We start from the raw sequence: 1,153,433 nt of genomic DNA, 5'->3' as shown, positions 1-1,153,433 counted from the left end.
TGCATGTGTGAGTGGGAAGGCAGCAAAGAAATTGTAAAGGCTACTTGTATGCCATTTTTAAATTCAGATATTTGCAGATGTGATTAAGCCAACAAGAAGTCGGCTTAAATCCCCTATGATGTGGATTTTAACTTGTGCCCATAAAAGAGGTGCTTTAACTCCTTTTCAGACAGTCAACAGTGGAAATGTTCTCAACAGCTCATGGACGCTGCCTGCTGTGATCTCAGGTTCCTGGCCCAGGCCACAGCTGGGTGTTCTCTGTGCTTTTTAATGCCCACAGGGCTGGGGCAAGAGCATGGCAGGGCTGTAGAGGCAGCAGAAGCCACTTTCCTTATCTGGGGTCATCAGCAGCCACAGGGGCTTGGTTCAGCACAGAGAGCAGCCCTGAGCTGTGTGTTCACAGGTAACACAGCAGAGCTGCCCTGGGTGTGTGTTCATGGGCAGGGTAACACAGCAGAGCTGCCCTGGGTGTGTGTTCATGGGCAGGGTAACACAGCAGAGCTGCCCAGGTGTGTGTGCTGTGTGCTCACAGGTAAGGTAACACCTTCTTACCCTTCTGGGTGCAGAGTAGATGTGTCAAAGCCAGCCCTCTCCCTATGGCCTCTTCTCTGGTTAATAGGGAGCACTGGAAAATAAATCGAGTAAATTACTGATTTGTTTGCCTTGATGGGCAAATGACTGAAAAAGCAGCTTTATGGAGACACTTGGGAAGAGATAGACTGATTTAATTGTGGACATCAATCACCAAATTCTGTGGTTTACAAACCAAGATGGTGTTTTGTTGAGGGAATCTCTGCTTGCCAAGAGCTGCACCCCTGGGACTGCAGCCAAGTTAAGTTTGACTCTTTTGTCCTTGTGTCCTTGACCTAAAGCAGGAATAAAGCTCCTGCTTTAAAGCTGGTTATACTGTTTTGCCATTAGGATGATGGTGTGCCCTTTCATCATTTGGAAAGATGCTGTGAAAGCCCAGAGGGCACCCATCCCTTGCTGGGTTTGGCTGCTGGGGGCTGGGGCCAGCCTGTACACAGGGGTCTGTCCTGGTTCCCAGCCCATGCAACCCCTCACAGTGCAAAGTGAGAGGGTCTGTACGTATTTGTAAACATATATACTGTATATGTTGTAAACATATATACTGATTTTCTGCCTTGCTCTGCAGTGGAGCAGTAAGCACACTGCCCATTAAGTTGTGTTTACACTCAGAGAGCTGGAGGCAATACAAAAGAACACAAAAGATAATCAAGGCAGGCTCAGAGCAATAGCCAGAGACGCAGGCACACTTTTAATGAACAACACAACCCTGCATGACAAAAGAGGATTGTGTTCCTACCTTCACCTCTGTGAACAGCCTTGTCCCAGTGAAGGACAAGCCAGGGACCACGGAAATAACTCTGGCAACTTGTCAAGAAAACTTGTGTAGAAAATTGTCTTTCCTAAGGAGAGGCCTGTGCTGCTGCCTTCACTGCAGATCTATTTTGTTCACTGCTGATATTTTTATACACTGAGAGAAGAAATTCTGACTAAAATCAATCTTGTTGTTCAGCCATAAGTTCCCTACCACACATGTCCATCCTAATGAGTACTTTACTGGTAGACATCAATTATTTCTGCTTCTTTCCCATGAGAGAGCACCCAGTGCTTGAAATCATGTTTCTTTTCCCAGTGCTTGTCATTCTCATTTACTCCAGAGGAGCTGAAAAAGAAGTAGTCAATTCTCACTTCCTTCCTTTGCAGAACTGCAGTAATAACCTAGAATCACTCTTCGACATCCAATCTTTTTCAGCAGATGTCTTTCAGCAAATAAATATGCTCAACTTGCCAAGCTTTGTCCTGAAGTACAAAAGCTAACCACATCAAATCAGGATTTTAAGAGTTTTCATTTTTGTATTGCGATCTATATTTTGTTCATGAACCATAATATGAGATGAGAAGTGAACTCTTATTTATTCACATCTACATTATATATATCATATCAGGTGCAGATTGTAGAAATAGGAGGTAGAAGCACAAGAGTGTGAATAGATCAAAATCAGCCCCAGTTTTTACAGCACCTGCTCTCAAGTGTTAGAATTAGTTAAGAAACAACAATCAGCTTCCCTTTACCTCATCCCACTTTATAAAAGGATCTGTCCACCTTTGAGAAACATGAAAATGTTTTAGGAGCTTTTCTAGGGGTAAAAGATAATCCAAATGCCTCCCAAAACAAAAACAAATTAACTGAAGGAGGAAATTTTTTTTTTATGTCCACCACATGAGACAAATTTATCAAATCCAAACCACACCGACCAAACAAAAAAAAAACTATCACCAAAGACCTTGTAAAGTTACTTGTAAGTTCTGTAAGGCATCAGCCAAAAAGCACAGTACTATTCAGTGACTGACAGCTGAAAGTTAAGTTTGGAAAACTCAAACCAGAAATGAGAATTTGAGATTTTCAAGTGAGGTTAATTACCAATTTTAAAAAAATCCACACGGGGCTGGAAATTCTCCATCCTTCAACTGGCTTTAATTTCTGGTCTCTTTACATTGCTAAAACATCCAGGTAGTTCCTTCCTTACAAATGAATCCACAAAGACTTTTCTATCTTGTTGTCTACCACCACAGTAGCAAGTGGGACTTATCCTTAAGAAGTCTGAGTGAATTTCTGTTCAGATTTCTGTTGTTTTTTTGTTTGTTTGTTTGTTTGTTTTTTTTTAACCAGATTGCAATAAAGTCTCAAAACTCCTGAGCATCCACTCCTCTCACCACCATCCCCAGGCTCTCTTTCATTTCCTAGGACCACCTACAAAATCGCTTACACCCTCCTTAGTGTGTTGTAAACACCCACTCCTTTGGCAAAACATCAAAACACATATTTACCTTGACAGTAATTTCTTTTCTCTTTCAGATCTTCTTCATTCAACCCTGCACTTGTCCCAGCTGAGCAGGTGTATGGTCTTGCTGGTAAGTTCTCTCCCTTTTCCACTCCATTCTTGCCCTTTTTTGTCCTATGATCTTCTCTGTGGCTTTTTTTATTTCCTAAGTTCTACCTCCAGGGAGCCTGTGCTGCTGCTTTGAGAACTACAGGAGATGTCCCCTAATTTCCAGCAAAAGGTCTTGCTAGAGGACAGAGAAACTGTGAAGATAGAAAATCTATTTTTTTTATGGTAATGTGAATAACCCTCCAGGGCTCCTCTTAAAATGTCTACCAGCACTTGCTCAGAGCTAAACAAGAATGTGGATACAACATTAGTACAGGGGAAAACACATTATGTGAAATTCTGCATTGTGTGGGCACAATTTTCCCTTTTAAGAAAGAAAGGTAATGAGTACTGAAATTCAGAGTGACAAAAATAATTGTGCTCTGTACCTGATTTGACTTCATTTTTAATTGATTATGGAGGTATTTTTGTCCTTGTATATCCCAATACCACGAGACTTTCTCATTTCACTGTATCTTGTAAAAATTGTACTTCTATTGGATGTACATTTTCAGCATGCTATACATGACATCTGAGCAGTGACCCTGACACACAGAGCCTATGCTGTATCTACAGAGGTGCAAGTTTTTTGAGCTGGACACAAGCAGAAGCCAAGTCTCAGGCTCTCACAGGGCTCTGAGCTGCAGACAAGTTCCTTTCTTGCTGAAAATCTCCCCAGGGTGTCCCACACTGGGGAGCTTGCACATGCACAGCTCAGAGAGACAAAATCACAAGATCCTTTATTCAAGTAAGGTTTTCCATTTGTTTTTAGCAAGAGCATTTCTTCATGTCAGAGGGGATATATGTGCCCGAGAGACCTTTTTTAGTAAGAGGTTTTACATACTGAGGTAATAATTTAGAGGGGAAGGAGTAGGTTTAAGGCAGACAGTAACCTAAGCATTTAAGGATATGATCAAATGAAGTTTACAGAGCAATAAATTGGGTTTAAATGGCCCTGTACATGGAAGGCCCTGTAATCCCAGGATGGACATTCACTGGGGTGGTTTCTGTGTTCCTTATTAGATCTGCTCTCATTTTCAGCTCAGAGCTCTCAAATGCTGCTCTGGCTTCCACCAGCAAGACCAAAGGGACAAACTGCAGCTGAGGGTCAGAATGGCTCAGGGCTACTCTGGGCATAGGTATCACCCTCTCACCTCACCTGTCCTTCTGGCACTGAGAGCAGCAGAAAGGACCTCCCTGATCAAACAGCAGATGTGCAAACATCAGATACCTTCTCTCCAGAGCTGGCTTTCCCAGGTGATACAGTCATCACATTTAGATCTGCTTTAGCTGTGCAGAAGATACCTGAGGTTCAAAAATATTTTCGCACACAAAGCAGATTCCATGTGAAGGGCTATCTCAGATCAATTCAGGTGTAAAGATGAACAACCTTGGTGGGTACAGACATGATAAAACTCCCTGGGGACCAAAGCTCACTGGATATCACCCAGCCCTGCCCTGGAAATAACTGAGCTGAGACAGAGCTGAGCCAGTATTATGGTTCTCAAGATGGCTAACACCCACTGCTCACATGGTGATATTCACTTAACTGCATATATCACACAGAGGTTGTAGAAACAACACTGGTGGACTGATGGAGTATCCTCTCAATTTAGCTAGGACAAACTCTTTCTCTGCTCCATGTTCTTTTTCAGAAGTTCAAACAAATCCTGAGACCACAGTGGGCATCTCTTGACCTGTAATATCAAAGTGAATTCTCAGGGATACCTTTTTAAAAGATATATGGACAGTTCTCTGAAGATCTGTTGGTGTACAGAACCTCTGTCAGGATAATGTTCTTGAAAGAAGAATAGAGACTCTGTGAATTAATAGAAAAACTGTTTTTAATAGAAAGAAAACTCACAGCAGAACTGTGAGGACCTGGCAAAGAACCTCTCTTGTCTCCATCTCTTTTTCTTTCTTCTGAGAAGATAAAAACAATTTTTAATAATAGAAGGGGAAGGGAAGATTCCACAAGCAAGTCACCAGCAGCCAGTATCCTTTTATTCAATGCTGTAATCTTCCTTCCAACATGCCAAACACAAGAGCACTCACAGTGACCAATTCCTTCCACATAAGATGGGAAAGCATGTACAGAATCTGGAATCAATGGGGAAAATAATCTAGATCAAGTGATTCCTGACAGTGATGGGAGAGGAAGTGACTTTCCCCAGCCACAGAAGGAGCAGCACAGCATACAGGCACTGCAGCAGGAGAGAAACAGCCCCGTGGGAGAGGGACCTGCCAGGGCAAAGGAGCCAGAGAGAAGCAAACCACGGTGCTGCACTTTGCATTCTCACTGCCCTCACAGCAGTGCTGCAGCTGGATGTTGGAGAGGAGGGAGAGCCTGGTTCCAGCCCATTCATCCCCCTCCTGGGTGTATCCCTATCTGCTGGCAGCAAGGATCAGTTTGCAAACATTAAAAACGGCTTATTCAGAACGATATAAGAAAAACTGAGGTGGGGAGATAGGTGTGTCTTGAGATAATCAATGAGCATTAAGAAAAATAAAAGCCCAGAGTATTTGAAAGACTTCTAGCAGGTGCTTTACAGTTTAAAGTAGATAATGAGAATTGCATTCTAGCTGGATGGCTTTAAAGCAAAAAATGTCACTGAAAATGAACTGATAAATCTAACTGATTTTTTTTTCATAGCTCTTCCTACTTTTGCCTGAAGAAAGTGAAATGACCAGCACTGCTCCTCTCCACCCATATTTCTAGAGAAAAGGGACAAGTTTCCCAACTTCAGATGAAGATATTATGGCAGGACCTCAATGGCACAGTGAGGATGGAGAGAGAGAACACGTCTGGGAGGAGAGAGACTCCAGTCCTTCCATCACTTATTCAGGTTCCAGTTCCTCAGTGCCTGTGATCATTTTCTGAGACAGCAATTCAGTCTCCAGTGTGCTAACTGTAAAGTAGGAAGTCACCCTTATTTTGCAGACCATTAAGTTTTGAACTCCAATGCTACACAAAGCCATATTTCTACTTTTACTTGCTACAGGTCTGCAGACTGGCTTTACAGAGGTTTGCTGAAGCAAACATTGATTAATGAGACTAGGCAGTAGTCAATGAAAGCAACAAATGGGTGGACTCAGGAGGACTGACTCTTGAGAACAATTAATGTGTGGACATGCCATCTGGGCTGGCAGCATGCAGGACAGTTCACTACCTGCTGCCACTGCTGGCACTGCACCAAGAAGAATCAGAGCATCTGTCAGTCCCCAGGATCTGAAACAGAAAACGGCAGCACAGAGAGCTTCAAAACAAGCCTTGAACATCAAAACTCTCTGGCAAATCCCTAGAAGAAAATAGCTAGAGATAATATGGAAGTAACTGTATTAAAAATAAAACATTGTATTGTTTCCTATGCAAGAAAAAATTCATATACATGGACTTTTCTCTGTTCCTCTTTGACTGCAGATGTAACTCTTTTCTCAAAATTTATTTTGATTACCTTAATTGACATCAAAATCATATGTTTTCTCTGTGAATATCTTAAAGTAAAATTTCAGATTTTCAGCTATAGGCTTCACTTTTCTCTCCCATTTCTCCCAGTTCATTTTAATAAGGTCAAGGTTCTTTCCAAAGAGGTGCTGAATCAGTTAGGAAAAATTATAGTGAGCAAGCCATATCTCACTTTACTGCTTATCATTGGCCTTCAAGGGTTTCTCTATTGAAAAACAAAATTTCTCTAGCATTGCTGGGTATTTAACCAAAATTCAGGGAGGAATATCACTATTCTGCCTCCCTCTTTCTGCAAAAGAAACACAGTCTAGATATGAGCTACTGCCAGGAGTTGACACCATCAGTCTTAAAAGGGGAAAATTGATTTTGCAATCTCACAGTGAATCACACAGAAGCAGCAAGTTAACCAGGGCTACCTTGTGATCTTGTGCCCAGTATAAACCATTATTGCTTTCAGTGGATAGGTTTTTATGGGATTGGAAGTGAAATATCAGGAATCAGTGTCAAAAATCAAGATTTAAGTGCTTAATCACCATAATCTTCATTTCAGAAGAGATATTTTGACTTTTGCTTCAAGACAGCTGTATTGCAAAAAGGCAGACAATTCAGAACTCTGTGAATAAATTAGAAAATAAATTAACCAAATTACTACGTTTACTCTTCTTTCTCCCATGCTTCACCCCTTTGACATTACTTTCTACAATATCAGACTTACCCTCAGCATATAAATATAAACTTTGACTAAAATTGACTGGGCACTGCAAGCTGTGCCTACATCTGAGATGAATGACCTAAGTGTTATGAGGGGTCTTTTGCAGGTCCTGCATGAGACTTTCTCAGGGCCTAATCCAAATTATTGGATCCTTCTAAGTTATTAGAAAATATTCTGTTATCTGCCACAGGCACTTGACTGGGTTATCAATGAAGAAGAATGGCTTTATGTTTGTATTAAAGAGATAATCGGTCTCTGCAATATTTGCTTCAGAGAATGAATCATAGAAAACACAGCTTTCAGCTGAGGTGTTCATGTCTGTATTATGCATCAGCAGGCTTGATTATAGTGGAACTTTAATAAGACATTTGTGTAGAGAAGTTGAAGTTGTCTAATTACAGATTGTCTAGGAGCATCTTTTGTTCCCAGTGGGACCTGGCCTATTTTCAGAGTAGTCTGGCTGGAGAGAAAGGATTGGTTTACCTGTCTCCATTACTGAAAGCTAACATGACTGAAGGCAGTGACACTTTGTACTTGCCAGGAAAATTCTCTCCTATTAGATGCTAAGTTCAGCTTAATGCTTTATTTGTTGGACATCTAGAATGTGTTTTATTGAAGCTCAGCAATAAGAAGAGATGCAGCTGATGGAAGTTTGTGTGCTCACTGAAATTTAGAAAAAAATTTGAAAACCTCTGTTATTTTCAAGCAAGAAAACTTGCAGATTTTATCTGAGTAGATTCTGTCATTCCATGTCTTCACAAATGAAGACATCATAGGGTGAAGACACCACGGTAATGGAACTATCTTTCTTATACACAAAATTGACTGAATTACAAGCCACTAATTTTGCTGAGACTACTATCACTAGTCAGGAACCCACAAGGGAAGTTTCTGAGAAGAGAGCTGAGTGTGTAGTCAGGTAGTTGAACTCCGAGTTGCATGTGGAAGACATGAGATGTCCTAAAATAGTATTCAAAATGTTCATGAACCCAAGATGAGTTTAGAAGATGCAATGGTAGACCAAGAGATGGATGTAAGTCAAATTTCAACAAATGCTGAAGTGTTGAAACAAATGCTGAGTGCCTGCTCTAAAATGTCCCTTCTCACATTAGAATGTTGGCAAGCCTAGGAAACCCTTTTGTGAAGAGGTAGAAGTGAGATCTTACTGCTTGGTTTGCTTTGTGTCCAGGCTTTTCTATCCATTTTACTATTGCTGCTGGAGTTTTGGAAACAAATTTCAAACCTGTTGTAGACTCCACTAATTACCAATCTGAGGACAGAGATTTTACAGATGACTAAGACCAATCTTCTTGAGACCCTATAAAGAGCTGTCCTAAGTGAGCCCCTTTGAGCTCTCCTGTACCACAGGCAGCTCCCTCGGCGTGGAACACCTCCTGGAGCTCACAAACCCTTCAGCTGGCAATATTTGAAAGCCCATTGATAATGGCAAGATTCAGGCTGATAGCCCACAGGACATTCCTCAAGGTGCAAGCCATGCCTGATGAGAAACACAAAGGGATTTGATGCATTTCACCAAACTTGAGGTGAGTTTTTGATTGGTACTTTTGTGCACAAATGAAGATCTATACCTCTCTGACTCTTGCACCTTTATGTATTGGTATCCTTTGTACTCTTACCTTTTCCCATCCTGGTCTCAATGTAAATAATCTTAAATTTATTCCAATCTGATTTTCCTATCCATGCTTCATCTATATAGAGTAACAGAGTGAACGTTGTCATCGAGGTTTGTTGAGGTTGTACTTTCATAAATTCCTATTAAAACCTATTTATTGTCAATCACCTTGATGGTGATCCTTTAAGTGGCCAAAACCACTCATTTGTAACACAGGTCAAAATAACTTTTTTTAAGTCAGTAAAATTTTTGTCCAGTGTTGCCATTGTGAATTAGAAGAGAATCAGTTAAATCACCGAAAACTTGATTATGATCAGTTAACCATCTACTGATTCTCACGACTCTCATCCAAAACCTTGTAGAATGGTGAAAAGACATGCAAATCCTAGCATTGGCATAGATTGCACAACTATGATAATAACCCTGTAAGCAACAGGGTTATTAGGGAAAAAAAAAAACTGAACAAAAATTGCATCAATGATAATGAAATCAGAAAGCTGAGAGTCCACTACAGTGTTTCAATCAGTCTGCAAAGCAATATAGCATTAGAAAATCAGTATATTTTTTCTGATCCACTGATTGAAAGTGGATATCTGCCTAATTATTAATTTGGTAGACATGTTGTCATAAACAGCAGCATACTTTTATTAAAGGACCCTAGCTGATGTGCAGAAAATAATAATATCCCATTTTGTAGGCAGAAGCTGTTTAGGTAAGAAGGGAAATTCCCTATGTATTGGCTTTTAAAATTCCTCTGAGGAGACCCAGGAACATCCATCTCTTCTTGACAAGTGATAGTACAGAGAAAAGTTATCAATAAGCACATTTTGATTGCCACAGAAATCAGAAAACACTCTGTGGTAGACTTGATAGAGAACCAAATCCTAAAAGCAAAAGATTTCATGTAAATACTCTCTATTCCCAGCAGGACTCTGTACCATGAAAATTAGCAGGTGTAATGTCCCAGGCAGTTATTTTCAGATCATATGGAGTACTAAGTGATCTCAGAGATAACCAGGAACAACATATGCACTGATTTAATATGAAATACTTTAATTGTTCTGAGAAAAGGAGTAGGATGCCAATGTCACAGCCTTCTTAAATATAGCCTTTACACTGAACAGGAGAACATTCATGCTTAGATAAAGTAAGAGCTGTGTGGCAGATTACCTAATTGGGAAAAGCAGTTGGGCTCATATCTCCCTCTGCATTGCCACGTCCTGCACATTCACACCCAGCCCTCCCTGCAGCCAGCACCTCCTCCAGCATTCATTAGGTCCTGTAATGTGGTCCTCACTTTCTGCTCACTTAGTCAGCCCCAGCAGGGGAAATATTTGCAGTAGGGTGTCTTCTGTAATAATCCAGCTGGTATTTAGAGTCTGCAGACCACTTTTTCCCTCTGCTGCAGAAGTTCAGTTGTGCGTGGGTGGAATTCATCTTACCCAAATATAGTCCACAGAAAGAAATAAGCACTGCTGGGCAAGATTTTCCTGCTCTATTTTAGGCACTGACCTCAGGATGAGATTTCTGTCACCAAGCACCTATTTCTCTTCTCTGCCAGTACAGTGGGCCTGTGATGACTCACTCAGATGTAGGAGTCTGCAGCTGGTCTGATGAATGCTGCCTGGAGGCTCTTGAAGGTAAGGGCAAGACCTTGGACTGGAGGTAAACCCCTACAAAAAGCAAATGTAAAAATCAGATGTGAGTGGCAGGCCAGACTGCTGAGGAGATAAACTGCATCAGGACTGAGGCAAGCACTTAACTGCTGGTGGTGGATTTTAAAACATCCCTGGTACAAATGTTCTGGGGTTCAGAAATACCTGAGCTTGTACCTGCTACATTTAATCTTGTTCTGGTGTGCTTTTGTCTGAGTTGTTGTTACACATTGCTAGATCAAAAGTTTGATGTTTCAGTGATTAACAAGGACTTCCTTAAATTTGATAGCTGTTAATAAAGACAAAATTCATTAATTTGAAAGGCAGTAGCTATTCCTAAATAGCAGCTTATGTAGATGGTGGAAGAGCATGTCATTGAACATCAGCAACATAGGAGGTGGACACTTCGCCTGCCTGATAAATTTATCTGAGACTTCTCCAGCATCTCATTTGTAATAATCTGTATCAACGTCTCTAAAAAAAACATTTTTTATATGTATATTGAAAAAAAAACTAGCTTATTTATTTTACACATTTTAGTTTATTTATCAAAATATTATATTAAAATACATTAATGCACTTATTCCAATATAATTATTTGGGTTTCAGTTTTCTCGGGTTTCTGTTTTTGTTTTGTTTTGAAATTAAAAATCTTTTCAATTCCTTTCTATAAAACAACAAAAATGTCTGTCTTTCATGATTGTCAAGTTTTCCAAAACGTTTTTATGTAGACTGTGGCATTCTCAGCACTCATCAAGGATGTCACCAGTGCCAGCAACCAGAGCTGACTGAAGACAAGCTATTCAAATGAGAAGTTTCTGACACAGGTAAATAAAAAGTATCACAGCAATCCAACAACAGATTAGAAAGTCCAGAAGACTGTTGGCTAGGAAAAGGCTTTAGGATTAATATCCAAATCCAAACAATAACGAAAAGCCTAGTATTCCTGAGAGGAAAAAAAAATTCTTGAGCTGTTCATTCTTTCAGGAAAAGGGTGGATTTATACCTTGAATGGTAACATACACAATCTACATTACAGCTACATGGAATTAAAAGCATTTCACACAAATTCAGAATCATATTCTATCATTAAAATCTCACTTCTGAAAACATGTAAGAGTTTCTTTAGAAGAAAGTTGGAAATCTTTGTGCAGTTACTGCGTACCTTTGCCTTACTCCAAGGCAATAAACCCTTATGTTTTGGGAAGCAGAAGCTGCAATCACAGCGCTAGATTCCTTTCCTCCAAAACTTCATTGCCATCTCTGTGAAACTTGAGGCATGGCACAGCATAAGGTAGAAAGATGAAGTCTGAAATCAAACACTGTTTAGTATTAAAAGTTATATTGAATAGTCAGTTGAATTACTGAAAAGTTTACATCATTGCACACTCACACATGAGCACCAGTTGATGTTCCAGTACTATTAGACAAAAAAGCTGATCTATTTCTTTTAATTTTGATCACATCGCTTCTCCAACTGTACACATGAGCAGCACTCTAAAATCAGCGAGCATTGCACTTGCTTTGTAGCAGAAGAATTTGGCCTAATTTTTAAAGAGCTTTCTAAGAGCTTCTTCAACTGTAGAAATTGGCCCACTTTCCTCATAGTCTAAATACCTGACAGAGCCAATTTTTTTGCCATAGTCACAATACAGTTTGTAAGATACTTTTGCAAAGATTCAACTTTATTTCCCTAATTATACATTTGATAGGAGCTTGGCATTCCAACTTAGTTCCTGAAGCCTTAGGATTGTTACAGCTACTTATTCCAAACTGGACAATATTCCCAGAAATTTCAGGGATAACCTACAATCAATTGATTTGATTTCCAGAGTTTTGAATAAAGCATTGGATTCCTTTTCATGCAGAGCTGCACTGAGTGCTCATTGCACAAGCATGACCATGACAGTGCATTCAGGTTTGTTCACCCAGCTGTGGATGTCTGTAATTGAGGTTTTTTTCAACACTAATGAATATTGGGGTCTAATGCTTTAAGACTTGTTTCATGCTACTTTTTTTGATGCTTTTCTTTACATTAAAAATTGGAGTAGATGAAGTCTTGTAGTAAAATAATTGTCTCTTTTGACTACTAGGAGACAGTGAGTGAGTACAGGAAAAAACAGTCCTGCAGTATAGAACAAATTCATTAAGCTTTTAGTTGTCTAAATCTATGCAGAGTTTTGTGCATTTATTTCACAAGCAAAGTGTCATCACTTTAAAGCCACCCACTCCCTCTCCTCTCTCTGTGTGTTTTCCAAAATGGTTTCCCTGCTGGTCTTTGACATACATGACCATTTGATAATGGAATTTTCTGTGAATTTCCTTCCTTTTATTCCATGATTTACTGGTAGTTATAATGTTCATGCTTACATTCTCTTTAAGAAAAAAAAAAAGTAAAAAAGAATATGAGAGAGGAGAAGGGATAAGAGAAAAGGATGAAGAAAGAAGTAGGAAGGAAAAATAAGAAAGAGGAGGAGGGGAAAAAGTATTTTCATGAAGAATCATTAAGATTTGAATGCAGCTGCATTTTTATCTCTTACAAGAAAAAAATACAATTCTATACATGACTTGTATTGAATAGCCCTCCAAGGATAGCACTCCAAGGCATGGAGTTGAATATTGATGTCACAATATTTTTCCTTAGAAAATTGAATTGAATGAATTTGGCACAATGCAATATTGCAACATTCACTTTTTGTCATCTTTCATATTTTTGCTTAGCTGAAAAGAGAAAATTATTCTGTGGAGCTGAATCCAAATACAAGACAAATGTATTTATTGCACTTGCTTTATAGATGTACAGGTAAATTACTCTGAATGCCCATGTAACAGAAAGTGATTTGTTTAAATGGAAAAGCTTTTGTGTTTATTCTGTGAGACATGAAAATGTATCACTGAACACATGATTGTGCTGAAGTAAGAGGCATTTGAAGCACACAAACATGCCACATCTCCTGAATGGACAGAGTTCTTGGATGTTTTTGCAAACACTCAATATTTCAGAGGTGTGTCAAGTCCTAATTCATGTTCTTTTTAATAATATTGTCCAAGAAGCAGCACTTTTAAAGAAGTTTTTAGCCACAAGTGAAGCCTTATTGACAAAAAAAAAACCAAACAAAAAAACCAGAAAGCAGCTCTGTGTTTTCATCAACAGCTATTTTGAAAGTCTCCAGCTTTCATAAATTGAAATATCTGTAATCATGATCTGTCCCCACTGACTCCATGAGCTCGCAGTGGAGCAGAGCAGGGAACTCAGCCCCACTCTCAGCCATCTGCAGCTTCAGCAGCCACAACCCTGTCAGCAAAGACTCACACCAGGGAAACTGCCTGGTAGAGAAATTAGTAGTATTTACTCCACTACAGTGCAACTCTAACACAGCTCTATTACTTTAAGGACTCAAAATCCTATCTTTGCATGCTAGTTTACTTTAAACTCACTTGCACATCACAGTGATTAGTCTAGACACATTCTCTGTGTTTTAGAAACCACAACCAAGAAAATATCAACCTTTGCACAAGCACTTAGACACATAAATGCACTTTAAAGTCCAGCTCTGAGACTTTTGCCAGCAGCTCGTGTCAGCTGCCTCAGCTCCTTGCCATCAGAATTGTTAACTCACTCCTCTGGGTGTGTGCATCAGCTGCCTACAGGTCAGAGTGGAGCCATTCCCTGGGGACACCCAGAGCAGTGCAGACTGTGTGCCAGCCTCCTTTCCCAGGCAGAAATCAATGCCACTGATAATATGTTCCATTAATAAAGATAATGCCCAGAGACTTCATTCAAAATCAAATCATGAGAAATTATATTGATTTCTTTCTGAAAGAGAATAAACCTGAGAAAGGGCTTGCAAACCCTACACTGTAACACTCTTTTCTACTATATTCAAGAGGTTAATACAAATAAGATTTGCTATTATAGTGTCTGTGTCAGAAGGTGATAGACCTGGAAATAACTCTTTTCTGATGAAAGGGAGAAACAGGGATTAGTAATTCTGGGAAAATGACCTCTGTGTTGTAGACTTAAACAGATTAAGAGCTAGCAGTGCAGCAAAATCAAATATTGATAAATATTGAAAGCCGTTTCTAGTTTTAAAGCTACCCCAGTTAAAAATTACTTGAGTTTTATGGTCAGACTTTTTTTGAGAGGCATGTTCTTGACACATTTTTGGGGACTGCATTGAGTAACAATGTAAAAAGGGAAAAATTAGCAAGAAGAAGCAGTAGGGCTCCTAATGAAGCATATAAGTGAAGTGGCAGCTGTCTTTGCATGGAAGAGAATGTGAATTGTTCAATAATTTTGCCTTCAAGAAACAAAAAAGGAGTGAAATCGGAATGACCACTATTAAAAATAGTTTAGCTGCACTTCTAAATACTTTTAATCTGTGAATGTCATGAAAAGATTATTTTGCTAGTTCAAGTTAGTGAGGAGCAAAGTGAGCCAGGAAGAATGTGAGATAGTTACTGGATTATGTAGATGTGCAGTGGGATAACCCTGGCTGGATTCCAGGCACACACCAAAGTCCCTCTATCCCTCCCCTCTGCAGCCCTGTGAGGGAGGGAAAATACAATGAAAGGGTCATGGTTTGAGATAAGGACTGGGAGAGATCACTCACCAAATACCATCACAGGCAGAGCAAACTTGAATTAGTGATACTATTTGGATTTTTTACTAACAAAATCAGAGCATGAGAATGAGAAACAAAACCTTTAAAAAAGTTCCTCTCAGCCCTCCCTCATCCCCAGCTCTTCCTCCTCCCCCCAGAAGCACACAGAGACAGGGAATGGGGGTTATGGTCAGCTCATCACACACTGTTCCTGCTGCCTGCTCCACCCTGGGGTCCCTCCCATGGGAGAGAGTCCTCCACGAACATCTCCAACATGAGTCCATCACCAGGGCATCAGTCCTCCCCAGACTGCTGCAGTGTGGGTCACTCTTCCCTTTGGACCCAAGGTAAGTCACTCTTCTGTGTTGGCTCTGCTGGTCATGGGCGAAGCTTCTGGCAGCTTCTCACAAAAGCCACCCCTGTATCTCCCCTGCAACCAAAACCTGGCCATCAAAACCCAAACCAAGCCCAGAAGCTACTTGATTTCCTTCTTTGACAAATGAGCAGACAGAAACAAGGAAATGTTCAATGAACACAGAAAGGACCTGGTTCATCGCTCTGTGAGGCTGGAAAGTTACTGCACAGCTTTCTGGTATTCTGTCTTGTTTAGTCTTCCCTGTAATCAAGGGACTACAACTATTAACCTTGGTAATAAAAAGGAGAATGCTTAAGCTTGAATAAGATAGTAAAAAAAACAAACCACCAAACAAAAAAACCCCCACAAGAACCAATAAAAAACCCGGAAAATACTTCAGTTAATTCAAGTTGTCCCTGTGAGCTGGCATTGCAGTAGATGAACTCCAGACTTATTTGCTGCCTAAATTATACTGCATTTCTCTAAATAGCATTTCCTGGCTCAGACTGACCCAGAGGAACTCACTCTGACATGCATCAAGAATTGAGTGGTGCAATCTGAAGCAGTTCACAAGTATTGCTTTTGAGAATTATGGGGGACAGGTGAAAACAGAAACCTTGGAAAGAGGTTGTTGCATATCTATTTTTTAAAAAGTGGGTGGAGTAGGAAGGCAGAAATGCCACAACATTAACCTTGTCAGGCTAGTTCTAACTAGTTCTAACTCAAAATACTGCAACAAAAAACTATTTTACAAGCCCCTAAAGAGCCAGCAACAGCAACATGAATATCTCAAGGCCAACTGATGTCAAACAATGCATTTTATGCTAAAATAGATCCAAAACACTTAAAAGAAATAGATGTGATATGCTGTGTTTTTACCTTAAAGACCATGAAAACCTACTAATTTGACTTTTTGTTTGAATCAGCCTGGGGAATGTCCTGTAGATGAGGGGTCCCAGGCTCAGTTTCCTAAGCTAGTCCTGCCATTAATGGCAAAAAGTCCCTGACTGCTCTCCTGAGCAGCATGTGGATAAACAGGAGGCAGTTTGCTGTCTAACATTAAGGGATTTAAAGTAGCTTGAATACCCTCCTAGACGTTTTTTTTTTCCTAAATGACTGTTCTAGCTGAAATTGTTAGAAGCTATATACAATTGCCTGAAAACCTAATGCCAAGTGCTATCAGTGTTCACTGTCAAATTAGAAGGATGTCCTGTGACTTCCTGCAAAACTCTGTCCCGTTTCTGGCATTTTTCAGTATTTCCATTTATGACTCATACAAGAGCTGGGAGTGCTCCTTATGAAATTTGTATACAATCTAAACTTTAATGTGAGTTTTGAGCTCTACAGGTGTAGAATTAAAATTGATCAGATGGAGTCTGAAATAAATAATTTGGCAAGGACAGGTGAAAAGGTAGGAATAGTCAGCTGCACAAATAGAAGATGGAAACCACTGGATGAAATTAAGTTTTGGAGAAAAGGTTCAGATCTGCAAATTGATGGGTTTGCAGTGTCACACACCTGCACTGTTTCTACCTACCTCCTTCTGACATTTAGAAGCAGGTGGTTTTTATGCAAGATGTGAAGAAATCCTCACCTTCCCTCCAGCTTTGGCATGGTCTCAGCAGTAATCCTGCCTTTCATCCAGAATATGATAATTAGAGAAAGATGGGAGCACTGGAATACAAATCAGAGAGTGACAAGGATAATCAGAGCCCAAGGAAAAATGGCTTTTCAGGGGCAGTTGAAAGAAATGCAGTTGTTCAGGCTAGAGAACACTGAGAGAAAACAACAATCATGGGACGCATAAAAGGCTCTTGCAATTACTTTGAGAGCATTTCCCAGAGAGGGACACATCTTCCAGGAGTCTGTAACACACTGTTTCTGGTAAGCAAAGCAAGTATTCACCTAATACTGGCCTAATTTTGGGTACTGAGTGGATCCATTCTCCTCATCCCAAATGCCTAAGCAGTGTTTCTCGTTATGGGTCACCTTGAGAGGTGATGTACAATCAGTTACAAAATACAAGTGTACATGCTCAGTTACAGGCAAGTAACCAAGCAGGCTGGTGAAAAGCAATTTTTCCAGTAAAATGCTGTGTATGGAAAACATCTTTGCCTCAAGACAGGACTCACATATTGTAAGTAAAGAGGACACATAGTCTGCAAACTCTTGAAGGTTGGTGATGTAGCAGTGTAGTCAACTGATGGCAGTTGTTTCCACAGGCCTCCAATCCACTTCAGCTATGGACTTATTAAAGCATATCAAATGAAAACTGAGAAGGGGAAGCAGAGGAGAATGAAATGCATGGCAAAAATTCAGCTACCAGGTGAAGTGGCTTAGACTGTGACCCACCAACCCTTTGTGGCAGAGAAGCTCCAGGGCAAATGCTTTCCCTCAACACCTCCATCTGTCCAGTTGGACAGCCCTTTCCCCTTCATTATCTTTAGCAGGCTTTTAGACACATTCAGGCAGAGACACCAACTTGCCAGTGATTTATTTAGCTGGACTTCTGAAATCTACCCTGAGTGCTTGCAGTCATTTTCATGGCCCACCCACACCTGTCCTGGATATTTTCTTGATCTTACCTTCTTAGTATTTTCTCTTCACTCATTTGCTTCTCTACCCCTTTCATGAGTACAAGATTTCATATGAACAGCCAACAACCACCACTCAGGTACTCCTTGCTGTAGTAGAGACCCTTGATATCCTCCAGAAAGGAGCTGAATTACTTAGAAGAAGTCTTAGATAAATGAACACAGACATCCTTTGCTGAAGAACTGGTGAATGTGTATATTTTAAGAGCATGCTTTCTGTTGCTGAGGATGAAGGTGGTGAGGATGAAGGTAAGCCTGCCCAACAGCTGCATCTCTGTCTCTCCATGTCTGTGGAGAGGGAACACCTTGCGACAATTGCACGGCAAAGAGCATCCTGTCTCCATCCTGAGATGTCTGCACTCTGCTAAGATGTCTCCTGCCTTCACATTCAATTCATGTTTTGTAATTGAGCAGCTTTTGTCTGTGCTTCCTCTTGCCCAAGCATCAGATAGAATAGCTTTTCTTCCATCTTTTGTAAAGACAGCACTTGTGGTTTTGTAGATGATGCAGGTTTCTGGGGGAAGATTAAAATATTCCAGCAAAACAAAGAAGAACTTCGGACTGAAGCATTTAAATTCCAAGTGTTGAGAGAGGGAACAAAGTGTGAGCAGAAAAGAAAGTGCATTCTCATTCTGGGTGCATTTTTCTGCAAACATTCCTCATAACCCTGGGCTTGAATGGCAGCTGAGTAACAGTGCTGCTTGCAGCAGTGTTTATTACCAGAGGCAAAAGCTTTTGCTATAGCTCTCCCTTTAACTTTTGCAAAAAACATTGTCAGTCACTGTGGAGACATTGACAGAAGCATCAGAGAATGTGTAGAATGTAAATATTCGTGTTGTGGCTGTAAAACAGACAAACTAAAAAGGCCTAACTTCTCTGGAGTTCTTGGGGAGTGAACCTCAGAGCTGTGAACCCACGGGATGAGCTGCTCCCCAAAACATCTGGGTGTAGGGACCAGCTTCTTTCTTCAGCAGAACATTATTAATCATAATGAAAGCTGATTATATTGCAGGTAATAAGGGGTATGCTATCACAAAACTGTACACACACACACAGATCAGTACTTTCCCCCATTTCTTACATCACTCCCTAAAAATCCACCTGCAGAAAGGCTCTTGTCTGGCAATCTTCCAGATGGGAGCCTGTCCACACAGAGGCCTTCTACAAGAAAACACAAACAGAAATGCTCTTGATAAATAACCTAAAAGAATCTGGCATCTATGCTGTGACCCAGCAAATCCATGCAAAAGCACCTGTCAGACTATTTGAGGGGAAAGGATTAGCACATCTGATAAACACATGGAAGGAGGGTGATTTCCTAAAAGGTTGGCTAGCAATTTTTAATAGGACCTATTCCCCTCTACATGAAGGTTGGGCTTGGTGATCTTGGAAGTCTTTTTGGACCTTAATGAGTCTATGATTCTGTGACTATGCATTAAATAATTTGCATTTTTAGCAGGAACACACTGGTTTGATTCAGCCTTGCAAGGTAAATGTCCCTGCCCTTCCACCGCCTTGCCTGCACTGCCTGTGGCAGAGCCTAAAAGATGCATTTCACAGGGCTGACAGGCTCCCCACCAGGCAGCCAGGTGTCTAACAATCCTGGAAGTCTGATCTTGACTGGTATTTGCAGAAATTCACCTTCCATAAGTTTGCCTTGCAAGTATTTTGGGCTCAGAATCACTGGGGCACCCTCTTCATACTGCAATCAAGTTCAGGGGTTATATTTGTCATTTGAATCCAGACCCATGTATCTTCCAAAAAGAATATTCCAGTGCAGACAAAAACTGTCTTCATGGCAAGAGTCACACTGTGGATCCCATGGGTTCAGACCTGTCCAACTTCTCGGGGCTGTTGCCTATCAATGGGCAGCTGAGAACAACAAGTGCATACAGGAGCTGTTTGCTTCAGGAGGTGGTAAAATCTCCCCCAGAAGACTTTTAAGGATAGGGTAGATTTGTCAGACATGTTATAGGAAGAACAGACAGGGCAGAGACCACCTGACCTCTGCAAGCTCCTCTGACCCATGATGATTTTTTTCCAGGTCACTGGACAGAGCACTGTCAAGTTCCATTTCAGATTTCTGGGTGCTGGTTACATCCTCTGCATTTGAAACTGTTGAGATCCAGGCACATTTGAAGCAAATTCTTTCCAAAGCAAACTTGCAGAAAAGGGTGGACAGATTAAATGAGCAGTTTGCAGAGGAAAAGCTTTGTGCAACTCTTCAGGAAATCCTTGCATTAGCAGTGGAATAAAACTGTTCTGCTTGCCAGGCACTGACAAATGGGAAAAGTGCAAACAATTTAAGTAGAAAGGGAGAGATCACAGGGTCAGCTGCCTCAAAAATGCATTAACATGTGTCCTGACACTTAGAGCAGGTCTGAAGAGGCTGAAGTACTCAGGTCTTTGACCCTAAATATTTGTGTCTGAGAAGCAGCTCAATGTAAGAGATCTCATTTAAATGATGCAAAACTGGAAAATGTATGCCTCCTGAAGATGCAGCCTGCAGTGTACTCACAGAGCTGACAAATGAGGAAAATGCCAAAGATGCTGCCTCCAAGGCCAATATGTCCCTCCAAGAGCAGCTCCCCAGCATCACTTCAGCCCTTTCTAGGGTCCCTCAGAAGCCAGTTGAGAGTAAGACATTTGGTGGATAAAGCAATTTAGCCACCAAGTCTGCCACCTCTTCCTCATACCAAAAAGAGGTGAGCAGAAGTAAGAGATTTCATCCCAAGCCAGGTGGGCATGGATTTATGTGATGGGATGTTCATGTTTGCCAGTGAAATGCTTACAGTTTGGTCAGAAAAGAGGCCCAGTGAACTCAGTGGAGAAGTAGGAACCTCTTCAGTGAAGGCCTTAAATATTTAGTTGAAATAGAAATACTTTAATGTAATAAACTTCCTCATTTGATATTAGAACTAGTTGTTTCTTTACTGTTATATATAGAAAGCCATACTTCCTCCCTCAGCTATTTTTTGTTAGCATACCAATTTTTCACCTTAGGGCCCAGTTCTGATTACCTTCACACTGATGGCACACATTTGTGTAACAACACTGGCTCTAACAGCAACAGCTCTCTATTCATGGTGGTATAAGCAAGATAGGAATCTGGCTCTCAAAGCTCTATTTAAACTTGACCTGGATGATTCATGCCTTTGAGATCTGAAAATGAGATTACTGCAAAGTGCTTTATAGTGGGCTGCCAAAAGGGCTAATCCATTCCCTGAAGCTAATGCACAGTACAGCACCTTGATTGTTATCAGAGGTGGGCAGAGAGGGATCTGCCTACTCACTACTTGTCTGTCAGCATTTTCTGCTTTTTAGTGCCTAGGAAAGGTCTACAGTTTTGCTTTTAGCTTTTAAAGCTATTAACAGGCTGGAAATTGATGTTGCCAAGGACATCTGTAAATGTGCCTTGGGGATGTATAAATACTTTATTGTATTGAATTGTTCCCCTTTTTGTTAGCCACAGGAATCCTATCAGACTGACGAGGGTAATTTCCAGTGATGTCTCTCAAACTGAACATGAAAACAAGATGGTCACTCTGCCATGCCTTTCCCCTGGACCCCCCCTCCATGAGATCAGATGCTCTCCATGATCCTTTCATGATCAGATTCAAATTAATTTGAATTTGGAGGTTCCCTTGTGAACTTTCTTCTTTTACTACAAAAGTTGAAATCATTTCTATCGTAACAAAGTTCTCCTCACATGTGATCTTTTTTCTGATCCATGAGGATCAAAACAGAAGCTCACGCAACTTTGCATTGTTTCTACAGGCTCTACAGCTTCCACAGGAGCAGCCAGTGCAGCAGAGATGTATTTCTGCCTGTCATACAATTTGCTCAGAAATCCTTTCCTGTGAGTCCTGGTGTGCATCATTCAGCCTTTGCATGCCTGTGCAGTGGCATAAGGCTTCATGTAGCTGTAAAAGCACTGGGAAACATTCAGGAAGGAAAGATGAATGCGTGCTGCAATACAGAAGACCAGAAAACAGTGCTGAAGGTAGGTAGGGATTTGCAGGCTATTGTAGTGCACTGAATTTCCCCAGCTCCCTGCACACATGATGACTCTCTGGGAAGCTCAAATTAGTGTGCATTTTATCAGCCCCTATTCTTTAATAATGTCTCTTTTTATAGGGACAGCTGGATCCAAGGCAATCCCATCAATCAACACTGACAGCTGTGGCTATGATATTCACTCCTCTAACTCTTTGCTGCACTTGCAGACCTCATGCCTGTGGAATTACATCCAAATTTGAAATGTTTGACAGCAGGAGATTGGTGAGATTTGCTGTCCTTAGAAGGATCTAGGAACAGTCACAGGTGATAGCTCTTGGACATACCTTCACTTCTGCCTCACTGAAGGGAGGGAATAAACTAACACCCCCTAGATAGTGGCTCTGATCCTTACACTGGCTGGCAATTTCCTCATAAAGGTTGATAATTTCAAGAGTAAATGGTTACATTAGCCCTTGGTGGAAAACATTGGCAGCAAACTGTAATATTCCCATGATGAAGTCAGAAAAGAACCCACCTGTAGCATTGTATGTTTCATATATGGGTTCATGGTAAAGTTGGTTAATTTTATAAGTTAAGAATTTGGTTTGACCCTCGGTTCCACCCATGTTCTCCCTTGTTTGTTCCTTCCACCTGTTACCTGTCAATCACTGTAACCGTCCCTCTCAGGTTGAGAATCTTCTATGTCAATCATCCCTCACCTAACATATGATTTGTCCCCCGAGCCTTTTCCCTCCCCTGGGCCCTTCCTATTGGTTCAGTGTGTGTCATTTCCCCCCCCCCCCCCCGCCGGGTTCTGTTCATTGGTCCCTTGTGTCCCCATCCGTCACCCCTTTCCCCTTTATAAGTGCCTGCCTAAGGGCTTTTACCCAACACCGTCACTGGGCCAACCTGGGTCAAATAAAGCGCCTTGGCATCCAAACGCGTGTCCACTCCTTCCTTCCTTTGCCTCAGTGCTTCACAGTCCTGCTCTTGCCAGCATCCAAACGTATGTCCACTCCTTCCTTTGCCTCAGTGCTTCGCAGTCCTGCTCTCGCCGGCATCCAAACACGTGTCCACTCCTTCCTTCCTTCCTTTGCCTCAGTGCTTCGCAGTCCTGCTCTCGCTGGCATCCAAACGCGTGTCCACTCCTTCCTTCCTTTGCCTCAGTGCTTCACAGTCCTGCTCTTGCCGGCATCCAAACCTGTGTCCACTCCTTCCTTCCTTTGCCTCAGTGCTTCGCAGTCCTGCTCTCGCCTGCATCACCACGCCGCAGACGGAGCCACTACTCGGGGGTTCTTGCCGAGAACCTGGGAGTGCCGGGATTCGTGGTCTCCACTGGTCACTCTGGGAGTGATTAGCCAGACCCATCAGCTCCAGTGGCTGCAGAAGTGAGACTGCACCCACCTACTTTAATCTCCATTTCATAAATGCCTGAATTTAGAGACCATGCTGTCATATCAGTGATAATGTCAAGCATGCAAATTTACCTTTCTTCCACATCCGTTGCTGTGCTTCCTACTTCAGTGTTCAATTTCTGGCATTTTGTTGCCAAAGTAAAAATCCTAAATTATTTTGATTATAATCTCCACTCTTAACTAATTTCTAATCACAGAATACCTTGTTCCTTTTATGAAAGAAGGATATTATGGCACAAATTTTGGAAGCCAGTAAATAAAGTTATGCATTTTTTTTCCTTAGAAACCTTCCATGGCTATGTTTTGTTGAAAAAATAATTTCAAAGGACTCTATTTGTTCATGGAATCATATTTTGGATCATGCAATAATCTCAAAAGAAACAGTTTGTTACTGCTGCCTGTTTGGCATTGATCAGGCCACATCTAGCAGTCTGTCTATGGTATTTGCAGGGATGCCCTGACAAAGGCAGGAATGATGCATCTGACTCCATGTTTCTAGAAGGCTAATTTATTACTTTATTATACTATATTATATTAAAGAATACTATACTACACCATACTAAAGAATACAGAAAAGATACTTACTGAATGCTAAAAAGATAAAAATGAAAACTGAATGCTAAAAAGATAATAATGAAAACTTGTGACTCTTTCCAAAAGAGTCCCAAGACAGCTTGGCCTCAATTGGCCAAAGAGTGAAAACAACTCACACCAGAATCCAATGGAACAATCACCTGTGGGTAAATCTCCAAACACATTCCACATTAGCACAGCACAGGAGAAGCAAATGAGATAAGAATTGTTTGCCTTTTCTCTGAGGCTTCTCAACTTCCCAGGAGAAAAATCCTGGGCAAAGGGATTTTTTCAGAGAATGTGAATGCCACATTTGTCCAGCCCTGGGCTCCCAGTACAGGAGGAAGCTGCACAAACCTGAGCAGCCTCCCCTGCAGGCAGCCTGGGGCACAATGTGTGAGACAAGGCTGAGGCAGCTCTCCCTCCTCAGCATGGCAGGAACAGCCCTGGCTGCTGGGCTCAACTATCTGAAAAGGAGGTAAGGAAAACACAGAGCCAGGCTCTTGCCAAGATGTATAACAGCAGGACATGAGGAAACTGTGACAAGGTGCAAAAAAACCCAGGGAAACTCCAGCTAGATGCTTGGATCGAAAACTTACAAGAAACGACATAAAGTGAGAAAACAAGCACTGAGACTGTGGAATATCCAGCCTTGGAAATACTCAAAACTCAGCTACATGAAACCATTAGCTCAATGTTCTCTGAAGCCAGGCTTCTGCTCTGAGCAGGATATTGAAGCAGACAACTACACAGGTCCCTTCTGACCAAAATTATTGTGTGATTCTGTCTATCTGACCTTTTTTTCTTTAAGTGCTCTTTGAGATCACTATTTGGAAAAAAAGAAGCAAGGAGAAACATAGGTCTTCCTAGTAGAAAACAATCACTGTTAATGAAGCCAACCCCCTTCATGTAAAGGGCACGAGAAACCCAGAGGTACATTCATACAGATGCATCCACCAAACCTTACTGAAAGTGGAAACGGGAAAAAAACCAGAAGATTTTTAAAAGCAAACCTAAAAGTCCTGTGATTTCATCAAGTCCAAGCAGAAATGTAAAAGAATGTTGTCATCTTTTTGCAGGGATTCCATACTGTTGTCTCCTTATTGCAAAAGTTCCATACCTTCTTGGTGTTTCTTGCAGGCAGGTTGTCAGAGCACTGCCTCTTTCTTCTTCACAAAGCAACCACTGACTGCAGTTCCCTTCTCAACTACCCAACCCACTCTTTTATAGCATCTTCTTCTCAATGGTTACAGCTGTGGCCTGTTAAAGTCAGACCTGTTCCTAATCTTTGATAATTGGCCCAGCTGCAACTCCTTAGGGGTAAGATTACTTTCTATACTACCTTTATTTTCTTATATTCTATCCCCCTGCAAAAGAATTTGGTCATAATTTTTATATCATAATTTTGCATTCTCAAATCCTCAGATGATCCTTAAGACTAAGGAGGAGTCATGTCTGAAAGTACGGGTTGAGACAAAGAGCTATCAACTCTGAATGTGTATAAGGGATTGCTGGAGGTCTGAGATTATGTCCAAAATGTTATTTCTAAGTGTTTCAAAATTTTTTGGCCATATCACTTTGCTAACCTGCTCTTCCCTTCCTCTCCCATCTCTTTTTGTGCCTTTATCTATGGAAACTGTTTCACAGAGTTGTGCCAGTGACCATGTCTGCAAAGCAGTGAATGCAGAACTCCCCAGGGAATTATCACCTGCAGTAAGCTTTGACTGGAATAGCAGTGAGTTCAGGAGTCCCAGAAATAGCCAAGGTCTTCCTAAGAAATGAGAGACAAAGGAAAATACAACCTAGAAAAAACATAGGCAAAATATAGGGTTGTGAAAAGTCCCACAGCATCTCAGACTGCTGTTTTTGTTTTCTACAGATGCTTCCTTTGACATTCCTCCAAGAGTTTTGAGCATTCACTCCATAATAACTATTATTATGTATTATTATTACTGAAGGCCTGGATGGCATTCAGAGGTTTTAAAATAGCCATCTCTTACACAATGTTTTGCAGTTTCTCTCTCTTCATGTTTTAAATTTTGTCCAATGGAGTCTCAAACTCTCAAGGAACAGAATGACCTGAGGGGCCCTTGCATAAGCCCCTCACATGGGTGGTTTTTTAAGTGTTAACTTTCACATAATTCACCATGAAAGGAGTTAAAAAATACCTGAATATGCAAAAAACCTACGCCTGAAACGAAGACAGAACCAAACTTCAGCTAGGCTAATAGATACCGCTTCTCAGTTTTCCCTAAATTTATCTAACAAGGATTATAACAGCAATTGACTGTTCAAAGACAACTTCCACAATTTTTTCATGGCCTCTGCTGATGAAGAACACAGCAATGGACTCAGCTCTGCCCTTCAACAGCAGCACACAATACACAGGATTTTTCAGAGAATGCCATGTGTTCCAGGAACTGGGAAAATAGCACTACTGTAGTTTGTGATGACCCTAAATTATTGGACTTTCTCCTGCTCTTTCCCAATAGCTCTTGAAAGGATTTCTCCAGGTTTCTAGATGTCTTTTTGCATCCCAGGCACACTTCTTACATGTCCTCCCACTCTGAAGCTATTTATTGTACCAGGCTCTGTGCTTTTCTGCCTGAAATTCCTCCACTTTCTGAAGAGGGATTTTCCTATTAAAAAGACTCTTTCATGCCAGGAAAAGGTTAAAGATTTACCATGCATCAGCTAGGCTATGGTAGTTTAATATGTGCATGTTTTTAGTTTGTTTTAAACAGAGTAAAATCTCAACAAAACTCATTGCCACTTCATATAACCCTTCTCTAATCATGGGTTAAGCACATGCATGCAATTACTGATAACTCTTATCATCTGCCAGTCCTCAGAGAAAATATTCTTACCTGCATATTGATTTATAACTAATGATTTGGACCAGGTTTTGCACTTGCCTTGCACTGGGGTGAAAGCCTGTACTCTGAAATCATTGCAGCTATTTAGGTGAGCAACTGCCTGCCAGCTTGAACAAGGGATTCCTCACAGAGACTCCTAATCCATCATAATCCTTCCTTCAATTTGGTAACAAACAGTGATTTTGAAGATCTGACTTGTATTGAAATTCAATGTCTTTCCATCTGCTAGCCAAATTTGTACAGTAATACAAACACACTTGGTATCTAAAGAGCATTCATTGCTTGCATGTCACTGTCCTTGCACTTTAATGTTCTAGAGATGAGTTAGGGGCATCTGCCATTTTTCCTTGATTTAGGAAAGATTTAGAGATTTAGCAAAGACTTTAGTTTGTGGGCTTAAAATCCCTTACAAAACCCAGGTTTTGTGTGCCTTGTATTTAAACCAACGTCCTTGAAGAGCAGATATTTACATCAATAGAGGTGAAGGTGCCTTTTGTTTAATGACTACAGAAAGAGATTTAGGCTACATTTTTCTTTTATGTCCAGGGGACCATATCTTCCACATAGCTAGGAAGAGCTACCTGAAATTTTTTTGAACTTTTCAACCTGCTGGTTCTCCACTCCCACAACTCCATCAACAAGAGCTGGAGGAGCGTGAGATAAGTGCAAACACACAGAATGCAACTTCAGAGCCCAGATTTCCTTCTGCCAGTGGAGAAGCTGCAATTATGCCTCTCTGATTAAAAGAAAATCTGCAGCAGCCAAGCACTGATCAAGTTTGAACAGCCTAATGACTTTGCTAGCACATGATGTTTGATAACAATCTCCAGCAGACCACTGATGACACAGATCCCTCTTCTTGGAAGGGAGTGATAAAGCCCCCTGTTCCAGCTGATTAACTTGTACATAGCAGGCCATGATCCAACTGTTCCTTAGCCACCTGTGCAAGTGAAATGTGGCTCTGCTCCTGCAGAAATTTAGCTCCTAATATTTTCAGCCTGATAAAAAGCAGACCACCTCATCTAATGGCAATTTTTACATAATCCTTTTTATTTTCAAACCAGCCTGCCCACCTTATATTGCATATAAGCCATGGCTGTATTTACTACCACAATGAATAACTGCATCTCCTCCAGAATTAAAATCTAATGACACATAAACAAAATCATGCCCTTGTATTCCTACAGCTAAAACTTAGATCTATATCTTAATTAGGAAATAACTGTGTCTTCATCTAGAGAACAAATAAGTAAGTTCTAGTAGATCTTAAGTTCATGTAAACTCTGGGTAATTTAAATTGAGTTTTTTCTATGATGAATGTTTACATTTATCATATGATAGAAGTGGTTGGGATTCACACCTGCACAAGTAGCTACCAACACATGGACAAGAGTTCTCACCTTTCCAAACATCAGTAACAATTCCTGCCTTTGCATGGTTGCAATACCTTTGCATTGTTATCTGAGCAAGAAACCATGAAAAAGTAATCCCACAGTGACTGTGAACTGACTCATTCAATCCCTGCATGGTTCAAACATACACAGAATATGTATACAGCAGTCCTCTTGCTGGTTTTGCTTCCTAAGCTTCAAGTTTATGTTCTGGAAATGTACTCACTTTCCACCATATAAAAAAATCTGGAAAAAATCAGAAGTATGGAGTTGAAGTGCTACTTCATCCTTCATTTTTATTACCTTTAATATAGCAATAAAATGAAAGCAGTTCCATGCTGAGGACCCAAAGGCTATGGGGCACTAAAACCAATTAAATGGCAATCAAGCCTTCAAAGCAGATATGTCAAAGGCCTTGAGCTGCTTCTGAGGAGAAAACATTCAGTAACTCTCTATTTATACAGTTTGAAACATCATAAGCATTTTCTCTGAGGAATTTACACAAACAAAACCTTAGCAATTCACTAAATATTCAAACAAGGTGATTTCAAAAATCAGACAAAACCTAAATATTTATTAATTGCACTGTTGAACCTCAAGTGCTGAGAGCATATTTTAGCTCCCTAAAGCAAATTCTGAAGCTAGCTAATCAATACACAAGCAAACTACTGATTTGTTCCATAAATATGAATGCACTCACATGCTTTGCAGTGTAAGGAAAAAGTGACATTCCCAGAAAATGACTAAGTTCAAATACTACATCTCCTGGCAAGAAAAGTTTGCAATTCTGCCAGCTGTATGCAGAAGATCACCTAGCATGACTTTGATTTCTAGAGGTAGTAACAGACTGATTTCTTTCCCTGCAACAGATTTAGCCAAACAGTTTTTATGCCAATTTTTCTACTGAAGTTACTGGGGGGAAAAAAAAATCCAAGAACAAAAAAAAAAAGCCAAAACCATACTAATTTGGCAGAAAAGAGAGGAAGTTTGCAAGAAATATGATTAAAGAGAAAGTGAAAATTTTAGATACAGATAAAAATATGACTGTATTACCTCAGGGGCTTTTTTTCAATAAGAGATAAGCATTAAAAGTTTCATTCTGGACCTGAGTTTGCTGCCTAACAGCTTAAACCTTTACATTTGGCCAAAATAAATGCAAAATGCCACCATTTTAATTTGATGCTATTTGAAAGCCTCACAGATGGAAGTGATTCCACAAAATATAAAGCAATTTGGAAACAAAAGCTGCTGGTTTACATCCCCAAGTGAGCATTCAGGCAGACTCACCCAAACAATGATACTCAGTTTAACCAAACTACCTGATGAGGAGAGATGCTCTTTCCACCAGAGAAATCCCACCTCCACAAAGTATTTTAATCAGTTTTTAAAAGAGCAAAAAACCACAAAGCAGGACTTCTTCTGTCAGAAAGAACCTGCCCCTCTTCTGGGAAGGTAACCCAGGAAGCAGGGCCAGAGGAAGGAATTCACTTTGGATCCTGCCACAAAGTGGAGAGCTGTGAAATACCTTCAGGTTTGGTCACCCACAGCAGAAAGAAACCATTGTTTGCTGCCAATATCTGAGTGTGTGCACAGAGGGAAGGTTTTTGTAGCAGCTGGTGAATGCAGCACCTCCTGAGTGCCTGTTGGAGACCCTGCTAAGTTCCTTGCAAAGTAAAGCCCTGAGATTCTTGTCAGCACGTCTTCACTTTGTATTTGCCTGGCAATTTTCCAGCTCCCTTCCCACCCAGCCTGGAAACCTGCCCAGAGTGTAGGATGCTAGCAAGAAGCATTTGGCTTGTGCTGTTTGGCTTTGTTGTCAACAGTTGGGTTTCAACTCTGCCGTACATCTGGCACGGTTTTGCAGGCTCATGCTGCTGCTCACATTTTCTCAGTATCCCCCATGTTAAAGGTGGGAAGGGAAAGAGAGTATTCTCCTAGACTGTCCATGTTTGAGAATGTTTTGTTCTTCTCAGAGTGGACATCCTGACAGAAATCTTTGTTTTTCTTTTTTCACTGTGGTATTTCCCCTCCCAGGAGAGCAGAGCATCAGGAGGCAATAACCAAGAGAAACCTCCATAGAGAGGATCCATCCTCTGGCCCTTTCGTGGCTCCTCCTTTCCTTCACATGAACATTTTCCCCCTTTTCACATATCCCAAACCTTTCCCATTCTTCAATCATAAAGTGTACCTGGAGGAAAGGTACAGGAGAGCTGCCCTCTGTGCCTTCCACCTGCAGGGAGCTTGCTGGTCCCAGAACCAAGCTTCAGCCTCCATCCAATCACTGCTGACACCTGCCAGGAGCAAGCAGGGCTTATCGTGGTCTGGTCCCAAGACATGTGGGCAAAAAAGGCACAATGACCAACACAAATGTTAACTGAGAGCCGTAGCTGCTTTGGTTTGGGTTTTTTTTCTCACCAACTTCACAAGACCTATGTCTGCATTGACTGGATCTTCAAGAAAACATCATTTACCTATGACTTGGTACCTGAGAGAGGGGGAAATGACATGAAGAGCCCTCCAAGCCCTCTTGCAGCCCTCCAAGTTGTCTCAATTCTAGGAAAGCAGGAGCTGATGATTCTCCTGGCAAGCTCAATCTTTTCATGCCCATCTTGGGCATTTTGTCTCATCCATGCTCAAAAACTGTTCTGCCAGTGGCAGGAGTTTTGGGGAAGCTCCAAAAAATTGTTTTCACCCCAGGACATCCAAAATATACACCTCTGTTGCCCTCCTTCTGACCTCCTGAATCAAGGAGAGGTTGTTGTCCTGCTGGTCTAGTCTAACTTACACTCAAGGGCAACCAAATTCCACATCCTGGCTGGATGTCCTCACACATCTCCTCATGGCTGCCTGAATTTCTGTTACAGACAGTTTTCCTCCACTCCTTCTTGCTGAGATTTTATCAATAATTTTCCCAGCCTTCAGTGGCTTATAACATCACTTCTGCAAAAAATTACTTTGTTCAACTGAAGCAATATTTCTGTAAGCTATTTATAAATCTGTCTTTGAGTTTAAGTGGCTGTAAATAGCCATTGCCACAAACACAGCTGCGCCACATCTCAGGCTGAAAATAAGGGCTTTTCTCTAACCAGGGACCTCCAGGCAATGTTTCCAGTTTTCTAAGTGCCTTTATTTATGGTAGACATAAAACCAACCCAGAGCCCCCAAATATTTTTGCCTTGTTGGTATGCCTGATTTGCAGCATACCTCAAATTTCAGTGCAATATGGAAGGATGAGTCAGTAAAATTCATTAACACAAATAAATTAATTAGCCCAAGTAACTGTCTTCTTTTCATTTGAATTAAAGTGGAAAACAAAGAGAAGTCTATCAAAAGTTCTTTAGGAAAGGCAAAGCACATTCAATCAGTCTTTACAGGAATCAGGTGTAACACAAGTCACACAGCTTTGAAGATTCTTAATTTTTGTGAAAAACAAAAATTATCATGAGGAAACCACTGTGACTGCTCAGCAAAGCAGTAACTCACCTCTCCCATAAGAACATTTGTTTTGGCTTTTACTGATGAAACAGACCAACTTCAGCTCTGAGGTTTTTCACCAACACTGAACATAGTCCAGGCCAACAGGATTTGAAGTGTCACAGATCCAGATGGCAGAGGGGCATGAAACAAGTCCCAGGCAGCAAAAAGACACTTCCCCAACTGAAGGTGAGTCTCATCATAAAGCCATATGTCAAGTACCAAAAACACATGGAGCACACCAATAGGGAATCAAGTAGAGCATGATGATTTAGTCCTTTTTTTTTTTCACCCCACAAAAGGCACAAGGTGCCCCTGCCAGATGCCTTAGGCAGCCTGAAGTATCATGGCTATCCCTGAGCTTCCCACAGCCAGCATCAGGTGACAGCTTCTCCTTTCCCACCACAGATGTACAGATTGCTTATTTATCCCTGCAGTATTTATTGGGAGCTTCCTACCTTGCAGCTCACGTCTGTCTTCCAAATGCACATTACACTATGACCTCACAGCTGTGCTGAATTCTGTAGTGCTATTCTCTGTCAGCACAGGGATTTAACAGAAAATCTAATGTGGATAACCAGAGATATGCAATGTCTGACAGATGAAACTGGTGCTAAGAGCAGCAATACCTACATAGGGCTGGTGGTACAGAAGAGGAGAAATTTGTTTTCCACTGAATGTCCACAGGGACCATCAAGAAAAAGCCACCACATTTTGAGAATTACCAAACTCTACACCAGGCCCACCCAAAAAGCAAGCCCTTCTCTTGATCCAACAATGCTGGAGTTATTTTATCAAGGCAAGGTTAAGTAGTTGGTAGTAGCAGATAGAGTGAGAAGACTTACTGTGATATTCCACAACCCTGCAGCAGGTTCTGCCCACATCTCTAGCAAACCCTGGAAGTCTGGAGGTAATTCCCCACACGAAGATAGCTGCCCCTTTTTCACAGCCCCACATGCACAGTTTATTCTTTAATATTTTTGAAAATATGACAGCCTCCATTAGAAGTCTTAGGCAGAAAGCCTTGATTCAGCTGTCCTCCCTCCTGCATTTGGAATCTGGGAGAGCCATTTTGAAACACAAGGAAGAGTTGATTTGAATTTATCTGAGACAAAACTGATAGACCAGATCTTTATTAATCAAAGTCAATGAAACTGCATGGTTGAGAATGTGATCCAGTGTTTACAAACATACATTTTGCAGCAAGACTGTTTTGGTGCAGTTTCTCCTCCAGAAAGGGTATTGCCATACATCTTCATTTATTCTCCTAATGAAATTAACGAGGTATTTGGTTGCACAATTTATAGGAAGAAAAATTAATGGCATTGCATTCTCAGCTTATGTGAAAAGGAACTGTGGTACTTCAGCAAAACAAATAGAATTCATCCGCCCACACGTAGTAGAGTCCCAAACTAATTAAATAGGCTGCTTATCTCAGATATAAAATTCAGGCTTCATCTTTCAACATGAGAGGTTTGAGGAGGGAAGAATATTATGGCCTATCAGCTACATAGATATATATAAGTGTCTGAATTAATCTTTGGATGTCTCCCAGAGAAACTCAGAAGGTTCTCGTGTCTGTAGACTGCAGAGAGTAACCAGAAATGGTTATAATTTGTACTTCCTTAACAGGACCCTCTTCAAGTTCCTTGTAAGAGATAAGACTTTTCTAAGGTCACACGGTTCTAATTTACATTATCAGTCTTAGTCCCACAAACTGCATTGTTTTGAATTTAAGTATCAGACTTTTTTTTAGATGGCAAATGCCTGATCATCTTTCTTCTACTATGAGAACCAGGGGAAGCATGGTGAGAGTAAATTAAACCCCAAGGAATACATCCCCAGAACTGTCTATTCAGCCAGTGTCAGGTAGAACAAAGATGAAGTTCAAAAGAGTGCAGAAAACTTACATTAGTAATGAAGTGAGAGCTTAATAATTATAAAAGGAAAAGATCCTAAGGGAGTTGGGAAGAAACTAAATTGTAAGAAATACACAAATAGTCTTTTTGTCTTTTATTTCTGAGTCTTCTCTGTGGTGCCTTGGCAATGTGTCTTGACAGAGTAAGTTACTATAGGCCATGGGTTCCAGAATTTAATGTGCTGCTGAAATTTTGTACTATTTGAAAGCAAGAGTGAACCTTTACAACTGCCTAAAATCTGAACAATTCTTGTTATCTTTTGCTGTTCCTCAGAGCTTTCATCACTTCCTCAGCAGCCAAACTGCCCATCTGCTGCAGGGATTGGCCCCAAACTCCTGACTGCTGTGAGTGTGCCTTGTTTGTTCACGTTTGAGCACCAGGTTTGCATCTTCCCTTGGAAGCTGACAGGAAAACTGGTCAGAAACATGGAGGCAAATCCAGGGGTAGTGTTGGAAACATGAATCAGGGAAGGAAACTGCAAAGCTGCTCTTCAATCATCTGGCACAAATTATTGTCATTTGTATCTGATCTGGCCAGCGCCTTGATGATCTGCAATCAAACAGTAACAACAGTTAAATGTAATGATTTCACAACATTCTCTAGATATATGAAACACAGGCAGGTGTTATTTAAATGCATTAATTCAGCCACCTTGAGAGTTAAATTGACAAGAAACAGTATGAAGGACTGAATTCCTTATGTTCCTTATAAAATATAAGGAAAATAACAAGAAATAAAATTTCTTACTGATGTGAAAACAAATCATAGATAAGAAGAAAATAACTGTTTAGATGAGATCTTATCCAAGAGGCTATGCTAAATAAACATATTTAAAGCTTTGTAATCTTTAATAATCAGACTGATATGGGACTTCAGCTTACAATGATGTTTTATGTGGCATCCTCAGAAGAGAACTGCCACACAGAACAGAGGTATCAGAGCTCAAGTAACAGCTTCAGTAACACTATAGATATTAAAAAATCTATACTATATAAATAGGTATAGAACCTAGAGTAGAACCTGTAGTTAAATAGGTTTAGAAGCAGAGAGTACTACCACTGGCATGAAATACCCACTTGGACTTGGGACTTGCATCCACCTTTATATACTGTGAGATAGGTGTGGGTATCAGGGCATGGAAAATAAAAGCTCTCAAAGAGAAAAGTGCAGGCACACAAATGTCCACAAGTGGAGGACAAGAACAAAAGGCAACACACTACAGCAAAACAAATATCGTCCTAAGAGATATCCTGGGGGAAGATCCATTAAGATGCAAAAATACTCAAGAATAATTTTTGAGTGCCAATTAGTGAGATACTCACTCCTGAAGCAGCATGCATCTACTTCTAGGTAGCTCATGCAAAATCATCATGGAGTTATGCCCACTGGGAGCAGGTGCTTCAATTAGAGGTTACATTTATAATGTAATTAAATGCCTAATTTATTAAAAGGAATGCAAATCACCTCAGTTTCTAAGTGGCAGCAGTGACATTTAGAGCGCGCTACGCAAAACCTTTGTTTTAGGAATTAAGCAATGTATGCCCTCAATGATAGCAGCTCCAAAATGGCCTGTTGCTCACTGGTCTCCTGAGAGCCTCAGTGAGCATAAAAAGTGAGAAATGGGATGATAACATTTATGAGAGACAACTGGGACAGTCACAATAAACTGTATTTCATGGAGCTTTTGGAGGTTTTTTAATTTTTTCCTTTTTATATCAAGAACTCAAGACAATTATTTAATTTTTTTTTCAAATATTAATATATACAAAAGCTTTTAATTGTTTTTTTTTTTAGTATTCCAATGGTTTGCAGACATAGTGGCTTAGCTCTGAGAGTAGAGTCACCTCTTTGAGCTGTCGTGCCTTTTGTGCCTGTTCCTCAGTAACTCTCTGGTGTGCAATTGAGCATCTGGTTGATGGCTACCATACCCATTGCATGACCAATTTCAATGATTTGTTGTAACAGTAAGTCCCATGATGTAACAGGGAAAGGTTAGAAACAAGCAGCCCTGCAGAATTGCTAAAATACATAATCACTCCTACTGGTGTTTAACTCATATTCCATATGATCCATTGTTAACAAGAGAGCTGCTTAACCACAGGCAGTTATTTATGCATTGGACAGACATGCTGGGAGAAAACAACACCAAAATATCCAATACTATAATGAGACTTAAATAAAACAAAGGATCCCATGTATCTTTTCAGAGCATTACTTAAAAATATTGTTCATTTAGTAAGGCTTTTTTTTAGGTGAGAACATGGGACAATCTCTCACTGGAAAAATTCTGAAACAAAAAAGAAAAACAAAGATCAAGCACTGCAACAGCATCTCTCTCCCCCCAGCCCAGGAGCAAAACATGGCAATACCTCCATGCAGCGACACTCCTTCAATCCACAGCTCCCAGAGTCCCTAGTGAAACACTTCTCACATCTGATTTTCACCTTTTGTCTTCTTGTCTGGGAGTGAATCCTTCCAGGATTGAAGGTGTGTGGCTCAATGGCTGCTCACACAGACTCCAGTGAAGTCAGCTGGACTCTGATTTTGTATAGCCAAGTACCTCCCAACTTGCTGCAATGTTAAAGCCAAATTCTGCAGCCTGCAAAACACAATAAGGACATCTTTCTTAATGCTTTCTGGTCTAATTTTCAGCTTGTTTACCCACCTGTCTTTCCTCACTTGATTGCTATTAGATGATTTAATAAGAACACAAATAACCCTCACCAAAACAAAAGTAGATGGAAAGGTGTCCTGGTTAAAATGTTTTCTTCTTTGAACTCAGGTAATCACATCTACTCAAATTCTCATCTCCTGATAAAACATAAATAGTCTATTGAGGCCATGAGAAGAAATGATTTACAGCTGCCTTTTTCAAGTGCTTTATTAACTGTCTGCAATGTCTATTGAAATAGCATGCTTTCCTCCAAATGTGTAAAGGCACAGAGGCCTAATGCAGCAGGCTGGTGATTTTTGCTGATTATCATTTGATTATTTGGGATTTTAAGAACATATGTGATAAAGATCATTATACTTATGTGTATACATTTGTCTGCTTACAACACGAGAGTATTTTCTTTGCCTATTTTGGTGTATTTCCAATACAATATTCTTCAGAGAGATAATATTTTCACCACTTTTTTATATATGGTATTTCATGTTGTTATTTGTAAGCAGCCCGCTCTGCACCATAGTGCTGAGATCTAGCCAGACAATCAGAAAACCATTGTGGAAAAATAGGAATCCTTCATACCTAACACCCATCTGTACATTGAGTTCAGACTAAGTAACTTTTAATACTTGTTCATTTCAAATGCATTTGTCTTTTCCTCTTACCTCAACCCAGGAAAAGCCCTAGAAGTCAATTTAATTCAAAATTATAATGATGAATAGCAGTTTTCTCTGGAAAACAAGCAAATGTGGAGCTCTGTCAGACCTCTGGCTGGTGCCACACTGTTCCCATAGAGTAGTGCCCATGAACATTTCTCAACTCTTTTTACCTTAGTTGGGATGTTGCTGCCACAATACACAATTTTACTGCTTTGAGAATTTCCTAATTTCTACGTGGTAAGGTTCTTTTTTTTTTCTACCCATAAAACACTTAGAGAGTTTTATACCATCTGTGCAGAAAAACCTAGGCAGGTCACCTGTTGGCTTCCAGATGGAACATAAATATTTGGCTTGGGATATTGCAGTTTTAAATAAGACTGCAGTGGCATACTACCACTGAACTATTCCTCTTTATTTACTGACCTGGCTTCAACCTTGGAAAACAGCTCTTCTGTGCTGATAAAACCTAAGCAAGTTGTTCCTAATTATTTCATATGTTCTCGTACCTTGCACAGACAGGGCTTTTAATTTGTCAAATATAATTGAGTTTGTATTGAATAAACAAAAGAAATATGTGAAGAATTTATGAACAAGAAGGAAACAAAGAATAGATAGTTCTTAAGGGCAATGACCACCTTCTCACTGCAAACCTCATATTTCTGTCAAAGACATAAAAAAATCTGTTTTCAGGCAAATTTTCAAGTCAATGCAAATCACATATAGCAGCCTAAGCATCTACTTAAGTAAATAAAATCTGATAAACATTTCAGATAGTCATTATGGGGCTTTACCCATATCCACAAACATGAAAACATCATCTGCTCCAACAAGATAAAACCAGGCTGTCCCTATGGTATAACCAGGTCTGAAAATGGACTGATAGCAATACAGGATACTGCATACTATGACACTGGGAATTTTCAAAATAATGAATTTTTCCATAAGCAAGAAAAAAAGCCAACACATATAAGAGCTACTAGTGCTGTCTATGTATTTGCATATTCTTCAGCAGCATTTACCAGTTACAGTTAAATGGACGGTAACTTCTGCAGCAAAATAGTTAGCAAATAAAAGCACTAAAAAAACCCTCCTAAAAAACCCCAAAAGAAACAATACAAAGCTTGCCACAAACTTGTTTAATTCTTTGCTGGCATGTACCTCACTCCAATGAGAAACATACCACACAAAGGAGAGCAATATCATTTGGTTAGCCAAGACTGGTGCAAGGGGTGGATGCTCTGCCTCCCAGCAAACTGCAGCCCCAGCCTCTGCCTTGTCATGTCTTTCAGTCAGGATAAGACTCCCCTTCCAGCCATGGGGTATTCTAAGGCTACATTGCCTCCATGATTAATAACCCTGTGACTGCTTTAGCTCCTAGAAGTACGAATTACACCTTTGCCATAACATCCCTAATGAAAAGGAAAATGATCTGTCTGAAAAGTAGGACGCAGAGCCAGGAAATTAAGAAAATGAGATAGCAACTTATTTCCAAGAGCTGCTGAAAGCACTGCCAGGAGCAAAAGTTATTCTGCCTAAGAGACTGCTACCAATCCTGCTTAGTGGTTGATGGTCACCTAGGAATGGTCACTTCCCTTGTCTTAACCATCTAAATGAATTATTCATCTCATTCTCTAAACAAGACCTGCACATTTTCTTACTTCCACATGAATTGGAAATCATATTTGGAAATGCATCTGGTCAAAGTTTTCCTGAGCTTCACTGGAATATCAACATTATTAAATAATATTAGTGAAACTTTTGCTGCCAGGAGTCTGTTATCTCTGCTCAAACAGCACAGCCTGAAGCAGATACCATCAGCTGTTATGATGCTGGTAATATACCAAACACTGTCATTCCACATTTAAGGGATGCAAAAGAGCAGCAATTGCCTTCATTCATTTGTACTATGAAATTTAAAGAATGTTTCTTTTTTCTGTTTCAGTGGTATCTTTAGACTTGACATCAGTCAAGAAACTGTGATTCCAAAGAGAAAATGACTGAGACAGAGTATTTCTCCACTACCCTCTAATTTTAAATGACAGGTGCAGATATGTCTCAAGAGACTGACAGTTTTCTTATTGTGCTTTGCATTTGAAAGGCATGTGGGGCTTTTATTTCAGAATGTTTTTATTTCTTCTCTTGCTGTGTCAGTGGCCAAGTTTGAAAGTCAAGCCTTGTAAATCACAATTCTTGGAAATGAGTTTCAGACCTCTGAATGCTGACTCACTGGCAGTTAAGTGCTTTTTTGTAAGCAGCTCAGTAACTTTCAGAGCCAGGATTTTCAGAAACAACCTTCTGTACTACAGACTGTTGACAGGTAAAATTATGTGCCAGTTTAAGGTTGAATAGAGGACTTTTTATTACCTGTCTCAATTGCATTCATTGCCCTGATTAATTAAATGGCCAGAAATATGGGCAGTGTATACCCTCCTTGTAAAGGCTGGCTACATAGAAAGCATTCAAAAACAGCTCATCCAATATTCCCACTTCCAGCACAGATTAAGAGGGTTACATACAGCCCTCAAAAACTGCTCACCTGGTCTCTCCTGCTGTGGTACTAAACCACCAAAAAGCATGAAAGAACTGCCAAGCCTGCTCATGCACACAAACAGTGGCTAGGGCATCCTAGTGGATGGAGGGTGACCTTCTTGAGAGCAATCTGGGAGGCAAAGTGTGTAAATCTCATGGCTTTAGCTGCTGGTGATTCCCTTCCCTTGGCTTACAGGTGTAAGTTACACCTTAGGGTGAAAGCCCTGCAATGAGGAGGGGCTTATCCCACTCAACACTTGAATTACTCAGGAGTTCAAGGAGATGCCCTAGAAGCCGCAGCAACAGAGCTCTTCTGGTTATGCACTGATCCCAAGCCCCTCTGTTTGCCCTGCAGCCCTCAGCTGTGGGAAGGTGGGTGTCATTTGACATAGCCACAGTGATCTGTCTGTTTCTGAGAGATTCTGGTGTGGAAGCTGTTTCTAGAAGCTGCCAAGGACCCTGGTGCTGGACACCAAAGAGATCCAGCATGTACATTCCACTGCTGAAAGGCTTAGTGCCACTGGATGGGTTTTCATGCTTGTACTGGCCTTTCTCTTCTTTAAGTATTTCTGCAATGAGGAAAAAGTCTGTCTGAGGCTGCACTGGGCAATGATCATGCTCATGACTGAGTCTGATAACCTCTTCCACCTGGAATGCCTTCTCCAAGTGTGGAGCCACTCTTGGGCTTTCACCTCGAGGAGCAGTGAAAGGAAGGGACTCCTGCAGGATGCTGGCTATTCTGACAAAATACAGCTAATACTCCTGTGTGCTAAGCTGACAATTTTTTTGCTACCTCTCTTCTCACCATCACTTTATGAAACCTATCCCTGCCCATGCCAAGACACTTGTTTTGTCCATTTAGGAAGAATATTTCCCTTATTCAAGAAACTGGTCTAATCAAAGTGGTAGCTCACGTCATGATTTTGCTTTATTCAGTCTGAAGTTGGGAACAGCCAGTGACTCACAAAGGCAAAAACCTGAAGAGCTGAACATGCAGAAGGGTACAGGTGACCTTTAGCTTTGCTCTTTCTGGCTGGATCACGTTGCTGTGCCTGAGCTGAGCTGACTCAGATGTTGCAATCTCTCACACTCTCTTTATACTCCTTACAAACCACAGTACTGACAGTGAAGAAAAAGAGATGGTGACAAGTGACCAGAGGTCTGGAAATAATTATTTCATTACCATGCAATCCATAGCTTCATATTCCTCAGGCTGGGAATATCCTGATATCAGATAACCTATATTAGAGGAATAATCTTGTTATTACTGGATTTTTTATTATATATCCTGTCCTATTATATAGTGTTATAAGAACCATATTATATATGATATATATAGTCAAAAGATCCTATAATTTGATCTTTTGACTTCAAGAAAACACCTCACTGCTTCCAGATTCTTCTCCTGGACTCCCTGTGCTACAGGACCTTCATACTTACCATATACAGGGGACATACATGGTCCTTCCTGGCAGCCTCCAGGTGGGCATTACCCTTGAGAATTGCCATTTTCTTGGGCTTCAGGAAGGCTTTTCCCAGACATCTCCTTCTCTGAGAAATCCTGACTCAAGAGGAATGAAACAGTTTGGGCATTTGGATTAGATTAAACAATTAGTTTCAGTTCAAAGGGAAACCCAGTGGAAAACTCAAATATATTCCCAACATTTACTTTTGAAATTATTATATCATGCAGTTATATTGAGAAATAATAAGAAGAATTTCCCCAAAATAAATCAAAACTTTTTTCCAGGGGAACTAAGCTTTTATTTGGCTCCTTTACTCGACACTTTTCCCCCATTTTGAATAGAAGAAAAGAAAATCCCTCTAACTTTCAATGTTAAACCAAAGGGAATTATTCTCTCAATTCTCTTTTAGCTGGCCACAGAAATTAAAACAATTTCTTATTTTGTTCTATGAAGAATCTAAAATTCCTAGATTTTCTCCCTTACAAATCTAAATCTAAAACTAGCCTAATTTGGATTTAACAGAACAGAATTTTCTGTGCTTTTTTAGATGAAGTAGGTGCAGAAATCAGGCTATTCTAAATACTTAGAGCAAATTAATGTACTTTAAAATGGAATACATTCTAAGAATCTGTTTAAATACTTGAAAAAAAAACACAAAACAGGCTAATACCAAAATACCAGCCTGTAACAGAGCTGTTTCATGCTTTTCCTTTTGCAAGGTACCTGAATTCTCCTAGTCAAAGGTAATTTAAGTAAAACTACATGGCTGGCAGGTTTGGAATCACAGGAGGTGTGGTTAACACCTCAGTGACTCACTCAAAAAATGTAACTACAGGCCAAATAAGCCACTGATTCCTTGGACTGTGCTTCTCAAATGTGTAGAAGAAAATGCATGGAAGCACAACAGCGTTGCAGAGGGGAGGCAAGCAGCCCTTGCTGTGCCTCCAGGGACTCTTTCTGGGTGGGTCAGAGGGACAGAATCCAACAAACCCTCTGCTGTTCATCCTCAGCCTGTGCCACTTGCAAGGACACAGCAGCGTGTAACCCCTCCAGTGCCCTCACCCCCTTCAGGCAGGAGAGAGCTCTTGTGCCCTGTCTTTGTGCAGAAACAGAGAAGATGGATTGGCTGGAGATGGATATATGGACATAAAGCATCAGCTGTTGTAAGGAGGTAGCTGCACTCTGCCAACAGCAAAAAAAAATTGTATTTCAGGAAATCTCTTTTTTACTCTGCCCTGACATGGGATAGCTCTGGCTGGGATGAGTCCTATGGGAATGTTTCTCCTGCCTTAACACTTTGGAGTGGACTTTGAAAAGTGCAAAAGGGAATTAGTATCCAAAGGACAGCCAGCAACTTTGAGCTGCATTTGCATCTCTATCTTTTTGAGGGCATTGGAAATCTGAAGAAATAAGAGAAGACAGAGGATTCACTCATATCAAAGTATGTTCTTAAAACTTCTATTGTTTAAGGACTCATACATCTAGATTCTTACCAGTAACTGCAAGGTAGGAGTTGCTAAATTCATTCCCACTTGAGAAATCCTTTAGGAAGCCAAAGCAGCTTATCAGTGTCATTAAAGGATTTCACAGATCCGTGGGTTAAAATGAGAGAGTTTTCTTGCTAGGAGTATTGCATTTTAAAAGTGCATTATCATCTAAAACATTTCTTTTCTCCACTTTTATGGGGAATTATTGCTATAGCAATGAATGGAGTCAGGCTGCACGAGGTTCCTCAGTTCACTTTTCATTTCACTGGCTCCCAGTCGTTGCTGGATGCCTATGAACAGGGCTGCCAAGGAGCAGAGTGAGAGGGCATTTCACTGACTAAAACCTTCTCCTCTATGAAGGGTGAGGGCCATTCCCTCCCCTCTGGGATTCCTGCTCAACATTCACCTCTTTTGCTAAAGGAACACACAGTAACTGCTGTGGGGTTTTGGGATGGACTGGGGATGTTTCATAATTAGACAACTCAGCTGGACTGACTCCTCAAAGTGCTGTGAGAGATGAGATCCAGCATGTAGGGGAGAAGCATGACTCTCCCCAAGTGACTACAAAGGTTGGGCATGAATTTAATCTGCCAGCTATAGCAAATTAATAGTAGTTCTTTTGAGGATTTCAGCCTAAAAAAAAAAATAACCACTTCTCTGCCCTGAATTATTTCCTATAGTAGTTTTGGGTTTCATTTCTAATTGTAAAAAATGAGCAGAGATGTGGGCTTGCACTCCTCCAAAACAAGTTTCATGGCTGAAGTTTTCCCTGCACACATTATCCCCACACTTATTTCCTGATGATCCATTATTTTCAACTACCAGCTTCCCTGGATTTCTTGCTGAGATAAAACAGACCCCTCCAGCACCATTTAAAATGGGATTAAAACAAACTGCAAATTAGACCAAGCACAGCAGGAGCTGAGCATCTAAAAGCTACTTCAGCTCTCAGTATTGATTCCCTAACCTTCCATCCCTGGTCAGCACACTTCTGCATGGAGAGGCAGAAACACAACCATCAGGCAATCATGGCTTTCCACTTTATGCTTTGAAATTAAAAGAATAATTTGTGAATCCAGATCTTTTTTTTTTTTTTTTTGTTGTTATTCCAGTCCACTGCCTTTCTAAGGCTTCCCAATGGTCTTTCTCTTGAAAGCAAGATATGATTAGAAAAAATCTATTAAAAGTCAAACTTCACTGCAGACTCACTTATTTGTCATTCACCAGACTTTGGTCAGGTATCTCTGCAGAGCATTTCATGGAGGTGCAGGGTTAAAGTATATTTAATCTCCTTTAACCTCAGGGTATTAGGAAAAAAGTGAAAAATTATACCATTTTCCATCTCATACCTTGATTGACAACCTGGTAGAAGAAAGGTAATTAATTTGATTTCTCCACATGAATCTCTCAATTCCTAAGACTAACTGAGGTAATGAATTCCCAGATAAAGCTGAATTTTGATCAAATAAGTGCCTAACCCACGAGAAATACAGGTGCTTTTACCCTGTGGCTCCTTGGCAATGTGTGAAATGGGAAACAAAGTCCATCAGCTCAGGTGCCTGAGGATCCAAGCAGAGCAGTGCAGAATGGATGATCCCTCCCTGGCTCAAAAGGGAAGTGAACAAAGTGGGATCACCCACATTTACCTGCAGCTGCCCCAGCCCTGCTCGCTGCACTTCCAGCACTGCCCTGGCTGCTGCAGCAGTGCTGGGCTCCTGCTACACCCTGTGTAACCACCCTGGGTTTTCCTGGCTGTGAGCAGTGTTCCGTCAGCAGCTGTGCAGTGCTGTCCTGGCCCCAGCAGGTCAGGACAGCCGTCGTGTGTCCCCTGTCGCTCGGGTCACTGCCAGACTGCCGCCGCCTTCTCACCGTGCCTCGCCGCTCCAGGGTCTGGAGCCAGCCAAAGCACTTTTCAGACCTGCCCTGACTGCTCTCAACCCTGAAAGCTTAAAAAGCCTCTACAAACAATTGTGGTTTCTCCTCTTTACCTAAATACATGGCTTAAAAAATATCCAACAAAACAACAACAAAAAACTTCACCTCAAACCCATGAAGAATCAAAATGAAGACAATGCTGTATTGAGCATTTCACATGCAGGTGTGCTTGCTTCAAGGACCATCCTGCATTTCTCAATTCTTTGATTTCACTCTCGGCATCTTTCATTTAATTTCCAACCTTTCACTTTTATTTTCTTCCCAACATTATATTATCTCAAGAAAAGCAGAAATATCATTCCTTATTTGTGAACACGGTGGCCCAGGCTCTAACTCCTGATTTGCAATATGCACACTGACAATACTGAGCTTGTCCCTCACAAGGTCACCATGGAAATACATTTAATTTGCTCAAAGAAACATTCCTAAATTATCTTTCTAAAAAGAGCCAAGCATAAAACTTCACATGCTGAAAAACATATTGTATTTTTAGCTTGTTTCACAATTGCTTGAAAATTGAGGGCCCTGCTCTGCTGTCCTGTGAATGAAAATAAAAACATTTTCAGCTCCAGTTAAGCTGAAGGCACAGCATTTCCCATGGTACACGATTTTCCAGCAGCATGATGCTGCTTAGACCAAACAAATGTGCACTTCTCAATGCTGTAGTATTCTCACTAATGGAAGGCTGCATTAAAATATTTGTTCGGTTAGATTTGCTTTTATTCTTCATTAATTTGGGAATGTAGGAGGGAAAATTTGCGGGATGGCACCACTAGAGGGACTCGGTAGGTGGATGAGGAGCTGCCGGGCAGGTCATTCCCAGCCGGGCAGGGGGAGATGGGCTGCCCGGGGAGCCACGACACACACCTGCACTACTTCTGCTAGGGGTTTAAAACGAACAAACAAAGAATCCACAAGAAAACCCCTGCTTTTCAGTTCTTTGTCACACACCAAAGAAGGTAATGAACTCGGTATTAAAGGAAAGGCAACACTGGAGAGAGCATCCCTGAGCAGTGCTCTGGGAACAGCTTCTTCTTCAGTGCCTTGCAGAACACTTTATGTCTTTCCAAGAAAACGTCTTTTCTTCCTTTTTACAGGTGTTCAGGTAATTGAATATCTTACAAGTTTCATTTCTCAGCCACAGTTTCAAGGATCTTTTTGCTAATTTACTGTCTTTTCAACCTAACTTCTAAAATATTGGTTTGTTGGAGCCTCCCACTGACTTCCCTGGGCCTTGATTCATGGCCTTAAAAATCCTCAAATCATTGATCTGCAAAACTCCTGCTTATGTTTCAACTTCATGTCTGTCAGTTGTTTCAGTTAAAATACTGAGAAAATGTGTGTTTAGTTAACAGGAAATTTCCTATACAAAGCCTTTGGATTATACTAGAGGCTGTCTTTGTTTTGAAGCTTAGTGTGTATTTGGCACCAAATAGTACTGAATATAAAGTACTAATATATAATACCAAAATACTAATATTAGCCCGTATGGTTATTTCCTAAATATGAGAGCAACTATTAAAACAGTGCATTTTCAGAAATCACTTTGTTGGTTTAACTTAAAGCAAAGGAGAAAGGCAGCCCTCTCTTTCCTTGAGAGACTTTGATGAAGTTTCCCTTGGAAGGAAACAGACTTGGCTCAGGCATGGTCTGTCTCTCTTTAGAGGTTGTACCTCAGTTATTCTCCTTAAAGCTGACCTGAGACAGCCAGCTGTGCACACCAAACTGCAACTAGAGAGTCAAACCAATGCAGAGTTTGTGGAAGCAGATACTGAGAAATCTTGAACTCCATAAAACAAGAGTATTTCAGATTTTACCCAGTGAAATACAGAACCAATTAGGGCACTAAATGTGACAACCTCTGGCTGTTCAATTTTTTGCAATCATACTGAAAAGCAATAATGACAATTACATGGAATGTATTTGCCTTTGCCTGAGGTCAAATGCCTTTTTCTTTTGAGCCATATTCCTTTAATCTACTGAAGGCTGCCAGATTGGGCTTTGCCAGATTCCGTGGAGCTTTGCATTCTGTGATGGGGGTGCCAAAGGAGAAGCATTTGCCTTTTGGTTTCCCTACTGCACCAACAAAGCATGTTTTTGGACTGACACACTTGGAACCAAGATGCAGCTGGAACAGGACCTTGCTCAGAACACCCAGGTAGAGAAAACCAAAGCCCCTGGTGCAGCTGCAAAAGTCAGGGGTGTATTTCATGATTTCCAGCATCCAATCTCACTGTCTCCAGCACGCACCCAAAAATGTGCAGAGAGGACTGTGAGAGAGCTCTTTTACATTTGTCATGAAGTCTAAGGTTTTAGGTTTCAGGATTTAGACACTAAAAGGTGATTCTTATCATGTTATTCAGATAAGGTCATGACAACAGACACCACACCAAGACATGACATCCTAGGTACAGATTTGTCTGCATAACCCTTCAGATGCTTCAGTTAAGTCAGAAGTGACTGTCCTGCTCCCCAGCATTGCAGCCAGGCTTCCCCTGCTGCATTCCCAGGGGCAGGTACCAGGTCTGGTATCAGAGGCTGAAGGGGAAAGTTCTCACTGCACAAATCCAGCCTACAGCCTGGTGATCAAGGTATCTCTTCTATTTGTGTTATATGATGGTGCAAAAACACATCATTAAGCATCCAAATACCAGAGAATAGTGAGAGTTTAGGTATAATTTGTACCTAGTGCTTTCTGTTAGCTACTTGTAGGCAGGTCTGAGCCTATGAGAAGAAACAAATTGGGTTAGACCGAAGAACCATCCATTGGAGGGTAACAAGCAGCATTTATCAAGGACTGTATGTGCCTGTAGAAGGACTTGGGTCACCATGTGGACATTCTGGGTCACTCTGGTCCCCTGTGTCTCTGTACTGATTGTAAAAGAGGTCTGTACCACCCTGTTAAACCCTGTGCCAGCAATAGATGCACTCATATGTCGCTGCAGAGCTTCAGTTTGTCCTTGAGACACATAAATCATATAATGGTATATTTTGCTTGCTGGTCCAACAGCAAACAAAATAACTAGGCTCAGAGTAGCACTAAGGCAATACATCCCTGTTCCAAATAGGAAAACTGCTGGGAAAAAGCCTTTGTGTCATGGAAGAGAAGTGTTCAGCCTGGGACCTGTGCATTAGAGGAACAATTTTAAATAAATTGGTTCTCATCCTCTCTAAAAATACATAAAATTGTTCCTGCTGTTAAATTACCATTTGCTGGTACCTGGCAGACTCCTAATTGATTAGAAAAAACTAATTTAGTGTGATGAATTATTTGCAAGTGAAGTATCTGAAATATCTGCTTTATTAATATTTTTGATGTAAAATTACTATTTTATTCAGATGTCTCAGCTTGTTAGAGTTCAGAAAAGTACCTTGAAGGAAAGCCGAGTGAAACCAATCCCTGGTGCAAAAGCAGCTCAATGAGCAGTCATGCCAAGGGTGAACTCGTCCCAGGGTAACTATTCATTTTGTTGGCACTGCATCATGTTAAACTTATCTAGATATTTCAGAGTTATTCCCACATGGGAAAAAATAAAGAACTCATTAGAATTTGGCAGCAGCTTTTTTTCCTGCTAAATTATCTTGACCTTTCTTGTGAAAGTTCAGAATTTGCTAGTTAGGAAAAATTCAGCCAGGATTCCAGCACTGAGTTCTGTGTGAATTCAGGTTTGGAGTCCTTCCCTCCTGAGCCCTGACCTTCTCCTCTGGCAGAGGTCACATCATGCCCTCCTTCACACTCTTCACCTTTTTATCCAGATGAAGACACCTTAGAGAAGAGGACTTGAAAATATTTTTTTGAGGGATATCTTTTTGAATATCCAAAGTCTCTTCTATTTACAGTCCATATGGATGGCCACTGCTTGGCAAGACTGCTTGATTTGTGAAACAACATAATGAAAAACAGCTCAGTGTTCGTGGCTTTTTGAAAGAAGTCTCTTCAAAATACTGAAATTTCACTAAATTTTGAGTCTACTCAGGCTTCTCCATCAACACTTCCATCTAACCAGGCACATTTAGAGTGGTATAAAGGGTTTCCAGCACAACACATGGGATGCAAGAATCTTTTAAAGATTCTTTCAAATATCCTCTCAGTTTGCAGAAGAATGGGACATTTGAGGCAAGGTTTCCTGACAGACAACTAGCAAAATTCAAAGCTTGAATACAAACCAGCCAAGAACTTCAGAGACCAACTTCTCCCCCACAAAACTAACAAAGTATCCAAACAAAACAATAACCATTTAAAAAACCAACAAAACCATCAATAACAAAAAAACAAACCAAAAAAACAAAAACAAAAAAAAACAAAAACAAACAAACAAACAAAAATAAACACCAAACACACCCACAAGACCAAAAAATAACTGAAAGTTCATCTTAAACTTAGTCCTGCTTGATGACTGACATCCTGTAGTTCTGCTGCAGGACAAGTTCCAGCACACTGTGCACTTCCCTGGGCTTTTCTGTACAAGACTGTCTCTTCCCATCCATCACCACTTGCTGGTTGTATTCCAGCTTGGCCAAGATGCAAACACCCTGAAATCTACTGTTCCTTTTCCCCTTCCTTCTCGATATCACTGATTAGAGATCCACAGCTGCAAACATGAGAATGAGATGTATTTCACTCTCCTTTTCTTCCCTACTCAGGAATTCTGGTTTCACTTAAAATCTTGAGATATCTGTAATATGAAAATTCCCCACTTCTCCCCTCACCCCTTTTTCTGTCTTGTCATCTTTTAGATCTGTTTTTATCATATTTTCCATCAGCAGTTCAGTCAGATCTTTTCCAACTTTATGTTATTAAAAAAATGTCTTGAGAAACAAGAACACCTCAACAAAGCATAAGACCCTGGCTTGTCCCCAGTGTTTCAGAGATCAAATGTAATATAGCAACAAGAGAAATTATAAAATTGGGGAAGGGGAGACTGGACTGAGTCATATTATCCCCACACTTTGTGGTTTGTTAGATTCTTACATTTACTTTGTATTATTTCCTATTTATAGCCTTTAGTAGTGACTCACAAAGCATGAGAGCTTTAAGCTGCCTGAAGCCCTTACTACCAACAGCCTGAGCACCCTCCTGCCTAACCTGAGGCAAGTGTGACATCCAGCCCTGCACAGCAGAGTTGAAAGTAGCAAACTTCAGCTACAAAAAGCAGTGGGAGTTTTTCACTTGAAGAGCTCTGTGTAGGAGGAGTGAGACAGGCAATGAATATGCTGCAGTCTTGGCATGGCTTCTTTCCTGTCTTTTTATGGTCTCAATGGTCTTAGAGGTCATTTTTCAACCTTAATGATTCTGAAGACAAGACAGATTTTGCCATAAGTGTCTAATGAAAGCAGCTCCCAGCTGAACTGCTGGAACTAGGGCAACACTAAGAAGTTTCAGTCAATGTGGGATGCAGCCCCAGCATGGTCCTCTACCACTGCTTTTGGTCATCAGCCTCCACAGAAAACAGGCACAAACCACCATCCTTCAGAAGGATTCAGTAAGATTCATCCTTCAGTAAGATTTTGCACTTCCATCCTGCAACCTACACCTAAAGATGTGTTATGGTCTTGCCAAGGACTCTGTGTGGTGTTTATCCAGAGGCAGCTGCACAGCACATTGGTTTCAGACACAAAGTTGATGCCAATAGCTCCTACTGAGGTTTTCCCTTGGCACCTGCATTCCAACAGCAGTATCTCTTCTCTTCTGTGATTGACACACCCAGAAAAATTGCCCCATCAGCCAGATCACTTTAACCACTTATCCTGACTGAGCCAACACTCTGAAAATCCATGGCTCCAGCAGAGTTTCTCCATGTAACTTGTACTTACACCAGGTGCATCAGAATAGACAGTACTTGAAAAAACACTGACATGCACCCAACCACGTTAAGCCAGAGTAATGCATTTTAGCAGGAAACACCCAAACTGGAAGTGACCTTAGCCCTCAGATATAATTTACACTAACCAGTGTAGTTATCCTAATAGCCTAAAAATTATTGCATGGGCAGGATGTTATTTCTCTAAGACTGAAGTCTTGTGATGTGGTGCAAGGAGAGATCATGCAGAGCAAAATGCTGGTTTTATATCCTGGAGCTAATCTGAGATTGATAAACTAGTTTCAATGGAAAATATTCAGTCCTCCCTAATATTTCATTTCATTTATAGAAGAGAAAACAGGGTTTATGGCTTTAGGCTTTTTTTAAGAGACAAAGATTTGCTCTGTGAAGATTTTTAATATAAGGAAATGCCCCAAGCAAAACTATGTTTTCAGAAAGCTTAAATACTCAGCACCAAAGCAGTACTTCCAATGCTTAAAGGGGCCCCAGTTCACCTCATCTCTCTGTGAATATAACATGAACTTTCCTATCAATGCCTAGGTATTCCCATTATGCTTTTATCCAATGAACACTAAGATTTCTTCAATTTCTTCTCAATTTTAATACATTTTTTGGCTTTTTTTTAATAAAATTTTCACTGACTTTTTAATACACTGTATTTTTAATACATTTTTGGTTTTTTTTAATAAAAATTTTCACTGACAAGAAAGTTGGACAATTTTAAGCAGTCTCTAGCTCATGATCTATGTTTGTCCTAGTTATAGAGGCAGCATAAAACCCACCAGTTACAGAGACACCAGGGCTTGTTCTGTCACAGTTTAGTGAACAGGGAAACCACTTGCAGAACACCAACAAGCCAGCTACAGTACAGCTCTGCAGGGATGCATCTCCCCAGGAGTATCAGCTGCTCAGTGGGGTCCCAGGGTAAGGCCTCAGCTACCTAGAAAATCATAAATTTACTTATAAAGATCTGAATAGAAGCAGATCAATAAATTAATCAGTACTATCAGAAAGAAAAAGCTTTTAGCTTTTTAGCTCTGTGTCAAAATTTGGTATAGCCTTGTTGACTGTATAACTAAGCTTTAAGTGGAGATTCAATTATAGTACCTCCACCAGGATGCTCTGGTGATGAAATCCAGCTGAGCTTCTCATTTAACTAATAATGTGCAGGCATAGAAAAAAAATCAAATAATTTCATTGAGCTGAAACAGGAAAACACACAAATATGCTACAATATAATTGTTTGCTGTACATTTACATGTGGCATAATCTTCTAGGCCATGAGGCCTGAGCAGTGAAATTTGCAGCCTGTTCTTCCCACTTTATCACTTTCCTCCATGTTTTTGTTTCATACCCCAAACTCAACTGCAGCACTAAATGTTAAACTGCAGACTTTCAGGTAGCACTGCTCACCGCACAGGTCACAGCATGATCTGACTCAGGCTGCAGGTCCTTCTACCCCTGTGCTTCTTTGTGCAGTGCTGCAAAAGCTGATGTCACAGAAAGAGGGGTGAGAGACTTGGAGCTGTTTGAGACAGACATGAAAGAAATCACATGGCACCAAAATAGGGCTGCTAAACTGCAGTTCTTGAGGTGAGGTCTGCCCATCAAATCAATGCCCATATGAAGGCACACCATGGCTGAGACGAGCAGGCAGCAGTGAGAGAGCAGAACAATCTACAAGAAGGAAATCCTGAAGGTGCAGGAACAGGCTGTTCCCATGTCCTAAACAATGAGCCAGCAGGGAGGAAAACCAGCCTGGCTGAACACAGAGTTTTGGCTGGAACTCAGGAAAAAAAGTTTATCGCTTTTGAAAGCAGGGATAACCTAGGAGGACAACAAAGATGCCACGAGGTTGTGAGGTACAACAATGCAAAGCACAGGGTCCTGCCCCTGGGTCACAACAACCCCAGGCAGTGCTACAGGCTGGGGCAGAGGGGCTGGAAAGCTGCCCAGCAGAAAAGGAGCTGGAGGTGCTGATTCAAAGTGACTGAATATGAGCCAGGTGTGCCCAGGTGGCCAAGAAGGCCAATGGAATCCTGGCCTGGATCAGAAACAGTGTGGCCAGCAGGACCAGGGCAGTGACACCGGGCACTGCTGACTCCACACCTCAAGTATTGTGTTCAGTTTTGGGCCCTTCTCCCAGGTAACTGGAAATAAGATAAAAGGAAATGGCCCCAAACTGTGCCAGGAGAGCTTTAGACTGTATATTAGAAAAAAATTCCTCATGGAAAGGGTTGTCAAGAATTGGAGCAAGCTGCCCAGGAAAGTGGTTGAGTCAGCATTCCTGGAGGGATACAAATGTAGATGTGGCACTTGGGGACAGGGTTTAGTGGTGGACTTGGCAGTGCTGATTTAATGACTGGACTCAATGATCTCAAAGACCCTCTCTAACCTAAATGGTTCTATGATTCTGAGATATACCTGGACAGGGGATTGTTATATGAAAGACAATAATGAAAGCTTTATGTTCAAAATGGAATAGGAAATAAGGAAATCAATTTAAGGTTTGCCTTTGATCTTTTTAGGAATATCTCAATATGACAAGTTGGAAAGAGGAAAAAAAGCATACCTTAGATCATGGAGCAGAAGCCATAAAAGTTTTAAAACCCATCAGTAATCAAATACTTTACTCACATGACATTTCAAAACAAAGAGAAACATGCACATAGTCCAGAGCTGTCTCTGGTCTTTGTCCATCCAGAGATCCACATCCCAGCAGACTGCAATTCAGAAGACTAGAAAATTCACTCCCCCAATAAAATGCTGAGCTGGCACTAAGGGTGATTCAGGAAACCTGTGACCAATTTGCAATCCTTGTCAGATGTAAGGCAATTACTTTGTATTGGATGTGAGTTCAAGATTTTCTTTGAAAGAGGAACTTCCCCCTCCAATTTCAATGCACTTGGAGCACCTTTGCAGCCCTCCTCTGGGCTCTGTCCAGCAGGCCCATGTCCTTCCTGTGCTGGGTGGGGTGTCACAACAGTGGAGTAGAGGGGCAGAAATACCCTTGTGCTTCTGGCCACATTGGATACAGCCCTGGAGACATTTGCTTTTTTGGGCTGCAAGTGCACATTGTCAGCTCCTGTTGAACTTCTTGTACACCAACACCCCCAGGTCCTTCTCCTCAGGGCTTCTACTTTCTCAGAACCTTGAATTGGGCCTTGTTGAGGTTCACCCAAGCCCACATCCAAGTCTGCCCAGGTCCCTCAGGATGGCATCCCTTCCCTCCAGTGTCAACTACACCACACAGATCAGTGCCATCTGCACACACCATGGGCTCAGGAAGGGACAGTGAGCTGAGGAAAGAGAGCATCTCTGAAAGAAAATGGAGTTCTGGAAAACAATTAATGAAGCAGATCAAGTTTTTCATCAGACTTAAACCTGGCAATATTTTGAGAGACTTTTAAAAAAATTTCCCCTGTGGTCAAACAAAAACCTGTTCTTGCAATCTGCAGAGGAATCTATATTCCTGCAGATTGACACAAAGTAAGAACAGAGATGTTGAAATACAGAGTAATTTTCACCACTGCTGAACTTTTCCAGCTTTCCCAAAACTCTCCTTGGCCCACCATGGATGCCAGGAGCTGATTTTTGCTGACTCCTGACAACTGGATGGGTGGAAGAAATTGCTCCCATTTTTTTCAAATTACTATTTCAGATATATCTGAGAAATGAATGTAAAAAGGGAGGAAGTCAAATTTTGATCCAAGAGAAAACAGATAATTTCCTTTAAGGAAATGTAACCACTCATCTGTCTGGGAAAAAACTGTCCTTGCAGGGAAGAGCCAAACCATAAGCAGGCAAAAATTTATTTTTGCTGGAAAGAATTGGACATGTGTATTTATAATAACACTTCTCAAAATTATCCCAAGGGAATTGACTAATTGAAATGTCATATTTAAGCCTATAGACCAATCTCTGTTATATACAAAGGTCTAAAGTGACCTATTTTTACCCGTTTTCTTCAAATGGTTGAGTATTACACCTTCTACTGAAATAGCTGATACTGGCTCCACCTGAGTGTTACACTACATATCCCTTGGGTACAATCAGTTCTGCAATTCCTGTGCAAAGCAGAATGTTATTTAACAAATCTAAAACAGAATTAAAGTCATGGAATAATGACTAAAAGTCAGAAAATATTGATATGTATTGACCACTTGCACTAGGAAACCCTCCCTCCAGATTTAATTCCAGCTGATACCATGACTCATCTTTCCATATAAATATTTTATTTTATTACTTATTACTTGGTAGATATTCACAGTTAAGATTGGATAAAAAATGCAAACCACACATTTCTGGATACTATAAAACATCTTCATCTTATCACTGTGGGATTACTGTGGACAGAGGTCCAGAGTCCCAGGGAGGACTCCCAGCACAAGGGGAGAGCAGGGCCCTGATTCTGGTCTGGCCCTTTCTCTAACTGCCTACTCTGAGGGGTGTAAAGCAGGGGGTTTCATTGAGCCATTGCTCAAGTACACTTTTATCAGTCATTATCAGACAAGATATAGAACATTTTTACTGCATTTTTATAAGAGTAGCACCTACAGCTGCAACAGGAAAAAGGCAAAAACTGGGCAGTTTTTCAAAGCTGAGAATGTCATTGAGGAACACATCTGCAGGTAGCAAAGGGCTGAAGATGACAGCACCAAACAGACAATCTAAAGTGCCAGCCCTCAATATCAGGAGGTTCATGCATCAGAACACTGTTCTGAAGAAAGCCAGGAGCCCCAGTGAGGAGGGTCAAGCTCCTCACAATTTTCTCTGCTGCATCCCACACCACCAAGACTCCATTTGTGGGGCAGTGCTACAAATCTGGATGCAGCACTAGCAAACATCACCACTGTCTTCTCCTCTTGTACTTCCAAAGATGTGGTCATTAACCAAGTTCCCAGAAAGGTGCTTTTTTCCTTTCCCAGAAAGGACAGCAAACACAGATGGAAGATCTTATATCTCTTAGAAGAACAACTGCTTTTAAGTGCTAAAAGATAATTCATAGCCCTTGGGAAAGCTAAAGGTTCTTCTAAAGGAAAGGGATGACAGCAATTTGAAACATTTTTTCTGTACTCCCACAATCTTCAGACAGGCAAAACCATCATAGAGTTCAAAACAAAGTCTTAACACCCAGAAAAGTCGACCTCAGAGAAAAAAGAAAAGAAAAGAAAAGAAAAGAAAAGAAAAGAAAAGAAAAGGCCACCCTCAAACAAAAAACAAAACAAAACACCACCACAAAAAAAAATGAAAAAAAAAACCCAAACAAAAAAAATGAACAAGAACAGAAAAACCCACCAAACCTAAACTAAATAACAGTTCTACATTTCAGACACCAGGATTTCAGAAGAAGCTGCTGAGTGCTTTTCAAAGTGCTAAGTACATGTGCTTCTTAAGACTGGCTATTACTGTAAACTTTCATCATTAACCAAGGAAATTTTGACTCACAACTGATCCAAAAGCTGCAGCTTTGTGCACTTAACAAGGCAGAAAAGTCTGTCCTTAATCAAAATGCAGAAAGAACAATTTACTCTGTGCTGCGTCCATGTTCTTTGTCAATTGTAGAAGATGCTGCTGAGTGTATAACACTCTTACAAAGTCAGAATGGTTTTTTTGTTCATAAATATTAATTCAAGGCACTCAGCCTCAAACATTTGAAAGTCTTGGCTCTTTTCTATTATTATTCATTGCACAATGATCTTTTAATTAGAAATATACAATTACCAGAATATTAATTCTGTTTTTCTGTCTTGGAATTAATATGAGTTAACCTGTACACAAAGAAATGCTGCAAGGGCTTATTTGGCTGTATCTTAAACCAGACAAATGTCTCACTATGCTGTATGTAAATATTACACAAAATATATATTTTACATCTATATGCCTACTGTCATAACAGAGACGTTTTTATAGGGCAAGAGCTCTGAGAGTAACCGAATTTCCCCTGCTGCATCATTTAAAAAATCAAAGTAAGGCAGAGGCTCTAATTAATTTCAAATAAGAATGAAAAATCTGTTGGGCTTGACAGCAGCATTTTGCAAAAAATCTGGTGTCATCTGGATTTGACTGATAATATGTTAACAACATACTGTTTCAGTGAGATCCCTTGATTTTTGAAGGATCAAATTATCCCTGTAAGAAAGCCTGGTTTTGACAAAACTAAAAGAGAAAAATCAACAGAAAATTGAGCAGTTTTTAGCAGGGATGCCTTGCTGAGCCATTCTTCCAAGATTTGCAGTGCTAGAGGAAGTAGCAATGCCTGGGGTGTTCTTCAGAGAACCCAAATGTTTGCCCAAGCAATGGGCCTAAGATAGCTCTCCTTCAACACTGATCCAAAATATCCCCTGGGTATGAATTTTTTCCTGGATGGAAGAGAAGAAGATTATTTTTCTAACTTTTTTTTTTCCCTGAATTCACTTACCTTCCTGCTAACTTTATTTTAAAAGCATGTAACTCGCAACATAAAAACAGAGAAAGCAACATCTTCATGAAGAGTGATTTTTCAAGATGAAGGACTTTTTACAAGGGCATGTAGTGATAGGACAAGGAGTAATACCCTGAAAGATAAACTGAGATTAGATAGAAGGAAGTTATTGTAAATAGAGGTTCATATTAAATACAGGTTCACCAATGAGGGGTGAGAATGATGCATCTGACTCCATCTTATCAGAAGGCTAATTTATTACTTTATTATACTATATTATGTTAAAGATAATACTTATTATGTTAAGAGATATACTATACTATACTAAAGAATACAGAAAAGATACTTACTGAATGAAAAAAGGGTAATAATGAAAACTTGTGACTCTCTCCAGAGTCCCAACACAGCTTGGCACTGATTGGCCAAAGAGTCAAAACAACTCACACCAGAATCCAATGGAACAATCACCTGTGGGTAAACAATCTCCAAACACATTCCACATCAGCACAACACAGGAGAAGCAAATGAGATAAGAATTGTTTTCCTTTTCTCTGAGGCCTCTCTGGCTGCCTTTCACCTTCCCAGGAGAAAAACCCTGGGCAAAGGGATTTTTTCAGAGAATGTGAATGCCACAGGAAGATATTCTTCACTGTGAGGCTGATGAGGCCCTGGAACAAGCTGATGTGGCTGCCCCATCCCTGGGAGTGTTCAAAGCCAGGTTGGACATGGCTCAGAGCAGCCTGTTCTAGTGGAACTTGCCCCTGTCCATGGCAGAGGGATTGGGACAAGGTGATCATTAAGGTCCCTTTAAACCCAAACCCTTCAGTGGTTCTATCACGAGTTATTCACCTCCGGTGCTGAACTGTTATCCTTTAAGAGCTGCCTCTTTCCTTTTAAAAGTAGTTATAAAATAATTCAATTCTCAGTGGGTCGAAGATCGGGGCAGCTATGGACAGCGCATTCCTCACATTCCCTAGCAAGTCCCTGGTGTTTCTGTGCTGATTAGTGGATTACCCAGGCAAAAGGAACAAGCTCTGGAGGGGCAATCAGGAGAAAGACACCGAATGCCTCTGTCCCAGATGATTAAGATTGTCTCCTGAGAGATAGAGAAGAATCACTCCAAGCCTTTGCAGCAGGGCTAATGAAGACTGATTTCTTGAAGCTGCAGCACAATTCTCCAGCTCCATAGCCACCCCTCCCTCCTCCCCTGCAGTAACCTCAGCTCCCCTCCACGTCCTCAGCTGCCTCTGCAGGAAGGCTCAGGCACACGCCTGTGCCACTGGAGCCAGAGGTGTGCTCTGGGCCAGCTGGCTGCTCTTGGCATCCCTGGCAAGCATGGAGCCAACAGCCTCAGGTCTGCATAGGGAGGGGGCATCAGGCAGACCTGAAAAGATATTTTTGGCTTTCCCACCCTTCTATCAGATTTGAGTGGAGGTAATCAATGAGCTGGGAGTATTATTGTAAAAGACAGAGAAGTTTCTGAGATAGCATGTGGGTATATTCTTTATTAAAATCAAGAGAAGCGGGGGGAGAAATTGGCACATTATGCACAACCTTAATATAATGCCAGGCTTTTGGAAGCTGGAAGTGGGATTTCTGTCTGTATAATATTTCTGAGCAGAAGTTCAGGCATCAACCTGCCAGTGCTGCTGCTCTGCTCTTATTCTCCCTCTGCAATAGTCATTTAGAGTAAAGAGAACTTAATGCTGCTGAGTTCTGCACTTCAAATGGTGGATTCCTGCTTAGATTTGAAAAACATACATTTCAACTGGTCATTCACCTATGACAAAGATTTATCAAAAATCTTTGCTGGCAGTGAATTAATCATGTATTGAAGTATTTCTTAAACAGAGGAAGCCATTGCTTTCTTTCATAAAAAGTCAGGTTTGATGCAAGTAAATGCATGGACAAAATATATCTCCAGCTGCTCTTTTAATTCCAAGTTCTCCTCTGTTTTTACAAGGAAATAAAGTAAAATAAGAAAAAAACCCAAACCCTACCAAGCCTGAAAGCAGAGCAGCACCATAACTTCACTCGTGGAAAGAAAAGCAGTTGGCTGCATGCAAAAATTCTGACATATGGTCTCTAACTTTAAAATTCAAATAGTGATGATAAAAACTATAGGCAAAGCAATAGCTATTAGTAAAGGCATAAAGAACTGTTTCAGAGCAGCACTCTGAGAAAGTACAACTTGGGGCATCTATTTTGTTCCAGCTTTGGTGCCCTTGAGATGCACTGCAAGAGGGGAGCTTTGAGAATGCCAGGGCCTCAGTTTGTAAGCAGGGAGATGCCAAAATGCCACATGCAGGTCATAGTGCCAGGAGAGGATCTTGCAGGGAAATAGGGATGAGGCTAGCAGGACCCCTCTGGCCTTGGGGTTCTGCTGGCCTCATCCCTATTTCCCTGCAGGATCTAGTATCTGGCTGATAAAACCATGGGTTTCAAGGCTTTCCTGGCCCTCTCACCAGGCCTACTGAGTTACCCCGCAGTGCCCCTGGTCATAGGCAAACCCCATGGTATAATGAACATGCTTTGAAACAACCTCACATGGGTAAAGAATTGCTCATGGATTTCCTGCTGTAGAGTTCAACTCCCAGTAGTGGGTTGTATTTTTAGTCATGAAAATTCCTGATCTAGGAAGCACTCCTTTGTCCAATGGAGTCACAGATCCACTCCTTTGGCCAATGGATCATCAGTCACAGATCCACTAACCAAAGTGTAAAAACCCATTAACTACATGGCATGTTAATCTCAGGAGCTCTGGAGTCACTCCTGTGTATCACCATGAAAAAGAGGTTTCAAATCCTGGTTGAAGAGATGTGCAATGCAGGTGAGGTGAAGCAGAGCTGCTGTTTAGCATGATCAGGGTATACAGAAACAGGTATGAAACTACTTATACAACTACCGAGTAAATTCAGGAGATTTATTTATTGTTATTTTATGAATCATCTCAACATTGAATCTTAACTTATAATAGTAGTCTGGAAATACACATTTAACAAAAAGTATACAATGAAAAATCCTCAGGAATATGAATTTGGAAAACTGGCCATACTTCTGCAGGAGGATTTCTTTATTATTTCTTTAGACTAGTTAAAAAAATTCCTTTAAAATACTGAAACTCATTTTTAAATTAATGAGTACAAACTTCCCAAAACATTATAAATTCATTAAAGTATTAAATGCAACTTCTTTACAGATTACCAAGCTATTCAAGTTCCCATTTATGAATATTATTTAAAAATCTCATTTTCTATTTGGTTTTAGAAAAAACTAGATTTAATATTTCCAATTAAATAATTCTCATGTGAATTCTTGTGAGGAGAAAGAGTCTCTTAATACTTATTTTCAGATGAGGGGAAAAAAATAAGCTATTTTATATGCAAATATAACAGATTTCATTTAATTGTTCCTGAGGGAAGAAGAAGAAGATTTTTATGCAAACCTCTTGCCAACTGGAGACTTCAACCTCCTAATTTCTTTTCCTCTCAAATCATTAATTAATAACTGCTCCTTCCTAATGGGAAAGAGTGCAGTTCCTGCAGGGCACTGTATTCAAGACCTCTATGTCCCAAAAAATTCAGCAGAAGATGGGGTTGGTAGGACTCAACTGTGGAAGCTGCTCCAGTGCAGAGACAAGTGCTCAACGTATCCATAACAAGTCCAGCAAAACAAGAGCAAATTTTCCTAAAAAATTAATGCTGCAGGAAGTATTTATTAGCCACTATGATAGAATTCACTTCCAGCAGGCATGCAGTGATCAAAATGATCATTCCAGTGTATCTGTATGAAACATCCTTTGCTGATCTCTGTGTTCCGTGCTGTTCCCATGGCAAGGGCTGGAAGCACTCGGCTCACTGGCACAGCCGGGCGCTCAGGTGAGACAAATCATCCATCATCAGGCCACTTAAATTTCATCTCTGTCTTTTACCCTGTGGGAAAAGTCTACAGGGTGTCTTGTAGGGGAAAGCATTTTAAAATGGCATTATCACAAGCACAGAAGCCAGGCCATCTATTGCAGAGAGGCAGGTCTCACGCTAGCACAGCTGGGTTTCAGGCTGCATCACAGAGACCTTTTTCTGTGCTCTCTCATCCTGATGAACATCCCTGAATCTTTCTCAGAACAAGGTGTTCTTGACCCTGCTTAGTTAATGTATCCACTTTACATCCAATTTATACAAAAATTCTCATCTCCCCTTATCTAGCTAATCACTTCATGCAGTCTAAACACTTCGCTAACCAACTGAAAGGCAGATTTACAGAATGCTCAATATACATAAACCTTAACCATTAGTTTAGAAAAGAGAGACACCCAAGCAGCTGAGCATAGACAAAGCTAGGGACACCCACTCATCCTTCTGTCCTTTTTGCCAAAGAGGTTTGCAGTTTTCTGTGTCACACTCCTCTGTGTCAGTAGATGTGCAGAAAAACAACAAATGGTGGGGCTTTTGTTCTTTTGCTCCTGAATTTGCACTCCAGCTTCTTGCTCTCACACAGAGAATTTGAGAAGCATGTTGTGCTCACCAGTCCTGTGATTTAATAACCTGTTCCTCTTCAGGTGCAAATTATGGTCTTTGAAAGAGGTGATTTCAATTGCCTCCAGCTGCTATCATGCCCACTCCAGGCACATCCAGGCCCTTGCCTGTTCCCACACATGCTTCAACCACCACTCACACTGTGTTGTCTGGCAAGGCAAATGGGGCTCGAGCATGATTCACAGCCTAATGGAGTAATTCTAGCCTCAAGAAAACCCTGATGTGTGTTTGGGGGTGTAGTGAATTTACCACTAGAGAAACAAAAGTAGAATTCCAGGTGCCAAGCCCACCACTCCAAATGCTGTACATAAACATATACTTTTGGGTGCTTCTGAAGTACTAGTACATGTACCACTGTGTACAAAATATTATTCCACATCTTATGAAAAACTCAAGATGTTTTAAAATAAGCTTCTCCCTAAAGAGGCAACAAGAGGATGGTTAATTAGGAGAAAATTTTTCTTTTGTTTTGTTACTCATAGTAGTCTGACAGAAGAGTTCTTTATAGACATGTAAGAATTATAGTGCAAATAATTAAGTTTTTCCAAACAATAGATAACATCAATCAGTTCCCAAAGCACTGTTTGAGGTTGACTAAAGGACTCAGAGTTTGTTTCTCCAAATGACTTAGAGCTTTCGTTCCATGATTGTACTTTTTCTACTCAGAAGTAGAGCAGCTTTGTAAATTGTTTAGATGAATAGTTCCAGTATTTTTGTTACCTTTTACACCAGGATCTGTATTCAGTATTAGCTCCAAGTAGAGATGGAACATTAGCTGCACCTACAGTCAAATTGAAGAACCATGTTATATTATTTATTGCTCAAAATTATGTAAAGATATGGTTCATGATTCAAATGTTTGTAGCTATTACAAAGTCCATTACATTAGATTCACAATGATTGTCTTAAGCTCCTTAATTATGATTTGAAGAGCATAACTGTCAAAACCTGCCAACCAAAAGCAAAAAACAGTCATACTCTATATAGTGACTTATGGATAAAAGCTCCTGTCCACAAAAGCCAATATCATGTCATTAAAAGTGTTGCTGAATTAGAGATGGAAGTTACTATTCAGCTGGAAGTCATAGCAACAAAACACATGCTTGTCTTTCTCTGGCTTTATCATTGATTTCAGGAGTGAATTTTGCATGGTTTGTTAGCTGCCCTATCTATACACAGAGGTTTTGGAAATTAGCTAAAGCTCTTAAATTTCCTATTAATGGAACTGGGCATACAAGAAATACTGATTTAATGAAGTGATAAAAACTGTGTTCAGTATTTTTCAGCAAAATAGATTAAAAGGAACAAAAGTGTGGCAATTCAGTAGTTTAAATTGAAAGAAATAATTTAATCCTATACCTAAGAAAAAACTTATGTGTCACATCACACTTCTGCTTTAAGCCTCTCTCCTGACTCCTTGATCTTCTTCTAAAATAGCAGCTGACAGGACATCATCACTTGAAGAAGGTTCTTGTTAATCTGACAGTCATAATCTGCTCACATTCCGGAGCTGCACAGTTTATTGTGCCAGATTATATTTTATTTCAATTCCTATATGCTCACTCATAACAACAGGTTCCTCAAAATGGCTTTATATATTTCTAATATTTCAGTGTTGGCAGTCTTTTGGCAGGCTAGTTAAAACCAAGAAATGCAACCTACAAATTCACATGACCCAATTACTGACCAAAGCAGAAAAATATTGAAGCTGAAAAGTCAACTTGATCTGAAAACTGACAACCATTAGACCAGCTCAGGTAGTTTTGTGGCAATCATAGAAATGAATTGTCTCTAGGGCTAAATATTAATTGTTTGTAAAGTGGTTTAGAAGTCAATAACACACTCATCAACTCATTAAATCTGGGGTTTTTTACTATGGTTTCAGAACTATCTTACAATGAAATACTACAACTCTTTTAACTAAGTCGAAGCACTTTGATACTGCTAAATTAATGTCAAATAAGTCCCTTTTAGTCTGAGATCAATACATTAAAAAAAGTATTTTGTTCTAGCAATATGAAAAAGTAATGGAATTTTGTAATGGATTTCACGATAAGGAATTGAAATTTGATTTAATACTTGACTTGCATGTGAATTCAGCTTTTAGCAGCTGCAAAAGCTCATTTCTGCCATTTGGCTGTAACACATTCACTGTACTCCCCCAATTATTTGACTTCCCACAGCTTCTAGGTCATCACTGCTGAGGCAGAAGTGCAACCAGGATTGAATTTGTCCAAAGAGCTTCTGTTGGATATTTGGGAGCAGCAGGGTTGGAGCTGGACCCAAATCTTCAACACAGATCTATGTGCTATCCTGGAGATAGGAACAAACCTAGGACTAAAGACAGATACACTTACAGCATAACCCAGGTCAGGGCCAAGTCTAAGCCTAAATGAGGTTCCTGAGCACATGGTCAGGGGCTGGGGAGAGGTTCTGGGTGAGGCTGATCAGGGCCACTAAGGGCCATTCCTACTTTTGGGGTGAAGAGTGAGAAACCAAAAGATGAGGTTGCAGAGTGACTATAGAGCTCAGGGGTTTATGAAGAATTGTATGTGTCTGGGTAGTAAACTTAGGGAAAATGAGAAAGTAGGACTTGAACTCAGAGGGGAGGTCAAAATCCATGAAAAAAGGTGATGTGTATTGACATCAAGTAAAAAAAAAAAAATTAAAAGAAGGAATAAAAAACCCCCCAAACACTACAGCTAAAAACTGAAGAATGGAGTTTGATGTGCAAACTGCCCCCAGGGAGGGAAGTAAGACTAATGGTACAATGCAGAGGTAAGGCTGAAACACTCAAGAGAAGCTCAGACATGAGTAAATTTGGGCTGTGAAACCATGCTCTCTCTCTCTCTCTCAAAGGCTGCAGGCTTCTTGTCTCTTCTCACTTTTTTGTCAGGAGTCTGGTAGTGTGTCATGTCTCCAGAGATGATGCCCAGACAAGCTACCAAATCACCACTCTCATGTGACAAAGAGCAGAGCAGTAACTGTATAGACTGCATTTTGTGATGACTGAGGTGAAGGTCAATTTCATTTTTTTAAATTTTCACATTTTATTTCTTTTTAAAAACAAAAATCAACCTCTATTAAAATTAAATGATGCAAAGTATTCAATGGTTATGAAAATCCAACACTTAATTTGCTGTGCCACTTATTCTGGTTATCTTCATCCCATGAGTCCATGGTTTATGATACATGGATAATTACCTGATTAAACAAATCATCCTTTTACCCACATCAAACTCCATTAAGCACATACATGGGTCATTTCTGCTGACTCCTCTCTACTGCTCTGCTCATTTGTTAGATGGAAAAAGGCATGAGAGGAATGTTATTCTTTTGACCAAAATGCAGCTGAGGAAAAGCCAGGAAACTAAAGTTGTCCACAGCAGTTGTTCCAAGCTATGCTGAGCAAGTCAATCCTGCCTTTTGCCTTAAGCTTGCCTTTACATTTGGGGCCTATGCTCTCCATTCGTAAAATGGGAAATAAGAGGATGATGTTACTACAGGAGATGTACAAGCAAATATGGTTTGGGGTTTTTGCTGGTTTTTTTCCAAAATGCTTCTTTTACTTCCCAATGCAGATTCAGTCACAGAATCACAGAATATGCTGAGTTGGAAGGGACCCACAAGAAAAACTGAAGCTTACTGACAAGCACTGTCTTCTGTCCAAATTCAAGAAGTAATCTGGGGGTAAAGCATCTTTATGTGTTTTATCTGACTAACACTCATTAAAGAAAAGCTATTCACCAAGGCCTGAACTGAGAATACACAGGTAATTTTGTTCTGATGAGTGTTTGACTCCACTATCTACATAATGTTACTCTGACCATTTCTTTGAGTATATGATGTACCTGGTGTGCTCTTCTAGGCACTTACAGCAGGATTAATGTACCTCCAACTGAAGCTGGTGAGCCCTTCAAATATACTTATTAAGGTTAACAAGACAGCTTATTTGAATTAAAGCTTCATGAACAAAGGAATGCTATTCAGACCTCACATTATGTAACAGTTATCTTCAAAATACTTTTGGAAATGTATCTAACTGTGGAACATTTTTAGAGTATCTTTCTACTTCTAAGAACATTAGAAGTTTTTAAAGTTTGTAAATGGAATTTGAGTTCAACAAGCCTTCTCATTTCAAAAGGTTCAGTAAAAAATATAAGGCTGCAGAATTGAGAACTACATTTTTGTCTTGCAAGACTTCCTTCCCATTGACTTGTGATGAGTCTCAGTAGCCTGTCAAATTAATATACACTTCCTACATGGACTTCATTAATCTACACAGAATACCTAGTCCATCAATATTAAAAGTACCTTAACAAGGAGAGGGGGTGGACAGGGAGTGGGGTTCTGTCTTATCAATCGCTGTGCAGTGGGTCAACATCAATAAATGATTATGGCAAGGAACAGACCATTTGTACAGTGAGCTGTTCCTAAACCCATTAATTTAGGGAGTAAGAATGAAATGCAATTTTTATGTTTCTTGTCCTTATCTCTGCTTGGTTTAATTTTACTTTCCTCTCTCCATCTATTTTCCTCTTCTCTCCTCAGTAATTGTCATTTCTGTCTGGAAAATATATGTGCTGGAGATTCAGCTTTTGTCATTCTATTTTCTCTTTTGTTTCTCCCTTTTCCTTTTCTTTCACAATACTTTTTATCTTTCCTTTGTAACACATTTCAGCTTCACTTTTACTTTGTTTTTTCCCCTCCCTCCTTTGCAGATTTTTCCCTCCCTCTTTTGTAGCTTCCTCCCTCCCTTATGTATTTTTCCTCTCTCAGATTTAGTTTCTGATGAAATAACCACTTTACTTTTATAAAATACAGGCAATTTACTTATTTCTTTAAAGATATATGTATAATTTTGGTCTGGTTTTTAGGTGGTAGTAATTCTGCAAAATATTTTCATCATGTTTGAATTCTCTAAGTTTGCCTTTTTTTTTTTTCCCCTGGATCTATCTAGATCTGTCCATAAAAAATTAACTAGATTTTAGTACAAATTTTCCATTCTTTGGCCAATGTCCCTCTTGGCTGAACATTTTCAGAAGAGGAAAAGATTTTTCTCATTGAATAGTGAATAACTGTGGAGATGACAGTGCTCCAGCCCAGGGTATCCTGGAATGGAAAGGGAACATGATAAACCTTGCATCAAAAGCAGTTTGTCTGTAGGAAGAGTTGTTGTGAATTCCCAAAGATTTAGAAAGAGGAGAAGAAGGTGGCAGCATTTTACAGCCACCTGAATGCTGATTCATCAGGCTTAATTAAAAGCAAATTCTTTAGTACTGGGAGCTGTCATCAGAAGGGAAAGAAAAGAGAAACCCCATGGGTATTCTCACTTCTTCTTTTTAGTAATTTCCCTGAAACTTTCAGAGGGCAAAACTGAGCTTGATGAAACCAAATAATAAAGGCATCCACCCAGTTAGTGAATGTAGAAGAGGAGGAGCATGATTCCTGCCTTGCTAGATTAAGAATGCCTGAGATAACAAAAGAGGATGGGAGGTGGGAAGGAAATTACAGTTTCTAAGGACAGGCTGCTACTAAAAATTCAAGTTTTTTTCATTCTTTTAATAATGAGATTGTTTCTGCTGTCTAAATTGGGTAAGGGCTATCTGTCCTAGCAGAACAGCAACAAAGCTGTCCAACAAGTGATATTTTTGAAAACAAGTGTTTTTGGCTGTGTTGTTTCTCTTAATTTCTGGCATAAAGCAGCACCAATTGTAGGGGGAGGCTACAATTGGAGTTCACAGAGAGTACATATATATTTAGATTGTATCTGTACTTGAAATATACACTCCAAAGAGCTTCAACTCTAAGCCCACTGCAGCAGTAAACTTTGGTACCTCTGTGTGTGCCTGCTTGTGGAGACCAGCTTCTTGTACTGGTGGTTTATTACAAGATATGGGATGTGCTCTTCAAGCCAAACAATCCCAAAATCTTTCCAAGCTACATTTCATTACTTAAATAAAGCCAGAAAATTTTCCATTTTTTTGATGTTACCAAAGTTAGACTCTACTAATGCTACTTCATGAGATCCATTTTTTAAAAAAAGCTTTTTGTATATCCCATTTCTACACAAAATGAATCGCACTGCTCTTGGTCTCCTGGTTTGCACACCCACTATCACAGCAGATGGATGGGTGACAGGATCTCTCCAGATCTCCTGTCCTCCCTTTCATCAAAGCTGTTGTAGCCACCCTGATCTGAGTGGGCAGCCAGTGTTTGGGACCTTCCTAGGGTGTTTCTGTCAGAAAATGATACTAATGGCACATGGCTCATACCTCTGATGGAATCCTAGGTGACAAAGCATCCTTGTGTGTATACTTCTCTTTCCCTGCATACAAGAGAAAAACACAAGTTTGCCTCCCACACAGTTTTTTTTTCCCTGATTATTATGAGGCAAGGAGATGCAGGAAGGGAGCACAGGAGAAGGAGAGGAAATTCTTTTGATTGTTCTCTGGGCAAGAATCTTCAGTAAGAACAGCAGCCTACCTCTGCCCCTAACCTTCTGCAAAGCTGCCAGACCCCAGGGCAGTTTGGACTCCTGCTCTGACAGTAGCAAATGGCCAGAGTGCACAGAAGAGCTCATTGCTACACATAAACTCTGGTTTATGGCCCTTTAACCTTTAGCAAATAACTGGTACAGCATGCTCACATAAAAAGGCAAGTGGTGCCTTTCCCTGCCATCATCATTTCATAGATGTGGTGAGACTTGGCCAGCTAAGTGTGTTCAACTGGACTTTGCTCTTTTGATAAAGGCATCATTCAAATGTAGCAATTAATGACAGCCTAGGCTAGAATAAGCTCTCACATGGAACATTAGGGCAAGGCAAAACTTAAAAATCGTCCTCCACACCTGTAACTAAAGCAGGGGAAAAATACCTTGAGAAGATCATGTAATCACTTAAGTTGCTATTTCATGGATCTTTAATACAAGGCACTTAAAACTGTATAAAAAAATGATTTTTGTGATATTGCAGCCAACAATCTATGCTAATATGTTAAATGCTTTCATCACACCCAAGTTCTCCTTTCAACTGACTTTTTAGGAAATATTTTTGAACAAATATTCTATCTGATGTTACATTTTCAGGCTAGACTACAGAGGGATTATCCACTTGTTGCTTTAGTTTCCCCTCAGAGACTTCTGCAAAGTTTCATAAATCCAGATGATCAGTACAGGTCCTGGGGAAGATTTAATTTGGCACAGGGAATATATTCTTAGAAGAGATGGTAGACTTCCAAGATGCTGCTAAGAAAAACGATGTCTGACAGGCTGTTTAGGTCTGTGGGAGTTGATCTGTCACCTTCTTAGATTCTTATAAATTGCTGCAGGTGAAAATCAGGGTAAAATGCTAACATTTGTCCAGAGCACCTTAAAAGTCACTTTTAAGAAGTGGCTTAGTAGTTTAAGTTTTTAACCCTGGTAATCACCTGTCAAAAGTTTCTCTAGTCTAACTTCCTTGAATTAATAGAAAAGTCTTTATTTATTTACCAGAAGTAAAAAAGTGCTTGCCTTTGGCCATAAAGCTCTGCTGTCTATGAGGAGTAAGACTTGGAAGTGGCTTTCTGGACTTGGAAATGCTCTGACCTTTATTAGTGATTAAGTTTGAAACTAGTCATGGAAGGAAAATGCTCTGGTCTCAGGAAAGAAGCAGTGAACACATTAATTATTTTTCCTTCTTCCAAAATCTGTGCCAGCCACAGGAATTTCCTCAAGCAGTTCCATCTCTGCAGATCAGGAGTTCATATTAAATATTCTTGCCTGGGCTTCAAACCAAATCTCATCCTTTTTTGCCATTATTTAATATGTTTGCCATCAAAGATTAATTTAAGGAATGAAATATTTATTGAACTTCTTACTGTCCTTTTGTGATACAAGGCTGTATGCAGGTGGAAGGACAAAAATACGATACATGAAACCATAACTCTTGTTTCCAAGTTTCTGTTGTATATCAGATTGAACATAGAGGTATCACACTTAGCATCAGGGTCACAGAAATTCCATGATCCTGCATGTACAGCAATGTTTCAGGCTTTCCCTGAACACTGTGGAAACACACCAGCTGATCCCAGGAAAGGTCATGTATGTGTGAAGTTTTGAAAAAAGATTTTCCGAACTCTAAGAGAAAAAAAAAGGAAAAGAAAAGGCTGAGGAATCTGAGGACTCTGAAAGATATCTCTCCAACTGGTCTTTATTAATAATAGTTTCATACTGTGATTATTTGCATACATTTACTGAGCACAGCAGAGCTATTTCCCTTGTTCTGGTTTTGTCCTAGAAAACCACAAAATACTGGTGTGAAACAATTTATCTAAAAGCAAGGAAGCTTAATTATGCTTATGCTTTATCTTTAATAGGTGGGTTTAGGATACGCATTTTTGTTTTGTAGCAACTTTCAATTTTCCTTTCCTTTGCCACTGTAGCAGTAATTGCTCATGTGCTTATTACCTGTCATACAAACACACAGCTCCACAGAGGGGTGGGGAAAGCTGTGCTCAAAAACAGTCAATGTATTTTAGAGACTCAGCAAAATACCCAGAAGCCTGGTTTTTAAGGCTGATTTATGCCAGCAGGCGGGTCCTTACATGCAGCAGGCACAGGGCCTGCAAGGCCTCCCTGGCGTTCAGCAGCCTAAGATAGGAAATGCCCAGTCACCATGGCTGGAGCTAAGAGGTCCCTCTCCCACCTCCAGACCCTTGCTTATCTCTCTGTAAGACTATAGGTCTCTTCCCTTTTGACCCTTGCTGTTGGACAATTCCTAAAACTCCTGTGCCCTATATAAAGAGCTACTTTTGCCCAGCTTGGCAGAAGAGCTGTCCCTGAGGCCTTTGCAGAAGGCCAATAAAGACAATCCTGAGGAACCTCACACGGCCTTCTCCTCTCTCTCCCTGTGTCTGCCCAAGGCACTGAGCAAGCCAAGAGCTGAAATCACAAAATGAGCTGATAATCACAAAGAGCTGATCTCACTAAGAGCTGAGCTTGCTGAGGCTCTGGACCCTGCCTGAGGGGCTCTGACATGTCGTGCTTTTTGGACTCCTCTGTCATGGGCACCCACGGCAGCCGGGGTCAGGGAGACCCCAAAATTCCAGAGTCACCTCATACAGATACAGGGGGAGCAGTAGTTTGCTGATCTCAACACAGCTAATTGGTTTGGTGAGGGCTAAAATCTGGACTTATGTGTGTGTGATTCTCTCCTGGTGCTGATGCAAATATCACCCCTGTGCCTGAGAAAGCCTGAGAAAGGTCTCCTACTCTCTCTCTCTGGAGCCCAGTGACCCTACAATGCACTGCACCTTTGCTTTTATTGAAGGTTATCCATGCTGGGGGGGCAAGCTGCATTCATGGTGAGGTGTCACTCACTGTGGGAGCTGGGATGCCACAGGCTTGGTGGCAACAAGGGCACAGTGGCACTGGCATTGCTGTGGCCTTGCTGCCTGCACCAGAGCCCCTGAGCTCCCCTGCTTGTCCTGCTCAGCCCTGCTGCCACCCTAGGTTCTACTGGCACCAGGGCTGGGTTTGTCTCTGCACCCCCAGAGGCTGCTTCCCCTCGCTGTGCTGAGGATTCAGGAGTCACTCTGATCTGTGCTTCCTCTCCAGCAGTGGCTCATCATGCTCTATTGACCTGGCTTGTTCCTTACACAGGGCAGTAGGAAACCCATCCCTGTGCTGCTGCAGTCATTTATAATTTGAAATGCATGGTCTGTTTGACCAACAGTCCGTCTGGGCCAGCTTTACATCTCCAGCTGTAAATGTAGGTCAGCTGGCTGCCATTGCAATTTGTTTGCTATCCTTTAGAGCATGGGTCCTCACACACACAAGTTCCCTGTGCATTGCATTTGTCCATGCTTGTGACATTAGCAGTCCTGCCAGAACAGCAACAAAAAATTCTTCAGTCTAAGTATTGCACACTCATAATGAAGGTGTTTTCAGCTGTTTCACCTGAGGGTTTTTCTGACATTGTTGTGTTAAGGAGACACTGATCTCAGCTCTATCAGTGAAATTCATTATCAAGTGTGACATTTGTTATCCATAAATCAAAGCATGTCCTTCAGCTTTTCTGCTGTGCTCAGAGACTGTCTTCATATGCTAAACCTAAGATTTGTTCATTCCTGAATTCTCCAGAGCCCATCATCAGAGTTTTGGAGTTTACATAAGAAAAGGATTCTCATAGGCTTCCACAAGCCATTTGGGTTCAGATGAAATACCTGCTCTTTCCTTTATCATATAAATTTGCTACATTGCTCAAATAAGGGAGAGAGTGGTTTACATATGCATCCCTGCAGTCTTTAATCTTAGATATGATGCTTTATATTCAGTGAAATTTTTTTGCATGAATTTCTAAGAAATTGAGGCTTATGCAATCCTAATGTACAAATCCCAAAAGATTTTCCAAAAAAAGACAGCACAAACCAGCCAATGGGATCACAAATCAGAAAACTTATTTCGAGATAAACTTTACAGAGAAGGGGAGTTGTGTGGAGTAAACTTTGCATGAGACTGCAGGGACTGTCCTGCTGCTGTTGGATCATGATGTAGTACAGAGAGCTCTCCTCAGCCAGGGGTGTGTCCTTCTGTAGCCCTTAGGAAAATGTCCAAGGAGGAAATCCTGACACTGCCCAGCCTCAAGGCAGGGAACAGTCTGTACTGGGAACCCCTTTTATTCTGATCAAGAGCTGAGGTGAAAACAAATGGAACAATCAGCCCCATGAAGCCCCTGCCCCTCCCTGGGCTCCCCCAGAACCACACCAAGAACGCCCATCCATAATGTTCCTGAAAGCCAGCCTGGGTCAACCATGTCACCAGCCCCACTGTGGTTGGGGACACCACCACAAATGCTCTGCCTGCTGTGATGTGGCTTCTTCATTGCCAGGGTTGTTGCTAGGAGCTTGTGTGGCACCCAGGGAAGGAGGGTGTGGGGCTCCAGTGTTCTCAGGGGAGCATCCACCTCCCAGTTAGACCATGACAGTATCAGCTGTATTTGTCTTATCTGCCCCATGCTGCATTGGCAGTTGTCCATTTGAGTGGCCAAGGAGGGAGGGGACAGGTGGGTGCCATGGTTTGGCAGCATGTCTGTCATAATTCTCCTGTAAAGGAGAATTTACAAGAAGAGTGGCATCCCCTGCAATCGTGAGCAGCCCCTGTGTGGGAGCTGAGTGACCAGGCTCACCCTAAGGCTGCCCATGTCTCATCTCCCTGACCACTAGGAGACCCCCATCCCATACTAACCATGTCACCAGCCCCATTGCAGCTTGGGCTGCCACCAGAAAAAGCTGAAATATCACTCTGAAAATCTCCTTCAGGGTGTGGAAAATGAAAATCATTAGACTGGCTTGAGCACTGATCCAATCCAATGTGTTAGTATCTATTCATCATAACAAATAAGTTGTACCTTTTTTAATTATGCTTTATTTTTCTCTGTTTCCTTCCTGTAGACTTTAATCCATTACAAAAATTTGAGCTGGAGAAGACATCAGTCTGATGACATACTGAGGGATATATTTGTGAAATCCATAGTTTATCTAGAAGCTGGAGAATATCTTTCAGAAAGAGACAATTATTAAGTTAGAGAGAGAGACAAATACTGAGGTGAGTTTCTTCTAAGTTTAACTGTAATGCATACATTATTTCTTGTCTGAATGTATTTAACTCCAGCTAGATCTGGCTGTCAGGTACTGATATAACTTTTCTTCTAAAATAGAAAGTCTTATTGTATCAGGAATATTTCTTTCTCTCTGGATAATTCTAGGCTGTGTACATATTAACCTCCCCTTTGCTAAACTGCTGCCTGAGCTCCTATAAACTCTCACTGAAGGGAGATGAGACTTACTCCTCAAGCACTGGTACAAAGCTACCCTGGAATATTTACAACATTTTTACAAATGAAAAAATATTCATAAAGAGAATTCTGGATAATTTTTTTCTTCCTTTTAGAGGTTTTCCTTTCCTTCTCTCACTATCCACATGTCCAAATCCTGTGTCTTGGTTGCCCAGGCAACCTCTGCTGGCTGAGCCCTGGGTGCAGTGCTGGGTTTTCAGCTCTGCACAGAGAAGGAGGAGGATGTGAAAGATGGAGGAACAGGTAACAAGCTTTAGTGGGACAGGAAAGCCCAATAGATGACTGATGGCAGTAATGGGAGTTTTATTTAAAGGTTAAGAGCACTAATAAATGCATTTATGCAGATAATTTTAAAAAGTTCTATGACTTGCAGGAAATAGGAGGGGGAGATTTTACATCAGTGCATTTCTAATATCAGATGCAGTGTAACAGCTCAAAGTAACACAAAGACATGAGTGACATTTGATAAGCATGTTACTTAAACTGAAACTGATACTGCTCATCCTTTCCTTTGCATTTGGAAAGCATGATCAGAAACTACCACCCAGGCAAAATAAGAACATTTAAAACATTCTGAAAGTGCCTTGAGACTTGACTTAGATGCAAAAATCATAAACAATAGCTTATATCAAGCCCCTTCAGGTAAATAACAGAGGTTGATTTGCTATACTGAATTTGTTTTTCATCACCTAGCAGTAGATGTTACTTTACAGCTCCAAACTGACGTTTGCTCACTTTTGTAAAGGAGACTGATCAGGAGACTACTCATTCCAACAGAGGAAAAGTTAAAACATTTCAAAAACCCCAAAAGGATGTTCTCACACTAAAACTTTCCTCTTATGTGGATTCCGGTGCTTCTTAAGCAGGCAGCTTTCCTTTGGCCCAAAAGAGTTGAATTGCATGTAAATAACTCACCTCCAAATAGTCAGACTTGACTGTGGGTGCAAATGGGGATTAGGTCAGTTTGTGCCACTGTGTCTCTGATTCCAGGGTGCTGGCAGTGACAGAGCTGCTAGATGTGGCAGGCTCTTGGTACGTAGGTAGAGTGTAGTCTTTGAATTATCAGTTTCAAAAGCTTTTGAAAGCTTTTGACATTTTGTACCTCCCACTGATAGATGTGGGCATGGTACTTCAAAGATCATTTGTCTCACTGTTCGCTAGAAGAACAGGTGACTTATTCTAACATGGGAGGAAAAAAAAAGCAGAGTTAAAATAATTTAAAAATTTCTAAACAATAAAATATAAGAGATAACAAGCATATTACTGAAAGAAAGCCATTCTGAAGATAATTTTGAAGTGTTAAAATGCTACCAAAGCAGGGAAAAAAAGAATCTGCATAAGACCTTACTACTACCTGAATTAAACTATTCCTCCTAAAAAATAGTTCATTTTCTCAGTATAAATTAATCAAGGCTACTTCCACTTTTCTTTAAGGAGCTCACAGACACAGAAGATTTTGAGGGATAAAGCATTAGAAAGATTCCAGCTAATATTCAGGAACACAAAAGTCTTCAGACAGCTGGGTTTTTATTGAGAGCTGAATGTCTAAAATGTTTGACCACCAAAAAGATACTCCAGAAATGTCACTGTGCTGCTACTGCTGTCATTGCCAAATCATACAGTAATGAGGATTTATTCTGAGATTCTGTGATTTCTGCTATAATTAATGATACAGGCTATACCTATAGCTGTAAGCAGGAATTATCAGAGGAAATGTTCAAGAGGAAAGGCAGGAGATGCAGGATTACACAGAACAAGTGAAAAATGCAGATGGTTTTGAAACAAAACTGTGGAGGATAGTTACAGACATTATTGCAGCATTGTCAGCCTCGGGGGTATGTGCACTGGGAGAGGCTGAGATCAAAAATAGTGTTTCTTCTCTCCCAAATAACAAGTAGGTGCTAGATGGGCAACAAAGAAAAAGTAGCTGTGGCAACAAAAAGTCAGCAAAAGAGAGTTTTCAATGAACACTCCCATTTCAGCCATCCCAGGCTGAAAGCACAGACAGCTGCAGCCTTTCTTCAAGGAGACAGGGGAGGATGCTGCTGTGATCAAGGCTGGTTTAGGGATCACTCTGGGAGAGCCCATCCACTTTCAGATGGGGTTCACTCTCACAGATGCCCTGCCCCAGTGTTTAGAGTGGCACAGTCTCCAGAGGGTGGATCTGAGAGTCTCTGAAAACACTCCCAAAGGCTCAGCTTTGCCAGCAAAGGCTGCTCAGGCTCCTGAAGCAGATGCTGAAAAGCCCGAGCTTCTTTTGCCAGGGACCCTGAAAGTGCTCCAAATGTCTCCCACTGCTCAGGGAATGGTTTGCTCCTCCCAGGACCACAGGGACACCCATTTCTGTCCTACTGCACCAAGTCCTGCCTCTGTTCCTGTGGCTGCACCTTTGCCTTGCACCCAGCTGATCCAGGCCAGACTGCCCTCCTACTTCCACTGCATTTGTGTTTCACACCACATCTGCAAGAAATATGATGGAGCATATTTTGAGAACCTTTTCCTAGAGTCTATTATCCCTTAGGAATGCTGTTTAGGAAAATGAGGAAGATTTCTTTAAAATTAATCTTTCACTGCTAGATTTGGTTAAGATTTCATAGTGATAAAAACGATTTTACTGGAGCTCCCAGAAGACTAAAAATTTTATCCTGTCTTTGCTTTCATGAGGAAATGAAAGACTGATCTTCTGGAAGTTTCAATGAAAACTAATAAAAAGAAAAAGAGAAGCAAAATTAATTAAATGCCATTAATGTATGACTTGTGAAGTTGACCTATGCATTACTGTTTTGCTTCAATATTCTGGAGAAAATAAAAGTTGAGTTCTTTACCCCTTCTTGCTACAAGTCCTTACAATAATAACTGTAGATAATTCACAAGCTTAAATTAAGTTAATGAATTAATTTAAAAAACCTCAGATTTTTCATAGTTACTGATCAATAACCATTCAGTCCCAAATTTGAAGGGATGAAAGATTTTTGCTTCCAATCTTGAGTTTTTCTTTTAACTATCTATCTTCATTTTAATATGGAAATTCAGAGAGGAGAAAGGGAAAACCAAAATCTAAAATGAAGCCCGGAAACCTAATTCTTCAGTAGCCTGGTCTTAATTTTAATTTTAGTGAAAATTCACTCTAAGGGTTGTATAATTTTGAAAACTTTTTAAAAGTTTAGAGTAAAATTTTATTCCCTTTTCCTCTGATTAACCATGTAGTTTGGATTTAGTATTTCCTTAATCTTTAGTTGCTATTTGTCCTTTTCTAAATGTTCAACACTTATTTGATGATGACTTCAGAATGTTGATTACTTTTTGAATGATTGGTTGATTAAAAGTGAATTCTACAACATTTCCTTTAAAAATTCTTTAACTAGACTGTAAAATTGCTCAGACCATAATCAAGGCATGCATTTTCCAAAACCTGTCTTTATTAGGAAGGTTTCCAAACTTTCTGATCTGCTGTTCCTCTGTACTTCCCAGTTTAAATTAAAGGGGGTCCCTCTGTGTTCAAGTTCTTTGGTAGTTAAGCAGTTTTCAGGTACCTTTTCTTCCTAGTTTTTATAGCAGAATTTAAGCAGTTGAATGTGCAAATTCAGCACAGTATTTGCAAGTGGGATTATTGTTTCTCTGTCAGCCTGGACTGGTGTGAAAACAGGCTACTAAAAATTCAGGAATAAAGAGAGTCATGAAGGGAGACCACACAGATGTGTCTGTTCACTCTCAAAACATAAAAGGTGAAAACTGGATGTGATCATCCTCCAAAAATATAGGAGGACAAGAAGTGTTTCTATTAAAGGCTTATACTGACAGAGGAATAAAGAGATAAAAAGATACCATAAATACATTGTGAACATATTTATGCTGAAAATAAGATGAAATTTCCTAACTGCTAGAGCATGGACACTCTGGTCTGATCAATGCAAAAGGAACAAGATATGAATTAATTTGAGGATAGAATAGGTGCAGAACAATCCCTGATATGTTAGAAATGTGTAGTTGTAGCCCAACAAACACACAAATGCCTAACAGAAACTATATGGTATGGCTGTGGGAATGGAGTTGGTGATGTGATTTCCTTTTCCTGGTTCTGTTGCAATTTCAATCCCAGAAAAAGGTAATTTCAGAAGAACCTTAAACCATGTATCTTACTTAGGGTCTGCTTGAAAATACTGTCCAGGCCCAGAAGAAAAACCTTCCTTTAAAAAATGGTGGGACTCAATGATGCCTCCCACATTATAAACAAGTATTTCTCCTGTTACTCCCTAGCTGCTGAACTTTATTTTCAGGGGTCACAGAAGTGCTTTTTACAAAGCAACTCATGCATGGGTTTCCCATGTAGGTCCTCCTATCTGCTCCCAAGCTTTGTCTGGTCAGAAAAGTAAAATCTCCCCTGGCATCCCAAGCACCTGGAGGTCCAGTGAGAGAAATCACTCTGCTGCTGTAGGGTTTCTGGATATCCTCAAGGAATGGCCTAGGTCATGGGATTCATGTGTTTTCACAATTTTGCATGCCTAGAAAGAAATGCTTGTACAAAGCCAGTCAGAAATGTGAGCCTGAAACCTCTGAAATTGCTCAGGTGCGAGAAGAGGGAACGAGTGATGGGGAAGGGATAGGGAAAAAACAGAACACAAAGACAGCTTCTATTTATCTTTCTGTTTTGGGGCTGCTGGAAAGTTTTTGAGGCATGTTAAAACCCTAGAAGCAGCCGTAGTTTATGTGCAGAGTGTGGGTAATGGAGTCAGGCTTCAAGACAGAGCCATTGCACAGCTGCCTGGAGCACATGGTAAATTTTTATGGACATGCCAGTCTAGAAGCAGCGGCATTTCCAGGTAAAAAAAAACCCACAATGAGCATATCTTTATCAAACAGCTCCAGTAATAACCTTTCCTAGCCACTATTGTGCTCATTTTTTTTTCTTTCATGAATTTTTATATGACTTTCAGTGTTTTGTCCTCTGGTTTGTAAAGGAAAATTGACAGCTCTACAATTATAAACTGAGGAGGCTCTAAATTTCCATCTTAAAAGAAGTAAAGGATATCTAGAAACACCTCAAGGCATGTTCCTGTGGGGATGTTATTTAAAGACCCATTTTTTTTAATCCTCTTTTCTCAAGATAGAATATCTATACAGAGTTAAAACATAGTAGATCCTTCTGTGATAAATCTTGATCAGGATTAATGAAAATAGAGAAATGCTGTGTTAATTTAGATTCTTCCCCTTCTCCTTTATAATAGTATATTTATTCTTCTGTTTTCTTTAAATATTCTTTTTTTCCTTCCGGCAGACGAAACAGTAGCACATTCCACAGACAAAGTGTGTAGGTGTGTTGCCAAGGACAACAGTTTCAGACATAAATTGCTTTTGAACCACAGACCCTTTCATTGCTCTTTATTGAAGGCCATCTGTATGTTGTTATGTTAATTGAAGGTTTTCAGCCAACCCCCGTGAACACAGGGATTCGATGTGTGAGCAAACACCCGGGTTGCAGCCTTTTACACAGGGTGGTGGCATTAAGTTTCACTGCAAATAGGTGTGTCCCAACACAAGTTAAGGTTTAAAACAAATTTTATAAAGTAGGACAAAATTGTTCCTGAAATAGTAGTTCCTTAAATGCCTCTAAAAGGGAATTATAGGAAGCTGGCAAAAAAAATACAACTAATGATTTCATCTTATTGATTAGGTGTACACAAGAGAAATAAAGCACAATGCATTGCCCAAGATTGCCCACATTTCAAATTACAATTTCATAGTGGTTGCCTAGAATCAATCCTTCATCACTATCAATTTGATCTTTGCCTTTTCTTAATGAAGGTGGTGGAGCTTAAATGAGTTTCACATTTGCTGAACTTTGGACTATTTTACAAAAAAAAATTGCCTGACAATATGAAGACATCAGTCAATTGGAAAGAAAAGTTATCAAGTCAGAAAGTTCCTTTTGCTTTGCTATCAGCCTTGTCCCTTGACATTGACTGAAGGTAAAAATGAGTCAGGTTTTCAGGGAAATAGTGTAATTGATGGTTTTATGAATTTGCAGATGCTTCTGCCATTGTAACACCTGTCTGTTTTGTTTTTTTAGTAGTCACAAGTGTAATCTGTGTCTGGTTGGATCCAATTACAAACTTTCAGGTACATAAACCACATGGCTTTTGCTCCTTTTATGTTCCCAAAGACACTTTTGATGCTCGATCAATTATAAACATTATAATAATAATGGTTTAGCTGCAGAATGCTGCAGAGTTTCAAGCACCAGCGTCAGAAAGAGGTTTAATTAAATTAAGTCCATCCATCCATTCAGCCCTCAGACCCAAGACACTGGTTTTTTTTGGGTAAAAAACGCCTGAATGGCTGACAGCAACACTATACATAGCAATCTCCAGTATCCATAGAAGAACAGCACTCCAAAAGAAACCCTTAAATTATGGCAGCAAAGAAGGGATGGCAAAATGCACAATTCTTGCAATCTGACACCTAGTTTTATTTTTTATGAGAACTTCATGATGGCTTTGAGCATTGACATCCCTGTTCTCTTAAACAGCTGTGGAAATTCAGAGCAGAGATCCAAGCTGGTCTCTCAGCAGCTGATAACCCACACCAAAAACCAGGGCAGTTCTCTCTGTCTGTGTGGATCCAAGCACCAGCCTCAAACATACAAGCCACGTATTGCTGAGGGCAGCCCGTTTCATAGAGAACACAATTCCCTGGAAATGAGAACTACGACTAAAAATAGCCCAGAGAAGCAGATCCTCTCTGAAAATGACCCCATCTCTTTTTAACTTGAATTTCCCATGATCTTGAAAAAGCTCAAATGTTGGCCTACCAGTCTGTCTTTGAGGTGAGATTGCAGCACAAGCTCTGCTAAAGCACATTGTTGGGTTTCTGTTGTGACACTCAGAGACAGCTTGTTCTCAGCAAACATTTGACAGTTTTCTTTTTTGTTGTCTAAACTGATCAATGGAGCTAGGAAAATTATATCATAAAGATATTTAAAATACTTCTAGAAGAACTATTTTGTATCTGAGGGCAATAAATAACAGGACAACGACTCTTTGCTCACCTTGCAGGATTTGTCCAGACCAGAGTGCAGGGTGTCTCAGCCCCTGCTGATCTCTCCTTCCTGCAGCATTTGGCCCTTGATCCCCAAGTTCCTACACCCCATAATTGCAGTGGGCAGTGTTCTGAGTGCCCCAGGCTTTCAAACACTCTTCTCAAAATTACCTGCTACCCCAGGGCCAAGGGTAGTGTGAGGCACAGAGACTCCCCAAACCTTCATTTTTCAGCCTGCGTTGTAACTAAGTCCCTGGCAGGTTGAGTTCCTATCCAGATATTCCTTAACAAGAATTTGGCCCATCTCTCCAAAGAGCTGATTTGAGGCTCTGGTTACTGGATTTTGTACTGGTGTCTCTGTTTCTCTTTTCTTAGAGCAAAAGTCAGGGAATCTCAGTGATCAAATATCCAATCCCTGCCCTCCCACCAGGATACAGGGTATAAAAGGAAATTCAAGTTAATAAAAGATAAGGTAAATAGAAATATCTCATACTTGGTAGATAAGGGAAAATGACTGCAACAGACAGAATAGAAAATAAGAAAAGAGAATATCACAACACAACAATAAGATTTCTGGTGTCAGAAAGAAAAGGTGCTGGGCTGGTAGATTGTCAGCAGTGCATGTGCATCCAAATGTCTGTGGAAGTGAATTTATATATCAAAAGGGAAATGAGAACATAAGGGAGAGAAAATACAATATTTGAAAGTGTTAGAAAGATAAAAAGGTATGTACTAATGTACATGATTATTGGGGAAAGACTTGCAGAAGTATCATTTGGAAAGGGCATATAAAGAATAAAAATACAACAAAAGGTATACAAAGTTACTGTGTGTTTCTGGAGTATCTTGGATAAAACTATAAAATATACAATTACAGAAACTTGTTTATCCTTGTGTAACTTTTTATGTGGGTATTGTTAGGGCAGATGACATCTTTCATGTGCACATAAAGAAATCCTACATTTCAAATTATTTTTCAAATGAGCTGTTTGAAAAGGAATTTTGAAATATTAAGAAAGAAAAATGCTAGCATTTAACTCAGCAGAGATGAAATCTGAGGGATTTGAGGGATTTCCCTAATTCACACCAGTGAAAAGGATCACCTGCAGAGCCATGCTTAACTCATTTGATAAAGCAGAACTCCCTAAATAAATGGCTCTGAAAGCTGGGTTGACTTAAACTGTTTAAACAAAGGAGATGAATCACCAATGATACAGCCATAAGGAACAGAACAAAAGAAACAGAGATTACTCTTCAGGAAAAAAGTCATGGCGACATGGGCATTAGTCAGTCTCCCAATAGAAGCAAAAGAATATTCAGTAAAAATTAGACTGTAAAATACAGTAAATGGTCTGAAAGTGAAATCCAGCCCTTCTGCATTGGCAAGGAGCACAGCAGAGAAGAAATCTCTTTTCCAGCTCTGGTGCTGTCATTCCTGTGCTTTCCTTGCCAGTTTTCTTTAGCAAACCAATCACACTCAGCAGCTAACACACATCTTGCATGTCCTCTTCAGTTTTACTAGAAACATGACAGTTTTTATCTGTGAAAATCTATATTTTTCTTTTGTCCTTTCAAGTCCTGTATTTTCATAGTGCTCGTCACAGTAAAATTTAAGCCCTCCTAAAGTGATTTAGATCTGTATCACATGAGCTTTTAATATTTGCAAGTAAAACAAAATAAATCACTGTGATATTTTCATAAATATCTAAATCTCTTTTTCATCCATCCCCAGCTTTTGAAGAAAAGTAAGAAGCTTAGAAATAATTGATTTCTTGGCTTTTTTTTAATATCAATAAAACAAACAAAAAAGTTAAAATAAGTGATTTTAATTTTTTTTAGCAAAAAACTATAAATACCTTGCTAATCAACTAAGACAGCTAATAGGGACTACATCAAAAATTTTCCATCTCCTTTACCTCGGGGTTATTCTTCTTTTAATTTATGTAGAAAAATATAAAAAAATATCATGTGGAAATGTATGGACTTCCTCTAAGTGCTCAAGTAAATTTTTTCTTGCTCTTTAGCTCTGCATAGTCAAAGCAATTTGAATGCCAACTAAGCCCATTTTCCTATTTTATGATTCCACTTTTACAACATAGTGCAAATAACCCAAATTTTCCTCCAGGAAAGGAAGCACAGACTCCCACATAAGACTTTCCCCAGTTTCTCCTCTTGGCCTGAAGTCAGACTTCAGCTCATGAGTCAGAAGTTCTTCACAGATTAAATTGTTTGGCATTTGCTTGAAAAGAGACAGCACAAACCAGTCAGGACTGTAGAAGATCCAATGACAACAGCAACAAAATTCCTTTTTTGAGACCTCTGTTAATATATTGGCTGAAGCTGCTGTGTTGCATTTTGGGAACTTCTAACTAGTGCTAAATCTGAACTTCTCATGCAGCAAAGATTTTGTAATTAGAAGAAAGACTAGCAGCTGGCCCTCATTTTGACCCAAGGGACCTGCTTGTCAGAGTCCTGTAGGGTACAGGCCTGGAGAGAAGCTGGATCCCAGTCATTTGGTTTGTGCTGCCGTTCAAAGAGAGCTCAAGGGGCTCAAGAAATGTGCCAGGAGAAATCTCATAACATTTAATAAAGAGAAATAAAGAATCCTCTACCTGGGTAGAAATAGCCCCTTGTACCAAAGCAGGCTGGAGGCCAGCCAGATAGAAAAGCTCTGCAGAAAAGGATCTGAGCAGAGGGGCTGCTGGGCACCAAGTTGAACATGAGCCAGCAATGCACCCTCACCCTTACAGACTCAGCAATTCTGTAATTTTTTATGTTGACATGTTAGTAGATCCTCATGAAACATTTCATGTCACATTTTCCTCAGACTTAGCAAAAATCTATCAAGTGCTCCTCCTGCCAGCTGGATGAGGCAATAGGCTAAAAACAAGAGGGGACTTTCACTCATTCTCTTGCACCTCTTTGTAACTTGAATATGAATCTGTGATGCCCTCCCACTGTAATGCAGGTCCTGAGCAGCACAAGCATAAGAATTAGAACATTTGTAAGTACAATAAGCCTGGCAGAGAAATTATAATGATGCGGACTGATCAAAAGATGACTTTCATTGTGCAGCTGAGAATGCTGCAATTCAAGAGAAATTAAAGTCTTCAAAGTTGTGGCTGTGCTGCTTAACAGATGGGCATCTTCAAAGATTCATTATTAATCTAACAGAAACTATAAATACCAGAGTGTGAATTGAACAACCAAACCACACACACCTGCTGGTTTAAATCCATCAGGAATATGATCAGATCTCTGCAGCAAGAGCAATGGAGGAAAAAAAGCCAAACTGCCTGTTGGTTAAAGAAAGCAATATCAAGCACCTTATCCTGATAGGTGAGACACAATGGTTGTTTTCATCATATAAATTATTACAGCAAATGGGATGTAATTAAATTTCATTACATTTTTAGAAAAAGAAAAGCATGAATGAAAACACATTTTTATACAGAGGTTGTCATTCTTGAGAACAAGGAATCTTTAAAACCTGTAATTAACCTATGGAGAAAAATTTCATCCTCCCTTCCCTGCATAACTCATGCCTCTGGTGCTCAGATCACTTTTAGAAAATGGCTGCTTCTTTTAGGTCTGAAAAATGCAAAGCAGAAAAGGGAAACATAGAAAGGATGTGTGGCAACATAGCATTTGTAGATATACTAAGGGTAGATAGATGCCAGTTAAAAGCAAAAGTGAATATAATAGGATTCTTGCAAATCACCTCCTGCTTTGGGTTTAGAAAAGCCCATCCTGACAGCCATGCTGCTGTGGTTGCCCAGCTGTCAGTGCCCTCACCACCTAAATCAGCACTAGCTGCTGCCTTGCATGTGTTGAAATCTCACCATCAGTTGTCATTAACCTCAGCTCCCTGCTGGGTTCTTTGCCACTTCCCTGGACAACAAGAGAAGTTCTGTTCTTCATCCTGGAGGAGAATCTCCCTTTGGCAGCAGCTGCTGCTGAACAAGAAAGTTTTCAAAATTACTCTGTGTCCCTTGCTCTCTGTAGTTGCTTACACAGGAGCTGTGGCCCTTGTGGCTCGGTTGCAATAATCTCCGTCATGGGCAGCAGGCACAAAGGAAAATTACTTTCACTTCTGCTCAGCTCTCACCCCACGTGTTTTTGACTGCTGCACTGAATCATTTCATTTAGTAGAGCTCTTCTATGCAGTGATCTGCTGCATTTCATCTCTTGGTAGCATGCTGGAGCTTACACTTAAATACTTTAGCTGAGGTCTGGTAGGTTTCACTTTGTTTTCTCTTCACCACTTTTCATCTGATGTAGCTCGCTTTCATTCCTACAGCCTTGCTATATCATTGAGTGTTAGGCCTCACTCTCCTTTGAAACCAAAAGGGAGTTACCCTAGAAAATAAATTATGGCTTTCCTTGCTCAGAATGGGTGGCCTCTCACTCCAGAAAAATAACCTAAATGTAAAAAATAATGTTTAAAATAATCAAAATGTAGTATTCTTGAGCTGTGTGTTGTTCCAAGAAATCCAGCATCTCTGCCTTGTCCATCCAGCACAGCAGCTCTGGGAGTCCCCTGCTGAGGCTGGGTTTCCTTGTGCCTGCAGTGCACAGGACAAGACTGTCCCAGCTCTGCACTACCTGCATTTTTGACCACAGGAGACACAGACAGTGTGTAATGCAGATGCAGGCACAGCTTCTCTAGGTGATTAAGGTTAATTCCACAGCTGGGATCTGGAGGAGCCTGGGATTACACAGATTTTCAGAGTCTGGGCACAGAAAAGTTCAAGTATACAACAGAGGGGTCCTGCACACAAACACAGCTCATGCTTGAACTCAGCTGAAAATACCAGCCTGGTGTTGGGCTGAAAAGGCTCCTCTGTGCTGAAAGGCTAAATCCTCCTGGATAATTCAGCATTTCTAATCTGAGCTGCCTTGCATCCAGATGATTAAAAAGCTTACTCCTCGATGGACATGAAAGACCACACAGGCATCCTCTGTCACCTGGCACAAGCAGCCTCTTGGCTTTGACTGTCCAGTGGTAAAATAAAAATAAATTGCCCTTTTCTGTGAAGTCTTGTAAGGATTGCCACATTGAAAATATTTATATACTCAATTAATATGGAGTATAAATATAGTTAATGAAAAAATCATATTTAGTAATATAAGTAAAATTACATTTAAATGCTGTCAAGCCTGATTCAGGTGCAGACATTGAAAATTCACAGAAACATAGAATATTCTGAGTTGAACTGGACCTACAAGGATCATCAAGTCCAACTCTTTAGTAATTGGCCTGCACAGGGATTAAACCCATGACCTTGGCATCATGAACTTCATGCATCATGACCCATGACCTTCATGCTCAAACCAACTGAGATGGCCTCAGGGCAATTTAGGGGTTTATATTTGATTTTGTAGCTGGCTGAGAAGTTGTCTCCAAACCCTGTGGTGTGGAACCCCAGCCATGGTGGGAGTGCTGTGACTTTGCCCTCCCACCTACCATGACTGTTCACATTCATGTTCACATAACTCAGGCTCTGCTGCTGCACAGGCTTTAGCAGGAATCCTGGAGGAAAACAGAAGCTGCCATTTGACAGGGAAGAGAGGATGGTAAATTTTTGTGTAACATGTATTTCCACCAAGACATGTCACATCCCAGTCCCCATCCCCAGGATGTGCTTTCTCTGGCTGACACCATTTCTGCTCCCTTGAAGGGAGGAAATGTGCAATAAATAAACATTAGTCAGAGTTTTTTATCTAGGGTTTTAATTATTTAATTATTTTTTCTTTGAAACACTTTTTCACAGTTCCCTATGCTCATGCAGGGTTAAGGTTATCACAAGTGTGGGGGAAAAAGAAAAGAAGTTTTGTGCAAATAGTGTAGGCAGGGAGAGCAAATGAAATTGGCTGTTTGAACTCAAAGCTGCTCATTACTTTGGAGGAGAACGAAAATCAAAGGCACATGAGGAAGAAGACCAGAAGTTCCTGAAGAATGCTGTGTACATATATCCTCCAGAGCCTCCTCCAGCACCTGGCTGGTTATATTTGGAATGTGAACACACACTGCTTTCACTGGAGAGAAAAGGTAAGATGACAAATTAATAAATTAGCAATCATATGAAGTTAAAATTATTTTTACAGAAAAGCAAAGATATATTCCTCTGCCTCACACAAAAATAGACCTTTGAACCTGAAGAGATCTAGTCTTCTACATAAACTTCCTGAGCTCTGGTATGTCAAAAGCCACTACAGTGACTCATTTCAGGCAGTGTTATTTGAGCAATGTACTATTCTAAAATATATTCTTTATCTTCTCTTTAGCTTTTGGATGCTCTAAACAATGTATACTCTACCTGGTGAGCAATGCAGGCATCATTTTTAAAAGAAGCTGAAATAGATGTTTCTTTCTTCCTAATGTCTTGTAGCTTTCCTTTTTAATAGAAGAGTTGTGATTTTTTTCTTAAGGTGCTTCATGTACTCTGACAAGAGTATTCTCAGACAGAAAGGAAAAAATTCTTTCTTCAGGAGGACATTTATGTCAGTAAGGTTCCTTCTTAATTTTGATTGAGAAGTGGAGAAGTTTTGCTGACAAGAAAAAGAACCCTCAGTGGCTCTTGGAAATGTGAAAGTACATCACAAGCATAACAATAATGTTTGGAAGTCACACTCAAGCATAACAATAATGTTTGGAAGTCACACTCAGTCAGCAGTACTCATCTGAACACAGTGCATGCCATAGCTGAACAGGGTAGAGAGGCCATTTTATTTTCAGAGTCCCTGGAGAAGCTATAAAATCCCCTCTAAAGTTCATAATTTGTAAGGCTCCATGTGCTTCACAATATTCAGCAATTGTGTATCCTATAAATCAGAAAGCCTTGATGTGATTTGAAAAGCCCTGGGTGGAGTTTTTAAGAGAGCTGGCTGTGGTTTTTGGCTCCCATCCCTGCTTCCAGATGGTAACACATGTTTAAAGACATTACATACATTTCCACCTACAACATAAACAAATAAACACAACCCGCCCTACAATTCCTAACAAAATCCAGGACCAGAAGTTAACAAATGTGAAAAGCCAGGGTCACCAAACAGTGTCATCTCTGGCTGGCTGCACATTCTTCACTTTCAGTTTCTGGCCCCACATTGGGCCCCTCCCTGGAGGTTCCCCTGTTGGGGAAAACCCTCCTGGAGCAGTTCTGTGTTAGGAAACACTGGACTTCTGCTTGTTATTTATTGTTATCAAAACTTCAGCACACCATCTGCATCAGACCCTGCATGCTGGAAAAGCACCACAAAATGGCTAACTATCTCTTGTTACAAGGTCTTTTAAGACTAAATTATCCAAATAAGAAATGACACCTAGATTATTTTCCCTTTTCACCCAATAACTGATCCCACGGAGCCCGCAATGCGGACTTTTCTGCCCAATTTCAAAACACCACCCAAACCCATGAAGAAGAAGGAAGAAGAAGGTGAAGAAGAACAACCTGCCTCTGCCCTAAAACCTCCATCTTGCTTCATATTTATTACTATATTCTAAAACCCCAATCTTTAAGTTTTCCACCCTGTGATAAACTATACTATTCTCTACTATCTATTTCACACTCTTGTAGACTCCAGTCTAAGTCCTGGAAGCTTTCTCCATGGGTGAGGGTCAAAGTCAATGCTTCTCTGGGGGTAAGGACCCCTCAGAGCAGACAGAGAAATATTCCCTGTGCCCTGGGTTCCCACACTTCACAAAGAAGTTCTTCTTCCCACCTCCCCAGCCTGAGAGGGTTCATTGGCAGATACCTGAGTCCACCTCTGTGCTAGTTTTGCCCGTAATTTTGCACAAAGCCAGCCCAGGTCAGCTCAAAGCAAGATGCTCAAGCACAAGATGCCTCTTTGCACTAAGCTGATATCACCTATTGCCATATTTACCTGGGGCAGTTCTTTTCCAGTCTGATATTGTTTATATATTGAAGACGTAGCTCTAGTCTGTACTCTTGCAGCAATACTCAGAGCAGCCTTAGACCAGGTCTGCACTGACTCACTACACATATTTGCAGCACAAGTTTTGTTCATTATACCTCACTTTAGAAAATCTGGGCTAATCTGCAGCACACACAGAAAAACTTTTGCTTCCTGGAATCCTTATATAGAAACATCCTCCCATTTTATGTGGTTTAGCTTTTGTTTATGGTGCTGAACACAAATTTCCATAATGGCATTGATATATCACTGTCTACAAGTCATTACCATGACTGAGTTATTTATGGCCCTAAATGTTTACGTATTCCATTTCAACCACAAACTATTTATCAAGCAACAGCAATCACTGTGAAACAAACTCAGCCTTTTGCTTGTGAAGAATGATCCAAATATAAGCACTCTCTTCCGACTACACATAAATCTTCTATAAAATAAAAAGTCTGTCCCTTCTTCCAAACCAGGAGCAGCAAAATGATTTCAGGATGAATTTTTGAAATACTCTGTAGAAAATTGCTCTTTTGAGAAATCCTGGTCAACATATTTAGCTCCATATGCATATTTCATAGCATAATAGATTAGTATTAAATGTACATAACAGCAGCATAAGAAAAATTAAAAGAGCAGTAGTTATTTATTTGATAGCAATTTGCCTTCAAAGAATAATGTACAATTAGTTATTACTTTACATGCAAAACACATCCTATTCCTATTTTATTCATCAAGATGACTTTCTTTTTTTTAAGGGTTGAATTGTTCATCAAGAGCTTTGCAAAGGACATGAGAATAAGACTGAATTCCCTGGAGTGGGGCCTAGCTTTTGTTCTTGCTGAGTAATCTGCAGTCATCCTGCAGATCCTATGCCAAACTGGACCCTGCAGGCTGATTTGGCTGCTAATAATTTCAACATGGTTTACTTGGACCATCACTTCCAGGCTGTCCATCACTTGAGCCACTGGAGACAAATTACTGGCTGCAGAGGGACCCCCAGAAAACAGGGACATCCCAAGTCCAACCCTCTGTGCTAAAGCAAGATCATCCATATTTAAATAATTCCCCACAGCTTTTATCCCAACAGTTCTTCAAAAAGTCTCAGTAATAGAAGCCCCATCAACCATGCCACCAGTAAGAACACTCTTCTCTGATTGTTAACAGCAGTGTTAAACACTGCATTTATACCAGGTGCTAAGGTAATTTTGATACAAGTTAAGAATTTAATACTCCACATTACTTAAAACTTAAATGAGGCACATTATTTTAGACATAGTTCAAAAAACAATTTTGGCACGTGAAAGTTTTTTAGCAAGTTGCTGTTTTTTCCAGCACATTTCTGCTAGCAACTAAGTTTGATTGGTCCTGCTCCTAAAACTAACACTTATCCCTTCATAAAAATAATGTGAGGTACCTATCTCTGTAGTACAAATCACAATTACTGAGGCTATAAAACATACATACTGACCTGCACCATAAAATTAATGGCCAGATTAATCTCTGAGTTGTTGTTTATCCACACAAATACTCTTCTACTGATTTGCATATGAGTGACATACACATTTCTGGATTTTATTGTCATCATCTGTTTGCTGGCAACTAGGAAACATGAAAACACTAAATTCAATGAATAAATTACTTGCTTTCAACAGTCCACCAAGCAGTCACTTTTTGTTGGAACTACAATACCATTGGTTAGCTTCAAAGGAATTTTTTTTTGTCTAATTTTTCTTTTTTCTTTTGAATGGATCAAATTTCTAGAATAAATCAACCAAAGGAAACAAAACAAAACAAAACAAAACAAACAAACAAAAAAAAGCCATAGAAATGATTGTCCTGTGGTGCCTTGGGCAAAACAGTATGTGTCAGCCTAAAAGTGGGTTGGCAATGTTCCTTTGCCAGGTCCTGCCCTGGGCCAGCCACTCCAGCTCACAGCAGGCTCCTCCCGATGGAGATTCCTGCTAAATTCCCCAACAGGGTTCTCCAGAAAGGGTTCTCCTTACTGCAACAAAATCAAAAATAAGGCAGCCTTGCTGTGACAACTCACATCAGTCCCCAGAGAGCTGCAGAAGGACAAAGCAGCAGACAAAATGAAAACAAGAAGGGCTTTGGAAGCCTAGGAACTGTTTTCCTGGTAAACAAAGGATGTTTGTGGTGGAAGTCGTAGGGTAAGAAATGGGGCTGGAAAAAACACCACCTCCAGTGGCACATGAGCATCAGTGCACCATTAGGAGCAGTGCTTCTCTCAGCTCTGTACAAGCCTGTCATGCTCTAAAGATACGAGTCCTAAGCAATAGATGGTAACTGCCACTGCCCCAAGAAGACAGTAACAAATTAGAATTTTTGTTCAAGATGTCTTTAGAAAGGCGAGGAGCCAGCAGGCAGTGGTGGATGAACATGGATGGGACATCACTTGACAGGAAATGACAGCTTTTCCAATGTCCAGCTGCAACACTAATATCTACCAAACCCAGAGAACCACATCACCACCAAAGCATCTGAAGGCTCAGCTACTTAAGCTAAGCTTTTCTGCTTAGTTTTTAAGACACAGCCACATAGTCACAGTCAAGTGCAGTTTTAATTGCAATCCAAATCTATTAAGGGTCATTTAATTGCTATTCATCTCCTGTGCACAGGGAGCTCAGCTAATCCAAACCATCTCAGGGCTTTTTTAGCTGGGCTGGCTTTGAACAGAAGTAGGTGAGCAAGAAATACCTGACTATCTGTGTGGCTCAGCCCTGAGACAGTTACCTCCAGATGGTACAAGCTAAGGACAATTTTCCTTAAACTGTTCTCACTACTTCTGTAAAAGGACCTGGACTAGCAGATGAATTGGAAACATCTGAACATTTGAAAATTTAGGTTATGTGAAACGTTGCTTGTTAATTATTTTTTCCTAAATTTGGCTGGAAAAGGAAGATTTGGGAAGCTATCCAGGCAACAGACTAGGACAGGAAATCTGGAACCATACCATGGAATACAGACATGTGTTGTGCCTTTCTTATTAGCAGTATGCCAAATCCAAAGGTCTTCATCAGACTCCTTGGCTCTGAGGGATTAATTAACAGTTGCTGCTAGTGAAGAGGTATATGATATTATAGTACATATCCCATTTCTCTTGTAGCAATGTGAGCTTATTTCAGTGAGTCCTATTTTGTTTTATATCTACTTTTCAGAAACTGAAAAACATATTCTTGCTCAAGCTCACAAAGCAATTTTGTTTGTTTTGGTTAAAGAGCAAAGATGAAGCAGGCTTACCTGTAAACAATTTCTTTTTCTTTTATCACTTCCACATTTTTCACAGATTACTTGTCACAATATGAGAAAGGCACCACTTGAAAAAAAAAAAAAAAGAGAAGCCTGACTCAGGTATTGGACTGCTGAGAAAACACTGAAGAATTAGGTTCAGGGGAAAATAAAAGCAAGATAACATATCAGAAGTTCAGCTTGCTAAGGTTTAACTAATATTATTTTGTGCTCCTAAAATACCTCACACTTTGGTACCTTACAATTAAAAATAACTACCACAAGAGTAGTTATTACACCAGACTGTACTACTGGAAAAAAGACCATGCTAGGGACTCTTTTTATTTCTTGCCCCCTAATTCATCACCTGCTAAACCCCAAACTGCCAGTACAGTTCTCTAAAGCACACGTGTTACTGTATGTGTGTGAGTGAAATGTTTTTAACAATTTGTCAGAGCAGAAGCACTAATTTATCCCCAGCTCAGCTCTGCTGCCACATTCAGTGCAGACAAAGGGCCCTGCACTGGGTGAGCAGTGAGGCTGGGGCTGCCCAGGATGCCCAGATTCCCTGCCAGTGACAGCCCCAGACAGACCCCGGCTCTGATGGCAGAAGCGGGGCAGGTGTGCCCTAAATTCAGACAATTGGGCAGGCTGGTAAAGCCAACACGTGCTGCTGGCAGTGCCAGACAGAGCAGGTTCCCCTGACTGCCCAGGGACCCACCAAACAAACCTGGCCTTTTTCAGGATCTGAAAAATATGGCTCAGTTGTACATTATCCTGGCAGTCACAACCTCTTAGCTCTGTCAGAAAGAAAACAGGAGACCCCCACTGCAGCAAAGGCTGGGCAAGAAGCAGAGAAAGTTTCCCAGCTTTATTAACTAAAAGTGGTAAAGAACAGATTACTTAAATTATGACTCTACCTGTGTTTAATGGAAATGTATTTAAATGTGTGTTTTACATTGCCAATATAAGTATCAGAGTTGTTTAAGAGTACCATGAAATATTTTGCAAACATTAATGGGATAGCATCTTCCATTTAGTACAATTTTTATTGTGTGGCTTTTCCAGGTAACATGAAGAATGTTTGCAATCAAAATAGGAAATCAACCTTTTTTTTTTTAATCTAATAAATACATCTGAAATTTACTTCTCATCTCTTGCTGCATGCTGAGGCAACATAGATAACCTCTTATAGCTTTCTCTAAAAAAAATTTGTTAAAAATTACTTAAACAATGATCTAGAATTTTTAATTCAAAGTAGCTCACATTGGCACTTTAATGTAATTATGATAAAAGCGTAAATAAAAGCACACCTCTCAAAAGCTAATTTAATCATTTGAAGCAATTATCTCAGTTTACATATGTGCACAATTAATTTTCCTACACAAAATAAAAAAAATAAATTTGAAGCATTAAATTATAAAGTAGATTATGTTTAAACTCTTCTATAGTTACATTATACATAGATGTAATACTTTATCATATAGGTTTTTTTATATTACAAAATACTGCGGTACTGATGTTTAAAATCTTGAAAACTGAAGCAAGTATGTTCCCATCCTCATAAATTCATGCTGAATTTAGGTTTTAGCATGGTTCAATGGGTTGAAAAGCAATAAATCAGCCCTAGGAAAATGGGTGAACTTCTTAAAAGAAGAAACTATAGGAACACACTCCTTGCTCTTCAGATTCCTTTGTGACTTAAATTTTGAGGGTGTGCATGGCTCTCAGCCCAACTGAGTGGATGACAGAGGCTGCAGTTTAACCCTTGCTGGGCCTCTTCCCAAGGAAGGAACAAAACACCCCCTGGCAAGGGGAAATGATGCCCTGCTGAGGAGGCTCCAGCACTGGTGGCTGACAAACAGCTCTGAGTGGGGCAGGAGCACTCAGGAACTGAGAGAAGTAAAATCCAGAGAGAACAAGATTCTGGCTGGAAACCTGCCTAGGGCTTATTTAGAGAGGCTGGAAAAAAAAATCAATTATTCCCAGAGACGTACTGGTACAAAAGCCTTTGTGCTACTAAATCCCCATTCATTTTCCAATTTCACCATGCTGAAATTGTAGCATTTAATACCAAATCTGTGTTTTCTCACCCTGTCTTCTTCCCAGCTATCCATAAGAGGTTTCTGTGAAGTTTTATTTCTGCTGAAGGATCTGGTTACCCCCTGCCCAGGCTGGAGCTCAGCTGGGTGAAAAGGTTACATCCCCCAGCTCAGCAATAGCTCCTCACCACCACCACCACCATCTCCTTGGGAAACTGTGGCACTTTCAAATCACTCACTGCAAACTGCTCAGCTCAGCTCAGCTCCCTAACCTGATTCAGTCAAACCCATCAGGCTCAGTTAAACCAAAATCAAAAGCACCCACCCAGGCCAGGGAATTGCCAACCCCTCCCACTGTTCTCACCCCACCTTCCTACCTGAGGCCACCAGCTCCTCAGAGCTCCCACTTTAACTGATGGGTTTGGAGGTTTATAAATACCAATAATTGCAGAGGGTTGTTTGTTTTGTTTTGTTTTTTAATGCAGTACAGTGAAAGGCAGAAACCAGCTCAAAATAGAAATGAGGGGAGAAGGATGACTTCTTAACAAGGACTGGAACAAACATCCTTGTAGGCAAAGATGGGGAGCAGCTGGAGCCCCTCGTCCAAACCTGCCACTGCTTCTGCAGAGTTGCAGTTCCTCTTCTCAGCCAGATTGCTCTGGGGAGCCTTGCTTTCAGCTGGTGTTTAGGGTAATGGGCTTTTCCACTGCTTGAACTGGCCACAGCCTCCTCAAGAAGAAATGTGAAAGGTTTTAGAGACTGCTCAGATTTCAAGAACACTAGCAATACATTCTTTCCTTATAAGGGTTTTTTTTCCTCTTCACCCAGAAAAGAGTTTAAAGCCTAATACTGAAGATGCAGTGACTATTTATAAGGCAGCCTGGTCAGAATGTAACAGCTATTTCTGTATAAGGTAGATGGTATGTTGAGGTGGTAAAGAAAGAAAGGACTATAATTATTATGCAAAACCAGAGGAAAAGGGTTTGGGGAAAGGAATGAATTATCACCCTGAAATTCAAGGACAAGATAAGATATCACTAAATCTTAAAAAGTGAAAGCTATTTAGGAAGAGTTATGGCTTTGTACTTTTCCCTGTTTTTGCAGTCCCTGTCAATAGTTATATTTTATTTAGTAAAATGCATTTTTCAATTTGCATTTTGTCTATTTGCAGACTGATCTGATGTTACATTCCCCTTAAAAAGAATCCCAAAACAACCAAAGGCAGTGTCCACCACCTGTCCTCCCACTACTACCCAATAAATCTTGTTCAGCCTGGGTTATTTTCTCTATACCTTACAGATTCATTTTTACCACCTCCACTTCTCTCAGTAACTCCTAAATATTGCCAGGCTACACTGCATTTATTTAGCTGCTAGCACCAGAAAGGAGGAATCACACTTAAGTCTTTACTGCAGGTTTCCTTGCAATTTGATCCAAAATAGCAATGGGGCATGCTTTTCTAATTAAGGCATTAATTTTAACAGGCAAACGTGATTCTCTCATCTACACTGCAGAATAGCTATAAAATATAGCAAATGCTAAGCTGTGTGATCCATGTTCTGTGCTTGACAGCCCAAAAGGGAATGGCTCTCATACTTACCATTCCATTACTGAGCTATTTGTTGCTGCTAACTTTTGTGGAGCTTTTTCCTCCTGCTGGAACCACGATATGGCAGAGCAAAGAAACAAGCAATACTGCCAGCACTGAGCCAGCAGGCAGAACACATTCCACTGAAAAAAAAATCCTGAAAAATATGGTTAAAGCAAGCCATATTTCCAAAGCTGGATCTGCACAGAATAGATGCATGGAGGTATTTCTGAGTCTCTGAAGAGCTGTCCTGGAATAACCTCTCGTGCAGACACCATGGCTTCATCCACACTGTGTAGGAAAAGCAGGCGTGCAGTCAGATTCACAAGCTGTCACAGGCACACAAACCTCAGTCTGCTCTCAATTTTTAAAATATGTCTTTATGTACCAAGGCAGCTTCCAGCTAGTTCAAAACTCCATTCTCCTTCATCCTTAATTCCAGTGTTAAATTTTTACCATCAAACTAATCACCTACTCTTCCATCTACCTCTCCCAGATGTACCCCAACTCCACTCCATGATGTTTTCCAGACTTTGATTATTTCTTTTCAGTTTCTATTGTACCTCAGGTGACAATGGCTTTATTCTGACTATCTGTTATTACAGACAGAATCTGAAAGGCAACCAGGTTCAGATTTACAAAGGCAAGATTTGGGGCTGCACTGTAGTCTGTCCCTGGTTTCAAGCCACTCATAGAGCAGCCATCTCAGTACAGAAAGGATGGTATGAAACCTCCTTTGACTATTTTAATTTATGAAAATGAGAAGGATCCCACCTTGTAATTAAGAAATTACAAACATGCACAACAGACCCTGCAGAAATTATGATCTCATCAAGTAAAGAATCATCACTGGGAAGCCCAAAATCAAAATAACTCATGGAAATCTATAAAGACTGGGAAGCCCAAAATCAAAATAACTCATGGAAATCTATAAAGACTGCAGAGACTCGTTCTTAGATAATTTAATAACTCTTTGTACAAAACTGAAGTAAAACATGGGGTAAAATTATGTGATCTTCAAAAGTTCCAGCAAAGGAGCAGCATCTCAGAGCATTGTTTATTTTTGTTTAACTAGGTCATTAAAAACAGTTCTTATGAATAAGTTGGAGGATTCTTCTTTCTTCTGAGCCAATGAATCCATTAGGAGCTAACAATTTGGGCTGGGACTCTGTAGTTCTCCTGAAGATATTTTCTGAGGCCTGAAGATACATGAGCCTGAAAGAGGCAGGGAGGTTTACAAGGGTTGTTTGGGAAGGTACCACCAAGAAATTCTCTCAGTTTTGGGTTTATAGAAGCTGTGGCTGCAAGAAATTAAAGCAGATAGTGCTGGAAAAGGTTTCTGCTGTTTTGCTGTTTCTTTTGACATGGCTGTTATTTTGTATCAACTTTCCAATCTCACCTGTGTATCTCCCTAGCATGGTAGAAAGATACACTTTGATCTATCAGTAAATTTAAGCCAAGCTGGTAAAAGTATATGGTTTCTTTTCCACTATGGAGGAAAAAAAAATCCACATTTTCTTCAGAAAGTAGAAAATTTCACAAAAAAATCCACAAAAAAAAAAAAAAGACAAAACATGTATGACAGAATTTACATGTGGCTCTGTCATGAAGTGGCTGTGGCTCAGCCTTGGGCATAACTGCAGCACTAAAACCTGCACTTGCATTTAGAGATCCTAGAAATACAGCCAGTCTTGTCAATGGTGTCATTCTGGAGATTTCCTTCCCCTGAATCAGCAAAGAATGTCTCAGAACCACTAGGAAGAGCAGCTAGAAAATATCTACAAGAGCTGAAAGTGTAATAAATCACACAGCTGAATCAGGGAGAAAATGTTTTCTTCCTCTTGCAGACGTGACAAACGGGAAAACATGATACTCTCAGAAAAGTAAGCATTGTCCATTCCCACTTTGGCACTCATAGCCCTTCTGTGCTGAAAGGATGTGTCTCTGTTGCAAAAACAGGGATTTTTAAGCTTCTGAAACAAATTAGCCTTGCAGCCTTCACTGCTTGTCGTAATAACCAAAGAAGAATAATTCCTGAAAAAAGTACAAGTCAAATCTTTAAAAAGGAGAAGAAAATGTCCCCTTTGTTGTAGGAAAATGTCAGCCTCATGTGCAACTAAAAAAGTCAAGGCTAACAATGCTTACTGCCAAGCCACAAAAAAAGACTGAAATTGTGTTTTCTAGTTAGTGTCTCCACAGATGTTTACTTTAATTTTGTAATAAATGAAAAATTAACACAAAAGCTAAAATTGTCCAGTGCTAAATAAAGCATTTCATTGGTATGTCTAATACATTTAGGTTCTGTTTAATGTAAATAAATGTATCAAAATTCATCTGTTGCCAACAGCAGCAGCAACATACGAAGGAAAAGCTCATACTTGCTGTCATTCACTTTGCTGCTGCACTAGAATTACTGCTAATTAACACAGGCATGACTGAGAAGAAAATTAGGCCTCATCTCTAAACATCTTGCTAATGCTTAACATATAAGTGTAGTTAAGAGAAACTAATTTTCTTCCTCTATACAACCACTCTTACTAAATACATCCTTCTAAATGTCAGGCTCCCTGTTGAAGTAAACACAGTGTGAGTCATGAGCTTCTTTAAATGCAATGCCACCATACTGAAAAAGCTGGAAATGGCTTTTAATTTTCCCTTTAATGACACTGAAGAGTGCATATCTGTGAGATGACCAAGTCTGACACCTGAGGCAGAAGCACAGATGGAGTTTCTTATTGTCTGTAAATCATCATTCATTCAGTACTTCTTATTCTACTATCTTGCCTTAGCTTTTTTCTTCTCAAAATTCAATAAATCCTACCATGAGATTTAATCGTAGCTTTCTGTATGAGTTATGAAATAATCATTGTCTGCTACATTATTTCTCCTTGATAAGTTTGTTGCATAGTAGAACTCCAGACAATGTCCTTTGCTTCAAATAGCTAATTTTTTATTAACAGAGAAACAACAGCAGCAGCCCATAATGGTCCCTTTCGTTATGATCCAGCACCCCAGAAAGTCCTTGGTGGTTTTTGTATTTTAAGACTCTGGTACAGAAGAAGGAGGTCTGTCATGTGACTGCCAAGAAATAAGAAAAGGGGGATGGTGGGGGAGGGACAACAGAAAACATTCATTACTGGTGTTTAAACCTGAAATTTAGTATCATGGACTAGAAGAATTACTATCTTCCTGAGATCAAGTTCTAGAGCTGATCCAAAGCACAGTGGACTTCATGAGTGAGCAGGAAAACCAGACTACCCCAGTGCTGCCTGCTCACTTTGCCTTCCCCAGGGCCAAAGATCCTTCCCAGAGCCTGCACCTCCCCCTGGCTGGGGTCCCACCACCTCTGAAACAGCCCAGACTCCCCAGAACCAGACTGGTGGAGATGGCTGAGTTCAAGCATGACCAAGCAGGTCAGCTGAAGGGAATAACCCAGTGGGAAGGCAGCTCTGGCTGAGTCCTTGCTTGTGAGTGATGACAGGGCAGTGGCCCAAGCAGCTGCAAAACTCTGGATTTACATTTTGCACGGGATATCTGTGTGTGGTGCTAGACAATTATACTGGCTGGTAAAGACAAGGCATTACTCAGTGGAAGTGTTGCCTACAGAAGGAAAAGTAAAACAAGAACAGACAAATAAAATTTATTTACATGCACTTTCTTAGAATTCATCCCAACTTTCAAGCCAATTACAAGTTCGCTAACATCTTATCTGTCTCTCCAGCTTTGTTTCTTGTGTGTTTTGGCTCCTTTCTGTTTCTTTATGTTCCTGTTTTTCTTTTAACTGTGTGGTTTATGATGGCTCATTCTGCTTTTATCATTGCTATTCTTTTTTTTTTTTTTTTTTTTTTAACTAAAACTACATTTTGTGCAAGTCAGGTGCCTTATTACATAAGAATACTCTGAAAAAATAGTTGTGTTTGTTGCTCCAGTTACACCTGGGAAGCTCAAACTATACACAGTTCTGTTCTAGAATAAAAGATAGGAAACTTGAAACATCTATTTTGCTTGAAACAAAAGAGTATTTAAGGAATGACCAAAATTAGCTGGTTTATGGAAAAAGTTTGTATGGTCAAGACAACTACATGAATCCCTGTATTTCTGCATTGCATCTCAAATGCATCTCAAACACAACATGTACTTTGGCACTTCACCACCATCTTAAAATTATTTTATGCTACTGTAACTCCACTACCTTTAATCAATGAGGTAGCAATGATTCATCCTGCATGGGAGTGAAGGAATTAGGATAAAATGTTCTCTAGCTTTAGCAGAAGACATTGGCATGGATCTCATTTTGTGCTGACATCAGAAGCCAGCTGTGGTTGCCCCTTGTTGACATCAGGAGTTAAAATACTTTCATGTTTGGTAATAAAAGATGCAACTTACAGAGATGCTCTTAGAGAAATCCATTTACTAAAGAGACTTGAAAGGTTTAACTGCACCAATTGAACAACCTTGAACAGAATTGAATGTCCCTGCTCATTTCACAGCTACCATGACACATATGGGGACTCAAATAAAAAGTGACCATGACATACAGCAACGTGAAGTTCCAGAACTAAAATAAGGACTTGTGGAGTACTCATGTTTCAAAATACAATTTTTGTCAGTCTTGCTAAAGAAATGCATATTTGCAAACTGTGGCCACACCATCTTTACATCCAATTTGCTAGAGCAGCATTTTATCTGTGTATACTTGAATACTGGAAACAGATGGGGCTCCTGCTATGCTAAAAATGGAGCCGGTGGTTCAACTGTTGTCAGTGGAATTGTTGCCAGCTCCACTGCTCTGTTTTGGGACTGCTTCTCTCCAAATTCAGCTCCTAAGCAATTCCAGGCTTCCTCAGTGACAGTGTAGACAGAACTCTGAGTACAGAAATTCAAGGGGAGCTGCATTCTCCTGGGACAGCCTGTCCCTTTCAGCTATGGAATGACAGTTGCTTGTTAGGGGAAATAACCAACAGGAGGTATTAGAAATAACATTTCTTACAAAGAAAACAAACAAATTAACAGAAAATGAGAGTGAAAAGGCTGAAAGTTCATCTATTTGGGAGCAATAAAGAAAGTCAGTCTGAATTAGTGAAGGCTCCCAACACACAGGTGAGATACAAGGGGTGAGATGCTGTGAATTTAGAGCCGAACTTTAACAACTCTTGCAGCTGTGTTTGTACATCTTTCTGCCACCCCCAGAAAATGGAAGATAATTTGCCCCCTTTACCCACTGTTTGTCTCTTAGGGTGTGCACACAGACAGCTGCCTCTGGTTTTTAAATTCCACTCCACCCAGCAGCAGCATCTGGATACAGTGCACACCTATGGCTGTATAGTGATCACACATTCAACTCCTGTGGCAGAAACCCTGCATTTTAATTGGAATTAAAATGTTATTTCAATTTAGCATAATTAACCTTCCTGGTAAACTGACCAAAGGCTACTTTATTCTGAGTGTAGGTGCTCACAGAAGGACTAAACACCTTTTAATTTAATCAGTATTAAGTGCCAGTGGAAGCTGGGGGTCTGCTGCTAACAAGCCCTCAGAAATCATCACATGCAAGCACTCATAAGAAAAAGCAAGCTGCATGTGCTATCCTAACTCCCTCGTTATCTGCTAAATTATGGTGTCCTATTACAACATTTCACATTGTTTGACAGTTAACAAAGTTATGTAAGAACCAGATTTGTAAAACACCCTCATACTGATTTCTGCTTAAGTATTTAATTAAGTGTAAACCAGCCATGAAGCCCTGGACTTGAGGATAAATAAAGGTTAAAGAAAGAAAAGTAAATATCAAATGGAAATTAAATGCAATAAAGGGGAGTTTTATTCATTGTGGTATTTTCCCAGGTTAAGCTTTTGTGAATTTCATAAATGGCATCATCTGTTAACTACTTAAGCCAGATAGCAACCTCTACAGAATATCCTAACAAAATTCTACAAAATTTTACCAGAAGAAATATGAAAAATTGAGTGATGCTGAAATGAAATGAATTTTCTCCTGCACATACTACCTGCTTGCAGCCAGAGAACTGGACTTAAGTGGAGGTCACCAGTACAGCTGGTGTTTTTGTAAGCACACAAGTACTTTAGAAGCAATAGTATAATTGAAAAGTTTTCCTGGTGTTTTCTGAAGCCATTTAAATACTACTGAAGAGTGCATCCTCAGAAAGACAGGCTCAGCTCTTCAAATCAAAGAGGTTTGGAAAGCCATCTGCTCAGCACACACTTGTACTGTGTATAATCAGCCACCAAGATGTAGAAGCCTTTATGAAATCTCAGTTTCCCCACAGGGTGACTTGTCAAGCCTGTGCCAGGACATGCACCTTGGTGGAACCACCAGCTGCTCAGGAGAGGATTGATGGCACAGAAGATACCCACAGGAAGTGGTTCAGACTGTGCTGTCACTATTATAACAGAACAGTTGTGGCTTGGAAGAAGTCTGCTTTTCAAAAGTTACCCACTGCAACACGACCACCAATTGAGCAACACTACCAAGACATTTTCTGTGACATGAGCATCTATCTCAGATCTGAGCAGGCAAATGTTTTCCCTGCTCTCCTGAGGTTATTCCTTGATTTGCACCATGGTCCTCACTGCATGGTAGTAGGAATGAGTTTCCTCCTCGGTCCAGCCATGCTGGATGGATGTCTCTGCCCCAGGGTGCTGCTGCTGCTCTGCTCCTCCAGGAAGCTCTGTGCTCACCTCTGCCTGCTCAGCCACTTGTGTCACGGGGTCACTCAAAACCAATTCTGCAAAACTGCTCTTCAAATAATTTTCTTCTCTTTTATTAAAGTTAAAAGGCAGCAACTCCACAAATATCTTGAGCAGGAGGCTTCAGGCACCAGCAGCATGCAGCTGAAGGTTACTGGCAACAGCCAACACCTCCATCCTGGACTGCAGCAGAACTGCCACCTGTGTTCAAAGATGCAAGCCCAGACACCCAGCTCCTCTGCATGAGCCTTTTCCTACTTTCCTTCCTCCTTGCATGAAGGAAAGATTTACTTAAAAGGCACAGTCAGCCAAACCTCAGCCCCTCTCCCTCACACCAACCAAAAGATTTTTTCTATATGAGAATATACTTTTTCTGGCTAAATTAATATTCATTTGTACAACGTTAAGTGACACAGCTCAGGAAGTGGAAACAAAGGAACCAGAAAACCTAGAATTTAGTAATTATCATCACAATTTCAAGGTTTTTTAGGTCTTAGAAATGTTTTTATCCTTCTCAGCTTACTGCATGATCTGCAGCTTCAATTACCTTGAGTTTCTGAAACCCAAGCAGGTACTAATTATGTAGGCAAATGCACCATTTTATTGTTGCTATCCATTAATCCATTTAATTAGTCCATCACTATTCCTTCCTGATGCTCATCTCCCCCTTTCCTTCCCCAAAGCTACAGAGCTGATTTATAAAAGCCTTTCAGTTCCTATCTGTAGCATACAAAATCCTTTAAAAAGCTAAGCTCAGGTTTTGTTTCATTTGACACTAACACATTAAGCCTCTGAGAACTCTCTGCATTGTGCTGTCAGCTTACATTCCTTAGTGCTATAGGACTGAAAAGATGAAAATTAAGTGGCAAGGCAAGGCTTCCTCCATCAGCACTGGTAGGTAACTGATTCAATCTCACCTCTTCAGCACATTTTTGAAGGCAGCTGAACAGACTTTCTCCCTCTATGGGCCCAACTTTCATTTTCTCCGTAGCTGTGACACATCCCTGCTCTGAGGTCCCACCAGCATCACACGTAACTTGCAGGAACATCCCAGGCTTTTGGTTCAGGCTGTGGGTACCAGCTCACATCAATATCAGCCACATCTTTCCCATGCTGAGGGAAACAGCAATTTAAAATGCTTCTGTCAGGCTGCAGTGTTGTTTGCTCCCAGCCAGAGACAGGAGCTAGGCATATTTGCTTTTGTCACTCATGACAACAGCCTGCAGCTGATAAAAGGTCGTATTTTCAGCTGGCTCTCTTCTGTTCTGGCTGCTTTCACAGCATGGACTCTGTGTTCCTCCCTTCTGCCTGTGCACTGGGCTCTCTGCTGTGTGAGACAGGAGGTGGTTCATGCTGCAAAGGCACATTTTTGAATCTGATGGTCCACAGCCTGACGTCGCACACCAGTGATACAGAGCAAACACATGTCACACCCTTCCAGTGCAGAAAAGAAATTTTACAGAAACTCTGTGCTTGTGTACACTCCCTGTAAGAGGAGCAGAACACAAACTCTTTGTGCTGTTTCCTTGCTGGGGGGGTGGAAGGGAAGAGATGTCTTTGCTTTCATTTCAATATCCACATTGGTTTCTCCAGGCCTTAGCACGGCCCCAGAGGGAGAGGGGTTCCCTGTTCCCTGAGAGCAGCCACACACAAACTGCACAGCAGCTGTGGCAGAAGAGCCCCCCTGCTGAAATGCTGTAGCTCCCCAAAGAGCTTCACCTCTGGTGCAGCAAATAATGGGCTGCTGGTAATAACTTGCTGTAATAGTCTAATACTGCTCATCATTTAGTCTGCTAAATGTCACTGACATATTTTCTGAAAAATCCCTTTGCCAGGATTTTTTCTCCTGAGAATCTGGGAAGCTTCAGCTTCTCCATGTTTTGCTACTTTGGAATGTGATTTGGAGAATTGTTTACTCAGCATGTGAATTATTTTTAGTTAATGGTCAATCATAGCCAGCTGTGTCTGACTCTCTGAGTCTGTCACGAGATTTTATTATTCCTTTCTTTGCTAACCTTCTGATGTCTCCTTTCTCTTTCTTTAGTATAGTTTTAGTACATCATTTTCTTTTATTATAATATAATATCATAAAATAATAAATCAGTCTTCTTACAACTTGGAGTCAATTCTCATCTCTCACCTCATCCTGGGGACCCTCACAACACCACCACAACAACTGGTGACCACAGTTGGTGACCCCAAGTGAGTGACACCAACAGCTAAAAAGTGATCTCACAAGGCACACAGCAGATACCTTGATCTCTGCTCAGGCCAAATAAAAAGATAAAATCAGATTAATTTCATTCGGGTGCTCAAAACTTCCCCTTGAAAAGCTGCTTACAGAAACCTGGACTAGCATGCAAAAAATATCACGGGTAGAGAAAATAGATAAATGTATTTCATAATGTGCATACTTCTGTATGCATAATGCATATAGCAAATGTATTCAAATGGCATCAGTGTTCCTATAATCAGAATATAAATCAAGAATTTTTATGATGGATTGTCCTGTGATTGCTTGAAAGTCAGCCAGTAGCTACAGGGAAGTTAAGAATAACTAATTTGCAATGCATTTCTAAGTAAACTACCCATACCTACACACACATATAAATATTCACACACATGTAGATAAAATGCCAAGAAAATATGCATTATAAACAGCCTGTGTAACAAACTAACCTGTTTTTAGAGATTAACTTGAACAATCACACAGAGATAATAATCAGTAAGTGCATAATTCCTGTATTGTATTCCTCTGAGACCTTTATTTGTAGGATTTTCAGACATATAAACACTTGATCAGTATTTATAATATGCAAGGAATAAAACTATCTACAAATATTTATGCTAATGAAAAGAAAAAATGAAGCACTTCTCACAAGCTGGATAGTTCCTTATTGTGTTTTGAGTTGCTAAAAGGAAAAAGGCTATTCAAAAAGCCATGCTCACTGCTGCATGGAAAAATACAAGTAGATCCTAAGAAATGGATCTCAGTATCATCTCCTAATCCAAAATGAATCGTGGTCTAGTCACAGATCACATTAGTGGGTATCTTGCTTTAACTTGCAAAACTATTCTACAATGTCTCAAGATGAAATGCTAACTCTGTGCAGGAATTAGTGATGCTTCAGTGGGTTTGAAATAAAAACAGTGTTTAGATTCTAAAACTGCTGTGACTTTTACAGAATTCATAGCAAGAAACAAACCAGTGTTATGACTAATTTTTGCTAGATTCAGTCCTTTTGTTTATACAACTTAAACTGAATAGATGTGCTCTGGATATTGGTGAGTGTGTGGAGGACTTTGCAAGCATATTCACTGCATGAGAACATCACTCACTTCTGTCCTAAGTGATTTTTAGCTTTTCCTATGCTGTGAATGTATCTAGAGGGAAGGAAATCTGTAGTAGTTGTTTCTCTAAAGAAGATATAGAGGCATGGTCTGCTGTCCCCTGTGATACAGCAACACCTGAGCCAGGCACCACCACGTGATTCATTCAGAGTTAATGGAGAAAATCAGGCAATTCTGGAATAAATTCCCTTTCATCCAGTTGCACACAGCTTAACCAGACTGCAGAACCCTCCCTGTAAAGTGCTTAGTGCTCCCTACCCCTTGCAAAAGGAATTTAGGAGAGCTAGATCTTATGAGAGCTAGATCTTAATCACTATGAACAGCAATTAACCCTGCTGAATCCCTAGAACCAATGTCCAGTCTAATGAACCTCATCACCCATTTTCATTAGGTTCTTTTGAAGAAATAAAAAACTGCTCTTAGCAACATACTCTGAGATGCTTTTTGGCCTCTCAGCAGAAGGTGGAAGTGAGAGGGAGCCAGCACTGCCAGGGCAGCCAGTTTGCCATTGTGCTTCATCCTGGGCCCCACAGGAGGGGCTTGGAGAGCCACCTTTACAAAACATTTTCATTGCATCACTGTCTGGGGAGAAATCCAGCAGGAAAGATGCACAAAAGGCTGATTACAAGCACACAGGCAAGGGCTGCTCTGGCAGACCTTGGGAAAACAGTCTGGACAAGAGTCTGGGAGGGGAGGAAAAGGAAAAGAAGCACTGAAAAGATCCTGATCTCCAACAGTGAACAGACCTAAGACTAGTCCCAGCTTTCACATCTGACCAATAAATTATTTGCATTAGGAGTGTTTACTTCTGGTATATATTCAATCATTAAAAGCTCTTGATGTGGCAAATATTTTGTTTCTGGTACAGCCAGATCTCAAGCTACACAGAAAACCATTTATTGCTGTCCTTTAGTGTTCCTTAACAAACACTGCATGTTTAGTAGTGCCAGTGATTTTAAATATTATGATTAGCTGTGACATTTTCACAGTGTTCTCCTGCTAGGAAGGACTGCCTGGGAGTAGTTAGAGAGCAGCCACCAGGTCCTGTTCATTCAAACTGGAATAAGTCCAGGAGAAGGGGAATCAACTTGAACCTTTGTGCTAGGCTTGTAATAATATTTTGAAAGGAGGTTTATCCTGACATGAACTTCCTTCAAAAAGTAGAGTTTCTGATCCCAAGAGAATTGGTTTTGACATTTAATCAAATTCAACTTTTAGGAGAGTTTATACAAGACTTGAATAGACAAATAAAAATATTTTTCTCTCCATACATCCTTATTCACTCTCACCAAAAATTTATTTCATTTGGCTACAGAGCTGTATTTAACTTCACCAAAGTGTATCAGGAAAAAGGCTAGGACAGGAAGAGAACCTTCCCTTATTTTAAATATATGGCCTTAGCTTGGACTGCAGGACTACAGTTTTGTCTGTGAGGCAGAGATTTACGTGGCTTCATCTGCATGCACTAGAGCACACTCACTTTTTTGACTCTCTGAAGTAAATGAGAAGTTTCAGAGTGGATAGGCACAAGCTGTACCCTAGAGTTTAAGTCTCCAAGTGCTGCACCATAGATAATTTTCTTTTTTATGGCCTTGGAATTGCCTGTTTACACGATCTGCAATACAAATTCCCTCTGGAATTTTCATTCCATCACACTTAGGACACATGGATGCTCTGCACCTGAATAATGCAGTCCCAGAAGATTCCCTGTCACAGTCCCATCACCTCATCAGCACCCAGGCAGGAGCAGTGCTGCGATAAGGCTCCGCTCATCTGTCTGTCACGGGTGATATTCAAATTCAACACGATCTGGGATGTGATTCAGTGAATTTCTTCCTGGCAGAAGGAAGCAGAAGGATCTCAGCCAAAGTCTTTCCCATCGCTTCACCTGAATATCTAATGAGGAAGGTGGCAGGTGCTGAGAGAGTGAAGCAAGAAAAGGAATGGAGTATCTTTCTTTGAAGGAAGACGAAGAGAAATGAAAATTGTTTTGTTTTTCTGCTTTAAATCCACACAAAGGGCTTTGTAATCTCCATAAGCTCTGTATCCACTGCAGTTAGCAGATAAAGGTACTAACTGCTAGAAATGCATGGCTTTGGGACACGTTAGGATGTGTGCAAGATGCAGGACAGAACAGGGAAATACCTGCCCTGTTTATTGCTCTCCTTCCCCAAGAATCCATTAGAACCACAGTCTGAGCAAGACAGTTCTTTAGTTTGAACTCAGTTTGTCCCTCTTAAATTCTGATCAAAAGATCTACTATTAGTTAACACTGTTATGTTCTCAGACTTATATCTTGAAAAGATACTTAGATGCTGGAAACCACCAATGAGCAAGGCTGAGTATTTTTTTCCCAAGAGAATTCCATCCTAACTGCAGCTTTGACTGAGATGTTTTAAATATTTAAGTATTTAGAAACCAGATTTTATGATCTAATCTTCCAAGTATAGGTCTCCTTAAGTCTCATTTTAATTAACAGATGGTGATTGAATACACTAGTAAAATATTACTACTAGTAATATATTGCTGTTCCTTCTTGATTGCACTGAAGGAAATAGATTTTCTGTAGGCTCAGAACCTAGCCCCATGACTCTTTTATAGCTGAACAGAAGAAGAAGAATCTACAGACAGAGGTCACGCTGGCTAGAGGTCTGAGGACAATACTATTTCTTATTGATTTCTTTCATCAAAAAAAAAAAATCTGGTCCACTAGCCAAATGTTTGATCTAGCCAGAATTACACTACAATAGTTGAATAAATGACCCATAAATGTTCAGTAATTTACACTTGTTTTATGTTTAAAAGTCCTCATAAAATTTCATTATCCCATAACTTTTCTGCAGTGTGTTGGTTAATACAAGGAGAGCTCTAGCCAAGTAAAATACAGCTTTGTGGTTTTTATTATTCTCCTTCAAATAACCAGGCATAACGTTGAGCCCTGATGTAAGAGGGCAAATCTTAATCACAGTCATTAGGGTCTGTCTTTAGCTCTTGAGGTTGAAAGCTAGAAATATGAAATATGTTAGATGAAAGAGAATGTCAGTGCTTGATGTATAACCTCCTTTCCTTCCCATTTCTTGACCATAAAATTTACATCCATGGAAAATCAAAACATTTTTCTAGCACTATTATCAAGCTTTTATTCCCCAAGCTTTCACGTGAGAAATTATGTGGCTAATTTATATTTACTCTAAATCAATATGTTAATTACTCTACAGTCTTTATGTGTCTAACAGAATTAATGAGAAAAAGAAAACACATCTCTCAACCTCTTTATTTTCTCCACATTAAATGTCTGCAGAAGTTGTTTAAATGAAACAAAAGAAAGAATCATTTCAGAAATATCGGTTAATGTGCAGAGGTCTGTGAAGTCAGAAAATCTATTCCTTGATTATATATATATAAAAATGTGGATATTTTTTCTTTTCCTCTCTGGATGAGGATTCAGAGAGATGTGCACAGTGACCCAGCAAGATAAGCTCCTGATCACAAGACACCAATATCAATAGGGCATGGCTTCAGGAGTGGTTCCATTTCCCACATCCATTTCTATTGAAAAGAGAAGAACATTCATGTTGACAACCAGTTCCACAATCACCCAGTTGTAAGCTCCCAAACTCACATCAAAAGGAGGAGCACAAATCATCTTTATCATTGATTTGCTGTGTATCACAAATGACTGCAAACACAGACAGGATCAGCCACCGTGCATCAGCTGCAGATCCACCACTAAAGCAGGCTCACCACTCTGCTTGCAAATACTGTCTGTTCTCTTATTTTATCACCTTCTCATGCCATTGGATGATTGTTTAATACAAAGTAGAATGGCTCCAAACCATCACCTTCAGACAAAGCACTCATCTCCTTCCTCTGAATTAGAAGCAGATGTGGGGTCAAATATTTCTTTCAAATTATTCAGTCCAGGAAGAAGCTAGACCCAGCCTTAAACTTCAGGGAATTTCCCCAAGGGGAGGGTTAATAGCTATTCTAAGAGGCCTTTTCTCCTTATGGAAGAAGAAAACAAGACTTAACCAGAAGAACTTAAGCAGGACTTCAGCCAAATTAAAATGTGAGTGACTCTATTGGTTTCTGTCCTGATATCTTCAGTGCTTTTAAACCACACTCCATCTGGTCTAAGTTAATTCAGTTGAGGCTATACCTGTAATAATAAAAAAATAAAAGCCAGACGGAGTTTGCCATGTTTGCTGATATTGCAAAACCTTTGGCTTCTCTAGTGCAGCTTTGTCCTATGCTTAACTACAAATCTCACGGAAAATGTCCAGGTTATAAAACAGGTGACGCCACTCTGGGGAGGGGGAAAAGCTGGATGCAAAAAGTGCCATGTCATTTTCATCAAAGCCACTCTCAAGGCCCTTACACACTTGTTTAGTAAAACAAGCATAGCCAGCCTGCCTCTCCTTGAGGATTTTTCACTGTACTAGTTCCTCTTTACATGGCAAGAAGTGATCTAGAAGTTCAGTCTTGCAAAAGATAAATATCTATGGCAAACCAGTGTTTACTTTCTCTGTGTTTTCCCTCATTCTATGTACACTGGGATAAACTTCAATTTTTTTTCCCTTTATTTGTACAAATAAGTAGACTGGGCGCTGCGATGCATACCCATCATGTGGCAATAGCCAAGTCGTGTAGAAAAACAGGTGAAAAATTAATCTCAGGAATATGGGAATACATTATCTTGAGGTCTTGGAAACCCAAGAGACATGACCTAAACTTACCTTACTTTCTTTGCCTTAGATGCAAAGGAAAATCCTTGAGCATCCATTTCACACAAGAAAAACTGGTGAAATAACATGATGCTCTTATGTTGGCCCGTTGTTGGACCACATATAAAGGTATTTTTGAGACAGGAAAAAAAAAAACCAAGTGCTATTGATCACAAGACAAAAAGAAAGGAGCACTTTACATCCAAGGACACTTGCCAGCAGTGTTACCTCAGATTAGAAAAAAAGAATATTCACATATGGGGAAAACAGGTTCACTGGGAACAAGCCAACAAAGTGAAATTAAAACAGCAAGAGTAGGAAGCTTCAACAAATCACAAAGCGAGAAAAGGCAGCACCTTCTCATCTGTGAGGCTGCCATCTGGTGAAGATTTTTATCCTATTCCTTTGCCTGTCTTTAAAGCAACAAAAGCTTTTGAGACGCTGACTGAGAAAGCAAACAGACAATAATGACTGTCCCTGCACAACAAAGCAAGGCTGGCAGGAGAACTGCCCAGGACCCTCCTTGCTGAGACAGGCTCCTGGAGGAGACAGACCAGCTTCTGGGGAAGAGAGATGTGCTGTGGGGCTGCTCTGGGTATGGGATGCTCTGGGATAGTGCAATTTGTGTTCCTGAGCAGTGCCTGGGGCACAACACAGCCTGTTTCACACATTTCTCTGCATATCACTATGAGGCACAGCAATAGTCTAGTCCTAAACCATGGTCAGAAGTTCAGCTCTTGCAAAGGGGAGGGAGCAAGGGAGAGCATGGCATATCAGGTAAGTATTAGATCCTGTCCTCTGCAGTGACAAAATGGTCCCAGCAAGCAGAAGAATGTGGGAATGAATATTAAAATATTAATCAGCAGTCAGGTCTTTTATTTTATTTTTTTTTTAAGCTTTAAACATTCTTTTGTGAGATTTTTTTTACAAGTAGCTCTAAAATAGAGCAAATTAAATTTAGATCTTGTGGAGGACAAAAGAACAGTAGATGATTTCCTTTCTAATTCCACAGAGGTAAAACAATATTGAAAATTAACTGTACATTTTCAATATAAAGTAGAAAAATGCCAAGAAGAAGGACTGAAAGATTACCTGTGGACAGATGACTCAGACACCCCACTTACTGAACAAAGGAAATTTTGATTCAAGTTTCTGCTGCAGAATGAGCATACCAGGTTGGGTCACATCCATGAACACTAAAAGTGCTCTAGACAAAAAGCCATTGTCTCCTCCAGGGGTAAATGCCTTTCCTGCAACCTTTGCAGCAGAAATCTTGGCTACCTTGAAGGCTAAGGCAATCCTTCTACTGAAACTGAATAGCACTAGCAATAAGGTACAATGTGACACATACAAAGCAGCACTGCATAGGAGAGGCTGGGTGTTAACAATTTGAAACATATCTTTACATTAAGTGCTAATTATCACCAAATATTCTTAGCATAAATATTTTTCATCTCTTTTTCTAATTCTGGACAATTTTTTTTTTTTTTGCTGTAGTTACTGAAAAACAGTCTGCTTATTTTTGATATTGCCGTGACCAGAACTGAAACCCAAAGTTTTCTGGTCCCAAAAAGTCACTTAAAAAGCAGGCATATCTTCTCAATCCCAGGGTAAGTAGCCTTATATTTTACTAGTGGAGACATATAAAAAGGTCTTTCCGCCCATAATGTAAACTCACCATAAACTCCATTTATTTCTTTCTTTTTAGCAAAACTGAACAATTCTAGTGTTAAAATTCATATCAGCACTAAAGTAGCACAACTTCTTTTCCTCATGTGGAAAGAAGACCTCTCTGACTTCAGTCTGGAAGAACTTCCATGTCCTCACTTGGTGAATGCCTCTTGAGCTTGTCTGGTTTACGCCAGAAAATTGCTTCTCTTGAGAATGCTCTGCTCTGTGAAGGCTACATCTACATGTGTACCTGCTTCTCAGCTGTAAAATCTATAAAATAATGTCATGGTGTTATAACAATGTATTGTGAGGAGAATTTCTCTAGTATTTTGAATTTGGACGAGTACTGCTACAAAAACGATTAGAGAAATTTAATCATAAAATAACTGGACTTGTAAGTCTGCCATCCAGTGTTTAATATAAACTTTCTCCCTACCACTGACTTTTTCATTGTTTGGTCTATTTATTTTTTCTCTAGAGTCTGACCATATAGAATTACCTTTCTGTCTTCTGCAGGCATTCTGAATTGCTGTCATTTTCCTGTTTGACTATTTCTCTGTCTCTTTCAAATTTCATGTTATCTGCAAATATCATTAACACTGCAGATTTCCTTTTTATTTGTAAAACATGCAGGACAAAAGTACATGTGCTTGCAGAACACATGAAATAATAACTTCCTGTGAAAAAATTTATTCACAATATAACAATGACTCAAAATATATTTCTGGTACTGCAAAAGAATCCTGGTCATACATAAACTGTTGAGAGGAATGCCAGAACTGGGTAGAGTACACAGACCCATTTCTTACCTGTCAATGATTGATAATTTATCCTCAAGGATAAACCTAGTCAAGAACATCATGCTGACATCCACTGGAATTCTGGGGTTATACACTAACCATCTGTTGAAATTATTTCATTGCATAAGAATATCCAAAGCTTCTAGGGATTAATACATTAAATTTATCAGCACAACTGTTCAAAGAATTTAAGGACAGAAGTTCTGTAAATAAGGAAAGCACATCATTTATTTAGTGAAACAAATGTCATTTGTTGAAGCTGGGTCTTCTATCAAAGCCTATGGCTCTTAGATACCAAACTAAGCACTGCAAATCTTATTTTGAAATGGACTTCAAAGGGCCTCTGTCTTGTGTCCCAAACTGGTAAGGCAGAAATAAGAGCACAAAACAAAATTAGTTTCAAATGTTTGTTTGAAACTTCTTATATGACTTCAAAATATTATTTGAATTTCTGATTAACAAAGCTTATTGTCCCTGCATGATTTGTGTTGTCATTTGAATCCAAAATGCAAGCTGGAAACATAAGGAGACAAAATAAATTTTGGCTTAAAGTAAATTAGAGACAAAGGTTATTTTGCTTCCTTTTCCACTACCTTAGTTCCACAAGTATATTGCATAGTGATGATTTTTTTTCTCCTGTTGTTAACTAGGTAAACATAATGTAGTATATGGGGTCATTTTGCAATGAAATAATGGCACAAAAATGTAAACTAGAATCTGCTCACAGAGCTGTACTGATCTTTGTTAAATTGTGGGTGAATTTGACCTTGCTAGATATTTGTGACATCCTCTCATCTCACTCTGCACAATTATCTCTGAAGCAGTTCTAGACACAATGTCATCTGATGGCAATTAAATAAGATCAAACATTCAGAAAGTAACAGTTCACATGGATACCATGATAACCCTCATAACATACTCATTGCTAGCTAATAAGCAGTGTAGAGGAAATATAACAAAATTCTGAGAAAAAAATACCTCGTTCTGACTCTGATACTGCTGCTCATGTCCTCTGCTTGATCCCCTTTCTAAGTACTGCTCTATCAATGCTTCAGGTTGAAAAAAATATGCTCCTTTTAATTATTTCAGAGTTATTTCAATTGTGATCAAACAAGACAGAAGTGAGCTTAATTGCTTTAATACTTCAAGTTTTAGAAGATTAGCTCTGGAAGCATCTAAATGCACATCCTTTCCTGTTTTCCCCTTGTTCCCAGTGAAGAAGAAGTTATCTGCCAGCCTCACCTAGCAATAAATTAAGGTACTCCCCTACTGTCACAACAGTTCTGAAGGTTGCTTCTTCACCCCATTGTTCCAAAACAGAGTAAACAGGGGCATATGAGTGAAACAGGATATTTTAATAAATCATGAAAAGCTGTATGTATTTCTCAAGCTGAACAAGGTTGCTCTTGAAGAATTTATCATTAAAAACATCATAATTATTGGCATACAGAAGTATGCCTGCTCACTCCTGGAACATAGAGCAACACATAAAGTAAAATGTAGAGTGATGTAACATAGCACAGACTTTGATCATTCCTTCTTCTCTGCTGTGGGCTCTCTGCCTTGGGGAACACCACTTCCTGATGCCAACATGACACCTACATACACATGTCCACATCCTGACATTCAAAGTACACAGCCTACCACCATCAGAGCTTTCCCCTTGTTCTGGTGCACACAGGTGACCTGGGTATGGTTGTTTCTCTTCCTGCTGGGAAGGAAGGAAGAAGAATCAAGAATTTTTAATCTGGCTAAAATCAAGAATTTTAGCCAGATTAATTTTCTGTTACCACAAAATGAAGCCTGTGATTTATACTCTTACCTTTCCAGATCTGGAGGAGCTCTGGGTTCATCCTCCCCACACAGGCTTCTGCCATGCTCTTCCTTTGCCTCTGGTCTTGTTTGTTTAAGGATTTCCCATTGGTGCTCCATTTTATCTTGATAAGGCTCCAAATCTCTTGGTTTAGATAATTCCTACACCCATGTGACAGCTGCAGCTCGACTACAGCTGTCTCTGGGGACTGGGCATTCCACTCAGCTCCAGGCTGCCTCTCAGCCCCCTCTGATGATGTCTCTGCTCTGTCTCTTTCTTCTCACCCATAAGGTGTTGAATTTCCCCGCCACTATCTGATTAAAGCTTTAAGGTTCAGCTTTATTTTCTGCCAATACAAAGAATGAGCTTGCCACTCTTGCCAGATGCTCAATCTGCCCTTGAACCAAGGACACATGCTCTGAATTTCAATCGTTCACAGGTTGATCTGACTTCTAAGGAGCATGAAAATTTGGACAAAACCAATAATTATATCATCCTCCTGCCTCCTGGTTTGTCATGGTGCTTTAACTAGTGATTTGATATAAATTATATTTAATTTGCTTCATTTACATGAGACAAAGGATTTCATTGAGAGGAGGAGATGCTTTGATTAAGCTCATATTAAGCAAACACATTAACTATTAACTAATAGTACTTAATTTAATTTTTTCTTCCATTGAAAACAGTATTAAAGTAAAAAAGGTCTCATGTGACAAAAATAACTTCTCCAGATTAGCCTTTTTAAATGATAAAAATATTTTGACAATAAGCTTAAAATTTTTCTTACACTTCAGTGACAGGCTACAGCTTCCTAATGAGGTAACTGCCTCTGCAGTATATTTTTAACAAATTCAGAAGGTTGCTAATTGGTGCCCATACATATAGGAAAAGCAGGTAAGACACTCAGCATGATTAGAACCATGTTAATTTAACATGGAATTTAACATGGAAAAATTCCCATTTATGTCCAATGTTGGGATATAATTACAGCCAGGGGATGATGATTTTATAGAAAGCAGATCTTATGGACCAAATCTTATTTACTTATGTGATGAGGTCAAGATTTTCTTTAAAAAAAGATATCTGTGAGGATATATTTAAACTTTTATAGGGTATTTGACTTATGCATAACCAACTGATCATCTGATCTAAAAATCAACACTATGCTTTATTAATAAAGCACATAATAAGTGAACTAAAAAGGGGCCCACGAACCCCTAGAAACAGTCATGAAAGGAAAAACACTATGGAACTCAAGTAATTTTAATGTGATCCCTCAGGGTTGGCACTGAATTTTGGAATATATAACATTTTCATAAACGATTTTGAAATAAGGCTAATGCAATCTTAGAACAATTACAGCTGACAAAAACAGGCGGGATGATAAAGAGCAAAGATGGAAGAGTTATATAGAATGATCTGAAGTAATTCAGCACATGAAACAATTAAGCCCACAAAATATTTTAATAAAATCACATTCACATTATACCCATAGAAAGAAAAGTGCAAATCATGCCTGCAGAGTGAAGGGTGTATTGTCAAAGCAGTGACTTTAAATGAATCTGGAGTTAAAATGGACAAATAAATGATAAACATAATTATCATTATTCTCAATGCTATAAAGAGACAAGGAAGGTTATTATATTCCTTCATTATATGAACCTGCGAAAACTTCAGAGCATTTATTGATAGCCCTGAAATGGAAATGATGCTTCCAGTTCTGGTGCCCATATTTGGAAAGTCATGGCACAAAACTGAAGATACAACCAGGAGTAAATTTAAGTCATATTGCCTACCTTTACAAGAAGAGACCTACAAGGATGCTGAGTCATTCCAGGAAAACCAGGAAGCAAGGGAATACAGGTCAAGTTGAACATATTCAAATGGGAAACTCAACTAATTTTCAACTGCAAGAGTGATGAAGCACCAAGACCTTCAAATCAAGACAGAGTACATCTTTGGAAGAAAGTCACAGACCTTTTACAGCCCTCAGTTCTATCAATTTATTATAGCTTAATGAACAACCTGTCAAAAGTAATAGGAAACCAGCTTGAAGCTCATTGTCATCTGATGACATCTCCCGTTCAGCTAAGGGCCACAAAAGAAAACCGTGACATTTACAAAGTTTTCAAATCTTTAAAGTAACACTTGAAATTGAAATGGATGGTTCCCTTCAGCTTAACCCATTCTTTTCCCTGCCTTGGGACACTTATTTGCAAAGAGCTTTAAGGAAAAACCACAATATAAATGACACACAGACTCTACTCTATGTATAGCTAAAATAGATTAGGCCAGATTCTCTATTATCATAAATCATTGAAATCACATCTTTTAGGCTCAGTCTCACAGGAAAGGAGGAAATTCCAAAAAGCAGGGTTTTGACAGACATGATTTTCTCATAACCTAGAAGAAGAATGAACATAATTAATTGCAAGATGATTCAAAAATATTTTGTGATGCTGTTGAAATGGCTTGGAAGGCTTTTCAGGTTAGAAAGTGTGAAAGAAGCTACAAAAAAGTTTTAAAATGTGCATAGGATCTATAAATTCAACCAAAAAAATCCAACTCAGTTTACTGCTTCTCACTCCTGTAAAGCTGAGATTACATCAGAATCATCCCACATCTGATGTTTAACTTGCAACTTAAAAAATACAGAAGTAAAAATCCTCTCAGCATTCCATTTTGGTCTATTTAATTCTTACATCATTTGTTTATTCCAAGGAAGGATCTAAGGATGATCACTGTAGAGCCAATAAGGGTGAAAAACTAGTTTCTCCTTTCAGAAGATAACATTTCCTAGGAGAAATCAGCTGAAGCTTACATATCTTGTCACTGGAATGTTGCTCCAACAGCATTAAGCTGGCAATTCCAGAGAGCAACATGTAGGCTTGGGGGCAAAAGAGAACTACAAAAATTTAATCATGGTATTAAATCAGCTCCGTTGAGATACTCACAAGCAGACCAGTGCACAACCTTGCTGAGAAAGCCATCCATTAAGAATGCAGGGCAGTGGTTCCAAATCTTGTTTCCCGGGCTGTCTTGTTTTCCCTGACTGAGTTTCAATAAATGACAGACAGCAGCCTCATGGTCACCACACCAGCACCCTCAGATGAGTCCTAAAAACCTTCACAGATTTCTAGAAAATCAGCTTTTCTGACCAGTCTCCCACCTCCTGGTTGCCATCTCCTTATGGCAAACTATGGCAGTACATGGGGAAGCCTGGGAGCAAGTTTGCCTGTGAATAGTGAGGAAAAAAGGTCCTGAGAATTTCAGTTTTCTCCCCACTATGTCTATCATTAGGCTCTTTCTAACCAGCACTTCCTGTTCTAAATTTCCATCAGTAGCTGGCATAATTTTTGAATCTTACAAAAGATATTTCATATATCCTTAATGTTCCCTGCTGGTTTTAGCTGTAGCTAGGCATTGTCATTTATAATTTTGTACCTAAGTACCCAAGCAATGCTTTTGGATTCTTCTTTTGTCATTTTTCTTTATTGATGCCCATCTTTATCTGCCTAGATAAAACCTTGGAGAAACCTTTCCTCAATTCAGCCTCTAAGAGAAATTAAACACATAGCTACATAAAGAGTGTTGAAACAACAGATCATGTTCAGCAGGCAGGCATGAATACACAGACAAAAATAGAAGCTTTCCTTTGCTGTTCTCTTTTTAAATAGTCCTTTCCAGTCACCTTTACAGGGGTTAGCTGCAGGAGCACAGAATTCAGATTAGGAAAAAGCACCATTGCCAGACTCATCCTCCATCTGACAAGGGTTAACAGGAGATCTTTCAAAAGTCAGACAAGCCCACTAAGGGCAACCACAGGAGCACATGAGCTTTGAGAAACCGGCTTCCTCCCTCCAGATATATGAAGGGTGCCTTCTTTTTTGAAGGCATAGTTTTTTGTGCTTTTTTCCTTCCTACAGTCTTTTTATTTTAATCTCCTCTGATACATCAGGAGATTTTCTCATTATCTATTACCCTTCTTTTGATCCTATTAAGCTTCTGGCAGCAGTGATATCAAGAGACAGTAAGGTTCAGAGGTTAATTGTGTCTTGTATTTAAAAATTATTTCCCTTTTCCATTTTAACTGTGTTCATTTTTAAATAATGCTAAAATAGAAAGTGAAAAAAATCTATAGCTCAGTTTAAGATAAAAATGAAATAAGAGAGAGTTAAATTATGACACTCAAATAATTCTTTCCTGTAAGCCCTGAGGGAAACTTGATGTCACTGAGAACTTAATGTAAATTGCTACTGTTAAGGTTAGATTAGAAAGAAAATTTAAAAAATAAGTAATTTAATCAGCTCCTCAGCTGGTGGGAATCAGTTCAGTTCTTTGGGAGGTTTTGAGCATGAAGTGATTTATAACCCCTGAAGATCATGCCCTTTGATCTTTAAATATCTAATAATTTTTATGAATCTCCTGCAGCCTTCTTTTTTAGATCATGATGTACAGAACCAGACCTATTTCACCTGTGGCTTCACCTCCTGGTTCCTATGCCTCATCTTCTTGTTCATAAATCCCAGAATTAGATTTATTCCTCTTTTGCAGATCCTTATTTAGTTTGTGATCTATTATAAGATCATCACCCAGTCAGTAACTCAACATGTTGTATTTTTAATGCTCCCTGCCAGCCTACAAACACACATCTACCCCCATGTATTGAGTACCTGAATTTAACTAAATTTCATCTGATTTCAAATCACTCATGCAACTAATCAAGACAATTTTGAATTGTAATTGTGTCTCTCCCTTTCATTGTTTTCCTCCAGGAACTGCCTCCTACCAGCCAGAGACTGTATTTTTTAGCTCCAAACTTCTTCTGCATCAAAATAATTTCCTTCAAGCAATGTAACAAGTAGCACTACACTGGCATACTGCTATAGAGCCACCTTAGGACTTGTTACACCAAAGCTCAAACACAAAGATTGATTTTCCTCTTTTATAATACACATATCACTGCACTGTGTATAATAAAGCATATATATACATAATATAAGGACCATCACCTGTGTATATAAAACATAATGTTTTATTATTTAGCATGGTTGAATTGGATGATCTCAAATGTCTTTTACAATTAAAGTTAGCCCAGCTGAAACCAGCACAGCACGTTTGCACAACTTTATTATTCTTCATATATTTTCCTGTCTTATTATAAATATCACACAATAAGCTGAGTTCAGAGGGACCCACAGGGACCATCACGTTTTACTCCTGGCCCTGCACAGCTCCATCCCCAAGAATCACTCCATGTGCCCAGGAGTATCCCCCAAACTCTCCTTGAACTCTGTCAGGCTCAGTGCTGTGACCACTTCTCTGGGGAGCCTGTTCCACTCCCCAGTCACCCTCTGAGCAAAAAACCTTTTCCTACTATTCTACCTGAACCCTGACTCAGCTTCAGGCCATTCCCTGGGGTCCTGTCAGTGTCACCACAGAGCAGAGATCAGTGTCTGCCCCTCCTCTTCCCCTCATGAGGAAGCTGTAACTGCACTGAGGCCTCCCCTCAGTCTCCTCTCCTCCAGGCTGACCAGATCAAGTGCCCTCAGCCACTCCTCACACAGCTTCCCAAGGCCCTTCACCATCTTTGTTGCCCTCCTTTGGACACTCTGTAATAGTTTAATATCTTTCTTGTATTGTGGTGCCCAAAACTGCCCCCAGGACTCAAGGTAGATACATCATGCTATGTGTCAGTTCTTGCTTATGCATAAGCCTGGGTTGATGTGAAGGATGCTTCCATATGGAGGAGGGTTGTATTGCAGCTACACTCCTCTTCTCTGAAAGAAACAGTTTTATGCCTTCCATTTGCTTTTGACAGCTAATGAGTCAAAGGAGAATTGCTCAAAGCTGCCTGACTTATGCTAAAAAAACTCAAAAAGAACTGAGCATACACAGATCTCATCTCTGCCTAAACACCTTCTACTTGTTCAGGGAAAATGCAGAAATGGTTGACACACTCAGTAACAAAAGGTACAGTCTATTTTCAGTGTCAGACAGCCAACAACCAGGACTGATCTTGTGGACATATAATATGCAATGCAGGCAGCAATTATTTCTTTCAGAAGCATCCAAGGAACACAAGTGCTATCCTGCTTTTCTTCCTCTCTAAAAACCATTGTTTGTGCTCACCTACTGGGATTTATCTTACCTCCCTTTCTCTTCAACACCCACTTGCAGAAGGAAACACAACCTATAGGTTTCTCTGTGAAGAACATACAGCTGATTCACCATTTGACTCTCCACAGATGCAAACATGGCTTTCTGTAACATGTCACAGTGTTTGGCAGAAACTAGTTACTGTGCAAAGAGCAGCAAAACTTCTCCTGGCACTACAGAAGGTCTGACAATAATCCAGAGAGTAAAGTACTTCAAAGAAGCAGCTGGAACATAACCTGTTTCTTTCATCAGAAACTTCAGTGCCCTATTCATAAGAATTGACCACTGATTAAGCTTTGACAAGTCAAAGGAGAAAACACACATAAAAAGCCATTTCCCATCAGGGCACACATTTAGGAACAGTATTTGCAGCCAAAGCTGACTGCCTGTTGACAAAATTACAAAACACATCAGGATTTTCCAAAATTAAGCCCATAATCTACTAAGTACAGAGATGCAGTGCTGTGATGGATAAGTAATGGCAGCAAAGGTGTTCAAAGGAACCTCAAACTGATCAAGGCTTGGTCCTGTACCTCAAAAAAGTTAACAGAAAATAACTCACGGTCTTCGCAGGGCCTTAATAAAGGTTCCTTTTTTTGGAGGAGAAGAGAGGTGATTTTCCCTTTTTTCCTAACACCAGAATCTGGTTGTAAATAAAGGAGGCATAGGAGTGGTGGGGCTTCCTGTGCAGCTGCAGAGGTACCTCTGCTCTGTGATCAAAGTGTCCAAGTCCAGCTGTGATGCACTGGTATGGCTCCATGGACCTGCCTCCAGGTTGACAGTGCTTGATCTATCTCCAGATAGATCAGCATTGGAACTTTTTTTCATGAACATCAAGTGCCATTTATATGGCTCAGTGTGTTTATTATTATTATTAAAGTTAGAATGTCTCTACCTAAAAGTCACTCTCACTAAATTGCTGTCCAGGGAACTTCCTTCTCCATTTGCCCAGGAGAGGGGTTGCTACTGCTTGGTTGGCTGTTCTTAGAGTAGCCAACACCAACACTGCTCATTTCCTTCCACTTTCCTCATCAAACTAATACTTCTGAGTCTTTTTATGGACATTTCCAAAGCTTTAGCAGCATTGCAATAGGACACAGTATCATCAAAGAGATAAAAAACACATGGTAGTACAAACAGAAAGACCCCCCCTTAATCAAAAGAATAAATATTTTCTGAGGGAAGCATCAATGTTTAAACAGGAAAAGTGCTTCAGTGACTGAGACACCACACAAATCAGCTTTGCAATCTGACACCCTGTGTCAGATGCAAATTGATGCTAAATATCTGGTGGCAAAGAGCAAGAAAGATGACAATCTCTTTATTTGGGAACTTGAGCTACAGTAATTACCTGTCTGAGACACATTTTAAAAGTTTCACTGGCTGTGTTCAGCTGGCATCTTGCTGATTGTCCTTTCTTGTTGAATGCCCACAAGGTACATTTATTATTATTATTTTTACTGAGACACTTCAAGTTGGTTATTCATTTAGTTTTATAGTATTCTTTTGACAGCACAAGGTTCAGAAACATCTTTAAAACACCTTTTGCTATCATGATGACAATTTTACCACCAAAAGCTGGCACAGCAAGGAAAGAAAAAATAAAGTTCACAAAGGCACTTAATTGCACCATAAAGCCACTTCTCCACATAAGGACCCCTATAGACACTAATTTGTACCAGTGCAAAGCATTTTGGTGATTTGTTTTGGCCACTACAGTCACAGGAATTCCAAGAAGTCTTTAAAAAGAAAGATTTTGACAGCTCTCTCTTTATCAGGAGGCACTCAGGAATTAGAATCGCACCAGAAGAGGAAAGCTGGCAAAAAGCACCATTATTTCCCATCTACTGCAACACCTAGAACACCACAGGCATTTTTAAAAAGAAAGGCAATGTTTCAGAGGGAGGAAAAAAAATATGCAACATTAAATACCCACCTTCTTAATAATAATTTGCATTTCAGCTTGCTGAAAAATGACTCGACTGGTCTCTTTCATGTGATTAGGGTAATTATCAAAATAATGCCACTTATTTGGTGGTGGTGGAGTTACTTCACTTGGTAATGTACTCCAGATACTCATGTTTATTCAGAAGATCCTAGAGAGACGTAAATTCAAATTATCTTTTAAAGAGAGAAATACAGGAATTTGAAAGAAAGATTCAGCAGCCAATTGTCTACATCATCTAAAGAAACACAGCTCAGCCATCCAGGCCAGTTTGGCAGCTGGAGAAGCGTCAGAACCCAGGACATCCCTCTGGCTGCCCTGGATGGCTCCAGCCCCTGGCCAGGGGCTCAGAGACCTTGGCACAAAGCCTAAGACACCTGTGGCTTTGATTTTAACCCATGGAGAAAATTACCAACCTTATGTGAAGACTTACAAGCCCCGAAATTTTAAGTAGAATGATAATTAGTTTGTCACAAGGTGGAAAAGTAGAATTTTGGGGTTTTTAAAATGGGGGTTCAGAAGCCAAGATGGACGGATTTGGGTGTGCCTTGTCCTTCTTCTTTCTTCTTCTTAGCCTCCATCTTCTGGGTGATGGTGGCACTTTTGGATTGGTTTAGACTAGAAGCAGACTAGTCACATAGGTGATAGGTATTGGAAAATTATTGTAAATAATGTACACGTAGTTTTTAGGATAAAAAGGTAGCACCACCCCAAGGCAGTCAGTGTGCCACGGACTGACCTGCCGGACAGACCTCAGCAGGTCAGAAAGAGAATGTTACAGACAACAGAAAATAAACAATCTCGAAAACCACAGCCGAAGAATCCTAACTCCTTCTTCGATCTCGGGGCTGGGAAAAAGAGACTCTCTAACACCTCGGGGTCATCTCGACCACAGAGACTCCGAGAGAGAAGCAGCCCCGCAGCCGCTGGACCCGGGATTGGCAGCTCCGCTTGCTCTGTCTCTGCTACCTTGTCCCTTTCCCCACCTGCTGGTCACGCTGGAAAGCAGCACAGCGCCAGCGTGCTCTGAAACAGGAAAATAGCCAACTAAAGTGATCCTGTCCTCACACCCAGACACTTCCACAGACCTCTAATAAAATTGTTCTGCTATTTTTTTACTGTTAAAATTGAGATTAGAATCCCTGAGGAGACATCTGAGTAAAAAAAAAAAACACGAAAAAAGTGCAAAATTCTGTTCATTGAAGCTTTCCAGAGAAGAGAAGACTCCTTTCACTTGAAAGCATTCCCCATCTGCTTCGACTCCAGATACAAGAAGGAATATGGCTGCTGGGCTAAACTCTGTAATTATATTCACAGCACTGTCAGATCACAGCTAACAGGTGATGTGTTCACTGTGGGATTTAAAGTCGCTGAAATAATCTGCCAAAACAAACATTAAATAAAAAGAAAAGAAAACAAAAAAGCCAAACAAATAAACGAACAAAAACCCAAAAAACACACCTAAAATTACTATGTCTATACTGTTCCACAGCAAAACAGAGATAAGGATAACAATGACTGTACCAGATGGATTTTCTCACAATGCACCAAAGGCCAGCAGAAGATACACCATGCTGGTGGAAAGTAAAAGCATTGCTCCTAGGAAGGCTACACAGTCAAAGGAAAAAAAAAACCATGATGTACAGAAGACAGACATCTTGAAAAATCTCTGCTCTCTCAATATTTTGTGCCTGAGAAAAGGGCAAGCAATTTTCCCTTCTTCTCCCAGCTTCATTTTATTTCCACTGGATTAAAAACTTCTAACGCGAAACAAAAAAGCAAAGCAAAGCAAAAAGGCTCTAATTTCACAAGAGTTGTATCTCTGTGTACACCCCACTCATAATATAAATTAACAGCGAGGGCACTTCCCTTTTCACTTATTCAAGGCAGGCTTTCCAGGAGGACTCTTTGGATTTTGGTGCAGTGTCTGGCCAAGCTGTCAGACAAGGAGCCTGACTGGCAGCCTGAAGGAGGGTGTTTGCACAGTGTGACAGGTGCATCCAGCTTCAGCAGCCAAGTGCTGCTCCCTGGGCATCCCCCCACACCTGAGCAAGGCTGGCTGCACAGCTCTGAGCCAAGCACAGGAGGGCTCACAGAGAAATTAATGCAGGTGGATCCACTGATCTCTGAACAAAAATTTGCTACGATGCCCCTGCCACAGAGGCAACCAGAGCTACACTCACCTATTTAGAGCTGCCAAAACCTGTTAAGTTAAAATTGCAGAGGGAAGAGAGGAGCTGTGCTGCAATTGCTAAGCAGTTTTCATCTAGTAGTATTGTAAAAGCACCCAGTTAGAACTGGCCTAGAGCAGCGTTTCTGGGATGGTAAATGAGCACTAACACACAGGCTCAGGCTGGAAGAGTGTTCACTGAAACCTGTGCCAGCACACAGAGCCCACCAGGAAAGCACTGCCATGGGAGCACAGAGCTGCTGCACCAGCCTTCCTTCCACAAGAGAAATGTGCCAATGCCTCAGAGAAATCTGTAAGATGCTACTCACAGTTCCAGCACAACACAGCAGCAGAAAATCTTGATTGTGGAAACTATTCCTTGTGCTAATATGTCAGCATTACATTCTGTGTGAATTCCCAATTAACCACAATTTCTGTATGAAAATACACTTTCAGTGATATAAACAGAAGTAATGAGCAATAACAAAACATATTGTCTGACATCAGTTGATGCCAAATGTTTATTCATTTTAGTGGATACCTGCCTCATTATTTGCTATAGCTGTGACTTGCTAGGATTGTTACAGATTTTATATTTCATCTCCGCTGATTCTCAAATATCTACCATTACTATGTCCTAAGCAAGGCTATTGGTTGCTCACTCTTGCCTATTTTATAAAAATGAAGCAAGATTCCAGGTCATAAAAATATGGTAAGATCTCCAGAGATAAAGAGTTAAGGGAGATGTATCTTACCAGGCTTGAGCTGAGCGTGTGTAAACCTCATGAAGTTCAACAAGTACAGTCTATTCAAACTAGCATTTAAAACTTAAAATCTGAACAAAAAAGCCCCAAAACCCATAAGAAGCAGCCTAATTTTATTACAAAGCAGAGGTAGAAACCTGTATTTACTGTCAGCAAGCTGTAAGACTTCCTCTAGAAATTGCTCTAAATCTGGGCTAATAATTGAAGTACTGACAGTAATATTGTAAACAGACAACCCAAATAATACACACAGAGAAAATTTTCTGGTTTGAGGTGTATTAAAAAATCAGCTGTTCTGAGGCTATACATATATATCCCATAAATAACAATATAGTCTTGGAATTTGCTGTCAGTTTAGGGATGAGCAAATAAATACAATCCTTTACTGATGTTTAAGGGCAAAGGCAAACACACATTTCTTTGTTATTGAATTTAGAATATTTCTTCAGCCTTAATGAAACCGTAGCTTATCTACAGATGGAAAGACAAAATCTCTAAATCCCAGAATTCTTGATTGCAATCTGACATCTATCTTCTCTTTATACTCTCACTCACATGAGATATCTGCACAGCAAGTGTTTAGCCTCTATTAAATAGGCTTCAAATAAAGCTGAATTAACTAATAGATAGTGATGGTAAAAAAACTAAAGAGTATAATGACAGCATCACATGAACAATTGAAACTTTATGCTTGAAGTCCTTGTGGAGCAAGAGTTTTTTATAGAGTTCAGCTGATTCTTACTCCACATAGTATTTCATCCATTGCCAAAGCTGGATTAATGGCATTTTAAGGATGTGGATTAGACAGGAAGCAACAAGATAGAGAATTTACATAAAAAGAGCCACTTTTTGCTTTCAGCATTTACTTTCACATACAAATGTGGAATTATATAAGGTTGGCATTTGGACGCAAAAACATTCTCTTCCCATTTCTGCAAACAACAGGGAAGTTTCTGTAATTCCAGGAGATTTGCTGGCTGGCTCTCCACTGCAGGGATGCCACACATGGAGGGGAACAGCCCTCACACATCTGTGACAGAGCTGAATGCTGGTGAGTTCAGAAACAAAGCCTATACAGAGGAGGCAGTGTGCAACGGCAGCTATTTTAGTTACCATGGCATTGCACAAATAAAAAAAAGTAGTTTTAAAACTAATCACTAGTCTTATCATGCATATATTTGAGACTTCAATTAGTCAAGCACATATTTCATTCTCCTTTTAGTGTAAAGAAGGAAAAAAAACCCTCAAAACCAACCTTTTTTTCCAGCTTCTTAACCCTCTCTTCCTCCAAACCTACCTAAAAGGCCCCACATGCAAGCTCAGGAAATCTCCCTTTTCAAGTAAACACATCCTATCCCAAGGTGCATCATCAGGGTAGACACCTATGACTGGAAAATAATTCAATGTCTGTTTTTCCTTTTTGCACCACTTGGAAACAATCTCTACCTGAAACAGCATAAACTTAATTTTACAGGGGCCTCCTCCTCAACAAACACACCAGTATGTTTACCACAATAAATAAGCATCTTATTTATTGTGGTAAACAATAAATAAGAGATTCTTCTTATTTTGCACATAGCCAAAAAAAGCTAACTCAGCTAGGTAACCTCATCCTTTGATTACGCTCAAGTTCACACAATTTCCTCTCTTTTCTCAGCTCTTTCCCTCTCAATAGGCAAAAACCTTTTCTGATTCTTACAACAGTAACTACTCTATCAGCTGTGTTCCCTTTCTGTGCTGCCCTGTTTCATGGCAGTTGCAGTTTCCTTGAGTTATTCTGCTCTTCCCCTTAGTCCAATAACCTTCACTGAACAGCATTCAATGTGCCCCTTCAGGTAATTCACCTCAGGGTACTTCTTTTTTTCTGAAATGCACAAATTCTGTACTGTCTGTAACACAGCACTGATAAGAGCTGAACTGAGGATGTGATACCCAACACAACACTGCAAACCAGAGCTATGGGAAAGGCTCAGAGCCCACCACAGCTCCTGGCAGTGGTAGGACAGGTACCTGTAGTATTTAGCATATTGGATAATGTGGTACATGATCCATGAGCAAGATGCTGCTGCAATTATCAGGGTCATTGTGATCTAGCAAGTGCTGCTTCTTTCAAGATCAGAAGAAAAATACAAAGGAAAAATGGAGAATATGCAACACTTCTGTCAATTTTTTGGTCCTATCCTGCCAATAGATTTGGAGCCTGTTTCATCTTCATGCCATGGAGTGCACCCTGCTGCTTGAAGTTAGGGTGCATGGAACTGTTTTGAAAAGTGTTTATGGTGTAATTTTTCATTTTTCCTCTGCTTTGTATTCAATCGTTTCCTTTCTTTCTTGTCCAGATTCCCTGAGCTCTTACTGAGTCCTCGCATGGCTTATTCACTCTTACCCCTAGATCTCACCTGCACTTACTTTCTGTGTCATTGCACCCACCTCCACATTTCTTCTTTAGCAACTTTCTTCTGTAATCTTCATCTTGCCTTTCTTCAGTAGGTTTTTGCAATCTAAGTCTTGTCTCAGTAGATCAGAAATGAGTTTCCACACTATCAATGTACCAACTGGGCCAGAACACAAGTCCTTGTCACAACTTGTACAGCACATATTGAACTTTACAAGTACTTAACAGGTATGAACTATGACACCAGTTCAATGACTGCCACTGAGTAATAATTAGGTTCACTGGTAAGTTGATAGAATCATAGAATTGGGAAAGATCTCTAAGGTCATTGACTCCAACCATTTACCCAGCACTGCCAGTTCACCACCCTGTCCCAAAATGCCACACCTACATGTCTTTTAAACACCTCCAGGTGTGGTAGAGTGATTCCACCCTTTCCCTGGGCAGCCTGTTGCAATGCTTGATAAGTCCTTTGGTTTTTCCTAATACCCTTACCCTGGTGCAAATTGAAGTAATTTTCTTTCAAGCTGTCACTTGTTACTTGGGAGTATGATCCCTACCTGGCTACAACCTCCTTTCAGGCTGTAGAGACTAATAAGAGTCCTCTGAGCTTCTTTTTCACCAGGCTAACAAGCCTCAGTTTCTGAGTTGCTCCTCACAGGACATATTCTCTACACCCTTCATCAGCTTCAGTATTCTTCTTAGGATGTGCATTTAAAAGTTAAACCTATTAAAGAACATATTCTACCAAAGGGGCTAAAAGTTGCTCAAGGTGCTAAACATTCCTTCGTTATCTGATACACAGAAATCTCATCATCCTAATATTATTAAACAGATTTTCTACTTTTACTCCTTACTTTGACAATAAGAAAAGGCCAGGTTGGATGAGGCTTTGAGGAATTGGATCTAGTGAAAGATGTCCCTGCCCATGGCAGGGGAGTTGGAACTAGATGATCTTTAAGGTTGCTTCCAACACAACTCCTTCTATGAATCTATGACAGTGTGGCCTACAGACCCTTAAAAACCTACACCTACATCTGAAGGCTTCCACAGTAATTTCCCAGAAAATTCTTCTTGCAAACCAATTACTTTGAATCAAAATAAAATGCAAGGAAAGGACTATGAAGGGTATTCTATATTATTACTGCATAGTAACTTGGAAAGGAAGCTATCAAGCCATGAAAGAGTGAAATCTCTCTCATTTCTGATGCCAAGACTCCCAAGAGCCACTATGAGTTATAAGAAACCATAAATCCTCCTGTTGAGGAACACATTCAGTGCAGGTAGCAAGGTGAGCAGCTGCAGTGTGAACTGCAGATTGAGCTCTGAGTGGTGGAAGCCCCAGGCAAGAGGCTGAGAAATGGCACCCTTCACACAGGAAAGGGCCTGGGGACCTGTGGCAGCACTGGACACTCAGAGATGAGGCAGGAGCCGAGGATACCCAGACTTTGTGTGCTGGGCCTGTGAGGGTATAAAAACCCAGGAGTTCCTTTGTACAAGGTCCCTCATCAGAGGCAGCAGCTTGAGCTGCTATTTTGTTGTTGCACCAAGTTTAAATTATTTTAAGGACTGAGACCTGTGCTATGGGAATCCTGGGGCCAGGGAGTAAAGGAACCTTGTCTGACTGTGTGAGTGTGGGGGTGTAGGGAGACAAGCAGGGCAACCCTGGGCTCACTGGAGCTGCCTGCTGTGAAGGGGCTTCAGTCCCAGCTCAGGTGCTGCAGGTGTGGCTGCCAGAGTGGCACCTGGATGGCGGGACAGAGAAGTTTCCCTAAGACACTTGGAAACTGTGGAACAAAACAGGCTAATTTTCAGGGCTTGAAAATGCTGCATCATGTACTTTTGATCTGATTAAGGATCATGAGGAGTTTCCCAGGAAATTAAGTTTTTAAACTTTTCTACTTATACAAAGGCATGCTAGACAAGCTGTGACAAATCCAAAAATATAAATGTACTTTACTATGCCTATTACCTGTTAATAAAAAAATAAAGAATTAGAAATACAGGAGAACTTGTAAACCAACTGCAAAATAAGATGCACAGAAATGAGGAAAATCCCCCCATACTGTACAGATGTTCACACACTAGGCAGTCCCAAAGTCAATCATAGATTCTCTTAGGTACATAAATCTAAACACAAGTTGCAACATTTCATTATTGTATATGTTTTTTCTTCTTAATCATCTGAGACTGCCTTAGCTCCTCAGTCCCATGGGCATATGGGCAAGCTTCAGAAGGTAAAGAACAACCATCAGGATGATGAATGAAAAACCAACAGAGGCGTGTTTTAAATGCTTCAGCTGAAAGGCGCCGTTTCACTTCAGGTTTAGTTTTACTTGGTGGTTTCTCTTTTCTCCAGTCACGAATATGAACTCTCCCATTTAGAACTAAGATTTAAAAACAAACAAAAATGTAGCTGTTAATAAGAGATCCATGACAATTATACTGGAAAAAATTGTAGTGACATTCTGTGAATGAAAAACATTCTACAAATGGATCACTCAGGCAAAACCATCTGAGCCATTTGTACAGAAACAGACAGAAGTACACAACAAACCACTACAAAGATAATGCAGACACAGTAAAAAGAAGACTTGATTAATTTCCCTGAGAGATGTTTCACTGCCATGCTGAATAGTTTGAGGCACCTTTGCATCATCTTTGTAGACATTTGTTAGTTCATTTTAAATATAGCAGTTGGGATCATTGAGACTAAAATCATCTGAACTTAGATTGCAAGTTCTAACAAAAGAAGTTTCAACTTCAAGAACTGTAATTCTTCCCATGTTTTTAACTTTATGATTCCACATCTAAAATGTGATTACCAGCAAGTGTCTTCTGCTACTTTCACAGTTCACTGACCCAAAAACACACAGCACCAAGGAGATGACAAGTCTAATCCTTCATGAGAGCCAACACTGAATTATCATTGGTTAATAAGGATTCAGCACTTTGGGCTTTTCAAATTAGTTTGCTGTGTTAGGGCCATAAACTGCACATGTACACACTTGTGAATCTCTGTCAACTCCTTAAATGAGTAAACAGATAAAAGGAAATTAGCCAGAGAGGAAGAAAAAAAACAAACAGATGATAAACAACAGTGAAAATGAAGAGGGAAGAATCTGCCACTTTTAAGTTGCCATGCTCTACTTTCATATTCTGCTTCAATCACACCTTCTGTCTCAGACACTTCTAGCTTGGGATAGTTAACTAATTCCATTCTGCATTCTGATCATTGCTATTCAAAAAGTAACAAGTCCAGTGAAAGCTGAATATCACACAGTCTGCCCTGGATGAATTAATGTCTCCAGGTTTCCTTGTGATACACAGACAGATCTGAACTCATAGTAAGCCAATCAAGAAGCAATTCCAGCTGAGCTTTAAAATCCCTCACAAAAGAGGAAGAAAAATTAACAGGTATTTATTATGAAACATAATTTTTCCCTAGAAAATCAGTCTTGTATTGGACAAGATACCTGATCTAAAGAAACTGCCACCTATCAATTATTCTAAGACCCAGTTTCTGTTTGGTGTGTGTGTACATCCATCCATTTCCATGTTGTAAAATAAAAAAAAAAATCAGTAAAAATGACAAAAGAGCTAGCTATGTTCTTCTCTGTCCTCCTGGGCAGGAGCAATGTCCTTGGAGACCACCAGAAGTTTCTTGTTATGGTGACATGCTACTAAGGGAGAATCAAGTGGTCTCTCCCCAGGCCCTGTGACATAAATTACTGAGATGGTCTGACTTAATCCCAGTCTTTTCTTCATAGGTAATGTGCACACAGCCTCCAAGCCAATTTAAAATGCTCATTCCATTTACAATATAACATATTGCAAAACCTATTTCAGCTATTCCTAATGATAGGAAACCAAATTCAGACATACAAACAACTCCACATGACCAACTCTTTTTAATGGATGGTAATTCAGGAGGATTCTATCAGCCAAGTGTACACAATTATTTAGTGGATGCTAAACTTGCTTAAGTTGACCACTGGCAACAAACAGGTTGCATACTCAGGATTACTTTCCATGGATTAATTCATCAGTATTTTACAGCAGACATAGACATAACACATTTTGAAATTTGAAGCAGCTTTAATACTGATAAAACCTTGAAGATCTCGTATTACTGCAAAGCTACATTTTAGTTTTGCAAAACTTCACACTCACAAAAAAGCCCCAAAGCACAAATTACACAAAGCACACTGTCACCACACATTACAACAGGGAAAAAAAAAACAAACCCAAAAAACTGCTATCAACAAACCCAGCCAGCCACAGAGACTTGCTACTGAGTTCTTTCTGCCATGCTACCACAAGCTACACAAACACAAGCTTTATAAACACATCAAGCCTCATAATTATAGGTTCTTAAGGAGACTAATTTTGTTTCATGTCAGCATTTACACTTTGGGCATGCATTTACATTTCATGTCAGCATTTACACATTTCATGTCAGCATTTAGCCCCAGCTAAATACTTTAGTAATATTGCTCTGTATTTCACAGCCTCAAAACCATCAGTATTTCATAGGAAGAAACAAGAATAAAAAGTCAAAGAATAGCATCAAATCAGCCACCTAAACTAAAGGCTTGTCTTTTCAGATACAGTCAGTGCAGAACATTTTGCTGATAGATGCCTTACCAATCTCAATTCATAAGAGCTTTACTAACAATATCTTGGAGCAATGGGCACATAAAGAATATTCAGTTTTCTACAAAGATACAAAAAATAGTTAAAAAACCACCAGAGTAATTTTTCAGTTAAGTTTAACTGCATATAGAGGAGATAAATAATTAAGGAGAAAAAAAAAAAACAACTCAAAACTCCTTTACCTTCAAATACTTGATGATTGTTCTTGAGTAGTGTCTGCAGGCCTCCATATTCACTTTTCAGCTTTTTTAAAATCTCTTTATCCAAGTGTTCTGCCACTTCTCTCAAGGAAAGGCTTTCTGCAATAAAAAAATGGTAGAATGATTAAAAACTTTCTCTATAAAGCCTTAATACAATTCAACTTCTATTCAAGGTAATGACTGTGAGCAGAATGTCAGAATTATCTACCAGGACTGCAGCAACTTTTTTCCCAATATGATGTATGGTATATATTTTATATGTATATTGTCTGTAAAACAGCAGCTTTCATTTTGCAGGACTCAGGTCAGAATTTCTACAGTAAGACACCTTTTATTTGCTCTGCTTTTTTTACAGTAGCATGTAACCCTCAGTGCAATAAGCACTGTTCATAAGCATGTAGTTAGAAGACTCAGTCAGTAAAATATGACTTATTACAGTGAGTAAATTATAAAAAGAGATGGAAGAAATTGGAAAGATGGTAGTAGTGATAACTGACTGCTTATACAATTAACAGCAGCTTAACATTCTTTTTGTTCCTAAAACTAAACTAAAAAATCCTAATCATGTTGTAACCTAATGGCACTTCAAAGGACTTCTTACAAACTCTACAGAAGTATAGCTAATTATTATGCTAATATTCTAAACCATAATGTTCTCCACTAATAGGGTAGAGTTGTGGGTTTAGTTTGGTTTGGTTTAATAAAAATCGATTCTATAATAGTGTTTAAGTGTAAACGAGGAAAAAAACTCACACCAATTTCAAAATATTCTTCTACATGCAATAAAACATAGTGGGAAAAAAAAAGCACCTTTGATTGCTACTGTATTGTTCCCAGTGTTTCCTAAAAATCTATTCACAAACTTGTAAATTTGCTGGAAAAGACATGTTCTGCCAGCTAAAGATAGTGTAAAGGAAAGATAACCTCACCTCCTTGATTCCAGGTATTCATATTTCCACCCTGTTTATCAGAACATGATTTCTGGGGGGCTGCATTTAACAGCAGGTTTGCCACATTGAGAACCACTTCATCTACAAAGTCTCGAGGGAGGGAAGCACAATTTCTGACTTGTTCTACTTTTTCTCTGGGTCGAAATCCAGGCATCCAAATTGTACCAGCTGTTTCAGTCTCATCTTCAGGAGGCTCTGAGCCTGCTTCTTTGCACAGACCACCACAGTGATGCTCATGGTTAAATCCAACCCTTCTGTCACACGTGGCCCCAGCACAGGTCCGACGACTGTTAATAAACTGTGTTATCTGTTCATCAATCAGAGCATGTTCTACAGCTGGATAGGTCCTGCTTTTCCCAACAAAACTGACCTATTTTGGCAGAAACAAGTAAATCACTATCAGAGTCCTGTATTTACACCCAGCCCCACAAACTCCACATGTTTATGCAGGGTACTCTCACTACCTACAATAAAATCCAATATCAACTCAATGCTCAGTAACACCTGAGGGGTTTTTAATTCCAGTCTTTGAATATTGGTGCCCCAGAAGAAATCCAGTAAACAAATCATAATCCATCATGCTATAAAATCACACAGCAAAAAATATTGTTCCTAACCCTCAGATTATTTAAAGCTGGACACCTCTTCCTACTCTGAAAAGACTTCACTTTGAATTTCACTGGACAAGAAAAACAACAAAATTAAGTACAAAGTAAGACAGGCAACTAGAAAAATTAAGGTAGAAAAAAAGGTTTTTTAAGTTTTTCATCATATAGAGTGACATAAGAGAAAATCATGAAACATTTCATTTTTTCCTGTTTTTTTTTTTGGGGGGGGGACTGTACCTATAACATTAAGAGAATAATTCCCAAGAAAACAATGAGTATTTTTAATCTCTTTTCAGAGCATACTGTATCAAGTAATGAAGCTGACTATAATCTTATCTTACAAAAATAATAATGAACAAACATCCGTACGCTTCAAACAGAGCAGATTAAAAAAAACAAGACAAAAGCTCTACAGAGGCCAAAATTACCCTTTTTGTTGATGGAATTCTAAGGCAATCTTCTTCCACATGAAAGCCACATACAAATCCCACTTGGGCAACAAAATCTAGATATTCTCTGTACTGAGTTTTCTTGCTTTGTCTTCGGCTGTATTTTCCATGGAAATCAAAGAAGCAGCATGGCAGCACAAAGTAACAACATGAATAGGAAGACCTACAAGAAGGATAACAAACTGCTGAACAGTAAATTATTTCAGAAAACATAAACATTTAACAAACAACCTATCAGATAAAAGCAACAATGGAAATTTTATTAAGCTACAGAGCTTCATGCAATAATATTTGTAACTTCCTCTTTCAATCAAACGATTAATTTAGTCAAAATTACCATTTCCAAAGTATTTGATGCAGCAACCTACTTTGCCAACTTAGTTTGCAGAAGTAAAACTAAATTACTTTTGCTGGTGGTAAAGAGCACAACAGCACAAGGGAAGGCAGAACCATAAGCTTGTATTTACAAGAAAAAAAAACACAACAAAAAGCCACTCAATAGCTTCACATATAAGGAATAAAAAACAGTTTTGGTTTTTGAATGTCAAAAGCAAAATACTGCACTGCATTCTATGAGAAAGTAAATACTGCATCTGCACTTCTCTACAAAAACACTTGGTAAAAATAATCAACTTGCTTCAAAAGCAGCCAGTCTTAAAAGAACAACTGGTGTGGAAACAAAGCTGACAGTTTTTATCAAGCCTACATAGGTAATTGGGGGGGAGGGGGGGCTGTTTGTTTTTTTCTGTCTGTTTGTTTTTTTAATTCCTTCCATCCCACTCCCCTCCCTCTGCAAAAATACCTAGCTGCAATTACAGGTATCCATGGTGTTAATTCATCTGAATGGTTTCCTATGAGCCAGTCAGTGTCTGGAAAGAGATGACTGTCACCTGGAATGATTGTAGCTTCCTACAAAACAGAACAACACAGCAAGTGAATGCTATAGCATGTTTCTTTAAAGCATTTTATTTAATATCAAGTAATACCGGCTCACAAATACAAGGTGAGTGAGCAGCACAGACATCAACAATGTTCTCCTCAGCAATTTTTATAGCTACAGAGAAGTAATTAAACAAAAAACACCCACAAAACATGGGTCAGCAAAACAGTAGAATAGCAACTCTGATTAAGATATCTGGCATTTAAATATATTAGATATATAAACAAAAAAAAAATATATATATTTATATATTTAAATAAATATCATACACTAAATTATGATTTCTTGCCAATCTCCTTCTGTCACTTGTATGCCTGAACTTGGTTTTTCAGAAAGGCACTTAATTTGCCATCTTGCAGTCTGTAGGACTCACACAGCAATTAATCAGAACACACCTTCATTGTTATTTTCTCCTCCTTGACAGCTGCTGCCCAAATCAAATCCTAGTATACAGAACACCACTCTCTTCACATGATATCATTCATGTATAATAAAACAGTATCAAACAAAAGAAACCTCAAATAAAACTAAGAGGATGAATTCCTCATACAGGCTAAATTCAAATGTTCTGCAGTGGCTATTATGTTTGTGCATCACAAGTACATTTTCTCACTTTGAACTAAGTTCAGCAGAGAAAGTACTGAAAGATGCTGACACCATCCAAGTAGACACTCTTCCCTGAACATCTCTATGAACATTAAAAGAATTATTGGGCAAATTTGAAAAAAGTTTTAGATTTTAATTTCCACAGTCTTTTAGGAAAAGTTTTGGAAATTACACCCATAATCTCTTTTTATATAGAAAAGATATGTTTTAAGAACTTAAAATTCACATGTACATGCATCACATGTATCTGTATAGGAATTAAAGAATAAAATAAAACAAAACCACTAATGAGGGAATTTCAGACTATCTTGGTTACTTTCCAAATCCCTCTAAAGGATTAACACGGTGATTGTTCACTTAAAATTGTTCCCTTTAATACTACAGCTCATTTTTAGATATGCATTAACATTTCTAGATAATGAATGTAACAAGTTTTTTTGGCAGATTACTGGATGTTAAATTACCAAGGCTTTGGTAAGTGTTTCCTTAAGGTTGATTAAACACATTGCTCATACTTTACATTTCAGTTTTGATCATTCAATTTAGGCATAGCATGAATTATCAGTGCCTCACTGCCCATTCTGACAGTCACCCCAATCAAATTTGTATTTACTGTGTCTGAGAGCAGTTTAGAAGCACAGAGTGCCACCTGTTACATCCATTTAGGTTAGAACTGTACTGAACCCCACAGGTGGCAACACCTACCCTGCAACTCGTGCTGGAAGTAAAGATCAAAACAAAATTAGCTACAGGGGTAACAAAGTGTGAGCAGGTTCTTCTTCCTTCTGTAGCTCCTGTGGCTACATGAGCCTTGCAAAATCATTTCACCCTTCCTGTTCCTGGTCTAATTCCTTCCGGCATCAATCATTACTTTCTTCAGCATATATTTTATTGTTTCTAATCTTTCTAGGCAGAAATAGGAACATGTAATACAAAGACAGAGAGACAATGCTGTTCATCATGATCAGATGTGACTTAATACAGTACAAGAAGAATGATGGAGCACCACAGCTTGATGGTTTGGGTTGTTTGTTGAAGCTTTTCGGTAAGATCTGCTTGCAGACTGCAGTAAAGGAATATGGCAGTTTTGAAACTTGTACCCAAAATAGCAGGGTGGAAAAGAGAAGGCTACCTGCTTCTCAACAACACTGAAATCTGTGATGTCCCATCTGTGAAAATTGATTTTCTTTCCTAATTTAATGAGTTAGCACCCTCATTGTTGAATGAACAATTCATAATATGTTGAATGAACTTTAAAACAGCACTAGAGAATAACCACAGGTGGAAAATTATTTTACTATATTGGGAGCTGAAAATTTTGACAGAACAGAGTAAGAAATTCTAGACCTGAAGAACAAAAAACCAGGAACACCTCACCTCCCAAGGACAACTGCTCATTGGCACCATGCTTTAATGAGTATCAGATTATTAGATTTAATCAGTATCAGAATCAAAGTGAATGCTCCTGTGCTCAAATAGTTCATGAAAATGATAACATGAAACTTGAAATATAATCACTTTTGCAGACTCATTTTCCTGTTCATTTTTGAAGGCTTCTATTGCTATTATTTATGTTGGCTCCTTTGAGGTTCAACAGCAACTTTTCCCCCCAAAAGAGAACATAGCACTAGAAGGTCAGAATCATTTTCATGTAATTATCACAAATTATGAGTGCCTTTATTATCTTGTATGAACTAGTGGTGCAAATAAAGCTGCTTAATACTGATCATCTGGTAAAAAGAAAGCTTGTTTCATGGTGTGCATGTCTGTACATGCAGTAAGAAATCATGCCAGTGGTTTTTGGCTGAGAAACAAACAAGTTGCAAACATGCAAGGGTACAATACAATATTTTTCTCATATTTTTCTCCCTTTACAACTTACTACACCACCAAGGGATATGGGTAGCAGCATAACAAACCCATGGGTCCCTTTAGACAACTGTGTGTAACCAGTGTGCTTCCTTACACTTGCATCAATACATCCTGAAACAGTGAACAAATGAATAAATGTACAGATCAGTAAGACTGACATACATTTGCATAATACCTCTAAGTGTGTCTCTGGTCCATACATGTCCCATATTTTTCTTCTCCTCACATCAATTCCTCTTCCTGGATGCTGAAATATTTGAACAAAAATATTCAATTTAAGTACTACTTTTTTCAGAAATTTCAAGTAAGTTCAGTAAATGTACACACTAACTTCAATTATTTCATTCTGTTAAGATTTAGACACAGAACAAAAAGCAGCTTTGCCATTTCAGCTGAATACTTTTACTCCCTTTCTTCCCTTTGAAATATGAAGGGAATAATTAGGAAACCTTAAGAATATATCTGGTTCAAAATTTTACCTGGGCACACCTACTGAGACTGCTCTTGAAAATCTGTATCTCTAGAAATGTAAAAACAGAGGTGTTGATTTTTCGTTTGTTTGTTTTTAAAATATCAAGGCCTTTCACAAGTTGAGTACTACTGCAGCACCCACAGTGCTCAAAGAAAAATACTACTCTAAGCAGGCCTTAGTGGAGAACCACCTATCAGCTACTGATACCCAAACACTTTTTTCCCCTATGTGAATTAAAGGGAAGAGGAAATAGACTGGAAACTAAAGCAAGAAATGAAGAATGTGTAGTATTTGAAATCCAAGAACCTTGTGCAGAACTAAGAAAAATCAATTACTAAAAAAAGTCTCATAAAACTCTCATACATGATTTTCTTGACAGTCAATGTTTGTCAGCACTGAGTGAATGACTGACTGATTGAAAAATCCACACAGAAAACAGCAGCTTATGGTACACAAAAGTTTTCTGGCCACACAAGAATAGAAATCTTGTGCTAGGAGAACTTGGAACATTTCCCTACTCCCCCAGTGACATCTCTTTATCTAATAAGAGACATTCATTTCCTTTAAAAATTTCCCCATGTTCTCCTAAAAGTGGAAAATGCAATTTTCTGAATCAGACAGACCCAACTTCAATGGGTTTTGTTTAGTCTCACTGTTCTTTCATTGCTATTTCAGCAACTATGCCTCAACAAACTGAATTATGCTGCTGCTACATTTTTACTCCAAAAAGTACAGTATGCTGTTAGGCATTTTTAATTAAGAAATCTCAGGACTGCTTTCAAAGATATAGAAAAACATTTTATGACATCACAAGTAGAATTCATTTTGGATAAAAATAAGTTCATGAACACATCTTGTGAGAGGTAGAACCTATGTCGAAATTTCACATTCCTTTTGCATAACTGAAGTAATCCATTACCTTTCTTTAGTTTTCTTTTCTTTTTCTGAGAAAAAATAGCCCTGAATTTAAATTAAATACACTAATTAAGATAAATAAATGAATGGTCTAATCCTCTGGTAGGATTTTCTGTTAGTAACTAGAGGGACAAAATCCTGTTTTAGCAACATGAATTAGTTTATTTTGGCTATTTGCATGCCAGATAAAAGGAAAGCATAACAAGAATATTGACACTAGTTTTTAATAATTATTTTAAAAATCATTCTATTTACCCCTTCATTGTTTAGAATATGAACCAGCAAACCATTTCCACATCCAAGATCTACAAATGACTGTTTCTTGGCTCAATCCTTTTTCTTTTCTCTCTTCTTCCCAAAGAATCTAAGAAAAGAAAACAAAACATATTAGGCTTCTGCTCTCACATTTCCCTGTAAGAAACCATCAAATGTTATTGGAGATGACAGAGGAAAGCTGGAAATGCAGCCTTGACAGAAAACATTCACTGCACTCACAGGTAAAATAAATTTAGAGAAAAAAAGAGAAAATCTGAAAAAAAAGAAAAAAAACCAAAACAAAACAGAAAAACACTGTTTATGGAGTGAAACAAGAATTATTTTGCAAAATATCAATAGTTTTCTAAGTGCTAAGCACATCCTCCACTCCATTTTGAGTCATTGGGAGTTGAAATTAGTCAGGACTTTACAGCTCTGGGCTAGAATGAACATAAATGTAAAATAAGTTGCTAAAACAATGGATACAAGAGAAGAACAGTGGAAAGCAAGGGAAGTATCAAGTAACCTTCATCAGTGTCTCTGCAAGTAACACCACAGATGCATTTCTATCCACTGCATTAAAGAACGCATTGCTGGCAGAGCTGAAAATAAACCCCAAAATATTCTTTGTGATCACTTGATGATACACTGGTACTTGCAACGTCCCTTTTACTGAACAAAGCAACAGTGTTACCTAGCAAGGTAACTGCCCCAAATTCTACACCAGCTAAGGGACCCCAAGGCTTTCAGCCAAATTCTTGTCCCTGATCTGTACATAAGTAGGTACTTTTACCCAGATATATAATCTATAATTAATAAGTGGCTGTTTCTCTGCAGAGTATGGATTAACCTTCACCATTTTCCAACTCTTTTTCCTTCAATGAGAAGTTAGAGATGACACATTTGTAACTCTGCACTCTGATTTTTCACTAGGACTACCAAAAATCTTGAAGAGTACTTAACTATGAAAATAAGTATTTGTAACATGGTGCATTTTGCTAGAAGGAAAAAAGCTGAAGATAAACACAGTCTGCTAATCTCATGGATTATGGTTTTAGATTTACCAATCATTGCACTTTGGCACTCCAGGCAGTATCCCAGAAATCCCTAATTACATCCTTCACAGATCCTATCCCCCAATTCCTGCAGGGTTTTTCACAACACAACAGCCATGCCCTTGGCCATGCCCCTGGATAGTGAGTGATGTCAACATGATTGGAAAATAAAATGGTCACATGCAGATGCCATAAATCCATAAAACTTAACACTGGACCTACTTTTTCTTAATCACCTGTATAATGTACTTCTAAACAATGAGTTTCATACACCATCAAATAGATACCTGAACATTTTGCAGCAGGTTAGGTTATTAATACCATACTTTTTCATTTACATAAACTGCATATTGAATGACTTTAATGACTTTCTGATAACTACTGCTATATTAGTCAAAATAAAATCACTGTAAACCAACAATCACATGTATAAACATGCTATCACTCCAGAATTTTCTTGTGGCTACAACTAAATTCCTAATTTTCAACACTGAATATTAAGATAGTAGTAAAAATGGTAGATGAGTCTATTACATAGCTATTTCCACAAGCCAGTATCTAAGGTTCCAAGGGGTTAAACACTAACTAACAAAATTAGTCCTCAATGAGTATTGGAAATGAGCTAACTTACTCAGAAAAACTGATTTAGGTAAGATGCTACAAGAATAGTTCAACGTAGACATGCTCTTACCACACCCTGGATGGAAAACAAAAATATCTATGTGCCTGCCTTTTAAAAACCTGAAGTTTCTAAGAACTGCAGGTGGCAGAATTTTCATAGAATCTTAAGTAGATAGATGCTTGAGAAAATTGCACCAAGCATTTATCTGCACTTCTAGCATCTGCAGTTGACCTTATTACAGTTGAAGATGGGATTTGAGCAGAAATTTTATCAAGAAAAGGCATAGCAGTGAAAAACCTTAAGTTTTTATTTGTTCATCATATAAAATGAACAAGTAATAGAAAAATTTATAAAAAATCAATGCTAATCTCTTATTGATCCATCTTATAACTTCTACATCAGTGCTTTTGGCTTTTTCACTTAGAAATAAATAAATCTTGTGTATGTAGATGACAAATTTCCTGTGAGAGAAGACTACAAATTTTCATCATATCTTCAAGAAGAAGTTTTTGTTTACCTCTAAAATTATCTTCTCTAGAGAGGTTCTCTTATCAGGAAATATAACCTTACAGCATATTATTAGGTAAAGCAGTTCCCTACCAGCAAGTAAGTGGCAATGGCAACATCTTCATAAACAAATTTCTCAGGATCTGTCACTTCAGGCCACACCTTCAGGAAAAAAAAAAACAGAATGAAAAATAGATAAATATTTATTTTTGGCATCATCTGAAACAACCTCAAAAATGTTCAGACACAGTAACTTGAATATTTATTCACTTCAGTAAGTTTCTGGACTTCACAGATTTTGGACTTTAACCTCATTAAAATATACCCAGAGAATATAAAGACTGTTTGATTCAACCAAACAATAAAGTTTCTAAGAACATTTTGGCTCCACATGTGCAGGTCACAAGTAAACAGCTGCACCTATTCTGTAACAGACCATGTATCTTTTGCTTAACTTTCTCATGAGAAAAAAATCTGATCTATACCTCTGCAACACTGAGGACATGAACATTTGTAAATTTCTTTTTACAAGGAACAGACCTGGAATTATCCTGGCACGACAGAACACAAAGAATCAAAATATGAAGTAGGAAGACAGAAAATTGAAATATTATTCCTAAGTGTTACTTTGTAAATGAAGAATTGAAACAAAGACTAAAACGTGTAACAGCAGCAATTCCACTGCAGAACTAAAGACTGAATTGTTGCCTTACCCAAAACTCTAATTCTCCTCTGCTTTGTTTCTTCCTGTTAGTACAGAAATATTATCAGTAAAACATTTCAGCATTTTCACTGTATGTTTTACAAAAGCATTGATCAATTTTTTTGTCTGCAGCTAGAGCCAAGTTTGCAAGAATAGAGACATTACTTCATACAGCACTCTGCTGCTCTTCAGGATCTCCAAGATAAGAAAACAAGTTGCAGCACTGCTCCTCTAATTCAAACACATATTAAGATAGTATCCAAAGGTTTTGGAGAAGGAGGTGTTTTATTTATGCCTTCTAAAATGTGGATAACTATTATTCCACTGACTTACTTCTTCCTTTTTATCATAAGTGATACATCCAAATATCCAAATATTTATTGTGAATTTGGCTCTAAATCCTGCTTTTCCAATTAAGTTTGTCCAAGTACTGAACTGTTGTATTCTCTATACAATTATCAAAAAAGCCCCCCAAAACACGAAACCAAAAAACATACAATTGCTTCTTTAATTAAAAAAAAAGATTTTATTGAAAGAAGCAGCTTCATTACACTGTAATGAAGTAAAAAAAAAAAAAGAAGGAAGGGTAATATCACTGCATTTACTGTTTAAGCTTACCTTTACCATCTCTTTGTACTTTTCTTTGAGGTCCTGATAAACCTTGCTGTATTTTGCTACTGAAATGAGTGAGAGTGTACTTTTAAACTCACTGGGCTTTTGCTCCACAGACCATTTAGCCAGTTTGGACAAAAGTTCATTTCCAAGCCATGCTAGTTTGGGGTACACAATTCCATCTGAAAACCAATCTTCTGCAAACGGAGCTACAACAGACACAGACCTTAAAAACAAACAAACAAACAAATAACTTAGTATAAATACAACATTTCACTATTTCAGCTATCTCAAGGACAGAGAAAACAAGGATAAAATGGAGAAAACCAGCAGATCAGAGATATAAAACTAGACTGGAGAATAAGTAAATATGTAGAGAAACAATGGGAAAATAAACCAGTGAAATTACTTAATAATGGAACAGTTTCCTCTGAATTTTGTTAGCTCATTATCTCTCAATTCAAACACAAAGAGTCCATGATGCATTTAACACAATAAATGAGGACTCACAGATGATGAGCAACCTGACCTCACAAGATAGCCAAACACTAAACAGTGAAAGTCAACTTTTCAAATTCCTGAAAAATAACAAGCAAAATTAAGAGAAAAATATATCCATTGTCACAACTCATTAGTTCATCATCTCTAACTTTATTCAGATTTTATTAGAGCATCCCCATATGCTCAGGACCAAACTGAATGGTCCATATTTCAATGACTAAAGCTCAGCCATTTACAGCAACTCTGGTTTGACCCTCACCCTTAGTAACGCCCACAAACCCTTTCTCACAGGCACTGCTACATCCTCATGATCAGAAGAGGCACATTTTTTCTAGACCATGCAAAGGTATAGTCAATCTTTACATTCAAAGGTGAAACAAGTTTGTTTTACATTATTCTGGGTATTGTAGATGTTTCTTTTTAGAGAACACTGTGCACTCCTATCACACCACTACTGTAATTTACTAATCAAGCAGAAAATTCTAAAATCTAAAATGCCTGCATACCAATATTAAACCATTGTGTGACTCTTGCAATAACTTACTGTTTGCTTCCTCTCCTCACTCCACACTTACCATTCCTCATCTTTTATATGTTTAAGTTGAATTTGATAAATATTGCACTTTTTAACCAGGTATTTTCCTTCACTGTTTTCCTCCAAAGGCAGAAAGGTCACAGTTCCATTGTACACATCTGAAAAGATATGCAAATAAGGGTTTACTATTCCATGGTGCAACCCACCCTGGTTAGCACCAAAATGAACTTCTGCCTGCAAACCAGTGAGGTAAGATCTAAGACAATAGAGAAAGGAGCACAATGCCAGGAAGAGATCTGCTTCTTGGTGTTCCTGACATCTGAAGCTACTGGATGATTTGAATTCTCCAAATTTAGCATTCTATGGCATGATGCTTCCAAAATATCTAGGGCTGACCAGAAGTACTCATTTTCATCACACCTAACTATTTTAATAAAGTAAAAACTAAACAATAAGATTTTTCTAGTATACAAATATCCCACAGCAAATCCAGAGTCCTGGGAAGCAGGTGTATATGCAGTATTACTTCCTCCAAAAATGAAAAAAAATCCTTTTAGCTATTGTTTACCCAGGGTGACTTCTGCAGAATAACTTCTTAGAGTTCTCCATTTTGAAAATGTTTTTTTAATTACCATCAAAACCAACGTTCTTGCAAATAAAAAAGGCTACACTGGCTTTTTTTAATCAACTTCCAATGGACTCCAAAGTTTTCTGAGTTAGACAAGAAAGAATGAATTAGCAATAGAGTAAATGTTAAGTCTTGCTATCTCATCCCATCCTTAGCAATTCCACTTCCAATATTTTTAATTGTAAAAAATCTCCTAGGCTTTTTCTTAGAGATACACTTTATAGATGCAGCTCAGGAGCATCTTCTCTTAGCATCAATAGAAAAAATAAACCAAACTGCAACATATAATATTTTTTTTAAAGGCACCGATTTTTTGAAGGCATCAGGTAAGAATCAAAGGCCTCAAGAACATCCCAAGTGTGGCCCATAAATGACTATCAGTCTTTCTGAATTGAAAGTCAAGCTGTTTCTGGAATTCTAATTCTTTCCAAAACACTACTACTAGAATTTAATCCATATCAACATTTTTCCAAACTTTATCTTAAAAGCAGTGTCAAGTTCTACCTCAAGTAAGTTTCTTTATATTAGCAGGATTTATTGGAGCATATTACCATCATACAATGTAAAAAAACACCACAAAGCAAAACAAAAACAAAACAAAAAACCTCACACACACAAAAACAACAATTAAAAAAACCCCAAAAAACCCAAAAAAGCAACAAGTTGAGATTTTTTCTTAATGTGAAAAATGCTAATCACTTGTTTTTAAAATTTTAAAAGTAATAAAATGGTTATAAAAATAGCAATATAATTAGAGTAATAATAATTTGGATAATTTGGATTAGGACAATATGAGACAACAGAAACAAAGAGTTACAGATGTCTGGGTACCTTTTTCTGGGCAGTATAAGCCCGAAAAAGGACACCCGTTAACAGAGGATTAACCCTTAAAAACAATAATTTGTTGCATATTAATACACATCATACATGATGCATAAATTCTATTCAAACAAAGGATTCTGTCTGGCCAGCATCAACTTCTTCCTCTTAATCTTAACGGTGTCTCACAGCTGAGCGAGGCAGGAAGAAATTAGTTTCTTCTGATAATGGAGCAATAAATACTTGTTCTCTGAAAGATTTAGGTGGTTTGTGGCTGCTATTTTGCTGTGAGTCCTTTCTTTTAAAAAAGGACTCACAATAGTCTCTATTTTAACATTATGTTATAACTTAAAACTATACTTAACACACTACTAAAAAAGTAATACAGCATAACTTTCTAACATAACACATATAACATTCATTTTAATATTTGCAAAAAGCCAATCATAAAATACACATTTTCCACATTAAGCAATACTAAACATGAAGCAAGTCGAAACAGACACTGCTGCTTGGCCAGGCAGGTGCCACAGCTGCCTGCTCTGTTCAGTAATTCCGCATTTCCCAACACTCCCGTCACTCCTGGTAAGCTGTCATTAGGTCTGCACTACGAGCGTGGGCAGCAGCTCCTGAGTGTCACAGCTCCCTGGTCTCTGTAATCTGTCTTTCAATGCTAAAACTTCAATGCTTCCTGGCACAACAACGAAAGGTAAAAATAAACCCTAAGCACACGATAGGGACAAAAGTCCATCTTCCTTCCCACAAACGGGAGAAAACAAGGGCATTTCTCTCATGTGCGAGACAATCTCCGAGGGGACGGGTCTGCGACAGCCCCAGCCCCTCACAGCCGCGCTCCGGCCTCCCGCCACCCCCGGCCCTGCTCCTGCTCACCTTGCACCGCCAGCTCCCGGGCCGGGGGCGCGGCGGGGCGGCCCCGGGGCAGCAGCGTCCTCAGCACGGCGCGGAGCTCGCCAGACCCGCCCCAGGCCGTGAGGGGCGGGGGCGGCAGAGCCAGCTGGGCCCGCACCTCCCTCCAAAGCCGGCGCAGCTCCGCGGCCCCCGCCGCTCGCCCCTCCTGCCCGCCATCGCCCCCGCCTGCCCCCGCGGTGACCATGGACGGCGATATCTCCCCGCCCTCGCCGAGCGGCACCTTCCCCTCCGCCTGGACAGCGGCGCCGCTCAGTCTCCTGTTGGCCACCTGCGGCTTCTCCAGCCACACGCGCACGGCCGCCCAGAAGCCGCGGGGCAGCGCGGCGCCGCCGGGGTCCCGCAAGGCCGCCGTCCCCACCGGCCCCATCCGCCGCCCGCTGCCGCCGCCGCGCCAGGAGGCGGAGCGCGTCGCAGGCTGCTCCCGTCAGTTCCCGAGGCGGAGACGGCGCCGGCCGCAGGTACGTACCGGGTCCCCTGGCCCCCGCCTGCGGCTCTGAGGCTCCAAGTGCCGCAAGAGACCGCTGCCGTGCCGTCCTGCGGCTGAAAACGCGGGGAGCCGCCAGCAGGGCGTGAGGCTGGAGGGTCCTCACGGCATGTGCTGCTCTTTTGGGGAAGGTCTGTGCCGCTGTGACAGCGGGCGCGGAACAGCTGCGTGAAAACGCTCCGGAGAGCAAGCTCCAGACCGGGGCGGCTGACTGACACCGGACAGTCAGCCCGGCCCATCAAAGAAACATCTCGGTACACCTTTTTTTAGCAAATAACAGCACATCGTGCACATCTGGTTTTGCCCTGTCTGAGCAGAAGCCGTGCCCCGCCGTGAATTCGGGCCGCTCGAGCAGCGGCCCTGAGGCGATCCCGCACAAAGCGGTTCGTGCCCTGCCCGGCGGGTCCTGCTCTGGGCCCCTGCCAGCAGCAGATTGCTCGGAAATGCAGAGCCGCTAGAAGAGGAAATAAAGTAAAACACCGGTTGTATCATCTCTTGGCCATGAGGGTACAGTATCATTATTCTTGACAGCTACCAAGTGTCTGAGCTGTGTCATTATTATGTGAGATAGTTGAGGGTCATACCCTGCAAACTGTCCTTTGCCCTCGTGATTTGTGACCCGTTTTTGGTGCCCGGGTATGAAATTGAATTGCTAACAGGAGGACTTTCCACGGAAAAAGGTTTACAACTCAACATTTCACAGAGAAACTGCAGCAGTTCTTTGCAAAATGAAAACATTGTGGTTTTTACTTCCACCTTCACACACGTTTCAAAATTTCAGAGCAAGGCTGAAATTAACACTGAAGTTATTCTTTAGGACAGTCTGTTGTTACTTTCCTATTGCAACCACCTTTTTGATTTCTCAATTAGTTTTGAAAGTGTTGACTTGTAGCCAAATTACATTAAAACATTGCGTGAAGTCAGAAAATTTATAATATATTTTAAGCACAGAATGCTTTTTTAAATGATCTCTTAGGTTTTCTCATTTGGATAATATCACGGATTTGCAATGTAAATAAAGTTAGATGCAATAGCTGCAATATTACAGTGTAATTTTTTTCTCTTTTATGATGAAAAGCTGTTTGGTTGACCTATCCAACTGCTGCCTGATTTAGCTATTTTCCAAATACAAGCGTAGTATCTGTTTATTTGGCTGGAGGTTGAAACACTTACTCAATGTCCTTTTTTTATTTTTTTATTTTTTTTCTTTCCAAACCTGTTGCGCAGTACTGGAGCTGCATCTTCCTACAACTGATTTGGAAGTCACATGCAGAAATACTGTCCTGCTGTTCCCTTCTACTGTGTTTGTACTGTTCAGAACTAGAGCATGACCTCCATAAAAGAATAAGGTTGAAAGAAAAGAGAGGTATCAAGGAGATATATCAAGAAGATGGAGTGAGGAAAGGGGTTGAAAAAGCAGACTGCTGAAGTAGTTTCTGTACTTCATAATGTTTAAAGTCTCTAGTGAGCCCTTGGCCAGCCCTGGGCCAGGATGTCCTGCCTATACCTTTGAGTTGCTTCTTTCAGCCAGTCCTTCTGCTGCCCTGTCCGATGGTTTCTGCTCCCTCCAGGCGCAGCAGAGATCTCTGCCTCTGTGAGGTGCCAGGGATCGCTGGGAGTGCCGTGAGCAGCAGAGGGCTCTCCAACACCAGCTTCTGGAAGCTGCAGAGGATCAGCCTCTATTTCTTTGGTCCATGAAAGTCACGATTCTTCTCTCTCTCCCGAACCGGTGCAGTTGTACCTCCTGACAGGGAAATCCTGCAGGTTCTGTGCAGTTTTGTAGTGCTCTTGCCTGACCCATAGATGCACACAAAGTTGCCAGCAGACTTCATGGGGCCTTACTCCATTTGTTGTTTAAGACATGGTATTTTTTCACCTTTTATCACCCCCTTTCTTAATACACAATATGGTGATAACCAGTGGTGTCCCTGTTTCATATTTAGCTCATATTTTAATAACAGATATGATTTAATTCGTTTACATTGGGTAAAAGGCATTTTTTCTTTGTATCAAGCCAGTTGAATTAGAAAAAGGGAAGGGCAAGATTTTAGTTGCCTCTGCAGTGCTGTACTCATGCATTTGAACAAGTCTATGGATTCAATTAACACCTCTTTTAATTTCTTTTTATAGCTAACAATCCGATATCTGTGGTGCTTCAGTTTGTGTTTCATCTTTTCGTTTTTGCTGCAGTTTAGCTAACAATGAATCAGAAAGAAAAGACTGGCAACCAAAACTCATGGGATAATTTGCTGGCAGATTTCCCTCAAGGCCCCCTTTCCAGATATCGTAAGAAAGCTTCCTTCAACTGGAAGGAGATGGCACTTTTCATAGATGGTGAAGATATCATCCAACTGAAGGTAAACTTGGCAAGAATTGTAGGCATGTTTTAATTGTGCAGGTACCAGTAGAACTAAGTATGTTTTTTTTAAAGGGAGTATAGTTAATAATGCTCTGTAAATATGGAGCATGAAGGAATTTGATTTGCACAGCTAATTTTCAAAACAGAGCTGAATTTTTAAGCAATCTATTCTTCTGTGTCATAAGACTCATTTAATTACTGAACATCAGTACAGGGAGATCAGCAGGTGCAACATTCCAGAACTTGAGTGTTCATTTCAAACTGAGAAATAACTATATTCTACCATATTTCTTTACTGTTTGCTTTAAATCATAGATCACATGATTTTGTAAGGCACTTATGCAGAGCTAAGTTCAAGCCACCATCAAACAGTATTTCTGTCTTACTTTGACCTAATTTCCAATGTTATGTGCTTGCATTAATGTTTATGTGGCATTGCAATTGGAGATTAGCATGTGAACCTTGCTGAAAGCTAATCCTACCAAGAAAAGAGATTACCTGCAGCACCAGAGATGGTGTGGAAATGCATGACTTGGAGATACAGAAAGAGAAAGAGCTAGCTTTCTGAAGGTGGTGTAGTTTTACATAGATTTAAGTAATCTTGAATCTTCACCATAATTATAAAATCCTAGCAGGTAGATCAGAGAAATCCAAAAGGCCTGGTTTTGCATCTGGCTGGTGTGTGTTACAGCAGAGATAAAACCTCAAGTGTTCTGTGTCTGGAGTTTCAAAGCTGTGTGGGCATGTGGAGATGCTTACACAGAGAAAGGGAATGACTGCCTTTCAAAGGAAAGCACAGGAAGTCTGAACTTCTTCCTTCTTATGTGAAAGACAATTAAGAAGGTGTGGATATCTTGAAGACACAGGTCTGGGATAAAAAAAGTGCCATAATATATTACCTAATACAAAAAGGATCCAAATTACAACATTAAAAGATGCACAACCCCACATTGGAGGGCTGCATATGATGGTTCCATTAAATGGAGCCTTTTTTTACTTTCATCTGGGAACAGAGCAGTTGTGGTAGCCTAATGGTTTTACCATCATGGCATATTTCTAACTGAATGTAAGCCCTGGAGTTTTACCTTTATCCTCAGACTGAAGGACTTTTGCCCCTTAGATTCTGCCAGCAGCTTCATGTATTGAGATAGTGAAGCTGCTACACAAAGCAAGTAAGTTTTACCATACTGTTCTTGTAGGTTCAGAGTGAATCACTTCATGGTGAAGGAGATGTCATAAAATTTAGCTGCATGAGCTGTATATATGACAGATAATTTAAATATATTTCCTAATTCTCTGGAATTTTTGCTTTTTAAGTTTGTACCTTCCAGCAAGCAATTGTAGTTTGAGACCCAGTGCTACTTTGAAGGACGTTAACAGGTTTTGGTAATGATTTTAGGTCAGTATTCTCATGTCAGTTTTTTCCTCTCCAAGAACAGAATCTTCTCTGCTCTGGAAAATGATCCTCTCTTTGCACATCATCCTGGAGAAGATTTGTGCCGTGAGAAGTACCAGGAGCTGACCTTCCTGCGCTGCAAAAGGCTCTTTGAGTACGAGTTCCTCACTCAGCAAGAGATGATGGAGGACCCATTAAGGCTCTTTCATATGGTGATCTTTATAGGAATGTATGATTGGTCTCTGTGTCTCAAGTTTTTCTTACATTCTGGTGTAAGTACAGTTCAATGGCTATAGTAGTGTATGTTTGAATTTAAGTACTAATATCATAATTCTGTTGCTTTATGCCTATCTTATTAAAACTTGATCTTTTCCTCATCCTTTCTTTTCAAGAATGGATTAAGTTTTAGCTGGTTAGAGCAGTCAGAGAGCTGTGGGTAATCTTTGTTGTTAAACCCCTGTCTCCACTAGAATCCCACCTGGAAAGTAAAGGTGAAACAGTATAGACAGATACAGAAAAAAATTTTTGATGCCTTCTTTTGTTTACCGCTCTGCTTCCTCTCTAGGGTAGCCCAAGAACTTGGTTGTTGGTGGCTGTGTGTTTGCTAAAGATTTGCATGTATCAGAAACTTACCTGCTTGAGCTCCAGTGTCTTAATGAAGGGCAGAATCCAGAAGGAATGAAAAGCAGTTTAAAATTTCTCACTGGCTGAATTCTGTTAATCAGTTGTTTCCCAGATTGGTCTCTCATAAAGAATGCTCCACATAGCTGGTCAAATGTTATCAGTTTAATAAATTAATTAATTATTACTATTCGCACAGCTGGAGACCATCTAGGAATTAGAGTTTTGTTATGTGAATATCCACATGGGAAAACTGAAGCCACCTTTCAAATCAGCATTCTTGTTTGATCCTGAAGCAGCTACTTTTCAGTTCCCAATCTGTTTGCAGTAAAATGAACTAAAATAGTCTTTAGTTTTCCTTTGCTCAAGGGAATATCACTAAGGACAAGTGGAAAATATTTCTAAGCAATTGCTATGAAGGCTTGAACAAGTTAGAGCTGGGACAAGTTCAGTCATCTGTAAAGGGGCCTTGACAAGATCAAATCCTGACTTACCTTCCCCAGCTATAATCTAATTATAGTTTACTGTGCAGCTCACTTTCCCTGGTCTCTTTACTGGACATCACTATTAAAAGTCATGTGCAACTTGTGCTTTTCATCACAGGGCACTGATTTAATCCATTATTCTGTTTTTACAGTCATTTGCAGGTTCAATTATGAGTGCTTCTAAGAGACTTGCATATGTTTTGAAACAAGCTTATACTACAGAGGTAATTTTTTTCTAATAATTTGTGAGAAATGGACACTATTAGAACTGTGTTTGCACTATTTGCAGTTTTAGTGTTATTTCTGATCTCTTTGGGTACCTAGGTACCTCTAAATAGCAAAAGAAAAGGCCATGGAGCAGATTCAAGCATTGAGCTCTGACTGTCCTCACTACTAGCTCATAAACCACTTCCTGGATATGTTTTGGACTATCCAAGTTAACATGCAGACAAAATTTGGGAACTTTTCCCTAAAGGCAGTATAGATGACATTACACCAATTCAGGCTCTGTCCAGAGTCATTTAAAACTCTCCTGCTAGGATACTCTTAACCTTGACATGTTGCCATGAAAATTCCATTCTAATATTATAAAATGGAAAATAATAATGTCTTAATGCCAAAGAAACACCACATGGAGTTCAGTGGGAACTTGGGACCAAGCACTCTGCAGAATAAATGCAGCCTGTCTGATACAGAAGGTGCCAATCCTAAACATTTTCTCCAGTCCAGGCCATGTAGGCAGCATTCACTGTCTGGCCAGACCCTCTGATTTTGCAAGATCAATATTTTGATTGCACTTTAACTGAGCCTTGTGCTTCTTTTGTTGCTCATTATCACTTCCTTCTTTGTTTTGTTTTGTTTTTTTTTTTTTTGCCAAGTTACTCTCCAATAGCTGAATTTGAAATCATTTGAAAGTCTTGCTGTTTCAATTAATGTAATAAAGTGGTCTTGAACTGTGCCCTCTGTCTCCTAATTCAGATTTTTGGATGTTTTGCTCTGACTGAACTCAGCCACGGATCTAACACCAAAGGCTTACGGACTACAGCCACATTTGATCCCAGCACTCAGGTTAGTCCTTGATGCACACTGTCAGCCAGGCTTCCTTTCCATACTAAACTGTGTGAGAAGGAGTTGGTCCCTGCACAGGCTTCAGCTCTCACAGCTGAAACAACTCTCTCAGTTCTTTACTTGAACTCACAGCTCAGTTTAACCTAAAATCTAGGAAATGCTTCCCAGTCCATTAACCTGCATTTCTTTTTTTTTTTAACTGCTTAAATGAGCAATTAAAAAAGCTGAGTTTCAGTCTTTACAATGAGATAATGAGCTTTTTGAACTCTAATTTTTTTTCCTTGCTACATATGTTCTCTCTAAAGTTGAACACGATAAGAGAGATTTCAGGTGCTGGAGTGCAGTATAGAATAAATCCTGGCAGTTAATGAATGTTTTCAGAACATTGCCAGGGTGGTGGAAAAAAACCCACCTGATTTTAATTATTTAAATAACTTTCTTTTTATTTCCTGGTTACAGGAATTTGTCATCAATACACCTGACTTTGAAGCTGCAAAGTTCTGGGTTGGTAATTTGGGGAAGCATGCCACTCATGCACTTTTGTACGCCCAGCTCTATATGCCTGATGGACAGTGCCAAGGATTACATCCCTTTATTGTACAGGTAGGGTAGAAATATTGTTAATAATTTTATTCTTTTGGGGAAGAGTGGGTTCAAATTCAAGACTTTTTTATGATGTTATTTATACCTGACCAGCAGATTCTTTATTTAATACCTTTACATTTTATTGGAATTGTAACCAGGATACGTTTTTTTAAATGTTCACTGATTTTATGAAGGTTGTAGAGCTGGTTTTATACTCTCAGTTTTCTGCAAAACCTTCAGAAAATATAGAAGAGCTGAAAAGTCTCCAGATGATATTGGTACTTGTATAGATAGAACTCATCTGTGTCATATGAAGTCCTGAAAGTCTTGCACAGAACTTAAGATGATTTATGTCTGCCAGTGCTTCATGCTGATCTGCATGAAATCTGCAAACTTCTACCACAGAAATAATTTTATAAAATTAAAGGCATCAGAAAATACGTAGAAAATATGTTGGTGTAGTACAAAACTTGTACATAGTAAAATGTACTAGGCTAGCTGCAGACTGAACAAAGTTTATTACAGAATTGTAATATTTCAAAGCTGATTGCTACATAAAAATTCCAATGGTTTCTGCTTTGTCTGTGTACACCTGAAGGAGGTTTCAGTGCTAGTCTGATGAGAGCAGTCATCATTGTCAAGTGATATTTAAAACAGTGATGTAATTAATGTCATATTCCAAATTAATTTTCATTAAAGTATCTGTGTCCTGAATGAGAGGATGCATAAGTCAAGTTATATGCAGGATTATGTGCTTGAAAGAAACAGAGAGGTCTCTTTATCATTAATATCAGGGTACAAGTTGGGAATATTTTCAACCTTGGAAAAATTCAGTCAATAGCTTTCATTGCTCTGTTACTGAAATGTTTTGTTTCACTTCTGTACAGATTCGAGACACAAAAACTCTCCTACCAATGCCAGGTGTGATGGTAGGAGATGTAGGAAAGAAAATTGGGTTGAATGGATTGGATAATGGGTAAGTCAATACATCTGAAAGAGAAAACATTCTAGGTTATGTCATACTGCAGTGGTGCAAAGATCCCCTGTATCTGTTCTGTCCTTACTCCTGAAATGTTCACTAGTAGTTTAAAATTGTTGATATTTCTAAAAAAAAAATCCAGATTGAAAGATCTTGATTTTCAGTATTTTCTATCTGAATATTAACAGCCTTTCAGCCTTTCTCACTCTTTAAAATGTGAAGTGCTCCTGGTATTCTGTGAATATCCCCAGGTAGTCTTGCAGTTACAGACTCTTCAACAATAATAATGGAAAAAAATCTAGTAAGTTCTGAGTAAAGAGCTTTATCAGCTTCTGCACACATCTGGATGTAAGACTTTAATTATTTTTTCTGTTGATTTCCAGCCCACAAGAAGGCTAATGGTGGTCCCCAGACAAGGTTTATTTTCAGTAAAGATTAAGATAAATGAGACCAAAGAGAGAAACTATGTCTCTTGTTTAAACCATGGGATTTCTAGACTGCAGCCAACAAAGCGAATGCTAGTTATTTTCTTCTGTATTGTGTGTGTACAGTTGAAATAAAAACATACCTGGCTCCATTTCTTAGTCATGGACTCCAAGGGCCTTTCTGTGTCTACTTTAATAACACCCAAAAGGTGTTTGATGGGGAGGAGATACAGTGAGAAAACAAAGGTATATTTCTGCATTAAAACAGTCATTATGTAAAAGTTATTTAAACTGTTAGATTAGTTACATAGCTTTGTATAAAGACATAAACTTTAAATGGTAAAGAAAGGTTTCACTTCCTTATGCCTCAAATTTATTTCTTTCTGTTGATTCAGTTTGTTACAGATTTATGTATTGTCCTTCAAAACAGATCATTGCAGTAAACACAGTATAGACATCTGAAAGTATCCTGGTTTCAAATATTATGGCAGTGACTGTCTTTCCAGAATGTTGTAGGAATTTTATGGTTATTTGGCTCATTATCATTGATTCTCTGTTTCCTGAAGACACGGAAGAAATAAATTTTAAAAACCTGAAACAACCCAAAATTAATTTGTAGAGGAAAACTGTAAGAAAGACTTGGAAAAGAGGGCTGTTTAAGGTGTGGTGGGTGGTTTTTTTCTGCTTCTGCATTACAGACTAGTAGCCACCAGATGGCACAGCAGCATGGGCCTGAGTAATCTAAATGTTATTCAACCTCATATTTCTACAGAAGTATTTAAATTCTGCTGTTCATTCTTATATTGCAATATGGATTTATGTGCAACACGGGAATGAAGAGTATGCTTGTTATGTGACTTTAAATGTACATAATTTTAAATCCTTTTCTCCATTATCTACCAGAATAAAATAGAGTATTTATTCAAATACAGGTAACAACTGAATAATTTGAAATTATAATCCATAAAATACTCCTTAAGTGAGATAACAGTGACTTCCTATCTTAATGTCAGATGAAGCCCCTTATCTTAGTTGACATCATATGTCATTTAAAGCAGTCATAGGGCATTCCTGTTTACTTGTATATGTTGTTTTAAGAAAATTATTAGTTCAAACAGTAGTGCCCAAAGAACCCCAATCATGGATATAGATCTCTTAAATATGCATTAAGATAGTCCCCGCATTAGAAACCTTAAGACAGCACTTGTAGATTAAGAAAGAAGTATGAGGGAGCCCAAGCTTACCCATAGATACCCCTCATTTAGCTAAAAACTCCAGGGCCCTGTGTTCCTAAACTACTTTAGCTGCTTTGTTTTTTGGAGAGGTCTAAGACTGCAGGCAGGCCAACATTGTTGTCAAGAACCAGGGAACCAAGTTTTGTTCTGCAACTTTCCTGTTCACACTGAGATGTCAGAAGTGTCAGGGCTTGGAGATGTCAGCTCTCAGAGGTACCTGAAGGTCTGGATGGGGACTGGAGAGGAAGTTCTGCATTTGTGTGCAGAGACAACAAGCCATGCCATTCTAGAAAATGGACTCTTGGTTGCATGATCTGCAAAATGCCAGGATCCACAGGGAGATAATTCACCACATACACCTTGTCAAGGTGTTCTCCTTGGCTGTTTAGCAATCTTACATCCTCATTTGTCTCAGAGAAAGCCTGGGCTTGTGTTAGTCTCCACTACAATGCACTGCCTGGTTATTTTGAATGTGTCTGTGAAGTCTGGTCCAGCTACCATGAGCACTTAGTAAATCAGGTCTATTTCCATGTAGTTACACTCAGGATATGTGGTCACAGTGGGGATCAGAGTCTGACATCTCTGACAGATGTTTGCTTTTGTTCCTGTGCTTCAAGAAATTTACTCCAATAATTTTCAATATGGATACAGAGAGTTAAGTTCCTGAACACTAATGAAGGTCATGGGGAAGAAATTCCAGAGCCTCCTTAGAAAATGCAATTGATTTATGCTATGTAAGAAAACAGAGTAGTTGATTGTAGTTGTCCATTCTGGCTTTGAAAAACAATTATTCTCTTGGGTTGTTTGGCTGAAAGCTGGTTTCCTGCTGATGCAGAGTATAATTTTTTTTAGTAAGAGAAAGAATATCAGAAATAATGTGGGAATTTTTGCAGTGTGAATCCATTTCTAAAATTATCTTTCCAAGTAATTCTCATAGTTTCATAATGTGAATGTCCAAAAATCACATGGTGTTTGCAGGTCTTTGTAACTTTAGCTGCCCTGACAACAAAAAAAAGACAAAATCACTGTAAAAAATTTTAAAATATTTTTCTTTCTCTAGGAAATTTACAATAATTTGTGTAATCGATACATAAAGGGGTAAAAATAGAACTCTATTTTTTCTTATGGAGAGTTTAAACTGGGTTTGTGTTTTGTTACCAAAGTTAAATCAGACTGCCACCAGGGGATGCAAATGCTTCAGTCTTTGTTTTATAATATTAAAATGTCCACCTGTTGCTAGTGCTCTGGCAGTCTTTGAAATATGCTGCTCACTGAGGACCCAAAATGGTAGTAGCTGAGGGGAAAAAAAAACTACTGAAAAGATCCCTGAGTATTTGGGATTTCAGGGGCTTTTCAGTAAAGTGCGTGGCAGGTATAAGGAGTGGAGGGGTGGCACACACATAAAACAAGAGCTGGGCTATGTGTTGATGTGCATTTCTGTTTCCTTCCTTTGGTGTGGGGTTTTTTTTGTTGGTGGGGGGTTTTTTTTGGGGGGCAGGGTGGCGGAGGATGTACCTTAGCTACTGAAACATTGCCCAGATTGCCCATTACCGCAGTGCACATCAGTAAATGATTGACACTGAATTGGTGGTGAACCATTTTCATGTCCAGTTGTAAGAAGCAGCAAATTTCTGCTTTCCCCTTTGCAGAGATGGAAACGATGCCCAACTGTATCTGCATGGGGAAGAGTGAAAATCAGCTATAATTGTATTTCTGAAGGAGTGCTTACCATGCCTCTCTTTGTAAAACATGTTCTGAGCTCCATTCAGCTGTGTCCACTGATAACATGTAGCAGTTTGTTAAGCAGATAAAACCCTTTGTAAGGGAAGAACTAGAGAAACGAAATTGTCATTTTACCTTAAGCCTTTGTAGGGGAGGAAAGGGTCTTTCTAGAGGAAGAATTGTTAGCTGGATCTGATGATAATTGTGGGCTTGGGAAAACTGGTGGGGTTTATTAGCTGTTTAACAGCCTTTCATGTACAATTAAAATGTAGCAAATCTTTGCACACATACAACACACTAAGATGTTCAGCATGTTCTCTAGCAATCAATGAGGCCAGATTCAGTGTTCTGGATACTGAATACAAAACAACGCCCAAGAAGAAATGAGTAAAGGGGATTTATTTGATAGAAAAGCAATGAATTGCGTAAAAGGATCCTTCTGGAAAGAGATGGCTCAGAAAGCCCTCCCTATAATTCCTTATATATTGACAAAGATGGGATATATTCACATGACTTCCAAACCTTTACAAATTGCATTAAAATGGTTAATTCATACTTTGTTTCTTCATTAGTACTTCAGCATCACTGCCAATAATACATTATGATGCTGCTATTGCTAGTTTAAGGACAGAACAATCAGTCCTTTTTGTCTTCTACTATTTATCCTCTTAATGCCCATTTAGATTTTGCAACTGTTGCAGTTATTTCACCAGGAAGATAGGAGCTATAATACATGATTGAAGCCTAAATAGTCTTTGGAACTTCATCTTTCAATCTGAAACAGTAGTTCAGTGGAGATAATATCCATAATCAGCTTCTTTGGTTATTTGCTTCTTCTTCCACACTGCCTTTTTCTTTCTGCTGTGATGAACATTTATGTAGCTGTAGGGGAACTGGAACTGCATGAAAGCTCATGGAAAAAAACCCTACCAATTTTTGTAGTCTTCAGTCAGATAATTTGCCAGGTCTGGTTCACTGCAAGGCCTTAGGAGTGTCTGTTTCAGTACAGGAAAAAGAACAGAGATATAAGAAATTAAGTCTAAAAATGAGTCATTCTTCCCAAATAAACAAGCTTGAGCTTGTTTAATATTTTTTATTGACTTACAGCCTCGGACCTAAGTATCAAACAGTTGTGATAGCGATAGCAATGAAGTGGCTAGAGATGAAAAAAGAATGTTAAAATGCTTGTGCTTGTATTTACATTATCTGAATACACCATGAACACTTTAGTTCTTGTGAAAAGTGCCACTTCCACAGTTAAAACTAGGTATTTTGCAAACATGTCTTGCATGTTTACAGTTTAAGTTAAAGCTGTGCTTTTTGCAGCAGAATCATTGACATTTCCCTGCTTTGCCCCCCTCATGTAGTTTCTGCAGTCAGGGTTGGACACTATGTGGGTACATACAGTGTTACTAGGCTGTGGTCACATTGCTGCAGAGTGCTGCCTTATTCCCTCATTTTTGTCATGTTCATGTGCCTCAAGATTCTACAGCAATAGCTACTTCACACTGAAAGGCACTTGATGTGGGTGAAAATGGGGAAAGGTAGACTAATCTGTCACACATTTGTTCTTTGATGCACAGAAATACAGCCTCACATCTGCAGTGAACTTCAACCGGCCATTTTTGTTCCTTAGCAGGGCTCTCTCAGCTCTTGACAGCTGCAGGAGTCTGCTCATCCATTGCTCCTCACAACACGAGCACTTGGACTGTAAGAACTTTAGTGTGAGTGAGTCTTTGTGTGCCTGTGATGTCCATTAGGTTAGGATTAGGGGGGCTATATACTATGTTGTTTTATCATTGTTATTGAGCATTACTGTACAGGGCTGCATTCTTACATTACAGCCTTGATTGTAGAAAATAAAACTAAAATACTGCCACACAATTTCACTGTAAGAGTAACTCTTCTCAGCTCTAACCTTTCTGTGAGCATCAGTCTAGAATATGTGGCAGTTTTCTTTCCTTCTGCAAGTTTTTCATCAAACCTCTGAAATGTTATTCTTCCCAAGGTTTAATGTATCCCATAAACAGCCCTGATATTAATTGACTCACAGCCTTCCAATACAATTCACCTGGTTTCTGTTTCTGGCTGGAAGTCTGGCAGTAGAGATGATTGCACCATCTCTAAGGTAGTCAGTAACAAAAGCTGGCAGAAAAGGATTTTAGTGAGTCTGAAGTTCACCAAAGCGTGTTTGAGCTATTTGTACTATAGGTAACAGTTTATTACTTTAGTACTGGCAAAAGGAGCTTGTAGCTTTTCCAGCTGCTCCTCTTTTATCAGCATTGCTGCACACCAGATGAATTACTATTGCGTGATTTAAAGTCAGTGAGATTAACTTAGTTTGAAATGTTCCCTAAACTACTGGCCAAGGCACCCAAACAAGAATGCTGCTATTGGAATGGCACTTTCCTCTGCTCAGCTGCTCTTGGTAGAAATCTATGTGACACAGGTTTTTTTTATCTGTGGTAAAAAATGTGTCTACAGGATGCAAAATTGCACATTGCTGTAGAGGCCTGTGATATCTATTGAAAGTGACAGCTGTCTGTCTGTCTTGCTGAGAGGCCCTAATCTCAGTCACGCTATCTGCTGTGCTGAAGAGGCCCCAAGTAGGGCAGCTCTTAAACCTCTGGTCTTGTCATCACTGTGTGAAATTTAGACATTTTCCAAGCTTGCTGGTACATGATATCCCCATGACTGTGTATACAGTTCCATTATTGTAAGATATTTCTTCAATTCTTTTAGGAGATTTTTCCCCTAAATGCGTTGACAGATGTGGGCCAAGTCCATGCTTTCTAGGCTAATAACCATTAAAAATGTGATCATTGACTTCATTAAATCTCACTATTTATTTTTAATATGTTCCAATATCAAGTTCCAATTGGCCAGTATGTCTAACAATTCCCAATAGCAAAGTTCTTGGGGAAGGAGCATAACAGCAGTTGGCAGCAATCTCACAAGGTCACTTAACCCACCAGTCCTGTGAGGTTCTGCCTTTATTTTCAACACTTGCATTTATAGGCAAAATATCTTATTCCTTTACACATGGAAATTTTCTGTTGAATTTTTAATTGTTAGTTCTGCTCCTCTGCTTTGCTTCTTAAAGTCTTTGCCATCTGATATGCATGTCCACATATCTTTATATAATATTTCTGTAATGGAGAATATCAAGGGAAAAAATCTAAACTTTAAAAACCCATTACTTGAATTCATTTTGATTTTAAGAAAATAGGCTACCATATAATGAGAGGAAATTCAATATTCTGGTTCACTAGCTGTGAGTGAAGTTATTAAAGAAGGGTGTGCTTGTACTTTTCAATCATAATAATTTTAGGTCATCTTTTATGTGGTACAGAATTAGCTTCCTTATATGTGTGTCAGACAGATTATAATAAAACTTTCTTGAAGGTTTTTCACTCTTTCCAACAGAAGACTTCCCTTAGATTTAACTGTTTGGGATTGTATTACAGCAAGTGAAAGTGGATAAAATTGTTTAGGTCATTTTGGGAGCTGTTTTGTTTAGCACACATCTATCACGTTTGTTATGAGTAGGCTTGGAATTCCTGAAAGTAGGCAATTGGTATATAGGTTTATAAAGTAGTAGTATATAAAAAGCTTTCAATTTGCTTTTTATGAACACTTGAGTCTCAAGCACAGGTCAATAGAAAAAATTTCTACAACTGCACAACTTAGCTCAGTGAGTTGAACTAATCACTACAGTGTAAAACACAACACATAACAGAAGATAATTTGCCATTTTATTAATTGTCATTGTCTCCCAGGTAACAAATGACAGAACCAAAGGAAGTGTCCTCAAGTGGTACCAGGAGAGGTTTAGGTTAGATACTGGGCAAAATTTCTTCACTGAATTAGTGTTAAGACATTGAGACAGGCTGCCCAGGGAAAAGGGGTGGAATCATCATCCCTGGAAGTGTTCAGAAGATGTGTGGATGTCACACTTGGGGATGTGGTTTAGTGGTGAGCATGGTGCTGCTGGGGTAATGGTTGGACTCTGATGTTGGAGGTGTTTTCCAGCCTAATGATTCTGTGAATGCTGCCATGAAATCTTAACCATTCATCACATAGGAGGCTAAGCATGTTCCAGATAGGTATTTGCAGAGAGAAAGCCTAAGAACTGAAGCCCTTTAAAATATGGTCTAATATGTGCCCCAAAAATTGTACCATCTCTTAGAGTTAGGTCAACTCTTCCTTTAGTGTGGCTTATAATTGCAGTTTTTATCACCCATTCAATAGCTCTTTAAAATAACGTTTCATTGCTTCCTTCCATGCATCCTTCCTTCTTGGGAGGGATCCTTATAAACATCCATGGAGCTGTCTTACTTTCATCACTCTGATTTTTAAAATTCTCATTTGACTTAATGGCTTGTAAAAAATGATGAGCTGCTGGTGTGCTGTGACTGTCAGGCATCCTGTCAGGAAAATATTCTTCAGTAATTAGTGTCTGCTTCACTGTTTGAACATAGTTGTAGCTTCCTACCTTATGCTTGCATTTTAAGATCCTAGGAGGAAGCACCTTCTTGGAATTCTGTGGGTGGACAGCAACTGTGAAAAATGAGTATAAACTAGAAACCTAAACCTTGCCACATACACACTTCTGTAATTAAGGTAATGAGTAATAATAATTTAAAAGCTCAAGTTCTTTCTAAGGTGCATGCTATTGCTTAAAAATATTGGTTGTTATACAATTTTAGTTGTGATTCTTTTTGGGATATAGGGAGCAGAGAATGTGAATTTAGCCAAAAGATCTTTCTAGAAAGATATTTTGTAGTTTCAGTGATATGAAAAAAATATTAACGTAGATGGAAATCAGACTTTTGGAAAATCTGAATTTGCTTCTATTACTAAGTAGTGTAGTCTCACTGAAATTGGCATTTAACAAAGCACTTGTTGGAGTTGTTAAGGCAGCTGGTTCTTGGTTAGGATAGCATGCCTTTCTCCGTGTCTAAGTCTGAAAATTCTGTGTATCTCTAAGGCTGAATAAATTCAGTATTCAGATATGTTTCCTTGGAAACAACTCATAATTTAAAAGCACATGCAGCAATGCAGCCCTTATGTAATTTATTAATGTGAAAGACCTAGCTCTCGTGAGCCATATTAAATAGATCAGCCTTTATTGGCAGGAAAAAGGAATTTTCTTTGATTACAAATACAGCTTTTCAAGTGCTATTAGATAGTGAGATATTCATGAGTGGGGTTGATACTGCTGCTGTTGTGCCAAATTGTGTTGCCCATTTGGGTGAAACAATTAAATCACTTTCTTCCTGAACTGTATGAATACTCAGGACATTCTATTTACCTTAAGAACTTCCATCTTTATTGCTGCTAGAGTGCTGCAATTTAGAAGGGGTTATGCTGCTCTTCCTTTTCTAAGAATCCACATTTCAGGGAATAGAATTCCTAATTTGAGTTTAAACAAAGGAAAAATTTCCTTTCAGTTCCTTCTCAGGGCACTATTTCAGCTATGTCCTTATTTCTATTGCAGTACAATGAGTGATCCTCACAGGTCTATATTTTAGACTCATAAAAATATATAGTGTCTCTATTCCAAAGCAGTCTCCAGACTGGAATAAACAACACCTCAGTTAAGAATACAGTTCTGCAGAGTTGTTTGAGGCAGGGAATTATTTGGAATGAGAATGGCCCAGTCCTGTTCTAGGTGGCAGAAGGAAGTTGTTCATCTTCCCAAGCCTTTTAACTGCTGAGGTTCCAACCTAGCCAACCTAAGTCATGCAGCCTGAGAATGCAGTTCAGCTTTCTGAGGTGTCAGTGAAAGTACCTGTCAAACTGCCTGTGTACAAGGTCTCTATTAAGTAAATTCACTTGTCTCTTCCCTCAACCAGAATACATTACTTATCCTTCCATTCTTTTTTACTTCTTTCCTTATAAAGCTGCTAAAATGGTCTCCTAGAGTCAATTAAGTAGTTCTTTTGGCTTTGTAAACATCATCTTTTTGAAACAAAAAACCAAAAATCAGAAGAGTTATAACAAATAATTTCTCTTCTTGAATTTATTGTACTGCTCTGAGTCTGAAAGTCTTTGTTGTCCCAGGCATACTTCCCTAAAATTGCCTACTTGGCCTGATGGGCTCTGTTTTCAGTTCACTGACATGCCTGAGATAATTCTGCAATCCCTTCTTTCTTGTGACCTTTTTTTTCTGTAATATGAACACCTCAGACTATGAAGACATAGATTTTATACTGTTTGTGTATTTTTTTAAACAGATTTGCCATGTTCCATAATGTCAGGATACCAAAAGAAAACATACTGAATGTAGCTGGAGATGTCACAGCAGAGGGGAAGTACTCAAGTTCTATCAAGGTATGAAACAAGATCTTGTTTCATTAAATATACAAAGGTATAAGTAGGTTGAGAGACAGAGCAACGGGCCTCTTATGTCAGGAAGTACTGGATACCTGAACTTAAGAAGGCTGTTGGCAATTTCACATGAGGTATGAATGTTGGTTTTTTAATTGCCTTTCAGAGATGTCTCAACTCACCTTGCTGACTCTACTGAACTTTGTATTTTTTGCATGACCCCACTTGTCCCAAAGAGTTTAGAGTTTGACACTATTCTGAGTCTCACCTGAACGCCTCATCTGAATGAGTCAAGAGACAAAATTGACAAAGTTGCTTCTTCTCATGCTACCAAGTTGCATCTTTGTGGGGGGTAAAATGAAATGTTAGCCTCAGCATTCATTCTGTGCTTTCTATTCATTCAGGAGGTTAAAGAACGTTTCAGTGCAGCTCTGGGATCCTTGTCCAGTGGCAGAATTATGATCACAGGACTTTCCACAACCAACTTAAAGCTTGCCTTGGCGATAGCCATTCGCTTCTCAGCAGCTCGCTGTCAGTTTGGACCCACTGAGGATGAAGAAATACCTGTCCTTGAGTACCAAACACAGGTAAATACTTTGGAATTCAATCTACAGATTTCTATATAGTGAAACTCACATTCAGAGCTACTGTAGGTCACAGTGAAATTAAAGTTGTCTATGTCACCTGAAGTATCATTCTAGTACAGCTGTGGGGGTTCATTCCAACTCAAAACATTCTCCTGGCATGACCAGGCTTTTAGAACGAGTTCTGGAAGAGCAAAACAAAAAAAAAATTCATGTTTCTCTGAAGTAGCTGGAAGCATTTGTCTTTTAAAATAGTAACCTTGTAAGAGAAAGGCTGTCTTACATACACATGCAAAAGCACTGCAGATGTAGAAAGTAGTGTTTGTTTCAAAATATCAGTGCTTCTTTTGTTGCTATGCTGTTTCTCATTTGTAGCCTGTATGCTTTAAAAGTACAGAACTCAATGACATTCATTGTGGAAAATTCTCAAGCTAATAGTGATTTAAGAGGATTTATAACCAAGGTTTACCTGCAGTTGATGCTGATGAGAAACACTTTTTGCTCTGAAAAAAATGAAAAAACTGTATGTAGAATAACTGGGAAAAGGGGAAAACTCAGATCTGCTGAATGACAGAGGTTATTATATAATAAGTGCTGAAAACAAACCTGCCCAGTTGGTCCTTGCAGTGTGGGTGCCTTTTTCCAAGTTGACACTTACCTTGCAATGCTGAAAGATTTGAAAGATTTCTTGAGTTTCTGCAAACTGCTGGAAGGTGCCTTCCTTCCACCATTTCTGAACAAGCCAGGGTGTGCTTTCCACTATTCTTTGAGTCTCTCAGTTTTTCCCAGTTTTGGCTTGTTCTGTGGGTTCTCCTTGCTGAAACTCTCATTCCCTTCTTCCTTTACCACAAAGACTTTCAAGCACTTTTTCTTTTCCTTTGTGAGCCCCATGAAATGGTTACAACCTCTGTATGTTTGTACTGAGGAAACTTATGAATCGTGACTGACCCTGGCATGCCAGACATTTTATAAACACATGGCAAAAATATGTCTTTGGTCCCCAAAGCTTCAGTGAACTTTTTCCCAGGTTTAAAAGAATGCTTATCACAAATTCATGAAATGTGAGAACTAAAACAATATAACCATAACTTGTATAAAGAGAACAATAACCACCTATGACATAATTAAATGTAATTAAATTATATTATAGGTGGTTATTGTTCTCTTCTCCATTAAGCAGATTTCCATTTAGAACACAGTAAACATTACGAGTTGGTTCAATATAATAACTATTAAAAACATATATCAATTTGTAATCAAATCAATTTAATTCTTTTTTTTTTTCCAGCAATGGCGTCTTTTACCTTATCTGGCTGCTGCATATGCCTTAGATTATTTCTCAAAGTCCCTGTTTGGGAACTTTGTAGAGTTTTTTGCAGGTGTTTTGACAAAGGACAGGAGTCAGAGACAGGTGAGATGTTTACATATTTCCTCTTCACTGAGTTCTTACTATAATAATCTGGGAACTGTTAAATGGAAGACCAATTTAGAAGTCTTATGCTTTCTTATGATCAGGAATGATAGAGCAACGTGTCAGAAATATGGGGCATTCAAAGTACTGATTGAAGTTGCATTAGAAAAGCATTCAGATTAGTTTTGATGGAGTGATTAACATTTTATTGATTTCTGTGGGATTGAAGGTTGTGTTCTCTTGCAGAACTTTTTATCATAAATATATTATGATGTTGTAAATTCAGCTTATGACTGTTGTAAATGATTATACGGGGAGCATATATCAAAGATTTTCTGAAAATATCTTAATTCCTGCACAGACTCTCTGAGTCTGACTTGAGTTTGAAATTCAAATTCATGCATTAAAATAAATATTTTTAATGAAAAAAGTTGACTTCTGAGCCTTAGTACTGAATTTTTCATCCACAGTCAGCCCACTGGAAGTCATCCCTTTACAGAGGAAAGTGTTTAATCTATGAGTCTCTGTGCAAGGATTGATTCTTATCAAATTAACTGCAGTATTGTGTTTTTACAGCATATAAATTTTATATATTTTTATAATTTTTGGCAATAAAACATTTTAAGGCCTACGTACTGCTGTGTATTGCTCAGGTCTTTCTTAAGTCCTCAAGCTTTTTTCGGCTAAAGCTCACTAAATAATTTGTACTAATGGTAGAGTATTTTAATTTCTCCTCTTTGCACAAAACACAGAAGAATCTATTTGATTCAGGTTTGATATCAGGTTTTTACCTGATACTTAATCTCTGGATGTCTGCAGTGCAGTCACTAATCTTAGGGGAAACAATGGCTATGAGGAAAAAGTCATGATAGGAAAGAATCTTGCTGTTAAAATTTTTAAGAATGTAATTCTTATGAATTCCTTTTGTTCTACAGGAGACCTTAAAACAAACAACATCAATCAGGGAGGTGCTCTTAAATAAGCTTTGGTTACATCAAGCCCACATCTCCAAAAACCAGAATTCCAAATGCATTTTCAGAAGAAGGTCAATAGAGTTAGTGTTAATTCAGGCCACTATGATTCTCTGGAGTCTCTGAGGGTGTACATAAAAATTTTCCTCCTCTTTGCAAAACTGTTGATTAAAAGATCCGTGAGAACTGTGTAAGGCAATAAACTTTAAAACTATCCTATTGCTGGCTAGGGAGAGATACTGCTTATGTCACAGAGGGAATAGAAGCTTTTTCTGGACAGGCCACCCTCAACCACCTGCTCTCCATTTTTGGGAGGGAAAGCTTGGCAGGTGGTGAATTAACTCACTCAATGCTGTGCCTGCTGGTACAGCTGAGCTAAGATGCACCCATGTGCCCATTACCTGACACAAATTATTGCTGTCTCATATAGGAAAGTTGGTGCTGAAGGTTCCTCAGTTGTGGCAGGGTTTTTCTGTGGCACCAAAGTGTACACTTTGCACTTACATAGATCTCAGAGACTTTTATGTCTGTATTGCCAGTTATTGTTCATTATAAAGCAGCACGTGTATCTATGGCTTTAGCTGGTCACCAGCTTAATTTCTATGAAAGTTAGTCCTCATTTATAATTTGTTTTTCACAAAGGCTGATCTGGGACGTGAGATTCATGCTTTGTCTGCTGCCAGCAAATCACTGGCATCTTGGACTGCTCAGCAGGCAGCCCAGGAGTGCCGAGAAGCTTGTGGAGGGCATGGTTACCTTGCCAGTAAGTTACAGACACTGCATGCACTGATCAGAAAGAGAATGGTTATTTTGATGTGTTCTTTGTGTTCTGTTGTGCTATGATTTCTAAATTTTAGTAATGTATTTAGAAAGTGTTTTATCCTCATATCCATATTTTTAAATCTTATTTCATACCCGAAGTCTTAAAAAAACCCATACAGGATATGCACCAGTGTTTGGACAGACTGTACAAGTAATTCAGTCTCAGTTTCAAATATAAAGATGCAGATTTTATAGATGAAAATTTCTCTTGCAAGTTTAATGCCACACTTTTGTAAAATCTTTACTGTACAAGGTAATCAGTGAATTTTCAAGTTCATCTGTTTGTAGCAGTAGTTTTAGGTACAGGAATAGACAGCATTTTGTCACAGAATAATTATTTAATCTCTCTTAGCTTCTACTAGTATGTTGCAATACATTAAACTGTGCACTTGTTCTTAAGTGAATCGTCTGGGTGAAATCCGAAATGACAACGATCCAAACTGCACATATGAGGGAGATAACAACGTCCTGCTCCAGCAAACCAGCAACTACTTAATGAGCTGGATGAATTGCATAAGAGGTATGTATTCATTGTGGAACCTTGCTGCACCTAACAGTGTGTAGCTAATGGAATCAGGAGGTAATTTCATACTGAAAGCAATTGACAGTCATTTAATAATTTTGCGGAACATAAGTAATGTGCTTCAGACTCCATCATATGGTGCATTCCCAGTACAGAAATATTTGCTGCAAGAAATATTCTTTCTTCTGTCTTGCAGCAGCTAGCTAGATGTTTTGCCATCCCTAATCAGGTTAAGCCATATCTTACTCCCTGAGAAGTGCAGTTTAGTTCAACTGAATTGCCTCAGCATTGCATCCAGGTCTGAAGAGCTATCTATCTACATGGGCAGATAGTCATGGCCTTTGGTTTTAAACTAGACGATGAGAGATTTAGATTAGATGTTAGGAGGAAATTCTTCTCTGCAAGGGCAATGAGACACTGGCACAGGTTGGCCAGAGAAGTTGTGGATGCCCCATCCCTGGAACTGTTCAAGGCCAGGCTGGATAAGGGTTTGGAGCAATCTGGTCTAGTGTCCTTGTCCAGGATGGGAGGGTTAGAACAAGATGACATTGAAGGTCCCTTCCAGCCCAAACCATTCTATGATTCTGTGACTCTGTATTGGTAAAGTCATCATAAGTCTATTTATTGTACTTGGAACAGTTCATATCACCTGACTTGGTAGCAATATCCATCACCACATCTTGTAGTTCTCTAGATTTTGTTTCAGTTTTCCAGGAAAGAGTTTCACTAGCATCTTACAGAGCTGGAAAACTCAGCAGTTGGAGTTGAATCTTATGGGGAAGAATTACAGGCAGTGATGTCAGGTTTTTCCACACTTGTCTACCAGTCCTCTTTTGGCTGGACTAGGCCATAATAAAATAAGTATTATGGTCTAATTGCATCTGGCCTGTCAAGTGTATGCATGGCTTTGTAATAGGCTTTTAGTTCCAAAAAGTCTGATTTCTTTTCTCATAAATCATTTTTATTTTCTCTGGTATTTCAGATAAAGCTCCTTTTGAATCCCCTTTGGGAACAATAAACTTTTTGCAAGACTACCATCATATTCTTGGCTGGAAATTCACAGCCATTAGTGTTGAAGATTGCATGGACTCCTCAGGTAGGCTTCTGCTGTTATTAGACTGATTCTAGAGCTTTAAATTCCTTTCCAATGGAAAGGATCCAGAGATTTGAGATTCAACCTGTGCTGCTTATTAGATATTTGTCATGTTTGCTGACATTTCTTGTATTACATGCATTTTTATTTACTAAGAACATAGTTTGCATTTCAAAACACATTCAAAATATGCATTTTTGCATTTTTCATATGCAAAAATGAATTTCCCCAAAATTAATTTCTGGAATGGAAGATAGCATCAGGTATTACTTTTTCTCTATTCTTCCCTTAAAATAGCATCTCTGAGTTAGGGTTTTTCACCACTGTATTGCTGTTTTCCAGTTCTAAGGGGATTAATTGCCACTACCTTCTATCACTAAAATAGCTTCTTTTAGAAAACCATACAAGGGATTTACAAGCGTGTTGAAAAGGCATGAATTTCATCTGCTTTTGACTGATGCTTTTTGTTGTATAAAGAAAAATTAGTAATGGTGGAAAAAGAGTTCCCTGTAGTTTTCCTGCTTTACTCTGCTATAATCAAATCAAGTATGACATTAGATGCTGTTCCCATTTGTGTATCACTGAGCCCAGATTGGCCCTTGGACACAAAAGTTAAAAAGAATACCAACATAATGAGAGAGCAACAGCACATGTTCTCTCCTCTCATGCAATACCTACTGAACCAGACCATAGTTTAAAAAATGTCTGAATCTGCTTCTTGATCCATTCTGTTAGAAACTGGACTGTTAATCTAAATGCCTTAATTTAGGCAGCATGTGAACGCTCCCTATACCGTAAGGTATCCTCTACATTAAATCTTCAGCTGAGAAACAAGCTTCCTGGATTCATGCAAGGTCTTCATGCTGAATAACTTAATAATAACTTTTGAATAACTTTTTACCTTTATAGTCCTAGGCTGCTCTTAGAAATATGACACAATTATGTGCAAAGCTAGTAATTTAAATGTGATTACATTCAGCCACCAGTGAAAACAATGGTGCAAGTCACATGCTTCCTGTAACTGTGGACTGTCTTCTGTTCTTGTACTCTCAGAAGAGACTTTGTACCTTGCAGGTCTAAGCCTTCATCTGAAAAAAAAACCAACAAAATTTATTCAAGTAAGAAGTCTAAACTGAGCTGTGGATACACCTTGTCTTCCAGTTTGGGATCAGTTTGAAGAGGTGTTTGGCCAGACATGATTATGTCTTCAACTGTACCCTCACAATCTGACTGTTATCCCCAGATATTTATTGTATCTACATTAATGGAAAAAGTGACATGTCAATGGATTGATTAATTGATGGTTTCACTTTTCATCTCAAGTAACAAAATCTGGGGCTGGCAATAGAATTTTCATGTGACTTTTTGCATCATAACTGTGAATGTTAAAAATTTTGCTTTTTTCTTTTTCATAGTTCCTTTAGCAGCTTATAAATGGTTGGTTTGCTATCTGCTCCGAGAAAGTGACCTAAAAATGAATAAGGAGAAGCAGGCTGGACAAAGTGATTTTGAGGCAAAAAACAACTGTCAGGTAATACTTAATAATCTTTCTTATTTTATATATTTCTTTTCATCCAAGTCTTTCAATTTCTGTTAGTTTTATCTTCTTTTGTCATAAAGTACAATTTCCTGAACCATAAAGCAGCAAGTCAAATAACTAATAAAACTTAATACCTGACTGTGTGCGTTGCATAGAACATGTTAGCATGATGACAGTTACCATCAGTAGAAATCTTCCAGGATATATTCAGGATATATTTCCCTTCAGAAAAGTTGCAGGCATGTGCTGTGTGATGTCTGCAATTTTTGATAGCACAACTTCTGAAGACTAAATCTGTTAGGATTAAATACACTGCAGCATCTTATTATTACTTCTCCATCTTCACTTGTGGCCAAATACATAGTGTAGGAAAGAATCTTGCTCTGGCAGGTAGGTAAACTAGATGACCTAATAGGTCTTTTTCATCTCTAATTCCTATAGTGCAAAGTACTCATGAAAGATACCAGACTGACAGCATTGGAACCTGAAAAGGAAACATTGACAATTTACATACAGCAGATCCACTCTCTCACCAGATAGTTTTAACAGCTAGGAATGGCTTAACTCCAAATTTCAGTATTTATCCCCAAGCTCATCAGATTCCTCTACTACCTCCATGAGAAAAATTGGCTCACATCCAAAGAATGAGCACTTGTCATTTGTCATTGGTCAGTTCCCTGAAGATGGCTGGTGTCATTTACTTTATCTGCAAAGCTAAAAAACAGCAAGAAGGAATAGTCAACATTCAACTCTGCACCTAGAAAGTCCCAGCCTGTCTTCAACAGGGGATGATCTGTGTGAAACCACTAACAGGGGGAGAAAATCTTTCCTGCTTTTACCCTAGAAGCAGCTTATAGAGAAATTCTTCAGGGTCAAATCCAGACTGGGAATTGCCAGAAACTCCAGGCTGATTGCCTGTCAGTAAGCCAGGTTTTGGTGAAGCTGGTGTTTGGGCCAGTGCATTAGAATGGTGAGCTCAGAAGTATGAAGATTTCCTTATCTATTATATTTAAAATTCAAAGAGGTTTGGGCACACAACTGCTTTTGAGATAGGTGTAGATATACTTTAGGTCATTAGTTTTTCTTTTCTCTCTACAATTCATCCTCAGGACAGCAGGACTTTTTATTTTAAATGTCATGCCTCAAAAACATTTGAAAATGATTTACAAGCTATGCTTTGAAGACATGTACATATTTGATTTAAAACTTTCTGGGCATGAAGAAACACTTTTCTATCAGCCCAGTGGTTGACTAATACAAAATATTTGTTCGTGCTATGGGGGATCTGGAAGAGATTCCTAGTCTATCCCTAGGTTATTTTGGTTTGGGCACAGCTTGATAGAAACAGTACAGAAGTGCAAGCAATGGGAAAGAGGAAAATAGAATTATAGAGGAGAACAACAGGAAAATAATTCTTAATGTTTCATTTGGGATGTTAAGATGCATTTCATTCTGACTAGGGAATTAGCATATCTCAAAAAAAATCTAGTAATGGGGCAGTCCTTCTTAATGCTGCAGGGAATAAAGGATGTGTATTTTGCTGTTTATAAATGTATCTGAGCTTGGACATAAGTGTGCCACTGGGCAGCTGCTGTTGAGAGAGACAGTGATCTTTGGAATGTGACTTCTGTATATGCTGCCGTGGATCTAAATGCAAGGATATTGCAATTATTTAAAAGAAAAGAATTAAAATAATTAACTAATTCTACAGGAAAAAAATCAACCTACAAACAACCCAAACCTTAACAAAATCAACTTAAAACAAACATGAATTACATCATTGCAGCAAGTCAGCCAGGACAGCAATGGCATCATATTCCCCTGCTGTTCATCAGCTAGAGTGTTGTCAGTCAGCAATCCATTCCATGGCAGCACAAATAACAAAGCTGAAGTATATAAATGTAGACAAGTGTTCCTATGTTAGTACATACAATCACTAAGGTTATATACTTTGCATTAACAGTAACTGGTGACTTGTCTTTCTCATCAGATAGCTGGGAAGGACTAGATGAATAGTTCCTTCAAACCATAGTGCAATCTATTACAATCCATCAACAGAATCCACTCATGCTAACGTGATCAGATTTTTTTTTATTATTTGAAGGGACTGTAATAATTTTTCAATAGGAAGATTTGTATCCTCTCTATAAAACTCTGGATCATATTAAATAAATATAAGCCTACCTTTTTCTTCTTAGATTCACATAGGTTTCTTAACAATCCTAAAATCAGCAGCCCTGATTTTACATTGTCTTCTCTCTGATGTAGCTTCTTGATGCCATAAAGCCTGGCTGAAACTGCCAAATTACACTGGTAATAGGCATTCCATCTTACTTCTAATAGGCATTTCATGAGACATTCCATAACTAACCTTTGCACAGACATTGTGGGAAGTGTTTTCTCCTACTGTAAGAATTTTTCAGACTAGATCATCACACATGAATCAGCAGAACTCCACTAACTTCACCAATGCCATTCTGCACAGGCTGAGGACTGGTTCTCTGTGTTTTGCTGTACTTTTTTCCTCAGTGTTTGTGTTTTGTTCCTCAGTGTTTTTCTCCCCTGTCTCCTCAGGTGTACTACTGTCGGTCTCTGGCTCTGGCTTTCATTGAGCAGACAGCCTTACAGCGCTTCCACGACTACAGCCACGATCCCAGTGTCCCAGCAGCTCTGCAGCCAGTGCTGAGGCATCTCAGTGCTCTCTATGGGCTCTGGTCCTTGAGTAAACACCTGGCTGTGCTCTACCAAGGTGAGGTCAGCTCCCTGAATGTGCTGTGCACGTCACTTTTATAAAAAGTACAAAAAGTACTCCCTGGCCAGGGCAGGGAATCCTAGTGATGATTTATGTTACAGCATTTTCTTACTGCTTATTTAATACGAAATAATCATTCTCGACCAAATATTCAGGAGCAGGAATCTGCAGTGAAAAATTAACCCAAAAGTCTCTCTCTTACCTCAGAGATGATGGAGAGAGAAGAGGTTTTGCTGTGATCCAGTGCTTGTGTGAGAGGATGAGGGATAGGCAGCAAGATGCTGTAGTGCAGCTCATTACTGCAAAAGGCTCTGCATAGCTTAGATTAAGAGTTTTGCAGTCAGCTCATTAATGAAATACTGTCAGTTCGATTACACAGGTGCAGTTACTTACTCTTGACTACTGAACTCATGAACTTGACAAAAAGTTTTTATCAATGTAATCTTAACTGGTATAAGCTTCTCTGTGAATATTTTTTAGGTGGCTATGCTTCAGGGGAACAACCTGGGAAATTTATTCAGGATGCTATTCTGAAGCTCTGTTACAGGGTAAGCCTGTTTATTGTGATTAAATATATAGTATATAAACACTAAAAATGAGATACATAGCTTACGGTCATCAGATTATTCTGTACTTCATGGGGTAAGTTAGCAGGATATTACAGTAATGGTTTCTGAATAATTTTCTGTGAAGTTTAGCAACTCACTGACCCTGAATCTAGTCTTAATTTATTTCAATAAATGGAAAACAATATGTCCTACCAAACAACACCATAGCATTTTTGGCCTTGCAATCTTTATTAGAAAGCCAGTGAAATATTTTAACACAGTTCTTTTTATTTAATTTCTAAGTGATTTTGTGGGGTTTTTTTCTTAACACTAAAGCTTTCCAAACTGCAACATATTCTTTGCAGGTCAGCAGCACTTCAAAGAAGAATCTGGTCATTATATTTTTAAAGTCCAAAATGATCATGTTTTTATGTGTAAACAGCACCAAATTGGTTAAAATGTGTTTAAAACCCCCTAGGTGAAGGAAGAAAACATTTGAAATACAGTCTTTTTTGGCAGTTACCCTGGGAGTGAAAGAAATTGAAATAAAAGTAGGCTACTAATTGTGGATTTCTCTTAAATTACCAAAGCTGGTACTTTATGAAAGTAATTTTTATGCTGCTCTGTAGTTCAGCCATAGACAACTGCAGAAGTTGTCAAATGTGTCTCTTTTGGTTTTAAACAGTTGAAAGATGATGCAGTTGCCCTGGTTGATGCCTTTGCTCCTTCTGACTTCATTCTCAATTCTGCCATTGGTAAAGCAAGTGGAGAGGTAAGAAAACCCATTGTAAAATTTGTAACTTTAATCATGAAGAAGATTATTGCCTGTAATTAGCCTTAACATATTCAAGACATTTCACAAGTACAAAAGAAAAGAAAGTCAATTTTTCAGTGGAAAATACTGCCAGAGTTAAATTGATGTCAGCAGAAAATGAACTTTTTCATTTACTGGAGATATGCTTCAATGGGAGACTTGTATTGCTGTAGTTTGCTGTTGTGGGCATCTCTGCACTGAACTGAAAAAGGGCTGAGAGAAATTTTTGGTGTAGTTACACAAAGCTAGAGTTAAGAGCATAAGAAGGGCCATACTGGATTCACTTCACAGAATTCTCTGTGGCTGACAGGGATGGATGTCAAAGAGAACACTGGGAAACAGATGAAAAAGTGAGGTGTTCTTTTCCTGATGTCTCAGCTGTTGGCAGTTTAAGAGATGTCTCATGCCATAGGTTCTGTTTGTATCATTCTCTTTAGTAGCCACAGATGTAGCTATTCTCCATTTTTTCCCATCCATTTTCAAATTCAGCTGTCATTTGGCTTTTATCACACCATCATTTCTACAATTTAACTATGAGTACTTTTAGAAAATACTTCCTAGTCCCAGTCCATATCTATTTACCACCTATGGGAGCCTTTTCATTCCTCTGACAGACCTTGTTTTCCTTCTCTGTGTATTTTCTGCTTCTGCCATATCATTTCTGAAGTAGCATAACCAGACCTACAAGCAGGACTCGGGGTGTAGGTGGACCATGGAGTTGGCTACAACAGCTCCTGGTCTCTCCCTTCCTTTTTCTTTTTACATATTTCAAGATCTGTCTTTTTTCCAAAATCTCAGCAACCCAAAATTCTTGCTTACTGATCCAAACCTACTCATCAGGGCTGAGCTGTGGGATAACTATTCTGCAGAGACCAGTGTCACAGCACAGTAGTTTGGGTTGGTGTGGATGGATGCTGCAGACAATCCCTGGAGCCTGGGGAGCCTGCCAGGATGTTTGACAGGAATGCTGCATCAGACTCCGTGGTTTTCAGTATTTCATGTGAATTCTTGTCTGAAGTTGCCCCTTGTTCCCATGGTGATCCAGAAATACAGAGGGCAGAACAGATGTTTCTAAGCTGACCTAACACAATGATTACTTTGTTAGCAGTCTTTACAAATGAGGCAGGAAAGGCTGGCTGTACCTATCCAGCCATCTCCTAGAGGGTTGTAATCATCACTGGAAACTTTGTTTCCATTTCTATAAGATTTTTGAGGATTAAATTGATGCAAGAGGTCATGGGAGGGGAGCTCTGAAGGTAACTCTTCAGAGAAAGAACATAGTTTGTTAGAATGTTAAAAGTATCTCTATTGGCCAGAAGCCCATTTTAACACATTTCTCTGGCTCTAGCAGAAGCTGTGAGCAGATGCTTTAGGCAGAAATGTAAAATATGGTACAAGTACACAGTGATCCATTCCTAGAATAGTATCCCCTCTCTAGCAGTCACCTGGAGATTTCTTATCAGTAGCTGATAAAGTTGTCATGATGGATTTGGCTGGCTCTTCATTGGGTACCTCTTAGCTCTTGCAAATGCAGAAGCCATAGAGACTTATTAATATTAGATATTAATATTAGGAGTATAATATATGAGAAATGCATCTAGGAATCTAAACACTTCCTCATGTACTTACTTTTTTATAAATTCATTGAATCATTGAGAAAATAATTTTAATCAGTGCTATTCAACCCATGTTCTATAAAATTCAGGAAGGTTTTCTGAATTGCCTGTAAGTCTGTGGTTTTCAACTTGTGTAAATATTTACACAACTGAAATTCAAAAAAGGCTGCCAATCCCTCACTCAAAATGCTTATTAAAGATCATTGTCTCCTGGCTGTCTAAGTTTAATCCTCTATTCATTGATAGCTTTGCACCTTCTAAGAACCAATGCAAACATTTTAGTAAAAATTACAGTATTTTAAAGAATAGATTATCCAAGTACAACAAAAAGGTGACTTTAATACAGGATAAATTGTGTTGTGCTGCAGTGAGTGCCTTGCACTGTAAGCCACAGATCATAGTTAGAGCTGAAGAAAGATTTCAAATTTTTTATAGGCAGCCTTAAGCCCTAAAGAAGAATTCAGATTCTCTTTAAAAGGAACTTTTGATGGTATGGATAATTTCTCCATAAAAGTTAATCTTTATTTCTCCATAAAAGTGAATCTTAATCTCAGCCTAAGTCTGTGAAGGTATTGCCACATTTATTTCAGGATTAATTAAAACTTGTTAGACAATATTTAATCAGAATTAGAATGGAATAAGTAGTTGACATTAGGCCATGTAATCAAGGTAAAATATATTTAATATTAAATGTATTATATTTCAGTATTTATTTATGTCATCACAGATATTTAGGACCACAGCATCTTTTGATGAAGAAAAAAGGCATTTCACTTTACCTCACTGACTGCTTTTATACTACATTATTATTTTGTTACACTGTGCTCTCTTACTGCTGAAAATATGTTCTTTCTTTTCTGATTTTGCTATAAAGTTATTTAAAGTTTTAAGCTTCTGTTAATTATGAATTAACAAATATTGTTAAAATTCTACTTTTGCAAAGTTTGTTTCTTTTTAACTCTTCCGCAAAAAAATTGCAAATTAGTAAAACGACAAATAAGCAATCTGCTCTCGAGAGAAGAATTTCTTATGCTCAAATCAAACAGTTCACACTGGGAAAGAAGTTCTGTTCCTTTCCAGAAGTGTGTTCAAACAAAGATAACAGCAGCTGTCCATGAGTGCTTTCAGACACAGCCCTCAGGTTTGGACAGAACAAAGATTGGCTTAATCTAATCTTGTTTCCAAATTTCTACCTTTGATAGTACAACTCCTGTCAAGTTGAAAACCAGAGATAATAAAGGTTTCTGGTTTCCTGCTCTTATCCAAGGATGGTCTAAATGATTTATACAGAAGTCTGATGTTTACAGTACTTTGAAATTTTGTGCTTATTGTTCTGTTTGTTCTTGCCTGTACATAATTATTCACATTTGTTATCTAGAAATTCAATCAAAATCTCATTTCAGCCAATAAGTTAACTTAATAATTTGTCTTGTGGAAGTTTTGTTTCCTCTCAGTGCATTAATCCTTTTTAATTATTATTTTGCAGTTATACAAAAATATGTGGGGAGAGATCCTTCAAGGCAACAAAGCTCTGAGCAGACCTTCATGGTGGGCAGAATTTTGCATGAATAAACCTGTTATAGGCAGGCTGAGGTCAAGATTGTAAACCAAACAGCTTTTAAGAGTCTGGATAGGCCTGAGATGGATAGCTTGTGACAAACATCAGGAGGAAATGAGGCCATATGAACGCTGAAAATGGAACGGATTTTCACTGAGAGGTGCTAGGTTTTAAAATAACTTTGAAATCAAGTCCAACTTGATCTGAGGGACTGTTAACTTAATAATGACAAGATCAAGAGCAACACATCTGCACACTATACATATTTACTCAATAATTTAAAAAATGAAGATTTATTTTAATCATTGCTTTGCAAAGTTTATATTAAAAAGATTTTCCAATCACTCTCTTGTTGTTATTTTCATATTCCAGAAGGTAAATAATTTAAAAAAACATTTTCCACCAGGGATTATGAATAAGCTGATAAAGGCAAAAAAAAATTAGGACAGGCTGGACAAAACCTGTACTAACTATGATTATAGTGAGAGAACACTGGGAGAGCATCTTTCCCTCTGCTCCCCTGTCCTCAGATTGCAGAGAACCAACCTGTATTGCCTTTCAGAAGACCAGAAAGGAAGAGGTCAGCACAAGCAATGGTTTCAGTGTCAGCAGAGGCAGCTGTCTGTCCTTGGGGGTACAGGATGTCTCTGGGAGCTTGCTGGCTGCCCCAGTTCTGAGGAACCAAACAGAAACGTGGCAGTGTGGAATGATGGCTCTGATTAGTGGCACACCCTGTGTTGTCTTAGCTCAGAAGTGGGAAATTGGAAACAATCACACTGTTAGCTTTTAGCTGAAAGGAATGTTCTTTCAGTGAAGATAGCTTCTTAGCCAGACTAAGAGTAGTCTTTAAATGTTAATAATTTTACCACGTCAACTTCAAGGTCAATTAAAAATTATCACACTCCAGTTTAAAAACAAAAAAGCCAAAGAAAAATCTGAACTCCAAAGGCTGTTGTTTATAGTCCCATTGGAAAAATGGATAAAAGTTACCCTGTTAAACTGTATTTTTTTCCTTAATTTCTTTTTCTTCACCAGAGATAGTCAGTGTTGCCTGTGGTTTTTCTGCCTCTATTCTTTCTTCTTTTCTAATGAGGTACCTTAACTCAGGATGTCCTGATAGAAGCTCTTTTCTTGCAGTTGAACTGTAGGAAAGTTTAACCTTCTTTGCTAAAAAAAACCAACCTAGTATAAAGTGTTTATTTTCTTTGAACTTTTTTGCCTCTTTTAATAAAGTCCAATAGGTGGCATCATCCTATGGAAGAAAAAATAGATCAGTTAAACAGCTAAACATCTATCATTAGATGTTATGGGGTCATGGGGTATCCTGATTATCTTTAGGAATTTTCCATATCAATGGAGCATCCAACAAGTGTCTCTGAAGGAAAGAGGCAGAGCTTGTAATGGCCAGTATCCAATGTGAACACCAGGAACTCTGGCAGTGAAAAAGGCACATGGAGAAGAGATGCCATGCTGCATTAAATGTAGTAGCATTGATCTGCCAGTCCTCATTCTGCACTATCAATGCTGATCAGCAGCATTACTCTGCTGTCATACATGTGTGTGATTTCACCATTACCTCTGAGCTCTCCATAAGTGACTCAGTCTTTTCTTGCCTCCTTCCCCACAGCTGGGAAACAGCTGTGTGTAAATCTTGTGTATAAACTGTAAGTCTGTTTAAGAGGCCTTGGTAGCCCAGAAAAAAATCACAAAGGTGTTTGGCATATAAGTTAAGCCAGCTTCATCCCAATAAAAAAAACACAGCAAAAGTGTGTCACAGTAGCAGAGACCTGGAGACCTGGTGAACCACAAGGATACTCACCAAACACAAGACAAGATAAACAGACACCCTGTAAAAATATATCCCTAAGCCCTTCCTGCTAATCTTCTTTATTATGACTATTCTGGCAACAGCCAAACTCCCTGATACAAGCTGTGCCTCTCTCTGATGATAAGGGCTGTCAAACTGGCAGGAAAAAGTGCTGTTTGTTCTGAAAAGCTTCTAACTTCAACTAGAGCCAGCACAGCAGAGGCTGCACCAGCAAGGACATGATTATGGGCAGGCAAAGTGGGGTGCTCAGTAAAATAGCTCAGTTATGGACCCAAAATATGAAATGTCACAGCCTGCAGTAGGCTTGGACCTTCATGGGACCCTTGGACACCAGGTTGATGGCAGGAGTTACAGACCTGAGCACCAAAGCTGTAATAAGTAGAAGCACTGTGAGGCCTTGGGCATTTACTCTTTAAAAACTCCTGCATCCCCAGGCACTGGGTGCTGGTGGCTGCTCCCCAGGGCTGCTTGCAAGCTCAGTGCCAGTGTTCAGCAGCTCTCAGGCTTTCCGTGCTGCAGCCAAGGCTGTCACTGACACCCAGTACAAAGCCATGGTGCAGCAAAGGCAGACTCATTCCATGGGCCAGAGCCACTCTGCACTCAACATTATCAAAAGTAGTATTTCCTGTATGAATACCTGGATAACTGTGGATCAAGTTCTTTAATCAGGTATGACTATGAATTTCTGATCTGTATTTTTAGCCAGATCTGTGTAATCAAATGAGAAGAATTTCCTCTGAAGTCAACAGCCAAAGGTTCCAGAGATCTTCTATGTCCAGCTTCTCAGAGCAGGAGAATTTGTAGCTTTGAACTTGCAGAGCTGCAGCATGGAAAGAGAGAGATGTCATGAAATTTGGCATCCAATTATCTACTAAATCATAGGGCAATAATTCAACAACTACCACAAGATGTCATTATTATATGCAGTTTCTTCCTCTTTGTAGAACATTAAATAAAAGAGGCCTCTGGCAGAACAGAGAAGTCATTTCCCTCCCATTTCAAATGCCAAATAAAGTTGGATGTGTCATTTTATCTTGGTTGGGGAGCTGGGTCAAATTCAGTCAAATAGCTTCAGTCCAAAATTATTTGGCCTCAGGGATCCATCCTTTTAGGCTGCCACGTGAAGGCACCAGAAAGCTGAATCCAAACAGGCCTGAAAGAGCCTTAAAACTGCTTCCCCAGGGCCCTGTGCCCCTCTCCTCTCCTGGAGAGTGGCAGTTTTCTGCTTTGTGACTCTCAAACCACCTGCCTGCCCAGGGTATTTCAAACCAGGTATGTCTTCTGTGTGCTGATGTGACTCAAAGCAAAAAGGTTTTAACAGAAAGACTGAAATTGTTTATGTGTGCTAGAACACTGAATGCACCTCCCTTGCTGATGTGGCAAGATAAATACACGAATATTTCACATCACCTTTTTAGGAGTGCCTTGTGGGTCAGGTGGAAACCCGGCCATGCTTTATATCTGCAATTCCGTGGATGTGGATTTAGAGGTGCTTGTTTTCTGCAGGAATCAGTAGACTCATATGCTGCTCTTTCTGTCTGAAAGCCTCCTTCCCACTGCAATTAATGATTTATCCCACATTCTGCAGGGATGCAAGTTCCTCTTCTGTTTGCCTTTGTTCATATATTTTCTTTACTGACTTAATGTGTTTTCAAACACAAGTGGTGATTTCACACCAGCCCGTGCTACCATCATGAGCAGTCTGTCCCTCTGTTCCAGCCATATGGACATCACAGGGTGTCCTCTGCTAGCACCACACCTTCACAGGCCTCAAGGGTTTGTTATTCTCACTTCTCATTAGCCTGAGATCACAGTGAGATCATTTCAGCTCGGCTCAGGGGCCTGAGGAGCACCACGGGCCAGGGGAGCTGCTGCATGAGACATCCATGTGATGGTCTAAGCTGAGGCACACGCTGCAGCCAGGTGGGGTCAGCTGGGTCCCAGCAGGCTGCACACAGCACTGGCACTGGCAACAGGGGCACAAAGCTTCCTTCTTCTCCAAGCAAGTCAAGTGACAGGTTAATGAGATACAGCAGAGCATTTCACATCAGCTCCTTTCAAGGCAGAGAGAGGTAAATGCTGAGAAAAGCAGTTCTGCTGACTACCTTGCCTTGTTTTATTCTCAAATGTTTGCAGCCTGGTTGTGATTGTTCAGCATTGCCTCAGCATGAATCCCTCTTAAATGAATTCAAGTTCCATCAAGAGTTTTTTCAGTGTGTTTGTCACATAATAGACGAGTAAGTGCGTGGCTAGAAGAATTCCCAGTGTATTTCCTGAAGGCAGTTTCCACATTTTTACATTTTGTTTGGTCAGCCTTAGTGTAGAGCATCTGCTGAGCTTTGCAGTAGTCTCCAAAGACCCAGCATCATTAGGTAATAGCTTCCTTTACCTGCCCATTTTCTTCCATCCTCCTGCCCTTCCCAGCTCATTTCACTTGTCATCTTCTCTCTACTCAGAACTTTGCTAATTACTTATTTTTGCCAACTTGTAAAATATTCATTGTTTTTCCTTATTTTAAGCAAAGGATATTTTTAAATTACATGTTCTTGGGTAGAGAAAATGCTTCAATTGATAATGTCAGTTTTTTCAGAGGGCAGCATATTTGTCATGGAGTGGTAACCAGGAGTTAGAAAACAACCTGGAAGGACCAGCATGGATCTGGAGTTTGTCCTGTGGCTGTGACTGGGATGTGACTTATGCTTTCCACATATGATCCATGGGCCAGGACAGCTTCCAGGGCATCCAGAGGAAAGCCACCACACTGCCACTGTATTGTAGAGCAGGTACTGCACTTGCCACCTCCTCACCACTCCACAGGGCTTTTGGGGCAGCCTGTCCACAAGCAGTGGGCAACTATTGCCTGAGAATGAAACCTCTTTTAACAGTGTTTTGGGGTTTTATTTTGTAAAATGTAAGAATCAAAACAAAAATGTATAGACAGACATAATTTCCTATGGCAAAAATATGAGCTTCAATAAAATGGTTTGTAAAGAGGCAGAAGAAATATTCAACAAGTGGTTCTGAACTGTATTTATGTGTTCTTATCACTGAGATGTGATGAAATACTTTCCAATCCCTCAGTAACCCAGAAAGCTGTTAAGCAACACATACTATGGTAAACACTAAAATCAGCAGAGCCATGTAAAAAAAAAAAATGGTGAAGACTTGACTGGCCTAAACACACTCATTTATCTTATATTTAAGAGTATCAAAGAAATTGCACCAGGCCAGAGTTAGCTGTTCTACCAACATTTTTAAAGGCAGAAAAGTGACAAACTTGATTCTATGAAAAACAAACTAATGGAAAACCTGAGGGGGGATTAAGTTAATAAAATAATTACCATATAGCAATACAAAAAATACAAATCAGAAATTTTGCAGAAAATACAGTTTTTCAGACAAACCTGATTTAATTCCAGGTATTCTTAAACTTTGATTTTTGCATATATGTGACATGCAACATAGAGATGAAGAAAATCAGCATTCTGTCTATCAGCAAACACACTCAGGAAGCCATCAGTGGAGAAATCATTCTCTGTGCTTTAGGGATGTTGTTAAGGATAATCCTAAACCTGCCACTGCTTATTATTTTCCTCAGTGAGCTGGAAATAATTTTAAAATCTCTTCTATTAAATTGTGCATAATTGGTGGACTGGTAAATTAGGTGAGAACAGATATAATCTGAAATGCTTAGTAAGTTTAAACCATATTGGTTTGCTGACCCAAGTGTGCAACCTCTCCTTCAAAAATGTAGGGGTGAAGAGAGATTTTGTCATCCTAGGCCAGACAGAGCTGAGGGAAGGTGAGTGCTTTTCTCTCTGATGTATTTGGGAGAGAATTGAAATTTTTCTAAATGACCCAGGAGTGTCACAGGAAGAGTAAGAAAATGCAAGATCATTATAGCCCTAATACGATCAGAGAATTGATTCTTGTCCAGTTCTCATGTTACAAAAGCCAGCTCCAAATGCCAGCCAGCCTGGAAAATGGAAACTGTATTGTGTGTGAGTAGTCATCTGTGCCTGCAGAAACCATATGCCAAACTCCTGCTTTCCTTACAGGGTACAACGTAACAGAAAGGAGCCAAAATACTGAATTCAAAGCCAGAGAAAGGTGTGGTACAACAAGAAACTGAACAAACTCAATGTTTAGCATGTCAAAGAGGAGCTTAAAATTTGGAGCAATTGCAGTTTTATATGCTTCTCCAAAGTGGAGCAAAATGTTGTATGTCAAAACAAATATAATTTGTGTCTGATCACTGGGGAGAGATTTAAGGGTATGGTTTACTTTGAAGGAAGGTTTGTGCATACACACATTATTTGGGATGACCAAACCATGGTCTATGGTTTTGTTACATGCTGTACCAAGATCCTTTAAATCAGAACAGCTGGTGCCATATGAACTGCCCTCCAAAAACATACTTGTCTGAGTGTCATTAAATAATGATTTTTTTTTCTAAGCCCACACAAACACTTGGCTTTTTCCATCCAGTTTATCAATGATGAGTGTTTGCAAAGTCCAGAACTGAGCACTGGCTGTGTTTCACTAGTGTGAGGGAGAAGCCAGGAAAAACATATCTCCTGGGGAGTATTCCCAGCTGTAAATTTATTTTTGACACATATAGGATGGAATTGGGTTTCTGTGCTTGTTTTGATCTCCTTACAAATTCTTATTAAAGGGATGTCTTCCAGCCCTGCAGAACTGCATATCCTGTTCCAGTCCTAAATCTGTGGGTGAGTCCTGCAGCCAGAAGTGTGGGGCACTGGGACAAACACACCAGTGCCTCAGACACTCAGCAAGCAGCAGCCCAGTTCTTTGCTCAGTACATAAATATTTGCCTGGTTGCACTATGCTCTAGGGCAGATGAAAACCATGTATTTTTTTCACAGCCATCAGTTGCAATCAGTGCTGTTCATCCAAGGCACAGCCCATGGGCACAGGTCCAGCCAGAGCCACTCTTTGCTCTCCCTGTGGCAGTCACCAGGAGATCCTTTGGAGGTGGTGCAGGGCTGTCCTGCCGTATCCCACTGGAGCAGAAGGAACAGGTTCTTACCCTGCACAACCCATTGTGGTCACAGAGAGAACATGTCTCCAGGGATTTTCCCTCTATCTCTTTGGATCACTTTTTGCTTTGGATTAAATTCAAGCAAGTTCTTGAACGGGGAGGAGAGAATGAAAGAAAATTTTACCTTTCTAATGACCAGGTTGTCTGTTTTGACAAAGAGGAAGGCAATAGGCATGGAATTGCTTAGCTATGTTATAATTTCTCCTCCTCAGAGTCCAAATTTCTGGTGTCTTCTCATTGCACTTCAGTTGTGAGGACAGTTCAACAACAAAAGTTGGAGTATTTGCAGTTTTATTTCTGTTGCCAGGCTCTCTGTTCATTGTGGGAGGATTCCATATGCAACCCGATATGATTTTCCTCTGTGTTAAGAAATAGTCCTGGCAGTAAATGGTTTGAGTCATCTTTCTGTTTGCTTGACTTCTCCCATAATAATATTATTCAAATCTTGATTCACCCCCTAATCTCACAAGACAGGATTTTAGATGTTTAAAGAAAAAAAAAATTCTTTTACTTTTTTTTTCATTTTGACCTAAGAAAGCTCAGAGTCAAAAGGCTCATATTGTATTTTGCTTTAATTAGGTAGAGAGCAAAAAACTTCTACAGAAAGGCACATTCCTTAGAAGGTCAGTCTGCAACGTGATTGATTACAGCTTGTTTTAGTGGGGAGGAATATGGTGGCATCATCATTAGTAGTGAGGTGTGTCTCACCACTTCTCAGAACCATCATTTCACCTCTGAACTAGCAGAGACATTCCCTCATGTGTATTCAAATTCCCATTCAGGGATGCAACCAAGATAGACAATTACAGGTCCAATAAAGGCTCACTCATAGATGTTCCCACAGCATAGGAACTGAAGCAACTCGAGTGTCATATGGTCAAGTGCTGTTCTTCAAGACAAGAATAATAGCTGTGTTAGTCCTGAAATATTACATTTTCTTCAATACAGATCCAATGTTAAATTGTAATTAACTTCTTGGAGCAGGCAGGCATAGATCTTGTCTTAGAAATCTAATACTTTTGCATCACATGTTTTTGTAGATTCTTGGTGGACTTGTAATGAACGAGAGGGGAAATCACAGCCCAGGGTCCCACCATCCTAAATGCTGTACACATTTACAGATCTCCAAAACACTGCAATTTAGAGAGAAGACAAGAAATTATGCACTTTGAACAAATCAATCTGTCAGTACTGGTGAGCACTATGTGCAGCAATCTCAATGCTCCATTTGCCATTTTTAGCCAAAATTTTCTGAGACCTTCCTAATTTGGAGAAGAGGATTTACGTGAAAAAGAGTAACCAGTGCTCAGCATCCAGAATGGCATGATGGAGTCTGGAGTAAATATCCTATCAGCAAATAAAAGATTTCAAAATTAGGATTGCACTATGATGAGTTCTGAAGACCAAGGGTTTACACTTAATGAAGGAATGAAGTCAGTGGAGAGACAAAGAAAGCAAGGGGTAGCCAAGCCAAGTCCTGTGCTAAGAGAAAGTGCAAATAATGTCTCATATTGGCATGGAAATGATAAGGACAGAGGTGCATTTTCCAAGGACAGAGAAAAATAAATAATGGGTACATACTTCTATAAGTATGTTTGAAAGGGAAGTCAATAGTTTTTACAGAGAACTCAAAAGAGTTTTAAAGTCTAGAGATAGTTTGGACATAAGAACAAGGCTGGCTGAGAGCTTTCATCCACACTGGAAATCTCTCCTTAAACCACTGCTTTAAGTAATTACATCTGTTAAACTTTTTGTTCAGTTATTTTTTTGCTTCCATATGTATCTAGGCAACACCTGGAATAATATTATTTTCTAAAAACTTCTAAAATGCAGTGGTTCACTGCAACATGTTGCAACATTTCCAGATACAGATTTCATACACACACAGACACACACTTATTTACAAAACTCAACCCACGTGAGTGTGTTCAGAAGCAAAAATAAATTATTTTAAGCAGGCTTATGCAAATCATTATCTTTCTGGTTGCTACTTTCTGTCAGAATTCAGACAAAAAATAAATGTCTAAATGTAGGTTAGCATGTATATTTTTTAAGAGTCATAACATTATCACAGTAATCATCTCCTTATGAAAGCATAATGAATGGCAAAGAGATAATAAGGAGCTATTTGTAATATGGCATATTAATTAGAATCATAATAAAAGTTAATAAGATCATTATATCAAGAGTTACACTGTAAAATGTGGGAAAGGGAATTCTCTTATTACATTCAAGAATTACAGTAGAACTGTGAGCATACTTTACATTTTAAGTTCATACAAAAAATAATTTGGTAAATCTAATTTTGTAATGAAGTTGCAGTTATATTTTTGAGTCACATAAGGGAATTCCTGTTATTTTATCAAATGCATCTTACAGAAGATATTACCACTTTAATTACCTCAAGATGTTTAGAGACATTGCCTCTTAATTAAAAATCAGAGGACCTAATGGCAGTGGTATGCCTAAGAGCTCAGGGAAATCATTTGTTGATCTGTGGTTGCTATGAGGCTATTGAGAGCTATAGATTGTCTGTGGATTAACATATAGCTATGCAAACTATAAATGGTTAGAAAAGCTTGAAGGTTTCATGCAAACTCCATGTCAAGACATACACCCTCTCTGATTACTGAGGCAATAAAATGTGTTTTAAATTATTTCATTGTACTGTTTCCACACTTCAAAGCCAAACTCTGCCTAAACCCATTCCTTGCATTTGTGACCTATGCAAACTCTGCTATATCTCATGCAGGTTATGGTGGGTGTCTATGGCACAGCAAGTAAGTCAGGGGTTAAACCACACCAAAAAAACCCAAACCCAATTGTGAATAGTCATCAGCAAGCAGTGGTCTCTGAGCCAGGGAGTTTCAGCCCATGAAGCTGAGAGGAGAAGAGCAGGCAGTCCCCTGTGCATAGGAAGCACCTCCCCAGCACCAGGGCTGTGCCCTGCCTGACCCTGTGCCACAGGAACCTGCAGGCAGAAGAACCAGGGCAACAGCCCCATCAAAGTGTCCCCATAGCATAGGACAGGCCATGCTGGTGACTCACCTGGACTTGCAGTTTGGGAAATATCTTGTTGTTTTGTTTTCTTGTTTGAAAATGTCTTTCTTTTCTTGTCTTGAAATGTCATCAGGTATCTGAGTAAAACTGATCAATTCTGTCAAAGATCACAGGTATGGGTCAAACCTGAGCAGCATTTTTTAAGTCACAAGGGGAGCCCTGAGAGGATGGGCTGTGCTCCAGCCTGGCACCAAGCCTAGGTGTTAGGCACAGCCTGAACCCACTCCCCAGCCCTGGGGTTTGGCAGCACCTGCCCTGCCCCAGACAAGCAGAGCATCTGCACAGACTCCACTGAAACGTGTGCGTGACACTCCACAAACACAGCTCCCCAAACTGCCAGGACAGCCTGTGGCTCAGCAGCAGGGCTTAGCTGAAAGCAGAGCAAGAGTGCACATGAAAAACCTTTTTATTTACAACACAGTGTGACCAGAAGCATATTTACAATTGCTTAAAATTGTTTACACAGCAAAGTAACAACTGACGCAGCTGTTTCCTCCTCCTACCAGTCAAATTCATTTTTTATCTTTTTTGCTATTTCAACATTTTGGCTTTTTGATAAAATACATTCTACCATACTGCTTTACTGTCTCCCTTGTTTTGCCTCAAGATTTAAAGATGCTGTGAAATGACTTAAGGCCCAAATGTTGATGAATTGGCATGTGTACCATGACATCTTCCTCAACAGGGATTTATAGGTGGAATATGTCCTTTGCAGGAAGCTCTGCAGAACACAGGAAGAAAGCTGTGTTTAGAGCTGCCACTTGCAAAACTAAACAATGTCCTCCAACAACATTACACCAGAGGCTCTGTATGATGAAGCAAAGTCCTGCCTTGCCTACCACCTCTCTTAAAAATATTCCCATCTCCAGGAAACAACATCTCAGAAAGTGCCATCCATCTGTTGCCAGCTGGCATTTTTGCCTCAGAAGAAGAGCCAGAAGACAGACAAAAAGGCAGAAAATCAAGATTTTTGATCTGTGCTCAATTTAGGTCCAATTTGAGCAGTTACTGTGGGTTTGTTTCTTTTTTGACTTCCCACAAAAAATTCCTCGGAAGATCAGCTGCAGAAACACTGCTATGTGCTATTCTAGAAACTGCATTCCAGAATCCTCCTACTCCTTCAAAACTGCCTTACTGTTGTGTCACAGGACCTCAAAGGTTTTACATCCAGGTGAAATGTGGACATGAGCCAATGTTGTTCATCCCCTTTCTTCTCTCTTCCCTTCATCACTTGCATGCTCCCATCTTTCTGTAAGCCCATCTTCCTGTCCCACAGCAATGCAGAGAGCAGAGCTGTATCCATCATTGTCAGTAGCCCATACTGGTGAGCCACAGGCACGTGAAGCTTGGCTCTAATCTTTCTTGCAGCAAGGTTTCTTCTGCTGGAACTTTAATCCACCCTGTCACACCCCACTTCAAACCTCTAAACTCCCAGTACAAGGCATTGGCATGCAAAGTCACATAATGAGGTGGGAGCACTGAGCCTCAGAGCAGGGGACAAGCACACCTATGAGCCTGCCTAGTCAGAGGGGACCAAGAAATCACATCATGTGATGATGAAAGGGCATCACAGAAGGTTTGCAGTGCTGCACTGAGGTTTTCTGAGATGCACTGACCAGAACGCAGATCCCTCTGTGTCAGCCTGGATTCCTGCACTGAACCTGTGTTCTGTTTCAGGAGTCCTCATGCCTGACCTGTATGAAATAGAAAAGCAAGAATTTCAGTCACCATAGGGTTAGGAGATGCCACAAAACCATTGGCAGGCAGGTAGCCACACTCCTCAACTACTAGCCCAGAGGCCTGAGTATGTGACAGCAAGTACAACACACTTGACCATCTTGCTTTATTTTCCACCAAAACAAGTCCTCTATTCAAGATGATGTGATGCTCTCAACCTCTCCTCTGTGCCTCCAAGCCAAGCCCAGGGTTCCCACAGGTTCCCTCTTGTCCCACAACCTGTATCCCTTATTTTCCTCTGCTACACCATGTCCCCTATTCTCCTCCCCATGAGCACTGATGTCTGACATTCACTCCCTTCTTCTGTCACTCTTGAGTGCTGCTGCAGTTTTTGACACAAAATTTGAATCAAATTAACCTACTTCAAATCCTCCTTTGACTCAAGTGCATTTACAGCCAGAGGCTTTTTTTTCCTTTCCTGGCTCTGGGGTTTTGCCAGTGGGACAATGAACACTGCCACAGGTGTGCCATTGTTCCCTTGAGTCAGTGTGTGAGGTGTCCTGTGCCCTTCTCCACTGCCTGGCAGGTGAGCACTGAGCTGTCTGCAGCTTAGCTCTTCCCTGTGTTTGATGTGGTTTCCCCAAAGAACTAAAGACAATGGTGGCATCACCCTGTACACATAAATAAACAATAATGCAAACTGTGAAGAAGCCATTGCCATTTTGCTTTCTACTTCCACCCAGTGTGCGCAGCTAGCAAAGGAAGGACCTCCCAAATGTCCTTCTGCAAGCACTGAGGAACCCTTATCCTGTTACAGATCTTCCTCATATTGGAAATTCTATGGGCTCATTGATCTAAAATACACACTCACATTCAAAAAACCTAGGCACTCACAAGTTAGATGTCTGTACTGAATGGCAGTGGAAGCATTTCCATCACAAGAGGGGTTCTTGAGCATCTTAGAGGAGCTGATGACTTGGGCTAAGGGTACATAAATTGATAGTTTCTATGGCAAGATGCTTTTTTACCCAAGATAAAGGTCAAGCACATCTGGAAGATATAATAGCTGTGTCCTATAGAGACTACATCAACTATCATGCTGCCAAAATCTACTATAAACAGGCACAAAGGGCCAATCTGCTGATTTTCCCAGCTGTCACTGGTTTATTTAAGGGGCTATGTCAGTTTTCAATTATTGTTCAGTTAAGAAAAAAAGAAATGTATTCTGTAAGCTCTGTGTCAAATTATCATTGTTGCATGCTATGATTCCTTGAGATTTTAAAAGCTGCATTTCTGTTCTACTTATCTTCTTGGATTGTACATAATTGTTAAATGGTCCCTAAAATCTGTTAGCCATTTCACACAACAAATTAAACTTGCTTTCATGAAATAATTATCGGAAGAAATCTGCTTAAAGTGGGACAACCACTTGCTGTCCCAATCCAAACTGTCCAGTGCATGTCTTTAATGTACCAATATTAATTTTTACTTTATTTTTGAAGTGCTAAATAAAATCACTGTAATCACATTACTCAAAACTGCATGGCATAGCTATGAGTTGAAACTGCAAGAGCCCAAGTGTAAGCAGGTGTGTCTATAGTGAGATTCTATAAGCAAGAAATCGATTGTGAGCAGAGAGGTGCAGGATTTGGTGACAGGAGGCACACTGCAGACAGGTGCACCTAGAGCCCTGCTCCTCTCTGCAGCTCCTGAGTCCACTTCAGGATGGTGAGGAGCACCCAGGAGAGTGCAGAATCCACAGCCCCCCTCTGTGGTTCAGGCTGAGCCTTTTTAACCATGCTGCCAGCAAGGAGGTGACTGATTCAGAGGAGGCAAGGGCAGCATCCAGCTCCCACCTCAGCATGACCTGCACTTCCCTGGGAAGTACCTTCACCACTCACTTCTGAATGAAGCAAGTTGAAACCTGGATGCATCCTGAGGTGTCAGAAGCAAAGCAAAGCTCAGCAGTGGCAGTTTAGGCTTGGTACATGGTTCCCAGCCCCTTCTGTGCTCCACAAAGCCCCCAGCCCAAAAACCTGTGTGATGGCCTTGGCTGAGGCTGAGGAGGAGGAGGAGGAGGAGTGCAGTCAGCTGCACCACATCCTCAGTGACCAGGGCCTGACCAGGCCTCACCAGTTTCTGCAGCTGACAGTGCTATCAGTTTATATTCACCACAGTGGACACTTTCTGGGCTTAAAAGGAAAGTTAGTCTGATATTGGGTTGTCCATTTCGTTAATCACATTAACTGCTGCTTGAGAACTTAAATTAGCAAAGAGGTATTAAATGCAGATAAGGGGCATTTTTTATTAAAAGGGCTGGACTTGTAGCAGCTGGTTTGAATGGACAGGGAGGAGGTGAAACATCAGGGGTTGGTTTTTGTCTTTATCCTGGAATCAGAGGAAGTGAGAAACTGACACTGCTGCTGTTTCTTTTGCACAAACAATCTTATTCTTTAGAGAGCTAAAGTAAAGAAATAAAGAAAAAGAGAAATGAAGAGACAAATAAAGTTGTACTTGTAATTTACTCCCCTAATTAAATGAAGACACAACATTTGGTGACAAAGCTGCACCACAGAGTTAGTTAGGGATTTTTGCTAGGGATTTACAGCACTTGGCTGTGCAGTAGCTGCCTTCAAACTTATTTGCTCATGGTTTCAACTAAGGTTTAAAGTGCTGTCTCCTTAATTTAGGCCTTAATTCACTTTTCTTTATCCCCAAACTTAATTGTTTGATGAGCCTTGTAGATATAAAGAAAGCATGAACACACAGAGAAAGATTAGATAGATAGATAGATAGATAGATAGATAGATAGATAGATAGATAGATAGATAGATAGATAGATAAGGAACAAGCTCTCTACCAAGTACCAGTCAACACCTCTCTACTTCTTAGTTACACTTTGCTAAAGCAGGACAAACTTTTGGACATGTACAGTATGCTTACAAAAATATTTTTCTACTCTTATCCTTTTTTATAGGCTGGGTCAAGTTAAACATTTGTGAAAAAGATGATTCAGCTCCTTTGTTTACATGGAACTTTTGTAGCTCACCAGAGGTGGAGAACAATTAAATGCTTGTCTTATGAGGTCATTCATGAAGGATGATTTGTTTTCCCGGGAATCCTGTGCTATTAGAGGTGATAAGGTCTGGAGAAACTCCAGGACAAAAGGGGAGACTGCTCCAGCATATAATGGGAGAGGCTCTGATGAGTCAGCACTTCTGAGACAACTGAAAAGCAGAGCACAGCCAGGATGTTGGCAGGGACCTGTCTGAGCAGCAGGTGCACATTAGTCAGCATCTACCAGGAACATTCACAAAGGCAGTCCCCAGTGAACTTCTCTGGGCACAACCTCAGCTCTTGAACAACTTGAAAATGCTGATTCTGGGACTGGAAAACGTAGGTCTTCCTAAAATACAAGTCAGGCAGGCTGTAAGGAAAACTTGGGCTCAGTCTGCAGGCTGGACATTGGCCAAAGGGTGCTGAATACATAGGGGTAAAGAGAGGCATGCAGGAGAAACAGAAGATTTGATCTCAGATTTTTGCTCTGTAGATAGTATCTGTGATACTTCATCAAGTGGTGAGCCAAGCAGCCCCCACCTAGACCTACATTCAGCAGGGCATTGGTGTCTGAACCAGCCTCTCCTGGCCTTAGCTATCTATGAAGGTGCAGCTGAGGTGATCATCTAGAATGCCCTGATAATCACTGAATAGAAGCTGGGTCTTGCAGGGTACAGCTCATAGCAGCTGTTTCAGAGGTCTGTGGTGGGGTCGGACAAATCACATTTTCCACAGACACTAAAAAGTTATTTGTTTCCAGACTGGAATATTTGTTAGGGCACATACCTGTGGGTCTATTTCACGTGTCCCCAGATCTGCTACACTTGCACCCAACAGCTCTGGGGAGATCCAGAAACAAGCCTGTGAGTATCTACATACAGCCTCTGCCATTTCCAGCCATCACAGGGGGAAAGGAGAGTATCCCACTGGTGGAGAAAGGAGAGTATCCCACTGGTGGAGTGGTGGTACCTCTCCTCCTGAAGCACTGTTACTGAGAAGAAGCATGACCATGAGTAAGAGAGCAAGAAAGAGGACAAGAACCATGACATTTTAGATTAGGTAACTTTCTGTGTCTCAAGAAATGAAACTTTAGCCAACAACTAAGATTGTTTGGATGGGGGATATTTATTTAAGTCCCACACTGGGCATTAGACGCATCAGTCCAACAAGTTCTGTAGGAAACATCCTGTTTATGCAGAGTCTAGCACAAGAGGGATGAAGCAATGCTGTTCCTCTTTAAGTAGTGTTAGAGACAAAAGTGAAGAAGGACCACAGCTTGTCCCTGCCAGTGAAAGGTGCCTTTGAGGTTGAGCCTCTGCTGGTAAATTAAGCAGGTTCAGAAAGGCACCCAGGCCAGCAGGCACAGGGCAGGCTCTGCCACTGAGCTCACCTGTCCTCCAGGCTGTCCCTGTCACCCCAGCCCTGCCACTGCCCTGGCAGCTCAGCCCCACTCAGCCAGGAGCCATGACCAGCAGTGCCTCATTTTTTGTAGGAATTTAACACCTAGGTGAAAATAGGCGAGAAAATTTAGGAAGAATGAATAAAATTCAAAATCATACTTTGACCTTTCCTTTAGACAATAATACAAAAAAATTAAGCAGGAATTTTCAAAATTTAGCAACCCATAGCAGATTGGCTTAGTCTTTAGAAGTGCTAAAAAGGGAAATTTCTAATCTATAGAAATGCTCTTAAATTCACTGAGGTCATCAGAGATGGCAAAAGGTAGAGGATAGTCTTAATAGAGTGCAAAGGTGCCTCAGCTTAAGAGCTGGAAAAATAGCCAGTACTCCAGATGGGAAGCAGATTGAAAAACATTCTTTGTTTATATTTATTTATTCAATTTCATGGTGTCCTTGGTTGCCCAGAGGAGCTACTGAGAGTAGTTTCTACTGTGCTGTCAGAGTTAGGTTACACACACGTTTAGAAATTCAGCTGTCTGCCACTAATGAATTGTTCAGTGCAGCTTGAGGTAATGATGCAATTAGCAATAGTAAGCCAAATCTGTCCCAGGTGAAGCTCTACTGATGTCAGTGGCTTTATTTGGGATGATGTGCTTATTCCAGTGTGTGTAGGGACAGTGTGTAAAAAGAAGAGTCTTGAAAAAGGACTTGCATGGATTTCATTTGTCTTTTCCAATACTAATCCTGCATTACATTGAGTAAAATGTCAAAACACAACATTTGCATTTCTGGGGGCCAACTCACAGGCCCAGTGCAGTGATGCGGGAACCTCATCCAGTGGGTGAGATCCCTGCCCATAGTGGGGGGACGTGGGACAAGATGATCTTTAAGGTCCCTCCCAAACCAGACCATTCTATGATTTATGATTCTCTGATTTTGTTTAATAATTATTTTGTATCTGTGTCCTTTAAAATTCTACCCATAAACATGTAAAATAACAGGTTTTCCATTCCCTGCTGACATGCTGCCCTTTGGAATTTGTAAAAGTAAAATAGGTACTCAAAGTCCTTATACCCAGCTAGTCAGGAATTAATTTGGTTCAGAGGAGACCACAGTAAGTGCATGACAGACAAAATAAGAGTAAATTTTGCCTTCACTTCCCTCCTGATTGGGACACTGTGAAACACAAAGCAATAACCTTTCCTTGGCCAAAAGGCTTTTAAAGTCTGTTCCACCACTTAAAGATATATTTTATTGCAATGAAGTTACCAGGGCTCCATGACTGTTGCCCTGATAACTAAGAAACAAATAAGATTAAAACTGAAAGCACAAACCAGCTATTTCACCCAGGTTGTACAGGAAATCTGTGTCAGAGCTTCCAAATCATTCTGATTCAGGGTTGCTCAATTATTTTTTCTGGACTTTGCAGGAAAATTGTGTTACTGTCCCCTTGGTAGAAAGTGAAGCCCTGATGCAGGTCTCCCCAGCCAGAAAGCCTCTCCAAGCTGCAAGAGGCACTGGCCTGCACTAGCATGGGAGACATCAACATCTGTGACTGAAAAAATCCAAGTGAATCATGTTCCTGGTCAAGGTCTTGTCCAGAAATCATCAGCCCTAGTTGGTGTCTTAAATAAAGAGCCATCCTTCCTTCTATTGCTTTTGAAACAATGAGGGCAAATTTATGACTAACAGGAAAGTCCACTTGATAGCAACATAAAGAGTGCAATAGTACCTACAGTCCTCAGCTTTATTATCTCTGAAAAAAAACAGTGTTTTTAAAATGGATCTGCTAAAGTGTGACCTCTTAAATGATCTTTGCTAGTGGGTTGTAGCAACAGTTCCCCAGCTGTGCTGTTATTCATAAGTAACCATAGAAATTAAAGTGCTGCCAAGTATGTGCTCTTTGTTTTTTTCGAAGGGCTGAAAGATGATGCAGTGATGTCTTTGCCCCTCCTGACTTAATTCTGAACTCACCCCCTGGCAGCCCTGATGGAGAGGTGAAGATGAGACTTGCTGTTATTGGAAAGCTCTACCATCAGAGAGCTCAGTCAACAATGTCCCTTCTGCCACTGGGATGCTGGTGCATTTTCAAAAGCCCTGCAGCTAGAAATAAGATGTGGTGGGAAGTTATATCCTGTTGTTATTCAGTAATTGCTGTTTTTAATGAAAAATACATTTTGTTTATTTCTATTGAGATTTAACTGAAGCAGTGTTGGTATCTTTAGTCAAATAATTTGTTATGGAAAGAAAAAGTTGTATAAAATCTCTCCTACAGGGACACTTTCAAGTTATTTATTAGCCCACATTGATCTTTGAGTTTTTCTGAGTAATTTTGTTGTTGAATAGGATTCTCTGCCTCTGAAGTGGCATCTAGGCTTTTCCAGTATCCACTGGAGTGGCACAATTCCAATGGGCAGTACTAATCCTGTGTTAGGATGGGATTAATCCTCCTTCTCCCGGTCTCAGAGGGAGGAATTAGCTCCTGTCGTATAGGCAGCTACAGCTGGGTGAGAGGACGACTCATGATGTTTTGCTGCCCATTTACTGGGCAATTTAAGGACTAAGAAATCTTGGTGTTTTGCTTTTTATTACCCCAATTTCTTTTTTCCACACCCTGTACTGCCCACATGAGCCAGGTACCCATGGGCAATGACAGCCCAATGTTTTGCTTTTGCTTTTCCTTGACTGGGCAACATCTGTCCTATAGGAAAGGACACAGCTTCCCACCTGCCCAGGAGAATTTAGAGACCATCCACAATGTGGTGCAGTGATTTCTCCTGGAGCTTTTCAAGGGGGAAATCACAGAAGGGAACTTTCTAGCTTGGCATGGCAGCAATAAATTGTGCACAGCAGACTCAGTTGTCTCAAGCACTTCTGGCTTGGCATCAGTGTGGGAGGAAGTAACTCATGTCTCTCTACAAACAGAGTGAAAGAATCACCACCCCAGACCTGTTAATCAAAATAAAACAAATGAATAGATTTGGCAAAAAAAGTTATTATTTCCCTCTGTCACCCTTTGAGGGATTCACTAATGCCCAGTTTGATTTCACCACAGGAACATTGTCTAAGGGAAAAAAATCCCTTAAAAAAAAAAATCCTTTAAAATCTGGCTTATGCTTGCCAGATATTCCATGCTGATGTGTACCAAAAATGTTGGATCATAGAAATGTTTGCAGTCCGAAAAATAAAAACAAAACCTCTTCATGTTGGTTCAAATAAGGAAATCATACAAATACCGTGAAGACAAAACTGCCAACTCCAGAGTCCAAATGAATTTAAAAGTCTATATTTAGCTCCTACTATTTCTGTTTCAATTATAAAACATTTCTTGTTAAATACACACCCTCATCTCAAATGCTACACTCAGTGTAGTTACTTGGAGCCCCATAATTCATCTCTATTTTTAGTTTGCTCACAAATAAAGGAATGGCAAAGGACAGCAAGTAAATGATTTAGGCTGATATTTTGACAGGACCCTCACAGTTGCTGCTCTAGGAATTGCTCTGGAAAAAATCCAAACTTGCCCAACTCCTGTTAAACAACTTCTCTTACAAAGTGTCAGTTCTTAAGCAACCCTTTCCCTGTTTTGGGGAAGAAAAGGGTGCATGAATCCTTGCTAGAGCAGAAGGAGTGGGTTTTCTAAGAGTGCAAATGGCATTAAATGTTGTTTTGTGACCATGGATCACTCCTTGAAAGAGAGAGATCCCTTATTTAAATGCCAGGTCTAGATGTTACTAGGGGTATTAGGTTGTTGGAATTTTTTATCCTATTTAGATTTTCTTGAAAGATTTGTAATTCCCTAATTGCACATTAGAAACAAAAGTGTTTCCATCTTCTAATAAATGCCAAATTTCTTTCTAGATTCAATTCAAAATGTTCAGCATATGTTCCATGTGCCCTGCTGTCTGCCACAGAGCATTTCAAATTTGCCAGCAGCCTGGACTCAGGAAGTGAAAAAGGGAGGGGAAATGCAGAAACGTGACTCAGTCCCACTTGTGGTAAATAACAATGGGCTGAAAAATAGAGGGATTTATTTTATTTTAAATAGAAAAAATGTTAATACCTAACATTTTCAGCAGGTTGTAGAAAAAAAGAAATCAAACTGATGAAAAATCTGGATGGGCAGTGGAGATGTGGGGCCAGGCTGTTCACTCTCCCTCAGGCTCATGCCAAGGTGTGAGGAGTCAGGTCTCAGCAAACCCACTGGACACTATTAGGGGAATTTCTTTGCTTTACCACTCCGTCACATGCATGGTGCTTTTCCAAGCTCAAGGGGAGTGAGACTAAGCCAACACCAATTTGGCTGAATGAGAATTGGCTTAGTTGCTTGGTATAATTAAATGGGCTCTCACAGGACAAGGTTTGGGAAAAGGAAAATTTAAACTGGAATACAATTTACACCACTTGAACGAAGGAGGATGTGAAGCCTTGCCATAAGGAAAGAAACTGTTTCTTGTGTCCAAAGCCTTTCAAAACTGGACCACACAAAATCCTAAGTACTTCTCCCAGGAGCAATAATCTACTGGTGGAAAGATGGAAGGGATGAAGTAATATAAGACAGATATTAAACCCTTCTTTGAGGTACAAGGAGGGAGGTATATATCCTCAACAGAGAGAAAAAGACAGGCAGAGGGGTTAAAGGCTAACTCCAAAAAAGTTAGCTATAATTGAATAGTAATATAATTTTTAAGTGTGATGTGGAAAACTCTAATTTAGCTGCTGTAAATCCCAGAAGAAGTTACATTTTACTGGTAGCTCACTTTCTCTTTAAAGCCTCCCACTTGCACATCCATGCTTGCCTCAATGCAATGGCATGAGGCAAAGCCCAGCCAGGAACCTTCCTAGGCTGCAGGCATAATGCAAAATCCCCAAAATAATTTTAAAAAATTAAAAATAAAAGAGAAAATCACCCAGCTTCTCTCATATTTTAGCCCAATTTGTAATCATTAGGATTTGGCATAAAAGGCCAGTTTTGCCCCAGCCTTCTTTCCGTCCAACTACCCTTTAAATGCCATGTCTGAGTTGAGCCTTTGAAAAGTGTCTGTGCTGAGGACACAAGCCAGATGAGGCCCCTGGATGGGATGATGGGATGATGGGATGATGGGATGACAGCTGGTCCCAGTGTCCTTGGTACAGCTGCCAGGCCAGGCTGTGTGTGAGGACTGCAGTGACTGCTGGAGCCTCGTAGCCACCATTTCTCTTCACAGAGAAAAGCAAGGTACATCTTCCCAAGAATATTTCTGGGATTCACATTCTCTGAACCTCAGAGAAAGAAGAAACAATTCTTATCTCATTTACTGCTCCTGTGTTGTTCACAAGTGGAATGCATTGTGGAAGGTTGTTTACCTGAAGGGAATTGGTAAATGGATTCTGGTGTGAGTGTTTTGATTCACTGACTGATTGAATCCAGGAGTGTGTGTTGGGACTGTTGGCTGACAGTCAAAAGATTCTGGGCAGAATTGAGTTGAGTTGGGTGCTTATGCAGATTCAGTTTAGATGTAGTGTAATACAGTATAGAATAATATAGTATAATAAAGTAATTAATTAGCCTTCTGATATCAACAGAGTCCTCCTCAACATTTCCTGCCTTCGTTGGGGTTGCCCTGATCCTATAGAGCCTGGCTGTGGCACTGGCACCACGAGCTCAGTTATTGTTATCTGTGTCACCCATCACCAGCCCTCCTGTGGTGCCAGCCCAACCCTGGCCATCTCCAGCACTGTCCTGGACACAAGGGTGATGTCCTGAACTTGCAGGGCGATGCCTGCACGGCTGGGGACCCCAGAGGCTGCACCCCAGCCCCTCAGAGACAGGCAATGCCACCCTTACCCCCTTGCTATAGCCAAAGTTTGCTAAATTCATTAAGAAACCTGCAAGGTTTTGCCTTAAATTAGCTACTCTATCAAGAGCTGCAGACAGGAGCAGACACAGCATTGTCATATGTCCAAACTCAGTCCCAAACATTAAACTAGTTAATTATACTGAAGTATGTTTACACAAGCTGACTAAAAGGTAGAAGGTAAATGTTAATGCCTTTGTGTTTATAATGAGAGTAACATCAGTTTCTTCATGCACCAAAGTTTGAAAGCTGCAATGCAGAATAAAAAACTATCACAAGTGTGAGGATTTTTAAAATTAAATATTTATATCATGACATTATTCAATTTGATTAGAAGGATTTTTGAAAGCAGAATTGGCTTGAAATAGCTGCACATCAAACAGCTACTCTCTCAAACTAAATTAATGAATAAAATATGAAGTCCTATACAGCACTGTGTCACATACAGACAGTTCAATATGAACCATAAAGAAAATGGCTCAGTTTTTCTCTTCAATGCTAGAGAATATTTAAATACAGAACTTTTTTTAAAACATTGAAAACAAAGAGATGTTTGACACTAGAGCACTTTACACAGTAATACTTTTGCAGCAGCATATCTCTTTAAAGTAGCAAGAAAATGAGAAGAGTTTCTAGGAAATCTCAAAGACAATGTTAATAAAAGCAACTCACACAAAAAAGAAAGAATAAGGGAAAACAAAACTGACAACTTTCTTGTAACCACAAGCTTTGATTAAATACTGAATTCACACTTGCAAAGACATTTGTTCTGCAAAGTATAAAATTTACTGCCTGTTCTGAACTGCCTGTGTCCTGTTTTATCAGCATCTGATGTTGCTGATCCCTTGGAAGATATTTGTTTCACACACCCAGTGATGTCTAGTAAGTTCCTTCTCCTAGGAGAGACTAAATATTCATTTGTTGCAGCAAATTCCCAAAAACCTACAGTGAGCTGGAAATCATCCTAACTCAGCTGTGTCTTCTCGGAATGACATGCACTGACTGGCTGCAGAAAGATGAACTGAAAGTACATAACCTCATTCAATGCTAGGTGGTCCCAAATGTCCCTGGAACAATTCTCCAGTGGTTTTTATTCTTAAACTGATATCACACACTCTTGCTATCTCAGAGTGTGAAGTTTGAGCAATATAATGAATCATGGAAGCTGAGGCATTGCAAATACAGACTTACTAAGAGGCTGCAAAAACAGCCCATGAAAAACAGCAGAGCAGCACCTACAGACTTCAATGAACTTTGGGTCAAGCCTTGAAAAGCACTGCCCTCTCCAATGACCAACAAATTAAAAACCAATCAATTGGATTTACTTCAAACTCATGTCCATTTCTAAGAACAGAAGCAAGATCATTTTCTGTATTAAGAGTGAAATTCCCTCTGCTTTAAAAGATGCATTTCTTCATCACTAAATGCATTCACAGCCAGCTTCCCCTAATTAATAATGGATCATCTGAGTTGAGAATAATGTCATGGATGGACAGGCAACCAGCTCAATCCACAGATAGTTCAGAAATGTCTCTGTGTTGCATCTCTTCCCTGTGTATTTTTAATAATTTGGACACGAAACTGTCACTTCTGTTCCTAAATTAACTCCAGAAGATAACTTCTGTTGTTAGAGCAGAAGTACCACTGGGTTACAATGCTCTCTCATAGGATGGTGCTCACCAAGAGCCCAGGTGAGAGGGAGCCAGTCCATGCCCAGGTTGTGATCTCATGCTGAGCATGTCTCCTGTGAAGGCAGTCTAAAAGAGCTGGAATTGCTCAGCCCAGAGAGGAGAAGGCTCCAGGGAGACCTTAGGGCAGCTTCCAGTGCCTCAAGGGGATAAAGGAGGGCTGGAGAGGGGATTTGACAAGGGCATGTTGAGATAGGACAATTGGGATGGCTTTAAACTGAAAGAGGGGATTGGATTGGATTGGATTGGATTGGATTGGATTGGATTGGATTGGATTGGATTGGATAAAAGGAAGGAATTCTTCACTGTGAGGGTGGTGAGACAGTGGAATAGGTTGCCCAGAGAGGTTGTGGACTCCCCATCCCTGGATATGTTCACAACCAGGCTGGATGGGGCTCCAAATAACCTGATCTAGCAGGAGGCATCCCTGTCCATGGCAAGGGATTGGAACTAGATAGTCTTTGAGGTGCTTTCCAACCCAAACCATTCTAGGATTCTATGATTACCCTGAAGCTGGATTTCTGACTATATATAACTGAGATATAATAGAAGGGCCTTGACTGAAGTTTGATGTTGTTGTCATCTTTCCTCTAAAGCACTACAACATCAAGGATTCATCAAAGCATGGAAACGTTTGTGTTATCCAAAATCAGCCCAAACAATACATTTCTAAGTTCTCCTGTCAGAAAACCAACATCAAACACTTGGCATGCTTGACACAACTGGTTTTTAAAAGACACCACAGAAAAAAAATCAAATGTTTCCAATGCCTCAGTTGGAAGCACGACATCTCTTCAAGCATGTTCACTTAAGGACTATTCCCCAAACACAGAGGAGTAAAGTGATTTATAATTTGTTTGCAAAAGAGGGTCAAGCCTCTAAACATCAAGGCTGGTGCCATTTTGGTATATTCTGAAGAGTTGAAGGGCTTGGGTTTGCCTGTACAAGAGGCTTCAACTGCAGCTGGTAATGGTATAAACACAGTTGTGCTTAAATACATATGCTTATACTTGTGTAGCTGATTTTGGCCAGGCAAAGAATTATACGGGTAGAAAAGTTTTTATTAATATACATTCATAACTGTATCCAAAACAGCATTATGCCAACATATATATACACTGGAAAAATAATAATACTCTTAAACAATCCCAGCTACATGATTATAGGCACTGCCTCGTCTTCTCAAATGGCTTTTATCCTTCTTCTGAACACTTACTATAAGGATGAAACATATAAAAGTGGATTGCAGTCTAACTTTCCTGCAGAAAATGTAATGTATGGTCATTTGACATCTTGAAATAACATTAAGCGAACCAAAAAACCTGAAAGTTAGATTTGGCATGTGACATATTTGTAAATCAGCTTTCCATTGCATCAAATCCTCCATTATTTTTAATAATGAAATTGGTGTTGCAGCCTTTAGCTAAGTAAAACATTCACTTAACATGGCTGAATCTTTCAAACGATTATTCAAGGCATGAGCTGGTCTGTTATGCTCTTTATGCTGTGCTTAGAAGCCAAGGAAAGTCTCAGTGGAGGGTAAGTCAGTGAGAGCCTTCCCAGAGGGCTCTGGAGGTTTTAGCAGCTATTCTGCAGAGTAGGTGCCATCAGGTGTGTGCATTTAGGAGAATTCCCAGGAGCAGAGCAGACTGAAAGGTTCCTCTCCCTCTTGCTTGCTTGTTTCACCCTCAGAAGTATTTTTACAGATAACGATGATTCCACAATGATTTTTAATTATTTGCAAGGACCATTTGGAATTGTATAAAAATTAAGTGTGCATATTTAGTGTAAACCTGTACTTACCATTTTGGAGGGTTGTTTTCTAAGGGCTTTTGGCAAATTAGAAACTCCTGCTGCAGCTGTGAGTACTTTTTATTTAAACATCTGAAATTCCACAGCTATCAGCACATTAGCTTGAGCTTCAGTGACTCGTAAATCTTTCTCAGCCTCTTATTTCATGAGGTCTAGTTCAAGCATTAGATGGAAATTGCATTTTGCAGAGACCATATTTGAGTGCATTACTTAAAGGGAAGCAAATGGATTTTCATTTTAGCAGTAGTCCAGGTAGATACTAGAGAGTGTTCAAAAAGTCAAGGATCTGGTTTGAGCTAGACAGCAGGTTTTTAATAGAAATAAAAGACAGAGATATTTTTTACCTTTAGTAATGACATGAAACACCAGGGATATCTGAAGATCACATTATCTCAAGAACACATTATCTCAAAATGCAGACTCGAAGGCAGGCACAGCCTTGACACAGCAGCTACCTTGCCAAAAGCTGGTGACAAGGGATCCACCCACCCTAAGAATGCTGTTTGGATTCCCAGTTCTTCAGGCCCACTTTGAACACACCCTGCAGACAATGGCAGGGCTGCTTGCCCGTTTTGAAGCCATCAAGTGCAATCTGAGCCTTTGAAGAGCTCTTTTTAAACATCCATCTTGGACTGACCTGTGATGCAGGTAATGGTATACCTAGTTAAGAAACAAGAAAACTCTTTTGATGATGTTCCAAATGGTTTTCATGTGTTTACCACCCAGGCATCCATTTTTCATGATCCTTAAAGCCATGGCCTATTTGAGCCTGCTGAGAGACTCAACATTTTTCTGCACCACAAGAAACTGTTCTGGTGGTTTGGGGCTCCTGCTCAGTGCCGTGATCTAAAATTTCCCAAATTTTAGAGAACCTAGGCCAGATCTTCTGCTTTCCATTCCATTACTGTTCTATGGATTGTTTGTCACATCCCTGAAAATGCAAGGATTTGATACCCTTTCTTAAGACCCAGGGTGACTTTTGCCTTGAATGAGGCTCCATCTTAGCCCAGCAGTTTTCTCACAAAGCGAAGATGCAAATCTCCCTCACCACCAAACATCAACACAATTGCACCACTCATGCAGGCAGAGGACCCAGGTTTGCATTGCCCATAAACTTGGCACAGTGCCTTACCAGTGAAAATAGAGAGACTTTTCACCATTTTCTTCCACCACCCATTCAGCACCTTCTACACGGTGAAATTATCCATTGAGAAACCTCAAGAGAACAAAAGTCAGCCTGAGCACCAACAACCCCGTGGCTTGGATCCCCTCCTGACAGAGCAGTGGGCACTTAGACATGCACTCATTCTTCTGTGGAAGGTGCTCACTAAAGGCTGAGGGGAGCTACAGACAGGAGTGGCTTCACTGACCTATGTGAAAAAACAATTCCAGGAAAAACATCTGGGCCAAGCTAGACACGGGAAAAATTCTCGTGCACAGAGTGTCTTTAACATTGCATTGTCAAAGACTAGAGATTTAACCTTGTTCTCCCAGCTTTTCTCCTGGCAGAGCTGGGACACATCCTGAGAGTGTGCCCCAGGGGACAGGGATGTCATGAAGAAGACTGACAAAATGTGTGGCGCTTAGGAACCCTGAGAGTACTTAGGTACTGATCTGCTATCAGGATTTTGAAAGAAATCCATATTTCCAACACCAGAAATGTAGATATCTAGACATGATCACTGATGGGAATTCCATTTCTTTGAAAGGTATGAAAAAATCCAAGGATCTATGTTTTGGATTTGAGTACCTTAAGCTCCTTTGCAGACCTTGGCCTTTCCTTTTTATCTCTGACACTGATGTCATTCATGGCTTGTGCATTTTTACAGAGCAAGTGACATAATAGTCTACTACAGTCAGTCAATAAAAATCCAAATAGAGCTGCAAAAAGTAAAAGGCTATTTTTTTAAAGCCCTAAACAGGAATTGTGTGGTGTTTAATGGACTACCTGCAGTGTAGGGAATTGCTTTGGGCCAGGTAGAAATGGGGTCCGGAAGTCCTGAACGTAGTCAAAGCAAATAGTTTCCAGACAGTGACAAGGTTTTCGGGATTTATAACACAGGTGATGTAGTGCAAATAGGCAGCCTGCAGAGACACCAATCCTCCACTCCTGCTTCCTGAAAATCAGCTCTGGAGATTTTATTGTCCGTGTGACCATTCTTTTCCAGTGAATTCCCAGGCAGATGCTGCTGTCAGCACATTATGTTTCTCAGAATGGACAATAAAAAGTCAGATGTGTGACCCAGGCTGTGTAACTGCAAAATGGCAGCCCCTCAATGTCTCCATTATCACCAGTAACTTATGCACCCAGTCAGCAACAGCCACGTAAGCTCTAGCACTAACAACACAGAAAAGCCCAGCACACCATCAGAAGACTATGACTATTCTCCTACCTCTCTTATATATTACAGGTTTTTTCAGCATGTCTATTGAGTAAGATTCTTCATGGAAACAGCAGCAAAGGTTTTGGCAGTTGTAGTGTTTTTTCATCATCTGTTAATGCAGTGGGCAGAACACTCATGCAGCCTGTGAAACACCTATTTCTACTTGTTTTCTTAGCGTAAGGAATATCAAATTCACACATCCTAGGAATGAGATCTAAACATTGAACTGTTGGAGGATGACTTCATGTACCCTTTTAGACAGCCAGCTTTCGCTGGAGTTATAAAAGATTCACTAGGCCAAGAGATAATCCTTCTATTTTCAGTCTAAAGTATTCCTTTATGAGGGCAGACTCACGTTCCAGTCCTTGCTGTAAGACCTGTTTATATATCTTGTCCAATTACTATGGATACTGTAGAAATAGGATGCAAAACTCCTACATGCAGTAAAATTAGAAGAGCGTGTTTGCAGCTTTCAGGGAAGCAACCCAACCACTAAATTAGAGCATTGATTTCATTTCTTCTTCTGTCTCATTCATTTTTCCTTGAGTGTGATCAAAACTGAATAGTACCATCGATAGAAAACCTTTTATTCTCAATTTAGTTGCTCACATTTGTATTTCATTTCATTTCAGTTTTGCCCACAACATTGGTAGCATAGGAACACACTCTACAGTGTGCACTCATTGTTTTGTAAAACCAGCTAAAAATAACCACACCAACAACCTCAAAAGCACAACTCTGATGTTATTTGGCTTCCATCTTCTCTTTTGCAAAACTATATTCTGAGTCTGAAGAAATTTAGTATCGAGCAATAGTTTTAATGTTTAGCTTAATGTTTCACTGAGTTCCTCCTTCTTACTCATGCCCCTTGGGCTACCATTCCTCTTGTTGTTTTCATCTTTAATAAATGTTTTTAGCAGGTTTTCTTCTCTCTCTTAGTCATAATTTGGCAAAAAAAAAACCCACCTTTTTTTTTATCTTCCAATGTTTTTCTAAACTTACTCATTGATTTCTCATTCAATACTGTTAACTCTTCAAATTCAACATGCATTTCTTTATTTTAATTAAATTATTCAATACCTATCCGAAATTTACATATGAAGAACAAAACCACTTGATTCTGGAACTCTACAACGTTAAAAGATGTTTTCTTACTTCTTTGTGTTAAAACTTCTTCACTGACACCAAGATTTCAAAATATCTTTCTCTAGCTATATATCTCATTCCAAAGAAAATTTGGTGGTGAGCATAATTTAACATTTTTCCATATTTAATAGCATTTATTCATACTGAAAGTACTTCAGTGATGTGACTACTATGGCCATCTGGACTTTTCATAAATCTGTGGAAAGGTACTTCCAGACAGTACATCCTTCCTCTTAACTTTGCCCCTTTTTGAGGTATGCTGTTATCTTCCTTTTTTTTTTTTTTCAAGAAAATTTAGAAAAATAATACATTCTCAGCTAGTAGGACTCAGATAGATGAAGCTGGGCAAGATGTCTTCTCCCTCTTCTGTAGATTTTGGCAAGGTCTGACTTCAGTGTTTCTTAGTTTCCATTAACATGATAAATAATGGCTTTTAGTAAAGCTGGGCCTAGCACCAATTCTTGTAATACTTCTTATGTTCATCTTCCCTTCCAAACTGGAACATAGCCATTATCATTAACCTTGATTTATGATCTCCTGTCTGCTTGCCAGCCTACTTGAAAGTGTAGCTATCCTACTCCTTTTTAATTCATTTCTGAAATGAGGTTCCATGCCATGCTATTATAAAGTCCAGATTCAGCAAATATTCTGAATTCCTACTGTGTATTAATCCTGCCACTCCATTTAACCAGAGATGTCACTTTGAGGAGAGCACAAAGCCCAAGGAGTGTTAAGAATGAGCATTCCCAGCGCAGCAAGAATAGGGGAAATAGGTCTGACAGGTTGAAGAGATGACTCTGGACTTCAGAAATAGTCATATCCCTTTTCAGAGACCTTCTGTTTTATCATTATGCCAAGGAGCCAGCATGAAATTGTCTTTATTCACTTTCCTCCAGAATTCGCAAGCATGGGCTCCATTCATCTGCATAAATAGAAAAACAGTTCATTTCTATTTTATTTATTTCCTAAATACCTTCAGGAAAGTTGACATTCTGAGGGGGAATTGGTTTAGTACAATCTTCCTTGATGCATTCAACGCAGTTCTAACGTGTTGTAAGGACTAAAAGCTGCTTTTTCTCAAAAACTTTTTTAAAATAAGGTTTGTTCTCAGAGGTCTCACTCTGTAATCATCAGTCAAAGGTGTAATTAAGCTTCTCCATTGCTGAAAATTTGTTTCTCCTTGATTTCTTTCCACCTTTGTCTTTACTGATAAGAGGAGTGGAGGCAAGGCAAATCTGATTAATGGAGGTAAGAATTCTGAATCTAGGTAAGGAAAAGCCTCCTCTGAGGCAAACAACCCATTACCCACAAAAGAGCACCTGAAGAGCAATGCAGGGGCAGAAATTATCTGCAGCAAATGCAATTAGAAATCTCTCATAATTTCTGAAATATAATAAGGAATATAAGTAAGAGTAGCAATAAATTATCTAGCAAACCTTTTATTTAATGGTATTTATTTCTTCTTCCCTCTGTCCCTGTGAGCATTGTTGCACAGGATAAGCAGACTGAGAGACTTTTAGGTGGTGCAAAATACAGTCTACAACTTCTTCAGGAAGAAAAATAATTACCAGCAAAGCTTGAGGCTGGAGAGATCATTCATGTTCTAGCTTTGATTCTGTAAAGTAAACCCCCAACACTGCCAAGAAGCAAAGAGCAACAGTCTCAGTTGCTAACTCTTAGTTTCCATCTCCTTCTAGGGCATCTCATGCTCAAGATCTCATCAGATACACTTTGATCCAATAAGCTGATGCTTCTACTGTGACCTTGTAGCTGGTGCTTACAGCTGTGTCTGTGCACTAAGATAACAAAAGCAGTATAGGAGCCTGAGTAGACAAAATAAATCCCTTTAAGGCAACCAAAATTGTTACACAAGAACACAAGGTGGAAAGGGAAAATGTACATGAGAAAAGACATTAGGAACTTCTAATGAATTCCTGATGAGAGGGTTGGGGATTAGCTGAAATTGGTAAAATAAGTTTATATGGTTTCTTTGGGCCCAGGGCACAGAGAGGTGGAAGGGTATCTTTACTGATCATCAAGTGTAAAAAGGAAGGTGGTGTAGCTATGAGAATTGGGTTACAATTATGGGCATTTCAAGACATTTAATTCTATTTGCCCCATGGGGTTTTTTTGTTGCTCCCCCCCAAATTCTAGATGTAAAAAAGGATGGCTACAGAATAAAAAAAACGTCTTTCTCTGCCAACAAAACCCATTTTGATCCCTGACATTTCTTTCCATTCTCCATTTTCTTGCCTACCTCAAATTCAACATAAACTTTGGAAGACATTAGCACACCTATTTGTCTGAAACAACCGTGCTCTTTTCTTCTTTGTTCTAATCCTTTTAACAGCTGCTTTCCAGCAACTTAGAAAGAATTTGGATCTGCTAGATGTTAATTATTACACTGCTTGCCTACTCCTCCCACCATGTGTGTGCCCTGATCCTGTTCTCCTTCACCATAAAATCACGGCAAACTACACCACAGAGGCAGCATTACTGCAAAAACGTTTCTACACACAGAGGTCCTTATCTAGTTATTGCTCAATACTCTCTCAGGGACACTTGACTTCAGTGGGAGCAGAGATTTCAGGTCATGGACTGCAGAGCACAGGAACCCCCACGGAAATTTTATGTAGCAGATCAAGGCAGTGAAGCCCCGCCAGCACGGTCCTGTGGGAATACTGACACCACAACTGAGAAGTGTTGACTTCTGCCTCCATTTAGGATATACTGCGAGATCAGAACCCGCATTTATATATCAGCCTAAGGCTGTAAAACCTTTCATGACACTTCAAGTTTGATAAAAACATGTTTGTTACTGTTTTAATATTACTTTTAGCATGACCTTATTTATAGACCTAATAGTAGATTTAAGATATCCTAGAGGTGGAGTTGGTAGCACTGCCTACTATTAAACATTACTAACACTTCCACTTACAAGGTTCTGTATTTAACAGCATATAGCTTTGCCAGACCTGAATGGTTTGGGCTGCAGTTTTACATGTAGCTCAGAAAATATAGCCTTAGGCTGAATTTTATTGGCGAGTGTCAGCCAAAATTGTGCAACTGTCCAGCTTTCTTCAAGAACAAAACTGAGAAAATTAAATATCTTTTGCAATGTTAAAAGTACACAGACATTTTCTTGGAGAAGCTTGAAGAGTATGCTACAAGACACCTTGGAAACACAGTGAAAATTATACTTTCTTACATGAAGCACGTTTTCACTTCTTTCCACCAAATCTAGACAAAGTTTTACAAGATAAACTTCTATGATATCATAGATCAAATGGGCTCAGCAGAAACAGCTTCTGGTTTAAAAGTTAACAGCACCAGTTCTGTCCTCAGTGAACAGTCCACATCTTCTCACATCTCCTGTAGTGCTGGTCTCACAGTGAGAGTTGGAAACAGGACATCTTCCAGATTTCCTCTCTTTGGAGACAGATTCCTTGGTATAGAAACTAGGCAATAAAACTCAAACTGAAACATGAGCTTGGATGGCAGGAAGCACAGAGGAGAAATGGTCTACTAAGAATTGGAGAGGGGGCAAAGACAGACCAGTGAAGGGAAGGACACTGAAAATGAGTGGACCAAGATATAAATCTTTTCTGGAGGATGGAAAGTGAGCCTGGATGAATTACTTGGAATAAGAGGCCCAGAAGAATCAATGCAGTCATAGGAACATGTTGGACAAGGTGAGACATGAAGTGACAAGTTGAGAGTCATAACATACTTTTTTTAGCCTGCAATTGATACCCAGCTTCCTAAGCCTCATCCCTTGCTGTTGCCAGATTGTGGCTGTGAAACCCATTGGTGATCTATAATGCATTTTTCTTCTTCACAGCTGGTCTCTATAAATTATGTCAATGTATTTCTGCTATAAATTATTTAACTGCTTGACAGCACCCTGCTGGGCTCAGCAATGATATATGATTAAATACTTCTATTTCTTTTACAAGAAATATGAAATCAGGCCTGGTCAGTAATGGGTGCTGTGGTTTAAGATGACACTGCCATCTAAGCCAGAAATTTTATTTCCTCTGGTGGTTTAACTGTACCAATGGTTCCATCATCTCTAAATGAAGCCTAAAAATGTCTCTTGCATATTCAGTGTGAATTCTGGAGAGGTTTTGGTGAAAATGCTCCGATCTGACTGATGTTGCACTGAACTTGACAAAGAGCATTTGCACAATCTGGTTACCTAACTCATAATTACAGTAATCTCCAACTAGGACATGGTCAAAACACAATAAAAGAATTTGAATGCTTCATAGCCAAAAAATCATTATTTGGTAGAAAAAGAATAGGCAGGCTTTTGTTAATTTATTTAGTACAATGATGATGATACAGTGGGTTTGTGTAAAATGCTACTTGATATCAATGGAAGGCAAATGTTTGTGCTAAAAGATTGGTTTCTTAAGATTTCAGTGCCTGACTGTAGTTTCTAGATTTGCCTGTGGCATTTTAAAAGATTCTGCATGTGCTGACACTGGTATATACATATGTATACAATTCTCTAAAATATGAAATATTCCTTGTATATTTTCTTTTTTATCACATGAGATTTCCTTATTTTAGTTCCTGATTGAAGAAATTTTATTCTGGATACCAGAATTTATATGACCCCTAGCTCAGTTCAATGTTCAGTTCTTTATTTTTGAAAGCAAAGAAGAAAATTACAAACCATTCTGGATACTTTTTCTGAATTTGTTATATTAACCAAAAAAAGCACAGATATTTGTTTGTGGTTGGAAAAACCTAAGCTGCCATTGCAGTTCTTTTTCACCTACTGTTGAGGTTAGGAAGATCAGTCACAGTTTTTTCCACAGTTTAGCTTGGCCTCTGACTTTGTACAGTGACTCTGTGTCACACCAGTGCCAGCAAAGCTACCCATTTCTCTCAGCATCAAACACCAAAAACTCAGCTTCATGGAATTAAATTCTTCCCCTTTCTTACAGCAGAAAGGTCGAAGCTCACCTGAGCTAAAGCAGGGTATATTTTATCTGTGCTCTCCAAGGCTTCCTACAGCAAGGTGACAGAAAGGTGACTTGTTAGAATTCTGATCAAGCACTGCTGGTTTAGGATTTTCTTAGAAAATCTTTTCACCTTTCTGAAATGGAGGCAATCTGGGGAGATCAATTTTCAGAAGAAGAAATTGTTCCCAAATTAGGAGTCCCCAGGTTGCATCTTAAAGCAGTGGCTTTAAGATATTTCTTACTGGGTTTGCAGTAAGGCTGCAGGCAAGAGAAGGTCTGGATTGAGTCCTTGGATTAAATAGAGCCCATTTAGGTCTCTGACAGCTACAGCCAGGGAGGAACTTAGACTGTGAACACTGTGAGGACTTTGGTAGAACAAAGGTACCTATGCCCAATACCTCCGGCTGGATGTTTCCTGCCCTGTGCCTATCTGGGATACAGGCCGGAGCCATTCCTCCAGCTTTGCCCAGAGGTCCACTTTAGAGAGATTGCTAACCTTAAAGAGACAGAATACTGTTTGTGTATGTAGTATAAGTTTTCCTCCCATATTCTCTTCAAAAAAATTTCAGTGCAGATTTTATCTGTGCTAAGTGGACCAAAACACAAGACTCCCTCCTCCACACCAGCCACAAGTTGCATACTCCTTCTGGCTTTGTTCCCTCTTGGACCTTGGATTCCTGTTGGCTTAGTGGAGAGGGAGAGCTCCAGTTCTCCCCAGCCCAGCCCAGGAGGCCAGAGCTCTGCTCTCTGGCATGAAAGCCCAGCTGAATGCCCCTCATTCAGTGCCTGCCTGGCCCAGCTCCTTGCCTGGTAAGAGCTTAAAGCATAAGACTCACAAAACAAGGGAATCACTTTTGTCTTGAGGAGCACTGTTTTTAAAGGAAACCATGAAGCATTATTCTCTCAAAAACCAGATGTAAATCTCTAGCCACAGAAGACCCTCTAAACTCTGAAATGTATGGATAGATCATTTTGTAGGCTTGAGTCCAGAGTCTATGCTCTGGAGAGGGATAGTATTCATAACACATAAAACCCCCATTCTTTTCCTATTGGTTAGGATTAGACTTCTCCTTGCTTAATACATGTGTTATGTATTTTCCAAGATGTCCAGTTTTCCCCCTGCTCTTCAAAGGGAGCCCATGCACTTTCATACACACTCATTCTTTGCACTCAGAGGGTCAATGAATTAAAAATGCTGGTGCATCAAAGTTCTTTCAGGAAAACAACCTATGGGCTGGATCCATATAATTAAATTTCTTGTCTGTGTATGTAATAAAATTTGGTATCTCAATTTACTTGGCCTATTTGAAACATCCAACACCAAAAACTTACCCTCAAAAGAGAAAAACAATTTATAGTGTGACAAGCAGAATGTTTACAAAACACATTACAGAATCAAAACACTGATTTTTTTGGATACAGAAAGGGAGACGTAAGGGCTCTGTATAAAAGAGTCATGGAAAACCACTGGCTGGACTGTTGCACTTCATGATTCCAAGTTAATACTTTCTGATCCGGCCACTGAAGCCACCCAGCATATTCTGATGAAACCTGTGCAAGTGATTTGCCAATATTAGTGGAAGAACTGGCTCAGTCTTTACTCCCTTCTCCTTAGTGTGAATGGGATTACAGAGCCAAATACTATCACACACATTGACATTTTCCAGTTATTGTCTAAAGTGTTGCTAATGCCAAGAAACGAAACAAGAAATGAAATTTCTCTTAGGATTCCCTCAACCACACCAGTTATCACTGAATGGTAGAAGGATATAACCTGAATCTCAAATTCCCTAAGTCATATGGGAATATTTTCCTGGTAGAATAATACAAGGACTATACATTACTGATTGTTTGCTCTTTTCCTACCCTATTTAAGATGTTACTGGCTAGTACCAAAAGTACAGAATACTTTGCTAAACAGATATTTGCTCTTTCTGTGCCATCTAGAGTCCATTATTTCCCTGCTGGCTATGAGGAAATGCTAAGACATTTGGGATTGTTCAGCCTGGAGAAGAGAAGGCATCAGGATGAGCTAATTGTGGCCTTCTGGTGCCTGAAGGGGGCCTACAGGGAGGATTGAGAGAGGCTGCAGGAGCTTGCAGTGACAGACCAGGGAGAATGGCTCCAGGCTGCAGGAGAGAGGTTGAGCTCAGGTCTTTGGAAGAACTTTTCTGTGAGGGTGGTGAGACACTGGGATGGATTGCTCAGAGAAGTTGTGGATGCCCCATCCCTGGAAGTGTTCAAGGACACTTTGGAGCTTTGAGCCGCCTGGTCTAGTGAAAGGCATCACTGTCTGTGGCAGGAGGGGTGGAAATAGAAGATCTTTACAGTCCCTTCCAACTCAAGTCATTCTACAATGCATTTTATGATCTGTCTTTTTGTTCTGAAAACCAGCACATTACCCACTACCAATTCAAATCCATTTGAATCATAATCTTTTGTCTCATACTATCAAGAAAGCTACATGTTCCAAAGTATGAAATCTTAATCATATGGATCAAGAAACAAAAGGAGGCTTAGCCATTCATTAAGCCTACGTGTTTTTGGGCTGCCATCAGCTTCAACCTACTACATTGTTGGTTGTTCTGGGTTGTCTTCAAATCTCACTGTGCTTCAACATTCTTCTGCAAAACTTCAGAAATAACACTACTTAGACATATTTAAGGAATATGTATCCAATATATGTCATGCCAATAGATGTCGTTAGTAAGTATCCAGGTAAAAAAATTAGAATTGCATCATCACACACTTGAGTTATACAAGTTAAAAATAATTTCCCTTCTACACAGTAGAGAATTATAGGAAGGAAAAAAAGGTGTCTAACACCTTGAAAAGGGTTAAACAACAATTATTGACCTCCAATACTTTGAAAGGAAAATAACACTGCTCCAGTATTGAATATACTCAGTGTTTATGAAAAAACTATCAACACAAAAAAATCTGTCAGATTCTCTTGCATCATTTTCATCTTTCTGTGCTTGTATTGTTTATATACCCATGGTTTCTCTCTCCCTGACTCAGACATGCATCATCACTATTTCTGGGAAAATATTATTGACATTTTGTCCTTGGGTGTCTGTCACTTGTGGAGGGGGAGGGCTGAGGCTATCTAATGCATGGAATGTAGGTCATAAAAGCTGAGGGCACTCAAGATGTTTTTGAACCAGAAAACAGACATTACTGGAATGGGAAAATAAGGAATTAGATGGCTTCATGTGATTTAATTTTAGATGCTTCACTGAAACACCACAGCTGCTCTGCTGGTAGCATATTTTCTGGAGAAAATTAGCTGAGTGTTCTAACAATGGTTCAGTGCTGGTAGACAAAGTGAGAAAAAGTCAGCAATTAAATGGAATTTCTTTTTTCCCTCTGCAGAAATACTGGGGAACTCAACATTCCTCCAATTCAGCTTGCTCATCCATGGAAGCTGCAAGGTACAAGCTGAAGCTTAGACACTACCTCACCACCTCCAGCCCCATCCAAGGCAATTCGTAAAGAGCACTTCACATCATTGACAAAGGAATTTGGGACAGTTGGAAAGTGCTTCACAAGTTTTTTCCATTCCAATTCTTCATTCTGGGCGGTCCTTACCAGACCCTGCTCTGGGTTTTGGCTCTTCTCTACCCAAAGCTGGCCAGAATAATTTCAGTTATATAACATTTGCCAGACACTCCTCTATCCTTCAGCCTGTCTCTTTTCACCACATAACCCAGAGTTTCAATTTGCCTAAGAGCATTTTCTCCCCTTCCTACTTTATCAAATTCTCTCCTTGATTGTCATTATCTCTGTGGGAATCTCTACAAATATTTAAAACTATTTCATATCCCTAACTGCTACTTCAGAGCTCAGATGTTAATACATAATGCTGCTGTCTCCCTGGTCACTCTTGAATGAGTACCCAACAACAGTTACAAAGGGAGATATTCATATCTCAGCAATTGGAATCTTGTCACAGATATCTTTTATGAAAAATCCTTTCCTTAGGATTTTTTTCTCCTGAGAAGCTGAGAGGCCTCAGGAACAAAATGTAAACAATGATTATCTGCTGCTGTGGAATGCAACAGGTGGATCTTTGATTGGCCCATGTTGGTTGTTTCTAAATAATGGCCAATCACAGTCAGCTGGCTCAGACTCTGTCCGAGACAGAAGCCTTTATTATCATTCCTTCTTTTTCTATTCTTAGCCATTTCCCATGAAAGTCAGTGGAGAATGCTGTTTTGTCTAACTTTGGTACATGTACTAGGCATGGGGAATATCCTTAAACAACTCTAAATACATGACAGAGGCTTTAGAAGCATTCATGTAGGAAACATAATTTTCTTCTAGGAAAGCAGAAGCCTCCCTTTTATGGCTGTGTGTTCCACCTAAGTGGAGTTCCACCTAAGTCTTTGTGGAACCAGGAGGAGTGATGACTTGCAGGGCACAAAAACACTGCTGTTGATCCATGTTATTGGATCAACAATCCTCCTTTTGATATTCTGCTCCCCTCCCTCCGCCCTTACCCAGTGCTGTGTGATGGGCAGGTGTTGGTCACAGCCTGGGCACGATCCTGAGCCCACATCTCACTCATGCCCTGAAGCTGGCCTTGCATGGTTAATCCCTCATAGCCAGGTGGTTACTGAGCATTTTGAAGACTACTGACCCTAGTGATTTCCAAACCAATGTTTATGCAAATGGGAGGCACAGGATGTTTAATGTCTGTCTGCTACACTTCTAGTGCAGTCACCAGAAGCCATGCAATCCTCTATCATTATTTAATAGCTCACTTGAGAATAGCAGCCTGATTGCCCTTTCAACAGTTGTGACCCAGAAAATGTAAGATTACACAACTTCAGTCACTTCTTGACAGCTTACAAGAAAGTAAATTTAAAAGGTCTTTGTGGGGTTGGAAATTTCTGATTGCAGAAGCCCAATCTTAAATGAAACACCATAAAACACTACTAGGGAATAAAAGACATTCTTTCAGAGTTACAGAAAAATGCACATTGCAGGTAATTTCTCAGTAGAAGTGCCTACCAGGAATCCTCTAGTTTGTCTGCAAATGTAATAAAGTCCAGGAGAGGAAGTAGAGTTGGAGATAAATGATGCAGAAGGATCTCTGCAGGGGCAATGAGAAAAAGGACACCATTTGAAAATATACATGATCATAGTCCACCTGATTTTTAACAGTAATGGGAAAGAATTAAGAAAAATAAATGTCAAAGTGCCAATTCAAATGTACATAAGTTGTAGTAGATCTAATTAGTCCTCATAAAGGCTTGAAGGGAATGGCTGCAAATGGTAGATCGATCAGAACTTAATCAAAAAGGAGAAAACAAATTTGCCTATAAAAATCTCACCTGAAAATAACATATTCACAACCCAGACATTCTGGATTTTCCTGTAATAGCCAAAGCATAAGACAAGAAAAAGTACTAAAATGTCATTTAGTCTGAGAGAAAAAAAATTGGACGAATGCACTGGTTGAACACAATAGAACTCCAGATATGAGTGAGGCTGTCAGCATAAGTTTTCCTGAGTAATTAATTCACAGAGAAGAAAAAATTCAAAGGTAAAGTAATTAGGAATACCTGCACCAAACTGGAGAGATGAGTTAAATCAGATGTTTTAATTACTGACAGGGCTGTGTTTCACACGTGCTTTATCACTTGGATTACTATCAATAAGTAAATGAAACAATTAAAGACAGTACAGAGTGCAAAATAAACCTTGATTAAAGGAACCAAACAACTTTAAATCCATTTCAGCTAAGGCTTAATACTGAAAAGCATCAGACTGTTAACTTCTATTCCAGTCATTCAGTTAGAGCCTGAACTGCAATGTTTGAAAATTAACAGACTCCCACAGGAACACAGAATTTCAATATAGAGTGCTATTGCATGTCTTTTTCCACTTGATCTACCTGATACAAAACTAGTAGAATAAGGGCAGATTGCAAGTGAGTCTGAATTTTAAAAATCTGGATATGTTATTAAATGCAGACAATAAGCAGTAGTAAGCACACAGGGAAAATTCTATACTTCAAGCCATGATTTTTCTTTTCAAGAACATTTTTGCAGCTCTGCTCTTTATATAAACGGAGACTCCTCAAGTTCCATTTGCCCCATTCTGCAATTCTCTGCTAATGCATTCTGCAATCCAAGTAAGTACCAAAGCCCTCAAATATTATATAGAAAATATACATTCCAGACCTTCAAAGCCTTTGAAAGCAAGGCCTCTTTCAGCTTTTCCTTGACAAGATCTAGTGGGACAGACACACCAGCTGCTCAGACCTGAAAAAGGGCTTTTTGAAACAAAAAATGTGAGTATAGCAAATATTCAAAATGAGACTTCAGCATATACAGACTGCCTGGAAATTAGGAACAAATCAGAGCTGTGACACCTGTAGTGGTATTTGTATTATACAGGCAGTATTAGCAACTGGCAGCATCCTGGTTTAAACAATCAATCAGCCATCTCTTTGACTTGGCTCACTATCAGGTGACATAGTTAAAGAAAATAAGCCCCTGGAAGACTGAAAAATTCTCAAATTAATAAGATGCTTACAGTTAAAACCAATTCATGGCAGATTTTGCCACAGAGTAGATAACTTGCATATCAGTGAATGGCATACAGCATTCCTTGACACTTTCAGTCAATTATGTACTCTCTTCTGATAAAAACAAGAACAGATTTTTAAAGCTTTATCTATAGAAACTTTCTATTTTCCAATGGTTTAATTTGTGAAGGAAAGAGAACTCTGCTTTCCACTGGAGAGGAAGGCAGGTGGGGTGATGGTATACCTGTGGGACTCTAGAAAAAGACAGGAAAAGTCTTGCCTGATCAGTATTTCAGTTGCCCTCCAGTTTTACATTTTTCCTCCATGATCAGGCTGAAAGCCACTGAGAAGATTTCTCCCTGGCTCCATGCTATGGAATGAATACAATCACTAGAGCAGAAAGATTGGACACAGCTCTCATGCTGATACTAATGAGGTTCCTGGTATAATTTCCATACCCCCTCTAAGCTGATGCTATAAATAACAATCAATGCAACCTTACATGGCTAAGTCTTGATAAAGTTTCTGATGGTGCCAAAATATCCTATTTCTCTGCCTGCCAGCTGCTTTCAATAAAGTGCCTTCCATCTTGTGGAGCTGTGTTTGCATTACCCTCCTCCCCCTGAGCTGCTTACAGTGATGCTTACAGTAGGGTCAAACTTTTTCCCCTGTCTTGCCCTTTTGCCTCTGTATAAAAAGTAGGCTCATTATTCTCTGGAGCCACCCACAAAGAAGAAAGGATATGTATATACCACCTCTTTCTGAAAGCATTTCACATTGATTTAAGACTTTCTTCCACTCAGGGCTCACTTGCACTGCTCTTAGTGAAAGCTCTCTAAAAATGGCCAGTAACTAATGACAAATAAAAATAAAGTTGAGTGGAAGGAAAAGAGCTCTAAAGCTGACAAGTACACAGAGACCTTTTGTCCTAGTCTTATCACAGCTGCATTGACATTGGATAGAGGCAGAGAGGCAGCTGTGGGTTGAAGGTTTTTCAGGATTGATGGGACTTGAGAAGCATTTCAATATTGCAATACTGGACCTCTGTATCTAATCTCAGTTAAGACTTATTTCAGATAGCTTCTCAGACCCCAGTGCTCATAATCCAGTCTGGTTTCTGGTTTTTTCCCTTAGGGCAGGAATCATACAGAACTCCCAGAACACTGAGTAAGAAAATCCAGTTCTCCCAATTCTTATTTCCTGTACAATTAGACAATGTATTTGTTATAATTTATGAAAGGAATCTGTTCAGAACTTAAAGGTCAACTGGCCTGAATGGAACTAAATTCTTGCTCTGTGTGCAAAGGAAGAAATAGAAGACATGGAAAAAAACAACCAACAAACCAACCAAAAAAACCTGAACCTTTCCATAGTGTCCAAGTTCCAGTAAGTGCAGAAGTGAAGCAACTGCTGTCCCTTCTTCCTTTAAATGAGTAAGCACATGGCTGAGTGCAGCACCTCTGCTGGATGGGCTGGTCTGGCAGGCACAGCTCAGAGCCCACCCTGGGATAAGGCCTTGAACAGAGCAGGGAGGCTGAGGTGGAGGTGAGGGTTTCCATGCATGCCCAGGACTGACCCCAGAATTGCCCAGTCCATGACTGCCCACCTTCACTGACTTCTCCTGTGGCTCCACTGTTGCACTCCAGCCTGTCAGAAAATTTCACAGGTGAAGTCTTTTACTATTGATGAGGAAGAAGTTTAAAAAAGTGTATTCCGACACTCCTGCTTGTGCACTAAGCCATATGCCAGGCAGGCAAAATATCTCAGACTAAATTTTTTGGGAAATCTATCAAACCACAAACCCAGGCTAAGTCAGAGTGAGTGTGTGAGTGAATGCACTTATTTAGAGCTCAGTAGTGCAGGGCTACAGGCTGTGCACACAGAGAGAGGAGTCAGTTGTTGCTCTGAAGCAGTTCCAGTCCACAGTAGGAAAGGAGACCCAATTCGCTGTGGTACATGAAGCAGTAAATGTTTAATTTTCTAAAGGGAATTTTAATTCATTTATGCCCCAGAAAGGAAAATCCTAATAATAGTCTTATCTGAACTACATCTACTTTATTTGGAACTGGAAAGCAGGGTTGTAAAGGTTATTTTGCGAGATCTGATAACTCTTAACTAAAGGATAGAATTTTATTACTTGCTATTGAGAATTGGATTAAAGCTATTCTATTGGAGTCTTCTTAAACTTCCATTATTGGTCATACTACCTTCTGTATCACCATAAATGGATTTAGAAAAGTAACTGGAAAAAGATCTGATCTAATTGCAGAAGTAAGTACAGGCTCAAGATTCAAGGCTATGATGTTATGGGTTACTTTTTCAGTTTTCAGCCAAATATTTTTAAGGCATTCTTACAAAAGGCCACCACTAATTGGGAGATTCTCCCAGAGGAACAAAATATCTGCTGTAACAAAACAGTTGCCACAATTTGTAGAGTTAAAAAGAGATATCTGTTCATATTCAATTCCTGTTTGAACAATGAGATAGTGTTGCAAGAGATGTCATAAGAATTATTTGTGTTTGAAAAAATGTGTCTCCAGGCTATAAGAGGCAAGGGGCAACACTGAATTTGAGTGTTTCTGTCAGTACACCCAGCTCCAAAATAAATGTTATGAAACTGGATTTGGTGTGATTAAATTTTATCTTACTGCTGCATCAGTATTGAAAATATGGTCCTGTTTGTTCTGTGTTTATACATCAGAGGTAGACTGACAAACTCTTACAATATCAGAGACTGCAACAAGATTTTTCTGCATCTCATTCTAATTATACATTGGATCTGGTATTTTGAGTTGTAAGTTATTATTTTGATTCTTGAGATACCCCTCCATTAACCTAAGAAAAAAGTAATATGACATCTAGGCTGTTTCTGTGGGACTGTGTGCTCTGGTTTCTCTTTCAAGTAATTGCAGTTACTTGTGGCTGTATATTTCTCACTTCAACAGCAGCATTGGCCCTGTAGTCTAAAAGCCTTCACTATTTAGTAAATGCTAAACTGACCCTGCACTCAGCACAGGTGAGGTCACATCTCAAGTTCTGTGTTCAGTTCTGGGCCCCTTCCAAGAGGAAAGACACTGGGGGGCTGGAGAGTGGCCAGACAAGGACAATGGGGCTGAGGAAGGGTCTGGAGCAGAATTCTGATGAGGAGCAGCTGAGGGAGCTGGGGGCTTTCAGCCTGGAGAAAAGGAGGCTCAGGAGGGACCCTATGGCTCACCAAAACCACTGGAAGGAGGCTGTGCCAGTGGGGTTCAGCCCCTTCTCCCAGATAACAGGACAAGAGCAAAGAGCCTTTAGTGGTGCCAGAGGATGTTCAGATTGTATATTAGGAAATCTTTGATCATGGAAAGGGTTATAAAGCACTGGAAGTGGCTACCCAGGGAGTCACCATTGCTGGGGGTACTTAAAAAAGTGTAGCTGTGACACTCACGGCCTTGGCAGTGCTGGGTTAAGGGCTGGACTCAAGGAAATTGGAGGACTTTTCCAAACTAAGTGATTCTTTGAATCTATTATTAAAATTCAGGGTACATCTAAGCTGGTCTGAAACTCTGATTTGAGGACAGCATTTTCTTAGATGTTAAACTTACTCTGTTTTATTTAGCTAAAAAGTGCAGACCATTACATAATCCTATTATTTTTACCAACTGCATGCATTCCTTGAGAAGAGCATTAGAGAATAACACCCAGTGACTGCACAGTCACATTTTTACTGATTACCACAGTAAGGTCAAGTCAGGTGAGGACAGAATGAAAATACATAAAATAGAATAGGATAGCATTGAATAGGAGAGGCCAAGCCAGGCAAGGCAAGGCAAGGCCAGAACTAGGTTGTCCTCCATTTGATTTGATATATTTATATCTGCTATGTATTTGTAATTTGATTCTTGCAGTGTTTCAAAGTGATCTGAACACTTTTAGCTTTGTTTCTTCAGAAGAAGTCAGCTTAGTAATTTATACAGATCCTAAAACTGGCAGTATATTTTCAACTTGGCCACTTGGCTCAAATCCAGGTCACCCCTTAACATAAAATTATAACTATTTCATGACAGATGCAAAAGGACTTTGTTGATCTTAGACCAGATCTTAACAGCTTGTAACTTACCACAAAGACTAGTACCTTGTTTGTACTTGCAATAAATATGGAGGGGATTGACTGGTGTCTGGATTTACTCCCTGCCTTTTTTCTTATTGCTTCTCAGTGTCACAACTGAAAAGGAAGTCCAGCAAAATTTATCAGCTAATGGGGTTTTTTCCCCAAAAAAATAAAAGCTTATTTTTAGGAAAATACTGGTTTCCATCATGTAAAGAACCTTTTTTATTTACCTGTATTTCATGATAAACTAATGAATAAATCTTGCCTCACTACATCTCCCTCCTGGGATTTAGAATATTTCATATGGATAATAAAAATGTAGCTATTCTTGTTAAAAAGTTAGCATCTTTTTGATTTCTCTGTTCATAAATCCTCCTTTTCTTTTCATATGCAAAGCTTGTCTGCTGCCTTTATTTGGAAAAGTCAACTTGGCAAACAGCAAAGGCTGGGAGTAGAAAGACAGGGATAAAAAAGATAGAGGTTATTTAATTTGACAACCTGACCTTAGTGGTGAAGCCCAGAACACAAAGCTCTAGCATGATCCCTAAAGGGTCTTCTGAAGGCTTTAGCAGCAGCAAGGCTGGATGCTTTCTTGCATCTTGAGGTATCAAAGGAAATGGAATAAATCTTGTCTTCTATTTTCCCCCTCAGAACTGGCTTTCTCAGAAGCCTTGCCAGTATCCAAATAGCTGCCTTATGAGTTTATACTGTATAAAGTGCACAGATTACTTGATTTACTTCAAAATTGCCTACTACTATATTATTCCATGCCTAAAAATAGGGAAAATCAGACAGCCTGTACATATTCTGCTTTCTTACAGATTTATAAGGAGGCTGACAGGTAACTTAATTGTAGTTGGCCACTTCTAGCACACCTCAAAACCCTCAGCTGGTTTTCATATTCAAACACCCCAACAGGTCCCAGATATTTCAGACCTTCCAGAACCAAACATTGTTAATGCACAAAGATGTTTATGGGGATTTTTCCTGTTCCTACTTGTTGTAATGTTAATTTGTAGGTGGGTGCTAATGGAGGCTGCCTTCAAAAGAACCTGACCCTTTCAGACAAATGTTTGCTGAGGTTGAGCAGGTAAGATCTGTGAACACAGGCACAATTTTAGCATTTGGGGTTTTTTCCTGCAGTCCCTATAAAAATTGGAGAGAATCCTTGTGCTTTAACTTCTCTGAGTTTTGACCCAAGCACCAGTCACTTCCTCTCAGAAGGTAAAAGCAAATGGAAGAGCTTCTGGCAAGGCAGGATTGATCTTGTTTTGACTTATTAGCTTTGAGTTTTTCCTATGGTATGAAGTATGGCCCTAACTTATAAAGGACAAAGAAGAAATTAGCTAAGGGATAGTTTAATTTTATATTTACTATTCTGCCTTTTAATTGCAAGAACCTTACTATCCTAAGAGAATGTTCTAGTTGAGATTTGACACACAAAGAAAACATATATAAAAATCAAAAAGAACACAAAAACAAAAACTCCCAGCACTGACTCTTTCTAATAAAGGGGAAACAGGGTATGACTTTACCCAGGAAAACATGATAGAGAATAGGTGGTGACTCATCAGGATTAAAAAATGATTAAAATATAAACTGTCAGCTGAAAAATCAGCCCAAATGAAACTTTCTGATGCCTAGAGACAACACCCTGACTAACTGGTCATGCTGTCTTTAGCCTGCTCAGACACTGAATTCAGGCATCTATAAAAGCACATGTTCACAGCCATAAGCTAAGGTTTCAGTGAAGGGACTGAATAGCAGAGAGGAGCCAGTGTCCATTTAGACATCTGTCTCCTTGCAGACCACACAGGCCCAGTGAGTTGTGTTATTTTAAATCACATAGAGGCAGAATTTGCAATTTGATAGCATAATCTTACTTTCCCTGAGTTTTCAGAATGCTTTGTGCTAGCAGTGCTACCAGTTACATCTAATAGATGCAGGAAGTGAAGCAAAGGAGGAGTTAAACAACCAGTCCACCATAGATCACAGTCTGGAACAGATTTAAACTGCAACCCCACTACTTTTCAAGTAAGTTGCAGAAAACTTGTTATCTGTATAAATTCAGGGCTTATTTACCACAGCCACCTCCTCCCTTGCCCTCTTCCTGCCCCAAGATTCTCATTCCTGGTCAGATTTTTTTAATGTCTGCTAGCCAGAAAATTCATCAGTGATCTCCCTGGTGAATACTTCTACAATTTTTATATTCTCTTTTATAATAGTTTCTACTTTTTGTATCTTATGTTTGCATAGACAGCATATGCAATACACCATGAAACAACATGAATACACCATGTCTATTTTGTGGTGTATATAAGCTGGAACTCATTAGAAGTGTGTGCTGTGTCTTCATCTCTCATAAGACCAGGGCTGCTATGAACTTGCTACCTATGGCAGAGGAAACACTGGTTGGACTGGCAAATTGTGATTACTTGCAGAGATTTGGAGGGATTTTTTAATACTGGAAACCCAAAAATTCCAGCATGGACCAGATTTCAGTATTCACCAAAATCACGTGCTCAACTTCAAGCACATGTTTTCTTTCCCAGATTTTAGGATCAGGTCCTGGGATTCTGTGGTGTATTTGTGCTGGACCCACAGATAGATTATTTGTTAAGCAGACAAAGCTCCTGTGCCTGGAACTGAGGGGCAGATGAGTATTAATTTCAGAGATAATCAACCTACCTGTTTTCTCTTTCAGGATTTTAGTTACCTTACACTGTCAGTCACTCTCCTGTTTCAGTGTTTACCAAGGCTATTGAGACTCAGCATGGCAAATGAGCAGAATTGTTTTGATTCACTGTTGTAACAGACTATGAACATCTCCTCTGTTTTCAGAAACATTTACCATAGCAGCTGAAGAACGATTTTTCAAAATACAGCTATGGGATTAGGTCTTGGGTCCCAGAACATCTCCTATGCCCCTAACACCCCCTTCTCTAATTCTCCTAATCTCTGCACACACACAAAAGAAAGTTAAATGACCTACAGTGACTCGGTTTTTCTTTTCTGTTTTCAGGGGAAAATTTCAATCTAAACAAAATCTATCCTGTGTAGTATATTATTATCAATATGACTTTCTATTTGTTGGAATTGGCACAATTAGAGCTGGGGAATTATCAGTGAAAATGAACTGCTGCTAAACATCACTAAGTATTTAGCCTTAATGTCATGCAGATCTTTCCTATTTTGTATAAATTTAAATGCTGGACATGAAGTTGTTTCTCAAAATGGTGTGATTTTAGCTAAAGATGCCCAATATGGAGCAAACCCCACATTTTTAAAATGAGTTTTATACAGCTGCCATTAAAAATTTGAAAAATTTCCTTCTTGCCTTCTTCTGGACATGTAATGTGCCCTGTGATGTAATTTATTTTATTTTATTTCTGTCTGAGCTGTTGATGTGTTCGTAGAAAGATGAATGAACCTCAAAATGTGCCTCTGTAATTAGAAGCATCGAGATGAACCTGAGGGGAGTCTTTCCTCCAGTAAAGATGTTTACATTCTGGTGCTTACTCCCCTAAATCAGGACACAAACCAGTGCTGTGGTGTTACATACTGCCACACACATATAAATTTTGTCTTATGGCCAGTCTCTAGGAAATAAAATACCACCCACAGTGAATCATGTAATCTATAAGGTATTCATGAAATACCACCTACATCTTCTGGAGAATCTGGACCTCAGATCCCATGGGAATGGGACTGTGTAAAGATGCGGTTAAATAAACCTCTGTATCATCCAACCACTCTGAACCACAGCAAGAGCAAGCTGAGCTTCAGGCCAGCATTGCTTTTCTCTTCTCCTTCATTTTCCTCCATGCTAATAATGAAAGCAGGATGGTGGGGAGCTCATTTTTCACTCTTTGACATCCTCTTTCTTGTTTTTCTCTAAAAATAGAAAAGACCACAGAGGCTTGATTTCACAGAGTGTATATCTATCACTGTAAGCCCACACTGCACATGCAAATGAAAATGTGCCAAGAGCTGTTCAAAATCTGTGATATTTTAACTGCATAACTTTCTACTCACTGACCACCTTAAGCTTAAGTATCTCTTTGCATTTACCCCCCAAATCTCAGGGACCTAAACAAGATGATGACTGCAGCATTTTTTTTTTTTGTATATTAGAAATAAATGTAAACAGGAATCAGTTTTCAGGAGAAAAGAAAACTATATTTTATGCTGATTTATCACCTGCAGAGTTATGTTCTCAAACAGATGGAGGTAGGTATCAGCAAGCTGGGGGATGTAACTTCTGCCCAGCTGTTGTAATTAATGGCAATTGCTGCAAACTCTCACAGTTCCATACAGAGGCAAAGGTATGCCTGGCCTGCAGCAGTCAGCAGAATCACAGAAACCCACCCAAATTGCATGGTAGGCCTTTGTTGGATGACAAAGTAACTTCCAGGTATCTTTTACAGGGTCTTTCTGTCTTAGTCTTTCATCCCAGAATCTGACTCCATGCTATTAGGGTTGTCAGCATTAGCAATTTACTCTGCTGGGTGTATAATGTATAAAATAAATTTTGTTTTATGAAAACACTGCCCATTTAAAAAGTTATCTTAGATAAGGTTCACCTCTCTCTTAAGAAAATACTGATTTTATTTAATTACCTACCATCTTTCAAAGCAAAATAGTTTCAGAAATTTTTCAAATATTGTTCCAATTAAAGGAAAATTTGTAATGCCAACCAATACAAAATGTGTAAAGATTAGTATTTTTATTTTCAACACAAATATTAAATTGTTTAAATGGCATAAATAAGCTGTAGTAAAGCTTGCTTTATTCTAGAAGGTAGTGGTGATGCAGAGAAGTTTGCCAGGCTGCCTTCAGAGGCTGCTCTCTTTCAGTTTGCCAGAATTTACTCATGTGTCTTTTTCTGCAGCTGATGCTGCAGATGTCTGTGAAGCAAAAGCAAACAAACAGAATACACAAAAAAACCCTCAAAACAAAACAACCAACCCTCCCCAAAAAAACATTGCAGCTCCTTCATATAATCTTCACTTCCTTGGTTGCATAGCCTCATACCAATAAGATTAAAGACATTGATCAGCAAGAGCTCATAACTTCTCCTTAAAAATCTCAGAAGCACTCAGAAAATTTGCTTCAAAAATAAAACCAACAAAACCAAAGACCATGTGTACACATATTTTGGGGGGAAAACATGCAAAACAATGGTATATATTCATCATTGCACCTCTCACCACTTTCTCAGATTTCACCCACTGACTTTCCTCTTCATATATCTGACACCCCAAACCTCTGAGAAACTGCAAAGAGTTTTTCAAAACATCAGAACTCCCTTAACCTGCTGCAAAAGTTTCTCTGCTTTTCTCTAAAAGGGGAATTTCGCTGTAAGATTTATGGGCCAGAATGGCAATATTTAACCTCACAGAAGTAACATATTTTAGATGTAGAAATCTTTCTGCAGGGGCACAGCTGGCAGCTTTATGCCCTTAATGTGAGCAATAGATCATTTTCCAGCAGGATGCACACCTGGCAGTGGGTGACATGCAGGGGCAAACAGAGCACTGGTGTCCAACCACAAGGACTACCAACATGATGGACTTCCAAACTCAGATACTTTTATGTACATAGAAAAGGGTTTGGGGAGCATTTCTGCTGGTTGAGGTGTATTTTCCTATGTTCCTTGCATCTGGATTTATAGACAGGAAAGAAACAGCTTTGGTGGTAAAACAACTAGAAAGGCAAGTGTAATTAATGGATTTCAAACACGGATCTGATAACTTTAGGTAGGTGGGCATCGGGGAGTAAACTTAAAATCCCAACAAGTCAGGAGCCAACATTTTGCTACCTTCAGTAGAAAAACCATTGCTCTTGCAGATAAATCTACACAATACCATGATTTATCACATACTAATACATTCAGAAAGTACATTTCTCCTCTTGTCACAGAACTTAATGTCTTACTTCTGCTGGACATGGAAAAATGCTGAGATTTTTTTTTCACTCATTCAAAATTAGGATTGAATTTAAGCTAATAATCAGAGGTGAAATCTTCATTATTCTGGATCCATCTTACAATTATAAGGTTATTTATATCCATTGAAAATCACCTCATCTAACTTGGGATTTGTACAGTGCAGTCATGTACATCAGTTCAGGTTATCAGAGGCCTCTTCAGAGGAAGGAGGCTTTATAGTAAATATTTTTAGGATACAACCTTTGGGGCTGAGTTTTGAACCTCTGCTTTCTGAGAAGAGGAAAGCCACTGTTTCTTTGCCTTGATGCTAAGGGGCTTGTAGCCAGGTAGCTCAGATGAAATGACCAGCAGTCTATGTGACACCAACCCTGAGGGGGACTTCTTCCTCCACAAGGAGAACAGAGCAGTTGGCACAACTCTTGTAGTGCTGCACATCTTCTTGATCAACGAAGATGTCATAAAATCACCATCAAAGCATTAGCACTGCACTCTAAAGCTTCATGATCTCTCTTTGGCATTTAGGATCTTACTCAGAAGACACTTGAAGGCTTTTTATTTTCCTGTTGTGTGTTGGTTTAGTTTTTAGGGTTTGGTTGTGATTTGTTTTTTTCCCAAGCTGCTTCAAGGGCTGCAAGCAGCAAAGCATCCTGCCCTGCTATTTATAGCGATGGAGGTAAAAATCATTTTAAGAGTGGAGCACAACTTCAGATGGAGGCAATTGAGAGTCATTGAACTCAGCAGCTGTGCAGCTGCGTCACCAAAACCCTCACACTGCCCAGTTATTTTCCTTGGCCGCTGCTGCCTTTAAGAACTTGTTTTTTCCTGACTATGCTTCAGTTGGCTGTTTGTGAAGGCCTGGCTGGTGTTTGTTGAACAAAGAAAGAGCAAGAAGTCGCTTCTGTTATTCTCCAGAGATCTTTACAGGGAAAATGCTGTTTAATATTGACATATTCTCACAGTCTCTGGGGAAGAGAGAAAGGGAGGGGAAGAGGAAGGGGGGATGGGGGAGCACTGTCTGACCTTTCTCCCCAGAGGATAAAAATCAAAAGAGGAAAAACCCAAATATATATTTTCTTTTTTGTTGTTGTTGTTTGTGATTGTTGCAGACTGAAGTTCCTCTCCTGTATCCATGTTCTCTTCTCCCTGAGCATTAGTTCACTGCTAGCAAATATTATCTGCATTTTTGAGTATAAAAATGCAATAATGTATTTTTTCTAATGTTTGACAGAAGATAGAGAATTGGACCAACCAACAAGGTCTCCTAAGCAACTGCACCTTAACTGACAGAGGATCTTCTTTCTGCCTTGTTTTACAGCCCATGGCATCACCTGCAAATTCTTCTATAGCAAAGGTCCAGAAAGCTGTTCTGCTGACACTGACATAGGGAAAACCTGGATAAAAGACTAAATCTACTATTTACAGAACACCAAAGTTGCAAAAATAACCTACTACTGTTGGAACAAGGATCAGAATAAACACAGACCTGGAGGCTTTCCCTAGGCATGTCCAATTAAATGAAGATTATAGCTAGCCAAGTAAATAAAGGGAATAAAATTTTTTAAAAAATATGCTAAACACCTTTTTCCTTCCCTTGTTAAGTTTTCTTCTTACTTCAAAGCAATCCTCAGACTTTAGTCCTGTATGTGGGCACAGAAAGCACACCCATACTGCCCATACACACTGGGGTACACCCTCAGCCTTGTATGTCTACAAGCACCAGCTCCTGCCTGGTGGTGCCTAAACAGAGGCAGCATCTCCCACATCCTGCAGTGTCTTGTGGTTAAATAAACTTTTCATCAACCCAGTGCCTGAGTATTTTGCTATGGACTTGAAAAAGTCTGCTCAGCACAGCACTCCAGACTCCAGAGCCTGGGAAGAAAGAAATAAAAATTCCTCCTTCTTCCTTATTTCTGCTAAAACAACAAAGCCTCAAGCAAGATACAAGCACTCCAAACAAATTTTAAAGAGTGTGAGGCTGCTCCCTGGGATATATGGAGGTATGGAATAGCTGTGCAAAGGGAGAAGGGCAAACAGAGCAGCTGCTGCAGAGGGTAAAATGCAGAGGTGTGAAAGCCCTGTGGCAGATGCTGTGGGGAAGAGCTTTGCACAGAATAACTGATGCAGAGGCAGCCCCAGGACATGCAGAGAAAGGAGGGACTGTTGGCTGGGGTGTGGTTGTGCACAATGCACACAACAGCACACAGAGAGCAGGTTGTGCAGGAGAGCTGACTTGCATTGATTTTCTGTGTGAACACTGGGGCTCCCCAGTAATTCATATTTCCTCTGCCTTTTCGAGCCTTTTCAGATCTCCACAGGCCAAAATTCCTGAAGTGGCAGCAGATAGCAGCTGCTAGACCATGAGAGTGCTCTGGACAGCACAGCAGCCCCAGCTTACAAATCACAGCTTGCTGTTACACATGAGCAAGTGTAAAAGCCTGGCAAACCCTAAGGCTCGTGCACGTCTTGACTCTTGTACAGTTCCGTGACAGGTGCTGGATTCCCTTGTTTTTCCTTGTTTGCACACACAAAGTGCCTCTCTCTCTCCTCCCTGTGATGTTTTTTAGCTGGTATCAGAGGTACAAGTGTGTTAGAGCACTCATTTAGTGGGGGAACAGAGAGCTATAAACAATCAGCCATTGGAGCAGCTCTGTGGGGCTCAGGGAAGATGACAAAATGTGTGGCACATTGACTACAGCCTAAAGGCTCTCTCCCCATTACTGCTTCCTCTTGGGGACAGTCACTGATGTTTTGGGATATTACAGTCCTATACTGAGGGTAGAGAGTTATAAGGTGCCATCTCTGCAGAAAGGGGCCTTCAAGTACTTGGCAGCTGTACAGCAGCCTGGCCCAGTGTCATGCCCATCTAGTTATAGGAAAGAAAGTAACAGACATACCTTCTTTTCTTTTTTTTTCCTCAGGATATGGTTATTTTCTTTCTTTGTTATGTGTTGTTTTCTTGTTTCCTGCTCCACCCATACCTTGTCTTCCTAACAGCCACAACCTCTATTTATGGATGGAATTTTATTGTGCATGGTGTGTTCTCATTCCTGTTTTGTACCAAACATTGAGCCTGAAAAGCTGTCATTGCCTTGCTCAGCTTCCCAGTGGGCAACATGAGCAGGACAGGTGAGAGGGAGCTCCCCGACAGGGCTTAGCTAGGGCAGGGCTGAGCAGCAACCACAGATGACCTTGCTGGGCTGCAGCATAGAAGTGTCCTGAAATACTCATGTCTTTCTTACAGTAACTGGTAGTCTCTCTCTTTATTTTGCTGATTAGGCCTTGCAGAAATAATGAGGTCAATGACCACTTTGACTTGAAAAAGCTGTAGCTGCCAGTCCAGTTCTTTTGAGAAATCAAGATCACTTACTTTTTTTTCCCTGAGAGACACAACCAGTAACTGCTTACAACAGAAAGACTGCCAGAATATTTTGTTTTAACGAGACATCACCTGCCATTTTACTTCCTTTTATCCAAGAAACAAAGATATCAAGTTTGGGTCATAAACTTGATGCTAACTGCTGGCATTAGAAGATGCTGACCCTGTCTTTGAGTAATTACCCTTCACAGTTCTGGCTGATGTCAGGGGGACAAGTGGAAATTAATAAAGCCTACTCATATCTCAGCAGACAAGGGTCACACCACGGCTGAAATGACACAAATACTTCTGCAGCCAAAGGGAATGACAATGCTTTCTTCTAAAGAATCTCAGCTGGCCTTTGTAACCTTGGAGGGAGATCTGTGACAGTGCAGCAGCACTTGCAGACCACTGAATGTGATGTGCGAGTTCATCAAGGTTTTCAGAGACAGTTTACAAAACCTAGGAACTGCTGGTAGAAAGCAATATTTTTTGATGAATAAGGAAATAGCCTTTCTCTCCCCACACAGTGACTTGATTAAAAGGCCTAGGCATTTGGCAAGCAGCAACAACAGTGTTTTCAATTTTTAATACTGTTGTGTCACTTCCAGTCTCTATCCAATCTTGCTGTATTAGGAGTTTTTATGCAATCTATTTCAAAATCAGCAATTTGTTAACTGGAAGACAAAAAGCTTATTTTACAGTAAAAGAAGCTAATCACTCTCTAGGGTCTTCTTTAGCAAACAATTCCTTGGCCAAAACCTGAAAAAATAGCAACAAATTCAGAAATACTTCAATTTCTTTTGTATTAATCAACGGTTACAAACAGACACCCCTCACAAACTGTAAAAGGTTGGTGCTAACATGGTGCATGTGGATGGATAGGCTTAACTTTGGCCATGAGAGCATCCTTCTGCATGCCACAGCTACCCTAAGTTCAGAACACAAGTAGGCTTTTTGCAAGTCTGGATGCTAAGGTTGAATCTTAACATAAAGGAATTGGAATATTCAACAGCTACAACTGACCATCTTTTGTTTGTGGTGTGAAAACAGCAGGGGGGTGAAGCCATCAGTACAGGCACATCGCATTTCTGTGATGGAAAGTAACACTGTTCATATTTAAGAGGAAGGTACCCCATCCACCTCTGAACTTCAGAGCTGCAGTCCCAGTCAGCCAGCAAGGAGGGAACAGATTGTGCTTTTCCATGTGTGGCACTGTACATACCTGAAGATGCAAGGCTTGTCACACATGAGTGAGTTGGTATAACCAGAAAGTCTAGGCATGATAGCAATCTCAAGGGAACTGCTCCAAAGATTAATTCCTTTTTGCATCAGTGTAACAAAGACATGAGAAACAGGTCTGGAAATCACAGCTTGATGTGGAAAATGCTCCAGATAGAAATGTCCCTCTGCCTCTTTGGGAAATGAAGAAATATTCACTAAGGGAGAAGATACTTGTTTGGTTTGGGGTACCTAGGAGATCTGGATTTAGCTCTTAGCAATTTCTCTCTTGGGTTTATTACACAGAAGTCTCACATGCTCTAGCAGTAAAACAGGGTTACTGGTGTGCTTCCCTTCTGTTTCTCATCACATACAGAGGGAACTGAGGACAGCCGGACCCCATTTGATACTTGCTAACTGACATCAAAGCACAATTCATAAATATGGAAGAACACAGCGTAAATAAATTACTTGAGTGCAAAGCATTTCTAAACATAGTCTAAATAAGGGCAGAATAATTTTATCATAGGGATGCAAAGGGTTTTCATAACATCAGGGCCCAATTTTCTGTAAAAAGATTTTCTCTTGGGAGATCTTATTCCAGAGACAGTAGAAGCAGAGAAGACATTTGTTTAAAAAGAGGTTTACATCCACAGATTATTTGTGTAAACTTTAATCTCCTTACAGTAGAAACATACACAGTCAAAGCCAAAAGTAGTGTAACAATTTTACAGCAAAGCTCACCGGTAAAAATGCAAAACAGGTTTGTATCAAATTCTTAAAAAATTGTGCACTCTTTCAAACTTAACTTTGTTCAGCACATCGTTTTGATTTATATATAAGGCATTAATTCTATAAGAATCATTTACTATATTCCAAAAATCGCATGACCTAGGTGTAACACTCTATAGCCTGACACCATTTTTGTTCCTTTCAATATTTACAGATTTCATCTACCTGCATTGACATGGAGCACAGAAGCACTAAGAACAAGCTTTGCCAATAATAGGTTCACATTGAAAAGTTACATAAAAGGGAAAAAAAAGCTCAATTTTGCATTGCAATAACTTGGGTTCTGCTGCAGCCATGATTGTAGTTTAAGAATAATTCCCTCTTTATATACTTCCTCACTTCCAGTAGTATTTGGATCTTTCCATAGGCAGAGTTGAATCTGCTCTGCATCTGCAGCTACAGGAACTGGGACTCATTTCTACAAGCTACCCAAAATCAGTTTCTCCTCCTCCCCAGAACACAGTACTTAAGTTTCTTTGAAATTTAAATCTTCTATAAATGGCATCTTTGAAGTCATTCTAGCTACTATGTACAGAAATGGCTCAGGCAATTAAGTTAGTCCACCTTGTCATTAGTCAACAGGAAGTATAATTACTGTAGCTGTAAAGGAGGTATCTAGTGTTCCAGAATAAGTGAGTTTACTTATGGTGAGAGCTCCCTCAATTCTATTTACATGACAACTTCAGGCTCAATGTTAAATAGCAAGTCATCATTTCCTCTTCGGACTTCAAGTAGTAGAGGTGATTCATTCATCACAGCCTCCTGCAGGTCACTGGAAGTCACCAAAGGACGCCCATTGACTTTCACAATAATATCTCCATCCTGGATCCCTCCTCTGCAAAGGCAAGAACAAGGCACTAAGGATGCATTCGATGCAGAGGAAGAGTACAAAGGCTATTCACCATCTCTTTTGCGAATGTAATAAATTCTGATTTGTTTTAGTCTCCACTGAAGGGAAATTCCAGCCTCCTGACTGTGAAATAATAACCGGTGGCACTTGCTAAATGCAAAATAAGGCTCAGGTTATTTCACTGAGGATTTTTTCTTAAACAACAAAAACAATTTTCTCATGTCTTCTACAAAACCACAGCAAATGAGAAAGAGAAAAAAGGCTTTTATCTTTTACCGATTGACTTTACTCAGTCCATTTGCAAGACCGTGCTTTTCTGCCACCAATATGTATTTCAAGAATCGAAAATTAAAACCTCAAAATTTCAAGACAACTAGACCAGCAAAAGCACTGGGAAATTATTTCTCTCCTGCTGCTCAAATATAATCCTGAATAGCTGCTTTTATTACTTTTGGTTTTGATCTTGCTAAAATCATTTTTAGAAACATTTTATTTATTTTGCAACTGTTCTGTCAAACAGCCTCTTCCTTTAAGATTAAAGCACTGTCTCAGATAACAGCTCTGACAGTGCCTTATGTGAACATTATTCTGTTTCCTGCTTTTCCTGCTTAAACTTAATCCAAGATTCTGTTTATTAATATTCAACATACTCCACAAAACTCCTCAAACTAGTTCATTGAATTTGGGATGTTCTTTTTATTTGCACACTGTTAGTGTTTCATAATGTCAACAAAGGTTGTAGTGAGGTGGGTGGCAGTCTCTTTTCCCAAGTGACAGGACAAGAAGAAATGGCCTTAAGTTGTTCAAAGGGAAGTTTAAATTGGAAAATAGGAAAAATTCCTTCACAGAAAGGGTTTTCAAACACTGCAAGAGGTCACCCAGCAAAGTGGTGGTGTCACCATCCCTGGAGGAATTTAAAAGATGGGAAGAAGTGGCACTTAGAGACAGTTCACCGGTGGCCTTGGCAGTTCTGGGTTCGTGGTTTGACTTGATGATCTTAAGGGTCATTTCCAACCTAAACAATTCCATTATTTAAATAGTTCTGAAATGCTTAGTTTTTGTAGAGGCAAGCAGAATCTTAGCACAAATATTTTAAACCTAAAGGCACAATTTTTAATTGTTTAAATACAGATCAAGCCTGGAAGAGGAAATACTTGAATATAAAAAGAAATATTACCTTCCAGTATCCCTTTGGAGGTTTATTTGTGGTGAAGAAAATACTGTGCTCTACCTACCTATGAGAAGGTGAGTTTGGAACAACTTCGTGTACGTAAATTCCACTTCTGACATCAGGAAAATCAGCATTACTGTGCTTCAGTTCCTCCACCAAGCTGAAAGAAGAACAAAGTTATACAGAATTTGATTGCACTACAAAAGCATATAAATATTTTTTATTTATTAAGACTTTTTGTGACAAAAAGTAAAAGACTTAACAATTAATTGTTTTGCCTGTTGTTTTGTGATGAAAATATAGGGGATTTGGACTTAGATTAAAACAAATTATATAGATTTTAAGAGAGGTAAAACTTCTTATCTGTGCAAAACATGCTAAACTTAATGGTCTTGCAAATCTCCTGCAAGAATCTGACTTGGCTCTTTGCAGCAGTAGCACAGAGGGCCTTGTTCATGGGCACAAGAACAGAAGCACTCCCAGGGACAAAAGGTTTTTCTGCCCAAACACTTAGTGCTGGTGACAGGGCAGAAATTTGCTAACTTTTTTAGTTTCTTTTATTTTGCGAGTGATTCTTAATTTGCATTTATCTGGAACAATAGAGTTTTTGATAACTCCAGAGAGAAGACAGATCAGAGCTGGAAACTTCAGTTTCCTCAAGCTGTCATCGGCAATTTGTACATCACTTTTTAAAGAAAGAAGACAGGAACCCCCTGCAAAATAGAGCCTCTACAAACATCCCCTCATTTCAGAGATGGTGACATCATTTCAGGTCAATGTGTACAATGTGGGTTAAAACCCATTTCTGGAAAGATTTTAAACCAAGGATGGATCACTGGGCTGTCTGCCATGAAAAACTGGGGTCCCACAGAAGGAAAACAAGCCAAAATGGCTACATAGCTTCTCTTTATTTGATTTAGTACTGAGGAAGCTAACAATTGAATAACTAAAGCAAACACAACAAGGGAAGTGGTCTTTTTCTGAAAATAGGCCTGTAGACATCTTACATGGCTTCCTTAGATGTTCCAAAAGCAGTAAAATCTCACATCATGTTCACAATTATGCAGAGAAACATCCTGAGTGTCTCTCCATCAGTGATGTTAATGCCATTACACTGACTCATTCCAGCTGAGGATCTGACCCTTCAGGGAGGACTGCAGGAGAGTAACTCAAGAAAAAAAGATGGCTTTACTACAACCCCAGCTGGAAATTGTCTTGTTTAATTTTGCAGTCTACTGCCACATTGGAAACATGCCTACTGCTGGGGAAGAACACCAGCACAAGAGCACTCATTTATTATCCAAGAATATATCTGGGTAACAGCAAGAAACAAAGCAATGTAAGAGGGAAAAGGCAGTAAAAAGCCAGAGGAGGGTGTCCATTTCTGGCTTTGTTAACACAGAGGCACAAAGCTTTAGTCAGGCACTTTAGCAGCTCTTTCTAGTTAATGGCTAGGCACCAAACCTCACACCATATAGCCTCCAATGGCACTGATAAAACACCACCAAACCCTCCATCAGCTGATCTGTCATTGGCACTCAGAGTCACCTGAAAGCACCATTTTTTTAAAATGCCACCTAAAACTTGGTGTAACGCCAGATGTCCTTGTCAAGAACTAAAATCAGTATTTAGACAATTTCCAGGTCTCAGAACATAGATTTCACCCTATATCATTTAAATGCCTGCACATTTCCTAGAAGCCAATGTCCACTTTTGGATCTCTGAAGATTTGTAGAGAAAGATGAATGAATTTCTGAAGCACTGCTGACCACATCTTGTGTGCATGAACATACCACGACCTCGCTAGGATACTTACGCAGGTGTTATTGTCAGCATTCTGATGCCAATGAAACGTTTCTTCCCATCTGAAAGGAACACAGAGGATATTTAAGAAATTTAGGTAAACACTGACAAAAATAACTTCTCTGATGACCCAAAATACCTGAAAATTAAAATGGAATGTATCAGATTTTCACAAAACTAAACAAAATCACACACATCTGTACTAAAGTAGGGGTTTTTTATTAGCTTCGGTGTACAGAATTACAATTCCTCTCCCTGCAACTAGGGGGTAAGAGAGAAAGCTCATTTACACTCTCTAAGAGTTTTTCCTCCAGGAAACTACTATGATTTAGTATCACATGGATTCAGTAAATAGAAAATTTCATAACCAGCTACCATTTAATCTGAAACTGATCAATACAATTTCATCACATGATGTTCTCATTAAAATGTAGAAATGGAATCTAAACATCTAAATTTCCACTTTTCAGAGAAGGGGCAATCAAAAGATTCACACTGATTATAATGCAAATGGCTTGTTATTTCTACCCCAAAGAATAAAAAGCAAGTTTAAAAAAATCCCAAAACATGTAGACCTTTGCCAAAATGATCACAAAAATACTCAGAGGGTGGAGCACCTCTGCTATGAAGATGGGCTGAGAGTTGGGGTTGCTCATCCTAGAGAAGAGAAGGTTCCAGGGACACCTTAATGAGGTCTTTCAGTATTTAAAGAGGGCTTATAAGACAGGACAAAAGGTAATGGCTTCAAACTAAAAGGGGGTAGATTGCCAGTAGGCATCAGGAAGAATTTTTTATTATGAGGGTTGTAGCACATTGGAAAATGCTGCCCAGAGAAGTGGTAGATGCCTCAGCTGCCAACACTCAAGGTCAGGTTGGATGCAATGAAAGGTGTCCCTGATCACTGCAGAGGGGTTGGACTAGATGAACTTTAAAGGTCCCTTCCGATAGAAACTATTCTATAATTCTATGATTTGCCAGGACTCTGTGGAATTTCAAATGGTGAGAAATCACTCCTGTAGGAAGAACACCATATTTCTGAAGTTGGCTTTTACTAAGCCAAGATATTGCACAGCTGGCTTATGAAAAAAATGCAGTTTGATGACTTCCTGCAGTGAGTGCTGCAGTACTCAGTTACATCCGCCATGAAACAATATTTCCCCTTACTTGTGCCAGCACAACAACTTCACAGGATCTTTGAGTTTCTCCAGGTTCTCAAATGAGGAAAAAGGAGATCTACACACTCTTCTCTAACTCTTATTCTTTCCAAGAAAAATACTCCCAAGTAAAGAACTTAGTTCTGAATATTACACATGCCAAATATTCCCACTGGAGTCACTGAAAATGTTGACTGAAACTGTCATCCCTACTTTGCCCTGAAATGCTTGGCTCTCCTCTATTTTAAAAGAAAACTAGCAAGATCAGAATCAGCTATTGTAAGAGTGTCAAGAAGTTCAATTGCTCAAATTTGAAGTCTGAAGAGCTTTGGGTATGACCATGAACTAGCTCACAGTGCTCCTCCAGTCCCCATGGCAGAAATGTAATTTTTCACTTTTTAAAAATATTCAGACATGATAATTCTCCCCCCTAAAAACAATCCCCTTGTCCATGCAATGTTGATAGTTAAATAATGAAATTCCCTTCATAAGAGCAGTGACAGCATCTGTGATGAGAGTTCTCCCTTTGCATTAAACAATTTGATGCTGGTCATTGCCTGTGAGGCAGAAATTTGCAGAAACATGAAGATACTCTGGAGCCTGAGTTAAGAATGTTTACATGAGGAAAAATGAAAATGAAAGAAGAGACAAAAGAAATTGACTTGGAAGAAGCAGAACTGCAAGAATGAAAAACCGCAGGAGAAATGACACTAGTGATAAAAGGAATTATTTCTCCAGTGGCTAAAGATATATGTAAACATAAGCTTTAGGGAAAATATAAGTCTTGCAACTACAGACTTACTCCTAACCAAAATTCTAATTCTACCTTCAACTTTGGGCTGGTCAAAGTATTACTTCACTTCTGTTCAAGCACTGAAATTCAAAAAGGCCTTCAGCTCTCTCTCTGAAGTAGGTTTGTCATACTGCAAACAGCAATTCATACTACAGGAGTAGCAGGCTATTTCATAAAGTAAAACTAAAAACTATGAGCCACAGGTTACTTTAGCAGCAGAGTATACACTCCTCTCTTTCCCCTCTCCAGACATCTTGTGTGTCAGAATACAAGTTAAAAATTCAGTCCTTTTGTTTCATAAAAGTCCATTCCACTGAATTTAACCCAAGTTAAACACCTTCAACAAAAACCACAGTTTTCAACAATGATTAATGGGAATTTAACTGTCCATCTTATTTGAAGTATCAGCAGAGACTGAACAGGCACAGACAACCAGTAGTAGTGTTTTATCATTCCCAGAGTGTAGGCATGGTGATGTTGGGGCTAAGTCACATTGGCAGAGCAGTGTGTGGCACCTGGAACTACCACTGTCATATTACATCTGCTCTGTGAATAGAAAGTCTCAAAACCTGTCATTCTGGCAATTTGTACAATCATGAAAGAAAAGAAAAAATAATTAGGAGAACTGGAATAAAGTGATGTCATAACTCTAAGGAGCACATCACAAGGGTGCAGTCCCTCCAGTAGTTAACATATGTTAGAAGAATCAGGTTTAGCAAATGTGAAACCGTTGTGGCCTAAAGCTGGAGCACAGCACAGAAGAGAAAGACTCAAATCTCATTTTTGTAAACACCAGGCCAGATTAAACACTGATTCCAGGGGTACAAAGCCAAGCAACCAGATTAAACACTGATTCCAGGGGTACAAAGCCAAGCAAACCAACCTCAACCACAAGACTAAACTTAAATCTGCTTAGTAATAATAGAAAGTCACAAGCAGCTGACCCCAAGTATCTAGAAGAAGTTCAGTATTCCCAGAAATTTGTTTCACAGTAAGGAAAGCACTTGCCTTACTGTTAAACTTTATTTATTGATGCTTGCAATAATAGAGATAAAAGCCAGACAGATAAACACTAACCAAAGGCAGAAATGTTTATGACTTATAAACTGTAGCAAAAAGAACTGATAAATCCAAATTAAGGGGGCATGTACTCAAACTTGTATGGGCTTGAGTAACTGTGGTGCAAAATTATACCCAATGCAGCTGATTTCAGTGGGGCCAGGATATCACCAGACTTCCAAGTGAAGAAACAGATCCTGCACTTCTTATTCAAGTGCCAGGCAAAGCTACTTTTCTGCTAAATCCTTTTGCACCTAGCTCATCTTGCAGACTACATGAACAGCCCTGAAAGCATTTAAGAAAGATTCTAATGCGAAATAGAAAACATGAAAACAGCTCAAGCCTGTAATACTGGACTGTGTAGAGTCCCTTTCATATAAACTACATAGCTGAATTTAATCATTGGTCTGAATCTGTACTCAGTAAGGCTCCTAAGCAACCCGCATGATTTGTGGTAATTATTATGGGTAATAATCATTCAAATACAAAGGTAAGAATATGGATTCAACACAACTAATGCAAGGCCCTGGGGATGTAAAATGAGGATTCATGTAAATGAGTTGTTTGGTGTGGCCAATGCAGAATTCCCCCATTTCCCCTTGCCCATCTGAAACAAGGATTATTCACTTTTCTGCTGACACTTTTAGAGGCTAAGATGACCTTTTAGGATGGATTTTCTCTTTATTATTTTTTTCAAATTGCTGACTTACTGACTTCTACCATAAAGCATCTAAAAGACTTCCTAGTTTTACTGTTCTGCTCAAGTCTAAACTAGGAGTAGATAAAGACCAAAATGGAGAAATTCCTAAAAAAAATTTAAAAATAAAATCAATCAATCGATGCTTAAGTATGTAGTTAACTTCCAGACATAAACACAGAATACACAGCTGATTAAAAGAGATACAGATGGAGACACTTAACTTTATGTAGCAATTTAAGACTTCCTAACTATAAAAGGACATTAACCTTATTACTGGTAACCCCAAAATTAGCAAAGACTTTCAGACCATTCAACAGACAAATATCTCTGTGAAGGCTGTGACAAAAATACATTAGTTGCTATAATATATTAACAATGCATTAGGTAATATAGAATGTACAGAAAATATAACCAGTGCAAATTCCTCATTCAAATTACATCCTCTACTTTTCCCCCACTCTCCACTCCTGTTCTTCAACAGATCAGATATTTGAAGCTATATATAATAGATGAGATTTAAAAAAATATATGCCTTCTATATAAAACAGTTATCTGATCAACTGAGATTTGAAAGACTAATGTCCAGCTTATTAAACAATTGAGTATCTACTATGTCAGAATGAATCTGGAAAGAGTGGTATCCTAAGGGAATGTTATCATCTTCAGGCAATATGATATTAAGAGCAAAATGGTAATACCCATAAATGTCTTTCTATGACCTCATTGTACCATAAGGGAGGATCCCACTGAAACTACTGAAATATAACTGGAAGAAAACGTGATAGAAACATCCCTAAAATTCTGCTTACATAATTCATTATGCCAAAAAATAGCAACTATACAATAAACCAGAGAACTATTACTAAGGGCCTAAGAAATGAAAACTAAGTCCCAAATATGTGGTGAAAATATCTCCTAGAAACTTTCTCTATGCATTAAGGGCAGTAAATGACTGTTCTGCTATAGCAAAATTTTAAGATGCACTTCAGAGAAGCAAAAGCAAAAAAAATTTGAAAAATAATTAATAAAATTTCCTGTGCCCCAGGATTTTTGGAGCAGTGACAGTCCCACTGACACTAAGAGAAAGTGTAAATCCTTTTGATTAGGGAATTATGTGATATGATTAAAAATAAAAATCTGTATGTTACAATCCCAGTATAAACTTGAATCTTTCACAGTTTTTGCCCTGGAAGAACAGGGTTCTTCCAGGGGCAAAGCTGTCTCTGGGCCCTTAGCTTGGCTTATCATTCTGTGGAGGTAAAGGTGCCTGAAGGAGCAAGGTGACTGATTTCAGCAGTGACACCCCTGACCTTCACTGACTTTCCAGCCCCAGTTACCAGGAGATGGTGAGTTCTGCACAAAGCCTGAGTTCATGCCTCTAGGCAAGGCCTGCAGGCTGAGTCACTGCTCCTCCCTGGACTGGGACAAGCAGTTTGGTTCTGAAGAGTAACATCACTAATGAGACACCTGTTTGTTTTAGAAACTAACAGTAAGTTAGTAACCAGGGTGAATACATAAGTTTTTTTGACATGTTGACTGAAACAAAATTATGTCAGCTACTTTGAAATGCATTTCTCAGCATATAATTAACAACCTTTTTTCAACTACTTGTCCCCCTTCTCTCAAATCAACAGTGAAAACAATATGGTTTGTGGAATCCAACAGAGCACAGATGAGGGGACCCATCAAGTTTGTGATGCTCTCATACAAGCAGATGCATCACTTTAAAACCACTGACTAAGGAAGTTTCCAAAATAACAGTACTGAGAAGACAGTAGGGAAACAACCCTGGCATCAGAACTGGATGAACTCAGGAGAAGACAAGATTAATAACAAAGATGCAAGAGAAGCAGCAGCAGCAGCCAACACTCGTGATAAAAGATTAGTAGTAGGGTGTGGACAGATAAATTGGCAAGTGAAAGAGAAAGGAAGGTTTGGCCTGGATGCAGCATTACTAGATCAGATTTGGCTGTGCAGCCTATAGTATGACATCTAGAGCAGGGTGACAGATATGGTGCAGGCATGTAAAAAAAGTCTAAAGTACTGCAGTTGTCATTGCCAATATATTTAGATTTATATGCTGTCCAGTGCAGAGGCCTTTCTTTCTGCCTCTCTTCCATCTTCCCACGTATTTCTTCACAAATTAGTAACAGCCCTTCTTCCACCAGGGCCTGAGAGTCTGTCACAATATGTGATCATATAGCACTGACATACATGACCATGCTAAAACATAGGTCAGGTTCTATGGACTACATCCCACCTGTGGACAGATGCTTTAAAAGGTTTTTAACTTATTTTCTACAGTATATCTTAAACTTTTTGCTTGGACAATAAATGAAAAGAGGATAATAAAACTCCTTAAACAAGTGATCATCTGTTCTCAAGATCAGTTGAGACAGTGATGATTCATCTGTGTCCTCACTATTCTCAGAGGCCCTATTTCCCATATTTATACACACACTGTCTGCTCTTTGGGGGTGTGAGTAATAAGAAGTCTCTCCTACTTCTGTGAAATTGTTTTCTATTTCCCAGTCTGTGATGCTCTATAATGGAGAAGGATGCTGCTCCTTTCAGTAATAGGATCCCACACCCATGTCTTTTAGCACTTCACCTGGATCAGGATAATAACTGAAAGATGTCACTGTTTCTTGCAGACCTTACCTTTACTTTGCTTGTCATGTGACTCTGTGAGAAACTGAGTGATACGATCTGAAGGAATTGCAAAAGAAATTCCAGCTGTGACCTTCAAGGTGTTAATCCCAATCACTTCACCATCCTGTTGAGAGACAACACCCAATTAAATTTGTTCCTAAGTACAGGATTCATCTCCCTGCCTAGTATTTCATGTTAAAAGCTGGTGTAAGAAATTCTAGAGTGTTGTAATCACTCAAGAAATAAACACTACTTATAAGGGAGGATCTGGGCTTTGATTCACGATCCATTTCGCATTTAACTGTGATGGCCAGAGAGATTACAGTACAGTGTGTTCATCCAAGGTCCATCCCAACACTCAGCAAGACATTCCCTCTGCCAAGTGGGCAGGGAAGTCACTACTACCACTACAGCCACAAGTCACTGCCCTGCAAAACCAGTGCTGATTGGAAGCAATCTACTTTGAAAGAGTTGTGTGGGGTAGCCAGGTTCCATGTCTGTTGTGCATCCCAGATTTCACAGCGTGAACTAACAAGTGTAACTGCTCCCTCCAGATCCAATATTCCTCACCTGCTATGTAAATTTTTCTGTGCTCAATGGGGAAATGTTCTCCTGTGGTGTGTGAACTGAAACCTAATTTGCATATTCTTCATTAGCTACAGGCTATCTGCCTACCATTAGCTAAATGAATGGAAGCTGGAATGACCCATGAATCTTCCCAAAAGAACAATCTCCCACTTGAAACTAGCTCTTGAAACAAAACCAACCAACCAAACCAAGTCACATGGACTTACCAGATTAACTAGAGGTCCTCCAGAGTTGCCATACTATAAAAATGACATAAGGGAACAATAAATTAATACTTCACTGTTGGAAATGCAATTCTCATTACAAACAGTACTGTTTTTTAGGTAAATGAAAGAGAAGAGGTAATTTCTTAGGCAGCACTGACAGACACTATCAATCACAGAAGATCACAAGTAGCTCTTATCCTACCCCTACACCCCTCCCATGATTATAGTTGTTTGGTTTTTTCAGAAACAGAAATTAAGTTAGGAGCCACTCCAGATAGACAGACCCTGAGTTTATGACATTGAATAGCTAAAACTAGTATTTTGATTCTCCTAAAGCCTGTCAGAACAATGTTTTGAAGTAATTAATTGTTATTTATAGTTATACTTCAGTGAAGTGCTTCTACAATTTTTGTTTCACTCATCACTTTGGTTTGTAACACTGTCAGTCTCTCATTCTCCACTGGAGCAGAATACAGTGGTTTACATATTTAATCACAGCATATTGCTATGAGGTAGCTACTACATAAGGATTGATTTAGTAACCACAGACACATATGCCTCTCTAGGGAAGGCATAGAGCAACTCTGAACAGCCCAAAATTACCTAATACCTAATGGCCCTTAAAGGAAATAAGCAACAGGACCACAGGAAATGAGAGTTGGGGAAGTTGCTTGTCCATCTTCAAGCTGGCTCAACAATTTGTTTTTGAGTGAGGCCAGAGTTTTAGAGTAGGTTTGCAAAACAGCCAAGAGCAGCAACTTACTACTCAAAAGAAACAAAAGCTAAGTGATGTATGACAGAGAAGCAAGACACAAACTATTTACACTTAGATAGCACTGGGCAAACTTTATAGATTCATAGGAGAATAAAACAGACATTAAAATTTATCAAACAGCTTCAAAGCTCAAATTAAAAAATTAGATAAATTCCTTATATTGTATCTCTCCAGTGACCAGAGGCTGCACATGTGATTTTTATGTCTGACTGGCACAAAGAAACCAAAATAATGATTTTTCAGCCTTGCTCAGCACATGGTCTTTCATTCACTTGTCTTCTGCTTGAAGGATGTGAAAGACCTTCAGCACATGCAATACAGCTCCATTTAGAACCTTATGGCCCTGTTTTCTCCTGCCCTATGTTACTGCTGTCCCAGCATTCCTCAAAAGGCAGCTGCATGCACATTCCTGCAGGAAAGTCTTGGCTGAGCCACAGGAATGCTCTGAACAGACCAACTCTCAAACTCCTCCCATTCTCAGGAGAAAATGAGTGCATTAGCTAAGCACAAAGCATCCTTATGCCAGGGACCATCTTCATGTTTTGCAGTCCCAGATGGCAAAGCAATTCAAACTTAGTGTCATTTTCCTCACCTCATCTGCTATCATTCTTTGGTCCAGCATTATCTAAAACACTCTGCTATCCTTATTAAACCTGCTCATTAGCTTTGGAAGGCAGCAAATGTCTAAGTACATACACAAGGAAGGAGTCTGAGCTTGAAAAATGTGTATAGGCAAGAAGTCAAGAATCCCATGTTCCAATTCTGTCTCCCCCACCAATTCAGTGTGTGCTCCCAAGTAACCCATCTTGCCTAAGTTTCCAATTAAATGTCTAGAGAGGTTCAGCTCCTGGGTTGCACAAAAGCTTTTTGAAAAACCTCACTTTTATGTCGTATCTTAGCACAAAAAATAATTCTCCTCTTTTTTCCTCCCTACACAATTTCTTTCAACAAGTCTGTGACAATAACAATTTGTGAAGCACTCTGTGTGTAAAACATTATTATTGCTTGTTATGACAAATTTGACATTCAAGTCCAACAAACAAATCCTGAAATATTTTCCTTTCAATGTGTAACAGATTTAAAGTATAAAATTTCAGGCCATTTTCTACCTCAGATATGTGTGCAGTGCTCATTTTAGAAGCAGTACAAACTAAACATACACCCAAGCACTTCACTTAAGCTCTTTGGATCACTCCAAGATGCTCTGAAGGAACATTATTTAATGTATTTCTATATACATGCAATGCTTAGCTCCAAACCTTACCTCAAACTTTTATATTTTCCACCTTGACTCTTGTTTTGATTATGTGATGTGCAAAGGGAAAATAAGCACAGCAACAAATATCCCCAGCCCTCTCCTTATGTTCTTACCTGGGTGTCCTGTCACTACACTGAAGCACATACTCTCAATTTGACTACTCCATCTGCTTCTAAAGGATGGAGATGAAAAATTTTGGCTTTACAGCTTCCTTGACCAGAGCAACTCAGCAGGCAGAGAGAGAAATGTTTTAATTTACTGCTGGTTGATACAACCATGTTGCTGCATGAGATTTACAGAATTCAAAGCATCTGACCTATGCAGCATCCTCACAGACAACCTCAGTGGGAGAACTTTTATTTATCATTCCCTTCACAACGCTGCCTGAACACACCTTACAGACACTGCATAGAGTTTCAAAAAAGAAGAGTTTCACTGATGTTAAACAAAGCTGCTGGATTCATGTCTCAGAGCAGGCCCTTCCATGCTGCACAGTGGGGACAGCCTGTGAAGTGGAGCTTACATTAATGATGGCATCTGTCTGGATGTAATCCATGTCTGAGTCCCGCAGGCCCAGCTCTTTGCCGTCTCGCTGAGCCGTGCTGACAATACCTGTGGTCACAGTGTTCTGTAAGGCAAAGGGGCTCCCAATTGCCACCACAAATTCTCCTGGCCTCAGATCAGCTGAGTGTCCCAGTAACAATACTGGTAGTTTTTTCTTAATCAAACAGAGAGAGAAAGAAATAAGCATTAGTTCATACTTGAAAATAATCTGATTGCAAAGATCAAAAACCAGCAAAAAGTTAGGAACACTTTCTATTACATTAATGAAAGAGCCACTCACTATCCTACACCCAAAACTTATGCTGTTTTAAACCATCTTCAAAAACAAACAGCTATCTGTAGTTCCTTGCAATTTCACCAAGAAAAGAAGGGCATCAAAATTTCCCTGTTTTCCAGCAGATTGTTGCCTCCTCCTAGAAAACCAATTGTTGACTACCACTCTCTCTGCATTATGCCCACCTTGCAGTCCATGCATACTGCCACAAAGCTTAGAAAGATTAGCCTGGGTATTTAGGTAAATATAGCACGATTTTGCCACATATTAAATGAGTGACTTTTTTTTCTTAGCTTTTTACAGTTCCTAGCACAGAAGACAAAGTAATTTAATTCCAAAATAGGAAAAATTTCCAGGTCTGTATTTCAGTACATTGCTTTCCACAGATCTAAGGAATCCTTAAACATATATTCTAGTCAATCACTTTGTACTAAGTGAAACTGAAATTGCCCAAATGAAGGCATTCTCCTGTTTATGTCACTCACCTTAGGGTGAATCTTTATTGTTGCAATGTCAGATTTCTTGTCAATGTCTTTGATTGTTGCTTCATAGGTATCTCCATTCTGGAGCTGTACCTTCAGTTGTTGTCTCCCTGATATTGCATTTGTGCTTGACACCACATGGGCATTGGTCACAATTAAACCAGAATCAGACATAATAAACCCAGATCCACTGGAAAGGGGGACATTTCGACCAAAGAGAGGGTGCCTGCACAAAAAGCAAGCAATTTTGTGTCATAAGCAAAACAAACTTAAGAAAAGATTATATTAGACATCACTTACCACCTTTCACCCTGAGAATCAAACTTTTTTAAAAATTACAAAGAAAGGATCCCTTCCTAAAAATTGTGACTGGCTTTAGTCAGTCAGGGAGACAGGAACTGAGGTTTACAGACAATCAGCAGGATCTTTTTCCTTTGTTTTGCAATTTTGTCTTCATAATCTTCCTTGCACAGAGTGTAGGTGACAAAAAAGGAAGGAGAAGCAGCCTATCTGATCCCACTGGTTATTGATTACATACTGAAAGAGGGAAATAATAAAGCTAAGAAATTAACTGATCATCTAATGGGAGAAGGGGAAGAAGGAACCTTGCAGCTGGACAGAAGCATAAAGAAAGAGCAAGGTCTAAGGAGATCATGAAGCCCAAGTGCAGACTGGAAAAAGCATGTTTGGAAACCAAAATGACTAGGAATGTGAAAGAAAAAATGGAAAACACTACCAATGGGTAAAACTTGGTGGGAAACAACATGTGCTGCAAAACAGACAGGTAAAAGATTTTGCAAACTGTTCAAGGCGTTACAGATTTTCTCTGTGAACAACTGCTGTAATGACCTTATGTTAGGGGAACATAAAGTGTCTGCACAGCAGAAGACAAGAAAAGGCCCACAAAGTCTTTCTTCCAATACATGGTCCTGGTCAGGATATTATTTGAAAGTTCTGGACTATTTAGCAGTAAATAATTGCAGCAAATCCCATGAAAAAGTAGTATCAATATTAGCACCCAGCAAGCTGCTAGGAAAAGAACAAACAATCTTAACGACATATGAAAAGATCTAAAGCATCTTCAGCTGTAACATCCTCTCAAAGGACCAATCACCATGTGCATAAAACTATGTCCCTTGATATACTTGATTATCTTGATTTTGGATATTAAAAAAGCCTACAAAAATTCTCAAAAAAATTCTTTTATCTGTGGAAATTGAGAGGACTCCAGGAGGAAAGGTATTCACATAATGGAGCACATGCAATATTTGCAGTAATTTGTTCTGACAGCAGGTTGTTCTGAGGACTCATTTAAACCTCTGAGGTGGCTTTGACACTCAGGGCTGATCTTGCCACAGCAGGTCCAGCTTCAGCATCCTGAATATTGGTGATGTTCTGGTCAAAAACTTTAGTTCATTTCTTTCCTATCAGAAATCATTTCTGTGTTTAGATAGACTACATCTCCTAGACATTCTACCCTTTAATGCTCTTCCTGCCAAAATAAAATCACCTCTCATTCAAAGTTGAAAAAGTAACAACAAGCCATTTTTTTCCAGCTTAGTGTCTGAATATATATGTGCACACACACACATATTTATACGTATATATATGTGTGCACACATATATATATACATATATATATATATATATATATGTATTTAAACTGAGATACAAATACAGTCCAACAAGCAAAACATTTTAGTGAAGGTGGAAGAGAACTCCAAAAATGAGATATACTTATTTTAGGGTAGACAGTTATATATATTGTATAGTACTGTAAACCCATTAGAATAGATCTACTGAACAGGAACAATACACACAAACAGGTGGTTCTCTGGAGAAATGGGTCTGCTGTAATGTTTTAGAATGTTTTGTGAACTTCAATTCAAAAGGAAAGTTAGTACACTGTAGATATTTGTTAAACAATGTAACTAAAACAAAGAATTGAAAGTTTACCTGAGGAAAAGTTCAATGTGCACAACTGCAGGTGCAATCTTTTCCACCACATCAGCTATGAAGTTGAATTTGTATCTTGGGCTGCTGGACTGTAGGTGACCTATACTAGCAGAAAGAATTGGATATGTTAATAAGACGATACATTTTTTATCAAGTAGGCAAGATGAACCTGCTTTGATTTGGTCTGTTTCTCCAACTAGAACAGTTTCCAAACAGTACTGGAAAAGGAATCAAAGTCATTAAGATTGTTCAAAATTTACCTAGCATTCTGCATGATCCTGAGAAAATGAAACATCAGCATCACTTAGCTCTACATTCTTTTCTTTGGAAGTCTATAAGCTCTGCCTTGAGCATTTTTCTGAGGACAACTACTTGGTATTATCCAAGACACAGAGGGTCATAAGGAAAGGACTTTAGGAGGTCATTAGTTCTACCTCCTGCTCAAAGCTTCATCAGCTACAAAGGGAAATAGAGTTGGGACTTGCAAAACTCCAAGGATGGACATTCCAGAAACTGCCTGGGAAACTTGTCCCACTGCTTCACTCTCCCCCATGATGTTTAGGTTTTTCTTACATCACATCTGAACTTGTTGAGCTCATGTTCCAACTCATGCCCCTTGTTTCTCATCCTCCCATTATGCACCTCTGTATGAATCCGGCACACAGGGAGGCTGCTCTCAGGTCCCCTTGAAGCTTTCTCTTCCCAAAACTGAACAAGCCCAGTACCCGCAGTTTCTCCTCCCAGGAGATATGTCCAGCTCCCCCCAAACATCCTCATGACCTTCTGAACTCTAGTTTGTCAATGCCTTTCTTGTACTGAGAGATCCAAAACTGGATGCAGTATTCCAGATGTGGTCTGACAAGTGCTGAGTACCACGGCTGCAAAAGTTGGAATTGTGACTCCCAAATTAAGTTCTATTTTTTTTTAAGTAGACACATTAGAAACCTGACTTAAATTACAACCTTTGCACCTAAAACTTTCTGCAAATTCACATTTAAGCTGTCATATGCAGCTGGGCCTAGCAATAGACTACTAAAATGCCTGACAAAAGCCAGTATGGTACTACATTAAACAGCACTATACACAGCATTCGTTAAGAGTCAATAAAATTGTGTGAAGTTAAGATCTTAAAGAGGTGGGGGAAAAGCCCACAGCATCCTGGCTTCTAGCACCACAACATCCCAGAGGAATAGCACTGCTTGTGCTAAATGTTATATTCTCCGCAGTCTTTCATACACAGAGCCATCATCACACAGGTAAAGCATATGATAGGGGATGTATCCCCACACTCAAATAGCAATCTTTCTGTTCACAGCCTGAAGCTTTAAAATTAACTATGGGATCTACCAAAGTGAGCAAATGAGTTGAAAAAACTAGACCAAGAAGACTAGGAATTTCTTCACAGAAGTCTGCAAGTTCTTTATCCTGCTACTGGACATGGGATTTAGTTCTGAATGAAAAGAAACCCTGCTTATATTTAGCAAGTTAGATTTATGTGATACTGAATAAACAAAAGGAACAGCTTGGCAGGACTAGGTTCAGTCTATTATTTCTATGTACATTCTCACACACACTGAAGAATCTCTCCAGCCAATTGAACATTCTTGTTTTAGTGCTTAGTTTAAAAGAGACACAGCAAACAAGAATCACAGAGGACAGTTAAATGTAAGCACAATACACTCTTATTTATTTTGCTTACAAGGCCACTAAAGAGTTATTTTACCTTCAGTTCCCAAGCAGCTTGCCTGATTATGCATTATATCCTTTGAAGTCTACTGACATGACTTTGAACACTTGCTTACACAGCAAGTGCTCACTGACAGGATATAACATTGCCACCACATTTATCCTAATGGACATGACCAAGCATCAGTGAAAGGCAGCTGATGAACTGCACAGAACTGGGGAAAAACTGGGGATGAATGCAGCCTTTCAGTTGGTGTAAATCAGCATAGCTCTGGGTGAGTCAGGGCAACTAAATCCATTTGCATCTTCTAAGTGCTCAACTGTTCTGCCCTAACCAAATGGATACAGCACTGTACATGGCCACAAGCACAGGAAGAGCCTTGTTCGAAAACCTCAGTCCTGACTAGCACCAGGCAAACATTATGGGTGGCTTTCCAGGTAGGATTTGGGGGAGGCAAAGAGAAAGTCTCTGTAAGAGGTAGTGAATACAACATGAAAAAAAGGTGAGGGAAATAAAATGCAGCAATACAGAGAGGAGACTAAAACTGAAACAATGTTTACCTTCTTCTCATACAATAGTGAAAACATTTCTGTGTCCGAGCAGAAGCCCAGAACCTCCCTGCTGGGGTTAGAAGACAAGAATGCTCAAACCTGAAATAAAATTGAAATCTGCACCAATATTAAAGGGAAATCTGAAACAAAGGAGGATCAAGAATAACAGACACTCAGGCTTTGTATGAAAGGCATGTCTGAAGATCTGGGCTGATCAGAGATGAGCTGTTTTTTTCTCTGGTGGGGATCAAACACTAGTGAAAACTGACTTAAAAAGGTGATCTTTCTGGAATAATTTTCTGCAAGCTGGCAGTGATGAGAACCTTTAAACACATTACATGATGTGCCAGGAACTCAAACTACAGACCTGGAAGGTGTAACTGCACACTTGCATTCACTCAGCACTATTTAAGGGAACTGAAGTGTTGGTTATTATTTACAGAATTTTAGTGCATAATTATTAAACTGATGGTTTTCATCATAAATCCTCAACATATTTCAAAGGGAAGAACTGAAGCCTGGGAAACTGAAGAAGGAAGCAACATCCAACACTGAGTATGCTGTATAATGTCAGCCTGAATACAAGTGTTGTAAATTTAGAGGTAGAATCTATCCTTTAATGTGCACTAGTTGGTAGACACCAGCTGCTGCTACTGTCCTTATTAAGAGAGAAAGTTAAATATGTATCTCTCCCCTCCATATTTCTGCTGCCTTGTAGAGCCCCACACAGCCCTCAGCTCTCTGCTGCCCTGAGCATGTAACAGCTCTGAGCCCACAAAACTTTTGTGGATTTTGACCCATTGACCCTCTGAGATTTGCCACATAGTTTTTCAAAGGTCTCTCAATAACCTGCATTATTTTCCATGTTATTACTGAGTGTTCAAAATCATCTCACACTAACAAAATCTAATTTATCCTGGCAAAACCCCATAATTTAATCCAATTAGCCATGTGTTGCATAACCAAGATTTCAAAGGTGCTGCAACCAGGTTGTATTTGAAACAAAACCAAATCTATGCTGTATGAGTCTTTAGCTGTCTATGCATTTCTTAGTCAAAAAAACTAGATTTCCCCAATCTGCCCCATAGCCACAAATCAACCAGATTTTCAGCAGCCTTGAACTTTGAGTCTATCATTTCAACTAAGTGATTAGATCTTCAGGTCTCCAGCTCCCCTTGCAGAACACTTAAAACTCAGATTTCAATGTAAGTGCATGGAGCTAAAGATTTTCAGCGTATTTTCTAAAATGTGACCTTATGCTTCCAATTTTATGGGCTCCAACTACACTGAATTTAAATGGCTAAAGCTGAGTGCCTTTCAGGTAGGAGTAGTCTTATTATCAGTTTAAGATTTTTCCTGGATAGTGGTGTTATCTACAGGCTATGGGTCCATTTAAGAGCGATTTATTTACTTTCTTGCAGAGACAATAGACCCAACTCCAATCTCATTAACACTGCTGTAAACCAGGAACAATGCCAACAAATCTGTTGAGTTAACCTAGTATGAAGAGAACTGGAAAAAAATTCAGCAGAAATAATCATTATAATCCCACTGAAGACAATAAAACCAGACCAATTTACATTTGCAAAAGACTGAACATTTCTGAATATCTGCCAACTTAGTCCCTGTAGAAATAAATCAAATCACATTCACTGCTTTTTTAAAGACAATGCATTGTATTAAAATCCACAATTTTATATTCATTAAGAATTTGTGAGCCTGGAAAACTCATTCTTTTAAGGTTGTTTCCCCATCCCCCTTTTAAAACCAGCTTCAGAAAAGATCTGTGCATTCAGCAAAATTATTATGTCTAAGGGAGGACTGCAACCTGGCAGATCTGATCACCAGAGATAAACACTGTCCCTACTGCGCTTTCATGGAAAGAAATGAAAGACAAATAAAAGATTATAATGTCTCTGCTTAAAAAACAGAAACATCTGCTGGAAACATAGGTTCATGGGCAGCTTTTCTGATGAATTCAGCATTAAGATCAAGTTGCATAGCTGTGCACTGACCATAAAGCCTTGGTGAGTTTAATGCCACATTATGGTTCAGGCAACTTGTTTATACAATGGATGTCTACCGTGCACAGATGAAAACAATTTGGTGAACCAACACCAAAGTGGCTTTCTTGTGCAATGCAGCAATCACAAGGGCCAGACAGAGACAGAGTGGCACAAGCTTTCTAGCACAGACACCACACTGACTTTGTATGCTTGGTATCCCTCCTTTCCAAGTGACCCTCATGAGGAGATACAACAAGAACAGCCTTTTCCTGTTACCCATCCTTTACAAAGCATTGAAGTGCTCTACTCTGAATTGTATACCAAATCCTGTACACTATCCATCCTCACCTGCAGGAACTCAAAGCAACTCAGGCATAAGGAAAACAAGCAGCACAGGAATGTGACCAAAGTTTGTGTTCTCAGTTAATACCTTGCAGTACATGTCCCTAAATACAGCTGCAGGCAGCTTTAAGGCTTTGATGGCAACAACACCAGCAAGAGACTTCTATCCCTCACTGGGCCAACTTCTCAGAAATGCACATATCATACACTCAGTTGTTCCTCTGTATCTTCAATGTACAGGCACATTCCAAACACCTGTGTGCAATGACTTATGAATTAATTGTGTTTCAAACACTCTCTTAGGAATATGAACTTTTAGGCTCCTATCTTGCAAAGATCTGACTGACTTGGGTGAGTCAACACCACGACCCCTTTCTGAGAGTGACTTCAGGTTAACAGTCCAGAGGACAGTAAATGGTGAGTGTCAAGTCCAGCCTCAAAGGTTTTCTAATTTAGCTTTTAATTTTCCTAGTTCCATTGACAAAAGAGCACCAGTATTTAAAAAAAAATAAATTTGCTTCCATGTCTTAGGTAAGAAAATAGAAATCTGTCTTCATAGAAGCTATTTGCAAAACAACCTTGCAGGGAATTTAACTGTACTAAGATATACTGAGATCAAAACCAGTCCTTCATTCAAGAAACAAGCAGGTTGACTGTAGATGGCAGGTGACCAAGTGAATCCTTTGAGTGAGATGTCTGAAATCTTAGTTGACTGATACATGGCATTGTTAAAACTTACACTTGCTGCCCTGAGAAACAAGGCTCTGTAGGAATAGATCTTTGATTACAGAAGTTGTCCTCCAAAAGTATTTTTCCCATTACTTACATGCTAGCTTGTAACAGCTTGTTGTTATCACAGTAGGCGACAGAAGGCAGAAAAAAAATAGCTTCACAATATATTCCCATATATAAACATATATGCTGTTGAAAAAAGTTAAAAAAAAACCCCAGTATTTGTAGAAGGGAGTTTAACTTTGCACAGGATTTCTGCAGACTGCTCCCATTAGTATCTCTGAGAAGCCCCTGGGCACTGATACATGGCAGAGCATCAGGAATGGAGCCCCTGGACCTCCAGGCAGTGCACACCCCATTTATTCCACTGTGTGTAGAAACTGCAATTTGGCATGGTGCTTTTCAGCCCAATGCAAGACTTCAACAAGGACAAAAACATTTTAAATTCTGTTAACTTTTCAATTATCACTCAGTAACCCTGGCCACCTCATTCCTTCCTTCATCCTTTACTACCCAGGTTTCATGCATCCCTATTCACCCGACTGCTGTCACCAGGAAACCACAGCCAAGTTTCTCAGCCTGTCTGGGTTTATCACAGCCAGAATCCAACTCAGCATCAACACAAGCAACTCAAAAAGGAGAGGAACAGACATTTCAGGAGCCACTCTGGGTCCGTGCATGTTTTAAATAGGGCCTTAGTCATACTATGTGAAGCTTCTGTTATCTGAGACTGTTTTAATATATGGATGGTTAAGTAAAACTGCATTTACTTCATAACTAGCTTATCCCTTCAAATTCTGAGTCATCTGAGGCCAGGCAAGAACAGGAGAAAAAGAAATTTGACAGCAATTTTAAACTGTCAACTTTCTTCCAAGCCTCTCATTACAGCCATTGCAAGTTATTGTTAAAAAAAAAAACCAAAACAAACAAAAAACCCATAATTGAGTTCTATTCCTGGCTCAACCACCAACTCAGCCTGACCTTGGGCAAGGCACTCGGTTTCTTTGAGCTTCAGTTTGTGCAGCTGTAGAACTGAACAAAAAAAAAAAAAAAAAAAATTAAATCTCAACTGAAAACCAGATGCTTCATCTAAGCTGATGTTTTCTGAGACAAAAAAAATAAAGCCAAATTAAAGTAAACACTAAAATAGTTGCTTGGAAAAAAAAAATCTCTTCTGCCTCACAGCCCTAAATTCCTAAGCCTATTAGCATTAGATTCAGGAGGATTCCTTAAAGAAAATGTCACATATACCCAATGCCAAGCACACAGCAAGCTCACAGATGCAGGCTAGTTCAATCATTTTGGTTAAACATTTTGATTATTTCACATGGACCAGTTTCAACCAAGTTTTAGGAGTACTAAAGTTAACATTTGCTGATGTGAAAAGGTACAGGCAAAGAACAATTTATAACTACAAAACACTGGAGAGATAGAACACTGCAGCTTCAGGCTGGCATCTGAAACAATTCTTGGCTCTGACAAGATACTCTGAAAGGAACTCCAGGAACATCATTTGAATATCCTCCCACTCTGAACTGGCTTAGCCTTTCCAAAGATCAAAATATATATGAGAGGCCCCCTATTCACAGAAAGGCTACAACACTACCCCTATTCCTTCTGAACCCTGCCAATCATTTTGGCCAGTTTGCTATGAATAAACAGGATGCTTAGTAATTTACCTGACATAATGGAAACATTAATGCATGTTTTAAAACACCATTAAGCATAGCACTTTTCTCTTTTCAGGAACTCTATAGGAAATGTAGCAGAAGCAAAGCCTTAAAATAATATACCAGTAAGTATGTGGAAAGATACTGCCAGCATTAACACTTCCATGAAGAGACACATTTTAATATTAAAAGGAAATTACTAGCTTAAAAGATTACTAAACTTTCCAAAGTTAAATCACCAAGCCTGAAGTTGTGTATCATAGCATATCACAGGCTCTGAGCAGAGGCCTCAACACTTTACTGCAACCACAAGATCATTTGATTGCCTGAGTATCAATATTTTACACTATAAAGGAACTTCTCAAGCTTTTTTTTTTCCTTACAAGGGCTCTATAAGACTACAAAACCCTTTGGTGAAGAAAACAAACCAGACAAAAGACCACGTTTTAGGTGGTTGATCTAATACTCAGCGCCTTTTCTGCCCTGATGGGCTTTTAGAGGCATTTTCTGATTCGCCTGTTATGTCAATCTGACTAACACCCCAAAATCCCCCAGGGACGGTCCCGGAGCTCAGGTGTTCCCGGGTCCTGCTCTGTTTGTGCGGGCTATGCCCTGCAGGGGGGATGCCACCAACACCAACACGGCCACCAAACAGCGCGGCCGGCACCGCAGCCAGCGCGGCGAGCGCAGGTGGCACCGGCCGGACGGGAGCAGGCTGGTACCGCTGCCCCTGCCTCCAGAAAAGCTGGTACCGCTGCCCCTGCCTCCAGAAAAGCTGCTACCGCTGCCCCTGCCTCCAGAAAAGCTGCTACCGCTGCCCCTGCCTCCAGAAAAGCTGGTACCGCTGCCCCTGCCTCCAGAAAAGCTGCTGCCGCTGCCCCTGCCTCCAGAAAAGCTGCTGCCGCTGCCCTGGCCCTGGCCTGGCAGCCGAGCCACCTCCACCCACCTCGCTCCCATCAGGCAAGCTCGCCCGCCTCTTGTCCGGGAGCACTGCGAGGCATCATCCACAGCCGTGCTGCTGGTTTGGGGGAGCCCTGCCCAAACCCACACTGAGCATCCAGCAGTTCTGCTGGTCAGAGAGCACCTGAGCATCCATTCCACATACCACAGGTGTCATTAGTTTCCACATCCTTGGAGGTTTTTAGAGTACCTAGATCCATCCAGTCTTCCCAAGCCACTGAAAATCGCGACTTTCTTTACCCAGGTGTCCCACCTCCCACCCCGCGGCAGGTCCCACCATGCTCCTACCCGATTCACAGGCTCCCTTCTGGACCTGGGCGATGCCGGGCAGCCCGTGCTGCAGCGCCTTGCGGCTCACCGCCTTCAGCTGGCAGATGTTGTCGTAGGTCCGGCCGTCGCTGCCGCACACCTGGGCGCTGAGCTTGCACTGGCAGACGCCCTTGGCGAAGCGCTTGCCCATGGGGTAGCGGCAATCGAGGCTGTCCCCGCAGGGCGGGTCCTCCTTGCGGCCGCAGGAGTCCCCCTCGCCCGCGGCGCAGATGAGGCAGCAGCCGCAGCGGTCGGGGACGTACCCGCTGGGGCAGCTGGGGCTGGGGCATGTGGAGACATCGCAGCGGGCCGGGCACTTGGCGCGGCCGAGCTGGAGCTCCGCGGCGTGCGGGCCGGCGCTGAGGGACAGCAGGAGCAGCGGGCTCAGCAGCGACACCCGCATCCTCGGCGGGGACAGCGGCGGCGGAGCGCGGGTTGCGAGCCCGGCCGGCCCCGGGGCAGGAGGCGGGAAAGTGCGATCGCGGCGAGGGAAGGGGGAAGGCGGGCTTTATGCACACTCGGGCAGCACAGCGCCGTCTGCCCCGGGCAGCGCTTCTGCGGGCCGAGCGGGACGGCGGAGGGCAGCAGGCCAGAGACAGGGCCGCGGAGTCACGGCCGGCTCGGTCCCCGCAGGACGCGGCGGCTCCCAGGACTCAGCTGGCCGGACTGAGGCGCTGAGCCATGGCACGGAGCGCCGAGAGCAGGCGGAGCGGCAGGCGCTGGGAAGGCGGCGGCAGGGTTATATGAGGGACGGGCCCGCCGCCTCCCGCAGCACCGGCAGCTCCCCAGGCTCCACCCCGGGCGGGACGGACGGAGCGGGGAGGGCCCGCTCCCCTCAGCTGGGCGCTGCGGGGCAGAGCCGCCCGCCTGCTGGCAAATCACCGCCCCGAACGGGGAGAGCCCGGCGTGAGGACACCAGAGGCTGTGGGTGCCCGACGTGGCATAAACAAAGGCGAACCTATTACATCTGAGCGGCTGTGATCTCTGTGAGTGCAGGGGCAGAAAGCCGGCAGCCGCTTTGCCTTCCCTCATGCTTGCCTGTAATGTCAGCAGTAATAAGGGCGTTTGTCGCCACTGCCACCGAAGGGTAATCATGTTTGGTCTCGCTTAGTTTGGTCTCTGCTGTAATGTTAAACACGGTCTTGGGCACAAGTCCCTCTTTGCAGGTGTCGGAGCAGAGACACAAGTAGCTGAACACAGTCCTTGCAGCCACTTATTCTGCAAGGCATCATTGCACATTGTACGAGACGCTTTTCAGCTGCCAAAGGGGATCTGCTGGGTTCCACACCGTCATTTGCTTCTACAGAAGATTTGGCAGCTTCTCTATAATAGTAGTTGGGAGTGTTGCCAAAGCCTTAGTATTTGAGGTTTGAGGGTTTTAATCTACTATTAAACAAATTCAGTAAGACTATCAGGTGGAAGAGTGCATCTGTTGAGCTCTGAACTAGTCACCTCCACAGTCTTTATAACATGCAGAGTAAATCTTGCCCATGCATGCCATCTTTATCAAAAAATACTCACTTTTGCTCTAAGGTAATCACAACTTTTACTAGACATAACTTTAATTAATCCAAGTATGGGTTGAGGGGTTGAGCTGGCTTTCAAAAGAGTTAAGCTGACTTCAGAAAAAGGACATCTGACATAGCTCACCCAGAACCTATACCAAACTTTGGAAGTCTTACTTGACACATCCAGCCTTGACTTCTGCCTGCAGTTCCCTTTTCCCTCTTACTCACACAGGGGATAAAACTCATGTAGTCCTGCAAGGTACTACCTCAGGCCTTCTGATGGGATCCTGTGAGCTAGGTTTTAGTAGACACAATTCACTGAGCTGCATCAGGCCGTAGGGTTGGAATAACCATAGTGTGTTCTAATTAAGGACCTCTTGAATGCAGTAGGCAGCAGCCAGAATCCCCCATGACAGTGACTTAGTGTTTTGTTGTTCCCTCTGTTATAGGGGCAGAGTTGGTCCAAGCCTGGATTTTCCAAGCAGCAGCAGTCTCACTTATGACCAAAAAAAAAGGTATATATCATAGCTAAAGATGTGGCATGTCTTGTGATAAGAAAACTGTAAGATTTTGCTGTAGCATACATTTTTCCACATTTTGAAAAGGTAAGATTAACCTAAGTGACTTTATAGTGCAGTATCTAAAATATGAAAAATGTCGGCGTTTTGATAAACTTGCCCTTTAAGGAAACAGACTAATAAAAGTGAAAAGTGTTTGGCCTGAGATGTGGATCAAGGAAACAAGAGCACGGTGTGTAGGTAAGGTGAATATTTTTGTTATTTACAATGACAGTTACAAGGAAGAGGCTGAGAAAAATGTTTCAAATTACAAAGTGGTAAATACAAAATAGTCTGTGAGGTACTGTTGTTACTAGTGTTGGACTACAGACTATTCCATAGTTCTGTTGGATTCCTGCTGTTATCTCTGTAGTCACACTTGGAGACTGCAAACACAATATAAGAAAAAAGGGTGAATATCAACAAGTAAATACAGCCACCTTAATTGGAGAGAGTTTGGCATATAAAATGAGTTCACAGAATTTTTCATAATTAGCTCATCAGTCGGCATCTCATTCATTTAGGATTAAAAAAAATCTGAAAGGCATTTTCTGCTAACTGATACCTTGCAGCCAAAATATAACAGATGAAATCATTTGTCTCAGATAAACATAGGTATAGTATGGGATACTTTCCCCCCCAAAACTCATTATTCCAAAAAAAACCAGAGTGATGTAGAGAATAAGGTTAGGAATAAAATGAAACTCACAAAAAGTATTGGGTGTGTTCCTCTTGGGAACAGTGAGTAAAGTTTCTTGGCTCAATGACACTTGTTGAACACCTTTCACTAGAATTTGAATTCATTCAGAATTCAAATGTGGCACTAAAATCTGTTTAAATGATAATTCATTCAGTAACAGTTCTCCATGACTTGGAAAAATGAGTATTTTGTGGGTTCTGAATCACCTCTGTCTGGTGGAAATGATGCTTTACTGCAGAGCTGGAAGGGAAGGGAGGTGCCTCAAGGCAAATCCAAAGCAATGCAGCAAATGTTACTGGTGACTCAGTGGGTCTCTGTTTTCTCTCTTGAGGGCCAAATTGTGTTTTTGCAAGCCCAAAGGACAGCAGAGCATTCAGTCACCATGTCCTTAACTGAATATAAAGCCTTAGCTCCAAAACTCACCTACTGCATTCTGAACTCCCCTTTTCTTTCTTACAATAGGAAATAAAATCTTGTTGCCCTTTTATGAAGTTAATTGTCCTTTTGTGCTTGCTTGTTTCCATCTCCTGGCATATGTGCAGGGCAGGTCCCTGGCTGCTCCTACTTGTGCCTGGCAGCATATGTGTCATCAGAGCCATGGATGCTGGGCTCTCCTGTGCTGTGTAGGTCACATAGCCATGACAGAGAAGCAGGGTGGCACATGACATTACACAGAATTAAAAGTTAAACGATGCTCTAATGCTGTTCTGGGGATCTAGATGCTGCTGATAATGGAAGTGCCATTTGAATGATATCTAAATCAAAATTTATGAGCCCATAACCATTAAAATGCATACTTAACTGCTTAAGTAGAAGAATATTTTCCACTCTGTCTTGTCCCAGTCCATACTGGGTAATTATGTGCCATCTCTTTAAATCTCTATGTGTCTCTTAGTTATATAAGTCACAATGCAATCCAATTTATACACAGTCCTAAATCCTATTATTCTAATTCATCATGGTGTATTCATAAGTCTTATAAGTTTCTTTGGAGTGAATTTCTATGTAATTCAAATTTCTTGTTGTTTCTTTAGTATGGTGAAAGATCAGAAACACTCACTGCTGTTATTACCTAACTATACAAATTGTGTAAGTGAAAGACCCTCTGACCTTGCCATTGAGGTCTCTAAATTAGGAGCACATGTTTAATATTCATCCTCACTTCCTCGTAGGAGTATTTTGAAAAGAAATCCAAAGCACACTTTAAACTGGAGTAATAAACACTGTTTATTTATCAGATTGTCTGCATCTCATTTCCTGGACTAAACAGCAAAAGTCTGTTTGCACTCCTGACATTGCAAGTCTCACAAGCTGATCCAAGAGAACATCTGTCAGTTTGTTTTCAAGACTGGATGCTGCAGAAGAAAAGAAGAGGTGGGAGGAGAAATAAGACTTTCACAAACACATCAGTTCAAACAAAGTGATAACTTTCTCAGCTGTCTTCCAGGCAAGCAGGCAAGCTGTGCCCTAGAAATATGCTTTTAAGGAAAAATTTCTTTCTCTTTCCTCCATCCCCCAATAGTAATTGAAAAGCAGAGGTCATTTTTTTCTTTTTCGTGTTCTGCCTGAAACTGATGCCAATAAATAATCTTTGGAAATGTTAATGAATCCAAAAATCTATTCAAGAAATGCTCTGAAAGTAAACTGAAAGCAGAGTAAAAAATCCAAAGCTTTTTCTCCTCTTACATGTATTCAGCCGTTCTGAACTCATTGCTTTTGGTGCAGGAGAAAAAAGGTAGGTTTTTGGCACAGAGACAGGATGATCTGAAGGAAATGCCACAGCCTGCTCTCTTCTTCACTCCCTTTCCAGCCAAAAGAACAGTTTGTGTTAGTATGTTTAAGGAGAGGAAATTGAAACTGTTAATAACAGAACTGCCCTAGAAATCATAAGCTATAAATTTTGCCACAGTCTTAACAGGATTTTATGTAGTTGTGGAAGGGGGGATCATGTCTCAGACTTTATTGCTAAGTTATTCTGCAGTCAAAAGATGAGTGTATTTTTGAACAGGTGTTTAGGAACAAAATAAGAATGTTTTTTATTGGAAAATACTGATTCGTAAAAATGAAAGGTGTCCAGAGGAAGAAAGCAATAGGATTTGTGTTTTGAAGAGCTGTTTGATGTGTGAGGGTGTTTATAAAGAGACAAGGTAGGTCAAAATATGTGTTTGAACAGGGAAGAGTGGAGATGGAAAGAAGGAAAGAAAAGACCCCTTTGTTTTTTCCCTCCATGAAATCCAAGTAGCAAAATTTCAGGCTTTTTTCCTGAGCTGTAGGAGACAATTTCAATTCTCTGATCTTTCTGGTCAAGAACAGGGACTTGGCCTTGGTGTTTTGGTGTTGCAGGTAAATATTCTATTTACACTGGAAAATCCAGTTTCTTATATAGTTTTAGAAACTTTTGGTTTTTTGCAGAAGCAAAAAGACAGGAAAGATCAAAGCCACATAGGAGTGCAGGTTTCCTGCTTTGCAGCCCCCTCTCTTTGCTGCACTGTGCAAGCTCAGGTGGCTGCTGAGGGGGCTTGAGGGGTCTCAGCAGACCTAAGGCAGAGTCACTGCTCGGCAGAGTACCAAAGTTTGTAGTGCTTTAAAAATACTGATCTATTGATCCTTACCTCCTGCTGGCCTCCAAAGGGAGAATGGTGACACCAGCTACTATCAGTTTAGTATGGGAAGGGCTATCTGAAAGTAAGAAAGTCAAGTCAAGTTCAAGTCAAACTTTTGTGGGTTCCTCAGACTAGACATGTTGCCACGCCCATGCTGCATCTTCTCTAGCTCATTGATTTGTGTGTGTGTGTGAGATTTGAATTTGTGGAACCAGCAGCCACATGGAAATGGTTGTGACTCATAGAAACTCCTTATTCTTGTCATAAATGGTTACTGTGAATTGAAGGAAAACACAAACGTAAAAGGGATTTTGCTTCTTTCTGCTCTGTGTGCTACTTTGCTGTTGAACAACTGCCTAGAACTTCGAATAACTTAATCCCAGCTGATGTATCCCTGTAAATATACATGTCCTGCTCATCAAACAGGACGTTGTTGATGAGCAACATCCTGCTTATCAGAAAGGATGCAGTGCATTAAAGGGGACTTAATTTCTAAGGAATGAGTTAAAGGAGTCACTTTTAGAGATTTTCTACTTGGCTGGGCCAATATGTTCGACCTTAGGATGCTCTTAATGAACTGCCAAAATCGACCTAGGAGAGCAGTTCACAGTATAGTGAAAATAAAATCATCTTATAAGCCTTCAGAAGACCATAAAGTAATAAACAGATATGATTAAGAACATACTTTGTCTCACAAGCCTAATTTCAATAGGTATGTAGACTGTAAAAGCTGTGGGTGGCACATGATTACATACTAATATTACTAATATCTTTGGTCATATTTTTGGAAGCAAACAGTGAAATTAACATCTGGGTAAAACTTCACAATGCACAGCTTCTTGGAATTCTGCTGTCCAAATAGTCATCAGTCCTTCAAAGTCCATCACAAATTATGTTGGATGTTTCCAGAGGAGCACATCTTGAACACTGTTGTTATGGTTCCTTCAGCTGACCGCAAGACAAAAGAAAAGAAAAATTGAAATTTACAATTATCTCTTTAAATGGAGAAGTGTTTCTGGTAAGTAAGATGCAATTCAATAAGAGCAACTGCAGAGTGCTACACTTAGCAGAAATAATGAGCAATCCAATAGCAAAACTGACTGGTTCAGTACAGTTCCCCATGTAAGTTTGCAACCCTGTGAGAGACCCCAGCACCTCCCCTCTCCTCTTTCCTCACTGCTTGTAAGGTCTCAGTTGGAATTCAGTGCCTACTCCTTTTTAAGCATTTCCTGCTTAAAAAGTATGAATCAATTGGAGAAAATCCACGAGAGTGTAAAATCATTAGACCTTTAGAAATATGACTTAAAGCTAAGCTTTAGAGACCTGAAATTGTTTAGTCTAGGACAAAAGAAGACAGAAAAAGGATATGATAAGAGTATTCAAATATGTAAAAGGTTGCTAAAAGAGAGTAACAATCTGTTATTTGTATTCACTAGGATAGCTCAAGAAGAAAAATACTCAAAATGCTGCTAGGAAATTTTAGGACTGGTACTACAAAGATTGTCTTCAGTGTAAAGTGTATTTTTAAATATAAAGATAGCAAAGAACTGAAACTAAGTTTGTGGACAATATGTGGAATTTCTATTTTAAGGACCTTGTTAATAAGAAAGCTCATATAGTTTTTGTTCAGAAATTAGTCTAGAAAGAATAGATCCTGTTTTGGAAAGGTAGAATTTCGAACTCCCATCCTACTTTATATCTGATTGTCTCACCATAATGCAGACAATCTGTAGGGGGATAGAATATAAGTAAATAAAGGTAGTATAGAAAGTAATCTTACCCCCTAAAGAGTTGCAGCTGGGTTAATTATTAAAGATGAGGAGCAGGCCTGACTTTAACAGGCCACAGCTGTAGCCAGTAAGATGAAGAGTGTTATAAAAGAGGGGATTGGTTGGTTGAGGGGAACTGGAGTCAGTTGGTTGCTGTGGGAAAAAGGAAGGGGTAGTGCTTAGAGGAGATGCCTACAAGAAACATTAAGGAGGTATGAAACTCTAGCAACATGGAACCTTTGCAATATAGTGACAATAGAACTCTTGCAATATAATGACAAAAGAAATCAGCCTGATTAAAGGGTATGTGATTGGATAGCAGAAGTCCTTAAATGAGTTCAGGGAGCCTACTCAAATTTTCACGATAAAAGAAAGAAAAAGACTGATTGGAATTAGGGATGAAGGAGGATTCCACTAAGACTGTTGCAGACTAGGAGTTTCAGTACTGATAAAACCACAAGGCAAAACCCAAAGAGAAGTACAGTGAGACTGAAAGTGAAAATGGTTGTACAGCTAGAGTCTGAGGTCTAGCAACGATCAGCGAATAAAGTGCTGAGGGTGGGGGGATCTAAGAGAAATATATAACAGATGGGAGGATGGGGAAAAGAGAAACATTTCTTCCAAATGGCATATATTTACTCGTGGAAGGATTGGCAATGTTAGAGAATCTTGCCAAGAGGAGGTTATACTGTGAATAGAGCTATACTAACTGTATTACATTAAGTTCTGTTCAGCAAGTAAGAAAAGACTTCTTTTTAAAAGAGTAAATTAGTTACTGTTTTACAAATGCAGATTCCATGTATTAACTCAACTTGCTCTCTTTGTACTATAATTATTAGTATCACTCTGTATTCAGTAGATAACTATGCATATTTTCTAAAACATCCCAAAATCAACCTTCTTCTGTTTTCCATTTCTTCCCTAATGTTTTTTTTTTTTTCCTTGATACCATCCCATTTTATGTGACTGGTTTTTTCCCTTTTGGCAGAGTAACAAGGTTCAGGGGCCTGCAGATTTTATGAATCTTTTTATGGTGGCTTGGCTTTGTGGAAGGATGGTGTGGATGTCACTGGATGTCAGCCAATCTTTCTGTGAGAGGGTCTGCAGGGTGGGTGCCAAGAGGGATGGGGATTGGAAGACTGAAACAGAATTTTAGAATTAATTAGAGAAACAAATATAGAATTAATTCTAGAAGTCAAAGTTAAAAGTTTAAATTTATGAAGAAACCTTTCTTCTCTTTAATTCATGACAGGATAAGTTGTTTAATCTAACTTAGAAAGGGTTAGGGGATTTACCATAAATATAGTGGTTGCCTAGAGTGTATGATGCTTTTCCCATCAAATTTTTCTAATTAAATGATCAGTCCAAAGGAAGACTGCTGAAAAAAGGTGGGTTTAGGAGCCTTTCCAACCTCAAGTTTTTAAACTCCTAAGCGTTTTCCTAGTTTTAAATTAAAAAATTAATAGGCTACATTTGTGTGCGCGGGGGGTGTTTATGGTCCTTTTATAAGCCTGGGAATTGTGTTTTTGAGCTTCCCTCTGTGAAATGAGAACTGCAAAATTGTTTTATTATGGAATGGAAAGTCTCAAATTACTGCTGTATTTAGTGTTTGAAGAAAAATACCACAAATCCAAGATTTGCCATAAAATTATAAGAGTTGGAAATTTTGGGTTAAGTCAGAGGTCTAAAACTTAAAGGTAAGTAGAACTACTTCTGAGGAATTAAAGAAAAAGCTACATAAGCACAATGAGGGAAGTTATAAAGCAACCTCAGTTTTCCCTGTGAAGACAGAATGATGGCAGAAGAGAGGAGCTAGCAGAACTCAAAATTTGGGTAGGGAGATTGATAGGATGAGGAAAACCATAAAGAGGACAGCATGGGGACAAGCGTGGAGAAGATAAGGTCAGTCTAGAGGGCCAGTGTCCTCTCATTTATGGTGACTTAAAACAGGTCCTTGGAACAAAGTAAGGAAAGTGACACTTCCCATGCTAGATGGTGCTGCTGATTTGGAAGCAGCAGTTTTCTCACATCTATTTTAAACATTACTGTTTTAAACTGGAACTCTCAGCCCAACCATGTGCATGAGAATAGCTGTGAGCGAAAGGGCCGATTGCAGAGGTGGTTGTTACACCTTCTCCCCCAAGCTATGGGCATTTTTATTAGCTCAGCCCTGTGAAATAATTGGCCAGAGCAAGTTAAGAGGACAGGTGTTACTGTTGGTCCAAGCTGTTTGCCACAGGGCTGCATTTGCTTACCCTGGCACGTTTGGTGTGATTACAGCACACGAAGAATGTTTCTGCAGATAAAGTGAACAGCAAATGATTTCATGAGCCTGTTTGTGACAGATGTGTGCAGTGTGAAGAAACATTGTAGCACAAACTATAGCACTCCTCAAGATCGTGTTATTCCAGCTCGTTAATCACTTCTTTCTGGTTTGTCTCCATGGATGACTATCTGTGAAAACTCACTAGTGCTCTCAACAAGGATTTCTGCTTGCACCCCCTCCACATAGAGGCCTGTTGAAATTCTGTGTATTGTTATCAAAGCCCCACTGCAAGACAGATGAGAGCTGTACTTTTCTCATGTCTGCTTCACACTCCTCTTCCATTTGGAGCCAAGAGCTGCCTTGTACAGGAAATCTCCCACAATGTTTCATGCTAAAAAAAATACTGGGTTTAATCAATATTCTCACAAATTCTTTTATCAGTGTGCTTTATCCAAATAAGTTAAAACTACCATGGCTTTTTTTTGGTGATGACTGGACAAAAGAAGAATAAATAATAGGCACTCTAAATTAGAGGAATTTGCATAATGAAATTACTGAATCATATTGCTACAGTGAAGTTGGAGCATAAAATATGTTTGGAAACATGCGTGTTTTAAGGATATTTTTAATGTAAGAGAGGAAAAAGAGGAGATGCTTGTCTTCTCTCCACTCAAAAGAACCCAAGGGAATGTATAATTACTGCTATCCCCAGGACTTCTGTGTGCTGCTGGCCCAGATTTTGGAAAATTTTACTAGTCAAGGAGTCATGCATGCCTGTTTCCTCATCCTTTACTTGTCATGGAGCAGCTGCTTTTCAGAGTTGTTAGGAAAGAGCAGTGACTACATATGGAAGAAAACAAAATGAATGTATCAGTATTTTCAGTTGAGATTAAATCTGAAAATAAGCAAGTAATGTTCATTGTTGCAAGGAAGAACAGGGATTCAAAAATTCCCTGTCTATTGGTGTACAGACTCATAAAGATTTTCCGCAGACAAATCTTTTAACATTGGACATTTTTACAGGTTGAGTTGAAAGGACAGTTCTTTTATGGTTCTGCCAATTTCTTGGTGTTCAGGAACAGCAGCAGTGAACCACTCAGGTCTCAAATGTGCTTTTCTCCACTGGAGTGCCATTCAGTCAGGCCAGAGAGTCTCAAAGTTCCAGTCCCACTCTCCCCAGCCCTTCCTGCTGTCCTTAGAGAAGAAAGAAGGCACTGCACCCTTAGTGGGATTATGGTGAGCTTTAGTTTTCCAAGGCAGTAGATGAGGTGTTTGGTGTTACACAGCGCTACAAAGACATGAGCAACTGAGAGGGGATGGATTTCTCACAGCCAGGTGGCTGAAAATCCCCAAAACAGGCCAAGTGTGACATTGCCAGGTAGGAGTCACTGCAGGGAAACACACCCAGGACTGAAATAGCTTCTGCACTAACGTGTCTGGGTATAATCCCTGACTGTGCATTGGCCGAAATCTTCCCTTCAGAAGATCAGAAGGAGATGAAGATATAGTTATATTTTATATAGCAGTATAGGGATTGCAGAACTCATCCTGAAAGCAAGGAAAAGAGCTGTGTGCTGCTCTCACTCAGAGGGTGAGAGGAGCTCCTCCTGGCTCTCCATCTAACCCGTCACTAGTGACTTCCCCAAGTTCTGGAGAGGTTGTCTCATCAGAACTGCCTTGTTTAATGTTACTTTTGTCTCTCATCCAGCTTCTTGAAGAATCTCTCTCCTTGTTTCTTGCATTCATCCCCTGTCTCATTCACCTCCCACATTTAAAGAGATGACTCTTACACCAGATACCTGATTTGGATGATGTGATGAACTTAACTCACGTAAATTATATAATTTATCAAATTATAGAGGCCCCTTTTCATCCATCAACACCCCCAAATCTTTCCCCCAGAGCTGCTCTCAGTCCATTCTTCTTCCAACCTGTATTTGGATTGGTAATGCATCCAAGCCCGTCTGTTGTATCCACAGGGTATAACTAACCCAGTGAGCTGTAATTATGCTTGTTGCTACATATCATGCTCAGCATTTTTCTTGTTCTTATAGAAACCTGCTCTTCCTATTGTTTTTCTCCTGTTAAGTGTTCCTCATCTTATGTTTCAAAAAAACCTTTTTTTTGAAAGCATTTATCATGTTGAAATGTTTTTATCAACAAATGGGAAGTCATCTGGTATCAATATTTAGTAAATAAGTATGATTTAGCAACAAAAAATGGTTTTTCCCCATTTTTGTTACTCTCTTTTCTTGGTGTGCACAAAGTGCCAATAATCTGTTTTTCTAGTGTAGATAATGTTTTCTTATACTAGCTTTTTGATGGCTGTGGTCTAAAAACATCTGCTCATGGACAGGATCACTTGGGATTTTTTTTGCTTTTTGATTTCCACTTCAGTCTTTGGAGTTCAAAAAACGCCCACTCACCTGACAGCATCAAAACCAAACCAGAACAAAAGCCCATCTGCTGTGGGTGAATTTCCCAATGCACAGCTGACAGCAGATCTAGAAGGGAGCTGAACTTGGGGCCAAGTCCAATGCAGCTTTGGTTTGTAGAGTTCATTTGAATCCAGAGCACACCAGGAGAAATCCTGGCACCTAACACTGAGTGAGGAATGCAAAACTTGATCCACAATGTTCTGGACTTGGTTTCACTAGTGTTATATAACCTGTCCAGGACACTGAGGTCAGTGTCTTTTCCCTTGTGAAATGTTCAATAAGATCTTTGATTGGCCACAGGCCACCAAGGGTCAGGATTATCTTTCTCAGCAGTACAGGGCCTCTTGGAAGCACACTGGGCACTTGGAGGGAAGACTGCTGTCTTCTGAATCACTACCACCCTTTCACTCCAGCATCCAGCAGTCCTTTGAGATCACAGCTGCCATTCAGATTTTAGCCACTCTGAGCCTGCATTGCTCTACAAAATCTGGAAAGATGATAACCTAAGTCGGTGTAGTGTCTGAGTTGAAAGCACCTCACAGTTTCAGAAACCTTTAAATCAATGGCTGATAAGTAGGTTCTTTACTATGCAGGCAGGCTAAAATTTCCACAATATGCACAACTTCCAGAATACAAGTACAGCTTTCAAGACACAGCTAGAGAGATCAAACTGAGTTAGGTAGTGAAAAGGTAAAAATGTATAGGGAACTTAGATGTCACATTAGAAAGTCTGTCTCTTCAGTCTGAAATTTCCCTCTTAGATACCGAAATCTATGGTCGCAATGAAAGTTTCACAAAATTAGCAGGAAATATAGAAAATTATATGATCTGGAGAGACATTACGGTTCTCTGAGCACAGAAAATCCTTATGGATCAACCTGGAGGCACTGGCAGAAAAATGAAAACTTCAACTCAGTGTTGGTTATCAAACACAAGACAGAGGCTCTTTAACTTTTTTATTGTTTTGGACTTTGAGTTATAGAACAGGAGAATCTTTAGTTCAAGACAAGCAGAACATTTAGTTCATTTCATGAATATCATCCCTTGAATTCAAGGTACAATTAATTTCATCAAATGTGGATGTCTACTTTCAGATTACAGAAATAATTCAGTGTATTTTACTGCCATTAATATTAAGATTAGCCTGGATACTTGAGTTACATGTAGACATGTCCTTTGCAACTACTTATGGCTCAATCCAGTTGCACACATATGGATCTGTTGCCATCTGAGCTGCATTCTATCTGGCCTGCAAAAGGGCACTGGCACTGCAGAAAAGCATAGCTGTCTTATACACCCCATTTTTCCTGGCAGCCCTGCAAACATCTTGAATATATTAAAGTGCTAAAAATCACAATCTGCACTGATACTTAGAAAGTTGAATTCAGACCTTGAAGTAAGGGGAGAGGAATCATATTCATTGTGTCTTGTTTCATTTGAGAGCTTGAACAGGCTTTAGTTCACCTTTCACATAAGACACCCTCAATCTTTCCCGTGGTTTAGATGGGAATCAGGTAAGCTATATAAAGTAAAGAGACTGAATAACCCTCCAAACTGACACTATCCAGACTGCATTATTTCATTTCAAATAAAAGCAAAGCTGGTCAGAATCAAAACTTATGCTTATCTAATTGCTGGTTTTTATCTCAAGTCCTGTAGATTGATATCTGCATCCCTGATAAAACTGGTGTAGTGGATTCTAGATATGTATTCAAGACTCAGATTTTATAATACTGCCAATTCAGTTAGTGAGCTCCAGAGCTCTGTAGTGGGAAGTTACCTTGTAGTCCCAGTAAAGGAAAAGCAGGTCTGGCAATTGACAGCTGAGGATTGGGACAGGGCAGTCATCACAGAGATTGCAGTGGAGGAATGCTGTACAGTGAAGAAATGTTGCTGTGATGGGTTTTGTTTAACATTTTCAGGAATTTCTATCAGACATTGAGCATCCGCACTGCTAACCAGATTCAAAGAAATTAGAGAGGGGTCTAGAGCATTCCTGAAACATGCTGGACAATCCAGCATATCCACTCTCATAGCAGTGGAGGCATTCCTGCTGACTCCAGCATCAACAGGAGAGGGACTCAAAGCCCACTTCTGCTGCCAGAGCTCTCAGAGCAGAAGCTCTTTACAACAAAAAGCTGTGCATTTATGAGTTGAAATACAATACATGCCATTTTCCTGTTAAAACTTCCTTACACATATAAAGCTTTGCTTCTTGGCTTTCATGCAGTTGTTCTGTCCTGACCAAGCTGGATATCGAGCTGCCTGCTCTCTAATAGAGCCCATGACCATCCACACTGTTGATATCTTTATGCCAAATTCTTTTGATGAGTTTGTTTCACTTGGCATTTCATGTACACACAGAGAATAGTCACCAGCAGACATCTTACATTAATTCATTTATTCTAAAATCATGCAAAGACTTGAAGAATATGCTTTTAGAAGGAGACCAATATCTCTTTGTCTTGTAACTGTTTTCCAAATTTGGCTTCCCTTAGACAGCAGAGAGAGTAGAAGAACGTGTGGGGTTTATGAATTGTCGCTAGCAAACTTGTGTTTCATCTTTTCAGCTAGATTTTCACATTTGAAAATAACATCTGCTCTTTCCCTCTTTCTCAGAAAGACTTTTTAGAAAGAGATTAGATGCAACCATTTTCTAAAATCCCAATATAATGTAACAGCTGAAAGAAAAGCTTGAAAGAAGGCAACTGAAAAAGAAATATATTCCCCACCATGATCGTAACTCATAGCTATGTGTTGTGAGAACTCTAACAAGCTAATCCGTCTGGTTTTGGTTTTCAGTCACAGATGAACTAACAGCCTCTCATTTAAGTTACTGCATGGAACCACTGTGAGCTTAAGAAGCATTAGTCATTTCATTTGCATTCAAAGGGTTGTGTTTTTTAAAATGTAAGGAATATCCCTTCCTTTAAGAAAGGAATATATCCTGCATAGCAAGGATTAGCAGAGAGGCAGAAAAATATGTGTTAGCTAAAAATTGATTACATAGACTCATTTGGGTTGGGCAAGGATCCTTCTGTGTCATCAATTCCATTCCACTGCACCAGCATCAAACTGATGATACCAGTCGGATTGTGGGATGGAAGAAAGTATCATTTCAGAAAGGAAGAACCTAAAATTATTTCAGTGTATGTGTATGAAATTAAGGACCTTGAACTGTTCTGATCCTCTCCTGTAGAAAAGAGAAGATTTGCATTATTTTTGCCAACTTTCTCTTTAATACCCTCAGTTGATATCCACTGTACACATTTTAATTCTAAATATTTGTTCTTTCTTTTCTCACTGTTTCTTTCAAGAATGTTACTAGAAGTCCTGAAGGAAGTAATTATCAGCAGATTACATGAGATTTAGCAACCATGCTTTTGCCACATAGCAAAGAAGCTAATATAGGGGCTTCAGCTTGTCTGCTTTGTTAAGGCTTGTAGCAGTTAATGAAAACTTCTAATTGTGGAAATATGCTTCTATTCAAGGGAAGCCATACCATAAGGAAGCAACATTGTTCACAACAGACTTCCTTTTTCAAGAACTCACTCAAGTTTGTTGTAGTTTTTACAATGCTTCCATTTGGCATTGGGTCAGGCCTCTTCAATGATGAATTTGAAACCCTCATAGATAGGAGAATATTCTATGCAATGATAATTCAAAGAAATTACCATGCTACAGTGGAGCATAGCAGAAAATTTTGCTGTAGTAGGAATTCTAGTCTGTCATTTTGGTTTTGACCTAGAAATTATCTGACATACTATAGACAGATAAATTGTTACCATTTTTTGATTGTATACGTTGTTTGAAATAAGCTCAAACAGCTGGTTTTCAGTATATTTTCAATTTTTTTTTTATATTAGTCTCATTATCCATTACTCCAGTGCTATTACTATAGATTTCATAGGAAGGCAGAGATTATCTTAAAAAAATTTGAACTACATTATCCCTAACTTACTGGCAAAGTGTTCTTCATTTCTCAGACACTGATAAAGCAGGGCTCAGCTGGGCTTGGGAGGGTGTTACCTTTAATTCAGCACATATCTAAGTCAATATATATCTTGTTTTCCTGCAGATAGAAAACCAATCAGACAGGGTTACATGGCAATACACCCCAGACTCTTACAATGTAGGATATCTCATTTCCCAAAGAACCATAGGGTAACAGCTTTGTTCACAGGAAGCATTTTTAGGACATCACTGTGTAAGGTCACTGGGAAAGAGTCTTTGGCTTCCTCCCCAAAGAGTTCCTGAAAAAAAAATTTGTGCATAACTTGGGTCAAAGATGTCCAGACTGTTGAATGGAAAGACAGACAAAACTGAATTTCTGTGGCCAGAAAACTTCTGTGAAATAGCATGCTACTTCCATGGTACTTATGATCATTTTATGGGGTTTTATTTTGGTTTGTTTGCTTGGGGTTTTTTTAATTATGTGGTTTTTTATTCATTTAGAAGCTTCAGTACGGTGTGATTTTTTTTCTGTGGCCTATATTTATCACTAGCTATTGTTTCTAATTCTTAGTAGTTCTGTCACCTTTTCTATTAGACTATAACATTTTAGGGAAGACGATTATGGTCTTCATTCTGCAGAGATAATTTTGTCTCCACACATGAGCATACAGACATATTTGTGAAGGAATTTCTTTTCAGACCTCTGGGAGCCATTTTCAGTTCTCTTTACAGGCTTTGAGGATATGTTCTCTGTGGTGTCTGCTCTGTTACACTTTGGGTAACACTGGTAGAGATCCCAGAAGCTGTTCATGTGAGAGGTTAGAAACTCATGTACACAAGCTGTTATTCTCCCAACCAGCTTCATAATTCTCTCCTACAGAAAAATGGGATTTGTTTTGCTTTCCCTTGGGCCTCATGACATAGGTCAAGATTTTCCATGGACAAATACAATCAGCACTGGTATCGTTTCATAACTTAAAATGGCTCATAAATCCACAGAAATTTTCCATTAGTGAGAGATAAATTTACCTCAGAAATCCATTTTTATGAAAGCCACAGACAAAATATTCTTGAAGTCATCTCCTTTTATATGCTTGGTAATAGCCGTTTTGCCTTGAGGTGCATTTGGAACTATTGAATTTTCAATTTAAAATTTAATAAAAACACAACTTATTGATCTCACTCCTCTTTCCTCACTACATCGCTGGTCCTATAAAAGAAGAAAAATTCTGCACATTTCTAAACTTAAAAATTATACTAAATATTTCATTTTCCCAGTATTTTATATACTTTACTTTTTCGCCAAAAGGAAAGTAACTTTTAATTTTAAAAAATAATATTTTAAGAATAATTTCCAATCTGTACTGCTTATAGTAACGGGCTGATTATTCTTAATAACAGAACCAGGACCAAATTCTGCCTTATGGCACATGAGGGTTGGAGACCACAGCCTTAGTGTTGTCTTTTCAGTCCACTAGTCTCAAGCAAAAATAGGGCTATCCCTTGAAATTAAAGTAGTTCAGCAAGAGTAATCAGAAGATAGTAATTAGGATCAAGGTCTTGTGACAGGCATATTCTATAAATAACAGCAAACAGAAATAAAAAATGTATGCCGTCATTAAAAAAAATTCTATTGCTAAATTATGTCTAGCACCTGTGGAAGACAGCAGTCAGCACCCAGCCTATAAATTTAACATTTTTTGTTCACATAAGCAAGTCTCAGTTCTTGCAGACTTGGTTCTGAGCTTTGCCATTACCTCACTGAGGATTTGTGCTCACTGGTGTGTTTGTGTTTGTGCAGCAGTGGAAATTTTTTTTTCAGCAAGTATGAGAAGAAAGCCTGCATGTTTTTCAATTTTGAAAATATTATCCTTGGCAATGAAAGTGATAAACTGAGTCGCTAAAAATGGTGTACTTTCTAGGGTATATTTCTTGGTTTATACCTGAAATAGGACACCAAACTCAATTACAACAAATCTCTCAGGTGACAAAATTAGCACAGTAGCGTGAGCTCTGACAATTAACCATGAGAAGGCTGTCGTTAACTTAGATTTTTGGAGTTACATAGTGATACAAATAATTTATTGCACATATTACTGATTTGATACCATGGAATGGTTGCGTGCAGCTTTATAACTTTTGCAGTGTTACTGGAGAAATACTGTAGTCACTGGAAAAGCAGTTGTGTTCTAGTCTTCAGGGTGCTTGCCTTTCATCAGCTTCAAACCACAGTGCCCAAAGCTGAAAGGCCAATATAGGTCAATCAACAAAGTCAATTGGATGTGTAATGGAAGTTTCCAACACTGGGATCATTGTGCTTCACACACAAGTGAGACCCAGCAAAAGCAGGTATATAGAAATTGCCCCACTATTTTACAGGTGGGACTTCCTCTTCCAAAAGAAAACTTTTATTCCAATAAGGACCTGCTTTTGGAACTGCAAAGCCCACATATGATTATCTGGGACCTTTGGATAAATACTAAGATATTCTGTAATGGTATCCATCAGTTTGTGGGAAACCACAAAGCCAGAGAGGCCCTGTGTGATTTCACAGTCTTACTGACCTGTTTGGAACATTCTGTTACAACTTCCTCCATTTTCTATTACCTCTTCCCCAAAATTAACAGTGCCTGAGGATTAGGGAGGGCGACATGTTGCTATTACTCTTTTTAAAAAACTGATTTACTAAGGAAGTTTGAAACTGCTTTCTGGATTGAGATGTCAATCAAAATAAGCAAAGGAATATCTTGTTAGCAGATTCTGATGGAACTTAGATTTGAGGTTTGAGCTATTCATGAAATAGAAACTAAGGTTATATCACAGGTATAACATCAGTCAGGAGAATCCAATGGCCAAAATTATAAGTGTCTATGGGTTTCAAATTGCTTTAAGCAGTTGATAAGCATGAGTTTGGAGTTCTGGAGCTTTGGTTTCGGGTGCTGAACATCTGACCATTCATCTGTCTAGCTCACACAATAGTACTTCAAAGTATTTTCACTGAGGGCAGTGGACAGAAAAGAGATGGAAGACAGAAGAAACAAATAACAAGAAGAATTACTGGAAAATATTGTGTCATGCTTCACCCACTATTACATCTGATTCTTCCTGATAAATATTGTAAAATTTTGCAAGTAGCTTCATTTTTCAGTTACTATTAGGGAGTCTTACATTCAGCTGAAATAAAAATCTGCATATGAAACAATTCTGCCTATAAAAACGTTTTAGTAGTGGAAATTAATTTCTGAGCAGACCAGAACATGCGATTGATGTAACATTTCTGTTCTAAATTATGGGTTTATAGTCCAAAATGTTAGTGACAGCTGTTCATTAGCCTACACTCCTCTCTCAATCTCATTTCCCAGTGGACAGTCACCCATAGCAGAATCATCAGTCTTGGTAAGTAATTGTTTCTGCATCAGCCTGGAGACTAAACTATCCTCCCATAAACTGAGAAAGCCTTTTAGCATCATGTATTTCATGCTGTGCCTGTGCTATGCCTGTACAGATAAAGAAATTATGTCTGTCTCTTTTGCTGTCATATCTACTTTCATTCACAAGCACTAAGCTTGTCTGAGCACAAGAATAATACAATGGAAAAGTTAAATCTTCCAAAAATATTTTTTATTGTTTAGCTTGGGTTTACCAAAGCCCATGCAGTCACTGTAGGATACGTCATTCCTTACTAAGCATCTACCCAGTGTTTTGGTATAATCACCATTCAAAATCTCTCCTGAGCTCTTCAACCTGATTAAATGCCATGACACAGCTTTGTCACTGGTCAGAAACACATTAGCACTGACAGTGCCAAAGATATGGCTATAGCCTAAAAAATCTGAAAGAAAACAGGTTTCCCCTATCTCTTGCTCTAGTGATGTAAGCGTGGTTTATTCCTACAGAGCACAACCAAGTGAAATAATGCCTTTTTAGTTAGTGGTTGGACAACTAGACATGAAAGAGTCTGAATCACCACCTCCTTTGGCTTCTATCCACTATAGTCTGGGACATTTACAGATGGAAGGCTTTTGATCCCTCCAGCTAAAGCTGGTCTATTTTGTCAAATTAAATCCTGAAAGCATGCAAATGCAAAGGATCAGATGGATCCCTAGGGATCTAGTGCAACCCTGGTTCCCTGAGGCAGAAATACCTACAGCCAGGACACCAAATATTAAAAAATATTTATCTAATTTGTTTTTTAAAACTGCAATGAATGTGACCCTCCATATGTGATAGATCTTGGTATTTTAATGAAGTACTCCTTCTGCTATGAAAATATACAGTATAAATTGTTTTCCTTTCCCCTGCAGATGAGAGGAGCTATCCTCTTTGTAAAAGGCTTTTACATTGTCAAGCCCATTATATCTGCCCTCAGTCTGTTCTAGACTAAACAAACATTGCTTCTTCCACAAAGTTCATATTTTCTAAACTTCTTATCAGTTTTATTGTTCCTCTTTGGGCTCTAATTTGTCAACATGTTTCTTCTGTTGAGTTGTGCCTAAACTAGATACAGTCCCAAGATCTAACTGGACAGAGAATAAATTTATCTCTGTTGTCCATGACACTTCTACTGATTTGAAGCTTGCCGTTTTTGTACTGCAGCCAAAATGTTTGTTAATGTCTGAGTTGCCACCCATCACAATCCCCATCCGCCTGTCACCCAGTCAGATATTCCCCTTCCACATCTATTTTCCATAACATAGGCCTTTAACACAAGTTTCCTTTCTCAAAGAGATTTGAATTCTGATCCTGCCCTCAGTACTGCATTTAGCCCCTTCCAATTTGCCATTAAAGGCAAATTATATACATCCAGATTTCTTCAAAAGAAGGTTGACGTTTGAAATCCTTTCTATTTTGATAGTGTGAGGTCCCAGCTGCTTGTTTTCAAATTCTTTATAAATCTCATATTTACATCATGTATTCCTCTAAAAGAGGATGTATGAAGTGACACTGTTTTACAAAATTTGTCATTTATGGCTTCACCTTCATCCACTGCCTCATTAAAGCACTTATCCTGGGAAGCTCTGACGTGTGAGCTCAAGGGCACTTTACCATCATCTTGGTGCTTCCTACTGCCAGTTTTATGCCAGTGGCGGATATTATGCCTTTTTTTGTATTAAATCCCACTTCTGACATCCTTGGCTGCTACAGGTTTCTCAAACTATAAGAACAACAGCAATCCAAGAATTGCAAAATTGTTGTCAAATCTAAACTGCAGAGACTTTGTGCTTTTCTGCTGGACTCTATAATAATAAAGAATTCCATCCAAGAGTAGGATCTTGGGATTGAACCAAATTTATATGTTCTTTGGAAAAGGATGTGTGAAATAAATTTGTTACAAGATCTTTTCTTTTAATAAGTTCAATTATAAATACATAAACCTCCTTCTAAGTCATGATTTAAGCCTAAACGATAATGAAAATTTATTTTCATGGTGCTTTATTCCAGAGGTTTTATTAGTTTGTTTTCATTCATGAAAGATGAATTTAAAGACTGAACATGATTTTAATGCGCAGAAGAGTATGGACCAAATGAAAAATTATACTTTACTCCACCCAGCAAAGAGCTACACCTCCCCTTACTAGACTGATAATTTGAAAGGAAGAAAATAGCTTCAGGTTGGTTTCTGATATTCTTTAAAATTGGATGAATTTAACCCATTTTGTTTTCCACCATTTACTTAGAAGTATTGCCTCGAGATATGGGTTATTTCAAACATTGATATTCTACCATGCCCTGTAATACAGAATACAGAAACTAAATGTGATAGTAAAAACCAATAGATTCTTCTTTTTTATGCCTGAATTCAGACATTTGCCAAGATTGTGAACACATCTGAGACATTTATACTCAGCTCACTGAACCTATGGATCTGGGGAACTCAAAGGTTGTCTTTGGTGCTTTATTCCATGAGGTCTAACAAGTAATTATCTTTTTTCTTGTATCTTCCATGGTATCCCAATTTTCCTTGCATTGTATGAAAATAAATTCTTCAGTCAACTTAAGCAAAATAAAAACAGAGCTAAAATCTTAACAAGAATTGTATGTTTGCAAAAAATAAAAACTTGAAAAACTTGTGATCTGCTGTAAAGTAATAAAGAAATGGAAAATAGGCATATTATACATAATTTTAATTCTTCAATCTTCCATCTTTTAGTAATTCTTTTGGTACTTTTCGTGTACATTTATTACTTTTCTAAAAAAGAGGATCTGCAAGTGTCATGAGACTGGTTCTGCTATGTTGGAATTCTCCAAACTACTTTGTCAATAGTGGAGAATATCCCACACACGTTGATACTGTAATTAAAGCCTAGATGCATATTAAGTTAGATCTTTCCACAGTATTTTTAATTACCTGAGTGATATTGAAAATACATGTGCTTGCCTAATCAAAACCTTTGTATTAAGGTGTTTCAGCTTTAAGTTAAAATTTCTGAAATTACAAAAGAATGATACAACTTTTGAGAGATGAAAATCATTGTTTCCCTTATATTTTCCTGTAATTCAGCAAAACTGAAGGCTTAGTTTTAAAATTTCCTGACTCCCCAGTACTGAAAATTAAATGAAGAATAAAATTATCCTGTCATTGATAGTCTCTCATGCAGTATAACTGATAGACTAACTGTGGAAGGTTTATGCACAAGATGACTAATTAAGGAAGAATCCAAGCAGAAATTGTCCAACTCATAATCCAGTGAAATCTTCCAAATATTAGCTTCATGGAAGAGTAAACAAAGCAGTCAGTAACTTGGCTTAGGAATTGTGGAATGGGAGAAGACTCTAATTACAGAAATATGAATTAGCCAATAAAGGATAATGGATTTTTTCAGAAGAGAAAAAAATTCTGTAAGGTCTTGAACTATAGGGAAAGTGTGAGACGGTTTTAAAACATGCACTTGTGATCTTCTTCCAAAATCAGGCCTCTCTAATGAGTCTTATAAACCAGACCCTGTAAAATGTGTCCCACTCTGCAGCCCACTTTCCAGTAGAACCTTTAATATTTTGTAGAGCAGTAAAGGAGAGGGGAAGGTCACTGAAAGGACAAGCAAGAAGGATGTGTAGGAATACACCAAAACTTTTACATCCTGTGGAGAAGTGCTCCTCACAGTTTAGTGCAAACACAAGGATGAGGAAATCTCTCCCGTTCATCCCTGCCCACGTAACCCACTTCTCCAGACTCTCACACGGGAAAACACACACCAGAGCTGCTCCCAGATGGGAAGGAGATGCAGTCTCAGCCCACATTCACTGTTTCCATGATTCCACTCAACTTGAGCCCTTCTGCAGGACCTCAGCATTCAGCTTTCCTCTCCCATGGCAAGGGAATGTTGTGCTAGATATAGACCTTGAGCCAATCTCAAATTCTTAATTTGACCCAGATCTACAGCTTTATTTTAATGGAACTTGGCTGATTTATGTGAACTGAGAATGTGGCTTATTGTCCAAATCAGAATTCCATGTCTCAGCAACTGAGTAAAATAAAACCTTAACTTGTGAACACAGAGGTCCAAAGGCAGAAATATAAATATTTTTAAATGCTCAAAGTTTATATTAGATTTAACCTACTATAAACTATATCCAGCATATTTAATACAGGATTATTTTCTAAAAAATAATTTTAAAATAGAACACAGTTCAGAAAAGATCAACAAATACATTTGGGTAATCATGGTATAGATTTTAAAGTAAAGCTGATGAGCACTAAAAAAGCAGTTTGCAAAACTGCAGATATTTGCAAATTAGCAAAGAATAAAACCATAGAGAAACGTGCTCAGTGCACTGCTTTTGAATTTTACCCCTTGCCAATTAGAAAGGATGTGTATAACAAAAAGCAGCAAAGCATTCTGAATCCATGTAATTGCTGTGACTATGGGGGACTGGACATTATGTAGCAGTATCTTCAAAAGCAATTGCCATGGCTTTTTCCTCATTTTGAGCAGAGGATAAGCCTTTTTCATACTTATCACAGCTTTTCTCTTATTTTCTCTTAGAAGTCTTGTTGGTTTCTTTGCTTCACCCTTTTCAGGGCACAGAGTGTGCACATGGCAGAGCCTGCTCACCCCTGCAAGATTAAAGTAGATGAAGCTTGCTCAGCAGGCACAGAATTTTGGTAGCATGCTTCAAAACATCTTTCCTATGCAAGTTAAAAAATTTTAAAAGCTTATGACAGGAATAATTTTCAATATGAGAAAACACACTGTTAAAAAAAACCCTTGGCTTTCCTGGCAAATCAGTGTTCCTGGTCACTAAAGCTTAATAGTGAACAGGTAACCAGATTTTCACAGTCTAAAATAAACATTGACCAATTAGTACACTTTTCTCTAGACTCATTCTTAGAAATAAGATTGATTTTCTTCCAACCTTAACTGGTTTGTGGCAGACACCCAGGAACCAGCAAGAGCAATGAAAAGCCTGGCAGGCATAAAAGTAAAAACGATGTCTAAAAAAGGAAAGCAATAGAGCAAACATAATTGGCAAAAGATGCAATAAGAACAACTTTTCTCTGATTTAGTAAGAAAGTGTGTCATCTTTTTAATGACCCAGAAAGTCACAGATGCAACTTTATACACATCGATCAACTGGTAGGCAGAAAAAGGAAATATGTAACTGTAAAGTGATTCTACACAAAAATTCTACTGTGAAAGAAGAAAAAATATGTCAGAAATAAAGATGTCAATTAAAATTCATTAGTAAAGGACAGGCTTTTAGGCTAAGATACTTCTTGACACATACCTCAATTTTCTTGAAATTTCCCGTAGTTGCAAATATTTTAAGCTTTTAAGAAGCCTGTAGTTATCAATAAGTTAAAATAAATGGGATATTTTGTATAATAAAGATAGAATAATAATCATCTAATTATCATTATTTCATGCTGAACAACTTATTTACTCAGCTGTATGTTTGCATGTAAGACTGCTGGCATCTCTGGTATGCAGGAAGAACAGAAAAAATAACTTTTATACAGTGTATAATTGATATACCTACAGCAGAGCATAAAAGAAAAACAGTTTTCAGATTACTTAGTAAGCAATTTACAAGTGTTTTCTCTTGAGTTCAATTCATCAGTACCAGAATGCTTGATTTTAACTATGTCTTTACACAACATAAGTCTTGACCAATATGAGACAGATTCAAGATTTAAATGAATTTGCAGTGCATATCACTTTAATCTACCAAGGAAATAGCTACAGATTTATGCCAAGACTTAAAAAGTCAAAACGAAATAATTTCTAGGGAATAGCTTCAGGGATATTGTGGATGTATTTATTTCACTACCCTGTGTTTGTACAATTTGGGTGTTTCTCTATGGTTAGTAGTAATTTTCAGGAAGTTCCACTTAATATGAGGAAAAACCTCTTTTACTGTGCAGGTGACAGAGCACTGGTTGCTCAGGGAGGATGTGGAGTCTCCCTCACTGGAGATATTCAAGAACTGTCTGGACACAATCCTGTGCAATGTGCTCTCTGTTGACTCTGCTTGTGCAGGGGGGTTGAGCCAGGTGCACCATGTCCAACCTCACCCATTCTGTGATTGTGTGAATATCAACTCTGAAAACATAAGACAAATCCTGACCACATTTTACATTTATGCTAAAATTTAAGTCTAAATTAAAGAAGGGAAGACTGAAAAGGGATCTGATCAATGTACATAAATATCTCAAAGGCAGGTGCCAAGAGGATGGTGCCAGACTCTTTTCAGTGGTGCCCAGTGACAGGATGAAGAACAATGGACATGAAATACAACACAAGAAGTTTCTCCTCAACATGAGGAAGAACTTCTTTACACTGAGGATGGCAGAGCACTGGCACAGCTGCCCAGGGAGGTCATGGAGCTTCCCTTTCTGGAGGCATTCCAAACCTAGACATGTTCCTGTGTAACCTGCTCTAGGTGACCCTGTCTGGCAGAGGGTTGGACTGGTGATCTCCAAAGCTCCCTTCCAATCCTACCAATTCTGTGATTCTGTGAATTGAGAGTGAAATTGCCTCAATAAACCACAGGTTGTTGAAGGCTAAAGATACTTTTTAAAGGATTGTAGACTAAAAGTGATTAATTTACACTTGAATTTTAAGGAGATACAGATGCTTTGCTGCATTGCCACTGAAGAATAGTGTATCTGGAATTGGAAGGTTTTGTATGTTATTATATGGATAAGAATTGCTAAAGAGAAATTATAGAAAAATATAGAGAATAACTTAGGGGGTTGCTGTATCACCAGACCTAAGTCCCCAATTCTCCTAAAAACACCTGCTCCCACCCATTCATGACCAGAGGTCAAAGTGCACAAGAACTCCAGAAAAGGAACCAACGCTAGGGTTCACATTCAGTTTCAGTCATTTCTTGGATGTTCACTTGCACCTCTTAATACCCATCTTCTCTTGCTCTCTTGGTTTTTGATATTACAAAATCCACACTGTTATACTGGCAGTGGGTTAAATCTTCTTGAGGGAGAGAAAGAAACAGCTGTGTTGAACCCCAAACATGCACCCATGGCATATATTAGCAAAGGCAGGCACACAAAAATGTGTCTTCATCTTAAGCAAAATGCAAACAGGAGGATAATTGCCCATGATTTTTTTTAAAGTCTTTCCCCAGCTTGGGAATAGATTAGATCCTGAGAAGTCTCTCTCTCTGTCAGTGAGTGCAGAAAATAACACCAGGCAGGCAATTTGTATTAACTGGGAAAGCAGCTACTTATACCAATAATAATAATAATATGTACCAATATTTTTGAAACAGCTTCAGAAAAAGTTCTTGGATCCCTAGGTCAGGTATTTTGAATGTCACTGCCTGTACTGGCGCACCAGGCTCATGCAAAGAATTCATGGAGCGTTTCTCTTGGCAAAAGAAGTAGATGCCAAAAGTTGACCTTACTCAAAAAAAAATACCAGGAGTTTTGAGCATGTACCTGCATCCAACCTCACTCAGCAGGTTTCTTCTCTACCACAGTACCCCACACTAGCACAGCAGTTTGCCTATTACAAAACAAATCTGCATGGTACCTCAGAGCAGCCAATCTCTAGATTGTAGATAAGTCAGTTAAAGGCGTTTCAAAGTAGCTTAGAATTATTATCTTCCATTCTTTTTACTCCCTGCAAATGCTCTTTTGCTTTCTTAGAGTGTATTTCCCTTGCAATAGATGCTGACTGATGCAGTGGAAGCTCTGTTTTGCTTGCCCTGGTAAAGGGTCTTGATGAGTTTTAGCTCATCCATTTCTAGACGGTTTATTTGAGTGAGTCATGGGGTTGTTAGGGCTGGGTTTTTTGTTTGTTTTAAGAAATTTTAGCAGGATGGAAAGGGTATTGGAGAAAATGGGATGCTTTTCTAAGTTGCTGGATTCCTTTGATGGCTGGCAGGCAGGAAGGCACTGATGCGAAGCTAGACATTGCCACCCGGTGGCCAGAGGCGCCCGGCTGGCCAGCGCTGGGGCCGGGCCCGCAAAACACCGAGTGCTCACACCACATTAGAGCTTCAGGGTCCTGGAAAACGTCAAGGGGGCTCAGCTTCTCCAAGCAGGCCAAAGTTGCAAAAATGGGGACATGTAGCCCTGACATCTGTTACTCCAAAATGAACTGCTTATCCATGAGAGGGGACAGGACTGCCCTCCCTTGCAAAGACACACACACAGAATATGCAGAGTGTGGAGCATCTTTTTATTGAACCAGGAGAGAGGGGGAGGACCGGCCCCTCACTGCCTGAGTACTGTACTCTGTATTTTCCTCTTTGGAAAACACATGAGCTTCTACAGGAGGAAATCCTTTCCAGTAATTAAGTATTCTGTACCATGGTACCTTCACTACAATTTCCTTCTCTTCAATCCCATTTTAAAAATGAAGGGGTGACACTCGGGAACATGTCATTTCTGGATGAGAAAGCACTACAAGCATCTGGCTCTATATCTGACAAAGTTCTACATGTGGAGCTGCTCACAGGCACCAGTTTGTGCCAGTTCAGGAAGGAGAACATTGTTATCAAATCAAGCAGAAATACCTACAGTGTGTCAGATCCTGCAGAGCTTTTAACAGCTCAGCAGTGCTTTTTGGCTCATTAAGAGTATCAAAACTTGCTGATCAGCTACATAACTCATTCTGGGTGGAAGCCCTATGAATCTTCGTGCACTTCCTATGTCTGTTTTTCATTTATCTTCAAGCATCCCATTCCTCACTGTCTTTTCTAACAAACAGACTCTGCAGAGATCTGATTCTATACCCTACCTAGTAGATATCCAGACTCCAAGCTGTTCAGCCATTTGTTTCATTATGCTGGAAGAATTTTCTACCAGTTATATGTCCAAAACTGATCATTTACATAACAGCAATGGGAAAACAGTTTTATAATAATCAGATTTCCATTCAATAAAGACTTGCACCAGCAAGCTCATCAGGTAAAATTAATCTCCCATACCTCTGGAATTCCACATTGCAGACCATTCTCAGATGGTAAAGAGACTAGGGCCACTTAAGTCAGGTCTCTCCTGCAGGGAAGATGAATCCTACCACTCCTGACTGGATGAGCAGTACTTATCAGTGTAATCCTTCTATCCAAATTCAGTTCCTCTAGAACCTGTAAATTCCAGATTTGATGTTCAAGTGCATTAATTGCATCTGTTATCTCAGAATCATAAAATTATATTGTGCTCCCTGGAGGAAAAGATGTATTTAAAGATCAAACAGGTTTTGAAGCAGCATTTAAAAATTAAATAGATATGCAGTTCTTTCAAATCCTCTGCTTGTGATGTACTTTAACCACATGCAGTAGCAAAACAGAATTCCCGTGTCACCAGAGCCAATTCAGATCCTGCCTTTCCAAAAACCAGATACATGTTTATATACTGCTCTACTGGTTTCAAGGGAATGGTTAAGAAATTCCATGTACTATACACTGCCTAAGCACAATTTAAACTAAAGGGTAAATTAATAATGTAGAACAAGATTGCTATGAAAGCAAAAATTCTGTGGAATCAAGGCAACAAGATGAAGTAGCTGTGCAAGAAAGAAGATCGGCCTTATCAGCAGAATTGAGTTCCAGATAAAGTGCAGCTTCCCTGCCCAGAATACAGAGACAGCCTATGATTGCAGCAACCAGAATCAGCAAGAGGTTATAAATTTAGCAAGTTTGAAAACCAAATGAAATGGAAAATAGAATGTCAAGCACTGAAAAGCAAGCTAATGAACAGAGAGCAGCATCCACAATTTTCACAGCTCTGAAGAGATCATACAGGACTGTTGTCATCTCATTGCAAAGCTCCATACCATCTCACTGATTTCTCATATGCAGCTCCTCACAGCACAGCCAACAAACTCCAACTCTATCCTCACCCAGCTAACCCACTCTTTTGTAGCACTCTTCTTCTTATTGGACACAGCTGTGGCCTATCAAGGGCAGTCCTGTTCCTAATCTTTGGTGATTGGTACAGCTGCAGCTCCTCAGGTGTGAGTCTACATTCTGCACTATCTTTATTTTCTTACATTCTATCCCTCAACACAGGACCTTCTGTTGAGTTTTCAGGTCAAGAGCACGTGGGATAATTAATTTCCCATGCTTAATGGGACACTATGACACCAGCATGAATCTGTCATCAAGTCATTCCTTAAGACACCATTACACTAAACCTTTCAAATTTACTATGTCAGAAGAGAAAACAAGCAAACAAAATGCTTATTGTGTAAAGAACCTTCTAGAAATAGCAAATACAAAGTGTTTAATCTCAAATGCCACTTTACTTTCTGGACCTTGAGCTAAGAGCAGGACCATAGTGAGTTACCTTGACTAGCTATGTTATCACACTGCTTCAAGGTAATTAAAAGGTCATAGTTATCATGATAGTGGCAATCATCCACTATATAGACCATGAGAAGACCAAGGAAAAAGATGCACTCCCCCTTTCCCTGGAGAGTATCTCAATTCTATCTAGATCTATATATACTGACATAGATATGTAATATACATATAATACATACAGACACACATATATATATTCTCTCCCTGTAGGAAATAAGTAAAACTGACAAAGAATTCTAAAGATCAAAAAGATGACAAAATTCAATTACCTGAATGTATATATAGAAAGAATTCAGAGCATGCTCTGAATGACAGATTTTAGGAAAAGAAAGATTCTCAGGCAAAAAACCAAGGCAATGAGATTACATAGCTATAGAGTTCTGAAAAAAAAGATGAAGGTTGTGTTTTTTACCTTTCCCCAGACTTGACAATATAAACAAACATAATATGTAGCCAACAGCCCCATCTGGTTTCTGAGACTGTACATGCAACTTCCAAAAACATCCATACTTCCTTTCTTTGTAGTATCCCTCAAATATAAAATAAATCAGCAGTTTCTGTAGAGAGTTCCTGAGAGAATAAACAGGCATCATCTCAAAATGGACTTCTCTTGAAACTAAAGTGAAATAATAAATTTTTCTGAAAAATACTTAGTTCCATGTAACACAGTAGGAAAAGATGCAATAAGTCATTGCAGGCAATAGTGACAATTCTGAAAAGGGCACTTAAATTGTCTTTGAAAATAGGGGAGGAAGGCCTTCACATGACCACTGAAATCCACAAAACTACTACTCACATTACAAGAGCCGTCAGTTCCACAAACCCATTAGTTCTTAGTACAATATCTATGTAAGTTTTCTTGAATTAGAAGATAAAGCTAGTTCCCATAAGTACTGTAGTAGATGAATTTGACAGAAAATGAGGAGTGGTGTCTGGGGAATTGGGTCAAGCCAATTCTCATGCCCATCTAACATGCTTGTGCAGATGCATTTACTTGATGTCAAAGAATGTAATAAAGCTAAGTCAGGCAAAGGAAGCCACAATTCATATTGAGTGGTTTTTCTGCTGTAACACTTTATTAAATATTTTTCATTGCATTTATGCATTAATCATTTTCAAATATCCATCAAGGCAGAAAGATATAGCAAAGAAAATTGTAGTTTAAAAAAAGAGACTGTTGGGTTTTGGTTTTAGTTCACAGACTGATCCTTAACAAGTACAAGACTGTGTATCTCAAAGGCAATGAAATGTAATTCACTGTCATATAAACTGGTAATTTAGTCAGGGATGAGGAGCTCCACCTTTCAGCACACTGATAATGAGTCATTGAATGCAGCCTGCATCCTCCTACAAAGCCAGTGCAGTGTTTCCTTAGGTACTTCTGCAGTAATTAGGCTGCATTTTCCAAAAATTCTTATGAACTCTTGTAACACTGATCAGGAGCTAAATTTATTCTCCTCACATTCAGCTCTGTTGCGAAGGTTCTTGCCTTTTGGTAGAAGAAGAGAGACATTTCCCTATCCACGAGGAAGTTATGGTAGATCACAGCAAGCCTGGTGTAAATCTTCAGTTGAGCTTTTTTATTGCCCAGGTCCATGGCAGCAGCGAGTGCCAAGTGGTAATAGCCAGCTGCATCAAAGGGGTCCTGAAATAAGAGGCTCAAAGATAGTACAGCCAGTGCAAGAGGACTGCAGAGCTCAGCTTTGTGAGCATCTAACAAAAAAAATATGGATTTCGAGGTTTTGAGGTTTTCCCACTTTACAAACACACAAAATCATAAAATGGCAAAATCTGATTAAATATTACTCATTATAAAAATTTGCTACATAAGTTATTAAAATTTCTTACCTTAAGGTCATAGAATATAATATCTCCTAAGATAGAGTACACCTTGACATAATAGAGTGTTTCCTCCTCAAACTCCAGAGGAGAGGAACAGAGGGACAAGGCCTTTAAATAGAAGTGTTCAGCCAGTTCACAGTGACCCAAATGGTGATGGATGGCTGCCAGGCGATGGTAAGCTATTCTTTCATTCAGCTGATTTCCTAATGAGATAACAGAGGAGTCAGGATATAAACAAAGAGACAGACTACTCAAATCTATGCTACTTTTAAAAAATTCTTAATTGAATTTGCTGAACTTTTATTGAAAAAACCCCACATTTGCTTAAGAGATGCATGGTCAAAACCTGCCCTTCAAGAAAAAAACCTATGGAATTTCTGAATTTCCTCCCTTAAGATTCAACAGTGTCTGGGATTTTAAGAAATAACTACATTCATCTCTCCTGTATATACTATAATATGTGTATATATATATATACACACACACAATGTGCATACTTAGAAAGAAAATGAATTATTATGAAAGAAAGAAAGTTAATGGGAATAAAGACTCCATTGACCATTCCAATATATATTTTACAACAAAAAGATTATTTTCAGACTGATCAAAATGACTTCTTAATCAGTTGAACAACTACCAAATTTGAAGAACGGTCATTTTGAAACAAGACCTATAATTTTTGATTTTTCCATCTTATGTTGGTTCACAATCAGAGCCTGGGGCAAATCTGAAAGTACTCTCAAAAGCCTCTTAGGACTATTTTCTTCATGAGTATTGTATCTTAGCTCTTAGAAGCACACTCAGTTTGGACCTAAAATTCCAGGTTTGATTCTGTGCTCTACCACAGGTTTTCCATTTGATCCTAAGTTAGAAGAGTAAAAAATAAATTGCTCATTTTTGAATAGAAGAAAAAAATAGTAATTATAGTAGTGTTATGAAATCCTGGCAGGAAATTACTGAATGCAAGGGAAGAAAACTTTAAATTTAGAGTTCTGTTATATTTTAGAGGTATCACTCATACTCAGCTATAATGGAAATTGTTCTTACCTAATTTTACACTGAGGACGAGAGCTACTCTTGCATATTCCAGACTTTCCTCATAAGCCTTCAGATTCATCAGCAATTCCACCAATTTATTGCATAACCTGAGTTCAGTGGTTTTGTTGCCAGTCCGAACAGCAAGTGGAAGAGCCCTGTCCTGAAACACACAACAGCAGCTTAGGAATGGCTGAACCCCAAGATGTGCACTGACAGCTCTCATTTATATTAAATCAAGTAATTTCTGGTTTCATGTTGCTCTTTGCTTAGAACAGCTCTTGCAACCAGAAGTGCATTTGAAACAGGTGATTATCTGCTAACAGCATGGTAAGTACTCACTGGAACAGTTTGCTGAGAGGTTCAGCTTTTGGTTCAGCATTTATAGAATACCTGCTATGGTGGGAGGTACATAACTATCAATGCAGCAGAAAAACTGCACAAACCCTGTAGAAAGTCACTGCTTTCTCCTTTTCCCAAGTACCATTGAAAAATATGTCTCCAGCAGCTTCAAACAATTCCATTCCTAAATTTGGATCTCCTGTGCAAAGAGCAGCGTCCTGAGCAACCTGAAAAGTAAAAAAGGAATGGGGAAGGAAAGAAAGAAATTAAATCTTGTTTACTCCATGGTTAAAAAAATTCATAAATATTAGCAATTTTTAAATATATTTTTATTTTCTCTCCTATTATAGTGATGAGAAAGGCTATGTTTGATGTGAACATGACCCTTTTTTGTACCCTGTCTTTGAACTAGCCAATGGCAGGTGCAAAAGAAGAAACAAAAACCTGGTTACATTTTCTGGCAATAGTATCCTGCTATCTTTGTCAGACATTCTAAAAACAGCAGTGTATTTGATAGCTGCCACATAGTAAATTTGAATTAGATCAAACATATCATAGAAATAAATTCAAAATGCAAGTTAGGTATTGCTAACTGCAGATTTAAAAGCCTGTGAACTGATTTCTGTAAATAAATGCAGGTCCACTACTCTGTTCTCATAGATAAACATATGTCTTGTTAGCAAAAAGGATATAATGACAGACAGCATGCAAAGCAAGAATACCAAGATCCTCAGTTATTGACAGAGAAAATAACAATGAAAAATGTGCCTTTTACACAGGGCAAGGTTAAGGATCCTGCTGTGGCTTTGTCTTTAGTTCTCAAATTGCATTCAGTTAATACAAATCCTTCTTTCTACTTGAGCACAGAGGTGTGCAGCACACATGCCTCTGCTCTCACACGTGAAAAGAAGACAGCAGCACCAGCTGGCCCTGTGTCATACTAGGCATGGCCCCTGCAGGAAAAATTCTGATGCTGTGGAAATGCTTCCTAAAGCAGCTGCTCTGTTTTCCTGGGAATCTGGCCCACAAGCCAGCATGCTGAGGTGATTATTCTCTGTTACCCACCAGCAGGTAGCATGCCTGTGTCATATAATTGCTGTGGTGCTGTAGAGCTGGTAAATGATGTTGAAGGAACCCACAGAATTAACAGGACCTAAGAAATGTCACTGCCCAAAATCCTTCCAGAATCAAGCAACAGATTAAAATGGATTAGCAGAGAAAATGCTGAGACTTTCCCTTCCCCTGCTGAGCATTACATGAGTGGTGGCACTAAATGATCAGAACATCCATTGGCCAAATGTATGGAACTTTTATATCTGATTACTTACTCTTACCATGCCACCTGCACAGCACTGATACTATGTGCATGCCTGTTGACAATGTACCTGAATATACAGATCCACAAGCTCATTCTGCCTCAGAACATAATAGATCTTTCCTGCCCGGAGCCAAGCATATGCCTCCTTCTCTTTTTTCTGGAGATCTATAAATATTCCAAGGCTTCTTTTGGTATATTCCAGAGCTGACCTGTAGGCCCTGAAACAGGAAAAAGTGCTAATCACACAAAAGGGTTCTTCAGAATTGCAAATAGTTTTCTTCATAGCAAGCAATGTTGCTGTAAGACATTCTGTTTCCCCTATTTAGGGCAAAAATATAATTTCTCAGCTATATTACACTAGTAACTAAAGAACACTTTTTCCTCTTCTGTTCCATCTACATTTCCTGTTAGATTGTTATTTATCATATTGTTATATATTATGTAAATATGTTAAATATATAATGGTATATTATATATATTATGTTATTCATACATTTTCCCTGTTATATAATTTCAAGATGGTTTATATGTGTCCTTGCTCTACCTCAAACTTATGAGAAGTAGAAAAGATTTAACTCTTCTATTATTGATAGATTTTTACTAAAAATGTCAAAGAAATCACATCTATTTGTTTTTAATCATCTATACATCTGACTTAAGTGCAATTGAGACTAATCAGCAATTGTTGAAAAAAACCAAGAAACTGGGAGGAGAGTGGTAGGGCAGAGGAGAATGGGACATGTCATGATCAGTTCTAGAAGCACTTAAATGACCAGATTTAAGTGGTAAGATTTAAGCACTTAAATTATCAGATTTATTGATGTTGTGGTGCTTTATACCAGACATAGAAACCCCAGAAATCTTAAATCTTTCTCCATCTTGTGCTAGACTCCCATCACCTTGACCCAATGCATTTTCTTCTGAGCACAAGACACAAACGAATTAAAATGGAGCATGAGCTGCACAGCTGTGGTGTTGGAAGAGCTGAGTTTCCTTGTTATTCAGGGCAGCTAACACAAGGAATACTGGGATAGTGGGGTCTAACACAATATTGAGTTTGTGCTATTATCTGGTGGCATGCTAACATGTTACATAGTCAACATCTGGGAGCCAGAGAGCTCCATCTACTAGAAGCACACAAAGCAGCAGCTTCTCCAGCTAGTGAAGTCTTTCTGCAAATTCCAGGCAGCTTGACATCTTAACCAACTCGTTTATCTTCAGTGTCTCCAAAGTATGGTCACCAACTATATCATTAAAAAGCCCTAACAAAGTAAAATAAATTGGGTGATTTATTAAGCACTTTGGATGCTCAGACTAAAGGCACTTAAAGTTGAAATAGGTATCTGTTCTCTTTCCATGACTGAGAATTTTTTTGCATTCTTACTGAGGCAAGCTTGAAAATATCTGAACAAAGTAACTCCTTGAAATACAGCAAGAACAAAAAAATCAGACAAAGCAGCCTTAAAAAACACTCTAAATATTCTTAGAGAAAGCTAAGTTTCCTCAGCACTTGCTACTATAATTTAACTTGTGCAGTTTGTTATTTCAATAGATCAGAGAAAAAAATTGGTATTTGGAAAATAAGAGCAGTATAGAAATTGCAGAAGAGCAAAACTGTGCAGGTTTCCACTTTGGCTTTGTACTTATGTAAGTTTTGAAAAAAGCCCTTCCTCAAAGAGAAACATTTACATAGAGGCAATTTAATGCCTGACCTGTTTGGAACATGTCCTTTGGTGCCTTAAAAAAAACGTCTTGCAAAAATCCTTGAAAACAAATCACCTGATATAGCAATCATCAAGAGCTGCTATAACATATAATAGGTTTAAAATGTATTTACATAGATTTTAAAAATAAATTGGTTTTTGGAGTAGTACTAATCCCTTCAGAACATCTTGTCTCCCTTGAGAGATTACAGTTACTTAAAAAGAAACAAGAAAATTCTCCATTAGCACTGGACTTTTCAATTCTGATAAAGTGTATTACTAAAGCAGAGAGAGGAAAAAAAAAATCAGACCTATTCAGCTTTTGCAGAAAAATTAAGATCCTTTGCAGGATGAAAAAGTTAAAATCAGAATGAAAGAAAAGTCATTCAGCATGTCTTACCTTTCTGTTCCTAAAGACAAATAGAGCTGACTAATAGTTTCCAAAATTTGTCCCTCCAGAACTTTGTTGGACATCTTTCTGGCTAAAGATAGTTGATATTCATTGTAGATGACACACTGAGTCTCGTTGGGAGCAACTGTACTGTAGAAATGACACAGCAGTTTAATTGCTTGCAGCTGACCTAGGAGAATAGATTGGAAATACAAACATGAATCTCTGTTTTAAAATGAAAGTTAATTAACTTTAAAATTATTCATTTTCACTGTTTCACAAATTACTGCACAGATGATGAAAGATATAGAAATCTAATGATTCCTAGAATCATCCCATTGCCATTTAATTCACCCCCAAAGTTCACAAATGCTAGAGGTTACTTCAACCTTCGTTTCCAAAATAAAATAGTAATAGAGTCACCTTACCTGCATTAGCTGACTCAATTACTGGCAGGAAAAATGACAAAATAATATATGAACCTTCTAAATACAGATGTAACATATATGTATAACATTCCCAAACATAGTACATTTTGTGACTTGTAAGAGACATACTTACTCTCCAGATGACTTGTCTCCATTGCAACTAAAAAAGCCCATTCATAGTAAAACCTTCCTTTCTCTCTGTCAGTTCCACCAACATAATAACGTCCCAGCTGAAGGAGGACTTGGATAAAATCTTGACCACAGTCCATAATTGGAAGCTTGGAGAACAGCTTAACTGCCCTAATAAAATAATGTTCTGCCAGCTTTCTGGCTGCTGCATGCAGGCAGAGGGCCCCAAAATTGGCCAGGGCTATGGCTTGGTTATGGGTCACCTCAGTCTCTTCTGAGAGACGCAGCGCTTTGTAGTAGCTCTCAGCAGCTTCTTTTGTGTTGTTTGTCCTTTTCAAAGCAATGGCAAGCATGTTGTAAGCAATGCCAAGCTGCTGAGGACTGCTCCATGCAGAGCCTACAACAGCATTTAAAATGGCCAAAGCCACATCATACTGCTTGTAAAGAATGTATAGCCAAGCAAGTGAAACCAAATAGTTGATAGTTTCCTCTGGCTTAGCAGAAGCAGAGTCCAGTGCTTTCATTATGTAAGCAATGGCTTTTCCATACTGTTTGTGGTGGCTATACAGCTTTGCTAAGCTGAGATAGATAGTGCTGCACAATCCTTCCTCCTCATTAGTAAAGACAGAAGAAAGTGCTTGTATGAGGTAAGGTGCAATTTGGGATGGGAATATTTGTCTGAGTTTTCTCAGGCCATATAGTTTGGGAGCATTTTTGATGACTAAATCAATCCTTTTCAGGGAATCCATTAAGGTACTGGAGCTCTGGGGAGAGGTAACCTTTATGCAACTTAATACAATGTGTGGCAAACACTTGTCATGGTAGGACTCTGCCAGTTTGAAGTAACAGTTGTTGGATAAACTGTCTTGTAAACCCAGGTCATTGAGCAACAGCTGAAACCTTTCCAAGAACGGCAGTGCCTCTTGGTGTTGTTTGCGTGCACTGTAATGTTTTGCCAGCAGAAAGCATGCCCTTGCCTCTGCATGTTTATTCTGGCTCAAAATTGTCCTCTTCAGAGCATACTTCAGTATATCTGATTCCAGGTCAGCACTACAAATGTAGTTGGGAATTCCCATGAGAAGAGATGCAGCCTTGTCAAAAATATGAGTACACTTTTCTTTGTTCTTCTGTGTCAAGTAGATGACTGTTAGATTTGTATAAAGAGCAATCACAAAGTACAAATCACTAAATTCTCCAGCTACTGCTCTCAGTGCTTCCTCAAAATACACACGAGCTTGGGAAAACTTCAGCTTTTTGACACTGAGCCTGCCCAAGAGAAAGCATAGCCTTGCTAGTGCCCAGGACAGACCTGCTTTCTTTGCTGCTTCCCTTGCTAATCGTAAAAAATTAACCAGTTCTTCTTCTTCTGAAAATCCATAAAACATGCTATTTGTAAATGAATAAGAGAAATTATACAGGCTTTTGAAGCTGCTCTCATACTCTTTCCTATTTAAGAAGAGTAACAATGGCTCAAAGGTGTCAGATGCTTGAGAATCTTCTTGACATATGTGAAAGCAAGGGCCTTGAGGTAGAGGAAATATTTCAGTCTTTGAAGAGCCAGCAGATTCCTTCCCTTCAGCAGCTGGCTCTTCAGCTTGAGTGGCCTCCAAATTCTTGAAGTTCTTCAGCAATTCTTCTATCTTGCCATTCTTGCTAGTGGATCCTGGGCTAGAAGGTGAGTGTGCAATTTCTGAAATTTAAAAATAAATTACAGATCACAACTTCTTGTATGCATGCACACAAAGGCCTTTGATAGACCAACTAAAACATTTGTCAGTGAAGATGCTGTTACAAAAACATTATGTAGACATACCATAATTTCTTAACAGAATGTCTAGGAGAAAAGCCAAAGGTGCAAAAAGATAGCAAGGAGGCTGGAGAAGTGTGGGAGACTGGAGGAGTGGGAATAAACACAATGTGCCACATGTTAGCAGGTTAGTGATCAGTACACTTGTCTAGCCAGGCCCTGGGGCTGATCCAACACTAATCCAACTCAGCATTAATTCAAACTGCCTTTTGTCTGTGTATACTCAAAAATACAGTCAGTGTATATTCTCTGTTCTTTCCATGTGTATGTGAGCAAGAGACCTGCCCAAGAAATACAAGTCAGACTAGCTGGTAAGCAGAAGGAAATCTAGGAAGATCCAAGGTCTGAAGTGGAGACTGGATAAGGGGCCCAGGGGTCAGGGCATAGTTGGACCTTAAGGTATGAGGGAAATGGGAAACCATTCATGTCGAGTAAGGTTGTGTCCTGACAGCATGCTCAGGGGGCAGGTCAGCCAAGGCAGGGAGTAGGACTGTGCTATTTGAGCTGGTCAAGTCTCACTGTGCTTGGGGGTGCCTGCAAAGGTTCTGTTCTCCTGCCCGGTCCTGGCTAGCCAGGCCTGTGTCTTGTGTAATAGGATTTCTTCTATCTATCAAATATCAGCCCTGATTCTCTGCTGGCACAGATTATCTTTCACAAAATTACCAATTTGTGGCAACAGATGTGGCCATCGATCTAAGTTCTCCTAGTGACAACATCATTGAATACCTACAAATATAATAAAGGCAGATATGCCATCAATTCTTAGTCCTCCCACTCTTTTCCAGGCAGTTAATAGGGGAGGGATTAGGGATGGAGTACACAGTCATAGTCAGTTCTTAAATTTACAGCTGCAGATCCAACAGGAGCTTGTTGAAGTCACAGATTTAGAGCTCAATTCCCTTAGAATCTCATTTCCAAAACTGCAGCAGAATCACAAATATAAAAATTGTTGTTTAGGAAAATGTTTTACAATATGAGTAATGATAGTGACAGCTTAGCAACAAAATGCCAAAGGGAAATAATTCTGCATTCTCAACAAAATATCTCCTTTGGGAAATCTATTTCTGGGACGAAGTTTTCTAACAAAAAAAAAAAAAAAATCTGCTGGAATTCAAACTCAGCAGTTTCCAGGTGCCCCATAAGCAGTATTTTGCCTTGATAAACAATATGGAGGGGCTGAGATGATGAATGTGTGTCACATCAGGGAAAGTCAGTCATAGAATTTACAGCTGGATAGCAAGCCCCAAGAAAGACATTTGCTATCAGTGAAAACCCACAATGTGTTACAGAAAACCTAGTCAGAAGGGGTTAAAGCAAAATCTCAAAGCAAACAATGAGACAAGGAAATTAACATATGAAGAGACATTAGAAGGAGAATAGCTGGCAAAGACACCAAAAATATCAGAAGTCTCATTAATTTTATGTAAAAATTGTATATGTATGAAGTATTACCACATTCATGAGCTTTCTGAAATTCAGGTTCTTCTAATTCATCTGTAAGAAAGAAAAAAAATCATCTTAGCTATAGTATCTTGGTCATTTTTCAGTTTCAAATCTCCTAAAATAAGGCTATATTTAGTTGACAATTCTTTAAGTCAGAAGAATTTGGAATATCCTGGAAATTTAGGAGAAAATAAATATTCTAAATCTGACCCAAAGCTAACAGGGGCTTACCCTCCTGCTGACACAATTCGCTGCTTGTGCATGGCTATCATCAAGTTGTTACCTCTGCTCAGTAAGGGGGGGAGCACATCACAGTCAGAATAAAAGCCAACCTATCCTGCAGGAGGGAGGCATTTCTGCTGCATTAAAATACAAGTGGGCAGCAAAGATATGACCATTCTCCACAACCTGCTCGTAAAATGAGGTAGCAAGGAGCCCTTAATATTTTTAGTGTCACTCCCAGGGTAATGGGGAGAGAGGTGGGAAGGGAAGTTATTTAGGGTGTTTTTGTAGATAGTGTCAGACTTTTGTAGCCCTTCCAATACCAGGTGGGTGAAAAAAAATCACTCTTATTTAAAAAAAAAAATTAGGTTAATTCTGTAGACATTATAACTATAGATCTAGCTTTACATTTAAACATAGCACAGCTGTAGAGCATTTAAGAATTACTATTTTGAGTAGCAGATATTTCTCAAGGTATTTAAGTAGTCATGCTGCATTTCAGAAATATTATCACTGTCTTTTTTACACTTGATGCAATAGAAGTGGTACTGTGGGTATGAAGGATATTTACAAAATCAGAGGCTCACAGACCTATTTAAGCTCTATTTAAGCTGGTGGAAAGCTACTTTACTAGCCTTTGAGAATGACCTCTCACTGACTGTTTACTTCTGGAAGTTCTTTTTATAAATGCTTTTCTGACTTTGGTGGATGAAAGCCACAGATGTTTACAGTAGTTGTAACTTAATACTCTAAATATTTAATCAGGGAAGTGCACATAAGTAAATACTTCTCAGTAAATTGATGTTGATGGAAGAATTGAAAATCCATTTAGTCAGATCACAAAACAAAATATCAAGTGAATATTGAAGATTATTGCTCTGGATGAGTTATGAGAATCAATTGAGCTGTTTAAGAGGAAAGTGGTAAAGATGGTACTATGAGCTTGGCAAGATGCAAAAGAAGGTGGTACTTACAAAGATTAGGGAGGAGATGTAGTGAAAAATGTGCAACAGCAACATAGCAGTATGTCCATTAAGCCCATGACATGCTTTAGTACCTTAGAGGTTTGAGCTTTTGTTTCCAGGCTTTTCATTAGGGCACAGGAGGGGAGACGTGCGGGCATTTTGCACATTGCCAGGGCAGGTCTGGCACACCCTAGTTATTGTTCACACTCACACACACACCCTGCTGATTTGCAGAATTAAACTAACGTGCCTGACTCCAACCTACACTGCAGCTCCTTTCAACCTGGAGCCTACAGTTCTGTCTCTCAGGATGGCATTAATGGAGATAAAACTTCCTTAGGTATTGGGCAAGCAAATGCATCACCAACAGCCTGTGGTGGAATTAAAAACCACTGCCTCTCCTCAGTTCAGCAAGACTATTACTGATGCCTCAGGTTTTAGCTTTTATATTTTTCAGATTCTGTACTGCTTTAGTGTGTGTGTCTGGGCTTCATATCAGGGGATAGTAAGCTCTCTTCAGAGAGTAGTGAGACAAAACCATTCCTTCTCTAGCTGGGGCCAAGGACAACCCATCCAGATCTCAGGCCCAAGAGCATAAACAGTGGTGGACTGAAGAGAGAAAAACAAGAAGGATGGGACTTCATGGGCTGGAGCTTTAATTGGACAATTCACTCCAATATGCTAGTGGACTAAAACTTATAAAAGTGTGAGAACCTGTGACTGGTCACCCATTTTGTGACTATTTTGGGTTCACCTGGGGTGTAACCTTGGCTGGGCTCTTGTGCTGCCCAAGGTGGATCTGCTGAGGCCTCCTAATAGACATGTACTTTATTTTTTAGCTCCATCTAGTCTCTGTTCTAGGTTGGCCTGCTCAAGGCATCATTACATCACCCCGCCTTACAGTAAGTCCGTGAAGGTGAAACCCCAGTTACCCCAATTGCCTATGCACAACACAGAGAAATAACAGCTATATCAGAGATTATGTTACTATGACTATGATTTTGCCACTTTTCTATACCTTTGAAAATTAAATCAAGCATGAAGAGGTGTGTGTTTGCATAAGCTGTCAATAATTATTAGGCTGTGCTACCTTTCCCAAGACAAAAAGCCAGCAGTGTTTGGGTGAATATACTGCTTTATACAATGCAGCCATGTGAAATTATAATTTGTAATTCAGTCGTGTAAAAGCTTGGAGATCTGTGCAGCACAGTAAGAGAGTTTTTAAAAGCCTGTTGTTTAAATTCACTCAGGAAAAAAGAAAAAAAACCAAAAGATTTACAAATCCTCTGCTGGGAAAAGCCTTGAAACAGCTGAAGAATAGCAAAGATGATATAAAGAATTTTTACATGCTATATCAAAGATCCAATTGATTACCAAGATATTTCAAAATAGATGTAAATGCTGGAATGTCATTGAAAAAATAATTTTATAACAGGGGTATAGGAACTACACATGTATCTTGTGCAGTAAAAAGGAGTAAAACTCATACTTACCTATTCTGTACACAGAGCAAACATCTGTGATGGAGGTTTGTTTCAACAAATGTACTACTTCTTCCAAATTTTTTTCTTTTGAAAAAAAAGATAGCTCTTCTGCTTCAAGAAAATCCAGATCTTGTGGTCTAGCAAAGAAAGGAGTAACTTTGAAGGTGCCTGAAAGCAGACTTGGCTTAAGGAGCTCACTGCACCAGTCACATGTGAACTTGTTAGGGAAACTAATACAATCTTTACATGATTGGTTGTGCTGTGTTCAAAATTAATTTCAGTCAATGTATAAAAGATGCATATAAACTGATAGTAACCATTCTAACAATTAACAGTTCCTGCCATAGCAGAGTAAGCTTTGTGTCAGTGTCATTGGATAGCATTTTATGAGAGTATTTATTAGAAGCATGAGTCTTGAGGGACTTCATGGTATTGATTTTCTAATATAGGCTTTAAGTTACATATGAAATGAACCTGCAAGCAGCATTTAAGAACTCCTTGTTTCAGCATGCAAACAGTTCAGGCATATTAATAAGAGCTGCCTATTTACATGGTGCCAATGCATGATGAAATACACCCTTTTTAGAGGTTTCAGTCTGCATTATTAGCAACTGTTTACAAAGGTCCCATTAGAAGCAAGTTAAGGCATATAACTGAGGGTACTACAAAAAAAAAAACAAAAACAAACAGAACTTGGGTGCTTTAACATAGATCTTGAGAGACCAGCAAGAGAGTAAAGCTGCTTGGATTTGTGAGCCAAAGAATAAAAACTGAACCAGTATAAGTCCAACCTCTTTTTCTGGGAAGAAACTCAGCTACAGACTGATAGTATTTTGCAATATTTAAGCAGACTTGATATTCCAATTCATTTGCACATTTGACTGATATTTGCTATGACAATTCACATTAAAACAACAAAAAAATCCCAAAAGCAAACCCCCAAAAAAATCCAGAAACACAAAGCCCAAAACACATACACACATCAAAAAAACCCCAAAAAACAACAAAAACCCCAAAACCACACCCTGAATTTAATGTTCAGCATTTTAAAACTGACACTAGGTTATTTTTGTTTATGAGAGATAAATATGTATTACTCACTTATTTTTAGATAAGTCCAGTTTAACATGACCTGTCTTTATAAAACCTATTTGGCCAGTAAACACATGTCTTCCAAGAAACCACTCCATGCATTCAATGAAGTAGCCAAGGATCTCAATTTTGTCCCCTTCCTGGAAACTCAGCTCTTCTGACACAATACTTTCATAATTCATCACAGCTAGACAGGATCCAATTGCTGTGTAATAAGGAGATAAATAATATTTGCAGATAAAGTCATTTAACAATAGAAATACACTTAATAGAACAGCAACTCAGCAGAATATATTTAACAAAAGACATTCCTGGAACCTGTGAGTTGAATATCTGCTGTGACAAGATTTAAAGTATCCAAACCTCATTGGTTTGATAAATAGATCTGTAAATAGCATAAAAATCCTCATTTCCCATTAGAAAGCAAAGCCTAAAATATTCTCACAATTCTAACATAATTCATAATGGAGCAAAAAGAAATGTTTTAAGTCCTTACTTTCCCTCTTATAAAGGGCTCTGAACTTGGGCCAGAGTAAAGCACTTGAACCAATTTTGAACCAATTAAAATAATCCCTATGGGATAAATGTGGGTATTTACCAGTCAGTACAGTATTGAAACTGAAATCATGGAAGAAAATAAGTCATATTTGCTCTCTAACCTCAAACCATCTGTATAAGTTTTATTTCTCTGGCAGTATGAGAAAAAGCAGCATACATATCAAAGATCCACAATTACACTGGTGCATTTTCTGAAGCATCCTCAACTCAGTCACTCTGTACTACCTTGTGTAGTATTTGGGAGGAAAAAGGGGAAATACAAGACTTTAGAGTTTGACTCTTTAGAGTTTAAGCTTAGACAAATTTATAGTCTCACTAATTTTACTGCAAACTAATTTTGAAAGCTGTGTCCCCACTCTAATACAATGGACAAAAAGTCCATTGAACTTTTTAGTCCGTTCTAGCAAAAGCATAGAGTAAATTTGGTGTTATTCTAATGTTGATGTTTGAATGAAGTTTCTTACCAACTTTTTTGATTGATTTAGATTCATTTTTATATGAAAAATCTATGGGATTAGAATACCCTTTAAGAAACCACCTGAAAGCAGAAAAAGAAATTAAAGTTAGTGCGTATAGAACACTTAATGTTGTGACAGTCATATGTAAAATACATATGAAAACTGATATGTCCCTCCCACAACTAGCTTTCAATTTCAGCACTGCCCATACACTTCAGACACATTTATGGTTTCGTTAATATTATCAGTAAAAGTACTGCTACTATTAGTAGTAAAAGTGCTGCTACTTCAGGAAAACAAACCAATCTGAGAAAGTCTTGCTATTTTTCCCTGCCCTAGGTAGAGGCATCCCTAAGGAGACGTGCAGATGTATACGGAATAAGTAGGTAGAGTCAGGTACCTACTGATGGAAAGGCTCCAATGGCTCCAGGGAAGCATTAGACCACATGGGCATGTCACTATCCACAGATCCACCTGTCACATCTGCAGTAAAAGCCCCAGTCTCAAAAGAAGTTGTTTCATTGTCTGTAACCATCATCTTTCTTATTGTATTATCAGGATATAAAACAAAAAAAGATCCTAAAATAAAAGCAGTTGAGCAGATGTCATTTTATGTAACGTTTGAGTGTCATATAAGCCCTAAAACTGGCTTCAAGAGCATCAGTAATATTCATTTAGAAATTGCAAATCTGATCTTTGTCAAGAATTTTCTTGCTGATTGTCAGATATTCATACATTTCTGTCTAGTGTGTCTTTCCATAGGGAAAAAAAAGTAGAGATTGTGTCTTATTAAGCACAGAGCCCTCTGCTGCAATTCTGCATATCCCTACTGCAGAAACAAATCACCACCTATCCTGACATCCTGTGTCTGGCAGTACCAGCAGGTGATGCTGTTTAGGAGAAGCACTGGTAACTGTTTATAATCCTTCTCCTGCACATCCTCCAGAGCCTACAATAATATTAAGCAAGTTGGAATGTACATCACTCCCTAATCCTTTTGTATCCATTTATGCACCAGCTGCACATGAATTTCTTCAATCCCTTCATGATCTCACTGAACCTAATCTGTGTTTGCTCCTTTCTTTTCTCTTTACAATGTGCATTTGGAGTGAGTAAATTTAAACTTCAACTCCATTAAGTATTTGAATAGGTCTTAATGTCTGATTTGGGGATTTTAAATAAAGATGCTTCCCTGAACCTAGCCTTAGCATGTACAGTCTTTCTTACCTTCCTGTAAGAGCAGACTTCTGTACATCAAATTTAATGATTTTTCATTTATACAGACTTCAATGCCTGTATCTTCCTCCTCTTGGGAATATAGCCAGAAAGACTGGTCTAGGAACAAATTCTCCATGCAATGATCTATAAAACCTAGGAAAAAGAAAACCCAATTTGTTTTATTTGCCATTTTAGAGTACTACACAAAAATACAAACTTTCAGAGAGTTAGAGACTACTCCATTATTACTTAATGCACAACGTATAAATCACAAAGTTGTGTTCAACAAATTCCCAAAAATGGTGTGCAATTGAATACAAATTAATATACTGAACTATTGTATGGTGAAACAACTTTACCCAGTGAGTGGTAGGTTAGAAACTTCCATATTTCTTCAAAAGTTTTAAATGTCACCACTATTAAATCCTGATCACTGTGAATAGACAGGAGTCTGGCAGAAAGCTCCTAAAAATCAAAACAAGTACTTTAATGACAATTATATCAGATTTAAGCACAATTTCTCACTAGACCTAAAATACTATTCATTAAGAAGGATTAAAAAAATAAGAATCATTAAAAAAATAAGAATCCAGAATTCTATCTGTATGAGATATCTGTTCTTTAACATACAGGGAGCCAAATTTTAATCCGACTCCTGCTTAGCAATTGTACTGACAGTTTGTGAGGTTAATTTACAGAGGAAATAAAGACCACATTGAGTAGGACTGAAGGTTTGTCTAGTTCAGAAATGTCTATGTCTAGTTATATGCATAACCATATATTCAAATGTTTCTATATAGGCAAGTATATAGTAGTTCTTTCCAAGAATATCCTCCACACAGAGTGGTTTACAGCATGGGAACTGCCTTTGCCAGATGTATGGGCATTAATATTAAATAGTGGAAAGGAGTTATTTTGGAGCTTTTTTTAACTTGAAATTTCTCACTTGATCCATGTAAATTTTTAGGTTCTACAACTCCCTGATGTAGATTACCCTCAGAGCTCTGTACCCACACAAAAATGCAGCTCCTTTGATGCAACTTTGAACCTGCTTCCTGGTATAGTCAGTCTTTATCCAAAAGAGATATTGAATAATTATTGCCAAGTTTACTCATTTTTTGTTAAAACAAATACACTAAAGTATAATTTTTCTTTTTTTAAAGATGCAGTAAGATATTTTTATCCTCCTTTGTACTGGTTCATATTGCTAGAATAGCATTAAATTACACTTTTGACAAAGATAAGCAATGATCATTGTAAGTGGTGATGATTGATTTTAAGTTATTCCAGAAATGCTAAAAGGAACAACTACATAAACCTTCAAATAAGTGAAAGAAAGACACATTTTGCTGGATTCTGGACAGAGGGGGGTAATATAGAGTCTGGTTGCACTCCAGTTTGTAGGTTAAAAACAGGGCTCCCCAAAGATGCTGGCCATTACCTTTCAGGGAAATACAGAGAACTGTGTAATTTATGAGACAAGTGTCTGCATCACTATCTCAGAGAATAAATCAAACTTAAAGCTAACACATATGATGCTACTGTACCCTTACTCCCATCATGTTAAAATTGAAATACAGCTGAAAAAAATTGAAGGACTGATCAAGAAATTGATTCTAACTCAAGGCAGCAGGGAAGAAATTATCCCTCAAACCTTTTCTATAATCTGAGTAAAATGGAGCTGATTCACTGATTTTATGACTGTTACAGCACAATTTTAAAAACCTCTGAATTAATTCTGTTTAACATCCATATTTTCATTTCACACAATCTGAACACATTGAAATATAAAAGTCCAACCTAGACTTCATCAGGCATGTCTCATCACTGCTTTGATCTTCTACATGCACCTTTCTACACCAGATTACATATTAATGAGAGCCTGAAATCTATTAAGAAATTGCCAACACATGCCAAAGTATGTCAGCCTCAGGGGCTTCATGCACTGCTGAATATCAAAACATTCTAACGAAACTTAACATTATCAATCTTGTTTCCTTCAAAGCCTTTTCCAGTCTGTTTCTAATCTAGTCCATTTTTTTGCTCTTTTCCTTTGCCTCCCAATCCCATCTCCCTTCCTCCCTCTCCCTCTAAACACAATCCAGAGCAGAGAAGCAGAAGTACAGACTGCTTGCACAGCTGCAAAGTCAGCAGCCTGGTGGTAGGGTGGTCACAACACTTGAAAAGAAAACGTTATAGAAACATGTGTTTGTATTAGTCAAAAACCACAACTAATTAAGATTTCAGTAGTTTGGTTTGCTATTGAAGGAGGCTGAAACCCTTGGCACAGACCAAAAAAAAAAAGACACACCAGAGGTAAAATGGTATCTTTTTTTTTTTCCAAGAGGAAGGAGGAGACTAACTTTTTTTGAAAGTAAACCTCACTGGTTGTAGAGGACAGGTTTCCCATGCACAAAAAAAAATAAGGAGTAATAAAATTTGGCCAATGATTGTATGCTATTTAAAGTCATGGCCATTTAGCCCTAGGAAGTCCAATGCTTAGGCTATTCTCTTTCAGACTTCCTCTTTGGCTTAGCAGTGAGCTTCCCAGGAAATTAGCATGCAAAATAACTCCAGGTGTCTGGAAGCTAAAGTGATGAGTCAATACAAGGGCAAATTAAAATAAATCAAAGCTCCATTGTTTCCCTTGATGTAAATGAAAGCAGAATTTTTTTAAAAATAAACTCATTCAATTACTTATTAAGGTGGGTTTGTTTATTTATTTTATATCAATTTGATGTTCCAGTCCTTTTCAATAATTCAATATTTCTAAAGCCCCTAAATGTTTCCAGTACATAGGAGACTGGTCACTCAAATTCAAGCACCCAGCTGGAAATGGGACCCAAATACCTGGAAGATTATTTCAGTGGCACAGGGGGTATTATCTGAATAAACCAAACAATTTCCAAGCAATTGACTTACACTGAAGACAGTCATCACCTCCTTGCTGTCATTTTCCAGAAGACGGAGGTGCCCTCTGAGCTGTCTTTGGAGCCTGGGATCAGGACATCCATTCTTTCTTTTGACCATTGTTAACTTCAAGGAGATATCTGGAGGAGGATATCCATTTTCAGTACTACAAGCTTTGTGAATCAGCTTTGGAGAACCAAAAAAAGCCTCAAAATCTTAGAGTACACATTAAGATATGTTTTTTCAGCTTCAGAGACAGGCACACAGTACACTGATCTATTGCATGTTTCTTTTACATTTTTGTTTACATTTCTGTAGACATAGGAGCCTAACATGAAACAATTTTAAGAGACAACTGATATTTATGGATGGAGAAGGAAAAAAAGATAAAAGTAAGAAGATTGGTAATTTGTCAATTTAGACAGGTCTGGGCATTGCAAACATGCTCAGATTTCCAAATATTCCACGCATATCAGAAATCAAAGCAAACAGATACTGCCATCACAAAAAAAAAAAACAACCAAACTTGAACAACAAATAGTTCTGCATGTTACAATCCATCATGCTAATCTTAAATTCATAGCTATTTGATATGTCACCCCCTCTGCTTCAGAAGCCTTTTATAAATCAAATATTGTAAAAGCTGTTTCCCAGCTAAGCTGGTTGAACAGTACCAACCAAGTTAAATGGTACAACCAAAAGCTCACTTAGATAATTTTCCCAGCACATCTGAAAGCAGCTAGATACCTATTCCCAAGCTCTTGGCATCTGTTTATGAGAAGCTTTTACTACAGCTCCAGCCAGCTTCTCTCACATAAAGAGGATCTTTGATAAAGCTGCTTTTATTTCACATTAATTTGTTAATTTAGCTCAATAACAGTAAATCACAAATTTTCAGACACCCAGATGGGCACATATAAGCCAATAATACCCAGTCAGGAAGAATTCCAATTGCAAAGTATGTAAATAGGTCACACTTCCAGCAATATGGAACTGTTATGCATACTAAAATATTCCACCTCCTCTGAGTTTCACATTTTAATCAGTAAAATATATGGCTTTCAGATTCTAGTCTAATATGCTGTATCTTGCTCTGTTTTCAGAGGGCTTCCTATGCATGTCTCCAGGAGTTTTACCATGACTTGCATAAATTACTCATTACTTTAAGGTCAAGAAGGGTGTCTCAGAAATATAAACCTGTGTTACTGAATTACAAGGTCTCTCCCTTTAAGCTGTGGTCATATAGTCAATTTTTAGTAGAAAGAACACACAATAGAGTCTCTGAATGTTGTTCAGATCACTGCTAAAGTAGAATTACTGACCTTTTCATTTTACCTGAAAACATAAAAACATAAAACATACTGGCACAAGAGAAGACTGACTTAAAAATGCATACATTCATTTTACTTAATCAAATTGGTTCTGAAGTAGAATATATATATAATAGTAGACACACAACCTAATTTTCTATAAAAGTTAATTAAATAATTATTACATTTAATTAAAATAACAGAAATACAGATAATTCTGTCAAAAAAACCCTATAATAATGCCTTATAGAGATGAAATATTGTCTAAAACCCCATTATAATCTCCAATCTGCTTCTGTGAGCCCCGACTCGAGTTACAAAGAACCCAAATCCTGTACAAAGCAAAGACAAGCAGGTACATAAAGCACAAATAATTTGAGTAGAAACAACCATATGCCTGGGGAAGACTGCCTGCCACTGATGTGATTTGTCAGGTCGAGCCAGAGAGCAGAGAACAGCTCAGTGCTGGTTTTGATGGCACAAGAAGGGAAACGTGCCAAGGCCCTCAATTCACAGTGCCTGCCATCAGCCCTCCAGAGGTGAAGCCTACAGAACCCTCTTACTGAAGGACTGCACTCAATTGACACTTCCCTGAAAATACAGCATTTAAACAATAAAAATAGATACTTGGAAAGGCCATAAACTTTAAAAGATAAGACATTTGAAGGATTGAAAGACATTTGTAAAATAAGCTATGAACTTTTTATTTGCTTATCTTTTTTTTTTGTAACCAGTACAATATAGTACATAAATTATTTCTGGTTTTTTATATCAGTTGCTTTCTCTTTTTGTAAGATAGTCTCAACAAATCTTTATATATAAGTTGGTCACTTCACAGCTGCCATGAAGTACATTGTAAAACTTATAGGAGTGGTGACTGCAAATGTTGACATAGTTGAGTTGTCTCAAAAATAAAAAGTAAACTGTGAGAAAATCACTAAAATATAAAGATAGGATGGGAGAAAAAATGCCTTACCAGTTGGAAAACTCTCTGCCTGACTGGGAAGGGTCCTTGAACTGACATTCATGCATTTTTCACTTGGAGAACACTCTATTATGATAAATGAAAGGAATGGTTATGTGCCTTTTCTAAGTCATATAAAATACCCTGAAAAAAACCCCAGCAAAATACCCCATGCTTTCAAAACATTTGATGCATCAAATAATTTCTAAGACAGATTAACTATTTTCTCCCCTTCCTGCTATATAATTCCCAAACCCTACAAAAAGTCTGCAGAATATTTCTTTCCTTCTGGGCTAGAGGGGGAAATGAAATCTTTATTGCATCATCTTGATATGAAATTTCAAGATGGGGGATCGGTGGTAAGAAAGATTCTCAGGAAACAGAATTCTCATTTGGGAGAGAGCAAGGGTCAGACCTAATTTTCTCTTCCTTTACACCTATATTAAAAATGGCTCCCACTGATGCTTCAGTGGTATAAATTGCTGTGTCTTGTACCAATTCATACATGGAGGAAAATAACTCTTCATCTGTTATATGCGTACGTAACACTTCTGAAAGGGTACTGTAAAATCAAGTGATTTGAAGTTTCAGGAAAATATCACAAATAAGGTATGTTTTGTATTAATAGCAATCTGCTTTTTTTCTTTTAACCTGTATTTCTTCCTCTACTTTGGGGAATGATATATTTTTGTGCTAATAAAACAACCATTTCATTCTCTCAAGGCTTCCTGGGCAAGGGAGTGAAGACAAGGCTTCATATTTCTAAGAAGAAAAGAGAAATAGATCTTTCATCTTTTTCTAGAAAATTTCTGAGGCAATTTTCATGTATCCCAAGATATTATCCTATGAAGCTCTGCTTTTAAAATTAATCCTGTAATATAACAGGGCATGGTAATTCCCAAATCTTTTGCATCTTCCCTCAAGTGCATCTATGAATGTTACATGAATAAAGTCATGCAAATAAATAAGGATACATAAAAAGAGTTTTCCCACCTCACAAAGAAAGGAAGCACTAAAAACATTGTCTTTAAGGCCTATTATTAGCAGATACTCAAACTAGAAATTGAAATCCCCAAACACTTTAGTTTCGTAGGGTCTTGGCTGGGTACTTGACAGAACTTTGGGGTTGGGGTTTTATTTATTAAAAGTCCATTTTCTTAATATGGACTATATGATGTTTGTTGTTAACTAGAAATTTGATAATAAGCTCACCACTGTGCAGGCTGACTGTGTTTAGGAAATGTTCTAAATTTAAGTCCCCCAGAGCTTCTGGAACCAGACTTACCTGTAGTTCTGCTTTTTCTGGTTTTAGTCACAATTACAAACAGAAGGTGTCAAAACTTTGACAACATGTTATTATTTTTATAATCATTTAATAGTTGACAAGAACAATAAATTAGCATTTGTTTTGATATGTGAACTATTTTTAGATATTAAAAACTAACTTTCCTTGAAAGGTAGTTATCAAGACATTAACATCCTTTTCTGTGACTTTTAGGAAAAGGCAAAGGCTATCAGCAAGCATTTGAATTACTCATCAGTTTAATTTCAAATAATAGTTTGCTGTTAAATTTGAGTGAAAGGGTAAGAGTTACTATAAATACAGTTTGAATATGCTTAAACTTTTTAAAGGGCTATAATTAGCTTCAAAAACGTAATATTAACTCCTACTTGGTAGAATGTCTTGCATACTTCTGGGAAAGCTAAAGAGCAACTTTCTACTGCCCTGGGATGCTTGTACCTGGTCTTTAATGTCAGAAATGTTGCAGTTGTGAACAGAAAGATATTGTGCAAGTCACAGAACATATACTCTAAAATGAAATAGGCTTTTTGTCCATGATTTTTGGAAGTATTTTCACATTAAGAACATTCTTGAGCCTACTGTAAACTAAGAGCCTGGCCATTGCCACCTTCCTATGTCCCTCCACTCCTCTACTCAAAAGGTCCTTCTGACTGGTATGATTTTACCCCACAAAGTAGATTTTCTTTTGCACAAAGGCAGTACTACACCTCTGATGAAAAAGGAACTAAAAAAAATATTAAAATAGAAACTTGGCTTCTGAATCTTACAGATATAACAAAAAGAACTTATATTTCAGTACCCTGGCTCTTGGGTTCTGATAATTCTCATCTCCTCTTATCTTACTAAAAGATAATCCATTTGCCTGCCCCAAGTGAATCTCAATGTAGATTGTTCAATAGTCCAATTTATGCAGCATTTCTATAGAGGAAACATAGCTGCTTTTTGTATTCCAAAAGAAGCCCGTCTGGGTTCTGTGATTCTGTGAAAAATACATGAGAGTTCTCAGCTTGTGCACCATTTAAAAAACACAGTAATTCAAGCACAAGGAGAAGTCAGGAGCAGAGGCACCAGGATGTATTTTTTGAGGTCTTACCCATTTGTTCTTGCAGCGTGTCCATCCCAGCTCCATCCCTGAGGGTGCTGATGGCAGCGTTGCTCTCCACATGTTTGCAGTCACACCTGCACATTTCCTGCTCTGTTTCTTCCCTCTCCAAGTTCCTGTCTTGCTCTCCCTCCAGAGCAGGGACAATGGTGCTAGTGCTAAGCATAGATGTGGCACCTGCCAAACTCTCCATAATTTGAAGTTCCTCACAGTGACACAATTAACATTATCAATAACCTGAAAGGGAAAAAATATTAATTGTATTTCTTATAAAAGCATCAGAAAAGATGAACACATTCAAGAGCTATGCCTCTCCTGCAGGAGTTATTTTTAATAGTAATATGGATTAAAGAATTTTGCAATAGGGTTTTTTTCAGAGGAACTGTTGCGTAACACCCAAATTTATCCCAGAAAAAGCTCCTGCAATGAGGTGGCATCACTGCTTTAGGAACAAAGCAACAGACCTGCCTAACAGCAACAATCCAAGGCCTGAAGTGAAATGTACTTGTGCCCACTGCTAATTATTTGTTCTTGGCCAGCTATAAAGCAGAGCCTCCCAGGGATAACATCATTCACATCAACTGAGGAATTGCAGGGGAAAAACATCATTTTCTAAAGGTGACAAGAATGGAACAAGTACTGCATGCTGAATTCAACCAACAAAGAGGGTTTATATAAATTCAGCTAAAGAATGAATCCTCCACAGGAACCCACTGTTCAGGAAGACACGCAGCCAAAGAGCCAAGTAATACTTTGCAGCAAAGCAGAAAAGTGAAGCCCTACTGAAGCTAGAGGCTGAGTCTGGCAGCAAGACTCCATTTGGCATGATCAGGAAGAAGGAATAGAAATTGAATTAGAGCACAAGTGGCTGCAAGCTTCACTGCTCCCTGCAGTCACTGAGGTGAGGCGTCCTGCAATCCTCTTTTGTGGGCACAAGCTAATTTAGGGTCAGGAAGATGCAGCCAGACCACCAGCCAAAGCATCTGCAAAGGATGTGACTCATGTAGCCAGAACATGCCCACTGATATTTACACTCTCCTCAGTGGGTTTTCACATGTGTCTAAATGATTTCATAAAGGCACAGGATAGATTTTGCTTTATTCCTGTCATTTGGATTAAATCTGAATTCCTCTATTTACTCCAGCCATACCCCATTAATGAGCTACATTCATGATGAGTGTCCAAGGTTGTAATCTTTGGGAAATTTCACCTCATTTGTTTTCCAGCAGAAAATGGTTAAATCTGAAGCTGTAGATGAAAGGTGCACTTCTGCTCTGCTAAAGCGTCAGACTAGCGCCTGGTCACCTAGGATCCACTTATGCTCTGCCTTTACTCTGGTCAAGAAATGTCTCACTTCTCCATCTACCATGCAATGGGGGTCCCAAAGCACATGGTTCTGGCTTTTTTTTCACAACCCTGCCTCTTCCAACACTTCTTGCCCTCCAAACTTTATGTCATAGATCCCTAACCCTGAGCAAACCAAGCACCAACAAGAGCAGCACAACAGCTGCCCGGGTAAGCAGGCACACAGGACAAGGGAGGATCTGTCTGCACAACTTTCCTACCCCTTTACAGTCATTGAAACCTTTGCCCCAAATGAGCACTTCTTGAAAAAAAACAGTGAACTATATATAGACCTAGGCAAGTTATGCAATTAGAGAAAATTAATGAGGTATAGTTACAGGTTGGATGACCAGCTCAGAGAATTAAATCATAACCAGATCTACCACAAGTTAATGAAGCATGAAGAAATCTAGGCTGGATTTTGCTTTAATGTTTTCATTGTCCCATTTTGCCATTTATTCAAAAGTGCCTATCAGAGTACTGAAGCTGACTTTCAAAAGACACTTTTGGTGCTGCATCACAGTTCTCTATATAAAGCTATGTATAAAAATTCATATATGCACCTACAAAACAGAGGTGGTAACTCAAACACAAGTAATTTTTATCCCTTCTCTCAGAAAAGAACATTTGAATTGTCATATTTGGTTGACACTGAAAAACTGCCTATCAGACTTGATGACCCAGTTATAAGTGATTAAAAATACAGGCCTGCCAAAGGCCAAACTCACTTTGCCAGGGATCTGTTTTTCCATTTATATAGCTGATCTTTTCCTTGAAGTAATGACAGTAGCTAACACCATTCTTTTCATTACTGTACCAGGATTACATGTAATGCATTCCGATTTTCACACATAGAAATTAAATACTTTTCTGCATATATTTGTAAATATTAGTATGTCATGTTGATGAAGATGTAAATGTTTTGGTATTAATGATAATTTGTAAATATTTTGGTATTAATGAAAATAAACCTCCAAAGGAGGTTGTTTAGGTTACATTGTTCTATGAATCCAAAGACAGTTGTTATTTTTAGATCAGGATTACCCTTAATCCCAGAAATGAAATGCAGTGTTCAGATTATTCATTTTTTTCCATAAGTTCCTATCTACAAACAAAAATATCATCCTGCATAAAATTTAGGAAGAAAACGTACTCTAACTGGAATTATTAGAATTCAGTTGAACTGGAGAAGAGATACTGATAAAATTTTTCATCTCTTCTTCATCAGCTTCTGTTGGTAAGAGTAACATATATGCAGGTCTGTGAATGAACTTAGAAAGCTTGGTGCTACAAGAGGACATCTGAACAAATACAAATGGATATAATCTGTTTAAGAAGATTCAGTCGTAGAGCCAAAGCCAAGCAAAAAAATCAGAATGAGTGAAAGAAAAGCAAACAGGTATGTCCATATGTCTGTTTCCTCTGGGTTCTTCCAAGATGCACAGAAGAAAAACTCTAACCCTAAACATTTTTAGCAGTCATGTTCTCTTCTACAGATTTCTTTTCCATTTTTGCCTTACCACCAAATGTCAACCCACGTGGCTTTGTGTAAGTACTGAGAACAAAATAGTAAACTTTCCCATAACTAGGCCCCTTGTCTACCTAGGCCCTTTTGAATGTTTATCTGGCATCTAAATGTATCCTAACTGACACAAATTTGGTCCAAGTGACAAAGATTTCATAGAAATTTACATTAAATCCCTGTACTTTTATTATTTGCCTTTAACTATCATGTAAGTACCCCAAGACATATAAGCAAAGCTACAGTATAATTATCCTATTTATTATGCTGATGCTTTCTCAGTTATTAAAATTGTTCCACCACAAATTAAAGCAGATTTAATGGCAGAGAACCAGAGAAACATTCATCTTGTATAAAACAGCTTTAGAGAATACTAAAGCTCAGTGCCTGAGTCACTCTCATTATTAGATATTTCTTCATAAACCTATAATGCTAGTTAAATATAATGGAATATTAGCATCTAACCATTTGTTGATGGCAAAAAAATACAAGATTAAGATCTTCTAGAGTAAAGATCTTCTAGAGTAAAGATCTTCTAGAGTAAAGATCTTCTAGAGTAAAGATCACTCACCATATAAATTTTGTCATCTCTAACTAGTTCTTGCAATCTACACTTAGGTGTAGACTATGCATGCTGACTAAGCATTTTATTTATAACTTAGAAAAAACTATTTTTCTCATGCTTTTTGAGGCATTTTTGCACCAAAAATTCATATTTGGTGCAGGATGTTGGCCATAAAACTTTCTGATCATCCTTTTCTTCTGAACCCAGAGCCAACCTCTACTCAAAAGCCCTGCAGCCAAGATGTGGCTCTCCCAGCTGCTCATGGGGAGGCTCAGTTTCCAAGGCAGCAGAGGGAGGAGCAGCAGATGCTGGACAGCTCAGCACCTTGGGTGCTCCTGGGTGCCCTGGTGCCCTCCCTGCCCATGGCCCTGGGTGCCCTGGACACTGGAAATGCGCCCAAGGGCTCTGTGTGCTGCCCCACACCCTGTCCAGGCTTGTGGAGCTCAGAAGGTCACTCCACCTTCCTTGTCCCTTCTCAGGGCACAGCAGGCAGGAAAGGACAGTATCCAACAGCTGTTGGACATCAGGGGGAAATGAGACATCATTTTTCCTCCTTTTTCATGCCTGTGTGTTGTTGCTTCCCTTTTGCTGAGTGTTTTCAAAGCTCAGCTAATCAGAAGAAAAACATATAGCTTGAGATTTTCCATGTAGGCTGAGGCTTGTTTTTCTCCCCTGCTTTTTTTTTATTATTTTAAGATGTGTGGTGGATAACAGGAACACCAATTCATTCCCATTTAAAGGGTGTTGAAGGAGAAAACCAATAACATTCACTGAACCAGATTCTCTCTCTCCCTCTAAAGATATATTTCTGAGACTAGGACCTGGTATACAAAAATGGGCTTTATTCAAACTAGCTGCCCAAAACCTGTATGCAATATAACATTTCTTTCATTCATATCTTCCCTCTAGGAGCCTCAGGAAAATGTACTAATGACTTACTAAGGACTGGTCTTGCAACTATACTGCCCTAAGTTAATCTAGGTCATTTTCCCAAACTGACACTAGAGTAGTTATTTTATTCCTCCTTCCAGTTCCACTTAAAATTTCTCATCTTTTGTATCAGGCTACAAACATCATAAAGCCAAGATCATGACAAACTTTTTCCTTAGGGAGTAAATCAGACTTGATCTCTATGAAATTCAGTCACAGGGATGAATGTAAAAAAAAAAAAATCCATATTAGGTTCCATATAGGCAGCAGTTTTTATGTATTCCACATAAAGGTAAGCAAATCTATAATCAGGGTAAACAAACTTAGGAATCTGAGTGCTTTCCAACAATGGAAGATTGACTCCTTTATTGCAGAAGTAGTTGAGTTTAGTTAGCAATTCTCAGTAAACAATGTTGCAATAGGTATCATTGTTCCCAGCTGGTCTACAAAGAAAAAGCCCTCAGAGATCCAATAGATACCTTTAAAAGCTTTAGCCCTCTCTATGATTAATTTTCTTTATATCTCAGTAGCACTGAAATATATTTTCCATCCTCAACACAGCTCTAAAAGCACCAAAATTTCCAAGTTTAGATATGGAAAACTGGAGAATAAAATCCACAATCTCATAACTGCTTAAAAATAAGCATAAACTCTAGAGATGCTTTAAAATAAAAATCAGATCACTGTTAGAAAACTATAAAAGGCATCTGTGAATCTCAGTACTTCATTCTGAGTGCTAGATGTGACAGAACTTGGCCTGTGGCAGATAATGCAGAGAAATAAAGTAGGAGCTGTTGCTACAGAATCACAGCCCAGCTGACACCACGCTACCTAGAAGAGGGAAACAGAGCAGCACAGAAATCCCAGCAGGTTCTCCTAACTGTGACAGATCACATTTACACATATTTTCCAGTGATTTCATTATGGGCACACCAAGGAACAGAACACTACCAAAATTACCCATTGAACTGGCTGCAATTCCAACACATTGACAATAAAATAGTCAAATTCCAGACCACAAGTACCTAAAGCAGAGCAAAAGAAGGAGATGTAGACACAGAGCCCAGAACTTCCCCTACCTTTTCCAGGTCTGATCCACTGTAACATGCTGGTAAAGAGCAGGCAGATCCCTGCCTTCCTCAGCTCTGCTCAAAACTGACTCCAGCACAGCTCTTCCTGTTTGACCTTCTTATCTTTCCTGTTGATTGCACAGCCTGGCTTGGATGTGGCCAGTACAGAAAGTTGTCCATTAACCAATACTGTTAATTCCAAAACTTTTTTTTTTTTTCAAAGAAAGAAACATTCCTGAGAAAGGAGTTGAGCTACTAAAGTTCATTATGCAAAGCAGAAATGTATCCAGTGTGCTGGAAGGTTCATTCACACACTCCAGCTTTTCAAAGCAATAATTTATTGTGGCATTTTGCATTAGTGGCTAAAATCTCCAAGGGACTCATCCAGGGCATTGTCTTAAAAAAGCATTGCTCAGAAAAAAGTTACAAACAGTCCTTCAGATAAAGTACAGGACTTTGTCACCCTTTTGCTTTTGATTGCAAAATTAGATTTCTTGCTATCATTACAGCTGCAAAAAACACTGATGAAAAATTGTTTGACAAAATATTTACACCAATATACTCAGGTTTAAATGCAGAAGTCTATTATTTAGCAGATCTATGTAGCATAAAGTATCAGTTTGGGGAGTTGAGCAAGACTGTTGTGGAATGCACACAGAGTTTATCTTCTGTGTAACAAGACTGATCCATGTCCCATGTCCTGAATGACCCACAAAGGCAGTGGGCTCAAGGTGATGGGCTGTTCCCACTGCACTGTTGCCCTCCTACAGCTCTTGCCAGCAGAAATACCAAAACCAGACCCTTCAGATGCCTTTGAGACCTTAGTTATGACTCCTGCCAGTCCATCTCAAGGAACATGCACTTGAGAGTTGTTTTTAAACATTAGAAATCAGGTGTTAATTATAAATCATGCTCTTATTTACCTTACTTCATCCCATCACCCCACGTAAACAGGAATTAGAAATGCTACTTCACAGTGATGGGGCAGTCTGTTCCTGCAGTGTGCTTGGGAACTCTCCATCTTCCCAGAAATTATACATTTGGAAGGTACTCAAGTGACTGTGTACATCACAACCGACCAATCATCCCAGAGGGAATTAATTTGACATTGTACTAAAATGCAGTACACAAAGCGTACCACTTCAGGAGTAATTAATTTATGTAGTAACTATGCCAACAGCATGAAATACCACATTTCTGTCACCACTTTACGGATTAATTTTCCATGAGTTTCATACATGTCCAATCTTTTCATCACATTTATTTTATACGTATATTTAAAGATAATATTTGGTTACGTTTTATTACATCAGTTCTTCACTGGTATTCCTCTTTTTTTATATGATTCAAAGTAGTTTTGAAAAAAAACCTCAAAGAGTCATCTAAGCCTATATTTTTTCCTAATGGATAATAATCTTTCAGTCTCTGAGTCTCAATCATTGTAGAACCTGCCACTGATTAGTATGTCCCTAAGATCTTAAAAGATACAGCTAACTGTTTTTTTAGAGTACTGAAATTAGGAGAGATGCAACTCACTTCAAGAAACACAAAAAATAGCACCAACTGAACTCCAGGCTCCTTAGCTCCCTTTCCCATACTATCTAAAATAGTTTAGGTAAGAAGGGACCTTTAAAAGTTGTCTTAGCCAACTCCTCCTGCAATCTTCAACTAGATCAGAAATCTTCAGCTTCCTCTGTGATTTTACTCTGAAGTCATGCTCCATGGTATTTCATCCCACCACAGCCAGTACTTCAATTCTTGGTGATTGGTATATGGACATTTAGTTTAGGTAGAAATAGGAAAAACAAAGTTTTCAGTTTTAAGGTAATGACATCAAAAGTTGGCCCTGTACTTCCTATTGTCTTGTTGGAACAGTACTAATCTGCATGACAAAACTTTAGGTGAATAACCTTATTGGACAGCTGCTCTCATGAAATAACTCCAGAGACCAATATATTGCAGCAAACAGGAAAAAACAGAGGTAGCACAGATTGGTTTCCACATTAGTAATCATATCCCTTATACATTCTAATTACTGTGAATTGTGCTACCTGTTTCAGGTTTCCTTTTGCTAAAAATAGGCTTCAAAGTTGTTTCTTCTAGTCAATTCTTTAACTAATTAAATTACATGAAGACTTGATGGTCTTGTTTATGTTGGGTTGTCCCTGATCTCTTCAGAATTATTAAAAGAAGCTGACAGGAGGCTGGGGAGGACATTGGGTGTTGATACAAAACACTTCCTCTCATTGTCTCTCACAAGCATTGCTTTTCATCATCCTGTTTGTCTGCCCTTCTGCAGCTGCATGTTTGTCTGACCATTTTTTTCACTTGTTTTAAGGAAAACACCACATTTTAATTTTAAGGCTGACTTATACCTTCCAGTATGACTCTTATTCCATCACAGCTGGGGAAATACCTGTGAAGGAACAGTCCACTGCCAAGGAATAACTCTAACTTGTAAAAATATTGAGGCATAACTCATTTGATTATTCACTGGCAAGTGACAGAAATATCAGATTTAGGTGAGAAGGGATATTGCTACAGATTTTACTAAATTTCTGCCTGATTTCTTTAATCTCAAGTCCCATAAAAGGTAATAAGTATATTGTCCCTTGCTGGAACCCATCATAAAAAAATCCTGTTTGTTCCATGTTTTGCTGACACTGGCATTCTCCACTATTTACATCGAGCATGGCAAATTTGAAATCACACACAATACTGAATGCTGTCTTGGCTAAATTACTCTGTCTTAGTTCCTCTTTCAACTAGTAATTGAGTTACACCTATTTAAAAAAATGTAATATTATATAATCTGTATTGCAAAGTTCAAAAACAAAAATCAATTGACCCCCTAGACGTGAAAAACATTCAGCTTGAAGTACTAACTCACAGTGGTGACATTTTAGCAAACTTACCTAATGATATTAATTCTAGCCAGATTATCAGCATGCACAGATATTAGTTGTGCTACGTGCTTATTGTGATTACACACAACTTCCACAGAAGCAGGTTTGGCCATATGTTTCCTTTTGATTAGCATGTTATCACTCCACAGCAACTGCATATAGAACAGAACTAGCTAAAGTGCTTTCTGCTGATCTCCTGTCATCTTTGCATCTGCCTGCTTGAAAACCAGATAGCTTCCCCCCAAGTCTTGACAAAACACCAGCCCAGCTCCACAGCCAGGTTCAGAAAGGAAAAACAGAAAACATGAACAGAAAACTACCCTGTCACCCATCTGTACGGAAATGCTGTCGCCTTCTAGTCTGCAGGAAAATGCTGAGTCAAAGCATCCAGCTGTGACAGCACTTCCACAGCTCCTGAGCTATTCACACAGCCCACCAAATAATGGCTCACAGTTACCCTGCTAATGGTAATATTAAATTTATATTGAATTAATATTATAGAATATTAAATTAATTGATGTTATATTAAATGTTATGTTTATATTATTTAATATAATATTTAATATATATTATCTTAATATATATAAAGTTAAATTAAATAATTAAAATGCTAATAATAGATGTTACTCAGCTTGTTATTCCTGAGCACAAGAAGGGCCACGGTACACATCTGACAGAGCTTCCTCCCAAGTGCCACTGCTACTCTCTTGAAAACACTTTTATCTGCAGACCAAAAATCCAAAACACTCCTAACCAAGGAAGCCCATATTGAAATCTCAGCAGGCAAAAGGGGATCCAGTCATGATTGGATTCACATTTCCATATCAGCCATGGCATGGATCATAGGCCTTCCAAGAGCAGAGAAGGAGAAAACTTCTAGAAGAGTCTCATCAGCTCAGAATAAAAATTGTGATTATCACTTATCACTTAGAATCACTAATCCTTAGATTAATCATTTCATTTCTGTATTTTATGGCTGAGCAGGATTTATTTTCTGCCCCATAGGAATAACAGCCTCCCTAAATCAAGCACAAACTTTGGAGTCCTGTGCAGCACAGAAAGCACATTACTTCTCAATCACCCCAAACCCAACACACTGAGAGTTCATATTCACAAGCTTCAGCATAGGAAATGAGCTTTCCCTATTTTGCTTTCATCTTCAAGTAGAATTTAATTCCTCTTATCTACTGGAATTAACAAGCCACTTAGCAAATAGAGCCTCTAAAATATGCAAGGATAAAGAAATTCAGAAATATTTGTTGACAAGGAAACAATAATTCTGTTCATCTAAAAACCTCTAATTATTAAAAGGAGGGGAAAAAAAATCAGTACTCCAGACACTTTACACTTAAACTCCCACAGAACGTCCTTTTTTAAAAAAGTTTTTTTTCCCCTTGACAGGCTAAATCCTCACCTTTCACAGCATTACAGGGGAACTGAAAAAAAGACCCAGGTACTTCCTTTTATAATTAGGTGAAGGGATTTTTAATTAAAGGTTAACTATTTTCAGCTGCCTGAAGTTTGCAGGTAGTTTCCTTATTCTTAAGGAAACCTTCTCAGAGGCAGCCAGCAAATAATTATATATCACAATCATATATTGAGTAGAGATTATTTGTTATGCTGTTCAAATGGATTTGTTATCTCTTTTCCTTCAGAGGACTCTTTTCACAGGGTCATATGTCCAGCAATGTTGGAAGAGACCTTCAAGAGCATCCTTCAAGAGCATCTCGTCCCACCTTAAACATTTAGAAAAAGGCACCACTCAAGGCTTTTTCCTGGAATAAGATTTCTTGCTGAGGTTGTCACAGCTTTTCTGCTGTCCTTTAAAGCAGAGAAAACTATGTCAGTATATCTAAAACTGTTTATTCTGAGGAGTGGAGTAGAAAGCTACAGCTCCTTGATCTTAAAAAAGAAGGGGGAGGAGCAGCAGCAATGAATATTTAGTTCTGCTTCAATTCCTTCTCCCTTCCAAGGATTTGCATAAATGTGTACTATTTGAAATGTATTTTTATATTTCTATGTACATATTCAACTCTTTTCTTTACTAGCATGCCAGAGCACTTCTGGGATGGATAAAAAGACTTTCAAGAAAGAAGCACTTACAATCCTTAACCATACACTGAAACACTTAATTTGCAGAACTGAAGTTTTACCCATCTGTTTGGTGATTCTGCTTAGTGCTAAAAAGTGCAGGGCCATGGAAATTTATTTATAGGAGCTTGAATATTTTGGAATATAGATATCTCCTGAGCTAGTTTTGGCATTGAGAAAGGAAATTTTGACTTCCTTAGGCATTCAAAAATTGGAGAAAAGATGTTTCGATATGGATTCAGTGGAAATGAAATCTTTTGGCTTTCCTAATGCTCTGTGGAAGAACATGCCTGAAGGAATATCTGGAGGACTAAAACCAACAGAGAGCCATCAGGATAGAAACAATCACAGAATTTCAATTTATCATCCTATAAGCTCTGTTCCATTCACTAAGTGCAACTTGGTTTACTGTCAGTAGTTTTCCCTTTGACCAAGGTAGCCCAAAAATACTGTCTTCCTATAATTTGGGATTACCATTTCCAGCCACCAAAATGTCCACTGTAGAGAAAGTCCTATAGTGATACTTTTGACTTCAACAAATAACTATAAAATCTGTCTTCACATGGAACTAGCAAAATAATTGGAATTTTTCCAAATTACTGCTGCCCTCTAGTTGAGACCTGAAGAAGGGTTTACACCTCCATTTTTTGCAGCTTTATCTGTAGATCTAAGTTATAATTTCTAGTAACAACTTTCCTCTCACATTTATCTTTTAGACCATTTGGCCACAAGTACCAGAACTAAGTATATTAAAAGGTGTTTATAAACATAACAAGCACAACATTTTCTGCTTAAGTATCCAGCCTTGTATGCTTGAGGTCATACATCTTATAAGAAGAATAAAATCTTTAAAAGGTATAGTTCAACCCTCAGTCTTGAGAAATATGAGGAAAGATTTCTATTTATCAGGGAAAATCTGAAACAGTGGAACTTTTGTCAATACATATCTGAAAATCATGAAAACTCTAGATGGTTCCTGTCTGGAATTTGGCCTTGGAACCTTCTTACAATTCCATTTATGGACTTTTGATTAAATCAACTGTACTTGCACCAGCCACCACAGACAATAATGGTGTTAAGGTGTGACTGTGTGGGGGGATGGTATAAAAAGATTCCTAAGTTTAAGGCTATGCAGCTAAACACAAAAATTTTAATAAACATGAACATATTTTGGACTCACTCCATTAAATGCACAGCACATCTCATGTCCATTAATTACATTCAGTAATATTTTTTCCACTTTTTCCCACGTTTGAAAAAAAAATATTGTTTCCATTCCTTCTTTTTTTTTTTCCAGTTGACATCTGTGCATACATCATCCACAATCCCCATGTAAACTTTAAGTGCTCATTTAGGTAGGCTTGGTCCAGGCCATTTCACACAGGCTGAGACCTTCCCCTAGTGAAGCCTGGAAAGCAACACAGATAGTCCAGGGTGGCTTTGTTGCAGCTGAGGACACAGAGAGAAGAATCAATCACAGCTGCACTTTTCTAGGGCCTGATGTCTCAGGGATGTTCACTGCCAGAGTGGGCTGAAAGTTCCTGCAAACTGTCACACATCTTCCCAGGCAAAGCCTCAGTTACAGACGGTGCTACACGAGAATTTCATCACCTCAGAAGAGTTTTTATTCTGCTGGCATGAGGCTGTGTTGTATGGGGTTTTTTTTACATAGGAGCAGTGTTAGCTATGCAGTGTAGGATAAGGAATGGGAAATCAGCCTAGGGTGCAAAACAGAGTTAAATTGAATAAGGGCCATGAATTGCAATATCATCTACTCCAAGGGAGAAGCTGCAGCTTCACATAAAGAGTGGTTTTCCAAGGAGTCACATTTGCAAGGGATAACAATATACTTAATAAGTGTTAACCTCTCTGCAACAAAAGGGACGTCATTATCCTTCTTGTTTACTACAGAAAGCACAACATTATTTACATGTTTACTGTTTTAAGTGTTGATTTCAGTGGTTACACACACTGTGTGACATGGCACCGAAATCCTTGCAAGTTCCACCTGCCATTCCCAAATTAAAATTAAAATTTTGCCAATGTTTTTTGCAAGTGTAGTGACTTTTATATTATTCATGCTTTGTTTTGGCTCTTCCTCAAACCCTTTGCATTTGTATTTCTGTCCATTTCATTGCTGTGACCTTGGATTTGTCGTCCTTGTGTATGAATTCTATATGGATGCTCATCATTACCTGCTAGACTTCCTGCCACGTGCAGCAGCCTGCAATACCAAAATGTATTTGTTCTGACCAACTTTCCAAAAGCTGACTGCTGACATGAGAGAACAGTCTTTGATTGTCTCACTGTAACAAAGATTCCTTTCATCCTCAGCCATTGCTCCCTTTGATGTTATTTCATGCTTGCTGTTTTCAAAGTTTGCCTGGGAGTTTTATTTGACCTACTGATCATAATGCATTTAGGTTTGTAATGGGTAATGGATATCAAGTTATAGCTGCTGATACAGGGTTTATATTCTTCCCATGGTGTGAGAGGAGCTTTGTATAAAAATTATTGCTGACATCTTCATAGTGCAACTCAGACATCCTAATATAGTGCCATGTTATTATTTCATTACTGCTGCTTCACACTAATTCATTATTTATAAACACGTGTGCTCCTGCCTCAGTGAGTAGCTGGAAATTTATTCTCATACCCAGAATCTCATTTTAAAATCCCAGTTTGTTACTCTTCTGGAACTTCAAGCTTGCCTTATATTTTATTTACTACCAATGTCATTCCAATACAGCAAACAGAGCAAGGTGGTGGAGAGGTAACTGCTGTCCCTGGTTGCAAACACAAGGGTGGCTTATTTTGGCAACTGCCCCGGTACCAGTAATTCTGCGATATAGTAATTTTAATGTCAAAAAGCTCATAACTTGGTATGGAATTAGTCATAAAATTACAGAAGGACTGCAGCCTAGGCAAAGTAGCCCAGCCCTGAATTCCTAAGAGATATATGACACCAGAAAAATAAAAGTAGGAATGTTTTCAACAGAGATGTTTAAGGAGCTTTCATCACACAAAACAGAATCAGTAAAAAACAAAAGAGGGGTCATGACAGCATGTCATGTCAGGTTCTTAATATTCTTTGATACAAAAATCTATTTTTGAATTAATAGGAAAATAACATATTTCTGTAAATTTATAGAACACGATTGAAGGATAATTTGTCATTTAAAACATAAGCACTTCAAAATACATTTCTGTAAATTGCAAGATTTCTTTTGTCTTCCAGAAGATTTAACACCTGTCAAAAGACAGCAGCTTAGATTAGACAGCAGTTTAGATTGAAAATCAGCCTATAAAGCAGATCTCAGGTTAAAAGGTAAAAATTACTGTAGATTCTTAGGAGCTTAAATTCAGTTTTCAGGACTATACAATAGAACTTAATGGCATGAAATACAGAGCTGCACAGTAAGATTCACAAAAGCAAGTCTAATTTATGCAATTTTTCTCTGATTTTTTTCCATGAGATATCTATTTAGGGCAACTTCAGAAGGGTTTCAACAACCAATAGCATAGCTGGCACAAAGTAACTATTCTTTTAAGTTTCACTCCAAGTTGGTGGTATTTGACCTGAAAATCTTGTGATACTGTATCAGCTTTGAACATAAAGCCAAGGGAAAATTTAACCAGGTTAAACAGCTGCTTGGATTTGTAGTTTCCTACTGTCTGGATTAGCATGTTAATCACTTCTGGCAATTGGATGGATAATGGCTTTTTTCACAGGCTTGTTTTTGGGTTTTTTGGGGTTTTTTTTGGTTTTTTTTGCTTTGTTTGTTTGTTGTTGAAGGTTGGTTGGTTTGTTTATTTGGGTTGGTTTGTTTTGTTGGGGTTTTTTGGAAGACATAAAAGTTTTGCTTCATTCCTAGTGCAGAAGTTTTAATTCCCCTCTCTCTCTCTTGCTGGACCCTCCGTCATTGAGGTACTTTTAAAATATGACCCTTCTCATATGGCAACGACCTAAAAAACTTTCAGACAAATAATCAAATAAAAGCAATAATTTTATTGTCCTGGAAGACCATGACCACCCTGAAGTTGGAAACTTCAGAAATATTAGAAACAATCCTTTTTTCTTGCTTCAGCTGGACCTTTTTTAACAGAAGACACACAATATTGAATTTTTTCTTTGCATTTACAGTGCTCATTCTTTTTTTTCTTTACATGAAAACATATTCCCTTACTCGAGGGAAGATACATAAATATATATTCCCTTATGTGAGGAGGATGCATTTCTGACAACTGGGATGGTCACAAATTCAGTAGACAATGAAGATTTTACTTTCCTGATACAGCTAATGCAATAGAGCCAGACACAAAGATGTACTTAAGAAAGACATAGAGTTTAAATGCACATGGACAGTAAAATGTAAAGTTCTTCCATAACGTTGTCCAAATAATACTGGTGGAGAAATTTTAGAAAACACTTCTATGCTAGAAAGTAAATTTGTCTTGCATAGCATTTTCCAAGCATTTTCAAAATCAATACTCTTAGAAGAATTAAGGATGACACTGAGGATGTGAAGGAAGAGACAGGATCATCAGGTTTGTCAGGTGCCAATTGAATTCCCAGTAATGACAGAAATAATGCAAAGTGCTGACAGGTCAAAGGCTGACTTTTCAGACTTCTTCACCACAGCTGAACAAGCTGATTGGTCTCAAAAATGAAAATCAAGAGATGACTGCCTACTAGGCTGAGATTGGTAACAAGAGGCTGAATATTACAGTGCCCCAAAGAGTGTATCTGCCCATCTTCAGGACAGATCATTGTCCTGAGAATGGGCAGATACACTCTTTGGGGCACTGTAATATTCATTTATTCTTAATTTATTCTGCTGTTTATTCTGTGACTTGGTGCTCAGTTAAAATTGTTTAGTATAAGCCTTCTTGGCAACCCTTCCTGGATGGCTTCACTTTGACTGTGAAACCAACAATTTCACCATACTTTTGCTATCAACCCTTTCCAGGCCAGCTTATCAGAGAAGAAGATAATTTTTTTCTGGAGAGCAAGGATAACATCAAATCCAACAGAATTCAGAATAAACTCTGGCAACTATTTTTGCCATAGACCACTCATGTACTGAACTGTGACCTCTTCCCAAGTAATGCTTGTGCCATCTGTGTCATCCATGATACTGAACTACCTCCAAAAGTCATTGAAGCAGGGTTTTTTCTGGATAAGCTTGGGAAATGTCTTTTTTAGACAGTGGACCTTTTAAGTGCTGATTACTCCCTTATTCACTGGCTGGAGTAAGGGGATCTTATCAGAAGCAGACCGTGATTTTTCCAGGGGTTCACAGAAGCCTTTAATTAAGCTTGTGGCAGGTGGCATTACCCTAAACAGGGGGAAATCTGAAATCCATGGCATGTTTCTCAGTGTTCCCTAAGATCTGGCTCTGTGAGGGCACTTTGAGCATTTGTGTAGTAACCTTGACCTTTAAGTTGTCTCTATGACTTGTAGGAAAATTTTCCAAAACCTCTTGTGGCCCTGGGGTTCCCACTGCGATGAATTATGAAAGGCTTTAGTATGCATTCTCCTTTTGCCACCCAGCAGAAGAGTCAAACTGTCTTTTAGCAGCCTTCAAGCCCAAGGCTGTTTCCTCTTCATTACCTCCAATATGGATTGTACACCCACCACGTCCAAGACAAGAGTTCTGTCTAATTTAGCTTCTAAAGCAACACTTATGCATAGCCACAGGGTTGCTGACATCACTCAGAGATTGCCTTGAACTCATGATGATTATTATATGCAAAGACACTTCATGATTAAAACCAAAGTTGGTAATCAAACAATAAAACTCCAGAACAAATGACAGAAAGTGACAGCATCATGGTACTGAAGTTGCAAGTCACCCATTTTAAGGAATGACTAACTAGAGTAGGAGTGAAGGGTGAAATCGGATGGAGCAGTGTAAACTCATAAGTGGAGAAATATACTCACAGAGAAAGTGAACAGGGAAATGTTTGCTATCTCTTTTATTACAAGAATGAGCAGGTATCAAGTAAAAATAGCAAACAGCAGGTTCAAAATAACAGCAGATAGTTCTTCACAACAGACAGGTCAGCTGTGAAATTCCCTGCACAGGAGGCTGTAGTTGTGCCTGGGTTCAAGCTACAACTGGACAAGACAACAGAAGAAAATCCACAGAAGGTTCTTCTAAACAAAGAACACACATCTGGCTCAGGAAATCCCCTCAGCAGATACCCACTGATGGTGGCTGTCAGGAATGGGATGTTACCTGTTTGGATTGTCTGATCATATGGCTGTTCAGATTGCAGGTCCACATTCTTCCTGATGGCAGTGATTCTGTCCAGGGGTTCCCCATCCACATCAGACAAATGTCATGAGAGCCATAAGGTACTGCCATTCTTACACAGGGCCAAGGACCATGATTCTTTATCAAAGTGTGATGTGTAAGCACTGCTACAGAGCTCATCTCTTCAGTTTCAGGGGGAGGCTGGGAAAGCTGTGTAGGTTTTATGCTTACAACTGTTAATTAAGTTATAACTTTTAGGCAACTGTCAGTGGAAAAGAGCAGACTGATATTAATGCAAAGCAAGTCTTCACATCCCTATTTCCTCATGCTGTTACTGTAACCCCAAGCTGCCCTGAGCACAGTCTGAAATCAGCATCAGAGCAGCTGTGCAGTACAGCACGCTTATGCAACCATGCTGGCTGCTTTTGTATTTGTTAAAACAGATGTTTGTTTCTTAAAAAAATATCCCATTAATTCTCACAGAAATAAAATAGATTTTACAGATGGATGAAATACTGACTAAATCGGTATTTAATAAACAAATGGCTTTAATAGTAATTGTGTGAGCTTGTACTCTCAAATCCAAAGGATCAGTGAAAGTTCACCTGATCCAGAAAGCATTGCTTTACCCTGCTGAACGCCCAGACCTGCTGCCAACACCTTCCGTGCGGTGCAGCGCTGCCTGGGAGCCTGGGCTGCGCCGGGGAACAGCGCAAGCATCTTCATGGTCACTGCCCGCCGCTTCGGGGACATCCCGGAGCACCTGTGCACCTCCTGGCTTTGCCCGGCCATCGTACGAGCCCAGCACCAGCGGGACAGGAAAATGCAGAGGAAGATCTCAGCCGCAGGGCGAGGGAGACCGGGCGGGGCGGCGGCGGCCGGCAGGTGGGAGCGGGCTGCGACTGGGGCCGAGACCTGGGCAGAAGTTTCTGCGGGGCGGGGGTGCTGCAGCAGCTCTGCCCGCAGCAGCGGCGGGGCCGGAGCCGCCCCCGGCCGCAGCAAGGCACGGAGGGGGATGTAGTCCGCGGGGCTGCCTACACTTCCCAAGGTGCCGCCGAGCCGAGCCGAGCCGAGCCGTGCCGTACCGAACCGAGCGGAGCCGCGGCGCGGCTGCGGGTGCCGGCACCTGGCGGCGGGGGCGGAGCGCGGCGCGGCCCCGCTGCGCGGCGGGCGGGGACGGGGACGGGGACGGAGGCGCCTGCGGGGCGCGGTGACAGCGGCGGCGGCGGCGGGAGCGCCATGAGCACCGGCACAGGTAGGCGGGCGAGGGGGGCGGCCGGGACCCCCGGTGTTTCGGGGCATCTTTGCCGCTGCCCAGCTCGGGTCCGTCTCGTTGCAGCGCGGGGTGCGGGCAGCGGCAGCCGGATAAAAATTGCTCACCTAAAACCACCCGAAAATACGAGAATCCGTATGTGCGCCTGTGGCGGGGGGAGCTGCCGCAGCCTCGGGCGCTGTCGGGCGGGAGGGGCTGCGGACCCAGCGCGGGGCTCCGGCGGAGCCGCCCCCGCCCCTGGCATTCCCCGCAGCCCCGGCCGGAGCCCGCAGCCCCGGGCGTTCCCCGCAGCCCCGGCCGGAGCCCGCAGCCCCGGGCGTTCCCCGCAGCCCCGGCCGGAGCCCGCAGGACGGGCTGGGGCGGCCGCGGCCGGGCCGCCCTCGCTCCATCCCCTGCCGGTACCCAGTGGCTCGGGCGTCTCGGCGCGGCCCCGCAGCCGAGGCGCGGTGCGGGCGGCATCAGCTGGTGCCCCGGCATCCCGGGTGGGAGCACACAGCTTTTCAGACGGGGATATTTGGGTTCAAAACCGGCCTTTTCTGCTGGGCGAGATATTGTGGCGGTAGAGAAGGTGGATATTAGGGATGTGCCACGGAGCCCAGGCTAGGATTGCCGCCCGGAGGAATCCAGTTGCCCAGGGCAATACAAAACTAATTTATCCTGTGATACATTCAGGATTTGACTTGGAACTGTATTTTTTAGCGATTCAGCATTCATCTGCGTTGAGTGTCGGCGGGGGGTGGTTACTTCAGAGCACAGCCGATTGCAAAATATTACAGTCCTTAAGGCAAATGCAGGGTTGTGCACAGAGGAGAGGGGACTGTGGGAGGTGGTTGTGTGTTTCGTTTGTGAGGGTAACTGTAGTGCTAAATATACGCTCTACCACAACAACAGGGAGAGGCTGAATAGCTACAATTATGTGGTGACTCTCTATGTCAACATGCTTAATCATACCACATCCTCGCAGCGAGCCAAAGGGGAGCCTGCTGCAAACAGAGAGGGAGAACGAGCTCCCGGTTAGGACAGTGAGTGACCTGGGTCAGGCACCTGCTGCTGATTGCAGCTGAAAGCCAAATCTGGCATTTCCTCATGTTTGTTGGTGGTGTAAGTGCTTTCATGTGTGCTGATTGTCCACGTCCTCGTGTGGTCTGTGGGTGAAACACGGACTGCCAGCTTGCCTGTCCTCTCTGTGGAAGTGCCCAGGCCAAGGCAGGTGTGCAGGTGAGAGCAAAGCATATGTTGCAGGGTGTTTGAACTACTGTAGAAATCCCAAGTCTGTTTGTTTCTTTAAAGAGCATCAGGATAATTAACAAGGATAGTAACATCTCCTTTAGTACTGGTGAAATGCCGGTATGGAATCCACTCCTTGGTCGCCTTTCTGTAATGTTGAACTGAAGAACATGAAATACTGAGAAATGTTTAAATTCTATTGTGGTAGAACTGAGCTTGGTAGAGGAAATATTAGAGTGCAATTTTTTCTCTCTATAATATTTTAAATGTCAGTTAAATAGATTCTGAAGTTATAAACCTAGTAGAAAAGTTAGTGCAGAGGAGACTTGACACAGTTCTATCTCAGTAATTGCTCCAAACACGGTGTAAATTAAATAGCAAAAAAGAACAGTGCCAAGATAAAAATAACATCCTGAGAAAAAAGAGAGTGGAAAAAAACCCTGAGAGTTCTTAGGTCTAATTTGAAAGAATAACTGGCAGTTTTAGGAGTTTTGGTTTTAAGTATAGGGTTAGCTTTGATCTTTCCAGATTTTGACTTTGTGTGTCTGTGTGGGCTATGTAAACAACCTGCAATCAATTCTCATGATAAATTAAATGTGAGGAGCCCATATCTACTCAGTGAAATCAATGGAAATTTTCCATTAACATTGATGGGTCAAGTATTGTACAACAAATTCAGTGCCACTGTTTGTTTAAAATTGCTGTTCCCAAAAGATTTCCACCAAAATTACTATGGAAAGGCTTTAATTCAAAGTTTGCTGTTTACTCTAACAGAAATACATTTCTGGTTCTGCAAAGAAAACAAGGGTGAAGTGGTGTGTTAAAATCAGCCTCACATAAGCTCCAATGAATTGCTGCATGGTTTCTAGGAGAAATTCCCAATATTTCTCTTGCTCTTCAGATGGAGCAAACAGTTGTGAATCTGCCTTATTACTCCAGAAACTTTTGCTCGGTGTGTGTCCTCTCTTGCACCAAGGCAGCACATCATTCACTGTCTGTATCAAGAGGGTTTCAGGCAGTGCTGTGACACTGCTTTGCCACTTTAACCATAACATTTGGCATTAGATACAGAAATGCTTATATTTGCTAAGGGTGATGTTGATAAAGGTAATACAATTTAAAATGGTTCAGTAGTACATGCATTGAGCCATTGTCTTGATGAATGGGCTGCAGACTCATGCTATAATTTTAAATCTAGAAAGCATATGATCACCTGGTTTAGTAAGACACAGCTCAGATGCATCATTACATGTGTTGTAATTAGATTTTTCCATACATGATTTTCCTCAGCTGCCTTCTACATATACTTACCATTGGTTTTGGCTGAGACTATTTCTAAGAAAGAGCCTAGTCACTGCTTTTTATACCTGGGAGATTTGCATGAAATGGTTGTGCTTTTAGGATACTAAAGGTACTTTTAAGAGTTTATAATATGGTTTTTCAGTCTAATAATTAAGTTCTTTGCCATCTTGAAATTGTAGCAAGAAGAACAGAATAGGTTAAATATTTGAGATTGTGAAAATGAGGTTCTCCTCAATTCCCAGAAATAGGGTAACATGATGTCTATTATTTAAGTGCAAAAAGGGAATCACAGAGCTAATTACATACTAGGTGAGTTAGATTAGATTAAATTAAATGTCATGACACAAATTCACACAGCTATTTAGTCTTTAAACTATTATATTAAAGGGGCAATTTGATTGCATGGATCAGAGGACAGCTAATGGAGTGTCACAGCCCAAATGGAGCAGGAATGTAGTGGCTCTGCTTACAAAAGAGGTTACTCAGGTTGGTCACACAGGGTCCAGCTCAGCTTGGAGATGATTAATTCCTTTTCAAAGTTCACATGCAACTATGCTGATAAGAATCCTCCCTAGAGACAAAAGTTATGATTGTTTCAGACTGTGCTATATTTTATACTTTGATACAGCATTTTTCTTTCAGCCCTTCGTTCTGGGCACTGGTAAAAGAGCATTGAATTACTAGACAGGAGCACCAAGAGGTCAGCTTGCTTTGGAGTTTGCCTGCTAATGAACGTGTTCACCTTATAGGATGCAATCCTACATGTTTCATAATTAAACAAGAGTAGAACTACTTCATTTCATTGCCATTTTAGCCAGGTTTCCCTGAAAGAAAACCCAACAACCTCTATTTCCTGATGGTATTTTCTTCCTGAAAATTGGGTTGAATTGCAAAGACTCTATTTAATTTCTTAGACTGTAAAAATCAGGAAGCTGTATCTTGGGATTTGTTAAGGTTTTGGGGGATTCTTTACAGCTCTTAAGAAAATGGTTTCAGCTCAGTGCATGTATCTTTTAAATGGCAGCATGTTCTTGGATGGTGGAAACACACAGCACAGTTAGGATGGGGTGAAGTGGGTCAGAAGAGATTCTCAGGTGATGTCACATCAGCTGGTAACTCCTGCCTGCAGGACATCCTGTCTCCTGGTGGCCTTCACATGCTGCCCAGGTGCTGCAGCCCATCTCTGGAAAGGTGGATAGTTCTGCTCAACAGAATCCAGGCATTTGGCTTTCTGAGTGAGGTCTCCTTCTGGCTCACTTGCCTGTTTTCAGTGCAGCACCTGCCCAGTACTGAGCACCCTTCTGGGCTGGTATGGGCTGCTGTCTGTTCACTTCTGAGTGCCCCTGAAGTACGAGGTACAAGCAGTGTGCTTTCAGTTCTGTTCCTCAGGACATTATTGCTTATGTACTTAATCACCAAGAATTATCTTTGACATAAAAACATAGAGGTCTAAGAAATGTAGAGAAAATTGAGAAATACAAGCATGGCTGCTTTTATCTCTCTTCTTCTGTGCAATGCGATGGCCAACATTCAAGGAGGAGTGAAGAAATCCTAATTTAAGTTTTGCTCAATTTGAAAAACAATTCCTGTCTATACAAATTAAGGCTTTAGCAGTGGAAACTCCTCTTTCCTGACTACTGTTAATTGTAACCTCACTGCTGCATTTTCCAGTCCTGTAGGAGTTTGCTGGTACCATTAACTCACCTTTGGACCTTTGGTTCTCCAACCAAGCACCCAGCACTCAAAGTAAAGAATTAAACATATTTGTGTTAAAAGGGCTTGTGCTGCATGGGGCTGTTAGAAACAGAGCTCTGTAAGTGCCAGAATGGGAGGGGCCCAGGCAGCACAGCTGGGTCTCTGCATGAGCCCAGCATCAGATAGATGGAGGATGGTGCCTGGGCCTTGGAGATTATTGGACAATTTGTTGGCTTGCCCTCTGAATCCTTAAATATAACCTTAAGGCAAACATTTCTGAATTTATATTATTCCCTGTGTCAAGATCCATTAGCAGCATGCCAAGGTCCATAACTGTTAGCATCTGAAACATTGGAATGTTTTTTTTCACAGCTTATTAGTTGATGTTCGTGCTCTGAAATCTAGATGGAGTATTGTATTGCATGAAGCGTGGTTACTTATTTTTCCATTTCAGACAAGAAATGTGAGATGAATAAAAACTTTGTTCAGTGGATATTTCTGTAGCTTTAGGAGCCATTTTTTCCCTTTCTCTTTAAAATCAAATCCTTCTACTGGCATTAGTCAAATTGATCATTAACTGTGTTTTGAAGAATGTCCTGATCTTATAGGACAAGATTCTTGATCTGTATATGAAAGAAAACAAAGTCTAAGTGCAGGTGGCCATGAAAAATACAAATTCCTGAATTGCAGGAGATCACTAGTAATACTCTGAAAATACTTTAATGTTCTTAATTGCAGGTTGGTTTTTTTCCTACTTAGAAACTGTTATTTTTAGGTTTAAGTAATGCTGTCATTGTAAAACAGTAACAGATTGCAGTTGCTCCTCATGGTGGATATGAAGAGCAAATGTGTAATCTTGGTTGTTACTGCATAGTAGCTGCTCACAAATACATCATCCAGTTCCTTGGGAAGTTTTCAAGTACCTCTTCTGTCAGTTCATTTCTAGCATGAGGCACTGTGATACTTCAGAGGAAGATGAAATGTGGTTCTTCCTCTTCCCTTTTGCCAAGTTCATTTGTGCTTCAGTGGGGAAAAAATCCCTCACCTGTACTGGTTTATGGAGTGAAGTAGCTGGGTGTGGTGTACAAAAGGGGAGCACTAAGCATTCAGTAGTTGTGTTCCTTCCAGTCTATTTCAGGCAGTGACAAAGATTGAATTGCTGTCATACTGTTTGTATGGTAAAATTCGTGGTGAAGTAGGAGTTAAAGTTTGATGCATATCATATGAAGAACAAGCCACAGAACCTGTTCTGCTCAAGTGTCAGGCAAGAGCTTTTGTCACTTTAAAAAATAGGTCATATACTTCCTTCTCCTCCTAAGTATATGACTTAGAGATTATATGACATAGAGTATGTGACTTAGGATAAAGGGAATTTCAGAAGTGATTCATAAGGCAGTTTACTAGGTGATGTCTAAATATATACTGGGATCTTCTTTGCTGAGCAACTCTTGAGTGGGACTGAATGAATGGACAGCCTTGTATGCAAGGATTCATTTGGAGAGTTCTTGGTCAGAGACCGCTTTGTTTTTTTCTTGACTTATTTTTACCTCTGTCAAGAGATTTTAGTGAGGTACATTTATAAATCCTAGACTGCTGTAAATTTTACTGTTTAAAATAATGTGAATGCCCTAGAAGTCATGAAAAATACTCTTACAGTTTCCTGTTTGTTTTTGTCTCAGTTACCTTCATTTGCTTTGCTCTGTTTACAAGTTCTGCCTCTCTTTGTTCCTGTTGGTATTGTTGGTATTGCAAACTCTGCTGGAACCTGCAAGTCAAGCAGGCTTTTCTGTTCTTTACTTTGTAAGACCCCACTGAGGATATTTGACTGAGTTCAGCTGGGAAGTTTGGCTTTATGGAGTCTTGTAGGATTTTCTGTGATGTTTCCTTTGGCTTTGCAATACCAGCAGCATGAAGGCAATCACCTGGTTACAGTTTTAGATGCAACACAGAAACAGAGGATCTAATCTTTAAGGTAACATATACAATTGTGTACTGATACCAGGGAAACCATAGAAATAGAGGCTCTGTTGCCACTATTAATTACCCTGATGAGAGGAAGATGGGAATGGGGAAGGGTTTGCAGCCAAGTGCCTTAGCTGGGACACACACGGGAGCAGCTGGGGCTGCGTCTGTCTGTGCCGTGGGTGTCTGGCGCTGGCCCTGGCACCTCACCCTGTGACTTGCACATATGCTCTCTGTTCTGCTGCCTGTCAACCTGGCTGCAAGTCAGGCTTGCCAATCCAGGGCTTTGCCTGTGCTCTGAGCCTGGGTTTGCTCGGCAGCTCCGGCCCTGCTCAGACCAAACTCAGCCCTGTGCTCTGCCGCTGGCTTCAGGCAGTGACAGGAACGTTCCTGGGTGCAGGTGATGGGTAAGTACTGGTGATAAGGGAGGAGAGTTGCTTTGCACTGACCTTTCCATGACTAATAGTGTAACTGAGCTGTGATGTTCCCACCCACTTGGTCAGCAGAGTGGGCCTGCCAGGATTGGTGCAGTGAGCAGGACGAGGGAAGCTGCTATGTGCTTCCCTTGGGAGTGTGGCAGCCAGGGAGAGGGGGTGGAGAGCTCTGCTCTTGATCCACCTGGAAAAGGGAGACAAGACAGAGGGGAACTGAATTTTTCAATTTTTCAACCCCCCCAATGGGTTGATGAAGGGGAGATGAAGCCAAGCTCCACTCACAAAGGCATAGGAAAAGGGCAAGAAGCAACAGTCAGGAGTAACAGGAGGAGTTCATGCTGCTTGTAAGGAAAAGTGAAATCCCAGTGATAGTGCTTGAACCCAGGAGGGAACCAGGAGGGTAGCAGAGGGGCTGTGAAATCTCCAGCCTCTGAGATTTTCAAAATTTAACAGGCCAGGTTGCTCCAGCACTTGCCAAACTGACGATTGGCCTGCAGTCAGCTGGATCTCTGGTTATCTGGTCCAAAGTTTTCAGTGGGTATTTGAAACTGTCCTAAGCCATGACTGCGCAGCATCTGTTGTGTTGCTACAGAGATCTGCAGGCAGATTAATCTTGAATGTTTTGTGTGGCTATTTACCAACCAATCTTCCTGGACATGTTTTGATGCCTCATTCCTGCCTTGAAAATTGGAGAAAAATTAGTGTCAGCTGCATATATGAACATTGGTAAGCTTTCCTGAACCAGACCCCATGGAGAAACAGGGTTTATGTATCACAGATCTCTTGAACAATTGCCTAAAGATGCAGACCTGTCCTGGGGGTTATGTGTGTGCAGCTGCAGAGCCCCTCAGCTGGGACACGGAGTTTGGTGTGAAAATCTGGCTTCTCCACTGCTGAGACCTTGGGAAGTTTGAAGTATCATCACCCATCACTGTAAACTGCAGTGTTTTATCTCTTTGAAACTAGGGCATTTATTTATGTGCCTTTGTACAGAATTAGGTGCAATCATTTCAGCATCTTTGTTGTAATAACCATAGGTTTTCATGGTACCAAACTAAGGTAACCAACATCTCACAGATTGCCTTAATGTGTTGTCAGTGAGAGCATAACCAAAGCTTTTCTAGCACCTTCTGTCTGTATGAGCCATGGGACCTTTAGTAATGATAAAACACAATAGGTTGTGTTTCAATTTGCTGACATTTATTGTCATTATTTCAGATCATTAGACTGTCCCGCTTGGATTGAGTGCTTGTGTGGCCCAGTAGTTTGTTTCCAGCTGTGCCCATTGTCCTGATCTGGGAGCTAATGATGACAATGGCTGTGTCCATCTTGGTCTTGTATGTTTTTCAAGATAGTACTAAGGAATCATCACCTCAGATGATGAATTTTAGCTTCTTTTTGGTAGTGTGGCCTAAATTTCGTTAAATGCATAAAGCCAGCTTAACAAAGTTCTATTTATATCTTAATAGAGCTACCCACTGACACTGCTGCAGATTTGGTTGTCTATATTATTAATAGGATTTGACCTAAAGCTAAAGCCTAGGTTGTTCTGGGAACCCTTAACTTCTGCTACTGCTAAACTTTGGGGTTAAATCAAATGTCTGAAGTCATGTGATGCATTTTCAGAAAAACTGCTGAAGCAATAGTCACGTTTTGCATTTCTTTCCATAGATCTATAATTTTAACTTGTGATACGCCTGAGTTTTTTCCCAAGGTCAAAGCTTTGATGGGAACAACTCAGGCTGTGTCCTGTGAAGCTGATGATGAGATTGATGTTAGGGGAGTGCTGCCAGCTCTGGGGAAATGCTCAGCTGAGCTTTCTGTGTCTTGTCTCTGAAGCACATAAGGTCTGCACAGATCTAGAAGCGTGCCATAGCCGTGCCTATTTTAGAAAGTAGCAAGCAGCACGAGCTGCAAATTTAAGTTGGCAGGAGAAGCCTGGCTGTTAAGCTGAAGCTGTCAGAAACTGCCACAGTGTTGGTTGGATGCTCGATTTACCTGTCCTGCTCAGAATTAGAAAGATGGAGCTTCTCAGGCCCTTTCTAAATACGAGGGTAAATAGTATTTTTGGAAATATATAGAAATCATGTACATTGGATGATTCCATCCTAGTAATTTTGCTATCATACATGTGTTTTGTATGGTCAGTAATTATGTATTTATTACAGTGATGAATGCTTTCAGTATAGCTGTTTGCACCATGGCCATCAAAAAGCACAAATATTTCAGTTCTGCATTCCATCTTTAATTCCAGTTACTTGCATAAACAATTTTTGAGACACTGCCTAAGTTATGGTCAAATTCAGTTGCTAAACCATCTAATGCTCTCCTACTTTTCTGTATGTGGTTGTTTTCACTCATATATCCCAATAGTGAGTTACTTGCAAAAGCAGAAGTGTGTTCTTTCAAGACAATAAAAGGTATTGAACATATCCCTTCTCCTGATAGTCCATTTCTGTGCCAGTTACACTGCATGCTTAGAAAATGCTGTACTGGTTTACATTTTTGTAATAAAATTTTTTTCTTTTTTCCTTAGGTGAGCCTGTGAATCTTTTTTAAGGAGTTGCACATCCATTGTTGCTTAGAGAGACCTTAGCAGTGGGTAAACAACAAACCTTGACATTTTAAAGGAAGATTCCTACTCTTAGCTTGCCTTGTGGCTCTGTGCTGTGGATCTGGAAGGCAGATCATGTCTCTTGTGCTGGAAGGCAAAGGACTGAAATTTAGATAGCCCCTGTGAATTTTCTAGGGAAATCACTGTTAACTGTGCTGTGGGAAAAAAAAATATTACATGGGCGTTACTTCCATTGCACTGATATTACGGTTCCATGAAGAATTAATGCTTGCTAAAGAACTAACTGCTAAGGATTGGTCACAGGCTACCTGGCATTTCATCTTGGCAGCTCTGGGTAGCACTGAGGAGGGAGGGCTTTGGGTGGGCAGTAGGAGCTGCACATCCACAAATCCATTGGACAAAATGGTTTAAACAAATCACAAACAAATAAACAAATCACCCAATGTGTTCCACTCCTTCCTGTCTCTAGGCTGCTTCCAACATGGCTCTTGAATCTCACTGTCAGTGTTAAAATCTCTTTTCATCAATTTATTTCAGCTTTTATTGCATACTTCTTTCTAAGCATCCTGGCTTAAAGAAAGCAATAATGCAATAAATGACTGGAAAACTTTTAAATACAAACAATGTAATTATTACAATAATTGCTGTTATATTAATATTCTCTGTATCTTTTCTGACTGCAGTTTATATTGTTTGTAAACTGTTGGGAGGAGATGTTGTCTCTGGCTTTGTGTCATAGGTAAACAGTTGTAGTATTTTTAATCCCAGACTAAAAGGTAAGATCTTATCTTTAGGAAAATTTTGCCCTATTTTGCAGGAACCCCTTCCTTTTTTGGTAGGATGTGTGAGATTTACGTTCTCTGATGCCAGAGTTTCTTTTTGGTAGAATTTCATCATGGTATGTTGGTGCTCATTTTTTTGTAAATATGTTTAAATTTCTAATAGTTTTTTGTCAATTGACTGCAAAGCTCTCACAGAAGGAGGGGATTTGCTTGTGCAGAACTGAGAAGAGATTTGTGACTTGTGTTGGGTAGGATTAGTCAAGAGAAGAGGAGTCTGAAATACCAAAGTCTGAATTAAATGTTCCTTCTGTTAGATCACTCTGACTTTACGTGTGTAAGACTTAATACATTTTGGGTTATTTTTGGCATGGGCATGAGTGGCTGACATTTGTCTATAGATGTAAGAGTGGAAATTGAAAGGTTAATTTGTTTGCCATCTTCCCCTAAGTTTTGAAAATAATATCTGGTCTTAGCTTGTCCAGTGGCTCAAGAAGGGAGGGAAGAGTTGGGCTTGAGAAAACTAACTGTAACAAAGCCATTTTCCTGCTGCTAACTCCATGCCCCTGGCAGCCTAAATATTCCTGCCCTTGATTTTTGTTTCTCTCTGGATCATATTTATGAGGAGATTTCATTTCAAAAAACAACCAGGATTGCAGCCGATGTCATCAGAAAAAACTTCACATGTGAAATACTTTCAAAAAAATCCTTAGAACCTAACTCTGGAATTTATTTTTTTAAATTTTATTTTTATTTTTTATTTTTACATGGTAGGAAAAGGCAGCATGGGCTGGCACCCAAGCCTTGAGCGTGCAGCCCCACCAAGGAATCTGTGCAGCCTGTCCCAGCACACCCCTGCCAGCAGCTGTCACTGTCACTTGCCAGTTCTTTAAAGCTCTTTAAGGTGGCATAACGTGGTGGCAAAGAGATAACGTGCAGCTTTCTCCCCTAGAGGCAGGCTTAAGTTAATATTCCCCCAAAGGCCATTGTTACGGATAAGCGCAGCAGCAAAGTGGACAAGCTCCAGGTTTCTCTGTGCTCACCCATCTCCCTTTCCCAGCTGGGTAGGGAAGCTGGGGTTTGAGGCAACTTTCCAATTTTTCAATTTCTGCAGCTTTCATCAGTTACAATGACATGGATTCAATAGGTAGTTTAGAAAATATTTGTGATCTCTTCCAGGTCACACTGATAGCATGTGTGAGCTTTTGTGAGCTGAAACCTGAAAGTTGTTGGGGTGAAGATTATTTCAGCTCTGAGGGTTGGTACTGAGTCAAGCTTCTTTACTGAGTATGATTGTGTAGATAAAGGGAACCTGCTCCTAGCCACACATAGCACTCCTCTTCAAAAGACATTGAGACAACTGAGTCCATCTTAAAAAAATCTGGCTAAAGTGCACTGCTTTGATTGTGTCCTGTTGCTCTCAGTTTGGAAGCATCAGATTCCTGTGTTCATTTCTTTGTCAGCAGGCTTTGATAATTTCATCATTGCAGAAGAGTGTCACTGCTGGTAGAATGTAAAATTGTTGGGGGAAAAGCATATGCCTGATGAGAATGATTCCAAGGAGAGGTGGAGCTGACAGGCCACGCTGGGGGTGCCTGCTGGGGACCAGCACAGTGTGGTTATGGAGATGTGTTGCTGAACACACTCCTTCCAGCTTTTTTGTTGTTAGAAACCTTTTGACACCTCTGCCTGTGTTCCAGAGGTGTCTCACAGTGGGTTGTGCAATGGGCCATTGCAGTCCCAGTGAGGAGTGGCTGGCTGCCCACCATCAAGTCAGATGAGCCTGCTGTACAGAAAAATGCAGACAAGAGTTTCTTTGCAGGAATTCCTCACTGTCATGCAGCATTATCCTTTAACTGGGTTTACAAGCACAGAAGCATGTTTCAGAAGCTATATTTTTAAAAGTACACTCCACAATTTTGATTTTACATTAGAGTTTAAGAAGTTCATGAGGGTTTTTTGCAGAGCTGTTGACATGACCCCACTGCTGAAGCAGCAGCCAGCCCTGCAGTGCCTGTAGGAAAAGCCTGTCACAGTCCCAATGCCCAACCCAAATCACCAGGGTAAGGTGCTGGCAAGCTAAATGTGTCTTACCCGTGCCCAGAGCCTCAAGAAACCAGAAGTGCTAATGCAGGGGTGCTGACTTATCAAAGGGCTGCAGCTACATGCAAGAGGATTATTTTTACTAATGCATGCTTAGAGTTTGTCAGGCTAATAAGGCTCTGCAACATCTCTTGTGAATGCACTGAAAGTTCAGTAGACTTCATATTGCTCTTCAGTTTGAAATGTGCAGTGTTCATCTTTACAGCTTGGAATTCCTTGTTTGTACTGCTCATCATAATGTTTTAAAAATGATTCTAAAATTGATTCCTTAAAAGTTTTGGAGGTGAATACTCTTCATGTTCAAGACTAGCTGTACTGCCATGTATAATCCCATTGAAGCATAAGGAACTATGCATTTATATAAGAAATAAAACTTAATTCTGTAGTTATTAAAATCTGCTCTTACCTTAGAATTAAAATTTTGAAGAATATTTTCTGAAAAAGTTTGATTCAAATAAGAATATTTAGATTTCAGATTTTAATACTATTACTCAGAGACCCATTGCAAATACAGCTTTGGTCACCTTTCCTATGCAGACACAGAAATTAAGCTATTATGCCTTAAAGTTAAACTCCCAGAGCCCCATCATTTATGAATTATTGTGCTGCAGATTGTTAATGGAATATATTATACTGGAAGTTTTATCTGCATCTGTCTTATATAATTTAATGCAAATAAATTGTAGATAAAATATCCAAGGACATGAAATGTTTATTTGTGATAATAGTTCTGTTTATTCAGCTTGAGGAAACTGGAGGTGAAGTTAAGAGTAAGTACACTTAAAAGGAAGCAAGAAAACAGGTTTTAATTATGATTTAAAGTAAAATAAGCAAGTAAGTCTAAAATAAAATGATTAAAGATTGCTGTAGGTTGCTGCAGTGGTACATTAACATACTAAACTATTTAGAGTGTGACACATTTTCCACATCAGAATTAAACAAATAGCAGCTTAATACGTTAAGTCATCTCAGCGACATCTGCTCTGTCAGTTGCCTACGGGCTGGAAAATGAAGCGTTACAGCAAAGGATCCACAGATGGATCCAGCAGCTCAGGATTTGCTCTCAGTGCTGGAGGGCTTGGGGCCAATTCTGGGTCCCTTGGCACCAGCCATGTTGGTGATTTGCCTTTGGCCCCTGCCTTGGTTTGGTACAAGGTGCTCAGCTGTGGGCGTTGTCGCCACTGTCCCATTTCCCCCACCTCAGCCATAAAATCAGGGAGTGGGACAAAGAGGCCATTCCTGCTGTTTCCAAGAGGAATATCACTTGCTGTGGGAGTATTTTTTCTTTTTTTTTTTTTTTTCCCTGAATGTTTTTTCCTTTCCTTGAGGCTACACTGGTGAGTGGAACTGCCCCATCAGCTCTTTCCAACATCCTGGGAAGGTCCCTTCAACACTCATGTGGTTGGTGATTTTTCTCCAAAGTAGTGTATCTCTAGGACTTAAATAAATACTTATATTTAAAAAAAATACTATAGTATCATAAATTTAGAGAGTATACAAGCAGAAGACAAAATCTTATGCATATTGCTGAGATCTATAAATTAGGCCATGTTCACGCTCAAGAACATTAAGGGAAAAATCCCAAGCAGTGGCATCCATAATCATAAAATGGAACAGAAACTGGAGCCTCGTTTTTACCATTTGCATTTTGTTTATGTTGTTCATACTGGAAAGGGATGAGAAGACTTTATAGAATGTTAAAAACTTCTAACCTTTTTCTGCAACTATGACAACTAGAACCAAATTCATCTAATAAAAAACTGAAGAACAGATTGCTGTGCAGTCACATATCCCTGAGGGATGGTACTTAATTTAAAACAACAAGTATTTCAAGGCTGTGATAGAACTTCGAGGGCTTAACAATACTTCTTATATTGCAGTCAAAACTCCCAGAGCTCCCATATGGAAGAGTCAGCCAAAATTCACAGTGCAGCCAGATTAGCAGTGTTAATCACATTGCCTGTTCTTTAAATTGCAAGGAGCCTGGGCAGGGTGTAGAGGCTGGAAACTGGATACCTGTGCAGTAATGCCTGTGATCCTGAGGATATATTGTTAGGTGGGATTGGTATTTATTGTCTCAACGAAATCTCTACTTCTGAGGCGAATTGCAATGTCAAATGTGTAGCTTTGTAAGCTGCCTCGGTTTCTTTAAATGTTTATTTTGTGCATAGATTTAAAAAGTGTTTGGCTGCTCTACTTCTACTGTGAATTTTTGGTAGTGGATCACTGATGTCACTGTGTATCTAATACTTGGTTTGTAGGGTCAGTCCTCAGGTTAGGCTGCTGCAAATCTACATATTTATTGTGACTGGTAACAATGTGGGACAATAATTATGACATTTAAATCTAAAAGAAAGGAAATTATTTAGCCATTTAAGCATGAGTATAATATTAGTTTCTATTCTTTTAGAATCCAGTGATCTAAAGCTACAGATGAGAAATGTTGACACCCTCTTCAGGGCATTCCAAGCTCCTTTATGGCAGATCCAGATAGAAGAGTTTTGGTTTGTTACTTAGGATACATGGTACTATGATGGAAGGTGGCTTTGTAAAAAAAAAACCTGTATGGGCAAAATGCTGTGAATTACAGGTGTTCAGCAGCACTGAACACTGGGTCAGCTTTCAAATGATACAAAATATGGGTTTGGAAGGGTAATTTTAATCACCCTGCTTTAAATTTGTGTGCTCACTCAGCTGTGATGGTATTCATGTGAGAGAGGGATTTAGAGAGCTCTGCTTTGCTGCCATGCCAGGGTCCTGGCCCTGGGGGAAGTGGAGCAGGGCCGTGGACAGGCTGGATGGCAGAGCTGGATGTTCAAGCAGGGTCTGCAGGAGCCAGGCTCCTTTGGGAGGCTCAGGGAGACCTCAGTGTCCTCATGTCCCACTGCTGGCCTGGAGAGAGGATGCACCCAGGCTCTGCTCAGAGGTGGGGGGCAAAAGCACAGGGCTCAACCCCATGGCAGCTTGCAACATGGCAAATTCTGATTAAGCAGAAGAGGAAGCAAAATTCCCAAGAAGATTGTAAAGCACTGGAGGAGGGGAAGTGGCAGCCTTACATCCTTGGGGCTTTGAGGACAGGACGAGGCCCTGGGCAACCTGATCTAGTGGGATCTGTGCTGAGGAGGAGGCTGGACTGAATGACCTCCAGAGGTGCCTTCCAACCTAAATTATTCTGGTTCTAAATATAGCGTGTGAGAGTGCTAAACTTAACTTTGGCATGATTAAAATTACATTTAAAGCTAAAGCAGGACAGCAAGACAATGCTTCTGGGACTCTTGTGCAGCACTTCCAAAAAACACAGGCTCACATACATTTCCAGGGGAAGCTCAGTTGTTCTGAAGCACAGTGTTATACCAGAGTTACATGGTGATTTTAAAACCATAGCTGTGCCTCAGAGTGTGTGTGGTGCTTACATGTGCTTTGTAAGAGGTCAGATTTATTTCTGCAGGTCACAAACTGAACAGCTGAATGGATTCAAGGCTCCTAACTCCCATTCTGTGGCAGATAATTAAAAGATCTAATCTCTTGTACAGCTGACCTGAGAATAAATTTCTAATAGTCTGTAGATTTGCTGCACAGCAGAGTACACAGCTTCTCATTATAATTTAATATGTTGTTAGTACAGCTAGACTAATTTTGATATAGTGTCTTGATTTATTTTCTTTTTGAGTGAATGTCAAAAATATAAGAAATTCGTAGATAGGAGAGGTATAATCTCAGTAATATAAAACTTTCTGTAAAATTATAGCAAAACATACTGAGAAAAAGGAGCTTTTATTTAAAGATAGAGCAATTTAAAGTTAAAAGCAGCAAATATTATTACATTTTCTAATTATGTTCCATAACTAATCATACAATCATTGAAATGTGCCAAAGTTGAGGTTTAGCATATAAGTATTAAGGCTTTTGAGTAGGTCTGAGTGTGTTTGATAGGTTTTGGATTAGTGCTTTAAATAAAATAAATTAAATCTTACTGTGTGAGTAAAATAATAAACTTTAAAGTGATTGTTATAATTCTACCTTTGTACAAGTATAATCTCACTGGTTGAACAGAGAACATACAAAATTAATGGAGAACTCCATCTCAGTAGTTTCAGAGGGATAATAATGAGTTTATTTTCTGTCTTTTTCTAGTTCTGGTAATTATTAACAGACCAAATATGGAACTGGGAAATCTGTCAGTCTGCTAGAGCATCTCTGGGGACTGCTGCTGCTGTAGTGCTGGAGAATTGGGCACCTAGGCTGCCTGTCTGGAGGACAAAGAGATGACTCCCAGCAATTTTCCTTTACCCTTACCTGATGCTAAGTGGAACTCACAGCTGAAATTAACCTAATCAATTTTTAAATAAGTGTTGATTACACCTGTGGATATGGATATAACCACCCTAGCATGGATATAACCACCCTAGCAGACTGTCAGTAATGGGGCTGAAGGCAGGAATTATGTGGCAGATTGGACCTGCAATTGGAAAGAAAGTTCAATAGAGGTTTAAAAGAAGCAAATGATCAAGTGCAGCAGAAAATATTCTTGAACTAGAGGTGCAGAGATTCTGCTGCTTTCTGAAGAGCCATACTGAATGGCCTTGTGTCAGTGGTGTATTTCTAAATCAAGATAATATTATTGCTGTGTGTATAGAAAACCTCCATGACACCATCTTGAAAAAAGAATATTTACCCAAAAAATACTGTATTTTTTAGATGACAGTTGTAGAATGACACAGTATTACTCATTTTTTTCCAAACGATTGCCACAAATCTTTGGGGTACTTTTTATTATTTTGGTTAAGACAAAGAATTGACAGCAGGTATTCCTTGTAAAATAACATTTTCTCAAGAAAATAATATGAAGAAAGGCCTATTTTGTGTGAATAGCAGGGCCCAAGATCAGACAGAGATCTGCTATTTCTCCACTCTAGAGAACCTATTGTTGTTCTCTTATTATTGAAAGTAGTAGTTTGTGGGGTTTGCATTTCCCCTGGTCCTTTTCTTTCCTCAGGACCACATCTGTGTTGGCCAGCAGTTGCCAGGTATTTGTATGCAGGGGTTTACTGTTTTACAAATCTTCCCCTAAAAGAAGCAGCTTTGTTCTTTTTTCTTTTTTTTTTTTTTTTCCTTCTCCTTCCTTTGTTTTTCACTTGGTCTGTAAAGTTTTGTAGATATGAGTCTACATTAAAGATACAGTTTGCACATTTATTTAATATTTGGTTATATCCTGAGCTTGCATAATCAGCATCTGGAAGTAAGAGTTTGTAACATTTTGAAAATAATCAGAAAGATAATTTCTTCTTCCAGTGCCCAATTTTAAATCTAGAGATTAAAGATGTTTCATTTTTATTATGCAATACCACACATTGTTAATTTTTGCCCAAGAGAAATGCTTAACCCATTAAATATTATGTCTTTGCTTTGAATAAAATATATCTGCACATTGTTTCATATACAGTGTTCTCACTGAGTGATTTTGTTTGGGAATTAACTCTTCTGATAAAATTTGCATTGCTATTGGCAGTAGCATTTCAGGAAACTTTAGCAAAGAATGGAAGGCTGAAGTGCTACCTGATCTCTCTATTTGTATAAAGCTCATGTTTACATGAGAGGGAAGAACTGAAAACTTGTTCCTTTGAAAATTACAGCTGTCATTGAAAAGATGCCATGTTAGACTTACTCACAGTGCTCTGGAAATATGAAGGTGCCTAAAAGAATTGCTGTTATCAACTCAGTGGTGCAGTGCAAGGTATTAAAACCTGTCTGCCCGGGGCTCTAGCTGGGTGTCAGACAGGGAACCTGTGACATGATGGGGTCATCAAGCTTGTATGGCTTGGAGCATAAGGGGAAGTTCATTGTTCTGTGCCAGACTGGAATTCAGACCTGAGTTTTCAGCTCCATTTCAGCTCAGCATTGGATGAGGGACTGAAATTGAGATAGCAGAGTTTCTAATGCTTAGTGACACAGCAAATGTTACTAATAGACTCACAAAGAGTTGGAACTGATTTGTGATTGACAGCATGAAAAATGTTGTCAGAATGACTGTCTGGAAGCCAGGTCAAATTAAGGCTTTCTGAAGTTATGGTGGCTAATTCAGAGTTTTCTGCTTTTGGCACCTAAGGTCTTATTGGTTGGGTGAGCTAGTTGTTTGTCAGTAGAGAGAAGCATTTCCATAAGATGTCACATTTTCCACAGCCCTAGTGACAGTTGTAGCTAAAATTATTACAGTGGTAAGGATTGGATTGCATTAAGGAATTGTTCCTAGTTCTCTGCTTATTTAACATGTTAGCCCTTACTATGTCCTTTTCCTAGCTCTTATGTAAGAAGCTCTATTGCTGAGAAAATTCAATTGCATCATATCATTTTTCAAACCCTGAGGAACGCATCAGTCTTTTCATGGAGTTGCATATTGTGCTTTGAATATGAAATTAATACTCACTGCTTCCAGCTTGATCAGTATAACTTTATTAGGCTGTGTTTGTCTTAGGTACCTCACTCAGTGCTACAATCACGTCAGTGTTTTAAGAGAGCACCTCAAAAAGCACTTTTTGAAATTCAGGCCTGTTTCTACAGAAACACTATTAAAATGAAGGAGTTTTAAAGTCCAGATAATGATAGTGCTTAGCAGTGCAGAAAAACAATTGATACAGGAGAGAATGTTGATTTCATTCATTACAAAGCCGAATAGTCTTCTTTAATTCAGTGAGAGCAGGGCTGTCACTCCAAATGATAGAGAGAAGTGGGATGTGGTAGAAAGGGTATTTACCATCTGAGTCATCACGTACTTCAGGAGTGCTTGGACTGACTCTTTGTTTGTTTTCTGTTTTGGAAATAAACGCTGGAAATGTGCTGTGGTAGCATCGACCACTTGTTCTTTCTGTGTGTTGCATTAAACTAAAGTTGGGCTTCTCTTTAATTAAAACCATTATTTTTCTGTGGTGCTCTGGAAGCAGAGCAGTGCCAGACTGTGCTCTGCTGCTCCTTTGGTACATGGTCAGCAGTGGGAAGGGTGAACAGAGCTCCCAGGTGTCACAGCCCTGGGAAACAGTAAGGGAGACTCCCTTCCTCCAGCAACACGGTGAAAGGAATGTTTGAAGAAACTGTGTGCCCAGGAGAAGGATTGAAGTTGGGAAAATGAGATGCTAAGGGCAGTCAGGGAGAAGCATTTGTGGGAAAATAGAGCTAAAATATAAGTAAATGGACCTGGTAGCGAGTAAATTGGTCATTGGGTGTTACCCTGCTCTGGATGAGCCCAGTGCCTCATGGCCATAGCTTGTCCTCTGTTCTTAAACTGTGTGTGGGTTTTGTGGGGCTGCATGTGCTTATTGGGCTCCTTGCTGGCTGTGTGTGGACAAATCCCACAGATTTGGCTATGCATAATTATCCTGCTTCTACACAAAGCCAACTGCCTGAAGAGCAGCTGTCAGTGCAAAGACCAAACCCATGTGCGAGCAACCATGGGGGTAGTGGAAGAGAGCCTGAAGTGCTTAAGGTGGGAGTGTTGGGAGTGCAGATCTTAGGATCTTCAGCTGGTCACCGTGACTTTGAGAAACGTTAAAAGTCTCTTTTCTCAGCCTGAGCGCTTGAAGAATGAGTCAGAGCTCTTCAGTTCTCGGTCTCAAGGTTGTTTATTGTGTCTTATCTATAAAAGTTTTTCTGTTGCTCTGCTGAGGTCTGTCCAGGAAGACAATTCCAGGCACTCTGCCTGCCCCCGGGGTGGTGTTATGTCTTTATACTAAAAAATACGTATACAATGTTTACAATTACTTTCCAATACCTATCACCTATGTTAGACAGTGAGCTTCTACTCTAAACCAATCTAAAAGTGCCACCATCACAGCAGAAGATGGAGGCCAAGAAGAAGAAGGAGAAAGGCTGGACACGCTCAGATCCCTCCATCTTTCCCCCTGAACCCCCATTCTAGAAACTCCAAAATCTATTTTTTCACCTCGTGATAACTTCACTATTATTCTACTTAAACTGTTGTGGCTTGCTGATCTTCATAAAAGGTTGGTAACTTGCTCTATGGGTTATAATCAAAACCACAGGTGTTTTGGGCTCTGTGCCAGGGCTTCTGAGCCTCCTGGCAGGGGTCTTGGCCGTTCTAGACAGACAGAAAGAAGTTCCAACATGCAAACAGCCTCAGAGCAGGGCAGGCACAAGGAGGGGATGTGCTGGAAGGTGTCGTGGCCCAAGCTGGGTCCTGGAAGAGCCATGTCTGTGATGGCCCAGCAGCCTGAGTCTGGCTCCAGTGGCATCTAGGTCAGGGGACAGTGTTGTTATTATAGACCCAAATTGGGGGGATTATTGGCAATTGGAGCAGCTTGCAGCCAGATGAAACTCCTGGTTTCCTTGCCCTTGGGAGGGGGAGGAGGAGGAGGAGGAGTGACCTACATCTGCCCAGGGGGCTGCCAAGCTCCACTTTGCAGTGGCTTGCTAGGGCTCTCTGTTAGGGACAGAGATAAAGGCTCCTCTTGAGACAGAGGGAAGTAAAGGTTCTTGGTGTTCACCAGACCTTGGCTACAATTTTATATTAATTGTATGTTTTGTGTAGAGTGTGAGGCATTAACCAGCTTCAGCAGCTGGATGGGGAATAGTGTGATTCAGGATCTCCTGGCCACACTACTGTCCACTGGACACAATAAAGATACTTGGTGTTTCAACCCTGTTGAAATCAGGGGGCAGAGGTTAGGGTGGAATTTGGCACTGGATTTTCGTCTGTCCTTCACTGAATTGCATTTCTGTACATTACCTGGGAAAAATGCTATACAATATCTCTTTTTACATATAAGACATGATTTTATCAGATGATGTTGCTGCTTCCCCTTCGGTCTGTAAAAAGTGAATATAAAGCTTCAGAACAAAATATGTATTTAAAGCTGAAGCCCATTTGCTGTCTGAATGAGGTGGTGGTTTGCAAATTAAGCAACTCAAAACTTGGTCTAAAAGCAAGTTGTATAGATACCTCAGAAATGTTCCTGTTGATAATAGAACTGTTAGTTGCAGAGCTGTGCAAGAAGTAGCACTGTAGCTGGAGGCTCTGGGGTCGTGTTGGTGTGAATGTAACACATTTCTGCTATGAATGCAGTGTTGGGAGATAATTGATTGCAGAAATTGTGTAGCCTGAATGTGAAAAGGGCAGCAACGTGCTGGTTTGTCTGATGGGGATGAAACAGAATTAGTTTTGTATGGGTGTAACTGAATCTAAGAAGGAATTCTTACACTGTAAAAAATTCGACAAAGATAACTAATTTGCACTGTGTGAGGTAGTGTGACTTTAGCACCAGAACTACAGTAACATCAATATCTATGTATATCTTAATTAATTCTATGATTGCAATAAAACGAGAACTAATCCCTTTCTAATGCCAAATTAAGCAGAGCAAATAAAAGCAGGAGTTCAATTTTATATTTCAGAGTAACTATTTTTGACATTTTTATGCTGTAGACTACAACATTAAAAGGAAAGAGCCTTTGCAAATTGTAATTCTTTTAGAAATATATTTATTTCATATGTGCTAGTGAGAAGTTAGTAAATTTTATTCATTAATAATTGGGTGTGATATATTGTGGCTTGGCAAAGCAAAATGAACTATTGCTTTCTATATTATTTTATCTTGCTTTTGCTTTTTGGTGTTGCTGTAACAAACAGGCATCACTGTTGTTGTTATTATTACTCTGTACCAGTGAATGGAAAGACAAATGAGCCATGGAAATTCCTTGTACACTGTTTTTCCCCAGTTGCAAACATTTGCTCATTTCCAAGCCAGGGAATGTGCTTGTCGCCCTCCCCCCTTGGAGGATGCAGATGGAGCAGATGCCAGTGTGAAGAGTGATGCAGAGCAGGGGTGCACCCAGCAGGTGCTGCAGACCTTGGGGGCAGGAAATAGCATCACAGTCACAGTTTCTGATATTGGGTCATGGCTCTGAAAAAACAATGCCCTAAAGATGAGGGGACTGGCAGGAATATGGTTTGGGTAACTGCTGGAGGTGCTAGAAGTGATCATCAGGCAGACAGGGAGGTGCAGAACAGTAATAGATAGAGAATCCAGTAATTTTTTTAGTTGATTCTTAAGATTTTGGAGCGGCTTATGGTGGAACTGAGCAATAAAGAATATCCATTACTTTAGACACACTCCAAGAAAAAAAAAATCTGCTTTCTTTCTTGGTATTAAAGTGAGCTCAGGCACATAATTGCATTTCAGATGTTACTGATGGGAAATTGTGACCTCAGGCAAGCAGGGGAAAGGCTGAACTTTCTGGTTGTGATGAGCCAACTGCTAAGATCAAAACTTGACAGAACTAGGAAATGAATGCTGATGAAAGTCTTCAACCCAGATCAATAATGGTTTTACTGGTGGGCTTTACTGGGAACAGTGTTAAATGTAACAGCATCACATTTCCAGTGGTGGCTTCTTTTTTACTTTCAAACCAGCACTCCACATTGTTGACAAATTCCTCAGCGATCATCGACCAAAATGAATGCATTTAAGTAGGATTTGGATGTGACCTGCTGCTTTGCAGCTACATCCCTTCACAGAGAATGGGATTTGGAAAGCAGGCAGAAAAATGTTCTCTGGCATGGTCCCTGTGGGCTGAAGGCACAGGATTAAAGTGCTGGGAGCTGTGTGTGTGTGCAGGACACAGAATGTTGTAGATGAGGATGTGTCTGAAATCCCCACTCCCCTCTGGGGCAGATTGCTTCTTCAGGGCTTTTCACTTGGGATTTAAATTCCAGATCCTAAATATGATCTTCTGTGTCTCTCTCCTTTGTAAACCTGAGCAGAGCTATCTGTGCAAACACCAGGGTTGGGCTTGCAGCTGCTTGAGCCTCTGAGGAAGAGGAATTTGCACCCATGGGTCCCTATTGGATCTGTTGGTGTAAAACTCACCTTGCCACTTGTTCAGATGGTCCCAATCTGAAGATGATAGTCAGAATTTTTTGCACAGGCTGATCTCTGTCTCTGCATGGCCATCTCTAAACTGTCCTGGGTGTGCCATCACCATAGCTGGACTGAGCTGCAGGGTTTGTGGAAAGGCATCCCAGGCTTGTGGTATGAGTGCATCCAAAAAATATGACAAGGATTCAGAGAGGTCTCTATGGTCACAGAGTTGTTTCTTGGAAAACAAGGAAGGCAACTCTTCAGATGGAAACTGCTCAGGTCTGCTGGGTGACACTGAGTTAAGACCTTGGTACCCACACTCACAAAGGACACGAGCACAAAGAAGCACACACAGCTGTTTCCACTACATGTGGAGGCCAAAGGTGCTTTCCCACAGTCAGCCATGGACAGCTGGGAAGTGGGAAGTGAAAAATCAGTGTTGACGAGGAGTTTCCAGCCTTACAGCTTTGGACTTAACTGTGTGGCATTTCAGGCACATGAGTTCTGTTAGACATAGATCCAGGCCTCTTAACTCTCAGAATGTCCCATTTTTGTGGGGGATGATGAGGGTGGAATGTGTGCCTTTTTTTTTTTTTTTTTTTTTGGTAGGAAATCTTCAAAGTTAAATTTATTGATTCCAATTGGAACACATGAGACATTGAATCTTTTTTTTTTCTGGATAGCATGCAACCTACATCATCATTTGATAATTTTCTAAGATAGGTAGCTGGTGATTGAAGAACTATGGCTATGTCTATGTAACTTTTCAGAAGAGAGCAGTGCAATGAAGGTCCTTTAAGTCTGTCTAATTCTTTAGGTAATACTTCTGTTTACTCTCTATTTAAGCACTTGAAATTTCCATTGATTAAAAATCCAGACAATTTAAACGATAATTTTGTATATAAACCAATGATAAATTAAAATTTAGTAATCTCTTTCTTTCTTTGTGTGCATGTAGCATCATCCCACACAGAAGAATCTTTCCTTTAAAACCTTCTCCATGCATTCATTTAGTCCCAAAAGAAATACCCAAAAATTATCTTGGCATCTTTGCAGTGCCATCTTTCTTGCACCACTCATGATCTCCTAAATGCCAAAATCATATTGTAGTTTAAATCCTCCTGTATTCAAAGATATAAATGAGTTTTTCTAATCTCATGCCTACCATGTGCAATTTTTGGCCACATCAACTGGCTTTTATTGCCTTGTTCTGCTTCTCTGATTTCCCTCTCATAAAATGTGAGTTTTTTCCTGGGTGGTTCTTGTTACAGTACCTTTTCTGTTGCAGCCAGGATGCCTTCCCTTAATACAATACATCCCTTATCCTAGCTCACCACTGGGTGTGCAATTTCCCTCCTGCTTTTTTAAGTCCTTTCTGTGAAAAGTCCCTTGCAGTGCCTTTTAGAAACCTTTGATTAACCTTTTGTTAATTACCTGCCTTATCCTTATTACATGACAGGTTTTCTCTGAGCTAAATTGTAGCCTATGACCTCTACTTGAGCAGATCTTTCCTTATCTGAGGTCTGCTCCATTTTACTGGCAGTCCCTGTGAGTTTCATAAGGTCAGCAGAGTCCTGGGCTGGCAGGTTCATTCCTGAGGACGTGACCTGCAGAGCCATTGCTGTGGCTCTCATTGCCTCTCTGCTGCTAACCAGACCCTATCCCTTTGTCCTTTCACCTGGGTCACTTCTGCATTCTGGATGTCCTCTCACTTCATTATGAGGCAATGTTTGGTTTTTTCTGTTCTCTAAGCATTTTTTTGCACCCTGTTTTTAGGTTTGATACACCTCGTTTCCCATTATAAAATCTCTGCTAAAGGCTTTGTAGGGTTTATGTTTGGTTTCTGCTCACTGCTTTGGGTGCACAGGTTTGTGAAGAATATTAGATGGTGCTTTCATTCTGGCTGGGGGAGCACAGGGGGCTAATGCCAGCTTGGTCTGGATCTAGGTCTGCCATAGAGAGGTCCCCCCTGGAAAAAGGAGCTGCCAGTGGGAGAAGTTCTGCTTTTGTTCATCCAACTTGCTGGCCAGCAGTCAAGGGCTGTCATCATGGATTTCAGGGCTGAAGAAGCTCTTTATTCCCAAGAGATAGCAAGGAGCAGAGCAGGACTCATGACCCAGTTACCTCTGGAGCAAACACAGCTGCCTGCTCTCTGTCAGAGCTCAGAGTGGGTCCTCAGTCTGATTTTTCCTGCTTCATAAATATGCAGGATTCACAGAATCACAGACTGGTTGATGTTGAAAGGGGCCTCTGGAGTTCATCTAGTCCAAGCTCCCTGCTGGAGCAGGTTCTTGACTTCAGTGCCTTGTACAGGAGCCCACTGTCTCTGCCCTGCTTGCACGTGTTTCAGTTAAAGGTGACTGCATGTGGCTCATTGCTGTGCAGTTAATGACAATGATATCTCATGCATGGACTTGAGGATGGAGGTGTTTGAGAGCCAGATGTTTAAACTCAAGCTGGTTCTGAGCAGGACAGGTTTTGGTGGCATGCAACAGGTCACTGGGGGCAGGGTAGGGTGGTTTTGCAAGTCCATTCCCAGCAGAAATGGGATTAATGCAAGAGAGGCTGGGCAGAAAGTTGGAAGACATGAGTTTAGTTGTAGAGGCACCATTTACTCACCATTTACCCTTTTCCTGCTCATTTTCACTTCTGCCATGGGTTTGTCCTTTTTTGTTTCTATCATGAATGCTTGGGGACATGGGAAACATCTATTACTTAATTTTATTTTTGTCCTAGTGATAAAATATGACTGAAATCTGTATCATTTTATATAGAGATATATTTAATTTTATTGTGTTTTTCAAATAATAGAGTATCCTGAGTTGGAAAGAACACACAAGGATCCTCAAAGTTCCAAGTCTTAGCCCTGCACTGATATGCAGGAGTCACACCATGTGCCCCAGAAGTGTTGTTCAAAAACTTCTTGAGCTCTGTCAGGCTGGTGTTGTGACTCCTTCCCTGGGGAGCTGTTCCAGTGCCCACCCACCCTCTGGTGGAAGAGGTGAAGAATCTCTTCTGATATCCAACCTAAACCTCCTCTGACACAACCTCAGGCCATTCCCTGGGGTCCTGTCACAGGTCACTACAGAGAAAAGTGCCTCTCTTTGTGACCATATTATCCCCAGCAGAAAATCCAAATTATCACTAAACTGGATCAAAACTACCAAAAGCAAAAATAACATGAAGCAGCACTGCAACCAGTTTTAGCAACTTAGAAGAAAATAAATCTTAAAATATACTGAGAAAATCTACTGTGAAATATGATGATTTATTGTATTTTCCAGCATTTTCAAAGTAAAATTCATTAATTAGAGATTCTTTATGGAAAGTTAATATCTTAATCTGTATTGAGACTGGACTCTGTAGAGTCCCCATTTGCCATTAAATGATTGGGTAGAAACTTGTTGAGCTACTTAAAAGTCTAGGGACTTAGTTTTATAAAATCATAAAGGCTCCTGTGTTGGAGGGGACCCATGGGGATTGTTGAGTTCAGCTCCTTACTCCACACAGGGCAACCTAAAATTTAAACCAATATGCCAATCCCAAGCAACTTAAGAGTTGCTGCAAGCTATCAGGTTTTCATGATGTTTCAATATACAACAGTATACCTGTTGTATATTGCAAAGTCCCTGAGTGGGTGTTATAGCTCTGATTTTTAAAAAAAAATTCTTAGTTAGAAAATACTTCCATATTTTATAGTGAAGAACAAACTCTACATTCTTCTACATTTAATAAAGTAATTGTTTCAAAACATTTTCAGAGAAAGACTGTGAAAAAAGCTCAAAATTGGCCTAGTGAAGTGCAGTGAACAGCAGGAACGAGGTTAGACTATGTCCTGTCACCTTCCTAGAGTCATATTCCTAGAATCCTATTGGAATACCTCAAACTGAAAGGGACCCACGAAGATCATCAGGTCTAACTCTTTGTTCCTTGCAGGAACTACCTAAAGCTAAACTATAACCAGTCCAGTTACTACTGACATTCACTTTAGCTTACACTTGGGAAGAGGGCAGGGAGTACAGGAAAAAAGTGTGAGTTAATTAGGAACAGGTCTGAAATATTTTTAAAATGTCCTTTATAATTCATGGTACCATAGGTTATAAAGATTTTTCAGCCAGCTCATCCATTTCAGAGTGGCCTAAATGCGTTGCTGTCTGTTTGGTGTTTGCAAAGATGTTGGTGACAGCATTGACCTGGGTAATGCAACCATGGAAAAAGCAAACCTGAAACACGATGGGTGAGAGCACTGCTGTGGCTACCAGGACTTCACTTGAGATTTTAAGAGGAGCCAAGTGTTCTGTAGCAAGGGCAGTGTGCTGTTATTACTGTTAAAACAGTGGAATTACAGGTGTTTGGTCTGTGTTGATGTGACAAATCAGATTCAAGCTATGTATGGCAATAGAATATAAGTAAATAAAGGTTGTATAGAAAGTAACCCTAAAGAGTTGAAGCTGGGTTAATTATTAAAGATTAGGAGCAGGCCTGACTTTCACAGGCCACAGCTGTAGCCAATGAGATGAAGAGTGTTATAAAAGAGTGGATTGGTTGGTTGAGGGGAACTGGAGTCATCTGGCTGCTGTGAGAAGAAGCAAGAGTCAGTGCTTGGAGGAGCTGCCTACGAGAAACATCAAGGAGGTAGGAAACTCTAGCAACATGGAATCTTTGCAATATAGTGACAATAGAACTCGTGTGATAAAATGACAACAAAGCTACAAGGTTTTTGGATTATTTGCAGCAGGAGGTCTCTGATCTCTGCCTGTGCTGCTGCCACTGCTGTCCCTTGTCATGCCCATCGTGAGTCAGCCCATCATGCTAATGAAGGGCAATGGCCTCCTGTTTTGTGCCTGTGAAACCCATGAGTGGTGATAGAGTTTCTCAGAAACACCACGAAAACCCTCTGAGCTCCTCCTTTGCTGTAGCCAAGTGGTGAGACTGTAGGGGAGGCTCAGGGATCACACCTCAAATTGTAAATACAAATCAGTGCACTGTGTGACTGCATTGTGATCATACAATGTTAAAATGCAAGTTACCAAGCATTTAGCCTTGGGAGCCTGGCAAGCAGAGGGAAAGGCTGTGTTAGAGTGAAAGCCCTTTCACTTTTCCTGCCTATTAATTTACGTGCCTTCAGAGTGTTGCCATTTAGCAAAGTGCCTTTTGTGTTTCTGCCAAGCTGAAGTAGCCGCTGGGAAAAACTAAGTAGGCCAAATCCTGCAAATATCTGGAGAGCTCAGCCAGGGTGGCTGATGGTGATCCAAAAGAGTGTGAGGATGGATTTGGCTGCACACAGGCAGCACAGCAATATTGAACAAAATAAAAAGCTGACTTAAGGGTTTCATGTCAAAAGGTAGTTGCTGCAAGATAATGCATATAGAAGATTTTTTTAAAATTGAGTTGTTCATAGTTTTGGTTGAGTGTATAGAAACCTGGCATCTTCAGATCTATGCTCTGGGTCTCAGGCCATGTCAGCTGAGGGCTATTTAAAGTTATAGACCACGTCTGGCATGGCCCAGGGCAGTGGTGTCCTCACCATATAGATTCCTGAAGTCACAGTACTTATAGAAGTGCTCATTCTGTTCCCATGCAGTGCTTTAAATAGCTCAACACATCACTGTTATTCCAGTGCCACACATTCCATCTCCATCTGAGCAAGCAGGAGATTTTTGGCTGCCAGGTATTGCACAGTGGGAGCATCTCTGCTTTCATCATCTCCTTCTCCATCAGTGCTGTGCCCTCCTGCACCGGGGGAAGGCACCGCTGTGTTTGGGGGGTGTCAAAAGGGGTTTCTCTGCTACCTCAGCCTGCGTTTATAATTTACAACAAGGAGTTTGCAGGTTTTAGTTCTTTTTAGCTTTTCTCCCCAGCTGCCCAGCGCCGCCCTGAAGCGGCCGTGCTGTCACCTGATGCAAACTCGCCCCTTGCTGGCACGTCCCGCACCCGGTCCCCGCGGGACAGCGGTGCCACCCCCCCTGGACGTGACAATATTTCGGCTTCTGGAGGTCGCTATTTTTGCCCGGCGGTGACGGCGAGGCCGGCCCCGCTCCCTCCTGTGCGGGGGTGCGGCCGGCGCCACCCGACCCGGCGGCGGTGACAGCAGCGGTGACAGCAGCGGTGGTGGCAGCGCTCGCTGCGGATCCCGCTCCCCGCGGCAGCGGCTCCTGCGGGAATTGCCCCTCTGGGAGGGAATTAACGCAGGAATGCCCGAAGATACAGGTACGGTGTGGTGACTCCGCATTCTGGTCAGCCTAGACCTGAAATGAGTCGTTTTTCGTCTGGGGCTGTGGTAACTAAATCACTGATGCTGTCGTGAGAATAACAACTCGGCTTTTGTGCGGGAACGCAGCAGAGTGGGGAAAGATGGTTAAAGGTTTATTGTAAAGTGTGCTTTGTGTTCTTTTAATTATATGAATGATGATTTGGAAATGATACTGATTCTGGTAGTTAGCTGACAGCTCAATTTGAACACTTTCCTTGTTTTTTGTAAATTGAAATCGACTTCAGCATTTATATTAGACTATAATGCGAAAAAAGCCCCTATTTCTATATGCAGATATCTTGGATTATTGTTTCTCTATCCTATCTCATAGTAATCTGCCTAAACCTGTAAAAAACCAGCCTTTACAATACTGCAGTAGCAATTATTCAAACTCAGCAGAGATTTTTATGAACTGTGTTTGAATTCAGTAAATATTTTATTATAATAATGAGGGCAGGAGGTTAACTTATGCTTTGTTTATGTGATGTGAATCTAGCACAGAGCATATGGTGAGATTTTAAACTCTTGTGTGAATACTTGAGCTGTGTTGCACCTTTTGTGCATGGTTTATTCACATCCCGTTGGAAACACCTCTCTTTTGCCTCTGGTCCCAAAAACTCTGTAATTGGTGGTAAAAGCAGAGGTCAGCTCAGCTGTGCTGTGTGCCTGCCCTGTATCAGCTGTGGGTTTCTGTTTTGATGATGATGAGTAGGAAGTGCTGGAAAAGGCACGTCTTGGAAAGGCACTGTAGGAGGGGTTGCTTTTATGTAGTAGAAACAGGTATACATTTCAAAAAGGAACACAGTTCTTGAAGCATTTTACTTTGTATTTTTGGACAATGTGAAAGAATTACATTGAGACATATTGAAGTAGAGATTTGTCAAACTTGGTGAATACTTTTTCTTATAATACAGGAACCAAAGAATTAGCAATGCTTTGCTGTAGGAGCCCCCAGAGAGGTCTTGGAAAGAGCAGCGAGCACTTCTGGGGGGATGCCCAGACCCTCTTGGTGCAGAGGAGCACTCCTGGGAAAGGGAGTGAGGTTTGTGCTGGCCTGGGGACACCTCAGCCCTCTGTGTGGCCAGCTGGAGGGCTCGAGGGGCCACATAATATGGACATTGACAGCAAAACTTCTTTCCCTTTATCCTCCTGATCTTCTGGTTTCCTGTGAGACATACAGAAGAACAGGGCATTTTATTGAGAAGGCACCATAAAGCAGGGGAACACATTTGTAAAGTCACTTAACACAAGGTGCTAATTGAGAAACAGGGTAAACCAGGTTGCCATCAGTTACTTAATGTTCTGTTCCAGTCCATCTAACATCTCTACTCCTTAGGCAGGGCTGGGGCCAGGGAATTGCTCTGGCTGAGTGGGGCTGGCAGGATGGATGGGAAGAGCTTGTGGGGTTACCATTACACAATTACTCTTTTTCTCATATTTTCTGTGGAAAGTACCAATGGGGTCTCAGGCCCCCAGAAGGCTCCATTATGAATCACTGGTTCTTAGGGAAAAAAACCAAAAAACAACCCCCTTTTCTAAATGGAACGTACAGCTGACATGCACGTAGCTCTCTGATCACTGCATGTATTACTGTATTATGTATTTCTGTGTTATCCTCACATCAGCACAGCCCCTTGTCACTGGATTTTAAACACAGACACAAGACAGGGAGAGAGCAGACGCCAGCTCTGCAGTGGGAATAATGCTTCACTGGGATATTTAGAGGAACTTAAATGCATCTTTCCTTTAAGAAAAAATCCATCAGATCTTTAAAAACATCTGAATGTTTTTAAATTCAGCCCTGAGTGTTTTGACTCAGTTGACACAAGAAGGGTTTGTTAAAACAACAACTTAAACTCCAATCTCTAATTCCTGCAGTACTTGTGTGCGTCTTCTTTAATCCTGCTCCAGGAAGATTGCAAATTTAATTCCTCTCTGGGCTGCTGTGAACCTCACCCTCCCCAAGTCACTTGATAGAGCATAACAGCAATCAATAATTTTGTCCTGTTTCTCAAATCCTTAGTGAGTAAATGGAATTTGGGTCTCATATTTGTTTATTTTGATTTTCAGTAGCCACCTGTAGTTATAGAGATAAATTTTCAGTGTCAAAGCAAAGATAATTTGCTGGTAATTCCTTCTTGCAGAATAACATCCCTTACCAGTGCTGTGTGGTTTTGGTTCAGAGTTGGAATGTGGCCTTTGCCTTTATTGAAAAAACTGAACGTTATTATGGACTAAACAGCTTATAATTACAGTTTGAAATTTTCATGCCTAATATTTTTTCCACTCAAAAATATGTTTTCATCTCATGAAGCAAAAGGTGGTGGATTTACAGAGGAGCCTGTAGTGCTGATAGTTACTAAAGAAAATTGTTGTATCCTTTCTGCTGATGGAGGGTTGCTGTTGCAGGCCAATGATGCTTTATTTGTATGAGCCTGAAATGAAAGGCTTGCACTTTTTTATCCCAGCCCCCAGAACACAATAATTGAAGCACCAGAACAATCCACAGAAAGGACAGGGAAGGTGCTCCCCCACCCCCCAGGCCCTTTGTTTTTCCTTGCATTGTTGCCTTTAGGTTCTGGTTCTGCACTATCCTTCCAGGAACCTTGGTGAGGAATTACCAAGGAATTACCACTTTTCCTCCATTGAGAGTAATTGGGGTTGTTGCAAATATTAGGAATAAAATTTCTTTTCTCATGACTTTTGTTTTTCCACTCAAATTACATCTCTCTTTAGATCACAGTACTGTTTAAAATGTCAACATCCCAGAAGGACAGGTTGGATGGGGCTTTGAGCAATGTAGTGTAGAGGAAGGTGTCCCTGCCAATGCAGGAGGGTTGGAACTAGGTGACCTTTAAAGTCCCCTCCAACCCAAATCATTCAAGGATTCTGAGATTATAATATCAAATTGTGTCATTTGGCCCTCTATAATTTTGGGCTTCTTTAATCACCAAGAGCAGTAAATCTATTAAACTGGTTTTTTTAGAACAGAGTTAAATAATGTGACACAAATGAGTTATGTGGCCTTAACTATGTCTGTATAGTAAACAAAGAAAGTGAAAGTCTTTATTATTAAACTTTACAGTTGAGGTTTGATTCCAGATTAAATGTGCATTCTTAAGCATGACACTTCTTAATTTTCAGTGCTTGATTTCCAACTCAGAAATGGCTTCTGTAGGTTCCTGTGCAGAGTTGAAACAAAGCACAACAAACTGGTAAAAGCGTTAGGACTGTGTCAAATTCTGCAGTTTCTGGACATGTTTCTTCATGAGGTCTGTAATCTGTCATGAAGGTTTCTCATTTAGCTGTTGGAGAGCCTGATAGCAAAAGGGTTTGTCATCTTCTGCACAATCCTAGAGTGGCTCTTTTGCCAAGAGTTTGATTTCCCTCAGCAGTTTGCTCACAGCAGAGAGGAGGTGACATTTTCTATCCCAGGCTCCTGAGCAGAGCCTGACCAGGGACTTGTGAACCCTCTCCCTTCTGTCACCACCATCAGTTTGTCTTGCTCTGCTTCCAAAGTGTTCCTGCCTCACCCCAATCTTTCCCTTATCTCTGGCACCTTAACCCAGTCCCCAGAGCTGTTAAATCCTGCTTAGTCTAGCAATGACAAAGGAGCTGGGCTTAGTCAAAGGGATGGGCTTTTACCACAAGCTGTGGATTTTGGATCCAGTGTACCTGTCACAGTGTTCACTGAGGTCAGGCTGCAGCCTTTGGTCCAAATACTTCCAAAATCAAGCTGCTCTGCTTTCTTTTTCATGTTGAAAACCAATATATTGTATATTAACCTTTTTTCACCTTTATAAAAAGCTTAAACATTTTGCCTGAAATTTTCCCTGAAGAAATGAGTTTGAGATCATCAAATGCAAGTAATGTTTATGTGAATGGGTAGAGTTTGGCAAAGCTCTCAGGGAAATATTGTGATTTTTAGGGATGGTCCTGTGTAGGGCCAAGAGTTGCACTTGATGATCCCTGTCAGTGCCTTCCAACTCAGGATATTCTGTGAGTATGCAGAAGTTATAAGCACACTGAAAACATCACTTTACAGCAGCCATAAGATGTGTAATGCAGCTTTAATAATAAGCAATGCCACTGTCCCTCCTTCCCTGTGGTACATGCAGCAAATGCCTGTCTAGAATAAGCAGTATAGAAGTGAGTCTGAGGAGTTTATCTCATTTGACAATTCTTCAGCAAACTGTTGCTGGTTCATGTGCCCCACTTGGTCCAGAGCTAAGCAGAATTATCTACTGTGGAGACAGTCTGAGTCTTGACATCAGAGATGTGTGAGCACTGGATAGCTGGCAAGAATATTGGCAGTAATGTCCCGAGCAGACAAGTCTTGCACAAAGGAGTCCTGTGGAAACTGTGGAAATTGTTCATTCCTTGCCAGTTTTTGTCCTTGTCAAAAAGTGAGTGCAGTCAGATCCTTTTAGGGTTTAAGGATTAATGAGGATACCTCTGTTGGAGCAGAATGGAGTCTGGGAGAAAGGCAAATTTAGAGGAATCAGGTATTCAGTTTTATTTTGGTTTAGAAAAAGTAGCATAAAGAAGGGAATTTCTACAAATTGGGGTAAAATGGAAGCATTTAATTTTTAATGAACTCTTTAGTCAGTTATGATCTGATGAATAGTCTCAGATTATTGCATTCCATCAGTAATTCATTATTTCACTTATTAAATGTGTTGATTTTTTCTTCTGCTGCTTTGAAGACTGATTTTGATACATTAAGGCATAAAGGTAGAATACTGAAAATTGCCATGTAAAACTTATCTCCTTAAATATGGTTTGAAATGTAAGTTAAAAAGTGAAGTTCCCGAATTGAATTAGTTTCTCAGAATTGTCAGCAGTTGAAATTTCAACCTAAACCATATTATGTGTCAATGTCTTAAAATGCAAACTAATATTTGATTAATTATATGATTTTGTTGTGCTAGATGGAAGAGTAAATGTTTCAAACTGTCTTCAGAAGGACCTCTTTGTGATGATCTCAGAGGCACTGTATTCCCACTGGGGTTTTGTGGGAAATACTTAGTAGCTCAGTTCTGAACTGAGAGAAAAGAAAAAGAATTATTTCTTTGTCTGCAGTGTAAATTTTAAATATGCTTTGTTTTACTTCAAAATTAATAGAAAAATTCCAGAAGAAATTTCAAAGAAGAATTTTTTTAAAAACCTAAACCTAAATATTTTCCTTTTTAAATTTCTTTTATAGCTGAGTTACTGAGTTAATTTAGAGACACAAAGGGAAGGAAATGTGTGAAGTCCTGTCCTGTAGCTCTGGACACTGAGCACCAAATACATCATGGGAAACAAATTTTTCTGGTTTTTGACACATTTTCTGCTTGCAGCCAGTGCCAGAAACCAAAATAACCCAACTTTGCAACAGTTTTCAGTGTTGTGCTGCTTTGCAAAAAGTGCAGCATTGGACTCCCAGGGGCAAGAAGGCAAATGGAAAAGCAGTGTTTTCTCTGGAAGTGGGAGGCTGTTGGCACTTGAGGAAGGATGGATGTTTGGGGGGTGGGATGGCCCTGGCAGGGCTCTGGTTCCTCCTGGCTCTGCTCTGGGCTGGAGTTCCTGAGCTGGGTTTCTCTGCCCTGTGGGACTCAGCACAGCATGAGCTGGCAGCTTTCTGTGCTGGCCAGGCACAGATGCCTCTGGAGAGATGCTGCTCCCAAAGGCTGGAACAGGGGAATAGTTGAGTGTGAGGAAAAGTCAATTGTTTAATTGTTCCAATCAGAATTTTTTATTTCAAATGCGACTCTTTAGGCCCAAATGTTCTGGCTATGGTCAGCTCTTTTTAAATCAAGTCTTTCATGGATTATATGCTACAGATTTGATACTTTGGAGAGAGCAAACCTTTATTTACAGTTGCACTTTTAGCTGCTACTCTAGTAACTAACTCATGAAAATATTTTGTTTTGGTTTCTTACAGGGTTGATTCTTTTTCAGGGTGGGTCGTTTGTTTTGGGCAGGTTACAGTACAGAGAGATTCTCGTGTCAAAAGTAAAGTATTGCAAAGTTCAGAGTTTCCTCTGGTTTTATTTGAGGAGTAAATCAGACCCTCATAGTAGCCTGAAGGATCTGTACTTCTTGCTCTGTGTAAGTTTGAGCATCTGCCTTTCTGTAAGCTTCCAGTTGCCTGTCATGCTTATGGTGTTTTTATTGGAGATGTCCTTAATTATAACCAGGCCTTCAGTAATTGCTCCAAAGTTCACAATGCCTTGAGCAGGACTTTTGGACCATCACAGAACGGGTAATTTTAGCAGACAAGGCAGAATGCTGGTGGGTGGTGAATAATGGCATGAGAAGCTCAAGCCCATCTATCTTCTGGGTAAAAAAAAAAAACAACAAAAAACCTAACCCAAACCACTTTAGTTGCAGGAGTAGAAAGTGATGTTTTGGGTAAAACTTGCAGCAAGTCCTCTGGAAGAGTGTGTGGGAGGGAAGCTTAGCATCTTACTGAAATACTGACTCCTTCAACTCAGTGGATGTGGAAAGGCCTTTTTTGCTTAAGCCTATTGGCATATGAGAGGTTTCTCCATCTTGACTGGTTGGTTGGTGAGTTTATTTTGTAGCTAAAATTTAAACAAAATCAGTTTGAAATAAGCAATCCAGCCTTTGAGTAAGCATGCCACATTGCAGAAGAAAATGTCATTAAATATGTCATTTACTTGAAATGCTTTATGTGCTTTCCTGTTATTAGTTCTTCACACAGGGAAAAAGCCAGATGTGTTGAGTTACAGAACAGCCCCTTTATAATTAACTGCCTTGATGTTTCCTCTCTTGACTCCTAAGTACACTGATAAAATATTGATGCAAGTGCTGCAGCAGGACTGCAAGAATAAGGTCATATCTCACCTGTTCCACATAACACATTGAGGTGCCTACTTATCTCATTTTATCAACAGTACAATAAATGCAATTTCTAATTTACATCACAAGATGGCAGCAAATTTTTAATTCACTTAATTTTCACTAACCTAGATTAACCTAACCTCTTGAAATTGTGGTTTTCTTACGAAATGACAAAAAACTTTGGTTAATGGTCAGATATATGTGCTATTTACGGGGATGTCAATATTTCAGAAGTATTCAAAACATCTACAGAGCTTTATTTCTACTTTAAAATCAGTAAAAAAAGGCATTTACTATGAACTTTAAATATCAGTAGCTCACAGTGTAAGAGTTACCAACTCCCATTAAAGATATTTTGAATAAAAACTATAGCTTTTATCTATATTCTTTGATTCCTTGAAGAGAAAATATGACAAAGCAGTTTTTGAAATTCAGGCAGAGGTTCTCAAGACTTGATCATCATCACAGACTTTCTTCTAAAAGGAATTCTGATTTATGTTTGAAGTGTGTTCAGTCAAAAGCTTTCAAAGATATGAAATAACAGGGTTGGATTGCCTCAACTCCTTTTGGCAGATCTTTTCTCCTGTGCTGGCCAATCCCAGAAGTTCAAATTTTAGTCTGCTTGAGCTGATTTGTCCTAGGTGTTGTTAATTGTCATTGCTTGTAAATCTTACAGAGGATGCATCTATGGCCTTTAAAATGCTCTTTTTGTTTTCCCCTGCAGTTTCCCAACCACAGGCTGTACATAGCCAGCTGGAGAAGCCATCCAGTACTGCAATTCTCTGCAATACCTGTGGAAAACCATGCAAAGGAGAAGTTTTGAGAGTTCAGAGCAAATATTTCCATATTAAATGCTTTGTTTGCAAAGGTAAGTGTGACTGCTGCTTCTACAAATAGGGCATTAGCAATGGTTGTGACTTAATGATCCTGCAAACTTCACAAGCATATTTTACAATCCAATCCATGCCTGAAAGGATTTACTGTGAAATCCTGACTCCTTACTGTAGGATAATAAACAACCAAAGTCCCAAAACTGGAGAATGTTTTCAATGGATATAAAGCTGTTTATGTCCATATTGGAGTTTACTATAGATTTGGGATGTCAGGAAGAGGAGCACTTTGGGAGAACAGTGCAGGGCTAGGATGAACATTTGCAAAGAAACTCAGAGGTTTTCTGTCCTCCAGCTCTCTAATTAGTGTGCTGTAGGGTGCACCATGGCCACATCTGTCCAGGTTCTCTTGTGTTGGACTGTGATCTTTAAATTCCAGTGTTACCCTCTGTGCTTTTCCATTTTTTGGGGGGAAGGACTTAGTTTGCTCCAGACTGGTGCCTGGTGATCTAATATTGTCACATGAATAGCAGAAGGATGGTCACAGGAAAAGGGAATTATCTGATACAGCACCCCTTCTGTAGATACTTGCTTGTTTAAAAACTTGTCTGGAAGCTGCAAAGATCTAACTTGTTTTAAATGTACAGGTACATAAATATTAACTGATGTTGACTGAACAACCTGCTCACTCTATTATTAACCAGTGCTTTTAATAAATGACATTTATTAAACCTTGTAGCCCAGTCTAGAAGCATGAGCATGTCTCTGCTTCCTGATGTGTTACTGTAACTATTCCTACTCCTCTTTAGAGGAAATACTAGAAAGAAAACTGTCACTATCTGTTAGCTATACTGATATTTTTTAAAATCCAATGGGATTGAATACATACTATTAAAAACTGAGGCAATCTTTAATGATTTAGACAGACAGGACTAAATGTTCAGTTCAATAATTGTGTTCTTTGCAAAATTGCACCACAAGCAAAATAAGCATACTGCACTTTCCTAAACAGCAAAAATATTTTGGTCATCTATTCAGAAGAGATTAGTATTTAGAGCAGACCACAGCCCACACATTCATCTTTTACGTTCTTTTAAAGCCAGCTGTTCTTATGGCAAATTTCACTGTTAAATCAGTTTTTCAGACCTAGCTCAGTAAAAGAGCAGCTGATCTGTTATTCGAGAGTCTTGTTTCCTACATGAACCAGTAACATTCTGGTATTTAGTCCATATTATCATCTTTATGAACTCCAAGCCTCCTGTATTTTTAATAGATTTGCAATGAGAAAAAACAAATTCTGCAGAGGGAGTAAGGCAGAGTTGTGCATCCATTTTTTTGGTTTTATAGGCCATCTCCATTTAGATGATGCCAGGTCACCAGCAAATGCAGCATATAGTCACTGAACTGATTCACTGATCCCAAATTTAGGCAGTGCAGAGGGGTTTTTCCCACCCCCATGCAGAGGAAGATGATGAATGCACTGTAGAATTGCATTGCCCCTATCTGTCTGTAAGAGATAAGGAGTTTGTTCTGCTTCTGGCAGATCTTGGATAAAATGAGGAAAAAATCTCAGTGTCAGTGAGGTAGCAGGGTAGCATCTGTCAGCCACCTGTCAGTCTCTCAGCTGGCACAGGAGAGTGTCAGAGGTGTGGTGAAACTGCTGCTAGGTGTCAAGGCTCTTGGCCTCCTCCTTACTAATCGTTTTGCTAAGTTTGCCCACATGATTGCTTTGAGGGTTTTCTCTCATTATTTATTTGCCTTAATTTCTTTTATCACCTTTCAGTGGTTTCCATCAATTTTTCTGGCATTCTTCTGGTATCTGTTTTTGTTTTGTTTCTGGGCTTTATTTGTTACTTAAGAAGCATAAGTTGCTTTGTAATATGGATTTGCCATGTTGTTAGGTGTGAAGAGCTTTGGAACAAACAGAGCACTGAATATACATTTCCCTAGCTGCATAAAAGGAGAAAAAGCGGGTTAGGCAAATGTGGCTTAAATTTTTAAATTAGTGGATGAAGGAATACAGTTCATGTGTTAGGATTTAGCAAAAAAAATGGTATTCAGTTCTGATCAATGTATCTGCTTTCAGCCTTGGAGGAGAGTTTTGTGCCATGACCTCTGCTGTGCACAGGCAGGGCGATGGTTCTGGGAACGTATCTATCCTATTGTTGATTCCTCCCTGTGGTGCATTTATTTCAATGCTGCTCAGCCATGCAGTTTGTCCTGTCTCATCTCATGCACCAAAGATAGCACGTGGAGCCAGGCTGTGTGTCCAGCATGCAGGACTGTCCAGGACAGATAATCCCATGTGTAGGCTGGCTGCATTGCCCTGCCAGGATGCCTGCCTGCTTGGTTGACTGCCTCTCTGTTAAACCATCTTGTAGCCTGCATCAGAAAACATGTAATAGTTATAAAGCTGCAGGGAATTTTGGTTCCTCTCACAGAATTTACGGCTGTACAGTGGTGGAAAATGCTAATTGATAAGAATGACAAATAGAGGTATCTGAGGTCTGTTTGAATGACCTCATCAATGACAGATGATGTAACACTGGAAGAAGTTACACCTTTTTGAATATGTGTGAAATTTGAAACTAATTCTTTGATAGTTTTGGATAAATTATGAGGTTTCAGAGGGTCAGATACATTGAATTCTGTATTTCTACCCTTTTTTTAGGGTAGAAAGGCAGTTTTGTGTATTGCCATACTTCTGTCTGATTATTCATAGAATGGTTTGGGTTGGAAAGAACCTTAAAGATCACCTCATTCCAACTCCCCTGCCATGAGGAAGGACACCTTCAACTAGACCAGGGTGCTCAAAGCCCCATCCAGCCTTGGACACTTCCAGGGTTGGGGCAGCCCCAACTTTTCTGGGCAACCTTGTGAATTTCAGAATGGTAACAGCAACTATATAGATGCCTTTTGTATTCAAATGAAATTACATAACCAAGAAAGGTTAGTATAAAGTCACTAATTCCCATGCAGTTCTTCTTTCATTCCCATCCAGTTCTTCTTGCATTCCCCAGACAATGATTCTAAACACTTCAAAGTTTTTCGAAGGCGAACAACTCCTTTATTGTTCAAGACTAAGAGACACATCCAGATTAAAAAATTTAATAGCAGTACTGGGAGCATCTGCTAGTCTTGCTCAGTATCAGAGTACAATAGGACCTAGGGAGGTAAATAGGCATTATAAATAAGGTTTGTACTCATATCTATTCATTTGTGTTATTTCCTGTTCAACTGCATGTCTAATCTGCTAATAAAATTCTGCAGGGAACATGCCATCTAACCTTACTTCAAATTTTTACTTAATTTTTGGTTTAAAATATATCCCATTTTAATCAGGTTTGATAGAAGTACTGTTATAATGAAGCTGATATCTTTGATATAGTAAGGCAAAATTTCATCAGACTTCAAGGGCTTTGATTTCCATGTTTGCTAATTATTTTTTTATTTGTTACCACTATAATAAAAGTGTCAAGGACTGTAATAAAAAACACTGTAATAAAGTATTTATTACTTAGACTGTCAAATTTAAAAAAAAATTGTTGAATATAAACTATTCTGAGGGTGTCTGTCAGGTCAGAACTGCATTTAATGGAGCGGATGGTATTAGACAAATATTGACTTGGGGCTTGCTTACAACTGTGATTTAGTAGACCCAGCAGAGAGACAGGTTAACATAGAATTGTAGATAGGAAGATGTAGGTGCTGTAATTATATTATCTTGGATTGCCTCTTAGATCATTGATAATGATAGCAATTACCCTGTTTCATTAGTATTTAATTTTCTGTGTTTTGACAATATCCTAATATTTCCAGAGTTGCAGTGACCAATTTCAACAGGAGAACCCATACCATCTTGCTAAAGAGTGTTCTTTGTACATATGTGAGAAAAACTATAACTCACATCTGTGTCCTTTCCTGGTTTGTCTCCATGAAAGGAAATAAACTTCCAGTGTGAGCCAGAGAGGTGAAAACATGACCTATGTGCTATGCCTGCTTCATTGTATCTTGTATGTCTTGTTTTACCCCTAATCAAAATTGTCCTCATTGCTGGCTTGTTATGGGTGCAACACATGAAGTCTTCCCTGCTGGCACAGCTAGCAGTTGCAATTATTAATTTTCATTAATAATTGCAACAATACTTCCCATTATTTTTCATGGTCTTTTTTTTTTTAATTAGTCTGCTAGAATTTATCACATCTTCACCTTAGAATGGGGTATGTGGTGCTGGGGATTAGTGTTTCTGTGACCCTGCAGTGTCCTGGGAATTGTGAAAAAGCCCAGGTCTGTATATATCACTTCTATACCATTTTCTCAGTAGAACATGCAACAGAACCCAGAGTTATATCATTTATTGGGAAGTCCCCTTAATGGGAAGGGCTAAGACAAAATATTCAGTGAAAATATTAAAAACATGGAGTAACTTGGCAATAGGAGCTATTTCTTTGTTAGATCAAATGCATCTGCTAGGATATAAATAAGTTCTAAGCTACACTGAGTAATCTGAGGGAATTGCATTCGAACATAGCTACAGGGTTTCACATTTCAAAATGGGAGTCACTTACGGGAAGCTCATTTGTGAGATTGCCCAGTCCCAGATTTTGCCAGGGAGTAGCAATTTCTGGTATTTCTGCTGTCATGGGCACTGGGGATTAGTGTAGGGACTCTTATTCATCAGGTACTCTCAGCAATGTGGCCAGCACTTCCTGAGTCCTTCAGGAGTTTGCAATCCCTGATCATATTAACTCAGTATCACAGGAAAAACTGTTCACAGTGTAATGCTCACCAAGGTTGCAGGTGTGGTGGGTTTAGGGCTGCCTTACCAGTGTCATGTTAGCTTGTAATCTTTTATTTCACTGAAATTATGATGATGATAATAATGATCACTTTTGCTGGTGCAAAAGTAATTTAATGTATCAGCAAATGGTTCTATGTTGTAGTTTTGAAACCTGAACTTTAAAATTATTAATCTGTTTTTCTAAAAATAATTACAGCTCAAGCAAATTTTGGTCAGTTAATTAACTTGCACTATCACGAAGTAATGGGTAATTTTCCTTTTTTTATAATCATGTTCTTGTTGCAACCTTTCTTTGCATTCATTAAGACCTTTCTGCAGTCCCTCACATCCTTGCCATACACCCATCACACCAGCACTCTAGCAACATGACAGATATATTTCAACCAGAGTCTGATAAATCTTTTTTTAAGAGTATCTTTCACGAATTTAATAAATACATAATATTAGTAAAGCGTGGTGAAATGGGAGGAATCATAGTTACAAGTATTGGTAAAGGAATATCTTAATAGCATTCAGTAGAAGGTAGCTAACTACCCACCAAAGGAGGCCAAACCTCTGTTACTTCTGTTTTCCAATTTATTTACTCCTTATTTGCATCCTTCTAGTCCATTATAGTTATAGTAGAAAGGTAAGTGCTCATTAGAGGATAGGATTTTCAAATCTGTGTGAGCTTTGTAGGCAGTAAAGATTCTATTAATATAAAGAAATTTTGAACATTATACATGGTTTCAACCCACATTAGATAATGTCACAGAATTATTATTTTAAAAAGCCCATAAGTCTTTTTAATTACTCAAGTTCTCTTTTGGGGTAAGGTTTTCCTGTGCAAAAAAAAAAAAAAAACCTGAGTGCAAGGATGCCTTTCTGCAGGGGACTTGCAGACTGTGATGCTCTTTCCCTTAAGGACACAGCAGGGCTACAGCAGCACTGTGGAGTAGCTACTGGGCATTTCAGTGCACTAAGGTGATGTGATGCCTGTATTGAGACCCAGAGAGACTTGTTGCCTAAAATTCATCACTGCCACAGTGGTATTATTCCACCTCCCACTTGCTGCAACTCATTAACATGAGGCCATCTGCCATATCTGTGAATAGAGCAGGGACTTCATTTGCAAGCCTGGAACTGGCACCCAAAGCACTGTTAAAAAAAATCTGAAAATATTTGGTGTTGTTGCTTTGCATGTTGGGGTTTCTTTTGGGTTGTGGCTTTTACTGTATTTTATTGTTTTTAAAAACCTGTTTTAAATAGTCTGGCTAATGACAGCAGTATTTTATGATAGACACTTATTAGGTTTAAAATGGGTTTAAGCACATTACTCTGTTTCTCAAATTTCTTTAGCATACTTGTAAATTTTAAATAACCAGATTGAGTTCTTAAAATAAGAAATCAGTATAAACGAGACATTTTTTCCAGTTTTCCTGGGGATTATTTTGGTAGCTTGAAACAGCCACATACCTAATGCTGTGAGGACCTTGTTCACCTCTAAGACTATGGGAGCGCTTTTACAGGGCAGCAGCACTGTCTCTAAGCTATTGGGAAACTATGCTCTCCAGAAGGAAAATGGAAATATACTTTCTAATGAAAAATTACTCAATGTGTAGTTCCCATTTATTATAGGATTCAAGGTACATAGTGCCCAGGAAACTTCCAAAACTCTCCTTCATTTTAATTGGTACACTCTAATGTTTTGTCAATCTCATAAGAGCATTCTGAATCTCAAAGGGTTTTCCTGCACTGAAGTGTTTAGTCCACAAATAAATTTGTGAGCATGATGGCCAGTGTAGCCAGGGAGCTTGTGTAGGTGCTGTACTCTCTATCCTCTATAGCTTCATCAGTGCTGCATCTGCATGGTGGAGTGTAAGATATATCCCCACAGTTCTCTGTATCTTTTCTGCTCCTGAAAGTTGCTGGTTTTCTTCCATCAGACCTGTCTTTCCTGCATTTCCTGGTTGGAAGCTGCAGAAGAGACCAGCAGGTCTGTCCAGGACTTTTCTGGGGCTGCATGCTGCTTTTATTTGCCCTGGATAGTAACAGGATGAGGTACCATTCAAGTCCTTGAGATTATAGATGGTATTTTGGATATTATTGCTAATACCCTGCCAATGACTGACAGGCTTGAGTGTTCTTGATTTCACAGATGTGTTTGGAAAGACAGTTGATATGATCATTTGTGCACAGAAGAGTGATTGAATTGTATGGTTTATATAACCCATTGCAAGGTTCCTTCTAAGAAATTATATTCCCATGCCAGTATCTGTATGGCCAGCAAACTTGGAGCTGGGAAAGACTTGGCCAAAAGTTTTGTGAAAAGCTTATCTGGACTTACCACACCAGACCCTGCAAGAAGGAGTATCAGAGTCACAGCCATCTGCTGGAAATGAGCTTAGACTCCTGCAGATTAATTGCAGTTCAGTTTGAACTTCTGTCAAAGCTGTAGTGGGGAAGTTTGCCAGGTGGTTCTGATTCCTTCTCACAGGCATAGGGGCCAGGAGAAATATTCCTCATGTGATCATGGGCTTTTGGAGAATGGGATCCCAGACTTCATTGGTGGTGTATGAATACATACAATTTAGCTGCCAAAAGAGAATGGCATCAGCAGTGCACTATGTGTCATTCTTGGGATCATGGTCAGCCAGCGGCATCCATCGCATGGATGGAGGAAAATACCAAAGTGGACATAAAACCACAGTGCTGAGGGAGAAAAATTTTATTTAACTTACATCAGGCAGAAGATGGGAGGGAAAAATATAGACTTGATATGTGCAGTTGCATGTAAGCAAACCATTTGATTGTCTGGCACGCTGGCAGCAGAGCAGCACTGCTGGGCTGACCAGACCTGCAGTGCCTGCTGCAGCTTGCTGCAATGTGCAGCAGCACAGAGTACAGCATCCCCCAAGCAGCTCAGGACACAGCTGGTTTTTAGGCCCACCATGCAGCCAAAAAATTATTCTAATTTCAGCAGGCTCATTTGCCAGCACAGAAAACAGATGAATTTTATACTTGTACACTGCAAATGGAGTACTGATGGCATACAGTAGGGGAATAGCAATGTGCTTAAAATGCATTGATTAATTGATTTACTGCTATTTATTTTTATAATATCATAGTGTAATGGAAGGGACATTTAAAGGTCATCTGGTCCGAACTCCCCTGGAATGAGCAGCAATGTCTTCAACCAGATCAGTTTGCTCAGGGCTCTGTCCAATCTGACTTTCAATGTTTCCAGAGATGGACCATCTACCATCTCTCTGGGCAACCTGTTCCAGTGTCTCACCAGCATCACTTAAAAAAATTCTTCCATACATCCTGTTTAAATCGCGCTTATTTTAGTTTAAAACCATTACACACTGCATAAATTCCAGTGCTTCAGATGCTGTTGCAGACCCCGTGCTAGGGAAAAAAGTAGTCAGCTTCTAAACCAGTAGAGGAACCCCTCACATCTATATGTGAAGTATTTTGGTGTCAGGCAGCTGCACATGGTCTTGAAAAGTGGAATTATCCAGCTGTAAGAGAAGCTGAGATACCCTCCCTAAAAATGGTGTGGATATTGTCCCTCTCAAGTCCCATAGCACATCTGGGTACTGGCTTGCTTCTAAATGTCATAAGAATAAGACACAAACACTTCTTGACTACTTTAGAATTCCTCCTAAAGCTTATAACTGCTGAGGAAAAGACAGTTTTCTTTGCCTTGTATGCAAGGTAATACTGAGACAAGAAGATGAGTTACTCTGTGTTAGTCTCTTCATTAATATAATTACTGTTTTCAGGGCTTTTCTCTTCTCACCAAGATGAACTCCAGAAGCTGTTGAAAACTGTTTCTAGGTTAAAAATAACCCTTCCTCCAGATACTCCTTTTGGAAGACAAATGCTAGGTGGGAGTGGATGTGACATAATGCTAATTTCCTGTCCTAGGAGAGTAAGATCTGGTAGCTGCCTTCAGATATTCTCTCTAGACTTCTTCCAGCTTTCTCTTCCCAGTTTCTCGTCTCTGCAGCATCGTCTCAGATGGGCAGTGTCTGTGTCCACAAGTAGCCAGCTAGGGGCACAGCATCTCACCTGAGGGAAGGCCAATGGGTCTCTTTTCAGAGCTGCTCTTCTCAGCTTTAAAGCATGACTATTTTTAATATCCAAGCCAGTATTTAACTGGAATCCTTATGCTTTTCTCTGCTCAGCTGAGTGTCAAGTTAAACTGGATCAGATGGTTCAGAGAGTGAAGGAGCAGGCAAGGGTTTGTGACTCAAGGTATGGCCAGTGGAGCAGAGCCGGTGGTGATGCTCATTCAGCCACTCTTTGGATAGGGGGAGGCTGAAGTGATGGTGGTGCAGGAAGGGGCCTGGTGAGAGGATGCTGAGCTCACTTTTATTTAAAGTCCCAATAACATGTTTTTCTGTCTCTTTAGGAGAGCAGTTTCACTGCAGGGTTTCCTGAGAAGCCAGGATTAAGTGCATTGGTGCAGACTGCTTTAGTGACAGGACAGAGAGAGGCCAATACCCTCAGGGTGAGACAGAGTGCCACCAAATGCCAGTGGCACAACTGTTGCTGACCCCATGTGCCCCAAGCCTTGCACCAGCCCTCTCTTAGCTGCAGTGAGAGCCTGCCTGGCTTCCATTCAGACTATAAATACAGATTTGGTTGTGCTTCTCTCTCATTTTAGCAGGTGAACAGGGACAAAAGTGCACAACAGAGCAGTGGCAAATAATTTGTGGCTACGCTATCGAGTCATCTTCCTCTGGTGATGGAAGCCCAGCTGCAAGTCCCTCTGTGATGGTGCACAGCAGAATGTGTTAACCAGTGCCTGTTCTGTAGCTCCAAGTGGCTCTTGGTGCCTTTGTCCAGGTGCACTGCAGTCAGGTGTGCCACTACCAGCATAAAGAAACATATTTAGGGATATAGCCCCTCCTTCCTCTTTTCAGAAATGCAGTTGTGTCCTTTTAACTTTTTTCTCTTATGATCCATTTTACAAGTTCAAACACTGTATGATGCAATTTGGAGCTGCTCTGGGGCATCAGTATCAGCTCAGCATGCTGCTCAGCATCATCCTGAATCCATAGTTGAGCTCTTCTTCTGTGACATCAGTAGGTAGCTGAAATACATAGGCTGAAAGAAACTCACGATATCCAGCAAGTTGTGCCAGATTTTTGGCAAGTCTGTTCAAAAAGCCTGTCCTTTGTAAAAATGAGAGCACAAGGTGAGAAAGAGAAATGCTAAAGCAAATGTGTGAAGCCTGTGAGATAGAGAACATGAACAATGTATACAAATATAAATCATCTAATCTGTCTAGTCCATGACACATGCAATAATAATAATTGGAATTATTGGAATTGTTTTGAATTATAGATTAGAAAGATTAGAGCCTGCAGTTCTTCAGTTATTGACCATGCACTAATACAGTTCTAGCATGATTGTTGTTTTCTGACTCCTAGCAGTCAGAGCCTTCTCCAGGGAGAATGATGAGCACTGAAATCCCACACAGGGATGAGCCCTCAGAAGGTTCAAGGAGAGCCTTGAGCCCAGGCCTCCTGTGCTACATTTAACAAAGACTATAAAAAAGGGAGGGTGATTGGATGTTATACATCCCATGAATGAATGATCTGGATCCTCTGCTTTCTTGGGGTTTCTGTGCTGTATGTGTTGTTTTGTGCCTTGGGCACCTCTGTTGGACTATTTTTCTTGTAGTTTAGGTGCAAGATGACTGATTCTGACACTGCAAACAGCTTTGGGTGTGAGTTGCCAGGCTTTACATTTAGAAACCAAAGTGCCTGTGGGCTCTCAGGTACCCAAGTGTAAATCTCAATCTGGAATTTTACAAGCATGGATACTTCTCCTATTTTGGGACCAAGGCACTGAGCAACTCTGCAGTGTTTAGTACATGCAACCCAAATTTAATAAGCAACATTCCCACTCCTTTTCTGTGGGCTGTATGTGAGTAGTGGCACTGCTGTAGTTCAGCATGGTTTGACTGTAAACACCATTTGCTGATGGGAACACATTCCCACATGAACATCCCCAGGAGCAGAAGTGTGTAGTAACAAGTGTGGTGCTGTGACTTGTACTAAAGGAGTACTCATCACAGCAGCAGAATCACCACTTTGAAGTCCAGTTCTCTGTTAAATCAAGTCAGGTCTGTTTTCAAAGATCCTGGCCATTGTGGATGATGGTTATGTTCTACATGTCTGCTCTTTCTGTATGACTTCACCAGACCATTGTATCTCTCCTTTCCCATCTTACATGTTCTCAAAATTCCAGCCTAGCTCCATCCCTGGTGCAATGAAGAAAACTCCTGAACAGTCTCACAAGCCATTGCTTAATCAACTTTAACCCTTTCCTACAGGTTTAATTTAAAAAATAGAAATTGACATTTAGGACTAAAACCTTTTGCCAGGAGCAGATGAACCTGGAGATGCCTCCAGTTCATATGTGGTGAGTGATGTTCATCAGGTAAACATGAGAGCTGCTTTAAACTGATTTAACTTGTGAAAACTTGCAGCAGGTGCCATGAGCATCAGCCCCCGTGTTTAGAGACAGCACTAGTTAACCCTTTTGTGTCCAGGAGGAATATCAAACACCTGTAATCTGTCAGAGATGTTTCTTTGTAACACTGGTGCTTTAGATTTTAAAGATTTATATCCTTTATGCAGTTCTTTTAACCTGTTAAATATGTTAGATGTTGTATATGGTGACCCTGAACTCAACTTCTACAGACTTTAACTTTGTGCTCACAGCTGTTGCACTGAGGTTTTACATTAAATAAGTCCAGGCTATTAGTGCCCAAAATACATGACAGATGTAATTTACTGTAAGAGTAGTGTCTTTCAGATGCACATCTGCTCTGTGATCATAAGCCCATACACTGAAGTGCTCCATTATGAACCATTCAGATCACAGGTGAAAAATCAACCTAAGTTTAGAACGTTTGTTTCTTGCCTTCTGAGTCTGCCCTTTCTCTTTCTGCAGCTTGTGGATGTGACCTGGCTCAAGGAGGATTTTTTGTGAGACAGGGAGACTACATCTGTACTTTGGACTACCAGAGACTCTATGGCACACGCTGCTTCAGTTGTGATGAATTCATTGAGGGAGAAGTGGTCTCAGCACTGGGCAAAACCTATCACCCAGACTGTTTTGTGTGTGCTGTCTGCAGGTAGGTGTTCTACATGAAGTTGTGTTTCTGATGCCAGAATGCCCTGAATGCCAGGCATTCTAGTGCCTCCCTTTTTTCCAAATGTGTTTTTCTTTTTTATGTTGTCTTATCTGTGATGTTTTCAAAGTACTTTAGAAACTTCCACTGTCTTCATTGTAAGATGTTTTGCACCAAGTGTTGCTTAATTTCTCTGGTATCTGCTGCTTCATCATTTTTTGGCCTGAAGTTACAAAGAATTCCAGTGCCAGTGGCTGAATCCTCAGCAGGCTACTACCCAAGCCAAGTGTAGATTAGTGGGATCATTTCCCACATGGGTCCCAAACTCAGCAATACCAGGGACTGATGTCATTTTGACCTGCATCTTAATCCTCTTGTGCAGAAATAGCACAAACACATCTATTGAGGACTTCATGAAGAAGCTTGAAGTGCCCTTAGCCTTCAGAAAACACACAGTTTTAGCAGTTTGGAGTAAATGGAAATGCTGCCACAGTTTCTCTGGCTAAACCTGAGCTTTGAGGAGTGCAAGAACAGCAGCCCCCACTCTGGCAGGGTTTCAGAGCCCCGGGAGGGCTGGTGCAGCACAGCTCAGGTGCTCTGTGCTGGTGCCTCGTGCAGGTGACTGTGCAGTCCCAAACCAGCATGGCCATGCCACTGTGGCTGTCTGCCAGCCCAGCCTGCCCTGCCATGGGGCTCAGGAATCCTCCTGTGCTGGTGCAGGAGCAGGACATCAAATCCCAGAGCAGCTGTGGCTCCTGACAGAATCTCAGTTAAATAAAGCAATTGCACAAATAATAATAATAGCTGTGATAGAGGGGAGACTCTGAGATGGACAAGCCTTTATTATATTAAATTCTGTCTAAGTTCTGATCTCTTTAATAGGCAATTTTTCCTTTTGGATACTTAACACAAATGTGGAGAGTAAAGATAAGAAAAATCCTAAAATTCTTTTCAGATTTTATTTTTTCTTTTAATAGTAAAGGAAAATGACTTCAAGTGTATCTCATTAATTAACTGCTGGCTGTACATGCTATTGGCCTGAAATATTACAGCTCTTCTAGAGATGAGCAGAACTAATTTTTGGTACCTTTATTCTCAGCACTTGCATCTTCTGTAAAGTGAGGTACTCCTTCATTTAAGAGAAACCAAAAAACTGGTTGATTCTATTTTTCTGGCTAAAAATGCTTGCATCCTCAGTCACACCACTAGAGCTTAGCAGAAATGTATTTAAGTGTCTATTACTGTACTTAGAAACTGCCTGACTTGGGTTTCAGGCCACTGGAAATACCAACTCCTGCTTTATTTAGTCAATCATAGTTTAGAGCTTGGTGATACAGTTTATTTTGTCTCCCTGGAAATTTGGAATAATTTTCCTTGTGACTAAAATATTTAAGTGCCTAACAATTCAGGTGAGTTAAATTGCAGCACTGTGAAATTATTCATGCTGCAAATACAATGTGTGATGAAGAATGTGGTAAAGCTTTTAAAAATGAAGTTGCTGATACAATAATATCATACAAAAAATAAAATCAGAGATGTTCCCTAACCTTCTGTATAACTAAATAGTTGTATTAAATGCTATTTTGCTGTTTTTAGTCGCTCAGTAGAGAGACCCAGATCTGCTTTTGTTGCTTTTCTTGGAAGGACACACAAATTCATATTGTCTTCATCAGAGCCAGCTAATGCCCTGCTGACTAGCAGGATTCAATTAGTGTCTCCCAGGGGGGTTGTAACACTGATTTGTGGGGCAGAGCAGCAGAAGAATCCTGTCATGTATTTATATGCTTTAAATCAGCTTCAATTACCCCTGTCATTGCAAGCCAGACATAACCTGTGTTTTTTATGGGGAAGGGTGTCCTATCTAAACATCATCAGCATTTATTTTATTGAGTGATATCCTCAGCAAAAATAAGGTTGGTAGGCTGTAAAGACATGTTGTTTAAGCCAAAAGAAAGAACTTGTTTGTTTTTTAAGAAACAGTAATGATAAAAGAGGAGGGAAATGGTTTGAAGCTCTCTACCTTGATATTTCCCTTGGTGGGAAGAGTCAGGAGAGCCATTTGTGCCCTCATTTTTTACAGATGGGCAGAAACCTTAAATACTGCACCAAGGCACGCTGTCAGTAGTAGCTGGTGGATGATGCCAGCTGCGTTTGGCATTACCTTTTACAGCCAGACTTTAATGTGGGTGCTGTGTTAGAAATCTAACCTCCAGAATGGTGTGAATTTGAGAGGTGCTGACTGCCTGCCAGTGGGGCTGTTCCCACTCTCATGGAAACCAAGCCAGGCTCTTACTGTCTTCAGCATGAAAACACTGGCAGCAGAAGGCATTTTGCACTCATGACACATTTCTCCAGAACGCTGCAGGATCATTAAAATTCTTTTAAATGAGCACTTCTGCAACCCCTATTTCTGTAGCTGCTGAAGTAACACTTCTGAACTGTTTCTACATTGCATAGTAAACCAGTGCCAGTAGCAAGTCCTTTTTTTCCCCTTATTTTCAGAGAAGATAAGGTTTGAATAGAAACATGTGGGAAGTGTATGGTAGCAGCAGTGGGAAAACCTAGCTAGCAGGAGCAGTGGGAAAAAGTCAGCACTCCAAGCTCAGTTGTCTCCTGATATTACTACTGTAGGATGCCACATGGCTCAGTGTCACTGCATTTGTAACCTGCTGCCCTGCTCTGTGAAAAAGCTGGAGTGTCAGAAATAATCCAGCTCATCCCTGGGCATCTCTTGGGTGTCAGATGCTGCTGCCCAGGGCTTCCATAAGCTAAAGTTAAAAAAAAAAATAAAAAAAGAATTTGTATTCAGAGAAAAACTGGTAGAAGTACAATATATTGTGCCATCCTCTTTGATTGTTTCTCTCTATCTTGTGTTAACCAAGTGGCTCTTAAAAAAAAAAAATCAGGTTTCAGTTGTGTGTTTGCTCTGCTGGAGTAAAGATTAAAAACTTAATCCCTTCTTCTTCCAGTGCTGTTCATAGTCTAGTGAAGCCTTTTTTCTGCAGTGGTATTTTGTGATGATAATGCCTAAAACTAGGAATGAGTGGAAGAATAACAACATAGATTGAAAAGTGTTGCAGATTAAATACTTACTCTGAATTCCCAGGAAGTGGCTGAGCAATCTTCTTATAGCTTCATTAATTGGAAGGGGCTGTGTCCTCCAGAGGACTGCCAAAGACATTTCCTTCAAAAGCTTCATGTGTTTGTAAAAGTGAAACAGAAAGAGGGAGAAAATTGAAGGTGGCTGTAGCAATAGAAGCTTAATTTTATTAAAATTGTGCACATACTTCTTGCACGGCTGTCATAGTCAGGACAGTGGCTCTTATCTAGGATGGGAAAGGGCCGGACATTGAGTCTTTCAGAAAGAAATGGGTTGTCATACCTGTGGTAATTCTTTGAAAATGGAATTTTCAGGAGATGTCTTAGTGTGTTAACAAGTCCTATAGATTTAGTAATCATATATATGATATATGCTCTGTCTAATGTGGTACCTAGAGTACAGTTTCTGTTACTTGTGGGCTGTGTGTTCACTGAATACTAAAAACCTAGGGATTTGATTTTATGGGTGTTACTGAAATTAGTAAAGTTGGGTTGGGGGTTGTTTATGTACCCAGTTGGAGGAGTGTATGTAATGGCTGCCCCTTTAGTTTCAGTATTCTTGTACTTAAAAGTTGGAAAAAAGTTGTGACATGTAAATGATAAAGAGAGAGCAACTTGACCCCTAGGTGGAGGATAGATTAGCACATGCATTGTGGATTAATAAGGAAGAAGGTTTGTGTCTGCTTTGCAGATTTTTATATTTAAGTCTTTCTGAGCTCAGGAAGTTTTCTTTTAAAACAGCATCGTGACAGAAGCTGAATGTGTGCCATGTAGAGGTGAGCAGTATGTGGACAGGAAAGAGGCAGATACATATTCTTCAAGGGGTTGCCTGCCAAATCCAGCTATAAAACCTCTTTCAACCTATTTGTATTTTTACTGTCTTCAAGAAGGCAATTCACTTTGGCCAGGCAGTTGAATATAAAGAATCAGAAAGCTTAAATTATTTTCTTTTTTTCAGCAGAAGATTGTGTAGTCCTACTATATATAACAGTGCTCCTTCTAGAAAGAGCTGACATATTTTGTGTATGTATGTCTTAAGAAATTAGGATAATGCTGAAAATTAAAAGTTCAAATTCAGTTTCTTCTTAAACATAGAAGTCATGACAGACTTTTTGAATGCGCTAAACCTTTTTATTTGCTCAAATTTTAATGCTGCTGAATTTGGAAAGGGTTTGGTTTCCACTTAAGCAGTACTTGGTGCTTCTTAAGGCATCTCATGAAGTGGTCTTCATCTCACTACCAGTCAGCCACTAAACATTGCTAGGTAGGGTGTTGAGCCCAAGATTCTGAAATCAGCCTGAGTGTTCTTGGCATTTTGATTCTAAAGCACGTGTATTCACCAATATGTGGTTCTTCCTGAACTAAGGGGGGGGTGGTGTGCTGCTCTTCAGGTTTAGGTCTCCTGCTCTTTAGAGGAAGAGTCTGGAGTGCAAGTCCTGTGAGGAGCAGCTTGAGGGTACTGGAGTTGTTTATCTGGAGAAAAGGAGGCTCAGGGGGTATTTACTGCTCTCTGCAATTGCCTGAAAGGAGGTTGTAGTGAGCTGGGGGTCAGTTTCTGCTCCCAGGCAATCAGCGATAGGACAAGGGGAAATGCTATTCCAAACAGCTGATGTTGTGCCAAGGAAAGTTCAGATTGGATATCAGGAAAAGGTTCTTTGCTGACAAGGGGGTTAAGCATTGGAACAGGGTGCTCAGGGAGGTGATGGGATCACTATCTATGCCAGTGTTCATGAAATCAGTAGACATGGCACTATGTGATGATATGAGCATGGTGGAGTTTGGTCAAAGATTGGACTTGATGATCTTGGAGGTCTTTTACAACCTGAGTGATTCTAGGATTCTTTGGTTCTATATGGAGCATCCCTATAGCCCTAGAATAATGTAGGATGGAAGGGATTTTTGGTGGTCCTGTGGTCCAGCCCCTGGCTCAAAGCAAGTCCAGTTTGAGTAGACAGCTGAATGCATTTTTTTAACATATCTCCAACAGACTCTCTGAACAATGTGTTCCAGCATTCAACAAGCTCATGGTAATTTTTTTTCCTTATATTGAGTTGACATTTCCCATGTTCTGGCTTATGTCTGCTGCCTCTTGTCCTTCCACTCTTTACCTCTGAGAAGAGCATGGTTCCAGTTTTGTGTAGATGTTATCAGGTAGTTTTAGACAGCAACACAATCTCTCCTGAGCAAGTACATCTTCTGCAGCCCCTGCCTGCCCATGTGTCCTGTGCTGCACTCTGGACCTGCCACCTTCCCTCATCTCCATCCAGTAAATCTTGTCCTGAGGAGCCCAAGATGGTGCCTGCTGCAGTCTCCTAAATGATGAACAGAGGGAAGATCACATCCCTGTATCACCCCCCAGTCTCCTAAATGATGAACAGAGGGAAGATCACATCCCTGTATCACCCCCCAGTCTCCTAAATGATGAACAGAGGGAAGGTCACATCCCTGTCCCTGCTGGCTGCACTAATGCCTCCCAGGATGTGGCTGTTCAGTTGCTGTGGGGGCACACTGGTAACTCATGTCCAGCATGGTGTCCACTGGGACCCCACATCTTCTTATGCTTTCCAGCTGATTAACCCCTGTGGTGCACTGGTGCATAGAGTTGTTCCTCACCTCTCGTAGGATTTAGCATTTTCCCTCACTGAAATTTGTGTAGATGGTAGATAGCACTCAATGTCCACTTTGTATCATCATTTTAATCCTCAGGGATTCATCCCTATGGAGCACCTTGAGGGATGTGATTGTACCAGGTACAAGTTAGAGCAGAATTTGATCCTGCTGGTCCTTAGGATGCTGTCTGACATTACACCTGACCTGGTGAAACTGCAGCCACCTACTGACATGAATAGCTTTGCTCTCTCAACAGCCTGACCACTGGCTTGTCTTAATTTTCATATATCAAATTTAGTTGACTGTTCAACCCTAGAGTCAGATCAGCAATTTAAAGAATAGGTGGGCATCTATCTGCTCTGAAAAAAAAAAAAAAAACCCCAAACATTTTCTTTTGTCCCTCTCAGAAAGCTTGAATGACTTGCCCACAGCTGCATAGGTTGAGATGTGGTGCTGAGAAAGACAAGACCTTTGGTATCAGCACAAGACCTTTTGGTTTCAACACACAGACTGGATTAGGCTGATGGTGATTCAAGGTTTTACAATATGGTTTTGTTGGTCCCCTCCAGATTTTTTTCTGGGTTTGCAAATATTGTAGGCAGGTGGATAAAACAAAATTTGTTGGGAAATGAATCATAGATGTCTTAAAATTCTGCAAGTCATTTGAGAGAGCTGCTTTAAAAATGCTCTTAATTCTCATTTTAAAAATAGATTATCCAACTGTGAAAAATCTCACTGAATATTTATTAAAGGATAAGTAGCTAATTAAAACCCTGTCCTGGTTTTTGCAATACCTAGCAGTGTTCAGTGGGTGACTGGTGGTGAGATATCATTGTATTTGAAGGCAGATATGCTGTTCTTAGCCTAAAATTCTATATATAGTCCTGCTCACAACTTACAGAGCTCAGAAACTGAAACCTTGTTAATTGGCTGTTACCACCTTCTGTTGTGCCTTCACTCATATTGGCACTGAAATGCTTGAGCAGGGCTGCTTGTGAAAGGGAGAGGTCAGCTGGTACAGGAAAACTGACAAATGCGTGGGGTGTGAATTCCCAGTGAACAAGACGGTGAAAGAAACTTTGAAACTTACTTATAGGTTTAGAAGACCTGTTAGGGGAAGAAATGTCTGTCTGTACCTTGGGGTGGAACAGCTCCAAGGAAGATTTCTTTGGGGTTTTTTTAGAGCAAGATGTCTTGCATGTTTGGAGAACAATAAAGAATCAAAATTGTTGCTCTCTCTCCCATTGGAATGGAAAGGTGATTAGCTACTGAATCATTAGAAAATAAACCAAGTTCAGTATTTTTATGGGCTAGGAAACCCCTATGTGGCCTCCCATCTAAGGAGGCTCTGTGACTTGCTGTGGTGCCTGTGAGCTTTGGCATGTTTGGAGCTGTCATCTGCCTGCTTCTGTCTTTGTGCCATAGGAGGTGAATATTCCTCTTCTTCTCCTCTACTTTTAACTTACTTCCTTTTAGATTGTCTGATTGCTCAGACAATGATGAGATGAGCCAATTCAAAGTGGGCACTCCCTGCTTCTACATTAGCTGCTGCTTGCTGCCTCTGTTTGAGGGGGGCTTCTGTGCTCAGTTGGAAGTTCAGCTGGATCTTTATTAGGAAGATGTAATGTTCAGATATACCTCACCTCTCCCTACTGCTCCTTATATACTGCATACAAGATTGTTCAGTAGCTACAGACATCCTTCAGAGCAGTGAATTGCTCACAGCTCCAGCACATCACCATCCCTGGGATTATTAATGGTGTTTAACTGAGACATCTCAGCAGAGCCCAGCTGGGTCATGAGCTGAGCCCAGCCTTGGTTCCCATGGCAAAACACAGTTGAAGGAGCTGTCCTGCCCAGGGCATGCAGCTGTGCATTGGAGTGAGAGGTGGTCGTGTGCTGGTATCAGTGCAGCAGGGTGCTGCTTTTGTGGGGGGTTAATGTGGGGCAGATTGCCAGTGCTTATAATAAATCTGTGTGTATCTGTAAGTCGAGATGAGATCTCTTCCTGAAAACATGCAGGAGATTGGATACAAGTTCTTGTCTCACTTCTGGAATGGTTGAAATCCCTTGGCTTGTGTCTTTCCAGGTCAGTTAGTAGTCTTAAGCTCTAGGCTTGATTTTGTAATTTTTTTTTTTAATGAAAACATTGAATAAATGGTTTATTTCACATTTGCAGTAGAAAACTAGGACAGCACTTGAATTGTATCACTCCATTTTTGAGACAGTTTTTGGTAATTAGTCATGAATTTTTATTATTTATATAGAAGTGTATCACATTTACTAATTTTTATTCAAATTTATGTATGTTTATTTGAATAAATTTTCTGTTGGTCCAGATGACCTTCAGAGCTCTTTTCCAACCTCAACTCTTCTGTGAGTTCATAAAGCTCTTTCATTTTTCTGCATATCAGGAGTATCTCTGACTTTAAAAGTATCAAAATCTGTTGCAGACAACAGTTATGACCTAAAAAGATGGTGTTGGGAGTTTTTTTGAATGTCTAACACAGAAGCTTGCTACTGCTGCAAGACAGGACAGGTTTGCTCACTGGAGTGCAGCTCCCCCACATCCTGGCTGTCACACTAGAAACAGTGTTGTCTTCTGGTTAGGTTATTGAGTAAAATTAATAGTCCAAAACCCTCTTTGAAACAGATGGAAATTTAGGCATGGATACAACTAGGCATGGCACATATTCCTGAATCTATACTAACATGGTGTTGGGCCTTGTTGTACCAGAGTCATGCACGGATCATTTTGTTGGGTCAGAGAGTAAGGCAATATTAAAGGCTATTTTCATAGAGTATTTTTACTTATTGTACTCTGAGTGACAAGGTAGGAAGTTTTTTGACCATAAAGACTTGAGAAAGAGAAAAAAAAAAGGTGAAATGCAGAATTCGTTATCAGATATCAAAAAAGAGAATAATATTTACACTCCATGTCTCCTCGTTCTTTAAATTATCACCAGCGGTCAAAAATGCATGGCACTTAGCTGGTTTCAAATATATTTTAGTAACATTATATAGAAACAAAGGACAGCATTGCTTCTGGTTTTTATCTAAGTAATAAAAAATTATTTTAAATTTAATTCAAGTGCAGAATAAAATAAGTTTCTCTTAGGCAGTTTAGGGAGCAAAATAATGTTTAAATTTAGCGCAAAGTATCTGTGTAGCTTTTGTAGTGGAGACAACCTCACAATTGATATGAATTTGATAGCATTTGTGGGAGAATGCCATGAGTTTTAATGAAATGTTAATGAAATAGTGTGGTCAGATGGACTTCACCATGAAGCAGAAGGTGTGTGTTATGTTTGTGCCCCATTAAGCCATATTTTGATACTTGGATAGGGATTTAGTTGGACGTGAGCTTTGGGTGGAGTGAAATGTGTTTCTAAATCCTCACCATCCTTTGCTGCATATGAAGTGATTTCTCCATCTGGCTCCCTTAGAGGGAAAGCCTCAGTGGTTTCTGTGCCCAGACAAGGAAGTGCACAGCAGAGAGCTTTTGTTTTAAGAACATTGATAAAAAGGAATGGTTTAATTAAGTGTAAGGAGAGCTGTTGTTGGGTAGGGAAAACAAATAATGTAGACGCTGTGGGTTTTATAACTGGGATAGGTTTTTTCCCTTTGAGAGTTCAATAACATTTGCTTTCTGAGCACATAGATTAAGAGAAAGACTTTGATGGGATAAAAGTTGTGAGGACAAGCGCTGATTTTTAATGTATAAAAGTCATCACTCTCGTGCAGCTATTTAACAACATAAAAGCAGCTGTATTTGCCTCTACTTAACTCCCTGTAATGCCAATTTTATTTTCATTCTGTAACTGATCCTGTTAGTGATGAACTCTGGCTGATACTACATTTCTTAGATACACAACAATTTGGACTTGAGTGCTCACTGTGTTTTTGTAGCTTTAGATATTATTATTTTTCCTAAGAAGCTGTAACCATCTGCATTTGAAGTTGTCTGTTTGATATGCCCCTTTGATACTTAAGCCTCTAAGTGGCTGGAAAATTGAATGAGAGCTGGGCAAGCAGAGAAAAAGAAGCTAGAGTATAATCAGTTCCTTTGTGGGAAGATAATTGTGATAAAGGCATGAGACTGTAACCAGTTTGCTTTTGTTTCTGCTCTTGCAGGTTGCCTTTCCCTGCGGGTGACCGGGTAACTTTTAATGGGAAGGAATGCATCTGCCAGAAATGTTCCCTGCCCCCTTCCAGCAGCACTGGCTCCTTCCCTGTACAGAACCTGAGAAGTAAGTACGGATTTCTGCTCTTTTCAGTCAGTGCTTCTTAGTCTGCACAGGTTTCAAGGACATAATTTTACACCAGTGTGTACAATTGGAACTTCTACTACTCTGCTGCATAAGAGGTGTCGTGAAATTCGAGGTAGCCACATGAAAAAGTATAGGGTGGTTTTTCAAGAAAGTCTGATATTTAAAAGAAGCACAGATGGTGCCATTATAGGATTAACAATACATTGAACCTCTCAAAGATTAAAATGAACTAAATCAAATTATTTGGAGAAAGACATAATATAGATGCTAGTATTTTTGAGGATTCAGTCCAAGTCCATCTGAAATAAAAGCCAGGGTGAGATTTAATGATTTTTAAGTGTTCCAGTTCCAGCTTCAGAAAATATCAGTGGCAGGACTGCATGGCTAAATACTACACAGCAAGGGGTTTAATGTGTGAAGTGTCAGTGGGGGGCATTCACCTTGACCTCAGACTATTGTGCACTATCAGAAGACACAAGCAGTAGAGGAAAGAAATGTGGTCTTTTTGCACCAACTTCTTTGCAGTAAATCATAGAGGGGCGTTGTTGCTCTGGACTCTGTTCCTCTGCTCTTTTGCTCATAAAGTGCTGCCATGCTTTAAGAGTCCACTGCTCACTTCATGTAATTAAACAGCAGCAGCAATGCAATTAAACAGCAAAGACAGAAAAATTTTTAATGACTGTTACATCAAGCTGGATTCAGCATGGCTGAGGAAGGGCCCTATGGATTGCTCATCTTCCTGTGTAAGGAGTCTAGCCCACTTCTGGGAGAAATCTCTCCTTTTTTCTGTTTTCTTTCCCCCCCCACATTTCTTCAGAGAAGTTTTCACCATCTCGTTTCTACAGTTCATCAGCCAAACCTGCTGTGTGAATGCCCTGTGAGATATTCTATGGATTCCTCTTGCTAATGCCTTTCTCTTTTGGGGATAGGTTGGCCCTCTCTGTTGGGTGCTTTCTCTTGTCACTTATTCTGCAGATGGATCCTCCTTGGCCATCTTTGCTGTCTCCTTGTCACATGTGAAAGGTGCCTTTGACTACAATGGACATTATTAGCCTGGTTGAGTACTGACAGGACAAGTTCATTTGATTGTCTGTGGTACAGAATCCTTTAATGTATTTACATTCCCTTTCTCTGTGCACACACACACCGTGGGGAGTTTTTCTTGTCATTGCATTTCCTCAGCTCTCTTGGGTCTGCACTGAACCTTCCCAGAGCACAGATACCTGCAAACCTCAGCAAACCACTTGCCTCAGAGGGAGACAGCACTGGGAGCAAGCACATCTCTGTGGCAAAACCTGACCCTGGAAAATAAAATTTTACCTTTTCCCCACATTGCATAGAGCAGTGAATGGTGTATCTCCTGACAAGAGCTTTCTTGGAGAAGACCTTAATGCTTTAAACGAGCAACTCTTGTTAGTAGTGCACAAAAACATGATCTCAGGCAAACGTTTTCAAGGAAGGAGTAGTACACTGACCCTGTGTTACATTGGGTTTGTTCCTGTCTCAGAACTGTCTGATGTGTACCATGTGTGCTGCTCCCCAGCCTGTTTATCTCAGCAGTGCTTTCAGAACATCTCCTGGGGACTCACTGAGCTCCCAGCATCACTGCCCCCTCTGACAAGTCCTTCTATTTTCATCCTCCCCTTTTGCTTCTAACCTCCTTCATGCATTCCATTTGGAAGAAATGAACAATGTAAAATACTTGCTTCCTGCCTGAGTCCTTGATTTTTTTATTATATAAGTACCTACCTTTCTGTTTTGTTTTGTTTTATAAAACAATAGCTCTGAAAACCTCTTGTGACAGTGTTGATTTTGAGAGAGTACTCAAGGAAGAATATTAACATGGAGCAGCAAATTGATGTGTTCTGCAGAGTTATTGCTTGAAATTAGTTGAGTCACCAAAGGATGCTGCATCCAAGCTGGGAAGACAAGGACATGCATCAGTAGGCACTGTTGGCATAGCAACCACAATATTTGTTTGTAATTATCTGGCACTTTACAGAGAAAGCAGCAGTTGGAAAAAAAAAAAAGTAGCTCACAAAATGCTGCATTTCTGCCCACCCAAGCTTAAACCAGATGAAAGGTGAATGACATTTGAGCACATGATGTTGTGTTCAGTTTGTGAAATAAACCCTCAAGCAGTCGGATTAAATTAGATTTCCAGATGAATCCCCAGTACAGAGGAGATCACAAACAAATTTCGGATTGCAGTTGAACAACAGATACTGTAGAATACTGCAGGGGCTAAAACCAGGCACACACCCAAATGTTCTTTATTATTAGCAAAACTCAAATGTTCTGATCTGTAGTGCACATGCTTTTGTGCTAGGCTTGTTTCCAGGTATTGGTGCTCTGGAGGGTAACATTAAAGAGCCACATTATTGCTCCCTCAATACATTCCAAATCCACTAAAGGAAAATACAAACTGTGCTTTATCATTGTGTGCTCAGAAGTGAAACATTTACAATTTCACTTACACTGTCTCATTAGGGTCATGTAACCAGTGAAATACAGTCTTAAATCAGAAAGTTTTTAAGAAGACTGTTTAAATGCTTTAATGAGATCCTAGGTTGAGAGTTCTGTCTTAATAACTTGATAAATCTTTCTAATGCTTTTGCATAGCTTTGTCTCCCATGTAAGATATTTTTATGGGTTTGTTTTCTCTCCTGGAATTTCTGAATGATTAAATGTCTTTCAGGCTTTGTCTTTTCTCTAGAAAATTATTGGTATACCTGAAGAATTCCTAAAAATACTATGTATTTTTCCACATGAGATGGAAGATATTTTATGGAGCATTAGAAGATTACTGAGATATTGCTACTAGAATCAATTTATCGCTGGCATTTTTCCCTTTTTTCCACATATTCTACTATTTTTACATTTAGTAAGAAAATCATCCACAGACAGGAAATCTGTAGAGTGAAGGATGAATGAGAGTTGGACCTTGTAGGGTGTTAGAGGCTTCATTTGGGTTATAGAGAACCAGATCCATGTCTATGTAACATCTTTGAAGAGGGCAGAAACTGATTGTAGGTTTGGCTTTTGCTAGCTTAGTGAAAATCTTCCATTGTTAAAAAGAAAGGCAACCAAACCCCCAGAGAGTCTTGTTCTGAATTACTCTTTCTGGGGAGCATAACTGGTTTACCTACAGCCTGTTTAACCAACACAGACTAACCTCTGTTACCAGTTAGTGCATGTTTTACATGTATTTTTTGTTAGCACCTCTTGAAAGTTTATATAAGTGAGTTTTTTTAGAGAATAAATACATAGACAGCCATCACTTTCACATATTGAAATGTCACTAATGCCTCTTAAGTATTGGTGTGTTTTACTGGGTACAGGAAATTTCATACCGGGATTTCAGCTTGGATTTTTTTCATGGTTGCAAAAAGAATTTTGAAATAAGTAGAGCTTGCAGATCCAAAGGCAAAGGCCAATATGAAGAATCAGTTGTTTTACTCTTGGTCTTTTTTATTTCTTTTATCAGGCTGATTTGCAGTGCTTGAAAAATCAATCAGCAAAACTTCATTTTTTAAAACACAGTATAAATGAATTAAAATGAACCTAAGTCACTAGGAAACTAAAGCTTTTTTCTTTGAATGATGCATGTTTTGTGGCAATTTCAGAGCTTTCCAAGGGCAGCAGCAGTTGCCATCCATCAGTGAGCAGTGGATGGAGCCCGGGTGAGCTGGCGCTGGGACACTGATGGATCCTTGTGCTGCTGTAACCAACTGCTGCATGACCACCTGAAGAATATGATTCACTCATTTGGGCTTTTCTCTTGCAGATTGTGGGGGCTGTGGTTCAGAAATAAAAAATGGGCAGTCCTTGGTCGCCTTGGACAAACACTGGCATTTGGGCTGTTTTAAGTGCAATACATGTGGCAAGCTACTGAATGCAGAGTATATCAGCAAGTAAGTAGAGGAGTATTTTCACCTCTTTTAATCATTCTTTTAATGCCAAATAATTAATTTATCATTGCATTTATTTGCATTGTTAAGGTTTAAAGGTAATGCATAATATAGAAATATAATATATATTATAATAATATAAATAAGTAATATAATATATAAATGCATATTGCAGTACCTTTATATATACATATATACATATATATACATATATATACATATATATATATTCAGAAATGTGTAAGATATTAGAGATTATTGTCTAAATTATTACCTAAATTGTATTTAAAAAAATGAAATGGAGAAAAGTGGAAGTAACATTTTTCCATTTACCTGGAATGGGACTTGACAAAGCAGCTATACTGCAGAGAGGCAACAAGTGGAATTTGGAAATTGGAAAGTCACGAATGCATGCCCTTAGATACCTATGGTTTTGCTCTCTGTGATGCTGTAATGTAAAGAAGCAGGTACTGTTCTTTCTATATGCATTACATAAGAGGAAATGTTAGCCAGAAGTTCATTAAGGATGTACATGCCATGATTTTGTGCAGCTCCAGACCCTCATGCTGTCAAATTTGGACTGAGTGTGATGACAGCAATGAGAAAGAGCACAAAGCACCCACACAGACCATGTCCCATGTCAACACTTGGATCACTTTGATCACTCTGCCAGTGACATGCAGGCCTTTCACTGGCCAAGGCACCTGGGATTAATTTCTGCTTCAGAGAAGTGGATTATGTTGAAATTCGGTTAAGCAGCAAAGTAACTCAGTCACCAGTGCTCAGAGATGATGGAATTTCAGAGCCTATGTCCCCCTGAGTTTCAACAATTCTTTGGATTTTGATTAATACAAGTACAACATTTAATTTCACAGCTTGCACTGGAGAACAATATTTATTAAAATGGTGTTCCTAAATAAGGTTTTACATTGTCTCAATGTTGGGCTAGTCTGCTGTATTTTAGTTGAGTGCTTTTTTTTCTTGTTATTGAATATACCTCCCACCATAAATTGTAAAGATATAATTACTGCAAAATCGTCTTTTTAAAAAGGCTAAATGCCAAACAAAATAACTCAAGAGAAGAAACATCCTGTCTTTAATTAATTCAATTAATTATTGTGATAACTTCTAGGTTACTCTCTAAGAAATCCAACTTCCAGGCTATAAAATTAATTTCTATGTTTCTCCAGGGAAATGTCTGATAAAATTATGCCTCTACTGATAAATCTGTCTGATCATGGGCTGTTTTAGTATAACAAACAAAACATATTTAACTATGTTTAACTTGAACTTTGAAGCACGAGAAGAGTCTCCAGTTTCTTCTTAGAGCAATTTATTTTCATTCATCCATTTAATGGTCTACATGTACAACTTAGTAAAATTGTAAAATGTAAAATTAACAGGTTCTTGTCAGGGCAATAGTCCAAGTGATCTGGTTTCGACACTTTAAAATAAAAGCTGAGACCCCAGGTTTTTTTCCTCATATCTCTAAATTGTCTCTTAACTCACTGGTGGTGGTGAAATAGCTGCTTACATCATGCATGAGCACACTGCTGCTCAGGCTGAATTCTTGTAGTCATTGCTGGCTTCTGTGGAGCAATTCCCAAGTTGTTTGATCCATGACTGCCTTTAAGCAAGTCCAGTCAAGTGTGCCAGTAGATTTAAATGTTTTTCAAAACTTGGTTTACAGACAAGATATTTGAGAAATTGCTCTCTGCAGTCTTAGCTAAAGGATTGGTAATACATATATCAGATGATACATCAGTTGGATGAATTAGATGATAAGAGGGGAAGAGTAATATGGTGAAATAACTTTCCAGAGAGGAGGAAACACGTGAAAGAAGTAATGGGTAACATGATTAAACAGGTGGTGTGAGGGTCTCAGAGACTGAGTTTTATTACAAGGCTGATGGCTGAGTTTGGCAACAAAGGAGAGAAGTGGTCCAAAATAGTTGTTCATTACTATTCAGCTTTTTACAATATTAATGACTGCGAGGGAGGCAGGAAAGCCCATAAATACCCTATGCAGTGTTGAAGCTGACAAATTTTAGATGCATAATCTCCCAGTGAACTGTAAGCTCACATAAAACAGCATCTGTACAGCCTGTTGTTCTTCCCTAGGGATGGGGTTCCATATTGTGAAACAGACTACCACGCCAAGTTTGGGATCAGGTGTGACAACTGTGAAAAGTACATCACAGGAAGAGTGCTCGAGGTAAGGAGAACCTGTCATTCAAGCACATCCCAAAGTGTACAAAAAGACTAGCTCTTTTGGGTTTGGTCCTATGCTCACAAATGAGTGTTAATGCCACAGCTTAATGTTACTTTTAGTGAATACCAGGAACTCTGTCTGTAATCAGGTTTTTTGTTTCTTCTGTTAATGATTTGGTAATACACAAACTCCCTAAATGGATATTTATGGTACTGGAGAATGTTCAGGCAGCAGAAGTAATAAATGAATGTGTTATCAGGCACATTTTAAAACTTGCATTAAATTCATTTGCAATGTCTGCTTTTTTGTATTCTCTTTTATGTTCCCCAAAGATAGGATGAAGCTGTTGAAAAGTAAAATGAATGATTTGAACTGTGTTTTTGCAACCAGAAATGAACTGTGTGGCAGAGATTTGTTTGCACTTGTTGTTCTAAGAAGCAGGAAATTGTTTAGTGTAGGGTTATGTTTTTATGCATTATGCAAAAATTTCCATATAACTGACCCAATGTCACAAAATTAATATATTCCTTTGATCAGAATAAAATTTATCCTTGGATCTAAGTCTGTTGCTACCCTGTCAGTCATCGATTATCTGCTTTTTCTTTCTGCTTTTCCCTGTGAAGTCCAAGCAGCACTGGAGTTAGGAAGAGTTGCTGGGTTCACTCTTTTCTCTTCATCAGCTAAGAAAGCCTGGAGAAATCCCAAAGGGCTTCCACCAGTGAAAGATCTGCTTGGAATCACACAAAGACTTAACTGTCCAAGTGGTGGACAATGATAACTTGTTAGGAGCTGATGAGCAAGTATCCATACTAGATGGGAATCTGTCTTGGATGGGATGATATGGTGTTAACATAGGCACAAGAGATTTTTCCATTAACAAATGTTTTTACAGACCTTTCTGAAAGGAGATTTCTAAAAGGGAATTTGAAAGAGTATAAAGACAGTTTTCTTACTTTTTTGGACACAATTGTCTCAACTGGAAGAGGCAAAACAAAAGAAAACATCTTAAAACCTTCAAAAATGTAAAAGGTGACCATGGAAGCTGTTATATATTTTCAGAGGTGTCAAGCATTGACACTGAATGAAAGGGAGTAAAAGGGGGTGAGATTTGAAAGTGAAGGTAATTAGGAGAGGTGAATGCAGAGAGAGGAGTTAAAGCTGTGGCAAATTTGGAGTGCACTTACTCAGAGCAGTTTACAAGGAGTGGTTAATGCTGAGACAGGAGAAGAACAGAAGCTCCAGTTTCTGTACTGACTCTTGGCTTCACAATATTTTGTTTTTCTATCCTGGTTCTTGAAATATGTGCAAGAATCCTCTTTTTATGTGGTAATATTTTACCTGCAGTATGGTTAAACAATAGCATGTGGTATGGTATGATTAAGAACTGGGTCCTTACTGTCTCTATGGGTAATAAAAAGAAAAAAAAAGCCTTAAAGATCTGCAAAGTAACATTACCAAGTGTGATTTGTGGGACCTGGGAGCACATGTGACTGTAGCTGATTCTTCTGACTGCTTGGTGAGAGTGTACTGAATAGGAAAACGGTTCCTTGTTTTTATGGTAGATGGGCCAGTAACAAACTTGGGAAAAGCTAATTTTTGAAAGCTGTTGTAGGAATTCTACCATGACAGATTAAGTAGGATGATTTTGGTCAGTGTGTGTGTGTGTCCCTCTCCTCTCCACTCCTCAGTGTTGCTCTAAGGACAGCTCTGTACCACTGATCCTCATCTTGCTTTGGTACTGGTTCAGGCTGGGAACTACATTCATTGGTCTGTGGCATTTAACTGTGGAAAAAAATACTGGTGCAAGATTCCAGAACCTTTAAAAAAAAGTAGATGAGGAGAAAGGACTTTCAGCATCTGTAAAAGCACAGATAGTATCATTGTGAAACAGGAAACATAGGTTGAGGTTAGAATGGAGCAGGAAATGGATTTGAATGGTTACAATGGCATTTTAATGTCTGGACACTTGTTGGAACAACCTGGAAATTCTATGATCTCTAAATTTTTTTCTATAGAACTGTACAAAACAATTTGTTGGTTTGTGTGCGACAAAGCTAATGAAGCTTGAACATGGGTGCGTGTCACATGTCCGAGCATTCTGCTGTCACAGTAGGTCCTGTTCCTCATGACATCTCCCAAGATATCTGCTCCCATCCCCTCTGTTTTGCCATGACACATCTCAAGAGCTGCCTGTTCTCAAGGAGTGACTCACACTGTGAGCCCTCTCCCATGGTGATCAGCCTGGGTTTCCATGACTCTTTGGAGCTCTGGAAGGGATCACTTAAACAGCCATTGAGTTTCAGTGTGGATCATGGAGAGCAGCTGGGTGAGGAGGCAATGCACACACCTCCTTTCAGCAGGAAGGCAAACAAAAAGTCACAGTCTGAGCAAGCAGCTTTGAAAGGACTCAGAAAGCATGTCCATAGCTAATGTGTTTAAGGCATTTGTTGTTTGTGTGCAGCAGATGGGCTTGTTCTAAAGGCTTGGAACTGGGCTGATCTCTTCTCTCTCTCTCTGGTCTTGGTGTCAAACTCGATGTCTGTTTGTCCCTTGCAGGCTAATTGATATGTTTGTGTATCTCCTGGTCAGGAGGACAGAGAAAATACAGGGTAGCAATGCCTGTTCTTTGTTGGAGGATGCATTATTAGTGGAGTTGTCTGGAATATTGACACATTTTTTGAAACATCAGTATTTTCTTTTACCATCTTGAATATTATCTGGAGAAACACAGAAATAATAGGGCAAATTGCTCTTAAATTGGGGGGAAATCTTGACAGCAATACTTATTAGGCAGGGGAATGCTCTCCCAAGGGAGCTGCTGGAAACCATCACTTTGAAAGTCTTGTAACAAGATTGGACAAGGCACTGGAAAATCCATGTTAGGGAACAGTCCTGCAATGACAAAGGGAGGGACTATATGACCTAATAAGATTTTTTCCATCTCTGATTTCTGTGATAATGTCAGGAGGACAGCTGCTTCCAATGTTATTCTGTGACTAGATTTTATAATATTGTCTCCCTTTCCAACACTTGTTCATTTTAGGTGTTTATTCAGCAGAAAGGAAGGGAGTGTCAACCAGTGTGAGTTACTGATAAGTTATAAAATATGGCTGTTTTTGTAGGTCCTCAGCCAAATACAATGATGATTTAGTTACCTAAATTCTTCTCTCAGCCCATTTTCTGAGGGCCAGATTCATTCAATGTAGTAAATGGGCTTAGACACAGGATAACTTTGTTTATAATTCCATTCTAGTGCCTTTCTTCCCCTCCACTCCACCTTGGCTTGCACCCACTCTTCCAGGGAACTTGTACTGGAAAAGCTATAAAAGGGGCTGAGTTCATTTATGGAGATGATAAATTTTATTACTTTTAACAGCAATGATTTTGCTGTTCTGTTCTTTTTGGGGTTTTTTTTGTTTTGTTTTGTTTTTTTTTTTGTTTTAACCCTACCCACCAGTGCATTTATGGGCAAGATTTGCTTTGCTTGTGATGCATACAGAACACTCTTAAATACAAATCAATCCTCTCCTAGAAGTTGTGTTATTTTATCCCTGACCATATATATTGATAAACCTTCCAACTTAAGTGAGGAGCAGGAAGTTGCTGGAGTTTACTTTTGTAGTTTGACTTAAAATGCACTGTGACTGAAAACCTCTAGGGAGAGAAAGGGTTTACTTCAGTGCTCATGCTGTATCTCTGCTGCCAATCCTGCAATAGTTAGCATCATGCAATAGCACCCGTCTTAAAATAACAAGCCATTGATTTTTATGACCAGCCATTTCCCTTTTGTCACGTTGCAATCCATTTCTCTTCACTTAGAGCTAAAAATATTTTTCTCCTTTTTTCTATTACAAGCAGTAATTTATTAGTTAAAATTTCAACTTGTGCTAATGAGCATATCCTAAAAAATCTTAATTGTCTTTTAAAAAAAAAAATTACTGTATGTCTTATGATAATACAGAGCCTGCTTTAAACTCCTTTCATTCAAGAAAACATTTTCCAGTTCTTTCCTCATTTTAGTGAGTCTTTTAGCTGCATTTTGCTGGGGGAGGCAGAGATGTGTAGTCTGTCTCTCGGTCCTTCCCACATAGCAGGTTGTGTAAAAGGTTTGGAAAGCTGTTGAGGTTCATGACAAAGCTGTGTGACAGCCAATGACTCCTCCTTGTCCTCTCCTGGGAGGCATTTCTGGGTTTCCTTAACATCTGATACTTGAAACATCATCTCAATTCCAGCATCTTTCTATTTTAAAGTGGTCTGCATAAAGAGAATTAAACATGCTTTGGATAAGATTGATTTTTAGCTTTTTTTGTTTTCCCCTCCAACTGATGAAATATGAGAACTTATAGAGAGTAATCTTAGTTCCTCTCAACTTCTATTTTACAAAACAGTGAACCCAGTTCTCTGCTGCTAAAGTTGGCTCCAGGCTTTTCTAGTGATGCTGTGGGTTCCTGACTGGAGCCACCTTCTCTCAGCATGGATGAACATTGTACTCCAGACAATGCCTCAGCACTGCCTTGTGTAGTGATAGTAACCCCTTCCACCATTTCTAAAGAAAGTGCTTTCCTGGTGTGTCCCACACTGGTGTGGATTTCTTCTGTGAGTTCTTTAACACTGACAGCCCATAGCGAGACATTGAGACGTTACTTTGTGGGGAGGGGTTCTCTTTATCTGCTTTTTCAGCTGGTGCTTTCCTCTATTGTTAGAGGAAGCCTCCTTATCCAGAGATAACCTTCTGAGGATGTTTTAATGGCAGACACAGTATGGGCTGTGAGGGGGTCACATTTGCTTGGATAGGCAACTGTGTCCCATCAGTGCCCAAAATACCCTTCAGGGATATTTTCAGCTCTCAATTTTATCTACAACTGTCCCATGATTCACAGCTACATGACTGGTATAAATGTGGCTTACAAGTGCTGTTGAAAATCACAGCAGTTAGAGCCATCTTTATGTTTAGTATCTGACATCCTAACATGGCAGCATGGCACTCAGTTTACGTGGGGGAAGAAAGAGTTAGCATTTTACTTGTTTACATGTATGTGTAGATGTCCAGAAAAACATAATCAATATATGTTCTTAAAATCTATTAATCACAACCATATGTTATTTTGAAATAAGGGAACAAATGCAGTGGGCACTAGGCAGGAATGAGACTAGAAATGCCAATAATTTGTATTTCAATTAGATGTCATTTATGACAAAGTCACAGTTTTAATTTACTAATTAAAACAAGAATCTTCTTTTCCGTAGTTTGTTTTTTGCCTTGCCCTGGGGTTGGGCTGATTTTGTTTGCAGCCATATCTACTTTGTAAATCGATTGCCTTTCCCTTTGCAAGAGTCTCAGGATATCAGAGAGACGATACTAATTCTTTAGAGCAGGGAGTACAAATTTCTGCCTGCAGTGTGGAAGAATGGTTCATTCTGCAATGTCTGTTGCCCTGCTGTTTCATTAACAACAGGACCTACTGATGTGTGAAAGGTGCTTGAAAAGCTTATTACATAGGCATTAATAGTGAAACATGCAATAAAGGCAGCTCTGTCTGTGGGAGTGAAGGGTTCCCTGTGCATGGGCAGCCTCGGGAGGGCTGTCAGAGCAGCAGAAGGATCCAAGTGTCAGTGCTGCCTTCGTTAGAAACTGCTCTCTGCGCTTCTCTCCTTCAACAGAGAAGAAAGAAAACTGTGGGAAAGACAAATCTAAATAAATCAGCATTAGCTTTTGCAAAAGGAGACCATCCAAGGTAGGAAACGTTAAATAGCCCTTTCAGTGCATAATGTTTGCTGAGATGCAAGGCATTCTGCAGCTTGGGAATGGTCTCTGGTTTGGTGCCACTTGCATTTATCTGGGACTGCTGGCTTGCAAAGGCAGGTTAATCATCAGTGCATTTATCTGAATTTGCCTGGGTAGGTGTTGACAGTTGACCTAGACTTTCTTCTTTAAAACAGGCATTATTAAAAATACTATCAGCCAGCAGATAAATAGCAATGCAAATGCTTTTTGTCCTTATTTTTTAGCTTCTCTGTAGCACAGTTATATTGGTCTAGATGAATTTAACTCATCTTTCTCCTACTTCCAGCCTTTCCCTTTTTAGCCACCTCTTCTCTCCAGAAATACAGATCTATGCCTGTCTTTATTGTCTGAACTGCTACAAACTCAAAAATTGTTAATGTGTCAGGAGAAAACTATACATTAAACCAAACTCTTTGCATAGCTTTCACCCTGTAAATAATTTGTTAGGTTTATTGAAGAGCACTGAGTGCCATTTGATGATAGCTTAAGACTTACAGTTTTACCAAAGGAAAGGGTTCTGCAAACTATGTCTGAATTACAGAAAAGTTAGGATTTGAGGGAAACTGATTGATAGAGAAGAAAGAATGACTGTTCCAGGTTTTGTGAGGATTTTTTATTTCTTTTCTCAGCTGCTTATTTGCTTTTCTGTTGCGAATTCCTCCCACATGTGTGGGGAAAGTCCTCAGCAGTGCTGCTGTGCATTTGTGCTTGTGTGGGTTTGCATGTGTTAGTTTTAGTGCACAGTTTGATTTTTGAGCCTGGCAGACTCGTGGTGCCCATTGCCTTTCCTCACACAAAAATGTAGTACCAGTTAACTGTCTCAGATTATCTGGATTGACTGACTGAAGGATCAAAGGGGTGATTCCAGCAGTCACCCTGATCCTGCTGAGCCTCAGACCCCAGCAGCACAGTGTGCAGCTACCCTGCCTCCCTAAGCCACGTGTTGCTGTGGTGATGCATTAACATCCAGTGCCTTTTGCCATTTGGGTGTTCTTACAGTGTGGAATGTTGCACCTCATGGGTATTTTCAGTCCCTCATCCAATTATTTCATGTATTCTTTCATTCCTGGTGGTCCTCTGACCCACATCAGGGGAATGCTGCTGTTGCACAGCTCTGCAAAGCCCCAGAGCTCCCTTGCCCTGTCAGCAGCACAAGCCCTGCCTCCAGCTCTGTCCTGTAACCATGGCAGTGGTGCAGCAGTGACTGCACTCAGTGACAATTGCCTTTGTTGATAAAGTATCTCCAGGATGCTCTGGCCCATGTGAAAACGGTTCAACATGTCAGCTAATAGCAGGAGAGCAGCCTGTGACTCATTTCTTGTAGCTTTAAGATTTTTTCATCCTATTAACCTTCAGCACTTTTTGTGCTTTTTCAAATTTCTTTCTCCCCCTGCCAAAGTAAGAACTTTTGAATGGTACATTGAACTGGAAATACGTAGATTGGGTCTGAAAGTAGAAGCTTCCTACTTTCAGGAAAGATTATTAATGTCAGTTCTGCATGTGACAGTAGCATTTCCACTCCCAGGTAAATCTAGTGATCCAGAATAGCAGTCCTTACTCAGGCACAGGATGAGAGACAGGTTCTGTTCTTAGATGTTTACAGCCCAGATCACCATGTTCAGCTTGAAAAGAGCTGTGCTGGCTTCCTCTGATTGCTTGGGTTGTTTCTCCAGGGCTGTTCAGTGTTGGTTGAGCTTCATTCTTCCCATCTGAAATGGGTGTGCTAAATACACAGCTGCAAAGTTGAAAATTAAGGGGAATATGTCTGCAAGTCATCTTTCTCCTTCTTCACTCCCTCTCTCCTATCAAGAGTTGGCACAAGTGAGAGCCAGCTGCAGCTTGTCTTGGCCCCTAGGTGGGTTTTAAGGAGTGGGAAAGGAAAGTGGAAAAGGAGATTTGTTGAACAGATGGAAAACAGAAGCCTCTTCCAGTCTCAGTGGGTGGCAAGAAAAAATGCAAAGCTGAGAAGAAAAAGACAAAAGAGGCAGATCACTCACTCCATAACAGAAACATCTGAGTGCAAAATCAGTGGGTTTAGGTATGACAGGCCATTTTGATTTACAAGAACATTTACCAAATTCTGTAGAAAAAAGTGCAGATTTTATCTGATTTTGGCAGGGCTGAATTTGCTCCTGAGCCAGAACTTGTTTGGAGAGCTCACAGAATGAGATTACAGTTGTAATAGTGCTAGTTTTCCTTCTATTATTTATTTTTTCTCAATTATCCCCTTTATGGTTTTTTAATTACTTTTATTTTATTTTCTCCCACAACCATTAGAAACTTCTTCTTCTGCGAGTCGGGTTTTATAGTAAGTTGTTATCATTCTGAGATAAATGTTCTTGTTGATTTGATTTACACCTTATACCTGGAAGAATAAGGAGTGTGTGGGAAGCAATTAAAATGACTCAAATGTGGGAGGGAATTCTCAAGGCTCTGCAAAGCACAGCAGGATGAGCCAGAACCAAGACAACATGAAACAACTGTACATGTGAGATTGCTAAAGCTGTAGGTAATGCTGCAGGTGTGTGTAGTGAACATTTCATGTGACTGTTTCTTGGCATCTAGTAGGATGAAAAATGAATCTAGTATGGAGAAGATGAGGAGAGTGATTGATATTGAACATTACACTGCATTTACAGTGGTGTAAATCCTGATGAGAACGGATCAACAGCCCTGGCAGACTGTTGAAGTGAGTCAGTGGTGAGTCAGGTCCACTGTGACTAAGAGAATTAGAGAGTTTTTCTCCACAGAATTCTGTCTTTAATTTCTGGCTCTCACACTTTTTTTCTGCTCAACACTGTTGTATGACATAAACAATAGACATTTTGCCAAATACCTCTGCCTTTACAATGCTGCCTGTCCATTCAAACCCAGTAGATGATATGACAGCTGTTTACTAACTTCATCATTACTGTGTACAACTACTACTGAGTAATTCTTTGAGTCCTTCTGTTCATATGCAAAACTCTGGCTTTGCTAGAAATGTGAGTGGAGGTTTTATGTGATTCCACTTAAAGCTGTTAACTGAGCAGAGTGTTATATTCCAAGCACAGAGGGTATTTTCTGAATAGCATCACTCTAATTTGAATATACCCCTAGAATTCAGTTTATGGAAGCCAGTATAGTCTTTGTAATATGCCACAAGGTGGGTGCAGTGGCAGAGTTACCAGTGTGTGCATCCACGGATAACACTTGATGGTGCAGTGCTGTGCACCTTCTTTGTGGTACTCCTGAGAGAAAGACAGGACAAACATCTGAGCCCTGGATGTTACACTGCCTTTTGGATTTAAATGCACACTGTGCAGTGTGGGTTGAAGTGCTGGCCAGAAGCAGGAGGGTTATATTAACCTGTGGGAATAAGTAAGAACAACCTCTGATTTGCTTTGCCTAATTGACTTGATAGAAAAATGTTCTAAGCTAGTTCTGTGCTGTTGGGTCAGAGAGTTATTAGATATCTCATGTAGTTCTGGGAGCAGGAATTAAAACCTTATCTCAGCCAAAGTCAGGGAATTGCATTTACTGAGAGAAATTGTGAATTTGCCTTTATAAATCAATGCAGTGACTGATTAGGCTATTAAACAACAAAATGCTATATCTCATTCATAAACTTTATTAAATTTCATAAAGATAAATATGTGGAGTTCCTTTTTATACCTGTGCTTCATTATCAGTTTTGTGTACATTTCTGGCGCCTAAGAAAAAGCACAATTCATTTACATAATGGCCTAATATCTTAGTAAAAACATCATTTGGGGAATGAATGAAGAAGTATAAACAGGATGAATTAAATTTCCATTAAAGGAGTTCAGTGATTTTCCACTTTTCCACCTTTTTTTTATATACTCTGAAAAAAAATTCCTAGTGAAAGTACATGCTCCTCAATGTTGAGTTTAAAATGATAGATAATGAAGCAAGTATGAAATGAGAGATAATGGGAGCAGAACAGAGCCAGCAGATTTTTAGGGAGTCTTCCACAGAGGGCAAGAACTAGCAATGTGATTTTGGTGGAGGACAACCATGATAGTTGAGGGCTTGGAACACATATCCTGAGGAGATGCTCAGGGAGCTCAACTTTTTCAGCCTAGGAAAGTGATGATTTTAGTGGGACCTAACTGTGATGTTCCCATAGCTATGAGGAGGCCCTTGAATATGTAGAGACAAGCACCTTACTGAGGCACATGGTGGGAGGGCAGGAGACAACTAAATTTAAAGTAAAAAATTTAAAGCACAGAGGTTCTGACTGCCTAAAAAGGGAAAAAAATCAGTATTAATTACTAAGAATAACTACTCTCTGTTGGAGCAATATTCTCAGAGGTTGTGCAGTGTCCATCCTTGAAGGTTTTCCGTATTCAACTGAAAAAATCCCTAGTCAGACTGATCTGAATTGAGTATCAACCGTGCTTTGAGCAGGAGTTTGGATTAGATGAATGACTCTGTCATTCTTTGATTGCTTGCAAACTTCCTGTCTTTAAACAGAATTCTATTTCTGTTGCCTGTGCTATGAAGTTTACCTGAAGGAATATCAGTGTTCTTTAATGAAAAAATGCAAATGTCCATATGAATGGACATTAGTCAGGAGATGGAGACAAAATATACAAAAGAGAATAATTGATTGTGTAATCAAAGTTTTACACTTTTACCCATCACTACATTGCCTAAGTATTTTTAGCCTTCCCATCCCATACAAACAGTAGCTTCTCTCCACTTTAAAAAGCAACACAAATCAAGTCATATGTCTTCTACAAGATGTTTAAAGCTTCATTTCAGATTGAGAAGCTGCCTGATGGGAAGGCTTATTGGCTGTCACTGGTTTTGTGCTTTATTCTGTTTCCCTTTGCTTGGACAGGTGGTTGTCTGGTGATGACACAACTCTCCAACAGATTTGTTCCATGTGAAAGGCTTTTAACTAAGAATGCTTTATACCAGTCTTCTGAGGGCTTTGTTTGTGAGTCAGGCAGCTGGACCATGCCTTGGCATACCCCTCAGCTCAGTGTTTTGTAGGCTGTTTTTCATTATTTCTGTTCAGGGTAGGGTACAGTTAGGACTTGGGGATTTTAGAATATGAAGTTGGCAGGATTTGGAACTGCTTCAATAGACAACACTTAGTGGTAATGAGGAACTATTATAGCAACTATATTGTATTATACACTCAAAATGGAAAATATGCTTTTATATGATTGAAACATTGCAGCAATTTAACCTTTTGTCACTTCCACAAACTCTTTACTCCCTGCAATAAAAGATGTCAATTACCCTTATGCATTTTGGTAACAAGATAGGTTTTTTTTTATTGTTATTATTTTTCACTTTTGCAGGAAGAAGTTTGCTGATAGCTTTTAATTCTTAGGAAAAGAATCAGATAGTTTTAAGTTTATCTAGTATATGAAACCATTTTCTGTACTTTCTATCTTCCCTTTACTAATTACTTCATTGAATAATGCAATGAGGATGTACTTAGACTTCAGTGATGAATCAGACATCAGAAATCTTGAGTCTTCCTTCCAGGACTCAGCTCACTCTGAGCTTTAGGCTGCTCAGTTTCTCATGTGTCAATCCATAAGCAATTGTCGCTCATCAGCTGCTGTAAAAAATTATATCAATCACACTTCTAGAAACAGCATGAGACATCAGACAAGCAATGCCATTGTGGTAGAGTTACAGTTATTGTGCATATCATCTTTTATATATTCTGCCACTTCATCACTTAGAGCAGCCATAGCCAGAAAATGAGCAGAGCTTTTTGCTGAGCTGTCTGCAGTAATGTAATATACTTTTCCTGGGTGATGACAGCTAATTTAAAACTCAAACTTAACTAGTTAAAGCTATTCCTTTTGGTATGAACTGCTCTAGTTTTGCTAGAGCTGCATGTTTTCCAGGCCTGGTGATCATACTGTTCTGAAGATTTTTGAGTAACACCCCTTACTGTCTCCAAATTGTGCTTTACACAATGCGATTCACATTTGCCACATCAGCTTTATTCTCCTTTTACTTAGTTCAAGCCCTCAAGTTATGAGAAATGAGAAAAGGTGGTTGTATGTACTTTGTTGCAGAGCTCTCTGGTCTTGCTTTGAGTGAAGATGAGTTTGTCTGTCAATGTAGGACAGGTTGCAGCACTGAAATGGTCCCTGTGCTCAGGGCAAGGACTGCAGGAGGTCTGTGTTGATCAGCCCAGATCAACATCATTCCTCATGTTGATCAGCCCAGAAGGCTCTTCCTTCCTGCAGAGGAGACTTCACATTCAAAGGGGTCTCTTATACCTAAAGGGAAAGAAGTAACTCATAATGCTTTGTCTCAGGGTGCTGAGGATTGTTTTGACTCCATTTAAAGAGTGCAATTTGGTGATTGTGGGAAGCTGGTTCAAGGTCAGTTGAAGAAAAATTAAATTGTTAGTGTATGTACTGTATTATTACTAAGGACACACTGCTATTCAGGTTTGAGGTAATCTCAGCTGAAATTAATCTTCAACTTGATCTTCACAATAATACTATCTTCACATCTGGATTCCTGGGCACAAAGACCTGGTGCAGTCTTGAAGCAAATGTAGGATATTGAGGAGGTTTTTTAGAAACTATCCCTTGAACTGTAAGAGATCTCTCAGAGATGAATGTTGCTTCTTCTGTGCTCTGAGTGTGTTGGTGTTTTATTAAACACTGAGACAACAATCTGTCAAACTAAGCTTTCAAACTGTGCAAGGAAGAAGTAACCATATGGTTAGGAATTTGTTTGCTGCATTGAACTACCTCACATTAATATAAGCAAGAAGAGAAAAAAACGATGAAGCCTTTATTACAAATAAACCAAAACCATATAATATTTGCTGCTCTAAGCTTATAAAATAGCTGGGTTCTGCTGGAACCAATGTTCATCTGTGAGAGCAAGCCCCTGAAAGGGACAGGAGAAAGGGGCACTGGTAAAAGCCTCCTTGGTGTTTACCCAAGGGACTCTATGATTCAGACTCAGGTCCTAGGTTTGAATATATTTTATGATATCTAATCAGGGCAACTGCATACACATATCAATAAATAGTGTTAGTTAATTCCTGTATCAGCTGCCCAGGCTCAGGGTCAGCTAGCACCTCTCATTTAAAAATATAGGGTGGTCTTTTTTAAATACTTCCAAGTGTTGAAGTATCTGCTATGTCTTGTCTTCTGTGCTTTGATTAGAAGAAGGACCAAAGAAAAATTAAAAGGGGCAACAAAAGTTACTGTCAGCACTTAGACTTATATGAAAATTTTTGAGTTTGTGCCATTTTAATTCAGAGATACTTATGCAGAATCCATTGGAGTTCTCCTGGTGTGATCATCAGCAAAAGAATCGCTGTACTTTCCTCCCCCTATTTTTCTGTTACACTTGTGTCTATGTCATCAAAGAGGTCTTTCTGTGCCATTCTATACTAGTTGATATTACTGACTATGCAAGTGAGTTCACTAAGTGAATTAAAATTATATATTTGGTTGTACTGTTAAATTTAGGGGAATAGACTTTGTTCTGTGATGCACCCAGGTTATTTGAGAATCTGTCCTGGCAGTTTATTTTACCAAAGAAGTAATTTAATTCCATTAGAGAATGTCAGCCTGGGAATTGTATCATCTATGCTAAATCAGTTGAGTTATTGAGGTTATGCATTCCATTAGCAATGTTTGTGCATTTCCAAGGGAAATTGTATTTCTTTTCAATTTGATACACCAAACATAAGTTTGTCTGGTGATAATTAAATAATCTTCTGTGCTTTAACACCTGCACTAGGGCAAGCAATTTTAAATCAGAAGTTTAAACTCAATGCTGATACTTTGTGGTCTGCTACTTTAAAGGTGTTATCACAGATATTAGTGACCATCTTCCATGTCTAAAATTGCAAAAATCATTCTGAAATCTGCACAAATGGTAACATTAAAAGAGTGAACTGGAGCAGAGCTGTTTTCAAAATGGCAATTCTGATGTGATGTGTTGCTCTTTGTTGCCAATCTGAAATGCTGCAGCAGGTTTTCAGGAGTGAATCAAGTTAACATTGATGCAATGAAACCAGAGATTCTTTAACCTAGATTTACTGCATTCCTGTGATTGGTAGTGTGAATGGCAAAATAGCCCCCTCCCACAGATTACATTCTTTAATGTAAATGCCTCTGAAAGCTTTGAAATTTGGTGAATAAGAAAGAGTTAGAAAAGTCACCTTCATAGTAACAAGGCTAAATTTCTACATTGATAGAAGGGGATTTGCAGTGCTGTGAGAGCCTGTTTACATGCTGAAGGCAGTGGGGCAATAGTTGATAGTAGTTTCTTAAAGGCATCCCTAACCCTAGTAGCACTTTCAATGTTTTTCAGGTAAGCAGATTATGAGACATCCTACATGGACCAAAATTTGCATTTTTTTAACTTCAGGAGAATTTCTACAAAAATCAGGCTTAGCTTAATCTTGAGTTAAGGTTTTAGTTTACTTTAGTTCTAAGCTGTAGAGTTGCTTGGTCTCCTGGTTTTGGTTCCTAGTGGAGATGGCATTGACCTTAAGCCATTTAAACCATGGGTAATTCTGTCTGCACGGAGGAGTGTGGGGTCAAAGAAGAGAAAGGAGATGCCAAGATCTGGCTTTCAGTTCCATAGGGATTTTGAAGAGTGAGGAGTGCTGGGAGCATATGCAAGAGCTGTCTTTGGGACTTTGAACTCTGTTTTGTGAGTGACATTGGAAAGATGGAATGGGAGTGCAGTTTGGAGGGACTGGCCCATGTTGTTCGTTCAGCAGAGCACAACTCCATGAGTGCTTTTATTGTCATTGGCTCAAGCCAATGTTGCAGGTAATTCAGAATTTAAATATATGAAAATTGGCAAGTTACTGAGCAGTTCTGAGCAAATTGAGGGCTCAGTCCTGTTCTCATTCCAGTCAATGAAAATAGTGGTATTAAATTATGTGGATTAATCTCTGAACAGATGGCAAAACTCTTGGCCTGTCCATGTGAGAGTGTGGGTGCACAGTACCCAGAGGTGCCTGCTCTGGACTTACTGTCCTGTAGGCAGCTACACTCATTCCTCAAGGAACTCTTTAGTACAGGTTATCTGCAAGACACTTTCAAGGCAGCTACAAACATTCTTTGCACAGAATGTTTTTTGCTGAGCATTAAGATTATGTATTCAGTTGATGCATGATGAAAGTATGAGTTGCAAATCTGTGCTCAAGGTTATGACCTCCCAAATTGCTCATGCAGGTAAGTCTTAAGCTACCCTGTGCTTGGTTTACAGGGAAGATGTGTTCATTGCATAAATTTGTTTCTGTCCTGTAAATTCAGAGACTTAACTTTTGCACATGAACTTTTTTTGCTTTGTGTAGGCAAGACCATAATTACATTTTAAAGCATGAATTGTCTAGAATGACAAAGCAGCATTGTGGTTGTAGGAGACTGTTGAACTAATTGTCATTAACTAATTAAATTATTCATATTCAAGAGAATGAAGGAAAAACTTCTAAATTGATCAATATTAATCATCTGTACCTTCTTTCTGAACAGGCAGGAGAGAAGCATTATCACCCAACCTGCGCACGATGTGTCAGGTGCAATCAGATGTTTGCAGAAGGAGAAGAAATGTATCTTCAAGGTAAACCAAAGAATAAAACAGTTACATTTGGCTCTCTTGCCCCCACCTGCTTGCCCACACCATAGGCTTGCACAGGAAAAATTCAGTGTTGCAGAAGGACTTGTGCAATAAAGTATGCAATGGGAAAAAAAGTCATTTAACACATGAGCTGAAATCCTTCATATGTAGCAAATTCTAGCTCTACTAAACTGATCAAAGAAAACTGCTTGCACAGTTAAATACAGGGGAAAACACCAGAGAAAATAAAGGCTTTTGTATATGTCTTTGAGTGGCATTATCTTTTCAAAGGAAAACAGAAAAGAGAAACTCAGTAGGATGTGGGAACTGCATGGCTGGTGTATTATCCTAAAATCACATGCCTGCCCAGATCTGTGTTTACAACTTCTCAATTGTCCATGGTTTTCTAGAAGTGTACTTGGAAATTTTTCCTTAAGCTGGAAAAGTTAGACTTTATTTAGAACACAGCAGTGGTCTCAGTAAGATCTAATTATGGTTTAGTACTTTATTTTAAATGACAATTTTATTGTCACTTTGGTTTGCAACAAGAACAAGCTCATTAAAGGGCATAGTGATACTTGTCTGTGCTCATGAATTTCCCCTCAGGAGCCAGAAAATGCTTCAGTTCTTCTATTTGAAAAGGATCTTAGCTGTGCTAAAACCCCATAATTAATCAATGCTTTAAAAAAGTATATCAAACTACAAATTTGTTTCTAGATTTCAAACCTTCTGAAAATTGTTTGCAAGTCAATCTTCTTTTTAAGTTCCATTTGTTGTAAGGGTGGATATTTGTTAGGTTTTGTTCTGATTATTAGTTCAAATAATAGCAAGGTATGCTCAGGTTCTCTTAATTTGGATCTGTTTTACTGTATTTTCTGGTGCATGGAATGTTTACACCAGCTTACTGTCATGCCCTTTTTTTTTGTCTTCACATGGAGAGCAGTTTCCATCAGAAACTGGTGTTAATGCCATGAAAGATCTATAATCAGTTATTTGGACTGCCTAAACAGTGGTCATCCAACAGACAGCTGCTGGGTGAAAGGACATTTTTTATTCAGTGTGAAAATGTTTCACAGTGTTGCTTGGCTATAGACAGGAGTAGATTAAAAAAAATCTAAATGCTTCTTAAATCCATTGGGATAATTTGAAGCAATTTATGGGACAAATGAGGGAAACTCAAATCCACTTGTAAGTGGAAGAGAACTTAGCATTAAATTTAAAGGTGCTATAAAAATGTTTCTTTGTCATTCAGTAACAAAAAACTCATTAACTTAGTAAACATAATTTATCTTGTCTGTTCTTATAGGTACTCTTTTACTGCAAGAGTCTGGGTTCATCTGAGTTATTTTTGTGAAATAAATTCTAATGATCTCCATCTGTCTTCTGGGAAATAAGGCTGTGTTTCCAAAATCCACTGGTTAGAAAATTATCAAACTGCTGTGAAAACAAAGCATTTTCAATAACTCTTCTTGATACTCCCCACCCAGTATAAACATAAAGTATTTGTTATGCAGAGGTTCTCAGATTCCAGTTTAGTCAGGCAGAAGTTGTAGTGCACTCACATTGTTTACCTCTTGAGCTTTTATCTGTGCCATGTCTGGGCTCAGACTGGCAAAAACATAAAAGTTTCTTCTTACTATTAAGACTTGCAAATGACTATTTTATTTTATATCATTATGCACATTCCACTTCTACTGAACACTATTTTAAACATCATGTTCAACTTTTTGAAATAGTTTTTTCCTTTGTGACTAGTGCAAAACTATTCAAGTTTGTCTCACACTTATTGTTTACTTTCATTAAGATGCTCATTTCAGTATCTGTATGCAAGAGAGAATTGGTTCATTTGGTATCTCCTGCTTCCTCCATGATGGACATTCCCCTGAGTTTATGCAGTTCCTTAGTAGCTAGAAGTGTACGTGGACAAACATGTGGGAAGGACAAGATTGGAACAGTGAATAAATGATAGAGTAGATTTTCAGCTAGGGTTACAAGGCACAGTGCTGTGTATAATTCCATCCCACCACGGCATGCTGGGTATGAGCCAAGCCTACTACTACAGGAATATGTATTACAGGAGTGTAGGAAATTCTAACTATATATAAAGACAAAATTTACCATGAAACAGAGGCAAAGCCCAGCTGGACACAGCCCTGCCTGCTGTAATGGGAGCTCCCTGAGCAGGAGGTTGGATTGGTGGAGCTCCAGAGATCCCATATCACATCCTTAGGACTCAGATTTTGATGTTGATCTGCCATATTGAGGTACATGTAGCTTTCTGAAGTCTTTTAAATGTCTGTGATGAGGCTCAATGGGATTGAGGGGCTGTCCTCTTGACCTCTGAAAGTGTCCTGCGCTGACGGGAATTAGTCAGTAACCTACGTCTTACAAAACGTTATAGGAGGGTTTAATAATGTTCTTATTTTGATCTTTTTTAAGGTTCTTATTATGGAACTGAATTAAGTAGAACTTTACATTTACTTTGCAGGAACATCCATTTGGCATCCAGTTTGTAGACAGGCTGCAAAGGCTGAAGAAAAAAACAAGGTAAAAAACCTGTATTTTTTACCCAATCTTACTTGATTACCATATTATTCTCTATCATTTTTTTTTTCATCAGGTATGGATGGAAGTGTTTGGAAAATTTTCCCTACTGTAATTTTAAATCTTAACTAATGGGAATCCAGTTTGCTAATGAAATGTAATCATGTAATATAAGTACTCTACTTTTAATCAGTGATTAAAGCCATAGATAAAGGAGAGTGTTGACCTAAGAGTTATATATATATGTATAAGCTAAGTAAGTAAAAATGTGAAAACATGAATAAGAAAAAAAAAGTTAATTTTTAACTTCTGCCTGATTATGATGTTATCAGTTTATGACCTCTTCTCTTCTCATGTGGCTCTGAACTTAAAAGATCAGGGGAGACTTTATTTGTTTTTACAAAAAAAAATTTCCTTGGAGTTTCTGTTTCATTATTTGTTTCTAAAATGTTGGCAAGCCAGCCACAATTTAATTTAATCTCTGGCTTTAAGTACCTCCTTAAGTTGGATGATTGTGCACCTCTCTGTGTGCAAGGGGAAAAGGGGGGGAATTCTGGCAGAAGATTAGCAGATAAATAAGCTGTCCCTAGGATATGAAGAATTAATGATCCTTCTGAAGTGGTGGGCATGAGTTATAACTATCTCATTTAATGTAGAGGCCAAGTGTGGGTTTTTCACTTCTGATGTTCTCTGATGCTCCAAGTGGTACCCTTGGTATCCTTGTTCAAAAAAGCTCTGCTTTGGTTCAAGTCTTGGAGGAAGGCACATGGGACAAGTCAGAACAGCAGGCAGCATCCATAAAAAGATTGTTAAATCTGGTGTGTCAGAAAGTCCAACTTTGACTAAATTACAGCTTGAAAAAAAAACCAAACTTGTTTGGGCTTTACCCTAAAGGATCTTGGCTGTAATTTTTGTACCCATGTGTTTGGGAAGTGATTGCTTGGTGTTGTTTATGACAAGCTCTGAATATCAAATAATTTTCCGAAGACTAGCAGTTTTTCTTTTTCCTGGAGTTTTTCCTATTTTCTGATCTTTATGTTCACTATTGAAAAAATAAAACCAGAAGGAAGGATGCCATTTTTAAGAGAGTAATAATGAACTTTTCAACATAACTTGTAATGTCTGGAATGAGATCTACTGCTTGACAAATTTACTGTTCGACCTTGCAGTTTGTTTTTTTTAAGTTATCTTCCTATATATAGATACATGAACAGCATGTAATTGAAGTAGGTGACAAAGGCAAGAGGAGAAAGTGGCAGCATGCTCCAAAACTTTGAAGATGGAGTGGAGGGGAAAAAGAAGTTGTGAAAGAGAGTGACAGCATAAAGAAAGATGATGGGAGAGTGAGATTTTAAGCAGAAGGGAGGATGCTGGAAAAGACAGGAGAAATCAAAGCAGCAAGGGAAAGGAAGGTTTATAAAAAGGCATATAGGGAAAAGAGGTAGGTGGAAGAAGAAGAAAAACGTGTAGTACAGAAAATGAACTGACAGAGACAATAGAGACAGAGACAAAGGTGTGAGGTTTTATTGAAAAAGCTGGGAGATGATGTGGAGCAGGTGTGGGTGGGGATACTAAAAGGGGTAATGGGTCATGAAGAGAATAAAGAACATGTGTGAGATGTGGGATGTCTCATATCCAATTCTTTAGCCACCAGTATCCTCCAAGTCCTTCTTCTCCCTTCACCACCCAGTTTGTGGAGGTGGCACTGGAGATTCCCCTGCCAGGTGCAGGACCTTGCACTGGCCTTATTGAATTTCATGAGGTTTGCATGGCCCCACTTCCTAAGCCTATCAGGATCCCTGTGGATGGCATCTCTTCCCTCCAGCGTGTTGTCCCCACCACGTGGCTGGCTGTCATCTGCAGGTTTGCCAGGGATGTGCTCAATCCTCCTGTCTGGGTCATGGAGGGAGATATTGAGCTTTACTGCTCCCTGTAAGGACCCTTGAAGAGCAGCACCTGTTACTGGTTTCCACTTGGGCAGTCCAAAGAGGTTACTGGAAATGTGCAAGGCTCATGCTGGGAACTCAGTGACCTTGGTGCCAATGGAAAGCCAGGACTGGGCTCTTCCAAGGGGTGTCAGGAAAAAAGGACTCTTGTCTGTCCTTGGAAAGACCCAGAGCTCCAAGAGAACCTCTGGAGGTCATCTTGTCCAATCCCTCTGCTCAAGCTTGGCTGCCTTGGGCCAGATGCCCATGACCATGCTCAGGACACAGAAAGAAGCCCTGAAGCTTTATCTGGAAATCCTGAGCTTTATCTAAAACTGCCATTTGACTTCAACAGGGTTCAAAACATTGGAATAATGTAATTATTCTAAAGTTATTTTTCTCTTCTGCATTGAGTGTCCTGTAGGGACCTGACATCAGTGTATCAATGACACTTTCATGTCATTTACACAAGTTCTGGAAAACTGAAAAGTGCTTTAATTATGCAGAAGAGGTATTTAATTAGACTGTCTGTCTTAAATTATCCTTTTCCATGTTTCACTGTGAGTAAATGGCATGGCAGTGTGACATGTCCAGTCACAATGTAGAATGGTTTGATGGCATAAATTTGGAGTAAAAATGTTGCTACTATATTGTCTTGTAACTGTCTCTGAGAGTGCCCAAAGGCTGTCCTGCCATCCCAGAAATGCTCTGGGCCATTTTGTTCTGAAGAAGGGATAAGGAAGCCATGTGTAAAACAATTCCTGCACTTTTAAAAGGTTAAATTGATTGTCTGCGAGTGTTCTTTTATTTTTAATTCCATATTTTGAGCTCTCTATAATACGTCATTTTTGAGTGGTAGAGATTGAATTAAATTAAATGTCTTGTATGCTTTTTTTCAAATAACTGTTACATTATCTTTGACTCTCCTGTATTTCCTATCTATTTCACTTCTCCTGCCATAGGAAACTAGGACTTCCTCTGAGAGTATTATTTCTGTACCTGCTTCAAGTACATCAGGTTCCCCAAGCCGTGTGATCTATGTGAGTATTTCCCAGTGAAATTTGTTCTGTGAGATGGGGAAAACCTCGTGCTTCCTCCTACAATTTAGCACATTATATGGAAAGTTAGTGCCTCTAAAGCACTGCAGTTGATGATTCCTCTAAAATGGAATTATTTTCTCAAGTTTAAAATATCTGAATACTGCATTTGCTGTCACAGGATCCTGGCATTTTCCTGCTATATTTTGTGGTGTATTTGTAGCACTTACACTACAGCTAGAGCTGGCTTATACCAAAGCATGCAGAATACCACAGTTCTTTCGGAAAAGAAAAGTTTAAGTAAACAGTACAGCCCACAGGTAGATTACAAGCTTAGATTTGAGCACAACTTGTTTAAATTGAGCTCCTGAGCCTGTATCTGATTGCTTATGGGAACTCTCATGTGTGTGATTGCAGGACTCTGCCCGTGCCAAATGCCAGTCCCTCACTCAGAGGACCTTTGATGTGTTTATGGTTTATGGAGCACTCTGAAAAGCTCATTGAGAGAATTTAAAATAACAAGTATAATAAAATCTTAGGGGTTTTTTTTTTCAATTCAAGATCAAAATTTCTCTAGTGTAGTGTTCAAATTCTCAAGGCTACCAGCAATAGATAAAAAATGCAAATGTGGTATGATCCATGCAGATATCTCTTGCAGGACTTGAGCATTTGCAAGGCTTTTCTTTCTCCTGGCCAAGTATCCTTCAGGTATGCAGGTCATCCTCATCAGTTAGAGCCATATAGTGAGAAACTTGCTGGAGATGCAATTGACTTCCAGAGAGGTTATTATACAAATACTAAGGGCTTTTATCTCCTACATAGAGGCAAGCAAAAGAGTGCTTTGGATCAAAACTTGTCTTTTTTCCTCAAATAAAAGTTATTTTGAATACAGTGTGGGCTTTATCTGAGTAAGATTGAACCTGCAGTGGAACAAGTGCCCCTTCTCTAGATGCTTGTTGTGACTCTGAGTGCTGCTGAATTCCAGTGGTGTATTACCAGCCAAGAAATGTCATTGTGAAGACAGTTCATTGTGCTGGGTGCCTATTATCATATAAGCACTTTCTTTGGTCAGATGAGCTCTTTTTTTCAGGCAGGGACCATCTCATTGTGTTTTTAAGCATGAGAATTCTCCTAAGATTTATATGTTTTTAGAGACATTTATCTAACTGCAGGATGATACTGTTTTTATTGATGTTTGCGTTACAACTTTAAACATGCTTCACTAGTTGTTAAAAGTCAAGGATGAACCTCCATTCTCCTTTTCTGGTTTTGTTTGTTTGCTTGTTTGTTTTTAAAGGCTATCATTAAATCAGCACACAACCCTGATGTTTTTTACTGTAATATATAGCTGGGACTGGGAAAGAATAAAGTTGACTAGCAATATGAGTCAGTCAGAAAAAAAGACTCCCCAGAGCAGTGCAAGTTCTTGTTCTGTCTGTCCCATCTCTCACTGCTTAATTGTCAAAACTTGATTTTGATTGATTAATCAATCCTATTTTGGCTTTCAGAAACAGGAAAGTAAAGAGAATTAAAAACATGTTAGAGACTTCTATATTATCACAATGGTCCCTTGGCTATCTGTTTTTACATGTGTTTTCTGTTACAGGAGTGTTATGACATACAGACATGCTCAAGATCTGTCTTGTGTGCTTTTGTGGCTGTTTTTGCCAAACCTAAATTCTTGCTGCCACTGAAAGGAAGGTCCCACCCACACGTAGCCCTGTCCCTCTCTGGCTGTGCCTTCCCATCTCCTCTTTGCTGCTAATACTAGTGTGTACACAGAGATATGCAGTCAAATTTGAGGCCAGACTGAGCTAAACAATAACTCAGGAAAAACCTCCAGACAACCAAAGAGGCAAAAAAAAACCCCAAAAAACCCAAGCTGTCTACATGACTTCTAATGCTAGTGTAGAAGGCAGAACAGGGTGGGATGGTGCACACAGGGCAGCAGCTTTCAGCAGTAGCATAGATCCAGTCATTAAACCTGTAGTAAAATTGTACCTTACCAGCTGGTGAGCTCTGTGGAGTATTTCATGGACAGAAGAGTTTAGAGAAAACAGTTCCATCTTAGGAACTGTGAGTTTGTTGTGGTCAGAGCAGTGCTGAACATCATCATGGGCACCACCCCATGGCAGGGCAGCTGTGCCTCTGGGCCGTGGTGGTGTGGTCACATAGGGAAAGGTGAAAAAAGGGGGTTTTTTGACATAAATGTGAATGTGCCTCATACAGATGGTTTGCTAAAGCCATACCACTTCTTCTTCATCTACTGATAACAGAATTTGGTGTCTTCTTGCACTGAGAGAGGGCACAGGCCAGTGCCTTTTGAAGGTAATGGGCATCTTTTCATGACCTGTAGGGATGACTTCATTATATCCAGACTGAAATTTTGCCCTAGTGCTGGCAGCCCCTCGGAATTCCTAATTAAAAATGTGTTGATTTCTAAATTATGCCATTAAATAACGTTAAAATAAAAGTCCTGCTTTATACTTTGCTTAATTTTATTAAGGCAGAATTAGATGCTCCAACCTAATATACCCAACTGGAAGGCTTACATTACTTTACATAGCTGTGTTATATGTGCTCTCATACAAGGAATAGAAATCACACTATATTTTTATACAGATCATATTCACAATTATATGTTTGTAAAATTACATATTCCAAATGAAACAGATACTCTGTACTTACAGCATGGTTTTACCAGAACCCTAAATACCAAATTACTGAAGAAATGGCTTGAAGCCTCTCAGCTGTAATTTGAGCTTTCCTGAGCTGATTTGAACTCCATTCACATAATTGAATGTAGGTGAAACAAATAAAATAAAAATACTGTGTAGACTCAATATTTTGAAGAATTGTTTAGAAAGCAGCTATATCCCTAAGGTGTTTCTTCATCCAAATTTGCCCACATTGTTATATCTAAACTGAAAGGAATTGCATAATAAGTTAAGTTTTACTCCTCTGACATCTGAAATCTAATGGGAAGTTGCACATCTAGATGGAGAACCAAAATTACTGTAATTCAGATTTAAATATTCCCAGTTCTGAACTACTTTGGATTCACTAGAATAATGGCCAAAAACCTGGATACCTTAACTGAAATCACAGCCTCTTTGGCCTTCCTTGTAGGTATAATGCTGCCCAAAGTATTTCTGGGACAGATGGGACAGATTCTTTACCTTTGCTGTTAGCTGTCTCTGCACCAGAGCTCTCTCCTGCCTTCTCAGCAGGGAGGGACTTACTTTCATTAAGGGGATATTTCATTGCTCTTTAGCTTCTGAAAGGAGCTGCAAAGAGAGTGAGATCTGTAGATGGCTGAAGAATCATGTACCTGGTTAAAACACATTTTTTCATTAGTTTTGAGGATGGGAATATGTGATGGTGATGGCACCTTGGTTCTGGTTTCTTATTCAAGAGTAATCTTCCTTCTTTTCATGCAGTTTATGTTTGCACAAATTCATGCATTGTTTTAGAAAAAGGGGTAACTGGAAGTTGTCAGATTAAATTTTTCCTGGATTATTAACCTGATAGAAAACTTCCCTGGAAAATCTATTGAACTTTTCTTAGCTCATACTAAGAAAAAACAGAATTACTGCACACATAAATCTGGATACTTTTGTATTTTTGCATGTGGAAAACATTATTACAATTTTATAGCTGATCATACTGCGATTTTAAGAGCACAGCAAGATTCACTCATCGTTTTGTTGCCAACAAAGAGCTTATCCTTCTGCAAAACTTGAAGTGGGAATGAGACCATTATGTTGCCCATTTGTCCACTCTCAGTGTGGCCAACTTGTTGTCACATCTACAACACTGGAGACAGTGCTGGTGTCAGTTTTGGTGCAATTATCCTAAAGGTAATCTGTGCAAATGTGGCAGCTTGGTAATAAATTACTCTTTTGGAATATGTGTAGTAGGAGGAGAACAGGGACCAGCACAGTCCTTTCCCTCTGTTGGTTGTGTGAGCCTCATGAGAGGATTTGAACTTGACTTGAGTGGAATCTGTGATCTTCCACCATGGTGCAAATCCATCATCTGCTGGTTTGTGACCCATAATCAAGGGCTGCTTGGACATAGGAAGGAGGTGAAGCTGTGGGACACAATGGAATGGGAAAGATCAAAGAGCTGATTAATGCTTTTCAGCATCTGGAGAGTATATGCTGGAAATACATATTTGATTATTCACTACTGCTTACAGCAAGGGAATTCTGCGCACCAAAACCACTTCAAAATTCAGTGTGTTTTGCCTGAAAAAGGCTACAGTATCTGTCCCCTATATGTGTTTGGGCATCCAGGAGTAAGTGGGATGTAACCAGGGAATTGGAATGATGCCATGCTACTCCTGTTAGCCAAATGCCAGTGACAAGGTAAAGGCAACAGTATATAAAAGAAAACAGCATTAATATTTAGCATAGTGTAGTAAATACAAGAGATTTAAATGTTCACAAACAAAAAAAGTGGTTGATTATGACTTTTCTACCTACATTTATCTTTCCTTGTCTGATTGCATCCTGCTCATATTCTTTCTTATTCTCACTGCTTTCTTTCCTCCTTTTCTTAGGCAAAGCTTGGAGATGAAATTCTTGACTACAGGGACTTGGCTGCTCTTCCTAAAAATAAAGCCATCTATAACATTGACCGCCCAGATATGATCTCCTATTCTCCATATATCAGTTACTCTTCAGATGACAGGCATAGTTACGGGGAGGTACTGAAACATGGGTATTTTTTTTACTCTGAGTTTCAGGTTTTATGTGCATCATTGAACATGTTGCCAAAGACTATTAACATGTGCATAATGGTTTTTTTTTTAAATGTAATTTTTGTAGCTCTAGTTAATTTTAATTGAGTCATGTCATCCATTCATTCCAAATGACTTCCAAAAAAAAAAAAAAAAGAGAACAACCAAACCCAAGATGTTAATTTCTGTTATTTTCATTTTTTAGTTTATAGAAATTAAAACATTGCTTTCTGTTATCATTTTTTAAAGACATGACATGCAATTAAAATGTTTTTCCATGGGAGTAGTTCTGCATGCGGTAGGAAACAAGAGCCATTGCTAATTACAATGCAAAAAGGAGAAGCAAAGCCAAATGTCTTTCATGATTTTTTTTTTTTTAACAAAGTGTATCATGTTATTTTGGTAACAAAACAATGGTATCACTTTCCTGTGTACAAATTTCTTTCAACTGTCCCTTACTTAACTTCATCCTCATGTCATGCATGCACTTCAGCCTTTTCATATGCAGAGCTAATATGATACAGTTTGTGCTAATGAAATCTAATTTAACACAATACTAATAACTAATACCAATTCTGGGCTTTGTGAAACATATTTGTATATAACTCCTGTCATGCAAGTTATCTTTTCTTTTCTGAATGTACGTGCATTTCATTTGACTTTCTGATTGCTTTTATACTTTTAGCTAAATGTTTACAATTTAAACCTTTCCAATATGCTAGATATGAGCAATATACATACAGTGTAGCATGGAAGTCTGCTTTGTTCTCTCCAGGTGTCAGTAAATGAGCAGAAATAAATGCTATAATTAATGGTCATGATATTAATAAAAGCCCTAGTCATGCTATCACTTGCACCTTTTACACTTAATCAGTACCACTAAGGTATCACTGTCAGGTGAAGTGCAGTGCATATGTTAGATTTTGCAGACTTTCTTCCAAGCCCTCTCTGCACAGTGCTCAACCATGATAGCTCCATTGTAAAGTGTTCAAAAATAATTTAATTGTATTTGGTAGAGGGTTTAAATGGTATTGAGGTTTCTGATTTCACAAAATCAAAAGCTGCTACCTCACCCTAAACATGTGGAGCATAATCACTTCCTTTCTATGTCAAAATTTTTTGGTGCTGCTGATGGCTGTGGCCTTTCTCAAGTGCCTGGTGTCATCCAGGCTTGGCAGAGGTGCACAGACCAAACATGGACTGTGTTTGCAGTCCAACATATTTCCTGGTGCTCCAACTATTTATTATCCTTGATACTACCAGGGAGGAAAAAAAATCCTGTCTCCCAAATTTCAGCATCCTGGCTTCTTACCTGCAGCTGCAGTACTTTCAGTCTATTTGCTCAACTAACCAAACATAGTGTTTGATTTGGAAAGGAAAATGAGCAGCAGATTGTCAAATTACATGATGTTTGATTGAAAATAAATAGTGCAGGCATTTTTCTTTCCCTTAAAACTGTCAGTTCTAGTCCTGATTTTTGAGGTCCTTCAATGCAGATTTAATTAGGGATTGTGTGTAGTTTCAGGCAGTTTAACTGGGAGTTCCCTATTGCCCTTCTCTGTGCCTCAGGACTGGCCTCACCAGACCCCAGGATTCTGTAGTAGAGAAATCACTCAAAGATAGATATGAAGATATTTATATATTAGTTCTTATGTACTTAATTCAAAACAGATTAAAAAAATTGCCCTAACTTAATTGACAGGTGTTTTTCCTAACTGTATCATGTGTTATACGTGGATAGTGATATTTTAAGAGTAATTCTTCTCACAAGTAACATCATGCATGAATTTGTATCACTAATTTGTTGTGTGTTGCTGTTTGCAGTCACCTCAGTTGCTCTCTCCAACACCTACTGAGGTAATCCCCAGTGCCTTTGTTCTCCTATTCTGACCCATTTTGTAATGCATTAACCTGGTCATATTATTAACCAGCAGTGTCTGAAATGTGGGGTTTGCCCCTTGCCTCTGCAGTGCATGGGGTTTACAATTTATGATTTTCAGAGTGTTACTTGTGTTCAATACGTGCTCTGCTTCTGGATTGTCATCTGTATGCATCTGTCTCCACTGTCATCCATGTTTCTGCTTTCCAAAATAAAGGTTGTATGGTGGTCACATCTTCAAGCTCTACTGAATAAATTATATTGGGAAATATGATTTATGTTCACATTTAAAGCTGCCAGTGTGAGCTGATTCAAATTAGTGCTTGGCATAGATTTCTCTTCTTTTATTCTTCTCATTTTTTTATTCCACAAATAGTTAAACTACTTATACTATTTGTGTGCATCTACTTTTAAATCATTTGCACATACCTGAACTTCTAGATCTATTTTGATGTGCATTAATTAAGTTAGTCATTGTTTCAAGAAACATCACTTTGGAAGCAGTGAAAGCATTTAGTGTGTTTTCCCAGATAGTAACTCAGTTCCATATCTTCTCAGTTAACAGAGAAGTTAACCAGTAGAGATGTAATTTTTTTGGTAATTTAAAAATAAAAGCATGTTTCATATAATATTTGGTGACATGGAGTAGGTTGATTGTTCCTTGCAGAGACACAAGGTACACAAAGGTAAGGTCTGAAACAATATGAAAAATTGATGTTTTGTAAGATTATAACAATATCCTTTAAATTCAGTTACCAAACTGCCAATATTAAGTTCCAGAACAGATACTGGTGTGGAGGTTGGGACTGCCATGATTTGTGTATACTCCCATGTTATCCAGCTTCTCTGTGCTTGCTGTCTCTTTTTGAGGAATCTGTGATCAGGTGCTTGGGCATCATCATCTGCAAACTTGTCACCAGTTTTGTTGCAGGCATTTTTTGTTAGAGGAGAGTTCCATACATGTTTCACACAACTGGACACATCACAGACCATTAGCTGACACTCATGTGATATTTAAATATCATTACAAGACTTTGTAGAGCATTGCAATACTGCTTGTAATTCTCTCCACAAATTTTAGAGTGGGTATTACACGATGTAGGTACAGTGGGAAGGAAACACCTTGAGCTGGATGTTGAGAGGAGTTGGTGGCAGAATTCCTACAGTACACTGCACACTTGGGAAGGCATCAGTTGTTCTTTGCTTTTTTGTAAAACTACTTCTGAATTTGATATTAAAACAGTAATGCTGCTGGCCACTATACTAAACTGATTTTCCACTTTCGAAAATGTAGCTGGTAGGTCTGGAGTGATGTTGAAGGGATGGAGCATATCTTGTCCACAGGATAAAACTGAAGATGTGAGAATATTGTACATCTCTGTAGAGTCAAGGATAGTCCCAGAGAAGCCAAATTTATCTAAAGATGAATGTATGGATTCATGATAAGTGACTGACACTTAATACAGTGTGGGATATCTTCACTCTTTTCTACTGGAACAGGAGAGGGGAAGCATTTTTTTGAGTATGACTTTCCATAAAAAAGTATCTGCAGGTTACATTCATTTGTTCTAATATGAACTTAAGCCAATTCTCACGTGTCTTAAAAAAGGGGAAATTTGAATTTGCTTTTACAGCAAGTTTACGCAAAGTCACTTCCCCATCTATTTCACTCAGTAGTGCTTTTACTGTTAGGAAGACTCTACTTGCAAATTGCATTTGCAGTTTAACTAGCTGTTGAAAATCAGAGGCTTGGAGGGTGTGTACATGGTTTTGACTGGTTGAAGCCAAGGGTTTAGTGGGAATTGGATTGCATGAATGGCTCTGCACAATGGTGCAGTATTACTGCTGATGTGTTTGTATTGGATTTCTCAGGCTAATGACCATGTTACAGTGTGGTGCACTGGGCAATTTATACACAATCAGTTTCATGATGTAGTGAAACCAGCAAATGCTGATTTTTGTGTTGTCTGCAGCCATTATGCATCTATTCATATGGGTAAAAAGTGACCATAATGCTGTCATGCTGACCTGAGCTCATCTTCCACCCAATTTCATTTGTTCAGGAAATTACACTGTCCTGAAGCAACACTTTTACAGTTCTTTTCAAATTAAATTGTAATTTTATATTTATGTGTGTGCTGACTTTTCTGGCAACGTGACCATTCTCTGGTACTTGGCAGAGCTCATTCAGTCACTCTGCAGGTGGAGGTGCCGAAAGCCACCTCATTTCATTAGAATTGCATGGAATCTTAGGACAGCACTGACTGCCATTTACACAGCACAGAAACACATGAGATGGCATATTCTGCCTGTTTGAGAAGTTGCTTCTCTTCCCTAGTAACACGTGTTTTCTCTCTTCCTCTAAGGGTGACCAAGATGACAGATCTTTCAAGCAGTACAGGACATCAAGTCCTAGCTCTGCTGGCTCCCTGGGCTATGGTCGGTACACCCCCACCTCCCATTCTCCTCAGCATTACAGCAGACCAGGTAATCCAAAAGCAGCCTTACTTATTCTCTAGATTTTTCCATTACTTAGTGTTATGTTGTAAGTAGAAATGACTTCAGCAGTCAGGGGTTTAAGGTGGAATAGCAATTCATGGCAGGGATTTATTTACAGTGAAAAGCGAGTTCCATGGGGAGAAAGGAAGCACTTCAGGAATGTGCATCCAAGAAAACAAAACCAGGCATTTACAAAAAATTGATTCTCTGTAGACACAAGATAGGAGGGTTTAAGGGACTTAATCCTGGTCTCATCCTGCCTGAAGATGCACACTCATTCCACAGCTCTTCCAAGGGGTGGCACAGTGAGTGCACACAAAGCCAGGAGGGAGATCAAGTGACCTTGTGTTACTTTCTTGTACCACAGGGTCATGGCTCATGTCCCCTCTCCACAGTGCAAGAGCTGGAGGAATGACCAGTTCTGATGGCTGAATTTTGAAGGCCAAGTTGCTTAGGTTGAGAAGTTTACATAGTGTTTTTTGCAGCTTTGAGCTGTAATAGCAGCTGTGTTGGTGCTCTTGTCACACAGACTGGAGGGATCATCTCCTTTTGACCTTTGCATGAGAATGCTTTACAAAACCCCATTCATATTTGGGCTCTGTACAGGGTTTTATCCTTGGAAATAATGGGTGAAATTGCTCAAAATTAATTGTATTTTTTCTGTATAATGTATCCCCAATGTATTTCATTGGGGATACATTATAATTCTAAACTAGTTTGGAAATATGAAAGTTCTTAATTTTTCCAGGGGAAATGAAGATTTTAGAGATAACAGAAACAGTTTTTACAGGATTTGAATATTTATACTACACAAAGTCTTTGACAAAATGGAAATGAGATGGAGTAAAAAAAAAAATCTATTAGAGTGACATTAATCTCTGCTGAGGGTCTGGTAGCTGTCGCACCTCATCTTAGCAGCACAATGTTAAAGCAAGGCAGAAAGACAAAAGGAATTCCAAATAAAACTGAATGCTTTAAAATTTAGAAAATAATCTTCATAATCACCGTTTTTAATAATTGCCGCTAATCCTCCAAACTGTGTTATCAGGACATTATTGCAGCAAAGCAGAGGTGACTCAAGAGTATTTTTAAAGGTACTTAATGACATATCTAACTTTCAGAGCTCAAATAACTTCAGGATGTTTCTTCAAGTATTTAAATTAGCCATGCACTAGAGTGCCCTGGTCATTGTGAACTAAATCCCAGCAGTGTGCAGCACCGACAGTGAGAACTGGACCCACTCGTGGCACAGTTCTCTGCAGAGACAGAGAGGCTCTTCCCATTTCATTTCATTAGACCCATTATGAGCATTTCTCATTCCCTCTTGCAGCTTTTTAATATGCAGGTTTTCCCCTGAGTGCAGCCATGCCTTTTGTGGTGCCTTTTCTGGAATATTTTCTGATGCCTTACAGCGGTTTGGGTGATGCCCTTTCTGTCTGCAGAAAGTCCCTGTCCCTTGGCCGACCCCATGGTGTGGCAACTGGCATGTTTTTAGCAATAACCAGAGAAAGAGGAAGACTTAAATGTAAACTGTATGTTTTCTAAGCATCAGGAGGAAAATGTTCCTGAAAAAAAAGGATGGCATTGTAATTTGTGGCTTTCAGTAAGTGAACTAAATAGTTTATTTTCACTTACTCTCTGTTGCCCCCAGCTGGTACTCACAGTCTTGGTACCAGTAGCTGCATCTCCCTGCCCCAACACCCAAGCCTTACATCTACATTCAGACATCATTACATCCCTTTCTTCAAAGGTAAGGTCCAGGAATGCAAAACCGTGCTGTGATAATGTAGATTTATTCAGCTGTGTTTCACTTTTATGTCTGTGCAAGCATGGCTTCCACTTGGAAAAAATTTGTCTTAATTTTGTGCAAATGCTTCCTTGATGTACTGTGTAAGTTTTACAAACTGAGTGGGTATGGGGTGTTTTATTTTTGCTTTTTCAGTGAGTGTTCAGTGTCTTTCATAGGGATAGAGGGAAGGAATTAGCTTTTGTAATGAAACTGAGGAAGGAAAATACTTAAAAGTCTGTTAGTTCTAAAATACCTTTACCCTTTCTGGTGATGCTAAATAGTATAATTAAGTTTACACACATGTTGTTTGATACAACATAGGATGATCAGTTATCTAACCTTCCAACCTACATTTAGATATTCTTCATATTATTTGTAGCATTGCCAAAAATTATGACAGCTGGTTACATCAGTGCAGCTGCACTGACTCTCAATTAGTCCATGCTATATCTTACAAAACAGTAACTGAATCTGTTCTCCTTGCCATTAGTTTTTTTTGCAGTGGAATTAACTTCTAGCAGCCTCCATGTTGTGGATGAGACAGTGCTGAGGAGTGCCAAGAACCTTTGAGGCAAAGGGTTTTTTTAGTCAGTTGGTTAAATATCTGAGAGAGAAGGAATTCACCTACCACATCTGCCTTCTCTAGTAACAGTAGGAACTGTGAGGCCACATGAATGGCAAACACTTTCAATGCCTGTTCCTTGACTCTCATATACTATCTGATTTAATAAAGTAAAACTGTTGTTCCTGAGGTTGTAACCAGTAAAGAGAAGGGAATGACCCTCTGCAGGAGACAGACTTGCACATTCAAGTGAATAGCAGGTACTCATTGCCTTTGGAATAATAACTAATGCATCTTTTTTGGCCCTGATTCTGCCCAAAGTTAGCTGAATTTCACTGGGATAACCAGGAGCAGAATCAAGCTTGAGGCATCCAAATATGATCCTTGAGAGAAAATTTTGGAGGAAAGAGCTGATGAGATTAAACTGTTTGTTGCTGTTTTAGAGGCTACCTGCAAAGCTCCTTTCCACAACCAGAAGCAGCCAGCATCCCACACATTTCTTGAAAGGCTGGCACAATCCCTGGTATTCTCTGAGGCACTGCTTGAACTGTTTTTGTATCTGTCTTCTCATTTGGGATGGTATTGTCCAACCTGATGTACTGAGTAAAAGAAACTTCTTTGGTGTGCTGCAGCACATGATTGCAGTGTATGGAAAGCCTTTCCTCAAAGTCCTGTTGGCAGCTGCTTGGCAGCACTCCTGTGCAAATGATTTTCTGCTCAGTGCTACCTGCTGTTTCTCACAGCAGCAGCAATTATTAAGTGCTGCTGTTTGGGTGAAGGAATTGTTAAGTGGTAGCTCCTTGTGCCCAAATAATTATTAGTAATGTGATCAAAATTATAATATTTTGCAATTCTGAGGCACTTTTTTATCAAGGAGCTAAAATATTTTGCAGGCAGTACCTTAAGGTGCCTCACAATGTTCCTATGAGGCAGGTGAACATTTTTATAATTTTCCTAAATAGGTAATCCTGAGCTCTGCCAAGGTTGAATAGATTATTCACTGGTTTACATTGAGTTAATGTCTCTGCCCAAAATAAGTCAAAAGATTTGCTTCATCCTCTTCAAGGTCTCTAAATTCAGAGTTCCAGAATGTGTTTTTTTCCTTATCTTAAGGAGCCTTTTGATGATGTGGATGTGCTCTTTTTCTCTTCAAAGTGGTTAGTGTGGGAAGAGTGGGATTGTAGCAATAGTTGGTTTGTATCCAGACCAACCATAATGTTGCCGCTTCAGTTTTAAGAAAGTGAAATCTTGCTTATTTAAAAAAAAATAAGATCCAAAAATAATACACTGCTTGACTATACTATAAGTATTCTTTTTAAAACCAGCACTCCACATATGTCATAAAAGAGATTTCTTTACACTTCCAGTAGACAGATACATTACTACCCTAGGGAAATTAAGACAAGCAAAATTTTCCTTTGATTTCACTGAGGTTGCATCATGTTCTTCCTGAGAATGACAGGGTTCATAATTTTTTCCAGTGACAAATAGGATTACTAAGTTCCTGTTCTTCCATCAGTGTTCTGCAGTCTAGCTCCCATGAAGTGTAATGGGATGAACTGTTATTTATTATGAAGGCAGATGATTTGGTTGTGCTCTTTTAAGGATTTTTGTCTTCAAAATAAGTCCTGTGACAACCTCACTTCAAGAAAGCTTCACAATTCATGCCACTGCAAGTGATAGGTGTGATATTCCAAGCACCTATGCTTGGTGTGGTAGCTCCTCATGAGTTGATGGAGTTTTGAGTGTGCTGAGCCCTGCTGAAAAAATGTTTGCTTAAAACATAGTGGAAGTTATCTTGCCTTTGTAGTGCAGGAGCACAGCTTCCAAAACCCTTTTTTTTGGCTTTGAACACTTGAAAAGAATTAGTGACCAAACTTCAGAAAACTTCTTTTAATTTAATGCACCATGGGCAGAGATATTAAAGGGCCCAGTTTATGAGTAGGCTTGGACAGCTCCCTCATTCAACCAGGGGCATCTGTTTGTTCTTCAGTCCTAAACTTAGACAGCTCTTACTATAATTTACTATAAATTTTCCCATCCTCACAGATAAGATAAAAGCTGGCTAAGTAGGAGATATAAGCAATTTTACTTTTCCTTGAAAATGAAGCATGGTCTGAGCCCTGATCAGTTGGCTCTACACCAGGGTTAAAAGTACAGCCTGCCCTGTCAGCAACCAGAGGACACAAGGAAGTTTTTGTGGTTTACACTCAAGTTCAAAGTAAGCCTTCCCAGATTCTTTCCAAGTTAAACAACATCCAGGGAAGAGTTCAAGATTCTGGTTTTTTGCTCTTCACTGATCAGCAGAGAAGATCACAGCCTGTGGCTGCCTATGGCAGAAGGCAAACCCAAAAGTTTGAAAATTGCTCTCTCTAGTAGTTGTCTTTTCTCTGAGAATTTATTTGAAGTTCTTCTTCAGTCTACACTAAGCAAACCTTGAAAGAAATAGTTTATTGGCAAAGTCTCATTTTAGAGATTTAAATTATAGCCTGGCTTAAGTGGCTGTCTGTAGTTCCTACTCATTAACTTTCTACATGGGTCTTCAGTTTGCTTTATTATTAAACACTTACTTTGGTATGAAAAATGTGAAATACAGCTGCTCACATGTTTATCTGAATCAGTGGCAGAATGAAAGTTCAAATGTGCATCAGTTTGTATGAGTGGAGTCCAGAAGAACCTTTTCCATCATTTCATCCTTAATTCTTCCATTTTGAGCAAGTTAGAGGTGGTGGCTTTGCAAACTGCTCCACACAGATGATCCTTGCACTGAGCAATTTTTAGATTCCCTGTCCCCTGGTACTTGCACTTATATCTTGTGTTCCCACAAGCTTATTCCTCTTAATTAATGCTTCCTCCTGATTCCTTGCTGACACTCTACCCTGTCTGAAGAATGATTTTCTCTGTGTGTACAGTACCAGCACTTTGGGTCACTGCTCAATGAAGTGATTATTAATTCAGATCATATCTGAATAGACATTTGAATGATATGCTAATTTTTAATTAAATGAGGAATTAATACACTGTAGAAATTGCTTGAGAACTTTTCTGTTTAAATTAGAAAAATCCAATAACAATATCTATTGAGTGAAGGACATTACAGAATTTTTAAGAATTTTGGAGGTGTAATGGAGTAAATATCTGCCAGTGACATTCAGGGTTCTTCTATTTAATAGGGATAAGCAGGAATTTGGGCAGCAAGCAACAAAGAAAGATGGAATTCATAAATGTTGAGTGAAAACCTGTCCCCAGTTTTTTCCTTCCAAGGGCAAAGTGGGAATCTAGAAACTGAATAACTGTCTGGTTTCTTGTCTGAGGACTACTTGCCTGCAAACTCATGGTGATGCACCAGATTCTTAGTAATTCCATATTTTTTCTTAACATTTTGGAAGGACCATAGGCCATCAGCAGCTGTAGCTGGCATTTCAATCTCTCAATGTCCCAGGTTACACTTTTCCAATAAGAAATCACTGTGTGGTTGCAGCTGAACAGCTTTTGAGGTTTAATTTTTGGTCTACTGTGGACACAACAGACACAAAATTTGGGATGGATTAGTCAGTGTATTGTCATGAGATAACACAGCACACTGTTCTGACCTTGTCTGTCCTGTCTCTGCTCCCACTGAGCTCGGTGGCACTGTCCCCTTGGCCTCAGTGGTGCATGGCAAGGCTGGCTTTGGTGCAGTGGGGTGGCCATGCCCCCCTGTGTGTCAGCAGAGACCATCCACAGGCATGGCCTTGCCAGCTCTGGTATCCCAGCAGCTCTGTGGTTATGAAACATCCCCTTCATGAAGGCAGAACTCAGCTGCAGATCTAATGCCCTGAGCTGCTGCACTTTCTTTACCCCAGAGAAACCTGCTACGACATCATCATTACCCAGCCATTAAATTTGTGCTTCATCCACACTAAAACAGTAACAGCAAATTAACAATCATTTGATGTAAGAATAAATGTCATGTTTGCTTCCAGTTGCTTAACAGTGCTGTAAACTAAAAGGATTTTACAAGTCCCAAAAAAGTAGAGCTTTACTTTTTTGTTTGCCAAGCAGCACTATAATGCCATAGAGTGTGCTTCAGGGAAATGAGCCAAGAGGAGATGAATGGCACATAATAAGCATTTGAAAAAAGAAGTGGAAAAATGAATATGGAAAAATCCTATGTGTGTCTTGGAATTTGGTGAAGTGACTATGGCATTATAGATCCATGACTTGATAATCCAACCTTGTTTGCATAAAAATGCTGTGGCATGTTACCTGTGGGAAAAGTTTGCAATTGAAAGCCGAATTTCAACATCTCTTTTTGTCACTGATATATGCAGGATTTTTTGACTTAACCATAAAGTTGATATTTTTGTCTGGTCCTGCTTTGAGATAATTTAAACACTACTGAATTATGTATTACTAGTTTCAGGGGCAGGCTATGAGCCATAGCATTTAACTTTTAAAACACCTAATCAGTAGATTATTCAGTTAAGACTATGCAAAACACATGGCAAGATTCTGGATGTTCTTATCCTTTGATTTTCTTTTTTAAAGCATCGTTAAAAGAGAAATTTTCACTTCAAAGTAGGGCATCTTAATCTGATATCTATCAGATAGTAATTTTTGATGAGTTGTTAGGAGTCTGAGCCAATATACTATGTTGAAAAAGAATGGGTTTTACAAAACCATATATTTAAAACTGTTGGATTAACAAGTCATTCTGAACAAGCTTTTATGCTTGAAATACTCTACTTTGCTTTCCATTTTTCTTTTATCTGCTTTCTTTGCTCTTCCCCTTGGAGGCAGTGAAAGTGGTCGGAGCACTCCAAGCTTATCCATGTACTCTGACAGCAAATCTTCACCTTCTGTCTATCAGCAGGCTCCTAGGCATTTCCATATTCCAGGTAGGCATTAACTGCTTAGCTTTTGATCTTCAATTTCTAGCACCTGTTTGTTCTCTTCTGAATGTAATTTTTTTTTTTTTGGCTTTGACTTGTGAATTTCAAAGTGCAGAAAGAGAAAATATCTACTAAGTGAATATCTGTTGTTAAACTTCATCTCAAAAATAAAAGAAAGCTGTGTGCTCATGTACCTCTATGTTAAAAAAATTGCTTTACAGAAGGAACAGAATGAAAAATGTTACCAACAGTACAAAGCTATAGCAGCACTGGGTTAGTGGCTGAACTAGATGATCTTAGATGTCTTTTACAGCTTTAACAATTCTAAGATCCCATGATTTATAGTGCCATAACTGCATAGATGTATTGAATTTGTGTGCAGGAGGAATGACTGAAGGGGTTTTTGTTATTTGGTTGTTTGTTTTTTTTTTTTTCTTATCAGTCTATTACCTGAATTTAAGTAATAGTAACATAAACTTTAAAAGAAGCTGGAAGACTTCAGAACTGCAGGGGGTTCATTGTGACAATCTCTGTATATTTACTGTTTTCAAGTTCAGTCAACAAGCACATTAAAGTTACATCCACACCGTTTAGCTTTTTGACTGCTAAACACATCTACATCTTTACTGTAATCCTTTGTTTATTCACATTTAGCTTCTGTGGTTAATGTTTCTGTAAACAGACCACAATTAGGAATTCTATCAGCCACAGTACTGAGTAAATCTGATGTCTGTGATTTGGGAACCCTAGACTGTGGCTCTGAGTGCTTCCAGAAAATTCCTGGAAGGCCAAGTTAGCTATACAATTCAAAGTAAAGACAAATTATAGGATTTCCTAAAAGAACAGTTTGTATTTCCAGTATAAACATTCATACCTGAACATGTACACTTTATTTATAAACAATGGAGAAAATCCTTTTCCAAGTGTGACAGTTGTTGTAGTCTGTTGTACTCCTATATGAATTTTCAATAGTGGCAAGTGTGCCAGTTTCTTTCTTGCTGATTATGAAGTATATTCTGGTGGTGCAGATGAAACCACCTACACATCACCAAATGGATGCCAAGTTGTCCTATGGCATTTTGAGGGACTTAGGGGGAATACGTTGCACAGGTAGGTATAAAGGTTTTTGGCATATGATGGATAAAGTTCCATCCTCTTTTAATAACCAGCGAATGGCAAACCACTGAATGAATGCAGAGTCTTTGATGAAGTTTTGGCATTGTTACTGTTGCTGAGAGGAGACAAGAGCAGCGTGGTCTGAACTGCTTGCTTACTCTGTCATTCTTTCCTTTCTCTTTCCTCTTCCTCAGACACTGGCGTAAAAGATAACATCTATAGGAAACCTCCTATCTACAAACAGCATGGTACAGTCTGCTTTTCTCTGTTGCAGTTTTATCTATGTGTCTTTGCAAAAAATGTGTATTGACTCCGAAATTCGTTTGCTGTAGTCTTTGCATTTCATTATGTCCCTATAACCTCAAATAGAAAAGGAGAAAAAGTGACGTGAAAATTAAATAGCATTTGGTATAACATGATGTCCAAGGATACAGTAAGTTCTCCAGAACTGGGACACTGGTATTTTGATATGTTGTGATGATTCAGAGCTGGTAATAAGTGTCACATAAAATGGTGTGCTACACCCTGACTGCTGTTCCATGCCCTGTTTGCCCTCTCCTGCCCCTCTGTGCCTGCTCCTCAATATCAATCATTAGATGTAACTTCTCAGGCTGAGAAAAAAAAAAGAAAAACAGACAGCTAAAAAAGTTTAATATTGTAATAGTGTTTGGAAAAATCATGAACAAATGCAAAGTAACATCATCTAGTGTAAGTCAGCATAGTTTCACTCATTTACAGAAGCTGATGATAGGACTCTGATATCCTGTATCCTGGCTGTGTAATTTAATTTTATAGATACTTTTGGTTTGCAAAGAGGATTCTAAGCAACAGCTTTATATTTGCAGGCTGGGCATTTTTATATCAGTTTGCTGTCTGTCAAAGTCTGGATTATGTCAGTTTTGCACTGCTGTATGGACTTGTCCTCGTAATCACTGAAGTGAGCAGAGAATTAAAGTAGCAAGTCAGCAATCTCAATAGGTTAACAAGAATATATGTTTTAAACTTTCTTTTCTAGATTATAGACATTCTGAAAGATTGGGTTGGAAATACTTTTTTTTTCCTACCAGAGGACAAAACATAATTTACTCTAACTAAAAAAATCCCTAAAAACCATAAAATCCAGAAACAGCAACAACAGCAAAAATCAATAAACTTTCCTTCCAATAAAAATAATAACAAATGAATACCAAATTTTAAAAGATTTATTTTTTGTTCTGGAAGGACTCCCAGCTAAAGCATGAACACATGAGCAGCTGATGATTCAGCTCCTCAAACTAATGGGACACTGAACTAATTCATGCTGAAAAGGAGCCAGATAACATTCCTTTGTTGAAGAGACCAAGTTTGAACAAACAAGCACAAAAATGTTCTGCAAAACAAGAAGTGCAAGAAGCTCTTCCAAAACATTTGGTTTAGAAGGTTTTAGTTACATCAGCACCCAACAGATTTGCTATAGCCACAGCTTCTGTGTTTCTATTATAAACAACCAACTTCAGAATGAGAAAAAGGTGGTGGAAGAATGGAACATGCAAGAGATCATGCTCAGAGCTGGGGTTGGAAAGTGAAGAGTGTAGGAGCCTGCATGGTTGTGTGTGTGTGTATTTGTGTTTTAGAAATATTTGAACATCATTCAAACTTAGTAAAAAAGTTTTGAAATCACGTTGGGATTCACAGCAGAAGAGAGTATCCCTTGTAGTGGTGAAGCTAATGCTCAGTACTGATGAAATTCAGGGCACTTGGATTTACCTGCCAGCAATGTGTTACATGAAGCCTTCTCAGGAACTTGGGAGGGGCTGGCCTTCATGGCCCTCACTGATTTTGGCTGTAAATCCTCTGCATCTCTTTGGAGGCAGATGCTGTCAAGATCTTGTGGAACTTTCTTGAAATTTCTGAATAGAAATCTTGAATCAAGCATGGGGTGTTTTTCCTTTGAAAACATCAATGTCTTGGAACAAAAATAAAATTCACAGAAACGCATCAGATCCTCTATAAGGATTTCTGATTTAATGAGACCAAGATCTGTTCACATAACCTGGAATAACTTACTGACTTGCAGTTTAGGGTGTGCTCCTGAAATATCTGTGAACCAGGTTTAGGTCTTCTTGCAGAGTAGGGACTTTATTCATCATCTGTCATATTTGAATATTCTTTCCTATTTTATTCCTCAGAGAAGCAGCTCGCCATCATGGGGAAATACCCTTGTCAGGGTGCTATGAGATAACTGTGAAAACCTTTTTCATAATGCTGTTCACAATTTGTAACCCAGCTTGTTTTTTTCCCCACACTAAATGGAAGTGGGGGGAAGCAGCCAAACCCTCTACAGTTCCAGATTTTCACCTCTAATCTACAGATATTTTCCTTATGGCAATTTGTCATTTTTTAGCTACCACCTTCTCAGCAAAACCAGTTAAGGTCTGGATGTGAGCTGTGCGATGGCACCAGAAATTGGATCAGAATAAGACTGAAATGCTTTTGGTGATGGCCTTTTGCCTGTGTTGTTTAGACACAGAGCAGATCCTCAACAGGCATGAGGGCTGGGGAGCTGGAGAGGGCAGAGTTTTTCCCAACTTCCTGGGAGTTTTCCAGCACTTCTAATGGTGCAATTTAATCTCCTCTCCATCTCTGTCTCTAAGTATCTCATCTGAGCCTTAACTTTTGTATTATTGTACTCTTAATAATAATTACATTTTCTGCCTACATTGCATTGCACAGGGCCATTTTTCTCAGGCATTGCAGACAACCCCCTTTTCACATTCATTTCTCATAACCTTAAAGTTATGCTATGTCCTTCCATTTTTCCAGTTTTGCCCCATTAAAACTCTCCCCAGACTACCCAGAGAGATACAAGGCAAGTAGGGGCTCAAATTTTCAGAACTTACTGAAATTGTGTGAAATTTGGTACAAAACTTTCTGTAAGATTCTCAAGTGTAACTTGGTGTCTGGAACAATACCCTGGGAAATAAAAGACAAGGAAAAACACATTCGAGGGTTGGGAACTATCTAATGAAGAGCTTTGAGGTTTTCAGTTCTCTTCTCAGCATGTTGGAAAGTTACAAGGAAATAACCCAATGGTAAAACATCTGCAACTTTTTTTAGGAAACATTCTTTAACAGGACAATATGGGCAGAAGAGGAATACAGTCATAAAAATTGGTTGGTCAAGAATTTTAATTTTAGAGTCTTACACAACCTCCCATGCATATTTTATAAAGAGGACACGCCAAGTTTGTTCATAATTTTCTTTACCATGATTGTCTGCCCATCTTTGGGATCCCAGGAGACCCAGGTGTGCTGACTACAAAATATCTGTGTGACTACTTGTACTTTCATGGTCATTGTAGCACAGAAGGGGGAAGTGGCTTCCCTTTGAGTGGTGGCTGTAGAAATTTGTCCCTAAGTTATGATGTACAATTCTTTTTCCCACCAATCATTCTCCAAAAGTATTTTCTTCCTGAAAATGCAGGTTCAAAATCCAGCAGGAATAGATTCTCTAAATTCACTGTATACATGAAGGATGAGGATTACTGTAATACTTTCAAAATTATTTCAGTTAATTATGTGAAACTGTAGCTCTATACATCAAATTTTCTGTCAAACTCTGTTTTTTTCAAATTGATTTTTCTCCCCCTCTTAAAAATATTCAGAACATAACTGCAGTCAAAACAGAAGACAAAAAATGAGATGCATTCTGTTCAAATTTTTAAAATTAATTTAATCTTACAGCAGCAAGAAGATCAGAAGGGGAGGATGGAAGCTTGGATCAGGACAGTAAGAAGGTAATGATCAGAAAGAACAAAAGGAAGCATTGATCATTCTTGAAGTAACTGGTTTTTAAAACACACCCATATGTAAAGGTATTATTTTAAATAATTGAAATAATCATTATTACTTTTAGGTCTTTCCAAAAAGACATAGAAAAGCTTAATCTCTCACCCAAAGGGTTTAGAATGTACATTCTACAGTAAAGAGTAGTAGGGACATTGAGATTAAGAGCAATAAACTGTGGATTTTCACTGGATCTCAATATCTACATTGGTGATTCAGCTAATCCTGCAGACATAGGGTGCACATCAACCTAGAAGAAAAATGTCAAGAGCAGATTAATTATAAGAAAATGACAGAGGGCATCTTCTAAACTGGGGCACAGTGGGCAGCTTCATGAACAGAGAAACTGTCCTCAGCCCTGCTACAAATTAAAAGTTTCTGGTAGCTGTGATGTCTAATTCACCATACAGCCAGATTTTGTAATTTGATAAAGGGTGGTGCAAGCGGCAGTGAGCATTAACAGACACGCAGTTCACAAGGCATGTGAGACAGCTGAGGTAGGAGAACTGCCTCCAGGTGTTAAATCCTGTATCTTATAACAGCCTTTTCCTCTCTGCAGCTGAAGAGCAGCTGGCTGATCCTGAAAGGGGATCTGGAGACCAGAACCAACTCCCCGGACTCGGAGACGCGCTCGCTGTCACTCACCGCCGGCAGCGACCGGGCACAGGAGGGCACGGCCACGCCGTACTGCCGTGAGTGCGGGGGCACCCAGGGGTCCTGCTGCAGCCCAGGCCCTCAGCTCCCTGTGTGTGCTGCAGCCCAGGCACTCAGCTCCCTGGCAGTGCTGCAGCCCAGGCACTCAGCTCCCTGTGTGTGCTGCAGCCCTGGCACTCAGCTCCCTGTGTGTGCTGCAGTCCATGCACTCAGCTCCCTGTTTGTGCTGCAGCCCAGGCACTCAGCTCCCTGGCAGTGCTGCAGCCCAGGCACTCAGCTCCCTGTGTGTGCTGCAGCCCAGGCACTCAGCTCCCTGTTTGTGCTGCAGTCCAGGCACTCAGCTCCCTGGCAGTGCTGCAGCCCTGGCACTCAGCTCCCTGTGTGTGCTGCAGCCCAGGCACTCAGCTCCCTGTTTGTGCTGCAGCCCAGGCACTCAGCTCCCTGGCAGTGCTGCAGCCCTGGCACTCAGCTCCCTGTGTGTGCTGCAGCCCAGGCACTCAGCTCCCTGTGTGTGCTGCAGCCCAGGCACTCAGCTCCCTGTTTGTGCTGCAGTCCAGGCACTCAGCTCCCTGTGTGTGCTGCAGCCCAGGCCCTCAGCTCCCTGTGTGTGCTGCAGCCCAGGCACTCAGCTCCCTGTGTGTGCTGCAGCCCAGGCCCTCAGCTCCCTGTTTGTGCTGCAGCCCAGGCACTCAGCTCCCTGTGTGTGCTGCAGCCCAGGCACTCATCTCCCTGTGTGTGCTGCAGCCCAGGCACTCAGCTCCCTGTGTGTGCTGCAGCCCAGGCACTCAGCTCCCTGTGTGTGCTGCAGCCCAGGCACTCAGCTCCCTGGCAGTGCTGCAGCCCTGGCACTCAGCTCCCTGGCAGTGCTGCAGCCCTGGCACTCAGCTCCCTGTGTGTGCTGCAGCCCTGGCACTCAGCTCCCTGTGTGTGCTGCAGCCCAGGCACTCAGCTCCCTGTGTGTGCTGCAGCCCTGGCACTCAGCTCCCTGTGTGTGCTGCAGCCCAGGCACTCAGCTCCCTGGGTGTGCTGCAGTCCAGGCACTCAGCTCCCTGTGTGTGCTGCAGCCCTGGCACTCAGCTCCCTGGCAGTGCTGCAGCCCTGGCACTCAGCTCCCTGTGTGTGCTGCAGTCCATGCACTCAGCTCGCTGTGTGTGCTGCAGCCCAGGCACTCAGCTCCTTGGTGCCTTTGTGCTTATCTCTGCCATAACTACACCCATCTGTCTGTTGTCCATGGTTTGGGAGCATTCAGTGCCTCCAGACTTTGATGGTGAAACTATTTTTTAGTTTCTTATTAGTGAAAGGAGCAGCATTGTGGTGGTCAAGGGTTCCCAGGATGAGGGAAGAGATGAGAATCTTGACTCCATGTTTCAGAATGCTGATTTATTATTTTATGATGTATATTATATTAAAAGAAAATGGTATACTAAAACTGTACTAAAGAAAGAGAAAGGAGACATCAGAAGGCTAGCAAAGAAAGGAATGAATAATAAAATCTTGTGACTGCTCACAGCCTCGACACAGCTGGCTGTCATTGGTCATCAAGTAAAAAACAATTCACATGCTGGGTAAACAATTCTCCAAAGTAGCAAACCATAGAGAAGCTGAAGCTTCCCAGCTTCTCAGGAGAAAAGATCCTGGCAAAGGGATTTTTCATAAGGTATGTCAGTGACACAGCATTGCCTATGTAAATGAACTGTTGTCTCTTTGGAGAGCAGAGATTCCTCACCACAAAAACCCGCTCCTCATAAAAGTGCCCATTTATTATATGATACCAATTTTCAGTAGACAGGATGGCAGTATCAAGCAGATTTTTCATTTGTGCTAACTAGTACTTGACACAAACTATGTATTTTGAATACTGATGGAGCCATTCTTTCTCTATCATGATATGCATAAAGATTTCCTTGCTTCAGAGATTAACTTAGACTTTTTTTTTTGTTATCACTCACAATTATAAGGTCACAGACGTATTCCAGGTGGGAAAGGGAATAATTCTGTACCTGAATACTGGCTCATGCTAGCTGTCAGTACCAAAAGCATGTTCTACACTTTTCTTATTACACATTTCAGCAAGTCAGAAGCATTACTATTGGGCCTGAATTTTACTTTTAAGTTACATACATGACAAAAAATAAGTTTAGCAAATTTTAAGAAATAACTGGGACGTTCCTCTCCTTGCCTCCTCCACTTTGCCCCATGCTGCAGCAGCAGGTCATCCAGGGTAAACAAGCTGGGGAAGCAGTTTTCCCAAAGAATGCACCCAATGCAAGGCATGTCTGGCAGCAGGGTGAGGATGTCAGTGTTGTGGGCATTTTGGTAATGTGATAGTTGGCTCCATCAACTTGTATTAAGGAAATTATGGCTTAGCTATGCAAGGAAGAGGGAAAACAGATGCTACAAAGTCTGTCAGAAGGCTGTAACAAGATAAAGAAGAAAACTTATTTTAGATCATCACCAGTCTCACTGGTCTAGCTTAAAGGAATTTGATAACTTAATCCTCACTAGAAATCACAAACATGTGCACAAGGTGTACTGCAGGATTCCCTGTGCAGGGGAAACCAAGTCTGACCACCTAACATCTGATTCATCTGTAAATCGTAGCCCACAAATGAGAACCTTTGAAACCTTTCATTGTCATACACACATGGGATCTGTCTGGAAGCTTTATGGAGTAGATCTGACGCTCTTCTACACATGTTTTGAGAGACCAGTCCTTAAGTGCAGATTTTAAACAGGGAGAAGTACGTAGCACCCCAAGAACTGTTATACAGGAACAACATATGGTGTTCATTTTTTCCCCTGAGAATGTTCCTATACCTGTCACTCTGCTCTATTAGCACTTCTTTCATATTTTTGATTATCTTGGGAATGTGGAACTATTAAAACTAGAAATAGATAATTCACACCTCTGTGTCAGGGCCAATATCCCATTTGTGCCAATATAGTTTCTGTAGTTCATTTTCCATTGCTTTTTATCAGCATTTCTCTGTCCCTCATGAAAGTTGACCCCATTACCCAGTTAGCAGCTACACAGAAATAACATTGAGGAAGTTTTATCTTCCTGAAATTTACACTTTTCCTTTTCTTATGCTTTTATTCACTTACCTGACTGTTTTAATATCTGTGGACATCCTAATTAATTCCTTCTCTATTCAGTGTTTCCCTGTTTAGTTCTGAATATTTATAGTCTGTCATATGCCCCCCATTGGTCACAGAAGAGTAGCATCTCTACCTCTTGCACTCTGCTTGAGAACTCTGGCTTTCAGCCCTATCCCTGTGGCATAGTCAGTGACTATCAGAGAAAATAAACCTGTTAGGTATAGGTTTGGTGCCAAGTGGAGGGAGTTAGCAGGCTGTGAATTGGTAGTGATGTTTCTAGATATACTGAGCAAAAAGCCCTGCATTTTTCTGTCCAGCCTCTGAACATACTGGAAAAGGGTTGTTTTGCTCTAAAAGAAGTTTTGCCACATTAAATTACTTAAATGCCCAGAGGAACACAACTAACACAGCACATCAGTGTCAGGCTTGTGCAATCAACAGGCAGGAGTGGAGCTTGTATCTCCTTACATCCACCTGTGAAAATGGGTCTTGTTTCTGTATATGTAGATGTGCAATAGCTAATAATTTACCACAATTCATGATTTTAAATGTTGTGTATTTAGGAAAGTAGATATCTAGGAAGGCATGTAACTCTTGCTGTCGATGTGTCCATGATGTGCTGAGAGGCAGCCTCAGACTGGACAAAGCAGGAGCCATACCCCTGCAGAGGGTAGCTGTTCAAATAGTGTCTAATCACAGAGGAGCGGAGCTGGATCAGCGGCTCTCAGTGCTGTGTTTAGGCCCTTCGGACTCAGCTCTGCGCTCCGCTGCTCCGGGCGGCCGCGCGGTGTCGCCGGCGCCGCGGCTGCGGCTCAGCCCGGCGGCTCCCGGGCAGCTTCGGGCCAGCTCCGGGCAGCTCCGGCTCAGCCCGGCGGCTCCGGGGCAGCTCCGGCTCAGCCCGGCAGATCCGGGGCAGCTTCGGGCCAGCTCCGCGCCGGCTCCGGCTCAGCCCAGCAGCTTCGGGACAGCTCCGGCTCAGCCCGGCGGCTCCCGGGCAGCTTCGGGGCAGCTTCGGGCCAGCTCCTGGGCAGCTCTGCGGCAGCTCCGGCTCAGCCCGGCAGCTCCCGGCCAGCTCCTGGGCAGCTCCGCGCCCGCCTGGCTCTGCTGCCAACCCCGCTTTACCTTGAGGCAGTGTTCCTCGGTGACCGAAGGTTATTTAGCGATACAACAAACCTCATTCGCCCATCTTCTCTGTAGCCAAAAGGCCAAAAGATTGATATGCATGCACACTGATGTCCAACATAGCAGCTTTTTCCAGGCAGGAGCAGAGATGGCAGCTTTGTTGCAGATACAGGCATTCTGTTGCACAGGTATTATTTTACTCTTTGCTCTCTGCTGGCACTACCATTCACATAATGATTTGTTATTTTTTCCTCTCTTAAGTTTAAAAACTGTAGTTGCCTCTTTCTAATGGTAGGAGGCATTTGGTTTGCAATTCAGTGTGAGCCTGTTGCTCCCTGTTTAAGTACATTCAGTGCTTTGAATTATTTTTTTTCCATCATGACAGTGATTCACTGGCCTACCCTTACTCCTTTAGCTTTTCATCCGTGCTCAGTACTGCACTTTCTGTGCCCTGGATGAAATACTCCTTCAGTGCTCAAGCCCTACCTGGGCTGTCTTTCACCTTTGCTGAGTACTGACACAGTGCAACTCCCAGTGATCCCATTTCTTCTTGCCTTGTTCTCTTTTTATTTGGATAGCTGGAGAAACTTTTGCTATTTGTTTTAATATCATTTTCAGTGTTTAACTCAGCTTGACTTCTGGCAGTTTTCAGTTAATCTCAGCACATTTTGAGCTCTCTGCTGATCCATCTTTTGCTTTTTCTTTCTGCATGCCTATTCCTAATAATTTCCTTAGGGTATTTATTAATCCAGTGGGGTCTGGATTCCTCTTTGGACAGAGACTGCTAACAATTTTGACAGAAAGAAGTATTGTACATTCAGTTCTTTGAGCCATCTGACTTCTGTAACTCTTTGCACCAGTTTTACATAATGTCCTATACTGGAGTCAGGAATGTTTATTACACATGTTTGTTATTCTATTGTTTAACTTTTAAACTTTCTTATTAGGGTCTTAATACTAGAATTAAGTTGTTTCAGTTGTCTCATAATGACCACACTCAGTTTCATCACTGTATTATATCATTTATTCACCACTTTGCCAGTTTTCTCCATCTTAAGACTTTCTTTCACTTGGGTGTATATACTCTGGCTGATTTACTTTATCCACTGCTCTATCTTCATTTTTGCATTTTTCCAAGAGATGTTTTACAGGGAAAAAAAAAAAGTTTTTATTTTTTTAAGTGGTAGGGTATCAACCCATCTTGTTTAAGAAACAAAACCATAACTCAGACCTCATATAGCACATTCAGAAGTGATGATCTAAATCCCTTTAATCCCAATTTCAAGTTATGATTTAGCACCAATCTGGAAGGCAGAGATTTCACAATCTCTCAAATCACAAGCTTTGCATCATGTAGGTGCATGAGGCTTCCATAATGTGAGCCCCACAACTCCCTCCACATTGTGCTCCTGGCCTGCTGCTGTTTCTAGATATTGCTACACATGTTCATGTGCATGAAATATGGAGAAAAGATGAGCATAGGTCAGTTATATCTCATCTCATTGATAGAATATTTGCATTGATCTTGTAATTGCTGTTTCTGGATGTTTTCTTGGATTCCCTGTTTTAGTAGGCTGTGAAAGATTTAGCTGTATATTATGTCTTTTACAGGATTTCCATATTCTAAGTCTGCTTCTCTACCTGGCTATGGAAAGAATGGCTTACATCAGGTAGGTACACATTTAAATCCATTCTCCAGGGAATAAGGTCTCATAAACAGACAACTCAGTAACTAGTTAAAAACATACACAGCAATAACACTTCAAAGGTGTTTTGGCTGCCAGCCCTGTCTGACAGAGTCATTCCCTAAGTGGGTTACAGTTTGTCTCTCTGCAAGAGTGAGACTGACTGAGGCTTCTCCTTTTAATTGTGTGTATTGTGAGCATTGGGAATCTTGATTCTCCTCCCAAAGCAAACAAAGATCTAAAATGTACAGGCTGCACACATTAGTCATAGGATAGCTTGAATTAATGATAGAGACAGGGCTATAATTAGACAAGTAATGATCTTAGAGCAAAGGTGGAACAGCCCACATCCACTGCATTCCTTGAACCACCTGTTCTGTTTTTTCTAGTATGAATGTGTGTCTGTGTGGGGTGTGTCTATTCACACACAGCCATTGTACTTGTAAGGCAGGGAGGGATCAATGAAGATTGAATGACAAGCAGCAATCTAGAAAGAAAATTGCCTAACAAAATTATAATCAGAACAGACGAGGAATGCTTTTTTAAATCCTTTTTTGCAACTTTTGTTAGTCTTTAATAAAGAGGAAGCTTTGAAAATGTGGCCTCTGTGGCATCTAGCATTAAGGATTCTCAGGTCATGGCTTACATTATTAGGTGTAAAACCACTATGGTTTATAGTAATGAGCAATACATAGATGCATGTGCACCTACATTTTGAAGAATTGATTTGTGTCCAAATTGCATGGAGAGGACCTTGTTCAAATTCCTTTCTTTCTCCAAAGGAAGATGTGAAACCTGCAGAAGCACAGGTTTTGAGGAGGATTAAACTTCCCCAGTGACAAGAGTCAAACTGAGAGTCATTTGGAAGGAGCTATAAGAAAGAAATTATCAAGGAGTAGCTAAATGGATTTTTCAGTAGCTGCTGAAATGTCCATCCCTTTGAGTTAATTTACAGGACTAATTATGTCTGTGTTGCTTCAATACCTCGTTTCTTGAATTCTTCTCTGAAGAAAGGAATGACACTGAAATTTTGTCAAATAATATTTAGAAATTTAAAAGGGGCCATATAAAACTAATCCCACCTATGAGTCAAGAGGTTTTTCTGACTGTTCAGAATAGGTGTTGCCAGTAACCTGAAGTGAACAAGACACTGACTTGTGCCCAGCCACTGCACTGGTGGTGAGGCACCAAAGCCTTCCCAAGACTTCCCGAGGCCAGAACACTCAGGATGCCTTGCAGTGTGGTGGGAAAGCAGCAGATGGCAGCATCTGTCCCTTTTAAAGAATCCCAAACCTGGATGAGAGTTGAAAAGGTTGTTCATGGTCAAATCCTTGAGGCCAGAATTCCTCTCAGAATGGATGTCCTCTGTTTGGATTGTAGGTTCATTCATACCAGCTTTTTTGGTTTGTTATTTTTAATCAGCCATCCTAGTGCTGCATAAATAAAACTCCAAAAGCAAACAAGGAGCCTTGCAGGTTATTGTGGGCATAGCTGTGCACACCATTGATACCCTAGCAGGCAAAAATGAGACTTGGGAAAAAAAAAATCACATAATAGTGCTTTTCTGATTTCCTGTACTGTTTTTCATCATAGCATTTGTCAGCAAAGGAAGAAGACAGTGATTCAAACAAAGCACATATATGGCACATGTAGAGTTCTCCCTGGTCAGTGGCATCAGCAGTGTGAAGCAGAAGGAGAAAAGTTGCAGTGCAGCAGAAGTGATTTGTGATGATGTCAGTAACACATCAGCATGTGACACTTTCAGTGTTACCTTGCTTACTTGAGCAATTAGGTCAAATTTGGTTGAGACTTATTTCTCTTTCTCTCACACAAGGATCTGTATTTGGGTTCTATGTGTTTCCTTTTTTCTCTCAACAATATTCAGAGTGGGGTTTTTGTGTATTTTGCTGTTACATTGCTTCTTTCTTTCTCTGTCAGCCTGAAACTATGGGCCAATATGAAACGGACCAGGATGCAAGCTGGGGGATGAAAGGTACATTTTTTTGCAATATCATTTCCCCTTGTGTTTTCACCCTTTGAGGATTTTAATTAACATATTGCCATAAAGGTTACTATGCTGAGCTCTTCCTGTAGTTCACATCATAATGACTAGCCAGAGGCACAGCTCAGTGTCATGTTTATCACAGAGAATATTATTTTTTACTTACCCCAAGTTAAAGGCTTGACAGAAGTCTTGCATCATAGGGTGGTGCAACCAGGCTGAGTCAACAGCAGGATCCTTGATATGTGGCAACAGCTTTGTGGTGTTAGTCTCATATCAAAGACAGGAGGAAATTTAAGATAATCTTTCCTTCAAGTCTAGTTGGAAAAAGTCCATTGTGCTTCTTGGTTGTACTGCAGCATGGTTAAAAAGTGCAGAGTTCAAAATGCAGAATTTATTTGCAGTATTTTCTTTTTTTACAGTTTTAAGTGGACTGTGCACTTAATATGGAACTTGGGTTGGAATTTTCTAAGGAGCTGAAAAATTTTATTTCCAAGACACTTTATCTCAGTTTTAAAATCTTACTCTAATGCTTCACTTCATGACTCTGTGTTGATAAAAATCTTTGTCGCTGTGTTTGAATAGGTTAAAGTACAAGTTTGGAAAAGTAGACTCAATCTCTGATTTTATTTCAGACCATAAAGAGGTCTGGGAAAACCTTTTGGCTCTCCTGGTTGTGTTTAATCACCATTGTGAATAGATAACATTGTGTAGTTATATCATACATAGTCATACACTGACCTAACTAGAATTCCCTTGTGCTAGTGTAGATCCAGGAGTCACTGTTACCACATCCCCAAATCATCTTTTCTTCCCTATTGTTATTCCCACTGCAGTCAGCCCAAGTGCAGGGTGTCAGCATCTTGTAATATGGTATTATCTCAGTGGTTTTCATCTATGCTTCCAAACTGACATGCCTTTAGTAATCCGTATATTTTAACTATTTTCAGTAAAGAACAATAAGGGCAGGAGTTTTGGATGACAGACTGACTTAACTTTGCACATAAGCCTCCTGTAAAAAGAGATACCCAATTTTGCCAGACATACTCACCGTGTAACCCAATGGCATCGGGAGATGGATTTTCTGTAAAAAGCCTTTGATTTCCAGGACAATTTCTTTGGTAATAGACAGTGTTATAGGCATTCAGGGCATGGGGGTCAAATTCTTACTATGCATGCAGTTATCCAACAGCTATTGAGAAGAGAGAAATGTAGTAGCATAGCACATTTGTGATGTACCTAAATGTTCATTGTGGTGACACCAGAAAATGGCTATAAATTCTAAACTGTGAACCTGTTCTCATTCTTTTGCAGAATACAAGGTAAGAAGGGCTTTTCCAGCACTGGAAGAACAATCAGATTCAGCACTTCCTAGCAAGGTTACATGGGTTCCTTTCTTTTATTTCATTTTGTTAATTTTTGTCCCAGTGAAATATTTGTCAAATCAGGATGCAAGTATGTACCATTTTTTAGTAAGTTCCTCATACCACCATTTCCTTGCCTCAGAATTGGATTCAGCTGGAGTTCATATGCTCTTGTCTTTTTAACAGATTTACCCCTATGAAACACTTATTGTAACAAACCGAGTTCGTGTGAAATTGCCCAAGGATGTGGACAGGACCAGGCTGGAGGTAGGAATGTTTGCTCAACAGTTTTGCAAGCACTTCTCCTGTTTGCCTACTATCCTGCATACCCCTGTGTCTCAGTAATAGCAACAAAGAAGAGAGAAGAGTAAGGGAGAAGAATGACATTATGTATTGTATTTTTTTCTCAAAAAAGGCAGTATGTAGGCAATTTAACTAAAAAAAATTGCCTAAAACCTGGCAAATGTCTGACCAAATGGTGTTTCACAAAGATACTGATAAAACCCATCAGTTTTGGATGATTTTACAGGGTATTGGAAGTTCAGGTGTGGAGTGGTAAAATGTGGAGTTTGTTTTGGTTTGAATTCATATAAAAAGCATCCTCATAGAATAACCTAAATATTACAAAAAGGCTCAATTCATCCTGAAAACACATGGATCTCTGTTTGGTCTGTTGTCTTATTCAGCCTCTCCTTTGGCTGTGTGATCTGTGTTCACTCTACTACAGCTTTGCTCTACCATCCACATCTTGCTTAAGATAGAGAAATGTAGATATAATTTATCATAACAGAAAGCTGAGTATCCAAAGATCAAATCCTGAAATTGATGTTCAAGCAAAATTCCAAAAGTTGATTTTTTTGACTGATCAATGACAGGACTGAGTAAAAACTCACCTTAAGTAACCTATCTTTCTGTGAACTACCATTAAGAAGAAGAGATAGCTCAATAAAAAATATGTGATAACAGTAATGTACTTTTAGGAACATTTATATTTTAATAAATTTACTGTATTTTGAACTTGATAATATGACAAGAAAAGAAGAAAGAAAAAATACTTTTAGAACAAGAAAAGAAGAAAAACTTTGAAGGAGCAGAAGGTTACTCTGATTAAAATCAGTTTTTAAAAACAATAATTTACCAGACTTGCATTCATGTACTATGTTTTGAAATTGGTGTTAAGCTCTTGAATACTTGAATGTGCTTGTCACTTGATTTCCTTGCATCAATCAGTGTTGATTTGATTGTAAGGAAAAGAGAGCCTCAGTTATGTGCTGTTTTAAGTCTGGTTTATAGCAGGGCATGATAGCAATACTGAAAAGCATGATGAGTCTGGAAAAAGGAGCAGGGAGTTGGAGGGATGCTCCTCTGACACATCCAGTGAAGGATTCTTTCATACGTATATATTTACCCACATGTGTAAATATGTATGTGTGTGTGTGTGTTAAAGAATAGAGTCTCTGTTTAAACACAGCAGACTGGTCTGAATAGCAAATGCAGCTCTAAATTGCTTTGTTTAGACAACACAGAGTTTGCTTTGGATGGATCATGCCTGCCCTGGCTGCCATTATCTGTAACTCATACACCATCCTCAGCTGGGATTGCTGTTTGTTTAACTTTGGAGCTGTTCAGTCTGCCTCACACCAGGTGCAGCACAGGGCCTGTTGGCTCAAGGAGTCCAACCACTTCAAAGATCTCACAGAGGTTTGCAAAAAGAACAATAAACAAGATCTGCTTCAAACCTGCACCAGAAAAGCAGTGAGGGGACCAGGCCAATCCTGCTGATTGCTGCACTATGCTAAACACATGTGTCTGCAGGAAGGACTCCTTTGTAGACTGTCTTACATTTAATAGGGATTGGTAGTTTTTTAAACAATTAAATTAGCAGAGTTTGAATAGCACTGTAACGAGTGTAAGAGCAGAGGCAGTTGCTCATCTACACATTCAAACCACGTGCAGAGTTGAGTGACAGGCACAAACCATTGCCTTCCCTGTCAGCCTCTTCCCCTCATTCATTCCTGACCCTTTCTTTTGTGTTACAGAATTCCTGGAAATAAGTAGCTTTGCATAGAAAAGCAGCCTATCATTATTTCCCGTTTGTGGCAGAAGTAGAAGATAATAACTTAATTATTGACTTGTGCACTCAGCAGATTTCAGGCTTGGGTAGGACCTGGGACTCAAGGAGCCCAGGACTGTGTGGGTTTTTAGGTTTGCACAGAAGCAGACCAGGCTTAGAAATGGATACAGACTACTGTCTGTTAGCAGAGGGCTCACTTCACATACATTGATACCTTGGTATCTCCAAGTTTTTGAGGACAGCACTGGGAATACTGAAAGCATGTACTAACTAAGGTTATATTTCATCCTTTCTTGAGATCCATTTCACACTTGCTGGATGGTATGATTCAGTGTTTGGGATCTCTAAGAGGCAAGTGCTCTTTCCAATCTGAATTGGTTTCCAGCTGATATTCTGTTTTCATCCTGCACATCCAATGCCACTTGTGAAAGGGCTGGATTTCGCCTACAGAAATGGTAGCAGTGCTAAAATCCATGTATTATCCAAGAGTGATATATCTGGGAAAATCTCCTAAGAAAACAAATCCATGTTCTAATACACCAGTTTTATTCTGATTATTTGTGTGGGCTGAAGCCTCACCTTGCTGTTGCTGCTACAAAGCAGAGCAAGTTTCTGGTGTGATGGCTGTGTCCAAGGGTACAGGTGGTGTCTGTGAAAGGAGACCTGGAGCTTCTGTGCTTCATATCAGCTGTCAAGCCTGAAAACAGTCTTACTGTGTCTGGTATCAACAAAACATCTCTCTCACTCATGATGTTTCTGATTTCCTGGTCCAGTTTGGAGCAATAAGGTCAACTAAGTTTGCATGAGGTAGATTTATTTAAGAGCTGTCTCACAATTTGACTTGAAGCAGCTCCTCTTTGTGAAACAGTTTGTTGTGAACTTTGAATGATCCATCATAGATGTGATGGAAGGGGCATTATTGTTTGTCTATGAGTCATTCTTCCAAGCAAAGTCTCCTACACTGAGTGTTCCTATCAGGAGAAGTGAACTCAAGTCAATGATATTAGCTCCTGGGGTCAAATTAAGGGAGGCCACAATGAAACCTTGGCTAATGTTCAAGGACCACAGGAGGGTGGGGGTTTAATGGGTGGTAGTGTTTTCCTAACTTCACTCCCATTGTGAGTATTTTTTAGATTACACTGTTGTGCAAGAAATTTATTTTAAGGATTATAAAAATATTTTCCTGTAAAAATGCATATTTTTCTAAACCCTAGAGGTATCTAGAGATTAGGATGGCTCAACTGGTAATAAATGCATTCAAATAGTCATTCTTTCCTCAAAAGTATGTGTAACTAAGCATAGAAACACACAGCATGTTTTTGTTTGCTTGTCTTAACTCAGCAGTGAGACAGAAGTACCCAGTTCCTTGTGCTCTTCCAGGAGATGTCTATGCCAACAGTGAACTAATACATGCAGCACCAAGAACTGGTTATAATGAGCAGCCTGCTGATTTTTAAATACCTTACTGGCACTTTGGTTTTTGAATAAATAGTCTGGATCTCACTTTTGTATAAGCTGATTAGAAATGCAAGGAATTCACAGTAGATAAGGATTTGGCCAAGGAATATTTTAGGAGTTTCTCTCTACCACAGTGCTGTTTATTGTAATGTTAGATGAACAGAGCAGCATTCCCATGAGCTATTCTAACAGGAAATGGTGAAGAACAAGTTTATTCACGTAACATTGCAAGTTATATGAACGACCAAGCAGTAACACTGGGTGGATTATCCATCCTGGGTGGAGAAGAGGAACTGCACCCTCCCCATGTCTGCAGATGAACTTGAGGGAACTGCAGCTGATGCTTAGGTGAGCAGAGCCTCTGTTCAGAGGGACCTGGCCAGGCTGCAGGAGTGATTGACAGACACTTCATGGAATTCAGTGGAGATAAATCCACATCCTTGCACTTGTGACCAAGTAACACAGTTCATCAGGACAAGATGGGGGGGAACAGCTCTGAGGAAAAGTACCTGATGATGCTGATGGAGAACAAGCTGAAAACGAATCAGCAGCTTGCCTTTGTAGTATAAGGTGTTACAGGGCAGATCATACCCTTCCCAGAGAGTGGCACTGGAAAGCCAAGAGGCAACAGTCACAATCTGCAGGAAAGGAAATTACAATTGGATATAAGGGGAATGTTCCTCACTGTAAGAGCAGTGCAGTGAGCAGGTTGCCCAAGAGGCTGTGGAATCTTTACCCCTGAAGGCATGCAGAGCACAGCTGGAGAAGACCTTGAGGAACATGGTCTGTTTTGTCTTTATAGTCTTCATGGTCTTTAAAGTTGACCCTGCTTTGGAGACCTCTCTAAGTCTCTAATTTGCCTAGACTGGTATATTCTGTGAAGATATAGTATAATTACAAAACAGGATTATTTGGTGAGTTTGTTGCAAAAGCATTTGAAAAAAATAGACAATTTGGTCTATCTCAGAACTTTTTCCCTTTTTATTTTTTTTAATGCAACAGTTAAAATATAAGTGTTCTAAACCAAACTTCCCCATTTTGGACAACTTAAGTCCTGAGTTTTCAGGTCTAAGACATCCCCTTTGGATGGTACACATTGGCACATTCCTTACCTGATGCTTCTCAAAGGAAATTGAGAATATTTACACTTCATATACACTTTCATACACAACATATACACTTTCAAATATTTTGCAACCTCTTTTAAGTACTTGAATACCTTTATCATTTGAGCCTTGTGCTCCTAAAAGCATGCATTTGATACTTTTCTCTTAGCTTGGATATTGTTTGCCTGTTCTTCAGTCACAACAGTGTGGTTCAGTGCACACATTGCACATTGATATTGGTAGTTCATGCCCAACTGCGTGGATTTTATTTTTTTTTTCCTTCTGCAGTTGTTTTTATCGCAGAGTATAAGATTTCTTTTGTGGTCACAGGCTGGTAGTTTTGAAAGCCAAAATAGTTAGGATCTTCCATTTGGAAACCATGTTTTAGTGTTTTCATTTGATTTCCTTATCTTAATGTATCTTAGGGTTTTTTAGCTGTTTCTTTTGAATGCCAAGGCTTAAAAGCATTATCCATTCGTGCCTATCAAATGCTGTAGAAAGTAAATTATTACACTTTTTGTTTGAGCCTGTTCATTCTTTGTTTAACTGAGACAATTGTAAGGAAAAAGTACCCTGGAATGTCAAGTAGCAAAGTTTCATTTGCCACCTTGTTCTCCTGTAAACAGAAATGAGAGGTTTAAACATGGGTGTGGTCTTACTTGAACAGAGCACTCACTTTAAATCAAACATGCTTTTCCTCCTGGAACTGCTTGTCTGGATTTGCTTTAGGGATAACATTTTTTCCACTACTTTTCATTCAACAATAACCCTGGGTTCCAGCCATTTGGGCTTCAACAATTTTAGGACTTGTTTCCAGTAACTGAGGCTGAATTTTTAAGAGCCCAAGCTCCTGGATGTCATTCATACAAGTAGCATTGTGTGTCTCACCTCCTCTGGAGCTGAGATGGGGAAAATGAGAGCAAGACTGGACTGCTGTGTGTTTTAGAGTTTGCAGTTTGGGGCTGGGTTTGAGGTTACAGGCTGACTTCACAATAAAGCTGATAACCTGGGGTGAAAAAGTGTGGGTCACTGACTTCAGCAGAACTATTTCACACTGTTAAACTTGAAAAATACATGGGTGGTGTTTCTCATTCTAGGCATGTGCTTGTGTTGTGATCAGTGATGCATGTTTATATCAGATTTCAAAGCCTTTTACAAAAGGAGCCATTATAAGATGAAAATACGCATTAGAATTGATGGGATATAATGTGGAAAGTAATTTCTGCGTGAATGGAAACACTGTAGGAGTGAACAGAGATTAGATGTGGAACACTTACATTACAGGTGCATTGAAGTCCAAACTAAGGGAAGCTGGAAAATCTGCTTTAAGAATAAGATATTTTATGCCTAAGACAAATGATTTTTTTTAAATTCATCTTCTTTATATTTTCAGAACTTACTATAGATGCCATGTTTTTTTTTTTATTTATGAATTATTTTCTTAATTATACAGGATTTTTTAGCAGCCATCAGCTGGAGGCAATGACTTATGTCAATGTCAGTAATGAAAAAGCTCATTTGAATGACAGGATGGTGGCACAGATTATCATCAGAGGTATTCTGTGTATGCTATTTAGATAATATGTTCATATACCTGAGAGAAATACATTGTCCCAGCTTTCTGTACCTTTAGGGATGACTCAGCTGGGCAAAATCCTGGCTGTGCAGTGCTCCTACAGAAGATTTTCTGTGTGCTTTGTGATGCTTCCCAGGAGGTTAGATTGGCAGCACCCTGCAGTGGTAGTGCTGAGTGGAAAGCAGCCTCTCTAGGAGACTTCATGGTACCCTGAAGTACTGAATGAGATGAAGCCCCAGACCCAGGAGCCTTGTAGAGGTGCTTGGGGTGATATGGGCATGGGGAACGGGCTCAGACTCCTTTCCTCACTGCTCATATTTCACTGCTTTCCCTGGAAACCCCTCTGGGCACCCACATTGCTGCTTGGAGGGGGATCTGCAGCTCCTGCAAGGCTTGCCTGCACAAGGGCTCTGTTTGTGTTGCCAATAATTGCCCTTGTCTGGGGTAACTGCAGGTGACTGCTGCCTTATCCTCAGATCAGCAGAGCTGCCCTAGTCATCCTTTGATACCTTTTAAAGTTCATTAGGTGCAATTCATGCCATTTCTTAACTTTCCCTCCCCAATCACATAATTACTTAATAGTTTCAAATATTTATTGAGCATGAAGCTTAATTAGGCTGTAGATGAGCATAACATTCAATACTCCCTTGGGAATGTGGCACATGGCTAATTACAGCTTTGTAATTAGCCATGCAGCAGGCTTAGAAGAAACCTCTGAAAAGCCTGCTGAGCCCCAGCAGTGAAACAGAAAGAGGGGTGAAGAGTGCAAACCTTGTGAAAGCAAAACGAGGATTCAAAAGTCAATAGAAAAAAAATTCCAGCAAATTTTGATTGGCCATCTGAGAGTTTTATTTGGGCTAACCTTGAGAAGCATGAGAGAAGAGAGTGGAAGGGCAGTGAAGAAGAGAAAAACTGGAGAGGGGAAGAAGCTATTCTTTTCTAAGTGTTGAAATACTTCTACAATCCTGAGTCTTACTATAGGAAAAGTTTGTGCACCAACTTGAAGAGCTGAGGCTTGGTTATTTACATGAATGCTCACTTACCTGTGAATAAAACTTTCTCAATAAATCCCTGTTTATTTTGAGTATTTCTCATACTGAAATCTCTGGAGAAGATCCTGTACCTTTTATTTTTGGATTATGTGAATTAGAAGTTGGAAGTGTTGCAAGGATTTTGAATAAAAACGAATTGAAGTAGACAGCTACTAAAATTCACTCTGTTAAACAGAGTGCACAGTAGTGCCTCAGAGAGACTGGCTGAAAGAGTCACCACAGATTCAAGCAAAGGCAGTGTGGTGCTCAGCTGTCCTTTCCCATGAATACAGCAAAACAAAGAGCAAAAGAGAAACAAATCTGAGGTTTTAAATTCCTCTAGGAATTAGGACCTTGATTTTTCTGGTCTTCCAACTCATCACCTGCTGCCATCCACTGAGTTCTTTCATTGGCTCAATTTTTTTTTTACTTCATGAGGAAGTAGGATATCCTCTGAGCTTCCTACATCAGCAGGTTTGCACATGAGGACTCCCATCCAATTACTGACACAGAACAGGGATGCCTGTGAAGCACCCCTTGGTCACCAGGTACTGCAGGATGGCTGCAGGTGAGCTGCAATTTTATCTTCCTGTGACTTATTCATGCTAATGCCACATTCCTAAGTGCTGGGGTCCTTTTTTTCACAATGGCAGGTGTGGGGCTGTGTTGTGGATTTGTGCTGAACACAGGGTTGATAATATGGAGATGTTTTTGTTATTGCTGAGCAGAGCTTACACAGAGCCAAGGCCTTTGCTTGTCACACTCCACTCTGGCAGGGGAGTTGGAGGTCAGTGGGAGGCTGGGAGGAGACACAGCCAGGACAGGTGACCCAAACTGACCAAAGGAATAATGCAGACCATGTGACACCATGCTCAGTATATAAGTGGGGAGTGGAAGGAAGGGGGAACATTTGGAGTTTTTGTCTTCCTAAGTAGCTGCTATGCATGATGGGCCCTGCTCTCTTGGAGATGGCTGAGCACCTGCCTGCCCATGGGAAGCAGTGAATTAATTCCTTGTTTTGCTTTGCTTGTGTGTGTGGCTTTTTCTTTCCCTATTAAACTGTCTTTATCTCAACACATGAGTTTTCCAGCTTTCACCCTTCCAATTCTTTCCTTGATCCCACTATTGGGGGAGTGAGTGAATGGCTGTGTGGGTTGCCAGCTGCAGTGAAACCATGACACTATGTATTGGTTTTAAGCATCTCTGAATTTCATTAAGAGCTAAATTATTCTTGGGGAAAAGAAATCTCATTGAATTAAATAAAAATGATTTCTATTTAGAATTATTACTGGCTTTTTAGCAGACCACAGAAATAGAGACAAGCCTCATTGATTTATAGTGAAAAGTACCACTTCTTTCTGAGATAACACTGTGGAGCAAGCATTTGAATGTGCAATTAATTACTTTTGTTCTGAGAGAGTAAAAAATGAGGTCATGTCTGTACTGCTCATTTTCATGTTTGTGTTTCACAGAGAATGAGGATTTTCTGTTCTAGTGGTTGCAATGCAGCCCAGAGGTTTAGCTCAGCCCTTGCTTAGTTCTGTGTATCCTGATAAAGGGCTCAGATTAATACAATGTTATCAAAACAACATGATGCCATAGTCCTTTCTATTGTAGCAATATCACCCTTAACTATATCACAAAAGCTGATACTCTGATGCTGTGAGTATAGCAGTCATCATCATAGTGAAGAATCATCTTTAAATTGCTTACCTTATCTTTTAGCAAGGTTTTCAGGTAGCATCATGTTAATTATGTAGCTTCCAAAATGACCTCACTGACATAGAGTGAGTTCAGAGTGTGGGCAGAACAGGTCCTTGGTAAGTCCTCTCTTCTCTCAGTGTCTGCAACGTGCCCAGCCTTGCTGTTGATGCAGAGCAGAGAAGGAGATTGAGTTAAGCTGCCTGAGTATGGCCAAACTGTCACAAAGGGAATTAGGAATCACTTACTAGCACACTGTAAAACACCCAGACTTCCTATGTAAACAAGGCCAACTGTAGTAAAAAAAAAAAGGAATTAGTGTTGCTTTTAGTAGTAAGTTTGGCCATTCCTTCCTTTAATAGCCCAGTGATGCATTATTAACATAGCTGGATATTTTAAGCTGATCCATTACTTAAAAAAGAAAAAGGAAATTATGTTCTTGGCCTTGTAAAGCATAGCTTCACCCATGTTCTCTCATACCTCAAAATGAGTATCTTTCGTATTCCCTGCTCATAGTTTTCAATTTCCCTTCTTTTGTTTCCCTAATGAGAGAAAATAACGCTTCAGTTAAGGCAAATTAATATTCCAATAGTTGAGAAGAAAGATTAATCAGCCCAGGATTTCTTACTGGTGCATTTTTTCTGCCTTTAGGTTTGAGAAGAGCTCTAGGTTTTAAAGCTTTGAGGAAAGCTGTTAGGAAAGTCCCAACAATAGTGCAGGCAAAATTTAGCATCACACATACATAGAAAAGTGTGACCATAAACTTCTGACACTGGTGTATTCCCCTGGTGTTTAGACCCTTTAAATATTTGTAGATATTACCATATTTTACCTTAGTCATCATTTGGCTGAGCTTAGACATACTTAGGCCTTTTAGTGTTTCCTCATAAATCAAACTGCAACCCATGATTACTTTCGTTGCTTTTATCTGAAGCTTTGCCAGTTTGATGACATCTTTCTGGGACCAAGGTTTTATTCCAAATTTGAAGACAGAACTTAAGTCATTGCTGCTTCTAGGGTCAGTCCCAAATCTAGAGCCCATGCTGCTAAAGAAGGGTATGGTGAAAGCTTCTAAGATGCAGGGACAGCAGCAGGGAATATGTTACACTGGGGATAGACTGGCATTCTCAGAGAGGGTTCAGATTAAAGGGAAAATATTCCCTTCTACCAGAATTATTTTTGCATGTGAAAAAAGCCTTGATGGAATAAGAAACTGCTAATGTGGAAGTCAGTTTGTTAGTCCTTGAGGTGAGGGTATATGGGGAAGAAAATTAAAAGCAAAGAAACTCTCTACTTGAATGGATGTGGAAATAAGTGAGTTTATGCTTTCCCCATCTCAGTCACTTTGTCCCTGGGCTGGAAGCTGTCACCTGCTTTTGGACCAGGCAGCACCAAATGAGACCTTCTGTGAGGAGGAAAAAAATGGTGCTGTTATAAAACAAAACTGAGGTATAAGAAATAGAAAATGAGTGTATGCAGAGAATGAAGGTGGTGTCATCTGCACACAGGCAGAGGAGCACAGTGCACAGCCAATTAATTCTGCCTTGGATAGCTGCATATGGATGGGAAGCTCACTAAGCCTGAGGGCAAAGCAAAAGGATAAATGGCAAAGTACAACATTGAAGGGGGAATTGCACAGCTTGTGGTGAGATGGGTGGCAGCTTCATTAGGAGGGGAAGATGTAGCAAATGTTTGTCACTCTGGAGGAAGGAGGTGATTTTGGGCTTCTTGAGTTTCCCTCCACTGACCTCCAGTACTGGAACAGATCTGAGACCACAGCACTTTCTCATAATACATGGTGTAAATTACCTCAGGAAAAGAAAAATGGTGAAAACATAGTCCTTTTAAAGTTTTATGTGATTTTCTATGGTTTTGGAAGATTGGCAAGGTAGTTTTACCTGCAAGGGTATATAGGCTTTCTCATTTCTGAGTTAGAACTACAGTTTGCCACTGCTTTCTCCTGAGTGAGGAGATGTCTTAAGTCTTATCCACAACCTAGAAAGTAAAATAAAATAAAATATTTCACATCCAGACTTCTTTTTCAGCCTACAGACATGTTCCTTGCTGTGGGAAGTTGCTAAAGTTAAACTTACTTGCATTTGTCCACTGGATTACCAGAAAAATATTCTAAAAAAACCAATGCAGAGAGAAGTTACTTTTGCTTTCTGAGCCCAATATAATTAAATTCTGTCAGTGAGAGATTGTTTCTAGAATACATTGTCAGATGTTGCTCATTTCCATGTGAAAAAATATCTCCAATGCAAAATATACATGTTTATTCCATGCTATGAGCAGTGCTTATGGTGGGTTGCTGTCATTTGTCAAATGAAAAGTGAAGGCTCAGTTCCAAGATCTTAGTCACTGTTGTTCTGAATATGTGGAATCTCAAGGGAAAAAAACAAGTCCTGTTTTAAAAAACCAAGTCTGTCCTTTCTTAAGAAACAAGAACCCATGATAACCACTCAAAGTAATTATATATAATGACTTTTTACAAACAATTTCTTTCGTTTTCTTGAGTAAATTACATTACAAAGATGAAATCTTTGGTAATAAATGGAAAGTGATATTTTGCTTCTAAATTCATTCACATATTTACCTTTTCTTGTTTTCAGTGTGGATGCTAATAATTGCTAGGGAATTGTTATCCTACCTCCTTCCAATTCTTTATGTTGGATTTCTTTCCCATCTCTTTTTTTTTTTTTTTTTAATATTAAAGCATCAAAACATCAAATAGGAGCATATTTCCTGACATTTAAAAACCCCCTACTTTATCCAGCCTGAACGTCTGACTAGAGTCTCTCCCCGTGGATAAGCACATTTTGGATTTCAGAATTTAGCAGTATGCTCTCTCCTTTGTTACAAGGTTGCTATTAGTGGACCAGTGTGGTGTCCAGTGCTCTCATTAAAGATCAAGGCAAAACAAATCCAACTCCAAAATTACATTGTTATCAATCTCTTTAAAGTCCTGGAATGACTTGAATTTGTCTCAGTGTGCTCTGTCATCAGGCACCCTGGATAAACATACTTTCTCCCAAAAAACATAGCTTCTGTTCAGTTAGAACTATATTAAAAAGATCACTTTTTTTCAAAAGTCACTACTGCCATCAATAATTTCATTTCCCAGCTACTCTGAGCTCATTTGGTTTCAATGCAGTCTTTTCCAGAAACAATTTTGGAATTTAAATGCAAACCCTAATGCATTATTTTGTGGTGTGTTTTAAAACTTAGGGCAGAAATATTCCTGTGCACAGACAAGCTTAATGATATCTTTTGTATTTTCATTTTCAAGAGGCATTTGTCCCCTGAAGAGTTCCAGGAAGTCTTCAAAATGAGTATTGAGGAATTTGATCGTCTGGCACTTTGGAAGCGGAATGACCTGAAGAAAAAGGCCCTGCTTTTCTAAACCCTCCCGGATAAAATATGTGCTTAATCAAAACAAAAATAGTCTTGCCAGAACTATCACATGCACTTGCTGTTGAACCATTGTCCAGCTTCATTGTGTTAGTATGTGTCGGGGAAACAAGACAGATTAGATGGTAATGTGTTGGGATACAGAGAATTTGCTAATCTTGCATTTCCAGCTGGTTTTGTCAGTAACTCCTGGTCCTACCCAGTTTACAATGTGCAAAAAAATCTAGCTTTAAATTTATTGTTGCTTGCATTTGTTGCTTGATGCAAATGGAAATTCTGAAGGGAAGAGAAAAAAGTGTAGCTGTACACAGGAAATGCATCCAACATTTTATTCCATTCAGTTTTATAATGCAATTTTTACAAAACCAAGTAAGTAATTATTATAGAAATTTGCCAGCGGGGGATCAGATGCTATTAAAAATAAGGTAAAAGCCAAAGAAAAGCATATCCGCAAGCAATTACTGCAATTGTTTATCTGTGGTACTTTTTAAGAATGAAAGCAGAAATATGGAAGCACCTTAATTCTACTTCTTATATTTAAACACAGTGTACTCTTTAAAAGATCATATTTCTCTAGAAGGTAACTAGCTATCTTTAATTACAACACCAGAGTTTTTATTTTATTAAGAATATATTGTGACATAAAACGGTTATAATTACTAAAATGTATACAGACCTACTAAGATTTAGTTCCATTCATCAGGAAAACTGAAGCCTTATACAAAACTGGTTGAAGAGTGTATTGTGCCAGTTGACTGTGTTTTCCTGTTAGCCTGGGGTGTTTGAAGAATGGTTTTTTTACATTTCATGCTGATAAAATACCATGTAATCTTAATTATTATGTAGATAGATATATCTATCTATAAAAGAATTATTTTCATTAATATATGTCCTAAGTGAAGGCATTCTTACTTTCTCAACTTTCCATCTTTATACAGTAAGCCACGAGAACTGTGATGGCATTTGGTAATGGAAATGGAACAGTTCAGCATAAAATGTAACAAAAAAAGCTTGGTGTGCTCTATCAGTAATACAGACAATTAGAATCAAATCCATAAAACCCTCATGCATTACTATTTGCATGTTTCTGTACAAGTCAATTTGAGAAAAAAAACAAACTATGTGATACTGGTGCAGTACCTTGAAACTATCTTAAATAACAAGCAAAGCTAACAAAATCTAAGCATTTGATATAAGTGTTAGACCTTAATATCTCTTCCAGCTGAAAGACTGTATTAAATTTAATAGTTTCATTTGGTCAGAGGTATGGTTGCTGACAAAGAATGTTTTAAAGTGAGTTGCTAGTTTTTTGTGATACTAAATGAGCATTACAAAAAGTACATTTTTCAGCCATGTGTCAGTATTCTGCATTTTTACTGCCTTGGATGTTTGTACTCACCTCCTAGTTCACTATGTCTTTTCGCATTTCCTTAAGGTAACTGGTTAATATATGCACTACAACACACTATTTCAACTGACCCAGCATTGGAAAAATCATAGCATTGAACATGCCTTCTTCCAACTAACTTTCAAAGTCCATGCTGTTGGAAATAAATATTTTCTCATTACCTAAATGTTTTGTCTGATGATACAAATGTTTAAAAAAATTCATTAAAACAAAGACATAACGGAATGACTTTGCTAATGTGTGTATAATTTTTTAGATGATATTGCTGCTCTGGATAGGGTCTTCCCCTTATATTAATGTAAATAATATCTAATTTGCATTGTTTGCTCACTGAGGAGAGCATTGAGGGTACCTCTGAGTGTCAAGTTACTGTAAAGTTGGTCTTGATTTAAACAATCAAGCAGCTGTCACAGCTCAGCAAGCAGAAGTTGCTTCACTGGTGATGTACAGAACCACCATCCTGTGTAGGGAATCATTAGCCAGTTTCAATTGAGAGCTCCCAGTCACATCTAGACCACATCCATAATGCTCTTCAACCTACAGTAGCTCGTTGCATTATTTTGTGAAAACTGGCAGCCCATTAAAATGGGCCAATGCAAAATGTGAGCAGCAGGGTCCATTGCAACTATGAAAAACTAAATCCAGGAGAACAATTGGTTGGAGAACTATTATGAGGAAGTTTGACACTGGCAATGACCACTCTTCTCATCCCCATGTTCCTGGGACATCATATGGATTACAGGCATTTTCTCAGTGATTAAGAAAATCTCAGGTTGATCAAAGAAATCCATGTATCAGTGCAGATCAGGTTCAGTATGGATTTTCATAAATAATTTGAAAATTTCTTAACCACAACAGCTTTTGTACTGGTGTAGGATTGCTGTAAGGAAAAAGTGCATTACTGAGGACCACAGGCAGCTCTGTGCTGCTCTATTGTTTTATTCACCAGCAGATGTATGGCTGATGACAAGTGAGGATGGTGAGCTCATGTGAGCTGTTGGACCCATTTTCACTGTTTTGAGACAGTTAATGTCTTATAATGTCAAGCCTTTAAAGTGTCTCTTGAAGGTCCTTGTCCTACCTGAGCTAAATCAGGTACAACTCCTGCTTTACATACCCCCATCTAGAGTTTTTAGCTCATGAGCATCAGTTCTTACCACAATGCCCAACTCTATTAGGAGTTGTACCCCTTCCTCTTTCTGTATTTTCAGACAAATTCCTTTATCCTTCTGTACTTCCTTTTATGAATTGCCCCTATCATATTCCTGTCCACTGAATATAAGGAAGGCAATGCCTCTGCAGAAGTACACATTGCAGGCTACCTAATCTTGGATGAAATTAATTCTATTAATTAATTAATAGAATTAATTGAGGGAAATAAGCCAGTTTTTACCAATTGGTAGAGTACCAGTCTTAAAACCACTGGCAGTTCCTAGACCATGTTACCAAATCATTCTCCAGCAATCAGGAAAATACTTTGAGTTGCACAGATCTCACAAAACTCCCTAACACAGTAATTTTTTGTGCTCATTATACTATTCACTAAACAGGCATGCATTCAATGCCAAACACGCAAAAATGTTTTAGAAGACAGTCAGTTTATCAACTTACGTTCCTACTACCAGCCAAAACCAAAAAGGAATTTTGGCTTCCATACACAAAACCTTTGCTGACTTTAGATGAACAAGTACTCTTGTGTGTCCTTGTTTCATTTCCATGAAGTTTGAAATGGTCTGTAGATGTCTGTTTTGTGCAAAGGTGGCACAGCTCGGTAAGCTGTTCATTTTTTCACGTGATACGTGCCAGTGTATCACCCTATATTTAAAGCATCTACTGTCATATGGTGCAGTGACCTATTCAGTTATGCTCTCCAGCCTAACTAAATTCACATTTACAGTATGATATTGTGTGCTGGATTTGGCACCAGCTAAATGTACCAGTGTGAAAGGACCATAAAGTGAGTAGCATTGTAATTTACTTCACTGCTAAGTTGTCTGTACATCACCTAAACTCCATAAACCATAGTATACCAGAGAATACAAGATTCCTGTTTCTAAAATCTTATTATGTTTTCCCTGTTTAAAAATTGTAAATTGGAATTTCAGGCATGTTGTTTTCTTTCAGGAACTTTGAGTGTCTAATTAAATGTGGATAGACTGACTTGGGAAGTAAATATTCAGGTTTATTTTAATAGGGTTCCATATGCTAATCTTATGTAGGATTATGAAATTGAAAAGGCATTCAGAGTAATGAGATAAGACTTTGCCAGAATGTTCCATCTGATAGTGTGGTCTGGTGTTGGCAGTAAAAAACTGAGTCTCAACAAATCATAGGCTGTTTTTCAGATAATGCTCTTTAGAGTTATTAAGTCACTGTTCTATAGTCTTATTTTCAAGGACATGTGCCTTTCAGCATTTTTGTAAGTATGGATGTGGATATGCAGCTCCAAAGGATCAATATAGCTCTTGGAGCAACTTATTTTGATATGTATACAAGAAGCAGGGGAATTCTGTCAGAGACTTCATTTTCATTCTTGGATCTGAGCTGTATGTCTCAGCTGCTCATGTCAGCCCTATGTATGACCTAATTCTCACCTCATGTATTTTAAAGAAGACATGTCTCAAACTCAGCAATGAAAGAGACAGCATTTCATCATCACAGTCTTTGAGACAAAGGAATATGTGGGGTTTTGTGGTTGCTGAAGGAATATCTTACCAACAATTCCAGCTAGGAATGCCTAGGCATGCTGTCTGAGAAGACTTGACATTTTTGTCTGACCTTCTGCTATTTCTTCTCCTCATGGTTCAGGGGAGAACTCTGAAACCTGTAATTGCAGAAACAAGAAAATGCATAGTTGTGAGATAGTACCTGGAATCTAATAACTCTCTGAGGCAAGGCTAATTTTACATAGGGAAAAAGATATGGTTCAGACCAAGAGAGATGCCTGGTCTTACATTCCACATTTTGATTTTGAGAAGCCATCTATTTGACATTTCCCATGTGTGACTAAGACCAAATTATTTTACTAACCTTTTCACATATCTACAGGAAAATGCTGTTCTGTTATTTGCAGATGAGCTGGACGAGATCCCAGGCACTTCTGTCTGGCACTCAACTCTGGTGCATAAGCTTCAGAGTGTCCTTATATTTGTATTCTCCTGCCCCTTTGATTTGTGTGTGAGAAAAAGGACAGGATCATTTTATAAGCTTCCTAAGACCTCAACTGACCTTTGACCAATGTGATTACTTGATAGGTCACAGTTGTGGCTACCATTTTTCATATATCTTGAGTATCTCAAAAAAAAAAAGATGGCTGTTATTAATTTTAGAATGACAGATGTGACTCTCTTGCACATGTAAATTTATACTGAGGCTTGCAACCCCTCATCATATCCAAGCTGCCTCTGAGGTATGGGTAAATCCTTAAAGGCTCATAGGAGGAGCTGGCTCAGGCTTTTTGAGTCTTTGCATCCCTTCTCACTTTTTCTAGACTGTGAAAAGCCATGTTAAAAAAGGTGGTACTCAGTCAAAGTACATGGCCATGAAAAGCAAGATCTCAGTAGTTTAACTCCCAGGTGATGAAGCACCCCCAGCAAATTGCAATTTGTTGTGTTATTGCAGCAGCTTGTTACTCCCTCCTCACAACCACCATCTCTGTGAGTTACACTCGGAGAAGTTAGTTTTAAATGCTGCTACTTTTCATGATTTAGGACATTTTTCTTCCTTCCCCTCGGTGTTTGACATCTGTGCCCACAGGTAAGCAGGTAGGTTCCATGTCTGTAATGCTTCAGATGTCTGCAGCACCCAGGCTGTTGGGACCCGCCAGTCCTTCCCTGCCAGTCTGGACAAGCAGCAGCTCCAGAGGGGTCAGGAGGAAACAAAACCAGGCAAAAGCATCCTGTCCCACACAGGTAAATGTATCCCAATTTGGGCATTAGTGTCCCAGCTATTATGTATTTGCCTTTTGTTACAAGTCTGGAGTCCGTTGGTTTCTGGTTTTCAGTCTAGTTACATTTGTGTCATGGATGATTTGCTGTTGATCTGTTTTTTCCATTTGCTATCATACATTCTTTTATTACATCCTCTACCTTGTCTCTCCACTAAAAATTGCAGTATGTTTTATTTCTTTTGAGACTAAAACCTTTCTTTGCCAGTGATAGTTCTTCTGCAAATCTTCTGCAAATGTCTCTCAGCAGATTGTGTTCAGGAATGGTCTGACAAGATAAAGGCTTCCTATTTGCCATGTTATGTCAAGCACTCTATATATATATATATATATATATATATATGTATATAGTTTGTTTGTTGGTTTGGTTTGGTTGTTTTTTTGGGTTTTTTTTTTTATTTTGTTTTGGTTGTTTTTTGTTTTTGGTTTTTTTTTGGGGTGGGGGGAGGTAGGGAAGAAGAAAACTGAGAATGACTTTTTTTATTTACAAACCTACAAAACCTACATTATGCTGATTCCTTGCTTGACCTAACCTCACTCTTGCAAATTGCTGGAGGTTTTTTTCCATACAAGTGGACACGATTCTGAACTCTGACATGAGTCATTGTTATTTCTATGGCTATAAATTTTTTTCTATTAACTGATAATTAAGAAAGCACCATGATTGATAGCAAATTAAACAACTGAGGTTGTTAATGGTCTGTCTGAACTTCCTTTCAGTGCTCTGACCTGGAATAATTCATTTGAGGAACAGGGTTAAAAACCTTCATGTCACTTGACAATTTTGCTAGTCAGACTTTAAAAAAAAATTCTCTCAAGTTATGGATGTGGAACACTTTGAGCTCCACAATTTTTCCCAATTTTATACTAGACATTTTTCATCTGACAGTTTTTGACAGATGGAAGTGCCAGGAGGACTGTATGAGTTGCTGTATAAGGATCAAATTATTCAAATTGCATTTTTTTGTCTTAATACCTTTTTCAGTATGATAACTGATTATTTTTATAGTGCAATAAAAATAATATAATAATCAAAAATACTGAAATAATTTACTCCATTTTAAATGGCACAGGAGACAAATACAGAATAGAAGCTAAAATTTATCTTTCAATAAGATTCCAGTTTTGGCCCAATGTTGATTGAATTCAAAGAAAGCAGGGGCAAGAAAGCAACACTTAGAGGAAATCTTCCCCTATTGTATTCATCTTTAATATACAATTTAAATTTATAAGAAGTAAAAATACAAGAGTAAGATTTTTTTTTCAAGTTAGTAATACTCAAAGACAGAGGTACTTTTCAGTGATTCTGAGGGTTTAATATGCATTTAATAAAAGGATGTTAGCATAGTATTTTGAAAATGTCAGTAACTAAATGCTAATCCCACTGAAATCACTGGCGTTCGTACCTGCACCAGAGCACAAAGGTCAGGTTATGCAGAATTTCTTCCAAAACTGAAATCACAGGGAAGGATTGTTTGCCTATGTTTAGTTCAAACAGAAGAATATAAGTGGAAAGTAACTATTTTTACCTGCACATTAAGGTTCTATAAAATGTATGTTCTCCTTTTTTACATATTCCTTCTTTAGCCCTGATTCAAAATCAAGAACCTAATTTAAGGTATTTACATCTCTGTGAATTTATTTGCAGATAGTTTTGTTACACAGATGACCTCCCTGTGTGGAGAGTAAGGAGAGGCCTGTGCATTGCAGAAAAGCAGCACAATCCCCGCTCTTGAAGTTTCTATAATGCACACTTTTTCAGATTTGCTTTTTGCACAAGGGTGAATGGCATTTCTGCTGTACAAGTCCTTTTGGGACATGTATCTACTCAGCTTATAGATCCCTGAAACAAATTTTTCACGTGTATCTAAATATAATTACTTTTTCCCCCAGTGGACCTGGAAATTATGTGGGGCCCAAGAAGAAATAACTCATGATACTCTTTTAAAAAAATTAAAAAGATGCTATTATGTTCTTAATAACAATGGATTCTGCTGTAACAGGATCACAGTATATGATAAGCAAGGGCAAAAGACCCTATCTTTATCAAGAACTTTTTTTCTATTTGTAAAATACATTTTTCCCTAGTCTGTAAATGCCTTGAGTATCTGAGACAACTTCAGAAACAGTGATGTTTTCCTTACTGAAAAATTATGGTTTCAAAGTAACAGAAGAAGATTTCTGTTCTAAAAAGGCATAACTTGCCTCCTGCTTTTGAAATCCTGCCATCAATATGTTTTACTGAAGATAGTGGCAATTGCTGCAATGTCACTCCATCTCTTGACAGCCCAGACTGCACAGGATTTTTGCCTGCTTTTCACTCTTCCCTGAGACCATCCATTCCCCCCTGGCAATACAATATGAGGGCAGGAGTTTGGACACATCAGGAGGCAGCTGATGCTTGCTCCAGGGAGCCTGACCTGCCCTGCCTGACACACCAGTGGCACAGGGCAGTGTGGGGTCTCACATGAAGTCAACATTTTGCCAATTCTAGGTTTTTGGGGTTTTTGTCTGCTCAGCCCCCCTTCCAAGAAAAAGAAAAAAACAATCCAAAGAGGCAAATTATTTTACAGTCTGATACCAAGTATCACACATGCTTTTCCCCACAGCTTTGATTTCACTTTAAGGTACTGAAAATAATGAACATAACCTTGTACAGTCACCCTGAAAGGTCTTACTGAAAAGTATTGAGCAGACTTTCAGGGAACACCAGTCATCACTTAGAGCATGCAATAGGTTTTCTTACACTTGTTTTCTCAACAGGATGTTGCTGAGTTTTTGGGGCCTCTTAGACTAGTGAGTTGTCAGGTTATGGACTCAGTCCAAGGCAGATTTGAAGTGGAATTGAGTGTATCTTTAAAAACTGACCCATACTTCCAAATGCCTAAACTACTGTTTTCCTGCCTTTTTACATTACTTAAGTGAGCCAAATCCAAATTGCTTGGAGTACCTTGCAAGACATAAATCACAAAAAAAAATGGTTGAAGATTTTTTTTTTTCTCATGACTGTGTTTCTCAGATTTCATCCAATGTTGATTTTCCAAGGGGAAAAAAAAAACCTTAAAATATGCATAAATGACTCTTTTAAGCACATCCTAAAGATAACAAATATGGTCTGTCATTGTCATGACTTCTCTGTTTCAACACACTACAGATTATCTGATGGTTCAAGTCCCAGTTTTGTAAACAAGTCTATTTGGATACCTTACTGCTGAGACTACTTGATTGTTTTATTTTTCTTTGCTCTGATTATTTTCTTTTCTTTTGTGATAAACAAGGCTAAGAAGATTATAGGAAGACTGGGGATCCCTATGACTAAGCTTCACCGAGTCCTGCCTAAAGCTTGTGAAGATTATTTCTACAGTAATGAAGTTACCCTTGATAGAGTAGAACTTTATAATGAATTATTGAGAATAAAGACAGTTTGAAACACTGCATGAATATTTGGTCTTAAAGCTAAAAAGTACTTTTTCAAGCTAGAGGACATGTATTTCAAATAGGGACGTTTACACAGATTTGCTTTCTGCTGCTTTGTGTTAAAAGATGATTAGTTTAAGAAGTTTATTGGGTGCAAAGTATGACGTACAGTTACTGTGGACCTCAGATTTCCTATTAATGATGTGACTTCAGTTTCCCTGCAAGCAATTCCTTAGGAATCAGTTGATTTATTTTGATGATATTGTGTTCTAGGTGAATTATATGCTGTTCTTTTAATTCTATAAAATAGAATTTGTATTTAAATAGCGTCATTAAAGATTCATGGGGAAGAAATTCAGTGAATCACTAAGTTGTATTTTGCAGCTGAAGCAGCTTATAGAATGCATATGTACAAATGAAAAAGGGGAGTAATGCCATTTTGAAGTGTAGCATTGTGAAAACTAAAAATTCAAATAAGAAAAAAGTTCTTTTGAGCCCTTCCGCCTTAGAGAGAGCTTGTCCATGAGGAACAGCTTGTGCTGTCTGATGACTGTCTTTATGACAGATAGCCCATTATTTAGTCCCTATGGAATTACCACCACAAGACATGAAGTCTTTACCACTCTCTCCAACAGCCTAAGGACAAACCCTTAAGTTATCTCACTTTCATATCTGACAGAGGGCACAAAGTGCCTATTTTCTTGCTGGTCTTGTGATGACTTTCTCTGATCTGTGTTTCTCTGCTGATCAGCTTCCTAACTTCAGGACATTTCTGTGGAAGAAATACTCTGAAGTGTTACTAGAACCAAGTGCCCTGTTTACAGACCAGAGAGTGTCTTAGGGCAGGCAGAGGCTGAAGTGTTACTTCATGTGATGTGCGCATTAAAATTAAAAAAAAAACAAACACTAAAACTAGAGTCAGTAAAGCCAGCAAATAATGGAAGTGCTCAGCGCAAGCATACAAATCAATGGTACTGCATGTGCCACAGCAGCCAAGGGCTGTGCTTTTACAACGAAGTACTGGATTGTTCTCCCTAGAGATCATATTTTACATGTCATGATACAAATTAAATAGCTCAGAGAGAGCAATAGCTGCAACCAATTGAACCGTGGAGAAGAGAAGTTGTGGTTTAATTTTTTCAAGACCAGCTAAGCATTTACTATTGCCTGAAAAATCTCTACTTCTAAGTATTCCAAGGCTCCTCCCTGCCAACTCTCAACAAGCAGAATACAAAAAGGCAGGTAGGAGCAGGCTGCTGCTGTAATAGCTCAGCCAGGAGGCAAGTCCTTCCCTGCCCATACCCAAAGGCATACAAGAAAGAGAACAGCTGAAAGTGAGCTTTTAGGCTAAGTAATAGTTGTTGAAAACGTTGGGCTCTGAATTCAGCTCTCCTGTTTTGGGCTATGGAGATCTCATGCATATCCTAAGTGGCCACACAGTGTACATGCTGACTAAATAGAATTTTCCCTGGTCAAACCTGTTACCTTTGGTATGACCTTCTTGGAATGACTGAGGATGATGAAACAGGACAGAAGAGCACATTAAACCTGGCCAGAACAACCCAAATTTTATTAATCAAAATTTAAGGTGCTTAACAAGTTGCATACACTGTGATACAAAGTAAGCTACAAGCTTGTACAGAATTATGCACTTGCATGTCCAATGCTCCCCAAATATTTCTCACAAGAGCACACTTGTGCATCTAGCTGAAGTTAAAGGAGTTCTGACACCCAGCTGGACTAAAGACAGAGTTGCCTTAACTAGTGTTCTTCCTTGAGCGACATTCTTCTGTGACCTCAGATTTTCAGTTTCTGTATGGACAGGGAGGAAAAGAAATATATATAAATATAGAATAATATATATATATATGTATTTTTATATATAAATATATATATTTGGATATCTCAAAGTTGGAACATGTTTGCTCAGGTTGCCCCTCTATAAGTTTGCCCACGCTCAGCAATTTTGTTACAAACTGAAGCCTGCAGGTTTAATCAATATAAGTCTCAGTTTAATCAAAAAGTCTCACTTTGATTTAGATCTGGTTTATATTAAGCTAAACTAAAATGACAGAACCAGGTGTTGGGTTTGTACATGATTTTACACCATTTCAACAAAAGAGCTTAAATTTTAGATAAATGCAGACATGCTAGTTATGCCTCAAATCCATGTTATTCCTCCTCTGCTCAGTGCTCAGGTCACAGCATCTCCTGGGCAGGAATGGGGAGGGCATGGGCTGCACTGAGGCTCCCGCTGTGACATCTCAGTATTCCAGCTTTTACTCGGCTCCAGGGAGGCTTTACTCTGGGGCAAGAAGCCCAGGTTTGATCTGCCAGCATCTGCCTCGCAAGGAGCACTTGGGCTCACCTACCCCGCACCCGGCGGCTGCTGTGCACACCTGCCCCATCTGCCCCATCCTGCCCGGGGGCTGCTGCGCACACCTGCCCCATCCTGCCCCGTACCCGGGGGCTGCTGTGCACACCTGCCCCATCCTGCCCCGTACCCGGGGCTGCTGCGCACACCTGCCTCATCCTGCCCCGTACCCGGGGCTGCTGTGCACACCTGCCCCATCCTGCACGCACCCGGGGCTGCTGTGCACACCTGCCCCATCCTGCCCCGTATCCGGGGCTGCTGCGCACACCTGCCCCATCCTGCCCGCACCCGGGGCTGCTGCGCACACCTGCCCCATCCTGCCCGCACCGGGGGCTGCTGCGCACACCTGCCCCATCCTGCCCCGCACCCGCGGGCTGCTGCGCACACCTGCCCCATCCTGCCCCGTATCCGGGGCTGCTGCGCACACCTGCCCCATCCTGCCCCGTACCGGGGCTGCTGCGCACACCTGCCCCATCCTGCCCGCACCCGGGGCTGCTGCGCACACCTGCCCCATCCTGCCCCGTACCCGGGGCTACTGCGCACACCTGCCCCATCCTGCCCCGTACCGGGCTGCTGTGCACACCTGCCCCATCCTGCCCCGTACCCGGGGCTACTGCGCACACCTGCCCCATCCTGCCCGCACCCGGGGCTGCTGCACACACCTGCCCCATGCTGCCCGCACCCGGGGCTGCTGCGCACACCTGCCCCATCCTGCCCCGTACCCGGGGCTGCTGTGCACACCTGCCCCATCCTGCCCGCACCCGGGGCTGCTGCACGCCCCCCCCGCCTTTGTTCCGCTGGCTCCGCCTCGGCGCTGTCCCCTCCCCGCGGGGCGGGCCCGGCCCGGGGGCGGTGGGAGCGGGCTGCTGCTCCCGCCCCGCTCGTCCCCTCCCCGCTGTCCCCTCCCCGCTGTCCCCTGCCGGCGCGGCGCTGGCTGCGCTCCGCGGCAGAGCGGGGCTGCGGGAGGAGCCGCGGGAGGAGCCGCGCTCGGCCGCTTTGTGCCGGCAGCCGCCGCAGGACGGCCGCAAAGGTAGGAGGGCTCCGGCCCCGCTCGCCGCCGCCCGCCCCGGGCAGCATCCCTGCCGAGCTCCGCGGGCGGAGAGGGAGCACGGCAGGGAAGAAGAGGGAGGGAAAGGGCTGGATCCAGAAATGGGCTTTTTCAGCCGCTGCTCCGTTGCTGCTCCCGGCAGCCCCGTGCTAGGAAAGCTGTGGGTTTACTGGGAAAAAAAAAGCTGGAAAAAAATAGAAAAAAAAAAAAAGTCTCGCTCGTTTTCTCGGCCGGGAGCAGCACATGGAAAGAGCTGGAGGGAACCCGGTTATCGGGCGGTGGCGGCCCCTGCCCGGGCTGTGGAAGGGCAGGAGCCCGGCCGAGATCCTCCGGAACGCAGCCCTCTGTCTGTCCGCCATCCCGAAACTCGCATCCCTTCCCGGGAAAGGCACCGGCCCCGCAGCCGCGCTGCTGCTTTGTACCGCTGCGAGCTTCCTTGTTTTCTGCCTTGCGGGGTGGGCAGAGGTGGTCTCCCCGCAGGCTGGGCCATTTGATCTGTTTCATCATAGCCGAGAGATTGCATCATGTTACAGTCCTGGAGTCAGTCAGGGCACAGGCGAACAGAACCATCTTTCCAGATCCATCCCCTCGGCTTGCCGGGCCGACCCCCTCCTTGATTTCCTGTTGAGCTGAGGAGCAGCCTGCCATTGGAGGCTGGAGGGGACCGGGCACAGCGACGTGGTTCGATTTCTTCCACTGAGAGGTTTTTTGGAAACTCGAGTTTCTCGGTCCTACGCGCGGTATATGTCTTGTGTAGAGGGCTTAGAGGAAACTTGCCAACGATTTAGGCGGTAGGAAAATAATGGGCGGCAAAAGAGGCAGATAAACTGCCAAAAGCAGGAGTCGCTCCATAAGCTAAAAGCTCTGGAGTGGCAGGAGGTGAGTGGGTTCAGGCAGGCATCCCTCGGCAACCCAGGTATTCACCTGCCCTAAAGGATAGTGCAGCTGAGTAAATGCACACTCTGAAAGGCAAGACAAGGCACATGTGAGAAACAGAGAAGCATTTAGCTCATTTCCTCTCTGGAGGATCTCCTCTATGATCATTTTGATGCAAACACTTGGTGTGCCTGTGCCTGTTCTGTTTTATTGTATTACTGAAGTTTGCAGCTGGGGTCCAACTATGAAATGATAAATCTCAAAACCAGAGAGATCCAATTAAATCATGTACTTCAGTCTAGGGCTTCTTAAGGCGACAGATTCTGCTCTTCTTTGTGCAGCTCTTTGTTTTGTTCCATAGGGGAAAAAAATGTCATGGCAGGGCTTGGTTCAGTTCTCAGAGGTATCCATAACAATTAATGATTATTCCATAACTAGTGTCTCGCCCTTGCAGGTGCTCTGCTACTGTTTGCTCCAAGTGTTACAGGGCCACTCTTTTCCTTTCATGAAAATCATAGTATTGTGAACCTTTTTTTGTGTGCCTTTCTGAGAATGGTCGGTGCAGGGGCACAAGGGAGCAGCTTGGCAGCCAGATGGATCAATCCATCAGTGCTCTCGATATGGGCGCTTGGTGCCTTTCCGTCATCCCTTATGCCTCCTGGTGGTTTCCATGGGAAGAACTGCACAATTACTTTCTTGTTTTGAACGAACCATTTTTCCTTTTAGAACTGGTGTAAAAGAAGAGCAAATGCTACATTAGAGCAAGAGGGAGAGTATCCCGTCTTTCTGGGGCTATAGGGCCCCACATGGGTTTAAGAAGAATTTGAAATGGATTTGAAAAAGAAGGATCTAGTTTTCTTTGTGTGTTAGCCAGTGATTGCAGTGACAAGCCGGCAAACAGAACAATGAGCAGATACTCACTGCCTTTGGTGATATGTGGCACTGTTTGGTGTTTCCTAGGAAATTTGTCATCAAAAGTCAAAGTGTTATATTGTGTTCCTGTGGCTTGGGTAGACTTTTAGTTGAAGGGATTTGGAAGGTCTGTGGGGTTAAATCTGAAGTATTGAAGCAGTGCCAACGAGGACAGTGTAAAATGCAAGACTTCAATAGATCAACCACTTACATAATTTTAAAATTTTACAATCTTTGTGAAGGATGATTTTCCTTTTTCTCTCCTGAAGTTCTCAGAGTTGAAGAGATACTGTCTGACACATAAAACCCAAAAGCAAATATTGAAGTCTCAGTGGGACAGACTGTGTTTGATACATGTATGACAAATTCCTTACAGTGGTGCAAAGACAACTTGCTGTAAGACCAGGAATTGTATTGCCCTGCTGCTTACTGCAGTCTCCCTTGTGACACTGCCTCAGGACAAAGAGCCATCGGTTCAGGGCTGGTTGATGCTATCTGGAGTCGACTGATTTAATTTCCATGCATTTTCAAAAGTTTTGTGTCTGATAGGTCAGTCAGGGGGAGTGTGGTATCCAGGAGCCCTCCTGGTTAACTGCTTTGTTCAAAGCTGTGCTCTTTGTTTCCTGAGGAGGGATCAGGAGGAAGAGGAGGAGGAAGAGATGTACTTTATATTCATTTGCAGATCTCCAGCTGAGGTGGGAGGGTGGGATGCAAGGACTTGCACCTCCAAACTCCTGTATAGCTTAGTCTACTCTGTTCTGTTATGGGTTAGTCATAGTAAAGCATACTGTGGCAATTTTCCAAAAAAATTATGCATCCCTTCCAGCTGTGCAGTTCAACTGGTTTTAGGTGTGAATGACACCTAGCTACTGGTATGGTTCTAACTTCCCTTACTCATCACTTCATTGACAAATAGTGTTTCATCTGGTGTAGAAACTGTCTGTCTGGGCTGGGCAGGTGACTGGGTTACACACTCAGTATGTGTTATTCCAGATCACTGTACTTCTAATATAAAGTGTTTCTAGGCTCACAGTTGAACTCCTAATAGTCAAACCCATCAAGATTAATAGAAATGTTCAAGTCAGCCTGAGGACTGCAGGTACTGTGAACTCTGAGCTTTTAGTGAAGGACTGAAAAAAACCAGATCTTGAATGTACTCCTCCATCTGTAAGGGTTGTCTAGGAGGGATTAGTTTTAGGAATTAGTTTTCCTACTATGAAGCACCCCAAGCTGACTTTAGAGCAATTTAAGTTTTCAAGACCATACCAGATGTCTCTTTGGGGAGTGTCTGCATGGAGCCATACCAGAGCAGTCTGTCAGCACAGAATGAGCAGGTAGGAAGGCATGTGGCTGCAATGGCACAGGGATGAGCCTGAGCTCAGAGTGCAGGGGTTGCACCAGCACAGCTGTCTCACTGCACCAACCTGTCCATGCACACATGAAGGTCTGCCTTTTGTAGTGCATCACTGCTCTAAAACATTTTGTGTCTATTCAATTGCTCTTTCTCTACTATCTGATTATCTTTAGGGCCCCTCCAAACCCAAACTATTCTATGATACTCTGTGATCAGAAGTTAATTCTTGACTCTCCAGGTCATGAAAGACATGCTGCTGTGAGTAATGGTAATGAATAATGTCGCAGGCACATAGCTTGGGTATGTGCAGTGGGGGATATCTCATAGCAGGTAACAGTCTTTTGGGACATCATCTCTATTTTCCAGAGATATGGCAAGTAATTAAAACCTGAATGGCAAAACTGCCATCAGTTTCCCCTTTGCTATCCTAGCAAAAAGTCAGCAATGGCTCAGTGTGCATAGAAAGGTTTGACTGCCAGAGGTGCTGAGAACCCTTTACACAGCAATGCCCAAATGAGCTGCTGGTGGTTACCTCTCCAAGTATGCCTTGGAGAATACAGGAGGCTGTGGAAAGGATAAATCAATAGCTCTTTTATATTTTGCCAGTGTTCATCAAGAAATCTAGGAAAGAAACTCCTAAGAGGATTTTTTTAATCAGCTGGATCTTGTATAGATACTGCTCTTTACATGTATTGGTATTTTAAAAATCGATTGTGTATGTTTGGCAGTAAAAGGAGCAAACTGATAGACATGTCTTTTCTAAATCTCTTTCCTAAACTGGAACAGGAAAAAAAAATCTATTATTCCTTTTATGGTGACATAGTGGTGGGATTTTTTAACTATCTAGGGGATGCCTGCTGCCAAGATCTCTCTGCCATTATGTAGTTTTGAGCTGAGTGATAAAGACTCTTTCTCTAAGACAGATGTTCGTAATGGCCTTACTGTGCCAAAATCTTTGTGAGTACAAAATGCTGTATAAAAATATTTCCATCCATTAATGGTGAGTGCCAGAAAAGAGTACACAAGTGGTTTCAAATTTAATCTGTAATGTAGCTGATGTCTCAAAGATAACAACATCTTACCCCCAAGAAATCCAACACTGTATGTGAGGTAATTGCTATGACTTACACTGAATATATATAATTCATTAGGGGACTGTCATTATATCATGCCTGTGAATTCCCCAAAGTCTCTTATCAGTGTCCTCATGACATCTCAACATCTATGGAAAAGATGATTTTGGTGTCCCACTTGAGTGGCTGATGCTCTGGCTTGCCAGTATCCACTTCCAGTGAGCATGCTTGCCTTGTTCATTTAAAATGAATAGACTTTGAGAAAGGAGCTTAGTTCATATATTCACATCATCAGAGATAGCACTCTCTCACAGGGAATATGTAGTGGTATGTTATCTCAGTCTTGCAGAAGAGCAAATAGTAAAAGCTCTTTTATGTGCAGCTTTCATGCTAAACTACTCTGCACTGTCTTCAAAGCATAAATGCTCAATATTTGGCCAGTTGCTGTGGATAGATTTTTTTTTTTTTTTTTGGTCCAAATAGTGATCTTTAAGTATGTCTTGGAAACTTATCTGGTCTTTCATGGGTTACACATGCTTATGGCATTCCTGTTAGAAACTGGAAGAGAGGAGAAGGCAAGGTAAGGACGGAATTTCCCTGTTATTAGCAATTAGCAGATCCAGATTTTATTCTCCTGTACCATTTTTTGCCAGGAGCAGCTGCAAAGGGAGAATTACACTGTGACCTTCACAGCACTTCCTAGTGCCATCATCAATCAGATCTGGCAGGAGCTTTATCACATCTATCAGTGTGGCTCATAAGCCACATGCTGTCTAGTCTGGGGGGAAAAACAAACAAACAATGGGAGCTACTGTAGGGTTTGTTTAAAATAAAACAACCAGGAGTGAGCTTTTCCCATATGTGCCAGCTTTGTAGGCAGATTTCTGTTTTTGCCTGTGCTGTTGGGCTGACTAATAAAAGATGATGGTTGTAAAGCAGTGGAAGAGATTTTCACTACATTTCAATGGCACTGGCGACTCATTCACAAGTATGTGAATTGCAGCTTCAGCATTTCTCAGGCAATGCTCTTCAGTCCCATTCTAACCCTCAGCATTATTTTTACTAAGGCATTTATGCAGTTAGATTAATTCAGGTGTTTTCTACACAGGTAAATGTTACAGAATAAATAAGTGTTTTCACTTATTATCACCTCTCTGATTCTTATATGAAATAACAAAGCTTTCTCAGATTAAGTGGTTTGCTATATTTTTTTTTCTTGGTAGGATCATGTGTGCCTTTGTGGGCTACTCGAGGTCTCCTCCAGAGGCAAGTTCATAATGTAGCAGCCAAGGGCAGCTGATCAGCTGCAGCATCTCCCTTTTCAGCATGCAAAACGTTATTAACACCCTGTAAATGGCCCTGTAAATGGTTTGTTTTCTGGTTGGTTGGTTGGTTTTCCCTATTTACCTTGGTCTGATTATGGAGTTTTACTAAAATTTAAAACATTTTGTGTTCTTACAATTTTTCATTGTTACACCAAGTTCATTGCCGTTTTCAAATTCCTTTGCTCTCCTTTTCTTGCTATCTGCAATAGATAAAACTTTCTTGCTTTCCTTCCCTGTGCTCAATACAGTGACAGCTGGACAGGTTGTCACCTCATGCCTGACTTGCTGGCAGGCACAGTCCTTGCTGACAGGGAGATGGGAGAGCAAGAAGCAATGGGGACAGGCAGAATTGCTACTGTGTGTGTAATTCTAGCTGCCTTCATGGTGGTGATATGTTTGCATGTGATATATGCAAATGAAGATGTACATGTATATAGGTAAATAAAGATGTGTAGGTGATATGTTAGAGCTGCCTTTGTCACACAGGTTTTTGGAGAAAAAAGGCTAATAGATAAATAAATGTACTGTTATACTTTTGAGTAAAAGATTAAGGCCTTGAGCTTCAAACTGCTAATGTTAATGGCCAACAGCAGGGTGTGATCTATAATTTCTGTGGTTTTTAACCAGCCAGTTCTTGGCAGAAGCTATCTTGGTACCAGATCTGGGCAAGGAAGTTTGAAATGCCATATGAAATGAGCAGGTGCAAGGAAAAGGCACATAAAATGTGAAATGCACTTAGCAAAAGGTTATCTGTTCTGTCAGGAAAAAAGAAATCACGTGAACTGGCTAGCTGGTTATGGAAATAATTACTTTTGTGTTTTTCCTCAGTGTGTGCTGTGCCATTTTGACAGGTTTTATAGCCCCAGCTGCTGCACTGGCACTGGGCAGGGCAGTGGCTGCAGTGCTCGGTCCCTGCCCCACAGACCAGCAAACCTGAGGGGCAAGGAGCCTGCCCAAAACTGTACTGCCTGTTCTCCATCTTCTGGTTCCTGCAGCCAGGCACCATGCACAAACACTTGGTAGAGAGGTTTGAAGAGTCCACAGCCATGAGCAGTCCCATTTCTGCAGCAGGATGAGGAGGAGAGGGAAGGCTGCCCGCAGGAATTGGTCTGAGATGCTGAGTCCTGTGCCATGGTCTGGGGGCTCCTGCTTCAGGAGGATGCAGCAAACCAGCTGCAGGTCAGGCCAAACAAAAAGACATGGTTTCAGCCCTGAAACCATGGAGTTGAAAACAGGACAGATCATGCAAAAGGCAGAGGGATGAGTTAAGGAGCAGGGCTGCTCAATGTCACCATGGCAGTGGTGGTTGGGAGCTGAGCTGCAGAGGGGCCACTCTGATGCTGTGCTGCTGCTGCATTTTAGCATAGATCAAACAGAAGGAAATTGCCCCTTGGAGAGTGGGATTTATTCATGTAATGCAGCCCATGCTAGGGAATGGAGTGAAATACTGGATTTGTCACTGGCTGTAAGAGATCAGGCTGAAGAAAGTAAATATCTGAAAATGTTAGGAAGCTCAGTGATTCTAAGCTCTGTTAATACACAGCATTATCAAAGAATACCTGTTGAAAAATGAAAAGATCTGGTTCTTGGAAGGGGAAAAGAGGTATTCAGACTGAAGAACTTCTGAGAACATTCAGAACTCTTCTCCTTGCCTGAGCCCTGTGTCTGCACCATGTGTTTGTCATTAGCACCATGAACAGCTGAGAGTCTCCTTAGAGGGGCAATGATGGGTGCATGGTGCGTCCTTCAGGAAGAACCAGGAGAGCTGAGAGGAGATGAGGGGCTAGGTCAGGCCACAGCATTTTGTTTTGAGCTTAACAGGAATGAAATCCACCCTGAAGAGTCTTGGGGAAAATTCTGGATGAGGGCCAGTATGAATAATGCTGAGTGCAGATGGGTGGGACCCCACCTGGTTACAAAAACAATCCCATTTCCAAGGTTAGCTATTTCTGCTGAAAAAAGGGATATTTAACAAGTAAGGTTTCACTTAAAAGGAAAAAAAAAACAGTTGAGACCTTAAAAAAACAAACTGTAATCAAAATATCTAAAAGTCTCTCACTTCAGAAATTAATGAAAACAAGCCCCCAAACATGCAGACAGCTGAAAGCACACACCAAAAACCTCAGATAAACAAAACAAGTGTCCTCTGGGGAAAGGAAGAGTTGTTCCCTCTCTGGGAAAATTTGCCTGTTCCTGTGGCTTGTGAACTTTTCATCTTCTCTGGGACTTTCTGCTGTCCTTGGTTTGCTTTTTTCAGCTTCTTGGTCTTCTTTCCCTGGAGCCTAGAAAAGTGTTTATGCAAGCACTGGACTTTAAGTAAATGAATGACGAGTGCTGTTCCTCAAGGCTTGGTTTTGGGAGCAGTCTTGTTTAACTTTTTGTCAGTGGCAAGGGCAGTGGGATTGAGTGCAGCTCAGCATGCACTAGCCTCTACCCCTGCAGCTTGTGGCCATCAAGACACCCTCACCTTGTGACAGCCACATCCTGAGCATTATTCCAGAGCTAATCTGGAGCAAACTGTATTCAACAAGCGCCAAAAATGCAACAGTTAATTTTAGTCTGACTCAAGTTTCCATTAGTCTCCACTTGACTACTGTTCCTGTCTGTCTGCAATGACTGAGCCTCACAGCCTCTCAACACAGCAATTTCCTTCACATCCCTTTGGATCTTCCTCTTTATTGTTGTTTGCAAAACACTGAGTCTCGATTTTGAATATGTGGAAAATCTTGCTGAGAGCTGTCCCCCTTTGACCTCATTCTTTTCAGATCTCTCATTTTTGTCTTCCTGCCTATAGTCCAACTATGTAACTTTTAAAAGTGGTCTGAATGTAAAAAATAAGTTGCAGTGAAGGCTTGTCTGTAAACAGTAGCTGTCTCTACAACCCAGGGGCTAGTAGAGGTGTGTGGAAAGCCCAAATGACTGACTGTCCCAAAGAAGTGACTAAAATAATAATTAGATTTAGAGGAAGGCAAAAGTTGCCTTGAAGAGGTATGATGTTTGGGGATTTCTAGACTTCCTCAACCATTTTTAAATCCTTCAAATTTTTTTTTTCTACCACAATAACATCTTTTAAAGCATTATGGAACTAGCTCTGCTGTTCTTGCACTTGGGATTCCAGTCTGGTTTATGGTCAGCACACCCACAGGCTCTAGGATATAAATGCAAACTCAGATTGCCCTGAAGTTTATTGTACTTTATGGGAGCAAAGGGTGAAATCCATCTTCAAGATTTGGGGTAATTTTTCATTTTCTAGGTTTCCTGACATACCAGCTCTTCCAAACAACCCAGCTCTTCTGGGGTTTTCTACCAGCTTTAAAGAAAAACAACCAAATAAAGAAAAGTACTCTGGCAAATAGGGATCAAAGCTTAGCTTGGTTTGAGTGTGTTTTAAGTAGTCTCAGTCTTTGCACTGACACCAGTTAAGTTCTTCTGCTTCAGGGAGGTAACTTGGAAGCAGCACTTGTGAGCGAGTCCAGGCCTTTCCCTGCACATTGCTGTAGGGAAGGGCTGTTTCCTGCTAAGGTCTGAGTGTTTCCCTCTGTGAGATAGGATCTGAACAACCCAGAGCAAGACCTACATGTAAATAATGTGAAAATAGAGATGCATGAAACAATGCTGCTTTCCAAGGTGTGATTGTGGAGCAGTTCTTGGCCAGGAGGCATCACTTGGATGGCCCATCCTCAGCCAGGAGCAAAGGAGACAGCACAGAAGGAATGTGCCCTTTCCCAAGCTGTAGTTTGAGCCATGTGGAGAGAGCAAAAGAAGCAAGGCCCTTCTAGCAAGTGTCATCAGTGACTTATAAAGCACTTGGTACCTTAGAGCAGCTCTTTATATGTTAATAACTCATTAAAATCTAATGACTTCATGAAATTGGACAAGCAGCAGGAACTGGAAATGGCAGATGTTCAGGGTGCAAAGGGAAGGGAGAGAAGCATGTAAGAATCCTTCAGCATCTTTTCCATTTCTTTGTGTTGCCACCCCTGCTTTTTAAGCTTTCTTTTTAACTCTTGCAATGCTAATGAGTTCAGGAACACTCCTAAATTCTGGGATAAACAAGCTTTTACCTACTTTACCTGGGAACCTTTCTGACATAATGCCAGGTGTTACATCCCTAAGACCTTTTGCCACAGCACCTTTGAACTGTGCTTTGCAGGGGTTACCTCACCTGCCCCTTGTGCCAAGCAGCCTGCAGCAAACATCTCACCTGATGTTTTACACTGTTTGCATGCATGAGTGGTGCCACTCAATGCTCTGCTCTTTGCTATTGAAATTACAGCCTGTGCCCTTCTCCCAGTGAGCCTGCAGAGAAAAGCTGTGCAGGCTTTCTCACTGACTTGGGACATGCTGAGACCTCCACATGTGCCTGCACTTCTCTTTGATTGTCTTCACCAGGGTCAGCTGTAAGAGCTGACCAGCCTGGATCAATTCAGTTCATGCCAAGATAATCCTTCCCCTGTTCAGTTCAGCTGCATGCAGAGCAAAAAGTATGTGTATAATTCCAGAGGGCCCTTACCAGCTCTAGGATGGGTGGAATGAGGCATGGCTCTGTGTGTACCATAGCACTTCATGGGGCTGCTTTGTTTTAATCAGTCATAAAGAGCATTTTTGTACAGTTCAGTAATATAAAAGTAATATTGAGCAACTGCACCTTGTGATGAGAGTTGCCAGGGTGTAACTACATAAAAGCAGACAAAGGGCATGGCAAGAAGGTTTTTGCTTGGATTGAAGAAATTGTTATTAGAGGCATAATTCTCCAAAACTGTGGTTGTTGGACCATCTGAAGTAAGCCTGCCTAGGAAAATGTTTAACTCATTTTGCCACTGTTTCTTTATTAAAGTGAGAATTTCTTCCTGGTAAGATTTTTGTAAGGAGGAAACTTCACATACACCAGTGGAAGTTGTCCAAAGCAGAAGGGAAAATGCCATTTCAAACTGTTAAGTACAGAATTAATAAAGGCCACCTGGAAAAATAAATGTTCATTGGTTGCTGATTTCACATGTAAAGTGCATTTTCTTCTGGAATTATTATTTATACTCTAGTAAACCCAATACAGAATTAAATAATTTTATTCAGTTTTTAATTTGGCATTATAACCGCTGATGCCTCTTCCTTCCTGTGCTTCAGAATTAACATTCTTGTCTACAATAACTCTTTGTCTGCCTGTAGGCAAGTGAATTTCTGTCATTGACTAATACCAGAAACTTCAGGGACTTGGGACCCTCATACTGGGACTGCTGGGAAACACTGAACACCAGCAGAGTGGCCTTTGAGTGGAGAGAATTGAGAATTTTCATTGTCTGCTGCCATTATCTTGTTTTACATTCTGCTTGTCTGCCAGCTTGTTACTAGTAAAAGATTACTAGAATCTGGGCTTTTGAAAATCCCATTATTTTCCTTTCTTCATCTGATCACACCATGGAATTATGTTACTGAATTAAAATTCTGACAGTGGTAGACTTTGTGTCCTGGATGATTAAACATTTTGTCAGCATGAAGTTGCATGGTTTCTAATTTAAGGATCAGAGGGCTGCATCCCTTCTGCTCAGTGTGAGGGCTAAGAAATAGCATTACCAACCTAGCAAAACAACTGCAAAATGTGTATTAAGACTGGCAAGTGGATTTGTTTGGGTACTTTCCTGTTGTCCTAGCTTCTTTGTCTTCCCAGATGTTTTTTTCCTACCTTCTTCATGCCTGCATCCATTTTCAGAATCTCTCAAAGCAAGAACTATATATTCTGGATAAAAAATGTGCCACTGCTCTTTTGCCATATAGTTATTATATATTATATTATATTATATGTTATAGTTATTATAGGATTTTTTACTTGTTAGGTCAGATTGGTGTCATTTTCCAGATTAAAAATAGTCACTTCTGAAGGGAAGATATAGAATGATGTATTGATTGTGACTGATAGCTGCTTTTCCAAATGATCACCTATCAGCATCTACTCATACAGGGCACTTAGCAACATAGAATGACTTTAATCTAGCTGCAAGTCCAAAGATGACAATATATCTGCTGGACTTGAAAAACATTAAACTGGTTTGTCTGCACACTTCACTTGAAAATATCCCACCCCAAATCAACCATATTAGTTATTGTTTATGCTTATGTTTGTTATTAAGAGGCAATCTGCCCCACACTGGAGGTATTTTGGGTCCACATCTGAATGGTACCCTATCCTCTATAAATGACTTTTGCCATCCTTTTTTTTAGCCTTGCCTTACTCTTTGATTGAATACCTGTGTCTGTTGTTAATTTTCATTTGTGATGAGTTTCGGATAGGGTCGGCATCCTGACAAATTGCTTTAGAAGACAAATGGTGAGCAAGTGTCCCCATTGTAAGAAATGAGACCAAGGTGCTCCATCATGGAGATTTTCAGTCCCTCAATACAGAATGTTGCTGATGGGAACTTGTTTGGGTCTCCTTTCTTAACAGAAGACCATGGGTAGAAGTTATGTAGGGGATTTAATTTCAGATTACTTTCAATCACTGTCCCTCAAATACAGAATGCAACTGGACACGTGCAACCAAAGTTAAAGTGAAACAGAACACAACCAACTTGGACATTGATTAAAGATATGAATGATTGCAAATAGTTATAAAATTTGTGAAATAAGATGCTTCTCTAAATCTGTTGTAGAAGAGCAGTAGTGGGATCCAGAGGGGTACTAAAGGGATATTTAACTGCATTATTCAGTGTACTCTGGGGCTGGAACTAAATTGCTACAGCTGAACTGGCATTGGTAGGTTAGGAAAAGCAAAGGTACTGAGTGTACTGCAAGCCCTGCTTGTCTGTGGGACTTGTGGGAATAGGCTTGCTGTTTGTTAAAACCATTTTCACTGTGTTTGTGGTGGCCTGTCACATTTGCTATTCTTGATAGATGGGTGTCAGCTATGAGCCAAAAGTGCTTTCTTTCCATCCTCCCTTTTCTTAGGACAGTGGGATGAAATCTTTCATTTATACATCACATCTGTTAAGTTTTTCATGTTTTGAGGCATGGAGAAAAAGACCATGATGAGTCTGTGACAGGAGAAAGCCAAAGTTAAAGTGGAATGAGAATGTATTTTTATGAAGTTATGTCACATTTACCAATTGTGAAGATTAGCATTTGGAAATGTGCTTCTTAGCTGAGGATAAACAGTTTGTTTTAATCTACTCACATCTAAGTTAGGACTCAGCTATTGGTACTTGCAAGGGACTAAGAAAAGCACTCACTCAGGCCATCTGTTGAGAAAATGGAATATGAAACTGTCATTGTATGTTCACAAGTCCTTCCTGTCCCTGGTGCTTTAAGAGCAGCCTCATGTGAATGCTGAGTGAGTCTGAAACTGAGGAGGCTCTGTGGGATCTCCACTGTGGCTCTCTGTGGTGCCAGTTAATAGGTTCTTCAGAAAATGCAAGTCTAGATATTTCTCTCACTCCTGCTCTCAGCAAAACTGGTTAAGTACTGTTAAAAGATGACCTGAAAATAATAAATAATAATAGCACAAGTAAATATATGTGAGTATAACATATCACTAAACGACTTTCTACCTATGTATCAATATGTTACTGTAATGAAAAAGCTCTTTTTCACTTTCATTTTAGTAAACATGGGATCAGATTTCCAAATGAAAGGCATGTGAAATCTGATAGGCACTTAGAGTGGGATGCATTGTGCCTGACTGCAGAGCAGGTCTGAGCCCCTTCCCAGCAGACCTTCTGTACAATCAGGGGATGCAAATTGGCTTCTCCAGGATGTGATTAATCTGATCTATTCTTGACATCTGTTTTAGGAAGACTGAATTTCTCCACTGGCTGTGCATTGAGCCTAGGGCAGCTAGCTGAGATACAGATGACTGCTTTGTGAGCACTGGCATTTAGTCAGAGCAATGGCACTGCTAAAGCTCAAATGGCCTGCCTCACCTTTCAACCCTACAAAATGAGTAATTCTTCTGAATTAAAGGAATTTATTCTGGAGGCTTAAAACAGGATAATCATTCTTTGCATTTGCATGTAAACTCTGGGTTTAGTTAGTACTTACAAAAAGGTCTGTCACAACATCTTTGCATGGCTGCTACAGAGTTTTGATGGCTTATGGTATTCAGGGAAAACATCTTTGGAAAGAGAATGGAAATGCAAGAAAGATGACATTCTCAGTAAATGAGGTTTATGATATAAAATTCTTAGTGGTGTTCTTCTGGGCATTGCTGTATAATTTTAGTTTTCTGATTTGTGAGTAGTTTGCCATATTGGTCGCATAGAAAATTATTTGCATACCAAATGTGAATTCATTCAGCTGTGAGGTTTTCATTTAGGCTGCTGCTCTCCATGCCTAACTAATTAAGATATCATGCATTTGAGTAACTGAGGTTCTTAATCTTCAACAAACTAAAAATAATTCATTTTATTGCCACTGTTTAAAATTTTAAAACAACAAATAAAAGTGCCGTCAAAATAAAATGTTCTCAAGGCAGGAAAAGAAACTGATTGTGTAGTGGCTTAGAAGTCATCACATGGGAAACTACAGATAGAATTTGGGAAAATTTTTTTCCTTGTGTCTTTGAAAAAGGTGCATGCTAGAGATGGTAATTTCTGGGAAGTTGGAGTGTCTGGGTTTAACTGATAATTTACTAATCCGTTTAAAGAGGAATGTTATGTTTAAACAATATCAGGAATTTGGGATTTTGATAGGAAACCCAGGGAGGACCAGTGGCTTGGATTTATTTCCAAGACCTGATTATTTTATAAGTATATTTCAGGTTTGGCCAGGAAGTATAGATATGGATAATTGAGAAATATGACTTTCTTCAGCAGAAATGTCTATATGAAATGTTGTATTGTAAGGTGATTTCCTTAAAGGCTGCTCTTTAATCAAACTCAGTTGTTTGGTTTTTTATTATATACTCTATCATATTACATATTGAATACATTTTATATCTTTATCATTCTGAGGTAGTGGAATAGAGCAATAATTTCCATAGAATATAGAAGAAATTTAAGTAGCAATGACTGGAAACTGTAAACCTGCAACAGCACTCAAATGACTCCAGTGGGAAATGAACACCTGTAAAAGTGGGTTTGCCCATGAGATGCAATCAGGCAGAGTTTGCTGCACACGTGTGCTTGCATTGAATCCAGTGGAAAAGTTCAGAGAGTTAAATATGTCTATTTCCATGCCAAAAGTCCCAGTGGATGCAGCACCTTGGGAAGCTCCTTCATTTACCCCTAAGGCAGACAGTGCACACAGCCCATGTTCTCTATTTCTTGTTGATATTTGTTTACTGGTATCAGCCTTCGTCTGACTTCTTGTTGCTGTTTAAGTCTTAAAAATAGTTCAAAGACTTAATAATAAGCTTAAGCTATTTTTGTAAGGAATGTAGTTCTTCATCACTGCTGCAGGCTGAATAATTGCTGGGTTGCTTGTATGGTAGGTGACCTCCCAGAAAGATTCATTAGTGTTTGGAACAGGATGATTATTCCTGTATTGTTTTACCTAAATAGTTTTGGTTGAAAGAAAGAGATAAGTTAAATATTATTAGAAGTTGGAGAGGTAGAGTGTATTTTAGAAAGTGCTGTTCATAAACACATCACATTCACTTTGTGCAGACCACCACGTGGTTGCTGTTTAATTTAGGCAAGTGTCCATTTATGTGTTCTTTACAAGGGCTTGTGATACATTGAGCAGCTGGAGTTTTTGTTAGCTTTTTGTATTAACCAGAGAGGCAAGGTGGAGCTAAACGAGAGCCTTGGTAAGTACTTCTCTGATTTCTTCAAAACTGTATCCAAGATCCCTAGCAAAATACCACAACGTGCTGCAGGTGTTGGTAGGAAGAGATGAGTTGTAAATATATTTACACAGCTCTCCTTACCTTTCTGTCCAGAGAATTGCTGATTTCTTTGACAATTAAAGACCTTAAATGCAACAAAATGTAAAGGACTGGGCAGGGATAAAGGATTTTAAGTGCAAGGAGCTCTGGAGATGCCTCCCTTTCACTATTGACCTTGATTTAGAAGAAATTGGTTTCTACTACCAACTATATAGCACATAGGTGCTTATACCTCTTTACTTCGACATTGGATAGGACTTCTTGATGTAAAACTGATTTTAACTAGTCTTGTCCCCTGCAAAGTAGTGAGGTCTGACCTAATCTAGTGAAATGTATTGCAAGTGTAGTTCTGGAATAAAACCACATATTATTCAACAAGCCTACAATTGAGAGAGTTTCTCAGTTGCAAAATGGTGGAATTTTCTAAATTTTTTAATTCAAGCAGCCTCATTTGCTGATCACAGTCAGATCTGGGGAGAATTGACCCCAGCTTTTTTAAAGATGGCTAGCTGGTGCCCATCACTCCTTTTGTTGCTATTCTGATATTCTGCAGAATGTGCTTTTATTTATCTCTCTCACTATGTATCTATGTATACATACATATATACATATATATATACACACACACATGTATATAAGTATGCACTGGTTGTTCTTCTTGTGTCAGTGGAGGATGTCTGAGAGAAGCCATGCTGTGAAAAAGGACACCCCAATCTCTGTCTCCCTGTACTGCCTCATCCCTGGTGCTGAGATTCCTGTGTGACACACGCCCCTGGGTCTCATCAGGGGACCTGAGGCTTCTCTGCTTAATTTAGGGAAGCTTGCCCACTTTTCCTGAACCCTGGTGAGGATTTTCAGCTTTAACCTGCGCTGTAGGATTTTGATGTGGAAACAGAAGCACTAAGTAAACTAGATAGTGCTTCCAGTTGCTGAATTGGTTTAGCTGAGTGTGAGTTGTGGGGTAGAAAAGATACAGGAACTAAACTGTGTTACGGAGAGCAGGTCATATATAAATACAATACATGCATTTATACATGTATTCTATATAGAATATATAGAAGTACTAACCCATTGCAGGGGAATTGTAAAAGCTTTCAGGAGAGATTTCTTCCTATTGCTTCAGATGCATTTCCGTTTTTCTCATAAACTGGAAACACTAACTACCTTTCCATACTCCATCCCTAAAAGGTATGGGTTCTTTGTGTTTGTTTGAGTGTTGGGGTTTATTGTTTTGGGTTTTTTGTGGTGATGATGGGGGTTTGGTTTTGTTTTTTGGTTTAATGCTTTAATTTGCCACGCTACTTGTGGATTTCAAAACCTTGCAGAAGGTATTTTTAAAATTGGTCAGTCCTCTTGGTTGTCACACGTCAGCACAGATCAAAATACTTGTCAACTATTTTTCCAATAAATATCTTTATTAAATTCATCTTACAGTGTGAGTGTATGTATGTAGTCTGCTTCTGTAAAGGTTGAATAATATGCTTGAATCTACTTTGTAGGAAAAGAGACTGTAGTAGGAATTGTAATGTATTCAATTTCACCTGGAGAACAATGTCCTAAGGGTTAAAATACATCAAAAAATTAAATATTTGCCTTTGGAATGTGAGATGTGGATGACTGTGTGCATTCCTCTGTTAAAACCTTTGCTTATTCAGTTGCACTCTCTTCTATTTAATTAGCAGGTAGGAGCACAAATCAAAAAATATAAAAAGGAAATGGTAGTTATGATAGCCCATTGGATCATTATTTATGTAAGCAAATACAGTCTCTACTGATGTTGTATTTATTGACCTTAAACCAAATTTCAGAAGGCAAAATAAACAATGTCTCTACTGTAGCACATGAAAGACTACAGGACTGTTTAATTCTTGCAGAATTATTCAGAATGAACTTTCCCACTCTTTGCATGGTTGCCTTGTAGTTTTTAAAAGCATTGTTGCCAGTGAAGGTAATGCTTTCGACAGAGCTGCAGGATAACACCCCTGCTAGGGATGCACTGCCTCAGGGAGGAGAAAGCTGAAGGTGAGCCTGCTTGCAGCTTTTGCTTTCATTTGAAAATAATTATGACATTTAGGTTGTTGGTGACTGTGCCTCTGATAATTCCAGCAGGTTAGAGCATCTGAGTCTGTTTCACATGTAATACACAGAAGTATTTTGCATATGTTTTTAACAATTACCATTTTTTCCTTCAGGTGTTTTTCCTTCAGGTGTTTTTCCTTCAGGTGTTTTTCCTTCAGGTGTTCCTATGCAGCCCCAAATTTCTCTGTCTGAATCACGCATGCTCCAAGAAGCTGAGCTCACTGATGATAAAACCAGCCTTGTTTCTGCTCCCACATAGCTACTGAGTGCTTCAGATAAACAAGGGAAACCCCTCAGGAGCAGGGGCTGCTCTCTGAGGAGCTGGGAGGGAGCTGCAGCCTTCCTGCCATACCCTGAGTGCCTGACCCAGGAGACAGAGATGTTTTCTCCCACCACTTGTCCTCTGGTAGCTGTCATGCTTCTACCCACAGCTACATGGGGATAGTCGCCTATGGACATGTATAGCTGTGTGGAAATAGATAAATATATAAATATATAAATATATGTACATTTTTATACACACACATATATAGGACTACACCATATGCAGTGTTACCATAGTGTGGCATCTACACCATGGACTGCTGTTTCACAGTGACTTTAAATTTAAACGTAGAATGCTGTTACAAGATATGATCCAGCTCATTCTCCCTTCCTTGCTCTTGCCCTGCAGAGACTCTCACTGGCACGTGCTGAGCTGGCTCTGTGCCCTCCTCTGGCTCACCCATGGCCCAAAAATGCTAATTTTGGCCCAAAGGAAGTAATGGAAATGAAGGATCAGGGATGACATCAGTCCCTCTCAGCAGCAGCCTGGGTTAACTTTAACTTTTTGTAAAACCACAGCTTTCAGGAAAGGCAGGGATGAAAAAAGAAACCCAGAAATAACCATCTGATTTGAAATACCTACTTGCACACTTGAGTGTGCTTCTTTTACTTGTACAGACTGCACTGAGAGTCATCTCAGTGTCTCAGAAAGTGACTCTCCAGTTACTGTTTTCTCAGTGTTGGTGACCCGTTTCAAGGAGAACATCCAGCCTGGCCTGAGGGACAGCAAGTTCCCTAATCAGGGAATAGTTAAGATGAAAGCACCCTGCAAGCATCTTGGAAGGGGGAAGTAGAGAGGGCATCAGCAGGAGTTTTTTATTTACATTTAATTGAACATCTTGTCCTCTCACAGAATATATGGTTTTAGCTCCTGCCAGTCTAAAAAGAGAAGTAGGAGAAATACCTTTGGATTTTAAACTCCTAGTGATGTCAGAATTACCTTTTGTCCTGACTTTTCCAGGTTTTTTATTATTTGGATGGTATGTCACAGCTACTCTCTAAATTAAACTGCTACTCCTTGACATGCATCAAAGAGATTACTTAAGAACTTGATTTTTTTCCACTTAAATTTAAGTGGAGAACTCAGCATTATTAGATCTAAGCCTTTAATGAGGATCACTAATTTCCCGTGAAAATTGCATTTTGTTTATATTGAAAATTGTATTGTATAATTGTATATTTTATCACATTTTCTGTGCAAAGTAAGAAGAAAGAAAAGGAAGATCTTAGGACAAGCTCTGCACAGACTTCTTTATTGCTAAGCCTGTCAAACCCTTGGTTAAGAGCTCTGGCGTACCCTTCTTGGCCAGCTGAAGTTAATTCTACTCATGCATGGCTGAGCTACTTAGGATTCAGCTGCTGAACTGCTTGGCATTCAAATACTAACAAGAAGCAGGGATCTTTTGCATTAGCATGACTCTTCCAGGCACAGTGGCTCAGCAGATGAAATAAGACTGGTTCAGCTCCCATGCATGGATGGGGAGGAGGGAGAGGGATATCCTTGGCAGCTGTGCCAAGGTCTGTCCAAACCCTGAGAGATCTGTGCCATTCTGTTGAGATGAGCTGATTGTGAAGGGCCTGTATAGTGTCTCTTCCTTCTCTCTTTTTTTCTCCTGCCTGAACTTACGTAACAATTCAGGACTGACAGAAAGGAGCCAATGACCCATTATTGCTTCTCCATAATTAGGCTTTGTCTTGGCCACTTCTTTCCAACCTCCTAGTTTGTCATGTTAGCAGAGCTGTGTTTCTCATCACAACTTTTTTTAATCATGAAGGGATAAGGTCAGCTGAACTATGTATGTATATATTGTCACTACTAATACTTCAGGCAGACATAGAGCTTTTTCTCTGATTAAAGTGATGTGCAGTAATATCAGGAGGTGTTGGATTATGTCATGTTTTTCCCCGTTACTCAAACAGTGCTTGAGCAACTGAAGATTGTTCCTGGACTCCTGAGCACATAATTTGTATCATCTTGCAGATCCTTCCCTTTCCATCATTCTGCTTTTCATAAAACTGACTGCTAGAACATGAGGGAGAGTTGGCAAGCCTTCTGCAATATTTTGGCATGTGGGAAGGGGTCTCTCAACCTGCAGCAAAGCAGTTCCTTCAGACTGCCACCAGCTGGGATGTTTGCAGCTTTTTTGTCATCTTGTCTCATGCCCAGATGACAGAAAGGTTTATTATTCTGGGCAATTAGGGTGAATGTTCCTCACTTGTTTTTCATCTTTGGTATGATAAATTTGATGATGAAACCCTGAAGAGTGTTTTAATGCTGTTTTTTTGCTTATGCAGAGGCTGAAGGCCAGTAACAAAATGTCATCCCTGGCCTCCCTTACCCGAGTTTAAGTAATAGAAGTAATTAAAAGTGTTACCATGTTGTTGCATTACCTACAGCAATAATCAAATAACTCTATACAATAATCAATTAGCTGTAAACACTCCCAGAGTGTGAGAAGTGGTGGCCACATCTTGGCCAAGGCTGAAGGACTGATGGGAAGCCTTTGCCAGGGTAACAGGCAAACACTGTACTGGGAGTGTTGTCTGCAAGAGATGTCAAATAATCCTCAGGGCCCAAATAACCTTGAGAGGGCCTCATCTAGAGCAGGGTCTCATGTGGGCTTGAGGGATAATTTGGACTATGACTTATAAAAGAGATTTCAGTACAAAAGCAAAAGGAATATTCAGAAGTTCTGAGGATGCAACCTGTGAGAGGTTGGGAAGGGATTTCAGTTGTTTAGCAGAGAGGAAAATGAGGAGAGGCATCACAATAGTCTTCAGGTATGTTAAGGCTGCAATAAAAACAGCGTGTTCCCCCTATATTCTGTGGGTAGAACCAGTGTAAATGGGCTTAAGACTCAAAAAAGAAGATTGATAATGCATGCTAGAACCACTCTTTCTTAGGTTAGTAGTTTGAAGGTTGGCTTTGATTGCCAGGTAAAAGGTTGGACTGATTTCCCTGAGGAGTGAGATAGCTGGTCTCACCTAGGATGAGAATGATTAATGGCATCACTTCCTCAATGTTGCTTTCAGCCATAATCTTGGAATGAACACAAACTATTTGTGTTGTGTGCATTCTCCTGTTTTTTTTAACCCTTTCCCATGCAAAAGATTGATCTTTCCTCATGCTAATGCATAATGATGTCTAAACAAAGTAAACTTAAACAATAGTAAAGGACATTTTTCATGAGGGTAGCTTGGATTTTCTGGCTGCTCTCTTCAGTGACCTGACAGCTTGTTTACTCATCTAATACAGTATGATGGTCATACAGTAAATAACTAATGAAAAATAGTTTTGACCTCTTGGAAGCTTTAAATGCTAAAATACCATTACTTTACTTATCATATTCATAGTTCTTCTCAAATCACAGTTTCATGTTCACCCAAAGCTGCTCTTCCATAGAACTTTATATTTAAAATTATTCTGTTCTTTTTCTTCTTTTCTTCTTTTATTGTGTTGAAATTCAGTTCTACAGTCATAGCAAAATTGACATGTCCTTCACCTATTCACCCTTGGAAGCAGCTGCAGGATTGGCTGCTTTGTCACCTCTTCTCAACAGCAATACCTTCCCTTTCTCTCCCTCCCCTTTGCCTCTCAAATGGCCAGAATTTGAAAACCATCTGCTGTCAGGCTGGGACGTGCTTTCTGTTTCCTTTCAGTTTTTGGTTGCTGGCACCTCTCAGTCCCTGATGAGAGCACATCGCTGTCCTGATCAGCTCCACTCTCCTGAGAGCCAGCCCGCCAGGGACGCGGCTTGCAAAAGGCAGGGTGGTGCAGTGTACAACTCCGTCTTACTAAAGTCTCCAGGAGGAAAATGTCCAGCTGAGTGCTTAAAGGAGGGAATGTTGGAGAGGCTCTGACAGAGCAGACATCTTCTGGCACTGCGGTCTGTCCTTCCTTCCGCCTGCTTCTGCTGTCTCATCCTGCTTCCTCTGATGGCTGCTGCTTTAGAAGTGGCTTTAGTACAAAAAGGGTTTTCTTTGAAGTATTGTGGAAATGCCATTTCTAAGAAAATATGACCAGCAAAATCCCAGCTTTCTTTTTCAGCTATCTGGTTAGAGCACAGCACCAGTATCTGTGTTTCTCCTCTTCTGGTGTAATATTAAATCTTTCAGTGACTTTTACGGTTCAATTGCTTTTGGCAAACTTCAGTTCTCCATCTTAAACCCACGCACTTGTATAAACATAACTGGCTTCAAGCTGTGTCAAATATAATCACTTAGCTACAAACACAAAAACACCCAGATATAATTGCTAAGATTCCACTTTTTATAAACATTTTAGACTGAAAATGAGAATTTGGAGTGACAATCACACCCCGCTTCCTAGAACCTTTTTGGTTCTTCCATTCATTTTTCCCTGTTGTCATCCTTTTCTATTCACTAAAAGCACATTTTTGCTGCTCTGATCCCCACAGAAATATATTCTGCCTAAATTGTGTCTTAAAAAATACACAGAGACACATGACAATGGGAAACACAAAGCAAAAGCTGAAATATGACACCAGCATTCCTTAAGGAGAGGAATACTGAATATTAAGTGAAATCCTGCAGTTTCTTGCGCTGCTGCCTAAAAGCAGCTTGATATGGGTGGTGAGCATTAAAAACTAAACTATGTTGAGGAAGGAGTGGAGTCAGCAAAACAATTCAAAGAATGCATTGGCTTTATGTTTCTGTTTGAGAGTAAATATTTGTTCTACATTAGTCAAATAGGAAAAAAAGAAAACTAAAAAATCATTTAAAAAAAGTCAGTATGCTGGCAAAAACAAACCCACAAGTGTTGGGGCAGAAGAGATTGCAGGGTTTATTTTGAGGAGGCTCTTAGGATATTTTTGAGCAATTCCTCCCTCCCACACAGTGCTCCAAAGCAGTGGATCACTTTCGGCTTTGTTTGAAAGTTAAAAATACTAACCAGAAAAAAAAGAAAACCCAAACAACAAACAACCACTCTGTGCTTTTTTAAAAAATTGCCAGTAAAAGCGTGGAAGTGTTGTTCTGTGCAAATGGTGTCAAAACAGCTTTCAGTCCCCCAGCACTACCCAAACTTGAACTTTCTGAAAGGCTCTTCCTGCGATTCAGAAAATGTAGTTGCACTTTGCATGAACATCACAAGCTGTAATAAGAATTCAGCTTGTTTCATACTCATCTGTAATTCTATCCTTTGGTTTAAAAAAAAAAGCCAAACCAAAAAAAAAACCCAAGAAAAACCAACTGTGCCAAACAAATATTAAGCCATGTGTTACCTTCCATTAAGCTGCAGCTCTGGGACTGCTGAGACTCCAGGAAGGGTAGATGAACATGAATTAGCTGCTGATCCTTTTGCAGGCTTCACTCCTACACTTGCCCAGGTATTGTCTAATTCACTCCCCAAACACACTTCCCAAAACCCTGTGAACAGAGCTTGGAGCTGCTTTCAGGGTAGGCAAGGATGGTGGTTGCTTGTGTTGATTATGTGGAAGGTATTAACTACTGAACAGTCTGTAAATATTTACTGAGCTGTAAAAGTGGCAGAAAACTGAAAAATTTTGGATAATATTAAAAAAACCCTTGAGAATCTTTTCTAGCTCTTCGTACAACCTAGGTATAAATTAAATTGTAAGTTACATTATTGTCTTCTCAAATGATAAAAATACTCCAAATGTCATAGTAAAATAGCTGAATTGTTGAGAATTCCAAAGGTTTGTTTTCTCTGTGGTCCAATTTGTTCCATTGACAAAAGCATATGGTTAATATTACTAGAGAAAGTACACACTTTTATTGATGGAACTGCCTTCATTTACTTGGTTTTGGAATACATGGGTTTACTTAGGGAAAACCCAGATGTAGATGATTAGATGAAAGGGAAAACCACCAAAAACTATAGGATGAGACTAAATCTGTGGAGCCACCATAATGTATCTGCGTATCTGGATTGCTATTTTCTCATAATGAGTAACAGGACCCGGAAACCCTTTAACATATGTTACATTCACAATGAATCAACTCACAGTTTTACTCATATCCTTTTTATACTTTTATAAAACAAAATTTGGATCTGGTTCCAGCAATTTAGAAATGTTTTATGGCAACTGAGTCAAAGAATTTGGCAGGTTTTGCAGTTTGGAAGGCCACTGGAATGTTTTGAAAAAGCCATACTAATGTCTTAGTAATAATGAGGTAAAAGTGATAAAGATTTCTTTGTTGCAAAATGTAGGATTCTAATTTTTATTTGAATAGTTAGAGGATATTCACTCTAGGAGATTCCTGTAGGTTTTGTCTTTCAGATGATATATTCTCTGTAAGGAAGGAGTCATCCATGGGGAACCTTCTGACTTTTTTCTGTATTTGCATGGAGATGGATGGTTTGATTTGATATGAAGAAATGGACTGCCCTGTTTTGTTAATAGATTTGTTTGGATAAACTTGTTAAAAAAAATTGCAAAAATTTCTGGTCTCTACCTATAAATTACAAAAACCGGTTATAAATACATATTGGTTTTCTAATATCGAGCTTAGGTTTTCAGGGAAGTAACAGATAGACAATGTAGGATAGAGTTTTTGTGTTTAACATAAGGGCCAAGAAGGTACCGAGTGCTCCCTGGAAATTATGAGAGTGTAATAAGGAAAAAATCTCACCCCTCTTTCTTAAATATTTAAATGTCAATGAACCACCATGTCAAAATGTTTAATGTGGGCAACATGATTGGCATAAATAACATGATCTGGCATAAATAACTGATGTTTTTTCTGTTAAGTTTGCTGCCTAGCAAAATACAGTGTGCGGTTTTTGGCAGTAAGCATTAACAATTCCTAACAAATAGAATCTTGTCACTGATGCTGCACTTTTCCAGAAGGACTGGGATGAGGAATAAGTGCAAAGGGTTAAGGAACTGGTTTCTGGCTGCCACAGTATTGTGTTAAGTATTTTAGGAATATAGCTGGATCTTCTTGTAAATCACAGTAAAGTAAGGAGTAAATGCATGAAGTTAACAGAACACTACACTGATTAAAGTCAGGGTCTGATTGTGTTGTGTTTTTACTCCATTATGGTGTATTTATTCCATTATGTCAGCTAGCATGGCACATGAGGGCCTGTTTGTACAGGAACTGTTGGATCATTTTGTTTGTGGAGAAGTTACATTGTCAGTGGTTTGACTCTGGTGTCCTTCCTGAGAATCGTGCTGTGTTAGGTGTTTGATGTCACGCTTGGAAGAGGCATGTTGGGAGTCTGATCACTTCCATCTGTAATCAGAGGACTTCAGGATATTGCAACATTTGTGAAAAGAAGTGTGTCAGTGTGTCACAGTGGTGAGAGATCTTAAATAAATTCAACATAGGCTGTACTAGAAGAACGTGAAGAACCTGAGACTAAAATGTTGCAATCTAAATTTCCAGCCCCCCCTATCTGATCATTGAAGCCACTGATTTACAGAGTAATGAAGCTTGAAAACCACCAGGAGCTCAGCAGGGTTATCCATCTTTGGATCAGCTTACAGAGCTGGAGTTATACTGAGTTCTTGACACTGAAGGTCACTCCTTGGCTACCAGCAGAGGAATAATCCTGCTTTGGCTGTCTTAGACCTTGAGACTGAACAAAGACCTTGAGATTTTGGTTTTCTTGTTAAGTGGTTTGTGTCTGATATGTGTGCCACTGGGACACATACAGGGTGCCTTTGGGGTTTGATATACCTTCCCATGTGCTACTGGGATTAAAATACACTTGTAGCACTGGTCTGCAGAGCAGGTGTCCCATCTGCCAGGGACAGCAGAGGCAGCAGGGACCTGGGCTTCATGGGCACTGAATGCATAGGGGCACAATTGTGCACTACAGAGATGTTGTTTCTCATTTGTGTTTTTTTATAGTAACAGAACTCTAGGGAAAAACAATGTTTGCTCATTGTTTTGAGGGACAGCAGGGACAGCATATTTGTATTTTGTCATAAATTGTTAATGCCTTCAGTCCAGTTATGATAATAAATTATTAATTATTCACCATTTTGTACTCTTCTGTATCTTAACATGGGATAGGTGGCTTGTTTCTCACTGGAGTATTAGGAAGGGAATGCATCTGGTAATAGCAAGACTTTCATGAATTTGAAACAAATTAGGTTAGGGAAAACAGAAGAGTGAACAATCTTAGACTATCTATTAGTGTTTGAACAAAGTTGTATTTCACTCAAGATTTTTCATTTAAAATATATATTAGTAGATCATAATTCTTCATTTTTTGTTGTATTTTTAGGTTTGATTTCTCCACTTTCAGTGCCATAAAATCAGTAGTTATTTTAACTAGCAGTCACATCATTAACAATCCGTGCAGGTTTTTTGTTGTTGCAGTTCATATTTACCAAATGCTTTTATTTTTTCTCTTAAAAGCTGTTTACTCATAAATTATTTCCCTGTTTCAATACAGAATGTGAAATAGTTTGTGTACTTTTTCAGTAGATGCTGAAGCAAAAGAAAGGAAATTTGGGCCACACAGTCATCATTGGCATTTGTTACGATTATTAAGCTGTATAACAGTTTGCTTTTACTAAATATCTTTTGATTGGCCACCAAGCCTTTCCTGGACTTTTAAAATTTGACAGTTGAGTCATGCATGTAATTTCAAAGATTATAGTAGACATCTGGAATTGGATTACAAGTTTATGGTTGTTTGCCTTCATGGCAATCCTAATTTTTAGACTATTCTTTAAACAAATAAATCTCTGATTTAGTTCAGACAGATGCCAAATAAATGGCTTCTGCCAACCTGGCTAATTTTTTTTCCCCTTTTTTTCTCTGAATACAAAGATAAGTGTTCTGTTAGTGTTCATTTGAAGGGACACAGTAGTTGGATATGTGCATCTATTAATCTTTAGGCTATTAGTTGAAATTTGGCCAACCTCAAAGTCATTAGCATGATTGAGGCTGTTTCTAGCTAGTGTGAAATGAGCTGGAAGTCTTATCTAAATATAGATAGGCATCTATAATAAAAAGCTTTTGCTGCAACTGGTGCAGAAAATATATATGTGGTGGGCATAATTAAGTATATAAATAACAAATTTTGCATTCCTGGAATGTAAAAAAGTTTTTTTTACCTAGAAAAAAAGTTGTCTGAATCATTGTTTGAGGTCTTCTAGTGGAGAGTATCTTTTTGAGTTTTCCCTTACATTATTCTGCTATGCCTGCACATGCTGCTTTTGGAAATAAGACTTCAGTTTTCATGACTGAGATGTATTTCAGACACAGTGGAATAACCTTCAGTATAATTACAATGTCTATGTGTGGATGAAACCTTGAGATGAATGTAGTTTTGATCCAGAATGGAAGGGATGTAAGAACTGTGTCTCTCCTAACATTAAGATAAGTACTAGAGGCAGATGAGATTAAATGTGAATAAGCCAACCTGAACATCTAGTCCTGCAAGTAGTGGTACTGTCTATAGCTATAGTAAAGCCTTAGTTCATTTCACACTGTTTTGCAATCTTCTGGGTATTACTGTAATGAAAATAGTAAAAGTATTGTCAATATTTTGTAACTGTCATCAAAAGACTTGTTCTGCAGACGTGTGTCTTCTGCAGAAAGTTCTCTGTTCATAATTCAGTTAAATGAACTTAAATGTATTAAACTTAGAAACACCCCACACACTTGCCATTGTAGATGCAAAAAAATGTAGAATTAAATGTCTTTAGAAATTTCAGTCATTTAACAGGCTGGGATCTATTACAGCCATAGATCACCTCCCTGGAGCATGGAGTATTTCCCTTTTGAGGAAAGGCTGAGGGAGCTGGGCCTGTTCAGCCTTGAGGATACTGAAGGGAATCTTAAAGGTGCATACTAATACCTTAAGGGCAGGTGTCATGATGGTGGGGTCAGGCTCTTTTCAGTGCTGCCCAGAAACAGGGTAGGGGCAACAGGCACAGACTGAGCACAGGAAGTTCCATCTAAATATGTGGGAAATCTTCTTTACATTGAGGCTGAAAGAGGACTGAAACAGGGAAATAATTTTGTGGTCTCTTCTCTGGAGATAGGCACAACCTGACGGGGTGCAGCCCTGTATAACCTGCTCTAGGTGAAGCTCCTTGAGTTGGGCTAGGTGATCTCCACAGGTCTCTTCCAACCCCAAGCATTCTATAACTCTGTGACAGAAGCATGTCAGAGTCTCACGTCACTTTGGCCACTAAGACTGAAGGAGATGGGGAAAACCTTCATGCAGAGCATCAAGCTCTGCCTGCCTTTGTGAGGAGGAGCACACAGGGTGATTAGAGAAAAGAATGGTAATGAATCTGTCAGTATGTGTCCTCCTGTTTGGATGAAATGACACCTTCCTGCCAGAGCATGTACCAGCCTTCTGAGGACCCCAGAGAAGGTCTGAATCTCTGAGTAGCTGGGTGCAGAAGGAGCATCTTCTGAAATGACTAGCACATGAATTCAGATTATTATGGCTGTGACTGGTGTATTTTTCTTAATGTCTTGTAGGAGCAAACCTTAACAGCTGATAAGGATGAAGGTTCCCCAGGTGTCATCTACCCTGCAGCAAGTCTCCCCCAAAACCTCTCAGGTCTAATTCTATTATGATGCTTTTCACTTTGAGAAATCTTTTTTTTTTTCCTTTATTTTCCTTAGCAACTTCTTTACTATCAGAAAAAAGCCAGCACTGGCCCTGCAGCACAAAGGGTGGTTCCAAGGCATGGCTGTGCCTTTGTGCATGAAGTGCTCAGAAGGGTCTGTAGGAGAGAGGCTCAGCTGCCAGCAGAGTTGTTTTGTGCCTCAGGAAACCTGACCTTGTGCCATCATCAGGTCTGTAGTGACAAGAGACAATGACCTAATACAAAAGCACTAGCAGGAAGTATTTAATGAAAATCTAGAAGTCACTTTCATGGAGACAGCTCCAAATTTTCTATATCTTAATGTTAGCAAAGCATTCTCTTGAAATAGGAGTGACTTGTTGAACATATAAATGGATTTTGTGATTAAACTCAACTATTGAGAGATTGCATTTTCAACCTCAGAGTAAGGCATTAGCAAGAAGAACAAAAATCAGTTGGAAATTGAGTTGCTCCAGAGTAATTTTAAAATGAAAGTCAGCAGCCCTGAGGACAGCAGGGCTGACTGGATTGTTTTACCAGGGACTTGGTTGGATTCATGATGAATGCACCAGATCTAGCAGTTGTGCAGCTACAGGGTGAGATGGCTCTTCCTCAAGGAGAAGGAATCCTTCCTTTTGCACTCAGCTGAGGTGCACTGCACTGCTGAGTCTAGTTCTTGATGGGGGGAAAAGCCAGAAACCCACAGCAGAAAGTGGGGACAGAGCAGCTCCACCCCTTCCCAACCATCAACAGTCACACTGGGTTAGGAGCAAGGAATTGCATTTTCTAGCCAATGTGCCAGAGGAAAAGAATCTAAGTTAACTTTTGTGTTTGCTATAAGGTTCTGCAGGTCTGTTTAGAATGACATTTCCCACATGTCTGAAAGCAAGAAGGTGTTTTAGGACTGCTTCTTTTATTACAATTGTCTCTGATATAACTGGGATTTTTCTTTCATATGAAACTATATAAAAGTAGTACATTATGGCATTGACACTGTGTCCAAATTGATGTTTTTGTATTATTTAGAAACTGTTCCAAGCCAAAGGCAAATGCCCCAAATTAGCTTAGAAACAATATAACTCAAGAAAAAATCGTCCCCTGGATAAAATCCAGCTCTGGAAAAAGGGAGAATTAGATTGTCATCCTAACTGGCACCAGCTCCTGCACAGCATTTGGCAGATTACTTAGGTCAGATTTAGGTGTGGTGTTTATGATTAAGTGAAGAGGCTCTGGTTTCCAAGCAGGTTGATATTTAATGATATTTTAACTGATAATAAGGGCCAGTTCACTCAAAAGTGTTGAAATATGAGCTTTTGGGGATTTTAGAAATGAATCAACTAAATGCACGTTTAGGAAAGTATGTAAAATAATTATGTAAGGACACAGACTTAAGCGTCCTTTTATTAACAAAATTACTTTAAGGAATTCTAATGCCAAAAATTAATAGGCATTTGAAAAGAATGAAATGCATGGCTGTTAAAAAGGCACAAAACAGACTAAAATAATAGCAGTTCATTTTTCCCCTCCAAAAATAAATACTACAATTGAGAAGATAGTGCAAGTAACAAAAGCTTTTATTTACCTCATTTTGAATAGAATTGGAATTTATTTCTGCTTCAGAACAAAAGTTTAGAGGAGAAAAAAAAAGTTTCCTATTACAGATGATTTTAATTTACTTCTAATAAATCTGACTTGCATTATACTCATTCTTCTGAGCTCTTATTGGAAACTGCCTGAGCAGAAAGTTCATTTTTCCTGAAAAGTCACACTTCCTCCTGGATGTGAGTAATAACGTGTATGTTTATTTAGTAATTTATTTTTTTTAAAACTAAATAAAAGACCTCTCCAAATACACAGGACTGCCAAGAAGTGGATATTTGCCGGTAATTTTCATGGTAAGTTTCCAGAACATCTTTTTCTAACATAAAAAACACTGTGTTATTCTGAGGTGTAATAAAATGTTCTTGTGCTTTTAAAGCATTAAAAAATGGCTCTGAAGCACTGGCTGTAAATGAGAGGATCTTATCTCAGTACCTCAGGTTGGTGGGACACTTCTATTTCTTCTTGATAGAAGACTTCTGAACAGATCTTTGGTTCTCAGAAGGGATCTCTCACTACCCCACATGGTGTTCGTGCTTGGCACAGTGCAAATCTCACCTCTTGGTGTGGCAGTTTCTCATGGTCTTGAGGAGAAGAGAGAAGAATGGTTGAGGGGGTGCAAAAGAGCACTGGATTAACTCCATCAGAGCTGACCCTTGGCAGTGATCTGTGTGTTCCATAAACCTCCTTTCACTGGAGGCTCTCACAAGTGCTCAGTTAACAGCAATGTGATGTTACAAACAGAGAAACTTCATAATTCTGGGATGGGAGCTCCTTTGCTTCCACCTCTCTTGCTGCCATGGTGAAGCTGGTGGCTCTGTTCAGCATCTTTTTGTGAAAAGCACAGCTGGACAGCTGTGTTCCCACCAGACTATTACATTAATGTTCATCAAAATTATACTTTACCTGCTTTAATGGACCTAAATCCTGCTATAAAGCAGACTTCTGTTTTCAGGAATTCAGCATATTCTTGTACAATGCCAAAATAAATAGGGGGTAGGAGACAGGGATGAAACAGAGCTAATGAGGATTTTATGCTGAGTGAATGTTTGGACTGTAAACTCTACAGTGGTTTGGGCTGTGTATACACACTTGTGTTCTAAGGAGGCTGATCTCAACACCAGTGTCCAACAATAAATAAGATTTTGCAAAGAGAATAAATAAAATTTTGAGAAGACAGATAAGGCTGCAGCCTGTCCAAAGCTGAAAGGCAGCAGAGAGGCTCATTATGAGGTGCTGAACCTATAAGAAAACATTAGGATTCAATGCCCTTGAAAAACATGTGTAAATTAGAAAAGCATTTCATACAATTAAGTGAAACCCAAAATAATAAGCAAATAAACTATGACCCAGACTATTCCTTGAACTCCACTTTGCCCTTGACTTTCTGCTGATTCACTGGCACCAAGACATGCTCCAGTGTAGGGGCAGAAACAGGGACAATTTGTGATGATGGAATCAAATACTGCTAAGATCCTGCCAAAGCAGATGCAGCCCTTTTCTCCTCTCTGTCCATGTCTGAGGGCACTGTTGCCGGAGATCCAGCTTTCTAACAAAGGCACAAAAAGAGCGTGCTCCATCCCATCATTTTGGTCACCTTGGCATAACCAGACTTCTGGGAAGTTCCTTATTAACCCCTGAGAAACAGATCACCCTGTCTGGTCTGTGCCCTACCCTGTGGACAGAATCATTAGCAAAAGATACATTCTTTGCATCCTTGCTGATATTTTGTATTTATACTTTTCAGTTGCATTTTTCAAGTTTCTACCATTCCTATTATATCACTTGTTTTCTTTGAATTGTGTTCACTCTCTTCAAAGTTCTTATGTTATTTAGCTTCCTGTTGTTTAAGTGGGAAAGACTGTAGAAGGTATATGTTTATTTGTTCTTTTGGAAGAACTTCACTATTATTTGGACCACCTAGAAGATTAAATCCTGCCAAAGTACCAATGACCTGTCATGAGTCCTTTACTCAAGGGTATATACTGTAAATAAGGATAAATAACAAATCCTTATTGTTTTACAATAAGTAAAAAAGTTAGGGAAAGTTAGAAATGACTGAACAAATCAGACAGAAGGGCTGGATTGCTTGCTGGCAGACCTTTGGAATCATACTCTGCTTTTACTTACATACATTTTACTTCTTGTCATGCTTTCATATTTCTATAGCTGAAAAACCACTTAACGGTTGGATGGCATACACAAGAATTCTTATGTTGCTTTCATATATGTGTTATAAAAGACATAATATTATTTGTATCTCCAATGACAAGGCCATAAAAAGCCCCAGTGGAGGTATTGTTTGCTTCAGTGCACCTCATGGGTGCATCAAGAGCCAGAAGCATGTCTGCTTAGTCCTCTGGTATCTTTTATCTAGCCCTCTCATTCTGGAGGAGCAGAGGTGTTGGGGCACAGCTATTATCTGTCTGCTTCCTAGGCTTTCCATACAGCCTTTGTAGCCAGGATTGTTTATTCTCTAAATAAATTTCTGAGATGGTGTTGAAGCTTCTTGAGGCAAAACTGTTGCCCTGGTGTGTGGCTGAGGCTTCTGTAGCTTACCCCTGCATAGGTGCCTGTGTCTAACTTAGTGCCAGGAGGTGTTTGCTGTGCTGGTCCTCAGCTGCAAATTCTGCAAATCAGAACATACAGGCCTTGCAAGACACTCCCTGACAAAATGTTTTCCAAAGCTGATATATATTCTGAAAAATGCCATCTGACTGTGATGATTGCCAAAGAGCAGTGTTTTTAAGGCACCACTGCTGAACCTAAAATTTATGTCAAGAGCTCAATGAACCCTTTTCTTTTAGCTTTTAATTTGAAGCCCTGCTGACAGCACTGCTCCATTGATCTGCTCCATGGATCACTGAGCTGTGGCCTCACAGAGCAAGCTTTGGGAAACTGTTACCAGAGCTCCAAAGAGTGATATTATTAGCTCACGATTTGCTACACTTAAGTAGTGCTCCCAAAGGAGCAAGGTACTGGACTGAGTTTGCAGAGTTCTGAATTCACCTCTGTTTTTGCCATTTATTTTTGTAGTGGTCTTGGGCAATTGCTTTTCTTTACAGTCGCTTAGTTGTTGCTCTTTTAACCTTAGAGAATGATAATTGTTGATTGAGAGTATCAGCTTGATGAGACTATGGAGAAAGAGCAATCCTCAAGTTCCATGTAGATGTTTGAGACTGAGCTTTTATGCTTTGTTTTTTTTTATCCATAAAGGGAAGATACCAACACTCAAACCTGAAGCCTCCTAAGCTGGGAGGCTTAATGAATATTCATGCAGTGCTCTGAAGAGTAAGTGCCTAAGAATTTTCCAAATAATAATTACACCTGCTGACTTGTATTCTAAGCCCCCTTCCACCCTTGCTCTTTCATTATTTCAACATAGTCTCTCAGGGCTGTGGAGCTGAGACCATTGGAATTTAATAATGAACATTTCAGAGTTGTGCATATGCGGTGTGCTTGCATATGACGATAATTTTCACCTATAGATTTTATTTCTCCATTTTCTTCTTGTTTCAGGCATTTAGGATGAGCTGTTACAGTGGGATACAGTTTCACTGTAGCCTGTGATAGAATTTTTTGCTAATGTCATTGTGTCAGAGGGTGACACAAGACTGTGCCCTGGCATCTGCAGCCACCAGTGGGGGTGATGTGTTGGCATGGTTGAGTATTTTTATTCTGAAGCATTTATTCTTTCTCAGTATGAGGGCTTAAAAAGGAATCCGAGTAGTCCTAATTAATCCATGCTGCAAATAATCTCTGGCTTGGCTTGCAATCCAGTCCTCTTCCTCCCTACTCCTGGACCTAGGTAATGCATTTGCCTGCAGGCTACTGCAAGCCAGGAATGTGAGTCTGGGGCCCAGGGTGACCTGTGATTGTCCTTCCAGGCCAGACTCCTTGGGCTGGGGAGACTGGGCGTCCCTCTGAGCCTGCACCTCCTCCTTGGCAGTGGCTCAGCATCCTTCAGCTCCATGTCAGGATGATGAGGTGAGGGGCCCCGGGGGCCGCGAGCGCTGCCAGGATGGATCTCAGCCCCTGACTCCTCGCCAGCCTTCTGAGCAACTTTGGCATTGGAGATGGAGGAGAGGCTGGAAACTAGAAAGTCATGAATGCTTACATGGTTCTGCCATCATCATCATCATCATCATCGTTATTATTATTTATTAACATCTGCACATCTGGTCAGGCCATGCTGTGGCTTGTGCAGAGGCAGCTCCTGCCAGTGGGATCTGCCTCCATTCACAGTCCTGCAAAGTCAGGGAAACCTGCACAGTTGTGTTGAAACTTCTTAATAAAATTTAATGTTATAAAAGTTTATATAATAGTAAATTCTGTATGGTTTTAACAATTTATTTAACAATTTTTAATGCAAATATTTAATGATTTACTTTATAGGAGTTTGGGCTTTTTTAGGATTAACGAAACATTTCTCTTCTTCAATAAGAACTTTCCACTTCATTCAGGTCACATTATTTAGATCCACATTTTCATTACAAAACCAAAGACAAAAATAAACAACACTGTCAAAAAAGGATAAAATTAGTCACATTATCTGGAGAGGGCCACAGCTTGATTTGAATTTTCAGATGTGCTGAGAGTTAGATTATCTCAGCAGCCATTGACACTGTAAGAACTTTACCATTAATGGGAATCATTAGAAAAGGCTTTTTGGATCTGAGATTCCATCTCAAACATTCAGTGTATGTACACATTCAACATGTATGTGTATATATTTGGTCTGTAGGGCTAATTTGGTGTTGCAGCACAGCAGCTACATTGACACCAAATTTGTGGATTTAGAAAACTGCAGAACACAAAATTTCCCCATTTTTCACTGGTCTCCCCATGAGGGAAATGCCGGGGTGTGCACAGAGCTGCCCTTGCATGCAGTGTGGTTGGGACACCAGCTCTCAACGTGTCCTGTCACTCCTTGTGTGGAAACAGGACACAGAGGACAATGTGATTCTTTCATTACCTCAGTATTGTCTGATTGTAGGATAAAATGCATTTCAGAACAGCCTGAGTTTGTGCCTACAGCCCTATGAGCTTCATGGAGCATTAATTTAGGTACAAGTATGTCTGTGGCCGTGTTTCACCATGAAGTTTCTCTGGCATTGCTCTTAAAAGCTTTATCAGAGCCCTGCTTCAGACCATCCTGTGGCTGCACAAGCACACATGCCAGCCCAGAGAAGAGGCAGAAATGACAGCCTGGGCTTGGGAAAAGCTGTGGTTTGGGAAAGGTGCCCATAGCTGCTTCTTCTGGTGGCAGTGCCAAGTTATGCTCTGTGACAGTCTTTGTGGTACTAAGCCTGCCTCAGTTTCCCATCTGTGAACCACAGAGTGCTGCTTTGTAATCCAAAAGGATGGTAGGAAAATGGAGTAGTCTCCAGTGCCTTGAGAATGAGCATTGCTTTCTAAAAGTTAGGAGATATTTACTCTCCTGTTTCTCTGACTTGAAAAATTGCAAAGGCTTTTTTTAGAATCCGTGCCTTCCTCATAATGATTTCTTGATTTAGCTGTTAGTCAGTTTTCATCACTTTGCCATCTGGAATGAAAAGGAAGTGTAAGCAGATTCTGCCTTTCTTCATATTTCTCTTAAGGAAAACTGTGGTAAAAAAAAGTGTAATCAGGAGAAAACAGATTAAATAAGCAAAGAAGACAAAAAGCCTTACCCCAAGCACACATTTGCATTTTTCCTATAAACAAGCTATTTAACTGAGTTAAACCTTTCTGGTTTTCTTCAAAGAATGCTGTAAAGGTTCATGGATTGTGAATGACCCATCTTCCTCTTGTTTTTCTTCTCATGTTCCTTCCATTTCATCAGGACCACCTGGCCTTTTTTGAAGCACCTTTCTGCCATTCTCAAATGCTCCTTATTTAAATAGTTTATATTTTTCTCCTGGTCTTTTCTGCCTTTTGCCAATTGTCTGTCCATTTCTTGCTTTGAGGAGGTGAACAAGGTTGCCCAGCATTATTTTATTTCTAATGTATGTATCTGTCCTGAGCTCCTACAAATATGGGGACAGATCTAGAAGGGACTAGGACATGGTGGAATATTTTATCCTTTCTAATGTTGTTTGGGTTTGGGTTTTTGGGGTTTTTCTTTTTCGTTTTAGAACTTTATTAGCTATAGCCATGGTTCTCAAACTGTAGCTTAAGAAAGAAATGGTTGCAAACATTCATCTTAGCAGTTTCTTCACTTCATTTTCAAAGTGCTTTAAACAGAAGGGAAATGGTTTGGGCTTTGGTTTTTTGTAGATACGTACATTTTACTAGAATTCCCCTAAAACCTGCTAAAGTGGATCTGACTGCTTGCTTTCTTATTGTAAATAATTTCTAAATTGAATGATGAAAAATACATGTAGGGTAAAATATATTTTACTAGGAGGCTTTTAAAAATGCTCAATTTGATGATGTTCCCAGAAGTTTCTAGTGTGTCTTCCATGGAAAAGAAGAGAGCAGATGGCTATCTCAGATTATTGCCCTTGAAGCCTGTGAAATTAGTTCTTCTCTAAAATCAGTGTGTTGCAATTTATATATAGGGAATGCCTCTTTGAGACCTTTCTCTGGATAAAAGGCCACAGAACTAAGATTGTATGAGAATTGTAACCTCAATAATATGCTTGATTCTTCTCACATTTTGTTTTTCTTCATGCAGTGCAAATCAGATGCAAATAGGAAACTATTAGGAATAAATGATCAAGATGATAAAATGCAATTTCACTTGTTTCCTTAACAGCCATGAACAGCCCCTAGAAATTGGACAGGGAAGTGTAATTTATACAAGCAAGACCAGTCCTGAGTTTTCTGTACTTTTGCTTGGAAAAGACCTTCTTATGTTCTTTGAAAGAGATGTACACTTTATTAATTTACCTTTTAACTCTGATGAAAATGTATAGGGGAAGGAGAAGGGGAAAGTACAATAGCACAGACTGGGAGGAAGATTGAAACCAATTTGTTTCAGGGTCTACAATTTGGTCTCTCTTGATGGAGGACAGATGCTGTCAGATTAGAGGCCACTGTCAGCCCATTTGAGTTGCAGAGAGGGTTGCATGTGTGGTCTAATAATGATCTAAGGAGGACAGATGTAACATCAGCTTCCGGTTCAAGCAGCCACTGTATTAATTTTCAAGTGAGCAGCAGCAGCAGCAGATGGTGAGATGAGGCAAGGATGCAAATGCTGCTTGCCATGGCCAGCTTTTGTGTTTGTGCAGGGCAGGGCTCAGCCCCTGCCTGGCCAGCCCAGCTGGTCAGTGCCAGCCTGGCTGGGAGGGATCCTCAGGGGCTCAGAGCCTGACCCTGCCTCTTTGTGCAGTGATGCAATGGGATAACTTTTATAGAGAGTCAGCACATTTTTGGTAATAACCGAGACCAACAGATGCATCAGGCTGTGGTTTCCTAGTTAGGTTATGAGTCTGGGAAAAACAAAGCATATAAACTCAGGAAAATGTGCAAACTTGCTACAAACTCTGATCGTTGCTGTTTTGCTTTTTTTTCTTGAGGGAGGGTGCTGAGTTTTTGCCTTTGAGATCTCAGTGGGAGGACATTTGGCAGTGCATCTTCTTTGTTACTCAGGAATATGGGAAAAGCTAGGGAACACCTTTTGGCAAATGTGGCTAAGCAAACCATCCAGGATCTCATCCAGACAAACAAGGCATTGGATTGATGGCACACTCAGCCCTTGGTGAAGCTCATGTTGATCAGGGCATTCCCTGAGCTGTGACAGAAGTTTGGTGAGGACAAATGGACGTGCAGTGAACCTCTGAGTCATAAAATGTGACTTCCCTGCCCAAGTGATACTGCTGAAGTGTGCTCAGAGGTTATTTGTGCTTGCTGTGTAGTTTGAATATAGGGTTTTGTTCTGAACCCAATGGTCCATTTTTATCTTTATGGTATCCATCAGCTGATACAAGTGGGCAGTCACAGAGAGAATATGCTAAGGATGTAGGTAAAGTGCTTTTCTTCTTCTGCCATGTGGCCTGATAGGAAGTTTTTAAATGCTGTAACAGTGAGGAGCTGATGTTGCTTGTGCTGTTCCATCCCAGCACTTTTTACAAACAATAAATTATTTCCTTGACCTGAAGAAACACAGCCAGACTCCAAGTGAGTGAGAGCCACTGGTAACATTTTGGACATACGTCCTCAGAGCTTAGAAATATTCTTGGAATATGGAACAATAGTTTTATTTTTTGCAAATACCACCTCTGTGTTGGAAAGGGCCAGGTGTGAGGGGGAGGATGGAGCTGGCACAGCTGGCCAGGCAGTGCCCGTGCTGGTGCCAGGATGTGTTCTGGCAGCTGCCCTGGTCTCCCATCCTTAGAGCTGTATTTTCCCACTGCTGGCAGGAGGAACAGACATCTCACTGTTTGTCTGCTTTGCTCCTTTTGCGTTGGAATGAACTTAGTGCCTTTTAGATGTTAATAACTAAAACACTTTTTTTGTTCCCCTCTCTCTGAACCCATCCTGCTGCTTTGGTTAGTGAAACTGATCAGAAGGATTGGGAGGGTTTTTTTTACCATGGGAAAACATTGGCAGGGTCTGACCCAAAGGTAGATAAAAACCCAGCTGCATGATGAGACGTGGTGCAACTGTTGGTCAAGGGGAATGTGAGGATTGCTGCTGAAGGGGATGCTGAAAGAAAGAGGGATTTCATGGGAGACAGGGAGGCTGCCTGGCAGGGAAAAGGGAGGCTGTTCCAAACATGTGGGGCAGTCTGACCATATGTAAAAAAAAAAATAACAGATAATGTACAGAAAACAGAAAATGATGCAAGGGGAGTGCAAGTCGTGGAGGTAAATTTTCCCTGGGATCTTGTAGGTAAGGCTGTCTAGCACAGTCTGTATTCCAAAGAGGTGCAGGGCTGATTGAATAGAAGAGGAAAGGTGGCTGGAGCAGCCTGAGAGAAAGGTGTTGACAGGAGTTTATTACTGTTTCTCAAACATATGTTTTCTGGTTTCATGATAAATTTAGAGCATGGCCATAATACAAGTATTTGCTGCATGTCCAGGGTTGCAGTGAATTAATTGGGCTTTAGTGAAACTGCATGAAGTACACCAGATAAAGACCCAAAGTTTTGAATAAAGGGGTTTTTTCTTTCTTTTTTTGTTATGAAGATAACTTTTTCTTGCTTTGTTTTCTGAATATGTCTTGTTTTCTGGCTAATCAGTACCAGAGATAAAAATTCCCATCTATCAATACTATGGATGTTGAAAATAATTCAGCTTTCCAATTAGTCTATTTCACATGGTATGTTGGTGACACGGTGACAACTTCTTACATGCAATTTGTGGGGTCTAAATCTAATCACAAAAACTGTTCCAGTGTTTGTGCTGCTCTCTTCAGCATGCTCAGTTTTCAGGTCCCATAAATACTGTATTATTGCCCATGTCCTGCCAGGGCAATGAGCCTCTCATGTACTATTGCCATTATTTAAAACTCCCACTCTCGCTTCCAGCATTCCATGCTAGAATATTGAAATGATGAGGTTTCTGTATATTTGTAAAGGTGGGAAAATGAGATTTTGTGACAAAATAGCATTTTGAATTCCAGTACAGTCCTTCAAGTGGCAACATTTCAGTTGACTTATTGGACCTACTTAGTATATTCTTTAGCACCTCTTCCTTTCTAAAAAATACATGAAAGGGCACTTGTTTGAATTCTGATTCTCCTATTGTAAGAAAATATAACTTATTTTCAGGGACCTAGGTTTTCATAGTTTCCTGAAATGTATTTTCTGACTTTATCTTCTTTTAGAGAGTAACCTTGGATCAGTTGTAAGAAATGTTAACAAAGAAGGGGCATTGAAGGTTGCTCCATTGGCAGGTGTGGGTCCCACTGCTGGCTGATCCCTTCCTGTGCTCAGGGTCTTTGCTGTCTTTGCTGTTGCCCTCCCTTGTAGCAGCCTCTGTCCAAGCCCAGAGGCACCTGGATCAAACCCAGGCTCCCAGCACTCTCTGTGCTGGCCATGGCAGGGTTCCATAGGGAGCCTTGGTCTGTCTCATTGGCATGCTGCAGAGCTGTGCTGAGGGCAGCAGCTGAAAGGAGTAATTTGCCTCAGGCTGGCTGAGCTCAATTTTTTTAAATTTATTTTTTATTTATTTTCAGAAACTATAAAATTAAATGTTTATTTAATTTTCTTGTCTTCCTAGTAACCATGAAGGAGAACCAGAAGGAGGAAAAAATCAGAGAGACATTGGTGTATTACAGAGAATTAACCTGAGGGGTAGAGGGAATTGAATTTCCCCATTTTAGAATTACAGCTTTCCTACTTTATCACAGCTAGCTGAATCCACTGTTGAAAGGCACATGTTGCTGGTTTCAATAGAGAATATATTTCATGCATTTATGGATCATGTGTGTCATCTGTATCAATGTGTACATATATTAATCGAAATTTTCAAAAGCCTGACAGAAAAAGCAGAACATGCTTCTCTCCTTGGGGAGAGCATCAGACAATAATCAATATATGGCAGAAGTTACTCACTGCATAATGAACCCAGCAATGAGAACTGTCATATAAAAAGTGTTGTAGGACAGAAAAAAAGGAGTTCTTTTCCATCTTCTCATCCAAATGTGAGAGCTTATGGATCTATTCTATAAAATGCAATATTATCTCATTTCTGGCTCTAATTTAGCTGCACACTGGAAGTCTGGACTCCAGATTCACAAAGTGAAAACTGTTCTTCAGCTGTCCTGCTCACATGGATGACATGATCAGACTCTGGACTTGAACAATTTTAAAGTTTGCTATTTGGCGTGGATAATAAAATTGTGTTGCTCAATACAGAAATACCAAATTATAATGTGCAGTTCCTACCATTGCCATATTTGTATTTCTTTGTCATTGTTTTGCTATTCTGTGGCTCCATTCCATTAACTTCCTTAATTTACTGTCTCACATTTCTTCTGGATATGTAATTATTCATAACTTTGATAGAAGTTCTACCCTAAGAAGGGATCTGTGTTCAGCTGGGGACACGAGTGAAGAGCTCACAGGGCGTGCTGCAGTGCTTCTCTTTGTTTTTACTGCCACAGGTCATTGGTTTCTGTGGTCTCAGCCTTATCTGAGCCCCATTTCCCCTGGGATCTGGAGACAGGCACAGACTTTCACCTCCTACCACAGATTTTCTGTCCTCTTCATCAGAGGGAAGTGCTTTTCTTTTGTGGATTTGGAGCCTGTTCATTAATTCTGTAGTGGCTGCTTGTCTTTGGTGGTTTGGAGGGAGGGAGGAGGTGAGATAATGCAGGAGCCAGCAGACAGGACCTGGAATGTCTTGTCCTGATGGGATGATGGCAGCTGATACTTTTGGAGGTGGTTAAATGCAAGAAATTCCAGTTTCCTGCTGCAGAGGGATAATGGGAGTCCAAAAAGAGAGCTGAACCTGAGTGCCCACAGAGGCAGGGGGGTGAGACTTTCTCAGCCTGCTGGGCATCCAGCGAGGGTGAAATCCATGTTCATGTGCTTTACAAAGTGTGTTACATTTATTTTGGGAACAATAGAAATCTCAGATGGAAAACAGACTTTTAGATAAAGTCTTGAACAACTTTATAAAAGTCCACTGTAAGTTTAGTTAGTTAGTTATCAGCATTTTTTTTCTTTTTGGCTAGCATATTATGAGTTCCATGTAGTTCTATGTGAAATAAAAAGAAATACCTTGAACACTAATTTTTTTTTTCTTCTTTTTTGGTTCTTCCTTTGTTTCTTATTTTTTATTTTCTTTTTTTTTTCCTTTTTTATTTCTCCTTTTTTCATTTTCCCTTCTCTGTTTTATTTTTAGTTCTTTTTTTTTTTCTATGAGTCTGTGAATTTGCTTACAAGCAAGCGTTCCCCTCCAAAGTCTGTGACATTGCTTAAACATTGTTTTGCACCTTAAAAAAATAAATGCTTTATCCATCCACCCTGCTAATGGATTACACCCCAGCACTGCTGTCACTCATTGCATGGCTGTAGGATTTTTGGCATGGCTCTAGAATTCAGTGATGGAGCAGGATTTTTGGCAGCTTGTTTCTTGTCCAGACATTCCTTAATGCCTTCCCACCTCTTGTTTTATCACCCAGGTATTGAAGCAGTAGCACTTGGAGCTCTGATAGCATTTTGGAAAGCTGGTTTTGTAAAAGCCAGTTCCTTGAGATCTGAAGCAGAGAGGAGAAGGAGAAAGAGGAATACATGTGCGTTGTGGGTGAAGTGATCCCTTGAGGTTGATCATGAATATGCATAAGACAGGAGGAGTTTTTAGTAGATTTGTTTTGCCTCTCTTACCCCAAGCTGTCTGGAGAGAATCTTTGTGACAGGCTGGGGAATGCCAAATTTTAAACAATAAACGGTTTTTTTGCCATTTTTAGAGGGGTGTAATTATTTTTATGCTAAAACACTCTAATGGAAATCCTTATTTATGTTTTACTTGCATCATACTGGTTCTTCATCTCTAGGGCTTCATTTACTGTTTAGGGTTCACCCCTTTTTAACACACTACTATTCTTTGCTCTAATGCCATGTATGCCCAAGCTGATCATCTGCACTTTCTGATGCAGGATTTAGCATATTTATCAGGTAGAGTCCATCACACTTGTACATTATGGTTCTCATTATGTACATTATGAGCAGCAGAGAAGGGTGAGTGCAACCAAGAGAAAACTCATCAAGTGAGAAGTCTTGTCTCCTCATAGGGTGTTCCTCAAGCAACAAGACTTTTATTTCTTGAGGGCAGGGGATTCTAATACAGTTTTCAAATAATGTCAGCTAGTTTCTGGTAGCATATTGAAAAAATTAAAAAACTTTTCCTGCTGCTAAATATGCTCTCACTGCTTGCTTTCAGATTTTGTGTGCTTCTGTGTGAAAATATTTTCCTGGATAATGATAAAATAGTCATGAAAGGAGCTTTTTTATTAATTGCTGGGTACAGGATATTTATAACTGCATTATAGGATTGAGTGAAAGTGCATCAAAGTGATTTTGTATTTTTCTTCATAAAGATTTTTGTCTCCTTGTGGCTCTGCATTCATTGTAGTGTCCCTGATATTTATAGCTTTATAAAAAACAGCCATGGTTTCCTCAGCAGTAGTCTGTTATGAGCTTTTTAATAAAATATTCAAATTACAGCATCCAAAACTAAGGATAGTGACACTATTTCAAGAGAAATGGATTTAAGCATGAAGTTCACATTCTGCTTTTTATTTTAAATGAGAACGCATGTCTGGTTTCTACAATGTTGCTTGGTACCCAAATACCAGTGAGGTTTTTTTGAAGGATTGGGAGAGTCACTATGTTTCAAGAAGATTTTATATATAGGTTGAAGATTGGCCTCAATGTTACCCATTAATCCAATCAAATTTGTTTGGGGAAGTCAAGTGGGATCACCCCCCATGAAACTAGGGCTCAAGATTCTGACATAGATTTTTTGCTTTCCTGGAAGATGCACTCCCAAAAATACACCTCTCTCCACGAACAGAGAGGTAGCAAGGTGAAAATCTCTGGCATGTATTGTATACAAAGTCAGATTAGGTGATTTCTTGTAGTGAGTCTCTGTTCTAGCCTTCAACTTCTGCAAATGACAAACCAAACAGAGAACAAAAAACACAAGCACAGAGAAATTTGATTCAGCAATGTTCAAGGAACTGATCAATAGGATCTTCTAAAAAGCTGAAGCTCAATTAAAATTTATTTTGCTGAAGCAAAATAAAGTATACTTATGTATTTTCGTAAATGCATTTATAACAGATATGCAAGCCTGGAAGTGTGGGAGGTTTGTGCTGTATGGACAAGACAATAATTAATAAACATACTTCCTGTCCTCCTTCCTGGACCTGCATTTCTTTTTCTTTAAAAGTTCACTAGTGTATATTAGTCAACTGAAAAACACTTTCAGGTCATTTATGCTATGGCAAGGTTAAGAAATACTGTAATTGCTAGGACTGACCAAAAACAATCTGACCATTTTTCTAATGAGCTCATTCTTGTCATTTCTTCTGGTTTAAGCAACCTTGAAATCATGTGTGTGATACAGAACTGTCCCTACAATTTTTTTCAAATCAACTGGAAGTGAAAACTATATTCTTTAAAAAAAAGGTTATAAGCTAGTTATCTGTAAACATAGATTTGGAATAATTGCATCATTATGCATTTTTATTCCCATTTGGTTTTAGTTCTGGTTTGGAACAAAATCTGCAGTGTGATGTAATTGGCTTCTTCTGATTATTTTTGCCTTAGTGTATTCTGTTGCTGGCTGGTGTATATAGTTTTTATGTGCTGCCATTTGAAAAACTTTAAAACTCTTGAGAGCTGGTCTTGGAAACCCTTCTGGATTTATCATTGTTTTTTTATTTGTGCATGGCAATTACAGCAGCCCATTAGGGGCCTATAATTCCTGTTGAGCATAGAATGGACTTCTCATCATTTAATATGGAATGTGATTTTGTTCCTCAGTCCAGCTAAAAGCAGCTTACTGTTGTGATTACCATCCCTGGGCTCCACCCTGCCTTTCACCACCTGCCACTTACCAGTAATTCCTTTGGCAATGAGAATACAGCCAAAACTGTCAAATAAATTGGCCCCTTTTTTGGGAGCCTTCTTCTGATTATTATTCTTTCTTTATGGTGATGTCAGATTTCCAAGGGTAATCTCTCACTGGAGGAGTATGTTTTTCTTTGGTGCTTGCATCACCCGCACTTTTTCAGTCTCCATTTAAGAAATAATGATTGCTTACTGAAAATATGTAGATTTTCTGTTACTCAGTTCCATTTTTTTTTGTGAGTACATCTTCACATTTCTAGGAAAGAGAAAATAAGATTTTTTAATCCAGAAAATCAGCCAAGGACTGACAACAGGGAAACTTGTTTCTTCCTCTGAACATACAAGTTCATCTTGGAAAAAAGAGTTTTCAGTACTTTATTTCAATACACTCCATGGCAGTATTCCTGCTCTTTCCTTAAGCAGCAGAAGTACTAACAGGAAAGTATGCTTTAGGATATGTGGAAAGAGTGTTCCTTGCTAGCTGGGAACAATGTTTCCCTTTTTTCTTTTCAGATGTTTGACTTCGGTGCATATATGAAGTGAAATTCAGAACTTTCTTCCTTCACCCTTTGATATTTATGATACTATTAACTCCCACAAAAGAAAATACATCCCTCATTTAGTCCTGGTAGAAACAATGTCTGAGTGTTCATGTCTCGAATTTTTTAGCAGCTGCCAAGAATTTCATTCTGTTGTCACACTAGAATTGTGAATTAGCATTTTTGGCTGCCTGCCTGAAGTCAGTGTGACACACCTGTGAGCTTGGCCAGGCAGGAGCAGCAGTTTGTCCTTGCTCTGTGCTCCTGGGTGAGGCACTGCTGGCCCAGGGCACATGCAGTGAGTGCCACTGTGCTGCCAGGGCAGTGCTTTGGTGTGCTTGTGTTTTCAAGGATTGCCTCAACTGGTATCAGGTTCATCTTCCCGTCCTTTTATCCATCCTAACCAAAACTTTGTGTTTAAATCCTCTGCTGGGGCAGTTAAATTGTTGAAATCCTCTTACCTTTACAGTTTCCCACACCAGTACCTTTGGTGGGCTGGTCACTGTAGGTCGATGGGAAGGGGTCACCAGGGACTGCAATGCAGATTTCCTCCAAGATAGAGAGAAAAGCCTCATATTTGGTACCACATATGGTACAATCAGGAGAGATTTGGGCTGGTGCAGCTCCCAGAAGTCTCTCCAGTTGTGGTTTCCTATCCCTTGTCCTCTTGCTCCCCTGTCTCTTTCCCTGGTAACTCCCTCTTGCTCTGTTTTCATTTCTCATTGTGCAATCCATCTGTTTATATTAGATTATAAGATCCTGAGAAGGAGGATCTGATAATTTTTAATAACACAGTTGTGTACACTTTGCATATCAAAGGTATCTGATGCTTTCATCCTTTTTTCCCTTCCTAGAAGTTCTCAGCAAAGAAGTGAGGTGACTGTGGCATACAGTATTCTTTGGTGAAGAGGTGAAGGCAGAGCTCCCTTTCAGCCTATTTACAGTCCCTTGCCTTAAAGAATCAGGAAACATGGCGTTGCAAAGAAATATTAGTGCAGTAATATATGCAATTACTAACAGTAATTGCAGTTACTAACAATAAATATGTCTGTAGAACTACATGAAAAATATACATTTCTTGTACTGCATACTGATCAGGTTTCACAATGATTGCCTAGATTGTATGATAATGATAGCTTTTGAAAGCTATGTATCATATCAAGTAACTATTAAAATATTCATATATTCTCTAACTAAAATGAACAATATTAATGCATTTTATATTCAAAGCATACTTAAAAGGTGGAGACCACTATACACAGAATGGAATATACATCTTATCTCTAAATTTTATAATTTGAGAAAAATATAAGAGCTGATTATTTGGATATTACTTTTTTTTTTTTTGTTGGTCATATGGACTTTTTATTTCTCCTAGAGTCTCGTGGTCACTTTGCAAATCTGAACCTATGCCTTTGTGCTTCAGAAAGCTGTATGCTGTAAATATTTGTTTCATAATTTGACCAACTCTGGAAGTAATAGGGTTGTTGTGAAATACTTTGGATTTCTGACAGATTTCTAGAGAGCTTAGACAGCTACAAATGTGATGGCAAAAAAAATTACCATTGTAGCCATGGGATGTTTTTCATGAGCTACGTTGTGAAGCCACACAGACAGTTTTCCTGTCATTTTAAAAACCCTTTTCTTGCCAATATATTGTGAAAATCTTTGGGAAACATAGTTCCTGAAAATGTGGACAGTTTATGTAATGGCAGTACTTCTGCTCAGTTGAATAAAAGAATATCATCACCAAGAAAAACTTGGGCAGGGTGGAGTTAAATGTACAAATGAATAGTGTCTGAGAAAATTAAAGGTTAAGGGTCTGGAGCACAAGTCTTAAGAGCAGTATCTAAGGGAGCTGAGATTGTTTAGACTGGAGAAAATGGGATTCAGGTTGGCCACTGTCTACAACTGCCTGAAAGGAGGTTGTAGGGAGGTGAGTGCCAGTGTTTTACCCCAGGCCAAAAGGAAATGCCCTCAGTTTGCACCAGGGGATGTTTAGGTCGGATATTATGAAAAATGTCTTCTATGAAAAGATGGTTAAACATTGGAGTAGACTGCCCAAGAAAGTGGTGAAGTCGCTGTCCTTGATACCACGTGGATGTGGGGCTTAGGGACATGGTTTAGTGGTGCACTTGGCAGTGCTGTGGTTGGACTTGATGATCTTAAAAGTCTTTTACAGCCTAAATGATTCTATGAAAATACTTGCCCAAGCCTATTTCTTCAGGGATTTCTTTGTTAAGATGTTTTCATGCCCTGGTATTGCTGACTGGCACATCTTCTGTGCTTGCCAGGAGTTTGTTGGCTTTCCCAGAGCAGTCAGAGCATAGGTACAGTCTCCAAATGCATGGGAGAATCTGCATTTCTTGGAGACAAAAATAGGCCAGGAGTCCCTTGCAGGAGTGTAGCTGACATCTGTGGGATAAAGCAAATGCACCTCAAACAAGGGTTGTTTAAACATCCTGACATGTTCTCAGAAATGGAAGAATGGATTCCAGGTTCACTTGGGTAAACAATTGTATCAGAAAGGTTTTAGGAGTAGAGAAGAGCTGGTAAGGGAGTAAGCAGCAAAGAATGTACCTTTTAGAGGTCTGAAGGGGCTTAGCAGCAGTTGCCCAGTTAGGCCTGGAAAAGACTGTAAAAACAAATGTGATTAAGTAGAGAAAAATTTAAGTGGAGGCATTTCGGAATGAGGATACAAAACTATAAATAGTACATCCCCTTAAGCAAAGGGACCAGAGAATCTCAGAATTATGAGAGAACTGAAGCATGAAAGTGGGGTTCAATATCATGGGCTTCCTCAGAAATCTGCTGAAGAGATCATATGATCAGGCTAACAAAAGTGTTTCTATGTATGGTCTGAGCTACTGCAGTTCTCAGGATGATGCAAGACTTTGGGGATAACTTGAAAGGAAAAAAGTAGAACTATGCTTATGAAATTCATCGATAAAAAAATTGAGAAGCACTGGGAATAGAGAGAAGGAATGTAATTTTTTCTAGAGTTGGAAAGCTTTGAGATCTGGAATAATAGAATAGGATGAAATGTGAAATGCATCATGTAGAATCTGGGGAGTGATAAGAAAACATGTGAGAGATTGGAAGCTTGTCTTTGGCGATCATAAAAAAGAAAAATCAGTACCAGCTCTTACCACAGCAAACAGAAGAAAAAAGATGAAGGAAAGATTCATTAAAATACCAGTGGTGTCTGGAAGCTTTACCAAGCCTTAAATTTGTTCTGCTGTTAGAAATTTTTGCAGTTTGTTAATGGGAGGGGAACCAGAGTGGCAGAAATAGAAAAGCCAGGGGCCACCATTCCTGCACGTAACTTGTCTGGTGCTGGCTTCATCGTGTGGCATGTGAAAAGCTATGTCTTCCAGTTAGGAAATAAATGTTATAAATGCCAGCAGTGCTCACTAATGGATTATTCTGTTGGTTCTTTAATGCATAATAATATTAAAGTCTCTTTTCATCAGGGAGGACCATACATTTTTAAGAAATACTAGAAAATATCTATGAATGTAGATAAATGAGAACTAACTTTTTTTTCCAATGGGACTTTTCAGAAAAAGTAATTCTGTTCTTTTGTCTTTCAGCCATGGAAGAGTTAATAGTTGAGCTGCGCCTGTTTCTTGAACTTCTGGACCATGAATATCTAACTTCCACTGTCAGGGAGAAGAAGGCAGTAATAACTAACATTCTCCTGAGGATACAGTCATCAAAAGGTCAGTGCTGGGGTGTGTTTTCTCGCTTGCAGAATGCACAGAATAAGTCTGTACTCAGTGAAATAACTTTTAAGAGCTGAAGACAAGCCCTAAATTGAAGCAAGACAGAAAGACAGGGTGAAGCCAAAGTGTAACTTTCCTGAATGCTTTGCTTTGTGTCCAGCAGTGAAATACAGCAACAGGCACACCTAGGAATTATTGCCTAGGTAGAAAGTTTTCACTTCTGCTGGTAGAGTGGCTGCTTCATTTAATTTGTGCCAGTAATGCTGTTTGTGAGTTTTGATGCCAGGGAGTGAGTGCTGGCCACAGCACTGTTTCATCTGTGTCAAATCACCCAAATCCATCAAAAAGCCTGATACTGAGGTGGAGTCTGGTGCATAACTGATACAGGAGTGCCAAGCCAGAGATAGGAAATTGTTGCCAGAATGTTTGGATTGCATTTTGCAATTAGACTCACTTTCTTGTTTTCTTCCTATCTAAAACCATTTTTATTGCACAACTTCTTGTCTTCATCACGATTATGGAACTGAGTGCAACATAAGTGATTCACTGTGTACAGGAACCTTTCCACAGAGCTTTGGTGAAGAACATTCCTCACTATTTTTTCTAACAGTACCCTTATATTTTTTACCACACTTTGCTGTATGCAGTGACATCTGGACCCTAAGACCTCTGTCTGCACTACATCTGACAGAAGAACTTCCAGTGTAAACCCCCAGTTTAGATTTTTGAAAAATAACAGAGTTTGTTGAAGAAAAATGCCACATTATGAGCAGCTGTATTTCTCTTGATTTGTTTCTTCTCTGGTGCTAGAAAAATGTGGTATTGTTTAATGCAGTGCTGCCCCCATTTATTAAAGAAATAGTCTTTGCTGTCGGATTCAAGTCCAAGGAGATCTTTAAAGTAATGATTGTCCTCTTCTCCATTTCGACATTCTTTAAGACTCACCACTATTTTTACCTTACACTGAGAGAACAAGGTAGATACCAATTTCTCATATTGTGGAAGGAGTCTTCATGCTCCAGAAGCTCATCAAAATACACCAAACTCCCCAAAAATCTGTAGGGGTGAACCTGCAATTTATGTTTAGAAACAGTTGTATTTCACTGGCATGGAAAATAACCTCAGCAATGCTGAGCTGAGGCTGCATGTTCTTCTTGCAATCTTTACAACTAGATTTATTACGAAAAACATTTGACTTGTTCTGGAAGTCAGGTGTCATTCTTTTGCCAGCTTTGAAAACATGGGGAAAGATTGTCACATTCTTTCTTTTGGGATTGTGGATGGTGTTCCAGGAGGAAAAACCCTCCATTTCACAGTGCTGAGTATGTTTCTGGACTCTAGAGCTCAATTATTTATGCTGTTAAATTGAGGAGTGATGCTTGCATTAGTTTGGCCTGAGCAGACTCGTGTCCTCCATCAGTTCCTAGGCATGATGTGGGAGTTAGCTTGGGCAAAGATCTGCTCCCTGTACTCAGATCAAAATCACTTTGAGAGTGAGAGGTCTTAACTGTGTGAATACCAGTTTCTGTGTGCCAGGGCACCTTCCTAGGTGTGTCCAGTCTATGTCTCTGCATGTGGTGACAGATAAGAAGACCCCAGAACCATAGCTTTCCACTCATCAGCACCTACCATTTAGGTTTTAAAACCTATTGCAGGCTCTGTAACAAGATCCATTTCATCCAATTACAGGATCCACCCATCACCAAGATCCCTGTGAGATCCATGTATTAAGTGGCTGGGCTTTGCTCAGCACTTGCTAGTGCAGTTGTTACTGGAACATTTTACTCACCTCTAGTGCCTTCCTTCAAGGAGATCAAATGTAGACATTTCAAAGAAAAGTTGTAAAAGTGATTAAAGGATCCAGGAATATGCCTTCAAATTAACCAAAATGAGGTGCCATAATTAATCTTTATGTAGAAAAGGAGTGACTGAGAACAAGCTCCTAGACTTACACAAGAGTAAGTGCAATGCTGAATGCTTGTTTCAAAGTGGAAATAAAGCACCTTTTGAGCATTGAAGCTGTGAACTAATGGAAGAACTTAGCAAGTTCTGCATGCCATTGCTGGCATCTTATCAAGATGGAATATTTTGCTAAAATATATGCTCTAGTTCAAACCAGAGTTAAGGAAATCCCATAGTTCAGTTAAATAAGAGATCATAGGACTATGCTTTATATATCTATAAACTTTAGTTTATGTAGTTGAGTGGAATTTAAGCCAGCATGGCCTCTAAAAAAGCATCCAGTTTCTCTCTCCAGGCTACTCATGTATTGCCTCTTCCTTTCTGCTAGCACAAACATTATTTGCTTTTTTTTGCTGGTTTAGTCCTAACCAGTGTCACTTCCCTGGTCTGGTTCATCCTAAGGCCACACACATGCTTATGCTGGCTCAAAGGAGAGGTTGGTGCAGGGACAGGAACAAGGCAGGGAAGGAGAGGAACTGCCTCCTTGCGAGCTCTGCCATCACATCCTGGCCTTGAGTGTGTGTGAAGCTACCCAGGGAGTCATGTACTTTACTGGAGCCGACCCTGCTGCTTTTTTTATCGGTCATAACATTCAGTACTCCCATCCCTTTGAAACTATTCATCTCTTCATTAAAATTAAAAGCAATAAAAGACGCATCAACCCACAGTACTCTATAACTAAGATGAGCTATCATTTGGAGTCTGTTTTTCAGATTGTTGTTTTACTCCACCCACACAACTCCACGAGAGCTCTTGGGCTGCTGGCACAGTTTAAGAGGCTTGAGGACTGTGCTGAGTTCAAGCTCTTTAGTTGCATTTGCAAAAATCAACAGGGTGAATCCAACAGGATTGTTTGATTGCTGGAGAAAACCATGTAAGATCAATGGGGATTGGTGATGATGGATCTGGGAAACTGGGAACTGGCTGGCTTTGTTAGAATGTCTGGAAATGAACAATTATGTTTTTCTTTGTAAAGGTGTGGAAATTACATTGATGGGCTGGTTGGGTTTCAGTAAAACACTTCAAACTGAGTGAGGTCTTACTTGGGGAATTCTTTAGAAATCTTTTGCCTTGTTTTGTTCCATCTCCCCTAAATGCACACTGTTCTCTTCATCTAATATCTATCAAGCAGAGAGAACTGGGCCGGGCAGATGTGTTCTTCACATCGTAGCTGCTTGGCCTCAACTTGCCCTGCATCCAAACTAGTGGTTACTCTGAATAGCTGGCAAAACTATAAACCTTATTTTTCTTCCTGAGCCTTGGCATGCCCAGTGGAGTGTAAGTCTGAAGAAAACACTTGGCATTTCATTCTAAAACTCAGACTTTTTTCTAAAAAACAAAGACACAAAGAGTTTATTTTGGAGTAAGAACTGTTGCTGGATTTAGGCATTTAATATGACTATCAACACTGCCTGTTTTCTTTAACAGGACCTGATGCCCTAAACCTGTTGTACTCCTTCTGCAGTATAAATCGGTAGAAGAAATTAAATGATAGAGCAGGTTCCTGTTAACATACACATAGATTGAAAACTGGGGAAAATAGTTTTATGGAGTCCATAGTATTTACTTGGAATTGTTTGGGGTTTTTTCAGTAAAAACACCTTCATATATGGCTTCTGGTTGTTATGGAAAGCATGGGAGACTTGGATATGGATGGCAGTCATAATATGGACTCATCACTCATCCTATGTAAAGAGCAATGAGTGAAAGTTACACTGAAAAAAAAGAAAAAAGGAATGTTTCCCAAGACTAATCACTCTCTCGATTTGTAGGAAGAAAGAAGAATCTGTAGTCTTTGGAGACAGTTTAATAAATCAGTGTTGTTTTTCAGCCCATGACTTCACAGCCAGTGGGTCTGGGATATTATGACAAGAAACATTTCATCATTGATTACATTTTTGAGAATTACATGATCTTGACCGAAAGGCATCCATTTGACTGTGTAAATATGTATTTTAAAAATGCAACTAAACACTAGGAACTAAATTCCATCTGGGGTTAAGCAGGGTACAATCCATGGACTGAATGTTTGCCAGAACATCGAGGAGATGCACCCTAATCTTCTTTTGATATTTAGAAGAATAAACAATATCCTGTTTCTATGAAGGGAATTCAACTGTGACTTAAATTATTGTGCCAAAAACACAGAGTGAGTTAGTCCTTCCTCTTTTCTCCTGTGAGGGAGATGCAACAATGGCACAAAGGACCCTCAAAGCAGCTTTTACATTCATTCTTTTCCCGTATCAAATTCACCTGGAAAACTATGAGGTTATTAAAATAAAAAATTAGTGAGAAGGAAATGGTGGGAAAATACTCTCAGTGTGCATTTCTGTTAATGGTGAATAGGTTAGGGCAGTGTCCCTCCGCAGTGCTCCAGGCTGGGGTGTCTCAGCATCCTGCCTCCCCTGGGACTTTGACTGACACAGCAGGGTCCCAGGGAACATGGGCACTGTGGGCTTGGCCAAAGAGCTGTCACCATCACTTCCAGGAAAAACAGGCAGGTGGGGGCTCTTCTTCCACCCTCTTCTCCATTCTTTTGGCATGGAAGATGGTTTGGGGCTTGTTTCTCCATGCTGGCCTTGCCCAGCCAAAATGTGCCATGGAAAAAGGTGTTGATCATCTCCATTGAAAAAAGGCAGCTGGTCATGTACTGCCCACAGGCTGTGTTTTATTCACTGTATGGTGCCACTGGGATGTTTTCAAATGTGGCATATTCCGCCAATAAATGTTTTTATCTGGCAGGCACCTGGCAGCGTGTTTGAAAGTTGTTCAAGTCTTTGACTTTGAGATGGATGGGCAGTTCAGAATGATTTCCTGTAATTTTTTTTCAATGTCTGGTATTTGTTGATCCAAACAGCATATATGTCATTATCATATAGAGCAAGTATGTGTTTGTTCTGCTTGATTAAATTCCTGAATTCCCAGCATTCTTCCTGTCCTGCCTCAGTAACTGCACTTGGGAGGTGGGCTGTGATCAGAACTGCATGCCAGATTTCACTGTGTGACAGTCAGACATGGGAGCCACATGTGGAAAAAATACCCCATTTGCATCCACCAAGGTATTAAGGGATGTTTGTTGCTCTTCCACAGGTTTAGAAATAAAAGAACATGTCCAGAAGCAAGAAGTTGCCAACAGTTTGCCGGCGCCTCCTCAAATGCCTCTGCCAGAAATACCTCAGCAGTGGCTGGTGAGTGTTATATTTAATTGTATAAATATATACAAGAGAGAATGTATTTATGGTAAGTCCTAAAAGAAATGGTTACAAGGGAGAAGAGCCTGGAGGTCCAGGGAATAATTATTCCTCTCACCTCTGCTTTCGTTGAGGGAATTCGGTTTGGCCTGCAGAAGAGACATCAAAAAAATAACCTGTGGTGAGATAAGCCTGGGAATAGGTCACCTGCAAAGGCTGTGGAATGGCACTCCTTGGAGATTTTCAGAATTCAGACAGAAATCTGAGCAACATAGCCTTCATTTCAAAGGTTGACCTGTCCTGTGTTGGAGGTTGGCCTAGCCAAGCTCACAGGGCCCAGACAGTTTCTTACACTTTTATTGCTAACATTTCCTGGAGCAAGCCTAACGAGAAGACTCCTTTCAGCAGCTGATAAATGAAGATGCAGAGTTTTAAAGTTAAGGAAGTATCCTTCCTTCATTTCATGGTGCTGCCTTTCCTGCCTAGTCTGGTAGGAAATTCCCTTCAGATCAAGCAGATGCACTGATTCTTAGAGGTGTTTATAGCAAAGATATTGATTGAGATCTGTAATTCAATCCTCCAGCTGGGAGCAGCTGTCTTGTTATAGAAAAAAAATGTAAACAAGTTTCAGGCCTTCTCCCATAGTGACTTTACAGAAAGAAGAAAACATTTTCAACATTTTTTAGAGAAGTGTAAGCATATCGTGGTTTAGCCTGTTGAAGGTTGAACTGATACTCTTAAAGTATCCATCTCTTTATTCTTGGGTGGAAAATTTTGTGCACAGAGATAAGGACCATCCATGGAGATCCAGGTTCATTGAATCAGGAAGCTCAGATGCAGCTTACAGGGCCAGAGGAACTGGATGGCTGATGTTCTGCCTCATTTTAGTGTGGTATTTTGTTAACACATTTATGCCTGGGCCTGAGGGAAATATAGCCAGTAGCATCTTATGAACATAGGAACTAATATATGAAATGGAACTCCTGGCCAGCCTTTTGTAAAATGCTGTGGACTGCAGAAAAAAAAAAAGAAAAAACACAGCAAACATTTATTGTATGGAATACCTTAATCTTACTTTCTTTCTAAGCAATGCCAGCTTTAGGTTTGTGACAGTAGATTAATTATGCATTTATTTAATGGATGCAAAACAAGTGTTATTAATATTCAGTGAAACTTAGAGAATTCATTTCACGGTTAACAGCGCCAGAAACTGATTATTTTTGTTTAATTCAAAATACGTACAGCATAAATTACAAGGGAAAGAGTTCAGAAGAGGCAGGAAAATTATGCAAAATGAACATGCCTTTGAAATGTAGACTTCAGGTACTTCAGGTTTCATAAACTGAAACCAACTAAGATCCTCATTCTTTTATATTTGTGTGGGTTCAGTTTGGCTCTGAGTATTCAAGTTGTTTTTCTTAGAACAACCCATCTCCTTTTCCTTTCTCATACACTAATGTGTAAATTCCCCTAAAGTTGGTACAGCTGCAGCAAGTTAAATGGTGTGAAGTATGAATTAGGTCCAGGAGGTCAGCTCTGGTTTTTGCAGTGGTTAATTTTGGATTTTTAATAACAAAAATATTTCTCTGAGATACTGTGGGAATTACCATGGAAGTTGACACAGTTAGAGCTGGCTGGTCTGCAGTGTGGTCTTCCCATGTTGAGCCTGGCAAAGTGGATCTTGAACATGGCCCTCCCTTGTGATCTGCCTGTAACACTGTGGATGTTTTCACCTCAATTCATCAAGTTTTTCTGTAGTGTTAGAAGCTGATTTTTGCCAGTGTTTCTGCAATTCTGTTGCTGCTGTCAGGCAGTGGTGGATTCACCTCCCTTTCAGTGCCACTATGAGATGAGCCAGGAGGTGTCCCAAGCCTCTCACTGTCTTGCAGTACCCAAATACAGGTTACAAGTGGTGATATTTTAATATGGCAGCACACTGTAATTTGTGAAAAAGACCACAGACTGCTGCTGTCCTGCAAAAGACCAGGAGGAATCTGAACAAAAAGACAAAACCATCAGCTTTTTGTGCTTTGAACACTATGGTAAGCTCAGAGCCCAGTCTTACTTTGAATTCTGCTCCTGAAGTCACATTGATATAATGGAATTGATCATTATATCATTGATCATTTCTTGGAAACCTTTCACTATTAGGTGTCTCTTTATTAAACCCTTGTTATTATTGATATGTTCAGAGACTGTCATCTTTCTTTTCATACACAGGACATTTGTGCCAGTGGCCAAGATCTAATTCTTTCATCCATTACTGCTCTTGCATGGTGATTTTCAATGCACCCTGAATCAATGGAGTCCTAAAAATTTGTAGCTGATGCCAAACTCTATGAAAACTTCACATAATTGCAGTGATATAAACACTGAGCTACCTTTCCTAGCCACTTTTCATAGACTGTGTTTTCATAGCTGAGTGGGAAAAATTCCCTGGGCTCACCAGAGGCAGGAATATCCTGCTGCTGGTTGCCCTTCTTCACATGGCAAGTTGGAAGTCATTCTCTATGGCACCTCTTTTTGACAGCTATTCAGGACAGAAAGTTTTTTTTCCACTTGCTAAGTAACATCTAGTGATGGTCTCAGCTTCCAATGAAAGCACATTGTGCTGATGGAGCATAGGAATTTACTGGAGGTGGGAATCAATAACTTCAAATAAACTGCACACTGTTTTAAAATCTCTGGGTTTAGCCCATCAGTTATTGAATGTGATGAAAATTAAAGGTTCATTTACACCACTGTTTCTCTTTATGTCACTCAAGGATTTCTGCATTCAAAAATATTTAGTCTGAATTGGTGTTTAAGTTTCTACTTATGTAAAGATGTGTGGGTGGAAAGGAATTTAATACTCCTTAAAGTAGTGCCAGGAGCCAGAATTATGTGTGGGCAGGTGCTGTGCAAGGCTTCCTTTGTAAATCTGTAAATAGACCTGCATATTTGCTCAGGCCAAATCTTTTATCGCTTTTGTTATTCATCAGCCCATGAACTAAGAGTATAAAATTCATTTTATTGAGACATACTGTTAATAGTTTAAACAAAGTCTCAAGTTATTAAAACACATTAGAGCCTGCAGAGTTTTCCTGGACTCAGTGGGCTTTGAAGGAACAAAGTTGAGGGACAAAGCTGGACCTTAGGTATACTTGAATTAAGAAAATCACTAAGCACAGTCTCTTAGTAATTCTCTTTTGCATACATTTCCTTGGCTGCATCTGGTCTAGCAGACTTTCTGTCAGGCGTGGAAAGCCCAAATCCCCTCTTGCTTTAGTCTGTGTGTGCAGCTCCTTTAGGTTGGCAAATGAAATGCTGCAGATAAAGGATGTGAGGCTTAAGGGCAGCTCTGAGTCCCTCTGCAGAGCTGAGACACCATTTGTCTGAGCTTGCCAGCAGGAATTCAGTGCCAGCTCTGAAGCTTTGTTTGGGTCAGCTGCAGAGCAGGAGGTCACTGTGTTTGAAATGGAGTCCTATTTGTTCTTAGTCCTTCTGGATGAGCATACAGAGAATTACCAGGAAGGAAACTTGGACATGATGGGTGCCCACATGCCTGCTTGCCCTTCGTGCACCAGGTCCTAGAGGTCTGTCCATCTCCTCTCCATCCCAAGGTGCAGCTGCTGCACAGCCCAGGCCATGGGCTGGACATGTTCAGGGATCTGGGGAGACACCCTATACAGAGAGCTGGTCAAAATTCTGGTTCCAGCATCTACTTCACCCTTAGAAGGGACTTCATCAGGAAGGCAGATCAGTGAAAAAGCAGGAAGTAGTTCAGATATGCTGGATTTGACTTTGCTGTCCAGAAGGGGTAGCTGCAAGTGCCGCCTTAGGTGGGACTGCAAGTGGAATTCCCATTCCTTCAACAGAGATCCTAGGCCAAAAGCTCCTTTAAGTTCTAAGGAGAGTTTGAAAACTATTTTTTTATCTCACAGGCTGCTCCAATTGCATAACCTGATCCAAAGCCTACCTGAAAGCCCAGCAGAAAACTTCCACTAGATTACTTTGTGGGTTCCAGGAGCTGGACTTGATGATCCTGGTGGATCCCTTCTAGCTCAGCATATTCTGTGGTTCCTTCCTGAACCTGCTCACTGCCAGGGCTTGTATTCAGCCTGCCTCTTCATCAGCAGCTGCTTTTTTGGCTTTCCCCTGCTCCTCACAGGCACAAAGCTGTGCTCGATGATGGGTTTGGAGGAATAACAGAGCCAAGGCTCTGTGCATGCTTCAAAGTGCTGCTGGTGGTTTAACACCTGGGATCCCATCATTGCACCATCACCAAGCTGTCTTGAAGTGCATTTTCCACTGGGGCAGTGGGATAATATCCGGCGTGTCCCGCTGCTCAGATGTGCCTGAGGATTCCTGGCATCAATTATCCACAGCATGACAGTGACAGAACACTTCTAGCCTCCAAGCATTTGGTTGTCATATTACATCTGACAGTTGGTGATTTCATTGCACTGTGCTGTCCAACAAAATCAAACACAAACAGCACACTTAGCTATTTTGCATGATTTTCACAGTGAAATCGAGTGTGTGTTTTGTTTTTCTTGGAATAGTGACAATTTAATAATTATTTAAGCACAGCAAATGTTCAGCAGAATTCCAGAACCCTGCAGATATGAATCAAAAGAATGGGTCATCTTCCTCCAACCCACTCCTGCACAATACACATTCACTCTGTAGGAGTTCTTTGTATAAATGGGTTTCCTGTTGTGGGGAAATCATTTGACAGCCTCCCTTTATCTGGTTGCCTGTCAGGTAAACTCCTAGATATTTATTAGAAAATGCTGAAATGAGACAGTGTCCTTGGAGAAGAAGAAAAATCACCTGGAAATTGAAAGGATTCTTGAGGTAATACATCACTAATTATATTAATCATTCTTTGCATAGCAAACAAAAAAGTGCCAGTTTTTAAGCTTTTTCTAAAGCGTGCCTTGAGAAAAGTGCCATAACAGAAGCAAGGGGTCCACGTGTCAGGTCGGTATTTGGGAATCTCTGTTTCATCTACGTTTTTTTTTTCTAACACTGAAAAACAATTATTATTCTCCATTTCTCTTTAAAGATGATCTTAAGGCAGTATTAATTTTCAGGTTCTTTCCTTCCTGGAGCAGAGTCAAAAGAAGAGTTGAAAGCCACAAAAATAAATTTAACAAATATTTATTTGTTTCATTCAGAGCTGGCTATACTTTCAGCTTGAACAGGTCTGAGCAAGTTCTTCCATAATGAAGAAACAAGTAAAGAGGCCTTTTTAAATTATCAGTGCAGTTAAAATCTATTCACTAGCTTTTAGGTTTCTTTAACCCACTATTTGATTTTTAAAGTTGTTCCACTGGCAACTGTTCATTGTCAGTCTTTGTGTGTTTAAGTAGGTCTTTTCCCCTCACCATGGTATGTGTGCTTCAGATACCCTTTGTAATCCCAATCATATTCCCCTCAGGTTTCATTTCATTCCACTGTGTATAAGAAAAGCTCTGTCAGTTTTCATTCTGAGCTATGGTTCAGTGCTAGTGAATGATATCAGTGTTTCCCCAAGCACCTGCTATAAGGATCATGTACTTTGATCCTAAGTGACCAGAACAGCAGTCAGTCAAAACAGCAGTCAGTCAGTCAGACAGTCTTCTGGACATAGAATCAGAATCATTTATGTTGGAAAAGACCCTTAAGATCATTGAGTCCAGCTGTTTGCCTAAAGCTCCCCCTAAACCGTGTCCCCACGTGCCACATCTACCTGACCCTAAATAGCTCCAGTGGTGGTGACCTCACTGCTTCCCTGGGCAGCCTGTTCAGTGCTCTACCACCCCTCTGGTGAACACATCTCTCCTAATATCTGAGCCTCCCCTGGCGTGACTTGGGAGTGTGCTGTTTGTCCTGTTGCTTGTTACTTGGGAGAAGAGCCTGACCCCACCTGCCTACAGCCTCCTTTCAGGTGAGGGATAGGGTCTCTCCTGAGCCTTCTTTTCTCCAGGCCAAACACCCCCAGCTCCCTCAGCCTCTAAGACTTGTGTTCCAGACCCTTTCCCAGCTCTGTTGCCCTTCTCTGGACTCACTCCAGCACCTCAGAGTCCTTCTTGTTGTGAGGGACCCAAAAGGATTTGAGGTGTGACCTCACCAGTGGCGAGTACAGGGTGACAATCCCTGCCCTGGTCCTGTTGGCCACACTATTGCTGATCCAGACCAGGTGCCATTGGCCTTCTTGGCCACCTGGGCACACTGGGATTGTGGAATATAATATGTCATTGCGTAAGGGATAAGGATGAAGAAATGTATGCCCCCTCTTTTTTGTGTTAGCAATGTCTTGCAGGGCACTCCAGTTGCCATTTCTGTTTTCCACGGCTGAGGTTGGTGAATTATTGTTGATGATTTATTTCACATTTGCAAATGGTACCACAGAAAAGTTTTAGTTAAAGCAATTACCTTCTCAGTTAATTTATAGTATACCTTTATAGCAATACATATCACCATATTTCAAAACTTTCCTCATGTCTAAGCTGCCAGAATGAGCTGTTCTCAGCTGCCTTTAGTTGGAATTTACATTTAAACTGCATGAGTTAGAGTAGAATTGAACTCCTTTACCAAGTTATTTCTGTGATCATTGTGAAGCTATTTGCCTTTTTGTCTTTTTTTTTAACTAGATACTGATGATCTTTGACCTTCTTACAAGAAAATTATTAAATTACTAATGGCACAGATTTTGTAGGATATTGTCCCACCATTTACTGTAGAATGCTCACACTTCTGACCTCAGGTTTTTCATTTCTTATTTCTATGCTATACCTGTCCATAAAATGCCATCTCTGTGTTGAGAGTTAGGGACCAAATTTTTTTGCTTTCTTATCATGTTCATTAATGTTCTGTGCACAAATACATGGGGAAGGAATTAGGCCAGTAAGGACCAAGTCTCCTCTTGTCTTAATTTGATGCAGTGCTCAGGCTCTTATACAATATAGTTCCAGTGGAAATGGCATTGCCTACACTTTTATCACTGTACTGCCTTGTCCTCACTGTCATGTCACACACTTGGATGAGTTTATTTACTTCTGGAAGAGAAAGGTGATTTTGTCTTTTCTGGGGAGTACAGACACTTCTTTGAGCACAGTCAGAATAAACAACTCTGACTGAGAGCCCCATGCTGCTTAAAATTCAGATTAATCCTTCTCATGTAATATGTATGAAAGTGTTCCCTAGCATTAATTAAAGCCCATTTTATTTCTTGGTACACACAGACCCTTTGCTTGACTTGAGTCAAGTCTATTGTTTTGTCTGAGTGATGCTTCCAACTGGCTGTGTAATAACCTTTTATTTTAAATTATGAATGATACAGAAATACCTTGTTTTTGTTTCTGGCTCATTCGCTTTCACTTTTAATTATTTTGTTAGATCTTCTGTTCCTTCCATTGAGTCAGGAGTTTATTTTCACTCCAGTTGTCCACAGAGTTTGAGTGTAACTCTTTCCAGCTACCTGTCATTTCAATGGTGCATTCCATGCTCCAGTCTTTTTGGTTTTATTTACTATCTCAAATAATATGTATGTAATTATATACAGTAGCAAGAACTGAGACAATTTGTGTCTGGACACAGACTGACAGTGTCATCAGAGGTGCAAGAACCAACTGGGTTTTCTACTCAGTCAATGTACTATGTTGTTCTGTTTCTGTTCCAGTTCGTCCTCTTCATTGTCATCTTTGCCTTCCTGTTTCTTAGGTGAAGGGGTTATTCAGATATCTGAGCAGATGTGTTGTTCCTTGTGAACCAGTAACTCAGCTCCTGGTGAGGTACAGCTGTAAATGCTCTCCAGACAATCTTCAGATCAAACTGTGGAGCCATAGGACGCCCTGATTCATTCTTTAATGCGAGCAAGCCTGTTCAGATCTCTTTCCCATCATCAGGCTGTGCTCTCTGAGGCTGTGATCTGTTTGTAGTCACTGTCTAAGCACTTTTCCAGTGATACCTTTAATTAGGCATTCACCCCCGAGTCAGCAGACACGCTCTCAGGCTGTGTCAGATGTTCCTCCACTCCCTGGAGGACAGGGTGCCAAGTGTGTGTGCCTTCTGTTCCTAACCTTAAACCTGCTCAAACCCCTGTTCAGGATCACCCCCTAAGGAGAAGCTCCACTTGAGCTTATACTCATCCTCTGCCTGGTGATCACTTGCACTTCTTTCCCCCTTGCCCTCATCTGTCCAGCACTGCAGGAGCTGGTGAGTTGTCGGAATTCAGGACATCCCTCTGGCTGTCCTGGATGGCTCGAGCCCCTGCCAGGGGGCTTAAGAGACCATGGCACAGAGCCCAAGACACCTGTGACTTTGATTATGACCCATGGAAAAAATTACCAACCTTATATGAGGATCTGCAAGCCACGAAAGTCTAAGTAGAATAATAGTTAGTTTGTCAGGGGGTGAAAAATAGATTTGTGGTGTTTTTAGAATGGGGGTTCAGGAGGCAAGATGGAGTAATCTGGGCATGTCCAGCTTTCTCCTTCTTCTTCTTCTTCTTGACTTCCATCTTCTGCTGTGATGCTGGCACTTTTAGATTGGTTTAAGGTGGAAAATCACTGTCTCACAAAGGTGATCGGTATTGGGAAGTATTGTAAATATTGTACACGTAGTTTTTAGTATAAACAGATAACACTTCCCCAAGGCGGTCCGTGTGCCTCTGTCTGACCTGCTGAACGGACCTTGGCAGGACAGGAGAAAGAATTTTATAGTTAAGAAACAATAAACAACCTTGAGAACGAGAACTAAAGAGTTCTGACTCCTTGTTCGACTGCTGGGCTGGGAAAAGAGACTTGTACATGTCTTGGGGTCACTCTGACCAGCAAAATTCCCGAGAGTGGTGACCAGTTCTGCTGTTCATGGGATTCATATTGCTGGGCCTCCCATCATGTCAAACTGGTTGTTGGCTTTTCAGGGAATTCCTTCTGTTTTTTCCTGATAGCACTGGCATTGTAGAGGTGTGTGCTGTAACTGCATGTGCAGTCAGAGATGGTCAGGTGGGCTTACACCAACAGCCCATCATGTGCCCCTGTAACCCCCCTTCTGGTGGGACTGACAGGGTTACTCCATTCCAAAAAGTTGAACTTTGTAGCTGTCTGTCTGGTTTTGCTGCCTTTTGTGCTCAGAAGCTGGGAAGATAAGTTGTCAGACTTCCTTCACATTATTTGGCTCCCAGTTTTGTGGTCTCCAACTGACAAGCTCAGAAATAATAAACTTAGAATAAGAAGCAGAGGTCAAATGAAGAATATTTCTCAGCTTTTCCTTGTGTACTCTCATGCTAATATTGCACAGCTTAAAGTGATCTTAATGTCCCACAGTCGGCACTTTTGTCCTGAATAAATCCAAGGTCCATCCAGGTCCTCAACTGCTGAAAATTAATAGTGAATTCTCTTTAGCAGAATTTTGAATTTATTTAAGGGCTGTCGTACCAAGCACATGGCAAGTACTAATGCCCAGTTTCCAACCCTTACAGTGTTACAAAAAAAGCCTGATTGAAATGTATGCTCAGGAATTTTGTGAATTGCATTTTACCCAGTTTGTTGGTTCATCTTGCTTTGTGGACATCCATTTCTGCACATGTGGAGTTAGAGATCATAGATGTGTGCATACTCTTCCCCCTGCCTCCAGGCTGAAGATTGCAGTGGGGTTGTGCAGAGGACAGGTCTAAGCTTGCTCCAGAGCAAATGACATGTGCCTGTCTCAAAATTTGTTCTTGACAGCCCGGATTTGCCTGCTGGCTCCTGAACAGCTTTCTTGGACATCCCCAGTGTGTGACCCCTTTTCTGTTTGCATGCTGCTGCCTTCAGCACAGAGGGGCTGTGTATGAGCTGGATCCAAACTGGTGGTTGCTATAATAACACAGCTCTAAGTGTGGCACTTGAGTAGCTGGCAGGGTTTGCCTGCAGCACAGGTTACTGACAGGCTCTGCTGAACTCACAGCTTTGCACTGGAATCTCCACATCCTAAATCATTGCATAAAGGAAGCTATTGCTTTCTATTTTCTACAGAGTGTAAGTCTTCATTGGGATATGAAGTGATTTTATATCCTCAGGCCTCCATACATTGACATTTATTTTCCTTTGTCACTCAGACTGCTTTCCATACTGTCACCAGATTATCAGATGGACCATCTGTAAGATAAAAGTTACTGTCTATCTTGCTCAGTACCCTTGGACAGAAGGGGGAAATAAAGTAGTCTATCTCTTAGGATAAAGAGTTTATTTGTGATGTGTGGAATACAGGTGGGCAGGTGGAGGGGAAGATCATAATATGCCATTAATTTAAAATGTCCATACAAGTCCGTTTCAGAGTCCAGTAGGATAACAAATTTTACCATTTTGTTTCTCTTAACAATCAATCCTGTCAGCTGGAATTGGGGATCCTGTGCACAATCCAGTCTCTGATTTCATCAGAGATCTCAACTCTGTAGTGTAATGATCACCTCATCTGCTTCTTGTTTTCAATTAAAGCAGCTCTCAGTTGTTCTCAAACCCAGGACCTGACAAACATCTTCACGAGTACTGTTTCATTATTGCTGTTATTGTTCTGGACAATAACATATTACATTTTGTCCCTTTTCCTCCAAGGAGATAAAAGTAATGTCAATTTCTTTTCTCAGTTCTTATTCCTGTGACTGAGAGAGGTGGTTTATCTTAAGAGGCAACATTTTCTAGGCTTTTTCTCTGTTGCCTCTTACTAAAACAGAACAAAACAAAACAAATAAAAAAGGAGGAATTCATGCTGATGCCTTCCTTGCAGGTTGCCATGTCTTTCCTCCTGATACCACTCAAGCTACACATGTTCTGGTCTTTTTTTTAATTTAATCTTACAGAATATGTAAATAATTTTGTGGAGTTTATGGCCTTTTTATATTTTCAGGTAAACTATAGAAAAGTTATTGAATAAAGACTTAACTCATAATTCATAACTTCATCAAAATTCTTCCACTAAAAATTGCTAAGTGGAAAGAATGAACCATACAACAAGCAATAGTAAAAACATTAACGAACTATAATATTAGTAATTAATACCAGAATGCACACATATATGTTTTTGCATCTCTTGGTGGTCAAACTCATAAACTTCATAGCTGCCAAAAGATGTAGTTGTTTATGGTACAGATTTGAGATTTTATTTTGTATTTAATCAATTTTGGGTTTTTTTAATATTAAAGGAGCCCCACTTTTATCAGAAAGTATTTAATTTTGTATATTTCTGTTTCTCCCTTTTAAAAAAATATTTTTTATAATTGTTTTCAACTTTGTTATGGCAAGCACTGCAAAATGCATTTCAGAGAGGAGGGCCCAGTTAATTCAGCAATGGATTCCATCTGTGTTGACCTTGGCTGCACAGCCCAGCCCGCCCCAGCTGTATGAAGTAACTGGTGCTCCAGCAGGGTCAGAATCAGACAAGCACCATTTGTGTTTCATTTCCTTTTTTCTTTCTTTCTGAATAACATTTTGTCTAAAAACAAGGATTTTTTTTTTCTTCCTGATCTTTATTGGGATTTTTCATTTGTCCCAGGATAAAATACAGCTTTGAAACCTTGGTGCTGTGTCAAGTCAAAATTGGAATGACTCAGGACATGTATTTCCTGGGTGAATGAGGTTCAATAATGATAGGAATTTCATGTATTGTATGCAGCTGATGGAAAAAATGGTTTAAGGCTAGACCAAGAAATTAAATTTGTCTAATGAAAAGGGTGGTATGAATGTATACTGCCCCAGGAACAAACTGTGACCCCAGTTAACGAGAACAAGGTTCTACCCACTGTGTGAAGGGGGAAAATCAACTCTTTGGAGGCAGTCCTGCCTCTTGTGTTTAGCACTTCAGGCTACACAGAGGTGATATGTGTAGAGCAATTAATAATTGCTGTCAATTTTCCAACAGTAATGAACATGTAATAATTTTTAATGTCCCTTATGGCTGTTGTACAGCAGCAGCTAACCTTGAAAGATTTATTTTGTCATGATGCACAGGTTGTCAATTTGATTTTTTTTCCCAGCAAAATTACGGGATCACTACACTAAAAGTCATATTTTTTCTTTATTCTGCTCATTTGACAGATAATTTCTCTAGCACATCTGGTATGTGAGGAAATCTCATTTGGTGCACATAATAAGTAACAGTAATTGCCAACTGTAATTTGTAATTGATTGTGACATAAGAAGTTGGCTGTATCATTTGATAATAGAAGTAATATTAGTGTAAATTTCAGTCTGACCAGGAATTTCTGTGTTCAGTCATGAATCAGTTCATTGTTTGTGAAAAAGTTTCTCATTTTACTTGGTGTGCAAAGGTGAGTCCATGCTGGATGAGCTGAAGGGCAGGGTCAGTCACTAGCTCCTTGCATCCTGCACTCTGGGAATGCACAAGCACTTACCTGCAAGGTGGAGTAACCTCCTTGATGGGAATTGGACTACAGAGCCCTCTGAGGGTGGGACTCATTAGTGATGGTGTCAAGAATTAGGTGACTGGTGTAGATGTGTAATCAGCTATGAGATTTGGAGATGTCTAGCTTTGAAATATTCAAAGATGAATCCAGCCCTGGAAGTGCCCACAGTAGTAATTTCACTGCAGTTAATGGCACATGTTATTAAAGCTCAGGCTCCTCCCAGGTAACTTCAGGTCTGTAGCAAAAGAGGAGCACAGTCCCTGTGGCCTCATCTGTGTGATGTGGAAGAAGGCTCTGCTAGACTGGTCAGCCCACCTGAGGTACAGCCCAAAAGTGTCTGTATCTCTGTATCTGACCAGGTTCTCACTTCAGTATCTTCCTTTATTCCCTTAGTTTACACTGCATCAGTCCAGTGCAGACAAACACTGTTGCATCTCTGTCATTCCGTAAAAAAAAAAATCTTGAAAAACTGTTACTGCAGAAATGCAACTCTGCTTGCAAGCTAATTTTTTGTAATAATTGGTGCTGAAAAAAGGCTTCAATATTTTCTCTAAAACATAAATATGAAACTAAAAACCTGGGGCAAAATGAATAGGTTCCATAAAATACAGTTGTTTAGGTACTTGTTCTATTTCCTTACTTAAGGAAATAGAACAGTAAAGTCATATGGAAGAAGTCACAGAGTACTACATTTACTTTGTTATTATATCTAATACCACCAGTTGGTCAGTTTTAAATTAAAAACAGGTTTATATTTAAAAGAAGCATTTTGGAATTTGACCTATTATTTGACATAGTTATTTTATCATGTAATAGTTTATTGATTTTTCAAACTTTTCCTTGTTTGTAGATCACTTTTCACTATGTAGAAATAGCATTATAAGCATTAATATGTATATTAAGAGTTGATTTGCCATTGAAGAAACACCTATCATGAAAATATGGTTCAATTTTCTGTCCTTAGTCTCTGCCAGCCCAGGCTATTTGACTTTTCTACAGTGTGCAGTCAAACTGCTGTTTGCTTCTCTAATGTGAATTATTTTAGGTGTAAAATGCTAATAAATTAGCCTTAACACTGTAAAGTGGTCTGTGCATAGAAATCTTTTTCTTACATTGACCCATTAGATTTAAATGGAGAACTATATCTTTTCAGCATTTTTACCACTTAATGCTGTTGTAGAGAAAAATTCTTTTAATGTAGCTGTAGTATTGATCTTGTCATCCTTAGCAATGACAAGTAGGATTCTACAGTGTTTATCATCTCCAAAGAACTCAGTTGGAGGACCTGTAAAAAAGTTTTGTTTCCTTATCATGGTAGAGGTAAAAGTCTGGACAATAATGATACATTTAAACATGTATCAGCGTGTTATGAAGCATAATTAAGTTGCTTTACTGCTTCAAGTCTCAACCTTTCCTTATTATTGTTTATTTATAATAATATATGGGGAACTTGAGATTTGGGCTTTCTTCTCATCTGAAAGATGCTGCCTTGCAGAGCATCTAATTGAGCCCTCCAGAGCCTTGCCTTTAGAGATAGTCAGCATAAGAAATAGTCACAAGAGCAGGGTTTATGAAGCTGGTTGCATTGACACTGATCATGAGCAGATGTTCTGTCCATGTTTAATTTAACACCTTGTTGGTCTGTAATCACTTTTTCTCTTTTTGTTCATTTAGCCACCAGACAATGGGCCTCCACCACTGCCAACATCCTCCCTTCCTGAAGGCTATTATGAAGAGGCAGTGCCACTTAGTCCTGGGAAGGCTCCTGAGTACATCACTTCCAGTGAGTAAGACATTTCCAGGCAGTTTCTGAGCAGCTGGTAATTCCAGTGTCCTTCAGCTTTTTTATTATTGGAGAACTTAATCTCTTTTGGTGCTGTGGTGTTGTGTTGTGAGTCACTTCGACAGTTTGGGCCAGTTCTGGTTATCCTTGCTGGCCATGTATTGGGTTGGTTTGCAGAACTGTTTTGGTCTGCATTGGACTGGTTTGCAGAACTGATTTGGTGTGCATTGGACTGGTTTGCAGAACTGTTTTGGTGTGCTCAAACCAGGCTCCTTTTACAGAAAACTTAATTTGGTTCTCAAGTGAGGAGCACATAAACAGGTTTCAGCAGCTATTGCAGACTGAGGGTCCAAATTAGCCATTGATCTTTTGGACTTCTTTGAACCACAGATAATGGGGGCCCTGGATCAGGAGTCCAGAGCTAGATATTGCCCAGACCCCTCTAAACTGATCACACTGTGAATGTGGAGGTCTCAGAAACTGCTACTGACCTGCACATCTGCCCTGCTGTGCCTCTACTGCACTGAATTGCTTGCTAAAATAGACAAATAAAAAGGAAAAAAAAAAAAAAGGAACTGTTGGAAAGATGTATTTGCAGCATTTCTGATGACACATTGTGGAAAGGGATGAGTTGGTCACAGCAGCTCCCACAAGCCATGTGTGATGCCCATGGCAGTACTTTGTGCCCACCTGTTCAGGGCAGTAGGCAGAGGGCTGCCTCTGGCTGTCTACCAGAATGTCCTTCTGCAACACCCAAATGTTCTTTTTCACACCCAAATGCTTCCCCAAAGAGCTGTGCACTTCAGTGGAGCTGTGCTGAGAGCATCCTGATGAAACACTGCAATGACTGCTGTGACCTTTATACAGGGTCATTTGTGTACCATCTTTATGCTGCTTTTTTATTGTCTGGAGTAATTTATTGCTTGTGTAGGGCTGATTTATCACTAATCATTATTTTCTACGGTCCAAAGATTAAAGGCATATCTTCCCCTATTTTATAGCCATTTTAATTATTTTAAATTATCTCTCTGTTCTTAAAACATGCATAGGAGTCACCTTAAAACTAAAATACTATTCATCTGTATACTGCACAAACTGATGTTATCTAGCAGCTTTTAATTAACTGAAGAAATTCAAGGTAAAAAAGAGTTTCATGTGCTGGAAAGCAAATGAAAGAACATATGGACTTAGAAGAGCAGCAGAATCATTCTTCTCTTCATTTCCTCCCTTGAAATGCTGCAGGGTGGCCCTACTGCACCCTGTAACCCAGTGAGCTTCTGACTTGGGTTTTGTTGTTAAACAAGAGCCAAGCTCAGGCAGAAAAATATTAATAGGGCAAATATTAATAGCACTGCTAAAAAATCACCTAGGGAAAAACAAGGCAAAGTATGAAGCTGATTTCTTATTGTACTTAACCATTTCAATGCATAAAAGTATTTAGGATATCAGCCTTAAAAGTTCATTAATAATTCCATAATTTAAGTATAGTATATCTATATCTCCAGACATTTAAAGTTCTGTTAGTGTGACTTAGCATCTCACTTGTTGAGGTTTTGTTGTATTTTTTTATGTTCTGAACTTCATAATATCTTAAAAATTGTGTTAAAAGAATTCCTCTCTTTACTGGCAATGAATTTGTTTTTAAATTCAATTGTGCAGTTAATGATACATCTTCACTCATGCAAAACGTCCACTAATTCCAGTTGTGTGGTAATTAAAATCAGCTACCAAAGTATATTAAAATATATAACCATAGCTGTTTGGAGTATTTTAGATGGAGAAGACAATAGAAAAAAGTACTTGAAGTAAAAGAAGTCCAAGAATGCATCTATTGGGATAGATATAATTATTTTAAATAAACATTCCCATGGAATATTTTTGTAATGTCATTAATAGCAAGGAGACTTACGTACCATGTGTCTTACCTGTAAAAGTAAACAAGCACTGAAGAAAATTGCAGAACAAAGTCATGAAAATTAAATATCCATAACTTTCCCAAGTCCCTCTGATTGGTTTGTAAATAAGTGCTTGCATGTAGATGAAAAGAAGAACGTGTATGACTTACTTGTCTGTCTTTGGGAATTATATGAAATGTTGTGGTGGGTAGATCCTGCCCTATAACCTATTCCTATGATCTTTGCCATATGGGGGGTTTGTTTCTCGATGTGATGCACTAAAGCAAGATGAAGATGTTTCTCTGTGAAAGAATTACAGAAAATGAAGCTATCTGTCAAAGAATATTTTGAAGATAATGAAACACTACCTAAAATTCTAGCTATGTATTCCCAGCTTACTGTTTCATTAAAATTCACACGGTGTCTGTATGGGTCTTGGCAAAGTATCTTATTTTAATTAACGTAATGCATTGATATTACTGAGCACTGAAACAGTAACTTGTTCTTGGCTGATTTTCAAAAGCTTTCACTTAAAATGAACCTTCTTGAGGTTTTCAGTTATTACAGTGTGCTTCATGGCTAAGTGTTTTAACCTAACACTTTTACACTTTTATTAAAGATTATGACTCAGATGCCATGAGCAGCTCTTACGAATCCTATGATGAAGAGGAGGAGGATGGAAAGGGGAAGAAAATGAGACATCAGTGGCCTTCTGAGGAAGCCTCTATGGATCTGGTGAAGGATGCCAAAATCTGTGCCTTCCTTCTTAGAAAAAAAAGATTTGGGCAATGGACCAAACTACTGTGTGTTATCAAAGAAAACAAACTACTGGTAATTCTTATTTTTAGCTAGCTGTATTTTCATTGTACCTTTTAAATAATGTATTTATTTTTACAGGAATCTGATTTTTGGAATATATTCTGCAAACAGTGGCCAAGTCTGCAGTAACCTTACCAAAGAGTTCGGTCATGATTTACCCAAGAAGCAGAAAAGCACTGAAATTATAAGTGTATCATTTCACCACTTAAAACTTTGATTTTTATTTCACTTCAGCTTGAACCCCAGCAGTTCTCTGATATTGGAAAGAACATCTGGCCCATTATCTTCTAAAATATTTAATTTGGAAAAAAATAGTTGCTGAAACTGTAAATCCAGTCTTTCATTCCCTGCGGACAAAAAATCTCATAGGGAGCTCTGTGTGTGAACTGTTGGATCAGACTGCTGGAGAGAAAAGTCCCTTGTTGGACTGAGAATTCACTTGGCAGCATATGCTGTGGTAATGTACACACTTTAAACTAAACCTTTGCCATCTGTTCTGCAGTAATTATGATGCAGTATTCACATGATGCACAGCTGCATTATAAAAGGGACAGAAACAAGTGGATGTATTTATTCCTTAAGCAAATCTGTTATGCTTCTTTCTGATTGGAGGCACCAGTGAAAGATTCCATGAATTATCTGCTCACAGATGTAGTTTTGTTTTCTGAAAATAGACCTTAATTGAGGGAAGCATTTACTGTGTGTTGTTATGAGCAAACTAATTCTTATATTAATCAATAAGTTGGGGTCCTCGGTGCTCCTGCCTTCTGATAAGGTGCTTCCAGACATTGTACCTAATTACATAACAATTACTGCACTACCCCAAGTGTTAAAAGCTGATTAACAAGTCATAGAACATATTCTGTAGAACCTCTCTATTCTACAGTGGTACAATATAGTTTAGGTGTGTTCACTTTCCAAGTACATTTGTGCTTATGGCAGTATAGAAAATAGCAGGATATGACATGGAGGTAGGAGATTTCTGAAAATACAGTTGGAATGAATTTGCTAGTTTGCAGTAGCTTTAATTTTTGTACCCTCCTGTATTTAAATGTTGAAAAAAAGTTTATTCTGATTCAGCTTTTATTATATTCTTATAATGCCATCATCCTTAATGCACATTTTTATCACCATATATCAGTACCATATCAGATTTCAGGACCATCTGATAACAGCTTGAAGAAAGGAAAGAAAGAGATGGAGAAACAGATTTTTCCCTGAAGTCATACAGCATTTGTTCTACAATTACATTTATTGTTCCATATAAAAATATGTTATTTTTTATATTTTCATTTCCTTTACCCACATGTGTGGTCCGAAAAGCTTTTTTTTTTCCTTATAGAGATTGTCTTTCAGTAATTCTATAATGGGGATTAAGAAAATAAAAGTCACAATAGGAGTCTAAAGACCAAGTTACACAAGATTGGTTTATTGTTTGAAGGAGGACTTGGACAGTTAACTTATGAGATATGCAAGTAAAACAAATATGTGTTCTTAGGGATTAGTAATTGCTTGTGTCATAAATGCAGCTGTCAGCATAAAACAAAAATATTTTAATTAGGATTAGACATTAGAAATAACTTTTAGTAGGGAATTACTTTTCACTTAAAGTCCGTTAGGGACTCATTTTTCACCTAGAGTCTTTTAATATATACATACTTCAGTTTTAGCAATGTATAATTTTAAATAAAATATTTAGATAAATATAAAAGGAATTACAAGCTGTTTATTGGTTCTTAAAGTGAATAATGTTGTATTTCTTCAAGACTTCATAGCTTGAAAACTTAGTATTTTTTAAATGTTGCAAATTAAAATCTGTGACCAAACTGGAGAAGCTTTAGGGTAATGGGCTTTGGAGAGGGAAGGTTTTTCAGTGATCTGCAGAGGCTGGTTTAGAATTGGCTGTATTTGCTCAGCCTAACTTCTAGTGTTCATAACATACTTCTATCAATTGTCTTCCAGACAATTGCATCCTGGCATGAATACTGCTGCAGACAGGCAGAAGTTCATGTGCTTTTCTCTATTCACATAAATGCTCAGCTGTCCTTTGTATGCAGATACTGGTTAGTCTTACTGATTGTCAGAGACCCCTTTTTTATCAGATGTCTTTTCAGCCTTAGTGCTTATTTGTATGAGGGAAAGCCCAGTTTACATAAGTATATAAAATAACTGGACATTTGCATAGAGAGTTAAACATTGTTCTGCAGTCTTTGGGAGCCTCAGCTGTACTTGATGGGTTGGAAGGGGGGAATGGAGGCTGGGTCTGTAGGACAAGTGATGTAAAGAGGGAGCCCTCTGTCTTCAGATCACCAGTTCCAGCAGAGAGCAGGCCATCAGTGACCCAGCAGGAAATGGCTGTTCACTGACAGCATTTACTGATGAGGGAAGATGAATTTACTGATGAGGCAAGAAATGTAAGTACATTATTGTAGCCAGGAGCTTACAAAATGAAGTAACATGGAAATTTGTGCAGGGACTATTTGACTGTATTAACTGGAAAAGTGTGATTTTACCCACTTTCCATGAAGTTTTTTTTTACTTATCTCAAGAAAATGAACAGGTGAGTAAGGCTGTGCCAGTGTCTTTGCAGTTGCAGTGTGTAGGCACTGATGTAGATTTGCCTTCATATTCTGGTCTGTCACTGGAGGGCAAGGTAAACATCTGGGCTTTAAAGTTGTTAAGTTACAAGTTTATTCTGCTGCTATATGTGAACAGATATCCTAAATCACCCTCTTCCTACCTGATCAAGGTCAAGGTTGAGTCATAAGGATAATGCAGAGACACTTAATGCTCTCCATATGTTGTACCTGTCCTGCAATAAAAGACATCTTTTACTGTCAGTCTGGAAGTAATTTTGCTTTACAGAGTGGATGAGTTTGCTCTGGCTGAACTCTGTGGTATGTGGTAAAGGGATGTGTAAAAAACATTCAAAATTTTATGAATTAAAAATAGAGCATTTCTACATAATAAGAGCTTTCCCCCAAGGTTCAGAAAGATAATATCTAACTCTGGAACTTCCCTTATGTTTATTTAGTGTTACAAAAGCTCCAAGGACCAGCAGCCCCAGATGGAGCTGTTCCTGAATGACTGCAGTATCACCTATATTCCCAAAGACAGCAAAAAGAAGAAGCATGAGCTGAAAATCTCTCACCAAGGAGCAGATGCCCTGGTTCTGGCAGTGCAGAGCAAAGAGCAGGCAGAACAGTGGCTAAAGGTAAGGGGGGATTTCTGACCAGGAGTTTTTCTACCCACAAAGTGTTCACATTGCTCAGTTGCTGTTACAAACTGAGACACAGACAACAACTTCCAGACAAATTCAGACCACTTAATTTGGTACTGCAGAAATACAGACTTCAGGTTCAGGCATCAAAGCAATTCCTCAGGGTTAACCCAGTGCTGCTGCTGTGATGGTTTTCACTGCTAATAGCACAATAATCTGGCACAGAGAGGAGAGGTGGCAAATTCCCTTCCATCTTCTTCTCCAGATCATTTTCCAGAAAGATTTGGTGGTTAGGGTGGAAGATTCAAATTCCCTCAGGTGGAGGCAGCTGGCACCAATACTATTTTTGGCATGGTGTCACCTTTTTAAAAAGAAGATTCTCTGAGGAGATACCTGTTTGAACTGCTCTGGATGGAGAAAAATCCTTCAGCTTCCTGAAGGCCGTTCAAGTTTCCTAATTCTGGTTTAGCAAAGTATCATCTGTTATGGTTTGTCCTGCGAATGCAGACTTCAGAGAAAACGGGATTTTGTCATCTTCCATTCCTCTCTGTTCAATGTCTGCAAACATGGAAAATCCCAAGGCAAGGGCTGCAGTTACAGATCCTAACCAGATTACTGGTATTTATATTGGATTTGCCAGTCTCAAAGGTGGAGGTCAGTGAGTAGTGTGGGAAACTATTACTGCAGTTGCAGTAGCAACTGTTTTAAGACCTTGAAATCCAGCCTTTTAAATACATGTATAAGTCTGAAAGCATCAGACTCATCAGGCATTCTCCATGCTGTGCTCTGATCTAACCTTATATGGTACTTATTTTTCTAAGAATAAATTGTATTTCCCCAAATACAATTGAATTAAACACATAGGAATTTCCTGATGGCAGATAGTTTTTCTGCAGAAGAGGGAGACATAAAATGCAGCTTAAGCGGTATAAATTCTGCTGTGGGCTAATGTACTAAATGGAAAATTAATCTGTAATTTCCTATTTTGCAATATTTGAATATACCTTTTGGGGGTTTGAGGTTTATGTGTGTTTGGTTTTGACTCTGGCTTTGTATCCTAGCTTAGAAAATGCTCTATTGTCATTTTAATGGCAAGTAATCCCAGCCATGTATTTGTTAGGCTTCTTCTAACATCAATATCTTGTCCTAAGTTTTAAAGTCATGCAAGTGTCCCACTAGTTCAGCTAGCAGTTCAAAATCACTGTTTGGAATGAAGAGAAGTTCATAAGTCGTGTTCCCTTCCAAGGGAATTCTGCTGTAATTAGATCATAGAAACTGCACCCTTATTTCCTCTGTTGTTCTCAATTTAGTAATACTGAATTCACTGGCATCTATCAGACGTTCTTTCATAAAAATTCTTTTATTTTTTTAAATTGTATATAAAGCATCCCCACACAGGCAGACAGAGCAGTACTAGATTTTTCCATATCCCAGATGCATTCCTGCTGCTTCAAATTGAGAAGAAAAAGAGGGATTTTGTGCAGTTGCATGTTCACACAGTTGTGTATTCTGTGTCTGCAAAGCATTTGGAGAGAGTCTGACAGCACTTTATTTAGCTCCTTCATGCTGCAAAGCTCTCTATTCATGAAATCTTTCATGTACATGGCAGCATTACTGTACTCAACTTCCAAGTCCTCACTCAGTGCTGCTTCAGCCCTTTGCTTCTGCAGAAATTGTCTTTCCCACAGCTAACCAGAAAAGATTTGTGCAGCTCTTGCAACAGCTCCAGTGTTTTCCAAAGGTACAGCCTTGGGAGAAATAAAATAAGCATTGCTTTCTGTATTTTTTTAAATACATCAAAATTTAAGGATTTTTTTTTATTATTATATAAGCAATTATGTTTGAATGATTCAAGCCTTACTCAAAATTAGCTTCTGAAAATCACGTGTGGCTTTGTGTAGGACATTCTTACACTATGAAAGAGGTCACTGCTTCATCTTGGGTGATTTTTGCTTTCCCAGCCTCTCAGTCAGAGGGCCAAGATCCTTCCCAGTGCTCTGTCCCTTACATGTGATTTCTGTAGTTAATAAAATGGGCAGATCCAGAGACTGCCAATGAGAAAGAACTCTGCAACCATATTTTTAGAGCATAAGAGGAAGATGCCTTCTTGGTCAAAGGTACTGCACCAGTGTTTGCCACTTGAGGCAGATTATCACCCAGGAGCAATGGGTTCTCATGAATTCAAATGTTAAGTGTCACATTAAAGCTTTACAGTTGATCCTAAAAAACTCAAAATGTTTTGGAGACTAGATTGTCCTTTGAAAGCTAAACCAAATTTTTTTTTTCCAATTCATGTATATAATCAGTATAGAATATGTTTATCAAGTAAATAATTTTAAAATATCTATTGGAAGACAAATTCTAAATCGATGTAGAATACTTCAGACCTTTTTTTTTTTCGTAAAGATGACACCAAAAAAGCCCCAACTGATAAACATAGTGCAAATTGAAGTCTAGACTGGAAACCACAAAGGGAGTTTCAGATTTACCAGCTAACAAATGCTTGATGAAAACAGATAGCTGATGTCACCAAAGAGCCTGTCAAGATTTCAGAGGAAGGAGCAAAGCTAGTATAAATTCAGGCTAGAGCTGAGATCATCTCAGTAATATGGTGGGCAACAAAAAGTGGTGGAATTTTCCAGACTTGAGTCCTAAAATGTTCCCACAAAAATGTACATGAAAAAATGTGTGCAGTTACACACTCTGACCCAAAAATGATCTTTTTCCATGCGTGCTTGAGTATATGTGCATTTGTGCATTTTGTGGTCAAGTAAGGGCTGAAATTTTCCTGTTTGTCTCAGCACGTCCAACAGACTGCTAAAACTACACTTATTTGTCAGCATCCCTGGGAAATGCTGCTTTAAAAAAAAGGACCAGTAAGACCATGATCTTACAAGAAGCCGCTTATTCAGTGGCTTCGTTTGTACAGATGAATGTGCTCTGTGTGCAGAACCCTCAGACTAGGCCACAGAAAACTGCACTCAATATTAGAAATACATGGATGCCAAAGAAATTGAGGTAACTTGTTGTAGAAGACTGGCAGAAGAAGGAAATGGTCACAGTGACTGGTCCCAAGGCCTTCTCTCCTCCTGACGTTCCTCCTACAAAAATGTATTTCTTATTTATCATGCATGAGGTGTAATCTGTCATTCTGCAGTACTGGCCTTGATTTTCATTTTTCCCTAACATTAGGCACCCTTAGTTAACTTCTCTTCATTTTCTGGTGCTCTGGCACTGTGCAGCAATCTCTCCAGCTGAGGGTCTGTAATTGAGCAGTGAATCTTCCAGCCATAAGGAGACATTGCTTCATCTATCATTTTGACAATGCTCAGCCAGTTCTAAACTTGTCAAAATAAGGAGGATATTTTGCCCTGAAGAGAGAATAAAATCATGGTTGGGACTGTATCCAGTCATCCAGAGGCTCTGCAGCATTCCTTGTAGGCTGTTTAGCTGGTTCACCTACCCAGTTTTTCTCTCTGATTAACTGCATGTTATCTCTTATGAAAGTCTATGAAAACATCTCTTTTTTTTTCACTGTCCTGAGTTTAGTGAAGGTAATCAAGTAACTTCTGGCCTCCAGTCTTTATGTGGACAGTTTTACTGAAGAGTAAACTACTGACAGAGCTGTTCTTTAGCCCATTTATATCAGCATAAAATTGAGTTTGTAACTGTAAACATTGTGTGGCTGCTTTTGCTTTCTATGGGGATTTCCAGCTAGAGATCTTCAACACTTCAAGCATTTCTTTCTTGGCTTATGTAATAACTCCCCAAAGAGGTTATTAGCTGCATTTTGTAACTGAGTAGAATCAAGTGCTGAATGGTCAAGCCCTAAAAGTGACTTTAAAAAGTGGTTTTGGGGATGCATACCTGGTACTAGTGGTTTCCATGCAGTGTTTGTTAATTTGTAATTAACTTAAAGAATGTACTGTGACCCAAGGCAGTCGGGCCAGTTTCTTCCTCCACTGCCCATCATCACCAGCAGCAAAGGCTGTGCAAACTAAATGGAACCTCCCAGGAATTGCAGCCCTGTTGTCTCAATCAGATGGTTTAAAATACCTCAGTTCAAGTCACAGCAAGGTCAGTGAGTTTGCATAAGAGCTCTTTAGGGCCTCGCCTGCAGAGGGGACAGACCAAACTGCACGTGGGAGTTTTGACCAGTCTGCAGGACTCTGCCAGTGGGCAGAGCCAGAGGATCCCAGCTTGGCTGTGAGCCAGAGTCTCTGTGTGTGTGTGTGTGTGTGTGACCAGCACCATGGAAAACAATGCATAATTTAAAAGAACCAGATGTATATGTAAATTAAAGAAAAAACCAACCAAACCACCCACGAATACAGAACCACAAACATCCTATTTACTTGTCTTCTCAGTGATAATTTTTCTCTGGGTTTCCTGACTAAAATCACAAATGCAAGCTGTCACAGTCAGAGCAGAACCCAGGAGGGCTGGGATTTTCACCACTAGATACTATTCCTCCTCTCTCCTACTCACAGCTTTGGATGGAGAATCATTTAAATCACACCTAGCTGAGACTCACAGCCTAAAGTGCCATGTGCATCTCTGTGGCACCCAGGCTGGGGATGCAGCTGTCCTGGCACAGGGCACCTCTGCTTCCTGCCACCCTCCCCAGCCTCTGGGGAGTGCCTCCTCCCTGGGCTCTGCCTGATCCAGCAGCCATAAATGGCAATGGACTTCATGGTAATAATGCAGGAGAAATGATACAGGGCTTGTCTTGGTTGAGTAAGACAGAAGAGTTCTCCTAAGGGGATGCACAGGCACTAAGGACAGGCTTACTGACTGCTAGGCTGCCAGAATCTCATCCTCACTTTGCTCAGACAAATGGCAGTAAGGCAGAAAGATTAATCTTTCCAGGCTAAGGGATAAATAATGCTTTCCAGTCCAGAAGGTAAAGGGGGTTTCTTTTTGAGACTTAAAGCATAGGCTGTGATGGGATTAATTTTTGCATTTCCTGCCTAAGATTTTCCTCTAGGTGAACTCCTCGGGGCATTTCTGCTCTGCAAAACACTAACAGGAGTTCTGCTGCTCTCCTAAGGAGGAGGGTATTGACACTAGCATATGAAACAGTCCACAAGAAGGAGAAAATGAGGATTTAGTCATGCCAAAATGACAGAGTCCCAGAAAGTCAGTACTCTTCCAGCAGTGAAAAAGGAGTGTTTCAGGAATGGGAAATACTGACTTACAGCTGGAGCCAAACCCTTTTCCCTGTGCTGTGTTGTACTTCAGCAGATTTCAGCTTTGCCATATTCCTGTTTCCAGAGTTAAGTGGCAGAGCCAAGGGACACAGCCCATCCCCTTCCCAGCAATTCCAGTATTTGTGAACCATGTGGGCAGAGGGGGACAAGTGGGTGGGTGGCTGGATGGATTTCTGGCCTGATTACATAAAGTAAAGCAAATGTGCAGTCAGGCTGTGAGCTTTCTGTCTTGAACTCGATCATATTAAAAGTGTGAGCTCCTCCTGGGAGTTCCCTGAGAACACAAGATGATACAAAATGCTGTAATCACATCCTTGTGGTAGGGAGGCTGTAGCTTGAGCCCATCCATGGTATCTACCAGGAGAGAGGTCTGCAAGCTCCTCGAGCTCCTCTTATTCCTTAACAGGTCCCAAAGAGATCAGCCATAAGGAACTATCTACAAATGTACTTTTACTCAGAATTGGTTTGGTTTCTGTGTGGCAGGGGCTGGCTGGCAAGTAGCTGGCTTTCTGGTTTTACTACAGAGCCAGTGCTTTTTATTTGGAGCTTGGAACTTTAAAGTAGCCAGAAGAATCTAATTTACTTTTTTTGACTTCACATGTAGAATAAATGTTGAGCAAGTATTTTACTTCTAGTCCTGGTGTGTCTTTTAAAATAAGATACAAGAATTACAGAAATTTGTGGGTGTATGCAGATATGAAGTTTTTTATAGTAAATATTAGTGTTTCTGTAGTAAGATAGTTTTAAAGAAAGAAATATTCCAGACACGCCATGTGGCAGAAATTCCACTGACATCACCCATGGCTCAGGGCAAGGGATCTTTCCAGCTTCCTACCTACAAATATTTCTCCTCTGTGCCTTATGTCACTGCACTCAATGCTGTACTCTGACTTATATCCTGATCCACCTGGACATTCAAGGTCTGAAGCCCAAGTCTGATTAGGAGCAGCTAAGGGAACTAGGGCTGTTTAACCTGGAGAAAAGGAGGTTCAGGGAGGACCTTTGTGTTCTCTGCAGCTGTAGCCAGGTGGGGATCAGTCTCCTCTCCCAAGTAACATGTGACAGGAAAAGAGAAAATTATCTCAAGTCTCACCAGAGCAGGTTTAGATTGGATATTAGGAAAAATTTCTTCACTGAAAGGAACAGGCTGCCAAGGAAAGTGGTGGAGTCAGTCCCTGGAGATATTTAAATACTGTGTAGATGTGACACTTAGGGACATGGTTTAGTGGTGCATTTGGCGCTGATGGATTAACAGCTGGACTCTGTCTTAGGGGTCTTTTCCTACTAAATGATTCTCTAATTCTATAAATAAGAAATAATAATACAGTTCAGGTTGCAGAAGCTTTTTTCCAGGTCAGCTAATCGTAACATGGTAATGGTAATTGTGGTACTTCAGATTCTTGCAATGGAATAACAAAAGATTATTTTAAATGCATTTGGTTTTGAGGCTATTCAAAGAAATACTGGGTCTTCACTTTTCTGATTACATTTGCTCATAGATTTTAAATATTTGAGTAGATAGTCTGTTTATGGTGTCAGTTTGATTTTCCTGGGAGATCACACTGTGTGTGTGTACATGTAATGTACAAAGGTATTTGTGTTGAGAAAAAGGGAGTTATTTCCTTTCTCTAATGTGTGAGAAAACTTAAGCTAATAATGGACTATTTGCCATTACAAGGTGTTCTCGGTGCACCCTTCCACATGATGCCATTTTATTAAAAATAACACTTTTGGGGATTCCTTTATTTTCCCTTTCTGTTTTTGCAGCTACTGAGATACATTTATTCATATTTTTAGGCATTTCATTGCAATGGATAAAAGTTAGCTGAACTCCATTCCTCACTCTCACTGACAATTACTTTTTAATGAAAACAGTAATCTTTTGTTTTCATATGGCTCCAGAAGATGGAACATAGAAGAAACTGACAAGAACTTTTGAGTCTTGTGATTGAAATTATGCAAGTTGGCAATACTGGTGGAATGTTTTATCCTTAAAATTTTGAGCTGAAGCTATATGCATGTGAAAACCAGATTTTTAATGGCAGCTGTCTGCAAACATAATTACAGAGAGTGCATCCAGGCAACCATTATATATTAAAGACATTTCATCCTGGTGAGGTGGAGGAGAATGAATTTTGTGCTGTGCATTAAACACAATTATAGTGCACATAGAAGGTGATGAGCAAGTCTTTGCCAGTGAACCTTTTGAACCCAAATGAAGTGTTCGACTCTTGAGTATGCATTTACTTTAGATCCTGCCACCAACTCCCTTTTGACAATGTGTCGTTTGTTAAATCAAAATTTAATTACAACCCAATTAAGCACTTCATCTTCTCCTTAAATATGTGGGGTATGATAAGAACCGGATTTACTTGAGTGCATGACTTAGCACATACTGTTGAGTTAGTGCTGCCAAATCATTTCCCTCTGTTCTGTCTGTAACTCCCATTACAATCTGCCTTTGCCAAAATTAACTAACTGTGTGGTGTGAGCAGATGCTGAAAACATAAGCCATTGAATCAGGGTCATGCAGGAGACAGAAATGAATGTTCCCAGAACTGTACAGTCACATTTCCCTAGGAAGAAAACGACAGTGTATTTACACCATACTGATGACCAGTGGTTGAACAAAAACCAAACAGACACATGAAAAATCTTACAATTTTGGGGAGTTGAGGGCTTTTCTTAACTCTGAGGTGCTCTGCTGCAGATACATCTACATTTTGTGTTACAAAGGACACCAAGTGCCATGAAATGCTGCTCTTGTTTCTGGAACAAAATATAGGGTAGTCAGACAGTCAGGAAAGAATGCTGAAGTGATGAAGTTTTGAGATTTTAGCTCAGAAATAGAAATGTAGGTTCATCTCCCAGCTTTGCTTGGTTTTTTTTTTTTTTGTGTGTCATTGACATCATTCTTTTGTTCCTGGGTTCTTCCTCTGTAAAATGGGGTTGGTGCTCTTCCTTTCTCTATGGTGTATAATGCCTGTAATGTATGATGTGCTCCTGAGTTAGCATAAGGGTCTTTGTAGGCCCATAAACATTTGATTTGTTTTAGCTTCACCCTTAAAGGGAGCTTAAGTGCTGGGAAAGGACTGTTTGGTGCCATCCTTTGCTTTTTAGTATTTCCTCATCAAAATTGTTCAGTTTGAAACTCAGCATGAGCTTGGATCGAGAGCCTGTTCTCATCAGCACGAGCAGTTTCAGGATGATAATGGGCTGCTGATAACTTCACAAGAGATAAGACCCTTAGCTATGGCCATGGGGAATCATCAAGCATCTTTACTCATTGTGTAATTTCAGGTTTTTAAGTTCTTCAAATTCCATCAAAATATCAGCAAATTCCCACTTCAAGATTTTTCTTTAACTTTTTAGAACAGAAAGTGCCATTTCTGTTTACTACAAACATATTTACGATGACTTTGACCTTTAACTCTTGAGTTAATGTGCAATTATAATACAAAAATGCCCCAAAATACCTCTGTGCAATATTAACTCTAAGCTAACCAGCACTTCACTAGTTTCTGATAGCAAAAAAAGAGCATCTGTGAAGTGTGTTATATAAAACTCTTGTCTATCGGCTTGAGGTACCTTGGATCCCATTTTCTCATCACTGTAATTAAATTACTTTGCTTGTGTCAGCTGAGTTCATATAGCAAAATTAGCTCATGGAAATCAGCAGTGCTATTGGTTTCTTCACTTAGGAGAGACTTGGAGCTTAGTCTGCTTAGAAACTGAAACCTTCCACCTCCAGACTTTATGTCTCCTTCAGGTCATATATGAAATGACTTAGGGAGGGAGCATGGAGAGGTTGTTGTAGTGTCAGCCTGCCTGACACCTGCCAACCTAGTAAAAGTCTGTGTGGTTCTCCTTCCCATCTCCTTTCACATCCAAATATAATTTCTAATCTCTCTGATTTGTATTTTATGAATTATTAATAAGTTTTGCCTTGTCTCCTAAGGTTATAAAAGATGTGTGCAGCAACTGCACAGGAGCTGTAGACTCTGATGGGCCATTGTCTAGTTCTCCAGTACACAAAGTGGAGCTGGAAAAGGTAAAGTTATCAAAATGGTGAATGCAAAATGCCTTATGATTACTCAAAGAGACGCTGGATGTAAATCCTTGCTGCCTCGTGCTGCTGTTTCAGGCACACAGTGCCTGTGTTGTGTTGGTCTGTTTGGATATGTGCACACATCCTGCAGAGCTGAGGTTTCTGCCATGTCAGTTTGTTTGGCCATGAACAAGGAGCAGCCTGGCTTGGGTCCAGCTTCTCCTCAGCCATAGCAGGGTGCAGATTAATGGGTCTGGTACACCTGCTGAGATGCAGAGATGGTCTGCAACAAATGCAAACAGCAAGCAGGGGTGTCACTCTTGAGGAAGAAAAGATGAAGATTATACCAGGGTTTTAAGGGAAACTCTCTTATTTTGGGGAATTGAGTCCTTGAAGAGCTCCCTGGGCATGCTGAGCTCACTGTTTTGGCAGACTCTTCCAAGCATTCGTGTCTCAGTAGAGAAACTTGGCTACTCACACGTGGTACTTGGCTACTCCACTGCCTTGACTCAGCAGGATGTGAGAGCAGGAATTAGGGAAGTGAGCAGCTTTGCAGTGAATGATTGGTGCATTACCAGCACCAGTTTAAGCCCCTGCTCCATTAAGGCATCCAGGTGAGCAAATCTCTCTCCAGCCCCTGCTTAAAAATCCCACTGACAGTCTTCATCACCCAGTTCCTGATGGCAAGTGCCACCCCTGTGGTGGAAGTGCCTCACTGCCTGTGCTGTTGTTGCTTTGGTCCTGGGAGCAGTTCCAGGACAGCCAGAAGCTGTTCTGTTTGCATGTTTGCACACACACAGACAAAGCAACTTAAAGTGCTGAAAAATAGGGTTTTTTTTCTAAAATACATGCCATGAAAAGGTGTAGTTTATGTGGTCATCCATTCTTTTTTGTGATAATCTGCACATCTGCTTCATGGCTTCACCACTTCTGAGTAATGTGGCCATCAAAACTGTGCTGTCATAAGCTCTACCTACATCAACCCAGACCTCACACATAACCATTACAAAATAGTCAGTGCTAAAAATTGCTTTCAAAAGCCTTTCTTGCACATATTGAAAGCACTGAAGGACCTTGTAGGATTACACTATTTTCTGATAAGCTGTAATTGCAAATGCATCTATGAAGCATTTTTGAAGATACAGCTTTTACTCTGCTCATATCTGATACATGTAATTCTTTATTGCAACATTTAGAGCCTAGAAATACATATGGTGAATTATGAATATTTCACTGATTGTAATACACTTTCAAATATATACTATTTTATTGTTTCTGTGATTTTCTAAAGGCTCTAAAACTGAATTTTTTACTATCTCCTACTTCTCTTCCAAGTGGATGAGAGCTTGAAAGTGTGTTTTATTTCATAGTAAGTCTATTTGTGAAGGGACTCATGACATTTGATTTTATGAAGGAGCAAACATTGTATGTCAGCTGATCTCTTTGCCCCTGCAGAAGCTGTCATTTGAGAGGCCAAGCTCAGATGGGGAAGGTGCTGTGGAAAATGGCATCACTACCGTGTGCAATGGTAAAGAACAAGGTATGTCTGCTGTAAGTGATGTGTGCTGAGAGAAAGGGGAATACCTCACTTTCATCTTTCCAATAAAGTAAAGTTTCTGATGGTTTAATTAGGATTCAGTTTCACTTGAAAGCTGAGCTATGTCAAGAAGGATTCCTTCAATTTTGGCAGCTACATTTGATGTTATTGGGCAGGTAAAATCTGTATAATTAGTATAAGGAAACAGAATATAGAAATTTTGATTTGGCCCTTTCTGTGTTCAAAAGTACAGGTTTTCAGAGCAATAGGCAAATAACAGGTTTTTTAGTAACTGTATAGTGACAATATAAATAGTGGTGTAAAGCTTCTAAACAAAAAAACAATCATTAAATACTAGAAGGAGAGAACCATGCATATTTATATATATTAATATATGTGTGTGTGTGCACAGACACCTTCATATATAAACTATCATATTACATATGATTATTTATCCTAAAAATATATAGTCATGCAATATCAGTGAGTTTTGAGTACCTATGTGTATAATTTTGCAAATGCTACTTTGGAGCCATGCATTTTCTGTAGTCCTTATAATCTAACAAAGGTAAACCCCAAATCCAGAGGGAGTTCTGGCCAAGTTATTTCTAATACACTCAACCCTTGTGCTCTCTTCCCCATCCTCTTCCCTCCTCCACAAAGCAGAAGAAATTCTGTGCCTTCCTTAGCTTGCTGCTAGATAAAGCATTTCCCTGCTGCCTTTAGTGAAGGGTAACATGAGCTGCAGAGAGCACAGTGTCAATATTGGCCTTGGTGCCAACGCTGTCTCACCTTTTGATCTTGTCCCTTATCTCCTGCCTGGCTCATTTTCCAGCATTTCCTGGCCATACAGATCTCTGAACAGTATGGGACAATGTCATGGTTTCTGGTTTCCTGAAAGCCATGGTACATTTTTGCTTTTTTTTATTTTCACATTTTAAAATCTTCTATTAAGCTTTCATAAAACTCTGAAACATGTGGAGAATCATCTGTGACCCAAAACCTATGCTGGCCACGAGGTCCAGAAATACCAGGTGGCCCAGGTACCCTGCAGAAGCTGTGATGATGCAGCTGGAAAAGCAGCCCAGCTTAGATGCCTCAAGGAGGGTCATTTAAAATACCAAAATTTGGTATTTTGAAAATGAACTTTCAGCACATAGTAGGAGAAATTATGGGCATTAATGACTGCAAGAAGACTGAAGTGTGCTTGGTGAAGTTATGCTATGCCTTTTTAAAATGGATGGGGAGTGTTTGAGGGAGTACATGGGAAGGAGGCTTCAGTGAATGATCATCTCCAGCTGGCACCAGCCACCAGCCCTGCTCTGCTCTAAACCAGCTGCTTGCTTTGCTGTGGGGAAGGAAATGAGAATAAAAGGCTTTTGTGAAAAAAAAATCACTGGCAATTGGGCAATTAGTATATCCTTTGACTCAAAAAGATTAAGTCATGAAGGCCTTATTTCTGTTGCCTCTCAGTTCTGCAGGGAAAAAATACCAGCAATGTAAAGGGAAGACAGGACAGGAAAACAAACACTAGAAGGGCTTATTCCACTGTCTGTGGGAGTGATTCCTTTTAGCTTCTGTCTCAGAGAAATGAGGTTTTCTGTCTCTGGCTTTTTTCAGTGCTTTTCATCTGCCCCTCAATAGCCTCAGTCAGCTTTTGGCTGCTGCTGTGTGGGATAGAAACCTGTGTGAGGGCAGGTGCTGTGCCCCCAGGCAGGGGTTCATGAGCTGATGGGATGGGTGGCCTTCCTCCCTCCAACGAGGAAGCCCATTGCATGTTTAGAGAGAGCAGTGTAAGTTGTGAGCACCCTTCCCTTGAAACAGATAATTAGACCTGGGTGTGTTGGGGTTGGCTGGGGGGCAGCACTTGCAGAGCTGCCTTTCCCCTCAGCACTGGCAGATTTGTACAGTCTTGGCTACAGATACAATTTCTAAATAATGTTCCATGATTGCTAACAATTAAACTAAGTGATAAATTATCCCATGGTGAGTCCCAAACTGCTTCTCTATTTGCTGTGCATTCTTCTTCCCAGCTCATCAGTTCATGCACTCATTTCTCATGTGAACATTTTGTCCAATTTTTTCCTCAGTTTGTGCAAACCACTATGGACAAACTCAGTTTGTCCATAACCACTAAGTGTTCCCTAATGCAAAAGGAATTGATATGTTGGGGATAAAGACAGAGAAGCTCAATTAGTAACTATTTAAAATTAATTGTTCATTAAAATCACATATCAGGGCAAGTTGATGGAATTTTTGGTGCCCTGTCAGTTAGCAGAGACTTTTGCTCTCTTGCCAGAATCCAGCCACTGAATGCAGTTTTTGAAGTTTATTTTGTTTGTTCTGTTTTTGCAAAGAAATTCTTGTTTTATTTTTTCTGAATCTGTTTAGTCTTAGAAACTCTTCTTTAAAAAAAAATTATTAGGATTTTAATCAGGTAGGCACTTCTAAACACCATATCCATAGTCCTTGCCATATTGCATTCAGCAGCTGAACCTGCTTCAGTTCTCAGAGTGGTAATATTCCTAGTATCAAATGAAGTTAGTGGAAGCATAGACTGGATGTTAGCAAAACACCTCTTTTCAGCACAGCTTTTTCTTTCCAATAGCCAACTATAGCTATTGAATGTTCATACTGATCCCACTGATTTCTTATCAGTTAGTTCATAAGTCTTGTCTTTCTAAAATGTCCATTGTGATAAGATCTCTTAACCTAACTGTACACAGAAAAAGTCATTTTGCTAAGCAAGCATATTCTGTCTTTTTTTGTGTACTTAATTATTGAAGTATTTTGAGAAAAATGCTTAGGAACACTGAAGAAAACACTGAAGAAGTGTATGACTGGATATTTATTGCTGTGTATATGAGCTAAATTTATATACAGGTACTTCAGTCATACTCCTAAATTAGGTGATGACTGCTGTGGAAAGAGACTTGAAGCTTGATTAGATTAAATAAAGTTGGAAGATTGATTTTTGTTTGTATTATCCTTCAGAATGCCATGATTCTTATCACACAGAGGTTGCTGGGTAATCTAGTGTTTGTCTCATTGAAATCTGCAACTTTTGTACAATTGTTTGTTTTTGCTCTTCCTTATGTCTTGCATAGGATATTTTTGTCTGAACTTCTGTTTTTATTCAGGTTCTCTCTGTTGGTTGGGGTACACACACTACTAAATACACACTTCTGCTTTCTTAATAGTGAAGAGGAAAAAAAGTTCGAAAACGGAAGCCAAGGGCACTGTGACTAAAGTAACAGGGAAAAAAATAACAAAGATCATTGGTTTAGGAAAGAAAAAGCCATCAACAGATGAACAGACCTCATCAGCTGAAGAAGATGTTCCAACATGTGGTAAGTGGTTTTTTCCTTGAGTCTTAAATGCACATTGCTATTAAAATTTTACAGCATTCTAGCCTAGGAATTTCTCTAAGATTGCTTTTACTGCAGTAATTCTTCCCATCATTGGAAGGATGCACCCAGACTGCAAGAGGAGTAATCAGGAGTTTGTCATTTGCAAAGAGACCGAAATAATTTGACTTTTTAAATAAAATGGTAACACAGGCTCAGGATTTGCAGAAGTGAGGAAGAGGAGGAAGAAAATTGTGAAAAAGAAGCATAAAGAAACAAGTGCTGTTCTCAAGCAGATGGTTATAAAATGAATATAGGCTGAACTGTGAAATAAATTGAGGCTACAAAGTAGAAGAAGGTTCTTGGAAAGTGATCAGGTCTTTTATAGTAGATTGTGGTTAAGGTTTTATGGAATAGCAGACAGCAGTCAACTAGCCTCAACCAAAATGATTTGAGTTTAATTATGGGTTCCTAAAGTGGTACATATTGGACAAAATGAAGTAACAAATTTCTAGTAAGCTATTTTAACTCTTAATTTTGACCATTCCATATGACAGCTGTAGTGCACAGGGAAGTGTATAAAAAGGCATGCAGAAAATACTTGTGTTTTGTATTGTAGCTGCTAATAATTGCTCACAATTTAAGACATCATGCAATGCACTTAGCTGATGTCCTCACAGCTCTGCTTTTTTAAAACAATGCAGTGTAGTTACATTCTCCAGTTTATCTTTTGGTGCTCCAGTATTAGGTAACACTTACACATGAATAAGATTGAACTCACCCTTCACCCAATCCCTTCAAAAGATAAATTTCCTTGGAAAGCTTTGAAGCAGTTGCACCAGATCCTGAGTTTGGATTTTACCCTTTAATTGACTAGAAAAACTTAGGGAAACCCAGAAGTCTGTGATTAGGGAGCAGCTGGCAGAAAACTGATTGGGGCATGAAGTGTGTTAGATGCCTGCCCAAGGTGATGGCAGCAGCTCCATGGACCACCAGAGAGAACTTCATCAATTACAGGTGGCTTTCAAACCACACTTTGGGCATCATTCACATCAGCAAACTTTGATTAAGTAAGTGCATGTGTCTATACATCAGTTAAGTACAGATGTGATTTATTGACCAAAAGAGCAGCTGGGGAAAGCTGTGTCCAGCCAGATGCATTGTCCAGAGTATCTGGCCTCCATAAGGACTCAAACTTCCGGGCTCTCATACTCCCTTGATAATTCTGCATTATGTGAGAAGTTAACCACTGCTGTACAATCTAATTCTTCATATTTCTATCATTAGTTTGGATATGGACATAAATACAGATTCAGCCTTTGCTATTTGCCTGCATTTGGCTCTACTCAACACCACTTGCAGATTTTAAAGGAAAATATATAAAAGTCTAGGCTTTGGTCATTGCAGGAAGTCTTGGCTTGAAGGAGTTTCTCACCACCAGCAGTTTGGCTCAGTTCAGTGCCCTCTGGGAGGCTGCTCCATAGTTGAAGGTTTTTGCACTTTAGAAGACTCTGCCTCCTGTGAAGAAAGGGAAAATCCCAGCAGGGCTGCAGGTGTCACCCAGCTGGTGTAGAAACTAAAACCCACCTGCACTTGCAGTCATGGCAGAGCCTTGCCTCCAACACCACTGCTCCTGGAGTGCCTGCACTAAGCTGAAGTGCTCATGCCACAAAGGGGAGCACACTCAAGGCGTTTTGGTCATGTCAGCTTGTGAAGGTTTAAGCAGAGATGTGGGGGGTAGAAAGTGGGATCCTGTGTAGTTCAACTCTGAAGCAGGAAGTTTTGCAAGAGCTTTTCTGAGAGGTGCCCTGGGAGCAGAGGGGAAAAACTGTCTGAAAAAAAGGACTCTCACTCCAAAACAAGCTGTATCTGGCTTGCATGGGAAGGTTTTTTTCATTTCTAGGGATTGTAATGTAATGCACAGTGATACAGGGTTTTGTTACAGGAGGAGGGAGGAGAGCTGAAGAGTGTGATTATCACAAGGAGCCAGAACCAGAGGATTAAGCACATCCTCATTTTTTATAGCACCTTCCAAGATGTGCACAATTCTGATCTGCTATATCCTGTTGGATCACACTTTGACATTGGAACCATAATGTTGGAAGGAAGACCTAGAAAAATGAATAATAAGTCATAGTTTTAATGAAAACCAAAGAGAGAGCTCTCCAACAGGATTAAATGAAAATCATGTCTGAGATAGAAGACAGCTTTTTAACCTCACTTCTGGCTTTTGCAAGATATCATTTATTTCCTTCCTCCTAGCCTGTTTGGAAGCAGCAACATGCTGAATTCATGTACTATTTGTAATGTGGAAGCAAAAGTAAAAGGTTTTGGTTTTTTTTTTTGGGTTTTTTTTTTGGGTTTTTTTTCTATTTCCAAACTCTAGTAAGGCAGGAAAAAAGGGCATTGCTTTGATTGTAATGTTTGAGTCTGGAATGATTGTTGCTATGGCACAGAGAAGGAAAACCACAAAACTCTGCCTGTTTGATGATATTATATGCCACTATATTGATATAGAGCATGGTAAGAAAACTGGGTGGTTTTAAAAGAAAATTTTTAATGCATTTTAATATGTAAGGATTCTGTATCATAATTACTTCCTGAATTTTAAATCAACATGAATTTTATTTCTATTTGTAAAGGTAACAATCTTTTAAGTTCTGGTTTGCAAGTGTGGCAATCCAGATGTGCATTCTTCTTTCTAAATGTAATTAGAACATAGAGCATCAGCACTTCCTAGGTCATTTAAACACTGCTTTTGGATGTTACACAAGGTAGCTCAATACATACTTACATAATATGAGCTGTGATTTTCCCAGAAGAAGTTGGTCAGACACAGTTACCAAAGTCATTACCCACAGAGAGGCAGAGTGAGCACATTGGCTGTGTATATTACTCTTTTCATAAGTGTCCCTCTCCCGTTCTTACTGAAGTCCTGGGGACCTGTGTGCTCCTACACGTGCAACTGCTGCAGGCACTGACACAGAACAGCCCTTTGGATCACATATTTATATGCTTTTTCTTGGTTATTGGCACAGTGAGAGTTTTCATTAAAAGAAGTGGGGCAGGGTCATTTACTTGTCTTCCTAAAATCCATCTGGACTTTCTATTAGAAGAGGAACAAGTTACTTAAAGGCTAGCATTACACTGAGAAGTGAGTTTCTTTTTTTCTTCCTTTTCAGAAAAAGCGAGGAGTAAAATATCTCACATTTCATTTTATTGCAGGATATCTCAACGTGCTCTCTAATAACCGCTGGCGCGAGCGCTGGTGCAGAGTGAAGGACAATAAACTCATTTTCCACAAGGACAGGACAGACCTGAAGACACACATTGTTTCCATCCCACTCCGTGGCTGTGAAGTCATCCTGGGGCTGGATTCAAAGCATCCCCTGACCTTCCGCCTGCTCCGGAACGGGCAGGAGGTTGCTGTGCTTGAGGTACAGTGGCTGTGACTTTTAGCAGCTCCCACAAGGTGAATCAGAGAAGCACTTTCAGACAGCCTGTGTTTGCCCATTAAAAAAAAAAAAAAAAGAAATCTTCAGAATAATACTATTGCAGAGCTGAACAATAAATGTTGGAAGGAGGAAAGAAGTAGTAAATGATGCAAACAAAGAAAGAACTGAGATTAAATGTAGTTCAGAAATCTTCTCAGTAAAATACTTTTTTCTGCACTGACCTCCCCTTGACCTGGTGCTAGAATATCCCTGCTCCTTCTCTAGGCATACTTTTATATCAGGATTATAATTACTTAGGGTAAATAACTTGGCAATAATTAAATAATGGATCACTGTTGATGAGAGCTCTAAAACTCCTAACTTTCTTTTGTTGCTATTTATGGGAACTCCTTTTGTTTAGTCTGTGTCTGTATTAATACAGTTATGCATTTCAGAATATGCAGTGTGCCATCAGCCTGGTGTATCTCCTGACTCTCCTCACATATACACACCTTTGTCTGTCTTAGGTGGGTCAGGCTTTCTATAGGGGCTTTATTCATCATCTTGTAAAACCTAAAATAAGAAGACATTTAAAGCCAAGTATAATGAGCAGGAGGCAACCTTCTACTTTCGTGGCAGGACAGGGACTTTGACTACTTTGGGTTTCTGACTACACATCAAGTCTCCTGTCCTTGCAACCAGGCCTGTTATATGACAGCAGTTCAGAGAATTTGAAAATAGAAAACAGCTCAAGGAACTGTGAAAAGCAACGAAATACGTAAAAATAAGAAATTTAGAAACCACTATATTTGTTAAGGAAAAATTGTTGCCTTTCCCCTGCTACTTCTATCCAATATTTGTTTTGCTAGTGTTTAACTTCTGAATTGGTGACTTGAAGCAAAATATAAAAAAAACTTCAATTATTTTAATAGTATTAATGCTTTTACCTGTGTATCAGGAAGATGAATGCTATCATTTAGACAAATGTAGCAAAATTTTTCAAAAAGTAACATTAAAATCTCTTCACTATTTTGTTCCCTCTTCCCTTTTGTTTCTGGTTAACAGTAACACTTTCTTCTCAGGAGTCTTGCTGTCCAAAAATCCTCCAGCCTAACATAAGAAAATAATTATGTTAAAGCTTTCAGTATTCTGAAGTCTAAAATAAGCATTACTTGAATCTAAATCCACTGGCCTTAAATGATTATTTTTTCGTCTTTTTAGTGGATTGCCCACTTTGTATTACATCATAAATGATGAGCACATAGCTTAGTTAAAGTGCCCTCCTTCTAGCAAAGCAGATTTAATATGAAATCCTGGGGTTTTTAAGAGTTCAGCAGAATGAAACCAGAGCCTCTCATACCATGTGGTAGCAATTTGTCAGCCGAGAAGAATGTGCATTTTGCAATCATGCTCAGCCCAGTGGCAGAGCCAAGACCTGACCTGTGTTCTTGCCCTCTCCTCACAGGCCTCCTCCTCAGAAGACATGGGCAGATGGATTGGAATTCTGCTGGCAGAAACGGGGTCTTCAACAGACCCTGGAGCTCTGCACTATGACTACATCGACGTGGAAATGACGGCAAGCGTGATCCAGGCTGCCAAGCAGACCTTCTGGTGAGAGCGTTCCCAGTGCTGCTCCCAGGGCTCTGGGAATGCACAGCCGTGTGTTAGCTCCACTGCCAGCACTGCTTATCAAAATCCACCTCCCCCCTTGCCACATACTGAACTCCTGAAGTGGCTCAGCATTGCAGCATGTTAGATGTGTTTATGATTATTCTGTTGGAATCCTGCTAAGTTCTGTAAAAGATGCAAGGTGGTATGCAACTTTACTCAAATCTTTACTGATTTTTTTTCAGTAGGTCCCCTTATCAAATGCTGTATTTTAATCTTCTATTTTACCTAAAGTCTTAGAGCTGTTCCTGAAAGAGAACAAATACTCTGAAATATGCAGCTACGTAATTCACATTTATTGGCTGTATTTGCTGTACATACAGGGAAATATACAGCATATTATTGATCAATATATGCTGCACACTCGCAGTATATAGCAAATTTAAATCTTGGACAGTCACATAATCAGTGTTTCCTTCTCAAGTTCTTTCTGATTAATTAAAAACTTTATCAAATCCACCCAGTTCCATTAATTTCTGAGGTTCAGTATAGGAGGTGGAAATTGAGAAAGTGCCTAGAGAGTGCAGCATGGAAACTGTTTAAATTGCAAATCAATAGAGTGGCTTTGCCATTACTGATCATATGCTAAAAGGAGAAAGGCATACTTAACAGATACAGTGATTTACATGTTCAAATCATTTGAGGCACTAAAGCAGTCCTTGGTGGGAAAACCCATCATTTTTCCTTGGCTAGATGAGGTTTTTATAAACAGGAGTGAAGAAACAGTGGGGACAGGGGGATGCCCTGCTGGAGTTGTTCCCTGTGGTCAGGAAGTGGGTGGCCTGAGAAGACAGCTGGCAAAAGCATCATCCCTCATCCTACTGCAAGATGACACTCCCCAGACTAATTTGGAATTTGTGTGACTTAATACATTAGAGAATCACACCCCATCTGCCCATCATGACTTTGAACAGACAGAAAATGAAGGGGGAAAAAAAAAGGAAAAAAGTTTTGGAGTTTTCCAAAAGATGATCCTATTGCCATTAGCAAGCTTCCAAGAGAATTTAACGAGGGAAAATGCCCAGCTTCAATGAGAGTCCAGTTTCTGATGGAAATCAAAGTGACTCAGTGTTAACACAAGCCCAGTTTTGTGGAAACCAGATAATTTTGATAGAATTAAAATGCTTTTAGCATTCAGACTTACGTTAATATTTGTTTAGAAGTTAATAGGGCCCAAAAAGTTTCTCCTTTGTTGACATGTATTTTTGCTTCAGTCAGCATCTAGCAATAACCACATTTAAGAGAAATAGTATGGTAACCTTTTCCCCCTGAATTCTGCATGGCTTTCCTTTTCTGTACAAATGTGGTACTAATTGGAGCCAAGTGAAAAAACATATGCAACTAGACCACTGTTAGAAAGCAATGTCAAACAACTTGCAAAATAGCAGAATTTCCCTTTTAAGAATTAATTAAAATTCATTGGGTGTCTTAAAGAGCCTGTGAGGGCTTGCTGATAAGCAATAGAGTAGCTGTCTGCTGATTTTCAACTACTGCTAGAAAATGAGGAGAAATTACAATGGTACTTAAATGTTAATGAACTACTACATTTGCCCTTTATAGAATGAATATCAGTATTCCAAATTAAAGGAAGTTATCATTAAAGCCTAGTTTATCACTCAGTCACTTTAGATTATTGGTTATTCACTTATTAAGACTGATGCTTTGCAAAACTATCAGCTCCTCATTAACAGTCCCATCAATTTCCTTCACCTAAGTCATTAGGTATGGAGGAAAAGCTAAGGAAACTTGCTTCCAGGCAAATTTCTCCATTTTCCTTCTAGCAGTTTCTGAATACAATTAACTTGCATGGACGCACCTGAAAACATGATTAATGAGGATTATTGAAATAATGATTATGAATTGTTTGCAATTACTGAGATAAATCCTGCCTTCCTTTGGTGGTGGAAATAGTTCCTACAAGTGCATCAGATGCCACTAATGAATATCCCAGTTTTCAGACATGGTTATTGTATATTGCTGTAATTGAAGCCTCTTAACTAGAAAGAAATAGAGCAACAACTCCAAACTCAGTACTTCACACCAACCAGAAACATTTGTGTAATGCTCTTCTTCAAGAACAGTAAACAAATGCAGCCCTCTAATAATGTCTAACAAGGTATGAGTTATGATAAGGTTAAAAACATTTTTATCATGGGCTTTTCCTGGGCTTTTTGCTGTCAGTTTGCTTGAAGTAAGAAAAGCTTCTGTCTAATGTTTTTTCCATCCCCACACTGCCCTGAAGGGTTCACATGGAGCTGGGCAGGTTCATCCCTCCTGTGAGCCCAGGGTTCCCGTGGCTCAGGTGAGCCCCAGTTCTCCCTCTGAATGAGAAACTCAACAGACTCCGTGTTATTCCAGAGCCAAAAGAAAGCAACTGTTGAAACCACAGCATTCCTGAGCTCCTGCCAGCACCACAGAAGACCCTCTCTGCTTTAGCAGTGCTTTATCATATTTTATGAATGTCAGCACAGACTCTGAATAGTTCCATTGTTTGGGATGGAAAACATTGTTTTCCCATTTATGTACACCTGAAACTGTAGGAATGGAATTATTTTGGATCTCACTCTATGCCTTATGCAATTCTAGCAGTTGCTACAAAGGAAGACTCACCCTTGGAGTCATTATTAAGCAACAGTGTTGATTGGAATAGGCTAAGGGGAAAAAATTAAAATATATATAAATGTATATCCCTTTTGAAGTTTCCAGAGGACTCAGGTCCACCATGTGTAACAGATCAAGAACGAGCAAATATAGAGTATTTGCATGTAAAATTACCCATAGAAGGTTGGGGAGCATAGTGCCATAGCCAGCCAAAAGTCCTGATACAGAAAAGAAGAATTCCCAGGTTTTGAGGAAGTAATTATTCAGGAAATTTTTATAGATATGTTAACTTGGATTTCATCGAAATTATGTGGGGTTTTTTTGAATTTTTGCTGGATTTTATTCTTAGTTCTCTTATTTCCTAAGTTTGCAGCCCCTTGGGCATGCATGCACACAGAAACACCTGCTTCTCCCCAGTGCAGACAACAAGGGAACGTTTCTGGGACCCTGTCAGGCTGGTGTGTAACAGAGACCAGCAGGTTCCTATGTAAACATGCCACTGAGCAATTACAGCTGTTGCCCTCCTGGCCTTCACACAGCCATATCCCCACTGCAAGAATGGAGAACAGGAACATATGTTGTGTTGCTGGCTGTAGCAGCAACGTGTGAGTAGCGAAGAAAGAAAAAACCACCCTGTGGAAAGTGAGAAGCTGCGTGCTTCCAGGCTGCACAACCAGGCACAGGGAATTTACCACTGTATCATCACTTAGGCTTAGGTTTGAGTGCTGGTTCTTATTATTTTCTCTTTGCATTGTTCAGTTTCATGAACAGGCGGGTGATATCTACGAGCCCGTACCGGGGGAGCGCTGCCAACGGCTACGCCTGCCCCAGCGGGATGGCGCTCCATTACGATGATGTTCCCTGCATCAACGGATCGGTAAGAGCTCAGCCTGCACACAGCAAATGCTTTGCATGTGTTCATTGCCATGTGGACATCTGAAAATTGTATTATCTAAAGATCCTCACTGGGCAGTTTCCAGATGAACTCGTGTTTTTTTTTGATTGGGGGTTGCAGACTCCTCTCATACCTATAGAATATAAGGGCATGGGACATATTGTTTACATTAAGCTGCTTGTGAGCCAATGTGCATTTAGAAAGCAGTTGCCTGTTGATGATTTGTTGCCAAGTCCTTAAATACAATACTCACTAGAGGAGGTATTTTTTTAGATCAGACTGGAAAGGGCAAAATTAAGGACTCAGTTACACCAGGCACTTTTTGATGTCTGTTGAAAAAAAACACCAACACCCAAACACTTCTCAGTCTCTGCGGCTGCATTCCTGAGGATTGCAGGTGCTGCTTGTCCCAAAGGAGAACCACAGTGGTCACTTCCATCTTCATAAATTGCAGAGCTGATCATAGGCAGATGTGTAAGAGGATTTAACATCTAGTGGATGCTCACCAATAGCAATATGGGGTCCTCAGGAAGGTTGAAGGTTTGCAGGGAAGCTACAGCCTATGTCAGCTCTTAATTTGAGCTGTTGAATTGAGGCCCCACTAAGGACGAACTCAAGAGAAATTAATAGTTTCAAAGTGCGAAATTAACTGGACATTCAGTCCTCCAATATGACAGTAATGTCCAAAAGATGTTAGAAATCCCCTCTTGGGAACAGTGCATGATCACTTGTGTGGGGAGCAGTCTTTGAGTAGTTCTTGGATGTGCTCATGCCTTTGTTTGAGTAGTGTACTGCCATGGCCAGGATGGGTTAAGGAAGGTTATTTAGCAGTCAGGTTGGTTTCTTTTAAGGTTAATCAGATGAATCCTGGAGTACTGTTGTTGAGATTTCCATTTTTCTAAAAATTAACAAAAAAAGGAACTATTTTAGTTCTTGTAGCTCAGAATAATAAATCTCCATCAAATAAAATGTTCTAGCATACCAGCAGCTGATATTCATGGGAAAGACATGTAGCCTGAAGAAATTAAAAAAACAAGCTAGAAAAAACTTGGCTTCTGATAACTGCTAGGCTGTATTACTTTTAACAACTGAAGTACCAGATGTAATCCCATGGACTCATCTGTGTAAAACTGAGCATCCCCCTGCTAACACAGTCTGCCTCTGCCCCCTGGGTGATGAAGGCATAGTCAGGGTGCTAGGTTTGCTTGCACTCAGGGCTGAGGCTGTGAGCCATGGAATGCAATGCTTGCTTTCCACACAATGTCCTCCCCCCACTTTCTAAATAGTGTCAGTAGTAAGGGTGTATGCTCGCTAAGCACTGAGGGCTTGCTGGAGTCCAAAGCATCACTAATGTTTTAATTTCACTTAGGAGGTTCTGCATGGTGCATTGTTCACTAACTGCTGAGGTGTATGTGTTGCAGTGGGAACCAGAAGATGGCTTTCCTTCTTCTCGTAGCAGGAACATTGGAGAAGAAATGCTTTATGATAACGCAGGCCTGTACGATAACTTGCCGTCTCCAAAAATCTTTGCGCGCTATCCGCCAGCTGACAGGAAAGCCAATAGGTTATCTGCTGACAAACTCTCCTCTAACCATTACAAACACCCTGTCTCATCCAATCTGTCTTCTGCTCAGTCTGTCACTAATACCTCTGCTGTGGGGAGGGGATCTGGCTCGCAGGTACTGTACTGTTTAATACTTAACAAAGCTTTTTATTTGTTCTGTTTATCTGGTTGTTATCTGAAGGGACTCTTAGAGTCCCTTAGTGTTAGCACTGAAGTGCCTGGAGTTTAGTTATGAGCCCACTGCAAATGAAGCAGATTTGCAAAGGTGTAAATTCCAATGTGGAAGTAGTGGTACTTGGGAAAGGCTTTGCCAGCATGTTCTTGATGATTTACAGATGGTGAATAATAAGGAAAAAATCAATGTGACCTTCTACACTTAACCTGAATGCATGTCTAGCTGCCTTTTGGCTCCTCAGGCAGAGATGTCTTAGAAAAAAAAAAAAAAAAGATAGGTGACATGTGACCTGTCTGTGACAGCAAATTTGGCTCTTTAGAATTGTACTGATCTATATATCATGTATACTATGGTTAAATATTTTGTGAATATGCATATATATCATAACTTGATGTTATATATTCAGTAAATTATGTTGTATATATTCATATACACCATCTTTTTATTACTGCCTGTTATTTTCTTCCCCATAAAAAAAAAAAGCCTTTGTCTCTGCTGCTTTCTGAGGGTGGCTGCAGGCTTTTGTACATCAAACATGAACCTACAGAGCAAATGAAGTCCTGTGAGCTCAGCCTTGTAGCAGATGGGCACAACCCAGCAGGGGAGCAGAGCAAGCCTTGCTCACAGCCCTTAGCTGGTCTCTTGAAAGGTGGCCATTGGCTTAAACCAATGTATCACAGTGTGAATGTATCAGAGTGATGAGTGGTTTTCAATCTAATCTGACATGGAACAGTTAAGATAAATGTTTCCTTGTATAAGGTACTTATCATACTGTGTGTTAACTCACTTAACCCTTAAAAACTTCATATTGGAATATTGGAATCCAGTGCAGTTGCAGAATTGGAGGTGGACATGAGCAATAAATTACTGCAGCAGCAAGCTTCTCAGTGCTCTCCCAATTCAGTCCTCACAAACAGAGCATGGCACACATGTGCCCTGTGCTTGGCTGGAGCATCCTCCAGGGAGACACTATGACTAGTCAGGACAGGGTTATCTTTCCAGAGTTCAGTTCATTTCTGTGAGTCCTCTAAATGGAAATCCCTTTAACATGAGATGCTCTGTTCCTGGTAATCTTGTGAGCCTGTCTGGCCATTACGAGAGGGGTTTTTTTAAGTAAGAAAAGCTTTTAAGTAGCAGCTAGAAGTTGTATAAGGGGAAAATGATATCTTAACTCCTATCACTTAAAAACATGTAATAATCATATTGTTTCAAAAAAAAAATCCACAAGGATGGCAAGGTCATATAGTAAATATGAAATAACGTTGAATTCTTTGTGTGGCAAACCCTAGTAGGTTTTACTGTGTGAAATTAACTCTGAAAAACTTGTGTTTCAAGAGTCTTTACTGTAAAAAATTTTTCAAAGGTACATGTTTTTCTGCCTTGCAGTGGCTTTCTTAATACTGTAAATGCCAGGGTTCTAAATGCCTTGGAAACCATGATGCCACCAGAACCAGGGAGTTCATCCTTTGTTATCCTGTGATTGCTGGCACGGCTCCAGCTGAGCAGGCAGCTCCCAGAGGCATCTCTGGAGGAAGCGCCGTCTCCAGCTCAATCAATGTGCTCTATTAAGGCTCTCTGATGTAGCAAGCACCTTTCTGTCACGCTCTGCCCTTGATGAAAGGGTGAAAGTAATGGCCAGTGGCACGGGAATAGCTGGAGCCCATGTGTACTTTTGTTTTCAAACAGTTTAAAGGCAAGAAGCCTCCTGTGACTGCTAATGGGATCACCGGAAAAGCGAGGACTTTAAACAGCCAGCCCAAGAAATCCGAGACGGTTTCCTGTGTGAAGCGCACGGCATCCAGTAAGTGTCTGTCCTCACTGCTGCTCACTGGGCCAGTCAGGAGGGTGCCAAGAAGGGCTCTCCTCTTAGCAGACATGGTACAGAACCAGTGTGGTTTTGTGAGCTGAGAGGCTGAGGAGGAGGAGATGCCAAGACTGAACAGGACATACTTTGGTGACTTAATTCCAGCCACGCCACACAAGAAAAGGGTGCCTGTCATATTGGGAGAATGATAAATATGAAATGTGGACCTGTGGCTGCTGCAAAGTCATGAGGACATCAGGGAAAAAAGAAGGATAATGATTCCTCATTTGCAGCAGAGAGGAATTCTTTCTTCCTGTTGGAAAAAGGAGGATGAGGAGCTGGTATAGATGTAAGAACACTGTGTTGCTCTTAAGTGGACTTACTAATGAAGTCTTATTTAAGAAACCATGGATTTAATGGCAACAAGAGAAATTGGTGTTGGACTTTTGGACAAAAGTAAATAGCTTCTAACTGACTAAAACTGGCTCAACAGTTCTTTGTCAGGAATGATTTCCTATCATAGAGTGTGCCTTCAGATATGTGACAGACAAAGTGATCTCTTAGCTGACCTATCTTCTTTTAGTCTGCAACTGGAGCAGAGCTATAGAGGGAGCTGTGATATGAATCAGATCACAAATATATGTGAGCCACGAAATGAAAGCATTTGTATGGGAAATTAAAAAAGAAAAAGAAAGCTGCCAAGCATCAAAGAACTGTGAACATCTTTGTATTCTCTTATGTAAGGTGAGAAAAGATGTGCACTTGAAGTAGGAATAAAAGTCAGGCAAAAGGCCAAGCAGGTGGTTTTTCCTCTGACCCTTTCAATTAGAAACGCAGGGTTCTTAGCTAGAGAGGAGCCACCTTTCCGTCTTCTGAGCTACAGAGAAAGGCAAGGCCATTTTTCAAAACCAGTGTGCTATAAAGTAACTGGTATTTCTCATTTTCCTCATGTAAATATAAAGAACAAACTCTATCCCAGATCATTGTTGTAGCTGTGCTGCAGAACTTGGCAGAAATCATGGACCTTGAGAAAGAGCCAGTGGAAGAGGAAGGCCAAACCTTTTCCTCAAACCATAGAATTATAGAATGGTTTGGGTTGGAAGGGAGCCTTGAAGATCATCCAGTTGCAACACCGCTGCCGTGGGGAGCCGTGGCTTGCTTCATGTCATGTTTAGTCTCAGGGACCAGTTCAGGGTTGTGCTGTTAATTTAAACCCTAATTAACTACAATCTGATACATGCAGATGCAGAGCAGTACAAATACGGCAAGAATCGTGTGGAGGCAGATGCAAAGAAGTTACAAAGCAAAGAGGAGGAGCTGCTGAAGAAAAAAGAAGCCCTTCGGAACAGGCTGGCCCAGCTCCGGAAAGAAAGGAAAGATCTGCGTGCTGCCATTGAAGTCAATGCTGGTAGGAGGTGCTTTTTTGGGCTGAATTCTCACCTGAGAATTAGGCTTAGCTATCCAAACACCTTTGTATTCTGTGCTGAATGTCACCCTAAACAAAGTTAGGTTTCAATGCTGAGCAATGCTCTGTAATGTCTATATTTGCTTTCTATATAGATACAAAATGTATAAGATAAAAATACATATGTGTAAGTGTACATCGTTATTTTTATTTATGCATGTGTATTTGTACGCATACCTAAGGAATTACAGTGGTGAGAACTTCAGATAAGAGGAACATGGGAATCAGTTTTTTGTCACTAGCTAATTATATTTTCATGATACAGAAAAATAAAACAATACTGATTTGAAACCAGACTAGATATCTAAGAATGTCACTTGATAGAAGGCATTTGATTTATGGTACTAAACTTTTTACATTAAAAAAGTGTTTTATGTAAAGGACCTAATTATTTTTTTCAGGTCACTGATACGTAGAGAGCTTGTTTCCTTACTTTTTAGAAAGAAAATAATTTCTCCAAGTGTCACTTTAACATTATTATTACTGAAATAATAAAATTGCTGTGAATGGCAGGCAGGAAGACCCAAGTGATTCTTGAAGACAAGTTAAAGAAGCTGGAAGAGGAATGTAAGCAGAAGGAGGCTGAACGTGTAAATCTGGAGCTGGAACTGACTGAGGTGAAGGAGAGCCTTAAGAAAGCCTTGGCTGGTGGCATCACACTGGGCTTGGCTATTGAGCCCAAATCAGGAACATCAAGTCCACAGGTATGCACAGCCATTGAACATGCAAATCCCAGTACCATGGGCTGGGAGTGCTCAGCCTTCCCAGCTCCAGCAAAAATGAGTAGGAACTGAGAGTTGGATAATGGTTTTTTAAGCCTGAGAAATTAAGAGCAGAATTAAATGCCTTTCTGTGTTATTTGCATTTCCTGCAGCAGGGGGGGACAGGTAGACATGGGAATCACAGGCAGGATATGTTAGGATAATGTGCAGAAAGCCAACACCTTGTCCTCAGTGGTTGTATAAGTGCAGGAACCAAGACATTGCTCCAGCCCAGCGAGATTTAAATGCACCAAGTCATCATGCAGTGATGAAGAACTGCTTGTGCTGTTCCCCTGTCAGCTGTTTCACACTCTGCAAGGGCTGCAGCCATCACAGAAATATCAGAGGGATACATCAATTCCTCTGGATTATCCATAGTTGTTTAATCAGACCCATAGTCCTTTAACAGAAAAGAAACTTCAATTTTCATCACAGAACACACATGTACATTGTTTTGTTTCTTTTGTTCTAATCTTCTTTTCATCATCATTATTATGAATATAGTTTCTTTAAAGAAGAGTTCTGCAGTTCTGAATATAAAGTAGAAAGTATTGCACGTGTGACTACTTGGAGGAAACTCAATATAGGCTTTTCACTCTTTATTAGTCTCCAATTTTCAAGCACCGAACGTTGGAAAACTCTCCCATCTCCAGCTGTGATACCAGTGATACTGAGTGCTCCATCCCTGTGAACAGTGCAGCAGCTCTGAAGAGACCTCCCTCAACAAACAACTCTCCATGTCGAGGCCATGTCCTTCGAAAAGCAAAGGTGAGAGCACTGGTGTCTTAATTGTCTTCTTCTCTGCTTTTTCATACTTTCTTACAAAGTCTTATTTAGCCTTAAGAAGAGAATATGTAAATTATTCATATTACTACATAAATACTGCTGATTTGGGGAACCTTCTGCAGAAGAGTTGGTAAGTAAGTTTGGGAGACAGATTTGACTGTACTCTGATTCCATGTTTTTCTCTGTTGCTTTTTAGACTTGATTTGCAAAGTAAGTAGTCTGTGGTGTAGACAGTCCATGTGTCCACTACTCTGTGTAGCAGAGAAGTGGTTAAAAGAGCACTGTTACAATAAGTGATTAGAAATGGCACAAGATTGAGTCTGACCTTTTCCAGCCACTGCAAGAACCTTATAATTAATGACAATGTGCAAGTATCTGCTCAATGTACATTTAAAATAAAAGTTGAATGACTTCAATTTTGTCTTGCAAGTACCAGGCTGAAATTTGCTGTCCTCTTGTATTGTTAAAGTTTTCTAATTTTTGTGGTTTAGTTTAAATGGGATTTGTATGACCATTCTTCTGGGCTGAATTTGCTGGCAGCATAAACATGTGGGCAACACATAACCAAGGGTGGCAGTAATAGTGCTGGGCCCAAGCTTTTGTTTATTTAGTAGTTCACTGCCAGTTGTAATTATAAACAGCAATAATCATAAACACTTGTCGTTCATGAAAGCTATTTCCAATTTCTTCAAGTGACTTTTGTTACACGTATTCATCGATTATATACATTTCCAGTGTCTGAGCATAAGCCTGGAACCTAAATGTAGTAGATACTGAAAAATAAGCATCTCAAAAAATTATTTTATTATTAAATTATTATAATAGAATTATTTTTCCTGATACACCATTTGTGACAGCTTTCTCACTCTTCTTCTTCCCCCTTTGCGTGGACATCAACTGCTTTTTCCTGCCAGTTAGTCTGATTCATTTAAATCCAACTAAGAATAATTACACTCAGCATAATAGGTCTCAGTTCTAATCAACTTTGAAGTCTGCAGCTTGTGTTTCAAATCTGAGGAAGGATTTATATGCTCTAAAGCTTATCTGTGTTTTCCAATTATAGCCTAATTTGTGCCATAACGATATCATCTCTAACTGTACACTTTGTCTTAGATTTGGATGGTAGCTCAGCAATACTCAGGGAGTGTGGTCTAGCAGAGCACAGTGCTTGCAAATGGGAGCATGGATTTGTGCTGGACAGGCACACTAAATCCAGACATCTAATCGTTACAGCTGGAGAAACCAGAGCATTATAAAAACCTAAACATTTTTGGTGTAAAGAATACCTTCCTGTAGTACATTTTTTATGCTCAGCACATACCATACAGGAAAAGCCCTGCTGTGTTTGGTGTCGGTGTGCTTTGGATGGCACCATAAGTTGGTCAAGCTTTTTGGCAGAGGAATCTTGGATATAGGATTAGTCTAATCGAAAAGGATATGGAGCAACTAAGCATATTTTTCCCATGCTGGGAAAAATAACTCAAAGTATCCAATTCAGCTTGAATAGCTTTTTCCCTAAAACCTCATGCACTAAATATTAAGAGTGAAATTTTGCTGAATTAGATAGTGCAACCCAATCTGTTCCAGCCCATTGGCAGCCACAGCTGCCATCAGGTGCACATCTGCAGCACGCCCCACACTCAGGGGTCGCTGTACGTGTGCGGGGGTGGAATTTGGCTCTCAATTCTTTTGGCCTTTTGCAGCTGCTAGTGAGCCCAGGCCTTGTAGATGTGGTCAGGAAAGGGTGTCACACATGAGTATCCCAGAGCAGGACTTGGCTCTCCAGGCATGGATGTCAGTGCAGTTTGTGGGAGTGAAACTGATCCCAGCATCTCCAGCAGCTGGCACCTCTCCCGATGCTATGAGGGAGTTGTATAAATGTTCAAAATATCAGAATATGGTTTTTACCCCTGGTTTGTATTTGAATGCACTGAATGCCTCCCTTCTTGGCCTTTTCCTTGCATTGTGTCACAGCCAGCCTGGTGTCACAGCATGCTCACCAGGCAGCAGCTGCTGCTCCCTGTGCCTCTGTGCCCTGCACAGCTGGGACAGCAAGTTTGGAAACTCTGCCACCAAAAGCTTTCTCCTCTCAGATGCACTAACATTAGAAGGAGATACAGAGAGAAGCAGTAAGACAGATCTAGTGTTAAGAAAGAGCAGCGATTTGGGGATTGGCTGTTCAGGACACACGTTATATATACACATACATACGCATACATACATTTGAATTTTTAAACTTTACTTTTTTACAAGTGTCTTTAATTTTTTTTTTAGAAAGTAATTATGCATATTTTTAAGAAGCCAGAAGGCATTTTAATTGCAATTTTGTCTAATCTGTACTTGGCTAGAAATGGAAACTCCAATTAAAATACAGAAAATAATATTCTGCGTCAGTAGTCCTAGAGAAGTAAAAAGATTCAAAAATCCTTGCTGTACAGCAATTATTTAAACATTTCACATATTTATTTAAATATCAAATTAGTTTCTAAAGCCAAATTGTTATGTGCAGCAAGAAAACTGAAATTAGTACTTCTGATTTGTTTTTGAAACTACTGGGCTGGTGAATGTCAGCATCTTACATCTTGCTTGTGTTCAAGGACTGGAGAAGAAAAGGATCTGTCCCAGTTTCCCAGCTCCCAGTCAGGCTGTCAGTGTTGACTGAGACATTCTTTCCTTAGTGTGAGCCTGCAGGAGCAGTGGAAAGAAACAAAAAGTTCCTTTTGCACCTGCAAAAGAAGCTTCTGCTTTCAAGCCTTATTTAACACTTCAAAGAAAATCTCCTCCCAGTTGCTTAGCCAAGGATTTCCTTTAAGCTTTGGTAGCATATCTATAGAGAACACAGATTTAATAGAGTTTTTAAAGTAATCTAATTTCTGCCAGTACTGTGTTTTAACTTTAGAATTACCATAATTTGAAGAATAAAACTGAATATTTATAATACATTGAATTTTAGTAAAAGCACCATTTAAATTTTAAAAAAACCAAACAGGAGTTTAGAAACAAAGTAAATTATTGTCTAATGTTAAACCCAAGGATTTTTTTTTTCTTACACTGCTAAAGCAGCCATCAACTGTGACCTTTACTGTTATTTTACAACAGCTGAAGAGGTGTCATGGTCATACAGCTGTTGTAAGAGCCAAACTAATGCTCTTACTGCTTTCAGCAGCAGGAACAGCTATTTACGTGCATAAGTAATGGATTTCAATCAGTGCTCTTAAATGTTGTGGAATGAGTGTTAAATTCAGGAATTCAGGTTGGAAGCCAAGTCAGCAGGCTGCCTGCAGAGTGTCTCTCTCTGGTGGGTCAGAGAGGAATCTGCAGCGCCCAGTGCCTGGCGAGGAGCAGCTGGGGGGTTCCTCCAAGGGGATTGCTGGAGCCAGAGGCCACCTCCTGTGGATCTTCAGTAGTTCCTGAGGCTGTAAGGGTGGGATTCAAGGAGGGGTGCAGTGTGGATGTCCTGAGGTGAGCCCATCCTGCTTCAGCCCTTCTGCTGCTGTGTGCTGTTAGGAGATGCTGTAGGTGACATTTGACAGCCACAAGTTTTACTGACCTGGGGGCTCAGCTGTGGCAACCTCATGATTTTCACTTATGTGGCAGAAGAAATGGCAATACCTTGCTCTGAGACAAATGGCCAAAAGCATTATAGATTACATGTTTTGCTGTGGATGGTGTCCCTGCCCTCAGCTAACAGGTGAGGAAACTGAGGCACAGAAAGTCAAAATTTCTTTAATTTGCCAGGCAATAGCTCAGTTTGGATTATCTATAAGGGAAACAAATGCAATGCAAACTGACTTGTTTCTCTTAACCCTGTTTGTTAGTCTCTCTGCTAAGTTGCTCTTTTTAGTCATAAATTTATGTGTTTGCCATGAGTCTTACTTATAATAAAAAAAATTGAAGAGCAGTAAAGCAATCACTTGGTGTCAGCTCTGAGAGATATTGAGGGCTTCCTGCTGTCTTACAGCAGTCATTTAGAGAGCCTTGTGTGCTTAGATCAGCCTCTCCCTTACTCAGGGAGAGCTGAGTGCTTTACACCAGCTGTGGGGTGTCAGTTGCTCCAGAAGTCCCCTCTGCAGAATACAAACATGGCTTATTTGCACTGCACTAGGAAATATGTTGCTGTATGTAGTTGTGGAAGGGTGGATGCTGTGCAATCAGACTATCAGAATATACTTGTTAGCATTCCCTTACTAATTTTTGGGCTGAATCCAGCAAAGTTAATGAAAAAACCGTTATTGACCTCAGTTGTGGCTCAGCAGATACAATGACATCAGTGAAATATCCTGATTGTTATAACATTTTCTGTATTTTTTTCCCCTTTCCAGGAATGGGAGATGAAAAATGGAACATAAACGTAACAAAGCCACTCACTTTCCATAAAGGCCTTACCTACTACAGACCAAGACATAGGCTGCAAAGGACTCACCTGGAAGGTCACATCAAGTGATAAAACATGAGAAGTTTTATAACTCTGTTAAGTTAATGGTAGCTTGGCGCTAATTTGCCTGTATTCCCTCTACTGTATTGCTGTGTAACTACGTGTGCCCCTTTTTATTAGCTGTAACTCCTTGTTTCCAACTTCACTGGTAGAGAAAATGAAAACCAAAAAAAAACCCCAACCATAGGAACTAAAAAGGAGCATAAAGTCACAGTTGAAAGTTTACTTTGCTGAAGCAGCAAGGAACCAGCAGTGTTAATCATAGTGCATCAGACGGCTGGACCACTGCTGAAGACTGGTGGGAAATCCTGACTCCTGCAGGTTAAAACTGCCTTTGGAACTCTGCCACAGAGCAGGTCTAACTCATCAGCAGAGGCTTTGCTGGTGGCTGCTCACATGGCAAAACAAAGCTGAAGAAATGTGCTTGCAGAAGCAGCAGTGCCTGCTCAGCCCAGCAGCTCTGCAGGGCCACAAGGACTCATTGGTGAAGCATTTTTGGATACTTTTCAGACAGATGCTTTTGTCATGGGGAGATTAAAAGCTGCCAAACTTCGAGACAGATGCGTTTTTGTACGTTCTCTTTATTGCTGTTCTGAAGCACCAGTCATTTTCAAAGGTCATGTTCTTGAACTATGACTTGTTCCTGATTTTTTTAAAAGGCAAACAGGTATTTTTAGATACTGCTTCTTTTCTATACATTTTAAAGAATAAAAAGAAAACAATTGAACTTAGTCCTCAACAGATAACGGCAACTCAGAATGACTTATGCAGTCAGTCTTGTTTTGTTTTTTATAATATAGTATTGTTAAACTTGAGGTATAGAACACTGCTGTACTTAGTTTCCTTTGTCTGTTTTCAGACCTCAGCTATTATTTTTTGAGGAGGATGGACTGAAAAGGTAATAATTTTCAGATTCTTTTATAAACAGTTTAACAAATAATTGGGAATTTTCTCAAACAGGGGTCCATTTCTGATTACTAGGAAATAGCATGTTGCATTTTAGTCTGTAAAATTACAAGAATCTCTTTGTCTCTTATCCATGTCATTCCTGAGAAATTACATGCAGTAAATTGCCACTGAAGCCCTTCAAAATCTCAAGATTGGTTTTAAAAAATCAGAAGGGGGTTGGGGGGAGAATATATAAATCAGATGGCTTCTTTTAAGTTTTCTCTTTTGTTTTTTTTAGGCCTTTGGAGAGCTTTCAATCATACTCTCAAGATTTTTTTCCTCCTCAACTGTGAGGAGTAGAAAATTAATTTTAAAAATTACCTCAAAATATGAGTAGTGTTTTAATCACAGATGTTAGGGCTGGAGTCTTGATAATTAGTTAAGACTGCAATTAAAATCACAGAAGTTGGCAAGACAGCAGTTATCAAGGATCCCATCCCTTCGTGGCCAAGCCTGCAGATTATCTCTTACCTTTAGGAATGGGCGTGTGCAGCTCCTGGGGGTGCACTGGGATTCTCAGCTGAGCTGGATTCCAGAGGGCCTCCTGCAGGAGCTTGTGGGATTTGAAGGCACAGATCTGTCAGAAAGACCTGACAGCTGCCAGGAGATGGGGCTGTGTCCTGTTCCCAAATGCATTTAGGGCCAGGGACCCCACTGACCTTAGCAGTGTAGAAATGGAGCCCAGCATGAGAAGAGGCTCTTTGCTTCCTGGTACAAAGGGCCACAGGAATGCAGATACAGTAGGAAAGCAAGTGTCAGTGTGGTTTTCATTGAAAACACAATTTTTTAATATTAGTTTAGGTTACTTACTTATTAACTCTCTAACTTGAGGGCACATTCTGTACTGTGTGACTATGGACTAAACAGCATCAAATTCCCATAAATAATAGCAGAAACAAATTTGAAGCAAAAGTAAGTTCATTTAGGCTTTTTATTTCAAATTAAGTTATTTATTTGTATATTTCAATAAATATTTAATTTATATCTGTACATATTTATAATGCAAATTAGGCTTCTAGTCAAGGTTAGCAGTGATGTAACAGTTGCCTTTAAGAAGTGGTCCCACATGAAGTAATGCAGAGTAGTCAAAAGCCAGATCACTTGTCTTGTTTACCCAATATTGGCATTGTCTCTTTCCACCCCCTTATCCAATGGTAAAAAAAAAAAAAAAAGGAAAAAAAATTCCTTGGCAAGGACAGGTTTTAATCTATGCCTGAGGTGGATGTGTGTCAGTCTCTGCCCAGGTAAATGGGAATTGTGTGGTGCAGCCCTCCTTCAGCTCTGCTGTAGGTGCAGGTCTCCCGCAGCACCTGTAGCAGCCTGAGCCCCTGTAGTGCCTGCAGCACAGGGGCTGCCCCCTGATCTGAACATCTTCCACTCTTCCTCCAGCAGAGGCTCCACAAAGCCACCTCCACTTCAGTCTGTTCTGTGTAACAGCCAAGGTTCTGAAAGGAAGAAAACCAAAAAACTTGGGAAATAACCTCTCTGTAGACCACTCCCAGTGCTGTGAAATGGACTCTGTTGCCTTGAATAGCACTATTGCTGCACAATTTTTTATAAAGAGCAACAGAACTTGTATTTTTCACTGTTTTTAGATGCCAGGATCACCAGGCAAACTCAGCCATAGAGCAGCATGACTTTTGTTTTAAAAGAAAACTCTCGGATTTTGAACCATTTCTATGTCTTCTAAGAAAATGTTACACTTATGCTTCCTCACCAAATGCCTGTTACTGTACCAGGTGCTTTTTTTAAATTGTTTGTTTTGTTTGTTTTTTTTTTTTTCAAATGGGTGATGCTTTTTTTTTATAAAAAACCCAGATCGTAACTTTGGGGGATCAAGGGCCTTTTTTTAATGAGATGATTGTGGCAATTTGATTTTTCAAATGGAGAATATTAATTTAGTATCAAGTTTTGTTAGACACTTTCAAATTAATTGGCCTAGGGTGTATGTTGTATGATAATGTTCTCATATTAAGAATGTAATTATTTCCTTATTGTATTTTTTAAAAAACAAAATCATATTTAAAAAAAAATCTCTGTGAAAAAAAGCATGATAGAAACATGAAAAAAAAGGTTTTGTTTTATTTTTGTTATTGGATATGTTGGCAGTGCCCATTACAATTGTCTGTAAATATAGCCTTTCTACTGTATTTCTCAGTGTATTTAAGTTTTTTCTGACACACATTCATGGACACTTCTGTTAAAAAAAAAAGAACAAAAGTCCAAAATAGACAAACCTTCAAATGTGTGTCTTAGTAGCTTCAACTAACTTTATGCCTTTCTAGTTTATTCTTCAGAAAGTCTTGCAAAGTGTGAAAAAAGACTGGCACCTGGTAGGTGCGACAGATCCGAGACCATTATTAATAAAGTTATCTGTCAAAAAAAGGATTTGCAGTGTTGTTTCTTGGTGTTTGTCAGTTCCAGAAGGACCCTAAGGTGCTGAGATGGCACCTTAGCAGCTCTCCCACAACAGAGACTCAGCTGAGAACCATTCTCCCGTGCCAGTCATTGAAAAATGTTTGGATGTTATCATGAGTATTTTTTGGCAGCAGTTGTGTCCCCATTTAACTGAGCAGTGACCTCCTGCAACTTGAATGCAGCCCAAGGACTCTCTTGGCAATGGAAATGTGGAATTTGATGTATTTAGAGCTCATAGCAGCACTTCTGCTTGCCTGTTGCATCTGCACCAATTTGCTTAGATGTCAATGCCACTGGTAAATTATGCAATATGTAAAACATTAAAAATTACCTCTAAGACATGAAAGTGGATTAAAATTAAACTGAGCTGATTACCAGGCTACTTAAAGATGAATGTAGCAATTTCTTATAGATGACTGACAGATGAGATTGAGAAGTGTAAAGCTGTAATTACTCCTTGCTGCTTTTCTTAGATTTTGCTCTTGCTCCTGTTACACCACAATTATTACCAAATTTATAAAGTAGAAAGCTTAAGTAGAATATACATTTCATTTTCCCAAACTGAGGGAAGCAATATTCTGAAGTAGCTAATTGGGGTTTTCTCTGTAGTTACAGCCTCCAAGATCATAATGGAGTTTTAATAGGTAGGTCTATGTACTGCAAAATAACAATAAAAATACACAAAAAAAAAAAAAAGAAAAAAAAAAGAAAAAAAGAAAACAAACAAAAATTAACCTAAAAATGCAACAGGAAAAACAAAAACAAAAAAACCTGCCATAATCCTTATGGTCTAAAATGCAGCAAGTATCTCTAGTCTCTGTCTGATTCACAAGACTTGCAGAAGCAAATGGCAAAAGAAAGGAAACCACCTGCATTGCTGGTGTCTCAATCATCTGCATTTGTACCTATACAACATTATCCAAATGGCTCTGACTGCCATAAATAGATAAACTCTATGGGAGATAGGTACAAGGAGCACAGCAATCCCTCCAGACAAGGAAAAATCCTTGTCATATTACAATGAAATTCAAGGGAAAAACAAAGATAAGGTCATCCCAGTGTGAAAAAAAATGACTTTGAGAAGGGGACTGTGTTAACAGGTTATAAACATGGGGAAACAAAATAGTACCTGCCAATAGTCCATGCCACTAACAGTACAAACACTGAGGGTATCTAAATCAATGATCAGGTTCAAAAGAACTGCCCAATTCAGCTACAGAGCTTGTCACAGAATTTTATTGATGCTAAAAGCTTATATGGGTCCATAAACAATAAACAAAATTCTTGGCAGAAAGGAATTACTTAAAACTGTCAAACACAAAGCTCCCTGCTTCAAAACAGAAAAGTCCAGCTCCAGGGGGCTGGAAGTGTGTTCTGTTTATGTGTCCTTGTGTGCTTCCCCCTGCTCTCCTGACATATTACTGCTGATAAATGAAGCTGTTTTCTTCCACAGAAAAATGCTTTTTTTTTACACCAGCAGTTACAAAAACATTCCCTTCTATACAGCCACGTATCTTATTCTTTTCAATTTGACTTCTAAAGCAAGAACCTGTCTTTTCAGATCAAGGTAATGCAAAATTATTGCTTCACAATTTAGATAACAAAAAAAAATCTTATCAAGGGTATTCCTCATCAGTAATCTGATTACAAGGAATAATTTTCCTGTTAGATTTTGCAGAACCAGCAGAGTTGCAGTTACATGGTCCTGAGCTGAACATAAGCTTAATTCCTGGTTTAACTACTAATTTTTAAATAGACTGTTAATTGCTCTCACTAAATTATTCCTTAGAATTTTTACTTCTTTAGCCTGGTTTTGGCATGTACTGCTGATTTTGAACTTTGTTTTGAAATCAGCTTTTGGTATGGTACTGTAATGGCAGGAATGGATCCTTTTATCACTTTCAAAATACACTGTACAACGTTTGTACTATTTTGCTTCAGCTTTTGAAAGCCATGAGGTTTTCAAAAAGAAATGTTTCAAATGTACTGTACCAGAGTACAGTACATTTTCTCCACAGCAGCTGGACCCATAAGAAAGCAAAACGTCTTTCAAGGCATAAATCACAAAAAAAAAAAAAAAAATTGAAAAGAAATCAGTGTCTTAATGGAAAACAGGAAAAAATATTGCCTGTTGTTTATGCCTCAAAAGTTTTATTAGAGAGACATGACTTATGATGATGTTGAAATCAGTTAAGCTTCAAAATAGTGTAGCAATTAATATGACTTTGATGATGATAGCAAAGGAAACAGAAGTGAAGCAATTATTCTTTTCTTTCCACAGAAATCAGTTTCTGAAGTAAAGCAGCCCTTCAGGTTAGATATTAGCAAATTTTATTTGGTGTCTCATTTGTGGGAACAGCTTGGCTGTGTCTGTTCTCACTCCTGACCTTCCAAATCAGGAGCTTTTCTTGGAAAGAACTATTTGCAACATCATTAAAAGTAACTTTATAATTTCTTTGAGTTTTGCTTTTATTTATATCAGAGTACTACATTTGGAAAATGAGATGTCATTTGAGATTCAACAGTCTGCTTTTGTAGAGATAATAAACTGCAGTTAAAGTCTCAGCTAGCCACAGGATAGGATTAGAGAACCTAAAATGACAAATTGCAGTGTTTCCTAGCTGGGCTGCACAAGCAGGGGAAGCTCAAGCTTCATTCCTGCATCCAGCCCCACATTTAGCATGGTGTGCCACGGGGAAGGGTCAGACTGCCCACACCACAGGGCTCCTCCAGCTGCCAGCTCCTCCAGCAGGCACCCTGGGAAAGTGCTCAGCTAGGGCAGACTGAGAAAATTCAGTTTCATCTCGTCTGAATTATTTTTCTTTTTAATTATCCATCTTTAGATCTCTCAAAATATATCCACTCTGTGAATAAATAATCCATTTGTGGTCCTATTAAAACTTCATTGCAGTCTATAAAATTTGTATGGCTAATTTAAAAATCACTAGATAATAATTCATGGTGCTGCTTTATCCCAGTATGAGCTTTAATAAGACTTCACATTGCACATCCACAACAATTAGCAACATCTCTGTTTTTCCCTGTTGTGGGCAACAGGCAGTGAAAAGAAACATCAAGTGTTTATTGTACCAGTGTCAGACTTTCCCTGGTAAGTCACCAAGCTACACAGCAGCAACCACCTCTCAGCAAACCATAAACTCTATTCCAGCCTGAAAATATGAGCTGCACCAAAAGCAGCTCATCTCTAAACTTTGAAGCAGGAAGGAATGCCCAGTCTGTAGGGATGGAAGGCATTTTCTGACTTCAGCAATTCAATTTCTGACCTTCAGCAAAGACAGAAAGCACTTGCCAGGACCATAGGAGAAAACCTTTAGGACATTAAGGCCAATACTTTATAAAAATATACTATATAATTTTGCATTTCATTTCCAAAGACTGTAAGCAGAGTGAAATAAATATCATATGTAGAAGCTGGGCATGTCCAGTGGGCATAATTCTGAGGATTTTGGTTTTGCTAGCTTTGTATATGATTGAATATAGTTTGTAGCTCAGTTTTATTTTGAGTCAAGGCCTGATCCTTACACACAGCTACATCCAGCTTAAGGGCTAAGTTTGACTTGCAGACCCCTCAATTTTGCAAAGAGAATGCAGCTTCTACAGCACAGGCAACTCCTTAGGAAAAGAGTGGGATAAAGGAAGGGCAATTAATAAAAAGAAAAGAAGAGATTGGAATAAAGGCACGGGAAGGGCAGAACACACATACCTCTGTTCTGTGGATGGCGCTCTATCACAGGGAGATGAATTCTTTAGCAGGACAGAAATACCCAGCCTGTGTTGCAGTGGCTGGCAGAACAGCCCTGCATGGCTTCTGTCTCACCACAGGATGTCACCCTCCACCAGCTACACTGCAGACACCTTCCAGGAAAAGGAAAAAGGACTTTTCCCTCTTTCCCTATGAATGGAGCCGAGCTGCAGTGTAGGAGGAAGAAGTGGAGTGGCTAAAGAGGAGGAGAATGAAGGTTTGCTGCAGCCTTTGAGCTCAGTGTTGCAGAGTTGAGTCGTTTGCTGCTAAATTCAGACACACAAACTCTGGGGACTGGTTAAACCATTTCCCCTCCACAAAACCCATGAGAAGCTTCAAAAGAAAAACAAAGCAATCAATAGTTTAGAACCAAATTTTATTAAAGAAAAACCTGGAGTGCAGGTTCTCAGGACAAATGCATACCTTTGGATGCAGTGGAGTACACAGGTACGTATACAGTAGTTTGCCTGCTACATGTTTGGAAGCTGAAAGAGACCGTGATAATCTGTACTGCACAGTTCATCACCATTGTTAAAAGTTGCCAAAAATTTGCTTGTGGATTGCTAACAGATACTTGGTTATGTGTGTGCACTACATATTGCACAAGAGGTTTTGATTAAGCTATTACTTGTGCAATTGAATCACAGTTAAGTGTTACGTCAAGCATATTCAAACATATATTTGTTTCCTTTTCTCAAAAACAGCACATCACTACAAAACTGCCATTAAATGTTACATATTTACAAAAAATATACAAATAACACTTTTCCCCATTTTTGACAATGCACCAATTATGGATTTATTTCATTCTTCACTTAAGCCCTGTTACTGTATACAAAGAAACCTGCTTAAAGTCAAGGTCACCTGAAACAAAATTAGGAGAAGGCATGTTCTGTTTTCACAAATACAGAATGTGCAAAGGCAGAAGGAGAGGGCTGTGTAGCCATGTATGTTAAAGGTAGGGGTTATAGCATACTGATGACTGCTAAGAACCTACACAAGGAGTGGAATAAGCCCCACTCAAAAATTAGGCATTTGCTGACCAAGCAGTCATAAGCAGTTAAAAAATCAGTTCTACCTTGGTTTTAATTAGCTTACATCTATCCAAAGGACTCTCATGCTAGCAATGGGAATAAAAATTATGGTGAAAATCAATGAGTAACCTGTGAGTAACAGGTGCATTGAGAAGACTGATTTTAACCTGCAGTTGCTTTCGAAATCCACTGTGGATGAAATTGTTCTGTAACACAAAGCTGAACTGATAATGTCTGTGGAACTGCATGGCCATAAATTAGGGTAGAATTTGGGCTGGCAATGCCAAATAAACAATGTTCCACATTAAGAACACGGTAGCGAGACATGCTTTGTGAATCTTCACAAGACATATGTCAAGTCTAGTTTTTATTTTATAGCCTTTCACATACTTACCAAGAGCTGCAGCACTAATTAGCTGCAGCTATTTTTTAGGTTTGGTTTAATTATTATTTAGGCTTGGTTTAATTACCATTTTTTCCTCTTTTGTTTTCATGGGTAATGTCAGCAAAATCTGTATTTGTCTGTCTGTATCTGGATTCAGAGACTTTGCACCCACCTGTGCTGGAACAGCCACAGATGCACTGTAAATAAGCTGGCTTCCATCCTTTGCTCTTAAAAAGGAAAATTCTCCTATTCCAACTCTCATCTCTCCAAATATTTCTCCAATCTAGGATGAAGCAATATTTCTAGTGCTGCTTCATAAATATAACAAGTTAATACACCAAGTTAATTTCATTTAGGTAAGGAAGGGCAATACATGATGTCACCTAAATCCACACTTGCAATGCAGTAGGGTGGTATTCTTTAAAACACCTTCTGCAAAGAAACCTGTCAAAGTTTAATGGAAACATAAATCACAGGTGCTGTACATATTTGTAAAAATAAGTGGGTAGGTAAAACAAAAAAAGTGGAAGCTTCCCAAAGCACTCTGCCAGATGATCAAGTTCCTCACCCTCTTCCAATTTGCTATTCCTCTGCAAACTTCTTGTATTTATTTTTCCTCAGCCACACGGAAGAGGATGAAAATTATTTAATCACCTTTTAACATCAACCCAGTTTTTTGACAGAATGACAATCAGAGGAAAACAATTCAGAGAAGACTGGGATCAAGAGAGGAGAATTCAAGTATACTTCTCCATTTGATTACGTTTTCCCTCCAGAGCCTTCTGCACTGCAGCAAGCACAACCATGACTTTACACCCATGAGGAAATAAATCACAGCCTGTCAGTGACAAATGAAAAAAAGGATCTGTACTCAAAGGCCTGGTGTGCATATGAAATGGAGGAACTCTCTGTTCCTAAAATTAAAATTTCTAATCACATGTTCAGTAAACTCCAATCACTGGTGTTTACCCTCAGGAATACTACACCAGCTCCATTCATCTTCTTTAAACATTATAAAATTACAGCTCACACAGGCATTCTAGCAAATTACATTTCAACAGTATAAATGCAAGAGACAGACTCTATAAAATAATTCTTTTCCCTTGTGTCCTAGCTTGGTGCTGTGCTAGGGAGGAACACCATTAGCAAATGACCCCCAGTCATGTGGAGCACTCATAGAGGCATCTTGACTCCTAAAGCAACATCTTTTCCATGCACCTCAGGTGGAATGTTGCTGCAAGTCAGATCTGTCTTAAATTATAGGCAGAGATGGTGATAATTTTGCATGTTCCTCGTGCTGCATCAGTTTAGACTCATAGTTTAAAGACTCTGCATGCAACCAACAAAATAAAATAGTTGCCATTACAAATCAAAGCTTCAAGACTTAACCATAACAAAATCAACAACGTGGTAAAACCATACATACTGGTAACACTGACTTTCTCCCTGCTGTTCCTTGTCCTGGTTAGTCCTGTGCTCCCCTCCCTCCACATCTCTCCCACTTACATCCCCTAAGACAGGCTGTACCCTTCCAAGACACCACTGGACTTTTCAATGTTCTTACTCCCATTACATTCTCCAAGCTCCTCCAGCATGATGATTCTGCCAAATATATCTGGTGACTTTGCTTAAATTTGTATTTTATGGAACTTGAATCCAAGCCATTTTCCCCACCCTCTAGGAAAGGTTTCATACACACCCATTCCATAAACCTGTCAAGTCAAATTGCTCCTGACCCTCTGTTAACAAAGAATTCTCTTTACTCCACCTATTGCTCAGCTTTGGGTTGTAACAATTTCTCTAAAAGGCTGTGTCTCAGCTTGGGTCTCAGCATTTCCCATACTGAAATACAAATGCAGCCCAGTGGTCTGGCAAGGTGCTCTACCCCTGCTGCAATTCTGCACCTGCCAGACTGCGAGGCTGGCAAAGCAAGCCAGCCCTTGCTGTGCTCCAGGAAACTCATGGGAACACCATGTCTCAGCCTGTAACCCAAAGGAAGGCAGAGGAAGATATGTGGGAGATAACAGATAACCATCTTTGCCAATTAAATACATAATTTTACTACAGACCAACAGCAAAACTAATCTATACACTGGAGAGAGAGGAAATGCTGGTTTTTATTCTTTCAGGGAGTATAATACTCATCCACATCTCAAACTAGAAGCATGTGCTCCCTGGGATGAACATCTGAGAGAAGTTCTTGAAAAGGAAAAGATAAGAATTCCAGAAAGGTTCAGCAAAAATGAGAGCCAAAATTAAAGCTGAAAGGATTAAAAGATACTGAAGTGGGAAAGAAGCAGGAAGGATGGACTGCAGTGACACAAAGCACGGGGAACCTCATCGACTCAGACAATAGAGCAGAGCTTAAAGGAGAGGCAGGGAGGGGGAAGATTGTGATTCTTGCTTTCAGCTGGGACACAGTAGGGTGCATATCCAAATAGAAACACAGACAGTAACATAAAGCAGAACAAAAAGCAAGGAAGCAAAAGTGAACTGTAGAAAACTGTCATCTGGAAAAGCCAGGCAAGGCAGAGCCACAAACAGCAGCAGTAATGAAAGAGAACAAAAGGACTACAAAACAGGGGTGGGGGGAAAGGAGGAGAAACAGAAAAGAGTGGAAATTCGGCTTCTTTTTTTTTTTTTTTTTTCCTAGTTTCAGAAGCTACTTGGCAAAGATTTGGAAGTATTAAACAATGCAGGTAACTTCAGGAACAGTTACTTTGCTACTTCAGCATGTCAGAAGATTAACCCCAAAGACAGGAGTGTATTTACGAGTAAATGGAGCCAATGAATTTGGCAATTCACTGGGCAGTTTGTTTGTGAAGATATTCTGTAATTTTAAACATTTAAATGCCCTGATGTGAACCTGAAGCATAGAGGTGGTGTATTACAATATTCTCCTTAGGACTAGTTTTACCATTTGCAAACTGCCTATGTGCCTGTTACTGATGTTTGAGGCCACGCTTCCTCTGCACAGTCCTTTCTATTCAAAATCCACAACAAGAATATCTCAAAAGCCACATGGATATAAGCCTGCTGTTTTCCTGTATGAGCTGTCCTCATTAAAAGTATCTCTTTCACCATTTCAGAAAGATTTCATTTTTAAACTCTTTTAATCAATAAGCAGTGTGAATTAATACTTTTTCTAAAAAGCGAATAAGCCAATTCATTTGCTTTGATCTGCAAGAGTAGACACTGTCAGTAAGAACTAAATATAAGTATCAAAAGCTGGCTAAAATTAGCAACAAATAACATAGAAATATTAAGACATGTTAAGAAAGTTATTTGGAATGCCTGGCCTTCCTCGTGATTAATATACTCATTATACCATTAAAAATACGTGCAAAAAAGGCATATTATTTAAGCAGTGCCAGGTACTGCTGCTTGTCTTATTGCTGCTTAACAGGGCTTTATGTCCACTGTATTGCAAGTAATCAGTGTAAAGATGCACATTCTACAGAAACTGAGAAATCAAGGCTGATCAAGGCAGATGAAGTTTGTGCGAAATCCAAGTGTTGCGAGGAAAAACTATTAAGCAAAATTACTTGTGTAAGGGAAAGAATGCACTCTCTGTCAGGGCTAGTAAATGTTCTTCTAAAAGAAAATCAGTCTGGAAGGGAGGCAAAGAGTTTGCAAATAAGAGTATGTATTTTTACATATTCTACTAAAAAGTATTTAATGCAAACCATAATAGCTCTTTGATAAGGATTTTTTCACACAGCTATATTGTTGTATTTCAGAGTACATATTTCTAAGCCTTCCAGTATTTCTTATGTTAGAAACTGTCTTACAGAAGATCATCTCAGCTACCAGCATATAAAGTAGCTGGAAACAGTAATACTGATAAGCTTCACATATAAAAAAAAGGGGTGAAAAAAATGGAAGTCATACATGGCTCCACAATTCACAGTTTAAGTAATTTGCTACTCCATTTAACAGGAGGAAAAAAGCTGGGACTGAAGACTTACAGAAATGAGATCTCATATTAAAAATCATGAAACTAACTTGCTGTACATATCAATTTCAATGGAAAAATATTCCAAGAGGATGCATTCTTTACCCTCAGAGCAGCCTGAAGTACCATTACAGGTTCTTCCTTCCCCAAAAACCTGCATCCTCTTTGCTTATGCAACACACCTGAAAAGAAGGAACAAATAACAACTTTTTGTGCATGACATTCCATTCAGATTTGGGGAATGGGCTGTTCTAGGGCTGTCTCAACATGGAGCAACCCCTCTGCACCCTCTCCAGTCTGAGCATGCACAGAGAGCTGGAGGCAATGCTGCTGGGGTGGTCAGATGGGGACAAGGGCTGCCTTGGGACAGAAGAGTACAAATTTGAGAGGGCACAGCTTGACATTTCCCAAAGACTGCAGGGTTAGGCTATTAATTGCAAAAGCTAACCAGGGGTCTGACTTATTTGTCACTTTGATGATTATAGTCTAAAAGTAAGTCAAAAATATTACAGGAATAAAAATGCATTTAAATGGCACTGAGAGGACGAATGCTAAGAAGCTGAAAGGAAATACAGAACATGAAAATACAAACTTAACGTTAAGATAATTGTCTGAGCAGACCTTACTTACAGTCAATTAAATGCCATTCTAATGAAAGTTTTAGGCTTTCTCAGACTAGTACTGGCTATGTGCCAGTCTCTTGAAGACAGTTGTAGAAGCAGTGTGCAACTGGGACTAAAACAGAGAAAATGAGCCAGGAAGCAGCTTTTTCGATGGACTTAAAAGACAAATCAAAATTTTGTATCTCAAAAATCAAGATTTATAAGGGTAAATGCTTATAAATTTTGTCCTGGTGGAAATTCAATGCTTTGAGAGAAATGGGCACTTACTTTCATCTAAAATGCTGAAATAAAAATGAATATGGAAACAATATAGTGGTATCAATCAATATACAATAAAACAACTACAATAACTCCAACTGGCAGGAACTGTGCAATGAAATAAAATGTTTAGTCTCTCTTTTCCCCTGAAGTCTCATTAATGAAAAAATTACAAAACTTTTTTAATAGGAAACATAGAAAAAAATCTATGACTGAAATTGTCATTGATTCTATCTACTTAGAAACATTGACTTGAAATAACACTAGAAATTCAAAACTTATCAGAACCTGTGGTTCATCATCAAAAAGCTACTGCATGTATTTAATTTCTTATAAGGATTTTCTTTTTCTCACACATTTTTTTGAGCATGTATCTGTGTAAGGAGGATGGAAATTACTGCAGTTCCATTCTATTGATCTCCATTGAAGATACAGCCTACAGTAGTAGAGTCTTCCCACCAAGAGAAGGTCTCATTGGACTGAAAACACAGCTAATCATGATAATCATGTCAGATGAAACCTGCTTTGCACTAGGAACTACTGATGGCAAAGCAATGATTTGTCTTTCTCTATGGGACAGTTAGTTAACAACTCATCTACTTTATATGAATAAACAGTTTACTCCTCATTACACCAGTCGTTGAAAGAAGAAAATGCATCAAGAAGGATTTAATTCAATGAGAATATCATAAAAGAGTTCCAAGAAATTGGATGTGAATTGTGGATACAACATCTTGCCTCAGGCTTTCTGTTTCTTCACAGCCATTTCCACCACCCTCTTTAACAGAGTATAAAAATATTCACTGGTTTATATTGCTTATATTATTGAAAAATTAATTAACGCTGTGTGCATTTTCCCTAAATGTCCTCTGAGCATTTCTGAGTATTTTATATGGATGGGCTGCTCCAAAGCCATATAAAACATTTAATGTCAAAAGAGAAAGCAAAGACAACAGCTGTAAATCTTGATGGTTCTGTTAGAACGCTTCAGATCATACTGCTTGGAGCACTCTGACAAGTACAGAGTGTTACTGAAATTGCAAATACATCAGATTTTAAGAAGGCCAAAAGAGGCCAATGAGGCCAATACACTGCCAGTTTTTTAGATTCAGTATAGTTCAATATCAGTGCTGATAAATATCACTGTACCCATTTTTACAAGGTTTTTGATCAAATAACAATGCAGAGAAGTGAGTTCACAATACTAGTGTGCAACAGCAAATTCACAGCCAATGTTGCAGTGCTACCACATAACAGTATGTTCCAATAGCAGTGTTTAAATAAAATTATCTTTTTTTTTCTTTTTTACCAGTGATGCACCTTTCTTGAATTATTCATTTTTTACATTTATACACAATTGCAGCTGGTTTCAATAGAGAACTTTTAAGAACAATGATAATTACAAGTGAAACAAAGAAAGTTAAACCATCAATAATTTATAGTAACAAAATTCTTTTGCTCTGATGATTCTGAACAAACAGTAATGAATTTAGCCTCACAATACCCCTGTGAGGTAGGCAATCACTATCAGCCCCATTTTACAAGTGGGGAAACCAGAGCACATACAAGGGAAGTAACTTGCTCAAAGTCTGGGTACAGAATCCAGGTATCTGACAGTCATCTTCTGTTTCTTAGCCACCACATCACTCTTCCCCACTAAAAAACATAACTAAAATATGTACAAATAGTGCATGTGTGCATGCACACATGTGTGACTAGCACTTGTGCCCAGAAGCAGCTCTGTGTTTCTGAATACTCATGTGTCAGGATTTTAGATACATATAAAGAATAAAAAGATATTTATTCTTTATATGTATCTAAAGATTTGAGAACTAGCACTAGTGAGTCTTTTCATTTACAGATAAACCAAGACACCATGAAGGAGAAAATGGTAATAATACTTTCTCAGTTTTAAAAGAATTCATTTAAAAATTATTCTTGAGAGGAAATCAAAGGATTCCTTTATTATCTGCTGGGTATTATTAATACAGTTATGGCAATACCAACATGTCTTTAGAAAACTGTTTTTAAGACATGACAAACCAACCTCACAGGAGTGCTGTATGAATCAAATTAATAAGCATTGGAAAAAATTACTACAGGTACTAGACTGTGCTAAGTGTTAATTAGAGTACCAAGCAGTTAAATATTCTAAGTTCCAAAAGACTCCTGTGATCAGAAACACAAATCACCCTGAATTAAATGTATAAAAGTAGCTGTTAAAGCATAAATTAGTTGTGTGACCTAGTTCCAACCATGTGAGAACAACCCCAAGCTGGAGCTTCCATCCCATTCCTTGTCTATGGAGCTGGTTTGCCACTCACCTGCCCTATACAAACAACCTATTTCAGATTTATTTCACAGGAACAAGTAAGATGGTTGCAATGTTATTTTATTCTCTGCTCCAGCTCATTTCCACTAGAAAAAGCAAGAAGAGCTGGTGAGGAGAGAAAGCCCCTGGTGCAATGATCCCAAGAGTTTCCAATTCACAGCATGTTTTGTATATGCACTTTTCTTCAAGAAACCCAGACTCAGAAACATTTAAGACCTTGGATTTCCCCAGTCTGGCACACAACAGTCAGCCAGGGCATTGCTTCTCTGTTAATAAGTTTACATGGCACTATACAACTAAATAGGCAGAAATCTTAGAACAATTTATTTTCCTGAGCGGTTTGCAAGTGCTTTTCAGAATCTTCACTCTAACTTCTCCACCTAGTTCCTTACAGTAAATTTATAATCTAGATTTTCTTGTGCTTTACTCATACATCCTATGGGGGTTCATGAGAGCCTACAGTACTACACTGAGTTACTACCTCCCAATCTGCTGCATTTGATGATAATATGCTCTATATTCACAGCTACATGGAAGAATGGTTCTAATGCATACACTGATTTTAAGACAGTTCTTTTCTATTTGACTAGCCTTCATTATTTTCTGTTTGCATTTCTGGATGATGCACTACCTGTATCCTTCTCAAACAAGGTGGTGTGCAAGTTTGTCACTAGCATCAGTATGACATTCAGTGAGTACAGAGTTATTTATTCTCTATCAAAGGCAAAAAGTGAAGAGATTATATAGGTTTCTGAGAGAAGCATCCTAATCCCAGGCAGCTGTGACACACAGGATGCCAGACATTTAAACTCACCACACAGCACCACACTTGTTTTCCTACATGGCTAAAATAAACCACAGAGCAAAGACAAGAGGAGTGTGGATTCACTGCATCACCATTCCCTAGGCATGCAGAGGTCAAGACTAGGAAACTCTGACCCAAGTGACAAAACTGGGATTAGGAAACAAGGACCTGACTCACAAACCTTTCTGCAGGCAGCTCCTCCAGGAGCCCTTCCCCTGCTGTTCCTGCAGAAAAAGGGGCCAGTGGTGGTAGGGACTGAGAGACACCCCTGGTGATGGGAAGGGAACAGGAAGCCCTAAATCCCTTCCCATCATCCCCGTGACCCTTTGGATTGTCAAACCAACCCCAGTGGAAAAGGTCAGGTTGGGGTTTGCTCATTCCCACCAGAAAGGGCAAATGCCAGGAGAAATCCCAATCAGGGATGCCCTGGGAAGGAGAAAGGAGATGGCAGTAGTACCCAGCCCTTCCCAGAGCAGAACACTGACCCACCCAGCACAGCTGCCCTTAGAGGAAGTTTTAAAAAAATAACCATACAAAGAAAACTGTGTAAAAGAGTTATTTACACTCTCTGCAAATTTAAAAAGAGACAGGCCACCAGCCTAGGGTTTAACAGGAGAACTCATCTGGCAGCTGCCATCATCCTAGAGGGGCTCGCTCAGGAGAAAATAAAAAAGAGCAACTAAAATGACTGTCTGCAAGTGAAGGCACCTGATCTGGAAATAGCATCAAGCTGGTGTTTTTCTTTCACATGTTATGGGATGGGGGGAGATACTGCTGCTGATAGTTTTTCAGGACTTGCTACACTTACAAGAGCATTATTGTATATTACAAGAAATCCTAATTAACATTTTACTTCATTTAATCCTCAGAAGGGCCTAAGCCTAAATTTGTTAGATTGTCTCACACATGTTTAAGTTAAGAGCTGGTCTCAACTAGGAGTGCATTTGTCTCTCTCTCAGTCCTATCCCAGTACAGAAACACTTGGCCTACTAAAAAAATTGTCATAGTGATCAACCATCTTTTCTGGTCTAGTCATTTGTGTAAAAATCACCTTTTTGGGCTGAAGACTCCCAGCCTTCCACTGAATACCTCAATTAAAAATATAATTAAAAAGTTACAGTCAATCATTCTAAAAAAAACCCCATAAAGAAATAGAGCATATACAGAAAAGAAACAAGGTGGCATTGAAGGAGCCTAGGGCTACAAATTTGCTACCATAGTTTGAGTTTCAGTCGAAATGAGTTCCCAGGCCATCGAGTGAACACAAGACATGTTATCCTTTGCCCTTGGTAACTGAGGATGGATGCTTTTTTCCACAGGACTGATAAGAAACCTCCTCTCCATCAGCATTTACAGCCATGTTTGCAATTTTGGGACATCACCGGGGAAAAATAAAACGGTAGAGTGAAGAGTCTTTCGGTTTTCGTGTTCAGCTGCAAATATCAGCTAACCAGGTAACTGTGCATCTCTCTGGAGTTGATGCTCAAAACCACGCCTGAGTGATTGCCTAGGGAAATACAGAAACAAAAGGCCAACATTAGTGCATTTCAGGTACTCCACAATAAATCCCCCTTTTATTGTAGAGACAAGTAAATTGCATAAGAGAGTGTCTTTATCAAACAACAGGTCAGGTGAAGGTTGGTGCAACAGCTCCATGTACCTACAGCACACTTTTGCACTAAGCTTTTGCTCATGGTGGTGGATTTGTGGTGAATTCCTAGGGTTTCTATCCAAGTGACAGCATAAGTTGGTTCTCTTTGTGGCTTATAAAGGTGTAGTTGTCTCGAGGGGTGCAGGTGAGGGAGGAGAATGGAACCTGAGGCGTCCATTCGACATGCCACTGACCTGGGACTGGACACTGACCGGCATCAGCAATAAGGGAACTCTGTAGCTGTTCAAGTTGCCACCTCTCCCAGAAGGAGTCACTGCAAGGTAATGGTGTTGAGGAGTCCCAAGGTGGGGGTTGCGATAAAGTAGGCAACATAAAATATATAGAAAACAAAAAAAGTGGATGGGTGAGTCTGGAAATACTGTACTGTGGAAATTCAAAAGTTATGAGAAGAGAGAGAACAAACAGAAACCCAGGCCTGTAACTCCCTGCTGTGCATGGACATCTCCCAAGAGGGAGGGAGAAAGCTCACCAGAGCTAGGAGGGCTCTCCATAGCATAGGAACCTTCTGCAAATAATGTAGTAAACCAGAATTTAATATAAAGCAGGGATTATAACAGGTTTCATAGTCTAAACCAGATAAAATAGAGTATCATTAACAGGAATATTTTCTTGGCAGTACTGAGCAATACCGGAGCTAGTGGAAAGTATTGCAAATAACAAAACAGTAGAGCGAGCAGGAGTGTAGTTTTATGTATTAAATAACATCTTCTGTCTAAAGGCTGTACAGTAGCTGACAAATACAAATGATTATGATCCACAAAAATGAGCTTTTTACACTCTCCTGGAAAGTCTGCTGCTGCAGACAACGTGGCTGAAGCACAAATCACATCAAAATCACATTCACATTCTTATGTCATCAAAACATCATATCTTGTACTCTTCAACCCAAAAATAATGCTCTGCTCAGATGGAAGATTTTTGTTTCCTCTGAGTAACAAGTGCAGGGCAAGCAGAGATTAATTCTAAAAGTGTTACAAATCAGGGTAGCATTTCTTTATTAGAGCATCCCAAGCTGCCTTCTTTTAAATAAGCCATGAGGGATTTTCTACCATTAAAAGAAGTTATGCTTTTGTACTAGAGGTGTTTGAATGCTCCACTTTAATAGGCATGTCTGCAAGGACCTTGTTAGCATTCAGCTTCTTCTCTAAAGACCCTGGAGACAAGATGACCAAACAAATTTAACTTAGACTTTGTTTTTCCAGGTTTGTTTTTGGAACTAACTCCGGTAAAGTCAGGGGAGCAACAAAGGTCATCTTGCAAAATTAGAATGAAAGCAGTGATACTCATACACAAGGTTGTCAGAGAAGAGATAGAAATACACAAAGCAAAGCAAGAGGCTGGATTCTTCCCTTGTGTTCAAAGCTAACACCTCCAAGAACCTAGAAGCACACAAAGTTCTGCAAATGAAAATAGAGACATGGACAACAAACAGAAAAGGTGAAACCCAAAATAAAGAAATCTCTCATCAGCCCAGGTTCTGTCTTGCCCAGGCTACCTCGGGTGCAGCTAAAACACATCTTCTTCCTTGGGGTTCACAAAGACATTACAATTGCCTTTCACACCATCAATCTACTGCTATAAATCCCAAGAGCTTTGGATCATCTGATTTATTTTCACAAATTTCCAGAAATGGAACTGGGTGTTGTTTACATTGTCCTACAATTTTCAGACTGTGACCTGAAAGCAGTCTGAAGACAATGTATTATAGATCAGAACTCCATGTTGCATTAAAACTGACCACAGGGTGCCAGGATTATACACTTCCACCTGACACTGAAATCATTTGCACTGAGATACTCACAGAAAGTTTCCCTCATGGGTTCTTTATAACCACCTCATGAATACCAGAAAATCAACAGCTAAATTAAGGAAGACTTATGATACTTTTAATACATGAATAAATTTAATGTTTCTAATAACAAAAAATTTAAATGCCATTGGAATATGAAGGCAAATAAAGCAATGGATCTCCATACAATCCATCTGAAATCACAGAAGCATTGACTCTACAAATCCTTCTGGCCTGAACTCAATTTTCCACTAATTCAGAGGATTACTGAGTGAATTCAACTGTTGCAGATTATATCCCATTCCACCAAATAAAATTTATCTCTAAAATTGTCTAAGTCAGTCTCCTGACATTAAACTACTATGTCTGTACTCATGCTCTATATAGCACATCATCCATACATTAGCTTGTATCTCAAGCAAGCCAAAAGGTGATTGGGATAATCCCTTGTTACTGGTGTTACCATTTGCATCTTTTTGAGACTGAACAGAAAACGAAAAAGAATTAAAATGAAAACAAACATAAATTTAAAATCAACTACTTATGAAAATTTATAAGCTAAAAACGAAGTTACCTCTTGCGTTACCTAGTGTTTGAGAGTCCAGATCATCATCAATAAACTCCTCACCCTGGATGATGTTCTGGGTGTCCTCACTGTGATTAACAGGGCTTGTCATCTCCTGCTCTTTTTCATTGTGCATCTGGGCGTAGACATTTCTGCCTGGCAGTTTCCTAAATGGTACAACAAGAAAAAAAATTTGGGATGGAATTCTTTTGTGCCACACACACATTGGCATCAGAGCAGAGCTCCAGCAGGGCAAAGCTGTTCCAAAACAAAAAAATCATCACCATTCCCATCCTTCCTTAATTTTGTGATTATAACCTAAACTTACCAACTCTTTGTTCTCTGTCACAGTTTTATATAACTGCCTTTTCAGGATCTTCAGACTAACATAATATTTAAGCATCCATTTCTAAGATTAACAGACAATAAGCAATGTTGAAAAAAAATTACTAAAACCACAGAAAACCTATTTTAAGAATTCGAGCAATGAAAGGGCCCAGTGGGTGTTCATTCTTGGTCCCAGGTGTCTTCATATACATTAAGCTGGGCTGCAATCATCTTCACATCTCCCTGGGCATGTGGGCTGACACTGAAGTGTGATAGCATCAGCTGGCACTCATAATCAATCAGGGACAGGGAGAAAAAGTCAGGAGAAGTCCAGGAAACAGGGAATGGAAAGGAGCAGACTGAAGAGCCAGGAGGCCAAGACCAAGGGGGAAGGAGTAAGAACATAAACAGGCATCAATAAGAGCACAAGACAGGGGAGGCTGGTTAAGTTTAGCAGGCAGCACTGAAGGAGACAGAGTATAAAGTTTGGAGTGGGAACTGATGAATTAGACAAACCCCACAAGAGACAATAATTCACTCACTCTGACTGGAATCTAGAGAAACAACAATCATCTTATTAAATTATCACCCTGGCTGAGACTGAGAGGCTTAAGACTTAATAAAGATAAGGGGTTCTTAACTAGATTAATTTAAATTAGACTTTGTCAACTCAAAGGGAAAAATCAGGGACTGCTAGCTTTGCAACAGATTTTATGGTTTAAACATTCCTCAAGAGCCATACCCTTTGTGCTGTAGCTGTGCTCACCTGCAGTCTGCCTAGGCACATGAGGACATCCTTTCCCAAGCACCAAGCAGACACTTCAGATTAGGGAGCTGCAGGCTCTAAGCTCCATTTCCTACAGTGCCAGAAGCTGCTTGACAGCTTGAGCAGCATGACAGCAGATCATGGCTGTCAAAGTCTGTGCTTAAAGCCAGATTATTACAGTGGGCAGAAAAGAAAAACAACGAGAAGGAAAGAAAAGAACAGGGTTGAACAGCTGTGGTTTCTGTTGAGCCCCTTTAGACAGCGAGAGAACAGAAAAAGTGACACTAATTTTTAGGCATCTCTCTAAAAGCAACCATCTCCTGCTCCATATTACAGTGGCAGTTTAAAAGCTGGATAAATATACAAATTATTCTATTTTCTCTAGGCTTTTGAAGAAGATCTGTTTTAAATGCCATTTCACAAGAAGGTGTCTTTAGCAAGGGGCACCATTTTAATTTGAGATAAAAAACAGTAACTGCAACAAACTATTCTGAAAAATAACTTACATTACATCAAAGTAATGAAAATAAATGGAATTTACTAAAAAATTAAAGATGACTGAAGATAATCTCCTTCCTTTAATCTGAGCAATCCAAAAGATAAATTGAGTCCTATATATCTACACAAACACACATATCTGTATGGGTATGTGTATACATATACACACACACACAGAGTTATATCTCTAAATAAAAAATAGGTATTTTATCCCATTATTTATAAGCAGTACAAAACCAAAAGGAAAAGGAGAAGGATGGAAAGAAGGTCTGATGACAAAATCCTGTGTTATTATGATCACTTCAACAGGTCTGAGTGCTCCTCCAACAAAAACATACACGTAAAGCCAAGCCCTGCATCACTCTCCTTTCATTATATGGATTTTTAAAAAAGCAATTTTGCAAGAGGGAAGGACATTCCTCATAACCAAAACAAATACATTAGGTAATTAATTGTGATTTTTTTTCTCTAGGGCCAGTAACTCCAGACTGTTTTTAATGTGTCTGGTAATGAAACTGGTCATGTGGAAAACTATTCTCTCAATCAGACCTGCATCAAACCTGTCAAACTGCTCACTTTCAGTCCACCATCAAAAGCCTAAGGGAGACAAAACCCAGAAGAACGTCTCTGTAACACATCTGCAGAATTAGCACATATGTTTCTACAATAATTATAATAACCTTCTCTGAACTATTTCTGACAGATTGGAGAAGCATCAATGGCATTATCAAAACAATTTTGACATAATAAAAATGTTAAACGTCTCAAAGCCATATGGCACATCAGACCTTTGCAGTTAAGTAAAGGGAGAAGAGCTGCTAGTGTGACTATTGCCTATGAAACCAGGGTAACAAAGTGTGTTCTTTGGTGTAAATCCTGAGGCTTCAGCTCACAGCTCCTGCATGGCTTGCTAGTTAGAGATACCATGAGCAGAACACATACTAGTAAAGATGTTCAGGAAAAATGAAGAAACCTCTCAAATTCACAACCAACCATTAAATGTATTGTTGCTAAGACCATTTCCTTATGGTTTAGGAATAAAAGGAGAAAAAAATAATTGCGAGCTGTTATTTCTCACTCGCCTTATCCTGCCCAATTCTGCTAAGTGCAGATCCTTTGGGGAAGGTATAAAGCTGAGGTACTCAGTACTTCCACACTTTCCTTTGCTTCTCACACTTACATGGAAAAGACTAACATTGAATGGATTGGAGGGAGGAGAATATCACAGGCCTTGAGAAGACATGCACTGTAGGCATTAGACCTTTGACACACTACAGAGATCTCCCTGTGTTTCATAGTGGTTCAGCTTTACAAGGAACACACTCAACCACACTAAAGGAAATGATAGTTCATGTGGTATTCACACACCCTCTGAACAGAGAGAAGCTGTGAGAAGAGAAGCAGAGAAGAAGGAAAACACAATTCTTATCTTGCTTGCTGTGCCTGTGTTGTGCTAAAGTAGAATGCAATACGGAGATTGTTTACCCAAAGTGAGGATGTTTTGTTCCCTGGCCTATCAGGGCCAAGAAGTGTGTGTGGGTCAGACTGTCACTGGACAGTCAGGAGAGAATCAGAGATGATGAGTGCAGCTCTGTGCAGCTGTGAGCAAGAGTGAGTGCATGGCAGATTCAGTTTAGATACAATGTACATAGTATAGTATAATAAAGTAATTCTTTAGCCTTCTGATGATGGAGTCAGACACATCATTCTCTCTCCCCTTTGTCAGAGTCGCCTTTGATTTACAGTAAGTCCAAGCCTTTTCAAGAGGCATTTTTAACACATGTGCTGGATATTCTGTTTATGGGGGATGACCACACTGTGGGATGAAATAGGATGTGGATACTGGAGCCTCGCTAAAGATGGGCCTGATTCTGGCAAATTTTCTGGCTTCTTGAACATGCAGGAAGGAGGCTGCCACCACCCATACTCACACAGAATAAAACTCTAGTGTACCCTGATGTGCTTTGCTCTTCTTCAAGAAGCAGCTAATTTTGAGTCCAATGTAACTGTTTGAAGCAGGCAGAGCTGAAATTCTTGGGTCTACACAAAAGACTACTGTGAAAACATGACAAGACACGAAATTTGACCCAAGAGATTTGTATCAGCAATATGAAAATTGAAAGCACATTTAGAAGAACAGACAAGAAGATTATGCAATAGCTTCTTTGGGGGTTTAACTCATCTGCAAAATGCATGTGCTTCACATCCATCACTGGAGACAATTACCTCTTCTGAGTAGCACTCCATGGTTTACATTTTTAGTTCCTTTTGTTTTTCCTGTAGCATTTTATTTCAATCATGAAAAAGAAGAAATATTATGCCTGCTTTGAGGACCATAAAAATACGAGCTAGAGATGTAATTCTGCACACCACTACTAAAGAACATCACAGCGCTTGATTTCACCAAGCTCTCCAGGTCCCACACCTTTTAGAAGCTATTCCAGGAAGTACTTTGTTTTCCTTCCTTTATTCAGAAAATCTAATCAATTCATACCCCAAACTGTTAGCACTTAGAAATGTTCAGCAGGAAGGAACAGCAGGAGGGGGACGTGATATTGATTCCTACTCATTTAAGCTCTAGTTTATTTGGCTTCAATTCCTTCTTTGTGGAAAAAAAATATCCATTTGCCTTTATGAAACTTCATTTATTTTCCAGAGGCTTGATTAAAATTCAGTTTACTATAAAAAATTTGAACATATTCACATGGCAAAGAGTATGGAATAATGTAGCATTTTCTTGGAACTTAAATAAAAATAACAAAAATAATAATCCATTAAATAGAATACTTTATTGTGGTGTTGACTTTATTATGTTTGGATAAATGTTCAGATGACTGATTTCTTTGTGCTTTAAGGCACTCCTGATATACTTGCCTCTTTCATTTCTGAAATCTTTTCTGCATGCTATTACTTTGATTTCTGAGGATGTTTTTACAAAATATTATGGAACATTAAATTAGTGCCTGGTTTTTTTATCACTAAAAGGCATGGATTGGGACTAAGCTTGCTCTCATGGAACATAAAAGTAGTATAAGCAAGGTGGGGAAAAAAGATAGCTTTTCTTCAGAGACTGAAAATGAGATAGTAAGTCAATGAGGCAGAAAGATAACACAGTTCTGCTCCAGATTGTGGAAATGACCCAAGAGGGCGTTCATTTACCAAAATTGGTACTTGATAGTAGCAGGCAAAAAAGGAATACACACAAAATAGGATAAATCTGGGTGAAGACGATTCATGGTGATTTGTGAAAACAATGCATGCAGCTTTAAGTAGTAAAGCAGTTTGCAATAGTTTGCATACAAATTAAAAGGTGAAGATTTTCATACTCTCTCAGAGAATTGAATTTGCTGCAATTAGCCAGGTAAAATATATCAGCACAACAGCCAGCCATTTGCTCTGGTTTGGCTACTCTAATATCCTGCTATTGTACAGAAATGAAAAATAAGAAAATGATGATTTCAGATCTTCTGCTAGTAGCATGATGATTACATGGCAGCTTTGATGTGGCTAAAATATAATTTTCCTTTCCTCCACTTTGCCTGGTGCAGACAGTGCTATTTCCCTTCTCTATACTGTTGCCCAGGATCCCACACCATAAAGCTTCTTCTGAGAGGATGAAGAAATCTTTTCTGGATGGCAGCATGAAAACCACAAAAATTACAAACATTGTTTCAAAGGGAATGGAAGAAATGTGTTTTTACTGAACCAAATCTAGTAAAGATGGCATGGTATAAAAAAAATATACGCAGATCCCAGATCCACATTAAGAAACAGCCCCAGATTTTTCAAATGATTTCCCAGCTGCTTCATATTGTTGTGGGCAAAATAAGCAGCTGCAGTCCATTTTACCTGGATGCTTAAACAGCTGGAGCGTACTAGTGAGTATTCCAACATGTTGTTTGCTTGAGGCACCCACTCTGTGGTGCTTTCCTTTTCAGGAAGTGAGAGCAGGGCAAGGCAGGGCAGAGACGCTTCACTTGTGTCTTGCCCACCACCCACAGCTGCTCTCAGCTCTGCTCCTCCTGCACAGGCAAGGTTGGTTCACCTGCAAGGAATGACCCCTTGCTCCTTGTTGCCACGCTCAAAATCCTATCTAAACCAATAGCTCAGATAAACCAAACAGCTCGTTTGTTCAGCACCATTACAATTCGTTTTTAAAAACCCATCACATTTATCATTTAAAATTAACTTGCTCTATACGGGGTAAAAATAGCCCTAATCTGAAGTCCTTATCTACTCTGATGGCAAAGGAGCAAACCTCTGTGTTTCTCAAAACATTTTGGATTCTTCCTTTTTTTCTTTCCTTTGTTTAAAGAAATGAACCATGCTTGGGATTGCCACAAGTCACTTCCTGAGCTCTGGGGACTCCATCACCAGTTTTTCTGGAAGTGGCTGGATGCACAAAGAAACCATCAGATAAAGTGGGGAGTGCATGAATTTCAGGAATGGGGACATGAAAGGATAAACACTTGCGATTTTACAGCATGTAAAAACAGAGGGCAGCAGTCTTCCTAGTCAATGCCTAAGTATTTGGGATTAGGGCATATAAAATGTGACCTACAGTCATCCAATCATTAGCTAGACAGCCATAACAGCTCTGGTTATCCAGCAGATCATAAAATTACAGACTTCAGAAATAATTTGGGCAGGTGACCATGCTTGGGGACAAGATGTTTCAGCACTCAGAATCCATGGGGCGATTCGGCCATGTTTTGCCATTTTCTATCAAAGCTGTAGGTCTACACAAAAGCCTGCTATTTTCTCTCCTTTTTTCATCACAAGTCTGAACTCTGTCACTGCAAATAGATGACATGCTCTCATGTATGAAGCTGTAACCTCCCTGCCAATCCAGTTACCATCTTATTTTGCAAGCCAGTTTTTCCATCTTGCATCTTTGCAGGTATCAAACTTAACTTTGAGCCAGCAAAGAGAGAGAAAGCAGCCCAAGACATGTTCATGCAGTCTCCTGCTAACCACCTGCTTTGCATGTGCTCCAAGGCTAGCTGCAGGTCCTCTAGACCCATTCAGTGTAGTGATAAAACTAGGTTCCAAAAAAACTTCACTGAGATAGGGAAAAAGGAGTTTTAACCCTTGTTAAATCTTCATGAATGAAGGGAAGGCACCACCAAATGTCTTCCATCTCCTCCTTAGGTTTGTAAATCATACATCATAATTATGGACAGTATTATCATTTCAACACTTTACACATCTGTAATTTCTCTGTTGAATTAAATAATATTTATATTTCCCCAAGTTATCCAAGTTACCATAGGCCACAGTAATTCTGAAATTATCACTTAAAATTGAACATTTTTTATTGCCTATGGCATTCTTTCAGCAAATTAATTTTTAATACCCAGGCATATAATAGTGAAAAGTCTCCTTAATGTATTATAACTTGCAACTTTTATATCTATAAAGGACACTCATTTCATAGCCTCAGTCCCTGTGGACCAGTTTGTAAACTTACATACTCACTGTACTGACTTTAAAGGGACTGTACTCCCAACAAGCACTCCATGAGGATCCAGCAGTGCACCAACCATCTCCATCAACACAAGAAAGACTTTTTAAAAAGGATTCAAGATTTTGGCGGGACAGGAGTTCATGGGGAGCCCATGAGGAAAAAGCAATTTTTGAAACATAGCACTGATTAGGTGCTTAATATTGTTTGAAGAAGAAATTGCAAAGGAAGCATGCAACCAAAAAATTGTCAATTTTGAAAAGCTTAGCAGTATTACTTTAAAAGGATTCTTTCAAATATCTCAGAAACAGATAAGATACAGACTAAAATTGAAAACTACTGCATGGCCATTCATCAATGCCAATGCAGTTTTCAGGCTACTGACAAACTTTTGAATATATCTCACAATAGTCCTCACTTGCATCTAAATAACCCCCAGCCCCCAGATGTAAATGCAAATGATTTTCATGAATTATATACAGAAGTACAAGAGACATTCAAGCTCACAATTTGGAAATTGTACTGTATTTTCCTCCTTAATAAAAGCTCTACTTATAAAGCAATGGTTCATAGAGCATTTTAGAAAGAACTCAAGGAAGAATATGTTTCTATTCCTTTCTTGAATATTTTATACTTCTTCTACCATGCAGTAATTGTGACTGCTATTTAATTGCTCTCATTTAAGAGCTAATAAAAGATATAAATCTGATAGCCTTTAAAAGATATCACAAGGAAATTTTATGATCGAAACACAAACAGAAAATCCTCCATTGTATTGCTATTGAAATAATATAATTACATCACATCAACCATTTTTATGTTTTTTCCTTGCTTCAGGCACCTAAAGGACCAAAATGGATTTTTATTTCATTTTAGACAGGCTGATTCAGTATTCTGCGCTTTGTCCTTTAAAGCAATCAGTCACTATGAACTCTAAAAAACTCAGGTTCTTGAAGAAAAATGGGTTTTTCTCTATTGACATAAAAATCCCTTAGCTAAAAAAACTCTTACTTAATGCTAGTTTCATTTACTGCTGTCACAAACTTAATGCTGATAGTAGTTCTATAAACTTGTATTAATTTTAAATAAAAATCACCCCCTAAAAAATGAGGCAAATCAGTATGAATCCTCACTGACATGAGATGATGATGGTGATGATGATGAAGGCTTGTGTCCAGTATGCTTAAACCCAACAGCTTCTGAATTCCCCAGAGATACAGAAATGCCAGTAGGATAGACAATAACACTGTCCCATGAACAAGAACAAATTATTTAAATTGCACAGCAGCTCAGATTAAAATTAATTGCAGACTAAAGATATATCAGACTGTCCAAGGCTGGCATTGCTCAGTTTTGAGAATATCCTTCACAGAAGAAATATTTCCTGCAGAAATATTTCTTCCTTCCACACACTCTAGTGCCAATTTAACACTAATTTCTTTCTGTCAGTCATTTTCCATGGCATTGCCTCAGCAATTAAAATGTAATGTGTGCAAAGAGAAGCCCCAGAGCATTACATGCTTTGATAAAACTACTTTTTTAAGCAAATCAGCATTGCAGATGCAATCCCTGTCCCAATAGTTTTAGCTTATTCATAACTGTTAGGAGTAATGAAAAGGGAATTAATCAGGAATGATATTTTAGTTCAGCTATGATTCTTGATGGTATTATTTAGACAAACTGAACAAGCTCTCCATAGTTCCTATATTGTTGATATTTATCTTGGATCACAGCAAGTGAAACAAGCAACAGTTCAGTACCTTGATGTCTGAAAAGTTCAGAGAAAGATGGCTTTTCAAATTCGTGCACTTCTTGCAATTCTTCAATAAATCTTCTTTACAAATGACAAACTCTGTCTTGCTAATCTATGGATAAACCTAATTATTAAAATGCATCTCTTGATTAAGGTTTACTTGCCTTTTGAACTTGTAGAGGATGAAAGCCCCAACTGCAACTAGACAAACAACAAAGAGAACCACAATAGCCCAGTAGCCACTGCCTCCTCCAATCGTCTGAGAGTCTGAAACACAAAATAAAAGAACAGTTTTGCATGTCCCCTTCCACATCGTTCACATTCTTGAGCATTCTTTTCTATTTAGTTGTCAGGTCAAAAACATTGGTTGTTGTTTTTGCAACCTCTTCTTTTCACTCCATCTGGCTTCTTCAGAAAGGCAAAACCACAGAATTAGTTGGTGACTTGTTACTGAAGAAAAGAGGACCCATTCAAAAAATGGAAAGCAACAAACAGCAAAACACAAGATCCTGAAGATTTAACTATTTGCGTACTCAGTGGTTGTTAGGGTTTTTTTCAGAGAATCTAAAGTTATCATAGTAAATGATCACACACCCTAAGTATTGCTTTGCAAAAGCAGGGCTGCATTAATTTCACAGATGGAGAAACTAAGGCTCTGAACAACAAATGAACTCGTCAAGGTCATGCATTGGTAAAGGCTGGAATGAACATGGACTTCTTTCAATCCCTTTTGTGCTGGCAAACAAATGTCAACCCTTTACACCAGACAAGATACCACAGTGGGACTGTAGCACAAGTCTACATAAGAAACTAGATAAAAGAGCTTTGTTTTCTACAGAGAGATGACAGATAAAATATCACACCATAATTTACAAAAATTGAGAGTGGCTGGCTAAAGCTGTTCTCCCACAACACACTGAAATTAATAAAGAAGGATATATTATGGAGACCCTACAGCAACCTTCCCATTAGTTGATCAGAAGATCAGAGATACATGGCAGAGATGCAGCAGGCCTTGTGTTAGACCCATGTAGTCACAGCAGCAGAGGTAATGGCGATATAAAGGCAAAGAAATTCTGCTTTCTTAGCAGCTAGTGCAACCTAAAGTGCCTTTGATCACCAGAGGAGTTTTTGAAGCCTAGTTGGCTCTTCCTTCAGAGCACTGTTCTGTACAATGGAGGAATTTACTTTATGTTGTGGTCACACAGACAAAGCAAGAAGCACGTGATACAAATTGTGAAGTATGAATGGAAAGGGAAACATAAAAAAAAAATATTTGATTGTGATTGTTAATAATAATGGCCAAATGAAAATGTGTGTGTATATATATATACATATATAAAAATGACCACATATAAACAAATATATATAAATATATATAAAAACATAAATATATAAATAAACACATATATAAATCATATATGCATATGTTTTTTTATATGTAACAAGTACCAAGTAAATATATACATATGTGTTATATGTACACATACATATTGATATAAAGATTTTTCCCCTTAAATTATTAGAACTTGAACAGGCATCCAAAAGTTGGTCTATTGATAGCTTTTTTTATATATTTACCTGAACCGGAGTCAGCTAAAGTCACTAAGACCCAGTATCCTCCCCTCAGAAAGAAACTGATGTTGTGTGCATTCAGGGCCTGCTTTATAGCTGCTATTCTCTGAAAATACAACAGAGAGAATGTCAGATGTCTTGTGCCCTATTCCACTTTGAGACACTCAATGTTTTAAAAAGGAAAACTTCTGGTTCTTTAAATGGTGAAAGCACTTGTCAATGATAAGCTGAAATCTAAAAGAAATTCAATATTTAAAAATCAAGCAAAACTCCAGAAGACATAAAAGCTGAAAACATCTCAATTTTATAGCCAAATCTTTCTTTTTGATTACCCAAGTCTTTACATTTACCCAGTATGAGGCAGACAGCAAGCAATTTGCACGTGCTATTGGGTTTACCTGGGTCATAACTCACACAATGCATAATCCATATTAAAAGCCCCCTTTCTTCTAACTTATCAGAAGAAAACCTGTGATGTCACTTTGGATTTTTTGTCATGAAAATTAACTACTATTTAATAATGAACTGCATGTCATAATTTACCTTACCTCCTTACCTATAAGGGAATGAATTCCATTTATAGCTAATTTTTAACAATACTCCATAGAAATAGATATATTCATTCATGTGGAAAAAAAAATCAGTATTCCTCCCATTTTCCTCCAGTGGATAGAGCAAAGTGAAATATGGTCTTTCATATTTTTATGGAGCAGAACCATTAAATATACCCTCACATCCTAACCCTGGATGACAAATTGTCTGAATTATACTTTCTACTTGCTTGTGTCTTCAACATGGTCAATTTTCTAAAAGATCAAAGCTAGTTTTATACTCTATGCCTTATAATTTGGGACACGACTTCCCAGAGGATGCCAAATTAGAAATTTGCTTTATGTCCATGAAACCTTCACAAGTAACTCCTTTTACGATATTATCAATTATGGTGCTCATCTTTGACAAGCTTTTGAAGTACAATGGATAAAAATTCCTGTAGTCCCTCTCATATTATGGACAGACACTATACAAAAGTTCAAACATCGTCATTCTTTTTGAGGAATATCTAACTTCTGAAGCTATTCCACTGACTTTATTAAATTTTTTTTATGTGGGAATGACTCAACATAATGGTGAAGTGAGCATGGCTTCAGTTATTTCACAAGACAATTGCAGCAGGTAGCTCTTAAGTATTTATCTTGTTGCCTAAAGCCTGAAAAGAAAATGGACATGAAATCTTCACTTAGGAGTTAGGAGTAACTCCTCCTTAGGATTAGGAGGCTTTAAAGTGATGCTGCTATCAATGAATAAAATTTCTTTGTATCAATCCAGGGTCATTCATGAGTTCATGGTGTACAGTGCCAGAGAGACAACTACTTTAGGTTAATCTGACTTACAGCCACTAAATGAAATTTATGAGCTCCATAACTTCTGATTCTTCATATTTTCCTGGCAGGTTCGTAAGGAACCCAATATTTGGTGTGGTTTTTGCTTAAGTGATTAAGACTTGTTTCTTATTTAACTCCCCACTGCTGGATTTGAACCCAAGTCTAAATGAACATGTCCTCAGGTCCTCAAGTCAAAAATTTGAATCTCATGTGAATCCAACCAAAGGTTCTGGCTTACTTATTTCACTGAAAGACTAATGGTTTTTTTCAGTGCTCATGGGGTTTTTTCCTGCCCCAAGATATTTATTGAGCTCCTCTCTAGACTTCTTAAGTGTAAGGTTCGTATACCAGCATTTGAATTTTTCATCTTCTTTTTTTACATCCTTTATGATGACAATATTTGAACATGTCAACACAATGGCTCCTGCATTATAAGAATGTAAAAGAATGAAAAATAATGACACTGTTTAAACTCTTACCCACTTCTACATCTTGGGTTCTGACTTTCCCTTTTTGCCAAAGCAATTCACTGGGAATTTTCATGAAGTAGTTTGTCTGGATAGAAAACTTCCTCAGAGCCCCTGCCTTCCAGATTATAGTTTAATTACATTTTAATTGACTCTTTCAACTGGACTCATCCCACCTGACATTAGACATGCAGTAGATCTGCATAAATTAAGCAACCAAGTCTTCTCTGGAGTCAATAATTAGAATGGAATACTTTTGAAAATTCTCTGTTCTTGAAAGCAGGTTAAATTACAGCTTTTATTTCTCCCTGCATATATTTGAAACAAAAAAGGGCTCTTGTCAGAGTGAAATAAAATTTCAGAATTTCCAAAGGGCTCCTCCTACTGCACTGACAGCTTTCTTACCATCTTTGTTATTGATGGCTACTTTTATCAGTAATGATTCATATTCTACATGACTAACCTAATATACAGCATCACATCCCAACACTCCATGTAAAGCACCAATAAAAACTCCAGCAAGCAGCTGTTCCTTGCATGAGCAAGAAATTATTGCCTTTAATCTTTCTGAAATAATGTAATATTCCCAAATCTAAAAGGTTTTCAGCGAAGAACAAAGAGGTTCTCTTTAAGAAAAGACATTTTATAACTATGTCTAAGTTAAAGGTATCAGGGACACCTCCTCGAAATGTGCAGAAAACATTCTGCATTGCTGAATCCTCACAAAAGTGTCACAACTCTGACTTTGAGAACTGGCATGAGCAGTGTGACAAAGCACATCTTTTCACTGATTCATGATACAAATCTTCAAGATTCTCTTCTAGTAACAGAAGGGAATGTAAGGAATCTTTAAACATATGACAACATGAGTATTTTCCTGCTGACTTACCCGAAGCTATTGCTTCTAAGTTTATTTATATAGGATATATTTTCAGGATATTTCTCAAGTAACAATTGATTCTGATATAACACATTTTATCAAAATTTCTGCCATTCAAGTCTAAAGCAACAAATCTATATGCACATATCAATAGCTAAAACAATGTCTATTAGCAATAATATAAAACCAGAAATGCAGGCAGCTGTCACAAGAAGACTGGCTGTACATCTCTATAGCACTCTACAAAACAGTCAGTGTTGAGATGTGAGACTGCTGTACCTGACTTATCATCACAGCACAGCAAAGGCTGCTGTAATTGCTCCTGTCTCCCTTGTTCCTGCTCCAGCCATGGGTCTGACCTGGTTCATCCTAACAATGTCAGAAATGTACACATATCCTCCAGATTATATAATTATTTCCCCTTCCCCTGCTCCTCTAGTTCCAGAAAACCTTTGCAAGGTCTTACTGGAGGACTAATTACAAAACTGTGTCCTGCTACACTACTGGGACATCCTACAGCCCCACTGAATGGCAGCTTTTCCAAATCATTTGCAGCCTGGGATTGCTCCTCTTTACGCTTTAAAGTAACTCACATGATGTTTCATACACAAACATGAGAGCAACCTTGAGACAGCATTGATTTTAACTGATACTCTTTAAGCTGCCTTGAAGCACAGCACTAATATTGAAATTGAGGTTTAAAGGGAACTAATATGCATAACGCTTTGTACTGAAGTAAAATGTTTGTACAACCAAAGAATCTATCACCATTAGTTTCCTTAAATTATTGAACATATCCATTCCCCACAGGCTCAGAATAAGGAATTTCCTTTAGAAACTTCACCTTGCTTCCTCAAGAAATGTACATTTTCAAATAATTTTGAAGTGGTAATATTCCCCTGGCTGAAAGCCTCAGTTCATGAATGTGTCTCTACAAAAGAAACAACCTGCAAAAATTAACTAATTCATGACATATAATCAGGAATTCAGACTCCCAGGAATTCTCACTGTGATTACATGGGAGAACAGTAAGGGTGTCTGCCAAAAAAGTAGAAAGCTTTGTGCACTCACACATTTTAATGATAGACACCTGTTAAAGTACTTGGACAACTTCAACATACTCCTTTGGACCTTCCAAAGTATATCTCATGAACTCCAAACACAATCTATTTGGTTTATGTTAACATGAAGAGCTTTGTCTTGCCTACTTCCCCAGCTCTTCAGAGATCGTGACCTTGTCTCAGAAAACTGTAAAATGCCCCTCAAAGTTAAGGATACCTTACACTGATTCTTTGTAACTGGCAGGGCATGAACTGCAAGGTACAGGAACAGGATCTGTTTATTCTCTATCACAGCAAAAGGACAAATACAATATATTGTAAGTGTCAAACAGTCTTCTGGTTTTCAACTGGCATGAAGTCTTTTACTATGGAGGAAACATTGCTTGAAAACAACTAGGGAGAAACTAATGTCTGATTTTCAATCCTGTGTTCACTAAATTTGTTTTGTACCAATTCACAACGACATTTTCTTACAAGGGCAGAAAATACTTGCTTGATGCTCTTCACATTATGGGTCAATGACTAAGGTTCTGGGTTTGTTTGGACCTGAAATCTAATTTCCTTCTGAAGACTGTGCAGAGACTTTGCTCTACTGGATCTTCACAGAATGACAAGCATCACTGCTGTTTCTGTTTAAAAGACAGGCCAATATTAAATACTCTTGAGAAACACACTAATACCAGAAAGAAGTAGATTGTGCTGGTCTGGACACTGTCAAACACAGCAGACATAGCTGCTGTAGCATTCACATGTATCTTGTCAGATGGGAGTGAGATCTTTACGTAGGCAGGGATCACCTCTTAATTTCATATAAAGGCAATGAGAGTACAGCCACTCTTTGCAAAACAGGATGAAGGCTGTCCTAGGCAGATGTGCACTGCTCTGGTTACCTTATCACTTGTTATGCTTCTCTTCTTTTTTGGTTGATTTGCAGGTAGTAGCACATGCAAGTCAGCAGCTGTGGGCAGACCAGGCTTCACAACTGTCATGAGTGTTTCTTCAGGTATACTGGTCTCCTGTGAAGACAACAAAGACACACTTTGTGTTTTATATAGAATACATAAGTAACTCCACATATGGCTTTTAGACTTCATTGTTCAGATCCTTAATATCTAAAGGGAATTCCACTAGAAGCTGAAATATGAACAAAGCCAAACATAAATGTACTGAAATGTGAGTTGCTCTTTGAATATTGGAAGACCTAAGTGTTGTTATCGCATTAAAGTAATTCAGTGGCATCAAGAAAAGAAGCGAAATGAGGAGGTTTTCAGGTTTTATCAAAACTCTGCAATGGCTTTGTGGGCAATTCAGACACAGTGTAGACTTAGAAGTGCATATTCATTACAGCTAACTTTAGCTTCTGAAGGTTGCTTAGGAGGGTGCTTAATGGACAGAGAGAAGTCCTTCAATGTGAGACTAAGAACACTCAGGTTCAGCTTCTGAAATTGTAATGAATACCTTCATTCCCCTGCTGAAAGTCAAGTGCACCTCTTTGTAAAACAGTTTGTGCAAATTTGGCATTTAGTCCCAAATTTCTCCATGTTTGTACAATGCAGCCACACAATTTTAGTGACCATACCCTGGGCAGTTTCCTTGGTCTTCTTCAAACAGATTCTGAGACTCCATTAAATTGTTCATATGCTTTGGTAAATGTTTTAGTAATTATTAAAATGCAAGCGTTTTTTATAGGGAAATAAAATAGTTTTTGACTGACTCTAATGGAACTCATTATGGAATGAGTTTAATTTGATAAAAGCAAGAAATTAATTTGACATCTGATAAGAATCTCAAAGAACAAAAAGCGGGAAACTCTATAAAGTCAAAAAGTTTAGAACCTGATTTGCATGACTGCAAATCCAGGAAGAGTAAAATGATTTAAAATTCCAACATTTTATAAACAATATCAAGCTGTACCTCAGTGCTACTGCCCTCATGAAAGCCAGTGTGTGCACCCTCAGTTGCTGGCAGGGTGTGTGCCTGAAGAGCTCTCGAGCCCAAAGTTTCCATGAGGTGATCTAATGCCACAGCACTACTGCATAGTTTGCACCTGATTTAACATACAGGATTCAGCTGTTCCAGATTTTCTTTTGTGAACATGCTCTGAAAAACAACTGTATAAATTTTGTGCCTATATACTATACATAATTTTCAAAGTTACAGAACAAGCATAGGAAATTCTTTCTTTATGCTTTGTTTTCACAAAAAGATAATGTCTTTTATATTACTCATTGCTTAGCTTCTAAATCTATCAAATTTAAGCTACTTAACTCTTCCTGCTTTGGAGTCAGCAGTGTTTGCTAATATGTCTCTTCCTAATCCCAGAGAGCAATATTTAGCATTAATTGCCAATTAGGCTGTGTTAGACCTAAACTGTCTGTGTTACAATATCATCGTCGACAGCTTGCACTTAAAAGTGACACTAGGCTCAAACTTGCATGAAATGTGGCTCATGAGGTTCACTTTATTATTTTGCTCTGCCTCCATTTCAAAATACCTTCTAAATGAGAATGTATTAACTTAACCTTCAAGCTTTACAACTGGTGAGGGACCATTTTATGACCAATCTGAAGGAGCACCTTTGCAAGAAGTCGCGTCACCACCCGCCCAATGTCTTCTCTCCACTCTGGTATGTCGGGGTTGTACATGTCCAGGTCCTTAGTAAACTTCAGAGGAAGAACATGAAAATTATCTAGAAAAACAAAAAGAAATAGCACAAAATAAACTAGATTGCAAAAGGGGTTTGATAGAACTAAAAGTCTCTATTTAGCGCTTTGTGCTGTGCAGCACTGCAGTATCTAGGACCCCTGCTGCTCTCTGTTGTCAGGCATTCAATTTCTTTCTGTATTTTCATCAGCACCATCAAAATTGTGCCCAAAGACTAAAGAAAGGAGGAAGAAAAGGAAACAAAGTAGATTTACATACATGCTCTAGGGTCATAATGTTCCCAATAATTTTCCCCTAGCTCAATAAGGGAGTATTAAAAAGAAGTCATTGGTTTCTTTTATTAGAAATGCTAATGTACCAATGGATTTTATTCTCACTAAATCATAAGCATGTGGGGGTTTTTACACTAGATGTTTCTGTTTTCTGTATAAAATGAACATATTACTCCATAAATTAAATATGAAAATAAGAACAGAAATTACATTACAAAGGCTAACTACTTCCCTCTTTGAAGAAAAAATAAAACAAAGGTACACCCACAATATTTCTCTGGATATTTTCAAAAATATCTGAAATACTAGAAATGGGATGATCCTCAGAAAAAAGTCTCTAAAATCTTCCCTTTCTCCCTACAGGATCCTTGGATGAAAACCTAGGGAACTTAATGCAAAGCAGGGATAGAGAACCTTGGAATGCACAAGTCAAACCTGCTTCCCCTCAGTGTTTCCAACAGAATTTTATTTAAACATGGCTTTCTTTTTCAAAAGTTTCTTTATTTTTCTGATGGCCAGTACTTTCATGCTCTTGATATCAGGACTGGCAAAAGAAGCACTGGCATGATAAAGCCATTGATGTAGTCACACTAAGACGGTTATACTTCTAAAGGTTTCTTAAAGAGCTGATGCATTTATAAGTGGTAATATAAATATTATACCCATTTATCTTTGAAAATGAGAAGGTTCATAAAATCTCCATTTAGCATAAGTGCGGGTTTTGTCATTATTTCAAAATAGTAAGTATAATAAAAGCAAAAATAACACAATCTTCTTCAGACAACAGAGATGTATCACGTCTTGTATTGCATGATAGCTGAAGGCTTTTAGCTCTGCATTAAAATAAAAGCTTTTATACTTATCACAATCCCCACATGTGACAGTACAAATACAAATTTAAATAATTTCCCAGCACTGAATTTTCCACAGTATATTCTGCCTTGTCACCACATAATAAAATACAAATAAAGCCACACCAGGACACAGAGTGGAACAAGAGCTGAAGGGTTATTTAATAATTACAGCAGAGCTATATTTGAACCAAAATCTCAGATAAACATCAAGGTAACAGTGATTTATTGTGATGAAAAGCAATTATTTGACACGGTTTTCAATGCTGAGAGCATTTTCTTTTTTTTTTTTTTTTTTTTTTTTTCAGAGGTATTTAGACTACTTTACTTACAAATTCTGGGAAACTTTCTAGTCACTGGCGAAAATACTATTTAAACACATATAGCATCTAGGAACCACAGTAACATTTAAAATAAGCAAAGTAAACAAAATGTTTGACTGTCAGCTTTGTGGAGTTATTTAGTGACTGTTCATGCCTCTAATTTTAACAATTAAATCTGGCATTAGATTTAATTTTACAATAGGTTCACTTGTGGTAGGGCTGGTTTTAGACATCCAATAAAATTACATATGAAACAAAAAAAAGGCAAAAGACTAATGTCTCACCAAAAACATGGATAACTTTTGAGTCCTGAAGCATAGAGCTCCCACAGGAAACTTGTACTGTAACTCTGACATCACCTGTCTCAGCAAACTTTGTCACCAGAAAACTCTCCAATGTAAGCAGTGGCTTAAAAAAAAAACAAAGAACAGAATTTCAGCAAGAACCATGAGAACTGTGCTGAAAAACACTGTTGTTAAAAATATCACCAAAAAAAATTTCACATAAAATTTAAAATTTTCAATATTTTATGAAATCTATCAACTACAATTTTCAATACAGAATTTTTCTTTCCTTGAAAGGATCTTATGCAATCAAGCAGCCAGATGAGGAAAATATTTCTTTTAATCAGTCAAGTATTAGGTTTTCAGTCAGATCCCACTAAAATTAATGGAGTCTGCGTGAGACTCAACAATCTCTACAAGATTATATGAAGCTACGCATTTGCCTCAAAAAATGTAGGGTATAACAGGGTCAAAAGGATTAATGCTGTCAGAGCACCAGCCCACAGTCACCTCTAAGGTGGGGCTGAGATACTCTGCTCCTTTACCACATCCTTAAGAATGACAAAACCCTTCACAAGACCCTCAGTGCCTCTTCTTGCAATGGCAAAGTCAATAGTGATGAACAGATACAGGCTGGGATTAGGGTAGACAGCACATTCACAAGAAGAAAGTTCACTGCACTTATTTGAAGCATTCCTCTGTCACACTTAGTCTGCCTCATAAAGAAAATTTCTTATCTGTTATTGAAAAAATGACCTTAAAAGAAATTAACCCAGCTATACAATAAATACTCCCCAGCAGAAATACTTGGATATTTAATGCTCTAGGACATGTTTATCCAGACTTTGATCCACAAATGAATAACACTAGATTGTTGGAGTGCTCTCAATGTTTTGATATCCTTTAAGATAACACATTTATTTTTGATATGACAGTTATTTTAGACTCACAGAAAACATTTATCTATACAATGAAAAAAACCCAAACAACCTATATATATATTTGTTCAGCACTTCAATTTCCATCACTCATGTTATTAGCTTGGAAGTGCATAAATCTAAGTTTCATTATTCATCAGTAATGATCCCAAATCCACTCCCCTCTAGAAACTGTTTTTTCCCACAGGTAATGAAGCAGAAGAAAATGTTGTTTCCCCCCCACAAAGCAAACAGTTTAAAATTAGAAAGAAAGGGACAACCTTTACTGGAAAGGGATTGAAATAATCTCTTGAAATAATCAAAACCATGTGTGTACCTGAAGATTGTTTCCTATCCACCAGTAGAAAACTGTCAAATTAGGGTTCTTAGGCAGGATGATGGCTGTCAGGTTCACCTCCTGGTTTCTCCCAATGACTGGAACCACTTCTAAATTTAAAGCCTGGAGTGGAGCTGAACAAAGTTCCAAAAATACCATTGAACAAGAATCCATCAATTTATTAACACCTCCTTCCCCAAAAGCCTCCCACCTGTTCACCATAAGGTCCTGAATTTATTTTTCCCTTCCTCCTTTCCCTTTCCTCTTTTACATCCATATTGAAAGCTATGGACATAATTGGAAAGACCTCATTTCAATTACAAAACATCCCCCAGATGACCCCAAAACCCCTCAAACCAAATCTTAAAGCAATAAGACAGATCAACAAAATGGGCTTCTCTCATACCCAGCAAATATTCCAGTTAAAAACTGGAAAAGGCAATCTCAGCTTTTTTTTTTCTTTTTTTAAACTCAGTAACAAAAGATCAAATGAATAGAAATCTAACAAGTCTCAAATTGCTAAGGGAAAATCAGAAAACTGAAAAAGAATGCTGCTGACTACTCGTTTTCATTATAAAATATCAGCTGTTAGGCTCACATAAAAAATCTCATTAATCCATGCTTTAAAATAGATCTGTACATCAGGGGAGCATTTATTTGCAAATCAAAATAGATAACCTCTGGACTCCAAAATGTGGTAAGTTTATTCCTTTCTAAACTACTAAAACCATAAACATTACTATTTGTTTAAAAGAAATGCATCATTACAACGGTTTTATCTGCTTGTGTTATGTTTATTTGTGTTATGCTGTTTCACAGTACAGTAACTGTGTTGAAAGAAAATCTTTCCCTCAGAGGTTTCCCAGTATATTTTTATAAGAATGTCTGAAGGTAAAAGCTTTTTAACAGCACAATGTGGTAACTAGAATTTCTTAATTTCTTCACCTGCACCAACTACCTGGGATACGAAACCACCGCAGAGTTCAACATTCATTCCTTACACAGAATGAATACCATCCATTTCTGTTCCATTCTAAATATTTTTTAACTCATTCAAAGGTTTTTCATCTCAGTGCAAACTTAATGGTAATTAACACTGCTCTGAAGCATTTCTCTTATTTTGTATCAGGAACTGAGTCATTGCTGGTTCACTTCTAATTTCACTTTGGCTAAACTGACTGAACTTCTGAGAGTAAGCTGTCCAAAGCCCTTTTCCACCTCACTTCACTTGGTCTGTGTGGTGCTTCATCTGAATGCAAGGCTCTATTTTACTCTGCATTTTCTCCAATAACTCTCTAACCACCTACATGAATTCAAAAAATGTTGGGTGCTTTAACAAATTATTTCTTCAGTAGCTTCCAGGGGAGTAAAAAATGCTTCTCTGGTGATCGTGTCTTGAATAAAATTCAGAAATGTTAGGAATTTCAATAAATTTGTTCCTCCTAGAAATATATTTTCCTTCTCGAAGGATCTGAGAAACTTTTTAGCTTCTGCCACAAATCTGTGTTTTCACAGAGGAAACTGATTACTTTGAGATATGGTTTTGTTCCAGAAGAAGATGACTTTCTTTTCCAAAATTTTTAGAGGCCAAGTTACTTGGTACTTGAATGATGACTGTAATTTCAGGTTTGCTCTTTCTGTATATTAAAGAGCTGAGAATAATTACTGCAAATCCTTCTGCTTGTCTCTGTTACACAGTTCCATAATGCATTTGAACAAGCTTCATAGCACTCTTAAGTGTGTACAATTAAGACTGAAGTTATATGATTTCTATTTAACTAAGTTAAAATTTCAGTAGTTTCCAAAGTTCTACACTATACAGGTCATGGTTCCATGAAAAATAAAACGCATGCAGCATATGTATTAATGGATGTATGCAGTTCTTCTTTAGTTCTTTTTATTCTGAGTTCTTGGGCCTCTACAGTTGCCTACTCACATTTATGCTAATTCTAATTTCTAATTTGTCTTGCAGTTCATTAGAAAGTTTTAGATTGTTTAATCTGGATCAGAAAGTATGATTTGCCTGACAGGCTAAAATTCTCATAATTGTCCTGCATTAAAGAGTATCACATAGCAACCTGGCAGAAGTGGAAAGATTTCCTCTTCCATTTCCCTCTGAAAATATTCCCTGGGAATAATTCATCAGTTGAAGACTGCTGACTCCTGAAAGAAGAATTCTACAGAGACCCCTGCTTTCATGGTATTCCATAGTGAAAAATGTCCCTTAATGGCTATCAGTGTTTCACTAGAACGTAGAAATTGCAGTTTAATTAGTGCCAACTAATTTCCTCAAATCTTGTAATTTACCTAAAAAAATTAAACAGAGCAAATCGCGGTGAAAGCATTTCCTCAAGCAGGCTGTGTAACACACTTCCATGAGTCTGCCAGTCCCTGTGCAGCATTCAGGGGCAGGCTCAGGCAGGAATCACATCTGCCTCAGTGCCCTGCTGCCTCTGCACTTCAGCACCAGTCCCCTAATGCACCAATCATTTACTTGTGTAAAACAACTCTGCTTTCTGCAATTTTAAAATCTGCTGCATAAAAGAGAATCAACATCTTTTAGTTTTACTGTTTATTCTAACATAGGCCATGTTAAAAGCACATTTTGAGAAAGTCTTCTGCTTTTCATCAGGCCTTGCTACTGCTTGTCATTCTCTGAAGGGTTAGAAGTTATTCTTGGAGAGAAGAATGTCACACAGAGTTTTTTCCTGTTCATTGCTTGTATAGATCTACTATTTCTTTGCCTACTCCACTTCTCAGCACCTAGAAGCTTCTCAAATGTAACAGTGAAGCCCTAAGTAATTTATCTGAGCTCTTCGGAGGTGTCAAATGATTTAAGAAACAAACACAACAAAGAAACAGATAATGAAACTGAGTTGTAAAATTTGATTCTGATTCTTTATGCTCGATACAAACAGGAGACTGGTCTTTAGCATGAATGTGTTTGCCTTTGTCTGCTACTCAAAGAAGAACTGGAAACTCTGAACTCAAGAACGCTGACTAGCAAAATACAAAAATATCAGCAGTCACTAGACAAGCTGACATAAAGCAGATGGCTCTGTGCATAACCTGGTATATGGCTCCAGTGATTTCCACTGCTTTGGGATTAGGATGGAAGGCACACCACTCACAACAGAGGGAAACAGACACCTGGAGAATGCAAGATGAGTATCTTTCCCTTTGATGTTACTAGTTTCTGAATTTTTTTGATGCATCTGAAAACAGGCAATAGCTGTCCTGAATCTCAAAGGAAGAGGAGAAATCAGTTCCACTTCTGAGTTTCCTTCTTCATTTCAGTTATGAGATAACTGAGGTACATTAAGCTTGCAATGGTGCATGATATTCCCTGGGCCATGCTATTCTTTATTTTATATCTGTTTGATTGGTTTTTTTCAGTCTTAATTAAGGAGAGGAAGAGAAATACAAGTCAAGTAATACTGCCTGCAAACATGAAATTATATCCAAGCACCATTTAAAACTCTGTGACAATTAACTACCTAAAATTTAGATTTAGAACCACTGAGATTTTGACTGTTTTTTAGAATCATACAAGAACTCATGTTTCCCAACACGTCTGTTAACTTGCTTTACACTGCACCTGGAAGCTCTACAAAGACATAGCTCAAAGTATTAAATTTTAGCTGCTAAGGCTGAGAAGGAGTTTTGAATCAGGAAGATGGATCAAACCTGAAATTTATACTGAGGCATGCCTGTTATTTAAAAGATTAATAAACCATCCTTCTGCCAAATCCAAACAAAACTAATTCTGACCTCCTGCTGGATTAGGTTTACAAGCTTCTGCATTAATAACACACAACACTGCAGGACTGCATGAGGATATTGAAAAAATAGGGTCTTTCCTAATTGTGACTAGCAATTTTCTTTCCTCCTTCATAGCTGACATGAGGTCTGTACACAGTGGCCAAAGTAAGAAAACCAAAGAGCTGATTTACAGTTGACTTGGACGAACACCACAGCCTCGTCATGCCCAGCCACATTCTCAGCCTTCACAGAGACGCGGTAAATCCCGGGATTCTCGTAGCGGTGACGGATGGGCTCTCCAGTCATCGTCAGGTTCACGTATATCGCCTTAAAGCCATCCCCAAGATCTACCTGGTATTTGGTACTCAATACATCACCCTAAAAGGAAAACACATCAAAGGTATCTGCAATGGCCACAACCAAAATAGACAGGACACATGTTCATAACCTTTTACGGAATCACAACAGCATTTTCAGCCCCAGCCAGACATCTTGACCCAACTGCAACAGCTGCAGTAAAACCACTTCTGCCATGGCAATTACATTAGTGCAACAGATGCTGTGTGCACTAACAGAGAAAATACCCTGTTCACAGAGCAAGGTGCTACCTTAAAATTACATACCCCAGACCACTAACCAAGTTGTATGGGACAGAAACCATCACTCTTCTCTTAATGCAGCTGGACATTATGTAACATAATGGTGCAGAACAGCCCAAGGTTCAAAAGTGATGCTCATGTGATTGTAAGCAACAGAAGATTGCTATTTTAGCAATTTACTACTCATCACATGAGCTTCTAGCCTTTGCAGTTATAAAGTAAAACCAACTGGCTTAGATGTTCTTCACAGCGCTTTCCAGCCATACCTTCTCACTGTCAACCCTGTGGCCTTTAAGACCCAAGCTGGGATCTTTACAGAGTTGTAGAGTGTTACACGGAGCTACCAGCATGTTAGGAGCTAACATGCTCTAGTGCAAAATTAGATGCATGCTTAATAAAGCTGAGTTTGGGAAATGGTTTAAAAGTCCAGTCAAATAATTCGATCATGTCAAATAGCTAATGAAATTTATAATTCATAATACTTCTGTTAAGTGTTCCTTTAAGTAACACTGTGTTCCTAAATTCAGGCCTAAAGTACCACAAGGCTGATACCATTGTCAGAGAACAAACATGCCCATCATTCATGTTGTCACAGCATAGCTGCTCAAGAGAGAAATCAGGTCTGTGCCACATGGACCTGGTCATTTGGATTCAGTCAATGGAAAATTTGTTTTAGCTGTGAGCAGCAATGCTTTTTCAACACTACTGGCAGCACTGCCTGAGCAAGGGGCCCTGATTCCTTGACCTCCAGCAGTGTGGATGTTCCTGCTTGCTTCCCAGAGATCATGGCAAGCTGCAGGGCCAGGCTATGTAGAAAAGCCTCTTTGTTGTGGAAACACAAGTATAAATTTCAAAAACTTCCTTTCCACTATGAAAGGAATGTATGCACCCATATGCTGGTCAAGCAACATGAAAGGCCATCAAAGCAGAAAAGGATTGACATTGAAATATTCAAAAATCACTTCATTTCTCCAAAAGCCACTCTCTGAAATTGCTTTATTTCAAAATTTAGTCCTAAAAGGCAGCACTATGTAATTCTTTTCATGATGACAACGATCAGTGATTGCAATAATCTCCCCAGGAAACTGATTAATTATCCAGAATTCTATTCTATTGTATTCTATTGTATTCTATTGTATTCTATTGTATTCTATTGTATTCTATTCTATTCTATTCTATTCTATTCTATTCTATTCTATTCTGTTCTGTTCTGTTCTGTTCTATTCTATTGATTTAGCAGGACAGGTGCCAGGCATCTTATCCAGCTCTATGATTTTTCCAAGAGAGGTTAGACCAGATGATCCTTGAGGTCCCTTCCAACCTGTCAGTCTATATTTCTATGATTCTTTGAAAATCAAAGGAGGTATCATGCCTAGAACCCATGTAATCCTGCCATTACCTTTCCAAAAGAAAGGAAAACATACTATTATTTCCTCCTTTTATTATTTTACAGTGTGGATGATTTTGTTCCATGTTTTATCACACGAAAAACATTGCTTATAATGTAAAAAATACCCATAATAAGGAACCTCTAGGATTATCAAATACCTAAGCACCATATTTCAAGACACATAAAGGACTGTGAAAGGCTCTTCATTGTGAATAGTTTTTTCCCAAATAACATCTTTACTTTGACAACAGAAGGGTAGAATTTTGCAGAGGAGATAATATGTTATTAAAGTTTAAAGCAGAAGAGATATCTCCTTGCCAGCAATGTGTCAGTAAGTCGAATCTCTTTAGATGACATTAGCTTGCATACAATTCTTTTTCACTCTGTCTAATGCTAACAAGTGTACATGCGTATTTTTTCCAGGTGAGACAGAAACCAGCATTGAAAGACAGTAGAGGAAGGTTCTCTTAACATTTTATTCTATTAACTTCCCTAGTGTAAAGATGAGGGTGCTTTCTTCAAAACATCCAAGTATTTCTATTTCCTGATGGGTAAAGACAGAGTATGGAGAAGTAGCAAAACAGTGATAAAGGGAAAAGGCAGATAAATCTATAAGGAATTGAGACATCTACTTCTATAAAAAATAGAAGATTGTCATGACATTATTTATTCATATATTCAGCCAAAAAAATTTGGGGAAAATTATGACCATGATGGTGTATTTATTCTTTGTTATTATTTCTAAGGACAGTTGCAAACTGCCCAAATGTACCAGAAGCCTGCTTCCTTTCCTCTCTGATGTCTGGTATTCCTGCACCTAACAACATGCATTCACAGAAACTAGCAAATTAATTTTGTTCACCAGAGAAAAGAATGTGTTTTGGTTTGTTGTAGTAGAGCTGATTCCTAAACTCAGTAATTGTTATGAATTCTCATTGGACTTTGTCATACAGATTAAGTTCTAAGCAGTGCTCAGAACATTTGAGTTTAAATATTATTCTTAGCCATAGAGGGCACCAAACTGCTATATTTCTTCTAAGTCTGTCTTCCTCTTTGATGCATGGAGCAAAGAGTTCACCAAAAGACACAGCAAGGGATTCTCTTCAAGATCCGTTATTTCTGGAGATTTTTGAATAATTTTAAATGTTTTTCATATTGCCACAGAGATTAATTAAAGCTTCAGTAGGAAGAAACTCAAACTGCCAATCAAAATCATTAGAGTCCAAATTGTAACCAAATGCTCTAGGCTTACAATAAACATTTCCAAACAAACTCTAAAAAGAGAAGGCAGCAGGACTTGCCACACAAACTGTTGGGGCACTGCATGCACTGGGACAGAGCCTGTGAGCATTAAGCAGCCCAGTGTTCTGCACGAGACCTTCTTGATTCTATTACAGAAATAAATCCCAAGTGCTTGATTTATAGAGCACAGGTTTGCCAAAATGTGTGAACTTTCTTCAAGTTCTTGCAAACCAGTGGAGTTAGCCAGGATTACAATACTCTGGTAACCTGAGCAGAGCAGTTATAGCTTAATGCTAAAAAACAAGCATGAGAAAACAAACCCATGGCAAACAATTCATCCAAGAGTTACTCGCTGCTGTTGGTCAGGGCCTTAGGGAATTGTCTTTCAATAAACAGAGAATGCCCCTGTATCTTTGGCAACTCAACTAAAATATAAAAATATTCAGATGCTGAGCTATTTGCTGATTTCTGTAAGGCTTTGCCTCATTCTTTTCTGAAAGGTTGATTCTCAAAAGCATCTAAACCCAAGTATTAAATGTTCTCTCCATTTTTGTTCTCTGATACAGCAGTTGAAATTTTCAGTTCAAGAAGACTTTGGTAATCCAGTTACTCTGACTTTCCAAGAAATCAGTGCTTTTTCTCCTGAGGAGACAAATCCTGTTCTGCGGGTGGAATTTGGAGCTTCACTGAGTTTACTGGCTTATCTTATTCACTTGAAATCAAGTTTCAGTATTTAGAAAGCTGTTAATCTTTGTCTCAAGCACAAATTAATCTTCAATCAGCAGCAAAACAGGTAGGAATGAAACTAACCCTAAAATCAGCAATTCAACTTCCATGTAGGCAATGTTTATTACTACCTGCTCTTGTTGGACAATGAAGGTGATGTCTTCCCCAGGCCTTACAGCCAGACTTTCTTCTCTGATGCTGATCTGAAGTCCCTTGGGAGCAATCAATGGACACATATGGTGTGCTAAGTTCTGCTGCAGGTCTACTCCACCTTCACACACATTAGAAACAACTTTCCTGTACCTGCAAAAACAGTAAACAGTGGGCACAGTGAATTGGAGGTAAGCAAAAGAATGACAGCAAAGGCACCAAATGCATGTGTGATTGAGGCTACTGCATTTTCCTTGGGTTCACAAACAGAGAAGATTGCAAATGATCAAAGCCAACTAACAATGCAAGTACTTTCATTGCCTTAACTGGGGTAACCTGCTGAAGAAAGGATGTGGAGCATGGATGAGAATTTCACTTACATGCATTGGAAGAGTCTGTGTTTTCCAACTTAGAAACATGCCTGACTAGCCCTCGGGCACCTAGACAGTCTGCTGACCTCTCTGTCATCCCCTTTTCTAGCATCCAAGTCTTCAATGCTCTAGAGGTCTTGGTTCAAATCCCACAGATTGGGAAGAAATTAGACCAAACAGCTTCTACATTAACCCAGAACTAGTTGCTTAACTGCTGCTTCCAAATCTATTTGTTTCTTAAAACACTTAAAACATTTGTTTAATATAACTGTATAAGAGTGAAAGGACTCACACTTTTAAAGTGCTAATAATGAAATGGTCGGATGTGTACAGTAATTATTTACAGATCACTTTCACACAGGTATGCTATTTTTAAACATCCTTTACAATCAGAGTTACATTTCATTCTTCTGAATTCCCACTCTGTATATCCCAGCTGTCATCCACAACCCAAAAGGCAGCATTTTCCTCTGTAAGGTAAATATACACAGAGACTGTGATTCTATTGCCAGATTGGACATTTCAGCATTTGGTTCTCATCTCCACAACTGACTGTGATGGTGTTATGATAAGCCAGAATAGATGCCAGCTGCAAGTTATTCTCAGCACAGACGTCAGACTACATTGTAGTGTATATTCTATGCAGTATTGTTTGTAGTTACTAAGCTTCCTTTGATTCTGAGTGTCCCATATGGTCAGGAAAAGAATCTTTTCTCCACAGAACTCCTTACCCTTATGGAAGTGAGAAACTTGGAAATTCTGTGAGATGCTGTCAGTTCCTCAGAGTAATTCATTGGATCCAAACTGAAAATTACTCTGAACCCAAGAAACGAGCGAAAAGGCTCATGAGCATTCCTATCAGAAGTGTAATAATAGATCCAAAAAAATAAAAATTCTGAAAAGACAGCTCACCCTCTTCTCAAATGGATTAGTTTTTTAACTGCTGTGAACACACAAGGCAATATTTTCCTTTCATTAATCTGTAGGAACCTTCTGATCATGCCCTTTGTCAGAATCAGAACTTTTCCATTTCCCAGTTTTTACAGTTTGCCTAATTTACATTTCATAGAATCATAGACTGGTTCGGGTTGGAAGAGACCTTAAAGATTATCTCTATTAACCCTCCTATCATGGACAGGGACACCTTCCACTAGATCAGGTTGCTCAAAGCCCCATCCAACCTGGCCTTCAACACTTCCAGCGATGAGGAATCCCCAGGTTCTCTGGGCAACCTGTGCCCAGAGAAACTCACCACTCTTACAGCAAAGAAAGTTTTCCTATTATCTAATCCAAACCTTCACTCCTTCAGTTAAAGGCCATTCCCCCGGTCCTATCACTACATGTCCTTGTGTAAAGTCCCTCTCCAGCTCTCTTGTAGACTCCATTTAAGTATTTAAATATGAATTTCTTTCAAACCACATTTGAGGCTACTGATTGAAATATTCTACCCCTCTCTGGAAGCCTCATCGAGCCCATGAAATGCAAAATCAGCTTACCCAGTGCTGCTGGTGTATGCCTGCCCCAACACACAGTCTTCAGGAGGTGCTTCTGGGTTAAACCAAAAGTCAGCAAAGCATTTGCTCGACTCCAGCTTCAGAGGTGCAGAGCGCTCAAACCCGTAATCACTGAAAAACATCAACACCAAACATGTTACTACCCCCACATCACTCTGCAATCCAGTTTGGGGTGAACGAGACTACATTTTTCAAAGTCAATATATTTTTTCAGTGTTATTCTACTAGATGAACATACAAGTTGATGAAGCCAATTCTGTTCTAATTTCAGTGGGAGTTGTGTACACTTGGGGGAAAAACTGGTTGCAATTACTTCGTCAGTTCTGCAAAATTACCTCCCTTGGTAAAAAAGGATTTTTTTAAAGGTTTCCTTTGACACTCAGACCAAACATTTCTTTTATTTTCTTTTTTTCTTTTTTTTTTTTTTAAGCTTGCCTTTAAAATTAATTCCATGGTCATTTTTCAAGTCTTGGTCAACAAAGAAAAACAGCAGGATCTGTTCAGTCAGGTGAAACAAATACTTAAACATGGCAAGATTTTTAATGGGAACAGGGGCAAAAGGAGGAAAATAAACCCATCTCAACCTCTATGTAAATATTTATTAGAAATAAGTCAAAAGGCCCACAGACAGACTCACCATAAGAAATCAGTGTTCACACATTCACAAACTTTGGATGTGAGAGCTGATGTGAAACTTTTCCCTTTAATGCACCAAGATGAAATCTTCCTCTTCCGAAAGCTTCTCTGCTGGCCCATGATGCAACGATCACCCTGAATATCAAAGCACTGGACTTATTGCAACAGAACCTCCACAAACAGACCTTGTGTTGTCCTGAGAAAGGCTGGTCTTCCTGCCAAGACTATAAACCTTACCAGCCCTCTGATCTCAGGTATATAGGTATAGAAAGCCCTCATATCCACTGCTGTCCACTAACAGATCATTACAGAGTTGTAACATGGGCTATATTTCCAGGACACAAATCTGAAGATGCACATGAAAATGAAAGTGCAATTTATGTTTCATAAGTGCCCAACCTGTGTGCAAAGCTCAGAACTGCCATTTAAAAATTTCATCTGTCTGCAGATAGTGAATTTCTCTAAATGACCATATCTCATGTTGCCTGTCCATTTGAAGCATCAACCATGAGGACACAGAACGAGCTCTCTCCATACACACTCCATTGGTAAATGGGCAGCTGCAAGTACTCTGTCAAAGTAGTTTTAGTAGTTTCTAATTTCTGAAAGATATTTCAATGCCAATATCCCAAGATACTGTTACCCTTTAGGCTCAGATCTGTGTAACATTCTTTGTATACACACAGCAGTCCCAAACAGGAGGTGTAAAATTAGGCATGAGAACTAGAAAATGAGAGCCGGAGTAACACTGAAGTATGCGAAAAATTAACCAACCCTAGTGGAAGAAGTAAAACATAAAAATCAGAATGATTATGAATAAATATGATGTGTTCCATTTAATAAAAAATACCACCACATATTGGTCTCTTTAATCAGTACATTGTACAGACAATTTAGCTTCCGGAAAGTGGATTTGGCCAGAGCATCGTGATTAGCACAGCCTTAGTGCACTATGCAGAAAGGATATCGCCCAAAACAACTGGACTCCATTACATTATTGGTCCACTGAGATCCTAAATTACTTCTGGAATGGACTTTACTTATGGCAATTTATATATGAGTATGGTATGTGGTCAGGAAGTTGGCAGAACATGACTGCATGTTGAAATTGTTTCAATCAATATTACACACTTCACTTTATGGGACATGCTTCCCAACCCAGCAGGACCACCTATTATTATGGCAACCCCCCAGATATACTTCTGCCTTTTTTGGGACACAGATCACACAACCAAAGGGAACACAAAATCCTCTCTGACTTTAGACTCCAGCGAAATCAGCATAAGGAGACTAAGCTGTGGGTATAGCATCCGAATTCAATTTGGAAACATTTTCTTAGCACACAACACTATATGAATCTGAAAGCTATGGAAAAATTTTGTCAGTTAACATAAAACTATGAATACCTGCAGATTTGTGAGCTCCCAAGACTCATAGTCTTCATCAGTGCACTCCCTGGGGAAGGATGGTCTGAAATCCACCTTCACCAGTTCCCAGTCTGAACGGTAGCTGATATGTCCAAAGACTCTGAACAAAAGACCAAAAGGAAACTCTTACTGCAAAGAAATACCAAACAGCTTAGATTCAAAATTTCAGTCTTATCTTTTCCTATCCACAGTCGTAGTTCTCTGCTAAAAGGTCCCAGGTTAATTTTTCTTCACTTTTATTCCTCTTCTATGTACAATGAGTCTAGTTAGGAAACACTTGTTAATTGTATGAAACTTTACAATGAAGAGATATAACTCATATGTTAAAGGTTTTTTTCCCTAGCAAACTATCCAAAAATTAAACAGGGAATAATATTTTCTAATTTGAAATAATTTTTTTTCTCTATTATCTTGCTATGTGAAACAGACAGAGCTCTCAGATTTTGACAGGAAGCTCAGATCAGGGAGCAGAAACCCAGATGACCAGAGTCAGTTTCCAGCTCTGTTGCTCATTCCTTGTGATTTGCAATTTCTTCAGTTCTTTTTCTTGTGGGATTTTGTTTTAATTTCTACAGTCTTCAGATGGCAACATGCTATTGTTAAACTCACAGCATTATCATAATATTTATTAATTTCTAAGGAATACACTACATCTTCACAGTGTGCTGGAGAATTCAGAGTCTCTTCTTCATTTCAGATAGTTCAAAGTATAACAAAAACCAGCCAAAAACGGTATAATCTTTTTTTTTTTTTGGGGGGGGGGGGGAAGGAAAAAAAAAAGGAAATCTCATTACTTTAAAAAACAAGCTGCACTTTCAAAGTTCAAAGCAGACAACATTTTTTAAGACAGAATCTTTATTTCCAAAACAAAATGGGTACATATGACATCAAACAACAAATTAGAAAGGATAAAGACTCTTTTTGGGCAAAAGTAAAATGTATTTGTGGTTTGTATCAGGCTTATGTGACTTACTTGCCAAAGAATTTAAGGTTAATTCTGAAGCCAACAATTTCTGTGCAGTTCATACTGCACACAGTTCATATTCCAAGCTTTAGTATCATTGTCCAAAGTAATTAATTCCTTTTGCTTTGCCCTCAGTTTTGTCCAAATCCAGGCACAGCAGGAACGGTACAGTTTTACTAAAATCATTCTGCAGTGCCCAGTCATTTCTCTTGTCCTGAATTCCAGGTTCAGATTGGAACTGGAGTAGACCAGAAGTGATTGATTTTCTACAGCACAGAGGCAATACACAAAGCATGTTCCCTGGTAAATGGCTTACAACTCTGAAATATTCCAAAAAGGCTGAAATAGTTCACAGAGACTAAAGATGTACAATGATTTCCCCCTTTCCTTTCTGGTGTCTTTGCTTCTCCTCCACAGCAGAGAGCTGTAGATATCAATAGGTTATTGCTCACACTGCTCCCATTATAGTGACTGGACAACCCATGCTCACAGGAAACCACACCACAAGCAGTGCAGTTAATTAAACACAAACATATGCATTTAGTTTGTATTTTTTACTCTTTTCTTCTAAGGCTCTGAGATTAAAGGACTTGGAACATCTAATTCCTTTCCTTCTAAACGTACTTATGTCTCAGAAGTAGAAGCAATGCACACAAACTAAAAAATGTGGCTCAGTCACTGGCTGTATGTGCACATAGGTGAGGTGTGTGGTCCCATTTCTCTCATTAAGCCTAAGGGTTTGGTTCTTTTTTCTGGTTCAGCTGGATCCTAAGAGCTGCTGTCACCATATAATCTTATTCACTGGTAGTTACATACTCAATAAAGTGTCTACCTAGGTGGTCTCTTGCTTTTTCCACAATGCCTGTTTCAATATGACTGGGTTTGCTGACAGACATGAAGTGTCTTTTGTATGCAAAATGTCCTGTGCCTGTTTTCTAAAATCTTTGTTTCTCCATACAAGGTACTAACATAAGGCAGACTTCACCATGTGCTTATGCAACTACCTACCTCAGTGATTGCTGCTCCAGGCATCACAAAACTTCACAAATTTACTGCATTTCTTTTATTAACTCATTCATAAAAATATACATTCAAGTGCAAGTAGCCAAGTCCTGTTAAAGCTTCACTCCTGCCTCAAGAAAAGTATTTTCTACAGAACAAATGAAATTTTCTCCATTCGTGTGAGCTATCTCAGGCAGATTAGCCAAGGAAAGAGGAAGAAAGGAGGTGGTGTTTTGAGTTCAAGGCAGAACAGAATAATGACATTCTCCTGAAAACATAATCTCTGAACTATTATTAATGATCTTTGAAATCTCATGAGGATGATTCCAAATAACTATGGCAAGGGAAAGATGTTGCTTATATATATAAATACACACACACAACCACACATACACTTTTATGTGTGTATATAGAACCAGAAATATAAAAGAGCAAAACAGAGCTCAGAGAGTTAGAGATTAATTTTGATATCCACAGAGATACCAAAAAATTATTGAGCTATCCACTTCTAAGCACCTTGGAGATAATTAAAATGATAACAAACAGCTACCACAGATTTATCAAAACCAAATCATGTCAAACTAATGTAATTTTCTCCTTTTACAGGGTAACTGGATTAGTGGATAAAGGAAAGAAAAAAATGCAGCATGTTTTGACCTTTGTTAAAACTGTTACACATTTCTACCTGACATTGTCTCAATATAAAAAAGAAAACAGTGCAGATAAAATCACTGTGAAGAGGAATGGAAGTACATATTGAATTAGAAGAATCCATTTTCAAAAGGTAGTTATCAAATAAAGAATATTTTGAGATATGTAACACAAAGATATGATGGGCCCACAGTCAATATTTTCATTAACAATTGTGGTCAAATAAGAAAGACAAAAAGTTTTGCTGGTAACACACAAAGAAGGGAATGGACATGATGGAAGCAATGTTCAGAAATCAGTATGATGACATACTCCAAAACCAAGCAAAAAGTACTCCTTGGGAAAAAAGAAACCCAAACCCATATAAAGGTGGAAACCGAAATGGAAAATAACTTTCAAATATCAAATAAAAGACTTGGGTAATTCTGTGGAATTAAAACAAGAATGAAGTGTTGCTGCAAAATAAGAAAGACTAATTCTAGGTTGTATTCAGAACTCAAAAACAGAAGACGTGGGGGTAATTATTTTGATAAACTTGGCACTGGTAAAGCCTCTGGAAGAATATTGTGTCTAATTTTGGATTTTATATGCATATTTACAGACCCACTAAAAATGAATTTGAAGAGGGGCAAAATGACTCATAAGCTGCTTAGAAAATGTAACCAATGAAGAATGATTGAAAGAATTGGGTTTTTCGCTGGAATAGATAAAGCTGTACAACAAAACGTTTGCAGAGTCTTGTTATAGTAAAGAGCTGTCTTCAAAGAGACCTAGAGGAAGGGCAAGAAAGACCAAGGACAAGGATCAATTTAAAAGATACTGCCACATTATTCTCTAATTCCTTCTCCTCAGTACTGGTGAGTTTACATGTGAAGTGCTGGGTCCAGTTCTGGGCTCCCCAGTACAAGAGAGAGATGGAATGACTGGAGGGGGTCCAACAAAAGGCTGTGAAGGGATGAAGGGGCTGGAGCAGCTCTTGTGAAAGGAGAGGTTGAGAGAAGTGGGACTGTTCAGCCCAAAGAAGAGAAGGCTCAGGGGAAAATGTCAAAAACTCTCTATAAACATCTGGAGGGAAGGCACAAAGAAGATTCTTTGCTAGGATTGGAGCCAGGTCTTCAGTGGCGCCCAGTGACAGGACCAGTGGCAACAGATTCCAAATGAAATACAGGAAGTCTTCTCTGAACATCAGGAATCAACATTTCTGCTGTGAGGGTGCACTGTGTTCAGGGGCCCAGAGAGGCTGTGAGTCTCCACCCTTGGAGACATTCACAAGCCATCTGGGAATAGCCCCGTGTGAGTGGCTCTGGGTGGGTGTGTGTGAGCAAAGGGGTTTGACCAGATCATCTCCAGAGGTCACTTCCGACCTCAGTGATTTTATGATTCTGGAATTCTGTTGAAGTTATGATTCAAGATGTTGAAGTTGTTCATTCTGCCCCACTAGAGTGGGAAATTAGAAAATATCAGGGTTATAGATAGATAAATATTGTCCAGTTCCACACCCTATAACGATAGAAAACCTATAGAAATTACTCTGGAAATGATGCAAAACCTACTGGGATAATATGGCAGCTATGTACAAAACATGTATGCAAACAGCAAAGTCACTGTTTCAGGGGGTGAACTGCAACATTCTCTTCTGTGGATTTTTAGCAGAAGACTGAAATAACATTTCTGCACGTTGGTCCAGCCTCTTGGGGGAAAAAAAAAGGAACCCAACAAAAAACCCCAAAAACTCATTTCCATTATGGCTGTTCTGATTCTACAAACTGAAGATGACGTTCTCACAGAGCATAGTAACGACACCAAACATTCTCTGGCTTAAATAAAATCCCAAAGATTTAAGAAAGTGTCCCAGTACAGTCACAAACTCCATTAAAAATACAGACACACAGCTTTGTAATTCCTAGGGTAAATTTTCCAAGGAATGAAGCATCTTACACACATCCACTTTAGCAAACTGTTTGAAAAAAAAGTCTTAATGATTAGTAATGCTGTTGCTGCAGTAGCATGTGTTGCAGACACCTCACATGAGCACACTTAAATGTGCTGCTAAAGATAACTAGAATAAAAAAGAAGTATTTTTCAAGGTAACTAAGGAAGTATTAAGTAGGATTCAATGGATTAGACAAAAATATGAGCTACAATAAAGCAATACATAACAGCAATCACAATATAATTGCTCAGGTGCAAAATATATAATATATATGATGAATAAAATCATATGAATGAAAAAAAACTGAAATGGTGCAGCAAGTGTAACTGATGACTAGAAGTTATATATCAAGATGATAGCAATTCATAAGCTACTAAAACCTTCCTCTTGATTAACTATATTTCATTAGAAAGCCATCAAATCAATTCTGTTGAAACTATAAAAGATGATGCTGTGATAAATAATTTTTGGAAGAAATTCCAATTACCTTGGAAATTAATTTACTTTTATTTGCAAGATTTAGGATCCATAATTTTAACTTCAGTGTTTCAGTTGCCATAACAACTTTGTACATTTGTTCCTAGTTCATTTATGAGCACATAATTTTTTAATTTGATTGCATCATTTGATAGATAAGACAGTTTAATGCAGTTTTTAAGCTAACTCATTTAAACTATTTGTTGGAGGATTGCTGGTTATTTCTGTTCCTGATAAAGCTCATAATCAGGCAGAGTTAATTTAACAGAAATTATATGCAATGATAATCTTTTCCAGTAAATTCTGTTCAATAGACAAGACCTATTCAATAGAGACTCCTTGCTCAGGTGAGCAGCAGTAGCTGTGTCATCTCCTGTCCCTGTGTTTTGTTTTACTCATGAATACCTGAGAACACTCAAAGACCTCAGAGTGGTGGGAGTGATCCTGCAGGATTTTCCCACCAAGGTCACAAAGGTCACGTGGGGAATTTATTCAGATGTTTAATGTAGCAACTAAAACCGTGCAAGTTTTGCAGTTGTACTGAGGACTAGGGATGACAATTGTGTGATGCACAGTCCCTTTGTTTGAAATCAGAAGCCTCTTTCATTCTATACTCACTGCTTTAATCTCCAAGTGCTGCACTGGCTTTTGCTCTCCTTTTTGATGAGTTTGCCATCAGCTGTGATGTTCAGAACAGGACACTGCAGCAGAGTGTCTGCACAGTGATGAGCTGCCCTGTTGGCATACTCTGCTAAATTCATATGCCACTTGGGGGTGGCCTCTAGTTTTTTTGAAAGAGACTTCAAAAGTACAGAGCTACTGACAGTAAAACCTAGGATTTGAATCAGGGTCAGTTGAGGGCCCCACATACAGGTGAGATGGGCATCTCAAGGGCTCTCTCTTGGATAATATGTTGAAATTCCTTTGGAGAGCACCTAAGCAAACTGTCCAAGCATGTACCCAAAATTCTTTACAGATCTAAACCTCACTAGCTAACAGTGAGTATATGATCAAGGTGGGAAAGGAAACCACACTATGAGAGATGCTAGTTAATTCTTTTAACAATTCTTTCTGTCTCCTTTTAAATGGAAGCAGTCACAGGGCTTCATCAAAAAATTATATTTATACTTTGTTCCGAATTGAAGGTCTCCTTTCCAGCAGTAAATCATATGAGAAGGAAATAGAATGGTCGGTGAACTTATTGTTTTGTACATTTTTTAACTCTCATGTTTTGTATATTTTTTAACTCTCAGACCTCTCTACTAATTTTTATAAGACTATTGCAATTTCAGATTAAATATTCAATCTACCTTACAGTTCACTAGATATCAAAGACCATTTACATTAAAAAACCAGCATCTTTCTCAGTTATCTTCTACATAAAAGGATTAGTTAGAAGTCTTGTCAATTTATGGTGACTTCAAAGAGCTGAGTCCTTTGCTTCACGTAGACCTTTACTATGAATGATGAAAATATTCTTGAAAAGCAAATAAATGTGACAATCTTCTTTTTGTTCTGCCTGTTGTGGTTCATATTATTAAAATGTCTTTGAACATACACTGAGACATGCCAAAATCTGTGTAGAAATTACCTAGCTGAGGAGCAATTTGATGAGATGGTGGCAGGGAAGGATGTACTTTAGTGTAGCCACTGCCAACAGGCAGTGCTCTTGTTAACTCACAGGAATAATATTATTATTGAAAGATTTTCCAAGGGGATTTGGGTTGGCAGAGATAGCCATGAATATGTCCTACAGTGACATTTAAAGCCTACTATTTTCAAAGGAGAAAATGACAAGTGAATCTTTACTAGATGAGCTTTCCTTCCAACAGTTGTCTTTGCTTCCATTACATTGTTGTAAAATCAACAAAAACCCAGATAAGTCAGAGGGTTCCTTCTGGTAAAATGGGTGAAAGTAATGTGAGATTCAAGCTGCAGTCTGTTACACATCAAGATTATAATTCAGCATATTTTTCTAATTCTCCAAAAGAACATAACAGAGGTCACATTTCAGTGGCCTTCCTAAATTGCAACTAGAGAAATGATGAATGCTTCCATGTGCAAAAGTAGACACCTGCCTACATAAAGCAACTGCACATAAAAAGTGCTTGTGTATACAGGAGATCATGTTCAAATATGCTGAGACATTTATGATTTAAATGCCTTAAACTACAAACACATGCATATACTTAATACACTAAAGAGAAGAGTAGGGTTTCTGGGTTGGGCTGGTTTTTCTGGGTTTTGGTTGGGTGTTTTTTTTTTTGGCTGCCAAAGTGAAAAATGAAGGGAGGAAACAATTTACTTGAAATTGAACCAAAATATGTTTTTTCATTGTTTCCTGTTCACATAAGCTAATAATTGCCATTCATTCTTTAATGCCAAAACATCTTGGTTTTAGCTCTTTTGGGGAAAAAGAACGGAAATGAATGCTTAGGTTCTGAGAAGTGCTGGGGAGAAGCAGAATGAGGGTGTTTCCACTTCATCCAGGATTTCAGTGTCTCCATGATATTTGTGAATTACATCCAACATTTTTTCCCATCTATTTGATAAATTCCTGTCCAAGAACAACCTTTTAACACGTATGCTGTTTGGAAAACATTGCAGATTTAGTGCCTAGCCTAATGTCTTATGTAGAAGTAAATACAAAGTGGACAGTGAACAAAATTGTTTAAAGAGAAACATATGACACTGTAGAGGATAGCTTTTACATAATTCAACTCTCTGTTTTCATCTTACTTAAAGATCAAATTAATCTGGGATACTTGTAAAATTTTAAAATTCTTTAGCTAATACTCTCTATCCTACTCATATATTTAAAAAGCAAGTCTCATCACAATTAGAAATTCTTAATTCAGACTTCACCTAGCAGAGCTAGAGTTACTAGACTACAGTCATCTAAATTGTGGTTTCTTCATTTTGAGAGCAAAATATAGTTCAAGGCCCCAACCAAAAGCAAATAAAGTGTTAAGAAAATTTAGTTGTTGTCTAAGTTTGTAATGGTTATTTATTTGAAATAGAAACCAAAAGGGAAGCATAGTTAGAGGATCAAAGCTTCAGGCACTCTCTCTGTGAAAAGGGCTTAAAATTACACAAAGCCTATTCTGAATGAAAAAGTCACATCACCATTTTCTGTCCTTTCCTCCTGTAAACAGTGATAAGGCGATAAACAGATTCTAACAGAACATGGATTCCTAACTTTTCAGTTCCTCTTACTCAAATATATTAACAAATCTGTCCTAAAAATGTATTAAATATGGGCTTTAAAGTGACTGAAAGCATCCTGTTGCTGTGCTTCTGACTACAATATGAAACTGTAAGGAAAGAAATTTAAAGACCAAACTTTACCCACTAAACTTCTTTTGAGCAGAGTGAGACTGGGCCAGTACAATGTCTTGACTCCAAGGTCCAAGCTGGTGGTGACACTGCAGTGCTTTGACTTGCTCTGCTAACATCTTTGTCCACGGAGATGACAGCAAAAGCATTAGGCTTGCTGCTAAACAGAGATCTGTACATCTGCATTAGCTGATATCTAGATTGCATTGGAATAGAACAAGCAGTTTGCTTTTCCAATGCTTTTTTCACCACATTTCCTCTGTTTAATCTCAGATATGTTCCTTCTCATGCAGAGAACAGGACAACCATTTCATAACTGAACAATGATTCTCATTCAAGACATTAAGTAGCTGAAAAGAAAACCCAGAATTTGCCTTCAGAAACCAGCTATTCTCCATCATAATGAGGCTTTATCTACCTTTTATCTACCTTTTATAAGTGTTGCAGTATGAGGAAGTCAGTAGAGAAGAATTCAAAACACAGAGAAGTATCTTCACCTAGTAAGGTACTCAGAGGACAGGAAAAGGAATGTCCTGCCATGTGTGACAAAAAGCTCCAAAAAGTGCATGCAATGCTGACTGCTATTGATGTTGTTAAAGGTGAGGTTGACATTCCTAGCAGAATCAACAGTTACAAAAATCCAGACAGCTCTACCGAATATCTAACACTTATTAATATTCATCTGGTTTAGAGTAAGTAAAAATTAAACTATCTTCCTGTTTCCATGATCACCCAGGAACCCGAAGGAACACAATGGGCATTCAAGACAGCAAAATATGTATGCAGGAGTTCAGAGATGCCATAAAGTTCCCAGCAGCATCCAAAGTTGTTATTCTATGAGACAATACAAAAAAAAATAGCCCTCTGGAAAAATACAATTACCCACAAGGAAGATTTTTATTCTACCTGACATAAAGAAAAGCAGTTCTTTTATGTAACCTCTTATTGGCCTTTTAAAAGGGGCTATGGTCTGTGGTACCATATGTTATTGTGCCTACTGGGTTTACACTGCAATCTAAATAACCTGGTTTGGGAAACACTCTCAGAAGCTGAGATGTGATTTAGAAGCATTTCAAACAGGTTTGAAACTTTCATTACATTAACTATTTCCTCTGGAGAGGGACATCAATATTTCAGACACTCAAAAATTCTTCCTTTTGCACTGAGTTAGGCCATTACTCAATCCATTATTAGCAAGTAATTTTTCCCAACTAGAAAATATTGTTCAGTATTGTTCAACAGAGTTGCAGTAACTTTGATTGTTACAAATTTAGAACAAAATAAAACCTACTAGTCCATGCACTATTTTGATGAAAATACACTGGTTGAGAAAATTTCTTAGCAAACCTTACTTATTCATTTAGCAATAAATACTGAATTCGAGCTCCTCATTTAGAATTTGATTTTTACACAGATCAAGTTTCCTAAAATTTATGAATACTTAATTGCTTATCTTTCCTAAACTCATAACTAGGTCTCTTTAGAAATGGAAATCTAGACAGATTGAAAACAGAATGAGTTTCCTAAAGTTTTGAATATTTTACCACTAAAACTCCTAAAAATCGGAACTAGGTTTTTTGCAGAGCACAATGGAATAAAATATATTTTCCTTAGCATTTGTATGTACATACCTAGAATACTGCAGGGGATTTTGATGAATGATTTAGATTAATGTTGACTGACAGATGACAAATGAGTTTTATGAAAACTTTTGACAAGTCAACATTTGGCTTTCCTCTCTGTTTTGGAGAAAACACAAAACTTTCTGAAATGAAGACTTGAGGCAACCAGGTTCACATTTTCCTTTTTCTTCAGTAAAGCTTACTAGACCACTTCACATTGGAATGAAAAACAATCATGAGTGACATTCCTTAGGGGTCAGTATCGGGACTAGTGCTGTTTAACACCTTTGCTGGAACATGGACAGTGGGATCAAGTCCTCCTGTAGAAAATCTGCCACTGACACCAAACTGTGTGGTGCAGTCAACACCCTGGAACGAAGGGACCATCCAGAGGGACCTTGAAGGCTTGAGAGGTGGGCCTGTGTGAACCTCGTAAAGTTCAACAAGGCCAAATTCAAGGCCCTGCACCAGGTTTGGGTCAATACCAAGCACAAATACAGGCTGGGTGGAAGAATGAATTAAAAACAGCCCTGAAGAGAAGAAGTGGGAGGTGTTGGTTAACAAGAAGTTCAACATGAGCCATCAGTGTGTACTCACAGCCCAGAAAGCCAATTTTATCCTGGAATGCATCCAAAGCACTGCAGACCACAAGGCAAGAGAGAGGATTCTGCCACCCTGTCCACTCTCTTGAGATCCCACCCACAGTGCTGCATCCAGCTCTGGGGTCCCCCCAGAGAAGAACACAAGAAGGATGTGGAGGCATTGGACCATGTCCAGAGAAGCTGTGGATACTCCATCCCTGGAAATGTTCAAGGCCAGGCAGGATGGGGCTTCGAGCAAGTTATTCTAGTAGGTGCTCCTGCCCATGAGAGGAGGAGTGGAACTAAATAGTCTCAAAGTTCCCTTCCAACCCAAACCATTCTGGGATTTTATGATTCTGGATAAATTAGGACAGAACTGAAATTCAAATTCAAGCCACTTACAAGTCCAGTCAATATCCCAGACACCATGCTGGAGAATGAGAAGTCTCTTACACACAGATTGACTTCAGTGGGTCTAGGATTTTACCTTAACAGTCAATTTCAGGACTTGTAAAATATTCTTTGACTCTTTTGGGAGTTTATTCTAGAAGCTTTAGATGAAATACTGTCTATTCCTTAATTTTGTTGCACACTGCACATTTTTTCAGTTATTACCTTCCCACTTCAGTATTATGCTATCTCTACTAATTTATGCAGATTTTGACTCTTTATTCAAAGTCTTTATTCAAGCACATTCCATACCAAAGGAAGAGAATTGAAATCCTGTACTAGGAAAATATATCAAACTAGGTCCTTGGCAATGGATTTGGGGATTCCTCAATTAATTTATTTCCATTACCACTTACAAGGTCATCTTACCATATTCTACTAGGAAGAAAATTCTTTCAAACAAAATGAAAAGATAGACTAGTTGATTTCCGGGTTTTTTTCCAGGGAATGTGTATTTCTCAAAAGCAACAAATCACTGTAGATTAAGTCAAGCACGATAATTTAGTACAAGAATAGGTTTTCAGGAAAAATGGACTAAGCCAGACAGAACGACAAAAGGTCTTGACATAAAGTCAGACAGAGCACCACTGGGCTGACAACATCACCCTGAAGGTGACACAGTCAAAAGCAGTGGGAGAGATGAGGAAGTTTATACAATGGCAACAATGAAACTCATACTGCAGGTTTATTCCTCTCATTTTCTTTAGAATCAGGTAGGAAATTTGCATGTATCTTCAGGGCCAGTCTGTGCTATTAAATGTTTGATGCCCTCCATGCTCAGTAAAACTAGCTAAAAAGTAAGATGCAACAAGCCTGGCATGACACACTAGAGTCAGACTCTTGCTGTGCCTCTAGAAATGTACAAGTCACATGATGCTTTTGTTGTCAGATTGGGCTCATGTACCAAATCTAGCTGCAGCTCCATGTACTTGAGATAGATGATTTTAGACAGGCATCATGTTTTACAAGAGCTCTTTAGCCCATTCAGCCAGATATTTAAGCACATCTTCACAGAATCACTGTTTTTAATGATACTTAATAAGGAAAGAACCCCAAACCCAGAGCATACAGTCACCACACATCACTTTATCTGCCAGTAAGTACAGTTTGGGATAAGCTTTTGATCCGTCTACTTTTACTGAAATCAATGGAAATCCCTCATTCAGAGGCATAAGTGTCTCCATGTGGCATATATTATATCATAAATAAACCTGTATTTGAGAGAAGAGAGAGATGATGGGATAATACTGTTCTTCTCAGGTTATAGATGCATAATGGAGGATAAATGGGGCAGTGAAGAAAGAGAGAAAAAACCAACAGCCCAAACCCCACGTCTGCACAGTGCTATGGACTTGGCACAACCCTTGGAAGTACATTGGGTAGGATTTCTGCTTTGCTTTATACACTGGGTCCTTTATACACTGGGCTATTAACTCCTTTTTCCTGGGGAAAATGCCACTGGTACATTTGTAAGTCCTGGGAGACAAAGCTTGTCATGAGCACACTGAGCTCCATATAAAGAATCACACAAACTGTTGCAACAGGAGCACACAAAACAACCTGCGTGCATTGCCCTCAGTGCACTCCCTCTCTGGCTGCAGGCAGCATGTGCCTTTCTCCCCTACTGGACAGGTGTGTTTTACTCTCAGACAGTTCTAAAGCACTAGCATTTATCCTAGAGATGGAGCAAAATGTGCAGCTCAGATCCAGATGTCCCAGATCCTTTGGTAAAAGACAGATAAACAGGGTAAACAATTCTGAGTTGCAGAATTTGGTTATTTTTAACTCTATTCACAGCATCTGCCTCTGTCACTGCACAGAATGAAAACAAATATTTGATAGCACAGTGCTTGGTTACATCAAGTACTGCAGTGCTATTAACTAAGACAATACTACAGTTATTTATACAGTGAAGACAATAGATGTGTAACATTTTTGATCTGACTAAAAATCTGTAGAAAACAAAAAAAGCCAAGAGGAAATAGTTATTTTTTCCCCTGCATCTTTCAGATTTGTAAAGCAGTCCTATTATTCCACTCTCCCCAGTGGTAACTTTGCAAGATTTAATTTCAACATAATCTTTAAAATCTGAAATACTGCGGTCAGATGATTTCAAAGACAGGTTACATACCAGGGAGGTTCAGACATCACTGTAAGCTGTCTATTTGACTGTGAGAAGCAAAAGCCACTGACTCAAGGACCATCTCAAACATGCACAGTTGAAAATCTATGCAAATGCATACACAGAGAGAGCCCTGAAAACAGAGGTGAAACCAAAACCTTACGTCATGACCAGTGTCTCATCTCCAGGTTCACTAAGTAGTCCATCTACAAAGACAGAAGTGCTGGTAAAATTATGTGTGCTCCAGGTCTGGCCTTCATCTATGCTGAACCTGGAAAAAAGCAGAAAAAGCTTTCATTTACAACTATTGGTAATCAAAGCAGAATGCACTTTAAAAATCCCCTCACTACTAAAGCTTAGGATTTTTCAATCACAAAATAGAGTGTGCCTAGACAGTGCATGATATTAATGTGATCTTCTGAGCAACTTATCCAAGGATTCACATTTTTATGAGAAGGTGTAATAAATTTTCCACAAAAATAAATTTCCTGAATAAAATAAAATAAAAACTGAGCTCTGTCAACAAATTATCTTGCTACCTTGAAGATTCAAAAGCTAATTAATTCACATTTCAATCTTTCTAGTAGTCTCTGAGCTAAAGGCCTGCTAAGCAGAGGCCAGTGAAACATGAGAGGCCAACTGCTAAAACATGTGAGGTGCACTAACTGCAGGCACCAGTATGAAGGTGGCCCTTCATGGCTGCTACCACCCACTTAAAGATTTGTAAAAGATACTGATGAATCAGCAAAACATATTTCAAATGTGCACCCCAAAACTTATAAGTCTCTTTTTTTCTGTACATTTCCTTCAAGTCTTTTGGACAGTGGGTTAATGATGGCTTTCAGTACAGATAACCAGGTACAGAGCCTAGTTCCTATTCATGTACATAACACAGTTCTGCAAAAATGAGCCAATTCACAAGTGATAAAGATGTGGTTTTATGTCTTTTAATGTCTTTTTTAAAGATGTATTTTATGCTGAAGATTATAGTTCTGTGTGCCATTACACAAGGTTACCATGTTTTGCTGCACTATCTATGCAGTCTAAAGCTTGATATTCTATACCAAACTGCTTTGCACAAACCTTTGCTGCCAAACAGGCTGAGAAGGCCATTTGCTGCACTGTCACCTATGAGAAGATCTATGCACACTGCAGTTACTTTGTGCATGAATATCTCAGATGAGCTGTGATTCTGGCACACTAAACTACACAGCACATAAGCGCAAATAAGTCCTTCACCTGTTGGCTCTCAAACTCTACAATAAATTGCTCTTGCCAGAGAAACTCAGGGCTATTCTCCAATTTCCCTATGGCCCTTGGAGGGGACAGAAACTTTACAGTATCAATGAACTCTCCTGATTTCACACCTAAGCCACGTATGCAGCACAGGCTGAGCATCACTGACACGCACTGCTGGTGCCAGGCAGCAGCAGCAGATAAACAATTGTGCTGAACATGGCTACTGTAGAGCTCCAGAAGAGTCTTTTAAGGAAAAATTGCCTACACGGATGCAAGAAATTTTTTATGATTAATGCATGATGCCATGGTATCTTCAGCATCATGAAGTCATCTTAAAGTAAACATCCAACAGCATTTTTGTTGACTCAATGAATGTTAAATTAAGTTGATTCCACCTGCGCTTCATACATGATCACAATGAAATGCTTATCTTAAACTCTGAAATTTTCCTGAGGTCTTGAGTACACAACAGCTCTACTCTAATTGACTGTAGAATTACTTGAGTATTTTCAGAGGAATAGAGGTGTCTTTGATAGCCACAATAACTCCACCATGGTCCAAGTACAAGATGTGGTGCTCTTCTTCAAAGACCTACAAGTCAGACAAAGAAAGGCCAGCTAAGCAAATGTACAAAACAGCTGAAATAAAATGAACACGCAAACAAGAATTAAGAGACTTATGTTTTATAATGTCCACACTTCGAACTGAAAAGAACATAAAAGTCGTGTTAAGTCTTATATTTCTCCCAGCTGTAAAAGAAAAGAAAATTAAGTAGGTGAATCAGAAAATGTTCAGGTTCAAATCACAGTCAGATTAAACTGCCTAAAGTGATTTTAGCCCAAGCTTATATTTCTCATAGCGTGCATTCTGCATTCCTTCCTGTTATATATCATCAAGTGACCCATCACCTTACTTTGGTGTTTGCCATATTCTGTGTATCCTGCAGAATAAAATGCTTTGCAGTCTAATTCTAAGAAAAAAAGGAAAAGTACTGCTGTCTATGACTTTCTCACATATTCCCCAGAACCTACAGAACGTGAAATAATTGGTGCAAGATGTTTTCTGCATTTCCAGTGTCAGTGAGTTTAAGTTCAAATATTATGTGATGTCCCATGGAGACCACTGTGAGTTTGGAACCAAGATACATGTAATATTGATTTAATGGTATAAAGGATTAAAAACTTCATGAATTATTTAAATTCCTTTTCTAGAGGTGACTAGCAGTACTAAAATAAAAGCACAGGTAGATACCTTTACTGTTTTACATCTAAAATCTGTTTTAAGACAGGATTTACTTTTGTAATTAACCTCTGTAGTTCATTAAACACAAAACCAAGTGATACATGAGAATTATACACACTTAGCCTTTATAGACAAACATGCAGTCTCCCATATGCTTTGACAAAGCAAAGGTGAAAATGATAAAGGTTAGCTTTACTTTGCCTTGTAAATGAAAAAATACTGACAATACTAAATTATTTTCTTCTTTTGGAAAATGAAGTGCTACATTTAGAGGATTTCTCAGAAAGACTGAGCTGGAGCTGGGGTGAAAATATCTTGCAGCACACTCACAATTACTTCAAAAACAGGAAGCATTTAATTTGGGTTGAGACTCAGTCTTCCTCTCATCTAGTAAGAACATATTTTATGGGAATCCTAGGACTTCAAGGGTCTGATCAGTTTTTCAGTGTTGCCAGCTTATAGGCAAACCCCTGATATGAGGCACTGATAGTCCAACCTATTCATTCCTCCAGCTGCATATTTTAGAAGAGAATTCAGTAAAGGACAGACATTAATTTTAGATGCACTTCAAAAGGATGAGATCAGCTGGAGTCAGATAAGCAAGCAGAGTTTTGATCCTCCTCAAACTTTGTTTGACCTTTCCTTCAAACCAAAATGCAACCGGATGTGCTGGGACACCAAGTCTCCCATAGCTTCAGCACCAAAGATAAAGGAAGCTGATACCTGCACCACTTAATGCAAATCAGCCTTTCCCAGAAAAGCACCATGGTAGGTCTTCATGTAGCATTTTAATAACCCTGCTTTAGCACACTATAAAGCACAGAGGACACATTACAGGCATATTAATGCAGTTGTTATTTCATGCTCTTCTTGCACACACTTCAAACTTTTTATAAACAAAATGTATGAAAGCCTTATGAAAATAATTCTTCATCTTCAATACATTGAAAAGAATGAACAGTTTCGTGCCTGTTTATCACAAGAGTAAATATTTATCTCTACTTGCTGGTAAAAAAACCCAAGACAAACAGTTTGCAAAGGATTGAGGCAAAGGTGGTCCCAGTGTGAGAGATGAAGTTCAGACCTATGAAGATGAGATATGTGAGTTCACAGCAGGCCACGAATTCTGATATACATCTCTCCACTAACTAAATTCTGGCCACGAATTTTGATATACATCTCTACACTAACTAAAGTAGGCAATAAATCTATTCTGATCCTTACTACTAGCCAGCCACAACAGAAAAAGATTTTTATAACCTATTTCTGTAATTTTTTTGTGCTTTATAGTCACAATATCATCTCCTATTCTATCCTCTTCCTTCTGCTCTAAATGCTTTTTTTCCTATGTCTGTCCCAACACTCCAGCAGCTATTTCAGGCCAGAATATCTGTTGGAAGAAATTGGGACAGCTCCATGAAATCAGTGAAAGCATATTTAAGTGCTCCTAGAAAAACAGATGCCATACAATTTTACTTCGTATTACAGAAGTTGCAAGAATAAACAAAAATTCCTGAGATTACCTTTTTATTTCAAGTGATATCCATTACTAAATTTAAATCTGGAAACAGAAGCTTTTCTACACAGAATGAGCCACAGTTCTCAGGGTTGAAAGGCTGGAATTACATTCTATTTTGTTGTGCTTATAAGTGTTACCATCTATCTCCTAAGATGCCTGCAGGAAAACATGTATTCTCACTTAACCAAAGGTTTTACAAGTTGCTTTGATACACAAGGATTTGACACAGATAAATAATATTCCAACAAAAAACCAGCAGACTAAAGCTCCAGAGATCTAGATTTAGTTCCTAGACATCCAAAAGGCTTTATCTGCAACCTCATTAGTTTTGCTGAACATTTTGTTGCTGCAAGAGCTACTCTGGTAGCAGATCAAATGTGAAAGGTTTATTATTGCTGACTTCTTCCTTTTATTTATGCTATTTTCTTTGAAATCCAGACCTTTCTCTTACTCTTTTCTCTATAAATACTTTGCTGTATTTCAAGTACAGTGTTGTAACAGATGCTGTTAACATAACAACAGCAACCAGACTTGTGAACAGATATCAGTATTATAATAAAATAAAAACACTCATATATATACATAATCCTTAGCACTCAACAGAGTCCTAATATTTCATGTTCATTAACACATTTTATTATATTGTTCTCCTGGTATAATAGAGAAATCTTTCAAATAAACATGAGTTCACCTTAGGCTACATCTTCACAGTCCACTTGGCACTTAAGTTAATGGCTGGACTTAGTGATCTTAAGTGTCTTTTCTCACTTTAATGATTCTATGATTCCAAGCCCAAATATTTCATGATAATGTCAAGGTGAGATTCCTTTCTTCTACAATCCAGTTCACGGCATGGGTGTTTAAGCTGCTTGCCAAGCAGCTCCTAAAGCACTACTGTTAATTACAGTGCAATGTTGCACAGTACATAGCCACAATTTTCAGTTTTCTTCAAACAAAAGAGTGATGGTTTCAAGATATACCAACAAGCAGCTCAGCTATGCAACAAAAAGGTAGAAGAACAACTGGAACTAGCACAAGTGGTATTGTAGTTATTAATAATAACAATTCTTGGTTTTGCTTCTTGTGTGAGCTGACACAGACAGGACGCAGGAACAACGACGAAACCACAGATGAAATGCAATCATAAATTTATCCTCATTACCTGGCCAACCAGGGGAGCCCTGAAGCAGCACCTGGGCAAAGACATACAAGTGGGGATGCAGACACTGCAGAGCTCAGTCCATGCCAGAGGATCACCCAGCCTACTGTACTGTAGGGGTTTCCACAGACATAATTTACCACTCTGCTTGGTCTTTGAAGCAGCAGGGCAGGGATCTCAGCCATGTTTGATACTGTGCATCTATCACAGGCCTATGTTATCTAAACACAGATGTTTGACTTGTCCAACACAGAGGGCCCAAAAAAGTAATAATATGATATATGTGGGTTTTGACACCTGCACTTGACTGTGTTTACAGTCCTCCTCACCAACCTTCTGATTTTCCTAGATATTTCTATTTGTCACCAGAATTTACTTAATTTCAAAACCTCTTATTCAAGCATTCATTTCTGTCTATGCACTCTGGCTGTGTTTATAGGTAAGTCTTCCTGAACCCTTACATGACCACATCAAATGCAAGCTATGGAAGGTTTGGTGCTGTCTCAGAGCACACCATTGAATTACAGCATCTTTGACCTTCCCCACAGTGCTCTAATCCACAGTCCTATGAACCAATACTGCTATTATGTCAATAAAGGTTTAATTAATTCCGTGCACTACATTTTCCCCAAAGTCTCTTATGTTTGCTTTTCCTCATTCTCTGTCCCTATACAGAAGCACAGACTGCTCCTCTCCTCCTCTGTACACAGCTCAGTAGCATCATGTGAGCTTGTAAGAAAGGTGCCAGGCCCTCATTAATGACAACCACAAAGTCTCCAAGGCTGAGACTTAGACAAAGTGTTGTGCCAAAGCACAGGATTTCACCAGCTCACAAGACCTGCAATTTACTGAATTATCTAAATTCCTATATCACCTGACTGAAGCCTTCTCTTTTGTTGTAAAAACTCCAGCAGAGACAGGAAATGTGCTCTGTCCTCTGCAAGAATTGTTTAATTGTGCACAGTGAGGCCATGAAATACATAAAACAATCTACAGTTTCATTCTGATCACAGATATTAGAGTTTAGTAAGCTCTTTCAAGGGCTTCATAGGAGTTTCAATTAAAATAAAGCTAGCAATGTTGTTTGCCACATTGACTGTCACAATGAGGGATTGGTTTGTGGTTGATTTTACAGCATAAATAGGCACCTTAGGGTCAAGTTGCAACATATATCATTTACCTGCGTGTCTCTACAAATAAAAAGCAGTGAAAATATTAATTTGATCTCATTCCTCTTTTCTTCTTATTTTTCACCCCAGAAAAACTATAAAACTTTGGCAAATGCTGACAAGAAATTATGAGAGGCCTCTAAAAGTATTAAACAACCCAGTACCCACTGTAAATCCTGGAAGGCTTTTGCATTTACACACCTATTTATTGTACGCTAGATTTCAAAATGGAATTTGGTATAAAATTTTATCTTTTAAACATCAAAGGACATTATCATTACAATAATAGCCTAATTCTTTTAAAAGTGCTCTATGGAGTACTAATGGAACCCTACCATAGCAATATAAGAAACTGTCTGTATTTTTCTCTTTTAACCTCAAATTCCCCAAGTTCAGCCAGTAACACTACTGAGAATATTTTCACACTTAATGGTTCTAAAAAAATAACAAAATTTTATTTCAGCTGAACACTACGACACTACTTTAACTGAAATTAAATTATTTTTTGAAAACACTTTGGTCCTTTGAGGGTGCTTTTTTTTATCCTGGATATCTATTATAAGTAGAATCTATATGATATTGTGTATTGTTGCTATATACATATATAGAGAAAGAAAATACCCCTATGCTGAGTGCATTGGGTTTGCACAGCAATGTTTGGTAGCAGATTAGTCTACTGGGGTGGCTTCCTTGAGACACTTCTAGAGAAGCCTTCCCACATCCTACAGCCAACACCAGCCAGCTTCAAGATGGACATGCCACTGGTCCATTGACTCAGCTCAAGGTTGCGTTATCAGTGACAGCAGCAGCACCTCTGGGATAATGTATTTAAGAAGTCCACAACAGCAACTACAACAGGAGTGAAGAGGTGAGGATATGAGAGGGTAACAGCCCTGCAGACACCAAGGTCAGTGCAGAAGAAGGGGCAGGAGGTGCTCCAAGTGCCAGAGCAGAGGTTCCTCTGCAGCCCCCAGTGCAGCCCATGGTGAGGCAGCTGTGTCCTGCAGCCCATGGAGGTCCAGGATGGAGCAGAGATCCACCTGCAGCCCATGGAGCCCCAGGATGGAGCAGAGATCCACCTGCAGCCCATGGAGCCCCAGGATGGAGCAGAGATCCACCTGCAGCCCACGGAGCCCCAGGATGGAGCAGAGATCCACCTGCAGCTCATGGAGCCCCAGGATGGAGCAGAGATCCACCTGCAGCTCATGGAGCCCCAGGATGGAGCAGAGATCCACCTGCAGCCCATGGAGCCCCAGGATGGAGCAGAGATCCACCTGCAGCCCACGGAGCCCCAGGATCGAGCAGAGATCCACCAGGTAGAGAGTTAATGAGTAAAGTTGAGCCCATGATTAAAAGGAGAGGTAGGGGGAAGTGGTGTAAGATTTGGGTTTATTTCCCACTATCCTACTCTGCTATTGATTGGCAATCAAATAAATACACCCCAAGTTGGGTCTGTTTTGCCTCTGATGGTAATTGGTGACCAACTTCTCCTAGTTCTTATCTCAACCCATGAGATTTTGTTATGTTCTCCCTCCCCTGTCCAGCTGAGGAGAGCAGTGACAGAGAGAGATTGGTACCAAGCCAGGGCAAAGCCACCACACTGAGACAGAGCAGCTTAGGAAACAACACATGAGAAAGGTGAAATACTTGAACTGCCAGTGGAAGAAAAAGCCATCCAGAATTCAAGTAGCATTATGATATCACTGTTCTCTTTTTAACACTTTGGTATTTGTAGTTTATGAATTTATTAAATCATGCCAAAAGACTTAAAAATTTTTATTATTTTTTGAAAATATCTTTTCACTGTCTCCGTTTCAATGAAGAAAAAGTTTATGCTTTAGTAACAACTTTCAGACTGAAGCAGAAGAATTTTTGCCCTTGTACCTAAGCTGTCTCTTAGCTCGGAATATTTGTACTGTAAGATCTAGTCCAAGTCCACTTCATCATTAGCATAGGAAGATTACTTAAATTATTAAAAACCAAAACAGACACTATGTTTTTTGCATAAGATACTTACAGAATCTTTAAAGAGACCAAAATATTTGAACTTCAGCAGAACCTGACAGGTTGATCAATTTTAGTCTTAGAAAATCACCTTCTTAATCTCTTAGTTTCCAAGCAAACTGGAGATAATAATACCACCTCCTTCAAAAGAGTGAGTATCTAAAGATTAGTTAAGCATTACATAATTCATCACATTTGGGGCATTAGAATTATTTCCAGGTTCCTTTGATGATTTATGCCTCCTACCTGACGCCACGTGTTGCCACAGTCAGATGTTATGTACATCTCTTCTTTATACTCCACCAGCTGGGACCCCAGGTTACCTGTCACAAAAGAGGAGAAAACAAGGGTTGCATCCACATGAGCAAGAGAGATTGGATCTAGCCCTGATGCCAGTCTGAGTAAGAAGTTTCCAGGTCAGAGCAAGAACCAAACACAGTTGAACAGGCTTACTTCATTTCTGGTAGAACCAGCTAAATCCTTTAAGAACACAAATGTACAATTTCAAAGTTCTCCTTTCCATTGCTAAGTTGTCCATAGGTGGAAGCAATGAGGCTTGATTCTAATACCAAAATACCAACATTTTAGTTTTGTTGCTGCATGCTGAAAATTTATTATGAAACAACATGTATTCAAGATGTAAATATGAAACACCCATAAACTCAGAAGCTTTAACCTTAATCTACTGTAAAGTTATTCACATTGTACTCAAACTGTTAAAATGAAATATTTTATCTTTAAAGCTTGATAAAGTGGTAGCTAGACTGGAATCTGGTGAAATATGCAACACAAAAAGAGGGTATAGGGCTTTTGAAAAAGAGTAAATACAAAAGAATTGAAAGCAGAATTATTTGATTTACCGAAATATTAAGCAGAAAGTTACTGAATATACTGACAAATAGCACTGAGGATAATTCAGTTAACTGAATTCAAAGTTAACAGAAGTGTTAAACTTGGGGAAGATGATAGCAGATGCAGTCCCAAATACAGAGATCTCCATCTTTTAACATGCAGTACTTCAAATAGCGAATTATTAAACCATCAGGCAGCTTAATGTTCTAGAGGAGAATCATGCATGGCACAATATTCCTTCTAAATGATATCCTCCTGGGGATTTAGACTTAAATATATGGTTTGAATGTTTTCACTGTAGAAATAAGACGAAAATTATCAGATCCTCTTAAGCAGAAGAGATGATGAAAGAAAACACTTGAGATTAGAACAGCACTATGAAATTTCACTTGTGTATTATATAAATAGCTGGTTTTTTATCACTAGACCAGATCTGTTTATACAGAGTGTGCTTACTGGTGCTGAATGGTTCCCAAGAGGAATGACAGCACCCACTGCCCAAAATACACACTCTATTTAGACCATCAAGGGTGCATGTGCTCCACTCTTGGATAAGATAACTCTACCTCATTTAATCCTAAATACATCCCAGACAGGACGGAATACTTATATTGAATCAGGGAATTTATAGGAGTCAGTTAATTCCTTTAAATTGCATCTAACAGTTCAGAAGATGCCACTTCCCATTCTTGGGCTTTTCTTGGGTTTTCATCTTTCCAACACACTCCACATTCTCTAATTTATCACATAATTCAGTAAAGATTTAGTTGCTCATAGAATCATAGAATATGTTGAGTTGGAGGGGACCCATCAAGATCATTTAATCCAACTCCTGGCCCTGCACAGGACACCTCAAGGATCACACCATGTGCCTGAGAGCATTGTCCAAATGTTTCTTGAACTCTGTCAGGCTTGATGCTGTGACCCTTTCCCTGGGGAGCCTGTTCCAAAGCTCAATCACCTTCTAGGTGAAAAACCTTTTCCTGATATCTAACCTAGACCTCCCATGAATATAACCAAATGAAATAGTTCCAAAAGGAAAGCTGTAGACATTAATTCAGTTATATTTTCTCCCCAAATTCAGCTTTAAGATTAATCTGATCACTAGAAGGAGATATGAATGAGAAATCACCTTCTCAGGGCTGAAGGAAGGGAAGGAAGATTTGATAAACTGCATATACAAAATACATTTCTTCTGCTATACTTACTTTACTCTGTTATACTTTTCACTGCTATATCACCTGCAAATGGACATATTCTTGTGCTACTGAAGTTAATCACAGAATGTTTTCTATAGGACAGGTGAAAACAGAAATATTTATCTGCTTGCTAGAATCTAACATACTGCTGTCAGTCTACACTCTTCTTTACACAGATAACTTTAATAAATGCAGTGTTAGTTTTGCTCCTGAATAAATGTTGTTTATTCTACCTCTTTTCACCACTTGCTGAATTCCACTTGCATGAGTAGGTCTTTATTTTGAGCATTGCTAGGGATCTGCACTTTAAAGAATTCAGTGGTAAATTGCCTTGCTAATGGAAAATTGCTCTGTAAACTAAACAGCATCTACTGGTGCTTCATTAAAAAGCCTTTTCTATCCAGCTGATTTAGTAATGACATTAGCAACATTGTACTTGCAGCTCTGTTAAAAGACAGACGTGACTTCTCCTAGTTCTGATTTTACCTTTACTGTCTTTTCTTGGTAAAAGACCAAAAGGAGTTGGTGGGCTCAGTTATAATTCCAGAGACTTTTCATTCTGCCTAAACCACAACTGATGCCAACAGGAATAGAATCTGGGACCCTGCTTTGGGAAAAAGGACTTCAGTGATATTTGACCTTTGAAAAGAGTCCATCGATGGGCCAAGGGGGGAAGCCCAGAAGTGGTGCATGCAGGACCTGCTGATTGTTGACACAATGTTTAATTGTGTCATTAATGAAGGCTGTAGCTTTCACTACTTCCAGATTTTTTGGAACAACAATTACATTACGTAATTTTGCAAACTTTGTAAAATGAAGTCTTCAAGCAGAAAAAAAATCCCCAAACATAAAACTTCCTTACTTTTCTGTAAGGAAGGATAAAACTTCTAAGTGCAGCTGAGTTTTCTCTGTGGGTACCATAGACCATGGCCTGCTGAAAAAGAGCATCAGTGGATTCAGACAGAAAAAGCAGGCAAGGCCAAAAGAAGGAAAGCTGCAGCAAACGGGAGACAGGCAGGCTCCTGCAAAGTGCACAGGGAAGCACCCATGCAGCCAAACCTGACATGTGACAGACAGAAGGAAACTTCCACAGGAACACATAATGATGCATAAATTTTATAAGCCACAGAAAAGCCACACTGAAAGCTGTTAGCCTGAAAAAATAGAACTGGAATAAAACCAAGTCCTTCAAAGATCCAAGAGAACTCGCCCGACTTTTATTAGCAAACCTTTCTATTTAACATGTGTGACACAAGAGTTATGAGTTTTCTCTAGTTAAAAAGTTACATTGTTTTAACTTTATTTTTCAATATGCTAATAAAAAATAACTTCAAAGATTTGGAGCATTTTGTTCTTTTTGAGATTTAAAATAAAGTGCATAATTTTAGGCCCTAGCTACCTTGTAGAGTGTTGTGTTACTGGATAAAGCAGCTAACTTAACACAGTGTGTGTAATGGCACCCCATAAACCCCTTCACAACAGCTCCAATTCACATCAAATGAAATGCAAAAAAATCCTGACATTAATAACACCGCAAACAAACGACTGCAAAGCCACAGCAGCACTCAAAGAAAAACCAAGAAATTCTGAAGCTTTCCATGACATATCTGAGGAGAATTATAAAACATATTTGTGGTAAGTGTGGCACCCAACAACATGTGAGCAAAATGACACTGTGACCAAGTGACAGGAGAAGGTGAGAAAGACACAATTATGACCAGCCCAGGACTGGATGACAACAATGTTTAAGTACAATTCCCACCATGTCCTGAAGTGTTTGGATTGTACCACACCCCATAAATATCAGTGTGCTACATTGCCTGGTGGGCCACACCAAAATGTGTTTCTTATTACAGCTGTAAATACCTGCAGTAACTCCTCAGGTGTGCCACTACAGCAAGGAAACTTTTTTATCATGTTAGTGTGTCTGTGTTAGATCTCAAAATCCATCTGGGGGAACAAGCAAATGTAATCTAATACACTGAAGGCAACTCAGGCTCATACTGAAAAAGCAACTGCAACTGGAATGGGGACTCAGCTGCAGGCATGTGCTTTTTGGGGCTGTGGTAGAGTGAATTTTCTTCACAGCACCTGGTACAGGGCTGTGTTTTGGACCTGTACTGAGAAGGTGTTGTTGACAATACAAAGGTGTTTTCAGTCCTGCAGCGCTTACACAGAGTCAAAGCCTTTTCTGCTCCACACCCCACTCCAGCAGCAAGGAGGCAGAGGGTTCCCAAGGAATTGGAAATGGGCACAGCCAGGACAAATGAGCCCAGCTGACCTGGGGATATTCCAGGCCAAGTGTCAGCATGTTCAGCAGTAAACTGGGGGAGAGGTTGGTGCAGGGGCATTGCTCAGGGACAGGCTGGGCACCAGGTGGTTGGAGGTGAGCAACTGTTTTTATTTACATCACTTCCCTTTCTTGGATTTCATTTTTCTCTCTCATTTTTCCTTTAATTTCAATTTATTATTATTATTATTATTATTATTATTATTATTATTATTATTATTATTATTATTATTATTATTATTATTAATTTCAGTTGTTTAAAATGCTCTTCTCTCAATCCATGAATTTCCTCGCTTTTACCCTCCCAATTCCCTTCCCCCCATTCTCCCTGTGTGATGCTTAGGTGCTGGCTGGACTTAAACCATGCCAAGGCTTTATTAGCCACAGCTACAAATGGTACCATTCTAACATGACTGAGTGTCCTGAAAACTCCTCTGACACAGAGTGACACAGAGTGTTTGCCATCCAGTTTCAGCAAGTTTTGTTTGTAATACAGAAATTTCTCAAATATTTCTTACAATATTTTGTATTCTTTTTGTGACTAATAAGACACACATTTGTGTGTCTACTCCAATGCCTGGGGGATGATACACGCCTGAATTGTCCTTAAACACTCTCCCAAAGGCTTTTGCCACCAACACAGCCAGGACACTCTGCTAGATGGACTCTGCTTGAGTCAGTTTTTTGCTCTGCTGTTATGTTCTGACACTGCTTCTATTCAGGAAGCAAAAGGAAATATTTTGGCCTACCTTTTCCAGTTTTTGATTAAGAACAGTAATTTTTCATTTCCTTTACTTGCATTCTTAGAAACCTTTTCAAATTGTGTTTTGGGATACATGAAATCTTCTTTTGCTTTTTCACTTGTCCTGAGTAAAGGCTGATTTTAAGTAACTGCATAAAATCATGTGTTCCATCCTAGCAGGGTGGCAGTACCAAAAACTAGAATACAGAGGCACTAACTACTGTTCAACATAGCTGTTTTCCAAGCTTTCTGTAACTCTGCACATGGAAGTTTAGCAGCTGGTAGCACAGGGATGTAAAAGAAATCAATGTTTTCCAGTGATGTCTGGTGGCCAGCAAAGCTCTCTGGAAAGGTGATATAGCTGGGAGAAACACAGCTCTCAATACAGATCTCAAGAGAGTTGGGCATTTTGGCAGGTTCTTGCTGGATCACAAAAAATATGGAAGATTATTTCATTTAAAATTTACCACGAATTTACATGTTTCAAGTGCTAGTTATCACTGTGTTTACCCATATTTTTATATGTGACTTTGGACATGTTTACAGTAAGAAGAAATAATCCCCATATGCAATGCTTAGATAATCCTTCTAATATGGAAAATCTTTTCCAATCATTTAAATGAAGCATAGAGGCAGACACCTACTCCAAAAAGAGAGATGTGCCTTGCCTGGATTACTGGTAATTAATACAGCTGTAACATGCCCTTGGGCCATGCACAATAAGTTAAAATTTCATGGTTTGCAATCTTGTAGTCACAGTACAGAACAAACATACAACCAATTTGTATTTAAATCTCCCAGACTCGCAGTTTTGCCTGGCAAGCTGAAGATGTGCTCAGATGAGGGAGTGGGGAATCAGAATTGAGGAATGTAGCAAAAATTTAAAGGAATTTCAAGATGTTCACTCCAAAATGTGCTGGAAAATGCTCAATCATCTCCCTGTTCCCTTACCCTTTTTTGATAGAGGCATCCTAGTGTGCTACTTCTGTGAAAAATGATGGAAATTCACCACAATGTATGCAATTATATTTGGCCCTGATATGAGAAAAAGTAAACAGAACTTGTCCAGCACTTCCTCAATTTGTGTGAATGTGCAAAATTTACTGCTTGCTTGATTTGCCATCTGGATTGGAAGCTAAGCAGGCAATTATTGTAAACTAGCACCTGAAAAAGCTACACTTCTCTAAACATTTTTCATAGAAAAGTCCTTAGCAAGTTTATAGTAAAAATTTGCACATCAATTGACACACATTTCATAGCTAATGCTGTGAGAAATAGAAGTCGTTGCCAAGATTAAAATGCACAAAAATCAAATGTAAATGCAAAATCCTACTGCATTTCTTAAAGGGAGCAAAGCAGTTATTTAAAATACCACTTTCGTATGGAGCTACAAAATTTAATATTCTGTCTGAACAATTTTTATATAGACAGAAGCTAAAAATATGAGTTCCTTAGAACTATTTATGCAAGTTTAACGGAGTGGGGTTTTTATTTGTAAACATGAGTTTAAAAAGATGCAATTTTATCATTTTATTAAAGATGTTAAATTTTCCCAATTTTCTAGGTGTTAAATGCAGTTCACCAGTTAATTATTCCTTTTTTTAAATTAAAACAATATTCAGGAGTCTCTGATCTCTGATTTTTCCAGCATTTTCCATATCAAAACTTTACTTAAATCACGGAATAGCTTTTCCATTATCAAAAGCAGCTGTGTTGTATAAGCTTCCCAGAAAGAAGTCAAAATCCACTTTTTAAAGGGATTTTTTTCTTTTTTTGCTTTTTTATTGATAGGGTTCTTATGCTTAGAAACCATATTTCCAGTTCTTATCCACTTGTTTGCATCACTTGTTTGTTTCTACCCTGTGGTTACCCTGCCAGGAAAAAAAAAAAGCATATTCTTCAGTGTCCTTTAGTTTTTCATCTAATGGGGGTTTTCTTGTAAATATTCTCTATTTCCATCAACTGCCAAAGAGACCTTCTTAGCACCTGCTCACTGGTCCTGAAAATTGATTATCAGAATTGTACACAGTTGTATTAATAATGTCACTGTACAGTATTTTGCCAGAGTATTAATAATTCCCTCTCTCTGTTGGCAATTATTTACCTATTTCACACCAAGAATAATTTTGCTTTTTACAGCACAAGGCACTGATGATTCCTAGACATGCTGTGATAAACTGACATTCATGGATCCTCTCATCTTCAGTCATTTCCAGAAGATGTAATCTCCCTAAATCTAACAGTAAAATTCCAATAGTGTGTGATGTGGCCCAAATAATCTGATTCCTGGATCTCCTAAGAACCTAATACTTATGTTGATTCAGGATTCTGAATCAACATATAGGATTATCAGTTTCAAGGATCAGGCCAAAGGAAATTCAAGCTCACTCTATGTAAACATTTCTGATAAGAAGTGTAAGTTTACAAGGGTATCAGGTTTGCCAGATAAGACTGAACACATGCACTGAATCCAGATGACCTGGGCATCCAAATAATGTAAATGCAAGTCCAAATCAGAGTTGATTCAGCTCATCTTTTGGCAAGGGGATGCAGTTGCTCTATAGTATTTTTAAGGCTCCAAAATAGATCCCTTTGCTCTGTTTTCAGCTACAGATGTTTTTCTTCTACCAGAAAAAGGATACACTGCACTCTCTTTCACTCAAACTTTTCCCACTTCCACAGCACCCCTCCCAGGGGGTGGGTAGATAACAGCAAGGTGGCCTGGAACTGAGCAAGGGTGCCTTCTACCATTCCCATTACATTACTGGTTGCTCCACAGGCAAGTCAAATTTAACATATTAGTTCAGTTCCTCCTGAGATCAGGATTTTATCAAAACCACTCCCTCCTGATCACGTTGAGGAAAGTTGTTGACAAGTTGTCTACCTTGCAGAGTAAGACAATGTCACAGTGATAAATGTCACCCTGTTCTAGAAGGGAATTAAGGGCAAAATACTCTTCTACTTTTCTACAAGCTGCCCTCCCTAATGTGGTCTCAGAGAACAGTGCACTTAAAAAAACATCTACAAACCCCAGACAAAAGAAAACAACCAAACATCTCAACAAATATCTGTTCAACACATCAGATTACAGTGCAAAGAGAAAGAAAAATGAAATAGGAATAATGAACAAATTAAATCTCACTGATTAATTTACTACTGGAAGGCATTTAAGCATGATATGATGAGATTCAAATTAAGAATTTACATTTTGAGTGCCTTTGTGAAAAAAGAAGATATTTGAAATGGAAGATACTTTTTTAAACATTTGAATTCATAAGGTTTGACCTGAACACATATCAGGAATCTATCTACAAGGGCATTGCACAAACTCTTAGTCTCATTTGTATCAATAAAAACACAGCAGCATTTCACCAGATAGATCTGTCTCTGGTAAAATACTTTGAACTCGCTTTACATTACAGAAGAACTTGAAGTCTTCAGTTATATTAAAAAATTACCAGTACTGGCAGCTGTCATTCTCTTAAAGCACCAAATATTCTCACCTTGACATTCTCAGGAAACTTTCAACTTAGTAAGCTGTTTGTCAGAGACTAGTGTAGGATAAAGTAGAAGCCATTATTCATTAAAAACAGATGCACTTTTATGAAAAGAGAAGCCTACATGTGTGCATTTCACCTAAACATTATCCATAACATAAGAATAAAATAATACAATTTTAAAAAGCTCTTAGTATCGTTAACATTTAGACAATTTTGAAACAAATAAACAGAAGGTTAAATAAAATGAAGAGATGGGTTACAAAGATACAAAGCAAAACTGAGTTATGTGAATATTTTTCTTGATGAGTGCTCAACACTGCAATGGAATTTCCTTTATTAAATTCCACTTCATACTGACATAACTCCATATGTAAGTTATAATGGAGAAGCCACAACCAGCATCACTCCCAACACAGCCTCTTTCAATTCCTCTCTCTTTAGGCAGAAAGGAATTAATAAAAATTACAAGACAAATTATCCGTATCCAGGCTTAAAGAACAAAGGATTGACCACTGTTTCCATTAGTTTTTCTGGGTTATTCATGATGCTGAAGGGCCTGCACATCAGTTCCAGAGAAAAAGAAAGCAGGACATGTCCTTCAGCCATCACCACACCTCTAGAGCACATTAATGGGGAAGGAGGGACAGCACAGCACAGCAGAGCATGATGGACCCAGGTGACTGATTTAGATCTGATATAGATCTGTGTCTGAGAAGATGCAACTCTGGGCCTTCCATTAACTTATATATTGAATTGTTTCATCATAAAGGATTATTCTGCAGGAAAGCCTTATTTTGGCAATGTTTTTAGCATGGTATTCTTACAAATCCAAAGCCTTCATCTCCAAAGAATCCCTGCCAGATTTCAGGTGTTAAAAAGCAATGCCATGGACTTACCTGCCCCCATGATGAGCCCTGGTGCAGTGTCCTTGGTGTGCACTGTGCCTGACACATAGGGGTTGTCTGCCCACCGCAGATGCAGGTGGAGGTGACAATCAGGCTTGTGGGGGAAGAAGCAGAGAACAGGTTTAAAAATCACTGCTATCACTTATGCTCCTAGAATAAATGAAAGCCCAGACAGGGAGCAGCTTCAGCAATGTATGTCTTCATAAAGAAGAAGAATGGTTGCTTCCCATGGAGCCAAATTCCAGTCTGAAGTATCGGTCTTCACTTTATATCAAGAGTTTCTGGTGATGTCTGCATAGTGTGCCACTGTCTCAACAAAAAGATTTCCAAACTCAAGGAAGTCAGCATTATTATACAAACCCCCTTCTGACTGCATAATTGCTTAAAAATATTAACTAACAGCAACAAGTATTGCATGTTTGTTGGTCCCAGGTAAATGGCAAAATTATTATTAAAAACAACTGTTTGGGCTGAAATGCCTTTTTTAGTAAAAAAGTGGTTTGAAAAATAGCATAATGAATTTAGGACACATCATGTCTCCTTGCTAAGCAACTTACTGCTTCTTGCCCTTTGTGCAGTGCACTCAAAGGTCATATTGTTCACAGCAATGTGACCAGGAGCTTTACCAGGAGCCAGCTGCCAGCTCTGCCTGGGAGCTGCTGCCAGTGCCATTGTCCCACTCATCTCAGACTGATCTGCACCAGACCCCACAGGCTGGAGCCCTGCAGCACAGCCTTGAACTCTCCAAAAGTGAACCAGCAGCTCCAGCCCTTCACTTCTGCCATGGGGAGAGGGAGTAAATCTCTGGCAGTGGCAGGACTACAAGCATTTGTTTTGCCCACAAATGCAGAGCTTTGAGTCTGCAGGAGCAGAGAGTCAGTGGGAAAAATATAAGGCTTTCAGTAAATCCTTGCAAATAATAAAATACTATGGGCACTTGGGACATCTAAACAAACAGAAATAACATCTTACAAAAAGAAAGGAATATTTTATGCAAGTTACCATGGTATTCATTTTCAAGCAACTGTCAGGAGTTCCCTTTAACAGGGAACCAAAGGTTACCTTGGTTTATTATGAAACAAAAATATGAAGAGATGGAAAGAGAAAAATTATTGGTAATCTGTGTTTGACTCATGATGTGCCCCATATATCCAGACACAAATGACTGCCATGATTATCCTGAACTGGGTTGTGTGGCTGACACACAAGAAATGTGCCCTCTTTGTGTCAAAGTGATTTCAAATATGAAATGCAGTGCACCAGAAAGCACTGACTCCTCATTCTGCATGATGACTGGACTAAGAGCCTATGGAACCACAGCTCAAGCAATGCAAGTCCATTTGCCTGCTAAACTCAGCACAAAGCTCTTGGGCTGTTGGAACCACTGCACATCCTGCCATGCAGGTAATTCTTGCACACTTTAGAGGGAGGAGACACCAAAAAGAGCCACTTACAGGTTTGCAGTTGGTGGGTTTGCCGTTCATATCAATGTCTGGAGGGTTTAGAAAATCCCAGTCACGGCCTTTGTTGTAGGTTATCAGGGTTGTAACTTTCCCATCAATTTTCTGGTTGGCCAAAAAGACTCCTTTTACACCTCTGACCTGAAGCATAGAGAAGAAAAGCTAATATCCAGCACATACACGTGTCTTTCAACAAGGATTATCCCTGATTAGCTGCTCTTTTGTGGCTCTGAACTGTGTATCTCAGGTAGTTTCTCCGGAAACTGAAAGGAAAGTGGATGATACCTTAAAAAAATATGAGGAAGGCAAAAATATAAGAGGAAAGGGACAAAGGGGGAATACAAGGACAATTACAAACTGATTTTTATTTCTAAATGTATTTAAAAAAAAGCATATGCAGTTCTCTCCATGTCAGAAGGGTAATTAAAATACATGTTTAATATAGCAAAACACAACAATTTATATAGCAAAATATAAAAATTATGGTACTATGGTCCACCAATAAAGTTTCCCCTCTGCATTTTCTTTAAATAATGGACATTTTTAAAATGCTGTTCTACAAATGATGTAAGCAATTTTTAACAATCATCTAACTTTTAACCTGAATTTCTGTGCCCATATCACACAAATACGTTACAATAACACAACACAGTATCATAGCCTTTAAAATAACACTGATTTGGGAAGCACTCTTGTCCTTTGCAGGAAATAAATACAGGCAGATCATCTGAGAAAGACACATTGAGGGCTGAATCACCCTCTCAAGCATCTGAAATGCTTCCACAGTCCACCCTTCACCAGTTTAACCTCTGGAGAAAAAATAATAACAAAAAATGACCCTCTTCTCTTGGGCTGTTATTTTATTTCAAAACAACCTTTATTAGAAAATTACTACAACTCAAAGTGTCGAAGTTAATGGGTATAATTTTAGAAGCAGCCTGACAGTAATTATAACTTAATATGTTTAGTTCTAGCCCTAACATTTAAATTATTAACATATTAATGTATATTCCACCCATGGGCACGAGAAAAGGTCTTCTATTAAAAGTGAAGGTTTCCTTAAGAGTGCTCTTGGTTCCCTTGCCATTATTAATGAGACTTCCTGAATTTTTGAAAAATTCTGGACAACATATATAAACTGATACACATTTCCAGCACAGTACAGCTTGCTCATCTCCTTGGATGCTGACTCTTAACAAAACTGAATCATTCATTACAAATAAATGCACAAGACAGCCAGCTCTTTGAATGATCAGGAATATTTGGCTCCTGATAACATGATGCACTTCTGAACTTTTATTTTTCATTTGAAATATTTACTGTTCCTTTCTTTTTCCAGTTTCCAGGTCTTAACTCCATTTAACATTCATTTAGCAGACGTCTGCATTGAAGGTGAAAAGCAGGCATCCCTACCAGCAGGCTACAGATTTGATACTCACTGTTTATTAATACAGGAAGGAACTGATCCAAACCTACAGAGAATGTGAGTGTTCTGCTGGTTATGGTAACAGCCTAGAACTTGGAAATATATATAAGTTTATATATGAAAAAAATTCTGTATAAACATTTAAATACTCTACTCTCCCACAAGCTCCTTCTTTCTTAAATCCTGTGCATATGTGGTTGGGTTACTTATCCAGGATGCTGAAAGTTCACAACCACCTCCAAGTCAAACATACCATAAAAGTCAACTATTTGCAGTGCAGGTGAGAAAAGGAAAGGAAGAGAAGAAATTATGAACCTGCTTTCTTTACTATCAAAGCATTTTAATCTTGCTGGGGATTTTTTACATAGTCTACCTTCAAGAGACAGCTCAGCCACAAAAAAAGCCTGGCAGTTCAAATATTTACATGAGAAGGCAGACTTGGGGTAAAATTTTTGTGCATGTCTTCCTTCCAGTGAACACAATATTAAATATTTTAACAATAATTAGATCAGAGACTGCAACTGAGGTTTCCCTCTTCATCTGTGGATGGCAAAACCAGTGCTGTATCATGATTATTTTTGTTTCTCCTCTCTTTCCCTTTCCCACCCACTCATTTAATGAATATTTAATAATTCCATATAATCATCAAATAGGAGTCAGGCTAAAATTTTTCTCCATTGCCACTCCCATCTCTAATCTAACCAAGCTCTAGGGTAACTTCTCCTCTCTAGAATATGGGACATAAGTGTTTGAATCTATCAAGCACTGAAAGGTTATGAAAACATTTCTTCCAGTATCTCAGTTAACTTCTCTCACTGCTGTTTTAAAAGATAAAAGCCAACCAGCACTTCAGAGCATTTGGACTTTGAATGAAAGGCATAAACTCTGCTTGAAATAATAAATAGGTTCCAGGCATCTATCTTCAGAGCAAGTTCAGAAATATCATGTTCAGAGTGGTGCATTAATCTAAAATCCAATAACTAACACAAAATTATGGTGTGTAAAAAATGGCATCTTTAAAACATCCCACCCCTGCTGTAGCATTTTCCATTTCATTTGTCCTGTGGCCTATACAAATACACACCTGACTCTGTAAATACTGGAAATGAAGTGTGTCTAATCTATCTCCTGGCTGTGATGCCAAGGCACCCAAATTCTTCTGTACATTCTACTCCTTGACTTAGTTCCCTAATTTAAAATTGCAAGATAAGTATCTTTCTATCAAGAAAGGAAAAGATTCACATTAATAGTAAGTTGCTATGGAAAAGAAGACATTTCAACATTGTGCAGTGCTCAGTTACTCTGATGAACAGTCCAGGACAGCTGTACAGGAGGAAATTCAAAGCACCTTTCTGCTGATTTTTTTTAACTTTGAGTTTAGTTCTCAGAGTACCTATTTTCTTAAACAGTTGAGGGGATAGTTGTTCCCCAGTACTCTTAGAAAAGCATTTTGTACCTAATAAAATTATTTTCTGAGACTTTCTGCTGTGACTTGTTAATTGCTCCTGGTTACATTTCTGATATTTCATCCCAACAATATTCTGTTTAGTTGGAAGCAAGAACCACAGTTCAGATGTCCCACAGTGTTTTATAGCAGCAGTTACTGAAATGTAGAAATTACTGCTATATCATATTTGTTTGTGACTAAAATTTAAATATATACAATTTGTTGTTTGGGGAAAAAAGGCATGAAGAAAGTGTACTGCAACTCATGTAGCTCTTATCTACATAAGGAGTCACAGCAGGAACCAATGCAGAGGTATTGCATTAGTATGCCCATTCTGCAAATATGTTTATGTCAAATTTGTGACTCCTTCACACTGGCAGCACTAGATACAATTTCAAGGACATGCTCCTTGAAATTGTCACATAATTCAAGGGCATGGTCCTTTTGGACAGTCATTTAGTGCTTAATTATTTTTTATTCTCTTCTTTAAACAAGTATTTGTAAATTGTTCCCTTTTACGTGTGCAACATGAGAAGAAATATGGTGCAAACAAAAGATACAGCATAGAAAAGAAAATTAATACAGACAGGCAGATACCTATTAAAAATTTTATGGCAGATGTACAAGCAAAAGATTAAGTGCAGTCAAAAGATAACAAAGATGAACAGTACAAATTGTAAGGAGAATTACATACTGGCAGAAAGAGAAGTTTTCCACCACTGAAGATAGTCTCTGTGCTGCACTGAACGTTCCCCTTCCCAAGATGGGACACTTACATTAAAATGCCCGAAAGAGAAAACCCAGATTAGAATAAAAAAAATCCCATCCTCAAGGGCTGCAATATGTGTTTTATTTATTAGCAATTTTATACTGAGTAAACAACCCACACATTATGAGCACTTGATCCCATTCTAGTAAACAAGATGAGCACTAATTATTTATCATGCAAGCTATCTAGAAGCCATCAGCACTCTCCTATAAAGCAACTCAATTTCAAAAATAGCTTAAAAGAATTGAATTGTATGGCTCCACGTGTATTGTCCTTATCATGTGTACATTTTCTTCTTAATGTAACCCTACAAATTGATCCAGCACACAATAAACTACAATTGCATTATCTAATATGCCCTCGGCAACATTGGGAAATTATTAAACAATCAGTGTAACTGAATTAAGTTAATAATTCTTGTAGACAAAAGGATAGCCAGGGGTAGCATCTCTGTACAACTTATCTGAAATTACATGCTACAGGTGATGCAAGGAGTAGAGATTGCACCTGACTGCCTTTTAGCTTTGCTTGGTCACAGGGGTGCCCAAGAGTAAAACGCTGCAAATTAATGCTATCGATAAATCACCCTGTGGGAACGTGGCTACACACAATGTGTAGCTTCACTCATTAGGAAGCCTCATTTCTAAAAAGGTAGAGCCTAGAAAATAATCACTGGTAATGAGAGACCTTTTTGTTTTACCACAGCCATTTAGAAAGAAAAAGCTAAAGAAAGATGGAGGAGATAAGGAGGAAGAAAACACTATCATTTTCCTCCACCAAGAAGAGTCTAATTACAGCCATTTAACAGTTCTGTCATTGTGTGCCTTGTATCCAGAATTACTACAAACCTTTGCCAAAGAAGTCTGGTGCACCTTTAAAATTTTGCTTTTTTTTTTTTTTTTAAATTAACACCAGGCAAATTACATGTAATGGGACAAACTGAGTCAGACTAAAGCCAGTTTAATGCTCTGATACTGGCCAGAAAGAACAGAACTAGAGCAAATGTTACATTGAAATTCATTACACTGAAATTCCATTACCTAAACAGGAATGGAATTGATAACAGCCTCTGATTCTCTTCCAAAACACTATAGTCTTTTATTTTGCCAAGTGAGCTGATGTTAAAATACAAGATAAATTTGTTTACAGCTGAGTTGGTCTCATAGAAAATGCTGTTGGCACACACATGTACTGAAAGCAAGTGAATTTGCTGTCCAATATCTAATTTTGTTGGCTCTTAGCCTTTCAGAGCTCACACAACCTAGCACAAGGCTTGCAAGATTACTACTTAAAACCCTACTGGCTAAAAGATGTCCTGCTCTTAAGCCAGGAAAAGCACCAGTGAGTCACCTAGAGAAAAAAACTGTACATAGACAGCTGCATAACTTCTTATTTCAATAATAAATTGTGTTGCCAGATTCACTTTTCAATATCTTAAAAAGAACTCAGTTTTGGATTTGCATCTCCATAGAACCCCATCACAAGAATCTAGTTAGAATCCACAACACATTAGTAGGGCAAGAGGGAAACATGTAAGTAGTAACAATGGGCTACAAATAAGAAATCCTAGACTTTCTATTTAAATATAACTGTGAAAATACATTACTTAAAATTAATTCTACTCATAATAAATAAAAAAAAATCCTCCCCACAGACTACACATAATGGGAAATGTAAAGATGTACCTCCAGAATGTCTATCAGGACATTCTCTTCTGGCTGCTTCGTGCTCCGGACATTCTCCAGCAAGATGGAGTAGTAAACACCTTGTGGGTCAGACTGGTACAGGTTGTATGTGTCTGTCTGGTACCACTCCTGTACAGCCACAAACACCTGGTTTTCATCTGTACTGATTATCTGTAAATCCTGTAGGAAAATAAGATACAAAATGAATAATTTTTTACATAATTTCTATTGTACAAACAGTGACTTGGTCAGGAGTGTTTAATACTGGGGGGAGGGGAAACAGCTGAATGTTTAAAAACAATAACCTCCCAAAATAATACTAATCAGCATGGCTATCCCAGTGCTCCAAAGTGGTTCCTCACTGCCTTCTGACTGCAGTGCAAACCACCTTAGTGAAGGAAAAAATCATGAATGTGCAATATCTGTACTCTGCTTTGACTTCAGCAGGAAATGATTTCTTGAAAGGAAAAAATAGTGAAAGGAAAAAAACCTCAAGTGACTGACTTTTTAAAATCTGGATAAGAGTCAATGGAAGAATGAAACAACATTAACAAAGCTAATCTAAAAAAATAATCTTCAAGTAATGGAGAAATGAAAATTAGGTAAAAAAATAGCATAGCACAAAGAGGATCAGATACATTGTACAGCACTTCACATGGGATATAGCACTTATCATGCACACAGCTCATGTGCATTGTAGTAGATTACATTAATTTGTCTATCTATGTCTACACAACCACTTAAATATTCAACAGTAATAAAAGGAGAGTCAACATTCTGCAATCATTTCCCAAGAATTTCAGGCATGGATATTGCTACAGCTTGCTTTCAGTTTTCCCAGCTTCTTCACTCCAAATGTCTCAGACAAAAAAAAAAAAATGCACAGCTGGGGAAAATAATTTAACACTAATATCAAACAGAAGAAATAAATCAGGAAGTAGCAACACTGAACTAAGCTTAGGAAAGAGAATAAAGGGACATGACTTGGCAACATGATTTGGGAGCACAAAGGCAGATGTTGGGGCTATGTAAGAAATGACATCAAGTCACAGAGACTGGAAGCTTGTAAACTCTTGATGACCTTGGAACTTAACTGGGATATTGCATTCAGTTCTGGTCACCTTATTATTGAAAAAGTTAAAGGCAATGGAGTGAATATTAAACAGTTACCAGAATATCAAGACAATATCAATTTAGAATGAATTAGCTTAAAAAAAAAAATCAAGAAAACAACTTTGTAGAACTCAAGGAGACAGACCAGTTTCATAAGAATCCAGTTAAGACTGAAGAAAGAGTGAGTAACAGAGGAACACTGAGTACTCAGCAAAGCATGGCAGTCACACTGTAGGCAATGCACAGTGACTGAGACACTTAGATTAAAAAAAGGCATGTATAGAAGTAAAATAATGCAAAGGAAAGATTTTTAATATGAACAGAGAAGGGTTATTAAATACTAATAGTTTAGTCATAGTTTAGTTAAATTTAAAGTATTTTTGCATATGTGACACAACACAAAGGAATCTAAGTGAAGTTTCCTATCAATGACAGCTCAATGCTGTTTCCAAAGACTCTCATTTGAACTTTGTAGTAAAGTAGATTTTTGTTTAGCATCCCAGGAATAGCTCTCTTTTTTTTTGTTTTTTTTGGTTTTTTTGGTACTGAACAATTACTCCAAAGCAGAGTCTGCCAGAAATGCCAGCAAAACACAGCAACTGATCACAACAGGTTCTTTTAAAAGTCTCTTTAATGTATAGAATGTTTCATTTCCTGCCTAGAACCAGGGCAACATGAGGATTGGTAGCCCACATGGAAAGTTCCCATGGCTATCTGAAAATAAGGATGGAAACAAAGCAGTCAAAAAGAATAAAGAAACAATTTTTTAATGTGAAAACCTCTAGAAAACCCTTAATCTTCCACGAAGCCAGGAGCCTTCTGCAAAATTAACGACTACATTATTACAATAAAACATTCATACAGTGCCACAGAAATGCAAACCCCCAGGGAATGTAGGCAAGGCACCTTCCCTGCCCCAGTGCTGTCCCACTCCATGCTTTCCCTGGTGAGGTGGCAGGGGTTGCTTGGGTGGCCCTTGGTGGCAGAGTAAGAGCTGGGGATGGGCTCAGATCTGGGTCTCCCATCCCAGGCTGGGGTAGGAGCAGCTGAGCCATCAGAAGCAACACACAAAGAGCCAAAATGTGCAGTGCACAAGGACAGGGAGATTAATTTGGGGCAGACTGTGGGGGTCATGTGAGGGAAAGAGAGGTTGGATGCAAACTTTTACTCAGCAAATCAGAATTCACTTTCCTCTTGGCAGTGGCTGCTTCTAATAAAGATGTTTGTCCTCTCAGGCTGCTGGTTGGCAACTCTGCTGAGGCAAGAGTTTAACAGATCCTGGTCTTAGCAAGTGAAATTACCCTTGCACTGCCTTGAACTTTGTTCCTTCCTTTCAGATTTCCAGCTCAGCCTTACAGCTATTTTCCTTTCAGAATGATTTCTTTTCCCTCAAGAAACAAAGCAGTCTTTCAGTTATACTACCTTGCAACAATCCTGTGCAGCATTTCCTGCTTTCTGATACAATCTTCTGGGAAAAGTAATTGACAACGTGAGGAAAACTGCAAATTTCATGCCCAATTCTTCAACTTATCTTTCAAAATCCCAGTTAACACAAACTGCTGAAAATCTAGTTAAAACAAAGCCAAATGGTCATGTCACTTTTCTACTATTCCTATACAGAAAGGTGAATTTAAAAAGAAGGAATTAACTGGCAAATACAGGGGATGGATTCCATTCCTTCATCCCAGCTACCCCCACTGCTCAAGAGGTGAGAAGCACATGGACAGGGGACATCAGCAAATAGTGCTAGGCAGTACCTACTGTCTGTCACCTAAGAGTTAACCAGAAAGGATGTCCGAGGGAAAAAAAAATCTTGATGGAGAGAATGCACGTTTTTACTGCTTTATCTAATTCATGGACACAGTTACAACCTTAGGCTGTAACCTCAGCAGATCCTACAAGGAAAGCATTTATTCTTTTATGATTTCACGCTTGGACTACGGCAATTGCCTTTTGCTGGACCTGCTGCCTTCTCTCTCTACATTCTGCAAGCTACTCAAAGTGCCACTGATCATCACATTTTTCTGTAATTATGCTATTCACACACAATTTATTCAAATTAATTTATAAAGACCTTCTTCACTGATGTTAGGGATCTTCAGGGTTTGGAACGTTCCTTATTGTCTCTATTCAGATTTTTGTTATCTCCAGGCTGCATTTTCATACACATTCACTATTTAAGATCTTGTGATTTTCTTTCACTTCCACGCTGAAATGAGAGCCCATGGCCCTTCCAGACGACCCAAGGCAGAACCTTCTCCCAGATTTGCCATAGCAGCCATGCTGTTTCCTCTGTGGTATGTTCATTTCTCCATGGGCATCCCTTCTCTTATCTCTACTACTTTACTTTTGCCCTCTCAAGTCTGCTATGCCTCCTCTGCTCTCTCTCTTACTGACCCAAGTATCCATGCTCTTGCTATTTTGACTTTCCTCTTTATCTCTTTGTTTTTGCAAAGCTCACCAATGTCAGCTGGTATCAGCCATAGTCTGTAATTCCCAAATACCAGTATTCTCCTTCTATCTCTTCTTAGGTTGTAAGCTTTTGCACAGTTCTGAGGTTCTATGAGCTGCATTGCCCAAAATTTCTTGTTGTTTTGTTTTGTTTTTTTTAAACCTCTAAGCCCCCATGAGATTTCTCTGTATTGTTTACTAAGGTGCTTCTTGTGCACTCTATTCTGTACAATTCCTTTGTCACAATTTTTCCTTCATCCTTCCCTCTTCACTGGGACATGTTATACCACACTAAGCACAGAAATCTGTATATTTATCAGTAAAAATCTGTGAAACTATTCATAGGTCCAAAGCAGTGAACCAGCCCATGGAATTAGAATTAAGGACAGCTGGAGATCTATTGAATCAGAATTACTTTTTCTGCAAAAAATGCTAAACAAATCCTGATCAAAGACTTCATATTAAAATTTGGCATGATTAAGTTAGGCATCCAGTGACAGGTCATGTCACTCCTGCTCTCTCAGGGACTTGTAAGCTGCTATGTTTGTACTGCATCAATAGCAGAGAACATAATTAACAAACAAATAACACAAAGAGAGTTTCAAAGTGATACCCAAAATAATTAGGCATTTGCAGAAGGCCAACTTGTTCCAAAGATGAGCATCACTTCAAAGAAACTCCATATCACATGGAACAGACACGGTCTGTTAAATCAATGAGCCTGAGGGTGTACACAAGGCATTGAAAGAACTGGGCATGTTCAGCCATGACCTGGAGCACAGGCATCCAAGAACTCTCCATCAAGTATACAGACACAATCAAATATTTCTTCTTGAAAACACTGCTTAAAAATTATTTCTTTAGTTCTAACACAGAGATACCAACAGTCTTTCCAAAATTAATTAATTACCTGTTTTTAATGTAGTCAACTCTGTTATCAGATAAAGCTGAATGAACACCAATCAAAAGTTGGTCCAAAAAGCCTAAAGCTATTAAACAGAGCTGGATGTGGGGCAGTTGGGGATAGCAGGAAAGAAGGGAAGAGGTTTAAAGGAGGAAGGGAAGGGAATGAGTTGTTTCATGTATACAGACACTTACATCTACATTCAGTAACTGACCAGCCTATAAGTTTGCAAATACTTTACAGAATTTTATATTCAAGAAATGTTCAGTATGGTTTATCATATTACTAACTGTGATAAGAAATTCTATGACACAAATAAGTACAATTACAGCCTGAAGACAGAAGGCTACAAAGGATGACAAGATTGTACAGTCCACTAGTGCTCCTTTGTCTACAATGTGCTGATAACATAGGAAGTATCATTCAAAATTCTTGGGGTTTAAATCTTACAATTTATGGTGCCAGAATTCTGCCCCTTTGCAATCTTTTGATGCTGTGGTTGAGCAAAATGCTAACATGAAATAAGCAGTGTATTAAACAGAGAATGGTGAGGAGTAAATGTATCAGTAGTGGAACAGATGTAAGGACTCAAGGCTCTGCAGTCTCAGTCTTGACCTCCAGATGTACCACATTTATTCTCCTGTAATCTCTCAAGCACAGTCAAGGAAACTGGATGGCACATATCCCAAAGATAATCCTCCTAATCTTCCTTGCATGGCTGAGTAAAAAAGTTCATGGAGAGAAATCAATAAGTTGCACAGTGAAGAAAAGAACAGTTCCTTGAATCCTCCTCAGATGGATTTGTACACCCAGCAAGTCAGACAACTGCTATAGCTCAGGTTCACTGGCTGCTGTGGTGACACTGCCTGGGAAAGGAATATTTCCTCTGCAGCAAATGCCACTGCCACCTGCATTCCCACTCTTTCCCTTTTCTTCTTTGCTCAACAGCCATTCCAGTGGAGTTTCAGAAGAATGGAGCTGCCACTTAAAACTGCTCTTCTGCCTGGTACAGGGGAACAACCTCAGCCAAAGCTTCCCAGGGTGGTGAGTGGCAGAGGTGGCAAAGGGGCTTCCCAAGTGGAACAAAAATTACTGGGAGACTAAGAGCCTTGCAAATGAGCTGTCATAGATTCAGTAGTTTGCAATCCAACCATCTGGCAGCCAAATCCTTAGAGAACATCACACAAAAGGGTTGCAGGAATCTTCTACCATTTCTGCTGTTAATGGATAGACCCATTGAAGGATTGTCTTAGATCTATTTTTGAATGACACAGACAATTTCAGAAGTCTATGCTTAAAACAGTGATGAGTACTCAGACTGAAGCCAGAATGAGGTGGGCATGCTTTGAGGTGACCAGGTGAAAATCAAACCAAAAAAATACATGGATCTGATAAAAGGCATCTATAGGAGATTTGTATTGCCATGAATAAAGTACAGACTTCAACCTATTTCTGAGGCAATCGGATTTTTTCTTGTTTTGTTTTTGTTTGCTCTTACCCTATACTTCCATTTTTCCTGGTTACCTGAAAAATTTTACATTATTGCTTTTTTCACAAGATAGAAAATAGATACAGAGATTGAAAAAGATAAAAGAAGCTTTTCCCACACCATATATTTTCAGAACTATACTTTCTGAATTGCAGCAGGATACAACAAACAATAGAGCTCTCGCATCATTAAGATTTTGTAGGAGGCATGAATGAATGCAGAGTCAATCAATGCCTTGTATCAGTTCTTAAAGGGAGATCATTATCAATAGGATTTATTTAAGAGAGACAGGAAGAGGACTCAGAATAATTAAATTATTCCAAATTCCAATAGTAAAATTGCCATAATTTGTAGCAGTTTCCTTGGCTTGGTCAAAAATTTTGTTAACGATGTTTTTTGCTTAAACTCTCAGAATGAACTAGTTCCCAGTTTTATTGTTACCCACATCAGAGCATCACTCAAATACCCGAACAAGGACCAGCCCCAATATACTGCTCCTCTCTCTCCCTCTTCAAATTGCACTTCTCAAGGAGAGGGCAGTCAGGGCTGCAGGAACTTGTGCAATACAAGTGTGCTGAGAGTCTGGATGGGGCTTTAGCCTGTGCCTCTGGGCAGACTTACCCTCCCAGCTGTGGCAGCTGAACCTCTGCTCCAGGCTGAACACGGCCCAGGGGGGATTGCTGGATCCCCCTGGGACACTCCTAACCAGCCAAGCTGACACACAAATGCTGTCCTGCTGCTCTTGCCTTGATTTTGGTATTCACTTCCTATGAGTTCCTAACTTGTGATCTAGTTTTAGCAGCACAGAACAAGCAATCTTGGTACAATGGAATACAGTATAGAAACCAGTTCAATTTTAAAACAACAGTTTGAAAACAGTAGTTTGAAAATTCCTCTTCTGTTTTGGGGAGCATACAAGCAACCTTTGATATGGTCTCACCAGCCTTTGCTTCCACCTTTCCTGGCAGCAGCCAGCACTTGTCAAATGCAGGAGACAGCTGTGGGATTCCATGCAATGTCAGTATCAAACACAGTGTTACAAAAAGAAAAAGATCTCTCACCAGCACAGAAGAAAGGTTAAAAAAATTATCTGAATTCTGATGGCCCCCAATGGCTCTGCTGTCTGTACACACACAGAGCTATGATGTGTTACAAAAAGGTGATCTCAGAGGCACTGTGGAGCTGGAGCCCAGAAACTTAACAGAGGTAAAGCTTGGCTGGAAGCTGCTTTTAGCAGCCTCTCATTCACAAGTAAGGAGGACTGTAAATATGTCCAAAGACACACTATTATTTTCTAGGTTTCTCTTTGGGGATGCATTTGGACAAACACAAACAAAAACACAAATGCAAATAATATTAAAAAAAAGATAATAAATTCCTTGCAGATTTTTATATTGAAAGGAAAATGAGACATCAAAAACATTTTCTAACTATTCAGTCTGAAACTGCTCATTCCATCTCTTTATGCAAAATCATCATGAAAGGAATCTATGCAGCAAAAGAATAACATCTGAAGAATCCAGCCCAGTTCCCTAAGGGTACAGGCTGCATTTTGGCACAGCTCTCCTGATATTGTTAGACACAACCTTGACTAGTCTAGAGCAAGTTCTGACTTAGCTACAGTTTTCCTTCCCTATTAACAATCATTGCTCAAAAATTCTGTACAGAGACCACTTGGAAAGAGATTTTTTTGACACTTCATTTCATGCTTTCAAGAAAAATGAAATATAGCCTGCTACTGTCATGCTTCATCTCCTGGTTAAGCAAAATCTAATATTAAAACCCTCTGAAACTCAGATCTTTCAAAAGCTATTGGTTTTAATCAATCTTAAAAAACATCCTTTGTAAATTCTTCCATTCTGTTTATCTCCAACCACCATAAAAGAAGCAGTTTCAAAGCCACATGTTCTAAATGCACATTTAATGTGCCAGGATCTTTGCTGATATCCTGTGTCTTTGCAAAGTTCCATGATCCAATTCTACTGCACTTGGATGATTCTCACTGAAATATAGCACTGTGAAAAATTTTAGAGCTGTGTTCATATTTACTTCAGTATGTAAAATTTCTGTTCTAATGTGAAGGTACCAAATCACTTAAAAGAAAATGTCTTAGAAAAGGTTAAAATCTTTCATATTCATCATTATTCTAAATCACTATTCTAAATGTATTTCTGGCTTCCAGGCCCTCTTCCTGCAATTTTCAACTCTGTTTTGTGCAGATACCAAAGAAACGTTTCCTGGCAGTATTGTCAAAATGCTGAAGAGATAATATTTACTTTATTTTTCTTGTTGGGTATTGTCTGAACTAGGAAGAGCACAAAAACATCCCTTTCAAAATGACATAGTCAACCTGTTCCTAGGTAGCAATAGACTCTATCCAAAATGAAACCATTAACTTCTAATTTATTTATTCAGTCAGGCCTGGGGTAATCCACTCTGCAAGGAAAAAAAAAAAAAGAGAAAAATAAACAAAAGCCATATTTTCCAAGGCAAAGAATTGAGCATGCAGCACTATTTCAAACAATCCAGACTCCATATGACAGAAATGCCAGGGAATTGTGGCTGACACTTTATGAATGTGTCAGAAGCTCCTTGTTTACACTCTGCTTCCCTGCCTTGCTCCTTAATTGCTTATTTGTGTCCCAGTGCAGGGTTCAATGGGCTGCAGTCACTTGAGGTTTCCATGTTTGGCATATTTTAACCTTCAAAACCTGGATATTCTCCTGCTGTTTTCCTGACTACAGTTTCCCCCAAGAAAGCACAAAGGCTGCCTTGAAGGCCTAAAACCCACAGAAATAACTTTGTGTTACTGTTGGTCTATATACCTGTCTTTGACTACACATTTCTTGACAAGATAGAGACACAGAGAGATAGAGAGATAGAGAGATAGATATTTCTGTAGTGTTACTAGGAACATATCCAAGTTTCAGATTTTTGTCCAACTAATACCTGAGGATTTGATCTGAGATTCTGGTAATATGAAGTAATTTAAAATTACTTCAGATCACCATTTATACTGGCATAAAAAAATCTAAGATGAAAAAAATCTAATATTAGAATGTTTGCTTTATAACAATAACAGCAAAAGGAAATAAATTGTACTCTAATGTCCATCCTTAGATGGGCAATTAATTAAACGAATACAATTCAAGGCATGCAAAGAAAACAAGTTCTCTGCTAAGTAAGTGGCAGAATCACAGAGAATCACATGAAAAAGCAGGAACCTCATGAGACCTCCAGATCAGCCTCCTGCTGGGAGCAGGGTGAACCGTAAGGTCAGAGCTTGTTACTGAGGGTTTTATCCAGCTGGATCTCTCAAACTTCCAAGTTATTTTTCTTCAGGACTGCAGAAGCCTTCTAACTGTAAAGTTAGGAAATAGACTGTGTGCAGCACAAAAAATTCAACTGCATCAGTTAGACCATATTTAAATTTCTGTGCTTAACTGCTGATTTACTGTGGAAATATAGAAACCCTACAACCAGGAAGATATGGTAGACTGAAGGAGCCTCTCACCAAGTCTTGCAATTTCATTGAGCAGCCAAAGTCAGTACTGGGATTCTTTAATGAAATAGAGAAACACCAAGTAGGCTAATTTCTCTTCTATTAGTATTCATGCTTATACCAGACAACACCATGTGGAATTAAAATGTAATTGATTCTTGAAAGAACACTTGCTCTATATCTTTCCATTGCCATTGGGTGTATAGCACTGCCTCATGGAATCAAAGCTCAAAAACTGTTGCAGTAACTGATGACAAATAAGCTGTTGTACATTATTCCCCTCTATGGTTTACAAGTACTACATTAATGGAATAAAAATAAAAGCAGCATTCAAAATAAAAACAAGGGTTCAAAAATCCTTACAAGGAGAAACGTTGATCTCAGAATAATGAAGTTTGAAAAAGAGCAGAACAAAACAAGTTTAGGTAGAAAGAGAAGATGACAAATGCAACAAGAGAAAGGAAAGCATGCACACTTACTTTTGGCAATGCATATTTTGGCAACTTCATCTGAACAAAGCCATTTCGACGGTACGACACGTAATACTTGGTCCTGTTTGCTGATGTTGTCTACAGAAAGGAGAAACAGAACTCTGTGACAGCTTATGTGAAATCTAAAGAGCCTGAGATAGCAAACTGCTTTACATTTCAGCTGTAACTGAAATATGTAGCCATTACTTTTACTGCAGAGTTCCAAAGTACCAAAAGGAATATTCCAAATAAACATCAGTGAAAATTGTCAACTCACAACCTCTCCTGGATTTTCTAATCAAAAATTTAACACCAATGTGCTGCTATATAAATTGGCGTAATTCCAACTAAACCTTTGAGCACCACCAGATCATATCAGTAAATAAAACTCAGCCTTTGGCAATATTTCACTTTTTTTCACATTAAGCTTCATCTTCGTTTTTTGACTTGGGAAATCCATTTAAAATACTACCCCAATCACACTATTTTTCTCCCAATTTTTTGTGTTTAAAAAGGGAACAAGATTCAAAAGACAGCCTATCTTGAAACATGAAAACTTGACTTGGCTTGGTAAAAATAAAGTTGATATATGACAGCTGGTCCATATGCCTGAATATTTTAAAGGTAACAAAGTATTTAATATTGTATGCATTTTTTTTGTGGTATAAAGAATGTGATGCCTTTAGGAATGTGATTTGTGAAATGATGATGGATCAAACCAAAAACCTCATCATTTGTTTAACTAGTGCTAAATGGCAGTCTTACCCATCTGTCCACGGGCTTTTTTTAAATGCATGTTTTATCATCATTCATTTAAATGACTGGAGATGATGCAAGGCAGAGGAAAATTGGACTTGAAGCACATAGTCATGTCAAGCCTCACTGATATTAAAGGCTGGTCTGTGCTTAAGAACAGCGTTGAAACTTTAATCCTCCTACTAAAATCACCTCTGAAACTGTCTGACTGTCAGTGCAAATTGGGAAAAAAAATGAGTATTAGAAAGTTTCTAATCTTTGTGGATATAGGCATACTAAAGAAATGTGACTGAGATGGTAAAAATCTCCAAAATAGATTTGGGCCAGTGCAGACCTGCAACACTGTGATTCACATCTGCACAGCTCAGGCAAGATGAACAATGCCAGAGGCAGGGAGACAGTCTCAAACTCTCCTGTCTTTTTGCACAGAGGATTCTGTCCCATCCTCTTTCTGACAGGCATCATTGTGATATCATGAGGAGTCCTTGGTCTGATTATAACTTACATAACTGTACTTTAGTGTAGTGATAAAAGAATTTCCACATAGTTTCAAAAGTATGTGTTTCTCAGATGTGCAGCTGATGTGTGGTTTCACTGGAACAGGTAAATGCTGTCCTGCCTCACAGCTCTGGGGTGCTGTGCTTCAGATGTGACTACAGGATCCCAGAGTCACCTTCTATCCTCCAGTAACACAGATATGGCTAACTGCAAACCAATTTAGCAATAAGATATACATTACATATTGCGTTTTACTGCAGAAAAGTCCAAAGGAAAAACACTAGGGATGTTTCCCCCTTTATGAGGAACACATGAACATCTCATCTACTGACACTGACATGTCTCAGATCTAGAGAGACCAAATTACCAAAAGCATCATTGAGGAGCAACTGTCTATTACTTATGTGTACATTTCCACCTTTTGTGTCTGCTCATGTCTGTCATGTAAGGGAGTAACAGCTCAGGATGCAGTTGTACATGGCATCCAGCAAAGCAAAATGCTTGATGAGGAAGCAGCCAGTGTTTTGCTGAGCACAGCAGTCTGGAAGTTTGCAGGGAGAGAAGAAGTTCTCAGCATCTACACACCATGAAATGGATTTTTAGACTGTGCCTGGGGGGAGCCACAGATGATAACACCTTTGAGCAAAATGCGTGCCATGAGTGCTAGATCTTATCTGAAAAAGGCTACTTTAGTCCAGAAGTTCTTTCTCAATGCCATGGGTTTTAGTTTTGGGATTTTCTTTGTTATTGTTATGGTATTTTTTTTTCCATTTAGTTGGTGTGTGGGTTTTTGTTGGGCTTTCTTTGTTTTTTTTTTTTTGGTTGGGGATTTTTTTAGTGTTAATTCTTCTAAGCCATGCAGGTCCTTGAAACCACTATGCCAAACAAGAGGAGAAAAGATCCTTTGTGACCCTGCTAATTTACAGGTCCTTGTGGAAGAAACAGGCTCAAGGGGGGAAAGTTGGAAAGGAGCCAAGCTGATGCACACTGAGGCACTGGTGGGGAGGGGTATCCACTGCCCCAAGATAGCTTTCCTGCAAAAGCCAGTAAATATCCAAGCCTTGCAGCAAACAAATCTCATCAAAGTAAGAGAAAAATGATAGCTGAGCACTAAGGAAAGCACAAGCAACTTCCCTACTAAAATCTAATAAAACAAAAAGGGCATAACTGCTCCTTGAGAAGTTTGCAGCTCTGAGAGATTCAAACCACAACCAATGCCAAGCACTTAAAACAATACTTACAAGTGTGCCTGAGCTGTACTGGTGCCACATGGCTGACAAAGTTCCAGTCCATATTTCTGCAGGCAGGTCTTGTAATTTGGGAATGAAACAACCCCAATGTAATTTGGACCACCATGAGTTGTAGACGTTGCGCTTGGGGACACGGTTTAGTGATGGACTTGGCAGTGTTCGGTTTGTGGCTGGACTCGATTTTAAGGGTCTTTTCCAATCTAAATCATCCTATGATTCCATGCTAATTTGCTCCAAGCTCCCCAGCTATGGCCATTTTGCTTCCTAAGCACAGCCATGTTAGCAGTTCTTTCCTGGCAAAATCTCTTCAGAGGAAAATCCATGTGCAAGAGAAGAAGCTGTGCAACTACTCTGTCAGTGGCTGCCCTTGGATGCTCTTCCCAGGGAATGTTTTTGTGTTTTGTCCTGGAAAGGACCTAAAAGAGTTTCTAATCTCAGGAACACAAGGTTTGCATTTCACCTAACACACAAGAGTATTTATAAAAAGTAACACAATCCACTTGAAAATTTTCATATAGTTAAAGGTCAACTGGTTGCACAAACTAAAGATGCTTTTTTTTTTTAAATTTCTTTTTTGTTTGGAATGATAAAGGAATGCTTTTTTCCATGTAAAAAATCATAAATCATCATTCATGAATTCCTCCCTGCTCCTTACAGTGTTGCTGCACTGTTTGGAACTTTATTTTTGAATTCCAAAATAAGCTCTCTCTCCCAAAAATGGCAGAGAAATATGAGGTACTTATATACCTGAAGAAATATGTAGTCATCCTGCACAGTCAGGGAATCCCGATCAGTGCTGCCAGCAAATGGGACTGTCATTGTCTTATCAGAACAATTTTGAATCTGGCAAGTGATGTAGCGATAACCTGAGGGAAGAGAGACAGAAACATATGACAGGGCTATCAAGGGAAAAAGAAGCAAGCAGTACTAAATGCTATTCATGTAGGAAAAAGGCTGCCTTTGCCAGGTGAGTTAGTTGTAGAATTATTACATTAAACTCTCCTATAAGACTTTTTCAATCTCCAACATACTGAGAATATATTAACTGCTTATAGCTCAGATCGTTCCCTGGAGGCAGCCTGTTATTATCCAAATTTTGCTGGTCCAGAGAGATTAGGGGTTAGATGAATGAGCCATTCATGGGTGGGGATAATAGAAGAAGCCTCTTTTCTCACTTAACCTATGCACAGAGCCGAATTATTCACTTGGAGATATGGCAGCCTGACACAACATAGCTGAAATCAATAGATCAAGCCCAGTATAAAATTGTGATGAATGAGAAAAGAATCAGGCTCCATTTAATAGACAGCGTACAGAATTTTAAAGCCTATTTTCAAAGCTCTGTAAGAATGTTCAGACACACTATTAGCACACTATTGGAACTGGTCTGTTGGGGCAGGATTTCTATATTCAGAGTTAATATCTTGCTGCAAAAGCTTAGACTGATTTACAATCAGAGGAGGCTATGGCCTTTCTCTTCCTCTCCAGTTAGCAAGGACTATCTTCTCTCCCTGGATTCTTAGAACAGCACCACTGCATCTTTGATATAATCTGCTCTTATCAGAGACAGCAGAGCCAACAATCACTATCTTATACCAGCTGTGACTTAAAGACCTTCTCTGGGACTCTTTTTAAGACCTTTCCTAAGCTCTTGTACAGCTCATCCTTTGTCACAAGCTTCTGAGCACAAAGCAGTTGAGCGACTTGCCCAAGCACAGTGAGGAAAATGTTATTTACACAATCTTGTGCCCAGATCACTAATGCTACCCATGCTCCAGGTACAGTGTGAGAGAGCAAATCATGTATCCCCATGTCCTTAACTAGCTTTGCAGTGTGAGGGGAAATGCATCCCACATTTACTGACTTCTTATTAGAGAAGGACAAACCAGTATACTGGATACAATTATTTGTTTTAAAATCTGGATCTGTTTTAGAGGCAGTTAGAGTCAATCCAAGTTCTCCTGCTTATGTCCAAATCATCACCATGAGGATATTTGGTGCAGCAATGGACCACCTAAAGTCTTGCAGGTGTTCACAGTTCACAACACAAAAATTACAGTTCTTTGTCATATGGATAGTGCAAAGATGCTGTTTTTACTAAAATCAATGGCTATATTTTATTGACCCTAATTGCATAAAGCCAGTCCAGGAGATATTTCATGAGAGTTTTTCTTTCTCTGCTATTTCTTAAATAATAAAAAATAAAATAAGAATCCCACCAAAAAAAAAAAACAAAAACAAAAACAAAAACAAAACCAAAAAAAAAAACCAAAAACAAAAACAACCAACCAACCAACCAAAAAAAAAAACCAAAAAAAACCCAAAAAAAACCAACCAAAAACCAAAAAAAACCCACCAAAACTGAAACAAACAAACAAAAAAAGAAGCAACCAACCAACCAAAAAACACACCCAATAACTAACCAACCAACAAACCAACCAACCAATCACACTCCTCTCCAAAATAGCCACCCTAAACCAAAACCAACCAAGTGAAAAAATAAACCAAAAAAACCACCCAAAATCCACCACCAACCAAAATCTCCTTGGCATTCAGTCCCTGAAGAATCATCTTGCATTGTCTCTAAAGAAAACACCTGATGGAGCTGTCACCATGTCTCATAAACCTCACTGCTAAAAGATTTAGACTTTTTTTCATTCAGCTTTTAACATGATAACTTTGATTTTTTAATAGGGCTATAATTAAGAAAAGCTATGGGAACAGAGCAAGTCAAACTGTGCATTCTTTATGGCTCACTTTTAGACTGCACAGGAACTTAGGTGATCTGATTCAAGGAATTAAATTATCTTTCAAGAGTAGGATAGGTAACAAGACACTATACAAGCATTTGGAATCATGGTGACTCTTTAAGCACATTCTGACTACTAATCAGCTTTTCCATTTATTTCCCTTTTGAAGTTTCAGAGTATACTGGATACTATAAGATGAGGAAATTCTGAGAGATGGTGGCTGCTGCACTAGACCTGACATGTGCAATGATTCACATTAATAGACACTCACCCAGCACTAACACTGCATTGCCAGTTTTATTCGCAAATCAGGAAAAACTGTTCAATGTTCAAATGCCAGGATAAATTGCACTATTAATGGACATTATCAATAGAGCTTAGCATCTTGACATCAATTCCTCTTAAAGTGAAAAACAAGTAGATTTTAAATTACACTATATTTTTATATAACAGGACAGTTTTGCTGACTACAAATAAACAGAGAAAGAATCTGACTTGCACATTTTCTCTTCTGACTAGTTTTAAAAACAGTCCAAAAAGTACCTGTAAACCAAAGAGAAATAACTACATACTAGTGTATCAATTGATAACATTTTCATTTGCATACCTCCACTGGGGTCCTGGATTTCCATATGAACTAAATCAAGGTCCCCGTCAACTCCAGCAACAGCCCTGAGAACATAATGTAATCAAGTTATGTAGAGCCAGCTACAGAATAGCAATCATGTGGCTGGAAGAAAAGAGAGGATTTCATACCAACCAGCTTTAGAATTCTACATGGGAATAAAATAAACCCCATTTATAATGTCCTATTACTAACATCTATAAACAACTTATTTTTTCCTACTTTACATTATGCTTTTCTTAAATTTCTTTAGAATCTCTTCTACTAAAAAATGCATATAAATAGAATCAATTGAAAAAAAAGAGTAGAAATATGCATGAAACTAGGAAGAAACCCTCATAATCATAAATTGATATATACACACATGCAGATATGCAGACATTCACATGCACTGGCAAGCACTATAGCATCTTTTTACAATTATGTTTAACATTTGAGACTATAAAGCAGATTTAATGCTAAAAAAGAGTTAGATTCCTTTCTTATTAGAAATATCTTAGACTTGACACATGGTTTCCATAACAAATTGATATATCTTTGGTTAGCATAGTCAAGGGAAGAGTACATTCTGCTTTGACAAAGAAAATGAAGAATAATTTTGAGAAAAATATCCTGAGAAGGAAATTCAGTCAGAGTTGATCAAGGTACCATTTAACTTTGTAAAGGTGTAATGGGAATACAGGATGATTTTCTCCCAATATCTCTCATGTCAAATATGCTCAGCCAAAAGATGAGTTTTCTGCCCTCAGGGCTTCCATCCCAGCCTGGCAATGGCAGCCCCAACTGTGCTTTTTTCTGGCCCTTCTATTGTCATCAGTCAGGCAGATTCTGCAGAGACAGCTCTGGGCTGGCAGTTGGGCTGTCACAACGTGGAGCAGCATCCAGCCCCACTCCCACAGACACATCACTTTTCTCAAGGCCCTTCACTGGCAGGGCAAGAGTCATGGAGGCAGAAAATGTGAGCTGAAGACATGCAAAGGAGATCCACTGAGTGATAAAGTGCAGCTGGATGCAGATATTATAAAGGTCCATTAAGATACTTAAGAGAAGATTATCATTTTGATACAATTATTAACAATCAAATGCCATAAAGCTAGACTTTGTCTGAAATTACATCATTGTTTAATGGTTTTAGTGGCAGTGATTTATGAGGAGTGGTTAAAACTCAGACTCAGTAATTGGTGGCTCTTCAGGAACACAGGCCAGGGGGAAGAAACTGGCCACTGCTGCATAACAACCAGAAATAATCACATTAGCTGTTTTTCCCTATAAGATAAATGATCAGTCCAAAGGAGGAAAGGGAGGGGAGAGATGAGCCCCCTCCAAGCCATAAGATGTCAGAGAAACTTATAGTGGGATTTTTTTTTAGCAAATGCATGGAAAAATCTTGCATTTATTAAGAATTTGATCTCTCAAACACAAACTCTTTTAGCATTTTGGAGGCAATACATTACGTTAGAGAAGGTTTTAGATCCACTGAGGTCTGATGAAAATATAAATGAGCAGAGGGAAGGGATCTGTGAACTTTTGTGCTGTGTGTGCTGTTATCTATGTTTCTAGATAGCCACAATACAAAATCAAACCTGTTATAATTCTGTAGTCAGCAATTTGAGGGAAGAAAATGTTTGCTGAATATTTTACTTTTAGTGTTGGACCTCAGGCAGCTGAACCAAAGAAACTTTTGGGTTGAATTTTCTAAGCCTGACATGCTAATAAACATCAATAATGCAAAGAAAGTTTTTGGGGACTTCTGAAATTATTTCTTGTATCTATAATTTATCACACATGATTTCATAAGCACAGTTTGAGGTATTTGTCAATATCTTTACCTTCTCATCTTTATTTCAACAGCTCAGAATTACAAGGATCTCACTTCTATCATGCTCCTCCTAACAGTGGCAGCTGACACATATAGATTCAAATCTTGTTTCCAGTGTAATTTTTCAGTGAAAGAAGATGTAACTGATCCGTTTTAATGAACACTGCAGAATGAGACTTTCCTACCCAGACTACTTTTTTCCTTTAGACTTTTATTAATTATAATTATTTAATTAATTATAAATTACACAGAATATTTCAAAAATATTATTTGTGTTTTTAATTACTCTAAGTGTACTGATGAACTCTAGCAGCAGACACTCTTTACTCAATGAGGATGTTACACCCTCAAAGTCTGCTTTTGAATGTCAGCTATGGAGCAGAGTTTCTGAACTCCAAAGTTCCTTTAGCCAGCTTTACAAACACTTAGGAATAGTCCTTTCTTCTTTTATTGAAAAAAGACCAAATCTCTTACAGCTGCTAAGAAAATCTCCAGAAGAGAGTATAACTAATATAGAGAATTTGAAGCTATATCCCTGAAGAATAAACTAATCTCATTTCAGTGGACTCTTCTGCCAACAGTACTTAAAAGATAATACAGTTATTTCACTTGTGCTTAAATCATGAACCAGAGGAAAAGTTGTGTGATGCTCTGCAGGCTAAACACAGAGCAGGGCCCTCTGCTGAGCTTCTGAAAATACCAGGCAGATAAGGTGCATACAGGAAAAGGAAAGCTCAGTTGCATACTTTTTCTTTTTGAGGGAGAAATGTAAGACAAAGTCAGGATTTTTTTTTTGCAATTTCATTTACAATCATCCTACTACCACAACATAAGTGCACTGGACTGGTGTGAGCATTGTGTCCACACATCCATTCACAAGGACAATTTATTGTTCCCCAGCTGGCTTTAGGACAGGACCTCTTCTATCTTATAAAGCACAGATGCAATGGACCCTGATAATCTGACAGCTTCTTCCTTCTTGGTTGACATTTTAGAATAAATTCTAATATTTTTTCCCAAATACAACAAGCATTTTCTTATAAACTATATGTTTTTTTTTCAATTTCAGTAGTGGTTACTTTTGGTTTGGTTAAAATTCCCCCACTCTTCTCAGAGTACTTTGCAATAAAAATGTTCTCACCTCAGCAGTCTGGGACCACTTGTTTGTTTAGTAGTTTTACTTAGGTAAACTCAGGGCTTTCTGGGTAACTTTTTAATGTTTTACATTCAACTGCTGAGTTTTCCAATGAAATTCAGACTAACTTTCAGATCAGACATGTCTTCCTCTAGGAAAAGAAACATTTCTTGACCAAGTGTACGTGTGGGATAAAGCAAGTGCAACACACCAACACTTCAGATCACATAACAGGGTGGTTACAACACTTCAGAATTAAAATATTCCAACTTGACTGCAGGCTGACATAAATAAAAGTAGCCTCAATATGCTTCTTCCCTTCCCTGTGAACATAAACTCCCATTATCTCCCTTGTGCTTGTCTGACACCATGTTGAGCCTCTTGGGAAAAATAGTTCTGCAACATGTAATTTTAGAAAAAATTTTGGAGGGATTAGTTTTCTTATGCATATGAGTTTTTTGCACTTTATAGAAGTTCTCCTGAAAGATGAGCTAGTGTATGACCTAGTTCTTCATAATTTTTGCATTAGTGCTTCACCAGGTAATTTCACTGACCTGAACTGCATTATATCAGCATGAAAATAGTGCAAAGGAGGTGACTGCAAAGCTCTTTGTGTTTGTCTTAGTAGGTTTATAAATGTATATTTCATGATACAACCATTATATATTTTGTAGTTTTAAATAACTATACTGAAATTCTAAGAATTTAGAATTTTAATAGAAGTTAAAAGTTTAATGAGAGACTTTTGGTATTATTTTAATAAAATCTTTTATTTTATATAGCTACCTCTCTTTTTCCCTAGATGCCTCAATATTTTCTTCCTCTAGTTCAGTGCAGCATTGGGCAAACACCAATAGTCATCTGAACTTCCACAGTTATGCCATATTCATTATTATTATTATCATGAATACCATGATTCAGTTAATTACCACTGGCATGTAATAGTACACGTGTCAAAATGTGAATCATAAGCATCAGTCCCTTCTATGATAATTATTATTCAATTTTACTTCAAGCAGGAAACCTTTTGTTTCCAGTAGTCCAGGTCATTATGAAGGGCAGCAACTGTCTGCAAACACTAATCCAGTAGAGTCTGCTCTGGACAGATGTCTTCCCTACCTCCAGTGGATCCCTTCATTGTTAAACATTTGATGCAGTTCATTTGGATGAATATTAATGAAGAGACAACTTCAAACAGGACATCTGAAAACAAAACCAAATCCAGACAAACATGCTTGCTGATGTGCAGGAGCCTCCAATCAAAGGCCATCTGAAAACTTGCTGGGTTCCTTAATCTGCCCCTCTCATAATCTTGGAATATAAAGTTTATCCAAAAAGTAACATGCTCCCCATTGATACTGACTGATTTTTAGCAATTGGCTTAAGGGCACTGCTGTGCTTAGAAAACAGATCAAAATGATACAAATGTTTTCACTTAGTAGTTTAAAATGGCACTGACTCTTGGCAAGCTGGTTACTCAGGAAGACAAAACTATGATTTTATTCATACAACCTAAAAATCCATCTGCTTATGACTGATTTGTGTTCCAGGCTTTGCTGCCTTCCCATCCACTTCAAAAGACACACCTTTAATGATTCAGTCAATGCTTTACACAGCCAGATTGTTCTCTTATTGTTTATTTCCTATAATTTATTTCCCAATGCCTAAATGCTTTTTAACAACAATGTTTTTCCTGCCATGTTTGTCCAAACAGAAGAGCTACCGTGGTTTTTCCCTGCCTAGGGTTCACCTTGGCTGGCCACAAGGTGGTCACAAGCTATTCTCTCACTGCCCCATCTTGGCAGGACAGAGAGAGAAAATATAATGAAAAGTTAAAGAGTGGAGATAAAGACAGGGAGCTCACTCACAAATTAGTGTCACAGGTGAAACAGACTTGACTTGGGGCAGAGTAATTTAATTTTTTGCTAATGAATAACAGGGTAGAATAATGGCTCACCTTGGCCTTCACCACAGGCTGCAGGGGTGTCTCTGCCCTGGCACCTGGAGCATCTCTTCCCCCTCTTTCTGCTCTGACCTTGGTGTCTGCAGGGCTGTTCCTCTCACATATCTCACACCTGTTGTGCACATTTTACCCTTTCTTTAATCTCTTATCACAGAGGCACCACCAGCATCACCCCCAGGCTCAGTCTGGCCAGTAGAGGGTTTTCCTTGGAGCTGGCTGGAACTGGCTCGGTCTGACACGAGGGCAGCTCTGATCTCATCCCACAGAAGCCCTGAACACTCCTGCTACCACACCTTGCCACATGCACCAGTCACACACTTCATTACACAGAAACAGAAACAAAACCTTTTTCAAGTGATTAAGTCAAATAATAAAAATTCAATGACAAAGGCTTAGTGAAATCCTCTTTGCATTTCTCTCCTTGAGGACATAACATAGCTGACATCCTCTCTTTCACCTGACACTTGAATAGCCAGGCACCCACTACATTTGACATAAATGGGTACAGCTGTGTCTGAGTATCTGCATGGAATTTCATGATGAGAACAGAACTTTGTTCCCAGAGAACAACTGCTTCATCAAAATAAACTCATCATTTTTTCCTTTAATGTTCTTACCTCTCAGAAAACGGAAGACCTGTAGCTAAAAATAAGAACAACAGATGCCCATAGCATAGGATCCAAATATCCAAGTGAGTCAAGGATAAAGAATTCCTAAGGCTCTAGATAATCATAAAAGAAATGTGTTGAGCCCAATTCTCTGGTAATTACCAATTCCTTTCTTGCCATCCCAGGGTATATTTGTGCTGGTGTAGACAGCTGATTCACAATCTATTCTTTGCTAATGTATTACTAAGACCTATTTTGAGAAATCAAAAGGATTTCTCAATGCTGCATAAGCCTTGGGGACTGAGAAGAATAGCAGCAGACCTAGAGGAATCCCAAACTCCACTACTCTTTCTTCTTCTCAAGGATTACCACATAATGCATCACTTTTTAAAATGGGCTTCTTACACAAAAGCAGTTATAAACCATCTAATGGGTAGGTATTTGATTTTTGGCTGAGATAGTTCATATCTTTGCATTCCATGCTACAAATGCACCAAGAACTGAAAAAAAGCACTTATAAAGGATGGGTGCTATAACATCTCCTAAATAGAAATCATTACACTGAGGCAAATGCAGTTTGTAGGCACAAGTAAAACTGGTCAAAACAAGTGAAGTTTATTAATTTTACAGAAAAAAGTTGCTCAAAATTTAAAAAATGGCTAATTAATATTTATACAGAAAAAAAACCTTATTTTCTATATGTTGATACAACTTTTTTTAATTACAGTGTGACAGTATTTTTTGTTAGTTTCAAATCTGGCTTTCATGCTTTTCCTTTATAGCTCTTTGGTTTTAGAATAGGGTAGAATGAACTATTTCAGTTGGAAGGTATCTACAACAACCCTCCAGTCTCACTGCCTGACCTATTTAACACTGACCAAAATTTAAAGCAAGTGGTTGATGGCATTGCCCAAATGCCTCTTAAACACTGACAGGCCTGGGGTATCAGCCAGCTCTCTGGTAAACCTCCTTTGCCTCCTAAAATGCTAGGAGAAGACCAGCTCTTATGAAGGCTTAGCCAGCTTTCTCTTCCAAAAGGATAAATGAATCAAATAGGAAAATCAGCTAGGATGGTGTAAGAAAAGATCACACTGTATCACAGAAGAAAATATTTTGTGGTCCTAAATTAGAGAGGGTTGTATACACTTTCTACTGATGCCAATAATATTTTCATTAGTTCTACTATCATGAAAGATCAAATTCCACACATAAAATCTAAAAATATATTTAAGGAAGGATCAAGAACAAGAAAGTAAATAAACCCTTGAAGATGATATTAATATATTGCTCATAAATCTATAATATGTATCTGAACATAAATATTTAGAATACTCAGTCTTGACTGACCTTCCCTTAATATAAATACATAACACATTCTATCAAATTAATTGTATTTAGATTTTAATTTCTTTTTGAAAACAAAAATAAGAGCTTATTCAGGAAATGCATGAAGATCTGGCTGCTTCTGGAGGCACAGAAAAAAATGGTTTCTACAAAGCACAGGAAAATATTATGACTGATAATATTTGTAGTTACCAGACTGAAATAAAAATCTTAGGCTATATGATTAAACTCAGTGGCAAAGATCAAATTGAAATCAAAGAGGAAACATCTGCTAAAGATCTGCCCAGTGAAATGTTCTTGGCACAGCCAGCCACGATCAGCAAGAGACATGCCCTCATTTATCATGAGATGTACAATTAGTTTGGCACAATATTTTTAACACATCAGATGTACACTGACAGGAAAACAACACTAGACTTGTCCCCACAGTGAAGCTACTACAAAGCCCAATTCTTACATCTGTTGAAAATTACACAAACACTTGTTTCTATCTATCACTCAGATAATTTGGGTGACAAAGGCCATAAATACTGGAAAGTCTCACATGACAGACAAACTCCCACTGGAAAGCCATCATGTCCAACTCTCCACTCACAGCTCACTCTTTATATATTGCAAATTTCCATATGAAATGGAAGTAAAATATATATCTTTGTTTTATGTAAGTTTATGAGAAGGATAATTTGGTAGTGCTGCACTGAACATCTGCTTCCAAACCCTTGTTATTGCTGGCTGATACAGTTTTTGAGAGAAATCACTCTGGTGATAGAGAAAAGAGGAAAACAACCCTCTAGAAAATATTTCTACTGGTTATAAATGTACAGAATCTTCAAATTTATAATTCTTATTTGTGAGGAATGTGACATTTATGAACAACCATGACTTTGAAGTACTACATTGAAGTTATTCCTATCGAATGATATAAGGAAACATAGGGATTCTGAAACACAGCAAAATACAGACTTAATATTAAACATGCCCTTGTAGGCCTTGATCCTTACATACAGAAAACAGTGACAAATTATTTGGGTAGGAGCAAAACTGAGACACATTTCAGTGGCTTTCTGTATTTTTCATTACTTAAGTATCAGATGAGCATAAACTCCAATAAAAAAAAGTCTGTGAGAGAGAGGCTCCCACTCTTGTTTCTCACCTGTTAGTGACTTGGATGGTTTCCAGACTTCATGCATTTTAAAATATTTTTATTAAAGATATAACCACATGCCCTCATGATTTACATCCTATATAATCTCGCTGGGGAAGAATTGGTTATAACACAGATATGACATTTCTGACATACAGTGCTACTTAAAAACAATTATACCTTTCCACAGGGTACTTAAAAGACCTGCAAAGTGTATGGCCTATGAAACTCCATCTGCTGTGCAGAAATAAGCTGTTCAATAGCTGTCCAAACCTATACTTTGCAGGAGCAAGTAAGCAGAAAGTGTCTGCTCAACTCAACTGTTTCAGCAGATGAAGCTGAGGCAAACTGCAATAAATCAGATGAATGTTCTACAACCCAACTATAGGCTACTTATACAAAATTATGGGCAGTAAGTAGGTTGCAGATTGAAAATGAGGCACTTGGAAGTGTGAAAAACCTTGTGTGTGTTGTGCCCAGGGCTGATGAGACCAACAGGGCAGCAGGGCAGGTTGGGTCTTGTGCTCCCAGCTCTTTCAGACAGGGTTTGAACTGTCCCTGTGTCCCTGCCCCAGACTCAACCTTCCCCCTGCCTGGCTTCAGCAGCAGCAGCAGCAGCATGCCCTAGGCTCACCAAATTATGCTTTGGCAGTGGCCATGTATCTGCAGGCACCATAACTCCTCTGTGTGCTTTGTAATCAGTTTGTGCAGGTTTTGTTCTGTTGCTTTGTTTTATCCTGAGTATGGCCAGGATGAGTCTTTATTTAAACACAAGTTATTTATTTAAACAACTCCATGAAAAACTGGGAGGGTCACAGACTAAACCAAGATCAGGCATCTATTGCAATACTGGCAACACCCCCAGCACACCACTAAATTACCACCAAAAGCCAGATATGTTTCCACAGACATATGGAAAATTATACTTTGCACAACTGACAAGGATCAGAGTCCACTTAGAAGTTAAGAGCCATTTAGGGAACACAAGTGTTTAATGTAGTATGACTTAAACCTGTAATAAAAAAATACATACTTACACACCAAAATTAAATGTGAAAGGTGAGAGTGTGAAACTGACCAATTTAAAAAATAAAATTAATTAAAACACTATCAAAAAGTTCATTTTGGTTTTAAAGAACCTATACCATTTTTAAAATAGTTTTATTTGTTAAAATAAGGACAATAACAAATAACTTTTCAAACATTTTGTCAACCTGTTTAAATCACTTCCTAGAAACTTTGTGAGAAATATATACACTGTGAGATACCTGCACAATACTTGAGATGAAAATTAAATAATTAGATATATATGTTCTCAATAAAGTCACATTTTCACCAGTTTCCTAACTGGTGAAATCATACCTACTAACTGGAATCATATATACACTTGCACTTTCCAAGTGCATGTATAATTCCAGTTAGTAGGTACGATCCAGCCTCTCTTAAAAAAATTTATAGATCTTTCTCTGCAAAAAAGACTCCTCTCCTTTCTAAAGATCAATTTCACCAATAAAATGGAGAGCAATTTCATTCAACATTGCAGCTTTCTTTAAATCTTGGGCTCCATAGATCCAGACCTATAACCCTTGCATGTGCTGATACTCAGTGTGATCCCTGGCATGAGTATGGCTTTGCAATAGAGGATACAGAAACATTGCCATCATCTGCAAAGGATGCCAAGACTCACACCATCCCCATCCATACCTCTGTAAACATCTTCTTGGATTAGAATGAAATGCTTTTGCTGCTCATTTTATTATTTCAAAAATAACAGACTTCTTACCAAAAAAAATGATCTTTAGAAACTCGTTCCTGCAGAAGATTCCATTTTTTCCCCAAGTCAATAGATACATAAATCTAGAAAAGGAGAAAAGAAAAATTAGTTTATAGGAAACTGATAATACTGTACATCTTCAAAGACAGGCCCTATATCACTATTAGAAAGACAGATTGTACACAAATTAAAGAAAAAAATGAAACAAGCCCAAAAACACATTACCAGGAGTTCAGTACCTTGTTTTCCAGAGTAACTGCCTTTCATAGAGAAACTATTTTAAAATATCATCTATAATAAAGAAAATGCTGCAACAATGACTTTTTGTTTACTGTGAAAACACAATTCATTTAGGGTCAGATTTTTTTTTACCTCAGCATGTTTACACAAGAGGGATGGTAAAAGGGCACTTCTTCCCATTCATTGACCAAAGAAGCACAAATGTTTCTTTAATGCTTCAAGCCTTAATGCCATCAAAGCTACTTAAGCTAGGAAGTCAGTGGATTTAAAACTCTGCTAAAATAGGACCAAAATATATTACAGAAATGCTTAAGAGATTTGATGAGAGATGGACTTATGGGCTTGCTCCACAGACACTAATTTATAACCCATGAGAAGTGGTCCTTCAGCACAGAGGCACAAAATGGCCTGGAGGAGAAGGATTCCAACTCCACCTTTTCCATAAACAGTTCCCCTCTGGCAAAAAAACCAAATGCTAATGACACGGATGGATATCAAAAGTGCCAATGAAAGATGTTTTCCCCCAGAATAATGTGGGATCTAAAATAGCTCTTAACAAATCTCCTTCCTTTAGCATTTGCCTTCAAAATGTGTTTCCTCAAGTTAAAATAGGAAGTTTCTATCAGACTTCTAAAAAGACAGATTTAAAGCCCCCTGCTGTCTGCATGCATTTCTTATTTGATCCAATTTACATAAGATGGGTTTTCTCTTGATATCTCTAATAAGGAGGATAAAAAGGCAAGGAAAACTGTTCTTCTCTGATGTAGAATTCACCAATTCAGTAACTGAGTGTTCTGGGGGGAAAGTATCTTAATAGGAGTAGTCAGGAATGCTTATGTTTTAAAATGATAGGTTCAATGACAAAAGATAAAAAGCCCCCACAGTTCTGTATTATGTTCTATTATAGAAAAACAGCAATATTAATATGTAAAGATAAAGGCTGAGGTAAAGCAGCATAAACTCTGTGGGTAAATCTACTGAAGTTTGAATTAGAGATAGAATTTCCCAGTTACTCTGCAATTCACAACAACTGGGATTCCTTCCATTGCACACTTGATTAAAGTAGAGAGACCACAGAGTAGGAAACTACAATGAGGACTCAGGCTGCTTATTGACCCAGTCAATGCAGAGAAAAATGATTGGGGATAAAAAATTCTTCATCCTCAGATCTAAATGATGGGGCTGCAGAGCCAGGATCCTGATTTGCCTGCTAAATTTTTGCTATTAATTTTATGTGGCTTAGGATTTGCTGCAGCCAGGGTGTTTTATAGGATCCTGCTCTGAGCAACCTCCCTGGGGGGTTGGATGTGGCTGTGAATGAACTGGACTGGACTGAGCAGGGTGAAGAACCTGAGCTGCTTACTTCTTCAAACACCTGTGACCACAGGCATTGCAGAGAAGATAACCATTGGGTTTACCATTTTTCTAAACATAGAAAACCGTGCTCACTGAGTAACCTCCCTCAGTGGACTGCTTAAATCTGGGAGAGATGATCATTTAATACACTATCCCAGCCCTGCTGTCTGAGCTGCAAAGAAAGCCAAGAATTCAGATGTTCCCAGCAAGAGGGAAGAGAACTGTTTAGGATAAGGGACAACATTGGCACATGAACAAAGGGATGTATTTTTGTCATCAGTGAATTTCAGCAGAAAATGAAAGATTCTTGCTCTTTGAACAGAGACACCTGTACGAGAGAAGCCAAAGGCCAAACCAAATCCACCCCTACTTCCCCAAACCCAAACTATCTGCTCACACACACATTTAAGATCAAAGTCTGGGAGCTTATGAGTGAACAGTTTGGCTTTCTGCAGAGGGGAGAAGCCCCTGCAATCTCACTGTTAGGGAGAGTGAAGTAAGACTAATAAGGCATATTCACACTCAAATGAAATTTTAACTGACACAGTATATGAAATATATAAAAAATAACATGGAGATAAAAAATAACTTGCATACACATTGAACTTTCTGCAATAAAAAATCCAAGTGATCCATATGTATTTTTTTTTCAACAGGCACTTGTGATAAAACTCTTAAATGAGATTAGATAGGATGTGAAAACAGTTATTTTAGTAGACAGCTAAAATGTCTGGCTGAAGCAAACAGATCTAATAGGTCTTATAATTTTGCCTATGCTCACTTGTTCAATAAATGTGCGGAGAAGCATTTTAAAAAATATTGAAAATATTTTTCTGTTTTGCCATTACTTCATCCTTTCTGCTTCCAAATGAAAAATTAAATCTATTGCATCCTTGACAATTTTTAAAAAAAAAATCTAGAAGCATTTATGTAAGCTCAGCAAATAGATGATTGTTATTCATTATAACTGAGGGGTTGCCAGAAAAAGAGTGTATAGATTTGAGTCAGTAAATGGATTAATCCAACCACATTGACTGGATTTGCATTCATTTATGATGTCAGCTAGAGGCTAGAGATTTATTTAAACAGAATCTAGGGTTCTGAATGAAAGAACAACACATATTTTGCAATATGAAATAAGCCCTAAATCGAATCAAAAGTTGTGAAAAAGGCCAAGATGCTCCGGTAGACAAAGAAGCCTTGCTGACTGCTATTTATGAAGGACCTGATTCCTTGCATTCCTTGCAGTCTCCTTGCAGTCTCTTACAAAGTGCCTTTGTAAGGAATTATTTGAGTAACAGAAGCTAATTGTTTCTCCAGTTTAGAGTTTTAGATTGCATTACATTCTGATACTACTTTTTTTTAGGGAAGGTAAAGTTACTTAACTCAAAAACCTAGAGTGTACTGACTCCTCAGGGCAATTTCAGATCAACACTATCTCTCACGATCATTGATTTTAGTACAGTGACCTTTTCTTGTGTCAAGTTGCAATTTTGATTTTCAACTCCTTCTCTGCAAACATCACTTTATCTTCCTCTCCCTTCTAGACCAAATAGATCAGATTTCATACAAAACATAAGCAGGTTACTGACCCAGTTATAGTCAAAGGCATCCTTCATTCCTACACATCCAAGGTAAAGATGTAGGACTTGTCAAGGAAGTCTTTATGGTTGACTCTTTTTTGTGTCATTGATGGCCTGAGAAAGTCCATCAGATTACCTAACCCTTCCAGCTATTCCTGCAGAACTATTCCTTGCTGAATAATTTTTATAGGTTTCTTTTTTTTTTTTTTTTTGGTCTAGTCACATTTTAAGCATGGCAACTAGCATCTCCCTTTTGGGAGATTCTCCAATTATAAAATGCCTGAAAAGCTTCCTAACATGCTTAATTGATCAAAGCACAAACCAACTGCTTCACTTTGTACTTCTACCTCCTGCTCTCTTCTGATAAATACTTCTACCCTCTTGTTGTGGGCTGGACAACTTGTTAATACACTTTCGACTGTTACATTTCATGAATCTGCCACTCTGTGAGTATAAAAAATTCAATAATTATATCTACTGTCAGGAACAAAAGTCAAACTTTAAAAAATATTTTCATAACAAGGGTTTTCATTGATATTTTCATAACAAAGGCTTTTCATTACTTCAGGCTCCCTGATGCATTTTATTTACATAACACGCATTCAAATTATTTGTAATTGTGTTAGGATTTCAAACCAAAGCTAAGTAAAATATTTTGTTTAATTTGTGACTTAGCTTGGTTTGCTATGTTTTTTATTCTAGTTCTACCCTAATTTGCAAACCCCTGTAAACATGAATTGGTTTGGGGTCAACTGTTAACTTATATATTTAAAAACATGTCCAAAAGGGTGACTTGGTACAACATCACTGGAATCAGTGCAGTATTTGGCTGCAGTATGTGCAACTTCTTTGACTAATCTCACCACCTAAACAATCACTTTCTGTGAGGTATGATGAGGGTAAAAGGGGCTGGAGTTTACCAATTTAAGTTTAAAACAGGAGTTTTGGTAGAGGTGAGTCAAGGCTGGAATGAGAGTGAGTTTACAGCTGCAGTTTTGGCACTGTGAAAGAGAGATGAGCTACACACTTAGAGATGGTGTGCACACTCATCAGTGCTTAGCCCACCCCACCCAGAAAATTGACTTCACAGTTTAAGCACAAGAAATCTGAAAGAGGGTAAAAATTTACAAACATGAACAGCTCCCGAATCTGAAAGTGGTGTAAAGCCACTACAAGGGAGATAATTATTGTACATTTCTACAGAGTCACTGATTCCACAAATCTTATTCTTCTAAGTGAGTGTGCAGTTTGTTTTGTATGAGTTTATTTTATATCCTGTGAACAGCCTTTGGGGACAATATTTCAACTTCATTAACTTGCTACTGTACTATAAATTGTTTATGGTCACTTTCCAGGGAGGAGCATGTTTCATTATTATTTAACTATTATGCAGAAGGATAAATATTCCCAATATCAATATCAACTGAAAATGCCAGGATTGAAACTACTATAACCACAAAGATTTGGACATCAATAAAATAAATATTTAAATAAATCTCAAAACCACTACATGATTCCCTTCTGGGCAATTGTTATTTCATAAAACCCAACACTAAGCAGCATATCAGAATTACTTTATTTAATAGAGCAATTCCTAAATTTCAAAGAAATTCTGTATCTTCAAGCCTTACCTTGCCTTCCTTGGTATAAGCAAGTACTTTATCTTCTTCTTTGGGGTGAAAAAGGAGAGTTTCCACAAAGAAAGCAATGGGTTGTTTCTGGAAAGTGGCTCCTTCATCCGTGCTTATGAAAAGGCTTTGGTCACGGTCATTATGGGAAGAACTTACAAGAATTATCTAAAAGACAAAAACAACAAGAAACCTTCAGAAGCCTGATTTCTCTGTAACAGGAAACAGAGCCTTATTTTCTTTGTGTTAATGTCAGATTTTGTACACACCTTATCTTACATTGCAAAATTCTGCAGACAAGAAACTCAAATCACCTAAGATAAAAGGATTGCAAGGTTTAATTAATCTTCCCTGAGCAAACTCGTGAATGTTACATTCTATGACTTCTCTTGGAATCCACACCAAACTGGTTATGCTTCTCATCTCTGCTCAGAATGACTGCCTTGGGTTTTGGTGCTTGTACAAGGTTCATGAGGCCACATGATAAAATCTCCAGACTAATGAAAAAAAAAAGATACTACTAGTAATGACTTATTTAAATACGTCCATATAAATACATCTCTTTATTTAGTGAGGCTACTAAATGTAAGAGCAATCATTGCCATAGCAGAAGAATGACTGAGGAGAAATAACTTCTTTATAATATCTCTCCATTGTTTCATCATTCTCCTCTTCCTGACAAATTTTGAATAAAAAGGCAATTCACTTTGATGCAGAAGAATACACAACAAATTATCTGCATTTCCTTCCCAGGTCCAAACAATGCCTTGGCTCAAGATAGTATCTTGAGCTGTTTCCTTGTGTGATCTTTGTGGAACAAAGAAATTCTCCCCACATTATTTAGTTACAATTTCACTCATTTCAACTTCTTCACCTTTTGCTATAACATCATGGTTCTAAAACTGCCAATGTGAGGATCCATTTTGATTGTTTTTCCAGATCTAAAAAGTCCAGTTGGCATTCAAAAATCTGCCTTTATCAACTGATAGCCTGCAAACAAACTGGATTTTCAAAGTCCAACTGGGCTCTCTCTAGCTCATACTTCAAAAACAATTTTAAAAAATCCTTAACTCAAAATGTATTTAGAATATTCAGCAAATGGTGCAGAAAACACCACAGAATACTGATCACTGTGATACAGTGACTGTAAATTGCTTACAGAGATAAATGGCAATGATTTATGCAAACGGAATCACAATAATGTGAATACAGAGAAGGAAAGAGATTAACAAAAACAGTACAGTTTTAATGTAGTCACTTTTTTAGAGCAGAGCTGAAGTTAAAATTTTGAAACTTCTAATGAATTATACAGATATGACAGCTGGGCTGAGCTTTTACTGCAATTGGTCTTGGGGGGAAAACTATAAATTCAACATTTACAGATGCTCCAATTTGACAAGTAACTTAAGCATGTGCACTTTTCCTTGAGGCACATACACAGTGGCACTAATTTCAAGGGCTTTCATATACCTCAAATAGGGCACTTATTGAAGTACATTGTTCAACAAGAGAGACAACTGCAGATACTTCAGGGTTCGTGGTCCAGTGCTGAAATCCCACACTAAAGCACATATTAAGGCAAATCTATTCCATTAGCTGAGTGACTAGGTCAGTAAGAAGAGCAAAATAATAACCCATTACATTGTAAAATCTTGTAATTTTTAATGATATAATTTACCCAAGAAAAAGAAAATGACATTTTTATTGGAAAGTCTCTGTAAATGACACCTTCACAAATGCCTTCTCTTATTTCTATTGTATCCAATGGCTTTCTGTCTCTTGGGCTTTTTGTCCCTTCAGTGTCTGTTTAATTCACTACTATCTACACTCCACCAGTAGCTGCTGGTGGCCTAGATACAGCATTCAGAGATGCTTGTGACACACTCATTTATTAGGTTTGCTGCAGCAGGCATGGCATGAACCTGAAATTGAATGTGGCTGCCATGTGCTGCCCTGTCCCTGTGCCTGCATCTCAAGGGGCAGGGAAGAAGTGTTTATGCCAAGCACAGACATCTGTACTTTCTTGCCAGACTCCTGTCTGTGACTTAGGCTTAAAATATCTATTTTCTCTTGGAAATAAATAAATTCAAACTACTTTCCTGCTGAGTGAGGTACACAGTGCTCATTCCTGTTGGTTCGTGACCAGAACATAGAGAGAAGGACCTGCTCCCCAGAAAAGGCATGAACTGCACTAGACCAGAACAGTAATCTCTGGACCACAGAAATACTGTCTTGCCTTTTTTTCTTTCTGACCCTATAAATCTTACACTTCCAAAGATACCAAAATTATGGCTTCAAAATAATAAAGGACTGAGATTCATAAAGTAGCGAGTGGTTTTCACTGTTAATGAGGCTTAAATATAGGCATGACTAAGTTTCATAATGTGGACTCAACAGCACTGAAATCATAAGAAAAATGCTTGTTATAATGTAATGCAAACACACTGTGATATTTGCTAATGCTGTCCTTCAGAAAATATTATGTATCTTTTAGAGCTAAATCTATTTTTAAAAATAGCCTAAAGATTGTAGACTTGCAAGCATATATGGCAGGGTTGCTAACTATTCTTTTATTCACACACATCATAATTCATTTAAATCAATATTTTTGAATTTCACTCAGTGCTGTGATTTATATTTCCATAGTTTAAAGTGATCATTATGTGTCAGACATACAGATTTCCTCCCACAGCTAACACACCGGGTGCTCAGACTTGCCTGCTGGCTAACACCAGTTATTTAGGAAAATGCTCCAGAGTAAATATTGTATCCACATTAGATGCTTTCCATAGCAAGTTTTATTTACTTTGTAAGTGGAACAAGTAGCAAAACCCTCCTGCAAGCAGCTGATGAAGGGATGCAACTGGGACATACTGTCTGGAGAGCCAACTAGCAGTGATGGCTTTACCTCAAAATCAACTTCTTCCTTGAATAACTGTGTATTTAAAAACCAGAACAGATTTTAAGCACAGATAAATTTGAGCTCCTTATAAACATTTTCCATATCATTTCTCACTCCTGTGAGATTCTTTTTTTTTTCAATTGTAGCATTATATTATGTTGTTTATCTCAAACATCAGTACATAATTTCCATCCAGCTAAATAAACCACAATAACATGTGTATATATTCAGGTCTTATGTAAGTCTACAACTGCCAGTAGCTACACAGAAGTAAAAAAATATATTTCAAGGAGATAAACAGCCCTATGGATTGTAAAGACAGAGAGTAAAAATAATATCTGTTATAGATGAACAAAGGGAAAAGGAAAAAAATCCAATAAAAAAGAAAAATACCACACCATGCCAATATAGGAATTCAACCATTCCAAAACTAAATAAAAGCCACGCTTTTTCTCATTACAGGAAAAGTCAGTGAGGCAGGAGTTAACAGAAAAACCAAACAAATCTGAAAATAACATAATTAAATCCATTTGTTTAATCTCTCTTTCAAGACTGATTGGCCAATATGCCTGTCTAACCATTCCTACTATGAGTGGAATCACAATCTGAGCCCCAAAGAATGAAAAGATTCTGATGGCTTAGGCTACAGTTCTTTGCGTAGCAGACTTTTTCTTTCACTGTTACCATGAAGATTTGGAATAATCATAGTGATTACTTGGGAGTCTTAACTGTAGATTTGGCAGCAATTCAAAGCTATGCTGCAATTTCAAGTGGCAATAAACAGAGGATATTAACATGCATCATTTGCACTGTGTCTGAAATATAACCCCCCTCCCCTCAGTTTACGTCCAATCAAAATTTAAACTCAAGACAAATTTGATCTTAATCAGCACTTTCTCTAAAATGAGGCAATTTTCTAACATATTACAATTGTGCTGTCTCTTTCAACTGTAGCAACTGATCTTAATTTTAATTGTAGCTTTTATTTTCCTTTCTATTTCCCTCGTATTACAAAGGAAAAAAATAAAAAAGTAAAAATGCCCATGATTAATAAATTTTTACAGTCACAGCATCTGAATCGCTATAGGAGACTTCTGCAGTGAGTGGTGAGAGATGAGACACTATTTTTTAATTCTAGAATCCTCCAGCAGGTCAGAAATCAAGACACTCCTCAGTGCTCCATGCTGACCCTGAAGGAAGAAACCTCCTTTGGGCAGAGGAAGAAATAAAAAAATATAGAGACTCTTCATTTAAGCACACAGCAGACATGCACTGAGAAGCCAAGCATGGCCAGGAAGAACCTATCCTTTCTCAGCCGTCCCCAGCAGGATGGCTGAACTCCCACTGGACATAGAGGATTCATCTCTGGAGATACAATCCTAAAGAATGCTGGACCCACCCGCTCCAGGGAAAAACCCTTAATGGTGTGAACATATAAGCCATCCCCACTGAGGTCAAACAATTTCATAGAACACTTCCAGAGAGGGCTCATCAACAACTACTGTGAACAATATGCTTGCCAGCACCTCACCACCCTCACAGTAAAGAACTTCTCCCTAATATCCAGTCTAAATCTGCCCTCCCTCACCTTAAAGCCATGAAGAACATGCAGTGCTAATGCCTAGGTGAAGGTGCTTAGCCAAACTGGAGACAAGGCTGCTGAGCACAGGGCATCGCCTGGCGACACCATCACAGAAACCTCTGTGCCTGCACAGCTCTGATGGGAAATGGCCTTTGTGCCAGCAGTGCCAATCTCAGGGCAGTATTCACAGAGCTTCACAGCACTGCAGTCACAAACTCAACATTTTTAAGACTAATTAACTCATCTATTTGTCTTGGGTGTATAATTTGTGTTATTCATGTGTTATTAGATACACCTGGCTGAGAGGAAGATTACTAAAGCTTCTGGTCCCACTTGTAAATGAGATGTGGCTTCTCAGGCAGCATTCAGAGAACACACAAAGTGGACTCCAAAGGATTATGATTTTTATTTTGGATGGTATGAGAGACCTGATAACTCAAGAGTGTCTAAGTGAGAGCGAAATATAGTCCCTTTACTCTCAGAGTGATGAAAAACAATACCTAAAAAATCAGACCAAGGTCATTCCAAGCAGAGAGTAAAATGAAATGTCTCCCAGATAGCAGTTTAATCTTGTAGATTTTCCCAGGAAGATGCATTACAAAATCACTCCTCACAAATGTTAAGTTATAAGTGGATCCAATAAGTCTGCTTCTGTGTCCAACTGAATTGGGTGGAATACATATAGAAAGGAATTTACAGACACCCCAGAACAGTATTTTACTTTTCATGTTAAGCATTCACAACTTCCTCTAGAACTGTTACTTTCTCTTGAAGAGTCCCTTTTAAGATGTCACACAGAAGCATTTCAAAACAGCAACTGGTCTCTAGGAGAAACACCATAAGGGAGGGGAAAATGGGAATATTAAGGATGATTCCTGAGAATTATTTGCTACACTAATCACATAATCTCAGGACACAACCCAAGCCCATCTGAAGCTATCCTGGTGGACCTAATGGAAAGCATGTATCACAGCTTCTTCTCCCCTGGGTTGTGGTCAGCTCATTAATCATTTGGATATCACAACAGAAGGTGCAATATTTTTTTGTCTAGTATCAGCAACTTATTAGGCACTTTGGATGTGGAATGAATATTTAGAGGTCAGGATCTTAAAATAGGCTGGTTAGCAACTGGAGCAGTTGGTAATGTATGACATACTGAAGAAGGAGTGAATATCAGAGTTAGAACCTTAATAGAAAAATGTGTTCAGAGGAACTGGACAGAGCACAGTTGGCTTACATTGCACCTAAGCAAGCCTGAAATAATATAATCAGGTCATAAAAGAAAATAGTTTTGAAATAGTTGGCTTTCCTTTAGGAAAGAAATCAAGTTTGAGGGTGCTTACATATCATAGTAATGAATGCCTGCAGAGAACCAGCTATGGCTGTTCTGACTGGTATTGATGAACAGACTGAAATTTCTGCCCTGTTGGCAACCTGTATCTAACTAAATCAGCCAGATCTTTTCAACTAAATACCTCAAAGGGGCTGATGATGCCAAGTCTCTAGGGAATACCAATTACAACTCAGTTCATCAGTCTCTTTACTTAGAAAAGGGGAGGGATACACAAGCTGATCCCAAACCCTCCACAGGAACAAACCTCATGCATCTATAACCTGCTAGAACCAAAACATCATTGCCACTTGACTACCATGACAGTGCAAATTTTCTTGAGAAATGCTCCCTTCAAAAACATTTCAGAGCAGTACCTCATCCTGCCAGCCTGAGAATTCAAAAAAACTGGCACACATTAAGCAAATTAGGAATTTTTGCAATATACTGAGAAAGGCATGAATATGCCAAAGGTCACAGTAAAAACAGAAGACTCCTTTGATCTTCTTGCAAAGTCCAATGTCAGCCTGGCTATTGCTAATTCTTCAGCAAAAGTGATCATTTGATATATCCCTTGTAGATTCCTACATCCAAAGTGGGCAAAACTTAATGTTGAGATGCTTTGAGGGGTGGTCCCCATATAGGTTTGTTCACATACTCACAAGTTTGGGTTTAAATCGATGCACTCCAGTACCAAGAACTAAATCAGATGGTCTTTTCCAGTATGCTCTAAATCAGCAGTTTGAGAGGAAAATAGCACTAGGAAAGGCATAGCACCAATTCTTGTCACAGCAGGGGAATGTTCCCTAACCTGGTTTTATATTGCCTATGAAACAAAAACATTTTTTGTGTCTAAGAGGTAAAAAAAGAAAAAAAAAGAAAAAAGAAAGAAGAAGAAGAAGAAGGAAAAAAAAATAGTATTAAAACCAGAAATGGGCAAGTTTAACTCTTTCCCACTAATACTTCCACAAACATTAGTATTTACTGGAAAAAACAGGCACACACTGACCTTTTTAGCTTAGGCATTCACAGATTAATCTAATTCAAGTGCTTATTTTGTAGACCTCCAACTAAACAGCAAATATTTTCTTCCTCAACACATCACAGAGGAAAAATATAAAACAATGCTTTCCAAACAGGATAATGGATGCATAACAAATGACTGCAGTATGTGATTTGATCTAAATTAATGAAGAAACAGTTCAAACAGTTCCTAGCTACCAACCATTAATTTGTCAACAGCAAAATCTGCACTAAGCTCAAAGAGAAATTACATGGATGGTAATTAGTGACAGGGAGAAAACATGAAGGAAAAAAGGCAGTTGTGGTGGCTAAAATGATCACTTATATAGGATTGATCAGGACCTCATCATCTTCTGTAATAGATAAACACATTTCTGTCCTAAAAATACTAAAGGTATGCCTTTTGGTCCTTTACTATGAATCTCAGCTCTGTTATAAGGTTGTATAAGAATTTTCTGGGAAGACTACAAAAGTGAACTCTCAAAACATTGCTCTGGGGAATCTCACTTTGCACAATTTTTCCTCTCCAATCCCAAATACTCATCAGGTGTTTTCACAGGCAAAGGCCTTCCTATAATGCACCCAAGACATCCCCAACACTAGCTGAGGCATCAACTTCCAGCACATCTATTCCTCTCTCTCCCAGTTTTACAGAGCATTTCTTATGGAGATCAAGGTAATTAATAACTCTGCCAGAAGTTATGAAGAATAAGTAGCATTTTACAAACTTGTAGGTAATAAATGTGTGTGTGTGAGTGTGAATATACACATTTGCAAACACAAACAAGGTCAAGGAACCAGATGGGCCACCTCCAAAGCTGCTGACTCTAATCACTGAGAGCTTTGAAAGGCTCAGTGACTGCGAGTTCGTCAAGACTGGAAAACAATAAACATCATGCCTGTCTTAGCATTGTCTGCAAAGTGCTTCAGAAGTGTCTCACAGGTCTCACACGTGTTTTGCTTTTGCCCATTTCCATCCCTAAAGGGGTAGCTGGCACTAGGAAATGAGCTGGTAAAGTCTTTATCCTTCAGGAAGCTCCTGATTCCTTTTGAAAAGTGTAGACACTAGCCTGGCTGGGTATAGCTAAAGACTGAACAGGTCTTCTCCCCTACACCAGGAGGGAAAACACAAACCTGGGGGAAAGAGCTGCTCTGAGCAAGTCTTTCATACTTAAGTCACACCAGATTATGTGGGTTTGAAGGAGAAAATGGGAGATGGAAAAAATGGAGAGGAGCAGAGGCAATGCTGGAAAAACAGTAATTATTTTTCACTTGAATTTGGCCATACCTCTATTATGTAGGCTACAAAGCTTAATTATAAAAGCTCTTGCTATTGAAATATTTCCCCTTATCTTTGATATCCAGTCCAAATGGACTGGAAAAAAACCCTTGAAAAGCAGAAAGAAAATGTCTTTTAAAGTAATTTTTGGTCCCATTAGGGTGAATCTCATTAATAGAAAAAGGACTTCACTGAAGAATAGAGCTTTTATATTCAGAAGCATACAGTACTGCTGTGCCTGATTGTAGCAGCACTGCAGATAATAAACCTTTCTCCACTGGGGCTTAGATTTTTTGCAGTTGTAAAATACCCATTTGATATTGAGGTAGGATTTCAGTAAATACACATACCTGGTAGCTGTTGTCCTCGTTTTCTCTGGGTGTACTTGGGAGTGGTGTTGACTGGTGCTTTTGGAAGAGGATGTTTAAAATATTTTTTCTATTGAAAAGCATATTTTTTTTTCCATTACTGAAATGTGTTGCTGAAAACTTACATCAGATTTACAAGTATGATTCCTAGGGCCCATGAGGGACTTGGGGGGAGAGAACAGCTCCCTCTGGGGATGCTCCACCTTATGCACATGGTTAGAAAATATTTGTTGGGGCAGAGATACTGTCTTTGTTCATTAGTTGTTAGAGCACTCATGTGTGTGATTGCAGGAACAAGTCCTGGCCTCACCCCTGTTGAATGCTACTATTACTAAACCTTAGGCAATTCTGTTCATATTCTCACACATATGAGAGGGACATCACCCAAACCAACTCAGAAATAGAAATAACATACTCTTGCTCATTTGCTACATTGGAAAAATTTAGGGGCAAGTGTTATTGTTTCTATCTTTGTTCCTGAGAATGTTATTTTGACTCTTTTCCACTAGATTTTAATGAGTAGTTTAAAAGTGAATACAGACATTAATAAATGAATGAACAAACATTTCTACTAATACCCTTTTCTCATTTTACTAACATTTAATCCTCCTTAAAAGCTTGTCTTTGTAATTAAAACAGGCATTTGTTTGCTTGTTATTTTGTTTGGTTTTAACATAATATTTTACTGGAAATGGAAAGTTGAGGAGCTTGGCTCCTAGCAGTGTGTTTAGAGACAGGGAACAGTAAGGAAGATTTCAGGAGCTTTCTCTCCTGCCAAGAACATTGCTAGAGATTCAGCTACAAATTATAACTGATATGGAAAAAGAAAATCCAGGCAATATTGTTCTTTTCCTTTCTAAGACAAGCAACTACACAGAGCTCTAAAAACATGAGACCAAGGTTAGTCTTGGAGCTACAATTCTGATCCCAGTCAGATAGAATTCTGCAAAGTGACCATTTTGCAGACCCTGGGACTGATGCCATCATAAAGCAGAATCCAAACAAAACATCAGCCTTATCACTGCTTTTGCCCTTACAAGATTTTTGCAGTGGTTCTTGAGGCTGTAAGACGAATGTCTTATGAGACTTTACATTTATCAAAGTTTCTCTATATCTCCCACCCATACCAACAAGATGTGAGTAAAAATAAGTGTCCTTTGAGTGGTGTTAAAAGATGGGTGCCTGCAGTGTGTGGAAGGTAACTTCCCAACAGAGCTGATGAGGGACACAACTAGGGAACATGCCCTGCTGGACCTCCTGTTTAGGAACAGGGACACTGCTGTGGTCACAAAAATTATAAGTTTGCTGCTCTTGGAGAAGCATTTATGGCATTTGGAAGGTCATCATGAGGTTAAGAAGGGAGAAAAGTGGAAGGGCCAAAGCCCAGCAAGAATTTAACCTGCCTAATGCCATTAAAAAAAAAAAAAAAGGTTTTGGTGGCTTTTCTTGCGTGTTTTAGGTTGCAGTTTTTTGCTATTTTGTTTGGGACTTTTTTGTTGTGATTGCTGGGTTTTTTTCCTGTTGGCATTAGCCCTGTAAATGACACTGTACTTACTTATTTTTATAAAGTCCTTGCCAGTATAACTGTCCAACACATCTTGTTCTTCACCTCTTATGCTTTAAGCCACTGCAGCCTGGGACTACAGCTAGACATTGATAAAAAATGCAAGAATACTTACAGACTTTTTTATTGATTGCATTTGAGACAATGCTCCTAAAAACTTGTGAGCACCATCAAATCACCATAATACAACACAACTAACTGGGTGGAGGCCAATGTGAGCAAGCCATAAAGGATGAGACATAAAAAATGAAACATTGGGATATATAAAGAGCCTCTTTCACATAATTAAAGTTAATTAAAAACTCCCAGTATAATCTATATCCAGAAAAAATGGCCTTTTGTCATTTCTTCAAGTGAGTTTCCTGAGAGAAGCACTCATCTGAGACTGCAGTCCATTCCAGAAAAGTAAATAGAAATCACAAAATAATCAACAGCCTGTCCCAAGGGGCAAACTAATTTACTAACAGTTCTTGATAATTTATTGCAAGTTAAACAGTTCAGTGACATGCAGAAGAAAAAAAGGGGAGAAAAAAACTTATTTATTCTCTTGCCCGACAGTGTCTCACAACCAAATATATCTTCCTACATCAGCTTGTTCCTTGGCATTTCTTTGAGAGAATTGATAAGTGGACAAGAAAAAGTTTGTAGAGAAATAAACTATAACTTATTTATTGTTACTGAAAATAAAAGGGCTTATAGAACTCAAAAGATATCAAAGATGGCATATTTACAAAAAAAAAAAAACACCACAAAAAACCCCTCAACCTTCCCCCCACCCAAAATGAAAAAAACCCAATATCCCACCCAACCAACCTCCCCCAAAAACCAAGAGAAAAGATAAGCCTCTTTCAAGAAGGAAGATTGCCCAGGGGGATGGCTAGTTTTCCCAAATTGCCTCCAAACAGACCTTCGTGATCTGTGAAATAATTTGCCTTGGATGACTAAACAATATATTGTATGTTTATACAAAGGATCCTAATAAAAATGTTTCAGGAAAAATTACGAAAATTAAAATGACCAAAATTTCTCAGACTTTTACCTGTATAAATCTATGTGGTGATTTGGCATGCAGAAATAACACTGATGCTAGCATTCATAAACAAAGCAGCAAGAAGACCCCACCATCTAAAATGTACTCAGCATGCCTGTAATCCCAGCTAGGTTTTCAAAGGGCTTCAGCACATCCATTTTTCTGTCAGCCTGATTACAAGTTGCCCAGGGCAAGATTCTCTCCCTGTTTCCCATCTGGACAGTGGTGAGCTCAATCATACCTCTGCCTGTAGGTGCAATAATGATTAAAGTAAACAAATACAGCTGCAAAAACCACACTGGTCACACCCAGTGCTAAGAGCAGCTGAGTGTTTTTTGAAGCAATTTTTTTTTTAACTTCAAATGAGAACTTGGTGATTTTTAAAGAAACAATAATTATTTATGGCAAATTAATTCAAATGAGCTACACACTGTCCTCATTTCCTCTGCCATATTCAGAAAGCAGCTCCACTAATTTCATTCACTGTACTAGTGTGTGATTTGCAAACTGCTCAGCATCAGAAATTCTCAACTGCAGCATCATTTATGCTTTCCACAATTTTTAGAGAATTTAAATCTACGCCTACAGAGAAGCCTGGGTCTGCTTAGCCTCCTATTCTGAGCATCTTTTGCAAGGTTTGTCACTAGGAAGGGTTTTCAGTATCCCCAAGCTACAAATGACTTTTCAAAGATCCATGGCTGTGGGTGTTAATGAAAGGCTCGCTGTGATCTGGGCTGTTGGAGTAGCTGCAGACAAGGAGAAAGAGAGCAAAAGAGAACAACACAGGTTCATGCCCCAAGAACCTGAAGTGGCACCATGCTAACAGACAATAATCACTGCAAGCAATTGAGAAGCTGAACTGTTCCCCTGGAAAACATGCTGTGACAGAGAAATGTCAGATTGCCAACAGCTAGTTGAAACAGGATGAAACAAGAAGCTGAAGTTATGTTTTTGGAGTGGCCTATATAATTTCTGCAGAATGCTAAATTCTTGCAAACTCTCAACAACAAAATACCCAACCTGTCAAACCTCAGCTAAGATGTGTTCATCTGGTTGCCATCTCTCTCTCTCAGTGACATTGAGGACTGTCAGGTCCCTCTGCTGAGCAGGACACAGGATTCTACAGAAATCCAACCAGCTGGGGCAGCTACAGCATGATGCCAATGTTTATCTAGTACAAAACAATTGTTTACTTCTTTCTTTTCCACATTCAAATTTACAGTGAGTGTATATATTTAGTCTTTCAGTTTTGAGAATTCAATTTGTGAATTCAGATTTAGGCCATAGATTCTTACAGAGCATGGAACCTACATCTACTGCAGAAAGATTCTTTGCAGGGAACTGGGACCATAAGGTTCAATCTAGTGCAGATTTGTTTCCAATTAAGGCTTGTTGTACAATAAAGTAACTTCCCACTGGAAAAAAAAAAGTCTGTCTTATATTGAGACACTTTTCAGAAACAGGCAAAAGCTAAATTCTGCAGCCTAGCCCCATGTTCACACTATAACTTATTAACCACAAGTTGATTATCTCTGGTTTCTACCAGTGAAATGAACAGTCTTTACATGTCTGCAGAGCTTGGGAAACATTCATGAGACACAGATCATTATTTCAAGTTTGTATTGTCACTAGTGTCCAAGATTTACCATGTTCAAGCTGGGCATTTATATATTTTGCTCCCCCAACCCCCAGGTACATCTTTTGATTTCCCTCCATTATTGATGTCTAAGTGAAACTGCAAGTTGACAAACAATTATTGAAGGAGAAGGAGCAGTGTAGGTTATAGGTAATTTAAATATGCATCTCCATCAAAAGTTGCAGTCAAAGTGATTTGTTCCTGCTCTGTATCTTTAGAAGAGGAGCAGTTAAAAGGCTGCCCTGGGCCTCCCAGGGAAGCACTGATTGTCTGTAGTTCCCATTATGTAGCTCAATAGCAATGGGTGATCCTGTGATACTCTAACTTCCCATGAAAAATGGTTTGGTTTTATGTCAATATTCTGCCTACACTTGCCTTCAGAATTTAGGAATTATTTAAGATTTATTTTAATCTATTCCCAAATCCTTCACTATTTTTAATCAAAACAGTCAACTGTGACCTTTGTTAATCCATGCTCACTATGCTAAATATAAGGGGAAAAAAACAACTTCAGAAGTTTCAGGGTACTTTTTGCAATGTAGTTATAGCAAAAAACAATTTGTTGTGAATGGTGTAACATAATGGAAGCTGACAAGGTACAATAACTGTTTCCCAAAGCACACTGCACTCTGCAAACACACATCACAGCAGCAAAAACCACACAGCTTTTCCTCAATAGAAGATCTGTAATAAAATTACATGCTCTCAAAGCCTTCCCTCTCAGCACAAGACCCTAGATCTATGCCAACTCTTCTGTATGTTGAGATGAGACTCTGCAACTTCTGTGCTGAAGGTTACATTCTAGAAAAGGAGCAGTAAAAAGGCCTGTCCTGGTCATAGACCAGAATATTATGATAAATTGCTTTATTGGTAGCTTAAACATTCACCAGGATATGATTCTTGGAGCCCAACAAAGATGTGCTGTGATGGACAGGCAGCAAAACAAGGCATTAGAGAGCCCAGGCTGTATTTGATATTCTCTCAGCAATTCAGTGTAAGACTTGGGGGAGTGTTTACCTCACCTCTCTGTGCTTTATAATACCCATCAACATAATGTAGGTAAATGCTTATGTGCATTGCAGGATTAATGTGATGGAATAAAAATAGGCCTTAACATTGAACTGGCCTTTGCTATAAATACTCCAGAATATCCCTACTTATATTTCTCAAAAAAATAACAACACAGGTTTCATCCTCTCTGGGTTTCTTCTCATTTTCTCTGCTGGCATTTTGACCATTTAATGCAAAAATTTCGTTGCAATGTGCATAGTGTAGATCAAAATAGTAACCACTGAACAAGAAAACAAAAACTATGGTGAAGAAAAATAAACATCTGTACTGTTCAAAGGAGTCTCAAAAGCAGATTTTCCATAAATAAGTGAATCTTCTACTCATTCAACTTCATAGCTCCCTGTAGAAATGACAGAGCCAAATATGAAGACTGTTAAACCTGCTGAGCTCAGTCTAACAGATGCAAATCTTTACCCTGAGAAATAAAATTTCTTGCTATAATATCTGTTTTAATCACATTTGCCAGTGTAAAATTGGTGGCTAAAACAATGAAGTCCAGATGTATTTTGACCTTTCAAAAAAACAGAGTTGCAGGTCTATACAGTCCTTCTTCACTTTAACATGGGAGGTATTTTGGAGAAAAAACTAATCATCCTTATGTAAGGGAAGGCTGCAGAATCAGGTCTGCCATGACCATCTGTTGAACTAAAACAATTTGTGATGAGCATCTTGTTTTTCAGAGGTGTGAGAATTCAGGCCTTTGAGCTGGTTTATCCTCCATAGCACACCAGCACTCTGTGACTTTCATATTATCAAAAAATACTCAATTCAGTGTGAGAAGTTAGCACTTGTACTAGCACTGCATTTCCCCCACCCTACCTGTTCTGACCTGAAAGTTAGCCAATATACCTGTTTTTAGTTCTAGTAATTACCACTCTTCAGAGTCTCACCACCCTGCAGAAAGACCTGAATCACAGGACTCACCATTATATAAAACATATGAATGGACTGCACTTGAGCTGCTCAATAAAAAGTAATCAAAAGCTAAGGTGACTCCATCAGCATTGAGAGTTACCAGTGCTTCTGGATGCTGAGTTCTCTGTCAGTTTATTGGAATTAATAGATACTGTCTGATCACAGAAAGATTCTTAAAGATATTTTTCAAGCAAACATTTGTGCACAGTCTTGATCTGATGTTTTATTAAAATCAACACAGTTCTGTAGTCTGCAGAGTACAAGACCATGAGTGCCCCTTGCAGATGGCAGAGAAGGCTTGGAGGCTGCTGGCAGTTGTCAGCATTCCCTTAGTCCTAACCCCAAGGAAGGTTTGTATTCTGCAGGGACAGCCTTCCTCACTGAGTTGGGGAGTAAAAGGAAAAGCAGAACTACAATACTCATGGAGACCCACTGGAAATAAATAAATCAATACAGAATTTACAACTATTGCTGAATGATCAGAATATTTTTTCCTCCCTTTCTTTCTTCTATTCTGAATAGCAGTTTGGAAAACAATAGTATGTAACATAGATTTCCAGCTGAAATTTTAATCTTGTAAAAAGACAAATGGATAAAATGAATGAAAATCAAGTATGAGTCTTACATCAAAGCAGTTCTAGTGTGTTCCAATACAAGAGTGAATATATACCACTGCAGAGAAATATGTCAAATAATCCTAAGATTTAATTTTTTTTCTTTCTATTTACAGAGCAAAATGTATTTACTAGAGTAATTTTAAGAACCTTTGAAGAGCAGTATTTGGCTGCTTGAAAAATATTAAAAAGCCATTAAAATGTGGCATTTGTGCAATCCATGCAGACAAAAACTGCAGGAAATCTTAAAAGTCATGCTGCCATCTGACTAATCACTGGGAACACCAGCATTACTCACTCCACATCACTAGCTACTCCTCAGTCACAAACAGCTGTAATTAAGGAATTATTGGAAAATGTGAAAGTGTACCTTACTGGGCTACCAAAATTATTTTTTATCACCTCAAGACATGCATTAAAAAGCCCATGTCAATAACAGACAAAATTTTTCTTCCCAATTCATACTCTATACATAAACAACTCAATTTTCACCAAACTGGATCTCTATTTGCCTTGCTTTCAGTAATTATTATAGATACAGTCAGTCTTTCATGAGAACAATACAGGTACATTTTTCCTAGCTCATAATCTCTTTACTCTCAGTCTTAATTATTTAATTACATCTACAGCAGAACTTGCTACATTTTACAGGGACAAACCATTTTACATTTCAATAGTGGCTCTTTAGTAATTCAACTCAGCTCCCTGCTATCCAGACACATTTATTTCTTTATTCTCATTACAGTGCTGAATTAACACATATCCAACATTCAACCAGGAGAAGCACTTCAGGTGCCTTGATCCAGCATGACTGAATTATTGACATGACATTCCTTCCTGAATCAAAAAGTCTTCCTTGTCAAAAGCAATCTCCAGTTCCTACTTTCTGCTGCTGCTGCTCTTCCTTTCTCTCCCTCTCTTGCACAAGTCTCGATTTTCCCTGGAGGGATACTCATCTTTTTTCAATCTCACTTGTCTTGGTCCTTCCCTGTTAGTTACAAAGCCAATACTCCTGTTCCTTTTAACTTTGACTGTCAAACATATCAACTGTCTGCTCAGAAAGAGCCACGATTAAAAGCACTGTGATCCTCTAAATATGTATTTGAAGGGAAGGTGTCAAGAGGATGGAGCCAGATGAGCCACCTGCTCAGTGGTGCCAACCACTAGGTCAAGAGGCAGTGGGGAGAAAATGATGCACAAGAAATTCCACCTGAATAATGGAAATAACTTCTTTACTGTGTGGGTGACCAAACACTGGAAGTGTCCAGAGAGCGTGTGGAGTCTCCCTCAACTGGAGATATTTAAGAACTGACTGGACACTAACCTGTTCTATGTGCTCTGGGATGGCCCTGCTTGAGCAGGGAAGTTGGACCAGATGACCCAGTGGCTGTCCCTTCCAGCCTGACCCATGCTGTGATTCTGTGATCCTGTCCCAGAAGACTAAAGTACAACTGTTGTATCTGAAGGACTTCTGAATACTTCTACAACTCTTTACAAACCATAGCAGCTCAGAAATGTGAACAAAAAGATTCGATTATTTTTACTGTAAAAAAGCAAACAGACTGAAGGACAAAGGAAAAATATTACCATTACTCTCCATGTTGTGAACTGATGGAGAAAAACAAAGATCTGCTTTAAAAAAAACCTCTTACTACAGTATGTAAACAAAGCCATGGAAAAACACTGAGAATTAAGCAATTCCTTTTGTGACGCCATGAATTTTCCAATTATGTCCAAACTTGTTACTCTAAGCCCTTAAAAATCTGGTCTTAATCTTAGGCACTAAGCAATTTTGATCCTTTCTGTCCTTGCCTACCATTGCCCAAATCTGTTCCCAAAAGAGTTCTATAACTTGAATTCTTTTGGGAAGTCTATTGCAGAACAGGGTATTAATGCAATGCATGTTCTGTTTCACTCAAGAACTTTATACATAAAATTGATACTCAATACAAGAATACATTTCTTAGTTTCAAATATGCATATATTTATGGCAACTAAATGCCTGTTCTCAATGTGTGTCATTAATACCAAGCAGCTGTAGCATAGAGACATTATTTCTAACATCACACTAATCTTATGAGTAACAACTCATCCTTTCTATCAGATAAAAAAGAAGTAACAGTTTCTGATCTCAGATTACAGCTGTGATGTTGCTGATGGAAGAACATTCTGTCTAACAGAACGACCTGTGTTACCTTTTGTTAGGGAAGTGTCAACTGTGAAAGGCTTCATTAAGAAGAGAGAATGAATGAGCAAGACAGAAAAGCCCTTTAAGAAAGTTGGGCTGTCAGGTTTTCTTGAAGGAAAGTAACAGTCCTTTCAACACTGCTGTGTGAATTGAATTATATTTGACATTTACTCCAACTCAAACCTACCTAAAAGTTACACAGTCAATCAACATTCATTAGAGTCAAGCAGATTTATTAAAGTGTTTTTCTCTTCCCTTCACACTCTCACCTTTACAGATCCTCCATCAGTAACTTTCCAGCACAGCATGATGCAAGACAGTCAACTTTTTACTGAGCTCTGTGCATGGCACATTCTAGCTTAGTGAGCTTTAAGAAGGTGGTGTGTACCTATGAAACTTCAGAGATAAGTTTAATTGAGAGGCAGGTATCACTACTGATACACAGCTGACACAGATGTGCACCGCTGCCCTTCAGGGACCTGTCCAAGGCTTTGTGATAGCAACTCTCTGCTATCAGATATTTGCCACCAGGGGTTTCAGGGGGGTTCAAAAGCTGTAACACTTGAGATTCCTATCCTGCCTCCCCAGCTGCTACCTCTTAATCAAGTTTTGATAAGCCATCACTTGAGCAGCAGGTTGTGAACTTAGAGATTAGACAACAGAACACACTCAGCTGTGCTCAAAGCATGACAGTGTTGGTCTCAGTGCAGTGAACTGGGGATGTGATAGCATTAAGCTGTGCTCCTGTTCAAATGCAGGGCATGCTTCAGAAGGCCAGGTAACTGAAAAACCTTTTATCTCTCTGTGACATAAAAAAAGACAATAAAACCCTATAAAAAATTATGGAAAGTTTTGCTGCGTGCCTTAATGTTAACTCTGAGCACCTGATAGTGCTCAAATACAGCTGCTATGAGGCTTTTATTTGTTGGAGGAATTGATCTAAAAGGCAGCCTGCAACACACATGTAAACAGCTGGATCAGTTATGCATCAAACTATTGACACCAAACAATTTTAAGCAGTCATTTACCATAAAAAGGCAGAGCAAGTGCTGTATTTTTCCTAACTATAAAAGCCTCACAGTTTCATACCTTTTAAGTCTAGAAAAGGCCACTACAACAGTCTCTCATGGGAGCAACACTGGTGAAACTGCATGTGATAGTAATGTAAATTTCTAGCATCATTTTCACACTGCCATAATTTTCCTGGCTTGCTGGATTTCCCCCAGATTTAATTACCTCTTTAATATTATGCTGCCTATACTTGTCATATAAAAAACACTGTGATCTAAACCTTCAAAATGGGGCAACTTTATTTCCTATACAGGGTTCACTGCATGTCCCCTTCTGCTGTAAAATGTAGTTCAAGCCAAAAAACAAAACAATCCAAAGATCAAGAGGGACTGGGGGGAGTAATTCTAACACCATCCTACTCAACATCATATCAAACAAAGTGATCATGGGGGGGGGGGGGGTGTGTATGAATACTTCAGGTTTTATCAGAAGATATTGGGACACCATTAATATCCAAGTAGCCTCCAATTTTTTCTGCATTAATGGAATCATATTTCAGCTGAAGAAAGGTCATCAGCTGTCAAGGAGGAGCATTAACCAGATTAGGAATTGCAGAGGCAGTGGTGGCAAATAAATTTGGCTCACAAAGTACTCATGGGCTGTATTTTTTTTTTCCTGAAGCCTATTTTCAAGTAATTTTCCAGTCCCATCAATTACATCAACAAAGTAAATACTTTGTTTATTCCAGACTTGAAATATCCGCTCTTTAAAACAAACAAACAAAAATTCCACAAAATCTTTACATAGTTCCTTCCTTTAGTCTGTCTCTCAGAAAATGAAATCTGTGCTACCAAAACATTCTGGCTTTAGGACAACAGCTGGAAGAAAAAAAAACAACAGTAAGATCACAAATATGTATGGCTGTCAGTTTTCCATCTGAACTGTTCACTAAAAAACTTATCTTGGTTGAAATCCAAAACTGTTCCATTAATTTTAATGGAATGACTTTGGAATTAAACTAGCATGGAGCACAATTTGCTCCTTGATGACAGTTATTTACAGAAGGGAAGCTGCTTCATGTAATCAGTCAGAGCACCTGCTTTTGTAATCAGCCTGTGGAATCAGAGAGATTACATGATTACTACCAAACATTTGCAGATACATTCTGAAAGAATTCATTGCTACTTCATAATTTTAATCAAGGTGGCAGAAAAAGACCCACTGAAGAAATAAAAATAAGGTGCCATCTCAGCAGGTATTACAAGGATGGAAGAGAAGCATGACATTGGCCTGAAGCTTGTTTCTAAAACAGATTTAAAACTTTTAAACCACATTTTTTCACCAGAATTCCAAAGAAAAATTCATCATTTGATTAGCTCCTCATAGGGCTTGAGATCAATCTGCAATCAACTGAGATCATCCTTAATTTTAATAACATTTTATAGTAGCAAGGGAAAAAGGAATTGGCAGTACCCCTCAGACTCATGGTACACTATGAAAGACTTGTGTGGATGATAAAAATTAAGACAACAACCTCTTCCCTAGATCTGCTAGGAGATTCCACCATTGAATAGAAACTTTTACTAGAAAAAGTCACAAAAAGAATAATTTAGCACACCCTCCACCAAGTCACTGGGCATTTGTACACTTTTTGTTTCTCTTATTAAATTCTAATTATGTTGTAAAATAGTTTTCTTCAATGACCACACTCAGTAACACAGCTGACACCAAACAAGCTGAGAAAGAGCATCAATTAAAAATCTGCAGATAGTGAGCTTCACATTGGATTTGTATAATAACTAGTTCAGAAGAAAACAATTGGACTGCATAGCATGCAAAATGCTTCAGCATATTCATAAACAGACTGAAAAATCATTGGAAAAATTAAATCTGCAGTCCATTATCCTGATACACAGCAGCAATACAGAGAAACAACTAAGATACCTGACTGTAAGGACTCAATCATAACACTATTATGAATATTTTTGTTATGAGGAACTTCAACATTGAATTCTATACCCTATATATTAAAAAAGAAGAATATTTGCATCTTGAATGTATAGTATGATTCAAATCCAAAATATTACAAGTTTCTCTCAGCAGTGTGAAAATATCTCTGTGTGATGCTTGAGCCACATTACTTTGCTTAGAAAATTAAGCAAATCCAAGTCTTGGAGAATGCTGATTTACAGCATAGGAAATTTTTTCAGTAAAAAACCACTCTTTTAAAATGTTGGCTACTTTAAGCCTTTTAATAAAATTCGTCTATTTATAAAGAAAAGAGTATGCTAGCCTTTTTCTCCGTTTGATTATGGACTATGGCATGGAGATGTTATTTTTCTGCACTTTTTTAATGTAAAAAACCTCCAAACCCCAAAACTAAGCAAATGGCTGCTCTCCAAAGGACAGATAAGCTTCCAGCAGTGGAATTCAGCCCAGAAAGACTCAGGTGCTCATCCTTCCAGTGCTGCATGCATTATCTACAATTTATCAGCTCTCCCAATTACCTGGGGATTGAAGAGTTTTTGTAATCATAAACTTGCTAACTCTATTATACTAATGGACATACTGTCAAGCAGGCTCTTGAAACATTAAGATGGATGACCATTTTGTTAGTGACAGAGTAACCATAATGAATGACTTAATTTTTAAGAAGTTGCATGCATAATTACACATGCAAGTAGATGCAGACATGGGACTGCATCTCATGTACATGTTTACTGAAGCAACAACTGAATTTTCATCATCACTATGGGAATAGGTCAGAGTTTTGTGCTTACAGAGATCTATACACTTGTATACATACACGTTCCAAACATATGAATAAAGCCACTCAAGACTTGCTGGAAACAAAGTATAACCTTCTGGCTTAGTGTTTGGAAGAAAAGCTAAGAAATCAAGTTACATAGAATAGGAAAGGCTAAGATTAAGATAAAATTTCGATGCGCATTTGATTGGATACTGATTTTATGTTTATGAAATGTACTATATTTCATCTGAAAGAAAAACAGATGCACAAATATCAAGAAATACAGATAAAATTCATTTTCCTTAGTATTAACAACAGAACCTCTTGATTTCCTCTACCAAAAGCACTTCTATGTTGACTACCAACCTATACAACACCTTACATGAGTATGATGAAACCACACATCATGTCTTGCTGGAAAGAGACACATAATGTCTCACCATTTAATCAGGTTGACCAAGCACAATTCTATTTGTTTGGTCAGCCATGCCCATACCTTCTCACATGGTTTATGTGTGGCTGTATTTGCAGTGTGCTCTTAGCATCACAATATGCCTTTTTTGCATTGCCAAAAGAAACCAAATCATGATGTGCTACCTCAGTATTTTATTCCCTGCACATTTCTATGATTTCCTGCTATTTTTAGCAGAACATGCTGGAACTCAACATCAGAAAGAAATCATGAAAACATTAATTTTTCTTATTGCCAGATCTTCTGTCTGGCCTAGTGCTAGAGAATCCCTTCTCTACATCCACTCACATGAGAGACCTCTTGCTGTATGAGCAGATCCAATTAATCCAGTAGGTTTACTCCTGCAGCCAAATGCTAATGTACACAACAAGTAAAGTCACTGAAACAGGGCTCCAACATGTTGTTGGTTCACAGTAAAATCCCACTCATTTTCACAGATGTGTTTACTCAGCTCCTAATATTCCAGCACTCCTGTCCCAGAGATATGGACCAGAAATGCTGGAGCTATAATTGCCAAAACTTACACTGAAGTTTCTTGTGCAACCTTGGCTCAGCATCTCAGGTTTTCATCACAATTTAGTCTTTGAGCATGTGTTCCCTTTGTTCTTGCATACAGTCCCATATTTTCTTCATTCCCTGGCAAAAGATCAATATTTAACCTTGAAAGACCATCTACTACCTAATATTAAAACAATCAGGTAGGAGATATGGAAAATAAAAATTCAGTGTAAATTTTACCTAAAGCCAGCCAGAACTATAAGCAAAAGTCCCACATTAGGAAGTTCTAGGGAACTTTAATGGCAATCACAAATACTTGGATCATCCTTTTGACAGCATATGCAGCATGATCCCATAGTTTTGCTATCTGTGCATTTTATTTTCTATTGCCATGGGATCTGCTGGCAATAAGGTATTGCTATTGATGTGCTACGAAAGATGTCTGATATAATTTGCTTCAAACCCCTGCTACCTTGTCTGTACCCCATATTAACAGGAGGTTTATCTAGGATCTGTGGCTCAGTGTTTAGTACTATACAATTCTTAGATCCATCAGTGTGCAGGGAACCCAGGGAGAGGATTCTCACTTTCTACCACCAAAATCCTTTATCAACTTCTTCACTTCCACTTAACAGAAAAGTAAATTTTGTCTGCTCTTCCCAGCTTTACAGACTATGACATATTTCTCCTTTCACATGGACTGGCTTTATTTCAGCCTTATTTCATGTCTTCCCTATTGATCCTTTTTACAAACATGTTAGGGTCAGATTACATTTTCAATAAGTAGAACTTGAGCTTAATTTAGTAACATGTTTAAAAAGTTCTATATCCATCATTGCTATCAATATGATGACATCTCTAGGTTTGTTGCTTTTTTTTTGATTGCTTAGTATATAACCTGTTTGACACTCTGTATATAACAAGCTTCACATTTGGTGAAGCTGAAGGTCGAGAAGACCTCTTTCTTCTTTTGCTGCTGTTTGAGAGCTCTTGCCCTAAGATGTGTCCAAAGGGAGGAGGAGCTTTCTGCCCTCTGGTTATATTTGCTCTTTATCATGTTCTTGATGCAGAGCTGGAGGCTGAGGCAGGGAGCGCTGTGCTACTTTGTGGGGATTTCTTATTTCAATGGATTTCAGCTATTCTTGTGTTTTAAGTCACCAGAAGCCTTTAAGTTACAAGCCTCCAGTAATCCAGTTAAATATTGGGAATGTGCTACATAAGCATTAAAGGCAATTGTTGATATCTTCCAGGGGCTCCAAACAGCTCAGATCATTTTTAACTGTCCCCCTTGGCTGCCACACAGGGCTGTATTACTCATATCTGGAGGGAGATGTGTCCAGCCGACTTTATCCACTGCCAAATATGTTTATTTATTGCAGCACTTCAGTACATTCCCTAAGCTCTTCTGTTCAATAGCTGGTGGAAGAGGCAGGATTAAAAGGCTGCTTCTCAGCATCTTTGGCTATCTTTACATTTTTCTTCAAAGACATGTATAGGACAGAAGCTACCCCATGGCTTTTAGAAGCAGAGATGATGAGTGATCCTCTTTGGCTGTAAAGCATACCTTGCAGCTGTCCCTGATTTTTGCTTCCAAAGTTCACTACCCTCCTTGATCTCAATTGTGACTTCGCTGAAAAACTGAGGCAAGGAAATGTCAGGTTATAAAACAAGGAACAACCCTTTGGAAACAACATTCTCTTTTTAAAAAAATACAAAACATAATGAAGAACTTCGTGGCTTAGTGCAAAATTTAACAGTATGTCTGCTTCCAGGCAAAAGCATATTAATAATTTGTTTAAATAGCGATATTTTCTGATGTTACATATTCTTAAGGTACTCTCTACATGGAAGGGTCAGAGAAAGCAAGAAGCCAAATATCTTTAAAGGAGCTCACTAAGTGAAAATTAATGTGATGCTTTTTTCCTCTTTTAACATACCCATAGGGACTGCTCTATCAGCCAAGAATACTAACAGGTCTCACTATTCTAAACACAAAATCAGCATGTGAAAGCACAGGTTTCCTCTGAATATTTTCTAAGCCCAGCCCTCTCCCATCTTCATCATCCTTCCTTCTTGGCTTCCTCCCCTAAAGGGAATCCTTCAGATTCAATGGTGGCATATTACAACTGGGAACCCAAATGCAATGGGGTTGCTTTTATTTGACTTAGGAAGTAAAGAACTTACCCAAACATATCTCATTCCATGATGTGACCTTACTCATACAGCTGGTCTTTTGACAAATAATACAATGTTTGCAAGTCTAGAATACCTTAGGTAAGACAAAATCCACATGCTAGCATCATTAGCCTAGATGCAGGTAAAAAAAACCCAAAATGGAAGCATTCACCTTGAATCTCTAATATTTAGCACAATCCAAGAATATCTTACCTATATATTTTTTCAAAGAGAGTTACTTCTTCACCAAAGATGCAGTTCATTCTTATTAAAGAATAGAAGGCCATACTCAAGGAGCATGAAACAGTTGTCTACTTAGAGGCTGCTGCTCATTAAATTCTTTGGAAGGCTTATTTCAGACAAGATAGATTTATTGGATAAGGAAGCTTAAGGAGGCCATTGCTTCTCAATTACCATTAGACACAGCAGAATATATTTGTGCTTCATATGACATGGTCATCATTGTGTAGATATGTAACTTGCCTCAACATTTCACCCTCCCTTCTGTCCATCTACACCTGGGACAACAGCTGTGTCTAAATTCAATATATTCACTGGGTAGGGATTACCTCACATTTTCTATGCACTGCATGAACATTAACTTATTAACCTTCTTAAGAGCCATGGGAGATTCATCTGAAACCCATTCAAATCCCACTGGAGGATATGGGAAGATTCAGCTTTGAATCAGGCTCACATGTAAGTAAATCAAAACATAAGATTCTGTTTAACTTAAGACTACATAACAACCCAAACTTCAGTCAAGGTCAGTTTCATCCTCTCGATTATTTACGGATGTTCCAGCTCCCCTGGCTGTTTAAAACATTCCCGTTACTTCTGGTTCTGCTTACAACAGTCAGAGTGTTACAGCAAATCTCACAGAGAGGACAAAATGTTCAAGTTTCATGAACTTGAGGTTTCATCTAACCATTTTTAATTTTTTTAAAGCAATGCTTATGCTCTGAGAAATGAAGATTTTATCTAAATCATTACTGAAGGGTCAGGGTACTTGGTGTGATTGCAGCATGTTTTAGCCTATGCATATCTAAAGTTCATGATTGTCACAGAGTAGAGTAAGCACAGGATATAATTTTTCTAAGGTATCTAAGCATACCCTTTCCATTGATAGATATTCTTGTAAGTAATTAAGTCACCTTAAAATTATCCTATCTATGGTTAATTATGAGCAATAGAAAAAATCGAAAAAGTGGGACTCTGCAATTTCTACTGTGATTACTTAATGAAGTTTTTAAAACTCAAAATGAACTTAATATTTAAATTAACTAATTCCTAATGTAAAGGCTTTTTTCTTCATAGCTATGGTAAGTTAATCACTTATAAAAGGAATAACACAACTGGAAGTGTTTAAAGCAGGTTTGAATTGGTCTTTGAGCCACCTGGTCTACTGGAAGTTGTCCCTGCCTATGGTGGAGGGGTTGAAATTAGATGATCTGAAGGGTCCCTTCTAACCCAAACCATTCTATAATTCTATGATCAAACTTTCAGAAAACTTCTTATATTGCTGAGATATTTGGTGTTGAGATTTGGGGTTGCATTTGGGGTTTTTTGTAAATAACCAATGTCAGAAATCCTTAACATAACAAGAATACCCTTAAATTAAAACCCCAGTTAAACTACAGCCTTTTCTTAAAGGGCACAAAGTTATAACATGGATTCTGCTTGCTAAGGCATATCACTTCATGCCAAACATAGTTAAATTCTTCAGGTTCAGTTTGTAAATTCAGCATTTATTTCCCAAATGACCAAACAACTACCACAAACTGCAAAAATCATGAAGGACCCAACCCATTCTGAAATGGACCACTGTGATGCCTTCCTTTAAATATTAGTACATAGAAAAAGGAAAAGTTCAATTAGTATGTGCACTAAACTAAGTACTATTGTCTTTGTGTGCTTCCCCAAAGCTTTTTTCAGAATTCATGAATCATAACAATAGGACTGGGAGAACTTCAGGTTTAAAAAAAAGGGGTTCTCTTGAAAACCCTTCCAACCACCTGGTAGCTGAAATGCTTTAAAATGTTCTAGCAGAACTTACTATCAAACAGAGTCCTCCAGTAAACATAAGCCATGTTACCTAGGGTTTCCCTGCTAAAAAATCAATTTTGTAAAACAAAACTTTCAACTAGAGGCCAGGTTTGAAAAAGAAAAAAGTATTTGGAGGAACATAAAACACCTTTGCAAGAGAAGAGCAAAAGAAAAGCTTGTCTGTTTCTGCACATTCTTTCTACTACTCTCTTTTATTTCAACAATTTTTCCTTCCCTTCTTGTTCAGTGACGACTGTTTTGGGAAATTTTGAAATTTCTTCAGTAGACAGTTGTACAAGAGGTAAGGGGCTCAGGCAGGAGAACACTGCAGTAAAAATCCTTCTGTTGGAAGATCTGTATTTCTGACTCACTGGAAAGAATGTGCCTATTAGAAGGAGCAAAAAAGAGCTGACTATAAAGTATAACAGGACTTATTGAAAACTTATATACATCATCTGCAAGCCAAACACTGTATCACAAATACCAATAAAGGCAACTTCCAACCCTGAGCAGCTGGTAAAAAAAATATGATTAGTACTTGAATAAATAGATTGATGTGCCCCTGCAAATCCTGGTTTAAGATCTTATACTGCCATGAAGAAAATTATTAATTTGACTGTAACAGAACTTTGGCAGATCGGATGACCTTGACTCACAGTGTGAGAAGCTGTCCTGGCACAAACACAGAATTGCAATTTTAGGCAACTGTTTTGACTTTTAAACTACAGAATTATAGAACCTGCCGGGGTAGGAGGTTCCACTTGATTTAATTTACTTTATTTTGACTTTTCTCAGGCATCCAAGCTTGCCAAGGAGTGAACTAGATGGTTGCTGTATTATCTGACAACTACAGCTACATGGTATGTGGGCATTGTGAATAATTTCAGCTGGATAACTTTTTTGATGACAAAATTTCACTATATAAAGTGCTTAGGACTTTTCATCTACTAGAATCCAAAACACCGTGCACAGCTTTATATTCTCCTTCAGATCTTCTCTATTAATATGGTACCCACTTGAGAGGCTTATCTTTTACAGAAAAACACATTATGCAGCTTCAAGAAATTTGCTAATACTTTTATGTCACATTGGTCAAACTATGATGGGACACAAAAGTGTCAGACTAATAATACAGAATCTCAAAGTAACAGGCTAAATGGAAAGCATTTATGCTAAGCTATCATTTACATAATATTTTTTTATAACTAGTGTAGTTGATATAAATAGGATATTATATTAATGGCAAAACCTCCAACCCTTTAGGGTTGGTCATTTTTATCTTAGCCTGGGCTTGATTTGTGCTTAAGCTAAAAGAGGACACCAGTTCTGGATTCTATTTTCACTTTCCAGTTCAATGACACACACGACATTGAGGTTTTTTCCTCATCTGGTTTTAGCTGGAAAAAGAAGATCACAAAGAAATACAAATTACACCAGATGAGCCCAAGGCACACTACATGTGCTTCACATTTCAAATGTTAAATAGTTTAGATCATACAACTAATGAGAAAAAACTTTTCCAAACTGGTTAGATGGCATTAAGTGGGCTTAAGTCTGAAAACAGACAAGACAACAGTCAGGAGAGCAAATGAACATGAGCTACTAAGGCTACAGTCCTCAGAATAGTTAAGGAGAAGATGGAATAATGCTGCTTGCAAAGAGGAGTAATTGTTCTATATTAGTGAGACTATAAAAGTTACTCATTAAAAAGCAAAATGCACTATATCCAAAATGAAGATTACTGGAAGGGATAAAAACAAATGTTTAGTTTTTAAATCAACTTCTAGTGCCTGACTTTGCTATACAATTAGTGTTCACTTCTCTATTTCTTCAAATATCAATGACAATACTGAAGTGAATATTGGAAGAAATGCTGAAGCAGGATTTCACTGGGGTCAAAAAAATATGTTTAACATGCAAAAAGATTTCTTACTTAAAAAGCGGGTCTCACTATAGATGAAACCAAACCCCTTCCAGAAAATATGTCTGGAAACTGGTCACTTACTAGGTGGATTCAAAGCAGGAAAGTAGGGCTAGTGCAATGAGGAATCACAGAAATATGATAGAGAAGGCAGTAGTCCTGCAACTAAAAATGGCCACTGTTCACAGAGATTTAGCCCCAGACAGATTGCATAGTCCCCTTAAATGCATACAAATAAATAGAAATCTGGCTGAATGTTTATGCTTTCACTTCCTTGGCAAGAAAATACAACAGCTATATGCATCTAGCAATAAATACTGCCCCATTTCCTAAAGCAGCTGCCTCTGGCCACTGAGCAATTCTTATTAAACCCTTTCTTCCCTCTCTTCCCAGCAAGGCAGCACGTTTCAGCAGTACAAACTGCACCCCAGTGACCACAATCCTGCTCCAGGAGCTGTCATTATCTGGGGCTGACTCTGCCAGAGAATCACAATGAAGAAGCCTCTTCACGTTCCTGTCTATTGCACTTCTCTGTAAAGATGACGATGCTGGGGATAATACCTTTCTAATCACAAAAATAAAGGGGAATGATAAGGGCTGTAAATGATTTATGCAACACACTGATATAATGGGGAGCCACATTTAAGTGTAAAGTGTATTTCAGTTATGTCAGCTACAAAAAAATAGATCACAAAAGCATATTGGAGCTTGCAGTAATATTTTTTGCTAATTAGTTGTGCAGAGAGAATGAGGAAACTGGCCTTCCAATACCCATCACAAATGAGACTCAATTTAGGCCTTTTACATAATCTACTTATGAGAGCAAATAAAATCCCCACCCTATCTGATAGATATATACTGGGATAAATTTCCCAAAGAGATTTGCCTCAATCACGAAACCAAGCAGAATGTTAAGACTTTGATGTGAAGATGGAGGCTTAAGATGAAAATCACTCTACAAATCAAAAAACTGTGCCTTCTAAAATAACAGCTGGAAAAAGTTCTAAAATCAATCCAGAATGAATGATTGGTAATGGTGTCTCAGACCAGAACCTAGCCAGTGCTTTTCCTGGGCACAATCATTAAGCTTTTGAAAGTGGTTATATGCTCTGAATAAACTTAATTGGAATTTAATGTGCTAGTTTGCCCTTTTAAAACAAAATACAAAACACACAGATAAGGATGTACCTTTGGGCAACTGTGGTTAACTGAATCAGTCCTTCATGTACAAGTATTAGAAGAAATTTAAGAATGTGCTTACAATATTATCTTGCAGCATCAATATTTTTGCTAGTCAGATACTACTTCTCCATTTTTTACAGAACCAAACCCACCAGTTCCATCAAGATCATCATGAAGCTACTGCTCTTTCTTGGCTATTTAAAAAATAAGTTTGCTTTTAGCCTCAGAACAAAAATACCACAATACATAAATCCACAAATTAGCCACCATGTAATGTGAAAACCCACAGGAAAGGCAGGTGTAGACAACGTCCTATAAACTCTTGGGATGCTTATTCAAAGACCTGTACATGCTGGGCAAAAACTAGTCACAGTTTACCAAAATATATCCAGAAAAGACAGTTGATGATGTATTTGTTGAAAGATTCCACAAAAGATAGACTGAGCATTGCCAATGACAGATTTTCTCCAAAGGGTTTTTTCAACCAGAAATCAAAAAAAGTGCATACAATAATAATAGCTACTATAAAAACCTTGTTTTACACTGGCACCATTGCACACAGTGATCTTTTTGCCCAAGTATGTTCCCTTCAGGAACAGACCTGATCTTCAGGTACAGACCTGACACGGGACTCAGAGCTGCCAGGGAGGAGAGCAGCAGGATTTCTACTGGTACTTGCATCTATAACATCTACATGCACCTACTACTGATTTAAAAACATGCCAGTGGTTGTTAGGATCTAACATGGCAACCAAATTTGAAATCATATTAGATTTACCTACTTTGTCAACACAAAATTTATCTACAATTTTCAGCAAATCAAATGAACCTGAAATACATTATTTAATCAACTCTACACATTGTAAGGTCCAAGGAGAGGACAATACATGAGGAACATGCTATGATTTAGAAAACCTTTGTTTGTGAAGCAACCTGAATGAAGTCAACCTCAGTGATTTTTATTTAAAATCCCTTGATATATGTACTTTGTGCAAACTCAGGTAAGTTGAGCAGTTTTGAGTTTTACTATATGGATGGGGTTTCTTTTCCCACTGGAACATTACGTGAAAGCTGTTAATTGTTACACTTCAGAACCAAAAACTAAGAGTAATTAATGAAAACGATGTAGAAGAACTAAAATCACTGAGCTAGCTGATCTCAGCTATAGCTGCTAAGTAATTGTTATGTTATCCTGCTTGTAAAGTGTTATCTGTATACATAGAAATCTTTTCTCCATGCCATCCCTGCATGTCCTTGTATATTGTCCTGTACCCTTTGTCACTGACCAACACCTCCAGAGGAAAGCAAAAACACCACAGTAAATTTAAATTCATTTCTGTTGAACTTTTAGCTGATTAAGGTAAAGGATGACATGATTTGACCTCCCATTAAGAAATGTGAGCAAGTGTTGCTTTTCCAGACAAATTATCAATAACATTTTAATTAAGGTTTGATTGAGCCAAAGCAATTATCACATGGCAGCAGGTAGTGAGCAGCAAAGAGCTCAGGGTATCATTCTTTCCCTGCAAGGGCTGGAAGAAGACAGGGTAATTACTATTGACGAGGCTAATCTTCCAGTTTTCTAACCTCAGGCATGCTCAGAGAGACAAATCCCACTCAGCATTCCTTGTCGACAAATTGGTCATTTACATAAACATGTTTTCTCGCCAACATACGCTATTGTAGTAGATTTCCCAAAGATGGCAGCAGGCCAGACACTTACTTAGCAGCCATGTTCATGTCTTTTGCATAAACATATGTGCTTTTCTAGCCTTTATATAAAAGTCTGGAGACTAAACCTTACTAAGGGCAAGTGGAGCTTTGGGTCAAAACCTACCAACGAGGGTCCCTGCCTTTGAAGTCACTCCCTATTATCATAACAGGATACAGCTATAATGCTTTTTTCCCCACTGGACATTTCCTGTCCCCCCAAGGAAACTCTCAAGGCTTTTGGAAATAAAATTACTGTTAGACAGAGCATACACAATTTTTTTACATACTGGTTTAGCTGTCCAAAAGCATTACTTCAACACTGCATCTACATTATCCACACAAAGCAGTAACCCATGGCGTGCCCTGCCCAGGTTGTTTCAACACAGCTTTTACATTGTTCTCCAGGTACCAGACTGAAGCTGGGAAATGGTATTATTTCATTCACAGGTTTTATTCACATGCAGATGCTGTATTTAATACTGTTCACCCCCTTGTCTCCCCAAAGATCAGACTAACTCCACTCACAAGGGATGAGACCACCCTGCCAAAATGCTTATCTGCAATAAGACTAATGTAAATTTTTGCAGTAATAATTACTGATAATAGTGACTGCCCACCCAGCTTATGGATATTTCTGTGGTCTTCTATATAGTATTGGGAAAATAAAATAAATTTAGGAAAAAAACCCCTTGTATCTACCTCTTATTAATTATACCTCTTATTATTATATTATATTTTTTTCTTTTTCTTTCTTTAAAAAATATTTAGACTAAGCAAACTCAAATGCTGCAGTATAAACTAAGTGAATACACAAAAATATTGACAGAATGTAGACAGATTTTTTAGAAAGTGACCTCTGTCATGTTCTTCAAACATTTTACAGGCTATCCCTGCTGATGAACAGCTATCCCATCTCACAAGGTTCCATCAGACAAGAAATAGGATATCTAATTATTCTGCATCCATCACTGGAATGATCTAAGCTTGGACTAAGAAATAACCACCGTGACATCTCATTTAATAGTAGATATATTTAAAAGATGCTCTTCATAAAACAGATTTCCTTGTTAAAAAAAAAAAAAAAAACAAACCCAAAACACAGAAACAAAAAAAAAAAAAGAAAAATCAAACATTTCTGTACATCCAATTTAACATTCTGCATCTTCTCAATTATTTCACAAGGAAATTTGCAAATGCATTTGCAAATTGTGATTACAGTCTTCCAAAGGCTAAAATTCCAATCATTATATGAGGCCTTTTCTGCTTCGCTAAGTACATTTCTCTAAATGTTCCTGACTCTCATGGCAGGTCAGAGGAAATATTGTTAGTATTTATCACTTGCACAGTGTCAGGAAGAAACAATAATGCACTTCCTACAGACAGATGGATGCTATTCTGAAAGGCATAAAATCAAAGTAGGTAAAGAAATAAAAAGAGAATGGATAAAAGCATTCCTAAGCTCAGTACACATTTTGTTGTCTCAACTCTATTTGCTTTGCTTTCCACATTTCTTTGTAAATAAAGTCAGAGCCTGATAAAAGGTGGGCAGCAATGTGTACAAACCCTGCAATATACACTCCTCTCTGGTATCATCCATGCTGAGACTAAATGGTGGAACAGCATCCCAGGGCCTTATCTGAATACATTCCCAAGCTGCCTCCTACCTCAAAACCCCTTCTGTTTTATTTCCTACATGGCTAAGGATTTTACCCACACTTTACACTATAAAACCAAAAAAATCACTGAATTTGTTTGAGCTTCCACAAAAGAACTATAGAATTCACTATGGTGAGCAGTGCAACAAACACTTTGGATACAGGTAGTCCTGCAAGGGGCAGGGAGTTGGACTCGACGATCCTTATGGGTCCATTTTAACTTGAGACATCACCTGAGACTCAACAAGTAAAAATAGAAAAAGTAACTGAAAGATACATTTATTAAAATTCACCTGACAGTTCAATCCCTTTTGTCCTTGAAAAGTTTAGTTACAGCTTGAAGATGACAGCTGTAGATTTCCCTCCAAGGGGTTTCAGAGTTTTCTCTCAATATATTCATCATGCATTGATACCTTTGCAAGGCTAAAACGAAGATTACACCTTCTCATATCTGTTGTCAGATACTAATAACATGGATTCTAGTAAGTCAGTAAGGATTTGGTCTGAACTTTTCACTCTGTGTCCCAGTTCCTTACAGTCTCCTTGTGATGGGGTCAGCCAGGGAGGAAGGGATAACACATTGGCTGTTTATAAACTTCAGGCTGTTACCTCCCTGTTTATCTATTTTTGAGAATCGTCATAAATTTTGACATTACATTACTGCACTAATGAAATCAGAGGGAACCTTCACAATAAATATTGAGTGAGAATTGAGAAACTTTTGCTGTCAGGTTCCCAAGCTGGCCAAGGAAAATATGCTCTGTCAGTGGGGCAGCATCCTATACTGTGGCCTTAGTCCAAATCTGATTGAAATAACACTGATAAAATTTGCTCTGCCCTGAGTGTTGCAACAAGTGTTGCTTCATGGGCTGCATAATTGAAAACCATAGGGAATTATATTCTCTCCCAGCTAAGGGTCTCCTCACTGACAGGCACAGGTAGATGGTTTATTTACCACACAGCTCCTGGAGCTCCCCATTTACCATCATGGCTGCCATTAACCTTCCCACAGGCACACTGCTGCTGCCATGGGGATCCACCCTGGCCGTGAAGACAGCTCCATTCTGTGCTGTGTATGCCAAGGAGAAGTTACAATTCTGAAACTGCGCTGTCACGAAGGGGCGTCAGAGCAGTTGTGAGCATCAGCAGCTTGGCAAGAGAGGGGACAACAGCTCAAGAGGAAAGTCAGGACTGATCTAATGAAATGAAGGCCACAGGAGGTGCCAGGGAACCCAGAAAGCCACGTTATACCAGTTTAAATCACCTTTCCTCCCACTTCTCCAGAGTAAGCAATCACTGCTGAAAATAAAAATTTCAAAGCAGGAGAAAAGAGTGCAGGAGAGCACTCTCCTGCATTTCCACATCTAAATTATATCATAATAAACAACAAATTAAAAACAAACAAGCAAACAAAAGAATTAGCTCTTTAACCTAATCTACCATAGGCACAGAAACTCAATAACACTATTTATTTTTAAAATGAATTCAGTAGACTTACCTATCAGAGGAAACAAGAATCATAAAATCTAAACAGAATAGCACCTTTATTAGATAATATTTAGTTTGCACACCACAATTTGCATTATAATCATCACCTACTTTCTTCTCAGAAAAGATTTCTAAAGACCAACATAATGAGATTTACAATTTATTGTATTTGTAATTATACATTACCGTCCCAATCTCCAGCATTATTTAAATTTGTCAAATAATATTTATTAGTAGTCTAGGAAGCCTTTAATTCAATAGTAATCTACATTTGTCAAATAAAGAACTAGAATACATTTTGATTTGCATTATCTTTTCTTTCTTAAAAAATTGAATTTTTATATTCACTAATTTTCAAAATTCAGCGTCCATTACATCTTGAGATCATTAACTCCTTTGCATCCTAATACACTATTAATGAAATCAAAAGTAAAAAAGCCAATCCATTTGTAGATATGAGAAGGAATTTCTAACATAAAACATTCTATTGCAACGTAAAAGTACTAATGATGTGTTCCTCAGGTTTCCACAGAAATATTTCATCTGTCGATATTCAGGGAGGTAAAAAAGTATTCAGGCATCCAAAACTCAAATCAGACAAAATTTAGGCAGAGTCAAAACATGAGAGCTACAAAATAATTTTCACTGTACCACTTCCCTTATTTAATGGACCCTGAGAACTTCTGCTTTCTCCTTGAAAAAAAAAAATAAATCCTGGGATGTTTTGAGTTTACTGTTGTACACTTGCCGACTTTCCTCAGCTCTGTCTGTAAATGCATGCCAGCTCCAGCTCAGACTCACAAAGTCAGACATCTATGAGTCTAAAATTTGTGTCTACTAATCTAGGAGATGTACTCAGCCCATGCCCACAAGCATGGACAGCAAGAAGCTCAAAAAGGCAGAAAATGAAGAGCAGAAGACAGCAGCATTGCTCACATTTTCCTAATGGCATGCGATGGCCGAGCACTCTGCCTGGGAAGTGCAAGACCCAATACTACATCTTCACCTGAAAACTATTTATTTACTATTGTAGAAGAATAGGGATATAAAATGCATAAAGCAGAGTCAGTCAGAAGCTGCAGCATGATTTCTGAGCTGTGCTCTCTCCTGAGAGACAAATGCCTATCCCAGGAACACTCCAGGCAGGCCACAGACACATTTTTGCATGCTGTCTTTGTTCACATTTTCCTGACAAATGGCTCAAAGGCATTTCCAGGCTTCAATAGCATTAAGCACAATTCAGTTTTGTAGTGGCACCACCGATGGCTGGGAACAGCAAAGGGGGCAGGAGCAGGTTATCAGCATTTCAAGGGCAGCAGTGGCTGGAGGGGCTTGTGTGTGAAAGGCTAACAGCAGGATGGAGGTACTGGGATCTGCCTGATTGGGAAGAGCTGGCTCTGAGGGACCAGGATCACAGCTATTTAAGCTGCAGATGGCTGAAATCTCTTTCTTTCTCTTGCCCCAAACCATGTTTCTTCAGGGATCTCACTCTCTCTCCTTACTTCCTCATGACACTGCTGACAGCCTGCAGCTGCTGCTACACCTTTGTATAATGTCCTGCAGCCCCAGGCAACTTGGCTCCTGCTTTGAGCTGGCCAGACAGTCCAGCACACTTCACATCTTGCACACCTGACAGTCCTCATCTGTTTTATAGAGAGCATGTGCTGGAAGGTGGGATTGTGGGCTCCATTCCTGGAGCTGGATTTCAAAGAATAACTGATGATGTTCAGCAGTGCTGCAAATCCTCTCCCAGGTCACCTTCAGACCTGCTGGGTGATACAAAAGGCTCATTCCCTCAAAAGGCTTCATTCCCTCAAAAGGCTTAGAGGGAATCAGGGTGAGGATGCCTCACTGCCTTTTTAGGGCATTCAAAACTTGTTTAAATTAAAATGAAAATTGATTTTCTGCTTTTTGTTTTTCTTCTTCTAGGGATCTGCTCCCATTTTCACTGGGTTGGTCCAGAATTTACAGTACTCAATAGGAAGAACTGTAATGACAACAGTTTCTTTGAGCCAGCACTTTATATTGACCTCCTCAGTGGCTGATCAGGCTCTCAAACAAACACACACACATAAATTTTTGCCCCTCTCAGTACAGAAGAAACCAGCTACAAGAAGGAGTTGGGTGTCTGTGCCAAAAATGAAAGGAAGGAAATATATGATATTTTCATGTTCACAAATACATGAAACACCCAAAACCATGATGGGTCTCATCACCTTGATTACCAAAAGATGACCTTTACTCTTAATTATTTTCATGCTTCTGAAGGTTTGAGTACAAAGCCGGCCATAGCTGAGCTTTCCATGGTTGGAAGCATTTGTATATGTCCACTGTGTTTATGTATTAAGCACTGTTAATGTGCTCTACCACTAAGAACCTTCCTCAGTTTAAAATCAAAACATCATATTTAATTTTTTCTTTCTTCAAGGCACTGCTGTAGAGGTAATCCAAGAGAGGAGGCAGAGTCTGTATTTCAGAGATCCTCCACTATGTAACTGCTTGAAAGGCATTTTGCTATGTCTTTTATCACTTTGAGTACTGAGCAATCTTTTCCCTATTACCAGTTACATCCTCCTGAAATAAAAGTGTTGGAAAGCCCCTGTACCTCTGTTTAATGTTAAAGTTACCATTTGGTCACTGTAACTTTCCAAATTGCAGCAGTTTTTTCTTATGGGATTTCTAGATGCAATCAGATACTTAAAGGAGACACTAAAAAGCCTAGGGAAAATTAGACACTAAACTATGAACTTTTCTGGGTGACCTTAGACAACTTTTCCTTGTGATTCATCCAATTAATCTGGGGAAGAAAAACAAAAAGCCAACAAACAAACTGCCAAACTTTATTGCCCCCCCCAAAAAAGACCCCACACCCAAACAAAAACAATAGACCAACAAAAATAAACAAACAAAACCCAAAAAATCCACCCACAACAGTGTAAAACTATCTCAGATCTTGAAGAAAATTAGAGGTGACGTGTCATCTGAGCTCACCTTGCAGCACCATCCTACTACGGGGCTGAACACATTCCTGAAATTTTGATTTTATAAATTATGTATAGTGTACACAGCTAGAAGATACAAGTGCAATCTTGAGAAGTCAGAAGTGCCAACTGGCTAAATCACTATATTTCTTTAAACTTACATTCTGAACTTAGAAATCACTGTGAAAATTTCAATTAGCGCAAACTAAGGTGTACTAATAAACTGAGTACAGGAAAATATCCCAGTTTGCAGCTTTGATTGTACTGAATTCACGAGTTTTCCAGTGAAACATCACTAATGTGGCAGCAATGGATGTTTGCTTATCAAAAAGAAATCACTCTAATAAAGAATTTACCCACCTAACACTGCAGTGCCTTTTTTGAGGCCACACGTGCAGTGTCTCTTTGAAAGGTGCAGCAAGAATTTAGGACATCATAATCTGACCCACTATTCCTCAGTCCAGGACTTGAAAAGGTGTCCTACTTCTGGAAATATTTTTGCTGCTATTTCTTTTCCTTCACTTCTTCATCATATGGGTTTTAAAAATTTACTGCTTATTTTCTCTTCCTCCAAATGCCATTTTCTATCACTCCCTGCTGCCTTCCTCTGCACTTGTCTGGAGCTCAGAATTGAAATGGATTATCTGAACTCAGTGCTGTCTCCAGAGGAGTCACCATGATGACAAAATTCAAGGAAATAAAAACATCTGAGTCACTGATTAGTCTGAGGAAAGGGCCAGACAGGACAGGTGGGGAGGAAAGGGAGATGAGCCCATTATTGTTTAAACCTCCCAATGAGTCACGATGAATAAAACCCTGAGCCCAGCTGAAAACAGGAACTTAGGAATCAGGAATTATATACTTCAGCAAACATATGGACAGTGTTTCCCATAGAAATATTTCCCCTTGAAGCACAAAAGAGTTGCAAAGGGACTGTTTCTGAGTTGTATTTTACAGTATCTCACTGACAAATACACAGCAACACACCTTCACAATTCACCTGCTTGTCTTAATTTACAAAGATAATCCACAACATGAAGGTATTCTGGGTTCTAATGTTGTGTAAAAATGATGGAGACTATTTCTAAAACCAACCACAATTTGGTAGAAATAGACTCCTCAGCCTTGTCAAGAATGACAAGCAGTTGGAAAGAAAGCTTTTGCATAAAGTCACAGGCTGCATCCTTTTTCTCTAAAGGAGTGTCAATGCTGTGCCCTGCAATGATGAAGGGGAAAAAGAATAAATGAGAAGTGTCAGGCACTGAGAGGGAGCAGCACTGATTTGGTATAAATTCAAAAAGAAAAAAAAACAAAACACAAAATGTCTTAGTACAGATGTATAGCTTAGTAGTTGATTTTGTCCCAAAATAGACAATTTCCAGACATAACAGCCTAGCAGCACCAGGGAATCACTTTAATAAGTACTTTCTTGTTTGGTTATCACTGACTTATTTTTTCCATTAAAATTATAGATATGCTGAGTTACTGAAATCTCTACAATAAAATTATATTTAAACATTAAAATAAGTTATTTTAAAGCCTAAACAAAATGTCTGCAATGAGCAGGAAATGTCCCTTACTGAAGAATAGCTGCCATTATTATTGTTTCATGCTATAGCAGATGTCTTATAACCCTTCTATGTACTATCCAAAGTACTTTTACATTTTATATATTATGTGCCTCATGAATCAGAACATTTTTGTAAGACTTTTCTGATTTAATAATCTAATATTTTAATAATACTCAAAGCATTTTGCAAACAGTCTGTTTTGCATACAGATTCCAGACAAGCTCATCACACTGATGTCAGTCTGTGATCTGTATTGTATAAAGAAGTCAATTGACCTTCAGGCCTAAGTTTTATTAATTTATGCACTTCCATTACAAAACAGCACAACAGCAGTAACAGCTTACTCCAAACTGTTTCAAGTTTGAGGGATCTGGATTGATGGGCCAAGGCCAATTTTAGGAGGTTCAACAGGGCCAAGTGTTGGCTCCTGCCCTTGGAACACAACAGCCCCAGGCAGCACCAGCCCAGGGCTGGGGCAGAGTGGCTGGAAAGGCGCAGTAGAAAAGGACCTGGGGGTGCTGGTGACAGCAGCTGAGCAGGAGCCAGCTGTGCCCAGGTCCTCGAGATGGCCAGTGGCACCTGGTCTGGAGCAGGACTAGTGCGGCCAGCGGGACCAGGGCAGTGATCATCACTCTCTTTCCCCTGGGTAACAAGGGACAGTACAAGAGGACACGGCCTCAAAATGCACCAGGGAAGGTTTAATCTGATATTATGAAAAGATAACCCCACAGAAAGGGTTATCAAGCATTGGAACAGGATGCCCAGGGAAGTGGGGGAATCACTGTCCCTGGAAGCGCTTGAACGTGTAGGTGTGGTGCTTAGGGACACTGTTGAGTGGTGAACCTGGCAGTGGTAGGTTTTTAGCTGGGTAAAGGTAGATTTATGGATGGTTTATGGATGATTTTGGAGATCTTTTCCAACCCTAATGATTCTATAATTCTATGATTCTAGGTCTCTTACTCTTCAGTAACCATAAGTAGCTGCCTCTACCCCAAGGTGGTTTGAGTGTGACGTGATAACTTGGTGAATTCTAGTGGCCAAAAGCTGTCTTCCTCCAAAAAAAAAAAAAAAAAGACAATTCTGTCACACTTCATAAGGTTTGGTTTTTCTTTAATACATAGTATGAAAATGGTAGGGAACCCTCCTCCCCTTCTCTCAATGTCTTTATTGAGTGGATGTCCCTTAATTTCATTCCTTGAATAGCCTTTTCTTTTAGACACAAGCATTCTCTTATGAAATTTCCTTTATGTCTTTATCTCCAGGGATATTCTGCTCTTACCATTCACTTAATATCACTTTTCTTAACCTTTACAAATGAAAAATAAATCCTCCCAATGGCGTGAAAAGCATTATATTGCGTTGACAGTAAACACTGGTGTTCAAAACCATTCACAAATTATCAGGCAACTAATAAATCACAACAGTATTATAACAGTATGCAGGAGAAATATCCCTGCTTTGGGGGATCAATTTGAAGAAACACAAATGAATAGCAGAAAATGACCAAAACTTGATGGATTGACAGGCCCATTCTAGAATAAGGAAAGAAAAAGGAAAGTTAAGCCCAGAGGAGGAGATCAGATCCAACATCTAGGGGTGAGAGTGACAGCCATGCTATTACATGATCAATTCTTAACATTATTCTCCCCTCAGAAAAGATCCAGAAGAAAAAACTTCTAAAAGTGGTAATTCAGACAAATTTTCTGCCACCTATGTAAGACAAAGTTGGTAAAATCTGAGAAAAAAACAAATGAAGAGTAAGAGAGAAGATAGTTCCACCATCAGAAAACTGAAACTGAAAACACAATATTCAGTCAGTTCTAAAGAACTGGACACAAAGTTTGGGAAAATGTCCAGTAATGGTGACACAGACAGCTTCAAATGATGTAACAAAGATCATGTTTCAATTGCTTATTCAGTTTCACATGCAAAACATGGGACAAGCCAGATGTAACTGCCAAGATATCAAGAAAAGTTTATGATTTTCAAGTTCTCTATTTTTCCACATCTACTGAAGGAGGTTTTAATTCTGTTAACAAAGTTTACTGTCATTTTTGGTCTAACTTTGCCAATTTAATTTTAATAAGAATTTGATACATAAGTATTAACTTAGTTTCCCCAGAGCTCCTTTTATTACTTGGGGAATCACCAATTCACAGATTTCTAATGGAAAGGATCATCATCACTCCTAGCCTGGAATCAGCACAGTTAGGACTACATGGAACCACTCACTATTCACAAGTTCAGCTATTTATTCAGCTAGTCTACAGTATTTTCCACATTATAGAATAAATCAATAGTTTCAAACCAAGTGCCTCAAGAGGTGAATGTCACAGCCCATTAAAATTTGCATGCAGTATGAAGTTTAAATTGCCTGGCTGAGCATTTCTGGAAAAATACCTCCTCTTGCCATATACATAAATTGTAGTCACACCACAGTCACATGATATCTCAGTATTTCTTTTGAAAAACAATGCAGTACTTAAAATTCTTTAAAACCTATATATGCAAAACTCCCCCAAAGATTCAGCTTCAAATGAAAAAAGTCGCCTAATTTGTCACAATTTGGATTTCTTTACTATGCTGCAGAAGGATCCAGCCCTGCATGAACTCTTGAGCTGCAAGGTGAACCACAGGTAACTGAAAAAAGTCATCTAAATGACAAATCCATTAAATACTACTGGAGATTACTGGTGATTTTTACTGATTTGAGAGGACTACCTCTACAGTTAAAGAAAAAATGCTGGCGTTCAGTCTAGGTACCTCTCTTGTCTACTGTCTTAGTTAAATGAAATAAAGATATGAAAATCTCTCCTGGATTTGAAAGAAAAAGAAAGAATTGATTTGGTTTGAGGAGAAGGGCGTATTGGGTACAGCCCTTAATTGCTGGCATTAAGTAAGGTTTTAGAGCACTGCTATTTGTTGAGGAGCCATCACCAGGATGGATAACTGCATCTGTGAATGAGGGCACATGCTTAGAAATTCCAATAACAACTCACAGAATCTACTTGAAAATACAGTGGAGAGTGTTGACCTGACAGGACTGAAGCACTTCATCCTCAACTGCCTTCTTGTGCTGGACATTCCAAGCACACACATGGCACATCTCTAGCACCTTTCCTCCTCTCTGAAGCTCCCACAGCCTCAGAGCTTTGTCACACACCTACCACCCAGTTTCCCATTCAGTTCTTATTTTCCTGATAAATGATTTGGCTATGCTCAGGTTCTGACTCTTCCTGCTATTCCCATCTGTCTTCTCTCACCTTCTCTCACCCCTCTTATCAAATGCCCAACAGAAAATCTATCAACAGCCAAGTGTAAAAATATTCCCCCAGCATAGTGACACATTTTTCCATTCTTCTAATCAATCTGTAAAAATGGTCAATGTTCAGTATGATATGACTTGAATCCAGCTGAAGATATAAGAGTTAATATCAGGATATTAACCTGATATATTAGCCTATCATCATGGATCCAGACTCCAAGAAATCAAATCATATAGCATCCAAATTCCTGCACATCTTTTGCAGATGTGATGTCATACAAGCTGTGTTATTCTCATGCCCATAAGGAATTGTAACTCCTTTGACTTCTTTCCAACACACTCCTTTTAATTGAAGCTGGACCTTCTGCCAGTAGGAAAGAGTTGTTAAGAGAGGAGAAGAAATAAAATACCTGTCAATATGCCTGAAAGAAGAAAACATTAATATAAGCCAAAAGAACAAGACCACACTCTGGCATTTTAAAGTACATGCCACAAAAGGATCATTTAACACACTGGTCTCAGAGAACTGCCTTTGTAAACTTACTTTTTCATTTTTTTAAAAGGAATAAGATGTAGAAGCCACAGTAAAAAATTCTTCAGTTGAAGAGATTGATTCTCAGCAGTAGCATTGCTCATGTAAGGCAAAGTCATGATAAGCACTATCAGATTTTGATCACTCTGCAGAAAAAGATTCTTAATGATCTTATGAAGAATCTAACTAAGCTACATTCAGTTATTTTTTATGTTTAATCACCACATATCTAGTACTCAGAACCGAATTCTGTATGTTTATTGAAAGTATTAAAGAAGAGAGGAAAATCTACATTGAGGAAAATTTTATAAAATTCTGAGAAAACTATGGATGCATATTTCTAAATACTACTGCCAGTTAAAAAATACATTTTCTCAAGTAAAAAGCCACAAAAATAATATTTTCTCTAGAATTTAATTTATACAATAAAACTTTTAGAAGGCCTTCTCTTAATTTTCCTGAGAACACTGACAACAAGAATGGCTAGAGATGTCCTCTGAAATACTCACATGTAAACCCACATAGAGGCAGAGGAGAAATCCAGAAATCCACCATGTATGTACAAAATACAATGGGGATTTGAGTGTCAAATCTCACAGTGGTGGACTTCATCAAAGAAAGAATTACAGCTTTGTGTCTTCTTTGAATAGTGGACCAGGATTTTCTTCAAAGCTTTCAGTGAAATTGACTTCTAACCAGTCACCTTTAATCTTTAAAATCACAAAAAAAAGGTGCCATTCTTGAGATGTAGCTATAAGAATGAATTCTTTACCAACTGACCATTTTTATTAACACAATTGAATTTTGACACAATTTCCACTAAACCTAAGCAATTATGAGATCTAAGGATTCCAGGTTTTTCATCACAAGGAGGATATCTCAAGGCTTTGCCTTGAAACAATGCACTGAATGAGGTCTGCTACTGCAACTGCATTTGTTCTCCAGTAGAAAAGAAAATCTGATGTCACTGTAATGACACTGATAATACCTTGTTACCACAGAAGAAAGCCTGTGATAAGATAAAGGGATTTCCCTGTAGCATAGGATAAATCTGTCTGAACAAAGAAAGATCATCCCTGCTAATCCTGAAGTACACAAATTTAGTGAAATTTGCATTATAAATATGATTGCAAAATATCATAGTAGATGACATTCTTCTTCTGAAAATTTTCACAGCTATTTACTGGTCCTTCACTCCATATGGGAGATCAAAGTCAAGGTGAACTGCTCAGAAGTCTGTCACAACCAGAAATACAGCATCATGTATCAAATAATTTATATTTATTCAAACACATAATACTCAACCCTGACTTTAGTGAGATGCCAAAACACCTTCTTTCAATTGATTTTTAGAAGTGCAACTTCTTTTAGGTCGGCAAATAACCTGACTGACCTATAAACATAAGCATCAATGAGTTTTCATGAATATAATAAAATTTAGTGTGATATAGGGTTAGAGTGATGCTATAAATGGGACGAATTAGTTTGGAGGAGAGAAGGCTCAAGGAGATCTTATCAGTGGAGGGTGCAAAGAAATGGAGCCAGGATATGTACAGTGACATACCCAGAGGCAGTGAGCACATACTGAGACACAGGAGGTTTCCTCTAACATCAGGAAACACCTTCTTGCTGAGTGTGACCAGGTGCCCTCACCTTGCCTGAGCAATGAAAGTTTGTATTTGCCAAAGTCTCGGTGTATTTACCCTAGACTAATTCCAGGACCTTGAAATGTCACCACTGGAGGATACTGCAGGAGAGGCTCAACTACATCCTACAGATCCATCCAAAATCAGGCAGTCAGTGAAGCAGCATCCATTCAGCTCTTTCTTGCCTTTGAGTCACTTCTGAACAACCCGGGGTGTACCAGCAATTCCTTCACAGCTTCTGATGCACACAGCACTAGCTAAGCTGGTGACAAATTGAATTTTGAAGTAAGTATGTATTTAGAAGATAAGAAATGTGAGAAGTTCCTTCTGGGTTTTAAAATTAAGTCTGTTTTGGATTAGAAGAAAAAAACCTGAGAGTTTGGTTCTATACTAATATTTAAGTAGGCTAATAGCAAATAGTCTGGCTAATACTGAAATTAGTGAGGTTTTCCTACTGCGATGTCTTTTTCTTTTTTTATTCACTGCTTTAAGCTGTTTTACAAATATGCTGGAACTACAGCTTTGAATGGCTTTAACAACATAGGAGCTATTGATTTTTGCACCCAGTTCCAAGAGCTGATGAATGTCTTTTTTCCACTTCAGGAGAAGAGAGATGGCAGCTCTTCCATCTGTTGGGACTGAGAACCTTTTTCACTGAAAAACAGCTGGGCCTTTTTTCCTCCTAAGGGAGGAAAACCAGAAGAATTTGGCCATGTAGAAGTTCTTTAATAGACAGTGCTTGCATTGAGAGTCTATAGCAACATGGGCTGCTTTCTATAGAGGGTTTGTTTGTGTCCCAGGCACCAGAGCCAAGGGACATGGCAGCGTTATTTGCTGAATGTTGCTGTTACTGCAAGATAAATACAGCAATTCTTCTTTTTATCTGTGAAGTGCCTTTCAGATAAACAGTCTGACCTGAAGTAAAGTCCTTTGCTGTTTAAAAACAGAACCAGAAAAGATCTCTTTTCCCAACAAAAGCAGAACAAAGCAGAGATGGCTTTGGACTTGATGTTTAAGACCAGCATCTGATACCATCCCAACCAGGGTAACATTAGAAACATTAGGGGGAAAGAAAAATAAAAAAAATTAAAAAGGAAGTTCAAGAAAAATGCCACTGAAGAAATTATGAGACATAGAAACAAGACAATAATAAGGCTGAAATTTTCAGGATCTTTGCTGTCAGGTCCTGCAAAATCAAAGTCAGTAACAAGCCCTGGCCAAGAAGCAGGAGGCTAGCAGGGCCATTAGGACTGGGTTGGGACTGAACTACAACTCTCCAGTGGAAGTGTTGTGCTCTGAGCTGCTGAGTGCTGAAACAGCATTTTAGGAGGGTAATAATCTGTAAGAAAATTTGTTCTCTATTTCACCTTTGGTAGACTAGAACGTAGAAATGCTTTTGCTCATAAGAATGAGAGATGCAGGGAATAAGTTTGCTCCTCTTCCAAGCTCAATGCATATTTAACTACGTTACATCCTTGTATTTTCATGTACCAGTAATGTACAAATAAAAATATGTTGTTTCCAAGAATCCAACACAAAGATACTAGATGTTACTAAATGCATCATATGCATCCCTCTGGTCAAAGAGCTCTCTCTGCTCCCTCTGTATTTCCCCAGCACCAAGCAAAGACACTTGTTCTTGAAACCTCAAACAGTGGAAGCCTCACTCTATCTCCAGGCTACCTGCTTCAAGGCTGCACCCTCCTTATTGTTAGAAGTTTTTCTCTGATGCATAACCTAAATCTTCCTTGCTGCAATTCAAGCCTTTTTCTCACTGATCTCTCTGTAAAAGACCAGGAATGCATTCTCTACCACTTTGTAACAGCCTTTTATATATTTGAAAGCTGTATCATAACCTCATAGTCCTACCTCTCTACCAAATATATATATTCAAAATCCAATCCCTTCAACCTTTTCTTATTACGGTTTTGTCTTTCTTAACAGACTTCTGAGTGCTCTTGTTTTTTGCTGAGCTCTTCTAAATTGGTCCATATCTTTTTTGACCTTAAGAGAATCAAGGACTAAAGAATTCCTTCTGATGTTTAACACAATATTCCTGTGTTCCTGTCACACACTCCAGATGGTGTTTGACACCACTGACAAGAGATTGTTTACCTAAGTTCAAGTCAAAATTGACTATTAGTGCACACTTCTTGTATGGCTGACTCCTAAGGAATCATTACCCACCCTCTGCTTGTACAGTTAATTATTCCAGTCTAAATATAGTAGCTTAAATCTGTCCTTTCCACACAGCTAGGCTTATTTTATTTTTCCCATAGTGTTTCAGTAACAGAATGGCTAAAATGATTTTAAATTCACAAGATTCAGACTTTGTCTTCTAAACATCCTTGTATGTTTTATACTATTTTTATCATGACCTGAAGAATGAATAAGCAGTCTCTGTCCTTCATTCAAAGTATTTAATGAAAATATAGAGTACCAATTGGGCTCCTGAAAAGTCCCATTTGATATATCTGTCTGTTCTGACAGATTTTCTCATGTATAACTATATAGACATCTACAGCTTCTCTCCTATCCATCAAAACTGTTAAGCCATCAGGATAGAGAAGTAAATTTACAACACTTTTTTCTTTTCTTGATTAACCTTGGTTTCTTGATTACAGTTATTATGCATAATTATAATCTTCCAGTTGCGTACAATAAAATTATTTATTTCTACCAATGCTTTTCTAAAAAAATTAGTTAAATTGACAATCTTGTAATGCCAAGAATCTTCCTCCTTCCCTTCTTTTACAGATGGCATTATGTTTGCCCTTTTCAACCAGGTTTTGCTTAAAAACTATCATGCCACTGAAGGCCAGCCAGTTAAAAAAACCCCTGGAGTATTTCTTGCCTACAGAGCCTCCGTCTGGTAGGGGTTCTCAAAGTATGAGTAATATTTACCACCAGCATAAAGACCTGCACAAAATGCAGCAGTGGCAGAGTAGAAGTTTGAAGTCCAATGTTTCCCTCTGCCTGGAAGGACTCAAATCCATGTCTCCTACCAAAGCAGCTCTAGATATGAAATTACCTCTCTGGAGGGTGCAGCAGGGAGGAACAGGGATTTTGAAGCCTTGCAGCACTTCTCACAGCACCACTCCTGTATTTTATAGCAGCCTTTGCTTAGTGCAGAAGCTGAGTCATAAGGATCCTCATCACCCCTCTGTATTTTTCCTTTCTCACTTCTTGTGCCTTACAGGGCACAGGGGGACGGTTTCAGCAGGACAGGAGAGTCAGAGCCCATCATGCTGATGACAGCACTGAACCAGTCTCTTTCACCTCCTAAGCAAATATTCCACTAACACAGGACATTAATGTCTTCAGAAGTCCCCTCCAAACTACAGCTGAAAGACTGCTGCCATCTTCCTGGAGTGTACCTAATAAAGTTCTACACATTATGTGGTCTGTCCAAATTACTATAATTGACAATATTTAAAAAGATCAATCATTATGCACAGATATTCTAAAAGTCAATCCTAATATTTAGCAAATCCCTTTAGAACAGTATTTTCTGTTTCACCCCAGTGTATTGAATTTACTTCCATCAGCAAAACTGAACTCACCTCGCTAGAAAAACACTGATTGAGGCCATGCACTTAGAAGTACTGACATAGTCTGTGTGCCTGAAAACATCACTGCGAGAATGCTTACTCACTCCTTATATTCACTACAAGAAAAATACTATAATAATTTCCTAATACATAAAAACACCTATCTCAATGCACCCATACATAGTAAGCAGTGATTACATTCAGAAAGCATAGCCTGAGAAGTAGTTAAATGTCAAAAAAAGCACATAATCCCTCCCCTCAAGAAAAATATCTTTTAATGACATTTTTCAACCATACTTTTAATTTGCTTCCTAACAGTGACAAAAACCCCACTACACTTAGCATATCACAAATTTCTGACCACCATAATCACCGTCTATGCTGGATTGCTTTAAATTATAAAAGAAAAAACAAACAGACAAAAAACTGACCAACCAAACAAAAAAACTCAAGCAAAAAAAACCCCACTACAATCAAAAGTAGAAGATTACACTTATCAAAACAAAAGTACATGGAAGCTACTCATTATTCCTTACTTTAGGATGGGCAGAAATAGTACAGGTAGAGCAAGGAAAATAGGCAACATAAACATAGAAATGTACTGTAGCTAAGTAAGAAAATAATAGAAACTACTTTATTATAAGGTACAAAGCTTAGAAAATATTCTTGCAAAAGACATGATCATTGTTATTATGGAACCATATAACAGGGGAATGCCTGTGGGTGTTCCTCTTATGCATGTGGGATTTAGCAGCAAAGAAAATGAATACAAATAAAGCAATAAGAATCCTCTCCAGACTTTGTTTTAGCCCTGCATGCCCTCCTTTGTCATTCCAGCTGATCAATTGGTCTTTACTGTTAGCAAGGTCTTATGTTGCTAACATTTGCATGTTTGCAGGCTAATTTGAACTGTAAACCCTTGAAGCAAAAAGCTGACAAGTTTTCTGGAAGTAACCACAACATATAAATAGCTACACAATCTATAAATCCAGGACAATTACATGGTCTTTAGGCTGTTTCATCCATTCCTCATGGAAGTCTATTCTAAAAACTTTTCACTCCAATTCAACAAAAATAAAGTTTCCTCTTAAATCAATGGATTAGGCTGAGAACACCTCCAGAGCACAACCAAAATGAGCAATAGCATGGGAGCACGTCCTGTTCTGAAACTGAGGCAGAGAGCGACACCTCTGATCACAGGAAAAGGCCGAAAACTAAGAAAAACATTGTCTCCATAATTTAATGGAAGAAGAAATGACCACATCTGTTTTGCAAAACCAGAAGTGCCTACACTGCAGTTCCCTTAAAATGCTGAAGTTTGTTTAAAATGAAGTTATGTCAGGTTCATCACCCTTTCATTAATAACACACAGTTATTTGTGGGAAAAATAAGAGATCTTGGAAGAGTAAAGTAGATAAATCCCTGTTTATGGATACCTGATGCTGTGGGGTGCACTCAGGTGGAAGGCTGGCAGTGGCCCCAGCCAGCTCATGGGATCTGGGAGCACAGTTGGAGTCGAGCTGATGGCTCAAAGCCAGAGAAACCTTAGTGCCCCGCAATTACCACTGGTTTTATACCAGTCTCCTAACAGTCTAAAACTCATCAGGATCTAATATTCAAAGCAAACTGATTTTTCTGTAAGTTTTAAGCAAACACCGACAAGACTTGCATCAACTTCATATTGAAAGAGAACCCCAGGTGCACAAAAAGATCCAAGAGAAGCCTTTCACTCAAGGACTTTATGTTGTCCTGTCAGAAAGGAGGAGAATCAACAGACTACATGCAAGAGGTTACAGAGCTGCAACTCCAACTTCCACTGAATGGAGAAAGTCACTGACTTCAGGTAGGGGCAGTAAACCACTGGAGAACAACTAAATGCCTCTGGTAGCAGGGTCGAGTACTTGTGAGAAGATACAGCTCACTGACAGATTTCCTGCATTTAGCATAGCAGTACCTTTCTTTAAAAGGATAGTTTACATTCCTGGAGTCTTGACCTCCTTCTCCTTGGACAGAACATCTGAGCCTTTTCCATTCCAACAAGTACCAAACTATCTTCTCCCAAGTGGTATAAATGGCATTAACATAACTAAATACTGGATAACCATTGTCTTTCAAGTTTACCCAGTTCTGTTTGGATGACAATAGTCCAAAAGCTTGCCCAACTTTTTGCAGCTTTATGGTCCGTGCAACAAAACATTGATCAACTGTCAATATATTTGCCTCCTTTGTAAGTCTTGGAATGCACAGAGAAGCCTGAGGCGCTGGTTTACCAAGGTAGCTTTTCAAGTTCTAATTGGAATTCCTGTTTCCATACTCAGACCAAAGATCTGCAACTCAGATCTTTGAGGCATCAATGCAAAAACTATCACCAAGACTCATCAACCAGTTAAAGAGTGAATTGAGTAGGACACAAACATTTTTACAGGTAGATAAGTAGGTGAAATGTGCAATTTTACTAATTTCTGCTAGGAAACTAGAACACATGGTATGATATCCCAGCTTCTCAAGCAACAGAATATTTACACTGTCTAATAAGTGCATCAAATTGGAAAAAATGTATCTACAGTCTGAATAACCAAAATTTTCCTTTCTTCTTATTATGAATAATGTTGAAAACAATAAAATAAATTCAAATGTCAGAATCTATTAAAACCTCCTTGCTAGAAGAGGCTTGATTTTTCAGGGGAAAGAAATCCATACAGATCTGACTTATTATTGGTTTATTAAAAATTAATTCATGCCAAGAGCACATTAAATGCTCATCTCATTAAAGAAAATATAATGATTTCAGTGAAGATAACATAAGAAATAGATGTTAAAACTTATTATTAGGATTAATCATAAAAACATATTGTCGAGAAATACCACAAATGAAACGCTAATGTGATAACTAAACTATTGAAAAATATTCTCCACAGCTATTTTTAAGTTAAACCACCTTAGAAAGCGTTTATTTTTCTGACATTTGATCATTTAGGACCAATAATTTTGATATGATATAAATAAATTGTTTGGCACGTCTTTGCTTAACCCCACAGTGCACAATTTCTTTAATGAAGTTAACACTATGCTATTAAGGGAACAGGGATTTGAGTTCCAGTCTCGTATTTCTTTTGTGAATGTAAGTAAATTATTTTCTTAAACCAGTAGTAGCTTTCTAAGAGAAGGTTTAAGGAAAAGATTTTGAAAAATGTAAGGCTCTCAAGTAAAATGAACATGCATATAGGGATGTAGGTCAAGGTAGTATATTAGGACATATATACAGATGTTAAAACTATTCTATCAGAAGCAATTCTATCATGGTATAAAAACAAAGTAACTGAAAGGGACAAAATCCTTTTAACAAAAATATTCAAATATGATGCTAAACTAATATTACCAAGAATATTTGTTTTCTCATTGTTACACAGAGGTAAAAGTTGCCTCATCACAGCATTTTTATTCTGATATTTCCAAACAATCAAAAAAATTCTAGTATTCCCATTTAAATGATAAAACATGAGTCAATACAAGAAAAAGCTTATGGCTGGGTAGAGCAGTTGGCATGCTGAAATGTAAGTTTTAGGCAGCTGTGATATGAAATAGCTGTAAAGTTTCATATAAAAATCTACAATTTTCTGAAGCAAATATTATGTCCCTTTTCATTTGTATGGACTCTTTCACCCACTACATAGATGGAAATATAACACCTCAGGGGATAAAATGGATGCAGAAAATTAAATCTTTTTCAATTGAAATCATCAAGAAAAATAGCAAATGTCATGCTTTGTACTCAGCCACAATTTATTTTAAACTTTAGCAAAAGTTTAAAATACATTGAGGCATTCCCCATTAATTGCAACATCATTACATTTTCCAGGTACCTCTCCCTGTTTAATCACATTATAAGGTTTTTCCTGATCTTCTGCTTCACTATTTTCCAAGTGCTTACAGTACTCCTCAGGTTGGTGTCATCTATAGATTTAATAAGCACATTCTTGACACAAAGGCTTTTTTTTTGACAGTGAAATATTAATAACATACCCCTATTATAGCTTTTCCAACAGTTTTTTATCCAACTACAATAATTTCTTGTGTTGAAGTCAAAATATGACACCTACTGCCTGTCCTTTACCCACAAGGCCTGTTATTCTACACAAGATGAACATCAAATTGGTCTGACACATTTTGTTCTTGGCAAATGTATGTTTACCATCCTTTATCGCCTTTATTTTTCTAGGTGTTACAGGTACCTTGAGTGACTTCTTCCAGTATTTTTCCAGTAATTGAAGTACAGCATGTAAAAAAACCTCACTGAATAGCTGAAGTCCTGAGTAGAATGGATGTATAAGCTATTAATTTAAAATAAATAACACTTTAAAAAGCTTATTTGATTCAAATTCCATGCAACCTAAAATACCTAGGCTTCCTAATATCAGAATACTTTCTTAGAAATACAGTTGTGACATTTCAAGAGTTGGGAGAAAATGACCTTATTCAAATATTTCACTTATTTAAGCATAATTCAAACATAACACTCAAAAACCTACTCAGTGTTCAGTGACATAGGTTTCAGCATGCTGTAGCTACTCATTTTTTAATTCATTAATGGATTGGTTTTACTGAGTTTGATATTATTGTAGTTTTTTAAAAAACTCAGGACAGTCTTTGAAGCCCTAGTACAAAAGACAAGGGAGCACACGTGTATTTTCTGCCCTACAGGAGACCCAACAGCTGTTATCACACCATGGCTTTGAACAGAACTAAGAAGCAGCTCAGGTGATGCTTTGCAGTAGCTGTAACCACTTAAGAGACAGTGCTCACCTTGCTTTTAAAAGATCTCTAAATGGGCTGTACTAAATTGATGTCAGCAGAATTTTGTTACTATAAAATGTGGTGAGGCATGTAACTTCTTCCACATTACTTAAAAACAAAGCAAAACACCCAAAACACCCATTCCTTACATGTTTAAGAAACAAAACTAGGGACATCACAGAGAAGAAACAGTTTTCAATTTCCTCCCTTAGGATGTCCTTGCTCAGCAAGGCCTGACTGCCTGCTTGACAGAGAATGTCTACTGCAATTTACTGCAAGGCACCTCATACTACATGGACCAAAATCCTGCTGCAAATGCTTTTCCTATTACAATCCTATCACATCTTCAGGTGAAGAAAAAAAAATATCTTGGAGAATCTGCTTAATTAGACCAACATTGAAAATTTTAACACTATTAAATAGCATAACTGTTTGTCCACAACTGGCATTTCCCTTAGTCTTCAATGTGTACACTGTAAGACCATGAAGGCACGACCTTTCTGCTCACTTGAGTAACATTTTTATATATGCAAAGATCTGGCTTATTTTCTATTGACCATGACTAATGTATTGAATTGATACATAACATGCTTAAGTCACACAGTTTACTACAGACTTACAACTGCAAATAAAAGCTGATAGGTGACTGTCTTCAGTGTAAAACCAGGCAAAGGGGATTATATTTTTAGTAGAAATATCCCTATTCGCAATGAAATTGTGTTTTCCCGGCTAAGCGCTTTAAGAAGATGCATTTCCTTTTCACAGCACGAGGATTTGATGCTGTGATGGGTATATTAATACCAAGCTGCCAGAAGTGCTTAGTAATCTCCTGTGGGTGCAATCAGCCCTGCTCTCACTCCTGTTTCATCCAAAACAGGAAGGAGGAGTGAGAAGAGTACTGCCCATTTTCCTGCAGAGTAGGAGAGAGAGCAGCTTTAACAGAGCCCTGAAGGGCTCTGGGATGTGTCAGAAACCTGCCTAATCCAACAAAGGCTGTGACATGAGGCAGTTCAGAGACAGAGGCAGTAACATACACTTGTCTTTCTGATAACCAAGATCTCTGTATCCCCACAAAAAATAAATAATTAAAAACACCAGCATCAAAAGATGAACCAAAGAACCACTCAGGAAGCTCCAAAGTTAACAAGGAGCTACAGCATGAGAAGAGGGCTGTCTATAAATTCCTGCCATATTCAGAAGCAAAGGCATCTGAGTAAGGGCTTTGTGGCTCCCTTCACTTGAGATCCAGGTGACAGAGGCAGGACTTGTACCTAAAAGCCACATCCACCTGTGGGTGACAAGAACAACTGTGCCCTGCAGGTTAACACACATAGCCAGGAATGGAAGAGGTGGGGTCAGAATCTTTCCTTGGGTAGAAGAAAACTCAGCCTGTCAGGCACCTCAGAGAGGCAAGTCTGCTTCCATCTAATTCCAAATGCTTTCATAAATTTGGAGAGAATTCACTGCATATCTCTGCAGGTTGAGAGAGAATAGATGTGTGTTTACATCCCATGGGCAAATTATCTGTAAATATGTTTGGTGAACTGTTGCAGGCAGGTAAAAGATGTTATAAAAGAAGGGTCTTATAAAATATGGATTAGGCCCTGCTAGTTCAGCTAAGCTAACAACAGCTTGCAAGTTCCCAAGCAAAGCAATCATGAGAGTGAGAGTTCATTAACATAACAAAATATTTCTAGTTGAGAAACAACCTAGTAATAAAATCTGTAATAATAAGGGATCTGTCTCATGAGAATCAGAAGAAAAAGTATGTAAGCTAACTAAAAATACAGAAGTTTATATGCAAAATACCATTTACTGACCAATGAACTAAGTGTGAGTATACTGTCAATCAATAAGATCTGAAACAGTGCCTTCTGATAATCCTATAAAATACGACCTATACAATAAAGATTTGGCTTTTCTGCATGAAGAAAATGGAGTCTCAGTGAACAACTGCTTCTCTCTTTCCATTCATTATTGAGGTAAGAACCTGAACACCTCAGGGCATTTCAATTAAGCATCTAGAATTTACTGGGAGGAGTACAAGTCAGAGTGCCTGTCCACAGCCTACAGGAGAGTCTGGTGAAGAGGTTTCATGGCTGCACATTAGAGCAGAGTATTTGCAGGCAGAGTGAGCTGTTTCTGTGGCCTCGTACTCAGAGTACTCAGTGGGAAGTGGGAGAAACTGGGTTATGCACCCTGTTTAGTTTATGCATTGTACATTTTACAGCCACCCAATGAAAACAGAAAATGCCCAGAGCAGGGCTGTGAAGTCAGGTCTGAGTCCCCTGACATTTGGCTGTGGAGCAGCTTGCAAAGGAGACACCACATTCCAGTTACACATTGGTGACTGAGGTGCACAAAGGGGAACAGAGGGTAAGAATTACACTGCAGCCCTTACCTTTTATTAAAGGATAACCAAAAAACCCTCTCCACACACAAAATCTGGATCACACTTTGTATTGCAATCAGACAAACATTTCATTTGTGGAACACCATGTGTCCAAGGAAAAAACAGAATTCTATTAAATAAATGTACTCATCTCATAGCTGCAAATGTTAAATGATTTTTTTTCTTGAAATTGCTACACAAAGTGCCACAGATCATCCTCATCTGTTTCTAGCTGTGATCTAATGCTTTAGAGGGATGCATAAAATCTCATGCACCTGGAGATTAGGAGATTTCTATAACTCCAGCTATCAGCTTGCAAAACCAAAGCTCAACATTTTACATAATTTGTACTTTATATTTAAAGTGTGCATGATGGTTTTACATTCAATAAATTTTACTGTACTCATTTTCACATTAAAAATATTTTTCATCTTATTTTCAGATTACTTGTTATGAATTAAGCCTTTTTAAGGGGTGGAAAAGGTGAATCTTGCAAAAGAAGCTTGGTTTTGTTGCTACCCTGAAGGCTTCTCCTCACCCCTTGTGTCCATTTAACAGTTTAAGACTCTTTACTGAGACTAGAGAGTACCATAACAATATTAATGACTTTTAAGAGAAAGAAACAAATGGCTTGCAGATAAATAAAATAAAATATTTTTAAATGGAGTGGAGGGGGGGAAAAGCTATTTTTTACTGATGTACTTACACTCTTTATCCTTATTTTTAATGCAGGATTGGTGAAATACTGCCTTATGGAAGCTGATGGCAAAACTCCCTTACTCCTTTGGTGAGGAAATATATTGGAAGATAGGCAATAGAAGGGAGAAAAAAAAGCTGCAGTTCTCTAAGTCTGGTGCCTGCTCCTGGAATGTTGTGATGGAATAAGATTATGCAGAAAGAAACAGGGATGTGCTAGAGTTAAATGCAATGCTCAGAAAACACAAAAGAAACTGGAATGTTAATGAACCAGAGAGCACAGTTAGAATGCAGAATTAATTTGTAGTCAAGACAAGTGAAGCCTGAAATTTGCTTTTGAATTCTGCTACTTGTTGTCTGTGGTCTGTGTTAGGTTCTGGCTTGCTTTTTTCCTCATTCTACTAGGATTTAGCATTTAAGAATAAACAAAACACAAGTATATGAGTCACACTAATGACCCAAGAGTAGAAGGTTTTAAAATTCCTGTTTCTTGGCCAGCTGAGCTCAATTATACTCTTAATCCTTTTGTAATAAATAAATAAACAGAAAGAGAAGACAATCCTTTAAGTTGAAAAAACAGAGGGTGGACATGATGGAAGACAAGTTCCACGTAGTTCTAGGGAAGAAACAGATTTGTACATATCTTCACAAAACTGCAATTTTGGCCCCATTTTGCAGGAATAGCAGAGTGGAGCATTCAACAATACCTGTCTCATTTTTTCAGTGGCACTGCTGGACTGCTTGCTCATGCTAATTTGTTTACCTTTTCTTAGCAGCACCAGCATCTTATCTATTATCAGCCCTACTTCCCCTTTTCACCACCCTGGGCTGACTCATAGATGCTTCCACAAAGGTACTGAGATTCTGAATGAAAAGATACACATTGGCTTCTGCAGGGACATATAGCCCTTGGAAGCATCAGTAAGTATTTTATACCACTGCCACCTTGTTTTGCAACTTAATAGATGTTCTCTGTCACTTCTCTAATAACTTCTGTGCTCTTCTAGCATCCTGAATGGAGGTAGGACCCCTCCTCATGGAACTCTTTTGCAGTTCCTGAGCATGATGAAGGGCTGCCCTCAAGCCCCATCATCACACACCTCCTGAAGGCTCTTCTCTTCTCTTCTCTTCTCTTCTCTTCTCTTCTCTTCTCTTCTCTTCTCTTCTCTTCTCTTCTCTTCTCTTCTCTTCTCTTCTCTTCTCTTCTCTTCTCTTCTCTTCTCTTCTCTTCTCTTCTCTCTCTCTCTCTCTCTCTCTCTCTCTCTCTCTCTCTCTCTCTCTCTCTCTCTCTCTTCTGCTTTTTCTGCAGCCCTACAACCTGTGCCAGGTTCCTCCAGGTATGCAGATTCATTTATTTTGTGACTTTGTCTTCAAGCAGATGGTTCTTCTCTTCTGTCTCACCGGTTGTGTGTGTGTGCCCAGTGTGCTGGCCATGCTCTGACATCCTTGCTGAACTTGTGCAGTAAAACTCTGAAGATCATAATCTGGTAAAACCTTAGCTTTTCATCTCCATTCCCAATAATTTCAACTCTCAGTGTAAATGTTTGCTGTCAAATATGATTCACATTTAAAGTAATGGAATGCCCAAAAGAAAAAAATGGCCATTACTTTTTATGAGTTGCCCATGTTGAGTGGTACTTGATAATACAGCTCATTTGGACCACTCATTACTTCTCATTTGCAACAACAGGAAGGCAAATCAGCTAAAAACCTGGGGAACTAACCTCAGTGTGGAGACCTGAGCTGGCATTCTGACAAAAGAAAATGATCTGGCAATGAAAGAAAACCCTTCACAAATTTTTCAAGATTACAGGTACTCTTAATTTCACTAAAAGGTCCTGTTTTCTATTCTTAGCAGAGAACCATGTAACAATTACTAGGTGAAGGGGAGAAGCTAAGAATGGAAACAGGATAATTTAAGATTATTTTTCATAATGATTTCCTCCATATTGTATTACTTTTTTCAAAAATAATTGGAAAAAAAAATCTTGGCAACAACCTCTTTCAACTAAATATTTAATGCGTATTGCTTTCTGAACAAAAGAGAAATAATGGGAAACTTAAGTCCTGCACTGGGCCTCCTTTATCTGTAAACTTTTATTGAATCTCCATGTTTGCAAACAATAAATAATAATAATAAAACTGAGCATTTTTATAGTTGTTTTCATCCATAAACTCCAAGGTACTCTTTAGTACGCTTGTCTAACTATAGCCAATAATTTTCCCTGTTGACTGGTGTGGAATGCTCAATGCAAGTGTAGTCCATTAAAAGGGAAATGAGGAGAAAGATTGTCTTGTGGTTAGTGCCTGTGACTGGGAGTAATAATTCTTCAGTTTTATTTCCAGCTCAGACATTGACTCACAGAATGACCCTGGGCAAGTCACTAAGATGAAGAGAGAAAAAGAGAATAAAGTTTGTACCTTTGATTTAAACACCAATATGAAGCTTGATTTTCCTAACTGCTAACTCTCTGGAAATTCTCTTTGTGTAAAAACTCTGTCCTAATCCCTTTTTCCAGTATTTGACCCATTTGAAATTCAATCTTCATGAGAAATGGAACTGGTTAAACTGGAATCAATTTCAAATTGATCTCATTAATTTGGTATCAATCTCAACTGTATACATGCTTAAGCAACTAAACTCTCACTTAAGTAACAGGCTTATTTAGTAAAATATCTATCTTATTAAATAAAATTTCAAGTCAGCAATTTTAGAGCTTCTGCATTAGAAGATGACACTGGATTATCCTGGTTCACACTCAGCTTTCCTCTAAGGCACCTTTCTACCCTGCTCCTGCATTTTGTAGGCACTGTTATGTCATGACTCTCCTCTCACGTGATTCAATTCTGTTCAATATATTACATTGCCAAACCATTATTGTAGATTCCTTTTTCCTACCTTTAGCTAAACTTTCACCATTCTGTGACTGCTGAGAAATCTGCTCCCAATTCCAACTAGCCAATCTTATTTTGCAAATGTCTTTGGGAGAAAAAACCCAACAAACCATCACACTCAGAAAATATTCTAACCAGTAACACTGGTCTGACAAGATTAATCTTGATTAATTTATTCTCATATGAACAGTGAAAACTTGTCAATTTATGGGTTTTAGATCAAACTGTGATCTCAATACAAGGAAAACCAAAGCAATTCATATGCTAATATGTGATGTTGCTGTGATCCCTTTTCTGTGGATCACTAATAAAAGCCAACAGAATATCTATGGCACCTTATTGAAATTCTCTCTCACACTCTCAGATATAGTAGAGAGTCTCATGTGCATTTAACACATTTAAAATGGAATTCTCATTAGTGAGTGTGTACATTTTAGAATCAAATCAATTCTAAATATCAAGATCACATAGATGCTAGATAGCCACAAATAGAACCTTCCTGATGTTCATATTTTAACAAAAATTAAATCACATTTATAAATATTTCAATATAGTGTCTGCATCAATGTACTGCAGTAGAATTCATGTGCTGATTTGTGGGTACTGGTATACACCCTGATTTGAGAAAGAAATAACCAGCTTGTGTTTTTCTTTCAGATCTTCTCACCATCCTCAGATTATCTATATAACAAAGTAATTTATTTCTTAATTGGCATGGTACTATCCCCAGTAAAATCAATAGTTTTACTTCATTAATTTTGAAGTCAGCAGAGCCTTCTAAGACATTTAATTTCTTACATGGAAATTCTTGAGAGTTAGTCAAACTGCAGAAAGAAAATAATAATACAGAAATGTATGAATTGAAGTATTTCAAGCTGCAAATTTCTGCCAACAGGATAAAGAAACTTTGCTTAAAACTACCTAGCAGCAAAGAAACACCAGTTTTAAAGAGAGAACATAACCGAATGTCCAGCTACTCAGCACAGGGGTCAAGAGGGAATGAATATCTGGAATTACATTATATGGAGAACAAGAATTTTACTTCTACCTCTCTCCATTTCTGTGGGTGAAAATTTGCCATTTTTTTGTAAATTCGTGGATCAAAATAAAATGTGAAAACCATTATTAGGCTGTGAAAGATTAGAAGAAATTTTGAGAACAGAAAAGAGGAGAAATAGCAGAAAATGGTGGTCAGAAAGGTTTGAGCACCACACAGGAGAAGCAGCAGTAGTAACGACAGATGAGAGGAGAGAGGCTTGAGATAAAAGAACAGAAAAACTGAACAGAATTCTGTTTCACAAACTCAAAAGCCTTCATAATCTGTTCACTGAGTAGCTTTATGAAGGGAAGCAAAGTAGCATATAAATAATTGAACAACTTTGTGAATAAAAAAATTGAAAAGAAACCCATCTGTTACGTTTTTGACAGAAAAAACCCATAAGCTTATAACATCACAAAAGCATGTTGACAAGAACTTCACCAGGAAGAAAAGCATTGCTTTATAATACTTAATATTCATAAAATCACAGAATAGTTCAGCCTGATATACACATACTGCAGTTTTAAAAATAATAACTATCATCCAATTTTCTATCTTTGTTGAGAACAAGTGAATGCTCTTCACCAAATCTGAGCCCCCTCCATCGTGTTGGTTTGATCCTGAACACATCAACACTTCACTTGCTTTGTAAGAGAGTGGAGGAAAGATCAAAGGAAATATCTGAAACATTAGGAGTAACACTGGGCAATAAGAGCAAAAATTAAGTTCAGTGCTTGTAGCTAGGTTTAACAACAACACAGGCACAAAGGGTACAGACATTTTTTTTAAATGCCACACAAATTCCAAGAGGGTGTCTTGGGTCTGTATTATGTTACCACTGTGTTATTATTAGTGCTGTCATCACACAAAACATATAGTAGTTATATTTCATTTGCATTTTTTGGATATGTTGCACACTACTCAGGTGGGGACTGGGTCTTTTCCTGTAGCTTCTGTGGCATGAAGTTGAAATACCTCGTATGGTACCATAGGAATTTAAAATTCTAACACAAGTGAAAGCGTGATTCTTGGTTCCTGACCTAGCAATCATTCTTTCCTAAGCATTTCCAGTGGTTTACATGCACCTGTGGACTGTAAATGAAAATAATTTAATTTTTAAATCCCAAAAATTATACATTTGTTGCAGGTTTTACCTCTTGTAGTCAGATTTATGAAGATACTGAAAGCACACAAATGCAAATATGTGCTTAAAATGAGCTCCAGCAGTGCCCACAATCATTTAGCTAAACTTTGGTTTTAATCACCAAGTTGTTTAAACATTTATGCAAATTCTACAAGAAGTCTGCCGGCTTCCTCTGGTCCCTTGACTTCTTTATAAACCTTAATCAGGGTCTGCAGTTTTATTCACATGACCTTAAAGCTTCATGAAATCTTAAACATATAAGAGATCTATGCAGAAGAGAGACAGATCTTATTTCAGAATTTCTATTGAACTATTTATTTGATTCCTCATCAATGCTATGATAAGGAGGAAAAAAAAAAAAAAAGGAAAGGAAAGGAAATTGCTGCAGTTTGTCCCTGCAACATTATCTCAACTTTGTCCAAGATTGACAAGACACCTCATTATACAAGCCAGCATGTGTACAAACTGCACAGGGACACTGAGATGACATTTATAAGCTCTGTGTGAAATTTTCCATGCAAAGCCCAAGGGACAAACCTATGTTGTTTGTCATGGTTTGGAATGAATTTAGTTCATTTTTAAGCCAATATTGGGTCATGTTGTATAGTAGATTACCTTTTCCTTTCTAATCTAGGTAGCATCTGGTTAATAAACAATTCAAATACATTGGGGATTTGGTAGATCACTGAGAAAGAAGCATGGATATAGAAATGTTCTAATTTATTTAGAGAAAGTTCTCTTAAGGTGAGAAAATGGTAATTACCCCTGCAGCACAGAATCATCAGCATCTACGCTTGAGGAGCTGTAAAAAATCAGTCTAAAAACGGGTTCAATTTCCAGAGCCAAGATAGTCCCTACTGCATGGCTCACTGGGGTCCAGACCTAAATGGAGCAAGTGAAAGAAACCAAACATACCTAAGAATGTAGCATTCCAGTTATAACTGTTTGTTTAATTTAACTACTGCAAAACACCTGCTCCTCTGCCCCTTCCCTGTGCAGCAGTGATTCCTAAGTCAGGGTGATTTAAAGGATTTCCACTTGACTTATACCTGCAATGAAATACACTTTATTTTTTTTTTTTTTAATAAACAGCAATTTGGTAGTTTTGGAACTAACATTGGAACTAACCTGATTTTAGCCCAACAATCCAGAAAGACAAAAAACCTCATTTCTCACTAATGTTGTGCCACAGAGACACACACCTTGAAAGAGCAACTTTTACCAGTCATCTTAGACACTTATTTTAGGACAGGATGCATAATATTTATACTGCAAACAACAACCCAGAAATGTTCCAACCTTCAACATCTGATAGAGAGATTTCTGATGTTTGTGGACTATTAGTTCTAGAAACAGATGTTAAAGCCCTAATTGATATTATGATCAAGTTTACCTTTTTTTTTTTTTTTACCTGAAGATATAAAGCTCTTCCACCATTTAGTAGACATCCAGATGGCTGAAAATATTCTCAAAGGCCACACAATTAATTGCAGTGTATGGTTCATAACAGAGAGCAGATAGTCACTTTATGCGTGCACAGCTAATTCTGAATGCCTTGAAACACCATCACATTCTCATTTAATGAATCTCTCTCTTAATGTTGCCAGTTTGTGATGTCTCCCTTTGGAAAGCAATGAAAAAAAAAATTATCTCCCTTGCAGACAAAGCCAAAGGTGGTAAAGGAAAGCTTTGGTCTTCTATTTCAAAGAGAGTAAATAATAATTTTGAAATTTTCATTAATGCCACCATTAACACATCTATAATTATTTATGCTGACTCTTGAGACTTAACTATTAAAGGAAGCAAAGGTTTTTAATGATACTTTCACTCCCAAGACTAATTATTTTTTTAAAAATATCATTGTTATGTTTAAAGGAAATTAATGCAAATTTAGAGATACAATCACTGGTACTCCACTGGTGACAACAGAAATATGTTTCATTTTACCTTAAGTTCACATTAAAAGAGACTCTCATTCAGTTTGCACCTCTTGGCACACTGGGCACTAAGAAGATACAGAAATATTCTGCTTTCTCCTTGAATCTTCATTAATATAATTTACATTTTAAAACAGCATCAAAAAGAAGAAAAAAAGAAATGCATCTTGTGTGCTCTGTAAGTCCAGTGGCTGGTGAACTGGACCAAAGGAACACTAAAACACAGCCATGAAGCAGGCAGATAGTGTCCAAAAGCTTCAATATTAAGTGGCCCAAAAAGCCCTCTGAAAAACTCTGTGCCAGGGTTCAGTTCTGCAGCAATTAGTAACAAGCATTTGCACAAAGAGAGGCAGATGCTCTGCTGGCTGTACAGCCCACCCCAGGACCTGCCAGTCACTGTGGTACAGAGAGGAGCACTGACAATTGAAGAGAAAAAGGCTGCCCAGCATCTCCTCATTCTTAACATTTGCCACAGCACATTTTCCTCCCAGCACACCTATGGCAAAGCACAGGTTATTACATGGGGTTGTTTTCTTATTTCACTTCAACTCAACTTTCATTTAGAAATATATGTCTCCTCAATTCTCATTCTGGAACATTTCATCTGCTACAGAGGCAAATTTTAAATATTCTATAGATTTATATACATACAAACACACTGATTATAGATGACTTCTGATTGCCTGTCAGACAGAATTGATCCACTATTAATATGTGCCTATACTTTAGTACAGGAAAAACCTGGTCAAGTAGCCTGATTAGTCAGAGAGTTTGGTTTCATACAGAGTTGTAACCCTACCCTATAACCATCTTTCTCTCCTCCTTCATCTAAGCCTCCTCAAAAACTGTACCACAAAGAGCTGCAATGAACTTGGCTGTTTGTGCTCAATGCTTGCACTAACCAAGTTCAGTTTAAATATGTATCCACTTTTCTTTCATTTGTCAGCTACCAAAAAAATATCACATCTTACATAGCAATTATATTGAAATATCCATCACTTGGGATAGGAATGCAGAAATACTTAACTTTTTTTGCATTTTGTTACCTTAAACTATCATTCTTCACTTAATAATGACATAGGTTTAGTACATTAAATACATATTGCAGTGAGAATGGCTAAGTTAAGAGAATATTCTTCTTCTTATCCTTCTCCTTCTTCCTCTTGGTAGTATTATTATTATTTCCACCTTAGAAAATATGCATCTGGTGGCAGAAGGATATAAATCTTCAAGCAGAAATTCCCACTAAGTTTAACACATATGGATTATGGCCTGGAAAGACAAGCACCGGATTTCAGGGGAGATAACCAGCATTACAACCCATGGAAGTCCTAAGAAACAAGACCTCTTCAGGACCCTTGCAAATCCAGGCTTTATTTGCTGTGCATCCACCCCACAAAAGAATTTAAGGAATTTAACTCAAGGCCCCAAATGACAGGTTTGTAATGCACAGAGATAAAGAGCTATTGTGCTAGATGGATTTTCAATGGAAGGCACCATTATACCTTTTATCAACAGTATGAAAACATACAAGAAAGAAATATGCACAGGATTGCTAGAGAGATCCCAGAAAAGCAGCTAGGAGGGACTGTGACAAGGAGGAAACCAGAATAATTTCAGGAAAAAAAAATCTGTACTACCATAACTTTTGTTCTACTTCTTCTGTTTTAAATTTAAGAGAGTATGCCAAGAAATACATATGGGCTCTGGTCCACAGTGTCCTGGAGAAGGTCATTAAATTTTGCCCAGCCACAAGAAAATCTTCTTTGGGTTGGTTTAGGAGAGCACAATTATATTGCTGATTCCAGTGCCACAGTAAAAAAAAGAATGCTAAAAAAATTAACACACTTCATCAGTGAGTATCTGATAATTTGCAAAGTCTCTGTTTTAAATCTGTTTTATAAAAAAAAATAAGTGAATAGAAAGATCATTACTTTACTTGGGGGGGCGGGGGGACAAAATTAATTTTAACAAATGGTTCCTAAGATGCCTGGGGGCAGAGTTATCCATGGTACACATATACAGTATCCAACACAGACTTTACAGGTGCTCTCCAGATTTTACTGCAAGTCTGTGAAAAATAATAGTCCTCTCAAGGACATCCATTTTCCCAGGGTTTAACAAAATAAATCTAAAAGATGAATGGCCTTTTTTCAAACCAGTCTCAAAATTACAGGGATTCACCAGTATTGCAGTCTCTTTGAAAGTAAGAGAATGCAGCCATAAACAGTTTAATCTCTTGATTTGATGATGTTTTTATACCCTTTACATCAAAACAGAGCAGCTGGTATGCACTAATGAATACGGCCCATGGCCCCCAGCTTTAAACTCCCTCTTGCTCATTCTAAGTCCCATTCTAACCCAATTTGACACTCACAGCAGAAGCAGCTTCTTAGAAATTTTCAGTTGGCAACAATGGTAAGGGTTGGAGCACAGTAAACTGTTCTGAGATAGGGGAGAGACATGCACACAGCCAGAATGTCATTCCTGATTAGGAAGCAAAAAACCACCATGGTTTAGTTCCAGGCAGTTCCTTTCTTGTTGCTTTGCACCGCCTCTAATCAGAGCCCTACCTCGTACATATTTGTCATACCCATCTGGCAATAGTCTCCACATTCTTTATCCCCATGAACCACAAATGAATGCAGAAAGCTGCCCTGTTCTCTCTTCACACCAATCCTCTACAGCCCAAACCCCATCCCAGCTTAAGTGAGAATCAGGGAATCACACAGCAGAATGCAATGCCACCAAGAGGAGGGGGCAATGGGGTAAGGACAGCAATTCCAGATCTCCTTGGTCAAAAAAAAAAAGCACAAAGGAACTTGAAAGGATTCAAGGAGCCCCTCAATTGCATGTCTAGTTAAAACAATCCTTGGGCTTTCAGAAAACTTAGTTTTTAACTCAGAGAAATAGGACTTGATACAATCAGAGAATTGTAGAATTGTTGAGATTGGAAAAGACCTTTCAGATCATCAAGTCCAGGCATCAATGTAGCACCACCACCATTCATCATTAAACAGATTATCAAGGGGCATAGCCACATGCTTCATTAGCACTTTCAGGAATCATGACTCCAACACTTCTCCTGGGCAGTCTGTTCCAATGCTTTATAACCCTTTCCACGATTTTCCCCCCAATATCTATTCAAAACCCTGTGTAACAGACCAAAGCTGGCACAGAAATAGACTGCATTGCCACATTTCATCCCACAGCTGGAGCAATAACAGCAGCTCTCATGTTTGCTAGCTGCTGAAGTAAAAAAAAAAACCTCACTGATATTTGCAACAGATATTTAATGACCTATAAACAGAACTAAATCTAAAACATTACATTGGCCACTAGACACAAGACTGAAGTGAGTGAAATTGGTTTGATAGATCTGGAATTCAGAAGAAAAAGTACATCTCCCTTTAATTCACTTCCTCTTCCTTTGGTTATTCGTGTAAGAATAATGAATTCTCATTCTCTTCCTTAGAGGCTCTATCAATAACATTGCAGACAAACCCAATTAGCATTTAAAGGCTGCAACCTGCTTGAATTGCTTTGAGATTCCTTTGAGCTCATCTCCCAGTCAGACAATATACTGAAACTGATTTAGCCCACTCTTTTTGAAATATCACTGCTATTTTGCTCTTAATATATCACAAACAAAAATACGCCTTCATTCTGACAGAGGGCCACAATGGATTTTGCATAAAGTTGAATAAATGAGAGCAGATGATAACCAAGCAAGATCCAATCTCATGATTTCAAACAGTACATCTATTTTGCATAAACAAATTAACTTTTGGAAAAAAGTTCTCAAAACCATTTACTTTATGCTTGGCTCAAAAGTGGTGAAATCTGAAATCATCCCAATGCCACGCTGGTCCAGGAGTTCTGAAATTACTTTGAAAACACTCAAAGCTACTATTGTTTTAGAGGGGGGGATGCTGCACATTATTATAGCTGTAGATGTTTCAATTGTTCCCATATATATATTTCCAGTTATTTCTTCCAAGGCTGGTAAAACACTAGCCTCAATACCATCTTAAGGAAATGACTGCATGGGTTAATTATACAATGTGTGAATAAATCTTTTCTTCCATCCTTTTTTTATTTTCCCCTTCCAGTTTCAATCAGTGTTTCCTTGTTCTTCTATTCAAGCTTTAAAAATAAAATACAAATTCACATCCTGATTTTCTTTACTGTAATCACTACTTGGGCTAATTTTACTGTTTCCCTCTTATTCATCTCTCCTTAAATAGTCTAAGGCATTTCAGGCTCTTTATCATATGATAAATTTTCTCCATAAACACCTAATCCTCATCTTCCCACTAAACCTCTCTCTGCCTCTCTCAGGTGTATTTCTGATGCAGCAATTGGAACCAAACATTGAATCTGAGGTAAGGGCAAAGCACTGATTTTTCCTGGGTTTTTAATAAAATCATAGTAATAGTGTCCTCAGCATTTCCCCCTCCCTCATTGTCACAACTTTTGAACATTTTTTTAATTTGTTTTTTGAACATTTTGAACATTCCTTGGCAGCTGTTGCACATAGAAGTCTGAATGTAGCTGTCTACACTGATGCCAAGATTTATTTTTGACTTGATGTTGTCAAGTTAGAGCATAAAATTAATTTCTAAATTTAAACATCTGCATGAATATCTAGATCTGAAATAGTTACCCAAGCTTCTCTATGTAATGAAGAGAAATAGGCACTTTAAGGCACAAATTCAGACATGCATTCTATGAATTGAACTACATCCTAAAAATGCAGTTTCGTCCACCAATTACAATTAACTGAGATAATGACATCTACACCTTAGGCCTAGAGGAATCCTACCCAATCAACCATCTTTCATTTTTACAATTCCATCCATTCATATTTTTGAATAAGTAAAAAAAAAAAATTAAAAGAAAAAAGGTAACAAAAAATCCTAAGAAAGAAAAAAATAACAATAATAATTTTAGGAGATTTTCCTCCTAGGCCTGAAGCCAGTTTTGTAAAGTGATCATTACCAAATCAAAGAAGCAGAGGACTACCAGAATGGGTCAACAATGTTTATCTTGATGACAACATTTCAAAATCAAAGTTGTTCCATTCATAATTCTCACAGCTTTGTCACATTTTTATGAAGAACTGTCAAACCATTTTTTCTTTCTTAATAAAAAAGCTTCCATTCCATCTGACAACTTCCAGCTTGAATTACAGAGTTGGATTCTCTGCTACTTTGTTGAGTTGGTTCCATGGTCAGATTTAGATTTCAGGAGGGCACACAAGTAAGACACTCAACGCGCAAACCAAATAGATGGAGTTCCTCTGAGACTTCCTTAATGTCAGTTAAGAATTCCCTTCTGCACTTCTTTGAAATTTCATTCCTATTTATGTCATTGTAGAGAAGTGAAGTTGGGGATTGAAGCAGAAGAAGAAAAGAGGGAAGAAAGCAAAACATGGAGCTGACTTAAAAAAAAAAAAGAAAAGTTCAGTCTTTTCCAGTAGAAGTTACTCTATTGGTATAGTACGTAGAAGAACAGAGGATTTATATTCCACAAAAACAGCATTCAATGCTTTCTGTAAAAAAAAAAAAACCAAAAAACCCCCAAAAATCCCCAAACAACATCTTAGAAAGGTCCTGAAAAGAACTCAAATTTAAGGTAACACTCCAACAGCATCATTGTCATTTTGTGAAAATGTTGAAAGCTAGAGGAAGATTTTGTTTCCTAATGGCAATGACAGCAGCTGTGCTCAAGAGCTGCCCTGGGTTTTCATTTTGCTTGCTTGTTTTCCAATAAAGTACTATTGATTCCCAGTCAGGTGGTACAAAGGGCTGTATAAAATACTCTCTGAGAAAATTACCACAATGTCTTTACTCACCTTCCACCCTCTCCTTCAACTCGATTTAAACAAAGGAGACTTAATGAATGTGCACTTAAACAGCAACTGCTGTTTGCTTACCAAATCTTTTATCTTAAATGCAGGCACTTTAAGAATATGTTGAGATGATTTTAAAAACCATGAAAAAATTTAGAAGCTCTTTCTGTATAATGAGACATCAAAGTTTGATGTAGAATATGGTTTTGCAATAAAATTTCATCCTTTCTCATTTGCATTTCAAATAAACCATTAATATCTTACAAAAGGACCAAGAACTGAGATAAAACACACTTTACACTTTGATATGTTAGCTGTTGTTCACCCCTGTGGCTTCAACTTTTTCTGCTACTAGAGTTACTACAACTTCACACTTTTTTTAATTTAGCCTTATGCCATCACCAGTGTCTGAAGCCAAAAAAGCTGCCTTGACATGGGTTTCTAAAGACCACAAAAACCTACAGTACAGATGGATTATGGCTTCAAAAGCTTTCAAAAGGGACTTGTAGCTTATTTTTCTCTTTATCCCCCTTTAATGTCTTCAGCCCCCTTTGTAGCAAGCATCATCTGCTGCTGAACTCCCCATCTGCCTCTTGCTGCAACCTTCTGTAACCTGAAAACAAATTTAAGAGAAATATTTAAAAAAAACTGATGAATGTCCTAAATGATTAACCTGAGTTTCTTCAGCCAATACTGCCAAGTTTGCAGTTGTATATCTAGGAATGCTACCAGGAAGGAGAGGAAAAGAGAGGTGCTTGTTCCTACCATCACCACATGCTGTAAGAAATCCAAGCAAGTTTGCATCCACAGGGTCCCAAAGCAGCAGCAGAAAGTTCAGGGCACTAAACTTCCCCGTGAACAACAATCAGGATCCACAAAACATCTGTTTATTGCCTACCTGCCTTGTTTCAGAAAAGCATTTTTAGGGTATAAAGATTGTGATTATTCTGGAGATAACCTGCCTTTGATTCAGTGAGAGGTCATTTCTGGTTTGTGAGCAGCATGGATTCATTCCTGTGAGAGAGATGCACACCTTAGACATGCTGATAAACAGACAAAAAGGACAAATGCAGCCACACTTCATCCACATTTCCCAGGTGAATGACCTCTGCTCTCCACTAGAAAAGCACAACCTGACTCTCCCATTGCAAATACAGATTGCTGGCACTGCCACCAGAATTTCTACTAGAGTATTTTTATCCAAAGCCTGTTTTATCAGAAATGTATCAGCCAGAAAAATGTGGACTGCAGAGAGCCTCAGCATGCCAGGTACTAGAGGAAACCAAGATTTTTAAAGTGGAACCCACAAGAGCTGTTCACAGAGCATCATCATCAGATGCAGGGAAGGCAGTAGATGTTGTTTATTTGGATTTCAGCAAGGCCTTTGGCACTGTCTCCCACAGCACACTCCTAGACAAGCTGGCAGCCCGTGGCTTGGACAGGAGCACTCTTTGCTGGGTTAGGAACTGGCTGTTTGGCCGGGCCCAGAGAGTGGTGGTGAATGGTGCTGCATCCAGCTGGGGCCAGTCACCAGTGGTGTCCTTCAGGGGTCTGCGCTGGGGCCAGCTCTGTTCAATATTTTTATTGATGACATGGATGAGGGTTTAGAGTCTTTCATTAGCAAATTTGCAGATGATGACACTAAGCTGGGAGCATGTGTCGATCTGTCAGAGGGATGGAGGGCTTTGCAGAGGGACTTGGAACGGTTGGATGGATGGGCAGAATCTAATGGGATGAAGTTTAGTAAGTCCAAGTGCCGAGTCCTGCACTTTGGCCACAATAACCCCCCGCAAGCATCTAGGCTGGGGACGGTGTGGCTGGACAGTGCTCAGGAGGGAAGGGACCTGGGCGTGCTGGTTGACAGTCAGCTGAACATGAGCCAGCAGTGTGCCCAGGTGGCCAAGGGCATCCTGGCTAGTATCAGGAATAGTGTGGCCAGCAGGAGCAGGGAGGTCATTCTTCCCCTGTACTTGGCACTGGTGAGGCCACACCTTGAGTGCTGCGTCCAGTTCTGGCCCCTCAGTTTAGGAGGGACGTTGAGAGGCTTGAGCGTGTCCAAGGAGAGCAACGAGGCTGGTGAGGGGCTTGGAACACAAGCTGTATGAAGAACGACTGAGGGAGCTGGGGTCGTTCAGCCTGGAGAAAAGGAGACTCAGAGGTGACCTCATCACTCTCTTCAGCTTCCTGAAGGGTGGCTGTGGTGAGCTGGGGGTCGGTCTCTTTCTCCGGGCAACAACAGAGAGAACAAGAGGACACAGTCTCAAGCTGCACCAAGGGAGATACAGGCTAGAATTAAGGAGGAAGTTTTTCACAGAAAGAGTGGTCAAATACTGGAATCATCTACCCAGGGAGGTGGTGGAGTCTCCATCCCTCGATGTGTTTAAAAAAAGACTGGATGTGGCACTTGGTGCCATGATCTAGCTGAGGTGCTAGAACATGGGTTGGACTCAATGATCTTAAAGGGCTCTTCCAACCTAGAAATTCTGTGATTCTGTGATCTGGGGATGGATGTTAAAGGTCAAGTTGGAATAGCATCTCTTTTACTTCTAACTGGGCCTTTTCCACCATATATACCTCCTCAAAGCATACATCTGGTAAGATCTTTATCCTGCCTGGTCTTCCTTCCAAAAGAAAATACTTTAGAAAGCTTAAGACAGGTTTACTTAGCCTGTTTTGAGTATTCAAGCATAACAGAGAAAGAAGTGGTGTCTTTCATTAAAAAAAAGTTCTGTACTTTTCTGCACACTCATCAATCTAACCCTCACATTTTATCTGTAGTTTACTTGTTTTGAGTGCTGAGAATATGCTCTGCACTTCATAAGTAATCCCTGCCCCAGAGAATGAGGATGATCTGCAGTTTGAAACCACAGTTAGTCCCCACTGAATTAAAAAAAGATTACTCATGTGTGTAAAGCTCCATCTATACAAAAAGGAAACATATTTAGAGGTTAAAGGAAGGCTGAAAACCATCTCCCCCCACCCCAAACTAAACCAACCCAACCAACTATCAAAAGCCACTGGAAACAGCAGAGGATGAAGTGAAGAGGGGAAAATCAAAGAGTGCTTCCCACCCCTAAAGAACCCCTTGAGAATGAGTCTGTACCACTGTTCAATTATTCTGTAGCATAATTAGCCCTAAATGTTGATGTTTACAGGACTGTTCATATGGATATGGTTTCCCCAGCTGAGCTCAGGTATTTTCAGCAAAACATAAAAAAACCCCTATGGCTGGAAAACAAATTTGATTTAAAATTAAACTAAAATTAGAATAAAATTCTAATAAAAATTCAGAATAAAAATTGTTAAGTTAACACTTTCATATTGTTGACATTGTTCATAATCTAAGTTCTGATGCATGTAATACAGGATAGCTATATCGTTTTGGGCACACAAAAAAAAAAGAAAAAGAAAAAAATTAAAAATTCAGATTATTACATGTTGGGCATGGAGAAATTACTCTGAGATCACAAAGGCTACCTTTGGATCAACATTACTCTCATATCAGTTAAGTATTTGGGGTAAAAGGTTTGCATTTGCTTTTGGAAACTGCTTCTTTACCAACTCGAATACATACTGCATCCACATGAAAATTCAGACTATCTCTCATCATGTTTCCAGATGAAATATGTGTCTGCTCTCCAATTCCAATGAGCTTTGTATCTATGTGATGCTAATCCTAATAATGAATTACTGAATCTCTAAATTAGAAAGATTTAGAAGTTGATGAACATAAGGTTCTAAGACAAGTTTCCTTTATTTTCAAATATTTAAGGAAAAAAAAGGATTAGAAACTGTCATTAATAAAATCACTTCTCCAATGTATCTTCCCACTTTCTCATTAAAGGTAAATTTAAATTTAAAAAGCCAATACCTTACAATATCATAAAACCACTTTTTTCAACCTCTTATGTATTAATGATACTAATGCAACAAAAATTTGAAAGTAGCTTTATTAAGCAAATTTCTGCATTTTTCACTGGATACAGCTATTACAGGCAACTTAATGCCTCTCAACTCTAATAAAAGTCATAAAACACTTTGCAGAGAGATTAACATGATTAAAGTATCATCCAGGGAGACTCTGAACTATGGTTGCATGTGAACTCAAACAAAGGGGTTTTGCTACAGACAGCATTGTCAGCCTGAAGAGATGCTGCTACATTCAAGTTAGGGAAAAAAAAATGAAAATCAATATTATTATAAATTAGATGTTTTCTAGAAGTTTGCAGTAATTGAGAGACATATCTTGAGAGACAGATATTTGTTTGTAGACCAAGCCTTTGAGCCACAAGAGCGATACTGATAAAACACATACGTGTGTCGATACTTGAATGAGTAGTCACTAAAAAGGTTACAAGTGCAGCAATTCTAATCCAATTATACAGGCAAAAAAAGTCCATAAAATCTATATCAAAAGCTGAAGTCTAAAACTTATTTCCATTCCACAGTGACAGATGAAAGTGATTTCATCCTTAGAGGTATCTACTGAGTGATACATTTTTTGCTATCATTTAATAGTCTAGTTATTTAAAATCAATACTCCCACGCATGCTGTCATTCTTCTCCTCCTGTCCCATTCAGGACTGGGGAAGCAAAGAATTCCCTTATGTAATTATAAATCCATTTAAAACAAAATATTGAACCATGTTTTCAAATCTTCTTCCCACTACATGGCATTTTCAATGTAATTACTTCTAAAACTTCTACAGCTGAATTTAGTTTCCTTATAGAAAAGGCTTGGGAATGCAGAAGAGAAAAGGCTAGAAATGCAGAAGGGGATGAAAATCTGTATTGGATTTCAGCATAATTATCAACACTCTCCTCTGGTCACATCCACAAGGGAAGTCAAGACACCTACTTGCCAAAGCAGAATAAACAGCCCTGCTTTTTTAGATGCATAAAAGTTTGTCTAAACAACTGCTCTGACAGGGCTCCCTGAGCCATGCCTGTAAGCAGAAGCATGATGAAAGGACACTAACTTATCATGCCAGCACAGAAATATTGATTGCAGGGGTAAAAAAGGTAAACGTTTAAAATTTTAAAAATATATATTTTAAAAAATTATATTTGGGTTCCCTTGGGTCTGTGTTAAATTTTTGGTACTTTTTAATGGTTGTTATTATTACTTCTTTTTTTAATCCACTCCCTATTCTGATTGTAAAGACTGAGGCATATAGAGTGGAATACAACTCCTGTTGATACACTGAGAAGGGCAGAAGATCAAGAGTTCACTTAATGTAAATGGCATATAATGGTGAAAAATACCACCTCCTCTTAGAGATTGTACACTGAGCAAAAGTCTGCAGCTTGATACTAAAAGAAGACTGAAATTGTCAGCTTCCTCTCAAATTAAGTATTTCATTTTGTATGGACATAAGTGACACAGGTAGTATCAGGGGTTTTTTAAGCTGGAGGAAGGAGTGTGGGAATTGTTATTTATTGCACTATATGATCAGCTACACTCTAGGTTAAAGAGCATGACACCTACCAGCTTAAAGCCAAATTGGACAAGAACATACACTAACACCTGTTCATTGGGTCAGCAAGAAGAGATTTAGAGAGGCAAGAAGGGCCAGTGATAGGACCTGTCTCTACATCCCCTCTTCCATGAATAATCTGGAGGGCAAAATCCTGAATTTGGTTCACAAGTACCTTTATATCCACTGATCACTGAGTAGAAAGTAGAAACCCTTCTAGGGGAATGGAGATTTCTCTGAAAATCACAAGCTCTGGTTTGGATTCCCTCTAGTTAAAGCAGTCCTGTGATCCTGGTACTACATTGCCTGGACAGATGCTCTTATCCCTCACCCACAGGTATACAGGAATGACCCCTGTTTGTAACAGCTATAGCAGCCACAGCTTTGCAGCACTGTCAGTACCTGTTAGACATGTGCTAAATACACCTGCTAAAGTATTTGCTTGGGAGGTTGAGCAGTGAGTGCAGCTGCAAGATCCACACAGCCTCTGGCACCAGGCACGAGCCAGGACATCCAGCTCAGCTGAGCCTGAGCCACCTCTGGGCTCTCATGGCAGTAAAAGGCACCTCAACTCCACTAGTGAAAAGAGCTGGACTTCCAGGGTTTGCAGCTCACTCAGTGACATTCTCAGGTTTATTCTCCTGCACTTTGATTCCATCAGAACTGTACTTAGGTGCTAAATTTCGAGATAGGCTTAAGCAAAAATTATGAGAGTGCTGTGAGAGGCAACAAAGGAATGAGTAGCTGGGAGAGAGGGGCGTCACAGCCACAGAGAAGAGGGTATCCACACCTATCTGCTGAAAGAAATGAGAAGATTTAGAAAGTGATGAGAAAGTTCAACAGCCAATATCATGCTCATCCATTGAATCCATCACTTAAGAAAGACAATATACAGCAAACATCACATGAAAAAGCTATAAGAGAATTCCATTTGAAGGTTGAAAAAGAGTACTTTGAATCATTCCAGGAGCATCCAGATATATTCTTGTACATCTCCTTCTGAACAGGATAATTTATTATGTGATACACATCATACTACTGAAGCAGTTTTTAATGAAGAATATTCAGTTATAGAAGAGCAAATATTCAATAGTAATCTATTTAGAGAACAATATTAAACTTTAAAATATACTGGGTGAATTTAGCATTTAATATTTTTTTTTAAATAATATAGTCACAGGAAGCACTGGCCAGAGGAAGATGCAGATGCTTAACAGGGCTTTTGCAATTTTATGCTTTTCAGATATTCATACAATTAACCACACTAGTGATGACAGAGGGTTCACATCAATGTCTTTTCTCCATGACAGGAGAGGAATAGATTCTGAGAAAAACTACTATAGAAAAGTAAATCTGCTCCATACTTTTTGCCCTACAGTTTTTATACACTGCAATCTTCCACTGATTCACTGTTCAGTACTTTTCAAAACAAGAGTGGCAGCTTTATGTTTAAGAGCATAAGCATGCTTTTCTTCCATAAATTTCTTAATCCATTTTTAAACAACTGCAAATGTTTGCCATCAACCGACTCATGTACCAACAGTGAAACACGCAAAGCAGCTGTAGAAGGAGGAAAGTAAACCCAGAAAACCCAGATAGACTATCAAAAAAATTCTTCTCTTTCAAATATTAGTTGGATCCTCAAAAACATCTCTGACATATTTCCAATATTCAGAAACTCCTCAATATACATTTTATTAATTATTTTTAGTGCTTAAAATTGTTTCTAATGATTAATTATGAATCTTGAGCTTACTGGGTAGTTTCACAGATCACACATCTTGACCCTCCTTCCCCTTCAATTTTGAAGTATATTGCACACTTTCTAGTGCTCTCGTGGCACATCAGACTTTCTCAACTGGTACAAGGCAGAGCTATTCATCCCTAAATTCCTCTTCCCTCCTGGGTAATTACCAATAGCCTCTGGCAATACATTTTAATATCTCCTCTACTGTCACTTCAGATGTTCCCTGTGAACAAGAGTGATGCTAGGAGGAACCCTTGTCTCAATGCACACAGTAGAAAATTATTCCACTGTCTTTATTGTTTCAAATTTCACCTGACACAATCAACCCAATCGATTATCTTCACTGTGCAACTCTGAAGTGAGGAACAACAAGGTGCTTACCTTCCTTTGATGGCTATAAAGTCAGAGTAATTGCTGTTTAAGTGTTCTCACTCTAAGATGTGATTTTACTGCAAAAAGAACATTATGCAGTACAGTATAGCAGAAAACAAGTAATTATCCTGAACAGCAATTAAGTTCTTCACAAGCTCAAGTTCAAAATCTATTTCATCCATGTTAGGTTAAAAGCATTAAGGAAATTGGTCCAAACTTTCATATCAATGAAAGAGTATTATTTAAAAAGATGAAACAACTTGATTTACCTTTCGTAAAGGTGTTTCCATAAAAAAGGAAGTCCTCTAATAATTTAGAGGATCAAATTAAAAAAAAAAAAAAAAAAGAAAAAGGAAAACCAGAAGTTATTTTGTTTTGGGTTTTTAATCTCACAATATAACCTTACTTCTGTTAAAACATTTATGATCTTTCAAGACTTTGCCCAGAAATCCAGTCGCCTATGGAATCCTTTACTTCCTTCTGCAAATTTAACTATATAAATTTCTCTAACAATATTACTGTAAAGCCATGTTATTTTATGGAGGGGCATTTGTTTTCTTTATGCTTTTGTAAAGCCAAACACTTTCACCGGCAAGACTGCAGCTTCCCATATAAAATGTTTACACCCTTTAAAAAACACTTTATCACATTAGTAAACTTAAATTGGAGCTGTCAGATTTCTTCAAAGTATCCTGAGGAATCTGTCAGCAGCGTGGCCATGTGCATAAATTCTGGCATTTCCTTTCACAGTATATCAAACCCTAGATGGATGAACGATCTGAAACTGTTATGTGCGTGCTGCTGTCTGAAAGAGTTGAGCTGTTTGGTTTAATGGCAGAAAAATGTTCTTCCAGCTGCACTTACATGACATAATCATGATGTACAGTCAATGGTCACATTTACAGCCTGTGATATAACACCTTTGGATACGTGAAAGCAGCAGGCAGCACACTGCCCATTGCAGCTCCCAGCTCTAAAAGCCACCCTTCAGTCAAACAACAGACACAGCTCTTGTCTAACTCACAGGTCAGCATCAGCCATCAGCAAGGAGATGCTCAGAAGACTTGGTTGGGAGGTTGGTCTTGTCACTAGCCTCTGCTGCCAAATAGTGATTTCAGGGAACCATGCCTGCGTTTGCTTCTGGAGTAGAATAAATAGCAAAATAGGGTCAGCTAAATGCACTAAAATACAACAAACATCTACTGCAATCTCAAATACCTTGCTGACCAAGGTTAGCAAAAAGAAGGCCTTCAACTGCATCATCTCAACTACAAGTTAATGCAACCAAAATGGAAATGTAAAAAAAGAAAAACAAAAGGGGGAAAAGAAGTAGCCAAATATTACCAAGATTTAAAGGTATTTGCTCTTCTTACAGAGAATTTTGATGAAGGAAACAATACTTCATATACACAGGAGATATGTGAGTAGAGTAACAGAAAACAGCTACCTGTTGTGGGGTTAACAAGTACTCTCTGCTTAAAACAGGTTTAGGCTTTTCACACTCAGATTGCACTGTTGATCTGGTCTCTCTTCAGCTGGCCTTTACTAAAAGAAACTTATTCAGACACTTTAAAATTGCCTAGCTGTGGACAGAACGGCCCTAAGCTGAACCAATCACTGTTGCCTTACTTCTTTTTCTTAAACAAACAAACAAAAAAAAACCCCTCTGTTTTCTCCCTGTATGAAAATTACAAAAATGATTACCAAGTATTAGAAGAATATTAAAAAAGATAATATAATAAAAAGATAATATATAAAAAATATAATAAAGATAATATATTAAAAAAAGATAATTACATCCTTAGATATCTTAACTACTATCATACTGAAGTATGTCAAATGCATCCTTTATTAAAACACTTAAAACTGATTTATCCTAATATCAGTGTTACTTAATTTAATAAGCATTTCCATACAGCTTTAGTGTCTTTAAAAACACTAAGTAAATGAGCAGTTAAGAGAACTGTTACAAAATCTCAGACAATCAAGGGAAACCTGCGGAGCTGAAATTATTTCTCCAACATTAATAGGACCTAGAACCCTTGAAAAGCTGATTTGTTGTCATTGGGAACTTAATAGCAATTATTGCTCATATTCAAATGACACAATGGAACACCAAGCCTTCAATTTAAATGGCAGCCAGAGATCACCTCTATCATCCCAAATCCTGGGCCCAAACATGTGAACCAATATGGATGCAGAGTGCCATGGTTTATTTCCCAAGTAATGGACAACCTCATAATGGCTATGGATTAAACTATTTGTACAATTTTGTGTAGTGAATAAAATACATATTTCACACACCTATTCACAATATCAGTAAGCAAGGAAGTGCATGATTTAGTAAATGAATATTTGTTAAATTGGAATTAATTAGGGAACATGCAAAATTGGAAGTTATTCAGCCCTTATATATAAAATGAAGGACACTTATTTTGTACTTCCACATCAAACTTGTTTTGAATATGTTTTTATTTTCCCTGACAGATGAGAAAGCCCTCTAGTAATCCTTCAAGAATTATTTTCTTGCAGCAAGACAATATTAATAAATATAACCATGATGAAAAGCCTAAAAAATGCATATTAAAAATTGAATTGTATTTACAGAATATAAGTTTGAACAGGGTCTAATTTGCACCCATTTAACCTGAACTTCCCTGACCTAATAAAAAATTCAAACAGCCTCCGTTATTCTACAGTAGCAAAAGCAACACATTGCTCATTAAGGTGGGAGTTTATACTCAAAAGCACAGTAAAAACTGAGTCCTTTGCTCTCCTTACTACATAAAGACTCCTCAGACAAGGTATGTGCAGTCTGTGCTGCATGCAGTTATGGGATGGCAGCAGAAACATCACTGTTAACATCCCCCCCACAGCATCTTCTGACTCCCTGAAAAACAACAATTAAGCAATATATAGACAGAGGTACTAACAACTTTTGACTTGCCCCTGGGCTAGGCATGAGTTGCCTCTTTCTGAGCTGTCTTTTCATAATAGCTTCCACATTTTGACTAAGACTTCGTTACACACAAATTAACAATCAGAACGCCTTTTTTTTAATGAATGCTGATACATGGGAAAAAACCTGATCCCATCAAACCTGTTTTTCAGTTTTTATATAAAATATGCTTCATCAAGTACTCAGACAGCTCAGATCTATCTCCCAAAGTTAAAAAACAAGTTTTGAGCTGTACTTACATCTAATAATTTTCGAGGATGTAGTAATTGTTAGACTACAATTGTGCAAGGAATCAGCAAGTTTATATTTACCTATATACCTCTCAACTAATTCCAAATACCTTATTTGTATTGTAAAACATGTCATCTATCACTATATAAGAAATATATGAAGCTGTAAAACCTAATTTAAAATTACTCTAATGTCTTGGTCCTTTCATAGTATCATTGTGCCTGTGCAGTGGCAAACTAAACAAATCTTTTGGTTTGAAGAACATCCTGACATGCATTTTAATGCTCCTGAATGTTCTTTGTCATCTGCAATAATAAATTGAGAGCCAGTGCTCAAGGAAATAAAAAAACTCATCTGAAAGGCTGCATTGGCATAAGCGACTTCTAATTGAAATGTTAAAGCTTTGAGATGTGAAAAAGACTTTACAGAGACTTTTTGTGTTCTAGTTTTATATATATAAACACACCCCTTCATCTACAGTAAAGATCACACAGCTCTCACTGCTCATTACACAGAAAACGTGGGTTCTAACTCCAGTCCTCCAATTCACAGTATCACAGAACCATTAAGGTGGGAAAAGACTCCAAGACCATTGAGTACAACCTTTGACTGACCAGCACCTTGTCAACCAGGCCATGGCACTAAGTGTCACATCCAGCCCTCCCTTGAGCAGCTCCAGGGATGGTGATTCCACTGCTGAGGAACTCATTCAGTGCAGGTAGTTCAGTGAGCTGCAGGTTGAGCACCAGGCAAAAGGCCATGAAATGCCACCCTTTGAAAACCAAAGGGCTCAGGGACCTGTGGCACCAGCCAGGGGACTGGACACTTAGGGCAGGAGACAAGGACTCACAGACATTTTGTGCTTAGACTGTGAGAGATCTTTGTTCAAGGTCCTTCCTTGGAGGCACCAGCTGGAGAGATTCTTTTGTTATTGCACCAAGACTGAATTATTTTAACAATTGAGACATCTGAGTCTGTGCTGTGGGAATCCTGGTCTGGCTGGGTGAGCGTGGAGGGTGTAGCTGTGGGGTGGCCTCAGTCCCAGCTCAGGTGGTGTGGGTGTGACTGCCAGAGTGGCTCCTGGATGGTTGGATAGGGAAGTTCCCTTAACACCACCATCTCCCTGGGCAGTTTATCCCAATGCCTGGACCCATATCTACCTTAGAGGTCTTCAGTACACAAAACACAGCCTCAGGCAAATGATACTAGGAGTATTCAGGCCATTTCAGAGTATGCTGGGGTCCTAAGAAATGTATTTTTTAAATAATTAATATGTTTACATATAAAAAATGTCTAGACAACATAGATGAGTATTACTTCACTAGTATTAATTAAGAAAAACATTAAGACATATAAAAAGGGATGCTGTAATTGGAAGAAGCAACTGAGACAACAGAAAGTAGTAGTTGTTCTTATTTATTCACATAAATATGTAGATTATCTTCGTTCCTCCAGTGACTGCACTGCCTGGTTTATGCTTCCCTTTGTTACCATTTCTAAGTCACTGCTGGGGAATTGGGCAGCTCTTTCATTCAAAACCTCAAATACACAATTTGCAGATTTTATAAGAACTATGTTGTACTGTCCTTACACTCCAAAACAGTGTAAAGGTAATTGTGTCAGGCCAATGGACAGAGAGGGCATCATTTTCTGACACCATCCTTTTCTATGCTGCTTTAATAAATATAACATATGATAACAAAGACTTTGTATTCAGAACATGCTTTTAAGATTAACCATATTTTTAGGAATTCTTTGTAAACAGAGCTTCTTCCTTTGAAGTTGGATTTGAAAACATTGATAGTGTTTATCCCAGAAGGGAAATAAACAAGAAGATTCATAATTAATGTATCAAAAATAATGAGTTATATTGAGAGGGAACTTTAGCTCTCTGCCTCATGACAGAAGAGTCATTCCACAAAAGTGACTAGTGGTATACTTTAAAAAAAGGAAATATTAACTCTTTCCTCTTCACTCCTTGTTATGAGATTTTGTTATCCTAAACAAATTTCTTTTTGAGACAGGATATTAAACTAAGCAGATCACATCTATCTACCTTAGATTCCCATCTATTAATGTTGGTTTCTTAGCACACAAATACTTTAATAAAGTTCAATAACAATAGTCCATGCACACATTCAGCCAGGGATTAGATTCCAAATCCAGTTATTATAGTTTATTCAGCTAACAAATATTACGTGGCCCGTGGCAACCATCACAACAGTGTATACAGCCTTAGATCACAATAAACACAAATGAATGCACTACAGCCTAATACACAATGCTAAAGACAACTTACATGACTTTGTCAGACACCATACGCGATTGTGCGTTTGAGGCGTTAGCACCAAATTCATCCCTCCCAACTGCAGACATCCAAGGATAATACTTAACTTGTGGGTATGCCATGGTTTGTGGTCTTTCTCCAGTGAGTGAAGGCTCACCCTGGGCTATGCACATCCTAGATGGAAGGAAATGCACCCTCCAAAGGCCACGCCCGCTTCACAAGGAAAAACTGAGGTTAGGTTAGGTAAATCAAAGATAGCTCTGCATGTTTTGGAATTAAGTTGGAGCCCAATGTACTAATCTCACCCTCCCAAACTTTTTTCTTTATGATTAAAATAAACCAAGAAAAACCTGAAAGCTGGCAGCTCCAATGGCTCCATGTTTCTACAAGGCATAAGCCTTTTCCTCATATAAGCTGCTGGCTAATTCTTTGGCTGAAGTCCACCCCTCCTGCTGTTGACTGAGGAATTGATTGTATAAGGATCCCGCGTCCTCCGCACAGACTTGGGTGGCTTGACTTGGATAGCTACTGAACCTTGATTAAACAAAGATTGCTATTTTGCACAAAAGATGCTGAAAAGCACTTGGATCATTTGTTCTGCTACCTCAGCTGCCTTCTGGCAAAACTTCCAATGCAAAATGTTGAGCAATTCAGGGATGATACCATCTCAGCCCACAACAGACATTTCTTGAAGGCCATGTGACCCCAGCTGAGATTGCACTGAATTCACAGAACAAAGTATTGTTCCTTCAAGGAGGATAGGACTCAACCTCGGATTACAGACACTGTGAACTGGCAGCATCGCTTTTAAAAACTGTTAATAATTCATTGTCAGCCCCTGGAGAAGAACAAATTAAAAATGCTGCTTGAAATATCATCTTTATTGGCAATACTGGTGAAAAAAAAAAAACTTCTTTTCCCTATTCACTGCATGCAAACACACAAAGAAAATGGCCTTCTTTAAATGAAAACAGTTGCTGACATTTTACATTTCTGATTTTACTTTATTTACAGAGGATTCTGATTCTGTCTGCTGGGAAATGACATTTTCCTTCAGCTAACAAAATGAAAATATATGGAAAAAATGGTAGAGCTGGCATTTATAGGAAATACAGCCAGAAAATTACAGAGGACAAATAGCCACTTGTGTTTTCTATAATTACAAAGAAACATGAATTAAAGTTTGAATTATTGTGTTTTATTTATGATTCTATTTATGACCTCAAGTATACAATAATAGAATCCTTTTTTAAATCTACCTTTCAAAGCACCAGTTAACACTGACTACCAGAAAGGACATTTCTTGAAATTATAGTCTTAGGAGTACAATTGTAAGTTTTTGATAAGGTGACTAAAATATTATAGCAATGAATATATGTAAGTATTGATTGATAAAAATAACAAAATAATTCTTATCTCTTATCCAGGAATTACCATAGATATTTATTGTAAGATGTCAAAATGATCTCATGAATTTATTTATAGCCTTGAAAATACAGAGAGAAAGATGAAATACTAAACTCACAATAGAATTATTCAATCAAATATATTATATTTCACCCAAAAATAGGATATCAGACTAACAGTGTATTCTGGTTAGGCAGCACAATTTGACTAAGAATGCATATTTTTATTCACTATTTCTACAAACTGTCAGCAGTTGTAGAAACACAGACTTTATGTTTCCAATGATAGCTGACAGCACAAGTCAAGTCACAAGCTTTGCCTTCCCTACATGGCTGAAGAACTGTAGTATCATTTATCCACTGCAAAGGTTCACAAAGGCCTGGCAGAGTGAGATTAATATGTTTCTTTATGAGGCAAGCAGTAATGTTTATATCCTTCCTTCTTCTTGAGTAGTGTGTGACTGCAAACCCTTTGTATAATCAGGCTTGATGGGTGTCACTGGAGGCTCAAATTAAAATAAATGCAAAAATCAAGCTTTGGAACGAATGAGGGAATACTAAATCATTGTGGAAGAACTTAGAAAGGATCAGCAATGTTCCTGGTTTTCAATTTACTTTTCCAGCAGAGCATTAGCAGAGCACTGCAGAGATCCCCATCCATTTGCACTGCAGGACCAACAACGCCCACCCTGAAAAGCCAAAATACTGTCTTCCCAAATTGTTTACATCAAATACAGAAAAAAACCTTTACTGCACACCTTCAGATAGACTCTGAAAAGCCAAACCAAACAACAAATTCAGTCTCCCAGGAGGAAAAAAAAAATCAGTTGTTTTTTTTACACACAGGAACCCAGATACCTTGTTCCCAAGTGACATTTTCATCAGCCTCCTGCAATTGTTCAGCCAGGGTGCAACAAGGGGAGATGCACTGCTGGGGGTCACAAGTCAGCAACAATCTGAGTGCTGAACCTTGGTAATCCACCCAGGAGTAAAGCAAGCCAAGGGACACCACAGTTTATATTCTCTCTCACCATGACGGTGGCATGGATTTGGCAACTTTAGAGGAGTTGATCAGGATGACTCTGGTGTAAGTGCTGAACACAACACAGTCCCACATGTGCTGCTCTATTTACAAAGCAGCACGCCAGATTCCTTCTGAAAATCCAGCTTTTCTGCAGTTCTGCTGAAAGTGATTCATTTGCTAATACCAACAGTCTCACTGTTTTATTAGCTAACCATAGTCTTAAATTTAGCTAACCATAGTCTTAAAGAATTGCAGTCCTTTGGGTAATACATATTTTAAAATAAGGTAATCAGGATGATGAAAAGAGAGTAATCCAGATTCTTCAATACGTACTTCTAAATCAACCCAAGGAGGGCAAAAATTGACAGTTTCTGAGTTTCTATGAACATGTACAAAGCACACAGGCATATGTTTAGATGCAAATACTCCCTTTCCAAAGCATCCAACACTTATTTCTTAGTCCTGAAGGCCCAGAAATGACAGGCCTACAACTGTGTCTTTGTTGAAGCATTGAAGAGCCCCTCTAAATAATTTTTAGGTTGAATTCCTCCGCCTTCAAATCATCTTCAGAGTTCTAGAGAATCAAACTCTCAGCAGGTGGCTCAGCTTTAAAATAAAAGGAAGCAGTGACAACCACTTGCTAAAAAATTATTTTTGGTTGTAATTGTAGGGTGGGACTTTCTAAAGCTCTCATTGCTTAGCTTTGCTCCCACAGGCTAAGAAGTGAAGTATGCTATGAACTCCAGAAGGAAGCCAGCAAAACAGCCTTTGACTAGCCAATCTCACCCACAATTATAATTACATATTCTGTAAGCAACTCAAGAAATAGCCAGCTGCTCCAATTAGTGCTTATGTAAGTGAAGCAGCATTCGGGGTTCCTTATCTCCCAGAAATTTGCCACCATCAATGATCACACCGAAAAAAATCAATACTGAATATTAGGTAGGTGGGACAGAGTATACTTAGCAAGTAAATTTTCTCAAATGTAAAATTTTATAATCCCACAAATCTGTAAGGAAAATATAAGCCATAGAAATGCTCTAAGAGCTGAAAAGTCAGCTTTACCATGTAAGGTCTCCAAGCTCAATCTGTTCAGCAAGAGCAAACTGTTCTTACCTAAACAAGGAAAAGATGTGATGAAAGAGAAATGTTCAATTTCAATGCTGCATGTATGTTAGGATATGACAGCTGAAAACTGAAATAAGAAGACCTGATGTTGTAGCAGCGAAAACAAAGCAATTTTTAAATGCATGGTTTTGTCTTGTCCATGTTCACATGAAATTTAGTAACTGGGACAGAATCTTACCCCAGCTCACCAGCCTTGGTTTCCTGCACAAATAGCACACCAGTACTCTGCTTCTGCTCTTTACACATCTAGCCTTGCTTTTCCCCACCTCCTTTCAATTGCAGTTCTACTCATTTTTAAATACAGAGAGGAATTTTTTTGCTTATGGCTTCCTGCCAAACACTTCTTCTTTCATGTTCTTGAGCCCTCGCTTTATTAGCCTTGTCTATCAGCATGCCCAGAAGATGCTCTCACCCATGCACTGACAGGCTCTTCCTAACATTTCCTAAAGTACTATCAGCAATGAATTGTCTTTCTTCCTAGTCTGAAGGAATCCTAAGTTTCTCCTCTCTTCTTTAGCCTGTCAGAAGCATTACTTCCCTGGCATTAAACATTCTGTTGAATGATCAATTGCAAAAAGAAGAATTACAATTAATTGGAAACTTACTTAAATATTCAATAATTTTAAAATATGAAAATTCACCTACAGTGATACTTTAAGCTTTTTTCCTGAAGACCTTAATGCCATCTGCAGCTGCTGCTTTTATTAAGATTAGAATTAATGCATTTGTATTTTGGAGCAGATTTATATAGTGGTCCAGATGCAATTAGGGTACAGTTAAAATTTGACATTGGGGATTCCCAAATCCAACACAGTCATGCACTAATGCACAAAATCACTGTTGTCCAATAGATCTGCCTTCCCATCTTGTGCTACTGAGACTTAGAGGGAGATTTTTCAAAGGGTAATATTGGCTTACTTCTTTGGTAACAGAGAGGTTCTGGCCACTCACAGGTGATCTAGAAAAGGGATACAGTGGTACCTGCCACAAACCATGGACAGGTAGGGTGGTACACTGAGCACTTTGCTGTGCCCCCCATTTGCTCTCGTTGCCTTAACAAAAGGACTTTTCCATTTTTTTCTTCACATTGAAACTCCCATTATGTGGTTTGTATTTGCTCTACTACTACAAATCCTACAGGAAATGCCCACCAAATACCTCTCTCCATGGAATCCTCTCCATGCCTCCTGAAGTGACACATGCCTTTTACTGAAATCTCTGATGCCAATAAATCCTGGTGTTCTTTTCTTATAGAATAATAGACTGTCCTGAGTTGGAAGAGACCCACAAGGATCATTGAGTCCAACTCCTGGCCCTGCACAGCACCATCCCCAAGAGTCACTCAGTGTGCCCAAAAGCATTGTCCAAACACTTCCTGAACTCTGTCAGCCTTGGTGTTGTGACCACTGCTCTGAGGAGCCAGTTCCAGTGCCCAGCCACCCTCTGGGTGAGGCCTATTTACACCAGGCCTTTTCCTTGCTTCCTAATTCTTCATTTCTGCATATTGGCTCTTATCCAAAATGACGAGAATTTCTACAACCACCCAGATAAACACTCTTAATTCTCTTTAAGAACTACTTTTCCTCTATGTTAAATATGACTTTGGGGAGCAAATCTGAGGTCAGTTTAATCCAGCCCTTTTTTTTTCCCTTTTAGAAGAAATTTGAAGACATCTGAGAAAAGAAGCTTACGACATTATAATTTCAGCATACACAACAACCCTGCCCTGCTCTGACTCTCTAGTTTTTATCAAATATTTAGATTTAGGTCCCTTCTGATTTATTTTGTAACCAATCAGTAGCAATTTGTGTCTTCTTAAGGCCTTTACTCCTTCCCCACTCCAGGAGCCAGGTGGTTCAAAATTTCTGGCACAGGGTGGATACAGGGCAGATCCATGAGATGCTGCTCCTGCAGATCCAGAGGGGAATCACTGATAGGCTCAGCCACCTCAAGGAAAACTGCAACAAAGGGATTCTGTTTGAGGCTCTCAGGAGGAAAAACACAACTCTGCTTTTATAATCAGCCTGTCCAGTGATCAGGCTCCACCACAGAAACTGCTGATCCATTTACCAAACTTAACCAAGTTGAATATCAATCATGCACACATTTCTTGAAGAAAGAAAAATTAATATATTTCAAGTTAAAAAGTTCATTCTTTCATATTAATGTTGCAGAAACTCATATCTTTGCCTGACTTATTACCAAGTAACCTCTTGAATATCCAAGGATATCACTCCCTCACTCACCTCCCTGTACAAGCCTTGAAGGCTTCAGAAATCCCTATTGATCCAATGCTAACTCCCCTGAATTCATAAGTCAACAGCAGCAGTGGAAACTAGAGCTTGCAGGCCTTACTGCAGAAACCCATCTGTCAAAAGCCTGGTAACACACACAAATGTTTTCTCAAAGAATTGTTAATTTGTCTCCCTGCCATCTGTGACAATTTTAAGAGTCAAAAGCCAAAGTTGTTTGTCTCAATACCCAAATTTCTATTGCCACTGCTCCTCACAAAGGTTCACCATGTAGATCTGCACATTCTGCAGATCTGAATTCCCCTAGATAATGTGTCATTTGCCATTTATTAGTAATATTTAATATTTCTAGGGTGAGCAGTTCTGCTCACCCCAGAAGGATTCTAAGTCACATATAGGGCCAATGAAGCTTCTACAACAGAGTGAGAGCTGACAGCTAAAGAACTTGCCTAACAACTACAGATTTCAGCAGGTCACATTCTCAATGAATGAAAAAAAAAAATCCACCTTTACTAAAAGAGCCATGGAATCTGAATAGCCTCATCAAGCAGGTAGCAACTGATATTTTCCCTTCAGCAGAAAATACCTGTGTTAAATTGAACAAATGACAATGAACTTGCTTCAGAAGGGAGATGATATTCACACCTGCTGCCAAATCTGAGTGGTACCACACTGAAATAGTTCACTGATAATATATTTCATAAAGCATGTATTGGCATGCAACTGAGGAAGATACTCAAGTTCCACAAATACATCAATAATTTTCTGTACTTCCTATGCATTAATAATATTAAAAAAGAACTTAATAAATACTTCCTTTATTAATCACACTGTGACTTTCATTCAAGGTTAATTCTAAAGGAATTTAGTTATTTCAATCATACCTTATTGATCCTTGTTTCCTGTCAGAACTACCACCTTTCTCATTATACCCTGCTAAAACAATGCCCACCACAGATTGTTAGCTCAAAATGACCTGCAAGTGGTTTTGATCTACAGATACACAGTTGCCTTTATCAGAAGACCCCTGCCTATTCATTTTTACCATCTCTATTGGAGTAACATTAGACACAAAACTAAACTGTTATTGTCCCCATTTCCCATGGCTGCAGCAAAACCTCCCTAATATTAATACAGCTGTTGTTTTAAAAAAGACACTTACTGTACTTCAGTAGAGCCTATCTGAGGCAACACACAGCAAACACTTTTATGCCCAAGTAACCAATAGGAAATGGCCACGGACATTGAATACTATCTAAAATGGTGTGTGACCCCTAGTTGAGTATTTTCTATTACATTTTCCAAAATAACCTCAACCAAGTTATTATTAGTAGGAGTGAAAAGACACTTCAGCAAAGATGGAGCTCAAATCTGTCATGTGTGCATATTATTCTGAATTTAATTTCTTCCTGAAGGTTAACAGTGCACAATTGAGGAAGAAGATAGCTTTTCCAAAGACAAAAGATCTGGATTGTAAGGAGATCAGGTGTTAACAAACTCAAAGTTAGAAGAGGTATCCCCAGCTCACTATGTCCATCTCCAGACATCCTGTGATCTTGCAGAAAGGACACCTATTTTTCTGTACTGTTGCACTCTCATTACACCAATTTACAGCCTGCATCACAGTTCCACAAGTCTCATCTTATTGCTTTGGGAGGTGCCCAACAATCCCCTTGCTGCAAAGAGAGTACCAACAGCAACAGACCCCAGTCACCCATCTAACACATTCTTAAGAGTAATAATAACAGCAATTCATACCAGAAAACATGAATGACTGACCAACCAATAACATCTATCTATAGTTTCAAGTCATTTTATAATGCATGGAAGAAATGCAGATGGAAATTAGGATTTCCTCATTAATAGTTTCCATTTGTTGTGTCAGAGATAGAAAAAAACTCTTCAAACAAAAGTTTCCTTTTTTAGTATTGATTTAGAAATGCAAACTTAACACAGGATTAGATGCTTAAGGTTTTAACAGCAAACACACACAAAGAGGAAGTCAATAATGACAATGAAAGGCCAAGTTTTAAATCTTTACTGGCTATTTCTAAAAATCTGCCTCTCAGTGTACATTTCCTCAGTCTCTAAACAAATCTTGTTATAGCCAATCAATGATATATTTCATGTCTCTCTCCAGTTTTATGACTTTTCATTGTGAGATGTCATCGGCTTTTTATTAATTTGACAACTAAAATGTACTAAATGCCTATATTTTATTGCTGCAGTGAAAGGAAGTGAGACCTTTCTCCCTACTAGATTACTAGTAATTATTACCAACATTTGTATAATTTCTGGGTCGGGCCAACACTGCACAAGACGACACAACTACAGCAGCAGTCCTTTTATGTTTTCTTTTTACAAGTCACAGGATTGAAGAATTATGATGGGGAAAAGGCCATTCTTTAAAAGAGAAATTATATACAGTAGAAGAATTTCTCCTTTTCCTAAATCATGAGGAACCAGAGGTACAGTGTAACAAACAACTTTTCCTTTTTCCACATACAACTTTTCTTTAATATTTTGCAAGCTAATTCTTTGTTCAATACACCTGGTCAGTTAGGACACTCAGTCCTTGCAGCAATTCTGAAAAAAGGACAAAGGAGTATGAAAAACTGTTTAAAAACTGCAATATTAAATGAGCCATAAACACTGGATTGTTATATATCAACCCTTGAGTTCAACTTGAGGATAACACAGCATGCAGATTTTAAAACAATAAATGGTCTAGCAGGAACCAAGATGAGCAATATTCATTACTGTGACTATAAAATCAAATACAGGAGCAAGCTGGAAACACTGGCCACACACCACTCATATAAAATACATATCCCAAGGGATAAAATATTGAACCAGTGCAAATTATGAGTTCTTTTTTTTACATTGCAGCCTCTGTCTGATTTCAGGGAAATCACTTCAGCCAGTCTTAGTTTCAAAAGTGAGCACCATAACATGAAGAGAGAAGCAAAAAAAAAAAAAAAAAAAAAGTCTCTACACGGTTTGATTAATACTTAATAGAAAAGTTTGGGGTTTTCTTTGCTGCCTTGCACTCAATGGAGGGAAGGTAGGTAAGAGCCACCGAGGTCAGGTCTGCTTTCTTCTTACTGCCATGGAGGTGGAAGCTGTCAGATTTTCACTGCTTTTATTTATTTATTTAAGTGACTTTACTGTGACCATGGCTGAAATACTGGTCCTGGTTCCTGCCCATTTAAGTGGCTGTTTGCTAACTGAAAGCTTAAAAATCCAATGACCTTTTGTAGTTGCAGCAAGGTGTGTGTTATCCTGCCAATATCTACTCTCTCATGAGCTCCATGCTCATTAGTTGACATTAAGCATGACTGCCATAAAGGTGATGTAGCTGAGCTCTAAATGGTACCTGCATTGTCCTATGGATATTTATTCCATGGCTACGCTGTAATTAAAGGCTTTATCAAAACCTTTGGGAAATTCACTTACAAAGCAGAGTTAAAAAATTTGGATTGTTCTAAATTACTGTATTTTCACCCAGCAATTCAGTAGATGGCCAGAAAATGCAGCCAAAAATCTTGAACAATTTTTAGACTGGGAATAGAAATTAGCAACAACCAGTTCATACAACTACTGTGTTATTTTCAGAGAGCATTAACAGATACTGACCTGTACACAGCTCATGATGGCTGAACAATATGTTATGTTCAAAAAAATTCTCCAGAACACGCTTCCTTGCAGCAAAACAGAATGAACTCTGCATTTTCCACTCAACTAAAATGTTGCCAGTTAGACAGCTAAGAGACAAAGCTAAGCTCAGTCAATAGCTCTTTTTGATATGTTATCTGGGTAAGAGTTAAGCCTGCTTTCTACCCTTTCATAGTTAATTCTTGACATTCTAAGTGTGGCTCAAATAAATCCACAGCAAATCAACCCAATATAAACATAAGATATCATATAAAGACAGGTCACCTGAAGTCTACAAAACTCTCCTCTATAAATTAGCTTATTGTTCCAGGCCTTCATTTAAAAAGCAGTGAGAGACAGGTTAAACATGGTGCTGAAGGATGCAGACACACAGTACAGTATTAGAGCTCCATTTCAACCTTTCTTAAAGGTAGTCTGAGGAAGTGCAGTAAACTCAGTAATTTCAGTGAACTATGCTGCACAGATTTAAAAGATTTATTTCTTTCTCCATCCATCGACATTCATTTTTCGTGTAATTAAACTGCTGTCATGGATCAATGAGCACAGATAACAACTAAAAGTAGCACAAGAGAATCCACCAGCAATCTTTTCATTAAGTACATAACCAAATATTATTTGTTAGGCCGCAACACAAAATGCATCTAAAAGATCTCATTTTGTTTGAAAACAGAGGGACAGCCAGAACTTGTGACCTTCTAGAGATGAAGACATAAAATCAAAGCATTCAGGAGAAAACAAGGCAGTCCTTAATACTAATATGAGGTTTAAATCTAATATGAGGTATAAATCTAATTTTTAGAGATAAGGCTCCAACGAAAATATCAACCCAGTTAAAATGACAGCTGTTAGAATTAGGCCCTCAGCAATAATATAATTACAGAGCAAAATAAATTCAAAATCTTTAAGAACAAAAAAAGTAAATATTTCAGATGTGTATATGCAAATCAACAAGCTGATACTTCTTTAAAGTCACTGTATGAGTAGGAAGTATCACTTAGGAAGTAGATGAAGAGTAATGAGAGAATACAGAGAAAGTAATGTTTGAGTTTTTTAATTCAGCCCCTTGACATTTTATTTGTGTTCCTCAAAATATCAGCACTGGTTGACCATAAAAATCTGCTTCTATACTAACAGTGACAAAAAAAACCCCATTATAACAACAACAAATATTGCTTCTAAATACTTAATACACAATTATTTTTTTGTCAGGGAAAAAAAGAGATCTTTAAGCTCGTTCCCCTGCCAAATTTTGCAGTCTTTAGGAACCAGAACTTTGGCATTCTCTTTTGACTTTGGCCCAGTATTAAACCAATTCTTATACAGAACTATCTTATAAAGCTCTTTTTATTAAAAAAAATGCTTCACTTTGCTTACGGATCCTACATGAACAGCCTTTGTGAAACAGTGACAGTGGAATCACCAGAGAAAGCACAAAGCATCACAGCTACACAGTACAGAAACCAGTGAGTGATGACCTCCATTTAATACAGCTTGTGATTGCTCTATTTTTTCATAAAAGCTAAAGCAATTTCAGTAAAATCTAGACCAGCAATATGTCGGTTTTCAGACAATCCTGACTAAAAAGGTATGCATATTTTACACGAACTTGCATATTTTTTTTTTTACATTTGAATACTAGCAGAATTTAAAAGCATTAGCACCATTGGTATTAATAGCCTTTGCATACTAAAATCCCACAAAGCGAGACTACTTCCCTTGGTTTCCATTTCTCAATGCTTTAACTACTAAAAATGTCCCTGCAAGCATATCTGTACCAGGCAAGAGACCAGTGAGTTTTAAAAAATCTCAAGAAGAGGCACCTTATCCAATTACACTGTCCAAAGATATTCACACTTTATCTATAAATTACTCAGAAACCAAGACAAGGTTAGGACAATGATCTACCATTGACTCATTAATGGCCCCACATCACATCTGCAAGTGTGCTCTCAACACACAGTGGCAGAAATGGCTATTCAATTTTGCAGGATGATTGGAAGCTTCATATTCCAGGTGTAAAAAGAGAATCTCACTCCTCAATATATATTACATTTCTAATTAGCATAAAAATACTATTCTGCTTTTCTGAAAAGAACTGTAGCTGACAGAGTAATCCCAAAGAGAAATACAATTACTTGTGTTGTATTGTCCTCTCTTCCTTAACAGTTGCTCATTAAGGGGCTTGATGCTAGTGAAAATGGTGTCAACATTCTCCCTTAATGCAAAGCAGTAGCTTTGCAGCCTCTGATTATTTTGACATTTCTACCCGAAACAAAAAGCATTTCAAAGTCTGCACTGTCTGTAAGGGATGCAGAGAGTGGACAATCTGTTTATTCTTGCATGTTTGCTTTCAAGGTTTATCACTTGGTTCATGTAGGAAGAGATGGGGGAAAAGCAAAGCATGCCAAGAAATAACAAAGGGAATACAAGACAGGAGCACATCTGCTGATGTATGCTGTTAGAAAACTGCACACTTGGAAAAAAGGGGGATACACAAAATATTGACCCCATCATCTTCCTCACATCCAAACCAGAGTTCAATCTGGACAGAAAATTGCCATTCCTAGGTGGGAAGATCTTGCTCTGCTCCCTTTGTACATTATATATAGATTACAGACAATATCTCCCACAGTGTAACACGCACTTGTGGCCTCCACAACTCTCCATGGAGGTAATTTACAGGAATTTTTGTGAGCCTCCACTGACCAGCTTTCTGCAATCAAAAGAACACATGCAGCTGAAAGTCAAACGTGCCATGGTTCCCATCACAAAGCTGCCACACTGAGCCATGCAGGGGAAGACAGCAGAAAGCCTCCCATGGGCTGTGTTCTGCAACAGCCTTGCATCCTTGCACAGCCCCAGACCAGCCTGCTGTACATGTCTGGCTGGCAGTTTCTCTATAAAATGTTTGAAACTTGTACCAAAATTCTCTGCCGGGAAGCAACAAAGACAAGCTGACAGTGGCAATCAGCAGCAAGTACATGTGCAGGGGTTTTTCTGCTTCACATGCTGGCTCACCCCTTAAAGGCAAGCATTTATGGAGAAAGCTACAAAAGGCTGTCCCAAGCTTAGTTTCTTTACATTACTGTACTTTCATGTTTCACCATCTTTTTCAGCATGTTTCTCACTCTTACCCTGTCCTGTTCCTTTGTGCTGTCCTTGATGCTTTCCAGACTTAGATAAGGAAATTGAATTCAAATAGATAAAGCTGTCTTCTGCCACTATTACTAACACCAAACAATACCATATAATTCTTCCTCTAGAGTCTTATTCAATATGAACAAAGGAAATAAAAACCAATCCACAGAATCTAGTATTTTTTTAGAATAGTTTCAAGCTTATCTATACAATATTCTAGAATGAACAGAATTTATCTAATACATTACAGTTATTCCACAGGGAGAGAGAAAAGGGATAAGACAATCCAAGGAAGTAAACAAAATAACTCTGGCAGGGTATGCTTAGATCTCACCCTACCACTCCTCCCACATAGAGGGAAACACACAGCCACTGAAGTAAACATGTATTATACTGTAGTTATTACCACCTTATTGATACAATTATAAAACCATTAACTTTAAGAAAGCATATGTTTTTCTGAACTTAATTTAAATGGAGAAAAAATATGATTTCTACAAGGTTACAGTCTTGCAGCGACTATTGTGTTTATTATTAGATATTTTATTCTTTCTTTCCTAACCAGGATGTCTTACTCAGATCAGACAGTGGTGGGTGTCAGCTAATTCACACCTCTAAGACCAGAGAAGTGTCACTTGAGACAAAAATCTCAAAGGCAGCAAGTCAACAAGCACCACTGACTCCATCAATGCTACCCAACAGGGGTCTGGCCCACCAGACACATTTGATACAAAGCTCTGCCACAAGAGCATCCTCACCAGCATCCCCTGCTCTCCTCAGATGCAGCTCTCATTGCCACCACTCTTCTCTTTTGACCTTCCAGGACCCAAATCATCTTGCAGAAGGCCCCACTTTACTTTGCTACATGGTTCTGCAGACCTGGGTGCCTTCTGTATGTCATCTGCTGACAGCTCAAAAAAGATGCACCACTCACCTTCTTCCTAATTAACTTGGGCTAAATTACAGGCTAGTGCAGAAAAAAAGATTCAGTGTGAGAATGAGTACTAACATGTAGCAAGGAACTGAATACCTGTACTCATATTTACAAAATTTACCTCACTTTTAACAAACAAAAAGAAAGAAAAGCTGTAACTATGGCAATGTAGCTGTTGTACCTACTCTCTAGTTCATGTGCTGCAAAGGCCTGCACACATATTTTGTCTGCTTTAGCAAAACAACTCGCTGCTCCATCTATTCCTTCAATCTCCAGTTTAGCTTCATTGCCTCTCTCACACTTCTAGCACTGACTTAACTGGTCTCTTTAGTCCTCACAAGTGCATTAACAAAGCTTCCCATCAAACTATCACCCAAAGTACTATTATTAGCTGAGCTCTAATATAGCACAGAAATTGAGAATGGCTGCAGCTAGAAAAAGCCTATGTAGATGTTACTTGTCTGACAGCTTCAGGCTTATTTTCAACATGTTAAATAACTCAAAAATGACTCAGGCAGCAATTCACTGACATCAACCCCTGCACAGCTGAGTAAGTAATGTTAAGGTCCTGTAAATGGAAGGAAATCCTATTATGAATGCCAGAAGAGGCATCAGTCTTTTCTTCCAAGCCAGTGCTCCCTGTGAATGAGGGGAACAGTACTAACAACCAAACACAAAGCCTGATTTCCAGCAGTTACAGTAAAGCAATGCATTCTTCCAAGGTGGGGGACACCCAGGGAAAAGCTCCAAAAGACCACTGAAAAATTGACACTTTTAGAGAAAAATCTTAAACATGAAAATTTCTACAGTGCTAAAAACTTAATGGAAGCTATACTGAGTAAACAACACCTGGCTGCTCTGCTTCTTGCAATTTATGGCTTTTTAAATTTCCTTTTGCCACTTTCTTCATTCAGGTCCTAACAACCCCAATACCACCAGCCAGCCTGCAGCTAGGCAGGAAGAAGCTGGGTTCTACAGCCTTGGTCCTGGGGAGGGAAGGGGGGATGATGCAGGGGGAAAGGGAGCAAATAAATACACAAAGAGAAACTATTAGTCACTACAAATAGTCCTGCCAGGGAACGTTTGGGAAGTACTGTTATTGAGGTGCACGTAAGCGTAAGCAGATCCTTTCTGTCACTTCAGAGGAAAAAGGGGTGAGGATGAAGGAGGTCTTACAGAAGGGGATATCTGTGCAGAAATGGCAGCTATGTCTGGGCTAACCAGAAAACAGGAGCTGAACCTTGATGCCAAAGTCTCTCCCCATTCAGAGCCAGGAAATCAAATTCCATTCTCGTTTTATCTTGGCACAGATCTTTTGCTTCAACCTCTGAATTACAGCAGTTTCTGGGATTAGGACTCAGGGCCATTATTTCTGGCCTTTAAAAAAAGACTGCACTAAGCAGAGAGTAACTATGTCTAGTATAAATACAAGTTGAGCAATGGGTAAGTTTTAATTCAGACACATTAATCAAAGAAAATAAAGCAATGTAAAAGCATCTGGCAACACACAAATTAGTTAGACTAAATGTCTCACTTCTCACAGTAATTGTTTCTTGGGTTGATTAAGGAGGCTTTTCTCCTCTCAGCTGTCCTGAAAGGTTTGCATTTTCCTCCCTTCTTTGAATCCCTCTAAGGTATTGCCATAATGAACATTTCTCCTGGAGACTTCTGGATAGATTCACCATGTTTTGGCTGTGATTTCCATGTGACAACTACTAAATTTCATCACCTGAGCAGCCCTGCAACACTTGCTGGTCTGAAGCACAGTTTATTGGTGTATGAAAAATGAGAATGTTGCATCTTGTCTCATCTGTGGCTTCTGCTGTCCCAGATGGGCAGAGATCAGCCCTGTAACACAGCACTTACCTGTAGGCCACCAAATTGGCCTTTATATTATTTTCCTCATTAGCTGCCCATATATCCCAGGGAGAGCTGTATCTCTTTATGGATTCACTTGGAAAATAAATAATTACCTTCAGATGGTTATGTTTTACAATGACATCTATTTCTCACAACCAGCCTGACAGAAACTTTTCCTCCTCACAGAAATTATAAAACAGACTGCTTGTTCCCTTAAAATTACTCTACCATTGGCCCTTAATACATAAATCTTATTCTTCCAGTGCTCACACACAGTTTGAGTTTTCTTTCATTTAGTTAAAATGAAAAGTATTTAATTGCAAGATTCTCTGAATCATACTAAATAATTCATATAACCGAAACTAAATCGCAGCCATGGTCTCAGTTCTACATCAACTCTTGGTGTAACTTGCATGACATAACATCAGAACATCAGAAAACATCATCTTTGAGCAAGGGATACTCAGACTCTCCAATTACTTTCCCTTTACCACTAGGGGCCAGCAGTTCACCTGCTGCAGCTACACCAAGGAGTACCTGCCCACCTGAAAGAAATTCTGCTCCCTCTTGCACCTGCTAAACCATATTAAAACAGGCTAGAAATTCATATCCACACTTCTTACAAATAAGGAATATCTCCTTTTGGTCAAAAGAAATACTTTATAGAGGGAGAGAGAATAAACTTGGGCCATTATGAATTTAAAGGAGGTACAAGAAAAATAAAAATAGAAGCATTACAGTGGAGGAGAACAATGGGGGATTTTTGAGGGATGGTTATTTTACCCCATTGAAAGCTATGAGCCCAAGGAAGGGTGCTAATTGTTTTCCCTGTTTTAATGCTGTCTTTGAAATTAGTATCTATGGCCTGAGACATATAATTTAACATTTGGCTGCCCTTCCCTCTAGCTGTATCAGGCTACCTAGGGAGCAAAGACACAGTGGATTTGATATCTCATCCCAGCACATTCACTTGGAGACAATCCTTTGCTTTGGAAAATGGCAAGCAGTAATCATAGGAAAAAAATTCTCTTGTTTAAACATCAAAAAAAGCAAAAATGTTTAAAATGTCTTTACCATATATTTATTTACCTTTACTTGTTTGGAGACAGGGGAGCAAGCAAGAACTACTAAACAGCACCTATATTATAGAGCTATTATGTCATGGTGTCAAAATTACAAGGGAGGAACATCATCTTATCACAGACATTGCATTACTGTAAGCAATTACCAGATTATGCAGCTCTGGGTAAAACCAGCTTAGCATTCTTTTGGGTTCCTCTGGACTTAAACAGCACCCATCTCCTAGGAATTGTGTAATTTAAGAGCACTACAAGAGAACTACTGAAAGAGATTAAGAGATTAAACTATTAATTAAAACTTTTATCTGATATTGAAAAACCAACCAACTTCTAGTGGAGATGAATCTGTGTATAAAGGACAAAGCTTTAGTTGTAGTTGTTCTTATTTATAGTTTTCCTAAGGAACAGACAACCAGGAAAAGATGAGCCCACCAATTTGATCCCCTTACTTCCACCTCTTTGCAAGCCAGTGGCCAAGACTGCAATGCAGATACTCCTCACATGGCAATACCTTCAACAATACAGTTTCTCCTTGAAAATTGGACCTCCTTTAAGCACTTTTGCACTGTGCTGTGAAATAAAGCCTCACACGTATTTTTGCCTACATTAGGAAGATTCCATAACAGTGATGGCTGATCCCAGCTAGGAAAACCTTGGCATGGTGCACTCTTTGAGAGCTGGGAAACATCAGAGGTGGTAAAAGGTCTCTTCAAAGTCTGATCAAGGAATCTCTAAGACTAAACCTAGATATTTTCCCCACCTCACAGTAAGCAAAACAGCACAGCATGTAGGAAAACCAGCAGTCACATGCTGCCCATCAGCCTCAGAAAAACCCTGAACAGCAGACCCCGAGGTTGATGTGACAAGCAGAGGTCCCCTGAACACAATGTAATTGCATCAGGTTATACCAGCTGTGAGTCTAGCACAGGGTTTTGCTATCTATTAATAGCTGGTATAATTCTGTTAAAACTTCTCAGCACAGTTCAGCTGCAGGTCAGTCTGTTTTCAAAGAAAACAAAGATGATAATTCTGGTGAAACGGTTGCCTGAAATACAATAAAATACTCATTAGGAAACTCAGGCTGCTTTTACCCTCAAGAGCATTTATTAACCCTTGTATTAGGTTCCTCAAATCCTTTCTGCTTGCAGTGTAAAACCAGCCCTGTTTTCCCTGCTGCCTCCATTTTGCATTGCCACAGTCGTGTGCTTGTAGCTTCTCCTCACAGTTTTAAGCCAGTAAATGGGTTTCAGGACAACAGACACTCAAGCCCCTGTTTATCAAAATTCTTTAGGGAAAAAAATACATAAGAGAAGTTAATTCCATCTGTTCACCCTCACTGAATCCTTCCCTTCTTTTGGCATGGATTTTCCATTGACATCAGGCTTGCACCCCCAGCAAGAGAGATGGTCAAGCCATTATATTTACCAAAACAAATTATGCAAGCTGATGAAAAGAGTTGCTTGTAGCAATATCATTGGGAGAGGGCAAAGAGGAAAAAGGGCTCAAAATCAAGTGTTATCAACGAAATTTTGTTCATGTCAGTAGAGAATCTGTGCACCAGAAGAAAGAAACAGGGAGAGAATGGCTGTAATTCCTTAGCAGAAAGCCAAAATGAAAAATAACATATCTCTAACAGAGCTACTTAGAGAGTCCTTCAGCAAGTAAGCCTGGGTCCAGTAATTGCAGCATTCTTACAGCAGTAAACAGATTACTAAAAAGCAAGAGCAAGCCTTGGGAAAATGTGATTATAGGAATGGTAGGTCTCATCTAACTATTTTGTGTTATTTAGCACATATTTTCCAAGTAGTAGAAAACCTTGCATTTTCAAAGAGAAAAAGAGCTGCTTTACCAAACAGAGGGAGAAAAAGTCATTTTGAGAGACTTGCTCATGAACATGGAGCACAGAGATTTGCAGGTATCCAGATAGGCTTGATTAACTACTGCTTTCTCTTGACTGGCAGATAATTTGCTCAAGAGGCCCAACACTCACACTGAGCCTAGAGTTTTAATGTGCACTGGAGACTTAAAATTCCCAAAACTTGAGACTTACATCTCTGTCAATGCAGAAGAAAAGAGCAGGTACACAGTTATAGAGGTAATAACACATAACAGAGCTCACAGTTCCAAGCATAGTCTTGGAAACAACAAAAATTATGTTAGTATTCAGAAATAAAACTAAAATCAGTGATATTAGGTCAGTTGGACACACTATAATAATTTCATTTGTTATTGATTTGTATGTTTGATATGCTATGTTAAGATAGTTCTTTTTTAAAGTAGCATACTCAGCTTTAGGAATGTGCCCTCTGAAAATCTCAAAACATTTGTTTCACATTAAGGTCACTGTTCTGAAGCCTACAGTGACAGACTCAGATCCTAAAAAACCTGTTTCTCCTTTTCTGCCAGAGAAAGTCCACCAGCTCACAACAGTGGGAGAGACAGAAGAGATCTGTAGTGATCTGAATCCTTTCCTGTGGCACATGCAAACTGACAGGCGTGGTTGGATATAGCTGCTAGAAAATAAAGCAAGCTGAGCAATTACAGCTGTTTGTCTCGGGAAAAGAGAACTGTGTCATCAGTAAATCTAACTGAGGTGTATTGATTGAGGCAGCAATGCTGCCTCTTCAGAAACCTGATGAAAATGCCAACACAAAGGCCACCAATAGGTGCTCTACAGTTTATGGGGAGAGCTGAAAGGGTCACCAGATGTTCTGTACAGAACATACTTTGTCTATAGGCATGGTGCAGATTCTCATAGATTGTCTGTTTTAAAAAGACTTCACAAAAAAAAGGTCCTATGAAATTCTACCATTGATACCGTGTGTGCTCAGCCAAACCCCCAGAAGCTCATACACTAACAGTGAGGATATATGCCTAGGAAACTACACATAGGGAACACTGCCACTTAATTGGCTCTGCAAGCAATCCCTGATGCTGTTACACACACAGAGTGATCTAACTCAATGGTGTCTAGCCTTCTCCATATCTTTTTTCCATGAAAAATTACATTCTGGCACCTCACACAATTTTGCCATGAGTTACACAAATTTGTCTAACTTCACTTGAAGTGAAAGGTGTAAAGCAGTTTACCTACATAGACACATTGTAAACAAAACTAGATTGAAAAGGTGAAAAAAAGCCCATCAATAAACAGCAAATAATGCAATATATAGAAAAAGAAAAAAAATCTGCAGAAGAGAGGGTGGCTCTGGAGGGGGGTGAATACTCCCTGTGCACACTGTGTCCTTCTCTTTCACCAGTGAACTTGCTACACGAGGAGCTGGCAAACCTTTTGCCTAAAGGGAAACCATAACAAGGCATCTGCCCCAGCCTTTACTGAATTGCAAACCACAGCTTCAGGCACCCTTAACTCCCACACAGTAGATCACCAGTGCCTCTCAGGTTCAGCTGTCTCCAGTGTGCTGCTAGACTTCAAAACAGGAAAGTTGTTAAGTAAAAAGTCAGCCAAGTGACAAAAGAACCAATATCAATATACATAATGCAACCAAACCAAGTGAACTTGGGTCATCTTGCTTACAGCAGCATGGCTTTCCATCCCTGGAGAAACTGGGATGCTCTCAGCCTAACAAGGCACTGATTCCTGTCTCACTCGGGCTCCAGGGGCATGACAGGAGCAATTTTTTTCTCCCATCAGAGAAGGAGTGGGGAGGAAATGCTGCAACCTTGAAAGGTCTAGATCAGATGGTAACTGAACAAAAGAGAAAGGATGTCAAGGAAATTATAAATGAATGTTTAAAATGGGTATTCTGGCCAACTGGAGGATTGAACCAACACATTTTTGTACAGTGAGCTGTGTGAAACTGGTGACTCAAGACTCAGAGGATCTATTTTAACAATTTATACTGCAGGTTGCACAGCATTTTCCTTTCTCATGGTGTCTTTGACTCTGCAATATAAAACCAGATTATATATAAATAGGCTGACTCACACTGTTCATCTTGTATGAGAGTCTTATGCAGTTTTGAATTTAAGTTAAACAATTAAAAATAAATACACATTAATTAAATCACACTCGGAGTGGAAAACCCACGAAACTGAATTCTGAATGGGTGGGGCACTCTGTCACCCCAGAAACCCAGCAGACCTCAGGAGGTCTCCATGCCAGACTCCTGCTCAAGCTGACCAGTGAAAGGACTGCTTTAAAAATATTTTAAAAAGATATTGCAAAAAAAAGGTACTAGATCATGTAAAGTATCTTAAATAATGGAATAACTTCAAGCTACTTGAGTTTACTTCATCAACATCAGACAGTGCATGCTGTGATGTAGAACCACATTGCTACTTACTGATCCAAAATAGTAATTTCTCTAAAGGTAACGAAATAAACCCTTATTTTGCAGGTTGGGTTGGTTGCATTACCAGCTCAGTAAAAAGCAGGTAGATATGTTCAAGGTATTCTGGGGCAAGGTATCTAGTCTACTTATAAATGGCATTCATTAATCACATAACCAAAAAAAAGAAAAAAAAAAGAAAAAAGAAAACTGAAAAGAATATCTCCTTTTTAGGAACATATTTCAATTATTGAACAAATATTGTGTTCACAGAAAAACAGTTGCCCTTCTATAACAGGCAGTTTTAATGAGTCTATTTCCATAAAAATGCTTGATTTTCAGCTTCAAACCACTCCAGTGCCCTCCTTCAACTCCCTTGCTAGGCATCTGATTAAAAACAAGTATCATGAAATATATTCACAGTTTTATTCATTTGAGTCTTTTTCCAGGACTATTCCCTGATATCACTTTTACTTGTTTCCCATTAAATACTCTAGGGCTTCCATTGCTGATTAACACACAAACACACACACCTCACATCCCACACTCCATTTCAAAGAACATGGATTGATTTATGGATTGTGATATGGTCTAATACCACTTAAAAAATCCCCTACTTTCTACTGCAAAGAGAGTAAAATGAGTCACCTTCACAACAGAGATATTTGCCACTTCCACAGGAGATGGAGATTTCATTTCTCTACTCCCTGACTTTCAAATTAGCCACTGACAGCTCCACAAATGTAAACACACCCAACCCTACACTCTCACCAAAAACTGCTACATCCCTACAGAGCAGGAGCTCCTAGAGCATGGGCAGAGCAGCCAGCCTCCTCCACAGTGTCCTGGGTGACAAACCTCTCCTGCAGGAAGGCTGCTGCATTGGATTCTGTTTGAAAGATATACATCTATACAAAGGAAAAACATCAGGACTCATTTCACTAATCATTTTTTGGGGGTTATAACTTTGTCAGAAGAGCTCCTTGAAGGCCAACCTGCTACACTCCCTTTTTAGCAGGGAGGGAGGGAGGGAGAGGGAGAAGGTCTGTCTCTAAGAGCTCTGTGCTGGCCTAAAATCATATTTAAAGTCACACACTGGGAAACGAGGCTCTGGGACAGATCCCCAGCACGTGAGTATCCCTGCAATACAAACCAGCTGCTGTGTCACCTCTGCATGGTCTAAACCTGGACGTCTTCCCTGGTTTGGGGGGCTTTCCATAACAGTAGCTTAAATGCAATTCTTACTATTGGCAGAATTTCAAACCCCTTCACACTACATTTGCCTGAGTTTAAACAGCACTGAACCATGCAGTGAAGGTATAGCCAAAATTTCAAGCTCTTCCAGAAGAACCTCCAATGAACAGCTGACCAGAAATGTAGCAGCAATGTGATACTCCTTTAAGTCCTCAAGGAATAACAGGACAGTGCTTTTTCTCAATCATTACTATGGTCATTACATATACTGCTGTATTTCAAGACTTAACATTGCTCTGATTCACAAACAGCTCTTGGTCTGGTTTGGTTTCTTTTTGGAAGTGTGCAATTGCTGTCAAGGCAATGAACTGCAGAAGGTGTTCCTTCAGGAAAAACCACATTGGTTTTAGTCCTTTTATCTCAGCAGAGGTCACCCTGAAAGCTGCATTGGAGAAACAAAACAAAAGCATGTCTGATGTAATGTGTCTGACTACTGAGAAAGAAAAGCCCCACAAGCTTGAAATAAAGCCTCCGGCAAAAGATTTCTGTGTGCCCTGTGACACACACAGCCACCAGCAATTTATAACTTAAAAAAAAGAGCTAAGAGAAGGCTTCAGATAAATTGCATTTTGCTGTAAAACAGAGACTTGATTTGCTTGGGGGGGAAAAAAAAACTACTCTTCTTATTTATAAATTAAGATATGGAAAGGTTCCTGTCCCACTCCTCTACTAAAGACTAATTTTTGCACATTCCATCTTATTCCCCAGCTCCCAAATGAAATTGTGCAAATGCTTAACCTTAAGCACTGCACTGAAGTCGATAGCATCATCCACTTGCTTAGTGCCAAACATGACCAGATTAAACTCCAGCTGCAGCAGAACACAGAAACCAACCTGAAATCCATGTTTTAGATGAAACTGTGACCAATGCTCTGTAGGGCGAGGGGCAGCTGAGGCTGTTCTAATGTTCATCTTAGAGACACAAAATAACACAGCAGCAGAGCAGGGAAAAGAGCCCAGGATTTGTAGCTTCTCTGTTCCAGACTGAGTCTTTAATTTCTCAGACCCATATGCTAATGGAGTAGTTTGTTAAGCTGTTTCAGTCCTGATCAAGACATTTGAATATGAATCTTTAGATTGTTGCTGAAGCTGCTTGAATTAAGTTTAAAAAGTAGCACAAAAAACACAGGGTAACAAATATGTATTACAGGTCCCTGAAGCCCAGTCCTTACTGATTTTACAGGACATTTGAAGAGCTGAAACCCGAATTAAAAAGACATGCATGGATTCTATATTAGCAGTATATGTTTAACAGCTAAAAACTCTCTTAAAAATTTTATTAGTCCAATTTTGAAATTTGCATGACAACACATACTGCAGTCTCTGTGTACAAGCTGTATGTACTGTTACCTGACACCAAAACAGGACTTTCTGAGGCAATAAATAACATCATTTCTAGTGAAGATGATGGGAAGAAATGCTGCCATTGGATCATCTCTCCCTGGAGCTCCTAGAGCCTCACAATTCTTTTTCCATGGCTTTCTGACACAAGCCTAGAAGAAGGATATGTATTTTCTAAATAATAAAGCTTGGTCTGAGGAGGCAATGGGCAAGGGGTGTTAAGCAGGACCCTTTCATTAGCAGTGGTTATAAGACAGAACATTATTACTCAATGCAATGATATATCACAGCAACAGTGTACAAGATGGCTTGAAATACACAAATATAAAGTAACTTGTGCTATTGATGAGGTTAACATTCCTAAGCAAGCAAAGATATTGAAAAGTCAATTTATAGCCATTTCAAAAATATTGTTGCTCAATAGGCAGGCCAAAACTTTCAATTTAGCACTGCATTTTAGCACAAATACTTGTTAAAAAGCAACTAAATACCAGCAACAGTTATTCCTCTCTTTTACTGAAAAATCAATTGTTTGCTGTGGGAAAAACATGAGCACATATTTAAATTCCTATTAAAACAAAACAAAAAAAAAGTGCAGAGAATTTTACTTAGAAAAATGTGGACAAATGGGCTATTCCTTGCAAAGATTTATAGATCAGCTAGAGACTGTTGTCACACCAGACTTAAAACAATTTTACCACAGTAAAGAGGCTCAAGAATACTTTTGTTTGAGCACAGAACTTTTCTAAACATAATGCAGCTCTGCTAACAGCCACCGGCCCTTAAGTGGAAGCCCTTGGAGAGGTATTACCCTGAAAGCCATTTATCTTTTACTTCAATTTGCAAGCAAACACCAACACAGAGAGCCATTAGAGAACAAGTGCTCTCTGGATGCTGAAAATCAATGGAGGAAAATTAAAAATCAACAAAGCTCTCACATACAGCCTCTTAAATGAAATGGCCTGTGATCCAGTCAATCCTAGTTAAGAGGAGAGTAAAATAAAATCTTAATCAAGGATGAGCTTTAGTGACACTTCTTACGATATTTACACTGTATATCATGTACCTCCAACTATAACCTGTGTCAGAAGAATATAATCTGCTAATAAATAAAGTCATAGTGCATAGAACAATTAAGAAACTATTTTCAATACTCCAGTTCTAATGCCAGACTAAAGGTTGATGCTCCAAGAAGGCTGATGACAAATGAGGTGGCACAAGAAACATAGCAGAAGTTTTGTACAATATTTCCATAAATGCCCCTTCACTTACATCCTCAAGAGTAAACTCAGCTAATTTACATTTGATCAAACTTGGGTTAGATCCTGTAGCACCACTGGGAGCAGCACACTACCTGTGATGCTCTTCCATGTTGCTCACAGCCATGGAGAAATCAAAAAAAAAAAAGAAGTAAAAATATTTAAAAGATTTGTTTATGCTGTTTTATCTACTAATCACTATTACCCATGAACCACTTGAACCACTGGTTCTAAGAATATGAATATAAAGATGGCAAAAGAATTCAATGTCATGTGAATTAATCTCCTGTTACCTTGCAATAAACATGCAACAGCATGAGGTTTGCCAACAAAATAAAAGATCATTCAGGAAGGCAATTATTAGCCATCCTAATGAGACAATTCCTCTAGAATGTAATAGGTATAGCACAACAAAGTAGTTTTATCCTACACGTACTGAAATAATCTTTACTGGTTGAATTAAGTTTCTCTATTATTTCTGAATAAGGAGAAGGTCAGTGTTTCTACTTTTGGTGAGAACTCCTTAACATGGCAACCAGAGAGAAGATGAAAGGATTTACTTAGATCCTTTCTAATTTCCATTATAAATACAATTTCTGTGTGGAAAGAGGAATTCAGAGGTAAAAAATAAACAGAAATGAGAGACCTTACACCCAAGGCATGTCTCCCCATTTGCTTACAGCCTGTTCAGCAAATAGAACCAGTAATTCGAAATTAATGCAAAGGATAGGGTAGGGAACCAAGCACAACAGTTTTGACTGAGAACAAGCAAAATGTAAAGATCAGGTCTCCAAGTTATCTACCCTTTTTGCTGCAATTGCTCCTCGGTGGATGTGCCGTGCATGGCACCGTGGTAAGGACTGATTGGTTTACAGCTGTACTAGGTGGACAAGGTGAAGTGATGAAGCTGTTAATTACTCCAGAAGATCAGAACAGTTTGAGCCTTTGATATGGTCATGGATTTCTCTGTTGATTTATGTGTCATGGTCCCACCTGAGGCTGAGTGTGCCATCCATTGTTAGATGTTGTGGAACCACCTTGTGTTTCCAACTTCAGCCAGACAGATCTGGGCAGAATATGGTTTCTCTTTCCCTGTTCTTTCAGAGAAGAATCAGTGCTTCAGGCTCTTCTGTGAAACTCCTTTTACTCAGCACAATGGAATTACAGATCCAACCAAAGCACATAACGCCTCCACAGACTTGACTGTTACCTCTTTTGTTGGGGCTGATTTCATCAGCAGCAAATGAAGTCCCTCCTCTTTGCCTGACCTGCTAGAAACATACAGACTTTGAAAACCTTTTCACACACCTTTCATCCTGTACAAGGACTGTTTTTCAAAGGCTTTGCAAGCTGTTGGGTGCAAAAAGCCTTTAATGATTACCATATTTTCCTTGTTTACTAGTGTGAGTGTGCTAAAAATGTGGGCATCATTGATGTGTTCTACCAGAAAATACAAACTTGAAAAGTGCCCAAATGGCCACCTATCTTATAATCATGAAGACAGAGGGAATGGCATATCTGAACACAAACACAACAAACTGAAGACTACATAAATCTGCAGAATTGACATTTCAAGATAATTGTTTGGCAGTCAAAGTGTTTTCAAAAATGATAAAAATGAAAATTTGCAATTTATTCTTCCAGAATAAAGACAGTTTCCACAGGTGCCTAACTCAGGAAGTCTTAGATGACAGATTCAATAATTTTTAATAGGTAAGGGAATAGAAGCTAAAAATGGAAGCTAAAATACAAACTGTACTTTAACTTTTTGTTTTCACTTCTGAGGTTAAAATTTAAAGATACTTGAAATTAGGGTGACAAAGAGAATAGCTCAGGACATCTTTCTTTATTGCAAAGCTCAAGAAAATTTGTAAAAAATCACAGGAGATTTTCTCTGATTACAAAAGGCAAAGATAAAATGGCAGTTGCCAAAACCTTGACTACATTGCCTGCTTTTCCCTAGCAAGGTTCATTTGATTGCAACTTGACTCATCAGATGTTGCTTTAACACCTCTTGAGATGCACAAAGTTGATGCCTATGCTCCCCTGAAGACAAGAACATATTTTTCAAAGCTCTAGGCTGCCAGCCGCACTGCAGTGAAACATATGCTGTCCTGTTACTTCAGATAATAAACAGCTTCTCTTTTGTTCAGCAAATCAGCCACAGAAATAAATTATTTTGTCTCCTGAGACTTCTGAAATGAGTGAGGTCTCTGCAAAAAGGCATCAACTGCATTGTGTTTACTGGGTAATGTACTTCTAACACAAGACTAGATTATTGAAACCAAGGTATGATAATTCAGCTGGCTTCTGTAGGCAGCAGCTGAGGTAATCAGTGGTGACTCTGCTATTCCCACCAGCAATCCTTGTGGAAAGGCTATAAATACTGCATACCCACCACTACACGTGATGAACAAACATTGACAATAGACTGTATTCTGAAATGGTCAGTAAGCAACCTCATTCCCATAAGAGAACTCCATTTAGGAAGAGATTTTTAGATTGAGAAAGTACATCCAAGTGAAAGTATATCCTGGTGACATTGTTTTAGAAACTTCAAGCACTGACAGCAGCCACCAGCTCAGCGCCTTGGGGCACTACTGCTCATATATGAAGAACATTTCACCCAGATAATGGGTTCTTCACACAGAACCAACCTCACAACAACCATCATCACACTTATTTAATTTGGAAGCCACCCATCACCGTGGTGCACTCATTCCCATCATCCAGATCATTAACATCTTCATCAGTGATCTGGATGGGGAGGATCACAAAATCACAGAATACCAGGTTGGCCAGGACCTCTGGAATCATCTGATCCAACAAGTCTTGGCAAAAGAGCGCACTTTCAGTAAGTTCACAGAAAACACCAACTTGAGCTGGAATGTTGATCTGCCAGAGGGCTGGAAGGCTCTGCAGAGTAATCTGGACAGTCTGGATTGATGGGCCAAGGTAACTCTATGAGGTTTAACACAGTGAAAGTGCCAGGTCCTGCCCTCATGACCCCTTCGTGGGAGTCATGTCCCTGGCACTTGGGGACATGGGTTAGTGGTGGCACTGGCAGCGTTAGGCTTACAGTTGGTCTTGATAATCTTAAAGGTCTTTTCCAATATAATTAATTATGTGATTTTATGGTACCCCAGTGTGAACTGGGGATTCATACCCTCGAGCTTTAGAAAGGGAAGGAGTTTACATAGAGGTTTGACCAAAATAACACCAGGACATTTCTTTGAACAAATGAAGGAAATAAGACACTCTGAAAGCAGAGCACCAGTTTGAGGTGATTCTTGACTAAAACTGCATCTGATGAGCAATTTTTATCCGAGTACAACTCCCTCAGCTTTCAGTGCTGCAGTTGTTAGCAAGGCTGCCCAGCCATACAGGCAGAGCTGAATGCTGCTGCTGCTGCTGGTGCGCCAGGAAAAGCCCCCTCCAGGTCAAGCTGCAACTGGAAGGGTGGGAGGACTAAAAGAGAATTGGGATGAAAATAAGCTGGAATGGAAAGATCGAGGAAGAGACTCTAGGGAAGCCCTTTTCTTGGAGCTTTCACAAAAGGAAAGTGGGGAGAGATGTGCGATTTCCATCAACCCACCACTCCCAGAAGCTGACTAGAGTCACAAGGAATAAAAGCAAACAGGTCAGAGTGATTCCAGACCTCCCCAGGTTACTATTCCAGTTCTTGCTATCTGAAAAATCAATACTCAAAACACATGAAAGGCCAGATTGCAGCACTGTGCACAGCTAAACAACAAGCCGAGATGAAAGGTCATCAAACTGGAGTACATCTGATTACCATATAACATACTACCACAGAGCTGGGCAAGCCTAAATTGAAGGTTTTCTCCTGATGTTTACAATTCCTTAAGAAATTAAAATAAGCTGGAAACTTCAATCATCTTAGTGTGCAGCAATCAACATATATTTACCAGATTTAAAAGTAAACTGGAAATTTACTGTGCATTCTTACATTATTCCTAATTTTCCTAAGATCTACCAAAAATGCCTACAGCCTTGAGAACAGACCTTTTTTGGAGATTTCTGGTAAAAGCCACAGTAGATGTCACTGCCAGTTTACAACAGCTGTAATGCTCTCTGGGATAATTTTGTTAGCTGAAGCTGCGGGAAGGCAGGAAGGGGGACTCTGGCATTCTGGTACTACATCATTTGCTGATTTTTAAATAAACTTATTTGCTATCATGAACACTTAGAGACTTAGATTTTGTCTCTTTTTTTCCTGAGTGATATTCTGGACATGGCTTAAATGCTGTGTGCAGGTGACAGAGCAGTGTTAAGGAACAGCAAAATGTCCAACCTCAAACACTGACAAGCTGCAGTAGTTTCTTTAGTCAGAGAGCAGACAAGAGAGACGGTAAAAAAACACCACTAACAAAACACAGCGTGCTATCAAAATGTTCAAAAGAGATGAATAACTGGCAATTACCTAAATCATGGACCACTGAACACAAGATAGAAAACCAGAGCAGTGTCACCTGCAGACTGTGAGCATCAGCCTAATGAATTCACCTCTTAAGATCTTGGTTTAAAAAAAAAATGGGGGGAAGAGGACAATGCTGCTACTGATGAATCAAAAAAAAAAAGAAAAATATAAAAGCAAAGCAGTATCCCTTATAGCTTGGAAGTAAACTCAGAGTTATAAATATTATGTAAGTCAAAAATTTACCAGCTATCAGAGTAAAAAATGTGTAAGGTTGTGGCACTTACCAGGCTATTAAAATGTCAAAGCACTTTCAGAAAAAAATAAATTTGGGCCAGAAAATGCTGAAGTAGCAAAGGCAATGTTTACAATGCATGTTTTAATTCTGACTAGTTTGCCAAGCCAAATGCTAATTTTAATTAGGAAAATTTATTATTTTTATAAGCAAACCTTGACATCATTTTAAAGCACTACATTTAAAAGGGTGACAACATAAACAAAATATTCCACTTTATCTCATTGGTTTTCCTTATCTTAGCACCATAAACACTTTTCCAAGCATTTTAATTTGGAAGTCAAGATATATATTTTTTTTCAGAACTTTTCAGTCTTGGTAAAAATTTCTGATCTTATCCTAATACAGCCATGTGATAATGGTACTTGACCTGGTAAATGGCTTATAGAAGTGTTAACAAAAATTGAATTCTGTGAACTGTGCAGAAACACAGGGGCAATGTTTTCCAACTGAGTATCTAGAATTAAGGTCCTAGGTGTGAATTCAATTCTCTTCTTCATTTCTGAGTATAACTTTTTAAATATGTAGTTCAAATTGCCTCAAACACTTTAGAAAAGCTTTAAAACTTTCATTATTTTCATGGAGTAGATTTCTACAAAGTTAAGAAATTTGACTCAGAAGTTACATGTTTCATCTTAGACATATTTTATCTTAGATAACAGATAGATGAATATTTAATCAAATTATGTGTATTCACCTATTTAATATTTTTTTAAAAACAACACAATGTATAAAATCTACTTGATCCCTCTTAAATCTAATTATGACCTTTCCATTGAAAATACTTTGTAAATTTTAGTCTTTGCAGAACTAATGAACTTTTTTTAATTTTGGTCATCAAAATATACTTTCATATATTTGACTACTGATATTTATGGTATTGATACACCTTCCACAAGCTCAAACACCCCTGTAAACTGGTAATAATGTATATTATTTAATTAATCTAACATTTTGCTGTGATGAAAAAGGCTAGTTTTCCTGACTAGTCTTCAAGCTGAGAGACTGGCTTAGATGTGTGGCATATTATTAAATATTTCTAATTTCTTTCCCATGCAAGTAATTCACATCTTTCTGTTTCCACATCTGTAAAAGGGAAATCTTATAACCTCTCCGGAATTCCCAAAGTTATTAACAGGAGACGCCAAGTCATCCACGTGCACATAAAATTCTGAGATCTTATGGCAGAGTGCAGAACACAAGTGGTTTTAATATCGTCCTGCAATATACCCAGCAATACATTAGTACCTCCTGAATGGAATTTTAGTCCAGAGCAGACACTTTTATAGACTTTGTCAGCCTAAATCAAGTGAAAAGTTACAGCTGGGCCTTACAGCATGTAAGAGTTTCTGAGGAGCCTTTGCTTTGCAATCCCAAAGCCCAGCACAAATCCTGTATCCCTGAGACTTACATAGCAAATATGCAAAAAGAACAATATAGAGCCAGATCCAGACTTCCTGCTCCTGTGCTACAGCACTTTGCAGAGCAGAGAAGCATTTCTGAAATCCTCAGCAGCAGCAGGTAAGAGAACCATTGCCTTTCTGGAGCTCACAGAAAGAGCAAGGTGTGTGACACTATTATTCTCCTGGACAGACTGGAACCTTTAGCCAAACCCCACTAATTTATGCCTGTCAGCACTGCATCCCAAACAAACTGTAAAAGCATTTAAACATAGAGCGATGCAATCTGTACAAAAATTTGTTCATGGGTATGGCTAAAATTAAAAAAATCAGGACATGTATTAGTACTAAAAAAACTACTCTAGTGCATTTACTATCTTAAATTGATATGAGATGTTTGATTCTTTCCATGGATCCCAGGCTGATTCCTGTAGTCATAGTTACACTGAAAGCACAGCTTTTATGCAACTTGCAGTTGTCCGTTTTTGGCACCGATTTTTACAAGATAAACACCCACAATCCCCCAGTGCTACCTGACAAACCTCCATCCCACACTCTCCCTGCACAGATTCCTGCCTTCTAAAAGAATGAGAGCATCTTAGTCAAATCTGAAAGCCAATTCAAGACCCAGACTGCTAATTTTGTTTAGAGGACTGAGAATAAAATAACATATCTATAAATTGTAGATCCCGCAATTGCAGCAAAAATTAATCCTGTTTTATTTGGGGCAAAAGGCTGACTTTTCTCATTTCAGTGAGAATAAAGGTATTTCCATCATATTCAAATTATTACCTATGTACTGAACCAGATATGACTGATAAAAGCTAAACAATCTTAAAAAATACAGGAACATATTTATAACAATTATTTTCAGCATGTTGCAAATCTTAAAATGCTGTTGAATATTGCAGGGGTGTGACACAAAAAACACCTGATAAATGTGCATTTGTCTTGAAATGGGTTCATAAAAATACTTAGCACTTATTTAGGGATCATAGGTGATCTAGAGACTTCAGTATTATGGTCAAGTTTATAAATAAGGAAACTAAGCCAGACTAATTCTGTACTTTGTGCAAAACCTTACCTTGCAAACTGATCTGAAGGTAGGGTGTCAAATCATGTCATGTCACAGTGGTTTTGCATCAGGCAAATGCAATTACAAGGTATGAGGCAATAGAAGCCAAGCTTCAAGGAGGCTCAGGCTTGCTCAAGGTCATAGAAACTGATGTCAGGTCTCCTGGCTAACAGCTCTCTAACTGAACCATCCTACCACCACTGTTGAAGAGATTTGTTTCATGAATAATAGTTAAGGATGTGCCAGCAGATTTATTATTATTATCCCAAGAATACTGTGATTTTTTAAATAGAAACAGACTATTAGCTACATTCTTCTAAATAATATTTTTCTTTAGTAATTGTAACCATGAAAGAAAAAGCTTAAATTTGGTCTACAATCTATGTGAGAGCTGTAAGAAAAAGTAATACTCAAAAATGGAAAAAAAGAAAAGTAGAAAGAGTTTTGGAAAGAGATTAGGAAATGGAAAAGCAGAAATAGATGATGAAAGGTTACAAAATAAAACCACCAAAGGAACAGCGAAGAGAGAAATATCTACTAGTCACAAGCTTAAACAAGATTGGATAAAATCCCTCCTCAAAACCAAACGGGCAATATTAAGGAGAATCACCATTCATTTCATAGCAATCTTCTGCTATGAAGGGATGGCAGCATTACTCCCACAGATGGAAAAAATCTGTCTCTAGTATAAGCCCCAAGGAGACCACATCAAGAAGGCTTCAGAGATGGCTTAGTTAAATATGAGAATCCAATTTCCAGGAGAAAGTATCTTTCTCTGACAGAAACACATTGTGTGGAAAAAAAAATTAAAATTCTGTTTTATTTTTGCAAGAATTTTTGCTGACTGTGCTCAAACACACGGGTGCAGGCTGCATTAGAACATATTTGCCACACAGGTGCTGCTTTTTCAGTAGACATTTGCTGCTGCTGCAGGGTGCTGGGACTACTGGGAGTCAGGATTCATTTCAGACTTAGAAACAGGTAAGCAAGCAGGTACATTCACCCCTTCTAGGAAATGGCACAAAGAGAGTGGAATAATCAAAGTCACTGTAATGCTTAATTTCCACAATCGTTTAGAAGTCCTACTTGTGGCATGACAGGTTGATTGTAGAAGTTGACTGGTTTAACATCAATTTTACTCCTGCTGGAGCAGATCAGGGGGGCAGCAGGGATTCTCAGGTGGCTGAGCACACTGCCAGCCCTGCAAAATGGCCATGGCCACCATTTAAACCTGCTCATTTCCACTGTGCTTCCATGCCAGCTCTGGGGATAAAAGTCCTGCTGCATTTCTGCCACTGAGAGAGCCAGGGAAGCCTGTGTGGTCAGCACAAGGGAAGTTGAACAGCAGTGGTGAAGAGAAGCAGGATTTGACACATCAGTAGATTGGACAATGCTAGCAGAGCAGGAGGTGTGGATGCTGGGACTCATCCACCACTCCATCCCTGGGGAAATGAGAAGGAAACACACAGGGCTCCAGGAGATGCAGACAATCCATCAGCAAGCATGATGAATATGTTTCAGCCACACTACACCATTATTTTCTTGGGGCTGTGTGGGGAATACACCTACTGCTCACAGTCCTTGCAGACCTCCTGAATGGTACTCATCTCTTGTCAAATACAGTTTGGCAGTTTTCACATCATCTCCTTAGCACAGACCTCCTGGTTCCTGCTGTTAGGCTCTGAGTTAAGATGAAAGAGTTCCAAATTTCTTCCCTTCTGCAACATGGGGAACATGATACAGCCTCTTGGCATGCTGGGATGTTCAGTAAATAATTAGACAAAAGTAATCTCAACATACAAGAGTATTGAAATTTATATAAATAATCTAAATCAGTAACAAAAACCTTGCCTATGCCAGTTCAACACAAACCTGACTCTGTTCTATAGATTTACCTGTACCCATCTCATCCAAGCAGATTTGGTGACCAGCTAAATACTTACTGAGTACATTAAGAGGCTTGTTACCAATCCTTTACCATTTCCTATTTTTAGTTATCTTTTCTCTCTTTTCTCCCATTTCATCTTGTTAAGATTCAGCACATCTTCCTTTTTTGTTTTACCTGTGACAGAATTCACACAGATTGAGTAACTTTCTATTCACTCTTCATGTGGACACCTTCTCCTTCGGACACTATCCCATATATTAAGATTTGCCTCCTTGTTATATTTAATTCTGCAAGTTCCATATTGCATCAGAAATTCTTCCAGGATGATATTTGCGTGGAAATGTATAGCTTAAAAAAAAAAGATGTTTATGGTACTCATAATTATTGATTAGAAGACATTTGCAGCTTTTGCTAGGACACATTAAATTCTCTGCCATGACAGAGAAAAGCCTCATTCAGGTCCCACTCAGGTCTAGAGATCTACTGCAGATAGTTGTGGTTGATTATTTCGGGGTTTTTTTTTTCCCCTTAGTTATCTCAAGCAGAGAAGGATTTCAAAAGTACTTTCAGGTCAATAAGCACATGGGCAGGCTGGACAAGGGAAACACACGACTTGCCTGGTGTCCTGCACATCAAATCCACACCTCCCACCCCCTCTACATTTTTCTCTGGCATATGGCTCAAATTTTGAATTGGGCCTAAGAATCTACATTTTAAAATAATGAGCCTGAAATAACTACCTGGTCTAAATTTTGCAAAACTTTAATTTACCCTTATTTTTAAACATAGCAAATCAAAGTCTCAGATCTTAAACCCCCCCTGGCATGGAATATTGTGCATTGCCATTCCCTCTGACCAGCCACCCCTCAGCAGCACGCCCTCCCCCAGGTGCTGAGGGCAGCTTCAGACCTGCTTTCTGCTGCATGCTCTTGATTGACTGCTCCTATTTCTCCAAGCAATGACCGCTGCTCACCATAATAGCAAATAAAGCCTTGCTGAAAATACGATGCTTGGAATCCTTCTCTTTCCAGAATTACTGGGCGGGAAATAGATGTCTCTCAAGAGCAGAATCATATGCACAATGGTCTCTTAACAGTTGCTCAGAGGTCTTTTCCATTTTCACATAAATCTTTTTTATGTTGTACTCCCACCAACTAGTCATTTTATTTTTGGCTTCACTACAGTAAACTTAATTTAACATTACGTCTTTTTGGTAGTTGTTGGTGTGCTTTTATGACTAATGAGTTTTAGACAGGATATTCATAAAAACAGAACAAAAGCATCTATAATGAGCACACTGTAAAGACAGGCCTATTTTTCCTCAGAATAATTGTATGCCTGAGCACAAAAGATTGCAAAAGTTGCGCATTAGGCTACAAAATCACAGTGGAAGGTCAGTCTCAAAAACTTAAATTGAGATCTCTAAGCATCAAATGAATTCTAGGATAGAATAATAACACAGAACGTTCAAGCATGCAGCCATTTAGCTCACACACCCTCTACCTTGATGAGCAATTATCCTACATACCTACATGCTGTGGGAAACCTACATGGTCATGGCATTCTGCTGTTCACTTGTATTGTTAGCCAGTTTGTTGGCTTGGCTGACTTTTGTGGGCAGTTTTCTTTCTTTTTTTTTTTTTTTAATATCAATTGCAGCCTTTAAAGACAGTGTACTTCAGGTACTGGACTGTAGAATATTTATTGGCTCCAAGAGAGTAGAATTGAGACAAAAACTTCAGAGGCACCTTCAGCTCGCATGGTTCAATGTTTTAGTAGACCTGCATTCAAAAGGGTATTCAAAGACAAACCTGTGATGATCAACAAGATCAAACCATGATCAACAAGAGCTGGGGATTCCTTCTAGCTCTGCACATACAAGAACGACATGGAGAAATGCACAGAAAGAGTTTTGATGGAAACAAAACTAAACCTTTCTCTGTCACACTGTAGGAAAATACATTCATAATCTACTGGTTAGGAGAAAGGGTATTCTCAAATAGAGCAGTAACACTTGCTCCTACTTACACTTATTGAAAGGGTTACAAGGAGTTAGAACATGACAATGACATAGGAGTTACATATTTTTTTATGCAGCCCTGTTTACATACAAACTGTGAAAAAGCCTTGGTTTCTCAACCACAGCAGAAATCAGTCCAGCTGGAAAGCTATGGCTCCTAACCCTCCATTTAGCCAGTAAATAACTCCAATACTTCTTTAATAGCCAGATCCCAAACCATTGTTTCATCCACAGCTTTAATTTTCAACAGTTCCACTCTGTTTCTCAAAGCTTTATCCTATTTTTTCCACATATACATAGTCACACCCCATCAAACAGCATCCATCAAATCCTCCCCATATATGTCATGGGCTTGGTAGTGCTGCATGAACCTCTGCTGTGGGCTGTGACTTCAACTAACAGCTCAGTGAAAGCTCTGACTGTTTTAACCTATTGAGTTCCAGTTGCATTTAGCAGCTTCAGGGTTGTCAACAAAGCAACTGCTCATCAATTGTGTGTGAATAAAATCTGGGATTTCTGCCCAGGACTGCCTCTCACAGCAATCTACCAACAAGCAAAGTGTGGGTGGGGGGGGAAAAAAGTCAATTATTGGGCATATTTCCGGTAGTATCTAGATACCTGAAGACAAACTGAACAGTCATGGACTTAAGCCTTAAGCAAACCAATGCAGTCAGGTCACATTAGTGCCCTGATGGTGCATCACTGGAATAAAATGGAATGGTGACACTGCTTATAAGGCAAGAATACACCATGGTAGAGATCTCAACATACAAACTCATATTCTGTAATTTCACAGGGAAATGTTCCTCAAGTAACTACTCATCTTATTGAAAGGAATTTCCCTTACCTGACTACTAGTAAAAGTGTAAGATAATTCTGCTCTCTATATTTGCAGATATTCTGGCATGGTCTCTAAGGAAACTGATACTTGAGTAGAATTATTCCTTACAAGTGAATGTAGTCAGACTGCATTTTGACAAATTCCACAACCAATTGTTCTGCTCTGAAAGACAAATGTCAAAATTATGTAAGACTGCATTTACCTGCAAGTGCTTACAAACATTGTTCAAAACAACTGCATCTTGGGAAGTGCTTTTATAGTTCTGGCAAATACTCTTCTGCAAAGTATAATTCATACTATTTAAATTATCAGGAGTAAAAATAGTTTATAAAAAAGTCTATATCCTTATTACTATCTTAAGTGTTCTGCCTTGTTTGGCAAGCAAGAATATGCTTGTCACCTTGTCTTTCATTTTGGAAAAAAAGATGTAATTATTGGTTATTGTGACAGCTGGGAAATGTAAGTGTTCAACTCATTTAACTAATAAGATAGTGTATCACAATCAATACTTGTTTTCTCTTAATATTAAAAGCCTGAATATAAACTGCTTAGCTGCATGTTTTCCAAGAGCATATAAATGGAAGGATGGATGCACCAATTGCATTAGCATGAATTAAAATTAAAATATGCACTGAATGTGAGGGGGAAAAAAAAAAATCAGTGTGTTCATTCAACTCCTCCCCAGCAACACTACATAAAATAAAATATGCAATTTCCACATCCAACAGCATATATGCCCCCCAAAAAGTTAAATATTTTATTGATAATTTAGCCGAGTGAAATTAAATTGTGCTAACTTTTTTCTTCTGTAGAAAGAATTTACTTTGTTCACCTGATTCCAGATTGACACTATAGAAGCCTTAATCCCATATCAATAAGCCACACACATCACACTTCCAAGTCAGAATTAAAACGTTGGTTTGGAAATGGAGAACACAAAGCAAATTATTTCCTGCACGTGGTACATGATGGATTTCCTGCACCATTTGATGCTATCAGCACGTGCTAATTACTGAAAAGGAGATAATTACATAAATTCTGTTGTTTAAAGTGCAGGGACATACCTTATCACTGCACAACCCTTCAAGACTGCATAGGGAAAGGCTATTTTATGACACAGATAAATAAAAAAGTTCTTCAAATGGAGACGTTAGCATCAGAGTGCTCAGATAGCAGAACACCCCTACACAAGTCTACAGCTTTCCAAAACCATATCAGTGTCTTTAGCAGCTGGTTTATACTACACTAAAACCAGACAGAATGCAAACCAAGGATTAATGCATCCTTAGGAAGCATAAACTCTTAATTAGAGTGTGACCTTGCCTGTCACTCTGCTGTTTCATAGCATTTAGGGTGATGATCTTTGATCCTACTTAGTCATTTGCAGGTAGGTCAAAATGTTTTCTACTTGTGCAGCTGGCTGACTGCAATTCAAATCTGCCTCACAAACAATACAGCCACAGTTCACACCTACATCCCATCATTTCATCAGAAAAGTCCATTCAGAGCAACAAACAAAGCCCTCTAAAGCTCTAACCTCAGAGATTTGCCAGCATTTCTTGTCAAAACTGGGTTTCATAGCTTGAGTCCTCTGGTAACTGCAGCAACACAATTTCTGTATTTGAATTTTGCTGCTTTCAGACAGAAAAAGACACAGAGTGAATGAATTTACCTCAACTGTCAAAAGATTGTGTAGACATGACCTTGCTACAACTCCTTCCAGATTCTTAATTTAAGCCTACAGTACTCACCACAGCTTGTTCATAGAAGGCTATGACACATTTCCAAAGCAAAATGGAATGTGCCACTTTTTGAATGAATGTAGTGGGGTTTTAGAGATGATTTCCGTGCTTCCTCCAGCTTATTCAGTCCCCAACATTCCTATACTTTACCTTATACAATCCTTTTTCCATATAGTACTATGTGAAAATGATGCCGTTGTACTTTTTGTTAATGCACTTCATCAACTGCATTATTTTCAATACATCTTAAGAAAATGAAAATTAGAGTCATTCACAGAAAATTTCCAGAACAATTTCACACTTACTGTATAAAGCTCATTTAGAATTCCCTTGCTCTGTCTGGTATGATTGCAGTTCACAGAGTGGAGGCAAGTTGAGTGAAAGCCTAAGCCACTCCAGGAGCTGGTATACTGGAAGCTATGAACTGTAAAAATGATGTCAGCCCAAGAGCTAGACTGGAGCCTTCCAGCAGATATTTAATTTAATTGCATTTCAAAACAAACAATCTCCCACTTCATGTTTGTTTCTTGGCCCATGAGATCTCTAGTCACACCACCCAAATCAAAGATGGCAAAGGCTGGGACTGGAAGAATGAAGAACTTGCCATGGTAGAGGAGGACAGGTTTGAGACCATCTAAGGAACCTGAAGGTGCACAGGTCCATGGGACTTGATGAGAGGAATCCACAAGCCCTGAGGGAACTGGTGGATGAAATGAGCCAAGAGCACTGTGGTACTTAATTGTCATCTGGGGTTAAACCATGGCTTAATTGCCATGGTTTAACCATTGTCATGGGTTAAACCATGACCCATCTCTTTATATGTCTTTGTAGGAAGCCACAGTTTGATTCTGTTCAAACCCACAACAGTCACAAAGTCAGTTACAGAGACCGCCACAAGATAATTCAACCTTATTCTCATGGAACTCTTACAAAGAACTATGATTTTAACAGTATGAACTGTCTGGAGATACCCATATTTCTCCTTTGGTGTTTTTGTTTGCTTGGTTTTTGTTTGTTTGGGTTTTTGGTTTTGCCTTTTTTTTGTTTGGTTTTTGGATTTTTTTTTTATTGTAGAGGGAGAGAGCTGGACCGGTTACCTAATTCTATAGAACTTAAATCAGATGTAGTTAGTGCCCTGATGACACTGAGGTGGGAATGATGAGCTTTAAATGTGCAGAATCTCTTCTTCCACAAATGAGGACTACAATGGCTAAATGAAATGAAGAAATAGAACATTTTTTACTATATGAAGTATTAAAAATCCCCATAAATGTATTTTATCTTTGCTTTCATATATTTTCCCAGTCACTAAATGCTAAGTGGTAGCATGGGAGTACTTATGCTTTAAATTTAAAGTGCATTCTCAGTTCCAGTATAGGCAGTCCAGTTTCCATTTTCAGCACATTTTAAAAGATGGGAACTGGTTGAAGAAAACCCACACATAATGATCTGAAGTAACATCAAGAACAAGTAAAACCCTGAAGCTTCTGTTCCCCTATGAAAAAGGGAATCAGAGTTCTAAATATCCTATTCCACCCCAGCACAACTGTGCTGAAAGAGACAGACAGGGTGATACGTGTTTTCATCTCATTTCAAAAGTTCTGTATCTTTTCAGTGATTTCTCATGGGCATCTGCTCACAGCACAGCCAACAACCTCCAACTTGCTTCACGGCACAGCCAACAAACTCCAACTCCCTCCTCACCCAGCTAACCCACTCTTTTCTAGCACTCCTCTTCTTATTGGACACAGCTGTGGCCTATCAAGGGCAGGCCTGTTCCTAATCTTTGGTGATTGGTACAGCTGCAACTCCTCAGGCATGACACTACCTTCTGCACTATTTTTATTTTCTTACATTCTATCCCTCCACAGATATGTTCCTCCATCATACCAAATAACTTGTGTGAGATCAACTTAGTCTTGCTCTTAATGCCCTAATCAAAGGGTCCAGCACCTAAAATTTCCCATTGCAGCAGACTTACAGCATGAAGATCTTAAAGCATGAAGACTTCCCTCTTACCTTCCACAGGTGACTCCAATAGTCTGAAGCGGCTGGCTAAAGCATGCAACCCCACTGCTTTTATCATTTTTGTACCATATATGCATGTATGTATATTTCCATGTATTAATATATCTCCCTCTGGCATCATTTAAAGGCTCTAGAAATCCTTTCTGCTCTGCTGGTTTCTGCTCTGCTCTCTGTTGTATACTAACAAACAACACCTTAATAGAAGCAAATATTCACATAAAAATCGTGTATTTATATTGACTCAAAGGTACTTTCTGTATCAGGTGGCTTTCAATAACATATTAGCTCACTAAGTGAGGTTTCTATCTCTAAGAACTTCAACTTGTGAAATTCAGTAGAATATAGATTTTTCTTAGACAGGATTAAGATGAGGGTTCTTGTGAACACTGGTATGTCTTTCAGGCCTGAAATTAGGCAGTGGTATTACTGCTCTTTATTTTTTCACACAAATGGCACAATCATATTGTCGCTGAATCCTTGTGCTTGGGCAGGCTTTGATATTGTAGCTGAATGAGCTGGGATAGATCCTCCATGGGGCTCTCAATCCATTTCATCCTTCTAGCTTTTATTCCAGAAACTGAGATGGGTAAAGATTTTTGGTTTTATTCTTTTGGACTTGAAACCACCAGTAGATTGTATATCTGAAACACATAATCTGAAGCAACTTCGTGCTTGTTGGCAGTTCCACTTTAAGAAACAAAATAATACTTTCTGGCTTCTCAGTAGATTAAAAATATATTACCAATTTCAGACATAGCACAGCTTGGGAAATACAATATGTACTTAATCATCAAGGCAGCCTTACTGCGTTCCACTGATTTTTGATTAAGCAAAACAGACAGACAAACAAAACAAACATTGTTCTTCCAATCAGAGGCCTCTACTGGAAATCAGTGTTTCTGTATTACACTGGATTTAAAAGGCCCTTATCAAGAGAAAATTCTTATTTCATGAAAGACCCACTGTGCTTATGTTTCACATTGCACTTCACAATTCTTGCCATTTAAATCACAGGCACTTCTAAGACATAAAAGGGCTGTTACTGTGATTTTTTTTCCCATAATCATTGTTCCTTTGCTTCTAATATAACATCCACTGTAAATACACTCAGTGGGTCGATTTTGCTCCCACTTATGAAGTCCACTTAACCTTTCCAGGTTCCAGGAAAAGTGTTTTGTTTCTTAGTAATGATGCAGGAACATTTCTTAAGAAAGCTTCATGGGGAGGGGTTTTTAAAATTTATTCAGTTAAGGTTCTACACAGGATAAACATCATTATCAATGACAGCCTGCCCAATCCCTATACTTTATATTAAGGAACATGTAAAGAACCTTGTGCATTAAAGATTAAGAGTTTGAATGTTAGTCCCAGAATCCATTGGGATGTGTGAAAACCTACAGAATTTCATTTTTCATTTGCACTATGAAAGTTTGATTTCCAGGAGTCATATGAGTCAATGATCTCATAAGGTTCCCATGTCCATCAAGGTAATTTTTTTTTTCTGTCTGTTCTATTCAGGAACAATAAATATCCCACTTCTGTATGTCACAAATGCACCAAAGGTGATCTTCACCATCAGGAAAATCAGTTTCCTATATTGTGAAAACCTGTAAAACACTCTTTACATAGTTCCAGAATCTCACCTGCACTACAAAAAGGGTTTTTTGCCACATACCTTCTTTTTGTTGGTGGAACAAATGTAGAAATTGTCAATGACAGTGGCAATCCCGGGCTGTAGATTCAACTTTGTGTATAATGTCCCAAAATCTGAAGACCTGAAAGAAATCAAACATCTGTAAGTGCTCTTTTCTAAAGGCTTCAGCATTGAAACTCTGCAAAGAAAACCTCTCTCTGTGCACTAACAGCCCATTTTCAATGCTTCTCTGCCATCCTTTTGTTCTTTTCAGTGTTCATTAGCTACTAAAAGAAACCCACTACTATGAAGAAAACTAAATTCTAGGTTTGAAAAAAATGCCTAGTTCTGTCTGTACTTTGAAGTTCTCTGCAGTGTTAGCTTATTTTTTTCTGTGCAGTGACAGAAGCCTGACATGTACACCTTTCCATCACCACCCACAAAGTGGGAAAAAAGACCTATGATGAGCACAGGCTCATTGGCAAGTACTAACAGCATCTCCTCAGCTGTGCAGAAAAAGAAGAGTTGACTTCAGAGCTTGCTGTTGCTTGAGAGAAGAATTTGGCCCAAGATCTCGAAGATTCACATTAGACCTCTAGCAGAATTAGTATTGAATAAAGGTATCCCATCCACTCCTCCAGGTCTTTTTCAGAGGATTGCTGAATTTGAACTAAACAAGGAAAGTCAGTATTTGGCCATCAGTACGTCACACAGACATCTTCATGAGTATTTCAAATGTAGGCACTCTGCAGAGTTGTTCCATACTTCTGAAAAGCTGCCAGTGAAAAATGGCATCCATGCTCTGCAATTGTATTGCCAATTTCAATTATAAAAAGAATGGACAAGTAAAATGTTAATATAAAGAAAAGTCAGAGCAAGTCACACCCAAATTTAAATCAGTTTGGATGAAATCTTGCTTGTTCTGTTTAGGATCAAACCATATGCCCTCTCCATATTTACAGTTATTCATCTTGCATTTGGAAGGGACTCAGACACATCTAAGGCACTTGTCCCTTCTTCACCAAGAAGCACTCCCTAGGACAGAGTTGGTGTGAGGACTTCCACTCTATACACCCTTTTCTCTCCCTGGAATAACAAACAGGGCTGAAGGTACCCTGCCTTAACTCTGCATCATTCAAACAACTGAGAGCACTCAAAAGCTCTCATGTCAAGAGAACCATGACAAGACTGTCCCACCCAGTGTGACACTGCACTGCCTGAGCAGTGATTTCTGCCCAACAGTTCCTTTCTACCACATTCATTGCTCCCCAGCAGGCTCTGCTGCCTCATGCTCCTCACCCAGGGCAGTCACTGCTGAAGTTTGTGGGAGCATGACTGAGTACAGTGAGAGAGAACAAAGAACCAAATCCCTGGATGAGTGTGTACACATTGAGAAGTAGCCCACTGCCAGAGGTCTCCTCCAAGCCATGTGAGGCAGGTTATTCCCTGAACGGCTGGTGCCCACAGAAAGCCACCACGAGCATCCCACCTATGTCCCAGTGCCACCCAGAATGTCACTGAAGTTGGAGGGCATGTTGTATGAAGCCAGGGGGGCCTTCTGTGCTTTCACCAATCCAGCTTTCCACAAGATACAGGAACTTTCAGCTGCTGCCATGGAGCAGCTTTCTGTCTTTGGCATCAGCAGGCATAGTGGGCAGACAGAGATATGCCTGGAACAGGTCCTAAGGAATACCTAGAAAGGTTCATATTTACCTTGCTTTTCTTCCTTCTACACCAGTTAAAAAAAAACAGCTGGCCATAACACTATGACACCCAGGCCATCCTCCAGACTAAAGCTGGGAGTTTAGCCATTTTATTGTGTTATCTGAATGGATTTCATCTGGGATATTTTTCCACCACAATGTTGCCTTCTCTGCAGATATACAGCAACACATTAGAGAATTAACCAAATCATGGCAATTCGATTTTGACAAATAAATATGTAGATATCAAACACATAAAACTGCAGTGTACTACTGGGTGTTCAGCACAGAACTAATTAAAATTCTAAGGGGAATAGGATGGACAGTGCTAAACCTAATTTACCAGTGGTATTTGACAGAAAGAAATTACAGCAAAGACTTAAAATATCAACTTCAGACAGATGTATTGAAACCCTGCAGAACAAGTATGTATAATGGAAACATAACCTAGTCTATTCTCTTTGAGGGAAGATTATCAGGTCAGTGGCTAGCCCAGTAATAACATCCTGAAATAATTCTCTGAACCTTAAAGATGATTCAATTTACTTTGAAGAGGCAGTTTCAGGATTAATACAATGGGACCACTGGAGAGTGACACCATGCGAGGGACACCATGGCAACTCTGTCAATGTGTGAAAAGAGTACAGGCAGGAAGCCCAAAAAAGATAAGCAAGTTCCAAGATAAAAAGTTCTAGTCCAAAACTTTCCCTTCTAATTCTCATGACTTATAGATAGAATGCAAAAAATGAATAAAGTTTTAACAAGAGAGCTCTAAGTACTGTGTTTTCAGTTTCAGACAAATGTAATAAAACTATACAGTCAAAAAAAATTTTTTTTCAGGTAAAAATTAGCAATCTCAAGGGAAAAAAGAAATCCAGTTCCAGCCTGAGAAAATAGGCAACTGTATGTCCTGAAAAGTACACCATGCCTAAACAGGAAAAACATGATTGCAAGAAGATCTATGGATCTATGGAATCAGAATGTATTCTGGCTTCCAAATCTTTTTTACTATACCCCAGACTTGAGAGAGCCCAGGAATGCCAGCTATTCTTTGAGACATTCATCCACAAGAGGACATAGTTCAAGGGCATCATTCAAGGGGGGCACTGTGAAAAATAATGGGTTTTCCAGATCTACTATAATCCAGAGAAAACAGGTAACCTCAACTTTTTCACTTAAAATATAACTTCAAAGTTCCTGACTGCATATATAAAGAACTAACATTTTGAAGCACGCAGCTAGAGCAGAATATCCTTTAATTGCATTACTAAGCTACAGACAGTTGGGGAGGATGAATTCTATAATCCCAGTGCACACGTATTTCAATATATATTTAAACATATATTTGTACTTGTACAAAATTAAGGAGAGGAGGAGCCTTTTATGGTTTTAATGGAAAGAGGACACACATGTACCTGATGAGAAGAGTAAAGCTTCCTCCTATGCCATGGTTTATTTGAAGTGGCAGCACAACAGCAGAACTCCATAAACTGGAGCAAGATGTGTACAGACTGCCTTGGTAAAGAAGGGCCTGACCTGCAGTTCTAAGTGATCTGGACACAGTTAATCAGAATTTTGGCTTTATGTAACACATTGTAGGGGAAACAGCAAGCTATACTCAGGCTGCTTCCTGCTGCTGTGTATCCATCTGTGCTCTACAGGCTACAGATGACAAGGGTGTTTCTTCATTGAGCAAAACTTAGTAGAGGATTCACAGGATACACATCATCCAGTACTCAGGCGACAGAACCATTGGATGGTGGGACAACATGATTACTCACATACTGATGCAGACATCACACAACCTGAGCCAGGCAGTTTGTGGCTTTTTTGAAGTCATGTACATAATTCTGCTGTAATATGTCTTAGCATTTTTTTTTTCTTTTCCCTTTATGGAAAAAATCAGTTCTCACTGTAAGAACAGCATGTTCAGATAAGAGTCCTCAAAATCATACTGATAGTGATATTACAGCACAGACATAATCAGCTCTTTTTAGCTTAATATTGTGAGCTCAAAAAAATAGGTGGGAAAACGTCCAAGTGGTAAAGAAATGTACCCTCATGAAATAAAACTCCCAAAGCCCCTAAGCTCTCTACAAATTTAGGCCTCATCCTCAAACATGTAACTTTTTTTAGATTTGAGGTAAAATAAACCTGTGTCTAACATAATTTGGAACTGTACCTAAACATTGGATCTGGATATCTTCCAAAAGAAATTTTGAGAAAGAAGAAGAAATTTAGCAGATACCGAAAGAGACATGAACCAAATGTCTGCCTTTCTGAACTTCACTACCATTATAAAGCTCTCTCCTGTAACTCACACCTATGATTGAACATTGCCCATTGTTAGTTGTTTTTCCAGGTTTTATTTACAAGTAGATATTTAAAAATATATAAGAAAAATTAAAATTTAGTATAATAAAATGTTAATGAAGATTCTTAGAGATGAAAATTGCATTCCCAAATCAAATGTAATACTCAAAGAACACATAAACTGCAAAAAAAAAAATGCTTCCTTCCTTTCTTTTTGTAATGAAGAGACACTCGAAAGAGAATGGTTGGAACACTTAACACACATGTTCATCAGATTTCCTCTACTTTTTCTTCTTGAAGACTAACTCAAGATTCATTCTAGTCAAATGAGTCATATTATAGAAGCTCCATTAACCTAAAATCTTGGAAGACAACAATGAAGAGGTTTCAAATGACTCTTGGACCACTAAACTGGTGAAACTAAAAAAAATGTCTATTTGAAAGAAAAGAATAAAAAGATCTGCTGGTTTAGATAATTGGGAAATTGTTGGAAAAAAGATTCAATTGAGATGCACATTAGAGAATCAAGGAAGAATGGATCTGTACATAAAACTCACTCGACTGCTTCCCACTTAATTTTCTTCCAGACTCTATTGCAAATGTTGTCTTCCCACCTTCCCCTCCTTTCAGTCAGCAGAACAGTCCAAGATTTACAGCATGAACTTTTAAAATACAGGATAAATTATTTTAGATTCTTGCTCGGGGACAGACTTAGATCTAACAGCAGGATTTCCTTTGTGCTCTAGTCCCTCACCTGAATAATAGAGACAACACTGTCGACTACACCTCAAATGTGTGTAAGGAAAATAGATAACTACAGCAGAGTAATGAGGAACTGGCTGATGGAGTATCTAAAACAGACACATCAGAGGTTCCAGCAACAAATACCAGGACAAGTGTACTGAAAGGGAAGAAACCAGAGGAACATCATTAAAGAAGTGGAAAACTAACTCATCATCTTCACTTAAACAGCACAGAAGCCTTCAAAGCTTTTTACATGTCCAATGTGGAAATTGCAGAGGCTTTGGTTAGCCTCATAAAATCCTTTCAAACAAAACCCAAAACCTCAAAAGCCCCAAAGCCTTTCTTCAGAGAACAAACACATTGTAACATTGAATTCCAACACCCAATTCATATATTGAGGAATTCATGTGGCTGAAAGTTTCTTCAAAGACTGTAGAAGTATAGGACTCCTAGCAATCCAATTAACACCCAGCAATCTAATTAACAGATTAATAATCAGCTATCAGCTTTGCTGGAGTACTTTTTGGAAATGCCTCTTTCTCTACTTTCCAGAAAATTGAGCCTTTTGGACATTATACATTTTCCCTCCCAAAACCAAAAATATAGAAATTCTTCTTCCTTAATCCAGTTTTACACTAAAGAATCAATGGCATAGGCTAGAGGGAACATAAAATATTTTAGCAACTTCGTATTTAGGCAATAGAGAGTTTACCTACTTTTCCCAAAACCACTAGAGATTAACATGTCCTGTTTTCACTTATCAATTATTGATATCATATATTGATCACATATCTGATAACACAGATTTTTAAGAGCTGTTGGTAATCCCAACAGTGAAGTGACCTGTTCCATAATGCCCTGCTGTGTACAGGACATGGTGCAACTTTGCATTCATACAGTTATAAAGACTTCTGCCAATAATTACAGGTATTCATGATTGTAAATTGCTGACCTAAAAAATTCCATGGGGAAAAAAAATAAAAGAGCCCAAAAGACTGCACTTGCATCAAGTGAAGACTTAAGGAGGATCATAAACATTGCATGTTCTAGAACTGGGCTTTTATTCAAAGCATTAAACATATCGAATTCAACTGGCCACAGCAGAAGGAAAACCAGTCCTCTGTAGCCAACAATAAAAGCCAGGATTACCATGGCAGGTGACTTTAGGGAGTCAGATCTCTCCTCAGGAGCTCTGGCTGCTAATATCAGAGTGACAAATAAGACATGGCCTTATTTTGCAATGCACACAGCCGGGTCCTCTGACACCACACGGTACCAAGCCTGACTGGGCCCCAGACTGGCATGCCAGGCTACAATCTCCTACCCTGATGTTGCAATTACCTTTGAAAAAAATGTTTTGATTCCACGTTTTTCAGGAACTATCCTGTCTCAGAGCTGTCTGGACCCAATACTTCGTACAAGTACAGGAACCACTCACATTTTCTTATGGGAGAGCATGGATGGTGATAAACAGAGCACTTTGTACTGATGGGGGTGTTACTTGATGGAGATATGTGAATTATGCAATATGTATTTATGTACAGTATCATTTTTTCCCTTACTAGTATCTTCTGTCATGCATTTATCAGGTACTGGTTTTGGTTAATTCCTTCATCTGCACAATGCACACACACACATGTTCAAACTCCAATAGTTTAGCAGCATTGTGTCTTTAGTATCTACTACATCTTTCTGTGCTGTATTTAAACATTCCCACTCTGCACATCTCACTGTATTCCTTAGCAGTTATCTTTTGCAGCCCTTCATTAGTCCTTCAATATACCACAAACATCCTGCTCATTAGCCTATAATCACTCTGCTTATCAGTTACATTTTCAAGCTCCTCATTACTTTGCTGCACAGCTGCAACAATTAGCTTTTCTATTCTACAGGCTGACAAAACATCACATTAGCTTCTATTAGCTGCAGCCATCTCCTGCCCTCTCAGAAAGTGTTAGTTTAGGTTAGACACCTATTCTGAAACTACTGCCTTGCTGCATTAATTCCATCACCAACAACAGCACTTGCTGACAGCACGTCTTGGAAGGTACAGCCTGTAGCCACGCTCGCACTACACAGATACTTGTGATGAATCCACTCAAGCATGAAACAAGCAGTGTCACAGTGACAAAGCAGACAAGACACCGCCAGCAAGACAGGGTTATGTCTTACTTTTGCAAAAAGCAAAAGCTCTGGGTTATTTCTTCTTTAGCTTTGCAGCCATGGAAGAGCTGGGGCATGCGCTGGATCACGCTGCTCTCAAGGGGCACAGGGAATTTTTAATTTGCTTGGGGGAAAATTAAAAATTCTCCCACAATCATTCAATCCCAGTCATTTGTTCCCGTTAAAAACAAACTTATTGAAACAATTCACAGTCAAATTAACAGTTTTAAAGTCCTGCTCTTGGATCATTTCAGTCATGCTGTTTACAGCTCCTTCCCACAAACAGTTCTGGTGACCTACATGAGGGAGTAAAAAATAAAAATGAAATTGTTGGAAATAGGGAAAGATCAATTTCTTGCCACACTTTCTTTACTGAATTCAATGTATTGTGTAACCAGCAGTTAGTATGCAGGCATTTCTCATAAGAAACAGCCCTGTATAGATTCAGTTTCAGCAGCTGCAAGTCCAGCACTGCATTAGCAAGGAATGGAGTGTATTATGGAGCATTTGGGAGATTTGCTATTGAGAGACTTAACTATTTAATTAACTATTCAATTAACTATTACCTACAAAACAAATTAATATTTCCTACATAATACTAGCTTCCTTTCACCTATTTAGACATGCATCTTTGGAAAAAAAATTAGGTTTAGTTTTGTAGGGTTTTTTTGTTTGGGTTTTTTTTCAGTTTAGGAAAAAGAAGTCTTTGTTGCTAAAATGCAATTTTCCAAAATTATGATTACTAACTATATTGCCAGAAGTGGAAACATACATACATCACTTCCAGTATGATTTCTCCTTTATGAGTGTTGTGAAGGGAAATGAGTAATTACAAAGGAATTATTTCTTATCTCACATACTTGTGTTCTTTGGGGAAAGGAGATGGTTCAAGAATATTTTCTTGAGGTTTACAAGGAACATTAAAATTTTCCACCATGGAAAAATGCTAGGCATTTCCCATAGCCCAGGGTTTTTATTTAAACCACTAAACACAGCTGAAATATTTCTGAAACAACTTTATTCTCAGGCAGCTTCTTGGAAGGCAAGAAACATGTTGGGATATATGAGAGAATTTGGCCTTGTGCTTTCTGACCAGAACAGCAAATTTTCTTGTAATCACTGGATAGAACTAGTTGAAATAGGAACATTTATTAAATTAAAAAAGAACTGATAATAATTTAATAAATTGCATATGCACATTCACATGCAATTATCTATTCCTCTAGCAATGGGCTCTGCCAACTATAACAGTCTTCTACTCATTCTTCAGTAAGCACAACTTTTCTTTAACTCCAATTGTAGCAGTTTTAGCTTTTGCTGCTGATGTGCTGATCTCCATTTTATGATTGCTGTGGGGGAGGTGAGAGGGAAAATGAACTATATGGCCAGGTGTAGCACTTTATAAAAAGGTAAATGAAGGCAACTGAAGTTTTGTCAGTAATTTGAGCATACTATTCTGCACCTGAAGCCAAATGCTTGGCAAAACTAAGGGAGTAACTGGACATTTTTAAAACAAATAAAAATCCTAAACAAGTAAATACAGTAAAATAGACTCTGGAAATGTTATCAGAGACCCACTGTTGCCTGTTGTGAGTTTTCTGGAATGCTTTTCTGAAACTGCAAGTATACATCCGGGATGGAGGCTGGTCAGTGCTCAGATGCAGCTCAAGTTCATCCAAGATGTTATTTCCAATGTTCCCAGTGTCAAAGGAGTGATTATTTCAAGTTATTGAAATTGCATCACAACAAAACGTTTACAAGGAATTTTAAAGCATTGTTTTGAATCCTTCTCCTTCACAAACAGTCCATGTCAAAACAATCATCTGCCTCACCCATGTCTGCCCACAAACAATTAATGTATCTGAATCATGAAAACATTCAGATGGTTAAACAAAATCAGGTTTTCCTAAGAGGTTTAAAATCACTGAGTGTCTGTGCTGCCTGAGCTGGCAGCATGCAGAACACAACAGGAAGCAGGTAGGAATTGGAGACACATCTCAGGGTGCTGCAGCAACCAGGGGCACCAGGGAGTTCAGGTACAACCACTTCAGCAAGGTTTGTTTTTGCTATTTGCTAATCAACCCAACCATAATCTCCTACCAGCATTCTACAGTTGCTGAAGGGATTTTATTTATTTATTTATTTATTTATTTATTTATTTAGTTTAGAGCTTTCAGCAGCCCAATTTCCCTTACAGTCATTCTCCCGTAACTGCAGTGACACCTGTGGAGGGCTGAGCCCATCAGCTGTAGTTTGGCCTCCTGTTGAACTTGGCAAGCCAGCAGCACATAAAGCCCCAGCAGATGTTTCTGCTTTAATAGCAGCTCTTTCAAACCCTTGGCCAGACATAAATCCAAAATAGATCCAGAAAAGAGACAAGCAGTGCCACCATCATGGCTCTTAAAATTAGGAGGCAGAACTAGCCTTTTCTGCAGGACTCTGAGAGACCATTAGCAGCAGAAGGTGTCGGGAAGTGTTCCCATAAATTATTCTGACAGGTTAAGAGGGCCAGCCACAGCAAATGCAGGACATTTTGCACTGTGTCACAGTTTGCTAGGAAACAGAATCCTAAGACAAACACACGCATTTACACAGGAGTTTCCAAACTGAGATCACACTTCATAGCAACAAGTACAGGAAGCAGCCAATTTTATGGCCATTAACACCTCCACATGGATCTATGGTGCTTCCACACCATGTTAATGAACATTGCAAAAATAAAACAGTAAGGCAATGATCCTTGGTAGAAAGGATCTTCTGAATACATGCCTTGCTAGATCTATTTTCTTAAAAGAAAGCTGCACCAAGAGTGTATTTACAGCTGCCACTGTGCTTTATGGGAGAGGAGGTTGATATATACCAGGGTGACAGGCTAATACATCCATTCACTTGGTGATGACTAACTGCCCCTAACAGAAGCCTGGTCCACTGTAAATTACTGACATGTAATTTCAAATGCAAGTTAAAACAACTCCCACAGAATAAGAATAGTTCTCAGCACCCAAAATAACTCAAAGCACTGAAGGAGCTGAAAACTTCAATCATATTCTTGTCTGACATTAAAGGAGACTAGGAAGAGAAAAAAGGTGACCCAGTGTCTAAAAAGGGGTTCTTTTGTAGGAATGAAGGTTATTACCTGTTCACCTGCTTCCCCTATCACCTACTACTCAGGCTCAGATGGAGGTGCCAGTAGCAGATGTAGCTCTGAGGCTGTCAGGGTGTCTGGACTTTCTCACTGAGGCTGGGACAGCAGGGATGGGCTCCTTCCTTGCATGAGCCTTGTGGTGTTTGAAGGTCACCAAGAGAACAGCTGCAGATGGAGGTCAGCAAATTTCACAGTGTCCAAGAAGATGGGAAAGAGATCCATGATGATGGCAGCAAGTTTATAGATGAAACAAAACTGTGAGGAGTGGCTGATATATCAGTAATACATCTTGTGGAGACACAGGCAAACAGAAATCTCATAAAGCTCAGCAAAGTGAGGTAGAAAGTGCTACATCTGGGAAGAAATAACCCTGTGCATCGGTGTGTACTGCAGGGCAACAGGCTGGAAGGCAGCTTGGCAGGAAAAGCCCTGGAGGTCCTGGTGGACATCAAATCAAACCTAAGCCAACAAAGTGCCATTGCAGTAAAGGCAGCTCACAGTGTCTTGAGCTGAATCAGGAAGAGCATTTCCAGCAGGCCGAGGGAGGTGAAAGCATCCCACTCAGCAGAGCTGAGATAGAGCTGCAGTGATGTGGCCCCTCAGAAGGAGAGGCACAGACATGCTGGAGCACACCCAGCAAAGAGCCACAGAGATGATTGGAGACTGGAGCACCTACCACAAAGAGCAAGGCTGAGAGAACTGGGGCTGCTCAGCCTGGAGAAGGCTCGGGAGAGACCTTATCAAGTAAAGTAATATTATATATATATAAATATATATAAATATAAATATATAAATAATTGATGTGAGTGTATAAAGATGGAGCCAGACTCTTCTTGGCAGTGCTCAGTGACAAGCTAAGAGGCAATGGACACAAACTGAAATATATCAAACTCTGTTTAAACATAAGAATTTTTTTTTTCTTTTTCTTTTTTTACCACAGGCTGCCCAGGGAACTTGTGGTATCTCCATCCTTAGAGATACTCAAAAGTCAGCTGGACAAGATCTAGATCACTGTGGGCTGGATTCAATGATGTCAAAGAGCTCTCTTCCAACATCACTCAACTTGTAATTCAACTTTCAGTAACTGCAGAATCACATTATTTGACTTTGCTGAAGATACTGTGCATCAAAAGTAATTTTCTGTAGGCAACCAACACAGTTAAAGCATCACCAACTCATGGGAGGAATTCACTGCATATGTGCTGGGGAATCCACAACTTCACAAACTAAAACCAAAAGCTTTGTTATTTTGCTTAAAGTCCAGCAGAATTGAATTCTGCTTGGAGTGTGCTTGTTCCAAAGAAGTTCCTAACTGGCAGCACTATGAATTAAGCCAACAAAAGAAACCTTCACATTTACTGATAAGAAAAGTGCTTACAACACAGAGCTTGCATAGTCTTTGGATGTGAAGTCTGAAATTACAGTTGTATCCAAAACTCCGCATTTGAAGTGGCACAAAAGAGTTTTATCTAAATGTCATTTTGCAGTCATATAGCTCAGTATTATTCAACTGCCCAAAGCAGTCAAGCTAAAATAAAGAGAAAAAACCAGATTTACCCAAGGAAAGCTTTTGTTTTTATCCTTTTCTGCTGTTGTTGGTTGCACTCTAAACCCCCACTTTAGGAATTTAACCTATGAAAGCTTTGGCAAACCTTTTGGTATATGCGGTCAAGCCTACAGTTCACAGGGAAAGTTCAGCATGACACAACTACTGTACAAATAAATGCAGAGATTCCAAATTCTAGCCTCTAGTCCCACCAAACATGTTTTATTAAATACCTTTTACACATTACTTGGAAACCAGCTTGACTTTACACCAGTAAATTAAAACCCAACATGCCAGCATTTGGGAAGAGACCAAGATACATTTGCTGTTCTTATTTCCAAATAATTTCCACTTCAGGGCAGTTTCTTCAAAGAAATTCAAGATTCCAGTTATCACTGAGAAAGAGAAAGTAAGGTGGTCAGAAAGAGTCACTCAATGCCTACTGCCCCACATTTGTGGAATATCCCATGGAAAACCACAGAGTGCTATCTGCTCTCCTTCTCATAAAATCATAGAATCATTTGAGAAGGAAGGGACCTCTAGGATTATCAGCCAATGAACCATTAACTCAGCACTGCCAAATTCACCACACGAGATACATTTATGTATATAAGTATGTATAAATTTAATTGTAATATAAATATGTGTAAATTTATATGTAAATGTATCTTGAATGCAGACTGGATCAAACTGGATCTCCAGGTATAAATTGTTTTCTTTTTATTGAGACAGACTCTCATTATAATCATATATATACCTTAAAGACACATATAATTCCTTGATTGCTGAATCACCTGAAGTGCTTTATCATACAGGCATTTTATATTTTTTCAGATTTTTAATATTCTTGATAATAACAACGAGATATTCAAGTCACAATTTTGTTGTTTTTATATATTTACTTAGTAGGTAAAGGGAATTTCTTTCTTCCAGAGCCATCTGTCTAACTTTAGACTGTGTCCTACTATTAAAGTGGGAGACTGGCTCTATTTAACATTACCATTTATTAACCTATGTCTAACATCTAACCCTGTAGAAAAAGTTCTACAGAAAATTTAGGGAAATTAAAGATAGTGACACATTTTTAGGGCATGCTAAAAAATGCCAAAATCTTTCAGCATATTGAAAGACAAAAATTACCTAACTTCTGAGCATGTATTTGCCAAATGCATCATAGTGAATGCAATAGTTGAAATAAATAATTTTTTAATGCCTGTAAATTACCCTCCATGCATTATCAACACTAAAATATGATAATTCTTAAATTAATTTAACCATCTTGCTTCTTTTAGTTACTTAAATGTGTTCAGTACACATTTAAGTTTAGTTACTTAAAAAGTTGAGACCACTTTAACATAATAGATTTTTGCTATTTCTAATTTTCAGAAGTAATAAACTGCAGAATGCTGTCTCCTACAGGAGACAACCATATTTCCAGGTCATATGTAATGGTTGTTCATCATTAGCTACTATTCCAAGGATACCAAAATGGACATCATGCACATATATTTTCCAAGATACAGTTTTGTCATGTTCTGATCTCTCTTCTTTATTAAGAATTTGCTAGTAAAACTGATTGATAGGTAGTCCTATTGTATGAGGAAAATGTGTCATTCAACTCTTTGACCTTGTCTTTGCAGTAACAGTCAAGTGTCTTTGAAATTTGTTTACCTCAGAATTTACAAGAGCATTAAAGACAGGATGTCAGCACATCTCGAGTTTGAAAAGATCTTATAATAGTAATAAATGAGTTTGGACAGAAGGGTCATCTGTAATGTACTTTAAGAAAGAGACACAAACTTCATTTTTTCACTTTATAGTTAAAGACAAGTAAAACCATTCTTAAACTACGCTGTGGTTTTTTTATTGGTTTGGTTTTATTTTTTTGGACTGAGGAACATTATTTTTTGAGACCAAGATAGACCACATTACATGAGATAAAGACAGATGCAAAATACTTTCCAGAAACAGTTCCAGAACCTAAAAAGCTTTTTCTTACCTCTCACTGAGCAAGCTCTGGGCAAGTTTGAGAAGCAGCCTCAAAGCTGGTTTGCTCTTTCATCATGATGTACAATGTATAGAACTGAATTTTTCCATCTATCACTAACATGATATCTATCAGCATTCCTGCACTTCAGAGTCACAAAAAGGAGTGTGATGGAGGATGGAAATATTTTCAAGTGCTAATGCTTTCCTTTCTTCATTAGCATTATTACATTAAAAAATTACATGCAGCAATATTTTTCTTTTGTGTTTCCTAAATATTTGCATTGCTGCCTAACTGTCTCAGAAAGAAAAGTGATCTTTTATTCCAATTAAGAGCAGAGTCCTAATGATGCCAAAGTTGTGGCTTCAACCCCTGTATAGGCCACTCACTTAAGAGTTGAACTTGATGATCTTTTTGGCCCCCTCCCAAGGGGAGAATAAGAATAAGAATATATTATAAGAATATTATGTGTGTGAATATAGTTGCACTCTCTTTATTTACCTGCTTGGAAATTCATCTCTTCTACTGCATGAGATTAGTAAGAATAATACAAAACATGTTAATCAGATGACCCATCAAATCCCACAGAAATTGTCCTCTATATCAGTGCTGTGTCTTCAGGATCTGACTAATCTAGCATAACAAGGAACAGTCACATCACGTCCCTATTTGCATTGGCCACATATGGGCTACCAGCAGCTACGTGTGGATAGCATTTTGATTAGCACTTAAAGTTGATAATTTTTTTTTATTGTTATAATTTTTGGATCTGTCTCAGATTCTTCTAATATTTTGCATATTTTACATAAATAAGTAAATATGCATTCAAAACAACTGAGCTTCAGATGCTTCATATTCCCTCAAATATTACAAAAGGTCAGAGAAACTTTTGGATTTGTCTCAATAAAGCATTAAAATCGAACAAACTGATACTTGTAGCCTCTAAGACACTAAAAGATGTAAATGTGAAGGGTATTACCATACAATCAAAAGAAGTTGTAAATAATTATAAAAAGAAGCAAAATAAGAAGCAGCTTTGAGTCACTTATTCTGTTAAAAATGCAGATTATAAGGAAGGGGTATTAGCTGATGATTGATAAGAAACTTCAAGTGATCCCAAATCTTTAAGTTATTCACACTGATATTCAAAATGTAATTACTTTCAAACCACACAGTAGAGTTGGATTAATGGAACAAATACTTTAGAAGTAATCCATGAGTCATGCCTACTTATTATTATGAGGGGGTTTGGATTACTTTTCATTTCAGCTCTGTGCCTGTACTAAATAACAACAATAAGTAACACCACATTCAGGCTCTCACATCTTTATACACATACTGTCAAGTATAAAAGGAAAGAAAAGAAGAATTTTTACATAAGATTTTTAATGAAATGTCTGAAAGAAAATATAGATTGGGATATGCATATAGTAGGTAGATTTTCCAGGCTTTCATTTTATGCTGTGTGATTGTCTCTTCAAATCTTTAGGTACAGATTTGGGGGAAAAAATACCTTGTGTTTTTTAGTAAATGTGTCAAAAGGCAAAGAATGTGGGAGGGAATTAGTTCTGCTGTTCCTCAATCCCTCAAGCAGCAGACACACAAAGGAAGAGTATAATGAAATAGGAAGAGAGAAGCATCTTCCATGCTCGTAGTGAATAAGCAATACTGCATACAATTACTAAACATGTATGTGACTTCATCATTAGAAGACCTAAGGTCCTGAGGAGGGAAACATGATCTGTTATCCTTTGCTGCCCACTCTACCCCTACTTCCACTTCTAAGTCTATGAGAAGGAAAGCAAAATTTGCCTTTGGAGATGGTTGACCTTTAGTAACTGCATTTCCAATTATTATCACAGCATTGATTGCACATATAATCTTTCTTTTCTACCTATCTTTTCTTTGCCTTCCCCATGACAGTAGCATTGTTTTTTGCTACTTTTTCTTTCAATTTCATTCTTATCTCTTGGTAGTGATTACACAAGACTCAGTGTGTAGCACAGAAAGGAGAGAGAAATGCATTAGTCCTTACTTTGAAAACTGGACATGCTAGGCACAGATTTAATCTAAATTGCCAGTACAGCATCACTAACAGTACTGATAGCAATGTCAGGCATCCTTGGACAAAGTCGAGAAGGCCTATTTGCATTTGCCTTGGAATTTTCTATTATCTTCTCTTTTAGCCTAAGAACACTTGGTGGCAATTTACTGTCCTGTCTCAGAAAAGAGAAGAAAAATTCCTTAAATATCAGCTATAATGTCTGCAGGCAACTGCTTCCAAAACTGTTAAATAAGGTGCTCTCTGTCAGAATATTTCAAATATCACTATACACTGCCAATTGAAAACAACACACCTGCAATGCAGTTCCACAGCTCAGCTGTGAAGCACTGGCCCATGGGCTTGCAGGCCTCACTTGCCACTCTCACCACCCTGGTTTCCATTATAACTGAGAAAAGGTGAAACTGAGAATGATGAAACAATTTGCATTTCTTGAAAAGGGTAAATATTCTGCAAAGATGTTTAAAGGAAGGGAAGAGATGCTAGGAGCCATGCTTTAAGACCCCCTTTAAAAAGGCACCTACCTAAGTAAATCCCTTGGAATCAAGCTCTGTAATTTCTATGTATATGAACGCTAAATTCATCTCATTACACCAGTATATCACGGAATACTGTTATTATGTTATTCAGACAAATTACTGTTTACAAAGTATCAATGATAGTTGCTGCAGAATATTTGTAAAGTAATTCTTGACCTGTATCTTGGTCGGCATAAAATGAAATGTTTCCTTATGCCCTGTCGGAAGTAAATTTAGTTTTGACTGATCAACTTGAGAGTTGGAGAACCAGAGTTCTGCCTTGAGCATTTGTGATTATAAATTCTGACTGCCATCCCAAAGAATTCTCTAATGCATAGTTAAAATCTATTGATTTGGAAAATCCTTTTGCCATTTGCTGAAGTCTATTTGTAGATGATGAACAAAAGACATGTCTAGACAGGACTGAAATAAATTAATTCTCAAATATGAGCTAATATTCACAGAAAACAATATTCTGTTGCTTGACTCAAGCAGAACAAGACATTCAATTAGGCATGTGGCTTCTTTGATGTCCTGTATCTGAGCACAAGACTTGGCTCCCCAGCCTGCTGCCATATGCTTCCTGTTTGAAACCAAACTCAACTGCAATCTCAAACACATTCAAACACAGAGAAGGCTTCTGAGGGAAAATTTACTGCCACAATCTTCCTCCTGGTTGCACCTTCTCTGATTCCATGATGGTATTGGCTTGACAGTTAATTCTCACTGTGGGAGTAATGTTACCATACTGTCCATCAAATTGCATCCACAGAACAAAACAATGCCAGCTCCTAACCTCAGATAAAACACCTGCAGACAGAAGCAGAGGACCCACACTGGGTCCAGTCTGCCCCTAGAGAACAGTCAGTTTAGAGAAAGAGTGATATGAAAAATGGAATTGGGTCTACATGCCATGAAGTACATGGTAACAATTCCTATCAGGGCTGATTCTGTTTACATGCCACCCTGAAACTCCCAAATATACCCAGGAGCTTGGAAGGACTTGCAGAAGACAAGATCTAATGAGATCTGCTCTTCTCAGCTGTGGAGGTTTTTCATAGGAGCCAGAGCTCCTGGTCACCTTGTGCTCACGATGAAAACCACTTGCTCATCCAGAGACAAGTAAATATTCCAGCATTATCCTTCCATTTCTCTGGCACTATCCCTGCTGATGCAGAACAACAACACATTCTAACTTAACAATTCATTCTTTAAAGAGTCCTTCATAATGTAAATGTTAATTCCCTACTGCCCTTCACTACAGACAAGCATTTAGAAATACTGATTTCATCTCGAAATCTGCTTATCCAAGTGGTTAAAAATCATTTCAGTTGAGAACATGTACCCTTCCAAAGAAAAAGTTATTTCCATAATCAAAATCTCTGTTTCTCCTCCCCAACTTGAGACCATCTCAACAGAAGTGTGCAGGGGGAGCAGTTCAAGAGGTTTTTTTTGTTCACTTCATGAACCACTTGTAACAGAACTTTGTATCCTTGAACGAGTCTCTCAATTATTCTTTGTGTACTGCATATGCCTGCAATAATGCTCTCTTGCCTAAGCACTCCCCAGACACACTGCTCCTCTCTTTGCAACCAATAGTGACTGAACAGAAGCATAAGAGGTGATTTGACTGAACAGAACTGTAAAACAAAAGTGATCTCTGCTGCATGGAGATGCTGAACAATCACCATACCTGTCCCAACAAACCTATTCACAGAACAAGTGCTTCTTTAGCTGGTCAGCACTTCTTCCTTTCTGGCATTGTTTTGCCACTAGAAAACATCCCTCTTTCAATATCAACCTTGGAATTACTTGGTTAATATGTTTTGGAATACTTCAGCTTTCATAAAGATTTGATTTCACTATGGAAAAGTCAAAATGCCATCAGTCAGTAGCACAAACATTTCTTAGCTCCTCTTCCTTACCTACATTTGGTGAGTGTTCATATTTGTCTGAAAATGTATGCAGGTGGAAAAGGCTGTACCACATAAGAGTCATACAAACCAACCTCCAGCTAAAGCCCTGCAGGTATTGCCATGGAAGAACTTGGAGAAGAGAAGATCTAATGAGAGCCCTCCTGCTCACATCCTCCAGTAACAGTGGGCTACTCCTAATAGCAAAGACATCAACTGATTTTCTTTTTTTTTAATGGATATTGAATCCAGCAATAAAGGGATCTGATTCCAGTGTTCTGCCTTTATTATGGAGCTGACATCTGTGTACAATAGCAAATTCATTTACAACTTGGCCCATGGCACAGGATTGGGAACTAGATTATTTTTAAGGTCTCTCCCAACCCAAGCCATACTATGATTCTATGAACTTTTCATGAGAATCCAGGAGAGCTAACAGGGCTGTTTTCTGTATTTGACAGCATAAACCCATGAGGAAATCCTGCAACTCGGAAGAAACAAGCCTGCTAGAAACTGTTCCTTCTTCCAGATCTAAAAGATATTTCAGATAACAAAGAGAACTGAAAATGCATTAGGGCAGAAATATGAACATATGCAAAGCATGAAAAAGCTAAAGGAACCTTCTTGATTTGAGCATAAGTCATAATAAGCAAATTCAAATTTCTTGCCACAGTGCCTAAAAATATTAAATTTTTGTATACAATATTAATTTTTTGTATACAAGTACTGTAAAAATAACTTTCAACTCAACAAAAGTGTTTCAGTCCTCAATCCTTCCATTACTGAACAGTAGATCTAAACACACATTTCCAGCATACCTGTAATCCAGGTTTGCTGGATTCCAGCATTGACAGAAGCACCTCTCAGGATTAAAAACATGTTTTCTCCATGAAAAATGAAACATCCTGATGGCATTCAGAACAGCTGCCAACTGCTGTATTACTGGTGAATGACTCACCCCTAGAAAGGATTCCTTCAGGTGTCCCATCCACCTCAAACACCCCAGGGCACCCTGCCTGCTCTGCCATGCCCACCTCCACCTTTGCAAAGGCAATTACAGGCATACAAGAAACTGAATCCTTTGCCTCTCTTGAATTCCCATCATTTCCTGCTGTAGGCTATTCCTCTCTGTGATAAAGGTGCCTCACTGCTTTTCAATCTGAGTTTATGCCTCTTTAAACTACAGTATCATGCCACATAGAGCAGCATAGAGTGACAATGAAACCCAAGGAATGGAGGTAAATTTTGCTTTATTGCACCATTGCTATGGAAGCTGGTAACAAACCCTAATGCCACCCAGGGCAATGTGCCACTGGAGTCTATGAACTTTCTTAATGTGCTTTCAAAATTACCACTTTCAGAAGGTCACAAGAGTTATCAGAATAACTCTGACACTTTTAAAAAAGGCAAAATACTAAAAATATGTTTCATTTACCACCAAGACATCAGAGCAGATAAAAGTGTTTATTTTAGGCATGGCCATAAAAGAAGGTTTTCAGAAGGAAGACAAAATTTACCACATACTGAAAGGAAAAGAACATCTGATTTTACCCTACCACAGGTACATTTAATAGTTATTGATCAATGTAACAGTATGGATCTGCCTAACACGAGAAACTCTAACAATGTAAATTTAAGCAATATTTCCTGTAGGCGAAATTTTTCAGGCTTTAAACACACAAAGCAGTAAGTAGTCCTAAAGCCCAAAATTTCCTTTCTGATAATATCAATTTTCCATTAGAACCAAGCAAACAAACAAACCCATAAAGAAATCCAGACATCAGGGCTGCAAGTTTTTTCAAAAGACACCTACCTAATTTCCATCACTGCCAAGGCAGGTAAATTATACTTTATGCCTAACAGATGTTTGTTTGTACATTTATTAATCTCCAGTAATGAAATTTTAAAACTTTCTCAGGCAAACAATCCAAATAGTATAACACTATAAAGTTTTTCCTGTTTCCTAACTCGTGTTTTCTTTGCTGACATGTAAGCCCGCTATTCACCATCTAGCATTATGCATTTAGAGTCTGTATCCTCTTTGCTGGTATTTTTTATTATATTTGATTGACACATTGCCTGCTGACTGCTATTTTTTAAAATGAAGCCCCCACATTCTTCTGGTCTTTGTCACAAGTCAATTGTTAGATCTTCCTTCACCCCTGATTCTCTTTAGGCTCACTCCCATCTGATGCCCTACAAAACCAAATTGACCAGAAGGACTAATCCGTGTCTTTTACACATAAAATATACATATATTTCAGTGTGAGGTGTGACTTTTCTGCATCACAAAGACAGTACTGAAGTTCAGTTTGTGGTTAATTTTAAAACTCAAGCTTTATTTCTGTAACATTTCCACTTAATTGGTAGCTGTGAAGCTGTCAATTCCTGCTAAAGTGCAAAAGTTTGCCCTTAGACCTATTAATTAATCTCCTCTGGTTTTCCTATCATTTCCTCAGTTTGCCAACATCATATTGAATTCCAGTTCTGTCTTCCAACAATACTTAGAAATGTTTCAGATTCCAAGATATACAGATAAAATATATACACTGTCTATTCCATCAACCAGATCAGTAATAAAAATTGATTGACTCCAAACACAAAATTGTCAAAAGAATCTCCTTCATCTCACTTTTCTGTTTTTCCAGTGAAGTTGACTGTGAAGAAGTCTTTAGACCACCTCTCCACCTTCTCTGTAGCAGCTTCATTCTATTATTCACCCCTAGATACTGGTTTGCTTTCCATCAAAATCTTTGGACATAAATAAAGAACTGGATACTCTACTTTATGAAAAGTGACCAATTAAAGCAATAAAATGTAGATGCCTTTTACTCAACTCACACTGATAATCCGATTATTCTACATGCCGGATTTCCATCAACTTCAGTGCTCAGCATTGGAATATTAACAATTATAACATTATAATTCTGGTACTTACAAGTGGGATGTGGTCCACAACAGCAAAGGAGATAATTTACTGTAGTCTTTTGCATGCTACCCACAGAACGAAAAATTTAAAACTACAGCAGCATGGGATAAAATATTGGGTTTAGACACTAACTTGAGTCAGCCTTGTGACTAGAACTATGTTTGGTGGAGAAATCTGATAGTGGATTATAGAGTTGTCATTTGTAACAAGTGTAATCCCTCATAGTGCAAAGTCAGGAGATTTCAGATTTTGGACTGCAGAGAAATCCAGATTCATATGCATGACAGCCTTGTGCCCCTGGCCAAAAGAATTATAGTGTGGGACATTCAGAAGCCAGTTTTGAACATGATCTGGATGCAGTAGAGTATGTACTTGTGCTAGACTTCCACTGCTCAGATTCCAAATACATCACTTTTCTTGTGCTGACTATATTCAAAAGAATTGCCCACAATAATTTGTCTCAATTGTATCAATGCTTGTAGGATGGGTAAAAGAAGAAATAGCAAGACATTTTGAAAAAATAAAAGAGAAAAGGTAAAGTTTATCCTAAAACAAAACAGAATAACCTAATATGGAGACAGACCTGAAGAGCTGAATCCACATAGGTTGGGAAACAGCGAGGATTTTGGCAGAGCAAATTTAGCAATGACAGCCAGTGTAGCATGACAACTAAACTATAGTTTAACAAAAGGAAACAACCTCCAATATCAACATGTTTAGGTTTCATTGGAAGCAAAATAACCAAGCTTCTCCATACTTAAAGCAGAGGTGGTTTATTCAGCACTGAAAACGCATTTCCTCTCAATTTATCTTTGCTGGGAGAGAATTTCCCAGGTTTCCCCAGAGCCAGCAGCACATGCTGAAATGAGAAAGTTTAATCAATTCTAAATACTTCTTCAGCTTACATCTCCTGTACATCTGAGTGAGCAGTTGGGTATTTGTCTCTTGTCTCACAATTAAATGGAAAGGACTTTTTCATATGACACGACAGAAATTTGAAAGTGATTTCTAAGAAGGTGCTTCATAATGCAAATCTAGTTAAAGGCAACATTATTTCTTCCTGTCTAATTCTTTAAGGGTGTGTCTGTGACAAAGCAAACCTAAAACATGTCTGAACAGTATTGCATTATACCTGATAATATTCTACCATATCCAAAAATCAAAACTAATAGAAAGCATTAATATGAAGCAAATTTAATACATGAGAGAAGGAAATATATCTGCAGTGCATCTTATGCTAATCTTCTCACATGACACAACAATGCTCAGATCAACACCTTTTGGCAAATAAAATATCATATATATGTATCTACACACACATAAACATGTATGTGGTGTTACACATTTTTATTATTAATTTGGGTAAGTAAGTCTATCCATACACACTGGTATTACTGAGATTGTACAATTTCCTCTACTGACATTTCATCTTTCTCACCTTACAATGATTCCTCCCTTCACAGCTGGGCGGGAAACCATTTTCTTGTCATAACATCTTTGAGACTCCATATCGCTATGGTTTGACTTAGGATCAAAATAAGGGTAAAAGAACAACAAACCAAAAGACTTTTATCAATATATCCACTACTCCTGTGAGAATCCTTGGTTCAGCTTCTCGACCCTGCACTCCCTACGGGACCACATTGCTGTTACTGAGATAGGTGTTTGTCAATGTGTGGCCCCACAGAGTTCCCAGCCACAAACTAGAAATTTTGGTAAAAGGATTCTTGGTGAAACCAGTACAGATCTGTAAAAGCTTTATTTCCATAAATGTAAATGCACATTAAAAACAAAACAAAACAAAAAAAAACAACAAACAAACAACAAAAAAAACCCCACCAGCCACTTTCAGGCTGACCCTCAGTTTATGCTCTTACTGAAAGCTGGGGAAAGCACAGAACCAGGAGGAGTGTACACACTTTATCCCAGAGAGACTGTTGGCAGAGTAGAAGTAAAGTCAAATGGGAATAAGTGTGTAACTCAATATTCTGTTTTAATCCTATTCACAGCAACTGACTGATAAGAAATAAATGAATATAGTTTTAGTTCAATTACTAAAATATTTGAGTTTTAATATAGTCCTAAATAGTGTATTTATCATTAGTTTCCAGACCTGTAAAATCTTAATTTATGAGCTTTTTTATTTTAATCACCCTAGCCATCTGTAGCACATCTGTTACTTGCTAGTATACAGTAATTAACTTAAATGTGGACCGGGTACTATTCTGAATCAACAGATATCAAAGCACCTGCTTTGATAAGAGTCACACACTTCTTTATCAGCTAAAATACTTGCTCAGGTTAGAGCTAGATTTACTATCCATCCCCTAAACATATGTGATCTATCTCTATGCAGTAATTTAAAAGAAAGCCTTGATTTTTTTTAATGTTCTCCATTTTAGTTGCAAAATGGTCTCTCTTAGTGAGACATCTCATATAAAAAGACAGGTACTCTGATATTAATATGTATTTGGTTTTAGATACAAAAAAATGATTGTTTCACATTCACTCAATTAGAAATGCCGTCTCACTGAAATTTTTCTGCTGAGTATGGGGAAAGGGTCCATCTTTGTGGTCTCTGCTGGAGAGAGCACATTTAATGAATTTATTTAAAAAGTTCTCAGAATATTAATTCATTAGGTTTTTAAATACTCATCATGAACATGCTGAATCCACATAACTACCATTCCAAAATTTGCAGGCGGCCTTGGTCACATGGCTACAGCCATGAGACTTCCCAGCCAACTGGATCTGTCTTTAATTGCATCCTCAGCACAAGTCACTTTTGACAATCCTGTTACATTTTAAACAAGACATAACAGAATCCATCATGAATCCCTGGATAATTACATTTTGTTACCTTAGAGGTCTGTGGCTCCTATAATTAATCGCATTCCTTTTAAAGTCAGCCTAGAAGAGAATGGCTTTCAGCCAAGAAAGTTTTCAAAATGTTCAAAGACTCATTCTGAGGAACAGCAGGTGCTCTTTGTTTTTATTTCTCAGTGCGCTCATGCCAGAGAAGCAGGGCATTCAATTGCCATGTGTCCACAACCTAATGCTCTCTCCATCTCCATAAAAGAGAGATTATTGTACCATTCACAGCAATACTCCAGTAAACACAGCAAGGATTGGACTATTAGGAAGGCTGTTTTGGGAAGTTTTTCTCTTGGGGAAACACGGTTCATAGGTGTCCATGAAAAAAAGTCTGCTACAGTATTTGTGCATCAAACCTTTCATCACATGTGTTACATCCTCACTGAGGGTGCTCAGCCTGTTAGTTCTCAGAACACAAAGCATTTCAATCCTCCTTCCCTGGGCAGCAGGGAGCTCATTAGTACCACCAGCTCACCATCTGTCTCTGAAGGAGGAAGAGACGGAATTAATATATGATGGAGCAGAGAGGGAAAAAAAAGGCAAACAAAAAAATGGTTGGGGAGCAGCAGGATGTCATCCAGAATGGCATACAATGTTTCCTTTGAAATAATTTCTCCTTGTCTGCACAAAACATGGAGAATAGTTTGGGCATGGCTATGAAATGTTCACAAAAGCATTTGTAAAGACTGAGTTTTGGTAATTTTAAATACAGTGTTGTTCAAAAATTCTCAGGAGATATTCATTAAATACAGCTGTGCACAGAAGAATCCTGTGAAACCTTCCTTGAGCTGTTCTGTCTGAAGCCAGGGGCAGACAGCAGCTGAAATGATGCTTTTCTGCTTTGAGGCATAATGAGAGAAAAGGTAATGAAAGTGAGCAGCTCCTGGCACAGACTGAGGCACATCCTGAAGCATGGCCCATGTGAGGGGTCAGTGACAGAGGGGAACAATCATTTATAGCTGGAAAGGGTCACACCTGGCCTACACACCCAAAACTAAAGCTGCAATCACCCAGCTGTGGAGCAATCTCCTTCCCACTTCAAGTCAGTACAAGTCACTGGGAAAGCAAGAAGAGGCCAGAGAGGGAGAAATTGGGGCTGGGATAAAGCCACACATGGTCACAGCTAAACCAGAACTGAAATCCCAAATTATTAAGTCGAAGCTCAACCTGAAAGTCAATTATCAAGTGAATCCTGTACCATCTGATCCTTCAGGAATTTTGATAGAAATATTCAGAAAGAGAATACATCTTACTGAAAAGCAGGAGTGGCTGCACAAAGCATTTAGGGCTTTGAAACAGTAACATAAATATCAGCCTTACAACTGATCCCACAGACCTTCAGATCAAAGGAGCAACTTCCCAGACGTACAAAGATGAACAGCTCAGATATTAAATGTCCACAATCTGAGCCTCTTTCAATTCTGTTTTCTTTGGCTGTTAATTTCTTTGTTAAGGAAAACACACTACAAGCCAATTAAAAATTTGGAAAAAGATCCAGCCAAATAATACAGAATACTTAAGTCAGACAGGGATATTTACACTGTTGTACCTAATCGAATGCTTTGATTTTCAGAATGACTGAAAAGTTGCCAACAGGTATTGTCAGCACCATTTTTTGGAAAACCAACTCACTGATCTACAAGGTACTACAATCAGCTTTCAGGTTTTTAAATTTATTTATTTCAAAATTGTGTTCTCCTAAAAGGGGAAATATGTCTATCTATGAATGCCAAAAAATGTTAATGGTCTGATCTCAGTTTTCTGCTGATCATGAACTATGTGGCACTTGTCCAATAAACATAATAGAGTGGGAAAACTAGTAACTGTTTTTTCTTGAAAAAACAAAGTGAGTATGCCATCAGCACACAGAGTAAATGCACTTCTGTGCTACTTTCTGGGTCACAGAGACTCTCGCAGCTCACAATATCCTTCTCCTGACTATTTCATACCCTTCTGTGGGTCTGACATACCTTGACAACACATCTTTGTCATATTTGCAACTTCAAAAGACAAATGTAGTTACAAAAGCAACCCAACTATAGCAGCACTTTGGTGAAACCAAATCTTACATCTGAAGAAAAACTTGCTAATGACTCAAATCCAGCCCTGTTTTACAATGTGTTTAGCTGGACTAGATCCCTGATTTTCACTGGAACTGCCCCAGAAGTGCAACCAAAGAACCCTTTTTATCATCAGCATAACAAAGAGGTGAGTCCAGTTCACAGCACAAGAGCTCTTACACTCCTTTGAAGAAGTGTCATCCAGATTACTTATGAAAAACATTTTCATTTCTGAAGTTCTAGTGCCAGTGATGAGCAGATTATATAACTTTCTGTTCCTCATGGACAAATGTACAACAATGGATAGAGGCATGTAAACTATTGGATGCAAATCCCTGCCATAGAAGAAAATTCAGAAATACTGATCCAAGACAGTGAGACAAGACACAACTGCTAATACTGGTTTTTTAGCAAGGAATGGAGTGGCTACAGCCCTGTTCACTGGCTGAGGTACAGAAAACTGGAAATCATGAAAAACATAAGTGTGGGTAAATAGGGAGACATGAGCCAAGTCAGCACTTGGCTGATGTCTCCGTCAGAAATATGTCTTTGCCCATTATAAACAGCTATTTGCTTCTTTTGAAGATATTAACATGAGGTTCATTCATTCATGTCACTACTGTACACTCAACTTTCGAGGTTTCAGTGTTGATGGCCATTCATAAAACAATAAATGAATGAATACTGGCCTTCACAATATATTTAACAAGCCTCTCAAAATCTGAAATCAATAATCTTAGTGCTACCCAAGTAAATTGCCACACTGCCTGCCTCTTACACAAAATGGTTTAGATTTTCTAAATACAGTAGTTGACCATGACAGCTGACAATCATCTAAATCTCTTGTATCTGTTGGCACACAAAGAGGACCTTTTGTAGTAATTCACAACTATGCCCCCAGGACTAGTATTTGGGTTCTGCTCAAGAAGAAGTGTGCTAGGTAACAAATGCCACATGGAAAATTATGTCTGAAAATTAACCTTCTCTTTTGCTTAAATTTGTTGGATGGTAATTTTGAAGAAGGTGCTTGCATTTCTTGAGTAGGGAGTTTGACTAGACTGATGACCTCCAAAGATCCCTTTAAGGACCTGGCAAGCATCCATTCTCTTGAAAAAGAGGAGCATGTGCCAACCCACAATACACAGTAACCACTGTTGTTGCAGAATTTTATCTCCTGAGTAGTAGATAAAATCAAGGTGCCCCAAAGCCAGAAATACAACCAGACTCACAAGAAGGACGAGAGAACAACTGCCAGTCCTGAAGACAGATTTTCACAAGGAGATTCACATACAAGTTCATGACACATTTTGTTTTGATGAGCTTCTAGCAAGCAAATATATATATATATATATACACACACACACACTTTTATACCATTAACATATTGGTAACTTATCTGGAATCATTTTTTCAAAAGAAGGTACTCTCCGTTTAACTGGAATTGTGTCAAAGTAGAATCCCTTCTTTCTCTTTGCTTACCTCTTGCCTTGAAGCACTTTTCCAGGGTTTTTATTTATTTATAATCTAGGTAGGCCTCCTAAAGAGTTGGAATATTGTTTGTTCTAACAAATTGCAATCATAATTAATAAATGTGCTAAACCTGCTGTCGACCTAACTGATGAGGAAAACTGATGAGGACTGGATCCTAGCAGGGAAGGATTTTTCCCTGCTGTGTCTTTTTTAAAAGAAAAAAAAAAATCTACTTGTGGTTCAGGACAGAGGTAGTGAAATGAGAGAAATTATGTTGAAATGCTTTAATACTCCAAAGAAGTTTTAAAAGCATAAAATTTTAATTTTAAATTTAATGCAAAATTTAAGTAATGACTGGTATTGAATTAAGAAGCCCTTAGAGATCATTAAAATGGTAATTTGAAAGCAGGAGATGGTTGTCCTGTTTTATCTATTGCTCCTCTAAGAAACAAACTTCTGCTTGATCTGCTGTACTGATAGTTCACCATATTCTTGTTAGTGTGTCTTTCTCACAGACATCTACAAGCTTTTCTCAGAACCATCTAATAGAGAAGAGGGAGAATTATCTCCAATTTGGTTACTCAGTGCCCTGAACTTTGTTCATAGGGCAATTCACAGTGGCCCTGGGCACTTTGGTGAGGGTAAGAAGAAATATCATAAAACCATCAAAAAACTACACTCATTTTGAGGGTGAAGAATAAGGAAAACACATGGGAAAAGGAAATACAACAGGAAAACCCAACACAGCATCAAAGGTGTCAAAAATCCTATTCACTAAATGCCCACTACCAACATTGTTAGAATTTTCACCAAACACAGTGGTGCAATAACTATTCATTAATAGATAATCACACTGAACTTCTAGGATTCTCAATTATGAGGACAGCACACGTGTTAAATATTTAATTGGAAATAACCAATTACATTAATTAGGGAGACTTTAGGCTGCTGTTCCAGTGGTAATTGTATTTGTCAGGACAGAGAGAGATATACTCCACAATGTCAGTATAATATTCTTCAGAAGAATAAGTATTGATTAAACCTTACTGTGGTTACCTAATTGTGGCTAGAGGAATTATGGTGCCATTTTCAGGGCAGACGATAAGTAAGTGAAGAATATGCCTGTGATAAAAAAATAAAAACAATACAGCCATTAGGTTCCATGTGATGCTTTAGGAGCTTGCCTGGAGAATTCCCTCAAGTAAAGCTGGTTATACTATTAAAACCAGTGAATCATAACAACTGCCATGAGGGAATTACCCAGCACACTTTCCTGCTCTGGTAACCTTGCACCCCATGGACAGCAAGGTACATGAAACCACCCCCTGGGAAAGACTCTTTACTTCTCTACTGTGTTGTTATGTAAAAGACTCAGATGGCAATTTACTATTTTCTGTTCCAACTTTTTTTCACCCTTCTTAGCCACCAAGCCTGTCTGATTTCATTTGCCATTAATGATGCTTAGCTGAGGGCCATAGAAATTAAACTCTTAAAGGACTCATTTCACCTGGAATTTCCATGATTAAAGGTATGTCTTTCCCAGGGAAACCAGAGCAAGTTTCTGACTTCCCAGTCACACTGCAAAACACAAACAATTTATTTATGCTCAAGCTCCATAGCAATGTCTTGCTCAAATGAAACTATTGGGTCTGACAGCAGTGTTTAGCTATCAATATAAATACTGTCCAAGTTCATATGAAAATTATACAGTCCCCAGGTCCAAATTATCTGACTACCCAACAGAAAGGCGGCTGAGCAATGTGGTACCTTCATACATCCCAGAGTACATGCATTAAGCAGTGTTAAGCAGAAAGGTTCTGCTGAATTTCTGCCCATGTTATTCAGCACAGTCCATCCCTGCTAAGAATAACTCTCTGCTCCAGTAACCCAGAAAGTGGAGCAACATCCTCTGCTTTAGCCCTACAGCCAGTCAGCCCACACAGCATTTACTCAGGCTTCTGTTGAATCCCTTTGCTTGGATACTACATTCACAAATGTAATGGGGTAGGGGGAACATGATAGATGTGATGGGAGATAGCAAAAAAACAGAAAAGAATTTAGCATTCCCCTCATAAGAACAAGAAGCATATATAGCAACGATATGTAAGAAAGGAATAAATTTTTTTTAAAAATTACTCCACTCTGTATAAGTTTTAAAGGTTGTTGCAAGCTGGAGAGAATCCACTTTGAAATTTCTTATTTTATTAACTTTTCCAACAGCTTTAAGCATTTTTTCAGTATAATTTTATGGCTAATAAATTATCATTATTTTGAATTGTCTGAAAATCATGAATCAATTTAGTCACAAAGCAGATCTGTTTGATTAAATGTTCTTGTTCCTTACTGCTCTGTCTTGCAATTTTCCCCATTTGCTTCCTCTATTTCTTTGCCTCTCCTCACATCACCCTGTTGTACTGCCTTTAATATAAAAGATGGCCTTCATTCTCATGTACTATTTAAATTCATCATGTCTGACCTCTTCAAATGCAATGAATGCATAATTAATTTTCATTATAAATTTAGAATACTTCCTCTTTCTTGCCAGTTCAAGCTTGTTGTAGCTTTCAACAGCTATCCTGTTTTATTTTATATTCCTTATGAAATTCTTTCATGCTGTCTTCCTTTCAAATTTCACTTCACAAACAATTTGACTCTGGTGCACACAGCAGGAACCTGCTCAGAGCCTGATGCAAGAATCACCAGTAAAAGAATGGGTGTTTGGTCAGTCACTAAAACACAGACTGTACTGATATGGGAGGAAAAACAGCTGTGTGCGTCATCCACCCCGGAAAGAGAGGTTTTAGGATTAATATGCAGAGTCCTTACTGTTAATAACAAGTATTTAAGAAATAGATACAACACAGAGCTAAAAGTATACACTTGTTTTGCTTGTTAAATTTTGTGATTACTTCAGCATTTTTCTCTTTTTCATAGTCATTAGGAATGCTCTTACTTTTCTGTTCACACAGATTTCCCTGGCACACAGGCTTTGTTTGGATATTGCTTCTCCTCTTCAAAAAGGGTAACAATTCTATATCACTAAAATACTGCCAGCTGCAGCTTCAGCTGACAATGGGTACTTCACACAAATTCATGGACAGGGTGATCAGCCAGAGACCACAGGAAAGGAGAGCAGCTTGCTCAGGTTGGATTTCAGCACCTTCCATGTCAAGGGGACTACCACCTAAGGGAACTTCCTTGCAACTCCACAGCACTAAAAATTAAGAACTTTGCTGAGCAACCATCAGGCTTATCTAATTGACCAGAACAGTTTTGAAATGTATTTCAAGCTGAACAAATAGACTTGTGAAAACTGCAGCACTCAGAATGTTTTCCCATGAAGGACATAGAGGTGGAAGACTTATTTCCACTCTGCAGTGCCAGTTTGTAGGAAAAGCATAACAGTACACTTCCCGTAGTTTTATGATTTGACTAAACCAATTATGGGGGTTTTTATGACAACTGCATTAACTTTAGTTCCTGTGTTTATTCTTTTTTCTGTAAAATAGTCTTCAAAGAAAGGAAAAAGCAAAAAACTTAATAACAGGTGACTACTCATGACTAAAACATCAGATCTCCAAAAGTTCTGCTCAATTTAGTTGCTTCTGTAAAACACAGCATTTAAAGACTGAAGCTTAGTTGGTGCATCAGATCCACTGTAACTGCATGGGAAAGCTTTCTATATGCAAGTTAAAGTAATTTTAACTATTTTGCAGAACAGCTATTTCATTGTTCAGCTTTTTCAGAAGAGTCCTCCATCTCTACTAGCTCACTGACTTGAAAAGACCCCTTTTTCAGAACAGTAAACTGTGAATTGTCTGGGGTTGTTTTGTTAAACCACTTTTTGTGGCAAATAAGTAATTTTGTTGTCATTTCCATCCTACTGTCCAAATAGATCAAATTTCAACCTATAGGCAAATTCTTGCCAAACAAGGTCCCAGTGACATGACACCAAGGCAGAAAGGTGACATATTAAGAATGCAATAGTGGCAATTGTTGTTTTAATGGATTGTCTTAGGAGGCATGAAGTGTTGAATTTTCCTTTATATCCATTAAAAAAAAGGCAAAAAAACCCCAAAAAAAACCCCACAAACAAAAAAACAAAAAAAAAAAAAAAAAAAAAAAAAAACCCAAAAAAACCACCCCAAACTAAAATCTGTGAACTTTGCCTTCTGACTATAATTCAGTTAAATTAATGGAAAGCTATCTGCTGTACCCAATCCTGGTTTTGGCTGGGGTAGTGTTAATTTTCTCCTTGGAAGATGGCACAGCACAGAATGCTGTGTTTTGGATTTAGGATGAGAATAATGTTGATCACACTCTGATGCTTTGGCTGCTGCTCAGCAGTGCTCACCCTACATCAAGGACTCTTCAGTGGCTCCTGTCTGCCAGTGAGGAGCTGCACCAGGAGGTGCCAGCAGGGAGCACAGCCAGAGCCCAACCTGTGATGCCCAAAGTGATATTCCTCACTCAGAGCTTCATGCTCAGGAAATAGCCAGGGAGTTGGCTGGGAGGTGCCAGGCACTGCAGAGGGAGTCCCTGGGCAGTTGGCAGCAGATGGTGAGCAGCTGCAGTGTGCAGTGCTTGTTCTTCATGGGATTTATTTCTCTCTCTCTTTTTGTTGTCCACATTTTCATGATAATTATCATTATTATATTTTATTCCAATTATAAAGATTTTATCTCAATTATAAATTCCTATCTCAACCCACAGGTTTTACTTGTTTGGTTTTTTCTCTGATTGTCCTCCCCATCCTTCCATGGGAGGGGAAGGTGGAAGGTGTGAGAAATCAGCAGTGCAGTACCTGGCTGCTGCCTGGGTTAAACCATGACACATGAGCTCCATGTATTGCTGCTCCTATCTGCTATACTTGGATTTAAATAAGCTGTAAGAGAGCTAAACAATACTAAAAAGAAGCAAATGGCACAAATTCCAGAGATTTAACTAATGCATTGGAGATTATTAAAAAAAGGGAAAGCTGGTTAGAGCATACAAAGTATCCCATATCATGAATGGATATAATGACAATCAAAACCCACCCTAAACAAAAGAGCTCTTGAAAAAGTGATACCAGTTTCTTAACCATGGTCTTGAAAAAGAGCTAACACACTATGTCAACTACAAGCCTGGAGACTATGACTACATGCCAGGAGCACACTTTTATAATTTTCCTTGTTCTATGGAGAGATGGTGAAAAGGTCATTTACTCTGTGGTTAGATATTGATACAACCATCCTGGAAATTATCCTGGAGAGAAGGAGGAGAAAGGGAAATGCTTGAGTGGAAAGAAGATTTATTGGATAATTTAATATGATTTTCTCATCACTAAATTTTATTTTTTTTCTGTCCCTAATCACCTTTCTTCTACCTCATTAAATCCAATTTCACTTCATCTTATCTTTCTTTACTCTCTAATTTCATAGACCATCATGTAATTCCTCTCTTGCCAAACAGCATACTTTTTTTGCATCAGTCTTTCCACATCTACTTTTCCCCACCTTATCATTTAGCTGCCTCATTTCTTCCTGCTCATTATCTTTCTTGCCATAAACTTGTCACTGCTATAGTGGTGTCCAACCTGTCTTTCTGCAGCCTTATGCCCCTCGACTTTGCTTGATTTCTTCGTTTTGGCCAATTTTTTGACTGTGTCACTTTAAATTTCTTCATTTTGCTACTTTCTAGAAACACACACACACACACATATATATATATGTATATAAAAGGATAACATCAGCTATACAATCATTGAATTGTGTTACAGGGAATGGCATCCATGCTCCTGCACACATTGTTAACTATACTGAGTGTTAACTGTACAAGAATAAAAAGAAATTTAGTACTTCTACATAGTTTGGACTGATCTGCATTTTACTCATGCCCCTGAATTTCACTCTGTTTCAGCAATGGACATTTCAGTAATTCTGCACATTTTCTGATTTTACACGTAATGAGTAAGATTAGTTGAACATTATGTCATCTTGGGAAGATTCAACAAGGTACTTGGACCAGCATTCAGTCTTGCTGGACTGAAAAGACTGAATCCTATCAAACAACATTACAACACCATCTTTTGCAATTTGTCCCCCACATATTCTTAATGAAAGAAAAATGTATATACACATACAAATCTCCTTAGCCTCATTCCCCATCTCTCAAGATTTAAATGGAAAAAAAAAATTGAAATGCCACCATCAGTAATTGCTTTTATCACCTCTGAAAGAGTCCCTATTCTATCATGAGAGTAGAACCTTTCAATGAGTTAATGATCATCTAAGGCAAAGAAGGGGACTGGGACACTCCCCAAAAGGGCAAGGCCCCAAATAATCAGACACTGTGGGAGGTTTGAGACTCATTCCTGTGTCTCTGCACCTGTGTGTTGGAAGCCAGCTTGGCTCAGGAGTTTGCATTGCATTACCAGTGAGCAAATGGAAATCCTCCTAGAAATAGGAGCACAGAAACACTCAAGAAGGACCTGGATAAGTATCAGCTTCATGACATTTGGCTCATGCATCACAAAGGGAGGGCTTTGTAAAAGGCAAGAAGCAGCCCTGTCAAAGGCCCAGGTCAGCGATGAGGGGCAGACACAAGGGATTCTTCCAGTCAGTATGACCAGGATTGAGATGCAGTTTCCAATCCATCTTTGACCAGTTTGAAGTCAGGTATCACATCCATCCATCATGTCCTGGAGTGATCCCCCTCTCCAAAAATAAAAAGTATAGATGCATTTGTACAATGTGGGCCTGAGGTCCTAAACGTTGATTGCCCGGAGCTGTCCCTGAAGAAAGCAGCTCCCAGGAGATAACATCCATCACACACCAATCTGCCAGCTCTCCAGGAAACTCTGTGTTCAAGCAATCATGCCCAGTGGGATGGGCAAGCTAGGAAAAAGAGAATGTTCTAACCTCTTCCCTAAATAATTTTTATGAATAAGGGAAAAGATGTTCAGTTGACAACATTACCAGCAATTATTAAGGAACAGATATTGGGTGTCTTGTGATTTAAAACAAAAAAGAACGTAGAAATATCTGGTCATGAGCAACAGAATATTTTTAGGAGTACAAGCAGTGTTGTCTGGAGCTGGACCTATTCTCAGTTTACCTTTGGCAATAAATGTAAAATATTAATAGCCACATATTGTCAATATGTTCATATATTCACATAGAACAGTTCAAACTGGAGCCCACTATATTTACAAACAGAAATTGGCATGAAATATTTGATCATATCCAGTCTCAGAATAAACCCTACATGTCTTTTGCAAGGAGACCCCAAGAACTAATTCTTCTCTGATCCCTCTGATAAAACTACTGGGTAGACAGAGAACTGACTGGAGAGGTGCAAGTTCAAATCATCTGCATAGATGTAAAGCTGTTTCAAGACCACAGTAACAGGTGAAGGTAAAATAAATGTTAGTCAAATTCATAATTGTAAAAACACAGTATGTGAATAAATGGGGTTCTGGGACAGGCAAGTCATTCCCACTGCTCTTTTTTCCCTGCTAAAAGTGCTCTCTCTCTGCTTACCTTATCATTTCTTGTCTGTCAGACAAAGATTTGGTATTACCATCCTTGTTAACAGACCATCTCTTTAAAATCAACACTCAAATTCCCTGGTTCATGGAGACCACATGTAAAATGAAGGTGCAGAAAAAAACCCACAGATCAAATAAATTCCAGCTTGTTCTGTATGTTTTTTTCCAGTCAAGGGTCTTAATGTTATGTTTTATAATGTTTAACAATGTATGACTCCATTGGAATCAACTTAAATAATGAGATGTCAAAAATATATTTTGTTGCATTTATCTAAGTTAGTAAGAAATTCAAAATTCCTTTAATGACAAACTAAAATATTTTCATTTGCTGTCAAGAGTCTTTGATGTTATTCTGTAAGTGAATGCATCTGTGGCATTAAAATTCTTGTGTAAAGCTACATTCATCATTTGCTTTAGAAAATAACCTCTCAACCATAAAACTGGTTCATCTGGACATTAAAATGCAGAACATCAAGAATAGAAATAGGAAGAAGAAATCATTTAGATACAGAGATAGAGTAGTAGAACCTCATTCACTGCTATGTTAAAATACACTTGTGCTCAACTTTACTTTTTGCTTTTTTATCACTAGCTGCTAGTACAGAGAACTCACAAATAAATATTCATTATACAAGAATAATATACACCAAGAAAAGCAATATATTTCCACGTATCTCTGTTCCTGATTTTATCTATATAATGAAGAAAACTTTTGTATTTCAGGGCATAAGTACATAAAGCATGTGGAAATGAACATACACATGGCATCAGTCAGTTCACTGACAGCTTCTCTGAGGAAAGGATTTTGTCTGGGTACAGATTCTAGATTTAGTGGTTTCACAGAAATTCTTATACAGGACCAAGAAAATGGGAATCCACCTCATGGGACATTGAATTGTGATTTTACAGACAGAAAACATATTAATTAAATGAATGCAACGTCTTTGCTTCAACCTTGGAAAATATTTTGGATTTAGGGCCTGATATGACTAGTTCAAATTCAAAGTATCACATTAAAGCCCTCTAAGTTTACCAGGCTTGGGAACTGACAGCCAGTGAGGGAAAATACAGAAGCAAATGGGTTCTCATTTGTCATAAGCAGAAGATGATGACAGAATTTTAAAAACACCATTTTAATATTTTACCATGCAATTTAGATTTCTTCAAGAATGCAGAAACTTTAATGTCTTCTATAGAGAAAATGTTAATTAGTGTAAAGTGATAACTTGTCACTGCTTATATCTAAAACCTTGTGAGCAAAATACCAATGGGGAGAAAGGAAGGGATGAAATTTTCATTCTGCAACAAGTATGTTAAATCTACTCTTTTCAGGTCATGCTTTTCCTCCTTTTAAAGCTTCATTCACAGCTGTTTCTATCCTCCTTTTCCTCAAAGCCCTTTTTTAGCCACAATATTGAATGTCTCTGGTGCATCAACACTTTAATAACAGTATAGGGCTTATTACATTTGCTGTTTTCATTCGTTCTGTGCAATATTTTAGTATTCAAAAATAGTCATCAATCCCTTCAGGCCTGCTCACAGTCTTAGCAGAGAGTAGGGCTGTAAGTATTTAAGGGTCTGTAACTGTCAATTTATTTGAAGAAAATGGATGATAAAACATGTAATCTATGCCATTTGAGGCTCCTTCTTTTCCATTAAGAATTTACATGATTACTGAAACAACAAGCCAATCTTCCCTAAACCAAGGGTAATTAAAAACACAAAATCTGTAAGGAATACCAATTTTAAAGACAGGCTTAGATTAATCTAGTCCTTGAAGGGATAAAAGCAAGATGGCAGAACTCAGGACAATGGTGTTTGCTAAAAGCTGAAGTATTTTGTGATATGAATCTTAATAACCCTGTTGGGTGTCTCATGGACAAGATTAGTCCTCTACAAGTGGAGAGCTGGGAAAATGACAGCAATAACACTCCTGCTATGGAGGAAAGTTCTGGGTTCAGCAGGTCCTAGTTCTGTCACTAGAGCATAGTTCTGTAGCCCCAAATTGCTTAATTCTCCATTCTCCAGCTTTTCAGCTGTAAATGGGAGTGAAATTTTGGTTTTTTTTCCAAAGCAAAACTCCTCATGACCCAACGAGAACACAAAACCAGAGTTGCACACAGACACACATGCACAATACCTGCACACACCCACACACTCTGGCAGAGAGGACTCTGTCTCCAGAGAGGAGCCCTTCATATCAATGTAGTCCAAGAAATATTAACCAGCAGCTATTGACTGCTTGTAGCCCAAGAAATATTAACTAGCAGGCATTGACTCGGCATGTGGAAATCAACATTATTTTCACAGCTAACAGAACTATTTTTCTCAGATTATAGTTCTACTCTACTACACAACCAAAAGAATATTAAATTGATTCATTACCTATGGCCACTACTCTCTCCCTCTGTAACTGCATTCTCTTACTTTACCTGTACAGAAAATGGTGTGCTTGGTTATAAATGGACAATATTTGTGTTACCACACTTGTAAAAAATAATCAAAATGCTACATATTGAAATATTACACAAAAAGAAAATTAAATGTTAAAGAGGCCAAGACACTTTTTTACATGGTTTTGTTGCAGATGTAATTTTTTGAGAATTTTTTCTACTTTATTGATTTCAAAGAGTGGCATTTCTGCTTATTCATATGTCAATTTATGCATTTTTCCTTTCTTCAAAACCAATTAGATTATGCAACAAAGTTTTTCATCCCTGCAGAGATTAAGATAAAGTTTTATGGAATGAAGAATAGCACAAATATTCAGATAAGTATTATTTAAAGTTCTAACATTAAAAATCATGCTAACATTTTCAAGTGCCCAGACTTTGTAACTCTTCGGCAACAACTGGAATATATTTTAAACTTCTTAGGAAACTCCGATCTTTATTCAATATTTAACTTTTTTAATGTCACAAGTTGTATTACCCCATTAATCAAATTGATAGAGGAGACTTGAATTTCCCATTAAAATCAAAAGTAGCAATTACACAACAGTGAAGAAAATTTAGATTACGTGTCAGTCAATCTCTGAAGCAAACACATCAGTCCTGCATTTCATTTATAAATCATTCAAAATTTCTGTTTTAAAATCTTCTAAATCAAAATGTAGGAGTCGTGCCAACAGTACATTTTACTAAGATGCTTCTGCTGAGAAAATACCGTTTGTTTCCATTGGATTGAGAATAAAAGTCATTGTAAGGTAGGTTTTAAATGGTTAAAAAGGGGAATCATGTTCCACAAAGGTTCAAATTAAGAAAACAGAGAAGTGCAACACCCCATCTATTAGTCAGTAATAACATGACTCGTTTAGTGACAGGAACATGCTCAGAGCTGCATGCAAAAGAAAGAAGACAGGAATGCTGCCCCGAGGCAGCTGTAATGACACACAAGACAGGCACATAAGGCATCTCAGAGCTGAAGACAACTTTATCTTAAACTGTAAATCATTTTAAGAAGACCTAAAATCATTTGTATGACCTATCAGTATCAATCACACATAGGAGATGAAAAGAGTTTATTTCCCCCCTGAATGGGGAAAATCATCCAGGTGTAAATAAGAGATCAAAGTTCGGACTGGATAAAAAAATAACCAACCCAAAAATAAATGATTGAATATGAAAAGCATGCTAAGGAAATAGAAGGTGAGAAATTCAGAAATGTAAACAGCATCAGAGAGCAGCATATAAATGGATGACATTTGTTTTGCCAGCAAAGAGATCCAGGGAAAAAGAATGTGAGCAGTGGGAGGGCAGCAAGAAGGATACAAAAACAGAAAGGTCAAGGGCACATCCAAAGAAATTAAAATAAGGAAAAGAAGTTCTAGTTTGGGGGACAGAAAGACAATTTTACAGAAGAAGCTACAGGTTAAAAATATTCCCAGAGGCTGAAGGAAGATACTTAAAAATAAATTCTTTTTGTATGCAGGTCCTTTCCCTCAGTATTTATTGCCTCAACGCAAGACACATCTGTAAAAATTGATCCATAGGTATGTTGGGTAATTGAAACTTTAATTTACAGTTATTGCTCCTTTTATTAGAAAGGTCACTTAATCCATGTCAGCTTCTGCTTTCTCTGACATTATTTACACTTGTTTTCAACAGCTGGAGAATATTTTCTGTATGTAGCACACAGAGTAGATTAAGATTTATAGTACATGGGCCTAATAAATTAAAAAGCGTGAAGAGGAGTGTGTAGGTGCTATATTTGCATTTTTATCAAAATTTTTTATTTCATACAGAAATGCATATAAGTCTAGTGAGAAAATTAGTAAGTACCTATTACACTTGCACATAAAACAGCTATTGACTGTGCAAGGCTGCTAAAACCATGAAAAAGTCCATTTCAAATATGAGAGTACTATTTGCTAAGGGAGAATTATATTGGTTGGATCAGTGGCCAGAATAAATTCAACAAATTAATCTATTCTAAAGATTCTTTTCAATGTCACATCTTTTCTATTTCTCCATAAGGTACTGATCTTTCCTGCAGGAAGGAAACTGGGCTGACAGCACCCTTGCCCTGATCACAGCAGCAGCTGTTCTGCTCTTTCTTGGGCAAAATCAGGACATCCTGAGCAAAGAAAAAAGAATGCACGTTTTGAAGAGAAAGGCTGCTTAGAGTTTACTAAATTCCAGATTTATTAGCAGACAGAGGATGTGGCCAATGCCCTTGCTAGTGATCTTGCAATTTACTGAAATTGATCAGATTATGTGCAAATCCTTAAAAAGTAGAGTTGTTCAAAAGAAAAGCAAACTCAAGGCCAAGAAAACAGATGCTAAGCCCTATCCCAGATTACTGCTAATGAAAGAACACAAATTCTCCAGCTATAAAAGGGAGCTTGAGAAACAAACATCATAGGGCACAGAATCAGCTGAGCTAGAAACTGCAAAAATGTACAAATTAAAAAGTCATTCATTTTTCCAATATGGCTTTCTACAACATGTTTTCTGATATTTCAGTGCTATATTAAACTCCTACTATTAACAGACCCTATGCAGGGGTCCTCCTTTTTGGGAGTCTAGAGAAACTCCTGAAGTGACTTACTCTTGAAGAGTTGAGCAGGGGTGCTTTAAACTTTTTCCCCTTCCCAAAAGAAAGAGATTTCAAAACCTATGGATTGTTTTGGACAGTCACCTGGGGCTGCATGTAAATCCCTTCCCCAAACCCTGTTTTCCTAATTACAGCACTTTCATTAATTTGGAATGAAGGATATTCTAAGGCCAAAAATAAAAATAGAGGCTTCTGATTATAATCCTTAGGGTAGAAAAAGATACTGAACAGATGAGAACAACTCAGGTAAGAAAAAGTCAGCTTCCAAAACCAAAAATCTGGCTGAAGTTTATTAATAAAGGTGAGAAGAGTTTCATGTGACTAACAGGATAATAGTTTCACTTGAATTTTAAAAGAAGAGATGAAAATTCACTGTTGATTGACTTCAGGTGCTTCAGGTTAGGACTTTATGAGTTTTAAGAAAAAGATGGAGCCAAGGTACAGAATATAGCAACTGACATTATATGGTGCACTAGCTGTGGTGAAGCAAGGAAAACCTATCAGTCATTTCTTTTGTAAAGGTCTTCCAGAAACTCATCTGTATCTGGGTTTTACCCACAACATGTTCTTAACTTTAGAAATTCCAGCTGCAGTTGAATTTTATGCAGGTCAATCCCATTTCTATTACAAATGGGTATCTTAGGGCAATATTCCTCTGCCAAAAAACAGGTTTTGGCCAATATCGCCAACTTATTCCTACTTATTTAAATTCATTAGCTGGAGTAAAAAAAAAAAAAAAGGAAAACATGGCCTTGAATAACTTGGAGCATTTCTTGTTTAGAAATTCCCGTGCCTGCAATGTCTTTCTACACCACTACAACCCATGAGATATTTCACCATTGTGAAAGTCAGGTAGGGAGCTGTGCCTGAGTGTTGACAGTGAGCCCCAGGAACATGGTGCATGTTCACAAACTCTCCAGAGTCCCCCCACAGGCACTTTTTCTCTCAGAAGCTGTTGCAATGAAGATCCATGTTGAAGGACTGGATAATTTTACAATTACAATTCTCAGCCACTTGTGAGCTGCCTGATTCAGTTATACTGAGAGCATTTCATGTATTAAAGCAACTGTACAAAGTGCAGTGTAAGAAGCTTAACTCTCATTTCATTTCCATCACACTGTATTGCAAAAGCTCTATGGACCTTGCAGTGAATCATGCTGAGATCCCAAAGGGGTGCAGTTAAAAATTCAGAACCTTAGATGTTCTAGTAAAAAGACAGATTACCTAAAATGCTGTTAATGAATCTAAAATATGAAATAAATGAGTATGCTTCACAACTAAAACTAAAAGGATAGGACAAATATTCCACTATTTGTAAGGACATGTCAATGAAAATACTATATATATTTGGTTGCCAAATAACCAAGTTACATAACTCTTGCTTGATCTCTCAAATGGAGAAAAGAGTAAAACTATGTCTTAAAAGATCCTACAACGGGGACATTGATAATGGAATGAAGGGAGCCTTGGAAATGTGTGCTACACTGAGATGTGTAATTAGGACTTCTAATTCTAGCAAGACTTACATCAACAGATGGCTTAAAACCTTAATCCTTTTATCATTTTATGGCATCTATAGCAGACAGCTGGAAGACCAATGGAGGTGGGAAAACAGAGAGTTCACTGATGAATTAAAGCCTTTCTTCATCATAGTGAGACATAACAGAAGGAATTTGTTAAATTATTACTAGTGTACACACACGTATTTAACTGAATTATAACTAAAGATATGTCCATAAGAAAGTAATTCTTCTCTGAGTGACAATCCCAGGACTGTGAAATTATTTTCTAAAACCTTTTCTCATCTGGGATTATAAACATTTATTCCTTAAAATCATGACCTCTGTATAAATTAGAGCTCTTGTCTGTTGCACAGACGTTTGACCACCCACATTTCATGGACTTTTCCCTTCTCTCCAAGGCAGAGTGAATGTGATTTATATTTTCATTGTTTAAAAGACAGATATTATTTTAGTTCAATTTATGTATTCATTTGAAACTTGAGTGTTGTGACTCTAAACCCATGTGCCAATTAGATTAAGGCAGGCAGACTCCTGTAGAGAACAATCATTTTTCCATTCAGAAACTATAAAGTCAGAAATCAGTAACCTGTTTATATATTTTTAAAAGGACCCAAAATTCTAAATGTCTACCCCAGTCCTCCCCTAACACTCTAGAGCTGTTCTCTCAGTTTTTTGCTTTCTAGCTCATCTTTTTATGCATCCCATAGTTATTCTTCCTTTCTTGAAAAGAAATACAAATTGAAAAGAATGAACAATATTAACTGAAATTTTGAATGTGACAAAGTTGAAATGCCATCATAGGTGACAAATGAGTCTCTTCAGACAGAAATTTTTCTTTCTAAGAACTGAAAATCAGAATTCCTGTCTTCCAACCACGCAATGATTAGAGCTTCTCTCTCCAAACAATGCGAGGTTTTTAATGAGAGAGGTATGAAAAAAATGTACAGCTCGTGATATGTACTACTTAAAAGAAAGTAGAAATTAGCCTTAAAGCAAAGTAATTTTTGCATCAACCTGATTTCTATTGAAATTAATGAGAAATCTCATTTAGGCTTCTAAAAAGGACAGCTATATTATAGACTTCAAGGCATTTTAAAAACTGCATGTCCCACAGTTTCAGCAGTCAAACAAATGGGATGTCCATAAAAGAGATTAAGTGTAATTGAAAACAAATTAATCAATTATTAAAGCTTTACCAATATACCAACTGATAGAAATTCTTTTGAAATTGCATTCAAATTAATGGGAAATATCAATGTTTCTTACTAAATTATTATAACTATGGTCTTTAAACTTCTATTCATAATGGACATTTGGGGGATCATGAAAGAGGACCATACACCTCTATCCATGTTCATGGATTACACATACTAAAACAGGTTTTCAGGAAGAAATCCTCTAAGGTTTTATTTGGTTCACAAATTTCCACTTCTCACACCTTTTGAAACTGAAAATTCTGTTTAGCAGCCATTTAAAACAGAAGAAAAGGAAACAAAATATTTTGAGACAACTTCTCTGTTGGCTCCCACATGCTTTCACAAACATGACGTTTTGGCACCCTTCAAAGCAACGACACCTTTGCAATTATGATCACCTTCTACAGCAAACTCCAATAGAATAGGGAAAAATATATGTATAAGGTAGTTATATTTTTATACATCTAGCCAACTAAAAAAAGCAAGAGAAATAATTTGAAAGGTTTATTTTTTGACGTGAAATAAGGGAAGATATCTCTAAAAACACAAGTGAAAGAAAGTGGTCTTTTCCCATAACCCTGTGTTTGAAATGCAGAGGACAGAGCCACCAGGGTTGGGCACTGACAGTTCTTCTTTAATTTGATCCCTAACAGTGATTTCAGAAAACAAAAGAAACCTCCACAAACACTAGAAGGTATAGACATAATTGCAGTGTGACTTCTTAACAGCACAGATGTAGAGATGAAGATATTTTATCAGTACAGTAGGCTACACTTGAGATTTACATTACCATTATCAGCATTACTGAAAATGACTGCATTTTTAACAGGTAATAAGCTACACAACAGTAAAGAGGTAGAAATGAGAATGTTAAAATGTGAATCAGTGTGAAGAGAAAATTTTTTGAAATTCTACCTATACAGATTAGTAGGACCAAAAGCTTTCTTGCCTAACAGTACAATGGAGACACAAGGTTATATTTAAATTCTCTGCAGTTTGAAAACTTTAAAAAAGTTTCTTAACATCTCACATCTTTGAAGCTTGTTAAGATAATTACAGGTTCAAAAGCAAGTTTATAGGCAAAGTTTCTTATCCTTTGATAGTGCTTCCTCTTACTACCCTAGTACAGTGGTACTTCCTTTAAGCATTTCTCTCATATTCGTCAAGTTATTCCTAATACCATATTTCCTGGTATGGCACTAGGGGAATTTAATCTTCATAATAAGAGGTCTGGGAACTTAGAACTCTGAATTATGTCTGTAAATTTACATTAATCTTAACTTTTCATTTACATCTAATCCAAGGTGAATATTTTATTAATCATTTTATTAATTAGTAAAAAATAGAAACAGAAATAGTTGAAGAGCAGGAGGGGTTCTTTGGACTTTTACATATGATATAGTGAGGAAAAAGTGGTGCAGTTACCACACTTCAGACAGGTACCTCCCTAATAATAGGCCTTGAGACACTTTATAAGGAGCCTCTGTTGAAAAGTTTTATCAGAATTATACACACAAGTTTCTGCAAAGGGAACTCTTGTTATTGTTCTAAATACTTCTACTAAAATCCCTAAAACTGGCCAGTGATAAGGAGACATGAGATCCTGCTACACATCTTCCAATATTAAACTGGGAACCTCCTGGAGCTGTGAAAAAAGCTTTATGCTTCTCTTTATCCCACAAAACCAGGGTCTGAAATTAAAGGTCAGATCCATTATTTCACATCAGTGCTAAAGGCAGGAGAATTTATTCACTACAGAATTAAAGATTAACCAGATGCTTCACCAGGCATATGACTGTCATAACTTAGCAGACATTATGAGAATGTAGAAATCTGAAAGCACCCTGTAAAAGTTTGCTGTACTCCAGAAGGAGGCTGGGAGAGCTGAAATACCAAAGATGGTTTTGTCTTTGTATTTTCAAAGCCAATCTTTTTTGCATCACCCACCTTTGCTGCTATTGTGCTAGTAAATCAACCATCAGAACAAGGAGAACAAGCAGGGTTCATCTACAGATTTTGACAAGTCGCAAAGCATCACAAAAACCTAAAATTAATTTTTACATATGTAGGATCAATAAATAAAATTAACTCCTCATATTTTCCCTCCTCATACTTAGATGTGCAAATAGAGCAGTAAAATATTCCATGTTGCTTAAAAATGCTATACTTCAGGTGTTGCTTCCCTCTCTTAGTTTTGTTTTTCTTTGACTACTAGATCCATATAGCCTAAATACTTGGCAACTTAGCTGTTGCCTAGACTTTGCATAATATTTCCACCTCTAGGCTCCTGTAGGCTAGACACTGAAACAGTGACATCAATGTAATCTAATTTATGCCAAAATCTGGTAAGATTATTCTATAAACAGTCATCTCAGCCTATTTTCAGATGGGTTGCCTATGAAATTCAGTCCTGTGCTATTCTTAGCTTGCTTTAATGACCAAAATTTTAGAAGATGCAATTTAATGCAATTGTATAAACTTAGAAAGACAGCCTCTTTCCTGTTAACATTCTTGTTCTCAAGCTCTAACAAGAGCATCATTTCACACTCTCTCCTGCATTCAGATGCGTTAAATCCACTGGGGCCAGACTTTGCTTCAGTTGCCTTATTAAAACTCCAAGTTACTCTACCAAGATAAACAGGATGAGGCTAAATTTGTGTCAGGTTAACTGAAAGCATAATCCAGACCTTTAAGATTTTACCCAAAAACTCCATTCAATTTATATTTTGGGAAATGGATTCAACACTACGGTCTTAGCACAGGAGAGAGAGCCTTACACAGTGTGTAACTTGTAATTCCCTTCAGTTCTTGTTGCACCTGTCTTCACTTGCTCTGGAAAAGTGATGTATTTGCTTTCTGCTCCAATGGATGAACAGAGCTGCTTCATCCATAACCTTGTCATTACATTTCCAGCTCTTAGACGCTTCTTGGATACTCCCTGAGGCATTGCAGTTTGTTGCAGAGCATGACCCATTTCCATAATCTCCTCTTTCCACTGTTGTCTCTCTGAATGGGATATGTTCTTTTCTCTGGGAATCTGCAGCAGGTCTCCCATGCATATCCAAAATGTTCGTTCTCGCTTACAAGCTCCATCACTGGCTTGTTCATAATGACATACAAGCACCATTATTCTACCAAACACAAAGGACTTTTTTGACAGTAAAAGGTGTCCCTAGTGATCTAAGGCTGACTCAGCCTTAGATGCAAATGTGTAGACTGTAAAATGATGATAAATTGATTCTGTACCAATGAATGCACATCAGGCACCTTAATAATCTGTTTTCAAAGGCAATCACTTAGGTCTTCTGTTCATTTTTAGAGACAAACTATTAAATCAAGGAAGAAAGCATTTTTCCCTCTTCAAAAACATGTCAGAAAACATTACGGTTTCTCCTCTGCTCAAGAGAAGTAAGGTCCATGCACACAAATGTGATTTAACAGAGCACCCTTGGCAACTCTTCTCATTTTAGGGCCCAGTTTGGCCTTTCTCCCATGTAATTCTATCAGAGCCACTGCCCAAGCTCTTGAAGTCCCTGTGAGCAGGCAAGAGCACACAAGTGCAGGGCAACAGACCCCAACTTGCCTCACCAACAGAGGGATCACAGAAACATTTTGGTCTGGAAACCAGAGTGTGAGGGTCTAACGTGGCAGTTTTACTCCCAGCTCCTTCTCTTACATGGAGCTGGACATCAGTCTTTGTGACACCAAAAGCAGGGTCTATCTGCTGTTTAATTTCTCCTCTCAATTTATCTTCCAGCTCATTAATCCGTTTCCCAGCAACCTGTCCCCAGTTTCTATTCTTACAGGCAATTCTTCTCTGAGCTCCTGCTGGGAGGCATCCATCTTTCAAAGCAGCCAAGCTTTAATTCCTTCTTGTCTTGCTGCATCAATCCTTTTTTTCTGTCCTGAAAATTCAAGACTTGTTCTCAGATTAAGAAAACATTGCTGGAAATGGGACAGCTAACCTGAGTAATGGACACCCTTTCTTAGAGAAAAAGCTTTCAAGTACCTGGAAAAGGAACACCCCATATTCTAGTACAGAAACTATAACATCCCAATAAACAGAGTCTCACTTAGCTAGACAATTCTTCAGAGAATAGAGCAAGTGTCTTCAGTGGCAAAGCACCTTCTAGAATACAAGACCTAAAACCAATTCGAAATTACCCCATCTAAAACACTCATGTATATATTATCGAGTTCCTACATTTGATGCTTTTCATTTATCTAGCAAACAACTCAACAATTGAGATGTTATTAGTTTCAATTCCCACCACAGTGAGAATGTGTATATAAATAAATGGAAACCTCCTTTTAGAGCATTTGCATATACTGCCAATGCACATTTGCAGCCCAACTTCTGCGCTGCTGTTTGCTTTGCTTATGCTAACAGTGGAAAATATTTCTAACAGAAAGTGCTCCAGGTCACTTTTTATACCTGATGCAGAGATAATAAGAGGTTGTTTCATAAAAACTTTACTTTCAGTCTCAGCTCAATTAAGAGATGTGTTTTCTTATCAAGTTTCTCTTCTCCGTCCTTGTATCCTTGCACACTCAAGGATTGCTGCCAGATTAGCCAAGCCAGCCCTACTGCTATTGGAATGACTGCAGGGAAGGTAGGTGATGTGACCTCTGGTTGCTTCAGTACAAGGTACAGCTGCTGCCACATTTTGTTTTCTCACTCTTGTGCTACTACCTGTATTTGTTCTGTTTATGCAGACTCATGCCATATATTTGGAGACACTTTTATCAGTAACAAGAAGGTTTTCTGTGTTGTTCTGCTTGGATTTTTTAATTTAGAGAATTTTTCTTGCTTTCCTTTTTTTTCTTGCTGGCAGTTACTCCAATATAGCACTATGCATACTAAGAAAAGATAACTTGGAGAAGAGTTAGCAGATATGATGAGTAAGGGAAAAAAATTGATTTCCCTCTCCAGTACTCCTTTTTTATTACTTCTTTAGGGTTTGAGGCATGAAGTAATTCCCTTATCTGGACAAATATATTTGACCAGAAGTAGTTCAAATAATAGAGGCAGCAAGGAAAGCTCTGCTGAAGAATACAGAGAAGAACTATTGGAGACAACAGACCTGGGGAGAAGCTACAAAGGCAGAGAGATGGTGGATGTGGATATCCACAGGAGACATCATATTGAAAATTAAAAAAAAAAAAAGAGGACTGAAAAGCAATAGTCTAGCTTGAACTTTTGTATATTTCCTCTATACTCCAAGGCCTGGACCAATTCCTTCTTTGTTATTGTTGTTCCTATTTCATTAAAGCCTCTGGCCCCACTAGAGATGCCCTGGCTATTCCTGTTCTCAGGCTTGCATCATGCTTCCCCATTTCCTATCTGGACAGCCTGAACCCCTTCTGCTGTTGAAATTCAGTTACATTTTCGGCAAATAAACTTGGTGGTCAGTTAAGAAGCACCACAGGAAGGTCTGCTGCACATGTGCCAGGGCCACAGGGGACTGTCAGGCTGCACAGGAATAAATACACACTGGAGCATGCACTGGAACAGGAGCTCCCAGACCACCACTCAGAGGCACCCTGAAGGCACTGGAGGCACTGAAATGTGCTGGGGATGCAGCTGGACATAAGGCTGCCTTTGGCTGCTCCTGCACAGCAAGAAGGATGTAACTTCCCTCTACAAATGCCTCCTGCTGTAGATATGGTATCACACAATTCTAAAGCAAAAATTTCTGCACACCCAGGCACTATAAAGGGATGCAGTCTCTTTCAATATTGCACAGCCCTAGTCATCCTTACAATGCAGAGTGACACTAATAACCATAACTAATAGAATTTTTTCCCCCTTATATTTAGGTTAAATGATAATCCACCAAGGATATTGGGCATCCAATGCCATGTTTACAAATCTCAACTAGTAAAATGCTAACATCATCTACATTAGAGAATACTTTTTTCCACACTTGAGTAGTATTAGATGATTCTCTAACCTTGTGCTATGAACAGTTCATTGCCAGTTTCATTTATAACAATGTTACTACAAAAAAACAGTACCTGGGGAATTTTAGGGCATGAAATCTCTCCAATACTCCTTAAAAGTTGCAAGGTCATAATTATAACTAAGATGGATGTCCATGTTTTTATTCATTTATCACAATGGAGAAGATTTCTTTACTGTGAATGGCAACCAAAAAAAAAAAGAACAGACGAACCAAAGACCTTGGGAGTTTGACAAAGTACAGGATTCAGTAGCCTGAAACAGCACAGACTGAGCAGGCATGCTGGAAGAGAACAAGTCTGGTCCAGTGCTTGATGGAGTGACTATCACAAGCTCCCTATCTTAATTTTTTTTTTTTCTTGCTTGTCTTCCTTTTACTGTTTGCTATAAACCTTTCTGTGCTTGATATTCAGTCACTCTCTTTTCTCCTTCAAAGGTGCTTTTTGGGTTTTTTTGTACAATGTGGAATCAACTTACTCTCATACAATCTGCAAAGAAATTCAATAAAGCCTGCAATTCAAGCTGTGAGTCTTTGAAAAAACACAGAATCAAATATCAACAACACAACTGTGTGCCCCCATCTATTTCATCCTGTGACAGCATCATAAGTTTATCACAGAGGAACTATCTGTAGCAGTGGAGACTGGCTTTCAGCTGTAAGCCCCATAAAATATTTTTATAGAAATAAGAGTTAAAGAACTCATCTACCTCTCTACTACAACATAACAAGTGTTTTCCTTCACACATACATTATATCTCCTCAAAATGACAAAATATATGTGACAACTTCAGCATACCTAATTACTAGATCACAAATAAATACATTTCCAGCTGAAGGATAAAATATCCTGGAGGCATGAAACATTTCTGTCAATAACTGATTTAAAGCCTTGAAGGACACTATGTAGCAACTAAACCACTTATTAATCATATTTATTTGCTTACATGGCACCAATGTATTTCTTAGCACCACCAGCTGAACTGCTGCCATTTCTTTAATCAAAATCTATTTCTGGCCCATATGGAAATCTGTGGCTCATAAACATAAAGTACATCTTGGGACTATGTCCTTTTCAAAATTTTTAATGTTTATTTAGGATCAAGTCCAGATTTTATTAAGTCTTGGAAAGGGTCTTATTTAGTTTTAAAGTGCTTGTTCAACTCACTGGGCAGTTTGCACTGCCTCAGTACGGGGCTGCCATGGCTGGAGGCCTGGCCCAGGCTCAAGACAAAAGTGTGAAGATTTCCATTACCATCTCCTGCATGAGTCAGCAGGGAGCCATCACACTCCAGTCAGACTCATGAGAAACTCTCTGTGCTATGTTTCAAAGTGGAACTGTATATTTAAAAGAGAATGAAAGATAAGCCTTGACAGATGTATTTCATTGGCATTAAGTGTAATGTAAGAGCATGTGATAATGAAGAATTGGCTGGGTCCCTTAAGACCCATCTCTAGAATAAGTTTATTCCATCTGATTTTTACAATTAAAAGAAATTGCAGAAAGGAGAACCAAAGCATTATCCAGCTCAAAATACAAATATGCTGAATTAGCAATGTCAGAGCTAATTGTTACTGGCTGATAGAACCTCTGCCCATGCAGCAAGCAAGTGATGGAAAAACTCTATATTAACAAACAAACTCTGAACTCATTTAAGACTATAAATCCATTTTTCTTTGGTGAAGATATCTGAGATATTGCTTCTTTTTTAGATCATAAAGTAAACCATAGAACAATACTCAGATATTCACTATAAGCAATCCCACCCTGAGTTTCTGAACAAAACATGGAAAGTTATTTACATACTCTCATACTTTCAGACTGTGGTCTCAAGCCTGCTTATGGGTCAGTCACAGACACATGACAAGCTTCCATAGCTGCTTTAGAAAACATTAAATGCTTATTTCTAATTAAAAAGAAAAAAACGTTTATAAGGCAGCCCAAGTCAGATGCAAAAGAAAACAGCCCAAGTCAAACAAGGAAAACACCTCAGAAATACAAGTTAAAGCAATACACACAGCAATAATTAAACAACATTATACTGACTCATGTTACTCTCTTAAATAGCCCCAGTGAAAGCAAGAGGATGACTTTTAATATAAGGTTCAAGTAATATGGTTTTCAGTTACTAAAAGAAACATATTCTTCTAGGTAGTCTTTTATAATGATGAAGTTCAAAAGAGATTAAATGACTGTGAAAGGCTTTTTTCCCCTTTTCCAAAATTCATATTGCTCTTTTCAGTTTCACTTTGGGTTACACATTTCATACATTCAGTTCATGAATGTGAATGTAATCTTACACTATGGATCATGGCCCCTCTGGAGCAGGGACAAAGGAGCTAAAGGAAGATTGAGAATTGTTAGGCAGCAGTAATCTGCAAAAACTCAGCTCTTCCAAGGTTCCAAGGTGGAGAAATGAGAGCAGGCTGTGATAAGTGACTACACATGGTTTCACATGCTGAGAAAGTGCTCATCTAATGCAATTGTTTACAACAGCTCAGATCCTCCAAAACATTTGTGTGAGCCAGTAATTACAGATGCATCTCAGTCTTCACATGATAGAGAAGTAAGTCAGTGTCAACTCAGGGGGTCACTTCAAAATAAGTAAACCAAAAAGAGGTCAGGAATTTCAGTTTAAAAATGCCAAGTACTCAGATCCAATACTCCAGAAGTCTACAATAGGAATTATTCCTGAGCTGTACACAATGATTCAGATTTCTACAAGCACAAGTGTCAGGGGCTGAGCATATGGGAGCTAGGCTGCAATTACACACTCACTAGCAGTACTGACTACAGCAGCTTAACTAATCTTCTCAGTCCCAGCCACTTATTCCTGCCCTTGCATGGCAGGCAGTACTGTACTGGAAAAGGTGTTTGTGTGCCCAGCTCATGGCTAAAAAAGGAAAACCAGTCAAACTGTAAAACAATTCCATTAGAAAAATAACCATGATTGCTATTACTAGGGCTGTAGCAGCACACATGGAAAACCAATAAGACAGCTGAGAGAAGACACTGATCAAGTTATGCTGCTACCACGCGGTTGCTCAGCAGCTACATCCAGCCAGGAAGAGCTGCCACATCTCCCTGAAAAGCTTTACCACATCTTGTGCCAGTGTCACGGGTGCCCAATTTCCCATGATTTGTTGTTTTTTTTAATCAGGAATATAAGAATGAAAAGTAAAAACAAGAATTCCTTCGGCCTTCTTGGCCACAAGGGCACTTCTGGCTCATGAAAAACTTGTTCACCATGAAGCTGAGGTCCTTTTTGGAAGAGCTGCCTTCCAGCAGGTCAGCTGTGTGCCTGTGCCTGGGGTTATTCCTCCCCAGGTGCAGGACCCTGCATTTGCCCTTGTTGAATTTCAGCAGGTTTCTCTCTGCCCATCTCTGAAGCCCATCAAGGTCCCTGTGAAGGGCTGCATAGCCCTCTGGGGTGCTGATCACTCCTCCCAGCCTTGTGTCATCAGCAAACTTGCTGCCCCTCCAGCATTGACAAACAAGTTAAAAATATTGGGCCCAGTAGAGAACCCTTGGGGGACATCTTGACCCTGTGCCACTGATCACAACCCTTTGGGATTAGCACTCAGCCAGTTTTGAAACCATTCCAGTCACCCAGCACACACTTCTTGAGTTTGCCTAGAAGGACTTCATAAGAGACAGTGTCAAAAGCCTTGCTAAGTCAAGGTTCACGTTATCCACAGCTCTCCCTTCATCCCTCCAGGTAATTTTTAGAGGCAAAATACCGTGTAAGGAGAAAATTTCAACTCTCCCTGGCAGTATGTATACATAACAGATACAATTTTGTACTTACTGCTTATTTATTTTCAGTATTGGAAAATAAGTCTGTGACTATGATCTTCTGAAAGACTTCAACCCCGATTCTCTCTCCCTGGATGGGTTGATCTCTCCTTGGTCTCGCATTTGTGCTCCAAAAATCAACAGGACACACATCACTTTTCCCAGCAGGAAGTTTTTTTACCAGTACAAGGAAAAGTGGCTTTTCATGCAGGACATTCCTTTTAAATTGTTTCAGAAGCAGCAACAGAGCATAACATTTGTGCATTTTGTCTCCTTTCCTCCCTCATCAGGATTTATAATGGAATGAACCTAAAGCAACTACTGAAACACTGGGCTGCAGTGTTTGAATTCATGCACAGGTAATTTTTCCTGTTGTAAAATAGATGGACTTATCCTTAATTTGTCAAGGTGCAACAAGGGGTGACTGGTCTCCAAAGGCCAAGGTCACCAGGGCAAGAACCTCACTGACCAGTGTTTCATTGCAGCACATCAAGTGAAGAGGCTGGAGATGGTGGCTGGGTCCAACTGTGAGTCCAGAGGGTAAGGCAATGTCCTGGTGATGAGCCAGGACTGAGCTCCAGCCACACCAGGCTCGTGTCAGAGTCCAGAGCATGGAGCACAGGGCCAGACAGGCGTACCTGGTGTGGCAGCAGAGCTGGAGAAAGCAGCACCCATGGTGTGGCTCAGGCTGTGATGATCCCCACAGAGCTTGGTCATGGCCGCCAAAGCCCATCGGTGCCTTCAGGGTACACAATTCCAGGAGGAGTGAATGGCTTTTGTTGTCTGTTTGATTTTGAATTTAAAAACACTGAAAACTAAGGAGATAATGCCTAAGCTCTTCTGAATGTTTTCCTGAGCTGGGTTCTTAACATCCATCTAATCTGGAGATTGAGTTTGCTTAGCTTTTAGAATATATAATTTTTCAGGGGAATAAAGGGTATGTGTGTTTTCCTATTTGTTATTGTTAATTCATTATTAGCATAATTGGTACAAAATTTCTAAAACTTTGTTCTGAATATAGTCCTTATGTCCATAGGCCTTTAAAAGATAATCATGGGGTATTAGGTAAATACCATCTCTAATCAGAGGAAAAATCTTGCATTAATGCCATTTCATTCATATTTGAAAGTCCATGTTCAACTGCCCTTGAAAGATTCCCCAAATGACACTGAATCAGTGACACTCCAGAGAGACTACAGAATTGGGCCCAATGGCAAAAAATAGAAAATAACTTTGCCACAAGAACAATAGCCAGTTTGCTGTCACCTACTTATACCGGTTTGCCGAATAATCCTTCTCACAAATCTATACATTAACAGTAAGTATTTTTATCATCACCAAACACAAAGAATTAAAGAAAAAAAAAAAAAAAAAAAAGCTGAATTCTAGTGTGCTGGGAGCTGCATGCCACCACATATATGCTGAAGCAAATCTTTGAAGTGTTCTTTTGGGGTTTTTTATGTTGCTCTCCAGTTTACTTCTGACATCTCTGAATCCTTAAAGCTTCACCTTTCTTCTTGTGCAACTTTCTGTGCTTTTCTCTAATTGCTAAATCATGATAAAGCCAAGATAGACTTTTGTGCTAAAATTCAGTATTGATGTGCTGGCTCTTCATTACACCGACCTCAAATTTCCCAGGACCTATTTGCAGAACAGCTCTCAGTTATTCCTTGTTCCAAATGTGGATAGCTCTTTATGCTCCATCCCAATTCCCCTTGTTGATATGGTTTTTCATCTTTACGGATGACAGCAGACCTTTTGTGTACTTGTCAACACTTTTTAAAAGTTGAAGCTATCCACACCTCTTTCAGGCACAATAGTTTAGACACATGGTACTTCTTGGGATGTTTAACCTTTGCTGACAATCGATTCCACAAAAAGTATTTGTACTCACTTTATTGCTGTCATAAAAGAAATTAAATGTGATGGACATATGGTTATTTTGAAGCAATGTGTTTTAAATGAACTCTTAAGAAGTAATGTTGTACACTAGCCAATCAAATACTTTGATATAACTCCAGATACTCTATTAATTCTGAATTATAGCCTTCCTTCCTACATCTTCTTTCAGATCTCATGTCCTTAATATACAATGAAGAGCACTTATGGGAATTGGAAATAGAGAGTTCATACTTATGGCTGCAATCCATTTTTTTATTAGAAGTCAAAATCAGCCCATCAGTCAAAGAAATACCATGTCCTATAACAGTTCATGAGGGATGGGATAGAATTTTTCTACTACTTTTGAAATCCATGATAAGATAGTTGAGAAATCCTAAAATCAGAGGTAGCAACCAAGACCAGAGTGATGCTTCAATTTGCAGATAGAGGAATTACAAGTGGTTTGCCTAGTTGAAATCTAACATTCAGGACCAAAATCAGCTTTTTCCTCTCAGAAAATAGTATTAGAGATTCTTTATCTCTAAAGTCAGATATCTTACATGCTGTGGGACTGTTTTGAATGCATTTTGTAATATTTAAATCTATAAAGAGCGCCTGAATTTAAAAAAATGCAAATGAACATAGAACTAAACTAACATGGAATGTCAGTGTGACTGTGCATCTGTGTCACTGCATTGTCTATATGCCCCAACCTGAGGCAGACAGCAGAGCAGAGAAGAGGATGATGGTCTCGACACAACGCCTTACAGTGTAGGCAATTATGCTATTGAATATGAAGTCAAAATAACAAATTGCTCGTTAAATAATTTTAAGTGATACTTTCCTAGAACATTCTTGTAACAAGATTCAATGCCCCTGTCAAAATTCCATGTCTCCAGTCCTAGAGACTCTGGCAAGCAGATTAATAACTGAAAGTGTAATGCACTGTTATCTTTCATTGTTATCCTTCACTGACAAATGATGAGGTCCCAGATACATAATTTTTTTAATCTTGTATTTAAAAAATGATATAATCATGAATGAAACCACTCCAAATTTTACTCTTGACAATCTGCAAAAGACTGTGCTTATGTTGTTACATGTTGCTTCTGGTTTAGTTCTTTGAACATGAGTCCTATTATTAGTATTGGAAGAGATGAAGGATTCTAGTATTAACCTGTATTTGCCTGTTTTAGCAGGCCTAACTTGGTTTCTTTGAACTAAATGGCACTCTATAATTATATTTTCCCACACTGACAAATTTCACCCTTGGAATCCAGGCACGTGGACAGAACCAGATTGCATAACTGCATTGCACTTCTGCAAGGTGTTTGTATCTGCTCTCATTTCAGCTTAAGCCATGTATTTATTTCAATTTAGCTGCAGCTGTGTAGGAACACACTGAAGGTAAACGAAGTTTAGACACACGAGCAATACAGATATATGTGCTGAAAACTTGTGAGCAGTAACAGCTGTACTCAGGGCCTTGGAATAAACCTATCTAAAAGGGAGACAAAAATCTCATCTCACATTTGTGATGGACTAAGAACATAGATTTCATTGATAAAAATTGAGCTGATGAGCTGAACCTGTAACACTACCAATATTCAGAGCAGGTTTAAGTCCTCCTAAGATGTAAGCCCTTTAATTAAGGGCCCCCATTTAATTAAGGAAGACTGTGCTAAGACAAGACCTTATGTTAATACTCTTATACCACCAAAATCAAACAGCTGAACTATTCAGGATCACATCACCTGACATTTGTTTGCACAAACAATTTGGCACATGCTTATGAACAATGGATGCTTCTGTGGAGGCAGGATCGTTCATTACAGAGCATGGACTGAATTATTCATAGAAAATAAATTATTTAATACCAGTGCTTTAAAGTACTGCATGCCAGTTTGGGCACTTATTACAAAAAGGGCATTAATAAATTAGAGAAAATCTGAAGTAGGCAAGCAAAACAATGAACGGGTTGTAAAGACAAAGCCCAGAGGCAAGAGAGTGAAAATGCTTTGTTTATACCTGGCAGAAAAGGTGAGAGTACACTTTTCAAGAATAATTCCTTCTGCCAAGGGATTATTTACAGTGGGGTAGAGACACCTAAAAGAAGTAACAGATTGAATCTAAAAATGGCCAATATAAAAAAAAAAGATAAAAAATATTTTTAAAATTACTGATAATATAAACCTAAAGTTAAGAGAAACAGAAGTAGTAACAAAATTGTAAATGGCTTAGAAATCCAGAGACATGGTGAGACAGGTATTTCAGATATTCTACTGCACTTCACAGAGAAATTCAAGCTACAAAGCCTAGGTTACAATTTAAAAAAAAGAAAAGAATAAAAAAAAAGAAGGAAGAATAACCTTAGTAATCATCTGCCACAAGACACTGGGGAGAAGAATCTAAGTGACAAAAGTCTGAAAGGAACAGATCAGACAGTCTGAATCAGTGCCATCCTCAATAAAAGGAGACATGTTGTGAAAGGAGGGGAAAAGCTGGCCACAAAAGGCATTAGAGGGATTCATTCTATTCAAAGACTCATCTGTGCAGCATATAGAACACCCTGTCAGGTAGCAGCAGGATTTCATGAGTGGGGGAGGTGTAAAACATGCATCAGAAAATGTACTGGGGCATAAAAATACCAATATGGCTCAATCAGGGAGGGGCAGGAAGCTGAGAAACCACCAGGCCACATTCACTTTTGTAATAAATCTTTTGCTCTGCATACTTTCATGCCTAGTACAGTGAGAAATGACAAAACCTGCCTCTCTCTCACAAATGGTACACCCTTTTACCTGACATTAATAATTATTTTCACTAAAAGCTTTGGGAGAAAATAAAATTGTATTTATAAAACAGATATGAATTCTTGAGAATACTTTAAGTTCAATACCTCTATTAAGGCTCTAGCATTAACCATAAAATATCACTTTCAACAGTGTTACCTTAGCCCCTCCTTATCATCTGACAATGAACTTTTTTGAGTTTTCTGGAGTGCTTTCCCTTTCCTCTTTCAGATAAAAATTGTATCATTCTAATATTAAACAGTCCAATCAAAAAGAATGAGACACTGTTTGTATCATTCTAATATTTAACAGTCCAATCAAAAAGCAACAATAATGTTTTGTTGTCTCTTCAAGGTGGGACTTGAATCTTGCTCTTCCCCCAGCCTTTATTTACATCAGGAGAAAGTGGCCCACCAGCACAGAGCACTTTGTAGTTTGCACTCTGAGTAAAGAGTGAATGAGTCATTTAATCATGTAACACATCCAACATTTGCTAGAGCAGAACAAGAAATGCAATATTATCCAGTAAGCCTGTTAGGTGGGTGTCTTGTTACAAAGTAAGTAGGGCTGAAAAATCATTAGAAAGACTTAGATAATCCTCAGATTGGCTCAAATTTTCCAGCTGGAGAAAGGTCTTCCCCTATTAAAATAGCCCCAGATATGCATTAGAGCACCAGAGCTGTGAAATGAAATACCCTGAGGCTTCCAGAGCTTCACAGAAGCACTGTACTTACAAATGTTTCAAATATATCAGCTTGGTGACAATGTTCAAGCCCTTTGCCTGGCAGGATGAATTGCTGTTGCCAGAGACAATTACAAAAGAAATTTTCAAAATATTCCAAAGCGTTCTGTATCAGCTGGTTAAGGGAACTTTTTAAAGAAGACATAGAGAAAGGCTGGGAGCTAGAAATCATTGCTCTTTTAGAGACTGGTAAAAATGTTAACATTGTTATTGTATCATGCTCTAAATTTCTAATGGACAGTGAAATTTATAAAAATTATCTGGTATCCAAAATTTTACAGTGCTGTTGTTGCATTCTGTGGTTGAACTGTACAATATCCTCAAGTCTTTGAGCCAATTCTCTGCAGTGGTATTTACCAACAGCAAACACCCCTTTCTATGAAACATGAGCTACAGTTTGAAGAGTAAAGGACTCTGACATAGGCAGGGGAAAAAACCCAATTTTCTAGTTTTTTGAGGTCTGGACTAGTCGTCCCAGAGGCTGCAGCCAAGCCATGGACTGTAATTTAGACATTTTGCAAAGATTTGAGCATGATATGGTCAATTCATAAAGCCACAAACATACCCACTCTAAATTAGTTCTGTTTTTTCAACACAAGAGCTACTGAAATATTTTCTTTGGTGCAAGGCAAGAACCTCATCTGTTAATTCTGCAGACTGTACTTTTGCCCTAGAAAAGGTATGTTGAGCCACATCAAAGGCTCAAAGTGACTGTGACCATGAGAAGTCCTGCACCAACCATTTCTACTCTCTGACACTAAGAGTGCATTTCCACCTTCTTTGCTTCTTCATCCAAAGCTGAAAATGGGCTAAGACCATACAGATATGCAGAGGCATTGCCTCCATGGCCTGAAGTTTTAGCTATCATGGCTCATTTATTATTCTAACACATTTTTCTGTTGTAAAACCATTCCAGAAAATTTACTCTCCCTATTCCTATTCTCTCCATTCAGCTTCCTCCTCTACAGAAGCTCCACAAATGTTTCTTTTCACTGCCTGTGAAAAAGTTGAATGTAAGGGAATAGCATTAACATCTGCAGATTTTCAAATTTTTTAAAGGCTTATTATCTCGAATATTGCAACTTGGTAAAAGAAAAAGAAATATTTGGTCTTGTTCATTGATAAGACAAAAGAGACTCCACAGATCCTTAAACAACATTCTACAAATCCACAGTCTTATTTTTATTAAAAGTCTCACATTAAACCTGCTCTACTGACAAATATTGCTTGACAAGGAACAAGTTCAGCTCATTTAAAGACTAGTGTTGCCTAGAGCTTGCCATCAACCCTGACTCAAGCACCACTGTAATCCTTCCATTTGTTACAGACTGATCATAGCCTAATTTACCTAAAGTAAAAAATCAGAAAATTGCATTTCAATTTCATACATTTTCAAAGTAAGTAACTGGTAAATCCAGAATGATACATTCTCCCACTTGTAATGCTTTCAGTCAATGAGACCGTGGATCCCAGCAGGGCTGATTGCACAACACCTTTCCACACACTCAATCCCCTGCAGCAGCGCCACTTGCTCCCACTGTAGCAATAGAGTAACCAATTTCATGCCAGCCTTGGAAAAATCAGTATGCAAAAAGTGTTGGTACCCTACTGAAAAATTAATTAGTGCTATTTGTATGCATCATTCAACTTTTTGTAACAGTGAACAAGAACTGCATAGCTATTTCCTAAATTTTGCTCTTTTTTGCGCTGTTTTAAAATTCAATAAGCACAAATCACTGGTGTTCTATACAGCTAAACAACAAACTGCTTTGCTATGACTCCTCCATTTATTTACTTAATGGAGACACTTATAATGCAAAATCCTTTGAATACTAATGCTTGTTTCCATAGGTGCTCTCTCCTAATTTTAAGGGTTGTAAAAGAAGTATAACAAAGGAGAAAAAAAAAATTACACTGTACTCAAAATTCTTCTACAGTTTCCACATATCATGCCTGTAATTTCAGAATTTGCACTTCAAGCACGGATGTGGCTCAATATCTCACACAAAACACTGGACCCCATGTAAAGACATTGAGACAATTGATCTCCACGTGTCTAAGGAGGATTTCAATCTGGGATCATTTGGCATAAAGAGAAGACTGCTGCTAGCACTGACTGAGGAAACTCTTCACAAAGCAGCAGTATTTTTATTTCACAGGTATTAAAAAATAATTCCTGCTTCACTTAGCACTATTAACATTCACAGCATTACAAATAGTGAAATAAAATCCTGAATAGCCAAAATAAGCAGCCTTACCAAGTTTCTCAGCAAGCACACAAAACTGCCAGCAGTGAGGCATTTCAATAACAAAATTTAAATACAATACCTAGAAGTACTGTGTATGACTGATTGTTATGTTAACACAACAATAAGACATGAGTTATTTATTTAAGCCTTTAGTAATCCTGTATCATATCAGGCAATGGTCTTATCCTACTCAAGATCAATCTTAAATGCTCAAGCCTTTCAGGTGGGCTAATGTTGTTTCTCAGTCTTCATTGCAGTGGGAATGAAGGGCAAAGTAAATGATTAATGGAGCATTTCATTAGTTTTTTTCATCACAAACTGTGAATAGGAGTTTCCATTTGACTGCCCAATTTCAGCCCATTTGGAAGGAGATAATATTGGCTGGATTGGTTGGGACACATGGTGAGAAGCAATTCACATGCAGTGTGTTTGTGGAGACAAAGCCATTGACCAGAAAAGTAACAGCCAACATTCTTCTACCATCCACTACCTAAAGGCTGAAGTGTCAGCAAAAATAATGTTTGGAGAGTCAAGAATTTCCAGTATCTATCTTTTTTCAAATATGCCATTAGAAGGAAATGCTGCAAATATAGTCACACACAAAGCAAATTCAGCTGTCCAGACAGAGGCTACTGCAGTCTCCTAAAGCAATCTCCAGTCTGACATATATCCACAAAAAACCCCAAAACAGTAAAACCCCTCAAATTTATGAAATTCGGAATATACCAGGGTAAAAGTTTGTCTATGAAGGCAGTTGGCAAAGCAAGTATGACTTGAAGTTAAATATTCATGAAACACTGCATTTGAAATATGCTAATGGCTAATGGAATTGATAACTATATTTTGTAGCAAGCTAATTCACTACCTGATAGTTGCAGGTCTCTTTTCTGAACCTTAAACTCAGCTAAACTTTTGGAAGCTAAAAAGTTAAGAGTCCAGCCAAACCTCTGAAGAAGTAATAATTCTACTCTTGCTAAGGCAAAATACTAGGAATAATCTGCCAGTGTTCCAGATACAGTTAGTAGTTAAGCCATCAAATCAAAATCTAAAATTAAATAGATGTTAAGATTAATCTGTGGGCCCATATGATTATGGTGGTATTTGCAATTACCAAGAATTAACACTGGGTTAGATATTGGGCTAATTCTAGAGGGTTTCAGGTTTGGGTTTCCTCCTCGGCCTCTAAGTGCTACAAACTTTGACACTAACTTCAGGAAGAGAAGAAATGAGTGTGCTACATTCTACATGTAAAGCTCCAAGTGATATTTATCAGCAAAAACTGATGAACAGCTCTTTTGGGAAAAGGTCTCAAATCTCAGCTCTGATTTAAATGGCACTTAAACTCTATTTTCACTGCCTTCTGGTTCAAACTGGCCAATTGCAAAACTCCAAATCTGCTATTTTCAGGATTTACTCCCCAAACTCCTCCCATCTGCTATCAATCATTCCAAATAGCAGCAGTAAAACCCAGGGGAACATCTGGAACAGTCTTATGGGTAGAAATACCTAATGAATATCTCTAGCACTATAGCAACCTTGGCTGGATTCATTTCAAAGTGACTTTTACCAGCAAAGACTAGGCAGGGTTAATTAAGAAATATTAATTCAGGCTTATTATTTTTTCACAAAAGAGGGCTAAGCAAATTCAACTGTATTCAGCTGAGCTGTGAAGCCTGTTTAAAACCTAAACAGAGGACAAAATCTAAGTAATAATTTAATAAAGACTAAAGCAAAATGATACTTACTCCTTCTGGAGTAGGAACTAGCAGAGCATTATTATAATTTTGAAAAAAGGCCCGATGAAATGCTATTACCTGATCAAGAAGGTATCTGCTGAGGGCTAGCAGAAATACTTCTAAAGAGATCAAAAGAAAGCACATCAAATTCAAACAAATAGTTTTAAAACAGAGACCCAAATCAGAGGGGATCCTGCGCCACTTTACAGCCAAATCCACCAGAGATGATGTAGGAATGAGATGATCAAATTTGCTAAAGCATTATTTCACCTCTTTTTCTGTCAACCAATACATTAAAATACCACTGTAGCAAATGGCACACCAATCTTTATGAGCACCTAACTTGGTTAGCATTTTGCTGTCCCAAACACGCTGTTGCTCTCCACCCTTCCAGTCACCTTTGGCAAACCACCCTGCTGTTCTGCTTCTCTGTAACTGCTTGCTGATGCCTTCAGTAGATGCACAGGCTGTCCCTAGCCCTGCTCCCCTGCCACAGGCCATGGCTCCCTCATTCACAGCAAAACCCTGGGCAAGAGGAGTGAGCCAGAGCCAGAAAGTGCTGCAAAAACACCTGGCTGTCACCTCCTCCCGTGCCCAAGGCTGTCAGCCAGGGCACACCCTGCCCTCTCTCCCTGCAGCCACACCAACATCAGCCCCTGACAGGGGATGGGTGGCCTCTGCCTGGGGTAGGAGAGGGAAAGGAGCTGCCCCTTCTGTACCAGAGGAGCTTCTGATCATTAAATTGCCTGTGCAACTCCAGCCTTAAGATACGTGTTGGATATAAAGAGGACTAAGAAACCCAACCCAGCACACAAACACAATACCCCAAGCCTTGCACCTGCTGTCCACTTAAAAATAATTTCAAGGCATTTCTGGTGGTGTTTCTTATCTTTTTCAAAAAACATACAGCAGTGTGAAGGCAGTGCTGCTGTGTGACCCATGTCCATGCAGATGCTCTATCCTCTAGAACAGAGGCTGTGAGACAGATTATGCTCAGGTAACTGATTGCACATTCATCTAACCCACATGACCACCCTTTCACATGCAGCTCCATAAAATACATAAGCATGTAACAAAGCAAAATGCCCAGGTTCATTGCACAAGCAACATTATATTCAAAGTCAGACTTCTTTTTCAGAAAGATTAATTTTAATGAACTTACAAATAAAACCAATGAAAGCCAGACAAATTGAAGAGATTAAAGTGTACGATCAAGACAGGCAGGAGAAATTGTGTTGTGAATAATTAATCACAAATCAAAAGTCTTCTGAAGCCAATTATTTTCCTAGGATTCCTTCAATTGTGAATATCCACTATGGAATGACCTATGCCTTTCCCATTTATGCTTCTCTAAGGCACATTACAGGTACTACTAGCAATATCAAAGATTCCCCTAATTCAGGATTAAATTCCTGATGGCAGCAGGGGGTGGTGGGATTCTTGTTAATTGATAAATCTTACAATTACCTCCTCTGGAGAGATTTTCAGCCATGAAAAATCCATTATTTTTAAATGTCTACAAAACCATCTGTATCTTGGGATATCCCATCAGTTCTCAGTTACAGGATGGACAGAGGCTGAATGAAATAACTTCATCCAAGTAGAAGGAACATGGATTCATAGAATGGTATTAATTAGAAGGGTCCTTAAAGAACATCTAGTTCCAAACCCCCTGCCCTGGGAAGGGACATCTCCACTTCACCATGCTGCTCAAAGCCCCATCCAACCTAGCCTTGCAATCTTCCAGGGATGGAGGATACTGGAAGGCTCCTAATTCCAGCAGTACAGAGGGGTATTACACACTCTTATGCAAATGCATGGATTTCTACTGCAAACATGCACAATTGTGATCAGGTTCTCAACAGCAAATTGGGAACACTGGCCTTTTTTGCATTGCACACTTTCTTTTTTACAGCACACATTTACTTAAGCAATTACTGCCTGCTGTCTTCTGTGTACTAAGCATTTGGACTGCTTTTTTACCTCATCAGTACATCTTCAGAAACAAGGTCTCAGCAGAATCTTCTCTCTTTTAATTGCCTAGTTTGATACTTTAGTCTTTTCAAAGTGCTCCCTGTGTTCTTTAAATATTTAAGGAGAATACAACCCCTTCATCTTTTGAAAAGGGCAGATTGTCATCCAAAATGCTTTGTTCCAGTTTGGAGCTCCATTGAACTAGAAGCACAAAGTCTGTGAAACTGTCCTGATCTCTCATAAAGTTGGTCCTGTGCCTCTTTCCTCCATTGACAGTGTGACTTCCCACCCCTCCTTCCAATGCCCCTTTTACACATGAGAAGCTCTGTTAAGCAAATGATTCATCTTCAGATTTCTCATTGCTCACATCCCTCCTGAAGACCCCCTACTGCCATTTACACTATGCTAAAAAAAAAAAAAATAACCACCAAAAAAAACCCCCAAAACTTTCTTTTTTAGTAGGCTTTTTTTTTTTGGTCCAACATGCTGTGCTTGCATGTGATAGCAACCCCTTTAACCAACTGCTTTCTCCAGTGGTTCTTTTCAGCCTTTATGTTCTCCAAGGAAGCTTCTCTACTGTATGAACAAAGCACACAGCCCCAACAAAACATATTGGCTAAGTACTGAAATGTAGAAAGATGCATTAAGCTGGGCTCTTTCTTCTGTTGCTTTGTTTAATTTCTGACATTAGGGGATCTCAGTGAAGGACTGCCCTGAAATGCTTTATAGAGTCATGGTAAGGATGTAGGTGAAGCTATTTGATGCTGAAAAAATATGAAAGGAATTCAAGTGAGAAAAGATAGGAATAAAAGACAGATAAAGACACAAGGACACACAGAAAAGTATATTTGGGAAGGAAATACAAAGGCAGAGCAGGCAGAGAGATGGGAACAGGAAATGCAAATACTAATCTTAGCAAATCACTGAACATTAGAAGAAAATGTTCATAAGCTAAAAGCCTGTTCAAATACCTAGAAAGCTCAGTACAACTTTGTTCATCATGTTTTAGCTGTGGGACAAAGCTCACACCCTATCTGCACAGGTTATCTGGTCACTTTTCCTGAGCTGGAAACACACACAGGTGAAATTGAATTTTGTTGTACAACGTGTAAAAAAAGCCTGCATCAGTGGATCTGTATGCAAAAAACCTGCTGTGAAATGCATGATTAGGAAAGGATGTGTATGGAACACATTTTGCATTGTTTAAAGTATTGATATAGGATCTACTATTGTTTTCTTTATTTTATTAAAGTACTTATCTCTTGAGTGATCAGTAACTTAGATCCAGGCTTGGTTGGTGAAGAAGCTTACAGCACCAGCAATTAAGCTTTAGATAAACACATAAAGTGGAGTTTGTTTTTCCTTACAGATATAGGGCAAGCACGGGGGAATCTGATGATTTCACAGCATGGCAACACTTTTCTCTCAGCAATTCACAAAGCTGCTATCGTCAAATCACAAAAACTGCAGCCTTCACAGGTTTCTTTGATTGTTTTCCTGTAATGAAAACACACATTGCACAATATGTTCCTACACTGTGAAAAAAATTCACTTTTGCTTCTAGTATCACTTCTGAAGTTTTATTTCATTGCCAAATCTGGTTTTTTTTCCCAAGTATTTACTGGGGAAAAAGAAAAAAATTCTCACCTTTCAGCCTCTTAGAAGTTTCCCGTCCAAAACCACTTCACAGAGAGCAAGCCCAGCTTGCACCCACTCCCCTTAACAGCAGACCTCAGGAGGCAGCGTGGGAGAAAAAGCAGAGAACAGACATGGAAAACAAGGTAAGAAAGAAAAAAGAAAACTGGGAGGAAATGAACAGGTTCAGAAAAGACCTGCCTCAATGCACAGCCTCTCAAGGCCACCAGCCCAGCAAGGAACAGGTTCAAGAGGGCACCTCAGTGCTTCTGGGAGCACTCCTGGGCACTGGCTGAGCCAGGGAAGGCCAGAAACTAAAGATGTTTCCTGCTGCTCCCCCAGTGCATCACCTGCCCAGCATTCCTGCCAACTGCAGCCTCAACAAGCAGCTCCGAGGCAAAACTTGGGATAAAGGAAGACAAAAGGTAACGTGCTGGATTTACGAAAATGTCTTTCTTAAAAGAATATGTCATGTGTTCTACCTGTCAGTCCCTGCCCAAAGGAATTATGTACACACATAAAAAACATTACAGAGAGAAAACTCATCATGAGCTGTACAATCTTTCACAGGTGCTGGAAAGAAATCTTTTTCTGCAATGACCAAAACCAGCTTTACCTCTCCTCCACCCCTTTTCCACCCCTCTCCCTTAGCAACTCTCTTGCAACTCTTCAGCCTGGTGAGTATCACTCATCTCTGTGTATGAGTGACATGAACTGTCCAGAAACTGAGGCACACTGTATACCTGACAGCTGACTGCTGGCTTTGAATAGCAGAACATATTGCCAAGAGTTTCTCCTGCAATTGCATCACTTAGCACTGACAGTGGCTGAGAAGCTGCTAACACTTTCAGAAGCTTTCAGACCCTAGTCACAAACCTCATGGTGACAGGTCTGAGAGACAGAGGCTGTAGTCTCAGGACCAACTGCTACATACTGGTTTTCAGCAGCCACCTGCCTCTGGAAGTGTTGCTAAAGACAAAACCAATTAGAATTAATAACAGAGACAGGCAGGGAAATCCTGAGGGAGACATCCCTTAAAGTGAAGGCTTTGCTTGAGCTAAATCCAGATGAAACAGATCTGTGAGAGATGTGCTTGTAGCTAGGTATTGTCGTGATTAATATTGAAATTAACTATGATGTCATTATCTTTTGCCTCCTTAGTGTACTTAGAAATCACAGACTGGAATGGAAAGGCACAAAATATCCTGCCTACCCCAGAAACACAGAATTTTAGAATGCACACGGATGCATCTATTTAGATAGCAGTACTGGCAAAACAAATGCAATATTTACCCAAAAATAAGTGTTCTGATTAAAAAAGACCTACTGTCATGGGAAAGAAGCTACCAAGACACGAGTCCATTTATAAAAACTGAATTAAAATGAGAAATATGAAAAGTCATCAAACATAATAAGGGAATCCATTAATCCAATCAGAGATGCCATCTTTCAGAGGCATTGCCAAAACAGGAGTACCCCACCTGAGGATGCACAAGAAGCCAGAAGCAGAGAGTAATGACTCAGAAAGCTGACCAAACCCTACAAGGGGTCTTGGCAACAACTACTTGAAGATATCCAAACTCATTTGTCAACCTTTTGCATTTTATCACTCATTAATGGGCGACTCAACTGGAGGGAAAAAAATATGAAGAGTGCAGATGGGCAATGCTCAATATTTGAATAATGGATCATTTCCATTAAGTTGTAAAAAGAATGTAAAATTGCATGGTGATCTATTAATCTGATTTAGTGATGGATAACTAAAATGATGAATATGGATGATATAATTTTAATGAGTGCTACATTTAACAAGCATGAACATTGGTGAGTGTGAACACTAGTGAATGAATAGCACGGCTTAAAAAGTTTTGGATCTGACAAATATAACTAGAACTCTTCCTAGCATGCATATTATTAGTATCTTGAGATTAAACAAGATCTATTGGAGCATGTAATTGGTGACAGATAAAGAGATCTTAAGTCATGTAAGCAGTTTTCTCTTGCTTGGAGAATATATTTTAGAGTCCACATTGTACTGCATGGAAATGTATTTGCTGCAGCTAAACTGACATTCCTGTCTTTTACCAGGCTGGCAATGGAAAGAACAATGAAAAATACAAAGGTTGCTCAAATTTTAGTATAAGCCAATTATTAGTTATGAAAGGAAAGCTCAGGAGAGGCAATGAAGTTGAGACTCAAAGTCCCATTAGAAGACATTTGGGCCCAGCTGCCCACGCCCCAAGTATCAATACTGGAACAGAGACACAAACCTGCACACCCACACCAACCCAGCCACCCAGCTTGCCCACAGCTGTTGGCCACCACATCCCAGTTCCTCCACAGTATCCCAAGCTGCTCATATCCAAATTCAAGCTGTTATTTTTCATCTATTCATGCACAACGCAATAAAGATTCTTCCTAGTAAAGTTCCACTAGTTCTCTACCCATTTTGTAGCAAACACAAAACTCACTTCACATCAGAATCAATCTGCCTACCAGAGCTCAGGCTTGAGCCTATCCAAGTGTCTCTTTCCTTCTTTTTCCCCTTTTGCAGCCTTATATAGCTGCTGCACAAGTGTGAGCAAGTGAAACACATCAGTCTCCTTCTCAAAGTACCTTTACTCTATTAAATAGATAACGCCTATAGACAATATCTAGACAGCTTGATGGCTGTAAATTGCAGAGATTTTGTTACACTTACAGTTACTATTTCACTTCAGATAGTCACCCTTCATCACTCCTTCACTCCGTTATTCTCACTAGTTTTTTAGCATCATGATGCTTGCACACTTACAAGATAGAGATATGAAAGCAATGGCATGAAGCTATACAATGGAAAATGCTTCTTTGAAAAAGAAAGATCTTTTAGGCTTTAGGCAAAAGGTGAAAAACTATTCCCTGTTCCAGACAGAGCACACCAGAAACAGCATCTTGAGTGGAGCCTCTTGTGGAGCCAGAGATCAGAATCCAGATTTGTTGGCTTTCACTACCAGGATCTCATCACTTGAGCTCCTCATGCAGCACCTTCTCATACCAGATGTGCTATGGGTACTTTGGTTTGCTACATTGAGCTCTTCAGCCCATACTTCCTGTAAACATTGCCCATGCATTTTGATCTAAAGTTCCTTTTTCCTATCAGGTACTTCAGTCTGCCTAAAATATTTTACTTTAAAAAAAAGCAGGACTTGGCTAAATACCATGACAGCTCCAACTTTCCTTAGCTTTCCAATTTCATTAATTCAGCCACTGAGCTCAATATGCAACTTTGATGCAGTTCTTTTTTTCACATATCAGTGAGTACTCTTCTCAAGAAGATAATTTCCATTTTCTTTAGCACAACTGAGGTTTGTTTCTTTTTCATTTTCCCACCCTAGGAAGAACAGTCTGCCCTGAGCCTCACTGGTAAGCAATTAAAATCTGGAAACTTGCCAGCCTCTGTGGTACTGTGAATTCATTTCCCAAGTACACATGTAATTCTTGGAGCTGAAGTCGAAACAATAAAATGTGTAAAACTTGACTATATTATGACTCCTCACTCAATGACAAAGCCCCTTTCACACAAAGAAATTGGAGCAAATCAGTCAATAATGAGAAAGTGCAGGCACTAATTATTTTATTACAAATCTGGAAAATATGCATAATTTAATTTTTGGAAATTAAATGTGCTTATGATAGAATAATCATTTTTCAGCTGTGACATCATTAGCACTCCAGTTGCCTTTAATATTTCTCAATAATATACTTATTCTCACTATTAAGGCTGAGCAATATTCCAAATAACTGGACTTCAAAAACTCATATTCTGTTTGCAACTATCAGTTTGATCTTCTCCAGATACTGCAGAAAAGCCAAAAAACACCAGTGATTGAGGGGAAAGGACATTGTAAAAGCAATGTTTTAAAGGTAGCATAGCCCAGTAAATGCAATTAGTGAATCTTTGCCCTGTATATTGTATGAAATGCAGAAAAACAGCAATAGACTTGCTGGAGGGTTCACAGGAAGGTCACAGCCACAGATGTCAGTGCCCAGCCCAGGCACATTTCACTGGAAGGGAACTGAGTCCCAGGGCCTTATCCCTGTGGATTGAACGTGGATTTGGGAAAGCTTCAGGTTTCGGGCTGGAAACAGAAGAAAAAGGGCAGGGGGTGGGGGAGAGAAGGAGGCTCATCAGCCAAACCATATTACATTTCCCACAGCACTCCCACAGCTCAGGCCTTGAAAGAAGCTAATCCTAACAAATCCATGTTATAAATTTTTTTCCCCTAATTCATACAATCATTTTATTGTTTGTGTATGTGTACCTATCCCTCACAAAGATTTAAACTGGTGTGCCTTACATATATTGGAAGATTAACAAAGCTGCTACAGCATGTGGCTTGTTGGAATCAAAGGGAACAGATTTGTTCCAATGTCCTATAACTGTTTTAAAATAAATTCAGTGATTTCACCTGAAATCCTATATGGTGTTCTATGCTATATAGTCATGATTATGACATTAAAGTTAAAGGTCATTCAAGGTTTATTTTCTAGCCTTTGATAAGTGGAGGATTTATTCTCGTGAACCCTTTATATGCCAAAATTTAGCACTGTGTTATTTGGGTTCTACAGTAAATGCAAATGTGTTTCTGAAATGTGGTGTAGATCCATTATGGAGCAAAGTAAAATTTAGGACCTAAAAAAATCTTCACACACTTATACAGCAGTGCACAAGAGTAAAAATATTAAAAACAGTCCTTCATTAAATGCTCAGTAATTTTATTAACCTAATCCAAAAATAGCTAATAAGGAATTAATATTCATTCACCAGTGTCTGCATCCTAATTAAGAAAGACTTTTGAATTAACCAATGTATTCTTTTAGGCCAAGGTTCAGCAAAACATTAAAGTACAAGTCTAAATCCATTTCTAGCTGAATAAGTCTGCTTTATGCTTAATCCAAAGGGCTAAATCCATTTATTAAAGATCTAAAAGGGGTTTGAGGATGGAAATATATAGAGTGATACCAGTATTCTCTCAAAAAGAGTGACTTAAAAGGCTGAAAGATTATTTTATAAAGATAAAAATTGAGGAAACATGATAAGCATGCTGCATAACGAAAGCACATGCTACAGAGGGCAGTTGTAACACTTCTTTATTTAATGTAGTACCATGACAAAGGTATTCTGAATGAAACAAAGAATGAATCAAATCAAACCTGATCAAGCAAAACAATCTTTTTTGAGTAACTGATGCATAGATTTCCATCTATGTCACATCACAAAGAAATCAAGTATAAAAGAATGATATTTACCTCATGGAATGATATTTAGAAAAATGGGAATTTCTAGAGTTACTGCCAAGTTTTCCATCACATTTTGAAAATCTTACTGAACCCAATTCTTCAGTGTCTCAACCAGTTCAGGTACCACAGAAACCTCTCAACCCATTCTGCACTTTTCTTTAAGCATTTGGTACTCAGATGTTACACACTGGACTAATTGCATCATTGGTCCCCTAGTAACTATCTGCTGCTTGAAGATCAACATACAGATTCTCTTATATCAGCAAGACAAAGAAATTTGGTTACCTGGCAGTATAATGGCACTGTTGAAAAATTTGCCCTTTTACATTCTCTTCTTTGGCTTACCCACGGTCTTTATCTGTTGCTCTGAAACAGCTGACTTTTCTTCCCAGGTATACCTCTAAAATTGACTTATTTTAGTTTATTTTTTTTATGTTTTGTTCTTTTTCCCATTGAAGAACAGCTGCCATTCAGATGTGGGCCCCAAATGTACAACAGTCTCCAAGTGATACACAAAGATCAGTGGCGGGAGGACAGGTGTGTTCAAGTGAACGTTTGGATTTTGTCATGACAACAGCATGCCTTGCAACTAGCATTAATTACTTCTCCTGAAGTAGATCTGACAGCTTTGCTCAGAATACATTCAATCTATAAAATTTCATGCAGCACTGCAGAAGGAATACTGATTTTGAAAACTGTAATACCAACAACTCATTTCTCATCAGCTCAGAACCACTTATGGTATGTTTAATAGATTCATTTCATTAAGGTGCCCAACCCTACATAAAAAGACCAAAGTCATCACTAACTATATTTTTATTATTACACTTATTTTTTAAAATTCAGTATTTTTTCTTTTACAAAGCATCACAGTATTGCAAAGTAATTTTTCCAAAATCACTAGCAGCAGAAAAAAGATTAGTGCTAGCACAGGTCTGAGGACCTGAAGAAAAGAGTAGGATATTTTCTCAACAGGGGCTATAAGATAGTCTTTGTTTCCTGCTATATCACTATAAAATGTAATGCCATGAACTTGTGAACAATTTATGTCAGAAAACAATACAGCATCAGACTCCCTTCCTTCAACAGTGAAGGCAGAAGATCCAACAATCAGTGGGGTTATCTTCCAAAGTGCAAAAAGCCATCAGTATTATTTTAATATAGCACAGACCATGGGAAGGAATGTAATCATCTTTTTATTTGAGTAAAAATTGAGAATAAGATGGCCTGTACTAAATGAAAAAGGAAACTTCAGACACATAATCTCTTCATTATAGCTATTTCCTTTTTAATAGAGAGTTTCTTTTCTTCTGATATGAAGCTTAATTTATAAGCTGTTATTTAAGAAACTGATATAAAGACATTAAACTAAGCTATACACTTGATTTACAGCAGAATGTTAATTACTAAAATCGTAACTGTAATTTAAACTTGCATATTTTTATAGCTCTAAATACAAATAATTTCTCACAGAAAGAAATGCTATAGTAGCATAGTTTTGGTTATATAAATAAAGAATGTTTATACTCACAGAATAAGCTTGACTCAAAAGTGTCCATTCTCATATGGCTGATATCTGTTCAAATATGCTTTATTCTACACAGTCTAATGATTTGAATCCCCTCACAAATGCAAAAATTTCATTGTTCTATATTTCCATATCACTTGTGTGAGCCCTGTTTGGTAGTGCTTGATACCATTGCAACTGAACAGTTAAAAACTAATCTACAATTCAAATGCTCACAAAAGCACTGCATGTACTCCTGTTTTTTGTAATACCATAGTGAAAGTACCACACTGAAGACAAGCATTCTTGTCATTCAGTTGCAAATATGACTTCTACTCTTCCAAAAAGAAACGCAAAAAAAAGTTACGAGTAAGAGTCAAAGAAAATTAGTACATAATTCCATAAGCACTCACTCATAAAAACTACCCATCTATTCCCCACCTATTCCCCTTGCTCATATAAAGGAATCCCATGCAGTGAAAAACATTTGCCTGCGTTTGATTGATTTCAGATTTCAGAGATCAGGACTCACAGGTTACACTTTCACTCTGCCACTGGCTTGTCTGTAACCTAGGGCAAATTACTCAATGTCTTTATCTTTTTTTTATATGAAAAATGGGGCTACAAATACTTCCTTTAGGAGGGTAGTTACAAGGATTATTAATGCTTCCTGAAATGCTCCAAGTTCCTCCAATTAAAAACATGTCATAAATACTACCCAGAGCATAATGTTACAGTGTAACAATTGCAGGCTAGTACTAAAAGTGGAAATTATTATTTTGAGAACAAGGATAATATAATGCAGATTTCAATTACATCTTTAAAAAAGTTCTGTGAAAAGCTTGAAGCAACTAGGCTACTATCATTTATGATCCCTTGGCTTCCTAAGTTGCTTTAAGTCTAAATTCTCTCAAGCATTTAGTCAATAATTGACTGCTTTCAAACTGAACTCAAACTGCAGAATCAAACCAAACAACGTCCCTGACCTCCACCAAAATCAAAGCTTTGTGTTAGGAAAACACATACTGGGCTAATGCAAAGCATGCTTTGATTTTGATCTTCTTTTGAATATTTCTCAGTTTCAATTTTGTCCATTAGGCAAATGACTGAGACAATCAGAAGGTAGTTGCCCTTGGTGAACTAACAGTCAAAACCCACCACATTTTGGCCATTTTGAAAAGCTCCAGGAGCCTGCCATACTAGAGGCAATCTTCAGACTTAATGTCTTCCAGTTCTAAAGAGTTTATTCAAATCTCCATGGACAGTCCCTTCTTTAGACTCTGCAGGAGAAGAGATGTTTCAGAGCCCACCTTCTACCCTGATCTCCAAGGATCACCCTTATACCAGTGAAACCCTGCTGCTATAGGACCATGAAGAACTTTTCTAAGTGCAGCTGAGCACAATCCTGAACAGAAGACATGGAAACCCAGACACACAGTAAGTCATTGCCCTGTACTCAGGCCAAGAGCCAAGCAAAAGTTTTCATTTTAATTTTTCTTCCCCTGATCTAAGAAAAACACCCTCTATATTCCAAAAAAAAAATATGACCAAGAGTAAGTACCTCACAAAATATTCACAATATCTCACAGACAATGATATCAAGCATGTGTTCATGCCAGATTTCATGAGGAACATTGAAGTGAGGTTAAAGCCAGCTGTATGAGTCAACATAAAAGTGAACATTTTCCCACTGCTGAACATAATTAATATACCATTATTCTTCCAAGGGAAGGATTTTTCAACCCCAAATTCTAGATTTCACCCTTTTTTATATAGCCTTTTCAATTTTTTTTAATTCTGCATGATGACAGCAGAGACAATCGAATTGTTATGTTTTCTCATGTTTCTGTATAATGACTAAAGCATTTTGGCTTGCATTTAGAAAGTAGATAAAAATCCCCCTCACACCAACAAAAGCCTCACTCTTTTGGGCAGAGACCAAGCAGAGACAATTACAGCCTTAGTCAAATAAATCTTTAAAAGAAGGAATCAGAATACTTCCATTAGTGGAACTTCCTTCTCTGCTGTCTGTAAAACTACTTTACATCTAATCAAGGAATTTAACAGGTAGTGCAGCTGTCCTAAAATATTATCTTCTTTTGCAGAAATGCATGGGAAATGAAGATCACCTCCAGTACACTGCATAACTCAAAAGCCAATAAAATAACTGCAAAAAAATTGATCCAGAAGCCATATCAGGCCATCTTTGTATCTAGGGTGATATATTGAAACCAAAAAGTGACAAAGGCACATGATAAATCAATTCATAATCATGCTACACACAGCACTAGAAACATAATCCATATTGTGCTGGTGAGATTGCACTGGAGCCCAGCAGGTGCTGGAAAATATTTCACCTCTGCTTAGCTTTATTATCCATCTCCATGGGCACACAATGGCCATCTACAGGTTCCAGGGCACCAGAACCACGTGCACCAGAACTAACAAATGGTCATACTTGAACAAGACATGCTGGTTTCATTCTCTGCACTGCAGAGAAACCTATTGTATAATGCTGGAATATTCAGCCAGAAATTTAGTAATTCAAATTCATTCTTTACTGTCTGAATTAAATTCTTCATTAGCTTATCATGACACCAATGCTCAGTTTTCAAAATCACACCTCAAACTTTGCCTAAACACCATACATATAGAAACTCCTGTTTTCTTTGAAAGTGTGAGTAAATAACCTTTTCAATTACTTTACAGGTCTGCTTTAACCTATCACATCTATGGATGCTTTTTGCCTTATCTTTTCTTGTAGAGGTCAGGGAATGAAGAGAAAAATTTGTGGGTATTTTAATATTATTGATCAGAAGGACACTCCAATGCCTTGGGTTTGAATCCAGACAAAGAAGCCTGGTCTACACCAGGAAAAAAATACCCTTAGAACTTGGTTTGATCAGCAGTCATAAAGAGGCAAAAACAATAGAAATTATAAAAAAAACCAATTATAGCAGTTTTCTCATGTGGCTTAATCACCTACAGCAGCTGCAGTCACTCCCTGTTGTGTCTATGTTCAAGATTTTAGTTCATGCATTAGTACATCCTGTTAGTGGGAATTTAGACCCCTCATGCTTAAATGAATTGGGCATCCTCCTCTTCATACATTTTACCTACAAATTAAAACCTGCCAGATCCATTTAATACCATGTACATTATGAGAAAGATTAAATGCATCAAACATAAGTATTCACTAATCAATAGCTTCTTTCTCCTCTCCCCCTCAAATATCTTCACCACTTCCCACCCAAGATTGAGCAATCTACTATCTCTATAAGCTGCATGTTGAATAATAGCTTATCCATCTATATCACCAGAGATTATAGTAACCAGCATAAAAGCCATTATCTGATTCAACAATCACCACTAAATTCTGCAGCAAGCCATGCCTTTTCTAGATAATGAGATTGAACGCTACTTTGAAGTTCCTTACAGCCTAATTTACTGAAGATTTGTAGGGCATTTATGAAGTTTTCCCTGCAGAGCTCTGAACTTGCCAAGACCAAAATCAGGAGCAAAGATGTAAATAAAAGAGAGGCAGTTTAACAGTCCACACCAGCTGCTCATTTCTTAGACAAACAGTATTTCTTCTACTTTGAAGATACAAAACAACTTCTAAAATGAGGTATCCAGGAGGTATTTTGTTTTGCTATTGAACTTGACCCAGAGAAGAACTGCAGATACATCACTATGAAAACCTGGTTTGTTGTAGTGCACACAAAATTCTTTGATTGTCTAATGAAGAATTAAAATTTGGCATTAGACACTATAAAGGAAGACAGATGATCGACAATGCAGCAATAGTATAGAAGATGAGACAGTGCTGCAGAAGAGAATGAAAAGGGGAAGGGGTGCCATCAAACAATCATGATTATTATAGTAATTTGCTGTTAAAGCACATCAGTTCCTTATTATCTGCACTTCTGGCCCCGTGAATCAATAAACACAGTATAGTAGAAGACATTATAAGTTAATGGATGAGCTTTTTCACTCTGAGGGTCAACAATTAAAACATTTCTCAGTTTTGTTCATGGAGAACTTGAGAACAGAGGCTGCTCAGTTCAGAGTAGTTCAGCCCTGAGCTGGCACAGAGAAACTGGCCCAGCAGCAGCTTTGCACTGTTGCTGACCACATTGTTTGCTGCATTTAAATTCACTCTTATCATTTAAGGAATGTAGTATCATTAAAAAAAAAAAGAGCAGGCTAGAACAGGACAGGATAGGATTGGATAGAACACATAATTTGGAATAATGCATAGAGAACAACATATTTCTCGACTAATTTACCACAGCAGTCCATTCATGTATAGCACAGCTGGTTTTCAGCTAATTTACACCACAACAGAGGATAAATGTCCCTTTAAAAACATCCAGACAAGCAAGTGACCTTCCTTTCTGATTCTATATTTTCACAATCTTCAAAAAAATGCTTTCATCAAAAAAGAGAAACACTCTGAGGTAGAAGCAGCAGTAGTTATAGAGCAATAACACCCTTTCCACATTTCAGATCAGGGAGAATGGATTCCTTCAGGAACTTTATGGCATGACAGTGGCTTTCCTTGTTACATTTCAGCAATTAATTTTAGAAGCATTTCCTCAGCATCACCCACATGCAAGTAGCCACTCACACCACTTAATAGGAATAATTTTCTCTCTGCGTTGCAAGCACACACGCATTTTAGTGTGTGCTTTAGACCAGAAGAAAACAGGATGAAAACAACAAAAACAATGTACTTCAACTTGGAAATAAATGCAATAAATCACTATTTCTCTTATATGTTCTGAGGCAAAAATACAGCTTAGCTCTTTCACCAATTTCTAGAAGAGCTGAAATCAGCAAACTGAGTTTGGCATGCCAGGTTGGGTAAGCAGCCAAATTTGGACAGTGAAGGCTGGTGGAACCAAAGGGCTTTTTACATTTTAAGAATGGTGAGAAAAGCCTGAAAAAAGGCAGTTGTCATAGGAAAATTCAGAGAATATTTAACCACCATTCCATAGGAGTCGAGTTCTTTGCATTTACCACTACGACGTAAAGAACTTGTCCTTACTTCAAACAAACCAACATTAAAAAAAAAAACAAACTATGATGAAGTGTTGTTTAAGGAAGAAGATCAATATATTTCAGATATATATTTCTGAAATGCTAGAGATATTCAGTTGTGCACCAAATTTTCACCACTAGGTAAATTTAAGCTCTCTCCCAAGCAATACCTCAAGCTCTCAGTATACTGTAAGCTGCATTCACTTGTCCTGTTCATGAATAAAATATTATGATATAGTGTGGACCTACTAGGGCAATATCTTTAAATATTAAAAAACTTTAAACTCCTCTCTAGAGAAAAATATTACCTCTGCTGCCACAAAATGGATAAAGAGTCTTGTCTTAAATCAAAGCAAATAATTGACAGAGTTGGCAACTAAGTACTTGGGATACAACTGTTTGAGCCAAGCCTTTGTCTTTAAAGAAAAGATAACTCCTCTTGAAAACTGTGATTTGCAAGATGAGCTTTCATTGAGGCAGTACAGCAAAATTCATAGGCAGAGAAGAGGATGATGACAAAGTAGGTTATAAAAAAACGGTGGAGAGTTTTCCAAAAGATATGCTCATAGCAGGGGCAGCAGGTTCCTACGCCAGTGAGTAATCCTGGATGTGCATAGAGCAGACTTCAACCTTACTGGCTCTTTGCAGGTCATCTTCCTCAGTATTTCATCAGCAAAGAAGAACTCATGAATAGCTACAGTAATCCTGACGCAAACTGTGGTTCCATGAATCTGAAACTTTGAATGCTAACAGAGGCAGGACATGTCTCCAAATCTCCAATCTGTGTGTGTTTTCATAGTCTGTCCTAAGCATCCTACGTCACTCCTTGCTGGTAAGAAGACACCAGGCTTCAAAAACCCATGTGCTGAACATTTCCAGTTTTGACAAGGATTTAGGTTTCTTCAGTCACTTAAATATGTTGTGCCTTAGCTTGGTAAAAAAAACTTCCTGTGAAAATGGGCACAATTCAAACAAACACTGTCATTCTCTTGCACACTGCTGGCACAAAACTGCATCCACCTCAATTTCTGCTATAAAACTGCACCTACCTCAATTTCTGCTATATAATACCATTTAGGTATTATGACCAGTTGGGGACAGTATCATGAGGACAAAAATTCTGTTATAAGAAACAAGACTATGATCCAGAAAAAGTGCTGAGAATAATTTAAGACACCTTTTAAGATCAAAGTTGACAGGGCTGTGACCATATCTGCAGTTATTCAATATTACCTTCTGCAAGAGTAGCACTAGCTGTATGGTAAATGACTCCAAGAAAGAGAAATTTCTCATGATTTTGAAATTTCTTTTTCCTGGGAAAAGGTTATCTTGAGACATAAGAGCAATTTCTGCAGCACAGAAAGTATTTGTTCCATGGTTATCACTACCTGCATCAGGACTGTGGCTTATAAGAAGCCTCAACTGTTGGGAAATGAAGACACTATGATATGAAGTGTTACGTTTTTGTACAAACACAGAATCACAGAATGACGAGGTTGGAAGAGACCTTCAAGATCATTGAGTCCAACCCATGCCCCAACACCTCAATTAAACCATGGCACCGAGTGCCACACTCAGTCTTTTTTAAACACATCCAGGGATGGTGACTCCACCACCTCCCTGGGCAGGCCATTCCAGTACTTTATCACTCTTTCTGTAAAAAACTTTCTCCTACTCTCCAACCAATATTTCCCTTGGCACAGCTTCAGACTGTGTCCTCTGGTTCTGTCAGTTGCTGCCTGGTGAAAGAGATCATCCCCCACCTGACTACAACCACCTTTCAGGAAGCGGTAGAGAGTGATAAGGTCACCCCTGAGTGTCCTTTTCTCCAGACTAAATACCCCCGGCTCCCTCAGTCATTCCTCACAGAGTTTGTGTTCCAAGCCCCTCACCAGCCTCACTGCCCTCCTCTGGACGTGCTCAAGCATCTCAATGTCCTTCCCAAACTGAGGGCCCAGAACTGGACACAGCACTCAAGGTGTGGCCTCACCAGTGCTGAGTACAGGGGAAGCATGACCTCCCTGCTCCTGCTGGCCACACTATTTGTGACCCAGGCCAGGAGCCATTGGCCTTCTTGGCCACCAGTGCACACTGCGGGCTCATGTCCAGCCAGCTGTCACCAGTACCCCCAGGTCCCTTTCTGCCTGGGCACCGTCCAGCCACACCGTCCCCAGCCTAGAGCATTGCAGGGGGTTATTGTGGCCAAAATGCAGGACTTGGCACTTGGACTTACTAAACTTCATTCTTGTTAGACTCAGCCCATCCATTCCACTGTTCCAGGTCTCTCTGCAGAGCCCTCCTACCTTCCAACAGATCAGCAAATGCATCCAGCTTAATTTACCTGCAAACTTACTAATGAAAGACTCAATTCCCTCATCCATGTCATCAATAAAAATATTGAACAGAGCTGGCCCCAGCACAGAGCCCTGAGGGACACCACTGGTGTGTGGCTGCCAGCTGGATGCAGCACCATTCACCACCACTCTCTGGGCCGGCCATCCAGCCAGTTCCTAACCCAGCACAGAATGCTCCTGTCCCAGCTGTGGGCTGCCAGCTTGTCCAGGAGTGAGCTGTGGGAGACAGTGTGAAAGGCCTTGCTTAAGTCCAGGTACACAACATCCACAGCCTTTCCTGCATCCACCAGGTGGGTCACTTGATCATAAAAGGAGGTCAGGTTGGTCAAACATGACCTAAACCCCTAAACTCATGGTGGCTGGGTCTGATACCCTGGGCATCCTCTAGGTGCTGTGTGATGACACTCAATACAAACTGTTCCATAACCTTACCAGGTACTGAGGTCAGGCTAACTGGCCTAACCAGGATCCTCCTTCCTGCTCTTTTTGTGAATGGGCGTCACATTGGCCAGCTTCCAGTCATCTGGAACCTCACCTAAATAACAAGCCAAAACATCCATCTACAAACAAGTGTTCAAGGTCATCATCTGCCTTTGTTCAACTTAACATCTGGCTGAATTTTCTAACTGAATTCTGCCTCCCTGCAGAGCTGACAGCATGCATGGGTACTCCTGTAACAAAACCATTTATGCAAAGCTATGGAATGTTAAAGTATCTACTCCCAATGCAGATGGTACTGTGCTCTCACATGCCCAGCTCCACTCATAGGCAATTTCCTCCTAGAATTCATCACCACCATCTTCCCATCTCCCTCATGCTCTGCTTGCTTCAACAGCTGCTACCAAAGGCAGCTACTTCTGAGCTATGCAAAACACACATTTTTTGTTTCTGTTTTGTTTGGTTTTGTTTGTTCAAGTTTTCTTGTTTGTTTGTTTTGTTTTTTCCTGTGGAAGGCCACAAGTGGGAGCCTACCTCAATGTGCATACTGCCCTACAGCATTTCATCTTCCCCTCCCAGGGATACAACCAGCCACTGGCACCCAACCACTTCAACATTTCTACTCTGGCTTCACAGGAAGCAATTTCACAGGCCATGAGTTCTCTCAGTATTGTCTCCTAGACTGATTCATTAAGGAATTGCAGAGTCTGTCTGTCTGTGTTGCTCAAGTAGCCACTGCATTCATAACTGTAAGTGGGGGAAAAGGAAAACAGCTCCACAAACTTCAACACATTTGCTTTGCAAGGCCACCATGCTCACACTGCTCACAGGCCTCCTTCAGGTCTCCCTGCTCTAATAGAAACAGGGATGACATCCTAAGAGTTAAATGAGCAGAATTTTTGGGAAATAGGTGGTGTTAAATTCTATTAAATACAAAACATCTTTTCTGCCTTGTCTGCACATTAAAATGCAAAGTTTTCCATTAAATGCTTGGCTTACTTATAGAAGATTGTTTAGATTTAATCCAGTGAGAGGGAATCATTCACCAGCACACTCATGAAGGTTGTGGACTATACTGGAGGCTATTTTTAGTCCTTGCATGGTTGCCATGTTGCCTTGTATTGTTTAGTTCTTAGTCTGTCTGCCATGATCCTTGCTGATCCCTTCATCAACTGACTTTGTCATCTGAAATGCTGTAAAATCACATAGACAAACCTCAAAGAAATCAAAATAAATAGCAGCCATCACTTGGAGCTCATTTTTGCACACAATTGTGTATGCTTCAGAATTGTGCCTAGAATTCAGATACACAAATTTCCACTTAATCTGTGTCCAATACATATTTTGTCACAGATAATACGTGTGCATTCACTAGATCATTCATATGTTTCCAAGCCATAAACCTAAGATAAAAAGTGTGTCACCCTCATCAACACAAGGACCTGCAACTAAGTTGCTGGCATGGCATTAATGGAGAAATAGAGCAACTTTAAGCAAGCTTGCTCACAGTGAACTCATTTCTACATAGCTACATTTTTTGCAAAACTAGCTGTGTATAGCACATTGACCTTTTTTCACTATAAGCAGACTTTCTGTGAAGGGGGGGAGGCAGAAAAAAGAGCAGAGAAAAACAGAGGCAGATCACAGGTCATTGTAAGAACAGGTTGTATTCTCAGATTTGAACAAAAGTGAGTATCAGCATCAATTTTAAAAGATTAGTTGTATCAGAGGGAGGCCTCAGAAGGCAGTCATTTTCCAGATACATTCTTCCTATTTGTAAGACATCAAAGGACAAAGCCCAACTTTTGTCTTTCTATTTTCACCTTTACTTTTATTTCCTTTTTAAGCAAACCTCTCAGTGGCAACTGGAACATCAGAAAGATTTAGTCATAATAAAAATCTATATCTATATATAGGCATATATAATGATAATGTGCAAGGATATGACACTGACTTCATCCTTTAGGGTCTGAATCCCAAGAACATTAATTTCTTTTTATTAATGGAAGAGGGAGGAAGAAGGGAAAGCAGCATCAGAAAGCTAATAAGAGAGAAAATGTGTCAAGCTTTTTTTGGTAAACTTAATTCCATAAACACATGTAAATGATGATACAAAAAATGCCCAAATAAGGCAGAAAATGCTGAGCTGTAGGAGACATACATTTGATGAGGCTTTCCTTGAGGCAAAGTTTTCATGCAGAAGAGCATTTTCCTCTTTCACCATTACTGCCGCCTTACAAGGGGCTTTCCAAAAAAACAAAGTTTTCTTTGGGTGCTGTAAATGGACAATGTTTTCTGCACCAGGAGTGAAAGGTCTTCTGTGAGCTGCAAACACTCTGAACTCAGGGCAGGAGCTCCTATCTCACAAGCCCCAGAGGACTGGCTTTCACCTGACTCTCCACACATCACACCAACTTTCCAAGGTTAACCTGAGCATCGCTTGAAATTTTCTTCTTAAAATAATCAGTTATTCATAATGTATTCCAAACATCAAATATAATTTCATACATTAAATATTCATATCAGACAGGTTTTCAGTTGTAAGAAATTAATGCCATTTTAAAAGGCCCTAAGTCTGCAGTATGTAACTTTAAAGAATACAAACATTTCACAAACTGACTAGTATTTATATTGCTCTCAAAGCCTGTGACAAATGTATGATGTATCTGACAATCTTAACTTTTTACAGCTATTGATTTAGAATTAATTTAGAATTACTACAGATTTAATTGTATGCTAGGCAGTCAATGCTACAAAGCGACACATTATCTGACTGCAGAGACAACTTGGGTCAAATTAGAGTTGGATATTCAATTAGTTTCAGCTTCTTGATGTTTGTGTGTGGTTTTCCCCACTCCTACTGAAGTCATGAATGTGTGACTTGCTTATTTAACAGCAACGTGAGTGTGCAAAGTAAGAAAAATGTAGAGAAATAATTATAATTAAAAAAAACAAACCAAAACCACTAGCACATTATAAAGTAGAAAAGAAGAAAAGCACTCTCAAGCTGTTCTTTTTGCAGAACAAACAAACTACCCAGACCTTCAAACAGGCAGGGGATATAAATATCTCGAGCTAGAACATTCAGACTTGAGGAGCTTATCAGACCCTTGAACCAGAACCATTCAATTTGCAGCAATTTGAGCTAAGGCATCCTGAACTGAACTTGTAACTTCCACAACACAATAGACTCACTTGACAATATATAACTCATGGTACACAGAAGCATAATGAGGCAAATTCTTTGAAGAGATCACAGTCTCTCTGTATTAAACCTTGTTTCATACTTGCAATATAGCTATAAAATATAGTAATGCTTCTTGTAGAAAATTCAAAACAGTTTGGTAATTTTTTTTAAATTTAATTAGGATTTTCCTCTTTTCTTAAAGAAAGATTAGTCAAATAGTACAACTCTCCTGTTTTTCCAAAAGCCAGGCATTTGCAAAGTAGGCCAGAGAGCCATTAAAGCATTTTCAGATGGGCAGCAGGTATATTGAATAACCTTCATTGCCACACAATCCAGTACAGGCAGTAATAGCAGTAGCCCTCTACATAAAAGAAAGGAGAAATCAGAGATTTTTAGAAAAAAAATGTCTACATTCCCCTCAGTTATATAAAGTAATCTGCTAAAGATGCCAAAGGGAGATAACGATAATCTTGTATAGGGTAGAAGTGAATGTCAGCTCAAGTTTGTGAGTGTCCACTGCTGCCCACCCCAGCCCTGCACATGGAGAATCACCTTCCTGCATGCAAGCACCACCTGCTGTGGGAAAAAGGCCTCAATTCAAAGATAAGAGTCAGGGATTTACTGCAATTTATGGGAAAGTCTTGTAGCACAATGAAAAATAAAATTGTACAGTGAACTAAAATGATTTGGTCTGCATTTACTTCCATATTTTATATTGTAATGTGTTTGATTAACTTTGATGGCTTTGAAGATTTAAATAGCAACATGGATAAACTTTTGCACTGAAAATGGAGAAGGACATTATAAATCCTGTCAGGAAAGGCTATAGGGAAAACATAAAATGTGACAGATGGAGAGGAAATACTGCGAAGTTTAGGTACACGAGGAAGCTGTCTGAGTTGGAAAATCAAGCATATTATTTAGTTAATTATTCCACATCCTAATCTAGGCAATGAAACAATTAACTAAACTTCAAAGAGCTGGTATCCATGCAAGTATAATTTGATTTTTTTTTTTAATTTTGGCATCTCAGTGAAATAAATATTTACACCTCTTAATGACTATTCTTGCAGCCAGGCTTTTAAACCCAGAGAAGCAAAGAGTTGCTGGTTTGTACTTTTAACAACTAAAAGAAATTACTGAAGAAAGAGGAGCTTGATTTGTTTTGGGTTTCTTTGTTGCTGTTAGATTTAGGGTATTTTGTGTTCCTTGGTGATAATGGTGATGCTTTGTTTTGGGCTTTTCTTTAGAAAAGCTTAGCCACAGGACTAGATTTAACCCAGGGAATAAAATGCAACATATTAAGAGTTGCACAAAGAGTTGTAGAAAGTGACTCAATTATCCATCCATGCACAAGCACTCCAACACCAAAGCACAGTCCAACACAACCCTTTTGTCATTTTCACAGAGAACACAGGAAGCAAGGGTAAAAGCTTCTCCTGAACTCTACCAGACAAGGAAGGAGATAAAAATCAATCAGATTTAGAATCATGCAGCTGATGTCTTGTAGCTCCTTTCCATTTTACACCCATGTCTCAGGTGCTGAATTTTACCACTGACTTCAAATATATCCATTGAGGCAAGAAATGAAACAGCACAGGAGATATTCTGTGCTTGGGGCTGCAAGAACAAAGACAACATTTTACATTCAAGCTTCCAGGAATGTAGTTTTAATTTTTTTCTTCTGCCTTGCTTGTGTAGCAAAAATTACCCTCTCCAGCAAACGAGAAACTTACTCTTAATAAAATGAGAAACACTATATAGAGCTGTTTTGCCTGGATCTGTAGGTTTCCACACCACTGATGCAGGCATTGTTTTCTAAATTTGTTTTTTTCTGAGTTAATTAGAATAAATAGGTTTTCCATTTTTCATCACCTCTTTGGTGCCAACAAGCACTTTAGGGAATTCCTGGCTGGGTTTTATCAGTTAGTTGATCAATCACTTTTCTATTAGAGACACAAACATTGAAGATGTGATTGAAGTATAAGGTTATTTAGTCTTCACATATTCAGTGGCAGCTACAAAACAAAGCAGCCAGCAAAGTGATTAAAGTGATTTAAAAGGGTCAAATAAACCATAAAGAACATTCTTAATTGTATTCATAATAAAGTTATCTTTACCACAGCAGTCAAAGCAGCTGTGGATGCTCTGAGATCTGCAGAGTACTAATGAGCAAGGGAATAAAGCACAGGACTTAGACTCAAAATCTGAAGAGGTGCATGAGATGTATAGAAAATGCTGTGCTAAACACGTCCGATTCTGAAAGATGCAATTATGCTCAGGACATCAAGTCTGCAGTGTCTTAAGTCTCTGCATTCCAAATTCCAGTTTTTATCCCCAATCCCTCTCTTGGGGCTAACAGGAACATACAGATATGTGAGACACTTCTAATTGAAATCGATATTAAAGATGTTCACTCAGATACTGGAAAAAACCCTGCTGGGAAAAAGCCCTGCTGGGAGTATTTGCAAGATGAGCTTTCATGTGCACATGAGCTACCCTGTGCCCTCTGCTTTCAACTATCAGCCCCTGTTCTTATGCTCCTCTCTGCTTCCCAAAAATCTAATCCCAACTGATGTCCTTTGAGGAGATTTCTTCATCAGCCTCACAAAACCTCCTGCCCACAACCCTTTGTCCCCATGGCAGCACCCTGAGCCTACCTGAGCTCACTGAACAATAGAGGAGATGGAGAGAAGATCCACCAGAGCCCATCATGAACAGAGCCTGTTCCAGGATGGCTACACCATCTGTGTTGGGTTCACACCAGGCATCAACCACTTCTGGGCGGTGGCTTTCCCTCTGCAGAATTTCCTAACCGTAAATCTCAATCTGTGCGGCTACAAAGCTCTTTGCTGCCAAAACACCAAAGACTTTTGAGGGCAGGAAAGCGTCCTCGAGGGCATGAAAGTGTGTTTTTGAGTGGGTGCCAGAACAGCACATGGAAGATGCCATAGGGAGCCAATACAATTTTAAAAAGCCCAAATCCACAGCTTCTCAAACACTGGGGGAGTAGGGAGTCACAGTAATGCTGCTGCAGGTGTAACACAGAAGGGACAGCAAGCAGGAGATGTAGCACGTGGCAGAACACCTCACATAGCACAGGGCCTGAATGAAAGATTCTCACTGTACTACTGTGCAAATACCCCTGGGCATTGTTAAAAGTGTGTCATATTTGCAGATACTGGCTGCTGGAATTTGCCAATGGCACCCAGTGTCTGTGCTGGCACAGCAGCTCAGCTTTCCATGGGCTCTGCACCAGCTGATTTTTTCAGCTCTGCTGAGAAAAGGAAAGGAAGTCCTAGCAAAGGCAAATATTTGACTTCATACATTCACAAAACCAGCACATATGAACCTGAAAACTTTCACCCACAATCTGTTTCACATATCTGAATGAGAAACACTTTAAAAAAATATGCTCGACATCAGACTGCAATATTCATGATGATGACTTCACTGTGATTACCTTGAGCAAATCACCATCATAAAACAAAATTCTATTTTAAAATTCAAAGCATGTATTTTACAGGAAATTGGAAAACTCCAAAGAATCACTTCTCCAAAATTTAAAACAGTAGTTGGCATTAAAACTGAAAATAAACAAAAATATTAAGTGTAAGTTTTAACAAAATACAAGGATGTCTGTACAAACAAAAGCTTCTAAATTCTCAAGAAGTCATCATTACTCAAACAAAAACCAGGCAATGAAAGTATCATGCTTAAAATGTGACATGGAATTCACAATGAAAACAGAAAAGAAACCGGAAAATATAAAATACATATGAGAATAAAAGTGAGCATGTGGATGCATAAGGCTGAAGAAAGGTAAGGGAAAGAGCGTAAAAATAATAATGGCAAGAAAGATACAGCAGATCTGCAAGAAGTGAGTAGCAAAACTGCAAAGGATGATGTAAAGTACAAAAAGTACACAGAAATGCTCTACTTTTTCCCCTGTCCTCTATTCAGAATGAAGCAGGAGGATGCATTCACCTCATGCAAAGTTGTGGATGGACTAGGAAGTCTGCCATATGTGACAAAGAAGGATGTTAAGCAATATCTGCTAAAATTAAACAATGTTCAAATCAGAAGCCTGGATAGCACATACCCCTGAGTGCTAAAAGGGCATGCTGAGGAGCTTCCCTGAATTGCTAATATTATTTTTAAACAAACCTTTGAAAAATTGGGACATTCCAAAGAAAAAGAACTGCCAAAGGAGACCTAATATTTAAACAAGGATAAAAGAGATGGGCCACAGACCTCTAGAACAGTTATTTAGCATTCAGTAAAAGGAGTGATTAATTTGAAATTTCATCAACAAAGAATTAGAGGCTAAAAATCTAATTAATGTCAATCAGTTAGTTTAATGGAAGGCTGGTCTTGTAAAACAAACCTATTTTCTTTTCATGAAGAGATAACAGGTCTGCTTGACAAAGGCAATTGTATGCTATAGTGCACTTGATTTCTCCATGGCATTTGACTTAGTACCACATGACAACTCAATTAAAAAATGATGACGTGGAATTAACAGAGTGTACTTCAGTTGGATTTAACTGTAGTATAATCACAGGTCTCAAAATGTTCTTGATACCAACAACTCCTCCTCTAGTGGAACGACAAGGAATTCATTCTTCATCTGAAGTTATTTTTATAAAAAAATATAAAATGTCCTGTGGTCACCGTGGTAGGTGAGACAGTTTCTCAGAGTTAGGAAAGAAAATGAGGTGCCTGAGAAATAAACTGAGTTCCTGCCTACATGGAGAACCTACCAAAATTCATTTTAATAGAACCAAATGTAGGACAACGCAAGGGGAATTCAGAATGGAGTTTTTATGTGCTGAATGGGAAGTCCAGAATTGTACTTGACTTGCCTACTTAAGGAATTCAGATATTTGTCAAAGTTTTTAAATTAAAAGTCTATGCTTCTTACAGAATTACAGAATAAAAATAGACCTCTCCAGAGTTGTATGGCTGAAGGTTATCAGTTGGTCACTGCCATGAGAACCACCCACTTTGGGAACTTGGAGAACAGTTTCAGTTGAAGTGAGATTGGAAAAAAAAAAAGCCAAAGGAAAAAGAAGAATGAGAACTTCAGGAAAACCTCTTGAAATGCTTTCTTAGTAAAAAGCACCTATTACATTTTTGAGGGGAAAAAATAACTATATAAAGCTTAGACAAACAGAAATCATCCCCGTTTTATATTATTTGTAAGCCCTCTGAGAGAATACCAGCATAACATCCACAATTTAAGAAACATGTGGAAATACTGGAAAACATTAAAAGGAGGACCACAAAAATTACTCCAGTCTAGAAAACATGATTTATGATCTGGGACTTAAGAAGTGCAACATAGTCAGATCATCAAAGAGAAGGTTATGAGCTGACTTCATCACCACATAGGTATTTTCACACATAACTGATAACAGGATGGAAATAGTTAATCATGTAGACAATGGCATAACTAACTTCCAGTCACTGGATCTCATTAGCAAGTTAAACCTTGAAAAAACCTTTTGATTACTTTCACAGCCAGGAAAATCAAATTGAAATATTTTACCAGGGGATTCTGCATTGCTTGAAGTCTTTCAAAGAAAATTATGCCATCCTTCTAGAATATATTTCTCTTCCTTTTTTTCCCTGCAAAAATTCTCTGCAGTAAGCACACTTTGGACTGAACAGGAAAGATCATGCTTTGACTTGCAGAGGCAGAAAAACTATAAAAGTAAGACTCCAAACCCACCTTGGCCTGCTCATTTCTCTTCATTCACAGGTTCTTACCTTCACTCACAGTTTCCTTTCTCTGCAAAGAATCAGATTTAATTCTCTTCTCCATTAAGATGATGATTTTGCTTAAATACCATGTTCTAGGGCTTCCAAAATCACTCACTGAGGTCAGAAGCAACACCTTCTCCCTTTCATGCAGCTAACTAGACTTACTCCAAAGGCAGAAGCAAAAGGACTCTATTTAGCTTATCCTACTTTATTAGATATTAAACACATTTAAAACTTGAAACTAGGACAATGGTGCTATGAACTTTCTTTTCTGATGAACTCATGTAATCATACCTAATAAATTCCCTGTCATTCCAAAAGTATCACATATTGGGAGGTTTTCTCATCTCTCCTGTTCTCTGGAATAGTCTCCAGAAGACAAAAGAGCTTTAATCTGAATAAAGGGGTATTTGAGTTAAAGAAAAAAAAAATCTATTATTTTCTCTGAAGAAAATAAGAACTAAATTCTCTAGTGGTTTCTTTGGGTCTGAAACCTGTGAAGTAAAGCTTGTATCTTCCACAGTTTTCATAGTGATTGTCAGCATGCCAAGATGTAACATGAAAGTAGGTAACAAGTAGCCCTGGTTGAGATTGTAATTGCACTGAGATTATGACAACTAGAAACAAAGAAGAAATCTCCAGAAAGATAGGATTGCAGTCTGCATTTTACATGGGATTTGAGAAACACAGTGTATGTGTCTAGTCAGTGAAAGAAGCTCAGTACCCAGCCCAGGGAGTCACATTCCCAGAGACACACTTGACCCTGAAGCCTCATGTATCCTAAATGAACAAAACCTGTCACCAAGATGCTCTGTAGATGCCTAGGAAAAGCTCCTAGAAAAATCTTTGAGAGCACCACACATGAATCTTATAGCAGAGCTAAAACCAGGATTTATGCCTCAACCAGATTGTGCATCTATTCTCTGTTCCAGAATACATGGCACAAAGACTGCAATTTGTTCTTACCTGATTAATCTTCACTATTCAGGGCTAGACACAATCCTGTGATACACCCAAAAAAAAAAAACCCTCAGTGAAAACTCCAGGCAAAAAAAAAAAAAAATCTTGGTCATCACATGCGAAGTAATCTTTCAAAAGAAGCAAAAAAGAAAATTTGTGCCTTGTTTCTAAGGCTAATAAACCACCATTACGAGCAAGAGTCACAGATACAACATGTAGCTAATTATTTGGTGGCTTCCAGAACCATCTGCTTACTCAACAGGATGTGACTGCTCTGAATTACAGGGAGATATTCTTCATTGCATTTGCACTAAAAAAATTATACAGCATCTGTTATTGATGGTCTCCATTATGACTGGATGACCACAACTCTTAGTCACAGTCCCTCATTTGTCCACAGTGTCATATCATCCATCTGGCATCTTCTAATATTTTCACCATGCCACCAAGGTGTGCATAACACAGTCTGACCATGAAGTAAGCCCAGTGTTTCAAACACCAAAAAGTTTCCATGAAAGGAGGTAGCCTATTGCTAAGTACTTACTCCTGAAAAGCAGCTCACCTAAACTTGTGAGCCCTTTAAAAAAAAAAGCCATCACAAGGCATCAAGATCTCCAAGAGCCTACTACAGCCTCCCTGGGATTTGAGGCTCTGCTCCATGTGTCCCTGGGGAGCACTCTGTAGCAAGGAAAACACTCCCAGCTCCTCAACTTCCTGAAATCCCTCATCTAGAATTGAAGTGTAGTGTGTACATGGCTTCCTTCATTTACACCAGAATATGCCTTTCCTTTCCTCAAGTAAATAATTTTCTAGGTTCAGAAACACACCAGAATGTTTTGATCTTTATCATTGTTAGAAAACACAGCCCAGCTGCCACAGCCATTCTTCTCTCTCCAAGTGTTTGAATACACCTCACACACAGTTTCTTTCAGTCAACAAATGTTTGTCAGAAAGAGACATCTGACTTCCTTACCTGTTTTGTCCCCAAAAAACATAAGGTTTCTCGTAAAACTCACTAGGCCTTGATCTAGTCCTGTTTTAGGGAGGGGAAAAAAAAAACCAAAAACCAAACAGGTGGGGAAAGGCAGAGAAGGAGCATCTACTCAGGCAGCAAAACCTTCCAAAAGCAAATAAAGTCATCTGTGTTGTTACTGTAAAGTGTCTATAGTGCTGCCAGCTAATTGTTGGTGCAAGAAAGAAACAGTTCTGATATTTAAAATAATCTAAGAGAATGTATATTCCCAAGATCAAATCTCATGCAACACCATCTGGATTTGGGTCTAGACAACATCCCTGACATTTTACAGTACTTATCAGCACCCCAGTTAAGTGTTGCTGACAGGGGCTGTGGAAAGTGAACTGGGCAGGTGAGCTAGGCTGGAAACTTCAGGCTCCTGGGAGGAGCCTCTGTTCAGGACCTCTGTTTCAGGCAGGTTCTGTGTCCATCTCCAGATCATTGCACCATTGTCTGCAGTGGCTTTAATATCTCTCCTGCCACAAGCTGACAGCCTTCACTAAGGTAGAAGGAAAAGCAAAGCAAGCCACCAATTCACACCAATACTTTGCTAAATAAATAAATAAACAGAACTTGTTGCACATGCCATGTATCCTTATACTTAGCAGCAACACATAGTGAGAATTCGCAGGTCCCATACATTGAAGATTCTTTTAAGTCCTATTTAACATGAAGGAAAACAAGAAAACAAACCAACAAAAACCCCTCAGAACACCCAGATGTTTCTGAAAAGGCCAGCATTGTTTCTCATTTCACTGCATATATTATCCCACCATCCAGAAGTTTTACAACACATTTCTGTATTAGCTTTTCAGGTCAGCAGTTTTTCAAACTTTGTGGGCTCAGAGCGTTTAGCACTTCTGCAATTTTTCCAGTTTGGCTTTCTCCAAAGATGGGCCACCATCCAAAAACCCAACTTCTACCTCATGGCTGCTCTCCCATCCTGCATTGCCAGCCTCATTTCTGATTGTGTCCCAAGGCAGGCCAAGTGAGCGGAAGAAAAAAAAAAGTCAAGGTTTGTGTTAAATATTCAAAAGGCATTCTGTGGTTTCCTTTAAGTTTAATTTAATTTTGCAATTTTCCTAAAGGAAGTTCATTTCAGACTTTTCTTTCAGAACAGGTAATTCTCTCCAACTCCTGAGAGAACAAAAGGACTGAGTCTCAGGGATGAATTCAGAGAACACCAGAGTCACTACAGCTAAAGGTGAGCTCTTGCAACACAAGAGCCACCAGTTCCATCACAATGCTCTGGACTATTCCAGATGTATTCTGGATGCACTAATTCCCATGGGGCATGACTGCAGGTGTCCAATTCCCTGACTGGCATTAGGTTCAGTTGTCACACCTGCAGAGCAGGTCCCAGGAGGAGGGAGTTCCCAATAAAATCATCCTGCTCTTCCAAACAGCACTGACCTTTCCATCTTCAGCTCCTGCAGGAGACATGAAAGATGCCCAGCCTTCTCCATAACCAGCTGTGTATTTTTTGCCAGTGACATTACATAAAATAGACAATAGAGCCCTTCTGGCTTTACCATGTGCCCAACCCACGCCTTCAAGGGCCATTCTGTCAGGGCAGGGAGGAACAAATGCATGGGCAATCTCTAATGATTAGTGCAATCTACTTGTCCATTTCCTACTATTAGGAGATCAAACAGAAACCTCAGCCTGGATGCATTACAGTCTCATTAAGCCTTAAAGCCAGAATGGAATAAACCATTGCACACAAATTCATTTACTCTTGAAATTCAAGCCAGTCAGTCAGGACAGGAAGGACAAGAAAATACCAGCCTTTTGTAGTGAGTAAATTACAGACAAATGGGTTTACAGGGCAGATGATCTCAGTTTTTAAATCTAGACTCAACTAAAACAACTCCACTAGAAAAAGAGGTTTCATATTTTCCTTTAATGTATGAAGCATACATTTGCTGATGTAGACAAGGAAACTAAAATTTGCTATTATAAGGTTGGAATAAATAAGGCCACGGTCTCCCCAAGCCCTCCCCTGCCTACAAACAAAGTAAACAGAAAGATGGCATTTAGGAAAGAACACAAACTGAGCAAGTAATTGCATTTAATAATTGCATAGATCAGTAGGAAACTGCACAAGAGAACAGGATTTAGAAGGATATCTTGAATAGCCTACTCCCATTTGGATTTTGTTAAGCAGACTGTATAAAATCTAATATTAAATGTATAAGAATGTTTAGACAGTTTTGCAAGCTTGGACCAGTCTCAGAAGGAGAACTGCTCACCAGCCATGACAAACATAAAAATAGAGCTAATATTTCTACAACAAGCATTGGTTTTGAAATAAAAAGAGCCAAAAGATGCAAACTATTAGAAAGTGCTGCTAGTGAATGACTGCTATTTCATTCCACTTCTTCCCATTCAGCATTGGAAAGTAAAATATTCAGGTACCACTGCATAAGATCAGTAACAAACAATGAGAAGTTAGGATCTCTTCTGAGGCATCATTCTTAATTAATAACATACATTGTATTAATACATGATGTTCTAATACATAATTAAGTACAAATATGTTATTTTATCTTTAAATAAATAATTAATTTTAAACCATTTGTTCTATGAATAGAAAGAGAACTTACATATGATATATGTATATAAATTATGTTTTGAAGTAATATTAGCTGGTAAAGAATATATTTTTAAACTGGCATATGCTGTTTTAACTTGACCTTTTTTTTAACATTTGCAACAATTCACCTTTATAAACATGGCCTTAAACTTATACTGTAAATAGGAACACAGTCAAAAATACTGGGATTTGTAATTTTTCTGGGTTCTGCATTTGGGACTACAGGTAGTATTTGCATGCAATTCAGCAGCTGTCACAGGGAATTGTTCTGTACTGAACCTGGAACATCAGACTTGCCAGGCGAATGAAGGAAAACAAGATCCTGCCCCAGATCTGCTTGACCAAAACTCTACCCATGTGATCCTTACAGTTTTCAGCATTAATTCAACAACTTCTTCTCAATCTAGGGATTTTTTGCATGTTTTAAAACATATGTATTTGTGAATTCATACTTGTATTCTAAAAATTCAGCTTTAGCTCAGCACTCAGTAATTTCAGATGTTACACAGCTTCAGTTACCTTCTTTGGCTTAGTAGAGATGCTGCTTTTCCATATTTAAAGTGTTTTGAGAAAAGACAATTTAAACTCACTGCAGGATTTGCTTTGCTCCTAAGTGCTCTATATCGATTGCCCTAAAATCCCCCCTGTTCTTGTTTTATTGTTTGCTTTATTTCCTTCTGATGCTACACAGGGAACTTGAATCATTTTTCCATCAGTTTCTATAGTGTGAACCAAAAACAGCTCGAGGGGAGCTCCACTTGCCCATTCTGAGCATGAAAAGCTCTGACACCCTGGCTGGTGGAAGGGACCCTGGACCCCTGGACACTGCATTCCCGCAGAAGCGCTCAGTGCCACCATCCATGGGAGCCCTCGTGGCTTAAAACTTGCAAGTGCTGTGTCCATGTGTGTGACAGTCAGCAGGGAGGGTGGCAGCAGCTGGAGCAAGCTGGAGCACGAGCTGTGGCTGGACTGCAGGTGTGCTACAGCCCTGCTGCAAAAGAGCCCATTGGCACAGGAAATACCCACCCCAGAACCCAGCACACCCTGACAGCCCCAGCTGCAGGGCATTAGAGAGAGAAGGAGACCCTGTTCTAGGAACAGACGAGATACAGCTCTAGCCATGGGAATTGTCCTTTTTTTCATACTGTGAAATCTTATAACAAATCTGAGTATCATCCTGAGACTTCAGATAATTATTTTTCCTTTAAGTGGCCTTTCTTTTCAGACAGGTAATCACACAAAAAAAATCCTGGCTCTCTTTTTTTCCTTTATTTAAATCAATGCAAAAGAAAATTTCTGTTAATTCCTAAAGTAGAAAAAAAAAACCCTTAAAAATACCAGTCCTAAAGTCAAAAAATGCCAGAAGATAAGTAAAAATAATTCAAAGTTCAGTAACTGATACCTGTTTCTGAATTCTGGATGTACAGAATTGACATTGCCTAAAGTCCTCTATGGCCCCAAGTATTTACTTCTACATCTTCTATTCTCGTATGCAAATATAATTAATTTTAAAAATATACTTCAGGAGTAAGTCAGAAGACTTCACTTATTTCTAATGCCACTTGAATTATTATTCCCCACTCTTGAAATGTGATTCTTAATCTAATTCTCATGTTGACTCTAACAACTGGTCTTTCTAAATAGTCCAGACTTCCATTAGCAAAAGTTATGAGAATGCTGTATTGCATATGATAAAGTAATTTTATATATTTATGATGTTGAAGTTACATGAATAAAAGTGGATCTGAGATTTTATTGATAACTAATACAGTATGCAGTGCTCTGCTTCCAAGAAAATTTGCATTATGACCTGACATTTCTTGGTGTATACATGCAATTCTGGTAAATCATAAGGGAATTGGAAGCACTCACCAAAATTTGCTATTTAATGAGCACGGAACACAGGTTCCCACTGATGATTAATATCCAAATTTTCATCACATCTAAGTGCCTAATTAAATTCACTGATTTGTTCTGATCCTCTAGAGAGAGGAGATCCAAAAGCAAAGTCTGAATCTAGATTTGCTACACTTGCTTCCTCAAATCCCATCTCTGGGAATTACCAAGGAAAGCACAAATAGACTTCAAGCAACTAGAAAAGCCTCTCTAAAGGAAGAACTGCTTGTATTAATTCACATGCTCCCACTGTAAATTTATCAATCAGCACATATATTTAGCTAACCAAGATATGCATGCAATTTTTATTATAAAACATTATAGTCAAGTGAAAAATAAACAAACCAGATAGTGGAAGTCTGGAGTCTGTGTGTCAAAACACACATTAGAAGTTCTTTAACAGAATGAAAGGGAAGGGAAGGATACTGCAAATGTGGACTTGAAATGAAAAGGCTTCAAAGAATCACACATGGACACACACAAATAAATTGTGCAGGCCCTGCACATGACTTCTTTGGTTTTAGAGGCAGTTTAACTAATAGCAAGAGATTTTATATTTTCCAGGGAGGCTTTAAAAGTAATCATTGTCTGTGTGTTCTTTGTCCATAACTCTTTTGTGGCAGCCAGCAGAATTTAATTTTCTTCCCTTATTTCAGTAATAAATTTCTTTTAACTTTCTTTTGCCCCTGACACAAAAGCAGTATTAAAGAAACAGAAGACTTAACCAAGGCAAAACCCTAGAATTTTAGAGGTTGTCAAATCTGACAATAGTGGAGTACTTCTCTGGATTCTAGCTCATGGTCTGAACATGCTTCAGTTCTTAAACACCGCATTTTTAAGGCCATGGTATCAGGTGGCTGACTTTTAGGAATAAGAAAGGATGCTCACAAATTGCATCTGGATCCCAGGTTAATTCCTCATCTCGGATAGATCACTACTCAGGAAGAACAAGCACTACAGGAACTTCTGTGAAACACATGTTCAAACAAAAACTTCATTGGCTTCATAGTTCCTTAATTAATTTTTAAATTGTTCACACATAAACACCAATGGGTATTTATATTTCTGTGATACCTTTTCTCAATGATGAACTAAACAGGCTATTCACTTCTTACTGTAACAACTTTTTATGGAATAAGAATTTTACACTTCATTCTATAAAGGACATAAAGCCAGAATATATCAAGTTCTGAATGCACAGCAAGTTAATGTATGGAGCATAAAAGTTTAACTTTCTAAAGCAAAGCATTTTTCTTTCCATTCGGTACTGGATTACCAAGGGTAGGAAATATTTCATTCTGCTTACAACTTGTACCCTGAGTTGCTGGGTCACTTCTGACTGGCAGTGCCAGATACCTCGGTTACTGCATGGCCTGTGGCAAGAGATACTCTTGGAAAAAATATTATGGAAAGAAAGAGGCAGAAATAATCTCCTCTGTTGTGGCAGGAAAGAGGAAACGGATGATTCCCTGGGGTTTCTTTGAGTGTGAGAACATTCTGCAGCTTTAAAACATTTACTTGAGAAATCAGTATTACTCTGCAGATTAGACTCACATGAAAGTTAGTAAATGGCAATATGCCAGAGCACTCAGCTGAGTGCTCCTGTCAGTGAGGGGATCCCTCCAATACTCAGGAAAAATCTTGAACCATAAGAATCTGAAGACTAACAGCTGGACCCCCCAGTCTGGGACCTCAGTTTTCTGCGCTTTAACTTCTCAGCCCTAGCCCCTAATTGCAGTAAGTACAAAACCACAAACAACCCCCCCTTACACCTTGCCCAGAATAACCCTAAGAAAACAGAAATTGAAGTAAAACTCATCAAAGCTGTTGGAGACAGACACATCTTCAAAGGCTTGGACTCAACTGGCTTATAAGATTGGCTTATTTTAGTTGGTGGGCAAATGCTGGAAGAGCAGCTGGGCTTATTAATACCTGTGTATCTCACCTGTGTGCAAAAGCCCACAACTAACAATGAGAAAAAAACAAATTATTATTCCTGGATGTGTTTATTTTCACCCAGGTATTCCTAAGTCACACCCATCACTTTTCAACAAGGTAGAGATATTAAACCATCTAATTGGGCATCAGTGCAACACATGTCTTCTTGCAGACTGAGGGTAACATTAAATACTCCAGCAAGATCCAGGAATGCAATATGAAAGGTTTGAAAAAGTTAGATTCACAAAAGCTACTGACACAATTAGCACTAATTGTCAATCACACACTAGTGGTAGTGATTCAACAGGCAACAGCCATGGAGGCTGCACTCTCCCTCTGCTAAAGATGGACCTTCCACAGCATGGAGCTGAGAAACAGCTCTTACCATCACTGAACTGAACCTGTTCTGAAGATAAAAGGTGGCCCTTACTTCCCAACATTATGATTCATATGTCAAAAGCACAAGGTTTTTCTTAAATATTTGTCTTTTAGATGCCATAAGATATTTCTGAAACACAGTAAGATGGAGTTCCTAGCTACAATCTATCTTCAAAATAATAGTAAGGTATATATGTGTAGGAAATTAATTAATTCTGGAGTGCCCCATGAAAGCACATGTCTGATTTGCCCTTCCACATTATTTCCCTCATCACTTCATATATGCACTTATATGGCCAAACTAAAACCAGCCTGTCTTCACCTAACATGTTGATGAAATTTTGCCATTTTCCAAAAAAAAAGACCTCTCCCAAAATCCAGTTACATTCAAAGTCAAATGTTTGGAGCCAGGTTCTGAAATCCTTGTTTAGGGCACTCAGGTGGTTTAGGTTAAACAACTAAGGTGGAAGGATGCAAACATCCAATGGTTCTTACTTATATGAGTCACCTCAGTGGTTTGATCCCTCTCATATGCACTTCATAAGGGTTACCTTGATTACAAGGAGAAACAGTACCAAAAGTAATTGTTAAAACATATGCATATGTATAAGGTAAATACCCAGCCCCAGAGATGCAATAATCCCTCACCTCAGTTTGCACAGCTGCTGATGGTGAAATTGCCCAATGCAAAGATCACAGGAGGCTGCACCACAACCTCCCATAGTCATTTCCAGCCAACACACCTGTGATTCTATGATCCTGCTTCTGCAGCTCTCTTACCCCTCCCTGTGAGCTTTAAACTGGGGATAATTAAGCCTCAGAGGCTAGACCACAAACAAACAAATAAATCTGTTTCTACTGCCTCCAAAGGGAATTCAGATTCATCTGATGTAAAACTTCTGTGCAACGCCATCTCCCCTTAAAGCACCTACATTGGCCAGGGAGACACCTTTAGCTCAGCTTCATCCTGGCCCCTGCTACCTCCACTGTGCTCCTTGGCACATGGAAGAGAACTCTCTCTCTCATCTGGTAGAAGGTCCAGGTCCCCAAGATTTGCAGGCTAAAAATGTAACCCTGACAGTTTCAAACATGCTTCTTCAAGGACACAATTATTTCCAAGGAAAGGCTGCAATAAGAAGAGAAATTTGAGAATTGTACGAGCAGTTCTAGTATTGAACAGAGAAAGAAACTCAGGAATTTCTTTCTTCTATATACACCAGTTCTGCAACTTAGCCAGGTAACACAGTTATCCTCTGATAAATTCTCATTTTCAGAGCTCAGGCTTCATTCTAATCTCCATTTCCAAAGGTGAGAATCCTACCTCTGGCCTGCTCAGCCAAGGTGACATCAGATTCCATGCAAGTGGGCAATTCCTGCTGCAATCCTGATTTGGACTAGATCTTCCCCTTCAGAATGGTTTACAAAAAGCACTTGGTATATTGCACATGAAATACAGTGAACCTCTTTTTGACCACCAAAGCTCTATATATAAACTTGAAACAAATCCAAGACAAAGGAAAAAAAATCTCCAATGTTATCACCCCTGTAGGAAGGGCCTAGAGAGAGATGGGTCATTTGTTCAAATAATCTCATCTTGAAGAATGGCTTAAGAGTTCAAAAGCCTGAGGGGTATTGCAAGAATGAATTTTACTTTTCAGGGAAGACATCAAACGCAGACATTTCTGTGGCAGACATACCAGCATATCCTTTCAGATCCCTCTGAGTATATTTTCCGCTTTTTGGATTTGAAATCTTGAAGCAATACAACAAGCTCTCATTTTTTAATTAAGTTTCTCGTAGGCAAGACTGAAGAAGGAATATCAGTCAGTGTCTCTGAAGTGGGGGCTAGCACAAAACCCCACTAATAGGCCCATTGACCTAACATTCACAGACTTTACCATTCCTAAAATATTTTCCACCAGTCCAGGCAGCAACAAATAACAGGTTTTGATGTTCTTAGTCATGGTACATTATCAGGGAATATACAATCAACTTTTCTTTGAAAAGGTTGACTGCTACTGCTCTTCTAAGTTCATTTATGCATTATATTCTCCTGCCTGCAGTGCCAGAGTATGTACTGCATATTCTAATAGGACAAAATGGAAATGTTGCACAGCTGCTGATGGTTATGCAAACTCTATTTGGGCTGGTTTGTTTTTCTGGGTTTTTTTTTAAGATAGAAATAGTCTCTTAGTTGAAGGTGTGTTTGCTGAGAGAAGATAATTGTTATGAAGGCAAAACTGTCTCGTCTCAAAGGAAAGAAATTCAAGTGGAGTAACAGGATGCATATCAGACAACCATATGTAGGAGACTTCATGAAAAGTGCAATTCCTTCTGATACTAGATTCAAATTCTTGACAGCCACACTTTACAAACTACCAAAGATTGGAGAAATGAACTCTAATGATAAACAGCTCCTAAGAAATTAATAGCTGGTCAGGTTTACACCAATTCCTTCCCAGGAAGATATTCTTGGGAATTAAAGCTGCTGTTTTTGGAATATCTTCTCATAGGCAATACATTGAAAACTAAGCACCAGTGATTTCAAATCCAAACACTTCACAAAAGTTTCATGTAATAAGGAAATGTTTTCTAGTAATACCAAGCTATTAATGTTGCATGCTGCAATGACATAATGCTAGGAATATTTTCTGCCACTCTAGAAGAGGAGGTACATAGAGCAAAGCACAAAGTTTATTTTATTTTTAATTTATATCTACAAGAATAATTTTTTAATTTTGTTTTTACTTAGTGAGCAAGCTTGGCCTCTACCTCAAGTGTTTTCCAAAATGCTAAAACACAACTGTTTTATTTTGACTTGCTTTTTAATTTAGCTCTCTAGTAAAAAGAAAAAAAAAAAAAGAAAGAAAAAAAAATACATTGTTTGCATTTGAAACCCACAGGACTCTCAGTGCTTTCAAATCAAAGAATTCAGAAAGAATTAAGTCACACTGTTTTTCCCATCAAAAAGTCATTATGACATCCAGATGCAGAACTATGACTCTAAACACAGACATGAGAGGATGTTGACAGTAATTGCTCTTGTATCACTTTGGTTTTCTTTCCATTGAAATGTACAGCTCAGAATTCATACCTCTCCCAGCCTCTCTATGTAGTCACATGCACACACACATCCAAAAAAACACATTTAAATATATGGATAGATCAATATCAAGGTATATAAAGGTAATCATATTCCCAGAAAATAAGGAAAGATAGAAGGAGTTTTTGGTTGGTTGGAGATTTTTTTGTTTGAGGTTATTTTCTTTTGTTTTCTTTCCCTAGAGATGAAAACAACAGCAGGGAAACAACAAGAATATAACATTATACTGAGGTCCAAAAGTTAAACTTCAGGAATATACTTGCAATATACGCACAATAATTAAAAATATATAAATATGCCCGTTTTAATGATGAAATTTCCAAGTTACAGATCAGGACTTCATTAAGACATTATTTTAGTCACCCTGCCAAGAAAACTTGCCAGCTGATAGAGCTCACCTCTACCCTTCCTAAGGTTTCTAGTTTGCCTCAGGAAAGCCTTGAATGTGCACCTCCATTTTTGAGACACAGAAGAAATCCCTTTGCCCTGAAGGTTCTCAGCATGCCACTCAGAGTATTTCATGTAGGAAAGTCACAAAAGGAAAATACATTTCCCAAGTTCCTCCTCCAAGCCCAATCCAAATGATGAAGTGCAGCAACAGAATACTTAAATGACCAACAGTTTAAAAATACTTAAATGACCAACAGTTTAAAAATGAAAGTTTCACTCTGCTCTGTACAGAACAGAGCACATTTACTAGAACTACTCAGGTAATTGATTTCTTCAGGGGGAATTAACATTTTAATTAGCAATGAAGTAATTTTGCACTCTAAGGATAACAAAGAAATTATCACATTGTCAGAAACTAAACACAAAGTTTGTAAAATGTACAGTTTATATAAGTAATTGATTTACACAAGGTTGCATTTTAGAACAAATCATGATGCTTTCTCCAAGTAAAGATGTGTATTCAATTATATTTTCAGTAGTATAAATATACAGATATTTATATATATATAAATATATAAACAGACATATACAGATATGCCTGTATCAGTCAAGTTATATTCCACAGTAATATCTTATGCAATTAATCAATGTAATTATATCCCTGCCATGAAAATATAAAAGATTATTTAAATCATGCAAGAGAGGGCTGTAATTTTCCATCTCTTGCTGATTAAATCCCACTTTTCAGTAAGGGTTAAAGTGTACATTATGCTACCTTCCTACTTACATTTTCCAAGGTGCTAATTCTCTTTTCTGAAATCAGTTTAGATACCCCTGCTGCCAATCTGTTCAATCAGCAAACGAAGGTGCCACACTAAGCAGTTTCTTTACATAAGAAAAGAGAATCTCCCTGTCCATTTCTCAACCAAGCCAGCCAGGAATTAGGTGAGGAGGACTGTAGTTTCCATTTCTCTTGGATACTCCTTCTCAGAAGGAAAAGTCTAGCAACTTACTGAACAAGGCAGGAAGTTATGACAGCCACATCCCTATTCCAATTCCACCCAAACCATTAAAACTATGGATATCATCACCTACCTAGGAAAACCTCTGAGTATACAACACACAAGCAGCAATCTGTCCCTATCCAGAATTGTCTGAATGGACTGACAGGAGTGAACCAGATACAAGCATCATCTGAAGGCTGTTTGGAAAAGAGCAATTTAATCTGCTCCTGTTTTCCTCACTCTGTGACTCAGTCACTCTCCTTCTGCATTCCTCCCACCTTCATTCAGGTTCTTGCTCAACAAGGCACCAAGCTGAACTTCACCAATCCCACCTACCCTGAATTGTTTGTGCTGTATTTTTGTTCCCTCTTTCCCCCTAAATGTATCTTAGATCCAGACCAAGGGAACTGCAGAGAGCTGGTACCTGCTGACTCCTCCACCTTTCCCAGTGGGACTCTTATGATCCAGATTCATCCCACTTAACATTCACCTTACAGAAATCAGTGGACAGACAAAGGCAACTGCCATGGTCAGGTCAGCACCCCTCTCTTCCCAATCATCCTCTGGAGACCTATACTCATCTCCATTAGCCCCACATATGTCCTCAGGCAACTAACTACCTACTTAATTTAGGCATTTAAGTTAATGGGAATATCTGGGGCTCACAGTCACTTGGTGAATTTAGAAAAGATCTTCCTTTAAAAAATAAAACCTACAAGGAAAAGAGGGAAATGGAATTAGTTACAATTCTGCTCATTAAAACTTAAGTATCTGTATTTTCCTTGTTTTCCTCTTTGTTTCTAGTAGCACTACTAAATATTTTAGATAGTTTCTGCTTGGCAGAATAAATGGATTCAAGCCCTTACTAATAAGTTCTTTAACTCCAAATTAGTCACGACTGTAAGAAAAGTAGCAAAAAGGGCAATTTAAAATTTATAACCTCCTTAATATTGTGTACAGTCTTGACAAAAATACACAGACAAACCTAGAAAGCATTTAAGTAACTGTGGTCCACTTGCCAAACACAGTAAAGGCACTTCCAGGGAATGATTATTTCTGTTTAACTTCAGCTGTTGGGGCTTGTGTAGTTTGTGGGGCTTTTCTGACACGGGCAAAGAGGAGCTCAGCCAGAAATCTGAAACCTGTTACATTTAGGAACACATTTTTGTGTAGCAACTAGGTGCCTGATGACTTCATGGGAATATCTAAACCTATTTAAAATTTGGCAAAACAGCTTAATGAGTATTTTTACTTCCTGTTTAATTTGCACACTACAGGAAAAAAAAAAAAAGGAAATGAAAAAAGAACCAGAAACAGACAGTTGGTCTCCAAAAATCCTATAAATTTCTGTCTCTTAGACTACCATATATATAAAATCTTGCATACTATTGCAGAGATATTGCATACTATTGTAAGAGCCATATAATGTCTTTCTATAGCCTTAAGGAAACACACTCAAAAGCAAATATTTGAAATTACAAAGAGGGATGACAACAGCAGCTTGGGGTGGCTGAGATGCTGCAACTGCTGAAAGTTGATTGTATCCAAGTAACACCAAGGCAGGATTTCTCCTCCCACTCCAGGGCTGCCAGGGCACAATAGTGAGTGGTACAAGAAGGAACTGAAAAACAGATTAAAATGCCTGTTCAAACCCTACTTCTCTTCATACCTCCCATATATACAGAGTTTGATAGAAAGTCCAACTCCACACTTCTAATTGACATAGAAACCACAAATTAATAATAAATAGAAGAATACAGTCCCCACAGCACAACAGAAAAAGCACTGAAAAAATTATTCCTATGTCTATATATTAAAGGGTCAAATGTGCCAAAAGCAAGAAGGAAAATAAATTGTTTTAAATTGCTGCTCTTTCCTCTTCATTGGAAAATGAAAGCATCTCAGTATTCCCCTGTTAAACCAATGACAAAAGTTCATTATGAAACCCAGTTAGAGCCCAACTTCTAAAGTTTTCCTACATTCATTTGTTTTTCAATACATGTAAACTACATGCCCATGAGAAGGGGAAAAAAAAACCATAATACAGAGCTAGAAATTAGAAATTTAAAATAGGAATTTAACATGTGCCTTCCTTAAACACTTTCCCCTCCAGATTTTACTAAGTTTGCTGGTTTCCAGTTGTAAATACATATGCCTCACAGCAATACTGTAAGTATTTAGATTCACTTGGTTTTAATCTGGAGCAAGCATTAGAGCCTGTAACCTGACCTGCTGAATAACACTGGCCAGAACATGTTGCTCAAGTACAGCTACATGAGAGGACAGCAACTCACCTGACCAGTGCAATTCTTTCTAAAAGCCACCCTTAGCAGAATCTATCACTTCCTCTGACTGGTTTGTTTCAGTATACAATTATGTTTCTAATTAAAAATGTGTTCCTGAATTCTAATTTGAATTTGTCTTGCTTCAATTCCCAGCCATTGCTTTTATTCGTGTCTTTTTCTTGTTAGAGTTTAGAGCTCTGCAGTACTTGCTCTGCTAGAGAGGACAGTGGATTTCTCCACAATGGGCTACATGTGTGCCTACAGAAATACACAAATACAGAGTATCACATCCCCATTACCTGAGAGCAACACCTCCACAAAGTCCAAAAATGTGCATGGAGCAGTTGAAATGTGACCAGGCTAACAGGCTTAAGTCCTCTCTTTTTATAAAGACTGCTTTGATAAGAACAAAAGATAATAATTTTATTTAGCACCTCATCAAAGAAACAGCACTCACATGAATGTTCATCATTTGAGCACTATGAGTCACTCAATGCCCACTTCCTTCTCCCTGCTACACTTAGCACATAGCTCCAGGTCTGAGCTTGCCAGGATTAAGGCTCCACTGCAATCATATACCCCTCAGTAGCCAAGTTGACATTCACAGGCTGACAAAGTAATGATTAATAGTTTAATCATTTATAGTTTTCAATATAAGCATTAATATTTTTATGCAGCATTTATTTGCACATTAGTTTTTTCTGCAAAGACAGAGTGAAGGTATGAAATACTCTCTAGGAGTTTCTTCCACGTCTTTTTCTCTTTACAGGTTTTCCTCTCCTACTGTCCTCTTTCTCAGACACAGAATAGACCAGATAAAAGAAATGCAGGGACAAGAGGACAAGGCTTCTTCCTTGTCTTTTCTTGGCAGCTCTGATATAAAGATTTGTTCTTGTAACCGGCTCCTTAGCAAGGAAGGGACCTTCTGTTGTACAGGAAGGTCACAGGCAGAGTTTCACTACTGCAAAAACAAACAAAAGCTCCTATCTTAAAAATATATGAAATCATATTTGGCAAGGCTTAGAGACCTAATGAAATTCCCAGGAAATGTAATCCACAATTGACCTTAATAAGTACAATTCTTGATCATTTTTCTTAGAAATGCTGGTCTCCTGTTACTAACGTTTCTTATATTTTAAAACATCCTGAAAAAATTGGTGGCAGAGGATGAAGAGAGATCTCTTCACAGATGACAGATGTTTTCCTGTAAACAGGGAGGGCATAAGCAAGAGGCACAGACAGTGAAGTGGGGACTCTCAAACATCACTGCTCAAATCCCTGACAGGCAGGATCTACTACAGACACAAGCAGTAGTGAGAGAAATGACAATCCAGATGACTGAACTGTCTCTAGCCACTAAAATTAACAAATAAAGGTGTTCTGGAGGTAACATCCATGAGGCATTAAACAGCAGTTTTATTTTAAATGACGCAAATGATGGCCAAGCATTGAGGGTGAACTGCAAAGCCAGAGGAAAGTGTTGGCTGCCTGGTGGATGCAGTGTGGGAAGCTGCTGCAGACATGCAAAGCCTGTTTTATTCATGTGTACTATCTCTGTTTTGATTCACCAGAAAACACCAGAAAAGTCAAAAAAAGTCAAAGCATGCTGGTTAATTTCAACTTAGTTTTATAACAAATATATATAACCAAAAAAAAAAAAAAAAAGAAAGTCAGCCAGATGACAAATGTACAAAAAACACATGGCCATGGATTTTACAAAGGCTTCCTCACTCTTTAGTGAGAATTTTCCCAGGGAAACCACTGGAGTGAGGGAGAAAGACAAAAATTCTTTTGAGTTAATGACCCTCTTCCCTAAAAAGAAACAGTTCTGCCTCATCTTTGGCATTTCCAATGCATAAACTCACAGTCATAAGAAAAGGAGAAAGTAAAAGAACTCCCAAAAAAATATATTGATAGTAAAGACATAGTATTGCTTTCAATTTTTAAATTGAAATAATAATGCTTACATTTGAATTCTATAAAATTGATAGCCACATGATAAAAAAGCAAATTAAGAAAAGACATATAGAAAAAGAATGTTCAAAGGCACAGAAGAACTCACATTTTGGGACATGCAACTTTGGAAGAAGGAAGGCAAACACTGTATGTTAAACAAAGAATAGGAGAGAGATTGTTAAAACTGAAACTGGAGGTCATTGTAAGCAGTCAGATTAAAAAATCTCCCATTTAAACAAGCATGAAAAAGTAGAAAAGCATACCGAAGGATAAATAAAGCAATGTCCTTCTATATATAAATGTTAGATATTAAAGAAACAAAGGGGGAATACAGAAAAAAAACCCAGAATAACTAGCAAGGGTGCTATCCATCAGAAAAATCCGAAAGCTAAATCTAATAAATGAGTTAAGTGTAGGAAGTGACATGGAACCCCCATGGAGTGGCAGTTGCTCCCCCAGAGGGTGGGAGCACAGCAGGCAGCATTTAGCACATCACCACTGGGCTGGCCTGGTGGGAGCTGTGAGATTTGCTCCACAGACTCAACCAGCGCCAGACCAGGAAACTCAGAACTAATGGGAGATTTCAACAACCCCATGCAGATTGCTTAAATGTTGTATCAGGGCACGGGGCCAAGAGGAAATTTTCAGAGCAGCTTCATGAGCAGCTATCCAGGAAACTCTGAGGGGAAGCAACTCTTCACTGGGTCTCAGCAGGGCTGTCAGGGAGTCACTGCAACCGTGAGCAGCACGGACGTAGATCAACATCTGTGCATAAGTAAGGAAGCCAAAATATCCACAGGGAAAGGGCTCTTGCACAAAAAGGAGGAAGCTTGGTTAAAAAAACAAGCAAACAAACAAAATCTACAAGAATGAATACAAAAGGTAAAATTTTGGAAACATCTTTCCAAAGGCATAAGGCTGAATTTCAGTGCGAGTGCATACCACATAAAGTGGACCAAAGATAACAAAAGGCAGGATTGAAAAGAAACATGACTCAAAGAACGACAATTTTAATGAGCTGAATTTGACCTGCTGAAGATAATGGGGAAAAACATCCTCAGAAGGATAACCCTAAAATGCAATAGGCCAAAATAAAAACCTTTGAAACACAACTTGCAAAAGTTTACACTGTAATTATAAATCTTCTTTCAACCTCCCAAAAGATGCAAAGTCTGCCACAGCAATCTGTGGAACCAATACATGAGCAAGGTGAGAAAAGAGCACCCAGAGACAAAGCCACAGCAGAGAAAGCAAACTAATGCTTTGCATCTCTGCTCATCCCAAAGCTGCTTTGAAAGGTTCCCATGTCAGAGCTCCTCTTCACTGTCACTGTATTAAGAAATGCCTCAGATTAAAGCGTCAGTGAAAGAAATTTTACACAAATCAATGCTACTCATCTGTCCAGACCAGATGGTATTCATCCAAATGTTCTAAAGGAACTCAAGGATGAAATCACTAAGCCATTAATTGCAAAGTGTCTTCTCATTTAAAATAATGTTTGTATTAGAAAAATGAACAGTGCAATACGGGTTCCAATTTCTTAAAGGTCTCCAAAAGCAATTCAGAGAGGCACTTCAGGGCATTAAAGTCTGCAAAATAGTAAAAATTATTCCATCTCTGTAATTTGACACACAGAGAAATAAAAGCTATTGAGTCAGAGTCCACATTACCTTGGAAAGGGAATACATGATCCATTAATATCTTCATTTTTTTGACAGAATCAATGAATATATAAAATTAAAACTCAACCAAATTGTCTTCTCCAAGTCTTTCAGAAAGATCCCCTACAAAATATGCTAAAGAAGCTGCATTGCTAGAGGATAGGAGGACAGGTCTTCATTTGGAGAAATAATTATTTTAAAATCAGGAAACATTAGGTTTGATTAATTTTTTGCTATTGAGAAAAGTCCTCAAGGAGATCCACCAGGTTCTTCATCAGTCCTATTTAACCTATCATAATTATAGAAATGAGGCAGATGGTGACAAAAGTATGCTGATAGCACTGGAGCATTCAAAGGAGTAAAACAAAGACAAGTAAATATCAAGTAAGATAGTAAACATGAAAGTTTGTAGATGAATCTCATGATGCTGAGTGACATTAAAAAGGGAAATTCTGGCATTACATACAAAATGAAGGCTTTTGAACAAGCCCTGAAGGTACTTGAGTTATATGACCCAGGGTACCATGAAAACACCAACCTGCCATTCAGCACTGATTCAAGAAAACACAACCTCAGAAATATTTAGAACAGTAACAGGTTTTTTCTAAAGGTTTACAAACCACCACTATAGCCCTGTATTAGCCCCTTCACAGTGCCTTTACCTTGAACATGTTCAACACTGCTGTACTTAAACAAGGACACAAGGGAAGCACAAGAAGTACACCAAAGAGGAACAAGGACAAGCAGAGAAGTGAAATGACTCCTCTTCAGGGACCAGAAACTGAAGTGTCCACAAAATCTAAAGCTTACAAGATAACGTGGAGCAGCTGTTTGCTCAAAACCTGTATTTGTGGGGGGAAAAATGTGAAAAAGGTGCTCCACCATTTTTCAAAATGCTAAGGAGAGTGTTCATGCAAGAATAAATGTCCTCCCTATCTTCTAGAGAGGCTAAAAGCAGCAACCAGGGAGCTACGAGCACCTCTACCTCTCCTTCATCCCTGCCTGAGAGACAGAGAGCTGGGAGTGTTGAGAAGAAAATACTCAGGGGCCCCTTATTCATACACATAAATACATGATGGGGAGGTTTAAGGAAGCTGAGAGACTTTTTTTCTGTGGTGTCCAATGATGGGACACAGGAAATTCCATGTAAATACCTAAAGAAAGACCTTTGAATGTGAAGAGGGTCAAACAATGGTGCAGGTTGCTGGCCCAGACAGGTTTAGAGTCTCCATCCTTGAAACTGTTCAAAAACCAGCTGAGCACAGTCCTGGGTTGACAGTGCTGTTAGAAGGACCTTGGACCAGATGATCTTAAGAGATTCCTTCCACTCTCAATTATTATATGGTTCTCTGAAACTCCAGTACAGACTTCTGTCCTTTCCTGGCAGTTCAATTTGCTATGAGCAACTGGAAAAGACAAAGGACTGCTCAGCTCAGTGCTCTGCTGTGAACTATGGTCATTTCCACTTTCTGAATTATTTTCAGGAAACTATTCTTATTTAAAACATGTAAAATGTATCATTTTAAGATGGAATTAATTTATGTTCATGAAGACTACTCAATGCGACTAATATTTTCCAAAGGTTAAAACCAAAAAAATAAAAAGAAAGAAAAAGGAACAGCACACACAGCTCAGCTTTCTTCTTGCATGGAAGAATCAACAGTAGAGCAAATCAGAAATTAAAGCATAAACCTAATATTTGCTTTCTTTCACCTCATCTGATTAGAGCCATTAAATTTGCATCATCCTTAGCTGTGCAATAATTATCACGGAAAGCTTAGCCTGTTAAATTCAATTCTCACATTGCAAAAGCTTTCCAGGGAGAGAGTCTCCTTTTCATGTAACTTCCTCAGGATATAAATGGAGGCTATATCATTTGAAGAATCTATTTTTACTCCTAATCTTCTTTCTAAAGGTGCTTAGAACTGGCTTGTAAGAACCTTCTTATCCCAAACCAAAGAATACAGGGCAGAAAATGATGAATTTGTAGCTGTGAACAACTTTAATATTGCTTTGCACTACATCATCCTGACTCTTACCATACTCAATGAGTTTAATGTCACTTTCCCTCACTCCTCATCTGATAGAAAAAAAAACAGGAGGAAAAAAATTAATGGCAAAGAAGGGAATGTGTAAGGGAAGAAGTTCCTAAAACAATAACCCCCTAAACAGCTTCCTCTGCATGTACAAGGTATATATAGGAGGGGTTTGCAAAACCCTATTCTCCAACTGAGATTTCATCTTGATTTATTTTTTCTCTTCCTACCCATTTATTTTAAATTATAATAATATTCAATCCATCTAAATTTAATAGAACAATTCAGAACAAAACTTGAATAATTTTTCAAATTATACAAGACTGCTTATCCAGTATGGATGCCATGCAAATTGACCATTAAAATCTACGAAGACCATACAATCTTCAGTAAGAGAAATGCCCCACATCCCAGCTGTCTGACACCATTGCATAACATCTCCATTTAAAGCTAAACAAAACCCTCATTTACATGATTCAGTAACACTATAAATTAGCAAGTCTCTCTCTGAGTACCAACCCCTTTTCCTTATGAGTACATGGGTAATTTGAGTATTTCTGGTTGTTAAATGCTACCAATCTAAGGCATTGGGTTTTTTGTGTCTTTTTCAGAATTGTTCCTCTAAGCAGAACTGACACAGAAGACACATGAAAGATTCACTCATTTAACGTTTTCATTCATGCAGCTTTTGCTGATAACCTTTCAATCTGAACTACCTTGTTTCCTTTTAATTAATGCTCACTGGGGAAAACATTCCCATTCAAAGTGACAGGATACATGGATGAGGTGTAAAGGAAACAGGAATAATGTCCTGGCCTCTGCTGTCAAAGTAATGCAAAAGCCTGAGAGTGCACAGGTACCCAAAGGCACACAGCCCTGGTCTGTACACACATTTTGCTAAGACACTTGAGTTAATCAGGCTCTCAGTGAACACCAGGCATGAGTGTGGATGCCTTCCTCCCTCCCTCCCTATTGTACAGAGCCTTCTGACTTCACACAGCCTTTAAAATAATTGACAAAAAACATTTCACAGTTTGAAAACTTAATATTTATGACACTAAACATTAAAGGAGATAAAACTGAACATTGTGCTGATGGCCAAAGCTCCAGTCTGAACCATCCCCATCCCAAGAGCATATTTCACAGCTGCATTTGTATCAATTTCCTGGTCCTTCTGCACTAGGTCCCTACTGGAACATAAATCATCATTGACTCTCTTGGGGCTTCTGCCCACTTTAAGAACTTGGCTGTGAGCAATCAGGTGGAGATTACCACCTCTTCCAATGCACAGTTGGTGTTATGCACTATTAATTTATAAATGGGATGAAACTTATAAACTAAGTTAATGCTTTTAACAAGCATCATTGACAAGTCAGAATGTTATAAAGCTTTTTATAAAGAACTGTGATAGTGTCTTCCATGTACTTATTTTCTAAATTCCCTACTACTCTTTGACCTTCCCTTCACCCAACCAGTAGAAAAACAACTGGGGAATGAACGTACCTATGCAACTGAGCAATTACTACCTCCCTTTCTTTTTTAAAGAAACTCACCAAAAATAATTTACAGAGAAATCTGGATAAGGAGCAAGAAGTCAGAAACGTATTTTTGGTCAAACCAGTTAAGATGGGGAATATCAGCAAGAAAAAACAAATTAATAAATACATCCATCACTTCCCTTAAGCCTGCTGGCTACAGCAAAGGTCACCCAGGGTTGAGCAGAGCAAGCAGCAAGCCCTCCTGTAAACTGAACCTTAGATTGAAACAGCCCTTTACTTCCCTTTGATAAGCTGGACATCTGAAGGCTGTGCATCCTTCACATCAGGCCTGTTTTCTCCAGCTTCCAAATGCTCCCATGACTCTATCCCCCTTTTTCTACATGCCCTGATGTACTTGTCATTTATAGAAATGTTCAGCTCATTTATTTAGCACTTGAGCAAAGACAGTGCCCAACTTAACACACATGCTAACAGTTTTGGTTAGTCTTACAGTACCCTTGGTGAGTCACAGGCTGATTTGAAAAGAAAAAGTGACCACCAGAAGCCACACCTCATGTGCACCCTACCTCTGACCAAATTCTGAGCAGTGGCCCTACACAACTGGAGGCAATCAGTTTTCTTAGACTTACATTTGGATAATCACATCTTTCAGCAGGGCTGGGACTGATTTAGTTGCTTGTTTCCAATATGGAGCTAAGCTGAGGTGTTTTAAAGAAAATGAATGATACCATTGCCTTTCTGCAGGTGGCTGTCCTGCTGCCATTCAGCTGTCCAGGTAGGACTGAGTTCAGCCTGGTTAACTTAATGGGGGACAGGGACTCAGTTCAACACTGGGACTCTTGCCATTTGCTATCAGATGCAGAAGGAAACCAGGAGCCAAGAATCTACTCAAGCCACTTGGCCTCCAGTGTGCCTCCTTCTGCCCATTACACTAAGTGACAAAATGAGTACTAAGGTGTGAGGCTCAACAAATATCCTTGCTTGTGACAGAGCAATGAATAGACCAGGCAGATGAGAATAAGGGGATCAGCAGACTTAGTTCTAACACACCATTTCTCTCCATTTTGATGTCCAAACTGATGCAATCACTATCAGATGCATAGAGGAAGCCCAAGGCCTTTCAAGTCTACAGTTTTAGCTCATATTAATCTAACCTATGCATATTCAATATTGCCTTTTTCCCATCCCAAGGAAAATCACCCAATTTCTGCCTAGTTGAAAATTCTTTATGATGCAAAAAAAACCCCAAAACTGCTGAGCAAATTTTGTCAAGATGAGAAAGTTCCTCATGTTGAGCTTGAGTTTAACCCTTTTTCAGCTGCAGGACTTCATCTGTAGAACACATACTCCAGTGATCCAAAAAATGCCCCCCCAGAGGCCATCAAGCAGAGGGAAAAGGAATGGGAACAGATGATTACTACTTCCAGAAGAAATGGCATAAGAAATGCACTGCACAGATGTTCAGTCTAAATACTCCACAATTGGTACAATTTTAGGACCTGACTTGTGACCCATCCAGATCAATAGAGCCCCAGTGCTTCCAAAGGTGCTGGAGTGCTTTATGCCAATTCAGCCCCTTTATTCTCATGTCCCCCATGCATTTGTACCCTAAAACCCAGTTTGTTTTCCAGGAGAGAAGATGGAGGGCCACACAGATTAGCTTGGCCCCAAGGGTAAGACCACACAGTTCACTTCTTCTGGAGTGGCTGTTTTGCAGTAATCAACCTGTGACTGCTGAAGGGGAAATCCTGCTCACTGTGAGCACAGCAGCACCAACAGCTGCTGCTTCTCATGGGAATTTTACAGACAGAGTGCAAAGGAAAATTAAACTGTGAATTTATAATACAGAGTGGAGTTTTGAAAGGAAAACTGGAACAAACCCTGTGTGGTCCAGGCTCTGCCTCAGTGTCATCCCAATATTTTCTTTGTAATGTGCAACACAGTCATTCACTTTGCTTCACTACCCACAAGAGAACAGACTAGAGCCTTTTCATAAACTCCATTCCCCATTAACCAGCCAAATGGAACATATTGATTCAAAAAAAGACAGAATCATAACACATAAAAGTTTTGACCCTTTGTTCTTTCATTTCTCCTAACAAAACACAATAGCAAAACAGCATGTTCAAGGGAACAACTTTCAACAGAACAAGTGCAACCTGGCTCCCTTTTGTTTCCCATCCTCTGTTCTGAATGTTTTCATGACAAAGGCTGTTTCACTATTTTATTACATAAATTGAAGCAAATCCATCAGCTTCTCAAAGGTTCTGGGGTGGCTACTGTATATTTGGACTTTCAAAGTTAATCTTGAATTTCATTCAATTTCTTTGAATTATTTCCAGTTAACTTGAATTTATCACATAGTCCACAAAAGAATCCAGCTTTGATATGGGAAGATGCCAAGAGACAAGAAATCCACCAAACTGCACCTCTTACAGTTACTTCTCAGTTTGTAATCACCTTTTAAAGCAATCAGCAGATTTACTCCAGAGGTTTCAGGTGTCTACATTGACCCTTGAAGCACTGTCATTTAACAATATACATATGCAAAAGTACAGATCAAGCTAAAGATGATTCAAAATTGTCCAAAACCCAAATCCTATAGCAATAAAAACTGCTGTATGAAGTCCATTCTTTGAACAAGCCTTTAGATTTACCAATAATCCAAAAGCCCTCAAAAAATTCGGCTTTGCACTTTTCAATATTCTCAATGGATAGAACACTCTTCAAAGTGAAGGATCATTAGAACAAAAATTCTCCTTCCTTTCCTGGCAAAACCTAGTGTTTGTGGTCACATTAATGTTTACCTGTGGTAGACAAATCTTCAAAAGAAAAAAAAATACTTGAATCTGCCATTCAGTCTGACTAATGCTTTATTTAGAAGAGCCTATGTTACAACCAATTACAGCACATCCTCCCTAATTACCTGGGAGTTGCTCTACAACAAAATACAATTCTATTACTAGAAATAAAAGGCTTGGCTTTGGTTTGTGGATTACAGCAGCTGCAGCCAAGAGATGTCATAAATAATGTACCAGCAACTAAATCAAAACCTATCAAGAATTCATAGTGCGTAACAAAAGTGAGGACAAAAAGTTAATGCTGGCATCCCCACTGTTCTTACACTGAGCAGTTCAGTGCAAACAAGACCAATGTTATCTTTCTGTACAGGTAATGAAGTGACTTGGGTGTCTAAGCAATTTCTAAAGAATTGAATTTCCCCTGCTAATGATTTCAGCATTTCACACTGATTTTTGCATTCAGATAAATAAGGTAACTATTCTAAACAATTCCCCACAGAACAGGCTATTTTATATTGTGAGAGCAGCAGAAAGGAACTTCCAGAAAACAGATAATCCCAGTTCTGCAAATGGAATTAAAATAATAATAATTAAAAAAAAAAAAATCTGTGTCACTTCACTGAGGAAAGAGCTCAGCAATGTGAAACCAGTCCAATGCAGGGTCATTTAGATGCTGGGAACTGGAGCATACAGTGTACAAGGAAAGGCTGAGGGAGCTGGGTTAGGTCATTCTAGGAAATGAGGCTGATGGAGAATCTCATTTCACTCAGCATCTAAAGAGAAGTTTTAAATAAGACAGGGTCAGAGTAGACAGTGAAAAGGCAATAGATGGCAAGCACAAGCTGCAAGATGGGAAATGCCAGCTGACATAACCCCTCACAATGACAGCAGCAAAGCATTGCCCAGTAAAGCTGTGAGATTTCTGACCTGGACATTTTTCAGATCTAGGCAGGATGAGGCCATGAGTGACCTGATTAACTTCTGCAGCCACTCCTGATTTGAGCAGGGATTGTACTTGATTTCCATTGTGCTCCCTTGCAACTAAATCATTCTCTGCATGGATGCAATACAGTATAAACTTGCCAGTAAAGCAGAGATATAAGTGACCCACTGGGTATCAGAAAACTTACATCCTATTCCCAGCCCTAACAAACATGCTAAAGAAAAAACAAATAATGATCTTTATTATATTAACAGCACTGTGCATCTATTCCAAACATGAATTTAAAAACAAACCAAAAACATAACTCAAGCATTTGGATGTACCAAGACTTCCAGTTAGCATGGAAATCAAATATAATTTCATATTTCAATATTCACTCATATTTATTTATTGATCTACCTTAAAAATGTTCACAAGGCTTTTGAGAAGCTAAGTTTTATTATCACTTTGAAGATCTCAGAACTCCAACCCTGCTTTTCTCATATCTGGGCACATTAAGAGAGCTCCTCTAAGCAGCCCTGTTAAGGTAATGCTATGATAGGTCATGGTGTTTTATAAAGCATATTTGTAACATACTTTTCTGGTCTTTACATAATTAACTTCACTTCCTTCTTCAGTTTTATTTTTAAAGATGATTCTTGGATGCTTTCCACTCTGGAATACCAACAGATTCTTATATTCATCTGAGGCCACATGGAAAGCTGAGGCATGGGAGTTTTCACTCTAGGCTTCCACACTGTGCCAGAATGTGCTGCACTTTCACAGTGCACAGGTTTAATCTTTTACTGCTGCATCCTCCCCACTAGCACTGAGAAGTCTGAATTGTACTGAAAACTGCACCAAAATAGCAGAGCTTAAGTATTATGCACCTGAAATTATCATATATACAAAAGTCCATCACATGTATATTTTGCTTCCAAATATTTCTACATGGAGATAGAAAGTAAAATGCTGTTATTTTTCTAATTCTACTGTCAGGCTGAAGAAAATTAAAAATTAATGAAACCTGAGAGACCACTATTTAGCATAGAAACTGCATAGGAGTAGGGTGAAGGGAGAGAAATCTCAAACTGTAGTCAGCATACTTCAGAACAGCACAACTTGATTTTTTCCATTCTATCCCAAAGAGACATTGCAAAATTAGGGACTGGACAGCATATGGCACTAATTAAGATAAAACAATGATAAGTTTCCAAATTCTTGGAGGAGAGTAAAATTTAAAATAATTTTACATTGAAGTCTTCAGAACAGCCAACAATCCTAAGGAAAGATCAGCATTACAGAAAACTATTCTAAGTCATACAGAGAGCAGAACCATACATCCCCTTCCTGCCAGAAAGGAAAGCTTGGTAGCCAGATCATCAAAAGGCTGAATGACATAGATTTTTTGAACCTAATTGTTAATTTTTTTTTATATTAAGGAAGCATGTTTTACCATATGTCTCTTTATTTGTTTCCCTAGCTTTTGCCCAGGGGTGGTTGTATTCCACTCTTACTGTGATGCCTTTTTATCAAGGGGAGTAATTTGAGCTGCATGCACACTCTTCAAGAAAAATTATATTCATTTGGTAAAGAAAGTACATACCAGATTTGAAAAAAAAAAAAAAAAAAAACGAATTTTTTACTCACACAGATGCTTTTCAACAAATAGGTGATAACAAGTATTGCCCCACTCCTGCCCAAAATGACAATTACAGATCCTATGATAGAAAGTTGGGATAAAATGTATTCACAGGTCACTGAAATATCTACAGTCTGTCAAAGCAACTATGAAGAGAAAGCTCTGCCATCAGAAGGGTATCAGTTCTGGAAGAGCCTCAAAAAAACAGGTTTTGAGCTGATATATTAGGCCAAAATACCAAAACTTTCTTCACACCTCATCTAAAAAGCATCTTCTCCATTCTGGACTGAAGCAATCAGGCCCAGAAGAGACAAACCAGTTCTGTGAGAGAGGGAGGGTAACAGTTGGCCAAAACAAGGCCACTAGGAGAGAAAAATCAGTGAGAAAGTGAAATATCCTTTTTGAAGGTGAGCTCAAGAACAGGTATTTGTTAAAACATTGTAACTTGCTATTCCTGTTCTATGTGCAATAGAAGGAAAATACACCAAGGGAGAAATAGGGGGAACAGAAGCAGGAGGGGACAAACTCACACATAAACCTCCCCAGAATATTTTTTTTTTTTAATTAGCCTGAACAGAGATTCAATTGACTAATTGCTATATGATCAGTCATCTTTTCAATGAGAGGCTGCAAGCAGAGGGAGGAAAAGCCCTGAATTAACATTCTGTATTTCAGGAAAGCCCCCCCCCCCACCAAAAAAATCAAGACATTTAAATCTTACTGTAAAATGTATTTCATTTTTGTCATCTACCCACACCCTCAAATTCTTCAGCATGTGAGATTATATTTACATTTTAGAAACTAGCCTGTATTGCTGTATTGAGTTTTTAATTTTCCCTATTCTTACCAAATTAAAGCAGAGAAAGCTGCCTAACAATACGATGATCTTAATAAATAAATTATGTGGGAAATATTGCCTTTGTTATTTTCACACTGAAAAATATATTCCACACTGCAGAGATAATGAGGGTATAAAACATTAACACTACATTTTTCTATACCATTCTGCATAATTAACCATGCAGCTGTTCATTCATTTAGTCCCAACAACCAAATTAATTTGCAATCAGTTCACAGTGGATGCTCTGGAGCAGACTGTATGTGCTGCAGGAGCAAGTGAAGCTGCTCACATTCCACACACCACATCAGTGCACAAGGTGCTCAACTCTAAGAGATGCTACAGGGGGTTGCAAAATGGTATTTTCAAAGATCAGCTATGAAAAGGCACTGTGCCATCAGCTGTCTCATAGGGAAAATATGGGTATTTTCAGGTGAGCCTCATGGCGTGTCCATGCTCTTTGATGGACTCCTGTCCTTCTCAGGCTCGAGCCAAAAACTTTAAGGACACAAACTTTAAACATCCATAAACATTACAGCACCTTCCTTTTATTTGTATTAATGCAGTATTAGAGCCCCAGCACTGATAGGTATCTCACAATCAGTTCTCCAAATTATCTGTATTCCCAAGAAACAAAAGACCAAGTGAGGAAAGCAGAGTAAAGGCAGATTCTCAAAAAAAAGGCCACAGAATAGGCTGGTGGAATGAAGGTGGAACCAGCAGCATCACTGGCTGCTGAGTAGAATGTCACATGTGCCTTATCACAAGCTCCCTGACACCATGACTTAACCCTTTTCAGGTTTTAAAAAGTATCCTATCCCAAGTTTTATACCTCATTCATCATCATGAAAATGCAATGAGCAATGAAACTAGCTGCTTTGATTGTGGTTTCTCATTTATTTCATTTCACAGAGTGGCAAGGGAAACACTGTGAGAGAGAGAGAGAGAGAGGAAGAGATGGTGTCACTCCATCTGCCCCAGGTTATGGGCCCTGCACCTCCCTGCTGTGCCACCCTGCTGACAGTGGGAGTTAATGGATGATAATCCAGCAAGGCACCTCTGATTACCAAAAACTTGACGGCTCAACTGTTTTCATATGAACTTAGGACAGAGGATTCATGCAAAAATAAAAGCCCCAAGGTTGCTGTTCACAGTCTGCTCACACAGAAGCGTGGATCGAGGGCAAAACTTCCCTCTTTTATGCAGGGAGGGAGGGCAAAAGAAAACCACAAGCCCCATGGATAACTAATGCATAGAAAGACAGCATTTCCTGTTTCTCACCTTAAATCTCTCTGCTGAGGCTGGCAAGAAAGAGGATCATTTCTTGTAGGGAGGCTTTTTCAATAAAATACCATGACAAAACTGAGGAAACACCAGCAAAGCAACTTTTCTAAGCATCCTACTGCTACCAACCTGCATGGGTCTTGGGAATCAAAGATCAATTCTGTTACCATCAGTCTTGGCCAGAGTCTACTTCAAACAGAAAACTGTGGTATAATTCCCACAAAGTCTGCTGCACTAGTTAAAGGAATCAGAAATTCTATTACTTAGGCTCAAGTTACTCAAACAAGAGAAAAGGATTCTTAAGCCATTTAAAATAAATGGTTATTCTTTCTCAATAAATTGACTCACTCATTATGAGTTATATCTTGCAATGACTTAATTCATTTTCCAGATGGAGGATTAAGGGGAAAAAAAACAATCAACCTGTAAAGCAGCAAAATTCTCATGCTCCAAGATGTATTTAACATGTTCAGCCATGCTGCAATCAGCTTCAATGAGCACAAGTGTACTGCAAGAGCCCTTTCCTAACTACATAAATCACAGCTTTCTAACTGGATCTTAATTTGCATGTCATATATTCTCTATGTGATCACAAGCTAGTGCAGTAACATGTTAACATTCAAAATCATCATCATTATTCCAAGTTGTTGAAGACATGGAGAAGTAGTTGTGACACAGCACTCTCAACTGTGACCAACAGATATTCAGTAAAGAAATTTGGATAGACTTATTTGGTAGCTTTTACTTGCTTGTAGGATGTGTTCTTCTCAGTTCAGACCTTCATACATACTAAGACATCAAAATAATTTTTAAATGCTAATATGGCAACATAAACCAAAAATTACCTGCTTCAGCTAAATCGCATGCCTTTTAAAAGGAAAACTTTTTTAAAGACATCTCTTTCAGAGGAGTCTACAGGTCACAACTCAGAGAACAGTCCCAAATATCCGCAGCCAAATTTCATTCCTCTGTGTAATGGCCAAAAGCTACAGCCAAAACATGGCAGGATGAGGGGAACACCAAGGCACCAACAAGGTTACTGCCAACCCACTGTGCTGGGCTTGGGCTCAGAAAGTCAATGGTAGGTCATGTGTCCATTAGAGCACACGTGGCAATAGCAGCACCCTCTGTGCTCCTGAATCAATTCCACTACCCATTAAAAATATCAATAATTGCCTCTTCAATTCCTTGCACATTCCAAGGTTTGTCAAGATATGTATATTTAATTTCCTTTACCTTCTACATATTTTTCCTTCTGATACCCATAATAAAACATTGCTGAAATGCTGAAACCCACTACATCCACTTTTTAACTATGGTTTTACAGCACATTTTATATTTCCAAAATAAATTTAGAATAAAGATTTTCCTGCACAATTCAATTCATAATGGCACACTGTTGAGTTTTAGCAAGACAGTGCAAGTTACAGCAAAACAATGAAAGTGTTTGTAATACTATTACATGAATACAGAAATATGATCAAAGAGAGCATAAAAAGCTGTTGTTCAGTAAGAAGAATAAAATTCTAATTGTAAGACTGCCTTTTCAATGCTGCTCAAAACCTTTGCTCAGTGGAACAGGTGTAAATAAGGATATAATATGAGCACAAGAGAGCTGCACAGGTATAATTGAGAACACTGTAGTTTGATTGCAGAACTTGCATTACTCATGATGATGCATTAACTAGAGAAAGCACAGCTAGACATTAGATCCCAAGCTGAGTTCACTGGGCTAATAATTAGAAAGCCATTTCTTTTTATTTTTTTGACTTCGAAGGAGAAAATTTGATATTAAAATCACAGACTCAATAACTTCATCCCTTGGGGCCATTTCTACAAAGTCACTTTTCAAAGCAGAGCCACAATATAAGGCCATCTGGAAGTTCAAGTTGTTGCAGAATGCAACAGTTGCTCATTTATTAAGCAGTACTTCATACCAAAAATTTCACTGGGGCACTGAACTGTATATTGGGGGGTTTTGTTTTCCTTTTAAAATTAATTTCAGGAAACAGCTGAAATGAGTTTCACCTACAAGTCCAAAGATTTTGGAAACAAATGTCCATATTCATTTTCACACATTCTGTGAGCCATCTGGAAATTTTACTTTCCTGAGCCATATGCTGTTCACTCTATCCACCTTAAAAGAATCTCCAGCTCTTTGTAGTCTGGATTTTTGCTTTAGTGTAGGCCTGCACTCTGCAAATGCCCGAAGCCCCCTGCAGTCACTGTGCCCCAATCACTCCTGAGGGCCAGCAGGCTTGCACAAGTGAGCCTTGTCCTTGAATAGATGGCTTGTTGTGGGTGCAGACAGAAAGAGCTGTGCCACCACAGCCAGGATATTCCTGGCTCCTTGGGATTTGGCAAGCACGATGCTGTCTGAGAGGCTCTCCGACTGTTCTCACCTCTATCTGCTTCAACTTTCAACCTCCCACAGCACTTCGACTTTCCCTCCCCCTCAGGCTGATTTTGGAGTAAGGACTCCCAGAAAGCTCAACTGGGACATGCAAAAATATTTAAAGAGGTGGGGAAGTTTCTTCATTTAGTATTTCTTTAGTGAAATTATGGGGCAAAACAACCCAACATCTCTAAAAAACCTGGCATTTGTCTAGGGCTACCAACATCTTGGACTATCTAGCACTCAGCAGGCAAAGCTAAGGGGATCCAAGAGTGCAGTTAACATCAAGTAATGTCATTTGTTTTGCTGTGGTGAAGCAGTAACAACATGGTGATGCCATTGGGAACAATGGCAATTACACAGCAAGCCACTTCAGCATTACTCTATCATTACAGCTTGATAATATGCAATCAAAACGTTATTAGCAATCATCAGCAGCATCTATTATTCATTGCTTAGATCAAGCTAAGAAAGGGAAGGCTGAATGTCTACCAGTAACAGGACTCTGAGCCAGTCTAAGCACAGGGTTGGAAGGTAATTCCATGGCCCATAGTGCTGAGTCACCACTGCATAACCTTCAGAAATATTACCATCTCAGTTGTTCCATGTATAAAAATGAATAAAAATAATCATCTATATTTCCAATTTTATTAGGAATAATTAACTCAGATAAGTGGTATCATTAATTTCATAGTGGTTACTAATTCAGAGTTAAACTATTTGATTGTAAAATTTAACACTTGTATCTAAAGTTGCAGGCATTCAATAGATGCAAGGAGTTATCTGAAGTTGTAAAATATGTGCACCTACATATTTGTGCACAAATGGGCCCGTAAAGCATATGAGAACACACACTCAGCCTAAATGGTCAGTTGGTTTCAGCTCCTTCATACTGAAAATATGCTGGATAAATGTGTGTGAACTCTGACACAAACACCTCTAGTATGTAAAGTATCTTCCATGTATGCACAACTTGTTGCAATAATTTTAGTATTTGAGTTGTCAGTTTTTTCAGTATGCTAATAAGCTCTAACATGACAACCAACCTGTATTCCCAATATGTACCACAGTTTGGAAACTCTAAAAGTAGAGCTGAAAACAATCCTCTGTTCCTTCTCAAAAAGTAATTTTAGTTTATATTCAAGAGGCAACCAATGTTACCTCTATTTATTTCCCTACCTTATTTTGAGTAAAAGAATTATATAATTTACACCTTGACAATTACTTGATAAGTAAATTAGGAAAGCATCAGAAATAGCTGACTAAAGAAGCACAGTCTGGTATTTTTTAACTCCATACTTCCATCAGCATTTTATCTTCACCTCTTCAGTGCAACCAGACATGGCTATTACAAGCAAAAACCCTGTTAATAATTTCATTAACAGCACTAGTTTCCCTATTTTTTTCAACAAGGAAGAATTCTAAGTTAATTGAAATTTAGGTCTCCCAAGCCTGTAACCTGACTTATGTGGGCAGGCATAAGTTACCTACACAAACTGACAATGCTCTGCAGAGGTACAAAAATGCATCACCAAGATCCACCCACACATCTTCTGCACACTGAGTTCCCCCACCTAGGCATGTATCTCTGACTGGTGTTTTCCACCACCATTTGTATCACTCTTAAAAGTCTGACTGCAGCTCCAAAGTCACTAAGAACAAGCAAGGATCACCAGACCATCTTTTCTCATTCTTTGTTCCACTAAACAAGGGGGAAAAAGTTCTTTTTAGTGATGGGAGAAAAGAAAAGAGATGAAGTGGAAATAAGTTTTAGAAGACACAGTTTCAAGTAACAAAATAACTGATAAACACCAAGGTAGGTTGATTTTTACTGACCAGAAAGAGATATTGGGATGTTAACATTAAAAACTTACCCTAGTCAGAATTGACCAGTTTATAAAGTAGTTTATTTTCACTTAGTGACTAAGTCACATAGTGATTTAGATAATACGATTTCTGGTATTATCTAGCCAGGCAGCATAGGAACAAAAACATCAGGGCATTTCAGGAAATAACTGGAGAGGGTCTGTTACCACTAGGGCACAGAAACAGATTAATGGCATTTCTCTGCTAACAAAAAAAACCCTCTATCATTTTTCACACCTGTTTTACACATATTTGTTTCATACAAGTAAGAAGAGTGCAAAAGAGAATTAAACAAAAAAGGTGAAAATATATACACTATGCATGCTGGGCAGGCTGCCAATGTGAATACAACACCCCAGTTCCATCAGCAAATGTGGGTGAAAACTGGTGAAGCTCCAACCATTTTACACAGAAGTCCCTTGACTGTAAAGGGACTTCAGCTTCATTCAGTTATTTAGTACAAATAGTGAGTTACATCTCAACAGAGAGGGGCTCTATTTGATACTTTTACAATACTTGGTCTGATTTGCACTTTTCCAGATCCAAGCACTTTGTAACTCTTCTAGTTTGACAACTGTGTCTCTTCTATGTCACAGAGGGCAGAGATGGAGGAAGGAAGTGAGCCCAGAATATATCCAGGCATGGATCACCTAGCTAGCAACCCCTGGCACAAGTGCTCATCTAAAGCACTCACTGCTTTCAGCTTTTCCACCCTGGTTTTAGAAACCACAGAAACATGGAATGGTTTGGTTTGAGATGGAAGGGACCTGAAAGACCATCTAGTTCAAACACTGCTGCCATGGGCAGGGAGCCTTCCACTGGACCAGGTGACTCAGAACCCATCCAGCCTGTCTGGTCAACAAGTCCCAGCCTCCATCTCTGGCTCAGCAGGTTCTGGCATCATCACATGATGAGTGAGCTCCCAGGGGCTCCCTTGACAAAGTGGATGGTCCAAGGCACCCTGATGCCCAGACCCTGGCTGGGCTGTGCCCTGTGAAATTGCAAGACGTACCCAAGGAGAGTCCCCCAAGGCCCCATCCCTGCTGCACTAAAGTGGAGCCATGGGCACTCAGCATATCCTCAAAACCTGACACCACTGAGAGAGAGCCCTGGGGACACCTGTGCCCAGCCCTTGGGGCAGGACCTGACCTGTGCCAGTACCAAAGCATCTGGTACATCTGTTCCTTGTAAGTAAAAAGGCACGATTTCCAGATGATGCACGCTAGTATCAATTTTATTTGAATGCAGTTCACACCAGTTCTTTACACCAGCTGTCAGCAAGGTCCTGGATGACCTTGTTTTAAGTGTTTATGTTTTCCAAGGAAAGAAACATTATCTGAAGCCTGGTTTTTGTTTATTTTGAAAGACCAAAGAGTTTATTTTGAAGAATCCAACTGAAAATGCTTAAAAAACTATGATAGATACTCCGAAGTATGAATTGGAAAACTTGAAATATATTGCATATGTTGTATGGGCCACTGACAAATAACAGGAAAGCAGTGTGTGCTTACGCAGTTGGGAGTATCCAAACTGTCATTTGGTTGTCTTATTTGCACAAGATGTTGGACAAAAATTAAAACAGAAACAAATGTGCAATAAATTTTGCGTCTTGCAAGTTTAAAGGATAGTTACAAATGAACTGTCACAGCCCTAAAAAGGCCAGTGTCCATTTGATCTTACTCTCTTTCCTGAATACCTCCTTCTTATAACTAGAAATACCCTTATTCTGCATGGACCACTGGCCGTGGCCAGACTGGCACTCTTCAGACACCGGTATGACAACAAGTTATGGCAGAAGCACTGTCACTGAGAAACCCCACACAGTTAAAACAGTGCCACCTCTTTCAAAATAAGTAACAAGGCTGTTTTGCAGCATGTCCTGGAAAGAGACTTTTCCCACTCCCTATTCCCTTACCCAGTTCTTTTCTTGGATTGTCTCTGTAAAGGTCCTTACACTCACAGCTGAAGGCCAAGTCCCCATACAAACTCTTGGGACAGCATGAAGTCTGTAAGTACCTAAGCCATGAGGTTTTAGATAAACTATTTGTTTCTAGACCCAAAGATTATGAGCTACATTTGAATTTAACTCTCCTGTCATTTTTACTGCTAGAGATTACCAGCAAAACCAGCAGAGCAAATACTGGTGCAGTAACACATTTATTGATAACGGTGAAATACTTTAGCTTTTCAAATGTACATGATGGGTCCAGAAAAAAAATTTGTTGTGGAAAATTTTGTACAATCTGTGCACACACAGGCAACAAGCATATTGGTATCTTAATTCACAAGTATTATGGGAATAAAAATCAGTTTAGAAATTTATTTGGATTACGATTTATTCCCAGTTGTCATAAAACACAATATAACCTCCACTGCTGGTATACTTCATCCAGACAACCCTAACTACTTCCAAAGCAGGATTATTTACTAACCTCAGTACACTACTCAAGCAGCAAGGATTCCCAAAGGACATATCCCATCACAGTAAGCATTTCAAACTTTTTGAGTAAATTTGATGCAGAATTTCTAGGCAAAGGAAAAACATGGCAACTTGCAAAGTAGCATCAAGATCAACCTTATATTCTCCATCATTCTTTGTTTCTACTGTTAAAACCATTAAAAACTCTAATTCAACAACAGGAAATGCATCCAAGGAAGAGAAGGGGTAGGAGCTGATGACAATCTGGATAATCTTACTACAATAGTATCAGTCAGCTACCAACTCAGCTCAGCAGCAGTCTGGAAAAGGAAGGGATGGATCTATTCCAAGAATGGCAGGAGTGAAGATTATAGAAAAAGCAGAGGTCTTACCTCCACAAAGAGCTCTCCAGAACTTTCCCCATGTCAGTATGATAATACTTGGTAAGGATCAGGATCACCTAAAGAAAATTAGAATAAATAGATTTAAATATGTAAACTGATGTAGTAACAGAAACAGACATGGGCAGCATGATTTTGGGAAAAACAAAAGTGAGGCTTCTGAAAACCTGAGAAGTATTTTACCTCATTTTAACTCTTAGAGTTTTGCTTTTAAGCCTGACTTTTTCATTTCTCTTTCTGGGAAGAGTGATTTCAGTGCTTGAAGTTTTCTGCAAACCAGGTGACTGTGAAAGATTGCCCATTTCACATAAACAGTGAGTTGGAATTGTCACATAAATACCACCAGCACATGATATTCCTCAAGGAATCTTTATGACTTTCTGATTAGGAAAAACCAACCTGGTTGCTTGTTTAAATTTAGGAGGCAACTCTACAGACACATTTATTTTTTTTTAATCCAAAGTGTTAAACAATGGTGATTAACTTTGATTATCCAGATTTAAAAAAATCAGGAGAAAAACAGCTCTGGCCTTCCTTACAAAATCAGCAATGCAACTTTCATAGCTATCACTTTTCATTTCTTGAAGAATCATTTTTTCCCCTTCATGAACCAGCTCTGTGCTCAATAAATCACTCATCTGCATCAGCAACAGCCAACAAAACACACAAGCAAATTTTATCCACAAAACATCTTCATCCTATGAAAATAGTCAGCAAGAAATATTTTTCATCTTCTCAACAAGTGACAAATTCACTGGTCAAATAATGTAAAGCACTAGCCCACAAGCAGTGTATCAAGCTCAACACTATGGTTTATGCTTGGATCTTGTACAGGTTTCTTTCATTTGCTGCCAGCCCATATTAGTGGCTCTCAGAGCCACATGCCCATGGCAGCTCCAGAGAGGCAGAACAGGCTGGTCCCCTGCACAGCTGGAGACTTTCTTTAATGTGGGGTCAAGAGCAGTCTCCAACAGCTTGGAGCAAGCTGTTATTTGACTGGCACTGCTCTGGGCTGACCACCAGATGAAATCTACAGCAAACAGCAACTGTAGGTGTTTGCTTTGATTATTCAGATAATTAAATATGCCAATGATACATTTATGCTGCACTCCGTATATGCTGGAGATTGTGAGAGAACAGAATTACAGTCTAAGGATGTTATTACATGGAAATAATGCAGTGTTTTACAGAACTGAGGTGTAATACCAGTCTCACCCAGGGTTAGCCAAACCTAATAAATTCACAACATATATTCCTGGATGTATATTGATATAAGTAAAAGTGGAAACAATCCATAATTCACAAGTATTATTCACTCCTATGCTCAAAAGAGCCACAATTTACCAGATCGCTTTTTTGGAATTTGATTATTTATAAAAATAAAAGTTTTGGCTTAAAAAAAAAAATAGGTTACTACAAGACTTACAAAGCAAAGGGTAAGAGCCATTTCCCAAAGGAGAGTGTATCTGTGGATGAGATTCCTGGCTACAGCTCAAGCACGTTCTACCAGGTCAGCTATTTATTGTATCATCAGTGTCTTAACTACAGCTTTTACTGGTGCTTGCAGTTAAGAGGAAAAAGAAAGAAACTTCACTATTGGGAGCATCTATTGGCTCCAATTATTAAGGAAAAAGTTTCAGACTGTGCCTTTCCAAACAAGTATAATCCCTCTTGAGTCACAAAAACTGATCTGGAATTTATTTTTTTAAGAGATACAAGAATGCATACTTGGTACATGAAAATAAAAAAGAAAATACTTTAAAATACAAGAAATTATACTTTCTTTCCTTCCATTTATGTAGAAATGGAGGCTGAATCCTGAACTTGGTGAACCGACTTTCTTCATCCCTGTATATCCTAGAATTAGAAATTTTAAAATTCAGATAATTTTCAGCAATGTGTGTTGGAGCCATCCTGCCACAGGCTAAGCCAAATGTTCCATTCCTGAATTAAACAGATTAAAATCACACAGAGAAAATCCTATGGCGTCATCCTCAGTCTACCTGCTTTGAACATAACCTGTATGGATGCACCAACAAAGAACCTTCCAGAAAAGCCATTTTTGTAGCTTAGCACCTGTCAGGAATGTTAAAGACTGACAGGCTCATGGTACTGCTGGCTAGCTGCAGTTCACCTGAGCATGCACACACTGAACCAGAAAGGCACTGCTGTTCCACACACCTCAACTGAATGGCTTTCAGGTAACTGCAAACTGCAGTGGGGAGGAGCCGTAAGCAGTAAAACACCCTCTGGATGCTGCAGGATTGGTGCTTTAAACTGAGTCAGAGCTCTGAAAAATAGATGTCAGTACTTTCCAATCTGACTGGTAAATTCATGTAAAAATTTAAGTTTGCACCTTATTTTGCACTTGGGAAGTAAAGAGAATGACTTAGTAGGAAAAACAAAGCCCTAAGAAGCCATCTCTGAACTCTCAAACAACATTAGCAGATTCCTGTAATGAATTAAGAAGAATGAAGCTGCTGAGGGGCTGACCATTTCATCCCAGTATCTGAATAACGGAGGCCATCTATTTAACAGATTTCACAGTACAGTTCTTTAGCCTGTGAGCACCTTTTCAGGTGATCCTGAAAACAGGATCCAGGCTGATCATAATGGCAGTTTTTCTAAATTAATAGATAGATCCAAAGAACATAAAGAATTATTTCACAGTGAAAGCATAAAGGTCTTCAGGATCTCTGCATTCTACCCATCATTTTTAAGAGCAGAAGCCTGGTTCACTGATTTCATTTTAATGAGACTCCATAATTATGAGCATTTTACAGGCTGGATTGAAGCCAGTGGTTCATACACAGTGGTTCATACATGGCTCTCTAGTGAAAGTGCTTGGGTGGCCTGTGGTGGGGAGAGACACAGCAGCAACTGAGCAGTGATCAAGGATATGATTCTTAACCAGCTCACACTACCATCAGTCATGGACAGCTACAACAAATTTAACTTTTTTTCTCTTATTATTTTACAGCTAAAACAAATGTAGGCAATGAAGGAGAATTAAGATTTATCAGATTTTTTACTTTAAGTTGGATTTATAGGATTATCTAGAAATCTCCGCTCTATCCAGACTTCCAGAGACTTGTGAATCCATTTTAAACCATTTAAACTTCACTCACAATTCTTTGAGTTCCCTCCCAGTGTATGACAATGGAGGTGACAAGAATGATTACTGTCGTGTGCTAGGGGCCTATGAATACCTGATGGTGCTTCTGGACAAAAATACTGAAAGGGAAAAAAAGAAAGTGAAAACTTTCAGCTTTTACCACAAAAATGATACTCCATTACCTGCTTCTTTACCAAAGCCTTTGGTAAAGGCCTCTCCATCAAGCCAGTATTTCTCTCTAGGTGCCATGGTATGGAAGATAAATCCCTTATGAATTCTAAGAATCAAATGCAACGTGCATCAGAAGTTAGTTTTCCATGGAAGAAATACCTGGCTTCAGTCAATTTCTCTGTGTCAGGCCTTCAGAAATTTCTCTACCTCATCCTCCCCCTCCTTTTTTGGTGGGGAGAGGGATAGTGGGGTGCACAGATGGAATTCTGGTTCTCCCACATAATTCCTCAGCTTCCATAACTTCGTTCTGCCCGTGTGAATTCTCAGTAGTCTCAGCTCCAAACTGTTCTCCAAATAAAGGAGTTGGAGCAGTTTCCATTCAAAATCTTTTCTGGATATAGAGCTGTCTTCAGGGGTGCACTGGGTTTCCAGTGAATGACAGACCAGGAAAACAAATGGAAAATTCCAGATATTATTACCCATGAATAATGCAAGGTAGAATGATCTATGTTTATTCCCTCTCCTTTCCTGTTGCTCTCCTCTGAAAATGCTTTGCAGCAAGGCTGGGCTGAAAAGAGAACAACTTCACTTTACAAGACACAATGTGCTTTTAATCATTTCCTAATAAAATTTTGGCTTTAAGAAGCCCATTTTAATCCTCTCTTTTCATCACCATGTAAGCTAAGGGGGCTGAGAAGGGAAAAAGGAATGAATTCTAGATCAATCACCTTTCCTGGTGTTTATATTTTATCTTTCTCCGGAGGATTTGCTAAAGTCCTTTTCTCTTTGATAAACATCAACTTTTGGAAAACTATTTTATTTTTTCCCCATGCTCCCTCCATGATGCTTTTTTTTTCATGGACCATTCTTAACAAAGATCTCTCTTTTTCTATCTACATGCAGATTCTTTCAGATAAAGTTTTATTTGGTCCCTGAAATTTGTGATTTTAGGTTTCAGGATTTTTTTAATCTATTTAGAAGTTCCATAGCAAAAATCTCATACTTTCAAATGCACAATTACAAGTATGACTGCGAGGTTTTGTCTTTTCTCAAGTTTTTAGACATTGAGAGCATGCTGTAAGTACTTCTGGGCAGCCAGAGCTACCAGGAAAATAAACTCCTCAGACAGATTCAAGTTTCTGCAAACTTTTTAGCATCTGCTTAATTTAATTCATGTGAATGAACCCACTGAAATCCAAAGAAGTGTTTATGAGAGCCACTTAATACCCTGTATGACTGGAAAATAAGCTGCTTTTTTGCTCAAGAACAGATCCCCACTCACCTTTTCAACTATTTAACTATTCCACTGTACACCACAACTATTTTGGGGAGATCAAGAGGTTCTAGGCACATCCTATTAATTTTTCACTACCACCCCCTGTAATTCCAAAACTTTTTTGACACCTAATAATCAAAAAGCTCCCTAACAAATTATAGGCAGCCACCTACTGCTCCAATCCCTCAAGCCATTTCCACTTTTGCAGCAGCAGGCTCTTCAATCATCATGCTAAGAGCAATGTTAATTTTCACATCTCTTATTTAAAACAAAGACTCTTAAGAGAAAAATAGAATTCAGGAAATTATTAATATGAAGGCACATTACTACAAGGCTATTATATGGACTAACATACTACTCTTAATAACTACATCATAATTTGATTATGCTAGGAAAACTAAACAGAAAAAGGGCATTTAGGTTGACTCTGTTGCAGCACTATGATAAAAGGTAAAAAAGCAAACATTTAAACCATTATTTAAGCTATTAAGAATTCACTGTATAAGCTTCTACTCCTCTCTGGTAATAAAGTTCATAAAAGCAATACATGATTTAATATGAAATACTGAAAGAATTAGATTTCTATTTCTTCCAACTAAATTGTATTCGGAGACTAGAGGACTTATGGTGTATGAAGTCACTGACTATACCAGTGCACTTGTATTAAACATTAGCAATAATTCCATACAGTGAATTAATTCATAATTCAAAGTAAGACACAATAATGACTCAATTCCTGTTCTCTAAGAGGTATTTCCATCCACAAGAGCTGAATATGTGCATAGTCTTAAAAGCAGTGGTTGTGATTGCTTCCAGATTCCAAACCATTTTAAACATAGTACTTTGCACATTGACCCTGAAAACATTCATACAGAAAAGTAACTTTAAGATATCAAATAGATTTAATCTACTGTCTAGCACAGAACAGGATTATCCTCTGTTAGCTCTGTACAAACACAGGACAAAAAGACAACCTACTGCCTTCAGGAGCCTACAGTTCAAGCACAGAACACAAGAAGTCTTCAACACCATCACCATCAACCATTACCGGCTCATGCCAGATTTTCAATACAAGCTCCTGAGAAAATTATGTTTCTGTGATACCACTCCATATGTATGACACTGTATGTGTATGGGTTTGGCTCCTCATCCCCACTTTTTAATTCTAAATCCAGTGACTGATTTCAATCATATTTAACAGAGAAGTAGATAGCCATATGGCTGAAGTAGCCACATCAGTTTATACCACAAGTCCATGGCACAGATGCATCTAGAACAGCAATAAACAAAAAACTACAAAAAAAAAAAAAAAAAAAAAAAAAAAAAAAAGAATGGGGAAGGCATATAAATAAAGATGCTTCCCAAATCTATTTTCCTATCTTCAGTAATTTGTAACTCGGGCAGCTGGGCTGCTAGTGGAGTTGTTAGCAGCTGGCTGCTGGATAAGCACAGGTTTCTGTGGTACTGCCTGACCCACCCACACAAAAACAGAGACTGTTATTATATAACTGTTAATGATCAGACCCCAAAAATCAAAGTTTATGCAGAACTGGTCAGCCAATGTGAACTGCTGCTACTTCAACATATTCACATTGCTGCTCCTTTCTAGAACCAGGAGGTGCAGGTCCAAGATTTCTGGGCATGCTGCAGATGCAGAGCTTGCTCAAGCAAATGGTAGGGAACTCAGTCTGAATTATTAGAATCAAATCTGCAGCTTTGGAAACTGTCTAACATTTTAACTATTTGTTTAATTAAACTTCCTGTTCTTTTTCAAACAGCTCCAAACAATGTCACCTCTGACACAAAAATCTCCGGTTTTCTGTCATTGCCTTTTACTACACAACCAGAGGAATTTTTAGGTTTAAATATTTAACATAGCATTTGATAAGTTCTTAAAACCACATTTGCAAACATGCCAAGAGAATAAATTTCTAAAAGATGAAGTAAGGATTTTTTTTCCTGTCTCTCTAGTCCCCTAATTGTGATTCTTTTTTAAATATGGACTAGCTTTACTTATCTTCCCTACTAATGTATTCTAAATTGAATTAGCAATCCTTCCTGCAGAACCAAACTTATTATGTGAATATTCTTTTTCATTCCCATGAAAATTCAAGAGGAAGCAGAGCTAATATCGAAAGATGGCATATGTAAAACATCTTTAGTCTCTTCCAAATATTTCAAGAATTCAATATTATAAATAAGCTGTTTACCTCCATCATCACTATTATATAGCTATTCACTACCAGAAAAGAAAAATCAGATTTTAAGTGCAGTTTGTGAAATATCCCCAGTCTCTCATTTAGTGTTACAGCCCAATAGTAAAATATAAAAATTGAAACAGCTCCTAATCTGCATCACTAAATGTTTTCTCAAGGCCTGAGCTTTTTTTTAAAAAAAAAGAAAAACATTTACATATAAAAATAACTAGGCTTTTTATTTTAAAAATGAAATTATTATGCAAGACATATGGAAATACCAATAGAGGAGGATACTACAAGCTGAGAAAAGCATTTCTTTGACGCAGGGCTGTGGGCAGATGTGTTCATATTGGTTACTCTCCCTCACAGCCGCTCTGTTTTCACCAGAACCACAGGATTAAGCATCGTTGGACCAAATAACATCATATTTACCAGAGGTTTCATCAACCTACAATGACCTCAAAATAACATTTAATTATTTCTGAAATGGCTGATGGTGTTCAAATGAGACCTAATTGTCTACCATAAAAAGGCTTTATAAACACTGTACATGGAAGCAAGGACTTTGATACTTCATAAAGATCAGTCAAAGAACCACACTGTTTAATATCCTTCTTCATAATGAATAAGGGCTGAAATTTGTATTAACTGAATATTAGGTTCCTGAGTTTGTTCTGTATGAGTGAGAAAGATAAACAAAGGAACATGGTCTGCAGAGTGGAACATGGGCACACTCCTACCTGAAAGGAGTTCTGCCAGGACAAACATGCTAAAGACCAAGGCAGTTCTATTACAGTGACAGAGTGATGCTGATGAATATTTCAGTCAGAAGACCAGAGAGAAACCAGAGGCAGATGCAAAACTTGTTTCACACCCTTTGTGATGTGGACCCTGTATGTTGTACTAATCAGCATTTACATGGTCAGGGATACTTTAACTCTGCTTATTCTAAATTGGAAAATGACGCAAAAATAGAGTAAGGAGGATTAAATGGAAAGAAAAAAAAATTCAGGTTGTCTAGTAAAACAGGAATAACCCAAAACAGATCTGGGGCTGATACTCAAGATCCTGTCTAACAAAAGTCCCTGAGTCCCCCAGCTTGATCACCCTTCCAGTGAGGAGTGCCTGGGTGCCTCCCCAAAAAAGGATCATACTCTGCAATTTCACACAGGGATAGACAAGGCCCAACATTTTCCTGGGTGGAAGTCAGTCTCTCTAGGACTACCTTTCATTTTAACTGTTTCATCTTACTTTTCTTGTTAAAATAATTAATTTCAGAAGTACCAACACACTGCCCCTAGCATAATGTGAGAGGGAACCATTCCCACTCCAATGCCAAGCCTGCCTGCTCCCCATGGCCCCATCCACAATAAACTTGGAACACCTCAAATGGCATTAACAGAATTCAGCTACTGTAAAATACTGGGAATGAACCCCTTTGAGAAGAAGGATGAAAGCACATTCATCTTCAGCATTATTCCTGAAGCAGCAGAACTTCATATCCGTGCCAATGGAAAGGGCGTAAAGGAGCAGAGGGAACATCCAAGTGGGTTAGGAGACTATTAGAGAGGGCTTGGGAGCAGTTGGGAAAATTGGTCAAGGGCCAAATACGTCAAAGAAAACATTGGAAGCGACTGAGGGAGTGCTGGAAAGTTCTCCACATTCAGTCTGAAGCCAAACCAGGAGATTTCCAATCTGTGAGCACTGAGTTTTTGCCAGCTTTTTGTGTTCCCTCACCCAGCCTCTGCCTTACGTGTCCATTTCTTTAAGAGCCACGGGGACATAAAAAGGCTAAGTGGAATTATATGGCATTATCTGTGAAAAGGAACAGCTCTTTCACCACATCATTTTGGATCCCTCTTGTCATATAGACACTGTGCTTTAGTTTAACCACTATGAAGTATAATAACATCATCAGTCATCTTAGAGCCAGGTTTCAAATTAACCTCGCATTCCAATCTCAAACCTCTAATACATTTTAAATGACCCTCAGATCAAGTAGATACAAGCAGGGAAAGATTGTAGGCCCTGATAAATGAGATCTATATTTCTTTATTTTACTCCAGTAAAGACTTAGGTATTCAACAGATTCTTTAGAGACAGTTTTTGCATGTCAGCATTTAATTGGCTGTAGCTAGAGCTGCAAAGCAGTTTCAGTCACAAACCCTTAATGTGAAATTCTCCCTCTTAAAGACTGATGTTTTTCATGGTTGGTCTCTCCCCATGATCACAGATTGGTTTAGAAATATGCTAAGTACGTCTTTCTTCATGTTATGAGCACTACTGTTTTCTGTCTTCATGGATTTAAGGATAGATCCAATAGTTAAACAGCACAAGAAGTGGAAGGAAAATATTTTAAATTCATGCCTAGAACTCTTTTGAACAGTTACCTCTACACTTACACCTTCTCATGGCTCTCTTCTGTAGAAATGTGGTAATTTCAGTCTTCTCGTGCCCCCTTAACATAATGTTTATTTTACAGTTGAGAAATGGAGACAGATGTATTACCCTGGTTTATCCCAACTTTAGGATAGGAAAAGAGAGAGATACCTCTAGAGATCAGTTTTGCCCACCTACATGTAACAGTTCTTTGGAAGTACTGTGTTTCCTAGTGATTTATCATACTGAGGACCTACACTTCCAGCTTGACCCTCTCAGAAAGATTGGATGAATCCCTGTCTAAATAAGCTGCATGAGAAGTCCAGGCAGAGCAGAAAACATCATATGAAGTGAGAACAAACGGAGAAGCAGGATCAACAGACACATCTAAATTCCATATGCCTAACCCCAAGGATCTTCTTTTCTCATCCATGATGTTGCCAGACCCAACTCCCACACCTACCAAAAGCTTTCAGGGTCCCAAGACCCTTTCCCTTTTCACTGCTACCCACAGCACACCCACATGTGGAGCTAGAAGGTCTGCAGTAGTTATGTGCTTCTGTATCACCAATGTCCTGACATGCAAGAGAAACTGTGCCAAAGAGGCAACATATTTATTATGGAAAAAAATCTTTTTTCCCTTACCTCCTAGAAAAACAAAGGAAAGAGTTGAAGAAATTTGATATATGAGATATATCATCTCAGAAGGTGCAGCAGACTAAATTTTTTAACTACTAAAAAACCCCATATTTCATTTCTTCAAAATGGTAGGTATGACCATGATATAATTAATTCCAAGGTTCTTTACCACAGAACTTTATACTATCAGACAGTTAAAACTTTTGTACAGTGTACATGACATTTACTGTTGTCCTCCATTATATTGAGCATCTCTCTGGAACTGCTATTTATTTTCCAATCATTTTTCCTAATGAGTTTATTCTATATTTGAATTACAAATGCCTGTCTCTATTTATATTTTATTTCTGAAACTTAAGAGAATAGTCTTCACTGTTTACCAGTCAACAGTCTTTTTCTTATGGAAATTAACTTATCCCAAAACAAAGAAAAAAAATCTGAACATTTAAATTCTCGCAAATTGCTTTTCCTCAATTTAGGGGTTTAAGTGATGCCATGACAGAAAGACAGTAATAGCCAGAGCTCAGAAGCTACAGTCCAAAACCAATGGCAGCTTTTCAGCTCAATGTTGTTTAGCAAATTGATGTTTTTGTTGTTCCCTCCTCCCCCTTCCATAACCATGCATTACTCAGAGTGTAACCCAAAGTCTGAACCAATTAGAATCTGGATTAAGCCCATTCTAGACACAGGAAAAATAAATCAGATCTTGAAATTTCTTACATGAAGAGAAGGATCCAGTTTTGATGAAACCTGTCTCACCCATTCTGTGCACAGGAAAAACAACCACATTGTATTTTCCACTAAATGCAGGTAATTGTACAAATTTCTAACGTTAAATGTCAAGTTATAATGGACATGAGACCACTGCAAGAGAATAGCTAGAGCAAAACTTAAAGATGCAAGCTTTTCACCATACAGTGTGAACTTACACTGCCTAAATAGACATTTCTTGAAGTAAAGTTCACTCACAATGTACAAGAGAAAGCAAGCAGAACTAACTACTGGAAATTACCTCCGACCTATTATGTCAATCCCTGATCAACTACCCACATTGTTGTTATTTTTTTAATACTGTATTTTGCAATCATTTTATAAGATTAGAGGCCACAGGAAAAATGCATTACCCATATGTCTAAAACAACATTCAATTACTTTCATTTCCCCACTTTGGAAGGAGAAATAGCTTTTCATCAGTAGAAATTATTTTCCAACCTCTCCCAAGTCCGTCATCATCTTAGACAAGGCAGTAGCCCTGTATTTTTCAAAAGCAAATAGAAGGAAGAAGATTTCAGTGCAGCCCAAGAAATAGCTGCAGAAGATTATTTTGTAGACACACACAGTAAAATGAATAAAACATCTGTTCAAGACCACTCAGCCACCTCCTGAAGACAGAAGCATGTCAAAACTGACCAAGTTTTAGGGGGGGAGAAAAATAACCCGAAAAACCTTCTATCTTCCCTGCCAATTCTTCCATGAATTGTCTTTTTCCAAATAGAAGACCAGTGACATTTCTTCAGGAAACAGAGCATTAAAAATAAGGAAACTAAAGTTTTTTTAAGCTCAAATTTGACTTTTAATAGTCATTTGTACCAATGGTAACTCAACAAAAATGTTTGGGCATGATATAGGAAAAATAGAGAGCAAAGTGGCTCAGGCTTTCTTTCTGAGACTTAAAATGAGCAAGGATAACAATCACACTAGTTAATTAATAAAGTATCCCTATTACTGCTATGTGAAGAGAGAAATTAAAAATGTTAAAGCCCAATGTTGGGAGATTTTAGCTCAGTCCAGGGATTTTCTACCTGTGTTCACAAACTGCCCAGCTCAGAGCACTACCCACAGACACTTAAGCAATTTCTGGGGCATTGATTCCGTATCAGCAGGGAAAGAAATCAAGTCCCCTCAATATTCCCTGGTCTGGAGAAGGTGAAAGAATTCTTTAATCTTTGTGACAACAAATTGACAGCAAGTTACCTGAATTTGTTTTTTTTTTTCTTTTTTTTGTAGATTATCTATCCCTTCTTCAAATCAGAACACAAACAGCCTGAAGTGCATTTCTCAGGAAGAAGGCATAATATGTACACCTCTTAACCAGTTGTGCTTATTAACTAAGTTACCATTAGATGATGATCCAAAAATATTTTCCCAAAAGAAAGAAGAGATCCAGTTTATGGACATAAAGGTCAGGGGACTACAGTGACGAAGTAGAAATTATCCAATATCTGGAAATAATGCAAGTCCTCCAGGAATAAAATAAACAGGCAGTAAATGTGCTATCAGAGAAATGCATCAGCCAGGAAGGGGGAAGCAGATACTCACATAAATTCTGTTTCTTGGTTTCTATTTTAACTAAAGCAGTGCCTATTTTCTCAGTGAGTTAATCTATTTGGAGATCTATCAGTCCCTAAGGATTTTTTACTCCTCAGTGCCTTAAGAAAAATAGCTTAGAGAAACATGCAGGGTCTCTGATCACAGCTCAGGCAAGTTTTTGTTTTGATTTTAGCATCCTGGTATCTAGGGTTGGCCCTCCTTCCCTTCTCTTTATTTTTTTTTTTATTTTATTTTCTCAGAGCAAAGAATACTAACAGTCTGTGGCTGTGCATGACTGGCTAACACAGAGACAGACAGAGATCTGCAAACTTCAGTCCCAACTCCCCAGGTCCAGAAACAGCATTATGGATAGATAATAAGAATTGTAATCTGAATTTTGAAAAATGGATTTGTGTCCAAAACCAAGAGTAGTTGCTAATTCTTTCTTTTACTTAAAAAGAAAAAAACAACTTACCTACTCCTCCCCCCACAAATCAATGCATTATAGATACATTTCTCTGGATCTGTCTTTAATTATTAATTACCTTTCAGCTCTGCAGTGACTCTCATGGTTATTTCACACTGATAGACCAGAGAAAAGGGTCCATCCCACTGCAGCTAGAAGAGAGGTAGGAAGATGGACAAAAGCAAAAAGGAGGGGGAAGGTGGGAATTGGCAAGCTTCCACGACAGTTTGTTTATTTTAGTTTCCAAGATTATGAAAATTTTATTTTCAACACCAAAGGAAAAAGGCAGAAATAAAAAATTAAATAACTGCCTGGAGCTAAATGTTTCCTGCTTAGAATTGAGCTGCAAAACTGTAGAAATAGATATTTCTGCAATTATAACCTTAATTCTAATAGTGTTTGATACAGTGAAATGTAACAGTCATAGCAGGTAATGGGAGATAATGATCACAAAGCCAAATGTTTTCTGGCTAAATTCATAACGAATCCAAGAGGATAAAGGCTACAAAGGAAGCGTTCCTAGGGTGGGAGGGAAGGTAACGCTTTCCTGAACTAAAAAAGTACTTTTGCTTCCCGGCAGTGGTTCTTTTTTACTGCAAAGTGAAGAATTCCTGTACTCAGGCATCTCAGAGACCCTGAAAGGCATGTGTAGCTTTTAGGTTCTCTAAACTGTAGGTTCTAGCTCCTAAGATGCACTTGTAGTTTAACTTACCCTAAAACTGTTTGTATTTTGTGTAAGATACGGTGATTGTTCCTGAAGGTTTATGTGTCAGAAACATTCTGATTTATTCCAACTGATTAATCTGATATTTTGCTCTTACATTGGGATAGGAAGACAGGGACAAAATCCCCATAATCAAGATTGCCGTGACTCAGGCATAAGGAGAAGATGGTGTCCCTAAGCAATGAGGCAGGTTCTCTCTGTCCATTCTCCTCTCCTCCTACACTTCCAGACCCAAATCCATACAAATCAGAAACATACTTAAAGCACATTGCACAAAATGCAACTATCTATACGTTTAAAAATATACTGCTCCTACCTCTTCCTCTAGCAATGAGTTCCACATTTATTTAAGCAACCAAGCAAGTAATGATGATTTATTCCTTGAGTAAATTTATCTACCTTCGATATTTATCTATGGGATCATGTCATGTGCTTTTACAGAAGATTAAAAGACCTCTTCTGACAAATATATTTTCCATAAATAAGTACTTACACACAGTAATCACATTGCTTTTTGACCTTTTCTCTTTGATAAGATTAATGACTGGCCTCCCTGCAATTCACCTCATAAAGCTTACTTTTCAGCATCTGGATGATTTTTTTTGGGTCATCTCCCTCCTCCCACCCCTCACCCCTTATCTTCAGAATGTATTCTCCAGAACTGAGGACATTTCTGAGGTGACAATACCAGATCTGAGCAGCAGCAGCTACCAAAGGCAAAGCCAAGAAGCCAAGTTGATTTTCTTACTTGTTCTTGATATGCCCTTTATGGCCAGCCCACAAACAGCTTTACAGGAACCTCACCACAGGTTTCCAGGAACAGAGATTGTGGGATAAGCCAGCATAGTTCTGCTATTGGAAAACTAACTTAAACCAGTTTGTTCTTCTTTCCCCTAAAAGTGAAAGCTCGCTTGGCAAGTATGCCTAATAAAATCAGGCCATGCAGAGGAGGAACTAAATGAATATACATATACATACAAAAATAATCAGCATTTTTTCAATTACCCCACCAGGTTCTCCCTGAAAATTCAAGAACTTTCTAAACCCAGACATTATTCATCTCTCAGACTCCAAAGAGCTGGTTTTAATCTGTCTCCTCTTGCTTAGCCTTAGGCTTTGTAGACCTACACCTCCAGCAATAATTATTCTAACTAGTCTGTGCTTCCCTGGGCTAATTGCCAGCAGAATTCAATGATCTTCTGCAGAAGAGCAAGCAAGTTTGTCAAGAAAAAGTCTGCAGCTGGAGACAAGGAAAAAGAAAAATGAAAGCAAGAACATCTTCCAGGTCCAGTTCACAAATACATATATAGGACAATATCAGCATCAAGAACAAACCTCTTGAGCTCTCTTTCCCATCAATTCAGTTGATTTACTCATTGAGGAAGCTACCCCTAAAAACCTTACATTGACTTCAGGGTTGCTAATTCCCAAAGCAGCCTTCCATCCTGAAAGCCTTATATCTTTGCATGTGCAGCTCTCCATCTGTTTCCATAAAAGTGAATTTTTGAATTTTCATCTAATCAACCATTTCAGATTATGTTTGCAACAACCTTCATTATTTTAGTGATTTTTGTGCTATCTACAAACTTATCAGCAAATTCATGTCACTATCCATATTGGTGATTGAATATATGGAAATACTGACTGGCACTGGATTCAGAACGAATGCTTAGAAAATAAGTTAATGAGTTTCCACAAAATTGTGAATTATGTCCCCACTGCTTCCTCAAGGGAGATTTTCCCTCTTTCCTGGCACTTGCTCCAAATGGACTATTCCAGCTTGTGGAAAACATGCTCTGACTTCTGTAGCTGACAGACCTGCCTTGGATCGTAAACACCCAATATCCTTTTTTCAACACTAAGCCATCATTTGAATTCACAGCTTTTAAGGAAACACCATGTGTTTCAACTGTCATATTTACCCAACACTAAAAAGCCTACCAGGAAAAATAAATTTTATTCTCATAGCGCAACGCGTTACATTCCTAATTGCAGAACTGGAAAGAGTCAAAAACGGAAACTGTTCCCTGCATGACATCATGCTCAGCACTAAAGTGGCTCCAGTGTTTCAGTGAGCAATGTGCCAAAAGACACTCTCACTCATCTCTCTGCAACTTGCTTCTTTGTCACGTCTCCAGGAAAATCAAGCTTTAGAATTTGTAGTTCATATCAGCGCTATAACTGAGCACGCTCTTCTTTCAAACCAGGCTTCTTCCCTGTTTTGGTTGGTTTTCCCCTCAGAAATTGAATAAAATGTGCAAAGGCAACAAAGATCTAAGTAACTCATTCTTCCTGGTTGCATTCAGCTTCTCATGACAAATCTGCTGTATAAACTATGTCTCCTCACATCCAGGTAGGTGTGGGGATCCTCTCATTGATATTTATCATTCAGGAATTCCCTACAACGGCAACATACACAATCCAGAATACTGTGTCCCTCTTTGGGACCCTCTGCAACAGACTGACAGCCTGGAGCAACTCCAGTAGAGAACCATGATGAGAGAGCTGAAGCACGTGTCAGAAAAGGAAAAGTAAGGTGGCTCCATTTGTCCAGTGAAGAGAACACTAAGGCAGCACCTTCCACTACCTAAAGAAAAGAGAGACAGACTTTTCCCAGGTCTGAGAACAAGAGAAATAAAACCACAAGCTGGAGGGTAAATTCCAGGGGGATATAAAAAGAAAAATAACTGCACCCTGAGATTGATTATGTAGTAGGTCACCCAGTGAGGCTGACAAATCTCTAACCTTGGTGTTCTCAAATTATACCTGAACCAGACAGACCCTTAACAGCTTCACCTCACCTTTGATATGGGCCCTACCTTGAGCAGGGAGCTGGGCCAGATGACCTCCAGATGTTCCTCCCAACCTCAATTCCTCTGTAATTCCATGCTACATGGATGGCTTAAATTAATCTCATGTGCCTTAATGTATTATGTGAATATAATATTTTAAGAGTTGTGTTCATCAAATTTCTAAGTCCAAAAGTTTGCAGGAAGCCAAGTATATTTTAATATCATAACCACTTTCCTCACTTTGTAAGGAAAACAATTTTTTTCTATCCTTTTAATAATGACTTCATAAAAAATACTTGAATAATTTTTAACTTACCAACTTTCTCTCTGCTGCTGCAGTTAGCTGTTACCACTATGATAAGCACACAGTAAAAAGTATTGGTTTTCTTAGACATAGCAAGTTCAGACATAGGATGGCTACTCAGACTTAACAATTTCTAACTCAGTTTCTAGGCATAATTCATGGTCAGAGTACATCACTGGGTTTCAGCTCTTCTTTGCCTTTGCTGTTTTCCTATCCTTTTTTATTATCACATTATGGCAACAGTAACACTACAGCTACAATAACCTAAACCCATTTAATAATACTAAGTAGGAATAGACTCACTTACTAAGGAGTATGATGAATAACAGCCTCTTCCTCCACAAAAATTACTTTCTCTAGTATGCCAATGGTTGTACTCAGTTGAGGTTGGATCAGATGATCCCACTGGGGTCCCTTCCAACCTTACTCCTTCTGAGATTCTCTGATTGGGTGCCAGTCATTGGACAGGTTGGTGGCAGAGCTGGGACCAGAGCCAAGGACACCTCCTTTACCACTAGACCAGCAGCCTTCACACATTTCAATATTTTTTTCCAGTGAGATACTATAACTTATTTATATATATGACTAAATAAATCAATAAATAACAACAACAACAAGCTTTAACATTTTGTGATATTAAACAATATGAATTATGGGGTATTTGTTATACACGAGCAAGTATATTTTAAATTGTGATGCTCAGAGTTGAGCTAATAATTTTTCCCAGAGAAGGAACAAGAAAAACTCTCAGTGCTTTCCCAAAATACTGTTATATACACTCTTTGCTAAGTAGGGGCACTAGATACCAGTGATACACAAAAGATCTTCCAATACACAGTCTATAAAATATTTCAAAATATTCTTGGTGAAACACTTCTCTGAAATACAACACCACATCATACACTGTCATTTCCGAGGTAAAACTTTATGCTGTTGCAGTATGCCTTTCACTCAAATTCACAGAACTGAAAAGCAAGGGGAGAAAAGTAGTGGCAGGATGGCTCATTTGACAAAGTACCCTGTAGCAACCACATCAATTAAGTTTGCATAGATCTCCAAGTGCGAGGCAGTTAATGAAACACTGATCATTTTCCCCAACTCTAACTTAGACATGTTAATTAAAAATTAGAAGAAATCATCATCATATAAAATGAGTTCACAGAGAGAGAGTATAAAAATACCTACCAGGCAGTTCTCTGTACACGAGACTTCTTTTCAACACTAATTAAAATGGATATTTCTGCACATGCAAGTCTACCCAATGAAACGCAAATAATAGCGTGAGTTTAACATTTAATGATTTCTCTGTAAAGGAGAAGACTTTCATTTGGGAATGCTATAATTTACTCTGAGTAAGATCCATTTAATCATCATGTTTACTGCCTTCTTTTTCTGCTCACATTTCCTTTTTCTAGCCAGTCATGCAATTGGCAATTTAAGGTTTAAATTGTGACCACTTAACACTTTATCTATTGCACTTCTCAACCCTCATTTTTATTTTTCTCCTTGTACCACAAACTAGCTAGCTGAAAATCTTCCCTAGCTGATAAAATGAGTCATTTACAGTACCAAATGAAACAGTGATGCCTACAGCCTCACCCCACAGCAGCGGGGGCAGGCTCAGTTCAGCTGCACGACTGAAAAGGAGAGGGGTTTCAGAGAGCTCTGCAGAGGGAGGGGTGAGGCCAAGCCAAACGGGAATAAGGAGAAGAGGGAAACTGCTCTGGAGGCACACATCCTGAGCACAGACAATTCAGATCAAGCTCCTCTGATGGTGAATTTTCAGCTTCAAGGAAGTCTCCTTCACTTAACTCCCCATGACCAGAGAATAGATACAGTAATTCTTTGTTTTCCTCACACAGTCCTTGATTTGCTAAAACTTTGCAGTCTCCAAGACAAATGCTTTTTCTCCTCTAAGTAAAGTATTCAGTGGGATCAAACTCTGACACTGACTGAGACCTTAGGGAAATGCACAGTGGTTAGCAAAATTAAAGGATGAAATATCAAGCACTCCATAAATAGCCAAAGCTAGGATTAAAACTACTACATTTTGTCAACTCTTTCTCCTGCCTGTCTCTTCCCAACTAGCTCTGTTTCCCAGTCCATGGAAATCATTTATTACACAAATCAGCCTCCCTTGGCTGTGCATTCACAAGCAGAGCTGCTAACTTAGAGGAGCCTATTTTTAGCTAGTGTGCCTGGTTTCCCAGAGCGACCAGGGCTGGAGCTGCAAAGCATTTCTTTCACATCTCCTCCTGCAATGAGGTGCAGCAGCCAGAACGGGCAGCAGGGCTGCTGTGGGTGAGCAGGATCTGCCCTGAGCACTCACTTGCCTCTAAGATAACATTAACTCCTTTGAACACATTTGTTTTAGTGAAAAATTTACCAGACTATGAAGAGAAGACTGAATCTCTACCTGACATTCGTAACAAAATGATCACACAAACTTCTTTTTAATAAGATGTACATGAGCAGATGAGCAAGGGGAGATGAGTCACTTCTTTTTTTTTTTTTTTGAGCCCAGAGATTTCTGTTAAGCCCATCCTGTCACTGCTACAGAACTGGAAGGATTCCAGGCTAGTAGCCCACTATGAAGGAGAAAGAAAATAAGGGTGTATTGTGAAAAGCACAATAGAGGCTAATGGCCAAATGGTCAACTGCTGTCTTAATCAGTGCTGCTAATTAAAAAAAAAAATTAAAAAGCCACTGCAAAAGTACTTTTAATTGTTAAACTGCATACAAACATACAGAAAAGAATGCAGAACCTTTCAGAGCAAGAAGACCCATAGCTTAAGGAAAAAACATAAGAGCAGTGCAGCTGCAGCAAGTGGCCACAGCTCATTGCAACAAGCGTGGACTTGTTCAGTTGTGTGAGCAACAATTTCCAGTCCTGAATGGTGACTTTCTCAAATACTCATCATAAACTTAAAATGACCCTTCCCCACCACCCTCTGCAGGGTGCTCAAAAGGGACAGAAATCATGACCTTAGGAAGCATGGAAATACAGACTTCTATTTAACAAGAGGAGTTTAATACATCAGTTGTCCCACAGAAGGGATAAGTCCACACAGCTCCCTAATGCACAAGATGTTCCCTCAACTAAAAAAGCTCTAAGTGAGCAGAATTCCCAGGATCTAAATCCCTGCCAGCCAACACTCTGAGACAGCCCAAAGGGGACTCAATTAGGAGGAGCCAAGGCTGCAATTCCAGCACAGAAACCATGATTCAGCAATGCACCCAGGCACATACCAAGTATTCATCAAATAAGGCCTCAACTTTCTAACACACATTTTCTAAAGGACAACTGAGTTGCTGACCTAGAAAGCAGCAATTTGTTCCCCAACTTTTATTCCATTCATACAATGGGATAGAGAATGCCATTGATCAGCTGCAATTTAGAATTAAAGAAAAAATGCATTGCAAAAAGTGGAGGTTTTATTAGTTTATTTTAAAATTCTGATAATTCTCCTGTAAGAGTCAATACTATGAATGTGACTGAATTTTATTGTAATAAAGAATAGTGCCATTCTATTGATGCTGGAGTAAGATTTGTCTTGTAGAACACAAGAATTTCTGTGATGATCTCCTAGATACCTGTAGCACCTTGGAAGCCCCCAGTATTTCAAATCTATAAATAGTGCTAACGTATAATTGGATAAGATGCGATATTGTTTCTGTAAGTATCAGTGGTGTCATGGGCTTGTATTTAAAAAAAAAAAATAAAAAACCAACAACAAAATCAAACACTTCATTTCAGCATCTAACTCTCATGCCACAAGAGTGACTGTCTGTTCATGACCAGTGAAATTCTGCTTTCAAGAATGTGAAAGATACTACTTGCAGTTAGGATAAAATTCTTTCCACAAAATCAGAATTGTCTGATCTGATTCTTAATGTTTTCATTCTCTACAGATTCAGCCAGTGTTATAGGAATATCTCCTGTTACATGAATGTGATCACTTATAGAGTCCATTGTGATGCATCAGAATAATTCCCCTTAGATCATACATGAATATATAAAAACCCTATACCTTGCTAAAGATGCATTTCTTTTCTGAATCAAATAATTTCACTTCAAACAGAAAATGTTGATGGCTTGAAAATAAAACCTTTAAAACAACATTCAGGATACCTATAGATTATATTTTAAAATAAACTTAAATAATATTATTTATTTTACTGTTGTAACCTCTGGTAATTACAAAGCATTGTAGGTCACATTAGAAAAAAATTAACAATAGCCTGTTTCCAACAGGACAATGCCAGATATGGTAAAGCAAGAATTCTCCCTTTAGGATAACTTTGCAATAGTAAATAGCACCAGTAAAAGGAAGCCTTCTTCTATTAATCTTTTAAGAGCCATGTATTTCCTTAGGACAATGCTCTGATAGTTGTTGTAGTTTTATTCTGGGAAATTAACTAATTTTGTAAAGAATAAGTCTTCAAATTTACACAAATTATCTGCACCAGTAAGATCTTGCTAAGAACATCAATCTCATAGAGAAGACTTTTCAGCAACTTCTTCTTCAGACTGCAAAAATATCAACTGTTGAAACGATGCTTCATAGCAGCTGATCAGGGTTTCAAAGTCGGAGTATTAACTAGCTGTAGACTACTAAACAGCTCTTAAAATTGCACAAATAAGTTGCATGAATTTTCAATCAGATTTTCCTCATAAATTGCTATAGTTTGCACCTCTGAGATTTTTTCTTTTGGTGGAAAGACATGTTTCAAAGCATTCCTTTCTTTCACAGAAACATAGAGAAACCTATATATCTAACACACTGCTAGACTACAAACATCACCATTAAAACAGCAAATCATGTGGCTAATAATGTCAAGGAAAAACTCATTTTACTGTAATCTCCTTCTCCTGCTGTGGAAAAAAAAGAGAAATAGGAAGAACCCAAAATAATGGTAAAATGTCCTTAAAAACTTAGAGCTAAGAAATAAAAAGCATTCAGCACTAGGCCTGATTGTGCTTCATCTGCAGTTGGTTTCATTTAGTGCCATTGCACCCAGGCAGCACATGGGTAGCCAGGCTCAGACTGCTCATTTTACATCTGAAACTAAGATGAACAGAACCCAATTGCTGGTTAAGAAGAGCTGCAGCACTCACTGTGTTCAAACCTCTCTCACAGTAAGGTTTCCAAAGCAGTTGAGGAAACACAACCACTCATTTTCTTTCAACATTTCACCAGCAGATTTACATAAATAGCTGTTGTATTGGAATGAGGCTGTTGTTTGACTCTACTGCAGAGCTACCCCTCGGGCTCCTAAAAAAACACCAAAGCACTGCTTCAGTATTAACCCAGCCTGACAGTTCAAATCTGACAAGCAAATGCTGAAAAGTTAATTTGCTATTGTCAAGCTTTATGTTGGCTCAGGTATTATCCTCCTGCACTCCTCCAATCACCCCCATGGATCAGGTAACATCTGTCTTCCAGCATCAGGCACAGAGCCAGCACGGATTTCACGCTGCGCTGCCTGGCTAATTTGACAGCAGTGCTCCAGATCACACTTGGTCTGCTGGATGATAAAGGAGCACCTGGTCTGGGATTAACAATCATGGAGCTGACTCTTATTTCTGATTCACACCAGCCTGGGAGTAGCAACAGCCTCCTGGGGAGGAGAGAAGAACAGCATGAGAACCAGCACCTCCCTGCCTGTGGGATCACACAGCCCAGGACCAGCGCGAAGAGAGCACACACGGCCATGCCCAGAGCCTGCAGGAAAACCTTCCCCCACAGCTGTGCACCAAGACAACCTCAGTCACGAGGATCTGAAGGCTGTCAGAGCTCATTCACTGCTCTGCAACTCCAGCAGTCAGATTTCTCTTGCCTAAAGTGGACATGGGGACAAAGAAACAGCCTCCCAGCAACTGCTCCACACTGCACAGCCCCAGATGTGGGGGAATTGCTCCCCAGCCATCCTGGGCTGAGCAGGGCTGTACAGGTGTAACTCTGACCAGAGCAGTCTGGGTCACACAGTGCTGCAAAATGCAGGCCTATTTCAGAAGCCATCCAGGTTATTTGCTATTCAGTGGAATGTAGCCACATTTCTCTTCACAGAGAAAAGCAAGGCACAATTCTTCCCAAGAATATTTCTGAGATTCACATTCTCTGAACCTCAGAGAAAGGAAAAACAATTCTCATCATTTGCTGTGCCTGTGTTGTGCCAAAGTAGAATGCAATATGGAGATTGTTTACTCAAAGTGATGATGTTTTGTTTCCTTGGCCTGTCAGAACCAAGTGTGTGTGTCGGGACTGTCGAGTGACAATCACGAGATTCTGTGCAGTGTGTGCAGTTGTGTGCTTGGCAGATTGAGTTTAGATGTAATGTCATACAGATGTAATATAGTATAATGAAGTAATTAATTAGCCTTCTGATAAGATGGAGTCAGATGCATCATTTCTTCCTTCCTTCCTGCAAATACTATACTGGAAAACACTGAGACGCTGTCAGTCTGGGATCTCATTCCTGAATCCAATTTAATGGTATTATATGCTGATAAAGATCCCTAACATTTAAATTTCTTTTTTCTAAAAGCCTCCTAGGCAGGGAAAGCAACGCTGAATCAATAACAAACTTATATGAACCATGTATGTGTGTAATGGGAGACAGCAGAACCTCCACAGGGGATACAGGAAGCAAAAGTTTGGTGTAACTGTGATTGTTGTCACTCTTGCTTTCCCTGAGGACCAATTTCATTGCAAAATCTATTAACATTGGCAACAAGCAGAAAGTTTATAAAAACTGAACTCTAAGTTGTTTCTTTTTACAGCATATTTTGAGTAAAATCAATTCCACAACAATTCCCCTATGTCTCACTGCTAAGGTGACTGCGTATGACTTTTCCCCCCAACAAGAAGTTTCTGTATCCACCTGATTTCCCTGGTACAGCAGGAAGGAGGGTGACCAAGCCACATTAATGCACTGATGAGCTAAGAAGCTTGTTAGTATAAAGACTTACTATGAAGTGTTTCACATTGAGACAACACAGTTTTTTGCTAGCAAGTAAATAAGCTTCATCAAAATCTTCCCTACTTACTTTAAATGAAATAATGCATCATCACTAGAAAAAAAAATTCTAAAAATTGTTCTTGTGACTGCCAGACTCAAATCTTCCCTGTTTCAAAGACATACATGAACTAAAGGAGCACGTATATGCTTCTTTATACAATATATACAATTGTAGAGAACTGTAGTACACAGTCGATGCTTATTTTTCTTCTTTTTAATTTTTTCAGTGAGGGGAAGAAATGTTTTTACCAGGATTGGTGTGTTATTATTCTTCTGACGGCCCACGTTTGCTTTTTTCCCCAACAAACCTAAACAAGAAGCACAACTCTAAATGCTATTATGTAAATGAGATTAAGTGATTAAGCAGATGAGATACTAACACCAAGAACTAATAAACTATAAATATCAAGAGATCCAGAAAGATGTACCAAATATATACAAAATACATTAAAGAATTGTAAGATAAGCTCTAGAATAATGTAGACACAAACCAGAAAATAAAAAACTATTAAGAAAATTTGGAAGTTTTCTTACACTAAGAAAGAACGTATCAGATATCTTTGACCTACTGTTAGATAAAGAAGTGTTCTCATTGTCAGAGCACTATTCAACCTGCTGCAAAACAAGCCAACTTGAGTGATTTTCTTCATGTATCACTAAGGAATCATGGTGTTTTTAAAGCAACATAAAATTAAAACCAGATGTATTAAGTGTTCAGGGGATGTTAACACGAGGTAATGTAGGGGACCTGACATTTGTGCATTTGAGACAGCCCCACAACTGACCCTCTGTCTCAGCAGTGCTCCCTCTGAACCCAGCCTGCCCCAGCACTGCCTTCAGCTTTAGAAGCTGAGGGAAGCAGAAAAGAACTCTGCCATGGAGCACCACAATTCCCTGAAGAGACATCACCATAACCCCCCCAAAAACAGTCATGTTTTCACTCAGTCTGATGCCTGAGAAATGTAACTTCTCCACTGTCTACCCTGCACAATAGTTTGTGTCACACACCAGGACTTCACACACTCAAGCAAAACCCAGCGCTGCCCACAAGGGCTGCTGCAGAGGGGTCAGAACAACTCTCACAGTGACAACCTGGTCACTGTAAAGTCAGGTCAATGTGACAAAGGTGCAAAATGCTGACAGCTCTGTCACTTGCTCCCACCCATGGCCAGACTATTTAAGCTGCCAATTACCTGTCCTGGGTTATGGATGCAGCTCCACACAGAGCACACTAAACTAAGGTTTATTAGCTCAAGTGCAGCAACAACTCATTTTTGCAGCTTCTCACCTAGGTTTTGTCTAGAAGCAGAGCAGAGGTATTTCATGTTCACAACTTGAGCTAATTAGCCTTTCCAAAATCCTGGGGGCTTAGAACAGTGGTTCAAGGGTCTTGAAACTGCACTCCAAGCTTATTCTGGATGACACATATTATCCAAAGCCTACACCTGCCTCCCAATACCCTGGGTAATAGAAAAATGACTACAAGCATGATCTCTTGACTTACAATGCAAGGATCTAATCACTACACCAAGTGATGAGAAAGGCCACCTGAGGCCTTTAAAGTGCTACAGTTTCTCAGAAGAGAAAATTAGACCATACACAGGGACAAATGCAACACATGCACCAATCCTGAGCTTTGCATGAAGAATACATTTCCATATGAATACATTTCCATTACATTACAGTTAGACATAGGCAACAATACTGATCAGACACAGCAATTCCAGGAGAAAAAAAAGCATGTGTAATCCCAATTCCAAGGCTTTGCTTCCATTTCCAAGGTGCTGCATTCAGCTACAGTCTCTGTTTAACCCTCTGTAATCTCCTTCTTGCTGATTTTAATTTATATCACCTGATATAAATTAAAAGCTCATTAAATTATTTATTGGCTGCTTAGGCAGTCTTTCTTTGATTTCCATTCTGTTTATTCAACAGAGGCCACACTCTGAGAACAGTGTCTAAGCACATTAGAGAAGTATACTAAGCAATGGTTACAAACTACCATGTAACCTTCTCCAAGATTTCTCTTGGCCAGAATTCTGCATGCCACCAAGAATTTTGAGAGCTTTAATAAAACAGCACAAATATAACCTGCTCAGTGTTTGCTTTTCAAGAGGCAAGCAGATGAAGCATGCCTGCTATAGGCAAAATAAGTTGATGAGCTTTGCAGTGCTCTATATTGCACAGAAATATTACACAAAAAGATACAAATGTCCACAGCCTACCACATGCTATCCCACACCAGAAGGTATGGGTAGCCATCTCATACTGCACAGGTCCAACATTCTCCTTCAGCCAAAGGATTTCCCCCAGTGAAATGAGGAGAGATGCTTCTGTGTTGACTCTCTGGCTTGTTGCCTTTATCTGAAGTCAGAGACCACCAATGTTAATATTCCTTATTGCTTAAACTTGTAACAGCATCACATCCTCTGCAAGGGGTTCATTGTCTTTCTTGCAGCTGAGATACATCACCCAGTCCAGGAAACCCACCTAGATAAATAATGTTTACTCTGCTGTTACCTTTCTGCTTTATAACTATTCTGTCCTGCTTGGTAGCCTGGTAACCCTAGCAATGAAAGCCACCATTCTGATGAGATTTAAAAAAAACCCAAAACCATAAGTTTCAGGGCATGATTCAGCAACTGAGAATACAATTTAAGTCATAAAACTATTTTCACCTTGTCTCTTTTCTTCTCTCTCCTTTCCTCTCTACCCCATTCCTCTCAAATACAACAAAAAGGTCCCTGGCCTCAGGATTTTTGCCAGGGGGTTATACCCTAAAGTCCTTTCAGAATACAGTCAAATCTCAGTCCCTTCTCTGATGCTGGGAAACAGCATTACTTATCTATGACAGCATGATAACTCTGGATGTTTCCATCAAGTTGACAAAGATGCATAACTTAAATAAAAATTCATGTTCAAATTATCAACAAATGAAAGTTAATGATGGATCAAATTTGGCAGAACTATTCTAACATGTAACACAATTTGGTACCAAGCTATAAGAAGTGAAATTTAAGTGATAAATGGTTGCTGGAGACCTTTTCAAGATAATTGACATGCTACAGTGCATTAATATTTCTTTCATTAGTATCCATCTGGAGCACTCATCTGTTGGCAAAAGGCCAAGTGCATTGTGTAGAAAATACCCCTACCACAAGAGTCTTCTACTTAAAAGACAAATGCCTTGGGAAACCAAATATTAGTCAGATAATATTAAGAGTCTGATTTTTGACCTTGGTTCTCCACTGTCATCTCTTCTTACATCCATATCATTTACCAAAATGATACTACCACAGTCTGAATTATTTTTTGTTCTAAGTACTTGATTTTTTTTCTGAAACCAGGTATTTTGATATGACCATGACCTGAGAATCCCCTGCAGATCCTTTTACAGATCAAAAGCACAAAAATATTTTTGAAAGATAGGCTTTTGTAGCAAGTGTCATCTAAGTCTATTGATTATTTTCAGAGTAAATCAGTGTCAATTATCATCTTTTTCATCTGTTCTAAGAATTGCAGTTGTCCTCTTCCCTCTTTCTCTACTGAATAAGAGTCTTGTTACAAAAGAGCATGGACTGGAATCACAGGTTCCTGAGGGCTTCATCCAGCCTGATGCTGTAATGATATTATCTCCTCTTCATGTTTCCTTATAATTGCTCCATTTGAAAGCCAGCATGAGATCCTCCTGCTCGTTCTCAACAGAGTCAGCATCATCCACCTTTCAGCTCTACTGGGCACTTCTAGTTTGTCACAGTGACTTTGGCCATAAGATTCTCCCAGTAAATGCTTTCAGCAAGTTGTATTTGTCAGTCCTGAGAAGCAGGACTTTATTTGCCATGGTCAGTCTCACCTTGGAGCCCAACCCATGCCCTTCCTATTGCAGAGCCTGCCATCTTCATTTCAGCTCTGCCAGAGGCTGTGCTTGTTCCCCCCTTCCAGTCTCTGATGTTCCTGAACCCTACTTAGATCTCCTGGCTTTGGACCCGACTTGATATCTTTCCTGCAACTAGGGAAATGCTCATTCTACATAATTTTTAACCCAGATCAAACTTAAAAAGGAAGAAAAAATTAAAAGCTTACAAATTTTCAGATCCTGGTTGACCTGCTTTTCTACTTTGTTTTACAATATCCGTCCCGTTTCGGAGAGGTGGTTACAGCACACACCTGCAGCTGAGGTGGAGAAACAGCACCATCATTCAATTAATGTTAAAAAGCTAATAGAAATACTTTTAAACCAATCATTGGCAAAAAGTCAAATAAGTACAAAAGAGAGAGAAAAGATAAATCCTGTGGATTCCCCTGAGCCAAACAAGCCTTGAATTCCCAGCATCAATAAAAAGAGCAGAAAAAGAAGGAAGAATGCAGTTGTCCCTTGTGTCATCATATAGAAGTTAAAAAGCACAAGACCCTTTTCACCCTGCACAATCACAGTTCACTTCTCTTTGAAAAGATCTAAAGATCTTTTGAGAGATTAAAATACATCTATTTTCTGCTATTACAACCACAGGACAGTGATCTTTGAATGGATTTTATGCCCACACACAGGCAGCTGAAAAAGATAGCGATGTGAGCAGCTGCTAACCGAGAACTGTAGCACAAATAAAAAGAAGACAACACCACAGGCTAAGCTTCTGGAGCCACAGCAAATAGCTGTTAATGGTGTGGTGCAGGTACTGCTTTGGGACCCACCTGCTGCCAGCCAGTTCAGCCACAGAAACTTCCTTCCTAAGGAAAAGGAGCAGGAGAAGTCAAGTTTTTCCTATCAGCAATCCAAAACATTATATATGGATTTCAAGGGAATCATAATAGAATAAATCTGGAGTATCCTGGAGAAGAGGGTTTTAGCATAGGAGACTTAATTACTTTTACCACAGAAAGAAATTCTTTTCCCCACAAGAAAATGAAACTGAACTAATGGCCTGGGAGAAAAAGCTAAACAAGCAGGCAAGTGGAAATGCAAACCAAGATTATCTTAAATGCACATGGGACAGAATTCAGAAGAGTAGGAATGTTGCTGAACAAACAGCATAAATCCACCACACTAGAGAGCCACTCAAGGGACAAAAATCAGAAGAGAGCCTAAATTAGAAAGAAAAGGGGGTAGAATAGCATATATACAAATGAGAATGACATTCATAAAGAGCTCATTATACATTCCTTCTCAGTTATACAATCACCATTGCCAACCTGTTTAATTCTGTGAAATCATAATTCATCTTAGGATTCACACACATCCATCTTCTTCATTTCCTGTCTCTCCTCCAGTTTTAGCATGTATTACCTCCTAATATACAAATACATCACTTGCTTCCCAGGCACATGGATCTCTTCCTGACTTCCCTGAATGTTTTCTATGCACACCTTCCCCACACAGTTTTTGTCCATTTGGATATCCAATAATCTCATCTGGAATCTATGCAGTAATGATTTTTTTCCTGCTGCTTAGAAACTCCAGCAGTCTATCCCATCCCACAGATTTTTCAGGATGTGATCTATATCAGAAACAGCATCATTCATCTGTATTAGTGATTCCTGACCAGAAAGGTATTTAGCAACACAGACCTTTGAACTGAGGCTACTAGGGGCTGCACATCTCACAAAATGTACCAAATTCTGCATACACTTATGATCAAGGTTACAGTGGCCATGCTACACCATGGGAATTACCAAATTCAGAGGGACTGAGGTGTCATAATCAACAAGGATGTTGCATTAAAAGACATGCAACAAAAAAGACAGGTCAAATGGACACCCATCTCTGATCAGAGCAGCCCTCACAGGGATGTACACTGAGAAGGGGAAGCAATATAGAGCAGCACAGTGACAACCCCCATAAAGACCCTGAACCTTACAGAAAATTCAACCATCACACAAACTTTGTCATAGGTAGATAAAGGGAATATTGATTGGCTAACACTGTTTTAGGATTGCTTTCTATTACATGTATCACAGGAACAGCAAACTGCCTCAGTCAGGGCTCAGTCCCCATTAAGTCACCTTGTGGAGGCCTGGCCCAACTGGACTTCTCATACTGGTTTTCAGTAGCATCATGGCTGACAAACAGTCTCTCCTAAGTGTTTAAATTTCACTTGGTTGGGTGCAGCTGTTCTTGATTTGGTCAAGGTGAAGAGCCTGTGCTTCCCTAGCTTAGTGATCCATAAAAAAAATGAATATAAATGTTGTAAGGCTTTGATATAGAGCAATGTTCAGTGAGGGTACCAATAAGGCAGCAGGAATCTTCATTAGTCCTATGGGGGAAAGGCATATATTTATTCTGGTTTCCATCATATAGTGGAAAAAATAGACCAACGTTATAGGAATTCCAGTCCTTGAGTAAGAGCATCTGTAAAATCAAAGAGTGAAATAGGGGAAATGGGTAAAGAAGATTAAAAGGCCTCATGTACCTCAGAAGTACAATAATTTGAGACAGGAAATTGGTATCACTATAGCAACCAACATAGTATCATGAATGGCTGAAAGGAATTTTTAAAGCCTACAGGGGTGGGAAACTGGATGTTTGGGACATTAAAGGAACATTTTATTTACAGTTAAGCACTTAAAGAAACAAATCAGTCATATGGCACATTGTATTTCTAATAATTTTTTCCTCAAACTCGGCATTATGCAGTTTTGTTACATCTAATTAGTAAGAAGTCTCATTACAGTTCACAGATGGTGAAGTCTTTAACAGGAATACAAAAAGACTACTTTTAATCAGTTTAACTTTGTGTTAATCAGTTTAACTTTGTGCCTGCAGACTTAACTTTGGTACGACTGCAGGCACAATACCCAGATGTAAATAAAATTTCAAGTGCCAAAATATTTCCCGTGAGGGAATGACTTGCAGGAGCTATCAAGCAACAAAAGCTTGCAGTAATAGGACCAAATTTATATGGAACTCCAGTGGGAGAGTGTGGAAAGATGGCTTGGGGTAAAATTAGAAGAAACTGAGAAGTTGTATTCACATCCTAACAAAAGTTACAACACTACGGAAATTATAGGATAAAATGCAGCTGCTGCTCCCTGGGTGGAATGCATTTGGCAGCTCAAAACCTCTGCCATGATGCTTCCCCATACACAGAAGCTGCAACCACAGCACCTGCTAAGGAGGATGAATGCAGGGTGGAGCAGAGCAGAAGCACCTCTGCCAGGCTCTTTTGAAGTCTTTGCAGGGAAGGGAACTCGATGGTAGCTGGAAATCACGCGGTGCCTGTCAGCCAGGGGAGATGGGGAGGATGTCCTGCTGCTGAGACAGCAAGACAGGGCTCAAATTGCTCTCCTCAGATGAACTTGGTTCATTAAAACCTAATTGTAATACTAACACACATGTCCATCCCAAAGTTACCCTTCTCCAAGGTACAAACCACCTCTCCCTGAGTATACAATCTGAATTTATTGACTATTGACTTTAGGAGCAAAGTGAGAGAACTTGACACCAATCAGTAACAAAGGTATGCATGACTAGAGTCACTTGAGCTCCACCTGAACAAAGAAATAGTATGAAAGTAAGTTGAGAATGGGGAAAAGTCAGGGAAGACTCCATCATAAGTGCTGGGATCAGCTGATGGGCTGAATTCTCCTCTCCCTCATAGGGATATTGATTGGTTAAGAACTCTACTCTGTGCATGCAGAATACTCTTAGTGGGGATTAGAGTTTGCCTGTGTATTATTTTGAATATATTTTTGTATTCAGACACTATCACCAGCAATCCTTGAAACTTAACCCGTCACATTTTTATAAATATAAAGTGTTATTCCATAAACTGTTGGTGTGAGTCCTTCATGGTCATCAGTAGTTGCCAGCAGTGGGCAACAGCCAAATAAGGTGGAGGACCCACTGAGGGGTCTCCCTTTTGCTGTTGGAGTGCCCTAAGTCAGTCAAAGCCCCTCTGCTCCAGCAGCACGCTCAGCCCTTGTAGAAAGGGCTCGATAATGGGACACCAACAGAATGGTTGGGCACAAGGGACTCAGCTTTCCTGGGCCACTGACAAACCAAACACTAAGGACTGAAGAAATCTCCCCACATGAAGGATCAAGGAAAATACCCCTTCTCAGGTGACAGATGCATATACAGATATGTCCTGTGTGCAACGTGCCAGAAATTTCTCTTCCAAACCACCAGCAAGAGAGGCATAATACAACTTCTCCTGCCAATCTGTCAATCAAATTCCCAGTTAGGAATGAAAGTCCTACCCAATAAAACAATGATGAAGCTCTGACAACATGCTGGAAGTTCAGAAGTGTTGTGACAAAAAAAAAAAGGAAAATAACTGTATTTTAAATTGTGAGAAAGGATGAAAGCATTCTGAAAGCATGTGAAAATAAATAGGAATGCAGGCAAGACAGTCAGCATGGTTAGTCTGGTGAACAGACCAACAGAGTATTGAGACTTGCCTATCCTCTGTAGTTGTTCTGTATATTCTGCTCTTGATTTAAGTGGAATTATTTAAAGGCAAAGATTTCCTGAGAAGACAGTGAACCTACTAAAGTTTGGTACAAGCTTGGTTTAAGCTGTCCCCTGAGCTTTACCAGACCATTAGCTTTCATGATGATACCACACAATAGGTCTCTTGTTACACCCACAGTGCTAGATGCTGCACAAACACCAAGCCCAAAAGATGCCCACCCCAAAGATAAGTCTAGATAAGCCCATATAAAGTTTATATACAGCAGATTTACCAATACTGGAGGACCCTAGAGCCAGAGTGTGCCTAATCCATGAACTGAGGCAGCATGGGAAAGAAATTCATTTCACATATGCAGAAATAACTTTGAATCACTCAGTCTTTGCTTGGTCAAAAAAAATGCCCTTTTTCAGACACAGCAACTTCTGCTGACATGCCAAGGCCACCTTTCCATCCTGGCTATGAAAAAGGCACCAAAGGCACAGCAGCTCTTGTTCACTGCAGCCACAGGCCCAGGGAAGCCATCACTTGTATACCCACATGGAGAACAAGAAACATCTATGGATCCAATTGGCAAAATGAGACAGGAGCACCCAAAGACTGATGACAGGCTTCTTCCTCATTCTATAAGCAATTACTCCAGCATGCCAATGGTCTGAACAAAACAAAGCACTCTTCTAGAAGACTAATCTCAAAATCAAATATTGAGTCCAGATGTGACCTAAAAAAGCAGCATTCACCAGGCCTTCTTAGAATTTTGACCAGCCAAAGAAAGTGCAAACTTGAAGAAAAAAATTCTCTAAGACTCTAAACACCAGAAAGGGGAGCTAGAAGGAGAATCTCACCAAAATCAAGGAATAATGGAGATTCTTCCTAGTAAAGAGCAGAAGGAAGTGGTTCCAAAATCCCAGTTTACCTAGAATTTTGCCAACTGTACTTCTCCATGCTTATCAAATGTGGAAAGCTGACAGGATCAAGCAACAGCAGCATTTCTTGCTACAGAAAATGTTTTTAATAAGAGAAAAGACAAGTTTACAGCTGACAGAAGTTGATTAATTTCCTTGTATGCAACCCTTACAATATTAACAGAAGGAAGCCTTTAATTAATATAGTAAGGTTTTAAAAATAAACAAACAAACAAAACTCCCAAAACCAGGGTGGACATTTCAGCTACTGCCAGGAAGATTTTGCATGAGGCATTCAGATGAGACTTCTGTGAGCTAGGTTTTATAGCAATTAACAAAGTCTGAAATGAAGAGGGGAAAAAAGGAAGACAGAGAGACTCTCTAAGATCAAAAGCTGGGAAAGAATCTGTGAGAAAACGTGCTTTTTCAAAAATTGCAGCCATGAGACACATCACGTTGTTAAGCTTGCAAAACCCAAGACAGCACTGAAATAATTTTCTATTCTCTTGCTTATGGTATTTTCTTAGAGCACCAAGTATCTTTTATTATCATTATGACTATCATGACTGCAACTTGATAATAATAATCATTATCAGAACCCAGGATTTCTGGCAGGAGAACACAGAAAGCTGCAGAAAGTACTCAGAATCCATTTTAAATTATGCATTTCGGGGCTAAGATGTGGTGAGAAGGATTTGCCCTTTTACTGTCTGAGTTGTCAGAAAATTCATAAAAGCAATAAGAAATTAAGTGCTTCAATTTTAAAGTGCTGTTTTGATTATAAAAATAGGGCAAGTAATGGAAAACCCAGTATTTTGATTACTACATGTTTACCACACCTGATGTCTGAATAAATCTGATAGCATGATCACATGTTTTAGTATTCCCATAAATATTCCTAATCCCTAAGAATTTTAGGTTATCAAATGGTGTCGAACTTGCAAGACACCAAACCCCAGAGATAAATGATAATCAAAGTTGTTCCAGCAGGAGCAACTGCTGTAAGATTAGACCTTACAGCTATTCTTTCTCCTGATCACAGAATCACAGACTGGTTTGGGCTGGAAGGGACCTTAAAGGTCATCTCATTCCAACTCCCCTTCCACTACAACAGGCTGCCCAGATCCCCATCCAAACTGACCCTGAACATTTCCAGGGATGAATTCCATTTACTTTAACAGAACTCTGCATTTTCACTATAAGTAAATGCAAAGCTTAGTGACCAATCAAGCAATAAGAATTTTTTTAAGAAAAAGACTCAAAGAATATTTTTCAAATTTAATCAGCGTGCATCCATTTTTACTTCAAATGTCTGAGTCACATTCCATTACTGAAATGAGAATTTTAATAAGGTTAGTATTTTGCTTTTGTCTCATTAGTTTTATTACTAATTGCAATGATTTATATCTATTGTAAATATTACTATAAGGCACATACTTCAGGGTTACATTCAGGCCAAACTGTGATTCAAATCTACATTTTATTACATTTAATTGTGTTTCTCTGACACATGGTTCAGCTATCAGATCTACAGGAGATGTACTTGGTCTTGAATTACTTGAATGGATCTGCTAAGGAATTTAAGTTAAAGATTCTCCTTTCCCCTGGAAACACAGATATGTCCTACTACAGTAAAATCAGTCCCAGCTGCTTACTCTGTATTGCAAGGTGTAGTGGGAGATGCAGAATCTGGACAAGTCATTAGAAATATGAGATAAGATTTTCATCCCTTTTTTCAGGGGAAGAAGCAAAATGAGGGGAAATTAGCTCAGGGTTTTGTGTTTCTGCAGTACCCCTCACTCAGAATTTCACAGCTGAAAATTCACCACTTTTGCAACAAGCTTGGCAGAAAGGTTGCAAGCTCCAAAGTTAAGAGCCCACTACAACTGCATTAAGAAGGGAAACTGGGGAAAAACAAGGCCAGCCTTAGCAGGATACTTATTGTCAGCATGGACTCTGAGAAGTTCATGTCAACCCTTCCAACCTGCAGACTGAGACTAACCCAAACCAAAACAGTGTGTTCTCCTTGGCAGTAAGATGACAAAGTTACTCTGGTTTGTCCTTGCAATGACTATCTTTCATTTCCAGCAACTGACTTCTTTGTCCATGAAAATCTTCAAGAGGTGAGGGTCTTGTGTATAAGAAAAAAATCTGCACAGCAATTTCTCCAGATACACTCAGGATATGAAAGCTCTATGGCTTTAAGTAAAAACATGAAGTCAGCAAGAGGGAATAAATAGCCCTTACACTTATATCTCACATATTTCTTTTTTTTTTCCCCAGAAAAGGTACATTCAAAACAAAACAAAACCAAACAAAAAACAACAATAACAAAAAAAAAAAAAACCCCACACACACAAAACCTAAAAAACCCCACAAAACCAACAACACAGCATGTCTGAAACATGCTGTTTAACACACTTGAATTGGATCTCTATCCAACCTTTATGCCCATTTCAAATATTTCTTTCACTACCAGTGGAATACAAAGTTGCTGCTGTACAAATTACTCTTTTACTTCATGGAACACGAAGCCTAATAAAATCCTCCTGTTAAAGTTTTGCCTCCCAATTAAAAAGAGGGATTAGTGCTCTCAAGCAAAAACCAAGAAACATTTTCTTTGAGTTCCAGACCATGAGATTTGTTTTCTATCTCAAAGGCAGTGGATGCCAATAAGCTTGATCCCTGTTGATAAGAACTTGAGAGGAACTTGCATTACAGATATTCCCATCAGAGCATCTTCCTTCACAGCTGAAATGAGAAGCACTGAAGGCCAGCAGGAAAAGCTGTCTCTCCTGGGCCAATTGGGATGATAGGAGCAATCAATGTGCACGAGCTGTTTGTATGATTTCAATATTTCTCATTCAAAGGAGTTGAGATCTCCATCCCCTGTGCAGAGGCTGAGTGCACTGAGTGTCTAAAATAAAACCAACAGGAGGAGGAGGTTTCATTGCATGTGCAGGAAACACTGTGTTCAGCCAACCAGGGAAAAATAATAGCAGCTCTCTTTAGACTTCCAAAAAACCTCTCAAAGCTCTCAAAGCTTCCCATTTCACCTATGTTCTTGCAAATATTACAGTTCCACATCAATGAAATGCAATCAGAAATTTTAAGTGATTCTTCCTCTGTGTGTGTATATACATACATATACACACATGTACATATATAAAGCCTTACAAGTAGAAAGAAAAAACAAAAATCTTTTCAATTCTACACATGCTTTAAAAGTGCTTTAACTACCTAATTACTCTGTAAAAGTATCTAGGAACTCCGGGCCACGCAATACTAAGAAATGTGTTTTAAGTCTATTGTTCTAAGAATAAAAATATATTTAGGACCTACAGCATGTGATGAGTTAAAAAAAAAAAAAAAAACACACAAAAAACCAAAACCAAAACAACCAACAAAAGAAACAAAAGAAAAAAATCCTGAACAGCTCCTTTGTGTCTGTAAACAAGCAGGCTCTTTGGACCCCTGTCCCATGCTCCCATAGCTTGTGACAGCTTCAAGTCACTGGCCTCTGCCTGCATGAAAGATCTGTTTAAAGAGAACATTTCAAGAGACTGTAAATCACTGGGTATGGACAACAATGTGTTTTTCTCAACACATGAGCCAGGTCCCCTTGGGAAGATGTTGGCAAACTACATCAAGAGAGAGTTTCTATGCAAGCGGTGTGGTTTGGACCTCTGCTAATTCCTACTGCCCACGTTTCCCCAGTGCTAACCCCACAAAGTGGGACCAGCTTCTGAGCTTAGGAGGAGAGGGATTGCATCAAGATGTGCACTCTGAAACCATGCTCACATTTGGGTTTTTATTTTCTCTGAATATATGAGTTTTGCAGGATGCTTTCCTCACAAACAGGAAGCTAAGCTAAGTGCAGGGCCATGTGCACTGGCAATGCATCCTGAACCAGAGACCTTCTGCCCTCCAAAGCTGAACTACTGCAGGCAGGATGAAGCTTTTCAAGACTAAATTGTTCTGTGGAAAGCCTCTGGCTGCCAGCCTCTGCTCACTGCTGCAGGGAGATGCTGGCAGGCTGTGCAGACAAGCTGGGTCCTGAAGCAGCAGGAGGCACAGTTATGTGTGGGGACATGGGGCCAGAAGCTCATTCAGGCTTGGCACCAAGCCACATTATGATGGCACCTGACAGAATATTGCAGTGATTTTGTTACCTCCATCAGCCTTCTCTCCCAAACACCTACCTTGCCTTTGCTGAGGTGCAGAAACCCTTCTGATTTTCTCGTTTTCTGCACCGGGGTTCAGTACAGCCCACAAGCACATGGTGCAATTTTACCCTATAACACTCCATCCATGGCTAGTTTGTTTTTAGGAGTGTAAAAGGTGATGTGTCTCTTGTTACAAAACTGCTTTATACATCTCATCTGCCTGACATGAGAAGTGCCCTGGGCAATTGGTATTACTTCTAATGATGCAGTTACCACCAACACACATATTTCTGTCCTTGCCTTTCCTTATTTATTGGCTCATTCCTGAACCAAAAGTACAGAATTTCCAATTCTATATGGTTATAGATAGCATAATAAGGATGCAACTGGGCTGTGACCTCTTTGTATAGTGAGGAAATGCTGTTATTCTGCCACAGAACTGTACTACCATGAGCACCAAGATGATTTGGCCCTTTGCCTTTTCACCTCTGCAATACAGACAGATCACATGTTCACCTCTGCAACATAGAGAGATCACATTTTTGAAATAAAATATTTTAAAATATTTTATAAAAAATTATTATTCTTCCCTCTTATTTCTTTTACATTCTGAAATTCTTTACCTTGTCCCTGCCATATTGGCTGTGATAACCGGTATCATCTGCTACATCACTTCTGGGTGAGCTAGAACAGCAAGCCAGCTGCATTTGCCAGGTAAAACCATACCTACCCAGCCAAAAAACCTTCAAGATCTGCATCTTAGCATTAAAGCTGGATAACAAGACACTGGTTATTTATTACAGTAGATGACAAATAGTTGCAAATGTCTGAAACTGTAGATTTTTGCATTCAAAAATTCCGATCTTTCAAAATAATCACAAGTGCTGCCAACAGATTCAGATGGTAAAAGCATTTTCATGAGAGTAAACTTACTGATCATATTGATCAAATCAAGCACCTCTATACTCAGATTTTGGAGTTGTTGTTTCTGCATATGAAAATGCTAAAGAAAAAGCTGCATTGCCTCTATCAGAATTTGCAAAAGCAATACCAAAACCTGTTGCTTGTGGTTTCTCAGGAGTCTTAGAGATAGCTGTGTAAGCTCTTCCAGGGAGGAGAGAAGGCATTTAATACTGGCTTAAACACTGAAAGGGATGGCAAGCCAGAAGGCAGACAGGAGGAGTAATTCAGAATGCCTATTTGTATGCAGTGCAAATACATTCATGCAGTTGTCCTCGTGCCAGTTGTCTTTAGAGACAGCTCAAGTGAAGTTAAGCCAGCTGTGCCAGGCCTGGCAAGGGCATCCCAGCCGGAGTTCTGTGCCCAGATGTAAAACATAAGACATCGTCTGTGGAAAGTCAGTTTGCAAACAATTCCTAAGGGAGCTCCCTAATGCACTGGTGAGCAATGCAAACACACTGCACAAACCTACAGACTGTGTTGTGTGCAGATCTATAAAGTAGATTCCAAATCTGGGTTTTTCCTAAAGATATCAGCTCTAATGCTTAGCCTCAGGGCAACTACTTCACACCAGATGTAACAATTCAAGGAACAACTGCTAGAGAAGTGGATAAAAAAAACGAAAAGGTCCATATGCAAGTTAGTTACTGGTGTCACAAGGATCAGATGAGAAAGATCATTTACAAGGCAAGTCCCCAACCAGCTGACATATAACAATAACATGAAGTCAACAAACACCAGAGATTGAACTGCAGAGTCAAGTAGTGCCAGGAACTGAGAAGTGGCTGATGCAGAAGAATAACCAGCAGCAATTAACACAGCAGCCTACACAAGATGCTGCCCTGATACCTGCTGGTATCTGGTACACAGACACATGGAGAGGCTGAGCATTCTGAGATGCTGCAGAACCACAGTGTAGTCTGATAAAAGGCCCTGAAGCCATTCTATGAATGAGATAAAACTCCTGAACTATGAATGGAGACTTTTTGCTTCACTTATCAAAAAATTAAGGAATAGTCATAATTCATCACCAGCCTTTGCAACAAGGAAAAATTTACTTGCAATGGAATGAGAAGTCTCTGCTCATTGTATATACACACATACTTTGGAAACAGTATTTCTAATACTGCTGTACTAAAAAAAAAGCTCACCCTTGATGACCACACCACAAGACTTCATGGCATATTGACAGAGCAAACTTACTTTTGGGTGATGTTGAAGGTGGTCCCATCTGACATCCCTCCAAAGCAGTCACCTTTCATTCTCAGAGTTTTTAGCTTGCTTACTAAGTGATTAAATGCTTCCTTTGGTGGTTCACAGGAGTTCCATGTAGCCTAATCAGGCCATGCCCCCCAGGATATTGCAGTAAACCCAGAAGCACATTTTTAAGCTAAAAAGCTCCAGCTGGGACTGCTGCTTCCACCAATTTTTGATGCCAGGTGGACAAAGATGAAGGCTGAGCAAGGGAAACTAGTGCAAGTGATCAGTAAGGACAGCTGGGAAGATTGAAACACAAGGAGAGCAGCTGAAACTAGCTGAATGCATGTCTTTCAGTGTAATACTAGGAAAAAAAAAGTGCAGTTTAGTCTTCTCTCAGCCTCCAGAAGAGAGTGAAAAAGCATTAGATGGTCTTCTGACAGCATAAAGTGTAAACAGTCTGAGGAATTAGTGTTGGCTGATCAATATATCTACCAAAGGAAAGCAATGCTGCTGAGCCTGCAATAGTTCAATAGCAATTCAGCCTACTGATCTAGCCAACAATTTTGTCTCTGCAGGTTTTGCAGGACTGTGTTCTCAGGAAGGTCACCCCAGTCCAGGGCAGTTTCCATAGTACAGTAGAGGATTTTTTGGGGGTAGAGCACTATGCAGATACAGAGCAGATCTCATATCTCCAGTTATTCAGGTAATGGCTACCAGGTGTGTTTTGTTCTGTGGCAGGTAATTAGATTGTTCTTAGTGATTAAAAACATGGAGGAGTTCATACAACAAAAACTATCTCCGGTTTCTCTGAAAAGAAGGAGATGAACCATGACCCAGGGATGCAGGAGGAAAGTATGGTAACTCCCCAGCATGTTTCATTCATAGCAGTGGGGTATCAGATCTGAAGAACTGGCAGAATAAACCCAGAGACTCAACTCAGGGAAGTCTTCAAGAAGCTTTTTGCAATAAACCCATGATCTCTTTGCTCTTCCTCATACAAGTAGGCAGATATACACACCTTCTGCACATGTGATGGGCTAAAGTATTTGGATTCCTATTAAGTAATGAAAATAATAGAACTTCTAGTTTTGTTTTCAAATGCTTACTTTAAAATGCAGATATCTGAACTGGTGAAAAGAGTCTCTGCACCATTAGATGCTACTGCTCCTTTATCTTCAAGGTCTTTGATGTTGTATTGTTATGGATGAGGAGTTAAAGAATGTTAATGACTGCTGATACAGAGCAGCAACTGCTGCTTCTTGAATTCCAATAAACCCTTTGATATCAATGTATGAATATTATAGGAAACATTGTCCCATTGAAGTGACTAAAAAAAGACTGGCAAAAGAGGAAACCATGTGTAGATCAGCAGGCAAGTTGGACAAATATGCTGCAGAGAAAGCCACCATAACTCTTGTCAACTCTGTCCCTTTTGATGTAGGTCACTTAGGAAAGGCAGAGGCACAACCTCATATCCTCAGCAAAAGGGAAGAGTGGGAATTCTTTGGGGACAAAACAACTGAGGAAGGCATCTGGCACACAGGAATAACTCCATTATGGCAGGCTGCTCAGAAGCAAACAGAACTTCAAATGGAAAAAAAAAAAAAAGGGATTATTTATAAAACAGATTTCAGCAGTGGCTGGGGAAGAAGAACGAAGTTCTTATCTATATTGACCTGGGAGGAAGGCAGGGCAGAAGAATGTGACTGAGACACATTATCTCTCTGTTCTCAGAGAAAAGGGAAACAAGGAGAGTGTCCCATATGTTAAAAATTAAGAGGCTGAAGTCCCTATTACAAAGACCAAGCAATCAGTTTCCACCTTCATAAGCGATTTAACCACTACATCCACAAAGTCTGCGGCTTTTGCCTTTCCTGTCAGCTCTACTGAGGTACTGAAGCAGGAGCCCTGTCTTCTGGCCCACTCACTTGGGGAAATCTGGTGCACTGCCCACTCACCAGAAGTCCTCACCACAACCTCAGACCACTTCTGACCCATAGCTCAAGTGCTGCTGAACACAGAAGTGCAGAGCCAGAGCTTCAAGCCACCTCTGGAGAAAGGGCAGAGACCTCCCCTCCAGCTGCCTTGCACTTACAAGCAGAGACCACAGGGCTGTGGCAGCACAACCATCAGCTCAAGGGCCTGCTGCTGACTTAGCAGTCTCATGTTCTTCCAAATCCAGCTGTATTTTACACTCCTCAAGCACCCAGGAAACTTTTTTCCTAAGCGCTTCCTCGCTTTTCTGTCCAAAGTAGCCCAAATCCCCATAATTTATGTGTTCTTCCAATAGCAGCCCCTGAGTTTCCACCAACAACCAGCTGTCAAATACCCACACAACCTGTATGATCTCAATACACACCACCAGTCTCACAAAGCCATTTTTAGAGCCACCCACCTCCCAGTGACTAAGCACTCCATCCACATACAGCTTTCCTGTCAGATGCCTCTCAGCTCTCCCACTTGTTTGCAGGAGAGGTCAGGCAGGGGCTCTATTTCTTGTACATTTCACAGGGTCTGATGTTTCCCATCCCTGCCCTACATGTACAATATTTTAAGCAAGATTCACTGATGAAAATCCAGATTTTTATTATAAATTTGCTTACATATAAAGAGATTTTACTTCATAAACCCAGACAGAACAACCTGAATAGTATTTGACAGTAATTTTTCGGCTTTACCTAGCTAAAAAGAAAAAACCAATATTTTTTACTGTGGGTGGATGTGGATGTGTGTTGAAGTGGTATTTTCCCAAAGTAATCTTAACAAGTATTGCATTACAGCTATTTATAAAATTAAATTCTATGGCTGACAGTTTTTCTGGGAGCTCAATGCTTCCTATGATTAAGATCACTTTGCTGGAAGTCAGAAGTTCTATACTTACAAAGTCACAGATGGAAACTGAAGTATAGCACTAAAAAGTATTGGTATTCACCACTACTAGCTCAGATTAAAACAGCTAACATGCTTTCCCAAAGGTGAACAGGTTATCAACAGCAAGAGTGAGTAAAAACAAAACTCTTTTTATTCACAGAAGTGAATAAAACCAAAACTGCATGTACTTCAAGATTCTGAAACAGGAATCCCCAATCCCAGAGACAAAAATAATAGTATGCCCAGGCTGAAGTTTGCTACATAAACCCATGATAATATTTAAAACAAGCTATGCTTCTGCTAACAAATCATGTTCAAATTATGATTATGGAAATTTGGGTATAATCATAATTGTTGCATATTTCCATCATAAACAAGGTCATGTTCATGACAAACTCCCAACCTTACATTCCCTTCTTGGTCAGCAGGACATAGTGATGCTCTTCTCTACTAAAAATTCATTAAATTATTTAAGCTTGGCCAAAGATCTATATCTGTTCAGAGGCTTTTAGTTTACTTGTTTGCTAACATTATTTATTGATTTACTTACAACTGAGTATGGGAGGCATGGGAACACTTTCCCCTATTATTCATCAGCATCTAATTTTGGCCAGATATAAGTCTGCTGTTGCAAAGTTCCATGTCTACCAGCAGTGCATCCCTGGCCCACACCCTATACACAGTCCTTTACCAATTTTTCTGAGTCTGAGTTTCTAGTGGCTGTCATTCATTAATTAAAAGGGCAGAGGACAAAGCTGATTATGATAACAACATCAAGGAAATTAGAAAGATTCTATGATTTCCAACAAAAGGGGAAAAAATTTCATGTAACGAAAGATCCATAAAAACAGGTATGTCCTTAGATAAAACGATCTAAAAAAACCACAAAATTCACCTACAAATACCTTTAGTATCTACAATGCTTAGAGCATTTGCTATAGTACATATCTGCATGCACAAAAGAATGATCAAAATTCTTAGACAGCTTTACTGTTTTACTTCATGTAAAACTGATAAGATAAAGAACAACAAAGTTTTGTGTTTAGTCATCTATGAACAGAAGTTGTTCCTAGAATTTTATAGGTGTCTGTTTTCAGTACACATAATTCATGTCCCTTCTAAATATGTAAATCAGAGACTTTATAGACACCTCTCTCTAGCAAAATCATACTCAGCATATTCTAAAGTGGGAGAATAGAACCAGCCTATCCTGTCATTCAATCAGCAATTAGCCTGATTTTAAAATACAGAACATAATCTCCCACAGAATTCAGTAGAAAGTGCAAGTTATCAGCATTCAGGAGATCTAAGTTGTTTCTGTTTAGCAACTGAAATTAATTTGAAAATGTTTAACCTGCTGGGCCCAAACCTTGAGTAAATGACTTCTGACTTGAACAACATCTTCCCTAACATAATTAAGAATATTCACTGGTAACAGAGCATTTAACAAGGCACCAGGGGGCCTATATGTAGCCGACAATAGGGAAATTTCAATTATTAAGTTGTAACTTCATAGAACCTACAAGCAATAAGCTTCTGGACATGAAGACCGGCCAAAAAAAGGCAAGAAGGCAGGGAGAAGATTTGCTGCAAGGGAAAGTATGTGAAGAGATTTTGTTCTTCATAAATGGATCATTATTTTAAAGTCAGGAAGTGTCTACTCCATCCTCTGAGCTCTCCCCTTTTAGGCTTCACTATAACCAAGCCTTCGTGCCACATTCTTTTCTATACAAATTGGCAGCAGCCAAAGTAATACCAGCACTAACAAAGCACATTTACAGCAGAACATGAACTACTGAACTTTGTGGTTTGCAGAGCAAAAATATCAAAGGAAGAAATATCCCTGGCAATGAATTCTGCTGCTACTGATTAACAGATAGACAAGCACAGCCTCCCCTCCAGAGATCAGCAGACTTCCACAAAGGCTTTCAGAAAGTTGAAAAACACACCTCAAGGCATAGAGCAAAAATCAAACCTGTGTCTGTCCCCTCAAACACCTCAGTCTCTGCTGAAGTCCTCTCCATGCCCACCAATGCAATGCATCACTGATTCTCAATACTGTCAAAAATACTGTATACTGAAATTCGGCTATAATTGGAGGAGGAAATGAACCTGGCCTTAGACTTCCCACAGAAAGCAGAAAAACCTTAATTCAAATGTTTGAAGTTGCAGGATAAAAGGTATTTCTAAGGGTATACAGAAAAATCTGTAAGAAACATAGACTGTTATTGTTTATTCTCATATGCAATGTTAACAGAAATCATTAATTACATAGTACACTAAAAATGCCAGTCTTGGGAAACTTAATTTGGCAACCAGAAAACACAAGTGTACATTTAGGACAAATCCTATCATACCCAGCACCAACAATGTCATGCTGAATGCCCTTGCTCTCACTGACACAATTCTTCAGGGGTCCTTAGTGAAGCACAGAAACAATCCTTCAGTTGCTTTCTTTGCTTCCAGTCTAACAAGAAGTGTGGCATACACAGAAATACAATACAATAGAGGACAAGTATGTATTGCCTAACATCTTCAGTTTTCCATCGTGCACCTCCTCTTTTTATTTGTTAAATAGTGCTCCAAAAGTTCATTAACTAATACTTGTAAAAAAGGTTTGAAGATTAACATGAGTAGATAGGGATGAGTATTGTTATTATCAAAGAACAAAGCAGAGGTCATCAAGTGTCAAGCAGATTTGTTCTGCATGACATAAGCTTTACAAATTCTTTCCCATCTCTCTAAAAATTCTTACATACCATGAAAGGATCTTGCAGGAAGGACATACTACTTGTCAAATTCTTTCAATGCTATTTACTGATACCAAAACATAATACTAAATACAGTTGTGGGGAAGAAAATGTTTTTCTAAAGTTATTCTTCTATTTAAGTCTAGCACAAAACTTCTGCTGAAAATGTACATTTTGAAAATACTGATGGATAGAGACACATCAATCTTACATTGTACTGAGGTTTGTGTTTGCTTCTACAAGTCTGTTGATTCTGTTCATAGGTGACATGCATACATACCTCTGCCTCTGACAAAACTGAAATAGATTTGCAGTAGTTGTCACTTTACTACAACATTAAAAAACCTGATAAAGCAGCACATCTGTTGAGAAAACATATAGGAAAATGTTCATGCTGCTGCAAAGCCTATCCAAGTGCAGGATGATTTCTCACTGCATCAAGACCACATGGATGGGCATGCAAAGAACATCCTAATTTAAGCTGATCTGTAGGCAGGCAGCTCTTCTCCAACAGCAAGGGCTGAATATTTATCACAATTCCCTGTCTGTTCTTTAAACAGAGAGTAAAATGGTACCGAAACCTGCAAATGCATCTCCTAGCAATGGCAGCTAATTACCATTCAGGCTCCAGCTCCTATCCCAGCTGCTCAGGGATAATTACCCCTAATGAAAGTGGTGGTGCAGGCTTCTTGGCTCTGCTGACTTGTCTCAGAATAACAGACCACCAAAGACATTTGGCATTCAGCACACCTTGCCACAGAGGAACACTATTGATCCACGTGCCACAGCATCACATCCAGACTGAGAAATACTGTTGTGAAAAACATATGATACACTCAAAAGCAGAGGAAAACATCACTTCACAAGACCAGACAGTTCCTCTGTGCCAAGACTGTCTGAAATGCAGCCTGCCCACAGGACAGCACAGCTCCTTAACACAAAGCCATTTGGGACTACAGACAAGTAATGCTCTTATTTACAGAGCAATTAGGACAGGGGAGGGTGCTAACACACACAGCAAGCTTAGTGTGGTTGGGGCAGACTCTGGTCTTTTTGGCCACTTTGGCCATTTACTGTTACACTGTACAAAACACTTCTCACTATGGTGAAAACATCATCAGGATTTACTCCAGCTCAAATTTCCCTTCAGCTCTAAATTTGCTGTTTTGGCCAAACATCCAGTGAGCATCCTACAGGTCGTGCTCCCCAGGGATCAGTGTTGGGCCCAGTCCTGTTATGATGAACTGGATGAGGGGATGTGAGCATACGCTCAGCAAATTTGTGGACTACAGCAAGTTGGGCAAGAATGTTGATCTGCTGGAGGGCAGGAAGGATCTGCAGAAGGATCTGGACAGGCTGGATTGATGGGCTGAGGTCAATGGCAGGAGGCTCAACAAGGCCAAGTGCTGGGTCCTATGCTTGGGTCACAACAACCCCAGGCAGTGCCACAGGCTGGGGCAGAGTGGCTGGAAAGCTGCCCACTGTGAAAGGACCTGGGGGTGCTGGGTGAGAGCGACTGAACATGGCCAGTGTGTGCCCAGGTGGCCAAGAAGGCCAATGGCAGCTGGCTTGGATCTGGAACAGTGTGTCCAGCAGGACCAGGGAAGACATTCTACCCTTGCACTCAGCAGTGGTGAGACCACACCTCAAGTGCTGTGTCCAGTTCTGGGCCTCTCACTGCACTGAGGTGCTGGACTAAGTCCAGAGAAGGGCAGCAGAGCTGGTGAAGAGTCTGGAGCACAAGTTCTATAAGGAGTGGCTGAGGGAGCAGGGGGTGTTTAGTCTGCAGAAAAAGAGGCTCAGGGGAGACCTTACTGCTCTTCACAACTACCTGAAAGAACACTGTAGCCAGGTGAGAATTGGTCTCTTCTCCCAGGCAACTACTGACAGGACAAGAGGGCCTGCCCCAAGCTGTGCCAGGAGATGTTCAGACTGGACGTCAGGAGGGAATTGTTCATGGAAAGGGTTGCTAAACATTGGAATGGACTGTCCAGGGAGGTGGTGGAAGTCACTGTCCCTGGGGCGTCCAAGAAAAAACTGGATGTGGCACGCAGCTGGACAAGGTGGAGATCAGTCAAAGGTTGGACTCTGTGATCTCAGAGGTCTTTTCCAAAGTAAATGATTCTGTGATTCTGTCTTACAGGTTCAGCTCTAGAAAAATGGTATCGATATTTCATGGTCAAGATATTTTCATTAGATGGCTTTTCTTACATAGGCTACACAGCAAGTGGCTGCATAATATTTGCCTGAGGTTTTGAGAAGGAATGATTCTCATTTGGTCTAACAGAAACAGTAGGAAAATAATGTTGCCCTCCCTCTTTTTCTACACAGCCATAAGCAACACAGATAAAACAACATCAAGATGCAACTTTGCATGACAGAGCTGGGAACTGATAGGGAACATTTACAGAACATTTTTGCAGGGAGCAGCCTCGGGAATTGACAGAACAGAGGAAATATTATGAAATTTCATCTTATTTTGAGTCTTTCAAACAAAATTTACCTTTTTTTTTCTTCCTTGAAAATATATACTTAATGACTGCAATACCAATACACAGCAGAATGACACAGAAATGAAGGTACAGAGAAAAGGGAGAAGATACACTCTTAGACAAAATGTGAAGCATAGAGGACTGTCAATAATGTGAACTGATGAGCTGGAGAGATGTGAAAAAATTGTTCCAAAGGATAGAAGAAATAAGGAGTTTCTCTGACAGCAAGAAGACTTTTTGATTTGCCAAGGAAGTGGTCATCAAGATGAAAGCACAGGAAGCTGGGAAAAGTGACAGAGAAAAATATGAATTGAGAATGTGGAAGATTTGTGGAACCTCTCCAGCTTTTTTATTTTTTTGAATGTGAAAATCATCAAGTCCTATTGTTATTGAGATGAAATGACACTTTTGCCTTTAAGTATGAAGAAGAAAAGGAGTGAGAAAAGGAATAAGTACTATGATGAACAGCTCTGAACACAAAGTCAATAAAAACAATGGTTGAGAGAATATCCAATCAATACACAAACTTTATAAATGACGTTTTGGACATAATACTACATACTTTTTTCAGTCTGCATATGATAAGGCTCAGTAATGCTGAAATTTATATTTATTTAGCAGTTACATATTACTGGCCACTTTCTATCCCTGTCTTTGGAAGAATCAAGAACTTGCTAGCAGTAGAGACCACAGGAGTCACACAGTTCTTTTGATGCAACACTGCAAGTTTTGCATTCTCCCTGTGTTTGGTTGACAGTTGAATTCAGAGTTTGCTTAGAGAGATGCCTAGGTTGATAGTCCTTAATTCAACAAAATTTGAATGCCACATTGCTAACTTATACTTCATAAACACAGAGAAATATAATGTGAGACCCCAGAGACTCAGGCTCCTAGCACAGCTGAATTTTAACATCCTAACTTGTGAGTACACATTGTGATTTACATGTTTTAAAAATACCTAAGTGATTTGTAATAAAGTTAAATAAAAGCCTTCTGTGCTGAGGCCCAGGACAAAAATGGGAAAAAATTCAGAGTCATTCTTAGTGTTCCTTGCAGTATTTGAATAATAAGTGGTCTCAAAGCACTGGATGACCTCATTAAGAAGTGGCGTGGTTAAATTGCAAAACATTGCACTATAAATGGAGCATCTGCAGACAATGCTGTACAACAGAAACTAATTTAAGTCTTAATTCCATAGATCCCCGATATGGTAGGTTTGGCTTTGCTGGAATTTAGGAAATAATGGGAATGCTATTCCAAATCCCACACCTGTGCTTCAGAAGAACACCTTGTGCTTAGAGCATTTCAGGATGTGCACAGACACACACAGCCCTCTTTAGAAACAACTTACTCTGCACTGATAGAACTCCCACTTAAGTCTTTTTCTCTTAACAAAGCTGTCAACTGGCTGATAAAACTTTCTTTGCTGTCCCTTGGAGATTACCAGTTTATCTAAGATTCTTCTCAATTACAGCATAAAAGAACTCTCCAAGTCCTCACACATTCACTCCATCCATCTAGTGTGATGCCCCCTGCTCTGCTGAGGAAGGAAAGAGGATCTTTATGCTTGCAGGTTCTGCACACAGGGTGATATGTGACATTGCCACCCAGTTCTCAATAAAGATCACTCACTCCACTGCACTCAATTTGCTTCCATCAGCTGTAACAAATGTTCCTTATTTCTCTACACTTGGGGGGAGAAAAACAGCCTTAACTAAATTTGGGCTACTGGTAGGGAGCCATGAAGTCCAAATAACAAGGAGACAAAATTATTTTTCTTTTAACCTTGTTCCCTCCTACAGCCCTAGCACAAAGCCTGGTGATCTGGGAAGGGAGATGTAACCTGCAGATCTCTGCGCTGTGCAGCTGGCAGTGAATCCTCCCTCGAAGCCCCTACGAAGGTACTTACTGCTTCAGTCACAGCCTTGTCTGATCTGAATGGCAAGGGATGAAAATTAAAGGATCAACAGCATTCAAAATTACAGTCTTCTGTGTCAGCTAAGTGTCAGGCAAGGCAATAGCTCCAGTCCACTTCAATTAGTTTAATTCCCATTTGGAGTGCATCCACCCTCCATCTCAGCAAACAGCTCTGTTGCCTTGTCTCTCTGCCAGACTACTTGGCCTTCTTATGTGATGATATACATGTAGAAGGACAATTTCTAGGATACAAACCACAAGGTACACAGTTTATTTTACTACAAAAACATCATGGCTTTGTTCAGGATTCTGAACTCCCCCACACAAGTAGATTTGTCCTGTTCTGTATACAGGACAATACCTGCGCCTAATTTAACACATCATTTTAATTATTGCTAAAAATCAAATAAGCAGCACATTATTTCTGTCTCCTGGGAGAGACTGCAATTTACATCTCCAAAAATAATATAATTCACAGCAAAATTGAAATCCCAGTGTGTATAATAATTTTCTAAAACATACCCACCACTGTCAATTAACCAAAACCTATCTAAACCATTCTCTAATGCACCAGATAATTTAAACACTAAAATAGCCTTTAAAATCCCATAGAATAAATACAATACCTCATCCAAGAGAAAGTGATTATCATTTTCATTTCACTCCTTAGACAGTTCCTAATAGGGCCCATTCCCCTAATATATGTCCAAAACATCCATTAAGGATAATGAGAACAATGCACATGAATCAAGTGGGAGACTACAATTCACGTTTTCTGGTAGGGACCACACTGTGACCTCCTGTGCAACACAAGTCTAAAATAGTTCAGCTGAGCAGTTCCTCCACACCTTTGCAAATGAAAGCAGACCAGAATCTTGCCCCAGATTCCTAGTATTTACATAATACTAATGAAATAAAATATTTAAGGAATTAGCTTGAAAGAAACCTTGGAAATCTTCATGCCATAAAGGGAAATAAAGGAAAATATTCTGACTAGCTGAAGAAAAGAGAATACATATCTAGTGCAAGTTTATGTACTAAAAGACAGATATATTTATACACCTGTATTATTTTATATCTAGAAATACATCTAGATAACTTACAAAATAGATATGAGTTACTCCACAGCTGCTAGTGTGCAGCCCCACATTTATCTCCACAGAGAAAAGCAAGGCACAATTCTTCCCAAGAATATTTCTGAGATTCACATTCTTCAAGCCTCAGAGAAAGGAAAACAATTCTTATCATTTGCTGTGCCTGTGTTGTGCCAAAGTAGAATGCAATATGAAGATTGCTTACCCAAAGTCATGGTGTTTTGTTTCCTTGGCCTATCAGGGCCAAGTGTTTGTGAGTGTCAGGACTGTCGGGTGACAATCACAAGATTCAGTGCAGTGTGTGCAGTTGTGTGCAGAGTTGAGTGCTTGGCAGATTCAGTTTTAGATGTATAGAATAATATAGTATAATAAAGTAATTAATTAGCCTTCTGATATCAATGGAGTCCTCATCATTCCTCCCTCACTGGGGCCCTGCAGCATTGCTATACCAATGGTGTCATTCTCCTTAGTGGTCTGAGTTGCAGTATCAATTTAGGCCAGCCTAATCTTTTATAATAGATGCTATTGCCCAAGTTAAAATACACAGCCCCCTGCAAAACAGGCACTGGGCAAATGGAACTTGTAAGCAGCAGCCTCTCCAATACAATTATAACCCCAGTGCTCAGCACTGTCCCATTATCACTACCCATCCATAGCCCAGAGATACCAAGCAGGAATACACCAGCCTAACTGAACAGGTACTCTTATTAGACTGCAGAGATGGCTTGTACAGAATCCCTTACACTCAGGGCAGGGACATTATACAAGGAGCAAGAAATCTTCATGTGGTATGGGGGAAGTTACTCTTTTTTGCAGGCTGAACCACTCATGTCACCTTTCATTTACTTAACACAGAAAGTGGTACCAGAACTAGCAGACTGTGATGCAATGTTTGATTTGTGGAGCTATGGTGTTAGCAATGGTTCATTGAGACTATTTCTCATAAACTACCATTAAAGTACTCTTTGTAATTATGTGGAGCAATTAAGCATAAATTACCAAAAATTACATTGGGCAAAAACATTTGCACATATTAACTCTGCTGACCCCTGTGACTTTACATGGGGAAGAATCTGGAGCTAGCCAAAAATATGCCTTGATGGGCAACTTGGAGCTAGGCAGGGAAAAAAAAATTAATCCTATTGAATTTAAAATGCATTTATTAAAAGCATTCATTCTAATCCAGAATCTTTTAAATTATTTACTGAATATCAAAATATACTGAATTGGAAATGCCATTTTTAAAGACTTCTCAAGTTGAAACCAAGGCATTACTACACATCTGGCAAAGTTCTGCTAGAAATGCTGTTGTCCTGTTACATACAGCCACTTCTACTGAACAGCAAGGAAGAGAATTTGGTCCTTTTTTAAATACTCTGTACAGATTATAAGAAAGTTTGTTTCCAAATGTTGAGGGCTTACATACGTGTGCCTCCACAGTACATTAATATATGCTCTAAAACATCGTATGTTTCAGTGTAAAAACTAACTGAATACATGGAATCATTTCTCTGTCTTCCTTGTCTGTATTTCCCTGTGTCTATTTTGTCTATGTCTATATTCAAAAGGGATGAGTGCCATAATTTTAGAATGAAGACATAATAAAAAAATAAAGAACAAATGTTTTCTAAAAATTTGTGTAAGTATTTCTGATACTTCTTTTTTGATACTTTTTCTTAAGATTCCATTAAAAATACCATCTTTAAAATAAGCTTCCTCTTTCACTTTGAGAGAAGAGCAGATAAAACTAAAGCATCAAAAAACAGTACAAGATAAACAATATTATCTACAAACCAAAGAGCAAATGTATGTCTCATAAGTTAAACATCTTAAGCACTAGAGAAAAAGCAAAAGTGGTTTCCCCCTTAAACAGAGAAATCTTTTTTTGTCCTATACCACCATAGTCAATGGAAATCTGACAAATATTGAGTCTACAGTCTTTCCAGTCTCCAAGATAATAAAAATACTTATCTTCAGTCATCAGCATTTTCTTTAAATCCACAAATGATTAAGTACTCCTGTAGAGTCAAAGCCATTTCTCAAAAAAATAATTATAATCACCAATAATCCTTTTAAGAAATTGCACTGTATCCTCTAGGAAGCCTTTTTCCCTCTCCTCTAAGAACAGCTTCACATGCCCAAGCTTCATGTGTCAAGTTACAGGCATCACACGTAAGTGGATCTTACAGTTCCAGGGAGCAATCTACAAAATCCTTACTTTCATGACTAGGTTTCATGAAACACTTTCATGTCTTTAGGCTCTCTCTTACTCTCATTTTGATTACAACTGCTGCTATGTTTGTTTATTAAATGTACAGGGCTCAGAACATCATCAGAAGAAAACCAGTATGAATTTTGCTTTGTTCAAGTGTTTGTTGTGAGCCACGGAGATTTGCACCCCGAGCTTTATCTTGCTGAGAAGATTTGTGTGTTTCACAGAAAACTGGGTAATATGTTGATAACAACATGCAATGCCAATTTGATGACTGATGAGAAAAGATAGTGTGTTCAGAATCAAATACCATCCCTAGAGACTTCCCATAGCATGCAGAGAGTAATTTGAGACAGGCATCATGATTTCTTCAGCTATTTTCCATCCCTCCTTAAAAGAACAGGATTGACAGATGTGAAGATTTAACACACTTCAGCTTTTCCTTATGACCTCTAATATGGCCACCCCTGTTCTTTATTATTATAGTATGTGCAGAAACTGTGTTGACTGAAAATCATTTGTGGTTGCTTAATTCATGGATGGATTCTATTCTATCCTGCTCTGATCTGTTCTATATCCAAAAATAGTTGAAGACATTCAACACCGTTTATCTCTCACTGATTTACCTCCAAGGAGAAGCTACTCAGGAACTGCCAATATAAGGCTCTAGCTTCTCTCTGATTTATTCACTTGCTAGAAAGGCGTATCAAGTTTCTAAACACTCAAACACAGGAGTTCCAACAACACAGAGAAAATAAATTCCATCTTTGACCTTTTTTAAACTGCTCTTATAGCATCACTCTGTAAGACTGAATTCATTATTCTACTCAATATATTCCATTCAGTGGCTGCAAGACATTAGCTAGGATTAAAATCAGGTCAGCAGCACTAAGAATATATAGCACTTTACCCTGAAGAATACAAAGGCATCAAAACACCCCAAAATGGTCAAAACTGATCTGTTTGCTCTAGGATTCAGTATTCTCTGTGGCAAGCTGATGGTCCTCTTTCAGTTTTTCTGAAGAGTAACAATGAACCCCATTTAAAAGATCGATATTTATAAAAGAACGTGATGAGGTCAGGACAGGCTTTAAAGGTGGAAATGACATTACTGTTATTCATGACATGATAATACCCAGGGCCTCTGGGTATGATATGACATGATAATAACCTGGATACTACTGTGTTAGTTATTTTACAAAGAATGACAGGTAAATGGAGGCATCACATGAAAAAATATTTTAAATATATAGGAGAGAGATAAATACATATGACAGAGAATGGGCCAGAGCCCTAGGGTCACAGCATCTCACATGAGAATTTGAAACTATACAATTGATCAATTTATTTACTCATCTTCCCACAACACTAAACACCTCTTAAATTAGATAATTTTAAAATTAGTTCCTCCCTTGCAGGTAGTATATCTGTATGTTAGTTGTACATCACACCATCCAGGCAAGTAGGGGCATCATAGAGAATAGCTGCACCTAAAACCTTAATCAATGAGGGCAGAAATAGAGTATTCCCAGTTTGGTTCATCTCCATTCAAGGTGGTTGAACTGTACAAGATTTGTAACACTTTCTCCCTTTCCCCACCTACTCTCTAAATACAGCTATTACATACGGATACCAAATTACAGATGCATTCATATCCCAACTCATTATCTGCATCTGTTACTTGCTATTTCAGCAGAAAATCCTCTATCACAAGCACTCCCGCTGTGCTTGCCAGGGGAGTTAGATGCGGACCTCCTGACCTGGAGCACGAGGTCTGTAGAGCGTGCTGAGAACTAAATCTGCCCGCGGGCAGCTCCAGCAGCCCTAAGCGCTCGCTGGATGAAGTAACGCATTATTGGCCTCGAGTCCCACAATGGATGGGCGCGGGCTCCTTTGGGATCGGTGCGGGCTGGTTTGGGATGGGCGCGGGCTCCTTTGGGATCGGTGCGGGCTGGTTTGGGATGGGCGCGGGCTCCTTTGGGATCGGTGCGGGCTGGTTTGGGATGGGCGCGGGCTCCTTTGGGATCGGTGCGGGCTGGTTTGGGATGGGCGCGGGCTCCTTTGGGATCGGTGCGGGCTGGTTTGGGATGGGCGCGGGCTCCTTTGGGATCGGTGCGGGCTGGTTTGGGATGGGCGCGGGCTCCTTTGGGATCGGCGTGGGCTGGTTTGAATTGGGCGCGGGGTCCTTTGGGATCGGCGCGGGCCCCTCCGGGCTCCGGGAAGGCGCCGATCGGGACTGGCGTGTGCCGGCGCCCTCTGCTGGCGGCCAGCGCGAACCACGCGTCGCTGCCCGGAGGTCGGGCCGGGGCCCGTCCCGGCTCCAGCGGCCCGCGCCGCCCGGGCCGGCGGAGAGGCCTGTCCTCCTCGTGTTGAAGCATTCCCACAATCTTCATGGTTATGCAGTGACAGCCATATTAGTGCGTGACAGACAGCAGATATTCACGTGTATTTTGGGGTGAGCTATTTGTGTACTGTCCTTCTAAGTGTAACAATCGTGCTGACCCTGTTTTCAGCGAATACTTGGCTCCTTCTCTGTGTCATTTTCCCTGGATTTATATCAGTGATGAATGCCTCCCTAGTGCTGGCTATCTCGTCTAGGGTCGGGTGAAGTTGCCCTGGATCCCGGGTTGCCCTGCCTGGCCCATGACCTCCTGGCATGCTTGGTTTACAGTGCAGGAGCACCTGGGGAGCTGCAGGGCAGGGTGAGGGCACTTCTCTGGTGTGAACCCTTAACAAAACCAGGCTTGGCCTTCCTGGGTAACAACACACAAAAGAAAAATGAAATAAATAGATTGTAATAGGGTACCAGAAGTACTGTGTCATTAATTTGCGTTCCAGTATCTCCAAAAGCACTTTGAGATGTTCACATGAAAGGTGAGCGTGGATTTTTAAACGCTGGTATTACATTATGTGGGAGGTTTTTTGACACATTTTCCTCCAGTAGCTTTTTTCTGTGGAACAGGTAACACTGAATCTTTCTGTAGACTGTTTCCATCATGACAAGATACAGAACTGCACAATACCTCAATTAAATGTTTGCTTTACAACTAGCAGTAAAAAAAGCTACATCTGAAACCTTCATCCTTGGTAGTTATCTCACCCATAGCTGCAAATGATCTCTTTTAAGTGAGATTCAGAGCCAGGACTTCCACATAAGCAGTTTCTCAAAGAGAAATTCATTCAGCTGACAGGACGATGAAAACCTCAGAAGTTTAAAAAATAAAAATAAAAAAATCACTGCAAGTTTTTCTTCTTTGGATTTCACCCCCTGCTTTTTTAGCTATGTATGTCCACAGCTCCCTTCCCTTGCCTGCACACACACACAAAACTAGCTGCAATGCAAAAACTCAATCCTCAGTATGAGGCTGTCATCACACTAAAATAAAACTGCTCATTTTTAACCGAAGGAAACTTTTTTATGACTTGTTCCTCCAATAAAGCCATCATCCCATGCTAACGAGGTGCTGTGAGATAGCTCACATGGTCCTGCCGAGGCGCTGCTCCTCGCCGCAGCAGGAGGAGCGGGAGGAGGCTCAGCAGCTCGACCTGCCTGCTCCCTCATAGGCAGGGAGATGTCACCTCCTCCTGACCCCATCCTTTGAGCAAAATTAAGAGCCTTTCCACTGGAATGCAGTGCTACAGGCAAACATGCCCTAAGGAAATAAGAGCTATCAAATCAGTAAAGCCTTGCAGGATGAGGCCCTGTCTCTATCTTTCCCTGATATTCTTTTTCCAGTTCTCAAAAGCTGTGTCACCGCCAAACCGCAGCTTCCACATCATTGATGTTCACATGAAGGGGCTCCTGTTTTGTTTAGGGAGCTAAAGTGAAGACATTTTAAGCTAAATTTTAATTAACCACTTATTTGCACTTACAGTGACATGTTCCTAAACACAGGTTGAAGAAACCTCTGCTGCGGTTTCCTTTTATCTGTTTATTCTAAATTCTCTCAACAAGATTCTTAAGAGGTAGCTAAGCCTAAAAAGGATAAAATTCTACTTTATTATAACTGCAAAGAATACAATTAAGGGGAATTAGAGAGGTAAAGTGGCAGTTCCAATTTTCCTGTTTTTAAGCCGGTAGAGCTCTCTGCAGAAGACTTTGCATCTTCTGCAAAGCCTATGTATGCATACACACATAATGCAATGGAGTTTTAATAGAAGAGTTTCTTATTAAACAAGGTCAATTTTCATTACTGTTACAAAGATAATATTATGAAAAAATAGAGCAATACTGGGTGTAATATGGTGAAAAACTTAAAGCACTTCAATGATCTTTAATAGACCCTGTAACAGTTTCCCATGTGCTTCTTTGGCACAGCCTGCCTCTTTTCTGTCACTGTGAGACTGGGAATAGCTACCAATATCCCCACTGGGGGCTACCATCATATGCGCCAGCCATGCTTAGCACAGCCTGGAAATAAGACTCCAAAGATTTTACTAAGGGTTATAAAGAGCTGGTAGGCACAGAGCCCACATAAATGAGCAAGACAGTCCATCTAGCTGATGGACCATGTCTTGTAATCATCCACAAGGAAAGCTGCTGCCCTATCTGTTCAGTCACAGAACTACTACCACTGCTGAGCTTGAATTTTGTCATTCCAACAATCTCATTGGAAATAGGAGATGTATGAAATACCCTGAGTCTGCACTGAAGGATTGCTGCTGTAAAGCCACTGCTCCTGAAAACAGCCCTACCCATCCCCTGAACTCTTGCAGTACTAAGTCCATAATTTAGTACAAGTCTAAAATATCACTTTGATCAACCAGCATGCCCTGGAGAGGTCTTCTCTCAAACAGGCATGTTGAACTGCTTAAACCTGACCTGCATGTGACTGCAAAAATTCACCTGAGAACTACTGATTTATGGAGCTGACTGAAGAACTACTTCCCTTCTAATACAACAGGCAACCACAGCTCTGGAGATACTTTTCTATTTGGGAATGTTTCTTCAGAGCATGTGTCTCACACACACCTCCTCCAGTCCAATTGTTTGTGGTTCCCACTGGCCCTTTCTTTACTTGGGACCCACAAGTGCAACATATAAACACACTTCATGATAGGCTAGTGATAGGTTAATTTCCTACCCTTGGGATGGCCCAAACTATTTAATGGGAAAGACCAAACCCAGCTGGATGGCTTGCAAGTATCTTATAATGAATGTGTTTAAAAATGGCAAGATTCAGAGATGGACAGCCATAATGCAGCCTAGGACAACAAATCACCTTCTGCCACATAATGAAGGTCAATCAACTCAAGTTCTGTGGGACTGAGGGTGGCAGCAAGTTTTTAGACATAGATATTTGCATGAAGTCTAATACAAAGCCTATGCTCTGTGCCTGCTAATAAATGTGTCCTTGTAAAATCCCTGTGAAGTAGAAAAGTAGTGTTATCCTGATTTTTCACAGATGGAAAATGGAGACACAGAGAAATTAAAGGGGAGAGGCTGTCTCTAGGGTACGCATGACGCAAAACAGCCAAATCTTTATAGGTCAAAACTGCCACTTTGAATTGCACCTAGCAACAGATGGGAAACCAGATTCATTCCATTATGTGTCCTTTTCAGTGAGGAGAGAGAAAATAACCGGTGTAAAAAAAAATATGGCTTATTTTTGCTATTATTGTTTGTTAAGGACTGCTAGAACAGAATGTGCTGTGGAGGAGATGGAGGGGAAATGATGATTATTGCAAGGGTAACATTTACCTACAAATCTTGTAATCAAGGAGTTGCTTTTTGCACCAGCCTATTTCCCAGCAGCTTTAAAATCTCCCAGATGAGTAAAGACATTTGGTCTCTAGCCCAGTGTTCCCTCATAGGAAGTAAAGTAAATAGCAAGCCGGCAAGAAGGGAAAAGCCAGGCTTATCAGGCTGTTGCTGCTCTATCTCGTGCTGCCTTCCACAGTTTGCAGGGCACATGAAAAGTAGAATAAATACCCAGTTACATTTTGCTTATCAACTGACACATTTCACAAAAAAAAGAAAGGCATCCACTGAGGGTTTTCTCTTTTTAATTCTGTCTGCTGCTGACAGAAGGGGTGCTTAGACAGAAAAGATAAAATGGTTTTAAATATGTATATATTTAAGAGGTTATCTCAAAGGAAAAAATATTTTTCTGCTGTGGTTGTCTGCTATCTTAGCCCTGCTTTAAACATTTATCTGATGAAATCACTGCATTCCTCAAAAGAGATGGTTCGTGAGTCCTCAGATTCTTATGGCTAACAAATAATTAAATAGCCCAAACCCTGCACTTTTAACAGTAAAGTGTCTGACTCATGATGCCTAGTTAAAAACCCAGCATGTCCAGCATGGCCCCCTGCCTGGGGGGGTAATGCACTCTCCCACAGCAGACAGCAGGACAGGATTTTGGCCAGGCCCCTCAGCTCAGGACTCCCACGGCATTTCCAGCAGCCCCTGCAAACAGGATACAGACGGATTCACTGCAGAGCCACGCTGACAGCCTGGACAAGAGGCATTAACATTGCAGAAATTAAAGCAAGATGAATTAAGGACATCAGCTTTTCTTTGGGATTAGCTGCATTATGGACCTTGGGAAAAGCATCAGCTTTTTAAAACTACTTCTAATTTGAGACTGCATGGTTTGAAAGGCTGTTTTTAAAGGTATGGTGGTGACCCCAGTTCAGACAGCAATACAAATGGATGACTAGTTGCTAATATTTATAGTTCTTTGCATCCAGGTGTCTCAGAGCATTTTAGAGACACTTGTGAGAGGAATTTCTAGAAACTGTAAATCATATGGGTGATGGCAAACAAGAGACAAACAGGTACAGAGGGTTAAATGACTTCCATGAGGTTGGCTGAACATCTGAAAACCTAAGACAAGTACTTTCCACTCCACTTCCATCACTTCCATGTGGTTTTATTTCATAGCAATTGAAAAGTCCTGTCCTGCTGTTATTGTTTCGCTGATATTTTTATTTAAGCATTTTGTATAGTATAACCTGTCAAAGTGCAAACTTCTAAGAGGAGTTCCAAGTAAGTACATAATTTCTACCTGTACCCAAAATTAGGGGAGAAATTTAAATTTAAAAACAATTAAATTAGATCAATTCAACCTGGAACAAATCATGTAAGGGGGGAAAAATATAACTTGCCTGTCCCTTTAAAAACATTCTGGGCAGTGAGTTATGGACAGCTGTCAGACTGGTGGAAAACCCAAGGGATCAAGATGACCACAATAACATCTTATATCCAAAGGAACCTCTAATTTCAGCCTAGTGTTTGTAAATACAAATGTGACATTAATACGTGTGAAGGTCAGCACGTGTTGGAGACACCAACTGCTGATTTGAAGTGCTAGTAATCTTTCACAGTACCTCTTTTCCCTGACAGTGTGAAAAGAGGTGGCTGGTACAACAGCTGCAACTTCAATTACCTGTGAGGACATAATTCTAGATGCACACTGTCTTCAGAGTAAAAAACATAACCCATGTCTTGTGCTCCAACCAACCCTGGATTTAACACGATGAGAAAACTAAAAAAATCTGCAAGCTGATGTGAGTGAGATGCAAGGTCAGGTATCCTTCAGAAACACAGGAAGGGAAGGAGGGGGAAAGAGGAAGGGAGGAGGGGAAGATCATGAACTAGATTAATCTGATTACAAATAACCTTCCACCATGCACTTGATGGAGGTGAGCACTGATAAGCCCCTGTAAGAACTGAAAAGTCTTGAAGTCAGGGATCATAGTTTATCTGAAATGGCAGAAAACCTGCCTGACTGCCTTAGAAGAGGCTTGGCCAATTCCAATTTGATTTCTAACAGGTGCTACAGAGAACCATACAAATTAATTAAAAGGTAATGAAGGAAATGATCCCTTAGACTTTATCGAGCTCTCTTATATCCAATATTGGTCCAGTGTAGCAGCCAGGAAGGGATCTGCAGGAAAACATAAAGGAGAAATTGGGGAAAACTTCTCACAGCACCCAGACTTTTCAAGTGACTGACCCAACTCTGCTACATCTCACCATGTAGAAAAGATCTAGCACCATTCCATGTGCCTTTGCCTTGCTTCCCTTCAAGTGGTGGTGACAGTCTGAGGGATGGGGGTGAGGGAAGGAAATTGATGTTGACAGAAGGTCCAAAAAGGGCAATGCATGCCTTGAACACAACTAGTTGAGGGGCTAAATGGGGTAAGATGTACCACACAGGATGTAAAGGGGGATTCTATGCTCTGTACTTCAGACAGGCCAACAGTTCACTGCCAACCTGAAGACTGATGATTATTAAGAAGAAAACCTCCAACTGTTGACATTATTCATATCGACACTGCTCTTATTCCAAGATTAAAAAAAAAATCTTTTGCTGCAAAATGTTCATTATCAGAGATAGATGATGTAGCAATAGAACAGGAGTGGAGTTTATAATCCTGCTTCTGTAGCTCAGCCCAGCCAGGGCTCCACACAGCTCCAATCCTCCTTGGGAGGAGCTGAAGATGAGCCATGCAGCTGAAGAGTGTACAAAGCAGATCTGTATCAGCTTTCCTTTCTCAAAAGCATCCTCTCTGGGACAAATCATTAAAAGCACCTGCACAACATAGAGGGACAGGTAGCTCTGGATATTCACAAGGCCAAAAAGCATCCATAATCTCCATAACAGTAATTCTAAATACATCATGGCAATGACAATATAGATCTTCTGACTCACTTATCAAGAACTAACTTAAAACAATTACTTCAGGTTGATTTGAATGGTTCTGATCCATCAGCAGGCTAGAAAGTTGTTCAAAATTATGTACTATATACCTTGAAGTGCTTAATCAAAAAGCTTTATAGTTCATTTCTATAAACTGTAAATCCCAAACAAATTTTTCATCATTCTTCCCTTGTATAACCTCTTCTTACTTGTAGCTAATTAAAAAGCAGGGTCCCAAATTGCCTGCTCTCTGTAATATCATCCTAGGGAGAAAAAAAATTAAAAATTGTAAAACTGCTCCAACACTTTTGGAAATTACATTTTAAAATAGTGCCTCTGAGTGCAAACATGGACAGAACAGAAATAAAGTCAAGTGAAAACAGACAAGCCAGGCCACCAAGAAATAAGTTCTCCTTACATTACTATGTAAACATATAATATAGGGAATCTAACACCTGGAGATCACAATGAAAAGCCTAAGAGAGGTGGAATATAACCAATGATTCTCAGAATTCGGGCCAAAGAAAGAATGCAACATTTGTTTCTCTGGCAAACAGGTTCTGGAGTTGTCCCTACTTCAGTCCATTAAAAAACTTGCAATAAAAATACATTTTATACCTTAAAGCTTGAAGGAATCTACGCAAGAATGGACTTTTTCCATGTTTGCTCTTATTTAATCAAGTGAAAAATTTCATTTCACTGAAGTTTACTCTGTATGATTTCATCAATGCACAGTAGTAGCAAGTAATTTAAGCATTTCTGTTTTCAGATCTTAATCTTTACAATGTAGTTTTTAAATCTGCCACTTTCCTTTTTGGAGGGTAACTAACAACAGAGTGCATTCATTCCATCCTTTCCCAACCAAGCAAAACACTCACTGGGATTTCCTTTTCAAGCCTGCTAATTGAAAACATTCTGCAGTTTATTAGTCACTGTACAGATTATCTGCTGACATGCAAACTCTCACTCATTCCAGACTTGTTAATTAACATGTAATTACTGATCCCACAGAGACTGGACTGCAGGTGTGATGCTCTGGGTCCTGCTCTAATAACCGCTCCTCTCAGATGCCAGCACAGATGCAATACACAGCAGTTGTATTTTCCCAGAACACCATCTCACCCCCTCCCTAAAAGCACACAGGCTCTGTTTCAGTTTCAGTACTTTTTACTTTTTTAATTTTTTTTTCTTTTTTCTCTGGGTTTATTATGTGCAACACCCACTCACAACTTAACACAGAAAAGCAACAAAAATCTGTGCTCTCCCATCAGCCTGTCTCAGCAGGAGCTGGCCCAGGGCAGCTGTTCTGCATGGTGAACTTGAATGGGAAGACCAAGAGGACAAGAATGGCAGAGGATGAAGGAGAGAAAAACAAGGAAACAGACAGATATTCCCTGTCATTTCTGTGACCACCTAAATGATGATCTCACCTACTGGTGTATCCAATGCAAGGTGATTCTCAGTAAGTCTCTTACAGAGCACTAATCTCTACATTAAAATACTACCTTCCAATCAATTACTCTTATATGAAGCCTCATGGAACTATTCCCTTCATGTATTCTTTGGATAATGGGATGTTCAAGAAGAAACCTTTTTCAAATCCCTTGCCATTGAATTTCCTATAAGGCTTGAAATGTTTCAAAGTCTTTGCTTAAGGAAGACAAAATGGTTATCAAATAGTAACAGTGAGAGTATAAAGGCACTGCCATGGAAAGTTGGGTCAGATGAAACCACCTACAAGTTTATAATTCCTTATTAGCAAGGTTATACTGGTCAAGAACCAAGTCCAGAAGGAATTTTATTAAGCAAAGTACAGTTGTCAGGGAAAAGTACATCCAAATTTAAAACAAGTAGGGAATGGGACTGTTAAAAGCATGTAGAGTAGGCACATAATTTTATCACTGAAGTCAGAAGTAAAACTGCCCTTGACTGCAACCAATGGGAGCAGACTGTATTGACAGTTTTGAAAATGTAATCCTGCTTATATAGGTATTAAGAACAATTTCTGAATCCCTGGAGAGCATCTCCAATAAAAACATGATCAGAAGTCATGAAAATTCCCATCTCAGACGGACCTCAAAAACTTGCTGCACTGCAGTTCATTGTGAACTGAGTATGATCATAACAAGCAAGCTTTCAATACTCTTTCATAATCCTACTAGAGAAAACAAAAGATTAAACTGTTCTAAGTAGGAGCCACATTCAGTTTGAAAGTTTCATTTACTGGATTTCAACAACAACAAAATCTTTGCAACAAGAACACTGTGCCACTACTAGGACCTTCTGGACCTGCATGGACTCACCTTTCTATGCATTCATTGTCAATTCACCTTTAAGTGCACTGCTAGTTTACCAACCTTTCCAGAAGGAAATGGATGAGAAAGATGGTGCTAGTACAAATTGGTAAAGAGAGTCACTAAGGAAAGGGACTTTTGGAATTAATACATCTTTTTCACAAGATATACTGTCTGGAAAGCAGCTGTGCATTTGCATCAGAGGAGAGATCAACTCTGTCTGAAACAAAAGCACATAACCTGTCAAGGGAAGGAACAGGGAAACTCCTGTGTCATAGATGATTCCAAGATTTAATATCTTGACCCAGATCTGACAATCAGAGCAGAAGTAGTTACTTTTATTAAACATGACACATTAACAACATTCAAGACCCACAATGACTCAATAGCCATGGCACTGGTGGAGAAAGCTGTAGCAACGTCAGCCTTTCTGTATTTGGAGCAGCAATGTTTTAACCTGCTCTTGCATATGGGCATTAGAGGACATCTCTTCAAGGCACTGGCTTCAAAGAGACTTGAAAAAAATGAAGCAGTAAGATAGGTCAGTGCTTAGCTATCATATGGCAGTAATCTTCTGAAACCTTGACAATTCCTAGCAAAACCCAGGTTCAGGCAAGCACTTGGTCTACCATGGTCACTATGTGATCCTGACCTTGCCAACTTCTCTCTGCTAAGGATTCAGGAAGAGCCTGTTCACAAAGCTCCCATCAGTGACAGATTTAGAACAGACTCCATGACAGTATTTCACACAACTGAATTTGCCAATATAAATGGACACATTATGCCATGTAGGAAACTTTATGCAGTGGAATTTTATAAATCCTACCTTTGCTACAAGAAGGTCATTTTATGCAACTCAGTTACTAAAGTAGACTGAAGAGAAAACCAAAGCTCTGAAGAAGGAAAATGCAAGACAGTTGTTCACAAAGTGATGATAGGTGGGAACAAACAGATTTATATAAGCAAAGATTAAGATGAACTGTTCAGCTTGACAAGAGATGTTTTATCTGTAAACTCTTTCACAAAAATCAGTGAAGATACTGCCTACAAAATATAAGTTGGAACAAAATCCATCTCTTTAAGACTTAATGTAATTCTAGGAGAATAAAGCAAATTCTCCTTCTGACCCTGTCCGTGATACATCAGTCTTCATCATTGTGAAGTGGCCTGACCTCTTCCTCCAAGCAGAATGATGAAAGACAGCTACTAAAACTACCCACTTTCAGATCTTGGCTTCTAGAAGAGAGGCAGTTGCCCCTCTTTCTGAGTAAGAAAACACAGAAAAGAATTACCAGAAAAGGTCACACTCAGCCACATCTATGAAAGGGTTCAAGGCTTTTTCATACCTGGATAACACTGGGAAAGGCTCGTCAGGAGAGCCTCAGCACTGTACAGTGCCACTGAAGCTTCCAGCCTCTAGCTTGCTGCTGACAATCCAGGACAATAAATGGTGAAAGGAAACACATCAGGAGCAGTCCTATTTATCTTTCCATTGCTGACACTGTTATCCATAGGTGGGGTCCTGAAAGAGCTCCTTCACGCTTCCAGTACAAACACTTACATGGGTTTTTTCCTCTCAGTTCAATTTAGTTTCAAATAATACCCAAATAAGTCCATCAGCCTTTTGGAATGATGACAAAGAGACTGTCTATCAACAGAGTCACATAATGACATTTGCAGCACATACTCTTAAACCTGTGCTTTGAGATAGTGTCTTGGACCCTTTCTCCTACAGATTGTAATGTTATATAAAACATACCCCTTGAAAGAGGAGAAAAACTGGTTACAGCAGAAAGGAAATGTAAGCACATTTGTGTCTTCTAAAGTAAGGCCAGGGAAGACACAAGCTATAAGTGAAATACATATGGAGGCTTCTCAAGTAAAAATTATTTGTATAACTGAAAAGAGAACAAATATTGAGTAAGGGATTGATAAGAAACTACTAGTTCTTTAATATTCTGTCATCTCTTCCTTATTTGTTAACCTCAGAATAAAAAATATGTTATATTGTTTATGTGGATTTTTTTTCCTGAGATTATATTCAGCTCTGGAAAAGGTGAAGAAAACAATGACGTTTTCTCAGTCTAATATTTCTGCTCAATAATTAATGGAAGAAAGAAATCTGGAAAGAAACAAAGAATTAAATCAAAACCTGTCCTTTATCCTGTCTGGAGCTGTTATCTATACTGTTGTTCATAAGAGAGCATGGCTTTCATTAATGAGCTACTGTTTCAAGCTCAGTGTTTACAGATCACTACAGTACCACAGAAATCTTTCAGTATTAAATACACAATTCTGACTCATTCCAAGACTCCTCCCAACTGCGCTCATCAATGCATTCCATGGCAGAATTCCTTTTGAACTAGCTCAGTACACCGATGCTATTAAAATGTACATGAACGTGATTACAGTAACAATAAACTGAAATTTGCATCAAATGCAGTCTCATTAATTGATCATATCCAATTTGACAATTTAAATGCATTAATAAAAAATACTGTTCTAGATGACAGAAAGATTCTAACTTGGTTAATTTTCTAAAAAATATCATTCTTGCTTCATCTTGATTTTATACATTTTAATTTTAAAAACACATATTACTTAAACTTGGAAAGAAGATTAGTCAAAGAAACAGAAAACCTGAGTGTTGTCCTAAATTAATGAAGCCTCAAAAGAGTGCTTTAGATTTCTACTTACTTGCTTCCCCAATCACTCAGACAGTCAGGACACCAGAGATGCAGATGGACAGAGATGGTAGATGACAGCCTGCTGCACTTGGGCTATCAAAAAAGCAGGTGCAAAAAAGCATGCCCAAGCACAGCCCTCTGAGCTCACCTGAAGGGTGTTCAACAGAAGAGGGTTGGGTTTGGCTCCTGAAGCTGGTGCAGCATCATTGCCACATCTTTGTAAGGCAAGATAAATGCTTGTGCAAGAAGAATTGTACTCAGTTCTTAATGTCTACTTCCTACCACCCATCCAACGGGGAAAATACCAGCACTCTACAGCAGCTTGGGTTGTAATTACTGAAATGGCTGGATTCAAGTCAACAGAACAATGCCCACAGTCCTGGCATCCTGACTTTTTTAAATCAAACACAAGTGAAGGAACATACTTCATGCTCCTTTTAGACACTGCTAGGAAGCAGGTGAGCTTGGAGCATTGTTTCACCTTGCAGAGAGGAATCCAAGACAAAGATTCTTTCAACATCTTTTATCTTTTAGAACAATTCAGAGGAAACATTAGACCTGTGAATAACAAAACCACTACCAATTACACAGTCTGCATTTTCACCTGCTGACCCTGTATTGCACAGACTTCAGTCCCTGAACCATTCTAAGTCACTGGTTTGTTTTGTACAGCTACACAGATGTGATCACTGTACATGAATACCTCTGCAGAAATCCATCCATTGCAGAATGAGACAGCCTTTAAAAAAAATCATTTTTAAATATGCAGTAATCAGAATAATTACAAATTGAGTTATTATCTTTAAGATAAACTGAAGGCTTCTTACTAATGTAAGAGACTATGGATCATATCCTGGGGGTGCTCAAACCAGGCCCACCTATTTTATAAAAAGCCTAAACACATGGCTTCGTTTTCAAAGTGCTGAAACTTTAGCAACTTGCAATGATCTTGAAGTTCAAGATTTTTGAAAAACAGCAAGGAATATAATTTAAACATCTAAATATAAGCTTACTGGAATTTTCAAAGAAAATTCTAAATCAATACCTATGTAATTAATTTACAGGCCTTGAGCAGTACCACTGGAAGAATCTTACTAAAGATGCTTCATTTACATACTGGTGGCTGTAATCCACTAAGGTATTTTAATACCCCAGGAAAACACAAACACTTATCCCAACTCTCAAATTCATGTTACCACAACTCTGATATCCTTATGTACTCTCTCAGCCCACAGCCAGGTAATCTCATGGAGCTCAAACCTCTTACACTGAGATTTAAGGTAGATTATGTTGTTGGGCTTTCACTCCTGTACCTCAGCTGATGCAAGGTAATTTATTAAGCTTTAATAAACTGATTACAAGTCTAAGCCCTAAGTTTCTCCTGAAGCTACCAGGAGTTGCTGAGAGTCATGGAGTTACAATCACTTAAGAAGTTACCACTTACCAACCATTCTGTGCGGATACTCACATGAAGCATCCCTAGGGGTGGCTTAAATCAATTTAACTTCCAATTAGTCATTCCACACTCAGTTGTGTCTGTACCCTATACAATATAATTTCAAGCTGCATCATTGAACACCATCCAGTTGCCCTTAAAAAAATATATCTGATTCAGATAGGTTTAATTTCCATTAGTAAACATTCAAATGCAAATTAAACTGATGTAACTGTTTTCTAAGAAATCAACAGTTGTGCATGGAAGACTATCAGTCCATTTAAACACATGTCTTTTTCCCTCATTCTTAAATAAATTTTAGACTATATTTAGAGTATGTTGGATAGTAGAGCTCTAAAATACCTGTTTCACATAACTTTTTGGATCTTTAAGGATTACCAATGATAGTAATTATCAAAGATTCAAACAGCAACTATACACATTATTCTTTATATTATATACAATTTATAGTTAAATCTTCATTATATTGATATAGGAGATGAAAGCTAATCTAGCAAGGAAATGTTGAATTAAATTTAAACATCCTTCAGGAACTACCATTAATGAATTGCTGTAAAGTTTGTATATTATACACAAACTTTCGCAACTCCAACCTAAATGATTCACCATTTCTTAGAATCAGTGAATCATTTAGGTTGGAAAAAACCTTTAATATTATCAAGTCCCACAATTAATCCAGGTGCTGAAACACCACTAAAGGATGTCCCAAAGCCCCAGTTGTGCACATTTTTTAAATCCCTCCAGGGACAGTGATTTCACCACTTCTTTGAACTCCCTGTCCCAATGCTTGACAACCCTTCTGTAAAAAAGCTTTTCCTAGTATCTAACCTAAACCTCCCTTGTGCAATTTGAGGCCATTTCCTCTTGTCCTCTCACTTGCTGCCTGGGAGAAGGGACCAATCCCCACCTGGCCACAACCTCCTTCAGATATCTTCTCGTTAGCGAATTGACATCTATTATTGTTCCAGAAGGAAAAGACTAAACTTAAAGAAAATGTAGGCAAATCCATGACCTTCAAAAGAAATGGGAACACCTGCTCATTTCTTTTATTCACTGCAAAACTAGAAACATGAAGAGAATTTGGTATGAAGAACTGTCTAATGCTTGTATGCAGACTATCAAAATACAGTGGCAGTGGTTCCTGGCAGCACTCCTCAACAGGATGCTGCAGTGAGCACTGGTAAAAAATGGTCCATAGGGAAATAGATGAAAACTGTTTTCTATTGAGCACCTATTTAAATAGCAACTGATGCTTTATCAACACAAATGGCCAGAGTCAAACCTGAAGCTCTCTAGTAGCATCCAAATGCTGCCAAAGGGTAAATGTCAGATTGTCTTTGGTATATTACAAATTATTACAAAACAAAAATCATGGTCATTTAAAAATCTTACTCAGATGGAAAGGAACAATGACAGAAGTCTGCACACAATATAAATAATTTATGCCCAATTCTTTGCAGAATCAAGGCATAAAGTTCCAGATGCAGAAAGTCTTCAGGTTTTATAATATTTAAACAAAGTTTTGAGCTTTTACTCTGTTGTACCTAATCCTATATCTTCAGGGGCCATAGTGATGAACTGCAACTGAGTTTACTATCTGAAAACTATTTAAAATGTAATCACTAAAGATTATAATACAACAGCACATATTTCATTATGCTACTCTAGATCCCAGTTGACAGGATATGAAAACAAGACTGCCTGCTTTATCAGAAAAAGCAGGAGAACACCTCCTGGATTTTGGCAGAAGATCAGTCCAGAGTTCTTGGAATACAAAAGTATTTGCAAAACATCTGCAAGAATCCTAAAGACAGCAGATTAAATAGCCTGGCTTTCCCAACTCTCTAGAATCCAATAAAAATTTTGTGTGCTAGTAAAAGAGGAACCAAAATGTGTATATTACCTAAATAATTTATATCTCTCCTCCAGCTCTGTGGATACTTAATCCCTTGTTAGGTCAATATTTCATTATTCTATGAAATTAGAACCCAAAAGGTTAATCCAAAATTAGAGGAATTCTAGAATCTATGTGGACTCATCTGTGATTCCAGAACATATAATATTGGTGAGGATATGACACAGAGCACATAGAAAAGGAACAGCTTTCTTTGTGCCTTCACAGCCTGTACCTGTCACTCCAATGTGTGGAGACCTATGGAGAATGTTATTTTCACAAATTATTTAGGAGCCTTGTTTCAGCACTGTCAGAGTTTGCAAAGTAGATGTCCCACATTTCTGAACACTTAAACACAGTTATGTGGCATTAAAAGCCAGAATCTGTGTGTGAGAGGAGTGCACAGGCTGCTGCAGTGGCATCAGCAGCAGGGAGCTGTCATTCCACCCCCCTGCTGCAAACACGTCAGGGAGTCAAGGGCACGGCAGGATGAGTACTGATGAGTCTGTGTAACACTTCCTTCAAGTGATGGCAACTTAACACACAGGTCCAATCAAAGTCTGCAGCATGTGAAAACAAAATCAAAGCAGGGCCCTTGAGGGACTAAATATAGCTCCAAATCTAAACTTTCTGAGAAATGCTAAGAAAAGATGAAATGTGCAAGAAAATTGACTTATTCTAAAACAGAGTCAAGAGCTACATCTGATCTTTGGACACCTGCCTATCAAGCCACATCTTAACCAACTGCCTCCAGTGGTTTAGCTCATACTTTTCATTTCTCCTTAATATGGCTATTACAGTAACTACTTTCAATTTAAATCTGGCACTACAAGTCATAGTCTGGTGCTATTAAAAGAAGGTATTAAACAGGATTATGTATTAGATGATTCTACACACCCAGAAAGCATTTGCTGGGAAACTGTGACATTATAGCTTTGCAAACACTGTAGCATGTGCTATGTATAGATGTACACATTCTTGAGCTCCTATGCAAGCACACACTCTGCCATGGCTCATGTATATATAGATGCATGAGTACCCACACTGTAAGAGAAAAGGATAAGGTATTTGATCTGTAAGCAAAACAGCAGAAGATCAAATCAAGGAAAAGTGAACCAAGAAAACAAATACATCAGATCAGCAGTGCAGACACATCACTTACCACTTGGAAACCACTACATTAGGCTGCAACTTCATGTCTTGAAACAATGAGGAACAGGTAGGAGAGCTCTACAGCAGAACCCCCCACTGTTGTGCCAGCTCTGGCTGAGCAGAGCAGGGGGGTTGTTCCTCACCCCCAAGAGCTTTCCCTCCCTTTCTTTCCCAACCTGCCCCCTGGCACCACATGCCTGCAGGCTTGGTGCTGGATTGGGTCTGGCATTTCTTCTGCCAGGCCTGCTCTGCTCTGATAGGTGCCAGACTGTTGCTGCAGCTGTAGCTGAGGTCTCAGGACATTGTGCACATATGACCAGACTGATGATAACAACTGTAAGAGGAAGGAGGAGAAGAAAGAGACTAGAAATCAATGACTTACTGTACCAAGAAAGAACCAATTATTCAGCAAATCTGCTTTTGCTAATTCTGTCACACAACCTCATTCATTAAAGTTCCATCATTATTTGAATTAACTGTTGCTGTCACAGCAATAATAGTCACAATCAGACACTCACATTCTGCAACTACATAGCTTCTATTAGACCCAATTTAGTGATGTTGCCTGCAACTAATGAACTGGTTTGTAGTTTAATTATAGTGCTTACCAGATAATTTATTAGACAGCAATAAAGTTTAGATTTACTTCTCCTGCAATGCTGCTCCATTATTAGATGTATACATGAAGCTGCATTTTGTTCTCAATTACACATGTATAAATCTTGAGAAACTCTACTGAATTAAAAGTTATTTTAAATTGACATGCAGCTACTTTGCATTTGAAAATTTGTAACAAAGCAGTTTTGTTCCATGTATGTGCATTACTTACAGCACTCCAGGTGGTTACTTTGATAATGATACAGAGCATTTTTGTACTATTGAAATAAATACCAATCCTGTTACAGAAAGTGCTTTTATAATAAAAAATAAAATTAACTAAACATTTAGTGCAAAAAACAGCATTCAGACAATTCCTGCTATATAGTCAAAGATGATTAACTAAAAGGAAAACTGTTCTCAAAAAGGTAAATTTAATTTGCCTCAAAACCAGCTCAGTGAAATATTAGGAAGCAGAAGCTACTGTATAAAAATCTGAGATCAATTAACAGAGCTCCCATTAAAAAAAGGGATTGATTTTGGCAAGCAGATAAGAATAAATACCAAAAAAATCACAAGGTAAAGTTGTATTTATTATATTACAATATTATATGGTTTAGCTCCACATAGAACTAAAAGGATAGGACTCCAAATTCAATAAAGCCTGAACCCTGGACAAACTCAGTACTAACAGATACAACTTCTTTTTTTTTTATTTTTTTAATACAGCATAATGGTGGGATTTTATAGTTGCTTTGATCACATATAAGCATATGTTAGACTCTTTCACATAGCTGCCTTTTAACTCATCAGTGGCATTCAGTAATGAAGACTGTGATTCTGCCCCTATCTCAGTGGTGAAATTTGAGCAGGTGTACTACTGTGAAAGCAAGGAAAATCTTGCATTAGCCTTATAACTCCCCTTTGGGATATCTGGCTTTGGGAATGCCACAGAAAACCTGCTTCACTTCTCTACCAGTGAAATGGGGCTTAGAAAACCAACAGTTCAATTACACTGTGGGGTGGTTTCCACTGGGGAGGCCTCCTTCTATGTGATTCTTAAATAATTCTGTCCTGTTCAATGGCACACCCAGTCAATACAACACAGATTCATATCTCCAGAGATTTTGCAAAATGTGGGCTCTCTTCCTAGGGATCCAGGTCTTGAGCAGATGCAGATTATCTAAGCCCAAATTACTGAATTTCCCTGTGCATTTACCCCATTTACACAAAAAGATACTAATGTTTCCTTTGTCTACTGCTAATACTTGTATGTTTAGACTGTGAATCCTTTCAATCACAATGGGTTCTTGGTTCATTTCTGGAACAGACAAGGTACTAATTGATGGTGGAACAGGTAAAATCTAATTACAGAAATAGTAAAATGGGTTGTTCTGAGTGCTGCATGACATTTCTTAACGTTGAGAAAACAGAATGAAATACATTAATTTTAAAACTGTAGTCTTTTAAAAACATTACATATTCTTTCCTATGGTTTGCTTTTGGCTCTTAACTTCAATTTTTAACGAACAAGAGATTTTGGCTAGGACACCCCATGAGGTCTCAAAGCCCACAGCAGTTTCCATCATATCAGTAACTTCAGCCCAAGCTGTGAAACTTTTGTCAGAAGAATGACTTTGAAGTTGCTGGATTTCTGTAAGAAGCATGGGTTTGACCTAAAACTAGAATATTTTAGAAAGAATAAGATGAAGAAAAATCCAGATGGTATCCAACCTGTGCTCCAGTCCTCGAAAGTTGAGTTTTATTTCTCAGACATCATCTTTCCTCTGAAACTGGCTTTCTCTTCAAACTAGAATGCCTTCAAATGGTCTGTGCATCTGCCCACACAAAGGGCTGACTGCCAGTTTAAGGTGTTACCTCTACAGAGATTTTTACTCCACAGTATCCTGTATGTATTGAAGTGGCAGTGTGGCCTTGGACAAAACAGAAGGAAAGGAAAATCACAGAAAAGAGAATTCTAAAATACTTGGGGGAGAGCAGGGAGGCTGAAGGAAGCATGTAGGTATGAACACATTCACACAAATACATAAAATCAATATGAACTAATTTACATTTCAAAGCTGTAGCTGATGGGAAACCAACAAGACCTGTCCTGAGGTTTTAAGTCAAAGAGCTAGGGGCTCTTTGCCAAGTCAGATCTGAGTTCATATTTCTGATACGTACAAAAGCTCAGGAGCCAAACTCACCGGCAGAAGAGGAAACATCTGCCACACACGCATCTTCTGTCTGCATATGCCCCATGCCAAACGCCCAACCTTTTTAACCAAATGCCCAGAAACTTCCAATGTGAATGCCGCTCCTTGATGTCATATAACAGTGAAAGGAGAATTAATTAAAAAAAGATAGATGAGAAAGAAAGAGAGAAAGCAGTATGTAAGGAGGGGAATGAAACAGTTTGTTTTCACTTCTCAGTATCACTCACCCATACACGCACACTGAAAAAATGGCAAGGAGAGCACTCACAGACCACTACATATTGCACTTGTCAAGAAACAGCCAAGTAGCCAAGAAAACCACGCCTCTCTTATATGTGCTGTATTTATATATTGATTGTCTGTGTGAAGTGACCACATTGCTTTAGTAGGCTCCAGTCACCAATGACCTGTGTCAAGTCAGTTACAAAAATGCAATGATCAAGAAGTTATTGTTTTTTCTTTCTCCACTGAAGTAAAATTCTTGTATTTTCTTTACCTAAATCCTCCAGCTCCTGCTACCTCTTGCTTTAGGAAGAGTGGCATTTGTCACAGACAAAAAGCACACATTTGGAAATAAAATACCTGGAAAAAGCTGAAAGAGTGGCTCCACTATATCAAAATAGCAACACCAACAAATGACATAGGACAAATTAAAAATAAACAGAAAGAAACCAGCATCTTCCCATCACTGCCCCACTGGCATATCCTTTACCAAGTCTCTGTGTTGTCATCTCACTGCAAAAGTTCCATACCTTCTTGGTGATTTCTCATGGGGAGCTCCTCACAGCACTGACTCCACCTTCTTCACAGCACAGCCAACAAACTCCAACTCTCTCCTCACCCAGCTAACCCACTCTTTTGTGGCACTCTTCTTCTTATTGGACACAGCTGTGGCCTATTAAGGGCAGTCCTGTTCCTAATCTTTGGTGATTGGTACAGCTGCAGCTCCTCAGGTGTGACACTATCTTCTGCACTATCTTTATTTTCTTACATTCTATCCCTCCGCATCTCTGAGTTCTTTCAAACCTCTCCTAAGAGTGCAAGAAAGATTTGGACAATAACACCCATCACCTTCGATGTTGCACTGGGCCCAGTTCCAATTTCCTGCAGCATTCCAGCAGACCTCAGAAATACCAGTGCTTACTGCCTCAGGCTAAACCAAATTACAGAATCTCTTGGTTTCAATTTTCTATTCCACCAAAAGTCCCCAGAGCCACAGCTGCCACTGGACTCCCCACTAATACCCATATGCAGGGTTAATATTAAGGGACAGTTAATACCCTTTAATTCATTTTTGCCCTGTCTGCATTTTAAGCTTTACACAAAGTGGCAAAACCAAGAAAACCAAGAAATACAGTCAAGTTCCACAAATTGAGTTAGAACTTGTTATCTAAAATATTTTGGTAATACAGAGATATCAATGACAAAAATACGTCAGCTTTCAAGATAAACAGGGAAAACAATTCAAGTAAGAAACCAAGATAAGTTTGTGCAGCTTTGGGGTTTTTGACACCCCAAACAGGTTTTTGTCTGTTGATACATATACAACCTGTAGTTGAGTTACTTAAATATAAGATATTGGCCAATTTTAATACACCATATCCATAGGTTTTATATTTCTATTTTGGTTTTGGTTTGGTTTTTTTTTGGCCTGAACTGTTGGATTTGTTGTCATCTAAAATATAAAGCTATTTAGTCATAAACACTTATAGCAGCAGCAGCAGCAGCAGCAGCAAAGACCCTCTGTGACTACTGCATAAAATCTCTATTTTGATTTGAGCCATATTGAATTTAACTATTTTAATGATAACTTCTCTCACCAGGAGGTCACATAATAACTTTCTCAGCCTGTAGGGAGAGAACACAGCTGAACTGACACATCACCACCAGTTTTCTGCTTCTATGCTTTATGCTTTAAGGAAGCATCTTCTTTCACACAGCTCTACCTGTTAAATATTGTGCAAGGATGCTGCTCATTTGACTGAAAAAATATGCAGCATAAGGCAGGCCTGCACTACAAAACCACTGAATTTAATTGAAGATACTGAATAGCTCTTCAGAGGTTTGGTTGTTTTAATTCAGCTCCTAGTTTTTATTCCCTCATAAAACAGACCAATTCAAGCACAAAGCAACTATGTAGCCCATTGTATTCTGCACATAAATTCAGTGAGCTCAATAAAAGTACTCTAGCAAGCAAACTTATCAATACTTCAGCAAAACTGGAAGACCACCACTAAAGGCAGCAGCCCTTTTCCTTTCCCAGTTTTGTGCACAAGTGCAATGTCATGGATCCAAGAGATGTGCATGTGCTTACAAGTCCCACAAGGCAATGGCTGCACCAGTCTGAGCAAGAAGGTTTGTGGTCCCAGCCTATACACATTTTTAATCTCATTTTTCAACAAGTATCCTTTCCTACCTCTCCTCTAAAACTTGAAACAAACAAGTGTGCTTTTGCAACTCTTGCCTGTACTATAAACAAAATATACACCCAAAAATGCAAACCAGAACATTACTTACTGCCAAGCTCTGAATAAACACAGAAACAATTACAGTAGACACATAATGATTGTTATTTTCTACTCATACCCTCCATACTAGACATCTGCCAAAAGTTACTTTATTTGCAATCCTTAAAATTCTTGAAAAGCCAAAAGCACTGTGGAGACTTCTTACTTCTCTGAGTATTGGATTACAGTATGTGCATGCAACCGACTGACAAGTGAAAAAAAATATTATTTATGCTTGCATAAGATGAAAAGCATATACAGTAAATATTTCTGACAATATCAGGACTATTCTGAATAACCATCCCATGGAACTGGAGTGGAAAGGGAGGGCTCATCTTCAGCTCTTGTACAGAGGCTTGGAAGTATCCCTAGTCCTTCCCAGAGCAGAAGAAAGCATAAACGCTGGAAAGACCTGGCCTGAAATCCTGGCTCAAATGATTTCAGATGAGTCAACATTTCACCCAACACTGAATGTGGGAGATTTATTTTGTAAGCAAACATCAGGCAGCACAAAGCAACTGAAGAAATGCAGTTTCAGAATGGGACTGCTGACAATCGACCTCCAGAGCCTGCAGGACCCTCCAGGGGTGTGAAACGGACACTGGCTGCAGCAGAATGGCACAAATGCTACAGGCTGACCCCTGCTTCAACACAACAAATGTTTGGGGTTTATTCCTCATTACTGCTACTTTCCTTTAAAATCCTTCTGGTAAAAAGCAATAGATTTCCCTTTAGGTGTGTTCCTTCTATATTGTGAATGGAAGCATATAAAGAGTTTTACTTATACTTTTAATTTCTGATTTTAATTTCTAATGGTCCTTCATTGCCTCTTGAATGTCAGGCATAATACAAGATACTGTGCAGTCTGCATCAATGTGTCCAGATTCTGCCCATCTCAGCACACCACAGATCTCTCTCTCCCAGCTATACCTAATGCAGGGAGCAATTGATTTCCAAACATTTTAAACTACCATACTTGTTTGTCTCCATATTCTTTACCTCTGTTCTACTCATTCCTGGTGAACTAGCTCAGCTGGTTAGAGCAAGGGACTAATAATGCCAAGGAACACGTGGAACACTCAAGGCAGGATTGCTAAGCTGTGACTTCAAAAGCTGATTTAATGCCCTTAAGGTACACACTGTGCATACCTAGATTTCAAAAGACTAATGAGATGGACAAATAAGGTCGATCACAGCAAAAGTTGGAAGCTATTCCAAGTGAGGATACCTTGAGTAAGGTGCCAGCCAGAGTTCAGACATCATGCTGCCACAAGCCCTGGGCCAACACTTTATGTGCCAGTGCAGCAAATAGCGTAAGTGAATTGCATCTAAGAGGGCACACAGCTGTGTACATCTGCACCCCTGGGCACAGAGTGTTCCAGCAGTAAATGCCTGGAGTAAAACAGAGGTGCCTGAAGTACAGGGGGAATGAGCTATACCTTTGCTTGACCTGAGATAATACTCAGTGCAACTGAAGATCAGAGAGTTCAGGTTTTACCAAACAAGAAACACATTTGACTTGGAAAGCATTATTCAGGATGTCATGGTACTCGTTAGGTGTAAATCTACAGTAATTCTAAAACAGAAGCTGGAATAACACCAATTTTAAAAAGGTGAGATTTAGAAAAGAATTAGGCAATCCCCTTGGTTTGTTTTGCATGGACTAATTAACAATAATTGCAATCTGCACTAATGAGGCAGGTGTTACCTAAGTGTAAGCAGCAAAAAAACAACCTCCTAAGCAATTCTCTGTCTAAACATTAGGTCTTCCTCAAACTTAAAGATACATTCCTTACCAATTTATTTTAATTACCCATAAGCAACAGGGGGGGAAATCACTCACATCTCAGTCATTTAAGTCCAAATTTCACTAGTACACAGATGAGTTACAAAGACCTCCATAACACAGCTGAGGATGAAAATTCTGAGAAGCTGTTGAATCTAATGATGCAACAGAGAGATAAAATTTACCTCACAAACCATTCAAATCTGGACAGAGACAGATGGAGGAAGTATATCAAATGCTGGTATTTCAGGGGAAAAAATTTAAATAGTGAAAACATGATTACAATATCAATTTAGAAAATATAAAATCTACTGAAGTCTTACTTCCTGAGTCCATAGAGGTCTCAAATGCAACTGCTGAAGGATTGATGCTACAATTTAATTGTGGAGATATTCTGAATTCATATATTCTAAATGTTTCTACCCAGCTGCTCTGTACCCCATGAAAAAAAGAGCTGAGCTTCATTGTCCATCCACAGGACCTGGCTTCAAATGCTCACTCCAATTCCACTCCTTTCTGAGACTGTGGGCAAAACAATTTAACTCCTGATGGCCCAGTACTAATGCTGACTAATCCTGCACAAACCCTCTGATCTACCACGATTCGACTCATGAATTCTTTTGGAGCATGCAAGTTAACCTGATACCACTTTCTGCTCATCCACTGGGACTGCAAAGAATTCACCAAACAGTCACAGCCTCAGCTCTACCCAACAGCCCTTCCCCTGTCCTTGGGAAGACTTGGAACCCAGCAGACAGCATTGCCCTGCCTGCCTCATCACCCAGGCACAAATCTGGGCAAAGCAGGAGCTGGAGCCAACTGCAGCTGAGCATAGCATAAAACAACTGACCACAGCATAAAACAGGTCCCTGTCTTGGTCAAATATTATTGTCTCAATCTCCCTGCTTTATACTGCAAACCTACAATTACTTTGCTCCATCCTCTGGACAGCCATGATCTGTGTTATTTAGTGGATGGGAACTACATCTCCTAGGCTACAAATCTGTAACACTACCCTGGTTCTTGTCATTCAAAGTGATACTGAGCCAAGAAAAAGTAAGAAAAATTCTTCTCCCATCACTCCACTTCTTCAGCTACTCTAAATATTAGCTCTGCAGAAGTTCATATAGATAACACACACACACACACACACAAGTTAAAAACATGTGCTTTTACCTTCTGCCTGAATTTGTCATGCTTTGGTTTCCAGCCAAATGTTCTTGCCATGTCTTTGACAACAGGATTGAAGATGCCTCAACTCTCAAAAATTATTCCCTCTGTGGGTAATTATAGTTGTCACACCATTCAAAAACCTTCTGAACGCTCACTTCTACCATAATAATTTAACAAATAAAACTAGTCAGGTTTTACTTTTTCAAAGTAGGTGTTTGTAGACAAAAATTGACTTCTCCATATTAAAATGGGGGGGGGAAATCCCAACATTTTGGAAGAGAGGTCGGGAGATTTTGTTACTTGCTTTGACAAAACTCATGGTCTCCTTTTTTTCTCTTTTCTGTAGTTTGGTTTTTTCCTTCTTTTCCCAGATCCTTTCATTTCTTGTAGTCAAATCAAAAAGTAGGAGGCAGACAGATTAAAATGGCATTTAAAATTCAAATACTTAATTAAAACCCACAAAATGTAAAACTTTCTCTTGAAATTTTCAAACTTTTAGTAGTATAAAAACTCAAAGCATGAAAGGGTTGCTTTTCTCTTTGTTAAAGCAGCTCTGTATCTGGGCAAGTTACAGTCTCTCGTTAAAATTATACTCTTGAAATTAAAATATATAAACACATAATTTTGAAGGCATATTCTCCTCTATTACTTAGCCTCTGAAATGCACTTTGCCTGCTTTCTTTTCTTAATTTTCTTTCTATTTTCATTGCTTCTGATGTTTTACTCCAAGTTCTTCTGCTGTTTTAAGACACAAAGAAAAACATTCAAATGCCACTGAAGGATAAATGTATACAGAAAAACAATCATGAGCACTATAAATTTATTACCTCTAGCTGTATAACAAGATGACCTTATTTACAATATATCATATTCATTGGCTGTTACATAGTGTCCTTTGAAATCTGTTAATTCGGCAGTAATGTCTTAATAATATCAAACCGTGTCTATTACAAAGCATATATATTATCTCATGTATTGAAATAACTTCTCATTACAGCATTTCCTAACTCCTACATCCCCATCTGACAAACATTTAAACAATTTTTACCTCATATTTTAAAGTATGGCTGACAAATGCAGAAGATGAATACTTCCAGGAAAACAGGGGAATAGTAATGAGTATACTTCTTATCTATGACACTGCATTTTTCTGTTTTCATTGTTCACAGTGCTAATACAGTGCTGCTTCAAAATGCAGTAACTGATAGATGCAAATCACTAATAATGGCATGTTCTTCTTTTCATCTCCTCCCTTAAATCTGAGTATTTTTAAAACTAAATTATACTTTAAATATGAGCAGTATCAGAAAGCCAATCAGGAGAAGAAATCTAGGCTTTATTTTTCCTCTTTGCTCACCCAGAAATATCGCCAAAAGCATAAATAAATTATTGATTTAATTAATTAATTACTTAATTAATAAAATCACTTTCCTGCTATTAGTAACAGGAATAAGTGAGCTTGGTTTTCCAACCAAAATGAAATTTTAAGAACAGAAAGTAGAGGGAGGGAATAAATACAGAAACCCACAAGCAATCACTGAGGTCACCTTCTGAACCACACACTGATTTTTCTGACAACAAACCTACTCTAATCTAGAATAGAGGTTGACAATGATGTTCCTGTGGTCACAATACTCCATTGTATCAGCCAAATTAGTGTTTCTTTTATTCATAATGTCCTTGTGTTTTGCTGTCCAAAGTCACTTAGGTGAATTTACTGAATATATTTTCACAACAGTAGATCAATTGGAAAGGCTTAGGAGCATATAATTATTCCATATCATTGCATTTTACTGCTGTGATAGGACAAACTTATCCAATGGAGGAAGAAAAAGATCCATTTCAGAGTACAGAAGGTTTATTTCTTTCTATTTCTGTCTTTTTTTTTTCCCCTAAATGTCCCTGGCTTTTATACTTTCATAAGTAAAATGATTCACTGCAGGAAATGAAGCGTTAGTGCAGCTTCACGACATTTGGAAGCTACAGCTGTTTCAATAACAAGAGTTTTAGCCCTGAATGTACTAGTAGCACTTGGAGCTGAAAGCATCTATTGAGTGAGGAAGGGCTTGACCCTTTGCTCAGTGACTTCAAAGTTGTGAGTCATATGGCCCGAAAAGAATCCCTGAAGTCTTTAGAAATAACAGTGTAACATAACCATTGTGCTACAAATGGCTTCTGTTAAAAAGCACATCTATCATTATGCACCAAACTACATAAATGAGTCTGAAAAATGTAACCACACTTTTCAAAGGCTAAATGCAAAGAAATAAATAGCTGCAGGTCTGGACAGCTCAGTCTCCCTGCTGGGAGAGGAGCTGGCTCATTCCCCCTGCCACCTGCAGCACAGGTGGGCTCTGGGCTGTGCTCTCCTCACTAGAACATCCTTTTCTAACATCTGCATGAATTGCTTTGTCACAGGAGAACAGGTAGGAATCACAATTACTAACAACTGTACTGTCTTCTATCTTCTCCAGCAAAGATGCTTCCTTTACCAATTAGAGAATACTCTTTTTTGCCTCTTAACAAATCTTTTCTCATAGCTTCAAGGGGAGCTTCCATCTCTCAGGAGCCTCAGCCAGGGTCACTAGGCAATGAATGAGTCTCTAAAAAGGAAGGAAATACCTGCAGGTATTGCTGATCAACTGTACAAGAGGTAACAGCCACTATGAGCACAATCTCATGTCCAATATAATGAAGTTAAAAGGGGGAAATACATTTTAACTACCTGTATAAAAGATAATTAAGATAGAGGCAAGAGCGTCTCCATAAACAAACCAAGAGAGAACATATTAAAAAATAAATAAGAAGAGGGAACTAGGAAAAACAGTTGAGAAAATCAATTAGCTAGAAAAAAAATAGTAATATTGGTTCCAAAGAAGGAAGGGGTAAATAACTGGAAAGGAGACAAAACACAGGAGAAAAATACTGCAAGCAGCAATATCAAAGGCAGGAAAACTGCTGTGAAACAGAACAAAGGAGACCCTGGGGAAGAAAGGATGGTAATGAATGCTTACTCAACCCAAGAGATGTGAACATTAGGTACTGGTCAAAACAGACAGTACCAATGTTTAAAAAGTATTTATATAAGAAATTAATCAAGAAACATTTTTCCATCCTGCAATCAATGGTTTATGTAACATCTTTATTAGAAATCTAAACAGTTAAAACAGATGTCTGTGGGTCAGCAGCACTGATCACAGCATCACTGAGGCTGGACACTGAAACAACCTGAGAAAAAGTCCTAAATCCAAGCAATACAACAAATTCCAGCAATACAACAAAGGAAAGCCACTGTAATGAAATGCACTCTGGAAAGATTCAATGAATTCACAATCAGCCTTGACTCCTCAGGGAAGACATCACCTCCTTATGGTCATATGGGCTGCTTGATTAAAATCTTTTGCTCACTATTATGGAAAAGATGCACTTTGATCTGTGAACCAAGTTCCTTTCCAGTGAAGAGGCATTGGTTAACTGTATCCTGAAGTACTTTAGTTCTAAGAGAACTCGTGTAACTCATGCTTCTTCTATGACACATGAATACTAAAGAATGCAGCAAAAACATTGTCTTCCTTTAGTGGGGTTTTTTAATTCAACAAATCCACACACCAAAAAAAACCAAAAAAAAACCAAAAAAAATCCCACCAAAACCCAAAAAACAACAACAACAAAAAAAAAAAAACCACCACCAACAAAAAAAAATGCAATAAAGCTGAATTTGATATGAAAAATGTACCCTAAAAGGACTGGATTGCCAGACATGCAAGGGCCAGATGAAGCTGCCTGATGACTGCCCATCCTTAATTTTCCTGCCTGCAACAGACTCTAAAGGGTTAAGTACATGAGGGTTTTTCCCTATTCAAAACTCTGTGCAACCTATTTCCTTACCCAGAACATCTCATGCATTGTGTTAGAGCACAATGAAAGTATTCAGAAATTCTTGTGATTCATTCATTTTCTATCATTGGTTTTAGGCTGCTGGCTAGGAAAGTGTTACTGTGGAATAACACAAGTGCTCTGATTAAAATGACTTTGGGTGTTTAATTCACCTCTTCTGGACTTTGGGTGACACAAGCTGAAGCAGAATCTGGCCTCTTCCACTTCTCACATCCTTAAAATAAATCCTTGAAATATGGCTTCATCACCCTTTTCCTCAGCTATAGGAGCAATACTGGGTTAGATCATTAATGTCAGAGAGTTGCTAAAGCCCAAAGCAATGCAATGATTTTGTCCAGCTGAGAGATTAGGTCTATTGTTCTGTAAGGATCTAAAAGGTGATAAAACTTTCCATTCTGGAAGGATGCTGCAGTCAAATGTGCATCAGCTTCTTCTGATTTAAACATCCATTTGCATGTGAAAAGATTCTAAATTATATGTGTGCTCCACATGCAATGCTTCACAGTAATCAAATAAAAGGGCTAAGAATGACAGAGATGCTTCAGAGCTACACATGAGTGCTTATGGTTACTGATACCACAGTTGCCTATCTGCAATTAAAGGTGATCTAGAAAACCACTGCAAGCCCCTGTGCCCCCAGAAAAGCTGGGAATAAGATAATACAGCTGCATGGGCAGGGAAGTGTCTCATGGACAGGCAGCTTGTGGCTCCATCTCAGCTCACCAGGCCTCCAAGCATGATCTTCTCAGTCTTGCTTCTGGGTCAGGTATCCACATAAAAAATAATCTGAACTGTAGGCTCTGGCTTGGTTTATTTAGGATATGCCAGGAAAAAAAGAAGAAACTTTCTACAAAAACAAAACTACAGAAGATAGAAATAATTCTTTCCAGGTTTGGATTCAGGCTGATCCAACAAGCCTAGCTTTGTCCCACATCTGTTTGGAGGATGGAAAATTTGCTTACACTTGCCCTCAGGAAGGGCAAATTGTGTATCAGAATGTTGGTTGAGCAGAATAAGGAGCTTGTGTCCAAATTGCTTCTCAGACTGCAGAAATCAAAGCTCTAAAAGATTACGGTATCTCCTTGCTGGAAGACAAAAACTATGTTCTTTAATAAAAGATGCTGTTACAAAGAGGATTTTCTGCTACATACACACATCATTCCAATTTTGATGAAAGTCTCATAAATAAAATTAACAAAACTGTCTCTCTCCCTGGCAGGTCATTTTTTATCATACCCAAATTTCTTAACAAGTAGCAATTACCAAGCCACATTGCCTCTAAGTGCACCCAACAGTCACAGACTACAGGATGACATATTATACCCATGAATACCTCACAATTGAAATACATTTTCCCTATGGGACTACATCACTGCTTGATTTAATTTTTCCTGACATTTGGCCTGGAGCTTCTTTAAAGAAATGAACTTAGGATGGCTTTGCTGACAGCAAAGGACAAACCATGGCTATATACCCAAATCCTACTTAAATCATGCACACTACCCTTTTAAAACACTGATCCTGCATAAATTGTAGGATAGTCACTGGATCTATTAGTCAGAGTTCATCTTCTACTGTTTGAGGATGAGCTATAGGTCCACATAAGCAGTACAAAAGGTCCAGCATAAATCATACAACTGCAAAGGAATAAACAGCTTCACCAGTGACAAATTTATCGATGTGGAAGGAGATATGCCAACTCGTCAGAATCCCTACCAGGGCTTTTTACAGCCTCAGTAGTTCTTACTATGAATCATCCATATTCTGCTTTGGATTGGTTTCTTCTTCCTTTTCCTCCACAACATTCACTAAAACAATGGTACCTAAAAAGACTCAATTTCAAGAGAGAGAGGCAAATGGAGAACCTTACTGTGAACTGAGGGAAAAGAGATAAGTTAGGAATTAGAACACTACAGTGTTTCTAATAAATGTCCTGTCTGAAGAGCAGCCAAAAACGTCTACATTCATTCCCCAATTAGATTATATGTTTCTCTTTAACATTATGAAGCTGTTATTAATGTTCTGAAGTTTTGTGACTCTTCAAATAGTAATGTCTATTTTAAGTGACATATTGACAAGTTCAGAGAAGGAAGTGCTCTGGCTTTGATAGAGGCACAGTAATACCATCTATGGAGTATTTTCAGTGGTTTCATGACAGTGTCTCAATCCTGTGCCTGAGAACCAAACTGTAGCTGTGTGATCTCCACTTCTCCTGGAATCCTTGGTTTCAGTACTGAGGGGAACTGAACATATCATAAGGAGGAAAACTACTTAGGCAAAGTTCTAAACATTTATTTGTATTTTAATTAACATATTGTCTCAAAAATATCTAGAAATGGTTCCCAAAGGAAAAAAAAATAAAAGGAAAACTATGAAAAAAATTAAAATTAAGACTGAATTAGGCCTGGCTCCAGTCTCATTCCTCTAAGGACAGTTTTCTCTGAGCTCCACATCTTCACCTCACAGTGGTCTAACAATAAATGCTCCTCATGCAAACCCATCCAAGGCTGGCATTCCACCAAGACATCAATAAACTGCCTGTACCCCAACAGGAGCAGAAAGTATTTCATCCATAAACAGAGTGGTCACCCAGGAAGCAGTGGAACACTGAGACAAGTTAAAGCAAGACAAACAGCACTGTTTGCACCATTACACTAGATACACTCTAAGTTTTGTGACTCTCTTTGACATTTTGATGCACTTCATCTAAAGACAAGTATTTCAGGCATTTTATAATCTGTTCCACACAATTATCTTTAAACTCAATTTTTTCTCATGCTCTTTTATTTTGCTCCCAATCCTCTTTTCTCTGCCCTCTAGAGCAGCTTGTCCACCTGCAGAACAGAAGAACACAGGCATGGAATAACCCATTTCTGAGTTAAAAATGCTTAGTTCAAGATTAAAAGTGGCAATGGTTGACCCATCTTTGAATACATGAATCTTTGAATAAGTGACTAAATGCTTAAAAGCAGCTTAGATCTGTCCCATGAATAGCAAAACAGAGAAATTGGACACTTTCAAATGCCCACTATTCACATTTCTCATTCTTTTAAATGCACAGACTGTTTAATTGTAGAAACCATGGGACAATATGCTCCAGGATTAGGCCTCAAGAATAATCTCTTTCCTTTTTCATGCATCTACAGGATTGCCAATGTTCTTGTTGTCAGGGTATCTTTTGTGCCCTGAGCAATCTTTTAGAACATGGAGAAACAATCCCATGCAATTGAGTTCTTGCTTATCACACAAACCTTGGATGAAATGTTCTCACTGAAGACACAAAATTAAATTAATGTAAACTACCATTAAGTAAAGAAATTGAAAGGTTTCTGCGGTATAAAGATTGCCTATATGAGCCATTTTTCACACACTGTTGTATGTTTTGAAAAAAAAAAGTCTCTCCACCTTCTAAAATAAGTGAAAAAGTTTCAATTCAATCTTTGAAAATACTTGATTTTGAAGAGGCAAAAAATGCCTTTTAAGCGTTCAGATTTGTACAAAGAGCCTAGTCTGAATCATACTCTCAAGAACAAACAACAGCCCCTTCCAGTTCAAATGAACTGAATTCTTTTTCAAAAACTCCATTCTTTTTGCTGAGCTCTAACTCTCTGTTCTGTCCCTCTGGCACACCTGACCCATGTCTCCCTTTGCCCATGTTACTCTCAATAATGATGATTTTCGCTCTCCAACACTGTAACTCAGTCTCCTCATCTTTCCCTAGGTTTCTTTGGCTTGAGGCAGTCAGAACTAAGATTATTTTTAAGACCCACATTTTTTCCTAGGTATGTAGCAGACCCTTGGTGTGACCAAAGCAAATCTTTCAGCTCTCTGCTTCCATCTCATATATTTAGGAGAGGATGTCAGGCAAGGACAGTCCCTCCATCACAACTCTTCATGTTCAGTAGAACCATGACCTCATTAAAGGACCCAAATGATAATATTTCTGTGCCAGATTTTAAATTCAAACATGATTTGGTTTGCAAAATGGTAAGCAAATTTGTTCCTTGACAACACTGTAAACCTTTTAAATCATGTGTAAGCAGCAGAATAAACCTCTACATTGCTAGGGCAGAATAAGATATTTTAGTGCCAACTCTGGTCCATTAGATTTTAATTGGCTCCAGCTGGCAGTCCCATAAACTATAACATTTTTTACCTGCAGCTGAGCAGCTGTCCACACAAAGTGAAGAAAAAAATTTCCTACCCAGGAAAAAGGAGAAAATATGTTGCCTATAACTTCTTCCTTACAGTCTACAAATACAGAACTAAGTATAGCCAGTGTACCTGATTAAACAGCTCCTTCAGAGTTCCTTTCTACCCATAGTCTAAATAACCTCAAAACCTTAAATTCTGCAATGTATTTACACAAAGAGAGTCAGTCATTCAAACACAATTCTTCAAGCAATCTGTATAACAGTGTACGAGTGAGAGAGTTAAATTTAACTCAGAAACTTAATATGAACTCAGAAACAGAAATGGTCAGGGTATTTCCAACTCTCAGCCTCTGCTTTACCTGCCTGGCTAGATGCACTATGGGGCAGAGCACCTCACTGCTTCTTGGGGCAAACTCAACAGGCATTACAGCTCAGACTGGAGAATTCATTGGAGCTTTCCCACTCAGGTAAAAAAGATTTAGTCACAGAAATGATGAATTGAATTAGTTCTGCCACTACAACCATGAAGTACAATTTTAGTGAAGTACAGACAACTGTCCACATATTCCCTATGTATGTGTAGATAGATACCAATTACAAACAGTTCACAAAAATCACAGCAGCTTCATCAAATTCTAATCTCATTGAAGTAAATCCAGAATAACTAGCAAACCAAAGATTCCAGATTTTCACTAAGAATAGCCAAGATGACAACTTGGTCTGCTGGGTTCCAACTGAACTATTTCCTTTTCCTTCCTTTATTTCTCTTTGAGAACAAACAAGGAGGGAAAAAAAAAAAAAAAAACCAACAGAATTTCAGTCTGAGCTGCAAATCAAATCTTTTCAGCTAAAGAGTCTCACCTGTATTACTGCTAATAACAGACATGGCACTGTCTCCTGCAATCCACCTCTGAGAGAAGAGGGTGGGAGCTGGGCAAGCCCTTTCAGAGACACCAGAGCATCCCCAGGGCCACTGCTGAGTCCCCTCCCAGCACAGCAGGACAAGAACAATCCTGCTGAGCTCTGCAGGCACTGCCAATGACCAGCACTCAAAGAGCTGCAAAAATCCCCCTTTGCCAGCTGATATGTGCAACACCCCTTTAAAATCTTGAATCTCAAATGGGCGTTTGTTGTGCTGTCCCCAGCTGAGCACACAAGCCCCATTCTCCTGCCTCCCTCGCCCCTGCTCCTCTCCCGATGCCACAAAGCTCTGTTGGACCAGGAAAACCACACTGAAACATGAACATCTGTGGGGTGTGCAGGCCTTCAGGGCTTGAAGCCTCAAAGATTTTTTTCTGCTCAGGGAGCACCCAGGAGGATGTGAGGCTGAGCTTCCCACCCCACTCAGAAATGAGCAGCCTCGCACTCTGGCATCCTTCCTCCCCACACACGTGTCGGCAATAAAGCAAACAGTCAGAGCTATTTAAAAAATTACTCTAATGATGTAAATTAGACAAACATTAATAAACTCAGCAGGTTATTTCCCTACTGGAAAAACCACCATAGATCAGAACAGCTCTCACATCAGTGATTCATATTGTTATACAAGGCCTGTGTCTGAAAATAAAAGTTCCACATGAGACTTGCACTGAAAACACCTTATCCATCAGGATTGCCTTTATTATTTCTGAAGTACAAAGAGGCCAATAAAAGAGCTGTATTAAAACAGGGCCCCTGTTACCAGAGTGCTGTGATTAAATGTTTGACTTACAGTTTGCTTTATTAAGTAAAGCAAACACCATCAGCTTTCCAGCTTTCTGAACTTTGAGTCATTTTTTAACATGAGGGCTGACCCAAACCTGCTCATGTCCTACAAGCCTGGAAACTGTACATAATGCAATCCTGCAGGTTATATTTTATCCTGCTGTAAATTGTTAGCTGCCTGATTATATAAGGGTTAATTTACCATTAGGGGGATATCTTAAAGTCAGATAACAGAGAGACTGAAGAATCACAGGTTTTGCTCTTGATAAAGCCAGACAGTTACTTCTCATTTTAAAAGAAACACATAATCTTATATTAAAATTGAATCAAGAAATTCTCCAATTCCTAACATTTTTGGTTAATGATGTCATTTCTATATGTGAAATAATAGGTGATTCTCAAAAAAAGAACACTGAGGAACTACAGACTAACAGACAAAAGACACCAAAGTTAAAGTACTTTCTTCCTACCTCCATACTGGAGAAAAATTTAAGCATGAAGAGAAGCTTCTCAAATATCTGTAACAGAAGCCACATCAATGGGACTCTCAGCTTGTCAGTAGTGGGTGAGGCTCCCAAGCACCTGCCAGCAGTGGTCTACCCTTCCAAGGCTTCCTCCAAATATAATGGCACAGCTAATCCTGACTTGGGGGTTTTTGACCATTTTGGCACTTGTGATTTCTCTTTCCCAACACTATCTTCAGCAATATCTTATTATGAATGATTAATTCTATGCTAGAAACAAAAAACTATGGAAGCAGACCAAACTACCAGTCCAAACCCTGCTTTTAAATCTGATGTCAGCAACCAGCACACAATGCTGAACAGCCCTAGACTGTGTTACTTCACAGGCTGGATAACTCTAGACTGCTACAATGAGATCTTTACTGACTTAAAAGAATTTTTGCCTACTGCTTCCTTCACATGTAGACAACTCTATTCAGATATTTAAATTCAAAAGCAGGATCTTACCCTAAGATCTAGAGGGATGATGCAGGTTCAGGTTTTACTGAATTTTTCCACCCCAAAGAGAGGAGTGCCTTCATGAGGAGTGTGGGGAACTTTGCATCAGAGACAGATTTTACAATTTTCCCTTTGTTAAGTCACAAAGGACAGTAGTGTGTGCTGTTCCTTCTGCCTGCAACTTGTAAGTAAAAAAAAAGTTTTAGGTAGGTAACTTAGCCATTGTTCCTCACATACAGTTTAGCTGTTCTGTTGCACTGCAGACTGTGAGGCCACAAAGGATTTAAGCATGTCATTTAATCATTCTCCAAAAGACAAGCTGAACAATGTCACATCTTTATCATTGCATATGGCATCACTTACCCTGATAGCTGTAAAAGCAAGAATCACTGTTAGGCATTTAATCCTGTCAGACAGGGATATTAACCTGCTATTTTAGAAGCCATTGCCATCTGATCTGTAGTACTGACAATGATGGCTTCCCAAGGAACAATTCCTTCTGCCAAACCATTGAATGGTACAAATAGCTTTGATGGAAATGGAACTCTAGAGCTGGTCGAGAAAACTTTTGATGCAAATGGAATTTATTTCAGTAAAGATAGTGTGGGAGGAAAAACAGGCTCTTTAAAACATTCATTAACTTCCTGTAGTACATAACAAGTTCATCTCTTTACCTCATTTGTAAGCATGCACACATACATTATTCACTTATCTGTGCCTACAAGGATAAAATCAAAGAATGACCTCATGCCACAGTTAATTTCCTAGCAAGGATCTCAACCTCAAAGTACACTTCAAGGGGAAGAAGGTGAATAAACAGAGGATTTTGAGTAACAGATTAGACATTTGCTTGCATAGTACTGAGCTGAGACTAAGCACAACTGCAGGAAGCAATGGACCCTAGACTCTCAGCAGAATACAGCCAAAGCAGCTGGACTCAGTTGACAATGAGTCTTTCAGACATGAGATGTTTCATTCATATATCACACAATGGCTACATGAGTAATGAACAGATGGGTTTGCTATTCCCACCACTTAGTGGAGCATGAAGTGGTGCACTGACAGGTAGGAGAGAGAAGAATTCGAAGCAGGTGTTGTAGTAACACTATGACAGCATAGAGTATGTCAAAATGCAGGGTGCAAAATAATTAACTAAAATGTATTCAGAGGCTCCAAAATTAGAAGTATTGTTTGGTAGATAAAGTTTTTAAATTATTTTTCAAGCTCAGAGGGCAAAATTATAACAAGCTAGGACATTTTGGAGTGAACCCTGTAACTAATCCATTCAGGCCTGTATGTCCTTCTGTATTAATGGATGGGAGACAAGGATCATTTATATATTTGTGCCCTCCGAGCCAGACTGCTGCAGCACCCAGGACATGGAACTGAAAGCTGGAGAGGTCTAACAGACTCCAGATGATGTAAGAGGCAGCTGCCCAATTAGTAATGGGTTTGCTGTCTCACAGACACGTTGGTGCTCTGGACACTGTACTTGCTGATGAGAGTAAAATGAAAAAAAAAACCAACCTAAAAACCACCAAACAACCACCAGAGTTTTTATCTTCAAATCTATCCTACTATTTGACTCCCAGCTGGAACCTCCTGAATTGGTTTTCTGCCATTGTATGATGATGTCTGGGACTGGAAGCTGACTTGCCTGGTAAAGCTGACATAAAGAAAACCAAAAGCACTGTTTAAAATCACACCAATTTCTCTTGGCTTTAAGTAAAATCATGCCAAATCTCTCCCAGAAGCCAAAAATTCTCAACTTCAAGTTATATTTTGTATTCTTTTTAAGTCTCATGAATGACTTTTAAATAATAATTCATTAATTTAGTACTGAAAGTTTTTAATATTTTAACAAGGAATGCATACCAGATTTCATTTCTTCCTAAAATATTTTAATAAAATATTAACATTTAATTAGGTATTGTTAACAATTACAAAGTAAATTATTTTTTGTGTTATACTAAAAACTGTGCGGTTTTTGCTGCAACTGTCATAACGTGAGTGAAATAAAAAATAGTTTCTCTTCCAGTCTCTGTGTGAGAAGCTTTGCTTGGGAGCAGTACACCTCCTCATACATCACTTGTCCTTAGGGTTATACCCACATTACTTACCTCCTTGAGCTTTTTCTCATCATTTTGGACAAACACGTTGCTAAATGTGTTTGGGATTGACTCACCTTCCATTTCCTCTGTGTGAATAAACAGCAGCTCCAAAGCTCAACAGCCATGCAAAGCTACTGCTAGTGAGACAGAGCTTCCATCTCATGTCCCTGTTGCTCCCAAACTTTATGGTACAATAAAAAGAGCAGCTGTTAACTTGGAAAGACGAGATGTAATTGATGGGAGCTATAGGCCACTGGGGTGGAACACACATATTTCCATGATTTCCATGGAATCTGTGCACAGTCCTGACTGAGCCCAGTCACTGGGCTGTGGCCTTTGTGCCTTCTCCCCAAGAGGGGAGCGCCCTGCAGCTCTGGCTCACAGCCTCTGCACTGAGGAAAGAGACTGCCATCTACTGAGGCAACCCCTCCACTGGCAAACAGGGAGTTAATGCCATGAAGAGGGGATTCATGGCTAAGGCAAGGAGTTTAGAGAGCTCCCACAGACATCAGCTGTTCACACTAACAAAGACTTAATAGGGAACAATAATTTCAAGTAAATCTTTTTCTTCCCTTCCTCCCCATCTACTTTCCCTTAGTCAACAAACTGATTTTCTAATGGAAATTATTCATTCCATGTATACTTTTGCAACATCTAACCCCTGTAATCCTTTTGTTCTGAAGGACAGAGATTTCTATGCCTGCTGTTTTGCTGCACTGAAGAGGCAAAGCAAAAAGGTGGAGTATCTGAAAAAGAAAACAGAATAGGAGAGTGGAGTGTTGCAAGAAGGAAGGCTTTTGAGTGCTCACAAAGTTCACCAAAACATTTATATGAAACAGTCACTGGAAAAGATCAAACAAAATGCAGTAAAACATATAGTGAATAAAAGAACATTGCCACAAACAGCTCATACCACTGACAGAGAAGTGTGTTCCTACCATTAGCATAGAGCTTAATAAGCCTGAGCACTTGAAAAGTATCTTAAAGCAGACCTCAGAGCAATTGCAAATATTAAGGCTCCTTCTTGCAAGAGGTGCTCTTCATCATCAGCTCTTAATATCCATCAGAGCCTACGATGTTCAGGATCTTGCAGGACCCAACTCTAATTGATTAAAAGCCTCAAAACAATGCAACGATGTATTAATTATTGTCTCCAATTGAACCAGAAAAAAACCCTAAGAAATAAAAGATTTCAGAAGATACTGCATGCTTCTATATTCCACTAAGATCCACTAATTTTCCTGGAAACCCAGAGAGTTCCTACAGCAAACATAAAGCTGAAACATTCAGTCACGAACGTCGGTGTGAATATACAGTTAATTACAGAAATAGCAAGTGCTGGGAATGTTGGGTGTCCAGAATGAAAAGCAGAGTTCTGGGTTTACATGAAGAAACTAGGTGGCTTATATAGGCACCTGGTTTTAGAAAAATAAACTCAATCTTGTCCATGTGATTTTTCAAATGTCATCCAGCAAGCTGATCTCAAAGGTGGGATGAAAATATATGAATTTTTATCCCTAACCAAAAGTCCCATCCCATTTTTCTCATGATCTAAAGTTAGACAAAGGAAGAGGGTAATTATTTTATCCTGGGATAACTCAATTCCATTTAGCTAACTCTGCCCTGATGGAAATAAAACTTTTCTGCTTTACATCTTCCCAGGGCTGTTACAACAAGCATTACCACATAGTTTCAGCTGACTGCACCTGTTGTTGACAACGTCACTTCCCAACTGTGCAGAGATTTAGAAATGGCTATTAAACACTCATCAAAGAATAAAAACAAAATTGAATCTAAATGGGCTGTGCTACACTCCATGGAAGAGAGACAGCTGGCAGAGCTGCATTGCACTGAGGCCTTCTGTCAGGCTCCACAAGGAATGTCACCCAGCTTCACTGGTGGCATATCAGCTGTAGTGGCAGATTCCCACATTCCAGGTTATCTGCTCAAATCAATTCTCCATACATAGCATGAGATGTCTTCCTCGGTATGTTTATAACAGACTGTTGAATATATATTATAATATATATAATACTGAGAAGCACCTGAGAAAAATTTAACCCAGCTGGTTTGTTAAAAAAGTATCAATATCACTGTTCATTTTTTATCTTATATTCATTCAAGACAGAAATGCCTGAAATAATTTCCCATACTATAAACCCTCCAGAAATAAAAAATCAGGCTAATGTGAAAGTCCATATTTTATTATTATGGCCAACATTTTTATTTGTTTCAATTGTCTCTTGCATAGACACAGAGATGCCACATTCTCCCATCTCCCAGGGAGGTCCTGCCATTGGCAAGGTGCTTTAAAGAGCAGTCTGGGAAGTAGGTACACACATGATGGATCCCATTCCCACCAGCAAATTGCCTTACAGGCAATTTGAGAAAGTTTGAGAAGGCTCCAACACCCAGCTTGACTTGATTACAAAGCCATTACCATTTTTGTCTTGCTGCAGTCATCCATATTTCCAGCCACTTCAAACAGTCTTGCATGATTTGGAGCTAAAGACTCTTAGAGAGATGTGAGGAGATTTTCCTGCTCAACTAAATAACTGATTTCTTCTCTATCCAAACTGTTGAGCTACAAGTGGAGAGGGTGAGGGAGGAAACCTCAGGGGAACAGGTCTGATCTCATTTCTTATCAACGGTTCACTGCTGCCAAATGCAGCCATCAGAGAAAATCCAGCAAACCTTAAACACTTAAAAATGGAAAGACTGAACATCCCCCAGAGAAAAGCTAATGGGATACAGAGCTTTTCACCTCCAGGTCACAAGCTCAAATCTGGCTCCCCTCAGAAGCAACAAGACTAGCAGGCTGCTCCTCAGCTGGGTGGAAGGATGCTCTTCAACCAGCCAAGCCCTCACTGCTAGTCAGCAAGTTTTGAGAAATAACCCATTGCACACCAGTCCTGCTCTGAGCAGAGGCTGAAACTTCTGCCTGCAGAATGTCTTAACATCACAGCCACAGCATATTAGTGTTGAGGATGAGGTAGAAATACACTGCCCAGGATGCTTATTTAAATTTCAACACTTTCATCTTCTGTCATGGTTGACAGTTCCCAATCCAGTGTTATGTACTAAGCTTTTTTATTCAAGATGTTTTTCTTACTGTTTCTGCTTCATATAAATGGCCTGACAAACTTGTAGCAAGCCTCAGAGGGAAGCCAATGGGAAAGAATGCAAATAAAACAGTAGCTAAACTTTTAGGCTACAAAATGATGTTTCTTTCATACAGTAATACTGTGCAATACTGCCTCCCACACACTATTATAGATGTCACATATATAAATGGATTAGAGAAATTAGAGAAATGAGTAAGAGTCATAAGGTCTGATTTAATGGGCAATAGAACAGGACTACTGAGACTTGGAACATGTACTAATTCCAACTGAAGTTAAAATTAACATCTCCACCTGCTGTAATGGCACATGGACACATCTTTTAGTTATAATTTAGTGAAGCCAGTGGAAAAACAAGTACTAAATTCACATCCAAATATCCAGATGCATATTTAGAAGCCTGAAATATAAGGGAAAGGATTTCTGGAGGTCATAAGATCCAATGCCTTGATGAAAGCAGGGTCAGCTCCAAATCAGAGCAGGCTGTTGTGGGTTGTGCCAAGCAAAACAGTGAGGATCCCACAACATGTCTGGACAACTGTTGTAGTGCTTAACTACCAATTGCTTTCATGTTGAAAAACTTTATACTAATATCTAATGATTTTTTTATGCTCTTTTTAGAACATAAGCAAAGGACCAAGAATTTTCCTGAACTGCTGCTAGTCCCACCTCAATAGGAAAGAGAGTTTCCAATCATACCCAATGACATATTGTATCCTCTCCATTTTTTATCTCATCTTTAACAGGAAAAAATGCAGCAGAAAAAAGAAAAAAAAAGGAAAAAAATCTGCTTTTTTGACATCTCAGAATCCATGACACTAACTGCTATGATTGTCTCCAACACCAGAAAGGAAAGTCTGTGTAAGCAGTCAACAGTCTAACAGATGGTGAGGCTGTCTGTGGGTATCCTATTCTCTGAGGCATTATATATATATATGTATGTATGTGTTTATATATATAAAATCCCACTAATGTCTAGTCTCTGATTTTTATTTTTTTTTTAAATTTTCATTCTGGAGTTCCATTTCTGTGATTCAAAAAAAAAAAAATCATGCCTGAGCAGGTTATTTCCATAATGGCAGAATATTTTTGGTGACAGCACAGTGTGCTGCAGGTGATGTTACAACATAAAATCACTGCTATATTAAGTTCATCACAGTAGTCCCTTGGGATACTTTACTGAAATGTATTCTTATGATAAAACTCAAATTTAAAAATAAAAATGACCAGAGCTATATGTAGCCCTGTGTTCTAAGCAGCATAAGATGCTGTTAGAACTGCACCTCCAATATCTTCAGGAATTTGCTGCTTAGGAGTAATTGCCAGCAGATCATGAACAAGACAAAATACAGACAAAATACAAGACAAAGCATCTGATGGAATAAAAAGTGGCATTATTTTCCTTGAACTAGAATCTATTACAGCATTAATGATTTAGATATTCAAAAGCTTTCAACTAACATTCAGATAAGACAGTGGAACATAATGTCAATATTTATGAATATACAAATACATTAAGACAATAGCAACAAGAATTCTCTTCTACTAATTGACTCCTTTTCCATAAAGACAGCATGAACTGCAGTTCTCCTTGACTCTTCTCTGACACTTAGATACATGTATTCTCATAAATTCAATGTTACTGAGGAGAGATGAGGGAATATTTGGGAGAAAAAAGAAGTCAACAAAATCTGCTCAGAAATTGTTGAATTTCTGATGAAAGTTTTTCCAAAATACCTGGTGATTTCACATGCTTAATTTCACAAGGAATACTGAAAGAACTTGTCTTTCACTGAGTGATGAGGATGTTTTTATGAGGCAACAAGACAGACATATAAAGTAATTAGTGATTTTTCAAAGAGTAAATTTGTGCCTAGAACGCATGCCCAGGAGACTAAGCAACCAATAGAATGACAAAATCATAGAATAGTTTGGGCTGGAAGGGACTTTCAAGATCATCTAGTTCCAGCTCCCCTGTCATGGGCAGGGACACCTTCCAGTGCACAGCAGGTTGCTCAAAGCCCCATCCAGCCTGGCCCTGAACACTCTCAGGGATGTGGCATCAACAATTTCCCTGAGCAAGCTGCTCCAGTGTCTCAGCACCCTCACTGTAAAGACTCACCTCCCAATATCTAGCCCAAACCTGCCCTCTTCCAGCTAAAAGCCATTTGCCCTTGTCCTGTCACTACATGCCCATGTCAAGAGTCCTTCTATGCCTCCCTTGTAGCCCTTTAGGTACTGGAAGGTTTTCCTGGAGCCTTCTCGTCTCTAGGCTGAACAACCCAACACTCTCAGCCTGTCTTCACAGCAGGGATGCTCCAGCCTCCTTGTGGCCTCCCCTGGGCTTTCTCCAGCAGGTCCCTGTCCTCCCTGTGCTGAGCCCTGCAGGAGGGGTCTCAGGAGAGCAGAGCAGAGGGGCAGAATCCCCTCCCTGGCCCTGCTGCCCACACTGCCTTGGATGCAGCCCAGGAAAGCTTTGGCTTTTTGGGCTGTGAGTGCACATGGCCAGCTCATGTTGAGGATCTCATACACCAACACAAAATAACATCACACACTCATGTGGAACAGGACTTGAATGCAATACCTTGCCCAGTGGCAGCTGATGACAGAAGTCAGTGAGACAGCACATAATTACCCAAGCTGGAATTTTGCCCAGATACCCAAGTTAACAACCTAGAACACACATACCACAGATCTTTAATTACCACCAGTACTCATGACCTCAGTTTTATGCATCATCTGAAGTGTGCCCTGGGAAATAAAAAAAGTGTCCAGTATACATGACTGAGTGAAAAACAGTAAAGATTTTGGTGATTTTTAGGGAGAAAGGCAAAGCATTGGTTAGAACTGCAGAGATCTCCCTAGGAAGGTAATAGGGATACAAAATCTGATTTTTGTCACAAATGACTTTCAGCTAGCAAGATCTCTTGGAGAAAAAAAAAAACCAATACCCCTTTTCTTTCATCAGTCACAGCAAGTTTGATGATGCTGCCTCTTGATTTAATGTTGCTCTACCCAGGTATAAAAGGGAATTTCAAATCTACTCTACTATTTAAAGAAACTCTTACTGCCTTAAGTCTTTTAGAGACTATACTGATTGCATTACCAAGAGACCAGAAGCACCGTTTTTTAAAGAATTTCTGTTGTTACCATCTTCACCTGACTGTGATTTTCTATTTTTCATCTTCCTCTGTATTGTGATACTTAGGAACAGTGAAGCACTCCAATTGTTGAGAAAGGTTTTATTTCTTTATGTCCCTTAAAAAACATGTTGAGGCACTCTTTAACATGAGTTAAATTGGTTTATGCAAAATATTGTTTAGAAAACAGCTCTACCAGCAAGATTATGAAAAGCAGAACAAAAGTTTTCCTTTAGCATCTACTCTAATTCATCAATGAGCTGGCTACTTCTTTAATTGGACAGGACTTTCTTTATCACTGCCTGTCTCTTAAAACTATCCATTGCAACAGTACATATATAGCTCTGAATTTACTCTCACACGAGAGTTGGGGAACATTTGGCAGGAAGAAAAAAACAATGGCTTTAAACTGGTTTAAAACATTTTTTTTGGTTTCCAAATTTTAATTCATTCTAACAAGGAAATTGGAAGAATCATTATTGCTCATTCAGATTTACTCCTAAGACCTAGAGAAGTTGTTGGCCACAGGACCATCCATTTTATGCATGCTAGAGTTAAGGAGGTAGCAAATCAGGCACAGATGCCTGTGTCAGAGCCTAAGCCCCTTCTCTCACACTTTGCTGAATTACACAGACTGCAAGGTAAAACGATGTGTTCATTTCCTTACCTTTTCCTTGTTAATGTGTCATTCTCCAGTCATTTTCCTCAGTGTATTTTGGCTCCAGCACAGATGACCCATTGTAATTTGCCTGCAAAGTCTCACTCTGAAGGTCTCAGATGTTTGGTTTTACTCAGAAATGTGACTACATAAAGATTTCACATTTTTATTGCTATTTTTGTCTTACTCTACTGCCCCAGTAGAGTCTCAGGGAAATCTGTTCAGTGGAATAACACAAGCAGGGCATGCTGCTTTCTGCCCCTGCTCATTCTGCAAATCTAACTCAGTGAACAGAGGAGGAACTGGATTTTATTCTGGCCCACACTTCGTCAGCAGGACCATTAATGAAGTTCCAGCATTTTCACCTGCACCACCACATTAACAGAAACTTGTTTAACACTGCAGTAGCAAAGAACAAAAGTACAGTAGGAACCCACAGTGCTGCTCTGGCACTCACTTTATTCTCCAGTGCTCTTTGAAGGAAGGATTAAATCCACAGCTGAAATAAACATCTCTCTTGGGAATAAAACCCAAACCCACAATCAAAAAAAAAAACCTTCAACATACAGAATCCCTCTTTACTGTCTGTGTTAAATCCAGCTTTTCAATAGCATTACTCTGCTGTAAAATCAAATAGGATATTAAAATGACAGTAATTCCTCAAAAATGGCAATCTGTTATTTGTTAGTTGTTTATAATTTGTGTTACTATTCAGAAATACACTCTGTTAAATAAGAAGTGGGCAGTTTTCACAGTTTCTGGTCTTCCAAACAATATATCACACAGTGGCGAATACTCTGACCATCTTCAGGCAAAAGACATTTTAGTAGGGTCTTGGGGTTTTGGGGGGGGTATCAGGTTTTTAGTTATGGCTCTTGATGGGTTTTTTTACCCTACTGCAAACCATGGTATCAGTAAAAGTGCTTTTTTCCCCCCAAAAAACAAGTCAAACTTGTTTTTAATAAAGATGCCAGAATACTACCAAGGTTCAAGAAGATATTTGGGATTTTAAAAATGAATGCAGACCTATTAGCAAACAGATTGACAAAGTTCTCATATGTATGGGCAAAAGGACAGGAAAAAACCCCCGAGAATTGTAAAGTGAAATCACCTATGAGCAAATGAGTTTAAGTGCATGTACAGGCAATTACAGATCAAGTAAGCAACCAATAGCAACTGAATTAGTACCATAATTCTGATACCCTCCTTGGCTTTTGGCACTTATTAGAAGCTTAGAGTTTTTGTGAGCATTTTTCCTACAATAAGCCTTAACATCTACAGCAGTGTTCAAAATCCTATTCATTACCAATGCCAAGAATATGAAAGGACATTACCCAGCACACACAGGCAGGAGCCAATTCATCTAAACTCAGCATGAAAATGTGCTGTTACTATTCAAACCAGAGGGCACAACATGCAATGAGGCACTGGCTGGCCTTTGCTGCTGAAGAGTTGATCAAATTATCAAGTAATGCACATCCTGATTTAAAAGAAGAAGGGGAAAAAAGACAGTAAACTGAATTTTAAGATTAATAAAAAATAAGCTTTCTTAAAGACTAGCAACTGAACGAAAACTTCAATCATTTTTCTGATTTAGGATTACTAAACACCATTGAGAAACAAGGAGAGCAGATAGCAAGCTAGTGCAGCCAGTCAAATCACTGCCATCTCACTGGAGATCCCTGTGAGCAGTCAGGGCACAGTTAAGGGATGAGCCTCAGGAACACACACTCACAGGAAGTCACCATGGCTCAGCTCATTTACTGGTTAACAACACCTGTGGTGAGTTTGAATCTTCTGAAGAACCATGGTGCAAAGAAAAATGAGACTCAATTCCCAAAAAGCCCAAATCCAGAAAGTCATTGGTTAGATACCAGCGAAAGAACATGAAATACCAATCCTTCCCTTGTCTTCATGCAGGACTCCTGGACAGACATTCACAAAGCAAATTATGGCCTGGGGAAAGAAGTCAATTTTAAATAAATTCATGGATGACAAAGTCTCCAGAAGATAAAAGCCTAAAGAAGGTAATTCAGACTCACAACCTGTTTCTTTTTGAAAGAAGTGAACAAGTGTGAAACCTGGCTTCTCAGCACCAAGTTAGCTCATGAATACATCTTGAACACTGACTGCTGTCTAACCACAGGGCCACAGACACACTGAGAGATCTCACAGCAAGAGAAAGACCTCAGAGAGATGCCAGAACAACTGAAACAGAAAAGAATGAAAAAAATCCTCAACAGTTGAATATTATTTTCAGTCTTAATTGACCAGAACATTGTGTGGGATCTGCAATTTTATCCTGATGGACATTTCATGAAGGGAAGCTCCAATCCCAGCTCTGCTCTTGGATCCACTGGACACCACAGTCCCTTGCTCTGAGGTTACTCAAAGTTAATCTCTGCAACTGGCCCAGTAGCTACAGCACATCACCCAAGCCCCCTGAATTCAGATAATTCATCTATGCAGTACTTAATCAAAATATATCTCACATATAAACTTTAATCAAAAGCACTGTTATGTCCTTAGATGTAGGATGATAATCATATAATTTACATTTACATCACATTTCCATATATCATACATGCTCCTCTCATTGTGCTTTCATTATGTGATCCTGGTATAAACCTACAGTGTGGCTGAGCAGTGTTTTTAACCTCTCCTTTTAGTATTTCATTCATCTTGTAATAGCCTTTTACCCTGCAGTTTGCTGAAGATTTTTTTCTTCTTTTTTTTTTCCCTTTTTTTCTATTCCTCATTACTTGGCAGCCCAAGGGAAGCAGGGTTTGGATTAACTTTCAGGGACTCCATGGAGGAAGTACAAAATATTAAAACTTGCCCAGCCCAATATCTATTTCATTTAATGTTCTCTGGAATATTTATTGGTCAAGACACTTTGTTAAATGTGAGACTATATTCAAGGACACTTTATCTAAAAAATAAATCTGATCAGGATAAGGACATGAGTTTGGATGTACACTATACTTATAGGGAGTGGTTTTCATAACATGAACATACTTGTCTTCTACAAGCAATCACTTCAATGGCTAAAGAATACAGAAAAGTAAAGAGAGCACTTAAAACAGTGAATCTCATTTTGTTTTGCCATTTGTTATCAAAAATTCACTTGAAAAATAAAAGAACAAACAAAGGAAAGAGGTCAGGGGTAGGGTAATCTAGCTGCACTGGAGGAAAATGCCCATGTTAAGTGCAGTGTTAATGAAGCTTAGTGAATTTTAAAGACAAATGTTAACAGATACTTCATAATGCAATCAAAACATGTTTTTGCAGCACTCTCTTCCCTTGACTTTACTCTCTCTTTGTTCCTTTCAAAGAAGGCTATGGAAAATGATTTGGTATAAACAGGGGATTACTTTTCTCTCTCATTGCTCATTCCCCATTTGCTCTGTTTTGACAGCAGAGCCCATTATTAAAGCAATAACACAAATACAATTCTGCTTGCTCCACAGTACACAGCAATCACAGGTACTTTTACTTACTGAAATGGAAGTAGAAAGGATGAGCAGCAAGGCAGGTCATTTCCAGATTCTATTTGATTCTCAAAAGCCAGAAGAGGGTATGGAGACAACACATCTTTTTATGTTCTGCTCTGCATCCCTTTACAGTGGGTTGGGTCAGATCAGCATCACTCACTGTGCCAAGCCCCAGGGGCAGGAAAGAAAGGAGAGTGTGATGGCACTGCTCCCCTTTCCGTGGAGCCATGCACAGGGAATGCAACAACCACGTGCCCACTCTTGGAAGCAGTCTGGCTGTTAATGCTGCCTTTGAAATTTTCTAACTTCACATTAAGCTCCAGCTGAGCTGTAATGCTACTGCTAAGTCCTAGGAATTCAGAAAATTACTACATTTTCATAAATCATGTCAAGTTCTCAAATTCTCCCTCCTGCACACAGTCCAGTCTTGAAAACAATAATCACTTTCATTTCCTAGGTTGGGTACAGTTTGTGACAGCTACATAAATCTGTAAGATGTCCATATTGCACTAGATTTACACCACAAGAAATGAGAACAGAATCCAGCCCAACTCTTTGAAGTGTTTTCTGGTGTGTTTCCATTTGCTGAACTGCTTTTGATTTTGGATTGCCAGTGTCACAAGAACACAGACAAACCAAAAAAAGTATTTAGCAAAATTTAAATCATAGCAAAATTTCTAAATCTATGCAGAGTTTCATATCACCTTCCTTTCCTTTCATCCTTATTTGATAAACAATGTCTACATTTAGGGCACAGACTGTATGGTCTAAAAATGCAAGTGAATAATTCTACTGATAACAAAAACTATTTTCACACAAGCAAGGTGAACAGGATTTGGCTGGGAATCCCTTGTGGAGGAAGAGGCTGAAGGCAAAGAAAACCAAAAGGAGAAATGGAACTCCCCAAGGCTCAGTGTTGCTATGTCAGCATCAATGTGGGCACTGCTCTGTTTTATTTTACAGAGAGATGTGAACTTTAGCTACATTAGAAGCCAGCTCTATCTACAGCTGTTCTTTGACATCTGAGGCCAGATGGTTCCCAAAAAAGGCTTATTCAAGACAGTGCAATCCTTACCAAAATGGAAGCTGGTAATGCTAATAGTGGGATAATGTGAGAGAAAGTTCTGTGGTACACGGTAAAGAAAAGCAGAGGTGATAAGAATCAGTTCTCTGCTCCATCTATTTGATGCACAGCTGCTGCTTAGCCATCACAGGCTCTGTTCTAACACATTCCTGTAGTGTAATTCCTATTTTTTTTATCACTTGGGTTCTGAAGGCCCAACTTAATTGTTTCTCTCCAATAAGTACCATTTTGTCTGATTATCACTGATGTTCTGACAACAAGAAAGAAAAAGGTATTAACTCCTGACAGCACTGCACTTTCAGAGTTGGCCTCAATATTTGTTTTCTGCTTCTCTCTTGTCCTCTCCATTTCAATTTTGGTCACTTGCATATTCAGCAACATGCTTTACAAAGTGTTGTATCCCCCACTGCTTCCTAACCAAGCTTTGACAGTGTTCATTGCTAATCCAGGAGTTTGCACAAGTCCATAGCACAAGGTCAGGTATAATTATCTTCTCCACTTTTTCCCCACTCCCTCAAGGCAATAATAGCTTCAGGGAATTAAATACAGGATCAAAAATGAGAACTCTACTCCTATTAATTGACCTGCATTTTCAGAAGCATTACAGGGGGAATGTCAGGGTTTCAGGTGCAGCAGAATGAAGATATTAGCACCTGCTGTCACGTGTGAGGCTTCCTTACTCCATTCATACTGTTTAGAGCTCACACAAATTGCCCAGACAGCATCTCTCTACTTTTGGGCAGAGGCTGTGAGAAGTTTAGGCTACATACCAGATGCAAAGTTATGCCTAGGTGAGCTTTCAGTGAACATGAATTTTTCAGTCCAACATTGTTCCAAATACTCTATTTCATCTTTCTTCACATATGTGCAATTCCTTGTCTTCCTTGCACATCCTTCTCCTTACACAGAAAGTTACAAGTCATCTAAAGTTCACTGAGTGCCTCCAAGATGGCAGAAAGACAAAGTCAATATTCACACTTTCCCGTGGTTTAAATAAAAAGAAAATTACAGGAGAAACACAGAAAGAAGTAGGAAGAAATTAAGCAAAGGTCAGATTTTCAAGATATGAGTTTCCTTGTTTGCTCTGGAAGCAAGTCATGCTCCACCAGAAGCATGCTATAATCTATTTCACAGTGCTAGGACTAGAACTCAAAGACTAGCAGTATGTATGAAAGACAGAAGTCATTCTTTTTTGTTAAAAATTAAGGGACACAAAAACCCCTAAAAAGACCCTGCAGGCTAAAATTCAGGAAAACATCTTCTGTGTTATCTGCAACCATGGAATGTGGTGTCTCTAGGATATCTCCTCATAGATATCAGAAAATTAGATAAATGTATCGAATTTTCTCCAGATCTGCTGACATATTCTGCCACAGATTGCCTTCTCCCTCTCATCACAGAGGAGGAGCATGCACCAGCATGCAAACTCAACATTTTCACAGCACCAAGCTCATCCCCATGAGGACCATCATAAAGCTCTGACACATCATTCTTACCACTGAACTCCCTCCACTGGCTCTCATTCAAGGACACCTTCCTTGGCCTCTGCAGAAAGCCTTTGCACTGCCTACATTTGCACTGCTTGTCTCACTCCAGTGTGCTCAAACACACCAGTAACAGCAGCCTCAAACAGCCTTTTGTCCTGTCACCTACAACTCTGACACATCCAGCCCCAGAAATGCTGTCTCAGGACCAGCTCAAAAGGTTCCTCTGTCAAATCTATTTCTCTTAGAGGTTAGCAGTTATCTGTGGCCAGACACTACCTCCTTCTGCTTACCCTTAGGGACTGATTTTTGCCTATCCAACCATGGGCCACATCATGGCTGTCATCACAACTTTCCATCCCTTCAAAAGTTTTGAAATATCTTATTTTGATCAAGATCACAAGCTCCCTGAAACATCATTTCTCATTTACCACTATGTGTTTGCACAGTTCTTGGAGCACTATGGACCAGATCTGACTAAGAGTGCCCAGTACAACAAGAGTATAAATACAACCAGTTTTCAGTTTCTGTTCATATTAAGAGTACAAGACAACACCATAAAAGTCTTCTTTATAATCAGCAATTGAGCATGTATTTTCTATTCTCCTCAACTCTCAGGTAAGCACTCTGAATGACTCCATCCATACTGAGGACAGAATTCCTGCTATATTGCTCTTTTCTGCTTTGAGGTTTGTCTCATGAAGACTTAAGGTGACCAGCACTTCTTATTCTGTCCTGTAAGTAAAATCTGCCCTCTCTGATCTCTTGGTAGAGCCTCCACCCAGGTGTCCCCAGGAGTTGGGGAGAAAACCACAACAGTAAGATCTCTGGTGGGAAGAGCAGACCCAAAGAGTTGCTGCAGAGGGAATGGCACTGCAGAGGGCTGGGATGCAGGAGGGGGAGGGAGGTTACTGCCCTTCTCCCACCAACCCTGGTAAAACCTTAGCAGAACAGAAGAGATTTTTACTCTGGAGAATCATCAGACTCAACAAATAATGATTTTCAAGGTGGGGAAATTGCTGGACCAAGCCTGCCACAACCTGCACAGAGAAGCATCTGCAGAGGGAAGCCTGGGCAGCAGTGCTGCCATCAGCAGCTGTTTGGCACAGCTTTTACTCACAATATGCTTTGCCTGGGATGGGCTATCAGTCCCTTCCCTCTGCAGTCCCCTGGGATACCCGGGGCACTGGTGTGGAAAGAGTTAAGATAAGGAAAACCATCAAAGCTACAGGGGACCCTTTCAAATTGCTTCTTGTGGGGCAAAACACAAATGTTAAAATACACATTAATTTTCTTCCCCATAGCAGGAGCTTTGCAGATATTGACAACTCTCTCAGGATGAAGCTTACAGCAGCTGCATTAATTTATACTATTGAGCTATAATGCTTTTAATTTATTTTCTAATTTGCTTCACATCCCCAAATTCCCTAAACTGTTTCTGTCTGTTTAATATGAAGGTTAGGCAAGGCTCTACCAGATAAATCCACCTTAAGGCTATCAGAAACCTTTTGTGAAGCAAAAGCATTCTCCTTCCAAAGAGGCCTTTCTTCTGTTCATGAAAAGACTATTAATAACACAATTATTCCTGTTGAAAGAAAAGGCCATAATTAATAGACTCAAGAGCAAAACATCCATCCTACAGAAAACAGATTTTCTGTTCCTGGAGGCAATATTTTAAATCCAGAGTATTCCTTTGGATTTAGGAGCTGCTAAATCTAGAAAATAATGGAAAATAATAGAGACTGAAAAAATAAAAAAAAAAAGTTGCAGATTCCATGAATAGCTCAGCACTGAAAGCAGAAAATGAGAGGCTACACTTCTTATTTCCAGCAGTCAATTAGACTTACCTTTCACACCATGGCTTGAACTAAATGATCTGCAAATATATTTTACACATGTTATACCAAAGCTCAGCATTTGAAGTATATAAGCATATATTTTTAAGGATACAGCTACTTCAGAAGTATTTCCCTTATTTGCAACCTCATTCAGTTAGCTGGTAGCTGAACAAAATACTAACAAGCTTTCTGTGCAGTGCTAGAGGAAAAAGAGCATGGGAAAGAAGGACGAGATAAACGAAGAGCAGAAAGCAGAGTGATAGCAGAATTTTTTGGAAGCTAGTGGTCTCCAAACCTTCCCAGCTATTAGCTGATCAGCATCACTCTTGTACCAGTGATAACCTACCCAATCTCAGGTGTGCTCCAGGAGAACAGTTAGAGTCTACTCCACACCTCACCTCCTTAGAAAACACATATTTGCTGGAATTGAGCCCCGTTTTGATTTAAAGTGAACCTAATTAAATGGGATGCATGCAGGGAGATAGACTCATTGACTGGGTAAAGAGAAGGAGCCTGGAGCTGTAGTGATAAAAGTGAAGTACCAGGGGTGTCACCCCAACATGCTGTAAGTTCATTTCCATTCTGTAATATTTCATTGGCATGACAGCTGCTCATCTGTCGTGCTTCTAATCAGCTGCAAATGTCTGGGGGGCTGTCGTGGGGCCATTTGTCACCACTGGCTTCTCCTCATGCACACACAGGCATGCCAGCACCTCTGCTCTTATGCCATGTTAATCAGAGTGTGGGTTTGGTGTTTCGAGTTGTGTTGCTTTCTTGTTGGTTTTGTTTTTGTTGTTGTTGTTTGTTAGTTTTTGGTTTTGGTTTGGTTTTTTTTTGGGAGGGTGCATGTGTCCTTTCTCACGCCCTCCCCTCTGCCATGTTCCCACATACCTTTGGCACTGGAGAAAAGATCTCTGTTCCATTTTTTCCCCTGTCATGATTTACCTTTACTCTGTCCAATGTTACCCTGTGCAATGTTTTGGTTATCCCACTTCCTACCATTACTACATGCTCATACTAATAAATACTCAGTATCACAATGGAGAAGCTTCTCTCCTTTTATCTTAACTGTGCTGCTGGAGGAGATTTGTTCAGAGTAGACAATGATTCAGCATCTTTCTTTATCAAAATCTCACCAGAGTGTTTGGTGCTGCTCTGCCTGAGCCCCATTGGGGGTAGTGTGTCACCCAACACTCACTGAATTTGAATAGTGCAAAGTCACATTAGAAACACCACAACTCACTCAGAGAAAAATGCCTAAACCAGTACAAAACACTTCACTTATGTTGCAAAAATAAAGTTGCTATTTCTGACAACTGTGACCTTTAAGTGTTCAGTGTACAGAGCCAAAAAAAGGATATTTTGCTGCCACCTTTACAATAAAAGATTTCAGTATGTCCTACAGAGTGTCTAAACCCACAGCTTTTGGTGGTGAAACTGCTGTGTCAGTTCACTATTGTCAATTGTACAGAGACACATGCCCACATACAGACTTATACACAAGTATATTGAAGGATGCTGTAGCATATGATTTTTTAAAGTAAATTATGTGAAATTATTTCATTACTATACTCCAGTACTATCCCATCAAAACCAAATCACCACAGAGCACTGCATGAATAACTCTGAGATGACAGAAACTAAGAAACAATGTGAGAGTTGAGGAGACCTTCTGACAAATTTGGCTTTGATTATATACTTGGTGAGAACTAGTTGCTTAATAATTATAAAGTGTTTTGCATATAAAACCCAATAGTTGTAGATATTTTCTGTATTTTTCTACAGTAAAGAATCAGAAAACAGTGACTACTGCTGGGTCTGGTCTTGGTTTGGTTGCACCAAAAATTCATGCTTCACTTGCAAAATCTTGTATGACAACAGCTATCATTAAAATCTGCTTATTCTTTGTGTTGTTTCAGGCTTAATGCACATCCTCTAAAGTGACAGGCTACACAGGCACCCTTCAGGGAAAAATCTGCAGAGTATTATTTCATTTGGATAGCCAGGCCTAAGGTGAAAATACTCATCAGTATAAGCTTGTTAGCTTATATATCTGCTACCATTTATGACAAGGCTAAAACAGCTCCTTAGAGGAGTTCAAAACATATACCATCAACTCGGAGGACAGCATCTGTCACAGGAAAAGGAGGTGAAACACATTTTGCATTAATTCAGCACACAGTCCCCACAGAATTCCTTGGCAGAAGCTATCCTGCCACTGCCCCAGGGGGCAAAATGGCAAAACAAGCATCTCAGGTTTGTGCTGTGCCCTCCATTTCACACACACAGACACAAATCTGCCATTAACCTCCCCATGCACCTCAACAGAAAGTTGTTGCAACACAAATCTGTGCAGCTGAGCAGCAAACTGCAGTTCAGGAGACACGTGGTCATTGCCTATGCCTTACATCTGGCAATTCCATCCTTGGCATTTCCAAAGGCAAACCTTTAAGCCCTTTTCCCAAAGCTCCTGGCTACCCCTGTTCTGAAGGATATCCACATTTTCCACTTGCTAGTACATGCAAGCCAAGCTTTTACAGCTCAGGAGCTCTCTTTCACAGATCTTTTCAGAATTCTGTCTTTTATTAGGCATCTGTGATATTTGCCACAAGGAGGAAAAGGAGGGAAAATACCCACCTAACAGTCCCTGCTAGATTAATTCCTGTAGATTTCTCCTTTCATGGACTTTAGCAAGTTTATATACATATAAACAAAGAGGGCACCGTTGTTAACAGAATGTTGTTAACATTCTCTATAAAAGAATGAGTCTCTTTTATCTTTCACCCATGGATTGGCAAGACATTCTGATGTCACTACTTTTCCCACTTCCAATATGAGTGCAACTGACTGCATTGAGGTCAGAGCTTAGCTCACCTCAGCTACATTTAAGACAAGAGAGCTCCTTCAGCTGGCAAAAAAAGACAGAAAGCGACACCCAGGAGAATGAAAAAATCTTTCATTTTGTATTCTAATTTTTGGTGATTGGAAGCTGCTTCTCTATGGTGATGCTAATTTGTTTTTTTAAAAATGAGACTCCCCCCTGGGATGAAAATCTCCTCAGAGGTCTCTGGCCTTTTGTTTCAAATTCCTTGTGAAGTCCTTAGGGTTGAAAATGCGGCTGCTTCTTAATACATTCAATTTTCCGTGTGTTAGGGTCAGTAATCCAGTCCCATGCAGAGCAGGATCTTCCAGTTGGTTCTGAGCTTCCATGACGACAGTGAGCAGGGAGATAAACATTATGGAGACACACAGAGCCCCCAACAGCAGTACCTCACAAAAACACTACCCAGCCTGCCTTTCCTTCTCTTCTTTTTTCTTTAAATAAATCATCAGTGAACATGTGCCTTGTGGTTATGCTCCTATGAGAAGCCATCTGACAAATCATAATTAAAAACCATCCGAAAAATCATTCACTGCATTTTTTAACATCTGCTTATAAATCCCTTTTAGATTTTCCTACCTATTTTGGGTGCACAGTGTATGTAAAGCCCGGCACACAAAGGGAGAAGCGTTCATCTCACGCCACTTTATCTTTGAAGTGCTGATAAGGGGACCTAAAAATGCTAATACATTTGGAAATTCCCCACAGAGCCATAATGAACAGATTTCTATAAACCTCAGTATTCTGCCAGTGTCTCGGGTGAGAGAATTCTTCAGTAAAAGCAGTTTTCTCCCTCATCCATGCTGCATACCTCAGACAACCAGCAAAGTAGAAAGCAACACTTTACAAAATCTACATTTGTTTTCCCTTTCTGCATGTGTGTATTAAGAGTTTATCCATTTAAATTCATGCAGCCCACCCTGAATTGTCCAGCTGCCATCCTACTGGGCAGGGCAGTTAAAAACCAAGAGCTAAATTAACTTCAGCTCAGTAGAGAGCAGTGGTCCAAACCAAGACAAATGTGAGAGAAAGTGGCTCAGTCTAACCTGAGGGCAGCATGTGACTCCCTAGCAACCACAAGCAGCAGATGGGCTTTTTCCTCTGCCTCTCTCTCTTACAAATGGTAGCAAAGTTGTCCAGCAATTAAAGCTGCTGGGAGACAAGAACATAAACCATTGAGCAAGATGTATATTATTCAAGAAGAATCTTGTTCCTTACAGATTCCTCATGGTTATAGCTGTAAAACAGAGAACATGCTATCCTCCAACCTTTCCAAAATACCAGGAGGTTCATGGACGTAAGGTAGATACATACAATTTTTTTGGAGGAAAAAACACCGGTTGGAGAGGGTTTAATGTTCTCAAGGAAACACAATACTAACAACTACACTTGGATGGTAGCAAAACAACAAAAAGTTGGAAATAGAATGGCATTTTTCATCAAAAGATGACAAAGGATTGTGCAATGGATCTCTGCCTCCTTATCTTTAAGTGAGGACAAGACAGAAAAGATTTGCCAAGGCCACCCACTAAGTGAAAGCTAAGACTAGAAAACCTGACTCTGTTATTAGGTACCAACCATCCTGGGAGAAAGGACCTTGTTCATGTGACCATATCTGACTTGGGCTTAAATATATTTAATTGCCTTCCTAAAATTTTGATGTACATAAAGCAGTATTTCATATTGGAGTGGAAGCTGAATTAACAATAATACATTTTTAAACACACAAACCTTTTTCCCCAAAGGATTTCCTAGTGTTTAGGAAAACCTTACTTGCAACATCAAGAAAATGAAGTGGCAGAGGAATATAGCACCAATGTAACTCCTGTGAAAACGTTTGAAAGTTATGGAAGAAAGGTGTCCAAAAAGTCTAAGACAAATTTGCATCATTACAGGATTGTGTGATTTCAGTAATGCACATACTGGCAATACATATATAGGCACAGTGCATAAGCTGCCAGATAAAGAAGTTGTGTTTATCATTTTTCCAAATAAGAGAATTGGAGAAATCAGTATTAAGCATAAAATTCAACACATTTACATGAGACAATTTTGGACAAACACTGAAGCACTGAGAGACTGAAAAAAATATTCTTAATTCCACCTCTGAGCTGGGCATCTCCTTTGTAGCTCGCATGGAGTTCAATTCCCTTTCCTATAAAGTTATTGGGATCAGTATTTTCTGAGCTCTGCTTTGTTTGAGGATGCAAAATTGGGTGTAAGGAGAAGAAAATAATATTTAAACACTAAAATTTAAGTGCTGGCTGTGATAACATTGCCCAAGTCCTGCTAGTGTGTGTTCCAAAGCATAATGCACTGACCATGCCTACTATGACAGATACAGCATTTTAGGAGCAATAAGATCAGGGTAGTCTTGGCACTTGAAAATCTCTAGCCCTGAGTTCCTGCCCCTCTGATTACTGACAGAGTTAGATAGAACAAAGATCTACCTAGAAGTCATTTGAGTGCATAAGAGAAAAGACAAGTTCATAAAAAGAATAAACAAATCCATTTGTTTCAACTTCTCCTAATCAATTTTAGGTATATTTTGAGATTATATAAATGCCTGAGCAAGGAGATAGGCACACAGGATGTCTGCTGATCCAGGCTGCATTGCCTCTACTGCATTAAGGCCTTACACAACTGCATAAATGGCCTTGGGATTAGGTCCTGTGGGAAGTGAAAACAAAAGTAACATACTTGAGTGCAAACTAAATCAATAATCGTGAAGCTTTTTATTCCTCTCAGTCAAGAGTCAAATGAAAGACAATCAATACAATTATTGTAACTTCTTCCTGAAAAAGCAACAGATAATCTATTCAGCAGAGTTGGAGGAACCCAAAGCACAGTGCAAAAGATCAGCTCTCTTCATTGTGAGAACAGCAAATGATGCTCAGTGCTTTTCTTGCTAGTTCTGCCAAACTCACAGGAAATAGAAACAAATTCCAGGCTAGTGCCATTATCATCAGTGGATACTTTCTAAAAGAGACTGCATTCTCCACATCATTTAAATCTGCACATCAAATGGAAACACTCGTGTGCACAAAGCTCAAAACAGATTTTTTGCAGAGTAAAACTTTCATCAATAATTGTTTTTTGCTGTAGGACAAGAAATGTTCAACAACCCAATTTTTCCATTCCCATTCACAACACCTTCGATTTCTTCAACACCTCCCCATTTTTTTCAATTCACACCTACACCACCCATGCAGAATTCCCTTAGCAGCACTGGCAGCTGCACTAACAAGAACTGAGCATCTCACATTATTAGACCTTTTTCTACTACAGGTTCTTTATAGAGACTAAATAGCCTACAAGCCAGACACAGCAATGAAATGTAAACAACCTTGGTAGAGAGAGGGAAAAAACAAAGCACTGAAAAAGGAACTGAAGAGGAAATCCAGGAGTTTTGAACAATCTAAACTGGTGACAATCGTAGTGGTTTTGTAGCAGGGATGCTTCATTTTTGAAGGCATTTTTCTTAGTAGCACTTTCCCAGCTATAAGAACCACATATATTTCCCCTACAAAGATCTGTTTTGCTAGTCTCAGCCTAGCCAACTGCCCTGACAGCTCTGCAGTATTCAGAGCTGAAAGCATCAATTTAGAAATATCAGTTATGATGTCCCTGCCAGAGAGATTTGCACCTTTTTGTCTTCCTTACAGGTGACTCAGTTTTAGTCTTTCACCTCTCTGTCTAGTACACACAATCATAATGGCAGCAAGAGAATGATTCTTCTGACAGGCTGCTCCAGTATCTTGCTCTTCAGTCCTCCAAAAATGTCCTTCTGTTTGCTTCTGATATTATTGTTGTTGTTATGACCTCTCTATGGTTTTGTTTTGGCTCTATCAAAAGGTAGAGATTTCCCAAAACCATTTTCTCAAGGACTCTGAGGAGAGCACTTCATCCCAATGGCACAGACTTTTGTTCAAACCAATTCCTCTTCCTCTTTTTGCTAGAAGTGTCACAGAACAAGTTTTATTTGAGAAGTTTAAATAACTGAAAGCAACAAAGAAAATGCAAAGCTTCCTGGCAAAGGAGTTAATTCAGTTATGCATGTACTTGCACTCATTATTCCCAGCTTTTTACTGTCATTCACAACTCTCAGTTACTCACAATTCTATTTATTAATACAAAGGAGGAAACACTTATCCAGTAGATTCTGGTCCTCTTGCTTTGGTAGAAAGCCTTCTACTGGCCAGACCATTAAAAAGATTGGAGCAGAGATACTTTCTAACCCTTCTACTGCCCATATAAGGGACTATTTAGTATTTACAACTCAAAAAAAAAAAAGGTAAGAGGGAAAATAAGCAGCAGAAGTAAATACTAGGACCCAAGTCCTTTTATGAGGCTAAAAACTTGCCCATAATAGCAGAGGAAATTTGTGGAAGATAAAGAAATAAGTCTCAGTCTCTCAAGTTTCACAGTCACAAGGTAGACTTCCCTTTCTATGAGCAGTACAGCTTCTGTACATCCAGTAACAAACAACTATTGTGATTCATAATCTATGTTAATATCTTAAACCATCACCTCTACGAACAGCCTGGAGAACTCTACTGGTTTGAAGAGCAGTGGAATTAGAAACTAATGTATTATGTTGGACAAGAGTTAAACCACAGTGGTATAGATCCAAATCCACCAAAACAAAAAAGTACAGAGGAGTACTCAGGAAGACTTCACTGCCTTCTTGGTACACAGACATTTTTCATTTGCTCACTATTTTCACATCAAGATTAGAAGTTTGTAGAATTTCTAATGCTCCAGGATATCATTATTAGAGATATTCCAGGCTTTGTCTTCATCCTTGTACTATTTTTAAAAGAATGTTATTAATGAGGAACAGTGTGTAATTTTGTGCTTGGAAACAGATGAAATCAGAAGTGTGTGTTCCTGTGTTTTAATATGCAATTGGAACAAACCTGTGAATTAGTCACACCATGCAACATGAGCTGTTGCATTTGTTATAAGAATCTTTCTCCCAAGAATTCAACTGGCTGATTGATTATGGATATGTAGCTAGGGGTTTATCATGGCCCAAAATTTTGACTTTGTGAACCACACCAAAGTCTCTTCTCCAATGCCAGGTTTATTTCTGACATACAGTGAATTTTTCGGTTTGCGGTTTGTAGGTTGTTTTTTTTAATAAGCTAAAGCAAGGCAATTTAATCATCTATAATATAATTTATGTAATAATAATGAAAAAATGAAAAAAATAGGCTGGAATCTCATTAAATATAGGAACAGAGTTGTGTGTGGAATTTTATCTTCAACTCAGAGTCAAATTCCACAAATTTTCCTTGCTGAACACCTTTCATGGACTATACCAATACATCTGAACATCCCTGAAATACAAGAAGCAAGAGAATACAAGAAGAAGGTAGATATCAAACACACAATCTACACATTTTTGAGGAGACTCAAATGTTTTCCTTTATTTTAAACTGGAGAGGAATTATGCCTTATGCTATCTCGCTTAATTGAAATGAAAACACATTTTGAGACAATGAAAAGACACACAATGTCAGCTTGTATTCTAAAATTGATACAATTAAGTAGTTAATTAATGCAATTATAATTTTCTTCAGAAAACATTTCATTGCTGTTTTCTCTAAAACTCACTATCTCTGAAGGTCTCTGTGTGGAGAGGCCCTTCTCTACCATAAAGTCATCTTATGCTTTTTATAAACAGATATAACAATCCATCCAAAATGGCAAAAGTAAATAGCAATCCCTAAAGGAAGTCAAAAAAACAGGAGCAGAATGTAGAAAGGTTTGTGTAATACAGAACTAGAAAATATTTGCAAATATTTTACTGGTCAAATTTACCTTTATCAAGGTATTAATACAGCTGAAAACATTTAAAACACTTCTTAACAGGCTCTATTAACACAGTTCTGGTTGCCCAACCAGCACTTCTATGTGTTGTATTATTTGAAAGGTGTTTTAAACTGGAGAGCTCTCACAGAGGGAAACAAAATGTTCTCAGTGCTGGAGGAGCTCACCTACAATGAAATTGCAAAGGAAGCAAAACCTATGAGCTGCAGAAAAGAGAAGGAAACATCAATGTATTTCATGACTAACTAGGTGAAAAGTAAAGAGGAAAGAAGGGAAGGATTTGGGTACACCCAAAATTTAGTGCAAAAGGAGAAACCATTTGAATAGCTAGAAATTCTATAATGATCTCCCTGTAAAAATGACAGCAGACGTGACTCTTAAGATACTTGAGAGTATTGTTTTGTTCTGAAGAGCTTCAAAATAGAATGACACTCTCTTTTCCATAGCATCTGCTCTTTGCAAGACACTTGAACAAAACAGAATATTACTACTTTCATTCCTCATAACCTTGTTCTCCCTGCACAGTTCCATCACCTTCAGTGAGTGAGATCACGGAAGGCATAATCTAAAAAAAGTAGATTTTTCTTTTCTGATAACAGTCAATGAACCTTCTGCCACAAGCAGCTTATCTCTTACTGGAAATAGATTTAAGCACACACACAGAAAAAGAAGGAACATAACTTAATTCTCACACTTCAAAATTGAGTTTATGGGTGTAGCAGGAAAAAAAAAGCAGTTTTTCACTGATAAACTTAATACTTAAAATATTGACAAGTTGGAACTATAGAACCCCAGAATGTACCAACAGAAGCATTATTTGAGACAGCAATTTAGAATTAAAGAGAACTCAAAAGTAACATCCAACATTAGAGCTAAGACTGTCGAGAAATCCCAGTGCTCAGACAATATCCTCAAGGGTATGGGAGCAGTTACAGCAAGGAGTTCATGAGGAACCAAAACCTCCTGCATTCATCACAACAGATCCTTTCAGTGTGGTACCTATACATATGTAAGATGACAGTATTATTATATACTTTGTAGAAAACCAAACCTTTGCCTTAAGATATTTGCTTGTGCCTGAAAGCAAGAATACCAATTCATAAATAATTTCTAGAATAACATTTTAAGCAGGGTGTGATTTTTTAAACAGATTTATAGTCCATGGTAGGTAATCATAAAGGAACAATTTCCTCTCATATAAAGAGTTTCCAGTAGAATTTGTGATTATGTAAATTTTCAAGGTTAAAAATATGAGAAAAATTTCAATTTCTTTTAATTTGGACTCCTATTGAAGGAAGTTTATCAATATAAGTCCAATAATCTGGTTTTATATTGAGTAGGTATCAGAGCATATTCCACAATTAATGCTCTGTTCAAATAGACCAGTTAAGAGTCACACATTCTGAATTGGAACTTGAAATTCCATTTTGAGTTCCAAAAATATTTTCATAAATGAAAAAATCAAGAAAAATCACAGGAAAACAAACCAAACAAACAACCACCCAGAAATGTTAGGATCCTAACCTCTCAAAGTACTGATTTTCTTGCCACATTACAAAAGAAATTAAGAGGGAGGGAGAAGGTGTTGATGGTGATGCTGACATGCTTGAAAATTTAGTCTCAATGCCACTAACAGCATAACCATTAATAGAAAACCAAGTGTGTGTTTTTATTAAGTTAACCTAAAGTGGAGTCAGGGCTTTCCCAAAGATTCGGATGATATTATAGTGGAATAGAGGAATTAATAAATTAAATGCAAAGCTACTGCTATTTAGTTTTGCAGCCAAACCTTATGGGCAATTATTTCTATGAGGATTTGGGGGGGGTAAGGGGGGGGAGGGGTTGGATTGGGGTTTTTTTTGTTTGTTTTGTTTTGGGGTTTGGGGGGGTTTTTTTGATTTTTGGTTTTTGGTTTTTTTTTTTTTTTTATTTTTACTGCTTTTCATTATTGCTACTGATTATCTGATCCCAAAAGAGGAAGCATGTAGAGAGGAGAATGAAGAGAAATGAATGGGTAGATAATTATACTCTATCAGATCTACTTGAAATCAATCACGATGCAGTGTACTCAGGCTGTTTTCCTGAGTTTTCTGTGCCTATGAAGTGTTCAAGGGGAAACATCAGTAATGATCCAGCTTTCTAAACATTGATTTTTAACAGTGCTGTCATTTCAGCCAATAGAACTCAGGTAAAGACTAAAATGTTTTCCTTTATTTGTGAACTAACAAGTGCGTGTAGGAATTTCTGCAGAAATGAGGTGAAGAAAACAAAAGGGATGGTTGCATGAAGAAGGAAGATGATCAGAAAAAGGAAAAGGCAGTATTTCAGGTTTTATTAATGAGGTTTTTAAATGTTGCTTGTGTTTTTTGTATATGTGAAGCATTCTCCAGGTAGATAGTAATTAGTAGTGTCATCAGTCAGAATATTTCCATGTCTGTTCACCAGCTACATTAAGTTAATCCACTGGGTTCCAGTAAGGGACAATAGTATGTTTGTTTATGGCTTATCTGTACAATAAAATTAGGGAAGTTTTACTAAATTGAAAATGAGGAGAAAATAGTCAAGTATTTATTTTTTCATTAAAACTTTCTGTAAATATCTCTAATGTTTATGTCATGCTCATTAGGTGTTTGGACAATAGAATGTGCCACAGGAAAATAATACATGTAATAACTGACACACCTCTTCTGTATATTAAAAAATTTGTAATACAAAGCCTGAACTGTTGTAGGCAAAATTAATTTAAAACATTTTCCATTTTAAGGAACCATAAGTAACTCTACATGAAATAAGTAACTCTAAATGAAAGACTTAAAAAGAAAATGTTGCTTTTAAACCACTAGTGGTTTAACACCAAAAGCAATCATTTTTGAGAGAAGAAGATTCCATTTCAGCAACTGAGTTTGTTTTACCATTTGAATAACCAATAAACTCAAATTGCCTTAACATGTCAATCCAACAACTAAAATTGCTCAGGAAGCTCCCCACTCTAGTGAAAGGTTTGCCAGTGCAATGGGTGATACTCTTACAATTACAAAACAGATTTTATATCCAGAGGCTTTCAGGAAGAGATCTTCACCTTCAAGTGCAAACATTCAGAAACTGTGCACATTTTGCTTGTAAAGATTACTGAACTCAACAGTAATACGATTACTAGAGAAGACTTGTTACATTGGTATAGCTGAGACCAACTTTACATTTGAAAGGCCAAATGTCAGGATGATCAATGTAGTCCATGTAATCCAAATCTAAACAACACATCTACTTCATTTGAGTTCACAAATAAAATTAATTTTGATTTTACACAGGATGACTAGCACCTAGGCACTTCAAGTTCTAATGCAGTGACTCCTTCCATCTTAGCTTCCCCACGTGTAAACCAGGGATCAAATTTACCTTCCTAACTCAGCAGATGTGTGGATTAGCTAGGGAGACTGAAAGCCCTTTGAAGATGAGAAGTGCTCCTCATTATTATCCAATGGCAGCATTCCAATTACAGGCTCTCTCCTTCTTCCTTTGGAAGGTGTCAAACACAATATAACACCCCATGCCTCACAAAGATTAAATATGTCTGATATGACAGGTCTAAGATGGACAGGATATTATCCTAACGAAGTTACATGCAAACATAATTACTCGTTCTCTAATTCATTTCATTTAACCTGCAAATACTGTCAGTCTGCTCTCTGAAAAGAAGGACCCCAGAGCTCTGCCATGAAGGGGGTGTTCTTTCTTAAGCGTGTATGTGAAAAAACCTCTTCTTCCTACTACCTCCACTATGTTAGACCTGTTATTTCATTTTGGTCTTATAAAGACATTGTGAGAATTTCACATTTCTTGGATATCTTGGATTCCTTGATATCTTGGAAGTTTGTTTTTATCCTCAGCACTCTGCCCACATGCCACAGCCTTCCTATTAGTGAACTAATCCTGGTTATATTTTCACTTTACTCAAGCAATATCTAGAGTAGAGAAGCCAGGGGCAAATTTTAAAGGCATTTAAGCACCTACAGTAACTGCAGGCTAAGAACAGGTTTGTTTTTAAAATTTCATAAGGCCTCTGTCTGAATATTTAACTAACTAGATGCTCTTAAAAATCTTCTTTTCTTGAAGTCAGAGAAAAAAACATCTAAACAAGAATTCGTGTGTTTTGGTATCAGCAGGATGCATCTTCTGCAGAGGTCACAGTCAGCTGATTCTCTAAATTGACTTCCAAAGTAACAAGTACCACTTCGTAACAGAAAATTAAAAAAAAAAAAAAAAAAAGGGGACTGTCACCAGCAAAGTACATACAGTGCCAAAGAGTCCTGGAGGACAAAGATGCTCATTTCAGAATAACAGGTTCTCTGCCCTAACCAGCACACACTGGGTGTCCTGTTTCTGCACAACCCAGGCAGAGCTGCTGCACCCAGGCTCAGCCCATGGACTGAACCCAGCTCCTGGCCGTGCTGGCAGCTCCTGCTCTGCTGGGTGTCCCCAGTGCCAGCAGCCACAGCCTGTCAGCACGGGGCTCACTGCCACCCCCACAGCAGCAGAATGGGGACACACTGCCAAGTGCCTGCGCTGCCCAGTGACAGACAGGTAAGCTCCATTTTGCAACATAATGAAGGAAGTGAGCCAAATGAGAAGAGCTCCAAAAGCATCTGAATAGGATAAAGAGAACACTGAATTTTTTCTTTGCTTTTTCTCAAAATTTTCATGTCAGGCTAAGCCAAGATGAAAGCATCAGCTGACAATCCTCAGCTAACCTGCTGGAAGTCGAGTTTTACAGGTTAAATTCAATGAGGCCTTTAGAAACCCACTGTATTCCTTATAGCAATCCAACTTTATTAAAGAGTTTTCAAACATACCATACCTTTGAAATAACGGGTGATGGCACCTCCAGCTTCTGACCTAGATATTTATCTTAACAGAGCTAGGATTTACAAATGCCCTGCAAAAGGTGCTGGTCTTTCTAATCAGTTTAAGCAATAAAGAATGGGATTTTTAATGCTCACTTTCCCATGAAACTACAGCTGTACCCTTTCATGTGGCTCTGCAGGTCAATCCTACAGCACATGCACAGGCAGCCAAGACCCCCATTTGCTGCAGCTATGCACACAAACTCACAGGAGCCTGCTGCTCTTTCAAAAATGGTAGAGAAATGCTGTATTTTGACTTATTTTAGGCACTGCTGCTACACTGTCAAGGGAATCAATTCCAGAGAAAATTCCTCCCCATTGATAAGGACAGATTGCTAGAGAAATCTGTGCAACAAAGCAATTTCAGTTCTAAGGGAGATGGTTGCATTTTCTGCAGATTAGACCGCTTAGGAGTCATCCTTCTCTGTTAATAATCACCAATTTCTAAAAATTTAAAATTATTTTTAAAACCAGGATAAATTCTTCTTCATGATTGTCTAAAGACTCAAAAGGATAACAGGTGAAGGGTGAAGGACAGTGTTCACTAGAATTATAATTGCCAAGCCATTTGAAACACATTTTTGCAGAGGAGCACATAGATGCACTTAGAAGTTTGATGTTCAGACACACAATTAATTTTCCATCATCTCATGACAGCAAAGAAAGAGGCTGAGAACTGATTGACAGATTACGCTTCAGAGAAACAGAGGGATATCTGTTTGAGCAACTTAACTTTGTCTTGTCAGTTACTTTGCAAGAGATTGACCTTTTTAATTCCCATGTGAACCTGAAGTTAGAGCAGAAAAGGCCTGCCACACACACTGTACTGATAGATAGAAACACTTTTTTTTTTTTTAATACTAGAACACACATTTCTCTATCTTCAGTTCCTCAAGGGTGGGGCAGTTTGGCCAAGAGAGACACTGCTGGAACAGCAGCAGCAGCCCTGGGACTGCAGCTGGAGCTGTATGGCCAAGCCAGAGCATAATTCCTCTGCCTGCATCCTTCACACTCCAGTGTGGCTCGGTGAGGCTGGAGATCCAATTTTGCAGCCATCCATCTTGATGTGATCGATGAAAGTATAGTCCCCTACAACGGCAAGTCTCAACAGGCAACACTGAATTCTGATTTAAGTAACTTCCAACTCTGACCACCTGAGTCAGTGGCCACATCTCTATATTAAAGACAGCAAAACACTACAACTCCAAAGGCTGGAAATGGAAGAAGACCAAATACAATAATTTCATATCCATATGGGCTTATTTCTATCATTGTTTTTATTTCCTTAATGGCTTTAAATATCTTCTGTATCTCAGATAAATGTGCAAGTTAGACTCCTTCTTTGCATAAACTACAAGTTTCTCTATAGCTATGTACACATTAAAGTAATCTTTGCAAATGTCTACAATTTTAAAAAAGCAACAAAGGCAGCACAAATAATCTGAAATCTTCCTGTTTCCCTGAAATGCAGGGTGGGTAATTTTCTTTAACCATCTGTCCTGGCTACCTTAAACAAATCATAATGCCCCCACTCATCTGAAGACAAACTTTTGTGACATCTCTGCTGCACCAAGCAATGGGTGCTACACCAAGCAAATGGATTTTCAATACCATGCTAGCTGCCACCATTAATACCCCTTTGCTTGGACTGCTTAGATAGAGCTGTCTTGATTTAAGATCTCCCCTTCAGCTCAGCCCTGATCAGAGTAGCATCAGAAACCTGGCAGTATATTTAAAGTTATTCACTGTAATGAAGCCATACCGCACACAGAAGGAGTCTATTGTCAAAGCATAATTGCCACTGCTGGTGCACCTTGGGACCTCCAGACTGGATTACTGTATTGATTTTTACATGGAGCAGTTGTGGATCACTTAAAAGTTGCAAGCAATGGAGAAAGCAGCCATCAACAAGGAACACAACAATTTTTCAGACCATATATCTGCCCTGTTAACCCTAATACAGCTCAGGATCTTGGTGCTGAGCTATGAAAGGTTAGGTTCAAGCTATTTTTAAGATCACCTTTCTTCCTCAGAGTGTTGTAATGTTAAAGGAAGCCTCCTAGTTTTAATTAATAATATCAACAGCAGGACATTTTTATTGAAGCAGATTTAACAGTGGCCTATTGTTTCTGTACAGATCTGATACAGTTCTATCTCTCTATGTTTAGGACAAGGTAGATGACTATGATGACACACACATGGCAAACAGGAACCTACACAAACACATCCCTGCAGTACATGAATGCCTCTTTTTCATTTCAAAAATATTTTAAAGCCTTGTCTTAAATTTGCAAATCCTTTAACCAGGCTGCCTTTACAATCCCCTCATTTTCCATGGCCTTGCAGGATAGCTCTGCTCTCGAGAAACAATGCAGCTTTGAGTGAAGCAGCAAGGACCACATATTTTCAATGGCTGGATGCCAAATATTAAAGTCCTTGTCAAAAGAAATTTGCCAAAGACTGATATTTAACTCCAAACATAAACTACATTTTGGGGAAACCTTTCTCTAGGTAAACCATTGATAAAAATCATCCCCACAAGGGGAAAAAGGCATGTTTGATTCATATCCTTGTGAATGCAGAGAAATAACTGTCTTGATGGGAGTGGACACTGATAGTCTTATTTTTTTTTAAATAAAGCTTGATAAACATATTAAGATTCATACCTCAGTGGAAACTAAATTGTGTTTCTGAATCTTCATCTATAGATCTTTGAATGTACTTAGTGTCTGATGTCAGGTGATTCTGTTTTCAGTGCTTTGAAAATCAAACCATGTACTTCAAAGCCTAGGGAGGATTTAAGCAGCAATTTTGAAAAAAACCCACCCACCCCAAAACCAAACTAACTTTAAAACCTACCTTTCAAATCATATATGACCAAAGAAAGGAAGGGTTGCATGATGTCTGTATGTCTTAATCCTGGCATGGGTATATTTATTTCTACTGCCTTTGATCAATAAGCAGTAGAAATCCATGCACCTGGGAAGTTAAAACAGAAATCACAGCCTGACTCAGCAGCTTCTCCCACACACAAAGCTGTACTTCTAGAGAGGGTCCTGCTGAGCCAGGATCACATTTAAGGAAGGACTGTTAAACATGGAAGAAGGCTACATAATCAGGAGGAATACATCACTCACAAGAGACTAAGGGAACAGTAGTATTTCCATACTCTATTATAGGGGAGGCACATGGTTTATGTGTTCTTCCATGGGTGGCTTGGATTAATTATGCATAGCACAGTAAAAAATATGAACCATGAAAATTGTAATGGACTGGTATCATTTCTGGCCACTTAGTGGCTTTATGCTCTCAGCATTTTTTCCCACACACTGGAAAACAAACAAGTGCAGGTGCAAGCTCCTTGTAAATGGAAACAAGCAAAGCTTCCCTAACAGCTGCTTTATCTCCTTGCTATCTCTGAGATAATACTGCAAACCAAGGCCCTAACTAATCCAACAGCTGTAATAAAAAGGCTGATGTCGTCATTTTTCTAATCACTTCAACAAGGTACATATACACAAAGTGATTATTGCATACACTATTGCTCTCTTTGCTTGCAGAAAACTGATCAGCCTATTGATTACAGCTTTATATTTACAGTCCAACAATGCAAGTATCTTTAACTTAGAAAGCAACAACCTGGCTGTCTCATTGGGCAGTACCCTATCAGAAACCAGAATCTACATTAATATCTATGGCTCACTAAAAATTTCCCCCTTTAAAGAACAGCTATGCACTATCTCCACTAAGAAATACAATTCCTTTCTTCTTTGCCCAAGACAGAAGCAGCTGCAATTCCAGGCACAGCCCTTACAGATACACCAGCCCTGTCAGCAAACCCAGCAGGGGCATTATGGTAATTACAGAATTCTGTCCATTGAAGAATAGGGTTATTCTGAATCAACAGGCACCACTGAGAGACCTCCATGTTTCCGAACAAAAAAGAAAAAAGAGAACTCATGCTTATGCTCTGAAACTAGTATTACAAATATTGTTTCATTTTTAGCCACATGCCTTTGCATTTGGATGGTACCACATCCCAAATGCCAGAAACCACTGTCCTGAAATGCTGTGGGGAACAGCTACAGCTTTGCATTAAGTTCAGCCAGCACCCCAATATGGAACCAGACAACAGATGTCCTGAAGAGCTATTTAAGTAGAAATTGATCATTTATTCTTCAAAAATGCTATGTTTATTTGAGGGTGTTGGCAGGATACATGAAACATGTATTAGAGAGCAAGAATGCTGTAAAACTCCTGGTGTAACCAAGAGATGAAACCAGCAAGTTTATATATTTTTTTATTCTGCTGCTTGCTATTATGTTCCTCCCAGATAGTAGCTATTATGTGAAGTTGACATTGCAGGTGTGCAGCACAGGCCTCTGTGTTATCAAGGCATTATGGAACTACATGAACTGAATATTTCAATTGAAATAATCAAAAATTACTTACTAGACTTTAAGCCAAATAGGAATATCTTGGCTTTCCTCCAGTATGTGTAGGAACAATATCCCAAGTCTGTTAACATATTGCAAACTTTTGTATAGGCAAGAGATCACAAGGTAAATCAGTTCTTCCCCTTCTGCATTATACAAATCATGTACTCATTCAATACATACCAAATCCTTCTCAAATATCTTGAAGTTTTCTTTCTAAGAGTATACCAGGCTACCTAATAAATACAAATGTCTTTTATAAGTGGATTAAATTCCCAGTGAGGTATATAGAGTTCAGGTACATCACAAAGCAGATCCTTTCAATGAGTTAAGCAAAGCTAGAGAAAACATCACCCCTCACTGAAAGATATTCAACCTGTTTGTTTTACAAAGTTTGCACAGAATTTCTTTAATGTATTTCAAATATTACTTTTTTGGGAATGAGTTAGTCCTCTAAACTACTGGCTCAAACAATTATATAAAGTGTTCTTTATATAAATTCATGTTTTCAACTTAGTTTGTCACCTTGCATATGAATGTATAAAAAGACAAGAAGACAATAAATAACATTGGTACATACAAAGCCCAAATAAAATCTCCTGCTTCAATGAATCACTGCACTATTACCTTGTACAATATCAATTCCTCATTAACAAATTTACATATAAAAAGCCTGTGCTCTCTGCCTTAAAAGACTGAATGGGTGAGGTTGTCTATGGAAAGGTGTCCTTGCAAGCAGAAATCTCCAGAGTATCCAAAGTGCTGTTGTCAGGCAAGCAATCAACTGGTCATGAACAGAAGCAAAGACATTGCTGCCTTGTGAAGCTGCAAAATAAGCATTACTGCAATTCCTCAACCTCTGAACACAGGCAGAGCCACAATAGCCTGGAGCTGCCAGAACTCTGGCAAACACTGACAGACACTTGAACTGCACCCACACACAGATCATCCCTGCTCTTCCAGGCAGCTGTGGGTGAGAGAATGGATAATGTCCTGGTGGGAAGGAATGATGGCTTTGCGTTCACTCAGCAGAATCCATGACAGCTGACCCAGAGCAGTGCAAGAACAGCAGCTGTAACTGCTCAGGGGATTGCAGAGGAGAGGGACAGGAGAAGGAAGGAGGGAAGATAAAAGCAGCCAAAGAGATGATGCACCTAAAAGACTATTCCAGAAAACAGCACTGAAGCCTATGATTAAATCATTAAAATAAAGGCTGAAATACTGAAAACGTCATCCTAAAGCTGGGAAAAAATTTATCAAAGTAACTTGTTTCCAAATGATGAACACCATGAAACTTTAATTAAAGTTATTAGAAGGTATGAGTGCTTAGCAGTGATACAGATCAGATCACTTGGTTATTTAAGAGGGAGTGATGAAATCTCATCTATGAGCTGGGCTACACATCCCAGATTTGGGGTCGGGAGGTTTTCATGGGCCAGGCTGATGCAGGAGTGACACATCTGAGTGCCTTTCCATGTACAGGGAGTAGCTCATCCCCAACTCCTCTGATTCCTCTCCAGGAAAGAGGGAGCAATACATGACATCCAAATACTAACAATTTATGCTGATTTAGGGATATACCTTTAGATATGTCTGGGATTTGAAAATTTTGTTTGCTGTGACTTCACGCACGAGCAAAAGAACTCATTTTTCCAAATCCTAGTAAATCAATAGCTGCCACTAAATATGAAACTATTTCTGAATCTTCATGGTAAATAAAGAATCCATGTCTTATCTAGCCCTCAATATAAAAGGATATCAAATTCTCGAGGTCATATTTTACACTCCCTGCTAGCACACAGTACAATTTATTAGCTTGTGGATCACAAATAATAACTTATGATATATTAGTGCAGGCAGAGAATAACCCACCTCTGCCAGTTAGACCCAGAAGGCACTCAGAAGTTTATTTTCCTCCTGTGTCTTCCATTCTGAAGACGTGGGAAAATGTGATTCCAGCTGATTCCACCGACTCGTATTCTCCTCATAAATAGCAATTTAAAAGACAGAAATGTTAAAGGGCTGCTCTCTGTTGAGCTCAATATATTACATCTGGAGAGAAGGCCATTATGACCTGATAAATTGAAACAGGTAAATCTTAAGTTGTATCCAGATCATGAGAAAAAAATTAATCATGTAGATGGAAAAGAAAACCATAATGTTATGCTACATTTGCCTCCTCTCCAGGAATATACCTAGAAATGTAAACATTTCAGGAAATAATATGAACTAATCAGCAAATCTTATATTGCGATTGGAAAGGACTACTCTGTCTCCAAAAATTACTATAATCTGTACATCAAAAGAGAAATGAAAGCTCTGCAAGTTTATGTAGTATTTAAATATTGCTGAACTACAAATGTAATGGTAAATTCAAGACAAAAAAAAGTAACCTATTTCTTCAAGGCTGAGAAATTATGAGGGTTATGACCAGTTCAAATAATCAAAAACTATACTGCAAGTGTGTCTCCTGAGCTGTACACTTAACACATCACCTGCTTTGCAATGCAACAAGCTAGAGGGTACATATTACCTGGGGAAAATGTCCTCTTACATGTTTTCTAAATCTCCTGTACATTTGTGTGTTAACAGACTCACACTCTACACTCTTTTCTACCCTTTTATCTCATCCATTAACACAGAACAAAGTGTTCTCAGGAATTAGTGTCCTCTTTTTCTTTAACTGATAAAAACTAAGTATGATAGGTAGCAAATTTTACAAATATTTCATCATAGTGAGCACCACACAGTGTAACACATCCAGTGTAGCACTTAAAAATTCAAAATATCAACTATAAATATAGTCACTAAGCAAACCTTAAGAGTTCCCAGAACTAAAGCTCAGAGCTAATATGTGCTTAATACACTTTACAAGTACTGCCAGGCCAAAGTCAGATGACACCTTTAAGTCAGTGAACTCCACAGACAGTTTCATATTAATAACAATGAACATTTGGAAGACATGGGCAGACATTTGAAAAGGCCTTTTCAGCCCAAGCTGGCACTCTTCTGGCACAAAATCTTAGTTTAACAGATACTGGTGTAAAAATAAATTATTAAACTGAACTGTATTCATCTGGGAAGGAAGCTTCTTATTTCTGATGGGAATACCCACAAAATAGCTCTTAATTCCTGAAAGGAGAAGGTTTCAACTTCTGGATGGCACTTCCCCTATTCACCTCCAATTGTCACAAGTAATTTAATTCAGAGGCAGAGCACAGAAGAAGGACTGGAATTACTCTACCACATTAACTTCTGATTAGAGATGGATATAAATTTTGGGAAATGGGCATAGTCAGACCCACAAGACAACCTCCAAGACAAGGACTGTCATTAAAAAAAAAAGACATGAGCTGGCCAGACATTTGTGTTCTCTTTTCCACATTCAATAGCAAATTCTTCTGTTGATTTTGTCTTGTTGTGTTTTTTAATTTAGGGGTGTCTCTACTACCTCCAAATATACTTCTTGAGGTGGAGAACAGTATAAGGCATACAGATGCAAGAGCCAGCAACTGGGGAACAGTTACTGTGGTACTTAAAGGGGGCCTGCAGAAGAGATGCAGAGGGACTTTGACAAGGGCATAGAGGGACAGGACAAGGAAGAATTACTTTAAATTGAAAAAGAAATTCTTTACTGTGAGGGTGGTGAGGTTCTTGCCCAAAGATGTAGATGTGTGATCCCTGGAAGTGTTTAAGGCCAGGCTGGATGGTGCTTTGGGCAATCTGGTCAAGTGGAAGGTGTACCTGGCTGTAGGAGGAGAGTTGTAACAAGAGAAGGTCTTTAAAATCTCTTCCAACCCAAACCATTATACAGTTCTAAGTACAGGTTTTAATATTCTCTGCCTCCTGCTGTTTTTCAGAAAGAGAAAAAAACCTCAAACTATCACAACAAATGAAATATCAGGCAACTCTTCAAATGGGTAGCCAACATTGCTGTGCCTGCAATGCCTTTCTGCTCACAAGCAGACATGAATCTCTTCTCTGCCATCAAGACCTTTATTATCAAAATAAATACTATGGGGGCAAAAAAGGACTCCCATGATGGTCACCTCATCGTAGCCACTCTTCTGACTCTTGCTCTAAATTCAGCTTCAAGTGCCTTCATCCATATCAAGAAAAGCATACTGAAGTCAAAAAGCCTTATAAAATATTTGACTCATCATGATTTTTAAATCATTTTAAAGCATCAAGTTGAAAAACAGATGCAAAGGTTGAAAAAGTATCTTTTCTCTTTGAGTCCTCACAGAAACATTTGTACCCCTGCTTGTGAGAGCAGGACAACACCAGATTCATTCTATGAAACTCCACATCCTGGAGAAGACTAGAAGAGATACCAGCCTCAGTTTCTGGAGCAATCATTCAAATCCCAAAACAGGTAAAACATGGTTCATTCTGAACATTTGCATTCTCTCAAAATAATCAATTTATGCTTCTATTAAAAAAAAATAAAAAAAACAACACTTCAGATGTCTGCTTCAGTGAGCAAACTCCCCAAATGGAAGAAGGATGGGTCCTCCCCTTGGCATGTTTACATCATTGTAATTAATTCAGGCACTGCATCTCACCAGTTAACAATCTGGTATATGAAATAATTCAATTTCATGGATGGCCCTACACAGTGCAGTTAGATGCACTTTCTGCTGATACAGAACTGTTTGAGTTTAACCAAATCTGATCCTTTCTGGACTGCAGGCAGAAGCAATACAGGGAGCAGCAGGGAGCAGTGCTCCTCTTCTTGCACATCTATCAGCATGGAGATGAGCCCAGCTTTACACAAGTGCTTGAGGGTGCTGGGGCAGTGTCCAGAAGGCAACTATAGGACTTGCAGTTACTTGCAGTTACACAGATATCCTGTGCAAAGCAAAGCAGCATTGGTGGTTGAACTTCAACACATGCAAGGCTCCTGTTCAGCTTGTTCCAATAAAAATTTCCTTACCGTTCTCCCAAGGCTGTGTAGCAGGAGATTGTGTCTCACAAGAGAGAAAGGTTTTGAGTATTGGGAACTGTGTTGCTGTGGTGATGTTGATGATTCACACTCCGTCTGTGGCCTCACACCTAACAGCCATGGCACAAACGTCACACACACATCTGACACCATCAGACTCCTGCAGTCACACTGGAACAGGTTCCAAAGCAGCAAGGAACACACACCCACACTCACCTCTCATGGGAAGGCACTGGGACTTAGTCACCTGCTGAAGTGACTTGTTGACTAAAAATGGATTAAAGCCACGTCTGTAGTCAAATGCATGCTGAAATATTTGGCTGAAGAGGGACATTAATCTGTCTTAAGTGTAATTTGCTTTGCTTCCTTCATCTGCGTAGATTTGTGGTGGTGGTAATAGTTTTTACAGATTCATAGAAAGAGGAATAAAGATTTTTCTACTTTTATAACATCTCCAAGGGTTATCTGGGAGATCTCAGGCTAGAAGAGAATATACCAGCAACACAAACCATAGATCACAAGCAGAGTTTTGCAAAATGCATTAAAATTAGCCTGCATGATTTTATTTTCAAAATAAAACTTACCCTATCTAGGAAATACTTCAATACCACAAAGCAATATTTAATTTGGTTTCCTCAAAACTCATCAAGCAGATGAATATCATTACATGGATTTTCGTACAGAAGGAAATAAAAATAAGGCTCCAAACACCAATTAGCTGACTCTGATCTTAGTTATTCAGATGTAAATGGGAAGGAACTCTACTGAAGCCACAAGAAAAAGAGCACTGGCATGACCTTAATCTCAGCACATTACACAAACCACAGTCAACATTTGCCAAAGATCAGAGGTCTGAGACTTACCTAGAAGAGCACAAAACCTGGCCTGGAGAATCCAAATTTCAAATCCAAATTGCAAATTATTAAACAAATATGCCAACTGAAGTGCAAAAATTTCACTAGTGCCCAGCACAATCATTATTTTGTAGACATTTACAATGGCAAGCAATGCCCTGGTGCTTGCATGCTTAAAATCCAAATGGAACAACAGAAAGCTAAAGTTCATAATATTGTATTGTCTTTATATTCTATTGTCCACACCTCAAAATAAACATATATTTTCATTCTCATTCAGTAAGACTTGTTTTGCTTTGTGTGGCTTCTATATGTGAAGTATTTGGCAGCATTCTCTATGAACTATCTGGAAGAGCCTGCTCTCAAGCAAAGATTTAACAATCTTTAAGAAGAAGGAAACAGGCAGACATACAAACCATAACAGTTTTGATTCTGGACTGTTGCCAGTACTCAGCATAGTTTTAGTGTTTAAATACACATTTTTTTCTCTGCATGTAGATTTTACAGTGTGTTTCTTACTAGTGGGATCCATATCTCTCACTCAGACATACATAATACAAACATAATACAAATGTATATAACCTTCTTCCAGGAGTGAAATGCAAATTGCATTTCACACACAACAAATCCCATGATTATACACAGATGTACTGCACAGGACTTTTGTGTTTCAGTCATGTCATATCTGAAAACATTCAGAGAGGGGGGTTTGCATGTGTGTGCTCTCCTTTGTTCCCAAGCAGCTAGTTCACTGCTAAGAAATGCTGATGAAATAGATTTTTATTGATGCTTCATCTAACATACTAGGATGTTTGGTTCACAGTAATTGAATTATCAATTCCTAGCTTCTTTAATATATTAATTTAATAAATGCAAGATATGTACAGCTGCTATTTCAAGAAGCTAATTTTCAAACTAAGGCAATGGTGGGATTCTTTAAGAAGATGACCTCTGTTTCAAAAGTCTGGACATATATAATAAAAAGGCAGCCAACAAAGTAATAAAATATTTTAAATATAGTTGTTTGAATTTAGATAACATAATTTTATTATCAGCCTTGGAAAAAACTAGGCTGAAAGAAATATTCTCACTAATAAAGAATGTGATTTTATTTCAGGCTAATTTTTTTAAATTATGATATGTATGTTTGCCAAACCTCCCCTGCATTCTCAGAACTGTCAGCAGTTTTCCTTTTAATCATAAGTCATGGAACAGAAGGATAATACAACACTCACTCCATAACAAAGGTAAACCCATCAATCATTACCATCATCACCTCTGGGTTAGTGTTCATCCTTATGAAAATGAAAGAGAAAATGCCAACGTTCCAAGTTCTTTTAAAGTGGGAGAGAGAAGCAAGGTTAGTTCAATTGTCTTTTTTTCTTTTTGAAACTCTTGCAATGAGATTCAACCTACAGCTCTCCACGATGGATCTCAAAAGCATTGTCATGTCTTTCTGGAATGATGCTGGCAGGTACATGTCCTCCAAAAACCCACCCTCTTATCAGAGGAGAGCCCTGCACAGAAACAGGCTGACTAGGGGAGAGGGAAGTTTTAGAGCTCTCCCTTTTCTTCCTCCCCTCTCTGAAATTGCGTCCCCAGCTGCAGAGCAGGTAGTCCCAAGGCAGAGGCTGCAGTGAGGGGTCACCAGTGAGGCAGACACTGCCCATCCTGGCTGCAGCTGCAGCAGGGGCTGCCAAAGTTAGCTCAGCCTGGCTGCTTCCAGCACACACTGCACCAGCTTCTGCCTTTGAAAGCTGAGGTACAAAGCTGGTATCTGAAAGAAAAGGTTCTTGTGGCTCTAGTTTCCACAGGCATTAAAATGTCATTGCAAAATCAGCTATTAGAGAAGAGAGAAATATCTTCAGGGCAAGAACTGGTTATATTCTCTGCAATAACTTGCTGGTAATCTTCTATTTAAAAGGTCTCTGCTCCTTCTCATCCATGCTAGGCCATGACCACCTAGCCACTATCTGAACTCCAGTATCACACATTTTGAGGATGAGACTTGTCATCTCACTACACTAGAAGAGAGTCACACATTTTGACACCAATGGTGCTTAAACCATGCCAAAACATCACGGAGAGCCTTTGCATCAGCAGGGAGAGTACCAGCCCCACCAGAGTGACACTGAGAAGATGCTGCCTTGTTTTCAGCTGGGGAACTGGAAAGTAGATTTCCCTTGTCTCCTGCATTAGTCCCAAGCCCCAATATAATCATGATAACTGCACTCTGTGCTTCTTCCCTGCAACCATGCAGTATCAGGAGGGATGAGATTAAAACTTGGGCAATGCTGTGTGCAAAAAACACCTCTGCTGTCTGCAAGGTCTCATATAAGAAATGATAGTTATGAAAACCTGTTCCTGCTGTCTGCTCTTTCTCTCATGGAGACTCCTGGGTAACTCTTCACCACAGGTAGCAGTGAGGAAGACAAACCAGAAATCTGCTGCTATACAAATGGTGCCTAAGCTGCAACCTGCCAACAGGAGCAGTGTGTTTTCACACTGTATCAGACTAACAAGCATGACAGGAAACCTAAAGCACCTAGATACTGCAAACTGATGCAAACCTCCAAACAATCTTAGCCCAAAATGGAGTATCAGCAATTTAATGAACATTTTCAGTGATCAAGTGATTGACTCAGCAATCTCAGTCGAGCATGGTAGCTGACAAAGTACACTCCCAGTCCTTTGCAATACAAAATAAAACAAAGACATATAAAATCCTTCCACAGCAAGTTTCTAATATATGAGCACTTGATTGCTTGCAAGCAGCTCTTCATGTGGGGATGCTTCCTCTGGAATCAGAGGGGATTATTTCAATTTAGTCACAAATTTGGTTTGTCAGTCTAGGGAAAAAAAAGGAATAAAAAAAAAATCACTGTAGAATACAGATATCCCCATAGAGACATATATCAGTAAATCTGGAATTGTTTAAAATCACACTTAAATTTTTCCAGTAAAGCTTTTTACAAGCTGGCCATGTGAAAACAACACAGACTGGACAGCCTGTGAGAAATAAATTATAAGACCTTGAAACATGGTCATAACGCAGCCAGCGCTCAATCCACCATGATTCACGCTTTCTTATACAATGAGAGTAATTTCAAAAAAACTATGGGTGATCACTGACATTCACAAGAGCTGTGAGCTTTCCCAAAGCATTACCAGACAGCAAAAACAAAGGTTTGGGAGAAAATTCTTTTAACATTCCTGGCATATTTGTACAACAAAATTGGATTTCATGAAGATACTCCTTATTTAGGTGTGCCATTAAAATTTCATCCTAATATCATGGAATCAGAGTAATTTTGATGAAACTAAATTTAAAAAGGAAGTCAGATTTTTTTTAGAATGGGAAAAACATGAATTACCCATGCAAGGCAAATAAATTAGATCAAACAGTTGTGTGGCACCCAAATAAATCTGCTGAACCAAAGTTTGCAGGATGTTTTCTACAGGGAAACAAATTGTTTCTAATCCCACCCTTTCTCCCTCTTGTCCATTTATATTCAAGAACGATCCCATAACATTTTATTTGGTAGAAGACAAAATTGTCAAATTATTTTTAAAAATGCTGAAGCAGGACTTTGCAAGTATATTTAGGAATAAATCTCAGAAGTCATGCACTGTCTCAGTATTTTTATGCCAATTCTACTGTATTTGTACTGATTTCATTAAGCATTCTATCTGCCAGAATTTAAATGTAAGCAATTCATAACAGAATATTTTGAAATAAAGTAATGCAACACATTAACTAGAACTTTCAGTTACACCATACAATTTGTCAAATTGCCAACAGAACAACTCATTTGAAAAGACAGATTGTTGCTTATTCTTCAGCTGTCACTTGTGTTACTTCACTTCAGCTCCCTTTGCCTGACACTTGGCGCAGAGTTAGTCAATCACACTGACGGCTACCTGATGAGCTCTGATAAAACCCACAAACAAAACAGAGATTCTGGTGACTCATCCATCAGTCTGGAGAGCAATTTGATACCCCAGATAGTGGCTCCAGGAAAGCAACCCCTGCCAGCCACACATGCCAGCAGATATTAGTGACGCAATCTAGGCATGGCGTCCTCCCCAAGGCTAGGATATTATGGGGATAAATTACTTGGATTTGCTGCATTGAAAAAATATAATGAGATTCTGAATCTGTGGACTTTCAAAGTATTTTTGCAAACTCTCTCTGCTAAGGGTTTCTTTTAATTGTAGGCATTTAAAATAGCTACCTAATATGAAAACAAACAAAAAACAAAAAAAAAACCAAAAAAACCAACCCAACCAAAAATCCAAATCAAACCAAGCAACTTTGCAGAGTGTGTAGAGATTCTCTGTACTGGTCCAAACACCTCTGGAGATCCAACCACACATCTTCCACCAGGGATTCCATTGAGATCATGACCAATTTTTGTATTAGGTACACAACAGTTACAATGCAATATGATCATCTTGTCACTCTCCCTTCTCAGAGGCTTGATTTTCCTTTCCTGTGTTTAACTTGGCCATATATTTTCATATCCTGTCTAGAGTTCCACAGGTGGAACACAAATAAGACCTTATAAAATGATGCATTCACAGAAATAAAGAGTACATCCACTGCTACTTTCCCTCTCCCTTTCATGTGCATCACATACACAGCAATAACCTTCATGCATCTTAAAGCTGCAACTGCTCACTCATGTGTGAAAATGAACCTCAGACTTCTACCAGTGATGAGGACAGAAGCCTAATGGTTTTGTCCAAATTAGCTCTTGAATTGGGTCATATATATTTTAATGAAGTAGAAGCTAATGTGGGAGCTAGATGCTAGATGAGTGCTTGTGATAGCTTTTGTCCTTGGTTTGATTAGTTTGGCAATCACAATCATTTACATAAATGGTGAGCACCTTACAGAGGGGCAATCACATCCCAAGGGGGCAGGAGAAAGGAATGTACATTCCATTCATAAAAAGATCTTACTGTGCAAATAGATGCCAGGTAATTTCATTCTCTGTCCCTGTGTTCATCATTGACAAAGAAACTCCGGTGGCTCAGGCAGCACTGCAGCAACCAGGACTGCATCACTGGCCTGGTCACTGTGAGAAACACAATGAGCATCAGGGGAAAAAAGATGGGTGATTTTCCCTCTCATGCTGGTAAATGGGCATGCATGTTCTAGGAAGAATTATAATTTCCTGCAAACACATCCCCACACAAACATTTAAAATTTGCCCAAGTTTGTCAGCAGAGCCTTCTCTCAGTTGTTCCACCCTTCCCAAGCAGCACTGCAATTCAGGATGGCATTCAGAGTTATCCAGTTTATAATTTATTATGAATCTAAATGGAATTAGACAAGCATCAAAATGTTAAAAAATTTCATTTGCTCACAGAATTGATGCTGGCTGCAAGTTTTTTCCACTGACTGGTGTGTTTTTAGATATAAACTCATTCATCTCAGAGCAGAAGAGAGCAGTAATGCACAACCTGATACTCCTTTCCAGTCATCTTGGCTTAGCACACTGAGAACCTAATTACCCTTCACTGGCTTATGGAAAGCATTCTTTCACATCTTTCTTTCCCATACTGGACTGAGACAACCAAAACATTTCACCATCACTGAGCAGGAGTAAGCAGGTGTTACCAACCCCATGATTCTTCCAATTTTTCAGGGAATTCATTTCTCAAATATTTTTATCTGTTGTATAGGTGAATCAACATTATTTCTAAGACATATTAATAAAAATTATAGGTCTGCCCTGCCTATGAACTTCATGGTTACACTTCCAAGTAGGAAACCTGTGGGACTCACTTCCAAAAGACGTCATGAAACCATGATTTTACATGGTGTTCAACATGAATTGGGCAGGTACATAAGAGATCGATTGACAGTTACTGTGTAAATGAACCATATCAGGTTCAAGAAATCCCCTGAGCTAAATATTATCTGAAGCTGAGAGAACATTCATGGAAACATCAGACAGGCTTGTCCCCTTCTTGCCCCCTGGGTCTACTCACTGTGGCCACTGTTGGAGACAGGATATTGGGTTAGATGAAGTCTTTGTCTGAACCAGTACAGCTGTTATTATGCAGAAGCAGTAACATCCATAAGAGTTTACTGTGACAGAACAGATGTGAGGAAATGTTCAAGAAAACAGAGGAGCTGAAAAGTAATTTGGCAAGTAATGTTTTGGCAGCAGTACTGGCTTAAATAGCCTCCTTTCTCCCTGACCTCACCCACTTATTCCCACCACTCCCTTCTTTGTGCTTGTACAGCTGTTTGTGCAGCCACATCGTGAACCAGGCTAGAAAACCATTTGGATGAGACAACTCTCTTCTTTCCTCCCCCTTTTCTGTAAGTTATTTTTCAGCCAGATCAGTATGCAGATTTAGCTGTGCTGCAGATTTAGCTGCTGCACAGCTGAACAAATAGTTTGCCACAACTACACAAGAAGCAGCACAAATCAGGAACACGTGTCCAGGGCCAGGACATGTTTATGCTCAGCATAAGCAAAGCTTAAGCAGGACCATCACATCACTACCAGCAGCCCACAGCCTGAGACTCCCTGGGGCAATGAAAGAAGTGTCTCTGTCCAGGGCAAGAGCCCAGCTTGCTGCCCAGCCACAGCAGCAACTATGAGGACACTCTGCTCACCTGGTCTAGAAAAGATAGAGTTTCAATACTGATCAGACAGTGAGACAAGCTGTTTGTACAGACACTCCCAAAGAGCATCATAACTCAGACAAACGTTAAAAGCTCTCCTAGGAGAAACGAGGCCACATTCAAGTTAAAAATGGGACATGGCCAGGTACCTGTAAATCACCTGAGGATGTTCCTGCTAAGCAGAATTACTGTGTCTCTTAAACAGTAGTTATTGAGTGCATTTGGCTTTATTAGTTCTCTGGGCAATTTCCCGATTAGGAACCCCCTGATTAAGTGGAAAAGGATACACTGCCTCTGCATTCTCTATAAACAACATATGGTAGTTTACTACCTAGGCACACACAGAGGCTGAGCAGAACACAAAGCAGAGGAGGGACCTGGGTACTACTAATGCTTTCAGAACACAGGCACTAAATGACAACTTGGCTTCCATCTCCTTGCACAACCCAGTCTGACACCTTTGCCTCACAGTAAACAAGACTAATGCATTAGGAAACAGCAAGGTGCCATGAAAAGCACACACCTTTTCTTTCTTACATACACAGCATTTAAAGGCAGGGATCACTGTGCACATTGCTTTCCTGACAGACCTGCCACAATAGGAACCAGCTCCTACCAGAAGTTGCATTATTTTGATACAGGTGGAGCAAAAGAGCAAAATGCAGAATTCAACAGAACTGCCTTAAACTAACAGCAGCAGCTGTTGAACAGTGTGTAAGTGCTGGCAGCCAGATACTGCAGCCCTCATGACTGAAGGGCTCTGACTGCATATACTAAACTCCTCTCAAACCCCTTACACCTGCCTGGATGCTCCTTCCCAGGTTAGCTGGAGGAAACCAGCAGAGGCTGCATATGGACAAATTAATAAATGGGACACTACGGGCAGCTTAAACCCTGCACTTCATTATGTTCAAAACACAAACACAAGTCAAACACATACCAAACAAGCATCAATCGAAGTATTGATGTTGTCACTCTAAATTGTCTCCTTCTGATAAATTCTTTGAAGGTGAAGGAATTAGGTGTATTCCACCAGAAAGGTCATATAATATGACTGTACAGAACCAAAAGAAAAGAAACAGAATTCAGACACAAAAGCTGATTTCTAAGAAGCCCCAAATCTAAATTGACTTCACCTCTGTCAACCCTTGAGATGCAACTGTCTCCAGTAGCTTCTCCCAACACATACATACCAGCTAAAATTAGGCTCATTATTGTGACTCATCCAAGTGGCTGCCAATCACTTAAGTTAAAAAAAGAAACAATTCCAGCAGTTGTGTACTGCACACAGCCCTGTGCTGCACAAGACACTTGAAGCCAAATTGGAGCAAAGCAGCTCCATCACTTCAGAATGAAAAAAACAACATAAGCAGTGCATTTCTTAACAGTCAAGGTCTTTTCTGATACATTATTTAAAACTATGAAAAACACAATTGTCTGAGCTGATTCTGCTCAACAGCTGGATTTTGAAAGATTGATCAAGTATGTGATAAAACCATTTACTTGAAGAATGTTTTTCTGGCAATCAGAGTGATACTGTCTCTGTATTTGTTCTCCACCCGTTAAAGGAAAAATTGTACCATGATAGTCAAAATAGACAAAACTTTCAGGGTTAACCCAATGACAGAAAGAGCACTGTGACACCTCTGCATCAAAGCAGAGGAAAATTTTGTTTCTGAGCAATTATGTCTGTCTATTTAAACTGGAATCTTCTGCAGTGAAGAACCACACCTTCCAAGAGCAGTGAGCAGTCAGCTCATGTTTAAGTCACTGACAGCAAGAGGCAGTCAGTACTTTTGGACATAAACTCCCTAAAGAATAAATTATAACAGAAGAAATCCAGTCAGGCTGCCACTACATCTAAAGACAAAATTCCCATTGAATTCAGCAGCACAAAAGTAGGCTTTGATACACGTTCCACACAAACTGGCATCACACTTTGGTCTGTCCCCAAAAGGGGCAGAGCTGTGACAGCCCTCACGAAACGGAAGGGAGAGAGATACTAGAACTGAAGACACTTCTGCCTGCAAACAATTCTATATTCACTGGGAACTTCTATTTTAAGATGCACACTCTGGAACATAACTGTAACAAGCTGAAAGCTACAACTTTACATGCTACCATCCAATCTAGTCCTTTAAAGTGTGCCACAGAACTCACTCCCTTTATATTAATATATAGCAAAATTAACATGGCCTTGCCACTGTAAACCCTGACCAGAAGAATTTAAAAGGAGTGTTCTACACTTTGGTCCCCATGTGATGAAAGAAGGAATTTAGATCCCAGTGTAGCTGTAAGCTCTTCTGTTCTCTCTGCCAGAGTTATGTCAAGAAAATGAGATTGGAATGTGGCCCCAAAACTCTACCAAAACAGTGGAAATTACATTTTTTTTTCAATCAAATGCTCCAGCATTCTGCTCTAGCCCATCAGGCCAGCATACTTATGAATCCAGAGTACCACAAAGAAGCCTTTATCTCATCAGTATGACATTGCACATGTCTCTAAGAAGCTGCCTAACTACTCGTTAAGAAACTGCAGTTCATCTGCTTTGGTAGAGGGTGGATCAAACCAGACTGTGTTTAACAGCACAGTCTTGGTATTCAGAAGTGTATTAGATTGCTACATTTGCACATGACAACTGCATTATGTTTGGGCGACAGGTTTGAAGAAATCTCCCTCCTTATATTGTAATATTACTGTCTTTATTTATAAGCTAGAAAATATCAGTTACTCATTGATCAAAACACACTGTCCATTAGTCCTTCTGCATTCCTCTTCAGCAAGGTAAGCCTTTTTGGGTTGGCTGAACAGAGGAGCAAAAAATTCCAGTGTGTACGTCAAGGCTGACATTCTCAAACTTGGCTGACTTCTGTTACACTCCTAAATCCTCATTTAGTTTTTCAGTAATGCTGCAAACCCCCACACAACATAACGCATAAAGACACAGTGGGAGTTAGCATCTATAAAAATCAGAGCAGTCCTACTTTATGCTTAACTACAAATTTGGATGTCTAACTTCAGCTATCAACATTCAAAAAATGTTGGCCTGATTGCTGTTCAAAAAATGTTGGCCTAAGTCTGCAAAGACAGTCAGGCTTAAGGACTGGACATGAACCAGAGGACCTCACTTAGGCCTCTGCCTAACCAAAGCCTTCTCAGTGTGCAAATGCAGTTATCTGTGAGCTAGCACAGAACTAAGGGAACAGACAGAGCTGCAGAGAGGTGTTCACAATCTGTGTGAAAAGAATCATGCACAGAAAGCTCTTTTGCTTTCTCTATGGAAGCTTAATAAGCAAGGTCCTGATATGAATACATCCACTTCCCAAAGGCAATTGCATCCAGTTTCTCCAGCAATGACCTTTCAGTGCACACTTTACTCACTTTACTCAGTGTGTAACTGACATTACAGGATGCATCTAAGGCCAGAATCCAAAAGAAAAGAAAGTGCAGCGACCATTAAGCTTATTTTTCACTCTGTATTTCATCACCATCCAGAAGGACATTAACAGCAACTAATAAAGCTGCAATCTGGGTGCTCTGCAAAGGAGGTGGCTGTGAACAGCTGCTGGTCCATAAGCTGGTAAAGTGCTGCTGCCTGACAAGCCTGTCCTGCTCTCCAGGAGGCCAGAGCCACCTGGAGCATGAGGGAAGCCCTTGTCCCTTCCTTTCAGAATGCACAATGTGCATGTGTGAATCAGCACCCACACCGAGCTGGGCTCCATCTATTGCCAAACCATGGAAAATTCAAAGTGAAAAACCATGGAAAATTCATAGCTCTGCCCACCCCCACTCCATTGTGTTTAGCTGAGGTAGTGCTGTTGTGGGTCATGTTGGATTGCTGTGCTCTCAAGGACATTGGCAAGAGCAGGCCTGAGAAAGTGAGTTAAAAGCTGTGGATTTCTGATATGCCACAGAACATCCTCGCTTCTCGGACTTCAAATTGGATCCACATTGTTTCCCCAGCATGGTCTAATATTTAATATTTCCCAGGCTCCAGAAGGCAGGGTGGGGCCCAGCCCCATGGCAAACTACCCAAAGCCATCACCCTCTCAAGGACCTGCAGTGTAATGCTATCATTCAACAGAGATTCAGGGAAAAGAGGGGAGATCTGTGGATAAAAACAACAGCACAATGCTTAGTTTGGCTGAACAATCTTCAATGCTGCCTATTTCTCATAAGTTTGTGCATGTTAATTAAAAATATTTCATAATCTGGTAGTGTTTTGCTTGAATGGCTTCTGGCAAGCTCTATGATATGCTTGAGTTTTTAGGGCATAGCAATGTAAAGTACTACAGGTATCGGGTTCAGTACTGAAAGAATCTGACATTCAAAAGGTCAAACAACACAGCTTTAAAAAGACAAGATGGGAGGAATTTAGCAAGAAGAATCAAGTACTTTTCATATTATTTTAAGGTGGTAACATGAGGTTTATTTCTTCAAGAGATGGGATTGTTTCTCAAGGAACTGAGCCAAATCCAACAAAAAGCTAACAAGACACAGACAATAAAGTACTGCCAGTGAGTTTAACAGATGTTTTTCAGCTCACTTAGTTTAACCTGTCCTTGCCTTTGGCAGAAGACTTTTAATTTTAGCAAGACAACTAGGATTTCATAGCAATGCTGAACAAACATTTTAGAAAGAACACAGAAGAAAAATGTTTATGCATACTCTGTGCAAGATGGACACTGGGTACTTCCCTCACCTTCTTCTGAAGTGAAGGATAAAATCCACAGAGCAGAGTTAAGCCACTACAAAGTGCCTTCTGAAAACCTTGCCCTTAGTAAGTTCCACTGTTTCTCTTTACACTCCCATGAGGTGGTAATTTATTTTATTAAACCAATAGTTTACACTGGAACGAAAACAACTTATTGCAGATATTTCTTAATCAGCTTCATCAAGCTCAAGTGAAAAATATTTAGCTTGTTTAAAGAGATCAAATATTTGCATTTAGTGGATTATTAAGTAGGAACAAAACCATGTTCCTGACATATCTGGGATTTGATTAATAAGAAATTAAAATGTCTATACTGCATCTTAGCAAAATTCAGAGTTGCTGCATTAATAAAACACTATCATGTAATTAAAGCATGAAGAATATTTGGCTGATTTTAAAATTACATATCCTATCCTTGTGCGGGGTACACATTAAAACACAAGATATATATTGCTTCTCTCCTAAAAGGAAGCCTTAAATGGGTAGCTCTAAGAGCTACTTGGTCTGAGCAGCAGAAATGCACAATATTCTCCTGGAAGTTAGAAGTTCCTCCACTGCTAAATGTTTCTTCTGGTGCCAGTAAAGGGAGGATGTGTCACAAGGGGAATATCTGCCACTTCAACTGTAATTAAATTTGTTGCTGAGTATGATCCATATAAAAGTAATTCTTGATCCACTTCAGCTGGTGGTTATTTCCCCACAGAAAAATGAAGGACATTTCAGTAGGCAGTGATGAAGGCATGGGATTGAATACAAGCAGAAAAAGAGCCACTTGGATGGGAACAGGAATGTTGAAGGTTTTACTCTTTGGAAGCATTTTAAAGAAGGATACAAGAACTTGCCTCCTTGTAAGATTAATCTCAAAAGTCAATAGCACCTCACCAGGGGTTGAAATTGCATCTTTCCTATGGTTTTTCCCTTGTGACTGGTACTTACCACATTACTTATTACTGCAAAATCATTCCTTCATGTACAAAACTTTGCATTTAATTTCTAAGTATAAACCTCTGCCTAATGAAAGGCTGGTGGTTTGGTATCTTTTCCAGGCACAGGTGTGCAGCCAGCTGTGAGCTAACTGTGCATAGATGGAGCCAGAAGAGTTCCAGGCATTTAAACTGGAATTAAAATAAGTATTTAGTGCAATTTCAGATGCCTTAGAGTACCACACCCGGCTGATCTAAAATGACATGTATTTTTCCCAGGTCTGGTATTAGGCCAATTCCATGCATATTAATAGGACATGGTGCTTGTAGAGTGCCAGAGGGGCACCAGGTCAGTACATTAAACATCTGAGTTGCTAAAAAGTAAAGATTCTGGTAACCAGGGCCATGCAAGCACTCACAATACACAACTATGAGATGTTAGAGATGATCCACAAAGCATATGAGAAGGAGCTGACTTCTAATCATACACTGCTTTTTCTGGCACAATAGGTCAGATAGGCATTTGGGAAAAGGAGGTGAATAAAACTTGTATTTGGAATTGTTTTGACTGCTATTGCATGTACTAATTGCTTTTAAAAGGATTTTGTTTGATTGTTTAGATAGCATTTTAGAAGAGTAAAATTAAGCACTGAGACAGGTCTTTGAACACTTTAAACATTTCCAGAGGGATTTATGGACAAAATCTTTGGTGATCAAGAACAATCCAAATCCTGAATCAAAACGTTAGCCTACTTAGGGCTTTTCATCTCCTTGAGAAACCATGGGCTCTTGAAAGACTTTGGCAGACCTGGCTGGATACTTTGGTACTTAATATGCAACAGCAAGAGCGAACAAGCTTGTGAACAGCCATTAAATCACAATCAAGGATAGAGTCTAATCAAGTCTAAAAAGAGCAACATTAGGTTTGAGCATGCAGTTTGTTATCAGCTGAACATATTAAACCATTAAAAGCATTCACACAGGAATCTGATGAATAATTTCATAGATCGATGATACCAAAATTTGAATATGAATACAAGCCACAAACTCACTCTGGGTTGAAATGCCTGCATCTCTCAGCTACCAGCAGCACCAGATATAATGCAGGACACAAATGTGATGTTAATAGGAATATTTTACAAAGTAGGCATCAAAACAAGAGATGGAAATAGCTTAAAATTTCAGCTTAAGGGGCTAGCACAGGGAACTCTTAAGCTTCAAAACCTGCAAATGGGGAGCTCATGAAAATTCCCTATTTCTATCAACTGGTTTCCATTCTCCACAGGAAAAAAAAATTAATACCAAATAATAACATTGTGCTCATTTTAGGGAGATACAGATAGGCAAAGTATGTGTCTGTCCATCAGGGGCCACAATTTATAAAGTAATACTTTATCTATTGAGAGGTGTAATTTGGGAAGCATTCAGAATCTTTCAAAAGTATTAACTTTGACAAGAATATGATGAAGTACATCTCTTTATCCCATGCACAGAGTGATTAAATGAAGCTAGGGAAAAAAAGACATCATTGTTTCAAAACAGGAACCTTAAATTAGGCTCCTCATTATTAGATAGATGCAGATTTTCAAAAATGACTGATGAACTGACTCACACTCATCTTCACTTTAAGCAACCTTAAGTAGATCTGATTTTTAGAAAGTATTGTGTTCTCAATCCTTTCAAATGATCCTTTAAAAAAAAAACCTCAAAATGGGTATCCAAAAATCTTAAATATTTGAAATAATTAAATAGCTGTAAACATATCATTATAATTAACCACTTCTAAAACACTTGGTTTTGCTATCTTATTTTTGTTACTGGAAGAGATAGGCCCTTGGTCTTTGTAAGAGTGAAAAAAGCAGAATATCCCTTCTGGAAACAAACCAACAGCCAAGTTCATCTAAATACCTGGAGCATGAATTTTAGAGATTTAATTTTATTCATACAAATTTGTAAAGTGTTCTCCAAAGCCCATTTTGTGCTATGTGTACTGAACACACAAAACAAAGATGTTCAGCTCCCTGCCTGGGATACTTGGACACTCTGGGAAGGAGCAGCAGTAACAGATCAGCAGGACAACCAGCACCAGCTTCCCAAAGCCTGCACTCCCAGCGTCTCACCAGTGCCCTGATTGCCAACACATCCACTCTTACTCAAGAAAAGGTAACAAAGCAGCACCAGAGCATTTCAAGGTCCTGAATTTAAAAACGGAAAACCAAAAAGATGCACAAAGTGTGACTGCTCAAAGGAAATGCATTAGTGATGGGACAAAGGGTGACTTTCATACACTCTGACATGTAAGCAGCTAGACACTGAATCAATACACCATAAAAATTAATTTAGCTGAAAAAAATCTTCTTGGCTCACCAGATCTTCACAGATTGAAGGGTTCTACTCTTACATAGAAGGGTTCCCATTAGGGAATACAAAGTAGACAGGTAGTAGAAAACTTTGTTAACAATCCATGGAACTGAGAATATTCAGAGCCCAAAGCCTGACAAAGAAAACAGTTAAGAGAGAAAGAAAAACAGTAGAATGAAAACATAAATACTGTGGATGCATTGTGTTTCTGCTTGGTTACACAGTCCTAAGGGGCACACTGAACACTCCAAGGCAAGGGCAGTGACAACTGGCAGGAGTGTCCAGCACACTGCAGGACTCAGCTCTCTAACACAGTCCAGAGCTATTGCTATTACATGATTTTATAACATAATCAAGGCACAGTGCATGCCCAATGCCGAGGTAAAGACAATGCAAAACACTATTTTGCTTTTGTTTTAACTTGGACCATGATTGAAAAGAACAGAATCTCATGTTCCAAAGAAGAGTCACAAGAACTGAGTAGTCTTCAAGAAAAAGAACTTCTGATTCCACTTTTGGGCTCATCTCAGTGTACTACAATGTACCAAACTTTAGAAAACCTCAGAAATACTGCTGTGCATTCCATAGATATAGTGTGTATGCACTTATACTCAATAACCATACCACCACCAGCAGCTGGAGGTTAATAAATTAATTTTCAGGGTAACTACATGTAGGTAAGGAGCCATTGCTGTTCTCACTTTACAGAGTCAAAGCAGAAGCTCAAGAACCCAGGACTGGTCACTTTGATCTGGCTCCTGTTGATCCAAGACTATGACATCCATCATCAAACACAAAGCAATCTCTTTTACTGTGACTTAAAAGATTCCATTAAAGTCAAACTTCTAACCAAACTTCTCAAAAAATTACATATAAATTCTTCCAGGAAAAATGGATACACTTTATGGCACAGTCTAAACTCACATTATCCTGCAGTATTTCCACAGGATGGTAAAAACTCATCCCTAATATCTGGTTTAATTTTCTTTGAAGAAGATGCAGTCCTAATACATCCACACTGGGGATCAATTAATTTGGGCAGTCCTTGTGATACCAGGACTTAAGAAGCTTCAGTTTAAATTCATATTTTCTTCTTAAGTTGTTGTTTGGGATTTTTGAAAGCAGGTGTTTATAAATTTAATAATGTAAGAGGCCACTACAGTGAAAACTAAATGTCAACAAAGGTAACTAATATTCAGGCTAGCAACAAAGACAAGATAGATCTATCCAAAATCACCTCTTCTATAAAGTCCTGCAATCCTTAGCCAGGGAGATGGTTCACTTCATTTGACACAAATATACACAAAACAACTGCAGATAATAAATCCACTGCTTTAATATCACCTATTATGCACTTTAACCAATGATCCTTCAAGGAAAAAAATTATAAATAAAGCCTAGAACAAGCAGCTGAAGCAGCATCCATGCTCCTGTAGCATCCTGCCTCATCTTGCTTATTCTGCATCTGGCCCCCTTAAACCTCTTTACCCAGCAGCAAAACTCTACCAGAATATGCTGAGCAGCTCCTTCCAGCCCCATCTATTACTTGGTGAGGAAGAAGCTGGCACTGAACAGAGCTGGATACCTGTCAAAGAACAAGTTTGCTGAATGCACACAACACAGTAAATTACAGGCATATTTGCTTTAATTTCATTCTTATGCATCTCCTTAAATCAGAAGGTGGGAAGCACAACCTTTCTGTATTCAAAGTATTCATATTGGTTCCTAATCATCATTCTAATAAAAGGAAAACAATGAGCCTGTGGAAGGCTTTTCTTGCAGTTTATATGTTCTTAGACACTCTTTTGGTTACTATTCCACCTTTTCTCATTTAAGCACAGGCTACTTAAAATCTGAAAAATGTACTGCATTTTCATAGGTTGCACAGACAACTATTTCATTATACTTCTGCAAATAAATTCTTTTTTCATTCATGCTATGCAATGTTAAAGAAAGGACAATCAGCTGGCTACTGAATCTAAAATAGTTATTGAGCTTTGTGAAATGATGCAAAGATAGAAAAATGGAGTTAGATGGCAAAAATAAAAGCCAGACCATCTTCTCTAATTAACATTTCACTAGATTTTTGGTTTCCTGGCAACTTTGTAGTTTCAGCCTTGTCAGATGAAAAGTATTTGCTTGATAAAATTTTCAGAAATTCTAATTTGTGAGTAAAACAGATCTTTACAGGGATCAGGAAGAAAAATTAGATCCTGTTTTCTTGTTTATTCAAATGGATTAAAAAAAAAGAAAGAAAGGTCTGACAAAATATTATGTCAATGGTATCATTTAGCAAAAACCAACTCCTTATTTCATATGAAAGACCCAGTGGTTCAGCCTGGGTGTATATAACCCCCTTGGAGAGACTGTAATATGACCTTAATCTGGATGACTGAATCTGACTCTTAGGTTTTGCCAAAAATCTGTACACTCATTTGTGAACACAACATCAAGCATTTAATGTCTCATGCATCAGTACAATAATGAGAAATGCCCTTTCCACTTGGCTGTCAGAAAGCTTGTAAACTTCTGAGCAACAACACTAACATAGCCAACCTCAAAATATGGCCAGAGACTTTGCTGTCATACAGAAGAAATTAATTCAGTCCAGTTCAGATTCCTGTACTGCACTTCTCAGCACAGCACCTGAGCATGCCTGCACCATAAAATGGCAATAAATCTACTGCAGTCACAGAAAGAGAGTTGGATCCCTGGAGAAAACCCTTCACAGTCTCCCTGTTCCACTTCTGTGCCATATGGCTCAACTCACAATACAATTTAATAAAGGCAAGAATATGTGATCCCTTTGAATCAGACTCTGCATCCAAAACTTTCCCTCTTGCAATAGGATATAATAGGATGAAAACAAATCTGCTTGAAAAAAACTTTTGGAAAGAGCATGACAGCTCCCAATTTCTTTTTCTCCCCTTTAGCTTTTCCAGGCTTATTCCAGTGAAAGCACAGCATGCCTGGGCCAAGTCCAATGAAAAGGTGCTCTTGGAATCATGCCAAAACCCACTTTGTGGCAACCCAGGCACAAACCATACTGTTAAAAATACTGTGCTCCTAAGATGACTTTGCTTCTACCACTAACTAAGTAGCACTAGGAGACATTGAACATTAGCTTGACAGTGTTATATGGAGCCTTGGCTGTAATCAAAGTCTTTTATTTTTCAAAATTGCATTATTAAATGGCCATAATATCCTACAGGAGCTTTTGAAGCTTTAAATCCATTAGCCCAGCATATACTATCAATGGTAAATATATTACCTATCCTTCCAACAGACACAGAATGATGGGTTATTCTCATTTCAGTCATCCCAAGGGCCAAATCTTTACCTTGTTTTGTTCTGTTTCCCAGCTACAAAGAGCAAAACATGTCCTTTCAGTCTGGCTGACTTTCATCAGTGATTAAGGGGAGAAAGAGAAAACCTATCAAGTCTAAGGGACACACAGCACAAGCCAAAATGTTCCCTCCTCAGTGCTATGCTCAGGCTGGATGAGCACTCAGTGTCATGGCAGAGCAGCAGCAGCTTTCACAGCACTCTGTCCCAGGGAACTGCCAGAAGCTGAACAAGGCCAGGAATTCAAGGAGCACTGACAAAGAATCCCTTGCTTCTGGCAAGGTAGCAATTCCTGCTCTTGCAGGCAGTTTGGTGCAGAAAACCACTATCTTCCCAAAGGAGAGATAAGATTGAACAAGAGTGCAGAAGGCAGCTTGCTCTTAAAGAGGCCAGAGAAGGAGGGAGTTGCTGCCCCAGCAGAACATGAGCAAAGAGGGATTTCTGTCTTTTTGCAATTTCTTTCTGTGATTTCTGTCTTCCAGCTCACATGTGCCAGTGCTCTCCAATTTTATTTTTGCAGCTTTGAGTGTCACCCAACTATGAGCAATCTTTCTGGGGAAAAATAAAAGTATGGAAACTGTTATTTAACATGTAGAATACACAAAATGGAATCTCACAGAAATAATTTTCCAGCTGGCCTTGTTCTCCCATTCATGTGATAGTTTTCATATTCTTCTGGAATTCTGTGTATTCGAGCTGCCAGAATACAGATGCTGGCCACTGTAACAGAACAAACTAACGCAGCACCCATGACTGACCTGCACAAAACACATCCTGTGATAGACACAAAGTTACTTTGAAAAATCCATCTAATATTAGAGAGATTCAAAACATTGTTTCTCCTGCAATGTTTAATTTTCCACTAGTTTCCTTGTGTTCATTTCCTTATTTATTGCAGAAAACTGGATCCTGCATAGTTAGGAAAAATTACATCTTTTCCTTTTCATTTATCCCACACAGCACAGACATTCAAGCTGGTGATTCAGCAGAAAGAAGGTCAATGTACTAATGGAATCAATAAACTTAAGTGTGATGAAGTGACTGCCACTTCAATTACTGTATAAACCGTAAATCATTTTCAAATGCAAGAAATGTCCTTCTATCAATAAACTATCTGTTTAAGCAATTGTTTAAAAATCAAAGTGTGATCTTGTAAACATTTTGGAACTCAGTTACATTGTACATCTCACTCATAACTTCTGCCTATTCCTCATTGCTTATTCCTTATTGACTTAGATTCAGTACAGAGTAGAGACTAACTGAAGGAGTATTTACAATTAGAAATTGTGGCAATGGTCTCCTGCTCCTGACTTCTTTTCTCTACTCCTTAGTCATAACTGGATGCTGTGACATTTCTCCCAAGAAAACTGGGAGCACAGAGTGAAACCTGTGCTCACTGCAAGCCACTGGTGCTGTCCAGACACAAAGAGTTCCATCTTTACACAAGCTGCCATCACTTCCAGAAACTTTAAAGGCTGATCTCATGTGTGCTGATACAGACCAATGGCTAAATATTCCTGTTAAGCTCTACATGCTGCATGGCCCTGTATGACATGTCTCTCACTCAGGAAGCAAAGTCACAGGCTTTTTTACTCACCCCGGAAATTTAAAATATGGTCCCTGGTGAAAGGAAGTCTTGTCTGCCCAAGTTAACAAAATACCATAGCATGACCTGCTCTTATGAAACGTATCACCCACTCACTGTCTCTCTCTCAAAGCCTGAAGGATGCTCACTGGCACAGAAAAGGAAGAGCAAGAAAATCCAGAGAGACTATTAGTGATCAAGTACTGTATATCCAGTGGCATGAGGATGCACAACAACCCTTAGATGCACCAGAAGCTTTTCATCCTGCAGCCCAGGACAGACAGGAGTTCTTACAGAGATAACCACTGGCAGCACTAATTATGTAGCCTGAAGCGGAACATATGTGGGATCACAAACTACTGAAGCATAGATTATTAGACAAGTGGAGCCAATATTCTCTCTGTAAACTTTTTCTAAAGATCTGCTACACTTCTGCAGGCAAAATAATGGGCATCGACTCTGCTTTTGGTGAACTCCACTTTCCACATTATAGAACTTCAAAACTCTGTCAAATTTGGGATTCCTGTGCACTTTGTGCCACAGAAATACATCATAAGAAACTGCTTTTTCCCTGAAGTTTTGGGAGAGATTAAAAGCATTAAAATAAAAATGAAATGTAGATTATTCAAATCAAGAGAGAGACTGATTTCAGGGTTCAAAAATCCAACCTGGCTGTAGTAGAGCCAAAGTGGGAAACTGAGTCTGAAGACAGCAGTATCACTACTCCCAATCACAAAACTCCCACAACTCTAAATACACCCACCACCCATTCAACATGAGCCCACACTCCTTCTCAGAGCTAAACTTCCTGGCTCCCAAGAGAGGCAGCAGACTTTAAATTGCAATAGCAACTCCCACTGGCCCAATCTCCTTTGCTCCTTGTTTCCAGGTCCCAAATTATTTTCAGAGCCTCTGTTGGGTATGTACAAATTTCACCTTTGTTTCTTGTACAACAAGAACACCATGAGCTCCAAAAAGTTCCTGACTGCATTAAAAAACAGTCCAAGCAGTAAAAATGTCAAATCCAGAGCAATCTTTAATATTCAGTGAAACTACCTAATGCCAAATCTTTTACAATGTCTTTTGAAGATCCCAGACCTCTTGCTTCTGGGATGCTAAGCCTTCCTTTAGCACTCTGACTTTATTCTGTCCTTAGCTAATGAAATCTTGGACCCTACCAGAGGTAATTCTCATATTACAACTCAAACTGCTTCTTCACAACACAGGTCCCCCAGGACAGCATACACAACTGCTGATAAAGCTGCACTGACCTCTGAAAAAATATTTGGGAAACACACAGTTCCATGCCTTCAGAATTTCAGTTTCCTCACAATTCATGGCAAGCCCTGTAGTTTTCAGTCATCTCATACCTAAACTGATGCCAGTAGCAGCCTGTGAAACCTCCTCAGCTTCCAGTGTAGAACATGCAAGACAGAGAGGCATTTTGCTACCATGAACTGCACCAGAAACTTCACCTAATGTTGTGTGAAGCTCCCACAGCACTCCTGTGTGCAGAGCAGACACACTCTCCTCACTGGTGTCCCATTTTTCACTGGTTATTCTTCAATAGACTTTCCTCAACAACTTCTTTGCCCTGTCAGTAGCAATAGCTTGGTAGAAGCAACAGAAATGCTGCTTCTTTGTTCTCTTCAGCTAGCTATGCACTTCTATTTATCTGAAAAATCAGTTTAATTCTTACAGATGTAAAGCTTAATATTCTGTAGGTTTTTTTTCTTCTGTTCTCTGAATGTCTCTTCAAGAAATTCTGCAGTTCTGAGGGTTCAGCCAACGTTTGGTTTTACTTTAATTCTGTGTCTGGTCTTGGTAACACTTAATTCATTTTGCTCTCAGAAGATGTTTTGAATTCATCAGCAGAAAGGGAATTTTCCAATCATCAGTGTTATCAAATCACATTTGTCACTTTTCCTTGTAAACACCCAGAAGGAATTTACTTCACTCAATAAATTCCAGCTATCTGCCTAGGAAGATGCAGGGACACTTAAAAGCTGTGCAGTAATAATAATAAAAGTGAGAATCCTGCCTCTGAACTCCTATGTTTAATGCATTAACATCTGCTGAATATTATTACCTGCTTTACCGTGGCATCTATATGCCCTACTGCAAAACCAAAATCTAAGGGACATACAAGGTACTGTTTGAGAAGCACAGATTTCACATTGGCCACATGGGAAAAGTGACAGACAAAAGGGAACATTCAACCAAAGCAACAGAGGTCATTTGTAAACATTTCAATGATTTTCTGTGAAGAAAATAAAGCAGAGGTTAACCTACAAAGTAATTCAAGTGAGACATAAGTATATCTACATGCACACAGAGCTTCTAATTTTAACAGAATTTGTTTTTACTGGTGTAAATTGCTTATACAAAATTTACCAATAAATGTCTGTAATCCAGAAATGTATTATGATGCTCATGTAGGTTGAAAAATTAAGGGTGTAGAGGGAGATAGAAAGAAAATTCCAGCAGTGCCAGAAGACTAAATAGAAGAAATAAAGAAAAAAAGAAAAAAAAAAAGATTACAGGAGACCAGGACACTGCCGAGCAGTAAAAGTGAAGTGAGGTAGAGGTGAAAGGAGATGTGGGAGCACATATGCTGTGTGCCCATATGCCAGAAGGGAAGAACACCCAGGCAACAGCATGCAAAGTCCAATGACACCATGCAAGACTTGAAGTAGATGCACTAATTCAAAGCACAGTTTGCCATGAGAAGTAAGAGCCACAGAAATACAAAAATTCCCATTTTTCTAAAAGATTCATTTCCTTATACATTATTTTAGTCAGCAAGGAAAAAGAACTAAATTTGTGGAGTTTACCAATAAAATGAACCTACCTAGAAGACCACAGTTGGAAGAGTGTGTTCCTGCCAGAGCATCACAGGACTAATGCTGATTAATGGGAAAGAGCCTGGAAGAGCACTGTAAAAATGATGAGCAGTCCAGAAAAGCAGCACCAAGCAAGCAACAAGGAAAGGATGAAAAAGCTGAGGGTATTAAATCTAAAGAACACAATACATAGAAGAAGTCTAATAAAGGCTTTCAGAGATATTAAAGCCTGATGAAAACAGACAGGAAATAAACTTTTCTCCATATGGAGTGGATAAGGAAAGAAGTAAACTGAAGCAAAGCAGATTTAAATCAGACATTAAAGAAAATAGTTTAACTCAGCAGTCCAGGTTCTTGTTATCACAATAAATTCTCTCCAATTCAGTTCTCCACAAACAACGACAGTGAAACCAGCTGGGAGTGTTTGTATAAGTCTGGAAATACTCTGTAGCAGCTTAAGGCAGCCCTGCTACCCAGACAAACAGGTAGCAAACTGTACATCAAGGAATCTGTTTCACAACACACTGATTCAGCAGTGAAGCTACTCTCCCAACATTCCTGTTTCCATACTGCTTTGGCCACATTTTCTCTGCCCCTTGTCTGTGTCAGATCTATCTCAGGTGTGTCAGCACAGTGGCTGCAGAGCTGCACCAAGCATCAGCACACTTAAAAATAACCTTGGGCTTGGAGGGTTTAAGAGGGCTAGAACCAGGGAAAATGCAAACTCAACATACTGCAAAGCATTTAAACTCACCAACAGACAGGTGAACCTCAGCTACTCACATAAATGGGACTTGCATGCCATGCTTAACACTCAGGAACTGCTTACATCTGAGATCTAGAGTGCAAGCTCTCACCGCACAGGGATTATACACCCACCAGAAACTCACATCTTCTCTGATAGCTTTGCACCACCATGCTCACAGGGCTGTTTCATGCCCTACACAACTCTCCTGAGAACAAATAACTGGCTCTTCAGTAATGAAAGTGGAATGCTACAATGACATATTCTAAAATTAAAATATCAACATGACTTTCTCCTAGAAACTCCCAAGGAAATGGTTGCACTTACTCTATTTTGCAGTAAATTTCAAAGAAAGTATCTTTTGAAACTAAACATATTATGGCCATTAGCAATGCTAATGAAATCCTCATTAAATAAATACATCTACCACAGAACATAAATTAAAATCCCTTTCAAAAATAAAAGCTGTCAAGACAATTATTGAAGTTTATGAAGGCTATAGCTATAGGCAGAAGGTTGGCTAGCATTATCTAAATATTTAACCTCATTGCTAAAGTACAATGGTCAATGTTGTACAACACATGTAGACCCCTGAGGCCTTCCAGAATAGAGTTACAGTGATTACAAATCAGGTAGGTTAAATTTGTTGTCTAAATAGCTCAGCAGTTGACCCTGAAAGTAACTAAATATGAAGGCCCAGTTAATATTAAAGACACACAGATTATGTTACTATTACAGCTCTAGAAGTGGAACAGGAACAAAAAGCATTGCCCCAAATTGCAATGATAGATTGAAAGATTCAGGAACCAAAACAAGGTCCAACTATGATGAGTTACAAGCTCACTCTCCTAGACCACTGATATCCCTCATTACAACTTGAAGACCTCATGTGGCAATTATTTTATCTCAAATAAAACTTCTGCAGCACTTCACTGATTTGTAATTCTTCTCTGGGAGAAGAAGTCATATTCTTCCACCAACAGTTTAAATACTAATTATTTCTTTGCTGAACCCTGCAGTGAAACTCATCTCTAGAAGGGGCCATGTGAAAGCACTTCCAATATTTCTGCTGCCCAAAGAGCAATACTCTTCATTCGCTTCAGTGATTTTCTACCCAACAGGTACAAGAGTGAAGTAATGAGCATTATAAAACTTAATACAGTGCCATATATATTTTATGACTCTGTAGATCCAGATCAGAGAACATCCAGATTGTTTTTACAGAACTAATGCCAGATACATTTCAAATTATTATGTATGCAATGATTCTAATAAATTTATAACTCTTACCAAACTAAAATTTAAAAAAACATATAGCTGAGAAGAATAATTTTAAAACATACCAAACATTCCTTAAGGAAGTTAAAATTTCCCAAGAATTTTAATAATAGATGTTATTATGAGAGAAAATAATATATATCAAAATCAAAAGTGGCATAATAAGGATTTTTCACTAATGCAAGTATAAGACATTAAAAATACATGAAAATGAAAAACCTTTCACAATGCTCTACTGTTTGTACAGTACAGCATTTAAAAAGCAATACCAGGGAGGATGTAAAGCCACATAAAAGCTCTGGACAAGGGACTGTAAAATGAGATTCCCTCATATCAGACTAACATCAGAAAAATAACTTCCCTGTGTAGATTGCCACTATTTCTCTTCTGTTTACCTATGGTAACATGATAAATTTCCAAAATATCCAACAATTTAATGATCTTTGATGTTGCCCTTATGACCAAAAGACGGAACAAGACTTCCATATTTGACATTTAGATATGGAAAGACTCAAGTTACCTGCTCAAGTTTGAACAGAAAGCCTCTGGCAGCCCTGCAAACCAAAACTGCTCCTGAAGCCCAAGAGATTCAAAAACAACTGGACCCTCCTTGTTTGCCATTTCTGCAGGAACACATCAAGGTGCAACCAGGCAGTCCTCTGTAGAGAAACCACAACTCACCTCAAATCTGGTTTTGAGACAGAAACTACAGAGACAGAGGCTTACACTGTTGACAATCTGAGCAAAAATCTCCTACTTTAGGACCTTACTGAGGAGAAAGATTGGCTGTGCATCAGCTCTGGGCATAATAGTTTGAAAAAAGAGCCCAATGTCCAAATATCTTGATTAGAAAGCTGTTTAAAGTTTGTTCAACACTGTTCATATCCATCAAACACTTCATTTTTTCTTTATTCAATTCATCTTCCTCAACAGGAAGTTACAGCCAGGTGTAATCACAGAGAATTAGCTCAGCATTGGCCAAGTACAGCAAGAAAGTTCATAGGAGCACAGTTCTCTTGACAATAGCATCACAGTTAAAGGCAACATGAGTGGACAGGCTTCCCCAGCTCAGGATTGCCCATCCTAGCCTCACTTAGAGCATATACTATGTTTTACTTACATCAATCTGTGTTTTCAAAGAACAGCAGCTCAAACTTTAAATCTACAAACTATATAGGCAGAGTAAGTGTTTAACATAAAACATGTTTCTGTGTGAAAAGAAAATTGAGAATATACAGACTTGGAAAGCACAAATTTCAACAGATTTTTCATACCTAGTGTGTGCTGGTTTTGGCTGGTGTAATTTTCTTCACAGTGGCTGGTATGTGGCTGGGTTTTGGACTTGTGCTGAACACAAGGTTGATAACATAGAGATGTTTTTGTTATTGCTGAGCAGAGCTTACACAGACCCAAACCCTTTTCTGCTTTTTCACCCTCCACTCTGACAGGGAAGTTGGAGGTGAATGGGAGACTGGGAGGAGACACAGCCAGGACAGGTGACCCAAACTGACAAATGGGATAATGCAGACCATGTGACACCATGCTCAGTATATAAAGTGAGGCGAAGAAGGAGGGTTGGGTTGGAGATTTGGAGTGGTGGCATTTGTCTTCACAAGTCACTGTTACCGTGGTAGGTCTGGCTGTCCTGGAGGTGGCTGAACACCTGCCTGCACATGGGAAGCAGGGTATTAATTTTTTGTTTTTCTTTGTTTGTGTGTGTGGCTCTTGATTTCCCTATCAAGCTGTGCTTATCTTCAACCCACCAGTTTTCCAGCTTTTACCCTTCCAGTTCTCCCCCAGTCCCACTGGTAGGTGAGTGAGTGAGGGCTGTGTGGGGGCTGGTTGCCAGCTGAGGTGAAACCATGACAGTCCTTTTTGTTGCCAACTAAGGCTGTTGTGGTTTAGGACTGGTATTCTCCACTTTAGTACTCCTTTAAAACCATGTGCCCCTCCCCCCTCCAAATGGAGGCAGGCATTGAGGTAAGAACAATTTGCTGGAAATAGCAATGATAAAAAAAAAATTAAAATTATATTTTAAAGCAACAATATTAATAACAATAGGTATAAGAAAATAAATTATTCACACAGAAAAACTCTCAATACTAGACAATATCCCTCTACTATGGATAGTATATCCCATCTAATAGATGGATCCCTCTACTGTGTTTCTTGAGCAGAAGGAATCTCTTCTCCCCAGAAGGGATTCCGCTTTCTCCCACCCCAGCAATGACGAGAGGTGGTATAGAATAACCTCTGTGTCCTACCGTGCCCCCTCCTGGATACTGCAAAACAAAACCTGTCCTGGCTGGAACCAGGACACACAGAAAGTAGTTTCATACAAGAGCTGAAGTCCAGTTTAGAATGAGCACAAACTCTTCAGGAAGAGGGCCAGCATACAGTCTGCTAGTGCTGTTACACGTTGCTTTTCTGACCCATGTTTGACAGAATCAGCCTTGCATGCTGCCACCACCCTGAAGAATGACTAGGCCTGTCTAAGACAACATTTCATAACTAAATCCAGAAACACCTCACCTAAAGAGCAAATGTGTGATTCAGTTATTTTTTGCTTGGACAAACAATTTTTCCACCTAGTCTATACCTACAGAACAGGAAATCTGCTGTTTCCACAGAAAAAGCTGCAGCCTTCCACTCTCACCAGAATATCTCCTTCATATTTAAGAAACCCAATCAGCATTCTCAAAGGCTCTGATTTCAGTGCAAGTTGTACATCTTAATTTTATTTAAAATGTCTTCTGGAAACTACTGAACGTCCTCTCCTCCAGTTTCTCACAGTATGTGTCAGGGATACACAGGAGGGGCCCAGGAATACATTGCAATATCAAATATTATATATGGTTGGGTTAAGTTGTGTTAACACAGCACAGCCATCCCAGCTGAATTTGCCTTGAAGATAAAGTATAAGCAGCACTGCTTAGTATGCTTCACAGTTGCCTCTAACAAGGTTTGAATGAAGGACAGAACAAATACAAACAAAATTATCTTACTTCCTATTGCACTTAAATTTTGACAGACTGGAAACTCTCCAAATTCTCCCAGTATTTTGTGGTTAAAATAGGAAAATCCAGTCTGCTACAAATGGAGAACAGTCCAATTAAACATATTTATTACTGAAAAATTGTCATCTCTGGAGCTGCCTTGAAGCATGATGCATCATCAAATTTGCCTGCTAAGGAAGCATCACGTATATAATGACCGAAGTTTGTGACATTAGCAAAGACCCTTCAAGAATGAAAAGTGATACAAATTACTGAAAGCTTTGCTTTCCAAACTTCTGATTGTTCCTGAATATGACACAAATGAAATCAATCTAAACTTACTCATTTTTCCAACAGCTGTTAAGATCTCTCAAAGAGTCAGTCCTTAGGGACAATTTATCACATCACAAAATGATGACTTTTGCACCACGACATGCTGACATTATACTATCCTATTGTCACTATTTGTGACAAACACAGCCCTACAACAACCTTTTGTTAACCTCTCTGATACCATGGACAAATATTTGACCATGTAGTGCAAATAGAATCAATGACACCTTTGGGACCAAAGTAGAGCAAGTCTGTTCCCTTGTGTAAGCCAATATCAGCCTATTTGCTCCTAATTTTATGGTACCAGAAATGCCACAAGTGCCACACGCTGTGATCCTGCAATACCTCAGTCCAAGGACAGCCTGACATGCAAGGAGTTAGTTCATTGCAATAGTCAAGCTAAATGAAGCAGTAACAGAACTCTATAGTCAACATCTTTAAGTGGTAATAGGGAAGGATGAACCCAAATTAGCCTTCTAATTATTTTCTCTTTAACTTGACTATTTAGGCAATTACCTAAGTTACACAGTATAATGCCCTGAAAATTTTTAGTACTGAACAGACTTGGTTTGGTGCACCACTGTTCCTTCAACAAAAAAAAAAAGTGAAGGAAGAAAACCCTTTTTTTCCCCCCATGTAGATATAATAATGATGCCTACTTTTGTGTCATTCCTCAGAATTACTAGCATGTGATTCAGAAACTACAAAAAATTACAAATAGAATTGGTGCTGCTTTTGTTGTCAGGATGAGCCTCATGCTGTTAGCAAAGAGAGATGAGAGCCACCTAATGCTTTGGGGGCTTAAATAGCTGTTAACTAACAGAGTGACCACTATGGTTGCAGTATTAGCCCAAGGATCTGACCCAAAACACTGAAGCTGCTGTGGCCTGGCAGAGCCTTTGGGCTCAGTGACACCAGATGGAGAAGCCCTGCTCTCACAGCTCAGTGAGTGCAGCACAGAGCTCAGGACAATGAAACTCCACTACAGGGAGCCTTCTGCTGCAGGGAAGTGATGAGGACTCAGGTCTCGTTTCTCTCTGCTGAATCGATTGCCTGAGCAAGGAGATTGATGCAGAAATCAATTCACTGATGCCAGCTGGTTTCCCTCTATCTGCACTGGTAGTAAGTTGATTGGGATATTAGTTTCCTTCAGCTGATGTGTCTTCCATATGTAACATGCTGACCCTGGTGATGCTGAACACACAGCAGCTAGAAAATTTAAATTAACCAATCCATAGAAAGGAAGGTAGGGGAATAAGAGAGAATAAGACAAAGAAAAACAAAAACCAGCAACCCTCATCTCATGTTAAGAGGCTTGTTTCTTCTAGATAACTGCAATAATATAGAATTTTAGAGAAAATAAAATGAAGAGGAAGAACATAAGAAAGAACAGTGTGGAATTCAACAATTAAAATATAATTCTTGGGTTATTACTTGTTTCTGTTTACTTTTGTCCATTTTGTAAGCTCTTGCACCTCTTTCTTCCCATTACTGTTAGCATTCCATTACCTGTAAGACAAATTAATGCCAAGGATCCTTCCATAATGGATGAAATTTAAGTCAATGAAGTGGTGATGCTTCATTCATAGCTGAGAAATACAATCACAGCCTGAGTTCCCAGAGAGTCTATAGATAAACCACTATAATTGAATGTTTTTACTGATGACCTTCAAAACAATTTTTAAAATTGAAAGAGAGCACTAGTAATCTCTATTTAAAAATGATGAGCTATTTGTAAATAATAATGAGCAAAATTTTCAAAATTCACCTTCAGCACTTCTTAAAATCTAAGAAACTTGATCATGCCTGTTTAATAAAACTTTTAAGCAACTTAAGAGAAAAGGATTGATTTCCATTTCAAAAGAATCACCAATTTTTATTGAACAAAAACCTAGCTTAACTGTGTCATGCAAACTTGGAACAAACAAGCAGAATTTCTTGTATGTATCAAAACAACTTTATTATACAGCACACCAGAAGATCAGCTGTTTTAAAGTCAAATGCTGAGACATCAAAGGCATATTTTCATACATGGAAAGGGTGAGACACTTGAATACTCTCAGGTAAGCTTCCATAAATTAAAAATGAGACTCACTTGTTGATAAGAACATACAAAGTATTGGTTATTTACCAAAGAATAATGGCTTGAATTTAAAATTAATCCTGGCTTAGATGAAGTTGTCCATTTAATGAACATTTATTCAACTTCAAATAACCAAGGAAAACATTTGGGATATTTTGTGCTTTTTGCATATGACAGCACCATCATCCACACATCTAAAAGGATGCTTTAATAAATTCCATAGAAACAAAAAGACATCTAAAACTGCTTTTGCCATGCATCTTTCCTTCCAAAAACAACACTCACTCAAGACAAGTAACACCCATTAAAGTACCTAAATTGGTGAGAAATTTACAATAGAAAAAAACACATCATTTGTAAATTGTGTGGATAGATCTACTTGTTACTTCATATAATTTTCTGACTTCAAATACTATTTAAATCAATAAGAATTGATAAATGGTTTTAAAATTCTAAAATGTAGAGACAAATCCACAAAATCTAAATTACTCAGAAAATATACCCTAAAATTTTTACTCATTTATCTTTAAGGAAAGGATAATAGAAATCCAGTACTAGCAAGTACATGAGCTCATCTTCCCTCTCATTTCATGTTTACAAACAAGGTGCTTCTTGCACCTGAGAAGCTTTTACAGTTACCCCTGAGCCACAAAGTGCTGTTGGCCAGAAAAGCTGTCTGGTGAAGGATCACAAAATTTTCATCTGAGTCTGATGCTCTTCCCTAAATATCCACAGGTCTAGCTGAGTACAGACATTCCCATGTTCTTCTTAGAAGTCATTCCCATAAGACAGTATCAATTTCATGTTAGATAAAAGCACTCTAAATCTGTTCATCTTCTTTCAGTCCATGAACCTCAGTGACTACACAGCAAGTGCACTTGCATCAGAGGAATAAGCTATGCCAGAAACCAAGACCTTACATGTTTTTGCTTTTTACTCTCGTGTTTTGAGGGCTCCGATAAAGTGACACCTTGGATATATGAGATTCAAAGTTGCCTCCTGTGACAGCTTCAAACTCATTTGCTGTCTCTGCTTTCCTCAGATTGTGTTTGTTTCCAAAAGAAGCTTCATTCATTTAAATTCCTGCAATAAGTAACAGCTTGTAAATATTTAATTTCATTTAAAGGAAAAAGAATTCATTGCCTATCAGCTGCAAAAAATAATAATGAGGCATACTTGGCAAAGTCCCACCTCAGAATGACATCACCCAAGTATGAGAATGACATGCACTAGTATTTGAACTTAACCCAGACAATAAAATCCACAGCAACTGACATTTCAGAAGCTGTGTTTTGCTCACAATACCTCTTTTATATATTAAATCTAACACTGAATAGATTATGATTATTTTTCAATTACACCTGGATGATCAAGCAAGTCATTTCAAATTCTTATTAGATGGCATGTGCAGATCACAGAACTGGAAATGGAATTTTGAGTATTTCATTTCTAATTATGATTATTTAAACTCACCTGGAAGCTTAACACAGAAGCAGTATACTTGATAGTATGTCCCCAATCCAAAACTAACCCTAGGTAAGTTTAAGGGATCTCTTCACAGCTTTCAGTTTGGGGCATTAGGTGAAATATAACACTCCTGGGCCAGTTTCAAGTAAGATGATGTATTTTGGGGACAGTTGTTTTTTAAATATCTGCTATTGCTATGCTCAAGAGCTACAGGTCCTGCCATGAACACAAGATTTCCTTAAGCAATGCCATGGAGTGTGTCCAATTCTACACACAACATGTGACCAAGTGTGAACATCTACTTTCATGGGAATGACAACTCCCAAACTGATGGCATGTCAGTGTCATAACTAACCATGGCTTTCAAGATCTTCTTTTTCAGATGGAATGGGGAAGGTGATGCTATTCAAGCCCTCAAGGGTGAGAAAGGTGATTTAATACTGAGAAGGAAATGAAGGGAGACTAACAAAGGAGACACACAGAGACAAAGGAAGGAGGAATGAGACATACAAAGAAAAGCAGACGAGGAAGTAACAGAAACAATGGACAGCTGCAGAACTTGCCTGAAGGGGAGCAAAGTTTCTGACTCACTGATAGTGACTGTGACAATCAGGTTCACTTAATAAATACAAGTCTGTTTAGTGGCTACAAAACATAAAAGCTTGCCTATTTTGTGCAAACCATCCACATACAACAGACTGTGGATCAAAGACTATGGACTCTTTATATTATTCCCTGGCACAGAGTGTATGACTAAATGTGAATTTCAGTGCTCTCATCTCAATGGGCTCAACTTCTGAGCTATGGACCCCTGTGAAACATCACACTGGGCTGAGCTCTGCTCCCTCAGGGAAGCCTTGATGTACTTCACAAAGTACAGCAATGCAATAACCAGACTTGCTGGCAGTTTCTGCAAACGAGATAAAAATTACATCCTTCTGTAGCTTTACATTCCCATCTTTAGGAACAGTCTCTTCACAGTCAGGAACATGAGAGCCAAGATGCAATCCCTGCCAATAGATGGACATTGATTCAAACAGGAAGTAGAGGCACTTCTTTTCATGCAGCTCCAGTGTTCATAAAGCATCTCTTGCCTCAGAAACACACACAAAAGCACCCTGAACATTTCTGTGTGCTTGCAGACTGATCAAACTAAACCAAGTCCACCCACTGATGAAGAAACTTGTCTTTTATTCAATTCTTATGTTGTAGCAGTTCATGTCAGTTTAAGAAGTGCCTTTCTGCAGTTAACTAAACCACAAAAAAACCAATTTATATTGATAATTTACCAGCTAACAACTCAGTTCTCACATGGATTATATATGGTTGTCTGATATCAGTCATCTCCCTATCAAGGATTTTTAAATCAAGGAATGGAACAGAGGGCACAACGTGCTTATATAATAAATTTTAAAAATTCTCTCTTAGGGTTTTCCAGGAGCAATGAGATTATTAAAAGGCTCAAAGCCTTCTAAATAAAGCCCACTTTATAAAAAACCATCTGGTTTAAAGCAGTTGGAAGAGGAGGAAGAAAGGAAGGAAGGAAAAGAAGATCTTGTTAGTAGCCCTCAGTGCTCTGCCCAGTAGCCCTTGAGAGAGGCTGCAGGAAGATGAACATGTGTATTTCATTATGAACTGAAAACATGTTCACTGAGCTACAATTTTTAAGCAAAGGTGCCTGATTCAGCCTACATGCAGGGAATGTGTTCCTTCTGCATCTTACTTCACAGAAGCTGACAGGAACCAACAAGTTAATCAGTGAATCAGAAAGTGGGTTTCACAGAGCTACAAAAATGCCGTGCAGCTGACATGCAACACATTTCTTTGCTTCTCTTCTTTAAAGTGGTTTTAGACAGTGTTAAATAATAGTATCTGTGACCTGAGAGAAATTTAGTACATTGATAGTGGGCTGCTTGCTCAAAGAACATGGACACTTTTGTTCTATCCACACATCCTCTTCCCTCTTGCATGTGGTCAGCAGCACCTTGGTGGATGGCACATACAAGAGAGGAAAGAAGAAACTCTGGATTCTTTCATATGTGTTTTGCCTATCAGGCTGGGAAACTACAAAAAGAAGAGGATCAGATCTCAGCTGACACCACCAGTACTGGCCTCCCTCACCCAGGGAGAAAGAAAGGCTCAGAACCACTAATAGTAACAGCTTCCCAATTTTCTACCCCAAGCACCAATACAGTTCAGAGCAACCAGAGAGTTCACTGTCAGTCCCCTGTAATCTGTCACTGGTGCTCAGGACATAGCTCTCAGCATAAATGTTTTGCATACTTTCTGTTCAGCTTGTGCTTCTCACTCAGGGCAAAGAACATGTTTCAAGACTGCTCTCAAGGCAGATGAGCCCTTTCCACATACTAGCCATTTTGTGGTTGGGTAACAGGCAGGGAAACACAGGAAACCACTGATTAAGAGCCAAATAAATTAGCAAAATAAGAAATGGCCTTTTACATCAAAAGCTGCAACTTTGATGAAGTTCTACAGCCTATGAGGAGGCATCTGTATTGGGGAGAAGAAAGCTTTTTCTATGCTCTAAGCTCATAAAATACAGGAGTACTGAAGATTCCAAAGCCCTATGCCCAGCAATTCAATGAGTGCATGTTACAAGAGTGAAATGAGAGGCCAGAAGGAGTGAAGTTCAGTTAGCACACGTGCAGAACAGTGTAAGGCAGCCACATCTAATGTGAACCCTCAGTACTCTCAACAGGGCCCCACAAAGTGCTCAGAAAGAGCACAGAGGGATCCCTCCCAAAAGCAGCTGGGAACTTACAAATAGAAATTTACTGATTCCATCCTGCCATGGAGTAGGATACAGGGGTTTCTTTAGTTAAGAATCACCCAGATTAGACCCTGTAAGTAGAAACACACAAATGCATAGCAGATCCTGATAATCTGATTTTGACTTCCTTTTCCACTGGGAAAATGGCTGCAGGTTTGAGGTGAGGTGGGCACAAGAGCATCAGTCTTTCTATGACATCCAACTGCTCTAGCATCACCAGCCAGGTCTGTGGGAATCTCCAGGCATTTGCTGCCGCAAATCTCCCCAGAATTCACCTCATGAGCTCTGTATCAGGCTGACTGTTAGAGCACTGCATATGTGCATGACATCCATTTGGATCCCCATTGACTGGTGGTGGTAACTGAAGTAAAAATCTCTGCACCAAGAAAGAAATCCACTAATCCACCTGCTCCTGGCCCATGCTGCTTTTGTTTGGTTTATTTCTGGTTTTCTATCTCATCCATGGAGCCCTTCAAAAGCCATGCATAAACAGAGCTGCCCATACACAAGGGGCTCACCAGTTCCCTCAGGGTTATACTCTTATCTCTACCTATGTTAACACCGGTGCCTCCTTGAGCTGAACACCCAAAACAATTGCTGGGAGCATAAAACAAGAGCTGAGAGAAGTGTATTCTGCTCTCCATAAATGGCAAGACTTAATGAGTGCTGCTGCAGATTTAGATGTGTCAGACTTTACAAACAAATCCTCTAAAAAGACCAAGTTACAAAGTATCTTTCTGCTAGCAAACACAGGAAAAATACCTTATTGTACCCCTGGAGGATTTTAGGGCAACCTACTACCACTGATACAATTGTGTTTTCAATGAAGAAACAACAATTTCTTCAGAATCAGTCGCATTTACCACTGTGAAACAGTGCTGAAAGCTCAAAGAGTGATTCCAACATCCTCCTCTCAGCCTCCAGCTCCATTCCCTTGGGCACCTGTCTTGCAGTGACAATTGTTGGTGGAGGAAAGCATGGGAATGCATTAATCATAAACAGGCTCTTCTTCACCACCTGAGAAAAGCAGCATTTCTCCACCATAGCTCAGTTAGGGAGGCCAAGCTGCACATTGGTAAAATTTACAGGTGCAACACCTCGATTCTCAATCATCATCATCATCATCATTATTTATTTGTGTTACACAGCACATAAATGTTACCAACTCAGAGCAGAACCCCAGGACACATCTTGCTCACACACATGCAGGGGGAAGATTGCTCTTCCCCTGGGCACTTGCAGTCCAGGGACCAGACCACAGACAGTTACTGTGATTAAAAAAAAGTGTTTTCACAGAGTGACAGAATGTAGCTTGCCATCTGCTAAAACTTACCACACTGGGCAGTAAACATGGGCCTACTGCTCTACAGGAGTAAGGACACATCACAGGGGTTGGTGCTCCCAAGTACAATGCTGCAACACTCATGCAGCTTTACTGCACCTCCAGTGACAAAGAAACAAAGTTCATAAAGTGAATGAGGAAAAAAAAAAACATCTACTTTATCTACTAGAATAAATTTTTACTAATGTTACTGCACAGAAACCACAAAATCCAGCTTTTTTTGCTAATGAACAAATTAAGTTTCTATGACTTCCCTTAAAAAAGAAAAAAAAACCAACTATTTGCTGTTCTGTGATTTTCTTTTTAGGAAAACAGATAATCATAATGATAATTAGAAGGATGCCAGAAATTACCAATAATCTCTGTGTGCAAGTACATTTCTAAAAATGTGCCAGTCAGACACACAATAGGTACTATTATATCTAGGTACTGTCCTATCCAGATGGTGCAATTAAAGAGCTAGAAAAAGTGAGCTACAAAAGAAAACTTAAAAGGCAAAAAAAATATTATTCAGAGAAATAATTATTAGTTTACAAGAGAAGAAAAAGTACAAACACTGAGAAAGAAACATAGTTGTTTGATTAAACTGCTAAACAAAGGCAGAAAAATCATATTAAATACAGGTTAAGTTTCACTGATACTGTTTTTAGTCACATAATCTTAAGCTGTTCTATGATCTTGAAGTGCCAGAGTCTAGGCATTTAAATTAAACTGGACTACACATTAAAAGGAGTCCTGATCAAAACAAACATCAGAACAAGCAGACAAGTTTGCATGACTTGTGAGAATCTTTTCTTCTCTAATTCCTGGGCTGTACTGTCAAAGGAACAAAGAAATCACAGATGTGATAGTCCTGCCTCTTTTAGGTGATAACCATTACTTTAATATCAAAGTGCAAAGCTAATTTTTAGGCAAAAGCCATCCCAAGAGATGGAGAAGTAACATTATTCTCACCTTGCAGGTGAGAAACTGCAAAATCACCCATGAAAGGCAAGTGGTATTTCAGAAGATACTGGTGAAGTAACTGGCAAAAGTTCTTTGGCACTACTGTTCAGCTTCTTCAATTTAATCCAACAGCTGTTGGAACCTCATGCTCTGTCTCTGGCCAAGCCTTAAATTTCCCCCAGGCATCAGCTGCACCTCAATTCTTGCTTAGAGCTCACAGAAGTGGTGACAGGGCTGTGCAGAGCATCACCAGCTCTGCCAGGGCTCTCAGTCCTGCAAGGCAGCAGCACCTCAGCGTCTCTGCTCTTCCCACAACAGCCTCACCCAGGGCTGATGATCCCCAGCAGAATTCATAAGCCCAGCACTTCTCAACTCATCACACTAAAGTCAGCAAGTCCAGCAGATGTACGCAGCTTTCTCAGGCATGTCTGTCAACATTGTCAGGGATCAATCCAGAGACCTTCCCCATCTCCTTCCCACTGCAGAAGTCCAAGCTTAGACTTAATGGCTGAAACACAGAATCAAAGAATGGTTTGGTTTGGAAGGGACCATAAAGTTCATCTAGTTTCAGCCCCCCTGCCATAGGCAGGAAACCTTCCCCTAGACCAGGTATCTCAAAGCCCCATCCATCCAGGCCTTGGACAGCTCCAGGAATGGGGCACCCACAGCTTCTCCAGGCAACTTTTCCCAGTGTCTCACACCCTTGCAGTGGAGAATTTTCTCCTTCCTAAAGAAGTAAAGCACAGCAAAGGATCCCACACGTTATTTCTTTAGAAGTGGTTTTGTCATTGGTGATTTGTTAGAGTTTGAAATTATTATTATTGGAACAGGGGGTTGGGATGGGAATGTTTGGTAAGGAATGTGAGACTTTGAGAATAAAAATTCTGAAGATGTTGCAGGTTATCAAGTTTCATTCTGAGCTACAGCAAGAAGTCAAATACTGCAGAATAGTTTCAACCTATACTTTCTGCTTTTGCATAAATGAAGTTGAGTTTTCAGAACAACAGAAGGATCCCACCTGATTGTACTGCCCATTCTCTCTCCTTTATGTGAACAACCTTTGGTCTTAACTGACACAAACATAAAACATTATATTTGGACAGGCAAAAGACTTGGCATAAAAGCTTCTGCAACCTGGGCAGTTTCATGTTTTAAATTCATAAGGTGGTCCATACCTTACAGAGCTTTCCATTTTAGCAGAACAATTACTGTTTTTATGAAAAGCTCATAATTTCCCCCTTCCATTCTTTAAAAAAGGATCTTCTACTCTATTGAATTTTAATAAAGTCCAAAGAGATGTCCTCAATTCTTTCTCCAAAGATGTATATCAGTAGATTTCTAAGACCATCAGCTTGGGAAGAATGGATTATGTTCCCACAGGGATATGTGAACTGCTATCCCCAGCCTAAACCCATCCCTTATGATTGTTTTGTTTATCATGCACGTGTAATGCATCAGCAGTATCAGAGGGAGGATTTCAATCTGGTCTCTCTCTAGAGTGTACATTGCCAAATTTCCCTCTTAGATTTAAACTGAGCCTGTCCCAGTGTCAGCACAGTAGTTTTGCTATAATAGTTTGTTCCTAAGCAAGTCAGGTAATGCCAGTCAAACCAGCAAACCAGGTAAAACCAGGTATGGCTGCAGGTTCATGGAGGAGGACTTGGAAGCATGTTTGAAATACACATTTACTAATTAAATTTTATATCAATTTTAAGTGTCTGCTTAGGGGATGAGAAGAGGTGCTATCTCTCCTTTAGCAGCTGGAATTTACTGAAGTGTGGATAGAGCTCAGCAGGCAGCAATATGACTTACAGCCAGATGTAAGGCTGGTAGAGAGGGAAAACAGAGGCTGGTAGAAGCAAATAGATGAAGTAAGCCAGAAACTTTATACCAATAAAAAAGAAAAAGGAAAAAGAAATTTTAAACTCCTGAGTTACTTCAATCAGATTAAAATCATTCTGCTTTCCATGTGGGATTCTGCTGTTCCATTCAAATATGATTATTGGGTTTGGTTTCTGTTTGTTTTTATAATCACACTCTCATCTCAAGGAATTTTAAGAAAAACCTTCCCTATGGGAAATCTACTTTTCACTTTGCAATATATCTGCCATTTATCAAAGGTCTGAGCTGTCAGGATTTTTGACCTCATGCTCCCTTTAGTTTCATAAAATGTAGTCTGACTACTCTGCAGAAACACCACCCAAACCTTACCAGAAATGGACTTTAGCCCATGTTTGCACAGATAACTACATTTACCATTACAGGTACTGCAACAGTAGTGTTGAACTCAATGCTTTTTATAGTTTTCCTCACAACTGATGGCAACCGAACAAAACAGAAACCAATTAAATAAAACATCTGCCAGAAGAATACATGTAGTCATCACTAGCCTCTACAAACCATAATGGTGAAACTGTATCAAAAAGAGAAAGTTTCTAAATTGAACAAAGTATCTGTATATCAAGTATAAACAAGTCTGTATCTGCTAAAGTTTTTGTGCGTAGCAGTATCTGTAGACATGCAATAAATCTTTCTTTTTGGTAAGCCGCTGCTTTTAGGACTCAAAAAATGTATGTGCATATTTATATTTATTTTCCAAAACAAACATGTTTATGGGGGATCATGACCTCAAGTTACTGCACAAATAAGCACCTGCATGGACTTAATATTTTGACAACAAACAAAAAAATTAAATACTGGCACCATGAAACTGCAGACTTAGAAGAAGCTGGCCAAAGTCCTGCTCACACTACTTTAGCAGTCTGCACACAGCACAAAGAGCAGCCCCTGAATCAAAATCAATTGTGAATACAAGTCTCATTCTCCCCCTATTTCTGCTTTGGCTTTGATTTTTATTTTTTTTTTAAATTGGCTAGTATGAATGCAGAACGGGAATTCTTCAGGAGGGTCAAAAAGAATATAGTTTTGCAAACAAAGTTGCTTATCTAGCACCAAAAAAAAGAGCTCCTGGGATGACTAAGGTCTCTTCAAAGGAAAAGTAGGATTTTTAAAAGCTGTCATGAATTGAGTATTTTTCCCCCAAATCAGAAAAGCTTGCATATTTTTAGTAAATCTGGGCACATGCATATTTAGCTTAACACACCAAGGGCTATTCTTTTAGCATGCCACCTGTATATATTCCAATTCTCAGTGTTATTTATCATTACATGGATGGCAATTACTCGCCCTTCCCACAGTAAATGAGTGTTGCACCACGCACCTGCCATGTCTTCAGTTTATGATATTTTAAGACTGGCAGGAAAATTAGTTCCACTTGCATGAGCCTTTGTCTGAAAGTAAGACCACACAACAGCTTTCTGTGGGCAGAGGGGACAGAGAGCAGAAATACTAATTGCAGGAATTCACTAACCAGATACATTCTTGCTGTGACAAGTACAGGCTTTGCAAGACCTACATCACCAGTGATGGTTTTGGCCATACATCCCACTGCAAAGAAAGGCTGGGGACGTGCTTCTTGTTCATAGGATTTGTAAATAATTATTAGACTACAAAAGAAAGTAATGAGGACGCAAAGCCAGAAGCAATTTGCCTATCTCCCAGTACAGCTCTCTCTTGACAAAACAAGGAATTGTACCCTGATCTTCCCAGTGATTCAAGCCCACTTCACAATCCATGCAACCACATCCTCTGCTTTGCCATCAAAGCCACCATTTCTCTAACTCACCAAACTAACAGCATTACAAGAGGATAATAAGTCAATATCAGACTTCTACAGTACAGAGAAGAGGGAAGAGAGAGGATCAATTTAATTTATAGCCACCCTAGCTTATCTCACGACATCTCATGCAACCAAAAATCTTACAGCCCTACAACTGCAGCACAGGATGATTTACACAATGGAAATTATTTTTTTAAAACTCCATCTGCACATCAACCTAACCTCTGCCCATCTCACATTTATGTATTTGCCCTTGATCCACACACAAGTACTCCATGGCAGCACTTTCAATGAGCTGTTCATGCAGGTGAACATCCCTGAGGGATGCAGCTGCCCCCTCTGCTTTTATAGTTATTTATCTCTTCATCATGGAGCTCAAAGGAATAATCCTATTGCATATTTCTTCTTCATTTATTTTACTAGGTGATGTGTTTAAGAGGATATGTGATCATCTGGAGCTCATCACTGTCAAATTTTCAGCCACAGCTGTAAAGGGTAAAGAAACCAGTTTAGCTCCTTGGTTTACAAAGTGCTGAGTACCTCCAATGAGGTGCCAAATGTGTGTGGTGACACTTTCAGATTGCTGAGTGCCTCCTGAGGTTAGCAGGGCCTGATCCAAAACCCCACTGCAGGAATGACAACCCTTTCCTTGGCTGCAATGTTCCTGGGACAGAACAGAGCTTTGAGACTCAAGCCTGTGCTTCCAAGACAAGGAAAAACTTGCCACAGATTTAAGAACATAGAATAAGGTGGCAGGTTTGAGAAGCACTGGATCATCGTGTTCCTACCTGCAAACAACCCAGAGTAATATAAATAAATTCATACATATCTACTCAAAGAAATAGACATTCAAAACTTCTTTAAATATGTTTGGGATCAGGTGCTTATTTTCAATTGTTTGAATATAACATACAGACATGCAGCAAAATTCTCTCCAATCCTCTGGAGGCCATCCTGTTTCCTCTGAGCTTAATGTATTTCTTCCACTCCTTAAAAAATAATAATAAAGAAAAAAATTATCTATGAACTCTCTTTACAAATCATTTTTCTCTGGAAACCTTTGTTAAAATCAGCCCTTCTTCTGCAAGCATGCAATAAAACAAAGCTAACTAACATGAAAAGAAGCTGAAAAAATGCTGACAGTCATATTGTAAAACATCCAGTGCAAAGACTGGCTGCTTTCATTTGGGTTAAGGCAGCAAAGTCCCTCATTAACAGGTCACTTGTTCAAATACTATCTTGCTTGACAGTAATCAGCTGATGGCAGGCAGAGTAAGCACCATACTTTGTGAGGAACTTTGCAAAAGTATTTTTATTGAATGTATAAATAATGTACAGAACGTTTGCAGGCATTTGTGATGTGTCCTTCTGCAATATTGAATTAGTAGATAGTAACTAAGCAAACAAAAAAAGAGCTAAGTTGCAGCAAAGACTGTAACCACTTTCATTTCTTTTGACAGTTGCCATTTATCTTTGCTTTTGAAGAGACTATGTGGTAGTATTCTAGTAAGGGAGCTGTAGCATACTGTGAAAAAATAATAACATTTTAGCAATACAAGCCCTCACTGCAGCATCTGTTATTAAATCTTTGCAGAGAGGCGAGGCGAGACCGCTAGTCATAACTGTGGATTAGCAAGGTTCTACTATATTCATTTTAGAGTGCAGAATGCTTTGCATGAAAGCTGTTACTTGCCTTCTATGTCAAAAAATGAACTTATGCCAACTTTTTAATACTGAATTCTTCAAGGAAGCTGTCCTAACAGCCTGCAAGCACTGTCCACAAAAAATAGCAGCCGTCTAATAGCAGAGAAATGGAGGAAGGACAGAATCAGAATAGCTGATGCTGCTGATTTGCAACAGTTTCTTTTCACAGAAAATGACCATCATCTTACACTTCCTTCCTGAGCAAACCAAAAACTGCCTTTGAAAGTGTCAAGCTTTATGATGCTGACTTCAACTCTGACACCCGATTATACAAGAGCATTAACATAAGCGCTCAGCATGCTCCAGGGAATCACTGCATCCTCATCAGTGGAGCCTTAGCAGCTCCACATCCTGGCTGACTCCCTAGCAAAACAGGCAAAAACCCGGGACTTCAGGTCCTAGAGAAAGGATGATAATTCACATACTTATGGGAAGTATAACACACACACTCTGAACTGAGCCAAGTTTAAGTAAACTTTATACTAAATTCACAAAGTTCAAGCAGAGTCAGAGCTTAGCTGAATGTAGTTAAAACGCTCAGGAGTTTTCCAGAAACACGAAAATCCTCCAGGAGAAAGTTCATCTTAAGCTTTCATAACGATATTTTCCTGACTATGAAGTTACACAGACAGTGCAAGGTGCTATGTAATATTTACCCATGACGCCCACTGTTATGATATAACGTTTCAGCGAAGAATAAATTAGAAGCAGCAAATCCCTGAAACCACCCGTGCGAATACACAACCATTAATGGATTAATACATAAAGAATTGAAGACTAGCTGAAACTGAAAATTAGTTTAAAGAATCTTAGTGGCACCCACCTTTATTGTTTGTCTTTAAAGCAGACAAACAATAAAGGCAAGACACATTGCTTTAACCGTGAAAAGTTGTGAACACTGATGCTCTAATGCAGTATCACTGGTCCCAGCGCAAGGTTTTTATGCACCGATGTGGCTGTAAAAGCCCCCTCGGAGAGCGGCTGCTATTCCGGACCTTTGCGGGACGCACCTGCGGCGCCGTCCTGCTCTCTCACTCCTGCTGCTCACATCACCTCAAGCCCAGAGCTACGTTTTATTTCATTTCCCGTTTGTTTCGGGTTTTTCTTTCCCCGGCGCTTGAGGAGGCAGAGCGCGGCGTGGGGGAGATTACATGGGGATAACTGAATCGCGGTGAATCGATTAAACCTCGACAATTTAATCTGGGACTTCTTGCGGAGCTTGGAGGAGATAATCCCCGCACCGCAGTTCGTCCGTGCCTCTCCTTTACCCGGATACCCTGGCACAGACCCGGGGGCACGCCGGCCGCACACGGACACCGCCTCGCCGGTCCGGAGCTAAGCCGCCCTCCTCCTCCTCCTCCTCCTCCTGCTCCTGCTCCTCCTCGCAGCGCGGCGCACACCGCGCACCCGGCGCCTCTGCAAGATGCGCGCTCGCAAACTTTCCAAACTTTCTGGGGAAGTGGCGAGGGGTTCGCGGGGTCGGCCCGACCACGGCGGCGCTTCGCCTCCCGGCGGCACCTCACCGTCCGCAGCGCCCCGAGCGCTGCCCGCGGGGACTCCCCCGCCCCGGGCCGGCCAGCGGGAGGCGGGAGCAGCGCGCTCCGGCCGCACCGAGCGCAGGTTGCTCTCCGCAAGTTGGAAGAGCAAAGCAACGGCAAGGGCAGGGACCCCAAAGCCCGCCCGCGTTGCCCCTCGTACTCACGCTGCTGTTCTCGCCCGTCCAGTGCACCATCGCCTGGTTGTGAGACGCGTCCCCTTTCAGCACGAAGGAGGTGCTGATGAGGGAGACCTGCTCCCGGCCGGCCGCCAAGGATGCTCTCCTGGAGCGGCTGCTCCCCGCCGCCGCCCCGCCGCTCCACCGCGGCTCCGGCGGGCTGCGCGCCCCGCGGGTCAGGGCTACGGGGCGCGGGCGGCCGCAGGGCTCCGCGCAGCGCGGGGCGGCGGCGGCGCCCAGCACCGGCAGCAGCAGCAGCAGCAGCAGCGGCGGCGGTGGCAGCCGGGCAGCCCCGCGCGGAGCGGCAGCGGCGGACACGCGTGGCCCGCCGTGCGCCATGGTGGCTCTCCGGCGTGGTAGTGACAGGCGGGGAGGTGGCGGGGAGGGAGGGAGACACCGCGGCGGAGGGCGGGGGCGGGGGAGGGCTGTAACTGGAGCGGGGCTCAGCGGCAGCGCCGTGCGCGGGGCTGCGCGCCCAGCCGGGGCGGCGCCGCCATCTGCTGGTCCGCGCCGAAACGCCGGGCGGGCGCCGGCGCTCACGGACACGGGCACTCGCGGCCCGCGGGAGCCGCGGCGGGGACAGCTCTCCCCCGCCACTTGTGAACTTTCACCGAAAGCTCCAGGGAGACGCTTCCCAGAGCGCCCCAGCAAGATTCGCGCAGACGCTCGGCGCGGGTGCGCTGCAGCCCGAGGGGCGCGGAGGGCGAGCACCCACCGCTGCCTCTCTGGACACGAGGGACGGCCTTGGCTTGGCCGTCCGTCCCAGGAGGCCGCAGTGAACGGTCAGAAGAGGTCTGTGTCAGAAGCTGAGAGCTGAGGAGCAAATGAAGCCCGTGCAAAAATACGATTTCTGTCATTAAGACAAGCGCTTCCGTGGGGAAAAGGATCTGTTCATTCTTCTGCCCTTCAGCTCATAGGTGGCACCAGGTTCATCACCTGCATCGTCAGAGCCAATTGCTAATCCGGTGTTGCCCACTGTGGGGACATGAGCCTTGTAATTTGGGATTGATCCATGGCAGCCCCAAGAAAGGCTCTCTGGGCATGGGTACAGCCAGGAGGGACCATGACTGGACCTGTGCAGGGTGGCATCACTCAACCGACAGGTGAAGTGGTGGAAGAAGATTCGGCCACCACAGTTTGAGTGCTCTTGCTGCTTCACTGCAGTGTGCTGTGTAACTATGAATAAACTGGGACTTTGCCTCACATGCTGTGAAGAGGGCACAAATTAGAAACCCAGAATAACTGAGGTTGGCAGGGACCTCTGGAAAAGTCCTGGTGCAACCTGCTGCTCAGTTGAGGGCCAGCTCTGAAGCTCAATCTAACTTCATGGTAAGATAAGGATACTCAGGCCTAAATGTAAGAAAACAAGTTTGAAAGACCGTTGACAAAAGTAATGACTCCAGGTATAGGCACCCAACAAAGGAGATCTGGGCTGGTTAAACCCAAGGTGAGTAAAGTTAATAAACCAGCTTTAGCTGTAATCTGCCTTTACCCTAATGGCCTAGAAAATTAGGATTACAAAGGCTTTTCTAGGAAGATTAATAGAAAAAATAGTATCCACTGGTTTAACTGTACCATTTACAGGCCTGTGATGACTACCACAGTGACCTACAGTGACCTGGTTATACCAAATTCATGTAAAAACTACTTTCAGCAAGCTATATGACTATGTATTAGCTGCACACCTTCAATGCTAGGAGACCTGTGGTAATCTGCCCTGTTATTACTGTAATAGCTCAAACCAGAAGGCACGTTCAAATTCAGGATAACTCTCCATTTCAAAAGAAATGCAGAATAAAAGTTAAAACAGTAATTTTTTTTTAAATCACATGTGCTTTTTCTGCAGCTCCCAATAAAATCCTCTTTCAGAGTTCCAAGCACAGCCCCACAATCTCAAAACAACCTCTGTGCAGCCTTCCCCCTTGTTCCTCCAGCACAGTGTCTGAACCAAAAGAAGATACTGCTCCTTATCTAGGAGTCTCCAGATGCCAGTTGTGGATATTCTGTTCCAAACACCCTGTCAACGGAGCCTAGGCAGCACCACATGACCCAGGTCACCAGTAGCTGCCTCTGAAGGGGACTTCTGAAGTGCCATGGATTAAATTCATTTATGAAGTACATTTTGTGTAAAGAGAAAGTTAATTTTTGGTCTCAGATCTTGATTCTGGAGACAATATCAAAAGCTCAGAAGGCCTAGGAGAAGCTATAGGGAGCTAAGGAAGGTGAAACAGGAGTGTGAGACAAGACTGACTTTGCATCCATTTAGTTTTCTCACAGCATCTTATCCCTCTGAAACACTACCCTTGTAAAGCAAAAACCACTGGGTTTAAGTGAGCAGAAAGTTAATTTTCCAGACAAAACCCTCCTGACTCTTGTAAACTGGTCTCAAGGACAGCTGTGGTCCAACACTTGTTTGAATCACTGCTGTTGGGCATGTTCTTTAGGGACACACAAGTTGAGCAGTGATTCAACAGTTCATAGAAGACACACCAGCAGAAAGTGATTCCTGTTGGAATAACAGTTCCACTCTGAGTGAGTCACCTTCCATCTTTTGGACCTCTGCACAAAGAGGAACAAGAGAAAAATGCAATGCAGAATTATTAAGGAAACATTGACCAACCACAACTGTATCAACCAACATGAAGGGGTCATTTCCCCATTATTAGGAATACAATAATTTTGATTCTTACATCATGCCCTGTCTCCTGTGTAACTGTGGATATTACCCACAGTTTGTAGAATAGCCTAAAAGTATTCAGAAGAGATGGAAGGGCCCAAGTCCCTACATGTTAAAACTGGCATGCAAAACCTAATCCTTCATCCGAATAAATGTGGCTGGACTTTGTCATGCTCATCCATTTTGCATTCACCACTGGGTTTGACAGGCTGGGCTCCTGAGAGCAGCAGCAAAGAGATGGTAACATCCACATTCCTAAAAGTCAAGCTCTCTGTATCTGTCAGCTACTGACACTTCCCATAATGAGACTAAAAAAGGAAAAGAAAATCAGGCAGTTGTTGCAGAACTAATGAAGCCTGGTTTCCTCTAGCCTTGCACCCTATGGTCAGCTGCAAGGTCTGCTTGAGTCTTTCCCCACTGTGAGAATATCTTTTCCATGATTTTCACAGGAACCTAGCAAACCCACTAATAAAGTTCTCCTTGTCTGCCCAATCACAAAACTTGGCATTTATTTTTGTGATCGCCCCCAGTTTGCCAATTTAGTTGAAATTGTCTTAAGGGTTCAGAAGACTCTGGCCAAGGTGGGTGGACAAATCCACAGCCCAATGAATCACTCACTGACAAAGACTAATCAAGCCTTTTATTCTTAGGAAAGTTAATTAAATATTTTACCTAAAGAATGCTAAAGCTGCGAGAAATGGATGCAATTCTTATATATAAATTGTGAGACTTGAATACATGGGGATGAATCACTCAACCCTCAACTATACTTGTCACTAATTGAATCCCTTAGTATCAGGCTTTTAAGAGGTCAAGGATTTAATGGAATCAAAAGTAACTTCTCCATTTTCCTTTCTTTAGAGATTATCATAACCAAGACAGATGTGTGGGCAACACAATGAAAATCTTTGCACCATCTCTTGTCTCTGGCACTTAGTGAAAGACTTTTGCCTGGCTTCTTAAATGGCTGTTGAAGCTGGGTTTATATCAACCAGATTAATACATACTTGCTAAATACTGCAATCTAATAAATATTTCATATGTAATATATCAGTAGTCCACAATAATAAAATGTATCTCTAGACAAGGGATGCTGTAGAAACAATACCTATATGGTATTATTTCACTGTGGTGCACACTTAATGACAGTAGAGTTTCAAAATACAAGTATGGAGCACATTGGATGAAAATGCTAAGATTTGCAAAACTGGAAAAGAAGCTTCATTATATAACTCCCATTAATGCATTCAAAGTCCTGTGGCTAAGTCAGCTGAGATAAAATGATGTCTTTATTTTGTCCAAAGTCAGATGACTGCATCACAGGTCAGAGGCCAATTGTCTTAGGTAGGTACTGTACAAACAGAGAAACAAAGGTTGATCCAGCTTCCATCCATGGGTTTGCTAGGTTCCTGTGAAAATCATGGAAAAGATATTCTCACAATGTTTGGTTATGCAAAGGACAATCAAAACAACACACTTCTAGTCCAAAGCATGACCAGAATATTTAATTACTTCTTATTCTGTTGTGACTATTCTAGGTGAAATGCAAACACAAGAGAAGTGCTGCTGATTTTTATGGGCTTGTTAGCATCAAGGTTGATAATAAAGGAAGGAAGCTAACTGACAGACTAGCAAATATAATTTTGTTTAGAAAGTCCAAGCAAGCTAAGCAATGTAAGAGACCAACTCTGATAAGTGAGGAGCTCTCCCAGTTTCAAATCTTGTTTAACTGGAACTTCTTAAGAGGTGCCAAAAGGATGGTTTAGATTTAGTCTAAGAATTCCTAAAACAAAGAAGCTTCCCTAAATGTCTGTAATTTTTTATGTCTCTTATAAACTCTGGCTCAGCAAATACACAGGGGCAGACAAAAAGATAAATTACTGAGTATCACAAACCTCTAAGCTCCTCTAGTCCCAAAATAGAAATGGCTCAAAAATCCAAGGCAAGTTTTGTCCTGTTAATGGCAGAATTATTAGTGCTATACTAATAACATTTACTTACATTTTTACTGACTGTCAGATTAGATTAAAAGGCTTCAATTAATCCACTTTATTTTTTACCACATCAATTTCTGATCAACCTTCAGCTACAGAAAGCTTCAAATTCTGCTCAGGCAGAAACCAATATGCAATACTAATACTCCTTTTGTTTGCAAATAAAAATATTGATAACAATTTGTTACATGTTTCACCCTCACAGCTGCCTTAGCTTTAATAAATCAAGATGACTGCAGATGCACAATATGGTAGAAAATCACAGAAGAATTACCCACTTAAGCATGCTCCTCATATATTGTTCTCCTCTTTTAAAGGTTGATTTAAATTAATGTATCAAGGTGCATTTAGGATGCCTGATTCTATTCATTAGATACATAACAATTTCCAGTTACATTGTGTTTATGTTGATCACATCACTAAAAGCACAAGGACCTGCAGGTTTTTTGACAAAATGCACATGCATGCAAGCAACTGAATCTCACACATTTATCAAAATGCCCAACTCCAAAACTCCTTATGATTCACTCTGACCATATCATTAGATAACAACTTAATAAACAGCAGAGTTTTACTACCTCGTTAGTCAATTAACAAAAACCAAATGCTTTATTCTTTGTTAAATGAAAATTATTATACATAATTCCATACTCTTATGCCAAACAGCAGAGCTTTTATTTAGCTATGCCTCTGAGGTTGCAAAATAATTTTATTTGTACACTGCAACTACCAAAAAAAAATCTTTCTATAGTCAACAAATCTAGGTGTCTTAACACTTTTCTCAGTAGTTGCTCCATTTGACAGAATAAAAAACAAAGCAGGTGTCAGGTTTTATTCTCATTAATTCATTGATGCATTGCTGTCAGCAGCCAGTCCAGATGCCCACAGAAGAAAGCTTAATTAATAGGTAGCATTCCTTGTCACAAAGAAAAAAAAAACTCTACTTCTGTGGGAAGTTGTGAAGTAAAAAAAAGTGAGTAACTGCCTTTGTTCTAAGAAGAACTGACTAAGCTACAAAGTACATGTTCAATTATGCTGTTCAAATTTGAACAATATAAAAGAGTGGATTTCAGTATAGTGTATTATCTGTGATTATTACAGAGAGCTCTCTCCAGGTATGGGTATACTAGCTGGCATGCACTTAGGAGAAAAAATTTGGAAGAGCTCTAAGTGATTTAAGGAAAACTTAAATAGCATCCAATTTTACCAGTCTCAAGTTAGCAAACAGCACGTGCACAGAAAAAACTGACACAACTACCCCTTGGCCAGTGGCCTGTAAGCAGGCAGTCACTGATTCAATGAAAGCAATTGAGCAGCTCAGCACTTTTACTAGTGAGTAGATAAATATACATTATAATTTTGTTTAGTTCTAGCTCATAAAATAAAAGAGAAAACAAGTCGTACAATCGCTGTCACTAAGAAAACAGGCTGACAATTAATACAAGCTGTCTTGATCTCCTTAGGTTTTATCTTCCATCAATCAAAAGAAAAAAACCCAGCTAACCTGTACATATTTGTTATGCCACAAAGTGGCTTAGTCTGAAACAGAAAATAAAAGGTGAAGTGTAATGTTGTGGTGGCTATTGTAAGATTATCTGTCTTCAACCTTCATAATTTCTCATCAACAATTAATGAGCAGACCTCTGAAAACATGGGAGCCATCTACACCTTAAGAGCTCAGAAGAGAACAAAACATTTTTGGTTTATGTGGCCAGCTAGACTATGGGAACTTGGTTTTCCCAGAACAGCTTTCACTTGTGTCTTTTCTGCCCTAAAATTTCATGAAGCTTATTTGGCAAAATATGGAAAGTTGAGAAATATTTGGGTATTTAGATAATCAAAATGTGATGTGAAGGATGTAATCCTCAGGTTTAGATTCATCTTCCTATTTGTCTATTAAGTTCCTTTTATTTCAAATATAATGTTAATGTCCTACCAACCACTTAAATTCTGATCTAATCTTAACAGTACTTTTATCAGTGTCATTTTATTAAACAGTTTGCTAATACAGCTGCATTTCTGAGAAAATGGTGTGAGAAAAATAAATATTAAGCTTACCTAAAACCAAACCATTCTAAATCAGTCTTAGTCTTTTCCAAAGTGTCCAGAGTTCCAGCTGGAAGATCTGGAGACATCATAAAGGCACCATTTTTCTAGGAGGAGATGTTCCCATCTGGTAGATGTTTAGTGGGAAGTCAGTATGACATGTTTACAGCTACCTCAGCTGTCCCCTTGAACTCTTCATGGAAAGAGCTTAGCAAGGAATGCAGATGTGAGTAGGCTCCAGTTAATGGTGAATATGTTTTGACCAGAGAGCAAATCCTTTCTACTGCAAGCATGCAAGCTTCAGTGGGTGTGGGACTGGGACACACCTAACACACCTAACTGTGTGGTCTTGTGTGCCTATTCCAAGGGTTGGGGAAGGCTTTTGCTCTGAGTTTTCCAGGGAGTGTGCTAAATTTTGTCTCATGGCTGAGGTCTGCAGATACAGCACTGGCTGGTTCAAAGCCAAACCAAGAAAAATGAGAGGGTTTTCTGCAGAAGACATATTCAGCTAAAACATCATAGAAAACCATGCTATTTTTAAGCTGTGAAATAGATTTACTTAAAGTAACAGCCTTCAGGAGTGTCTTCTTTAAATAATTAACAGAACTGTACATGAATTTTGTTTAGGTGGTACTTTTTTTTTCTGAGCTTTTTCATTCTTTTTCATGTCCTTTTTTTTTCCTTGTTTGCTTGCTATAAAAATTTGCATGGTCTCAGTGAATAGATAGAGATAAGTCTTTCCCCAAAAAAGGAAGTTACTGAAATAATGTAGCACTGTGAAAAATGTGTACTATCAGATGCCAGGGAACCTGACTGCCACACATTTTGGAGAAGATCATTTTCAAAAAAAAAAAAGCTGTATGAGTAATACTGAAAATTAAAGTAATAGAAACATAATAGACAACTGGTGCCAATTCCTCTCCTACAAACTATTGTTTTTGAAAAGCAAAACAGCTGGAGGCAGATGTTTTATGTAAGTAAAAGGCTGGAGGGCTTTGGAATCACGAACTGGAGAAATACAAAGCACTTCACACTTTCCAAGGCACCCCTTATCGATTCCATTTCTCCACTTAAGAATTCATTTCCTTTAAGTCACTCTTGCTCTGCATTTGAGCCAGTTAAACAAAACCCTAGCATATTTTTAACATCTTAAAAATCTTATTTTATGCACAAAGCCAGGTTACTTATATCAAGACACTAAAGGTATATATACTATATACCTTTTGTCATTGTCCTATGAGCACAGGATGACCTAACTACCCTGGGAAAAACCAGACTGGTGCATAAATATCACACTGTTTTGAACAGCCCTCTATAAATCCTAGCATTGGTACCTCATTTAAACACAAAGAATGAAAAGGTAAAGTATTTATCTATCTTTTTTGTTTTCTATGTGGTATTTTCTCTCCAGTCCCAAACATTTGTGGCCAACTGTGAAGCTTCCTTTCTCCCAGAATCTTGAAAGTGTCTGAATGTCTCAAAATGCAGGTAGACATTTTCAATGCTCTTGGTTCCTAATTTCTAGGAAGATCAATGGGAGCTATAAGCCCATATGCATTAGAAAATGCATTGCACTTAAAATTTGGCATTAGTGGCTGTTTCAGTTTTCTTTGGAATTATCAAGAAGAGGGAAGTCTGGCAAACATCTGTGTTTTTTCCATATGCCTGGTACATCATTCTGGTACTTTGAACCTGGCAACAAGCACCATGTGAGAGGAAAGGAAGAGCAAATGTGTGTCCATAGGAAATAATTCACTTGCCCAGAGGGGCTGTGGACTCTCCAGCCCTGGAAGTGTTCAAGCCCAGCCTAAAAGGGGCTCTGAGTAACCTGGTGGAAGGATTCCTGCACATGACAGGGGGTGGAACTGGATGATCTTTAAGGTCCCTTCCAACCCAAACCATCCAGTGATTCTAATGCACAAAGTTTGTACAACAGCTTATAGAGTCACAATATTTTTCATAGAGCTCCAGCTGTAAGATCAGAGATTACATAACAGTCTCAGTGCTGGCTTTAGCAAGTGTGACAGTCCTCATGTCTTCAAAGAAAGACTGAAAACACAGAATAAATTAATCCTCTACACTCAGGATACTGGAAAACAAAAAATAGAGGGATCAAGAACTTCATTTTAATTTTACATTATTTAACACATTCTCATGATTTTTCAACATTTTAGGTTTTCTTTCACAGTGCTGTGGCAGAAGGGTCTAGCATGATGTTCTCACCATCTTCTGCTTGACTAAACTTGCAAAAGCATTTGGTGGTTATCACATTACTGGACTTGAGATGATTGCTTCTGCTTTTGAAATGATACTTAGAATCACAGCATCATAGAATGCTTTGGGTTGGAAGGGATCTTAAAGATCATCTAGTTTTGACTAGATGCCATGGGCAGGGAACCTCCCACTAGACCAGACTGCTTAAAGCACCATCCAGCCTGGCCTTAGGAAGTAATTTTCATGAAAAAGGAACTTAACCTAGAATTCTTTTTTTCCAGCTTTGGTTGATAATTCTGTATCCCTGAACTATAGAAGACAGAACACAAAATCTGGGGAAAATTACATTTGAAACACCTTAGAAAACAAATCTGCTTAGGGCTCATGAAAGAGTGTTTGAAATCTGAATTTGCATCACCCAAACTGTAAAAATTGACAAAGAAACAGAGAATGACTTTCATGTACATTTTAGTGACAACACTACTGCTAAAGTCCCACACCTCACTCTAATTTCATATATGATTCAGAGTCTAGCCAAAGAAGTAGCACATTTATCCACTGAAATACTTAAAATAAATACAGTGTTAGAAAAAAACCCAATCAAACAGAATGATCATATCTTTGCTTCAAAGACAACTTGCTCAAGAAAAATACAGTAAGCCCACAGATTTTTTCTGCTATTGTAAAGATTCTGCAGTTTTAGTCTGCTGTAATCATATAAATTCATCCATCCATAAACTTAACTACTGTAAGTCTTATTCAAGAAAAGCCATTAAAAATACCTGAATGGCAGAGCAAAAATAGCAGCCTGAAAAGCAAATAAACCATCCATAGCTATTTTTATAAGACTGAAACTACCTACAACATACTGTCAAAAATTACTTTTCCCCATGAATTTTAAAAGTTTTATGTGGCAAAAAATAATCACCCTTTGTGCCTATAGTGCAGTGTTTATATGTTTTCCCTTGTTCAGTTTTTGATACGGGAATAAATCATTGTTCCTGCAATTTTCCAGCAGTAGTTCCAGCTCTTGTAGTTTCAGCCTGCATAGAACTGCATGAAAGGATACAAATCTTCTGATTTGGGAGAAAAAAATAACAAAAAAAAGACTTCTCATGAGGTTTCTGTTGTCAGCACAAAATATTAGTGAAGAGATTCAGTTGTAGATATCTTGCTACAAAAGTTTTCTCATCTCTAGTTTATTTCTACCACTTCATTTTCAAAGCACTTTAATTTTCTAGTTTTTCCACCTCAGCTGTATTAGCAGTTATCCCTAGGGATATGAGTATTACTGTGAATCAGGTGCATGCCCAAATATCCTTCCATGTCCAAAACCAGTCTAATTCTTTGTCCAGCTGTGGAGTATTGCATATGGCTGCTGGACTTCATTAGTTTGATCAGTCATCACAGCAGCATTTGATACAGTGCCTGTCACTGTTAGGTTATAAATTATGAAGAATATATTGAATACATTACTGATTTTGCAATTTAAAAAAAAAAGGCAGTAAAGGAAGATCCTTTCCAAGGCTCTCAAATCATCAGAGACCTTGAGTATATAATTAACTCATTTAACTTAAGTCATGCAAATGGATCCACTGATTTCACTAGGAATCTTCCTTTGCATGCCTTGAAGAAAAACATTTTAATGAGTTTTTTAAAAGGGTTAAAATGGTGCAACTATTCACTTCATGTCATTGCATCCACTAAGCATTAGCATTTCAGAGAAGGATTCACTTCATGGTTGTATTTCCCATACTACTGATGCCTCAATGTAAGCTGTCATATTGGTCATCTGGACCTTTTATTTACCTTATGTATTTACCTTATTAGCCTCACTCATGCTGTGACCCCTAAACCAGGTTGGAAACCCATTTGCAACACAGTCAAAGGGAGAGGCCACTGAGTAATCCAAGGTTTTTAGGTCCTAGAGGGATGACACCTTAGAGACACCTGGATCCCAAGTGTGCCACCAGGTCAACAGACCAGTCAAATTAAAGGATATTTCAGGGTATGGGTTCTACAGAGGATGCTGATCTAGGGCAGGTCATGCAATGCAACAGAAATACTGCTGCTACTTCTGGCCACCAAACACCTACCAGAGAATAAAAGCAGCCTCTGGCCATTCAGAAGTTCACCACCTCTGACATATAACATCAACATAAATAATGTCTTAACAGCTACAGCCATCCACTTACTGCTTCTCTTACTATAAATGTTGGGGGTGACCCTAAGAAAGCCTTAAGAACTTCATTTTAATTTAAAATAACTGACATGCAAACCAAGCCTACAGGGATCTTTTTCAGGTGGCTGTAAGCCTTACATAAGCTCAAGTGGAAGAAAATGCTCCAAGAAAGATTCCATTAGAGCCATAATGCAAATAAGATATGTTTCCTAACTTTTTTTTTTTTTTAACTTGGTTCCATTATTTCCAGTTAGCTAGATATCCTTACAATCTCTCCAAAAAAGTTTAACTCTTTCTCTTCATGGGTTTATTTTTTATTACCTTACAGAGTTCTGCCAGTATTCCCCATCATTGTCATCTTGTAATTGTGGTTTCCCTGAGATTTACACATTAAACTAGACTCACACATGGGGCTGAAAGACCCAACCCAACCAGCTCTGCTTAAGCTCAGGTGTGCTGGCCCCAGCTGTCACCCAGGCTGCTGGGCTTGTGCTGACTTAGCCAGCTGAAACTCCAGCAGAGACTGCACCAACTCCTCCCTGAGACGTCTCACTGGACACAAGCAGAGATTCACATCCATGTTTGCTTTTTCCTTAGGGACTTCCTGGAGTGGCAAGTCAGAATCTGACTTTTCTTCATAAAAGGTTTACTGATTATGAGTGTTCTGTACCATTCTTCATCTTCTTATCTCCTCCAGACTTCCAGAAGATACATATTAGGCATCTGTGCATCCTGTATTACAAGAGGATCTTGCTTTTCAGCAGCAGCACTTTCATGAGGGTCTGTGCAACTTTCAGAGAATATTATCCCATGGGATTTATTGTTTCCACAAATTCACTTGAGCCAATTTCTAAAACATTCTGAATCAACATATTCAAAAAAGTAGAGCAACAGTGTTCAGAGTTTCTTACAAAAACCAGATTTTGCCATGCAGATTGTGAATGAGGCATTTATTACTGAATCAATAAATGAACCACTTACTTCTGTAGTTAGCTTGACCCTCTAATTTTGAGTGTTAAATAAATGAACCTACAATAAGATAACAAAAAAAAAAAAAAGACAGGTGGAAACTTTAAGTGTCTCCCTTAAAACAAATAAACAAGAAAGGAGATATTTGCAAAGATTTGAGTTGAAAGATCATGAATGTGAATACAATCTCATGAAATATTGCTAAGAGTTGACCCACTAATGACAACAAGAAGACAACACAGTCGTTGGTTTAATAGGGGCAAGAGGAGGCTTTTTAGATAACAATACACCAGTCAACTGAGTCAGGGCCAGACTGCAGGTAATCAAATACCTCCTGCTGTTCTGATGAGCATCAGTAGATCACATCACCTTCTGTGCAAGAACATGCTTTACACTTCTCACAATAGCATCTGCTTCTTTAATATATGTGTGTCACAAGGGTTTGGGTAGGGAATCCCTGGACAATAATATTTTAGAAGAGCTTTCATTGGCTCTATTTATTTTCCAAACATGCGCAGGTGTAAGAGGCAGAAAGGTTTGGCTCTTAATGCTACAACATTCCTCATCTGCACATCTGCACTTCTGGCTGCTCTTCTCATCAGAATGCTGAGAGTTGGTAACTGGCACTGCTGTATGATTAATTTTAGTGTTTAACATGTACTAGCTCTGTGCATTCACAAAGCTAATCAAAACTAAATAATATGTGGCACTATCCAACTGGCTAAAACCAGAGAAAATTACATCAAATTCTTACCCCTTTTGAAGTCAACAGAGTTAATTGTGCCAAGCAGCATATGTGTTGAGTTTAGGCTTGGTTATAGACTGAGTGCAGCTGTAGGACTGACCACTACAGAAAGGGCATTCATCTGGCATGTTGTCTGAACATCCTTCTTTCCAAATCCTCAAGGAGCCATGCTGAATGAGGTACTTAAAAACAGTCCTCTCCTCACACAAAATTTCAACACAACATCTGTTATTTTATCATATTCAACAGCAGCAAGGCCATCAACACACACCAAATCTCTGAAACTCCCACAGGACCCTCCTGTGACAGGCATGTGATTACTGATTCACTCACTCAGGATACCTTGTCATGTGGCTGGACTGTGGTGCTGAGCTTTCTTTTCAGAGCACTTTTTATTGCTAAAGAAACCTGTGAATACTTGTCTAGTTCTAGAAAAGCACTGGGAACACCTTTCTCAGCAATTGTTTCATATGAGAACTGAATTTGTCTCTCTGCTGTTTTTATTCTGCATTTCTCAAAATTATATCAGTAATCACTCTATTGTCACAACACTTTTGATGAAAAATATTCAAATTAGAATTCACCGGCCATGAATGTTTCCCCCCCAGGTTGTATTCCCATGATTTCTCTAAGAAGCATTCTCCTTTTAAAGCCAGGCATTTCTTCCAGGATTAATATGGTGCATTCATTTGTAATTGGATGCTAGATATTCAGCCAAAAAGTAGCTACATCAGGCCAATATGCAAGTATTTCTGTGTAAAATACACTAGAAAGAAATGCAGCATCTCCTATTTTGTTGATGACTCGTGTTCCCTGTCTCCAGAGGCAATCAGATCACTCCAGACTAGAGCCCAAGCATATCACACAGACATTAGGGATGATTTGGAGAGCAGAGAACTGAAGTTTGAGATTCAAGCTAATATGGCAGCAAGATCTCATTCTCATCAGCTGAAGAGGTGACTGGAAGTAAAGGGTCTGAAATGCAGAAAGAAATGTTAAGGTGGGGTATCAGGAAATGTTCCATAAGGTGAATTGGCAACACTTGGAAGAGAACGCCTCTGGTGACCGCAGATCCCCGTGCACCTTTTTAAGCACAGTAGAACGAGGCTCTCTGGAGAATGGCTGAGGTACTGCTGACCCTGGTTCAGAGCCAAGAGGTTCACCAGATGGCCATTACCAGCTATATTTTACATGTGCATAGGCTTTATTTTAAACCAGAACACCACAAATAGGAATTTAGCCCTCAAAAGAGCACAAGTAACTGAGAAATACCTTTGGCTCAGCTTATCCTCTGCCCCTTTTCCATCAGATATTCCTTTAACTCCTTTCAAGCTATAGTCCTTCTTGTATTCCTTGGTCTCCTGGCCCATTTGCATACAGATTTTCAAAGCTCTTCTATGCTTTAGGCTTATATTATCATTTAGTTTTCCAGTCACTCTGCTTGCCAGCTTCTTTACCCTCCATTACCTTGTCTGATAGAATTTAGATTGCTTTTCCAGTATCTACTTCACCGAACCATTTAAAAGTCATTCTTAACCACTCTTGTATTATTTCTACAGCAACTTTCATTTCTTATTCTCAAAACTCCTTACATGTTGTACATACAGGTCTAAGATTACGAGGAGAAAATATATATCTTAGGTAGAGGTTTTTTAGTTGTAGAATATTTTGTAGCTTTTTAAAGCAGATGTTTCAACTATCAATAATAACTTTTTACCAAGTCATGAGTACAAAAGACTTCCTGGGCATAAAACCATGAATACAATACTGTGATGGGAAGTGCTTGTTATTAACCTTACTGTGTATTTAGCAATTTATTTAGTATGTTTATTACTGTAGCTGCAGAGAACTGGAGGTTTTTGACATCTTCACTTGAAGATGTGTCTAAGGCACAAGAAAATATAATCTCAATTGTAATAACTATCACTTGATAAAGTAATGGAGAAGGCGCACATACAGTACATGTACATACTTACAGTATGTGTGTGTGTGTGTGTGTGTATATATATATATATATAAAATATTGCATAGACCAGAATTGGCATATACATGGCAGGTACTGGCATGTATAATCTGGGGAGGACTTTTGCATACACAACCTAAGGAGCAGCAGTTACACCAAAGAAGCAGCCAGAGGCTGCCATGTAGTGTTTTAGGAGAATAGGTAATATAGAGGAGATTGATAGAGGCAACTTCTAAAACTGAAGTTGTCATCCTGCATGAGGCTAAAACTGAATGTTTAGAAACCTAATAGTTTACAGCTCCTTTGGAACTCAGAAGTGAAAGAGCTAAAGGAGGTACAGATCAAAGAAGTATCTCCTACAGAACTTGTCATATCCAGTGAAGAAAATTTCACCATTTGGGTGCTCTGAAAATCCTTAAAAGTAGGAAAGGGTGCATTGGATGAGATTAAAGGTGTAAATTCTCATCTTCCTGGATGAACTGCACAGCTGACTGTAAGGTAAATGCCCTGTAAAGACCTTGTAAATATCATGACAAGGTATTCAAACATTATTTTCCTATAGCATGGTCACATTTTTAGAAAAATAAATTGTGAATAGATGCAAACACAGCTATCGCTGTTGTGTTTATACTTTACCCAGAGAAGTTGTGGATTCCCCATCCACAACTTGGATCCTTGGAAGTGTTGAAGGCTGGGTTGGATGGGGCTCTGATCAATCTGTTCTACTGAAAGGTGTCCCTGCTTATGGCAGGGGGTGGTGGATAAAGTCCTTTCCAACCCAAACCATTCAATGATTCCATGAAATCTGTGTGCAGTTCTGATCTTGCCATTTCACAAAGGGTGTAACAGAACCTGGAGAAGGGAAGGTGCAATGATGATTGAAAGTATGAGCAACACTGGTATGTATGTGAAGAGGCTAGACTGACTCCTGAGCTTGGCTGAAGGATGACCAAAGAGGACTACAATACAGTTCTATGAAATAATTGGTAGGGAGAAAGTAGTTCATTAATTTGGCATGCAGAAGGGCTAAAACATTTTAAAAGGAACACTTCTTAGTATAATTACACTCCACATGAGATGTTGTAGAAGCAGAAATATAAAGAGAGAGCAGAGACAGGTAATGGCACATTAAGGCATTTGAGCATCATGATACAGATGGAACATCCAGCCAGGTCTGAAAGTCCATGAGTTGCAATTTACAGAAAGGCTGGATGGCACCAGGGAAAGATTATTCAGTATTTGCCCTGTTTCCTTTATTTTTCTCCAACCATCTGTTACTAGATATTGAGAGAAAGTGTTCTATTTATATCCCTCTGCTTTGTTTGTGTCATCACTTTAACTTTTTAAATGCAAAGTAGCTAAACTATAAAAAGGAGAGCACAGCAGCAAGCCTACCTTTCTGTCCCTTTGTACACTCAGATACAAAGTAATAATAACTAAATAACAACAAAGGCATGTGAAATTCAATGGCTGACATGATGGCATTATCAAACTAGCCAGACAACTACCAGAATCTTGTCCAAATGGTATTAATTTCATGACCTTTAATTGACTTTTGCAAGATATTAAGTCAGCCATGTGAACATCTGGGGCCCAAGAAACTTGGTGCAAAAGCACCAAGCTTGAAGTCTCCCTCTTAAGGAATGCGTTATTTCAGTGAAGGAAGTGGTGGAAGATTGCTGAATTGTAAGAAATTGTCATCTAGTCACAGAGGAATTTAGGAAAATGACATGATTGAATATCTTAGAAATTGTGAGGGTAGACTGGAGTATGTGTTCTGGACAAATAGGATTAAAGATATAATGGCAAAAACAGAACTGTAGAAAGAAAACTGTATCTGCTGGATAGATTATTATTAGTTACTAGACATTTTCAGCAGCAATTCTGGTTAAAATTTATTGAACTCTTCCTAATGCACAGTGATGGTAAAATTCTAGTAATGTTCACCAGGAAAAAGGAGCTGTAAACTATTAGGTTTCTAAACATTCAGTTTTAGCCTCATGCAGGATGACAACTTCAGTTTTAGAAGTTGCCTCTATCAATCTCCTCTATATTACCTATTCTCCTAAAACACTACATGGCACCTACATGCTCCTTTGCATTATAATAAGGTGCAAAGTCTATTCCAGGTTGATTGGGCAAAGCCTTGTCACCAACAGATAATACCATAAATTATGGTCTCTATCATATAATTAATATCAATCTGAATTGAATTAAGGTGTAGTTGCTACTTATTAAAATTCTAGCTCTAAGGCATGGAAAACATATATAATTAATTTCATAAAACGAGAGCAGATTCTACTAAAATCAAGTGCCCTCTCATCACAGTCATAGTGAATGTTCTGTTATTTATGGTCTGCATATAACTTCATTTAATTAATTCTCTTTAGTAAAACTTTTATTATCCTGACTTACAATCTCAACATAGAAGTAGTGTTGGAAGCTTTGATTTTACTCTATTTAATGAGTACTCCTTCTGAAAAATATGTGTTTTGTTGTTTGAATTATACCTTCTGAGTATAAAATTCAGAATTTTTCATTCACATTTGGACTCTCAGCTTACAGTTTATTTATGAAGGGCAGTCTATTTCAATAATGAATCAAAACACATTGTTCCAATAAAGCTGAGAAACTGAATTACACAATAAAGTCCTAATAGTTTGGGGTTTTGTCAGGTTGTTCAGCAGAAATGGAAAGAGGTCATCAAACCCCAGAAATTTCACTCAGACAAATTTCAGTCAGACAAATGACAAAGGTGTAAAGATGAGGATCAATATGGTTCCATCTCCTGCAAAAAGTCTGTATTAAATATTTACATTCTGAAAGCATCATGATGTATCTGATTTCTGTGAGTCTGAAAAATGGATCTAACATAAGGATCTGAGTGTTATATCTAAAAGTATGCTCTTAAAATATGTGGGAGGTGATAAGGATTCTTAAGGAGGCTGAGATATCTGCCTTCAGCTTCTTGCAGTGGAAACTCTCCTTTAGAAATAAATAAATTAGAAATTTTTTTCAATAGTTTTTAAAGACATTGAGAACATTTACAATTTCAACAATTATTTCTTGTATATTCAAAAGATTGTCTAGTTTAAGCAATTGCAGAAAAAGTGTCAGAAAATCCAGTTTTTCCCAGACAAAGACTTCCAGTTATAAACTGCAACCAAAATAAACCATGTTTTAGTGAGCTCCCCTGATTTAAAATATGTACTTCAACAACTACTAGCATTAAGAAAATTCAAGATGGATTGACACTGATGTCTGAACACATTTGAATCAAAGCTATTCCAACACAAACAGGTCACACCTCCCTCACCAGCCAACTTGTTTTCAGAAAACATGCAGGAATATTGTACTTCTACTCCCTTTCAAATTCTAGTGATTTAAGCATAGCTATTGGTGAAACCAGACCTGGCTGTGTCTTTCCTTTGCAAAGAGGCTGTTATTATTTATTGTTACTAAATGACTCAAAAAACTTCCTGATGCTGCTCAAAAGACAAAGGAAACTAAAATCACAAGTGGAACTTCCATCTGCAAGAACACACCATTGTCTAGAAAAATAGAGTAGACATAGCTGCAAGAAATAAAAACAAAGGAGCAGGTGGGGAAGGATTATTTCTGATATGTCAGAAACTGACCCTGAAGGAAGGAGCTTCTTGCTGTTGTGAGAGTGGCTGAGGAGGAAAGTCAGGGCATGGTGCTTCACTCCATTCTCTGTCCCTACACTTCCTAAAGGCACTGTGGGTGCCAGGAAAGCAGTGGACCAGGAGGAGCACATAATATTGGTCAGATGCATCCAGCAGCATCCCTTCTTTCACATTATGGCTGCATCTGGTACTGCCATTCTTCTTAGGTCAATTTGTAGCATTCTCTTGAATTTTCACTTTCACATCTCTGAATAAAAGTGAATTATTTTCAGCAGTTTTAAAATCAGAGGGACAATTCTTGTTGCAATGACACCTACTGAAATCAAAAGCAGCTTTGTTGGAGGTACACTGGGGAAATAGAGCTCCATAAGATCTTGAGATATTCACACTCCATGAAAAGGAGAAGACAAATGTAGTAAATAATTCATGTTCCACAAAAACAAACCAACCAACCAACCCACCCACGAAACCAAAAACAAACAAGCCACCAAAACCCAACCAACCAAAAAAACCCACCTGAAAATGTATTTAAAATAAAAAAGTTTTACTATAAACTGCAGGTGAACCCTTGTTAAAATCCCCATTCCTTGATATAAGGAATAGTAGATTCTGTAAATTATCATCACAAAAGAGGATGTAATAAACAAAATAGATATAAAAATAAATTTGCCCCAATATTTTCATTTTCTTCTTCTAAAAATGCTGGTGAATTCTGAGTTCCATGCAGAATGTATAGCAGCAGAAATGAGTAGTCTGAAAGCATGAAAGCTGCTCAAGTGCTGCAAGATGTCCTTAGACAGAAGACCACTGAGTGATGTGAAGGCTATGAACAATCTGACAGTTTGCAGACATATTGAGCAGCAGCAAGACTGCATTAGAATTTTAATATATCTCACTAGAAAATGTAGCTACAGCATTTGCTGTGCTGTGAGCTAATCTGAAGACAAACTGGCAAAAAACAAGACAAACAAAACTGTACTAGCTGGCTGATAATGCATCAGCTACAGAAACAATGTAAGGAGGAGAAAAGCAGAAAGAGAGCTGGCTTTTGCTTATTCAGTATAGTAAATCAAACTTTCAGTGTCATGAAAAATTACCAGTTTGGGCCCCTGTGCTTTGCATAATTAATATGCAAATAATTAATTATGAAAAGACTACAGAAGGTGAACATGGTACCTGATGTTATGAGCACTGAAAGAACAAATCCCAGTTTGTGTTGTATGAGGACTATCAATTTAGCCAGCTCCCTCTGTGCACTCAAACCTAAAGACTGGGACAAGGGGATGACACTCCTAACCTCAGCAGGTCTCTTTCAGTATCAGTGGTTTAGCACTTTAGAATTTATTTACCTGATACAGAGATTTTTATCATTATCCACCTCTGCCATGATGCCTGGATGAAGTGAGCTAACATGTAATTAAGCTAAATGGTTGGTTTTTTACTTACTCTAGCAAAAATGTGTGCCTGGATACATGCACATGCATACACTACACATAGAATGGTCATTTCTTTTGGATGTTTTTATGTTTCTCCACTACAACCTTACACTGTAAGAAGCCAGACACTTGGCTATCAGCCTTGTGCAGCATTAAACAGAGAAAAGCTCTGCTCCTCTGCAGCTCCTCCAAGAAAGACAGACATTGATAGTGGTGATCAGGGCCAGAGTCCTGAACAACTCAGTACAAGACAGAGCCATGTTGTTCCAGTGAATCTTGGGTGAGCCTTGCATGGACCCACTGCCACAAGGAGGAACACCAGGGATGAATGCTGAATTTGTGAGTAACAATTGAGGATCTGTGGTAAGACCTATCATGACAGGTTGACTCATGCATTAGGTGAAGACTCTTTTATAAGCACAGAGAGTGTATCATAAACCCTCAGATTTTTTAATTGCTGTGCACTTGAAAGTTCTGGAAAAAATGAATTCTGTTTTTTCCATCACATCAACCAGCTGTTTAGATAAAACATGTGCAATTAATAGGATGAGAAATGTATACTGCTAGGTAAAATTATTTTTTATTTTATTCCTGTATCTATGTCCATATACTAGATATATCAATCTACTGTATATCTACTCTCTGTATCAATCTAAAATGATATGTAACTACTGATACATTGTTAATTTGTGTACCCAGTGTATTGCATCCTTTCACTCTTCAAACACACTGTGTACATTCTTGCCATGAAATGAGATTTTCATATCTATACGCACATCAGGACTCAACCAGGTAATAGAATATACACTGTATTGCTCCTGCCCAGACATACATTTTTTGTCCATTTTGAGTTTGCTCCTGCCCTGACATATATTTTTTGTCCATTTTAAGTTTTGAGGACAAGGGATGTAATTTTCTTCAGATTTTTCTCACCCTGCACTCTTGAACATATCTCAGCATGTTGCTTATTCATGCTAATTGCAGCTAATGAAGCTACAATTCTCAGGCACTGTTTCCCAATCAGGATGTATTATCCCTGCTGATTCTTTGGCCGTGGCTACAGTCACCAGCCCATCTTTAGCTGAGTTTGCTCAGGCTCTTAAGGGAATGACACAACATGTTTGTCTGACTCATTGACCCAAGGAGCATCCCTGGATCTACTGGAGCCTGTCCAGAGAAGGGCAATGAAGATATTCAGAGGGCTGGAGCACCTCTGCTGTGAAGACAGGCTAAGAAGGCTGGGGTTGTTCAGCCTGGAGAAGATAAAGTTCTGAGGAGACCTTACAACACCTCCCAATACCCAAGGTGGGGCCTTTAACAGAGCTAGAGAAGCACTTTGGACAAGGGCATGAAGTAATAGCACAAGGGGAAATGGCCTGAAGCAGAAAGAGACAAAGTTTAGATTAGGTATTAGGAAATAAGTCTTTCCTGTGATGGTGGTGAGACGCTGGCACAGGTTGCCCAGAGAATGTCCCCACCCCTGAAAGTGTCAATACAACCAGGGAGGATGGGGCTCTGAGCCACTCAGTCTAGTGGAAGGGTCCCTGCCCATGGCAGGGGGGTCAGAAGGAGGTGATCTTTACCATTCCTTCCAGCACAAACCATTCTAGGATTCTACAATTTCTATGAAAACACAGTCAGGACATTTCTTTGGGAAGGACAGAAATATCTTTCTGTCCCTGGCTGATAAAAAAATAAAATACTTCTCTGCCCTTCCCCAGGGCCTTCTTCGAATCAATAATGCAGAGCAAGCATCAGTGTCAGCTTTCTCACTCCCTGCCCCCCTCTCAAAGACACCTGCACAGGCTCTGGTTCATGCCAGCCTTGGCCTCTTGGTGGAGATTTCCTAAAAACATATCAATTATGAAAAACTTGCCAAGAAGATACCACCACAACTTCTACTGGAGTTGTGGTGGTATCTTCTTCTTGTTCCCATTGGTGAAACTTTTTTTCATTACCATATCAAAATGCCTTAGAAAGGCATCGTGTGCTTTCACCAGTCCACTCAGCAATCCAACACATGAGGGTTTTAATCCAGACATGGTTCACTATACATTAATCCTGTCTGAATTAATTAGGCACAGATAAATTCTAAATTAATTAGAAGCATTCAGGAAAGAGACAGGAGCACTACTGTAAACAGACTGAATACAAAAGCTTCTGCTCAACACACAACTGCAAATAAAAAGGCAAATAATGTGTAGAATTATGGGAGAAGGAGGGAAAAACATGATTACTTGAGATTCTCAGACTTATTTTTTTTTGTAATGGATTGATGTAAAAAAATATCTTAGCATTATTTTAGTCATTAGTATGTCTTCAGCTGAAATAGCACATTTAGTTCTGAGAATCTTACTTTATTATCTTTGAAAATAAGTGCTTCAGCAAGATGGCAACAAGAAGACACATATGATAGACATATATAATCAATGGTATAGCCACTGTCAGCCAAGGTGTGGTATACCTTCACTCAGGGAAGTAGTGAAGGCAAAAGGCAGAAGTATTTTAAATACAAAAATTGTCAGTTAACCTCTGAAATTCATCACTAGCAGGCATTAAAAGCAAATCTTAAATGTTTATAATAACAGGATGAACACACAATTTTTATAGCAGGAGTAAAAAAAAAAAAAAAAAATTTAACTTCACGTTTGGGTGGATTTCTCACTGACAGCCCTTACAAAAATGCCTCTCCCAGAGGAAGGTGACTGTGTGATTTTAGAAAAGGGTTCCTCAAATCTCACTGTGGAACAGGCCATTGCCAGACCTGGGACACCAGACTAGAGACGTGATATTTTGACATACATGGCAATTCTTGCACTTCATTTTTCACTAAAGTAATAGTTCATTAGACTAGGGCATTGGTTATCTTCAGCAACCTGGCAGAAGATAAAACAAATATCAGCAATTTTATCTTTTTTTACCCATTGTCAGTCAGTAAGAGGCCCAGAGCTGCATCAGCCAGTTAATGGGATTCTATGTTCAAACTGCCTGCAAGAGCAGGACAGGATTCACTGATGAGGCAGGACTCTTCTGGTCCTAAATTATTAAATACATACTGTACCTGAAAAGCAAAGTGTTTCAGGAATTTTACATGAGGACCACAGTCTCTATTCAAGAAAGGCAACATCAGTTATGCTTGAATATCCATCAGTTTGATTCTGCATGCAAGGCACATAGATAGAAAGAGCTCTACACCTTCATGTCTGAGCCCACAAAAAGTGATGCAGTGATGCTTGAAAGTGCCTGAGCCACTGGCAAGACATCTGTGCTTATTAAAAGCAAGAAAATAATAGAGTCATATTAATTTTTTGTTTGATCAGAATTTGAATTTCATATTAGTTATGTTTGTTCAGATTTAGAAGCATCTGTCATCCAAAACCACCAATCAATATTTTATTCATCACAAACCATTTAAATCCATTGTGAAACAACCTGGAGTTACAGCACAGAATTTAAAACTGCTACAATTAAAAACACAACTCAGCATTTTCAGTACAAATTAATGATCTTCTGAGGGCTTCTGTTGTTGTTTTTTCATTGTTGTTCATACCCAAAGGTGAGCTGCTTTCGTTGGCTCAATTCCCTTATGGTGGCCAGTTTATTTTATGTACTTATAGTTAAAATACAGAGAAGATGTTACCAGGAGTAAGAAGAAAGAAATACCAAAAAAAAGCAAGGCACCATCTATAGTCACAGACTGGTCAACCACCATGTTACTGAACACAAAGCTGCAGTGGATGGGATTTCCTGCAGGGTAACTTAGCATTTCAATAGAAGGAAGAACATTTCAATTCAGCTTTAACTGCTGAGTAAGCCTTGTGCCACCAAGGAAATACTGCAAACAGAATTGTCAGGCCACTGCATCTTTCTCCTGCTTCCCATCTTGTCACAGAAATTTCTATCTTTGAATAGTGAGACTGTCTGAAAAGTAAAGAAAGCTATGCTGTTGCCTTTGAACTACTGACAATTTGCAGCTATGCTGAATGCCACAGATTTTAATGGTAATTTGAATTACCATGTAGATAACCTTAAATAATCATTGCTTTTGTATTGCAATTGTATTCTTTACTTAGTTAATTTTCATTGTTGGTATGCATCGTTATTTTCTCTTTACTGACAAAAATAATAAGAACTTATTTGAGTAATACACAATTGTTTGGACTCTTCAGGGTCTTAGAGTCAGACTCCTGTGAATAGCATCTCTCTTGTTTGTTAAAGGTCTGCCTCTTTGTAATTTCTGTCAAAATGAATTAGGATTATAAATTCTGATTCATCCCAAATGTATAACACAGCATTTGAAGCTATTTAATGAAAAGTAAAAAAATCTTTAGTCTGCTGTATACCTGAAGAAAAATGTCAACTAATATTTTCTCTACATAACTTCCTAATTGATAGGGAAGGCTTTCCTGATCTAAAATTAGCAAACTAATCTGATTTTCTCTTATTTCTGTTGTCACCAAGTGTTTAATTAGTAGATCTGATCATCCTATCAACAGTTTGAGAGAAAACCAGCTTCATCTGCTCTTTCAGCACAGGTCAAGTTCTCAGCTTGGCATTAAATAATTATTGAACTGAACTATTTGAAAAGTCCAAAATAAGGCAGTTTTTTTGTATTTGAAAAAAAAAAAAAAAACAAAAAACCAACAACAACAAAAACCCAAACAAAACAACAATAACAAAAAATCCCAATTAAAAAAAAAACAACAACAACAACAAGAATAAGAAAACCCCTAAACTAAACCTGTATTCTAGCCTCAGTAAGCAATGGTTTAAAACACTTCGTCTGTGTTACTCTGTGACTGCAGTGTTTTGACAACTGAAAATATTTGCAATATAATAAACCTCTATGGAATAAAAATAACTGAAAAGTAACTAGAAGTATATTTTACTAATAATTTATTATATACTCATGTTTTAAACATGGAGTTTTTTTAAGATATATTTTCAAAAGAAAATAGTTTTAGCTTAACTTCTAAAAATAGTTTTAAATTACTTGGTTTTTATTCTACTTTATCATTACAAGCCAGCTTGATAAATAACTTATTCAAATTGATTTTTCTTTATTACACAGGTCAAGAAAGAGGAAGAAACACATTTCCATACAGTATAAGGTAATAAACATGACCATATTCCTGGGGCCTCAGCATGCACTCTGTTGGACCTTCTGGGAGTCTGAAGCAGCAAGACATGAGTGGACTAAAATAATAAGCTGGAAAAAAGGAGAGATATGGTGTTAGAGACCAAAGTTCAGCAAAGAGAGACTGCAAGACAAAAAAAATGCTTATAAAGGAAAAAATAAAAAAGTAATATTGGAGGAGTAGTCCCAGAAAAGAAAAAAAAAATGGAGCAAACGTCAAGGTGATCAACAGCAGTCAAACATCAAGGCATAATATCCATGTGGGACTTCATCACAGAATTGCCTGAGTTGGAAGGGCCCTACAAGGATCACTGAGTCCATCTCTCATGTGAATGACCCACACAGAGTCATTCACAACCCCACAACCCTGGCATTCTTAGCACCATGCTCTGACCAAGTGAGCACACAGGAGGTGCTTGCTGGCTGCTGCACAAAGTGCCAAATGTCCAGGAGATTTTCATGGTGTGCGTTCCATTCATACTAAAGACCTTGAAAGTGCTGAGGACAATTCATGGTTTCAGTCATCATTATTAGGGATTGGGGAATATTTGGTACATATCCACAGCAAATCTTCTGGTTTAGTTTCCTCTGAAAGCAATTTAGGGTCATTCAAACTGCAATTCCTCTATGATGGAAGGAAATGCACAGTAAGTGTTGACAACTGGGAGATCTGCTTCAAAAATACTCTTCTGCTTCAGTCTGGGCTGACAGAGAATCCACCAATGACACACTGGAGCCTGGATCTTCCTTTCACACAGAGCATCAGGCTGGTCCTGACACATGGATGTCAAGGCATAGGAAGAAGGGAAGGAACAGTTCTTCATGTACAACACCACACAGAGGCTTAACTCCTAATTTCAGCCACTGTGAGAAGGGAGCCCTTCACATCAAGCCTGCGAGTTCCTGACTGGAACAAGTAACATCCATTCTGACATTTCCTGAACTGATCTCTTGGAAGCCATCTGTAATATTTGTGTGTAACTAAATACATTTGCACAGTTCCACAGAAGGGGATACTAATCTAAAAAAAAAAAAATCCTCTTTTCTTACATATAGGTAGATGAGGGAATACACAGAAGCAATAAGACAATGTTGATCTGCACAACAAGCAGCATGCTGCAGGGTGGAAACCAGCAACACAAAATATGGGCTGCACTTACAATAAAGTTCCACTTACAAATATTTTTAAAGGTTAAATGAGCATAATGTTATAAAGATGGTGTAGATTTCTATATATAAAGATTTACATACTAAGGCTGACAATATCATTAGAAGATTTAATCTCTAGTCAAAGGCAATGATCATAAACAACCTACTGGATTGTAATGGCTGATTTTCCTTTTACTCAACTATCTATGAAGTCTTTTATTGACCCTCTGTATGATCCTGACTGTAACTTATGACCACAATGTGGATTTCTGTGGTTTTTTTGCACCCTATCCACTTGACAATTTCCCTAGGCTAAAAAAAAATTTTAGACAGTGCTTATAAGAAGGTGTTATCAATACACTATGTTATCCTGTTGGAAGGAAACCAAAGTTTATTGCAGTTCTCCTCTATATTAAGCACTTTGTCACTTGGGAGGACAACATTGCTTACAGAAAAAATGTTTCAAAGCAGTTTAAAATTAGTTCTTTCTGCTATTATGGTTTACTGGCACTCTTTCCTTTCTCTCTATGTTCCCTTTGGGACAGATGGAGTGAGTAACAGTGAATAAAATGATACAATTGAATTAAATGCAGCAAGCTTCAGCAAGCACAGTTCCTGATCCTGCAAGGTGCCAAGTACTCTCAAGTCAAGATAAGGTACTTAGAGCTCTACTCTGAATCAAACAAGCATAAAAGACTAAGTATGAAACTCATTAATATGAAACAGGCACCAAAGAAGGGCATCACTTCCCTTACCTACAGGACTACTCCTGAATCACTTAAATGGTCAATTACCCAGGTCATCACTGCAATATCAATTTCCATTTTTGACTCCCATAGTCCTATGAAAAATCAATGACTATACCATTGGTGCATATTGGTTTTCATGCACCTTGATGCTCCCTTTTCCCAAACTGCTGAAGCCAAAAATTGATATTACAGTATGTCCTTTATAGGATGCCTAATAATAAAAAAATGTTTTTAATGAGCATGGTCATACCCCATTGTTTTATTTATTTTTTCATAAAGCCAAGTAATTATAAGGGAGTGACTGAGGATAACTCCAAGGGCCACATCCAAAGCAATGCCTGTTTTTATGGCATTTACAAAGAATGGCTTTTCAATTTTACACCACCATTCATATGTGGATTTCAAAGCCCTTAGCAGGCACCACTAATACCTCCCAGTTAATCAAATAGTTAAAGGCAGACAAAGGAATCACAAACAATGGAGTGGAACACAGCAGCTAGTTAGCAGCACAGAGCTATGCCTTTTGATGCCAAAGCTTAGAACAGAACTCCTCTAACTGTCTAATTTGGAATCAATTTAAAAGTCTCCAAACTCATAAAAATTCTTGATTCTTGTGACACCTTCCACTGAAATTAATTAGATCACTTGCACAAAACAGGAGTTAGGGGTTATCCTTGTAGAGTGTATGTCAAGGACACTAAAGGTAGTATCCATTCTCAAATCAACTTTTTATCAATGTAAATTTCAATCAGCTGCAAGGACAGGCTTCTAGGTATCAGAATCATAAGCCTAAGGAAAAAATTTTACTCAGCCTTCTCTATGCTACAAGTCAATCCATTAGCCCTACATAATTTAAAGAAAACTACTAAATCCTTAAAAATACAGAAACTTTAAAGACTTTTTAAATCATCAGACCAAAGAAAATGTATTCAGGCATCAGAATTCTTCATACTGCGGACACGTGACTCCAGCACACAGTTTGAGATCAGTACAGTTCAACTGGTTTTCCTGGCTCTTTTATCACTTTATCTCCCTCTCTTAATCATATATAGAAGTCAAAGAGAATTTTACAGAATCATGTGCAAAGATACTTCCTTTTCAGCAAACAATCAAGACTATGATCACAAATGTGTTTTGACAAAAAGTTAAAGATGATAGGTTATGCTTTAGAATGGTCACTCTACTAAGCTATTTCTCAGGTGTCACCAAGCACAACAGTTATCATAATCTACAACAAAATAAACCATCCAAAAAAGCCTTAATCTAATAGGACTGTTATCTTTGATATAGTCATCAGGTTACTTCTGGCCATCTGTTATTCTATTTTGTGTGTGGAATTACACCATCAGTTTTTCCCAGGATTATAACAGATCAGAAAATTTGCTATTGGAAGAGACCTCTCCTCACCTACATATTTAGTCAAGATACTCAAATTTTAGCCTATTAATTTCAGAAGATGTAAGTTCCTCTTCTGGAGCTCCTCTCTGATACTGACCATCATACAAACAGTGTAACTGTGGACAGCAATGAGGCTGCACATAAAGACACACTTTAACCCAGTCTCCAAACAACATAGCTGAGAACAGCAATGCTTGCACCAGACATGCTGCCTGGGTGAGCTCTAAATTTTGGGTTGAGAATTACAAAATCATATTATTAACTTTCACACAATAGTCCATTAAAAGTTCACCATAAGTACTGAGTCTCTGTTGCATTGACAGGGCCCACTCAGGCAGATAGGTACAGTGAGACACCAAAATCAGTGATTTTCTGGAGGCCCCAAAGATACCAAAGCTGAAAAAATCCATATCTCCTGTCATCAAGTCCTGTGATTCTCTGCAAGACCAACATTACCATATTAGTTGCATATAATAACACATCCCTTCTAGATCACAGCCTGGAACTTCACAAGGAATAATGAGACAAGCAGGGGTAGTAACAAAATAAAATTTAAAGCTTTTTGAGTTTCAACATACCTGTTGTATGTTCATAGGAGCTCTATCAGAGCAAAACTGAGCAAAGGATAAGTTACTATTCCTAAAAAAATACTATTTTCACGTTTATATCATCTCCAGAGTAATTTAAATCATAGCTTATACTCTCAGTAGGTAAGAATCCTTTTTGTTGTTTTAATGAGAAGGGTGAATTCTGAAAAATAATTGTTGGGAGCTAATATTTTTAAAAGTTTCAGCCCATCCTGAGCTGTCTCAGATGTCAGCTTTCAGTTTGGGGAAGGTAAAAAAACCAGCAAACAGTTCACACTTGCCTTACCCAATGGTCAGAAATTGCTGTGGCAGGCATTGTGTGTAGGATCCAAGAGATGCTCTTCAGGCATTTCACACTGCTGAAGCACCACATCATGTCCTGATGGTACCCACAGCTGCACAGACCAGGAGAAAGTAAAAACAGAGCTCTTCCACTGAGTGAGTTCACCTGCCCCTGCCCATGGGGTGGGCGTTATGGTTGCTCTGCTACAGCCTCATGGTTGGAAACACAACCTGAACTGTTCACTGGTGTCTGAACTCTTCATTTCAACAGCTGCTCCAGCTGCCTTTGTAAGAAGCTGCAGGGAAACATGATCAGCCATTTCCTTGTTTTGGAAAAAGAAGCAAAGGAAGCTGCAGTACTTTGCCAGAAACAATTCTAGTGGCAGCAAAGCTGGCTACAGAAGTATCTCAACAGACTATAGCAGCAGTCCACATCAGTTATTTTTCTGAATTAGGGCTCATAAATCCTGTGAGCACTTTACATCAACATTAATTGGAAGTCAAGGGTTCACAGTACCCTCCAGGAATTAACACTACAGAAGGCACAGAAAGTCTTCCACTAAGTAACAAAAGGATTTCAGTCTCAAATAAAGCCCTGTGGTTTTATTTTTATTTTGGGAGGAGGGAAGGGAAGGGAGCCAAGATACAAGCAGAGTCTTATGAGCAAATATAGATTCTTCTCCCCTGTCTTGCCCCATTAACTGTAACAAGGCTCTCCAGCCTCTCTACTCCACATTACTCTAATTCAATCCCAGTTTCCAGTCACCA

The 1,153,433-nt window shown here is 39.1% G+C and overlaps 7 protein-coding genes and 1 long non-coding RNA gene across 17 annotated transcripts; 3 read left to right on the top strand and 5 right to left on the bottom strand.

Annotated features, from left to right (window-relative positions):
- Positions 1-34,139: 34,139 nt before the first annotated feature.
- LOC118686586 (uncharacterized) lies at positions 34,140-102,538 on the bottom strand. The gene is made up of 3 exons (XR_004980190.1): positions 102,442-102,538; positions 91,199-91,274; positions 34,140-34,172 (listed from the first exon to the last, which is right to left on the bottom strand). It is a non-coding gene; the product is annotated as an uncharacterized LOC118686586 (long non-coding RNA).
- Positions 102,539-129,245: 26,707 nt separating this feature from the next.
- TRMT44 (tRNA methyltransferase 44 homolog) lies at positions 129,246-146,518 on the bottom strand. The gene is given in 12 exon segments (XM_036382124.2): positions 129,246-129,703; positions 132,155-132,271; positions 133,102-133,492; positions 134,159-134,342; positions 134,982-135,088; positions 137,773-137,844; positions 139,240-139,311; positions 139,313-139,348; positions 141,517-141,585; positions 142,745-142,964; positions 143,815-143,932; positions 146,113-146,518. Coding segments are annotated over 12 exon segments (2,025 nt in total). The 3' UTR covers positions 129,246-129,470.
- Positions 146,519-146,531: 13 nt separating this feature from the next.
- On the top strand, positions 146,532-178,419 carry ACOX3 (acyl-CoA oxidase 3, pristanoyl). Of its 3 annotated transcripts, none has more exons than XM_036382122.2 (18): positions 146,532-146,609; positions 148,826-148,992; positions 150,429-150,662; positions 151,649-151,720; positions 152,475-152,564; positions 153,024-153,167; positions 154,037-154,125; positions 163,750-163,846; positions 164,248-164,430; positions 165,716-165,838; positions 167,452-167,572; positions 168,032-168,151; positions 169,137-169,250; positions 170,663-170,778; positions 173,362-173,536; positions 174,020-174,087; positions 174,773-174,859; positions 178,004-178,419. In XM_036382122.2, the coding sequence occupies exons 2-18, from the start codon at positions 148,837-148,839 to the stop codon at positions 178,121-178,123; spliced, it is 2,109 nt and encodes a 702-aa protein (XP_036238015.1). In that variant the 5' UTR covers positions 146,532-146,609; positions 148,826-148,836; the 3' UTR covers positions 178,124-178,419. The 3 variants fall into 3 exon arrangements, with proteins under 3 accessions (XP_036238015.1, XP_036238014.1, XP_036238016.1); XM_036382121.1 differs by lacking the exon at positions 146,532-146,609 and adding an exon at positions 146,679-147,142; XM_036382123.2 differs by lacking the exon at positions 146,532-146,609 and having other exon boundaries at positions 148,921-148,992; positions 150,434-150,662.
- Positions 178,420-233,810: 55,391 nt separating this feature from the next.
- On the bottom strand, positions 233,811-259,155 carry HTRA3 (HtrA serine peptidase 3). The gene is made up of 9 exons (XM_036382971.2): positions 258,467-259,155; positions 250,231-250,330; positions 248,278-248,500; positions 247,478-247,672; positions 244,922-244,954; positions 244,137-244,251; positions 237,783-237,831; positions 236,031-236,126; positions 233,811-234,780 (listed from the first exon to the last, which is right to left on the bottom strand). The coding sequence occupies exons 1-9, from the start codon at positions 258,888-258,890 to the stop codon at positions 234,615-234,617; spliced, it is 1,401 nt and encodes a 466-aa protein (XP_036238864.1). The 5' UTR covers positions 258,891-259,155; the 3' UTR covers positions 233,811-234,614.
- Positions 259,156-289,110: 29,955 nt separating this feature from the next.
- SH3TC1 (SH3 domain and tetratricopeptide repeats 1) lies at positions 289,111-312,272 on the bottom strand. Its single transcript, XM_036382435.1, has 17 exons — positions 312,071-312,272; positions 309,687-309,761; positions 307,413-307,540; positions 304,850-304,955; positions 304,500-304,643; positions 303,677-303,851; positions 303,279-303,352; positions 302,266-302,461; positions 301,174-301,301; positions 298,503-298,544; positions 295,248-296,933; positions 294,696-294,876; positions 292,660-292,810; positions 291,379-291,501; positions 290,945-291,095; positions 289,904-290,100; positions 289,111-289,700 (listed from the first exon to the last, which is right to left on the bottom strand). Exons 1-17 carry the CDS (start codon positions 312,270-312,272, stop codon positions 289,470-289,472), a joined length of 3,990 nt encoding a protein of 1,329 aa, XP_036238328.1. The 3' UTR covers positions 289,111-289,469.
- A 17,579-nt stretch (positions 312,273-329,851) lies between these two features.
- On the top strand, positions 329,852-461,032 carry ABLIM2 (actin binding LIM protein family member 2). 5 transcript variants are annotated; one of them, XM_036381811.2, is made up of 22 exons: positions 329,852-330,022; positions 366,812-366,955; positions 378,673-378,856; positions 388,697-388,812; positions 392,621-392,747; positions 394,866-394,959; positions 410,239-410,326; positions 412,812-412,870; positions 415,755-415,832; positions 420,394-420,540; positions 422,398-422,430; positions 424,819-424,939; positions 426,603-426,701; positions 432,081-432,182; positions 433,487-433,540; positions 437,015-437,067; positions 437,676-437,808; positions 443,603-443,661; positions 445,615-445,669; positions 446,993-447,057; positions 447,229-447,309; positions 459,278-461,032. In XM_036381811.2, the coding sequence occupies exons 1-22, from the start codon at positions 330,007-330,009 to the stop codon at positions 459,389-459,391; spliced, it is 2,022 nt and encodes a 673-aa protein (XP_036237704.1). In that variant the 5' UTR covers positions 329,852-330,006; the 3' UTR covers positions 459,392-461,032. The 5 variants fall into 5 exon arrangements, with proteins under 5 accessions (XP_036237704.1, XP_036237709.1, XP_036237711.1 ...); XM_036381812.2 differs by lacking the exon at positions 329,852-330,022 and adding an exon at positions 359,107-359,195; XM_036381816.2 differs by lacking the exon at positions 426,603-426,701.
- A 10,454-nt stretch (positions 461,033-471,486) lies between these two features.
- Positions 471,487-582,580, top strand: AFAP1 (actin filament associated protein 1). Of its 2 annotated transcripts, XM_036382373.1 has the most exons (18): positions 471,487-471,574; positions 520,140-520,268; positions 525,324-525,421; positions 539,472-539,580; positions 542,095-542,306; positions 545,329-545,508; positions 554,683-554,775; positions 556,228-556,312; positions 559,510-559,659; positions 562,882-563,093; positions 564,556-564,701; positions 568,119-568,236; positions 569,676-569,933; positions 571,680-571,794; positions 573,041-573,205; positions 573,776-573,966; positions 574,630-574,791; positions 579,132-582,580. In XM_036382373.1, the coding sequence occupies exons 2-18, from the start codon at positions 520,142-520,144 to the stop codon at positions 579,156-579,158; spliced, it is 2,448 nt and encodes an 815-aa protein (XP_036238266.1). In that variant the 5' UTR covers positions 471,487-471,574; positions 520,140-520,141; the 3' UTR covers positions 579,159-582,580. The 2 variants fall into 2 exon arrangements, with proteins under 2 accessions (XP_036238266.1, XP_036238268.1); XM_036382375.1 differs by lacking the exon at positions 569,676-569,933.
- Positions 582,581-586,732: 4,152 nt separating this feature from the next.
- On the bottom strand, positions 586,733-1,123,591 carry SORCS2 (sortilin related VPS10 domain containing receptor 2). 3 transcript variants are annotated; one of them, XM_036381658.2, is made up of 28 exons: positions 1,123,479-1,123,591; positions 949,709-949,776; positions 823,403-823,502; positions 699,580-699,744; positions 694,779-694,852; positions 684,965-685,029; positions 682,355-682,473; positions 679,113-679,202; positions 669,175-669,354; positions 663,842-663,988; positions 662,379-662,481; positions 653,146-653,222; positions 646,306-646,397; positions 644,731-644,838; positions 631,409-631,529; positions 630,004-630,137; positions 629,349-629,477; positions 627,463-627,634; positions 623,566-623,752; positions 619,613-619,746; positions 618,359-618,482; positions 616,541-616,653; positions 614,855-614,980; positions 610,181-610,280; positions 608,764-608,866; positions 599,813-599,958; positions 597,611-597,690; positions 586,733-597,272 (listed from the first exon to the last, which is right to left on the bottom strand). In XM_036381658.2, exons 1-28 carry the CDS (start codon positions 1,123,506-1,123,508, stop codon positions 597,249-597,251), a joined length of 3,111 nt encoding a protein of 1,036 aa, XP_036237551.1. In that variant the 5' UTR covers positions 1,123,509-1,123,591; the 3' UTR covers positions 586,733-597,248. The 3 variants fall into 3 exon arrangements, with proteins under 3 accessions (XP_036237551.1, XP_036237552.1, XP_036237553.1); XM_036381659.2 differs by lacking the exon at positions 597,611-597,690 and having other exon boundaries at positions 599,801-599,958; XM_036381660.2 differs by lacking the exon at positions 597,611-597,690.
- Positions 1,123,592-1,153,433: the final 29,842 nt, after the last annotated feature.

This window comes from Molothrus ater, chromosome 4 (genome assembly GCF_012460135.2).
Source record: "Molothrus ater isolate BHLD 08-10-18 breed brown headed cowbird chromosome 4, BPBGC_Mater_1.1, whole genome shotgun sequence".
NCBI lineage: Eukaryota > Metazoa > Chordata > Aves > Passeriformes > Icteridae > Molothrus > Molothrus ater.
The sequence above is the reverse complement of the archived record's forward strand: the minus strand, read 5'-3'. Positions and strand labels throughout refer to the sequence as shown.

Coding starts and splice junctions, on each gene's coding strand:
- ACOX3 (XM_036382122.2), top strand. CDS start 148,837: ATGAATCAGAAAGAAAAGACTGGCAACCAAAACTCATGGGATAATTTG. Junction 168,152..169,136: donor CTGGATGAATTGCATAAGAG/GTATGTATTCAT, acceptor CTGGTATTTCAG/ATAAAGCTCCTTTTGAATCC. Junction 170,779..173,361: donor AGGCAAAAAACAACTGTCAG/GTAATACTTAAT, acceptor CTGTCTCCTCAG/GTGTACTACTGTCGGTCTCT.
- HTRA3 (XM_036382971.2), bottom strand. CDS start 258,890: ATGCGGGTGTCGCTGCTGAGCCCGCTGCTCCTGCTGTCCCTCAGCGCC. Junction 250,331..258,466: donor GAAGGGAGCCTGTGAATCGG/GTAGGAGCATGG, acceptor CTGCTAGTATAG/GTCACCTACAGTCCAGCAGC. Junction 244,252..244,921: donor GAGGACCTCTAGTTAATCTG/GTAAGTCCATGT, acceptor GTCTCTCAACAG/GATGGTGAAGTGATTGGGAT.
- SH3TC1 (XM_036382435.1), bottom strand. CDS start 312,272: ATGGAGAGTTTGGCAGGTGCCACATCTATGCTTAGCACTAGCACCATT. Junction 304,956..307,412: donor AGGTGATGACTGTCTTCAGT/GTAAGTCAATTG, acceptor TTTGATTTTTAG/GAGCTTTCTGCCAGACTCCT. Junction 292,811..294,695: donor TTGTCTTTAGGAACAGAAAG/GTAAGACATGCT, acceptor TTCCTGTTTCAG/GGCCTACAGGTCAGCTCTGG.
- ABLIM2 (XM_036381811.2), top strand. Junction 422,431..424,818: donor TCTCTCCAACACCTACTGAG/GTAATCCCCAGT, acceptor TCTTCCTCTAAG/GGTGACCAAGATGACAGATC. Junction 447,058..447,228: donor ATTCAGCACTTCCTAGCAAG/GTTACATGGGTT, acceptor TCTTTTTAACAG/ATTTACCCCTATGAAACACT.
- AFAP1 (XM_036382373.1), top strand. CDS start 520,142: ATGGAAGAGTTAATAGTTGAGCTGCGCCTGTTTCTTGAACTTCTGGAC. Junction 545,509..554,682: donor AGGCAGAACAGTGGCTAAAG/GTAAGGGGGGAT, acceptor TTGTCTCCTAAG/GTTATAAAAGATGTGTGCAG. Junction 573,967..574,629: donor CAGGAACATCAAGTCCACAG/GTATGCACAGCC, acceptor ACTCTTTATTAG/TCTCCAATTTTCAAGCACCG.
- SORCS2 (XM_036381658.2), bottom strand. CDS start 1,123,508: ATGGTGCACTGGACGGGCGAGAACAGCAGC. Junction 949,777..1,123,478: donor GGACGGGCGAGAACAGCAGC/GTGAGTACGAGG, acceptor AATTTTCTTTAG/GTGATCCTGATCCTTACCAA. Junction 597,273..597,610: donor CGGTCAGTGTCCAGTCCCAG/GTCAGTGGCATG, acceptor GTATTTCCCTAG/GCAATCACTCAGGCGTGGTT.